Source organism: Triturus cristatus, chromosome 1_2, assembly GCF_964204655.1.
Source record: "Triturus cristatus chromosome 1_2, aTriCri1.1, whole genome shotgun sequence".
In the NCBI taxonomy this organism is placed as follows: Eukaryota; Metazoa; Chordata; class Amphibia; order Caudata; family Salamandridae; genus Triturus; species Triturus cristatus.
Window position 1 is genome coordinate 137,518,303 of NC_140580.1, and position 1,119,448 is coordinate 138,637,750.

General features: G+C 45.2%; 1 protein-coding gene and 1 long non-coding RNA gene across 9 annotated transcripts; one reads left to right on the forward strand and one right to left on the reverse strand.

Annotated features, from left to right (window-relative positions):
- The first annotated feature begins 242,625 nt into the window (after window positions 1-242,625).
- On the forward strand, window positions 242,626-941,004 carry ABLIM1 (actin binding LIM protein 1). Of its 8 annotated transcripts, XM_085603287.1 has the most exons (25): window positions 242,626-242,749; window positions 428,968-429,102; window positions 525,147-525,330; window positions 538,422-538,534; window positions 626,986-627,112; window positions 628,961-629,054; window positions 767,067-767,154; window positions 775,987-776,045; window positions 794,930-795,007; window positions 798,622-798,777; window positions 850,957-850,992; window positions 852,648-852,777; window positions 857,435-857,557; window positions 862,396-862,410; window positions 871,919-872,023; window positions 880,215-880,262; window positions 884,662-884,805; window positions 889,406-889,497; window positions 904,991-905,096; window positions 906,231-906,295; window positions 913,736-913,793; window positions 916,248-916,255; window positions 922,086-922,160; window positions 937,726-937,806; window positions 940,030-941,004. In XM_085603287.1, exons 1-25 carry the CDS (start codon window positions 242,662-242,664, stop codon window positions 940,141-940,143), a joined length of 2,322 nt encoding a protein of 773 aa, XP_085459413.1. In that variant the 5' UTR covers window positions 242,626-242,661; the 3' UTR covers window positions 940,144-941,004. The 8 variants fall into 8 exon arrangements, with proteins under 8 accessions (XP_085459413.1, XP_085459406.1, XP_085459409.1 ...); XM_085603280.1 differs by lacking the exons at window positions 916,248-916,255; window positions 922,086-922,160; window positions 937,726-937,806; window positions 940,030-941,004 and adding exons at window positions 807,592-807,636; window positions 816,333-816,377; window positions 914,295-915,303 and having other exon boundaries at window positions 242,628-242,749; window positions 889,403-889,497; XM_085603281.1 differs by lacking the exons at window positions 916,248-916,255; window positions 922,086-922,160; window positions 937,726-937,806; window positions 940,030-941,004 and adding exons at window positions 807,592-807,636; window positions 816,333-816,377; window positions 914,295-915,302 and having other exon boundaries at window positions 242,630-242,749.
- Window positions 310,382-327,286, reverse strand: LOC146866966 (uncharacterized). The gene is made up of 4 exons (XR_014966016.1): window positions 326,907-327,286; window positions 310,769-310,823; window positions 310,626-310,669; window positions 310,382-310,529 (listed from the first exon to the last, which is right to left on the reverse strand). It is a non-coding gene; the product is annotated as an uncharacterized LOC146866966 (long non-coding RNA).
- Window positions 941,005-1,119,448: the final 178,444 nt, after the last annotated feature.

Below are 1,119,448 nucleotides of genomic sequence, written 5' to 3' on the forward strand. Positions count from 1 at the left end.
CTTGTGTGATGTAACTGCTCATGTATGGTGCTCCAATACCTTGCGGTCGAGTTCGCGCTATATAAATCTGCAAAAAATCAAAAATCACAGGAAGAATTTCAGTCTGTGTATTCGTGCTTTTGGCCTTCAGGTGAAAGACAGATGTCAGCAGTCGGTGCTCGAACCACTGAGCTGCTCCACCAGCCCAACTGCTCAAGCAATAGTACAAATAGCACATTGGCACTCCAACCCAGCCTCCTGTGAGCCCTCTCCACAATGGCTACCATAGTAGGCGGAAGCAGGGAGGCGCAGATTATCAGATCATTTGGTACTGACAGAACATAACACCAAACACAACAGCTTGCTCACGCTTCTCTGCAAATAAACATCAACAACCGGGAAGTCGTGCCGCTGGCTTCTGGAGGCGGGAGACGTGTTAGACGTTCCTTCAGAAACAAAGCAAACCTGAGACGTGGGTGCATGCATGGAAGTTGGCGTGTTTACAGCTGAGCTGTGTTCACCACAAATTATCGGCTTCCCTGGAATGTCCGCGCCCTCGCCCTTTACATGCGCTCTCGTCCACTTCCCATGAGAGATCACCACGTTAGCTTTCATATATGTAAGAGCAAAATCCGTATGTGGCGTAAGGGCCAGAGCTGGGGAACCAGGTTCAAAATCGGGTCTCGGGTCTCGGCTTGGGCTCAGCATCCTGTGATTCTGGGCAAATCACTTAATCTCCCCGTGCATGTAAAAACAGAACGTGTCCTTGTGTAATGTAACTGGTGCTCTTGTAAAGCGCTCCAGTACCTTCGGGTCGAGTCCTCGCTCTGTAAAACTGAAAAAAGAGGACGACCTCAGCACCCAGTCCTGCTCACCCAAAACGCAAAGTAGAGGCTGGGCTGAAGGCTGCTGAGAGACATCCTCTCCTCGCTGCATCCCGAACTGGTTCTCATTGCAAACGGGGTGAGTGAGCCCATGCTGCCCATCATTCCGGGACGCTGCACAGGCTAACCACAGAGCTGCGCACCTGTTTTTTGTTTTTTTCTGCATCTTAGGTGCCCAAAGTTTATACGTATGACCCGGAATATCTGCGAGTTACGGTATGACCTTAAAACGGAAGAGCTATGAGCGGAGGTTGCCCCTCTATGTTTCTGACTTGCCCTGGCTAAAGTTGATGCATCAACTTGGAGAAATTCCGATTTCTCTCCATGAACCTTAGACGCCTCAGATGCACAAAAACGGGTCTCGGCTCTGTGCAGAGCGGGCAGAGCCCATCGTGATTCGGCCACCGAGACTTAAAATGTGCTGTGTACACCCAAACAATGGGAGTAAATAGAGAAGGCCCAGAATGCCACACAACAACATGGGCAAGGCAGAGAAAGTGTAAAATACGTAAAATAATGGCGCATGAGCAAGGATGGAAGTGGTGACGAGCAGCAGCCATGCACCTTGGTGAGGCAGGGATAGTGCCTACTGCTGGACAGATACACCTCATGAACGAGGAAAGATGTGGGGGGTGAATCCAACTTGGCAACCAGAGCCGAAACTCTATCTTTAAACCCCCAGATTTCTTCTACTCCTGTTAGGCCAACATTTTGAGTGGATGCTTGTGCCCCAAGCCCTCTCATGCTCCAGAAGGTGTAGGAGCACCAGTAGGGTGAGTCCTAGTCAGGTAAGTGTGCCAGACTGGCATCCAGCAAATGTGAGGTTGAGAGCGAGGCATAGAGCTGCTGCCCTGACAGCACAAGAACGGATTGGCCGGTCCCAGATACCTGTCTGTCTTTACCCATCCATGTTTGCTGCATACTTGGGGGCTTATTTACAAGCCGCTTGCGCCACTTTTGCGTCATTTTTAACATGGGAAAAATGACCTACGGGTGGCGCACAGGGTTTGTAAACAAGGCCATTATACTTTAACCCCAGAGGCCCTTGCTTTTTCTAGTATCAGATGAGGAGAGATATGGTTAGCCTTCTGAAATTTCCTACTAGGCAACTTCCACTTTCATTGTGAAATGACGCTAATCCACGTTTCTTGATGCTGGAACTGGTATTTATGAATGATAGGCATGAAACACGACTGGTGCAAAAGGGGCACAGAAACGTGCTATTTGCGCATGAAAATGGTAAACGTCAAGTTTGGTACCATCGATTGCTTGAATGACGCATATCTTTTTAAAAGCGTCCTTCGTATGACCGTCATTCAAGCAATCGATGGTACAAGACTTGGGGCCAGATGTAGGTAAATTACATTTACCGATTCTTAAATACCGAATTTTACCGATTCTGTATTTATGAATCGGTAAATGTAATGTAGGTAAATTATTACCGATTCGGTAAATATCGGTATTTAAGAATCGGTATTTACCGAATCGGTAATGGCAACTGGCTTCCCATTCATTCCTATGGGCCTGGAGGCCCATAGGAATGAATGGGAAGCCAGTTGCCATTACCGATTCGGTAAATACCGAATCGGTAATAGGGGAGGCATTATCATGAGTGGCAGGGTGTCACATTGACACCCTGTTGCACCCCTGATTCGTGCACGTGTGCACATGTGGCGCACATACATGCCCTAAGGGCATGTATGTCTGCCACATTGCACATTTCAAATAGCACAATAATGCTTTTTTACAGGTATTCGTCATTTACCATCAACTTTTAGTTGGTGGTAAATAACAAATCCACACACCGACGAGACACTCCCCCTACATATCATTTCAGGTTTCGGTATTTACCGAATCGGTAATTTTACCGATTCGGTAAATTACCGAATCCTGAAATATGCCCCCTACATAGCAAAAGCCTAAATACCGGTCGGTAACGGGATATTTACCGAAAATCGGCCGTTACCGACCGGTATTTGGCTTCCTACATATGGCCCTTGACGTTTACCATTTCCATGTAAAAATTGCGTGTTTCTGTGTCCACGAAAAACAAAAGGTTTGTTTAATTTTTTTTTCACAAACAGCCTCACTCTCAGTCATTAAGCTGTATTCACAATACTTCCCGTTTCTGGTAGCCGCACTCACGATACTTCCCTTAGTTCTCCTCATTGCCAACCTTGAAATGACGCTGATCCACACTTATTGATGAAGACATTGTTATTTGGTAATGATAGGCAGACATGTCTGGTACCAAGTGCTCAGAAAATAATTGTCAAGGAGAGGCATGGGCACACCTACAGCATACATTCTACAGATGCCACTGTGTTCCATGCACCTCCAGTGACATCACCACACATTATTAGCAGGGAATTATATTTCTGGGTGATAAGAAAGAGACAATGGTTTGATGAGCTGAGGTTGTGATGGACTGTGCAGGGGATGTAATGCCTGCCTCTACTTTATTTAGAACTGGAAAGTAGAGGCTGTCACTGGACTATATAAGGGACAGAGATCATGTCTTAAGTGTATCTGGGGAACTTAGAGGACAAGTTGTCAACAAAGAGCTGTAATAGGAAGCCTGTCTCTGCTAATTGAGGGACAACGGGCCACACGTATCAAACTATGTTGCATTTGCAAATGGTGCAGATCGCTAACTTTGACCGTTTGCGAATTTAAAATAGCCATTCTCAGATGTATGAAAGGCTTTGGCAGTCCATTTTAGGTCATCGCAATTCTTTGCGATTACCTAAAATTGCGGCTACTAATAAGGAATCACAATTTGCGATTCTCTAAGCACATGTACCAAGCATTTTCCAAATGCAAACTGTGCATTTAGGAAATGCCATTACCAATGACTTCAAGTCAATGGTAATGTGCAATTTTTGAAAATGCACAAAAAAATGAATTTTTCAAAGTGTAATGTAGCGCACACATGCCCTATGGGCATGTGTGCATTTTCCCAATGTACATTTATTTTGTGGTGCTTCTGGGGGACCTTAGGCTCCCAGGCATCCTTGGTTTTTCATTACCTAATTTACGAATACCAATTAGGTAATCACAAATTAGATAATGCAAAACAATTCCACCTATGGCCCATAGGAACGAATAGAGTACTATTACATAATAGCGATTACCTAATTACAATTGCGATTCTGTAGGAATCACTATTAGGCAATCGCTATTTTCTTACATACCATTTTGCATTCCTTAAACAGCGATTACCTAAAATTAGCTAAATACGGAATGCAAAATGGATTTTTGATACATGTGGCCCAAAGCATTAAAAAAAGTTCTAAAGTTAAGCGTGCAAGTCCCTGCTCCCTAGTTTGAGTCCGGGGGTGACTCTAGACACCGGATGTAGATGTGGTCTTGAAATAATTAAGTGGATGCATAACTAGGAGATATGAAGTGTAATTACAAGAATTGTCGCACAACCGAGTGTGGAAATGCCACATAACTCATCCAAAATTTGTCACATCACTTCAGCTCCTTGTCTAACCTCATAACCTTCCCTCTCCTCCGTTCTATCCCACTGTCTTCTATTCATGCATCATCCTGCCCCCAACACTGTCCATTGCTTTCCTAACACCCCTGCCCAACTGCAAATAGTCCACCATATGGCTGTCTCGCCTCAGTCCTTTCTGGACGTCCTTCTTACCCGATCCACCCCATGAACCTTCAACCCTGTTGCGATCTCCCTCCCTCCCTCACACACTTTCCACCATGCCACAATACAATACCTCCATCTTCTCTCAGAGCTTCAGTTCCTGCCTCCCTTTTGCTCCCTGCTTTGCGAGGCAGATCCACATGCTCCCTGCCCCAGTTAAAAAGAGTCATCCGTTGACCAGAATCACGGGCTACCATGTTGTAAGACATGAGCTCAGATTTCAAAATGGCTTAGCTAGAGAAAAGACCATAAATCCCAAAATACATTTTAGCATTAAATAAAAGCAGAACTCTGAGAAATAAGGTATGACGTGGGCCTTTTGGAACTATGGGTAAAGTTTATTATGTTTTTTTCATATATTCTTCCAAATAACCAAACACTGAGCTGACAGGTCTGCACTGTAGCATTAGTCAGAGAAGTCACTTTCACATAAAGGGATCACTGCAACATTCAGGGCTTATGCCTTCTCCTGGAAAAGCTACCATGTGATCCAGAACTCACCAACTCCTGTGGCTGACGAGATCACACAGTCTCCACTGTCATCAGCACCCCAGACCACTTCGCTGGCTGCCTATGTCAAGCAATCATTGGAATGCCTGCTCGTCCCCTACCACTGTTGGATAATTGTGCTAGTCTATTAGCTCCTGCAGGGCTTCATTTGTAAAAAAAAAACAAGCATTTACAATGCAATGGTCTCGGCATTGGAAAAGTTAGAGCTATTGGCATTGCTCATGACATTATTTTTGTTTATGTTTTTGTTTTTAAAACATGGAAAGAAACGGCATTGTTATTTACAATGTCAATAGTTTAATCAGTGTGTGTGTAGGTGTCTCTGTGTGTGGGTGCAAATGCAATGAGGGAGACAATAGTAGTGCCACACCACATACACAACCTCTGAGACCCCACAGAATGCAGGTTTGCGAAATGGCTGCATCACTTTCCAAAACCTAATTTTTTCCAATGAAGATTTTGCAAATCGAACAGCACAAAGCATCCTCGCTCTCAATGGAACAGCGCATGTTGCCGTTCACAATCTGTTACCCACCACCTTGAAACACTGCATAGTTGGGTTCGGATCGGAAGGCCGGGCACGGGCAGGTAGCATCGCAAAGTAAAGTAAATGACAGCCCTTGTCCTACACTTGCAGCGTCTGCCGCACCACCACTGCTTTCCGGGAAACACGTCCCATTAGAAAAGTAGGTCACTGTGCCGGCGTCAGATTCAGCCCCGCCTCTGCACGCGCCCCGCTGCTGCAGCATTACAGTGAATCACACGGAGCTCCAACAGGCACCTGATTAACCCCGGCTCGAGCCCTCTTGTTTACATCTGTCAACAGGAAGCCGTCACCGCCGGCTGCGCTTAGTTCCATTCAGCACCTTTCACTATCACAGGACGGTTTTACATTGCTGGTGCCGTAAATGAAATGTACTTGCATTTTGTACGCGTCAATGAAACATGGAGTGATGGAGATGCGAGATTCCAACGCATATGTGGACATTTCGAAAGTTTCAATAAATATTTTTTACGTTTTATATATTTAAAGATGAAGTATATCAATTTAGAGTTCATTTATCATTTACTCCTTTTTTATTTGGCGTTTTTGTTTATCACATTTTGAAACAACTGACGTTTAAGAGTGTGGATAGCAGGCCGAGGGACAGCGAATTTGCATAATCCGATCCATAGCCCGTGATCGCCGTGACAGCAGCTTTTTTCCCATCCTCAGGCTGGAAAGGCAGCAGTTTCCTCAAGACTTTAAGGTGAAAAAACACACGGGGATACTACAGAGGAAATCTGATTCGCGATAGAGAGAGCATTATCGATTTTTTTCTACAAGGCTTTTTACCATGAAAGACTGCATGGGTAAGGAATCAACTTCTGCTGGCCGGTATGTGTCCCGCCAAAGATCGGATTTACCAACGATGATTAAAACTTCCGTTTTGTCTGTTCAGCTTCAATTTCCATCCAGTTTCGAATAAACTACCTTGACTGGCTCGTGGAGAGCTCCTGCTTTCCACAACAAGTAAAGAGGAACAAGCCGAGGGCACCGGAAGACACCACCGCCTTTCTCCGAGGCGAAGCAGAAATGCCTCGGAGAAACGCAGCGGCGTTTCCGGATTCGGGGGCGTGTTTTGCTTTTCTCTCCTCTTGCCATTGGCTGGAGGAGATAATGAGAAAAGTTGAAAAAAACACGCCCCCGAATCCGAAAAGGACGGGGCCTGTTCGGAGTGACGGACCTCTTCTCCAATGGCTGGCCAGCATTCAAGAGGCCAGCCAATGGAGAACAGGGGAGAAGAGGGGCGGGTTCAAGCCCCTCTACTCCAAGTCATTATCTCTCGCGAGCGAGACTGCGCAAGCGCAGCCTTCGCTAGCCGAGACCTAAAAATGGCTGGTACCAATGCCAGGGTTGCTGAATGCCAAAGCTGTTCTGCTTTGATTCTGTTATGTTATTGGCTATTTTTAGAGGGCACGGTCACTGGTTAGGTCTCTTGGCGCTATTCTACCTCATGACTCTCTGTCAGCACCCTTCACTTCTTATTTCTTTATCCCACACTTGCACACTTTTCTAATCTGCTTCTCTGCGTGTTTCCTATTTTTCTCTTCCTCCTTTTTCTGTCTATCCTTTCTGCTTTTCTTATTCTTACTTTGGGTCGAAGGCTGATGGAGAAAAATAAGCCCTAGTCCCTTAAAATGAGTGCCTAAGCCCACCACCGCGGCACAAATTAAATGTTAAGCTATTGTTTAGACAGCTTGTCCATTAGAGGCCGCACTATGGGCGGTGGGCTTCTTGGTGACCATTCCTTCTCTTTGGAACACAGCTTCCATTGACATCTCACCCAAGACTAAAACACTTTTTGATTTGAGAGTAACCCCTGTACGACTTGTTGGAGTTTACACCTCTGCGCTGAGTGATGGGAAGAGCATGCCTGTACATTTTCGATTTATCACCTCAGCGCGGGCAACAATGGTGGGTACACTGAGAGACTATAGGAAACAAATTGAGACAGACCCAGATCGAGCTCTTATAGCCCCGAGGAGCACATAAATGGCACCCCTCATTTTTCTGGGGATGATAACTGTCATTTCATTGGGCTGAGGCGAACAGGCAGTGGTTGAGGTAAATGAATGTTGTTAATGGGACAGGCCTATTTACCTGTCACCTATGGTGGAGGAGTTACCTGCCGGCATCTGCAATTAAAAAAGATCTGTCAGTTTCTTTCATCTATGCCCTTTACACCAGTTTGGCTGCAGAGAGGCAGGAATCCTTTTTGGGTCTTCTGTGACTGCATGGCTCACAAGATGGAGCATGGAGACAGACTAGCGGACCGGGGTGTGAATTGTAGGAGACCCAGAACATTCGTGCAGTCTTTTGAAAATGAAAAGCAAGGGTCCTGTGAATTGAAGGAGGGAGACAGATGCATATTTGGAGATGAAGAAACAGTCTTTGCCTCGTTTCTGCTGCATTAAAGGTGTACTGTAGACAGTTTTGTAGTAACTCTGCTCTTTTGTACCATGGTCTCGCAAGCCCCTGATATGGAACGCCCAGCTCCACTTCCCTTCCTGCCAAATCAGCAGAAGAAAGAAAGAGATGTCTCTGAGCAGCTAGTGCCAACAGAAACCAGCTATCATGACACCGGGTTTGACCCAAAATAAACCAGGTCATGGGAATATAACAACCTGTCTTTTAGTCAGGTATAAATATGGTCTAGGTTCCGCAAGTCAGTATTTCAGGGATCTCTTACTAACAGGTGTCCAGGTGCCAAGCATCTGTGAGCTTGGGAAGATTTCTGAATTCTGGTGTCTCTTATCAGACCAGGAACAAACCTGAAGTCATGTCACAATCCTGCTACAAGTACTGCTCAGGAGGAGGCTTGAAGGAAGAAGCTATTAGTGAAGGGAAAAGGAGATTAGAGTCCAAGAGGAGCTTCCTAGATGAGGATCCCACAGCCCAGCGGCCTGAAGAAATATGGATCTGTACAGGAAAGACACCAGTGTGAAGCACTGAGCAAAGCGTTGAGATGGAACCCGGGGCTGTGATGAGCAGCTGCTGTCCCTTGCTGATTTGCCACCCATCTGCTTTGCCTCTGTAGGCCCAAGGCCTACATTTAGGGTTAACTGATCATAGGAGAGGCCCCTCTTCAAAGAAGGCCAGGCAAAGACGCGCTGCGCTCTTGTGGACTGCGTTGAGCAAGTACTTGTGACCACAGGGTCTGTATCTGAACTGCTGCATCACTGCTCAGTAAGGCCAGCTAGACGAGTCGCAATCTCTTCATTCACCCTCTTCATACCTGCTTATTTACATTACTACTGATGGAGGATCTTGGTGCACGTTCACCAGCATCAGCTGTAGCCCCACCCTCCATCAAACTCCTGCAGAACTCTGTCCAGCGTCCCAACATGGAGCGTTGACTTGGATGGACTCTTCGTTCCTGTTTTATGTGTGGGGGAGGAGGATTTGGAGCCAACGCTGGACGAAGACTTTGGCAGCAGATGTCCCTCAAGGAGTTGAAGGATTGTCACCAGCATCTTTTTCCATAATGAAAGGGCGTTGATTCACCAAAATCACAAGGGTAGCAGAAGTGACATCATATACCCTTTGACCTTAATGAAGTTACAGGAAGTGACTTTTGACCCTGAATCATCCCAAGAAGTGATGCCACATGACCCTAATCCTGAGGACATCACAATAAATAACATTGCTGAAGTTACATAATAATTGCACAATTAATAATCCATATTCTTCTAGGGGAGAACAGCCATAGGCTCTGAAAAAAACACTCACTAAATATTGAATCCCTTTCATGGTGTGCATAGCTAATGAAACCTGACAGTCCCCATGAGTTCACCCAGTTATGTTTTCAAAATATCCTGTGGTTGCCCCCTTATGTAAAAAATTACCAACATTGCTAGGACCAGCATTTTGCTATGGTGGACCCTTTTGCTCAAACATTACATACAATATGCCAGTGCCAGAAGTTTCCTAATGCTGCTTCTCTTGTACTTTGGATGTTCTTAAGTGTCATTGGTTATGTCTAATATGTCGCTGACCACTTTTTGTCATGGATGGCCCCATGACATTGCCACAGTTGTCTTCCCATATGTCAAGAATTTTCTCAGATGTGCCATCCCCAGCAATTTGCCACAGTTGCTACTTATTCCAAAGATTTCCTCCGGTAGGCCAGTGCTGGCATTTGTATCATGGGTGCCCTGTGCCAAACTTTACCTACAGTCTGCCAGCACTAGCATTTTGCTAAGGGTATCTCATATGCAAGTATTGTCCCCAGTATGCCAGTGCCAACATTTTGCTAAGGGTGCTTCTATACGCCACGAGACACACAATTGATGGACAGAATGCAGATCAAATCAAAACATTCACCCCCAGTCAAGAGATCTGGGTTAAATCCATCATTCTTTTGCTCACCATGCCACCCCAGTTTAGACCTGGCCATATTCAAATCAGTCGTGACCCTGTGCCTCATGGGAACAGTCTAGCCCGAAGTGCCAAGCCAGGTCGTCCCTGGACTGGAAACAAGCATCCTAGGACCGGTTTCGGGGTTTCACCTCTCATCAGCCAGGATAGCTTGAATCCAGTGGCACAGTGGCCTGGCAGTTCGGGCTGGACTGTTCCCATTGGGTGCAGGCTCAAGACTGATTTACATATGGCTGGATTCAAACTGGAATGGAATGGGGAGCAAAAAAATAATGGATTTCGGCCCAGATCTCTGTACTGGGGTGAATGTATGACATTGTTCTGCATTCTGTTCATCAATTGTTCTTTTTGTATTTGTCACCATGAGTGGGACGGGTATGCCTAGACGTGGGTCCCATGCTCTCCACGCCACTGGATTCAAGCTATGCTGGCTGATGAGGGGTGAAACCCCTAAACCGGCCCTAGGATGCTTGTTTCCAGTCCAGGGGGGACCCAGCCTGGCAGTTCAGGCTGGACTGTTCCTATTTGGCACAGGGTCAAGACTGATTTGCATATGACTGGGTTCAAAGTAGAATCGCATGGGCAGCAAAAAAAATATGGATTTAGGCCTAGATCGCTGTACTGGGGTGAAGGTATGACTTGTGCTGCATTCAGTCCATCAATTGTTCCTTTTGCATTTGTCACCCTGAGTGGGTCGGGTATGCCCACACTAGGGCCCTGTGCTCTCCATGCCACTGGAGTCAAGCTATCCTGGCTGATGAGGGGTGAAACCCCGAAACTGGTATTAGGATGCTTGTTTCCAGTCCAGGGAGGATCTGGCCAGGCAGTTCAGGCTGGAATGTTCCTATTTGGTGCAGGGTCAAGACTTATTTGCATATGGCTGGGTTCAAACTAGAATGGCATGGGGAGCAAAAAAACGATGGATTTAGGCCCAGATCTCTGCACTGGGGTGAATGTATGACATTGTTCTGCATTCTGTTAATCAATTGTTCTTTTTGCATCTATACGCCAAGAAGCATGCCAGGTCCAACAGAGAGATTCCTCATTAGCACTCAGTTGCACTTATTCATTTTCACCTAGTGTCTCGCACTCACTCTCACCCTGAATCACATTATCTCTGACTGACATACTTATTCACTCATTTTGACACCCCCACCCCCATGATCTCACATGCAAACATATATGCTCGCACATATACATGCTCTCTCATACAATCTCACTCTGACCCGCATGCATGCACACAACATACATTTAAAGCCATTTTATTTTTCTTACCTCAGATGCCAGTGAAGGTCCAGATCTTGCTGCTCCACCTTTTACTACACTAATAGTGAATAATATCAATCAATCAGGGATTTGTGAAGCACACTACTCACCCGTGAGGGTCGCAAGGTGCTGGAGGGAGGGGGGATTCGGGCAGCTCCGTTTCATCCGAAGAGCCAGATCTTGAGGCTCTTCCTGAATGCTTGCAGTGATGGGGTTCATCTGATGCTGACAGGAAGTTTGTTCCAGGTCTTGGCCGCAATGTAGGAGAAGGCTATACCTCCTGTTCAGGCTCTGCGGATGTGTGGGATTTTGGCCAGGCCAAGGTCGGCGGAGCTGAGATATCTCTTGGGTGCATAGAAGGAGATTCTTTGGTTGAGGTATTGGGATCCGGTGTTGTGGTGGGATGTGAGCAGCTTGAGGGTCACTCTCTTTTTGACAGGGAGCCAGTGGAGGTCTCGTAGGTGCTGTGTCAGGGTCTGACCCTTGCGCCTGCCGAGTCAAATAGCAGGTCGTCAACCACGGGGACTACATATCCCAGGAAGCCCAGGTAGGAGGGACTTTAGGGTATTTGAGGCAAACACGCACGTAAGGCTACGTGCGTAATTCTGCTAGCGAGACACGGTCTGTGTTTTCCGCGGCTGCAGAACTTTGGAATTGTACCGGGCTTTGTGTCAGAGATTACAGCGGTTGCTGTATCCAATTTGGCTCCTGCTGGGCTCAGCAGGGAGAGGCCCCCTCGTATCATTAAACTCACAGTCAGTATCCAGACCGGAGTTATTTGTCGGACGAGCACAAAGGAGAGCGTTCTCGGAGGAGAGGCGCTAGTGAGAGGCTGCAGTTTTCGTGGGTCTCACGTCTTCATTTCACTGAAGCTACTTCAATGGCTGTGGGGGTAGCGTGGCAGCCTGGGATTGAGTGTTCATGCAAGAAGGCATATCTACAGTGCGACCTCGCAAGTAAGGTACTATAGGCTAGCGCGCTTACAATTATTATCTATTTACTTTGATGGCTCGTTTTCTTGGAGTTTGACTTTCAAGACTCCTGGAGATCTTATTATGATTCTAATTCTTCCCCAGAGGAGCTATGGAACTTTGTTTTATGAATACCTTGTGGGTTACAATGCATCCGTTAAGAAATTCTGGAGTCATGACATTTGAGCTTTTTTGCTATTGAGAAATTCTTCTATTTTTTGGTGTTAATGAGGCACTACATCAATTATTTTTTCTTCGGGGCTCTTACTATATTTTGTGGGGAATTCGTACGACAGGGTATGTATGTTTAAGGGAGGTGGTTTGAATGCAGTAGTAATTTATGTGCTTTGAATCATAGGTATATCCTTCTCCAGTGGTGAACGGTATAACTGCTGAGTATAGAGAGTTGATAAGTGTAGGAAGGTGGAATTTGACTGCATGTTTCCCCCCACTTTTTTCCTGGTGTTTGAATGGTTTTTGACTAGTCTGTCTGGGATCCTGCTATCCAGGACCCCAGCCTATCTGCTTACTCCCTTAAATGACTGGTGTGCATATTAGATGCACTAGTGGTTGGATACTGTGGGACCTTATGAGCCCCTAGTATATGGTACCTTAGGTACCAAGGGCATAGGTACTTCACAGGCCTACCAGGGGCTGAAGCATGTATTATGCCACCCCTGGGAAGCAGACTATATCTGACACCACAGGCCTGCTACTGCAGCCTGGGTGAGGTAGTGTTAGCACTCCTCACAGAGGTATAGGTTCCTATATCTCACCTTACACACACATATAAACCTATCAGTCACCCCTAAGGCAGGCCCTATCAATCCTGAGGGCAGGGTGCTTGGTTTACAATGTGAGGGGGTGCCTCTGCCTGAGCAGGGCCCCTCTGAAGCTGGCAGGGTCTATTCCCTGTGGCTGTTTGTGGATGTGGTTAAACCATATACTCTTAAGTGCATTATAACCTACCGGTAAATGCTAACTTTGGAATGACTGCATCAAAACATGTAGTGTTTGGTGTCAAACATCTTGGAATCATACCCCCACTCCAGTAACTGGTGTGGGAGTATGATCCCACCCTTCTAGAGGGGACTACATGTACCTACCATGGAAACACTGTAGAAATCTGAAAGAGCCCTGGCATCACAAAATGGATGCCACCAGCACAGACACTGGGCTGCCCTCCTGCTGCTGACTGGAACTCGCAGTGGAGGAGGCCCAACAATAGGCATCCTGTCACAGGGAGGTGTCACCACCTTCCAGACAGGATTTAGTGTATTGGGGCTGGGTGGGTGCACTCTTAGAGTGCTTTGAAGTCCTGCACTGGGGAAACAGTAGGCTCCTCTGTGCATAGGCCAGCTCAAACCAGTTCAGGGGCTATCTGCCCCATCTCTGGCGCGAAACTGGACAAAGGGAAGTGGGTGTAACCACCCACTCCGCTGACCCTCCCAGAGGAGTGGTCATAGAGCTAGTCCCTCCCTTCATTTTAGTATAAGTTAGGGAACCCTTGCCATTGCAAGTTAGATAACCCTGGATGATGCTTTACAAGAAGAATCCTGGCCCTTCGACGTTCCACTACCTTTGGAAGACGGAAGAATCTCCCTTGGAGTCAAGGAGTGACTCCCCTGCTTGGCAGGCACCTGAAACTCTAATCAACAGTCGCAAACTTTCCCGCTCCCGCCAGAGTCCGAGGTCCCTGCAGCCCTGGAAGTGAATTTCCTGACTTCTTGACGGCCATTGTGAGTCCCCAGCAGAGCTGAGGCGAGTGGACCCCATGAGTGACGAGGAACTGCAATACCTGGGAACCGTGCACTATTGTCGAGTGCAACCCCTTCACGACATTCTACGAACTTGTGCTTTGGACCATTTGTGGCCCAAGCCTCCAGCAGGTTGTGCAGCAAAAATCAGCAGCCTACCCTGTCCTGAGTGACCGTGAGCTCCTGTGAAGCATTTCCTCAAGAGGCGTCTTCGCGATCTTTTGCCCGTTGGCTTGTGGGTCCCCCGAAGACTTTCTTATCAACTCAAAGGGCTCCTCTGATTGCTCCAGACCTGCCCTCACTCACCCTTGCTGGGTGAGTCCCTCAAACCATGCTGGTCTGCACCATCGACTTTCTTCACTCCACACAAGACTTGCTGTTGCCAAGGCTTGTTGGCTCCAATCCGGTTGGTGGCACCGCAGTCAGCTGCAGACGTCATGGGACACTCCGAATCCAGCTGCTGGTCATCGTCGATCCTTCCTGGACCTCGTGAGCGAAGAGTCAAAACAACCATGATCACCTGAAATCACCCGACATCCGTGGGCATCCATCTTCCTGGCTCCGGGTCACTGGCAAGTGACTGTGAACACTGTCCCTTCAATTTTCAGGTCTTCTACATCTTGAATCCAGCCTTGGATTCCACCGGACACTTCTTCAGTCGCCGCAAGCAGCAAGTCTTCTTTGGTCTCCATAGAAAACAGCGAAGCGACCCGACACCAAAAGACACCTATACACCCGGCTTCCCTGGGTGAGGTAACTCGTGCACTCCGGTGCCCTAGTGTGTGTTAGCCCTCGAATTACATACCTTGTAAGTGGCTTGCTTGTAGACTTCCTCAAAGTACCCTAAAACTTTAAAAATCAAACCGTGACTTGCTCCATTGTAATCAATAGGGAACCCGCGGCTGTGTTCTCACACTGCATGCGTCTCCCGTGGGTCTGTTACTTACCTGCTATCACTGCAGTCGTGAAGCCCCAGCGATTCTACATGCCCTAGGCCTTGTCATTCTGCAAGTTGACTTTCCGAAACCTCTTTTTTAGTATATGGTCTGGTATGCCCCTAGGGCCCCAGCCATATTTGTGCTTAACTTATTGTGAAACGTTGATATTTGAATGTGTTCCTGGCTTCTAATCTCATAAAGAGATTAGTAGAGTGTGTCTAGAAATAAATACATATATATGTGATATATATACCTGTGTGATGTCCTTTCATTTGGTAATTCAATAGTTTATAAGGTAAAACAAGCTGCTGTCAGGATTGCCGTCGCTCCGGAACAGGAAGATAGCGGTGACCTGCACATGCGCAGACGAGTCAGGCAACCTTAAAAGCCTGGCTTCCCCCGGAATAGACGCTTTGCGTTCCGGATCTTGAATACCCAGCGTCCCGAAGCCCGTTCCTCGTACGAACACTTTTGGAAGGTGCCAACATTTTCCCGGCACTCAGCTGATAGGAGTCCCGTCTCCTTCGTGGTACACAGTCTGTGCCATCAGTGTAGCATATTCTGTCCTGTCTGACTCTTAAAGGAGTCCAACTTTGGTCCGTAAGTAGCCTGGGTGTAATATTGAGAGGAGGGTCCCGGCCGGAGCGTTTCCACCCTGAGGTTGTGTGGGAGGTTCATGGTTCCGCCTGCGGGCCGAATTAGTGTTCGACGTGTGGGTCGGAATAGGGGCTTGCCGCTTGACTCGGCGTTGGACGCTCCGCCCCGTGGTCCCGGCTCCCGTTCTCAACATCCCCGCTACTGTCTCCGGATTCTCGTTACCTACCCATTATCGGTAGACCCAACCCCGCTCCTAGTTCCTGCCTGCTGGCTGAGTAGGAGCATTGAGGTTCGGCTGCACACAGCCTCCCCGGTGTGAACTACTTGGACTTCCATCCACGAAGCAAGCAAGAGGAGTACACCGGTAACAGCGGAAGTTCCGCTGCTTCATTACTTTCTGTTCTCTATATTTTTGTATATACCTTACTATTACGTTGAAGACAACTGTATCTGGCGATACCTACGTGAGTGCACTTGCCTGATGTCAAGGTGGGCCTGCGCCTATCTATCCTGGGTTAACCACTTGAGAGTACTAGACTTTTCCACCACAGCAGCGAGTATCCAACGGGGTGAGCTAAGGGGATACAGGGGATCTGTTTAGTCATATGACACATTACTTGGTAAAGTGATTCTATTTCTGTTTCCCTTGTCGATTTAGTCTCGCCATTGCGTTTCCTTGCCTGAGAGTATTAAGGGATCCCAGACGGGAAGAGGGAGTTTGTAAGGTATGAGTTAACAAGAGTTCATAATAAATAACAGACAGATAAGGGGATTGTTCTCTGTTCTAACTCCTCCTCTTTATTTTAGTTACTTTGAGGACACACTCTGGAAGCGGCGACGACCTGAGGACGTCCTTCCCCTTTTCTTCCTTTCCTTGTTTTGTCTCCCCTCTTCCCCGGGTTGCCCTTGGCGCATAGAGTTTGATATGCATGGGCGGTAATCAGGGGACGTGGCGGACTTGTCTTCAGTTCCAGGGCGTCTCTGCAGAAACACAGGTGAGCCGTTGTTTGCCTGTCCGAGCCTGACAGCTGCTTTACATTCCTCTGAGACTTAGCCTGAAGGCTGCTCTCCACAGCTACCACGAGGATAGCTTTCTTTAAAAGGTTGTCTTAAACCTATCTACCATAAGAGTCGAATTGGACTGGTGCAAGGTGGCCACTATAACTAGTGACCAGCATATGCCAGGCCAACTTCTCACAATAAGGAACATGGTGGATGTTGGAAACTGGCTTTTCAGGTATTACTCCCTTTAGTGAGATCATTGGAGTGTAGTAGAAAAGTCTAGCATGTTCTAATCTATGTGTTTTTTATGTTTTCAGGTATCCCATTCCTTGCTGTTCCTACCCTAATTCCTTTCCCTCACTTGATCGCCTCAATACTCTGTGCCTCTTGTGTCATAGTTGGGAATATCAAGAGGTGGACCCCTTTCAGCATCACCTGGATCCTGTGGAGTACCTGTGGCCCTGACATGCTGGGTAATGTGGTCTTGTCATGGGATGCCGAGGACGAGCCTGGCTGCAGCGTTCTGTGTGGTCTGGAGTCTGCGGAGTAGAGATTTGTTGATTCTGGTGTAAATGGCGTTCCCGTAGTCAGTCTGCTTGTTATGAGTGTGTAGATGACGGTCTTTCTGTATTCGGGGGGAATCCATTTGAAGGTCTTGCGGAGAATGCGGAGGGTTTTGAAGCACGTGCAAGATATGACGTTGACCTGTCGGTTCATGGTGAAGGAGGAGTCGAGTATGATGCCGAGGTTGCGAGTGTGGTCCGTGGGTGTGGAAGGGTTGCTGAGGGTGGTGGGCCACCAGGTGTTGTCCCAGGCAGAGGGGGTGGATCAGATGACAATGACTTCCGTTTTCTCCGAGTTGAGCTTCAGGCAACTTACTGCTCATCCAGGATGCGACGCCTTTCATTCCTTCCTGGAAACTGTGTCTGGTGATGTTGGGTTCCTTGATGAGGGGGAGGATGAGCTGGGTGTCATCGGCGTAGGATACTATGCTGAGTCTGTGTTTTCTGACGATGGTTGCGAGGGGGGCCATGTAGATGTTGAAGAGCATGGGGCTGAGTGAAGTTCCTTGGGGTACTCTGCATCTGCTCTCTATGGGTTTGGGGAGGAAGGGTGGGAGTCTGATTCTTTGAGTTCAGCCGGTGAGGAAGGAGCAGATCCAGTCTAGGGCAGTTCCCTGTATGCCAACATCGTGGAGTTTGGTGGTTAGTGTGCGGTGGAAAATTGTGTCAAAGGCTGCTGAGAGGTCTAGTAGAATGAGGGCAGCCATGTGGCCTTGTTCGAGGAGAGTGCGAATATTGTCTGTGGCGGCTAAAAGAGCAGTCTCGGTGCTGTGGTTGCTGTGGAATCCAGATTGGGTAGTGTCAAGGATCGAGTTGGATTCTATGACGTTCGTGAACTAGTTGTTGACGATCTTCTCAGTGACTTTGACTGCGAAGGGGAGGAGAGCGATGGGTCTGTAGTTCTTGAAGTCCGTTGGGTCTGCAGATGGCTTTTTGAGGAGGGGCTTGACTTCTGCACGTTTCCAATCGTCTGGTAACATGTCTATTTCGAGGGTACATAGTATAACTATTATTCACTATTAATGTAATATAAATGAGCAGAAAACAGGGTAACAATCTGAGTCTGATAATGAGATACACCCCTGTGTACTTGGCACGGATTTTGCCACTTCTGAGGCCAGGGGTCGCAAAGGCAGTGCCAGGGGTAGCAAGGGGCAAGATAGGGGTTTCAACTGTGATCCCTGGTGATCCCTAGATGACGTCCATGCTTCCTGTGCGAGCCACCATGCAGTAGAGATCACAGTCTGTGAGTGGCAGAGCTGGTTGAACGGAATGTCTGCGCCATCCGGAGCACGAACCCCAACATGAAGGGTGAGACAGAACTAAAAATAGCAAAGACCTTGACAGTCACTAAGAGTTACAGATGTGGGCTAACATCGGAAGTGGGTCCTGACCACCGAAATCCATACTGCCCAGACTAAAAGTCCAGGAGTGAACAGGACTCAACTCGAACATAAGCAAGAACAGACTGTGAGGTAGAAGAACCTTTTTATACAGGCAGGTGTAACCTCAGTTATCAGCATCTGATTGACCTGAATAAGTTATGTAGATATCTTTATCTGTGCTATTGAACATGGAGTATTTTGTTTTGTATTGAATAAAGTACTGTTTCTGCTGTTTTTTATAACTCGTGTACTGGTTGGGCATAGATTCATTCCTTTCTATTTATACTGTACTGAGTTCTGAGTCTAACCACACGGCACCTCTCTGAGTAAGCTTTATACTTCTATGCTTCACTACCCTGGGAGAAAGGTGTTAAAGGGGTGCACCTGGTGCAGAGTTTTAAGTACAGTAGATGAGAAGGCCAAATTGTCACATTTCAAAACTAGCAACCTCTGCTTGTCTGGGGCCCCCTAACAACTTCACATACACCTCTACTTTCGTAACACACCAAACATTGTGCATTTACTACCTTTGTGCCATTCATTGATCTTGCAGCCTGTGCTACTTAAACATGTAATTAAAGGTTGTTTATCTTTTCATATTACTACATAACTGTAATCGATGATTTGTCCTTGATATTGACCGATCTTCCACATACAGGCCTCTGTAAAGTTGCTCACTCCCGCTGACATGCATGGTATTTTGCCAGTTTGTCAGCGAGGTAGTGCTTCCGTAAGGTTGGTTGGTTGGGATTGGGAAGAGGTATTACCAATCTTACACCAAGGCTTGGAAAATGAATGTGTAGAGGTGGCTAGGGGTTCTAACAGCCTTCTAACAGCATTTCTTGACTAAGGGGCTGAGTCCGATGTCATCTGGAAAAGCGTCTGACTGATATTTCAGTGGAAGTGAAACTGCCTGACTAGTAGTCTGCGGTTCCACTCCCGGTATTCCGAGGCGACTCCAGCATGGCGTTCCAATTGAAGCTTGTGCCCTGGCCTGAAAAAGGGCCGCAGCACAAGCGGTGCCTGGCTCACTGCACATTGATGTGTGGGGGGCACCACATGTGCCTCCCAGACCCCATAGCGGAGGTCGAGGGGGGACGGAGGACCTGGTAGTGGCCCCCAAAGTCCCTTTCCGTCTGCCATTTCATGGCAGGTGGACCACCATGAAAAGGCAGAGGGAAACGGGCATTGCAATCCCTACAACGGCACCCCTATTGTAGGGATTACTGTCCGTCTGCTGCACCAAAGGGCTCCTTGAGCCAGTCGGAAAAGCAGCAGTCGGTTACCCCGCCCAATTTCAGAATCCGGTAGTCGGACCGCTAATGGAGATGTCTGTGGGCCCTCCACCAACGGCCCGTCTGTGGCGGGCCCACCGACATCGGAATAAGCCCCAAAGTGTGAAGGTATTGACCATGAATTTGTAGGAAAAGTTAAAGAAAAAGTGGAAGGGAAAATTTGCAAACCCTGAAAAATAGTTGAGCTATGAAGGGTAAAAATAAAGTTTCCAATGTGTTCTGTGTGTGGCAATGACACCATCTTGCATATAGTAGGTTTTGCCCTGCTTTAAGACAGAAATGTTTTTTGGGGGGAATTGAAGGACTCTTTTGGAAAGACTGTAGAAATAAGAACAAGACAGTTAAATATGTAAAATGCTAACTTCCTAGTGAAGATGAAAAGTTAGCTGGAGACAAAGGGACTTATTTAGATATCGGTAGACGGTTTACTTCATCACAATGGGGATGGATATTCCGTGCGCCAAATTATATATCCCATAATACCCTATGGGATTTAGATTTTGGCGGAAGGATGTTGAATTAACATGCAAACATTTATTTAAAGGTTATTTTAAGATTAAGGAAGGTATTAACTAGGGTGTTCTGCACCGCTCAACTTTAGGAACACCTTCATTTTTTAAGACATCTTGTAGAATATATGTGTAAAAATGTGATAAAATCTCTTCAAAATGCAAAAAGTGTATTTCATTAACATGCAGAAGGGTTTCAACTTAGAACATCAGATTATGTCATTGCATTAAGAAGTATATTTTTTAATTGATAGTTCGCAATTTAGAAACATTCATGCTTCCCCCCACTCTGACAACTATGCCAATAGTGAACTAAGAAGCAAGTCAGTTGTTATGTGCACCCTTTGGGCTGCCTGGGTTGCTAATATACATGAACAACATGATAGCATATTAAATCAAACACAGGCGGTTTTGTACAGCACATATCCTGAAGTCATGTATTTCGAGGTCCTCTTATATGTAATAATTAAGAAAAAGAAGGGAAAGTGAAATAAAACGATTGCCTAGGATCACATAACTTGGTCAAGTGGTGAAGTTGGGATTGATCCCAGGTTTTCTGGTATCACATTGTGAAATTCAGCCACTAAATATGCTTGTCTTCCCCTACATCCATCTTATCGCCACCCTGCTTGCATCAGTGCGGCCCTCGGACACAACACATACCAAACCTTTAGGCCCATGGGAAAATGTTTAGGCAAACCCATGCTTTACATCATTGTTAGTAAGGATGTATAGAAGGAGAAATGTATTGATAAAATTGGTAGCAAGTTGTGCATATCAAATATACAACTGAAAGGATACAGTGGAGACAATATAGAGATGCTTGGGTGTAGGACACTATTGTTCAACGTTCATAAACAGAAGATCTGCAGGGGTACTGTACATAGCCAAGAAAGACCTTCTGTTTGGGGTGGTTTGAACAAGGAAACCTACACATTGTACTTGATGCCAATAATGAGGAGGATGTTTTAGGCCCTTATTATGAGTTCCGTTGATCCCGTGGTGGAGGTCCGCAGTCCGCCAGACTGGCGGTCCGCCTGCCGCATTAGGTCTAAGGTGGTTGAACCACCACGGGACCGCTGCTGCCAACAGGTATCCATGACGGTGATGCAGGGGTCTGAGGTCCCTAATAAGCTGGTGGTGTCACTGTTGCACCGCCAAGCATATTAGGAGTTTCCTCGCTGCCACACTTTTCATAGTGGTGCGACCGCCATGAAAAGTGTGGCGGTGCAGAAACAAATGGGGCCCTACATGTTATTTCCCCCTGTGTGCATGTAACCCAGGTCCTTCGGGGCATGGACTTGACAGTTCCATGCCCTGCATGAACTACCTTTGATGCTCCCATTGCAGTGCCTTTTTCAAAGGCACCGCAGTGGTACTGCCAAAGAACAGCCCGCCAGAGTAAAAATAAGTAATACTCTGGCTGGCAGTCTTCATTTGGCTTTGGCGGTCTCAAAGTGGGACGGCAGCATGGCGGCACCGCTCCAAAAATGCCAAAGTCATAATAAGGCCCTTAGTGTTGGACAAAAGTAAGAAAGCAATTTGTTGAAGTAATTTCCCAACATTTTAATAGTACAATCCGAAAATAAGTTTGACTTGAGCATAAGATTGTACTAAATGATGATGCATGTGCAAATGTTCATAACATTTTAAAACGTGCCTTAGATGTTCATCGAGGATGTGTCTACGGAATTGGAGAAACTGGGAGAAAATGCCACTAGTGGACAGCAGCACCTATTGTGCCATCATTATAGTGCCAGTGCAAACATGGCTTCAGGTCTACCATTGTAAACAATTTTTCAGTGGGAGTCCCTGAGAAATAATATATAATATTTATTATACTTATTATATGTGTGTGTATATATATGTGTGTGTGTATAAATATATATATATATATATATATACACATCTAATCGAACTTAATTAAAATACTACTTTTATGATTGTGTAGTTGATTGATTGCGACAGCAGGGCATTAAATAAGTTAGCCCCTGTGCAAAGTATTGTATAGTATTTGTAAGTAATTAAAACAGGAACATTGTTTTGTATTTTTACCATTGTACTGTAGCAGTGTAAAAACTACAAATGCAACCGTCAAAATCAACCATTTTCATAGGTGAAACCCTCCCTTTTAAATATTGATGTCGCCCCAAATAGGCCTTGTAGCCCAGAAGGCAGTGTGCATAGTATTTAAAAATTGGACATGTAGAAATGTAATGCTAACATGCCCTTACAGTGACTAGCACCCAAAAGCTTTTATCAGTATTGCAGCCCTAGCTGCCCAATGTATAAAAGCAGAGTAAAGATGAAAATACTAATATTGTATCCCAGGATTGGGACTAGCTAGAAGAATAATTAAACATCTATTTTTAAGTAATTAAAAATCCAATTCAATGGTGAAGTCAGATTTTTAACAAATAATAACAAAAAGTGTCTTTTAGAAAGTTATTTTTCCCCTGCTTGGAGTTCCTTGAGGCTAATTTGCATTTGTCTCTCTATTTTTTTCCCAGCCAGTAATTATCCTTGAAAGGTGTGAATAGTTGTGAAATGTCTCCAAGGATCAAACAATAGGCTGACCTGAATGGATAGATGACTCCTCTGAACTCTTCAGTATATGCAGGGTGGGGCTGTAGTCAAACTTTTTGACACCACATTGTCAAATTCTGCTTAAGTGACAAATCCTGTTTGACAGGTCGTCTGGGCTCACATATAACACATGGGGCACACTTGAAAGGAAGAGAACAGAATGCCAAGTCAATCCTTGTGAATCCACTCTTTGGGTGCTGAGGGGCTCTGCTTTTATACAACCAGACTTCTGTCTCTGGGTTTATTGTGAGTACTGTGGCTGCCTCGAACTGGATTGTAGTGTTAGATTTGGTTGGACACTAGGATTACTACAGTACCCTCCCCACACACACACTCCCACTCCTCAGAACCCGAGTTAAGTGTGGCTGAAAGCATTCACCATCTTGAAAATGCCCAAAGTGTGTAGGATAGGACCCCGGAGCTTTTACCCGATTGTTTGGGATGTGCCCAGGAGTCACTCCCACCCATTAGATAGTACCAGGCATAATGTTGCACCTCCAGGCACAAACTTCAGAATACTTCTTGGAACTGCGGAAGATCAGAAGAGGACTGGAGCTCCACTGAACCTGCTGTCTGTGACCTGAGAGAATCCCTGAAGACCTGCTCCCTCTTGTACCCAGCACAAATAAGTGGCCAATAGCCACCCTCCTTTTCAAGCTACATAGACATAAGAAGTTAAAAGAGGCCTTTTCCTGAAGTACCTAACTGACCAGTGGCAACTGGACTTGGACTGGACTCTGCTGTTAGCTTCTGCCTGACACCCTGTAAGTCTATATGCACCTCTCCTGAGGTACTGGAGCTTTAGCTGTGTACTCCTATAGTGGATTGGGTCTTAAAGTACTAGGTCAGAAGGTAAAGCCTTTAACCAGGATGAACCTGGTTGGTGTACCTGACCTGTGCTCCATCGTGGTCAGCCTCAAATTGCGGCTAAATCCCAGTCTAATTAGACCATTGACTATCACTGGTTTAAACAATTCATAGTTCTGGTTTCCCTTATTGAATTTTTGTCATTTTGATATCATTTTGACTATTGTATTTTACTCAATTTTTAATCCGATTTGGGATTGTTGTTTTACATTTTGATGTTATTACTGTTTTTGTACCGCATAAATATTTTTACACATTGCCCTGTGTTAAATCTACCTGCTCTGTGCCATGGCTAAAAGGGGGGTAATTTCAGTTTCATTTAGTGACTTTGCGAGTTCGCTCTGACATAGGTTGTTATTGTTCCTTGAGGTGGGTAGTCACCAACACTAAGAAATAATATTAATGTTTCTCGCAGTTGGCATCTACAGCTGCTGTGTTTCAGAGGTTACTGTTTCAACATTTTGGAAACATGAAATAGCTATATTGTTTTCAAGATTACATCCTTGTACTTGGATAGGGTAAGAAAGAGAATGATGTGAATTTGAGAGAGTGTTGAGGATGTGAAAGAGTAAGGGCATTACAGTGGAAGAGTCTAAATATAAGCTTGAAGAAACATTTGTCCTACAGTGGCCAGGTTATTTAAGAAGCAGTTAAATCTACGCTCTCTTTAGTGGAGGCTATTAGAAATGCACTTTAATATTTCCCCAGGGATGAGCTGTGGTTCTTTTAGGACTGCCATAGTATTCAAAGTATGTATGACATTTTCCTGAGAAACGACTTTTCATACTACACAGCATTTTGGAAGGGCAAAGTAAATGTGTGTAGTAAGCTAAATGTCAGAAGGCTTTTGGGACTATAAAATTGGCAACAATCCAGGCTTCTGCTCTGAAAAGTTTGCTCCATTGGCAGATAGCATCATCACAAATGACGCCAGTTGTAAAGGTGTTGGAGCAGTATTATCACAGTGATGCCACAAGTGGATAAAGGAGGCACATAAAAGTATTGCATGTGTATCACCTTCTTTAATTTCCACTGAGGAAAAATACTCCATCCTAGAGAGAGAACCACTTGCATATCAGCTTTGGAACACTTTAGATCATTTGTGTGGAGAACACCTTTAACAGATTGAAGTGATCATAGAACATTAGTTACATTATCAATACTGACAGCTAGGTTATTCACCATACTGCTGTATTTCACTAGAATATCAGGTATGGACTGGGAAAGGAAAATGGAATAGCGGATTTCTTGTCAAGAATGCCCTTAGATTTAGATGAATGTATGTATGATGTGTAGCATGAATATAAATTAACCCTTGCTCATGATGGTGGGTTTAGCACACTTAAAGTGGATGAGTGGCCTCGGGAATAATATAATGATGATATATTTACTCGAGGGAGGGAGACTGTGAAGAAAGGGGGGCCTAAGAAGGATTTACTTTGTGCAGAGTAAAACCAATTTTGGGAAATCAAGAATGAATTAGCTGCATCGAACAGTATGATTATTTGAGGAGAGGGGATTATTACCCCTTTAGTACTGAGAGAAGTTATTAAGGTTATCATTAAGCAAGTGCATGAGGGGCATTAGGGGATAGGAAAAAACATAACAAGCACTTAATCAATTGTATTGGTGGCCAGAAATGGATACTGGTATTGAAAGAATAGTGTGCGTAGTGTCTGTCAGCTGAAAGGTCTCTTAGAGCTTTGACTCCCCCTCTATGTGAACATATAGAGCCAGTCAATCCATAGGAAGTATTTGTGTTTGATATCATGGGGCCCATTAAGTTGCATCAAAAGTTTGTGGTGACCATCATCGATACATTTTCGTGTTGGCCTATTGTTGAAATTGTAGAAAGTCCCATTCTTGGGTTCCTAGATGAAGCATTCGTGATCAAAGGTTTGTCAGTGGTATTGATAAGTGACAATGGAGTTCAGTTCTATTCTCACATGATAAAAACGTATCTGAAAAGGGCGGAGTGAAAAACAGAACTGCTTCTTTATACAATCCAAGTGGGAATGAAATAATAGAGAGACTTAACCATTTATTAAGAGTGTGATTCATACAAGCAAGAGGGCAAATTTAGATTGGCACGTTCAAATATTGTAAACTGTATGGATGTATAGAAACACTACCAAAGATGATACCAGGCCGTCCCCTTTTGAGATAATGAGAGAGATACAAGCAAGAACTAAAGGCAATCCTGGATCTGGATGGAGTCTAATGCTGAGGTCAGTAATATTCCAATGGAAGAGACTAGAGACAAAATTTAAAGAACGCATAATGCATGCAAGAAGTAGTATGATCAGAAGAAAGGCGCAAGATCAGCGTGTGTTTAGATCCAGCATAGGGCAAGAGTTACAATTCCAATGTTTAAAGGGGAGCGCCAGTTTTTTTTCAACCCAATAAGATTGCAGACGTTTTGTGCAATGCTGTGCAAGGAATTGCTGGTAAGGTTTGGAATTTGAACAGGATTACACTGATGAATAACTACGTTTTGAATAGAGGGGGGTAATATGGGTGTGCACATGTTTCGGATTTTTCCAGCGCTCTTTGTCGTGAGTTTGATGATTTGGGGGCACCTGCAGATGTTTCTGGTGAGAGTGGCGCATGCTATGCGGTGGCCACTGAGGTTGGAAGTTGTGATGCAGGAAAGTTGTGTCGATGTGGACTTGATGCGGAGGTTGTGTCTCCTGGAAAGGGTGGGGCATCTTGTAAGGATGATGGTGTGAGTGGAACTAATGTACTTGCAGATCAGGATGGAACGGGAAACAAGCATTGGTATAGCCAATAGGTCTCGCCTTTGGGACCTTATAAATGTTTAGCCATGCAACAGTTGCATAACTAAATACTTGTAAGGTCCCAAAAGCGACACCTATTGGCTATGCCAAGCGGCCTTGCGTCCGCGAAAGTGATCGTGATTAAACATCAAAGCGGCCTTGCGGCCGCGAAAGTGGAAGTAATCGCGGTAAAACGCGGCGCGCGTGCCCGCGCACATGCACTGTAGCTTTAGGCTGGCCTGGTAGCACTTTTTGGAGCCCTCTCAATAAGTCTCGCCAGACCAGCGCATGCGCTGGGTCAGGCGAGACCTAAAAAGGAAGAAAAACTAGTTAGAAGACATTCTAAATGGTTGGATGATTTCATTTTGTGGATTCTGTTTATACTTAAATCTATACATCCTTCCTTATAACGTAGGATAGTATGATATATTATCAGTACATATGTATTTCCTTTGCCTTTTTGTTGCAATATTATAACACTGATCTGTTCTTATATATACCATTTTGTCATTGCTATGTTCATACATTTCTATTTCTTATTGTTGTCCCTTATTAAAAGGGAGGGTGTGTTGTGGTGTTCTTGGCGCTCCTCGCTAGCTCTGTCCTTCTCTTTCCAGAAGGAGAACCTTGTAAGAATTCTAGGTTCTCTTGAGATAGAGACGGCAGATGCTGCTGGTGAGCAGAGCTAGAAGACACCCGGGTATTTTTGGAATAAACTATGTAAATTTAACACATTTTGTTTGGATTTATTTTACTGAAGAAGCACTACACTTATCCTGGCTCAGTCTGGACAAAACACACCTTACCTGTGCCATGCAGAGAGAATTGATCATCACACTGCAACAGCATGGCTACCAAAATGCCCCTTCTCGTGCGTGGTATGCTCCTGCAGCCTCTGCCATTTATGCAACAGCAGGTTACTCTTAGAGGACTTGATAATTTGTGTTTAACATTTTTAGTATAGCCTCATAAATCCAAAATACAAAGTGCCATTGGCTTTACATTCAGGGCTGCTTGAGGGTATGACACATGACACGGGGACAAGCATCAGCTGTGCAAGGGACCAAGGAGGGGCAGGTTCACTAGACCATGGAGATACTGAGAGCTTAGGTAGAACAGGGGGCTTCACTCACTGCATAACTGATTATGATTATGGTCAGGATACCTCCCCAGCCCAACTAGACTTAACAAAGCGCCGGACTGTTCGCAAATATACCTGTCTCTCCTGTAAGCTGGTCAACCTCCGGTTTATCAGTAAGCCAAAATTGACACAGAAGCTGTAGATTTTTAGTCCTCTTTATGTTATGTTATGTTATTTTCATTTATACAGCGCACAGCTACTCGGAAGTGTCCCGGCGCTATAGACCGCTGGGGAACCCGTCCTGGCTATCCCTGTGAGATGGTCCCTTTCTGGGTATCTCCAAGGTGAAACCAGGCATCCCCGGCGTCTGTGGGGGGCCGTTGTAGAGATGAGGCAAGCTTAATGCCCAGAGTTGCCCAGTGTGTTCCTGGTTAGAGTAGGTACCGAGGCGAGAATTATCGAGTCCGTTTTGACCCTGGTCCACGACCCTGCCGCGTCGGGAATTGAACCCTGGTCTCTTTGCAAGCTCTTCACCAGCACTCACTCCATGCCTGAGTCTGAGCTCTGTTATTTCTTGTAACTTAACCCCGTCATCAGAGCCTGCTTTCAGGTCAAACCTTCTGCTTGGCTGCTCCAGCCTGGTTGAGAAGGTTGCATAATATCCCAAGGGGTGTTTACTTGACAGCGCATCCTAGAGTAGTCGATGCATAATTCATTTATTTAATTTATGTATTTATTGTGTCAGACTGTCAAAGACAGGCCATACAATATACAATACAATTAATACATAATCTAATATTTGATTACATAAAAGTTACAAAATATCAGCATTCCTAAAAAGGCTAAACAGTCAACATTACAGCTAAAAACACCCAAGGTAGTGAGCTGCCAGGTAAGCGGAGACGCATGGCCATCGGCCGGCTTTAAAGTGCTTGTGCCTAGAGCATGCATTGCTTGCATTCGGCCAGAATTATGTCTAATTAAACGACCACAGTAATAAATAATTAAACTAAGACAAATGTAGTCGCTAATGAAGAGCATCTCAAAATGTCCCCGACATTCCTAATAGAGACAAAAGCAATCAAGATTACAGCTAAAAACGCTCAAAGTAATAAGCTGCCAGGATAATGCGAGTACATAACCATAGGCTACTCTAAATGCTAATACCTGAAAAGAAAATGAAATACCTTCGTTGCTTACAGTTGGCCAAAATGACATCTAATTAAATGACCACAGTAATGATTTGAAATCTAAGACAAAATTAACTGACTAATAAAGTACATCTCAAAGTGTCCTCACAACTTACATAGTGCCAATATCGGCAACACACCTTACCCGCAAACACAGCAATCTCATAATAAAAACTATGGGTGGGCGGGGAACTCCGCTCCACCCACGGAGTTTTGCCTACTCCGCAGACGCCACAAATAAGGTAAGGTGCTTTAAAGTTATTTTTTAAAACTTTAGCACTTGTTAATATTAGGGTGGGTGGGAAGCGGGTGGCGTAGCGGAGCACCACGGAGTTTGTTATCACATCCGTGGTGCTCCACGTAGCCCCGCTATGCCCACTACGCCCACTACGCCCAGGGTTAATAAAAACAAACAAGACACATTGTTTGTTGGAGAAAACATTGCTGCAGGTTTATTTGCATAAAATTATGCCAACATGGTGGGTCAATTTACGGGTGAACCAAGGGCAGGCAGCAGTGACACCCCTAAGCTGCCCTGCCCACCTGAAGAGCCTTCCTATCCTAGCTACCCTTCCAGCCGACACGCCGGGTAAGTGGTAGGGAGAGAAACAGCGTGATGCTCAGAGCCAAAAAAGGATCGGCAGATGGGTGGGGGAGGTCTATATGCCTGCCTCCCCGCCCACTGGCACGCCGGAAATTCCGTAGTCAGGTAGCACCGGACCGGAGTGGGTCCAAACACTAGACTTGTGGGGTTTGTGCCTTCATGTGGCACTAAGGTGGCCGCCATCTTATGGGGCCCCCTGCGTGGGCCGCGGGGAGCCTCAGAATGCAGATACTGGAAACTACTATGCAATAGATATGTGCAAAATTGGTCGGTTAAAGGCTACATTCTCGGACCTTTGATGACATAGTTAGTGTATTTGCCTGCTTGCTCCCCAAGCCACATATAGAATTGAAGAAATCTGGTTAAAAAATAGCTCAGAATCAGTACATATGCACAAAGCCATAATGCCCTTACAGTTTCGTGTCGAGTGAGTAGTCAGGTGACAACTTCACATACACGTCCACATAAAGGAAAATCAGTTCTTGTAGGAATAATTATTTGAAACAATGGCAAAGGGTGAACATTGCATGGGAGTGGAGTGATGTGTGCCTATGAGCTCCCCTCTCACCTTCTGTTACTGGATCACAGGCCTCCTTAGAAGAGCTTCTGAAGCAGACAGGTTAAGCCAGAAGCCTGCGCTTCACTGGGGACCTAGGCCTGCCCAGAGCCCGTGACCTCCAAGGCCCGAGTGCTAAGGCTTCTGATTGGGGCAAACACCAGCCCGTGGCGTGTGCTTGAGCACAGGGAACACCAGTCTAGACTGCAAGTGGGGGAGCAGATTCATTTGTGTTAGGGCAATTCAATGTGCATATTCGCAATATAAGTCTCTTCCACTCAGGCCAATATTTACTCATGTGGGCGGAAAGAGGCGCCTGAAGCACTTCACAAACGTCACATCACATTTGCCTTCTTTCATAAGAGGCGCTCGAGTAAATATATTGATTTGCGCAGGATCACACAATGTGAGCATGTACTGAATCTAGGATTAAAATATAGGGGGATTTTCATTCTCATATTCAGTTTAGCTCCTGGACCGCACATCTCCTCTACTTGCTGCACGTGTGTCCAGAGCAGCTCAGCACTGCGGATTTCGTGAATGGAGCAGATGATAATAGTCGTTTTATACACATTATGCTCTTTTTGTCCCCTGTTCTCGCGGCCACCACGTCAGTAGTTCCGTATGTCTTAGTTAAAGCTGTGTGTGCTTCCCAGGGCCAGAGGGTCAATACCGCTTAGGGGGCTCCGCTCTGTATGTTGCCGAGGTTGGTAACCGCCCAGTTGAGTGATAATAGCCAGTGCCAGTTTGACTCTTAAGGAAACAGATTAAAAATAAGACAACGCACCTAAACGTGTTAAAAAGTAACGATGTGCGAGTGGTTCTGTAACAGATTAATCGAAGGAAATAGTCTAGGCCGTGGAAGGCGACCATGCGTTTATGACCTGTGTATGGGCAGACAGTCCACGTATTCACAAGGAGTAGTTGTGAGTGCAGAGTATTTGACCCATACTCACACTCCAAGCACATGTAGGCACACAGTGCCATGGAAATACACAGATAGACAAACTAGGCAAAAACAACGGAAAGCAGGCACAACGGAAAGCAGGCACGTGTACAGAAACAGACTAACAAAAAATGTGTCTTCTAAACAGCCTCATACATAACACGCACACACTTTGGGCCGTATAAAGACATAAAAGTACGCATACATATAGGGACACGAACAACAGCACGTTACAAGCAGAGCTACACTAATTAGTATACATGCAAAAGTGCACACACAAATACAAGCACATGGAAAGGTGTATGTAGTTATGTGTACACTTATATGTAAGCACGTATAACATAAGCACCAATATAGCAAGCACACAGACATGGGCACCTGTTAACACGCGTTCACATACATGCCACACACAGGTAAACGTTCACGCTATCGCATGTGCTTGCACACACACAGACGAACTCCTGTAGGCACGTGTAGTCAAGACAGACACCCGCACGTATATACGACACACACAGGCTCCTGGTAAGCGTCGGGCTCTCTTTGCCCGCAGTCCGTCTTGGCACCGGGAGAGGGGGAGGTACGGCCCCTCCCAGCCCGGCTCTGCCTGCTGCACGGACTGCCATGGAGCGGGGCTGCCTGCTGCTGCTCCGGCAGCCACACTCCGGGGTCTCCCCACTCATACTTTAGGCTCCACGCACCTCCAACAGCCCCCACCCCAGCACCGCCTTAAGTCTCCTGGGCCCGAGAGAGGAGAGCCCGTGATCACCGGCGGCGGGGGAAGCAGCAGAGCTGCAACAGCGGGCTGCGAGCCATGTCCGCGAGAGGTGAGTACTGCATGCGCCTGGCACCAGCCGGCGGTGCCTACCTCAGCGCCGGCTGCCGGAGCCGGCCTGTGCCGTGTGCCTGTGGTCTTCTCTGCGCATATGGAGAAGAGGTGTGCGTGCCCCGTGTACCGGATAGATAGCCGCTCCCCGCCTTCAAAACCAGGTATGCGGGACTCGGTGAGCACTACCGGGGTCTGTCACAGACCGGCACTAGTCCACCCTCTCTCCAAACCTAGAGCGGATCTTAACGATGAAGTTACCCCCAATAAAGCGTGCCTGAAATGTTTTGTGTGTGACCGGAGACACTAACCCTTAACCCAAAGCCATCTCTGCAAGAGGTCACTTCTGCATCCACGTGATACAGACAGGCGCCGAGCCCCCGCGCACAAATATGCGTGCAAGAGGTGAGCGCGTGCACGGAAAAATGAGCTTGGGTGCCAGCCTTCACCAATGAGTGTGAGAGTTATGCCTGCACTGCACTACTATAACAGAGACCAGACGCCTGCTACATCCATGTGAGGTGAGGCTGCCGGGCATATGCGCGATACAGACCGCCCCCTAGCCGCCTGCGAGGGTCTGCACAGAATGGGTGACAGAGAGCCCCTCCTGCCATGCCTTCCTTGGGTTGCGACTTGCGAGTCTGCAGTCTGTACCGCATATGTGCCACAGAGCCCCTTCCGCCCTCCAGCCATGCCTGTGAGAGGTGTGTCTGCGAAGACTATGTGCCATGGAGTGCATCACCTCCCTCCATGCCTGAGTGGAGAGCCTCGGCGTGCACTGCATATGTACCACCAGTCATGCCTGTTAGAGGAAAGTCCGCACTGCATATGAACTATGGAGAACGCCCCCCACCTCAGTGCCTGTGAGACCCCTCATATTGGAGATGAAGGAAGAAGATGGCATGGAATGCAGTCTGTCTGATTTAGGAGCTCGGGAAATGACCTGTTTTTTACCTTCTCCCATAAAACACCTACACATTGCGCAGTTAATATCCTTAATGTGAACTAGTCCTGATGCAACAGACTTATATGGGCATTATAAGTATGCAGTTGCTTCTCAAGTATTGTATTTGGGCTAAAATGCTGCCAAGTAGGTGTCATCAGAGTACTTCAAGTCACAGAGTAGTTTTGTGGCCCAAAGAGCTCCTCGCCTCTGTGGTCATGTGCCACCGAATCTTCACAGACCTTCTCAGAGACTTGCAATATCCCAGTCACTCACAGCCTGTGCATTTTTCTCTTGTATATAAAACCACACACCACATGTCACAAAACACATTTTACAACGTATTTTGCAACAGTGTTTTTCATTACCTGCATGTGACAATCAGAGTGTCTGCATTTCTTTAGATTTTTGAGCGTTGTAAATCTTGTTTTCAAAAGTATGCCTTTAAATATATGAGTATTACCCACGTCACTGATAAAATGTTTAGAAATTGGAGTTAATACACCTGTCCTTAAATGTTGTCGATGTAATTTTTGTGAAATAGGAAGAGTTGTTATTTCTTGGATTCATTTTTAACAAAACATGGTTCAATAAACGTGTCTTGCACTTTTTGTGTTGTTCAGCACACTAAAATGAGATTGGGTGCATTTTGATTCAAACAATAGTAACTGAGGGAGTTGTTGGTGTCTGATATAATAGAGGGTTTTTTAAATAGTTGGGGAACTCTTGTACAATTCATACATAGACATTTCATAAACACTCCTATGTCTAGGTGTTAAATTACGCCGCTTTTTTAATTCATTCGGTAAAGCGAAGAGATTTCAGTAAGAAGGGTAATCCACCGACAGGGGTTACAGCTTTTTTAAGTGTCTTTACAATGACCCGACAGTTCACAAAATCCAATCGCTTTTAGTTCTTCTCAACATCCGAATCGATTTGCAGACCATTGTTGCATATTGTCTGGTTCTGTTAAGGCCCACAAAGTGTTGCTTGAACATGAAATACCCTGAAAAAACAAGAGACAAGAGGCGTTTGGCAAAACAGGAACAGTTCATTTAATTAAACAGTGCAGCTGGGAGATCAGCCACAGGTGTGGGGTCTGAGGGCTGTCTCAATTTACAGTCGGGCTAACGTGGGTTTTTATACAGTTCACTGAATGCAATATAATAGTTTTGGCGATCCTTTTTTGGTAAGGAATGTGAACACCTGTCTTTGGAGTCATAAATGAATGTATTTGATGAGGCATCCACGTGGGCCTCGACCATGCGTGGACACAACGGGGACCAGTGGGTGACGTGTCCAGATGTCCGGCATTGGGAGTGCCTGATCACTGCATGTTCTGTGTGTACTGGGTCCTGATTGGCTATGTGTCCCTAACTTCAGGTGGCATTTGACTTTATGGTGTTTTGGGAACGGGCATACCCCTCTGGCCATGTGTGCTTTATTGGGGTCAATCTCCCTGGACCATTGTGGTATCGCTGAGCCTATCTGTGGAATTGATCTGGGGGTTCCTGTTAGCGTGTTTGTCTGTCGGCTATGTACCACCCCACTTGTGACCTGTCATTCAGTGACCTCATGCCTGGGTCTCAGAGCCTTCCTAACTACGTATTTCTGAGACAGGGTTAACATGGAGTTCACAACAGGCAAATTCACCAATAAAGATGCGAGTACGTTTTTATACATGAATGAATCATTATTCATATTGATGTTGGCTTTTTCAATATTAACAAAAGTGTATACATTAGGTATTACAATGTCATAATTTAGTTTATGTCTTAAACAGTTATTACAATGATATAATGATAACATTGTATTGATCAATAGTTAAATGGTCTAACATTTCGTATCTGATTCACTATATGGTATTTCGAATTACATGCATATTGTGCATAACTATGAATGGATCATTGATCTGCAAAGTATCAAACTGGCTATTTTCACCAATTTCGTGTCAGACCTTTGTTATTTTTTAGGTCTTGTAGTGTATTTGGAAGGCTTGTTGAGGATCTCATGGGCTTCAAAAAGTTGTAGGATTTGACATGTCAGTAATACAATGTGCAAGCTACACAATTGCTCTACACACTACTTTTTGAATATTCTAATATACTTGCGCATCTTTCCAAAACATTCTCGTCATAATGTGAAATCCTTTTTCCGTTTACTGAATTATGCACATTGATACATTAAGGTAGACTTGGGCTGAGAAAAGATTGGAGTTATTTTTTTAAGTTGTGCCTTTCTTCCACTAACTTTATCTTTAACACATGTATCAAAGCGTACACAAATCCTGTAAACTTTAAATTTGGTTCACTTGCCATACTTTCTGCACTTCTTAAAATGTTTCAATAATTTAGTAAGTGGATTGAGAAAAAACACTAATTGGTAACAGCACAATTGTATTTTTGGTCTGGATTCGTTTTGCTATTTAACAAAAGTATCTGATATTGACAAAACGATTAAAAAGTGCTATCGGTTTGCTGATAATGCGTCATCCTACAGTCTGTATGGCATGCTGGTGTTTCACGATGTGTTGCTTTGTATGTATGATTCTATTGATTTGCAACCATTATTGATACCATTTTACTGGCATTGTAGGAAATGTCATGGGTATTATATGTGTGAAATAATTTGTGAGGTAATGAAGATGGGGTGGCTGGTGTGGGACTAAAGATTTATGTGTCACTTTAACGGTTGACTTTGCCATCTTTTAAAGTTTTGCACTGTAGGTGCTATTCTCTTCCCAGCAACCTTAATTGAAGTTTCCTCTTTCATTTCATTGTTTTTTAGGTCTCGCCTAGCATTGCAGTGCATGCGCTGCTCACTCGGCGAGACCTAAAGTGAGAGAGGATATTTCAGAAGGGGACTTGAAGCCCTGCTCATTCTTTTCATTGGGTCGCGTCAGCATTTATGCTAAACGCTGGCTTCCCATTGAAAAGGATGCCTTTGGGTCACTGCCCTTTCTCCCTTTTGGACGACCCATCCGGACTGGGTCGTCTGCTTCACAGCTGTCGTGAAGCACTTTTTTATCTTTAGGGGGAGCCATCTGTTTTTAATTAGCATGGCCTTAGCGCAGCTATGCTAATTAGAAACAGATGCCCCCCCCTAAAGATAAGAAAGTCTGCAGGCACTACCCTGCATACTGAGGTCTCCTCGCTTCAGGCCCCCCGTGTCTCGCCTTTTGTACACAGCACTATCCCCACCCACCCCGTGCATGGTTTGTGCACTTTTGTTTTCCTCTTTGTGCCTGGTCCTGGTACACAGCATTGCCCCCTCTACGTCTGGTTGGCACACATCAGCACCACCCCGCTGTGTGGTTGTTCCCGGGTACACCCAGCTCCTCCTTTGTGCTTGGTACACAGAGTACCCCCTCTGTGTCGGTTACACAGTACCACCCTAAGCCCTCGTGCCTGGAGCCTGGTACAGAGCACCCACCATCCCCCTCTGTGCGGGTCCCTGGTACACATCAGCCCCCCCGCATGGGTGCCTGTTACATGGAAGTGTTCTTCCTCTATATCTAGCATCCGATACTTAGCAGGCCCCTCTGCGTCGGGTACAAAGCCCCCACAAATAGGTACCTGGTACACAGCACTGCCAGCTCCCTCTATGCGGGTCCCTGGTACACATCAGCCACCCCCACCCCCTTATGGGTGCCTGTTACATGGAAGGGTCCTTCCTCCATGTCTAGCATCTGGTACTTAGCAGCCCCTTCCTTGTCGGGTACACAGCATCCCCAAACGCCCGTGCAGGGTGCCACACCCAGTGCCGGGTGCCTGGTACACGGCAGTGTCCCTCCTCTAAGCCCAACATCGGGTACACAGCAGCCCCCTCTGTGCCGGGTACACACAGTTCCCTTCTTCCGGGTGCCAGGTACACCGCAGCTCCTGTCTCTGTGCCGGATACATGGCAGTTGTTTTCCCCTCTATGTCGGGTGCCTGTACACAGCAACTACCCCATTTGCGCCTACCCCTAGTGTATAGTAACATCCCCTATGATTAGCGGGTACCCAGCAGACCCCCAATCCTCCCCCATTGATCAGACAGGTAGAAAGGCGGTAATTAAAGTCTTTATCCCATCTGCCGCTGCGGGCTTTGCTTGCGCCTCCGACACCCCACACCTCACCGAGGACGGGGTAAATGGAAAGATAAGGGCGGAAGAGAAGGCTCCCCTGCCTGGGGAGGATGGGACACATCCCAGCCTGAGGGTCACTGGCAGACCGGCACTGCCTTGGCGCTGCCGGCCTAGTTCTGGCCTGGTTCCACTTTCGCTTCCAGTGGGGCTGATCCCAGCGCTACAGTCTGCTTACACTTTCCCTTGAGTGCACGTTATTAAACAGATGAGTGACAGGAAGGCTGCAGGTAAAGAAATCTGTCGAAGATCACAGATGCCCGAGACAGAGGTGGTTTTATGATCCATTTTTTCTGTGCAGCGACAACGCAGAAGGCATCTGTGCACTTCTGTTTGGCGTCTTGTGCGCAGTCATTAACCCCAAATAGCCTTGAGTTAAAGCATGTTTTGCTAACAGTTGAGCTTGATGACACAGGGCATTCATTTCACTGTATTTCCGAGCTCTGCCTTCAGCGAAACATGCATAAACTTGCAGATATTTCGAGTCAAGGTGCTCGCACACGACTCCGAAATTAAGTCCCAGATTACTACTGCGGCTCCGAGCATAAAACGGCATCATGATAGCGCCTAGGTGGGACTTGCTGAACGATAAAAGTCCAGAGGAGCAGCAAACTGTCATGAGCCCTGATGCAAGCAAGGCCTTAACCCAGTCTGCTGTTTGAATATTAAAATGCGGCCATAATGTGGGTGCATAGGCCCCTAACACAACTGCACCCGGTACCGCTGCACCTTCTGCACAGTAGATAGCTGCGTTCATTTGCACTCACGAGTAAATAGCACTATATTACTATTTAAGATCCGTGCGCAATAGAGCGCCCCCTCCTGGGCTGGTACCCGGGCAGGGCTCCGTGCCTCCACCCGCTCCGTCACACTGGAAAAGCACTGTGTTCATCCTGTGCTAGCAGCGCGCGGGGGGCTCTTCCTAATTCAGGGTGTCTTTTACTTTTAACACAAGGGGTGTTCTTTCATGTTCCTTTTCAGGGGGTCTCACTCTCTGTCCAGGACCTGTGACCTGAAATAATATTTCCACTTGTACAATCGCAGTTTTTCAATGAGGCCCACTATGCATTTGAAACCCGCACTCCCATAAGGTATTTACACGTGTTTTTTATCCATACAACCGGATGCTCTTGCTGAATTGGTATTGCCGACTATAGGGGGCCGCGTGCAGCGTTTGTGGGCCCAGCTTTTCGGGAAATAATTGGAAATGACCAAATGTGAATTTGTCAGACACCAGTCTGGAGATGTATTCGATATTATTTATGTCTGACGGGGCTCCTCCTTTCATAAATAACTGCTGGTCCTCCTTAGAGGCTATGCTCCTCCTTTCAGCAGTGCACCCGGGGCGGAAAAGCTTCATATTGGAGGAGTGAGGTTGGAGACTGCTCTGCTGCTTGGGTAAGTGCTGCCCTCTGTTCGTGTAGGGAGGCTCCTCTTCCTTTCATCAGCGCCTAGCCCCTGCCTGCCACTAGTTTCCTCTCCTCTCGGAGGCTCGGATTTCCCCAGTGGTCCACAATGATGTTCAGGGTCTTCCTTTTGTGTTCATGTCTGCTGTTTCTCTCCCTTGCTCTTGTGATTAAGCTTCCTTCCTTTGTGTTTCAGCTTGTATCCCCTTTTCTTGTGTTTCATCCTGTCTCTAATATAGTCCTTGTGCTTCAGCCTGTGTCTGTCTTTCCCTTGTGCTTCAGCCCGTGTCTCTCTTTCGATTGTGCTTCAGCCCGTGTCTCTTTCCCTTGTGCTTCAGCCTGTGTCTCTCTTTCCCTTGTGCTTCAACCTGTGTCTCTCTTTCCCTTGTGCTTCAGCCCGTGTCTCTCTTTCCCTTGTGTTTCAGCCTGTATCCCTTTTTCTTGTGTTTCATCCTGTGTCTAATATAGTCCTTGTGCTTCAGCCTGTGTCTCTCTTTCCCTTGTGCTTCAGCCGGTGTCTCTCTTTCCCTTGTGTTTCAGCCTGTATCCCTTTTTCTTGTGTTTCATCCTGTCTCTAATATAGGCCTTGTGCTTCAGCCTGTGTCTCTCTTTCCCTTGTGCTTCAGTCCGTGTCTCTCTTTCCCTTGTGCTTCAGCCTGTGTCTCTCTTTCTTGTGCTTCAGCCCGTGTCTCTCTTTCCCTTGTGCTTCAGCCCATGTCTCTCTTTCCCTTGTGCTTCAGCCCGTGTCTCTTTTTCCCTTGTGTTTCAGCTTGTGTTTTGTTTTTTTACTTTAATAAGTGTGGCGCTGTCTTCATGGACACGGCTCTATGCAATGCAATAGGTGTTGCTTTAGGTGTTGTAAATAACAATGCCTTTTAACTTTTTTAAAGGCATAGTCATTTACAATGTCAATAGCTCAAAATAATGTCATTGCGAGACCTATTGCATTGTAAATGCTTGTTTTTTGTGGTTTTAAACCAGATTCCTTCATATCTGTGGACACTGGCCTTAACGAGGATCAATTTTCCCTAGTCAGGATGAGCCATAATTGCTCCATGCATTAAGTAACATCAATGGTCCAGATATTAATGGCCCTTAAAGGCACCTTAGTTTGCTTATTAAAGGTCTGTGTGGGGGTAGGGTATTTGCTAGCTCTCCTACATTTTCCAAAGGCATGGGAGATTTCTTGTTCCTAATGGGCAGTGGCGTCTTGCCCGTGGATAATGGAGGCATTTTTTACCCCTTTCTTCGGCTTCATACAAGGGTGGGTGTTTGGTAGCACCCCTGCGTAGCCATATGGGCACATATTTTATTAGCTTGACTAAGGGTAGTGTGTATTTTGTGCCTGCACAGTGTCTTGCCCTAAGGGGGTATTTCCAAGCCACCCACTGCCCAAGGCAGATGGGCATTTCCTGCTCACCCCCAGACTTGCCATTGGGTAGAAGGTATTTGCTAGCCTGTCCCCTTGCCCAAAGGTGGGGGTATTTGTTGTCCCCCCCACGTTGCCAAACAACATGTTGGTACTTGGTAGCCCCTTACAAGGACAGATAGTATTGTTTTCATTCCCTCACTGTGCCAAAAGGCAGCGGCTCTTTGCAAGCCTCTATTGCCTTGACATAGGGTGGAGGGATTTAACCAACAAAACAAGTTGAGGCACCATGTTTACAATCGGGCCAGCTGTCACATGTCCTGATTTTCGAAGACCTGTAAAACGGTGCAGGCCAAGGTGTACTGGGTCTGCTGGTGGCTGCACTGGAGTCCAGTTTACAGATGCGGCGAGGGCCCTGTGGCAGCAGCTACCTGCAGTGGCCTCCCTCACACTGGACATCATGAGGGTAAAGAGGCCCATCACACCTAACAGCTGACTTGGCACCCTTTTTGGTAAATAGCAACATGGCAGAGTGGAAGCTGGTAGCTTCCATGATCATCATACCCCCTAAATTTGGTCAAGGCAGGTGAAGAAAGGGGGTACAAACCTCCCATCCTCGGACAAAGTGGGTAAAGAAACAATACATTGACCAGCCCCACTTGTGGTCAAGACTGAAGGACAAATCACCTATTAGGCAATATAGTGGTGTGGCCATAGGCATCCCAAATCCCCTGTTGTTGGGTAAGGTTTGGGTGGTGGGAACAAAATGTCCTACCCTATAGAAAAGTGGGGTCCTTAGTAACACATCTCGGTCCTTCCATATGGCCAGAGGTGTGGTTAACACAGGGCTGATATCAGCTGCAACAGGGAAAAGTAAATACCTCCCTCGGGTAAGGAAGGGGGGCAGCATGCAGAACCCTCACTGGCCATCAAACAAGAGAGACAAAAACAAACCCCCCACCCTTGGGCAAGGTGGGAGAGGGATAAATGCAGGGGCCGGGGCCTAGAAAATCTTTCTCAGCTCCAACCTAGGGTGAGAAAGGATTATTTTGCACACCCTAGTCCTTTGGCTAGAGAGAGTGTGTGTTTTAATCCCCCACGGTTGTAGCCAAGCCATAGCAATGTGATGTGAAGGCCTTTTCTGTATTTGGTCTATCCTGTCCCGTCACCCAGACCCTGGAGAGATCTGCTTAAGTGAATGACGCAAGCCCACCCCCTTTTACTTAATGGAGCTTCAGGTCTCTCTATACTGCATTCCAGCTAATCCCATGATTGGATTGCATGTAATCCATCTGAAGTATTCCAGTCAATGTCATGGATTAGAAATTGAGGGCAGTTCTTTGCTTCTTTCTTATAGACGATGAGGAAAGGGTGACCCCATTCAGAAGCAACACTGCCTCATGGGTTTTTCCCCATTGACATAGATTGAAACAGAGGGAATTTTAGGGAAAGGACAGGTAAATAAAGCCATTTTTGGTCTAAAGCATGGGGTTCTTCTTCCTGAATCAGGTCTGTTGGCATGTATGCTGTCTGTCTTTGGTGTATCATGGATTACGGCAAGGATGCCCTCTGGAAAATAGCACCTGCAGACAACATAGGGAAAAAAAGCCCAAAAAAACACAAAAAACACTCCAACATGCTGAGTCCTAATCAGAGTCCAGTTCTTGTAAGACTGAAGTTTTGAATCTGAGTATAATCAGGACGGAAACAGAACTGGAGCTGACAAGACGGTAGCTTAACAGGATCTAGCAGGACTGAAGCAGAATGAAGCCGGCAGGGCTAGAGGAAGGTATCCAACAGTAGAGTAGGCCAGAAAACGTGTGATGCACTGCTACTCCCTGGACTCTTTCTATACTTGGAGAATAGGATACACCAGACTGCAAGAGGCTGAAAAGGAACAAAATGACAGGAAAGAGCTGGACCCAGAAAAGGAATCACCTAACTGGAAGGATTTGAGCTCTGAAATGGAAATACTGCACATGTATTTTTGCCATCTTGCCATATTTGAATGGAGTCTGTATTTGGTGGCCATTTTTGAATGGCATGTCTATCAAGTGAAATTGAACTGACTCTTCCCTCTTGCAGGTGTACCTGATGGTGGTCTTGAATCAGAACAGCCACACCTCACTATGGGACTTTCATGAACATTGCCATTTTTTTTTTTTTTTTTTTTTAGAAAACATGGGCCTCGAGAAAGCTTTGTAAACATTTTTTATTTAAAAGGTAGCAAGATGCCCAATCATTATCTGAAATATACATAACCTTGGCAGCCTCAATGGCTACTATTTTTCAAAATATTCCAAACCAGAGTAAAGTATTAGTAATAAATGGAGCCTGGTACTAAATGCTTGCCACGTTTGTTGTACTTTAATCCAACCTGTTTTTAGTTACCCCTTTCTTTGACACATTTTCACCACATTTGGCAAATTAGAAGTCTAAATTTGAACTGTGTATTAACAAAATGTGGTACAGATTTGCTAGAAGCGGAACATTTTAAATGATGCAAAATGTGTTTTCATACGGAATGTTGAGCAATCTTAAGTACTAAGGTGCAAACGCTGCCTCTTTAACATACATGTTTGGCTTATGTAACATAACGAACATACATAATGGGTAACTACTGCTAGAGTATTCCTCTTGTGTCATGCTTTTTTCAAAATGTGCAATTGGCTGGCATGACATCATACCTGTATATTTGTTTGCTTTAATTTAGGGGCACCACTACCATGAAGTAAGTATATTCCAGCAATGAAAAGGCCAAACGTATATATACCTTTTATTACAAGATACAGAGACTGGGGAGATGTGTACAATGGTTGCATAGTTACCTCTTTGGAGTCTGGAGACAGTTGCACAGCATGAGAACGCAGGAAGCATCCCTTGTCTTTATATATCATAGAGATGCTGGTGCAAAGAGAATAGTGAGATGTTTTATGCTCTTGCTCAGAGTGACGTGGTGTCATGGCTCTAAAGTCTTAGGGGTCTCAACTGATCCATATTCTCTTAACCCCTTCAGTGCCACGCCCTTTCCCCCTCCTGTGCCGGGCGTTGCACTAGTGGGTGGGGTTCATGCCGAGATAGTCTCATCATGGGCGCAGCGCAACCGTGCTCCATGACGAGACTATCTCGTCATGGGCACTGAAGAGGTTAATATTGGCAATTAATGCGGTTTTACACCAGCGCATTTGCATTTTTAGTTTGTTATGCAATCACAGGCTTTGCCTCTAGCCTCCAAGCTGTCTCTTCTCTCCGCACGGCAGACAGCTTTTCGTGCCTGGAAATTTAAAGGAAAAAGAATCGACCTAAAGCTTAAAATAGAAACCATGAGAACTCCAGATTACCTTGCAGCATTTTGAGGGTATTTTTGTATCATTCCTGGTCGGCGCTTCTTCTTGTTTTTCCCGAGCGAGGAATGCTGGACAGGTATATTCGTGAAATAATGAAATCTATGTCTTTATTCTCTCGACAAGTATTGGTGCATGTGTGTTCTGTGTTGTGCTTTGTGTCTCTGGTTGAGCTGCAGGCTATCATTAGGAAAGCAGGAGATGAATGAATTCCGCGAATCTTTGAGGTGTTGAACGATTCGATAGGTGCGTTGCCTTGTCAGTCATTCTGACACATTATTCTATGGGTAGTACCCGCCCTAGGCTAGCAGTGTCATATTTTTTACCTATTGAAGAATGTACTATGTCCAGTTCGATAAAACAGCTCAGTGGACTACAGCACCCACTGCAGGGGTCTCTGTAATTTGGAAGGCTCTGGGTCCACTCTTTACAAGGCTGAAACAATGAATATATTAGAATTGGGTAATGGTAACACCTACTACTGCAGGGGCCTGATATATATGTAATACAGCTCTAAACACAGACTCTGCTATTATTGTTATTATTATTAGCACCATGGTTTGGGCAATAACACTGGCCTTTGCCCTGTATTGTATTTGTTAGAGGTGTGTGTGATCTTTCGACACTACCTGCATGTGTGTGTGGTTTTTTCTAAATAAAAAATAAATTTGCTTAGCTGGAATAGTTTAAAAAAACAAGCATTTGCAATGCTATAGGTCTCACAATGACATTATTTTGAGCTATTGGCATTGTAAATGGGAATGCCTTTAAAAAAATTAAAAGGCATTGTTATTTACAATACCAAAAGCAACACCTATTGCATTGCATAGCGCGGTGTCCGTAAGACAGCGCCGCGCTTATTAAAGTTAAAAAAAGAGAGTGTGTTGGGAAGGCAGAGAGCATTGGCATAGCCAATAGGGCTTGCTTTTGGGACCCTGTAAGCTTTTAGTTATGCAGCACAATATCCTTGGTGCAACCACATCAACAGTTGCATGGCTAAACACTTATAAGGTCCCAAAGGCGAGACCTATTGGCTATGTCAATGCTTGTTTTACTTTCTTTTCACTGGAACAGTTGAAATAATGTGAAATTAACGTACAAGCAAATTTTACACACTCCACTAACCCTATGCAAGAGATTTTCAGACTGGCATCAAAGTTTTCCCAGTCCCCTGTATGACTCGCCGCTTCAGTCTAGGTTTTCTTTGTATTCTGGGACTGGAAGTCCAGTTTTTTTTATAATGGGACAAATAACGCGAAAAATTCCAGAATGCAACAACAACAAAAAAAGATTTGAACTGGGGCAGCCAATCATACACAGGTCCACCTGGGAACATGCACAAAACTGCATACCACTAGAGCTAAAGCTTGCTGATAACTAAAGAATGTAGCCTGTGATGTTGGAAACTTTATCAAACTTGCATATTTGAAATTGTTAAATGGAAAGGAAGAAACTGGTGGCACATTGGACAGTATCAATGGAGCAGCCATCGTTCCTTGTGTACCTTCAGGAGTTTTGCCATGCATCTTTGTTTATTGTGTGCTCTATGTCGTTTATTACATTATATTGGTGCATATTTTACTTTTGCTGATGCACATACCAGACTGCTGTAGATGCACACCTCATTCTGGTGTAGATGTGAATGTTATAACACTGCAGACAACACAGACACCATTGCAGACCTATATAACAGAATAGTTTTATGTCCACAGTATTAATTTTATCTGGTGACAGACAGCCATACTCCACATCACTTTGCCCAAGTGCCTCATCTTTATTTTGTTTAAAGCGCATGTGATGTGATCCCTTGATTAATAAAATAGGCGTTTATCTCTGTTAAAGTCAATATGAAAAAACCCCAAAAAGGCACGGTATGGCAGCAAGGCCAAACATATGTCAGCATGTATTGGCCCTACACAAATCCAGGAAGAAAGTGACAGGCCCGAAGGAGAAGCAGGGAATGGATAATACAGCTGTGCACCAGAGTATTTTAGCCATAGAAGCCACAACCATGCCTGTTATGTTGGCTTTAGTTCTTTGACACTTTAAGGCAATCAAGATCTATTAACAAACAGCATGTTGAATGCTGGTAGTTTTAACCTCATACTATAAAGGGTGAAAGTGGGATTACAAGGCTCTGAGTGGAAAACACTGATGCCACATGTGGCACATATGGCATGGGCTCTATGGGCAGATTTCCATTACCAACAAAATGAAGTACCAAACCTGCTCCCTAGTCCCTACAATACAAGAATACCAGCTGCAACCTGTACGTGAGGGAGATCAGGGTTTTGAGGCAGCAAAGCCCGTAAGAAAGTAGATTCCCCAGAGCGGTGTTCCCTCGGCAGGCCCCGCTCTCCAGACAGGGATGACGCACTCCCGCTTGGGAACAGGAGCCCGGTTCTGAGGGTTACACTACACTGACCAAAGCTGCGTAAGCCTGAATAATCCGGCACTGCTGACGTCTACACCCAGAAACAAAACCCCTAGAATACGAGCGCTTACTTGTTTCCTATATATTTATTTTCTGTCTGCACGGCTGGGCAAACCATACCACAGGCAATGCTGGCACTGTCTGGAAAAACTAAGCGGTAAGGACTTGAGGCAAAATGGATGCCAACGTGTGCGAACCTCCCCTGTTCGTTCATCGACAATGCGGTCTCATACCCCAGGGCAAGCAGTATGCATATTCATATTTTATTTACAGCGTTAGCTCCGTGTTTCAGTCCCATTAAACCAACGCTGTGTTTTTAAGCATCGGTTTAACGTTTTTAATGATTTAGATCTGCAGTAGCTAGAAGGCATATAAAGAGCAGAAATCACCCTCATTCTCATGACATTTTCCAAAGGGAACACAACATGACCCCTCCAAGCCCTCCCTCCCAAGAGTGCTATTTTTATCCAAAGCTGATGAGTTCTCCAGCCGAAAAGCTTTACTGGCAGTGCTCATTTAAACAGGAGGTTAGAACGGCAAAATAGTGAAATTAATGTCACACTAAACAGAACCAGCGCTGGCCATTGCGGGAAGTGGGCATCTGTTTTCACTCAGCCCGTGTTTATATTTGATCGTGCTTTCACTTTCACTTTAAGTGAAAGTGCAATGCAAATATAAACAAGTGGCTGAGTGAAAACAGATGGCCCCCTACGAAAGATAAGAAATTGCTTTGTGACAGCCGTAAAGCAGATGAGCCAGTCCAGATGGGCCAGCCGAAAAGGCGGCAACCAAAATACCCCATTTCCAATGGCAGGCCACCGCTTACCATAAACGGTGACGCAGGCCAATGAAAATGAGGGGTGGGGCTTCGAGCCCCCTTCTGAAAACCCCTTATCCACAATATCTCTCGCTGGGCGAGCAGCGCATGCGCTGCAACGCGAGGTGAGACCTAAAAAACGGTGAGCAAATAGAGGCCTAGCACAGCAGTGTGACCATTGCTGTTGCTTCACTGGGTTATGATCCTATCTCTCAGTGGCGGCTGGCACGTATCAGGGGTGGCAGGGCGGGGGGTGGGTGGGTGAATGTAAAATAAATAAAAAATATAAATAAAACTGACCATGTCGCCGCCACGTTTCTCCAGTCTCTCCTCCTCGTCAGGACTCTGCTGGATCAGAAACCAGGAAGCACCCAGGCTCCCCTGACCAGTCACAATGCTGCAATGCAGCGTTTTGATTTGTCGAATTGCTGTGGTGCGGCGCACAGATAGGGAATGGCGTCCTGGGCATGTTCTCTATGCAGGCTGTAATGCAGCTTGCGTGGAGAACATGCAAAGTGCGCATGATTGTTTAGCAAGGGGGCAAGCCAAGCATTCATGCACACTCTGAGTGGGCAAACCACTCCTCCCCTAACCTGCTTTGACAGCAGAGCAGCCCCACCCCAGCCGCAAGGCAGCAGGAACAAATAAAATGATAATAACATTCAGTTATTATCATTTTATTTTTCCTTTAAAAGGAAGTGGGGCGACGCTCCTCCACCTTAGCGGAGGAGCCGCCACTGCAATAGCAGGAGCGTACCTATTTCCTGGGATACAGATTCTAGAGGTGTATATGTCAGATCACTTTTGGGGGGCCATAGTTCAAGGATGGGCTACTGACCCTCAACCGTGGTGGTTGAGGTTCTTTTCCTCTGATGCTTTGGGGTCCTCCATACTATGGCTCTATAAACTGGGACAATTACAACCTCTTCTGCACTTAACTCTCAGTGCCAGCGGTGGTGAGCAGTCAGAGGCATTTTAGGGAGATGGTGTGGAAGGAGATTGAGCTCAGGACTCAACAATCACATAACAGTGAAATAATGGAATTTCCAACCCAGTGCTTACCTTTCAAGAAAGAAAAATACTTTAATGCACACTAGAACGAAATACTACACACAAACACAAGCAAAGCACAATTTAGTGTCCTAGGTGCTGTTGAGCAAGGTTGTGCATCTCACCGCTAGCTCTCCCTGGTTTCCCCCTTGTGGTTTATGTGCCTTTCCCCCTGGGATTTGGGGAATAGTGTGATTAAAGCATAGGTGTAAATCTCCCCCATAAGGTATTTGTGTTCAGTCTTTCATAGTTCAGTAGTTTTAGTTCCCATATAGAAAAGTTGCTCAGAACCTCCCACCCACAGTGGAGCAGTCCTTTTGGACACCTGCCCGACTTTGTCTCGTCAGCTCCATCCCACCTCTGGGGAGAGGGGCGTGGGGGGTTGGTTGCATGCGGCGTGGGGGGTTGGTTGCATGCTCACCCGCAGCCCCATCTCTCGTATCATCACTGGCTGTGGCCAGCAGACACAGTTTCAGTGGTCCTGCTTCTGTACTTATCTGTTGATCGCTGGTGGAAGTCAAGCAGGCAAGGACTGCGATTCCCATGGAAGGCTTCACCCTGCCAGAGTGCAGATGAGCCCTGCACAGACTGGTTCTCTGGGATATATGTGGCCACACACAGGCTGATCTCCTTCTTGTGTTGTAGCCACAAACAGGTCGGCCTTCTTCCTGGGTGTAGAGACACACCAGCACATCTCCTTCTGGCAGTGTGGCCACGCAGAGGCCGATATCCTTCTGGAAAACACGGACATGCACAGGCCATTTTCCTTCTTGAACATATGACAATGCACAGGCTGGTTTTATTTGGAGCAATATGCCAGTCAAAGGCAGATTAAGACTTAGATCACAGCCTATCTCAGGACAAGTCATCGCGGTCCCCACCAGGAAACGCTTCTGGATAGACTGTAGACCAGAGGCCACCACGGTATACAAATTGCGGTACACACTCCCCCTCTATTAAAAGTTCTGCCAGCACTGTGGACATGCTGCCTCTCACTCCTCCTGGACATTCCCTCTTCTTGCATTGTTGCCAGGCTCCTTCCCTCTTCAGCTGGGAGGTTGGTTTGTGTGTGCTTCATGACGGGCTCTTCCATAAAGGCGTCAGACTCATGTGATGTCCCCTCCCCACTGGAAAGCCTGTGAGACATATGCCGTGGTTGCACAACAGCCTTGTAATTACTCTGCGGACAGAGTACTTGGAACTGGACCAACAAATGGGGTTGTGGGGCCCCAATTTTATACAGCAAAAGCAGACAGCAGATGTGTATTTACTGTCTGCACTTTCGGAATAGGTTTAGAGTGGTTCTACTTTGAAGTGTTCTTTCCAGGCTGCTTTCCAGCCACTGCCTTTGTATATAGTGATGTTTCTCACAGCAGGGTTTTCTCCAGCCTAGAGCACCCACTATAGAGGCACTAACTGTGTGAGGTGTCTGTGCCTGGCTGTCATCCACCCACTGATAGTGTAATCAGTGAAAGACAAAAGGCTAGGCCTCCCCTGAATGGTCCCCTCCACCTTGCTCAACAGAGTCCCCTTGAAATCGCACCCTTCCCCACTATGATCCATTAAATGGCAGTTTAGAAGGACTAGTCAGCAGCTCCTGGCTCAGCAAAAGGTCTAATTGAATTTCAAAAGGAGCCTTTTCTCCTCTTCCATCACTTCAGTGTCTCTCTCACCTCAGTTCTGTTAAGGAATATCCACATCACACTGCCACTGTCTGGGAAAACAACCTCACATTCATCTTGTGCAAAAGGCCAAGGCTGGGGTATCCAAAATGGATCCCACAGACCTCAAGTACTTCAGATCACATGCACTCACCATGCATCTACCACACAGCCTACATGAAGCATTACAAGAACACAAACATACGATGTTATTTCTAGTGCATAGAAGAAGAACTTTACATGAGTGGATCCATTAGGTCTCTGCTCCTGTGACACAGACAAAAAGGTCTGGTTACAACATATGGTGTCACAAAACATGTTACGCTGCCACCTCTGCTTCAATTGCTAACCACTCAATAGGGACAGTAATTTACTGTCTTTCTACAAAGGCATGCTTTAGTACAACCTATCAAATCCCAGGAGAGGTTCACGATCTTATTCATGTCAAGGGACTGGCCTAGGCCTTCGTGCACATGCTAGGTTAGAAGGCAAGGGCGAAAATAAAAAAACAGGATAGCAAATACACCCATTCGGCATGGACGTCAATTCACTGAAACAGTAGGGGTAGCGGAAGTGACTTCATTTGCACATGACAGGAAGTGACATCAAATGACCTTTGGCCCCGATGACCCGGTGTTAAAAATGTGTCACAGTAAGTGACACTAATTAAATAAGAATATCACATACAGGATTTATAAAATCACAAAAGCACCACTAAAGCAGATTACTGTCTATTTTTGTTACACACTACATATTAACTAGTGTGATGCCATGACATGCTAGCAGCGCAGACTTGATATGCCAGGGTGCAGCTATCATTTACCCAGGTACAAACATTACATTTTAACAAAGTAATAGGCAATTAGAGGCTAAAATGCACAAGCATGCCCCAAATGTCCATATGACCCTTAAATAGCCAAGCATAACCATCATATGCCCATCACACCCAACACATACTGTGTTATAGACTCATAATGTCTGGTTTAGAGGCATATGCCGCATGACGTGTGTAGTATGACCACCTTCCTCCAGGTCATTAAAAACACTGTCTCCTGTCCTGAACATTTCACCTACAAATCATTGCTTTCACATGTGCTGGTCTAATTAGTTAAATGAAAGTGTTTAAAACTACAACACTCAGAATGCAGTAGGTGATCACATGAAAGTCCAGGACTGGAAGCAATGTCCATAATGATCTGGATGGCAGAAGCCCCTCTTGCAGTTTCATAAGCACATTAAGAGCTACAATACAGACACTTAATCCCTCTCTTCACAGGCTCACTAATGTTAGGTACAACCTCAAATGTCCTGTACATTCTTGCCATTAATAAGTGTGTGCTAGACTGCTGAGTGCATCCTTTCCATGTGCAGCCCGAATCATAGAGCCCAGCCGTCTTATGTTAAAGTTTAGCCTTCAATTCTTATCTGTGCAATGTTACAACCTCTAATGCCCAGTGCAGTATCTTCATGCACAAGTTCAGGCTCTAATGCCCAGAGTAAGCTCACCATGAGCAAACCCTGGGGAAGTTAGTAGTAATTGGCAGGATATCAGCACTCTCCCAGACTTGTTTTTTCTTTTCCAAATCATTGGGTGTGCTCATTAAAGCATGCCAAGAAAACAACTGCTAGAATGCACTTAGATATATGATAGTCCAGGACCGAAAAAGAGGTGTCCTACCATCATGAAATGATCTGGCAAGCCCTGGACATTTTTTTAATGTAGAGGAATACCAGGTAATAAAGCCAAAAGAAGGACAAGTACCCAAATGTCAAAGCTGATAAAAGGCAGATGAATGGAAACTACCAGAATATGGCCACAACAATGCACTGAGGACCTACTGTCAAACCATTATTGGGACAAGGGGGGCCTACTAAGAAATTAGGCACTGAGGCTTGCTATGTAGTACAGATAACAACATATTTGTGCTTTACTTGCTGCAACCTTTTCCAACCCCAACCTTCTTCACACTGTTGCTGAGGGAATAGGTTCAGCATCATTACCACTAATCCACATAGAAATCCACCTTCTAGGAAGTATTGGCTGTCGAGCGGCAGTTGGTGAGTTTTCCCCACTGCCACTGTTTCCTGGAGCATGTACGGAAATTCTAGAGTGGGTGCAATGTGTGGCCTATAAAAAAATCTTCTCACTCCCAAAACACCTTTCTAGGGCGAGACTTAGGCTGTAGCTCGGACTGGTCAAACAATCATTAACTCTCGAGGCCGACTTTCTAAAATATTATATCTTGAATTCTAAAATCTCAGAGGGAATCCTTAAGGAGCTGCCTCAGAGTCATATTCGAAAAAACTGGCTCGCCATGGCACAATCAGCTCACGAGAGCAATGGCCTCATTTGAAATAAACAAACCAGCACTTGCTTCTCATACGCCACCTGGAAATCACAAATCAATAAACAAGTCCAACTAGTCTCGTTCCAGCAAGACCAGGCCACATTAAAAACCTTATCTTTCCTCACCCCGCTGAACGACTCATACTTCGTAAACAAACCTCAGCTCTACCTTACCGTTCCCCTCAACCCTAAAACCAGGTGAGAGAGTATATGTGCATGCGATTGCTGGCACTTCCAATTACGGATTTCGCAGGGCCTGGGCAAACCAAAACACGGAAGGAGCATGTCGACTGTGTGACTACAAATATGAATCATGGCTACACCTCCTGTGCTGTTGCCCGACCTTAGCCACAGAAAGGAGGATTCTTTTGAGAGTACTATGCCTGAGAGAAAAAGCAACTACCTACTATGAGGCCTCTGCAGTATGTTTCGCACAAAAAGAACCTCACATCCTGACCCGCTGTTGAAGATTTGTACAATTGATCAGAGGTGCTATGTACCCCGGAACTACCCCCCACCGCGGCCCTCTTAAGGTTCAAACGCTGATACTGGACAATTTCAAAAACCCCAGGACCGCGAAAAAACACTCCCCAATTCAGTCAACAAGCACAATCACTCCATAAGAGGAAGAGTATCAGCGTGCGGAATGGTAACAAAGTAAGCCCAGCAGACTTGAGGAGCCAGACGGCTGATACCTTCAAGTGAAGAAGCACAGAGTCAAACGTTAGGACTCAACTATTGCACTTTACCAGAGTTTTTAACTTCTAGGAATTGTGCCTTTTAAAAAAAAAAAATAAGGTTTTCTTTTAATGTTTTTACTGTAATGCAATGGTTTTAATTAACTTATGCAAATAAATAAATTCAAATTCACTGCCACTGTGGACTAAGGGTAGACCTGAGTAACAGTGTGGTAAACAAAACCCTGCAGGCTGAAGTCCTGTCCTTCTTTGGTGGGACACCTGGCTGGAGGGAATATGGTCTGGTAAATAGCCTCTGTCTGAGGATACATTCACAGGCTCATTACGTGCTACTCCTTTCAAGGGGAGTAGTCCCTTATGACCGGCTGAAAAGAGGCCTATGCCTAAATTAATTAAAAATTCCATCCATTACTATGAACTTCAGTCATCAAAAAGTTGTTGTTTGTGTTGATTAAAGTTTATTCATTGTTGCATTCTAGTTGAATAAACATTGGAAGATGGACGTTCCTGTGGCGAAACGAAAAATTATGGGGCACACCTGCAGAGTGTGATGCGGAGCCCCTGAGTATCCAGTATCTTACAGACATACAGTGGTCATGGGTTGAATGGGGGCCCTTGAAGGTTTGAGGCCGCTTGAAGGGTTGTGGTTCTTCCCAGGCCGCAGAGGCTGCAGGGACTTCTATACGCCCTGGTCCAGTCTTATGATTCATTGCTCATACATAGCATAATAAGTGACGTGAAGGTCGATCTAGACAATGTTCAGTCCAAGCCCTTATGCATTGCAGAAGGAAGATCCTTCTTGAGGAGAAGACGTGACAATATAAAGAATCCTTTAAAAGATGCACCAGCTCTGAAACACACAACCATAGCTAGTCTTCTGCATGGATGTGTTTCTTGTTGTGGAGGCACTAACTTCTGCACACATTTTTCTTGTTATTTGGACAAAATATTGAGTTGTAAATATTGGGAGACACAAATTTCGGAAACAAGCATATATATATTTTTTTTTTGTCCTCATTTGCAACCCGGTCGGGCTTGTCCATGCTGAAGATTATTGAGAAAAAGCAACCGTCTCAGGACACTGGATCTGCTGCCTTATGACCTATTTGGGCCAAGACTGCCGGTGCTAACTCAGTCAACAGCTTAGGAGCAATGCCAGCTTGGGGTACCCATCGCTCAACTTAGATCACTAGAGCGTCTCAATCAAATCCTTAAAAGGGGTAAAGGATAAGCAAGAGAAAAGGGGTTGTATAATCCTTGGACTAGGGGGGAAAAAAAAAAAAGAAGAAAAAAAAAACGAAAAAAAAAAAACCCTAGCTCCATCCCAACAAGTTCCAAAACTCCCGCTTCTTCTTGCTTCCTGCCCCTGAGAGGTCTAACCTCGACGTTTTTAATAGAGAGGACAGCCAATCTTGGTGGGTAGGTGGTAGCGCGTCTTTCCATTTGATGCAAATCTCTCGCCTGGCAAGCAAGATAGCATAAAATAGGATTTTCTCAGGTGCCCCTTCTACATCATTTGAAAGGCCAAACACCAGCATAGGCAAGTTAACAATAATGTGTGACCCCAAAGCTCTAGAAAGTGTATTACTCACTGCTTGCCAGAAGCCAGCAAGGGCGGGACAGTTAAGGAACATATGAGTATCAGAGGCTTCTACTGCCCTGCACTTTGCACAACATACTGGTGGCCCATTTGAAAATGTTGTTAACCTCAGTGGAGAGTAATAGGCTCTGTGTATTGTAAAGAGATGATTCCTTCGGAGCCAAGCTGGTTTTACAATGTCATATAGCATTTTGCAGGATTTTAACCATAGTGACTGAAGGTCTTGCCGTGGGATACTGCTCTCCCAAAGAAAGATGGGTAGTAGAAATTCGCCATCCTGCTCTTCCATGATAGAGCGGTACCAAACCGCCACCTCTTTCTTTGCTGGAGGTTTATGTATGACCAGATGTTCAAATTGATTCGTACCACCCATTAGATGTTTGTTGCGGGAAGGTTGAACAGCATTAGCCCAGCTGGTTAGTTGGAGATATTTAAATCTAGAGAGGGAAGGACCGACTATATCTCTAAGGGCCTCCCAGGGAACCAAGGTACCCTCCACGAAAAGGTCTTCCCATCTCTCGATGCCAGCCACCCTGAGGGGAGTTGATAAACTGTCTAACAAACACTCCGGAGTCCCTGGAGAGTTCCAGATTGGGGCTAATCCTGAATAGTATCCCAGTTTTAATGAAGCTCTAAGGCCAGCCCATGATTTAGCCAGCCCCTGTAACACCTTCAGCCTGACTTTTTTGAAAATTTTTGCATTACCATATTTATATAAGTAACCTTGCTCAGATATACCCGAACCTCTCAACATGGCCGAAAACATAGCCCCAACACCCTCACTGGTAGGAGTTTTTAGCAACATACGTGAGTAGGAAAGTTGAAAGGCCCAAGCGTACAACTGTATGTCAGGAGCTGCTAAACCTCCCTTTTCTCTTCGCCTTCTGATTTTTTTCCAAGCTATCCTAGACTGTCGAGAAGCCCAGACAAAGGCATTTAAATCGCTCTGAAGCTTTCCCAGTGCTCTCGTATCAAAGTATAAGGGGATAGCGCAATAGAGAAAGGTAAATCTAGGCATAATGGACATCTTAATAAGATTGACTCGCCCGAGTATTGCGAGCGGTAAAAGGGCCTAAGAATTCATTAATCTACGAGATTCTCTAGCTATTAGCATTACGTTATAGGTGGATATCTTATCTATCTCCTGGAGAATATAGATTCCCAAATATCTCATGCTGATCTTCACAGAAGGGAGCTGTTGGTAAACCTGCATATTCCAAGCCATTATTTCAGTTTTGGAGGTATTGATCTTATACCCTGAAACTGCACCGAATTCCAGTGCTAACTCCATAACTGCGGGGTAAGCGGTTTTCAAATCCGATGTGAATATAAGCACATCATCAGCATACAAAGCCACTTTTTTCTCCCATTCCCCATATCTGAAAGATGATACTCTAAGATCATCCCTCAGAAGCTGGGTGAAAGGTTCAATATACAAATTAAACAATAAAGGGGAAAGGGGACACCCCTGGCGCGTACCTCTGGAGATCTCAAAAGATTCGGCAAGAAAGCCGTTTATAAGTAAATTGGCCGAAGGATTACTGTACAAAAGGGCAACAGACCGCCTAAACTTCTTTCCAACCTTGAACTTGGCCAGGACCTCCGACAGGAACACCCAATTAACCCTGTCAAAGGCCTTAGCCGCGTCAAGAGTCAGAACAGCTAGTGGAAGGGAACAGGTTGTGGCTAGGTCTATAGCCCCAATCAGATCATGGGTCAATTCTGAGAGATGACGCCCTGGTATAAAGCCCTTTTGATTCTGATGTAACAGGCCTCCGACCTCCCTACCAAGCCTTTTAGCCAAAATGGAGGCAAAGATTTTATAATCAGCATTTAATATGGAGATAGCCCTATAGGATTCACAACTCGTGGGAGGCTTCCCCTGTTTTAATATTAAAGTTATGGTTGCTTTATTCCAGGAAGGAGGAGGGATCAGGCCGTCTAGAAGGCCTTGATTGAACATGGACGTTCCTGTGGCGAAACGAAAAATTATGGGGCACACCTGCAGAATGTGATGCGGAGCCCCTGAGTATCCAGTATCTTACAGACATACAGTGGTCACGGGTTGAATGGGACCCCTTGAAGGTTTGAGGCCGCTTGAAGGGTTGTGGTTCTTCCCAGGCCGCAGAGGCTGCAGGGACTTCTATACGCCCTGGTCCAGTCTTATGATTCATTGCTCATACATAGCATAATAAGTGATGTGAAGGTCGATCTAGACAATGTTCAGTCCAAGCCTTATGCATTGCAGAAGGAAGATCCTTCTTGAGGAGACGACGTGACCATATAAAGAATCCTTTAAAAGATGCACCAGCTCTGAAACACACAACCATAGCTAGTCTTCTGCATGGATGAGTTTCTTGTTGTGGAGGCACTAACATCTGCACACATTTTTCTTGTTATTTGGACAAATATTGAGTTGTAAATATTGGGAGACACAAATTTCGGAAACAAGCATATTGTGACACAAAAATATTGTGATGCAAAATTTAGTTGTCAGGAGTATTTGTTTTAGATAAGTAATATAGTTTGAAGAATATTGTTGTTTTTAATATCGTTTTCAATCATATAGTTGTAAAAAAAATGTTTTAAAATTATTTTAATGTGCTTTAGTTCATATATTAATTTTATGTGTTACAATTGGTTCTGTAATTGTTATTAATTTTTCAAAATATCGTTTGTAATTTTAAGTGATTTGTTTTTTTTATTTCATTGTTAATAATAATTTATAGTGCCATAGCTGGTTGTTGGTTTGTAGGGGGAGGGTGGAAAGTTAATTAGGCAAAAGCTAATAATGAATTAATAATTTTTAATGAATTATGTGATTGGAATTAATTATGTAAATTATGTAATACTGGGTTATTTTAGTTCAATTTTAGGTGCAGGTTGCTAGGTTTTTAGGGGTATAGGGTGGAACATTTTTTTTTAATTAAAGTTTATCATTGTTTCTACATTTATGGGGTTACTCATATATGTAATGTGTTTGAAGCGAAATATTTTCCCTACTCTTGCTTTGACTACAGTAGGAATGGAAAGACTAAAGTCTTTGCAGTTCAACACTATCCTTGCTGTTTGTGGTGGGAATAGTAAATTTCACCCATCAGAAATCCAACAATTTCCTTACTGTTGCTGAGAGTTGAGTGGGAATAATACATTTTACCTCTGCACAGTCCAACACGTTCTATATTATTGCACTGTTTGGAGTGGGAATAGTAAATTTCACCTCTCAGAAATCAATCACTTTCCTTACTGTTGCAATGTTTGGAGTGTGAGTAGTATATGTAACCCCTCCAAATTCCAACACTTTCCCTGCTGTTGCCCTGACTGGAGTGGGAATAGTACATTTCACCCTTCCGAGGTCATGTGCATTCCCTACTGCTGCACTGACTATAATTGGGGTAGTAAATGTAACTTCTCTGAAGTCCAACACTTTCCCTATTATTGTGATGACTGGAGTAGGAATAGTAAATCTATCCCCTATAAAGTCCAACACTTTCCCTACGGTTGCATAAAAGAATGTGAATATTATATTTAATATTCTTAGACTCCAATAGTTTTCATACTATTGGTTGAATAGATTTTCTAGCAATAATTGTTTAATTTTTTTATATTTGTTTTTATTTTTACATTTATTTTTATGTTTATAGTTTTTTTGTAAATGTGTTTTTGAATGTTTCAATTTTTAATATTTTATTTATTGTCTACATCAATTATTATATGTTTTCTTATTCAAATTTAAATAAATGTTTTTATCATCGGTTTATTTTTTATATATAAATATATATGTAGTGTAACATAATAAATATTTATTTTACAATATATATTAATTTTATAAATATTGTATTACTGCAAATATAATGCATATATACATATAGTTGTATCTTACCTCACTCTCTCCACCAAGCAGAGAAACGGAGTCGCACTCGCAAAGTTGGCTGTAAATAATGTATTCGTTTTCGCAACAGTGTGGCAGTCCTGAAGCGTTTCGGTCCTAAGTGACCTTTCTCAAAGGTAAGCCAAGCACTCTTCATTACTGATCCAATCCCCACGCAATTGCCTCAATTTATGTTTTTGTGGCCCTCTAGTGGACATAATACTTTTTAAACGGCATGCTGAAACATATGGATCATTTCACAGTCATTAATTCAAGCCCTCCAGTGGGCGGTGCCTTTCGTCGTTGCAGTTATGATTACTTATCTTTGTCCTCAGCTCATACTTTTGCTCCAAGAACAGCCCATTTTCAACGCTGCTCGGACCCATACCAGAGACAGTCTTCGGTGGCTACCACTTGCCCTTACGCTTCCGCGAGCAAACAAAGTAGGTTCAAGGGAGGGTAAGTCTGGCGCGCTTGCGGGTGGTGCGGCACTCCGCGGTAGAACCAAGCCGCTATGCATCACCTCACTCTCTCCACCAAGCAGAGAACCGGAGTCGCACTCGTAAAGTTGGCTGTAAATAATGTATTCGTTTTCGCAACAGTATGACAGTCCTGACGCGTTTCGGTCCTAAGTGACCTTTCTCAAAGGTAAGCCAAGCACTCTTCGTTTCTGATCCAATCCCCACACAATTGCCTCCATTTATGTTTTTGTGGCCCTCTAGTGGACATAATTCTTTTGAAACGGAATGCTAGAACATGTGGTTCATTTCGCAGTCATTAATTCAAGCCCTCCAGTGGGCAGTGCCTTTATGATTACTTATCTTTGTCCCCAGCTCATAATTTTGCTCCAAGAACAGCCCATTTCCAATGCTGCTCGGACCCATAACGGAGACAGTCTTCGGTGGCTACCACTTGCCCTTACGCTTCCGCGAGCAAACAAAGTAGGGTCAAGGGTGGGCATATATTATTAATACATATAAAATATTAAAAAATAAATACACAGTAAAATGTATGTATCTTAATTATGTTACACTATATATATATATATATATATATATATATATATATATATATATCACACACACACACACACACACACACAAACACATATATCACATATATGTGTTGGTGTGTTTATATAAGATTAGTTTTTTATATAGTATTAAACAATAGTGGGATATATTTAATTAAAAATATATTACACTTATGTATAGCATATTAACATATTTACACTTCTTTAAACTCTATATTTATAAATTCTATATTTTTGTCTATTTTTTGATAATATTAATGTCAACGATATCTTCTTGGGGATATTTTTGTACTTACCATAATAAGTATGGGTATACAATATTTGTGTTAAACAATATAGTTTACTTCGATACTGTGTCGGTGATCCATTTTTCCTAGTCCCTGAGCATTCCACTCTGCCAGGATATTAAATACAAAGAAAACTTGCTATAGCAGCTTTTTCAGAAATGCAACAATGAACAGTGGTGTAGAAAATGTCACCCCTGAGAACATGTAGTTCCCTTACATGAAAAGGAGGGCCACCTACTATTGCTTTAAAAGGAGGGCCGCCTACTATCGTTTTAAAAGGAGGGCCACCTACTATATTATTAAAAGGAGGGCCACCTACTATTGTTTTAAAAGGAGGGCCGCCTACTATTGTTTTAAAAGGAGGGCCACCTACTATATTATTAAAAGGAGGGCCACCTACTATTGTTTTAAAAGGAGGGCCACCTACTATTGTTTTAAAAGGAGGGCCATCTGCTATTGTTTTCCTTGGGGCTTCTGTATTGTGTTGCCTGACTGGTTCAGGTCCTTTCTCGTAGCTAACTGGGTTTAGTGCTGCTTGTCCAACTATGGAGATCCTACTCGGGTCTTGTTCTTCCCTAGGGGAAATGCTTCCGATCAGGGGATTCACCAGGGATGCACCGAGCAGAATACCATGTCCTTCGAATAGGTCGAAGATAGTTTGTTATTCCTCTGGCTGAGAGATATTCCTCGATTTAAAGGTACACAGTTTTTATCAAAAGGCTGAGACAGCCCTGCGTTGTGAGCGTGAGATATGTTGTGCTGGAAGAGATGTCTGCATCATCATGGTGTGCTTGTGTAAGTGAGCGAATATGCTGTTATCTTTTTAGCTTTCATGGGTGCTACGCATACCTTTCAAAAAGAAAAGTGGGAGTGACAGGCTTCCAGCTTCTGGTTCCTGCACCTTGTAGTGTCTCTAATGAGAATAAAGGAACTACCTTTTACCTTATTTTGGAGGCCACTTTGCTGCAACCGCCTAGACCCAAACTCAGGAGAACATTCCCTTCCACATAAGATTCCTCCCACTGTGATGCTCCTCAGAGAGCCTTGCAGGAGATCCCACGCCTCCCTGTTTTATGTGTCACATAGGTTCTGTAAATAAACAAAACACTAATGACTATATTGCACCACAATACTCTATAATGTGGTCGGGTTTAGAAGCAAATTACCTGATCTAAAGTGCCTGTAGATAAGAATCGAGGAGCTGTAACACAACATACTCTGTTTTCAAACTAAAGGGCCTTTTAATGCAACCCAACCTAATCCTCCTCAATATGATCTTAACTTGGAGCACATGCATCGTTTGCAGGAAACTAGACAGGCCAAAAAATAATTCCTACACCATTAACGTCGAAGAAAGCGTTTAAACAGAAACAGAAATAATGCAAGTGTAATTCTTGGCATACACACAAGCTTGAGCTGAGATTGGAACCTAGGGCGTCCATCTTTCTGGAGCGAATTAGATGCTTCTTTTGGTGACAGTCAAGCATCAAAATTCAAACATCCTGTTGAAAGGTATTGAGCAATTCATTCATTTTTCAAGACAAGGCCATTAAAATTATAGCTTTTCTATAAAAAGCATTGGCAAAGCTTGGCTTTTGGGCTTAGGAAGCAACGCGCATGGGTGCGGGTGGGTAAGGAAGCAATACAGAGGGTGCGGGAGGGGGTAAGTTACTCAGAGGTCAAGGGTGCAGGGAGGAGAAATGCAACTATGTGAGAAAGAGATCAACATAGAGCTGGGGAGAAGCATAAGGGAGAGAAAGCATAATGGGGGAAGCACAGATGGGTAAGTGCATCATGGGCGGGGAGAAGCACATGGGTGAGAGAGAGTAGTGGGGAGTGCAGATGGTGCAAGAGAGGCATATAAGTGAGACCGCTGGAAAACGCATGAACTCTCATGAAGTGCTTAAGACAAAAAAAGAGTAGCTGCATAAAAAGTGAGCAGTGGAAGGACACAAGTAAACTGGTAATACTCCAGGGGAGTGACAGACCCTAGATGGCCAAGGAAAGCCATCAAGTAAGAAGCAGGCGAATGAGAGTGACAGTAAAGCTAACTAATGGTAACCAATGGGTGGGCTGCAAGCCCCTCTATTTTCTAGGTAAGCCCACAATATGCCTTTTGCAGTAAGACAGCTATGTTGTCTGGTAGGCTTACCCGAGATAGGACAACCTCGGGAGGTTGGCACTAAACAAATACCACATACATATATATACATACAAACAGATGATCGCACAAAATATAGGAGCATTGGAACCTAATTTGAAATGTCCAATGATCTGTTGATGCTGAAAAAAATATATATTGTTAGTGCAAATAAAATGTTTTGTAGACTCTTTTTATAGCACACTCGGCTACTAAGAGCCTGAACTATTGGTAATGCGGCTTCAACACACGCTGCCCCCTTTCGAACAATAGCCACACTATCATCTAGCCAATTCTGCCAGAATCATACTCCTTAGTTTACATTGTACCAGTGTCATCAGATAGAGCTCAATTCACAAAACTTTGTTTCTTCATCTTTCATTCAAGAAACTTTCATGAAGGTATCTGAGAGTTCATTCATATCAAAGTAGGGTGGTCAGAGCCCAGAGAGTTCTGTTCTCGAACATCGTAACCCACCACAGGGAGGCTGAGTCTGAAGCTGATGCTCTTCCCTCCCTAACACTAATCTAAAACATCAGACATCCAACTAGAGATGGACTGATCATCTCATTGCACTGAAAGATGGATCCTCCAAGGCTACTACAAAATGTCAAACCATATTGGTAACATAGTTAAACCTCCCCATCACCACTATGCAAATTCATAGTCTATCAAAGAACGGGAATGAAGCTCTGTAAATTAATATTCCATTGGGAAATCATCTCTACCACTATTCAGAAACTTCACATCACAGATTGGGTGAGCTTGGTTCCTGCTGCAAAATGTAAGAATTAGATTTTACCTGTCCTAGGTTTCCTCATGCCTTTGCTGTTGGTGCGGTAGATGGTTTTTTGTATAATTTACTGAATTTGCCAGTTGTGTACAGCTTAGACCTCATGCAAGGAAAGAGTGGAGATAGCTGACCGTGTTTGAACTGACTTTTAGAATTCTTTCATGTCTTATGTCTTGAGATAAGTTCATATATCCTTCCTAGCGTCCCCAACTCGCTGTTTTTCAGCCCTTAAATAACGCATTTTATGTTAACCTAACTTTATAGTGTTCATTTTATTTATAGCTGGGGTTGGACTGGGACAGAAAATTGGCCTGGACACCTAAATAATAGTGGGCCCTATTAGTGAATTAGATAGCTAAATAAGTGTCCCATGTTTGCAAAATTAAGCAGCTTTGAACATGTAAAGACACGCTGTATGTGTTTTTGCAAAGTATGAAATATTGCATGGATTTGAGCCTGTTGCTGGCAATTTTTCTTTTAATTTCAGGGAAATCAACAGTAAAAACCATCCCACCAGAACATAAAACAGGTGCACAAGCAGCCAAAAAGACGGCTCATACACTGACCTCTCAGACCAGCCCATCGGCCTCTGCCTTGATTGCCCTATAGGCCGTCCGACCCTGTTTATAGGAAAAAGATAAGTCAGCCTTTCGCGAAGTAACCATGTGGCCTGTTGGTGACCCACAGCTCTCTATGGCGAATGGTCGATCCAGTTTACTTTATGCCCTTGCAGTTAAACGCCATGATGTAAACTGAGTTTTTAATTGCCTTATTCTGGTAACTGCATCCTAGAGATTGCGTGCTCTGGTGCTAAGTTGTCATCTAAATATTCAGAAAGACATTTCTGCTTTGTCAAAGTAAGCATACATTTAACCCATAAGGAATCATCATGACTGCCGGCTGAAGGTCTCATTGATACCCAGACAGTCAATGCACTGATTGTGTAAGTGCTTCTTTGCAGTCAAAGGCACTTGCCAAGGTCTTGTATTCAGGTGATGTGTGACCTTTAGTTGCTGGGATCATTTTTTTGATAGAAGGACAGCTATGAACAACAGTAGTGAGCGAGAGTGGAGCATCTGTCGCATATCAAGAAACTCACCAATAGCGAGAACTGTATCATTCTAGCTCTCATTCATACATCAGCATTGACCACAGCTAGAATGATGCAGTCATTGCTTATGAAAATCGGTAAAGCACCCTTCTTTAGTCTTGTCTTTCCTTCACTTTCGATCAGGGCCGGACTGGGAACCATAACCGGCCCTGTCAAAGAGCTCTGCCGGCCCCGGGTGGAGTGGGGTTTGTGCGGGGACTTTGCTAGTGGAAAGCTTTGTGCTTTTTTGTTAGCGGGGGCCGATATTGCAGCTATGTTGCAAAACCAGCCCCCGGTAACAAAAACAGCACTCCAGGGGTCTAAAACTGGCCCCCACCCTGGCTGCTCACCGGGGAAAGGCCCGGTGCCCATTACTGCCAGTCCGACCCTGCTTTCGATATAATCTGTTTCGTTCTCTTTGACCTTTATATTGATGAAGTTTAACTGTTCATTGCTGGGTGTAGTTTCCTCTATTAGTATTTGGGGTTCATGAATATTTTTTGACTAATTGCGTCTTTTAACTTGGACCAGTGCTTTAAATAGGCCGGTACTGTCCGGTACTGAGTACTGGCACTTTTCTATTTTGAGAGGGAGAGTACCTGCACTTCTCAAGACTGACGTAGTTCTTTTAATTTGAGAGTACCGGCACTTCTCAGAAACAAGGAGGTACTCTGGTACAGGGTACATGCACTTCTATTTTTCCATTTCACGCACTGACTTTGAACATTCAATGGTGCATTTATATACTTCCTATGACAATTCTTTCATGTGCAGCACCCCGTTACCTTTTGGGGCTAGGATCATGCTTTATTAAATATTAAAGTAAACTGAAAAAAATATGATATTAAAGGCAAATTAAGATGTTGTCCTATCACTGGCTAAACAAATGCCTAACGTTCTTGTTAGTTCATTTATACGTTGGATACTCCATTGAAGATACAGTTTAAACACACAACAATGACACAAAATAAAGGTAAAAAGTATAAAGGATCTAAAGAAAAAAGCATTGGCATCATAAAGTATGAGACCACCCCCCATAGCACTGAAGTGCACTTCATATTAGGAGTATGTGCGCATGTGATTAGTAAATGCTGTCACTCAAAGTGTAAGAGAGCCAGTGGCTGAAGTGGGCTGACCAATTGCTGTATGCTGGAGTGGTTGGAAGCAAAATATGAATGACAGTTGAAGAGACCACTGGTTGAACCGGGCTAATCTTAAGCTCTTCTACGAATGTATGTATGTATTTTTTATGATTTTATGGGGGTTACATAAAGGTGGCAAGACAGTTTCTAGGCCACACATAACAATCTCTATATTAACTGACCTTCTGACATATCCAAGGCTGGACTGGCTGTACCGGGCATCGGGCGTTTCCCTGAGAGGCTGTAAGGGTGGGGCCGGTTTTGCAGCAGTGCTACAATATCGACCACCAGTAAGAAAATCAGCAGGCCAGTCCAGCATGATGACTCACTTCTCACTCTCACTGCACAGTTCCTTGTATACCCAGCGGTTTACAGGCAATAAAAGTGCCAAGATTTATATCTCTTGTGGTTTATCCTCCTGCTTGGAGTTTTGTTTATTAGTAGTTTTGACTAATCTAATGTAGGGCAGAGGGTTAATATGGTTGCTGCAAAGAACACGTACAGATTACAGAACTGTATTTAATGTGCATAGCTCAGTGGGTTACTGCTTTTGTCGTAAAGATCCTTTATTTACTTGCAATTCATAACTTACAGTTGTAATAAATCTAGCACAGTGAGCTATGAACTGCCATCAAAGAGCTGCATGCAAAATGCATGGTATTGGTTCGAAAGTTATGGTTTTTCTCAAAATGGGTTTGTTTGTGTAGAAACACATTCTTTTTTGGCAGTCCAAACACTATGTTATGTTTTGAATCCTGTTTGTGCTTCTCCAGATCAAGCACTCTTAAAAAATACCTACCAGTGTGGATGACGTAAATCCTACACTTTGGATTCCCTTTTGTCTTATGTGACGCTTTCTAAACACTGATGTACACCCGTATGACTCATTTTTTCTGTATGTGTGTGTGATGTAAAGTGCTCTGACTCCCCACACTGGTATGAGAAGAGCTATAAAACAAATAAAATACATGTGAGAGGGGCTATGGAGAGATGAGGGGCACTGTTGGATGGTGATAGTGAGGGAATCATTGAAGGGCCCCTACTAGCTTGTGCTAGCCTGGTGCACTGTAAGGTCATCATTCACTGTACTCTAGCCGCTGTACGTGCAGGTAACACGTAAAAATAATACTTTTTTCCTCTGCATCGTCCCTCGAAATCCCCCCTTACACTGCCCTACCACTGTTACCTGCACGGACCGCGGCTGCTGTACGCTAATAGCTAATACTATTAAATATATAATGAAAATGTGTTGTAGAATACACAATTTTTTTGCTAAATTTTTTGGGGGAGAAAATCTCCAACCCCAAAGTCACCTTTGCAGTGGTCAGGCTCTCTTGCTGGGCTCGCCACATTGTAGGGGGCTAATCTGAAAAAAATGTGCCAGGGCTGCTTTGGGTTCCCAGTCCGGCCCTGGACATACCCTTGGTTTTGCCTATCAGATCCACAGGTGTACTGTGGGCATTTGTTTCAAAATTATTTTGGTGCTGTTTGTTTTGTTGGAGCCTCCTGGGTTAAACATAATTCCTGATTTAACATTGAAAACAATAATTCCTAAGACATCTGACTCATGTATTAATGCTGAACTAACCCGGCTCTGGTATCAGGGCGTAGGAATCAAATTGTTGCTACAGCAATGAAAAAAAGACCAAGAATTGAGCGTCAACAATGAAAGGAAGCCCTGGCGATGATGTAAAGTCTATTTCAAACGCACAGATTTCAATAGGGCGGCAGAGAAAGGGGAAATACGTTGGATTAGAAAATGGAAAAGTTGATATTCAGGTTTTGTGAAAGGGAGTTGTTCTCACGTGGGACTTTTTTGTTGTTAAAACCTTTGGAATTCTCCAAGCTGCGCATACACTCGCCGCGTGTTTTCAAGAAGTTCACGCGACTATTTCAAAACAACCCGAGATGTGACGTCGTTTACGTAAGACATTTGGATGTTGCCGTCTTGACTTGCTTTAAGGCTAGGGCCACATCCCATGATGCATTGCCATCTCATGACAGTTCAGTGCACGCTCATTGGAGGAGGTGTTTCGTGTTTCCTTTCTTCCTATGCTGCCGAACAATCCACAGTCTTTTTGTCGTGATTGTCGTTTTTTTGGATTCTACCGTTATTTTTATGTTTCTTTATGTTTTCCGTTTTTAGAATCTGTGAAAGATGCGAAAAGTAACATTTATATTTGTAGCATTCAAAAATACTTTCAAAACCCTAACTGAAATTGTAGTTTACATTGATTTGGAGTTGTAAAATGTAGTGATCTCTTCCTCGTCGTGCCACTCGTGAGCCATGAGACGTGCCTCTCTCTACACTCGTGAAGGCCTGACTGATTCCATTTAAAGCGCTGCCCGAGTGCCTCCCTCATGTTTCTCCCACTCACCGTGGGGCTTCTAATTAGGGCGGGGGAGTCCAGCCGAGCCTGATCTTTTGTCCGCCAACACGTGTTTATCTGTGAAGCTTGGTGGATTAACTGGAGGAGAGGGCTGCGGGGCTGTGGTTGGCACGTGGCTCCCTTGCCTTGAAGCTCTTCCTAAACACGGAGGGGGCAGATTTACAAGCCCCTTGCGTCATTTTTGCGCCGCTGTTGCGTCACTTTTTGTGACGCAGCAGCTGCGTAAAAATGCGGGCCATTTACAACGTGACGCATCTAGGGAGATGCGTCACGTTGTAAAGCCCTGCATCACATTATACCTGCATCAGGTATAATAAATGCAGGGTGGGCGTTCCAACGCAAAAAAGCCTAGTAGAAGTGACGCAGTGAAATCTACAAGATTTCACTGCGCCACTTCTAGGACGCCACTGCGTCAAATTCCTATGCCTGCGTGAAGCAGGCGTAACGAGTGACGCAGCACAATGAGGATAGGCCTCCCCCTACATTGCTGGAGTTGCGTCGTGCTTGCGACACGACTCCAGCAATGTGTGACTTTTGCGTCAACAGATGCGTCAGAATTTCTGACGCATCTATCAATCCTTGCACCATGGTGCGCCGTATTGTAAATACGGCGCACTCATAGTGGCTCAAGGGTGTCTCAGGGTGGCGCAGGGAAAGTGACGCATCGTTACAGATGCGTCACTTTCTTGTAAATCTGCCCCATAGTTGTTGCCTGGTGGGGCTGTATCCTTAAGGCATTTTTTCTTTCCATGTATATATGACGCTTCCCCTTCTCAGAAGAAATGCGTTTAAGCAGAGGTATTAGACAGAGCATCTTGCAGGCGACTGTATGGTCCTGTTCTGGTTGCGGAGGAGGGCAGTGAGGATGGCCAATGGCTACTAGGAGAGACCGGTGGTGATGCTGTGGTTGTGTTGTATTATTCTTCAGTCTCTCTTCGCTGTATTTTAAGATGTTAAAATGCTGCTGAAAATCTTCCGGCAGTCAGTGGGGTCAGACAGGTCGCTCAAGATTTAGGTTGGGCTTCCACAATCGAAGGCATCGCTCCATCTCAGGTGAAAGCAAGGTCTTTCTTGTGTCCAGCTGTTTGCGAGGTTTGTTCACAGTCTTCGCTGTGGCCCTCTCCATGGTTGGTGCTTCTATGCTGGGCTGCAGTCCCTTCCTGTCCTTCCACTGCAGTGTTACAAATTTTGCTGGAGGGATTCCATGTGGGGCTGGCTTTTGCTACCTCGAAGGAAGTTTCAGTGGCCTTTGAAGGTTCTTGTGCTCTTTTGGTGGAGAATGAGCCTTTGGTAATTAGACTTCTGAAAGGATATTTGCTGTTCTTCTTCCTCTCCCCAGTAAGGCGTTAGTTGCTTCTTGGAATCCTTCACTTGAAACTTAACAGGCTACATCATTTGGTCGCTCATCTGACAAACAGGTGTTTTTAGTGGCAGTCACATACAAGAAACATCTGAGGGATTTGGGTTCTCAGGTTTATACTGCCACATTTCTTCAGGTCCTTCCTGATAAATTGTTCTGTAAAGCCTGCCGCCTTTGTTGGATAAAGCTCTCTCTACTTCCCATTTAGACCAGAAGGTGGTGCTGCCTCGAGTTCTGAGGTGTCAGGCTGGGAGTAATGCTGGCTTTCTTGAGTTGTGCAGCATGGCTAAAAACCAGAGGCAAAGCCAATCGGTTCGAAAGATTAGACCTATTGGCGGTGCCAATGATTGTTTCAGTAATTTGGTGACATGACTGAAACTTACTCTAAGGGTGCAAGACTTACCTCAGCTTGTGAAAGCTCAGGGCATTTGTTAAATTTTTAGCCAGTCCCAGAGGTGGACTGGTCACCCACGTACGTGGCCATGTAGTAAATGTGCAGTCAATCCCAGGGGTGGACTGGCACTCACATATGTGGCCATGCAGTAAATATGCAGTCAATCCCAGGGGTAGACTGGCCACTCACGTATGTGGCCATGTAGTAAATGTGCAGGCAATCCCAGGGGTAGACTGGCCACTCACGTATGTGGCCATGCAGTAAATGTGCAGTCAATCCCAGGGGTGGACTGGCCACTCACGTATGTGGCCATGCAGTAAATGTGCAGTCAATCCCAGGGGTGGACTGGCCACTCACGTATGTGGCCATGTAGTAAATGTGCAGTCAATCCCAGGGGTGGACTGGCACTCACGTATGTGGCCATGTAGTAAATGTGCAGTCAATCCCAGGGGTGATCTGGCCACTCACGTATGTGGCCATGTAGTAAATGTGCAGTCAGTCCCAGGGGTGGGCTGGCCACTTAGCTGCATTGGGGACATAGAGGTGGCCTTTTTAGGTCTCGGCTGCGAAGGCTGCGCTTGCGCAGTCTCGCTCCGAGATTTAATGACTTGGAGAAGAGGGGCTTGAACCCGCCCCTCTTCTCCCCTGTTCTCCATTGGCTGGCCTCTTGAATGCTGGCCAGCCATTGGAGAAGAGGTCAGTCATTCACATTAGGCCCCATTCTTTTCGGATCGGGGGGCGTGTTTTTTGCGAGAAGTCTCAGGGAGGAGACAACAGCAAAACACGCCCCCGAATCCGAAAAGGACGCTGCCTTTCTCCGAGGCATTTCTGCTCTGCCTCGGAGAAAGGCGGTGGTGTCTTCCGGTGCTGTTGCTGGGGTTTTCTGACAGGTTCCAGAGCAATTGTTCGCGCTTGTTTGTCCAAAATGCGCCATCTTTTGATATTTATTTATACATGCTTTAGCTTATTTGCGGCGTAGGAGTAGTTTATCTACTTCAATCGGCTCTTTTATTTAAGTTTTACCGTATTTTGAACGATTTCTAATCAGCCCAGTGTAGTATTGTTAAAAAGTACATTTGTAGACTGACGTTCTCGGTAAAGCGGTATTGTTCAAGTTACGATTTATTTGTATTTCTCCTAATTCTCTTTTGCGCTCGGTCATGCTGGGTGCGGCGGATGAACAACGCATGCCTGGTTTGAGGCGAGGGCGTCGATTTTAGGACTAGGATAACCCATACCGAATGCGTGCCCGACTGATGAATTCTAAGCCATTTCACTCAAAATCCCACTGAGTTAGAGACCCATGCATGTCGTTTTACACCCAACATGGCTACACCTATAAATTGTTTCACATTCGAGTACCACCATTGCATTAAAGCAAACAACTCAAATTGCAAATGGTAATAGTACGTACACCTTAAAAAACCTGCACTGTAAGTCCATTTACAATTACAAACTCGAAAAATAATCAAAACATTACATAGGCCATGGTAATACCCGCCTCCTCCTTTTCTCTCCCCTTACTCGAGTCTCTTTCCCCTCGTTTATTATCCCTCCTGCATGTCCCCATCCTCTTCCCTCACCGTCTCCCATCCAATCCTCTTTCTCCCCCTATTTCCTTCTTCTAAGTCCCGCCCACGTTTCCTCCTCCCTACCTCGCCACCCTCTTACCCCCCCCATCCCCTCTTTCTCTCTTTATATCGGCTCCTCCTCTTCTTCCTGGAGCCCCTCTTCTTGTCCCGTGTTGCCTTGACCCCCATGCTGCCCCTCTGCTGGCTTGGGGGCGGGGCCCCGTCGGCTCTAGTTTCTGGGCTGATCATGGCTGAAAGCGGACACCCCTCTGGGTTTTACTTGTGATGAAGTTTGAGTCAGTTGGGCGCGCACTGCGCCTTGTGTGTAAACACCCCAGGAAGCACGGGGGCTGCGGACAGACACACACCCTTCGCACCCCCCACAAGGCCCTGGCTTTTCGGAGCTGGGCACTGCCCGACCTCCCTGACTGGTCCTGGTAAGTTCCTCGGCGTGATCCCCAGTGCAGCATGGCATGGTGGCATCCGCGCCCATACATGCCAGTGCCGCGTTTGTTCTCACCTCTGGTCGGTCTTACCTGTCTGCCCTCATTGCGCTGACCTCTGCCTGCCCTGTCCTAACCTCTGCCCTGTCCTATGTATGTCCCCACCTTTGAGGGTCCTTGCCTGGGGTGCGTCCTCTTACCGTGTGCCCACCTAAGACTGGCGTCACCTGTGTCCGTGCCTCTGCATGTCCCCACTTTTACCCTCGCGGTGCCCACTCCCAGGCTGCCGTCACCTTCGTGCTCTTACTGTGCCCACCTGTTCTGCCCTCTTGAGCTCTCACCTGCCTGTCCTCGCCTCTGTCTGACCTTGCCTCTCCCTATGTCACTCACTTGTTTGCCTTCTCTCTGCCTACCTCTCACTTCCCTCAACCCTGCCCTAACCTCTTCCTCTCCTGCACACCTGTTTGGCTTCATTATGCCCACCTCTTAACTCCTCACATCTGCCCTGGTTCTGCCTGCCCTAGTCACTAACTGTCCTCAGCCTGCCCCCTCACCTGTCTGCCCTCCTCACCTTTTGCTGTCTCTTTTGTCATTGCATCCAGGCATAATGATACAGCAAGTAACATGATACCTACAACAAGTTAGGACTATTGGCTTTGTCAATCGTTGTTAGTTGCATAAGATAAATTAGCAGTAACTGTGGCTTGTATATAATATTGAGAAAGCATCCACTTGAAGCCCTAGTGACACCACGACGATGTTACTGCTCCTGAGTTTCAAAAAGAGACAACAATATAATCATGCAGTGGCTGAACTCGACAGATTAAGAAATATATCCCAAATTATATATAACAGTCGGTAGACGCATGCCTCTACAGTGTTCTCTTATATTTTGAAACCAGAATTGGTCAAGTTCGTATCCTTTCAAAGTTCCCTTTTCAAACAATCATTATCAACGCCAAGTCTGGCCCTGGCACGGTAGTGCGATTTTTGTTTAGTATTAATAAAATTTGACACTTCAGGCAGCAGTTTCAGCAGAGAGGACAAATAAGGAATAGGCATGGGATCCAAATACTAATCATGCATATTAGTCTGGGCCACTGGCATTTTGCGATGCTGCAGCGTTTTCCTCATATTTATGGATTTGCCAAACTTCCCAAATAATGCTCGCATAATAAATCTCGCTTTTGAGAGTGATTAAGCTATTGACATTGTAAATAACAATGCCGTTTCTTTAAATGTTTTAAAAACATAAACAAAAAAAACCATTTACAATGCAACGGTCTCGGCATTGTTAAAGTTAGAGCTATTGGCATTGCTCATGACAATGCCGTTTCTTTAAATGTTTTAAAGACAAAAACATAAACAAAAACAATGTCAAGAGCAATGCCAATAGCTCTAACTTTACCAATGCCGAGACCATTGCATTGTAAATGCTTGTTCTATTTTAGTGCCAATTAAGTGCAAGTGTTCCCATTCCTCTTCATTAGAATTACTAAAGATAAACCTGTTTCTAAAGCCGTGTTGTGCAGCACACCCCAGTCTGCACTTAAACAAGTGCTGTTCACAGGCACTAGTGCACACCCCGTGTTGACAGTGTGCAGGACTAAGGGCTGCTAAAGGCATTCTTTTTCACTCTTACCAGTTCTGGCTTTTTAGCATACAGGGCGTTGCACTCTGGGACTCGTAGTGCTACTTTCACTATGAAAATGTAGCAACCAGAGTCCCAGCATAGAACAAGCTGAGGGATAAAAAGTCCAAGTGTAAACCTCTTGACAAGCATGCACAGGAACTGCTTCTACACCAACATTCAGAAAATACTTGTGGTCATCCCTGCACTTGAATGGTTTATGAATGTAGGTCCCCGCGCTGTCAATGCCCCGAATATAAGTGAATACATTGTTCTGTCACAGGTCTGAGTGTGCCATTGATCCAGAATTTGTTTTTGCATCTCAATAAATGTAGTTTTGCTTTTCCCGTTAAAATATCAGGATTGCATGTACCAGAATACAATGAACAAATGTTAACTGGCTTGTCTACTAGAAGCTTACATCAACAAATGCAGCCATTCCAGATGGGCCCTCAAGGCTTACAAAAAACGCCTCCTACGTGGTTGCGCTTTGAACGCGTTTTGCTGAATTTGATGGACCACCCACGGTCCAATCACAACTCTGGCTTTTGTACCTGCTGCTCAACATTTGGGAAATGTGTTTCCTGGAACGGTAGGGGAGTTTTTTCAAAGTACTTGTTTTTCATTGAGAAATTTGTGCAGTCAATCCCAGGGGTAGACTGGCCACTCACGTATGTGGCCATGTAGTAAATGTGCAGTCAATCCCAGGGGTGGACTGGCCACTCACGTATGTGGCCATGTAGTAATTGTGCAGTCAATCCCCGGGGTGGACTGGCCACTCACGTATGTGTCCATGTAGTAAATGTGCAGTCAATCCCAGGGGTGGACTGGCACTCACGTATGTGGCCATGCAGTAAATGTGCAGTCAATCCCAGGGGTAGACTGGCCACTCACGTATGTGGCCATGTAGTAAATGTGCAGTCAATCCCAGGGGTTGACTGGCCACTCACGTATGTGGCCATGTAGTAAATGTGCAGTCAATCCCAGGAGTGGATTGGCACTCACGTATGTGGCCATGTAGTAAATGTGCAGTCAATCCCAGGGGTGGTCTGGCCACTTAGCTGCATTGGGGACATAGAGGTGGCCTTTCTCTATTTTAGTTCCAATTAAGTGCAAGTGTTCCCATTCCTCTTCATTAGAATTACTAAAGATAAACCTGTTTCTAAAGCTGTGTTGTGCAGCACACCCCAGTCTGCACTTAAACAAGTGCTCTTCACAGGCACTAGTGCACACCCCGTGTTGACAGTGTGCAGGACTAAGGGCTGCTAAAGGCATTCTTTTTCACTCTTACCAGTTCTGACTTTTTAGCATACAGGGCGTTGCACTCTGGGACTCGTAGTGCTACTTTCACTTTGAAAATGTAGCAACCAGAGTCCCAGCATAGAACAAGCTGAGGGATAAAAAGTCCAAGTGTAAACCTCTTGACAAGCATGCACCGGAACTGCTTCTACACCAACATTCAGAAAATACTTGTGGCCATCCCTGCACCTGAATGGTTTATGAATTTAGGTCCCCGCGCTGTCAATGCCCCGAATGTAAGTGAATACATTGTTCTGTCACAGGTCTGAGTGTGCTATTGATCCAGAATTTGTTTTTGCATCTCAATAAATGTAGTTTTGCTTTTCCCGTTAAAATATCAGGATTGCATGTACCAGAATACAATGAACAAATGTTAACTGGCTTGTCTACTAGAAGCTTACATCAACAAATGCAGCCATTCCAGATGGGCCCTCAAGACTTACAAAAAACGCCTCCTACGTGGTTGTGGTTTGAACGCGTTTTGCTGAATTTGATGGACCACCCACGGTCCAATCACAATTCTGGCTTTTGTACCTGCTGCTCAACATTTGGGAGATGTGTTTGCTGGAACGGTAGGGGAGTTTTTTCAAAGTACATGTTTTTCATTGAGAAATTTGTGATAAAAGAAAGACCTTAACACAGAGTTAAGAATTTAATTACCATCTAAGCACCCCATGCATTAAAAGTAGTAAAAGGCAGGGAACGAGGAGGCTGTGAGCACTGATATCTTGTCCTTGCATGCTGGAGCCAAGCCCCGTTAAAAACCTTCTGTGTGTTGTGGTTCGCCCGCATTATTTAGGTATTAGTGGCAGTAGATTGGGAGTAACTATAGCAAAGGTGCTCACAGTCTGATATGGAGTCGTCTGGTAGACTTGTACTGGTTAAAACCACACCCTTAAAGTTGTGTGTTGTCCACATAATACTCATTGCAGCCTCTTCCTGCTTGAGGCCTAAACTTCAATCTGAAGGCATTGCAAGTCGCAGAAAGCAAAAATAAAACAACTGCCCATTGATTACCTTCATTGTCTCTCTCATTTGCTTGCATCTCATTAGTCAGCTTCTGTAGGCTTTCTGCCTCTTCTTGTGTTTGCTCCTCCCTAGAGGAGACACATTACTTGTGTCCTTCCACTGCTTGCTTTTTAGGTGCTACCTATCATGTGTACTTCCCCCACAGTGTTCCTCCCCAAGTCCAATCTGTTGTCCATGGGCTTGCCCCAGCCCACCATCCAACCCTCTGTTGTCTGTGTGCTTGCCCCAGTCCCTCCCACCCACCTACTGTTGTCTGTTTGCTTGCCCCAGCACCTGCTGCCCACTCTCTATTGTCCAGGTGGTTGCCCCTGCCCCTCCTTCTTGTCCATGCGCTTGCCCCTAGCTCCTCCCACCCATTCTCCTTTGTCTTTGTAGTTGCCCCACCACTCCTCATTGTCTGAGGGCTTGCCCCAGCCCCTCCTACTAGCCCTCCATTATCCATGTGTTTACCACAGCCCTCCTGCCCACCCTCTGTTTTCCATCTGGTTGTCTCCAGTCCCCTTGCTGACCCGCCATTGTCCATGTGGTTGCCCCCAGGTCCTCCCGCTGACTTTATGTTGTCAGTGTGGTTGCTCCCAGCCCCTCCTGCAGACCCTCTGTTGTCCATTTGTTTGCCCCCTGTCCTCCACCAACTCTCTATTGTTTGTGTGGTTGCCCCTTCCACCCACGTTCTGTTGGCTGTGTTGTTGTCCTCACCCCTCCCATCCACTTTTAGTTGGCCGTGTTGTTGTGCCCACCCCTCCCACCCACTTTCTGTTGGCCATGTAATTGTCCCCGCCCCCACCCACTCTCTGTTGGCCATTTCGCTGTCCTCACCCCTCCCACCCACACTGTGTTGGCTGTGTTGTCGTTCCCACCCCTCCCTCCCAATCTGTGTTGACTGTGTCATTGCCTCAACCCCTTCCACCAACTCTCCATTGGCAGTTTAATTTCCTTCACCCCTCCCACCCAATCTCCATTGTCTGTGGGGTTGCCCCACCGCTCTCACCCTCTCTCCATTGTCCGTGAAGTTGCTCCACCCCTCCCACCCACTTTCGGTGCGCTGTGAGGTTTCCCCACCCATCCCACCTCCATTTTTCTGTGTGGTTACCACACCCCACCCTTTCCACCCACTCCATGTGCTCCCCCATCCCTTCTCACCTGCCCCCTCCTGTGTCCTTCCCTCTCTCCATCCTATGCTCCCTTCCTCTGTGTTGCCTTGGGAGACCACACGGCTAAAAAAAAGTACTATGACATGACCAGCACTGAAACACATTAGAACTGGACAAGTCATAGTGCTTTAAAAAAATGTTTTAGCCATGCTGCACAGCTGTTGCAAAACACTGAAAAAGCCTTTTGTTTTTGTAGGTGAGACCTATTGGCTTTGCCAATGCTTGTTGTTCCTAGAACTGATTTCCGCTCATACAACTGGCAGCCTCTAAGTTTTTCGCTCTGTATCACTCTAACATCACCTTTCCTGGTATTGTTGTTTCTCCTCCCGTTGGCCTTGTTCCCCGGTCTCCTTCCTACCCATAGTGATTTATGTGTTGCATTTAATAATGTTAGGGTGGCCACCCTTACAAACTGGCTACATGATGGTGTATTCATGGTTGGAACAGGCAGCACTGCCCATACTTCACCTCTCAAGGCAATTTTGCATGGGATTGGTTGAGAATAGACTTAGGAACTGCTGAATCCGATCATACATGTGTGGGTCAGAGCAGATGGCCATGATTCCATTGCTTACTGGTATTTTACCCCGGTTCGTAGTCCTCCTCGTCCAAGCCATAACAGTGTAAGATGTCTCTGCCTCTGAAAGAGAGATTTTCCACGCCCATGGTTTGAAAATCTTGTTAACATAGAACTCTTCAACTATGCATTATATAACCCACCCTCCAACAGCATTTCATGTATATAACAAGCCATACATTTGTAGGTGCATAGGAAGGGATGGTGGGATGTAGACGGTAAGTAATGGAATCATTACCTCCTCATCGGCATACTCCTTGTCCCAGTCATAACAGTGTACCCAGTGACTGAAAAAAATGCACCAAACAAGATGCTGTAGAAAACGAGTTTATTTATATCAACAGTTACTGCATTGCTGACCTTGCCACAGTAGAACCAAAATGCACATCACTGGAATCTGACAATTCGAATTTGTAATGTTTGATGAATGTATGATGGGAGGACCAACTCGCTGCCCTGCATATTTCAGGAATAGAAGCTCCACCAGTTTCAGCCCAGATGCTAATACAGCTTTTGTCAAACAACCCTCTATGTGTGAAAGAACTGTGACACTGACCCCCCCCTTTCCTCTCGGACCCTACACCTACCACCTGCGGAGTCCCCCAGGGATCTTCCCTCAGCCTGACGCTCTTCAACGTCTACATGGCTCCGCTCGCCCCCATTGTCAGAACCTACGGACTCTACATTGTGTTATACGCAGACGACACCCAACTCATCCTCTCCCTATCCAACAAACCCAACACCGTCAGACACAACTTTCGAGAAGGCATGGAAACCGTTGCCAAATGGATGAAAAACAGCTGCCTACAACTAAACACCAACAAAACAGAAGTACTCTTCATGGGCCCTAACCCCGACGCCTGGAATGACACCAGGTGGCCCCTCTCCCTCGGAAACCCGCCCACCCCCAAGGACCACGCACGCAACCTGGGAATCATCCTGGATTCCGAGCTCAAAATGGACTGGCAGATCAACTCTGTCTCATCCTCCTGCTTCCACATCCTCTGCCTCCTATGTAAGACCTTCAAATGGATCCCCCTCGAACACAGAAAAAACGTCACTCATGCCCTGGTCACCGGCAGACTCGACTACGGCAACGCACTCTATGCTGGAATAAAGAAAAACCTCACCCGCAAGCTACAGAACATCCAGAACTCCGCCGCAAGACTGATACTCAACCTGCCAAAACACTGCCACATCTCCCAGCACCTGCGCACACTCCACTGACTCCCCTTTGAAGCTAGAGTCACCATCAAAATGCTCACCCACGCACACAAGGCCCTCCACGACACCGGACCAGCATACCTGAACAGCCGACTCAAATTCCACGCACCCCAAAGGACCCTACGATCAGCCCAGCTCTCCTATACCGTGGTCCCCTGCACCAGAAAGACCAGATCGGGAGGCTGCTCCTTCTCCTTCCTCATGGCCAGAGCCTGGAACGCCCTTCCACTCCACTTCAGACAGAAAACATCGCTCTCCTTCTTCGCAGGAAACTTCAAATCCTGGCTCTTCGATAGACCCCCTCCTTGATGGACTGGAACCTGCACCCCCCCCCCCCCCCTAGTGCCTTGAGACCCTTACGGGTGAGTAGTCACACTTTACAAACGCCTGATTGATTGATTGCTTGATTGATTGACACTGGCTGACTTGTAAGCTTGGCTGATTGCCAAATGCACCCACCTACTAATGGTTTCTGTCATAGTTTTTTTTACTCTTACTAGCTGTGTTAAAGGAAATAAAAAGAGAGTTAAAAGAGCAAAACTCTTTTAAGCGAGTCAGGTATATAGCCAAGGTCCTTCTTACTTCCAATGGTAATGGAACAGTTCGGTCAGAATGTAAAAAAATTGAAATACTAACTCCTGAAGTAGTTGGAACTGGGAATGAACTTTTGGAACACATTTGGGGTCTAATTTTAGCACAAGCAGATCTGGGAAAAACCTTGTACCAGGGAAGGATGACAATAAAGCCCCTATTTCTCTCAACCTCCTTGCTGATGTAATAGCTATGAGGCAAACGTTTTTATGAGTTAGCCATGAAAACTCAGCATGCTCCAGTGGTTCAAAAGGTTTGAGTGGCTAACTTTGTAGGGCAATGTATCAGTCCCATGTAGCAGCTGGTTTTAGTCTGAAAACTCTTAAGAACCTAACTACTACAGGAGTTATTTAGTAGAGTCCAAATAATTCTTTAAGGCTTTTATTGCAGCCCATTGTGTTTCCAGTATGGATGGAGGCAACGCCTTCTGTAAGCTTTCATTTAAAAATTCGAAAATTTGGACAGGATCAACGATACATTGGAACACCCTTTTTTTCACATACCGAATATGGAAGAATGGACAGTGTTTGCATATGATAGTAACACTGATGGTTTCCTAGACGATCGCCTTTCCATTAGTCACCACTTTTGAGCAACCCATCTCCTCAAGACCTACCAGTTCAACAACCAGGCCATCAACCGTAGTTGCTGATGCTGTAGGATAGGTAAGTAAGAGTACTAGGGAGAAGGAGATTGAAGAGAGAGATGAATGAACAAACCATAGGATATTGCCTTCAGAAGGGACAACCACAGGTGACATTGCCACAATGGACAAACTGCAACACTGTGCTCTACTCCTGAATTTTCTGAAGCACCTTCGGGAGAAGGGGAATCAGAAGGAAGTTATACCAGAGGAACCAGGGGCAAGGATCAAGAGAGCATTGACTGCCCAAGCTTGGGGCATCGGTTTAGCAGAACATAAACGCAGGAGCATTACGTCTAGTGGTGACTCAAACATGTCCAGCCAAGGGTTCACAAAGATGACACAAATCACATTTTGTGCACAGGCGCCCTTGTACACATTGCACTAAAAGAGTGACCTTTGTGAATCCAGCCGACTGGCCATATTGTACAGATCAAACACCAAGCTGGCCCTTTCTCATCATAAGGGAGAGGATGTGGTCTCACGGTTAGACTGCCGACTTTGGAGCTGGGAAACCAAGGTTCGAGCCTCGGGGTTGACTCCACATCCTGTGATTCTGGGCAATCACTTAATCTCCCCGTGCCTACCAAAAGTTTTTATGTGTCTTTGTGTAATGTAACTGGTGCTCATGTAAAGCACTGCAATACCTTCGGGTCGCGTTTGCGCTATATCAATCTGCAAAAAAAAAAAAACAAAATCTTTTATTCCAATTGTTTTGGAATCGCATGTGACTTGCGACGGGTGGGTTTTTAAATGTAAAGCACTTTAAACCTCAGGAAAATGATGTGTTAACATGGTGCTCATGTTCCCTTTCCATTGTAGTATAGTTTCTCCCATACCCGGGTTATCACAATGCCTCACTGTAAACAAGCATTGACAAAGACAGTAGCTTTTGTATAGTGAATGCACAGAGCTACACAACATCCAGGTACGCTTGACAGAGATAACACACACCTATGAAAGTATGCTGATAAACATCCATAAAGGAATTAACCACCACACATACAGACTAACATGCACAAAGCCAGATAGCGCATAGCAGAATTTCAGGGGCGGCCGGCAAGGCTAGCAGGTGGGGGTGCGGGCACGTGGGAGGGGAAAATGCCTCGCGGGATGCTTGAAAAAATATATAATATTAAAATAAAATATAGCTTGCCGCTGCTGCCGGGTCCCGCGTCTTCTCTCCTGCTGCCTGTGTCCGACTGCTGCTCGGCGGAACAGGAAGCAGGCATCCAGGCTCCCACCCCCAAGCCAATCACAACTCTCCAATAAAGGAATGTTGTGATTGGTCTGAGCGCTGTGACACGGCCCTTTGCCTGGGGCTGTAGGGTGGGCATGTTCTCCAGGCAGGCTGTAATGGAGCCTGCATGGAGAATAGGGGAGTGCGCACAACTGTTTTGGGCGGCCCGAGAATGCCGACCAAACAGTCATTGTGCACAGGAGTGTCTACCACTCCTCCCCTGCAGCTCTGCCCCACCCTGCCCCCTCACGAACTACTGCAGCAGGTGGAAAAAATAAAATAATAATAATATTCCGTTATTATCATTTTTATTTTTTCCTTTCTTTGCTGCTCCTGGCAGTGGGGCAATGCTAAAGCGGAGAAGCCGCCACTGCAGGATTTACATAGATGGCCAGCAGGTTTACTAGGAGGTCGATAGAAGGATGAGCAGAGAGATGCCTGCTGACTTTATGTACTCATGCAGGTACATGCAGCAACCATTTTTGCGAGCGCAAACGGTGCGATTTGCAAAAATCGTCCGTTTGCGCCAGCAAAAAGGACTTCTGCGATGCATCAACCTGTCAGCCTCTCGCAATTTAAGAAATCGCAAATAATTGAGATTTCTTAAATTGCGATTGCATTTAAGGAATTGCAAATTGCGATTCCTTAAATGCAATGCATGATGGAATCGCAAATAGCGATTTTGCTAATAGGGGGCGCAAATTACCAACAATTTGTACTTGATGGTAATTTGCAAAAACTTTGAAAAATGCACTAAAGTGCATTTTTCAAAGTTGTAGGTTACACACACACACTTGGGGCTAGTGTGTGCGCAACATGTGTGCACAGATCAATTTCAGGGGTGCAACAGGGTGTCCTTTTGACACTCTTGCACCCTTGAAATTGCATGCACAATTTGCGAGTACCTATTGGTACTCGCAAATTACGCATGCAATCTCCCATTCATTCCTATGGGCGTGTAGGCCCATAGGAATGAATGGGAAGGCATTCCTTAATTGCGACCCGCAATTTGCGAGTCGTAATTAAGGAATGTTTGGGAATCGCTAATTTTATAGCTATTCCTACATGCATAGGCTTTTGCAATTCCTAAATTGCGATTCCTTAATAATCGCAATTAAGGAATCGCAAAAGCCTACATTGATGCATGTACCTGATGGTCTTTAGCCCCTCTTTGGAGTTAACAAAAAATGGTGTGGAGAAAGAGCAGCCTGTCAGTTGTCATTCAGTCCTTGGCCTCTTTTTGGTAAGATTACTAGGGGATGAGAGGCACATCTAGGCTAGCCCTGGGGAATGTGGTGTGGCAAACCTTAGCCGTATTATAATGAACTAATGGGTGGCAAATCAGAATGTGTTTCGGGTATGACTCTGTGATAAGTGGCAGATCAGAGTGACGCATCGTGCGTTTCTACCTGTAAAGATAGAAAATAGCGCAACGCGCCAGTTTAATTTTAGCTGGAAATGTTTTGCTTGAAATTACACCATTTGTTTAATTGATTTGAGGCTCGGGAGAAAAGCTGGAAGGGGAATGCATTTATAGGACAGCCTTACTGTGGGAACAGCAAATTGAATTATTTCAAAAAGGCCTTCCTATAAAAATAAGTATTGAGAAATTACACTGAAAAAAAGCAAGAATAAAGCTTGAGCTCGTGCAGGGATGAAGTCTCATGACTGGACAAGAAAAGGCAGAATTTTTGATTAATGCCTTAAGAGCCTCAGGAAAGACACATGGAGCAAAAATACAGAGAAAGCAGATGTGAAGATTGCGGCCGTGCAGAGCACGTGAGTCTTTCCTAGGCAGGAAATGGTCAAACCAGTTCTTACTACGAGTGCCGTGAGCTGGGAGGAGATAGAAACTGGGTGGGGCTAGCAGTGTTTGTTTGCTGTCTTTGTTCTCTCGCTCCTGCAGGCCTGTGGCAGAGTTCTTGTACAAATACAAGAGTGACTAGAACGTGCAGGGTTAAATGTATAGATGAGTGTATAACTGACAATGAGAGATTAAGTCTTCATGTCCGCTTAATTTTTAATCCCTCTAGCGAGGAAGTCACGTTTAAAGAGGGGAAAGTAATGGAGTGTTCACACACATTCAATCATTGGCTTCTTTTTGGAGAAACTTGCATACCCATTGCCTCTTGGCTACAATCAGACATCTGCATCTCTGCCGTTCACTGTATGCACTCTCTAGGACTAACATAGGTCACGTTTAGGGTTGCCGGTATGGTCCTTGTAGACCTAGCAACACATATGCAGTCCTGTAATTTAATTGTGTAGGTCATTTTCATCAAGTGTGTTAGTAAAAAGTGGGACATAGAAACAAAGATTGTAACTTCCAGGATGCAATGAGTTCATCAATGAAAACTTTGACATAGATGCGTGTAAGAATATATGTAGCAATCTTAGTTGTACAACTGTGCTAAGTTTAATTCTCTGCACTAAATATTAATTTAGGATTAATTAAGTGCCAATTTCACTTATTTAAACTAGATTTGTTCAAAGTCATATCATACTGTATTCGGATGCACAAACAACCATAAAGGTATATGCAATACAAACTAGATATGTTGCATTAAAGAAACACACTTTGCCATTTTCATACAAAGTAGAGGAACTTTTACATTATTTAACCCTGCGAGGCCATCAACATTTTCATTTTACAGAGCTTGTGCCTGCTTTGTGTTGTAAACAATGGAGCAAATGCAATAAATCTTTGTAATGGGAGAGGACTCTGAGATGCAGACTTCCTGTGTCATCAGCCAATCGCATTAATAGGACACATTCTTGTTTTCCAAACAGTTTCAGTTGGGACATGAGTTGTTTTATTCCAGCACCATACCAAATAAAGCAGGTTTGTAGTTTAATTCCATTCCTGAAATATAACCTTGGCACTTAAAATAATTTCAAAGCCAGCAATTCCGCGTGGCACCCCCTCGTTTCCTATATCACCAAAAGAATGACTTACACATGTAGGAACGAATACCGAAAATACAGGCGGAACTAAGAGTCTCGTTTCAGAAAGTGGGTGTTCCTGAGTGATCTACTTGTGACTGACCAATGTGACCAAAATGTATTATTTGGTTTGGATTAGAGATCGAACTGTCCAAAAGTATGGATTTGGACTCTCTTAAATTCACACCATGTCATGTACCCACATGAACTCCTACATCTGTAATAGAAGGCAAGGTATTGATGCTATTTATTTATGCATTTGTACCTTTATGCAAATGTACAAAACAAATTCATGAAACGCATATACCATAACATTGCTGGGATTAAATATATATGCAGGCTGAATGACTGCTCATGACTTTACCTTGAGGGTAATCACTAAAGTGCTCTTTCTTCTTAAGCCTGTTTGTGCACATAAGACCACACTCCGCTCCTGGTTTCTTGTTTGCTTTAGTTCACAACTTATTTCATTTTGTTCTTTCGTTTGTTCTTTCACTATGACTTCATAAACTTACCTGTGGTTCACCACACTGAGGTGGTACGGAGGAGTTTCTTTTTTTTAATTGTAGGAAGGTCTGGGAGCTTACTTCTCTCAAGGTGGCAGAGGTGAAACACAGAGCAGTGAGTGCTGTGTAGCTTGCTGCCCCCACTGATCCGCTCAATTTTTAAAAAGTTAAACTTTTTATATTTTTTTATTGTACGACATTTGTGGACTGTAGGAGTAGCGGGAAGTTGATAAAATCCTTCCTGCACTTGTTCGCACATGCATGGAATCGTCAAGCACCCATGCATGGCGACCAGACCCACCTTTTGAAATTAGGGGTCAGTGTGGTCCTAGCAGCCTTTTTAGGTGAGAAAATGCTCACCCCATCGCATACGAGAAATTATGATAGTTTACAGTGGGCTTAGAGCCCGGCCATTGCTTACCATTGGCTGGCTTTATTGTCACTTTAATTTCCTTACTTTTGTTTAGTCAGTGCGTGCTAGCTTCACTTCCTCTTTAAATGTTTGTCTCTTCCCTGGAGCATGACCCAAGTCTCGGCATCCTTCCACTGCCTGCACTTTCGGAGCTACTTTCTTCTTTTTGGTGGAGCACTCCATAAAAGTGCATGTGTTTGCAGGCTGGCTCACTCATGTGCTTCTAGCCCAGCCCACTCTGTGCTTTTGCTTACCCTCTCCCGCACCTCTCTGTGATTTTCCTTGCCTCCTTTCACCCACCAATCCCTTTCCTTGTTGTTGCTTTCCCTCTCTTTGTTGTTGCTTGCCTCTTCTCACCCTCCCGCTCTATTGTTGCTTGCTGTGCAGCATGGCCGAAAGTTTTAAAAAATCACTATGTCATGGGCAGCACTTTGTCTTTATTGTTGGCGGGAGAGAGGGACTGGAGGCCTATGCACCCTCTGTATTGCATGCCCTCTCTCCCTCCTAGATGCCTCTCCCTGTACACCTACCAGAGATAAAAAAGCTTAGACGAGGGATCAAATTGCTTGTTTTAACTTTCAGCCTTGCCGAACAGCAGTTGTGCACCATAGCTGAATCACATTGACAAAGCCATAGCCTGAATAGGCGAGACCTATTGGCTTTATCAATGCTTGTTTCTGGAGCGGTGGGGAAATACTGGCTCTTTAAATACCCGTTCTTTCATGCTCCTTCTTTGGTCTTCTTCTCAATGCTCTTTCTAATCTAAAATAATTAGCATGGTGCATTTAGCAAAGTTGAGTGGTTGAATGTGGAGTAATGGCCTTTTGGACAAATTGCCTCTAAAAAGCACTATGCTCTGGTGATTCTCAGGGTAATTTTACCTGTGTTTACAAAGGCAATGACGTGAGAACATCATTGAAGGCCTAAGTTGCAAAGGTTTTGGGCATCTTAGTTCAATTTGGGATTACAAAAAATAAACCCTGTGTAACACTGGATTTGTTTTTTGTAAACCAGGTCGAACTAAGAAAATGAGATTTGCGGGTACACCCATTTTGCCGGTATGGTGCAATTCCTATAATCACAAATTTTGGTTGATTGGTGTTTTAAGGTATTTCTGGTGTTTGTTTGTGGAAGGGTACATAAGCACAATCACTCAAGTTTGTGCTGAGGGGAGGGGCCAGAAAAAAAACACTCCTACACGCACCACAGGAGAGGCTTTCAGAAAGGCAGTGAGCGAACCTCTGCACCCAAGAGGATTCCCAGGGTTTTCCCTCCAACAATTTCTTATACAAAATAGGGCAAAATTATACATTTAGCAGTGCTGTTTTCAAAGATTTCGCCCACAATGATAAACGTTTTCCAGATTTGTCTTGAACTTATCTGGAATTAATCAATGGTTTGAAAATAGATGTGGCTCTTAGTACCCAAATCAATGTTACAACTGAGAAGGAGTTTGTTTGTGTCAGTCACACAACCTGCTTTTGAAGCTGCTCAGAAAAATCTGACAGACCCTCCCTTGGACAGGGCCCCAGATCAGAATGGAAAATAATTCAGTTTTGGAACATCAGACAGCACACTGACAACTGTGCATTGGAGTCATCACTATATGTGAGCTAGAAGACTGAGATGCATTGATGGAGCTGTGGGGGGCCAGGGTTGTAATAAACGAAGCTGCATAAGGTCAAGATGGAAGTGCCTGGAAAAGTTCCAGAGGATTCATAGCACTACAGTAGCACGGGTGCTATAGTTCGGTATTGAGGTGCATTGTAGAACCTCTTGAGGTTTACAGGGATATTAAAAACAGGAGTTCAGCAGTTCAGGTTTGAGGTTCAAAGTTCATCTATAAATGTCTCTTATAATGTTAAGGACCAGAACTACTCCTCTATACTGCCCAGCGAGTCGCCCAGCGAGTAGCTATAGTCCACGCACCCTGTAATGTTGTGTCCAGTCGAAGTTATATTTGGTGGAGTGTGAAAAAGTGGCAAGTTCCTTTTGTGCCACGATGGGATGAATTTTATATTTGTAATGAGTGTATTGTCATTATTATTGAGATGTCATATTTCTTACTTATGGAATATATCAGTGGGAGAAAAGTGGCGGGGGAGGGGGGTGGACGACAATAACAAAAACAAAAAAAGGACGTGCCTGTCATTGCCGCTCTTCTGCGGCTCCACTGCAGCACAGGCTCCTAGACTCCCCCATGGCCAATCCAGACGCTGCTCTCATGCTGCTGTGAATGGTCTCAAAGGGCTTCATTTGCTCTCCCAGAGAGACTGGGAGCCTGTGCCTGCTGTCTCCAACCCAGCAATACAGCTCGGGTTGGAGACATCTCAGTGCGCATGTTGGTTTGGTTGTTCTAAAACTTCTGGCGAAACCCACATGTGCACTTGCAGCAGTGCCCACCACACCTCCTCCATGCTTGTCATCGCGATAGCCCTGCCCCCAAGACTCGGCCCTGTGAAGAAAAATAAAATGATAATAAACCAATTTTTATCATTATATTTTTCAAGTTTTACATCTGCTGGTCGGGGCGGCGACGCTCATCCTCCATAACGTAGGAGCTGCTGCTTGAACTCATTATCTAGTTACTTAAGAGCCATATTTAAGAAGAAAGGCAGAGTTGTGAATAACATTTACAAACTGTGAAGTACCACTGACTGACCATCCTATCTTTGCTGCACATTTGAATATGTAAACTCTCCTGTGAGGTATTTCATTTTTTATTGTTTGCTTAAGGGTGTGTCTCAAGTCAAAATCTAATCTACAAAATATTATTGAACTTGAAACTGTAAAAAATACTCCCCCTTTTTCTTTGACAAATGATATTCATTTGCTTAAACTTACTTTCAATATGTCAGTCATTTGTAGGTCTTGACTACTTGACAGAGCATGCTCTGTTTGTTGCAAAAAATATTGTTAGTTTACAGTGGGGATTAGAGTCCGCCCATTGCTTACCATTGGTTGACCTCACTGTCACTCTTATTTGCTTGCTTCTTGCTCTTTAGCTTATGTGGGCTTTCCTTCTTTTCTGTTGTTTGTCCCTCCCCAGAGCATGAAAACATTACTTGTGTCCTTCCTCTACTCATCTTTCAGGCACTATTTATTTCTTTTTATTTAGGCACTCCCCCGGGGTGTATTTATTTTCAAGCCACCTCCCTAGTGTGCTTCTCTTCCACCTTTTCACTCCATGGTGCGCTCTCTCTCTTGCCCGTGTGCTTCTCCCCACCTACTCCCATTGGCCTCTTGCCTGTTTGCTTTTCCTCCCTAGCTCCACGTTGCTCTCTCTCCTTGTTAGTTTACTTCCCTCTCCGCGTCTTCTGTATTGCCTCCCCCACATGCTCTGTCATGATTCTGCTATACCCTCCTTGTTACTCAGTCCTCCCTCCTATTGCTTCTCCTCCCCATCATCTTCCATGATGGTTTCTCCTTTTGCGCTGGACTCCCAGAGAAGCTGATGATATCTGGATTTGGATCACCAGGGAGCAAATGACCTGCAGGTCTTTCAGACTAACTTTGCGGGGGAACAAATACTGCAGCTCCACTTTGAACCCAAAGAGTTTAAAAATGCTAACAAATTGAAAGTCTTTTGGTACATAAAATATATTCAATGTATATACAGTAGCATATTGCAAAGACAATAGGTCCTAAAGGTGAGACAAATTTCTAATATAGCCTTATAGCCCGCCGTAGCGGGCTATACCGGCTATTGAAGGCCCGCTCCAGCGTTAAAGGCCCGACCCGAAGGCGATGGACTTTAACAAGGGAGCGGGACTTTATTAGCCGTTATAGCCCAGCTACGAAGGGCTATAAGGCTATTAGAACATTCTGCCACTAGAGGGCAGAATGTTCCAACAAATAAAACAAAGGCCTCTCGGAGTTCGAGAGGTTTAAATTCCCTCAGGCTCCGAGAGTTCTTTGAAAACAACATTGGAATGTTGCTTTCTGGGCCTTTACCGGCCCCTAAAAGCATGGAGCACTCCAATGTCTTCAATGAAGCTCCCAACATTCCAATGTTCTAATAAAAGTTAATGCCCTCAGCAGAAAGTGTTAACAGTAGGGAAAAGATACTTAACTATAGGATACTTGAAATGTAATTGCATGATCACTTTGTTAATAGTGCCGCCTGTATACCAGAAAGACTGGTATTTCAGAGAGGGCAACGACAAAGTTTAGTTTTGCTGGAGGTTTTCCAAAGTAAACAGAGTGTGCTTTCTCCAACTACCGCTCAGGGCAAAATAGTACCGTTGATGCATTTTCTAGGGACTTGGACAGAAAATATAGTACGCTATAATTGAAGTACCAGGACACAGAAGTGAGTTCACTGTGAGTTTTGAGTAAACAAGATCCAACATTATGTAGAAATCCACTTGGCAAACATTTACTCCAGTACACAAAGAAGTACAAGAGGCTGCCCCCCACCATAGGCAGTCTGTAGGGGAAAAGGTATGGTTCACAAATGAATTTAAAGACTATAAGAAAATTTTAAACAACATGTGATGTGTGATTAGGTATTTGGCCTTTGTCGTAGCCTGGGTGTCTCCATGCCTTGCTTGGAATGCTGAGTGTGAATGGTGATGTAATTGAATGTTGACGTTTGTGTGTACCGCGTGGAAGCGTGTAGATAGTTACAGTTGGTAGGCTGATGAAGTCTTGGTTAGAGCTGTGTACTAATGCTGTACAGTAGGGCCTAACATAAGGAAGATTCTATCCTGTACCTGACTGGCTCCTGTTTCATACTTGTAGAACCTTCTAAAAGGCTTTAAAATAAAGTAAGGATGGTATGGGAACCTGTTAGGTCGAAGAGGGTATCTTCTATATTGACATATCAGGTCCTTAGATAGAGCGTCAGGGACATAGCATTAGTGAAGGCTACATCCAGCCACCAGCTGTAACTTCCTTTAGTGTGACACACCTCCAAGAGCTGGTACTCACTGTACAGCCTTCAGACCCAACCGACTCTCACTGCCCACATTCCACGCGCACACCATCACTGAAGTAGCCTATGCAGTAAAATATACCATGGGACATAGACTTAACACAGCACCTTCTTTTGTGACGACAACATAGAGATAGCAGCCTTACAAATGAAAATCTGCAATATGCTGTAGCCAATAGGACTCAGAGTACAAATGTGCTCTCAGACATGGCCTTTCAATGAAGCCAAGCTTGGGCAGCAGGATCAATGTATGGATTTTTCCTACCCTCGTGGAAGACAATATTTGTTTTATCAACACCCACTATCTGGCAACAGGACGTCATTATCCCGGAGAACCAGTTTGTTACTGAGGGATGCTGACACCAGTGGTTTATTTGTAAAAATATGAGTACCGGGTCTCTCGGCAGGAGGCAGCTTCAACCAACCCATTTATCCTGTTTGCACTACCTAACATAGAACCAACTACTAACAATGAATCCAAGTGGGAAGAGTATGTTGTGTAACGGCCAGAGCTGCTGACTTCGGAGCTGGGGCCCCAGGTTCAAGTCTTGGCGTCGGCTCAACTTCCTGTGATTCTGGGCGAATCACTTAACCTCCCTGTCCCTACTAAAATGAATGTCCCCTTAAATGGTGCTCAAGCGCCGCTGTTGATGATTAAGTGAGCTGAGCACCGGAAACCACCGGCTCAAATTAATCACTGGCTGACCCTCTCCCATTAAAAAAACGGAATGTCTGAAGAGGAGTGCTGGTAGCATCCCTTCCATGCCGGCACGCAGTACATGACAGTACCTATGATATAGCACGCATGTAGGGCATATGAAACTTCATCACAAAGCAAATAAATGTCATCATCTCCACACACATGGTATAGAATTCTTAAGTCAAATGAGTCCCAACCAAATTGTTGATCCCTGCCTCTACATAGGAAAAGAAAAACCAAGGTAAAAACCTACCCATCAACAGTAAATAAGTTAAGCAAGGACAAGGGAGGTTGACTCAGTGAAAGCAGAGTCTGGTGAGTTCATCCTCAACTGCGAGGGCGGACTCCCATACTAGCAGTATTGAAGCCACTGCAAGGCTGGGTGGTGCTCACAAAACCAACGTCGGTGTATGGTGACGTGTTACTACTAGACACAGCATGTGCATTGCAGTGGTGATCTTTAAACTGCATGTTGAGCTGCAGAGATGTCACCTTTAGTGCATACACAGTGTCACTGCTTTGCTGCTGTAGGACAGGGTTGGACTCTCCAATGAGCAATCTAGGAGTGTCATGGGTCAGTCTGACTGGTCAGTGTGCCGGCCAGTTTTGTGGCTGTGTATGGGCTAAATTTGGACGGCTGTTGTGACCATGTTTTTATGATGAATAGGACACAGTGGAATACTGCACCATACAGACAACGTTGGTTGCACTTGCACACAATGCAGCATGGCTGGGTGTCTTGCACTGTATGAAAGGAGCTGCATCATGTCCTGGCTGCTGTGCTGCAGTAGGGGGCGCAATTTTAATTGTAAAATTAATCAACTGCTATCTTAACCAAGAAAGCTGCTGCACACATACCTCCCTCACCTTACTCACTCTCCAACTCTATCCTACCTCTAGTCACGTGAGAGCTAAATGCGCTACCAATCGTTAAAATAAAAAACACCATGATGGGAAGCCCAAAAGTCTAACGTGTTTAATGTAAAATTTGCAAACAGCACAGAGAATAATCTGGAGTCAACTGTCATTTCAACTGACCAGAGCTCTTGTCCAAAAAGGCTAGTGGGAACATGTAATTTCAACCAGGTCCCTCCAGTCCTCATCCCCTTCATTTTAACAAGTGAGATAATCCGATCTCACCGACAGAAAAAAGAACAAAGGAATGCTGACACTACCCCTCCCTCTCCCTCTGGGAGTACATAACCGCACCCTTCCCAGCATCCCTCCTGTTCTTTTTTCTGTCTAGCGACAGTGTTGAGGATGAGCAGGAGCCTGGAAGGCTCCCGCATTCTTACCGTTTTCTGCTGCTGGGCGGCAGGGGACGTCACTGGTTTCCTTGACTACCTCCCTGCCGGGCTTGGGGGAGTCATGATGGCTCCTCATGACGAGGTGTGAGCGATTCTGGTGAGAGGTCTGCGCCGCGCCTCATGAGCTGCCGGGCACGTCAGGGGTGTGGCGGTTCCAGTTTGGATGAAGTTTGATCCGGCGGCTCTCGGGTAGTGGGGCGCTTCCGGGGCAGCGTTGCCTGACTTCGGCGATGATATGGCAGGAAGTCAGGCATAATGGAGGCATTCAGCTGGCGGCTTGGGAGACTGTAAAATCCCGGCCTGCCCTTAAGTACCGCATATCGGTTTGACTTTTTTGCTATTACGCCTCATGGTGTCTGCTTGTGTGGCGGCCCGGATACTGTGGAGGATTGGATTACTGGGCGATCCTGGGCTCAGGGGATCTGATCCTTTGACTGCTGTTTGCTGTCTGGAAGGAATTTGCCTGTTACAGTATTCCTCTGTCCCGCTTCTGCTAGGAGTTTTTTTCCTCGTTACTTACTGGAGGAAGTGTCCCTGTTCCAATTTTGGTACACATTACCGAGGAACTGCGATGACTCTGTGACTGGTTCTTTTCTTAGGGTGTCTTGCCTGTTGGGGGTTGATACATCTGGTAGTCCTAATTTCTCCTGCTGTTCCTAGACCTGTGGACATGGGTAAATGTCCCAAAAAGAGCAGGCATGTGGAACATTCCTCCTCTTCCTCTTCTGAGTCTTCTTCCTCGCCCTCTCCTGCGCACTCCAAAGGGCACAAGGAGGGTGATGATGCCAGGATTAAGCATTTGATTAAAGAGACCTTGCAGGAGATGGGAGGCGGTACCCAGTCCAAAAGCTCAGTGCGTGTTCCACTTTCTCATTCTTCTGACTCTGAGGAGGATTGGATGGGGGTGAGGAGCATGTACATTGAAAAAGATATGTTGCCGGACTTGCTGAAGCATGTCAAGTCCAATATGAGGTTTCCTTGCGATGATGCCCCTGGTACTTTTGGGAGTTCCTTGCTTTGCCCTACGGCGGTCGATGTTCTGGTCCATCTCTACATCCATGAGGTTTTTTAAGAGGGAGTGGAAAGACCCTGATCGCATCATGCTTCCCAGGTTCATGGCAAAGCTCTACCCTCTTCAAGATATGTCCAAGGAATTGCCGGACTCCATTCCTATTAATTTTTTTGTGGTGAGCCTGGTGGGTCGTACTTCATTGGCTGAAGATGCGGTGGTCAGGGATCCCATGGACAAGAAGGTGGATGCTTCCCTTCGAACAGTTTATTCTGGTTCTCATCTGGCACTCAGAGCTGGCATTTATATGACTTATGTGGTTCAGTCGCTTATTTCAGATATCAAGGCTCTTTATGGGTCTGTGGATGATTCTTCAGACTCTTCAGACTTCTAGAACATATTGAAAGACAGGTGGAGTTCCTATCTGATGTTTCTTTCAACGTGGTGAGAGCATCGGCCTTTTCTAGGGAGGCTTGTGTGGTGGCCCGCCACAATTTGGTTCTGAAGGACTGGAAGACAGATTCTGCCCAGAAGTCTTCGGCTCTTCGTTTGCCCTTTCAGAGTACCATGATGTTTGGTGAGGAGTTGGAGGGCAAACTGCATAGGCTTTTTTAGGAAAAGAAGCATTCCTCCTCTTTTGAGCATTCATCCTCTGCTGCGGCTCCTTCTAAACCCAAGTCCTTCTTTCATCCCCCCTCTAGGAGGCAATTTTCTCATGGTTATGGGAGATTTTCTTCTGGTAGGGGCCGGGACAAAAAAGCTAAGTCTCCTCCTGCCAAGCCTCGTTCCTCACTATCTTGCGGCCGATGCCGAATTCTTGGTTGGAGTTCGGCTTCAGTACTTTCTCCCGGGTTGGGTGCAATCCTGTTCACATATGTGGGTCCTGGACATTGTGAAACTGGGGTCTCTCATTGAATTTTTGGAGCGACCTCCTGACTCTGGGGTCCGTCCAACTCCCTGGCCGTTTTGTCCGACCAAGAGATCGGAGCTGTGTCTGGGGATCCAGGCTCTGTTGGATGAGTGGGCAGTGCAGGAGGTTCCTCCTCTGGAGATGGGGAAGGGGTTTTACTCCCTGATTTTCCTGGTGCCCAAGGTGACAGGGGGGGTTCCATTTTGTCCTGGATTTGAAGGCCCTGTACATATTTGTGTTACATCTGCCTTTCAAGATGGAGACTCTCCAACGGGTGATTCCCCTGGTTCTCCCGGGTCATTTCATGTGCACCCTGGATCTTCAGGACGCTTATTATCATGTCCCTGTTTGCCCAAGTTTTCACAGGTTCCTGAGGTTTTGTCTTCGGGGACAGCATTTTCAGTTTAAGGTTCTGCCTTTCGGCTGAGGTCGGCCTGAGGGTATTCACCAAGGTTGTAGCGCCGTTGGTGGCTTGGTTCCATCTTCAGGGTGTCCTGGTTTACCCTTACTTCAACGATTGGCTGATCCATGCTTCTTCCCGGGACCAGTTGTTGCGGGATCAGGAATTGGTGTGTTCAGCGTTGAGGGACCATGGGTTTCTGCTGAATCTACCCAAGTGTCAGCTGGTGCCTTCCCAGGACTTGATGCTCATAGAGGCTCATTTCCACACCGATCTGAATTGAGTTTTCCTACCTGTTTCTCGGACGGCGACCTTGTGTTCCCTTGCTTGTCGTTTTCTGGAGGGGTGTTCCTTCCCGGTCCGTCTTCTGGTTGCGGCTTCTGGGTCTTATGGCGGCAACAGTATTCACGGTGCCTTGGGCACGGTTTCATCTGCGGCCTTTTTGGTCGCACCTGTTGTCTCATTGGGATCAGTTGTCTTGCAATTTGTCCCTCTTGGTTCCGGTATCTCTGTCTGCTCTGCGCTGGTGGACGGTGTCAGACAATCTTGCCAAGGGTCTGCCTCTGCAACCCTCTCCTCCGGTTGTACTCACAATGGATGCCACAATGGATGCCACAATGGATGCCAGTGCTTTGGGGTGGGGGACAACGTTGGGGAAGGATTCCCTTCAGGGTCGTTGGTCCCTTCTGGAGGGGAGGAGGTCTTCAAATTGGTAAGAGTTGTCAGCTTTGTTCTGGGCTGTCATGGGGTTCTGGGTTTGGTTGTTGAATCACAACGTGGTGGTTCGTTCAGACAACATGGTTATAGTGGCCTACCTGAATCACCAAGGGGGTGTACTGTCCAAGTCCCTGAATGCAATGATGTTCCCGTTGTTTTGTTGGGCAGCGGAGCACCTGTTGTCTCTATCAGCTGTTCATATCTAGGGAGTGGACAATGGGGTGGCAGATGTTCTCAGTCGTTATTATCCCACCTCCCAGGTATTGTCTCTGACTCCCGTGGCCTTTCGTCTGGTGTGAGAGAGGTTTGGTCTTCCTTTTCTCGACCTCTTTGCTTCCCTGCACAGTGCTCAGCTTCCCTGCTTCTGCTCTGTGGCCCTGGGCTCAAACAACACGGACAGCAAGGAATGGTTCAGGTGTTTTTTTATTACAATAAACAGCAGGTCAAGTACTATTTTCCTCCGATGGTCTTTCTGGTTGGATGTTGTCCCCTTTAGGGTGAGCCGTTCTTGTGGGGAGCTCTTCTTGGATCCTGTGCGTGATAGAAGCTTCTCAGAATAGCAGAAAAACAACAAAAGAAATGCTCATTAAGAGCATTGTCCAGCCGGTCCTACAGTGTAAGGGAGAAAGAGTGAGGGAGATTTGTCACACGTTGTCCATCACCAGTGATTATGCGGCATGCGTCGCGCTGTATTCTCGGACCACCCCTGACGCGCGGCAGTAATTAAGGATCACTCTGACTGTGACAACCCCCCTCCCGTCCTCTCTAGTTATGGGTTGGAGGTGTGCACGTACCTGAGATAGCCACGCTCCTCCAGCAACATGGCTGGCCAATTTGTGGTGTCGGAAAGGATCCGACTCCCTCTTTGTCTCGGAAACTGGGCTTTCAGTGCAGGATTCTGTTGCAGCCTTTAACTCCGCCCTCAGGATTGGGTTGTTCTCCTCATTCTCAGTGGTGCTCACCCTCTGTTTCTCCTCCAGTTGTCCAGCGACATTTGAGTCTGGCATCTCCGGCGTATTCCGGTGAGGGCTGTCCCAATATGAAAGGCGTCCTATCATCAGCGCTGCATCTATTGGGGCATGTGACCACATCACATGGGCGGAAGACGAGTCTACCAGTGTTAGATCCTTAAAGGAGCCGTGCTGGTTTTCGGAAAAGGACATCAGAGGGGACTGCAAACAGAGGAGAGGTGAGATAAAAGGGGGGAACAGTTCGGCGTCATCCTTCTCAGGGGGGTTTGTTGGGCACTTCGTGACATGCTCCTGTGTCCATCAGGTTGGGGTTTGGGGGGGTGGATGCTCTGTCCATCCCTTGGCCTTCTTGCCTGATGTATGCCTTTCCACCCCTTGCTCTGATCCCCAGGTTTCTGTCTCTTCTGGTGGTGGAGAACCGGGAGGTGGTGGTGCCCTTTTGGGCCCATCGAACTTGGTTTCCCACTCTTCAGTTGTCGACTGTTCAGGGTCCTTGGTTCTTCCTGTTCCTTCCGTCCCCCCTGAGGTCATCCCCAATGTTATCCCTCCAGCGGCTTTGTCTGTTGGTCTGGAAGTTGAGAGGCAGGGGTGGAGGAGTCGGGGTCTCTCCGAGCATTTAGCTTTGTCCATTCTGCAGTCCAGGAAGCCTTCTACTCTCACATACTAAGGGCGTCATTGGGATAATTTCCAGCGGTGGTGTCAGGATCTGGCTTTGTCACCCCTGCCTGATGTCCTTCAGTTTCTCTGGGAGGGGTTTGAGAAAAGGTTGTCTGTCTCCACTTTGCAGGCTCAGTGGGCTGCTATCAGGGCTTTCCGTTCCCCTTGGTTTTTTTTTATCTGATGTGGACGACTTGGTTTCTCGGTTGCTGTGCAGTTTTTCCTTGTCCCGTCCTGTTGTGTGGCCTTCTTTTCCTCTTTGGGACCTCCCTTTGGTGTTGCGAACTTTGGTGGCTTCTCCGTTTGAGCTTTTGACGGAAGTTGATATGAGGATTGTTCCTTTTTTCCCAAAGTTCTGTCTCATTTCCATTGCTCCCAGGAGCTGGTGCTGCCTGCTTTGTGCTCGGAGCAGGTGCCGGGTGAGGATCGTCCTTGAGCTTTACTGGATGTTTGCCGGGTCTTGCGGATCTATTTGTATCACACTTGTCCTTTTCGGAAGTCTGACTCCCTGTTTGTGTCTTTCGGAGTTTCCTCCCGTGGGAGCCGGGCTTCTTCCATTAGTCATTGGCTGAAGCAGGTGATCATGTTGGCCTACTCCCTTTCTGGCCCCACTCCTCCGGCTGGGGTACAGGAGCATTCTACTCGCAGGATGGAGGCCTCTTGGGCTGAGGTCTGTGGGGGGTCCCTGTCTGAAATCGGTAGGGCAGCTACCTGGGCTTTTCCTAATACCTTTGTGAGGCATTATCGCATTCAGAATGTTCTGGGGGATGATGCTAATTTTGGTTTGGGGGTTCTTCAGGCTGTGTGCTGCTGATTTCCCTTGTTTTTGTTCCATGTTTCAATAAATCACTGGGTTTGTTGTTTGTCCTGTGTCTTGGTGGTTTGTTGTGGGATGATGGCCGGTTGCTGCTTGCTAAGATGAAGGGGACGTGGTAAGGAGGGACCTGGGGGTAATGTCCTATTACTTACCGGTAATGTTCATTACCTTTGGTCCTTTTGTCCTCGTCCCCTTCACTGCATCCCTCCCTCCCGGACTTGACGGCCTTCGTCTGGGGCTTGTTAGTTCAGGAGGAATGCTGGGAAGGGTACGGTTATGTACTCCCAGAGGGAGGTGGAGGGGTAGTACCATCATTGTTTCGTTCTTTTTCTGTCAGTGAGATAGGATTATCTCACTTGTTACGATGAAGGGTACGAAGACAACGGGACCAGGAGTAATGAATATTACCGGTAAGTAATAGGACATTCTAAAATGCATGCAATTTTGGACAGTATTTAAACACTTTTCTCTCAATACAAGTCTATGGAGCATGAACACCTGACAGAAACTAGTTATTTCAGTAAAACTTATCTAAAGAGCAGGTGGCAGGCTCGCCTCATGAAGATCCTTAAAACTAACAGACATATGCATGAGCACACTGCTGAGTTCATTAATTTCCTAAAACCACGCTTCTGGTTGCCAAGATTTAAAGCAAGACTCGGGTTTATTACGAAATGCAGAAAATGTGCAAATGTACTACCTTGATAAAAATGGCTGCGTTATAAAGGTTGTTTCCCCCGAGGAGTATTAAACAGACACAAAGCCTGCCTACTATCAAAGCTGCTATAACGGAGCTTGTAGATTGCCTATTCCTTGATGTCACTCTCCTAGGCAGTGCCGTCTTAACGCATGGGCACGCTGAGCAGTTGCCCGGGGGCCCCATGCAGACCAGAATTTAACACATATTATCCATTAAACATGTTATTCCTGTGAGTGGTTGTGTAGGCAGGGCCCAGTGCACCACATTGCTGGGGGCCTATATTGCTGTTAAACCCAGGACTCGAAGTATCAGTTACTTCGGTGATGCATGCCCTGGGATCAGAGGCTCCTCTTCAGGTAGGCCTTTGAAGACACAGTGACTCTGTACTTTAATGGTAGCAACTATTATTACCACGGCACTGTCCCCTTCCGCCACAGGTACTGTTCTCTTATTGTGCTGATGCACAGCTTCCGCTCATAAGGCCTTGTAATCATTGTACTTACCTGGCAGTGCCAGCGCAAGGGCTTCCCACACATCGGCTCATTAATGGAGATGCCAGGGGCAGCTTGGTGGGTATTTGCATTGTGATCAGCGCCCATGGTATAATTTATTTATTTATTTGAAAGATTTATAGAGCGCGCAGCTACCCAACAGGGTTTCCCGGCACTGAAAGCGGAAACAGACGAGAGTAGGGTTCAGTTGGCCCTCAGGCCTGATTTTAAAAACGAGTGCAACTGACCTCACTCGATCATCACAGGGGTGTACATTTATTTTACTGACTCTGCAGCCATGGGTATCAGTTTCACCATGATTGCCCTATGACTTTCTAAGTCAGAGAATGGAATGTTTAAAATGTGTGCATAATAACTCCTCAAAGCCCAGTTCCAAGAACGTAATTTAGGGGTCGCCAGGGGTCGCACCTGCGACCCCTGGCTTGCCCCTTGCTACCTCTGGTACTGCTTTTGTGACACCTGGCCTCAGAGGTGGCAAAATCAGTGCCTGGAACACAGGGGCAGCTCTTCCCAATGGACGCTGGCTGGAGCTCCACTTGCCTGGTTTCTATCATTTTTTTATTACACAAATAGTGAATAAAAGTATCCACTGTTACTGTAATAAATGACATTAGCTGGAATATGACCCTATCTGGAAGCTACGGTAAGTAAAAAATGCTGTTAAATTTATGTTGTATGCATGCTTGCGGGTGAGAGTAAGTTTATGTGTGCAAAAGTGTGTGAATGTGTTAGAATGTGTAAGCATGTGTGTGTGAGTCAAAGTAAAGGTCAAATGGCATGTAATGTCATTTCCGCTAGCCCTGGCATCTTGGTGAATTGACGTTTATGGATGTAATTCTCAAACGGTTGCCCTGTGATGCCTAGGAGCCCAACTCCAGAACACATGGACCAGATCCAGGGGCAGTGGGTGGGACAGACCCATCCATCAGAGACCTCCTGCCCGCCCAGGCTTATACACAGTTGAATTTACGTCACAGGCAGTCCTGTGTTTTTTCCCCTAAAAGTGCTGCCTGAGTTTCACCTAGACCAGGAGGAGGTCTCCCTGCATGTCCATGGTATAGGGCAGGCAAGTTGGCGGTCACTGGTTATTTGCAGGATGCAACATACCCGTGAGCCTTTGAGGAAAATTATAAAATGACGACGTTGTCCCAGCTGCAATACCCCCTTGGTAACCTGTGTAGAACATTCTAGCAGATACAGATGGGAGTCCAGGCTGCAAACCGTGTGTGGTGAACAGTCATCAGCACAAGTCGGGGATACACGCAAGTACACTGCGTCCACCCACTAATTTCTCAGGGTGGATGCCGCCCTGCTCAGCAAGAACTTGGGCCCAACAGAAATATGCTGAACGTATCCTGGTGTAATATTCAGACACTGGGACATGTTCAGCAGCGCCTGTACATGGTCTGCTTCCCAGCAGCAACTTGCAGGCAGGGAGGGGAGGGAGCTTTTTTCACCTCCAGCTGGGCCGAAGTTAAGGGGCCATCAGGCCTCCTTTAGTTTGAATATCCTAACTGGAGGTGGCCTGGAACCTCACACTTAAATGTAAATGCCACAGAGGGGAAACAAAGGCACACAGCTTGTTGTCCCTTCACAGGTACTTAAGAGAGACATGTGTTTGCCTTTGTTCAATTCTTGTATATAAGAGATGCATACACTGTAAGAATGTCAGGTGTGTTGGTCTGTCCCAGTATTTACACAAATAACAATTTAAATACCATAATTTTGTTTATTTTATAGCACCACCCAACCCAATGCAGGGTGTCAGAGCTCTTTACATAACATCCACATTATACATTGACAATAACTCATGTACATGTGTAAATCAATGTACAAGATGAGTTACATGAGACATGTTACAAGGTGTCGAAGTTGCATGTCCTCCATAGCTCACTGTGCTATATTACAAGGATTACAATTTATGAACTGCAGGTAACAAAAGGATCTTTGTGTTAAAAGCAGTAACCCACTTTCCTATCTACATAAAACAAAAATCTATCATCTGCATGTTACGTGATGAGCTTTGCAGGAAACACATTAACCCGCCATGCTACTTTCATTCAAATCTTGGACTTGACAAAGCACAGATCTCTCCAACAAACGCGTCAACCTCCAGAGTTATATAACCATTATTTTTATTCCTGGACATTTACTGGGCACCTCTGCAGCACATGCCTTAACCCATTAAATATTTGCAACCAATTCAGCAGAACAGATCTACTGCCAGGCTTCTCCTTATTGCCAATTTCTTTGTGAAAGGGTATAAAAACATATATATATATATTAGTTGAGGCCCAGATTTTGTGTCGGGATTGAGCCACTTTTTGGGCTCAACCCTGACACCAAATCTCATTTATTAAATCTCATAATGTGCTTAAAGTACTCATTATATACCTGATAAACATGTATGAGGTCTTAATATCTGATGTCACTTCTTGTGATGTCACATCCAGTGAGGTCACTACCTGTTATGTCACAAGTCGTGACATCATGCGCTGTGATGGCACGCCTCATGATTTCACCTGCGTACTGGCTAACCTGGTTGGTGCCCCCACTTTTTTTTTTAGGACTTGTGCCCTGGCTCTGAATGAGATTCATACTCAATACAGAGAACTGCACTTCAGGTGCGTCTGCAGTGTAATATATGTGTATGACTTGTGATTGTGTAATGATGGTTTCAGGACACCCTAAAGCCTGGATTGTGGCAAGTAGAGCTAAGGGGAGGTAATGATCGCCCACCTGTAATCCTGACTGCTCTGGATATTCACTCCCCCGACTCATAGCTGTTCTCATAGATACTGAGCTTCATAAATGCACTGAGCATTGCACCTCCTGTTCTAGGGGAGGAGAGAGAGCCTACGGCGTGGGTAGTGGCAGAAAAAAAGAGTATTAAATTACAGGAATATGCTAGGGTGTAGAGAAAGAGACGAGGAAAGGTATACTCCGAGTAACCTGGATTACCGTGAAGTCATCTAGAAATACATCAGTCACTTCAACATCGGCGAAGAAGAGACAGGAGAGGAGTAAGAGAAAGGCTTTGGTAATTCACGCATTCTCACTTTACTCCATGAAATAAGCTAGGCTTAAAAGACAGCTATGTGAAGAGAGTAAACATCAGCACATGTAAAGATACGTAAGGACGATAAAAGAAGCTAGCACGTCTTGGCGCCTTGGCAGGTTGTTTACCCACCACACACCAGTGGGGACTGGTCTCTGCCCAGCTCACTCGATTACTTTCTGCTAGTAACACTAAGTAGTCTCGGGATGTTGTTCATGGACCTATTAGCCACCCTTTGTGGCTAGTGTTACTTACAGTGGGGTGTAGCTAGTGCAATTTAAAACCACAAGGAGGTCCTTTTTGACAGCACAAGAAACCTGAAAGAAAGACGATTACCACTGTAGCAATTAGCCTGGTATCCTAAGCAAGAACAGTTTCAGTGGTTGTCCAGGTATTTGTGGTCACAAAGAGAACAACATACACATTTTCATATTCAGGGAATATTTGTTGTAGGCACAGGAATAGATTGTCTTAACTATCTGCCAAATGAAAACCTTTCAGCTGAAAAACCAGATGAATGCCCTTCAGCTTGTAAAATGTCCATGTTTGATCTAAATTCATTAAGTATTTGCTCTATTGCTTAATGTGTATAGTATTTCGCAGCAGAGAAACATTTCACCATTTTGCCTCAATCTACAATGTGCAGAAACGTCTTTTCTTATGGCACAGCATAAGGAGCTACAGTGCTTTTATTGTCTAATGGCCCAAAAGAAAGGCCCCGTTAAGGCACTACAAAGGAATTATATAATTTCAGTGCTACGTTTTTAAAATAAATGTATCATTATGTGAAATTTTAAATCAGAAATTTTGATGGACAAAGTACCTTTGAGACTGGGGTTGTGATAAGGGTTTTAGAGATATTAAAAGGCACTCAAGTATGACTAGTGATGAACAGAAATATAGATGTCTATGAAACAGATATTTGCATTTTGCACTGAGATCACAGATTTATTCTCTGATGTCTTGTACCTTTATGTGTGATTGGATTACCTTATTTTTAGTATTTATATCGTTAATTTATAAACTCTTGCATATTATGCTATGTTTTTTTCTATAGGGGTAAATCACCATTAGGGTAACCAGGGTTTTTGTAAATCATAGCCACTGGATAACGATTAGATGTTGTTGTGTGGGGGATATTGTTCTTTTGCTAAGGCCAAAAGATTGGATTTTTACCTAAACCCTTTAGAAAACCTTCTCCAGGTCCCTTTGGTTGGGTGCTAGAAAGATCCGACGATTTGGAGTAGATACATAGGTCACTTTAGGTTAGGTGAGTTGGCCACCATACAGCTGAGTTTGCCTCTGAGCCGCCAGCTGCGCACATACCCCCAAATTTAAAGTTGTCCATGCAGTTGGCTGTTTTTTTTTTTTTATTCATTTTTTTTTTTGAAAAACATTTTTTATTTGTGTTCATCTTCATCGCATCATCATCATATTTCTACATACGTTACAGAGTTACTAGCTGCCCACTGATCCAGTTGGCTGATGTCTCTAACAAAGCAGGTCCTGCATCCATCGGGTTTATGAAATGTGACAGACTTGCCATGTTGTAGCCGCATGCCAGCCCTGCTGGTATTTCTGAACACAGACTCCCAAAGTAGAAATAACAAGACTAATATATACCATGTGCTGGGAGTATTCTCCCAGGGAAATGGGAACATATCTGGATCTCTTCTGTCCAGGAACACCATGGATGACATGATGGACTTGGTAAAATCAGATGTCATTTGCCACAATGTCAAGTTTACTGCAAGGGTTTTCCAACAGCAGAGCTGGTAGTGGCTTTGTCGAAATGAGGCGGTAGACCTGACAGGAGAGGGCATGAGACAAGTATGACGTGCTGGTCATCTCAGTCCTCCTTTGAACGAGACCTTAAGCATTTTTAAAATGGCATTAATGAAGGAGCATAAGTTAGTTTGTAGACGTGAAGGCTTTTTTGTATCCTTGATACACTGAGAATTGGCCATGGATGACTTGTTATGTGACAGTGAGTGGTTTCAAGATTGTCAAAGTACATGTAATTAGCACTGTATTTGTCATTTTACAGTGTATGGAATATAATACAATGGAGATAGACATGACTGCTCTAATTATGGGTGTGTCTCGTAAATGCCATTTAAGCACACAAGATGAAAGCACAGTTGTGGGGCAGTTAATGTCCCCTTCATGGTATACAGTCATGTTCCCCTGCTCTGAGTGCCAAACTGCATGAATATTGTATCCTGGTCATTGACTATGGCCCTGGTGACACACTAATCTAGTATGTGCGCAAAAACGTAGGCTTGTCCCTTAACATGCATGAGATTCTGGACCCACCCTGTGACCTAGGGGCACTTAGCAGACACACCTTCATTGACAGACACTGGACTACTGTGGCTATCATTACTTTAGTAAATAAAATGGTGGTAGCAAATTACCATGTTTTGTGAATCCATAGTTGTGACCACACATTTTTATCTGTGTCACTAAAGTAGAGGCCTACTGGACACACTTGTGCAATGTTTTGCGTCTGTACTCTTACTAGACTTTTAGCACCAATGTCCCAAGTGCACATTGTGTATGTTTTCATGTGTAGCCTGCATGATACATTTATGGTGTGTATAAGTGACCAAGAGAAATGGAGTCTGTGGGATCCATTTTGGATAGCCCTGGCCTGGTCTCTTGCACAAAATGGAGGAGAGGTTGTTTTCTTACATTTGTGAAGCTGTAGAGAAGAGACCCAGACACCAAAGTGAGGGAAGAGGAGACACGTCCACAAAATCAATGGGAAATTAGCCCAGTGTCGCCACACTGCCAGTCGTAGATCAGCCTGTGCTTGGCCATGCTGCCAAGAGGCGCGCATGTGGCACTGCTCTGATCCCAGAGATCCTACCCACCCGGTCTGTGATCTAGTCTTCTGTGAGGCCCACCATCCAAGTACCTGTTAGAATGTCATGTACCGTGATAGAAGATAGGCAGCAGGACGTCTATGCGGGTGCCCTCGGTTAATGAAGTGACCCCAATGGATCTGCGAGAGAGGAGAGACGAACTCAAGTAGCTGTCTGAACAAACTCACAACAGAAGAACTGAGCAATTGAACTGTGAGTGATGGAGCACAACTTGCAATAAAGGGGGCAAACAAACTCTGAGCCATAATCTCGTGATTGCCTTAATCCTAAAGGATATAGCAGAGAACAGGGAAGCAATAACAGATACAAGCGCAGGTCGACCTTGATGCCCAGGCCACTAAATTGTACCTTGCGTATATCATGCATGCACTTTACCCATAAAGTACTTTTCTTTTTTTAAATGAAAGCACTCCACCTACCACCCTGAGAAGACTAGGGCTGTTCGCCATTGTTACCACTTTGAGTCAGGTGCTGGAATTGTTCTTGGCTCAGATGGCAGAGCCCTCAAAGGATGGACCCCAGGACAACAGTGATAAATGACCACAACCTCCATGGTTGAGGTTCAGTAGTCACTGTTTGCCCCGTGGCACCGCGACCCAGCCCGGAGAACATATGTGCTCCTATCTCATAGCATAGAGTTGATCCTTGCCATTAAACTCTGCAAAGTGTGGGGCTGGCACCTTTGATTGACGTAGAATGTGGTGGCTGCAGATAAGTAGATGTTGTGGTTCATTGTATAGCACTGTTACAGAGAACAGTAGTGGGTTGGCAGCCATGAAAGTTGTTGCGGAAGAGTTGGATTTTGAAATTAAAAACATAAAGCTGAAGCCCTGCTTTGTCCTGGCTGAAGATCACACAGTGTGCCTGTGGTCGTTTTTCTAACCAGGGCCGCGCCCTATTGTTGTAACTTCAAACAATGTCTGTAAAAACAATGATGTACTTGGTGGTGTTGCCAGAGGATAACAATCCTCCCACGAGGTCCTCCTGTGTCTCTGACCACAGCAGGGCGAGGCAAGGGCCCCACTTGTCCATGGCACTCTAAACCTCCACAGGGCAGGGCTGGCCATTACCTCGGTCTGGTGACTGCCTTTGGGGCGTAGGAGCCACTATTCTGCAGGCGTCCACATCCTCCTCCTTAGCATCACTAAAGATAAAACCATGCTTCCAAGGCTGCAGTTTGAAGGATACCTGTCGCAGCTCCCCCCTCCCATGTACTGTGTACACAAACACTGGCTGCTCACAGGCATCTCTGCACAGCTGTTCTTGAGAGTGTGCAGGTCTTCGTGAGGGACCTCCAGCCATGGAAATCCAGCTTGTACCAAATTCAGGCACATCAACCTGTTCCTACCCCCATTCTGCCGACCTTACACTACACCAAGAAACCTTCTACATTAAGGGGCGGTGATTGTTCTTCAGTTGCAGTGTTGTCCTGTCTTCGTCTGCTGGTGACAGGTGTCTGATTTTTCCTGTCTATTTATGGATTTCTTTTGATAGCCTTCAAGGAAGTCCATCGGTCATAATTGCTTTGGCCACTTGCACGTCACCAGCATTACTTAGCACTTACCACTTTTTCCAGACAAATCGCAATCCGCAGAAGTTTTTCTTCCACAGACTGCTTTAGGTAGGGTGACCAACTGGCATGGGTGCAAATTCAGGAAGGCGAGTGTAAAAATTCAGTACAAAAGGTCAAAATTCAGGGCAAAAATTCAGGACAGAAGGTCAAAATTAAGGACAAAACTTTGGGACAAAAGGTACGTTTTAAAGACACATCAGAGGAGATCGCACAATAATATTTAAGTAAATAGACAACCAACATAAGTGCAAGTCAAAATAAGTTTATATTAGGTAAACAAAAGCTCTAACTTGTACAAACGCGTGGCTGATTTCTTGTGCTTGTTTTTAAAAGTAACTGGACAATGTTACTTCCATCTAACGTGTTACATTTTTTTTCCTTGCCTTCAGGCCCACCACATGCCTTAATTGCCCATCCATTGTCATTCTGTATGCCACAATCAGCCGACAGACAGAAGGACAAGGGGTCCATCAGAGTCTGTGAGAGGCTGGGGCGGGGCTGCTCTTGAGCACAGAGGAGTGCGAGGCGGCCCCAGCAGGGGGCTCTCAGAACACTGAGGCTTTTCAACGGTGAGCAGTGCAGGTCGCTGTCACCCCCCCAAATTACGGACAAAAGGCGTCCGTCAGAGGGATCGTCACGGACAACGGACGTGACTTCCAAATAATGGACGGTCTGTGAAATTTATGGACGGTTGGTTAGCTTTAGGCACGCCTATCAAGAGTATCTTCCTACTTTTAATATGTCACTTGGTGAATTTCTACTCTAGGGAAGTGTGTGCGTTCCTTCTGCTTCCTGGGCCGCGCACTTCAGAGATGGGTGGCAGTTTCTGGTTGGCAAATCAAGGTGGCAATATCGTTAAAATCGTAGGTGGATCACAAAACCATGCTTTGTTCTTCGTATAAAGTGAAATACAATTAGGAAGTGAATGTGGCTACATTTCCAACAGGGTATTAGGAGTACCTATTGTTCATGGATAATATCTTATATGGTATTAGCTGACGAACACGTTCAGTATATGGCATGAGATATATCACACCATTAAAATATTGCACTCGCCACATTGACGTAATCAATGCAGCACAAGATAAGCAGGTGTTGGGTTAAGAATAGTAAATATACATTTACGTTGACAGTTTAGTGGGAATGTATGATGTACAATGCATACATTTACAACGCATGCCTGTACAATGCCGTTTTTACATCGCAACATCCTTTACAATGCATACATTTACATCGCATACCACTACAACAAATTTTTTTAAACTACATTTACAACGCATTCCATTACATTGCATTATACCTTTACAGCGTATACCATTACAACGCATACCATTACATTGCATTTAAGGTAAGTGTTGGATAGTGTAGGGGTAAAAATTACTATTCTAACTCCAGGGGGTGCAACAGTAGGGTAAGTGTTGGATAGTGTAGGGGTAAAAACTACTATTCTAACTCCAGAGGGTGCAACAGTAGGGTAAGTGTTGGATAGTGTAGGGGTAAAAACTACTATTCTAACTCCAGGGAGTGCAACAGTAGGGTAAGTGCTGGATAGTGTAGGGGTAAAAATTACTATTCTAACTCCAGAGGGTGCAACAGTAGGGTAAGTGTTGGATAGTGTAGGGGTAAAAATTACTATTCTAACTCCAGGGGGTGCAACAGTAGGGTAAGTGTTGGATAGTGTAGGGGTACTATGCTTTGTAATGGTATGCGTTGTAATGACATGCAATGTAATGCCTGCGTTGTAGTGACATGCAATGTAGGGTCATGCGTTGTAGTGACATGCAATGTAATGGATGCGTTGTAGTGACATGCGTTGTAAAGGATGTTGCGAAGTAATGACTGCATTGTAAATGTAGTGCGATGTAATGGTTGCGTTGTGAAGGTTGTTTCCCGTTTAGTGGTAGGCCTTGAAGTGATGCATTGTTTTTGTAGGTCGATATGATCGACTTCGATGTAGTGATCGTTAGCTGAATGTAAATAGTTTTCTTTGTTAAATTTAACAGTTATTTTGAAAGTATTAAAATGTAAGGATATTTAACTGTGTCAGTAGTTAAACATTTTCACGCTGAGGGAGACCCCTAAATTGCCTTGGCTCTCATTCCATGCCGCCCCAGTAGCCTTTTCAATGCCACATACCCTGAACCTACCTCACTTGTTGCAAATTCCCAGTGTCCCATCCGAATGGTGGTTATAGTATTGGTCATAAGAAACTACCCTATATTACTGGCGTCCTCAACTTGAAATCTGGTCATCACTTAGAAGCGCCACTTACAGCTTTATTTATTCTACAATATCTGTGTAAAGCAATGCATCATAGAGCTACATCTGCGATTCATATACATTTACATATGTTGTTGAGTGTTTCACAAAATGTAAGGTTTCCAAGCATGCTCATGGCCTGCTGTGCTTACTCAATGGATTTCCACATCGTGGACAAACCTCTGGAGAAGACATGGCAGAAAAGTGCAAACCGATTTTTCTCAACTTTTTTTTGTCACAAGGAGAACCTTTGTCCCTATGTAGAAACCCGTTCACCTACACCCCAGTCAATCATCGATGTGCACATACTTTACCCATTCAAGAAAGAGACTTACTCCTGCTATTTATGTTAGTAACCTTCGAGGGTACAAAAGAACCCACAAACCTTTTGTGAGTACCTCGAGACATATGAGTTTGTAGATGTTCACCTACTTCAAGCATGCAGAAATGTAACCTGTCAATGTCTTTGGTGAGAAATTTACTACAAAAGACAAACTGCAAAACTCGTGTCTTATCAGTGTGAGTAAAGTATTTCCCTTGCGGATTAGTTGTCTCTGCAGGCCAGTTCCACTGTACATGATGAAACATGTGTGACTTGGCCCATTGTGTCAATCAGAAATGACACTTCTAAACACACTTCAGTGGAGGGCACTCAAGTGCGCATCGCCTGACTCCTGGTCACTTCTCTTCCTCAAGACTTATCTCTTTAAGAACTGGTAATGGAAGGACAGAAAACTAAGCAGAAGGCACTCGGCCCATCAAACTCACTTCACATGCGCAAAGGGACATCTTTCTCACACTTTGAGCAAATGAATGCAACAAGACAAATGCTTTCAAGCATACGAAAATTCCACGCTTGCGAACATACAGAGGGACGTGCACACTGGACAGTGAGTTTGTTTGTAGTTGTAACACAGACAGCCCCAGTGCAGCTATTCTGCTTTCCTTTCGCGCTTGCAAATATCCCTCTGTGTAGTCTGTGCTGCCAAAGAGAGCCGGGCTGTTTGCTTTTAGGGAGCGGCGACTGTTTCACTCTTTCCTTCTTCACTGAGGTTACCCACAGCCTGAGATACCGCGGGATCTCGTGGCGAGTCGCAGAAAATCATACTGCGGGGCTTATTTACAAGCGCCTTGCGCCGCCAGAGCGTCACTTTTAATATGGGATAAAGTGACGTACCGGCGGCGCAAGGGGCTTGTAAATAAGCCCCTGCGTGTGCAGCAGCCGCAGGCCGCAACTGGCACACTTCACCGACAAAAATATTACCCCCCTATCTGAATGGGGCGAGTACCGAGCACCAAAGTGGAACGTGACTGTGTGGGGCTATGGTGTTATCAGTGGCAGCTGCTGCCACTAAAACTTGGTGCGGCAGTGCCGGGGAGGGATATAAGTAAAACAAATAATGATATGATATGAGATTGTATTCATAGAGCGCTGCTATCACTCCGCAAGGTGTATCTTGGCGCTATATAATAACTTACCTGCCACTCACAAATCCTGCCTCTGTGTTCCTCTGCATCAACCACCTTGGTGCTCCCCTCCCCACCCAATACACATGCTGCTCTCATGCTATTACCCAGCATTAGAGAAGCGCCCGGATTGGTCTGAGCGGCCTGTGAAATGCCTCTCAGTCAGGAACAGAACAGAGAGCCTGTGCCTCTTCTCCACCCCAGCTGTGCAAGACAGCAGGGTTGTAGAAATGTAAGTGCGCATGTTGTTTCCGCCGTCGTAAGACGGATGGCCAAACTGACATGCGCACCTACAGTGCACCTACCACTCCTCCTCCCTGGGCCGGGCTATTGCTGACGCAGAGCATAGCCCCACCCCTCCCTAGACTTAGCAGACTATGCAGAGTAAGTGAAAAAGAAAATGGTAATAAAATAGTTTTATTTCCATTTTATTCTTTATTTGCTGCCTTTCAGCAGTGGGGCGACGCTTCCGCGCCATAACAGAGGAGCCTCCCCTGCTTGTGAATCCGACCAGGCTGCACTCAACCCAAGAACCAACATCCCATTCCTTTCCTCGCCTCCACACCACACCTTCTCTCTGCCGATGCCATGCTACTTTCCCATCGGAATCTACTGGGCTCCACCTTGAGCTCCTCTCCTCCCCTCCTGTGCCCATGTTCCCTGGAAGAGTGACTCTTCAAGACAACCCGGCTTCCTGCCGGGGGTTGGAGTGGTGGCACACCCCAACCATGCAGCTCCTGATTCTGGAAAGCCTCAAGAGGTAGATCCTGTCCCTCAATATCAACAACCTCACTCTCCTCTGAATCCCCAGCGGCACTCCTGGTTCCCAGTCAGGCCTTCCATGACTTTGCAGCACCTACTTTCTGTGGCGGCTTTTAAAAGAACACTTCTGGTCTGTGTGGAGTCTCCTGAGCTGGGTCACCTCCCCGTTTCCCCATTCCTGTCAAAACTCACCCACAGCAAGTACCCCTATTGGCTCTCCAGAATTAGACATAGCTCTTGTGAACATAGAAAGGCTTCTAAACTAGAATGGCACCCCACAGAAAAAAACAACACTCAAGGCAGGAAAACAATATTGTACACCGGAGCTGTAGCGAACCACTATGTTGCTACAGTTTGTGCCAATACACATCCCATCCACACCACTGATCAGCAAATGTTAGACCCAGTGGTTTCTGGCTGGAAGGGGCACATCGAAGCCTGTAAGAATCCACAGCTCTAGATAGAATGAGTACTATACATGTGTCTGATAACCTGTGCTCACCCTTAGGTAGTTTGGCACCGAGCAGTCAGGATTATCCTCAGGGCCCAAGTGTAAAGTATTGGCACAACACCACTCTCGGAACACACTGCGTTTGCCAAAAAAAGACTCCACACAGTATGTATTAAACACTTGTCTTTGTATTACACACACACACTGAAATCAAAATGAGATACACATTGTGAATACACTTCACAGTTATATGCAATTGTCAAACTTTCCCAATGAAATCAAAATGAGATACACCTTGTATATACACTTTACAGTTATATGCAATTGTCAAAATTTCCCATTTGCAGAAAGGTCAAACAGTCACAGGTCTTTGACTATGTCTTGTGACCTAGCCCCTCAGTCTTCAACTACACCAGCCAACAATACACGTTGCCCCAGCTGGTGCCCCATTGCCTAGACAGTCAAAACCACCTAACACGGAAAGGAACAGTTACTTAGTTTCGTCCATCACGATTAGACCTTTAGGAGTCCGACGGCACATGCATGAGTGCAGGACCGTGATCCCCCATAGACAAAAGGTTGTGGACAAGGCAGCTGGTGCGCTTCCAAGTGTGGAGCAATATTCCTCCTTAGGCAGAGGTGTGAACTGCCGTAGCCCTGACAGTCATCTGTAGGTGCCCACAATGCACACAAACCCCTCAGGCTCTGTCACAATGTTCTACACAACAAAATACCTTGTAGAGTGGGTTTAGGGAGAGGGAGCCAATGAGCTCGGACCGAGGCCTTGATGTGAGGCATTTTTGTCCTCCCGATATGGAGGTCGAAGACAGTCTCAGCTCCCGACTCAGGTTCCCTAGTATCCCTCGGACACCACACGCTCTGGAGCGCAAGCTGGCACAAGTCCCAGTGGTTGCAAGCACAGGCCACACAGACTCTGCAATCTTCCCCCGCACTCCTCGAACTTCTCACGTCTCGGCACCTTAGGTGGCTGCTGATCTTTACGAGCATACTCCTCTGCACAGCATGATGATGGTGTACGTCAGGACGATCCTTGTTCCAACCAACGATCACTTCCACCCGTTTACCCCACACCCAGTGAGGTCCTTATGATCTTGTGGAAATGTTGAGATCCTTTGTGTTATTATTATTATTATATCAAAGGTAGGGACTAGGGGTGTTGTTATCCTTTGTGTCCCTGGGTTCTCGTGGACAGGAGGCCAGCTAACCAGCCCTTGGAGAGCACAACAGTTGGCACTTAACTGCAGGCCAGCAACATCCAGGCAAAATCCACCAAGTGATAGTCCCCTTCTTGGAGCACGACAAGCCCCAAGCCACCACAAGTCTGCGGAAAATCCAGTTGCAGTCCCTCCTGCCCTAAGGGTCCCTTGTGTCGATGTCCCAGCATCGAACCTGCATAGTATGGTTCCAAATCTAAAGCTTCTCTGGCTGCTGAGGCCTGAATCCCAGAAGTTATATCCACCAAAATGACCTTTGAAGATGCAATCTGTTCAAGAGATCACCTTCGCAATGGACAGGCTCTCTCTAAATTCTGTCCTGTCTGTTATCCTACCGTGGCAGGTTAGATCACTATCTTTAGTGAGGCCAAGACCCTGCCTCTTGGAATCCAGGTGCCAATTCCACCCCCAGTAACCATCGCAAAAAGGACCCTCAGAGTCCGAGGACCACAGTTCCCAGTAAGCCCCTAGTTTATGACCTTCAATCAGGAATGAACAGATGTAGCTGTCCCTCTAGCACCCAGATGTGAATTGGAGAGAGGCCAACAGGCACACAGAGCCACGAGCATCGAAATGCCCACTTTCCCAAAAGTGAAATTTCCACACACGTAATGTCAAATCCATTTGCACTACCGGAGAGGATGCGCCATTACAAACTCATCGATATCAAACATGATACTACTACTATTCTGCCCGAAGGAAATACTGCTCAATAGCCTTTCCCTACTATTCCCCATGCTAATCGAATGCGTGAAGCAGGCCCGTCATACCAAACACACCACCCAGTGCCATTCACGACCCTTGCATGTAATGCACACACGCACATGCTCTACCTCTTCCCCACACCGCACTCTGTCACCAGGGAGAACTCCGATCTAGCAAGAGACACAAAGAAGCTTCGCACATAATTTTTTAAATGCCAAACCGAGTAACAGTAACCTGTGCACACAGGCCCCACCAGGCCAAACCTGTGGCACAATCGATGAACTACCTCCGTGGACGCACAACCAGTGCTGTAGGCCCATGGAAGAGCATTCAAGATACATGTCCTGGGTATATGTCATACCGCTTGACATGGGACTTACAGCTAACTCGAATAGGCTAATCATGTATATGATGAGCACAGAGCTGTGGCACTTAATGGCAGTGTCAAATGTGCTTAAAGTCCTAAGCCTAGCATCCAGATCAGCATAAAACTGGGAAGGAGAAAAGCAAAAAGTCGAGGTAAAGCCCCCTAGAAAGGGCCCTTTCAACAACAATTGTGCACATTTACATTTCTTTTAGGCCAAAGCCACCCAGGTGGGAAGGATTGTTTGTTGATTAGCTATCTGTACCTATCTGGCTTCACAGTGCTGGAGACTCCTTCCCATCCACTTGTAAACAACTGGTACTCATGTAAAGCGCTCTGATACCCAGTACCTTTGGGTCAAGTTTGCGCTATATAAAACTCCACCAAATAAAAAACCATAAAGTGGTGGAACTGCTTTTGCCACAGTTAAAAAAGTGTGGGCATGTCATGCCCTTTGATCCCTCCCACTTCGACCTCTGGTCCAGACAATCCACTCAGTATTACCTCGTTGCTATACTTGTGATCCATTGGTGAAGGAGAGCTTTCAGTGCATAAATGATGCCAAAACAGAAATTTTAGCAATCAGAATCTCTGGGCCCAATTAACTACACCTTGACTGGCCACCAGACCTGTGAACATCTCCTCCGCCTCTCCAAATGTTAGGGGCTTGAGAATTCCTTGCAACATCAATCTCATTTTTGTTCCCCAAGTAAAAGGGTATACACATGCAGTTCTCTCTTTTCTGGAAAACCCTCCCACTCACACCCACTGCCCACAGAATCAAGTCGATGATGAGAGCCCTTGCCCTGGCACACCTTGAACTACTGTTGCGTCATTTAGTCTGACCATGCTAAGAAATTCACTATATTTGAGACATACTGAAGAATTATCGGATGCAGCAGCATTTGAGCGGAACTCTGCATCCCTGGAACAGAAGGCAGCATGTCTGCGATCTTCACGCTCAGCACATGGTGAGACATCTTCTTCTACGTCACTCCTGTTGAGTCATCATCTTCATGTTCTCCCATACGAGTGTTCCACAGTCGGCATGGAGTGTTGGCTGAGGAGGTGGCAGGCAGGGCATAGAATGATGGACGAGAATAAGGATGTCAGTCAGTCAGAAAGCTTTATTTCGATAAAAAAATTGTATCATAAAAGCATAAACATACAGACATAAAAGATACAATTTATCAGAAGAGCGACATTTATAACATATAGCAATGACTGTAAAAGCGCTCTCAATCTAATAACTTAGTGACTTATCTAAAAAGGTTATAATATCAAAAAGTTAAAAATGTAAGATATAGTTAAAAAATCGTTTCACATGTGAGAAAAGACAGGAGAAAAAAGTTGTACAGAATCATGTGATGGAACAAGGGAGTTTACTTCTAATAATCCATGACCACCCCAGAAATTTGGCCACGGCACAGACTAGCACTAGGCTGGTGTCTGATCGTAGTATGCGTAGTGCCACACGGTAGTTTGATATGCCCAGGAGACGGCAAGCAGGGCCTAGCCATCTTCTTCTAGGGTTTTTATACGCTGGGCATTCAAACATGATGTGGGCCGTGCTTTTAACCTTCCCCACGCAATTCAAACAAGTGTCCGGGGTCTGGTGGGGAGGCTTCCATTTACTAGTAAATTCTCGAGTTGGGAGTGTCTCGAGTCTGAACTGTAGGTACAATGATCTATCCCTTGGTTTCTGCACAAATTCAAGATAGGGCTCAAAGCTAACAATCTGTTTATGAATTTAAAAGACTTCGGTTAGCCTGCCCATGTTAGGATTAATGAGATCCTGATGGTCAATCCATGCCCAGTAAGCTCTTTTGAGGTCTGCCTTGCTCACGGGGGCTCCATGCTCCCAGGCTTCATTAAGACCGAGCTGGTTAAAAGACTTCTTGATGTTGCGGAGCCAGCTTACTTTGTGAGAGCCCAGGGAATTCATAATTTCTTTTAGGCCCTTGGTGTATTTAGCTAGCTCCGGAGTGCGCCAGAGGCGAGCCCAGAATAACAAACGGCGTAGCCTTGCCATATCCTTGATCGAGCGACTGCCCAGATCACTAAAGAGTGGTTTCAATGGAGTACCCCTTGGCAGAGAGACCAAATCTCTCAAAAATGTATTCTCGGACAAGGTAATTTCATCGAGATTATCGTATCCCCATAGTTCGGCTCCATACAGCGCCGTACCGACTGCTTTAGCCTGATAGATCACTAATGCAGGAGTGATTGGCTTGCTCTTCGAAGAGCGATGTTCTTTAGCAATGGCCCCCGTGGCTCGTTTGTGATTAAGCAGCATCTTGTTAATATGGGGTCTCCAGCTTAAGCTGTCAGAGATTCTAATTCCGAGATAGTCGAATAGTTTGACATATTCTAAAGGGGCTCCATCGAACATGATGGCGACGCTGGGTGATCTGTACGATTTAAAAGAAAGAAGCTTGGTCTTTAGTGTATTAATGGTCAGACCTCTCAATGTGCAGAACAAATGGAATCTATCCAGAAGCTTCTGTAGCCCTGCTAGTGTCTTGGAGATCAGGAGGGTATCATCCGCAAAGAGGAGGGTGGGGACTCTTTCGCCCGCCAGGGCAGGGGCATCAGCTGGTATATCTTGCAGAAACTTCACCACTCCGTTCACAAATAGGGAAAAGAGGGTGGGTGCCAATACACAGCCCTGGCGGACTCCTCTATTAACTGAGATCTTTTCAGTTTTCTGGGCCTGGGATCCCCACCTCACCCGTGCAAAATTACCCTCATGAAGTCGGACCAAAAGGTCGAGGACGGGGGGGTGGCACTCCCATGTCCTGCAGAACGGACCAAAGGCGATCACGAGGGACCAGGTCGAAGGCAGACTTGAGGTCTATAAAGGCCAGATGGAGACTACCCCTACCGATCAAGACAACCTTCCAGTATAGCAATAACAACCTGAAGACCTGGTCGATCGTGCCCGTGTTTGGTCTGAACCCAGCCTGATAGTGCGACAAAATATTGTTCTCATTGGCCCACAATAAGTTACGCTCCAACAGGACCCTAAGGATGTCACACAGGGGGTTCTTTGTGTGTTTGAAAGACACCATTCCTCTGTAGAAGTGGTGAGACTTGCCTTATGTTCACTCCTACCCAAGATGGTCACCTTGCCAGTTTTTCCCAAAGTTGCAAAACCAGCAAAGATAGCGGGGACCTTTTCCCTGTTAGTTTCATCTCCTGTGTTGACTATGTCTAAAGAGGCTTGGCACTGAAATAGATGTGTCACAACCAAATTGTTTCCTATTTTCCATTGCATTCTTTGCACACCCGTTTTCAGCCTGGAGTTCTTGCTCCAAAAGATGCCCACTCATCCCTCACCTGCAGAGATGTTTTATGGCATGGGCAAAGTGGGGACTGGCACAGGGCCCCGGACTTTTAGGGAGCCACCTGAAAGAGCCAGCTCTGCTCTGAAGAGTCTTGCCCTGATGAGCTTGAATAATTCTTAAAACGATTGTTTTAATAACCGTTTTCCTTTAATTTATTTTTATTGTGGGTGATGTGTGAGGGTCTATTACAGAAATTGTGCAGAGAAATGTGATTATGTTTCATGCAACATCCACAAAAAAGTTTTGATCAAAACAGGACCTCACTATAAGAAATGGGGGGGTGTCAAGAGACTATTTGCAGTAATATTATTGAGCTGCTGTTGTGTTACAATGTTGAAAGCACATCACTGTCCCTGAATTTTAAATGTAGACACATTTAGAACTTGGAGGAGTGTGCCGGTGCACTATCAGTAACCTAGCCTAGGAGGGCATGAAAGAGCGAGCATTGGATCATAAATTCAAAGCTGTTCAGAACAGGGACCCCCAAAATACGTTTGGCCTAAGGCCCCCAAAATCTTTAAGATGTCCCTGCTCACCTGGGCTGGTTTTGGTGCCTTGCTAAACAGCTTCTGTGCTTTGCCTTGAAAATACAATTTTAAAACAGGCTTTAGCATTTTTCTGGGGATTCAAAGAAGTTTAAAGAAATTTCGGATTTCTGGATGGTGTATTTTACCTTTCACCTTGCACTGCTTACTCTAGATCAAACAAAAGAGGAATATTTAAATAGTTGTCTTACAGGACCCGCGTGAGCTTGGGATACTCCTATAGTACGAACCTCAGATCCTTGTTTGGATAGCCCATTCTAGCCCAGATAGGACTACGTGAATCCTACAGCCTGGATTCTGGAGCGCAGATAGTCTCCCTCAGACGCACCCGTCTTTTTGCTTACGCGTCCATCTACTTTTGGACGCAGGGAAAACTTTGATTTTCCTTTTGTTTCTTTATGATCTACCCGTGTCGCTACCGGGTTGGAATTATCACCGGTATTGCGATTTGCCTTCATTGTTTGCCATACATACAGCCCTGAAGAGTCACAATTGTACCACGTTGTGACGAAACACGTGTCGGCTGGTTTGTCTATTCTGTATTGATCTGGATTATTATTAAATCCCCATCTGAGATACTCCTGATGTCGACCTTCATAATTTCAGCAACAAGAAATTTCTAAACTTTGGTTTTGACACTAAAACCACTATCCCTATACGTGTGCACAGGACTTTGTTCTATATTTATTGTGTAGGTCTCCACCTACACATTTGCAGGGGTTGTTTCATTTGGGTTTGTTCCCCCTGACCTGATGTTTGCACCGTGCATATCCATTCTCATCACACACTTCTAGCATACATGCCAGAGCGCCATTTCTTCCTGTTCCCAATCTAAACCCTCCACCGATACAAGTATTTGTTTGGATAGGTATACTACCTTCTGACTTACATTCAAGAAGATGTTTGAATGTCCTTATTTACAGCCTTTTACTGAGGAAGCATTGTGTAATATTAAGCACGGTGGAATGGACGTAGTGACTTATGCTACTTGTTTTTGTTAATTGGCAGCAGAAACGTCATGGGTTTCTCAGTTGCACCATATGCAGTTGGTAGAATGTCCCTGGTTGAGGCTGGTCCACTTGATTTGAGAACTGGTGAGTCCAGGTGGTGTCTAAAGGCCCATGAGTACCCCCACCATCTTACAACATCAGCAGTGAACAGCTGTTGATGAGATGCTGGCTCTGATAACTTGGGTACCCAGAAGATGTGGTGTGGATGCCACCTGTCTACCAGCAGCAGTGGCACCTTTCTCTGACATTTTTTATTTGGAAACCTGTTTGCGCAGTAAGTCGTCTCTCATTGAACTGTGTTGCGTGTTCCCCGGTAGCCTTGTAGAGTGGACTTTAAACCTGCTGTTTGGAAGCCATAAGCCATAATTGTTTTTGGGTATAAATCTCAGATTATATTCAAGTATATTTTTGATAGGTGCTTGAAATATTTTTTATTACATTTTGTGAAATATTTGGCAGATATTAGCAACCTGAGTTCAACCCACTAGATCCCCCTTTCATCTTAGGGCTGTTTCTGCATCCCTGATACAATGCAGCATTCTGTCAGACACCTTCATTTCAAATTACCAGGGCCGATAAACAAAGCCATAGTTGGAGCACCCAGACCGGAAGGGTTCTGGAACTTCCCGACACCACACACACCTGCTCTCTCAGGATAACATTACCCAACGATGCCCATCCTATTTGAATTGTGATGCCTTACCTCAGAATCTCTACAGAACTGTTTGGGGGTTACATCCGAGCTCCAGCAGATGTTGCTCGTTTTAACTCCCCTACATTTTCAAATAAAAATCTATCTACAAGCACTAGCTTTAACTGGACATTGTGTGCATGGAGTATGGTTCCTGTGTCACACAGTGGCAGCTGCTCGTAATTAGAAGAGGCGGGCAGGCAATAACAAAAAATAAAAGAGCACTTACCTGCCGCTGTGGCCGCCGCCTCGGTGCTCCGGTCCCGACTCGCGAATTGCTGCACAGGATCCAGACTCCAATCCAAACGCTGCTGTCATGCTGGTTATACTATTTATCAGCATGATAGCAACACTGTGATTGGCCTGAGCGGGCTGATTTGAACCTTGCTGAGGCACAGGGAGTCTGTGCCATTTCTCCATCCCAGCTGGGCAACAAAGCTGGGATGGACAAAATGTAAGTGCGCATGTCAGTTTGCCCATCCTAAGACAGCCGGCCTTACTGACAGGCGCAATTACAGTGCCCCCACCACTCCGCCTCTCTCCTTCTGACGCAGTGACGCTCCTAGGATGGCCCCACCCCTGCCCTATGACTCGGCTGGTTCTGACTCCCTACAAAAAATAAAATGAAAATAAAATTGTTTTATTATAAATTTATTTTCCACGTTTGCCTCTGCTGCCGCTCAGCAGCTGGGCGACGCTCCTCCGCCATAAGGGAGTAGTTGCCCCTGGTGTCATATTGTATCTATTTTTAAGACATACTGCCACCGTTTCTAATAATTCTTAATTTTTCAATCTATTAACCTTTATTTACGGAGCTTCTGTACAACTTTATACCAAAGCGCTTTACATTATGGCTCCAGATTGTACGGTGTACATCTGTAAAGATTACAAAGAAAAGAGCAAGAAGAGGGAGGAAAATACCTATCAGCAAAGCCAAGGTGGGAAGAAGGAAACTGGCATTGGGAAAGGAGGATGAGCAAATAAAGTTGTAACAAATGATTTGTGTAAAATAATAACACCTCAAAGCCTGAGTCCAAATGATCTTCCGCCATGTGAAAAACGTGAGACAAACAATTACCTTACGCTAGAGGTGGGCGAGCCACTTAAAACTCGAGCCAGGACCAAACCTGAAACCTGGCTCTGGCTCTGGCTCAGCTCGGGGTCCTGTTGGAACAGCGAGCCCGTAACAAGCCGAGCTTCCATGTGGCTTCTGTGTGCCTCGATCCATTCCTGTGCCGTGGATGTGGTGTTAGGGACACAGCTGTGGACTAGGGGAACCAGGATCGAGCCTCAGTGTCTACTCAACATCCAGTTATTCTGGGCTAATCACTTCATCTCCCCATCCTTATAAACAATGAATGGTTATCTTCAGTAGTGGCTCCTCGAGGGAGTGCTGTGGGGTGGTGGGGCGGGGTGGGGGAGGGGCAGGGTGTGGGGTAGTAAACTCCGGCATACGGCCGACCGGAGTGGAGTACATAAAAAAAAAAAAACGAATTACATTGCCCGCGCTGCAACACAAAATCGGCGATGCAGCGCGCAATGTAATTCGTTTTATTTATTTATTTATGTACTCAACTCCGGTCGGCCTTATGCTGGAGTTTACTACCCCCCACCCTGCCCATCCCCGCCCCGCAGCACTCCCTCAAGGAGCCGCTACTGGTTATCTTCTGGAATGTAACGGGCGCTCATTTCTGTGCTTAATTTGCACACAAAAAACATAAGTGCCACGGGCCCTCATCAGGAGGTTACTGCAGCTTGCACCACCCACTGCGCTTGCCAGTGCCTCCAAGGACAGAAACAACACAAGTACTAATCATTACACCCGACAAGTGTGAGCATTCAGACTTTCCAGGCCCGCAAATCTAAAAGAATGACTTAAGCGGCATGTATTAGTCATTTTTTATGTATATTGAATTAATAACAACTGTTGTGCTCATTTATAATTTAGACAAATAGCGCCATTATGTGGCAGACTGTCACAAGCGCCGGTGTTGACAATTAAGTGCTGGGGCCGACCACCGGCTCAAATTAAGCACTGTGTAAAGCACTCCAATACCTTCTGGTTGACCGCACGCTGTATAAGAACTGCAGAAAAGTGCACAAAGAGATAAAAACAATGCCTTAACATAAGGAAAGACAAACAGATACTCCTTTGCTGGCTGATTTTTACAAAGTGAAACCCGAAAACCTAGATAAATCGTGGCTTCCTCACTTAAATTGTGTGATCGTAGGCGAATATTTTAGTTCACTTTTAATAAAGCACTTCTCATTGCTGGGCTTTAATGTGACTTATTAAGGTCAAAGCTTCCACATGCTAAAGAAATAACCTATTTTTTAATATTAAAGTGACATTATCATATTTCACGTGATGTTCGGTCTATGACTAACTTAGAAAACATTTTCAGGGCTCGGCTTGGAAGACCGAGCCAGACTCTTGGTTAATTTGTTGGCTTGCCCACTTCTACCTTGCACGTGGAATTTAATGCCAGCAGATCACATTTAAGAACTCAGCCCACGCTATTTGCCTTCAAAATGTGTGTAATACCGATGTACCTGTTTTTAACTACAGCCTAATTTTCCTTCCTAATTGACAACCTCGTTTCAAACCGGACTGAATAAAGCTGATGGTTTTTCCTGACACTTAGCCTTGAGCAAGATCCTTTCATGGGACTTGCGACTGTGGCCAAATGCATTTTTCTGAAGTTCATAATGCAATCATGTACTTTTTTTGCATTTTGTGATTTCATTGATGTGGGCGAAAGAAGGCTCGAGCTAGACGCCTGGCTCTGGCTCACCTCCAGGTCCTCAAGGACCCTGCAGCCCACCCTTGAACCACATGCGCCAAGAATTAAAGACAAAGCATTAGCCTTTGATATCATAGAAGGGAGTGCAAGAGATGCCCCTCTAGTGCCTCGATTGCACAATATAAAACCAGAACAACTAGGCCTAAACCCGGCTGCCCCGCCGCACCAAATTGTGAGGTGACACATACATATTTTATTTTTAACCGTGTATCTTTCTTTTTCTTCATTGCATTTAGGAGCATCTTGAAATACGTTAGCATATTGAGCAAAAATTATCTCTTTTGTTTAATTTATCAGACTATAGTGTTTTTCGATGCATAAGAATAATCTAGGCCCCAAATGTGGGCCACATGCGAAGTAACTTGACTTTTAGCTCGCCAATGGCATTGTCACCAGGGTGGGGGGGGGGGGGGGGGTTGAAGTTCTTGTTTAAAAACTATCAATATTATGTTTCTCAATGTGGTGATACAATTTGGTGCACCAAGTTGAAACTTCCAGCATTTTCAAGAAATATTAATTTTTTATTTTTAAAGAGATATAAACGTATTTTACTTAATATTTGTTGCACGATTTACATGCCAAATATTTCCCTGGCGCGACTCGTGCACGAGTGAGAACAGCAAACTTTTATTGCAGTTTGCGCCTACATGTGAATTTCTTGTTTTGTGAAAAGATTGCCGTGTTTAGCAGAACGAGCTGCAGTTTCCCCTCTCTACCGCCAGGTGGCATTAATGCTCTCTCATGGTTTTGCAGACCTCTGCCATGCAGTGCTTGTTTTGCAGCCTCCTTTCTATCGAATGGTTTACTTGCTGTTGAAGTAATTTAGTGAGTGAGCGAGTATCTGTATCCCTGTAGCATACACTGCGCCTGTAATCATAAGGCCATGGCATGTCAAGCATCAGCATAGACAGTGTGGGAGAAAAAGAGTGAATGTGACATACTCATTTTCTGATGTTTGTAGGCAATAACTTGCTTCAAAGATGCTTAGTGACTGCAGCTGGTGCATGAACATTTGGCAATGGAGAATGAGGCCGGATGCCAAGCCGAGAAGGCACAGTAAGGTATTGTATGTTAGATTTATATAGCTCTTCCCTATGTGGGGTTTTAAAGCTCTTACCTACAAGCTGGGCTGGCCTTTGGCATGGGCGAGCTGGGCTCAAGCCCAGGGTGCCAATTTTCTAAGGGGCGCAGGGAGCTTTATGCATTAAGGTTCAAGCCAACGGGGGTGGTGTGGCCAAGCCGCGGACCAAGATGGCTGCATGGCATTGAAGCTCCATCCGGTGGCCCAGCATCAATCCGACTATCTTCGCCACCATGGCTAGCCCAGCCACAGAAATGCCGGGTGCCTGATCCTCACTCGATGGTGCTCCCATAGTGTCATTTACAGCCCCACAATCCGTCTACAACCAGCAGCAAACAGCTCCGGAAGCTCATGGGGCAGAGCTCACTGCGGCCTGGTGCGCGGCCGGCTGGAAAACTCGCATCACCGCCCTCAAGACCACGCCGGTGTCCCCTAAAGCGGACTACCGAGGTACACCTGGCTTGCATCGGTACAGCAATGAGTGCTTCGCTGACCCCCCCTCCTGCCTCTGGACCGCCAGGGCCGCGCGGTGCCCCCCTTTCAATCCCCCCGGGGGCGGTGCATACAGGCGATGCTCCCGTAGGCCTCCGGGGGAGACAGGGTCTCCCCCGGAGGCCGCGTGTGCGCGTGGAGGCTGAGTGACGGTAGAGACATCGGGCATCGCCGGGCCAATTCCAGCTTGCATAGCGGGTCTCTGGGGGTGGGACGAGACAACGGCAACGAGAAACCCCCCGCCTGCGGACTCGCACTACAGCTGCCCCGGAGATTGAATTTATCTGCGCCACACTGCAAGGGAGTGGATCAGCGCGATCCTCCTGTCCCCAGAGATCGCTGGAACTTCAGTTTTCTTCATTAGGCTGTCTGCGGAGGCCTTAGTGGGCCCACAACACCTGGAGCCTGCTTAGCCGAACCTAGGCATCAGACTTGGTCCCCACCATTGGAGAAGAGCTCCCCCCCATCTGCACCAGACCATTCGGCGCCCACATCGGCTTCCACAATCCCCCTGTGCAACCAGCCCATATAGTGGGCGTCATGGTGCTAATAGGCCGTGACCCCTCGCACGAGACCAACAGCGGTGAGCCGGCCGCCTCGCACTGGGGTAACTGCAGCACGCACACGCCATTCTCTGAACCAGTTGCTGTGGCCTGTGGTGACCGATTCATCTGGTGTGAGGTGCACAGATATGGGCAGGAACGACCCTAAACAGCGATTGCTCTCGTTCCCAGTTGCCCTAGACGGAGTACAAGATCGAAGATCCACCATGGCTGAGGGGGGCCAGGCTTCATCCGCCGTGCCGGAGATAGGCTCCTCCAATCCTGATTTACTTGTGGAGCTCAGGACTGGATTCAAGTCGCTCGACAACAGGTTTGATGCGCTGGAAAAATACCTAGACGCATTTGGGGCTAAACTGGAGATCTACGACAGATGCTTGGATACTGCAGAAGGACTGATTTCAGACCTTGAAGATGGTGTCGCACAATCAACGAAAAAGCTGAAATGTATGGATTTTTAAAAAAAAGATGTCGCAATTAAAAACGAAGATTTGTAGGCACGTGGCCGCCGCAACAATCTCCGCATTACTGGGGTCCCAGAATCAACAAACACGGGCAGAATGGACACTTTTGTGGAATCACTGCTGATAGACCTTTTCGGAAAGGAGAAATTCCCCCCTGGGTTTGTGGTGGAAAGAGCGCACCGATCTTTGGGCCCTAGCCCCAACCCCGGCAGCCCTCCTAGGCCTATCAAAGCGTGCATCATGAACTTCCGGGACAGGGACACTGCTCTAAGGCTGGCCAGAGAGGATGGCGGGCTCACATGGCAGGGTTCCAATGTGTCACTATACCCAGAGTTCACCTTGATGGGTCAGTAGACCCGCCGTGAGTTTACTGGTGTCAAGGCTATGCTGCGTAATTTGGGCCTCTGGTACGGAATGTTGTACCCGGCACGCCTGCGGGTGGACGTCAACGGGCAGCCCCGCTTCTTTGACACTCCAAGTGACGCTCAAGCTTTTTGCAACTTATAGAGGAGCTCCAACACCCAGCGGGGCGATGATCGCGATGTCACTTCCCCGCCCCACAGCGGCCCTGTTGCCTGTGTGGAACTTTTTTCAAATGGTTGATACTCGTGGCTGTTATGTTCTGATCATTGATTTCACTGTTTCTTTATATAGCGGTAGTTGGCTTCAAATACGCTGCTATAACAATTGAGATAGTATAAGAATTTTTTATTGCACTGTTCTGTATATGCTGGGCTCTGCCGGAGCGTTGCCTCCCCACTAGGTGCGTAGCACATTGTTGTACTTGCAGATAATAATGCATCAGGCAATGTCTTTGTATTTCCAAACAGGATGTTTACAGACTGCATTGGATTCTTGGTTATCTGGTTATTTGCCTTGGGAATTGGGTTGCGAGGTTGGGAGGGGGGTGGGGGGAAGGGCTTTGATTTGTTAGATGTTATTTCACCGCCAGCTCCACGCATGACACTCACTTAATACTCGTCAATGTCTACATGGGCATTACCACATGGCACAAAAGACCACGGTTCCTGACTTAGTGGACCATTTAAATTTAAGTCTCATGACCTGGAACGTAAGGGGTCTTAATAACCCTTAAAAACGTAAGCACGTCCTACACTACATGCAATGGCATAAAGTCGACATAACCTTTTTTTACAGAAGACTCATTTGCCTAGGTCCGACTCCAAACATTATGCAACAAGCTGGGGTGCGCACCGCTACTTCTCTAATTACAGCACCTACGCACGGGCACTGTGATCTTAATTCACAAACGACTCCCTTTCTCCTTGACTTGTTCCCATACGGACCGGGAGGGGCGATACACCATAGTAGTGGGCAGACTGATGGGCCACATGGTTACCCTGATGTGTGTTTACACCCCAAACGCTGACAGCTCAGACTTTTTCCACAAACTGGACACCAAACTCACACGTATGAGTTCTGGCAGTCTGCTATTGGGTGGAGATTTTAATTTATTCTTGGACTGTAGCATTGACGGTTCCTCCAGCGCAGCAGACTCCAAGCCCCACGCTTGACAGGTATTGTTGGACACATGTGAAACATTCCAGCTCTCCGATGTTTGGAGAATTCGCAACCAGGCAAACCCAGGATACACACATTACTCAGCCCAGCAAAAAACACCTGGACCAGATTGGATTTTTGGCTGCTCTCCCCGTGCCCCATCACATGGCACACCACAAGTGTGATTCTCCCTAGGGCCTACTCTGATCGTGCCCTTGTCTTGCTTAAGCTTCGCATTTCCAGGCCTGAGGGACAGGAACGTAGGTGGAGATTGCCGAGCAGGGCTCTAAATGATGAGCTATTTGACTCAGAAATTAGGGAAGCTATTGACGACTACTTTGAACTCAACACGGGATCAGTCAATACATGGGCAACGCTATGGGAGGCCTTCAAGGCGTACATCAGGAGTATAGCCATCACCAAACACGCCGGGGTCCTAAAAGACTTTAGGAAAACTCTTGCCAACATTGAGCAGCAACTACTTGCTGTAGATGCCTCGATGCAGTGTTTATTGGACACCACCGAGGAGGAGCGACGCCGGTTGGCATTATTGTTAGAATTACGGGAGGGGGCTCATAGGGAAGCACACTTCCTCAGCAAATACGCAATGGCACGGAGATATGGTGAGGGCGAGAGGCCAGGGCGTACGTTAGCACAGCTGCTCAGACCCCCGTATTCCGCTGCACACATCACTGAGCTCCGATCTGATTCTGGGGCCACGTTAACAGACACATCTGATATCCAGGACGAATTCCTGGCATATTATGAAGAACTGTACACTTCTAAGTGGGTGCGCACCCAGGCAGACAAAATTATTGATGCAATAGATGCGTTAAACGGTTCCACTGCCCCGGGCCTTGATGGATTTACAGGCCACTTTTATAAACGCTATAAAGACATCTTGGCCCCGAAACTCATTGAAGTCTACCATGAATCTTTAGAACGGAACCAGTTACCTCCTATGCTACGAGAAGCAGTGGTCGTCTTGTTACCGAAACCTGACGTTGGTTTGCCTTGCACTGTGGGTCATATAGACCACTTTCTCTATTAAATTTCGATTTCAAAATATTAGCGAAAACAATCTCAGCGCGCCTCGCACTGCTGTTGGACAAAATAATTTCCCCTGCCCAGTCCGGATTTGTGCCCCATAGGTCCACCTCCCTAAACCTGCGCACTCTCTTTGCAGTCCTGCACAGAATCAATCCTGATATACCATCCGCAGCCATCATGCTGGAAGCGTAGAAAGCATTTGACTCTCTGGAGTGGCCGCTCATATGGACAGTTATGCGCAGGCTGGGCATGCCCTTCGGGTTCATCAAGCTCACGGCGCTGCTGTACTCGGCCCCCACTGCCAGACTGGGCTTAAACAGCACGCTTTCCTGTTCCTTTACATTATCCCGGGGCACTAGGCAGGGCTGCCTCCTGTCCCCCCTGCTTTTCATCCTTGCCATGGACCCGCTCGTTCGTCACTTTCATGAGCGCCATATATACAGAGGGATCCAATTTAACACAGGGCCCTTACTGGTGTCCTTATACGCGGACAATATTATTTTATATGTTCGGGACCCCCAAAACAATTTAGATCCACTTATAAGAGAGATCATTAGATTTGGCAGCTTTTCTGGCCTTGGGATAAATTGGCACAAGTCAGTGATATTCCCCCTCACGCCGGGTACGCACAGACAGGAGGGTGAGTTCCCACTGACCTGGTGCTCGGACTCGGTCAAATATTTGGGAATCAATATACATTTAGACACCACTGAAATCATGCTATCTAACTACGGTACGGCGATTCACTCGCTGGAGAAGAAGGTGGATAGATGGCTCAGACTCCCACTCTCGATTGCTGGGAGTATTGCTCTGATTAAAATGATTGTTTTGCCCATATTCCTCTACTTATTCCATAATATACCTATTCCATTACCAAATCGATTCATCCAATCCATAAACAGCCATCTTATCCGGATGACTTGGGGGGGCAGGCGCCCCAGGGTCCGATGGGAGATCATGACACTCCACTATCACAGGGGTGGCTTGGGAGTCCCTAATTTACAGATATATTATTTGGTAGCTCAGTGCGGCTATGTGCACGCCTGGTTGCACCCTGATGCCAGGATCCCCTATTTACAGCCAGAGGCTGATTTAGTCCTGCCGGACACACTGAACACAGTTCTACCCCTGGGATACCCCCGAGACCCTCTGGATATTCAGACGGTCTCAACTACCAGCCGGGCCTGGCTAAAATTGGTCATGATATTGGGATCGCCGATTTTGTACTACCCGAGCCTACCGCTGCCAAATCAACACTGGATTTCCATTACAGGGGAGAGGATAGTTCAGCGCACCCTATCTTGGTTTGACTTGACCACTATAGGGGACCTTTACACTGATGGCCAGGCTTTGTCGGTCTCAGATGAAGGTAAGTACCCTGAGGCATTATTCATAGATAATTTTGCACTCACCCGACTCCGTTCCACCTTACGAGCCAAGGTCCCTGGGTTCCCCATCAAAACTAGCCCATTCGCTCCCCTGTCCACAGTAACAGACAGCGACACGGGGACCCATCTGATTTCAAAATTATACAGATTATGCACAGAGATTATTCCAGTCAACGATGCAACCATACGTGCTGCCTGGGAGGCAGATTTAGGCCACCCAATCACTGATGACCAATGGGAAGTGTGCTGCCAACAAACTAAAGCAGTCTCCCTAAAGAGTCGCCACAAACCCATCCACTTCAAGTTCCTCCAGAGGATTTACATCACGCCTGAGAAGGCGCACAAAATAGACTCAGACAGACCCCACTGCTGCCTAAAATGTAAATCCCCACATGCAGATTGTGCGCACCTTACTTGGACCTGCAGCAAAATAAGCAGTTATTGGACCGAAATACACAACACACTGGGGGAAATGATAAGCCTAGACCTAGTCCCCACCCCGGAAGTGGCCCAAATGGGGAACGTGAACAATATTCCAAAAACAGTCAGGAAATTTGCAGCCCTAAGTTTATTACTGGCCAAAAGGGAAATAGCGCTAAAGTGGGGACGCAGGGCTGCGCCACAGCACAGAGACTGGCTAAAAAGTTTAGCATACTGCAACCTCAACCATGACTTATATGCTTCCACTCTGCCCAGCGCATCCCGCCCACGTGACATTTGGGACCCTCTTAAACAATGCACTACGGTAGCACACTCACAACCTGCCGCTCGACTGGAAGACAGGCTGGTGCCTGAGGGCATAGGTTGAACTGCGGGCACATGCATGATACGTATGTAATGGGGATATGTCAATTATGAATGGGAATGACTCTCATATTACGGACTGTCAGTATGCAAGTCAAGGCACTGTACTCTGAAGGTCACGAGAACGTATATCATGTGCATGTTAATCTAAGTAAGCTGACTAACTATCAAACAGTGGAGATGAATGTCATGCATTGACCAAACTGTGTAAGGAACATGAAATGTCATACTTGGCATTGTGGGAAACAAATGTGGGATCACCCTGCTTCACCTCCCAGCAGGTTCGCCCTATAAGCATTATGGTGAATGCAATTCCCCAAGCGTGTGTACTTGCAAAATTTCTCGAGTGTTTCACCCGGTGGGTGCAGATTGGTGCTGGCCATCTCTATTCATGTGTTTCTGGATTTTTATCCGTCGTCAGTAGAGATTAGGAATTTCAAATATTTGGGGTTGCTGAGCAGGCTGCCAAAGTATTCTCGGGTCACAGTACCTCTCAAGGCGCGCAGGTGCCTCTCCACGAACTTGTCAGCTCAACTGGCTCGAGGGAGCCTTTTAAACAGGAAACAAATGTGAGATCACAGTGCTTCACCTCCCAGCAGGTTCCCCCCGTAAGCATTATGGTGAATGCAGTTCGCCAAGCGTGTGTAATTGCAAAATTTCTCGAGTGTTTCACCCGGTGGGTGCAGATTGGTGCTGGCCATCTCTATATACGTGTTTCTGGATTTTTATGCATCTTCAGTAGAGATTAGGCATTTCAAATAGTTGGGGTTGCTGAGCAGGCTGCCTAAGTATTCTCGGGTCACAGTACCTCTCAAGGCGCGCAGGTGCCTCTCCACGAACTTGTCAGCTCAACTGGCTTGAGGGAGCCTTTTAAACAGGAAACAAATGTGGGATCACACTGCTTCACCTCCCAGCAGGTTAGTTCCGTAAGCATTATGGTGAATGCAATTCGCCAAGCGTGTGTACTTGCAAAATTTCTCGAGTGTTTCACCCGGTGGGTGCAGATTGGTGCTGGCCATCTCTATACACGTGTTTCTGGATTTCTATCCGTCGTCAGTAGAGATTAGGCATTTCAAATATTTGGGGTTGCTGAGCAGGCTGCCAAAGTATTCTCGGGTCACAGTACCTCTCAAGGCGCGCAGGTGCCTCTCCACGAACTTGTCAGCTCAACTGGCTCGAGGGAGCCTTTTAAACAGGAAACAAATGTGAGATCACAGTGCTTCACCTCCCAGCAGGTTCCCCCCGTAAGCATTATGGTGAATGCAGTTCGCCAAGCGTGTGTAATTGCAAAATTTCTCGAGTGTTTCACCCGGTGGGTGCAGATTGGTGCTGGCCATCTCTATATACGTGTTTCTGGATTTTTATGCATATTCAGTAGAGATTAGGCCTTTCAAATAGTTGGGGTTGCTGAGCAGGCTGCCTAAGTATTCTCGGGTCACAGTACCTCTCAAGGCGCGCAGGTGCCTCTCCACGAACTTGTCAGCTCAACTGGCTTGAGGGAGCCTTTTAAACAGGAAACAAATGTGGGATCACACTGCTTCACCTCCCAGCAGGTTAGTTCCGTAAGCATTATGGTGAATGCAGTTCGCCAAGCGTGTGTACTTGCAAAATTTCTCGAGTGTTTCACCCGGTGGGTGCAGATTGGTGCTGGCCATCTCTATACACGTGTTTCTGGATTTCTATCCGTCGTCAGTAGAGATTAGGCATTTCAAATATTTGGGGTTGCTGAGCAGGCTGCCAAAGTATTCTCGGGTCACAGTACCTCTCAAGGCACACAGGTGCCTCTCCACGAGCTCGTCAGCTCAACTAGCTCGAGGGAGCCTTTTAAACAGGAAACAAATGTGGGATCACACTGCTTCACCTCCCAGCAGGTTCGCCCCGTAAGCATTACGGTGAATGCAGTTCGCCAAGCATGTTTAATTGCAAAATTTCTCGAGTGTTTCACCCGGTGGGTGCAGATTGGTGCTGGCCATCTCTATGCACGTGTTTCTGGATTTTTATCTGTCGTCAGTAGAGATTAGGCATTTCAAATATTTGGGGTTGCTGAGCAGGCTGCCAAAGTATTCTAGGGTCACAGTACCTCTCAAGGCGCACAGGTGCCTCTCCATGTGCTCGTCAGCTCAACTGGCTTGATGGAGCCTTTTAAACAGGAATCAAATGTGGGATCACACTGCTTCACCTCCTAGTAGGTTAGTCCCGTAAGCATTATGGTGAATGCAGTTCGCCAAGCGTGTGTAATTGCAAAATTTCTCGAGTGTTTCACCCGGTGGGTGCAGATTGGTGCTGGCCATCTCTATACATGTGTTTCAGGATTTTTATCTGTCGTCAGTAGAGATTAGGCATTTCAAATATTTGGAGTTGCTGAGCAGGCTGCCAAAGTATTCTCGGGTCACAGTACCTCTCAAGGCGCGCAGGTGCCTCTCCACGAGCTCGTCAGCTCAACTGGCTTGAGGGAGCCTTTTAAACAGGAAACAAATGTGGGATCACACTGCTTCACCTCCTAGCAGGTTAGTTCCGTAAGCATTATGGTGAATGCAGTTCGCCAAGCGTGTGTACTTGCAAAATTTCTCGAGTGTTTCACCCGGTGGGTGCAGATTGGTGCTGGCCATCTCTATACATGTGTTTCTGGATTTTTATCCGTCGTCAGTAGAGATTAGGCATTTCAAATATTTGGGGTTGCTGAGCAGGCTGCCAAAGTATTCTAGGGTCACAGTACCTCTCAAGGCGCGCAGGTGCCTCTCCATGTGCTCGTCAGCTCAACTGGCTCGAGGGAGCCTTTTAAACAGGAATCAAATGTGGGATCACACTGCTTCACCTCCCAGCAGGTTAGTCCCGTAAGCATTACGGTGAATGCAGTTCGCCAAGCGTGTGTAATTGCAAAATTTCTCGAGTGTTTCACACGGTGGATGCAGATTGGTGCTGGCCATCTCTATCCATGTGTTTCTGGATTTTTATCCGTCGTCAGTAGAGATTAGGCATTTCAAATATTTGGGGTTGCTGAGCAGGCTGTCAAAGTATTCTCGGGTCACAGTACCTCTCCAGGCGCGCAGGTGCCTCTCCACGAGCTCGTCAGCTCGTGAGTCATCGAGCTGACGAGCTCGTGGAAGAAGCACCCGCGCGCCAGTGAGAGGTACCTGACCTGATGTGAAGTTTGGCAGCCTACTCAGCAAACCCCAAATTTGAAGCCTCTAATCTCTACTGATGACGGTTAAAGAACCAGAAACACTTGTCTAGAGATCAGCACCATCTGCGCCAACTCTGGCAAAACACTCGTAAATATTTTAGCAATGCAGGCAACAGGAGCTTGCATTTACCATAATGCCAAGGGGGAACCTTGCTGGGAGGTGAAGCGGTGTGCTCCTATCCCTGTTCCTATACTTGGCATTGTGCTGGAGCTGATATATTGTCTTCTTTTCTATCATGAAAATGGTAAATAAAGTTTTTTTTTTTTAAAAGGTTCAAGCCAACAGCAGCGCCCTTCTCATCTTGCTCCAGCCTTGCCCCTTCTGTGTGCTTAGCCAGTTTAAAGTGGTTCTAGTCCTTCATTATCATACGGCGGGCAATGTTTTTAATACCTTTAGCCCCCTTCCTTGCCTTCTCTTCACCCTCTGACCCCTGCTGGCTCACATCAACAAAACCATCATCTGCTTGAGGCAGCTAAGCTGTCGGTGATTTGGGGGAGGTCTGTGAATATTTGTGGTGAGGGGACAGTCGGTGCTGGTCAGGTACTGACCAATGAACACAAAAGCCCCCCCACACCCCCTGCTGTCTTATTTAATACACTGCCATCAGGAAGGTTGCCACATTTCTCTACGCCCACGCTCAGGGTGCCATTTTAGCAAAGTTCCACAAGGATAGTATGCCACACCATGTGAAGTGGGTGGGTGTGTTGAATTTGTCATGAGTCAGAGTGGGAAGCATTTTTGTGTCGTGTGTGAGTGAACAGAGAGATGCTCTTTTTTTGTCTTGTGACGCTGCATTTTGCGGTGCTGTTGACACTCTGGTGTGATTGGTGAATGTGGTGACACCTATTTGTCGCTCTGAAAGTCACAATTATGTTTTGTGTTAAGGGTCCCTACTTATATGCTGACTGTAGACATGGTGCTTAGATTTTCATTTCTTCGCAATAAAAGTGATTTTCTTCTGTGTTCTTAAATGGAAAGTTGAATTATTTTCCGCTTTCTGAACAATCTCATCTCGGTTTTAAACCCTGTAGTGTTGTAAGGTGAGGCGCTCCTTGTATGGGATATGAAAAATGTGTCTTCTATTCCCACCCCCTCCAAATTAGTAGTTTAAGGCATATTGACATGTCCTATTAATATGCCCAGGATATGGGAGTCTGTGCACATCTATGTTCTGTGTACTTATGGAAGGGATGACTTCTTTTATTACCATTTTTGTCTTCTTGCGCCACTCATGGCCATGAGGAGTTTGTTTCACTCAGAAGCATGAGAAGCTATCAGAAACCCTTTTGGGGCCTGGGTCAAGAACTACATGCGGGTTCAAAGATGATGGTTCTCTCCCAGGAATGTTCTAGAAATCCTGCCACTATTTTAACAATCCACCCAAGGAGAACCCACCTGCCCAAGGATCTTTAATTCTAATCAAATTTTGATCAGTGGCACTGTGCCAATGTTGTATTGTATTGCAATATTTACATAGCACTTACTATCCCTATGTGGGATGCTGAAGCGCTTGCCTAAATGGGTAGCATGCTACATCTTGTGGGGTGTGTGACTGGAAGTGTGTCTTAACAAAGTCCATCCCAACAGACCTCTTCACCATATGTCCCTTTAACCTATACCTGCTCAGCACCATAAACTTAAAACAAAATATCTCAGAATGGACAACCCTGTGCAGTAACTATGTAAGAGGACTGTGAACATAAGAAATACCAGCAAGGGGTCTGCAGACCTGCTCAAGGCTGCCTGCTTTCTAAAAACCATACACTACACACCTTTCTTGCGCAATTCTTTATCCATCACAAAGCTAAACCCCGCACCCATAACACAATAACAGGTTCTCGGGGGTCCTCTCTCATGACATGGCAACGCTTCCCACATAGGATCAGAACAAAGACAATACACTTCCAGCCACTTACCCCACGAGGTGAATCGTGCTGCCCATGTAGGCAAGTGCTTCAGGACCCCACATAGGGTTAGTAAGTGCTATATAAATATTGCACTACAATACAATACCACAGTGGGACTGTGCCACTGATCAAAACTTGATAGGAATTAAAAGCCCTTCAGCAGAGGCGTTCTCCATAGGTGGATTTTAGAAACATGAAAGTGAAATGTGCTTTTAGAAGCAATTTGTGCAAGTAACATTGGCCAGCAGTTCTGGGGAAACAATTCAGAATGGTGCATTTTGAAAGAACAATAATCAAATATTGATTACATTTAGGGCCAATTCTGCAGGCGAGTCTGGGCTCCTACTTAAGCATCATTTGACACAAAGCAGAACAGTAGCACAAAACCTGATAGGGACTGAGACTAGATGACAGTAAAGGTTGATTTTAACCTACACCTGGGTGAAACGGGAAGATGTTCCTGCAGCTCAGTGTCTATGTTAGGGCGGTCGGGTTGGAGCAGATGCAGCCACATACCAGGCAGTCCTGCCATTGACTCTGCCCCGGCCCTAGCAGCCTTTTAGAGACAACAGCTGCAGCTTGCGCAGATGTCTCATCCTTGTCCTATAGGCTAGTCTGCCTCTGCAACAAGAAACTAGTGTATACATTAGGCAAATCCTGCTTTCGTTTGGGGGAGCAGCTATCAGGAGCTGGCTTTGCTCTTGACCCTTTAAGGGTGCTGCTGAGCATACTGTAAACATATGCTTGCTTAATCAATAAACTTCGGTTAAAGAAGAAAAAAGGGAAAATTACAAATATGTCACCTACTCTCTACACCTGTCAATTGCACGTAAGCCCAGTCGGTACAGTGTTTCCGAGGCTGGATTTCCAATGTTTTAATTCACAGGAGCGTTAATCCCCTTCCGGCACAGGGAGCCCAGCATTACTGCTGCTCACACCTGGTGGCCCTGAGTAATTCCAGACCGGAAGGGGGCCTTTCCCCTCTCAATTCATAAGAATACAGGGGAGTTGCCCTTGTCTCTAAGAACTAATGGTACCTTCTTAAGCTACCAGCAGTCTTCACTCCTGCCTCAGCAGCAAGCCGCAGACATTCTGCCTTGCTGAAAATAGATCCCGCGCTGCAGGCCCGGGATAATGTGCTCCTCTGCCCTTACCTTCTGACCGTCGTGAGCAGCATCTACAATATTTGTGCTTGGGAATATGTCCACTGTGAGAGAGGTTTTCAGGAATACACAAAGGATGACTCCTTCTGAAGGACACCTCTGGGGTGCCAACTAGGTGGATCTGAGCTTCACTCTTCTGCATGGCACCCATTCAGACGTGGGCTCCTAAAATTGCAGTCTTAGGAAGAGAAGGGATTTCTTGAAATAGCTGCCTTCTCGTTATCATTCTGCTTGCGGGAGCATCGTGTAGTACTTAAGCCTTCTTATTTACAGACACGGCTTGATTCTGCCCAGTTTCTGGCTGGGGTCAAACTGCCAGTCCCTTCCACAATACAGATTGTTCAACTCGAGGGAGTTACTGTTTAGAGATATCTGGCGGTAGTAATATACACTTCGGGCGCAATCAAGGAAAATGCACCATATTAGGGTGAAAGCGCTGCCCCCAGAGCAGCCGCGAACTCGCACTGCCCTGAGGGCAGCGCATTCAGGTGAAAAACGCATGCTCTGTGTTTTCACAGTGCAGACGGCAACCTGCCGGCACTCTTGAAGGGGATTAGAGATCCTCTTGCAGGCGGGTGCAGTGAGTGACTGTACCCGCCTGCAAGGGGATGTCTGGGGGGCTCATGGGGGGCTCATGGGACCCACTTTTCCCCACCAGAGGGCTGCAATCAGTGCGCCACCTTTTAGGTGGCACACTGTCAGTGTGCCTCTTGAGAGCTTCTTTGCCTCTGCGCCCGCGTCTCTAATACAGCGCGGGCACAGAGGCAAAGGGATGCCCTCATTGCATGGGACAACGGAGGGAATGCCCTCTTTAGGAAGCGCTTGCTCCGTATGTGCACAAGCGCTTTCAGTATTACAGAAGGACTCACACAATCGCCTGCAGACCCTTCTGTAATACCAAAGTACCCCGGGGGCATGTAAAGCAAGTGCAAGCACCCGTTGTGCCCCCGGGACACTTCTATAATGTAGAAATCGAAATGCGGATTGGCAATTTAAGAAATGCAATTACCATCCACTTCAAGTCAATGGCAACCATGTGCCAAATAAAAAACTGTGTTAAAAAAGTTTTTTTAATTGTGACATGAAGCGCACATATGCCCCAAGGGCATATGTGCACTTATATGGTGCACTAGGACTTGGTGTGCCTCCAGTGGGTGCCTTAGCCCAGAGGCACCCATGGCTTTGCATTTCTTAAAATGTAAACCATTTCCTATTTCTCCCATAGGTGGGAATGCAATGGCATTTCCTATTTGCGATTCCCTAATAGCGATTCCTAATCTGTAGGAATCGCTATTAGAGAATCACACATTTTGTACATATCCTTTTGCAGTTTGTATTTAGCAATTCCTACAGAGTCGCTATTTAAGAAATGCAAACGGGAGCCTTAGTTCATCTGGCCCAAAATACCTTAAAAGTTTCAAATGGAAGGGCCCGGATGGGTCCTCATCTATGGGCATCTTTGTATCCCGATGAATGTTTCCTGCTTGCTTGAATTTTCATGCAAAATTGAATGTCGCTGGAATGGGAGGTGTGGGTAGGGGTGCTGCTCGCTGGGTGATAACTAGTTGAATTCTGGGTTTATCATCTCCGTTGGCCATAATTGAGGCAGAAGGAGGCCAGACAAACAGTCATTGGGCACCTAGCAGCTCTCTTTGTATTTCGTTTGAGTTGTGCTTACAGTAGTAGTCCAATACTTTGAAAAGACGCAATAGCTTTAGAAAATACTGTATCACAAGATAAATTAATGTGGCTGCTTGCATGATAATGTAGAGATGCTGCTAGTGCTGTGGTAATGCCTCACTATTTGAAACTCCAGTGAAAGGATAGATTCCTGAACCACGTGCTGGGCTGTGAACATTTATTGGAAGTTTCTTAGTGGATTAGATGGAGAATGAAAATTATAAAAATATAAATGTATCAAAGGCTTGTTGTTAAGTGCCTCTACAATCTCTTTGGATAATTCAATAATTCAAACGCTAAAGAGAAGCTGGTGTGCAGAAGCACTATTTATGAAGTGCCCCTTTGTTCCCTAATTCTGTAAAATGTTGGTCCATTGAAGAGATGCCGACGGTGCTGCATCTACTAGGCCTGGTTAGGCCCCGCCATGAGCTGAGAAGTGTCCCCTCAACATTGTGGGATATGGAGTGTTGCATTCTGTCACTCTCCATGCCCCTTCAGTGCTGGGAACCTGTTGTCCACTGGGTCCCCAACCCACCATGTTCCAACTGCACCCTACACCATCACAGCAAAGGCCGACTCCTGTAACTTGCTGGACAAGTGAACCTATCACCCCCAGCTGCCATTGAGAGCTCTCTGGGATCAAAGGGTTACTAAAAGCATTCCCTGCATAAGGTTTTCCAGAGAGATTACGCCCCTGCCTTAGTGATCTTCAACATCCTTCCCAATTCCTTCAGACTCTGAATCCACTCCAACTAGTGACCATTGGTGGAGGGTCACAGCTCTTTGGTCTCTCGCTCAGACTGCTTGTTCCCATTCTTTCTCAGACCCTTATTGGAAGAGCCCCCCCAGTTTCTACCATTTCTGCCACCGTCCAGGCCCCTCTTCAGCTGCCGGGACCTGCACCATGAGCCAATCTCCATTCCTTCATTGGAGCTTGGCTCGCCTTTTATCTGGCCCCAGGGCTCACACTGGTTGAATCTTGTCTGCTAGGCTGGGGCCCAAGCTTTTCCTCCTCTCATCCCTTGTAGTTTTCTAAGGACAAACTATGGAGAACCCCATTATATCTCACGGACCTTTTACTTTTGTATATATTCAACCCTTCTGTGATCACTAATATGCCCAAACTCCTGCAATAGATTGCACTCCCGAGGATGGACCCAAGTAAAAGGGGCTCATGGTGGCCTCGTGAACCTCATGAATATTTTAACGTACCCTTACACTAACCTTCGTCTCTCCCTAGATGGCGACAGCAAATCTGGCATGTTTGCTGTACAAATGCTTTCCCTGTTTGGTTTTTCCTGAATGCCTTAATTCGTGGGTTTGATCCACTGGTATGAATCAAGCCAAGTGCAGTCTTTCCCCTCAAGCGTCTGCTGAGTCATTTAGCTGTAGCTAGCCCATCTTTCTGTAGGAACATCCTCTTTGGGAGTGAGGAACACTGTCATGGTTGGAGAACCGTTCACAGACTCCTCTGGAGGCTTTATTCTTCGTGTTCCTTACTCTACAGCTCAGAATGTCTATCTAAGAGTTGGGCACAATGGCATGGAGGGCACCCCTGTATGCCTATGAGCACCCAAAACCATAAACACCTACTTAAAATCAATTTAGTGGCACTCATTGTATTGCCTTCAGGATAATGAAGGTTTGAGTTGCCTCCGTACCAGACCTACGCCTTACACATAGCATAGAGTAATTATCCTTCATAGGGAATATAATTCAGTGCAATGTATGACCAAGCCTGAACTTGTGACCAGCAGGTTGGAGTTGGTTGACTGCAACATATGCATGTGATAGTTTTCAAACCTTAGGCCTGCAAATTACTCCCAATGCTCTGTAGTGGATTCCGTAACTCACTAAGCTATTTTAGTATCATATATAACCACTGCAATGACTCAGTGAATTAAATGTTTGTGAATTGATTGATAGGGCGGCACGTGCTACTGGAACGTGAGTGGGGCTTACAACCCAACACAATTACTAATCATCATCACACTCTTATAAGTGTGACAATTCAGCCTACTCAAGGCCCCTAAAGCTATAAGAAAGGCTTGGGCAGCAGTCAATAGTAATTTTTAACAGCGCCACCAAGCGGCAAACTATTACAAGCCCTGGTGTTGACAATTAAGGGCAGGTGCGGAGCACCGGCAACCACCAGCTCAAATTAAGCACTGGGGAGGAGTGGATGAGCGAACTCCTACCTACTTGGTCACCTTGTCACCCTTCCTGCTCCTGGTCCCCACTTGACTAGAAGGAAATGAACAATGGGTTTTTGAGTGGAGGCAGAAGTGATGTGCACTTTATTTAAGTTTAAACGCTGATTGGATCTCTTTCATAGGGGTCAACATTTTTGAACCCTCAGTTTTAAAGTGCCCATTGTTAGGACGATCTGACTGACATTTTACTCTTATTTTTAATTATATAATTACAGTTTATTGAGAGGGAATAACTTTATTCATTCATGACAATTATAAAGTGCGCAATTGCCCCCGAATGGCTAGCCAAGCACTAGACAACCATCCTGACCCAAACACCACTCTAACAACCAAATACAGAGAAATTCAGAGAGGAAACAGCCACGTTTCAACACATTGTTGATAGCTGTGAAGCCAACAGTGACACATGGGAAGCCATATGGGGTATGGGTTTGTGATACAGGCTGCATATGGCGCCCTGGTGCATGCAGGTCTTGTCTGTTGAGATGCTTCTTTGAAAGACCCGGATAAAGGACTATGGGAGTCCCATACTTGTGACCTTGAAGAACAATCTCACAGTGTGAGGAGGGGGTGAGGCCTTGAAAGGGGCAGGGCCTTATGCTGAGAAGTACCTACCAGACACTTTTGAGCCACATTCCGCCCCCAAGCCCCCTCCCCCCCAAATAAAACCTTGCTGAGGCTGGTGCTGATGTCCTGGGGTGTATTCACACCCCTTAATGGATGTCAACAGTTCAAACCCTCGGAAAACGAGCTGGAAAACGACTATTTATAATGGTTTTCAGCTCGTTTTCCCTGCCACCGTGTGATATTGGCTCCTCACTGGTTCGTGTGATGGGAGCGCGCGCAACAACCATTGGACTCAAAGGGCTTCAGTACCCCCCCTCCCCCCACCGTCGTGTGTGGCAGCTCGGGATGAGACAGCTTCCCGGGCACACACACAGCCGCAACCGAGCACTTCACAGGTCTTTAAAAGACCATTTGCATGTTAATGAGGCCTCGCTGTTGTTTCACCCCTTCTAAGAGCCCCTGCAGCTCCACTCTGCCTACTGCTTAAAGATTCAGCCCCCCTCCCGAATTTTGGCTCTAGTTGGGCCTCTGGCAGGCATGGGGTTATTTAGACGTTTTCCGAGCGAGAGCGTCTTGCTGTAAAACAGAAGAAAAAGTCGAGCGAGCTGCTTTATGATGGTTCGCACCCACATTCACCAGCAATGAAAGTGCATTCGCCGTAGTGGTAGAAGCACTTTAACCACAGAGCTACCCACCAGGGATGCAGGGATCTCAAAGGTGGTGAGTGCTTCACTGCCAGGGTGGTGGACTGGCAAATCACCCACATGAGCTCCTCCATATATGCCACAAAAAAACGTTTTGCTTTGCTACTGTGTAAGGTAATATTAAATTAGTAACTTCTTAAAGGCACATAATCCTCGTCAGGGTGTGTTGGACTCTACTCTCCGCATTATGGAGGCTACGCCTCTCATAGTGGGCAATAGTGACATATGCTTCTTACGCCATGCCTGGGTCGTCTTCTTAACCCTTAATCCCATATAAATCTCTGTGACTCTTTAAGCCATTGCCTTATTTTTGTATTGCACTTATAGAAATGGGAGCGGATCATCACTCAGGTGACCCCCTGTTCTCAGGAGACTGGCGTACTTTATTTTTTATAGGTCTCAGTGTTTCCTGTAATTCTGGCTTCGTAATGAATTCAGCATTTTTATAATTTGTTTTTAGTTCGTAATGCAATAGTGAGCCAGGGCAATTGATCTGTGGTTAGTTTCTTGTTGTGATAGTTTATGTTCTCTGCTGCGTGATTTTCTTTTATTAGAGCTGTTTTATTAGTTCTATCCCCCCTTGTCTTCACAATAGGTTTCTCGGAGACTGCCAAGTATGTGTCGTCCGTAATGGATTATATATCTTTATTATTTTTGGTATTAAATTGAGTTGTTTTACATGCCCCATGGAGGCAGCACAATAGGCAGCATGAACAGTGAGGATCCCTCCCCCGCTTAACAATTGCAATTAAGGCGGTGGATCTTGCAACAAAGTATGGCCACATATTATTTCACAGTGACTAGGAACAGAGACGAGAAAATGGTTTACTTCAAATTTTAGAGTAATAAAAGCAAAGCTTTGGGACATTTTGGAACTGCACATTAGCCTAGCCGTAATTTCAAGGATAACATTTTGAACTGGACTTTCACATATTCAAGTAGAGCACGTGGCAAATGAAAACCTTACCCGCCAGCCCCGCCCACCCATTCCTGCAGACCGTGAGGCCAAGTGAATGCCTACAGGAAAATACTAAGGAGCTTATTATGAGTACGGAGGTCCTGGGACCGCCGTACTTGTCATGGAAGTTCGACTACCCTTCTCTGACTGCTGTATTCCAAGTGCGGTGGTCGGCCAACAACCAGCCGCGACAACACCGTTGGCACCGTCAGGATCCTGGATCCCAAGTTGCTGGTGGTGTGTAAAGTGGGGAGGAATGGAGGCGGTGCCGGCCCTGGAACCACCGTCTATATTACGAGTTGCCCTTCCTCAAGCCTTTTCATGAAGATGATCCCGCCATGAAAAAGCAGGTGGAAAGGCAAGGAGGCGGTCCCCAACAGGGCCCCTGGGCAAATCTGTCCGTGGGGCATGTTGTGCCCCCCTACAACTGCTCTTTTGTGCGTGGACTATGTTGCATGCAAAATAGGGTGCATGCCCCACAGTGTAAATACGTGCAACAGGCTCCCTCACAGAAGCGGTCTTCTTGTTAGGATCCCCTATGAGCCTAATAGACCGCTGCCGAGACACCGCCGTCGCTTCGCCTGCCCGCCCTGACATCAACTCGGAATCCATTGTGCGGGTGCACCAAGAGCTTGGCGATTTTCCTTGGACTGCCGCGGTGGTGATCTCAGAAGAAAACTGCCAAACTCATTATAAGGCCCTAGGTTTTAGCCTACGCCCCAAAGAACAAAAAATAAGTTATTGACATGTAATTGATTTCACTCCCGCTAAGTCAATTAATTAATGATAATGAAAGCACCCACTCTGTCACAGGGCTAGGGACCTATCAGTTCACCCCCTATACCCTCGCACAGGAGAGCCTTTAAACAAAAAAAATATTTTCATTCAAAAATCTTTGGGTGTGCTGAGTGGGGCCAGGTGGCGCCTGCAATTCAGCTGGGCATCCTGTCGGTTTATGTCCCCTTTTCACAGATTTCACCTCGTTCCTCTTCATCATGGGTCACTTGTTAGACGACCTTTTGTCCATTTTATAAAATGAAGCCACCATCCCTGTAGGGACGCAGTCTGCCACTGACCCCGCTGTGGAGATATAATTAACTCTACTTAACACCAATTTAAGTTCAAACTTTCCAAGTTGTTGTAAAGCTTTATTCCAAAACATAACAGGACACCTGCTTGCTCAGGTGGGCCTGGGTCAAGTGTCAACAATTATTTCCCGCTCATTAATAAAAGTATTGCATATGACATTATAGTTTCCCATGACTTTAATCTTCAGACAAGAATTTGAAAGCAATAACCTAACACTAGGAACATCCTCAAGAATTCAGGATGAGCAGATTACCACCCTAGTAGCTTGTTGTGTCTTGGATGTTGGGTGATTATCGTGCTTGTCTTGTTTGTTGAAGATGGAATACATGCATTGCCATGAGTGTAGTGTGATTGCTGTGTTTGCTGAAGAAAAGAGAGGTGTTGTAGTTTGCGTATTGGGTACGGCATGATTGCTGTGTTTGCCCGAAGAAAAGAGAGGTGTTGTAGTTTGGGTATTGGGTACGGCATGATTGCTGTTTTTGTCTTCTTTGTTAAAGAAGGGAGAAGTGTTTTGTCTTGGGTACTGTGTGTGTCGTGCTTTTCGTGTTTGTTGAAGATTGAATAAGTGCAATGTCTTGAGTGTAGAATGACTTGTGTTTGTGTTTACTGAAGAAAGGAGAGGTGTTGTGGTTTGGTTATTGGGAATGGTGTGATTGCTGTGTTTGTCTTTGTTGAAGAAGGAAGAAGTGTTATGTCTTGGATATTGTCTGATTTCAGTACAAGCTGAGGGAGTACCCCTCTTCAGTGCTGTGGTGTGCATGGAGTGTTGGGCCTGTGGTGTTCTGTGGCTCAGAGGGTTCTCTGGAGCAGCTGGAGTGTCTCGCTGAAGGGCTCAGCGGAATACACCTGGAGTGCCTCTGGGGTGTTATGTCAGAGCTAGAGACTTGTTGAGTTTGTTCTCTTATTCCTTAACTGAATCGAAAAAATAAAGTTGCCTAAACACATCTGTAACACATGGACAATCCGTCATCTTAACATTGATGACGAGGATATCTTGAAAGAAGGATAAGGACGAAAAGAAGAAAGATTTAAAAAATAAAATAGCACTGCCCATCAGTGTGGTCACCTGATCGCCCAATCAGAGGTGTAACAACTGCAGACGTCAGAGAGAAGAGGCTTCTGGCCATCTGACTCGGTGACTGGTAAAGAAGAGAGTGCAGCTGGAGGCGGAGGTGTCTCCAGTCAGGAGGGCAGATTCACAGCAGGAGGCCTGTGAGATCCAGCCTGTGGGGGCCAGGCAACAGGAATCTGCCTTGGGATGAATGTTTAAAGAAGGGCTTGACCACAGATAGGGCATAATGTATGTATTGGTGATATTGCAAAGGCTATAGAAGAGATGTGAAGCTAGAAAAGTATGTCAGATGTATATGTTGTCCAAAATATGACAGATGCTGGAGACCCGATGCAGGAAGATTGTGTGTGTGCTGTCAAACCTTCACTTTGTGGTGTTCAAGATATGATTTGTGTTTTGAGTGTACTAAAGGAACTTACAGATGGACGATGACAGAGTGTCCTAAAGGAAGGATGCGTGTGACTGTGAAATTATAGTGAGGTTAATGGCGTGTGCTCATGGGCTGTAACCATGTGCCCCGGACATGAGGGACACAATTAAGGGAGCTGTTGTTGCAAATGCTGCAACTGTTAATGTCCTGATGAGACAAGCATGTCCAGGTGAGGCGAGCAGTGTTCCCGGTAGAGGCACAGAAGAATATGCTGTAGTGGGGTACGATGTTGTGTATCTAGTGTGCTGACTTCAGTGTGTCCTTGTGGAACAAAACTCACCGTGCACAGAAGTTTACGCGTCAGTTTGTCTAAAAGGGGAGCAAACACATGTGCTGACATAGACGCTGTGCCCTGAGACTGAGGCCAGTGTGCTCAGAAGAGGATACAGTTTAAAGTGCTGTGAATCACTGTGTGCAGGAGAGGACACAAGGCGGTCTGTCCACAAGGGAAGACAGTGTGAGCTGACCTAGCAGTGTCCAAGTCATGTCCAGGTGAGACACCAGTCAGCATGTCCTTACTGGAGTCCAGAAAGGGACACAAATACACGTGCTCGACGGACCCTAACCAGAGTGTCCAGCAACAGGCACAGCCCAGTGACTGTAATATGTGAGTCCCTTCAGAGGCGCAACTAGAGTCAAATTTTGGGAGACGCTAATAAAAATTTCGGGGGGCGGGTGGAGGGTTTGGGGGGCTAAGTCTTCCTGCAATAGTCAGAGTGGAGATGCAAGGGCTCTAAGAAGGGGTGAAAACACAACAAAGCCTTGTTAACAATTAAATGGTCTTTTAAAGACCTGTGAAGTACTCCGGTGCGGCTGTGTTTGTGCCCGGGAGGCAGTTGCAGGCCGGCCTGACCCACACGAAGGGGGGGGGGGGGGGGGCTGAAGCCCTTTGAGCCCAATGGGCGTTGCGGGCCTCAGTCCCCTCCACGTGTCAAGGAAGGGACAAACTGCAGAGAGGAACCCCGACTGGACAGTGAACAGCCCCGGAAATGTGCTAATTGTTCTGTTGTATTGTTAATTAATAGTAGCCAGGGAGCCTCAGAGCAGAGGCACGACGCTGCTGCTCGCTGTCATCAGTTTGTGTGGTTTCTTCGAGCGACTACAAGTGTGAACATCTGCTCCACAATTATGAAGAGTGGACCGTGCGCGGGACTGACGCTTTGATGGAGACATCGCATTGTTTAGAGCGCTGCTCCAGTCATGTGCTTATGGCGCAGCGTATGACGCAGTTTTTTTTTGGCTGAGACATTGTTCGCCGCGCTGGGCTCTTCAGTTGTACCTCACGCAGTCGCACGTGGACTCATCAGCAGGGAAGGTTGCTGCACGACTTGTCCCCAGCAGGTTCCTGGCCGCATGCCGAGGAGCACAGCGAATGCCAGGCATTGTGTTCTGTGTGCGGTGATCTGTCCGCGCGGTTTGCATATTGTGGTGTTCACATTGTTCTGGGGATATCGCCTGTTACCTCTCGTTTGAGGTGGCAGAGCGGCCTGCTGCTGTTAACCCCGGGGTATCATATGCCGCTTTAGGATTGGTGATGAGCGCAACTCTCAGGAGGCATTTTAACAATACCGCAGCATCGGATTTTTAAGAGCCATCCGTCTTTTCATCCCTGAAGTTCGATTAAGTATTTCTCTCTTGTTTGCTACAGCAACAATTGTTTCCCCACACTTTTGCGGGGTTATGTTCAGGGCCACTGGAGTTATGTGGCAGAGGAATGCCAAGCTAGGCTGCAGGGTTGGGTATATTATCATCAAGAAAAGCCAAATTATGTGGCATAATGTGACACGTTTTGTGATAGTGCTGCTTATTTTGTTATTTCCAAACTTGTTATTAGTCTCTGGGCATTGATTGCACATCATTGGTACCAGTTTGATACTTCGGACTTACCATACCGATAACGCCGCCACCGTCAGGAGTCATTTGAAGCCGCAAGCAGCGCCGCCACTGCCAGGAGTCATTTGCAGCCGCAAGCAGCGTCGCCGCCATCACGGGACTTCAAATCCCAGCAGCCTCAGCCGCGGCGCGCTCTATCCACGCTGCGCCAGCGCCAGGAGGCGCATTTAAGCAGCGCTGAGCCCGGCGGAGTGGGGGGACTTACCATACCGATAACGCCGCCACCGCCAGGAGTCATTTGAAGCCGCAAGCAGCGCCGCCACTGCCAGGAGTCATTTGCAGCCGCAAGCAGCGTAGCCGCCATCACGGGACTTCAAATCCCGGCAGCCTCAGCCGCGGCGCGCTCTATCCACGCTGCGCCAGCGCCAGGAGGCGCATTTAAGCAGCGCTGAGCCCGGCGGAGTGGGGGGACTTACCATACCGATAACGCCGCCACCGCCAGGAGTCATTTGAAGCCGCAAGCAGCGCCTCCACTGCCAGGAGTCATTTGCAGCCGCAAGCAGCGTCGCCGCCATCACGGGACTTCAATTCCCGGCCGCCTCAGCCGCGGCGCGCTCTATCCACGCTGCGCCAGCGCCAGCGCCAGGAGGCGCATTTAAGCAGCGCTGAGCCCGGCGGAGTGGGGGGACTTACCATACCGATAACGCCGCCACCGCCAGGAGTCATTTGAAGTCGCAAGCAGCGCTGCCACTGCCAGGAGTCATTTGCAGCCGCAAGCAGCGTCGCCGCCATCACGGGACTTCAATTCCCGGCAGCCTCAGCGGCGGTGCGCTCTATCCACGCTGCGCCAGCGCCAGGAGGCGCATTTAAGCAGCGCTGAGCCCGGCGGAGTGGGGGGACTTACCATACCGATAACGCCGCCACCGCCAGGAGTCAGTTGAAGCCGCAAGCAGCGCCGCCACTGCCAGGAGTCATTTGCAGCCGCAAGCAGCGTCGCCGCCATCACAGGACTTCAATTCCTGGCAGCCTCAGCGGCGGCGCGCTCTATCCACGCTGCGCCAGCGGGCGCATTTAAACAGCGCTGAGCCCCGCTTCGGGGGACGCGCGCGGGACGAGCCGGGCGAAGCCCGGGCAAAGGGCGGGCCGTCTGTGGCCGTCCGGGGCAGGACGTGGCAGGGCAGGGCCACGGACTTTGGCGTATGTTGTCAGGGTTGATGCATCATTGTGAGTCTCCCTTTATCAAACCAATGCCATTTATCATTGCGTTTGGGACATTATACTAGTCCCATTGGCTATTTACTTTTTTTGTATTTTGTTTGCTGTGCAATTTATGATAGCTTGGGCGCGTGATTTTTTATTTTTTTATTTTGTTTTTAACACTTGTGCAATAGGGTGTGTTCGTAGCTGTAAGCATCACCAAACAAAAATCTATCAAAACCCTGCAGTGCCTACTACACTAGATAATTATCTAGTGAAAGTTGTTAATAAAATCAACTACGAACGTCGACTCTCCCTCAGCCAGGGTAACCCTCCAGTTTCTCCGTCTACCTTGTTAATCTCCCCAGGTGTATCAGTGTTAGATGTCAGTCCTGATCACGAGCCCCAGCTGACTAATAGTGATGATCTAGTGTTAATGACTCCTAGTCAGCCAGTGGTAAATGACTCTTCTGACTATCCTGGAGATTCTCTCCCGGTGAGTAGAGCCGTTAGGGCATGCCGGAAAATACCTGTAAAACGAGGGGGGAACAAAAAGGCTAAGAGAGTCCAATTACCTTCTACAAGCATAGTTGGGGGGGACGAGACTCAAGAAAAAGAGCGTCATGCCCAGTTGAATCCTGAGCAGTTTAATTTGCTGTTTAGCTATATTGATTCTAAGCTCGACAAGATTATTTTACCGTTGGTGTCTAAATTAGATCAGATCTCAGTAGAAGTAACTAGATTGGCCAATCTCTTGGATTCCTACACCATTCGGGTAGGTACTCCAATGACTACCGATGTAAGTCACAACGTAAGGAAAGAGGTAGTAATTCCATCTGCGGAGGGGTCTAAGGTTAATCAATTAGAAGTACCATCTGTCGAGGGGACCAGGGCTAACCAAATAGTTGTTCCAGCCCAACTGCACACTGCGAGTCAAGAAAAGCAGGTTACCTTGGTAACTGAAAGAAATGTGGGTTGGACTGAAGTAAGGAGAAAGGGTTTTGTTAACCTCCCCCCAGATTGTGCCCCTTATGTGGTGGTTTTAACTAATGTACCACGGGTTGATTCACTTATGCCCCAGTCTCAGTATGAATCTCATGATTCCTTGAAATATAAAACTGTTGCTTGGTTGCATAAGCCATGTGGATTTCCTACGGCCCTCTCTAATGATATCTTAACCACAAGAAGGGTCAATTGGTTTGGTTATTCTAGAAAGACCTGTAAAGGTGACTGTGTTATTGTTAATTTTAAATATCCTCAACACGTCACTACAGTTCTGCTTAGATCAGTCTCCCTATCACTGCCCGATCATGGTATTTGTGTACGCCCCCTCGGCTTTTTTTATAGCCACCTAATTAATATGCCCCCTAATGATCATAACTCTTCCTGGCTACCCCCGCCGATACAGCAGCGGGGTATAGCCATTCCCTTGCATAATCGTTTTTATGCCCTCAACAGTTTGGATTCTAATGACTGACTTAACCCGGAGAGTCCGCTTTCCCCATATAAGGTTATGTATAAGCGGGGCTCTGAAACTATTAATGTTAATCTGGTTCAGGAGCCGCCAAAGGCGGACGTTTTTACTGATAATGATTGTAGGGGGCCATTCAATGTAAACCTAATGGAAGGAAACTATCCAACTGTATTTACTACACCAGCTAGGGCTAATGCAAGGGGTAATGGAATAATTATAGCCAGTTGGAATGTTGCAGGGTTAAAATCTATGGGGAAGGCTCCGGGCTGGCAGAATTTCATTAATTTCTTTGATATCGCATGCTTCCAGGAGACATGGTGTAAGGATGAAATTAATTATGAGGGGTTTGCGTCATATAATCTGGTGGCAAAGGGTACTAGGCCAGGCAGAGCAAAGGGGGGGGTCTGTTAATATTAGTGTCAATCCATCGCCCAATCATAGTAAAAAGGTATATAACAGTGGGTGAACATGCCCAGATTCTCTGCTTGTTAGAGGAACACGCCCATAATATCCTACTGATTAATTATTATAATAACATTTTTGATAGTTCCAGGGATGTAGTCGTCCGCGATTTGGCAAGTGCCATCGAAAATCTAAACCCAGAAGCCAATGTTTCTTTTGATTTTATCTGGGTTGGTGACTTCAATATCCCTTTATGTGAACTGTCAACTGAAAATGTTTGTGGATTTACCAACGATGTGGGAGTGGAACACCTACATTTTCATCATAACAACTATGGAGATTCATTAAATTATTTTTTGGGTTACTACGATTTAGAAATTCTCGGTTTCCCGAGAGAGGATTCGGGACAAATTATCCCTACTTTCAAGGGTCATCATTCTTGCTCAGTTATTGACCACGTGATTGTTTCCTCTAATATTGCTTCCTGTTGTGCTTCACCTAGGATTGAAGTAACTACTTTAAGCGATCACAACTGTATTATTTTGGAAACAACATTTTGGGGCGATAGCTGTGTTAAAACAGGCATTGTGGTCTCTAATATTGAATGATACAGACCAAATGGTGTTCGTTTGAGATGGGCTGGGGATAAAGCTAGTGATTTAATTGGCCTTATTGTGAGGGACTGCTTACCCAGTATTAGTATTATTTTTGAAAATTCTACTGACGAATTGCAGGTTTTAAATGCTTTTATGGATATTAATTTAACTATTGAGGCCAGATTTACAAAATCCAAGGGGGGCCAACGTAGCAATGCACCAAGATGGTTTGACCATGTGTGCACTCGTTCATTAATTGATTTAAAAATTGCGCTTTCTAAAAAACCTAGGGATACTCAGTCTGTTGTAAAACTAAGGCTGAACTATAAGCTCGCTCTAAGGCGAAGGAAGAGAGAGTTACAGCAGCTGGCATGGGACTCACTCAACCACCAGCGGAATCATCTAACAGTACTTTGTTTTGGGCTACTGTCAATTCTCCCTTTATTAGGGATGAGAATACCCCAATGCTAACTTCCAATGTTTCGAGTGATGGCTGGGTTACCCATTTTTCACACATCTTTGATTCTAACAGTTGTACTGGCACTTGCCATAATAGCTGGCCTGTCTTACCCCTAAATATTACTGTTAGTGAGGTTGAATCCGGCATTTGTGCTAGCAAGGGGGGTAAAGCCCAGGGCCCAGAAGGAGTCCCTATTGATGTGTATAAAACGGCCCCCGATATATGTAGCCCTTTATTGGCTACAGTTTTTAATGCTGCTATATGTACTATGTCCCCCGAAACATGGGGGGAATCTATTATTATTCCTATACATAAAAAAGGTAGTAGGTCCGATGTCAAAAATTATCGACCCATCTCTCTTTTAGACTCGTCTGTTAAGATCATGAGCAGAATTATGCTCGTGAGGTTAGAGGAATGGGCTGAGCAAGAGGGTATCCTAGCTGACAGTCAGTACGGATTTAGAAAGGGTAGGGGCACACTTGATCAGTGTTTAAACCTTGACCTTCTGATTGGGAAATATATAGATGCTAAGCTAGGCTCACTCTATCTTTGTTTTGCGGACTTTAGCAGCGCATTTGATATGGTTGACCATTCAATTCTATGGTCAACCCTGTTACAGTTAGGGGCGCCAGAGGGAATAATTTATTTTCTGGCCTGACTGTATGGGAATCTAAAAACTTGTGTGCGCTTTGGGACCAAAGGTGAATGTACTCCCAAATTCAGTGTAAAAAGAGGCATTAGACAGGGCTGCGTATTGGCCCCCCTTCTTTTTATTTTATTTATCAACGGAATCGACGCAATTTTAAAAACAATTCCAGCAGATGCCCCCCTGATCAAAGGTTCCCCCGTGCCTGTGTTATTATACGCTGATGACGCTGTCCTACTTTCTAGAACTCCATTAGGTCTGCAACGTCTGATTGATAGATTCTCTTCCTTTATTAAGGATAGGAGGTTGACTATCAACAAGAAGAAAACGTATATTATGACCTTTGGGGCCAAAAGCGTAAAGAAAAGTAAATCTGCTAAATTTTCCTTTTTTATAGATAAGGATAAGGTGCTCCAGGTGGATACATTTTGTTATCTTGGTATTACGTTCTCTAATGATAGAAAATGGTTAAATGAATTAAAAAATATTCGTATTAAAATGGCGAAAAATGCCCATGGCGTTTTTTAGATTTGCTGCGAAGGTTGGGGACCGACGTACCAGGGATATGCTTAAGATTTATCAAGCTAGGTGTGTCAGTATTGCTCTGTATGGGGCGGGTGTTTGGGGACATTTTCCTGCCCATTTTTTGCAGTTAGAGGAAAATGCTTTTTAAAAAAAAACGTTTATCTTTACCACCCACTGCTTGTACTGACCTCATCCATCGAGAGCTTGATATTAATTTTCTTACTGACCATCTATCTTTGAGGCCACTCATGATTTGGCGTTCTATTTGGCTCCAAGAAGAAAAAACCTTTAATAGATTGGTCATCGAGGACTGTCTCTCGTTGGATAAATTCTTAAATATACCCTGGTTAAAATATGTAGTCAGATGTTTTTCTGAGATTTTTAATTTAAACATCTTGGTGGACCCTAACACAACATCTCTAATAACGAAACAAGAGTTGAAAACTATTTTTTTGGCATTTACCGCAAGAAAACGGGCCATTGCTAACGGTTCTCTATCTACTGTTTTGTTTTATAATAAGTATAATATCGATGAAGGTTTACCCATTTATTTAGTATGCGTAACGAGACCATCCCATAAGTTTGTGTTGACCAGATTGAGGTTTGGTATTGCCCATCATTTGGTGGCACTGTCAACACTAAAGAGATATCCGCAAGGGCCCTGTATGTGTGATGGCGTCTCTAAACAGAGCACTGTGCACTTTCTTCTTATCTGCAAACTGTATATGAATTTTCGTATTGCCTATTTAAAACCTATGTTCTGTAAATATGGTATACGTACAGTTAATCAAGCAATGAGTTTAGTTTTTAACCTACAATACGCCGATATCTGTTTTTTTACTGCTATGTTTTTAATTCATTCAATCAAGGCCAGGAAAAGTATGTGTTTTTAAGTTTGCAAATTGTCATTCTGCTGTTTTTGATATTGTAGTATATTTGTTTTTATTATTATGGTTGTGCTTTTATGGTCATTTTTCATGCACAGAATAAAGCTTTATGAAATGAAAAATGAAATGAGAAAAATGATACCCATATATAGCAATAAGCAACTCAAATGTAACTAGTCAACCTTTCCACAGGCGGGGCAGGACTGGCTGTAGCGGGCATATTCCCGTGGGCCGGTTTTGCCGCGTAGCTGCAATATCGGCCCCCTGCAACAAAAGCGGCACAAAGCTTTCAGCTAGCACCGGGGCCGGCTGCGCTCTTTACCAGGACCAGTTTTGGTTCCCAGTCCGGTCCTGTTCACAGGGCCTTCCACTGCGCTGCAAAGCGTGTCACTGCATCTTTAGTGACTTTTGAACCGTTTGAGCTACACACAATTTTAATTTGAGTTAATTCTCCCTATTCCCAGAGACAAACTTGAACAATCTAGTCCTTTAAAAACATCACAACTGTATAGACAGTAGGTCATCTTAACACAATGAATCAGCATAAAGCAATAGGTCAGTGGAAGCGAATCATGCTCACAGTGAACTTGAATCACAGTGCTCATACAATTCAGTGTACACTACCCATTAAGAAAATGATTAGCCCATTATACTGTAAACTACAGTCTGTCTCTCAGGTCCCGTTGAGTTCCACAGGGCAATCTCTGATGTTTCTTTGCCCCTCAGTATCAGTCTGTGTGAGAAGGACCTCAGCGCCTTCTTCTCTAACTCAACCCAAGGTTGCTGTGTCATGTCCTGTCCCCTCATCACCCTATGCCTATGTGTCGAGTCATACGTGGAGTGCATGGCCCCATTTCCAGGATGAAACAGCTTACACCGAGTCTTCATTCAGAGTACCTGGGAAGAGGCGTGCCATATTCAGTACCTGGCTGAGCCTTTTCTTCTGTCAGCTTCTTTGGTGCACTCAGATGTACCTGCCCTAGTCCCACTGGGCCCTGTAGGTGCAGGTTTGTTCCCCACACTACGAGTTGTTGTGGTGAATGCTGAGTAAATTCATTGTTTCAATGGTTTTATTTTTTCATTGGCACTTTACATAGGTTTTTTTAATTCTTCCTTAACCTATACAAATTGACCCCTGCATTTCCTACGTTCCCTAGCATTTATTTAAAATGTTTTGTTTCCTGGCTTCTTGGATACTGCGAGTTTTCCTATGTTTGCAAAATGGATCTTATTACCTCCCTTTCTTTTCTCTGATTTTCCACCACGGCACCTTTATTAACTTCTTTTCTTTTCTCTATATTTTCATGTGGGTGTTGTGGAAGCAAAACCATACCACAAAATTCAGACACCCTAAAAATTTGAACACTCAAAAATCTGGTTCTCATCTGGTTTTCCCACAGATAGAATTTTGCTTCAAGGCGCCCCCGAAACATCAATTAACAACGCAGAACAGCTCAAATAAGTAAAGGGGCTAACTCAATGTTTGAGTTCTCAATCTATAAAAGTTAAGGAGTTTTTGTTAAAAAATAAGAAAATAAGTGGTGTAGAGTCAATGTCATGAAGGCTCTGAAATGCAAAGTTATACAGAGTATTTAAAAATCAGAAATTAATTTAAGCCCTAAATAACCAGCAACATTTGGAAAAAATCAGGCTTCATCCCTAGCAACTTGGCAAGTCTTCTCAAAATCTCCAAAATATTCTGGCGCACTCCCAAAATCAAAGGATTCTTACACGCATTTCTTGCATAACAAATTAGAAAAAACTGTGAACTCATGGTTTGAGCAAAAGTATAATTTCTTTAGCAAATCAGAACACAAGAAAAATACACATCATGATCTTAACACATAAGCACCATCCCATTTCTGAAAATGTCAGCCAGAGATGTTCTAAATAAAATGAAACATATAACACAAAACGACTTTCCGCATAATTAATAGACTAGTGACTGCAACAGAAAGGCAGTGGAAGGGACTTTTATAATGTTTCAAGTCATAAAAATAACGAAAATTATTCGAAAGCAATCATAACAGTGGAAATAAACTACTATACGTCAGCTTGACTGTGCTTTGTGTCTGTTGGGAGAAGATATGCGTGGGTGGGGAAACAGGAGTGAGTGACGGTGATGGCATCCATCTTGTCTAAAATGTTGTTTTAAATGTAAATGTGGCATAGCTAAAATAGAATATTAACCACACTTCTACACTTTATATAAATTTTGTTTCAAATGCAATTATGTCGACTCAGCCTATATATATATATAGACATTCATATATTAAAGAAAATGTTAACTATCATAATCAGTGCCCAAAATAGAAACCCTAGAAAACAATCTAACAGCGTCTGTCCATATGTTTTTGTTAAACATTAACCTCGGATATTCTGACCCTTTCGTCCGAGTCACAGTCAAAATGCATTATGAATCATTGCAGTTTTAGTTAAAATGTGCAGCTTTAAATTGTCTATTGAAAATGAGGGTGGAAACTGTGCTGGACACTTCACGTGTCCTGTGAACCAAACATTAAGCTCACATGTTAGATAGGTTTTCCAATTCACTGTAGAGTAGGCTAAGGGGCATTCATTTGGCTCAAAAGACAAATTGGGAATTAATGTTTGTGTCACACCCATTTGTTGTGAACCGATTGTGTAATACCAGTTGCTGCAGGACTAAAATACAGCGAGCAAGCGGTCAGTGCCCTGCGTCCAAAGCATTGTGTCCTGCCACCTTTACTTTGTTCTTTAGCTCCTTTATGCACTATGGTCATTGGGTCGGTACATATGTCATTGGAGGATGGTATAATAAGAGAACTCTGGGGCTTTACTCGTGGATGTCATTTAGGGGTCGCCAGGGGTCACAGCCCGTTGCTGCCCCTAGCACTGCCTTCACAACCTCTGGCCTCAGAGGTGGCAAATTCAGTGCCAGGAACACAGGGCCAGCTGGGGCTCTACTCTCTTTATTTTCTGTTAATTTTTGAGACTCTTACAGTGAATAAATAAAATATATTATCCACTAATAGTGTAATAAAAATGGAGAACAATAAGCTAAAATATGCCCTTCCATGGCAGATCAGGTAAGTAAAAAATGCTTTAAAATGTATGTTGTGTGCGTGCTTCTGGGTGACAGTGTGTTCATGTGAGAGAGAGTGGATATGTGTGAATTTGTGTGTATGTGTAAGTATGTGTGTTTGACCAAAAGTGAAGGTTAAAGGGAGTGTGAAGTCACTTCCGCTACACGTGAAATTTCCTTGAATTGACGTCCATGGCTTTACTTATACATTAGGCATATTTTGTGGTCATCTTACCATTTAATCTCGCATGAGATTCTCCCCTCTCCCAAGCCAATAGCATCAGCAGAACCCTACCATCACTAGCTGATGTCAAAAAACAGGACTTCACCCAGCAAATACAAGGCCAGAAGAGGGCTGTGTGTTTCTAATGCGATGAGTCCTTCAGCATCTCACAGAAGTAACATCAAGGGCTTGAAAGTCAAGGCATACACAAGAGTGTTAACGCATGGGGAAAAAGGCACTCATCTCAAACGAGGGCACCTAGTCTACTAATGCATAATGTATTGCATTTCATATTTGAAGTAGTTGCTATTTAAAGCAGCAGATGAGGCAGCCTGGTTTTACGAGACGGCTGCTGAGTAGCCATTTTGAAATAAATGCACCTTGGCAGCATAGCAGCTGTACCATGATGCAGGCCTTCTCTAGTCTTGCGTCTAGGGATTCTCAAGATTCTGCTCTCCCAGCGCTCAGCTCCACCAACAGCTCTCCTAGGCAGTGCCTCTGCCTTTCACCGCTGCTGACCACGGTTTTAGGCCCTGCTCCGCCTTCCAGCCGGTTGCATCATTTTTATTTTCTCTCTCCACTTAATTTTTCTTTAATTTTCCTTCACTTTATTTTTCCGTGCTTTACTTTATCTTTACTCTACCTAATCTTCCTCCTCTCTCTTTCTCTGTTTCAGCCTCCTCTCAGCTGTTTTCCCAATGCTGCTCTTGCCTCTCCGGCATGTTCCTGCTCCCGCCTCCCAGCTGAACCGCCCTCTCCCAGACCCCTACTTAATAGCGGCTGCTGCGCGGCCGCAGCAAGCCCATCTGCAACCGTCCATGACCCGACCGTGGCCAGCACCAGGAATGCTGGTCCTCCGACCCATCGGCGCTATAGCTCCTCTGCTCTCTACTCACTCAATGTCGGCAGGAACAACAACTACAAGCTCTCTTCACCTCTTGACACCCACAGACCTTTCACCTGCCAACACTGCCGACACTCCTTCACCTTCGCCGAGACCCAGGACCCACCTCCACCCTCCAGTTACAACCCCATCGTGCCCCAAACATTGCAATGCATCCTCCTCAACGTCCGCTCCCTCCACAGACACGCCGCAGAGTTCTGGGACCTCCTCGAGAGCACCACCTCTGATGTTGCCTTCCTTACTGAAATCTGGACGAACACCGCCCGTGACCAGACATTGTGATCGCCATCCCTGAAGGATGCAAAATCACCCGGAAGGACCACCTAAGCCGCCAGGGGGAGGCATCACCATCGCCCACAAGGCCAATCTCCATCTGAGCACCTACATCGATGGGCCCACAGACCTGATTGAACACTTCCCCTTCAAGATACACACCAACCCGTCCACCATTCTCCGAGGCACCCTCATCTACAGACCCCCCGGACCCCGCGCACCTTTCTCCGACTCCATCACCGACATCATCACCCCGCATGCCATCACCTCCACTGACTACACCTTGCTGGAAGACCTCAACATCCACCTCGACGACCGCCAAGACACCAACTCCACCTCCCTCCTGGGCAACCTTCACAACATCGGACTCATTCAGATCGTACCAGAACCAACTCAGTCAGCAGGACACACCCTTGACCCCATGTTCACAGTAGAAAACAACATCACCTTCAGCCACACCTCTGAACTCCCATGGACAGACCACCGCTGCATCCACTTCACCTTCAAAGCAAACGTCCACCTCAGACGTCCACACCAGCTCCAGCGCAGGAGGTGGAACAAGATCTCCGACGACCAGCTTGCCACCTCCCTTAGGAGGTCTGCCCCCACCGCCACAGACGACGACCCTACCAGTGCTGCCCGTACCCTACACAAATGGATCACTGACTGTGCCACACCATCGCCCCCTCAAGAAACCAACCATCCAACCCACACGCCAAGAAAGCCAGCTGGTTTTCCACCGAACTCCGGGAATCTAAACGAACCTGCAGATGCCTCGAAAAGCAATGGAGGAACTCCAAAACCCCAGCAGATCTCTACAACTTCAAATCAGCCCCACCGCCCACCAAAAACTCATCAGATACTCAAGGAAGAAAGCAGTCAATGAGGGGGGCGTGGCCAAGCCGCGGGCTGAGATGGCCGCGCGGTGTTGAAGCTCCGTAGCCGACTCAGCGCTAAACCTGTCTTTCCAGACCTCCTGATGCGGGCGATGGCTGCCCGGACCCGGCGCTGACTCCCCTGTTCCCCTACGGCGGCCCGAAGTGGCGATCTGGCCCCGACTGCGCCCGGAGCGACCGACGAACGCCAGGGCCGAGCGGACCTGATGCTCAAGATGGCGGCCTGACTCGACGGCCGGGGAGGTTGGTGCAGCCGTCCGGTCTCCCACTCCCCGGCCCTGGGTCGCCTTGCAGCAGCTGCTGATGCCCCACTGGCCGCCCGCTCTGCTTGGTCCTGGACTCTGACCCCCAAGGCAGTGCTCCCTGGTCTTTGGCGTGGAGAAATCGCCCGGTAGCGGGGCGACCGGTGCTGGTGCCCGGGTCTGGTGTGCCGCGTGGCCGGAGACGGCGGGGGACCGCTGCATCGCCCTCGCTGCGGGCCAAAGAAGTTGCGGAGCCGTTCCTCCTCCTGGGCCTTCGTCGCAGCGCTTTGAAGCCACCTTGTGGCCCCCTGCCCGCGACTCGCGGTCTGGCCGTGTGGGGGCATGGGACGGAAGGACCCCAAGCAAAAGACCCTGCCCTTTGAGAGGCTCCACGATCAGCCGGCGGACCGTCGCCCGGACATGCCGGACCCTGCTGGGGGCCAGTCCTCTGGCCCGGCGGCCATTGCTCCATCCCCTGACTGGCTGCAAGAGATGCGTGCGGGATTTAGGGCCCTCGATGGACGCTTTGATGCCCTGAACAAAACGCTAGAAACGATGGGGGCGAAGATCCAGGCCCACGATCAGCGTTTGGTGGAGGCTGAGGCTCGAATATCGGCGGTGGAAGATGGCGCAGTGCAGGACACCAAGCGCTTAGATCGGCTGGAGCGCATTCTAAAGGACGTGGCCATCAAGAACGAGGACTTGGAATCGCGCAGTAGGCGCAATAACGTCAGAATCACTGGGGTTCCGGAGTCCACGGCTACCGGCAGGCTGGATGTCTTTGTTGAGCAACTGTTGTCGGACATTTTTGGGAGAGACTCCTTCACGCCAGGCTTTGTGGTCGAGAGGGCGCACTGCTCCCTGGGGCCGCACCTAACCCGGGGCTCCCGCCTCGCCCTCTGATCGCCAGGATCATGAACTTCCGAGACCGGGACACGGCCCTGCGGTTGGCCAGGGAAAAGGGCGAGATCACCTGGCAGGGCTCGAGACTCTCGTTCTACCCTGACTTTACCGTCATGGTACAGGAGGCCAGGCGTAAATATGCTGGGGCGAAAGCGGCGCTCCGCAACCTAGGCCTCAAATATGGCATGCTGTATCCGGCCCGACTGAGGGTTGACATCGATGGCCGGCCGCGGATTTTTGACAATCCTACTGCGGTGCAGGAGTTCTGCCGAACATATAAACCACGCAGGGGCCCTTCGGGGGGCGATGAGGGTGGACACTCTCCTCCGAGCAGTGGTGCTGCGATTAGCCAGGACCTGTTTTCCGGCTCTGGGCCTGGCTGAGTCAGTGCCCGCATCCCAGCATTAGACTGCGTTTTCTGACTGTTTGCAATGGGGAAGTTTGAGACACTTTGTTATGCCCTTGATTTTTCTGTGGTGCTGGGTCGGCGGCGGGTCGTTGCCATTCCCCTTTGGTTGACACCGCCGGGAGCACTTTTGGCTTCAAATGCTTATTTCTTGTCTAATTGCACATCATTGGTATTGCTATTTGGAACTTTGTTTTTTTTCCACAGGTTGGGGTTTGCCTCACGTTTGCGTGATGTGGCTGGGTGGAGGGTGGGGGGACGGGATGGGGAGTTTTGATATTCTTGACATGGCTGGTCAGATTGTAACTTTACGGATACACGGAGACGCTTCTGATTTCCTGCTCTCATTGCTAGTGGTATGGCAGCGACGGTACACATAGGCTTACATGAAGCCCCCCTTGGCCTATCTCTCATGTCTTGGAACGTCAGAGGCCTGAACAATCAACGAAAATGCAAGCAGGTACTACACTATCTGAATCGACACAGGGTTGACATTGCCTTTCTGCAAGAAACGCATCTACACGCCTCTGTTCCTGCGCGCTTTGCAGCTTCCTGGGGCGCCCATAGGTACTTCTCCAATTTTAGCAATTATGCCCAAGGCACCGCGGTGCTGATTCACAAGAGAGTCCCGTTTCACTGCCAGCTGTTCCGGGGGGATCCGGAGGGACGCTACTGCATAGTAAGAGGGGTGTTAATGGGTCATGTGGTCATCCTGGTATGTGTGTACGCCCCTAACACTGATTCCCCGGAATTTTTTCACGTGCTGGCTGTCCAGCTTGCGACGCTTGAACCAGCGGGCCTCATTCTTGGCAGCGACTTTAACTTATTGCTTGATGCTGGCTTGGATAGCACGTCTTGGGCTGCTCCTTCCAAGCCTAGGGCGCGGCGCGCACTTTTGGACCTTTGTCACTAGTTCTCCCTTGTCGATATTTGGCGCAGGCGCAACCCGAACGCCACTGCCTACACACATTTCTCGGGGCAACACAACACTTGGACCAGAATTGACTATTGGCTGCTGTCCCCGGGCCTGTCCCCATGGTTTCGTGGGCTACTTACACTCCCTAGAACGTACTCAGACCACTCCCCTGTGTCCCTCTGCTTGGATGTTCCGCGCCCCGAGGGTTTTGAGCGACAGTGGCGATTCCCTGGGAGAGCACTGCTGGACGACTTATTTGTCCACGAGATTTCCGAGGCGATAGAGGACTACTTCACGCTTAATGCGGGATCTGTAGACTCTCAGGCAGTGCTCTGGGAAGGGTTTAAGGCCTACATCAGGGGGATATGCATAGCTAAGCACGCTGGGGTCCTGAAGGCGCTGCACGCGACCATTAAGCAACTGGAGACACAGCTAGAGTCGATTGATGCTGAAGCGCAGCGTGAACCGGCTGGGGACGTGTCGGCTAGGCGGCTTTGCCTCCTGACTGACTTTCGGGAGGTAGCGGACAGAGAGATTCTGTATCTGGGGAAGTACCAGACGGCGCGTAGATATGGTGAGGGGGACAGGCCGGGACGCACGCTGGCCCAGGCTTTGAGGCCTCCGTATGGTAAGTCCTTAATAGTTGAGGTGCGGGGCGTAGATGGTTCACTCCGCACAACACCCCCCGAGATCAGAGACGAATTCCTGACCTACTTCTCCGAACTATACAAGACCAAGCTGGGGGAATCCCCAGCCTCTCGAGCTGCCTACTTGTCGGAGATCGCGCTTGTGTTCCTGGATAAGGGCATGCAGGAGTTCATGGCGGAGCCTGTAACTGTGACGGAGGTGCGCGGGGCGATTAAGGTGCTTCGCGGGTCCACAGCCCCCGGCCTCGATGGTTTCTCCGGGGATTTTTATAAGGCCTTTTCTGATCTGCTGGCGCCGCAACTGATAGAGGTGTATGCGGAGGCGCTGGAGCGCGGCTCCCTTCCGGCTACCCTCAGCGAAGCGGTTATAGTTCTACTTCCGAAACCAAACAAGGACCCGACGTTGTGTAGCTCATATCGGCCCCTCTCCCTTTTAAACTTTGATTACAAGATCCTGGCGAAGATAGTGGCCAACAGGCTCTCTCAATTGATGGAATTCATCATCTCGCCCGTCCAATCGGGCTTCGTCCCGCGCCGCTCTACGTCGTTAAATCTGCGGACGCTTTTCACGGTGCTGCATAGAATTAATCCGGCCACGCCTGCTGCGGCGGTCCTCCTGGACACCGAGAAGGCCTTCGATACCCTAGAATGGCCTTTCTTCCTTCCCGTCATGCAACGTATGGGCATGCCGGAGAACTTCCTTGCTACCACGCGGCTTTTGTATAGCCGCCCCACGGCCCGATTGCGTATCAATGGCACGCTGTCTTGTCCCTTCTCTCTAACGCGTGGCACGCGGCAGGGCTGCCCACTCTCACCGTTACTGTTCATTTTGGCCATGGACCCCTTGATCCGGCATTTCCAGGAGCGCCATCTCCACAGGGGTCTCCAGTTCTGGACGGGTCCCTTGCTTGCTTCCCTCTACGCAGATGACACTATACTGTATGTAAGAGAACCGCAGGTCAACCTCACCCCCCTGATACGAGAGATCCTTCGTTTCGGCGCACACTCCGGGCTGGGCATCAACTGGCATAAGTCAGTAATTTTCCCATTAACCAGCAGCACCTCCCCATGGCAGTGCGAGTTCCCGTTGGAGTGGTGCTCTGACTCGGTTCGGTACCTGGGCATACAGATCCACCTAAACACGGACGAACTCATCCGCCTCAACTATGGTCGCGCTTTGGATAGGCTGGAGGCACAGGTAGAGGGATGGTTGAGGCTCCCGCTGTCCATGTCGGCCAGAATTGCAATCATAAAAATGATAGTTCTCCCTAGATTTTTATACCTCTTCAATAATATCCCTGTCCCTCTCACCCGGGCTTTCTTCTCCGCGCTGCGATCCCAGCTGATTAGGCTCGTGTGGGGCGGGAGGCACCCCCGGATCGGTTGGAAGACCCTCAACATCCCTCATGATAGGGGCGGCCTCGGAGTGCCGGATCTGTATTTGTACTATCTGGTGGCTCAGTGTGCGCACACTTATGCCTGGTACCACCCTGACGCTCGTATTCCGTTCCTGCGTCCCGAGGCGGATTTCGCTCTCCCGGGCCGCTTGGCGGCTGTGTTGCCAAAGAGGGTTCCCCGGGACCCTGTAGACATTCAAACGGTGTCCACCACCAGCTGGGCATGGCATCGCCTCACTCGCTATCTAGCCCAGCCTCTCCTCTACTCCTCTTCTCTTCCACTTCCCAACCCCGGGTTGCTGCCTGGCACGGGGGAGGCGCTGGTGCAGCGCACTTTGACCAAGTTTCATCTTACCAAGATCGGAGACCTCTACCCTGGGGGCCACATATTTTCTGTCTCGGAGGAGGAGCGCTTCGGTGAGGCCACGTTCATGGACAAATTTGTCCTGCGCCGGCTTTATTGTGCTGCTCGGTCAGACATTGCGGGATTCCCACTCGAGCCCGCATCCTTCGAGCCCCTAACTCTCCTCATTGATAAAGACTCTGGCGCCCATTTGGTTTCTAAGCTTTATAAGGCTTGTGCAGCGCTGGTTCCAAGTGAGGATGGCCGGGTGAGAGCAGCCTGGGAGGCAGATTTGGGTAGGCCGATTACAGATGACCAATGGACCGCTTGCTGCAAGGTCACCAACGCGATATCACTCAATAGTCGACATAAGCTCCTCCATTATAAATTTCTTCGCCGCTGCTACATGACCCCTGATAGGCTCCACGCCATTGACCCCGCGCGCCCGCACACATGCTGGAAATGCGCTGCACCACACGCTGACTTTGCGCACCTGTCCTGGACATGCCCCAGACTGCAATCATACTGGACGCAGATACATGAGATCCTTGGCGTTATGTTGGGGCTCACGCTGGTTCCCACTCCGGAGGTAGCTTTATTGGGCTACACAGTAAATTTCCCAAAGAATGTCTGCAGGCTTGCCTCCCTGGGCCTGCTACTCGCCAAGCGGGAGGTGGCAAAACATTGGGGCGGTAGGACGGCCCCCACGGCTGGGACATGGCTCACGTCTATGGCTTATTGCAGCACAAATAGCGAGATCTACGCCAGTCTCCTCCCTACAATGGCGCGTCCCAAAGATATCTGGGGCCCCTACAAGACCTATATCGCTTCCCTCCCAAGCTCTTCCCCACCGCGAGCCAATTCCGGAATAGTGCCCACGGGAGTAGGGTAGTTCTGGTTTTCCTTCCTGCGGGATGTTGGGTGGCTGTTCTCTCTCGGGGCGGGCTGCATTGGGGGATTTGGGCCGAAGATGGGGGTGTCCGTTGAACATGATTGGTGTGTCCTGACTGCGTCCTTTCCCTTTAGTGGGCGCGGGCTGATGAGAATGGTGGGCTCTAGATGGGGGTTTTTCTATGGACCGCTGCCCTGATGCCGAACTGCTTTTTGTATACGAGAGGGGATTGTAATGTTGTATCTCCGTACTTGCTCTTAACTGCCTGCACAGCCGATATTTTCACATTGTTGTGTTTTTCAAAACTAAATAAAGCTTTAAAAAAAAAAAAAAAAAGAAAGCAGTCAATGACCGAATCTCCACCCACGCACACAACAGCAAGGAAGGAACTCTTTGGCATCATCAAAGAGTTTGCCCAACCCAACAGTGAGACTACCGACACCCCACCCACCCTCCCAGGACCTCTGCAACAGACTTAGAGCCTTCTTCCATCACAAAATCAAAACCATCTATGACAACTTAGACAACAACAATTTACACGAGGAACCCACACCCGCCGTTCCCTGCCCCACGCAGCCGACATCTGGACTGCCCTCAGCATCGAAGACACCCTTAAAACTATGAAGACCATCCACTCTGGGGCCCCCACAGACTCCTGCCCCCACCGCATCTATCAAAGAGCCACAGACATCATCGCCCCCGAACTTCAACGAATCATCAACTGCTCCTTCGAGACCGCCTCCTTCCCCAATGACTAGAAGCACGCTGAGATCAGCCCTCTCATGAAAAACCCTCAGCGGACTCCATGGAAAAAGCCATCAACTCGCCTCCTTCATAGAAGAAAACAACATCCTCGACTCCTCCCAATCAGGCTTCAGGAAGAACCATAGCACCGAAACCGCCCTTCTCACTGCGACAGGCAGCATCCTCTGCCTACTCAACAGAGGAAAGACTGTGGCCCTCATCCTCCTGGACCTCTCCGCTGCCTTCGACACAGTCTCACATCGTACTCTAGCCCGCAGACTCCACAACGCAGGAAACCGGAACAAGGCCCTTGACTGGACCCGCTCATTCCTCTCCGGCAGAACGCAGCAGGTCAGACTCCCCCCTTTCCTCTCAGAACCCACACCGACCACCTGCGGAGTCCCCCAATGATCCTCCATCAGCCACTCTATGTTCAACGTCTACATGGCCCTGCTTGCATCCATTGACAGATCACACGGACTCAACATAGTATTGTATGCAGACGACACCCAACTCATCCTCTCCCTATTCAATGAACCCAACATCTCCAAACACAATTTTTAAGAAGGAATAGAAGCAGTCACCAGGTGGGTGAAGAACAGCTGCCTTCAACTCAACATGGACAAAACCGAAGTACTCCTCATGGGCCCACATCCCGACACCTGGAACGACACCTGTTGGCCCCCCGTCCTCGGGAATCCTCCCACGCATCCTCAGAATCATCCTGGACCCCGAACTCAAAATGGACTGCCAGATCAATGCTGTCACCTCTTCCTGCTACCACACCCTCCACCTTCTCCCAAATACCTTAAAATGGATCCCCCTGGAACACAGGAAAACTGTCACCCACACCCTTATCAGCACCATACTGGACTACGCCAAGGCACTATACGCCGGGATCAACAATAACATTACCTGCAAACTCCAGAACATACAGAACACCGCCACCAGAGTAGTCCTCAACCTACTGTGCCACTGCCACATCAGCCAACACCTATGTACACTACACTGGCTCCCCGTCAAGAAGAGAATCACCTTCAAGCTACTCACCCACACCCACAAGGCCCTTCACAACACCGGACCAGCTTACATCAGCCACCCCCTCTCATTCCACACAACCCAAAGATTCCTCTACTCAGCCTAGCTCTCCCTTGCGATGGTACCACACATCAAGAAGACCAGAACAGGAGGACGCTCCTTCTCCCTCCCCGTGGCAAAGGCATAGAACTCCATTCCTCTCCACCTCCGACAGACACCAACACTCTCCAAGTTCTTGAAGAACCTCAAGACCTGGCTCTTCGATGAATCACCGTGAACATCCAGGAGCTGTGTGCCCCACTCCCCCCCCCAGCGCCTTGAGACCCTTTTGGGTGAGTAGCTGTGCTTTACAATGCCCTGATTGATTTATTGTCTACAGCCCTGTCGGCATCTGCATAGTAGTTGTGCCTTTAAAAATGGCCCCTCCTTAAATCCTTCTGTGTGGTCCCCTCTCCTCTGTGAAGAAGATCCAGTGGGTTTTCAGTTTTACAGTGTAGACAGTACTGGGATATGTTTAAAAATTGAATGGCTTTTTGTCAGTTTAACCTTAAGGATAAATAAGTCGGCACATGAATAAGTTTCTTGTAGCGTACAGCAAGTGAAGTAACACTTGTGAAACACATCTTTGACAATGGAGAGAACCTTTATGAGATAGAAAAGGTGTTATTCCCATTTCTTTCGGACTGTAAGGTGGTTTACCTTGTTGCCAATGTTAGTCACAAACCTACTGAAGAGATGGACTCCTCAAATCCTCAAGCAGAGCCTTCAAATTGAGTTGCAGCTTGGTTTGGCCATCATGTTTCAGCTCACAAAGCAGTTGACGTTTGTTGATGTTGTCGTTACGGTGGTGAAACTTGAAAAGAGATGTACATAAATGCTGAATTGTATGATTTCCAAACTTTGAGGCTTGTGTTTATTGTTTTTCCAAGCATGATAGGTGTTGTGATATGTGTGTGGGAGCAGTCATTACATTAGGTGTTGAGGAGCAGCCGTTCGGTTTGAGTTCTTTGGTTTATAGAAGTTTGTTGACATCCATGCTTTGATAGGTAATAGACGTTTTTCCAGGATGTGGCACAGGGCTTGCTTGGGGTGATGCCCCACTCGAGATGTGAGTCATCGACAGGAAAGATTTAGAAAATTATGATTGCCAACTAGGGTCGACTTTAGCAGTGGTGGTGCCCAGTGCGACAATCTTTGTTGGTGCCCCCCCAAAATAAACCCTTCTCCAGGAATTCCTTTACTACTGCCAAAGCCTTTCTCTCACATGCATTTCATTTGTTGTATAACACTACTCATATTTTACCTCACACACACATTATACAGAGACAATGAATCATATGTGTGTAAATATATCTATAGTAAATGCTACATAAGACAATGAGGATTACAAGGTGTAGGAGGTGGAATGTCACCGATACTAGTAGGCAGTATATTTTAAGAATATTTGGTCTTGAGAAGCACAAACTCAGGATTTAGAACATACCACAGTGGTTCGCTTTACTAATAAGAAAGTATTTCTACACAAATGAAACCTTTTTAGCAACATTAGGATAATGAAAGACTAGGAGAAAAACATAACATCTAACCTATACCATGCAGATCTTTGATGACAATTCATAGGTTTCTGTACTATATTAGGGTTGTAACTTATGAACTGCCAGTAACTAAAGAATCTCTGTGGTAAAATCAGAACCTACTGAGTGGTCCACACAAAATATAGTTCAGTGATTTGCATTGTACACGTTGTTTGCTGCAGGTATATTAACCCTCTGTGCTACTTTATCATCAGTGGAAACTGCCACTAGACAAAGGATCTTGATTCAGCAGGAACATTAGTTACCAGAGTTATCTTGACACTTTATAGTTTCCTGAAAACTGCTGGACATGTAAGGGACTCTGCAGCAGATGTTTTTAAACCTGTTTAATGTCTAAACACAGCACCCCCCTGGAGGTCAGCACCAGGTGCAACAACACCAGTCGCACCTCCCTAGAGCCAGCCCTGTTGTCAACAATCTCGAAGAGGTGATATGATAAATTATGAAGAGTGCAGGTGACAGAGATAATCCTTCAGAGCCTCTGCACAGGACTGGGTAGGATTTAGTGAACCTTGTTGCATTTTCAATTGATATGATCAATCTGCTTAAAATTAGGTAAACCTATAAATGGCACCAAAGCAGGGTCTTGTGATCTACTCTGACAAGCTGTACTGAGGTGCGTAGAGCATTGTGTCATGAATCCCTGTTATCAGCTTTGGGAATCTTGCCCCAGATTTGGGAGAGGATGTTTTCTGTTCCAAAGACCAAGATGCGTCCTACTTGATTGTGCATTGATGAGGCAGTGCATGGTGAGCTGGGCTTCATTTGGGCTAAGGTGGTTTTCTCTTGGAGTCTCAATTTGGTGGAAATTGTTTCTATAGGAAGTTAGTTGCTGCAAATGCTTTGAAGAGGGTTGTGTTGATATATGGATTGTGGGCACTTTTGGTGGGAAACAGCTGGTAGAGTTTAATGAGTCTTCTTCGATAAGATGCATTAGGGCTACTTGTACTTTTGAGTCGAATGTCAGGGTTGTTTTTTGATCCCACATAGTAAATAAGGAGTTACTGGCGGCCAGGTGGTTAAAGTCTTAGACCCTCAATGTGAAGTTTAAGAGTTTGATTCTTGGTTTCTTGATTGTCCTATGTCTGACTCTTTATAAACATTTCTGTTAATCTATGAGTAACCATCAGGGAGGAGTGAGTGATCCCAAAATTCACACCTGTGCTGCTAGTATTGATTCAACTATTCAGATGGAAGGCTCAACCCAGACTCCAGGACTCTAACTCAGTTGTTGAAAGGTAAATCTGAACATTCTCTTTCTTCTCCTAGGGGCTGTGATAAGCAAATAGTGGCGGGGCTTGGGGCCTAGAAAGAGTTCTAACCTGATAGCTTTTCCCTGCCACGATGGACCTGTTTTTTGCAAAGGCCAATGGGATATTTCCAGCCACAAAAATTCGCTTCCTCTGTTGGCTGAGTTATAGGAGTCTGCAGCTAGCTGGAAGCAATGCAACTGATTAACATGTATGTAAAATTTGCAAGTAATCTGTGAGTGGACTGGTCAGTACAAGTAAGGTCAGCCATCCATGGAGTGAGTCACGTGGGGCTCATTTTCTGAAATGAGATTGAGTCAACCAACTGGAGAGGCCCCTGCAACCTACCATCTCATGACGAGGGTCCAAGGGACCTGGGGAGACTGATCTGCAGACCTCATTTAAAAACACATTGAAACACTTGCTGAGCCGGAAAACAAGACTGCCTCACTAGTGTTTTTTTAATCAAGTAACCCTATTCCCTTCTTAAAGAAGTATTGGTTAAGTCCACCCTTTAGTTTCCTATGATCAGCTTTTTTCTTCTTTTTATAAATTATTTGTTTATCCTTTTATCTTGAACTAGTTTAGGGGTTGGAGTTTTTATTTAATTTAATAGTACTGTCATGAATTCTGACACTGACCATAGGCACCTTTACATGGAAGGTAGGGGTGCTGCTTTAGCCCTGCTTCCACAGATGCACGAAAGATACCTAACGGGGAGTTCTTTTTACCTTCATGGCTCTGCCTGTTTGAGCCATCAGGAGGTCTTTTGCCAAAACTGAACCCAGTCTCTCAGGTAGGCCTGCTTGCTGCTTCCTTACATAAGGAGACACAATAATAGCACAACATGGAATGGCAAAGAAGCAGCACTCAACCACCAGAGAGCCCCCTGAGGCAGTCCTCTAAACAACAAATAATAAACTCAGTGAAGGTACACCATTGCAGGGCTTACAACCTACAGTAGTTTGGGTTCTCCATTCAGGAATACAAATTTGTAATCCAGAGAGTCCTCTAGACAAGAGTCTATCAACTATCTAGATGTTAAAGAAACACAACAACGAATTCATAAGCTCTCTCATTCGAGGCCAATGTTTCAATTTAGGGAATTTCATTTGCAAAGATGCTTACCAGCCCTTGACATACCTTTTAAGGTTATGGTGTTTAGTATGGAATACCTGAGTTGCTTTTGATGCCGCGTGAGCTGCTGCTTTGGTTTCAGCTGCCTTCCATCCTTCATGCTCATCTTTAACTTGTAAGCTGCACAAGGCTCTTGGGGAAGCTGGCAGGGGTTATTCCTGAGGTATTTCAGAGGTCGATATATAGTTTGTCGATTTGTCTGTCAGATATGTGTCTGCTTCAACCAGTGGGAGCAAGCACATACCCTGAGGCAACACACTTGTGACGGATGTCAGGGAGTTGGGGGAACTGCAGAGAAGTGTTTTATCAAGAGAAATATGGGGTACAGTTTTTTCATGACACTTGGATGTTGCCAGCACAGATGTGAAAGCTGATTAGTAAGTCATTCTTCTAGCGTTGCCTGTCTAGGCCTGCAGTTCACCATCTCTCAGGTCCAGCGGCGGCTACTCCATTAAGGCGGAGGAGCATAGCCCGCCCTACCAGCAGATGCAAAACATGAAAAGTTAAATGAAAATAAAACAATGTTATTATCATTTCATTTCTCTTCATGGAGCCGAGTCTTGGGGTGGGGCCATCCGGAAGACAGCACTGCAGCAAGCATAGAGGAGGAGTGGTGGGCTTTGCAATTGCGCATGTCGGTTTGGCTGGCTGTCTTTGTACGACCAAACCGACATGCTCACTGAGATCTCTCTAACCCCAGCTGTGTTGCCAGGTGGAGCACAACACGCACAAGCTCCCAGTCCCTGTGGGAGTGCAAAACCAACCCTCTCAAACCAATACCGGTGCTTCTCTCATGCTGGATAATAGCATTACCAGCATGACAGCAGCTTGTGGATTGGCACCAGGGAGTCTGGGAGCCTCTGCACAAGCAGCAGAGGAACACCGAGGCGGTGAGGCTGCGGACAACATTTTTTTGTTCTGGTCTCCACACTCTGCCTCACCACTTTACTCTGAAAGCAGCCGCTACTGCTCAGGCCCTCATGCACACTCTTACTCCACCTAGCCAATGAGAAGAAAGAAGAGGGCCAATTACTTACCTGTCCAACGCAAGCATGCCTCAGTCAGCCCACATAGCACTCACCTTCACTGCACCTCAGAGATCTGCTTCTGACTGCTGCAAGCGTTGGACTTGCTGGGGGTTTTGTAAGTGAACCTGTGTCTGCTTCTTGTTGAAGAGTTTGTGAGTGAGGTGCAATCGAAGAGGATTCTAAATATTGCTGCAGCGGTGGGTTTGAGATGGTTATGAGTAAACTGCTGCAATCAAAACTCAGTCTATTGGGCTGGGCCTGACCTTTTTTGGGGGTGCAGGAGTTGGTGGGATTTTTGAGGTTTAGTTGGAGGTGCATTCTTGCATACGAACACGCATAACAAACTAGCACAAAATAGCAAATTACCTTCTGGGTTCTTCTTCACTCAGGCCCATTGGAGTGTTATGTGGACCCACAGTGTCATTTCTTGCACCTATTTTATTGTGATTTGTCCGCACATGAAGTCGCCTCGCAATGGGATTGGCCCCTCCTTCTCCCTATCTCTCGGCCCCCTACAAAGAGCGAGGTTTGCTTTTCTACAGCTCAGCGCCTCACATTTTCCACTTGGTGTTGGATGTTTTTATGCGCACGAGGACGGCACATAGCTCAGATTATTTCTGCCTCACATTCCCCGGGTCAGGCGGCTCAGCTGATTGGCTTCTGAAGAGGTCCCGTTTCCTCACCAGAGTGCTAAGCTTTCTTTGTGTACTCGGTATCCAGGGCCTGGTCTCTTATCACCCTGCGCTCAAATCACGCGCTGACCTTAGCATCTCAGCTTCTCTTGACTGCAAGTGGGTTTGGCCAGAGCCATACCTGCTTTCAAACTCAAAAATAAATGTGTTGTAAACACGAGAAAACCTACAAAAATGACTGTAGTTTGCAGAAACCAATAATGTGTGAAAGGGCCTAAAAGCACTGTGTAATAGCTTAGTTTAGCTGTTGGGAAATGGTATGACGCAATTGGGGGTGAATGGCATCTAGAGATGTGGGGGCTTTGAGGATGTCAGAACCTTGATAGAGGGTGACCTGTTAAGGGGACAAGTGGAGAATCGAATGCAAGTTTACTGCATCTGTGTCCATCTGCATGGACTTAGCGTATACCTCTGAAAGACAGACGCAGGCGCACTCCTATGGCTTCTGGCAGGGTGCGTGATCTTGGGCACTGCACAATTACTGGTGATAATCTGGGAGCATGAGAGAGCAGATGCAAACTCTTAGTGGGTTCTGGGTAAGGCGTGACGTTTTCTTAAAGCAATGGAATTATTCAAAGACTCTGACCCAAGCAGGAATAATCTGAAGAGGTGACACTTCTTGACTACTAGCACTTTAGGTTGCGTTTCCATCTTTCGTCAGACAAGGCCCCTCCAGCCAACCAAGATCAATATTCGAAACTGCTGCTCATCAGCTTTATTATAAATAAATATTTGTGTTCTTTATGAAACATATTTCCTGTGATGCTAGTTTCTTATAGCATTCAGTTCCCACCCTTCTACATGAATATAGTGTGCTCACAATCTGCACTAATAAAATCAACCTAATCCATTGCATGAAGCTCGGTTGACGTGTGCTTGTGCTATGTGGACATCTGAATGCCCCAATCCCTGATCTTGGTGACAATAGAGCTGAAGAAGGACTACCTCTTCACCTGCCTCTGTTCAAAGAGGCCTAGTTTCCGCCAATCAAATTATTTTTCTCTGTGTTGTAATTGCAATGTCTGTCACACAGTATAAGTCCTCTTTGCTGATTGGTGAGGGATCGCCCCACCGCAACCCATCAGTGACTCATGAGAGAAGCACCTTCCCTATGCCCAGCATCAGTGGGATGCATAAGACAGGGGTCATTATAGTATATATTGAGTGTATGAAGATAAAATATCTACCAAAGTGCCAACGTGGGGTTTTCAAAGGGACCTCAGCTTCTGGGAAGGTCAGACCAGGATGGAATAGGGTCAGCCTAATGTGGGCGTTTGGGCAGACCAGGCATGGCTGACTTTCTAACCCCAAAACAGCCCTACTTGGACAATTCTTCATAACTGGTCACCAGATGCGAATGTTGCCAGCACAGTAATGTTTCCGTACCACAATCAATGTCCCAGGGTAGATCTTTTGGGCAGGTCTAGAAATGTGGCTTTTGGAAACTATAGAACTTCCTTTTCTGGGATCCTCCTTGCAGGGCCCTTGTCCGGCTAAGAAACCGTGGTTTTATTAAGACCACAAGACACGCAGCACAACAGACCAATCCCTAAAGCAGCATGTGGTCCTGGTAGCCACAAGAGTTGGGTCTGGGAAGTCTCTTAGCCCGAATACATAGTATTTCTATCAAGCAATCATGTCTGCTCTTCTACGAGGTTCACATGATGAGGTGATCTGATTTACATCTTATAGTACAGCATTGGCGCATATTTTAGAGCAGGCTTTAAGACCTTAACTCACCAAAGACCTTTAATGTGTCAACGCTCTTTTTATCTAGTGTGGTATTACCACAGACCTGAGACAACTTGAGAGATTTGGGTAATGGAACTGAATTCTCACGAGTAATATATTGTCTCGACAAAATGATCACGGTCTCCCTCAAAAAAAGTTCCCTTCAGACTCTGAAAGGATGTTGGTGGAATTAAAGGATTCTAACCTCCCCCGCCCTTAATGATTTATTTCTGCTGCGCTATTGAAAATCTGCTATTAATCTCTAATCCTCTGCTAATTTAATAACTCAACATTAGAGAAAAGCCCCTTTCATTAAGAGGAGCAAAGGAGTACTGGGTGTTCAGGACCTGTTTCCAGGAATAGTCAAGTTTTGGAGACATTTTTGTGTCAGACTAACCAACCACTCAGGTGCAAGGACTTTTGAGTGACCAGTAAAAATGATACTTTACAATAAGACAATTTAGAGACTTTTGTGTGCCCTGGTACAGCCTTTTGTGGTTGCACTTTAAGGCCGCTACCTACAGTGACATTCATGCACCACCAGCTCTGCTGACCAGTACAAACTAGGCGGCCAGAAAACAAAAATAAAGTGAGACCTTCCAAATATAGTCCTTAATCCAATCCCAATCATTCCTACAGTGACAATAAATGGTGATCAAGGGACATTGTTTGTGGCAACCATATACATGTGTCTTTAGTTAGACACTAGAACTGCCTGTGTATACATATATACATATTACCATGTGTGTCTGCAAGCATCATCATAAAACTATGAGCATTGTAGGTTATTAGACACCATTCTCAGTTGAATCTCCAGCGACAAGGAAAACTCCTAAACTGAGCGCTCATTCGTTGTGTGATTTAAAACACTTCATCGCAGATGTAATGTAATGTAAAAATGTAATGTAAAAAATTATTGTAGAGCGCGACTTACACCGGACGGTTTCTTGGCGCTGTTCACTTACTTGGGAAGGGGCACAAAAGGGGAGGAAAAGAGTGCTTATGTATAGATGCTGCGGAAAAGGTGAGTTTTGAGGAGAGACCTGAAGTGAGGGTAAGAGGGAGAGAGTCTAAGTTCCAACGGAAGTGAGTTCCAAAAGGAGGGAGCCAGGAAAGAAAATCTGAGACCTCCGTGTTTTTTGCGCCTGAACCTAGGCGTCTGGAGGAGCGCATGATGAGAGGATCGAAGGTGCCTAGGGGGAGCGTAGGGGTGCAAAAGAGAAGAGATGAAGGAAGGACCGATGCCGGCCAGAGATTTATGAGTCAAACAACCTAGTTTGAACTTGCAACGCTCCGATACAGGGAGCCAGTGAAGGGCTTTAAGCAGGGGGCGGACGTGGAGGTGTTTGGGTTGATGATAGATCAGGCAGGCTGCCTGATTCTGTATCAGCTGTAGTCTTTTAATTTGATATTGTGGGATGCCTGCATACAGGGCGTTGTCATAGTCAATCCGGGAGATGACTAATGCCAGCAGTGCCAGAGTAAGGGCCTCGGTGGTCAGGAAATGAGCTATTTTCCGGATCTTCCTAAGCTGGAAAAAGCAGGAGGACACAGTGGCACTGACCTGGTGCTTCATAGAGAGATCATGGGAGATGTAAACTCCCAGGCTATTCACCTTGTCAGCAGGGCAAGGAGAGGGGCCGAGGGAAGGGGGCCAAAAAGTAGAGTTCCAGGGGTTGGATGGGCCTCCGACAAGAACAAGCTCCGTCTTGTCGGGATTAAGTTTAAGATGGTAAGCACCCATCCAATTACTGATGTGACAGAGGGTGGACTGAAAGTCTTGGATCGCTTCGTCCGAGGAATCAAGGTTGAAGACAAGCTGAATGTCATCTGCATAGTTAAATGCAGTGACATTCCTTCCCCGGAGGGAGCGGATCAGGGGGGTGAGATACAAATTAAATAGGAGTGGTGACAAGGACGAACCCTGCGGAACGCCGCAAGTAAGCTTCATTTTGTCAGCCGAAAACTGGGAGAGTCGGACAGATTGGTGGCGGTTCGTCAGGAAGGAGCGAACCCAGCTGAGGGCCGTCCCACTGATGCCCGCCTCTTTGACACGGTCAACCAAGATGGTGTGGTCGACCGTGTCAAAGGCCGCCGATAGATCTAGGAGAATCAGAGCTTGACTAATATTAGAGTCGGCGCCTCTACGGAGTTCCTCCATGACAGAGAGGATGACCGCCTCCGTCGAATGGGCAGGTCTAAACCCAGCTTGCTGGGAGTCTAGGAAGTTGGACTCTTCAATAAAAGAACTGAGGACGCTGGTCACATGTGTCTCAAGTACCTTACTCAGGTAAGGGAGAAGGGAGATGGGACGGAAGTTACCCATAACCGCGGGGTCGGCGTTAGGTTTTTTTAGTATGGGAACCACCTCGGCGTTCTTGAACTGGCTGGGAACCTCACCGAGCAGGAGAGAGTTGTTCAGGAGGGCCAGCGGAGGGGCGGGGCAAGCCGAGAAGGCAGCACGGAGAATCGCAGGAGGGCAGCAGTCCGTGGGGGAGCCAGATGAAACTTTATTAAGCAGGGAAAGAAAGTCTCCTTCTAGTATGGGGGGAAGCTGGGTCAGGGAATGAGGATTAGAGGAGGGAATAGCCTCTGTAAGGGACATCGCCGGGGATCCAGCGAAGATACTATTTTTGATTTTACTGATTTTGTCTGTAAAGAATTGATTAAGGGAGTCACATAGAGCCTGGGATGGGAGGGGTTTAAGGGTCACCCTGTCCGGATGTGAGAGCTCCTCCACAATGGCAAAAATTTCTTTAGATTTTTGCGCGGAGTTAAGAATTTTTGTGGAGAAGTAGGCAGTTTTGGCGACTGAGATAGCCTGTTTGTATTCTCCAGAAAGTTTTAAGAATTGTAGTTTTTCTGAGGAGTCGTAGTTTCTACGCCAGCGGCGCTCGGCTTGACGGAGTCCCAGTTTTAAAGATTTAAGGCTATCCGAGAACCATCGATGGGCGTCATGAGGACGCTTAGTTCTAATTAGCTTGAGGGGGGCAACCTTGTCACTGGCGGACTCTAGCCAGTGACAAGCAGATTTCAGTGTGTACTTGATATTTTACATGGTGCATCAGTGTCCGGTTTGGTGAGTTTTGTCTGTCGCAGGAACGAGAAGCTGAATGTATAGTGTCTTATATAACAGATGTAAATATGAATATTAAACATTGTTTTAAGAGCACAAAGTCAGCTTGTACAGTAAGAAATGGCGGAAGAACGAAACATGCCTCTTATCACCATTTCTGGTGCAGTGACACATGACTGGAGGCATTACACCCATTTCAAGTATATCATATACTACAGGCCGGTGTACATAGGATGGCTAGATAAAGGTCTACCTTTTGACCACCAGTTGAGAAAAAGAAAAAGAGGCAGGATCAAGCAAAAGTTTTTGGTCATAACTGGTCAATTTGAACCCTCACAGATTCCTGGATTTTTGACTTGGTAGGAAATTTGCTTTGTAGTTGAATACAATTTGATTGTGTTCACTGTGGCTGGTGTCCCCAGAGAAGAAGGGTCTTTAAGGGCATTAAATCCAGCTCTTATTGGGAGACTGAAGTAAGCAATGGCGTCCTGGTTCCTATAAGGACTAGTGCAGTGGTGGCTCAAAGGTTTTGGTTGGGTGTCTACCCCACTGTTGTTGGGTTAGCCTACTAACGATTATCTCGAGACTATAAACTATTGACTAAAATGATGAATGATACCTCTCTTATAGTGTTATTATTGCTTTACGGAACTTCATAGGTTAATTGCTTTTCAGTAACCTTAGGTAGATGCCCATTTTCTGGCCACTTCACGCTGGGATTCGATGTCGAGTGTTGACCGACCGATTAAGTCAGTAGTGGTGTCTACACTTCCTGCAGAGAGCAAACTTGCATATTTTCTTGCATACTTTACTTGGTTGATCCTGGTGAGATGCCGTTGAACTCGTTGCGTTTATAGCTGGCACCAGGTCATGTCTGCCTGTATACGTATGTAAGGATGTAAGATGCAGCGTGGACCCAGCTACAGAGAAGAGGGGCACTGTGCACTAGTGGAGGGGGGTTTACAGTCGGTTCTATAGAAAGATAGGAGAAGGCAGAGGTTGCAGTGATAAGACATCATAGGAGGGGATTTACAGAGGATAGGGGAACGCTGCTGGCCTGAGACTTAAAGGGAGGTTCGGGGACAGGGAATGGAATGGCAGAGCTGTGAGCGCAAAAAATGGTGAGGAAGGAAGTCTCAAGGGATGTGGCATCTAGGGCGTATCCTGCGAAGAGATACTAGTTTGTAGAGGTGGAGAAGGGGTAGTACTGAACTAGATTTCACATTCATGAGATAGGGGAGGAGTGTCTGTTTTTCCTGCATATGGTAGCCAGCCTTACATTTACGCCATCGTGGATGGAGGTTCTGATGACGGGAGGGTTTTTTTTGCAGGAATCTTTAATTTGCTAATGATGGATGCACATTTTCTGCCAATCTGGCAGCTTTTGTCCAGCCGTGCCCTCCATTAGGAAATGCTGCTATCCATATGAGTGGACTTTCCTACATGCAATCAATTTAGCACACAGGAAGAGAGCTGCAGTTATCGATGCTCTGTCAGGCATAAGCAGATTTCTGTGTGTACTTGACATTTAAGTACAGATGATTAACATGGTGCATCTTGGGCCAGTTTGCCAATTTTCGTTTGTCCCAGGAAAGAAAAGCCAAACGTATAATATCTTGTATCAGAATGACTCAGCCATAAGAAAGCTGAAGGGGAAAATGGCCATTAATGAGTGCATATTCTTTAGTCTTTTCTTTATATCCTTCATTCTTTTTTTTACTCCCTTCCCCATTTCATCCCTCCGTTCCTCCCTCTCTAATGCCTACCTTCCCGTTACCTTGTCCCCATACATAATTTCTTATTTCTATTATTCCCTTCTTTCCTGCCTTCCTCCTTGCTCTTCTTACTTCTTTTGTTTTCTTCCTTTCTTTCTCTCACCTCATCTGACTTTGTACTTTTTTCTTTTTTAACTTAATTCTCATCTTTCTTTCATCCTTTATATCCTGCTTTTTTCTTTCTTTCCTTTTTTTGCTTTCCTTCTTTCTTTTCCTTTCTTCCCTTATTTCTCTTTCATTCTTTCCTTTTTCTCTGTTTTTCAGTGTTGTTTCTCTCTCTTTTTTTATTCTTTCTTACGAACCTACAACAGTTTATAATCCTGGATTTTGTTTTACCTTTTAAACATGCATATGAATTGATGAAATATTCCAAAAGTCTGTACAAATGGGCATATTTTACTTTTGCAGTGGGAGAAATATTATGGCAAGTAGAAAAAAAAAAACACTTGACGGCTACAAAATTGGGACCAGTTTAGAGTTGATGGTCATTAGTTGTAGTTTTTGCCCAATGCAGGTGGCTGTGAACATTCCTGTAGGTGGAACGTTTTGAACAACTATGAGATCCTGAACTTTCTTTTATGGGTGATTGAGCCTTCTATTCTGGCACTGCAGGGGTTTCGCGACCTGCAAAACACCTAGCCCCTGAACCTCTTCTGACCACTGGTGGGCTTTCACTTGTTGGCGATGCAGTGCAGTGTAGTGCTGGGTGACAGCCTGCTCCTCTTGCCCTGACGAAATTGCCGTAAACTTCTTTTTGACAATGAAACATGTCAGCACTCCGTTACCTTGTGGTCTGAGCATGTTCAATGGTTTTTAATCATGCACCGAGGGCCCGCTCTATTAAACTGTTTTTGGATACTTTTCACTCATTTTTAAACTTGTTTTGCTCATTTTTGTTTCAAAGAGTGAAGAGAGAAATCTTAGGTTTTTAGAGGACATTTTTCTTTGATGCAGGGAGCATTATAGAACATTTGGCAAACGCAGCTGTGTTGGACACTCTTCATAGCCGCATTAGGAGTGGTCTTCGAGCTGCATGTGTAGGAACATGCCGATGATGAGATATTAGCCAGTCAGCAGTACCTTTCTACAGGCCTCTGGTGATCATCTATGTGAGGCCCTTCCTATAATTCTTTATATGAATATATGCCACTAATTGACACAACTCCTATGTGTTAATATAGCTTCAACCCTGTACTTAAAACGGGCACTTACAATAGAGGAATGGGTCTTTAGTTTGGAAGCTGTCAAGGGACCCCTTGTGTACAGTATGTATACTGTTTAGGGCGCTAGGGAAGTGGGGCTTGTGATGTTGCGTATTGACTTAGAGTGGTGCGTGCCTCACGGTCCCACTTTATCCCTTTCGAGCTTCCTCTTTGTTTGATCGCGATTGAGCATTGTCAGAAGATAATGGTTGGGTTCTGGACTGCACGCTCTGGTGCAGGCAGTGGGCATGTGTGGTGAGGTGCGGTGCAGCATCCATCCGCATGGCTCTGCGCTGAGACCCTGAAGCAGAGCTGCACTAAAGAGTGAGGTGCCGGGTCGTGTTTCCCTGAACTGTGGAAGGGTGCAGGTCTGATGAGGAAAAGGCTGCTCAAGGTTGGAAAGTCAACCAACAGCACATAAGAGGGGGCTTAAGGGCCAGGGGAAAGGAGTGTTGACTGTGAGGGTAACTTAAAACACAGTATTTTGTAAAATAACCACGTTGTAAGACCTTCAAAACAGAGACCAGAGTTTGTGTGTGTGTTTTGTCTGAGTGAGTATTAAAAATCCCAGGTGAAATTCAACAGACTCGTTACCATACCCGACTGAACGCTCCTGTACCCAACTATTTATTAAATATTATATTCATTAGGGGAGTGTAACACCCCAAACACCACCCCCCCACGCACCTCCAAAGCTACGCCCCTGGGCAGAGAAACAGCACTACCACAATGCCAAAGAGGGGCTTTGGGACCGCATCCCCCAAGCCCGTGCTGGTGGGCCAGTCCTTTAGTTTTCCATCTCCTCCTTTTAAAGATACTCTTTCAATTTTTTCCTTCTGCTTTTTTATTTTATTTTTGTTTAGAGCACCCTCACTTCCCCAGACATTGTTCCCAGGCACTTGATTGCTGCTCACCTCATTGCGCGAGGCCTGTGCTAATAAATGATATGCCCAACTCTACAGTGTATATTTGTTTTACCGTTCCCAAACGTTTGACATCTCACTACTAATGGTGGCATGCTTGTTAGAGCTTTAAAACAATGATGCAACCTGCTCAATAATATTCTAAATTGGCCTCCAACTACTATGTTTAATGTTAAATTTCAATTTTTTGCGAGATTATGGCGGTCACATTAAATTAGTGTTCTCTTTTTTAATGTCTCGACTTTTAGATTATTTTGCAGATGCTTGTTGATTTGTGTTTTTTTGTGTGGATGAATGAGTAAGCGAGTGGGTGGATGCTAGAATGAGTCATTTGGTAGATGAATTGATGCATGAGTGCAAGGAAGATTGACAGAGGGCACGTATGATTACTTGAGTGCTTAATCTCACCAGTGACTGACATTCAGGAGCCTGCACTGTTTGCGTTGGCCGTGCATGTTCTCTCAGTTTGCACTGCGACAACCGATATTGGTTTGTCTGTGAAAATATAATGGCCTAGTAAGGTACATAAGGGAATAGCAAGGCCAAAGTATGGGCCTTTACGTGGAAAGTGAGACACGTAGTTTTGTGAAACTGCACAAAGAGAAAATCCTGTAATTTGCAAGTGACGTGAGATTGCTACATTTAATCCCAACTGCCACAGAACACTGGTTGTTTACTTCTAAAAGAGTTGCAAATATAACATCAATAACTTGAACTCCATACGTCCCTTTGTTTCCCTCTGGAATGATAAATACATAAACCACAGACCCCAGAACGGAGGGGGCCAGAAACACATTGAAAAGAAGAGGTGGCCTGAGTTCTTTGCAGCAGAATTTGGTCCCATGTGAAGCTGAAGCTATTCCAACGCTGTCCAAACAGGAAATGAAATAAACCCCTGGGAGTGTAATATCAGGATCATGTGAGGAAAAACATTCTCCAAAAGACTCTGTTAAAAATAGATAATTGTAATCATGTTGCGCTAAAAGGTCACATTCCGGTTGCACGTACAACCACAGAGAGCCAATTAAAAATGAGGCTATGAGTGCATTGCTAAGAACATTTCTTCTTTTTTTCCCATGCATACAATTGCAGTTCATGGCTTAAAGGATGGGCGGACCAATGCTTTTAATGGCTAGGGACTCACAATCTCCAAATAAAACCATCTGCCACAAGGACAGGCTATTGGAAGAATGACTCTAAATATAATTATTAATTCTGACTAACCATCCCAATTTACTAACTTTTATTACTGTACAACACTTCTAATGGCCGCTAGTTGTTTTAAAAACAAAAAAACTTGTTATAAGAATCCTCAAAGGCTTATGTTTATCTTGTAGCACTGTTCTCTAAGGATAATCATGATGCTGGTACAGTATTACTGATGCCATCATTTTTCATGCACAGTATTCCTAGTGCTTATTATTCACCCAGGCGCTGTTTTCTAAAGTCAACAATTTATCCTAGTGCCTATTTGTTTATGTCAGTCATTTACTATGGCACACTGATCTCAATGGCTGTTCTTCCTCCTAAACAGTGTTCCTGATGCACCCTTCTTAACCTGTCACAGTGGTTCTGACAGCATTCATGTTTTTAACAGACTCGACTTGATTACTGACATGCAATCAAGTAACATGGTAGTAACTTAGGATACTAACATTTACAATAGTAATTCAATCATTGTTATCTATTGCGGTAATGTATTTATGCTCACCATTATTTATCCTGCCCACATTTTCAGATGACCAATCATAAAGGCAGATCGTTTTCGGCAAGGGTTGAGGGTTTTTTGCTTGTTGTGTTGCAGGACTCTGACGACCCTTATGATCTTGATGAGGTGGTTATTTTTATACTCCGCTCACCATCACTGATGGCTGAAAGACACTTTGGTGTACTTTCCTGATCGTCATTGTAGTGGCGACCCGGCCACTACTATCACGGTCGTGATGTCACACGCAACCCACCTACACCAAAACAATGAAAAACATCTCCTGAAAAAAACAACTATACTGGAGTCAACCCAAGCACATCTACTTTGTGCTAAGGTGAGGAGTAGACCTCGGCGGGTGAGGGTCTTTCATCCTTAAAGCACAAATATCTCTTGATAAAACCACACCCATTGTCAATAATTTAAACATTATTTCGTAGTTCTTGCCAGGTTGGTCATATCTTTTATTTAATACAGTATCATTTAGAGGTCACAAAAATGGCAAAAAAAAATTCTCTTTCCTTGTTGGTTAATTTAATTTTGGCAATCATTTGCTTAGCCCATATTACAGAGAGGGCGCCCTATTCTAGCTGCTCCTCTGTGCACCTTTCACTGGGTGCACTTAGCACTGACCCGGTCAGTGTGCCCCATCACAGTGACTGTGCAGTATCATTCACAGCTGCAAACCTGGGCCTCCCCTTGGGAGCAGTGCATTAGTTAAAGGTGTATATATGCTACAGAGATTCGTATTTCGACTTTGAATGCAACTTGAGTATTGGTAGATTAGTTTAATGTGGATTTTTGGAGATGTCTCCAAAAAACTGGATTAGAGTATTTTGCTGCATGAGGATATATTTTAAGGACTGCTGAAACGTGAATTTTTTTAGGGGATATAAATAATTAATTTTTTTGGTTCTTAATTCTTCATATGTGGTGCTTTGTTTATTGGGCAATGGTACTAAAATTAGTGGCACTTATAAAAACATTACCCTACTTATGTCGCTGGACTGAATACCTGAGATGAGAATGGACCAAAACAGTGACCATGTGAAGACCACATTGATTTCATATGGTGTGTACCGTTTTTATCAGGAGAGTGTGGAAATTCTGGGTTGTAGGTGATTTCCTAATTCTGCAGATTTTGGAACAAGGAAATGTGCAATTTTAGCCAAGTTTGAGGTTTGCAGGCCATTCTGTGTGATAAAATGTTGTGAAACCCACTCAAGACACACCAGCCTGGTTTTCAGAAATATCTAGGTTTGGTAGGTTTACCTCTGTGGTGGCCCAAAACCCCAACTACCACATCACCAAAAGGGGTCACTAGTCAATGCAAAAACTTGCAGTCCCCATGTTGTGTTATGGGGTCTCATCTGTTGAGAGTCATCGGCCCACCCATACAAGTCGACAGGCGAAGTGTGAGAATGCAAAGGGTAGACATCTTGAAGATCTCCACAGATTCTATAACTTTTCCTGACAGGAATTTCAAGTAAATGCCTGATTTTAACGAAAGTTTGAGGTTTACAGATGATTTTCACTAGCAAAACATAGTGGGGTGCATGCAAGCCACACCATTTTGAACTGCTATAGTTGTCTAGTTTTCTAAAAATGTCTGGGTTTTGTAGGTTTCCCTTGATGGTGGGAAAGCATGTGTTAAAATACCGCAGCTACTCACATAGCCAAAACAAGTCAATTTGAAAAGACAAATATTTAGTTGTCTCGATGTGGTGTTTCGAGGCCTCTCCTATCTCGTGAGATGGGCCCAGCCACACAAGTGTGGTCCTTTTTTATTGAGAGAAGTGTGGGAATACAGAGTATTAGAACATATGTTATTATCAATTGAATTTCCCTCTATTTTTTATTCAAAATGTAAGCCAGTGAATGAACACGCTATGCAAAATGCCCTCTGAAATACGTGAATGCATGGTTAATCCTAATGTCAGAGTTGTGCAAAATAACCACTATCCCTAAACTCAGTATCTAGGTCACATTTCAATAATGGATAGGTTTCTTTCATACCCAGTTTTAATGATTAGATTTTAGCTATGAATTGCTTCATGGTCTGTACACAATGAAAAATCACTGCGATCTACAATTCAGTTGTTAGCTCTGGATATAAGTGTTTTTGGACAACCCACAAACAATATATATATTTTCTAACATACTTTTATAATCAGCCGAATTCATTGTATGTAATATGGGACGTGAATTAACTGGCATTGGCCAATTATCACTTTACTGCCAAAATATGCTTTCTGATTATTAGACAACCGATAGCTGAGTATTTTTTCCGCAATGTGGTTCTTTGAAATGTTCATTGTAACTAAAACAAGATGAGCATGGTTATATACATGCCTCAGTCCCTGTCTTCATGAATTAGCGGCAAGGGAATTCAATAAGAATGTATGGTTTCTTTCTTTTTAAATCCATGTGCTAGCCACATTACATATCATTATTGTAAATGAGACAAACAAAGTAATTAGGATGTTTTCTCTAACTGTGCATTAGTCTTTTCACTCTTTCTTTTGAATTTACGTAGAATCAATTGTTTTTACGAATTCCATTGGTTGGAATCTGTTTAAAAATGGATACCCGTCACCCGCGCTTCAGGTGATCAAGATCGCTTTTGCGATCGAAACGCATCCGGGGCGGACACTTGTCTGCACACACTTTTTTGGTGACATTCAATAAATTATAAAAGAAGGTGTAACCTGTTTTTGGATGCCTTTTTACAAAAACTTCAAAGACTTTGGTGATCCGTACCTGCTGATCCCTGGATCGATATGCAGCAATTCAGGTTTTGTTTCATATCTTCATTTGATCTGGAAGTCGGCTGACTCCGGACTACAGACCCCCTCCCAACAAGTAGGCGTGGCGTTGATCGGCCGGACATCGCTTTCAGCAGTTGCTAAACGACTCGGAAGGAGTAGGAGAGTCACGCCCCCCGTCGTCAAACCAGGCAGAACATCAGTGGAGATTTCCGGATTACCAGCAGGCCATTTGTGGAGTCGGAGGACCCCGTATTTCGACTACATTCTGCGGTAAGGAGCCACGATTTATAGACATTGACGGGTCGGGAGTTTGAGTCATTGGCATTTTTCCAAAGACAAGCCCATAGACATTGGGGCGGGTACATCACGTTATAACTTTTCACCACACACTATGTCAGCCCAAGACACGCTGCGTGATCGGGAAGCTGCAGCAGAGGAGCTCTTTGTCAATCTGCCGAGCGTTGACCGGACATCAAACAAAAGATTAGATGGCACCAATACCAATGACGTGAGAGGGCTTTTAAGGAAACTTGAAAAACTTCAACGCAGTGAAATTACCAAATGGTGGGAGAAAAAGTCCCTTGAAAAATACCGGGACGTTGAAAGAGTGCCACGGGGAATGCGGGTAATGATAACTCCAACATTTGAAAACCCACACCCTGATATGTTGGCGGAATGGGCCTCAAATAATCTCCAAGCATCAATGAATATGGTCAACATTTTAATTAAATATGCGGAGATTGATAGGGACGCCATTATCAAAGAGATTGAGGAATTGAATACAATGCTTGAGGCCAGTGAGATAATTGCCAAACGCCGAGCGGTCATTCTGTTAAGACTGACAAATCATGAAGCCACAATAAAAACTCGTAAAGCTTTCAAGTTCGCCCGGGATCGGGATGATTAAATGTGTGGCAGAGCATTCACGTTCTCACGCAAATTTGACAATGTAAAAAATATTGCAACGACCGTACAAACAAATGTGCAATCAGCGTCCGGAGTAAGCGGCAACATTTCTGCACAAGGGGACACTGATTCCCTGACTAGCTACGATTCTGAGGATGGCACAAGTAGCGTGCCTCTGCAAGGAAACACAGAGGAATCCATCAAACATACTTTGGGGGAACAGCTGAGTTTTTTAACAATGGACAGGCGAGCAACTTTACGCCCAAGGAACAAACAAAACACCACACCCGCAACCCCAGCCAATCCAGAAGGGAGAGGCGCAAACGGCGGCTCAACTATATCCAAAAGGGGCAGAGGATGGTGGAGGCGCAATCGCCAGTAAAACAAGACAACACCATCATTAATCTTACTGACACCACCTTGACAACAGCGGAAACCCAGCTGTTAACGTTGGGCTTATCTTATTGCCCAGAATCAAATTTTTCTTATAAACAATCTCGGGTGGACATATACAAATTTATTCGTAAGATAAAACTCAGAAAATTCTTCCAACTTAATAAGACTGACCCCAGAACGGTGTCAAACACTGCTGGTACATCAAACCTCACAGTTGCTGATATTTCCATTCTTGGTGATCTACAGTCTTTAGTAAAAGACAATGAAAATGACTTAACTGCTAACTTGGACCAGACTGTTGAATTGGGGTTAAATTTAGGAATGGCGGCTGCTAGTCCTTTTAGCCCTCAATCAACATTTTATCCACTCATGCCCAAAGACTGTGTAGATGTCTTCAGTGATATGGTTGTGGAGGATTTAAAGAAATTACAAACTTCTGTACAATCCAGACATAGGAAATGTAACTATCAAGTTAGAAACTATTGGGCTCTAATAAATAAATTACGTAACAAGCATGACATTGTTGTAATGAATGCCGATAAGGGAGGCAACATAGTCATGTGGCCTAGGGCTGACTATTTGAAAGAAGCAGAACGACATCTCTCTGATACCAATTATTATGCCAAAGCAAGTAAGACAGATTTAAACTTGGTAAAGGATGTTGTAATGAAAAACCTACTATCATGGAAGAGACAGGGGCTGCTGACTAAAAAAGAATTTCTTTTTTGAAAAATGATTTTCCTACTATTCCCATTATGTACTTTATTCCTAAGGTACACAAGGGGGTATCCCCAGTCTTAGGTAGACCTATAATTTCTGCCAGAAACAATGTTTTGGAAGCAGCATCCATGTATGTAGATTATTTTCTTCAGCCCCACATGTTCGATCTGCCCTCATTTATAAGAGACACTGGGGATTTTCTAATGAAAATTAATCTTATAGATTGGCACTCAAATTGGTGGCTTATAACCTTGGATATAGCATCACTATATACATGCATCAATCATTTGCAAGGTATAGCCGCAGTGAAACAAAGAGTCGCGCCATTGGCCTACAAGAACACAACAACATGCTACTTCAAATGATAGAGCTGTGTTTAAACAACAACTTTTTCCTATTTAACAAAATCCGCTATAAACAACTTAGGGGAGTTGCGATGGGTGTGTGTTTTTCCCCAACTTATGCCTGTCTTTTGGTTGGGTGGTGAGAGGAGCACGTACTCAAAGTGACACACAAACAATTTTGGAATGATCATGTAAAATACTATGGCAGATATATTGTCGATATATTTGTCATATGGGATGGGACAGAATGTGAAGCAAGGCAGTTCATCTCAGCCATCAATCAAAACTCTATGAATCTTCAATTCACAGCCACAATCAGTCAAGAAAAGGTATAATTTCTCAATGTAGAGGTTTACATTGTTGACAATCAATTACAAACTCGACTACACAGGAAGAGCACTGCTGGCAATTCTACTCTACATGCCAGCAGTGCTCACCCATGTCACTTGATTCACAGCATACCATACGGAGAATTTCTCCGTATAAGACGCATCTGCAGTCTAGAGTCAGATTTAGAGAAATGTCAAATGGAGGCTTTTTCCCGTTTTTTGGTCCGTGGATACGAACGATCCAACTTGCAAAAAGCGTTGGACAAGGCCAATTTTCGACCACGGGACCTTTGCCTTCAAACCAAGAAAAGTCTTGCTATTACAGCACTCAATGAACCTACATCAGACAACATGCAAACAATTCGTTTAATTACCACTTTCAGTAAACAGGAAAAGAGCATCAGACACATTGTGTATAAACATTGGCCTATTGTCATGACAGATTTGACACTGAGATTCCTACTGCCAACACTCCCCAATATAACTTTTAGGCGGGCAACTTCAATGAAGGATGCCCTAATTAAAACCTGCCCTGAAGTCATAGTGAAAAAAACTTGGCTACCTAAATCTGGTTTCTTCAAATGCTCGTCATGTCGAGCATGCAAGTTTGGTTTGAATTTGTCCGAATATTGCACGGCCTTTAGTGACACTCCGATTTGTATAAAAGAGCATTATACATGCAGAACGGAGTTTGCTATATACCAACTACTGTGTACCTGCCATTTAAAATACATAGGCAGCACTAAACTACCAGTCTTTAATTGGATTCTTCAACATCTGCGCGCCATAGTTAATTCAGATGAAAATTACCCAGTGGCGCGACACTTGAAAGCTGTGCACAACAACATATTGAAGGACCTAACTTATTCTGTGATTGGGTCTGTTCCCCCCCAACTTTCGGGGAGGTAACACCGAGAAGAAATTAAGGCAGTTGGAGTCTTCTTTTATCCTCATGCTAGATACACGTAAACCGCATGGGTTAAACACCTGTGAAGATTTACATCACTTCCTATAATTCAAATATGATAGAATCGGTCTTACACTTATAGGGGATACATTGAACGTCAGAGCCACAGAGCCCAATGACTCATATTTGGTTTTCTCTCTCTATCATTACAGAATTTAATCAATTATTCAAAACATCCTATGTATGGAGATTGAGTTTTCAACATTGTTAGGAACACGCCATGTCTGATACTTCTCATTCCTTGAGATATTTACACTTCTTCTTTGGGCACCAAACTCATTAGAGGTTTGACAATATCAACTTCCAGATAAATTAATTCTCAAAATTATACATGATACGATTAATTTTTTGACATTTGTTGCCCTCTGCTGCACCCCTATTTTTTAAGATTTTATATTATTATGGGATTCATGTATTATTCACTATAATTTTCACTCTTTACACTGTTTTTGCACATGTTTTAAAGAGATAACGATATGAGATCAATACGTTTACAATAATGATACACTGTGTATCTACTCCATAGGAAGGGGACTAATTTTTGATCGGTGGCATATAGTATGATTACAAATTAATTTAGGCACTTGTCTAACATACTTTTATAATCAGCCAAATTCATTGTATGTAATATGGGACGTGAATTAACTGGCATTGGCCAATTATCACTTTACTGCCAAAATATGCTTTTTGATTATTAGACAACCGATAGCTGAGTATTTTTTCCGCAATGTGGTTCTTTGAAATGTTCATTGTAACTAAAACAAGATGAGCATGGTTATATACAAGCTTCAGTCCCTGTCTTCATGAATTAGCGGCAAGGGCATTCAATAAGAATGTATGGTTTCTTTCTTTTTAAATCCATGTGCTAGCCACATTACATATCTTAATTGTAAATGAGACAAACAAAGTAATTAGGATGTTTTCTCTAACTGTGCATTAGTCTTTTCACTCTTTCTTTTGAATTTACGTAGAATCAATTGTTTTTACGAATTCCATTGGTTGGAATCTGTTTAAAAATAGATACCCGTCACCGGCGCGTCAGGTGATCAAGATCGCTTTTGCGATCGAAACGCGTCCGGGGCGGACACTTGTCTGCACACACTTTTTTGGTGACATTCAATAAATAATAAAAGAAGCTGTAACCTGTTTTTGGATGCCTTTTTACAAAAACTTCAAAGACTTTGGTGATCCGTACCTGCTGATCCCTGGATCGATATCCAGCAATTCAGGTTTTGTTTTATATATATATATATATATATATATATATATATATATATATATATATATATATATATATATATATATATATATATATATACAGTCATGGCATTAGCGTGCTTGTATTCCTGTATATGCGACACTTCAAAATGGCCACATCATTTGTATCATTTCTGAGCTGTGCTGGTATGAGAAGTCTGTTTTTCTTTTTCATTGTCAATTCACTATCGTGTTGTATTTAAACATGGTGGGATGTCGATTTTACGAGCGTGATAAAGCCGTAATGGTGAAATGCGTCGTTCTACTTGCCTGTTTAAAGGATTTACTTTTCTACGGAGTGTCCGAGTGTTTCATTGGCAGCAAGGGGACAGTGTGGAGTTTATGTGAGGAGTTCCGGTATCCTTACTCGGACCGCCCGTGACAGCCATTGGTTCCTTACCGGAGTTGGTGGAGCGAATATATATATATATATATATATATATATATATATATATATATTACCTACTGGCGGTCGCCAGTAGGTAGTTATAGTTAGGACCACGTTTCCATAGGAAAACCTCAACATTCTATTTTGAATAACTTTGGCGCCGGTCGACGAATCCTCGCGAATTTCTCAAAATAGGTGGGGCGCTACGCTCCGCTCCTACCCTGAAAGTCTCGGGGGGATTCGTCAAGCGGGGGCTGAGATAAAAGGGGGGTCCCAAAACGCGTTTTTCCCATGCATTTTTCCATAGGACCTTTAGAACGAGCTACAGCCCGAACGGCTGAACAGAATTACTAGAAATTTGGCAGAGAGGTAGTCCCTAGGTCAAGGAAGTGCCTTTTGTAGGTTTGGTGTAAATCTGTTCAGTAGATTCTGAGAAAATAGCCTTTAAATCAATATATATATCTGAGCCCGCTTACGGTACGCTTACCGTACGCTTACGGTAAGCGTACGGTGGCGTGCGCGAGCGCGATTCTGATTGGCTCTTAGATCTTAGTAAACATTCGAATCGGCAGAAACCAGGAAGCGGCGTCCGCCATTTTGTCTACCGCACTGAGTGTTATGTATCAAACATGATGGCAAAAAACATGTTACGGGGATGTTTTGACAACTCCCTCTCACATAGTCATGTTGAGGGAGTCCCCAAACATCCCCCAAGAGCAAAAACGGCATTATTTTTTTTTCGGCAATTTCGCGGGGTACGCTTACCGTACGCTTACCGTAAGCGTATGGTAAAAAAATAAAAATAAAAAAAACACTATCCACACTTTCTCCACCCCTTGTGCAAATGGTGGCCGAAGGCCACCATTTGTGCATGGCTTATCAGAGCACAGAAAATTTTCCCAAAAAATTTCAACAGATTACCTATCACAAGGAAGCGCATAATATGTCCTCCATGTGCGCACGGTGCGCGAAGCGCATCGTGCGTACATGGCCCATCTAGCGTAACGTGGGCACGGCACTAACTGCGTAAAGTGGGTGCGCGGTGCGCGAAGCGCACCGCGTGCTCACTGTGCGCGCACGGTGCGCGAAGCGCACCGTGCGCGCACGGAACGAACTGCGTTAAGTGGGCGCGCACGCCACGAATGGCGTAAAGTCACTTAGCATTTAAAAAACCGTACAAATTCACTGAAAAAACCATAGGTTTCACACACGTTATAGTTAGGAATTAGCATTTAAAAAACCTTGCAAATTCACTGAAAAAACCATAGGTTTCACACATGTTATAGTTAGCGGAAAATTTAATGATAAAAAACCAATGAAATTGCCCCGTTATAGTTAGTGCTGGCAACTATAACTCACGCGACCGCAATCTTCTGCTGATGACATATGTGTCTTTATGAAAAAAAAATATTTGTAATATATGTATAGCTAAAAATGTATGGAAGAAGACATGGGCAAATAAGTGTCTAAATACAGTATTAGCATCAGCAGAGGATTGCGGTCGCGTGAGTTATAGTTGCCAGCACTAACTATAACGGGGCAATTTCATTGGTTTTTTATCATTAAATTTTCCGCTAACTATAACATGTGTGAAACCTATGGTTTTTTCAGTGAATATATATATATATATATATATATATATATATATATATATATATATATATATATATATATATCCCTTTGTCCAGAAGGATCTGATCAGTGAAATGGTATATTGCTTTTGTAAATCACAAAAATCGAGATTTGAACTTTGTCAACTTCTTGTATATTACATTATTTTGTATTTCAACAATTAGCTTCAATGGGAGAACCATAAGCAATCTACACAAATGACTCCTTCCTGTATGCAAAATGTTGTTTAGTTTTCACAAATGTATAGCCTCTTGGGTTCACCCATGAGTTTCATACCTGTTTTAACCACAAACTGTAAGGAAGTTCAAACCACAAAAATTTAAATAAATGGATCACCAATCACCAATCAGAAAAATGCATAAACAATGGTAAAATAAAATGTTCTTTTACAACTTTGTTTACTCCTAAAAGCAGGGAAGATTGTAATCTTAGCAGAGAAAACCTGCTGCTAATGCCCTTGTAAGAAAACAATCATACACATTCTTGCAGAGCACCTTTTTCCCAATTTCCAAAAAGACACCCCCTGTTGCTATATTTGCTCAAAGTTCTCCAAACATCAGAAAAGGATTTCAGCACTGGGGCAGGTACGACTCAGCAGTTACTGGTTTAATGATTTGTTACAATATTATAGTTAGTTGCTCAAATATTAAGGGTTTAAAGATTTGTTACAATATTATTGTAGGTGACATGCTAGTTATCAATGTTTTTGTTGGGTTACTTTTGCTTTAATGTGTTCTCAATTCTTTTATACTTTATATTTTTATTATCAGTATTGGTGGCTTTCCAGTGTTTTGAATGAAGATATTTTATTGTCAATATTTTTTTATTTGCTTTAGGGTTTAAGAAAGTCAATATTATGGCTATCAGTCTTTTGTATCCAATAAGTTTGAACCACAATAATGTTATTGTTGTTATTGTGTCATGCAACCATTAATAAATACCGGTTTGAGGTAAAGCTATATTTATCTACATATGATGTGCATATAAACAATGCTACTCAATCAATGTGTATTTGCAATTCCTTCAAAACACCATTGGCGTTCTAGAGAGAATGAAGACTGACAAAGAAATGGAGACTCACAATTCATGGTCTCAAAGGTGGTGTTTGGGAATAATGGTGCCATAATGCTCTTTCTGCCACAAGGTTCTCAAACTGGAAATTAAAACATGACTGTCATTTGAACAGGTTTTATTTTTTTTTTGAAACACCATTTTATCCTACACTTCCAATAGTCCATAAAAAATCGATAACATTTGAACCGATATAATATCAAAAATGTATTAATTAAAAAAACTTAAATTACCAAAAATGTGCATATAAAACAAAAATAAAAAACGAATCATTGTAACACATTAATTAAAAATATTGGAAGAATACGATTTACTTGAGTCAATATTAATGTGGAACACCGTCATCTATAGACATTGGTCGTGATGAATGATCGCTGTAGTTTACTGTGGCACACTATTGTTGATGGACATTTTATATCTTGGTAGAACTTTCTCCGTGATCTTTTTAAAATTCTGATATTGTGTCCGTAATGGTTTTTCCATGTCCTCACATGCCAATTACGATGGCTAATGTCCGCACTGGTACAATATATCCAGTGGTTATTGTTTATTCAAGAGCAGCTTTTCTGTTGCTTTTTACCCTGGTACTATGTTCCTAGTTAGCTTTTTTTTAGGTCTCGCCTGACCACTGTTTCCTCAAATGTACTTGTTCATCCTAGGATACAAGTCCTGGTTGGCATCGTTTCTTCTACCAAACTTCTGATAGTTATTATTTATCTTTTCACGTCTTCCCAAGGGACAGTATTGATTCTGACAGGAAATTACTGATGGCCATTGTTTATCTCACCACTCTACTTCTGTTTACTATAAATGACCAATAATGACCCAAAAGGCACTATTGATCCTGGCACACTATTGTAGATGGTTATTATTATTCCTAGTACACAATTCCAAATGGGCGTCCGTGACAGTTTGCTAGTTGTTATTAGTTGTGCTGGCACAGTATTCCCATGGTCGTTCTTTAACCTGGTACCTGATACAAATATCAGTTTCTTGCACTGGCGGCTCTTTCTGATGGCCATCCTTTATCCTGTCACTGCTGCTGATGGTCAGTGTGTGCCATGTCACGTTGCTTCTTATGGACATTATTCATCCTGGCTCACTGCTGCTGATGACAGTCACTCACTGGGCCCACTACTGCTGAAGGCCACTGTTTATGCCGTATGACATATTCTGATGGTCAGTATTCATGGTTGCATGCTTCTGATTTACAGTATATATCCTGGCTGGGTACTCTTGAAGGACCTTTTGCATTCTGACACACTACGGCTGAAGGCCACTGCTTATCCCGTCACTTATTCAATTGGCCAACGTTTATCTTGTCACATCGCTTCTCGTGGTGGGCATTATTTATCCTGGCACTCTACTGTTGAAGGCCACTGTGTATCCTGTCACATTGATGGACAGTATTTATGCTGGCATGCTACCCCAGAAGGACCTTCCTTATCCTGTCCTATTGCTTCTGGGGGCCATGCTGTACCCCGGTCAGTCTGTGTACCTGTCTTGAAGCAGCTTCTAAGAGACTCGGTACTGACTGGCAAAATATCTTTTACCTGGAGTCGGGCACCACTGTCATAACATGTACTTTTTTAATCCGGAGCTATGTAAGAACACTTGCAAGAAGTGGTGGAAGAGACAGAAGGTGAAAGATTTTCTCAAAAACGTGTTTTATCTTTTACGACAGATAATATCCAAGTCGAATTTACGTTTAAGTCCACTAATGGTCAAACCACTCCTTGGTTTTGTTTGCATGTTTACTTTTCTCTCCTCCAACCCACTCACAGCCTCTCTCTCAGACAGTCCTTAATAGAAAGAGAAACGTTGCCGCAGTGGCATGAATTAAAAGAAATGTTTTCTTGCCGAATACGCATCTCAAAGACGATTAGTACTCATATTTGTGTTTCTCAGCCTTTATGCCGCTGACTTGATTTAAGAATGAGGAACTGCTATGGAAAGTGATCCTAACATACCACTTAATGTCATTGCGAATTAAATGAGTGAGAGAAAACATCGGTTGCGGCCCGTGCAGGTAAGAGTGGTGAGGCGGTGGGAGGGGATTACGACAGACGACGATGAGGGAAAATGAATTCTTTATTTAATTTACCCTCGTGGCCATCTGTCGAATCCCCCCAACTCGGCCCCACCGTTTTTACCTGCACGGGCCGCGGCTGGAAAACATACTCTTTAGAGTGGAGTAAAAGGGAATCCTTTCCAGAGACGAGGAAGGAAAAAAGTACCCTGCAGCATCAGGTATTGAATATGGGTGGACTTTTAGAGGGAATGTTTAGCACAAGGCTGGAGATAGGAGCGAGGGTGTGCAGACGGGCATAAGGTACTTTAAAGTGAGCTATACATCCTCATGTCAGCTGCCACCGCTGTACCTCTTACAAGAATAGAGCTCTATATTTAATGTTCCCTAGACATTAGAGATACAGGCATTCACATGTGCAATGATATGATTAGACCCAGCAACACAAGTGATGTAGTGTTGAGCCAGAATCACGTCATTAGACTTAGACTTATGTCAGTACTGTCATTATCTCATTAGACCCAGACTTGAGGTGCCCTTGTAGCCTAAATGATCTAATTAGCCTAATAATGAAATGCAATTAGATCCAAAAAGATGTCCCAAGAGATATACAAGTTCTTTCAAGAGGAATTGATTAGTATCCTAAGTCCCATAATGATGAAGTCATCAGATACTGAATGATGTCAACCGGAAAGGATCATGCTGATAGATCATGAATGATGTAACAGGCCTATAATTTTGTAATTATCCCCCATACTATGTCATTAGGCCTTCATCTCGTTAGACACAGTAATATGCTGTCAGAACCATATTGATGTCTTAACCCCATATTGATGATCTAATTAGAGCATGAAATATGTCATTAGCTCAATAGTTATGCATTTAGTAAGATGTTGTTAGATGCAGAAGAACATGACTAGCCACATTGTGTAAATCCAGAACAATGCCATTAGTCTAATGTTGATAATATAATTAGAACAATTATGTAATTCAGCTCCTAACGATGATGTCATTTGACTGTGAATGATGTAATAAGCACCTTAATATTGTAACCAATCCTGATATAATATGATAAAGCTCATAATATTAATTGACCCAAAATAATGTCTGTAGACACATTTGGTCCAAATTTACATAATTGTTGAACTAGTTCTAGAGCTACTCCTACATCTAGATGTAACTCTGCACTTTTTACACCTAGTTGCAGACTTACATGTCTCTTTCCTTTCCAATGAGGAGCTAGAGCCTCAGAAGACTAAATTTACAAGTGTAAAGTTGCTATTTGTAGTTTTTTACCTGCTGGTAGAGATGTCTATTTAGGAAAGGATAGAGAAATTTCAAAAATGTTACTTTTGTTTATATTTAAAAATATTTTAATGTAAAGCATAAAGGTAAAACAATTTTAAAAATATATTAATTTTGAACTAAAAAAGTAAAACAATTACAGCACATAAACTCCTAAACCTCTCAAAATAAATTTGCATTCAATAATAAAGTGACTTTAATATATTAAATTAATATAAATATTTGATTTTTCTAAACAATTAAAAAAAGAAATCCTAACATAACTAGCATTTTACTTTGTGTGTAATATGTAATACAGTTGGTAAAAAGTTCCTAAATGAAAAAAAAGTTAATAAAATGTATCTTTTTTAAATAAGTTAAAAGGTTGATTTAATTTTTTAATTAAGCATTTTATTCATATTATTGAAATAATATCTATATATCAGCATGTCCCTCTCAAACTCCTCCTCCTATGTCCCTTAACGGCACCCATTTTTGAGTAATCATTCCTAATTTGAACACCACTCCCCCTTAATTCTTCCACATTTACTTGAAAATAGTATATTGACATGGGGGGAGATTTCTGCCGTGTGCCAGAGACCTCTCACAAAACAGATAAGAGAGACGGGGGTGGAAATCTCCACCCTTAAGTCTGTGAAATACATTCTTTAGTAAGTAGTCAACTGGAGTATTACTTTACGTATAATAAAATGAAGTTTGTGACTCAAGCCCAATATAGTGCAATTAGCATGTCAAAGATGTCAGCTCCAGCATGATGTCATTAAGCTTGTTATGATAAAGTCATTGTAGGATGTGGCCTTACGGCTAGAGCGGTCGACCTCGTCGCTGGGGAACCGGGTTCGAGCCTCGGCAGATACGCTTAACATCCTGTTATTATGGGGAAATCACTTAATCTCCCTGTGTATACCAAAAATGAATGTGTCCATCTGTAACGCAACTGGTGCTCATGTAAAGCACACTGATAACTTTGGGTCAAGTTTGCGCTATATAAAACTCCGGGAAAAAAAATAATAATGTCACTAGAATCAGAAGTAGATGTTAAGCTTGTAATGATGATATCAGACCAATAATTTTGGAACTGTGCTCAAAATGGTGCCATGAGTCATTAGTGCTTTGGTCGTTAGCACAGAATTATAGCACTAGGCTTGTAATGATACAAATAGACCCAGAATAATGAGACTGATTTATGAGTGATATCTAAACCACAGTTCAGGGAGAGCAGCAAAACATAAGGGGCTCTCACAGGGGATTGGTCCTAGCTCCATCAATGGTGGGAAGGAGATGGGCCATCAAAGTACCGCATGCTGAGGCAAACCCAACACCAGTCCTGCGCATCAAGCAGAGGTCAAAGCTTGATCTTTTAGAAGAAAAGTGCTCAGTATTGGGCAGGACCACAACTCTTAACAGCAAAGGCTTTTTTGTTTCACAATCGTGTTAGATGCAAACCGCGGATGAAATCTGATTGGCAGTCATTCTGTTAGCCTTCAGTCGTGAAACTGCTCTGAGCTGCAACTAACTTGACTGTGTCATAATGTGGATTCACCCCTAAAAGTCGATTGTGCAACAATAAAAGCAAGAGGTGGGAGATGGGGCAGGCACAAACATCAAAGGGGCCTCTTCCTGAGGACTTATAGAATCTGAACCATAAAACGGAAATGGGGGTGGGGTGGTGAGGGGTGACACAGTGAGGGAAACATCTCTCAATGACACATGCCGGGAGCGAGGACTCTTTAGTGTTCGTACTCATTTACAAACCCACGATACAACAAAATGTTGAGTGCATGGGGTGTGCACACTGGATTTTGGGAACGGATCAGTAGACATCCCAAGGGATACACGAAAAAGCAAGCGAACTTAACTCTGGTGCCTTCTACAATAGCCTGGTCCATCTGACCAAGAAACTAAGCGAGGCAGCCATATCCACAACCCTGCTAGGAAAACCATCTTGTGCTGGGTGAGTTAATGAGACTGAGGGTAGTGGTGTCTTGGCTGAGAATGTAATGTGGTGTGTGTCATCAGTGGTGATTCCATTATGCTGGGAAAGGCTCCTCTTGGATAGACCAATGAATTGTAAAATAGAAAAGCACTGGCCCACCTGTAAAAGGCAGTGGTGTTCCAAGCACTGGGATCCAGTGCACTGCCACTGGTCATTGAGGCTCCAGTCCACAGTGACCAGTGTCTGCAGTGGTCAAAGAGGAAAGTGATAGTAAGTGGTCGGGACTTTGCACGGGCTGTTGGGGCTCAGAGCAGGGGACAAAGAGTGGCTGCCAAGTTGGGCCAGTCCATCTTGGTTGTTTGCAGCAGAAGCAATGGTGTCCTAGTGCTGAAGGTAGGCTAATGCACATTTAAATAAAAAACTTCAGAAGTTTAGCACACTGCGAAAATCCCCAAATTGTGTGGCAAGAGATTTTACAGCTTCAGTCATCTAGTTATAAGTTTATTAAAATGCTTTGTTGACATTATCGTTTGTCGATTGGAAAGACCTCAATCAACCTTTGAGTTAGAGTTAGGGAAGGAAGCATGGATTTCTTAGATACTGGTCATGGCCATTCACTGGTCACTGAGCAGACTGCTGGACAGTGATCTAGAAGGAAGGCAGGGGCGTAACATAGAGTCCTGCAGCCAATGTGGTACATTGGGCCCCCAAACCTTCAGGGGCCTCCAAACCCTCCTGAAGAGACCAATTCTGCCAAAGAGCAACGAAGATTTGCTAGATGTGGGATACTCGGGTGCCCCTCTTTAAATTATGTAGGGGAGCCCCATAATTTTACATTACGCCACTGTGAGGAGGAGTTCAGCTACCAATAAGAAACATCTCACCCTCCTGCCTCATTGCTGTGGCCTCTGGAGAAAGTGTAAAAACCCGCTGCCTGCCTGTCAAAGAAGGAGTACTTCTTCAGTTTAATTATCATGAGCGGCGCACTTATACGTTACTGATCAGTGATTCTGAATTCACAATCCCGGTTCCTCACTTGATCAATTTGTATGATCTTGGGCAAAGCACTTTATCTCCCTTCATTTTCTTGGGGCACCTAAAATCTGCTGAGTGCTATATATAAACCTAACCCTTCCCTCACTGACTCCACAAGCCTCTAAACTCAGAATCACGCGATAACTAAAATACTCTTTTCCCTTTAGACTGCTCTTATCACCGGAGGAGTCAGTCTGTCTTCATCACAAGCCGGTGTATAATTTACTAGCAAGCATGACTGTCGAAGAGCCATCAAGCAATGAGATGGCTTAATGGGTTAAATGGGTGGAGCAGGGATTTGTGTAAAACCTCCGCATCAGGTCAGCCTCAGCTTTTCCTTCTTGTAGGGTTAATAAAAGAAAGCTACACCACATGTGACGCTGTCCAGAGCTGTAAGGAATCACAGTTTATCACACAAGGCAAGGGAGTAATGCAGCGCTAGTTTAGGTGACTTGTGCTGAGCCTAGAATCGACTCTGAAAAACTCCGGGCCAGATTTACTTGCTGCACTGCATCAAAGGGAGAGAGCAAGAAGCACCATATTTACTAAGATATGGTGTATTTCTGATTTCTCTCTGTGCCGGAGCAACGCAGGCACCCTTGTAGCATGGTGAAAGGGTGCCTGTGTTCAGGCAGGATTTTGTTTTGCAGGAAGGAACACCTTGCTGCACAAGAACAATTCTAAGACGCATTTCCCTCTTTCTATGTGCAGTACACGTAAAAAGAGGAAATACCGAGGAGAAATAAAAAAAATTCTGCTAGTTACACCTCTGTTGGGATAGCGTAGCATTTTGACCCATTCACATGTTTACTAACCTTAGTAAATTTGGAAATGCACCACAACACATGGACAGATGAGTGGAGTGCCCACACTCCACTCATGGAACGCCTTCTCAATGCAGAGTAGAGCAAGGCAGTGATCTGTGCGGCCTTGCCTTACCCTGGATTTACTATGCCATGCAGAGCCATGCAAGGTGGCTTTATGTAGCTTAGGAAATATCACTTACGCCCTTGCATCGCCTTGCCTGACGCAGTGGTAATGCAAGGGCTTAGTAGCAATGGGCCTCAGAGACTTAAACTCAGACCCTGCTTTCCCCATCTCAGGTCAGAAAATACAGCTGATGTCAAGCGTTTTTCAAGCGGCTGCTCACAGCTCAGCTTTAATTTGACGCGTGGCCTGATATTGAACAGCGCTATGTACATAGCTGACTTGTACCATCCAGATCGGCAGTGCCCGGTGTGGGCATCAGACTGCCAGGCCATACGCTCCGGCAGAAGTCCTCTGTTCGCGGCAGGTGCTGCTCGCGCGAGCACCTGTCCCTGGACACCTCCAGAACCTCACCTCCAGGCCTCTGGCAGCTGGGCCTCATTAATCACTTCCGATTACACCTTCCTGCGGTGGGGGCGCCTTTGTTGTTGATGGTAAACAATCTTCAGAGGCCCACGCGGTCCCTGTAAAGACTCCTTATGGCCAGAGTGTGGCAGAAGTCTGTCTCTTCTGAATCAGAAGGACATATGGGCACATCAAGTGTCCCTTAGCAGGTGTGACCACAGTGACCCAATCCAATAGTTCTGGAAGTGGAAGGATTGTTAGAGATGGGGTGGTCACCACAGACATCTTCTAAATTAAGGGCCTTGATTCTACTTTGTAGGAGATAATTCTACTTTACTTTTTAAAGTAAGCACCTGTCTTTATGTATCTGTCACACAACCTATGGAATCCTGTGTCTTTCACCTGCATCCTATAAGAGTGTCTCTAGTTAAAATGGCAAAATATCCTAAACGTGCATTCAGAGAAAGAGATAGTAAACCCAGCTCTGTGTGTCAAACATAGGTGCCTTTCATGAGACAGTTTGCACTTGAGCTCATGGAAACATAGAGATGCAGGCACTCACTCCTTAGAGTGCCTGTTTGCCCCTGAGACGTGCCTGTACTCTCCCATTTAAATTTATGGAAGCAAAGTTGAGAAGTGCTGGTACTCTCCCTTTCAAATGAAAGAAGTGCAGGTACTCAGTACCGGACAGCACCTGCCCATTTAAAGCACTGTTCAGGATTCATAAATAGACGCCTCTTCGAAGTTATTTCTCTTGAACTCCACTGGCTGCACCGTCCCCCGACTCCCTACTTGCAGCGCCACTGACGAGAGCAGTTTGTTTCAGTTTGTCTTGGTGGGTGCTGCTGCAGCCTTCACTCGTCACTGATCTGTTGGAAGACTAAGGGGTGATTGGGTGGTGTGTGGAATTTCAGGCTGTACAATTGACTGAGCGAGGCATGCAAACTTCAGGAGCATGTGATAACTAGCTTCTGTTGGTGGCAGTGTTAAAAAAGTAAAGTCATGATTTTGCAGAAACCATTTTGAAACCAGGCATTTGCTGTAATTGCCTGTGTGCAGTAATATCTCTACCAAATGAAATCAACCAATCGTTATCAGAGTTGGACAGCTGGATGGGAGAATTCGGAAGAATATCTGCATCAAGTTAGCTCTTTTTGATTTACGTTGTTGTGAAAGGACCAAAACACTTTGATGGTCTTTGAAAGGAGCAAAGTTAAGTGAATCAATCTACACTGTTAACACAAATATAGGTTTTGTGTAGGTAAAAAATTCCACATGGCAAACTCATTGCAGGCTACCGTGCAAGCATGGTTGCTGGGCAGTGCTTAATTTGTCAAAGAATGTGCCAGTTCCCAAAGCTCTGCTCAGAAGACCATGGCTGGCGCTAATAAATGACAGTGCATCGAAAACCAGTGCTCCGCAGTTTTGAATCCACCTTATACCTCTTTAATCCATCACCAGACACTCCCTGCCCCTTCATCTCACTCTTGCAGGCTCCTGCTGTCTGTGATGTTTCCATCTTTGTCTGTCCCCTTTGTGTGTTTTCCCTCTCTTGCTCTCTGTAAATGTCTGATAATTACAAATAAGTGCTAGTCCCTTAAAATTAGTGCCGGTGCACCCCTACCCACACCCACAACCACTGGCTCAGAATCAGCACTGCTGCTGGATCACTCCTGCAAAAAGAACAATTGATGGACAGAATGTTGAACAATGTCAAACATTCACCCCAGTACAGCGATCTGGACCTAAATCCATCGGTTTTTGCTCCCTATGCCATTCCAGTTTGGACCCAGCCATATGCAAATTAGTCTTGACCCTGCTCCCAATGGGAACAGTCCAGCCCGAACTGCCAGGCCAGTTCCTCCCTAGACTGCAAACAAGCATCCTAGGACCAGTTTCAGGGTTTCACCCCTCATCAGCCAGGCTAGCTTGACTCCAGTGGCATGGAGAGCACGGGACCCATGTCTGGGCATAACCATTGACTGGGGCTGAATGTTTTAATTTGTTCCGCAATCTGTCCATACATTGTGTGTCTCTTGCTGGATCACTCCTGGCACACAGCACACCAGGTTTTTGATCTAGTACTTTCATTTAATAGACTAGGGCACTCTGGTAATTATAGATGTGTTTTTGTTTAAGATCAACCAATACATCTGCTACTAATGATTTTAAATTAAGAATACCTAACCTTCGAATATAAAAAGGTCAAGCCTGGATACACATAACCAGATTTAGATTCAGCCTAGTTTTACTAGGATAAATGGCAGTTTAGCACTGCTAGGCATTCACAAAAGTTGACATCGCAGTCATAAATCAATTTACTCTCATGTAATGTCACCCATCACAAGATAGAATCACCTAAGAGTAAATCCCAAGCAAGGGGTCGTGAGTGGGTGGTTCAAGGCTTGGTACGCTTATGGAAGTTTGTGAACGCCCACAAACTTCTCAGTTTGTGATCATTCACAACTTACTCTGACCTTTTCACACTGTGGAAATATCTTGAGATATGCTCCAGCCTAGGGCTGGAGTAAATCCCTTTCAAAGTAGGAAAGGAAACAGAATATCCCAAATTTTGTGAGGATGTTTAAGGAAAGGGTTTCACCACAGGGAACCACATTTTGACTCTGTAGAATTAGTGAACATACTTCTAGGAAGTTTAGTAAAGTCTTCAATGTGCATATTTGCATCTGAGAACTTCTAAGAGTGCAGATTGACAACTATTTTTGTGACTGGGGCAACAGTGTTGGACATACATGGCACAATCTGCTATATGTGTATGTCTGTGTGGTGCAACCATGACTATAAAGCAATATCACTTGGTACAGTCTGGAGGAGAGGATGCAATAAGAGAGAGGCAAATATACCTTCATAACTGAAGGAGCGGACACTTCAGAAGCATCGAGGTTGGGATGCCATCGGTCTTGTTGGTTACTGATGAGGTGTTCCTTGAATAGCTGATGCTTGCACGTCATATTAATTACAGACGAGGCGCTCATTGAAGCGATGAGTCTTCATGTTGTCCCAGCATTGGAGGAGGAAGAATCTTGTGAGTTCTGCATTGGGATGGAACTACAGATCTTAGCGCACAGCAGGGGAAGGCTTGTTGTTCAGGGTGCACTTTGTTATGAGAGGGCTTCCAATGCTACACAACCACTAAAAATCCTAATCTTGCTTGCAAGACTCGTTGCATATTGGATTTTTCAGCTTTGCATGTGATGCAGCAAGCCTTGAAGTTGACGTAGATGGGCAGAGGGTGTTGGCGAAGTTCCTTGAGATTGGGTTAATCAGTCACATTGTCTTACGTCCCTTACGGGCCATGCTGAGCAGATGTATGCTTCATGGAGGTTATTTTGATTCATGGGCGCCAAGATGTGAAAGGATTAGTGCTCAGACTATGGCCCTGGAGCTAGGTCCCGAGAGGGATGCCTTGATTCTGGGAAGAAGGGCACTTGGCGCCATGCTGTCTGTTTCATATTTGTGATGTGTGTTGTTAACTTGATGCTGGTGTCAACAACAAAGCTAAGTGTCTTGGTGCACTTTAACAGGTGATGGTCGAATCCATTGAGGCTCCTTGTCAATAGCCCTTCTGGAACTTGTGCTTGTGTGCTATTAGATCACCACCAAAATATAATATCCTGAATATTATGCTACAAAAATATCAGCAAGAATATCAACAATAACAATATTGTGAAAGTTTGTTTAGAAAAGTAAGTATAGATTAAGTAAACTTCACTTCACACTGGAAGATGTAGACAGAATGCTATAGAATGTTCAAAGATATATATATATATAATATAGATCCTTGAAGAAAAGGCACATCCAGTCCTTGCTCTGTTTAGAGGAGCATCTATAGGTTAACAGTACGGCACACTCTACTTGCCAATTCCATTCTTGACTTATTTTCCATAATCATATATATGTAAAACTTAGTTTTAAAACCCACCTCTCTCTAGCACTGCCATCATTGCCAGACCACACCATGCACAATGTAACATGTACCCAGTTCTGGGCATCTATATTTCTAATGCTTTTTTCAGACTTTCACCCAATCAGATCAAATGGCGCAAACAGGGATTAAAACTTCAAGAATTAATTTACAGAAAACCGGAGATTAGAAACATGTTTTCTAACACGCAATAAAATATTCTAATTCTAATGACACAAAAATCACATGTATTTATTGTATCGAGTTTTATTTCCTACAGAAAATTAAGTTTTTGTGCTTTCTATATAGTCAATTTTTCTTCATGTTATTTGTTTTGTTGGTTTCAGAGATCTGGAAGCGTTTCTTCCTTTTTCAATAAATGAGATTAAACATTTAAGTTCTTTTCTCCTCTAGGTAGTTAAATGGTTTCATTATCCAATGTTGGTTTAGCTTTGTAGCAGATAGTGGATTAAGTGCAACAATTCGTCATAATATATGTGATATGGGCGCCAGCTTTGATATTAATTCCTTGTAACCACGCTCTGACAATTGCATAGTAGATACGTCATCAAGGCAGATGTTGGTTGCTACCAGCAACAGACCAATGGAAACAGCAGGTGGCATCAGAGGAATACAGTGAAAGGGCTACCTCCATTCCTGCCGCATGGCATCTGCATTCCTCTTTCACAAAGCTGCAGTTGGCGTGAAACAGTTGATACCACTTTAGATAGGCTTCCTTATGTCAATGATGCAAGCAGCATTCTTAAGCCAAACGTAAAATACAGTAATGGACCATCCAACTGCACCTAACGTGACACAACTTGAAATTTGTGGACTGGGCCTGTTTGCACTTTTCCAGAATTAATTAATGTCTCTATATAGGATCATTGAGTCTGTGATAACTCTAGTGCTTGGTGGAAATAAAGGCTTTGCTCAAGGGACCCGTGTACAGTGTTTAACAGTGGACCCGAATACACTCTGGACATCTCATTTCTACAGTTCCCTTCGTCCTGTTCTTTATGGTTTCATAAGTGTTGCACAGTGATCCTAGAGTTGTGTGTAATATTGGCTGGGGGGAGGGGGGGGGTGCTTGTGCTATGTTTCCTGCTTTGGCTCTGTGCCTCTGAGCTACATCCGCTTCTTGTGCTCCAGGCCTGATGCAAGGCAGCACTTTTGAGTGACAACCCATGACCAGAGTTTAGGTCCTTCCAACACGCGGAGCACACATGTGCCATGAGGACTCACACTGACATACTGAGCACAGCAGTAAAGGACAGCAGGTGAACAATGATAACACGTCAGAATCAGCATGGTACCACCGCAAGGGGACGAGAGTGCTCACCTTCCTGCATACAGCTGAAGGACAGACGTGTCTTTCTTTCCAGGGGCTGCAGTATCGCCCAGACTCAGAGAGCCTGTTCTGCCGCCTCTGGTCTCGGGATTGGGAGAGCTACCCTCCAGCCTCCTCCGTGGGGAGCAGAGAGCGCAGTATCGGCCTGGCCTTCCGCCACCCCCAGGCTCGAGCTGCGCGCGCGCCGCAGGGGACAGCAGAGAGCGCAGTATCGGCCGGGCCTTCTGCCACCTCCAGGCTCGAGCTCCGCGCGCGCCGCAGGGGACAGCAGAGAGCGCTCAGCGCAGTATCGGCCGGGCCTTCCGCCACCTCCAGGCTCGAGCTGTGCGGCGCAGCAGGGGACAGCTCGTGGCACATGTAGCGTTTTACTTTATGCTAATTAGAATATCAGCGCGCTCGCGCTAAATAACCACAGGAGCCGGTGATTTGCGTTTCGCACTCGGCTCCGACTGACTCGCCGAGGCCATGCCTCTTTATTTTATCTACGCGCGCGTCTGACGTCATGCGTCAGCGCTAGCACGCCCCGGCAGCGCGGAAGGCTAGAACGCCTCGCCGCGTGCCGGACATTACACTCCTTCCAACCTTTATCAAAACAACAAATAATTGACACAAAACAAATGAACGATGGATCTGTTACCAGTTTGCCAGTCCTTGCGGGTTACACCACATAGTCAGCCAGATGGGACGATGGTGCGGGATTTCTCCGCAGGCCATAGCGGGATTGGCCGCCTCTGGATAGAGCCACCTCTGGGGTCCTGCGCTTTGGGGTGCCGTGCTCCTCCCGGGACGGGGAGCAGCTGGGCAGGTTACCCCCAGGAGTGGCTGGCAGGGACTGGGAGTCACGATCTCGGGGATCACCATCTTCATCCGGACGTTCCTCCCCCTCCTGGTCTCCGCTCAGTTGGCTTGGGCTTCGTCCCTCCGGCTCGAGCCCAGGACGTGAAGGTGTCTCAGGATGGACTTTCTTGAAGAAGGACACATCCCGGGTAACAGTTTCAGCTCCTCTCTGGGCGGTCACCATCGTGCCTGTCCGGCGGGTGACGGTCCATGGTCGTGGTTCGAAGGGGAGTCTGAATTTGCTTCCAGGGTATCAGTCCTTGACATACACTTGATCTTGCATTTGGATTGTTGACTCCTTGGCTCCTCTCCGTCTGCTGGCTTGATCATTCGAGCGAGTCCGGTTGGCCAGAGTCTTCTCATTACTGGCCTGTACCGGAACCCAGGTCGGGTGGTGGGGGAGCGTGTCACTCACTATTCTTCCCATGGTGGCCGTTCCTGGCGCTGCCTCTGTTGTGACGTGGGGGGTCATCCGGTATTCCCTCAGGAAACTATAAATCGCCCTTTCCAACGGAGATCCGTCCGCCATGGCTATGCGTATTGTCTTATTGAGGGTTCGCATAAATCTCTCCACCTCTCCGTTAGCTTGGGGCCAGCGTGGTGTCACCTTGCGATGATGGATCCCACAACTCCTGATGTACTCTGCAAACTCCTGCCCTTGGAAGGGGGGTCCGTTGTCGGTCTTGACCACTGCAAATATGCCATGAGTGGCGATGGTTTTCTCGAACTTCGCAATCACCTCCGTGGCTGTCTGGCTCCCCACTATTTCGACCTCTGGATATTTGGTAAAATCATCGATGATGACTAGTGCATAACGTCCATCTGGGTGGTGTCCAAAGTCGGCACTCACACACTCCCACGGCCTCTGGGGGTTTGCTTCGGTCACCACTGGGTGAGGGCGGTCCGGCTGTCCTGCCGCTTGGCACCAATTGCAGGTTCTCACGGTCTGCTCTACCATAGCGTCCGTGCCAGGGAACCATACCTTGGCTCTGAGCCTGCCCTTGGTTTTCACCATTCCTTGGTGCCCCCTGTGGGCTAGGTCTACCGCCTGCTGGGCGAGGCTGACCGGCATGACCAGTCTGGGGCCTCGTAGAAGACATCCTTGGCCGTCAATGGACCGTTCTCCCTTTATCCTCATGATGGATTACAGCGTCAGTTCGGCTTGGGGTGTCCTCCGTTTAACGATTCTTGGATGGCCTTCCAATCCCCTGACTTGACGGCACCCGCCGCTGCTCGCAGACATTCGTCTCCTCTAGACGCTTCGATGATTGCAGCTAGACTCATTGGAAGGGGTCGTGACTGCTCCGTTACAAGCCGGACATATTCCTCTGTGTCCTCCGCCTCTTCCCTTTCTTCCTTGGTGGCTTTCCGCGGGTGCCTCGACAGATAATCCGCCGGGTTCGTGGCTCCCGGTTTGTACTCCACCCGGTAATCGTACCCCTGTAGTTGGAGTATCCATTTCTCGATTCTGGGTGGTGGTTTCGATGCTGACCCTTGGAAGAGAGGTATGAGGGGCTTATGATCAGTCGCCACCGTGAAGTGGTGGCCATACACGTATACGTGAAAATGTCTACAGGCCCAGTGGATGGCAATGGCCTCTCGCTCAATCTGCGAGTATCGTTGTTCTGTCTCGGTCAAAGACCGGCTAGCGTAGGCGATGGGGGCCCACTCTCCATTGCTCTGAAGCTGAGCCAACACCGCTCCCAGACCATAGGGGCTTGCGTCCACCGCCACGATGGTGGGCTTCGCAGGGTCGAAGTACGATAAGGTGGTGTCCGCCGAAAGGGCTGCTTTCGTTGCCTGAAAAGCTTGCTCCTGGTCAGGGCCCCATTGCCATGTGGTCGTAGATTTTGTCAATTCCCTGAGAGGTTTGGTGAGGTTGGAGAGGTTGGGGATGAAGCGTCCACAGAAATTTACCATGCCCAGCAAACTTCTTGCTTCTGAGATGTTGGTTGGGGCTGGGGCTTCTTGAACGTCCTTCACCTTGTCCGGGTCTGGGGCCACTCCTTGATCCGAGAACGTGTACCCGAAGAAGCTAATCTTGTTCTGCAAAAATTGGCATTTTGCCCGGTGCAGTGTCAGGCCTGACTCCTGGATTCTCTTGAGAACTCCCCTCAACCTCTGGTGGTGTTCCTCTATGGTTGACGCATAGATCAGCAGATCGTCGCTTACGTTCAGCACTCCAGGGAGCCCGCTGAGGACTTCTCTAATGGTATTTTGGAATACCTCGGCAGCACTCGAGATGCCGAAGTTTAGACGCCGATACCGTCTGAGGCCCACATGTGTGGAGAAAGAGGTTATGTACCTCGAGTCTGGATGGAGTGGCAGCTGGTGGTAGCCTGATCGGAGGTCAATTTTTGAGAACCACCTGGCCCCATTCAGCTCCCCTAGGATGTCATCAATGGTGGGCGTCAGGTGTCGTTCCCTTTTTACGGCGGCGTTGGGGAGGCGCATATCCACGCAGATGCGGACCTGTCCGGGCTGTTTTGGCTTCCTGGTGATGACGATCGGGGACACCCATGGGGTTGGTCCGCTGACCTTCTCTATGATGCCTTGTTTTTCCAGAGCCTCCAGCTCCTCTTCGACCTTTTGCCTCAGATGCAACGCAATTCGCCTGTGCCTCAGCGCCACCGGTTGGACAGATGGATCAATATGTAACAACACTTCCTTCCCTTTCAGGCACCCGATCCCTTTGAACACTTCCCCGAACTCCTCCATGATGGTATCCAGCTCCTCCTCTAGGACTGCCATGGCAAACGATATCAGTCTCAGCTCTTTGGCCGATTGCCCGCTCAACAGCATCCCGCTGCCTTCTTCTGTGACATAGACGGTGGTGCCTATTTTCCTCTCCCCGTGTTGCAGTTCCGTCTTAAAACACCCAACGAGAGGGATGGGCGTCTTCTGGCCGTATGCAAACACTCGGATCTTTGCTTCTCGCAGCTGGTGATAGACGTTGGCGGCCATCAGCTCAATGGACGCCCCTGTATCAATGGTCGCTTTTATTTCTTGTTGATGGATTAAGATGCGACATTTTGGAAGTCTGTGCTTGTTCCTTTGTGGCTGGTTAATCACGAACACGTAGTGGACTGGGTACTCTTCGGTGTCATCGTCCATGTCTTCGCTATCTGCCTCCTCTCGCACCGCATGTGCAGCTTCTTTCTTGACTCTGGTGGACCTGCACACCGCTGCGAAGTGGTTCATCCATCCGCATGCGTTGCATTTTTTCCCTCTTGCCGGACAGTCTTGCATGCGGTGGGGCTGGCCTCCGCAATACCCGCATTCTTTCTTTTTTGTTTCCGGTTGTCTTTTCCCTCCGGCAGGTCTCACCTTGGGCCGTACCACGTTCACCTTTTCCGCCACCAGGACTTGTTCCATCTTAACGGGGCGATGCAGGGCTGCTTCCATGTGCGAGGCCCTCGCTTGCGACAGCTCCTTTGACCGTCCTAGTGTGAGGATGTCCGCCAGGGGCTTGCCGTCTTCCTGGAGGATGGTGACCCGGAGCTTGGATGAATAACACCCTTGTATGATCTGTCCTCGGATCTCCTCCTGCTCATCTCGGAACCCACACGTACTGGCTAGCTCCTTCAGTCTGCCATGGAACGCATCCAGCGACTCTTCCGCCTCCTGCTTGGCTTGACGAAAGATAAACCTGTCATAGTCTCTGTTCGCCATGGGTTCGAAATGGGCATTTAGAGCGTTCAGCAGCGTGAGTTAAGTCTTCGGCGTCGCCTCCACGATGGTCTTGTAGATGCGGTGGATGTCTTTGCCTCCCAGGTGGAGTAGCAATGCTCTGCGTCTTTCCCTCGATATGCCTGCCCCCTCAAAATAAATTTGTAGGCGGTCTGTCCAATCCCTCCAGCGTGGGGCAAGGGACGACGGGGCACCATCAAACGGCTCCAGGGTGGGAATCGACGCCATCTTGGCACGTGCTCAGCGTGCTGCGGAGACTGTCTGCTTCACTTCCCCTGGGTGGACGCAGATGGGGCCGACGCCCTACGCGCTTCTGGTGTGGCTCACCCTTGTCCCTCCACCATTCGGGGACACGTCACTCATGGATCCAGCTGCAGGGTCCTCGGAGCCTGGACGCTCTAACAGGGCGTGGGCCTGCTCCGGGGCACTGGACAGGCATGTGCTGGTAAGCACCGAGGTCACTCTCAGCCACCAGGTGGTCGTTGGGCAAAGCTCCCAGGGAGCACATGGATGGGACTCTCACCTCTCGTCCCCCGTGCAGCACCAGCCACCACTGCAGGCCTCTCAGGGGAGATCACCGACCTCTGGCCACCAGCATGGGACAGACATTCAGCCCTGTAGGGACATGGGCACCTTCAGCAGGGTCCAAAACACTCCCTCGTCGCCAGTGTAGCGTTTTACTTTATGCTAATTAGCATATCCTCACGCTAAATAACCACAGGAGCCGGTGATTTGCGTTTCACACGCGGCTCCGACTGACTCGCCGAGGCCACGCCTCTTTATTTTATCTACACGCGCGTCTGACGTCACGCGTCAGCGCTAGCGCACCCCGGCAGCACGGAAGGCTAGAACGCCTCGCCGCGCACCGGACATTACAGCACACACTGCTAAATATTCATGGCACTGACTCGGAGTTTGGGGAAATGGCGGTATTTGCCGCACCTTCTAAACACTGATTCTCCAGGGTAAGCTGTTTACCGGGAGCGGTAAATAAATACCCCTGCTTCTGGTTTTGACAGTTGCAAAAAAGAATTGCAGGTAGAAAGAGTATTTACCCGCCTAGTTACTGCACGGATCAGATTTTCCACTCGTCTTACCCACAATACATGTTGGCGGGATTGATTTGTATTACCCATCCCCTGTGCAGACTGCTTTTGCAAAGAGAGCGGAATTCACAACTCCAGTTGAAATCTGGGTCTCTCCAGGTCTTCGGATTTACATTGACTCGACAATTGTTAAATTAATTGTTTCTCCTCTGCACTATGGATCGTTACACTTTTTGTTTTTTTCCATTAGTTTGTCTCTGTTTTTAATTGGATCGATTGGATAAAGTGTTGAAAACACCACTTTGTTTCACATTATTTACTTGAGTATGAACAAGCGTCTTCTCGGTCGAGGCAACTAACTTAATGCAACAGCCCCTGGCTGAAATAACTCATAACCTGGCAAAGGCAATAGGTCTGCCGCTGTTCGCCAGCCTTTTGGCAATTCTTGCTTTGGTTTTCCATGTTTTTTTTCCAAAAGTTTATTGTTCTAGAAGCTGCTGGGTGTTGAAAAAAGTTTTGACTAAAGGCAAAAATGTTTTTGGCCTTATAAAAAGCACAGATTACCATTGTTATCCTTGGCACTGAAAGGAACTACTTTGTGTATGAGTGTGCTTAATGTGAAAGGGAACTATGCTGTAACTCACAGTGTTGTCAGCCAATGGCTGAAAAGCACTGATGCACTGCCCCTTATTGCATGCTTGAGCCAGTTGGACAAAAATATGAATGACACAACCACAGACAAATGGATGGCGTGTGGCTGAAACCCACCCCCCGCCTGCTTAACTAACTATGTCACACACATAATTTTATTAAAATCAAAAGGTCTTGGCTAACACAGACCTAAAAAAACAATCATTCTGTCACTGGCTGCTAGCCTCTTGCCTTTGAGAAAGAAAGAAAGAAAGAAAGAAAGAAAGAAAGAAAGAAAGAAAGAAAGAAAGAAAGAAAGAAAGAAAGAAAAAAAGAAGTGAAAGAAGACAAGAAGGAAAGAAAGATGGTAAAAAGAAGTGAAGAAACAAAAAGAAAGGAAGGAAAGATGGAAGGAAAGAAAGATATATAGAAAGAAAGATAAAAAGGAAAGGAAAGGAAATAAAGAAAACAAAGAAATAAAGGAGGAAGGAAATACATTTTTTGAAAAGTGTTACAAGTGCTGCAGATTAAAACTTATAAAGGCTGATTTTCTTCCTGGGCAAAGTTTATTAAAGAACCATTGGTGAAACTGAGCCCAGAATAAACGTGTTCTGAGGACTTGACCGCTTATGAATCCATATGCATAATAGTGAAGCTTTTGGTTAGTGCACTGCATGCTTAGGAAAAAAAGGATACACTAAAAAACAACAGTTTCAAATGGATGCAATCTGTTATGATGTGAAATACCAGCCCCACAGTGCCCACTGTGCCACTGGAGTCAAGCCATACCTGGCTGATGAGTCCTTATCAGGGCGAAACCAGCCCTGGGTTGTTTGTATTCCGGTTCAGGGAGGACATGGTTTGAAGACTTCTCCCATTGGAGCAGGGTCTAGACTGATTTGCATATAACTGTATCCAAACTGAGGTGGCATGGTGGGCGAAAAATGATGGATTGTGATGCGGCCCAAGCGATTTCAAGTTGCTGAGATTAATTTGACATTCCATCCATCACCTTGTTGTAGCAGTGAAATCCCAGCAGTCAGATAAACAAAGGACACTTCAAATGAAATTTACAACAGCATTGGCAGTAGATATTAACTGATGAAGCATTGAATGTAACCTGTACTCACACCTGGTAGAAAAGTCCTGCTTTCACCTTAGGCTACAAACACAAAGGCAACAGTATAGTAATTCTAAATTAAAAACAAAGACACCGGCACTGAAGGGAACTACCTTGTGTGCGGATGTGGTCATTGGGAAAGAGCAAAATGCAGCTGCTCAAAGTGAAGTTAACCAGTGGCTGTATGCTGTACTGGGCGGAAGCAAAACGTGAATGCCACAACAGACCAATAGATGAAGAGGGCTGGCTGAAAGCATGTTAAGTAAATATATTATCCATATCATTTCAGTTAACTAAAAATGGTCTTGGCTAACTCCAGACCTAAAACAGCAGTTAAATCAGAGGTGTTGAAATTTACTGTAAACGTGAGGCTGGGCATCAGACACTTTTTATTGGAATCTTAATTCCAGACAGAAAGCCACTCCCATACTTTTGCCTTTCCTCAAAAACTACCAACAATCTTTTGATTAACATGCACAGAGGCCATCGTGTTAGTGATGCTCAGGAACTGTGATGTCATCGATTATAGCACACCTGTTTGCGTTTATCATAGTGTTTGCTGACAGTTGAGGGAACTACAACCAAATTAGATCGTGCAATATTTAAAGTATGTTTCATAGGGACTGTATGGGCCTCATCTTAAAATAAACTTGTTTCTGCAGAGCCACAGTGCCCTCTAGAGGCAGAGGTGGATTGATCTGGAAGGGGGATACCTCCTGCCATTCCTGGGCTAATACTGGCCAATCATTCCCAACTGGTCCTCATAAAATTCGGTCCAGCTGGGATCTGTGGTATCAGGGGCCTCTTATCCACATGGTGTGAATCTCCCAGTGCACTGATGTCAGTGGTGTCCTTGGGTGTCCTTGGGGACCGCCAGGTTTCAAAGACAGGCGAGCACAGTGCACGTGAAGGTGTGAGGCTCCTGTCCACGGGCTTTGCTCCTCAAATCCCTCATGAAGCTGCCGGTAAATAAAGAGCTTTAAGTCAAGCTTGCAAAACATTCCTGCCGCCTAATCTCGGCAGAGGATGAAAAGAAGGGCCCTGTGCGACTGGCGTAGAAGAGGAACCCTCGGTGTGCTCGGCTCAGCCTTTCATTGTTTTCTCCTTTCCATCCTATTAGTTCGGCGGATTAGGTGCTTCCATCTGTCGTCACTTCCTTATTTCACTGCTCGCGACCCGGGCAGGCCACGTGACAGGACAAGTGAGAGTAACCAACATGAAAAGTACTTAGTGCAAAATGAAATATGATACATATTGAGGGCGATGAAGTATTGGTGGGTGCCTGTAGTCACCCCATTTCCTTTCCTGTTGCAGCTTTGTGGTGCCTTTCGCCACAGGCAGGGGTCATTGGAATGGCTTACAGTAAACGCAGCACTCTGAATTCAGCAGCCAAGCAAACCCGGCTGCAGGAGACCCGCCCTTGAAGTCAGCCATCCTCTCCTCTCTCGGCAATGCTGGCTGAGAGAGGTTACTTTTAGGAGTTACCACTGTAAAGAGACTTCTTTTCAAATATTGTAACACCGTGGTGGAACTACTTAATTGAAATAAACACAATGTAGTATAAAAGTCAAGTGTGTGTGAAGGATGGAATGTGAAGAGGCTGCCTGGGGTTGAGCAGGGAAAAGACGTCGTTAAGGGGTGAACTCATTACAGCGTAAACTGGTACCTGAAGCAAATCCCACTGTTTAAAAACTTTCAGGAATGTGATTACTGCCACAGCTATGCTACGCATGAATGTATGTCTAGATTTGTATTTACCTATGAACCTAGCTGCAGAGCACGGTACAACACAGTGAGGAGCTTGGGTACTGATAGCCAGAATTATCCTGGTGTGATTGCCTTCTCGGCTGCAATGGGGTTTCAGGGAAAATATATACCAGATAGCTTTCTCCAGAGAAAAAAATATAGAGTTCAGGAAAAACTCTTTGGAGAAGAGTGGAGCAGTAGATTACAGAGCAGGCATGATGGGGTTAACTTAGGATGCATCCCAGAGATGGAGAGAGGGAAATAGCATGACTATCTCCTTCCAGGTCACCAGGGGCACTGCTTCCAGTCCTGGATTTTGTGTGCTAGCCTAAAGCATTGTTGGTGGTGTAATTTGGTGTTTGTTCAATGGAACTAATTAGATTAACACACCTTAAACTGCTAAGCCTTCTGAGGCGAAATGCAGTGGTTGCTTAAGTGCTGTTGAAAGGTGGAGTACTGAGTTGCCTTTGAAAAATCATATTTGGCTCATACAAAGAGCTTGATAATATTGGGAAGGAGAATCATATCTGAAATGAAATGAAATTTTGTACTTGTAGAGCACACTGCTGTCCCGGCGACGGGGCGTCCTGGCGCTTTTACTCATACCGCTGTGGAACCCTTCCTGGCTTTCCCTGTGAAATGTCCACTCCTGGGCACCCCCAAGGTGAAACCAGGCATCCCCAGCACTGTTGGGGCCATTGTGGAGATTAAGCAAGTTATTGCCCAGAGTTGCAGAGTGGGACCCATGATTAGAGTAGGCACCTAGGCAAGAAATATCAGGTCCGAGGAAATTGAGCCCAAGACAGATCTCTGCATCAGGGTCTGCCGCTCTAACCATTGAGCCACACTTTTCCACATAGCTGGAGGGTGGAGGGGTCCAGGTGTGCAATGGAAGCCAGAAACCTACTATTGAAGATCAGTGAAATGTTATTTGATGACATATATTTAGGTTTTTCCTGAATTGGAAAACTGAAAAAAATTGAAAAGATGGGGTCTGATGTGTCTATGATGGTGCTTCATACTTTAGATACTTATCTGGAGATGGCTTGCTGCCAGGTGTTTTCCTTATCACGCGTTTTCTCTGTCTCCTTGTACTGCTTTGGTGATGGGCATGTTTTTGGCCACATGGGGAGGTGCGCTGCTAATGCTGCTTTCTGTGTAACAGAGCATGCTGTAACAATGTGGGCTTGAAGGAGTAACCAATGCAGACCCATCAGGGTGAAAGCAATAATGTTGAATGTTTTCAGTCATCCTTTTATGAGACGTGAAACAACATGGAGGGCACTCTTCAGCAGGGCTAGTGTGAAATAATATAGCTGGCATGTAGAGCACCGTCATTTTGTGCTCAATACATTTATGCATCAGAATATTCACCTGTGTACTAAAATATTAAGCAGTGTGCAAATGTATTAATCAGAATGTTAACAAGGGGTACATTTACTCTTAGCAGAAGCCACTTTTATTTAATCAGATTTTAATTAAAGGGATTGCTTATGCTAGCTGTATTCATTTCACAGGTTTTATACTCTTAACATAAGCCTGATAATATTTTCTCCAAGGTATTTTTTCGTGTTTAGAATAAAATGTTCTTCTGGAGTTGTTCTCATGTTTTTTTCCAATTCCATGTGTTGTATCTACTTTGTTAGTTAGAATTGGATTTTGTTTATGATGAGAACTGATAGACAGTGGAGAAGTGTGGCTCAATGATTAGAGCGGCAGCCCCTGATGCAGAGGTCTAGCCCGGGACCAGGGTTCAATTCCCTGCCTCGGCGGGTCTTGGGCTAAAAAATTCCACAGACCTGATAATTCTCGCCTCGGTGCCATTCCAATCATGGAGTCCCACTCTGCAACTCTGGGCAATAGCTTGCTTAATCTCCACAACGGCCCCCACAACGCTAAGGATGCCTGGCCTCCACCTTGGGGGTGCCCAGGAGTGGACACCTCACAGGGAAAGCCAGGATGGGTTCCACAGTGGTATTCGTACAAGCGCCTTAAGACCCTTGCGGGTGAGTAGTGCGCTATATAAGTATCAATTTACAATTTATAGATTAGCGAACAGTAAGTAGAAGCTGGCAGAAGGACATGCAGCACATGGGGATGGGAGAGAGCCTCCTGTGCAGTTGTGTGCTTCTTTGTTCTGGGATGGGAATGTGGGGATTGTACCTGCTCCCAGGAGACTCTGTACCCCGATTTGCTCAACTAGAGGGAGTAAGTGGGATGGAGCTTCCAGAACCTTCTACTATGAATTAATTGTGTGCTTCATAGTATAGTCAAGCATATCCTTTTAAGTTCAAGTAATTTTATTTGAAAGCAAACAAGGTGACCATACAAAGTGAATAGAATGGGCTTTACAGCTCAGCAATACCAATCTGTTACTTAAAAGATAAAGGAATTGGACTAATAATACAAAAAAGAGACATAATAAATGTACATAGAATGGGTATATAGGCATTCAAGGAAAATAAAAGAAGAAAATGTGGAACCAACAGGGGATTAGGGTGGTTTAGGAACCTCCTGTTGAGACGGTGTAGGTAAGAAACATCTTTTGGCGCTAACATCAATAAATGTTGTAACAGGTGACCATAAAACAGCACGTTTGGTAGCCATTTGAGGAAGATACACAAAGGCAGTATCTAATCTGTGATTGTGACAAACATTGTACCACCAGGCTCTATACAATTTTTTTAAAACGTCTTTCCAATTGACAGTAGTTTGTTGAAAAGCAATTGCCAATAATAAATCAATAAACTTGACATTAGATAGAGCATCATCCCAAATAGAAGAGAGGCTTCCCAGGAAAATTTGTATGAAAAAAAAAGAAAAATTAGTACCATAAATCAAGTTCATTTGTAACCAAACTTGCTTCCAGAAAGAGTGAACATGGGGGCAGGTAAATAACATATGGAAAATGTCAGCATTTGGGGAGGAGCAAGTCCAGCAAATATCAAGAGTAGTGGAAAAATGTTTACACAGAATAGCTGGTGTGAATAAAAGTCTATTGTAAACAAAAAAAAAACATTTGTGTGGTATTAGCTGCCCTAGAGGCTTTACGTAATTTAGACCAAATGGCTTCCAAGAGTGAGAGTGGCCAACATATCGCAAAATCTTTTTCCCAAGCGTCTTCAATCTTCGTTTTCTGTCTGACAGAAGTAATGCGTTGGAGGTGTTTGTAAATAGTCGAGGCATTGGGTACAGTTAATAACAGGGTGTGAAGTCGTAAAAAAGGCAGTGATTTGGGAGAGGTAGGAGGTACAATAGGGAGTTGTGAATAGGAACCCAAGATAGTTTGTTTTAGTAAAGTGTATTTATGGATGAAACAATTTGGAAGGTTGAATGTCTGCTTAAGTGCAGTAAAAGGCAGAAACACTGAATCCGAGAACAACTGGTGGATCCAGATCAAGCCTATATCCCTCCAGGTTTTCCAATAAAAGGGCCTATTATGGAATAGTAAATGTCTATTGTGCCAGATTGTTGAGTGCAAAAAGAGGTCTCTAGAGGTAAGAACAGTCAGTAGGGAAATCAAGCAGTCTGGCCGTATATGTTAGTATAGGGGTGGAAATGGATTTCGGTTTACGAGAAAAAGAAAGAAATTCACGAAATGAAAAAGGAGATAAAAATAAACGTTCAATGGAGGATAATCGTCTTCAGAATCAAGCAACCATAAAGAAGCCTGGCGTAGTAAAAAAGCCTATGGTACGCCTGAAAATCTGGGAAATTGACTCCACCTTCTGTTTTAGGACGAATCAGTTTTAATAAAGACATTCAAGGTTTCTTTTTATTCCATAAGAAGGAGGATAATGTAGAATTTATTTTTGTGATGAATTTGGAGGGAATGGAGATCGGTAAATTCGAGATTATATATAAAACTATGGGTGATAACATCATTTTTATGGTATCTAGATGACCCACAGGACAAGTAAAGGGGATGCCACTTGGAAGTAAGTTCTGATATTTTTTGATGACAAGTGCTCATACAGAGTGCTACCGTTTCAGAGATGGAAGGTTTAAATTGCAAACCTAAATATTTAATATAATGTGGACTCCATTTAAATTGAGAAGCCTGAAATTGTGAGCTGAAAGTATATTTTGTTAAGGGGAGTATTTCACACTTGTCATTGCTTAATTTGTACCCAGAAATGAGTGAGAAGGATTTCACCTCTGCTAAAAAGGCCGGAATTGAGACTTCTGGTCTAGAAAGGAAGAGGTGGATATCATCAGCGTATGCTGCAAGTTTAATATGAACATTCGGTGTTTGGAAGACAAAGATGTTTGGATTTTGACGCAACTTGGACAAGAATGGCTCTAGGGCCAAGTTGAAAAGAAAAGGGGAAAGAGGACAGCCTTGACGTACTCCTCTACCTAAATTAAAAAACAAAGAAATTAAGCCATTAGCGCAAACTACAGCTCTCGGATTGGAATAAAGGAGAGATACTAAGCTTATAAATTTAGGGCCAATTCCAAACCATTCGAGGGTATAAAATAAATATTTCCATTCAACTCTATCAAAAGCCTTCTCAGCGTCCAGAGCAATTGCTGCTAGGGGGTAATCAAGGTGAGATGATTTGGAAAGGATATCAAAGAAGAGCCTTGTATTATCTGTAATGACTCGTCCTTTGACAAAACCAGACTGCTCCTTTCCTAGTAAGATTGGTAGGTAAGAGTCAAGGCGTATTGCCAAAGCTTTAGAATTTTTTTTATAGTCGATATTAACCAATGAAATGGGTCTGTAATTTTTACAATATTGAGAATCTTTACCTTCTTTCAGAATAGGACAAATGTGGGCCTCAGAAAATGAACCAGAAGAACGTTTGGAAGTACCAAAGAGGGTTATAAGTGAGTGCAGTTTGGGTATCAAAAATTCAACAGTAAAGCCATCTGCACCAGGAGCTTTATCTTTTTAAAGTTTCTGAAGGGCGTCCAGAAGTTCATGCGAAGAAAGGTCTGATTCTAAGGGGGAAAGATCCAGAGGAGTGCGTTGAGATATTGGGATATTTGAAAAGAAATGCGATAATTGCTGATCAGTAGGTTGAGTTTCTGACGAATATAAAGATTTATAAAAAAGAGAGAATTCACTTAAAATTTCAGCATCCTTAAATTTTAGGATTGACTGCCCATCAAAGATGGACTCAATATTTAGCTTGTTTTGGCGAATCTTTAAGTAATTGACCAGGATTTTCCCTGCTCTATTTTTGCCACCATAGAATTTAGTGCAGGATTTTAATAAATAAAGGGAAGCATCCTCTGTAGATTTTTTGTTGAATTGTAACTTGGCATTAATAAGATTTTTTAAAGAGTCTTCTGACTGTGATGTATAATATAAACGTTCTAATGGTTCTGAAGAAGGCCTTTGGTGATCTTACGTGCAGTTCTTCGTTTTTTTGCTACATAGCCTAAAATGAAATCCCTGGCCGACGCTTTGAAGGCGTCCCAAATGATAGCAGGAGACAAAGAGTCTGTGGCATTCCTTACGAAATAATCCGTAGAAAAGGAGATGAAGGCTGTAGTAAAGTGGGGATCTAAAAGGAGTGAGTTATTAAAACACCATCTTCTGGGAGCGTTATTCCTGGGGAGGATGTCAAACCCAATTGAAATTGGTGCATGATCCGAAAGGAGGATAGGGCCAATATCTGCAAATGTAAGGGATTGTGAAATGTTATGAGAGACAAAAACGTAATCAATTCTTGATTGGGTGTGATGGGTTGGGGAATAAAAGGAGTACTCTCTAACAGTCGGGTTGCAAAGGCGCCAGGCGTCAAGCAATTTGTGTTGATGTATGGTGTGAGTAAAAGATTTATGTGACCTGTTGGGAATGAAGGACACTTTTGAGTTTCTATCTAAAAAGAGGTCAATCACCTGGTTGCAGTCGCCTGCCATAATAAAGTTGTCTTCAATACAATGAGAAATACGGTTGGCTAAAGTGAGCCAAAAAGAGGAATTGCCTCCTGTAGGTGCATAAACATTAAGGAGATAGACCACAACACCCTTGAGTGATAATTTTACAATGAGCCACCTCCCTTCATCATCTGATTCTTGTGACAAAAGCGTGAATGATAAAGACTTACGACATAATATTGCCACTCCATTCCGTTTACCATCCCCAGGAGAAAAGTAAGTCTCATCCACCCAACCTCTTTTCAATTTCATAGATTCAATAGCTGTGAGGTGGGTTTCTTGTAAGAACACAATGTCAGCATTCAACTTAGCCAAATGTGATAAGACTCTTTGTCTCTTAATGGGAGAATGTAAACCCCCGATGTTCCATGAGACTAATTTAATTGACATAAAGTACTAAGATAAGATGATAAAAACAACATAAAGCAACAGACCAATTCAATAAACTAAGTGAACAACTAACAATAGGATAATTCAAACAAGTAATATAGAAGTCCAATTCTTTGTAAAAACATTGCATAACCATAGAAGAGAAAGAAAAAAGAGAAAGTAATTCTGAGAAGATATCAGAGAGAAAGGTAAAGAAAAACAGGAGAAAGACATCCGAGTCTGATATCCTACGGAAGTAATGTATAGCGTCGAAAGGTGTAGAAGAAAGACACAGGAGAAGAAGGAGTTTAGTGTACGAAGAAAGGAAGATAGACAAAAAAAAGAGCTAAATAGGAAACAGAGTAGAAGAGTAGATTGCAATATATAGAATGGAAAATAGAAGGAACAATGAATTTGAGAGCTGAAAACATGGAGGTAAAACAAGGTAACGAGGCCACCATAATGAAAATAAAGGAAAAGCTGCAAGACAAAACAAAGAACAAAAGACAAGAAAAAAACATACTTACAATGAGGGAATACAAATCGAGGGTGGGTGGAACCACATGGGACATGCAGAACTTCAGGTGAGGACCGGGGTATCCAAGGCGGGGACATGCCATATCATAAACAGCACTTTAGACAGAGGATAAAACAGAATAATAGAAATGTTTAGTAAGGCATTAAGTGGTAAAATAGAGAAAGAAAAAGTAATAAAATAGCTAACCTAAGAATCAGTAAAACTAAATAACCGTAACCATAACATCAGAGAGATTTTAAGTAACCCTACAGGTAGGATAATCAAAAAAAAACATTGAGAAACCTGCAAACAATTTGACATGAAATCAGTGATACACAACTTCAAAAAAAAGTAACATGTGAGCAAGAAGGACTCGAAGAAATCATGTGTTCCATCTTGTTTGAGTTGATGAAACTCTGCAGACGAATAGGATTGTGGTAGGAAGAAGTTCTGTTATTAAATGTAACTTTGCATAAACAAGGATGAAAGAGACCATATCTTGCTCCCATAGCACGAAGATCAGATCTCATGTCGAGGAAAGCTTTGCGCCTTGCTGCTGTGGCTCTAGAATAATCTTGCGCAAAAAATGATGTAGACCCAGACCATGAGATCTGCTGAATTGCCTTGGCAGCCGTCAAGACTCTCAGTAGATCTGTATATTCTAAAAAATATAGGATAACACCCCTGGGCGTTTGCGAAGAAGAGGAGTTGCTGGAGATCCGACCAAGTCTATGAGCGCGCTGGATATTCAAGGATGTATCCTCGGGCAAATGCGAGATTTTTGGGAGAAAGGATTTGAAGAAGGTAATAGGGTCCAATCCTTCGACTCCTTCATTAAGACCATAAATGCGTAGGTTATTTCGTCTATTGCGATTTTCCAAATCCTCGACCTGCTTTTGGAGTGTGGAAACTTGCGACTGCATGAAGGAAACTGTTTTGGAAGTTTCGTCTACTGATAAGACCTTGCGTTCCACCTTTGAAATTCTAGAATCAAGTTGTGACCAACTGTCCGAAAGTAATTGCAGGTTGGAATTAGTTTCCTCCATAAAAGGTCTCAAAGCCCTTATTTCTTGCATTAATAGATCCATGTATACTGAAGACTCTGTTTTGGGCGGAGAAGGAGGGTCCTGCTTCAGGCGGTTCACATTGGACTTTCCTGGTATAGACTTTGGTTGATCCATCATGGCAATGGTGCTTTGTGGCTCAAAAGATTCAGAATCTGCCAGTTTCGAGAGTTCAGAAAATAGTTTTGAGTTTTTAATGAAAATGCGTTGAGGTTTAGTTACAAGAGAAGAAGAGGCTTTTGTTCTGCCCATTAATTATTTGTAAAGTTCGTAAAATAAAAATTCTGTGACAATAGAACGTGACACAGCAGAGGACCAGACATATGAGGTGCGTGATGAAAGGAGATTATGATTATATCATACTACAAAAAACATCAAGCACAAAAAAAAAAAAATGCTGCAATCGCCACTGTAGAGAACTTATACAGGTATTAGGGCAGAACTTGTCTCCAATTCTAGCACAAAGGTATGCTTGTTATGCTGCTTAAAAACAGAAGGATTGACTGGATAAATCACATATGCGAAGCAGTGCAGTTAAACAGTTAAAGGAACAGGCTGGCAAATGTCACTTTAATATTCTCTGAGAAAAAGACTGACAGAATTTAATAAACCGGCATCTTTAATAATACTGGGGCAAAAAAGGAAAGACATGGCAGAAATACACACTGGAGTCCAAAAGAATAAGGAGCCTGCATAGAAATGCAATAAAGAACTCCTAACGCGAGGCGCTGGAGAAGCTGTAACATGGCAAAGACTTCATCTGAGGCAAAAGAAACGAAGCGCCACCGTCTCGCATACCTCGCGCTCCTCACATTCCTCACAGACCATGGAGAAAATGGCGGCTGCGATAACGCGTACCCGCCGTCAGGTGACTTTCACTGATTACTGCTGAATTGAAGTGCAATAATCCAACGGAAATGCGCGCATTCAGCGCCCGGGGCATTCACATACCGGGTTCGCTGTCCATGCGCGCATAACTCAGTCCTCGTTCGCGTCTCCCCGTCCCCGGTCTGGGAGCCTCATGGGGTTGCCGCCATGTCGTCCGTGCGCCAAGCCACGCCCCCCTAGTCAAGCATATCCTGACTCCTGGCCTGACCGCTGAGGGAGGACCTTCTCCTGAGCTCCAATGATTTCCCCTACTTGTGGTGTTGAGCTCCCTGCTTGAGCACGCACACCTATTTCCCTTGAACCTTAACTTGGTTAAACAGATGTTGACACTTTCCTCTTAATTTCCCATTGCCGCTTTTGATGCCTTATTAGATTAGGGAAGTTCCTTTATGGAACCAATCTATTTTGTGCTTTCCATCTTGTTATATTTTGCCTCTTCGTTTTCTTAATATACAAATTTAGATTACATGATCGTATTGATATGTATACTTATTTCATACATTGATGTACTGATTGATTAATTTTTAATTTTGACTAATAGTTAACAAATCTTCATGGTTTGGACACCATTCTCTCTGTTGTTCTTGCTATTTGAACAGTGCCTGTCCCCCTCGTGATGGGCTGCGCCCTACTGAGCTACTATATGTTCTGGCTGGGTCTTATCAAAGTCTGGGCCGATGCAGACTGAGCGGGAGATTGCTCCTTTAGAGCCCAGCTTTTTTCCCTAGAAGGGCCACTCCTTTCGTTGGTCTGGGCCCTCTACCAAGACTGATGCTTTATCAACAGTTTGGGCAGCTGGCCTTTGCCAGGCTGCTCTGGGATTGGAGAGTTGAGGATTGTGGGTATTTTTTAATGGTTTGGTTTGTTTTGATTGCAGGGATGGAAATGGATCTCTTACCTGGGGGCGGGGTGGGTTGGGGTATGGAGCAGGGCAGAGTATGGAATTATGTTTTTGACCATGGCATGCGCACACCACACATTGAAGTTTCTGACGTGGAATATAAGGGGGATGGACTCTGCAGTTAAGAGGCATAATGTGCATAGATATCTGAGACGTCGGGGTGTGCAGGTGGCCCTGCTACAGGAAACACATCTCCTGCGAAGGCAGGTGGAGAAATTACGTAGAAGATAGACGGGGCAGATATTTGTGACCTATTTTTCAGCATATGCCTGGGGGGTGTTCATCTGGATGTGGGAGGAAGTTCCCTTCGAACCAGTACGTACCCTTATAGATAAGGAGGGTATAATGTCCTGCTAACTGGAGGATTGTCTGGCAGGAATATTACAATTGGTAGTGTTTACGCCCCTAACCAAGGCCAGGTGACATTATATGGCTGACCTGACAACGGAAACCATGATACTTGGTGGTGATTTCAATTGTGTGTCTACTCGGACCGTTCTCCCCCCCATGCCCGAGGCCCAGGCCCACCATACAACAGCAGGATTTTGGGACTGGATGACGCACTGGGGGCTGGAGGACATTTGAAGGACACAACACATAGAGGGTAGGGACTATTCCTTTTACTTGCCCATACACCATTTGCATACTAGACTGGATGCCTTCTTATGCTCTCCTAGCTTTAGCGGTACTGTCACGCACACTGAGTATCTAGGACTTACACCTTCGGATCATAGCCCATTACTGATGACCCACCAAGCCTTGCAGAGGCGCCCTCTGAGTCCCTTGTGGAGAGTCAATCCCTTAATGCCAGCAAATGTCTGTTTCATGGAGACCCTGGGCACCTTTATTAACATTTATTTTTCTAACAATGCGCAGACAGCATGCACGGCATTGGTGGAGTGGGAGGTGTTTAAAGTGGTGGTACGTGGACACTGCCTGGGACAGTCAATAGGGGTGCAAAGAGAGCTCCACTGGGAGAACTTGGAGGACAAACTACACAGGCTGGATAAGGCGCATGGACCAGAAGCCTCTGCTTTGATACACCTGCGGGAAACACGAGCACTTTGCAATGAAGTGATTGAGCGGTTAAGATGCCATGACTGATTAGACCGTAGATCTGAGGGTCACGATCACCCATGTCTGGTCTGGGCTGGCACGTCCGTTTATGATCCAGAATCAATTAATGCCTTATTCCGGGTATACTATGAAGCTCTATATACTGAACCCTCTCTGGTTACACAGGTGGAGCTCAGAGACTTTTTGACTCCACTACAACTATGGGTGCTGGATAGACAGGCACAGGAGACGTTGGGAGGTCCAGTGACGTTACAGGAGGTTCATGAGGGCATTACCAACATGGCCTGGACCGGACGGTCTTCCTGCAGAATTCTATTCAGTGTATGCTTCAAGACTGGCACCTCGACTAGTGACTCTCTATGCAGAATCTTTGAAACTTGGGCAGCTCACTGTGTCCACACTGGCCGCACTTGTAATTCCGCTTCCCAATACAACGGTCCCGGGAGCCCGGGTCATGGATTCCAGACCGATGTCCATGCTCAACTTGGATTTTAAGATACTTAGTAAGACCTTGGTGCTCCATTTGCTTACCTATATGCCCACCCTAATCCACACTGACCAAATTGGGGTTATCTCGTCCCGGAACACTTCCTTCAACCTATGCAGACTGTACTCTATGATGTACCACTCTGGGGCTCGGTTCCTACTGTGGGCGGCCCTCTTGTTGATAGATTTGGAAAAGGTCTTCGACAGAATATGTTGGGATTATTTATTTGAAACCATGGGACGTTTGGGTCTTGGAGTTGGTTGGGTGTAGTGGGTGAAAGTGTTATATGAATGCGCCACAGTGTGGGTTAGGACAGGTAAAATGTTATCCACACAGATTTCTCGTGGCACTCGGCAGGGTTGCCCTCTGTTGCCCCTTTTATTTGCCCTGGAGATCGAGTCACTGGCTGCCTTATTCTGACAGGGGGGCGAGGGGATAGGTCTGACAGTGGACAGATGTGACCAAGTCATTTTCCTATATACAGATGACCTCCTAATTTATCTGAAGGACGCCGTGGCGGGCTCTGAAACAGTGCAGAGCCTCCTGGGACTGTTTGAGCTCCTGTCTGTTTGAAATATAAACAGTTCAACTTCGTGCATATGACATATGACTCTCCATAGACTTCAAGTTGCCTACGGTGGTGAAGTACGTTGATGCCTGAGGTGTAATTACAGTGATGCGGACTTTACACACATGACCTGGGCCTGTGCCGTGTTGCGTCCATTTTGAGGTGAAGTGTTAACAATGATAAGGATGTCCCTTGGGTGCACACTTGAATCCAAGATCGAAATATGCTTGCTGGGGCTTTTTCGCCGACCGCCTAAATGGAAGGTGGGAAATAGGTTTATTGATCTGACCCTGGCCCAAGCTAAAAGGAGGATAGCAATGACCTGGAAATCCACCAATGGGCCCATGATAGGGACCAGTAAACAGGCTGTAATTTACTGGGTTGGGGAAGAACCCCCGGAAATGCTTTTGTATTCATAATAAAAAGCATCCTTGCGATGTATATGCAGACTCCCCGTGCATGAAGATGGAACAATATTTGTACATAGAGGCCTTGTACTTAGTGTTTGATGTAACATGATAATGTTGCGCAAAGTGAAATGTGTAAGCAAAGCAGTTTGAGATAAACAAATCCAACATTCAGTGTCCGCACACAAATATGTGAAAAAGTTCACCGTAAAATGTTATTGTGCAGAAAGAGGACAATACAAGAAAATGTGCTGCGTTTCTACACGGGCCTAACCCGGGCACATAACCGTGCAAAATTGTAAGATCAAAGTTACATCTATCTTCTACTGGAGGGACGTGGAGTAGGTCTAGGTGTGAATCTAATAGGACGAATATCAGCAGGGGGATTTAACCTATTAGCAAAGCAATCATAAAAATTATGGTGATAATCAGCACTACAGCTACTGCTACTCTACCTTGATTCTTGGTAAAGATACTCGTAGATTCTCTACAGTCCGACCTTAAGAGTAGAACAGCAGCAACTTGACTTGTAATTTCTGCAATTTTCCACTTGTGCAAAATTATCAAAACTGATCTAGTTGTCACATTATTTAATAAGCTTATGTACAGTAGTCTTCATGAGTCATCCCCAGCCCTACTCCACCTTCTTCTAAAATGACAGTCATACTCTTCTATGGGAACCATGGCCCTAGGGAATCTTCAGTATTCGATAAAAACAAAGTTCGGTAAAGTTCAGTTCATAGATACAGTTTGTCATGGTAATTACAATCAAATTCAGGAATCAAACTTCCGTTGTGGTGGCTTTAATCACTTAGATTTTGTAGGCACTGCCCTTTGATCATCCAACTCATAGAAGATCGGATCAAGTTCACTGTTGGTGTAATATGTCCACTCTGGGCTGGGAAAGAGCAACGTCAACTGGACACTGTCATTCTTTTTGACCTTCAGACTATTCACTGTTCATCTTCACTATCACTTAACTCACTTAACTCAGTCTCTTCAGTGGCAGTTTGTGGGATGCATCCAACTGATAGACTCAGTTTCAGTCTACCACAATTGTTTGGCCACCATTCTTTTCTTGGTCACATTGCTTGGTCCTTCACCAGGATCAGAGTCATCATTTTATTTTGCAGCAAACTGTTTCACTGTGGCTACTCTTGGCTTATTCACCACAGGTTCGGTACTTACATCAACTTGACTCTGTATCACTTCCAGATTTTGAATCACTGGTTGAGTCTTAGGGGTCTGAGTCCTCTCTCCAGTCCCATCCACTCCTTCAGGGTACTCGAGAGTTTGGTTTTGTGAGTCAGTGGTTGTTTTTTTTCCCCTCAAATGTTTTTATTAACATTTTCGTATTTTTCATACATTTATTCCGCTCGTATTTTTGCATCACATTTGATACATACATATTATACATGTCTGCATCAGTTCTTTATGTATGCAATAGTTCAGTTAGAGCATCCTGTGCCTAATACAAGGATCTTGTCTGCATGCGTTACTGTTCATGTTGTCCCATGTCTTGTTTTGTTGTGAGTTACGGCGCTTATCCTTCCTGTATGGTTCGGTCTAAGAACTACTGAAATGTTTTCATAGCTATTAACTGTAATTTCAACTTGGATTAACTGTAGGGGATTATAGGTAATGCTCAGGCGGGGTTGTTTGACTTGCTGTTTATTAGAATGTTAGTTTGTATATTTCTTGGCTTCCGGGGAGTTTGTGGTAGCTTCTACTGGTTTTTTAGGTCTCGGCTCGAAGGCTGCGCTTGCTCAGTCTCGATCCGAGATTTAATGACTTGGAGAAGAGGGGCTTGAACCCGCCCCTCTTCTCCCCTGTTCTCCATTGGCTGGCCTCTTGAATGCTGGCCAGCCATTGGAGAAGAGGTCCCGTCACTCCGATCAGGCCCCGTCCTTTTCGGATCGGGGCATGTTTTTTTCAGAAAGTCTAATTATCTCCTCCAGCCAATGGCAAGAGGAGATAAAAGCAAAACACGCCCCCGAATCCAAAAACGACACTGCTTTTCTCCGAGGCATTTCTGCTCTGCCTCGGAGAAAGGCAGTGGTGTGCTTGCCTTTTGCTCTGCCTTGTTCAACGGTGTCTCAACGGTGTCCAATTCCCCCCCCAAATGTAATAATAATAATAACCATCACCCCAGCAGCAGACCAAGACCATTGTCTTTGCCAATGTTTGCAGCCCCTACCACCAGTACCGACTGGTCGAGTAAGTCAGAGCCCTTCTCGCTCTACCTCCAAGAAAGGTCTTTTTCTCTCTTCCTTCCTTGCGGTGCTAGGAAGCTCGGGGGCGCTCGTCACTTTTCCCCTCCTAGGGTCAGCGCGATATTTCCCACCAAGGCGCGGCTTTCCTCAGTCGCCAGCAGCGTGTCGGGTCGTTTTCGCCTCCAGTCCGTAGCGTACTTCCAGCGGGTAGAGGCAGACCAGTGGGAATCGGCGCGCTTTCACGTCAGGCAAGCACTTGGAGGGCAGGCTCGGGTAGGAGGTCCAGTAACAGGGGACCCAGCCCCCTGCCTCAGGTAGGACTGGAGACGCGCGACACGGGGCTGCCCACCACCCTCGCGCTGCAGGCCGGTCGCACGGGCTCCTCTCTGCCTCTGTCTCTTCCCTCTGTGGGCCTGGGAGGCCCCGTGGTACGCAGGTACCCTCTCGCCGCCTCCTCTCACACCTGCTTTCACCTCAGGCTTGGCCCCAGCTTGCCTCAGATCACATCTAGGGTAATTAGAGAAAACACATCGTGAAAGCTTCCCAACCTGAGCTGCTTTGGACATCACCCCGAGGCGATAGGGGACGCGTGTCGAAGCTTGTCCCGCGAACCAGCCGCCTACACCAGAATGTCAACATCGGTAATAAGATCGGTTCTTTCTTTCAATCACCCATTTCTGGGATTCCTTTACGCCTCCCCGCCCCGCTGGTGCAGCCAGAGCCATGAATGAGGCCCTCGGGCGGGCAGACTTCTAGCCAAAGCAGGAGAGACCGGCATGCCTGACTGGGTCCCAGCCTTCCGGCCTTTCCAAGTCCCCCTGCTGGAATCTACTTTGGTCCACTCGGGCAAGGGGTGTCCAACGTAGCTCCGAGAGGGCAAGATCCATGGCAGATATTTAGAATAAACATTGATAGTTTACTCGACCTTTGGTTCGTTCAAAGTAAATGTAAGTCTCGGATGCTGTTTCTACACGGCAAAGACCGAGTCAAGACCACAGTATAGCACCAGGAGGCCCATACGTCTTCCTCAGCTAGTTCTGAGTTTTTAGTCACGTCTTTGCTATCAGGGCTATTCAAGTTGTCTATTTCCTAGTACAGGTGTGGGTCTACGAGTCCCAGCATGCTGAGGGCTTGCAACTAAAAGAAAAAGCATTTACAATGCAATGGTCTCGGCATTGTTAAAGTTAGAGCTATTGGCATTGCTCCTGACATTGTTTTTGTATTTAAAACATTTAAAGAAACTGCATTGTTATTTACAATGTCAATAGCTTAATCACTCTCGACCTAAAAAGCGCTCATGCTGGGTCGCACTTTAATTTTAAATATGGTGGCAGCACCTCTTTTGCAGTTGCTTTATATTTACACACAAAGCCCTCGCTGCATGCCGTGCCATCGCGCCTTAACTTTAAATATTGTTCTTTTTTTAAATTGTGCGCCCGCTTTATATTTACAGAAAAAGCGCTCACTGCATGCCGCGACATTGCGCTTTAACTATAAACAATGTTTTTTTTATGCGCCACACCGCACTTCAGCCATTCTCTGATTAGAGCCATCGGGTGTCTTCCTACGTCACAAACGCATCGTCTTCTCAATAAAAAGTCCCAGAGATTGTTTTCCTTCAGTGTACAACAGCCCCATACTCCCACGGCCCCCTGCCACTGAGCCCCAGGACCTGGACCATCTGCACTGAGTCCGGGCTTCGGAGTCATCCGCGGCTACACTACATGTGGCCTGCAAGCGTTGGTTGCTAAATTATCACCTCACATCTCAGTGCCAATCTCTTAAGATGTGGGGGCAGCAGTCACAGCTATGCGGCAAACGCAGCACCGGCCCTGGGGCACTGATTGCAGGAAGGGTCGTGACTTTAAAAAAACAAAAAAGATGCTTCGAACGATGTCTAACATGAAATTTAAACCACTCGGCACAAGGGGATTCAGCACATGTACGAAAATGTTACGCCCTGAAAATGACAAACATTAGGCATTTTAGGCTGCTAAATTCCCTCAGATTATTTTAGAAACGGTGTTTTGTGGCGTTCGTCAGCTACAAACTGACAAACATACCCCCACACCACACATCGTGCACCTCTGGTTAAAATAATGAAGGCTGTCGATCCCATCACAGACCACCATACAAACCCTAGTCACTGTTTGCCAAGCTGCGCCCTTAGTAGCGCACTGAAGTAAAATGTTATGGAAGCGTCCCTTCCCTCAAATGCGCTCCTTGTTTCCAGGGACTATAAACTTCCCTGTCTCCAGCCCGTTAAGAGGTCAACCACCCCTCCCCCCCAGCAGCACAGACGAAGGCACCCAGGACCCCTTCCGTTTACACTTCACTCCATGGGTCACAAACCAGCTGTTCTTTCTTCGTGTCTGTAAGCATTGAGCAGTGTGTATCACGAAGAAGTGTGGAGTATAGACTGGAGTCATGGTCTGTTTTATGAAGAAAAACAATTATATGTTTCTTTGAAAAAATCTTCCCCCAAGTTTAATTTTACACACTTTTCATTTCGGTAGCGAGGAGATGTATTTTGGAATAAACTGTTTACAGTTGACATTGTAAATAACAATGCCGTTTCTTTAAATGTTTTAAAAACAAAAACATAAACAAAAATAATGTCATGAGCAATGCCAATAGCTCTAACTTTAACAATGCCGAGACCATTGCATTGTAAATGCTTGTCTGGTATACTCAATGTTTGTGTGAATCATAATGCGCTGTTCCTGATTTCGGGCTGAATGGTCTCTCTGTGTGCGTCTTCGGATGTGTTCTGGGTTGCTTGGTGTTCCTGGGTCTGGAATGTCATAGGTGTTTCGTCATGTGTTGTCTCTTGTTTGAACTGGAGTAGGAGTTGATTCCATTCCATCGACATATGATGTTTACGTGTCCATCTCACTTCCTCACTTCTAATTGCTTCCTCCTCTGCAGCACCCCATTTCTTCACTGCCCCCAACCAGGACGCTACTGGGGGTCCGGCCGGGGTCCTCCAGTACATGTCTTTTCCTCTTTTTGCCAACAGTAATGATAGGGATATGAAGCGTGTTTGTACCTTGTGTGTTTTCCGCCATCAGAAAACTCCTAATGTGCAAGACTCTCACGTGTTCATGTTTGGTAGGCCTATGATTTGCCATTATTTTTCATGCACAGAAATCCAGTATGATTGCAGTGTGGGGCAACTCCAAAACATATGTTGGAAAACTTGCCTCAGGAGCATGGTAGGAATTGTGTGTCTGGGTAATATCATTGGAGATGTTTTGGTGTTAATTATGCCCTATGGAGCATGTAAAACTCTATGTTTTTGAAACGGGCATTTCTGGATATCTTTTTGGGGTATTCTATTGCTTGATCCCATTTGTCTATGTAGAAGGAATTGCCCTGGGGAGGTCATAATCTTCCATTAGCTGGTTGTATGGATGTAATTGTCAGTCCTGGAATAAGGATTCCATCTCAGTTAGCGCATCATCTGTCCATACCTGTGAGGTATGGGCTGTATAGTATTTCTTGTTCCTAGGCAGTCCTATCAACGGGAGCAGTGGAGAGTAGAGGGGCTTCCCTACAGACAAACGATGTACCCTTTGCATACATGTTCGAGCTATTGTTACCTGTATTGGGTAAGTTCGTGTGAGTTTAGTGCCAGGTAGCAGAAGGCAGCGAATTGCTGGTAGCAGTATTTGCCCTGTCTTGGACGTAGTTTCTCCTGGGTAGCGCTCTGCCGTCCAGTGTAAAAACCACTGCAACTGTGCCGCTAAGAAATATGCCTCAAAGGATGGGGCCCCTAATCCTCCGCGATTGGAGGGTAGTTGTAATTTAGATAATGCCACCCTGTGATGGCCTGTGCCGCAGATGAGAAAGAAAAGTAATGAGTCTAATTCCGAAAAGAATGATCGAGGGGGAATGACCTGGTGGTTTACGAAATGATATAGTCATCTGGGTACAATAATCATTTTAGCCAGGGCCACTCATCCGATAGTGGCCAAGGGGAGCGTTTTCCAAAAACTCACCGCCGCTCTTATTTCTGCCAGCACCTTACAGTGGTTTCCCTCATATATATCGCTAGGGGAGTGGTATAGTCGGATTCCCAAGTATCGGGGGCCATTCTCACTCCAGGCAATGCTCTGGTTCCCTATTGTAATGGTCTGGGGGCGAGATGCGGGCTCAATGGATAAATCGTGGATTTATCCCAGTATACTTTGAGCCCCGACGCTTCTGCAAATTCCGTTAGTGTTGGCCAGATTGGGATCAGGTCTGCGGTGATGTCTCGGACGTATAGTAAAAGATCGTCCGCGTATAATGAAGCGCTGTGGACTGTGCCCGCCATTGGGATACCCCAGTTTTCCCTTTCCTGACTTAGTCGGATCGCTAGGGGCTCCACTGCCAGGGCGAGCAGTATTGGGGATAGGGGACACCCCTGCTATGTGCCCCTCTCTACTCAAAATGTGTTTCAGATGTATCGCACTAATCATACTCTCGCGGTCAGATTTGTATATAATAGTCGCGTATATGCTAATAGAGTGGGGCCGAGACCCGTTCTGTGGAGAGTTGCGTACATATACGGCCAGGTGAGGTTATCAAAGGCCTTTTCCAGGTCCAGAACCAGGCACGCGGCTCTTGAATATTTGGTGCCCGCTCCGTCCTGGACATGTAACAGCCTACGTATGTTCTGTGATGTGTTTCTTCCTGGAACAAATCCACATTGATCTTGGTTGATCAATTATGGGAGTATTTGAGCATATCGGTCTGCTAGTATCTTCCCTAGGATTTTACAGTCCACCGTCAGTAGAGTAATGGGTCTGAATGAGGGCATGGGTTTTGTGTTCCGATTCGGTTTCGGGAATGTCATCAGGATGGATTCTCTCAGTGATCCCGGGTGTTAACCTCGTTCTAATGCATCATCGTACATTTCCACCAGGCGGGGCACCAGTAGGGTTGAGAAGGTACTATAATATTCGAGTGGAAAGCCGTCCATTCCTGGGGCCTTGTTACGTGCCAATGCCTGTATTGCATGGGCTACATCTGTAGACACAATCTTTGTGTTCAGGGACTCTCCGTCTGCTGCCGAGATATCTGGTGTGATGAGGGGGTCTAGGAAGTGCTCTATTGCCCTCTGATTACTTTGTGCCAGATTTTTGTACATCCTCGAGTAATAGCTGTGGAACAACCGTAATATTTCTGTCTGTGTATGGATTAGGTTTCCGGTCAGGCCTATTATTTCTGTAATCAGTTTAATTTCTGTGTCTTGCCTGGTCAACCAGGCTAGCAAGGTCCCAACTCTGTCGCCCTTTCTATGTGCCCTTGTCGCGTATGCTTTAAAGTTATATCTGCGTAAATCCAGCAATGTCGCTGCATATGCCGTTTTGGCTGCCGCCACCTGAGTCGGATCTGCCCTGTTCGCGTCTGCCTCTTTGGTTACGGTTGCTAATGTGGTTTTGGTCCTTATTAGCGCCTGTTCTAATGTTTTCCTGACTCACACTATTTGTTGTATGCACTCTCCCCTAGCAACCACCTTAAATGCGTCCCGTTCTATTAGTCTAGACGCTGTTGTACCTGCGTTGGTTGTGAAATATTTTTGTATACAATTCCCTTGTTCGTGTCGGAACACTTGGTCAGTCAGGCATTCACGTGGCAATTTCCAGGTAGGTACCGGAAGATGAGGAGGCCTCCATCTAAGTGTGAGGATATGTTCGTCGTGGTCTGAAAGTACCCTACTCAGGAAGTCTGAGTGTTGGACTTTGGGGGCTATTGTGGTAGAACAGAGGAATCTGTCTAGTCTTACTCGCATGTTATGAGGGATGGAGTGAAATGAATATAATTTGGCATTTGGAGGTTGGGCCCACCACGCATCTGTAAGTGCCCAATGCGTAACCCATGCTCTGTAGAACTCTGTCTGTTTGTGAATGGGAGAGTGTACTGGCGGGGATGTGACTTGTTTAGTAAAAGATCTAATACGCAACTGCAATCACCCCCCAGTATGTTGTGGCACACAGAGTCCCTCGCCATTTCCTATGCAGGCGCTCAATCTCTTGTGCTGTTAAATGCATGTATTAAAGCAGAGATATCTCTGCTCTTTGTCTCTTGATGTATGAGTATACTGCGTACCTTTTGCTCGGTTGGGGGAAGTGTTATAGCTTTGCATGGGAAAATGATCCCAACTATGCGGGCCTATTGCTCGAGGCGATAGGTCCAAACTAAACATTTTCTTTCGAATCTAGTGCGTTATTGGGGGTGGGGGGGGGGGGGTCGTAGCTACCTTTCTTTGTTGTGTATGGCCTGTGCGGACCATTATACCTGATATGTGTGGATGTGGTGCCAGTGGAGCTTTCGTGTGTCCCCTTATTGTGTCTGCTAGATAGTTGTGTGTTCGCCTTACGCAGCGTGTTAATTTATATAAATATCCACTGCCCTGTCATTATTTCTCTGTGGGGCCTGAGGGAATGTGCCAATTATGTTAAATACAGTAATACATTTGCTGGCAAAAGTCAAATAAATTTGTCTGCCGTTTGCGGAGTTACCACTGGTGTGGTTATTGAGCCAATCCCGCAGCCAATGCAGAATTTGCTGATAGGCTTCTATAGACGCATAGGAGGAGAATTGCATGGGCTCCTCAAAATCTCTTTTGAAACCCCTTGCTGTATCACAGACTCAATCACTAGGGCAATTCCTTCCACCGTCTCTGGTAAACAATTATACTGTGGCATTCAAGGGCATTCAGCATTATGTTTTGTAGTGGTCAAGACAGGCTCTGCACCTTTATTGAAGTCAAATGTCTTTGCCCAAGGAACACCAGACGTTGGCCTTTACAGTCTTTTTCAAATCAAGAGGTAAGTCTTCCACAGTCATTAGTGGAAACAGCCCTTCCTTACGTGGCTGTTTTAAAATCAACATCTTCATCATAAGTATGAAACACAACACCTTCCGGTTTAATATATAAATTGTGCAATTTAACTTGTACAAAAAGTCATGGTCAAACAAGTTGACTGAACTAGAATAAAATATCACAAATTGATGGTCTTCTTCAAAGGAACCTATTTTAACTGTACCTTTCTTTGACATAGGATTTACAATCTGATTGTTTGCAGCACCTACAACTTGGATCTGTTTTCCCAAGAGGGGTAGCTTTGGGATTTCAACTGTTCTAACAGTGGAATGAGTAGCACCAGTGTTGATCAAAAAGGGTCCTTGGTGGCCATACACCTCCCCTTCCATTAATGGACATCTTTGGTCTACCTCCAAGACTGTGCCAAGTACACCATCTTCCTTCCTCTCAGGCACCGTCATTGTGATTGATCAGACCTGTAGTCTCCAAGGGCCTCATGTAGGTAAATAAAATTTACCGATTCTTAAATACCGAACCGTACCGAATCGGTAAGTTATATGTAGGTAACAATTCGGTAATATTTACAGAATCGGTAACATTCGGTATTCAAGAATCGGAATTTACCGATTCGGTAAATACCGCGGTGGTATTTACCGAATCGGTAAATACCGAGGTGGTATTTACCGAATCGGTAAATACCGATTCGGAAAATACCGAATCGGAAAAACGAAATCACATGACTGTTTGAAACAGCCAATCCTGTGCAACCAAACCCCACCCAAGTAGGAAGTGGCCACACCCAGGTAGGTGCACTCAATCAACAGACTCAGGAGAGGCTGGGAGTGCAGATGAGAGGCAGGGAGCCAGTGCCTGATTGTTGAGATCAAACTTCACTATGTCCAGCCAGAGGACAGGAGGGGAAAGGAGGCGCAAGGTGAAATTCAGCCCCAAGGAACTCCAGGTGCTAGTGGAGGAGGTGGTGAAGCAGCACCAGAAGCTTTTTGGGAGGCAATCCCTGCAAGTGGCAGAGTGTGAGAAGCGCACGATTTGGCTGGCAATCCAGGCGCAGGTAAATGCTGTGGGAGTGACCCACAGGGACATTGACGTACTAAAAAAACGCTGGTACGACCTGCGCATCGTGACTAAGAGGAAGATGGGGGACATCCAGAAGGAGGCCAGCCGGACAGGAGGTGGAAGTAACAGGGCACCTGCCCTCACCGAACTGGAGGAGCTGGTGCAGTCGACAATAGAGCCCGAGGGTGTCGTGGGCCTTGGGGATGCCGACAGCTCTGCCAGAGCCGCCACCCAACAAGGTAAGAGGAATGCACAGCAATGTAGCCCCCCTACCCCTATCCCACATCCCCCATTGTGAAATGAGTATCCCACTCCAGTCCATGTGTTACTGCAGACAGGCAATGCATTATGGGAGATGTAGTCAGGGATCCCCCACCATGAACAGAATAGCACAGAACAATGATGCATGGTACACACATTAGCCTAAAGCAGACAGGGGACTATGTGAGAGTGTTACATCAATTTATTGTCAAGCTTGCAATGCATGCCTTCAGGTGCACTGAGCTGATGTTGCATTTCTGTCCACAGACGTAACATCGTGCAGGACTGCACATGGCACAGGAGAGGGGGCACACCGTCAAGCCAGTTCAGCTACGGGCAGCACAAGTTCTGGCCAGAGAGCGTTGCCACAGCCACCATCCCCAGTACCTGAGCCAGCATCCCCAGTACCTGAGCCAGCATCACCAGTACCTGAGCCAGCATCCCCAGTACCTGAGCCAGCATCACCACTCATGCTGGAGTCACCGGCCACATCACCGCCTGCAATAGTGAGGTCGAGGAGGCGTGCTGCTGCCAGGCTGCGCGTGTTACACACATCATCTGATGACAGCAGGGGCCCGGAGCCAAATACTATGCCCCAGGATGGGAGACATACCACTGTGCCCTCCACCTCACAGGGAGAAGACACGGGTGCAGGACGGCGCCGCAGGTCGCGTGAGCAAAGTCCACCACCAATTGATCACAGCCATGGGGTCTTTGGGGGCCTTGAGGCCAACATGTTAAAACAACAGCGCCTGCAAACAAAGGCAGTCATTTCAGTACAGCGGCATGTGCGGGGACTGAGAACCACATTCAAACACATGGACAGGAACATCTGCGCAATGGCGGCGGGGATTACTGACATGGCAGCGGGCCTGCGGGACGTGTCACAGTCCATGCAGCTGTTGTGCAGCAAGTTGGACGCAGATAGAGCTGCAAGGCGCCGGGAACGGCAGAGGGGAGACAGGCACACCAGGGCACTCAACCGCCTGGCAACTGCAACCTCACTACTCTGCCGGCGCTCAGTGAACATGCAGGAGGGCCTGACACACTGCAGCAGCGACGTCACTAGGGGGATGGTGCAGGTCACCAGTGCCCTGGAGGTCCTATTGACCAGTCAGGCGGCCACAAGTGGTGCAGGGGATGCTGCTGAAAGCATGGACACCAGCAGCAGGAGCAGCATCACACCCCCCGTCCCAGAAACACGCAGGAGCAGCAGGCGGCATGGGGCTGGCACCAGTGAGGAGGCTGAATCCGTGCCATCCCACAATGTAGCGCGTGGCCGCAAACTTTGATGCTGCACCGCGTAGCAATAGACTATTGGGTGACGTAACCCTGGACTTCACACTTGTGAATGAGCAATGTTGCCAGAATGGCATTATCCTTGTTTAGTGGCGTAGTGGCGCATTATTAAACTACGTCATTACAGACAACAACTGACTGTGTCCCCTTACTTACTCAGAAATAGTTGCATGTGATCTCTGCCCGTCTCTCTCTCCCATCTGTTGCTGTTGGCACTCCAGCAGCGTTGTCCTCTGGCTGACCTGATTCATCATCATTGTCCTCAAAATCTATTAGTTCCACCTCTGTACCTCTCTTTGTGGCAAGGTTGTGCAGCATTGCACAAGTGGCAATGATCTTGCAACAGATGATGGGTGTGTACTGCCGTGCACCTCCGCTTTTATGGAGGCAGCGGAACCTGCTCTTCAATAGTCCGAACGTGCGCTCCACCACATTTCGTGTAGATTTGTGTGCCACATTATATCGTCTCTCACTCTGGGTTGATGGGTGTAGGTAGGGAGTCAGGATGAATGACCGCACGGCATATGCACTGTCACCTAGGTGAGTTAAAGGGAACCATCAGTCACATGCCTCAATACACTATGATTTGCACTAAGTATTAGGGGGCGTGACTGTGACTTACCTAGCATGTATCCTTCTCCAAATTCTCCAGCAAGCAGTCGTATGTAGATCCCACTGTTCTGGAAGATGTAGGAGTCGTGGGTGCTCCCAGGAAACTTCGCAACAATGTCAGTGATGATGTTCCCTGCATCGCAGATTACCTGCACATTGATGGAGTGGATGGACTTTCTGTTCCTGTAGATGTGCTCAGTGGCAGCTGGTGGGCAGATTGGGATGTGTGTGCCATCAATACAGCCGATGACATGGGGGAACTGTGCCATGTGATAAAAGTCAGTTTTAGTTTTCTGCAGTTCAGCCTGTGTGTTTGGGAAGCTGATGTAGTGGTGCATTCTCTACATCATGGCATCCAGGAACTTCCTGAAGAAACGGGACAGGCAACTCTGGGATACACCGCCCACCGCAGCTATCACCACCTGGTAACTTCCAGAAGCAAGTAGATGTAGGCTGCAGAGAACCTGCACATGTGGTGGTATGGCATGCGCCCTTCTTGTTGGCTGGTCCAGGAGTGGGTGCAGGTCCCTTATCAGGTCCATAATGGTTTGTGGGTGTAGCCTGTACCTTTCATGTATCTCAGCCTCAGTCAGTTGGAAGAGTGTGATGCGCTGTCTGTATATGCGTTCCTCCCGTCTCCATATCCTCAGACCTGCTGCCTGTAGACGTAGGCGCCTTGCAATGACATACAGAGCGGCCATGTTGTCCACGCTGATGCATTTTGGGATTTCTTTTATGCACTGTTGATGATTACCACCTGCTTTCAATCTGTGTTAATTACCGACTCTTAATTACCGAATTTCATGGATTTCTAAATTACCGAATTTACCTACATGTCTTTTTCCGTTTTACCACTTCATATTTACCACTTCATATTTACCGAATCGGAAAATATGTATTCGGTAAATATGAATCGGTATTTTAGAAATCGGTAAATATGAAGCGGTATTTACAGCTTCATATTTACCGAATTTTGGTTTTTGGCCTCCTACATCTCACTTGACTAAATACCGGTCGGTAACAGGAAATTTACCGAATTTCGGCCATCGGGGGTTGGGGAACTTGCATCATCGAGACTTGTGATATGTTAGGATTCTGAGGTCTCTGCATCGGTTCATTTTACATCTGCATAAGATTAGCATTTTGCATTTGACTATGATTAGACATTCTATTCAGAGTCATCGCACACTCTTCCAGTGACCTAACTTATTACAGTAATGACCTGGATTTGACTGTTTAAGTCTCACCACATCTATTCTGGTATTTGGATCAGTAGGAACACCATGACCTATGGTTTACGGGACACCACTTCCATGTTGCATCATCTGTCCTCCACCTTGAAATCCAACTCTCGGCATTCCACCACCAACCTAAATTCCCACATAAGGGCCAATTTGAAATCCCTTCTGCCAAGCTTAATCTGCGCCAACATAAACTTATCTTTGAGCCATTTCTGCTTTGTTTCCTGCTCATCATAGAGCTGGAACGGTTAATAAGCACAAGTTTTCTGAGTTCCTGAAATTGGTCAAATCTTCACCCATATGTGCTCGGAAACCTCTGTTCATGACTGAACCCATAGACTTTGGTCGCAGTTAAGGGGAATGATGCCCTCGCTCCCATGGCTCCTGCAGCACTCTCGATTTCACTTTATCCTCGGTTCTACCTTGGCACTCACCCCATGGTGACTCTGTGTCTGCACAGCATTTCAGAACTGCAATGGGCAAACCTTGTCTGCCCAGTTTATGCACATTGGCCCTGAGGTATTGATCAAATGTCCCACTTTCAGCATCTCTTGTAGATCCTTCCTTCTCTTTTTTAAGTATTTATGACTGAGACTTTACTTCACCTTGGTAGCTCGTCTTTTATAGCCTGTTGCTAACCTGTTATTGGCCTGACCTCCAAATCACAGCATGGCAGTACTCTAGGCAAGGTCTCTTCAATCATCTATACCGTGCTATGGAGCCAGGCTGCTGGTACAGGCAAAGTGCAGATGCAGACTGACGCTGCATGTCCCTTAATGGTGACGATTTGCTCTCTTCTACAGGAGCAGACGTATGCATTAATCTACACAAGATTATGCATTCAGAGGTCTGAGTAAAAGGAAAAGGTGGCCAGCATTTGTTGGCTTTTTTTCATGTTGGACGCCGCAGAATGCAGCGGGCCGTCATGAAGGCAGTTGCCTTGACATGGGTCCAAAATGAGAACCTTGCCCCCCTGAAACAGATATTTTTGTTTAATTACCAAATCTATTCGTTTTCTATCGATAACACTATATCAGCAGAGCTGTATCAAAGGCGAACTGCTTGATTGCGATTCACGACTGTTATTTTTTTATATTCTCGTTCAATTTAATCTTCTGTAATATTGGGTTAGCCACTTCTCACTCTGGCCTTAAATTTACTTCGACATATAAAACAAGCAAGCCTAATAGCTCTGTATGTTTTACTGGTGTTTTGTCCTTTTGTAAACACAAAAAGGATTGTGACATTGATACCTGTAAACTTATTTTTTTTAATATTAGGTAAGAACGTAATATGAAACACATACAAATAATATAAAAGTACACGAAACTTGCTCAGGGTTTAAAATATATTTTCAATGCACTTGAACCTTATTGTGACAACCGTATACAAATGAATTATTAATTGGAATTGTTTGCACAGACGTGTCTAAAAGCACTTCTCAATTTTGGAAACATTTTTGGCTGAGTAATTTCTTTACATAACTCTTTTCTTTTGTAACAATTAGAGGCGTTTGTTATTTCATTTCCTGTACCAGTGCCCTACAAGATTTGCACGGCTGATATGATAAATCATCTCATTTCTAATTTGGATGTTAATGTGGGCAGCCTTACCAGGTGATGGCTCCAGTGTTAGTTGTATAGCAACATGGTACTAAAGAGTGGAAGTGTTATTCTAATACTGCTTCAGGGGTAGCGAGGGATGGGCCTAATACATATACCCCAAATCTGCTGTATCGTCATTGTGACATTGGTGACACTTGTATGTCTAGTTTGGGATACATTTATTTTTGTTTGGCTGGGGTATGATATAATTGTCATCTTGAAAGATATTGCATCCACCTCAAGTCTGTACCTCTAAATGGGAATGTTTTGTTAACATTGTCGCACTTCATTTTCATAATTCGCATTTTAGATGTCTCCATGCACTTGGGCTCGGAATCATAGTGCAGTAATCACTTGTATACTTGGGATGCAGGGCGCGAGCCACACTACTAAATTGTATTAATGGGATCTGAATTCATGTTTAATTATTATCGACCAAGTTGTGTTCTAAATCCATTCCGAATCTGCATAATAGGCATAATCATTTTTCCCAATCCCCACATCAGTTTGTCAATTCAATTAAACGTAATTTCTGTTGCTGTGCATGCCATTTCCCTGTTATTTGCTCTCCATCTAATTCTTTTAGGGCTGCAGTAGTATATGATATAAAGGTCAAGACCCAGGCATCTCGATTTCCCATAATAATTTCACATTGTCTGCCTTCCACAGGATAACGTTAGTAAAAGATGATCAAACAAGCACTGCACTATGCAATAACAGGTAATGTTGTGTGCCCTTCATGCTGCATAGGGTTGATGGACAAGTGTGCCCCTCACGCTGTTTAGGGCTCATGGACAAGTGTACCACTGATGCTGTTTAGGGTTCGTGGACAAGTGCGCCACTCATGCTGTTTAGGGTTCATGGACAAGTGTACCACTGGTGCCGTTTAGGATTCATGGACAAGTGTGCCCCTCATGCTGTTTAGGATTCATGGACAAGTGTGCCCCTCATGCTGTTTCGGGCTCATGGACAAGTGTACCAATGATGCTGTTTAGGGCTCATGGACAAGTATACCACTGATGCTGTATAGGGTTCATGGACAAGTGAGCCCCTCATGCTGTTTAGGGTTCATGGACAAGTGTGCCCCTCATGCTGTTTAGGGCTCATGGACAAGTGTACCAATGATGCTGTTTAGGGTTCATGGACAAGTGTGCCCCTCATACTGTTTAGGGTTCATGGACAAGTGAACCCCTCACGCTGTTTAGGGCTCATGGACAAGTGTACCACTGATGCTGTTTAGGGTTCATGGACAAGTGTGCCCCTCATACTGTTTAGGGTTCATGGACAAGTGAACCCCTCACGCTGTTTATGGTTCATGGACAAGTGTGCCCCTCATACTGTTTAGCGTTCATGGACAAGTGTGCCCCTCATGCTGTTTAGGGCTCATGGACAAGTGTACCAATGATGCTGTTTAGGGTTCATGGACAAGTGTGCCCCTCATACTGTTTAGGGTTCATGGACAAGTGAACCCCTCACGCTGTTTAGGGCTCATGGACAAGTGTACCACTGATGCTGTTTAGGGTTCATGGACAAGTGTGCCCCTCACGCTGTTTAGGGCTCATGGACAAGTGTACCACTGATGCTGTTTAGGGTTCATGGACAAGTGTGCCCCTCATACTGTTTAGGGTTCATGGACAAGTGAACCCCTCACGCTGTTTAGGGTTCATGGACAAGTGTGCCCCTCATACTGTTTAGCGTTCATGGACAAGTGTGCCCCTCATGCTGTTTAGGGCTCATGGACAAGTGTACCAATGATGCTGTTTAGGGTTCATGGACAAGTGTGCCCCTCATACTGTTTAGGGTTCATGGACAAGTGAACCCCTCACGCTGTTTAGGGTTCATGGACAAGTGTGCCCCTCGTGCCGTTTAAGGTTCATGGGCAAGGGCGCCACTCATGCTGCTTGGGAAACAGTGAAACAGCTGTAAGCATCGCTCAACCCTGTCCGTCTTAACTCATGTTGAGTTTACCTGCTTTGCGAATGGCAAAATCCTAATGGGGGTAATTGCCTGGAGCAAATTTAACTACTGTGAATTCTGAGTATTCATCTGGAACCTGTTCTTGCACATCCTTTTTATCGCTCCTATGCATAACAGAACGGGGAAATCATATTACCTCTGGCTTGGTCCAGCCCCAAAAAGATCCCCCCAAGCCTAGGACTATACCGCATCGCCTCTAAACTCTCTAAACAGGAAAACAAGCAACTCATCCCTCCTTGAGCCTTCTGGGCTCTGTGAATGAGGTGCACTATGTGTCTGTGGTACGATAAGCTTGTGACACAAATTTGAACATGCCATTCCCTCCTAGGTTGACCACAGCCAGAAATGGAATTGATGCTTGAATCAATTTCAACCATAGGGAATTCCTCTGGGTATTATTCAATTCCATAGATTTGTTTCTCTCCTGTGTCATTAGTTAAGGGAACCAACCATATGAAAATAAGTGTTGGGCTCGTCCAAATTAGCAGTCCAGTTCCTACTACATGTTCTATCTGAACTGGAACGCAAGCAGTGACATGCGCAGAGGGCCGTCACGTGGCTGCCTGTTTTCCAAGAGTTTCTGTCCTGACTGTAAGGGCAGATTAGGGGCATAAAGCTGACACGTGGTAGTGCATGATCATGATATATTAATAGACTTATAATTGCACACGTCTATTGGACAATAACATTTTTAGTAGCCATTCCACTGATTGTGCAGCCTCACATTGTTTTCTGGCCCCTAATTGCTGGACAGGCAGGTAACCGCCCCTGTCAGCCTCAGCAGAGGGTTATCACAATGACTGCCCGGCAGGCTTTAGAAACTAAAGAGAGACACGGATCCCCGGGAGATGGCTAATCCATCACATTGTTCCACACATACACTTAAAGGTGACAACCAATGAAAACGGTTAATGCAATAGCAAGATGGCAGGGCTCCAGCCAAGGCGCTGCCACGCATACTGATGTGCCCCCTGTCCAGGCAGAGACGCGGGCAGCTTGTTGCATCCTGGACGCCGCGGGGCTGCAGCCTCGGAGATGTAACGTGAGCTCCCTCTTATTCTATTGAAAACTAATTATGAATTGGTCTCTGCGCCGGCCTCGCGCCGTTCTGTGAGCTCAGCAGTCTGCATGTCGGGCCTGAATTATTAATAACGATAAACTGGTGGGGGGCGGCGGAGCAGGGCAGCTCTGTGACTTTAGTCGGTTCTTCCAGCAAGTTGCGGCCACTGAGGCTGCTTGGCTGCCCGTCACTGGTGCTGAAAGGATGGGGGAGCGCAGCCCCTCCGAGGAGGAGCCCCCCGAGGGCCTATGCCAGTATGCGCAGAAGATAACAGCCTGCTTTGGAGTCAACGGTAAGAGATTTCACATTTTCAGTCACTCCTAAATGCTACTTTTTACTCAATTCAGCCACACAGCTTTAGTTGACTTGAAAACCCTATAAGGGTGAGTGGATTACCTGTGATTTAAAGCTCTATCCAGCAGTTTGCAAATAGACTTGTCTTGACCCACATTTTAAGAGACGTTGCTTAGGGTTGGGCTAGGATTCTCTATTGATGGGGGCAGTGGAATTTAATTTTAAAAGCAAGTAGAGCCATCATCTTTCCTGCCCTGGCCTACGCCTCTGCACAGTCTGTGGTGCAGTTGTCCCTGCACCACTGGAGGGTGGAGAGCGCAGGGTGTGGCCGCTACAGGCTAGTCTGCATTTGTTGCGCTGGTCTGCGGCAGGGTTTGGCGCCTTCTCGTAAGCGTCGCGATCTGCATGTAACAGAGATCGCTGGTGTCTGAAGGATGCTCGTCTCCAGACTGCTGCCAGGAATGGCCACTTAGCAGACGACATTGATTTAATTTTCTGCACCAGCTTTATGGCTAGCGGCTCCGCAGAACCCTTTTTATTAGACTGAGCACTGCTCTTGGACCCAGTATGGATTTTGCACATTTCCCTGATCCCTCTGTCTGACTAAAGTGGCAAACATTGATGGGTCTACAGCCATCATTTTAGGGCAGCGATGACCTTTTATTCCTACTTTGTGAGCATGTATGTGTTATTTAGTGCGAACCAAGCCAAAAGGCGCAGAACGCTATGCAGGGTCAAAGGCAAAGACCCAGTCAACGTGAATTTGAGGGGTAGCTGGTTTCTAAGAGCAAAAGTGGACATTTACTGCCTCATGATATAGCACTCTTTCAGGAGGGGGTCTTCACTTTGTGTTTCTATTTCCACACCGCTTCAATCTCTGTAGAGGATGTTAGGGAATCAGAAGAAGTTCAGAACTGGGTCATGGATTTAATTAGAGAGATGGGAGACAGAATTAAGGGCAGTGATCTCACCAGTCACAACTGTTCTCCTCATAGATAAGTAGGTTGACCGGGGATTTCTTTACTTACCCGTGGAAGAGTCTAAATGTGTGAAATGATGGAGCTGGTCATCCGCAGAACAAAGGTGTTTGTGGTCATCAACTGAGACTGGAGAGGAAGAGAAGATACTATGTGATGGCATCAACTACCGACACTGGTGGTTTCATTAGAAATAATTATTCCTCTTTTTGCGATATATTGGGACAGGAAGTCATGCATGTCTATAATCTGTCAGACTTTTGGCCATAGCTGGCGTCTTCCGCTTTATAATGCATACTTGATGAAAAATGTAACAAATTCAGGAAACCTCACAGAGCAACTATGTAGTTAAGTAGCAGTGTTAGTGTTTAACCCTCACCCTACGCGACTGTAATTGTTTGGCAGCTCTTTCCATTAATTCATGAGCTTTCTGTCAGATACTTTTATTTTCTGTGGGCAATGCACTTGTCATTTATACTTATTTTTTTAAGTTAAAATTTGCCTTTATTCTTGTTAGTGAGAACTTACCATTCCCTATGATGATCATCAAGTACGAACTAGAATGATAACCGTGCTGGTGTTCCTTACTCATAAACAATTTAAATTCAGCAACATATTTAAATAGCAATTCGCGATCCATACAGCACGTATTAACATTTGCTCTGGAGAAGTGTAAACTCAGGATTTAAAACATATCATTTTTAGCAACCTTAAGATAATAAAAGACTAGGAAAAAATCATAACGTTCCAACCTATACCATGCAGTTTGCATGCAGCTCTTTGATGACAGTTCATTGGTCACTGTGCAATAATAGGCTTGTAACTTATGAACAAAATGATTTCTGTGACAAAAGCAGTAACCTACCAAGCTATCAATGTAACATGCAGTTTTGTAAACTGCATTTTACACATTCTTTGCAGCAGGCATATTAACCCTCTGTGCTACTTTATGATGAGTCAAAACTGCCAGTAGACAAAACTCCAATCTCTCTCCAACAGGAACATTAATCACCAGAGTTAGCTTGACATTGTTATTGCTTTCTGAAAACTGCTGGACACACACAAAACTCTGCAGCAGATGCTTATATAAATTATTTCAAAGGCAGCACCTCCCTGACCTCAGCGCCAGGTGCAGCTGCACCGGTCGCACCGCCCTAAAGCTGGCCCCGCATGTGAGTGAAATCTGGAGTGGCATGGATGCTTTCACCTCGACCTGCCTCCTTCTACCTTTACCATGAGGATGTTGCATGCGTTATGTGTAATGTACGTGTGTATCATAAGGAAGTGATATATATGGACAGTCACGTGTATGGAAGTGATATATATGGACAGTCACGTGTTACTCCTCATCCCCAATATTATTCAACCTAATGACATTTTGAGACCACCCAAGCCAATACTGTCCATATCTACTGTTTTTTTTTTTTTTTTGGGGGGGGGGTCACTATGAACAGAGTTTGTTAGAAAAATGTAATTGTTTCTCAGTAAATACCAAAAAACTAAGAAATGATCCATCTGCAACATTTTGTGTCTGGAGAGTCAGATTTGAGCATTCTGTGATAGAAAAAATGTCGATTTTTTTTTTTATTCCATATCCGACTGTATCAACCTTTTAACACATTAGATAACAGACGCCCAGGGGAATTAAGTGATTTGCCCAGGATCGCACGTTTGAGTTGAGTAGCGAAGCTGAGGTTGAAAGGAGGAGAGTCTTGCTGAACCAGCAGCAGCGTCCCCTGTAGGCAGAGGCGCAACTAGAGCCAAATTTCGGGGGTGGGGGGGGGCTGAGCAAAAATTTCGGGGGGCGGGCTGAGCAAAAAATTCGGGGGGGGCTGAACTTTAAGCAATAGGCAGAGTGGAGCTGCAGGGGCTTTTAGAAGGGGTGAAACAGCAGCAAGGCCTCATTAACATGCAAATGGTCTTTTAAAGACCTGTGAAGTGCTCGGGTGCGGCTGCTTTTTTGCCCGGGAAGGTGTCTCATCCCGGGCTGCCACACACGACGGGGGGGGCTGAAGCCCTGTGAGTCCAATGGGTGTTGCGCGCCTGCCTGTAGGCCACACCACCGCCGCGGAGCACTGGGCTTCCACTGTGATTAAGGATGCGCGCAGGGTCACCAGGAAGGGTCTTCAGCCGGACAGTGGCCAAGGACAAGCATTTCAGGGTGTGAGGAGCTTGCGAATAAAGTGATCCAAATCAGACCACCGTGCAGGGCAGTTCTTGGAAGGCACGCTGCAGCCGCTCGAAGGAAGAGGCGGAACAACCCTCTCTATAAAGAACAGATTGGAAGCACAAAGCAGCCCCATATTATGGAATCGAAAAGCCTGCCCAGCACTGAACCAGCCAGGTCCAACTGTAGTGCTAATGGATGGCAAATTAAGTGCAAAGCGCCTCTGCCCAGATATCAAATGTTTGCGCTCACTGAGACAGTGCGGCTTTGCGCCTAGAATATGAAAGCACAAGTAATATTGGTGATAGCGCGTCTTCTGCATTTGGGTCTCTGTCTGGGCAGTTCTCTCTGCGTCTGCGCCTCCAGGGAGCTGTCTGGTGCTGAAAGCCCTCCAGCTATAGGGTGTACTGGATGGATCTCAGCAGCTGCCGGTACCTGTGCATGTGGGAAGGAGCCTGCCAGTGGGGCAGCTAGCAGGCTCACTCCTTCCACAGATCTGTACAGCGAACTGCTGCTGCCGCCAGTACATGGAGGCGCACCCACTCCTGCACAAGGCTCTCTGACCACAGGATGTCTGGCATGCACTGGGCGGCTCCTCTGTATGTGAACACCTGATACTGCAGGGAGATGTCCGTGTGCAGAGACGGCACCAACCACAGTGTTCATACACCAGCCCCACCCGTACAACTATCGCATCTACACACACGGACAGGAACAACTGAATATGTGGGCCCGCCATTACTGGGAGCTGTCCGGTGCTGAAAATGTGACTGCCTCTGAATTCCTTAGAAGAGAGAGTGAGTGTGTGTGTATAAAGTGTGTGTGCGTGTGTACATATGTATATAAATACATATATATATACACATACACATATAGAAACCGTGATCAGGAACCGTTGAGTTCGAAACGCGTTGGTTGAGACAAGGTCATTAAACTTATGAATTTACACCCAGGAAGAGTGCGGCTACCTTCTTTTTGCTTCTAAAAAAAAAAAAAAAAAATATATATATATATATATATATATATATATATATATATATATATATATATATATATATATATATATATATATATATATAAGAGATCGGTAACCTAACAGTTCAACCATTATACATTTTTAAAAAACGTGTTGCCAAACCCACGGGGTCAACTTTTAAAGAACTAACAGAGGGGGGGCAGGAACTTGATGTGAGTGTTCATAGCGCCAAAGCAGTCCTAGCAAATATGTCCTTAGTTAAGTAGGGGGGAGGAATATTCCAATTATTCATGTAATGGATGGCAGCAAAGGGCAGACAGGTGGGTGAAAGGGATGCAGTATTAGGGGACGTAACCAGTGCGAGACAAAACCCCCCCGCCAGGTTAAAACACATGTCTGGCTTCATTCAGGACAAGGTTTAAATACGAAGGACGGGTAGGTTAGTGCGGTGCAAGGCTACGTTCAGTGTTAAACCTTTCTTTCTCCGTTTTCTAATAATGCACAAGCACTGCGAAGGTTTCCGTGGCCACGCCTACAGTGACGTAGTCTTTGTCATCCGGTCAGGAACTGCTACTCTCGTCAGCAGTTTCCAGTACCAGTGTGGCACTCAGCCATGACAGCAATTTGTTCCTCAGGGCCTCGCGAAGCTCCCATTTTATGGGTTCGTCAACATTTGTTTGATTACAGTTCTGCCCAGTTCTCGCCTCTTCTGCGAATGCCGGGGGGCGCCGATCCCTTTTCTCTGACAAGACTCTCAGAGCTTAGTAGTTGAGAATGATTGCATTTCCCTCCGACCTTTGTTTTCCACCCGTTCTCTCATTACAACGACGACTGTTAACATTTGGCACCCGTGGCAGCCCTGGCTGCGCCCTTCCTCCTCTTACTGCCTCCTTCGCAATCTGCATTGCTTTCTGTCGGATTGAAACTTTTACTAATATTACCTCACAAGGGTTTGTCTAGGTTTCCAACGTGAAGCTGGTTTTCTGTCAGATTCCCTGTGCTTGTTTTCCGGTATCCTGCCCTGCCCTTCCCTTCCATGCCACTCTTACTCATGGTTTTCTGTTGAAAGTCCAAGGTCAGTCCAGAATCTTCCTTGAGCTGCTGGTTCCTGCTGGGAAATGTGACATCATTAGTAGCTGGTTTATTTCCCTCACATCCTATAGTATCCTGCTTTACATGGCGATCTCAAGGTTCTTACATAGCTCTTAATGTTGTAAATCACTTGTATGTAACTACTTTTATTAGCAGAAAAAGCGGAAATTGGCATAGGGCGATAAAGGGATCTGCCCAGTATTACACATAATTTTAGGTGCAGAAAGCCAGCCCGTCGGGGAAATCAAGGTTTCATCAATAAATAAACCATCGATTCACATATTCGTCCACACGCAACATAGATTTTCATGGTTATGTTCTTATGAAGATTTAAGAACTAGACATGGATTTTATGCTGTCTGATCTGTCCTGTTATGCATGGCCACAACAGCTATTTACTTGATGTTGAATTGGCGCCAAAAGGAGATTCATGATTTATTACAGGAGAAAAGCTAGTGGTTGATGGATCTTTTTATTGCCAAGCACTGCAGGGCGGAAGATGAATCTTTTATCGCAGGAGTCCATTTTAATGTACAGTTCGGTGAGTTCTTTGATACCGAAGCAGTTCCTGAAGCTATGCTGACGAGCAAAAAAAGGTAGAAGATAAGCTTCTTAAAAATATTTTGTTTCAGTCACTTATAAAACTCCATAAATTCGGCAAACGTTTCTTAAATTTGAGGTTTAGCAGCAGATCGGCAGAATATTTTTGAAAATATAAACGTAATTAGGTCAGATGATTATTGCTAACACTGGCACACGAGAGTCCAAGAGAAGGCTTGATTGACTAGACAGAATTTACTGGGCAAACTTGACAACCGAAAGATTGTGAGTATTGTTGCTATTGCTTCTCAATTTTAGTATCTAACAAAGACCACCACTGTGACCTGTTTCAGATGCTACAAGTGGCAGACGGTTGGTGTTTTCGTGGTGTGTGCAAATGTACACATATTTATCCCTCAGTAAATCTTTATCTTTATCTATGGAAATACTCTTCTCAGCACTTTGTCAGCTTACCTGTAAATATCTCCACAAATCATTAGTTTGGTTTTCAAATGCTGCTATTGAATTATTATTAAAAAATAGTTTTTATTGTGGCGTTGCTTTTTTTAAACTCTCTACTTAACGTTTGTTGCGCATGCATATTAAAAAGCAATTGCTTACTTTTATTTAAAAAATGTTTTGCGTTTTTTTGGAGACTATGAACTTTAAATATCAAATCAAATTGTATTTGTATAGCACAGCTCTTCAGCTCCAGGCGCTGAGTCATAGGGCTCAGTCGAAAAGCCATGTTGTGACTCTTCCTAAATTCTGCCAGGGAGGGCGATGTACGGAGGTGTGGGGGGAGGTGAGGCCATGCCAGGACTTGGCGTTGAGGTAGGAGAAGGAATGGCCTCCACTGTAGCTCCGGCAGACTCAAGGTGTCTGTGCGAGGGAGAGGGAGGCAGAGTGACGTCTCTGGCAGGTTGGTGGAAGTTCAGGCAGTGATTGATCTATGCTGGACCTTGGTATTGGAGGGTTTTGTAGGTATGTGTCAGAATCTTGAATTGACATCTTTTCTGGATGGGGAGCCAGTGGATGGGGGGTGATGTGGGTCCGTTTGAGCAGTATGAGGATGAATATGGCCTCTGCGTTATATATCATATGGAGTCCTGATGAGTTGGGTGGTGGTTTGTGCATACAGTGCATTTTCGTAGTTTAGACGGATGGTGACTAGAGCTTGAGTGACCGTTTTCCTAGTGCCGATGGGGAACAATTTGAAGATCCTTCAAAGCATTTGAAGGGTGTGGAGGCAGGCGGATGAGACTGCATTGATTTGTCGTTTCATGGTGAATTTGCTTTCCAGGGTGATGCTAAGGTTGTGGGCTTGTTCTGTAGGTGTGGGGGTAGGTCTGAGTTCAGTGGGCCACTAGGTGTCATTCCACGGGGAGGTGTTGTTCTCGAAGACCAGCACTCCATTCTTGACAGTGTTGAGCTTCATACAGTTGGTCCTCATACAGTCAGCAACATTTGTCATGCAGTTGTGGAAATTGGTCTTCGTGGTGGAGGGGTCTGCTGAGAAAGGATGAGCCGAGTACCATCCGCGAAGAATGTGATGTTGAGGTCATGGGTTCTGACAATGTCACTCTGGGGCATTATGTACTTGTTAAAGAGGGTGGAGTGGAGGGATGATCCTTGAGGGATGCCACAGATGGTGCTCTTTGGTTTCAAAGCATAGGGTGATAGGCGGACTCTCTGGGTTCGTCCAGCAAGGAAGGATGTGATCCATTTGAGGGCGTATCCCTGCATCCCGATGTAGTAAAGTCTCTCGATGAGTGTGTGGTGGGATACACTGTTGAATGCTGAGGAGAGGTCGAAGAAGATCAGGACCGCTTATACTCCCTTTTCGAGGAGGGTGCCAATGTCGTTGGTGGCAGTGATCAGGGAAGTCTTTGTACTGTGGTTCGTACAGAAACTGGATTGAGAGGCCTCCAGCAGGTTGTTTCTCTCCAGGTGTTCAGTGAGCTGACGGTTGATAGCTTTCTCAAGAAGTTTGGCGGGGAAAGGGAGCAGTGAGATGAGGCAGTAGTTCTCGGTTTCGGTGGGGTAGGCAGAGGGTTTCTTGCGGAGGGGTCTGACTTCTGCATGTTTCCACACTTCGAGGAAGGTGGCTGTGGTGATGGATGTGTTGAGAATGGTGGTGAGTTGGTGGCTGATTTCCTTACTTCCGAGGTTGAAGAGGCGGTAGGGACAGGCCTCCGTAGGTGCTCCTGAGTGGATGTAGTTCATGATGGCTTTGGTGTTCTGTGTGGTGACCATCTCCTATGCAGTAAGAGGATGGTCGGGGTGGCACACATAAGAGTGAGGAAGCTGTGAAAGGTGAGTGGGTTTGGGATCAAAGTTCCTGTAGATGGTGGAGACCTTGTCGTGGAAATAGTTCGCTGGCGTGTTGCAGAGGTCCTGTGATGGGAGGAGTGTTCTCAGTGGCTGCCGGAGAGGCGAACTCTCAGACGAGGCTGAATAGCTCCTTTATGTGGTTTGTGCTTGCTTCGATGCAATTTACTAGGACATTTCTCTCTGCGTATTTGAGGCTTTGGTGGTATTTGTTGAGGGCTGACTTGAAGGTGGCTCGGTCTGAGGGGTTCTGCTGGCGCATCATCTTTTCCCCAGTTTTTTCCTGTAGGGTCTCATTGTCCTGAGTCCTGTGTGTACTAGCTAGCTTGTTTGAAGAATCCGTGGGACTTAGCTGCTTTGTTGGGGGTGACTTTGTTGGTGCAGCTGGTGATCCAGGTAGTGAAGTTCTGGACAGGTTGATTGTGGGCTCGGCCTGTGTGCTGCTAAGGGCATCCATCCATTGGGTCTGTGTCACCTTGTTCCAGCTGCGTAGGGAGGAGCTGGGGGGCCTGGTGGCGGTGCCTGGGGGTCCTTCGATGGTGAACTGGACAATTGCGTGGTCGCTCCAAGTGAGTTCTGTAACATGACTTTATTTGACTGTCACTGGCAGTGAAGATCGGGTCAAGTATGTGTCCTGCACTGTGTGTGGGGTCAGTAACTAGCTGGATGAGGCTGATATTGCTCAAGCATTCCAGGAGATTGACGGAGGAAGTGACCGAGGGGTCATCGAGGTGGAAGTTGAAGTTGCCAAGGAAGATGTAGTGCTTGGAGCCGATAGCCAGTGGGACCATGAAGTCTGAGATGACATTGCAGATGCTGAGGCATGGACCTGTGGTGTGAAGCCGAGGGTACCTCTGATAGACGTTCTGCCTTCGGTGTGGAGCTGAAAGTTTAAGTTTTCCATGAATAGTGTTGTGTCTTCTTTGGAGGTGGTGCAGCGGATTGTTTCTTTGTGGATGATGGCGATGTCTCCTCCGTGTTTGTTGGTGCGGTCTCTGTAGCCACTGAGTGTTGTGGTGGTTATGTCTGGGGTAGAGGAGGGGATGAGCCAAGTCTCTATGATGTAGATTAAGTCAGGGCGAGGGAGGTGATAGTGTCTTAATATTTTGGTGGCATGTTTGCAGAGGAATCGGGCATTCGGCAGGACACAATGAAGTGGTTCTGGGGCAGTGGAGGTGGGCGACATAGGAGCGATACGGGTTTCCGTGCGGTTAGTCTTGAGTTGCAGGTGAAGCGACAACGGCGGCAGGTGAATAGTCATAATGTTGATCAAGGAGATGCACGGCAGCAGTCGTTGTTGCAGCATCTGGAGTCCAGGTCTTGGAGTTCTGGGGTCGTGTACCTGTGGGAGGCTGGATGGACAGGGTTCCTGGTGCTGGGTTCCTGGTGCTGGGTACTCTTCCGTCACATGACTTCACATCACTACTGCTTTCATCATCAACATTATATCCTGTGTTCCACATTGGGTAAAAGATCAAACCTTCATCTCTATTCGAAAACCATAGCTAAGAATGGTTAGTGTCAGCTTAGGCTGAGGAAGGGTATCAAAACGATTTACCGTGGCTGATTACAAGCTCTGCTTCAGTCCTCAATGTGCTATGAAATACTCTTCTCAGTGGTTCACGTGAGAGCAAGCAAGCCCCAGCCTGGTCCACGTCATCCTCCAAACTGTGCCCCTCCATACGAAGCTGAGAGACTGACTGTCTCAAGACATCTGTGATCCCTGTTTGATGCTTCCGAAGACTCCCCATTTTCAGAGACAGTGCTGACCAAAGTATTCTCAGGATTTTGGTCTCAGAATGAAGAACTCCCTGCCCCTGGAGAGTCACCTAACTACTTTGCACGTAGCTTTCTTTCAAAATATGCCTGCAAACACCTTGGTTCTTGTTGTGTCCCTGTCTGTGCTTTGTCCAAGTCCACCTGTTCCTCTCCTTAATGGTCTACACAATCCTTGCTTTTTCACCTTCCACTGTACTGACATGGGGATCTGGACCATAATGCACAATATGTCTGTTCTTTCCTCATCTCACCCCCTCCATTGATTATTGATATTACCCCCAGATCTGTCCCCGCTGTACACACTTATAGGTCCTGCCACTGGTGGCGGCTTGCACATATGGGCGTCATGGCTCTGCCGACCTTGCCTTCTACATGGCGAATATTCCCATTGAGGTTCTGTAATTCTCGAGTCTGACTCCATTTTCTTCTGTGCCACCATTTTGTGTTGCCCTCACGTAGGCCTGTGAAGGTAGCCTGGCGAATAAAGTGGCCTGGCCGTCTTAGTTCATGTATACATTAACTAGGTTTCTTTTTGACTCTGAAATGAACTGTAAGAAACTGACTTCTGCACCTGAAACTGACCCCACAAAGCCAATTTCCCTGATCGATCTTTGTCTGAGATTGCCAATCAATGTTCAGGACATCGTTAACTTTTAGTTTCATTGTACATGTCTTATCTTGTTCAGCATCTGTTACCGTTTCTTTTTTTATGTTTCTTCATTACATGGGTTATGCTTTCAATTATAGGTTTGTCCGGCTTGTGGAGATTGAATTTGGGACATTCCTAATAATTAACTTTTGGGTTGGGATACTGTAAATTGAGCTTTTGTTATGTGACACTTTGTTTGAAAATGTACCTTATTGGCTAGAATTTTGTGCAGTGGGTGTACATTTATAATGTGAATATTGGGTATAAAAGGAGACGTCTCGCCATAGTAAAATGAGCAGTCTCCTGAGAATTTACACCGTGATGTATTTCTAGGATCACCGTTACTAGGTGCAGCTAATAAACTTGGTCTCTGATGCCATCCAGAAGTATTCCGTGTCTCTGTATACCAAGACAGGTGAACTCGAAGATCTTAGGCGTGCCCCTGACGCCGCTGGGTTAAACCCCGGTTCTTCACCATTTAGTATAATGTTAAAAATCTGAACCTCCCTGCGCACGAGGGTTAAACCGCAGTCTGCGGTGCATTGAATCTACCTGATGACGACTATCACATGTACATGGAGGCACCTGCGCCAGCCATCAGACAGACTTTGGGGTCTGGTAAAGGATCTGCCCTGACCTCTGGGGTTGGACACACCCAGAAGGTCCAAGGGTCAAAGGGTGGGGTTGTGAGTAGGATCCTCACTGATCTCACTCCATCCTGGGATGAGTTGGGAGAGGGTGAGGTGAAAAAGCAAGAAGCTGCAGGGTAGGAAACTGAGAGCTGGAGCTATACGTCGGCATTGTGTATGCTCTGTGCAGGGGGCAGCTTTCCATATTCTGCTTCAGTACTGGATGTGGGAGGAAACTGATGTCCGCCCAAAATGTCCATGGAACACGCGGCCGCTGAGGACCTGAAGCAGACCCTGCAAAGAGATGAAGATAAGTGGAAGAAACTCTCCCAAATGCTATGTGCATGCATGAGAGAGGGAGAGAGAGAGAGAGGGTATGTGTGTGTGTTTGCATCTTAATATGTGACCCTGAATGTGTGTGAGTTTCTGTGACAGTGAGTGAGAGCTGGTGACCTTGCATGGCCATGTTGTATCTGAAAGTATCTCTTTTAAATTAAAGGTGTTACTACTCGCCAACTCACAAACAAACACACGCATGCACACACTTGCACACAACACCACATGCTGCTTCAGGGGGTTCCCAAATTATTGAGCCCACTGAGCTGAATTCTGTTTTGATACTGCTCCAATGAAATTCGAATACATCTGCTCAGTGGGCTAACGAGCCTGCTGCAGCCGTCAGTGTATAACAAGTTCAAGTAGAGCCAAGGATTGCCAGTGATTTTTCATAACAGGGAACAGCAGTGCCTTATAGCTGGTTGAAAATTCTAGCATGTGCTATCCCAGCAATTCCATTCCACACAGTTCGAGACAGCTCCTCTCCTGCAGTCACCCCACCTGAGATTCATCCCAATCACGAGAACACGTTTTCCTGCAGAGTTCAGTGCGTTCCTGCGGGGTCATTTCACGGGAGGATTACCTCTGCAGATGCCCGCTATCATACACTGTCGACTGGTGTACAGTACATTTGGCAGGCGAAGGGGTTATTAATCTGCCGTTTTATTAATTGCAATCCACGGAGAACACGGACACACCTTGAGGGGTGCCCAGGGTGACTGAGAGAGGGTCTGTGTGAGTATTAGCTGATTACAATGGCTGCGGTCTCTTGTCACGTGACCCGGGCCTGTCCGTAATCTCCAGGAAGATAATCGCCACAAATATATCTTGTTTAATCTCCTTTAGGCCAGACAGAGACTGGCAAACCAGAGGAGCTGCAGCCACTGAGGGGAACGGGGGAACGACGGGCCCTCAGTGTCGGGCGGAAAGGTCAAGGCGGTCGGACTTGGAAAACATTATGGCCGTGGGACGACTGCAAAGAGGGGGCCGTTGCGCGTTGTCAATCGAGGAAGAAGAGCTAGTGCGCCACGTTTGTGACATACAGCGGCTGGGAAACCCCTAAGAGGAGCTGTACTTGGGGCGAATGCTGGTCAGTACTTTGAGTGGCGTGGATGTTTCTGCTTCTGCGACGGATATGGCCGATGTAACCTGCTCGGCCGTTCCTCGGGTCAACGCCCGGCCTGTGGGAGGAGCCTTGCGTTCCTTGTGACTGGCAGGCTGAGACATACTTTGTGAGACCTGCATCCCCGGCCCATCATTGGTCAGTAGCTTGGACGTGAGCTGGGTTCTGGTTATGTGACAAGCAGGGGCTTGGAAAGCATTAAGAGGAGTTGCTACTGAGGAGAACCAATGGGAACGGGTTGTGCGGGGGACTTTCCTGATTGGTTAGACCTACGGAACCAAGTTGTCAGCTGTTGCTAAGTGATGCTCAGCTTTCGGTAAGAGTAGGGGAAGTCATCCTTGGATCTTCCCTCCCAAGTTGGGTACCCTGTTCTCTTTCTCGCAAAGGGAAGCCATGGAGTTCCTTGATGGAGTTTTGAGAAAAGATATGGCAAATTACATTGAACATCTGAAGAGCTGAAAGCTGCAAGTGGTTTGAGAGGAAAGAAGAAATATGGTTTAACCTTTTATTGATTGGTTTTGAAGCCTGGATAATTTTTTAATGGAAAATGTTTAGAAGACATACACATTTTTGCTGAAAAATCTGAAAATTTTCAGCCAAAGATTTGGTGACTCTCCATCTAGAGTTACCATTATAGCGCCTGCTACTGTGCTTTCTCGAAGAAAAATACCCATAGCTCCAGAGCCGAGCCATGCTGTCCTTCCCCAGCCTGAGCAGCCTAGGGCGGCTATGTGGCTCGGGGCGCAGCAAGGTGGTGCAATCTAGCAAAACCAAGTCTGTGCCTAGAACCGTCAAGCGCATGTCCATTATTGAAGATGGCGACATCGCAGAGGTCCTTTACCTTATACCCAAGAGCTCAATGCTGCAGCAGATGCCCTACCTCAACCCTGCCGACTATTACCTCTGCGAAGGCTCACGACAAGAGTCTGGTAAGTGCACTATGGGTTTCGATTGCAGTGGGGTGTTTGCACAAGGTCATCAGCACCCAGGTTTCCAGGTTGGGCTTTCCTTTGATAATTCTTTGTTACTTTGTTATCTGGTAACTTAGCCCAATTAGCTTGCTTTATGTAAATAAATAAAAAGACTGCAATACCCATAATGCATTAGAATGTGAACTAAAAGACCACAATTGGAAATGTAGTTTTGCAGTGACACTGAGACATCTAGTTAACCTAAATGATTAATTGTGTGTACTAAACAGACAAAAATGCATATTGCACATCCTAACAGTGAGAGGCAGATTGGACTAAGGAGAAATCGATGCCTCCTACAGGCCGGCAGGGGCTGATGAAGTCTGTCATATTTCAGGAAAAGTAAATACATTTCAGTCGCCAACTCTTTAAGTTAACTTGTTGGAATTTAATATGTCTGGCATGAGAAATTCAGTTTGAACAAATTGCATTAAAAAGAGATGAAGCTAAAAACATGTTGGTGGATGAATAGTTACCCTAAAAGAAAAGGGTTCCCATGATATATAGAGTGTAACATATGTACTTGACTGGTGAAATAATTACAAGACATTCCAATTAGGGTGGGTGTAACTTGCGTAATTTTATGTAGCGTAACAAATGCTAAATTACTCATAATTATGTGTAATTGTGTGAGAAGCATTATCCAGCATTACTCAAGATGGAGTAATTGCGTAATGTCTGTAATTTCGCATCACAAGAGTAATGCATAATTTCTGAAATTACTCCAATTGCTGCAGCATAGTTAAAATTTCGCCCCGGCATATTTGTAATAACTAACGCACATATGGAAACGCCTCACTAAAAAGGAAAGAGGCAACAATCAGAATGAGTTTAACTAAGTGTGTGTATGGGTGGATTACAAAAATCTGTCCATTAAAACTTCCTTTTCGGAGCTTGCAGCAAGGAACCTTGACAAAGCCAATGCACACCTGGTTAGACTGCAAACTTGTTAACAGTAAACGACGACCTCGTTCTGGTGCTTTAATTAGAAACTGTGCTGTAATCATATCCATGTCCCTGGATGGACCCTTCCGCAGCAGTTTGTGCTGACTCACATGGTGTGTCATGTTAAGCTCGAGAGGGAGGTAATGACACACTCCGCAAGTCACGCTTCCTACCGCCGCCTCTCCTCAACACCCAAGCTCTATAGACCACTTCACTGTGGTTTATTCATCCCCCGCTGAAATTAATAGTCGAATATCTAAACCCACAGGGATGATATTTTTTTAATGATATTTAGGACACAATATTTATGTCAGACGATACTTTGACCACCTAGCGGGTATTCAACAGATATCTTCATATCTGTGCCTTCATGTGTTCCCGGTCTGGGGCGTGGTATGTGCAGAGCTTGGCATTCTATTACTCATTTAAGCAGAGTACTAGAGTTCCAAAGCTGGAAGGAAGCCCGGGTCATTGGACATAAGAAGCATGCAAGCCACTCAAGTGATAACACTGACTCAAACTGTGATCCCATCAGAATTAATGTTACCACTTCATATAGGTTTTGGAGTGCTGGGGTCTGTAGACTAAATACTGTAGCACAATTGCACCCGGCTGTGACTGTCTCCTCCCAGCAGTGTGCATAGAGTTGCTATACAGAGCAGCGCCTGTATAGATGAATGAAGGCCAGAGAGGGTCCATGGAGCCGGTGACTAGAGAGGTGTGCTCTGAGGAGCACTTTCTCAAGGAGAAGTCACTGATGTCATAGTCTGCGTTTAGCACTATACAGACTGCGAAAAGAAAACCTTCCTGACGTCACACATTGGGATGGCTTGGTTTGAGGTATTTCTAAATTAAAAGTAAGTAGCTGAGTGACTGACTCGACGAAGATGGATAGAGAGCCGTTGACCTCTCTGTAGTAGTTTTCTTTCTTGCCTACTAGCGAGAGATGGTCCCTTAAAATAAAGAGAGCTCTTTCCTAGAGCTTGCTTCTTCACAATTGTTGCAAAATGTAACAGGTGATGAGAGCCTATTGCCCCCGCCCCTTTGGACTTGGGAAGTAGAGACACACCTTTAAAATACCTGAGTTCTTGTGTATTTCGGGGTTCTGAACTTGTAGCCCCACGCAGTTACTATGCGGATTGTTATCACTGCACACTGTCATTGGTTCAGGGGCATCGACTTCCGCGTTTTGGTTCAGTAAAATGGGTAAGCCCACTTTCAAACAATAAATGCTCTTCCAGGTGTCAGCGAGAAGTAAGTCAACTTATTGGAAGTTTTCTCCTGTAGTTGAATGAACATGATGCACCCTTGTCTGTCTCAATGGATGTACCCTTGCATTGTGGCTCCCTGCTACACCTTTTGACTAGAGGTGTTCGGGGTGATAGAACGACTGTTAAAGAATTCCTAAGGGTCACGATGCTTAAAGTTCAGATATAGCGCTTACACACCAAAGTATACTATATCTTGCTCTAAGCACGAAACTCATTCTGTTACTTAGGAAAAAGCTTCTCCGACCTGCAGAGTGAGCCCCCCCTGAGGTTCTGCCCCATATATGCCATAAATTGATGGGTAATATGACAAATGTTAGGAATCAATTGGCAGAGACCCAGGCAAATCAGAAGAGAATTCTAATATCCTCAAATGAAACGTGTGCCTTTTGTGGATGTGTTTCTGGTACATCCCAAACACCACCATCACACCTTACTTCAGCACCGATGTAGTGATCCGCAAGGAACTGCAGGTTTTCTTGTTTGTGAAAGGCAGCAGAACCTCCTGTTCCTGCCAGAGAGATAGCTACAAGTCGAGGCAGCACCCGGCACTCTCACTTGGGTTATCATTTGTAGTTACTGGCCCCTGGCTGGAGATGTGGCTCTCTCAGGTATTGGATCTTCAACACTCACACACAGCTTTCACCACTGAGCTTTCTCCTTCTCAACCTGAAAGTCCTAATGCAGCGATTCACCTCAATATTCTTTAAGACAACCAGCCCTGTACCTTTGACGCAACTGAAACGTAGAGTCATCTCTGGGTGGCCCTTACTGGGCGGGGTCTTCATAGTTCACGTGAAAGAGTGACATTGTGCAGTACCCTATGTTGACAATGTTGACATACCAGATGGGATGAGATGCTGCCTTGGGTTGCAGCACTGTAGCTGTTATTACCATGCTTAGGGTGTGTTAGGCTGTGCGTTGACTTACCGGGGATGGTATGAGAGTAACTCAGAAATGTCTCAGCACCTGGAGCCATAACGGTGAATGATAGGCGGGCTTAACTACTTTTTAATCCTTCATAGGAACAATTGAAAATCTTTGGAATTTTTTTAATAATGTTTTTAACTTAAATTTTGGAATACTGATCTCACCGCCTATAGAAACAATGAAACGTGCAAGATATTTTACAATTGTATTAATATTTTAACAGAAATCAAGTTATCTGTGAAAATGTTTTTAAATGGTTTTGAAACAGTGAAAAAATAATTGGTAATTTCTTATATACTTTTATGTATGCTTTTACGATTTTTATGTGATAAAAATCGAATAAAGTATTATGAATTGAATTGATAGGCAGGCTTTGAGTACAAAAGCAAGATGACCTGAACCAGGGTCAGACTGGGACAGAAAATAAGCCCAGGCACCAAAATAAAAAGCGAGTCAGATTAAAAAATGGCCCTTCATTTGCAAACCGGGGCAGTTGTGAACTTACTCGCTGTGTGGGTGTTTTGCAAGGTATGAGAGACTGCATGCATTTGTGCTTGCTGCAGGCAACGTTTGTGATAGAATCAGGAAAATCATCAACAAAAGCGGCTTTCTCAGCCATAAAACTGGCCCACGAACAGCCCAAAAAAAACTGCCCCCCCTCCCCTCACTTGTCAGCCCTTCCGGTACTGCTAGATTACCCTGTAGGGCAGTCCGACTCTGAACCCCACCACATGGTGCTCTGGGCGAGTCCTGCATAGGATCTTCCGCCCTAAGCAGCACCGGGACCACAGTAGGGCTGCACCAAGAGCTGTGCGCATCGTCAGAAGTCTTATAAGAAAAAAACAATAGATTTTCCAAAATAGTTTCAAGAATATCGAAAAAATATTAAATAAGACCTTCTGAACTACAGTGAGTGATGCCTTTGTTCGCCCATTTTTCTGCACAGCTCAGGGGCTCGGTAGAGCCGCGTGTTTAGAGACCACAAACACCAGCAAGGGGAGGGGGGGGGGGTGTTTAGGAACCCACCTCCTGCACAGAGCATAAGCACAGGCAGCGGGAGGAGAATGTTCCTTCGTCCTCGGATTCTATGCAGAGCCATGGCACTGGAGTACTATGCAATTACCACCCGTGATTAAGTATAACTCAAGCCAATCCTCTCAATGTATGATTCCTTTACCCATCTCGTGGAGTGCTAAATGCTGAATCTCCCCTCTCTTTATATATATTTGTCTCTTCCTGAGTAAGTACTCCTCAGAGCAGGTGTACCGTGGGTTGACAGCGCAAGTATCCTTCCACTGTTCTTTTAAAAGTTTGTACCTCTAAGACTGACCCTTAAAATCTTGCTCCCGGGGCAATTCCACCTCTGCCCCTCCCCCACCCCCACTCTACACCACTGCCTCAGAGCACATGGACCTTGCAGCCTCTGCTCTGACCTTCATTCATAAACACTGGTGCTGCTTTGTAGTAACTCTATACACGCTTCCGGGAGTAGTAAGTCGCAGCTGCATGCGTCCGAAAAATAAGTCAGACGTGTTCATTCCTACGTCCAATATCACAAAAAAGAGAGACCAGGGAAAAGAAAGCCTTCTCTGAATCCCCTATCATACATGGAAACTCACTCGACAGAGAAGAACTACGCTCATTAAGACTCCTTATACAGGACAAAAGACAGTGACAAAGATATAATTATCCTTCACTATCCAAAACTCAGAGATATTATAAGAGGAAAAGATCACCCTTATTTTAATACTGCCCTCACACACTTTGCAGTGTCATGCTTCATCATAGGGCCGCATCTGACGCCCAGGTGCAGACCAACACATTGGGCGGAGCGCAATGTTTTAGAAATGAAGTTATAGTGGTGAGGGTAGTGAACGTAGTTCTTCTCTGTCGAGTGAGTTTCCATCCCTACGTCCAGCCTCATTCTGGATATTTACTTCACACTTTACACCCTCCATAATCCCTTCAATTGGGTGGCAGGCACGGAACACTGACAGAGATAGACTGACACCATGTGGGGGTGCTCGGTGTTTTGAGCAATGCAACACATGTATGTGCCAGGCATAGGTACCATGAACTCAAAATGCAAGACATGGGGAGGGTGTCGTGAATGAACTATTGCCCTTGGAAGGAGGGACCGGATGTAGTTCGTTTTGGTGTGGGGGAATTTGTCTTCTATGCTTTCCAACACAGGATGAAAGGGCGCACCACATTAATGCTGCATTCATAGGTGGAGGAGGTTGTGTGCTGTTCCTTCTACACATCATATTATAGGGTGGTATGGTATGGGTGTTTATATGGGAGGATGTGTGGGTCTGAGACTCAGATTTGTTGATTTGTAAGATGCTTTATTGGGGAGAATGGTGTTGCATTTCCCAGTATACCATATGTAAGAGATTCGCCTTTTCTGCATAGTCCCCTCAGATTTGGTGCCTTTTGCTGGACAATATATTTTGACTGGCTTTAGATCTCTGTGCACCTTACCTCTGGTAACCGCTGCTCAAGTGCGTGTGTTCCCCTTTAAACATGGTCAAATGGGCATGCGCTTAATTGGTGTATTTAACTGGCCGATACGTCCTTAGTATATGGTAGAAAATGTACCCAGGGACTGGAAGTAAAATGCCTCTAGAGGACATTAGCACCTATTGTACCATCCACTACAGTGGGAGTGTAAATATGGCTTCAGGCCCTCCATTGTAGCCTGGCGGCTGTAGCGGTGTAAAAACTACAATTCGTCCTGTCAAAATGAAACCCATTTGACAGGTACTGAAATCCTGCTTAAATATTAAAAAATCCCCCCTGTTTAGGTATTGTAGCCCACAAGCATTTGCATAGTATTTAAAAGTAGGACATGTAGAAATCTAATGTTGGCATGTCATTACAGTGAATAGCACCCAAAAGCTATTTTCACTGTTGCATGTCTAGCTGTGCTATGTAGAAAATCTGAGTCCAGATCAAAATACTAATGATGTATCTCTGGAATGGAACCATCTAGAAAAATAATTAAATAACTATTTTTAATAATTATTAAACATTCAGTTCAATGGAGTAGTTAGAGGTTTATGAATGTTAAGGAAATTTTACTTTTAGAAAGTCACCTTTTCCTTGTCCGAACTTCATTTAGGATTATTTGAACTGGCTCTCTAGCTTCTCACAGCTTGTAATTAGCCATGAATAGCTGTGAATAGGCATGCCCTGGTTTCATTACCTCCAGACACCCACTAGCTGGTTTCTTCCGCTTTATAATGCATAATTAATAAAAAATTGAACGAATTCAGGAAACCGATGGACCACCTATGAAATTATGTAACAATTCATAGTTATGTAACAAAGGTAGTGCTTAACCCTCCCACTACATGACTCTGTAATTGTCGGACAACCCTTTACATTAGTGTCTAAACTTTCTTTCAGATACTTTTATTTGCTGTGAGCAACATACTTAATTGTAGTTTATACTTTTCTTTTTAAGTTAAAACTTGCCCCTTTCATCTTAGTGAAGAATTACTCTTCCGAGGTGCGCTCTGAAATGGCAAACATCAAGTATGTATATAACATGGGAGCGGGCAGTGCCCCAGGCTGTGTTATGATAAAGTAAGATGTTTGCTGGGATCTACCTGTAATCTGGTGGTTGTAGGTTCAAATCCCTCACAGTTCATATCCTTTCATATTTTATCACTTATACCTTGCCAAATCATGGCATTCATAGCAACCTCATGACATCTGAAATTACATTATTTATGAGATCACTGTGCATGGTAGCAGGGAGAATTATAGTTAATTTAGCCTGGCTACCGAGTTTACAACACTGTGAATGGAGGTCTGTGAGTTATAGTAAGTTTTGGGCGGGGCACACATTATAACTCTAACTCATAACTCTAACTTTTGAATTTCTCAATTTTGTGTAGTTTAATATTGTTTTGTATAGAAATAATAAATTAAGTTTTCCTAGCTATAACTAATTTTGAGCGTTTGGTGTTTTTCATTGAGAGAATATATATATATATATATATATATATATATATATATATATATATATATATATATATTTTGTGTTGAAATAAATGGATGAATTCACCCGTGAGTGCGGCATCTTCTACCGCTTTTGTGTTGAAATAAATGGATGAATTCACCCATGAGTGCGGCATCTTCTTTTTCCTTGAAATAAGAAGCACAAGCTGATATTACCTACTGGCGGTCGCCAGTAGGTAGTTATAGTTAGGACCCCTTTTCCATAGGAAATCCGCAACATTCTATTTTGAATAACTTTGGCGCCGGTCGATGAATCCTCGCGAATTTCTCAAAATAGGTGGGGCGCTACGCTCCGCTCCTACCCTGAAAGTCTCGGGGGGATACGTCAAGCGGGGGCTGAGATAAAAGGGGGGTCCCAAAACGCGTTTTTCCCATGCATTTTTCCATAGGACCTTTAGAACGAGCTACAGCCCGAACGGCTGAACAGAATTACTAGAAATTTGGCAGAGAGGTAGTCCCTATGTCAAGGAAGTGCCTTTTGTAGGTTTGGTGTAAATCTGTTCAGTAGATTCTGAGAAAATAGCCTTTAAATCAATATATATATCTGAGCCCGCTTACGGTACGCTTACCGTACGCTTACCGTAAGCGTACGGTGGAGTGCGCGAGCGCGATTCTGATTGGCTGTTAGATCTTAGTAAACATTCGAATCGGCCGAAACCAGGAAGCGGCGGCCGCCATTTTGTGTGTTTCACTCAGAAAAAAAAGAGTGAAAACAAGAAAAGGGGGCAATGAGGAGAGTTACAGACCCCCTTACATTTGTGAGGGGGTCAAAGAAGGACTGTAAAGTACAAAGAAAACATTTATTGATTTTAAAAAAAATCACGGGGTACGCGTACGGTAAGCTTACGGTAAGCGTACGGTAGAAAAAAAAATAAAAAAATAAATGAAATTCAGATTTAAGTGTTTAGATATTAGGGGGCTCTAAAAAGAGCCGTTGTGTTTATGAAATGATTTTTTAGTGGTACCTACAAGTAAGTACCGATGCAGAGTCTAAGGTTCAAGAGGAAGACTCTGTTCCCTTCATCATTGAAGTGCACACCATCTCCTCTATAAATGTCTTGCATGTCATAACGCAAGTTGTTGTGGTAAATGGCACCCATACCATAGTCACGGAGGAAAGCAGAAACAGATTTGTTGACGTGCTTTCTTGCTTTGTCATCGCACCGCGTGCCCACCGTGCGTGCACGGCACTAACTGCGTAAAGTGGGCGCGCGGTGCGCGAAGCGCACCGTGCGCGCACGGAACGAACTGCGTTAAGTGGGCGCGCACGCCACGAATGGCGTAAAGTAACTTAGCATTTAAAAAACCGTACAAATTCACTGAAAAAACCATAGGTTTCACACACGTTATAGTTAGGAATTAGCATTTAAAAAACCTTGCAAATTCACTGAAAAAACCATAGGTTTCACACATGTTATAGTTAGCGGAAATTTTACTGATAAAAAACCAATGAAATTCCCCCGTTATAGTTAGTGCAGGCAACTATAACTCACGCGACCGCAATCTTCTGCTGATGACATATGTGTCTTTATGAAAAAAAAATATTTGTAATATATGTATAGCTAAAAATGTATGGAAGAAGACATGGGCAAATAAGTGTCTAAATACAGTATTAGCATCAGCAGAGGATTGCGGTCGCGTGAGTTATAGTTGCCTACAGTAACTATAACGGGGGAATTTCATTGGTTTTTTATCAGTAAAATTTCCGCTAACTATAACATGTGTGAAACCTATGGTTTTTTCAGTGAATATATATATATATAGTCACAGCACCACACCTTGTATGGCGAAAGAAATTAGATAGCATGCACCCAAAAGCTATGGATGTAAAACTGTCTATAAATATTAACATGGATCTATACTATTAGGATGCAAAATCAATAGAAAAGTGGATTTATACAGGCTTGAATTAGCAGAAAATAGGCAATACACTTCATAGTTGCTCTGAACAGGGGCCCAAAATATGTAAAGAACCAGAAGCCATGCTGATCTGAGACAGAGCACTTCTGCTGATGTGGTTTGGAAAGGTCACATCCATCAACCTATCCCAGCAGTCATTGGCTTGTCCAACATTGTGCTGTCCACTTTCCAATCGTCCTCAGGATTTAGTCTCCTCCTGCTGGAAGCAGCGGCTGCTTTTCACCATTTGGTCTGCAGTTTGCCCTTCCCATCCTGGATGGGAAATTGCTCTGTCCAAGTCGCTGAAATCCGCAGTAAATATTTCACATGCGTGGTCTTACCCGGTTTTAAAGGGAGCGTAACTCATTGGTTTCTTGTAAGCCCGTGTCAAGCTGTCATGTGCCTCTGTCAGAATCAGAAGTAATTATCTCTGTTGGAGTGTGGATTTAAAGGTCACTCCTCGATTAGCATGGTGTATGCCGTGCATGCCTCTGGAAGATGCTTCAGACTCGGTGTGTTCTCCTGGTGATTCTGTTAACAGCATGGCAGCCCTGTGCATTTCTTACTCCTAAGGATACCACATAGATTTGTGATTTCAAAGGTTAAAAAAAAGTTATTTCTCAATTAATTAAAGTTCTTGCAAGTATTTATCACTTAGAATAAAAGCATAAATATTAACATGACAAACTAGATGACCCACAGGCCTCAAGGTACAAAAACTAAAAGTGCTTAATCACAGATATCACCAACTCACTACTTCATGTTATGTTATGTTATGTTAGCAGTTTTGTAAAGCGCAACAGCTGCCCTGGCAACGGGGCATCCCGGCGCTAGAACCATCGTAACCAACTGGGAGAAAAAAAGAAGGGAGAGAACCTACATGGGGGGAAGAGAAGAGTTTTGATAGCTTTGCGGAAAGCCAGTAGGTTGTCAATACAGCGGATGTGGAGGGGGAGGGAGTTCCATAATTTGGCCCCTAGCAATCTGAAGGAGCGTCCTCCTATGCGACAGTACTTCGTGTGGGGGACCAGTACTAGGTGTTGCCCTTTGGAGCGGAGGTTGCGTTGGGGATTGTGGGGCGTTAGCAACGGGCGAAGGAGCTCTGGTCCCTCAGCACTCAGAATTTTATAGGCAAAGATAAGGGCCTTAAAATGGATACGGGCTTCTACCGGTAGCCAGTGTAGTTTTTGGATGGTGGCTCTCGCGGAGCACCTTCTCGGCAGACCTACTATAGCCCTGGCGGCGGAATTCTGAATTCGTTGGAATCTCTTGATCTCCGCTTTGTTAGCTCCTAATAGCAGGACACTCGCGTAGTCCAGCCTGGATAAGATGGTCGATTGTACGATGAGTTGTCTCGTTTTGGAATCGAAGAAGCCTAAGATGGGATGAAGGCTTCTCAGTAGTCCAATGCAGGTCGCGGCAACTTTTTTAGTGTGAGCCTGGAAGCTGAGTGTCGAGTCCAGCCAGACTCCCAGGTTTTTTGCCAGATATTTAGGCGGGGGGGCTGGGCCCATGAGTGGTTTTAATACCAAGCTACACCAAAATAAAGGTGTAACTAATGATGTTTGGGTCTTTGCACAGTTCCAAATTGTGCCTAGCCCTGGGCGTAATTTTAATTACGCTGATGTAATTGAAGTAATTTCGCGTTACTCTTTGACATGGAATTACCGATTATAACATGATTATGCCTGCTCATGTAATTAAGAGCAATTTGAGGGGAAACAATCCTACCACAAGAGCACATTGCTCACGCTTGCTATTTGTGTTCTGCTGCAATAACCGCTATTTCTTAATGCAAAATCCATTCTTGCGTCCATTTTGGATGTGAGGGTACATTTTGCGCTAAGAAAATAGCGCTAGATGCTGGGAGTAAGTTGGAGGGAAATTCTACTCAAGCAGCAACTTTAGTGCTATTTCTTAGTGCAAAATGCCTTCTTGCACTTGGATGCAAGGGGGGGCATTTTGCAATAACAAAATAATGCTAAATGCTGGGGGGAAATTGGGGTGAAATTCTATGCCAAGAGTACATTTAGCGAGCGCGAGCACCTGTGCATGGTTGCTATCCGTAGCGCAAAATGCATTCTAATGCCCATTTTGAATGCACGGGGCATTTTTGTGTTAAGAAATAGCGATAAACGCAGAATTTCTCTTCATTCGTAAATATGCATAATCTTTTAGAATTTTTAGGTAATTCTGCGTGCCTATGCTACACTCGATTCCGCGAGTTATGCCCACCCCAAATTGTGTGTGTGTGTGTATATATCTATATTTAGCCATCCATACACACACATACATACTTCTGTAGAGATGCAAAATGTGTTTGCTCACAATTGTGCTTCAGCACCACGCACACATTGAGAAAAGCAGTTAATACTCCTTTGTGTCACAGTCATAACACACTATTTTAGAGACTGAAAAAATGATGAGACTGCAGCGTGGTATGCACAATTGTTGGCTTTGCTTGAATTGCCTGCTTCATGCTTCAAGAATATAGTCTAGATTCGGTGTCACTTCCTTCATTTCAGATCTTCTATTTTCATTGGTCTAGTGCTGATATAAGCCATATTTGTCTTAAAATTCAATGTACTTAATTGATCACTAGCAAGCTACTGGCAAGAGTCATCCAATGAAAGCTCTCTTCCTTTTCTGGGTCTCGTTAGAATTATTTAATGCATTTAAACCATTATATGGTTCAATGTAAGCATACACAGTCTAATAAAAATATTTGATAGCTGATCACAGTGAAATAACTATAAGGATCCATCCACTTAGTTTTAACATGTCAACACACATTTTTTCCACAGACATAAGGAAAAGAAGTCAAATGAAGCAAAAATGTCTATATTGGGAGCACAAAATCTTTCCTGGGATAGGCCAATGATTGAATAATTCTACATCTTAAAAGTGATGTCCTCAACAGAGGGGCTAAAAATAAAGTAGACAGGGAGCCTGAATCTCACTGGCACCCTTTAACAGCTGGAGCAGGGTAATGGAGTGCTCCATACATTTATGCATAAAAATATTAATTTCTGCGCTAAGATATTAATCAGGATGCACATGTATTAATCAGAATGTTAGCAAGTGGCTTTATTTACTGATAGTGGAAGACACTTTTATATAAACAAATGATACTTAAAAGAACTGCTTATGATTACTGTATTTATTTGACTGCCATTTTCTCGCCTAACGTTAGCATGACTGTGTCTAGGCCTAAAGTCTGACCAGATTTTCTCTAAGGTCCTTTTTTCGTGTTCAGAATAAAATATTCTTCTTGAGTTGTTCCAATGTTTTCTTTCCATTTCTGGTGTCCTATCCACTTTGTTAGTCGGAATATGCTTTTGTTTACGATGAGAACTTGGTTGTGGACATGCAGTTCGTGGGGATAGGCGAGAGCCTCCTGTACCAGACAGACCAAACCATTGATACTTCCAAGGCCGTACAGCTGTGTGATCCCAAGAGATGCTGTACCCTGATTGGTTTAACCAGAGGGAGTTGGTGAGACAAAGATTCCAGAACCATCTACTGTGTATTAATTGTGTGTCTCTTAAAATATTGTGGCAGATCCTGACCTGACTTCAATTTTCCTGATCTCTGCTGATTTCCCTTACTTATACTGTTAAGCTTCATGCTCAAACTCCTATGCCTATTTCCCCTGAACCTTAACCTGGTCCAACAGATGCTGACCCCTTCCTCTTGATATTCCCTTGCCACTTTCAATGCTATATTTGATTAGGGAAGCTTGTTTATGGAACCAATATGTTTTCTATTTCGTGCTGTGTATCTTGCTATATTTTGAATTTTCTTTTTCATATTATACAAATCTAGATTGCATGATCGTATTGCTATACATACTTACATAATACATTTATTTACTGATTGATTAACTTGTAACTTTGACTAAATTGTTAAGAAACCTTCATGGTTTAGACACCATTCTCTCTGTCGTTGTTGTGGTACCAAACTCCCTTTTGCTGAAATGGAAATATTGTGCTGATGCGAGCTCTTTTCATCCATTTTCATTCGGCAATCAAAGGTCCATTTGACCAGTGGTGTAATTTATTAGATGACTGTACTAGAATATTGAGGTACAAGAAAGCGTGTCAGATCACAGCCTTCCTTCCGTCCATCTGGTCATTTGTCGCCCTGTTTTTCATTCTAATATTATTTCTGAAGGAGAAATAGACTCTACAGTGTACGTGCATGAATAAAGGATTGGTCATAAAAATATAGATTGGGAAACTAGTTAAGTACTGCGAGTCCAAACTAGTTTGCCCATTTCCTGCCTGTTCTTGATAGAAAAGCCATGCATGACCTTGTGCTATACTTTTGCTTTCTCAGTCGAATTGTTACCACGGGTGCTTATTCAGGCACTTCTTGAAATATGTGATTTTAGTCTTTTTTTATACCTCTGCTGAGGGCAGGCCGTAATATACAATTATTACTATTTCCATGAAAACATTTTTAAAATTTTCTTCCAGTTTTAGACCTGACTTAAGTTCAAAATCGCTCTGTGAGTTAGGCCTCCTGTCTTTTCCTCTAGTCTTATATAGTTTGGTTTTGTCATCTTAGCGCACACACCCTTTCACCGGAAAGCGCACCTTCAAATGTGGAGGGGCATTTCCAAGCCAATCTCGAAGGTGTCCTACACAAGAAATAATCAATGTCTTCAGTGTGTTGGTGGCCTCCAGTGTCACTGCTTGAATTCTGCAAGAAGCTGAAGACCAGGTTTTTCGAGTAGTTCCACTAGGCCCTAGGTGTGCCTAGACTCACATCACATCCACCATCCACCAATCACATCCAGGGAAAGTGCTAACATTCACTCCCTCCTGAGCGGAAGACCACTTTTGTCCCTGTGCCTCACTATCCTGGCCGAGGTCACCACAAAAGCACCACTCTTAGGGAGTTTTTCATATCCACACACTCTCTTTGTAATGTTTGGTTTTAGTAATAGTTTCAATTTGTATTGGTTCCTATTAAAGTTTTGCTTGCACTTAGCTCATTTTGTTGTTGTAGCACTTTTGTTAGTCAGTTATTTTTAATTGTCTTGCATTTTAGCAGTAGTACTACTGTTTATTTCAGATTACAAATCCATAAAACATTCTGTAAGATATAGCAGCTAGCTCATAATAACAATGTTTAGAAAGAAAAGTAAATATGTAATAATTATAATACACATTCCGTCCTTTCAAATCAACCAATTGTAACAGCTTGCTCATGCTGACAGTATTAATGTAATAAATATTCCATTGCCTAATATTCTCATTCCTTCTGTTAAAAACAGTAAAATAACATTAAATGCTAATAGGCATTTCTGTACCTCTAATTGTTGTGTTTGTAGTAAAGGAAGAGGGGGTCTGTGCTAGGGAGTTAATTTCAGGAGCAGCTCCTCCATTGGAGTGGAGGAGCGTCACCACACTTGAATGCCCCCAAAACACCCAGAGATGAAAAATAAAATGGTAATTTATTACCATCCTATTTTTCATCATCCCGCCCTGAACTGAATGTCAGGACGGGGTGGGGCCTGCTGAGAGACAGCAGGGAGGAGTGGTGGGCTGAGGGCTGCCTGGGCACTGTTTGAAGTATGCATGCCTCTTTGGCCGGCCGTTTTGCGTGGACCAGCCAGACTTGCGCTCTTTAAACCTCTCAACGCAGCTGTATTAAGACAGCTGGGTTGAGAGCAAGTGCAGGCCTCCAGTGCAGTGGGGAGTATCGAGAGAGGTCGCTCCCACCAATCAGAGCGCTGCACTTATGCTGGTTAACAACATGTGAGCAGCACCAGGATAGGTCAAGGGAGTTTGCTGGGGCCCTCATGCAGTCTCAGCAGAAGAGGTCCAGAGCGAGGAGGACGTTGTGTCATCTGGATTCAGTAATTTTTTATTTTATTTTATTTGCGTGCTTGCACCCACTTATTTACCCCCCCCCCCCCCTCTCCCCGGTAGATGCCAGCTGCCACTGGTTAATTTTTTTAAGGTGACTTCATTGAGTGCTTCAGGGTTGTGAGGGAACTCATGCCCAATTTATGATTGCAAATTATCTTTATTAAAGGGTTGGTCTAGACAGCAGATGTCATAAAATTGTTGACAACTAGAAACATATATCAATTAGGGTTCCTAGGCATGCCTACTGCTACTGTGACATGCCATTTGGTGCCCCTGGCTCTACTTTTCCTGACCCTTTTCTCACGGGCCATGAATGTAGCATCAGGAACACAAGATAAATAGGGCTCAGAGGTGTGTTTCTCTCTCTGTTTTGCATATTCAGGTTTCTGAGGTCCTTCTTCAGTTTCTTTGGTTTTCATAATCAGGGCTTTGAGGGTTCTCCTCACTTTATGGGTTTTCCCTAATGAACGCTATGAGAGCCCTGTTTACTTGCTGGAGTTCCCACTTCTTGTTCTTTCTCGTTGATGAAGCGTGTTGAGGGGCGATGGGTGATTCATCTGTGTCTGATGTCACATGTGCTTCTCCTGGTATTCCCGTTGACGCCCATGAGTGCTAACTCCGAAGGGTGTTAGTGTGGCGACTGGTCATCTTTGATGGGAAGAAAGTGAGTTCAAAGTTTAACGAGTCCCTTGCCTATGACGTTGCCAGGTGTGATAATCTCGAGCAGCTCACCGCTGCTGCGTGTGCTTTCCACGCCATATGTTTTTAGTATCTAAAACTGGCTTACATTGCTCCTAATTAGTTAGGGGATAGTTGATTGGTTTAGTGTAATCTGCATTATTGACCCGGGCTCCTGTCTTCTCAATTCACCCATGTGCAACTCTCAATCATTTTATAAACTCTTTGTTGATCGTTTAATCCAATAATTCAGCAGCCCTGTTACCTTTCTTGATAACGGGGCATCATTAGAGGCTGGATGGAGCCTAGCCGCCTGGCGGAGGCAGCGTTCTACCGCGCCACGCGCCTCGCGTGCCTGGCTAGCACCTTAGTCCTGTGCTGAAATGAGAATCTGTGGTCTAACCAAGTACTGTGCTATAACTCAGGTTCTGTGTTCTAATGTAAGTGGTCTGCTCTACTACTGTATGATAATGAGATCTTCTGTACACCAGGTGCAGGTCACTGGTATAATGCCCAGCCATGCTGACTCAGTGTTTCCTGATTCCAGTGCCACTAAAATGAGCTCATGGAATTGGGTAACAGTGAGACTTGTTATTTATAACACTGTATAAAGGTGTAGTTTATTTTGGTAAGCACTTCATATAAATAAACAGTGAAATTGGGGTTTTGGTTATTTCACATTATTTTTTTATTATATTTTTCTTCGTGTTCGATTGATGTAGATAATTAATTTTCCTTACTTTCAAAATATGTTATTTAACATCTCAAGTAATAAAATCAATAGTCTGCGAAATTTTGATGCAATAATAAACGTACAAAAACATAATGAACAGTCATCTACGTTTTTTGAAGTCACACTGACTCGTTTACTAGTTTCTGTCTGCAAAAATAAAATAACAGATTCATGTAACAGCTCTTTTTCCTAAATTGCCCATGCCGGGTTCTTTCAGTAACATGTAGACTACAAAATAAATACATTTATCTAATTTCATTCCTTCCCCTCTTGATTGCATCTGCAATAATTCTGAGCACAATTATAGTTTTACGCATGGGTAAACAGTGTGCATTTTAACAGAGACATTAAATCAGGCAAGAACCATGAAGGTATATCAATGCATAGTTAAGTATAATAAACCTGTCCTAAGTCTCCCTTGATGATAGTTTGCTTAGATGGCAATAGTTTTTGTTTGTGTACATAATGTCACACAATATGTTCCAACAAAGGATTTACTTGAAAAACAATAGCTCAAAATAATATCACTTAAGGGATTTTGAAAATAGTAGTCCCTAATTTCTTTTCAATAATATTCTATTTCTTTATAAGCAGTAGTTAGTATTCAACGTTAATCCACAAAAAACAATAGGGGCATAATTTACAGAAATAAATAGTTCTATTAAAGTCAAAATTCATTTATTTCTATGAAAAAAAATCTTATACAAATACACGCTGTAGCGGGCCTAGCGATTCCTAATGCCACAACAAATAACACATTCATAAAATATAAAAATCAACCAAAAACATGTCTATATCCCTTCTCCTGCTCTATTTCATATAACTATAATGTGTAATCATTTTCCTATCTAAACTAAGGGTGTGATGGTGTTTATTTTCAGCCTATGGATTCCAATATTTCAGTCTCTCCCCTCACAAAACAAGCCTGTGGCCATCATCAAGAAAAGTCAAAAGAAAGAAGCTTAGACAGTGGAACCCTATAGAACGCAACACCTGACGTTAATCGACGGGAAACGCTCTCGACCATATTGTCCGGGTTATTGAGGCCGGTTACGGCAAACAGCCACTCTTCTGGGCCCACGTTAAATTGGGTGGATCTAGGCTCATCACAACTTGATCCCCAGCTTCTGTATTTTACCCTTATTAAGGGTTCCTGACAAGCTTGACTCAATAGCATTTTGGATGGTTATAACACTACATGTGGCTAAGACGGTCTAACCTAATTGACCTACATCCTTTTCGCTTAATATATGCAATTCGTTCTTCTATGTTCTAAAAAATACGTGAGAAGCACTCTACCACACCAGCCACTTCATATAACTCGTTGGCTTAATTATCGTTTCCTATTGCATTTCAAATATTCATGCCCCGAAGAAGTCCATGTATATGGACGAAACGCGTCGGCTGTTCAACTCATCAAGATCGTTGTTTTAACCCTGTCTAAATAAAAGAAGAACTTTTGAAGAATACACTTTTGGACACGGATTGAATATCTTTCCTTGTATTGTGGTGCACCTTTGCTTTTATTATCAAGAAAAGTGTCAGCACATAGTCCTTGGTCCAAAGAGTTATAAACAAAACAAACATATTTTGGTGTTTACTTATCACATACTGGTGACATATCAGTTAAAATATGTGTGTATCACCCCCGTTCGTATCACAGGAGGTTACTTGAATTCTAATATACAAATTAATAATTGATCATCAGATTTGTTCTCACAGACAGCAGTTCAACAATTAGATACAAACATTTTTCTTAATTCACATTTTATGGTCATTTCTGTTTTCGTGCTTAAGACACTCATAGGTTTCAGCCAAGCACGACTGGCATCCTATGTTTAGCACACTAAGGAAAAAAGAACACAATTTCGATGAATACCAAAATGACGGACACCCCTAATGTTAACTCTAACCCTAGCCCTAGCCTTGACGCTGACTCGTACACAACCTCTACCCCTGCCTTTTACCCACTCCTAGTTCTTATTCGTAGCACAGTCCTATTAACCATTCATATGCACTTAAGTAACATCAAAAATGTGTATGTTTTTATAATGTGTCAATTTAGTCAATAATGCCTAAATTAACAAACATTTGCAAATTCAATAAGTCTTACCTATGTGAGAGCTTTTGACTTTGCCAATGTGTTTTAGCCATGTTGTACACCAGCGTGACTGCTGTTTAGCATGGCTAAAAGTGAGTGGAGTGGGGTGGGGTAGATTAGGGTGGGGTAGATTGGGGTGGGGTTGATTGGAGTGTGGTAGATTGGGGTGGGTAGATTGGGGAAAGATGGTGGTGGGGTAGGTTGGAGTGGGGTAGATTAGGGCAGATTGAGGTGTGGCAGATTGGGTTGGGGAGATTGGGGGTGAGGGTGATTTGGTGGGGATGATGGGGCTGATTGGGGTAGATTGGGAGGGGGTAGGTTGGGGCAGTTAGTGGTGGAGTACATTGGGGCAGGTTGGGGTAGACTAGTGTGGGGTGCATTGGAGTGGGGTAGATTGTGGTGGGTAGATTGGAGTGGGGTTGATTGGAGTAGTTTGGTTGGGGTAGATTGGGGGACATTGGAGTGTGGTAGATTGGGGTAGATTGAAATGGGGTAGAATGGAGTCGGGTAGGTTGAGGTATATTGGCATAGGACAGATTGGATAGATTGTAGTAGTTGGAGTGGGGTAGATTGGTACAGATAGGAGTAGATTGGAGAGGGGTAGATTGTTGTAAAATAGATTGGGAAATTGAAGTGGAGTAGATTGGAGTAGAGTAGATTGTTGTAAAATAGATTGGAGCGGGTAGAGTTGGTAGATTGGGGTACAACGGACTTAGGTAAATTGGAGTAGATTGGAGTGGGGTAGATTAGGTTAAATTGGAGTGGGATACAACGGATTTAGTTAGATTGGAGCAGGGTAGTTTGGGATAGATTGGAGTAGGGCAGATTGAAGTGGGGTGGATTGGGTGTTGTGGATTTGGATGGGTTAAATTGGGGCATGGTAGATTGGGGTAGATTGGGGTGAGGTAGATTGGGGTTGGGTTGATTGGTAGATTGGAGTGGGGTAAATTGTAGTGTGGTAGGTTAGGGTAGATTGGGGTAGATTGGCATGGAGTAGTTTGCAGTGTGGTAAATTGGGGTGAGGTAGATTGGGGTGTGGTAGATTGGGGTAGATGGAGATGGGGTAGATTGGGATGGGGCAAAGGTGGGGTATATTGGGACAGATTGGATTAGGGCAGATTGTGTGGGGTAGATTGGGATGGGGTAGACTGGAGTGGGGTAGATTGGGATAGGATGGGTAGGGTAGATTGAAGTGTGGTACATTGGAGTGGGAATGATTGTGCTAGAGTGGAGTGGGGTAGATTGGGGCAGATTGGAGTGGGGTAGTTTGAGGTACATTGGTGTGGGGAAGATTGGAGGAGGCAGATTGGGGTAGATTGTAATTGAGTAGAGAGGGGTAGTTTGGAGTGGGCTAGGGAGGTATAGATTGGGATAGATACGGAGTGGGGTAGATTGTGGTAGGTTGGAGTGGAGTGCTGGCATATGCCATTCCATACCCCACCAAAGGGAGGGTGTGGATTGATATCACATGCACATCCCATGCACAAGAATAAACAAGGAAAAGGGAAACCCGAAATACCACATTGGGAGTGGAAGAGGGGCACTTCTCATCAAACGTCTGGAAAATGCGCGACCCCACCATTCGTGCCGATTTGATCAAATCCTTACAGCGATATTTCGACGAGAATGTGGGGTCGGTCTCTTCGGCCATCTCCCTGTGGGAGGCTTTCAAGGTAGTCCTTAGAGGGGAGGCCCTCTCCTTTATCTCCCATGCCCGGCGGCGCGAGCGGGAGGAGGTGACCCGGGTAGAGGCCGAGATTGCAGAACTGGAGGGTGACCTGGGGAGCGGGGTAACAGACGCCAAGTTGCATGTTCTACACCTAAAGCAGGCGGCCTATCGGGCCCTCGTTACGGAGGCGGCCAGGGGCCTCAGTAGAGAGCAGCAGGGGCGATTGTATGATGTGGGTGATAAGGCTGGCAAATTGATTGCGTGGTTGGATAGGAGGGAGAGAGCGAGCCGCGTGGTGCCTTTGATTGAGAGTGTTGATGGTGCGCGTGTCACTGAGCCGGAAGCCATTGTCTCCTGCTTCGCGGATTATTTCCGCGAAGTCTACTCCCCGGTTTCCCCCTGCTCGGAGGAAGATTCCCATGCCCTGCTTCGGGACATCGCACTGCCCTCCCTTACGGTGGAGGACAGGGATTCGCTGGACGCCCCTCCCACCTCGGACGAAATTGCCTTGGCTATTCGCTCGGTTGCATCCGGCAAGGCCATGGGCCCCAATGGTATTCCCATCGAGCTATACAAGCTACGCCCGGATGTGTTGGCGCCCCACCTGCGCGCGATGTTCCTGGCGGCCCACTCGCAGGGTTCCCTCCCGCCGGACCAGCGTCTGGCCACAATTGTGGTGATCCACAAGGAGGGGAAGCCCCGTGAACGGGTCACATCCTATAGGCCGATTTCGCTCTTGAACGCGGAGCCCAAAATCCTCGCCAAGGTGTTGGCCAACCGGTTGGTTGGCGTGGTGGGCGATTTGGTCCACCAAGACCAATCTGGCTTTATACCGCACCGCAACACGGCGCTCAATCTGCGGCGCTTACACGGAGTGCTCGCGCGTGTCCCATTTGTGCGGGAGCCGGCCATCTTGGCGTCCTTGGACGCCACCATGGCGTTTGATACGCTTGAATGGCCATACATCTGGGCGATGCTGGCGAAATTCGGGTTTGGCCCGGGTTTCATTAGCTGGGTCAAATTGCTATACTCGGGCCCATTGGCGCAGGTGGTAGTGAATGGGCGAGTCTCGGCCCCATTCGCGCTGGGGCGGGGTACGCGACAGGGTTGCCCCCTGTCGCCTCTCCTGTTTGCCCTGGCCCTGGAGCCCCTGGCGGAGTGGCTGCGGTGGCACCCTTCTATCCGTGGTCTCCGCTGGACCCCCGAGCATGAGGACCGTGTGTCCCTCTACGCTGACGATATCCTTCTGTATCTCGCCTCCCCGCGTAAATCACTGATCGTCCTGGTTGATGTTTTGCGCTCATTCGGTCGCAACTCAGGCCTGGTCATCAACTGGGCGAAATCCTGTGTCTACGTGCTTTCCGGGGAGGCTCCGGTCCTACCACGGGACTGTCCGATCCAGATTGCCTCTCAAGGTTTTCGGTACCTGGGTATCTATATCACTCTTGACCCGGAGGCCCGCTATGAACGGAATTTGCTACCCCCCCTCCAGCGCTTGCGGGAGGACGTGGTGCGCTGGCGGCGTCTGCCGCTCTCGCCGCTCGGCCGAGCGGCCTTGTTTAAAATGATGTCCCTGCCGCGCTTCCTCTACGCCCTCCAGAATACTATGGACTTGGTCCCGGCACGCTATTTCCGTGAGGTGGAGGGCCTCCAGCGGCGCCTGTTCTGGGACGGGAGGCCGCGCATTGCTCTGGCTAAATTGACGCTCCCGTGGTACGATGGGGGGGTCGCCCTCCCGGACATTAAACGGTATTACTGGGCCTCCCAACTAGCTGCAATTAATCATGGCCTTTACGGGCCCGCCTTGAACCCGGCATTTGAGATGGATAAGATGCTCCTACCCGGTGGCGATTACAATCGCGCGCTCTACTCTGGCGCGCCCGACTCCCGTTTGACGGGACCGACGCGTGTCATGGTGCGTGTCTGGCACGCGGCTAATGCAGCTATGGGGTGGAAGGACCGTTTGACCCGGGCGTCACCGCTGTATGCGTCTGAGAGGTTGGGCTCCCTGTGGAAGTCGAAGGGCTTCGCGAAGTGGGACACGATCGGAATCAGCACGGTGGGAGATCTCTGGACGAGGGGGGGATTCAAAACTTTTGAGACGCTGCAGGCGGAGTTTCAGCTGCAGGGCAGTGAGTACTTTCGGTACCTGCAAGTCCGCCACGCGCTGGGCTCCGTCTTCCCGGATGTCGCATCCATTCCGGAGTCTTCCCCCCTGGAGGACAGAGTGCTGGATGGCCATGTACCAGACAGCACGATCTCCCTCATATACAAAAAACTGATCAACGATAGATCGTGCCTGCTGACTAGTCTCCGCGAGGCCTGGGTTGCCGATGGGCTGGAGCTGGACGACGAGGATTGGATTTCCGCGGTGGCCTCTCCGAAAGAGGTGGCCATCCCGGCTCGCCTTCGTTTCGTCCAGCTCAAGATCCTTCACCGGGTGTACGTGACGGGGCCAAGGCTTCTGCGTATGGGTTTTGCTGGTGACGGAATGTGTAAGCGTGGCTGTGGTGCGTTGGCGACTTTCATGCATATACTGTGGGAGTGCCCGAAGGTGGAGCGATTCTGGCGTGGTGTGCATGAGGTCCTGCGTGTGGTGACGCGTGTCACGCTGCTGCCTGAAGCGAGGAGATGCTTGCTGAATGTATGGGAACCGAATGACTATTCGGTCCCGCAGACGCGGTGGGTGACTCTGGGATACATGATAGCTAAGCGTGACATTGCTCAATTGTGGGGATCCCAGAGGCCCCCTGCGGTGTCGGCCTGGAAAGAGCATATGGATTGGTGTATGTTTCGTGAGAAGGTGGTGTATGTGGCGAGGGGTAAGCCTGGGGCGTGGGTGAAACTCTGGGGCCCCTGGAACGCCTACCGCGGGGGTATTTGTGAGCCACCACTGCTACCGGCTGCCTCGCCTGCTCCGTCTCCCTAGACTGCCCCCCTCCCTCGGCCGCGGGCGCGCGGTCCCCCAGTCCCGGATCTACTCCCATTCCCCTCCTCAGAGTTCTGCTGCTGGTTTGGATCCCCCACTTATGGAGCACGTGCTGTCACTTTGGATCACGGGTTGCCTTGCGGGTGTGGTTTTTTGGTGTTGTTTTGTTTTAAGAAAAGGGAACCGTACTGTGGGCTTGGAGCTGTGTGGCCTGCACCATTGACTACTCCTGTTTCACTGCTCTGCACTGCCGAGAGACTTTTACTGTATCTATGCGATATGCTTTTGTCATTCTAGCGGCCGGCCGGGTGGTTGTAGGCCCATACCTGTAACTTTTACAAACTGCAATAAACGGTTTCAAAAAAAAAAAAAAAAAAAAAAAAAAACGTCTGGAAAATGTAGGCATCTGTGATAGTGTTAGAATAAAGAAAGCTAGACTCTGAGACAAGGACTTAGAAATTCCACGAGCCACAAGGCATATTCTCAAAACATTGGACAGCAGTGTGGCTTATCAATAGCCATTAATCACTACAGATGGTGGATAAGCTCCTGGGGCGAGGAGGGGTGGGGGGAGAGCGGTTGTATTCTTGTCATTTCCTAGTAGGTACTGACCTCCATTGTTGTTAATGAGGGTAGTATGTGACTTCTTGTGGCTCAGTAGTAGAGGCAGTGCCTTTTTTTGCTGTAATATGGCATGCCTTTTGACTCATCAGTGAAGTTGGCTCCCTTAATTACTAAGAATAAAGGCAGGGGCCTCATGAAGCCAAGAGGTATTGTACTCAGGTCTCATCTATTTTGCTGTTTTAGAGTTTGGAGGAGAGGGTAATCCATCACGATGGAGCACCTTCTGCAAAACTGAAGGTCCACCCACCTGAGTTACAGTCAGTCAGACCTTAATTACGTCAGTGACAGAGACTATTCCCTCTCCATTGCTGACATACTCCTCCAACAGCCCGATGGAGTAAGGGCCATCAAAGGTTTGGCCATTCCGCTGCTCACGTTATGTAGAGTGGGCAGTCAAATGGATGGTTTCTACTCTCCCTAGTAAAGGACAGTAAAAATGTTGAACTGACCACTCAAAAAGTAGAAAACTCCCATGATGTTGGGGGTCATTATTTTTTTTTTCTTCCAATACAAAATTTTGTTTTTGTGGAACAATTCTGTTTATTAAAGCCCAAACATACCAATATACAGCTGTTTGCCTACAACCAAAGACCGGCAGTAGTTGATAAAACATAAAGCGCTTCTATCACAGCTTTCCACCTACAATCCTTGGGCCGGCACCATATATCAGGCTATTTAAAGTAAACAAAGAATAACCAGTCAAACAAATCCCCACTCCCCACTTCTTCGTAAATACAGCAATTATGTGATCGGTAATGTTGGCTTCACAATGTGGCGTGGTAGAAGAAGCAGTAGCGGCTGCTACCGGACGGGATTGGCGGGGTGGGGACTGGTGGCGGGGGGAATGATTAAAATGAAAAAAAGCACTTACCTGGGCCAGCCGGCCGCTGACTCCTTCCTCCGCCCTCTTCTTCCTGTCTTGCCAGCAAAAGAAAGCACCCGGGCTCCCAGGCTCCCCATCAATCACAATGCTGCAATGCAGCGTTGTGATTGGTCTGAGCGCCGTGGATCGGCGCTCAAATGAGGAGTGGGAGGCTTTGCATGTTCCTCACCAGGCTGTGTAAAGCACGCCTGGTGGGCCGGCCAAACCCCGAGAGCTACTGACTCAATAGGAAAAAGAAAAGGGTTATAATGCTATGTTAGTATCATTTTATTTTTCCTTTTGAGCAGTGGGGCGACGCTCCTCTGCCTTAGCGGAAGGGAAAACAGTAGGAGTCTTAGTGGTGCCTAGCTATCTCAGGGGGTCTTGTAGAGATCAAGCGGAGCAGCCATTGGTAGGCCAGGTATTTCAGTTCTCGGAACTCAGAGGAAAGAATTTGAATGAGGGGAGCCCACGTGTCAGAATAAGAGGTTCGGCCCAGATCCACCGACAAGGACAGTTTCTCCATCCCCAGGATACACCAGAGTCTTATCAGTGCCCCAGAGTGATAGAATCACCTGATAAGCCGCCCCCACAGCTAGGGCCATTTGCCTCCCCCTGTTAGAGCGGAGTGGATAGGTCAAGGGGTTTGGGAGTCCATGGATAGTTTAGGCTGGGAACCTTGGGATTGAAGTGTTAAAGGCCGAGTCGATATCAGTTAGTATTTGATCCGAGCTACGGGTGATTTTCGGACAGTGCCATAAAATGTGGCGTAGAATCACAGTTTCCCACAAACTCCCGCCAGCATTCTTTTCAGTGCCCTGAGTTCCATTTGTGAACTTTCGCTGGGGTCCGAGACAATTTTATAGGCAGTCTCAGTGCTGGCCCTTTTATGTGCTTTGTGATGTACTCTGTAAAAGATCTCCTCCTACCCTCTCGAAGTAAGGGTTCTCCCGAACTCTGCCTCCCATCTCGACTGCCCTTTGGATTGAGCTGGGGAAGGCTCTTTGCCTAGCATGGGATACAGTTCTGTTAGGAGTTGCTTGTTGTCAGTTTTAAGGAGTATCCATTTCTCGAAAGGGGTCATGGGTTGCCAAGCCCCCCACCTGTTCTCTGGACTCGTCACCTGATGTCGCAGTTGTAAATATTGTAGGCGGTCAGAGTCTGCTAAGGAATAATCAGCTTTGAGATGATCAAAGGGAATAAGTCCTTGTGTATTAAAGGGGCATCCCATTCATTTACAACCTCCTTCGTGCCAGTGCCGGAACATTTCTTGTTCCACCCCTGGGGTAAGATCTGGGTTGACAAAAATCAGGGTCACGGGGAGGGGAAAGTCATCAGATCTGCCCAGAGTGCTACTGTAGTGCCTGCTACAAGGTATCAGTGGTGGGGTGGGGCAGGGAGGGCGTGGAGGCAAAAAAAATGAAAAACAGAAAAATGAAAAAGAAAACAAACGTACCTTACCGGTGGCTGCCTCTCCTCCGTAGTTCTTTCACAATGCAGGAACAAGAAGCACCCATGATTTCAGACTCCTCTAGCCAATCACGATGCTGCTATGCAGCGCCGTGATTGGTTTGAGCTACGTGGCCCAGTGCTCAGACATGGAAAGGGAGCCTGGGCATGTTCCTCACCGGGCTGTGCATTACAGCCTGGTGGCGAACATGCAGCATGACTGTTTGGCCGGCCGTCTACTCTTTAGCTGGCCCGAGACGGCCTTCCATACCTTCATATGCACTTGGGGAGTGCCTACCACTCATCCCCTGCTCTTTGGGCAGCCTAGCCCAGACCCGCCCGCCTCTGGAGATCCGCTAGGGAAAAATAAAATGATAATAACCTGGTGTTATGATTATTTTATTTTCTTGTGGGGCGACACTCCTCCGCCTCAGCGGAGGAGCCGCTACTGCTGAGTCCCATACTTTGAGTATGGAGCTAGTCACCGGTGAGGATTAGAGGCCCCAAGCTCTATGTTTACATGGCAACCAGACGGCAAGATGGTCATTTTAACCCCCTCTACCCTACCTATCCAAGAGCGGCAGAGCCGGATCCAGGCAGAAAGGTACCACCCAGTATGAGAAGCGAGGAAATAGGATCAGTGATTGAAAGAATGACATAAACCACATAGAGGCTGACGAGATTGTGATCAGCTCCAAAGGCAATTCCCGCAATGGGCGGATTGTCCTACAGCCATTGTGTCAAAGGATCCATGTATAAAGCAAAAAGAGTGGGGGGACATGGGACACCCTTGATGTGTGCCCCGTTGTATAGGAAAGGGAGGGGATGATAAACCAATGACCCTCACCAAAGCTCAGGGGCACTCTGGGCACTTCCGATCCATCTACAAAACTTCTCACCAAGGCCAAATTGACGCAGCATCTCAAAAAGGTAGGGCCAGTGAACATGGTTGAATGCCTTCTCCGCGTCGATGGAGAGAAGTAGTGCATATTTTCGTGACCTATCGAGTTTGTCTAGGAGGTATAGAAGGCGTTTTGTGTTATAGCCTCACTGGCACGCAGGTATAAATCCAGCCTGGTCATGTTCAATCAGGACTGGCATTAGTGGGTTCAGGCGGGTTCAGGCGGTGTGCTAAGATAATGATGAACAACTTTGCATCTATGTTCAACAGATAGATAGGTCTGTACGACCCCCAGAGGACTGGGTCTTTGCCTGGTTTCGGAATTACTGAATTGGTGGCCTCCAACATGGAGTCAGTGGGATAGCCCAAGTCGGTAAAGGAGTTGTAGGGACAGGTAAGCAGGTGGCACTAGCTCGTGGCAAAAAACTTTGTAAAATTGTAAAATTGTGTGCTAAAGCCATCATGCCCTGTGACTTCAATGGTTTTAAACGAGCAATGGCCGAAACGACCTCTTCTATCCATATGGTTCAATCCAGCGCCTCAGCCTCTGTGTCTGGAAGAGAAGTAAGGGTGACATTGTGGAGATAACTCAAGGAATCTCCTCTGGGGCTATCAGAGGTAGAGTACAGTCCCAACCTTAGTGGGGTGCTCACAGACGATGACTCGGATGCTGCTGGAAGAAGTTGGTCCTCAGATAGCTCCAGTTACACCCCCCAATAATGTCTGTGCCAGTGGGGGGTCTCTAGAGATGTAGGTGGCTGCCTCTCCAGAAGGGTGGTTTCGGGAGCTCCTAAGGTACAGACCAGGCCCCCAACCAGGCAAAAGGGTGGAGGCCAAGTATCACAGCAGCAAAGTGGGAGCTGAGGCCCCCTGTGCCACCCCAAGCAGGGGACCCAGGCCGAGGCCGCAGACAACGGCAGGTCTTGAGTCTCTGTAGGGTGTGCCATTCTCAGCCTGCAGATATCTCCAGGTGGGGCCCAGCTTTAGCAGTTCTCAATCCTCAGCCTGGGGACAGAGCAGCCAAAAAAGCAAGCAGTTGGGTGGGTGGAGGACTCCATCGTGGGAGTTCGCCGTGAAGTGGGCAGGCAGCCCAGGGGAACATTGTCCTCCAGGCCTACCAAGGCAGTGCAGTGGTGCTTTGGGCACCCAAGGCAGCCGGATTGTTCTCCAAGGGTCTCTGGGAAGGGGTGGGGGCATCCAGCACCCGTTCCTCTCTGGTGTTCTGCATGGGTGGCCCACACACCTCTATTCCTCCCGCCCCACCTGTCAGGAGTCGATAGCAACGCAGATGGCCAGAGGCCTCCCAGGCCTCACTTGTCAGCCTCCCTGGGGCGGGCCCCCTCAAATGCCAGGTGAAGAGTCGGGCAGGTCTCCTGCGGCAGGCCTCACACTGCTGATGGCCACTGGATCATGGTGTGGGGCACAGTTACAGGCAGGACGTAGGTGGCTGCAGGGCAACCCCACCACTTAGCTGCCGGGTGTGTGCTATGTAAAATGCACCGCTTTCAGCCTGCCCTTGTGCAAGATGGAGCCCCGCTGTAGTTGTTCTCAGTCCTTGGCATGGGAGTAGAGCGGTCAAAATGGCCAGCAGCAGTGTGGGCGGGTGCAGGACTCCAGTGGAGGAGCTCGCCATGAAGTGAGCCAGCCGCCTCATAGTCCAGGCCCACTAAGGCTGTGCAGCGGTGTTTCAAGCGCCCTATGGCGGTCCTGATCCATCGCCAAGGACCCCCAGGGAGGGCAGCTAGCACCTCTGGTGGATTGCGGGGGGCTCACTCATTCACTCCCCCGTTCTGTTTGCCAGGAGCTGATGGTTTTTCTGAGGGCTCGCGTCTGCCCAGGCCTCACGTGTCTGCCGCTCAGGGTCGGGAGCCAGGCCGCACTCCAATGCCAGATGCCGAGTTAAGCGGGTCTCCCTCGGCTAGGCCTCATCTTGTTGATGGCTGGTGGATCGTCTTGCAGGGCACACCCGCAGGCAGGATGGGGTGTCTGCAGGGCTACTCCACTGCGGAGCTGCCGGGTGCGGAAGCACAGCAAGGCAGGTCTCATATCCGTTAGCTGGGGCTGGTTGCTGCCATCTTGCCTCTGAGCGTGGCGTCCGCCTCCCACAGTCATCTCAGGGTGGACCCTCTATCCTCATCTGGTGGATCACCAGCCCCTCACTCAGTGCTTCCAGCCGCGGACCATGCTGGTAAGAGCAGTGGGGCAGTGGGGCCGGGTGGGGAGGATTGCAGCAGACAAAGACGAGGGAAAATTAATTATTTTGTCGAATCCCCCCCAACCCGGCCCCACTGCCTCACCGCTCTTACCTGCACGGGCCTCCACAGCGTAAATGGCACCTAGGGACATTTTAGCAGCAGGAAAGGTGCTTTACGATGCTGAGTTGGTGGTGGGAACAGAGAGATGAAGTAACATGTCTCAGCCGTCCACCATCTTGGTCATACCCTGGGATTTTGTTTTTGAAGAAACAAAAACTTGTTACCAGGTTGACGGGCGGCTGTTAGGTTTGACTGAGTCAAAATGTTAACTCATTGACAGGAGCTGCCATCACGGCAGTTCCTGTCCGTGACTAGAGTTGCTCACTGGGCCGGTGGACAACTCTAACTTTGGAAGAAAGGCATTCCATCAGGACGAATTTTACTCCATCACTCTTACGGAGTACATTTCGAACTTCACAGTCTAAATCAGTCCCTATGTATCCAATGTCCCACTGTTTGAATCCTCGAATTTTCGTTATCAAGAAGGGTTCAATCCATTCACTAGTGCATTTAAGCAATGTACAAAGTCTTCTCACTTTTGGGGAATGGGAAATGGGGGTCCTCTTTGTGGCTGATCACCAGTGTGGCTACTTTTTGTACTGTGTGCTTCCTTTGCACAATCATAGCTAGGCAGGATAATGAGGCAGGGGCTGAAATTGGGGGAGTACCTTGCGGCTTTTGTTCCAACCCAGATGAGGTGAGACCATTGCCTGGAACAGCAGCCTTTTTTGTGGCCCAATCAGCGTGCCAGCAGTCGCCCAGCTGAGAGGCTGCCGTGCCATATTCCAAAAGATAGTATGGATTGTCAGCTCAAGTGACTGAAAGCTGCTTTGGCGATTAAGCCTCAATCCGATTGGGTAACAGCGGGGGGCTAAATCTAAAGAAGATTTCAGGTTCTGAGACCCAGTCCTAATACTCGTCGGTACCTGAGCAAGGTCTTGGGGTCGCGAGTCTCATATGTAACCACTGGGAAGCTTTGATTGAATTTATTGTGTGATGTGCTATCTGTGATACCGAATCTGAGAATTTCAGCACAATGCAAAAATGAACAATATAGGAACCTAACACAAAATATTACAATTCCTGGTGGTCAGCAGAGAGTGTCTAGCCTTTATTATATCCACACCAGTTGAGCATTGATTAAAGGTCTTGTGATCATAAATGGAATGAAACCCTTTTCTATGCACATTGATTAGATGGGTCAGATCGATTGCCTGCTGCACAGATCTGCATTTCAGCTGCAGGAACAGGTTTAAATACCAGCAATACCGGCTCACTGCTTCATTCCAGCGACAGTGAGGACGCTGTGGCTGAGTCACAGTAGCATCAGTTTATTAAATGTCACGGCAAAATCATTACTGGTGTAGGGTTTCTTCAATTGTCAACATGATTGTCTTTTTTTTAATAATAAATGATATCTGAAGGATGAATAAAAATAACTGAGTAAAACACTGAAGGGAAATACTTTAGAAAGGAAAGCCTACAACTGTTTCTAGCACCTTTTCATGCTGTCATTTTTAGCCACCTCTGATATTTATTTATGCTTTTGCATTTTGTGCTCCAAGTTGGGGTGTAACACAGGCACCTAAGGCCCTGGGGGGCAACATTCGGTCTGAAACCTAGGAATATATTTGAGACATGGGAGTTTCAAGGGCCCCGCACCTCATTCTGCAGGGGTGCGGGGTCTGGTGGGTGGGCGGTCCCTTCATTTTTAGGTCTCGCCTGACCCAGCGCATGCGCTGGTCTGGCGAGACTTTTTGAGAGGGCTCCAAAAAGTGCTACCAGGCCAGCCTAGAGCTACAGTGCATGTGCGTGCGCGCGCACGCGGCGCTTGACAACGATTACTTTCACTTTCGCGGCCGCTTTGATGTGCGATCGCGATCACTTTCACGGCCGCTTGGCATAGCCAATAGGTCTCGTTTTTGGGACCTTATAAGCATTTAGTTATGCAACTGCTGCATGGCTAAACACTTAGAAGGTCCCAAAGGTGAGACCTATTGGCTATGCCAATGCTTGTTCGTTAGGTCACAGGCCCCAGGAGGCCCTCAATCCCTGAAACCACCAACACTTTAACTATCGTCCACCCCGGAAGGGACTTTGCCTGCTATTGATGCAAGGAGGAGCCCATAAAGTTTCCCCCATCATTTGTTATGGGGGGGGGGGGTAGCCTGCAGCGTGCTGAGGATGGTGGCTGGCAGCAGGCCTAGTTTATGGAGCATGTCAAGGATGCACCTCAGGCGTGAGAACTACTGACTCTCCCAAAGTAAATGCCAGCGAACCCGCATGCACCAATACCAAGTGTCCCTTTTTTCCAAAGTGTGTAAACGTCCTGCGGTCGAGTGTGTAACCATGCGCACGGTTCTAGGGGTTGTACAGCGGACCAATTCTCTGGAGAGGATCAAGGCCAATGTCCCAGCTTATCTTCCATACCCTGCACCATTTTAAGCATCCTATATTGGGTTATGTACCTTGGTTCACTCGCAGGCCCTCTGCTGCTCCCCGTGCCACTCAATGTGGTGGACATGGATGGTGTAAGGGACTGGGGGTCTTAGTCTATTACTTGAACCAAGGCCTCCGGAACCTCGCGTTCTTGCATTATTGGTAGAAAGATGCAGAAATGAGGGTTGCTACCACTGGAGCATTCACCACCACCGGCAAGCCAATCACAGGCAATGTCTTAAGGGAAAAGGTGAACCAGGTATTAGCCATATCAGGTGTCCTGCTGATTGATTACGGCTGCATCAGTGCATGTTATCATGGTGTCCCTTTCTCTCCACACCAAGCCACCGCCTGCCTTAGCAAAGGCGACGGTAGGGTGCTGGTGGTTAGAATGTGATGGTGAGGGTGGTAGAAAGGGTGGTGTTGTACTGAGGCTTGTGGTGATGGTGGTGACGGTGGTGTTAGTAAGGGTGGCTTTGGTAGTTAGGGTGGTATGGTGATGGTAAGTGTTAAGTGTGGTTAAGTTGGTGGTGGTAGGTTGGTGGTGGGGGTTAGTTAGGGTAGGTTGGTAGTTAGGTTAGGGTGGTGATTAGGGAGGTGGTGTTTAGGCTACAGAGATGGTGGTTAGGTTGTTGAGGGTTGTGGTTAGGGTGCTGATCGTTGTGGTTAGGATGTTGGTGGTGGGTAGGAGGTGATGGTGGTGGTGGTAGGGTGGTGGTGGGGGCAGGGTATCAGGATGATGATAGGGTGGTTAGGGTAGTGGTTAAGGTAGTGGTGAAAGTGGTGGTGATTAGGGTGATGGTGGTTAGGATGGTGTTTAGGGTAGTGGTGGGGGTTTGGGGGATGAATGTAGGGTAGTGGAGGTCGGATGGTAGTTGTGAGGGGGTGGTGGTCAGGCTGCTGGTGGTGTGCTGGTGAGGGTATGGTGGTCTAGGATGGTGGTCATTGTGGTGATAGGGTGGTGGTAGGGTGTTTGTGGTAGGGTTGTCTGAAGTGGTGGGCCTGTGGTAGTGGAGGGGTGGCAGTAGTCTAGTGGGTGTTGGTTGGTGGTACATTTACTGATGAGGTTAGGGGAGAACAGGGGATCAAGCAACGGCAAGGACGACCGGAGAAAAGAAATATAAAATCCTAGTGTGAGCAGAGGAAGAACATTAATAAAAAAAAATCAATCTGGAACATGGCCCTTGGTCCACAGAAGGGAGAAACAAACACAGAGAAAGTGAATCTGGCACTCACCAATCAATCAAGATGCAGCAAATAAGAGAAACAATTAAGCAAACGAATGGTAAGCCTTGGGAAGTCTCCAAACTCCTTTCAGGTGACAAAATATCTCAAACGTGTGCTGTCTCAGACGAGGTCTAAAGAGAAGTGGTGACTAAAAGGCAATTTGAAAGATCCATTTTGGAGTGGATTACATAAAGAAGCAGTTTGAGACCCTTCTTGGACGCCACATGGGAAGTAGCACTGGCAGCTCAGAGAATTGCAGATTTCAGTAGCTTATCTAGGGTATGATTGAGCAATGCACTAATGCATCATTTGCATGATTGAAGACAACAGAAATGCTGAGATTGAAGCTACTGGTACTGGTATGGTAGCTACTGGGCTGCAGCACTGCCTTGCAGTGTGTAACAAGCACTTAAGCTCTCTTGAGTATTGAGTATTTTTTACTCTCTGTCACAGCTGCTTAGGGCAGCTGCTGCAAATGGCTGGTGGTGTAAACGCTCAACTGTGCCATGAGGTGTCATTGGGCACGATGTCATAAACTCGTGAAGGGAAATGCTTTATGTGGAATAACCAATTTAAATAGAACTACGATTGAAGAAGAAAAGCAATGGCATGCTATATAATGTGACATAGGCCCCTTAGGCAACAAGACTTTCTGTGCCAGACCTTCTGGGTACAGTGGCATTCATCGTGGCACTTGTGCAGAACGGTGTGCTTTGATTTTTGGAACTAGGCTTCTGGCAGCATTCTATCCTTACCCTAATTGTGTTTTTGCCCTGTGGAAAGTATGAACGGCCATCTTTAGAGGGAACAATCAACTAAAGAAGAAAATCACAACCGGTTCAGAGAATATATCTATTAGGGCCAAGAAAATAGGTCCCTATTATACAGCAAAACAAAACTGGAGAAACTGGAACAAAATAATGCGCATTGAACACCCACTCAAGATATGAAAAAGATATAAAGATATATATACACCTTTTTACTAGTTTTTTTATTATTATTTTTAATTCAGTGATATTTTTTTAGGGATTCATTTTCATGGATACAAGAAACATTCTTGATCTAATAAATACATGACAATAAAACATACATTTACAAATCATCAACATGAGTGTGTTCATAAAAGGAAATGTTCAAAGTCCCGTAAACAAACCATCAGATTCATACACCTACTCATTCATTCTAAATCACATTCATCAATACACATCACAAAATAAACAAATTATCCTTGGGTATATAGATGGATATAGTCGTTGGTGTATCTTCCAACGAAGGCCAGATGGTACATAAAGGGAAAGGAGGTCGCCAAATCAAGCGCCAACGCGTGTTTCGGTATTGGACCCACAGAGGGATCCCACCTTCATCAGGGCAAGGACCAAGGATAATAGGGGACAAGAACACACCTAGGAATTTAAAAGAATAAACACCAATAAGCCATATATAACAATAACCAACAATAATAAGCAAAATGAATAAACACATTTATCTTCGGAAAAATTGGGCATTAATGATTAATACAACGACAGTTTCCAGTTATTTACAAATATAGATTGATCACAAAATTATTTAACGCGGCCCAATGGGTCCATAGGTAGCTCAAGCAGACATTTACCAAAGAGATTAAAGGTGTGTGAAAAGATATAGTAAAGAACCCAGTCCCAGAGTGTATAAAAGAGATTACAACAGTGACAAAACAAATCCAATAATTTCATAAAACGATTAAAAAAGATGATAACAAGAAAACAGAATAACACCTGTGTCACAAGTCCAAATTAGAAGGTTTAAGGATAGAAAGATAACCCCGTGGTAATAGCTAGATAAGCTATAATTGATACATACTGGACACACAAATCCTCGATAAAACGTCGGTGCTAATGAATCGCACCCAAGCTCAAGGCGTCGTCAAAGAACGGACAAAACCATCCCGTCTTTTCTAAACAAAAAGGGTTAAGTTGGTCATTAAAAAGACTGTGTATTAGAGGGAAAACCTTCAGATGGTACAAGTAGATAAGGCCAATGAAAACAACCTACTTAAATAGATGAATGAGGCGAGTAGAGATGAATAGCCGGGGTTGTACAATGAGTAACGTCAGGCTAGCGAGCGTAGGGAAGCAAGGGTAAGTGCTTGAAGATCGGAGACCGAAGTTGAAGCGACAACGGTAGGGATGTATATACAAACCTCTGTTGGAAAAAGAATATGAATCAATGTGCTAGCAAATTGGTATCAACCATCTCCGTTGGTGGTGATGTGCTTAAAATAGAGATTGAAAGTAGATCTAACTCCGCTCTGATAATGTCAGGTAGGTATCCCTTCAAAGGGTAAAATAAGGTGCAGGGAAACAATAAGTTATTGGCATGTACCCCACGGGATATCCAGGCAACAAAACCCGCCAACTGCTCCCCGTAAGGGTATGAAATAGTCACGGGGAGATCAATAGAGTAGCTAAACGTTTATCACAGCCTACCTGTTAGTTGGTCAAAAAATACCAAAAGTCACGTTCCCTCAATGATTCACGTACAGCACATATGAATGTAGGACAGGTTCCTCGCTACCCGGTCAAATAACCCCGCCATGGTAGAGTCGTGTAGCAATAAAATCGTGGGTAATCGTCTCTGCAGAGTTAAATAGATATCCCTCCTAAGAATAAAGTACGAAAACACAATATATTAACGGTGTATGCCCCACGGGATACCAAAGCAGTTAAACTGCAGATTACTCTTAATAACGTCAGATGATAGTCACGGAGTGGTAAATAGAGCAGCCAGACGATTATCAAGGCCTACCTGTTGGTTGCTCTATCGTTCGGATATCGCGTTCCCTCAGTGTTTCACGCTCCACACGGATTGATATGGGACGAATTCCTCGCTAAGCGGTCAAACCGTCCCGCCATGATAAATACGCGTGGCAGTTAAATCGTAAGCCAATGGGATACAAGGTGAAAGGTGAGGGACTTCCCATGGAAAGGGGACTGACACGCTATTGATAGAATCGTGGAGTCGGCGCCATATTGGAACTGGATGCTAATATATGAAGTCCAAAACAATGTATCAGATAAACATTATAGTACTAATCTAAAACGGGCTTTTAAGCTCGATACTCAATAAATATAAACACCTTAAACGGAATCCGCATCAAAAGATGTGGTTCCAATGTCAAGAACTGTGTCAGAGAGCTCTTACTGCCACAAATATAACAAGAACCCAATATAAAAAAAAAAGAGAAAAAAAAAAAAAAAGGAAGATGTTCAAAAAAACAGACAGTTATATAATGGCATTTTCAAACCATTATATAATAGCATTTTCCCAAGAAATGGGTTCATTTAAACCACATTGGACAGAGTTCAGATAAAAAATCCAAAAGGTTTCCCTTTTCTTTCTGATGGACGTAGGGTTTCTGCCCAGAGGGGTGTGTATCTTCTCCAGGATAGTCCATCTCAGCTCAGTATCTTTGTGGTTTTTGTTAAGCCAGTGGTTGACTAGAGGAGCTGATGTTTTGTTGGTTCGGATGTTTGATTTATGTTCACATATTCGCAATCTTACCTCCCGACCGGTTTCCCCGATATAGGGGAGATTGCAAGGACAGATGATGGTATATATCACATTGGATGACCGGCAGTTGGTCATCCCTTGAAGCAAGACCATTCGGTTGTTGATGTCAATACTGCTGCCTACAATCGCCTCAGGGCATGCTTGGCAAATACCACATCTGTGGTTGCCTTCAACAGGTTTGGTGCCGATAATGGCTGTTTGTGTTAAGGTTTTGTTCACTTTGTCCGATATCTTGCCTCGAATTAGGCAATTTTTCAAGTTTTTATTGCGTTTAAAGGCAAATAGAGGTTTGGGAATCCTCATCTCCTCATTGCCTACATTGAGCAGATACCAGAGGGAGTTGATTGTTTGTCTGACCTTATGGTTGACGTTGGAATGCTTCGTAACATACACCAGTTTGTCCATCGGGTCAGCTTCTTTTTGTTGGAACATGGTATCTCTGTTAAAATAACGTGCTCTTTTGAAGGAATCTTTAATGAGCTTTTGAGGGTAGCCTCTTTTGAGAAATTTGGTTTTCAGGATATCGGCTTGGACCAAGAAGTCCTTCATTTGTGAGCAATTCCTACGCAAGCGTAGAAATTGGCTGAAAGGGATACTATCCCTCTGACTTCTCGGATGGTAACTGCCATACTGGAGTAGTGTGTTTCTAGCAGTTGGCTTAGTATATAGAGACACACTGATTTTGTTATCGCAATGTTCGACCCAAACATCTAAAAATTCAACCTTGATGTTGCTAGAGTGAACTGTAAATTTGAGATTCATATCAGCTGCGTTTAACCAGGATACAAATTCGCCCAAAGTGTCATGGTCACCGCTCCAGATGAAAAATATGTCATCTATGAAGCGTGACCATGCTCGGACATTCTCGTAGAATGGGGCCATATCATTGTAGATATTGAATTGCTCAAATTTGCCCATATAGAGGCAAGCAATACTGGGGGCACAAGATGCCCCCATGCTGACTCCCTGAATTTGGTGAAAAAAGTCATCATTAAATTCAAAGTAGTTGTGATTTAAGACAACCTCAAGACACTGTATGACAAAAGGAGCGTTAACAGTAGGGTTATCGTTGGTGAGTATTTCCTGTATCACTGCTAACGCTCCCTCCTGTGGAATGTTAGTATATAACGATTCCAGATCAAGGGTCACCAAAAGTTCCCTGTCTGGATCGAAAGGGATATTCTCAATCTTGGAGATAAAGTGGCCCGTATCTCTCACATACGACTCCAATTTACTTACCAAGGGGTTTAAAAAGCAATCCACATATTTTGCAAGGGGTTCAAGCGCCGAGCCAATGGTGGAAACAATGGGCCGTAAGGGCGGGTCCGTGGTGTTTTTGTGTGTCTTGGGTACCCCGTATATGATGGGTAAACGGGTATACTTGGGAGTCAGATATTCTGCCTCCTTGGTGCAAATAAATTCCTGGTCAACCGCATGTCTAACCATAGACAGAATACGAGTTTTGAGGTCGTTCTCAGGGTTTCCTTTGATACGTTTGTACTGAGCTGAGATGGACTATCCTGGAGAAGATACACACCCCTCTGGGCAGAAACCCTACGTCCATCAGAAAGAAAAGGGAAACCTTTTGGATTTTTTATCTGAACTCTGTCCAATGTGGTTTAAATGAAACCATTTCTTGGGAAAATGCTATTATATAATGGTTTGAAAATGCCATTATATAACTGTCTGTTTTTTTGAACATCTTCCTTTTTTTTTTTTTTTTTCTCTTTTTTTTTATATTGGGTTCTTGTTTTATTTGTGGCAGTAAGAGCTCTCTGACACAGTTCTTGACATTGGAACCACATCTTTTGATGCGGATTCCGTTTAAGGTGTTTATATTTATCGAGTATCGAGCTTAAAAGCCCGTTTTAGATTAGTACTATAATGTTTATCTGATACATTGTTTTGGACTTCATATATTAGCATCCAGTTCCAATATGGCGCCGACTTCACGATTCTATCGATAGCGTGTCAGTCCCCTTTCCATGGGAAGTCCCTCACCTTTCACCTTGTATCCCATTGGCTTACGATTTAACTGCCACGCGTATTTATCATGGCGGGACGGTTTGACCGCTTAGCGAGGAATTCGTCCCATATCAATCCGTGTGGAGCGTGAAACACTGAGGGAACGCGATATCCGAACGATAGAGCAACCAACAGGTAGGCCTTGATAATCGTCTGGCTGCTCTATTTACCACTCCGTGACTATCATCTGACGTTATTAAGAGTAATCTGCAGTTTAACTGCTTTGGTATCCCGTGGGGCATACACCGTTAATATATTGTGTTTTTGTACTTTATTCTTAGGAGGGATATCTATTTAACTCTGCAGAGACGATTACCCACGATTTTATTGCTACACGACTCTACCATGGCGGGGTTATTTGACCGGGTAGCAAGGAACCTGTCCTACATTCATATGTGCTGTGCGTGAATCATTGAGGGAACGTGACTTTTGGTATTTTTTGACCAACTAACAGGTAGGCTGTGATAAACGTTTAGCTACTCTATTGATCTCCCCGTGACTATTTCATACCCTTACGGGGAGCAGTTGGCGGGTTTTGTTGCCTGGATATCCCGTGGGGTACATGCCAATAACTTATTGTTTCCCTGCACCTTATTTTACCCTTTGAAGGGATACCCACCTGACATTATCAGAGCGGAGTTAGATCTACTTTCAATCTCTATTTTAAGCACATCACCACCAACGGAGATGGTTGATACCAATTTGCTAGCACATTGATTCATATTCTTTTTCCAACAGAGGTTTGTATATACATCCCTACCGTTGTCGCTTCAACTTCGGTCTCCGATCTTCAAGCACTTACCCTTGCTTCCCTACGCTCGCTAGCCTGACGTTACTCATTGTACAACCCCGGCTATTAATCTCTACTCGCCTCATTCATCTATTTAAGTAGGTTGTTTACATTGGCCTTATCTACTTGTACCATCTGAAGGTTTTCCCTCTAATACACAGTCTTTTTAATGACCAACTTAACCCTTTTTGTTTAGAAAAGACGGGATGGTTTTGTCCGTTCTTTGACGACGCCTTGAGCTTGGGTGCGATTCATTAGCACCGGCGTTTTATCGAGGATTTGTGTGTCCAGTATGTATCAATTATAGCTTATCTAGCTATTACCACGGGGTTATCTTTCTATCCTTAAACCTTCTAATTTGGACTTGTGACACAGGTGTTATTCTGTTTTCTTGTTATCATCTTTTTTAATCGTTTTATGAAATTATTGGATTTGTTTTGTCACTGTTGTAATCTCTTTTATACACTCTGGGACTGGGTTCTTTACTATATCTTTTCACACACCTTTAATCTCTTTGGTAAATGTCTGCTTGAGCTACCTATGGACCCATTGGGCCGCGTTAAATAATTTTGTGATCAATCTATATTTGTAAATAACTGGAAACTGTCGTTGTATTAATCATTAATGCCCAATTTTTCCGAAGATAAATGTGTTTATTCATTTTGCTTATTATTGTTGGTTATTGTTATATATGGCTTATTGGTGTTTATTCTTTTAAATTCCTAGGTGTGTTCTTGTCCCCTATTATCCTTGGTCCTTGCCCTGATGAAGGTGGGATCCCTCTGTGGGTCCAATACCGAAACGCGCGTTGGCGCTTGATTTGGCGACCTCCTTTCCCTTTATGTACCATCTGGCCTTCGTTGGAAGATACACCAACGACTATATCCATCTATATACCCAAGGATAATTTGTTTATTTTGTGATGTGTATTGATGAATGTGATTTAGAATGAATGAGTAGGTGTATGAATCTGATGGTTTGTTTACGGGACTTTGAACATTTCCTTTTATGAACACACTCATGTTGATGATTTGTAAATGTATGTTTTATTGTCATGTATTTATTAGATCAAGAATGTTTTTTGTATCCATGAAAATGAATCCCTAAAAAAATATCACTGAATTAAAAATAATAATAAAAAAACTAGTAAAAAGGTGTATATATATCTTTATATCTTTTTCATATCTTGAGTGGGTGTTCAATGCGCATTATTTTGTTCCAGTTTCTCCAGTTTTGTTTTGCTGTATAATAGGGACCTATTTTCTTGGCCCTAATAGATATATTCTCTGAACCGGTTGTGATTTTCTTCTTTAGTTGATTGTTCCCTACCCCGCATAAACCGGTTCTTTATTGTACATTTGGGGTCCCCCCTCGTAAATGGTTCATCTTTAGAGGGAAACCATAGCCCTCAAAACATCTATGGGGCCTCTTACGATATGGCCTGTGGGCCGGTCGGTTTACTTTCTGACAGCCTCATTATGATGGAACCGGTCTGAAAGTAAACCTGCCAGTCATTCTGGCTGGCTACCGATGGGCCGGTCGCCAGTCAGAAGGCAGCAAGTAATCTCAAGGGTAGGCCTTTCCGTCCTTGAGATTACCATCACGCTTTCCAACATGGTTTCCATGCCGGCCTGTCCGACATGGAAATCATGTCAGAAATCATGTTTGGGGGCCCACAGCAGGGCCCCCTTTGCTGCACGGCCTCCGGTTGGAGACCGAGGGGGCACCAATGGTGCCCCCCCTGTTGATCCTAGTGTCAGGCACCTTGGGGTGTCTGCCATGGAGTGCAGAGATGAACTGCATCTCCCTTTCCTCACTGGGAGCTTGTGTTACGACCGGTTTACAGGGGTAACACGAGCTCCCATTGAGGAAAGGGACCATGCAATCAAACTGTGTTCGGTCGCATTGTGTGATTCCGCCTGACATCGTGATAACCCCCATGAATTGTTCTGTTATTTCAAGGATGTTCCAAAGGGATAACATTTTCTCTTTTCTTGTTAATGGACTCCCTTTATCACCTATATACAGGACCACTGGAATTATGCAATTGTGCGCCAGCAGTGTTTTTCGCATAGTTATTTTTTGCCACATTTGCCACATAATCCATCATCGGCTGCATAATCTGCAGATAGTAGCAAAAAAAAATGTTGTAGCTCAAACGTTACAAACGCTACTTAAAATGCAGCGAGGCATGTTGCTGAACAGTACAAGTCTCTTTACAAAACTTGACTGTTAGCCTTTCTGTTGCTTATTGCTACATATGGATGTTGAACGTGTGCTAATATTGTGCAACCAATGCCCAGACAACGTTAACAAGTATAAAAATGACAAAGTAAGGAAGTAATACTATCATAAAACATGCCACACTGCGACACATAATTTGCTTTTTCTTGCTGTATAATTTACTCAACCCTGCTGCATAATTTTAGTGACCCTGACATATTGAAAATAAAAGCTGTCACCACTACAGGAAAAAACCTAATAAACATTGAAATACATTTTAACTGTCATAACAGCAAGTCTGCTTCGTTATTCTTTTTAGGTCTAGCCTAAACACAGCTTTAGCTGCCTCACCAGCCTTATGGCTTACCAGAAATGAATAAAAAAATATGCAAATACATGTGTACGTAGAAGGGTTTTCATTCACCCATCTTGATCCGTTTATCTGTTCAAGTGTGATTCACATTTTTCTTCCGCCCACAGCAGCATACAGAATGTGACAGCCTTTGGATCTCTTTATTCTCAGTGATGGCCTTTTACCTGTGCACTTTCACACATTAAAAAGTAGTCTGCTTCAGTGTACGGGTGGTGGGTCAATTTCTGATTTTATGTCATTTTTTTTTAATGCATTTTTTGCGTTCGGAAATTTTTTACTTATTTGTAGGAGGTTTTTTACTTTTTATTTTTGCTTTTTATTATTTATAAAGTTGTAATGCCTATTGCATATGCTTTCTATAAATAAATAAAAAACAAAGGCATCATAGGTTTGCAGAGGTCAGACCTCTTGGATTGTTCATTGCTTGTTTTTGGTATACTGAGCAATATGGGTGCTTCAGCTTAGTTCAACCTAAAGCGTGTCCTTTTGTTTACTTAAAATAAAGCTATTGAACTTCATGCTAGCCAGACAGCTGTCCACTAAACTAAACAGTATTGATTACACCAAATGAAGATAGAATAACCACATGGTAATTGAGAGGGTATAACCATATCACCATTATGAAATGGGAGAAACATCAGCAACGTTGATTCCTTTAAATCAATGTTTGATAAATGGCTTTTTTAGAAGAAAACATTTTTTTAGGGCAAAATGACCATAGGAGGCAAAAAGGGACGAATGTTTTTATTTTTTTCGTATTCTTATCGGTTTGAACCATTATTTACATATTAGATATATTTGGAGGCTCTCGGGTTTGTACATCTGCCACAGACCTGCCTACCTACTTCTTTAGAAGGTAGGATAAAAAAGGGTTGCTTTATTTTACATTTTATTGCTTTTAAACAGGAAGTGGAAAATCTGATAACCCCATACATACATGTTCACAAAATATAAATGTTGGTTCTCAAATAACAGTTTTAAAATTGACAATAGTACCCAACAAGACAGTTAAAACAGTTGCATGTCCCTTGATTACTCTCAGTGCCAGCGTGTGTACCTGTATAAACATTGTTTTACGTCCTTCCAGCTCTTCATTAAAAAAACCCCATAAAATAACTGAGTAATGTTCCCACGTCCCCACCCTTGAATTTGGCTCCTGGTTCAGAGATTCTTTAGCCGCGTCTATGAATGTAAGAGGTACTTCCAAGCACTCTTTAAGATGCCCATCTAGTTACTTAGCCAAGTATCCCTGTCAGCTTCTGTCAAGCAAAAAAAATGCAGACTGGTATTTTTTTAATCCCTTTGCTGACAGAGCAAGCAGATTAAATGCCGACTCTGAGAACGCATATCTTCACTTCTGCCTCGCGTGGACTAGGACATTCCACGTCCTCGCTTTACCTGGTATTTTACGGGCTCTGCCCCAGACCTGGAAGCCTGTCTCAAAGTAGGTTACTTTTACACAAAGTTAGAAACTAGACAGGGCCTTCCCACCTGGGGTGGGCAAAAGGTTTCCACTTGTAGCCATGCAAAGCCATGCCCATAAAAGATCTTTTGGCCCATTCAGTGTGACCATGTCCCTACATTATGAGAGGACTGAAAGTGGCATATAGATCTTCTTTGAAAGGCTAGCGGATGCCCCATTTCCACGAATCCACTGCCCCATTAAAATAGGGGGTAACTGCAGCTGGGTTCATCAGTGGAAACCCTAGGCCTGGCAACCATCTGCAATTGGGCTGCTTGGTCACAGTGATAGTTGGCCCGCCCTATTCAGGGTGGGTCCGTGGGACTACTATTACTGAATTCCCCTTTGCAGCATGACCGTCCCAGGCGTGGAAAGCATCCCTGGCATTAATGCTCAGGGAGTATGCTCTCAATGCATCAGTGCCGCTGTTTTTTGTTTTTTCAACAACTCCTAATTCAGAAAAATATGAAATGGGTCCAAAAGTCATTACACTCTTTTGCTGCGCTGTCTTGAGAACTGCTGTGGGCGGCCAATTGAGGACTCCAGAACCCAGGAACCAGCGGGGGCCGCGGAGCATTCCGGCAGCCCCTCCCACCTCACCTGCGGGGCTACATCTACTCCTTGTGCCTCCCGCTTCGCGGGAGACGCTGTGCTGTCTTGAGAACTGCTGTGGGCGGCCAATTGAGACTCCAGAACCCAGGAACCAGCGGGGGCCGGGGAGCATTCTGGCAGCCCCTCCCACCTCACCTGCGGGGCTACATCTACTCCTTGCGCCTCCCGCTTCGCGGGGGACGCTGCGCTGTCTTGAGAACAGCTGTGGGCGGCCAATTGAGGACTCCAGAACCCAGGAACCAACGGGGGCCGCGGAGCATGCCGCCAGCCCCTCCCACCTCACCTGCCGGGGCTCTTTATTTATCCTCAGCTTTCCGCATCGCGGGTCGCGCGCGGGCGGTCACCGGGCTAAGCTCGGGCAAAGAGCGGGCCGTCTGTGGCCGTCAGGGGCCGATGGTGGCCGGGCAGGGCTACCCCTCTTGGCTGCACGAGCAGTGACTGGACTGGATTTCATCGCTGTGGTAACTACGTTATCATTCAGCCAAAGCTTTGCTCTAAAGTGATATTATTATATTGTTTATTGGAATTGTCTATTGGGACCTTATTATCTTCCAGTGACTATTTTTTACTTTTTATTCAATTTACCTGGAACTGTTAATTTGAGCCTCTGTTACCATACATTTTTAAGATCCCCACATTGAGTACTATGGGCAAAACCAATCCCACCAATCCCTCAAACTCTCGTCCTTTTACAAGGCAAAAAGCAGCCTCAACTACTCCAGTTCCGAGTTTAACGGCCATTGATAAAATGTTACAAAAAACAATAGGAGTGGTTGCGTCGGCTATAGAGAATACTGAAAGACGTCTCTCACTTACACCTGGTTTGCTTCCCTCCTTGCCAACCGGGAACACAGCTATATTCACTGCCAATTCCCCAGACTCAATGCTAGTTTCCTCTTATGTTGAGCTTCCATGTGCGCAGACTGTTTTAGATGCTAGCTCTCCTATTAATCCCGCATCGCCTTTAGTTCCTCAGATAGCGACAAAGGCATCAAAACCCCGCTCTAGAACTAAGAGGCCGAAATTACCCAAAAAGCCTTCTAAGAGCACTATAATTACCCCAGATGCTCTGGAGGCAGAGTCAGGCCCCCCCTTCTCCACTTTAGCACCTCCGGTATGGGCTACTCATTTACTAATTGATTTCCAAGCCCAATTGGAACAACTTATCAATTCTCACTTTAAAATTTCGAAGAGTAGAATTGCTAAAGTAGTTTCACTGATAAACAATAACAAAAGTGGAGAAGGAGAACAGCTACATATTCCAACTGGGAATGCTACTGCGAAAGTGGTCCCAGGTAATATCAAGCAGGCCGCACAAGGCCATAGCCTAAATGTTGGTTCTCGACTAGACAACCTGGCCCAGGGATTGGTTCCAATAAATATGTGCAAACGAACTGCTGACACTACCGTGCCTGGTCCTGTTCTCACACCCAGGGTGCACCCAGCTACAGCTAGCTCGACCCCCCGCAACCCACCTCCTGCTCTTAAAGTCGTTAGTAAGCAGCGGCCGGACCGGGGCCTTGTGCCTTAAAACCCTGCTCTGAAGGAATCCGGTAATGGATTGCTACAACTTCCACCCTGCCCCAGTTACCACCTGAGGCCTCTCCGTATGTGGTGGTTTTAACAGGAGTTCCTTTGTTGTCAGGTGAGCGAGGTGAATCATTCCCTGAGTTGAAGAACAAAATTATTTTTTGGCTGAACAGATACAGACCATTAATGAGATCGGGCCACGGGGAAATTCTATTTGCTAGAAGATGTTAGCTGGCTGGGGACCAAACCCAAGGATATTGGAGGGGATTGTGTGATTGTTAATTTCAGGGATCCTGGAGTGTTCAATCACATTCTTGAGTGGGGAGGCCCGTGTAATCCGAGACCAATCAATCCTCTCCCCTTGGGGTATTTTTACTCACGGGATTTAGTACTGGGTGGGCTTGTACCAACTTATTTCCATCATGGCCCACAGGAATTAGAATACAACATACCTGTAGCTAACACCTTTAGTGTTTTGAATAACGTGGCTTGACTATCTTATCGACGGGGGCCCATCGAAATGGTCCCCAATGTGGCTGTTTGTCCTGTGGTGGAGGGTGGGAGAGCTGAAGAGGGCCAACCCCAGCGGGCTTTTGGGGCTAAGCAAGTTGGAATGACAAGAAACTCACCATCCTCAAGCTCAAACACCAGCCTTTTACGAGACGGATCGGAGCAGGAGACCCATATAGGATCTCCCTCTTTTAATGTGCTTGAATCCACTATACCTAGGCCCGCAAGGGGTGAATTTCGTAGATCTTTAATTGGGTCCTGGAACGTAGCAGGGCTAGGTTCTAAGTTATCTAATCCAGACTGGGGTGAGTTGGTGGACAAATATGATTTGTGTTTGTTCCAAGAAACTTGGCTGTTGACTGCCCCCTTATGGGTAGGCTATGCAACATTTCACATCCCGGCTGTGCAGGGACCCAGGGGACGACCTTCGGGGGGATTGTGTATTTGGTTAGCCACACATTTGGGGTGTTCAGTCAAAGTAATAGATTCTAACTCTCCGGACATTCTCTGCATTGTACTTAAATACTTGGATGGTTTGTCGTTGGTGATTATTAATATTTATTTGCGCCCTATTCCCCAACAGTTGGGGTTATCTATGCTAGAGGCTCTTGTCGAACTTCTTTTTATGTTCCCATCACCGTCACACAGAATTATCGGGGGTGACTTTAATTGCCATTTTGAACCCTTGGTCGGGATCCCCTCTGTAACTTTAGATGAGGACGCCATTTGGCACATTCAGGAGTGCTCTATGCACTCGGCAAAGCGCCTAACGCCTCTGGCTCTTCAGATCAATAAGCTTTTAGTAACTCACTCCCTCAGAGCCTGTAATGGTAGACTCCCTCCTGATGCCCCTGGGAAGAGCACTTATAATAGAGTGGGGAAAAGCACAACCATTGACTATATTATGGTCAATGTGGAATTTTGGTCCCAAATGAGGGCCTTCACTGTAATTAATAGGGTAGATAGTGACCATAATCTTCTGTCACTAGAATTAAAACATACATTGGGACGCCAACATGAACTGGGGGTGTTGGAGACTTTCGCCGACTCGAGTCTAATCAAAGTGGCGGGGGGCAGACGCATTAGGTGGGTCAAGTTTGTGCTATCTCCTGATAAAGTAACTGAGTTATATCAACATGTTGCTAGCTCTCTAGCAGAGGCCTTCGAACTCCCGGTTGATAATTATGATCTTTCCTATTTCCAGGAGCTTGAGTATATCCATTCCAACCTTTTCTCTACCCTGGCTGACTATTTTTATACTACAGCGAACAAGAAGCCACGGGCAAAAATCCAGGCCCAATGGTTTAACAGTAACTGTAGGGCGGCTAAACATGCTCTTGTTAGGGAGGTTAAAACAGGTTCTCTGTCGAGTATTAGAGGGGCTAGACAAACCTATAAATGTATAATCTTGGAGTCCAAGTCGGAATGGGAGGCCTTGAGATGGGATAGCATAAAAGAAGCCCTGGAAGGACGCGATTATAGGGCCTTCTGGAACCTAGTTAGATCAGGCTCGGTAGAGGGGTCATCCGCTATAATACCTAACCTGAGTGAGGAGGTTTGGATTGCCCACTTTAAGCCTCTCTTCACCCACATGGACACCGCATCTCTAGCAGACTTGGCTTCAACAATGAAGGATACATCTGCTTTAGCGCTATCGGATGTAAAGGATTCTGATTATCAACCTTGCACTATCCTCGAAATCCGGGCGGCCCTTAGAAGTCTCTCTTCCGGGAAGGCTCTCGGTTTGGTTAAGATACCTGGAGATCTATTTTTGAGTGAACAGAAGGTTTAGGTTCAATATATTCTGCTTTACTTTAATGCTATTTTACATGGCATTGAGATCCCCCCAACCTGGCGGGGTGCAGAAATCCTTCCTATCCATAAGAAGGCTTCCCTACTCGACCCGGCTAATTACCGCCCTATTAGCCTCATCGACACCTTGCAGAAACTGTTTGCCCGCCTTTTATTATCAAGGTTGCAGTGCTGGATGGACGAACATCACATCCTAACCTCCCTTCAAGCGGGCTTTCGTGCCAAGGTTTCCACAATCGATCAATTGTTCAGACTCCAGCTGGTCTACTGGAAGACGGTGACCATGGGGGCTGGTAGTCTTTACTTGATCTTTGTGGATCTTCGATCGGCATTTGACTTGGTACAGAGGGATAAGCTCTGGGCGTTACTGTTAGAGATGGGCACTCCGGTATATCTGTGCCATTTGTTCAAACGTCTGCACCAAGGCACTTTTGCAAGGGTGAGGTATGGGAGGAACGGGGAGCTTTCGGCTCCCTTTGCGGTGGAAAGGGGTGTGATGCAGGGATGCGTGCTGGCCCCTATGCTCTTTTCCTTGTTCCTTAACGGTTTGATTGAACATCTAATGGGAGCAAGGGATCTAGACTCTCCTAGTTTATCAGCCCGCAAGATACCAGCCCTGATGTACGCTGATGATACCCTTTTGTTATCAAAATCCCTTATGGGTATTCAGCGAACACTGGAGGCGTTTTGCTCCTTTTGTAGATCGAGAAATCTGGAGATTAATCTCTCCAAAACCAAATACATGGTTTTTAATGCAAAATCATCTAATTGCCCCCACCTCCATTTGGAGGGTTCCGTGTTGGAAAGAGTCTCTTTCGACTACCTAGGGGTAACACTCAACGACAGGATGGAATGGGGGTCGCACATGGCTAAGGCAAATATGAAGTTGGCTCAATCATCTGGCGGTATACTAAAGGTTTATAATGAGTGTTAATTTAAATCCTTGGGTCCGCCAGTGGAAATTTATAAAGCACAGGCGAGAGGTGGGGCGCTCTATGGAGTAGAGCTATGGGGCCATGTCAGCGCCACCTCCCTGTCTACTACTGAGAATAGTTTCATCAGGCGCCTATTGAGACTTCCCCAGAGCACACCCCTGATCCCTTTACGGTTAGATCTAGGTTTGGCCCCCATACAGGAGATCACCTCAAATCGCCCTTTGTTGTACTGGAGGCGACTCTGGTCTACCCCAGAGCTTCTGAGTTTTAGGGAGGACCTAAGGGATTTTTTGACCATAAGGGGTCTGGGAAAAATACCCTGGCTAAAACAAGTTAAGCAGTTCTGTTATGCATTGGGTAGTGGAGACATGTGGCTTTTCCCCAAGGAAACTTGCGCCCTGACCACCAAGAGGTCGTTGGTCGCCGCACTCAAGCAATATTGAATGGTTCTTATAACATCAAATCCATTTTTGGGTAGGTTGACCAATAGATTTCTGGAGGTCAAGGGAAACTATTTATTTGAGAAACTCCTGGACGATATCCAGCCCTTACTGGCAAAGAAGTTATATGTCCAATTTAGACATGGAATACTTCCAGTGCGGGCTGTGACAAACAAGTGGTCTAATGCTGCCCATGTACGGAGCTCTTGTCCTGGGTGTGAAAGTGGAGAGGAGACGGATCAGCACATTCTGCTCTTCTGCCCTTTCAACTCTAAGGCCAGAGCTAAATGGATCATCCCACTATGTAAGACTAGGGGTCTCAGGGATTATAGGGAGGTATTTCGAATTTTAAAATATGATACTACCCCCTTGATTGTGTTTGCTACCTCCAGATACCTCTTCTCTATGTGGTGCGCAAGAGGCGTCAAAATTAAAAAAAGTTAAATTGTCCAAATTGAGCCACGGTAATTATTGTAATTAAGAAGGTACCCTTAACATTATCCAGCGCTGGGACTGACCCATTTTTCTATTTTAATAGCTATAGGATTTTATTACGTTTTTAATATTCTATTTTAAGCCATTCTAGGAGTAATGTCTGTATTTTGAGCATCCAGCATTGTTGTCTGATGTTATGTTCGTATTTCAATTATTGTATATATGTGCTTTTATGGTTTTCAGCCGATATTAAAGCTTTTGACTGACTGACTCTTTCTGTGCTTCCAGCACATGTGCCACACCATGAGAGATGCTCTGAAGCCATCTCTAATTACGTCTGGGGGACTTTCGCCAGGGGAGTGCAGGACAGGACTCTGCTGTATTTCAGGTGCAAATACGGTTGACCTCCACCTAGATAAAATCAGACCCACCCTAGTAACGCCAATGGTCTTTCTCCCGGCTTGACTGTGGAGAAATGTGTAGAAGAAGGAATGTGTTCTTAGAGAAGAGGCGTCTACCTGTGGTGTCAGGCATGTGTGCTGCCCGGCAGAGGTCCTTTTCCATCCTGCTGTACTGCAGCCTTCTGCATGTTACTCTCTTGAGTGGCTTGAATTGGGGAAGACACGTCATTTCCCACCAGCTCCCTCTCTTGAAGAAGGCCAGTAATAATCCCCCAAAATCTCTTCCTGGAGCAAGGACTTCAAAACAGAACCTACTTTGCACACACAAGGGCAAGCACGGTAGCGACACGTGCATGTTTAGTATGTGCATTCACATGATGAACAGCAGGCCTGCAGAAGGTCTTATGGGAATGGACGCTCTCTGCTCTTTTGGCCGGCCTGGCTTCACATGCCTCACTTGAAGGACGAGAATTGCATTGGTCAAGGTGTTCCTTCTGGGGCTGCTGCCAGCAGTCAGGTATCACAGCTGGACACTGACACACTGGTCTCGGGACACAGCAGTCCATCCAGAGAACCAAAGATGCATACGAGCTGTCAAGAGATAAACCGAACCTTTAAAAACTTTTGGATTTCCAAGTTCTCAGAAAAGAGCACGGGATTCAAAGGAAAAGGATAGAAAATGTGCGTGATGATACTAATGGAGTAATGATGGATGGCAAAGATTACTGCAAGACATATTGCATCCAGTGTTTAAAAAAGCTGAAGTAAATAACGCCTATTCGAAACACCTAATATGTTTCTATGGTATTATTATATTTTTCTAGGTTTTGTACAGCGCTCTCTTACCCTTGTGGGCATCCTGTCCCTAAAAGCACATGTACCAGCAAAGAAAGATTTAATTTGTAAATAACCAGGCCTTTGCAGCTTTTCTGAAAAAGACAAAGTCCTGTGTGAGGAGAAGGGATTGGGGCATAGAGTTACAGAGGGAAGAAAAAACCCAACTGCCCTTGGCCCTCGGATTGGTGAGAATGCCCGTCCCAGAGGAACGTAAGGTGCAAGAGCATTGTCCTATGCAGGAATGCTGGGCTATCAGCATTCAGCACTGTGTGGCAGGAACTCAGATATTTAAATTGCACTCTCTTCTCCATGGCCAGCCAGTGAAGTTACCTTAAATGACTTGATATTGAGGTCCAAGGAGGAAGTCCCAGTTGAATTCAGGCTTCAAAAGTTTAAATAAGCTGAAGTTTGTGCACCTGGTATTTAGGTAAAGCCAAATACGCTGCATACAATAGTCCAAGCAAGAACCGATATCTACTCTCAGGACCAGGAAACAGGATTCAGGAGGATGTAGCAGGAGAATCTTGTTTAGGACTCTTAAATGACAGAAAGAGGCAGATGTCACACTGGGGATGTGTGCAGAGCCATCGAGCTGGTTATCAGAGATGAACCCAAGATTGCACACCTTCTCTATCGGGACCAGACGATTGCCCAACTCAGATGCCCACCATGCACTCGACCAGCCACAGGAGATTATTAGTGCATCTTTGATTATCAAGGCCCTGTTTTATCGGAGATGAGCTTTAGGAAATTGGCCTGCATCCAGCCCGCAACTGCAGTCAAGTAAGATCTAAATCCAGTCTGGTCAACCTGACTGAAACCATCAAGCTTTGGAATTATTTGGGTATTATCAGCATATGACAATAACGCAGACTGAAAAGCAAGCCAGTCTTATCTTGTGGGCCACACAGATATTAAACATTGCTCGGCTTAATGTTTGTATGACTCCTCCGATGATATTCCTAAACTGGGAAGTGTAAGGAGGAATAGCAACTGCTCAATTGAGACCCTTCAGAGAGGGCACAGGCCATTCATGAGCTTTCTCCACAATTCCAATCTGCTTATGTCTTAAAGATGATATGGAGTGAGAGACAGTGTCGAAAGTTCACCGACAGATCTAAAAGACTGAGGGTAGCGGCCCTTTCCCTGTCTTGCTTCATCTGTAATTGGTTGAGTATGTACACCAGAGTGGTGCCTGTGCTACAGTGGGCTCTGATACCAGCCTGGTTGTTATTCAGGAAATTGTTAGTCTCTACAAACGTGGGGGTATATTATCAAGCATGGTGTTAAAAGTATTGCCGCTTTAGCGGCAGAAAACTGCCGCTAAAGCGGCGATATTGGGCTTGATAATATGTCACAGAGAGTTCCAATAGAAGCCCATGTTGACACCAGAACATGGGCTTCTATGGGAATTCTCAAGGGCATATTATCAAGCCCATTATCACCGCTTTAGATACTTTTAACGCCGTTTCTTGATAATATGCCCCTTGGACAGTTGCTTAATAGCTACTTTTTCCGCTATCCTAGCCATGAAGAGGAGCAATGATCTGTAGAGTCCATATTCTAACTTTTCAATAAATGAATTACCAAAAATTGTTATAAGTCATGGGAACTACCATCATGCCAAAGGACTCGTCAAGTTGGGTGGTCAAGACAGGGGCAAAAGGGTCCATCATGAGACTGAACACATGACAAGAACTTGGGTCAACCTGATTTAATTGACATATTAACTAACATCAATAAATATGGTCTCAGAAATCTTAGCGAACTAAGATAAAATTGGTAAAGTCGGACACAACTCTTCCAAGAGTAGAGAGTCCATATTAGATGAATATATGTATATGTTATATATGTATTTGACTGGAAAAGGTACCCTTGGCCTTAATCCAAGAACAAACATTGGAAAAGCAATAGGTCTGACCTGCCATGCTTGTGCAATTGTAAATTTACTTTTAGGTCTTACCTACCAGACATCTTTTAGCTGTCCGGTAGGTGAAGCCTATTGTGGACTTTATAAACACATGCGGTGAGCTTTAGACCAAACCACAGCATTCCTTTGGTTGCCCTTTATTGTCACCCTCGCTTGCATGGTTTTTATTTGATGTCGATCTTGTGTTGGTTACTCCCCTTCTTTTATTAGTACCCCCCTGAAACATAGCTTCCTTACCATCCTTTTGATTGGGTCACTTGTATCCTTCCACTGTTCACATTTAGGGAACAAAAAGCACTTTCACGCTTCTCATCTTTTTTTAAATTTACTGATCCATCTTTGACCTGTAAATACAAAAATATGATGCCCACGTCATTTTGTAGCAAACACAAAGAGATGATGGAAGGAGTGCTGAAACGGAAAGGCTGACATGGAATAGCTATCGGAAACCGACATCATAATCCCAACTGAGGAAACGCCGTCAAGTAAGGGATTATGAGGTCTAACAAACTGACCGACTGATGATCTCCTTGAGCCCCTCGTAACCCCGTCGGATTCTCCAACCGGTTTAAACTCCGACCGCTGCCATCATAATACGGTAGTAGGACTTTAAACCTACCATTTCAGTCGGAAAGCCTCCGACCAGGGTTGAAGGCTTTCTGACCGCCATCGTAAGTGGGCCCTATGTGTTTCTGAAATCCTGAAGCATTCCATGACCTATGACAAAAACTGTCTCTCGTGTGACCAAGTAGTTCATGTTTCAAAACATGCTCTCCTCTGACCTTTCATAGCTTCATCAGTGGTTCTGTCCAATGTCACATGTTGTCAACTTCACAGTGTTATTGTTATGTCTCGCCTAGGCAGCGCTTGCGCTGTCTCTTCGAGACATGCTGTATTCAGGATATGGAAAAAAAAATAACATTGGGTCTTGGCTCAAATCAGTAAGGCTGAGCCTTAAATATACAAAACAAACACAATTACCAATACTGATATTGCTTCCAACATTACTTTAAAGGTACATAGAAATGAAGTCCATGACAACCCTATTTTTCATTTGAATTCTTTCAAATTTATTCCAGACAATCTTATTAGACTTTATATTTTATAGTAAATCTTTTCAAAATGTTTATCATTTTATAAAACACAAGAACAATACAATACCTTCTTTACACTAGACATGAACAACCCTCATTTCCCACATTCTCTACTTCAGACAATTCTCAATCCCCATTCACACCCATTTATAACCCACACATAACTACAGCCAAAAATACACACAACCTGGCTACCTACATTTATTTACTATTCTTTTTAAATGCCAGGTAGTTAAAACCAAACAACAAAAAGTTCCAAAATTGTCTTTCAAGTGCACTCCTCCCCTAGACAGACAATATTTTGAAATTAAACAGCAATTTTGCAGTGCACGAAAGCAAACACAATAGGCAGCAGTTTGTTTGGCACACCGAAACACAAGGTCGATGCGTTTCGAACCCACTTCTTAAGGGGTTCTCTTCAGGACCACAGTAGCTGTAACAAAGAAACAAAAGATCTTACTACCCAGACACAAAAACTTGATTTAACCTAATTTATCAAGTGCCAAACACTAGTATCCAACCAGCTTACCTCTTAGACTAATAAATCAATCCACTACTCTTTTCACCACAAATCTAAAAATAAACAAAAAACGAAAGGAAATCAAATCAGAACGTTTGTCTTAAGTTAAAAATCGTCTTGAACCTCATCTCAGTGAAAGCACAGCAACTTACAGTGTACAAGAATGTGAGTTTTCACACACTTCTTAAATGGAACGAAGCACGAGTTCTGCAAGAAAGAAAACGAGCATGTAAAAATGGCCTGCAGACTAGATGAGCAAAGGAGTGACTTTTTAGAGTTCCAAACAATGGTTACCTTCAATACGCGTAAAGATGTGGAAAGTGTGTATGGCAAGCATTTGATTTAAATTCTGAAACTTTCTCAAACAGCTGTTATTATCTTATAAGTGCCCACATCTAGACCTCCATGTTATTTCTAAGCTTTATCACATGCAATAGATATTATGTGCTGTTCTGTTTCCTACGTGAAATTTAAAAAATAGGCCTTGCCATTTAAAAAGATTAATAATATTGAAATAAATGTTTAGGTTTGAGATACCTCAAGATAAGTGTTTGCTTTTCCTCCAGTATTTAAATTTGTTTTTCTTTTACTTTTTTAAAAGAATGATTTACAAACACGAATTAACAAACCCACTAGCTTAGTGCTTGCAATACAACCTATAAGCATTGCCAGTGCTTGCTATTAAAATCATATGCCACAAAATATGAAAGACATCACAGCTTAAACATGGCAGCAGTATGCTTGCAATAAAAAGAAAAAATGAAAACAACATTGCATCTAATGTAATAGAATAGTATAGGTGCGTCCTAGCAGGCAGGTGTACATTGGCCAGGTATAGAACAGAAATCCTTTGTAATTTGAATATAATTCACAGGAAAATATGATTACTGGTGTAGCAAAGAAAAAATACTACTGGCTTTTAATTCCTGCAAAATATAGGCATCATTTAAACACATAAGAATGATTACAAAAAAAGTTAAAATAAATTAATTAAAAGGAAAATGATAAAGAATGGAAAGAGCAAAAAGTGTTGATTTGGCAAGGTATTGGCCCACCAGTTCTGGCACTGAATTGCACTCCGTTTTAGGTGGAGTGAGGTAAAATGTCACCACTCAGAGTACAAGCAAACCAATGACTGACTCATTACCCCATGCACTATGCTGTAATGGACAGTAGCAAAGTGTGAATGGCAGTTACATAGACCAGTGGGTAATGGGGCTGACTCAAAGCCCTTCATGCATGTATATATGCATGTATTTGTGATTTTCTTTTTTGTTTGAATGACGGCTGGCGAGGCAGCTCAAGCTTGGGCCTCTGTCTCTCTATTGGGTAGCAAAAGACAACCAATGATTAGTGTGCAGTGGCTCCCTCAGGTCACCCAGCCTTGGTGCTACAGCACAAGCTGTACTAATGATGAATAGCAAAGCCCCCGATAGGTATGAAGGCATACATGTGTGTAACTATACTTATAATGACCATTCGTAGCACAAAATACACTCAGACGTAGTTATGTCACTTCAAAATAGATGTTTGTTACAACCTGCTTCAATATTTTATCAAGTTGAGAGGAACCAAAGATTGGGTTAGAATGGGCAAGGATTGACACGTATGCCTTGCAGGTAAGTTGCACATGTGTGCATGCTGGATCATCCACTGAGCTAGTTTATCCTAACTGAAGCGGCGACCTGTACATTAGACACAGATTTCTGCAACACACTCATAAGCCTGTTGAACTGTCTTCCTAAATTATGAAAACATGACCTGCGGGTTGCAATAAACTCCGTAATGTAGGCACATAGACCCTCTGATCTTCTTCATGATGATTCAAACCAGTGAGCCGAGGTTTACAGACGGATCTTTGCAAGGAGAGCCTTAGAAGGTATTCATTCTTCTAGGACTATTATGCCCTACAACCTCCAGGGTATAAATGGATCTCTGCAGCAGGGACACAAAATCCCTTCACTGTTTATAGACATGCGTACAGTTGTGGAATAAAACGTGAAGTACAAGATACGGAAACCACTCAAACGGTCTACCTTGTTTGAGTATTTATGGACTAGAGGGCAAAAGACAACAGTTAAAAAACATGTTTGCTTTTGCTTTAAAATCTAAAACTATTCTATGGAGGTGGGCCTTTGTGGGTTTATGGTGCCCACTACCACACTTGCCTATGCTCCTCTGTGGGCACATATGTGTCACTCCACATTACCAGTGTTAAGGACTACATAGCGTGCCTCTTAATTCAAGGACCTTCAGTCAACTAAGCTATGTTAAAATGTAATATGATAAAGTAAAGTAATTATTGTAATCAATATAGTAAGGTAAAACAGCTTTGCTACCGCAATTCTCCTCTTTGTCAATGCATGTATTCGGGACATAGTTTGTAAAAAGTAATGAACAAATGAATTAATAAATGTTATTGATAGTTATAAACAAATCAATATAAATAAACAGCATTGTATATATATATATATATATATATATACATATTCACTGAAAAAACCATAGGTTTCACACACGTTATAGTTAGGAATTAGCATTTAAAAAACCTTGCAAATTCACTTAAAAAACCATAGGTTTCACACATGTTATAGTTAGGTGGATATTTCACTCGTAAAAAAACTAATGAAATTCCCCCGTTATAGTTAGTTCAGATAACTATAACTCGCGCGCCCGCAATCCACTGCTCATGATGTCACATATTACATCACTCATGACATGGTCAGTGGCATCACTCATGACATCACTGATGACATCATCCTTGTGATAGAGTGGCGGTCGCGCGAGTTATAGTTATCTGAACTAACTATAACGGGGGAATTTCATTGGTTTTTTACGAGTGAAATATCCACCTAACTATAACATGTGTGAAACCTATGGTTTTTTAAGTGAATTTGCAAGGTTTTTTAAATGCTAATTCCTAACTATAACGTGTGTGAAACCTATGGTTTTTTCAGTGAATTTGTACGTTTTTTTAAATGCTAATTTATTTATGTATTATTTTTTTTATTTTTTTGTTTTCACCGTGCGCGCACGGTGCGCGAACCACCGCGATTTATAAAAAAAAAAAATTTTTTTTTGGGGGGGGTTTTCACCGTGCGCGCACGGTGCGCGCGCCCCCGCAATTAAAAAAAATAAATAATAATTCTGCCTTCGGGGTCCTTCAGGGACCCCCTGACAAAGGCTAGGGGGGTCAGGAACTCTCTACCCTGCCCCTTTTTCACGTTCGCCACCTTCCTTTTTCACTCTCGCACTGAAAACAAACAAAATGGCGGCCGACACTTCCTGATTTCGACCGATTCGAACGTTGACTAACATGTAACCACCAATCAGAATTACGCTCGCGCACGTTAGGGTGCTCGCACGGTGCGCGCACGGTGCGCGCACCCTGCGCGCGTATAGATATTGATATGCTTTTACATGCTATTTTCTCAGGAAATACTGAACAGATTTACACCAGACCTGCAAAAGGCACTTCCTTGACCTTATGGCTACCTCTCTGCCAAATTTCAAGTAATTCTGTTCAGCCGTTCGGGCTGTAGCTGCGTCTGAAGGTCCTATGGAAAAATGCATGGGGAAAACGCGTTTTGGTACCCCCCTTTTTTCTCGGCCCCCGCTTGACGAATCACCCCGAGACTTTCAGGGTAGGAGCTGAATGGAGCGCCCCATTAGTTTTGACAATTTCACGAGGATTCATCAACCGGCGCCAAAGTTATTCAAAATAGAATTTTCAGATTTCCTATGGAAACATGGTCCTAACTATAACTATCTACTGGCGACCGCCAGTAGATAATATATATATATATATATATATATATATATATATATATATATATATATATATATATAATTCACTGAAAAAACCATAGGTTTCACACATGTTATAGTTAGCGGAAATTTTACTGATAAAAAACCAATGAAATTCCCCCGTTATAGTTAGTGCAGGCAACTATAACTCACGCGACCGCAATCCTCTGCTGATGCTAATACTGTATTTAGACACTTATTTGCCCATGTCTTCTTCCATACATTTTTAGCTATACATATATTACAAATATTTTTTTTTCATAAAGACACATATGTCATCAGCAGAAGATTGCGGTCGCGTGAGTTATAGTTGCCTGCACTAACTATAACGGGGGAATTTCATTGGTTTTTTATCAGTAAAATTTCCGCTAACTATAACATGTGTGAAACCTATGGTTTTTTCAGTGAATTTGCAAGGTTTTTTAAATGCTAATTCCTAACTATAACGTGTGTGAAACCTATGGTTTTTTCAGTGAATTTGCAAGGTTTTTTAAATGCTAATTCCTAACTATAACGTGTGTGAAACCTATGGTTTTTTCAGTGAATTTGTACGGTTTTTTAAATGCTAAGTTACTTTACGCCATTCGTGGCGTGCGCGCCCACTTAACGCAGTTCGTTCCGTGCGCGCACGGTGCGCTTCGCGCACCGTGCGCGCACAGTGAGCACGCGGTGCGCTTCGCGCACCGCACGCCCACTTTACGCAGTTAGTGCCGTGCACGCACGGTGGGCACGCGGTGCGATGACAAAGCAAGAAAGCACGTCAACAAATCTGTTTCTGCTTTCCTCCGTGACTATGGTATGGGTGCCATTTACCACAACAACTTGCGTTATGACATGCAAGACATTTATAGAGGAGATGGTGTGCACTTCAATGATGAAGGGAACAGAGTCTTCCTCTTGAACCTTAGACTCTGCATCGGTACTTACTTGTAGGTACCACTAAAAAATCATTTCATAAACACAACGGCTCTTTTTAGAGCCCCCTAATATCTAAACACTTAAATCTGATTTTCATTTTTTTTTTTTTTTTCCTACCGTACGCTTACCGTAAGCTTACCGTACGCGTACCCCGTGATTTTTTTTAAAATCAATAAATGTTTTCTTTGTACTTTTCTGTCCTTCTTTGACCCCCTTACAAATGTTAGGGGGTCTGTAACTCTCCTCATTGCCCCCTTTCCTTGTTTTCACTCTTTTTTTTCAGAGTGAAATACACAAAATGGCGGCCGCCGCTTCCTGGTTTCGGCCGATTCGAATGTTTACTAAGATCTAAGAGCCAATCAGAATCGCGCTCGCGCACGCCACCGTACGCTTACCGTAAGCGTACGGTAAGCGTACCGTAAGCGGGCTCAGATATATATATTGATTTAAAGGCTATTTTCTCAGAATCTACTGAACAGATTTACACCAAACCTACAAAAGGCACTTCCTTGACCTAGGGACTACCTCTCTGCCAAATTTTGAGTAATTCTGTTCAGCCGTTCGGGCTGTAGCTCGTTCTAAAGGTCCTATGGAAAAATGCATGGGAAAAACGCGTTTTGGGACCCCCCTTTTATCTCAGCCCCCGCTTGACGGATCCCCCCGAGACTTTCAGGGTAGGAGCGGAGCGTAGCGCCCCACCTATTTTGAGAAATTCGCGAGGATTCGTCGACCGGTGCCAAAGTTATTCAAAATAGAATGTTGAGGTTTTCCTATGGAAACGTGGTCCTAACTATAACTACCTACTGGCGACCGCCAGTAGGTAATATATATATATATATATATATATATATATATGTATATGTATATATATATTCCAAATCCACAGCTGGGTGGTGGCAGTTCTTTCCCCACCGTTTCGACAGCAAACGCGGACACGGACCAGCAAGTAGGTGCAATTTCTCTTTATTAGTTGTAAACTGCCGCCATAACGTGTCGGCTCCTCCGAGCCTTGATCACATGACAATGTGACATTGGCAATCCACAGTTTTTAAAGTGACAGTGCTTAATTCAAAATCAATCATGTGACAGATCCTGTAGTAGACATGGCAGACATACTTATGGCAATGAATTGCATTCTATACTTGTAAACAACCGACCATCATTTGATTTTAAAGTAACGTTTTGCCCAATTCAGTATTTATCCAAACACTGTCATATTGTTAATAAATATGTGCAAAATCAGCAAATGTGTAAACAGAGCGTATACTATTCACTTTTCAATGATTGTACCTAGGATACATAATGAATATGTGCAAAAAATGACAGTTGTGCAAACAGTGCATATGTATTAATCATTGTAATTAAATTGCATAGACTGCTGAATTGGGCCTGTATCATGAGCCCATACTCAATTTAAATCCACGATTCATGGTACCGTAGTTATTATGGGATCAATCCCGACAACCCTTGTGCAAATAACGCTCATGGAAGGCATGTCATACCCATTGTGCACAATGCGCTATGTTAAGATCACATATTGTTTCAAGCAGTACTTGGGCAACGCAACATAACCACTACTGATGGACACAATTAGATCATATATATTTCGTATGTCCAATTTTGCTAATGGTGCATGTATCGAATAGAGTATAAGGATCATATATACCTCCTCCTGTTCCTCAATCATAGATTGTACTGCCATCTATAGGTCAAATATATATATATAATATACATCTATCTATCAATCTATCTTTATATAAATATATAAATATATACTATGCCAGATTAACACAGTATTTTTTACTTGAATATTTGATCGTTAATTAATGCATCACTTGTAAACCGCTTAGCTTGAGACGGGCAGATGTTCCAGGTTGTTCATTATGGCTTTCATCAACATGGGGAAGTTGCTTAGTAGGTGGCCATCAGAGCAAGTTTGAATGGCTAAGGTACGAAGAGCAGGAGCTAAAAACATGTTTTACACCCAAAGAAAGGATTGGACAACAGCATACCCCATTTTTAGATCGAGCATGGGCATGCTGTATTCAGGTATGGACTTAAAACTCCGCCCTCTCTCCGCCAGTCTTTTCAATAGGTTCCTGTTACTATCCTTTCTAAATGGTTGCTTTTGATTCATGAATAGGCTTAGTAGTCCCTCCTTAGTACCACCTTTTCTACATTTGTAACTTCCCATGAGGACTGGCCGTTTTACTTGTGTTGTTACAAGGTATGTGTTATTTACAGTCTGTGAGCACTATTTTCTTTAATGATTTTCTCCTATTGCAGGCATGGCATGCTTTCCTGCAAGGGTGCCCGCTTTGCCTCCGGGCGCCGCGCTTTTGGTTTCAGTATGGCGCCGGCTTTTACATTTATATTATCAATGGCAGCAAATGTATTTTTTTTTGCAACGTGGCACGTCTTTGCAATAGCTGCCGTGCGCCTTTTACTTCCTTGGGCCTTTCTTTATTCAGGCTCATCTATTTAATATTTTTTGTTTTACAGCGCACCCTTTCGCTTTAATGGTGGCCGTGCCCCTTTCTGTAGATTCTGCTTGCCAAATTGAGCTTATTGTCAAGCTCAATACAGCGAGCTGCTTTTACAGAAAGGGGTGCGGCTGCCATTAAGGTGAAAGCATGGCATGGGGTACTTTTACCAAAAAAAAGAAAATTTGTTGGTGAAGTTCACAAACAAATGCTTTTTTTTGTGTGAAAGCACCCTATGCTGCGCTTTTATTTTAATGGCGGCTGTACCCCTTTCTTTAGACGCGGCATCATATTCACTTTCTTGTGCCACTTACACAGTGAGCACCGCCCTTTAACACATGGGCCATCACCACCGCAGCATTTCCCTCCACCACCTCCTCCCTTTCAGTGTGTTTGGAGTAAGGTCTCACATTTGCGAGAGTTTGAGCTATTAGCATTTTACATGACAATGCCTTAAACTCTCGCAAATGCGAGACCTATTGCGTGGCAAATGCTTGTTAAAAGTGGGGAACAACCTTTACAACGCAACTTTTACAACGCACTACCTTTACAACGCATTTTTTACAACGCATAATCCATTACAACGCATGACATTACAACGCATGACACTACAACGCATTTTTAAAAACTACCTTTACAACGCATTCCATTACAACGCATACTACCATTACAACGCATACCATTACAACGCATAATATTACACTACACTATCCAACACTTACCCTACTGTTGCACCCCCTGGAGTTAGAATAGTAATTTTTACCCCTATACTATCCAACACTTACCCTACTGTTGCACCCCCTGGAGTTAGAATAGTAATTTTTACCCCCATTCTATCCAACACTTACCCTACTGTTGCACCCCCTGGAGTTAGAATAGTAATTTTTACCCCTATACTATCCAACACTTACCCTACTGTTGCACCCCCTGGAGTTATAATAGTAATTTTTACCCCTATACTATCCAACACTTACCCTACTGTTGCACCCCCTGGAGTTAGAATAGTAATTTTTACCCCTATACTATCCAACACTTACCCTACTGTTGCACCCCCTGGAGTTAGAATAGTAATTTTTACCCCTATACTATCCAACACTTACCCTACTGTTGCACCCCCTGGAGTTAGAATAGTAATTTTTACCCCTATACTATCCAACACTTACCCTACTGTTGCACCCCCTGGAGTTAGAAAAGTAACTTTTACCCCTATACTATCTAATACTTACCTTAAATGCAATTTAATATTATGCGTTGTAATGGTATGCGTTGTAAAGGTAGTATGCGTTGTAATGGAAATGCGTTGTAAAGGTAGTTTTTAAAAATGCGTTGTAGTGTCATGCGTTGTAATGTCATGCGTTGTAATGGATTATGCGTTGTAAAAAATGCGTTGTAAGTGCATGCGTTGTAAAAGTGTGCGTTGTAACGTCATACATCCGTTAAAAGTAATATATGTACTGGTGCACCACAGGTTCACGTTCACTGACTCCGCACCGTCATGACCCTTAGAACTCCATCCTTCCTTACTCCAGCCCCTTTCTGCTGCTACCCCGACTATTTTGTGGTATAAATATTTTACATTTCCAGAGCAGGTCGTGGTTTTCTAGGTAGGATGATGCACAACTTATCTTAGAGTAATTCTCTGATGCTACAGGAAGTCCCGCCTTCAAAATATGGTACAGAGCAGCTTCCGACACCAAACTTAATCTTTTCACAGTGCACAAAATTAAGAATTCCCAGAGGAGGATAGTGGAGGAAGGCAACTCTAAAACAAAGGATGTGCATTTTATTGGATACTCCTTTATCTCATCTTGTCCCTACACTGTTACAAGAATTTGAGATGTGTTGTAAAGCCGGCTGTCTATATTCCTGGCTAGATGAATGAACAAGAGTGGTGAGATGTCACTGGTGAGCCTGTGGCACCAGGGTTTGATGTGAGTCGAAGCTCAAACTATTTTAGGGGATTCCAGCCCTCAACTGTGCAAAGGGGTAACATCAAACAGCAGATGAGAAGCCAGGCAACTTACCTTCTATGCACTACTCTTTATCACAAGCTTTTAGAACTATCCTTAAAGATTAATTAGCATGAAGCCTATGTTGCACTGATCAGAAGAAAATGCATTAATCCATATGAACCCCAGACTCACATATTGAGAAAAGAGGTATTGTGATTAAAAAAAATACAGGAGACATATTGCACCCCGGAACGAAACGACCGAAACCTTTCTTAAGGCATTATAATACAAAATTACGTTTAATCTGTTTTATGCCACATATAATATGACATCCTGATCTAAACCGCTACTCCTTGGTACTGTGATTAATTTTGTGATTTAATCAGATATAAAACAATGCTAAAATTACGCTATTCTGTTTTATACTGCCTTAGGAAATCCCTTAGGTGTTTCTAATTGGGGCAAAACGTGTTAGCTGTAACATTTCAAATCACGATACCTCTTTACTCAATATGTGAGACTGCGGGTTCTAATTGATACATTTTCCTGTGAACAGGGCCGTCATGAGAATTACACTTGTGAACAATGTAAGCACATTGCTTTAAATGGAAATGTAGAAGAGCAAGGTACTTATTATTTAGAGTACCTGGTAGCTCCTGAGAAATGTCGGTAGTCTCCTATTAAATGTAGAAGTGCAGGTACTCTCCCTTTAAAATAAAGAAGTGCCGGAACTCAGTACCGGACAGATCCTGCCCATTTAAAGCACCGGTTAAGCTCTAAAACCACAAGCACCACGAAATCTCCATTGTACTTTTTAATACTAACATGACGGTTCCAGCCCAGGCGTCAACTACAGACCCCCTTCCATCAATTTAACAAAAGGCAAATGGCCGAGAAAAGTATCTGCTAATGGGTGATCCGCACCCCTGTGCTCTGTGTGATGCACACGTGAGAAATGACAGACGCAGCTGGTGCATGTGTACAGCTTGACATGTGGCTAAGTTGGAAGCAGACCTGCAAGTCATTTTTTACCAGTGACATTAACAACCGCATGTGTGGGAGAAGACTGTCAGTGGATTTATACTCTGAAGAGAAAGATGCTTGGGGTGATGATGCAATGTATGTTGGCATCTATGTTGGTAGGCTGTGGTTGCAATGGGACTGGTGGGCCACCACAGACCACAGCAGCACACCCACCCGCTGCAGTAAATACGTATCTGACGCGTGATAGAGCACTAAAATTCTGGGTAAACAGAAACAGTGTCCAAACAGGTTTCACAGATAGAGTTTTGATACCTGAACGATTTTTGTATATATGTGTTGTAAATAAAACCAGTTTGGACACTGTTCCTGTTAATTCTGTTTAAGCTTGTCCAAATGGGTCTATGGGTTGCTCCTGTGGCTTTCATGTGACTGTAAGTCTGGGAGCATGCCTGCTTATAGTTCACTTGCCATGGCTCGCTTCATTCATACTTTGTGCTTTGTGAGAAATTGAGATTTCGAGGAGTGAGTTCACCCTCCTATTGGGACAGTCCAATCTATACGCGCGTTTGCACAGAAATAGCACGCAAGGCTCAAACCATTGCAGAAATGAAGCCAAGTGAGGCAAAGTGAACCACGGTGGCACCTCGTGGTACTTGCAGATGCGACTTAAAATGACCAGTGCAGTGCCTCCCCAGATTGTATGCCGCCTCTGTGAAAGAGAAGACGTTTAGGAAAGGAAAACGTTTGTTCCTGTCCCAACCCCATTTGTCTTCCCCCCAAAAACGGGGTGCTAAGACATGCTGAAGCCTAGAAAAGGAAAATGAAACACCCTCTGATTAGTGTCCCGTCACTTCACTAGTAGACATAGCTTTGTGTAACAAAATAAATATATACATAGTACCTACACATACATAACAAGCATCGTAATACCAATAGCAGTGGCTTATGACTGAAAGTGCCTTTTATGAAATTGATGGCTTTAGGCATGCAATAATACACCAAACATGCACTCTGTCACTCATCTTTGCACTCATGCATCCATTCATGCACCCGCTGACGCATTCTTTCATTCACCTTGTGACACAGCCACAATAAAATACACACAAACTCAACAATATATGCAAAATCAATTAAAAGAATGCAAGTGAAAAATTAAAACATGCTGCCATCCAACACGGCGTGCATATGCCTACAAAGACCAAACTAAACATAAGAGCCAGTTTCCATCTTGCAGTGATATTGTACAGTCTATTGTTGTTTTAAATTTCCATTATGGCTTCCATGTTTAGAAGCAATGAGTTGGTCAGCTTGGGATGGTAAAACTAGGATACACTATGGACAGCAGTCTTCCATAATTGTCACCTAGATTAGAGGGAGTGGCCACATAGGATGCGGCGCAGGGCAGATGAAATGAGCAGCAAGCAGCTGTTTTAACACTGCCTGGGGAGCTACAATATCCCCTTAAGAAAAAACATAAAAAGAGGAGAAGCAAAGAAATGACTGGGAAACTATAAAAAAAGAGAAAACTGAAAACTTAAGGACTGGCCAATCAGGAGGATGTGTGATCAGAAAATGCCATCATACACAGGAAAGAAGGCCAATGAGTGATGTGCACTGAACCATTACCCCATGCAGTACATTGCCGTGGATGGAAGCAGAGTGTAAAAGGCACTCAGGCAGACCGATGGCAGAAGAAGCCTGACCCATAGGCCCTCTATGTATATAGATGGATATACATTTATATGTATGGATTATTAATGAATGATTTTTCTTTAATACAAGATCCTGATAGACAGCTAAGCCTGCCAGGCCTTCTGATAAGATTCTATGAAGAATTATTACAGTTCAAATCTTCTACACTTAGTGTTTCTCAAAGAGGGTATGTGACAAAAAATCCTTCTCTACAAAGGATATCTGTGAGATTTCATGTAACAAAATACCCGACTGTGGACTTTAACTCAGTGCAAAAGACCCATACCTGCCTATTGGCTTTAACATATGTGTTACATATTATATAAATCAGGCATATTCTCTTTTTTTGTAACTTTTCATAATCAAGAGATGGCATCTAGCATAACTTTTCAAAGCACCAATCAGGCAATAGCTGTTATTGTTGGCTTGTCACCATAAACCACATAGGCATAGTGTACTGAGCGTAGGCTTTCCCACAAGTCAACCATCAGGTAAGCAGTCATAACATTACAGAAGAATACAAAATGACAGTTAGCAAAGGAAAATACTATCTCGCTTAAGTGGGCCTAGCAAGAATTCTCACCGAGCAAATCTTCTATACCCATGATTTGTCAGAGGCGGCAACCAAAACCCTTGCCTACTACGGTAATCTGTGATATTCATTGTAACAAAATACCTATCTGTAGGCTTTAAGTCGGAGTAATAACAAATCAACACCCATAAAGTCCAGTTGCCTGTATCACTTGATTTTCACAATAAATAAGTAAGACCTACATGCTTTGTCATATTATTCCATTATAAACAGATCACAACTAAGGAAACTGACTTAACTTTTCCCGGTGAACAGATGAGGCCAATAGCCTTTATCACTGGCTTGACACTAAAGCCAACAAAGGCCTATTGACGTGCACATCAACCAGCAACCATCATGCTTATGATTATAAAATTAAAATATGTTCAAAATTACAGTTGCTAAAACAATATACAGCCCCTTTCAATAGGGCATAGCAAGAATTATCCCAATAATTCTTCTTCTCCCAAGGTTTATCATAGTGGCTGCCAATACCAAACACCTGTATACAATGGTAATTTGAACGATTGCATGAAACAAAATACCTGTCTACAGCTTGTAACAGTGTCACAACAAGCCACTGTAAGAGGACTGTTAGCTTTAATGAATGCTTTCCATAATTAATAAGACAGGCCTTCTGCTTTTGTCATAATCACTCATAATTCCCAGACTAGAGATCTGGCATCTGGCATTACTTTTCGGTGCATAGCTGTTATTTTTGGCTCGTTACCGTAACCAACTCCAACTGACTGCATTAAGTATAAGTTATCCTGCAAGGCAACCATCAGGCATACAGTCATGCGTTTACCGATGTAAACAAAATCACAATTGACAAAGCAACATACTATCACTCCTAAAATATCCAAATAATGATTATCGCAGTGGACATCTTCTATCCCCATGTTTTGCTTTGGTAGGTCCCAAACCCCTGCCTACTATGGTAATATGTGAGATTTCATGAAACAAACTGTCTCTGTAATAACAATCCACCCTTAAAAAAAACTATTACCTGTAACACAGGCTTTATATAATATGTAGGGAGGGTGTACCTTTCATAATTTGCTGTTGAATAATTACGCAATATTACATCAAAATTACATGAGATTGTGCAGATTTATGCGAAGGAGAGAAACACAACATGTAGGCCTATTTTCTTAGCACAAAATGCACCATTGAGTCCAAAATGGACCCGTCGATATATTTTGTACTTGGTAAATGGTGCTAAATGCAACAGAACAGGAGCAGCAGCAGCCAGGACCCCCTTGTGCTCTGTTCCGGTGCTTTTGGGTAGGCATTTTGTTTGCTCGAAATTGAAAAAAATTACGGAAATAGGTCTAATCGCAAATTTTTGGTAATTTTGCATCACAATAGTAACACAACATTACTGAAATTACTCCAATGACTCCAGCATAATTCTAAATTTGCATAGACCTAATAATAAGTAAGCCAAGCCTACTGGCTTTGTCATAACTTTTCATAATAAACCAATCAAACCTATGGAATCTGGCATAATTTGTCCCAGTGAACTGATAAGGCTTACAGCTTTTACCATTGGCTTGACACCATAACCAGCACAGGCCTATTCAAGTGCATAAAAACTGGAAACCAGAGTGCATGCAGTAATAAAATTAAAAATATGTGGAAAAACAATATACAACTCCTCTCAATAGGACCTAACAAGAATCATCACAGTGAAAACCCTCATGGTTTGTCAGTGTGGGTGGCCAGCACCAAAATCCTTGCTTACTGCGGTGATCTGTGATATTACATGTAACAAAATACCTTTCTACAGCTTTGAACAAAGCGTTATAATCCATCCTTAAGGGCTTATTGAGATTAACACGTTTTTCACAAAAAATAAGTGAGGCCTACTTCCTTCGTCATATCTATTCAAAATAAGCACATCAGACGTATCCCACGGGACGCAACTTTCCCAGTGCAGCAATCAGCCTTATAGCTTGTCACCATAACCAAATAAGTTTTGAGCGTATTCTTTCCCACAAGGCAACCATCAGGCACACAGTTATAAAAGTCAGTGCTTATTTTGTAAAATAATAAGTGCCAGTGCCCAAGAGATTTCTCAGGAGGCTACTCCAGCTTTTACCATCAGTGGTCCCTGCTAGGTTTGCCAAATACCAGTACCAGCAACATGTGCTTACCATTACAGCCCTACAAATGGGACAATTTGGACAATACTAGGTGACCTAAAGATGTAAGAACAGCCTGTGTACCCTGTTATTATTCTCTTTTTTAATTGTAATTTCAAGTGTTAAACACTTTGGTCAAGTGCTTTCTAAAAAATAGACCGACAGCGCCACCGTATGGTGGACTATCATAAATATGTGCTGGTGTTATGAAAAGTGCTTGTGCCAAGCTCCAGCAAACACCAGTGCAAATTAAACACTGATAAAAGTATGAAGGTAGACAAAATTACAGTTGGCTAGGCAAAACGCTGTCTCTCCTCGGAGGGCCCAACAAAAATTCCCACAGATCAATTCTTCTACATCCAGTTTGTCACATGGGGTAACAAACACCAAAACTGTTACTATGGTAATTAGTGAGATTCTATGTAACAAAATCCTTCTCTGCAGGCTGTCATACAGAGTGGTAATAATTCACCCTTAAATAGATTGCTGTTAACATATGCTTTTGTCAGGTCTACTGCCTTTATAGCAACATTTCCTAATAGACAGATCAGGCCTATAGCCATGATCACTGGCTTGTCACATAACTTACTCAGTCCTGCTGTATTGACTATAAACTTTGACACATTTACAAAAAGTGAAATATGAGCACTATTTTCAGTGAAAGCACTTAATTCCACCACAGTAAAATTCAGTACTCAGGAAAAACTTTTTGTGGGTGGAGCCTAAACCACTCTCTCAGAATACTCTAAAAGTCCTTATAATGTTAATGACATAAGGTCTGGAGATGGCTGAACCGCCAATCCACACATAAAAAGGCCATGTGTAGAGGTTTTTAGCACCCTCTGGAGCCTTCAGGGTGGAACATCATGTCTCCAAAACTGGAATATTTTCACTAAATCATTGAGGTAGTGGATGGAAAGCAATGCTCTGCCATTAGCTCCCTGAAGATATCACCGGAAGTCGCATCACATGGACTATTGCCAAGGAGGCATTACTGAATGGGACATTACATAGCATGGCTTGTGTTGAATTTCAATTACAGTGGAGTAATCGCAGTAATTTAGCATTACTCTTTGATGTGGAATTACCAATAATTATGCAATTACCCCTCCCTGCTTAATTTGGGTGGAAAAATCTTATCGCAAGAACACATTTAGGCGCTCGCTATTTGTGTTCTGCTGCATTTAGCGGTTTCTTAGCGCAAAATGCATCCTTCTGTCCATTTTGGATGCGAGAGGGCACTTGGCATTAAGAAAATAGCACTAGATGTTGGGAGTAAATTGGGGGAAAATTCTACTCTAAGAGCACATTTAGGGAGTGTGAGTGGCTTATTGCGCACGCAACTTGCGTTCTGTTGTATTCAGTACTATTTCTTAGCACTAAATGTACCCTCACATCCATTTTGGATGTGAGGAGTCATTTTTGCACTAAGAAATAGCACTAAACGCAGAATTACTCTTGCGTAATTCCGCATAATCTCACTTGATTTCCTTTGTAGTTCAGTATGATTATGCTACATGAATTTACGCGATTTACGCCCAGCCCGATTTACACCCTGATGAAATTACAGTGAGTAAAACAGTATAACAAGAACTATATATCTAATATGAGTCGCGGCCTGTGCAGGTAAGCGCGGGGGGACGGTGGGGCAGGATTGGGTCGGGGCAAGGGAGGCGGAAGTGACAAACGACGTAATAGTGAAAATAAAAATAAATAAATAAATAAAAACCACTTACCTTGCGCTCGCCGCATCGCCGATTATTTTGCCTATTACGTTGTTTGTCACCTCCACCGCCTCACTACGTTTACCTGCACGAGCCGCCACTGATAACATATATAAATAAATTCCTCGACTCACAGAAGTAAATTTAAAGCAGCCATTATAGTTGCACGTGGCTCTGCTTTCTAATGTTGCACCTCCTGACGCCCTCTACAGGGCTCCCTCTGGCATCAGTTGCTGTGCCATAGAATGCCGCCATCGGCTCCTGCCGGAGTGGGCTCGGTGCTCAAAAGCACTCATTTTTCTGCTCACTTGTATGCCGGTGACTCATTTGAAAATTCAGTCTTAGGTAAGGGTTGCTAGGGCAACCAACAAGGATTATAATTGAACCTTCTGATAAATGACAACCCGTCAATGGCCTCATTTCAGTGTGACCCACGCAGAGCAAACATCGTGGCCGCGCTGCGCATGCGTGCACCGCCTCGAGGTTCAGCCCGGGGTTGCCACCCTCACTTTGAGGATACTGCATTGAGCTGTTATCAGTCCGATAAGGGCCCGCAAGGTGTGAAATGCCAGAGTCAAAGTCAGGAATGTTGACCAGGCCTCAGAAGGCTCTTATCGGTCTGATAATACTGCCCTGTCCTGTCGTCCGAAGCCTCTAAATGGGGTTTAAAATAGTCGCTATCGGCAGTGGCAAAGTGAGCCTGTTCTCTCGTGAACAGAGGCCTTAGGGGGGGTCACGGGCAAGGGTTTTGTGGAAAACTGTCTCGAAGTAAAGATGAATGCCAGGAAAGAGAAGCAGCGTACTACCAGCGTCTGAGGCGCCATTTTGCGGACCTGGCTCCAAAGAACAGCCAAACCCTGCACAGGGAAACATTTTATTGCAGCAGTAGTGCCTCGAGCAGCAGGTGAAGTGCATAGAACTGCATACCGTGGAAGATCTTGTTGAGATCGAATTATAGAAACTAGGATTTGATAAGGCAGGGTTGGGAACATGTAATTTAGACGCTACTGGACGGCGTATTTTACATTTACTTTTTTATATATTTACATCTCATATGTGTGCTGACGAAAACTGCGACTGCAACAAACATTTGCATCTGGTTTTCGGAGCTCTGTATCCGCACTTCATATTTGGCCTATGGTAACCATAGCGCCGAATTTAATCTTAAGGGACCCATGGCTGCAAAGCTAGGTTTTCCTTTTATCTATTACAGGGTTGGCGTGTAAGCTCTTACATGTTGCATGCTGGCTACTTCGAGGCCTTTGTTAAAGATATGACATGTTGCACATTGTTAGTTGGTCCACGATGGGAATCAGCCTGTGCATGTCTTTGTTTTGTATTACATTGGCTTTTATGTGGTGCCCACTACCACCGACGAGGTGTTTAAGTACTAAGGGGGAGTAGCAAGGTGCTCCTTGTAGGTCTCCTTTAATGTAATTGATTCTGTATCTGAAGTAGAAGATCATGCCAGATTTTGAGATGATGGTTCGTGTGAATGAGGTACTGCGGTGTCCAGCATTGGGCGTCACTAGCCATTAAAGTCTGGACTAAATCAGTGGTGGAGTCTCTGATTGGCCTTTGTTGATGTCTGCCTTCTACGTCGGAATAGAACTTTCTTTTCTGGGTTTTATTGTATGTTACTGGCATTCATATAGCATGCAATGTGTTGTTAGTGTGGCTTCATAGGTCTGTTAATACACAACTTCAAGCCATTGGTTGGATGACAGCTACAATAGTTCCTATGTCAGCTTCTCCTAGATTTGGCCCGCCAGTGGATATCACCCATGTCTGATTTCATGGGTCAGGGGACAACTAGCTGTCAGTGGTTCTCAATCTGGCTGTGATTGATTGAGAGCATCTCGAGACGGTTATGTTTTCAACAGTTTCCGGAATGGGAGATGGTTGGCTCTTCTCTCATTGTTAGCTTGACCATGTTTCAGAAGATTAGGCCCTAGGGATCTGCTCCCAAGCCTCAGTCGCATGAAATGTTGTTGGAAAACCAGACAGAAGTTTATTGATCTGAGGGTTGCAGATGGTTTGTAATAAAGTTCCAGTTTTGGAGGTAGCCCCGACCTCTCCTCCAAAAGATCTTGCCAATGGTGCACTCAGTTTCAGATTTGTTCTTGACCATCACTGGTGTCCAATGAATTTCTTTTCGGCTAGTTTGGTGTATTTGCTTCTTCATCATTTGAACCTTGGTCTGGTACTGTGGGAGGAGTTTTTGCATGGGTCAGTATCAACTACATTGCAGAAATCCAGCCTTGCCATAACCGAGCTGCTAATTAGCTGAAAATAGTGAACTTTGACCTTCTCATTTATTTGTGGTCCAGCGAGGAGATCTGATTTACAGATAATGAACAGTTGCTTGTCTTTAAATCCTAGATGCTGCATATGTCACGCTATAGGTTCCCATTGGTAGAAGAGCTCGTCTATCCTTCTCCCATCCACTCAATTATCTCTCTCGTAGTACAGTTTAGACAGAAGACAGTTTCCTTCATCAAACGGTATACTTGTTCTACATAGACTGGTATATGATCTTTTGTTTTTATATATATAAATCTTTTTATTAAACATATTCAAATAATTTTCACACTTCGCATAGGCGAAAGAAGGGATATGTGTCAGTATTTTCCAAGTATTATACAAATCTGACTATTGTCAAATACATTAATTTTACCACACATTGTCCAACAAGCTCTCATTTTAGAGGGGAGAGAGGGGGGAGGCTAGAAGAGGCGGAGTACAAATATTCCCTCAATATACATTCAATTTTTCCCATATTTGTATCAATTTTCTCAAGGCATCCCCTTGACACATACAGTGTTTTTTCCCTGAACATGCACCAGTCCATGTCTAATTTCCATGCACTCAGTGTTGGTGCTTCCTGCGAGCCCCATAGCCTGGCAATATTTCTTTTGGCAACCATCTGGCCCAGTGTCACCCATATTTTCTCTTTGTTACCTAAATCCGTTGGCTCCCAAATAGTAGGCAGCGTTAGGGCTCTAGGGCCAGCTTCTGTCCCAGGGTGTCCTCCATACTGCGGTCAATTTCTATCCAATATCTGACTGGTATATGATCTTAGCCTACTTATCCCTTCTCTTGGTGAATGCTTTTCTGCTTATCACTAGCATACTTTTGGAAACTGATTTTGGGAATCTCAGTTACCAGCACAAATGCATTGTATGCATTGAACAGCAGTAGTGTGAGGTCATATCCAGTACACCATGTAGAACTTTGTGGACTTGTCTAAGATGATTACATAAATTGGCTATTATCTTGAAGGAAATGTGGTATCCGTTCTAACGCTACTCCAGTAATCCCCAGTCATCCTGTATCCTTTTGATCAGTATTTCAGTTTGAGAGATCAAGGAGTATCAAAGCTTCATATTTGTCCTTGGCCACAAAACTGCACGGGTCTTCTTTCATTGACTGAAGCCTGACTTTTGATCTAGTAGCAGATTACCATTTACCACATGCTACTAGTGTTGTCTAGTAATTGCATCTTCCAGTGTAATACAAGTGTCTGAGCTATTGAAGGTGAGTCTGTAGTAGGTTGGAGGCGAAGATGACACTTTTCCTTATTATGGGATGCATTAGGTATTCTGGTGACATTGGGTGCTCGTGAGGGCTGTAACTCCTTCATGCAGGTAGCTGGTGCTTGATGTGACCAGTAGATTAGAATATTTAATCATTGTAACTAATCTTGTGGCATTCAGTTCATCTAGTGTCCTCGAGCAGTAATCCTTATCTGCAGCAGCCTGATGATTTTACAAGGCATGGAACATCTTCAGGCTTGCTAATTATGTTTTCCCTAATTCTTTGAATTGTTTACTCCAAGAACGTTTCTATATCCTCCAAATTCTGTTGGGTTACACATGGGGTGCCTGGTACTTTAATCCCATTAATATAGTGGAAGTGAAAATGGACTACAACGTCCATAATGCACTAGTTAGTTCTATGAAACCCTGAGACTAGACAATGGTGTCCTCACTTACTAAATAAAAGCCATACAGCTACCCTAAGTCCCAGATGCTATATCACCAGCTGTTTGCCAGCATTCAATTAGGAAGGCAGTGTGTGCCAACCAAAAAAAGCATTACTATTTCTTTGTAGTCTACTTTGATAAATGTTTCAACCTGCATCCTTGCCATTTTGTACTTGGAGGAATGTTAATTCTAAATGAGACTAGATGGAAGAGGAAATGAAGTGCATTTTATGAAGCCAACTGACTTGGGTCAGACAGCCTGAACTTAGAGTGTATTACCACCGAAAAGAAGTACGAGGAAACAAACATACGTGTTTCTCATCGTTTGGAATTTTGAGTCAGTGATTTTTTTCCACGTAGCTCCCTGACCAGGGCTGGTGCAATTGCCGCCCCTTGGAAATGGGAGTGACTTCACATCGCCACATTGGCATACATGACATCCGCACCTCATGTGGTTGAAGCGCCTCACTTGACCCAAACCCATCCTGGCCAAGAGAATACATTGTAGAGTAAAAAACGCAAAAAAAGAACAATATTGGAAGGCAGTTCGGGGATGTCACTAAAATATTTTGTTCATAAATCAGTCTAAATCTCTAATGCTTAATGAAGAAATTACGCTTGTTGTGATGCCCCATGATTCCTCAAAGATGCCATGGATTTCTATTCAGGGTGCCACTCCTGACTTTCAAATGCCCTTACCCAGACCAGTACTATTTCTCTATCTCCTGAAGAGGGTCTCCAAGATAGTGTGGTATTGCAGGTCAACATGGCGTCTACTTGCAAACATTTCCCTCCAATTCCCACCCCTTTCCCTCGGTAATAGGGGCAGACTTATGTACCGTCAGCAACGCCCACGCTGTCATATTTATTTTAAGTTAAGCTTTAACCTGTTTTTCATTTCTTCTCTTGAGAAGTCACAGGATGGCTGACTGTGGGAGGTGAGGACTCACATATCATTCTGTCAAGTCATATTATCCCTTTGGAATAAGGCACATGGGAGACCAGAATAGCCACCAGAGGGCGGTGCAGAGCAATTACTATCTGAGTATGAGTTCTGGTGCATGCATTTACCCTAACCATGGACTCAGTCACTGTCCGCTTCTGTGAGTTCACCTGGGTAGTGGTGTGACAGTGCTTCAGTTACAGGAACAGAATTATGCGATTCTGCGGCAACAGCATTTTTCACATAATTATGTGTTTCGTAAACATACCACACAACCTACCATCTGCTGCATAAATTGCAAATTTCAACAAAATGTTTCTTGCTCACAATTTTCAAAAGTTACTAAGAAAAGGCACAGCTCAGTGGCAGACCATTTGCAAATGTTGACTGATTACCTTTTATTTGGCGTATGCTCTATATGGGGTTTAAACTGTTATTAATGATATGAAACATTTGTCCAAACAGTATGAATGCGTGTTATAGTGATGAAATTGTGAAATAATACCACCACAGAATATACCACAATACCCCATATCATTTGCCTTTTGTTGCTACATAATTTAGGCCACCCTACTGTATATGTGGTTCTTCAGTTGCTGGATAATTCCTTGGGCCTTGCTTTACCCTATTTCCATACCCCAGTCCTGCGCTAAATTCCGTTCCCTCCCATAGCTAGTGGGTTCTAGGGAACATTTTCCCCTATCCGGCATTAGAACCCATACCTGTTTGTGGGACATGGTCGTAGCTACCTGACTGTCCCTATGCTATCCCTCCTATGAATGTTACCAAGAGGAAGACGCATCCTTACGTGTGGCCCCCTTCGAGGTCAGCGACACACAGCCGTGACTAGTGTATCATCACTATTAAGTGATTCTGTGGAGGTCAGAGGAGAGTGATACTCCAGGCTCACAGTGGAGGTTGAGCACTGAACATGGGTGAGATAGAAGAAGACAAACATTCAGCTCTGACCAAATCTATCAGGAAATCTATCAGGAATGACAGTCCTACCCAGTGAGGGTGGCAGGAAGGTATTTCCTGGTGATATTTACATTCACTGAGTGACCTTACTTCCTGCATCTACGTGACCGCTTGAGGAGGTATCGCAACAGACAGGAGAAATGGGAGGTGTCTATACACCGTAAAGACTGAGGCTTCTGTGAGGAAGAAGTGTTTTGCATGATATTAGCTGTTAAACACCCTGGATTCTTTCTGCAGATGACCAGCGGATGTCTACGCATGCATCTTTCAAGCTAGGCACTCGAATCCAGGTAGGGTTATTTGTGCGGAGATCGTTGGGTGTGATGTAGGGACTCTAGCATTCGCTCTAGATATCTCTCATTGACTAGATAGGTCTAGAGTTAGTAAAGTACCCTCGTATGTTGGAAGGTGTCATGGTATGGTGCCCCCTAAATAGATGAGCATGTTCGGGGATTTCATCGCCTGGAAGATTTATCACCCCATTTTCCTTGTGGCTCTGTGTGCTGGTTTACAGTCCTCTCAGGTCTTTTGTGGAGTGGTCCGTCAGGATGAAGGTTCTTTACTCTGGTTTGTGTGTCTTGTTCGTCATAAAAAAACAACCAAAGTCGTGATCTGAATACTTCGGATTTCATTGTCTTTTGTAGGGTCTTGCTTCAAGGGACATGTGTTCATGTCATAGTGCCAGGTTCCTGGTTTCTTTGACCTATGCGCTTCACAACAGTTTTGATCATGTTCAGTATTCATTCAGTTTTTAGGGAGAAAAATCTTTCCTCTTTTTTTTAAATTTAATCCCTGGTGTCAAGATCTGCTGTCTACAGTATATCTCCCCTGAATCTATCTCCATTTAATTAAAAATTATATTCCATATTAGAGGGATCTTGCTCCCTGCATTCTCAACTTCGTCACAGTTTCATTGCTTAATCTACTTCTCTGGCTCTCTTGAGGTGTGCCCAAGATCCAATTCTGTTCATTATTTCCCTGTATCCTCTTGGACTGATGATACCTTCCTTATCATTTTTTAGGATACTCTCACCAATTCCAGAATACCCTCACAGGTGATAGTGTGCTTTGCAAATACATTTAACGGAACATAACGTAACCCCCCCCCCCTCCCCACTGCCCACAATATTTATCCACTTCCCTTGTCTCATCATCTAATCAGGGTTTCAACTTTCTGCCTTCTGTTTTGGCGGTCAGACCGGCTAATAACTGATGACATGATACCGCTCTTCGACAATATTGAGGTCCAAGGGTTATTCTTCTTCGAGAGTTAGGCTGCCATATTGCATATTGGTCTTCTTCTGTTCTCTATTTGAAATTTAAGAAATGCCCATGATATTTACTGCACTCTGGCCTTCTAAAGCACACACACATGTGGTTACCCTATTAACATAAACAGTGTTCTCATCCCCCTTACACTAGTTGCTATGAACAGCAGTAGCTTACATGCTACAAAATTCTGCAAATGTTGGATGTGGAGCCAGTATTGCATTCTATCTGGATCTATGAACAATGTGTGTGAACAGAAATTTGCAAAAGAACTCTCCCTTCGCAATTGGGCACCGGGTATTAATAACTAAGCCACGCCGTCAGAGGTGTGGGATGTACAAACTCACATATTAGAATGCACAAAAAAAGAACAACAACGACGGACCAAGGTTAAGCACTTAAGTTCCTAAATATACATATATTGACAATTTGGTGCAACTACTTCCAACATCTGTCGTTGTTAGATGTTAAATAATCCAAGAATTTCGCACAAAGGAAGGTGCACTCAGAAAATAAGTCCAAATGAGCAAGTATATTCCAAAAGTTATTCTTTTATTCTTAAAATCATTTAAGAGACAGCAAACAGCAACGCGTTTCATTCCTTTTGCCACAGGAACTTCTTCAGGGCTATGAGTCAATCAAAGTTGCAGGAAAATGCGACCCAACGGCGTACGCGGCTCAAAAGACTCCCAATAAAGTCTAATATGTATATTTTGCCGATTATACATGGAAAGAGACCCCAATTTCTGAATCTTTAAAAAACAATATGTATAAATCCTTCACTGAGGCATAGATGAAGCAGATTGCATAAATTCTGAATCAAATGTAAGGTACAATAAATAAAGAATCTTCAAGGTTAAAGGTATAATTGAAACCTCAAAGAAACAAATATCAAGAATAGAAGTAGGGTCCCTTGAAAAACTGGCAACACACTTGGGGGTGTAATGATCAGAGTGATCCGGACGTAAAATGCGGCATGGTAACCGGCAGCACCTTCCTTTGTGCGAAACTCACATATTGATCTATCTTACGGATTCAAAGGTCTGACTATGAGGCAGTAAAGGGCTCTTTACAAAACACAAACAGCCGTGGTGTAAAATTGAAGGTGACTCAGACTTCATTATCTTTAAAAAATTCAGAAAACAATGCAAAAATGAATCACAACTGCTACATTATTTTGTTAAATACGAAATCAAAGTCCTATACAGAGAAATACTATAGTATCAAGTCACTACTATCACCTTCTAGCCCACACAATGTAGAAAAATCCGAGGCCCTAAACAGCTTCTTTCGCTAAAAAGTAATGTTAAAATGGTACATGGCTAATAGAAACGAAGAACTGAACAGATTAAAAAGCCACAATTCAAAGGTTTTGGAAATCCACTCTCTATGGTAGGTCAGCTGTGGTTGTCAGCTTAGGTACTCAAATTTGGATCAATATATTAATGGATTTAAAACGCAAACACAATGACCTGGGAATCCGGGCACAGCAGAAATGTGCCTTTGCAACATATTTCTTTAATGCTGTTTCCAGCTATTCTCGGTATATATTGCAGTCTGTCAGTATTTGAATACCTACAAAGGTGTGAGCGCTCTGCAGGCATTTCAAGTATAAAACATGTACATATTATATGGAAGACCACCATGTGCTGTTGGATCGTGTGCTCTGTTGTGTATGGTGTTGTGGTGTGGTGTGATATTGAATGGTTCACCATTAGACACAAGAAAGATCCCACCTTCTTAGAAGCAAATGTCCTAACAATGATTTTTGAAGTATAACTACCGATGACCTCTACATTATCATCCGTCCCATTCGAAGATATGATATACCATATTCAACATCATAAGACACCTCTCCAAAGAGCACTGAATCTCTTCCTAGACATTAACACCTTCTGAGGAGCGCACACCATTCCATTCACAGTATAAAGTCAAATTCATCCTCTTCTGAGCAAATGTCATTCGGACCCAGGCAGTTTGCCTAGCAATTGGCCGATTGCCCTCTCACCAGTCCACCTACCATTACACATTGCTTACACCTCCTCCTGTCTTCCATCAACACAGCCTTCCATCCCTAATGCATCATGGAAACAGCAACCATGCAGTGTCTGGGTGACGCCCTGAAGATATCGATAAAGGAGCTTTTTTCTCAACTTTTATGGGTATCAACCATGGATGTTTCTATATCTTCCACATATCAGTCACTTTCAGCTGTCCTCCGGTCTCTCTCTGTCTCCTGTGATTTTGAATCAATGCATTTAAGCTCTCAGGATACCATTGAGCATAAACAGAGATCTGTCTTTGAAATTATTCCTATAATAATCAACAATATCTTATAGTATCATTGTGGAAGACATTCTCCATGGAAGATCATGTGTTATTGTGATACAGCATGGATAATATCAGCTGGGAACCTCAAGACCTCCAATACACTGGCGCAAACCTGCCTTTCTGCCATAGCCCTCACTGGTTTCTCCTCTCGCAATCTCTGTTGTCAAAATATTGCTCATAGTTTATAATACAACTTCTTTCCCGAATTCGGTCCCTGCTAGGATTCCTTCTAAAATATTGTGTCTTATGTACACAATATTGTCAACACAACAAACGTGACTACCCCTCAGACAAACTCTCTGTCTCTGAAGGATGCCAACTACTACTGTGCCGGAGGATGGTGAGACTGGAAATACTACACTGCAGGAAAGAAATAACTTTCTCAAAATGTCTCCATCTATGATCCCAGACTACTGAATAATATCTCACTGGATGTCCTCCCTTTCTCATACAGTTCACCGAAAATGTAAACCCCACTCATTCTGCCACTATCTCACAGGAACCTAAAATGGCCTGAAAGCCTTGAACTACTACCATCAATTATCAAGTGTCTGATTGACTTACTCAACCACAGTGAACGAACCACAAACACTGAGGTCAAATGTTAGCCAAGATCGTTGTTCTTGAACCTCACATTGAGGCAGCACTCGCTGGCCCAACCCGCAAATCCAGATGCCCAAAGGTTTACAAACTGTAAGCTCAGAAACGCTGTGCCACCCATCACCCTCATGCATGGAAGTCATATGTGTGCCACTTGCTTCACTCTCTCCCCTGCCCTTCCTCGTTCTCTTGAAGATGTACTTGTGTTCTTTGGAATCTTGAGAAAAATGCACTTTTATGAATTGCCAGGGGTTGTTATTCTTGCGTTCCTCAACTAAATCCCACGTGAGACACCCAGTTGCTTCTTTCTAACCTTTATAATACTCTGCCACTTCTAAAGATAGGTCTGCACTTTAACAATATGTAAAATAAAGGAAAAACAAACAAGAATCAGGGCATATCCCTAAGTGCCATACACCACAGTTTAAAGGGTATGACTCACACTAACAAACATTTCACTGCTGTGTCCTATAGGCCATTGGGTATGACTTGGAGACAGATTTATCTGCCAGTGGCCTAATCACTAGAGTTATGGTGCAAAACTACAACCCCAGAGTACCACACCAAAATTCAAAACGAAAAAGTGGTCTACTCTTATTCTTCAGGAAGTAAGTGTGTGTGTGTGACGTCCCACATCAAATACATCTTTGTCCTAGCTCAACACTACATGAAAATACATAGATGTGAAGCATACTTCTTGTATGCTCAGTACTGTAGGAAAACATCAACATTAATGAGCAGCACATTCATGTACTACACAACAGAGATCCCATGACCTGTACTGAAAATGCTAGCGTGGTATTCTAGTTGCACCATGAATCAGTTGCGTAGGGATTCATACGTAGTGGGAATATTCAGAATGAGGTGGACGTAGTAATATGGCCTGTGTATTTATATGTTCCACATGGCTATGACAGTGCTTAATTTGAGGCAGTGGTTTCCGGTGCTCGACACCAGCACTTCATTGTCAGCACTGGCGCTTCTGACAGTCTACCGCAGAGTGGCACTGTCTGGCTAATGTAAAGATGAGCACAACAACAGTTAATTATTAATTCAATATACATAATAAATTACTATCACCATATATACTTATATAGCTTTAGGGTCCTGGAATAGTCTGAATTGTCATACTTGTAGGAGTGTGATGGCTAGTAGTTGTGTTGTTACTATCATTGGCAGCATGGCAGGGGCAATGTGTGGTGCAACCTGCAGTGGCCTCCTGGCGAGAGCCCCAGCACTTATTGTTTTTTCTTTTTTTTACAAATTAAGCACTGGGCTCAGCTGCGTGCAGGATCACTGTGCAAGCAAGCACTGGTATTTATGAATGAAGGTCAAACTGACAGCTTGCGTGGCCTGTGATTGGTGGCATGCTCTCTAAACGCCCTGGATATTAATAGACTGAGGGATTCTGCATAGAGCATGTTACAGGATGGGCAGATGGGGGCTTCCAAAAAGCCTATACTTGGGTTCCTGCAGAAGACTAATTCTGAATCACAAGATAACCAAAACAATCTACTTCCAATGCCCATGCTCTGTACAGGACCACAGATTTATACAGAACACCTTCTGCTTGTGTCTGCACTTAGTAGGTAGGCACTATATAAAAGCCAATACAAAACAGACATGCACAGACTGATTCCCATGGTGGACGAGCTAACAATGTGCAAAATGTCCTGTCTTTAACAAGGGTCTTGACCCACCAGGTGGCAACCTGGCCCGATGTAGCATTAACCTGCTCCTTAAAGAACACCCTCTCACAGTTGGTAGCTGCACTGGATAAAGTTTGCAAAAGGAAGCATGACAAGAAGGCAAAAAGTATGCTGCTTGACCTGATTTAACCATTAGCATAGATCATGTATCCTGTAGCTCATCAGCCCTTAAGATTTTGACTTATGTGGACCACCACTGAATCACTACTGAAAGCCAGGTACCCCAACCAAACCAATTTGTTCGATTTGAAATTCAAAAGAAAACTTAAAAATACACAAATTAGGAAATATTTAATTTCATTTAAACTACACAAAATTCTGAATTCTAATTTTAAGGGAAACATTACAGCTTTTTCCAAATCTGATTTTATTTCTAAAAGATGAAGCAATATGCTAGACTCTAGTATATTACTCTGCCTTTTTTGCTTCTAATATGTGTGCTCTCTTTCTGTCTGCGCATATCAGTGCTTCACTTGAAGCTACCAAGTATCTATAAGAGACTCGTCTAGCTATCATATCACTAAAACAGGTATTAGATTACTGGTTATGCCTTTTCATTAGAAGGAGTGCAACCTGTAACAACCTTTGATTATCTTGGAGTGAGATGCAGTACAAGTCACCTACAGGGGCAGTGCTTAACTTATAAAAGAAGTGCCTGGGCTCTGTGAGTGGTCCTAATAAATGTCAAAGCAACCAATACAAAGGCTGCGTAGTCAACCTCATGCCTCTTCAATCCACTACCACAGTGGTTCCCAACCTTATGACTTCTGAGGACCCCTACTGAGTCACTACTGGAATCCGGGGCCCTCAATTAATTTGTACGATTTAAATTTCAAATATTGAAACAGTAACTCGTAAAAAATATACCAAACAATACTCGAATTACTAAAGATGTTATTATTTTATATTGAAACAAATTTGCAAAGGGGGACTATGGGGGGATTTCCCCTAAGAAAATTTGGGAACTACTGGTGCATTTTACAACAAATTTGTCATTATATATTTAATTGTATTAGCGTTTAAAGCATTGTAAATGATGACCTTACTGTGCACTGGGATGCGACAATTGTTGGGGCTTTTCAACGATTCCCTCACTATCACCCTCCAACAGCGCCTCTCATCACTCCATAGCCCCTCTCTCACATGTATTTAATTTGTTTTATAGCACCTCTTATACAAGTGTAGGGAGTCGGAGCACTTTACATCACCCACATGCAGAGACAATGAATCATATGTGTGTAATAAGTGTATAGAAAATGTTACATATTTCTACCCAAACAAACCTTTTTTAGCAGCATCAGGATATTGAATGACTGGGAAAAAAACATAACTTGCTACCCTGTACCATGCAGTTTGCTTGCAGCTCTTTGATGGCAGTTCATAGCTCACTGTACAAAATTAGGATTGTAATTTATGAACTGCACAGTAACAAAAGAATCTCTGTAATAAAAGCAATAAGTCACTGAGCTATGCAAATAAAATGCTGTTCTTTAAAATGCATGGTACAGAATCTTTGCAGCAGGCATATTAACCATATGCGCTACCATAGATGAGTCAAAGCTGCCACTAGACACAACTCCCATCTCTCTACAGCAGGTACATTAATCACCGGGGTTATCTTGACACTTTTATTGTTGCCTGGTTATACAAGGAACTTTGCAGTGCTTTTGAAATTTCTGCCTTTGGATTCCTTGGGAATATGCCACGGAACCCTGGGCGTCCGCGGGCCACAGCTTGGGAACCACTGCACAACCAGCCTGTATTTCACTCTTTCAGGTTCCTACTTTGGTTGCCTTGAAGTGACCCGTACAAAAGAATTATAGGGTCGAAATGTTGACTGGTTGATTGGGATTGTCTGATAGTTCAAAAAACATTCTACACAGGAATCAAAGATTACATTTTAGACTGTTCTGCACCATTGAAATTCTCAGAAAGTGCTTTGTACATATGAATCACTGTATATGATTCACTTCTCTGCACTTTTTGAGCACTGCACTATCTGCACTTTACTTGATCTTTGATGGTCGTTTAAGAATAAACTGAGCAATATCATTTGATTTTGTAGAGATTGGATTTAGAGTCTTTTGTGTTTATGAAAAGAGTCCCACAGAACCATTAATTTCTCACTGTATACCATAGCCCGGTTATGGGGTTGGTCCTGTATAAAGTTACACATGTATTTTACATGGAAGAGAAGACTGCACTTGGTATCTTATGTGTGGGAGGGAAGCTTGTTTGGCTGTTGCCAATTCTGTGAACCTATTTTGTGAGGAAGGAAAGCTTGCACTTCTTTGTCTGATCTGTACATGTCCTGTGATGTGGAAAGCTTGTGCTGCTGCCCTAGCTGGCTCTGTTCTCTAAAATGGGGAAGCTTGCGCTAGTCCGACCAAGGTGTACCTGTTCAATAAAGAAGAGGTGTTTTCACTGCTGTTAACCTTTCTTATGAACAACTAAAAAGGATATTTCGAATACACTTGCATAAAAGGCCATTAGAACCAGGACTGTTTCAAAATATTGAAGGTGAGATACCAAAGCTTATAGCCCGGAGAAAGGTGTCTGACCCCGTAGAGGGTAAATTTGAATGCTGAAACTTGTCAACATAAAAGAGAAGGAGGGCCATTGCGTGGCCTTCCACTTTTTTGTTTTGTAGTAGGGGGACAGCAGTAAAAACCTGTTTTAGCTCATCCACTCACAATCTTAATATTGGTCCGATAGTATAACAAGGAGAAAACATAAATGTCGACATAAGGGACATGGTCTCACCTAAACCAGGGAAGCCATAACTATAAGACTGTATAACCAGTGAACAGAAGTTCTCTCAGATGCTTCCCCATGCTAGATGCGAAAACCACTGAGGAAACCTACCATCCTGTGTGAATACATGATTTTATTGAAATTCAAGAAGAGGTTTGGCTGTTTCTTCCAGGAGTGTTGTACGCCTTGTATGTTTATGAATGTGTGTTCCTTAGCTCCTCTCACTCTATCTTTGTTGTGTTAGCTACCTGTTCTGTTTCTGTTCTGCATGTGTAGTAGAATCACATGATGTTCCACCTGCTATTGCTGTCTGCCCTTGCTCTTTGTGCTAGAAAAGGTTGCACTGCTGCTGTACATGTTGAACTTTTATTGTGTTTTCAAGCTCAGGATAAAACTTTTTCCCTACACCAAAAAAATTATTCACATTGTTAATGCCAGTGCCTAATTTGTGCCGGAGGTTTCCGGTGCTTACCACTGGAACTTATTTTTTAGGGCCTGGTCTACACATGATATCAGCTCACTACGTTCAAACGGTCTCTCTGGTGAAAAGCAGATTTTGCACGGTAAATCCATGCCTGGGTTTCAGTGTTGCCTGATTGGGCTGGATTTGTGCGTAAAAATTTAAATTTGGATACCGTCTGCCTTATGAGGCACACAGACGGCATGCACCTTCCCCCCCCCCCCCCCCCCCCCCACCCGAAGCTGCCTGGGTGAGGCCCCTGCCTCAGCCTAACGATCAGCAATCATAACTCTAGTGCGCTACCAATGACTGCTTGAAAATGGATTATTAGCCCAGGCCCCTTCCCTGGAGTAGGACCAATGCGGATTAGTGTCCCAACTTTTCACCCGCCCCAGCGCACTAGCAGCGTGTCACACAGCAGCAAGCCCATAATTAAAATGAAAGGCAGTAAGTAATGAATTTATTTTTGTAACATGCACAAGGATATCTCGTTTAATGGTTGAGGTACGTGCCCGGAAAAGTGTAACCTCTCATTTCTTGCACTTGTTTTTATGCAAAAGTACGGTAAGTCAATTTGCAAATTCCACTGCAGATGACCTGCCCTACAATCCTGATTGCCGGGCTACCCGAGTGATAATAAATAATGTGTCTACGTGGTGTTTCTACAGCAACCAGGTTTCCAGCTGCGTACCCTCTTTCATTTCTTGACCCACACCGTGTTGTGTCCTTTCTTACTGTATTTTACAGAGATCTGAAAAAAGCACGCCGAGCAGAGAGCTAGGCTTTGTAAATATAAAGAAAAAGTGAAAACAATGGTAATAGGGAATGACGAGGACGAGTTTGCTTGAAACATGGATGCTGGAGATTTCAGTATTAGTAACACTAGGATTTAAATTACTAAATGATAAACGCTGTCATAATTGCAGTTAAGGTTTAAACTATGTCCTTAACCCCTTCAGTGCCCCGCCCTTTCCCCCTCCTGTGCCGGGCATTGTATTAGCGGGCGGGGTCCATGACGAGATAGTCTCGTCATGGGCACAGCGCAACCGCGCTCCATGACGAGACTATCTCGTCATGGGCATATAAGAGGTTAAAAGAATTACATTACATTGTATTAAACAATAGTACAATACACACATTTGGCAGTCGAGAGTGCAATCAAGTATGTCAAAAATGTGCCTTGGAATCGGTTTGTTGAAATCACAGCTCATTACAAGGCAAATTTAATCAATTCCACACATAATAACATCTACTTTGTGATCAGGACATAGGCTTTAGAATGAAAAAACTCCGACTTTACAGTGACAGCTGTAGTATAGTTACCAAAGAAGGTTTCCCCAGCAGTGTTAACCACGTTAAAAGTGTTCCCCAAACTATTCTCGTGGCTTATTCTCCAGTTCTGAATTTTGGAAAGGTGGGCCCTGGGTTGATTACTAACATCTGATCGAATGAGCCTGCTTTATTTCATGATCCCCACCACTTACGGTGCTCAGAGGCATGGCTAAGGCGTTCATACAGTTCAATACGTGGTCCATGTATATGGGATTTGGATGACTTCTTGTAACTTGCGAAACAGAACTGTAACGCCCTGAACGTCTCAGGATCGTTTAACAGACACGACAATGAGGACGCAACCACTTGTGAAGGGTTAGTTCTTTTAATGAAGGCAAATAAAATACAAAGAACAAACAAAAGTTATAGTCACTGGAATCCTCCAGGCTAAGTACGTTACCAGCCCACAGCACGGATGGTCCTAACCGTCCTCTGCATATACGCCGATCCCGGCGTATGCCAACAGAGGGCAGAAATGAAATGGCCGACAATGCCAATCGGTAGGCTGTGAGGGGCAAGAAGAGTGTTGGGGAGAATCGAGGAGTCAGGGAAACACCCAGCCGGGGTCTCTACCTGAAGGGAGCCGCCGCTCAACCTCTTCCTCAGACTGCACCGGGACGCGGAGTCACCTCCTGGTGATGCGTCACCGATACCCCAATCACAAGCAAGAAGACTGAACTGAGAGCAGCCGCTCGATCGATCCTGTGGACTTCCGAGTCTGTAACGCGGCAAACACCTCCTGGTGTGCGTTACAGCTGGCAGTCCCTGTGTCTCTGGTCGGGCTGGGAGTTACGACTCCAACCAGCAAAAGCGCCACTGCGCTTGGACTCAGCCGAGTCAAAAAGCGAAGCTCAATGGTTGACCGGTAGAGCTTCCGGGTACTTCACAGGTGACGATGGGGCAAGACACGGCCCAGGGAGTAACGACTCGACCTACCTCCGTTCTTGCCTTACTGGAGCACCACTCCGGAACACTGCTCTTCACGAAGCAGGTACGTCGGTGTAAACACAATATCCGACAGCCTTGTACCTCCCGGTTCCTCCCTTTATAGGGTGTGTTTTCCTTGAGTTATGTAACAGCTCTCCTGTTTACATAAGGGCGTGTTTTCCTTGAGTTATGTAACAGCTCTCCTGTTTACATAAGGGCGTGTTTCCCTTGAGTTATGTAACAGCTCTCCTGTTTACATAAGGGCGTGTTTCCCTTGAGTTATGTAACAGCTCTCCTGTTTACATAAGGGCGTGTTTCCCTTGAGTTATGTAACAGCTCTCCTGTTTACATAACCTCTCAACCGCTAAGCATCCTGGGAGATGTAGTCCGTTTTCGCTGGTTACCGTTTTCCTCCCCTCGTATGACAGGAATTCTTGACAGTACATCCTCCCTCTCAGCGGCTCCCCACGGGTCCAGCGCTGGCAGGAAAACGCCGATGGAACAAGGAGACCAAGCGCGGAGCATGAACCCCTTCAGCCGGTTCCCATGAATGCTCCTCCGGGCCATAGCCTTTCCACGCAACCAGGTACCACAGCTTCCCCCTGCGCCATTTGGACGCCCGTATGCCCGACACTTCATACTCCACCTCCGACTCCACGCATACCGGCCTAGGTGTCCCAGACGGCTTGGAGGGTGCTGGTTTGAGCAATGATACATGAAAGACAGGGTGTATCCGCAATGACTGGGGCAAGCACACCTTCACGTTTACGGGACCCATACACTTGGTAATTCGATAGGGGCCCATGTACTTGGGATGGAACACACTGTTCTTTCGAAACCTCATGTTTCTTGTGGATATCCAGACGTAGTCTCCAGTGCGGTACAGTGGCCCGGGCCTTCTCTTCCTATCTGCCGCAGCCTTGTATCTTCTCTTGGCCTCTATTAGGACAGCCCTTGAGCGCATCAACGTGTCTTTTATGTGTGCCACCCTGTCCGCTGTGGCGGGAATCCTGTCCTCTCTGAACGGATGTAGAAATGGCAAGAACCTGGGATGTTGGCCATAGTTGCTATAGAACGGAGATGACTGTGTGGAGCTGTGAGTGGCGTTGTTATAGGCTATCTCTGCAACCCATAGCAAGTCGACCCATTCTTCCCTGCCCTGGTCCACAAAACATCGCAGATACTGTTTGAGCGTTTGGTTCAGGCGCTCGGTTTGGCCGTCCGTTTGAGGGTGGTAGCTGGTGGACAGGGCGGTCTTAACATGCAGCGCAGTGCACCAAGTCTTCCAGAATTGCGCAGTAAACTGCGACCCCCGGTCCGACACGATCACCCCAGGTAATCCATGCAGTCGTACCACATTCTTTAGGAGTAGTGACGCCAATTCCCCGGCCGTAGGGACTCTCTTGCAGGGGATGAAGTGCCCCATTTTCGTCAAGTAATCCACCACCACCAGTATTGCCATCATCCCCTGGTCTACCGGTAGGCCCACCACGAAGTCCAGTGATATGCTATCCCATGGTCTATCCGGGGTCGGAAGTGGATGTAAGAGCCCTTGGGTTCGGCCATGGTCGGCCTTCATGGTAGCACACGTAGGACACTCCTGTCCCCACCTCCTGACATCCACTCTCATGGTTGGCCACCAGAAATGCCGTCCCATGCTAGCCACCGTTTTTTCAAAGCCCAAATGACCTGCGCATGGAGAGTCATGGCACCAGATGAATGCTTGTTTCCTTAGCCTAGGCGTGGGTATCAATAGGCACCTGCCCTTCAGGGGTATCCCGTCCTTCAGCTGCCATTCTCTGTGACTGAGGAGCCACCTCCGCCATGCGAATGACCTGATCCCTCTCTTTATACCCCTCAGGAAAGTATCCGGTTGGATAACCCCCAATACCATCCTCGGGGAAATGATGGAACGCTCGGTCGCAGGCAATGGTTCCTTAACTGCAGATTGACGGGACAGGGCGTCCGCCTTCCGGTTTTCCGTCCCCGGCCGATATGTGATGCGGAAGTTGAACCCCGCAAAGAAGATCATCCACCGCAGCTGCCTGGGAGAAAGGTGTCTAGTGGCCGTCATGAACTGTAGGTTCCGATGGTCCGTGTACACCGATACCACATGTCTTGCCCCCATCAACCAATGCCTCCATTCGGTGAAGGCGTCCTTGATTGCGAGAAGCTCCTTCTCCGCAATATGGTAGTTGCGTTCGGCGTCGTTGAGTTTGCGGGACATGTACGCAACGGGATGAAGCACCCCTGTGTCGTGGTTGCGTTGGGACAAGATAGCCCCCAGCGCCACATCCGACGCGTCCGCTTCCACCACGTAGGGGCGATCCGGATCGGGGTGAGCCAACACCGGCGCCTTACCAAAGGCGCTTTTCAGGGCCTCAAAGGCTTTGTTCGCTTCAGGGGACCAGACAAACTCCTTGGACTTCCTCAGTAGCTGTGTGATTGGGGCCACCACTCCTGAAAATCCATCTATAAACCGCCGGTAAAAGTTGGCGAAGCCAATGAAACTTTGGACGTCCTTCACGCTTTGGGGCACCGGCCATTCTTTCACCGCCTTGATCTTTCGTTCTGCCATCTCCTGTCCCTCTGGACTCAGCATCACTCCGAGGAATTCCACGGATGTGACGTGGAAGTCACACTTGCTGAGTTTACAAAACAGCATGTTTTCCCTCAGCTTTTGGAGCACAGCTTTGACGTGGTGTACGTGCTCCTCCACACTGGACGAATAGATGAGGATGTCGTCGATATATACGACCACGTAGATATCCAACTCCTCTCTGAATACCTCATTCAAAAAGTACTGAAAGGCTGCCGGGGCGTTGCACAGACCGAACGGCATGACGAGGTACTCAAAAAGGCCGAACCTGGTCTTAAAGGCGGTCTTCCACTCGTCTCCGTCCCTCATGCGCACCAGATGGTATGCCCCTTTCAAATCCAACTTGGTGTAGATACGAGCTTTCTTGACCTGTTCCAGAAGTACACTGATGAGAGGCAAGGGGTACCGATTTTTTATGGTTATCGCATTCAATGCCCTAAAGTCCACACAGGCTCTCAGCTCCCCATTAGCCTTCGGGATGAAGAAGAGTGGCGAGGCGGCCGGAGACTTGGACGGGCGGATGAATCCTAGCTTGAGGAGTTTATCCAGGTACCCCCGGAGATGCACGTTTTCAGGCTCCGTCAGGGCATACAGCCTGCCGCTGGGAACGCTGGCCCCTGGCACCAGGTCGATCTGGCAGTCAAACTGTCTATGTGGTGGTAGCACTTCCGCCTTCACCTCATCAAATACATCCTCAAAACTGTGATAAGCCTGGGGGAGAGCCACATCTTTTTCTGCCGCTGTAGCCACCGTCTGACTCCCGCTCTCATCTGCGTCAAGGGATTCCGTTCTTATTCCACAATGCAGGATGCAATACGGTGACGTCATTTCGATGCGATGTGTTGGCCAATCCACAAAGGGGTTGTGTTTCTGTAGCCACGGCAATCCCAATATGACGCCATATTGGGGCGCTCGGATGATGTTAAAATCGATTTGTTCCAAATGGTTCCTCCCATATCTCATCGGAAGGACCCCCGTGTGCTGTCCGATGGGCCCCGTCACCAATCGCCTTCCGTCTACCGCATAGACGTCTTCGGGTACTGCTTTGGGAAGAAGCACTAGCCCTAGCCTGCATGCCTCGTTGTGGTCCATAAACATGCCAGTGGCCCCTGAATCCACCATGGCCACAACGGGTATCCACTGGTCATGCACTCCCACGTGCACCGTGATAAACAGGTGTCGTTGTCCCTTAGTGACCGAGTTGGAAAGTGAAGGGATGGATGAGTGACTCCGAGATGCCCCTTCTCTGGTCTTGGAGTCCTCTAGTTTTCCGCCGGTATGTCCACCACGGCTGTTACCGACCGGTTGGCCCGATAACGTGACGTCTTCGGTTTGGCAGGGCATTCACGTACGTAGTGGCCTTTTTTGCCACAATATAGGCACAATCCTTGTTTACGGCGTGACTCTTTCTCCGTGGCTGTGAGGCTCGCTCGTATTGCGCCGATGTCCATGGGTTCTCCCTTGGATGCGGTGGAAGTTTCAGGACTTCCCACCGTCACATAGGATGGAAGGGATTTTCCTTTTCTCCCATGATCCCCCTTTCTTTCACTTAGCCTATGTTCCAGCCGTAATACCAGGTTGATAAGGCCCTCACATGTCTTGGGTTGAGGGTCAATATGAGCCACGGCGTCCTTGAGCTCATCGCACAGCCCTTGATGGAAGAGCGCCGTCTGTTTAGCAACAGGCCACTTGGTTTCCGCAACCAGCCTTCGGAACGCGTTGAGATACTGCACCAGGTCGTTGGATCCCTGTCTCAACTCAAGCATTTCACGGTCCGCCGTGTACGAGTCAGCCCTTCTGTCGAATACCTTCAGGAATTCCTCGCGAAAAGCACCCCAATCACATAAGAGGGGGTCGTCCCTGCTCACCAGAGGTACGGCCCATTGTGCCGCGTTTCCAGCCAAATAGGATATAAGGAAAGCCACACGAGCCTGACTCGTGGGGAACGCCTTTGGTTTGCACGATAAATGTAGCGCCACTTGTGTGAGGAATACGTGCACTGTGTTAGGATCCCCACTGTACCTCTCTGGTGTTGCCAAGGGGATGGCTACCGGCATTTCCACTACTACCGCAGGGGTCTGGTTCGTGAGGGAGGTGCTGGGCGTGAGCGGGTCCAATTGGATAGCATCCAGTCTGGCTTTTACATCGGCTGTTTCTTGCCTAGAGGCAGCCACTTCAACTTGCATGGCCGCTAAAGCAGCCAGCACATCATCAAGTGTTGCCATGTCTGTTATCGACCGGGAGACAGTTAGTGTTATTAAGGTCGGATATTTTGTAACGCCCTGAACGTCTCAGGATCGTTTAACAGACACGACAATGAGGACGCAACCACTTGTGAAGGGTTAGTTCTTTTAATGAAGGCAAATAAAATACAAAGAACAAACAAAAGTTATAGTCACTGGAATCCTCCAGGCTAAGTACGTTACCAGCCCACAGCACGGATGGTCCTAACCGTCCTCTGCATATACGCCGATCCCGGCGTATGCCAACAGAGGGCAGAAATGAAATGGCCGACAATGCCAATCGGTAGGCTGTGAGGGGCAAGAAGAGTGTTGGGGAGAATCGAGGAGTCAGGGAAACACCCAGCCGGGGTCTCTACCTGAAGGGAGCCGCCGCTCAACCTCTTCCTCAGACTGCACCGGGACGCGGAGTCACCTCCTGGTGATGCGTCACCGATACCCCAATCACAAGCAAGAAGACTGAACTGAGAGCAGCCGCTCGATCGATCCTGTGGACTTCCGAGTCTGTAACGCGGCAAACACCTCCTGGTGTGCGTTACAGCTGGCAGTCCCTGTGTCTCTGGTCGGGCTGGGAGTTACGACTCCAACCAGCAAAAGCGCCACTGCGCTTGGACTCAGCCGAGTCAAAAAGCGAAGCTCAATGGTTGACCGGTAGAGCTTCCGGGTACTTCACAGGTGACGATGGGGCAAGACACGGCCCAGGGAGTAACGACTCGACCTACCTCCGTTCTTGCCTTACTGGAGCACCACTCCGGAACACTGCTCTTCACGAAGCAGGTACGTCGGTGTAAACACAATATCCGACAGCCTTGTACCTCCCGGTTCCTCCCTTTATAGGGCGTGTTTTCCTTGAGTTATGTAACAGCTCTCCTGTTTACATAAGGGCGTGTTTCCCTTGAGTTATGTAACAGCTCTCCTGTTTACATAAGGGCGTGTTTCCCTTGAGTTATGTAACAGCTCTCCTGTTTACATAAGGGCGTGTTTCCCTTGAGTTATGTAACAGCTCTCCTGTTTACATAAGGGCGTGTTTCCCTTGAGTTATGTAACAGCTCTCCTGTTTACATAACCTCTCAACCGCTAAGCATCCTGGGAGATGTAGTCCGTTTTCGCTGGTTACCGTTTTCCTCCCCTCGTATGACAGGAATTCTTGACAAGAACTCTCACCTTGGATTTTCTTTAACATGCCATTTCATCCTGGGATCTGTAATCTTGGTTTACTTTCATTATACCCATTGTACTAAAACGAGATTACACAGTTTACTAAAAACAAAAGCACATGACTGGATTAGCCTTTATCTAATGACGTGGAGCCATCAAGTAAATACACAACGTCCCATTAGATGGATTTTTAGCAAAACCAGTAAAGTACCCTTGTTTCAATGGGTGACGTGGGGGTGATTTTTACCTGTGATTAAGGCAAACCATCAATTGATCTGGCCATCAACTTTTGCTCCATACAACACCATGTCATGAGTATCATTGTTTATTTTTAACCAGCACTCTAAAGGATCAAAGAGGGCATCAATATTCTTTACAAAAATGTTGTTAATGTCAAAACAATAAATAACTTTCCGCCTCCATCCCTGTGTATCCGCCCCTTCTTTACTTTGCCTGTCCATCCACTCTTGTCTATACGTCTTTCCTTTGGTTTTGCTTTGTTCGCCCTAAATTGGCAGGGTATGCCCAGACGTGGGTCCCTTGCTCACTTTGCCACTGGATTCAAGATAGCCTGGCTGAGGAGGGTTATGAACCCGAAACCGGTCCCAGGATGCTTGTTTCCTGTCCAGGGAAGACATGGCTTGGCAGTTCGGGCTGGACTGTTCCCATGAGGCACAGGGTCAGACTGATTTGCATATGGCCATGTCTGAACTGGGGTGGCGGAGTGAGCTAAAGAATGATGATGGATTAAACCCAGATCAGTTGACTGGGGGTGAGTGCTTGCATTGTTCAACACTCCGTCCATCATCCCCTTTGGTTTTGCTTTATACGTCTTTCTTTGCCAGCTCAACTTTCCCCAGCTTCCATTTTTTCCAACATATGTACTCCATTTCCCTCTTTTTAGATCCTCTTCCTTTTTCTCCCATATGTCTCTATCTCTCTCTTTTGCTTGCACCCTTCATAGCACTCGCTTTGTCTTCATCCGTCTTATTACCTCAATGTCTTTCTCTTCTTCATGTTTGTCTCTCTCTTTCAGGCTCTGTCTTCTCTCTCTCTTGTTCTCTATCTCTATTCACATTCAATGCTTCCAGCTCATTTGCCTCCACTCACTCTGTCTCCTTTTTTACATTCCATCCCTTTCTGACTCCCTTTAATTCAGTTTCCCTCCCTCCATTTGGCTTCCTGTTTTGCTTTTTGTTTTGCAGTACACACCTGTGTATCCTTTTACATTAGTTGTACTTTCAGGTAACCTTTCTGGTGCACATGCTGTGGAAGCAGGGGCGTAACACATGCCCCCGCATCCCCCGCAGTGCAGGGGGCCCCCCAAGCTCCAGGGGGCCCCCTCAGCACTGCACTTCGGCCGGGGGGCTCCTGATAGAGTCTGGAGGGGGCCCCTCCACGTACCTTGCAGGGGGGCCCCCTCAATTATCGTTACACCACTGTGTTGAATATCTTTCAGCAGCCCTACACTACAGAGTCAGAAACCCTAGGCCTACCCAGCAGTGGAGACGTTTTAAGGCATGGGCAAAGTGGCCTCTGGCGCAGGACCCCAGGCCTTTCAGGGGGCCTCCTTATAAAGCCAGCTCTGTTCTGCATAGATTCTTGCCCTTCTTACCGTGACTAATTCTTAAACATATTGTTTTAAATACCGTTTTCCTTTTTAATGTGGGTGATATGGACATTTTGCAGAGACATGCTGTGTTTATGGTTCATGTAACTTCCAAAAAAAAAGTTTCTTTTAAACCAAAACAGCCCTCTCAAATGAGAAATGGGAGGGTGTCACAGAGATTATTTGCAGCAATATTAGTGCGCTGATGCTGTGTTAAATATTGAAAACACAAGTCATTATCCTGAATATTAGATGAAAACACATTTAAAATGTGGACGAGTGTTCCTTGATCACATAACGTGCATAAGCCTGAAGCCTGCACTACTGGGCACTCATTAACCACAAAATGTGCATTTGCCAAAGGTTTGAAGCACTGGGCAAATATCAGCTGGCCATATAATATGAATATGCCAGAGGCTTGTAGTAGTGGGCAAATATCAGCTGCCCATATGATGTACATATGCAGAGGCTTTCACAATGGGCCATATATAATAGGCCAACCAAACAGAAGCCTGCACATGTGGGCATTTCTGACTTGGGTATGTGAGGCTTGCAGACCACCTTTATATGCGCTGTGATGCTGAAGTTATCTGCACATCTGAAAAGAGTAATTTTCAGATACCATACTACAGCATTACATACTGTGCATATACAAAGGGTCTGAATTGTATACTATAACATTACATTTTACATGAGCCTATGATATATGCACATTTTGGAGATCTGATATGTGCATATAATCAGAGGTTTTAGATGTCCATATTGGGCATTTTACGGCACCGAATGATGTGCATAAATCAGATACAGGCAGTGCATATGCCAGAGAGGTGCATACTGTGCATCTAGCAAAGTCCAATATGTTCTTCATGTGATAGATGCCTTTATAGTGGGCTCGTACCTCTCAGCTCTATAATATCATATATTCTTTGGTAACAAGATGTACATATATCAGTGGAATGTGAATTCCACAAATTCTCAGAGCAAAAGAATTGAGAAGTGTGTAAGGTGTGGTACTCTCGTCTACTAATAGACTGGTGGGTGGAGCTGGGGGAAGTGGGTGTGGCCTCCTACAACCATTTGAGCACCTGTACTTATTCATTTACAAATTAATAACTGGTAATGCTCATTTTAATGCATGATGCGACATAAAGAGTAAACCCTCACAGACTATATAAGCAGTTTAATTTTGGTTTTATACAGGAAACAAGCTGTTTATTAATTTGACTAGATAGTTCTGTAAAATGTTAAAACATAGCTTGCAAGGAACTCGATATCATGCAAAACACCTTTGCCCAATTTGGGCGTTTTAGTAAACAACAAGGTCAGATGGGTACTAAAAATAGGCCCGGGCACCAAAATAAAAGTGGCCCCCATTAGCAAACCAGATAACTAAAAAAGTTGCTCACATTTGTAAATCAGGCAAGTTTTGATCTTGTAAAGACACACTGTATGGGTATTTTGCAAGATTTGGGACACTGCATGCACTTGTTTTTGCTGCAGGCAATGTTTGTGGTAATATCAGGGAAATCATCAGTAAAAACTGGGCCACTTGACCATAAAACTGGCCCAGAAACTGCTAAAAAAAACTGGGCTACACACTAGTCTGTCAGACCAGCCCACTGCCTGATTGCCCTTTAGTCCAGTCCAACGTGCAGAGGTTTGGAGCCCAGAATGACAGTGTTAAAAGCAAACCGCAAGCCCACAATGTGACATGCTGTTGACTGAAAAGCTAGGAATAACTGGTGTTCTCATATGTTATAGAAGCACTTGATAGGCTTCTGAAATGCAAAATAAAATGTAGTTTCTGACTTTCCTCTTTTTGTGTGGGCAATTAAGGGTTAAACAGCCTAGTGCGTGAATGAGCAGGGATAAGGTTCCGAATACAGAGCAAGCATCTCCTTGCTAAGGGGCTAACAACAACACTCCTTGGAAAAACAAACTGCATGGTGAAAAGAAATCATTCACCAGAACTATGCAAGCAGTAACAACCACACCAATCTGAAGAGACACTGAGAAAGGAACACAATGTGCTAGCACCCCTCTTCCCGGGCCGAGCCCAACCTCTCCTTAGAGGTTTGTGTGATTTAGGTGGAGCACCTGCAACCCCTCTGTGATGCGCTCTGCCTTGAATAGGTGCAGCATGCGCTGATCCGCACCAACTGTGAGTCAGTGGAGTCAATTTGGGCATGTTTCTACTTTTTACCTATGTAGAAAATGTTCCCACAAAATTATGAATGAGATGACAAATCCCAGTTCACATATGTACAGGGACCAACTACCTATAGCGGCCAGCGCTGGACTTTTGCAACCTGTGACACTAGAGCTGAAAGCCTCCTTGCACAGCGCCAAGATGAGTGGAGCCCCTGCCCTTCTAGGTTGCTCACACATTTATTGTGGAGATCCTGTTCCCATCAAATCTTACAGCCTCAGCAGACTGACCAAGCTGTGAATGTGTGCTTTATGAGTATATTTCTACCCCACAATGCAGTGCTTGGTGCTATAGAGAAAGGGCTGGGTCTGGGGGTAGCTGACAACGCTGACAGCTTTTCAAAGCAGTTCTACGGTCAGAAATCTCTGACAAGTGACTGACTCTGCCCCAGATCCTTTCAGAGGAAGAGATACTAGCCAGCCTAGAAATGTCCTGAATATTTCACTCACTCACCACACGAGATGTCGGTATGAGAGAGAAACTCTTATATAGCGTGCAGATGCGTGTGCAAATCTTTCGGTGCAAACCATCTTACTAACCTGATTTGCTGTAAATCTTTAGGAAAGCATGAATGCTATAGCCGCTTCTTACAATTCTGTCAGGATGAATGCATCGGCCATTTTGCTGGGTCGGTGTTCTAGAGCGGAGGGTCTTAACTTTTTACTTCTGGGGACTCCCTCTTAATCAATACTGGAATCTGTGGCCCCCACCGAATCATTATTGAAATCCAGGGACCCCTACTGGTTCATTACTGGAATCTGGGCCCCAGCCTAAACTATTTTGATGATTTAAACCTCAACTCAATACAAAATGGAAAGAAACATAAATTAAACAAATGAACAATTGATTAAATATTGTATTTAATCCACAAACAAATATATAAAAATCCTTATTTTAAGTTCAATAGGAAGGTTAGAGCTTTTATAAATGTAGTTAAAGCCACCCATACTAGGAAGCAAGCCATACTTTAATCTGTTCCTATACACTGTTCGATGCACTTGCTCTGCTCGCCTGACTCAATATGAGAATTACGACTACATTTTTAGCATCCGTTTACACATTTCTTCACATTTACAGAAAATTGTAAAATGTTCATTTTTAACTTTTGCTTCTTTATTTATATGCACCTTATTAATCTGTTAATAATATTTTATTTTCTAACCTATCGCGGATCCCCTGAGTAGGCATCGGGTCACCCAGGGGTCCCAAGACCACATGTTAAGATCCGCATTTCGAGAGCTTTGTACCTGAGTGAATCAACTCAGAGCTCTGAAAGAAGCCTTGGATTCTATTCTCCACTCTCACACACGATCACAAGTCCTAAACCATAGACATATTCGTGTTTATTTGTTTATCATTTGGAAATGCAGTGTTAATGGAGAGGTGTACATCGATCTGGACGGAGACCTCTAAATAGTTTCCAGGATTCTGTTTGTCCAGAATTCCTCAGTGAAGGAAAGGGGAGATGGGACAAAGTTTGCTAGATTTTCCAAAATGTTTAAAACATCCAAATGAGATAAAGAGATAGATTTTGATACAATATATTTGAACAGGAGAAGTTTACATAGGGGTTATCCTTAAAATCTGGCATGGAACTCTCTAACAAACAAGCATTTGCAATGCAATAGGTCTCGCATTTATAAGAGTTTGAGCTATTGGCATTGTAAAATTACAATGCCTTTTATTTATGTTTTGGTTTTAAAACAAATAAAAGGCATTGTCATTTACAATGTCAGTATCATAAACTCGCATAAAAGCAGTTTGTGGAGTGCAGCAGTGTGCGGCGTGCAGCAGTGTGCGGCGTGCAGCAGTGTGTGGCGTGCAGCAGTGTGAGGCATGCAGCAGTGTGCGGCGTGCAGCAGTGTGTGGTGTGCAGCAGTGTGTGGCATGCAGCAGTGTGCGGCGTGCAGCAGTGTGTGGCGTGCAGCAGTGTTTCATGTAGCAGTGTGAGGCATTAAGCACTGTGTGGCGTGCAGCGGCGTGCAGCAGTGTGCAGCGTGCAGCAATGTGCAGCGTGCAGCAGTGTGCTGCGTGCAGCAGTGTCGTGCAGCATGCAGCAGTGAGTAATGCAGCAGTGTGCAGCAGTGTGTGGTGTGCAGCAGTGTATGCCGTGCAGCAGTGTGTGGCGTGCAGCAGTGTTTCGTGTAGCATTGTGCGGCATGCAGCAGTGTGTGGCGTGCAGCAGTGTGTGGCGTGCAGCAGTGTGTGGCGTGCAGCAGTGTTTCGTGTAGCAGTGTGCGGCGTGCAGCAGTGTGCGGCATGCAGCAGTGTGCTGCGTGCAGCAGTGTGTGGCGTGCAGCAGTGTGTGGCGTGCAGCAATGGGTGGCGTGCAGCGGCATGCAGCAGTGTGTGGCGTGCAGCAGTGTGCGGCGTGCAGCAGTGTGCGGCGTGCAGCAGTGTGAGGCATGCAGCAGTGTGCGGCGTGCAGCAGTGTGTGGAATGCAGCAGTGTGAGGCGTGCAGCAGTGTGTGGCGTGCAGCAGTGTGCGTCGTGCTGCAGTGTGCGGCGTGCAGCAGTGTGCGGTGTGCAGCAGTGTGCTGCGTGCAGCAGTGTGCTGCGTGCAGCAGTGTCGTGCAGCATGCAGCAGTGAGTAATGCAGCAGTGTGCAGCAGTGTGTGGCATGCAGCAGTGTGAGGCGTGCAGCAGTGTGTGGCGTGCCGCAGTGTGCGTCGTGCTGCAGTGTGCGGCGTGCAGCAATGTGCGGCGTGCAGCAGTGTGCTGCGTGCAGCAGTGTCATGCAGCATGCAGCAGTGAGTAATGCAGCAGTGTGCAGCAGTGTGTGGCATGCAGCAGTGTGTGTCGTGCAGCAGTGTGTGCCGTGCAGCAGTGTGTGGCGTGCAGCAGTGTTTCGTGTAGCATTGTGCGGCATGCAGCAGTGTGTGGCGTGCAGCAGTGAGTGGCGTGTAGCAGTGTGCGACGTGCAGCTGTGTGCGGCGTGCAGCAGTGTGCGGTGTACAGCACTGTGAGGCGTGCAGCAGTGTGCGGCGTGCAGCAGTGTGAGGCGTGCAGCAGTGTGAGGCATGCAGCAGTGTGTGGCGTGCAGCAGTGTGTGGCGTGCAGCAGTGTGTGGCGTGCAGCAGTGTGAGGAGTGCAGCAGTGTGAGGCATGCAGCAGTGTTTTGTGTAGCAGTGTGAGGTGTGCAGCAGTGTGCGGCGTGCAGCAGTGTGCGGCGTGCAGCAGTGTGTAATGCAGCAGTGTGTAATGCAGCAGTGTGCGCAGCAGTGTGTGGCGTGCGGTAGTGTGCGGCGTGCAGTAGTGTGCGGCGTGCAGCAGTGTGTGGCGTGCAGCAGTGTGTGGCGTGCAGCAGTGTGTGGCGTGGTTTGTAAACAACAAGAAAAGCGGACATCAAAGGAGGGGTGGGAGGGAACGAGCATATGGGGTGTGAGTTATAACGAAAGTTAATTGTTGTAAGAGGGGATGCAGGAAGTGAGGCCGAGCGTGCGCTGGCGAAAGCAGTCTGCTGCTTTCAAGTCCGATGCCAGATGCCAGCTTCGCGCTTGAATGCCTCACATGCACTGGCCATAAACCGCATTCCTAAGGTCTTATGCCCCTTACTAAATCTCTCTGAATGCGTGAGGCGGCGCACGCGCAGGAAGTAGCTCGTGGCAAATGGAATGCGCGTGGTTGTGCGCGTAACCACCACCCGATCCTCAGGGAAGCCTTTGGGAGCATTTTCTCAAGCCCCTACATAAGTCTTGCTGTGCGATCGCTTACGAGATAGCCAGGCGAGACCTAGAAAGGACTGCATGGATTCTTTTCAGGGTTACAACCATGGATGTCATTTAGGGGTCGCCAGGGTTTGCAGCTGAGACTCCTGGCTTACCCCTTGTGACCCTGGCACTGCCTTTGTGACTCCTGGCCTTAGAGGTGGCAAAATTAGTGCCAGGAACACATCCGCTCCGTGATCACTGTGCAGGCGGCACCTACCTGCACTTTCAAAGGGCAATAGAGATCCCCTTGCAGGCGGTTGCAGTCAGTGATTGCACATGCTTGCAAGGGGATGTCTGGGGGGGGTCCATGGGGCCCCCTTTACCCCCTGAAGAGGGCTGCTTTCAGGGGGCACACTAACAGTGCACCACCTTTTAAATGGCTCACTGTCAGTGCGGGGAAACAGCCATTTCAACGCAACTTTTACTACGTGTTGCTATTACATCGCATGCGTTACACTTTCATGCCCGTGTTCTCTTTGCCTTTCAGCACACAGCCCGCCCTCCCCCCTCCGTGTTTTCTTGTAGCTTTGCCCAGATCTGAGTCTCAAACAACCAAAATAATAAGTTTGCCCTGCACGCTGTCTGCGCTTACAAAGTTAACATATGCCACGCTCATTCCCTTTTCATCCTTCTAAGGTCGATAACATTAGCTCCATTAATTCTGCATCTAAGGATTTAAATAACCATATGTTTTCTTGCAACTTTAGGCACTTCACACACACAGCCCCACTGCTCACACACACAGGCATCAAGGCAGCAACAGAATGCTCTGAGCCCCACCAGTGTTTGCCACACACACATGCCTCTCGCATCTCGTGTTTTCTTCCAGCTTTGGGCCGTGTTCTCTTTGCCTTTCAGCACTCAGCTTCCCCGTAACCACCATTTAACTAACATCCTGCCACACTCATTCCATTTTCATCCTCGCTTTCACTTTCATGCCTGTGTTCTCTTTGCCTTTCAGCACACAGCTTCTCCGTAGCCACCATTTAACGACCATCCTGCCACACTCATTCCATTTTCATCCTCGCTTTCACTTTCATGCCCGTGTTCTCTTTGCCTTTCAGCACACAGCTTCTCCGTAGCCACCATTTAACGACCATCCTGCCGTAAACACCATTTAACTACCATCCTTTTAGTTAAAATAAAAGAATTGCCTCTAAGGGTTTAAGGAACCATAGAAATACAAGGCAAGGCAACATACACTCCGAATGCCACTCAGAGCCACATAATTACATGCCACATAACTACAATGCACTCAATACAACAGACACTCCAAAAACCAATCAGTGCCACATAGTTACACACCACATAATTACACAGCGCTCAATGCCACATACACTTCAAATACCACTCAGCGCCACATAATTACACACCACATAATTACACTACACTCAATGCCATATGAACTCCAAATAACACTCAGTGCCAATTAATTACAATGCAAACAATGCAAGATACACTCAAAATAACACTCAATGCCACATAATTACACGCCACTAAAATCAACATACACTCCACACAAAACCACTCAGTGCCACATAATTATATTCTACATAATTACACTCTTTCTATCTATCGCCCTCTCTATCTATCTATCTATCTATCTATCTATCTATCTATCTATCTATCTATCTATCTATCTATCTATCTATCTATCTATCTATCTATCTATCTATCTATCTATCTATCTATCTATCTATCTATCTATCTGTCTTATCTATCTATCTTATCTATCTATCTATCTATCGAACTATTGCCCTCTATCTATCTATCTATCTATCTATCTATCTATCTATCGCATCACCACAGCATCACTTAGCACCACCACAGCATCACTCAAGGGCACCACTACATCACTATGCGCTACCACAGCATCAATTAACGCCACAGCATCACTCGACACCACCACAACATCACTCACCGCCACCACAGTATCAATCTGTACAACCATTCAACAACAACTGGCTCTAAATATGTTCTCTCAATATTTAGGCTTTATTACAAATGGCACCAAAAAAATGATAATATTTAAATTCTGTTCTTGGATTTTAGGCGCAACTAAATACACTAAACATAATCTTCACAAGAGTTATTAACAAAAGTTTAAACGATTGCCATTATAATTTACATTAACATTTATTTAATGTTGGACAGGCCACATGAAGGGCTTGCTCCCTCCCCGCATGACACGGCCCAAGCCCCGGACTCCCAGGTGTTACCCACAAAAGCAACCCGCACCCCGTCTCCCGACGGAACTCCTGCCCCCGGACATCCATGTATCATGGGGCCGAACCACTACCGGCTCCCCCGGCCGGATCAGCCGCCATCTTGGACACTGCGCCACGAGGCCGCGTGGCCTCAGCTCGACCCTAACCCTGGGCCTGGCCCGGCCCCGACATCCCGGCACCACCATCCACCCAGGAGGTGAACGGACCACTTGGCAGGTCAATGGGAGAAAGAAGTGTCGATGGCTCTCCCCCGCCAGGTGCCGATCGCCCTCCAGCTCCCCCGGGCGCTGGCTCCACCCCCTGCTGGGTGTCTGGACTCCCTCATCCCGGACCCCCCGACCTCCAAGTGCGAGGGTCCGGACATCAAAGGGCGCCAGACCTATAACTAGGGCAGCTCCAGAGCAGGAAGGCAGTTGTATCCTGGAGTCGAGAGACACCGAGAAGAACTCAGCCTTGACGGACTACTGGCGCTGCCGTAGCTCTGCCTTGTGAATTATCGTCCTGCCTGCTGGCGCTGCCGCGGCCTTCTGCATCATCCATCCTCGTCGGGACCTGCTGGCGCTGCCGCGGACCGTTGTAACGACCACCTTCATCGGGACCTGCTGGCGCTGCCGCGGACCGTTGTAACGACCACCTTCATCGGGACCTGCTGGCGCTGCCGCGGACCGTGTAACGACCACCTTCACCGGGACCTGCTGGCGCTGCCGCGGCCCGTCCAAGCTAGAACACCGAGCTCGAGGATTGTGAGCTATCCACCATACCATCTCAGCTACCAGATTGGTAACCAGACTGTCCCGCTACCCCCTTTTCCCAAACCAAGAGACTAGAATCGAGGGGACCCCTGAGTCCAGACTTCCTTGTACCATTTCATCGTACCTTAAGAAATCACCTATAAAGAACGTTAAATCCTATCCTTGTGTGGTGTATATCTGTGGGGGGCAAGTTACTCATCTGTACGATCGCTGGAGACGGCTCTCCCCGGAGACCTCTCCCCTTGTCCTCGGCCGACCCCCCCGGTCCGTCTAACATTTAAGTATTAATTATTTGCAAAAATTAAAAGCCATTGTTATTTGTAATATCAATACATCTAAGTCACGTAAATACAACACATATTGCATTACAAATGCTATAGGTGTCACATTTGCAACAGTTAAAACTATTGACATTGTACATGAGAAAGCTAGTAATTTCAATATTTTCAATACCAACACATAAATAAAAAATTAGTCAATTTACAATACACAAAGCTCAAACTTTTCTAATGCGAGACCTATTGCATTGCAAATGCTTGTTTTTAATTCGGCCCCTGGCCCTTCTTGGGAGCTCATAATAGAGAAGCAGAAGCACTCACTACACTAGCCACAACCCCTTCAAGAGGTGACGTTCTCATCAAAGTGGGGAGTGCTGAAGGCCACCCACTGCCTGCTCGCGCACAGTTCATCTTCAGCAGACCTCTTCTTTGAGGCAGACGTTTCTCTCAGCCAATCAGAGCTCAGGATTCCTACAATCCACGCGCATGAATAGGACTGCAGCGGTCAGCAGGGCCCGGGCCGGGCTGACGCCGCTGGTCTATTGTGGGACGCTTCTGAACAGTACGTGTGAAGCGTGCATGTTTCATGCAACACGGAAATGTTAGTTAGAAGCTGTTGATTAATAGCTAAGCTGTGGAACCATGAACGCCCCTAGTCTAGCTGCCATCACAGCCTTATTATTTTTTTATTTTGCTTTTCTGGTTCTTTTTTTATTCCTCGACGTTTTCATCCCACCTAACTTGCCATCCTGTTAGCTCGCCTAATTTGCCTACTGTGTGGCGCCAGGTGTCCACGTAACTGCGGCTTCATCACTGGGCACGTTAACTCACCCTTGGCATGTTACTTCGACTCTGTATGTACCTGAACTCCGCCATCTGCCAACACGGGCACTGCTTGCATTACAAACAGGCCACACACCATGACACCAAGGCTGACCCTGGTGAAAACACAATCCAACTCGTTTCCAACAGGTTCCATTGGCTTCATTAGTATTTTACGGGTTCCTGAACATTTCTTTAATTGTTATGGAGGTAAATCCGTTAAGATGGGGCGAATTTCTTTCAGCTAGGATTTTTCCTTCTCTGGCGGAATTTCGTTTGCGTTTTTAAATCGTCATATGATGTCCAATGCCCAAAACCCATATGGCCATCTGTAAATGGTCATTAGGATTAAACAATGTATACATTATCACTGTGAAGACGTACAGATATTATCTTCAGTGCTAGGTGGAGAAGTGTGGCTCACTGGTTAGAGTAGGCAGACCTGGAAGCAGAGGTCAGCCTGGGACCAGGGTTCAATTCCCGGCTCGGCTGGGTCTTGAGTCCATAAATTGTCCATGGACTCGATAATTCTCGCTCCAGTGCATACTCGATTCATGGGTTCACACTCTGCGACTCTGGGCAATAGCTTGCTTAATCTCCACAATGGCCCCTCGCGGCGGGATGCCTGGCTTTCACCTTGTGGATGCCCTGCTGGGTTATCTCACAGGGGAATACCAGGACGGGTTCCCTAAGCAAGCGCTTAGAGACCGGTTGGTGATTAGCGCTATATAAATATCTGCACATTTACATTTACATTTAGGTTAATAGCAACCATGGCATCACATGGGAGGAGCCCAGACCCTGCGGGCATGAAATCAAATTTCCACTCTCACCTCGCCTTCGAAGCTCTTCACAGGACATTTAGAAATGTTTTTAGCATTACATTACACATATTTCGTATCTGCCCGAAGGAAATTCTCACTTGATTTCACCAAGCAGGAATCTAGCAACAGGCTGCAAAAATAGGGAAGCTTACCCATATTGAGATTAAATTAAACTCGCAATTCAAACAGCCAAAGCTCGGAATGTTTTTTGATAAAAAATATAGAAATGTTGCCTTATCAACCATTTACCCCATGTGTTCATTTACCCAGAATGCATTTCTTCATCTTAATAAACCTCACTGGAATGCATGTCATTCCATCAAATATGGAGAATTTATGTCATGATATGCATTTCAGGGCGGTTAAAGGTGAGAATGTACACTGGAGAAAACTTCCAGCCAAGCAGCAAGCCGCGTTCTTGTTCTGAAACATCTGAGTTTTCTGATTTTAACAAGAAATTTGACTTTAACTCCAAAAGACAGAAGTTTGGTAATGTCACTGGCATTTGCCTGAACCTTGTCCTCACCCGTTTCATTGTTGTATTTTTGGGTTGCTGAGATTATATATTCGTCACAAGAATCTAAAGCACATCAGATATGATAGTAATGCTCCTGGCACAATGACACCAAATGGTGTCTCTAGTTCACATCAAAGTCCACCACAAACCTTTGACCAAACCTAACCAATCTATGCAAGCCATAACTCACCTATCGATTCATCATAAATTTGTGGGCAACAGGGAACGGCAGTATTTCCACTATTATTGGATACCATTCCATTGTTTTTCATCCACGATGCCCCATCAGACAGCAAAACTTTAGTCATATCACACAACAAGTTGGCATAGGGAGCTCCTATTAACCCATTCAAAAACTGTCTCTCAAATTTGTTGAATTAATTTACTTTATTCAATTATTTGATATAAAATTTGTATATAAATTCAAAAACATATCTCACATCACACAATCCTAAAACCTAAATTCTTTGATTTCACATTAACATCACAAAACACTTCCAAAATGTAAATGTCTTTTATATCCTTGGTTTGATATTCCACCAACACCCAGCATCCATGCCAGGAGCCTCGGAAACATCATTGACAGCAAACTGCAGATGACCACATAAGTCAACGCTGTCACTGCATCCTGCTTTCACACCCTGAAAAAACGGAAGATCTTCAAATAGCTCCCAAGCCACATCAGAAAAACTGTCACTCATGCCCTACTCACCAGCGCATTGGACTACGGGAACAACCTCTACACGGGGATCCCCAGCAACCAGTCACCAGAAGACTACAAACTATCCAGAACTCAGCAGTCAGACTCATCCTCAACATCCTGTATAGAACTCACATCACACCACACCTCAGGGATCTCCATCAGCTCCCAATACACAAACATGCTCATTTGAAATGCTTCACACACACATTCAAGGCACCACACAACTTAGTCCCCACCTACATGAACAGTCAATCTCTCTCCGCCAACCACCTCTGCTTTGCAGGACTCCTACTCGCACACATCCCACGCATACCAGAACTATATTAGGAGTTCAGACATTTTCTTACATCGCTCCTAAAACAAGAAACAGGTTCCCACTCAACATCAGAGCCTCCTCTTCTCTTATAAAATCCTCAAGATGTTGAAGACCTGGCTTTGCAATTAAGCAAGCTACCCGAAGCAGGGCTAGGCACACACACCTACTCAGTGCAAAGATACTCTCACAGGTGATAATGTATTTTACCAATACACACACAGCATAACATGACATAACATATGGATTGTCTTTCCAGTGTGTAACTGCTTCTCACAGAGTATAGTCAACACGTTTCCCGATTATGACACATCTTTTTCAGGGCTTCATGGACCACAATGCTTTGGGGTAACACGCTGGTAGGACGAGCAGTGTGCGACCAATTGGATTATTATTATTATTATTATTTTTTTTTCAGGGCTATTACATGCATTTCCTTTCCTTCCTGTTGCACAATACTTATCCTTTCTGGCGTACTGATCTAAATAAGGGGAAACAGCCTAAACCATGCAGTCAAAACAACGCGTGGCTGAAAAACGCAGACGGAACCACGTACGTCTAAACCGCGCATATGCCTTTACAACGCATATGTGTGGTTTAGACGTATGTGGTAGTTGGTGCTCTTGACTCGGGCGGAGGGGCGGACTGGGCGGTGGGTGGCAGGTGACTTCCTTCCTGGACAGGATTCACGGACAGAGTGGCATGGTGAGTACGATTTTTTAATTTTTTTTTTATTTAAATGGTGGGGAGATCAGTTTTAGGGCTCAGGGCAGGGTGGCAGGGTCGGGTCGAGTTCTGGGGTTAAGGATTTAGGGCTTAGGGCGCATCGGTTTTAGGGCTCAGGGTTCAGGGTGGGGGGAATCGTGAAGATTTTAGGACTCATTGCGGGGGGATCGGGTTCTGAGGTGAAGGAGCTAGGGCTTAGGGTTTAGGGCAGGGTGGGGTTTGAGTCGAGTTCTGGGGTGAAGGTTTTAGGGCTCAGGGGGGATCTGGTCGGGTTCTGGAGTGAAGGATTTAGGTCTTAGGATGGGGGTCAGGGTCTATTTCAAGTCTGGGGGAGGGATGTAGGGCTCAGGGCGTGGAGGTCTGGGGTGTTTTAAAGGCTGGGGTGGGTTTAGTATTTAGGGCTGGGGTTTGCTTTTAGGATTCAGGGCGGGGTGGCTGGGGGCTAGGGCAGATCCTTTAACCAGGTATATGTCTTTGCCAGATATGCCTTTACAACTAAATTCGTTGTAAAGGCATGCGTGGTAAAGGCATGCATGGTTAAGATTTGGTCGTTGTTAGGACCGCGTTGTTCAGCCATGCGTGGTTGTGGATTGCGTGGCTGCAACATACAACCCAAAATAACTTCTTATGGATGCATGCCCATCCGTGATTGTTGTGAACATGAGAACTCTTTTCTGGATCAACTGCCTAGATAGGGTACACCAGCTTCTCACACCCCATATTTAAAAACGTAATCAATTTGTGACATCAAATAGGAATTCTAATTGAATAAAGTACATTGATATAACAAATATGAGAAAACAAATTATGTTTTATGTTGATAGAGCTCCCCATGCCAACTTGTATTTTAGTAAATTGTGAGTCAGAAAGGTTAGTGGCTTAGTGGGTGAGCAGCGCAGGGCTGTTGTGTTCAGCTAATACTACAAGATACTTTGTCATCTTATTCATATCTGATCAGGTCCTTCTCCAATAGGAATAGGCCAGCCTGATCGGTCAGGCCAGGTCGCCTCTGATCAGGAACGCAAGTAACACAAGGCCTGTTTCAGCCTAGTGAAGCCTCATCAGTTAGGTGCAGCTTGAGTCCTGCGGCACAAAGAACATAGGTTACACTTCTGGGTTTACCTATCACACTTAGGTGGTGGTTAGAATACTTGCAAAAGTCGTACACATAGGCAATCACTCGAGCTGTAATCCAGTCCCCAATGCTCAATTCGAGCCAGGGCTTGCCAGTGGGGTCACCAGAACTTATTTTTGGGGACCAGCACTTATTTCTCCTCATCAGACATTTCCCACGAACAAAAGAGGGAAAATCACACAAAATGGAAAGACAGAGGAAGAGAAAGACAGAAAACCTGTCAACCAGGTAGAAAGCAGAAACCTATAAGAGTGAGTAATCGGACCAGGGAGTGTGTGGCAGCAAATAAAGAGGCCTGAGGTGAATTCAGGTCTACAGACCCTTGGTATTTGTAGCACTCACATTTTATAATGCCAGCCGCGGGTGTCTGATCAGCACATTGGGCACTGGCACTTATTATTTTACAAATAAAACACTTCTAGTTTGCCTTCTTTTTTGCCACTATTCCACTTCAGACAGGGCCTATCATATGCAAATCAGAGCTGGTCCTTCTCCAGCAGGAACAGAATAACTTGAAGTGCTAGTACGGGGCTTCCCTGAACTGGAACATAAGCTACCCCAGGCAGATGTCAGCCTGGTTGGGTGAGTGGTGCCTTTTCTGGCCAGGAGTAGAAGAACTCCTTTTATTACTGAGTAGTATAAAGTGTGCATTTATTTATTTGTAGCTTTCTAAAGAGCAGACTCTGCCTCTTCAGGCTTCAAAGCTCATAAGATGTCAAATAATTTCTTGTACACATCTAACACAAATATTTACATTATCATGTCCAGATCCTCTGTTCTATTGATTTTGCATCCTAATAATAGAGATCCATATTAACATTTATGGACAGTTTTACATCTATTGCTTTTGTGTGCATGCTATCTAATTTCTTCCATGATTCAAGGTGGGGGTCTGTGACTATATATAAATATATATATATCTGAACCTAATCTGAGGCTAACTAAAATATCCCTGTAACTGTCGGGTTCTCAGTGAATTTCTAAGTTTAAAAAAAATTCTGTTTCCTAACTATAACATCATTGTAACTTTTGTTTTTTTCAGTGAATTTCAAAGTTTTTAAAAATTGTATTTCCTAACTCTAACCTGTAATCTTTGAGAGTCAGTGTGTGAGTGACTATATTGGTAGGTGGGTGGGTGTGTGAGTCTCTGAGTGGGTAAATGATTGTGTGTCTGAGTGTCTGAGTGGGGCTGTGAGTGGTTGTGAGAGTCTCAGAATGGGTCTGTGAGTGGATGCGTGAGTGTCTGAGTGGATCTGAGTGGGTGCATCAGTGTCTGAGTGGGTCTGTGAGTGGGTGTGTGAGTCTCTGAGTGGGTGCTTGAGTGTCTGAGTGGGTGTGTGTCTCCTCGCTCCTGTCCTCCATTCTGCCTCTTTCCGCTAGTTTCAGTCCTTTAGTCTGCCTCTTGCTGCTCGTTTATGACCTCTATTTTGCCTCTTTCTGCTCGTTTATCACCTCTATTTTGTCTCTTTCTGCTTTTTGCTGACATTTATTTTGCCACTTGCTGCTCATTTCTGACCTTATTCTGCCTCTTCTGCTCATTTCTCACCTTTATCTTGCTTCTTACTGCTCTTTGCTGACCTTTATTCTGCCACTTTCTGACCATTATTCTACCTCTTTCTGCTTGTTTCTCCCCTTTATCTTGCTTCTTACTGCTCATTGCTGAACTTTATTCTACCTCTTTCTGCTCATTTCTGACCTTTATCTTGCCTCTTTCTGCTCGTTGCTGACCTTTATTCTGCCTCTTTCTGCTCATTTCTCACCATTATTTTGTCTCTTTCTGACCTTCATTTTGCCTGTTTCTGCTAGCTTCTGATTGTAATCTTGCCTCTTTCTGCTAGTTTTTCTCTCTTCTCTCTTCTTTCTGCTTGTTATTTAGCCTCTTTCTGCTCATTTCTGACCTTTATTCTGCCTGTTTCTGCTTGTTTCTGACCTTCATTTTGCCTCTTTCAGCTTGTTCCTCACCTTTATCTTGCCTATTTCTATCTGTTGCTGACCTTTACTCTTCCTCTTTCTGCTAGCTTCTGACTTCTATTTTGCCTCTTTCTGCTCATTTCTGACTGCTATTCTGCCTCTTTTTGCTCGTTTCTCACTTTTAGTTTAGCCCTTTCTGCTCTTTGCTGGCCTTTACTCTGCCTAGTTCTGCTCGTTTCTCATCTTTATTTTGCCTCTTACTGCTTGTTGCTGACCTTTATTCTGCCTCTTTCTGCTGGTTTCTGACCTTTATTCTGCATCTTGTTGCTTGTTTCTGACCTCTATTTTGCCTTTTCTGCCCATTTCAGACCTCTATTCTGCCTCTTTCTGCTTGTTTCTCACATTTATTTTGCCTCTTTCTGCTTGTTGCTGACCTTTATTCTGCCTGTTTCTGCTAATTTCTGGCCTATATTTTGCCTCTTTCTACTCATTTCTCACCATTATCTTGCCTCTTTCTGCTCATTGCTGACCTTTATTTTGCCTCTTTCTGCTCGTTTCTAACCTTTATTTTGCTCTTCCTGCTCATTTCTCATCTTTGACCTGCCTCTTTCTGCTCATTGCGGACCTTTAATCTGCCTCTTTCTGCTTGTTTCTGACCTGTATTCTGCCTCTTTCTGACCTTTATTTTTCCTCTTTCTGCTCGCCGATTCCCCACCTCCTGTGGAAGCCGGCATTGCTGCTGCACGGAGGGAGCTGCTGGAAAGGCACCCCCCTCCGTGTAGGAGCAATAGTTGCATCGCTTTGCCTGCCTGCATGTTTGCGGGCAGGGAAAGAGATGAAACCTCCGGGCTGATTTTGGCCCCGGGGAACCCACCCTGGCTATGTCTCCTGGGTGCCCTGGTGGGACTTTGGGGGGAGACTCAAAGCCCCCCACAGTCGCAGACGGCTCCCAGCCTCGTTTGGGAGCCAGAATATCCCTGACAGACAGGGTGCTGCTGAAAGGCAGCTCCCTGTCTGTCAGATCAATGTTTTCATCTGTTTCCCTTCACGCATATTTGCGTAAATATACTTACCTTGCATTGTAAAGGCATATACAGCTAGATAGGTTTCTCAGCCAATCAGCTCCTACTGTAGGTTGTTCAAGTGGTCTCATCCTGTGTTATTGCTCGAAATGTTATTAGCAAGTGCTGGGCACCAGCAGACGGACAGGTTTACCTAGGGTAGAATGTGTGCACCTAGCAGGACACCTGATAACTTATAAAGGCATGGATGCAACAAAATAACTGACAGTGGCAAATCTTTGTGAATAAAATATGTTGCAAGTTTATTGATTACTCAACTTGAGTCAGCTTACGGGTGGTCCAGGTGCCGTGTTGGTGGTGAGTTCCTCAAACAGCTGACATCCATCATGAGAAAGCTTGAGATGTCCTGCTGGTGGCAACTGCCAAGATCACCAAAGAGGTCTGGTGCTGCAAGGTGACCCCTCCCCTGAACACTGGGGCCATAAACGGAGGGCCGAGCAGCCTCCTTCCCTACAGTGGCCGCAGGCGCACATCTGCCATCCGATCTGACTGAGAGCAACACTACGATGCTGTCCATGTCGCACTGCATGCGATGGTGCCAGCTGCCCCTCGGCTGGGGGCAGAGTAGGATATGTTTGCAAGGTTTTGAGCAGAGGAGGCTTTGTTTGCAGGGTTAGTGGGTACAGAAACGGGTACCCTGTATGGCTGCAAACAGACAAGGGCCCTTGCAGGGTTACGAGAAGAGAAGAGTGGGAAGGGGTTAAAGACCAGAAGGTTTGGCTTTGCTGGACCGGGCATCCTTCTTTGGAGGCCTGGGGATACAGTCTGCTAGGATGTGTTTTAAGTAGCGCTCTGAAGTGGTGTTAGTGAAGAGTGGCGCTATACAAAGCTATTTATCAATAAGCGTGTTTTGTTTGGGGCAGGGCAGCTGACTTCGGAGCACAAGGTTCACGGTTCAATCCCCGGCTCCGGCGGCAGCTCAACACCATGTGGCTCTGGGCAATAGCTCACTTAATTTCCACGACGGCCCCCAGCGCCTTGAGACCCGTAAGGGTGAGTAGTTCGTGCTTTACAAATACGGATTTTACAGATAGGTGTATCTTCCAGGCTAGGGACAAAAAGGTTACCTTTTGTTTGGACATCACATAGGGGGGTACCTTTGATGAGAGGGGCAGGGGGCATTTCTGGAACAGGTTGAGTGAATTTGTTGGAGGGAGGGGCAGAGGATGTATTTTCTGAGAGAGGCAGGGGTACTTTTGCTGGAGGGGCAAAGATTACTTTTCCGGAGGGGGCAGCGGATTACGTGAACTGTAGGAAAAGCCCCAGGTACTTGAATTCTTTGCTGTGCTGCGGCAGCAGAGAGGTGCCCATGTAGAGGGGGGGGGGGGTGCGAGGAGCAGAGGTGCATTTACTGGTAGCAGAGCCTTTAATTGGAGGGAGGGGAGCGGACGTCCTCCGTCAGGCTAGAGAGCGCTGCCTCTGTTGGATAGAAGAGAGCTTTGCCGGGCAGGGAGAGGGGCGTCACTGCGAGGGAATGTGCCATGCCGCCCTGCTGAAGGAATGTAAGGTGGTGTCAGAGCAGGGCTGGGGCGAGGAATGCTGCATTTGTCTCAGCCCAGCAGCTGCCAGCGCCAGCAGCGGCGGCGCACTGCCGGGGCAGAGTCCAGCCCGGAGCTGCCATTTCTCTCATCCGCATCCCGCAGCCGCAGCCGCAGCCAGCCCCGGCAGGGAGCGCCCGCACCCGCCAGGATTACTGCAGCTTTTATTTTTTGTGATGTGAAGCAGCATTTTTGGATCTCCGTCCTGCCATCGATCTCCCCTCACCTTGCTGGATAAGCAGGAGCACCACAGAGAGGGTACCCGCCCCGCCCACAGGCGCGCCTGCAGCCACCGCTGAATCCACCACACGGCCGAGCCGGGAGCGCCGTCATGGTGAAGGAACAAGGTAAATGGCCAATATGGAGCCTTCGCCATGATTGCGGATCGATGATGCTGTCGCAGTTTTTAGCGTTGGGCTGTCACCGTCGCAAGAGACGTTCTCATGCTCCGCGCGCTTTCTGCTTATGGCCGATAACCAGAAAAAGATGGGGGCGCGCGAGCCTGCTGCGGCATCCATTCTCGTCCATTTGTTTGACTTGAATCGCTCTATATCACCGACGTGTCTAACAGGTTGATTTGCGATATGTAAACGTTCTTATTCATTAACGCTGGGTGTTGGGTTGTTTCTTAGCGTTCCCAATTTGGGTTGGACAGGAGAATGGAAGCAACGACATAGAGATAACGGCATGTGCCCAGGATCACGAAATGTAGGGAAACGAGGACGCCGGGAGTGGAATTCTGGTGTCCAGGAGATCAAAAGGGGGTGCCAGGATAGCAGTGGGGTGCATGGCTTTGATGTTTAGCAACATTTTACGTGATGAAAAGGCTCCCTTTAGGGGTGAGCATTACAATGCTTGTTTTTCCCTAAAATTGGGATTTACAAGTAGAACTAATTGCAGCTGTTTTGGAATTCCCAAAATGTTTCCAGACCTATCCTAGAACTATCCTTTAAAGCAAATGGTTATATTTGGGGTGTTAGTATCGCCCAGTGCTTTAAATAGAAATATAGAAGTGCAGGTACCCAATATTCATAGACCTGGTTGCTCCTGACAAGTGCCGGTGTTCTCCCATTAAAGGTATTGCAGCAGGGCTGAGAAGTGCACGTATTCTCTCTTTTTATATTAGAGAAGTGCAGGTACTCAGTACCGGACAGTACCTGCTCATTTAAAGCACCGGTATCGCATGATAATTATGAATTTACAGTGGAGATTCCGTCAATTATTCTTTCCTAATCTAAAGCTCAGTTCATGATGAAATGCATAAAACATCCAGGTGAACTGGAATTTCCTACAGGGTATAATCGCCCATTATGTTTTATTTCTAGGTTCAGTGCTATGTTAATCCCTGAGGCCTCTGTCTTTGAAATTTCTCAAAATATGTGATTGGCCGTTGTTGAGCGCATATGCTACCACTGGGAAGGCCTTGTAGAGCTTTGGCAAAAGGCATGTTAGGATTCAGCCTGGTACTGGGTAACTGTGGCTTTGCTAAATTGCCCCCAACAATCCAGGGAACATATTTTGTATTGCATTGAACATTGATATAATGTACAGAAGAATCTGCGTTTCCTCGTTGCGCTTTACCACATGGGATATATTTACCTCACCCAGTCTAAATTATTCTAGTAGAAGTTGTAACAGGACACTTTATACATAGGGTTTTGTGGTTATATTTTAGTATTCCCACTTTTGTACAAAAATATGACTGAGGCACAGGAAGAACATATGTTCCTCCCAGGATCACACAGTGCAGTCAAGAGGCGAAGCTGCAAATACAATGTAGTTTCACTTGTATCTAAGGGGCCAATAATGAGGGTTCTGTCATTACCATTATCCAGTAGCGTAGCCATGTCTCATGGACCCTGGCGCATAAAGGAAATGAGTCCCCTGGCTGCTGTTTAAATGGTATAATACAGCAATGATAAGAGTTCAGTGGCCCCCAGGCCTTTGAGCCCCAAGTCACTGCACTTTCTGCACCATAGGAAACTACGCCTCGCCAGGTCCGAAATCACACATTCCGACTGGTAACTCCACCCTGGCACTGCTTCCTTCCCAGTTCCTGGCCTAGAATGAGGACTAACATGCACAGACCGCAATTCCAGGCAGTCACTGCTTCTAGTTCATATGCGGGGTCAATTTCTGCTTAGGAATTCCTCCGGTTTTTAGCATAAAATATTGAGGATGAGACATTGGGGGGGAGGCACTCCTTTGCACTGGTAAGCAGGTGAGGCTGTATCCCCGGCATGCCTCTCCGCCAGAGTCAGTATCTGCCCCTAAAGTAGAAGTGAGCCCAGTAGAGCAATGGTTAAGCCTCAACTCCCTGTTCCAAGACTGTGGCCTGCAGGTCACACTTAGGCGCCTACGGTGCTCAAGGCACCGAGATGTCTTATGTGCCTTCAATGGAATGAAGTGGGCCGGATCAGGTAAGGTAGCACATGACGCAGTGGATTTGTGAGTCATTCCAAGCTTTATTCGGTCACGTCAAATTAGAAACTGCATTGAACGTCATATCTCCTGCTGTGTTTGTTCACTTCACGTTTGTGTGCTCGGCAGGTTTGCTGTTCTCACTGTGGATGGACCCTGCACAAGGAATTTCTGAATGAATGGGCTAAAGTGGATATAGCGATGAGTGCGCTGGAGTGGGCGTGTACAAGTAACGCCCATGTGGTTTGCACCTACTAGGCCTTCATTATAAGTTAGCATGGTTTATCAGTCAGTAATATTTATCCAGAATGGATGCAGTACCGCACATTGTGGTATTACACTGAGGCAACATTCTCACCACGTTGTAAGTTTCAGAGGCGAGAACGACAGATAACTTGAGGCACTGGAGTTTGTGCACCTGATTATCGCAGGTTTTCCCTCTTCCACCAGCTTTTTCCTGTGCAAAGTTCACTAGAACTGGGAAAATAAATATGCATGAATAAAAACCTCCTGTTTGTCCTGATCCAAGTATTCCCAGCCAGCTCAGTTTGAGATGAATTGGCAAGTTTTAGGCATTCACAAAGATTGAGGAATGTAATTGCTGCAATTTTCTGATCACTTAATATGCACTTAAATGGATCTGGGGTAGGTTGTGCAGAAAGTGCTGTGGTCTGTAGCACATCATGTTGGATTAGCAAGAAAAGTAATGCAAGGGGTGGTATGGTAAAGAAAAATGACAGTTAATGAGAGAAAAAATGCAAATGCATAAACAAGTAGGGCCATGGTCACAAAGGCAAATGTACATGAATAGATTTACTCACGTGTAAATATTCGCCTGCACCATGGTGTGTCTACACTTTTTCGCTCTTCACAATTTGCAAGTTTGGAGTTATGCGTAAGAGAAGACTTAAATGAATCTATCGCCATTACTCCAGGAGGGGGAGACATCGAAGACTGAATTTACTTTTGTAACATTACTACTAGTAACTTTTCACATGTAGGCAATGGCATAACAATAGGGCCGCAGCCCCCGCAATGGGGGGGTGGGAGAGCTCCAGGGGGTCCCCTCCAGCACTGTGCACCGGCGGTATTGCCCTTGACCTTAACCCCTTCAGTGCCCATGACGAGCTGGACTCGTCATGGGCTGCGGTGGCGCTGTGCCCATGACGAGTCCAGCTCGTCATGAACTCCGCCCGCTAATGGAAGGCGCGGCACTGGGCGGGGAAAGGGGCGGGCATGCAAGGGGTTAAAGCACCTGACTTGGTCCGGAGCGTGGAAGGCCGCCTCCATGAACTTTGCAGGGGGGTTCCCTCAAGTTTCGTTACGCTACTGCATGTAGGTGGAGATCTCTGCCACTGTGGAGGAAATCTCGCTGTAGGAAAGTATAGGGAAAAGTAATAACGTTTTTTTTAATTTAAAAAGCTAAATGAGAAATATAAATGTAAAATAAATTATTATAATTATTTTTTATCCTAGAGCTCATATAATAAAATGTTAGGGGACATTAACTCTTCAAAATAAATGTTTAGCAAATAATTAAATATTTGAAATACACATTTATTTTTTACTGTTTTATTTTTTAACCAAAATAAAATAAAAGCACCCTTACTAGCTTGTTTATTTTCAATTAATATTAAGTAAATTTAATTAGAGTAAAATATGTTTTTATTTTCTAATAAAAGTTTTGTTTTTAATTGTAATGTATTTAAAAAAATAAGTTAACTATAACTCTTGAAAATGATAAAATACTTAATTATTACTTTTGTATAAAGATATTTTATATATGTGTGTGCACATATAAATACACGGTGCGATGGCATCGCAAGCAGCTCCAATGGTTTCTCCCATCTTGATGTGCTTAGTGCCACCTTCACTCAGCAGTCTTCTCTCAGAACAGAGATAGAAGTTGGGAAGAAGCCAAAAAGATCTGATTTAAAAAGTGGGGGGAACCACCCCCGCCCCCTAAAATTCCATGTGTGGGAGGCGCTGTGGGAGAATGTTGCGTGCCCCAGAGTGAGAAAAATCCACACTTCAGTTCTTCAGTCTACCTCGAGGCTTCCTGGAAGGTCAGAAAGGGAAGGGTTTGGCCATCCATGAGCCTGTCCCATCACCCGTCCAGCAGGTGTCAGAAATGGATGCTGCTTCCTGCTTCTGACCACCTGCTCCCTCTGACCCCTGGGCAGTCTCCACGCCCCCACGCCCCCACGCATCTTCAGCTGCCTAGGTTCTATTTTTGGGGGATGATATCACAGCTATCCAGATATAGTTTTCCTACCTTCGTCAGGGTAGTTCTGGAAACGTCATGGTGGGTTTGAAGAACTGAAAACAAAGTGGGGGAAAGTATAAACGACAGGAGAGCAGCTTAGGGTTGAAACACACAGGATTCTACTAAGCCCTCTGCAAGTCCTGCACCCAGGAACAGAAGCAGCGCCACAGAGTGTAGAAGGAGGCGTGACCTGTCCTATAGACCACCAAGCTTCCTTATTGTATTGAGAGCTAATTATCAACTTCAAAAGCATCTTCTGCAGTGCCACCGAAAACAAATTTAGAAGACAAAACCATTGCATTGATAAGCCGAGTCCAAAACCCTCTACAGACATAGCTGGCAAGCGAGAAGCATCTATTTTTATCCAGCAAACAGCTCAATCCAGCCAACTGATTGTGTCATGGGCTGAACGTCTCTGAGTTCTAATGTGGTTGAATAATGGAGTGAAAAAGAAGTATTTAAATTGGGTGCTTTTATTGAACAAAATACAGTGGTGCAAAAACCCATATTTCACATGACCGCATAAAGGGAAGGCGAAGTATGGTTTTCATCATCATGACAGCCCAAAACCACCCTATTTACTCTTACCATTGTCAATTGTTTAATAACTTTACATTAATGAAAGCTAAACAAATCCTAAACAGTCTAATTCCAGTCCGTGCCCATTGTTAGCTGCAATGTGGAGAGAGCAGGGAAAGAATGGCGCCTACATCCTCTCCCTTGCACAAACTGTGTTTTTAACAAAACAACTGTGTTTTTTGTTAAAGTATTACGGTCTTAATCAGAGAATTAAGTATTTTCTTGTCTTTTTCTTTAGATTGACAAACAGTATAGTCCCCCATTTGGTTTACTGTATCAATAAACATTTTCCTACACTGAAAAAAACACATTTTCCAAGTTAACTGCTCAAAAAAATATATACATTATTAACATATGTAATGATTTTACCGTCCTACGTTGCCATCTTGGGGTTCTGGTGAATACATAATCAACCTGGCATGTAATTATATTTACAAACCAAATCATTGTTGCAAGACGTTATTCAGAGACGCTCTCCGTCAAAGCTCACCAAATGTTGGTGGTGATGTAGCATTTCATCGACAACACACTAAGAAAAACGAAACCATTTTGTAGTTCTGCTGTCCTGCAGCTGCCTGCTCAAAATGGTACTAGTCTTGTACAGTGTTGTGCAATGTGGTCTTTTTTGCTTATTATCTACATTTATCTGCACAGCAATAAACCCTTCTTTATTTTCCCAACTAACTGCATCCTGAATGCCTGGCAACATTCAGAGTTTGAGTGCTGATTTGGAATCATTTGTTTTATGAGTGTTAGGTGTCCAGTAAATTATATGGTTACGAGAGGTGATAAATGTGCCCTTTTTGTGTTGCTTAGGACTATAGTGGTGTAGTTATCTCTTAATGGGTGTTAGTCCTGGCATCCTTGGCGTGGTTTCCTCCAGGGCTTTAAGTGGGATGCAAAAACTGGGGGGGGGGGGGGGTCTCTCAAAAGAGCAAGGCCAATGTAATTGACGGCGAGGCTTAGAAACACATAAGCTACAAATCTGTGCTTAGCATAGTGTGCCGCCCGACTTGTATTTTGCTGTTTCTGTCATTGCATCCATATATATGATACAACAAGAAACATCATACCTACAACAAGTCAGGACTATTGGCTTTGTCAGTGGCTGTTAGTTGCATAAGATAAAAATGCAGCAACTATGGCTTGTATATAATATTGAAAAATCTTCCACTTAAAGCTCTGGTGACACCAGACAATGTTGCTGCTCCTGAGTTTCAAAAAGAGAAGGGAAATCCAGAGAGAAAATGACTTTCTTTAAAGGATTTCCCTTCTCCTACAATGCTCACCTGGCATGACGTCATGCCCTAACTTCTCCACTAGTGAGAATTGAGCAGTGTGAGCACGAACACATCGATGTGCCTGCTGTCACTGCAGTCCAGAAAGAAAAACAGACTGCCTGTGCCAGGGTACAAAACAGAGCCCGATAGAGACCCATTTTGAGGCCCCCTTTAAAAAACTGCCGGTGCTCAGCACCGGTGAAACCCGACCCACTTAAAGACCTGGTTTCCTCTAACTTTTTGCCTTCAGACCTCCTGCTTTTTCTGTCTTTATTTCTTGTTTGCCTTAGGACTCCGTGCTCTTCACCACTGCTAACCCGTGCTTAAGGGCTGGTGCTCTTTCCCTAAGTAACATTGGTTTATACCCAATTGGCATATTTTGTTCACTTGTAAGTCCCTACTAAGGTGACACTACATGGTGCACAGGGCCTTCAAATTACTTGCTACTAGGGGGCCTACAGCACTGATTGTGCCACCCACTTAAGCAGCACTTTAAATATGTTTCAGACCTGCCATTGCAGAGCCTGTGTGTGCGCAGTTTTAAACTGCCATTTCAGCTGGCAAAATAAAACTTGGCCAGGCCCAAACCTTCCTTTTCAATACATAAAAGTCACCCCTAGGGTAGGCCCTGGACAGCCCAGAGGACAGTATGCAATGTATTTACAAGCATTTGTAATGCAATAGATCTCGCATTACTGAAAGTTTGATCTATTGGTGTTGCAAATAATAATGTGTCTTTGATTTTGATTTTTGTCCAAAAATATCGCAGTAGTAGCATAAGTAATAAAAGAAAATCTATGAAAAAAGGAAAGGGTGCAGTATTATAGGCTGTTAGTAGGTGTCCCTGTGGAGTTGTAAAAGGACCTCCATTAGCCATATAAGGTACAGCATCCTTAAGGCAATTATAAAGAGAAAGATTGCAGCGGAGCATAAGTTTCCATTTATTTTTATTGAAAGTGAGTTCCGGTCATCTGGTGAGGAGCTGTAATCACACGGTGGCAGGGAAAACAGGCTGAAAATCACCGTAAACAGTGGGGTTTCAGGTCGTTTTTATTAAAAGGTGTGAAAATACCCCTGAGCATCGGTCACAGCCTCGATGACCCTTTGTTTTTAGTTCTCGCATGGCCTTTGCAGGGAAGAGCCCTGCTCCGCCTTCGCAAAAGATTTAGTAAGAGAGGACTTTCAGAAAAGGGCTTTATGCCCCACCCCTCATAGCCGGCGTCACCGTTTATGCTATGCTAAACGGTTGCCTGCCATTGGAAATGAGGGTTTTCTAGGGACGCCCTTTCGCCTCCGAGCCGACTCGGTGGCCTGCTTCACGGCTGACGTGAAGCACTTTCTTATCTTTATGGGGCCATGTGTTTAGAAACACATGGCCCCATAAAGATAAGAGATCGAACTGTAACTTGTGTTTGGATTGCGCTTTCAGTTTCACTTAAAGTGAAAGCGGGATGCTAAAAACATTGCTGTGTGCGTAATGGCGACAGCTTGTTCCTTTGGGTGAGGGCTTGTTTTAGGGAAGTCTGCACTCAACGATGCGTCGCTCCACCGCAAATACAAAGGTAATCTGTATTTCTACTCTACTGTTTGCATCTTCATCGGGTACATTCTTCGTCACACAGAAGCAAGTCTAACGGGCAAACAATATTCTACGATCTGCTGCTACGCTTTCCTCTTCGATGTTCACAGAGATATGCCCTGCAGAATATAATTACATGCGATTGCCTAACAACGCGGGGTAAAGCGCACCATTTGTGTATCTACTTGGCTTTCCATCTTTTCCTGTCAACATTTTTCACTTTGGCAATGTGCTGCGTCACTGCCACCGCCATACCACCAATAACTGGAGGAGAATCACAATGTGAACAATTAATGACGGCAAAAACAAGCGCCATAATTATTTCTGGCCAGGAAAAGGGCTCAACCACCATCACACACAGAGATGCCTTAATTGAGGACGACGCAGAGGTTTGGCCGATGTGCTTTTGCAAAGGTCGGTGATGGTACGTTCGCCAGTCTCTTTAGGATTGATTGTTTTACCCAACACAAAGGAGAGCTGAGCGAGAACGAGAAGCCGGGCTCTCACAGTGGCGGCTTACCTGTGCAGGGATCGCTGCTCATTTCAAGGAGCTGCCCCTTGTGTACACGTACCCAGATGCTGCTTTATAATAACGCCGCTTCTTTGTTGGGGAGAGTGACGGAGGAAACGAGGGCCATCACCTAAAAATAGAGCCCCCCCCATACATCTGCTTGTAGCGGTTTTTGCTGCACACCCTGACACCTCTCAGTTTGTTCCAACAGCGGCCCCTGGAGGCAACCGCTAGCTACAAGTTGGTAAGCGAACCTGTTTAGAATAAGCTAATAACATCAGTTCTGCTGCTACACTTGGAAGTTAAGTCGATCATACAGCCACAGAGAAAATCGCCAGTATATCGTAGTAGGGCTCTTTTTTTGTTGCAGATTTATATATCGCGAACTCGAGCCAAAGGTATTGGAGCGCTTTACATGAGCCCCAGTTACGTTACACAAGGACACATTCATTGTTTTGGTAGGCACGAGGAGATTAAGTGATTTGCCCAGAATCACAGGATGTGGAGTCGACCCCTAGGCGTGAACCTTGCTTTCCCAGCTCCAAAGTCGGCAGTCTAGCCCTGAGACCACATCCTCTCCCCTGCTCTTTTTCTTATGCGACGGAACAAATTACTTAAAATTAAAAATATATAAAAGTCAGATGCACAGTAGTTAACAACAGAGGCTAGAAAACAATGTTAATGTGAGAGTGGCCATTTTCTAACCTGAATTTTTTGTGAAACGCGCAGCACTCTCTGAAGCTTGACTCTGCCTCCATTCCATTTTAAGTACGCAATTCCAAAATGGCCATGCAGGGCAAAAGGGGAGGCTGGCCGGCACAGGAGGAAACGAGGAAATAGAAACGTACGGCAAAACTAATAACATAGAAACCTGGAAAATAGACTTAACATTTTTTTAGGGATTTATATTATTCACAAAATCAACTCCTCCTTTTATGACAAACCTCCCAGTAGTGTTGCGTTTTAATGTAAATGTTTACATTCCCTTTATTGTGGCAACTGTTCATGTTCTGCTAGCTACTGCGTCAGTGTTTAGTTATGTGGAAGCTAGACCTTCAAAGATTCGGCCTTCGGTTCTGATAGACTGAAAACGATATTGCGCCTTTAATGTCGATTGGAGTATGCACTTTTGGCATGCGCAGTGTGTTTTCAGTGCAAAGCTGATCTGCTTCAGTGTTGAATAATCAGCTCGTGGGGGTGGATGGTAGTTGCCGCATGGGTTGGTTGCTGCCGCAGCGTAAGGGCAGAAGACAGCAATGCGAATGTTGAAAACGCATTTTATTCCAGTACTTTTGTTTTCACCACCCATTTATAGAGCGGCCAACACGAAAAAACTCAGAAAACAAACCATGTGGAAAAGCACCGTGCACATACCAGAAAGGTTTCCGCAAGGAGCTAATGAAATTACATTTTTACCAATACTTTTTGGGCTTGCAGGCTTTTTTAAGTAATGTGTATACTGACGGTGAACATTCGCTTATAATTTAAAAAAGTTCTGGGTAGCGGTCGAAGTGCATTAAGAAAAAGAATGTGAACTAAGATGGTTCTAGCAATGGGGGCGGGTGTCGAAGGCGTGACTAACACAACTAAAGACGTAACGTTTTTTGGTCTTTCATCTTTAGGTAACTACATATAAAATAATGCACCGGTTAAATAAAAAGATAAATACAAGGTAAATGAATCAGTGGGAAATGCACTGTTGTACATTATGAAACCTAATGCACCACAGAGATCTGTGTGTAACCAGAGAGCCACATAACAGTATCTTGGTTGGAGCACTAGAGAACAGAAAGTGTGTGAGACAGAAGCCCAGTCACAGGCAGTTCAACAGAGCTCTGTGGGCAGGATCCCCCTCAGAACACAAGTAATTTCTTTTAAAAAAGCAGGCATAAGGAAAATTTTAAAGGGAAAGTGTGCCTAAAGGCATGCATTGTGTTATCTTGAAAGCAACAGTGCACTGAATGATGAAAGATGAAGCTTGGCGGGAGATCTCTTTCAAAGTAGTGTTTACGTGAAACCTTTCTGGACCGCGTCATGTGACAAGGTCTGATGCAGTGCTAAATGAATCCAGGAACGTGGCGGGAGGGGTGAGAGATTGGGACGGAGGTAGTGCTAAATGAAACAATTAATGTGGCAGGAGGTGTGAGGGGCGGGCGTAGCAAATAACTGGGGCAACAAGCAATAGAGCAGGAGGTGTGGCCGCAATGATGACATATGAAGCGTGGCGGCAGGGAGCGGGTGCCGGGCTGATTAACCCAAACAGAACACAAACACTTATGGGAAGCGATTGTTCAGAATAAAAAACAAGCATTTGCAATGCAATAGGTCTCGCATTTACGCGTGTTTGAGCTATTGACATTGCAAATGACGATGCCTTTTATTTTTGTTTTCGTTTTTAAAACATAACTAAAAAGCATTGTCATTTACAATGCCAATAGCTTAAACTCGCGTAAATGTGAGACCTATTGCATTGCAAATGCTTGTTGTTTTTTTGGCAGGGGGCTTGGTATGGGGCAGAGTCCCTCTTAGATAGCTCATGGCACCAGGCCCCACCATCTCCGAGGCTCTACCCCCTCCTCACACAGTGAAGTTATTTTGTAAGTTGGCAGGTATGCATATGCTTTAAGTGTTAATGTTGAATAGTGTGTAAGTGTATAAGGAGGTGCCTGGAATTTTCAGTCAGTTTACAGAAGATATGTGATGCTCCTGTGAAAGAGAGAAAGAAAGTATTACTACGAGATGTGTGTAAGTAGGGTGTGTGGGATGGGTGACCAGTGAGGGATCGGAATGGAGGTTTTGTAAATGGATTCAGAGAAAGCACGCGGGCCGGGGTGGCGCAGCCGGACCTGTAAGGGTCCGTGACAAACCCCTACCGGGGGGCAGAAACCAAGAGCGGGCAGCAGCTGAGCCCTGGAAAGTGCCAGGCACCGATTGGTCAGCTTGGTTTAAAGCCACCAATCAGCAGGGGACCCCACTGGGTGTGCCTTAAGGATAAAAGGGCAAAGGGGCCCCACAAAGTCATGTGCCTTCGGCGTACTTAAATCGACTGCACTAAACTAGTCTGTTCCAGTTGCTGTCCTGTCATCTTAGGCATATGTGCATTCTATACTAGGAAAAAATAAGCCCAATAGAGCAGGAACTCATTTTAAGCCCCTCACCAAAAGTTTCCCCATCTATTTCAAGCCTTTCTGTGCCTGTAATGCGGTGGCCATTTTGAGGATGACAGCATAATTGCAGTCACTTCTCTCCCTGACCTGTTAATCAGACACGTCATGTGACTTCTTGAGAGTGGTAAGCGAAGAGAGGAATCTTTATTTGTGAAGATTCATCAATACAACCTGGACCAGCAAATACTGGACTCCAATGAAAGTAAAAACTGTGCTGTAAATAACTCTACACTGACCAAAATCAAGCGAAAATGTGTCAAAATGGGTCGTCATTTTCCAGTCTAATTTTTAAGAAGCACAGATGTTGTTGACACTCTCTGCAACCTGTAACTGTGCTTATGAAGGGAACACTCCTAAAGGTGCGTTTTTGAGCAAATGCTTTCAGTAGACGCAATCATGCGCAAAATGCATTTTTCAAGCATTCGCCCTCTACTGAAGTCATGATTACCAGGTATTGTTTTCAGGTAATGTTCATTTAATGCACTGGAACTCTGTGTGAACGCCTGGCTGTGTGATAACAACAGTTTAAATGTTATGCAGCGTTAAGTAACTGAAGACTTAATGAGCTGAGAACAGTATTTTAATGAACCGACGAGAGGCGCTCATTTGACAGCTCTAGAAAGTGGTGCTCATTTGACAGATCTGAAAAATGCGGAGTCAAACATGTGAGGTGAATGTTGTACACGTATCCTAACAGCAGGTGCCTTAACCTCATGATCTATCTCTACGGCTCGATTGAAATTTTGCGTCCCTTTCTATGATCATAAAAACTATTTACGCTTCACGCCCATAGAGCACCACTTACTCAACTCTTGACCAGGCTGACGTCACTCTATTGAGGCTACTAATCTGTACTAGTCAGGTTGGCTTGAGAGGTGACCTGTTCCAACAATAACTAGCCAAATTCAAAGAATAGAGATTTTTGTTATTGTATTGCAACATTTATATAGCGCTTACTTGCTCTATGTGAGGCGCTGAAGTGTTTGCCTACACGGGTAGCACGCTACACTGCGTAGGATGCGTGGTTGGAAGGATTTTGCCTATGTTTTGATCCTATGTGGGAAGTGTTTCCACGTTGTGTGTGTGAGGACCACCGTTATCCTGTGATGGGATGCAGCTCATAGCAGTGTGATGGATGAAGATGTATGAGAGATAGGCGCGCAGTTTATGGTTTTGAGGAAGCTTGCAGCTTTGAGCAGCTCTGCAGGCCACTTTTGGTCTTTCTTATGTTCATAGTTCACTTAGCTGTTTTATGGAATGGGTTGTCTATTCTATAGTTTGTTTAAAGTTTATGGCCCTGAGTAGGCATATGTTAAAAGGGAGAAATGGTGGAGAGATCTGCTGGGATGGACTTTATCAATATCATCCCAAATTTGATTATCATCGTGAGATGCAAAAAAGTGGCTGTAGTATGTAGCTAGTCCGGACTTAGAGTGGTGGATAAAATTAGAGTCGTCCGTTGGCCAGTGGTATGTGGCAGCTCTCTTCAGTTATTACAGGCCTATTGCATTCTGGTACTTGTAGTGCTGCTTTTACAGTGGTGAAAGAAAATGTACTAATACCATCAGGCTAAGGAAAAGTAGGGCTGAACGAGGTAGTCCCTCCTTCTATGGCACAACATGAGCTCTAACTTGCACATGGGGCGACAAGATGTCTGTCTTTCAATGCCGTACAACAACAACAAAGAAGGAGTAATGCCTAGAAAGGATTACTGTGGTCAGTGAAGGAAAAGTAATACTTTTTTTTACAAAAGAACCCTCACCCACAAACCTAGTTGGTGGCATGCTTCATCAGTGGGTTCCCACCCGAGGGGCCAAGTGCCACTCGGGTGTGCAACGACGCCTGAATTACAGCGGGTTTTTTTTTACATGAATGAAAACGTGCAAGTGATTTTTAAAAATTGCCTCTGTGACTCCTCAAGGAAGTTTTAATAGTGGGGTCGTAGGGCAAGGTTAAAAGTAAAAATGGTGGAAGTCAGTTGTGGCGTTCTTGGTCACAGACATCCGTTAGTAAGAAAAAGTGAAAAGGTCTATATGTTTCAGCCTTTTGATGCGTAGTAGCAAGGCTTTCTTCAGGACCGGTGAGAAGAGTGCACACGCTAAGGTGCACTCAAAGAGTGATTTGGTTGACCGCAAAACTTACGGTTAGTTCACCAACGCTTTGTTGTTGTGAATCATAAATTTGTGATACCCCATGGACCGAGCTGGGGAGTGTCGCCTATTGTCACACTTTCATCAAGGTCGAACACCCGCTTGCGGCACCTACTTGGTCCCGGTTCAGGATCCCAGAGATCAATGCCATTCTCCATCCTCCTCACAGCACCAGCCTTCCTCTAATGAGTGGGGTCTCTTTTTGCTACCCTCCCTCACTTCTGTATGAGTGCACAGTGTGATATCCAGGGTAGGTGGCAGAAAGCGGCTCTCCTTATGTGCAGGCCTGGCTTTGTTTTGTTCGCACTGAACTGCTGAGGTCAGACAACTAGGAGTATTCCATGCTGGCACCGCAAGATCACTGCTGGAAAGGGGGCATGGAAAAACGTCATCTCGTCGTCTCAGCGTCATGTATGTAGAGTCTGCTGTTTCCAGTGAGCTCTGTATGGAAGTTATTCAACAGGTGATCAAACTGGTCCCATGTCCCACAGGCTAGAAAGAGACCATTCAAAGTCCTTTTCAACAAGTGGGAAGACAGAGATATTGTATCCATGTGGGGTATCAGGTCCACCGACAATAAAATACTTCACACTCAAAACTTCAAGTACAAGAAGTTGCTTAATGCTTTTCATTATTTGCATAGTGTCCTCTACAAATGGAATCATTTCAATGCCCTTTAATAATACGTGCTAATTTCATATACCGGACCGGTTCTTATTTACCAAGCTCCTTTCCTCAATGTCTCCCTGCCCAGAGGGGGGAACGAAGGAAGCTAAAATCTGTTTGTGAAGTTTTCAGGCCTCTCGTTGGTGGGTAGGGTTGAGATGCACAATTAAGTAGTGTGTTAATAAAGGTCACAATTTGAAGATTTTTTGTCGATATGACATACTGTGGTGGGATCGCCATTGGCTAAATCGCATTATCGTTGCGGGGGGTGTTCAATTCTCCCAAGAGATGCACCAGGGGCAGAAATAAGGTACGTTCCCACCTAAAAGTGAGCACACAGATCCCTGCCTCCTACATCAGCCTGCATCTCTCCCTCAGCTCTCTTTGCTTCCGCATGGGTTCGGAATACCAGTGCTCACCTTCCCACACAGGCATGTCATGGAGATCCAGGGGAAACGCCCTACCAGTTTTTGGTTCCACTCTGACAGAGGCAGAGAGACGCCTTAGGGTCAGCCCAAGACCCTTAGACAAGGATAGTCTGGGCAGCTGGGCCCCTCTGAATGGCATCCAAGCAGAAGAGAACTCATCAGCCTATCAGGGTAGCTCACTGGGCAAGCAGGAAGATTGCCTGGGAGCCCTGGCCTGGAGAAAGCCCAAATCCAGGATAGGCCTCACCTGGAAGGAAGATGGCCAGAGACAAGAGACCACTCATATCAAACTGATTATCTCCTGATATCCTAAGATTCTGTAGCTTCCCCTCCTTCTCCCCCTAAATCTCCTCTTCCATCGTGTCTATCCTATCTCTCTCTCTCACTATCTCTGCTCTCATTCCGGACTATGATAACTCTTTATTTGTGCGTGTACATGCGCTATCAGAATACCCCTTTCAATCATCGCAAACCCACCACCACGCGCCTAAAGAACTAATATAACCTATGACTACTTCATGCTTCGCCTGACTCACTCAAGCTGTGTATTAAAGGATTTGGTTTTCACTTTATAAGATATAGGCTAATCTACAGACTACATGCATGTTACATGACTTACATGATGTTAGTGGCTTAAGGGAGGGCAAAGAGTAAAAACCACAGAAAAAGTAGGGCTTTTAAAGTCCAGTTTACTTTCTCTTCCTTCCACTGTGTTTATGACCACCGAGACTAGAAGTAACAGGGCTAGTGGGGGGTAACGCAAGGGCAAGCCCGAGCTGACCACCAGCTACTGACACCTTTGAAGGCACTTCCTTTACCTGGGCCCATGATGGCAGCATGTCTTAGGGAATAAGGATGAATAAGCAAGCAACGCAAAGCCAATAGGTCTCGCCTTTTCGGACTATCGGTTTTTCGAGTGCTATTTGCAGCTGCTGTGTAGCGCTGACAAAGAGAAGGATGCCTCCTGCTGATTCTGCATCAGCATCAGCAAAAAAAGGCTCAATGATGAAGCCACTGTTGCAGGGCATGTTATTCCATAGGCGCGCGCGTGTTTCACCATGCATGCGCGCACCGACAGAATGATGTGTCTGTTGTTTCCTTTATTTTACTTATCTAACATGGTAGTAGCCATTTAGATCTAGGAAAAAATGCTAAGTGCGCAAACGTACTTTTGATGTTGTGAAGCGCCCAGCTGCAAGTGGCAACTTCTGGGATGTCCCCCGAAAAAGGGTGCAAAAACATAAAAAAATTGAAATGCCTGAGATGTGTGGGGGAGTAACAGAAGAGAGGGTGAGGGGAAGCAACGGGGGAGGAAATAAAATACAAAAAATAAAGCTTGGTGGGGTTGCGGGCTAAAGCAGAACACTGAGGAGAAGGTAACACAAAGTATAAGGGGGTAGGGAAGAAGCAGATGAAATTGAGCTGCACATGAGGGAGAGAGCAGCACACGAAGGGGAGAGCACGTTGGAGCATGTGGAGGGGTGCAGAAGTGTTTGCGGGAGGGAGCAGCGGCAACTGAGGGGGAGAGAGCTAGAAAGCACACGCACTTTCACGGAGTGCTGGAAAAAAAGAAGTTCCCTAAATTTGAGCAGTGGAAGGATACAAGCCAACCAATCAAAAGGATGGAAAAGCTCTAGATGAGGGATAAACCGAAGAAGGGGATGGCAAGTCACTGAATAGGAATCAAACAAATGAGAGTCGCCATAAACCCAAGCGATAGTAAGCACTAGGATGCCTGTAAGCCCACTGAAAGTGTTTGGTAGCCCACAGTATGACTCTCGCAAGTAGACAGCTTGTGCTGTCCGGTGCGCGAGAACTAAAACCAGTGTGCGAGTGAGGAAGGAACACCGTATGGTGTAGAATGGGGGGCTTAGATTTCAAAGAATGGACCAAAGAAAGATGAGTGTTCAGAAACTCTAATGGTAATTATGGCGCACAAGTCCATCAGTAATATTGACAGTATCATGTTATGATTTCTTGCATCCAAGAAAATCACATTAGATTATGGCACCTCACCACCATTTGTGCACAGCCCACTTCTGCCATTTGTCTGGCCGCTGCACCATTCTGCTTTTCTCACTGAACGGAATCCCCAGGCACTCAGGTATCTTTTCGTGGTGCCAGTGTTTTCTGGATCTGTTCGGTGTATTGCCTTAGTGACGGGGTTCCTAATGGATTCGTGGAAAGTGATGCGCTGATAATTGTTTCGGAGTTTGCCGGTAGATTTCGCACAGTTTGTTTGGTGTTAGAGTAAGTGGGCTGTTCGACTTTGCCGTTTCTCTCATTCCTCAGTGGTGATTGGGTATATCTTGGCCTGGTCGGTTGTGTTATCCTCGGCTCGGCTGTGCTGCGTGCGTAGGCCATTGTGTCGAGGTGTGCACAAGTGTACCCTTAGCTCATCTCCAGTGACCGGATATGAGCATTGCTCGCTGTCCATCATCCGGTTACGGAACATGCACACTGGCCACCGTCCTACAGACCGCCCTTGTCCTGAGCGCCGATCTCATCAGTGATTACCTCCGACCTCGGACACGTATTGATCGATTTCACTTAAGGGAAGGTTTATTGCTTCGGGACCCCCGGGGACCCATCGCCGCTCCCCCGGGGTCCGCGCAACAACACTGAGAAGTGCATTAGCGGATGCATAAGTCAATTTGTGCTTTTTGTGCACCTGTGAAGATCAAAGCCTGTGGCAGCACGCGCATGCTTTAAAAAACTAGTTTGTCAGCAGAATAGACGAGAAATACTTTTTTACCAATCTGCTCTCTGTGCTAATTTTATTTCATCATTGCTATGTGCAACAAGAGCATGATAGTGCTGCTGGACAAGGCATGATTTGCAGAATTCATGTAAAATATGGATCTGTTTTCATAACTCCCCATCTTTGCAAAGTAAACAACGTAAGCACCAAATAGTCATGGTAAGGCCTCTCTGACCCAGATAAGCACCGTCTGTTTACTGGGGCACTGGGGCGACTGGTACTTAAAACAAATGTTCCTATTTTAAGTACTTTAACTGCGTATTTACCAATATTTTAACGCAGAAACGTTTACTTTGGTTCTCTGCACAACATATGTCAGAACCCAATCTAACATGGACTTTGATTCGTAAATACATACTTTATAAAGGTGGTTTGCTCATGTATGGCGCGAGTGTTTGTGTAGTGAGTTCAGCTTGAGTGTGTTTTGTTCACCAAGACAGCATAAAAAGGGATGGGTGGAGTGCTTGAAATACTCTCAGCCACTGACCATCATTCTGGGCCACAATCCTGTCCATTGTTTTTGCTCGTGTGCTGTTCCGGAGTGGGGCCAGCTGTATGTCATTCAGAAGGGAATGATTCGGCCTCAGCTGCCAGGTCAGTCCCCTCTGAAGAGGAGGACAAGGAACTCCAAATGGTTTCAGCTTTGTTGCACCTCATCAGAGAGGTGCAACTTGAGTCCTCTGGCCAGTGAGCTCGCAACTCATATCTGTACATATCCCTTCACTTAAGGAGGCTCATTCGGGCAACACAAACAGTGATGAGTGGAATGCTAAATCTCAGGAGCTGGGGTTCCCTCTGGGATGCGTTTAAATCAGTGGCGCTGGCATCTACGGGGTGGAAGGGGGGGCGGTTGAGTGCGCGTGCATCAAAAAATAAAAAAGAAACACTTACCAAACATGTCCTCCACTCCGGACCTCTTCTTTCGTCGACTGCAGGCACCAGCAAACTCCCTTGGCCAATCTTAGCGCTGCTCACATGCTGTTGATCAACATGAGAGCAACGCCTTGATTGGAGGTAGCAGCCTCTAACGGCACTCCCTAGTGCAATGGAGGCCTGCACTTGCTCTCAACTCAGCTGTCTAAGACTGCTGGGTTAAGAGTTTTAAAGTGCACATGTGTAGCTGGCCGTTGCAATACGTCCGGCCAAAGATACATGCACAATTAAACAGTGTACAGGCAGCCCTCTGCCCACCACTCCTCCCTGCTGCCACTCAGCAAGCCCCGCCCCGTCCTGACACACATTGTTCAAGACGGGATGATGAAAAATAAAATTCTTATAAATTAATCTCGGGGGCTTTGGGGGGGCATTTAAGTTGGATGACCCTCTTCCGCTCCAACGGAGGAGCTGCCCCTGTCTGAGTGATGACAAACAAGGACCAGCCATATGCAAATCAAAATAGACAGTGAAGCCCGAGCTGCCAGGCCACGTCCCATCAGAACGGAAACACAAGCAACCTCAGACAGATTTCGGCCTTGCTGTGCTTCTTCAGTGGGGTGCGCTTGATTCCTATGGCACCTGGTCCCCACGCCTGGGCATACCACTCCCACTTAGGGCGACCCATATATACACCATCGTACACATACAGCTTGCCAATGGAAAACAACAAAATAATACTCTGATTGGTTATCAAACTCCTGTTTTTGCAGGTGGTCTGAACAAAACAGATAGCTTCTTCAGGCTCCTAAGAAAACCACTGAATACCAGCAAACCACTCCTTCCCACTGCCTGGTGTCTTATTCCAGAATGTCTCTTGCACAGTGATTTCTAGACAGTTATACCTTCACATTGTACTGTCTGAAAGTTTACCTACATCTAGCGCCTCCTATAGATCTCTCATGCAAGAAGTTCAAAGAAAGGAGTAGTCCTATATGTATCCCCTGCTGGAAATCTATAATGTCTCTGGCATTAGGTGGGTTTTCATGCACAAGCTGCCAATGCACTCCCTTCAGAGAGATCCTGTACTTCCTCGCGGCATCTTTGCCTACTGCGCCATAGGACATGCAGGGGAGAAAGAGATGAAAGATGAGTGAAGGGTGGACCCTTCTCTAGAAAGCGAATCAAATATTTTGCAATATCGAGTGCCCTGGCCCAAGGCATGTCCTGCTCACCTTTGCAGGGCCTGCAGGCTTTGGGCAGAGACAGTCATGTGTCTCTTATAGCTCTGAAAGGATAACATGACTGCGGCAGAACATTCGCATGCCTGGTGGGTCTCTTTCAAAGGTTGGTAATGCTGTATTACGTGCATCACTTGTAGGTTGATACCCCTGAGAGGCACTCATTCATGAGTCACCCTGGGCATGAGGGTGTTTTACCTCCTGTTTAGGTCAGTTAGAAAACCTACATTTCACTAGAATTATGCATTTTGACGTGTTGGATTTATAAATGTCACTGGTTACACGTGCAATTACTTTTAGAATAAAGATCCTTGATACATTACGTGGAATTTTCAGCTTTGTAGTTGGTCGAGTGAGCGATGGTATGCAAGTATTGTGCTACAGATGTGGTGTTTGCCAATGGATTTTTGAATTCTGGGAATGTTGTTTTTTCTTTTTTAATCATAATAAAAGGTGTGCAAATCGTAGCATGCCAAATAGCAATTGACAAATAATTCAGAACTGACTTACGGTGTCACAGGTAGCATGGATCCCATCAACTCCCTACTTGGTTAGGTGAATTGAGAGGTTATGTAGCAGGAAAGCAGTGGGGAAGGGAGATGTGAGGTAGAGAGAGAAGTGAGCTAGAAAAGTAAGGTGGCGAAAGGGCTCAGAGAGAGTCAAGGTATAGAGCCACAGAGACAGAGAGGTGAGGTAAGATTCATGAGAAATGGCCTGCTGTTGTTGAAACATGCTGCCTAGTGCTACCCAAACTTTGCTCCACTGTACAGAAGTGTGATTGTGCTGTCTAGCATAGGATTGTACTGAAAACATACTCTTGCAGTACAAAATACTATGCCCAGACAAATTCGGAAATATTCCCTGCATTGTACGTGTGATGTACAGTCCCGCACACATCCAATGTTTGGGGCATTTGGAGAAATAAAAAGCTGTGATTTATTGGATGTAAAGTACAGACTGGTTATCTTCATATATTGAGCTTTGGGCATTTACTTTTTGACGCAAAGCCTGGACTGGTTATCTTTGGAGATTGGACATTGGGTCAAAAAGTATGGATGCTTGCGTTATTCTGTCCAAGTTCAACCCAAATAACACACCCTTGATGCAAAGTGGTGCAAAGGAGCACCTTTTCACTGTAAAAAAATATTTTGCTCTGGAAAGTAAATGCCGTTGTAAGACCTTCTCCTGCTTTGTGTCACTTTGCATGACTTTGCCCCAGCGCAAACCCTTAGTAAATCGTGCCCCAGGTTTCTGTTAAGCATGCTCAGGTGTGAAATTAGAAAATAAGCTGTTTCTTTGGGAGCATCAATATAATGGTAGGAATGTTTACTGTCCTGCTCACTTTGCCAGGGTATCCATTGTCAAGGAGAGCCCTGGGCATTTGCCCACCTTGCCCATGTCTTAAAATGTCTCTATGCGAGTGTTGAGAGTAGGCCACCTGACCATCTTCTTGAGCATCTTGAGTGTGTGGAAGCAGGAGGTGGATACTGGGTTCACTTGCTTGGTCACAGCAAGATGGTTGTCGACTACGGTTCCGAGGTTCTTCACGTGGTTGGTTGGGTGTGGGTCCAATTTCATCTTGCCATTTTGGTTGTGTCCAGCGAGGTGTTTTTGCTGAATATGACAACATTCATTTTGTCTGTGTTGAGTTTTTAGGCAGTTGTTTTTCATCCATCTGGCGACTTCGGACATGCATGTCGTGAAGTTGGTCCAGATGTTCAGTGTTTTGTCGGAGAGGGAGATGTTGAGCTGGGTTCCCGCCTGCTCAGGATATAATGTTGGTGCTGTGGGCAAAAAATCTGAAATCTGCGACATCAACAATGTGAAGATGAAATAACATCATATCAGATGCTCAAAGTGACTTATTAGAGATGAAATCCTCAGAAACCATTCCCCTACCCCTCCCTCCCACCAATGTCAATGGAGGTAGCTTCCTGTTGTTACCTGGGACAGCAGTTTTTACAGTACATGCGACAAAACTTGTCTAAGGAAGGCCGACTTCAAATGCAGCTATCAAGAGCACGCACCTTCTGTGGATCAACTAACGCTCTTTATTTACTATGCACAACAGCTCTTTTAGTGTCTGCAGGACACGTTTGTTACAGGTTGGTTTTAGCTCATTGAGCCTGGCATTAGTGCTCCCGGTTATTTGTGGCTGGCAGGTCATGGGTTTTAATTCAGACAGGGTGCATGAACCTTTCATTGAGAAGGTGAATAACAATAACTTGTGTAACACTGGCACGAGATACTTACGCTACTTTTACATGCCAAACTTCTGTGCTAAGTTCTATATGGAAGCAGGCTGCGGTCATTGGCTGCTTTTGGACAACATATGCAACTCAAAAATGGAATGAAAATGAACAGTGGAGGACCAGGGAAGCAGAGAGGGGTAAGCGTTGGATCTTTACACTTCCTGTTCAATTGAGAAGGTCATGCGGAGCGCATCAAACGTTGAGTTATGCAGCGAGCGTGTGCATGTCATGAGGCTGGGGTCGGGGCTGGGATCTGCATTCTCATCTCTGGTCAGGTGACTGCTCCAGGGGGAGGTAGGTGGACAAGTCACATGGGGTGGATGCGTGTGCTACTCCGCAAGTACCCTGGAGGCTGAAGATCCAGGCGTCAAAGAGATCCACATCAGTAGGGTCAAACTCCTCATCTCTGCCCCCACCGCCGATGGATGGAGTGGCATGGAGAAGCTGGCTTGTTGGCTGGTATTTTTTCTCGTGCCCAGAGTAAACAATCTAATGAAGACGTCAATGTGAGAAGAGAGCCACTACTGCTTGGTCCTCTTACTTTTTAAACGGTTTAGTCTAGGATTGACTCTCAAGTGCAGAATTTACGCCCAGTGGTACCTTTTCTTTTAAAGGGTACAGCCTGGCTCTGTCTCCTCACGCGGCATGGGCACACGCAGATGCTCTCGCACCGAGTCAGGTTTCAAGCATGAGGAAATGAGTCCCCACTTATGTTTATTGTATGCTCTTTTATCTCATAAATGTTAACTGGCGGAAATCCTCAGAAGTTGACTGGATCCCGGCCTTCGATGATGGTAAGTCGGCTATTATGTCTTAGATTTTGATGACGTTAGCCCCTCGCTTTCCCTGGGTGGAATGACGGTGTGGACCCGCCAGATGACAACACAAAACCTTACCAGTATCACTTTGAATGGTAACCAAACCCCCAAAAAGGATGCGTTGATCAGGTAGCGTGGGCGAGCAGTGAAGGGGTTGGGAAAATACCAAGTAGTGAAAATCCCACTGTGGCTCTGAGTGTGACCTCATTTCATTTTTAAACTATTGATCGCAATGTACAAATCAGGGATGGCAATGAGGCTTTGCAACATCTTTCCAGTATGTTCTCCTGTAACCACGTTGCCATGCTCCGCTTGTTTCACAGGACCATGGAGGCACCAAGACCGACCACCAACTGTAGAACTCTTTGCTGAGCCGGAGTTTTTTTTTTGTTTCTATCCCCGTTGTCAGGTTTCTATGGTGGCAGATGCCCTTTAATGACAGCACTTATTTTGAGTTATTTTGATTTTCCTGTTTTTCTATTTTTCTCAATTTATTCGATATTGTTTAGTCTGTATTTTCTGTTATTAGTTATCTTTTTCTTATGTGTTTAAATGTAGAGAAAAAGAATAAATATAGATTGTTTTTTAGTTACTTGTATTACGTTTTTACATGTTCTGCTTTGAAAATGCATTTTACTCCGAGTCCCTCTAATCCATTTATTGTTATCTCTGTCCTTCTTCCTGCTGTGTCTTGTAAATGCACGTGTTCCGAGGGTCCACCTCACCAGGGAACGGCTGTACCCTGGCTTGCTTTCTTACAATAACAAAACAAATAAAAGCTGACACAGTCTTCCCTTCCCTAGGGCTATTTGGAAAGCTTGCTGTAGTGCTTGCTTGGGTTATGATTTGCAAACATTCAGGGCCAGAATTCACCCAGCCTCTTTTATTGGCTCGTGCTTGCCTTGCAAACAAGCATTCACTAGATTAATTTTCAAAGGACGCCTGTACATGAGTAACTTGCGCTGTGGGTGCAAAGGTGCAATCTGTAAAAGGCTCCTGCCTTGTTCTGAGTTTCAGACTGTTTGGAGAATGTGTTGAGGAAATGTTTTAGTACATCTCTAATTGACAAAGAGATGCGCTGTAAGATGTGCACATCTTGGCTTTTACCCCTGTGCTGGCTAATTGCTGGCTGTGTGAAGCAGAATGCACAAGGCAAACAGAGGCAAGCCCTTGACTGCATGGCCAGCCCCCTACAGGCTGCATGAGCATAGACACAGATTTATCATTTAAAACTCCTCAATTGTGATAAATAAAGGAAAACCAGAGTTTTAACCCTTTGAAGATCCATTCCCTGACATGTGCTCCAATCATTCACACCCATGGAAGACGTGGTCCTCTTGTTGCTTGAAACAAGGGTTCGACTCATGAGCTCGACTCTTGGCCTGATGGCTGGTCCGACGTCCCATCAGTGGAATCCCCTTCGCATGTCTGTGCCTTCCACCAATAGTTATATTTCTATGCTTTCAATGCAAACTAGATGGAAGGCAAAAAAATATGCTTAACTAATCGGGATAGGATAATTTACAGTTGTAAATTCAGTCTTCGAATATTGGAGAAAGTATATTTTTGGGTGCCTTCCCTTATCAGGGGCAAGTGTGAAAAAACAGTTTTAGCTCATGTCTGAATGTGTCTCCTTGCTCAGTTGAGGTGGTTGACCATGGACGGGTGGGTTGCTTCAACGCCTGTTATGTTATCATCAATACTCTCCTGGGAAGGATGTTCATCTCCCAGCTCTGTCGAGCTGCCCGGGTTGTGGGGTTGATGTTGGTGGTGGTGATGTTGGTGGTGCTGATGTTGGTGGTGGTGATGTTGGTGAATGCTTTAGATTTTAAGAATGAAAAGCTTGGGTCTTGTTCCACAGATCTTGGGAAGTCAATACCTGCAACTCCTGGTTTGTGGAATTCTAGACTATTTTGGAGCAAACGATTTGTCTGTGGGTTGTGGTTAAAAGTCATTCTCTGCTTTATGAGTTGCTACTGTCTGATGGAATATACATCTCGTTTGTATTGTATATGAGTCTTAGTTCTGATGAAAAAAATCAATGCCCACCCCTTAAGCTTCGCAAGTGCGGTCATGAGTCAGTTGGAGTGTCGCACCCTGCATGCGCAGCGGGTTTTCTTGTGTGGTTCCTTTGTGTAGACGCTGCCTGTAGATGTAGACGAGTGATTTTGATGGAGAGGGTGGGTGTAATGGTTCTTGGTTGACTAGTCAGACAAGGACTTGTTCTTTGCGGTGTCAGTTGACTGTCAGTTTCGAGGTGTAGGCGTCCTGCTCAGTTGCGGGTCAGTCAGGATTATGCAATTGTGTAATGACTGGTTACCTTGCCGCTGTGGTATGGTTGGAGAGAAGGTGGAGTGAACGTGAGGAGGTGGTCTGTGGTAATTATTGCTTCCAGTGTTATCCCGCTGAGTGACCAGCCCTCTGCACAGATCTCCAAGGGGCAGTCTCTAGATAGGTTGCCAGACCTGGTGACTGCGAGCTCGGTGAAGAATGGCTGGTCTACAATGAGGTCTGCTGCTGAGCCTGGGAGTCTGCCTGTGAAGTTAGGCTTGGATGACGGTAATCTGTATATTAGTGGAAAACAAAGAGTGCAGCACCGAGAAGCCAGGAAGTGTCGGAGTGGGATGCAAGTAACCGATAAGAGCATACCGGCAGTGGATGAGGAGGTCATGCAGTTTGGGGTGACAACTGAAGTGCTTTTGGGGTTTTAGATATTTATAAGCGAGAGTCATGCCTTCCCTCTTTCCGACATGGCAGGATCCGGCAATCCTACACATATAGACTGTCTATCCTATTAATGCTTGCTAATTATTGAGTCGTAATGCTAACAAATAAAAATACACATCTCAAAAAAAGAAACAAAAGACTTGTGACGTGCTGAATCAGAGCTTAAGTAATGTGGGTATATGTAACTTACTGACATGAGTTGCCGCTGTAATGTGCTTAGCATGTGGATTCTAGGAGTGTATGAATGCCAGGTCTGGTGGATTAGTTGACTAATGTGTTCACTTTATGGGCCTGTGTTTGATCTCATGGTCACAGGTTTAAATCCCAGCATGTCCACTCAGCCTATCACCCTTTTAAGGTCGATTAAATGAGTACCGTTGGGTAACTATAAACATCTGCTATTCAGCGCCATGATGCCCTTTTGGGAGAAGGTGCGCTTGACAAATACCCATGTTATGTTACATATTAGGGTGGTGTTAAGGGCTTGTCCTTTCTCTCCCTGTACACTGCTGTGTCAGTGTCCTGGTAGCATACATTCTCAGCTGTGCAGTCTGCAGGCCTCGAGGTTGGATGCTCATCAGATAACTTCCTGGGGTGATGTCCAAGCCACAGGCTGAAGCCCAGTGCGAGAGGTCAGTGCATTCATATGTTTGTCGCAGAGATTCAGGTGCAACCTTCAAGGTGCAAGGTCCCACCCTGGTTGTTGTAAAGTGTCACAAAATTATTCAATTGTGTGCTATGTAAATTGGGATTAGTTTAACTGTACATATAGACCTACATGAATATGTTACATATGATGGGCATTCCAATACATATCATTTTCATTGTCTAACCTGAAGACTGAAGCAGCAGATCTTTATTACTAAACCTGATACTGTTAATCTTTGAAGCCTATTGCTTCTTCAGAGAGCCTGACAGCATTGCACTGTCTCATCTTTTGCCTCTTTGTCAACCTGTGCACTGAAGGAGAGTGTGTCTATGGAGGCTGCGTGCATTCCACTCCCTCTGCAAGCAAGCATTGGCAAAACCAATAGGTCAGTCCTATGCAAGAGCTATTGACTTTGTCAATGTGTTTTAGCAATTTTGTACACAAGTGTGGCTGCTCATCAGCATGGCTAAAGGTTTGTTGTATAGGGGAGCGTGGCAAGGGAGTAGCATGGTTTAGCATAGAGTGGCATAAGGTGGCACAAAGTGTCATAGAGTGGAGTGTTGTAGAGTTGGGTGTCTCAGCATCATAGAATGCAGTGGCATAGATTAGAGTCGAGCAGAATAGTCTAGAGTGGCATACATTGCAGTGGCATAGAGTGCAGTGATATAGAGAGAAGTGGTACAGAATACAGTCCAGAGGCATAGAGTGGAACAGAGTAGAGTGCTGTAGAGTGCAGTTGTGAAGAGTAGAATGGAGTAGAGTAGAGTGGTGCAAAGTAGAGTGCAGTTGTGTAGAGTGGAGTGCTGCAGAGTGCAGTGGCATCGAGTGATGCAGAATAGAGAGGCACAGATTGATTGGCATAGAGTGGCATAGAGTGATGGAAAGTAGAGTGCAGTGGCATAGAGCGCAGTGGTACAGAATAGAGTGTCATAGAGTGCAGTGTTTTAGTGTAGAGTGCAGTGGCGTAGTGTGGAGTAATGCAGAGTAGAATAGCATAGAGTACGATGGAGGAGAGTAAAATAGAGTGGCATAAAGTGCAGTGATGAAGATTGCAATGGTGCAGAGTAGAGTGGCGTAAAGTGCAGTGGCATACAGTGGAGTGCTGCAGAGTATAGTGGCATAGAGTGCAGTGGTGCAGAATAGAGTGGCAAGAGAACAGCGATGTAGAATGCAGTGGTGCAGAGCAGATTGGAGTGGCTTATAGTGTTGCAGAGTAGAGTGGCATAGAGTGCAGTGTTGTAGTGTTCAGTGAGATAGAGAAGAGTGGAATAGAGTAGGATGGTGTAGAGTGGTGTGCTGCAGAGTGCAGTTGCATAAAGTGCAGTGGCTAAAGCCTTTAAGAGTAGAGTGACGAAGACTGTATTGGCGCAGAGTGGCCTAGAGTGCAGTGGTGCAAAGTAGAGTAGTGTAGAGTAGAGAGGCATAGAGAGCAGTGCATAGAGTGGAGTGGTGCAGCATATAGTGGAGTGGCGTAGAATACAGTGGAGTAGAGTGGATTGTTTCAGAGTAGAGTAAAGTGTCATAGAGTGAAGTGGTGCATGGTAGAAGGAAGTGGTGCAGGGTGAGTAAAGAGGAAAACAGTACAGTGGCATGGAGTGCAGTGGTGCAGAGTAGATAGAGTGGCGTATGGTGGACTGGCATAGAGTGCATTGTGGTAGAGTGGAGCGGTATAGAGTACAGTGTATTGGCATAGAGTGCAATTGCATGGAGTGTATTGACATAGAGTGCAGTGTTGCAGAATAGTGTGTAGAGTGGAGTAGTGCAGAGTAGAGTGCAGTGGCATGGAGTGGTGCAGAGTAGAGTTGAATGGCGTAAAGTGGAGTATGCATGGTGTGGTTGCGCACTGCCATAACAGACAACTCGTAATAGGGTGGTTGGCAGACCGCCTGTGCTGCGGTCTTCTGAAGGCGGCAGCCATCATGTAGTCAGACCACCAAACTCGTAATCAGGCTCTTAATCATTGTGCTTGATCATTTACATGTGGACTCCTTTGGATCACGGACCTACCAAGCTGCTGTTGTTTTCTGTACCTGTTTTTATGTTTGCATTGCTCCCTACGTTTATTTGATGTTTATTCTCATCTATCCTTCCCTGCATTTTACCTGTTTAATATGACCAGACTGCTACATGTACAGCGCTCTGATACCCGGATGGGTCATGTTCGCGCTTGATAAAACTCCGCAAATAAATAAACACATTTTCAATTGAAATTATATTTTTACAGACATACAGTTTCACTGATAAAATTATGTAGCATACAAACTATAATGTGTGCAAATGTCATCACCTAGTATATTGATTTTTTTTTATCATATAAAAATATTTGTTCCCACCACACTTCAGAATTACCAGAATTACTTTATTTGCATATTTCTAATTCTGATATAGTCAGAAATATCCAGTCGCGGCCGGCATTAATCACGGGTGGGGGAGGGGGTTGCGTGTGGTGGGTTACGCAGGGAGGTGGGGGGGGTTAATCTAATAATAAATAAAAAACGTACCTGTCCGCCGGCCGGGTCCCGCATTTTCTCAGCTCCTCCTCTCAGGAACAGGTAGCAGGCAGCCTGCTCTCAGCCTGCATGGAGAATGGGCAGAGTGCGCTTGACTGGTTTGGGCAGCCCCAGAGGGCCGACCACACAGTCATTATGCCCTCAGGAGAGAGCACACTACTCCTCCCCTGCTTGCAGAGCAGACCCGCCCGCCTGCAACTAAACATAAAATGGTAATAACGGGACTTTATTACCATTTTACGTTTCTGCTTCTCGCACTGCGAGAAAGCAGTGGGGTGACACTCCTCCGGCATAGTGGAGGAGCTACCCCTGGAAATATCATTTGCACAGTTTATTACAGGCATTTAAACTTTATTTTGCGCTAGAAAAAAGTCTCTCACTGCAAGATTGTCACATAAATCCTCTCACTTTGAAGTCAGGGAAAGAAAAGTAAACACTAAGCTCCCTAGGAAGGCAGAGTCTGACATTTGAATGCTGTCTTTGAATGCACAGCAAATGTGACAAGATGAGAACATGATTTAAAGACCTTTTTACAGAAACCACGCACTGGTGGAAGGATACCGTAAATAGGCTATGGGCTACAGAAGGGACGAACTTAAGCTGGACAGCCTAAAACAAATAAAAGCAGCAAATCGAAAGCAAACAAATGTGAGTTACAAATCACAAAGACAATTTTAAGCAATTGTTGGAATGCATTTCTAGGTAAGCTTTTCGAATGTCCCCAAGATGTCTTTAGCCAGACAACTGCGGTGTCTGATAGATTTCAATCTAAAAAGTACAGGTTAAAGACTCTGATATAGACTGCTTAGACAACTACTTAAAAGGAGAATCATATCCCCTTCCAGAAATTACACATGCTCATACTTTTCTTTCTCATGCACCCCAGGTATTCAGTTCTACTTAATGGTTATCCAGGGCCCAGAAGCAGCCTAATGGGGCATGAAGCACTATGAAAATTAGCAAAATGCATGTTATGGAAACTTGTATAGCACGCGTATACCCGAAGTTGTCTTGGCACTTTCAGGGTCATGAACATACTGTGCTGAGGTTTAGCTCGTTTCTGAAAAGCCAGATCTTAAGTTCTTTTCTGAATTCAAGAAGGGTGGGTATAGTCCTAAGAAGGGTGGGTATAGTCCTAAGATTTGATGGGAGAGATTTCCAGATCCATATAATAATGTTTACTCTATCCCTCTGCCAGCTGCATGCAATGTGGTTCCACCTATCCCAGATCATTTTTAAGAGTATTTACGGCAAGCAGTCGGGCAACACAAAAAATGCACCAGCACAGCAGCATACACACCTCCACAAGTTGTGGTGATCGCTGTACTTTTTCACATTTGGACTGCCAAACACCTTAGAGGTTAGGACTTGCGTGGCACTAAAAAGAGTCATGATAATGACTTCTCAAAGTGTCCTGTATGTTTTCTTTCTGTAGTGAGCATTTCTGTATTGGTTGAGAAAGCCAAGGGCATTTAGATTATTTAAAAGAGACACATTTGTTTGCCTAATTATAGCAAAGTGGCTTAGGACATGCCACTTAGTCAGCCTAGCACTTATAAACCTCGTAAAGTTGTCTGTTATTGACACCTGTTGTTTTATAAATGTGATTTGATAAGGGGGAGTCTGTATTTTTAACCTCAGCAGGTCATTGTTTTTAAATTATGTGACAGATTTGTATCGATCTTTGCAGTGACTTGTAGAAATGGACGTCATATCCCTGAATGATAAAGAGCATTCTATATGTTGATTAGTCAGACACAAAATACACATATAGGATTATGCGAGGATACATCTCCTTCTAGTGGTTGATCATATGCCATGTAACCTGGAGACCTCAGCTCCAATTCTGTCTTGCTCATGTGTGTGATCTTTTGCAAATCAATACATGGACATTTCTCAAACTTTTTCAAGGCGTTTGGCCGACTTACTTCAGGAAAACCGTGCAATATACATTTGGTTACGCTGGGCATGATTCGCACAACAATACCTCGTCATATAAACTGCATTGATAGTTGCATACATGTCATGCATCCATAAATGAGCTACATATCATTTTCGAATGTTTGTCTAAAGGTGTGAGAATCTGGAAGCACGCCTACATAGTGGTAATGTTTGAATATTCACCGAGATCTCTGAATAGAATTGGCACACTTACCTGGGAAACTAACTTACACCTTCTGGAAAAGGCATAGACTGTACAGAAAGCATGATTCAGGCATCTTTTCAAAAATCTGTGTACGATGGATTTACGTGAAGTGGAAAATATGTATTTTTTTATATAAACTTTTTTTAAAATTGTTTTTTACAACAGAGATTGCAGCAGAGCACGGTTCGCAGTTGTTAGGTGCACAACAATTCCATGTCCCAAGGACACATTTTGTTCACATACAATGTTGCAAATGGCAATGAGGGGAGCAACATAGTCTATCATCATATTTATCAGCAAATAAGGGGGGTAACACTCATTCGGAAAATATACTTTAATTAGAAAAGAGGTACAAATTGATTATCATAATTAATTAGTAAACTTCTAATCTGCACCATTTCCTCTGGCCGTGCCGTAGTCGTTTATCTGTTCAAATGTGGAGCTCTATGAACTCTGCAAAAAATGTAAATGTCAGATATGAAGACTGAACCTTGGCAGAGCTTAAACAATGGGATGAGATGGGACCTAGCATCTGAAGCTGCCGACTTTGGACGTGGGGAACAAGGTTTGAATCCTGGCATCGGCTCAACATCCCGTGATTCTGGGCAAATCCCTTAATCTCCCTGTGCCTATTAACACAGACAAAAAAGTGAATCTGACCTTGTGTTATATAAGCTTGTTTAAGATAACCCAAGCACTCTAACAGTGTTGAAAATGAATATGAGGTCCAGACATTAAGGACTTGTCATTCCAGTACAAGGCATAGTTTATTGTCCGTACAGAAAGTTGTGTTCATAACCTGATAGCACCCTATCTTCATACTGTTAGTAGTGTTTTATGCTGTACCCACAACAAACACTTTTCTTCCTTTTATATGAAGTGTGAATAAATGAACCACTATTACCCCCTGTTTCTTAGTGCTAATGTAAGCTTGTGCTCAAGTAAATGCTCTGATGTCCTTGGACCAAGGTTGTGCTATATTACACTGCAAAACAAATAAATAAAGTCAACGTCAACCAATGAGTTCCTAATGGAGAGATAATTCGAGATATGACATTCATATCAAGACGCTGCCGTTGAGGGAGTCTTCCACTGTCTTCTTGCGCCTTGACTCTTGTAGGCTTGCCGGTGCAGACCCTGCTGTGCACACTTTGCTTGGCTTAGTCTGCTTCTAAACCCAGCGGCCTGACGTCACCATGGCCGCGGCGTATCATCTGCATGACTGCCCTGTCCTTTTGTGTCCTCTGATCATCCCACTGGCACATCAGCTGGAAAGGATGTTGAGTGGCGCGGTTTCAATTGAAAGAAGAGCTTAGCTTGCTCAACTGGCCCTTCCACGTCATCCACACGGGTCATTCGCGTACGCCTCTTTGTTAGACGGGTATGCTTCCTTTTTGGATCAGCACTAAAAACATAGACTATTGTCTACTTCTTTTTCTCAGCTGTTTATTCGATGAGGTCAGTGGTACTGAGGCTTAGAGAAATGTCAGGCTTGGCACTCCTGTGGAGCCCTGGGAGTGCAGTGTACATCCTCCGGGCCCTACTCCTCTCACTTCACTCTGGAAAGGATAGAAACCAACCAACTAACTACGAGGAGGCCACAAACCCACCACTACGAGGAGGCCACAAACTAACCACTTTGAGGAGGCCACAAACTAACCACTACGAGGAGGCCACAAACTAAGTGCTACGAGGAGGCCACAAACTAACGGCTACCCGCTACGAGGGGGCCACAAACTAAGCGCTACGAGGAGGCCACAAACTAACCGCTACGAGGAGGCCACAAACTAACCACTACGAGGAGGCCACAAACTAAGCGCTACGAGGAGGCCACAAACTAACCGCTACGAGGAGGCCACAAACTAACCACTACGAGGAGGCCACAAACTAAGCGCTACGAGGAGGACACAAACTAACCGCTACCCGCTACGAGGAGGCCACAAACTAAGCGCTACGAGGAGGCCACAAACTAACTGCTACGAGGAGGCCACAAACTAACCACTACGAGGAGGCCACAAACTAAGCGCTACGAGGAGGCCACAACTAACCGCTACCCGCTACGAGGAGGCCACAAACTAAGCGCTACGAGGAGGCCACAAACTAACCGCTACGAGGAGGCCACAAACTAAGCACTACGAGGAGGCCACAAACTAAGCACTACGAGGAGGCCACAAACTAACCACTACTAAGAGGCCACATCAATAACATATTGGGAATTATCATAATTTTTTTGTGGTTGAAGCATGAAGAGCACCGCGCTGTTTGGTTCTGTTCTCATTGTCATCTCCAATGTCTGAAAGAATAGATTTTGTCTTTCGGATCACAAGATTAGGGCACATTTTGGGGCTTGATGAGGTGAACCTGATAGCTTTGTGATTCTGTCATAGGCACCAATGTATATACTGGAAAACACCAAAAGGTCCACTTCACATTTCAGGTCTTGCCCAAGAAGTCCAGAACATCAGAACAAAATGTGAGAATCTGGCAGATTCCATGATATAACATCGTTAGTAAACAGGATGAGTGTGTCAGTATACCATGTGCCTGGCCAGTTGCTAAGGGAAACAACCATTACAACGGCGCTGCTTCACCACACAAAATTTGGCTTGCATGCTTTACAATGCATACATCGTTATCACGAGTAGCCTTTAACACGCATGCCTTTACATCGAATTACATTGTAAAGGTATGTATGGGAAAGGTATATGTGTGGCAGCACGTATACTTAAAGCACATGAAACAGGAAATCTTACCTTGCAGTGTAATTCCAGTCCCACGTCCGCCTCTCTTGTTGTGGTACCACTCGCGTCGTTAGAGGAGACCCTTCCGCTTCCTCTTTACGACGCGCCAAAGAAGAGCTGGAGAGGAGGTGAAACCATGGAGAGGTAGGGGGATTTGGCCTGGGGTGGGGGGCTACGGATTTATAGTTTAGAGCTGGAGAGGAATCGTTTTTAGAAGGGCTGAGGGTGCCGGACAGGGGTCAGATTTTAGGGCTTAGGACACGGGGAGGGGTAGTTTTTAGAAGGGCTTGGGGCATCGCGCAGGGGTCCACATTTAGGGCTTAGGGCAGGGGAGGGGTAGTTATTAGAAGGGCTGGGTCCGTTTTTGGGACAGAGGGAAGGGAAAACTTTTACTACGAATATGCCTATAACATTCATGCTTTTACAATAAAAGTCGTTGTAAAGGCATGCGTGGTAAAGGCATGTTTGTGGTAAAAGCATTCACGTTGTAACGCATGCGTAGTAAAGGCATGCGTTGCAACGGAATGCGTTATAATGTCATACAACCGTTGTTTAGTAAGGGTGCCATGGGCAAACTTAGAAAATGGGCCCCTCATATCCCTGGGTTCTAGTACTGCTGCCCCTGGGCGCCACCGGTAGCTCTGTCCCAGTGGCAGGCATATTCCTCTAAAAAATGTTTTTCCTTAAATACTGTCAAAAGTACAACTGTACAGAAGAAAACAATATTTTAGTAAACGTGTCTTGGGATCAAAGTTAGACAAGTGTTTCATTCCAAGATGTACAATTTGTAGCTTTACTGACTTGTATTAAACCGAGAGATGCAAATATAATTTAATTTAGTGGTGTGACTAGAAATGATGGGTGAGATCTGAACAGCATTATGTATATATCCTAAATGGTGAAAAAATAAGTCCACCATCATGTAAGCCTTGCATTTGAGTACTAAATTCCAGCATTTCTTAAAATGTTTTTTTTCTCTCATAATTTCCTGGTGTAATCTTGAGTTCTCCTTTTAATTGGTTGTCTCTCAAACTGTGTGAGTTTTATCCTATAAAATTAAATCAACGATTTTCAAGGGAAGATTCGAAACTGCAAACTAAATTGAACATAGCATGCTAATAAATCGGGTACCACTACAACCTGGTCGTTACAACAACCGAGTTGTTAGTACGCAATACCTTTACATCGCAAGTCATTACAACGACTTGCTGTAGGGGGCGCACTGGACTTAGGAATAGTATTATTTACTATTCCTACTCCAGCTTGCACAGCAGCAGGGAAGGTGTTGGATTTTATATCCAATACCTTTGCGCCCACTACAGCAAGTCATTGCAATGACTTGCGATGTAAAGGTATTGCGAAGTAACAATGCGGTCGTTGTAACAACTGCGTTTTAATAGCATCGCGTTGTTTTAACAGATTACATTACAAATTAGATTGTATAGCACTGTTTCAAGGTCAGTCCCTATTTTTTATTTGTGAGTCAAAGTGATACTTGGCACTAAGAAAAACTCAAATAAATAAATACATCAAAACATCGAGCCCAGAGTGTGAGACGGAAAATGAAGAATCTAATAACAGAGGACCTGTCAACTTGAATAGCAGATACACCTAAGAGTAGAGCATTTGGAACATACATTATTTTTTACAGGTGCAGACGGGTGGCCAGACAAGAAGAGTGGTGGGACGGGACAGGCAGGGGGTGGCACTGGACTAGGGAAGGGGTGCTGCTACGTTATCTTTTGAGTGCATGAGGCACAGCCTTGAGAGTAAAATAAGTGAAAACTGATAAGCCTATACATGTAAAAGCCCTGAAAAGGGAAATAGATATGAAATCGCACTGGACAATCGTGCTCAAGAAAAGAACCTTTGCCAATCTGCATTAGAGTGGCTTTACAGATAGAAAACTCATTAATCAGATGTAATTTGCGGACAGCTGTGCGATGCATTTGTTATGTTATGTTAGTTTAATTTGTAACACGCATGAATCAGGGAAGGGTATCTCGGCGCCACGCAGATCACAGACAGGTAGTCAAACTAATAGGCCACAAACAAGGCTGTTTTGAGAAGTTCCCTACATTTGTAGTTGTCCATACATTGATGTATATGGAGTGTGAGTTTATTCCAAAACAGAGGGGCTAATTATGAGAAGCATCTGCCTCCTGATCTACCCTTTCTAATCCGTGGGGTGTGAACAAGGCTTTGACACCTGACCTTACAGATCTGCCTGGCCGGTAATGGCGAGGTATGTGGAAAAATAGTTTGGGCCTTTTCGGTTCAGGGACTTGTGTGTCAGACAGCACACTTTGAAAACAATTCTCATATCGATTGGCAACCAATAGAGAGAGCGCCAAAGGGGAGAAGAGGCTGTGCTAGCTGGTATAATGTTGATGAGACAAACTGACGTATTATGCACAACTTGCAGTTTATTCAAGACTGCCTCAATGGTAGAGGCCAAGGAAGCATTGCAATAATACAAGCGCCCAATAATCAATGCTTGGACAAAGGTCTTCGTCACAGAATGTGGGAGAAGAGGAAAAACTCTCCTTAAGAGACACAGCATATGTAAATGTGCCAATTGTGGACCCGACCAGTTCTTACATAGTAAGAGATTTGTCAAGACAAACACCCACTTTTTCTACAACTCATCTAAGGAGTTGGGGCTGGTCCCAATTCAGAGGTCCACCAGTCAGTTGTCCAAAGCTGTTGGGCTTTGCCAAACAGCAAACTTTCTGTTTTATTGGCATCCAGCTGGAGATAGTTATCTGTCATCCAAGCCACAATAGCTGTCATACCTGCTGAGAAGCAAACTTTTGTGATATTCAGATCTTTACCGAGAGGGCTGGTATTAGCATATGACAATGGTTTGAAGCCAAACAATATAAGAATTTGGCAGGGGTGGCCACATAGATGTTAAATAGTGTAGGGCTGAGACACGAGTCATGAGGCACCCCTCGTCATGTTTCAGGGTGCGTGATTTGTAGGCACCCATATTGATAGATTTTTGTCCAGAGAGTCGGTCGGTAACCGCAATTAGAGTAGTCTTAGTAGTATGCATGGGTCTAAAACACGATTGAGACGAGTCCAGCAAGTTATTCTTTTCAAGGTAATCCATGAGTTGAGTGTTTATTTGACCTTCTGTCAACTTACCCAGTAGGGGAAGTCGAGAGATGGTTCGATACTTGGAAAGATCCACAGGTGAGGCATGGGACTTTTTTAGATTGGGGTAACCAACCTGTGCTGCTTTGCAAGCAGAGGGGACTTTCCCGGAAATGATGGACAGGTTGAATAATTAACATAATGCCGGGGCAAGCTGAGTGGACAAAACTGCGGAAATACGGGAAGGACAAGAATCTAAAGGCAGTGGCGGCTCCTCCGCTAAGGCGGAGGTGCACCACCTCACTGCTTTTAAGCAGTGTGCTGAAAGGAAAAATAAAATGATAGCTTGCTGTTATTATCATGTTGTTGTTTCCAGCTGCTTTGTGGCGGACAGGGTGGGGCTTCTCTGCTCTCAGGGCAGGGGAGGAGTGGTTTGCCCACTCCAAGTGCGCATGAATGCTTGGCCTGACCTCTGGGGCCGGCTAAACAGCACTTTGCATATTCCCCATGCAGGCTGCATTACAGCCTGCGTGGAGAACATGCCCAGGCACACAGTCTAAGTTTGCCACAGCACTCAGGCCAATCACAACGCTGCATTGCAGCCTTGTGATTGGTCAGGGGAGCCTGCGTGCTTACCAATCACAACGCTGCATTGCAGCATTGTGATTGGTCAGGGGAGCCTGGGTGTGCTTCCTGGTTGCTGTTCCGGCACGAGTCCAACAGAGGAGAGACAGAGCAGAGTCGCAGTACGCGGCGATAAGGTAAGTGTTTTTTTTTTTTAACATTCCTTTCTCCTCCCCACCTCGCCACCCCTGATCCGTGGGGGCCGCCACTGTCTAAAGGAGACCCTGATTTGGCAGTTGTCTATGCTTTCTGAATGGAATCAGGCGAAAGTGGCTTGAAATTGTCAAAGGCAAGATCGTGATTCCAGGCCTGAAAACTGGGATTAGACTGCCCACTGCCTAGGTTAACTATTTTGGTAAAATTCTGATAGGTTGTATTTATTTTTCCTTCAAAGTGATTAGCTAGGGAGTCACATAAGGTTAATTTAAAATGCCTCTTTATCAGCACAGTTTTTCAAGTGGCGCCATCGGTTCTCAAGTTTTTGGGACAATGCTTTTTAGGTTTGCAGTTTAGGTGTGTAGTGTATACCAGGGTGCATTAGGGTGACCAACCGTCCGTAAATTTCACGGACAGTCCGTAATTTCAGCCGTCTGTCCGTTGTCCGTGTAGGATTCTTTAACGGACGTCATTTGTCCGTAATTTTAACCGGGCACCGGTCGCACCAGCACCACCCTAAAGCCGGGACAGCTTCCACCCACCTCCCTGCTTGACTCCGATGCTGTCGAGGTCGGGTGTAACAGACTCTGATGCACTACCAAAGCTCAGATCCCCAGCAGCATTGGAGAGGCACAGCGGGATGGCAACCCTCACACCTTCAGCCCTTGATGAGCTGTTAAGAGGTTCTTGAAGGTGAATGAGAGAGAGGGGCTGCGGCTTCAGGCCAGGGGCATTTATTCAGATGCAAACAGCCCTGAATGCTCAAGTCTTTGCAATTTAGAGGGGCCTCACACATTCCCTTCCTGCCCAGGGCCCCAAAAATCGTAGAACCGGCCCTGATGACCCCCAGGCAGCACGTGGTTCTCTTCACAGAGCTTAATGTCTGTCACTAAATTGTAAGCAAACCTTGGTTCTTCAAACATGCAGTCTATAATGTAATAAAATAAAGAAATGGCACAATCGCACCCACACTGATGAACAAAGTCTGGAGGACAATCAGTTAAATCAGTTCTGTTGGAGTATTGTCTTTAAGTACTGTACATCACAGTGGGGATGGCAAAACTAACATTTTGGAAAGAGAGCCTGTCTTCTCGTTGTCTTGTCCAGGAGGGGGTGAGGAGCCTTACCCCACCCTGGAGGGGCCAAGATCATACTTTAATACTGCATGCCCACCTCTGTGCCCACCCTGGTGGATCCTGTTCCCCCTCCTGTGATGGTTCCTGGCACCCCCCCAGTGATGGCTTCTGTCCCCCCCATGTGGTGGCTCCTGTCCCCCCCTGTGGTGGCTCCTGTCCCCCCCTCCGCCTGTGATGGCTCCTGTCCCACCTGTGGTGGATCCTGTCCCCCCCCTGTGATGGCTCCTGTCCCCCCTGTGGTGGATCCCGTCTCCGCCCTGGGTGGCTTCTGTCCCAGTCCTGGAATGGCTTCTGCAGCGAGGGTGAAGTTCTTGATGGGCCTCTTCTCAAAAAGGCTCAGCTCAAAATTAATATGAAAAGGTGAGCGAGGGGAGGAGCCTAGCGCGTGACCAAGATGGCCGCGTAGGTGCGAGGCTCCCGAGGACCTCCGCGACCTCCTACATCTATCCTGTCTTCATCCTGATTCGGTTGAGGGGACTGTGTTGGTGAACCTGAGCCGAGGTGGTGCCCGTTTTCCGTTCTTGAATCGGACCCCGTGTGCCGTTATGGGCATCGATTGAAGTTTGCGGCCTGCTCCTCTCCTGACCCCGGTCTTGAGTTGGGGGGTGATCCAGTGGAGAAGTGAATAACAACGGCGGGACGAGCCTGGCGAGACGCGTACCCCACACTTTCACTTTCGCTTTTGAGTCCCCTTGCCATCATCGCGAGTGGGATCACGGCGCTCCTTTGTGTGGTGGTTGCCTCGCTGGGAGACCCTGCCTGCCCTGCGGGGACCTGCTCCACCTTCCGCAGGAGACCTCTGGGGTCCTTCGCCTCGATTGTTCGCCCTCCGCTGCAGGACTCGTGGGTGTACGGGAAACAGGACGATGGCGACGAAGCAGGATGGAGAGAGGCTGAAGGCCAAATCGACCCGGCGTGGCGCTGCAACTCAGGCCAACATTATGGATCGCTACACCCTACCGAAAGGTTCTCCCGGCGGGTCGCATAAGTCGCCTGAGTGCCCCGCGGATGCCTCGGATTTGCCGACAGATCTGATTTTGCAGGACATCATGGGCGCCATAGCGGAGATGAAGACCTCGGTGGGTCAACAGTTTGATACCCTGGCGCACAAACTCGACGCGGTTCTCATCGATGTTAACCTTGTTAGGGCAGACCTTTCCAAGACAAATGATAGGGTTGACTCTTTGGCCCACACCGCGTCGGGCCTCACGACTGAGGTGGCGGCCCTTGAGACGGAGGTGCGTCGGCTCCGGCAGGCCAGTGCGCTCACGGATCGGCGACTGGAGGATTTCGAGGGTAGGGCCCGGAGGAACAACGTTCGCATTATCGGGGTGCCTGAAGGACTGGAGGATTCCGCAGCGGATCTCTTTGTGGAGGATCTGATCTCTAATCGTCTGCAGCCTCGAGGTTTGAGTAAATTCTTTGCAGTGGAGAGGGCCCATCGAGTTCCGGGTGGCAAGCCGAAGGTCGGAGCTCCCCCGCGGCCTCTTATTGCCCGTATCTTCAACTTTCGGGACAGGGATGCGATTTTACAAGCTTCTAGAGTGCAGGGGCCGCTTAAGCTGGAGAACGTTGAGGTGAACTTCTATCCTGACTTTACGCAAGCGGTCCAGAAGCAGAGGCTGGGTTTCATGGGCGTCAAGCGTCGGCTCCGGGATATGAACTTGAAATATGCCATGCTTTTTCCGGCCAGGCTGCGTGTGGAGTCCGAGGGTCGCTCTCATTTCTTTGACCGTCCGGAGACGGCTGGGGACTGGTTGGACAATTTGCCTAGGGGACATGATCGAGAGGGGATGGGGGCCGCGGGAGGAGAGTGCCCACTGGATCGGGCCTGAGGTATTGACACTGGGGCTAATTCCTGATGATGCCACTTTTCGGCTGTGCTCAGGGTTTCTTTGACTGTCGTGCCTTGCTCCCCCTCGCTGGGAGGTGGTGGTGTGTCTTGAGGGGGTTCTCTTTCCTCCTCTCGGGGGTCTTTGTAGTTTAGTTCATGCAAGGGCGACAGGCACACTGCAAGTTGGGGGGGCTTTTCGGGCTCATGCAGGGGTGCAGGGAGGGGGGAGTTTCGTTTGGAATGTTGGGTTGGGGTTGGGTATTGTTTGTTTGTACCACAAGACAGAAATATTGTTGTGTTATATTCATGGTGCTCTCTGGGAGGGGACTGATTGGTTTTGGCTGTGATGGGGGATAGGGGACTGAGACTTCTTTCCTGGAATGTTAACGGACTGGGGGACAGGATAAAACGGGGGGTGGTCCTGCAGTTTTTAAAACGGATTTCACCTGATATTGTGTTCTTGCAGGAAACACACCTTATTGGTAATTCCTTCTGTGCTATGAATAGGCGGGGCTATCGCCTTGTGGCTCATTCGGGCTTCACCTCTGGTTCGAGGGGTGTGGGCATCATGGTTAAAACCTCGCTCCCGTTGGAGGTTGACGAGGTGCTCCATGATGACAGGGGGCGCTATGCGGCTCTGGTGGGTAGATGGGAGGGTAAAGTGGTTGTTTTGGTTTCGGTTTATGTCCCGCCGGGGTTGCAGACGACTACTTTTGCTGATTTGGGGCGCCTTCTTCTTGGGCTGCCGGAGGGGATTCTAGTGGTTGGAGGGGATTTTAACGCTGTGGTCTCCGGATCTGCGGATCGTCACCCACCCAGGGATCTCCCCCGGGCCCAAACTTGGTTGTCTGGCCTCTTGGATACCCTGGGACTGGTGGATTGTTGGCGGCTAAAACACCCTGCGCAGGTACAATACACCTTTCATTCCGGGGCTCATGGTAGTCTCTCGAGACTTGATTATGTACTGATGCCAGCGGCGCAGGCGGGGAGGGTCGGGGAGGTGCGACATCTTGCTCGGGGTATTTCAGACCACTCCCCACTCTTATTACACTTTGATATTGTCTCGGGGATGGAGGGGAGGGTGGTCCCGATCAACCCCTGGTACCTGCGTAATCCCGCAATTCGCGCAGATTTGATTAAATCCCTTGAGCAATATTTTGGAGACAATGTGGGATCGGTCTCCTCTGCTGTTTCTCTGTGGGAGGCGTTTAAGACGGTACTCCGGGGGGAGGCCCTGTCCCTCATTTCCCATTCCAAGAGGTGTGAGCGGGAGGAGGTGACCCGTATCGAGTCTGAGATAACTGAGTTGGAGGGCGACCTGGATTGTGGTGTTACGGACGATAAGCTGCATGCTCTCCGACTCAAACAAGTGGACTACAAGGCCCTAGTCACCGAAGCGGCCAAGGGTCTAAGTAGGGAGCAACAGGGGCGTCTGTATGACATGGGTGATAAGGCTGGAAAACTGATTGCGTGGCTGGATAAAAAGGAGAGAGCGAGTCGAGTTGTTCCGCTGGTCGAGAGAGTAGATGGGGTGTGTGTTACTGATCCGGCGGAAATTGTTGATTGCTTCGCGGAATATTTCCGCGGGGTGTATTCCCCGGTATCTTCTCGCTCGGAAGAGGATTCTCGCGACCTGCTTAAAGATATTGCGTTGCCTTCCCTCTCGGAGGAGGATAAATCGTTGATGGACGTGACTCCGACATCTGAGGAGATCGCCCTAGCCATACGTTCAGTCGCCTCTGGTAAGGCCATGGGTCCTAATGGCCTTCCCATTGAGTTGTACAAATTGCGGCCGGATACATTGGCGCCGCATCTTCGTGATATGCTCCTCGAGGCCCGGGCGGCGGGTTCCCTCCCGCTGGACCAGCGTCTAGCCACTATTGTGGTTATTCACAAGGAGGAGAGGCCGCGTGATCGGGTCACGTCTTACAGGCCCATTTCGCTTTTGAATGCGGAACAGAAAATTCTGGCCAAGGTGCTGGCTAATCGGCTGGTCAGCGTGGTGTGCGATCTGATCCATCAGGACCAATCCGGTTTCATCCCTCATCGCAACACCGCGCTTAATCTGCGGCGTCTGCATGGGGTGCTCTCGAGGGTTCCGTTCATACGCGAGCCGGCCATTTTGGCGTCCCTTGACGCCACCATGGCGTTCGACACGCTTGAGTGGCCATATATCTGGGCGACGCTGGAGAAGTTCGGGTTTGGGCCGGGATTCATTGGCTGGGTGAAATTGTTGTATTCTGGACCGCTGGCGCAGGTGGTGGTGAATGGTAGAGTATCGGCTCCTTTTGAATTGGGCAGGGGCACGCGGCAGGGTTGCCCGCTGTCGCCTCTCCTCTTTGCGCTCACCTTGGAGCCCCTGGCGGAGTGGCTGCGGTGGCACCCTTCAATTCGTGGTCTCCGATGGACTCCTGAGTATGAGGATCGAGTCTCTCTCTACGCGGACGATATTCTTTTGTATCTCGCTTCCCCGCGTAAATCGTTGATTGTGTTAGTGGATGTACTGTATTCCTTTGGCCGTAACTCAGGCCTAGTCATCAACTGGGCTAAGTCCTGTGTATATGTCCTCTCAGGGGAGGCTCCTATCCTCCCTCGGGGTTGCCCTATCCAGGTTGCTCAACAGGGATTTAAGTATCTGGGTATTTTCATTACCCTGGACCCGGCGGCCCGATACACACAGAACCTACTCCCCCCCCTCCAACGTTTGAAGGCGGACGTGGCGCGTTGGAGGCGCTTGCCGCTCTCGCCGCTCGGCCGGGCAGCGCTGTTTAAGATGATGTCGTTGCCACGGTTTTTATATGCCTTACAAAACACGATGGATGTCGTTCCGGCTAGTTACTTTCGAGAGGTGGAGGGTCTGCAACGCCAACTGTTTTGGGATGGGAGGCTGCGGATCGCCCTCGAGAAGCTGACGCTCCCGTGGTACGATGGGGGGTCGCCCTCCCTGACATCAAACGTTATTACTGGGCCTCCCAGTTGGCTGCGATAAACCATGGGCTTTATGGGCCCGCCCTTAATCCGGCCTTTGAAATGGACAAATTGTTGCCGGGTGGCGACTACAATCGTGCGCTCTACTCTAGATCGCTCGACGCACGCTTGACGGGTCCGACGCGGGTCGCGGTACGGGTGTGGCATGTGGCAAACTCGGCGATGGGGTGGAAGGATCGGTTGACCCGGGCGACGCCATTGTATGCCTCTGAGCGACTGGGTTGTTTGTGGACGACGAAAGGCTTCGAGAAGTGGGACACGATTGGCATCAGTAGGGTTGGCGATCTTTGGACGAAGAGGGGATTTAAAACGTTTGATGTGCTGAAAGCGGAATACCAGTTGCATGATAGGGAGTACTTCCGGTATGTACAGGTTCGTCATGCGTTGTGTTCCGTATTCCCGGAGGTCGCGTCCATCCCGGAGTGCTCCCCTTTGGAAGATAGAGTGCTTGACGGACATGTACCGGATGGCACTATCTCACTGATCTATAAAAAGCTCATCAACGATCGATCGGGACTGCTGACCGCCCTTCGTGAGGCATGGGTCTCTGATGGACTGGAGCTGGACGACGAGGATTGGGTATCTGTGGTGACCTCCCCGAAAGAGGTGGCCATACCGGCCCGCCTTCGTTTCGTCCAGCTCAAAATACTCCACAGAGTCTACGTTACGGGACCGGGCCTGATGCGTATGGGATATGCGGTGGATGGGATGTGTAAGCGTGGGTGTGGCTTGTTAGGGACCTTCTTTCACATTTTGTGGGAATGTCCGGAGGTGGCTCGATTCTGGCGCGGTGTGCATGCGGTGTTGCAAGCGGTCACGCATGTTGCGCTGTTTCCCGAGGCCAGGAGGTGTTTATTGAATGTGTGGGAGCCGACTGATTACACGGTGACGCAAACGTGGTGGGTGATATTGGGATATATGGTGGCCAAGCGTGACATAGCACAATTGTGGGGCTCCCAGAGGTCACCCACGATTTCGGTATGGAAGGAAAACATGGATTGGTGTATGTTCCGAGAAAAGGTGGTATATGTGGCGAGAGGCAAGCCTGGGAAATGGGTAAAGGTGTGGGGCCCCTGGAACTCCTATCGCGGCGGGATTTGTACCCCACCACTGATGCCCGACTTGGCGGCGGCCCTGACTCCCTAGTCTGCACGTTCCCTTTATTCTGTGTTATCGTGACCACTCTGTCTCTGCCCCTGCCCTTCCCTCCCTCCTATTCTTGTAGGTTGGTAGGACCCTCCCGAGGGGAGCACATAATGTTGCCTAGACTTTTGCCGCCTTGTGGGTTTGTTTTTCGTTTTTCATTTAAAATGAAACCGCCGATTGCGGTGATTGGGCAATGTAGCCGCAAGTGATATCTTTGATCTGTGGGACTCTTACTGCTTGCCGCTTGTGTTTATAAATGTGTTTTATGGTCTCACTGTTTACTAGCGGCCGGCCTTAAGGTTGTAGGCCCATACTTGTATATCTATTGAACTGTGTAATAAAGGTTTCAAAAAAAAAAAAAGAAAAAAAAAAAAAGAAAAGGTGAGCGAGTGAGTAAGTGAAGGGATGGGTGGATGGCTGGATGAATTAGTGAAAGGGTGAATGAAAGATTGAATAGATGGATAATGAGAGAGGATGGATGGATTGATGAGTGAGTGGAAGGATGGATGAGAGAAAGGGTAAATAGATGGATGTATGGGTGGAAGGGAAGCTGGATGGGTAAAGGGGTGGATTGATGAGTGAAAGGATGGATGAGTGAAAAGGTGGATGATGAGTGAGTGAGTGTGTGGATGGATGAGTGAAATGATGGATGGATTGATGAATTAGTGAAAGGGTGAATGGACAAATGAAAGATTGAATAGATGGATAATGAGAGAGGATGGATGGATTGATGAGTGAGTGGAAGGATGGATGAGAGAAAAGGTAAATAGCTGGATGTATGGGTGGAAGTGTAGCTGGATGGGTAAAAGGGTGGATTGAGGAGTGAAAGGATGGATGAGTGAAAAGGTGGATGATGAGTGAGTGAGTGGGTGGATGGATGAGTGAAATGATGGATGGATTGATAAGTGCAAGGGTGAATGGATGGACGGATGAGTGAAAAGGTGGATGTAAGGATGGATGAGTGTGAAAGGGAGGGTAGATGGACAAAAGGATGAATAGATGAGTGAAGGAGTGAAAGGATAAATGGATGAGAGAAAGGATGGATGAGTGATAGGGTCAATGGATGGATGAGTGATAGGGTCAATGGATGGATTCATGAGTGGATGAGTAGATGGATGGGTGGGTGGATGGAAGGAAGAATGGCTAAGTGAAAGGGTCGATGGGGAGAGAAAGGGAGGATGGATGGATGACTGAAAGGGTGGATGGGTGGAAGGATGAGTGACTGGGTGGATGGATGGATGAGTAAGTGAATGATGGCTGGATGGGTGAACGGGTAAATGGCTGGATGGATGAGTGAATGTATGGATGGTAGAAGAGTGGGTGGATGAGTGTACAGATGGATAGGGTGGATGGATGGATGGATAGATGAGTGAAAGGATGGATGAATGGATTGATGAGTGAAATGATAGATGGAAGGATACATGATGGATAGGTTTGCAAATGGTTGAATATGTTTGGATATGGCTGGGCTTACTTATATACTATTGCGCGACCTCCTCTGATGTGTCTGTAAAACGTACCTATTGTCCTGAAGCTTTGTCCTGAATTTCGACCTCCTGTCCTGAATTTTGACCCTTTGTCCTGAATTTTTACACTCACCGTCCTGAATTTGCACCAATGCCAGTTGGTCACCCTAGGGTGCATGTGTGCCATGGTTGAAATTAGAGCGAGCTTTCAGAGGGGCTATGTTGTCAAATGCCGAGTTTAAGGCTGAATGGATGGAAGTGTGAACTTAAATTAATTTGTGGACCCTCCACACAGGAAGAATCGACCTGCCCCCATCAGGAATGCGATGCCGTGACGTCATTGGGAGGGCTGTGCATTCAGGTGGTGACTCAACCACAAGGGTAATGGCATGGAGGGAGAGGTCACGCCGGCAGAGGAGGGTGCAAGGGGTGAGAGTTGGAACAGGGACACGCCAGAGGAAGGGAGGGAGAGTTCTCACTGCAGATGGCTCAGAGGTGGTGCCAGTCCACCAGCTACCCTGGTTTCCTCCTGTCGCTAGGAACCCCTGGAACTTTCTCACGACTTTGCGAGATGTGCATTGTGGACTGCACGCAATGCTTTTTTTTTTTTTTGCACAGCTGCCAGTCAGTCGTTCCCGGAATTTTGCACAACCTAGGCAACACATAAAGCTGCAATATATATTGTGATGTCTTCCGATCAGCACTTTTGAGAGAAGCACGTCATATGCAGCCTAAAGTTCGCATGCCACCACTGCCTTTTAGGTGCAGGAAACAGGAAAATGTTATTCCATGAATCCACACATCGGGGCGGTCGCGCCGCATCCGCAGAAAGTGGGCGGAGTTATGAACGGCAGAACCACGTAGAACAATGACGTCATTGTGAGTCAGACCATGCTCTCCCAGCCAACACGCATTTTATTCTTTACAAACTCTGCTCCAGGAAGAAATGCGGCAGGAAACCTTCTCAGGTTGCCTTACTGGTTGCAGACACCCCCTTTTATCCCAGCTTTAAGGCGTCAGACTTCTGCCGCACAGGTCCATTGCACCAGACAGGCCTCAGGATAAAATGCCGGTGAGAGGAGAGCTCAGGTTGTCGTCCCGCAGACTATACAGACCCATGTGCAACCAGCCCGTCACAGCTGTGAACCGTCATAAAATAGCATCGTTGTTGAATGAGCCTGTCGCAGAGCACTGTGGGCGACCTGCAAGTCCGATTCATTCGCCAATGATAGCTCAGTGGGTGAATGCTCCCGTGGCAGAGATGTTCGTGCAGCCCGCAGACAGTCACACACTGGTCAAATATCGCGCTGGTTCCTGCTGGAAACTGCTTCCTGCAAGTTTTAACTCAATCTTTGTCCTTCTAAGATTAATTTCATTGATAACATGAATTGTGTATTAAAGAACACCAGTTGTTAACTTTAAAACATGATTCGATTTGAATTGAGTGCTACATAATTGGTCGTGATTCGTCTAATAACAGCCTCAAAGATGTATACCGTGCATACATGCAGAGCGTGAGAGAGTAAGAGCTTCCATGTCTCTTGACTGACTGGTGAAGTGATTCCCAGAGTGCATCTGTGTCCTGATGGGCTGCTGACAGTGGGAAGGTGTGGCAGGCTCCGGGTATGCCCAGTGGCATAACATTAGGCCCTTCATCCCTCGAAGTGGGGGTTGGGGGCGGGGGCGAGTACCAGGGGCTCCCCCGGCACTGTGCACGTGCGGCAGGCCCCTGGCATAAGAGCTCCTGGCTGGGTCCGGACCGTGGGGGCTCCCTCCATGTACTTTGCGGGGGGGGGGGGGGGGGGGCTTTGTGTCTTGCTGGTGTGCCACACAAGCGTTACAACAAACAAATGATGGACGGAATGCTGACAATGCAGACATTCTCCCCCAGTCAAGAGATCTGGGTTAAATCCATCATTCTTTTGCCCACTACACCACCCCAGTTTAGACATGGCCATATGCAAATCAGTCTTGACCCTGTGCCTCATGGGAACAGTCCAGCCCGAACTGCCAAGCCATGTCTTCCCTGGACCGGAATCAAGCATCCTAGGACCGGTTTCTGGCTATCAGCCGTCATCAGCCAGGATAGCTTGACTCCAGTGGCGTAGTGAGCACGGGTCCCACGTCTGGGAATACCCATCCCACTTAGGGCGAAAAGCGTTACAACAAACAAATGATGGACGGAATGCTGACAATGCAGACATTCTCCCCCAGTCAAGAGATCTGGGTTAAATCCATCGTTCTTTTGCCCACTACACCACCCCAGTTTAGACATGGTGAAGTGATTCCCAGAGTGCATCTGTGTCCTGATGGGCTGCTGACAGTGGGAAGGTGTGGCAGGCTCCGGGTATGCCCAGTGGCATAACATTAGGCCCTTCATCCCTCGAAGTGGGGTTTGGGGGCGGGGGCGAGTACCAGGGGCTCCCCCGGCACTGTGCACGTGCGGCAGGCCCCTGGAAGAAGAGCTCCTGGCTGGGTCCGGACCGTGGGGGCCCCCTCCATGTACTTTGTGGGGGGGGGGGGGGCTTTGTGTCTTGCTGGTGTGCCACACAAGACATGCTCCAGAATCCAATGGGCAATGACCAGAGGCACTGACCTCGCCATCTTTCTACCTGCCCTTCACTGGCCTCATCCCAGCGTCAACTCTTATAACCTTCCCAGGATGGGAAGGTAAGTTCTCCAACAGCAAGCCAGTGCATGGAGCAAGCCTTTGTGTGTAAGAAGGTCACCGAAGCATGAGAGGGCTTGGCCGCTGACCAGGTCTTCACGAATGGCCAAACACGAGCTTGGAAGGTAATCATTCTCGAAAGAGCCTGGCTGCGGGCCAGGCATTCCAGGACTCCAGTCAATGTCACGGGATGTTGGTTATCTGTGGCCCCAGGGAAGGGGAAACAAGTCAGTTGAAAGTGAGTATGGGTGCGTACTCAAATGAGACAGTTCCAACTGACTGCAGGTGCAAAGCCAAAGAAGCGAGTTCAGACTCAATGTAGGTGTAAACTCACAGAAATCAGTTGAAACTGAGTGTAAGTGTAAACTCAAAGAGGTCAGTTGAAACTTAATGTAGGCTTAAACTGAAACAAGTCCGTGCAGGCGAGGTGAGCATAAATTAGTTTAAACTAAAATAGGTGTAAAACGAAAGAATGTATTCTATATGGTATGTAGTTTTAGACTGAAACAAATTAGCACAAACAGAGATATTTAGTACACGTGTTTGCCTTTTTACTCAGGTCAAACTAATATTTTTGTCATAGATTTAGAATGATAGGTTCCCATAACTGGGATAGCTAAGTCTATCCACGGGGCATATTATCAAGACAGGCGATAAAATTATCGCCGCTTTAGCGGCAGAAATTTTCTGCCGCTAAAACGGCGATAATAAGCTTGATAATATTCTCTATGGAATTCCAATTGAAGCCCATGTTAGATGTGAAGGACATCTAACATGGGCTTCAATTGGAATTCCATAGAGCATATTATCAAGCCCGTTATCGCCGTTTAGCGGCAGTTTTCTGCCGCTAAAGCGGCGATAATTTTATCGCCTGTCTTGATAATATGCCCCAAATTATTTTAAATACAAAGCTAATGGTTCATATGCATTGCGTATTTCTTAATTCGTTTCTGGAAATTTCTATAGTGCACCCATGTGACTTTGCAGACACGACAAAACTCTTTCTAGGCAGGGCCGGACTGGCTGTAGCGGGCACCGGGCAATTCCCCGGTGCGCCGCACGGGTGGGGGCCGGTTTTGGGACCCTGGGGGCCGGTTTTGTTACAGGGCCGTAGCTGCAAAATCGGCCCTGACTGTAGCAAAATCGGCCGAAAACCGGCCCTGCCAAAGAGCTCGGCGGCACCCCCAAGCCCTGGGGGGGCCGGCCGAGCACTTTGCCAGGGCCGGTTTTGGTTCCCAGTCCGGCCCTGTTTCTAGGCTGATGAGTTTTTGAAGGAAAAAATCAAATAAAAGGTATTTACTTTTTAGGAATCGGGAGCACAACTAATTTCCTAAAGCACAAGCATAGAAATGTGTGAAACACACAAGTGAGCTGAAGTGCAACAGATAAGGCTGTACACGGTGACACAACAGAGAGAGCATTCTAGACATAGACATGATAATGTGAGGTGTAGCAATGATCGTCAGAGGGTTGAGGACATCCTGCCTGCAACTATGGAGGCGTCTTAAATTACTAAACATTGTCTCTGCAGTGTGAGAAAGCAACGAGGAGAGTATGAGGAATGCAGGGATGTGCAAAAAACACAGCTTTCTGCTGCTGCTAACCAAATCGAGGCTTCTGAATCTGCGGCATGAACGCAAGAGGCAACACTGGCCATCCCCCGTACGACCACCCCAGAGGCAGGAAGTCTCTGTCGTTTCTAGCTCCAGCCACTATCATGAGTGGCATTTTACTGCATCCCGCAGGACGGGAGTGCTGACATTGTAGCCCATATACTGTGTTACCCTCCTGCGATCCAGCAAGTGCCCCTGACCAACCACTTCAGACTGATGAACCGACTTCAGCTGTGTGTACAGCGCTGAGAGCTCTGGGCAGCTTCAGGGCAGGGGTCTGGAGCTCCCTCTCTCATGCATGAGAAGACTCAAGGGCACAGACTGTGTGGAGCCTGCCTTTGATGGAGCCATTCATCCTTTTGACCCCGTTACCCGCGTCATTCGACTGTCCAAGCTAAAATAAAGGCTCAAGAGGTGCTACCAATATTAGAATGCATTTTTCTTAATAGACCACACACAATGTCTATCCTTTAAAACTTTCTGTTTTATGTGGTGTGCCATAAGGGTCATAATGTTCTTTTTTAGGGTAGAGCATGCGCTCACACATGCGTCTTGCTTGCGAGACACTCTTGTATTCTGCCCGTTGCTTACTATTTGTTGGCTTGTGTGGCACTCTTCTTTACAGCCTTGTAATGTGTCATGGTAGGCCTAACATCATTTCCGTTCGTCACAATAGAGCGGAGACCAAACACTGATTGATTCAACTTCATCACTGCCTGTCCGCTGCTCCCGATGTGAGTGAGGCGCTATTTTGTTCCGTTTAACTTTTAGTGCCCTGCAAGCAGAAGGTGTGTGACTGGCAAAAACATGCCCAGTAGGACAAACAAAATTGCAAAGATTTAATTTCTATAGTTAACTTTATTTTATTTTCCCAGATCTTCTTTTCTCACTTTGTGCTTCTGTTTTCTTTTGTTTTAGCTTGTTGGCGCTGTTCCCAAAAGATGAGGATTATTTTATTGCAATGTGGCATGGTTTCTTTTTTATGTGTAATTTCTGAAATTATGCTTAAACACATAATAGTGCAATAGACCCCAATCCACCCCACTCCAATCTGCCCAACTCTAGTCCACTCCAATCTATCCCATCCCATCCCACCCCACCCCACCTTACCCCACACCTATCCACCGCACTCAATCCAATCCACCCCAGACAAATCAAATCCCCACACTCCAATCCTCCCAACCAACTCCAACCCTCTCCACTCCAATCCAAAACAATTTGCCCCACTTGAAAACAATCTGCCAACTCTGCCTTTCCAGTCCAAAACAATCTGCCCCACTCCAATCCAAATCAGTCTACCCCACTCCAATCTAAAACAATCTGCCCCTCTCCAATCCAAAACAGTCTCCCCTACTCCAGTTCAACAAGTTCTCCACTCCAATCTGCCCCACTCCAATCCCAAAAAATGTGCCCCACTCCAATCCAAAACAATGTGTCCCACTCCAATCCAAAACAATCTGCCCCAATTTAATCTACCCCAATCCAGTCAACCCCACTCCAAGCCACCCCACTCCTAAACAGAATGCCCAAGTCTAATCCGCCCCACTCCAATCTGCCCCACTCCTATCCAAAACAATCTGCTGACTCCAATTGACCCTACTCAAATACTACCCACTCCAATCTTTCTCACTTCAATACAAAACAATCGGCACCACTCCAAGTCACCCCACTCCAATCCACTGCAATCCTCCCCAATCCAATCCAATCAACCCCACACCAATCCAATCCACCCCAATAAGCCCAATCTGCACCACTCCAATCCAATCCAATACACCTCACCCGAATCCAATTAACCCCACTTCTTCTCTAATCCACCCAACTCCAATCCAATACAATCTGCCCCACTCCGATCCAAAGCAATCTGCCCTTACTCCAATCTGCCCCACTGCAATCCAGAACAATCTCCCTACTCCAATCAGCCCCACTCCAATCCAAAACAATCTGCCCCACTCAAATCAGCCCCACTCACATCCAAAGCAATTTGCCCCACTCCAATTTGCACCACTCCAATCCAAAACAATCCGCTCAACTCCAATCCACCCTACTCCAATCCAATCCAATCCAATCCAATCCACCTCACTTCAATCCAATTAACCTCAATCCGATCCACCCACCCCAATCCAGTTCACCCCAGTCCAATCCACCTCAATCCAATCCACCCCACTCAATCCAATCCACCCCACTCCAATCCAGTCCACCCCACTCCAATCCAGTCTACTCTGCATCAATCCACCCACACCAATTTAATTCACCCCACTCCATCCCACCCCATCCCACCATACTCCATTCCACCTCACTCCATTCCATTCCGTCCCACTTCAATCCACCTCACTCGATTTCTCCCCACTCCAATCCACCCCACCCCACTCCAGCCCACCCCAATCCAATCCACCCCACTGCAATCTAATCTACCCCATCTCGTCCACCCCACTTCAATCCACTCCACTGCATTCCAGTCATCTAATTCAACTGTAATCCACCCCACTCTATCCCAATCCAATCAACTCTTCCCCAGTTCAGTCCACCTCACTCATTCCAATCCATCCAGCCCAGCCCAGTCCACACCACTCCAATCCAGTCCACCCACTCCAATCCTCCAGTCAGTCCAATCCACCTCCCTCCACTCTAATTCACCCACTCCAAACCATACTACTTGAAACCAATACACCCCACCTCAAACCAATCGAATCCACCCTACTTCAATCCAATCCAATCCACTTCACCCCATCTCAATCAACCCACTCCAATCCAATCAACCCCATCCAGTACACCCACTGCAGCCCACCACACTCCACTCAATCCACCCCACGTTACCCAATTAAATCCACCACAATCTACTCCAATACAACCCACCCCACTACCCCACTACCCCAATCCACTCCAACACACTCCACTATATTCCAGTCCACGCCACTCGACTCTGCTTGTTTTATGTATGGCTTGGAGACAGCTTAAGCTGTTTCACCTATCTTTCACATTAGAAAAATCATAAATAAAGCCCATACACATATACATAAATACAGGGGCTGTGGGTCACCCTTTTTATCCACTGGTCAGTTCAACTGTCATTCACATTTTGCTTCCTCCCACTAGAGCATGGATCAGCCCACTTTAGCAATTTGCTCTCTTCCACTGTTCATGGCAGCATATTAGCCTGATCACGTGCACCTCCACCTACATAGAGGTGCACATCATTTCCCGGACTTGTGAGCTAATACCTTGCTTTGCAAATGCTATTTTTCATTACATTGTTCTTATTTCTAGTTTTTAGTCATCTTTGTGCGTTTAAACTAGATCTTGAGGTCCCAGTAAATCCAAGCAAATAGTACATTTTATTTGTGCAAATAAGTTACATTTTTACTGTGATGTTCATTAAAACTAGACATGGTTCACTTTAGTACAGGGCTTGTGAGAGAACACTTTAACAATGCTTTTCCCATTCCATTTGTTATTTTTTGAAACACTTTATTTACATTTTATAATCTGGTGCACATAAACATAAGCCAACATACAATAGTCTGTGAAGCTAGCAAATGAAGTTGATAGACAATTGATCATCGGCATATATCGATGGTATAGTATTAGCAAGTCCATTGGTAAAAGTCAATCCACTAGTTTGCTCATAAAGTACCATACTGATATCATTTTCGTCTTCCTCACTCCCCGTGGACGACACCCCCGTGTCCTTATGTGTTTAACTTGTCTTCAGATCACAGTAATTGAGAACCAGTGTTACCTTTTCTTTCACCAATAAGTTACATATTTTCCATTGATACGGAGTAAAACTAGAAAGGGTTACTGTGTCAGTTGTAAATACACCTGCCTGGTAGGATACATGCTTACTTAAAATTATATGTAATGGTTAATTTATTTTTAAATTTTTTTTTTCTTGCAACCGTATGGCATTATGTTTAGGCAGTAATATTTTTTCCTTGCAATAATAAATGAAATAAAAAAAACTTACCTTTGCTCAGCTTGCCATGGTCAAACCTATTGGTTTTGCCTTGGCTAGTTAAAAGTTGACATCCACTCTCAAGGCGCTCTCTTCTCTTTTTGGTCTCGCCTGAGCCAGCGCATGCGCTGCACTGGTGAGACATTTAGTGAATGGACTTTAAAAATCCGACCACGCGTTTTTCGTCTGGCTAGAGCATGTGGTTACGCGTACAGGTACGCGCACAGCCGCCGTCTGGCTTTCCTCTCGCTTGGGAGAGCAAACTGCTCTCCCAAGCACGCACGCCTCGCTCCGCCGCTCCGTCTTGCCCGCGCTTCAACGCTCCTCCCCACCTCCACCACTTTGCGCGTCTTGCGGCCGCGCGTCTTGTTTTACTTTGCGTCTTGTTTTGTAGTCTGTTTTCACCCACTATTACTCGTTACTTCCGCTTCTGCCTTAACCCTCTTCACTTGTTCTAATCCTCACTCTCCCAACCTTTTTTCTCCCTCTTCCAACCTCTTTCCTCCTCCCCTTCGTTCCCCGGACCCCCTCCCCTTTTCCTTGAGGATCCCAGGAAGATTTCTCTTGCCTATGCTAATTAAATGCAAATCGCTTGGGCCAGTGTCTGCGAGCGCCTGAAAGCTTTGTGCACGTCCCCCTATTTATCTTTAGAAAACTGTGGGGGGGAACATGGCCGGTTCGTTCCACGTGAGCTGATAGGATTCTCGGCCCATTCACAACCGCGCCGGACTCTTTCTGTCTTTATTATTCCAGGCTTGACAAATGGAATAGGAAACAAAATCCGTCACCGTTCCCCAACAAGGCAGGCCTCCGCAACCACCACCCTCCCGCCATTTGCTCTTTCCTGCTTCAGAAATCGTTATGTTTCGGATTAGAAAGCCCCAAGTCATTGGCAAATATTTTTACCGGCTGGGCGGCAAACCTACCGCTACCACAGAAGCCCGAGGATGCTCCAGCATACTCAGACTTTCACCATTTGCACTTGACGTACGGAACGAAAGTGAGCACTTTAATACAACTAGAACATTCAAAACATGCACATGGTTTAAGTCTTCCCTGTGCTCCCAGTAAAGTCTCGGCACTCTGTCGTAATCTGGCTATGAGTGACTGCATATTTAACTCAATGGACCCGACCACTGCTGGGTCCGAGGGAGAGGGAGAGGATTCGCCTAAAGGCCAGGGGCCAACGTTCGTGTTCTCCCTATCAATATAACTTCCACCACAGAAACGAAAGGGTCATTATGTTTACTAGCCTAGCCTCTTACAGGGGCCTTTACACACCTTAAGATATAGGTGCTCCTCCATCGAGGAAAAACTCTAGCTACTCTGTTCATCCGAGAAAATTTTCTCGCACCATTGTGTGGGTTCAAAAATATCGAATGAACAGAGTAGCTAGAGTTTTTCCTCAGTGAAGGAACACCTATATCATAAGGTGTGTAAAGGCCACCGTAAGAAGCTGGGCTAGTAAACATAGGGACCCGTTCATTTCTGTGGCAAAAATTATGAGTGACAGCAGCCTTTATTTCCAAGAATATTTTGTGGTGTGTGTTGCAAAGCACAGCAAAGCATATTATTGCTGCGCGTTGCAACACAACACATTCGTAGGTAGGGTCACTCCTCCTAAAATGAGTCCTCTCTTCTATAAGTTGCTCTTGTGTGATCCATGACTGCCCTCTTGCTTCTTCTTTTGCTCTTCCTCCTGTCCACCTCATTCTCCTCCTGCCCATGCAGTAAATTACTCCTACGCTCACATTAATTAAAGCAATTGAATGGGCATAGATGCCTTGGTCTCCAAGGTCATGTGTAGCTAGTTGCTCCAGTCTAGGTTTATCTTCGCTTTCTGGTACTTATAATCTTGGGTCTATATTGCAACAAACAAGACTCGAAGCCCCAGAGTGCCCAAAAAACCTGGACTGGAGCAGCTAGTCATGCCTGGACTTGAGAAGCTTGCCAGGACTGAATGGATGTTTTCTAGAAATGTCTATTCAATGTCCTTATAGAGGGCTTACGTTTTTGCAAATGTCCCTTCAAGGTCAACATAGACTGCATCAGTGTGTGCAAGTATCCCTTCAAGGCCCGCATATAGTGCATCCCTGTGTGCAAATGTCCCTTCAAGGCATGCATAGACTGCATCCCTGTGTGCAAATGTCCTTTCAAGGGCTACATAGAGCGTATCCCTGTGTGCAAATGTCCTTTCAAGGGCTACATAGAGCGTATCCCTGTGTGCAAATGTCCCTTCAAGGCCCGCATAAAGAGCATCAGTGTTTGCATGTGATCTAGTCAGTACCCTTCCTTCCATTGTCACATTGCACATTCCACAAATGACCCCTTTCACCATTCCCAAACCCTTTCAAGCAAGATTTCAAGCAAGATTCAAGAAGCAAGTCTAGAAATGGAACACTCAATTTTGGCTTCATTAGTTCCGAGGAAAAGATCAGAATATTGTGATATTTCAAAGCACTGCTATTTTAAATCTTGGGCTCTCAATATAATTCTCATCCCATAAACAAGTTCCAAAATCCAATCAGCAAATTTCCTATTTTCATTGGATTCAAAAGATTCGTAGGAGTGTGGCAAAAAATCTATGCCATTCAAAGATCTCAAGGAAGTATTCACTCACATAACATTTATGGATGTAGCATCTTTACAAAGGGATGATTTTTAGTGCCAAAATCTGATGAACATCTGAATTTGCACATTTCCTTCTTTTTTATTTCTCCACAGGCATCCTAGTCTCCCTATGAAGATGCTGATTCCCCTTACACTTGTATTAAATTCCCGCCCTAAAAATGCAAATGTTCTTTTGGTAAGAGAAACTGTGCATGCGTTTCAAGGTAGGAAACTACAAGCAAAAGGCAAATGAATACTCACAAAAATAGGAGAGGGTATACAGAGAGTGTATTTCCCTACTTTTTTAAACTAACCCACCTTGGAATATTGATGTGCCCGCCCACCGTTCATCTTGCCTTTTCAGCAATACCACCATTTGTCCTAAAATTTCTTCTTGAGCAAATGAACTTTGTGAGGGTACCATTCCGCTGCTTCAGATTCTATTAATCAAATCCACCATGTTATGAGGTAAAACAATCCTAAAGGAACCTCCAATTCCTAATGAATATCAATGGCCTTTTGTGCTGCAAGAGGAGCTAAAAGCTACCTTGGTATTGAGAACATTATGGTTTTATCCAGTACCCAATGTGGACCATGATGTGCCATAAGCAAAGGCTTCAAAGAACTAACAGTGGGGGTGTGAGCGTTATTTCAAATGTGGGGGAAGTCTTGAGTCACGAGAGGTAAAACCCTGAGTGGGCCATGATCAGAAAATCTCTAACTAATCCATACAATGAGGATCTGCTTATCTGCTTTTTGTACAACACACAATATTATCATTACTGCAATCATATCTGAGAATGTGTGCGTGCGCGGGTGTGTGGGTTGGTGCATTGCCTATCTGGGATTATACAGGATAAAGTGTATCCGCAACTAGACCAGGAGGTTGCATCATTTACATCCAATTTCCATGACATGTTACAGGCCTCGCCCTGTGGCCCTATGTTCTATGAAGCTTGACACTCCTGCCTAGCGGGTGTTACCTGACTTTGTACCGTGTCTTTTACACAAACGTAATCTCCAAAATATAGACTGTCAAAATTCGACCTTTATTTACTTTCTAAATGCAGTCAACTCACTTTACATATATTATAATACTGGGTTGATTCTCTATTCCAACTTCTGTCCTAGCATATGTTGAGTCAAGTCTTTGATGGTGAGTTTAGGTGCAGGTCCAACTTTTCGCAGGGAGGTATTCGTGTAAGGTCGGGTTTTGGTAGGCTGGCTTTGCATAGTACCTTTCCGGAGTGTCTTTTCACATTCTACCCACAAAGGCCGATACCAGGATGGCAAGTGATGCAACACTGTAGATCTCAGTTCTATAATTCAGCCTGCAGTATTCCGCTGTCTAATGTTTGCACCCCTTCTTTGCAGTGGCCCACCCCCAGGATCCCAGCCATGCCGCTGACAAGCCTGTTATCCAGTGCCATAAGTGCGGGGACCCCTGCAAAGGCGAAGTGCTGCGAGTTCAGGCCAAGCACTTCCACATCAAGTGCTTCACCTGCAAAGGTAAGGTTTCTGTGGCTGTTATTTCTTATTTCAAATTTTAATGTTGTATTCACCCATTTGTTCTCGCCAACACTCACACGGGACAATTGTGAGCCTCGGCTAAAGTTATGTCTGCCCAGGCTGGTTCTCTACACTGGTTGAGAGCCATCCACAAAGTGCTCATATTTGACCCATAGTGCGCATGAATTCTTCACCTTTTGGAACAAGGAGCTAAATTAATTAAGTGATTTCGGGGCATATTATCAAGAAACGGCGTTAAAATTATCGCCACTTTAGCGGCAGAAAACTGTTGCTAAAGCGGCGATAATGGGCTTGATAATATGCCCTTGAGAATTCCCATAGAAGCCCATGTTCTGGTGTCAACATGGGCTTCTATTAGAATTCTCTGCGGCATATTATCAAGCCATTATCGCTGCTTTAGCGGCAGTTTTCTGCCACTAAAGCGGCGATAAATTTAACGCCGTGCTTGATAATATGCCCCTTCGGTTGTTTGCAAACCCTGCGGATCGCTATATGATATGGTTTGCAACTACTAAATCACCTTTTTCCAAACCTATTTTGTCATTTGAATTTTTTTCTGAATCATAAAATGGGTTCAAAATGAATACCGATAAAAAGTTTGGAAAGGGTGTGTCGTGGGCATTCCTTCCAAAGTGGGACTCGGTAACATATTTATCAAACACTTGCAACCACAACTAAACTCGCTTGGGGTAGCAAGGGTCCTCTTTCTACACCACCCCCTTTGTAAATCATGGTGGCAATTTGGAGGGGGTGGGGAATGCAGTGGTTTAGGGATCTACTGCCAGCACTCACTGAAGGTTTTCAAAATGTGTTTTTTTTTAAAGCTGCCCCATTTCTATTAAGAAATTTGACCTGCCTGAAATAAAATATGTTTTCCACTTTGAAATTCAATCACAGGAATGGCGGACAGCCGTCCCTTGCAGGGGGATGCGAATTGCGACCTGCCTAATGAATATTAAATAGGCAGGCAGTTCTGAGATTCCTTGCAATCCCTTATTTCATGAACCAACCTATTGGACAAAGGTCAGTTGAAAAAATAAAATACTGGGTGCAAAGAGTCAGTTCACAAATTGATAGCGCTTTTTTGCGACCAGTGTGTAAGTGCATCTGGCCCACTGTCCGATGTGGTTTTATCCAAAGTCAGCTTCACCTTTATTCTAGAATTGAGCGTAAATGCAGCGAGATGTTCAAGTGTCTACCATGGGGAGGTTTTGCTGCACTCGAAAAAGATGATTCACCATCATGGGCGAGACCCTAAACACCTTTCATTGGGCTTGAGTAATCCTGAGGCCTCTCAGTACAAACATGAAAGTCTAGGAGGTTGATGCTTTTGCTGCATAATACGGCAAATACGAAATTCTTACTGGCATGTAATGTAATCTAGTGTAAGGTGAATTTGTAGAGTGTTGCTTGTCAACCATGAGGGTATCCAGGCGCTGCGTAGGTGAGAGTCGGCGTGTGGTGAGCCTGTGTCTGAGTACAGGCAGTCTTGGTGGTCCTGCAAAAGGCTAATTGAAAAGCCAGGTGTTCAGCTTCTTGCGGAATTCAAGAAGTGAGGATTCCCTGATGTGTTGGGGGAGGTCGTTCCAGGATTTGGCGGCAAGGTAGGAGAATGATCAACCACCCACTCTGCGTCCGTGGATGCGGGGTGTGTATGCGAGTGAGCGTAATGCTCAGTGAATTTGTCTGTTGGAAGAGTTGATGGAAATGAAGCCGCCGAGTGAGGTTTGCCGGTCCCTTGTTGTGTAGTGGCTTGAATGTATGTGTGAGAAGTTTGAGAAGGCAGCGCTTTTGGATGGTGGGCCAATCACCCTCCTTAATAACTTCTTGTCTTTCTGTGAAAAACCATTTGGTTTTAGGATCTTTGTATATATAAATATGAAGGATGCTGTTACCGTTACATTTTATGGGGACATCTACTACAGCAGACATTTTTTATTTTGGTAAAATACTGATAAAGAAAATCAATATAACCAGTAAGATTCGTAGATCTGCATTTGGTGAAGTAGCAAAATGTGGAAAGACCTTTTTCTTTTAAAAATGCGACTGTGTCAAATCCTGTGTCAGGCATACAAAGGCATTCTTAAAACTTATCAAAGTTCCTAAATAGTTAGGAATTTCAAAAATAACAATTCTTTTAAGAGTGTTAGGATTAATGCAAAAATAAACAGGATGCTGTAGTCTGTTTTCTATGTCTTCCACAACCCGTACAGGAAGTCATACAAGGATGGCAATTGACTAGGAGACAAGAAGGTAGCGCAGCTAAGGATGAAGATGTGCTGAGGCTGTCACACAACCATGGCTTTCACATGCACCTAGAAAATGTAGCGCAGTCACCACAAGATAGACAGTGCAGCCTCCTACTAAAACGCATGAACTGAACCATCGGTTGACCAACTGTAAGGCAAATCTGTGCCCTACAGAACTCTGACTGGTTAGTACCTATTGAACTACATTCTCAATGTTTTTTAATTTTACCAAAACAACTCCCATTCTTTTTGATAGTGAGTAAAACAACTATCCCTGAACAGCTGATCTTGTCTCAGAGTGAAAGAGAAGGAGGGGTCTCGTTGTACTGTGAAGCGAGAGGACTGACAGACAGCTACAGAAGAAACAAGCCCTCCCTTCAGAGTGCCCGCTATCTAAAGACTTATAATTGTGTGCAATTGATTAATCAGCATATTTAAAGGCTGCTTGAAAGCCAGTGTAGGCTATAGTTGACAGTGTTATTTGAAGCTTCATTGCAGCAGAATTATTCTTTTGGGAGCTACTATAAGGGTGTCACCAGTTCTGGAGCCCATCCTTCTAATGCAAACCCATAATAAGGTTTGAACTAGGTACAGTGTGATTGCTATTTACAAAAATATAACTTTCAAAGCACTTAAATACTGCAAACTTTTGCGGCAATCTGTTTTGTACTATTTGTGCCCATCTTTTATTGTGTACAATATGTTTTAAACTGTAGCAGCGAATCTTACTTATGCTGTGAGTATTTGTTGTTTCTCAGCTAATGACATACATATCCACAGTGCTTTCTGTCTGAGGCTGGGGCGTCCTAGCACTATGAACATTCATGTCACTATTCCCTAGTGCACTAACCAAGATTCAAATCAGTGATCTTCCCGTGAGACATGCGGCACCCAAGCGGACTTTTGTACGAAAACAGCCAATTTCCCACAGATTCGTTTGATCTGCATTTACTTTTCATTTACGGTGTGTCAATTACATTTGGGTGAAAGGCAAACAAAATAGGTACAGAACATTATGTTCTTTTTATCCACGTCTCTCATAACCCCCACACTCACTGCCCCCGCACCAAAGGGACTCAGGATCACTGGTCACATACTTTTCTATGCACTTCAACTGCTGGTGATGGTGATAGGAGAAAACAAACCGAGTTTAAAAGACCCGAAGAAAATCCCGTTGAAATATCCAACCACAACGAGTTGAGTCTTAGTACCAATCTTAGTACCAATTTAATATTAAAATTAGACGTTAATGACAATCTTAAGAGTGAAAACATATTAAAATGATCCAGATGTTTGCAAACGAAAGCCAGATTGATCATTTAGAAAAAGGGAGGATCAGCAACACTCTACAGGACTTAACTGGGAGATTTCTCATTTTGGAAATAGACCAACTGTTATGGCTGCTGTTTCTTGACGCCTTTACAAATGCCGGGGCAATGTATATTGGGTAAAGAAGGACCACTTTTAAAAGAGGCCTTGGTGCATTGGCATTCTTTAAATACATGGGCAGTCTGTCGTGGTAAGAGTTAGCATTCCTAGGGGGGGCACTTTCAGTGTAAGCTGGAAAGTGTGAGGGATTTGATTGGAAGGATTCTGGGAAAGCTGGGGCATTAGGCTCTGAAAAGGAGCATACAATTGAACGTGATGTCTTCACTAATTATGCACAAGCATGTAATTAAACATCTTTATTTTTCCAAATTATAAAAAATGTTATGGGATCCACAAAATACATGCAAAAATGTAGTGCAAGGAGTCTTGAGATTTATTATTATCAATTATTCTTTATTTGTAGTCAAATGCATCAGCCCAGCCAACGCATTTCGTCCAACATGGACTTCATCAGGGCTGAAAAAACAATCATAGAACGTACGTCACTTAAAATATCTCATATACACCAAAAGGTTAATAAAACCTAGCTGCAATGACTAGATATCTACAAATAATGAATAATTGAAAATAAGAAATCTCAAGAGTCCTTGCACTCCATTTTTGCAAGTATTTTGTGGATCCCATAACATTTTGTATAATTTGAAAAAAGAAAGATGTTTAATTACATGCTTGTGCATAATTAATGAAGGCATTACGTTCAATTGTATGCTCTTTTTCAGAACCTAATTACTTTGAGAGAAAGTCTTCTCTCTTATATTTGTGACTTCTTAGCGGTGGGGTCACGGGAAGTTGAGCATCTCTACTATACATGTATGAGAATTAAATACACTGGTGCAGTCCCTATTGCCCACACTGCTGTTTGCATAACTTCAGGCATTAGGGTTAAGATCAGCATCTCTGCCATTGAGCAAAAGAGATTAAAGATGCAGTGTTATAAATACGGCGGGAGACTGAAAAAGGTCATCACAGATATATGAGGTCTAAAGGAGACATCCTAAGAAACGCAATGGTGGGTGCCAAATCCCCAGTCATGCCAACCTCCACACCCAAACTAAAATATTTGCAGTTTTTGACAGTTCTATCTTTTATACCTATTTCCTATTTCGAAAATATATATACCCTTGGCATGTAGATTTGTTTTCTAACAATTGGACACCTCAACAAGCCCTAGATCAGTGCTGGCACAGGTCAACATCTTTCAAATGAAATGTTTTCAGAATAAATGGTGTAAGGCTCCCATTATTTGATATTAAATGTAAACTGGTTACTCCAAACAAACCCAGCACATACTTAGTGATTCTGGCGATTCTTTGGAATCCATAGATGGGTGACACACATACGTTTTACATGCCATACCTTTTGGCTGACCTGGAAATCTCTCTGAAAATCGGTCTCTTAATGGTAAGTTTAATAATTTACTACATTTGAGGTTTTCAATCTGCCTTACATTGAATTGTATCAGTGATTCAGATGAGTCAGGCATGCATTTCTCTGTAAATCCTGAAATCAAGGGTGCCATCCGTTTAATTTACCCAAATATTTCTTTCTTTTTTGCAGTGTGCTTTATGCCAAAGTAGTGAATTCAACGTGCAGACACAAAAATAGCACTCTAGAATAATGTGACATTTATTGTATGTGGTAATGAAATACAAGTTATTAGCTTAGAACAGATTAAAGTTAGTTTGACTGTTGGTGAGTGAAGGTATCAGCAACATTTTAAAGTTTGATCTTGTTTAAAATTACATGTAAGGGTTGGACCTGTAGTTGGGTTTCCATGACTTCTAATTAAAAACCATAAAGGATCGACATTTCTGACAAAATATTCGAGCTAAATTTTGTGAAGGTATATAACAACATGTTTAACTAAATAGAAGAAACATATTTGGCCTATAACGGGATGCAGAGAAAATATATCTTTTTTCATTTAGCATAATGTCGGGAGCCCTTATTGTATTATTTAATAATAGAAAAGCACAGCAAACAAGGTCATAAGTCCCATTAAAAAACAAATGTAATCATATAATCTTCATAGGTAACACAATAAATAGTTCTGAATTTTGGAGCAAACAAATAAATTAAAGACATTGAGGGCAGGTTTGCTGGTTGATTATTACAACCCTAAAGAAATGCACAACTACCTATGAATAGAATTGACATTAATAGAAAACAGTAAACGATAATATAAGAGTGAGATGGTAATTGTTCGAGTGAAATACTTCCATCTGACATAATGAAAAATAAATACCCTATTTTCGGTTGTAAAAGAATACGTCTCGGGAAATACAGTCAAGTACAAGTCACGATACTGTCCCTCTATTCTTAGTCTGGTCATGATATTCCAAACTTTAAAATTAATTTGTTTGTCAGTCAGCATCGACCTCACAATCCACCGTTAAATATCTTTGTCTGATGTGATTTAGGGAGAAACAAATATGACTGAGAGACAAGTCACCAAAAAGATCTTCCCCTTGACTTCTAACCAGAATTTCCAAATTTGGCTGCAGTATTTTTAAAGAAAAGCACCCAGTGAGTCTAAATTTGTCTTTGGGGCTCCTCAGCAGCAGGAGATTGTGACACCTCATCCAAAACCGCCTCAAAAGCCCCAACCAATGGTTGCACTTAGTGATGCTTCTGGCACCACAATCATGGGGTTACCTCCCCTTTATGGTCTGAACAGCGAAGATTCATTGTGAAAGTCTGAAGTAATTGAGGAAAAAGAGAACTAATAATCGCCTTCAGGAACTGAGCTCTGACTCTGTAACTGGCTGTGGAGGAAACTCCAATGTGTCTTTAGGGTGGCCATGTCTTTGAAAAAGAAAGGTAATTACCTACTGACTAAAGATGAGACATTTTGTGGACAAAGACTTTCCCCAGTTCTTAGGAGGATGAGGGTGGTCACATACACATGACTCTGTATGAGGAGCCCCAAGTTTGTGGTGTACAAAGAAGGAAGACCTGTCAGAAACAGGGGTCTGGTGTTCTGACAAGCCAACTCAGCAGCCACTGTAATGAAAGACAATTATTTACTCCATAGTTAGCTGGTGACATAACAGGCTATCACCCTAGAGGCTTACAAGGCAGTGTGCATGCTCCTGCCTGTGCGGGGCAGATGGGAAGGTTTGGCATAACCGCACTTCTCTAACAATATCACCATGTTTGGTCGACAGGTCATGTCCTCAGAATCATGAAGAGAAAGGTGTGGCTAAAATGTTCCCCCTCGTAATATAATATCCAGGACTATGATATAGATTCTCCATTCGTTGGGTCACAGTTTTAAGTGGTACCCTGGTGAAATTCTAACCTTGTGCAAAATTGTAATTGTATTTATAAAGCGTTCACAACCCCTGATGAGGCGTTGAAGTGCTTTTTGGCGAGTAGCATGCTACTCCGGTACCCAAAGGTGGATTAGTGGTGGGTTAGTGGGGCAAATATCCATTGGTTTTGGGAGTGTTAGACACATGAGCCAGTTAGCTGGGTTAATAGGATAAAGGATGGCTAATGGAGGGAAGAGTTTGGAAAGAGTTGTCTGGGAGTTCATAGTAGTAAAATTGGTTTTGGGATGAGTCAGAGAGTGGAGATAGGGGATGTTTTGGGAGATGAAATTGATGAGTCATAGAGTGGTGATTTTATGAGCTTTAGGAAAATTAATTTTTTCTTTTTCTTTGCAGTGGGAGGAAAATATATTCATATGTAGATACATGACCTCTCATAAGAGGTTTTAACATGATACACATATGGAACAAAATCAGGAGATATAAAATTGTACTTGATAAGCCCCATATGTACATGCATAAATAAATATTTACAAACTCAGACTTCCATTTTTTGCTGTAAAGTGTGTAAGTTAAAAAAAAAGTGTCCCCCTATATTTCAGTAGATGGTCAACTGATTGTAATCCACATATTAGTTCTTTGCCCTTATTTATCTCACTGCTCCATAAATGTCTAAATAATATGTGCAGTCAAAAGAAGCTAAAGGGCTCTTTAAGCGTTCTTCTAACAACAGTTAAGACTTCTAGGAATTTGTCGCAGGGTAACATTGAGCACCCTTACCCAACACTCCTACGAAGAAGGGGTGGCCACCTCATTCACCCAGGCATGTTCTCTGGGTGTTGAAGATTTGCACCTTCCTGATCTGCATTAACTTTCATTAAAAATCCTATGCCAATCCATAAAATAATTCAAAGTGATTAGTCAGATATTGCTTTGGAAGTTCATAAACTTCTGGGAGTCAAACCACAATATTTCTCCCAGAGGTGTTTAAGTGCCATTTGCTTTACTCTAAATTTTCCACCATTACGGAAAACGTAGGACAGAACAAGCATTCTAACTCAGGCAGCATAAAAAAATCACCCAAAATCCATTCACAAAAACGGTGTGATGGTAGTAACCGTGATGCCTTAATCATTGGTATGAGTCGGCAAACCTAGCTGCTTGTACCATTTAGGGTCTAACTGGTGGAAGCAGCTAGGTTTACCTGACTCCTACCATCGCAACTTTTTGTGATTGCTTGGTGACGTTTTAGAGGATGTGATGTTGAACAGCATAACAAAATACCTATTACAAATAGTAGCATTTCCCAAATTGCCCAGGAAACAGTTTGCCATGCATATTTGATCTACAGAGTGCTTATTTTTATATCTGTGACGACCATGGATATGACCCTCAGCTCACGATTGGGACCAGCATTAACCTCCTTCAGAACTGAGCAGTCAGGATCTGCTTTTGTTGTTCTAAAAAAAAGTAGAAGCAGACAAGGGGTGAACTACGTTGCTCCTTTTAACTCTTCATTTCCAGTATGCCGGGCGTCTGGGGCAATGGAAAAACTCGCTCTGGACGGTTCTAAAATTTATTGAATTAGATATTGAGATAAGTCAATGCTTGCTTCTGGTGTACAAGAACTTTTTGAAGCAGACAACAAGGTGCATAGAGACAGCTGATCCTGTCAAAGTTGCTGTACAAATGCCTTAATATATTATGTCATCCATTCATCTATTCCACTTCTGCTGACTCTGTTAGAGTCAAGGTCATTCTTCTATCCTAGAAGATGCCCATCTTCGCGACTCTCCCTGCAGGCAGGACATCTCTATTATAGCTATAGTGGGTTGTGGAGGAACAGGGCTGCTTACACATTTCTTGATACTCAGAACTTGCAAACATCTAACATTTAATATAGGCCAGGAGTAGGATGCTGCCTGCTCCTCCCAGCTCTTGCTACACACATAATTGATACTCTCTACTGAGTATACGTTGGGAGAAAAGGTTAAAACAAAAGGCAACGCCCTGAAATACATGTCTATAATTAATAAAATACCAAGAGTATTCTGCCCGGGGGGGGAGGGGGGGCTGTAACCCTCACTGAGCTGTAATTACAAACGATGCCTGGATACGCCTGCCTTCCAAAGCAAGGTTTCAGGTGTAGCAGAAGCGTAGGGGTTGCAGGTTAGGGGAGAGATTCTGTAATTCAATACATCTTTGTGGGCTATTCCTGTTTTTTTCCATGTGAGCACACAAACATCCATGAGTCAGTTGGCAGAGAGCTCGCCCAGGCCTACCAATCAATGTGCAACTAGGAGGAGGGAAGAAAGCGATGGCTAACAGGCTCAGGAACCCCCACCATCTCTCAAGGCAAGATTACAGAGACGTGTGGTCTCCCAGTGAATCTTACGCATGCTTATTCTCAAACTTTTTTATGCCGCCACCCCCCAGTACAAAAAAAATAATAATTAGGGCCCCCACAGGATTTTCACAAATAAATTTCCAATGTTTGAATATGTCTAGACTTAATTCAACATGTTAAACCTTTTAAAAATACAATCAAATACATGATTGCCAAACATACTATGCTGATTAGCTAAACCTTACTAAGGTGTAAAAATATCCACAGTGAGATTATCTGAAATGGGGCAGAGAAGTTTGAAGAATATTTGGAGTCTCTTCCCTTTTGACACACTCCCAGCCAAATATTAATGACAAAAGATGTTAGTGATGGCCCTTTACAGAGTGGCTTACTGTTTATCATTTGTTTTCAGCTTAAAACAAAGCACTGCTATCAGCTAGCATGCTTATTTTAACCAGAGCCCCTGGGATCAGTTAAGGCCCCTCTAGGGGGGTCCGCGCCCTAGTATGAAGAACCCTGATCTAACGACTCTCTCTTGCATAGATGGGGGAAGGGACTATTCTTATTTTTTTTCTGCTAAGAGCAACTTTGAGCAGGCAGAGAATGCATGGCAGCATTCACTGCTAACACACCTGGATGTAAGAAAGGCGGTCTTGAGGTTGAAGTGAGTGCAGCGGCAGGCCAGGAGGTCCCTTTCAAGTACCCTAAAGATTAATGGCAGACTATCGAGGGTGGGATATGTGTGTGCATTGAAAATGGTGCCTGCTTCTGCACAGTGGCTCTGCTGGCGTCTGTCAGAAGTGCACCATGGTCTCTGGTTAGGACAAGCCGGCTGATTCTCCGGCTAGTGGCTGGTAACCTGCTCCTGCCGAGCGATTGCTTCCAGTCTGCAGACAAATGCTTGAGCATGCAGGAGGCATCCCAGGTCAGGCCCAGGAGAGGTCCTTTCCAACTTGGCCCCAGCTGGTAGGGAAAAGGCAGGATGTAGCTTCAACGTGAAGGTACCAATTTTAGGCCGCATGAGTCTCCAGGTAGTCACGAGTACACCTATTTGCTGAAGGGTCCCAGCATTTACCCAGTTCTGGGGAGATAGTTAGATTCCCAGACCCCAGTCAACACAGAAGTTTTGTTTGAACTTTGTCCAGCCAGGTGCTCAGGAGAGAGGGAATGTTTGAGGGCCCCCTCACTACCAAATTGATGGACACTGGCTTTAGAAGAAATCAATGTCTGGTGGACATGTGTGAAAGTCATAAGTTAAAACAACACGGGTGGAGAACCCCTTATGACAGAATAGAAGGGCACAAGAGGTAACTTAAGTTCCAACCACAACTGAGTGGGTTCCAGATGTTGAAGCAGATAAGTGCCTTGCGTTCCACACCCACAATTTCCACTCAGCTAGAAACTAAAATATTATAATCCACCTTGTCCAGAGACTCCGAAAGGTTCAACAATACTAACAAAGATATGTTTTAGTACCTTTAGGTCTCACAATATTCTATACGTGAAGTAGAGCTTTTTGTAAGCAGATAAGTTTGTAAGGTATGCAGAACTGCTGGGGCGTTTGTGTGTCATGGTCAAACCACCTCAAAATTGTTCCAGGCATATCTATAAACGAATAAAAACCATCCAAAGAATGGTTGGTGCAGACAGGAGTTGATCATTGAAAATCCATGTTGTTAATAAATCTTTTGGATGAGACACATTTAAGTCAGCGCTCTCATGATGTCCAGCGAGGTGGCTACGCCATATTCAGTGAAGAGAGTCGCCCCTGTTTTGCTGCAGGGTGACTTGAGCTGATGATAAGATTTAAGTAATTCCCCGCTCAGGATGTGCACAACATGCAGAGAACAGGCTGATAACAGAACCATGCTCCAGGACGCTGATGCAAGCGCTGTGGAAACACTTGTGGTTAGCTCGTTGGCCATTTCGCTGTTCCGCGGCCATTTTGACACAGTCCTGGTCTGAGCTTGAGAAGGAGCGGAGCCACTGCCCCATGCTTGCACTACAAGATAGATCGCTGAACAAACCCATAGAGTTTGGACGTGCAAAGGGAGGGATGTGAGGTGAGATTTTGTTTGTCAATTACGTGCCTTGTTAATGATCCTGTTTTCGGGGTGAAACATGTCTAAACATATAAATACATAGGTGCTAGAAGAAGGTGTGCTGGGGGTGTTCCAGCACACCCTCAATAACCATGCTGCAGTTCAGAAGTTGAACGAGCAATAAAGATGCATTCAGTTTTTGTTTTTATCTTTGTCAAATTTGCTCTGCTTTTAAAGGCAGAGGTCAAATGTCAGGCTATGTCTTCTGACAAATTGCTGCTTATTAATTTAACATGAAGATTCATCTTTACCTTTCTTTCTCAGACCTCAGAGTTAAAGGATTTTGTAAAGTAAGCTATCTGACAATCCTACCGGTACTGCAAGTGTAAAAGGAAATGCAACAACATTTAAATATCTGTAAATTAACTTTACGAATATTTTAAAATGCCAGAAGTTAATAAAGCACAAATGAAGCAAATTTTTTGTAATTCTGAAGTGTGAGGGAAATAAATATTTTAAATGGATCAAAGCAAATCAAGAAATTACTTGGTGATGTGGAATATTTGCATAAACACGATTCTTACACATTATCATTTGTGTGTTATATAGTTGCATCAGTAGCACCGCATGTCAATTTTTGTGGCTATTTCAATGGAAAACGTGTGTCAGTAAATGACAGAGCGCTACCACGCCATTTTTTTTTAGCATATAATTGCAACGGTTTACTCCAAAGTGTGCCACTGGCTACAATCCATACCTTTACCATTCTCCTGCTGAACAGGTGTGGGGGTCATTTTCCATACACGTTCTTTGTGAAACACTCGGATTTTTCACATCCCTGGATTCTCCGTGACTTCAGTGATGTAACACTAATGGCAGCACCCCCACTCTGAAAATTGTTCCAGCATCACTGTATAGATACATAAATATTGATGTCACATGTGTATGAACAAGATAGGACGGGTATGCTCAGACGTGAGTCTCGTGCTCTCCATGCCACTGGAATCAAGCTATCCTGGCTGAAGAGGGGTGAAACCCCGAAACCGGTCCTAGGATGCTTGGTTCCAGTCCAGGGAGGACCTGGCTTGGCAGTTCGGGCTGGACTGTTCCCATGAGGCACAGGGTCAAGACTGATTTGCATATGGCTGGGTTCAAACTAGAATGGCATGTTGAGCAAAAAAAACGATGGATTTAGGCCCAGATCTCTGTACTGGGATGAATGTATGACATTGTTCTGCATTCTGTCCATCATCTGTTACTTTTGCATTTCTCACCCCGAGTGGGACGGGTATGCTCAGACGTGAGTCCCGTGCTCTCCATGCCACTGGAGTCAAGCTATCCTGGCTGAAGAGGGGTGAAACCCGAAACCGGTCCTAGGATGCTTGGTTCCAGTCCAGGGAGGACCTAGCTTAGCAGTTCGGGCTGGACTGTTCCCATGAGGCACAGGGTCAAGACTGATTTGCATATGGCTGGGTTCAAACTGGAATAGCATGGTGAGCAAAAAAACGACTGATTTAGGCCCAGATCTCTATACTGGGGTGAATGTATGACATTGTTCTGAATCTCTTCATCAACTGTTGTTTTTGCATGTGTATGAACAGACAGACCCTCGCAATGGTTGAGTCCAGTGCTGCACCATCGAGCCAATGTAGTTTCTATCTCTGTCTTGACTCTTACGGTTATTTCCCTGAGTGTGTATTCTGCCTCTCTGTACATTAATGGGGATTTGGCTCAACAGTATTATCAAGCAGGGAGATTATGAAATAAGTACTTAGTTACAGGTCTGATTCATTAAATTCTTAGGTTTCCAGCCTCAATTTTTTGGGGGAGATAGTACAAGAAATGAGTAAGATCCAGCCGCATCCCATATCTGGGAGCTAATATTGAATCTGAACCAGGACTCGGCTTGGCCTCAGTGAAATATGATGAATTTGTCCCGGTATCATTATTTAATTATTTTATAGCACTACTCATCCCTATGTAGGGCGTTCAGAGTGCTTTACATTATACGCACACATTATACAGAGACAATAAATCATGCAAGAGTGTTGATCAATATATATGAAATGTTACATAAGACAATGAGGGTCACAATGAGTCACCCACCACCCTTACTGGTAGGCATTTTATGAGTAGAAACACAAAATCATGTTTTAAAATGTAACACATTGGCTGGAGTTGCCTGTACAAATAAGACTTTATTATTATATAAGGGATTCCTTTTTAGCATCCCTAGAATAATGACAGAGTATGAAAAAAACCCAGTAAGGTTCTAAACCATGCGTTATGGTTTGCATGCAGGCCCTTGATACCAGTTCATAGCTCACTGTGCCATATTAGGACTGCAACTTCTGAACTGCAAGAAACAAAAGGATCTCTGTGTCAAAGCTGTAACCCCCTTACCTACCTACATAAAACACAAATCTATGAGCTGCATGTTACACGATGTGCTTTACAGCAGGCACATTAACCTTCTATTCTACTTTGTATCAAAACTGTGACTGGACAAAACATATATCTCTCCAGAAAGTGCATTAACCACTAGAGTTACTTTACTATTATCAATATAATTCCCTGAAAATTGTCGGGCATAAACAAGCCTCTGCAGCAGGTACCTTAACCCTGTAAGATGTTTCAAAATGAAGCCACTTTCTGCTATATTAAGTGAACTAGAACAGATTTACTGTCACGCTTGTCTTTGCTGCCAATTTATTTGCGGCAGAGGTTTTAAAAAAGAAGCTTTTTATGATTCCGCCCCTTGTGACTCCATCCTTCCGCTGCCACATCGTGACCCCCAATTTACGCGTTCCCGGGGTAAACCTTTTCCCACGGCCGGACTGGCCATAACGGGCACTGGGCGTTTTACCGGTGGGCCGGAAGGGTGGGGGTTATTTTTTGAGTGGTGAGGGACATTTCTGTTACTAGGAGACGGTTTTGCAGCGGTGCTGCAATATCGACACCCAGTAACAAAAGCAGCAGCAGTGCTCTCACCAGCACTCCGCCCCACCCCTCCCTCCTCGGGTGGTCCAACTGAATTGCTAGGGCTAGTTTGTGTGCCCAGTCCGGCCCTGCTTTTTCTAGTTCCAGCACTGCTTAGAGAATAGGTGGATGAAACTGGAACATTTCTAGGAGACTAATACCTTAAATGCCCTCAGGGCTGGAACAGAGCCCGTCACCTACCAGATAGGAGCTTGATGTATTTCCCGTGTCCCTCCCATGTGCTGTAAAGGATGTTCTAGACACGTCTGTTCGTATGTACAGTGAGGGAGGTAGCTTAGTATGTTGAGTGCCTACATAGAGCCCTGTGTGTTAGCTACAGGGCAGAGGTTCACATTTTGCGGGGTGGATTAACGCCATCATCTTTCCCAGGCTAATAAAATGAGAGTCCAGAGCTGTCTTAGCAGATATAAAGCTATCACAAATCGAGGTGTGAGAGCAGAATCGTCTGAGGAGTGAAAGAACTGTTTTCAAAATAACATCATAGACAGTCTGTCTTTTCATCAAAAGTAGCTATCACAACCAACATAGGACGTCGCCACCTTTTTATGTCGAGCCTGGACAGCGCATGCGCAGATTTGCAAGGCATGCTGTATTAAGTTATGGACGTGAAGCTCCGCCCACTCTCGGCTCAGTTTTTCCATTGGCTTGTGTCATTGTCCATTGTAAACTGTGGCTTTTCATTAGTCAATAGGCTTAGTAGTCCCTCCTTAGTACCACCTTTTCCCATTTTGTAACTGCCCATAAGGACAGCCTCTGTTACGTGTGTTGTTGCTCAGTAGGCTTAAATTACAGCCTCTGAGCACTATTTTCTCAAAGAGCATTATCCTGCTTGCTCTTGCTGGACATTTTTGAGAGTTCAAACTATTGATATTGTAAACGTCAATGCCCTTCATTTATCTGTTTTTAAAAAACACATAAATAAAATGCGAGACCTGTTGCATTGCAAATGCTTGTTCTTAAGGTACCGTGGGGGAAATGTGCCTTGGTATCCTACTACACTTACATGCAGGGCCACTGAAATTTTGCGGCAGGGGACTATTTTGATAGCATTACTTCATTATTTTGTAATTTTTTTACATGGTAATACAGTCTGGGTAAAGATTTCACCTCATTAGTATTAATTTAACAACCATATATTTAGATAAGCAACTGAAAATGGGCAGTTAACCTTTGCGAAGGGCCTACCACTGCGTGCCAACACATGATGCCATGTTTGTAGTAATTTTTTATCCGATTGAGCTAGAAACATTTTTTTGTTAAAATCTGCTGATTATGCAGCAGATGATGGATTATGTGGTAAATGCAGCAAATCCATAATCATGCAAAAAAAGCGTGGATGCAGAGCCACATAATTCACGTGGCCCTGCATATATGTTTATTGGCATTGTGTGATGGAGGGCATGTTCCTTGTGATTTACCTATGTGTTCTATTTATTGGGACTGACCTGGACAGAGTATGTCTATTGAGATTATGCAAAGCAGGATATGTGTGCTTGGATTGCCCCATGGGCAAATGTTTCTGGAAATTGTGCCTCGGAGGATACGTTAGTAGTGTGCCATGGGAGATATTGTATTATATTATAATGCATGATATTCTACTATAACAGTTGCATAGTGCTTCATACCCTTAACAAGTTCTCAAAGCACTTTAGGATGGTGATACATGTTTGTGAGAGTCGGTCAAGCATGGCAGTCTTGAGATGGGGCTGTGCCCCCATATGAAATGATATTTTTCTGTTGAGCCACTTTGCAGATGCGCTAAATCATGTGACTATGGTGATGTGATCGTTGGGTTTCTGGCCTTATGTGGAGACATTCATGGGATTTTCCTCCTTCTAGAAGTGTGTGCAGACTAGGGTAGTGTCACCATGGCAATGTGTTAATTAACATTGCTGAATCCTAGGCAAAGGCTGACTTTGGAGTGTGTAGTGCATTGACTTGGATAGTACCACCAAAATGATACGCTCACCTGGATTGGGCCACCCCAGACTTACAGTCCCTGAGATTGCTTCTGCGGGGATCTGCTGTTTGGGGATGTGTAACCATTGTCATATGCTGAGCAAATTTTTGCCACCCTTTAACAACATGTTTGCTGAAATGTTGCCCCTCAAGTGGGCGAGCTGACGAGGATTGAGCAACCATGGGGGACATTGTATTAACATGGGTTGTGTATGATGGAGCGATGGCACCATGGGGATGTGCAAACCTGGGAATGTGTCCACTGGCGTGATGCTAACAGAGGAATGTATTCACTGGCATGAAGCCACCACAGGGATGTATTTACTGGCACTGTGCCTCTACAGGGATGTATTTACTGGCACTGTGCCTCTACAGGGATGTATTCACTGGCCTGAAGCCACCAGGGGGATGTATTTACTGGTACTGTGCCACCTTAGGGATGTTTTTGCTGGCATGGAGCCACCAGAGGGATGTATTCACTGGCATGGAGCCACCATAGGGATGTATTTACTGGCACTGTGCCACCATAGGGATGTGTCTACTGGCACTGTGCCACCTTAGGGATGCATTTACTGGCACTGCACCACCATAGGGATGTGTCTACTGGCACTGTGCCACCTTAGGGATGTTTTTGCTGGCATGGAGCCACCAGAGGGATGTATTCACTGGCATGGAGCCACCATAGGGATGTATTTACTGGCACTGTGCCATCATAGGGATGTGTTTACTGGCACTGTGCCACCTTAGGGATTCATTTAATGGCACTGTGCCACCACAGAGATGTGTTTATTGGCACTGTGCCACCTTAGGGATGTATTTACTGGCACTGTGCCACCACAGGGATGTATCCACTGGCATGGCCCCATCATAGTGATGCAAAGACTGGGAAAGTGCCATCCGTGGGGATTTGCTGTTCCTGGATTGAATTGTGGAACAAGGCTGGTGTATTCACTAGGAGAAGCCAAGATAAACACTGTGGGAGGGACATTTGAAGAATGTAAAACTAAACCCGCAAGCCAGCTTCGAGAAGTATGCACACAGCAGGTTGAAAATGATGGATTTGAAAATGTTACTGCTTAAACATTATGGTTGAAGTTATAAATCTAACATTTTATAAATAAAACAAATATGTTATAATGTAACTGCCTTGCAATGTTGAGGTTGTAAATGACAGAAAAGTAGGCATTCAGCCCAAAGGGCTTCTATTGTGCACTCTCAACCTTACTGATGGCATGGCCGAATACAGCAGACAAGACTGAGCCAGTAACCACGTCAACCCGGGGCAGTAAACAAAAATTTAAAGAAAGACTAAGGTAGTGGGAGACTGATTAGTCGAATGATACTGTAGGTGAGGACCACAATGCAGCATAGTCAAAAGGTAGGATGAACTGGAAAGTTAGTGGGTAGATGGCAGAGGGAAGAAATACATGAGGGGAGAAGCTGTAAGAAGAGAATGGCATTCTTCACATATGAACGAGAGGACTTGAGGGGAGAGAACAAGAATAGAAAGCGGGTAATGCTGGCGAGGGTGTGAGAACAAGCAAGAAGTGGATTGGAGGAGAGAATGAGGGCTCTGGAGAAGGGAAGAAGGGACAAGACTGACAGAATGAATGGGTACTGTTAAAAAGGAATAGAAAAAATAGCAAATAACAATAATAGCTACACTGACATACCAAGCACTCATGAAATGTATCTTCTCAAAAACAGACGAAGAGGGAAGATGAAAAAGTAGGCGGGGAAGCATTGGCAGTGCTTAATGCGTAAAAGAATAAGTGTAGAGGCGTACAGTTTTGCTCAGAAGCCTACAGCCAGCACTACTGCATGTCAGAGTGCCGAATAACATGTTGCGTGGTCTTGATTCCATCTCATGGCTCTTCAATGCACCACCAGACACTCCCTGCCCCTTTATCTCATTCTTGCAGGTACCTGCTTTCTCCCATTGTCACTGTTTTTCCATCTTTCTCTTCCTCCTCTTTCCCCCCCTTCGTGTTTTTCTCTCTCTTGCTCTGGGTCTCAGTCTGATGAACAAAAACCAGGGCTGATCCCCGAAAATGAGCACGGGTAGACCCCACCTGCAGCCACTGGCTCAAATTAAGCACTGAACATTGATCAAATTGAAGTTAAGCCAGTCAAAGAAAAGACTGAGTAGGGCAAAGTGTGAGAAAATGGAAAGGGGATTGCAAGAGGAATCTGTAAGGGACAAAGCAAAAAAGGAGGGAAAAGGGCAATAAGAAATGGAGGAACAAATTCACTATTCTGAACTGTTCTCCTAAGCCATTATGTTAAGGTTGGAAAAGTTAAGTTGCAATTACAAGTGTATTCTGTGATCTGTTTTGGGAGACATGGATCTTATCTAAGGGCAGTCAGGGACAGCAGCTTCTACCCCCCTTTGGCACGCCTGGCCCTGGACTTGGAAGCAGGGCCGGCTTTAGGGAGGTGCGACCGGTGCCACCTCACCGGGTGCTGGCTTCCTGGGGGTGCCGTGTTTGAAAGTTTATTATGCTTTTGAAGCACCTGCAGCAGCGTTTCTTTCCCGGCAATTACCAGGCCTCACATAAATGTCAAGATAACTCCTGTGATTAATTATCTTCCTGGAGAGAGATCAGCAATTTGTACAGTTGAGGTTTTGACTTATGTGAAGTTAGTGAAGAGGGTTAATATGCCTGCTGCAAAGAACGTGTACCAAGTAGATTACAGAGTGCATATAATGTAAACAGATTAGCAGGTTATTGCTTTCAAAAGAGACATCCTTTTGTTACTTGCGATTTATAACTTAAATGCCTAATATAGTATAGTGAGCTATTAACTTTCATCCTGGAACTGCATGCACACTACAAAGAATACATTATTAGAAAATTGATTAATGTTGCAAAAAGGGTTAATTTGGCTAGAAATCGATTCTTATTAAAGAAAACTCCCAGCTATGCTGTTTCATTTTCGCCTCGGAGTTTGTGCTTCTCCACACCAATTACTCTTAAACTATACTGCCTACCAGTATGGATGACATGTGACTCCTACACTTTTAGTCCTTTGGCTTATGTAACATTTCCTATACACTGATTTACACACGTATGATTGATTGTCTCTGTGTAATGTGTGTGTGATGCAAAGTGCTCGGACACCCTACACTGGTATGAGTGGCGCTATAACTAATTCAATGCATCTGAGAGAGTGTGGTTATGGAGACTTGGTCACTGTTAAAGGGTGCTAGCGAGAGATACCCGTGGTGGTGGAGGTGGTCATTGGGGGGGCGCCAACAACCATTGTCGCACAGGGCGCCACCAGCACTAAAGCCGGCCCTGCTTGGAAGACATCACGTCACTTCCGCTAACCCTGCTATTCTGGTGACTTGTCTCTCGTGTCTAGAGGCAGTCGAGTTCAGTAAAGAGAAGCAAAGCAAGGAAGAGACTCCTCTCTTTTGGACACAATCTGAAGAGGCTGGTTTGGATACTTTCCGAAGTTGCCGCCCCACCCCCCTCTCTCTGGAGAGTGAAGCCGCCTCATTGTTTTTAGCCCATAGATGTGCAGCGCCACCAGGCACATGCCACCCTGAGAGCAGGGTTCTAAATATAGCTCCCGAAGAGCGCTGATAAAGGGCCGCAGGACCAGAAATAATCTTACTCAGCCCCCCAGAGAGCAAGATAGGCCTCCGAGCCGATATGTGAGGAATTCCAGGCGGGCTGCAGCTGTTTGCAGAACGAGGCTAACAAGGGGGTGATGGAGACCATGGGAGCCCCGGACCTGCCCCGCGAGGGCGCCACCATTGTGCGTTCACTGCAACCCGTGCCCCTGCCTCTCCAGCTACCGCTTGCAAGTCGCAGGGCAGAAAGGCACGAGGCTCAGGCTAAACTTGGTGGCACGAACCTTTCTGTTGCAGCTGCACCCTGTGAGTCCATCAGTGCTGTATGTACGGAGAGCACAGTTTGATGACGAGGAGACCCTAGGAGGGGAGTTCATGACGTCGGCCCTCACAAACCGAAAATATAGTGTTGATCCTGAAAACTTTTTGTCCTAACAGGATCTTTCCTCAGGTTGTAAAAACATTCTGCCAGAATTGATAACTTTAGGCCTAGTGCTATGGTCCCGGTCTAAACTGGGCATGCTTCCATAACATAGTAGCCAACTGTCTCGTTTTTGCAGGGAAAGTCCCAGCAAGCTGGAGACTGACCCGGGTAATATTGTTTCAGAAACAGTTTCTCTTTATAACACTCAGGTGCGCAAACAAGCACTTTCTATCTGCAGCAGCAGGCGCTGCAAAGTGTCCCAGGATTATTTTTTCAAATATTGGCAACAATGGCAAAAAGAGCCAGAATTGTACCTTCATTTCCCTATTGTCAATGGCAATTAGAAACACTTCAATTTTTGTCGCATTTAGCTCCTACTAGGCCTTTGAAATTCAAACTTGAACGTCAGAGGAGCTGTCATTAAGGCGGTCAAGCCAGCCATGAGCTGAGACCTCTGAGTAGAGCTCCACGGCTTTAGCATAATGAGGAATATTGATGCTCACGATTAGCCAGGCGCACACTGAGTGGTTCCAGGTAGAGGCTGAAGATGTAAGTGAAGAATGAATTTTGTCTTGTGGATATCATATTGTTGCAATCTGACAATCTGTGATGTACATCGGAATGAGATGGGAATGTTGGGCAAGTAGTGGGTGAACCCTTGCATCACGGTGTCACTGAAGCCCATTCACCTGTACAGGGCACTGAGAAGTACTTGATGATCAAGAGGATGTTACGTAAGGTTTCAGAAGCAAATTATCTCTCAATGCAAAGACTGTTCATTGTTTCAATTTTGAAAGCAAATTTTCTGCAGCATCTGTTTCTGTTCTGGATCTTTGAGGCAGTAGCTTGGCCGTCTGTGCACCTCGTTACAAGCAGTGGTGGTTGGGATCTGCAGGAGAAATCCTTTCAGCTTTGGTAGGGTAAACAGTACTTGAGAAGTCTTCTGCATGCAGAATTGAGGGTGATGTCATGGAATGCTGGGTTGCCAGAGCAATGCGGAGACTGGTGTGAGGTGAGGGACATTCAGCAGTTGCTGTTCTGCGCTTGAGAGGAAGCCGTGGATAAGGTGTGCCGCATCACTGATAAACTACCTCAAATATTCCCTGCCTGGGTACTCCAACTTACAAGTTGTGTCCATCAGCCATGGAATCCTCTTTCCTTGCTGAATGACAAGCGTTTATAACATAAAATCTAAATCTTGAAGGAAACATATATGAACAGTATCTAATAACATACTACCATTCTTTCTATATTTCCAGACAGGTTTTATGTTTTTTCTAGTTTCTCACATTTTTTAAAGTACTGAAAGGTAATAATGCTTGGTGTCTCTTGGCAGGAGCAAGGAGACAATCCGAGCAACATTAGCTTCTTTCCCAGAATGTCTCCAGGTTTTCAACTCGAATCAAATATAACCCTAAAGTGCTACATTCAACTTTGGGGATGAAATGCACTCTCCACCTTCACCTGCTATGGAAGCATAGAAGGAATTCCATGTACATGATTTTCAGGGAATGCCACAGATTACTGTCCAAACCTATGTTTATTATGACAACACCTACCACAAGAGTGCGATAAAGAAAACCCAGCTGTTGCTTCTCCAGTACCTCTTCTTCCTTTCCTGATGAGTATGAACACAAATTCAAGCTAGTGCCAGAGAGCGACCTCTCAGTTTTCATGCCGTACTTTTGTGTACTCCAAGCTCTCTTTAAAAGTAGGCCTAAGCCAAATGTCAATTACCTCGGAGTAAATTTGGTAATTCCGCGTTACCCTTTGATGCAGAATTACCGATAATTATGCGATTACTCCTCCCCACATAATTTGAAGGGAAGAGCACATTTAGCCAGCACAAAAGGCTTCTCACGCTCGCTGTTTGTGTTCTGCTGCATTTAGCGCTATTTTTTAGTGCAAAAATTCCCCCTCACATCCAAAATGGACACAGGGTGGCATTTTTACGCTAAGAAATAGCACTAAACGCTGAATTACTCTTCTCATGTAATTCTGCCACATTCCTCGCCACGCATCAGTTTCACAATATTTTCACCATTTGCCCTGGCTACTTAAACTATGCACATTAAATTTAAATCTCTTTGCCATGTTTACAAAGCCCTGCACCAAGCTGGGCCGCCATACATTCGCTCTCAGATCTGTCCTTATGCATCTAAGCGGCTGCTTCGGTCAATTGAACTGGATCTTGCCACTAGTCCCAAAGTTAGATTGACTAGACAGGGCAGACGGTCTTTTAGGTTTATAGGATCTAAGCTATGGAATTCTCTGCCCTCCAGCTTCACCTCTGAAATTCTTATGGGACAAACAGAAAGATGCTCAAGACCTGTTTTTTAGCTTTTGGGTCCCAGTTTTTCCTTTGTCTGCCAACGCTGGGAAACCCTTTTGGGGTAGCGCCCTATGGATAAATAAATAAATAAATAAATAAATAAATAATCTTGACCTAGAGTTGGGGTACAGAGCGCCTCATCGCAACCAGTGCCGTGGTGCCACTGCACCTGCTGCACTATAGACAGCTGTTCTTCCTGGCAATAGTAATAATCTAGACTCATGCACAAACGAGAGTTGGTGGCTCAGTCTGAAAATGTGAAAGTCTGAAAATGAGACACTATGAGAACAGATGTGACTAATGCAATGTAATGACCTTTAGGTTTTGATTCTCGTCTGTCCTCCTTGTTTAGAGATAAACCTATATTTATGTACAGTCACAGATTTGAATAGACCCACTTGCCTGGCCAGATTGTGACCAAATAAAGATGAATTAAATTGCATCCAGTTCCTGAAGGCTTTTTCCTCTAAGATGTCAATGTAACAGTAATATTATGAAACAGGATATTGTGTTACATTTTAAAATCTTACTCAGATTTCATGTAAATAATATTCTTGCTGTATCACTAAATTCATTGAACATTAGAGTGACCACCTCAAGGTGGAATGACGCATTATATCTACTTTGCTCCTGTTATGCCACATTTCAGAATGCAGACTTTTGCGCTTGTGCGAATGCATTATCTTGAGGAAGAAACAGTAGCACTTAGCTTGGAGAGACACTGAGGATTGAATAATGCATAAAACCCTTTCACGCATAGCGTTGGAATTTGGGTCAGACTTGTGAGTCACCATAGGTTGCAGAATATGATGAACTCAAATGTATTCCTTTCATTCATTATTCATATTTTGATTTTTTTGTTTTTGATCTGGCATTAGCAGAGACCTTTTGATTATCCTAAAATTATACGTAGAATCTATTTACCGGGCCTTTACTTCCATTGGTCTGCTGTTTTGTCATTCACATTTTTCTTCCGTTACTACAGTTTACAGTTTAGGGTAATTGGTCAGCCCACTTCAGCAATTGACTAACTTCTCTGCGAGAGACACCATTTTGCCTTCCACAAGTGGCACATCCATCCACAAAGTAGTTCCCTTGAGGGCCAGGGACTATTATGGCAATGTGTGCTTATGAGACCATAAAGATTTTACATTTAGCTTTTTTTTGCATTGATTAGGGTCCGGTAACTTCCACAACAATAACATTTTGGAAAAACCATTACAAAAGAAGCACTGAAAAAAAAACAAAAGGCTGGTGGCCAACACCAGACCTCTTGGCATTGCCACTGATTGTTAAATGAAACGTATTTTCTGACGTTTGTGCCAGTACGTAGTGAGTAATCAATAACAATTTGATCCACCAGAATAGATTTCTCAGATGAAGTCAGCACACTTCATGTGATGATACAGGTCTATGGATAATGCATTTTTTGAAAGACAGTGTGCAGACCAAAACTAAATGGAGTTTGATCATATGAACATCTAGCGTTTTATAAATGCTCCTAAATATAATTCTTTTATGTTTATATGTGCTTATTGATATTTTTGACCTGCAAAAATGTTGATATTTGTTCTTCATACTGTGACTGTATTTCAAATCCTTTCCCTGAATTAATATCTACTACATGTTTCACTTTATACTGAATGTGCAGCACCTGTTATTTTATAGAGTTCCGGATTAGCACAATCTGCTTTCGGGGGAATCCTGGAATATGTGCAAAGTCATACAGTCATCTTCCTTCAGCATTAGAAGCAGCAAGACAACATTGTCCATAGAAGGTATTAGCCCCCAGAAGCCTTCACATCTCTCCCAGCTGACCCGCCATTGAAACCAAGAATGGCGAATACGAAGAAAGGGGCAGCAGGAGGTAGCTGGAAACCCTGTCTCCCAGAATGAGTTTCCTCACTCCAAGCCGCCATATTGGTACTGCCATGCCATATGTGGCACACAGGTCAAATAACCTTTGTCTTCCTGTAGCTGGCCCGTCAGAAACCTTATTTTTTGGATTGCTTTGGGCCGAGGTGGATCAGATCATCAATTTTCAGGATATTCCCAAATGGGGCTAATGGCATTAGACACCCACTAGAATAGAACACATGACACATGTTTGTTTATATTTCATGTGGACTAATGGTGGTCTCTTAAGTCGTTTAGGAATTCAGTATGCTTTTCTCCACATGAAACAAGTTGGTCTATGTTTTAGCCCAGAGAATGTTTGACATTTTGGCAGATAAGAGAGGCTAAAATATTTTTACTCCAGGGTGAGAATCACAAATCTAACTTTTGCCATGATCTCAATGAGGGAGCAAATTATTCTGGTCATCGTTTTGGCTTTCCACCATTATCAGGGTCTTCGAAAGACCTTCAGTGGGGGAATAGATGCTGCTGGTTTGTCGATGAGAGCATTGGGAGCTTTTTGCTCAAAAAACCTTGTCATCTCGTCTGCCAGCATGAAATTGCTTTATCCATGGTGCCCCTGAAGGCAGATCCGGGTAGAAAAGCTTGTCTTCCTAGTGGCATGTTGGAGAAGTGCCACAGCCTCTGAGAAGTAGAGGACCCTGGTGTGTCTGTGGACCTCTCTGCGAGTCTTGGCCCAGCTAAGAGTCCTCCTCCTCGGGGGACAGTGAGGACCGTGCTCTCCACGACACCTGCTGCCATATTAAGCATCGTCAATCACCCCTGGATAGTGAAATATCATCCACACGAGCACCAGAAATGCCCCAGTCCTCCGGCAATCCAGAAAGAGGCCGAGGACACATCTCTCCGGGGAGAATTACAGATCCACTGAAGAGACTCCCTTCCTCTTGCAAAGGAACGGGATGGTGCTCTTGCATCTTCATTCCCTGTGCAGCACTCTGTTGATTCCCAGCCATATTTGTGCTACACAAACACCACTACATGTGGATAAGAAACCTTCCCCACTCTGTCTGTTGGATCACTCAAACTTTCCTTTCGATACTGTCTATCCTTCTCCTCACATCTAGAAGTGCCACGGAAAGTCAATACCAAGATAGCGCGTTGAGGGACAACACATTCTAGTTACTTCTATAGGAGCGCTCCCTCTGACTACTACCTCTCTCCAGTGGTGGTCTGAGTACCACGGGTTGTAAAGCTCTTGAGGTGGGGCCGCACTTCACTGTTGTTGTCAGTGTAGAAATAATGCCTTGCACTATGTCCTTCCTTTGTGTTGGACTCCACAGACAGTAATCCTGAAAGCAGAGTACTGCTGGACTCCGAGGTCCCCTTGTTACTTTAGACTTTTTCAGAGATGTTTGCAATATTCATGTTCACTTACATTGCTCCATGTTGGTCTGTGGCTGCCCTCCAAATGCTGTTTGGCAGAAAAGGATGCTTGCATCCACATAAGCATTACCTTTGAACTATTACTGCATCAGTGGTTCGTGTTATGTTATGTTATTTTAATTTATTCAGCGCACAGCTACTCAGAAGTGTCCCGGCGCTATAGACCGCTGGGGAACCCGTCCTGGCTATCCCTGTGAGATGGTCCCTTTCTGGGTATCTCCAAGGTGAAACCAGGCATCCCCTGCGTCTGTGGGGGGCCGTTGTAGAGGTGAGGCAAGCTTAATGCCCAGAGTTGCCAAGTGTGTTCCTGGCTAGAGTAGGTACCGAGGCGAGAATTATCGAGTCCGTTTTGACCCTGGTCCACGACCCTGCCGCGTCGGGAATTGAACCCTGGTCGATTCTCTGCTTACGGATCTGCCGCCTCTAACCAGTGAGCCACACCTCTTCCCCACTTGTGATCCATTAACCACTAACGGCCTAGAGGTGCAGCCTTAATTAATATTGGTGTTAAAGAGTACAGCTTTGACCGATTCCTTACTTTGACATTTTGCCACATTTATCATCCATCTTCTCAGAGAATTTCCCTGGAGTATGGACATTTTACTAAAGGTGAACCAGGAATGGTGATCAGAAAAAAGAACTTAATTTAGCCCTTCTGCCGTTTCTGAACGCTGTAAATAATAGTTGTTACATCTGCCCAATATAAAAGTACTCCGTTTATTGACCTCTGAAAGATGGTAGGCTGAATCAACTTTGCCAAGATTTGCACTCATGACCTGCAGGCCACTACATGCTCAAGGGGTGAATTTTCAATTTGCTGAGCCATCTTCTAAGGTGACTTGTTAGCTACTTACAGCCAACTGGCAGGGACTGCTAAGCAGGGTGGGATGTAAGACTGTGCCAGGAAGGAGCACTATATTACGCTCTTGTTAAATACCAGGATACTCCTGGCTCCGTTGACCTTCGGGGACCAAACTGCAGTTCTTAGATGGTTGATAGAGGCATCAAAGATTTATCTCATCAACCTGGCCATCAGTCGATTTGAGTACTATATTCAAATGGTATGTTACATCACATACATTTTTAAAGCTATTGCTACCTTTTGTATGGTTCTGTAACACACCATAATCTGGATTCCTTTTGTGGTTCTGTGCTACTCGTTGTCAGAGTGGTCTATTTACACTGCAGTTTTGGTTGTGTTATAAAATTGGTCATATTAGATAGATGCCAGCGAGTTTCGAATAGACTACTGTATAGATTAGCGATGCATTATAATGGATAGTGACCAGCTAGAACCTATTGTCGGTGTAAGACAGCATTATATGCAATATAAGAGGCAAGTCAAAGTCAGCATCCTCCCTTCATTGCAACCACAAAAAATGAAATAAAATGAATAACCAAGTTTTTAGGTCTTGCCTACCAGACTGCACAAGTTATTTGCAAAAATACTTATTGTCAGCTTACAGAGCCCCCCTCCCGCCATGCTTACCATACGTGGCTTTTCCGGCACTATTTATTTTTGGTTAAGCACTTCAGGGAGAGCATGTGATTTCCATCTGTCTCCCTTGTGTACTTCTTTTTCCCTCCTCCACACTCTGTGTTGCTCTCAATAGGTGATGTGCTTTGCCTCATACCCTCCATCTTGCGCTCATCCTCATGTGCTTCTCTTCCGCTGTTTTACTTTCTTGCCTCTCCACTCCCCAAGCTCCATTTTGCTCTCTCCTCGCCCCCGTGTTGCTGCCACACCCTGCCCTCGGTGTTGCTTCTCACACCCGGACCTTCTATGTCGCTTCCAACAGCATTGTGTCCCTCACCCATGCCGTCCGTGTTGCTTCCCCATCCACGCCCTCCCTTTTGCTTCACCCACCTACTTTAAGAAAATGCTTTTGCACTACTTTTTTTAAATTTACCATTCCAACTTGGATCTGTAAATAAAAAGAAACAAAGCACTTATGTCATTTTGTAGGAGTGCACATGCGTGGTGCGTGTGTCTACAAAATGGCTTGGCTGGCCATATCATAGACTTTGGGTTTGTTTCCTACTCTTTAGCAATGCAGCACAGCATTGGGGATGCTCTATATCATTGCTAAAAAGCATTGACAAAGCCAACACGTCCCAAAGGCGAGACATTTTGGCTTTGTCAATGCTTGTTGTATATTTGAAATGTACACCATAGAATGATCTTTCTGATAATCAAACCATATTAATAACATTAACAATCGGAGTTCCTTCCAGTGCTGGTCCCAGATTCTCTATGATAGTTGTTGAATCCCCTGAGTTACTTTACCTCACTGGTGCAGCAGTGCAAGTGTGAGAAGTCTGGATCATTGACAATTGCAGATCAACATTGCAACCCAGGTTGAGCCTTTTGGGCACAAGAAGTGAGCAGCAGGACGCCTGGGGACAATTGGCCGGTCTCTGTGCTCTGTTAGATTTCGTTACCATTTTACTTTATTTGTAATTATGAGCTAAGTTAGGGTTGTTGGACAGAGTGATCTGTTCTATTTCAGGAATATTGTGCACTGCTGTGGAGTTGCATCAGCAGCTGGAAGGACAGTACCACGTTCCTGGTCAGAAAACAGGCTTATAACCAATGAGTGGTACAAAAGACAATTGCTCCCCTGGCAAATGCTGCTCAGTGTTGAATCCAGCACAACAGACTGCACTCCTGGCAAACAAGCTAAATGTATTGCTTTTGGGGGAGATCTAGCACCCCCCTGGTGGACGTGACCAGTAGTGCAGTATTGCCTATCCCAAGTATATTGGTCTAAATCAATAAATGTTTCATAATAACTCTGTTTTTTACGGATTTGCGGGACAGGTTGGAGTAAGACATGCCCACGCTGCTGGGAAACAGCCTTAACAATGAGGGTTTTACCACGTTGTACCTTTACCACACATTTTTTTACCACTCATGGTTTTAGAATGCATATGCTTTTACAACGTACGCCTTTACCGTGCATTTAAAGTACGTTCAGTTGTGTAGGGGGTCTCCCACCATAAATACATTGTTTATATATAAAAATATATATATGAACAATGCATGCTAAAGGCATATATTGTAAACGCATATGCATTCTAAAAGAATGCGGGGTGAAAAATGCGTGGTAAAGGCATGCAGAGTATTTCCCTGCTGTGTTCCGTCATACAACCCATGCTCCCCCCATCACAGGCGTGGCTTGGATGGACAAGGGAGGTGGCTCTGCCAGATCTAAGCTCAGAGCCTTCATGTGAGGAGCCTCCTAAAACTACTGCTTCCGATCTCCGCCAGAAGGAAACAGCAGTAGATACCAAAACTGAGAATATGAAAGTGCTCCCCCCATTGCAGGGTTTGTTTGGAGTGGTTAAAATAGTGTTGACCTTACAAACATCATTCTAAAATGCCCTACTGTGGCAAAGCCAAGCAAGTTTGCCGACCCGGACCCTGAGGGTTACCCTCAACCAGGCCTAGGAGCAGCCAGGCCCGGGTCTGTGGCAAAGACTTAATGACGTTGCCAGTGGCCAGAGGTTCTGTGGCTCCCTAGTAAAAGATGATCTATCCCTCACACTGCCTCTCTTCATTGATGGATCTGATGTTCAGAGCGAGGATTGGCCACATAACTCAGAAACATGCTTAGCCTCGCTTCTGCTACCCAAAATGCGTTTTGAGACTATTTTAACTTTTAGAAGGACAAAGATGAAGAAACCAGCATCTGCACAAGGGTGGGCATTAGACTCCAGTCTTGTTTTACTAGAACACATTTCAAATATTCTACAGTGGAGAACAGTGAAAGTCCATTCCTCTCAGACCGCATGTGGGTTGGGCACCATCTGCTCATACTTGTCAGAGTGCCATGTGGCAGTCATGTGCCAGACATCAATCACTCCTTGGGTGAAACAAGGGAACAGGTGCATCACATGGGGCGAGCCACCATCTCTTACGTGGAGCCAGTCCCACATACCACGCATGCCTTTCTCGTGTTTTTACACATTCATCTGATATGTTGTTGGGTTCTTACTTCAACACAACACGGTAGTGTCATGTGTGCTCTGTGGAATGGTCCTTTCTTTGACAGCTACTCGTCCCTGGGGCTCAGCTTGCCCAATGAGGAGAGACACTGACAAGTTGATCGGACATTTGTGTGCAGGACTTTGCAGAATGTGCTGAACAGAAGTTGTCTCCAGTTGAAAGGGCGCAAGATCAGTGGCCACAGAGCAGGAATGTGGCGAGGCCGCTTCTAACATCACCAGCCGACCTGTGCATTTCTCGGTTTTACAATTCCCGTTTCATGTTGTGTTAAAGTGTGACAGAAGCACTAGAAACTAGAGACCCGTTGTAGGACTTCCTAGAAACTAGGAGACGTTGTAGGAGGGTTCGCTATCAACTGATGGCTTCGGAATACTGCATAAACAGCCCCTTCTTCGTGTCAGCTTCACACAGTTCAGTGGAAGAACTGCACTTCGAAGACATTTCAGATCCATACGAGGGGTGTGATAAGTTGCAAATAATTTTTCCTCTTTTATCTCTCCCCTTTTTTGCGAGTAAAAGCCGAAAGCATCGCCTGCAAGTAAATCTAGGTAAAGTTATAAAACGTGTCAAACTACGTGAAGCGCAGTGTGCCAGCGTCACTGAACACAAAGATTGAAACTCTGGCCACCCCAAGAGTTGTGTCCTCTTTAGAGAAGAGAAGAAGGGAAACTTCCAAAATGTTGTGTACACTGAATGCAGCACACATGGTAGTGATATACAACTAAGAAACAGAAGGTCAAACAGTCTGTGACTTGCAGGGGGCCCTGAGTGTGTTTGAACAGCCAGGGTAGAGGCTATTTCTGAATAATGCCTCCCGGGGTGGACTGGATGAGACCCGTGACCCCCTCTCTGCCTCTGCTCCGCCACCAAACTATGCACAATTGGAAGTGGTGTTTGGCACACTGAGCCATTTCCCCCACGTGTGTCTGTGCCGCTTGAATTGTGTTTACAGTGCTGTATGTCTGCAGTGTCTGAACACGCCAGAGTGTGCCATGAAGGCACTATCCACACGACCTTTAACTTCTTCCAGCCAGAATCCCTGGTTACGTTGCTGGAGCTCAGTGTGTCTCTAGAAACATGGCTGTGTTCAATAGCCACCTCGTGCAAGCAGTTTTAACCAGGTGTAGGGTTCGCATAGATCAAAAGTGTAAAACATGCGATGGCAAACTTTGCAACTAGGTGCATACGGGTACTTTACAAATGATCCGTCAAGATCGGTTTGCACCAAGATATAGACATGCACCCGGAGAGTAAATATACATGTATTTGGATGACAAATTTCAGATTTCTTAGTTGCCCATATACATATATATATTTTATTTGGTATATGCGCCGGCTGTGGTGGGTGACTTCTTTCTCGTTTGATTTTTTTATCGGTGTTCTTTTGAACGCCATATTTTCTTTCGATCATGCTAAACTAGTTTCAACCACCTGTTCAACTCTTAACTCACGTTAACAATGCGCCCGGCACTGAAGTGCAATAAATCAAATGCCCTGCCCACCAGCCATGGCATGGACTCGCCCAGTGGGGACCTCCTGGCTTGTGGCCACGTGGAGCCTGAGAGTCTGACAGCGAGCTCTGAGTCAGCACGTGCTGCGTTGCGTAACAGGATGATGTCCGACGCGGCGCCTGTTGTAAAATCTCACGTGTGTCCTGATGCAATAAGTAGCTCCTCTTTGGAGGGAGCGGGTGAGGGCACAGAGGTGTGAACAACGGAGACACACCTCTTTCTTAATTTGCAGATCTCGGGTTTCACAGACTAGGTAAGAAACATGTTCTCACAGAACATGACTCCAGGATCAGTGCCAACTAGGGAAGTGCAAATAGAAGTTTTTAAAGTCTGGAAAGGCGACTTAAGTTTTTTTTTCTCCAGCCTCGTGCTCTCTCAAACAAAAACAAAAATCATACACTTATAAATACAGACAGGGGCTTCCGGCCAATCCTCTTTATTTATTGAGCTATTCAAGTGTTATTCACATTTTGCCCAAAACAGCATACAAGAGCCAGGCAACTTCACCTATTGGTTGATTTGCACTCTGTGTTTTGCCTATTCACCTGTGGACAGTAGCCTGAAATGGAGTGCACTTCCGTGCCAGGACTGGATTGCTTGGGCTTCTGGGACAATCTTTTTTTAATTTTGCCAAAAGTTTTTACATATGATATATGTTTAGAAGAAAACACAAATCTTTGCACGCTTGCCAAGGCCAAATCTATTAACTTTGCCAATGCTTGTTTTATTATTCCTGGCAGCTGTTATCCCAGAAATTGCAAGGTTCAAAGGACAGGCATTTTTAGTTTTGCGCCACACCTTAATGTTGTAAAAGAAGATTGGTGGTTCTTGGTGTTGTGGTTAGAGTGCACAGCAGAGATGACAGAGAGTGTCACAGGGGCTACTCTAGTCTTCATTGTTGGTACCTTATTTGATACATCATTCCTTTACTTTCATCCCACTCAACTCACCCTCATGTGGAGGGAGTAACCCTTCTTAGACATATCTCCCCTACAAACAAGTACAATTAATTCCATTGGCTGGAATGGGATCACCCTCTCTGGAACACTTCTGCACCATTTTTATTTTAACTGTCCGTTGAATTCAAGTGGCTCACCCGACAAAACCCCATTATTTCACCCTCCTTGGAGACTCAAAAAAGTTATAGTTCTGTACCTCTGTGGAGGTTTTTCCCACTATGCTTTCTCTAATGTATACAACACTATAGTGTCTCTCTCTTTACTTTCTGTTCAGTCCTTGGACCAGGAAGGGGTGCCCACTGTCCCAGAGGTGCACATAGGGGACAGTAGAACTGGGCACAGTAAGCAACATGTTAGGTATGCCTGAGAAATGTGCTCCTCTGTCCAAGTCTCACTGACTTTGCAGCAGCACAAGGATGGTGGACGCCCCGCCCTCTACTCCCCTTCCCATGTCCCTAGAACAGACCACCAGTGGGATCCCATTTCTGCTTGATTGCAAATCTGTGAAAACATACAGACCAATGAAAAATATAAATAACAAAAAAGCAATAACACTTCACAAGGCACACCATCTTTGTGCCTTAGAGCTGTACATATGCAAAAAGAACAATTGATGGCCATAATGCAAAACAATGTCATACATTCACCCCAGTACAGAGAACTGGGCCTAAATCCATCGTTTTTTTGCTCCCCATGCCATTCCAGTTTGAACCCAGCCATATGCAAATCAGTCTTGACCCTGCACCCAATGGGAACAGTCCAGGTCCTCCCTGGACCTGAAACAAGCACCATAGTACCAGTTTTGGGGTTTAACCCAGATCTCTTGACTGGGGTGAATGTTTGATTTTCTCTGCATTCCGCCCATCATCTGTGTTTCTTTTGCTTATAGCTGTACGTAGCATGTATTTGTTAGATGTAGTCGTTGCACACCAGGAGTACCTGTGCCTGTCCAACCATGACGAAAGAGGAGCCTTGGGTTTCATTTGCACCGCAGTCTCAGGGTGACCGTGGACATTTTAATACTAAGCTGTTGATTGCTGGGTCTGGCCTCCTCCAGATGTCTGCATTCTTGTCCATCCCCAGCCAGGAAGTGGAATGGGTTGCATGGTTAGGATATTTGGTTTTACTGACAGATTATCTGCTGGATTAAATAACTGACCCTGTGATGGGCGGTGACAGGTCATCATCAGTGCGGCGAGGATCTGGGAGCGAACGTCTGTCATGGGAATCCACTTCCCTCCCTGTGCTGCTCTGGGTGTCTGATAAGAAATATCAATAGCATTGGGAGGATTGGTTAAGCGAGGGAGATTTGCCTAGGGCGCCTTCTGCCATGAATATAGCCTCACAGCACTGTGAACGAGTTTGGGTACCTTCGAACCCCTATTTCTAGGACTGCGGCTCAGACCGTGGCACCGGGATAGAGGGTAAAGGTTGCACATTGTGTGTGAAAAATCACTAACAATGCTGTGCTGAGGGACTAACTCCAAGATTCTGCGCTGCCATAAAACCTGAGGCACGCAAAATGGGAGTGAAAGGTGTCCTGCAAAAGGAGTCTTGCTGCAGAGAGACTTTGAATTTTATGAGCTAGATTGAGAGGTTCAGCGAAGGGAAAGTAAAGGCAGCCAATCGGGGTGCTGGTCCAGATGAAAATGTACACAAATGTTCAGGGTAGGTGGGAGGAGGATGTGGTGATGCACAGCCACAAACCTTACCAATTTTAGGTGGAAGCCTGGCTTACTAACTTTGTGGGCATTCTGAAAGCGTCCCTGGGAATGCATTCTGTCCATTGCTGACCATTGGTTTTGTGGTTGGTAACTCACATTTTCTTGCTTTCTATTTGCTGCCTTTATTTGTTTTAGGCTGTCCAACTTGAGTCCCTCTGTCAGTGGAGCATTTCTGGCTGTATCTTTTAGAGTGCTCCTTTTCTGTAAAAAGGCCTTTAGATCTTGTTAGCTTGTCACATTTGTTGTGCATTCAAAGACAGAGGTCAAATGTCAGGCTCTGTCTTCCAAGAGAGCTTGGTGTTTTCTTTTCTTTCTCTTACTTCAGAGTGAGAGGATTTATGTGCCTTTCTTGCTGGGAAAGGAAAGGCTTTTATCTAGCACACAACAAAAAGGAACTGTGCTCATATTTCAGAATATATCAGCATTAGGAAAGTACAAATTAAGGTTATTTTTTTTGTAATTCTGAAGTGTGATAGAAAAAAATATTTGAATATGATCAAAGCACATCAGTACACTAGGTGATGACAATTACCATACATTATCATTTGTGCTCAGTAAAACTGTATGTCCGTGCAAATGAAATGTTCATTTCAATTGAAAATGTGTTGGCTGCAATGGCAGTGTGCTACCACACCATGCATACTCCATGCCACTCCACACCATTCCAATATACAACACTCTACTCAACTGTATGCAACTCCACTGTATGATACTCCACTCTAAGACACTCTATGCCACTCCACTCTACCCTACGCCACTCTATTCTGCGCCTCTATACTCCTCCATTATATGCCCTTCCACTGCACCCCACTCCACCCCACCTCATTCTACCCCACTCCACCCCACCTCATTCTACCCCACTCCAATTCACTCCAATCTACCCCACTCCAATCTACCCCACTCCACTCTACCCCAATCTACCCACTCCACTCAATCTACTCCACTCCATTCTACCCAATCCACACCACTCCACTCCAATGTACAGAACTCCAATCTACCCCAGTCTACCCCACTCCACTCAATCTACCACAATCTACCCACTCCAATCTACCCAACTTCAGTCCAGTCTACCCCAAACCAACTCACTCCATGTCTACCCCAATCCACCACACTCCACCCCAATCTAGCCCATTCCACTCTAACCTACCCCACTCCAATCCACCCTGCTCCAATCACCTGCACTCCACTCCAGTCTACCCCAATCTACGCGGCTCCACTCTAGTGTACTCCACTCCATTCCAATCTACCCCACTCCAATCTACCCCACTACACTCTAATCTACCTCTCCACTCTGCCCCACTCCACTCCAATCTAACATAATATACTCCACTCAAGTCTACCACAATCTACCCCACTACACTCCAATATACCCCAGTCCACTTTCCCACAATCTACCTCACTCCAATCTATCCTAATCAACCCCACTCCAATCTGCCCCAGTCCACTCCAATTCACATCAATTCAATCTGCTCCAATCTACCACACTTCACTCTACCCCAATCTACCTCACTCCCCCAATCTACCCCACTCCACACTACCCCAATATACCCCACTCCACCCTAATCTACTTGACTCCACTCCAATATACTCCAATCCACCAGACTCCAATGTACTCCAAACCACCCAATGCAACCCAATTTGCACTCTAATCTACCACACTACTCCCTAATCTACTCGACTCCACTCCAGTCTACCTGACTCCACTCCACTCAACATTACCCCAAATCCACTCCATTCCACTCTACTCCAATCTGCCCCACTCCAATCTACCCCCTCCACTCAAATCTACCCCAGTCTACCCTACTCCATTCCACTCCATCACACTCCCCCGCTCAGTCTACCCCACTCCACTTCAATCTACCTGACTCCACTCTATTCTACCCTACTCCACTCCAGTCTACCCCATTCCACTCCACTCCAATCCACCCCACTCCACTTTACCACAATCTACCCGAATCACCCCACTCCATTCTACCCTACTCCAATCTCTCCAATCCACTCCAATCTACACCAATATACCCCACTCCATTCTAATTAACCCGCCTCCACTCCAAGCTACATGACTCCACTCCACTCTTCCCCAATCGACTCTTCTCTACCCCTATCTACCCCACTCCCTTCCAATCTACCACACTCCAATCCGCTCAGTCTACCCCACTCCACCCCAATCTACCTCACTCCACTCCAATCTACCTCACTCCACTCCAATCGACCATACTCCACTCCAATCTCTCCAACCCCACTCCACTGTACCCCAAACCCCCCCACTCCATTCTACCCCACCCACTCCACTCTACCCCAATCTACCCCACTCCACTCTATCCCTCTCCAATCTACCTCAAACCACTCCAAACTACTGCAGTCCAATCCAATCTGCCCAATCTATCCCACTCCACTCTAATCTACCCCACTCCACTCCAATCTACCCCAATCCAATTTACCCCACTTCAATCTACCACACTCCCCCCTCCAATCTACCTAACTCCACACTACCTAACTCCACTCTACCCCACCCCACTCTACCCCACCCCACTCTACACCACCCAACTCTAATCTACCCCACTCCAATCTACCCCACTCTGCCCCACTCCAGTTTACACCACTCTACTCCATTACAGTCTGCCCCAATCTACCCACTCTGCCCCACTCCAGTCTTCCAGTCTCCCCCTATCTATCCTACTCCACTCTGCCCTAATGTACTCCACTCCCGTCTACCCCACTCTCACCCCACACCACTAACTTTTAGCCGTACTAAACAGCAGCCACACTTGTGTACATCATGGCTAAAACACATTGCCAAAGCCAATAGCTCTTGCATAGGCAAGACCTATTGGCTTTGCCAATGCTTATCTATGGAGAGTTGCCTATATGGTAGTAAGGAGGGCACCTGGTGGAACCTTTAGCTCCTTTCTTATGTTGCAGGAGCTGGGCCTCAGTTGGGTAGTTAGTGAAGGTGTTGCTAGTCTCAGGGATGGACCAGGAGTCGGCCTCCTCAGGCGAGAGGTCTGTAGTCTCAGGAATGGGCCAGCAGGCAGGTGCCTGAGGCGAGAGGTCAGTAGTCTCAGTAGTCAGTAGTCTCACCCTCCTATCAGGAGGAGTCAAGAGGAGCCAGGAGCCGGGCTTCTCAGAGGAGGTGTCACTGGGCTCTGTGATGGGTCAGGACTCAGTTGACTTCTCAGGAGATACATCACAGAGCTCTGCTGACATCCGAGCTTTTTTGTAAACCAGAGATTCCTCAGGCCTGCTGCGAATCGTGCAGTGTGAGGCTAAGATACCCCAGTGCCGTGCCCTAGCGATGTGCAAGCTCTCAAGAACCCTGTGTTCATTCTCTGGGGAGAGGCGGGTCGCTGTGGTGAATTGCAGGCAATGCTTCAAGCATTGGGTTGAGTCGAGGATGTTTGGACTCAATCCTACCATCCATCCCTCGCAAAGGAACGTGCAGTGACAATATACCTACTGGCCTTTCTGAACATAGCCCGCCGAGCTTGAGGACTGAAGGGTGGTGCCAGGTATTTCAGTTTGGCCTCACTTCACTCGCTCCTAACTGTGTCATTTTTGGCCAACACAGTACACCAGGGTGTTGCACAGTCTACACAGTGTTGATCTAACATTAAATTAATTTAGTTTTACCGATTACTTCTTTTTCTAGGGGGACCTCGCCTCTCACCATGCTGACCCTCGGATATGTTGCCGAGACAACCTCCCTCCAGTGTTTAGTTACTAGCCCTTTCACTTCCTACGCCATCCTCACGTGCACAGGAAGTGATACCCAGAGTCCAGTCACCTTCCTTCAGCGTCCCAGAGAAGCTGGTGTTCGCGAAAGGAATGCCGTTGCCCATATTTTGCATTTATACTTTGAGCTGAGCTTTCTCAATCACCATGACAACGTGTGTACTGAACATCAACTCATTCCAGTTGGAAAAAGCATTGCTTATATTTCAATAAAGGTTTGCAATTATTTTCTAAACGTTGACATTTTCCCGTTCAGCTTCAATTGAATCAAACTCCCTGCGGCTATCTATAGAGCAGGAAATCACAGCTCAGGCTGCTGTATGGTGAAGTGTGGTTTGCCTCATGCTGGACAGATTCATAAAGTGGTACCTTCTGAGGGCCTTTAGAAGAGGCAAGTTTGGAGTACTGATGCTCCCCTCTTTAACGCTCCTCAACCACAAAAGAATGTGTGAAGGGTTGTTGCATCGCTTCACATGTGACTGACTCCACCCCAGCCTCACCACCCTTTAGAGGAAGCAAATCTCTTGTGCAATCTCTCAAATTTCCTATAGACCAGCCAGCTCTGCTTAGAAGAGTTCGTCCGCTTTGTGAATATATATGAATGGCACCCTATTATTTATTTGTGCATTTTAATAGTTTAATAGAAGCAAGCCGATACTTTTGTACCACACAAGTTACCGTGAGCAGGGCCTTGTGACAGTGTCAAACCCACGATAACTAGGAGCTGTTATTTCATGTGACCCGGCTAATAAGCATTATTGTTTGAATGCATGAACCTAAAGTGTCAATATCAGGGCCTGCGACAGTGTGTGCAGAGCTTAAATACGACCCTTCGCTGTGTTCTAGTGGAAACTTTTTCGGGGACAGGGTGTGACGTCAGCTCTTTGCATCTGTCACCACTATAAGCAGGGTCGCTGACCTCTGAATTCCCACCAGCCCTCCATGTTTCTTGAGTGATCTTTGACCTCTGTAGCCATGTGCTCAGTAGTTCGAGTGTCCTCTGTTCGCGATGAACAGCAGGAATTTTACAAATACAGAATCCTTCGTTAGGTCAGGCTAAGTGGAGTGTTAATAACTTTAGAGAATATGGGGGCCACAGTAGGATTTTTTCTGGTCGCAAACAACCCGACTTGCAGATTCGAGCCGTTTGCGACTGGAAAAATGCATTTTCCTATGTACCAACCCCATTTTGCGATTCGGTGACCTATTACCGAATCAATACATGGGTTCGCGATTCGTTATGAGGAAGGGCCGTTTTAAGGGCGTCCCTGCTTATAAGTGACTCACAGTGCTATGTACGAATGTTTTGCGACCGCAATGCGATCGAAAAACATTCGCATTTTACTGCCTACTTCAAGTTGGGGGTAACACAATCACAAATGGGACCTTCCCCTCTGTGGATGCATTCAAAAATGTTTTTTAAGAGCAGGCAGTGCCTGCTCTTAAAAAAATGAAACTGAAACGTTTCATTTTTCTTTTTGAAACACACCCTGTTTTCCTATAAGGAAAACCGGTTACATAAAAAAAAATACTTTTTAATTAAAAGCAAACACCGACATGGTGGTCTGCTGCCTCCAGCCGGCCACCATCCCTGTGTTGAAATGATTTAAAATGAGTCGCAAATTGCGACCTTCGCCATGAATATTAATGAGGTAGGTCAATTGCAACCCCATTAGGGATTGCTAAATGTATCAAAGACACATTAGTACATATGTGTTTGCGATTTCCTAATAGTGAATCGCAAAAATTCGATAATAAGAAATCGCAAAATGAAACCTATGTTCATGTGGCCCCCTAATGCTTAGTGAATAAAGATGTAACACAGAAGGAGGGATCGCTCTAAGTATAACCTCAACAGGACGAAGGCAGGTGCAAGAACCTCTCCACATCTCCAGTGTGGAGACATATGAACTCTGTATACCCGTCTACCTCTCCACTATCCTCATCTTCTCAGGCCTCTCCATCGACTTCTACATTGATCATGCTATAGTTCTCGGCACACAGTCCATGTCGGGCGTAGCAGCTCAGGATTCGCCTGGCTCCCTCTCATCCTACCTTGTCAACCCATCATACTAAGGAGCCTTTCACATTATTTAATCAGACTCCACTGCTGCATGTGGAAGCCCAAAACAACTGTGGAATAGCCTCACCTTGTTCAGGTTCAAGCATCCTCACTGCTAATCACACAGACCTTTATGCTGTTCCCCTTTCTTCTTGAATCCCTTTATAATCAAATAGCCTATTGCCCCTCTGCCTTTCACTACAAAATTGTCACCCACTTGCATATGGTGAACTCTGCAATCGCCAAGATTGTTTACACCAGATCCATCAGATCTTCCGTCTTTTCTCTTTGTTTAATACTTTCTTCTCCCTGGACCTGTAATCTCATCCTCAACATTGATGGCTACGTGAAGCTCAGTACCTTTACCAGCACCACAGCTCTCTCCTGCTGATACAAACTATAAATTATCATAAAGACCGGTTCTATCTCACCTTCTCTGTCTAAGACCGTAACTAACTCTGCTTCGAATCAAATTGGCTATCATAGCAGCGCTTACTCCGGTCAGTTTTTCTGCTCTTTCTTTATAACCTGTGGGCAAAATCCTCATCTTTGCACGGCAAGGCATGGCATGGCCAACCACCCCAGTTTCACTACCATCTTCTCATAATGCCATCAAACTGGATTGATATCAGGATACCACAGGGCAATGCACATGATCTCAATGTAGGCTTACACATCACTACATGGTACAGCCTAGGCCGCACCTGGCACAGTCCATCATTCACTTAGACCTCAACCATTTTCTCAGATAATGTGCCATCCATGGCCTTAAGGCCTCAAATGCCTACACTTCCATCTTATTTAGGAATGTCTGTCTCTTGGCATTCACCACTGTGATACCTCACAATTACCTAGGATGTACAACCCACCGGCTGCCACTCCATAGATTTCTAGGGAATCATTTTTTATAACTTGAAAGCAATCCAACCAACTGCAGGACTGGGTGGAATCCCTTTTGCTTCTGGCCCTCTCCTCAAATAGTCCATCCTTTACTGGCGTATGTCCATATCAAGACTCTTTTGATTTGCTTCACCCTGACTGAATACTTTTGTCAAAGGGCACATTCTAGGCAACACTTCACCTCCCAACAGTGGTGGCAACCTACCCCAAAATGTATGTAGAGTAGTAATTTGTATGTGATCTATACATTGTATGGAGTTCTGAGCTCTCAGATCTCTGAGTCTCAGAGCCAAACTCTGAAAATTCCCAGGTATGCACTTGTCATGCCTGTGATGAGCATGTGGTCCAATCAGTGCAATGTTTACTTTGTGCCTATGCGTAGCTGCGTGCACTAAGCATGTGCTAACAATGGCTGAGGGTTACATGACCTGTGTGTTGCCTGCACTTGATACAAATGGTGCAGTGTTTCTCTTTGTGTTTGGAAAAGCTATTCTTAAACTTGTTATGCAGAATGCAGAGAGTATACATTTTATATCTAACTGCATCCAGCACATTGTATTACTAGTGCAGTGTTTAGAGTTCGTCTTTCTGTAACAATACATATGATACAAATAGTGGAGGATTTAGAGTTTATCCACGTATCTGCCAACATTGTGTACAATATATAAAAAGTGCTGTGTCTGTCTAGCTGCAATAATAAGTATGATACATGGTGCAGTGTTTCCAGTATGTGTACATTCAATAAGTGCATCCTTCAGATGTTTCCTATGGTTAGCGCAAATAGTGCAGTGCTCCCATTAATCTGCATGTCTGCCTACATTAATCGCATGATGCACAGTCAGCTCATAAGAAACATCTCAGACATCTAGGCTTTGACACTGTTTGCAAAGGGTGCAGACTCCGGTCTCTGGTTTGCTTTCCGTGTTTGAGGTGCCCTTGTCCTCTACCATCCTCCTCTCCTCCAAGAATCATCAGCTAGGATCTCCTCGTGTTGTGCCTTGGCACAATGACTGCCGGGTAATTTCAGCAGCCTGCTGGCTGATCTTATAGTGGTTGCTTATTTTGCTTTCTGATCATCTGAATGTGTTTTGATACCACTTGGTTTGGAGTCAGCGCAGTTTTTGTCTTTAGTAAATTGTTATTCCCTTCTGTCTTGTAATTAGAGCAACAGCTTATTTAGCTTGGTGATGGCAGACGAAGGCGCTTGCACTCTTGCTCTCACAGTCGGAGCTCACGTTTGACTTCATATAGATACTGTGCTCAGCATAGCATCATCTGGCTTAAAATTTCACCTCACTCAAAGATGTCTCACTCTGCTCAGCATAGGATCAGCTGGATTTAGGAGTTCAAGTCACTCAAACATTCCTCACACCCTGCTGAGCATAGCACCAGCTAGCTTTAGAACATATGTCACTTAAAGAGCCCTCACACTGTGCTCAGTATAGCATCAGCTGGTTTCAGTAGCTAAGTCACTCCAAGATCCTCCCTCACACTGTGCTCAGCATAGCATCATCAGATGGCTTCAGAAGCTAAGTCACTCCAAGATCCCTCACACTGTGCTGAGCATTGCATCCGCTTGTTTCAGAAGCTAAGTTACTCCAAGACCCCTCACACTGTGCTCAGCATATCATCAGATGGCTTCAGAAGCTAAGTCACTACAAGATCCCTCACACGGTGCTCAGCGTAGCATCAGCTATTTTCAGAAGCTAAGTCACTCCAAGATCCTCCCTCACACTGTGCTCAGCATAGCATCATCAGATGGCTTCAGAAGCTGAGTCACTCCAAGATCCCTCACACGGTGCTCAGTATAGCATCAGCTGGTTTCAGAAGCTAAGTCGCTCCAAGATCCCTCACACTGTGTTCAGCATAGCATCAGATGGCTTCAGAAGCTACGTCACTCCAAGATCCCTCACACGGTGCTCAGCATTGCATCAGCTGGCATCAGAAGCTAAGTCATTCCAAGATCCCTCACATGGTGCTCAGCATAGCATTTGCTGGTTTCAGAAGCTCACATCACTCAAAGAGCCCTCAGTCTGTGCTCAGCATAGAACCAGCTGGCTTCAGAAGTTAAGTCAGTCAAAGATCCCTCACACTGTGCTCAGCAAAGCATTAGATGGCTTCAAAAGCTAAGTCTCTCCAAGATCCATCACACTGTGCTCAGCATAGCATCAGATGGCTTCAGAAGCTAAGTCGCTCCAAGATCCCTCACACTGTGCTCAGCATAGCATCAGATGGCTTCAGAAGCTAAGTCGCTCCGAGATCCCTCACACTGTGCTCAGCATAGCATCAGATGGCTTCAGAAGCTAAGTCACTACAAGATCCCTCATACGGTGCTCAGCATAGCATTAGCTGGTTTCAGAAGCTCACATCACGGAAAGGGCCCTCAGTCTGTGCTCAGCATAGAATCAGCTGGCTCAGAAGTTAAGTCAGTCAAAGATTCCTCACACTGTGCTCAGCAAAGCATCAGATGGCTTCAGAAGCTAAGTCTCTCCAAGATTCATCACACTGTGCTCAGCATAGCATCAGATGGCTTCAGAAGCTAAGTCACTCCAAGATCCCTCACACGGTGCTCAGCATAGCATTAGCTTGTTTCAGAAGCTCACATCACGCAAAGAGCCCTCAGTCTGTGCTCAGCATAGAATCCGATAGCTTCAGAAGTTAAGTCACTCCAAGATTCCTCACACGGTGCTCAGCATAGCATTAGCTGGTTTCAGATACTCACATCACTCAAAGAGCCCTCAGTCTGTGCTCAGCATAGAATCAGCTGGCTTCAGAAGTTTGAGTTAATTTAAGATTCTTCACGCTGAAAGGACTCATCAGCCACATCCTGTCAAACAAAAGGTACAGTTCAAGGCTCTTATCATGGTACACAAACTCTTCAAAGAAACCCTCCGAAAATATTTTGTGTATTCTCGCCTAACAGGCGCAATAGCAAACTATAGGCTAGTAAATGTGGAGGGGTTAGCAAGTGGGGGACGAGGTATACTGCAACAGTTTTCCTTCAGAAGGACAAAAGTCTTGAGGAGTTGCAGCTCTGCCACCACGCACACAAAAGAGCCTATATTACCGTATTTTTAGCTGAGTATATAAGCCCAAGAATCTTCCTCAGAAGCCTAAACACTCCAAAACAAGTGCCCACCTATGGGTGAAATAATTTTTCAACCACCATTGGTAGGTCCTGAGATACAGTCATGTGTATTTATCTGGGCAGCTGCCTTTAACCATAGTAGTGGAGATCTGAGGACAGCAAACATCCATACTGTGACCAACCAATTCTGAGATGCAGGTCTGTTAAACCATTCCCAGGTCAAGGCCAGCTAGTTAGAGTCCTGACCCTGAGGTTCTGGTACGGCAACTGCATGAGAAAAACCTAATAGTACAACCAGTCATTTTCAACTTGCAACGGTGTTCGCCCACTATTAGGCCAAGTGGAAACCACAACACAAGAGAGGCTTCAGACCAAGAGGAGATGGGAGGTGGAACTGTAATGAGCTCTGGATCCACAAGAGCCACGCACCCCACTGAGCTCCTTTGGAAATATTTTCCACGCATCAGGAAACTGGTTTTCCAGACCTGTCCGAGTTTACAAGTAATGTTGTGACTTCCAAAGTTTTTCATGCAACCAAGTCAACCTAAATCTATGGAATAAAGTAACATAAGAACATTAAAATTATAGATAGTAGCTGTAGAAATTTTTAATGGGTTTTTATTTTCGTGCATTATGAACAGTGCGCAGAATGCATTTTCAAATTCACATGAAAACAGTGAAATCTTTCGAGTGCCTTTGAAACAAATTCTTTATCACATGTAGAAGGGTGTTTTTCTAATATGTGTCAACCAGGCCTCACTTTAAAGGCAGACACCATCTAGTCCGGATGGAAGTCACCCCTGTTCTTCATGTTTTGCCCCTTGCCACCTCCTCTCCTTGCAGTCTCCACAGCACATAGTCAAGCTAAGATGTTTAGGTTTATTTTCACTGTTATTGTTGTCCTGCTGTTGATGAACTATCAGTCACAACTTAAAACGTCTTGAGGTCCTTCCGTTAGTTCACTGTAGTCTATTCATTCACATAATGCTTTATTGTTCATGTATTTAGTTATGTTCTAGAATCACTACATTAGCATAGAGCAGTGGTCTTCAAACTTTTTAATGCCGTGCCCCTCTGTGGAAACAAAAAACTCATTGCCCCCCCTCAAATATTTTCACAATTATTCTATTAAACTGGCACATTTTAAATATGTCTAGACTTATTTAAATGTTGAAGTTCTGCACTGTTTTAAAAATGCAATTAAATACATGATTGCCAAACATACTATTCTGGTCAGGCAGGCTTTACTAACGGGTAAAAGAATCCACAGTGTGATTATTAGAAATGGGGATGGGGGTTTGATGATTATTTGGAGCTCCTTCCCTTTTGACACCTTCTCCCAGCCAGGATCAAAGATGATACTGATGGCCCATTGCAGAGCGGCTTGCTGACACTCATTTTTCCCCTCACTGAAAACAAAGCACTGTTATCAGCATAATGCTTCTTTTGGCAAGGGCATCTTCTCCCCCCCCCCCCCCCCACCATCACCCACCCTGGTTACTAGGAGGGCCTGCCCCCTAGTTTGAAGACCCCTGGCTTAGAGGGTACTGAATAATTACTCATGTAGTGCTTGGGTGCTAAGCCAATGTGAAATTTAATTTTCATGTGCTATGATTTTTTAGTAAAATGATACAATTGCTCACACCACAGTTGGTTTGCAGATTTTGTAATTTAATATGCGAAAATATGGTATAACAGCCTTTGATTTTGGGGTTGAGTTAGTTTACTTTCATGTTCTAATGGAGATGCTGTCTGTTTCCTTCCCAATTCTGCTGCTCATTTGGGACTTAAAATAATTTCAATACTTTCTGGTTTTTTAGCATTCTCTGTATAATTCTGCATTGAGAGCCTTCATGGTATTGACTCTGCGCTGCTTTATTTTTTAATTCTCTATTAAAAAACCTTTAAACTTACTATTGATCTAGAACTCAGTTATCGAGTGAGTCCATCCCATGTTATTCTGTTTACTGATTTTAAATGCATTTTCCTGACTTATGGTGGTTTGGGAGATGCCTTAACTCGGGGACACATTGCCTCATGAAATGAAAGTTCAACACCATCTACGAACCAGTGAATGTGGGAACTTTGATTGAGGTAAAATGTTGGGGGGATTTACATTTTGGGATACCCCTTGCAACCACATAGCCACCACTACAATTTGTTGTATTACATCTGAGAAAAAACATCACACCACCTTCTGTGAGAAAACATTGACTCTTGAACCACCATTACCACTCAGAAGTCAAGGATATCAAGGGAGACTTGGCAAACATTTGCAAGTAAGATTATCCAACATTCTGGACTCGTAGGGAGTGTCAGTGATCACTGATGCTGCTTTTATCTCTGATGCTGCCCCTTGCTCATTGGTACGGAGAAAAAGCTTGACACTACTGTTTAAGAGTTTTTGGGATTTATCGTCAGTAAGGGAGGTTGACAGTATGGTACTAACATTCTTCAGTCAGAGCAATGTTGTACTGTTTTTTTGGCAGAATTATTGTGCAGACTGGAAAGGCAGCAGCACCTGCACTCTTTTGTAGGTCTTTAGGTCTTGCCTGAGGCAGTACACACATGCTTTCGGTTGCAATGATCAATTGGCCCTAAAAAACAAAATCTCTAAAAGGAGGCCTTTAGCCCGCCCCTTACTTATCATTGGTTGGCTTCATGGTCACTCTAACTTTCTTCCTTTTCATTAGTGACCGCATGTCTGTGCATGTCGACTTTACTTCGTTTCCATTTTTTTGTTTTCTGCCATGGAGCATGGACCAAGTATGATTGATTTTTTGATTAGTGTTCTTCTGCACTTCTTGTGCTCAGATTGAGGTACTTTTTAGGTCAAAACCTTTCAGTCGGTTCAGCTGTCTGGTTTGCAAAGACTTTTTTGGGGACATTCGTAAAACTTCCCTGGGAACGCATTCCATCCATTGCTTACCAGTGGCTTTGTGTTTTGTAACTGCCAGTTGCTTGCTTTCTATTTGCTGACTTTACTTGTTTTAGGCTCTCCAGTATGTCTTTGTCCCTCTCATGGAGCATAGCCTGTTTACTCTATTCATCCACATGTGCTCACTTTCTGAAAACAAGCTTTTACATTTTGTTCATATTTTGTCACATTTGCTGTGCACTTAAAGACAGAGGTCAGTATTGAGCTCTGTCTTCCGAGGGAGCTTGGAGCTTACTTTTGTTTCTCTAACTTCAAAGTCAGAGGATTTATGTGACAATCATGCTGGGTACTGGTGGTGTGCAGGAGGAGGTCTGTACAATGTTATTTTTTTCTTGCACAAAACAAAATTTAAATTCCGTGAATGAACAGTGCAAACATTTCAGAATATATTAGAATTTAGAAAAGCACTAATGAAGCACATTGTAATTCTGAAACGCGGTGGAAATAAATATTTTAATATGATCAAAACAAACCAATACACTATGTGATGCAATTTCCACACATTATCATTTGTGCTCCGTATAGTTTTATCAGTAAAACTGTATGATTTTCAAATGTAATAGTCATTCCCATACAAAATGTGTTGCCTGTAATGGCAGTGTGCTACCACACCATCTACTCCATGACAAGATTGTCCCCTCTTCGCTATGCTATGCCACTCCTCTCTACGCCACTCCATGCCACTCTATGCAACTGCACTTCACAACACTCTATACTACTCCACTCTATGCCACTCCACTCTATGTCACTCCTCTCATTACCACTTCACACTATCATTCCACTCCGTCACACCATTCTATGACAATCTACACCACTCCACTCCATTCTACTCCATTCTACTCTGCTCTACATCACTCCACTCCACAACACTCTAATTTACAACACTCCATGCCACTCCACTCTATGACACCCTACGCCACTCCACTCTGACACTTTACTCACTCTATGTCATTTCACTTCACTCCATGCACATGCACTCTCCTCTATGCCTCTACATTTTAGCCACGATGAACAGCAGCCATGCTGGTGTCAACATGCATAAGCGAGACCTATTGTCTTTGCCAAGCTTGCCTTTTTTGTGTATTATTTTTGTATATGCCCTTTTTGTACGCTCCTATGCCACTCAATCTTACTTTTTTTGCTGCTTTTATGGCCCTTCGTTTTTATATTTTCATCTTTGGGCCGCCGCACCCCTCGCTCGTTGTTTGCTTTCCAAATTTGTCAAAACTTCACTTTCCAGTAGGCCAATTTTCTCTGACAGTCTTGTCGAGAGGCATAACAACATGGCAACAGAGTTCATGAAATTTAAATAAGTTACATGTTGCAGCATTCAATAAAGTTGCGTTTGTTTGTGACTAATCCTGATTTTGGTCACTTTCCGTGTAATGCTGTCTCCTTAGCAATTTGGGAAAGCCAGCAAAAGTTATATGTATTTAAATTGTACCTATGGGTGCCTCTTTGAATTAATTTGAATGCATGCCATTAGTAGTTAATTGGTTGTATGCCTCAATACCACGCCATACCATACCACAATATACTGTACAAAAACAGGTCATGACATACCACACCATACCATACAATACCTGGCCATAACATACCATATCATAAATAACAAACTGCACCATAACATACCACACCATACTATAAAATAACAGGCCATACCATACCATACATTGACAGACTGTACTATATCATAACATCCAATCAAGCCACCCTCACCTCCCCTTTACTTCTGCCCACCCCTGAACCCTCAAGTCACCCACCTCCTTTTACCTCTACCCAGCCCTGAACTCTCGTCACCCTCACAACCCTTTACCTTTACCCACCCCTGAGCCCTCACGTTACCCTCACCTCCCGTTACCTCTGCCCACTCCTTAACCCTCAAGTTACCCTCACCTCCTTTTACTTCTACCCACATCTCAACCCTCAAGTCACCCTTTCCTCTCTATACCTCTACCAGCTCCTGTGCCCTCAAATCACCTTCACCTCCGTTGACCTCTTTTCACCCCTAAGCCCACCCTCACATCACTTTACCTCTACCCACCTCAGAACCCTTAAGTCACCCTTACCTCGCTTTACTTTTATCCACTACCCATCCCTCAAGTCACACTCGCCTCCCTTTACCTCTACCCACCGCTACACCCTCAAGTCACTCTCACCAACCTTTAGCTCTACCCACCCACCAACTCTCGAGTAATCCTCACCGCCCTTTATCTCTACCCACCCCTGAACCCAAAGTCACCCTTACCTCCCTTTGTCTCTACCCACCTTTCAACCCTCAGGTCACCCTCCTCTCCCCTTACCTGTACTCACACCTCAACCTTCAAGTCACTTTCACTTCCCTTTACCCCTACCCACCCCTGATACCCAAAGTCACCCTTCCCTCCCTTTACCTCTACTCACACCTTAATGGTCATGCCACCCTCACCTCCCTTTACCTCTACCCAACCTTCAACACTCAAGTCACTCTCACCTCCCTATATATGTGTCTACCCTTGAGCCGTCAAGTCCCCCTCACCTCCCTTTATATGTACCCACCCTTGAGCCGTCAAGTCACCCTCACCTCCCTTTATGTGTACCCACACTTCAATCAATGAATCAGGGTTTGTAAAGATCAACTACTCACCTGTGAGGGTCTCAAGGCGCCTTGGCGGGGAGTAGCTCCAATGAGTGCTGGGGCCATGTGAGGTAGGAGGAGGACTTTCCTCCTGGTCTGGGCTTGTTGCTACGAGGGACGGTGGCCAAAGAGTGCTGGGCTGATCGGAGGTGTCTTTGGTGTGCGTGGAAGGAGAGACGGCTGTTACGGGATGTGAGTCCAGCGTTGTGAAGGGCCTTGTATGCGTTGTTGAGGAGTTTGAAGGTTATTCTTTTCTCGACTGGAAGCCAGTGAAGATCGATGAGGCGTTGGGTGATGTGACTGCGATAGGGGATGTCGAGGATCAGTCTGGCTGCGGAGTTCTGGACAGACTGGAGTTTGCGAAGGAGTTTCTTATTGATTCCAGCGTAGAGAGCATTGCCGTAGTCCAGTCTGCTGCTGATGAGCATGTGCATGACTTTTTCTGGATTTGGTTGGGATCCATCTGAAAGTCTTCCTGAGCATGCGGAGGGTGTGGAAGTAGGTCGAGGATATGGCGTTGATCTGGCGGTTCCTTGTGAGTCTAGTATGATGCCGAGGTTTCATGCGTGGTCCATTGGGGTGGGAGGATTTCCGAGGGCAGAGGGCCACCAGGAGTCCTTCCATGCAGAGGGGGTGGAACCAAGGATGAGGACTTCTGTATTTTCTGAGCTGAGTTTCAGGCAGCTGTTCTTCATCCAGGTAGCAACAGCTTTCATCCATTCTTAGAAGTTGTGTTTGATGATGTTGGGTTCGTTGGTGAGGGAAAGAATCAGCTGGGTGTCGTTGGCTTAAGAGATGTTGTTGAGCCTGTCGTTCCTGATGATGGTTGCTAGGGGGGCAATGTAGATGTTGAAGAGAGTGGGGCTGAGGGAGGAGCCCTGGGGCACTCCACAGTTGGTCTCTGTCGGTTCCTAGAGGTGGGGGGAGTCTGCGAGCTGGGTTGTGCCAGTGAGGAAGGAGTGTATCCAGCCGGCGTCTTGGAGTCTGGTAGCTAGTGTGTGGTGGAAGCTGGTGTTGAATGTAGCCGAGAGATCCAGGAGTATGAGGGCTGCCATTTCACCCTGGTTGAGGAGGGAGCAGATGTCATCAGTGGCGGCGAGTAGGGTGGTCTCGGTGCTGTGGTTGCTCTGGAATCCGGATTGGAAAATGCCCAGGACATTGTTGGCTTCGATGAAGTTCGTTAGCTGGGTGTTGACGGCCTTTTCTATGACCTTGGCTGCGAAGGGAAGCAGAGAGATGGGCCTGAAGTTCTTGAGGTCCGTCCAGTCTGGGGAGGGTTTCTTCAAGAGGGGTTGACTTTGATGTGTTTCCAGTCATCGGGGAAGGTGGTGGTCTTGAGGGAGCAATTGATCAACTGACGTAGTTCTGGTGCGATGGCAGGGGTGGCTCTGTGGAAGATGTGGTGTGGGCAGGGGTCTGATGGTGCTCCATAGTGGATGCTTTTCATGGTCTTCAAGGTGTTTTCTGTTGTGAGCTGAATCCATTTGGGCAGGGTCTGTTGAGTGGCATCACATGAGGGGGGAGCTGGAGTGGTGAGGTGGTCTTGGATATTGAAATTGTTGTAGATCATCTTAATCTTGTGATGGAAGAAGGTGATGAGTCTGTTGCAGAGCTCTTGGGAGGGTGTGATGTCTGTTGTTTCGCTGCAGGGTTTAGCGAATTCATTGATGATGGAGAAGACCTCTTTGGTGTTGCGTGCGCTGGTGATGATTCTGTGTTTTTAGGAATTTCTTCCTTGTGGATTTGATGAGTTGGTGTGTGGTGAGGATGCTGCTTTGTAGACGACGCATGTTTCTGGGGTTTTCCATGTCTTTTCGAGTTGTCTGCAGCAGCGTCTGGATTCTTGGAGTGCAGGGGTGAACCAGCTTGCTTTCTAGATGTGTTTTCCAGTGGCTTTCTTGAGGGGGGCAAGTGTGCCTGCGCAGTTTGTGATCTAGCAGTGGCGGTTGCATGCTGTGATGTTTGCGTCAGATGTAGTCGGTGGTGGGGTGCTGACAAGGGCAGAGGTGACCTGGTTTTCTATGACTTTGTTCTAGTTTCTATGATGGAGGCGGTGGGCATGCTTGTGTATGGTGGGTCAAGTCAGCCTCACGTCCATTATCTCTACCCACCCCTAAGCACTCAAGTCACTCTCATCTCCCATTATCTCTACCTACTCTTGAACCCTCAAGTTGTCCTCACCTCCCTTTACCTCTACCCACCACTCAAACCTCAAGTCACCTTCACCTCCCTTTATCTCTACCCATACATAAACCCTTAAATTTCACTTTTTGTAAACAACATAACAGTTATGTTATTCAATAAAATACTTACCTATGTGGTAAAGCTGTGTGGTAAAGGTCCTGTGTAGTAAAGGCTGTGAGGTAAGGGCTGTTTACCCTCAGACAAGACACAAATGTTTTGAGGGCACTGTTGATTGTTGTATTCCCTTCTGTATGTTTGGAGGGCGCCTTCTCCTCATTGACAATTTTTGACCCATCCGTGCACTTGTGCTCTGACACTCAGAAAAGTAAGCTGTGCATGTACAGTTTGATCATGGTGAAAGGTTGGGGTGGGAGACTGGGGCAATGTTATCGGGCTGAGCCCCCGCAAAACTGAATCGTGTGTCGTTTATCTGCTTTTTGTGTAGGCAAGATTACTTAACTCGTATTCTAGTCCATCTCCGATGCTATGTGACAGCTCCTCCTCTCCGAGGTTAGGCTACATAAGTGAGGCCCAACACTGTAAAGGGGTCGATAGCAACATTTAGAAACAGGATCCTCTATATTTTCTAGTCAGAAAGGTACAAGGAAACAAAGGGCCTGACTTAGAGTTTGATGGATGTGAACTTCCTCACAAACATGATGGATATCCTATCAGCCTTATTACTAGCGTATTATACACGAATGTCGATGGGATATAGTACCCGTCTGCCAAACACTAAATCAGGCGCAAAGTCCTTAAGCATTGCCTATAGTGCATCTACAGACGCAAGTATAGAAAATACCTCTTGAATCCTTGCCTTGGAACTTAAATGAGAGATTGAGGGAGGCTATTCTTTCAGATGTAGAAATCAACCAGAATAGAGTCTCTTGATGGAGATAGTTTGTGAATAATTTGTGATGGACAGGTCATGGTACTTCTACTAGGACTTTTACAACTGTGCCAAGCACTTGCTTCTCATGAGAAAGTAAAATATATCTGTTGTAAGTAGCAAGAAATTATAATGAGTGATAGTAATAATATTGCATCCAGTCCAGGGTTTATTAATGCTGGACGGCGACAAAAGGAGCAGAGAAAATGGTTTCAGATGAACAGTGTGTTTAAGGTTTACTTAGGCTGAACTTTCATTAAGTTGCCCGAGGCAAAAATGCATTGAGATGGACAGAGTGGGTTTTTATTATGTCACAGATATCTAATCAACAGTTGATTCAGCATCTTCTACCTGTCAGACTGGGACCCACTCCTGGCTATCCACAGGTAACATTAACTTGGTAAAACAGAAAGGATGTGAACAAAGGTTTTTAAAGTACCTAGAATCCTCACTCACTAGTTATGGCAGTGTTCATCATCAGGTTGGCTCCTAAGTGGGATGCAACATCCACTTTAAGCCGTAGTGTGGCAGACAGTAATCCTGGGTGCATCTTTGCCTACTTAATATTATCCCTAGATATTTCCCTGTCCTCCTTATAGGATCCACTGGCTTCATCCTGTCTCCTTATATAAGTGCCCCAAAACTAAAATTGTGTGAGGTAGGATGAACTGAAAATTTGAGACCCCTCCTTTACAAAGTTAAACAAAACTGGACCTTAACTCTATGCTCTCAATATCTGTGAGTGTAGACATATTTCAGCATTTCTGTAGGTCCAATTGTACCTCAAGACATATTTCAGCATTTCTGTAGGTCCAATTGTACCTCAGGCATTCATCAGGACTTTGGGGTTTCTTTATACAGTCAATTTCATTTGTAAAGGTGGGCGAGCCAAGAAATTAACAGGGAGAGCTGAGCCAGAGCTGAGCCAAGGGTCTGTCAGAGCCTGTGCACGAGCCAAGTCCTGGAATATTTACTGTGTAAATCATGAAACAAACATCACATAAAATATGAAGAATTCTCTTTAAAACTCAGGAAAGCATATTAACATGTAGAAGCTTTGACATTTATATGTCAAATCATAGCGCTGCACCGAGAAGTACTTATTAAAAGTGATAATTTCTAAACATGACCCATTGGTACACCAAAAGACAAGACAGTTGTCATGTAAACCCTGTACGCGGCCCAGATTAATATAGAGCAAAATGACAGTCTATTACATCAAAGGAAATAGGTTTTGCACAACTGGTATTCTGAACTCACATATTTGAAACTGCTTTCTGAAGCAATAATGAAAAATTAGTTTTGGTGAAATATAATATTTGACTATGGTCACACAATTTAATCTGGTAAACCACAATATATCAAGGAGTTCTGGTTTCACTTTGTACGAATCAGCCACTAAATAGGTATCTAAATGTCTTTATTGATGTAAATGCTTTGTTTTTACCACTTTGTGCATTTTTCTGCAGTTTTTGTGTTGCACAAACTCGACTAGAAGGTATAGGGGCGCTTTACATGAGCACCAGTTACATTGCACAAGTTCACATTCGTTTTTCAGATGCACATGGGTATTAAGTGCCCATAATCACAGGATGTTGAGCCGATGCAAAGACTCCAACTTATTTTCCCCAGTTCCAAAGTCAGTCGCTCTGGCCATAATGCCCCAACTTGGGTAGAGGGAAGTGGCACGCAAAAGCCATTTAATAGCTTGGCTTCTTATGGGCTCGAGATTCCAACAGGACCGCGAGCTGAGCCAGAGCGAGTCTTGAGCCTCAAGCCTGGCTCAAGTTTTCAGTGGCTCTCCCACCTCCAGTCATTTGTATATAATCTATGTATAAAATACTACCAACAGATATTACCCTGTCCCTAGCGTTGAGGGTGATGTCTTTGTTTTCAGAGGAGAGAGATATTGTGTGTTCAGGGCACTTCCTGGACCCCACTTCCATATTTATACCGAGCCAGGGAGCTTGCTGTTCTGTTTTGCCACAGTCACTGTACCTGGGGAGGGCCAACATAGGGCCTAGCCCAACAGCTAGACCAGAGTGGGCAGCATCAATTGTGTCTGAGGGACATGAGGGAGCTGTAGCCTTAAGATGACTCACTGAACGGTCTGTTGCTTTCTGTAGGTACTCTGTTTCTCTCAGAGTGTTTCTGCACCTTGCAAATACTTGTCATGCAATAACAAAATGTACACCTCGCTCCACAGAAAGCTTTTAGTCAGTGTGAAAACAAGCCAACGTAAAGAGAGAAATATCCCTACACTAACTGCAGGCAGGTTTTTATCTTCTTCAGGAGCTCTGTCATAAAGCAGAACGCAGGCTAGAATTGCAGGATATCCGCATGAGGTAAGTGTCATACACTTGATCTAAACTGAGCTCTGTGGTGTCTTGGAAATCTGGTTTGGCTCTCGCTCTCATGGTCTCGTTGGACTCCTCTTTCTAAATGACTTGGGTCGTGATGATCACTCTGCTGGTGGATGGTGATGGAGAGAAAGCACCCCGTTTATACTGACACTGCGGGTGAGGTACTGCTGGGTCTGGTAAATACCTCCTATTCTGAGTTTTCATTAAGAAAGTGGTGCATAGCATGTGGTACCCTAGTTTCGAGAACAGAGACGGACTCAAGAGACCGCATCTCAAATCCTCTGTTGCATCTCAGGACTCAGTGACCTCTCCTGTGCTCAAAGACTGTGCATGCAGAAGACCCCACAGCACAGGGAGTCACGAGAGTTGCTCCTAAGCAAGCATCTCCTGTGTTATCATGTAGGCTGGGCACACAGAGACACACAGTTCCTGTGCTTTGCTGATGAAGCCTCTAAATACTTGGATAAGATGCAAACATATTGACAACAAATGGGCAATAATCACATAGACAAACTAACTTACATAGTAAGTTACAAATCGGAGCCCTTTCTGTTCATAGAGTGAGTGGGCTAATAGTTAGAGATAGACAAATGACCATGCACATATCAACACCAAGCAACGAGTTCTCGCAATAATTGCAAATCATGGCACACCTCACTAGATGCGTTTCATATCTGCCTTTAGTCACATTGTTGAAGGATGTCCTTAGTTCATTGGTGATTGGATGATTTGTGGGTCTTAGCACTTTATAAGAAAGTATGATGACTGTGATTTTGTGATGCAGGACAGTGAAAAGGGACAGCGTAGAACACAGTGACATTTGAGACTGGTTTTTGTAGAACCTTCATCAGCAGATATTCCAGCAGCTTAAAGTGCTGAAGCCTTGAGATGTGTAACCACAGAATCAGCTGTGCTCTGACTTCACAGTGTTTTGCCAACCTGGCTTAACCAGGCTAAGGGTTGTCATGTGATTGTATAGGCATACCCAGGGGTGTAGCTTTGGGGGGGGGGGGTGTTTGAGGTGCCACACCCCACAAATAAGTGCATTCATGGCTTGGTAGGTGGGTTTGGGTTTAATATCATGCAAAAAGGCTAAATAGATAGGTAGATCAGATAGCTAAACAACCACTTGCAAAGCAAAACGTCTGGCACCGATTGTCAGACCTAATTGTCAATGCTTGTTTTGTCATGGGTTATGCAGTACATTATTTTTGGGGGAGGAGCTGGGACATTGCCACTCTAAAAATAATTTTCTCAAAGCAAAAATTGTGCTTTGACCTCCAGAAAAACACTCACTTAGTAGCCCCTGCAACTGAAGACTCCAAATTTGTGCGCAAGTGTGCTCCATGTGAAATTCACAATGCTCTCACTCACAGAAATTAGGCAGAGGGTCGCCTGACCCGCTGCCTCATGCTCCACTGGGTGCAAGAATAATGTGAATGACACAAGAGATCAATGGATATAAAGGGCTGTGTACAAAACCTCTAACATTTTTTGGTGAAATGTATGTTTACTCGTGGGGGGGGGGGGGGGGTGTTATTGACCCCCGATTCGAAAAAAACATAAAAAAAATATATATTATGGGCCCAAAGTAGGGCGACCCATAAGTCAGGGGGCTGACCCCCTAACAACATTTTATTTTTAAATGTGTTTTTTTCCCCGGGAAAGGGGGGTTGCGATTGCCCCAACGCCCCCCAGCAGAAAACACACATATGAAAAAAAACAATCCTGGTCCAAAGGGTGTGGCCCATATGTCAGGAGGGCTGACTCCTCAGACAATTTCATTTTTTTTAAACAATGTTTTATTTACCCTGCAGGCGCAATAGTGCCCCCCGAAGAAAAAACATATTAAAAAAAAAAACAGAAGGGTCGACCCCCCACATTCAAGAAATCCCTGGTGGCCTAATTAATTTTTTGGTTGTGCAGTGCGGCGAAACTGCAATCCACAAGCAGGAAACCTTTTCAGGGAGACAACGTTGAGAAGGGGAGACTCTCCCCTTTCCAACAATAGTTCCCAGAAATATGGGAGGCCTCAGGGCTAGAAGATACAACCACCTGGTGGCAAAGTAACCACTCACCTACTGGCTCCTTCGCATCCGGTGGGGAAATGTGACATCCTCGTGCGTTAATTTGCTCTTACGTCACAGATGGGCGGGTCAGGGGGCAAGGGCTTAGGCAGAAGCGATCCCACTTCGCCCTCAACCATTTAAAAAAAATAATAATAATCCCTGGTGCAAGCACCAGAGGTGTCTTTTCAACTCTCCCCAGCATAAGCCAATGGCTGACAGACGCACTGGGGAGGGTGTGTGGGCGTTGACCATTTGGACGGTGCGCTGGCATCGGCCGAAAGTAATTAAAGTGTGCTTTTTTCACTAAGAAACGATAATAGAGATTTGGCACTTTTTTTGGTAATCATGTAAAAAAAAAAATAAACACAATTTTATGACATGCAAGTAGCCGCATCCTTCAAATTAAAAAGTCAAGAGCATGCATTTTCCTTACCTCTGAAAATGTAAACAGCGCCATATTAATGTTTGTGCCATGCTAGGGTTGGTACGAATATCATTAGCTCCATTTACTATTACTCAAGCAGCAAAATGGGTGCAACTTCATTTTCTCTGTTCATTTTCTTAGTCGGTAACTTAAAGATTTATAGTTAATGATTTGCAAAAAAAGTCGTAAATCTACCCCAATAGGAGTACTCCTATTAACTTGTGCTAAGTTTCTACTTTTGGGAACCAAAAACATTGTCAGGAGTAGACTTGGATAGCTGCACCAGTCGCATTTTCCCAGGCATTCCACTAGCAATGGCCGGTGACATTTTGACTATGTAACATTTTTGGACTTTAAAATTTCCAATATACAGATGATACACAAAGTACATTTTCTCATAGGGAAATATAGCTTTACAGTTGGATTTTTAAATTTTTTTCCACAGGGAAAACATTTTTCTACTTAGAGGAAACGTTTCAACCCTAAATAAAGTTTGGGTTATTCCATTTACCTTCTTACACTATTAGGGGATTTACTCCATTGCTTACCTGGAGCAAATCTCTGATGAATTCCAGGGTGGTTAAAGGACAGAGAGGAGTTTGTGAAAGCCCTCAACCTCGCAAGTTAGTGGGCATTTAAAACTTCTCACTCAAATCTTGGTTAATCCACCCACGCGACACTCCGGGCATGGGATTTACCGCTGCCTAATTATACGAACCAGTGATGTACATTTGTGTAGTAATACATGCCTGGTATCCTCTGGAGGATACTTGACAGGTATACATTTTCGGCCCTAAGTTTGGTTTTCTAAATGGGGCCTAAAATGTAAATTTGGGGTGGAATTGTGCAATGTAATATATCAGTGGTACTCTTTTTAGGTGTTGCCTGAGCCAGCGCATGCGCTGCTCTGGCGAGACATTTAGTAAGTGGGCTTTTAAAAGTCCGACCACACGCTTTTGATGGCCTCAAGCTTGCGGTTACGCGCGCGAGCACGCACACAGCCGCCATCTGGCTTTTCTTGCGGCACCCTTACAGCGCGCCTCGCAGCGCCCTTCGCCCACCAAAAAGCGCGTCCCCGCGATCACTTTCGCTTTCACGGCCACGCGGCTGCGTTACTTCTACGGCCACGTGGCCAATGCTTGTTGTTTATTGATATTTGCCAATTCGTTTGAGATGTAGGTGACGATTATCATATTCCTAATGCACTTATCAAATTATATCCTTGGGCTGCGGTTGTGTCAAGCCTTCCGCGGTTACCTTGCCGCTTGACGCATGGGCACCATTTTCTTAAAACAACTAGGGTTGCTTCATTGACAGGTGGCGGATGTGGAGAAGTCAGCTTTCCGTTTCTTGGCTGCACAGCTTAAAGATGGGAACCAGCGGCAAAATAGGAACACTCTAGAGGCAGACACGGGAATTTTTAGCTGCTTCATGGCTGCCACTGTCATGTTTTCTAACCAAGCTCATTTCCCTCATGTGTCGGAAAAAGCAAGCAGCATTAAGCTTATTCACAACCACCAGCCAGCCAGCTCGGGTGCCTCTTCATAAGGTAGCTAGGGAGTTCTGCGTGCAAATTTCAAGGGGTTTCCCCTTCATTTTCCGTTCTTAGTACAGGCGGTGATACCCTTGATAAAATGAAATATGCATCTCTGTTTGAGCCCGTGCGGAATACTGCTACCTGCCATGCAAATTAATCACCCATGCATCAAGTCCTATTCTATGCACGTGTAGCAAACAAAAATGAAGTAATTTAGGGCCAGAAGTACTAAAAGAAAAGTCTCAAACAGTGGTTGCAAACTGCGCACTGACTTTTTGTGACCTGTTTTTAACTTTTCAATGTGACCTATGTACTGATAGGTCGCAGTATGATATTTCCATGCTATGGTCATTAATTTATTGATGTTTTTGTTGTATTTTTATGATTGCTGTTGGCCATCGAAATAAAGAATTCATGGATATTTCCAGTCCTGGGGGCCACAGAACGACCTGCCTAATTGATATAATTAGGCAAGCTGCTGCTTCTGATGCTCTGCTGTTGGTTACAAATACAGCGATGGCGGCCTGCAAGAAACAACAACCAGCATCCACTCGTTTGCATTTCTTTCCATACGGGAACCTTTGTTTTATTATTTTAAATGAGCACATGTTCCTTAAAAGAATATGTGCTTTTTTTTTTTTAAATCTTTCAACTTTGAAAACTAGTAGTTGTGCCCCCTAATGTCTTTGCATGTCTCAGTGTACCCTTTGCAAACATTTAGGAATCGCTAGGCAAAGAGGGCATTAACGGTTGCCACACTTTCCAATGATTTATCATGGCAGGGTCTGCAATAAACAAGCATTGGCACAGCCAATCGGTCTCACCTTTGGGACCTTATAAGTATTTAGTTATGCAGCACAATATCCTTACTGCAACAACAGTAACTGTTGCATGGCTAAACTCTTATAAGGTCCCAAAGGCGAGACCTATTGGCTATTCCAATGCTTGTTTGATAGTGGAATGTGACCTGGTATAGAAGAACCAAAGAACACAACAACTCTCCTGGAATTTTTATGCTTCATTTTGTAGAGCTAGACTGGGACCTAAAAGCAGCCCTGGAATATGTTTTAATCCTGTTCCCTTATTAGACTGAGCGAGTCACACCCTTTCCAGGAAGGGTTGTGTTATCACACCAACAAAATCTGAAACAAATTTGGAACCCAGCTATTGATTGCACTGCACACTTTCCCAAAAATATTGGATAACAAGCATTTACAATGCAACGGTCTCGGCATTGTTAAAGTAAGAGCTATTGGCATCGCTCATGACATTATTTTTGTTTATGTTTTTGTTTTTAAAACATTTAAAGAAACGGCATTGTTATTTACAATGTCAATAGCGTAATCACTCTCAAACACACACTCAATCACACACAGAGCCTCCCACACACACAGAGCCACCCACACAGAGCCCCCTTGTCGGACTCCAGCAAGAGGTGCGGTCTTTGGCAGCACGGGGAGGTGTTACAGTAGCCATCTGCCAGGGTACGTCGGTCCTGCCTCCACACGTGGTGGGACAAGGGCCTAAAACTAGAGCAGCATCTAACTGCCGTCCGTGGCCACACCCCCGGCAGGACTAACCCAAGCACGCCGCTGCTCAAGAAGCGACATGGCCGCCCCCCACGTGGGGAGCCAAGGCCATGGCAGCCTCATCTGTGGCGTTGGGAGGACGATCAATGCATCCCACGGGACAGGTAGTTCCCAGACCAAGCCGGGAGGATCGGCAGCTCTTCGCGCACATGTGGGAAATGGAGTTCCCTCGCCTAAGAGGCAGCGATACAGAACTACACGGGGTGAAACATGACAATAAGTCTGAAAGGAGGCTCGCTCAATGTACACAACAAGAGATTGTACAACATGTCTGCGAGGCATCGGTGCAGGGTTTTACTACATGCCGTTATCAAAACCCTCTAAATTGTCTCGGCGTCCATGCCCCCATCCCTCCCCATTTTCAATAAAGCCACGGGTAGTGTCAAACACCCTCTATGAGAGGGAGACGTACACAAACACCCGCCGGATAACAAATATACTTTAAAAACTTTATAGTAAGGGTCCCCGCCAGTACGGCTATTTCAGTGGAGGAGTTTAATAAAACTTCACGACATCGGGATTTTTTTTAACGAAAATAACCAATAGCACATTAGAAACTGCCCCAAAACACTAGGAAGATATACAACATGGATGAAATGGGTGAACAACAATGCAAGCCAAGCCTCCCCCCGCTATACATCCCTTTAAGCGCGTGGAAAAACAAAGCCGGGCACAAACCCCAACAGACTAGACACAGCTGGGAAAAAATCGCACTTCCTAAACAAATATATATAGGGATTTTGTTTGTTTCAAAAGTTACTTGAAGGCTTCCAGAACTGAGATGGGGCAGCGCGGGCACCTGGCGGGAAGACTGAAACTACGCACCTCGGGGGAACCTCCGCTTCGCTCAAGTACCCGGGGAATAAAAATAACAGCTTTAGCCTGAAACACCCAGCCATCCTACCACGCGCCCGTTTATCCTCACTGTGGGCTTCTGCCCTCCCCCTGGTCTCAAGAACGGGATTCCCATGCTCAGCCCTCTCCTACACCTTACCTCGCCCGGAGACTTATTTCTCAGCTCCAACGTGATACGCTTCTTCTGGAAGAGGGAAGGTGTACGAGCGGCCTTTGAGCCGTGAACCTGGGCAGCGCAGAATAAGGCGGCATGTAGCGCCTCGTACTGAAAGCAGGCAGCAGGGGGAGGGAGTCGCCATGAAAACCACCGCCTTTCTCCGAGGTCAGCCAGAAATGCCTCGGAGAAACGCAGTGTTGTTTTCGGAATCGGGGGCGTGTTTTTCTTTCTCTCCTCTTGCCATTGGCTGGAGGAGAGAAAAACACGCCCAGCGAAAAGTAACAAACAAACACGCCCCCGAATCCAAAAAGGACGGGCCTTGTTTTGCGAGACAAGCCTATTCTCCAATGGCTGGCCAGCATTTAAGAGGCCAGCCAATGGAGAAGAGGAGAGAAGAGGGGCGGGTTCAAGCCCCTCTTCTCCAAGTCATTAAATCTCGCGAGCGAGACTGCGCAAGCGCAGCCTTCGCTAGCCGAGACCTAAAAAGGCATGTGCCGGAAAGCTGAACCAACAGGTTTCCGAACTCTCATGGGTGTAGGATCCCTTGATATCTCACCCTCGCCCCACTGCCCCACACTTTGTTAGTTGGGAAATTTGAGATTCACAACGTCCCTTCACCCTCTCCGCCCTAATCTCACTGACTGAGAGACGCCCTTGGGCGTACCACAGAAAGATGGAAGACAACACAGGAGAATAAGGAAGAAAAGGAAATCAAACCTTAGTCCCACACAGTGGAAGGACAGAAGATGAAGAAGCGTGATGTTGGGCAGTCCTCACTGCCTTTGCCGGATCCTGACCCTAGCAGCTCCACTGCACACTTTTGATGCACTTTTCCTCAGCCTAGTGCCAACACTATTGTGATAAAGATTGGCCGAATTTGTAGTTGTCTACTCGCCTTTGTAAGCTCTGGAAGAAGTGCATTTGTGGATTGCTAATTATGGGAGAGTCTTTTTCAGTGTTTATCTCATTTTTGTTTGTTTGGTCCACACACACAGTTTATTGTACCCCTCCGTTCTCCCCTCGGACATGCTACTTTTAAATTGTTCCGTGAGTGCCCTTTCATTCCCATGCCAAGAGAACCCCAGGACTGCTGCTGAGAAGAGAGAATGAGAAACTATGAGAAACACCTGATATGCGAAAACCAAGGTTGTAATAAACCTCTCACTTTATCACTCAGTCTAGTAATCTGTCAATTTTCCAATTTAAAGTAGAGAGCAAGAGGAGAAGGAAAAAGTAATTTTTGTCTTTAAATGGAAGTGATAAATCCGTGAGCTACAAATGCCCCTTCCACTTCAAAACAAGACAGTAACTGTGCAAAGAGTAGCATTCAGGTGGCGGCGGCGCCAGGTAGCCGGCTCACCTGAGAGGATACTGGAGATTCGCAGTCATCAGTGCATCACATCTTCACACGTTATTGAATTGTAGAGAATATTATGATTTAAAACAAGAGTCATCTTTCCTGATACTACCTTTGGATGAGGTGTTTGGGATGCTGATGACGGGCGCAAATTTAAAAAAAGTAAACGTAGTTCAAATGAATGAGCAATATCCACACCTATAGCTATAGGAATGATTGTTACTAGACGGCGTGGGACAGTGCTGTGCCAACCAAAAGCGAAAGTGGCAAGATTTTAAATTGCTTTAATTTAATTTTTAAAACATTGCACTGTCTGTTTTTGGGGCATTGTTGAGATTTTTGATTTTAGTGCTGCAGAATTCGATATAAGAGACAATTCAGTTTAGATACAAAAAAAGTTAACTCTGGTAAAGGCACAACTTTTCAATCATTCTTCACCACTTTTAAAGAAACCACGATTCACGTTCAAATTAGATTTTTTTTTGTGTAAAGATGCTTTTTTTTTTTTTTTTAAAGCAAAAATTCCCAAGTGTTTCATTGCCAGATAATGTTTAATGTGGTTGAAGAGTTCTCTAATACCTCCCACATCCCTGGTATGAAACGAGTCTAAAATACAGCCTCTGTTATAAGCAGACGTTTAGCAAGAAAGCTATGCCTGTCTGGATTCATATGTCCTGTTGTTATGCTTTAATTGTTCAAAGGGCCAGACTAGGCCCTGGTTACAACTACGGGCTAATTCTGTTTCAATTGCAAAATCATGTTTCCACCCTCAATGGGATTCTAATTCAGGAGGTATTTTGCCATGCACTATTGCCATATGTGCTATCTGCTTATTTACTAAGGGCCTAATTCATGAGGAATAGGCGTAGGGCAGCACCGCCAGTTTTCTGGCTGCGCTGCCCTCCGCCAACGTGAAAGGGCAGGAATGCACCGCAGTTATGAAATACAGTGCATTCCTGTCCTTTTCCCATAAGCTTCCTGCACAAAAACAATCCAGAGAGGCACTTTCCTCTTGCTATGAGTGCTGCACAATGCTGCACACAGAAAGAGGGAAAAAACGAAGAGAAATAAAAGCATTTCTCCTCGTTATTGTAGCGGGGTAGCTGGCGGGTAAATGTGGCCTACCCGGGTCCCTGAACCGATCACACACACACACACACACAGTATGCTGGTGTGGGCAAAGACCCCGAGCGATCGTTTGCCCATTTATTTATCTCCTTGGGGCGAGCCCGCCCTAAGGAGTGCTACAGTTTGCAATACTGTTCAGGAGAGCCTGGATGGCTCTCTACATCACTCCTTTTCTTTAGCAACTACCAACGACATTGACATCATGATCGAGGTTTCACACATACAAAGTCTCTGAGCCTTTGGCTGGGTGCAGGGTTCGGCCGACACCATACTTCTGGCTCCGGGAGCTGGAGTTGGACCCTGCTTCAGCTGGGCTGCAGGTAAAAGACATACTCAGGATGCTCTGGCATGGTGAACCAGCATTGGGGGTTGCTCTGCCAGCCCTTGCAAGCCTTTGACTTCCTCCGGGTGTCACAGGAGGGGGCGTACAGTTGGCCAATGAGTCTGCTTCTGCCTCTGGGTCAGTATCCCCGTCCTGACTGGGGCAAGGCCTGGGCACCTTCTTGAACCAAGATATGTTTCTGGTCATGGTTTGTGTGCCCTTTGAGTGGAGAACATGGTCCATCGAATGTCAACAACTCTCCACACCTCAGGCTCATAGAGTGTCTGTAATTTCCACCCAGGGTGCCTGTCTCTCACCACGGCATAGTCGCCCACACACATGGATGATGCCTCAGCACCTCAGGTGAGGCTTGCCTTCCAATTGGTGATCTCTTTTCGGGCTTGTACAGCTACACTATCCCTTTCGGCTGGTTGCCAGGCAGGGTCTGTAGGGATGCTGACCTGTGGGGCATGCCTGAAGAGCAGATAGGATGGAGCGCAATGGGTGGTGCAGTGAGTTGTCTGTCGGTATGCGTCCAGGAATTGGTGGAGCGAACTCTCTGCGTCGTCCCCTCTTTCCACTCCTTTCGCAGCGTCCGGTTGAAAGTCCTCATAAAGCGTTCGACCTCGCCGCTTGCCTGGGGCCATTGCGGAATGATTTTCCTGTGTCGAATGGCCTTTCCTGCCAGATACTTTGATTTGATCTCGTCTGGGAGGCCCAGTAGCACAAAGGTCTTGTCAAGGACAGCTTGGACCTGCGGAAATGCAGTGGGTGAGATCATGTCAATGATGGGAAATTTGGAGTGCGACCATCGGGGAAACTCCCAACATTGATACTCACTTTGGACCAAGGTGTTTCACAAGGCTCCTCTGTGATGACTGGAGCCGGAGCCAGGTCGCCTCCGGTGATTGTGCAGGAGTGGCATTTCCGAACCACACCTTACTGCCGAGGCGTGCTTTGGTTTTTGCCATTCCTTGGTGTCCAACATGTGCCAAGTCAACGACCTGGTTCTGTAGCTTGTTCAGGACTACGATGGCATGCCCGCACAGTATGATTCCATGTTTGCCCTCACAAAGTACATTGCGGACTCTCCATAGTTGCTGCCACGCGAGGTGATACTTTGCATTCAGGGTGTGCGCCCCATCTAAGAGGTGTTGCCATCCTCTGGCGAGCAGGGCTTCCTTGATTCTCGTCAGGTTTCCATCCAGTGTCATTGCCGCTACAATTTCTTCCAGCATCAGCGCCTTGGGGCATGCATCTTGGGTGACCATCCTGACGAGTACGTCGGTGTGCTCTTCATCCAACTGTGACTGTATCATGTCTTTCGCAGTGGGGTGACACGGCAGGTAGTTAGCGGGATTGTTGGTGCGAGGGTGGAACACGACCTCAAACTGGTATGCTTGAAGTTGGACCGCCCACCTTTCTATCCTGGGGGGTGTAGTCTTGATGTCACTGCAAACAGGAGGATCAGGGGCTTGTGGTTTGGCACCACCCGAAACTCATACCCATAGAGGTACAGATGAAAATTCTGCATGCCTATTTGATGGCAAGGGTTTCCCTCTTGATTTGGGCGCACCTCATCTCTGTGTCTGATAGAGCCCGACTGGCACACGTGACGGGGGTCCACCCTTTTCCTTCACTCACCTGGAAGAGAACTGTCTCAGGCCGACTGGGACTTGCATCAATGACCATTTCTGTGCGCCTTCTAGGGTGAAAGTATGCCATGACTTTCTAGTCCATCAGGGCAGTCTTGATGGCCTGGAATGCTGCGTTAGCTTTTGGGGTCCACTCCCAGGTTGTCCCGCTGCGTGTGAGGGCTCGTAATGGTTCTGACAAGAAGGCCAGGTTAGGTATGAACCGGCCACAGTACGTGGCCATCCCCAAGAAGCTGCGGACCTTTGTCAGGGTGGTGGGTGTTTGGGCCTTTCAGATGGCTGCCGCTTTCCTTGGATCTACCCGGAGCCCTTCCCATGAGAGGATGTACCAGAAGAAGTCGACTTATTCCTGATAGAATGAGTACTTTACCGTGTGGAGCGTCAAGCCACTGTCTGCCAGCGTTGGAGGGTGTCCCTCAGGTGCATGTGATGTTCTTCTAGAGTGTTCGAGAACACCAGAATGTCGTCACTGAGATTGATGACTCCCTGCAGGCCAGGCAGGGTCTCTGTGATAACATTTTGGAACACCTCAGCAGCCAACGACACCCCAAAGCTTAATCTCTTGTACCTCCTGGGGCCCCCGTGGGTGGAAAATGTGGTGATATATCTGCTCTCGGGCATGAGCTCCAACTGAGGGTATCCAGCATTCAGGTCGAGTTTGGAAAACCACTTTGCCCCATTGAGGTCTGACACAATTGGCCTGATTCACAAAAGATAACTTAGATCAAAAGTCTAAGTTTAGACCTGAAGTCTAACTTAGACCAAAAGGCTAAATTTAGTAGTAGTAAAGTTAGACTTTTGGTCTAAGTTAAATTTTTGGTCTAAACTTAGACCAAAAGTCTAACTTTAGTACTGCAGAGCCTCTGTCAGTCTCCGCAGGAGCCAGGAAGATGACACGGCCACCACGGGAGGCGGGGATCCACCTCCATTGTGGAGGAGCAGGGAAATGGTACCTGTGAGGCGTTTCGCCACGCGGTGTCTCGAGCTGGCTGTGAGTCCGACAGACGATGCAGGAAAAGGCAGGTGAGCAAGCGAGGCACGGGTCCAGTACCGGCCTCGTCGCCAGTGTAGCAGGGGAGCGGGCGGGTGAATGTGTCCTACCCGGGACCCTGAACAGATCACACACACACAGTATGCTGATGTGGGCAAAGACACTGAGCAGTCTTTCGCTCATTTATTTATCGCCTCGGGGTGAGCCCGCCCTGAGGAGTGCTACAGTTTGCAACATTGTTCAGGAGAGCCAGGATGGCTTTCTACAGTTTTGCCTGCTCTGGGGAGGTATAAGGTTTTGGCGCTGCCCCAATATTAAGTGATTAAGTAAATATGGGGCAGCGTCAAAATCCAGGGGTGTTGCGTGGGAAAGCCCATGGAACGCCTCCTTGACGCAGATTAAGCGAAGGCAGCTACTTGTGCTGCTTGTCTTACTCCATATCTATGAGGCAAGAAAAGTCAGGCAGTGTGGCTTTGCATTGCCTCATAGCTCTGATTGAGAGGTTTGCGACACCTGAGCGTCAAAAAAAGCATTACAAAAAAGCATGAAAAGAAGCATTAAAAAAATGAACAAATTTAATTTATTTAACATTGGTTCTCAAATGGGATTATTTAAATTGCTGACCTCTATTGTTTTGTGTGGGAATGTTCTGCGATATCAATGGTTGACCAAGTGTGAAGCTTGACTTACGTCAAGACTGGGCTGGAGTGAATTTGAGCCAGTTCTAGCACCTTTAAGGCAGTAGTAACTTTAGAAGTGTTACACTTTATTGAGTGTATCTTTTTGTATTAGTATGTCCCTCATAAATCTCTCCTTAAATTTCTCAAACCCACTCCCATTTAATAGTAATTATTCCCTAGTCTTCTACCTCTCCTCCTAGTCCTTTGTACATATACTACTAAAACATGTACCTACCTGTATGGAGATCTCTGCCAACGTGTTGGAGATCTAAGTACAGAAGGGAGAGGAGAAGGCAGAGGTCTCCGGACGTAGGTTTGCGAATAGCATTTTGTAGTAAGTGAGCAGTACTTTTGTAGTTCTACTTTACATACTACAAAATTTAGTTTGTGAATCGTGCCCCAAAGTGCCCAATTTAGACATTGTCAAACTGATAGCCTGCCCGCTGTATTACAATTGCATTATATTCTATAGTACTTGTAATGCTGTGGACGAGATGTCTGTCACATTTGTGATGGAGTACCCATCTGTCAATGTCTGAATGAGACTGTCAGTCTTTGGACACTAACACTATGTAATGTTGGTAAAGGGTTCTTGAATTGCCTCAAGTATTCAAATTATTTTTGTAGGATTTGTACGTCATTCACTCCGTTTGTATAAAGGTTTCCATTTCTTGTAGTGTACTTTCCCTAATAGGATAACTTGCTTTCGAAGTTTGGTAAACTGAGTTTTAATTCATTTTTGTTTTTTAGCTTTAAAGTAGTTTAAGTAAACCTTAGTTGTGACCTAAACCATTTTTGTGAGGGCTTGAAAATGTTGAGATTGATTGATTTATTTATTCGCTTGTCCTTTCTACTGAGTGTGACCCAGGTCACTTCTGGTGCTGGAACACTTTAGAGAACATGCATTTGACAGTTCATAATTATCACTCCTGGGTAAAAAAGACAGGAAAATATTGTGTACTTTGGTAGACAGTAAGTGAAAAGCATGTATGCGATAATTAGGTGAGAAGGTGGAAGGAAATTTCTATAGGGAAGTTGCATGCTGCAAAGAGTAATCAGGATGTATGTTGCCATAGGTACAGGAGAAACCACAATTACTTGCTTCCTGCTAGTCGTGTAGTCCATTTGAGGCTGGTGGGGCTTCCTTCTAGTCGTGTAGTCCATTTGAGGCTGGTGAGGTTGAGCTTCCTCCGGCTCAACTGGGCAGAGTTTGAGAGACAGCATTGGATTGGACAGGCAATGTGTGCTCTATAAATGAGAATGTACCAAGCACTCGTTGCTGGTGGACATTATCCTGGATTATATCAAAGAAAGTAGTTACAAAATGTAATTGCTGGCATGCACAGTTTACAGACGGTTGTGCTATGACCAGAGGTGGGCAGAGTTTCTGAGTGAATATGTCTTGGTGCTGCCACTCATCCTCTCCGGCTATATATACTGGTTGTAGAATTGCCAGGGAGTATCTCTTCCGGTTACAAAAGATCAGTGCACAGATGACTCGACATATATTTTAAATACAGGCAGTGTAAGAACATTATCTGCACTAAGCCTGCATAGGAATGGCTTCCAGGGAAAAGCCTGTAGCTCATGTCTGCTTCAAAGGGTGAAAGATCAGTATTCCAGGGGCATTCTTAGGGCTGGCTCCTCCACTAAAGTGGGGGTGCATTGCCCGACCACTCTGTGAGTAGTTAACAAAAGGAAAACTAAAATGATAACAATCCCTCCTCTTGGGGAGAGGAGTTGGCCTAATGGCTAGGGCGCTCAACCTTGGACCTGGGGAACTGGGTTTGAGTCTCGGTAATGACGCTGAACATTCTGTGATTCTGGGCAAATCACTTAATCTCCCTGTGCCTAACAAAAAATGAATGTGTGTCCTCATGTAACATAACTGGTGCTATGTAAAGCGCTCTGATACCTGATTGGATTAGGGTCAAGTTCGCGCTATATAAAGCTCTGCAAAAAACAACAACACATTGTTATCATTTTATTTTTCCATCTGTGTCTCACCTGGTTAGGGGCGGGCTGGACGTCACCAGAACACTCTCTTAAGTGTGCATGAATGTTTGTCCGGCCGTTTCGGGCCGGTCAAACAGTGATGCGCACTTTGCATGTTCTCCACCCAGGCTGTGTTACAGCCTGGGTGGAGAACATGCCCAGGCCCCCAGTCCCTCTCTGAGTGCCGAACCACTGTGCTCAGACCAATCACAGCGCTGCTGTAAGGCAGCGTTGTGATTGGCTGGGCGAGACTGGGAGCCTGGGTGCTTCCTGCTTTCTGCTTACTTCCTGCTCCTCAAGTGAAAGAGGACCAAGAGGCGGCAGCTGGTGTGCAGGTAAGTGCTATTTTTTTTTTATTTACCCTCCCGCACCTCCTCACCCCACCCCTTTGACCTACCACCCCTGTTAAGTAGCGACCGCCACTGGGCATTCTCTGACAAGCAGAATCTCAACACTTCAGCAATCATCAGGTGATAGTTTTTTTTCCTTCACTGGGAGAAAGTCCATTACGAGAAAATTAAGTGCTTTGCCGAGTTCCTTGGCACGTTTTTGTGAAAGGCTTGAATGATAAGACACGGTTCTTACTTGAAAGGGAAGCCAGTTGTGGCATTTTATATGAGGCAACCTATAAAGTGGTGGTAGTGGCAGCTGGCTGAAATCAGTTGGACACCTTCATGTTGTCCAGCTTGAATTGGTTACAACTCAGACTTTTAAGACTTTATTATGAGTTTGGAGGTGTGGGAGTGGCACCGCCCCGCTCACGCCCTGCCAAACCCGTGTAGGAACCGCCCGCCAGACTCTCCTGTTCTGACACAGCAATGGGAACGCAAAGGCAGTACCTGCATGGCATGGACTGTGGCAGGAAAACGAGCTGCGTTAAAAAAACTAAACATTGAAGTTTAATTGTTTAACAATGGGTTGCTCTTAATTATATTTTGCCAACCGTTCTCAAAAGGAAATTCGTCCCTTGGGGACCCTTTCCCATTTGCGAATGGCTTACCGCTATTTTTAATTGTTTTGCAACCGAAATGTGGTCACAAAACATTAGTACATGCCATTTCAATTCGGTATTAGGAAGGGGCGCCCTCAACACCGGCCTTCTAACTACCAAACCACAAAACCCAAAAAGCATTTTTGTGGCCACAAACTGACAGATTCTGTGAATCGGGCCATTTGCAACCTCAAAAATGCTTTGTACTTCTAGCCCAAGGTTTCTTCACCAAATTATAATTCTGAGTTGTCTGTCACAAAAAACTTGCTGAGTTTCCTTGTGAAAAAAAAAAACAAAAAATCAATGACAGCAACGTGTGGGAAGTTTTTTCCCTGTATGTCATGGCTATTATTTGTTTCAGGGAACTTGCCCTTAATAGGGCAGAGCTCAAGGTGCAGCACCTTGTGCTAGAATGGAGGCGGTCAATGGATGAAGTGGCTCCGCTACCAGTCAATCAGCAATTTCCCACTTTAAACAGGACCGGGAACCATACGTTTGGTGGGGCGAGTGAACGCACAATTTATGCTGGTTCTCCCGTCCTGCTAAGTTCTAAATGGCCCACTCAAACTAAGTAACTCGTAATTATGTAGTTTCTCTTTTTGTGTTATGTTAAAAGCTTTGAGGATCATGTTTTGAATTTTTTCCAGCTGTGTGATAAATATTTCTGGTAGGTTAGTCATTATGTAATCACTAAAGTCTGCCTTTGCACTGGAAGGCTATCTCAGGCTTCTAAGTGACCCTTGGAGTGCTGGTTCTTCTCGGTTGCTTTGCAGATTTAATTTCCATGCTTCCGGAAGCCCCTTGTTGATGAATGATGAACAGTTCTGGACCCGGCCTTCTAATGCTAAATTGCTGTCAGTGGAGCTCAGAACAGAAACATGCATCTACAGTTTTGTGTGCATATCTATTTTGTATTTTGTTGAAACCTGTGGAAATATGGATTTTTCTGATCAGTTATGTCCCCTATCTTGGACCCCAACGGTTTCATGTATGAATCACAAGTACATGTATGTTCCCTCCAGTTCCAGTTATGAAGACGCAAACACATGTGCGTCCACCGTCAACATGTCCTCTTTCAGATCCGCCATGAATAGGCCGGATATTCCATTCCTAAGTATGAAAGGCCACCGGCTTTATATGGTTCACTTATGCCATTTTACAGTCCAGGCACGTAGGCCCTGATTCTGTCATCAAGCTTTTCTTGCCTTCTGCCTCTGAAAGCTCCAGTCTGAGCCTGCATCTGTGACCATGAACTTTGTCTCATTCCCTGCGCGGCTCACGGTGCCTGACATCAGCCTGTTGCCTGCCAAAAACTGTATTTCATCTTCGAAATTATCTGCTCCGCTCCCTGCCCAATGCATTCCTGTCTAGAAGTTTAAGTAAACATTCTTCCAGCTACCGAGCAAAGGGCCCGGCTTCTCTGTCTTTATGCAAGTAATTCATAGCCCTATTATTATGGAAGATTTCTGCCCTCGCACCTAGTGTAGACACTTAGACGCTTGTACACGCACTCACAGTCAGTATAGAATAAGATTCTACTCTAAGAGACCTCTCTTTTGGATAACATAGTTCTTTAAACATAGGATGTTAGATATGATTTGGGATTAGGTTGACTTGACCCTCCAGACTTCTGTCGCCACATGTAGAGCTAAATGTCAAGTCCCCTTCACCCCCTAGTTGCACGTCAATCACACGTCATGCTGCTGCGCACGCATTTCTGCCAAGTATTTCTGCTGACATTGCGAAATTCTTTCATGGAACCACCCTATTATGACATCATACCTGATGACGTTCTTTAGTTACACCCAGTTACGCCCACTTTTGCTACGTATGTATGTTTTATCTTCACTATCAATTGTTACGCCTCCTGCATTTGCTTCACTGTAATGCCTATTGTATAAAAGTGATTACTTATCAATAAAGTATGTACTTCACTTCCTGAACCTCCGTGGTGATGGAACTTGGAGTCCACGATTCGAATCGTCCATTGGAATAAAGCCCATTCCGAACCTCTAATACCACGGATTTTGCCTCTTATTTACTGAGCTATTTTTATTATGTTTCTGTATCAAATTAAGTCCCGGTAATTAAATTATTTACCACATGAATGGCGCCCGAACAGGGACACTTTCTCATCTCACGCGCCGGCGGTGCGTTGCAGGCCCGGTCTCCTGCCACAGCTGGACGGACAACAACGCGTACCAGCAGGATTTCCTGTATCTCCCTCCGGTCAAGCGGGGGCGACTGAGGCTGCGATCAACACCCAGACGAGGCGGTGAGAAGTGCGAAGTATCCCGACCAGAGCCTAGCTGAGAGAGCAAGATCCGAGGTATACAGAGGCCCACCAAGTTCCGAAGTTCCGAAGTTCCGAGGTTTCCGATGTTCCGAAGTTTCCGAAGTTTTCGAGTCGAGTCCAGTCCAGTTCAGTTCAGTTCCGTTCCGAGGCCTTCCGTTCCGAGCTACCCGGTGAGTACCATTACTGGGGAGGCGTTCTGACGTGCACATAGGTTGTGCCGGTCAAGACGGGTTTGGGTACACAAATCCGGTCTGCACTGTTTTAGCAGTGTATCTGTACTGTTTAGCAGTATATCTAGTATATCAAGTATATAAATTCAGAATAATTCAGTTAATGCCGAGTATTATGTTTAGTGATTAAGTTTCCTTAGATCGTCATCATCATTGTTGCTCATTTAAATGTTAAATGTTAAATGTGTTAATACGTCCTGCATATTGTGGTGTGAATGACTGTTCATTATTGTGTTTATTGTATTAAGTTTGTTCAAAATCAAGTATCAGATCAGTTCTCAATATGCCGCTCTTTTCGAAACTAAGACAGATCACAACTAGAAAAGGGGTACTCGAAGAAGCTGTTCCTATTCCTCCTAGGGACACTCCAGGGTACTTCATGTATCATAAACACGGCTTAGACGCTATATTATTTCTTGATTTATGGGTAGACTACACCAAGGAATTACCAGAAAGTCAGAGGTGGCCCGCAGCTGGGACCTGGGATGCAGAGTGCATCATGAAAGTAGAGGAAGAGTTATGGAAAAGGAAAGCCAGACAGTCACAGAAAGACGCCGTTGAGTTATGGCGTAAAGAATCTCATAGACGTACAGAAAAAGCACTCAGACAGGAGGAGAAAAATAAGGAGAATTCAAATAAAGTCCGAGAAAATCTATTAATTGAAGAAGGTACACGAGTGAAATCAGAACAAGTAGACAGACAAAGAAATGCCCTTATGAAGGGTATGTATCCCCTTCTGGCCGAGGGATTACCTAAGGCTACTCCGGAGATACCAAAAGACTTGCCACCCCCATTGTTCCCAATAAAAATGCATCCTAAGGGGCATCCTAGAACAGCAGAAGATGTTTTTCTTTCCTCATATTTAGATGACGCAGCACCCGAGTATGCTAACCCCGCCCCACATAGACCGTCTGCCGGGGAGGTTCAACGCCAAGATCCTGTATCTGTATCTCTACAGCAACAAATCCTGACACAAGTTCCGGCAAGCACATCTGTTTCCACATCTGTTCCTACAGCTGCTTCTACAGCTGTGTCCACACCTATAGTTGCTGTATCGCGTTCAACGAATCCTTTCACGCCCGATACCCCAGACGGGGCTACCGGAGGTGCTGCCGACATTTTTTCTACGCCACCCAGAATAAATAAACTTACTTTTCAAGAATCAGCACATCCACGTACCCCCAAACTCATAAATTCCCGCACGCTTAAGGAACTTCTTGTAGATTGTAGATATGACCCTGTGCCCGGCAAAGAGGACGAAATGATCCTGGCATCATTACGTATCAGACGAGCTGCGGTGTATTTAGGGAAGCTACCAGGAATGACTGTGCATCTAGATAATATATACCATTTTGTCCAAACAGGGCGAGATTCTGAATGTATTAACAGAGCTATGGAATACCAGAAAGTGGAGATACAGGGGGAACTGTTACGTTTCCTCATAAATTGTGTAATCAGAAATCAAGACCGACCGGGGGTAGATCCGGAAATAATGCAAACTCTTACCAGATGGAGCCAGAATATATCAGAAGGGAGACATGATAGGCAAACATGTATAATAGCCATGTGCCGAAAGATCCGTAAAGAAATAGAACGCATACACGAAGAGAGATTAGCGGTAGACCATTTCGAACAAAACGAGGAGGAGGAAGGATCAGGACTGCCCACAGGACAGTCAGAAACCATAGCCTATGTAGGTAGAGGAAGATCTTGTAATAGTACTAGATGTTTTACTGACCCGATACGTCCGATATGTCCAGATAATAACAGGAATTTCCAAACACCTATAATAAATATAAGGTCCCCCGAGCATTCGTTCCAAGCCGCTGACAAATTACTCCGAGAACGAAGGGGTTATCATTTACTCGATTCTATGGATGAACAAGAATTAGCCAGGTCAGCCGTTCATTGGGTTGACAGTCCCGGAAAATATGGTGATGATACAGTAGCACACACATTTTTGAACCTCACCCCAGATGAACAGCGTTTAGCTGGGATTTATATGATTCAACAACTTCTTATACTATATAAAAGCCAACATTCAGATCCTGGTCCCTCACCTGATATATTGACTGAACTACTCACGAATAGATGGAGAGGTTCAGGCACTAAGTTAATTAGAGAAATACTAGAATCAAGAAAGCAGTACATTCTTTTTGTATGCCCAGAACATGTCTCACTGCCCATCAAGGAAAGAACGACGTATGACATGGACAGACAGAATCCCTTACGAGAAGTACACCCAATAAAGGGCGAGGACAATGAGTTTAAACGTGTATTTGTATATACGCCCATATCGAAAATAGAATTGTTAGAAATGAAGAAAGTGGTACCCAGTCATGACAAAGATCCAGCGGGTTTTCACCGAGAAATTAAAGACATGTTACTCATGGGAGAGTATACCTATCCCGATATTATGACAATATTAAAAGTATTAATGCCTGCTGGCATTTATGAAAAACTCAAGGAAAAAGAGTGGGAGGTGGGAGACCAAAAGATAGACTGGACAGCATTAGAAGCAGAAGAAAAGGCACGAACTGCAGGAGCAGGTCTTGGGGATAAAACTAAAGCACTACCAGGTTTACTAGTACAGGTACTGCCACGTTTATTAACTACGAAAAAGGAAGACTGGGGTGCAATCTCAGCCTGTAAACAAAAGCAAGATGAAGACACTAGTGATTTCTATGCCCGATTTGAAAAATGTTTTGGTATAAATAGTGGCATAAAAGCAAGTAGCGAATCATACCCACATCTGTTTGTGACAAAATTAGTTGAAAATTCCTTGCCCCAAGTGAAGAATAGAGTATTAAAATTCGAGAGTACGTGGCAAGGTAACACCCCATCACAAATGTTACAAATGTTACAGTATCATCACAATAGAATCAGAGAGGAACAAGAACATGCCAATACCCAAGACACAAAAGGAGGTGCGGGCTTTCATAGGCCTCACTTCATATTGTAGGCAGTGGATCCCTCAGTATGCATTTCTAGCAAAACCACTCATTCAATTGACAACACAGGAGGCAGCTACATCGACTGTTCTCCCGTGGACTCAGGAACATGCACAAGCTTTTGAAAGCCTAAAGAAAGCCTTATGCCAAGCACCTGTTTTAGCAACACCATGTTACAATAAACAGTTTACACTCTTTGTTACAGAACGCGAAGGTACTGCCTTGTCAGTACTCACACAGGAACAAGCAGGATCACACAAACCATGTGCTTATTTTTCTAGTACATTAGATCCCGTAGCTCAGGCTTTGCCTGCATGCCTAAAATCAGTGGCAGCAACAGCTTTAGCAATCAGACAAAGCGATGCCATAGTGTTAGGACATCCATTGACAGTTCAAGTACCACATGCAGTAACGGTTCTTGTGAATCGAACGCAAACACAACATTTGACTATAGCGCGACTCACAGGGTACGAATTAACATTGTTTCAGCCACATATAGAAATCAGACGTTGTAACACATTGAATCCTGCCACACTTTTACCTGTAAACGGAACAGACCCACTAGCTCATGATTGTATTGAAGTTATTACAATCACGACGAAACCCAGACAAGACTTGACAGATGTCCCATTGTCAGACCCAGACCTGACGTTGTATGTAGATGGTTCATGTATGAGAACAGGTACAGGAGAGCTAGTGGCCGCTTACGCAGTCACAACAGACACTGAAATCATTGAAACAAATTGCATAAATACCTTGTCAGCTCAAGCCGCAGAGCTCGTCGCTCTGACACAAGCCTGTATTCAAGCCGCAAATAAAAAAGTCAACATATACACTGATTCACGTTATGCATTCAGAGTTGTACATGACTTCGGCGTGCTGTGGCGAGAGAGAGGTTATTTAACTTCTCACGGTGCCCACATTCAGCACGGACCCCTCATTCATGCCTTATTAGATGCAATACATTTACCCACGGCAATATCAATTATGAAATGTAAAGCTCATACGAAAGTTACTGATATCATTTCTCAAGGCAATGATCTAGCTGACAGAACAGCTAAACAGACTGCTCAAACTCAAACATCCGACATGACAAAAACAATAGTCCCGACGCCAACACATTGTATGACGGTTAAGGATCCCGCTCTTGACGTAATTGACATACAGACACATGCTACACCAGAGGAAATAAAGAAATGGACTGAATTAGGAGGGATCCAAACGGATCAAGGATGGATGACGAAGGAAAAATCTGTGTGGTTCCTTCCTGATTCAATGGTCCAAGTCATTATTAATACTGTACATAGTCCAGCGCATCTAGGAGAAAAAGCTATGCTAGACAGCATTCAACACATTTGGTTCAACAAACATTTACGAGCAGCAGCTAAACAAAAAGTTTGTACCTGTATGATCTGTTGTCAGTTTAACCCAGGTAAAAGCATTCCCGTAGAACAGGGTGGATTTCAGCCTCCTGATCACCCTTTTGAAGTCCTCCAGATGGATTATATCCAGATGGAACGATGTCGAGGATTCAAATATGTTCTCGTAGTTGTCTGTGCTCTTTCCCGTTGGACAGAGGCATACCCGGTTTCAGATTACACTGCCCCGACTACTGCCAAACAGTTGGTTCGAGAATTCTTCCCACGATACGGTTTACCACGTGTTGTCTACTCAGATAACGGCCAGCCGTTTTCATCCGAACTAATGAAACACGTTTCACTTTTGTTAGGCTATCAGTGGAAATTCCACTGTGCCCGACACCCCGAGGCAGCAGGTCTCGTGGAAAGACATAATCAGACCCTGAAAATTAGATTGTCCAAAATATGCAGAGAGAAAGGTGTCGACTGGGTAGTAGCGTTACCAGTTGCACTCTTTTACATGAGAATGGTAGCACACTCTCGAACAGGGCTATCCCCGTATGAGGTGATCTTTGGCAGACCACCAAATATGTGGGGGACGCCTATACCACGCAAAATAACTGATATTGACTGTAATATGCTGACAGATTACTTGGCTTCCTTGATGTCTGCACTACAATCTTGTCGTTCACAGGTAGCTGCAGCTTTTCCCGACAACACTGAGGTGAAACCCCATGACGTAATTCCAGGAGATCTGGTCTTAGTGAGGAACTTTGATCGGAAGTCTCAGCTGGATCCTAGGTGGAGGCCGCCTCAACTCGTATTGCTAACGACGAGGACAGCCGTGAAGATCGAAGGTCGAAAAGGCTGGATACATTCAAGTCATATCAAGAAATTTCATGGACTGCCGTCAGACGTAAACGACACACCTTGCGTGTCTTCACCGATTGACTCAAAACTTCCTTTGGTTGAACTGAGTAATCACGAACAATACAAACTAAAACTTAGGTCTAACCAGTCAGGCAATTTGATTGTTTAAGTCCTCTCCAAGGTGAATCGGTCGAATTTGTCTCTGACATGTATCACTTAGACCTGTATAGAGAAAGAAACAGAAGGATAAAACTGAAACGACATGCGTACTGTAAATCACTGCGTAGTCATTGCACAGTGACGTTATTAATTTTGTTTTTCTTAAGTCTTTTAATAATTACTGCAAGTATATTGTTGCACATATATTATCCTATTTCTAGACATGTTTATAATGTTACTGCTGAACATTCTTTTAGTGAATTACCTCCGCATGAGTTGTCTTATAGATTTGCGCTGCGCAATAACACGTTTATTAGTATGTTACATCATTCCCATCAGGTTAGCAATGCTACAAATTGTTGGATATGTGGCCGACTCCCTCCCTATCAGAATTATAAAGGAATTCTACCTCTCTTTCCATACCCGTTCACACACAACGGCTCCTGTGGAGCATGGTTTAGTTTAATTAATTCCCTAGATTAGAATTCTGCAGTTTATCAAGACAACTGGGTATGGGGAAATTTGAACTTAGTTTTACTTAAAGTCTGCTACCCTAACAAGGAGGGACTTCCCAAAAGAACAGGAACTGATCTAGAAAATGAAGTGTATGGATTAGGTAATTTTACGCTTAATCTTATGATCCTAAATGTCGAATCCGAAGCTACTCCAATTTTGCCCGCTATGTCAATATTCCCAGTAAAAGGTGAATTATGTGTAAGAAAGAATGGTTCCATACATATGGGCCATAGTAGATGCACCACTGTAATAGAATTTAGTGATCAAGGCAAGTCGACATTTAGAGCTTCCCGCCATTCCTATTTTATATGTGGTCAGACGGCATATATACGTCTGCCTCTAGATTGGGATGGTACCTGCTACATCGGATTCCTTTTGCCACCTGTTTTCCTAGCTCCTCCTGATTATCATAGAAATACTCATTTAGTACACAATAGAGAAAGGAGAGATCTCCCAATAGTCGATTACACTGAAACAGCATGGGAAAAATACACAGATTTCAATAAAGGTCTCTTTCCCTATATAGGTACCGTTACTAATAGTAAGCTGATACGTAGATTAACTAGAACCCTTGAAGCAGTAGTGAACGAAACTATTTCCGCCTTAGGCAATTTAACAGAAGAGCAGTCTGCTATGCGGATTGTTGTGCTTCAAAATCGTCTTGTCCTTGACGTCATCCTGGCCGATAGGGGCGGAGCTTGTAGGGTCATCGGATCAAGTTGTTGCATTTTCATACCAGAAAATTCGCCATCTGTATATAAAGCCATAACTCGCCTTCATAAGATTGTAAGCCAGATACACCAGAATCCAGGCACCTGGACTTGGTCCGGTTGGTTTTGGAGTGTATTATCTACCTTTGGATGGAAGGTCCTATCCTTCCTAGGTATTGGCTTTCTCATACTATTCAGTTGCTGTCTATGTCTACAATGTGGACCAGCGATCTGTGGTCTGTGTGCCACATCGTGTATTCCACCACCAAGATTTCATTCATCCCAGAAGAAAAAAGAAGAACAAATGATGCTATATGAACAGATCAACGGATTGATGAAGATTGATATCTCTTAACGGGCAAGTAGGGGACAAGGAGGGAATGTGGAAATATGGATTTTTCTGATCAGTTATGTCCCCTATCTTGGACCCCAACGGTTTCATGTATGAATCACAAGTACATGTATGTTCCCTCCAGTTCCAGTTATGAAGACGCAAACACATGTGCGTCCACCGTCAACATGTCCTCTTTCAGATCCGCCATGAATAGGCCGGATATTCCATTCCTAAGTATGAAAGGCCACCGGCTTTATATGGTTCACTTATGCCATTTTACAGTCCAGGCAAGTAGGCCCTGATTCTGTCATCAAGCTTTTCTTGCCTTCTGCCTCTGAAAGCTCCAGTCTGAGCCTGCATCTGTGACCATGAACTTTGTCTCATTCCCTGCGCGGCTCACGGTGCCTGACATCAGCCTGTTGCCTGCCAAAAACTGTATTTCATCTTCGAAATTATCTGCTCCGCTCCCTGCCCAATGCATTCCTGTCTAGAAGTTTAAGTAAACATTCTTCCAGCTACCGAGCAAAGGGCCCGGCTTCTCTGTCTTTATGCAAGTAATTCATAGCCCTATTATTATGGAAGATTTCTGCCCTCGCACCTAGTGTAGACACTTAGACGCTTGTACACGCACTCACAGTCAGTATAGAATAAGATTCTACTCTAAGAGACCTCTCTTTTGGATAACATAGTTCTTTAAACATAGGATGTTAGATATGATTTGGGATGAGGTTGACTTGACCCTCCAGACTTCTGTCGCCACATGTAGAGCTAAATGTCAAGTCCCCTTCACCCCCTAGTTGCACGTCAATCACACGTCATGCTGCTGCGCACGCATTTCTGCCAAGTATTTCTGCTGACATTGCGAAATTCTTTCATGGAACCACCCTATTATGACATCATACCTGATGACGTTCTTTAGTTACACCCAGTTACGCCCACTTTTGCTACGTATGTATGTTTTATCTTCACTATCAATTGTTACGCCTCCTGCATTTGCTTCACTGTAATGCCTATTGTATAAAAGTGATTACTTATCAATAAAGTATGTACTTCACTTCCTGAACCTCCGTGGTGATGGAACTTGGAGTCCACGATTCGAATCGTCCATTGGAATAAAGCCCATTCCGAACCTCTAATACCACGGATTTTGCCTCTTATTTACTGAGCTATTTTTATTATGTTTCTGTATCAAATTAAGTCCCGGTAATTAAATTATTTACCACAAACCAGTAAAATGAATTCAAAATGTGCAAGTGATACATTGATAAGGGCCCTGTGGGTGCATATCTTCAAATATGCTGATATATTTTAACAGCAGTAAGGCCAGTGTGTAGGGGCTGGCCTGTCACTAAGGCAGGCTCTCACACGTGTGCAAGAGCATGATGAAATCAGTAAAGAAACAGATAAGGTCTCACCCAGGACAGCAACACAAGACAAATATTCAGTACAAAAGCATCCATCACAGAAGATTTAAAACTCAAATAAAAAAAATGTAACATAAGCAGCTGAAGAAATGTGGCACTGAACATTGGTATCTACAGTCCCCAAGCACAGTCTTACAAAAAATAGAGTTTTTTAAAATAAATAAAACAAGACCAAAACGACAAAAATCCAAGTAGAACCAGAGTTATGGCTTTTAATTTTTTGAGTGAAAATAGCACCAAAAGCATAAAGCGCCAACTGTGGATATCTGGCCGTACCGAACCGAGGCAAAGTTACAAGTTCAGCCCAACTGCGATTAAGCGAGCGCCGGCTACAGGGACCCAGTTAGGCCCACTGAACAAAGTACCATAAAATCCAGGTTCTGGAGCATTGGGAGGATCTGCGTCAGAGATGCTTCGCGCAGCCAAAGCAACGCTCCAGTTCAGACATGCGGCACGGCTGCTTTGCGCGGTCCTGCGCTGTCGTCGAGGGCTGCGTCAACAAGGTATTGCAATGCAAATTCCGGCATCGAGGATGCAGCGCTCAGTTGGGCCGATGCTTCGGTTCAGAAAAGCTGGAAGGCTGCAATGCTGAGTTTGGTGTCCTCATAGTCGCTGCCGTCGACGGGAGATGCAAGGGCCTGCGCTGAAGTTGTGATGCGCAGTCAGGGTGATGCATCGATTCCAAGGACTGCAGCGGCGATACGGGTCTTTGCGACAGGTCCAAACCAAGCAGCAGTAGTGATGCCTCAGTTCTGCTGGGTGATGTGCCGTGGAGCAGAGGAGATGCCTGAGTTCTGATGGATCCATAGAAGCTGGAAAGCACCTTAGGCCTACTTTCAAGAGTCCAGGAGTGGTGCTCACCACTTGGCAGGGTAGACACATATGGCTGAGTCCAGGTGGAGGTGCAAGCTGGTGGGAAGCCAGTTATGTCCCTGAGGCATCAGATCAGAAGGCCAGCCAACTAGCGTTTGGAGTTACACTGGGTTCAATTGATGCAGGTCCAGTCCTTCTCACCAAGACAAGAGGTCCGTAGGGCAGCACAGCAGGGCAACAATTGTTTTAGAGCAGCAGTCCAGCAGAGTGGCAGTCATTTCAGCAGCACAGCAGTCCTTCTTCCTGGTAGAGTATCCACAGGTCCAGAAGTGTACTGAAGAGGTGATGTCTGAAGACCCCTTTTTATACCCTGGTGCCCATGTTCTGAAAGGTGGGAGAAGCTTCTAGACAGTGTCTTTGAAATGCATGGAATTTCTAACTTCCTCTGCCATAGCTCCAAACTGGCTAAAGTGATAATATAGGGTCTTTAGGCCCTTTGTGTGGTTACAGGACCCATCCTTTTGAGGTGTAAGTGAGACAGGGCCCAGCTTCTCCCTCATATCCTGCCAGTGATAGCCCATCCAGTCACACCGAAGCGCCCACTGTATGTGGCTGTTTAGGGGGAATACACAAAGGCCAACTACCCTCAATCATGTGGCCAGAGACAGGCTGCAGGTACCAAATGACTAAGGCAAAAAAGGCCAACTTTCTAAAAGTGGCATTTTCAGAATTGCAGTTTATAAACAGCCTTCGTCATAAGGTAGGATTTGAAAGTGTGATTCCAGAGACACCAAACACGAACTGATTATCTCTTCCCATTTGGAAATTACACTTATAAAATGTAATATGGCAACTCCAATGTTATGCTATAAGAGAGATAGGCCTTGCAGTAGTGAAAAACGAGCGTAAGAGTTTTTCGCTACCAGGACATGTAAAACAATGTCCAACTTTTTAAATACATTGCACACTGCACTCTATGCTGTCCAGGATCTACCTTTAGGGTGACTTATTTGTTTTAAAAAGTAATGCTTGAGCATGGCAAGGGCTTCATTTTGTTAGGTCGACATGGAAGTTTAAAACTGCAACACCAGCTCTGCAATAGCAGGCCCGAGACATGTTGAAAGGGCTACTTAAGAGGGTAGCACAATCAGTGCTGCAGGCCTACTAAAAAAATGTTATTTACAGGTCCTGTGCACACGTAGTGCCACTTTACCACGGTCTTACAAGTAAATTAAGTATGCAAATTGGGTCTAAGCCAATGTTACCATGTTTTAAGGGCAGTGCACAGGCACATTAGCACTGGTTAAGTGCGCAGAGTCCTAAGGGCAGCAAAAAGGAATTCAGAAAAAAGTGGAGGGTAAAGGCAAAATGTTTGGGGGTGACCCTGCAGATAGGGCCAGGTCCAACAGTAAGGTACCCAGTTTTCAGATTTATATTTGCTTATTCGTACCAAGACTGTTTTAAGACACCGTCCCTCTCTTCAACAAGACTCTTCTCATTCAGACAAACAATGCAATAATATAACTGCCTTAAACACTGAATAATGATAATATGTTTATAAGCGTTTACATTTTTCAAGCAAGCGGTATCTTATAATACTATTTTACAGTTGACCATATCCACGAATAACCCTCAAACCTAACTTTGTTTGATTTATTGCACTGATTATTGTATATATTGTTTGATAACATTTCAGGTTTGCCACTTGCATATGTTTGAAAGTGCCAGATGAAAGGTGCCATGTGGCTCGAACCAAACTGTTAAAATTAGGGGTGGAGGAAAAATTATGCGACGTCGGCAGAGTTTTTCCCCCTCCGCCTTCCACTTTGAGCGCTGAGTTCCAGCAAAACTCTGCCAACTGCCATCTGGAGGAGAAATTCTTCTACGCGGCTCGCCAGTGTTAAGTTGGCAAGCGCTAGTGAAAATTTGCACCCCCTAGCGTGATTGTCTGGCACTTGAACACCTCCCGGTGAGATTTTTCAAAGCGGGTGGTCGTGGCAGGTCACGACCGTTCGCATTAAGAAAGCTGACACCCGAGTACAAAATCTATTTGAGCAGAAGAGAGAAGCAGCTCCCTGTGGCGTGCTACATGGTGCAGTTAGCGCTGATTTTACAGCATGGAATAGGCTCCCTGTGCTAAAAATCATCATTTCATTTTTTTTTATCATTTCATTAGTCTTTATTATCGATGCATTTCATCATAAAAGACATTTACAGAGCATTAAAAGATAAAAATACATATTTTAAAAGACACGATTTTAAAAAGAAACATGAACAAAGTGCTTAAAAATGGACCAATGTCTTAATGCCTCTTGTTTCTAATAAACCAAACCCAGGCCAAGAACTTAGCAACAGCAATAGCAACATATTCACTAGGCTCAAATCTCAACATTTCTAGAGCTTCTGACCCTTGTCTAGTGCCCAATGTTCGACATAAAGGCTTGAGCCATTTAGCTCGGGGTGCAGCATAGGCAGGACATGCAAAGAAAATATGACCAACAGAATCAATACAGTCAGGGCAACTTTTACATGAGTCACTAGACATACCCTTCCACTTTTTGGTGAAAGAGTTAGTCTGAAGTGTGCCTACCCTAAATTGATGATAAAGTTTCCTGTCACAAGGTCTGGTGATGGTATCCCAGTAAACTTCGAGGAATGGGGTTCTTTTTTGGGCCAGGAACCTTCCTGTCAAGGACTCTGCAGTAACTGAATTGATATGTTTCTGCTGCACCATAGACCAGTAGAGACTCTTGAATTCTTTCTTAGAGGGAAAGGGGTTGTTAACCGGGTCGGTCCATAAATTGACCAACCCCATGGAATTCAGGAGCTGCTTGGTCTGTTTGAACCAAGGAATGTTGCCAGCCCCCAGAATAGAGCGCACATCAAGGAAGGCCTTTGCATAGAGGTCCAGCTCAGGGACTGTCCATAAACGCCTCCAAAAGGCCAGTGGCTTAAACCTCGCAATATCTTCAAACGAATGACAGCCAAGGTCCAGCAGGAGGGGTTTAACTGGGGTAGAACATGGAAGGCCCGTAAGTAATCTAAAAAATTTGTATTGTGCCTTAACCAAAGGAGAAAGATCTGCAAAGCCCCAGAGTTCAGCACCATAGAGGATCGCAGAGTTTATCCTCGCATTAAAGATTTTGATGGGGGGGCCTATCATTCTCGACTTGGATTGCTTATGTTCTTTAACTAGGCAACCAGAAAGCTGGGCAAATTTTAGAGATAGAACATCAATTTGCGGCCTCCAGTCCAACTTATTTTCAAAAACTACCCCTAGATAGGTCATAACGTGTGTACGCTCAAGCAAAGCTTTGTCCATAAAAACATGTCCCTTTATGCCTCTCCCTTTATTAAAAACCATATATTTGGTTTTGGACACGTTGACTGCCAGGTCAAAATCAGAACAGAAATGCGTAAAGACATTAAGTGCCGCCTGTAGTCCAGATAGGGTCTGAGAGAGAAGTAGGGTGTCATCAGCGAACATAAGGAGTGGGATTTTAATACCTCCAAGCGTAGGAGCGTCCGTCGATGTGTTGGAGTAGTACTTAACAACACTGTTGATAAACAATAAAAACAAAGTGGGAGCAAGGACGCACCCCTGCCTGACACCCCGATTGACCCTGAACCGACCAGTAACCTGGCCCTGTTTTCCCCAGCGGACTTGTGCGTAGTTATTGTCATGGAGCCTAATGATGATATTCAGAAGATCTGGAGGAAGCCCTAGCTCCGCCAATACGCTCCAAAGTTTAGTTCTATTGACTAGGTCAAATGCTGACCGGAGATCTACAAAGGCAGCATATAAAGTACCGCCACACAAATAGACCGTTTTCCAGACAATCAGTTGGAATTTGAATGCCTGGTCGATGGTACTAGTACACGGTCTGAAACCGGCTTGGAGAGGAGAGATGATATCCTCCTGCTCAATCCAAGCCTGGATTCGTGCCAAGATCATTCTAGCGATAATTTTCTGAACCGAGTCAATAAGACTAATTGGGCGGTAGTTCCCCGGGCATGAACGATCACCTTTTTTGAAAATGGGGAGAATCTCAGCCCCCCCCCAAGAATCGGGAATATCTGCCCCTCTGGCTACGGCATTGGCAAAATGTGCGATGTAGGGCACCCAGTTCACTGTATCAGATTTAAAGAGATCCGCAGGAACACAGTCCATGCCCGGCGCCTTGCCACTTGAAACCTTACTTAAAGCCTGTTTGACCTCAGCGCAGTCAAAAGTTAAGGTTATGGGAAGGGAGAGGTCCCCCGTTATAGCTGGGGCAGGCCCCTCAACAACTGTGGGATCTGAAAATTGGGATTCAAAATGGGTCACCCAGGCTTCCGGGGGGACATGATTAGAAGGGACCTGGCTATTCTGGGAGTTACCCCACTTAACAGTATGCCAGAAGAGGGTTAGGTTCCGGTGCTTACTGGCAGCCAAAAGGTTGTTCCAGTGATCATTATCCCACTCCTGTTTGGCCTTGGCCTTAGCCTTTTTATAGTTTATCCTGGCCAGTCTGACATTGTCTGGTTCTTTGTTAGCAATGGCAGATTTTAATTTGCTAAAAGATTCTCGGCAAGTTTTGTTGTACCAGGACGATGGTTTTAGAGTGACGGATTTCTTGGCCTTACAAGGTTTTAAAAAAAGGGATTTAAGGCCAGTGAAAAGATGATCATGTATGCATGTAGCTTTACCAGTCACATCCTCGGTGTACTGAAGAGACTGAATGTCAACCAGAGCACCGGATACCATGGAACTAATCCTGGACAATAATTCAGCATCCATTGCAACTTTGTCCCAGCGTACCCGCCGTCCAACAGTAAGGTACCCAGTTTTCAGATTTATATTTGCTTATTCGTACCAAGACTGTTTTAAGACACCGTCCCTCTCTTCAACAAGACTCTTCTCATTCAGACAAACAATGCAATAATATAACTGCCTTAAACACTGAATAATGATAATATGTTTATAAGCGTTTACATTTTTCAAGCAAGCGGTATCTTATAATACTATTTTACAGTTGACCATATCCACGAATAACCCTCAAACCTAACTTTGTTTGATTTATTGCACTGATTATTGTATATATTGTTTGATAACATTTCAGGTTTGCCACTTGCATATGTTTGAAAGTGCCAGATGAAAGGTGCCATGTGGCTCGAACCAAACTGTTAAAATTAGGGGTGGAGGAAAAATTATGCGACGTCGGCAGAGTTTTTCCCCCTCCGCCTTCCACTTTGAGCGCTGAGTTCCAGCAAAACTCTGCCAACTGCCATCTGGAGGAGAAATTCTTCTACGCGGCTCGCCAGTGTTAAGTTGGCAAGCGCTAGTGAAAATTTGCACCCCCTAGCGTGATTGTCTGGCACTTGAACACCTCCCGGTGAGATTTTTCAAAGCGGGTGGTCGTGGCAGGTCACGACCGTTCGCATTAAGAAAGCTGACACCCGAGTACAAAATCTATTTGAGCAGAAGAGAGAAGCAGCTCCCTGTGGCGTGCTACATGGTGCAGTTAGCGCTGATTTTACAGCATGGAATAGGCTCCCTGTGCTAAAAATCAGTGCAAGCAGCTCAACATGCTGGATTCTGCCCGCTCACAAACCTCAGTAAAATTTTGCTGCGTTCTTATATAACTCCGCAGAATTCCGCAGAGTGAAACTCAGCGAGTTCCGCCCACCTCTAGGTAAAACCTCATCTGAAATTCAGAACAAGAAAACACTGCATAATGATAATATGTAAATAGGCATTTACATTTTTCAAGCTAGCTGTATATTACAGTAGTATTTTACAGTTAACCATATCCACGAATAACCCTCAAACCTAATTTTGTTTAAATTATTTTGGTGATATATGTGTGATAACATTTCAACTTCGCCACTCGATTCCGTATGAAAGTGCCAGATGAAAGGTACCTTGTGGTTCAAACCAAACTGTTAAAATTAGGGGTGGACGAGAAATTTAGTTTTTCACCGGCAGAGTTTGTGGAGTTTTGCCCACTCATTCCACATGGACCGCTGAGTTCTGGCAAAACTCTGCCAACTGCAGCGTGGCGGAGTTTTCTCTTGCACGCAGCTCGCCAATGTTAAGTTGGCAGGCACTAGCGAGAATTCCGCTTGCGTTAAGAAAGCTGCCACTCTAGTAGAAAATCTACTCGAGCGGCAAAAAGAAGCACCTCCATCTGGTTTGCTGAATGGTGCAGTTTGCGCTGATTTTACAGCGAGGAACAAGCTCCCTGTGCTAAAAATCAGCGCAAGCAGCGCAATGTGCGGAATTCGACCTGCTCGCGGAACTCCACAGAATTTCTTAAAGGCTTACTCATTTCACTTACACCCTTTGATGCAACAGAAGCCCCCCCACCCCCAATTCATGAATTTCGAATTGTCACATTTGTTGCTAGAGTTGTTTCTCTGTGTTTCTAACGTTCAATGGAGTCCAATCGATATATATGGCAATGTATTAGACATCCTGCCATTTTCCTCCACCCTGCGATTGGAAAAGGAACTGATACTCTTAGGGTCAGATGTACGGCCATTTTTTGTGTTTACCAAGGGGATTTCGGCCCCTTTGTGACCGCAATAAACAGTCAGCCCTATTTACTAACCCTATATTGCAAGTCGCTAATCAATTAGTGACTCGCAAAATAGCGTTAGCAACTCGCTATTAAGAAGGGGCATGCCAAGGGCGTCCCTTCCCAATAGCGAGTCCATAACCCATGTATGAGTGTTTTGCGACCGCAATGGCGGTTGCAAAACACTTGCAGTTTACTACCCTTCTCAGAAGGGTGGTAAGGCACTTGCAAATGAGATGGGGTCCCCAGGGGACCCTTTTCCTTTGGGAATGCATGTGCAAATATTTTTTAAGAGCAGGCGCCCTTAAAAATTAAACTAAAAAGTTTCATTTAAAAAAAAAAAAAAAAAAAAACTGCATTATGGACAAAGCAGTCCCAGGCATGGTGTCCTGCTGACCCCAGCAGGCCACCTACCTGGGAGTGCCAGCCATTCCCAATGGGGTCGCAAACTGTGTCGGAGACACTGTTGTATATTGGATTTTGCGACTTGCATATTGCGACTCGCAATTTGTCTCAAATTGAGAGTCGCAAAATCCAATGGTCGCACATCTGGCCCTTCATCTCTATGACAATCTCTAGGTCTTTCCATGTGGGTGAGAGCTTGGGAGGGCACACGAGTAAATGTAAATGGAGCAAATGATGTGCATTAAAAATTCTAAAAACATAGTAGAATTGAACTAACTAGAGGTTATTGTTATTATTGCATCTTAAAGTGCTCAGCTACCCCAGGGGGTTTCCTGGCACTAGAATCAGGTAAAGTGAAATCAGTCCCCTAATTAAAATAACAAGTTCTTCAGTCCCTTGCAAAACTCTATAAGGGAGGAGCAGATTTGCAAGGATTCCGGAAGGTTGTTCCACAGCTTCGGGTAAAGCTACGAGAACGACAGGCCCCCAATGCATGCAAAACGAATTCTAGGCACTTTACGGAGGGACTGGTTTGATGACTGGAGCATACATGCGAACTGGCAAGGTGACACCAGATTTTGGATGTATCCTAGAGGTGTGCAGAATACAACTGCTTACAATATGGGATGAATACTTGTCCCAAGGAGACCTCCTCCCTTTTACGGACGCCTTACCATCACAGCTTGAGAGTCAGTCATTTTTCAATGTGTTTGGCAACAGATTTGGTTCATAAGACACTGATAGATCTCATACCGAATTACTCTTTCAAGGGACCTACAACTCACGCCTTCCAAACAGCAATTAGGTGCGGGTCGCAAAGACATTTTAGGAATTGGTTCAAATTTACCAACTCCTAAATGGATTTGGTACACAGTAAAAACCTGTTGGGGGTAGCAAACTGTGATTCTGTTTGAGACCATAGCAAGGTTCGGTGCATACGGCCCTTAATGTGTGATGATTATGTGTACATTTGAGATGTAAATAGTCCCTTTTGCACTACAATGCAAGGGACATATCACTAAGGGCCAGCGCTAATTATCGCTCAGCACGCTTAGCGCGAGGATAATTATCGCCGGCTAGCGCTGAATTTTATCGCTGAGATAGCGTGCTATCAGCAACGCTTATCTCAAAAGCAATAAAATTCCTGGCGCAAGCTGCCAAATGTCCTATTATCGCTGGAAATCCAGCGATAATCGCACAACATTTGGCGATAGCTTGTTGATAGGGCAGGGCAGACTTAACCATGATATCCACCTTCCATTGGATATCATGGCTAGGTCAAACTAAAAGCAGGCGTAAGGAAAGTAGCAATAACCGCGGTTAGCGCTACTTTTCTTATCGCTATGCTTGTTAGCGTGCCCATTGATAATTGGAGAAATGTCGGTTAGCGACATTTCTCCAGTTATTTTGGGAAGGAACGCCCACTTTGCATCTCATTAGAGATGCATAGCTGGGCATTGGGAAAAAGGGCGCTAAGGCAAGGATTCATGCGATAGCGTGACCTTGCTGATAAAGCAATAAAATTCCTGGCGCAAGCTGCCAAATGTCCTATTATCGCTGGAAATCCAGCGATAATCGCACAACATTTGGCGATAGCTTGTTGTTAGGGCAGGGCAGACTTAACCATGATATCCACCTTCCATTGGATATCATGGCTAGGTCAAACTAAAAGCAGGCGTAAGGAAAGTAGCAATAACCGCGGTTAGCGCTACTTTTCTTATCGCTATGCTTGTTAGCGTGCCTATTGATAATTGGAGAAATGTCGGTTAGCGACATTTCTCCAGTTATTTTGGGAAGGAACGCCCACTTTGCATCTCATTAGAGATGCATAGCTGGGCGTTGGGAAAAAGGGCGCTAAGGCAAGGATTCATGCGATAGCGTGACCTTGCTGATAAAGCGATAAAATTATCGCCGCTTTTCGTCCGACAACGGATGCAAAAGCGGAGATAATTTTATAGCGCCACCTTGATGATATGCCCCCAAGTTCTCCATAGAGGTGAAATGTTACTCCAAAAAGCGAATAGCACAAATATTCCTTCGGGCGGAACCAAACCCACTTAAGGTATATGTTGAATAATTAGTAACAATAGACCATGCAGACAAGGGCACTATTAAGCCAGACCTAAATAGTGTTAAATTATAGATAAAAGAGTAAACCAAATGTATTGCCTCTTTGCCTGCTAGTGTGTTCTGAAGCCTTTAAACCCCAAGTACAAGCTGGGCTCAGTGATCTGTAAAATGCTTTTAGGGTGTGCTTGGCTGCACATTTCTTGAATGCAAACTGTAATTCCTGAAGATGGATTGAGCTGAGCAGGAATCATAAACATAAACTAATTATACAACAGAATAAAGAAAAGCTTTAACGCCCCAGGGTCTCAGATCATGCTGCACTGCTGATTAGAAGAGGCCCCGGTGGCTGTCTGGATGTGTCTGTAGACCCTGAAGCTGAAGGAAGCCTGGTTGAGTTACAGATAACAACTATTCACAGTTCTAAGCAGTGCTTAATTTGTAAAAGAATAAGTGCCATGGCCCAAAGTTTTGTCAAGGCGACTGTGGCTCGCACTGCCGAATATCTGGTGGGCGGGTTGGGTGGAATACGAGAGCTCTGAAGATCTGTAGTCTTGATTCCACCTAATGCCTCTTTCATCTACTACCAGGCATTCCTTGCCTCTTTCTTTCACTTTTTCAGGTTATTTTTTATCCCTGCTTTCTATCTTTGTCGCCATTTATAAGATTTGCTCAGAGTTCAACTTTGATGAGGAAAAATAAGTGCTATAAACAAAATACATCTTTGAAGGCTGTGAGAGGTACACTTATCTTGGTCATTTGCAAGACCTTCTTGTAAGTACCCTATATATTTTAGCAGCTGCAAAAAATGTAATTCATTACCTTAGACAAAAAGTAGAAAGTCGAGCTTGGTGATCTTACCAATTGCTGGGCTATCTTTAACCAAAATAAATACTGAAACAACAATTTTAAGACTATCTGCAGTCAAACAGCATTCATGACATACTGAGGGTGGCTCCTCCATTAGGGCGGAGGAGCGTCAACCCCACTGCTTTCTCGCAGTGTTAGAAGCAGAAATATAAAATGGTATTTTAAATACCATTTTATGTTTCTGCTTCTCGCACTGTGAGAAAGCAGAAGGGTATGCCTGGCTAGGGACGGGTCGGGGAGGAGTGGTTTGCCCAATGCTGCGGGCCCTGTCTGGGGCCGACCAAACCAGTCATGCGCGCACTGCATTTTATCTATGTAGGCTGCATTCAGCCTACATAGAGAAAATGGGCTCCCCATAGATGCCCGGCTGGGCGCTGTCCCCACCAATGACAACGCTGCCATTGCAGACTTGTGATTGGCTTAGGGGAGGGGAGGGAGGCTGCCTGCTTCCTGTTTCTGCCGAAGGCAGGCGAGCAGGAAAGCAGCAGGAAACAAGGGACCCATCCAGGAGCAGAGGTGGCATGGGACCCGGTAAGGTAAGGCTTTTTTTATTTTTTAAATCCCGCCCCCACGAACCCCTGTGACCCCAACACACTTCCCACACGAGTCATGCCGGCTCCGACTGTGACATGCACTAATCATGCTTCCCCACTCCATAGCACAGAACTGATATTGCTTAATGTCAGAGGAGCTCTTCTAATGCTTCAAAAACTAAAATTCATTCTGTGTTAATTCTCTTTGACAATAATAACTTATTTGACATAGTCAGTCCTGCAATTCTGCTGCAATTCCCCCAACACCACCTGGGTATAAAAGGCAAGGTACCTTTACAGCTATACCCCTTCCTCACTGACTTATCCCGATATTTCCGAACAGACATGTTAATTGTTACTTCACTGGTGTTTGCATCAGGAGTAATTACATTGTGGATTTTACATTGGAGTACTCTTTCTTTACTACCCCTTCATACTACCCATCACTGAACCTTGAAAGTGACTTACTAGCACTATACAGCACCAATCCCTGAGAATTAAAATGGAAAGTAACATAGGAATCATTGTTCTCCGGTACAAAACAAATGGCTAAATAAAATGTCATCAGGTTTAGAAAAAAGTTAGAACTTTGCACAAAAAACGAGATTTTCAGGTTTTTCGGGGTTTGGTGTAAATCTGATGTTTTCGAGAAATACCTGCTTAAAGTAAGCTCAGGTAAGGCTTAACAATTCTGTTGGAATACCATGGTACCAAAAATGAAAAAATAGGGTCCTTAGATTGGCAAAGAGAGCTTTTTCTCCTGCCTGCCATTTTGGTACAGTGGGACTGAGTGATCTCATTGGCTGCCCGCTACTTAGAATAAAATGCTTCAAATGTTTCAAAATTAGGGGGCAGGTTAGTTACACCCTGATTCCAGGCACTTGCAGGGTGACCTAAAAGTATTGTAAACAAAATAAATAAAGAGAGAAATAAAAACCAAAATGTGGGTTGGGAGTTTGTGGGGGTATGGGCATCCACTGGGGGTTGACCATTTGTAGGGTGGTGGGTGCAGGATCTGGTCAAAGAGCATCCACCCAATGCACACGGCCAAAGGCTGTCAGTCATCAGAGATGTCATTGAACATGTCATGATTGATGTAATATGTGAATTAATAATCAGTGCATGGTGGTGGAATTAGTTATATTTAGATCAGTAAAATACTGAGTAAAATACTTCCTGGTGAAATTCAGTGCATTTTGGGTTTTTAAATGTTTTATTTCATTACCTAACTGTGACGTCACTTTAACCTTTTTTTCCAGTGAAAATATACCTATATTTATATATATATATATCATACAATAATCCAAATAAGTGCGCTCTCAGGATCATAAAACACACAATCCAAATGCTGGTGCAAACCAAGTTTATTCACTACGCGTTTCAACTGCGCCCGCAGCCTTGCTCCCGTGTACTGAGTGCACACATCATGATGAGTATATAAAATTGGCTTGGGAGTGACCAAAACAGAAGAAGGAAATTGTGGGTAGCCAATATTGGTAGCCATATTGGAGTGGTGCTCCACATCAAGTCTCACGTTGATGAGTGAGCTCGAAATACAGTAAATAGTATAAACGGGTCCGTAAAGCAAACATTGGTAAAGATTATATGGCATTATTGTAAGCAAGCAAACGTGAAACAAGGGTGAAAAGGGTGATAGTAAAATACAGATTACTGATCATCATACGCTGAGGTCCCTGACCCAGTCACGGTAACTTGCATAGTGCTCAAGGTAACATTGTAAGCCCTTGTTCGTAATTTAATTGCTTGGTGCTCGAAGTCTATGTACACTAGGTGCTCTAGTTACACGTATATGTCATGCGTTGCCACGGTGACCCTCGACTTGCCCGTGATTGCCTAGTGCAGGGGTAGATATTCGCCTGGTGCTCTATGTGAAAGTGTCCATAGCAGGAAGTCTGCTGTAAATTTATTTATATATATATATATATATATATATATATATATATATATATATATATATATATATATATATATATATATATATATATGTGTGTGTGTGTGTGTGTATATATGTATATATGTATATATATATACTTATATATGTATATATATATTTGTGTGTGTCACTAATAATTATTCTGTATTTATGAGGAGGTCAGAGTTTCCACTGAAATGTTCTTTGTTTTGATTGGAATTTTGATATCATTTGCATAATGTGCACAAAATGTTCCAAAGTAAATTTGGTTTAGGTTCAGCAAGGCAAGTTTCGTACAGCTCCATCCACTAAGAAAATCAAAGAATGGGGGCAAAAAAGGAGAATTTACCATTTTAATGTCCCTAGGACTCTTTGTTTGCCTCTACCGAAAATAATAATACCAAACCTGTCACTACTAGAGCTGTACTCAGAGGATTGCCTTTGCTTTGTTTGGTGTAAATCTGTTCAGTAGTTTTCTAGAACTTAGTGGTAAAAACACGTGTTGTTGGACTTGAAAGGGTTAAATTATAAAGATATTTGGGCTATTAGTTCACAAACTGTCCTTCAGCTTAGGTTTGCAGACAGTTCACAAGCCCATATTTAAATATATAACAACCCCTGTTGGATGAGGGAGCTCTTTCTTCTGTGGTTCTTTTCAGCTCTGCAAACTCTCTGATTGGATGACAGCAATACAAATTATAAATATAAACACCATATTTTAGGCGGCATGGTGGGCACAACCTGAACTCAAGACGTAATGCTCCTAAAGTTTCTTTTAAAAAACGTCGCTTGGTGTCCACAAAGTCAGCCCACAGTCCGCAAACCCAAACAAACACAGACTACAAGGTATTTATTTTGCTTGTAGCAAGGGGAATTCTTATTCCACTCTCATTCCCATTCACGAGTCTCTGCAAAAGAAAGGCTCTTATTAAGGTTTTCAAGTGGGAATATTTTAACTCTTACTTTTAGAAGTTAAGACTAAGACAGATGTATTAGTAATAATAAATATATACATTTTCAAACTGGTTTTATTAGATTCAATTGATACTTCACTTGTAGCTTGTAAATGAAAACATTTATTTTGTTCCTATTCTTATCAGGCTGCAATGATAGTGGCATTGTGCAGCAGATATCACTGATATCAAAATATTAGCAAAACAGTGCAGGTATTAGAAGACGACAGATCCCTCCCAATGTGCTTCTCCCTGTTTTTTCAGGTGTGTTAGGCCCAGGTTGGCTGGTAAAACATCTGCTCTGTCCCTTATCTGGATCCGAGAATCTTTGGCAAAGCTGAATGGGTGTATGTTGGGTTGCATGTTGAATTAGAATCTGCACGCTGGTGATTTCATGTTTTCTGCCCTTACTTTCTAGTGTGTGGCTGTGACCTGGCGCAAGGCGGATTCTTCATCAAGAACGGGGACTACCTGTGCACACTGGACTACCAGCGCATGTACGGAACCCGCTGCAACAGCTGTGGGGAGTTCGTGGAAGGGGAAGTTGTCACTGCATTAGGGAAAACCTACCATCCAAACTGCTTCGCCTGCACTGTTTGCAAGTAAGTTCTTCAGTACACATAAGTGAATTTGAGATGGTTTTAGGTGTTATCTACAGACCGCTTTAGTGGTTGAGCGTCCTCATAGTACATTAGGATATACATACAATTAGTATAGAGCGAGACTTAGCTTTGGGTCAGCCATTTGTGCTAATGTGTTTTTTAGGTCATGCCTAGGCATCGCTTGCGCTGTCTCTTCGAGGCATGCTGTATTCAATTATGGACATGACGCTTCGCCCATTTTACGCCCATCTTTTCAATTAGCTCATGTTACTGTGCTTTATAAATCGTTGCTTTTGATTCGCGAATTGTCTTAGTATTCCCTCCTTAGTACTGCCTTTTCTCTTTTTGTAACCTCCCATGAGGACTGGCCTTCTACTTGTGTTGTTATTAGGAATGTTTTATTTATAGTCTGTTAGCACTATTTTCTGAAATGATTTCTCCTGCCTGCTGTTGCATGCAGGACATGCACTCCGCAAATTCTTTTTCTTTTTTAACCAGTGTCGCACCCTTGCAGCTGCGCGCCTTTCTTTATACCTCATTTGCCACATTGAGTTTAACAAATAAATGCTTTTTTTTAAACACCGCAACGTCACGCTTTGACTTTAAATATTATTATTTCTTTTTTTCAGTGCGCCACAATGCGCTGCAGATTTAACATGGTGGCCGCGCGCCTCTCTTTTGTGCTGCGCGGCTCGCCTAAATCAACTGATAAAATCCCTTTTTTTCTCAACAGTGGTAAAATGCTGCTCTTTCACTTTAACAATGCCTATTGTCAACAGTTTGGTGGCTTCTAGAAATTTCTCCCGCTTTCCCTACGTGAACGCGTTGGCGCTGTTGTGATGCCTGGACGTAGTTCCGAGATTCTTAGTGCTCCTTCAGTTGACCTAAAGGGACAAGATATCAGTTGGTTTTTGAAGGCACACCAAGGACTAGTCAGAGTACCAGTGACAACGGAGTCACAGGAGAGCCCTAACAGCCGCTCACTTTGCACATTGTAGAGCCCCAAGGGTAGACCTCCCTTCAGCATCTTCCCCAATTATTAATCAAAAAAGCTTCTGAAAAGAAGCAATCCCATGTGTTTGTGATACTTGTCTATGGACGGGCACCTATCTAGGGTTATGATGAGGGCATGGGGAGTGGAACAGCACTCCTTGATTATTTACATTTGTTGTGTTTTAGCACAAAACCCCAAAAATGTTTTTATTGTAGAAGGGCGGCATGAGGCCTGCAGTGACCTTGCACTGCACGTTTTCCGTCTCATAAAGTGTGTTGTTGGCTAGAGTGTGGTCGTGGTTCCTGCTCTGTGTATGTGTCCTCAGCAAGCATGTTGATTTGTTGAAGAGAAGAGTTAACTGATCTAACTTTATTCAGTTCTAAATCATCGACCTTTCCTACTCCCTCTGGTTACTTTACCTTCCAGCTCTTTGGCGACCTCGTGCTTTACTCCATTGCAGATATTTCTCAGGTGTATACCCTTTTATGCAAGTATGAAAGATGTACAATTCTGGAAATGCCACGGTAGAGTGTTGACGTACACACATGCTATACAAAACCATGGAGAGCGAGCTTGTGGGCATTAAAAGTGTTAAAGCAATATTAAGTATACAGCATTAAAATCTACCAGCTATAAATATATTTGCAACATGCTCCCAAGAGACATTGCCTTATTCTCCAAATAAGGGTTAATGTGATATTTTTATGTATGTCTCTCTGCAATTCGCACTGAACATTCAGCTGGGAGGGGGACCACCATAAAATACAGCTCTCAAACATCCCTTCAACATAGGCTTAAATCATTTCTGATTGACCTTGTGGCCCAGAGCACATCGCTGCTCCATCCTACAAAAATCGCTTCTGCTTACATGCTGATTTGTGGATTTTTAGGAATATTTAGTAAACCTGACTCTACCCTCTTTTGAACTTTCATGATATTGTCTTTAATGCCATCATCCCTAGTTGACAAGAAGAATCGGCTCACTCCAAATGTAGCTTTTGATCGATTGAGACTGTCCTGGTTGACCCACGCCCTGCCAATATTGTGTATTCGGCAAGTAATTATTGGGACTGAGCTTGCAGTATGATCAAGCATTGCCAAAACGGACAAATCTTCCTTGAATTTTCAGTTAGAAGCCACATCTATTGGCTTTTACAATGCTTTTTTGTTTTTAAAAAACGAGGCCTAATGGCTTTGCCTGTGTTGTTTTATGGGGACGAGGGGGTGTTATGGTCGTGTTTATCGCAGAGTTTAAAGTTTCCGTAATAATGCGTGTGACTGCGGTAATATGCACTTCATTCTTCCAGATGTAGAAATAAGTGTGTTCACTTAGGGCTCTCCCCTCTGCTAACTGTTTAAGCCCTTGGCTTCAGCACATCCAGTACGAGCGATTCCACGAAAATGCTTAAACGTAGAAGGGATTTCAGCCTGCTCATACACCCCCACTATGCACAGATTGTTTCTGCATGACTTCCCTTCTAAGTCCTTGGTACGTGCAGCCAGTCCTTGTGAGTCATCCCTTAGTGTCTGTATTTCTTTCTTCTTATATATGCAATAGGCTTTTAAAGAGCAAAGTTCTGGAGGGACACACATGTATTTTGTAAACTTATTTTGTGCGCACTTTTAAAAAACAATGTCATGACGCTCCAAATGTCCGAGGCCTTTGTAGAAGTGTGTCGGTGTTTACAATCTTCAAAATATTTCATAAAGAATAGGCAAAAAAATAGCTCTCTAGTGCCCTCAAGCGAAACATGCTTAGATCAGTTTTAAACATGTATAATAGATTTATAGTTACTCTTCAATGTATTTTTTCAAATGTGTCACTGAAACTGCTGATATTGCTATGTATAACTACAGCAAAGTTAATACAAACCCTTACATAAACCAAAATTTTGATTTATTATTATTTTCAGTTTGAGGCTAAGTATTCATCAATTCCCTGTCCACTTCCCTATCTATGTTTAAAGGTTCTCACCTGTTGAAATTATTATCCATACATTTTTTTGCTTTATTTACTGATCCTTAATTTTGCCATGAGTCATCTGGCTGTATGCCATGTGAAAAATAGAAATGTTTTTGTTTTCAATGTGTAGTTCTTAAAGTTTGCTGTCTTTTGTTCCCCAGTTATCAAATTTGCTGTCGGGTTTCAAAACCTTGATTTCTGCGGATTTTATGTAAACTCTTGGTTGACTTCTGTATTTATTGGTTTGACTCTTATAAAGAGGGTGGGTCTTGTATATTATTGCCAACACAGAATTAGAAAAGATCCAGGAGTGTGGCCAATCTATCATCGCTACTCTTTCCCAAAGTTTGTGGTCACTTTAACTTGTTTCCAACTACCAAGGTAGTCAGAACATGCTACACCGGGTTCTCATTAAAGGATGGCACACAGTACTTTGAGTCTTAGGCCTGAACATTGAGTTCAAATAATCAGTTTGCAAAAACTTTGACTCAAAGTAAAGAGAAACTAAACTCAAAGAATAGTAAATAAGCTGCTTTAAAGTCTTTATTAACATTTCGTTATTTCTAACGCATAATACATAATGAAAGTTTTAGATATCCCCATGCCCTAAGTAAAATACATTTACATTACATTTCCTCTAAAAACGAGAACAGAATAATTAAAGTATTCCTAAACCGAAAGTAATGGCAGGAAGGAAGATAACATTAGGTTCCACCCTTTGAAATGCATTAGAGTTTTTGCCATTTCTGGATCTTGTATTTTGAGACACAGATGTATTTTTTTTCTGTAATATTAAATTACATTTTAGGAAAAATAAATTTGGCTGCATTAAGCTACTCAGTGAAATAGAGATCGGTTTGCTGTAACAATTGTTATCAAAATATAGTTATTTGTAGGTGTATTTGTGACCTTTTTCGATGTCTAAAGAATCTGTATTTTTAAGCCAACATTTGAGACTTTTTAATGTTAAAATGTGGTGCACCCATTTTTACAAAGACAGAGTAGTGAAGGTTGCAGAGAAGGTGGCAGGGTGTTGAACAATTCATTCATTTGATTGGCCGGCGTCCTTGGTGCAGGGGTAATTCGACTAATATAGGAGCATCTGGTTCTTGCATTTTGATGCTCCCAAGTTGATTTTCAGGAGAGTTGGTGAGTATCTACTTTGCTTGATCATTGGCGGTATTTAGTGGAAGGGATGCGTTGAATCCCTAAATTGTCTTCTGTTTTGTATGTGATTCTAATCATTTTGTGCATCTTCTTTGTCCGAGAGGTTGTCGTGATTGTGTTGTCTTAAAGGTGAAATGTATGTTTTTATTTGAGCTACTGCTTAGTGTGGATTGTATAAGTGCCTACTGAAATGTATCTCACTTACCAAGTACCTGAGCGTCCAAGTATTGCTTCGTGTGTGGGACATGAAAACTGTGATTTCTTAAAGTAGTTTACTTCTAAGGACTTGGTGGAAATAGCCACGAAATGGGCCGAAACATATCTGTAAATGTTGCTTCACCTTTCGTGAGATTGCCTCATGGGATACAATGCAGTGCTTAATTTGTAAAAGAATGAGAGGAGGTGCCCAGAGTGCTGCTCAGAAGCCGGCGGCCAGTGCTATTAAATGTCAGTGGGCCCGATTCACAGAACTAACTTAAGAGGAAATCCTAAACTTACTACCATTTTGGTATTCACAGAAGGCACTTACTCATTTTGGTATTCATAGAAGGCACTTACTCATATTGGTATTCACAGAAGGCACTAACTCATTGATGAGTAAGTGCCTTCTGTGAATACCAAAATGAGTAATTGCCTTCTGTGAATACCAAAATGGTAGTAAGTTTAGGATTTTGTCTTAAGTTAGTTCTGTGAATTGGGCCCGGTGTGTTGAATACCAAAACTGTGTAGCCTTAAAACCCTTTAAGCCTCATTAATCAACTACAAAACACACCCTGCCCATTTATCTCACTCTTGGCAGTTCCTGCTCTCTCACTTGGGGACAGTTTTTCCATTTTTCTCTTCCTCCTTGTTTCCTGTTTGGGTGTTTTTTCTTTTTGGCTCTAGGGAAATGTCCCATGTGTAAAAATAAGCGCTGATCCCTCAAAAATGAGTGCCAGTGGCCTCCACCGGCAACCACCTTCTCAAATTGAGCATCGGTATTACTCCCATCCATTCCAACTTACTGTGCTGAAACTGTATTTTGAATTTTGATGTAGGATTTCTCCTCTTGTGAATTCAGAGCATTGATTGTTCATGAAGCTGTGATAACCAGGGGTATAATGCAGCCAACTGCAGGCCCCACTGCCCCTGTGGGGCAGTAGGGCCCTCACTCTTCTAGAGGGGCGCCATTAAGCTAATAGAAGTGTGTAGTGTCAGGGGCTCCACCACCACAGACTGTGGGGCCCCCATCATTTTGCATTACGCCACTGGTGATAACGTGAACACTGCCCCGCACCTCCCAAAAAAATAATATTCTATGAAGGACAAAAGTTCTCTTTTTGTGGCCTAACACTGTCTTACCAATCCCCCCTTCTTCCCTCACTGTGGATGAGTCTTCGCACCCCAAGTTCTTGGTAATGCTGCAGAAGGTGACTGGTCTCACCTCTGAGGGGTGTGGTTTAGAGTGTGTTATGCAAGAGTTGAATGCTCACACCTTTTATTCTCTAAATGTGACCTTATGGAATTAACTATTGTAATCGTCAAAAACTCAAGGGATTCCCACAATAGTATCAAAAGGAGGCATATGTCCATGAAGAAAGCTACGTAGTTATTACTTAGACATTAATGCTTTGCCAAAGATTTAAAGAAAATCATATATGATGTCAAGATTATAGTATAGACTATCTACGTTACAACACAAAGAACATCTGTGATCCTAAAGGTCTAGCTTCTACACCTATCGTTAAATGTTTTTGGCACAGTTGATCATTTAAGTGTCAAAGAGGAATATATAATGTTAAAACGTCATAACTGAGGCTCTTCCAAAGGTGGACATTTTAGCATGCTACAAAAGCCACAGAATAATGAGCCCGATGTACTAAGAGACTGGTCGGAAACTGCACCCTGGCTCTCTGTGAGAAGTTTTTAATTGTGCAGAGCAATCTGCCTACTAGTAGGTCGCTTTGTTTCAGTTGTTTTTCTATCATGCTCTGCATGGAGCCCAGGATTTTTGCCTCTATGCAGGGAAAGATGGGATTCCCTGGAGGCCTGGCAGGATATTCTTCATGCATCCTTACACACTGTAAATGTTAGCTGTGCAGCCTGGCCTGGGGGTAGGCAGCTTTCATTTTCATGGGGAATAGGAGGGAGAAGAAGCCTGCACAAGGCAGTGCAGGGCAGATGCCTGTGCAGTGAAGCTTCAGAAACATGTTTACCTTTAGAGATGCTAATATAGAGGAATAGCAACACATATAGTGAAAATCACTGAATTACCAGTGTCTTCCCAAGTGGTTACACTTATTGCAAGCATTTCCCCATCACCTTTTCTGTGTTCGATGTAACACCCTATAAAGCAAAGGTATGCCCAGAAGTGGGTCCTGTGCTCGCTTGCCACCGGAACCAAGCTACTCATGAATGGGGCGGGGGAAACTGGTCTTGGGTTACTTGTATTCCTGTTCAGGAAGGACCTGGCCTTGCGGTGGGAAACAGCCTTTTTAACGCAACCGTTACAACGCATGCGATTACATCGCATGCCGTTGCAACTCAAAAGGTGTGCAGCAATCGGTAGAAGGTGTTGGATTTAACTCCAACACCTTCCCTACTATTGCACACACTTGAGTTGGAATAGAAAATTAATCTATTCCAACTTCCAGTGCTCCCAAGACAGAAAGTCGGGGTAAAGTTTTGCGTTAAAACGGCATGCCATGTAATGGCATGCGTTGTAACGTCACATATTCCCTTGCGGTTGGGGCTGGACTGTTTCTATTGGAGCAGGGGGAAGACGGATTTGCATATGGCTGGGTCCAAACTGAGGTGATATGGTGGGCAAAGGAACGATGGGCTGGAATGCTACCCGAGCAATTGCCAGTGGTTAGAATTATTGTAAGTATTCCTCCCATCACCTTTTGGGTGTTTGGTTGGGGGTGGTTAGCATGTTGACATCTTGACTGAGTATTTTTTTTTAGGGAGAATGGTACAAAAACAGGTCAGTATGGATAAGGCCAATGTCCTGCTGCTCTGCTGTACTTAAAATGATCAGAATGATTCGTAAGACTGGCGGTCTCGAGTAGAGTTTGACCAATATGGGGCATCTACCAAAAAGCATTAGATGTTCTGTCTGCCAAACTCGCGATACCCCCTGCTCTTTTTGGAGTTAGGGGAGTGCCATGTTTCTGCTGGTGGAATCCTTTGATCAACTTCCACTTTGAGTTTGTTTTTGAAATACAAAAAACGTTTCTGAACGGGCGTAATAATCATGAAAAACACACAGCAAAGATTCAGTTCTTTCAGGAGAAATGGGCATGCTATATAGAATGGCAACACAAGAAACAGACAATATAATCAGGCCTGGGCGGAGTTCGCGGAGTTTTGTTACGCAGAACTCCGCGAAGTTACAAAAAAAACTGGCAAGTTCCGCGAGTGGTGGAGTGCAGTGCGAACTACAGTTCGTGCTGGTATTCCTGCAGCTCGGGTAGAAATTCTACCCAAGTGGCAGCTAGTGCTCGCAAACTTACCGTTCGCGATCGCGAACTTACCGTTCTCGATCGCGAAAAAAGCTCCGCTGCACACCGTGAAGCGGAGTTTTCTGCACTCTGCGAGCTCCGCAGAGTGCGGAGTGCAGAAAACTCCGCAAACTCCGCAAACGGAGTGAAGTTCACCTCCCAGGCCAAATTATAATTCAGACCTGATATGTGCTATGACAATATCACATACAGCCAGCACAACTGTATATACCCTAAAGGTACTTGATATGTAAAGGTCTGAATAATCAAACAATGAATCAATGACTTCACAATATATATTAACAAAATTCAGTGAGACAATGACAGTGAAATATATGCAAAGTTCAACGATACAGTATGGTGGCTAATAAATTCATTCAATGATGGTTCTTCAATGTATCATGAACATTCCATACACCACTCAAATTTGGTACCTTTTTTGTTTTATTTGATTAATAATAGGCCTCCCCTAGTCGCAAAATTGGGGATACAATGTGAAAAAAAATATCTACAGTCCAAGGAAAGATTTGACCCCCACCTTGTCAGAAGGAGGCGGTGCACCAACAATAGATTCAATTAACTCAGGTCCGGGTCCAATGTCGTCCTTGGAGACAACATGTCCGAAATATTCTACCTCTCTGCATAAAAATGCGCACTTTTCTTTTATCAATACTACTCCATGCTCCTTGAAAATTCCCAACACCCTTTGGAGAATGGCATTGTGGGCTACGACATTCTCTGCTAACACTAACACATCGTCCTGAAAGACTATCACCCCCTCTACTTCCTTGAGCAAGCTGTACATGACTCTTTGGAAGACAGAGGCCACCCAGGCCACACCAAACAGCATCCACCGATACTGGAAAGTGGAAATTGTTGAATTATAAGCAATCAGGTGTCTCGAATCGGGATGAAGCTCCACCTGATGATAGACAGAGGCCAGGTCAAGTTTGGAAAATACAGTGGCACCAGCTGTGCGAGCAAACAAATCATTAATGTTAGATAATTGATGAGAATCTACCTATATTTCCTTATTAATGGATCTAAGGTCGACACACACTTGCAATGGACCGCACCTCTTGCGTGCCACAACTAAGGGAGAAAGCCACAGTGAAGATTCAGCTGGTTCAATTATTCCTTTCTCACACAATATTCTGAGTTTGTTTTCAAGATCTTCCTTGACACTGAGGGGTACCCCTCTGAGCTTGTGCTTTATATGCACTGCCCCATCCTTCATCTTGAATGTGTGTTTGAAACCTCGAATCCTAGCGAGGTCTTCACTGAGCACCGAAAGAACTTTCCTACTCATTTCTAGAACATGCTTATTGCATTCAATAACAGGGACCTGTTTTTTATATTTTTGGACACATCTATTTTCCTACTGTGATTAGCAGATTGACAAGGTTTTCCTGTAGAGACGTTTACAATACTAACAGCCTCAACAGGTCTATCTTCCAATTCCTTTACAGCAATCTGTGAAATTTCAATGCTTTTCACTACCTTGACGGTTTCATCTAGTGTCAGGTTATCCATGGCCAATAGCTTCTGTTGAATCTGTTTGTCCTTACAGTGACAAACAGATTGATCTCTGATGAGTTGGTCGGTGAAATTATCAAACTGGCATTCAGAAATCCACCTACGAAGCACCAACATATAAGCGTCAACATCCTCCTCAGCACTTTGCTTATGTTTAAAGAATTTGCGCCTTAAAACCATCAAATGAGGCTGTTTTACAAACCTTAATTTGAGCCTCTTCAGAGCTTGTGCGTACTCATTTAGATCTTCCGCATCATCCTGCAATAATTCCAGTAAATGTTTGAACACAGATCCACCCTCAAAGCCAAGAGAGTGCAGAAGTAGACATTTTTTTTCCCAGACCTGAATCTCAATGCAGCAATAGCTCCCAAATAGGTCTCAAAGGCATCAAAAAGGACTCCTCACCAGACCGGTGGTGCGCCTGGCAAATCCAAGAAGGAAGGTAGAGTTGCATCATGCAGAACAAGAACAATGATGAAGATACACTTTTGACTATGCAGCACTTATAGAAAACTCTGCCCCTACAGAATTCAGTTTAAAACGCACCATATACACAAAACTGCCATAAATAAAGAAAGTCACTTGTAAGCTGTGCGAATCACCGAGAAGACATGAACCAATGTATCTCTTTGAATGACTAGTGTGGGTACAGCCAGGTTACTAGCAGAATTTCAAATGTGTGAGCATCACAAGTCAACACACAAAAGACCTATGCAAAAATGTGCTCTAATTTTCAAACAAGATATGCACATATCACAGAATGAACCTCCAAGGTTGTCAAAGCAATAACTGACATTACAGTAAATGTGTGCACATCACCATTGTAGAATGGACACAGATGTCCAAAGTAGCGCTGCCACTACCTTTTCATGAGGTGTGTTTACATCACAGGCAGTGCCCACAGTAAGAAAATGAAGCTGCGCGCATCACAGTAGGAGAACAAGGTTATCGAAGCTATCACTGACATTAATTTTGCGCATCACTGTTAGCAAAAGCACAAAGAAGTCCAAAGTAGTGCTGCCGTTCTATTTTAGCACATGTGTGTGCATCACAGTCTTTGAACGCACAAAGAAAATTAGGCTAGCTCTGCTGTATAGAAAAGGTGTGCACATCACCAACAATGCACGCACGCAGCTTCCAGCACAATGTCATTCAAAACTATGAATATGGTGGTTCTGTGAACAGAAGACTTACAGATTAAATCAAGGTGTGTGCATCACTGATGGGTAACACATGCACACTGTATTTTAGCACATGTGTGCACAAAGAAAATGAGGCTAGCAATGCTGTAATAGAAAAGGTGTGCGCATCACTGTAAGTACACACATGCTACTCCTAGTACAATGTTATTCAAAACTAAATGCCGAAGTTCCGTGAAAGAAAGATTTACAGTTTTAGTCAAGGTGTGCGTATCACCAGTAGTAATGCACACAGCTTCACAACAACTGATTCTCCCCAGTGTACATACAATTACATACAGAGCGCTGCTCAATCACAAAGATGTACCGAAAGTACATCTAAGATGGCCGCCTGACGTTGTGACGCTAGCGTGATCCCTGTAATGGCCGCTTGAGTGGTGACAAAACAGTCAGAAGATTGCAGAAAATCACTTGCGAAATAGCAGTCGTCCAAAACGAAATCGCCGACCTCAGACCTCTATAGGAAGTACTAATACAGTGAAATGGCGACTGCACCAGCAACGACAATGCACACTAGTGTGTAGGGAAGTGCGGGGAAACACTCGCAATGCACAGTCAGCCCTGGATTCACAGGCTGAATTTTGGCTAATGCTCCGTTCACCAGCTAGAAGTAAAATAAGCTGCAGACAATGGCCAGTGCCTCAAGTAGACCGGTGGCAAGACGCTTTCTGGGTCCCACCGTCGTCACCAACAAATTGTAGGAATCACGCAGGGATCATCAGGAGTGCGCTGGTAAGTAATTTGCCACAATACAGCTACACAGTAGTGGAGGAAGGACACACAAGAGCTCCTCCGCTGCCAGCTTCAGTTCAACTGTAAGAAAAAAAAACATTCCAAACCCACCCGCATCATGACATACTTATCTAGAATCTCTATCAACCCAGATTTTTGGCCCCATGCTAAGTATTACCCCCTCCTCCCTCCAGAATCCACTGGGTTTGTCCTATGGCCATGTTTAACAGCCTCTGATGGCAGCTTCAGTGTTGTCATTGATAATGTAATTTGTGATGTTATTTATGGCCTAGCTGAGGTGACGAGCAGTGCAATGGCGAGGATGTAATTAAGAGTGCCACAGTCACGCTTCTGTAGTTAAGGTTGATACCTCACTCCATAGGAAATTTTATTTTTGCATGCTTAATAGGTTTGTACCCCTTTGACCCATTTGCAACCAGATGGGAAACAGTGTTCGGAAATCAAGGAAGAAGTGCACAAAATTTGGTGCAAATCGGTTAAATGGTTGAAAGATTTTAGGGAGGGGTCACAAAAACGTTCATTTTTTAATTTAACATGACTTTTCTTTCCCCTAGAAAAATATGGTATGAAACCATTGTGTTCACCAAATGTTCCCCAAATATTAACCAAATATTAATGGCATGGCAGTATTTCCATCATTCGATGCCACATCTTGGCTTTGCTAATTTTCATGAAGATGTTCCTTAGAGACAGGCAAAAATGTGCTGTGCAACTGATTTATATATCTTAAAAGGTTTGCAATCTACAGACAACTGGAAATAGAAAAGTGGGCTCGTGCCACTTTGATTATTTTCGATATACTGCAAGCTTGCAGCTCTCTAAATGGAAGGAAACACTTAATCAGCTCACCAGGGGTGGTGATGCTGCATTATGTAAGTTCAGTTTTGCAGATCTCTCGCCGGGCTTTGATACGGGCCAGAGACAGATGGAAGAAACAGATGCCTTATTCACTACCCCTTCTGACCTACCAGACCCGGAAAAGATCATAGTGCAGGCAGATCTTAAACTCTGCATTTCTCCATCGTATTAGTTCTTGTGACATAGTCATTGTCAACAATTAGTCAACCTTAACTTCCTTTTAGTTTTAGTTTTTTATGGTCTCGCCTGACCCAGCGCATGCGCTGTTCTGGTGAGACTTATTGAGAGGGCTCCAAAAAGTGCTACCAGGCCAGCCTAGAGCTACAGTGCATGTACGCGGGCGTGCACGCCGCACCGCGATTACTTTCACTTTCGCGGCCGCACGGCCGCTTTGATGTTTGATCGTGATCGCGATCACTTTAACTTTCGCGGCCGCAGGGCCACTTTGCATAGCCAATAGGTCTCGCTTTTGGGACCTTCTAAGTATTTAGTTCTGCAACTGTTGCATGGCTAAACACTTATAAGGTCCCAAAGGCGAGACCTATTGGCTATGCCAATGCTTGTCTGTGGGTGTGTTTAAGGCTAGTGCATATGATACTGATAGCAAGTAGAGATTGCTCCGGGCTCCGCACAAGCTTTGGACAGGCCTCACTTCCTGCACCCTTTGCACGTATTCACCTATCACTGGGGCCCGGTTAGCAGGAAATAAGACGAGTCTGAAGTGTTTGATCCTGTTCCATTCTGAATTGTCGCACAACTGAGCGTTAGATCGCAGCGGAATTGAAGTATTCTTTTTTTACCACATGTCACACTTACCCAAAACAACTGTTAACGATCTGCATACAAAACGGCATTATATATATGAAAAAAACTCTAATTGGGTTAATCTAAGGTTCTTTGTCCAGACATCTATTAGAGAAGACACAAGGTCAAATAGTCCTAAATGTGTACATTAACCTCGGTGCAGTACATTTCCCGTGCTCCTCTGAGCGGTACTCAGAGCCCGCCAAAGCCGCCTTTCAGACATTTTTGGCTTTTGTGTCTCTCGGATATTGATCGTTGCGCAGTAAGTGGAAGGATGAGACGACGGAGCCTGGACTAACCTTGTACAAATGCTATTTTTCCTCTTCTCTCTGCAGACACCCGTTCCCGCCAGGAGATCGGGTCACCTTTAATGGAAGGGACTGTCTCTGCCAGAACTGTGCCGTGCAGCCTATGTCTCCGGGTCCAAAGGAGCTTACCGCCTCCGGCTGTGAGTGCCCTGATCTGTTATTATCTTATCACTGTTTTGTATCATCAGTGGGTATGTGCTGGCGTTTTAGGAACTGGAAGCAGGTGTGTGTGTGTGGTGGGGGGTGGAGAGGTGCTCCCTCCTCCAAAATAACTATGCTGAGGTTCAAAAGGCGAATGAGAGTTTTTATCTTGTATAATTTCCTGTACGTTTATAGAGGTCAAATATCAGACTATGTATTTTGACAAACTGCTGCTTATTCTGTTAAAATGGAGAATAATGTTTACTTTTCTTCCCCTGGCTGGAAATTGAGTCTTTTGTAACCTGGACTATGTGACAATCTTGCAGGGGCACAGAAAGTGTGAAAGTATAGGCTGTTAATTTTTTTAACACACAACAAAATTTAAATATATGTAAATGATGTGTATATATATATATATATATATATATATATATATCTCCAAATAACAACAGCTCCTTCTGGACAGCTGGCTCCTTGGAAAGCGGCGTACACGCCAGCGGAGCGGCTGGCAATCTCCAATTACAATATCCACAAATACGTACGCTCTCAGGCTTCAAAAACGACACATCCAAGTGAAATCGTGACCAGGTTTATTCCACAGTGGAATAAACCTGGTCACGATTTCACTTGGATGTGTCGTTTTTGAAGCCTGAGAGCTTACGTATTTGTGGATATTGTAAATATATATATCTCTATATATATATATATTACCTACTGGCGGTCGCCAGTAGGTAGTTATAGTTAGGAGTAGGACCACGTTTCCATAGGAAAACCTCAACATTCTATTTTGAATAACTTTGGCGCCGGTCGACGAATCCTCGCGAATTTCTCAAAATAGGTGGGGCGCTACGCTCCGCTCCTACCCTGAAAGTCTCGGGGGGATTCGTCAAGCGGGGGCTGAGATAAAAGGGGGGTCCCAAAACGCGTTTTTCCCATGCATTTTTCCATAGGACCTTTAGAACGAGCTACAGCCCGAACGGCTGAACAGAATTACTAGAAATTTGGCAGAGAGGTAGTCCCTAGGTCAAGGAAGTGCCTTTTGTAGGTTTGGTGTAAATCTGTTCAGTAGATTCTGAGAAAATAGCCTTTGAATCAATATATATATCTGAGCCCGCTTACGGTACGCTTACCGTACGCTTACCGTACGCCACCGTAAGCTTACGGTGGCGTGCGCGAGCGCGATTCTGATTGGCTCTTAGATCTTAGTAAACATTCGAATCGGCCGAAACCAGGAAGCGGCGTCCGCCATTTTGTCTCTCGCACTGAGTGTTGTTTATCAAACATGATGGCCAAAAACATGTTACGGGGCTGTTTTGACAACTCCCTCCCACATAGTCATGTTGAGGGAGTCCCCAAACATCCCCCAAGAGCAAAAACGGTTTTATTTTTTTTTCGGCAATTTCGCGGGGTACGCTTACCGTACGCTTACCGTACGCTTACCGTAAGCTTACCGTACGCTTACGGTAAAAAAATAAAAATAAAAAATACACTATCCACACTTACCCCACCCCCTGTGCTTTTGGTGGCCGCAGGCCACCAAATGTGCAGGGCTTATTAATAGAGAAAAAAAACGTAATTTTGGCAACATGAAATTATAAAATCGAAATAAAAAAAACACTATCCACATTGACCTCACCCCCTGTGCTTTTGGTGGCCGAAGGCCACCAAATGTACAGGGCTTATTAAAGTTGATAAAAACCGTGCACGGAACGAACTGCGTTAAGTGGGCGCGCACGCCACAAATGGCGTAAAGTAACTTAGCATTTAAAAAACCGTACAAATTCACTGAAAAAACCATAGGTTTCACACACGTTATAGTTAGGAAATAGCATTTAAAAAACCTTGCTAATTCACTGAAAAAACCATAGGTTTCACACATGTTATAGTTAGCTGGACATTTTACTGATAAAAAACCAATGAAATTCCCCCGTTATAGTTACTGTAGGCAACTATAACTCACGCGACCGTAATCCTCTGCTGATGACATATGTGTCTTTATGAAAAAAAAATATTTGTAATATATGTATAGCTAAAATTTTATGGAAGAAGATATGGGCAAATAAGTGTCTAAATACAGTATTAGCATCAGCAGAGGATTGCGGTCGCGTGAGTTATAGTTGCCTACAGTAACTATAACGCGGGAATTTCATTGGTTTTTTATCAGTAAAATGTCCAGCTAACTATAACATGTGTGAAACCTATGGTTTTTTCAGTGAATATATATATATATACATACATATATATATATTCCAAAATATGTCAGCTGTTAGGAAAGCACAAATGATGCACATTTTTTGTAACACTGAAGTGTGATGAAAACAATGATTTTAATAGGGTCAAAACAAATCAAGGAACTTTGGGGCCGATTACGATGGCGCACTGACTGGAGTCCGTCCGCCATCGTGTTGGGAACCGGGACCGTCCGCAATACATGCGGCGGTCCCGCACATTAAATTAGGATTTTGCATTTTAACATTGCCCGCCGCAATGTTAACATGGCATGTTGTGCCTTACACTGCACTACGTGGCAGGCACCACACGGTGCCTGCCACTTGGTGCAGTGTAATGTAGAGGGGTACCATGGGTACCCCCCAGTGTACCCACACCTCCCCCCAAAACAAGGTGAGCCCGCAAAAGGCCCCCGAACCCAATCTCTACCAGCCTTTCAATGGCGGTTTACCCGCCATGGAAAAGCTGGCTGGAGACAGCATCGTGATCTAGCAGACGGTGCCTGCTAGGCACCGCAACCATTTCATTGATGCAGACCACTCCGCCAGGCAATCGCAACGATTGCCTGTGGCGGTTCCATGGCGGACAGTCTTTGTGTCCGCCATGGTCCGAGCGCAATTCCCTACGCCATCGTAATGTGGCGGGGGGAAAATCGCGGTCCAATTGCGGAAGGACTGCCTCCGCATGGCTGGCAGTGACGGGCCTTCCGCAATCGTAACCTGCCCCTTTATTTGGTTTAGTGCAAATGATACATCGGTGCTAAAACTCAATTGCCACACTGGCCATTTCAATGGAAAATGTGCTGTCTACAAATGATGATGTACTACTACACCATGTTTCAGTAATATATCGGCGACCATGTGTTCCAAAATGCACCAATGACTATATACTACACCCTTACCACTCTCCTGCTGCATGGACATGACTCATTTGTTTTACTTTTTTTGTGCGGCAGTTGGATTTTTCACAAATCTCTATGACTTTAGTTATGTAACAGTGATGGCGGCAGCCCCGCCATTCTGAAAATTGTTCCAGCAGCACTGGATGGCACTGGCCTTTGTTTTGTAGACGGTTGCATATGTCTCGGTCACAGATTGATGGAGTAATCAAATGCTTTCACGTCAGTATGCTCTTTCTTGGGTGTTTTTTGTCAGCCAGCTTGAAGATGGAGTCTACCTAACCCACATCATGAATTGACACTTGTTTTCCGTGATGGATAGATCATCTTATAGGAATCATGATAAATGTGCCCAGAGTCTATCCAGCTAGCACTGACCCTGTTTTTCATTACATTTTGTCACTGAGTGAGGTCTTATGTTTCGGAGCTGTTTCCCTTAAACTGAAAGTGGAATCCAATTAACCCATGTCAAGCAAACAAGTTTTTATTCTATAATAGTTAAGCCAAGCATGGCACTTATATGTGCCACCTTGCACTCTTACTGTCTCCAGTGCATTATTATCTGAAAACATATTTTTCAGTCAAAGGTTTTAAAACGTAGACATGCAAAAAAAATCTTCAGCTCATTCTAGTCCATAGACAACTAGGAGAGATACGCAACAAGGACCCGACCAGAACTGCTGTGCTTAACACGAAGGGTCAGACCCATGCGGCATCGACATCAGTATTAACACATACACAAGGATAATAATGTAGGCAACACAATGGTAAGTTTTACGCAAACATCACAATGAGCCATTATTGTAGTGTTTTACAATCCAGCAGCTTTGTGAATGTGAGTTAGGGGTGAAGGACTGCTGCTGCTTCTACTTTAAATTAGCACCCGCTCTCTTTCATTGCTCTTGATTATTAATGAGGCATGATTACTGCAAGAGCTTGCGAAGGGTAACTTTGTGGTAACCCCCATTTGATGCATCCAGCATAATGCATAGCTTTGGGTGGGTGGGAAATACTGCACAAAAAGAGAACTGCAATTAGACAGACCAAATTGAATTGGATCAAAAAGCGATGGGTGCAAGCTTCTGCTTGCACCAGTTCTCCAGGCTGTGCATTCACACAACTTCAAAGTGCACAGAGCACAATGAGAGGATGCTCATTGGTATGTGTAATGTGCACATTCCGTGCACAAAATATTCATGTGAAAAGTGTTGATGAAAGACAGTCTCTGATGTACTTAAGTGACACATTTGCAATAAAGAATCATTCTTGACACTTCAGGGGGTACTAGTGCTCAGTCAACACAGATACACGCATGGCAACCTACATCAAAGGTAGCACACCTAGAAACGTCATCTCTTTTTCCATCACTCACTTGCAGAAACCCTCTTGGCTTGGTCTTGTTTGACTACCTGGCAGTACTATTTTATATTGCCTACATACATCGGGAATTAGATCTGAACCCACCAGAAGCCGAGATCCTTTAAAGAATTTCTGATTGATCTTAATGAACAAGGGAGCAACACCTACACATTAGACACCTACAATCGACCACTCGCCAGCTTCATGGATACTTGTGGCGTGACCACTCTGAAGCCAGTCCAAACAAAATCGTCCACCCCCCCCCCCCCCCCCCTCGTACGACCAAACAGTTCTTAGGAGGAACAATAAATATGCAGGCTGATGCAAGATTCTTCCAGGAGCCAATCTCATTTCAAAGTATTCTAATAGCCAAGAACTCCTTATGCCAACTCATCCCTCATTATTCTAAGGAATCTACGTAATCAGAAACCAAAACTAAGCTCATAAATCCTAATTTGATCTTCAGTCCACTGAAGTTTCCTCTCACTTGTTACATTTTCCTAACTGACAAGCGTCTCCTTCGTCAATGCCACCACTTACATGATGGCATCCTCGTTTCCGTTGTAATGCAGCGCTTCTTCCTTCAGCGCAATCCTTGATGTTATGAGGAACCTCTCAATTCTAAGTAAATACTTAGTCTTCCCTTGTTTAATGATTTGTCTCTGACAAAAACACACTTCCCCTGGCTAGGCTTTCCCCTGGACCTCAAGACTATACTGTACATTGCTTGTTTGTGTTTATTTACTGCACTTCCTCTCTACGTTCCTATGATTCCAGAGACTGATGCCAAAGTGGAGAATTTGCCTTCCTGTGACTGCATTTCCTTCTTGTCCCTTTTCGCTTTCTGACTTTCAAAGCATACCTCCTAACAGTACTACTCCTTCTATCATCCAACACCAGAGTGATGCTTTCCTTGCATGTTCCACATTTCCTATACATGGGAGTGACTTCTGCAGCTTCCAGTAACTTTCTACAGCTGCTTTGGTTAGGAATAAGTTTGTTCATCCATTTCAATTAATTATTATTTTCTTAAAAGTAAAGACCAAAATTACACATATAAATCAACCTCACCCACTTCATTGCTACCAGTCAAGTTTCAGCCCTATGCAACACAAGAAGATGATGGACGGAATGTTAAACATTGTCAAACATTCACCCCCATTCACAGATCTGGGTTGAATCCATCGTTATTTTGCTCACCACGCCATTCCGGTTGGACCCAGCCATATGCAAATCAGCCTTGACTGTGTTCCCCATGAGAACAGTCCAGCCCAAACTGTCAGGCCAGGTCCTACCTGGACTGGAAAACAAGCATCCTGGGACCGGTTTAGGGGCATCACCCCTCATCAACCAAGCTAGCTTAAACCCAGTGGCGTAGCGAGCATGGTGTCCACGTCTGGTCATACCCCTCCCACTCAGTGTGAAAATGCAACATAAAAAGATGATGAACAAAATGTTAAACATTGCCACACATTCACCCTCAGTCACAGATCTGGGTTTAATCCATTGTTATTTTGCTCACTACGCCATTCCAGTTTGGACCTAGCCATATACAAATCGGCCTTGACCCTGCTCCCCATGGGAACACTCCAGCCCAAACTGCCAGGCCAGGTCCTCCCTGGTCCGGAAAATAAAAATCCTGGGACCTTATTTGGGGCATCACTGGCACCATTGAATTCAAGCTAGCCTGGCTGATGAGGGGTGAAGCAAGGAAACCGGTCCCAGAATGGTTGTTTCCGGTCCATGGAAGACCTGACCTGGCAGTTCCGGGTGGCTCACTAGACGCAACTCCTTATCTGAATGGGTGACAAAAGATTCAACGTGCTGGAAACAAGCTGCCAGATAGGAGAATGGAGGATGGTTATGCTTGGTAGCGCGGGTGATGCTACGCACTGGGGCTCGCATACAGTAAAGAATACTCTTCAATGCTTCAAGACAATTTTAGCGTCTTTTTTGCTCCATTCTGCAAACTTTCATTGGCCTCCAAGTATTCCATTCTCAGCCGCTGTGTTATGTTCTCTCTCACTGTTCCGCTCCTTGTCAACCTTAAGCTCCCTATCACAGAATTGCATTCCAGCTACTGTGTTATTCTCCCTGACCCTATATTTGCCTCACTGACGCCGTACTTCACTCCCTATCATACAGATTGGTACTAGGCACTGTGTTTCATGCCCACCCACAGTGTTCACTGCCTGCTTCAATCACTGACTCTCACATTACTATTGTAGCGCAACTCCTTCATTGACCTCAGATCTGCATTACATTTAAGGCTCCATGTTTTCTGTTTCTACTGATTTTTACAGATAAATACAGGCAAAAAAACATTTATTTTCCTGTCTGTATTTATTATTAAATGTGGAGAAAAACATAAATTGGGTGGTTTTTGAGTGATTATAAATGCTGTCAATCATGACTGCCAGGCCAATAGCTGTGCGGATTGACAGGCAAGTGGATTAAAAAAACGTAGGAATGTTAGTAAAGACCCTTAAACAGCATTAGATTTGCACAACCTTAATACTTAATGCAAGTTCATATTTTACCACCTGAGTGTGTACATATCATTGAAACCTGTCAGGCGTTCAGGCACAAGTGCACATTAACCAGTTGAATAAAAAATGATATATACACATTTCAGCTTAATTTTTCCACAAAACCTAAAAAAGATATGGATATATACAGGTCAAATTTGCAAAAAAATAAATATGGATAAATACAGACAGAAATGACAAAAATATAAATACCATAAATCCGGGAGCCCTAATTACATTCCACCACTTTAAATGAGTAACATCTACAGTCCGTGCAATAACTGCACTCCTCTCATCTGAGCAATCACAGCAGTGCTTCCACTTACGGCAGGCAGCCTTAGCTATCAGCAGTAAGTGCATCTTCTTAAACAGTGTAATGGCCGCCATCAGTGCAGAACATGCAGTGACTTGAACAGGGCAATATCGGCTATCACTGCAGGAAATGCAACCACGTGGGAGGGATAATGCCCGCGAGCACAGTAAAACAGTCAGCTCAGTGGCATCCTATAGGCAGTCAGTCTAGTAAATTAATCCACAGGTGATGTTCTCCTTAGTCAGTCCAGTGCATGAATCTACTTAGTGGGATGCCTGCACTTAGTACAGTGAATTAATCCAGCAGGGATGCTGCCCACGGCGAATGCTGTAAATGTATCTTCTTATTGTCTGGATATAGTACAGTAAAGGAATTCAAAAGGGATGCATTCCACAGTTAGTATAATAAAATGACTTGCTTTTAGTGATGATCACTGCAATAACCATCTCTGCGTTATTATGAAAACATCTCCAATAAGCGTAAGTAATGTGCAAGCTTCACAGGGATACAGTTTGCCCACAATGCAACAAATGCTTTTGATTGAATCAGTCACTGCCTGCATTCAGAGCTGTAAGCTCGTCCCCTTTAAGAGGATAAACTGCTCTGTGAGTGAGTGAAATGCTTCTCCTTCAGGAAGGTGATATCTGCAGCTAGTGCAGTTTATAGCACGAGGAAGGTTCCTCGGTCACTGCAGTAACTGCACCTATTTGATCTCCTCATGCCAATGCATGCAGATGGAGGAGCAGACACCCCTGCGTTTGCCTTTGGTTCAGCTCGCCTCTGATTCTCGTTGCAGCCCGGCTTGTCTTGGAGGGTGTTGGTGTGTAGATTTTCAGTGATCAATAGCTGCTGTGCTTCTATATTTAGCTTTGCAGTCTTCTCCTACACAGGCGTTTTCTGCCCATGCCTGGGAGGAGTCCAGCAGGGCTGCAGTGAGGCAGCTGTACACCTCTGCCTTGGCGTTTGATTTACTCAGCCAGGAATTGTTGACATTGTTCATGATGTTCTTGAAGATGGATGTGTCAATAAGATCTGGGCTGTGAGTGCCTGTCCTTGTCGTGAAGTGGCCACGAGGATATGGTACGTGTCTATGGCTCCTTTCCATCACACGGTTCACCAATGGCTGGCTGAGCCTTGTCCCCAGCTGCTCACTTAAGAATATTTAAGATTATTTGATCCAATTACGTGTATTTACATTGATGTTTTTCTAATAGATTCACATGCCCTTGGCTACCTTTAAACACTTTGTGGAGTCATTATGTAATGCTAAAGAACGAGCTGCTCTTAAGGAACTGAGTGATAATAACGACATCATTATACGTGAAGCCGACAAGGGTGGGAATATGGTAATTATGCGAAGTATAGACTACAACAACGAGATATACTCACAACTAGCTGACATAGAATGTTACGAGCCCATACAGACCAACCCCATTTGGACCCTTACGGAATACATTAACACACATTTAAAACGCTGGCATGGACAGGGCTTAATTGATGAGAATGAATTGACATTTTTAAAGGTAGACAGGCCAAGATTCCCATGCCTGTACACACTACCAAAAATTCACAAGAATGCAGCATTCCCCCCAGGAAGACCTATTATATCGGGAATTGGGGGTCCAACTGAACGTATGTCTGAGTACGTAGACACTTTTCTCAAACCCATGGTGGTGAACCTCCCATCTTATATAAGAGACACCAAGCATATCCTCAGCACCCTAGCCGATTTCAACTGGGAAGAGGGTATGACATTGGTGACCCTTGATGTTACAGCTTTATACACCAGCATCAAGAGGGAGGGAGGGATGATGGCCGTCAGAAGAATGCTGAATAACAGGGCAGCAAATACTTGGGAACACACCGAAATGTTAATGGAGATGGTGGCAATACTTCTGGACAACAATGTGTTTCTATTTCAGGACAGATGGTACAGACAAAAGCAGGGTGTGGCAATGGGTTCCAGATTTTCTCCCTCGTATGCCAATCTCTTCATGGGGTGGTTCGAGGCGACGAGGATCTGGGGCCCATTGGGCACACAATGGAATGATTCGATACTATACTGGGGGAGGTATATAGACGACTGTCTTATGATTTGGACAGGATCCCAGACCAAACTCACTGATTTTATCAAACACCTCAACTCAAATGATCATAATATTCACTTCACAACTGAACAAAGCAAGGATAAGATCTCATTTCTAGACATAGAGTTCTACGTAGAAAACAAATGTTTACAAAGTAGACTGTTCAGAAAACAAACAGCCTGCAACTCCCTACTACACTCATCCAGCTCACATCCACCACATCAAATCAGGTCCATCCCTTATGGTGAACTGATAAGGGTGAGACGGAATTGCAGCACAGACACTGACTTTGAACAACACAAAAAGAGAACCATAACTAGATTCAGGAGCAGAGGCTATGACCATGAGACCCTAAGAAGGGCAGAGAAGAGGATTGAGACAGTCAAAAGAATAGATACTTTGAAAGATCGATCTATACAAGAAAAAGATGAGGACAAGATACGTTTGGTCACAAGCTTCAACAATTGGTCAGGGATCCTCAAGAAAAGCCTCAATAAACACTGGCATCTACTGAGGGCAGATAAAACCTTAGATGAAGTAATTGCCAACAGACCAGATATCACCTACAGACGAGGCTTTACACTTAGAAACATCCTGAGCCCCAGCTACCCAATACCGAAACAAGTTGACAACTGGTTGTCACAACACTCGATTGGTTTTTATGGCTGCGGCCGTTGCATGGCATGCAAATGGGCGCTTCCAAGGATCACTGAATTTCAAGGACCGGGTGGGAAGATATTCAAAATCAGACACAATATCACATGTCTGACCAAATTTGTGATCTATGCCATTAAATGTAAATGTGGGAAGAGATATATTGGGAGCACTATCAGACCTTTAAGAAACAGAATTGGGGAACATATACGAGCAGTCAAGAGTGGTGACATGAGATATCCCATAGCGGCACACACATCCATCTGCTCAGAGCAAACATTGAATAAGAGCTTTGAATTTTATGGCATTGACCATATACCTAAACACCCGAGGGGTGGGAACCGAGAACTAACACTGAGACGCAAGGAAGCATTGTGGATTTTAAAATTGAGGAGCACAGAATGTGGCTTGAATATTGACCATGAGCTTCATTACTTTTTGGGCAGGTAATATGCATACCCTCTCATGTGAATTTCCCTATGTTTCTTAAGTAGAAAAGAATTTTCAGCTACTAGGACGAAATGATGACAGCAACAATGTATATTGATGGGCGTAATGATCATGATTTGGTTCAATATTAGATGAAGCATTCTTATTAATCGCTTTCAATCTGTGTTACAATGTCTATGTCTTAAGGAATGTACAACCGTTCAAATTACAACTCGTTTCACTGTTTTGAAACAACTTACACCTTTGTTGTAAGACCTTAACTAATGGAGAGAATGGGGGAGACACAATTGATATTGGAATCAAAACACAACGGCTCAAATAGGAGCATTTACTCAATTTACACCACTGACTCGGAAATTCATGCATGGCGCCGGTTTTCTGAACTACGGACAAATGTAAGGACAATAAGCATGCTGTCCTTCATACACTGAATATGACTTGGCCATGATACACTTGTACGTATACGGGATTCGGAGGCATTGTATTCTGCTTGATGATAAGTAAGACCACATTGGCAATAGGAGTCAGGGCGTTCAATTAGCTCTCTCTTAAATTCTAAAAGAGATGGTATTGTCCAGGCTCAATGAATATGATTTTAACTAAAAGAATTCTAATATTTGGGGATCGCATATATCCCGTTTTAAGTATTAACGAAGGTATAGTCATTTGGTCCGCCTGACTCGGTGCAGTCTTGTTTCTATCTTTATTGCTAAGACGTAAGACGTTTTACATGACCCGGAAGTATATTCACCAGGGTTCACTCGTCACTTCGGAGAAATCGGAATCCACGGACAGCTGCACTCGGCTCGCCGGACACTTTTAGATGGGAATTTGAAAATATACGTGAAACCGACTGATTAGTTGGGTAAGATTATATTATTTTGAGAGGGTGTGTTCACAGATAATGTTAGGGATTGGAGACCTTGAGTTTATTTGGCAAATACCGAAACATGGAGAACTTGATAGAAAGTAAGAATCCAGGCGGGATTTTTTCCTTGGAATCATAACAATAGAATACGCTGAATCATGTCGGGACCTGGTGACTGTAGACAACAGTTGAGGACAGATAGCTGTGAGTTTACTGTGATATCTTTGATATTTAACTGTAATATAACATCATTAGATGTTGAGATACATTTGAGTACATACTCCTAGCCAAGCAGTACTGACCGGCGCATTTACTCTTTACAGCTCAACGCAATACTTACGCTTTATTGGCTAAGGAACCAAGAATTTTGATTGTTCCAGTCGTGGATTTGACCCCTATGTGGTCTGGAATTTTAACCACATATTAAGTAGGTTCAATTTATGGACACATACCTAAGATAATATTATATAGTTCGCATACTAGACCACTAACGTACTTGCGCTTTGATTATGTTTCCCTATAATAGAGGTACCAATTGAATAGAAAATAGGTAACTATTCTTGACTTATGTCCTCGTTATGAGTGGACTCACTTTTATGGGCATGCGGTGTTGCTCAACACCTCGTCACTTTCACGAAAATCACAACTGGCACCCGAGCAACTGAATTTCTCACCAGGCGGGACCGAACCACGGTTTTGTCAATACATTGATTGCAATTTTACTTAGTCACTTTCACGTGAGACACGACCAGCACCACAGTATTCGATTCTATTAGTAGACGAGACCTGATCACGTCGATTTCTGCACGCCCCTCCGTTTCTCTCCATTTTCTTTTGGTCGCTAGCTCTATCGGATACCTAATTTTAATGAAATTTTCGATCTCTTCACTTGAGTACACCTCTTTCCAAATGTTTATCTGTATGTATCCAATTTTGCATCTATTCACTTCGGATTTACAATAGATTCCTGTTCTTGTAATTTTGTAGAACTGGTTCACTGCATGGGAAACCTCTGTGTAACAACTTAAGAGGTAATGCACAATGCCACCTTATATGACCTATCTTTCAGAAGTTGATAATACCATATGGTATGTATTGTCTCTTAATTCACACAGCCTTGAGGAAGTCGTGGGTTAATGCCCCTACACGACGAAACACGTGTTGGCTGTGACTAGGATGTCCCATTGAAAATAAAGAACAAGGAAGACTAAACCTCGCACAAGAATTTTATTGCTATTGTTGTTTCTGACTTACACGTCATAACTGTTTTGAAATTTTGATTAATACGAGTGCTGGGGATTTGTTGAATCATTATGTAATGCGGCAGTTTATTGAATTGGGGGAGAGGAGTTGGCCTAACGGCTAGGGCAGTCGTCCTTTTATCTGGAGAACTGGGTTCAAGTCTCGGCAACGACTCTGAACATCCTGTAATTCTGGGCAAATCACTTAATCTCCCCATACCTAACAAAAAAAGAATGTGTCCTCAAGTAACGCAACTGATGCTATGTAAAGAGCATTGATACCCTCTACCTTTGGGCCCATAGGAATGAATGGGAAGCAATTCATTAATTGCGACTCGTAATTTGCGACTCGCAATTAAGGAATGTGTAGGAATCATAATTTTTTTGCTAGTCCTACATGTAAAGGCAATAGCGATTCTTTAATTGCGAATCCTTAAAAATCGCAATTAAAGAATCGCTCTTGACTATTTTGATGCATGTGCACCTTTGCTTTTACTCCATCTTGCTGTTATCTCCCTCCATTCCACCGCCTTGCAACAAGTTCAATGGAACATTGCCCCCTCTCATGTTCGCTCTTGCTAGCAATGAGGCGACATCCTTCTTGTCACAGCACCACCAGGCTGGTGCCTGTCGTAGCAGCTGAGTTTGATAATACAACAAGCAGCAAGAGGAAAGCTCGACCACCGCACAACCTCACTACTCGGATATGCCAAGCACTGAAAACTAAAAAGAGTCTAATAGTTCTGTTCCTTTGCTACAGTGAAAGTCACCAGGTACTCTCACAAAAAGGAACCAGTTCAAAGAGGTGGTAGGGCTCTCATCCACATAACAATGCATGCTTAGTCATAGGGTCTCTCCATCTAGCACTGGGAAACACCTTTGTAGAGCAGATGTCCAATACCTATGTCTGGTGTATGCTCTCTTTATTAACATCTACTGGCCATTTATCAAAAACACAAAGCAAAAATGTGTGGGAATGGAACAGAACAAATTATACTGCTGTCTCTCATAGATGGTTAAAAAGCATGAGATGGTATGTACCCAATTTGGAACACCTTCAAAATACTTCAATGCCAGCATTCTTTTGTGCATTTTTGATGTCCAAATCAAGTCAACCGCATTTCTAAGGACTATGAGCCTTATTCGGAGCATGCCGGACAAGGTGAACTGCCACAAATGTGGTGGAATACCCTGTCCGCAAACTCTTGGTCCACCAGCACTATTTAGAGTGAACTGTCTTGTTTCCACAGGTGGAGCCTTCTCTGACTCAGCCAGCAGAAACCTTAGACTGATGACTCCACAGACATCGGGCCATCGGCCAAAATGTAGGGTGAATGTTCAGGCATACTTTTTTCCCTGTCTGGGAGTCCACGGAAAAGCTTGACGGCCCAAAATAATTAAAGAAATATAAATGATCCCCACATGCTTGGAGAAAACTCCAAGTGTGTAAGGTCATTAATTTCTTTGTCGAAGGAAGTTGTTGGTGAGGCAGCTCCTCTGAAAGTAAGGAGATCTCCGCCAGGCAAGTGTAGATTTCTAAACAAAGCGGGCGGTCATCCACCGGGATGGTGAAGGATAAGATCTCCGACATCCTGACAGGATGGTGGGCGGCCCACCAAAACACTTTAAAACGAGGTCAGATTAGTCTTACTTTCATTGGGAATATACAGCCCCTTCACATTTAAAGAATATAAAAGGATCACAAAGCACTTCTCCAAATTTTGGCTGACTGGTGTTTTTTGTATTTCTTGTGTTATACGCAGCAGTCAAAGTCCATTAAAAAAAGTAGAGGAACTGTGATCCTGAGTCCATTGAGTGGTGGGACCAGCGAGCATAAGGGGCAGGAACAAAGGCGTGGCTAAAAACTATTTTGTTGGTCTTTCACCTTCAAGTAACTGCATATAAAATAACACACACCTTAAATGAAAAATAATTGTAGGTTAAACGAATCATTGCGAGATGCACTATTTACCGTTGTGAAGCCTTTAGTGGTTAATGCAATCGCTGCAGATATCTGTGTGTGCAACTATATAGCTACAGAGTTGAATTATTTTTTGGTGCAGGTGGAATAGTCACAAAGGAGTTACCCTCATATAGAGAAAAGGGACAAGGTATGTAACAAGAAAACAGAAAGGGGACCCTTCTCACTGGATTCAAGGAAAAAATCAGTTTTGCAAACCGGCAAATACTACAATTAGATGGTGGTAGTATGGGAATGGCGCAAAAGGCGGGGCATAAACAGTTCAAGATTATTCAAGGTTACAACACTAAGTGATATCGATAATCATAAGCAAAAACACATTTGAAAATTCAATTTCATTATTTCGAAATGTTTTTATTTTCCATAAAAAACATGAGAATAATTTAAATACATAAAAAATAGAGGATCAGAACCAATCGGGTTCTCATGCGCACAACATTGACATCTTAAAAGCGCAGTTCCACAGAATCAATGTCAGCCAATATCCAAATATTAGCAATGTTTTTTTTCTTTTATATAAAGAGAGACACAAATATGTTAAAAACACTTTACAAATTAATACATAAATTATAAATCAAAAGAAAAAATTGTCGACGTGGCGTTTCGGTGAAAAAATGTTTGTCACCTTCTTCAGGACAGGTAAGCAATCATATACAAGCAACGCTTTTTAAAAGTATGAGTACAACTCTGATGATTCAAGTCCTCCAAGAGAAAATCTTATATTCTGTTTTCAATTCTTAGAATATATAGTACTTCGTCAAAGGATAACCACTCGTGGATTTAAATTTTGAAATGAGGTATTCACCCATTCATCACTGGACCCAGACCTATAATAGCTTATCTTTCTCGGTGTACTTAATAGAAGAATGACATTTGCTTCTTTTAAAGGTAGAACTATAGTAATAACAGTTTTAAAAATCTCCAGACTATCAAAGTACGCCACTGTGGTTGAAATCTAGGAAAGGGAAGATAGTCTTCACAGACGATTCTAAAACTTTGCAGAGAGTGATATGATATGCGTTATTAATCAGCAACAATGGACTACCACTACCCTGCTACCGTCTCAATTGGTGCATATGCAGAGGGGGGCATGATTCGATCATCCGTCCTGTTGATCTGGCATCTAATCATGGAATAGTGACTTGTATGTTTTTAGTGGTTTGAGGTCCCAGCCTGTGACAGAACGAACCTTGAATATGCATGTCATTATTTTAAACTTGCATTACACACACTATAAGATAGGCTGCCACAAAGTGCACACAAAGATTTATGTTTAAGATAAAAAGTGCTGCAAAAATATAGATCTGAATAATGTGCAGACTGTACCTAGTGGAATTTTTTTGATAACTGTCCATTAAAAGCACGCACTTCACAGCTCATCGGGTCACCTTACAATACCTCCCCAAAAGAATAGTTTTCAAGTGACTCCATCAATTAAAGCCAATGTTGGCTTTCAGGCATCCTTTACATTTGCAGACCAACCAAATGGGCACATTTTCATTTCTTTCAGGCAGCAAACACCCTGGTAGGAAGACTTGTTTTCTTGTTCAGCTGTCTTAGTGACATGTGCTCTGTCCATCTACCAAACGGGAAGCAACTGCATTGCCTGGTGAAAGTGTCTTCCCCAGGCAGGTCACGACCTCTGAGCCACCCTCTGTAAATCAGCTCCTGAATAAAGAGGGTGTCCTAGTCTGACCACCAGGGGCAGTGTGGGTATCCTGTTGGAAGCCCTGCTGCCATCAATCCTTTTTAATTCGGGAGACAGTGCTATGTGCTCTTTCAGTAAAGGATAATAAGAATCGGAATCGTATAGGCACATTTCGCAGACTTACTTCCTGTCTCGTTTTATCATGGGTCTTGATATCGTTTTTTTAGTGGTTCTTAACCCTTTGACTTCTGGACCCCCACTGAATCATTATTGGAATCCGGGGACCTCCACTGAGTCATTACTGGAATCCGGGGACCTCCACTTAGTCATTACTGGAATCTGGGGACCTCCACTGAATCATTACTGGAATCTGGGGACCTCCACTGAGTCATTACTGGAAGCTGGGTATCCCTGGCCCAACCAAATTCTATGATTTGAACCTCAAGACAATACACACAAATTCCAGTTTAGGGATCAACCTGCTTGGTTTAGGGAGTACTAACATTTGTTTTTGGCATGTTTCCCCTCACATGACTTTCTCTTCTGAATGTTGCTTTCAGCCCTATATCCTTCTGGTTGCTTGCTTGAGTTTGATTCAGCCTCTCTGTCCAAGTGTCTTCAGACTGACTCCCTTGCCACAACATTCCAACACCAAGTAGTCCCCAGTCATCCACCCACAGAATCTCAGACTCCTTGTAAAGCGCGTCAGCGCCTCGTGAGGGATAGTAATTGCAATACAATAAATTATGTATACTGTAAATTACTTGATTCTGCTATGCTCCTGTATGATCCTGTTTTTAGAGGAAACTAAGGGATATCCCAGCCCCTAGAATGGCAAAGGTTGCTTCTGTTAGCACTGCCCTCTAATCGGGGAAAAGGATGCTTCTGTTAGCACTGCCCCCTAATGGGGCAAAGGGTGCTTCTGCTAGCACTGCCCCCTAATGGGGCAAAGGTTGCTCCGGTTAGCACTCCGTCCTAATTGGGCAAAGAAGGCTTCTGTTAGCGCTGCCCCCTAATGGGGCAAAGGGTGCGTCTTTTTCCCCGGCAGTGCTCGTAATCTCTATATATATGCTGGTGACCAGGACACACGTGCATTCAACTATTCACTTTCCAAGGACAGACCTGTACTTTATCATGATTGCTAGCACAGAGGGCCCTAGGGTTGAAGGTGACACTGAGAGTCCGGGAGTGAGAATGTAAATTAAATCTGGGGGTGACAATGAAAGGGAAAACCGAAGACAGCACTGAAGCCTTGGGATAATTTTACACAACATAAAGGGGCAGCACACGTGACATACAACACATTAGTGGCCGGCATGGATCGGGGGTGGCGGGCGGGTGGAGAGAGGGCGGGGGATAAGGGCATATTTAAAAAACAAAACAAATAAAAAGTACCTAACTGCTGCATCTCTCTGTCGTCTCTCCTCGTGTCGGGAAGGAAACAGGAAGCAGGCAGCCAGGCTCCCCTGACCAATCACAATGCTGCAATGCAGCGTTGTGATTGGTCTGAGCGCCATGGTTCCTTGCTCAGCCAGAGACTGGGGGCCTGGGCATGTTCTCCATGCGGGCTGTAATGGCAGGCTGTAATGCAGCCTGCATGGAGAACAGGGAAAGTGCGCATGACTGTCTGGCCTGTCGAGAGGGCTGGTCAAACGGTGATTGCGCACTTAGGAGGGTGCTACCACTCCTCCCCTGCCCAGTAGCCCTGTCCCATCACGCAAAGCTGCCGCAGCAGGAGGACAAAATAAAAAGATCATTACATTACGTTATTACCATTTTATTTTTACTTTAGGGGGAAATCCCTAACGCATGAATCTAGTGGGCGTTGTGTTGAACTGAGAAGGGTCTGAGCACCAGAGTCAGTGCGCACTGGCGATCGGCGCAAATATAACAGAAACATGAAACATTCGGTGTGTTTTAAAGATGGCTCACTTCAACTGAACTACTTGTTGAGACGTAATGTAGTTACTGAAAGTTTGTGAGTGTAGCAGACTGTTGTCTACTGTTATGGGATTATTTCCTAGCCCTGAACCTAGTTTGTTAAAATGTTTGACTTCGAGGTTCGGTTTGCATAATTCGCGAGAATGGGGACAAATTAAGTGCACAGCTTCCAGTATTGCCTCAACTAAGCTTCACAACAGACTCGCAGAAGAGCGTTAACTAAAGGGGGGAGGGGCTGAGCCAATGCCGCTCCTTTTGTTTCAGTGACTGTGAGCTCCGGTGCCCAGGAGGGAGGCAGCAGACCTGCAAAAATGCCGCAGTTTGCCAAAAACACAAACAACTAAAGAAGTGTATCCAGGAGTAAAACGGGCCTTTTCATGAGCTGGCAGGAGCCCCGAGCGCAATTTATTTCTGTCATCATCCTGCATGCCTCGGGTATCCAACCTCTAGTAAGCGATGGGCGCGCATTGCCCCGCCTCACTCTGAGAGATGATGTTCCGCAGCGCGCGATCGCTGCCAACATTCTTCCCGCGCCTCCATGCTTCAGCCCACTGCACCTTTCATTGTCAAAGAGAGATCCTGCTTTCTGATGGCGAGAGAGGACTTCAGATGGAACCAGTCGCTCATATGAGGGAGGGGAACGGGCAAGCCCTCATACAGAAAGAGGGGGGTGGTGGGAGAGTGGCGGTTGTCGGCAGGGCTTTAAATGGCCCGGGTCCTGCCGGTGCTCAGTTCTAAAAAAACAGGTGCTGAGACGTGCCCCTATCGGGCTCCAGATTTTTCGCCCTCACCCTCAGGATGAAAAAAAATCTTAACTCTGCAGCAGTGCCACCCTTCACTGCCTTTGATGTAATTTCAAAGAGACTCCTTATAGTTCTTTTACAGTCTCATCATTTCAGAAGCATTTTCAGTATTCTATACAACGCAGTCATAGTTGTTACTTATTTATCTTTTGAAGCTAACAACCATTGGCAAAGCCAATAGTCCGGGCTTGTTGTAGGTGTAATGTTACATGTTATATATATATATATCCTGCAACCACAATCCTTGGATGAGACACAACCAGGAACGGACCACCACGCAGGTAAATAATTTCCAAGTGCAGGTTTTATTCTTCCCTTTACAACAACATGACGCGTTTCGCCCGGATTCAACCGGGCTTGATCACATGACATGTCGAGACAAATCAGTGCATTAAATACATTCTTTGAGTGAAGCCAGCTCCTCCTACAAGTTTCATAGAACCAGAAAACAGACTTAAAATCCGAACAAAGAGTACCTATCGTTTGTAGTAAAACCATAAGTCATATAGCAGTGCAAATACTAATGTTAATGAGATACGTTTCACAATTTAATGCCATACATAAATATTAAAAAAATTAAATAAATAAATATGTAAGAACAGAGGACAATGTAAAAAAGTTAATTGATGAATATCAATAAAGTTATTCAACATTGTCTGAATCAAGTTACAACCTTGAAAAGGTTACAGGTACAGGGCAAGTGCCCAGAGACTATCAGGCATTGTGTGTCACAATAAATCTCTTTGAAAATCATGGAAATATTAAGATTCTGGGGAGCAAGAGTAAGGATGCTGTGTGCAAAAATGCATAATTATCAGTGCAAAAAATAAATAAATGCTATGCTTGTTCACTATTAAAACCATAGATTACTAGCATAAAAGTGGAAAACAAGCTGAAATCTGCGTGTAGACGGAAACTTGATGATAAATAGATCAGTGCAAAAATAATTAGACTAATGTGCAAACAGATCCTGAAAAGAAGACTTATTAGTAGCAATGAAAGGGAACATCCCCGTAATCATGTGCTAAATGTAAAAACAACTGATGAGATTGGATAAAGTAGACATCTTCAGTAAAATCATGTAAAGCTCAAAATTAAGCTAAATTCACGTAACAAACACCTGAGATAACAAATCCATAGTATAAGAAACATTAATGATGACCTGGAAAAACCAACGCCAATCATAAAATCATGTCATATAGAACCCAGATCAAATACTGGTAAAATTAATCAAAATATTAATTAATAAAACCGGTAAAAAATCTGTAATAGATCCGATAAAAGACAAGACTAAAATCATTTCAAAAGGTCTTAAACAGGTAATACTGGTTTATAAAAAGTTGTGTAAATCTTCTCCAGTGTTAAGGCCATTAGGCATTTTGGTGTCACATTGTAAAATATATTGGCTTTCCAATTGGCGCAAAGTTTTCTTCCTGTTGCCTCCTCTTATTGATTTCGGAACAGCGTCTATTACATAATAACTAAGGTCGTTTAGATTGTTATGATGTATTAGTTTAAAATGACGCGCAACAGTGTAGGTAGCATCTGAATTCACAATAGCACGTAAGTGCTGCAAAATACGATTAAACACTTGTAGTTTAGTGCTACCTATGTATTTTAAATGACAAGTGCATTCTAACACATAGATAGCATACTCGGTTTTGCATGTAAAAAAGCCTTTGCACATTGCCTTCATGCAAAACTTCGATTCCTCCACTACCTTTGCAGTGTCAACAGTATCTTTCATGACATCATCATGGCAAAGGTCCCCCCCACAAAGCATGAATGCCCGCAAATAAAACACACCACACAAGTTTATACTTGGGAAAAAACTGCTGCAGGTTTATTACATACAACGTTATGTAATCTGGTGGGTTAGCTTACGGGCGATCCAAGGACAGGCAGCCTTCTCGCCACCTGCCCGCCTGATGAGCCTAGCAGCACCGTGGCGAACCACTTAGTACTGCACCTTCTGGTGATCCCCTTCCTGGATCACCTGACCACCCTTGGTCCATTATACTCACGCCCATTCTGGGCGGAGCGTAGCTAGGCAAGCCCCCGGTTGCTCAGGCCCACAACCGCCCGAAGGACTAACGGGGCGCCGACATAGAATCCGTGAACCTCCCATGAGGCTCCTGGGGTTCGGCTCTGGCACCCCTGTGTGCCGTGCAGTGGTACCGTTCTGTACCCGTATGCTTACAGATCGCCCTGTAACTCCGCCTGCAACGAAAAAGTACAACATTACAAAGTCCTAGCTATGCTTCCCACTGCCAACACGTCGGGTAAGCGGTAGGGTGGGAGAGCGTGAGGGAAGCGTGGTGTCCGCGGCGTGTCCGGTGCACAAAGAGGAAGAAAAGGAGGTGGGGGATACCTATGTACCCCTCACCCTACCTCGCGCACTGGACATGACGCGGGACACCCGCGACCTAATGGGGACTCCTCCCCTGGCCAAACCCCCGCCAGGAAAAGGGGGAGGGAGAAAGGTGGGGGGGTGGGAAGCCCGATGCGTTCCTGGAAGCAGCCCGACGCCGCCCCGCACCGGCTGCGGCCGAAGAGCGTGTCGGACCGGCGCCAGGTAAGAGCGCCTGGCGAGCACCGCATGTCCGTACCACATGCAGGCACGGGGAGAGGCATAAAGATTTCAGTATCTCCACTATAGTCCCCAGCTCTTCCAACTGAGCTATTGAAAGCTCGAAGGAACCCGCAGGTAGGGTGCTGGGCACCGCAGGCCCCAGCTGCCGTGATGCACGCCCCCGGACCCCACACCGCAGCACAGCCCGGGGCACCCCAGCAACAAGAGGTGCCCAGGCGGCGTGCCCCAGACACACGCACCGACCCCCAAAGCTGCACCCAGCTCCACCCCGTCCCCGGCACCCTCCAGCATAGGCTGGGCCTCCCCACCCTGGCATCAACTCCGGCGTGGGGAGATCGGGCATGGGAGGGCATGCATGCACTCACTGTTCAGTATGGCGGTCAGCTCCCGGAGTCGTGAGAGCGTGAGGGAAGCGTGGTGTCCGCGGCGCGTCCGGTGCACAAAGAGGCAGAAAACGGGGTGGGGGATACCTATGTACCCCTCACCATGCCCCGCGCACCGGACGTGACACGGGACACCCGCGACCTAATGGGGACTCCTCCCCTGGCCAAACCCCCCCCCCCAGGAAAAGGGGGGGTAGAAAGGTGGGCAGGTTGGAAGCCCGATGCCACTACAGGGCCGCCCTCTTGAGTGGCCCCCTGTGGTGGCCTTGGGCAGCCGCAAGGATAGGTTTTTGGCCACCCACAATTGTTCTTGAACTTTCTTGCTCATACACTGAACAATCAATTGGTAACGAATGAGTTCCTCTGTCATTCGACTTAATTGACATTTGGCAGAAAGTTTGCGCAGTCTCGCCACAAAGACATCAATGGATTCTCCAGACTTTTGAGGATGAGCATAGAATTTGTATCTTGACATTACAATACTTACTTCCTTAGCAAACCCCTGTCCCAAATGTGATTTAACCTCATCAAGTATGATTTGACCATTATGATGGCGTGCCTCTGAGAAAATTAAAAAATATGTTGACCTCTCTTGAAAGTGCTTAAAAGTAACACTTTCGTCCTCTCAGCTCCAAAGTTATGATCATCTAGAGCCAAGACGTAACTGTCGAAAATGTCAGTCTAGTCCTAAGGATCTGTTGGTTGATGAGCCATATTGTGCCAAAAAGTTGGCTGAGCAGCAATACATGCCGAATCCATGATATGAGAACTGGAAATGTGAGTTCAGTCCTGTTTTCATGTCTGTGAATATAGTTCCAAGACGGACAAAAGTACTTTCCTCTAATGTCATGGGGTTGTGAGGGCGGCTGAGATTTCACAAGCGAAGAAGACGTAATGGCGCTGTTGGCCTAGTTCTTGTAACGTTGGGCCTGGAAAGCATGTCTGCACAGCATGTCTGGTGTGCAATGTGAGACTTGGGGGATATGTATAAGTGAAGTGGTGGAGTGAGGTGTTAGCCGGCATGGCTTAACGCCTCACTCCACCACTTCAGAAACATAAGGCTACACCATATTTACAACACTATGGTGCAGCCTTGCGTTTCCCCCTTTGCTGGCGCTACACTTAGCAGTGTAATGCCAATGCAGACACCCTTGCACCATAGTGCAAGGGTGTTTGCGTACAGGGGAAAGATTGTTTATGTACAGGAAGCTTGTCCTTCCTGTACATAAACAATCTTAAAATGCCATTTTGTCTCTTCTATGTGGGCTGCTTCATGCAGCACACATGGAAGTCACAAAATGTCATTTTTTTAAAAGATTGTTTATGCGCAGGAAGGAGGACCTTGGGGAAACTGCCGCTAAAGCGGCGATAATGGGCTTGATAATACGCCCTTGTGAATTCCCATAGAAGCCCAGGTTCTGGTGTGAATCTGGTTTTCTATGGGAATTCACAAGGGCATATGATCAAGACCATTATCGCCGCTTTAGCAACAGTTTCCTGCGCTAAAGCGGCAATAATGTTATCGCCGTTTCTTGATAATATGGCCCTATGTGTGAAGGAAGCCCATTCATCACCATCTGCTGGAGGAACTATTCCAGTGTCTTTTTTCCAAAGCAATGTATGTGTGTTAAATGATTTATTAGCACAGATAGAAGCAGCCAGTGAGAAACATCTATAGCTGTGATCGAAAGCCATCCCCACTCCTACTTGAGCAGTAACACCAAACCATTGTGTTTTTTCGACAAACATTGATAATACCGATCATTCTTACTTTTGTATAGTGAAAAAGTATCTTCAAGCTTAAAGAGAGCACAAGGACCTGGATCCACATGGCCACCCAAGGCACAGGGTTCTCTCATGCAAACACCAAACGTAATGCTTGGGCAGTAGGGAGGTAATATTTACAAATCACACAGGCATGCATGCATGCCTAAACGGACATGCACAGAAGAAATATAGCGCAGTCTGCAGCAGTGCAACCTTTCTTCACACAGATACAGTCTTTGCAGCAGTAGTGCCAGCTCCCCACACATGCACAGAACATTTACAGTACAGAACGCAGGACAATGTGCTTCCTCACTATGAGAACAGGTTAGGCATGTGCAGAAACAGTGCAAGCTTCCAATATATAGACAGAAGCGTTGTAGTCCAGGCATCAGCCGTGCACGCTTCATCATTCCCACAGCATGTAACCAGCAAGTGCAGCAGCAGCGCAAGCAGCAGCGTGTCCTCCGCAAGGGGGGAGGAGCGTCGCCCCACTGGCTCAGATCCAGCAGCTGAAAAATAAAACAATATTTTATAATTGTTATTTTTTACAGCTGCTGGCTGAGCCAGCGTGTGTAGGGAGTGGCAGGGCCAGGCCATGGCAGATGGGGCAGAGTGTGCATGTTGGTTTGGCCGGCCGTCTTAGTCCGCCCAAACAGACATGCGCAGTTAAGTTTCTCCAGCCCAGCTATACTGCACAGCTAGGGTGGAGAAACAGCACAGATTCCCTGCTCCTGAGTGAGCGCTAAACCAGCCCGCTCAGGCCAATCCCAGCAGTGCTCTCATGCTTGTTATATAGCTTTGGGATTATATCGGGAAACTCTGATGCTGCCCTAGGGACTGCTGGGAGCAGGAAGCAGAGGAGCACTGAGGCACGGGGTGACCAGCAGCATCAGGTAAGTTTTATTTATTTATTAGTAACACTCCCCGCGTTTCCCCTCCCCTGCGCTCCCACCGCACTCCCTCCCCGCGCTCCCCCCGCCCCACCACTTTTTATTTGTGTCGGAGGCCACTGAGTGCAATCTTCCGTCACTCGTGAATGATAGTGGCCAAGGACCAAGGGGAAAGGAGCAGATCAGCACACACTAGCAATAGGGGTCACGTTAGTCCTTGCCAACCGTGCAAGTAATGTCCAGTTTGTAAACGCTCCCAATTTCCACACACATAGTAAAATGAAAAACGAGCATTGGCATAGCCAATAGGTCTCTCCTTTGGGACCTTATAAGTGTTTAGTTATCCAGCACAATATCCTTGATGCAACAACATCAACTGTTGCAAGGCTAAACAATTATAAGGTCCCAAAGGCGAGACCTATTGGCTATGCCAATGCTTGTTTTCCTTCTTATGATCCATTTATCTAAATCCAGCAGTGGAGGGAAAGGAGAGATTTGTGGCATCATATTTATTTGTAAAATATTTGTAAAGTGCTTTAAGGTTTCCGGGACTGCAGAATGTGCTGTATAAAGCGCATTATTAACTTGTGAGGCCTTCATTGTCAGAGACGGGGAGCCAAGATAAATTTAGGGGCTATGTAGGCTTTAATTTACAGCCACTAAGTCAAATAGCATCCTATGTTTAAAAAAATCCATTTACAAAAAATACAATATTTTCACCCACTGTGGCAGTTTAACAGAAACACGCCGCGCTTGTTTTCTCAGGTGACTGCGGGCCTCCAGGTTGCTCAACAGGTTATTAGGCCAAATGGGCAAGAGCTACCTACCATTCATTTCATTTTACGAGGATAAGTGAGTACCAGAGACCGCGCGCCAACCGTATCTATTAAACTGCAAGTTCAAATACCGACGGAAACTGCTCAGCCTTTCATTCTTCAGAGGCCCATGAAACGAGTAAGGTACAATACGATCTATTATTCAAGCACATCAGGGCAGACCAGTTTGTAGCATTCACTGTGTAAAATTGTCGTGACTTAGAAAATGTGCCTCATATGGACACCACGGTAGATGGATAATGGGCGGGCATGGACACTCTAGGATAGAAACTGAGAAAGGACAACACAGACACTTGGGTCGGTATCTAAATATTGACATGGACACGAGGAAACTGAATCTGGGGCAGGGAATCGGTGGCAGTGACCCGGGAATAGAATGACACTCGGACAGGAGGTAGATGACACTGGTTACAGCGAAACACGGGACGGAAACATTGGGACAAAGAGGCACTTATTGCAAGAGCCTCTTTAGCACAGTGTTTGGGGAGTCATTATAACAAAAACAGAAGGAAGGTATTCTGCTACTCAGACTCTAACCTGCACCAAAGTCCGCATCCACGCAGGAGCACACTCCCCAGATATCTCAGTGCTTCGGAGCCCGATACCAATTGCATATTTGTGCTACACAAGCCGACAGGGCAGTGCTTTAAATGGGCCGGTACTGACCGGTACTGAGTACCGGCGCTTTTTTATTTCCTCCCATTGAGTACCGGCACTTTTCCTCGATCAAGGACAGTACCAGTACTCCCGAGGGCCTGACTGGCTTTGATGCAGATGTCTCTCCATTCATCGATCACCTCGGCAGCAGCTTTTAGTCACCGTTGAAGCGTGGGCTGGGCCACAAAACAGCTGCTCTTGTCACCAGTACACAGTGATCTGCATGTACTGCTCTGGAAGTCATCAGAGCAGAGGTGTGGCTTCACAGAGGTTTGTTTATTCTTTGTTCTTACATAGTGGGAGTAGACAGGAGGCTGTAAAACTTAATGGGCGAGGGTGTGAAAGGCATTGCTCACGGTAACACAGGGCTGCAATGACGCTTCTGTGGCAGACATCACTATATGTAAACTGCTGCCATTAGAGTTTAACACAAATCCACCAGTACATCTATCGCAAGACAAGATGCTGAGCACTATGTAAAAGTCCAATACTTGATAGGGTGCATCTGCAAAACACATAGAAGCATTTTTTCAAGTTACTATTGCCTGTGGTGGATATTTTCAAGAAGCCTTGACGGAACAAAAGTTTTCAAGTTTGCGCTTGCTTTCACTATCTCTAACCATCGGTCCACAACTAAATTGCCTATTTGCATGTGTAAATAATATGGGATCTCCTTACCAAACTCACTGATCCCTGTTCATCGACCTTGAACGGAAGAGAGGGAGGGAAGCCAGTGAAAACGTGCTATGAACAGAGATGTTTGCAGCTAGCTAGCGCTAACCCATCTGGGCTTACATGCCACAAGGAAGTATACAGCTGTATTTTTATCAAAAGCCAAAAATGTAATTCATGACTAGGTACATGCGTGTAACTCGCACTCATGGTTATAATGTATTGCACACTGATTGGACGCCAACAGTAGGAAAACTAATTTTCTTTCTCCTATTTTGGACCCCTAGGTGGTCCTTTATACAAGTTATTTTGGTACAACACAGAAAACAAAGGTCATTTGTAATAAGCCCTATCTCCTGACCGGGACTTCATGTCAGTAGCCATATTTCGATTCAGGACCCTCTTGCCATTTGAAATGTGATGTAAATGTCTGTTGCTTATTAAAAATATTTATTTCATCAACAGTTTAAAATGCAAGAATACATTTGACATTTACTATATTAAGTATATGAGGCATAAAATATAAGTCATCTAAATTAACATACCTGGGCTCGCACTAAATACTGCAAAGTAATGTCAGCAAAATATTTTAAAGCAATTCAAATTATCCATGGAGATGTTTATTTCATCATGTGTGCTGTGTTAAAGATAATGGTGTATATTTTAATTACAAAGAATGTATTCAGATAACCCAGCAGATACCTTTAATCATCTAATATCACACGTGCAACATGTTAACTCTGTCCGCCACTTCTTTTCAACCACATCAAATGGAATGTTGAAAGGTTGAGCCACCAGCAGCAATTTCGCCGGTGTCTCTGGGTCAACATTCCTCATCCTGCGGCAGCGAGAGAGAATATGCTGCTTACTGAAGTTACACAAAGGATGTCCTTTGGAAAGCAACTCTGGTTTCCATTTTAGACAGAAACACGCACTAGTGCCGAGAATGAAAAAGTGTCTGATGAATTGCTTGTATTTTTGCAGCTAAGCACATTCACTAATCATAAGAAATAGGAAGCCGGGGCCTCTCTCTTAAGAAAGAAAGATTGGGACACCATGAGGAGCAATAAAATGAATAACTCTGGTGGCTAATGCACTCACCATAAAATTGCATTGAGGGTCATTGTGCCTGCTGGAAAGCACAGTATGCAACATGGAGATCAGAGATTTTTTTAGATTTTTTATTCATGTACATAGCTACGTGGGATACTGCTTTTGTTGCATAGATCCATGTCTTCCCTGTAGGTCACAAGTTAACATCCTTGGCATATATCTTAGTTAATTGTGCCGTTACAGCAACGACCTGTATTCAACAAAAAGGCATATATATAGAACCTTACTGTTTTTTTCCATAATCTTTTAAAGTTTTAAGGTTGAAGAAAACGTGTTACTTTGGGTAGTAATAAACACTGATTGGTAAGTGCTATGTAATTGGTTATTAGTGTAAAAACTAATGGAGAGATACATCTAATATTCTAACAATGCATGCAGATTTCTTGCATAAAAAGCTTGAAACGGTCAAAAACTTAGCCCGCCCCTTGTTCCGCCTTTAGCGCCGCCCTTATGCCTTCCCCAAACTCCACCCCAGTCTATCCCTCCTTTTGATGAGTGCCTGCACTTATTTTTGTCCATTTAAAGCACTGCGACAGGGCATGTTAGATGTCACTGGAAAGGAGAGAAGCTTTTACATTAGGTGACTCTCCACTGAGGTCCCACTCTCCAGTGTGTCACTCACGGAGGGCTGGGGCACTCACAAAGCTCATGCTACTGTGGTTATGAGAGGTAAAATGCACAACCTCGAATCTCTAATACAAAGGGGCATTTTTGTAATAATGTTAGCAGAGGGGCGTCCAACTTTAGTCCAGGAAGGCCAGGTACAGAGCACAGATTTTCCAGATATCCACATAATTTAACTTAGATACAATGAATCTAAAAATAAATCATTTATATGGACAGTGGTCAGACTGAAATTGTGGCATGGGTCTAGCCTTCCCAGACCAGCATTGGACACCCCTCTACAGAGAATAGTGGAACTGCTGCTGATACAGTTTCACAATTCCGCAGTGAATCCAAACACTGGCCAGCTTCATTATAGGCGATAAACAGTACAGTCCTTTCCCGCAGACACCACCTGGTGGCAGCAGCGCGTGCCCTGAGGGGTTCTGAATGGTTCTATGACTGTCCACAAACCTTTGTCTTACAATGCATAGAGATCGCATTGACCCAAAACTTCTTCTCATGCAAGGATCAGATATACCTCCAGGTGTCTGGTACTTCGATGGGGGCTACCTTCGCCCCTAGTCTGGCCTGCATTTATGTAGGCCAGTTCGAAGCGTACCACATCCATTCTGACACCAATCTCTTCCAGAGGAACATCGTCCTCTGGAAGAGATACATAGACGATGTACTGTGCATATGGGAAGGTACGGAAGAGAGACTCAGGGATTTTCTAACTTGGCTGAATGGTCTAGATAGCTGTTTAAAGTTCACCTGGGCGATGAGCAGAACATCTGCAGTATATCTGGACCTTGACATTCAGGCCGAAGAGGACAAGCTCGTGACTAGGGTGCATCACAAATCAACTGATAAAAACTCCCTGCTGCATTACAGATCATACCATCCTAGAGCTCTCCGTGACAACTTGCCTGTGGGACAGTTTTTAAGATATCGCCGTAACTGTTCCACCTTACAAGAATATTCTGAACAATCCAATGTATTGGCCACTAAGTTAGAAAATCGAGCATACCCCAAAAAGGTAATAAGACAGGCAAAAAAACGAGCCTATAACACGCCCCGTGCGGCCCTTTTGGAAAAAACCTCTAGGGAAAAAGGTGAATGCATTCCAGTGGTTACCACCTTTGGGCCACTCTCTACCAAAATCAGGCAGATTATCCGCAGACATTGGCATTTGCTTAGTACTACCAACATGCAAATGCCCCCACCCCGTTTCGCATTTAAACGATCGGCGAACATCCGTGACCGGCTGGTTCATACCAGACCCAAAATGAATCCACGTGAGACCAACATCCCTCCAGGGCATTACCCGTGTGGTAATTGTTCTGTGTGTGCATTTACATCACCTACTAAAAGTGTCACCCTTGTAAATAAAAAAATCTGGTTTCTAAATAAATTTAGCAACTGCAACACGTCTTATGTCATCTATAGACTGACATGCCCCTGTGAGCTCCACTATATCGGCCTCACCACCAGGAAGGTAAAAACAAGGATACAAGAACATCTTAGTACGCTACGCGCAGGTAAATTGAGCACTAAATTGGTGCAACATTTCCAGACTCATAAACATACCCCTCAAGATTTGCGCTGGGTAGTGTTGGAAAAGGTGACAGGCGACCAGTTCAACATGGAATCCAGATTGAACAGCAGGGAAGCACGTTGGATTTACCAGGAGGGTGTGGATCAAAATGGATTGAACGACTTTATTGAATGGAATAAGGTTAACACATAAATCGTTCAGCCTAGTGCTTACACCAATATAGGTTTATCAGCATAAATGTTATTAAAGATCTCAGACAGTAAAAAGTTGGGAACTATACATCTAACAGGTCCAAACATTCAGCAAAGAGATAACCTAAAGAGTGTATTATAACATGTCCCATTTCTCATTGTCATCGTTTGAGAATATGAGAGTTAATGTAACATCCCTTACTTTTGTAGAAGGGACTGTACATGGCAGTGTATTTCCATCAACCACTTTGTCATTTTCCAACAGAAAAATAAAAAATAATAAAGTAAAACGCATTTGAAGGGGTATTTGTGGAAAGACCTAGGTGCTGGCTTTAAATGTTACAAATGGGTCGATTTACCAACAAATGCGACAAAATCCACCAGATGGGTGTATAAAACATATGCTGTAATGAACCTTCGTTAGCCACTGGGGGGTTATACCCGGATATGCGGGGTAATTTTAATCACCGTGGAGTACAGTAAGGAGCTTACCATTCCAATATGGCAGCCTCTTTTACACTACGGGACCCGCGAATTCCTTGAGGAGGACGGGACTTTTAAAGTCAGGTCACGTGGTGAACGTGATCACGTTCTTAAACCACGAAACACAACAGCCGCGTCGTTGCTGGGCTGAGTAAACGCCAGTTACAGACGCTTCTACGGTGAGTCCCGATCTATGAAGTTTGATTTGGGGCACTCGGCAAAAAGAGATAGGAACCTGGGCCACTTTAATTGGAGCGGGAGGCTAGGTTTCAATGCTAATTGGATATGTACGAACTCGATAAAGGGTATGTCATCGTAAGGGGACAGAGCTTACCTAACCGTATGCCGAGCAAGAGGAATATTTAAGGAAGTACACAATTGAAGGGTAGATACCTAATAGGACTGAGACACATGAGTAATAATTATCGATGATACCACCAGGGGCAGGCATCTGATACTGGCAGTCTCACGACCCTTATTATATATTACAGACTCACGATTGGAGTTGAATAGCGGAGCCTTGAATGCGTACACACAGCCACAAGGACTCTTTTTTTTTTTTTTTTTGAAATTTTTTATTGAGATCAGGACAGGAGAACGGGACAACACATAATAGCTAGCATAACAGGCAATTAAACATATTGATCAAATCGATCAGGCAATACAATACAGAGCATGTATATTCGGATCAGAAACCGTATCAGTTGTATCAGAATCGACTCAATGGCATAAAAAAAAAAAAAAAAAAAAAAAAAAAAAAAAAAAAAAGGGAGGAGTCAAGATGGCGGGCTGACTCGCCACGGAGTTGCAGCAGCTGAGGTCTCTGCTACTACCTCAGTGGAAGATGGAAGAGGGATCTTAAGCTTATGAAAAAAAGTTACGGCAAAAAAGAGAACCTGACGCTGTAGTCCACAGTCTGATGGAGTGCGCCCGCACACCGTGTTAATTGTGCTAGCCGTGCTAACTGTGCTAACTGTGCTAACTACTGGCTTTGGCGGTTTCGAGCTGCAGGACTCGGGTGCCGGTATTGCTGCCGGCTGAATTGGTGCGGAGAGCGTGACGGGTACAGCGGACGCAAATGGTCAATGATTGGCGCGCTTCAGCTACGGGCTCGCCGGTGGCTCCCGGTTTCATTTCATGGCAGCTGCAGTCTAGTGGTTCGAGGGTTCGCCCCGGGTAGAGTCCTGGTTTCCCTGGTTTCCGCAGCAGTGGGATCTGCGAGCGAGTTTGGAGCCTGATCCTACCCGACCCGATCCGAGCCTGGCTTTCATCTCTGCAGGCTCTCAGGGAGTACCGTACACCGTACTGAGGAGCATTCAGAAAGACGGAGCCAGCATCGGTACCGGCTGATCTGGTGTAAAGAACGTAACTAGCACAGCAAACGCAACTGACGTAGCGCTTTACACATGGAGGAGAGTGCTCCCATCGACTACGGCTCATACAGTGAGAGCTCATAGAGGTGAGAAGTGAGAGGTGAGAGGTGAGGCGCTTGCAGCTGCTGAGGCCGGGGGGGGGCTTTCTTTTACTACAACAGTCCCATACCTTGGATACAATTTGATTGGGCAGGGTCACACTGAGCTCTGAACAACTGATGCTTCTCATTTACAAGGTACTCCAGCGTTTGTTGGGGTCAGTTCGCTTTGCTCTCCCCACGGCGCCAAGGCTTTCGGACACTTGCCTCCTTCACAGCTCAAGACTTTCAGCGCTCTTTTTTATTATTTGGGGGGGGAGCACGCGGATAAGTTTTTTTACCACTCCTCCATGGCTCCTAAGCTGATAGCACGAGGCGCCCGTATCGGACGAAACACATCCCACCAGGCTGGTCGAGCCCAGGCCCCCGCTTCACGTGCAAAAAATAACGCCTCTTCAGATGGGCTAGGAGGTGGAACTGACACGGGCAGCGGCAGCAGTTCTGATCGACTCCCTATGGATGCGGCTAAAATATCTAAAATATCTAATTCAGTCAATATGAATATGAATATGCCCATGATCCGCCCTTCCCTCTTGGCCGCTCCCACTATTTCTCCTAGTGGTGAAGGGGGGCTTGGGGGACCGGGACTACCTACTATCTGTAACAATGAATCCTCGGGGGAAAACATGGGTTCAGGGCATCTCTCCGCTTCTGGGGATACTCCTCTATGCGGCCCACTGCTTGCCTCACCTGCATGCCTGACTGGTGCTTCACTAGATGTTGAGCCTCCTTCTCCCCAAGACAAGACCTTCAGTGAAGCTATGACTCCGGGGTTCGCCGAGGAGGATGTAATCACAGCCCTCCACTCTCCATCCATCCTCGCAGTGTCATCTTCAATTCACGAACTTCCGGAGCTACCCCTGCTTATCCCAGGTATCTTGGGTGGAGAAGGTGGAGAAGGAGAGACTCCCCAGGATATGGGAAACTCAGACTTCAATAACGATAATGAGGCAGAGTCCGATGTAGAGTCTGACGAAGAACCCGAACCATCTCTCATCTCCCCGGCCAATGTTATAAGAAAATCCTCACGGAAGAAGGGTTGGTTCAAGGCTAAAAACAAGCTAAAAGCAGGCAAGCCCTCAGCAACTCAGAAGGCTGTCAACACTTCTTTGCCCGCGCAAGTCAAGCCCATAGCTGAAAATAGCCCTCTACGTAAATGGATGCAAGCCAATGGAAATGTAAGGAAGATGGCTCTCCGCCTGTCCGGTGCTAGCTCTCTGCTGGGAGACCAAACAAAGGAAACGCCTATGGCTCAATCTCAACCTCAACCTCTAGTGCCAATGGATTTATCAGTACTCTCCTCTCCCAATCCTGCTCCTGCTCCTGCTCCTGATCCTGCTCCTGTACTCACTAACCCCTGTATATCTATCTCCAGTTCTCTAACCGACTTAAGTAGCCTGACTACTACTGATACTACTACTGATACTACAGACACTCAGGAGAAAAGCTCAACGTCTAATACTATTATTCCTGAGCAATCTATTCTGCCCCCTATTGTTCCAGAGCTCTCTCTTTCCGATCATACAAACCTCTCGCTCTCCTCCGATTTTGACTCTGATAGATCAGGAAAACACAGCTCTCCCCTCAATATCATTTTGCAGACCCTATCTGCCCAACACAAAGAAACACAATTACAGTTTTCCCAACTCAGAGAGGACAATGCCAAGATACAACATTCCATTCAGGACTTAAATAAAAAGGTGGGAGGGGTAGTTCAAGACATTGAATCTCTTCAGCAAAGGGTCTCCAAGGTGGAGGAGACAACTGCTGGTAATCAGAGTGTGGTTAATCAATATCAGGAACAGATCGGCAAGCTTCAAGACAAAGTTGAGGATATGGAAAACAGACAGAGACGCCTTAACCTAAGACTTTTTGGCATACCTGAAGGATCGGAAGGGGCTGACCCTAGGGCGTATATGGTATCACTTTTTCAGAAAGCTTTCCCGGAACTCTCAGATTGGGATTGGGACTCTCAGCTTCAGAGAGTTCATAGACTCCCTTCTTTCACAGTTAATAAGGCGAATAGATTTCCTCGTCCTTTTCTGATTTATTTTGGGAACTTCCTTCTTAGGCAGGCTGTCTCACTTAAAGCTAGGCCCAACTCACCTGTCACAATTAATTCTGTAACATTCTTTGTAAGATCAGACCTTAGCAAAACTACCATGGATAGACGCTGGAGGCTTCGCCAGCTCATTGATCCATTTAAGGCTCTGGGTGGCCAGGCTTTCCTACAGGAGCCTGCTCGCCTAAAAGTCATTCACGGTGGGCGGACTTATGCATTCACAGATGAAAAAGAGGCAGAACAGGTTCTAACGAAATTAACATCTTAACACCTTAACACCGTAACACCTTAGAGCTGCGAATTATACTACTAATTATACTACTATCCTACTATCCTTCAATATATAATCAGGGGGTAAAATTTAAAATTTAATAAATAAAATAAAAAAAAATAAAAAAGGGGGATAGGCGCACGTGCTCTCTTATATTCACATAACTCTGGTGTACTAATTGTAATTAAATTGCTTTAAATTTGCTTTACAAATAAGATCCAACATTTGTTTAGCAGGTTGACCTCTGCTGCTCCTCTCTTGCGCTGCCCAACCACCGGCAGCTGGGTATAAGAGGTTTCCCTCCTCTTTGGGATAGGGGTTCTCACCTGAACCCCCAAGGGTGGTCCTTTTGGGGTGGGTTTGGGGGGGGTAAAAATGTTAAAATGATCAGGCGGGAGGGGAAGGCTATCTGTTACTATAATTTGTATTTGATGTTGTTATGTAGTATGAAAAAGTATAATCAAGAACAGGCAAAGCGTTTTAATAGATTGAAATGACACACAGAATCAGATGTTTGGTTTGGAATGTATCAGGACTCAATGGCAGGAACAAGAGACGGCTTGTCTCCGAGGAGCTTAATTTGTATAAGCCACAGATCGTTTTGCTTACTGAAACACATATTATTTACTCTGACCGCAAGCTTTTGGGGCAGCTAGGATACGACGTGCTTATTTGTTCAGAATGTAGTCTACCAACTAGAGGTGTCGCTATTTTGGCACAGAAAAGGCTAAATATAGAATTGACTAAAACAAAGGTTGATAAAGCTGGCCGCTGGGCTACTGCTCAAGTGCTCTGGGATGACAATAATTTTACCTTTTGTGTATTTTACGGGCCGAATATTGATGACCCGTCTGTCCTAGATAGGCTAAATATTGAACTATTGGATACTTGTGGGGAACTTATCATAATGGGGGACTTCAATCTTATTATGGATTATAATATCGATACTACTCGACAACGAGCATTTCAGAGGATGCGCCGCTCACGAGCCGCGCTTATCGAACTTGGACGTATTCATAATTTAAAAGATGTTTGGCGAACAATACATCCCTCTACTGCCGGCTTTACATACTACTCTGCCCCCCATCAACTCTGCTCAAGAATTGACATGGTTTGGGCATCAGACAATATTATAAAGAATAGCCTTATCGAGCTGTGCCCAAGAGTCACATCGGATCATAATCCAATAGTGATATCATTTACCCCGCCACGGACCAATCGGAAACTTAGGACATTCACCTTTCCCAGACACCTACTATCTAATATGGACTATATCACCCAACTTAAAGCACACTTACGCGAGTTCATTGCTATAAATATTAATTCTGCTTCTCTGAGTATAGTTTGGGATACGGTTAAAGCAAGTGTCCGTGGGTTTACACAACAGTTTGTCTTCAAACAAAACTTATTAAATAGACGTGGCTGGACGGCTTTGAGCAACACCATAATTATGCTTGAAAACCAGCTGTCACAGGCTCTGATACAGGATGTGCCAAATATTTCTGACATATGTCAAAAGTTAGCTTCATCTAAGCTCAATATTAAAACAAGATTTATGGAGAAAAATCTAAATAGTTTGCAAAAATTCCATATATCTCAATACGAGAATGGGGATAGGGTGGGCAAAATTTTGGCATATAAAATTGCTGATGACAGATCTAAAACCCTTATAAAGGAAATTAAGGGACCGAACAACTTGGTTTACACCCAACCTGAACAGATTCTCCAGCAATTCGTCGCATTTTATAGTACATTATACACTCCAGAGGATCATCCTGATATGAATAAGATACAAGAATATTTAGATACTCACATAACTAAAGGAAACCAGATCGAAGACCAGGAGTTGCTCTCTGAAAACATCACTGAGCAAGAGATTAGGAAAGCAATTGCTTCACTACCCCTAGGAAAAGCTGCTGGAGAGGACACTATCCCACTAGACATTTACCAAAAATGCTCTGAGGAAATTCTCCCATTACTCACTGATGTGATCAATAATGTTGGGATAAATGGGGAGGCTCCTAAATCCTGGAACACAACCAGGATGGTCTTCTTTTTAAAAAAGGGTAAACCGGCGGATCAATGTGGGTCCTACCGACCCATCTCACTCATCAATGCAGATGCCAAAATTTTTGCCAAGGTACTTGCTTCCCGAATAGCTCCACTCATCCCTCTCCTGGTGTCCCCTCACCAACATGGTTTTGTTATGGGAAGAGATACTACTGCCCATATTAATATGGCCATTACGGCATTCGATGTTGCCAGGGTTGGACCCACCCCACTCGGTATGATTCTCTTGGATGCTGAAAAAGCCTTTGACCGAGTGGGGTGGGAATTTCTCTGGTCAACAATGATCACTATGGGATTTCATGGCCGATTTCTTAAATGGCTCCAGGCTTTATATAACCGTCCTTCAGCTACGCTCTGCTATGATGGGCTAACTTCTTCTAGCTTTTTCATCTCTCGTGGCACTCGGCAAGGGTGTCCGTTATCACCCTTGCTCTTCGCGCTATCGCTTGAACCATTTCTCGTGGCATTACAAACGAATTCTAAAATTACCCCTTTCATACACGGTCAGAAACAACTAAAAATAACGGCGTATGCCGACGATATTGCGGTCTATTCAACCAATATCCCACTAGCTATACTGGGAATTACTGAGGAGGCTAACAAATTCGGGTTAGTCTCCGGCTATAAACTTAACTCACATAAAACACAAGTTATTCTTAACTATAAACCACCGATTCAAATAGAAGGGACTTGCAAAACAGCCACTTACCTTGGTATTAAAATCTCTTCCGACACTAATGAGATTATCAAACTTAATTATGAGACTCTTCTTAAAGAAACTGCTACAACTCTAAAAAAATGGAACAAGGTTCCCTTAAGCATGGTTGGTAGGATCAACCTAATTAAAATGAACATACTACCAAAATTCTTATATTTATTTAGGTCCATACCTCTTCTCGTTAGTAATGCATATTTTAAGCGGCTTGATGGGATCTTTAGCAGTTATATCTGGGGATACAAGAAGGCCCGCAGGTCAATAAGTCTTCTTAAACTGCCTCTTAACCAAGGTGGCCTGACCTTTCCCGATTTCAGAGTTTATTATTTTTCTGCTTTTCTGAGCCGTCTCCGTGGCCTGTTTATCCGCAACATACAAACGATATACTGTTATCAATTCGCCCTCGGCGAGGACTCCAATATGTTTCTAGCCAAATCTACTGACCCAAACTACTTCAAGCGGGTAAAATTTAAGACGATCAGAGACACGGTTAAAATTTGGCAACTTATTTTAGCCAAATGTAATACGTCTTTTTTTCATCCTAAACTGTCTTTATGGGCGAATCCCGGTCTTCCGGACATATTTCATGACGGTGTATTTCATAAGTGGAAGGCTGCCGGAATTGAAACACTCGGTGACCTTTATGGCAATGATGGACTACTATCCTTTGAGTCACTAAGAGTAATCTTCAAATTACCTTTAGTTGCACAGTTTAAATACATTCAGATACATGACTTTTTAATACGCAAAACAAAGCTACTTAAAATTGAAGATTCAGATATATGGAATTGCTTTTACACTGTTAAGGTTAGATCACTCATCAGTTCAGGCTATAAAGTTCTCACATCGTTCAAACCGGACGATTGCGGGAATATCGCTGATAAATGGAGCTCCCGTTTGGGGTTGAATATCACAGCTAACCAGATATCATCTTCACTTACTAGTTTTAACCGCTCGGTCCAATCTTCCAGCTTACGTATACAACAATATAAAACGATATTTCAGCTATATTATACTCCGGAAAAAGTTTCAAAATGGTCTAGTAATAGTTCCAGCAGTGACCGGACAAGGTGCCCTAAATGTGACCTGCTAGCCGCTACTCTCGAACACATGATGTTCATGTGTCCCCGACTCACTGAATTTTGGTCTAAAGTTAGCCAGGGTATTACGCAGATCTTGACACAACCAATCATAATAAGCTTGGCCAATGTTTTGCTTGGCATCCCCCTGCTGAATCATCCATCTCTAGCCTTACACACTGATCTTATTAATATCCTGATTGGTTGTGCCAGACTTACTATCGCTAGGACCTGGATCTCTTGCAACCCTCCAGATGTGATGGAGTGGTGGCTTCTTGTCAAAGAAATTCACACTATGGAAACTTCGTTAGCTAAGATCAGAGGCCACAAATTTTTACAAAAAAATAATACAATCTGGGGCTCATCAACTCTAAGTAAAGACTGAGGGGGCCCTTTCCCCTTTTTTTTTTTTTTTTTTTTTTTTTTTTCACAGCCACAAGGACTCAAGGGTAAAGGTATGCCCATGGTGGGCAATATCCCGGTAAATATGGTGTGATTCGGAATGCAACACATAGGGTATCAGTCCCTTTGTAAACCGGTTGCCAACCAAGTTTGTCCTGTGTTGTTTTGTTTATTTTTTGTCTCCAACAGAATTGTTTTTAATTGACAAACAGAGGTGCAGGGTGGAATGAAAATACCCCACGCCTTGAAGAAGTTGCCGTGAGTTTACCCAGAAGGCAATGAAACATATCGGCATTTTAAATATGAGCAATCACACAGCATAGAATAAAAAACGCAAGCCAGTGTGATTTAGCTCAAACCTGTATATCATTGTATATCATTGTGGGGTTTAATATGGTGCACATATCACAGCACAGTTCTTTCCTCTTTTATCACACATCCTAGCACTTGCTTTGTTTTGGGACAACAGTCATTCATTTCCTCCTACACATACTTCTTGCTTTTGGAGTGTTGGCAGCTGATGATGAGATCTTGAGGTAGCAGGCGAGTACCATCCTGCTTAATCCTCCTTGGTGTTGCTACCATGAGGCACCAACACTCCCTCTCACTCTTTTTTCACCACGTTTGGGTGTTGGAGACACAAGTTTTTAGACATATTGACAGTTTTCCTGTCCTACCTCGTATGAAAAATACTTGTCTTTTCTTTTCTTTTCCTAGTGAGCCACACCAATAAGTAGCATAGATGATACAATCACTTGCTTTAAAGATTGTCTAAAATGTATGACAACCGTTATGGATATATGAACTATTCGCTCACATTGTGAACAGGTCCTTTTTGTACACACACCACCTGCACATTTACCTTAGTTCCAGGCTAACACAACGGTTGTCTGTGCCTTATTCAATGCGTGCGCGGTTTAGGGGCGGGGACTTTCACCCCCAGTATGGAGCCTTTAATATGTGGAAGGTGGCATGCAGATTTCTAGTGACACTAATTGTGCTGTGTAATTGAGCTAGGGTGCCGTGGGTCGTCACCAGCATGGGGAAGCGCAGGTGTGAGAATCTGGCAGGAAGCCGAAGGGAGGGTGGGGAAGTTCACACTCACAGGATGATCATCTGATAGTTGTTTTGATGCAGCGCTGTGCAGACACCCCCTTTGCTCTGTGTGGAAGATCCCTCTGCTGACATATGGAATGTCAGCATAGCCGGAGCCGGCTCGAATGTTCTGAAGATAATATAGGGCAACAGAAGGGACGATTCTCCAGTGACGTCTTTGGGGCCTCAGAGTTCAAGCTGAGTTTCACGAGAGCAACCAAAATTCAATTTCTCTAAAATAAGCCACCCCAGCTTTCTCAGCATGTTTAATTACTGATGCAAATCAATGAAAAAAAAAACCATCTAATGCCTCTGGCGCTGCCATGTCCAGTTTAAAATGTGCATGAAATAACGGCATGGTGCTATTAAAAGTATGAACGTTAATGCTCTAAAATGTCGGGAGCGGAAGTTACGTCACGCGCACTGTTATAGCTAACAATGACATCACCGGGATGACCACTGGTGCTATTCAACAGCCTCATATTTGCTGCTGAAGGGCAGGGCAGACGGAATGACAAGGAGAGTAACGTACTCAAGTCCTCCTTTTGTTTCTACCTCTGCCTTCAAGACCTGCAGGCCAGCATGACCAAGGGCTTTCCATCATCGACAAGCCAGATAGATGTGGCCTCTGGTATACCTAATTGACAGCTGTGGTTAAACAAGCGCGGTGAGGGCGCACTGCAAGGAGTGTGAGGTATGCAGCTGGCACCCGACCACGCTGCTGCTCGCTCCCAAGCTCCCTAGGCCACGGGAGAGAGAAGGCGGGACATGCACCTGCCTTTGGCCAATTGAGTGCTTTCTTTCTGGCTAAGGTGAAACCTAACAAGGAGGTAAAGGTGGGCCTTCCACAATCACAGTGTGGATGTTTTGGGATGACAAGGTAACAACCTAGAAATAAAATTCAATGTGGCCAGCTTAACCACCCTACCAAACTTGTAAGACGATTGTGCTAGCCACGCCCAGGGCCGGACTGGCCGTAGCAGGCACCGGGCTTTTCCCCGGTGGGTTGCCAGGACAGGGGCCGGTTTTGGGCCCCTGGGGAGCCGTTTTTGTCACCGGGGGCCAGCAATATAGGCACCATGTAACAAAATCAGCCGAAACCAGCCCTAGTAAACAGCTCGGCCACATCCCCCCTCCCCCCACAGTGGCCGGCCGAGCAGTTTGCCAGAGCCAGTTTAAGTTCCCAGTCCAGCCCTGGCCACGTCCACAATATATTGTCTCACACCCAAAGGTAAGCCAGCTCGGCGGATCAGTGACTTGAATGAATGAATGAATGAAAGGAGACTTGTAAACGCGCAACTTAGCCCGAAGGCATCAAGGCGCCTAACCAAAGACAATACAAAAAGTAGGGCAGATCATGTCTAAGCGTAGGCCTTGGCGAAAAGCCATGTCTTAAGAGCCTTCCTAAAAGCAAGCGCTGAGGGAAGAGATTTTATCTCTAAGGGCAAGTTGTTCCAGAGCCTTGGAGCAAGAGTAGAAAAGGCTCTACCTCCCCAGTTAGCCTTACGTATCCTGGGAACTTGGAGCAAGAACTTCTTGGACGACCGGAGAGTTCTAGAGGGTGTATAAGGGACCAACAGGTCCCTCACACCTCCGGACCGATTAGTGGCCAGGGCTCTATAAATCAAGGTCAGGGACTTGAAGGAAATCCTGGCCTCCATTGGGAGCCAGTGTAGAGTCCTTCTTGCCATGTGAGCTGAGGCCCGTTTGGGCAGGTCCAAAACCAGTCTAGCGGCGGCATTCTGGACCATTTGGAGACGGGTTACCAGACCCTTGTTAATGCCTAGATAAAGAGCATTACAGTAATCGAGTCTGGAACCAATCAATGCCAGGACTATGTGTTTCCTGGCCTGGAAGGACAGGTAGTGCCTGATCCTTCGTAAGATGTTTATAAGGCCCCAGCAGGTTGAGATGGTTCTCTTTACCTGCTGATCCATCCTCAAAAGGGGATCGATCAAGACACCCAAGTTTTTAGCCAGAGTAGTCGGTGAAGGGCACACCCCCATAGTGGAAGGCCACCAATCAGCCGACCAAAAATCCTCCTTTCCCCCGAACACCAGAATCTCTGTCTTTTCTCCATTGAGCTTCAATGAATTACAGACCATCCATTGAGCGACCGCCTTCATACAGTTTTTAAATTTAGAGGCGGCCAAGATAGCGGGTTGGGTAAAAGACAGCAGAATCTGTGTATCGTCGGCATAAGAGATTACCTCCATTCCAAAAGATCTAATAAGCCTGGCAAGTGGGGTGACATAGATGTTGAAAAGGGTCGGACTTAATGCCGACCCCTGAGGAACCCCACAGTGCACAGGAAGGGATGGAGATAAAAACTCCCCCAGCTTTACTCTCTGTTCCCTCTGGTTCAGGAAGGATGCCAGCAAACTAAGAGCCGCTCCTTCCACCCCTATCTCTCTCAGCCTTGATGTTAGAACAGAGGGAGACAGGGTATCGAACGCAGCCGAAAGATCCAAAAGGATGAGGAGAGTGGTCAGTCCCTTGTCAACCCTGGTGCGGATGGTATCAAGCACGATGGTAAGGGCAGATTCGGTGCTGTGTTCTCTCCTAAATCCGTGCTGCGAGTGATCTAGCCTGTCATGGGTTTCCAGAAAGTCGACAAGATGCTTATTTAGATGAATTTCCAGCATCTTGGCGGGAGCTGTGAGCAACGAAATAGGGCGAAAGTTTTTAAGCACCCCCGGGTCCAGTGTGGATTTCTTTAAAAGAGGTTTGACCACCGCTTTCTTCCACTGTGGGGGAAAGGACCCTTCCTTCATTGCCCCGTTCATCACACCCAATAGGGGTGGGAGGAGACAGTCCTTGCACTGTTTAAGGAGTTTAAGAGGGCAGGGGTCTAAGGGGGACCCTGACCTAACCTTGGCCAAGAGAGCTTCCAGTTCCAGTAGGGAAAGGGAAGGAAAACTAGACAGACTCCCGTGGGACACCTCCTCAGATAAAGGCGACAGGGTGATGGAAGAAACTGTGGATATAGATAGGGCCGCCTTTTGTAGCTCCAGTGCTGAATGAATATCTACAATCTTGGTGTTAAAGAATTGTGCAATATCATTACATAGCTGTTGAGAGCTAACCACAGGATCTGGCATCTTTAAAGAGATGAGCGTGTCCACGATTTTGAAGAGGTCTTTGGGTGAGGAAAGGGAAGCAGTGAGAGAGGTAAAATATTCCTGCTTGGTTCTAATTACCTCCTTCTTATAGGTCTTCAAAAGAATTTTATGTTTGTCCCTCTCGCACAAGGCTCCACTAGACCGCCAACGACGTTCCTGTCTCCGTAATCCCTGCCTAAGCAGTCTGAGTGATTCGGAGAACCATGGTGCCGAGGGGGTTCTTCTGGCAGAGTAACACAGGGTGGCCGGTGCAAGTTCATCCAAAGCTGATATAACACCCTTCTCCAGCCTCTCCACTGCCACAGCTACGTCCTCCCCAGGAGTGATCAACAGCCCTGTAAGTTTAGGGGCGAGAAGGTTATTAGTCAGGGTCTTTAAATTACGTCTCCGTTCAAATTTGCTAGGCTTGTTGCCCCTGTTACTTGACAAGAAGGTCGTTAAGACCAGGGGAATGGCATAATGGTCTGACCATGAGAGGGGCAGAGGTGATTCAGCGACCAACCGAGTGTCGTTGGAAAATACCCCGTCAAGCGTGTGGCCCGCCGAGTGGGTGGGTCCTCTGACTAACTGTGTCAGCCCACACCCAGAGAAGGTGTCCAAAAGAGATTGGGTTTCAGACGAGTCCGCCTTCTCCAAATGGAAGTTTACATCCCCCAAGACAGTGAAATGGTCACAGCCAAAGTGTGACTCTAAGATCTTAAGCATTTGACTACAAAAGTCAGTTTTAGTCCCGGGGGGTCTGTAAATGAGAAGGCCCTTAAACGGCACTCCGTAAGCATCGTTGATAGAGAATTGGAGAGCCTGAAAGGACTCCTGAAAATCGTCTAGCGGAATAATATGGCAGGACATATGGTCCCTATGTAGGATACCAATCCCTCCCCCCATCCGCCCAACTCTATCCAATCTCACTAAGTTATAGCCATCCGGGACAGCCTCCACTAGATCAGGACCTGAGGAATCCCTAGCCCAGGTTTCAGTTATAAAGACCCAGTCCGGGCCCCTAGATAATACGAAATCCTTAAAGGCTAAGTTATTTTTAATCAGGGACCTCGCATTAACAAGGAAGCCCGTGTTGCTCCTTACCTTAAAATCCAAATTAGGCCTAGGAAAAGCAACTGATGCGGTCGATCCATGGGAAGGGGATCCGAAGCAGAGGCAGGTGGGAGAGGTCAAAAATCCCTCAGGAACATACCCATGATGGCAAAGGAGTTTGGGCGGTTTTAAGGCAGTGAAATCCAACCTGGTATATGTAAGCCTCGGATCCTCCCGAACGATGTGATCACTCCTGGCGCCATCCAGCCCGTCCTTAGCGCGGACGGGCGCAGACGGGCTGGACTCTGGCGTGACTCCGGCGGGAGAACGGCGACCTCGCTGCGCGACCACGCTGCGCGTCAGCATGGCGAGGAAATATAGGGCACTAATCAGGGCCCACCTGTGAGCTGGAGCGCTGCAACGCGGGAGAAACTCCCGAGCTCCCCTATCCAAGATGGCGCCTAAAGTCCAGTTACGGGCGCCTACCGCGCTGGGAATGACCCGCTAAGCAGCGGTGGGGGACCAATTTAAAGTGCAGGTAAGGGGGCAGGTTAAAAACGAGGAAGAATAAACAAAGAAAGCCTAAAGCAAATGGAAAACGGGTACTATTAAAATAATGGTCAAACACTACGCTTACTCATGAACAGCCTTGAAAGTATGTCCAACCTAAGAGGGCACCTTTTAAAGCCTTCCTCTATGATTGCCTCTAATCAGGGCCCACCTGTGAGCTGGAGCGCTGCAACGCGGGAGAAACTCCCGAGCTCCCCTATCCAAGATGGCGCCTAAAGTCCAGTTACGGGCGCCTAACGCTTAAACACGCTTAAACACTCACTGCTAACATCGAGTGATCCGAAGGGCATGAGTTGAATTCTGACAAGGGCAACTTAAGCTGTCTCATCCTTCTGTGTTTATAAAATTTAGTTATATTAAATTGGGTGAAATTAACAACAGTTATACAGTGCCTAGAGATGACAGAAATGTGTGATGACATACTGTACAAAATTAAAGTCTCATTATCAATGTATTATTATTATCCGAACCGTTGAATGCGTTGATTAGGTTTCTCCTGCCACTTTCCTATTTCTATCATCCTTCCAGCTGTCTTCGATTGCCACTTATTTTTGGCGATTTGGGAAAAAGGGGGTGGTGATGGACAGAGTTTCTGAATGATGCAGAATACTCTTACCAAGTCAAGAGATCATGGTTTTAATCCATCACCGTTTTTTAGCTCACTGCACCATCACAGCTCAGAACCTGGCTACATGCAAATTAGTCTGTACCTGTCCCAGTGCATGATGGGAACAGGGCAAACCAAACTACCAAGCCAATTCTTATACTGGGAAGGAAACAAGCTTCCGGGGACCGGTTTCTGGCATCACAGCCTTCGTCGGCCCGGCTTGCCTGAATCCTGATGGTGCAATGAGCAAGGGACTCACGTCTGAGCATACCCTCCCACACTGAGTGTGGATAAAATCGATTTGGGAAAAAGGGGGTGGTGATGGACAGAGTTTCTGAATGATGCAGAATACTCTTACCAAGTCAAGAGATCATGGTTTTAATCCATCACCGTTTTTAAGCTTATTTTTGGCGATCACATGTGTAGCCAGACCTAGCCCTCGGAGGCTGTAGCTTGTAACCTGTATGTGCAGCTCTGCATACACACATGATGCTGCAAAGATGAGAAGCTGGTATTTGCAGATCCCAGTATTGTGCAGCGCTGAGGGTGGGCCAACAGGTCCTGAACCAGGTTTAGCACAGAGCAGAACAGCACATGTTGCCCAATGCCACCTGTAACTAGGGATAGTCCAGATATACTGGACCCCACATGTATCTTTGTTTTTTGCTGGGATTGAACTTTTTGCATTTTTTCCACTCTTTTTTTTTTTAATTTTGGAAATTATCCAAATATTTTTTTTATTTCTGCCTGAATTTCAACACTGTGAAAAGCTTAGGTAAAACATTAGAAAGAAAATAGATAATTCTGGTGAGAAGGAGGAAGATTAGCAGTGGCGACTATTAAACATTAACATAGAATAGGTACTGGGGTATTCATTAATACTGGGGTATTCATTAATCAGCTCAGCTGAGAAGCAGGCTGCAGGGCTGTGAGGTTAGCCCACAAATCCCAGGGAGAGTGAGTTGTGGAAAGAAGAGTGTTGGTTTTACCCTCATTGTGAGTCTTGCAGAATGATTCCAATTGAGGCAGGTCCTTCACCTAAAAGGGGCAATTTTAAACCCTCATCAGGAGGAGTAGAAATACAGTTATCTGAGTAACCAGGTCAAGTTAAGATGGCAATCTTGCTGGGGAAGTTATATATAACTAAGGAAGAGATGGCTTTGATTCCACAGATGTGTATGTAGGTCCACCAAGAGGTGAAATGCAAGGAACATAGAGTTCCTAGGTCACTGGGACAGTGTTTGTGACTTTCACTAATAAATGCTTCACAAGGACTCTAGTGTGTTATTCAGTTTCTGCGATAATATGAGTATTGAGGGGCCTCAAATGTTATACTCCTCCCCTATGTGAGGTACCAGGAGCCTACATAGTACCCCGTTCATGGGAAGTAGTTTTGAGGTCTGCCCAGATGTGGCTTTCAAGTAATATTGAAGAGATGCGTCCATCATATTATCTACTCGTCTCATTCTTGCTATCACTAATAAATGCGCTGAACTGGTTCTCATCAGATCTTTCCGCTCAAACGTTTGATGCCTATGGTGCTCATTACTCTCATCGCCTGCTCCACTTCCCATGGGGGTCTATCTTAGGTACCCTGCATTCTTCTAGGCTTAGTAGAAATTTAAAATATGCCGGCATAATTTCACGCTACACTTGTTGTGCAAAAGGTGGGAAATTCACACCAACACACCACATCACGTGATTACACACCATTCGTGGTGAAAGTTTTACAATAAACATGTGGGAATAACGCAAACGGGAAAAAGTTTTGTTTTTCGTCCAATTTTGTTTACTGCAAAATGAGGCTCACATCAAAAGTTGATGAAGAGGAGCATTCTGCACCAATGTATAGTGCTGAAAGATGGATTTGCATTTTTGCATCATTACACTTGATTTCTCATAATTTTCCCCAAAATTTCAGATTTTTACATGAAAGCAAATTACATAAATTTCACAATCTCGACTTTTTTCTCTTTATACTGCACCACTCAGTAGCATTATTTTCTCTTTTGATGTCTTGTATCATCTTTGTGCAGATGATGCCCAAATAATTTTTCTGTTTTCCAACTACTACCCTAACTTTCACAGCCATCAACCACTGAATGGTGCTCCACTCTCCTACATTGAACACTTCTAAGGTGCCAGTTATCTTTTACCCTATAACAACTGTGGCTGCATCTTTAATTGACGCAAAAAAACTAAAAAGACTCATCTCAACCAAAAACCATGGCATATGTTCAACGGTTCAATGCACCTGCTATCCATCCTAACAAGCACAGCTTCTTCTTCTAAATATCAACTGCAGAACATCTGCACATACTTCATAAATATCCTCATCCATAGTACAAAACATTGGTTTCTGCACTAGTCTTCAGGAAGCTGGACTACTGCAACAGTTTATTGGTAGGCCCCAGTACCGGAATGGGAGCAGCAACCAGCCCAGGCAGATTACTGCTCAATCGGCCGGGGGGGGGGGGGGGGGGGGATGCTAGCAAGAAGCTCCGCTCCCGCTTTTGTTACAGGGGGCCGATATTTCAGCACTGCTGCAGATCCTGCCCCCAGTGACACAACCGGCCCGTGTGGGCACAAATCCGGCCCCCACCTCTCCGGCCCACCGGGGAATTGCCCGCTACACGCTGAGGTGGGCCCCATTGACGTTCATCCTCCCCTCTGGATAAGGTAATTGATTTCACCACCAGGGCTCTCTATAACCTTCCCATACATACTGCTACTTCACATTATCGTCACCAGGTGGGATGGCTATCTTACAAGAATAGCCTTGTATAAACTACTTGCCCTACTCTCCAAAACTGTGAATGGCCCATCCAAAACTACTTAGCTGATATTCTTGTCAAGTGCTCACCGCGCTGTTATTTTCACCTAGCTAACCCAAATCTCCTAGTCACACAACTAAACATCCGCGCCATCCTCGAGGTTTCGGTCTTTTAACTTGCCTGGGCCTCACCAATGAAACTCACTCTCTGCTGATATACGCTCCATCTTCATTCGCTACTGCTTTTAAGACATACCTTCTCAAACAAGAAGCAAAGTCTGACTAATCCTTCAGTACAGTTCCAAATTTGGTAACTTAATTCTGTCACTGTAGTCAAGCCCCTATACTAGCCATGCACCCCATGTAAACATATATATTGTAAGACTTATACTATGCAGATCTGTAGAGTGCACTATCTACTGGGAGGGTATCCTTCGTCTGAACAGGTGTGAATCTAACCACAACTAGGGCCTAGTGGGACTACTCAAAACGCCAAGACTTCAGCTTCTTGCGGAATTCAGGAAGTGAGTAAGGAGCGCTTGTGTGTAGCGGCAGGCAGTTCCACTTTTTGGGAGCAATGTAGGAGAAGGCTCATCTGCCAGATCTGGTCTTCTGTATGCGTGGGATGAGTGTATGTAGGAGTCCTGACGAGCGGAGGTGTTTCGAATTTTCTCGAAAGCAGATGCCATTGTCGAGGTATGCCGGGCCAGTGTTAGGTAGTGCTTTGAAAGTGTGGTGTGGAGTTTGAATTGTCCTCATTTGTTAATGGGGAGCCAGTGGAGTTCCTTCAGATCTCGTGTAATGTGTGTGCAGCGTGGGAGATTGAGAGCCACCAAGTTCTGAGTGGTCTGAGCCTTCTGGTGAGTTTGTTGTTGATCCAGGCACAGTGGACGTTCCCATAGTCCAGCTTGCTTGTGACCAGGGTGTGCAGGAAGTTTTTCGGGTGCTGATTGGGAGCCATTTGAAAATCATCCTTAGGATTTTCAGGGCATGGAGGCATGAGGTGGTGACGGCATTAGTTTGGGTGGTCATGTCGAGTTTGCTGTTGATGATGATCCCGAGGTTCTTGGTTTGGGTGGTGGGGTAGGGTGTCGGTCCTAGTTCTGCTAGCCTCCAGGTTAAGTCCCACTGTGACGTGTTCTTCCTGAAGATTATGATTTTCATCTTGTTAGCGTTTAGCTTCTGACAGCTGATGTTCATCCAGCATGTGATTTCAGTCATGCCTGCATTGAACTTGATCCGGGTACCGTGCGTCTAATCCAATAGAGAGACAATGAGCTGCCTGCCGACGTAAGAGAGGATGTTGATGTCATAAGAGCAGATGACGCTGGCTAGAGGGATCGTATATACTTTATATGATGGTACAGTGTGTTGTTAATTTATACTATGTCTTGCATCACAACTCACCAATGCCATTATCACCATCCTGTTTGTTATCCTTCAAAATGTATATTGTCAAGCTTTGTACTCCAAACCAGTTACAGAGCACAGCATTTCTTACTGAGATGTTCCTTCCACTGTCCTATAAATGGAGGGACATTTCCTTCTTAATTTGGTTAGAGTGAGGCCACCCCGAATGAGAGATACCAGAAACATAGACATTTATATCAAAGTTCAATCCAAAAAGGGGATTAATCAGATGTGTACAGAGCTCCACAATCCCTAAGAAAAGTATTTGTGGGATCCACCCAGAGGCTATTTACAGGGAACATAGCATGCTCCTCAGGTCTTTAAAAAAAGGTTTACAAGGTCCACGCTTGAGTTATTCACGAGGAAAGAGGGAAGGTGCAGAGCTCCTAGGAAAATATCATTGCTGTCCACCCAAAATTGATTATCCTGGATATCCCCTTGTAGGGCCCTTGGGTGGACATTGCATATTTTGTTTAATTGCTCCCAATAGAGAACTCTCCTTTACGTGGCTAGGACCCATCGGCCATTACTACAGTATTAGATGGAGGTGAAAGAGAGGGGGGACTGCCTTCCCACTGAAATGTGGTCCGCTACTAAATATTGGTTCCTCAAGGTGTGCCGAATCAGAGAATATGATTTTGTCATTTTAAGATCAAGGTTCCCAAAGGAATGGAAGCGAGGAGTCAGTAATATGTCCATAAAACAATAGGGCATAACCCAAATATACACGTGTAGGTCATTGCTCCATTTGTGCCCTTTTGCATATAAAATATGTCACACTCCACACACCTAAGGAAGTGCATCTGTGAATTTGATTTACAACTAGACTTGCTCCTGTTCGAGGGAGTCTAAACAGAAATGTCAAATGTTGGTAATTTTTGCAAATGTCTCTGAAAACGACTGCATTGAGTAGTTTCCCAGCTAACCCATCATGGCAAGAGCGCTCCGCCGCTAGATGCCTTGGGATGTATAGAATCAGGACATCTTTGCAATTGCCATTTTCCTCGCGGTCAAGGGTAATGCATTTTGATATGATATGATATGATATGATGGATTCTTATAAAGCACGCAACTACCCAGAGGTATTTTGGCGCTGCAACTGTTCTGCAAGAGCTTAAGATGGAAGGCCCTTACTAATTTGCAAACAGCAAAGTTTATAAAGCCTTTCTAAAAATGAAGGAGATTGGTCACGGATTTCACGTTTAGAGGTAGGCTATTCCATAGTCAGACGGTACAGACAATAAAACGTTTGCTGCCCCAGGAGGAACCTCAAAATGTAGGAACCCTCATATTTTTGGTGGAGGTGGATCAGAGCGTCCTGGTCGGAATGTACCATTTAAAGTTACATTTAGGATAGTCCAGGCCCATATCGTGTAGGGCCTTGCAAGCAATGCAAAAGGCCTTAAATGTGTTTAGGGTCTACAAAGTGTCTAAAATAATTTTATAGGGGACTGTGGGTATCTCCAGTTGAAAACCACATTTGTAGGCACCTATGTAAGTCAGCTATGTATGAGGGTGAGAGGGGCCGGGCAGCATATATATTTGTTCACTTTCAGAATGGACATGCGGCTGCTGTAGGAGATGGATGAAGGAGTATGACACCTTTTGTGGAAATGTTCAACATTTCTAAAGTGATCATGTTGTGTGCGGTATCCTAGCCAGCCAATCAGGGTAAGGACAGTGTGCTACGTAACACTAGGGAGTAAAGAATGCTATGTTGTTTCTGTGTTTCTTTACGGCAACATGGTTAATATCTGTCTGCAGTCAAGACTGGAGCAGCAACCTACCATTTCTGCTTAAGCACCGACGTCACATGCATGCATGGTGTCCAGTTTAGGGACTTTGGACACTTTAAGTCTAGTGATTACCTATACCTTAAAGCAGATCCAGTCCAATTGACCGAAGGGATCACATGTGGGTTGTCCTTCCCTATGGACATGATCCTGTGCAACTGAGTCTGAAAATAATTGCAACTTTTGACAATGTCAGTTTTTGGTGAAAATTTAGAAAGCTACTCAGCTAATCAGAATGACAGCCTGCTCAGTCAATCAGAATGACAGATTGTGGCTGTCTCAATAAATTCCTGAGCATATTCAGAGTATGAAAATGTGATTGTCTATATTTACCCTTATCCCAAGGGTTATTAGCTGTCATTAAATGACAGGAGCCTCAGACCTGCACTTTTCCTCGGCTTCCTTCTCAAAGAGACTGCCTGCCTGAGTCCAGTCTAGCACCTCTGAGCATCGCACAGTGACTGGCTAGAAACCACCAAATTCTGTTTTTCAGGTTTCGCCTGCACAGCGCTTGAATTAAAAAAAATATGTATTAAAAGGGGCTTATAACCTGCCCATTACTTACCTTTACTTATTGGCTGGCTCCATATCACTTTTACTTGCTTTTACCGACCTGACGTGGAGCCTGGACCAAGTACTGCTTCCAGGAGTCAGTGTCCTTCCACTCTGGGCTTCTACTATGCAGGTACATTTTTGTATTACTTTTTTTTTACTCTTCTCCCCTCTACACAGCTTCTCACCGATACCACCAAGCTGGTTGATTCAAACTTGTGCCGTCCTGTGCCACATGGGCCCCATGTTGCACGACAGTTGCACATACTTGTGCCACCCATTGCCTCTGCACCGCATTAGGCCCCATGTTCTCAAGACAGTTGCACAAACTTGTTTTTATTTTCTTTGCTGCACTACATGTGTTTACAAATGTCTTCCCAACGCAACATCCTTGCTTGCCACGTCCCCCTCCCACCTTCCTCCCCTCCTCCCGCTGTCTCTAAAGGTGTGTTTGCCTGTGTTTATTATGCAGCACCTGTTTTATTTAGTATTGTTCATAATATTTGAACTTCAGAGTTATATTGTAGCAGAATCAAAAGTACGAAAGGTACATGCCTCTGATGATTGCTGCACTGGGGCTCTCATTGTACATACGAGGTGTTGACGTTGCGTGTAGCGTGTGCCGTCACTATTCCATGACCTGATGAGATTAGCCCCCGAATTCCCATCCACATGCCTCAAATCTTCTATTTCCTTTAGTTATCTGACAGCTTTAAACTTTGTAATGGACTGGAAGATGGGAAAAAGGTCAGCCAAGCCCAAACCTCCTCTGCTAGTCCTGGTGACTTCCAGGGCATCTTGTTGCGGAGGGCGCCAGTTGAACGGAGATTTGGGAAAGCGGCTCAAACCGCAGTGGCACCCATGTGTGCTACCAGGAACTATAGCAAGTAGCACTGGGAGGGGTCCTAAAGGGAGCAGTGACATAAACATCACCTGCTTGATGAGCAGAAAGAGCTACACACAGTGTCATGCATGCCACACACACTCACAGATACCATTCAACTACAGAGATTTATATCACAACTTACCTCTCACACACGAGTAGCCCAGAATCTGAATATCTAGCAGGTTTTCACTCATCACCAACACATTACACGCATGCAAGCACACAACACCATCAAACAAGATTCACACACACATACGTTAAAAAAAAAGCATTGGCAAAGCCAATAGGTTTCGTCTTTTGTGAAATCTATTATCTTTGTGAATGTCTTTTTTTTTTTACATGTTGGACATCAGTTGCCCTGCTGGCCGTGTCATAGCGTTTTTTGATTTACCTTAAGCTATGTTGCACAGCAGCTCAACTGCTGTGCAACATGTAAAAAAAACATTGTCAAAGCCAATAGATTTCTGATAGGCAAAACCTATTGGATGTTTCCAATGCTTGAATACATTGAGCTGGCAGGTTCGGAAAGAACTACCACAGCTTTATTTAGAAAGTGCAGATTTTAGAACCTTAAATGATAATCCTAATTGGTGAATTCATTATCTGGGGCTTGTTTTGTATTTAGAAAGCGTGCTGTTAATAAACAAGAATTATAAAAGTAAATGACTTATTACCTGGTGCTCAGGAATGGAAGGAACTGGTTGGTTTGCATCAGGTTTTTTTTTCCTTCCCAGTAGTAGTAATGAGAACCGGTTAGGTCTAATTGTGTATGTAATGTGTGTCAGCAGCGCACTAGTGGCACAATCTGTCAATGTGCTCACTTGTGAGCCCACAGGACAGTTGTGCAGAAGGAGGGGAGGGGGTGACGGGAGGGCTGGACATCACAGCAGTCTGTGAAGTACCGTCATTAAATGTATCTGTATTATTTCTCCGAGTTGCACAAAACAAAAACAAGCGTACGCAGTCCACCAAACATGTGTCCCAACAAGAGGTGCACAAGCTCCTTGATAGGCCGACAGGTGGAAACGATAGATACATAGACGGATACATGTTTATGCCTGCCAGCTTAGGTTTTCTTAAGAGAGTCGTTAGCTATCAGTCCCAGAGTCAATAATAGTACATTCCTGCCATCTAGCGGCGACTAAGAATTTAGACCTCAGACTTTTTGGTTCATGGAACTTTTTTTCTTACTTCTAAAGATTCGATTTCATTTCGACTTCTTGGAAGTTTGTTTTGAGCTTGCTACAGCTTAATACCTCACCATGGTTACAAAATATTACAAATATTGGTAAATATGAACATGCACTTAGGTGGATTACATCACGACGAGAGTCAAGTGTTTACATTATGGTTGTAAAGTATGCAGTCGTGGGCGTAGAGAGGGGAGCAGGAGAGGAGCTGATATGTTTCCAGAGGCCGAAGGGGCAGTCGTTTGTTTTTGCCCCTTGGTTAGGTAGTCGTGTGTTTTTACCTACCGAGAGAACAGCCGTACATTAAATTCACCTTCAGCTGAGAGGACATTATGAGGAATGATGGCTGACACATGATGGTTGAGGGATGAGGTCAGGATGGATGGCTGATTAGGGTGATCGATGAGGAGTGATGATTCAGGAAATAATAAATGAGGAATAACGGATAATTGATGAGGATGTCCTAACAATGATGCTGTACAATTTTGCGGTTTTTGTTGCTGACGGGGCAATCCTTTGCAACCTTCTGATGTGCAGTCAATGCTGGGGATGTAGTCACATGGTTCCCCACTGCTTGGCATTTGTATGTTTCATCTACTCATTTAGTATGGATACATGTGTACGTGCTTTGTAGGCAGTTGTATGTTTCCCCGCATTACAGCTGCCAGGCTGGTATTTGGTATGCGGAGATTTGATAGTGCCTCGATGCAACTTCGTAGGCTACGTTGGCTCCCCTTTCAAAAAAGGTGTTGGTTTAAGCCTCCCTGCATCTGCCACAAGGCCATTTATCCGGCATCTCGAACCAATTACATCGCTGGCTGACATGCTTAAAAAGGCACACCTCCTCTAGACGGCTGCGCTCGGCCTCCCTCCGCCTGTTTACAGCATGCCCTCTCGGTGTATGCCCTCTCGGTGTATGCACTCTCGGTGCATGCCCTCTCGGTGAATGCACTCTCAGTGCATGCCCTCATGGTGTATGCCCTCTCGGTGTATGCCCTCTCGGTGCATGCCCTCTCGGTGCATGCCCTCTCAGTGTATGCCCTCTCGGTGTATGCCCTCTCGGTGTATGCACTCTCGGTGCATGCCCTCTCGGTAAATGCACTCTCGGTGCATGCCCTCTCGGTGTATGCCCTCTCGGTGTTGTCCTCCGGTGTATGCCCTCTCGGTGTATGCACTCTCGGTGTATGCCCTCTCGGTGTATGCCCTCTCGGTGAATGCACTCTCGGTGCATGCCCTCTCGGTGTATGCCCTCTCGGTGTATGCACTCTCGGTGTATGCACTCTCGGTGCATGCCCTCTTGGTGTATGCACTCTCGGTGCATGCCCTCTCGGTGTATGCCCTCTCGGTGTATGCCCTCTCGGTGCATGCCCTCTCGGTGTATGCCCTCTCGGTGTATGCCCTCTCGGTGGGAAACAACCTTTACAACGCAACTATTACATCGCACTACACTTACAACGCAGGCATTACAACGGAACATCCTTTACAACGCATGACACTATAACGCATACCATTACAACGCATACCATTACAACACATGACACTACATCGCATGTCACTACAACGCAGGCATTACAACGCATACCATTACAATGCATACCATTGGAGTTAGAATAGTAATTTTTAACCCCTACACTATCCAACACTTACCCTACTGTTGCACCCCCTGGAGTTAGAATAGTAATTTTTACCCCTATACTATCCAATACTTACCTTAAATGCAATGTAACAGTATGCGTTGTAATGGTATGCGTTGTAAAGGTAGTTTTTTCAAATGCGTTGTAGTGTCATGCGATGTAATGGAATGCGTTGTAGTGGATGTTGCGATGTAAAAATTGCGTTGTAAGTGCATGCGTTGTAAAAGTATGCGTTGTAACGTCATACATCCCCTCTTGGTGCATGCCCTCTCAGTGTATGCCCTCTCGGTGTATGCACTCTTGGTGCATGCCCTCTCGGTGCATGCCCTCTCGGTGTATGCCCTCTCGGTGTTGTCCTCCGGTGTATGCCCTCTCGGTGTATGCCCTCTCGGTGTATGCCCTCTTGGTGTATGCCCTCTCGGTGTTGTCCTCCGGTATATGCCCTCTCAGTGTATGCCCTCTCGGTGCATGCCCTCTTGGTGTATGCCCTCTCAGTGCATGCCCTCTCGGTTTATGCACTCTCGGTGCATGCCCTCTCTGTGCATGCACTCTCGGTGTGTGCCCTCTCGGTGTTGTCCTCCGGTGCATGCCCTCTCGGTGTATGCCCTCTCGGTGTATGCCCTCTCGGTGTATGCACTCTCAGTGCATGCCCTCTCGGTGTATGCCCTCTCAGTGCATGCCCTCTCGGTGTATGCCCTCTCGGTGTTGTCCTCCGGCGTATGCTCTCTCGGTGTATGCCCTCTCGGTGAATGCACTCTCGGTGCATGCCCTCTCGGTGCATGCCCTCTCGGTGTTGTCCTCCGGTGTATGCCCTCTCAGTGAATGCACTCTCGGTGCATTCCCTCTCGGTGTATGCCCTCTCGGTGTATGCCCTCTCGGTGTTGTCCTCCGGTGTATGCCCTTCGGTGTATGCCCTTTCGGTGCATGCCCTCTCGGTGTATGCCCTCTCAGTGCATGCCCTCTCGGTGTATGCACTCTCGGTGCATGCGTCTCTGTGCATGCACTCTCGGTGTATCCCCTCTCGGTGTTGTCCTCCGGTGTATGCCCTCTCGGTGTATGCCCTCTCGGTGAATGCACTCTCGGTGCATGCCCTCTCGGTGTTGTCCTCCGGTGCATGCCCTCTCGGTGCATGCCTTCTTGGTGTATGCCCTCTCGGTGTATGCCCTCTCGGTGTATGCCCTCTCAGTGTATGCACTCTCAGTGCATGCCCTCTCGGTGTATGCCCTCTCGGTGTTGTCCTCTGGTGTATGCCCTCTCGGTGTATGCCCTCTCGGTGAATGCACTCTCGGTGTATGCCCTCTCGGTGCATGCCCTCTCGGTGTTGTCCTCCGGTGCATGCCCTCTCGGTGTATGCCCTCTCGGTGTATGCCCTCTCGGTGTATGCACTCTCAGTGCATGCCCTCTCGATGTATGCCCTCTCAGTGTTGTCCTCCGGTGTATGCCCTCTCGGTGCATTCCCTCTCGGTGCATTCCCTCTCGGTGCATGCCCTCTCGGTGCATGCCCTCTCGGTGTATGCCCGCTCGGTGTATGCCCACTCGGTGTATGCACTCTCGGTGCATGCCCTCTCGGTAAATGCACTCTCGGTGCATGCCCTCTCGGTGTATGCCCTCTCGGTGTTGTCCTCCGGTGTATGCCCTCTCGGTGTATGCACTCTCGGTGTATGCCCTCTCGGTGTATGCCCTCTCGGTGTATGCCCTCTCGGTGAATGCACTCTCGGTGAATGCCCTCTCGGTGCATGCCCTCTCGGTGTATGCACTCTCGGTGTATGCCCTCTCGGTGTATGCACTCTCGGTGTATGCACCCTCGGTGTATGCACTCTCGGTGCATGCCCTCTCGGTGTATGCACTCTCGGTGCATGCCCTCTCGGTGTATGCCCTCTCGGTGTATGCCCTCTCGGTGCATGCCCTCTCGGTGTATGCCCTCTCGGTGTATGCCCTCTCGGTGGGAAACAACCTTTACAACGCAACTATTACATCGCCCTACACTTACAACGCAGGCATTACAACGGAACATCCTTTACAACGCATGACACTACAACGCATACCATTACAACGCATGACACTACATCGCATGACACTACATCGCATGTCACTACAATGCAGGCATTACAACGCATACCATTACAATGCATACCATTGGAGTTAGAATAGTAATTTTTAACCCCTACACTATCCAACACTTACCCTACTGTTGCACCCCCTGGAGTTAGAATAGTAATTTTTACCCCTATACTATCCAATACTTACCTTAAATGCAATGTAACAGTATGCATTGTAATGGTATGCGTTGTAAAGGTAGTTTTTTAAAATGTGTTGTAGTGTCATGCGATGTAATGGAATGCGTTGTAGTGGATGTTGCGATGTAAAAATTGCGTTGTAAGTGCATGCGTTGTAAAAGTATGCGTTGTAACGTCATACATCCCCTCTTGGTGCATGCCCTCTTGGTGTATGCCCTCTCGGTGTATGCACTCTTGGTGCATGCCCTCTCGGTGCATGCCCTCTCGGTTTATGCCCTCTCGGTGTTGTCCTCCGGTGTATGCCCTCTCGGTGTATGCCCTCTCGGTGTATGCCCTCTTGGTGTATGCCCTCTCGGTGTTGTCCTCCGGTATATGCCCTCTCAGTGTATGCCCTCTCGGTACATGCCCTCTCGGTGTATGCCCTCTCAGTGCATGCCCTCTCGGTGTATGCACTCTCGGTGCATGCCCTCTCTGTGCATGCACTCTCGGTGTGTGCCCTCTCGGTGTTGTCCTCCGGTGCATGCCCTCTCGGTGTATGCCCTCTCGGTGTATGCACTCTCGGTGTATGCACTCTCAGTGCATGCCCTCTCGGTGTATTCCCTTTCAGTGCATGCCCTCTCGGTGTATGCCCTCTCGGTGTTGTCCTCCGGTGTATGCCCTCTCGGTGTATGCCCTCTCGGTGAATGCACTCTCGGTGCATGCCCTCTCGGTGTTGTCCTCCGGTGTATGCCCTCTCGGTGAATGCACTCTCGGTGCATGCCTTCTCGGTGTATGCCCTCTCGGTGTTTGCCCTCTCGGTGTTGTCCTCCGGTGTATGCCCTCTCGGTGTATGCCCTTTCGGTGCATGCCCTCTCGGTGTATGCCCTCTCGGTGCATGCCCTCTCGGTGTATGCACTCTCGGTGCATGCGTCTCTGTGCATGCACTCTCGGTGTATGCCCTCTCGGTGTTGTCCTCCGGTGTATGCCCTCTCGGTGTATGCCCTCTCGGTGAATGCACTCTCGGTGCATGCCCTCTCGGTGCATGCCCTCTCGGTGTTGTCCTCCGGTGCATGCCCTCTCGGTGCATGCCCTCTTGGTGTATGCCCTCTCGGTGTATGCCCTCTCGGTGTATGCCCTCTCAGTGTATGCACTCTCAGTGCATGCCCTCTCGGTGTATGCCCTCTCGGTGTTGTCCTCCGGTGTATGCCCTCTCGGTGTATGCCCTCTCGGTGAATGCACTCTCGGTGCATGCCCTCTCGGTGCATGCCCTCTCGGTGTTGTCCTCCGGTGCATGCCCTCTCGGTGCATGCCCTCTCGGTGTATGCCCTCTCGGTGTATGCCCTCTCAGTGTATGCCCTCTCAGTGTATGCACTCTCAGTGCATGCCCTCTCGGTGTATGCCCTCTCGGTGTTGTCCTCCGGTGTATGCCCTCTCGGTGTATGCCCTCTCGATGAATGCACTCTCGGTGCATACCCTCTCGGTGCATGCCCTCTCGGTGTTGTCCTCCGGTGCATGCCCTCTCGGTGCATGCCCTCTCGGTGTATGCCCTCTCGGTGTATGCACTCTCAGTGCATGCCCTCTCAATGTATGCCCTCTCAGTGTTGTCCTCCGGTGTATGCCCTCTCGGTGCATTCCCTCTCGGTGCATTCCCTCTCGGTGCATGCCCTCTCGGTGCGTGCCCTCTCGGTGTATGCCCGCTCGGTGTATGCCCACTCGGTGCATACCCTCTCGGTGTATGCCCTCTCGGTGTATGCCCTCTCGGTGTATGCCCTCTCAGTGCATGCCCTCTCGGTGCATGCCCTCTCGGTGTATTCCCTCTCAGTGTATGCCCTCTCGGTGCATGCCCATCTCGGTGCATGCACTCTCGGTGCATGCCCTCTCGGTGTATGCCCTCTCGGTGCATGCACTCTCGGTGCATGCCCTCTTGGTGTATGCCCTCTGGGTGTATGCCCTCTCGGTGCATGCCCTCTCGGTGCATGCCCTCTTGGTGTATGCCCTCTCGGTGCATGCACTCTCAGTGCATGCACTCTCGGTGCATGCCCTCTCGGTGCATGCTCTCTCGGTGTATGCCCTCTTGGTGTATGCCCTCTCGGTATATGCACTCTCGGTGTATGCCTCTCGGTGTTGTCCTCCGGTGTATGCCCTCTCGGTGTATGCACTCTCGGTGCATGCCCTCTCGGTGTATGCCCTCTCGGTGCATGCACTCTCAGTGTATGCCCTCTCGGTGTATGCAGTCTCGGTGTATGCACTCTCGGTGTATGCACTCTCGGTGCATGCCCTTTCGGTGTATGCACTCTCGGTGCATGCCCTCTCGGTGCATGCACTCTCGGTGCATGCCCTCTTGGTGTATGCCCTCTGGGTGTATGCCCTCTCGGTGCATGCCCTCTCGGTGCATGCCCTCTCGGTGTATGCCCTCTCGGTGCATGCACTCTCGGTGCATGCCCTCTCGGTGCATGCAGTCTCGGTGTATGCCCTCTTGGTGTATGCCCTCTCGGTGTATGCCCTCTCGGTGTATGCACTCTCGGTGTATGCCCTCTCGGTGTTGTCTTCCGGTGTAAGCCCTCTCGGTGAATGCACTTATGCACTCTCGGTGCATGCCCTCTCGGTGCATGCCCTCTTGGTGTATGCCCTCTCGGTGTATGCCCTCTCAGTGTATGCCCTCTCAGTGTATGCACTCTCAGTGCATGCCCTCTCGGTGTATGCCCTCTCGGTGTTGTCCTCCGGTGTATGCCCTCTCGGTGTATGCCCTCTCGGTGAATGCACTCTCAGTGTATGCCCTCTCGGTGCATGCCCTCTCGGTGTTGTCCTCCGGTGCATGCCCTCTCGGTGCATGCCCTCTCGGTGTATGCCCTCTCGGTGTATGCCCTCTCAGTGTATGCACTCTCAGTGCATGCCCTCTCGGTGTATGCCCTCTCGGTGTTGTCCTCCGGTGTATGCCCTCTCGGTGTATGCCCTCTCGGTGAATGCACTCTCGGTGCATACCCTCTCGGTGCATGCCCTCTCGGTGTTGTCCTCCGGTGCATGCCCTCTCGGTGTATGCCCTCTCGGTGTATGCCCTCTCGGTGTATGCACTCTCAGTGCATGCCCTCTCGATGTATGCCCTCTCGGTGTTATCCTCCGGTGTATGCCCTCTCGGTGCATTCCCTCTCGGTGCATTCCCTCTCGGTGCATGCCCTCTCGGTGCATGCCCTCTCGGTGTATGCCCGCTCGGTGTATGCCCACTCGGTGTATGCCCTCTCAGTGTATGCCCTCTCGGTGTATGCCCTCTCAGTGCATGCCCTCTCGGTGCGTGCCCTCTCGGTGTATTCCCTCTCGGTGTATGCCCTCTCGGTGCATGCCCTCTTGGTGTATGCCCTCTCGGTGTATGCCCTCCGGTGTATGCCCTCTCGGTGTATGCACTCTCGGTGCATGCCCTCTCGGTGTATGCCCTCTCGGTGCATGCACTCTCAGTGTATGCCCTCTCGGTGTATGCACTCTCGGTGTATGCACTCTCGGTGTATGCACTCTCGGTGCATGCCCTCTCGGTGTATGCACTCTTGGTGCATGCCCTCTCGGTGCATGCACTCTCGGTGCATGCCCTCTTGGTGTATGCCTTCTGGGTGTATGCCCTCTCAGTGCATGCCCTCTGGGTGTATGCCCTCTCGGTGCATGCCCTCTTTGTGCATGCCCTCTTGGTGTATGCCCTCTCGGTGCATGCACTCTCGGTGCATGCCCTCTCGGTGCATGCACTCTCGGTGTATGCACTCTCGGTGCATGCCCTCTCGGTGTATGCACTCTTGGTGCATGCCCTCTCGGTGCATGCACTCTCGGTGCATGCCCTCTTGGTGTATGCCCTCTGGGTGTATGCCCTCTCGGTGCATGCCCTCTCGGTGCATGCCCTCTTGGTGTATGCACTCTCAGTGCATGCACTCTCGGTGCATGCCCTCTCGGTGCATGCACTCTCGGTGTATGCCCTCTGGGTGTATGCCCTCTCGGTGTATGCCCTCTTGGTGTATGCACTCTCGGTGTATGCCCTCTCGGTGTTGTCCTCCGGTGTATGCCCTCTCGGTGTATGCACTCTCGGTGCATGCACTCTCGGTGTATGCCCTCTCGGTGTATGCCCTCTCGGTGCATGCCCTCTCGGTGAATGCCCTCTCGGTGCATGCCCTCTCGGTGTATGCCCTCTCGGTGTATGCACTCTTGGTGTATGCCCTCTCGGTGCATGCCCTCTCGGTGCATGCCCTCTTGGTGTATGCCCTCTCGGTGCATGCCCTCTCGGTGCATGCCCATCTCGGTGCATGCACTCTCGGTGCATGCCCTCTCAGTGCATGCCCTCTCGGTGTATGCACTCTCGGTGCATGCACTCTCGGTGTATGCCCTCTCGGTGTATGCCCTCTCGGTGTATGCCCTCCGGTGTATGCCCTCTCGGTGTATGCACTCTCGGTGCATGCCCTCTCGGTGTATGCCCTCTCGGTGCATGCACTCTCAGTGTATGCCCTCTCGGTGTATGCACTCTCGGTGTATGCACTCTCGGTGCATGCCCTCTCGGTGTATGCACTCTTGGTGCATGCCCTCTCGGTGCATGCACTCTCGGTGCATGCCCTCTTGGTGTATGCCTTCTGGGTGTATGCCCTCTCAGTGCATGCCCTCTGGGTGTATGCCCTCTCGGTGCATGCCCTCTTTGTGCATGCCCTCTTGGTGTATGCCCTCTCGGTGCATGCACTCTCGGTGCATGCCCTCTCGGTGCATGCACTCTCGGTGTATGCACTCTTGGTGTATGCCCTCTGGGTGTATGCCCTCTCGGTGCATGCCCTCTCGGTGCATGCCCTCTTGGTGTATGCACTCTCAGTGCATGCACTCTCGGTGCATGCCCTCTCGGTGCATGCACTCTCGGTGTATGCCCTCTGGGTGTATGCCCTCTCGGTGTATGCCCTCTCGGTGTATGCACTCTCGGTGTATGCCCTCTCGGTGTTGTCCTCCGGTGTATGCCCTCTCGGTGTATGCACTCTCGGTGCATGCACTCTCGGTGTATGCCCTCTCGGTGTATGCCCTCTCGGTGCATGCCCTCTCGGTGAATGCCCTCTCGGTGCATGCCCTCTCGGTGTATGCCCTCTCGGTGTATGCACTCTTGGTGTATGCCCTCTCGGTGCATGCCCTCTCGGTGCATGCCCTCCCTGGGTTGTCCTCCGGTGTTTAAGTGCATACAGTACTTAAACACCGGAGGACAACACCGAGAGGGAATGCTGTTCCCGCGGTTACGGCACGGAGGTGGAATAAACTACTGATTGACCTACACTTGGAAACTAAAATATTTAAACAAGTGGTCGGTCTCTAAAAGCCCATTTTTCACTGAACATCGTATTTAGATTTCTATCAGTCCCTTCTTTTTGTTGCTTTCTTGTATTTGGTTGTATAGTGAGTTATCTTATCGGAGTGCCAGGTTGCCCATGGGTAATCGTGCGCTTTATAAAATTAATAACTACAGCTTCAGTACTTCGCATACACAATACACACTGCCCGCTCAGAAGATGAAAACACACATCTGCCCACAAGAGAGAAGCAAACGCACAACTTCCTCAGCAAACGAAAATAACTCTCCCTCTTGTGGAAATAAAACATAAATATCTCCTGAGCAGGTGAAAGCAGGACTGCCTGCTCAGCAGGGGAGAGCACATAAACGCGTTCTCATCAGGTTAAAGCACGAATGCCTACTCAGCAGCAGAAAACACCTGACAGCCCCAGTAACAAGTGCAAAAATATGATTACCTCCTCAGCAGGAGAGAACAGAGATCTGCCTCGCCAGCATGACAAAACCCACCCACATGCCCACCATCAGGTTAAGATGTGAGTAGCCATAAGCAGAGTAGATAGGTGACTTCTGTCTTAGCAAGTGAAACCATGGCCGAGCCTTCAGCTAATGAAAAAATAACTCACAGCTCAGAAGTGAAATGGCATTAGTGGCTCCTCAGCAGGTGATACAAGCAGCTGGTCTACAGCAGGTAAAACTCAAAACTGCCTCCCTAGAAGATGAAAATACACACCTCTCTCAATGGGTGAAAACACATGAATGCTCACTTGGCGGCTGAAAACATAGCTGCGTTCTGCATCAACTGCAGTCTCAGCATAAGATAAGCAGGGACAACAACATACAATGCATTGCAATAGTCCAACCTGCTGAGAATCAAGGCTTTTATTAACAGCTGCCTGGAGTATTGAGGAATAAATGGTTGAATCTTTTATATTTTTCATTATTAAAAAAACAAGTGTAGATTAGCTTATTAATTTAGTGTACATACTGGGGGCGCGGCTATGCGCTGCCGCGAGATGGCCGCATAGAGGAGTAGCTCCAACTCCCTTGGCCTCAAACTACACTATCCGACTAAAACATCCGATCCCCGAGCACGGGTAAAGCTGCCCGGTGTGTTCCGGACTCGACCGAGCCGGTTGTTGAGCCCGCCGAGACAGCGCGGAGCGAGTGGGAGGCTCCGGTATCTGCGGCCTCCCCCGAGTGGAAAGACGGGTCCTGCCGTGCTGGCCAGGCCTGAGGAGGGTCCGTCTATGTGCGGCTGGTGCACTGCACAACGTCGGGGTTTTAGGCCTGGCCCTGAGGGGGGTGGAGATGGAGTTGTTGCGGTGGCGGCGCTCCCCCCCACACCTCCCCCCTGGTCGTGAGGACAGCATCAGGGTGGAGAGATCCCTGGGGCATTTGGTACAGCGAGCCCCCTGGACCTGAATATAGCAGTGGGGTCCATCGAGTGTCTCCAGCCGGCGGCGCGGCCTGCCACGCCCGAGTGTTATTCCTGAAGGGCAGAGGCTGCTGCGTGGTGGCACAGCAGCTGTCAACTGATCAGGCAGCCCCCGACTGTACGGAGGGGTGATACCCCTGGGGCCAACACTACGGTGAGTCCGCCAGCCCTGAAGTGCATGCATGGGGCGGTGTGTGCCTACCTTTGACGGTGCGATCCACCCTCCTGGAGTGGCGGAAAGCGAAGATTGAGTGTAGGCCACAGTCTTCAGCAGCACCTGACTGTCCCTTGGCAAATGAATGGGACCTGGTCCGGTGGAGCACCTGACTTTCCATGACAGTGTGGTGTCCATATATGTTGTAGGATCCAGGAGGCCGGCGCGGTGAAGGTGTGGCCAGGTGTCCATGAGCCCTCAGTGAAAGTGGAGTGTATCCGAGTGATTTGCAACCCCAATGTGAGACTATATACCACATTTGCCTTGGGGTGAGAGTGCCCCCCCCCCCCCCTCCGGAACATTGAAGGTTAACATTCCCACGCTGGGCGAGAGACTGAGGTGGTGCGGTGACTGGGCCTCAAACACTACAAAGGCGGGGGACGGTGTGCCACATCTTCTGCTACGTACCACCCCGGGGGTGATGGGCTAGCGGGTGCTATCCCCCCCTTGCTCCCCCACCCAATAGCAACAGGATCCTTGGATTGGACCAGCGAGGCCCGGGGGGGTGGATAACAAGGTGAAGAGTGCCCAGCTTGTGGGGCAGAATGTCATGCGGAAGGGGCTCTAAACCGACGCAGCAGAGTAAATTGGACAAATACACCTGCCCAAAGGTGGCTGTTCCCGAACACCTCTGTCGAGATGGGCCGGCTGGGGGCTCAGAGGGTGGCCGGAGGCGATAGCCAGGGTGAGAACATCTATGGAGCAGAGAACAGACGCGATCACAGTGGAGATAACTCTCATCAGGGCAGACCTCACCAACATGAGTGAGAAGGTCAAACAATTAGCCTTGTCGATGACGTCTCACAGCTCCAAACCGAAATCTAAGACCTAAAATCCTTCAGGAAATATGCCGAGGATAAGCTGGACGATTATGAGGGACGCTCCAGGCGAAACAATGTGCAAATTATTGGGGTGGCGGAGAAGGTGGAAGGACAGGCGCCTGACCTATTTGTGGAGGACTTCATACTCAACCATTTGCGCCCTGAGGGTCTGTCGAAGTTCTTTGTGGTGGAGCGGGCTCACAGGGTCCCAGGGAGGCATCCGAGGTCCGGGGCCCCTCCCCGTCCCTTACTGACCAGGCTGCTCAATTTTCGTGACCGGGATGTAATCCTACAGAGTGCTAGAGTGGTGCCGCCACTCATATACGAAAACACAGTCATCTCTTTCTTCCCGGACTTTACTCAAGCTGTACAAAAACAGAGGCGATCCTTCCTAGCTGTCAAGAAAAGACTCAGAGATAAAGGACTGAAGTATGCAATGCTCTTCCTGGCTTGGCTGCGGGTTGAGGCAGATGGAAAGGCTTTGTTGTTCGACCACCTGGAGGCTGTGGCGGATTGGCTGGAGGGATGCAAAGGAACACAATGCCCGCTGAAACTAGACTGATATGAGACTTTGGCTGTGGGACAGCGCATGGCCTGATGAACTCTCGTAACTGTTTTGCCCTTTGTCCAGTGTTGAAACGGGAGAGGACTACGGGCGGTGCCGGATGTCCGGTCGAGTCGTATCATGTTTCCTGTCCTCAACGACAAGGGTGACTGTCCCACTCGGGGAATAACTCTGTTTGTTTGGGAAAATAGTGGTGGGGCGGGGGGATGGAGTGCCTTTCCCCACATTTAGCTACTTTAGTTCTTAGGTTGGGCGACAGGCACTCTACAAAGTTAATCTCATGGGAAGTTTTAGACCCAGAGTGCAGGGGAGCAGGGAGAAGGGTGGTTGAGGTTGGGGTTGAGGGGGGTTTTCACCTGTTAAGGTTCAATCGGCAGCAACAAACATGATGGCATTCAAAGGCAAGATCACACTTGACAATTGTTATGGCCACACACTGGGAGAAGAATTTCACACTACTGAGCTGGAACATTAATGGGCTCAGTGATAAGGTGAAACGCACCTTAGTCCTCCAATACCTCAAACGCCATTCCCCAGATGTGGATTTTCTCCAGGAGTCACAACTGGTTGGTAACACATGTAAAGCACTCAATAGAATGGGATATAAGCTGGTGGCCCACTCTGGTTTCACTTTGGGCTCCAGGGGAGTGGGCATCCTGATGAAAAACTCCTTCCCCTTCTCTATACAGTCAACGCGCATTGACGAATGGGGCAGATACACCGCAGTTAGTAAACAACAAGGGGGACAATGAGGGCTTGATAAAGGTCCACCATACTTGCCCTGGGTAGAACTAGAAAACAAAAGAGGTACGGTGTTCCTGGCTGGCAAGTTGGCCACCTAGTGAGTACTCAGAGTGGTGGGGTTCTCCTGCAGATACACCGCAGTCACGGGGCAGTGGGAGGGCAACACACTTACCTTAATGTCAGTTTATGTCCCGCCTGGGTTGCAGAACCAAACATTCACTGATCTGGTAAACCCAGCTGCTCTCACTTCCTAAGGGTCTATTACTAGTGGGAGGAGATTTCAATGGGGTTGCCTCTGGCTCCCTTGACTGCCACCCCCCCCGTGACATTGGCCCATCGTGCCACTGGCTTCCGGACTTCCTAGAGGCCCTCGGCCTCAAGGATGTATGGAGGGCATTTCATCCTAGCAGCATCCAGCATACCTATTTCTCAGGGGCGCACCACAGCTTTTCCCGTATTGACTACATCCTTATCCCTGCGTCTCAAATTACTCACATTCGAGCGATTAGGTATTTGGCATGGGATATCTCTGACCACTCCCCACTGTGGGCTCGGTTGGTCCTGGGAGACACACGGGTGGGAACGGTTGCACCCATCAGCCTATGGTTCCTCCACAACCCCTTGGTCCGCAAGGGGCTCCTGCTCACCATAGATCACTATTTTCAGGAAAACTATGGCTCGGTCGATTCCCCCAAATATTGTGGGAGGCGTTCAAATCAGTAATCAGGGGGCAGGCTCCCTCACTTATTGCAGTAGTCAAGAAAAAAAAAAAGATCTTGAAGACATAGAGCATGAGATCCTCCTGCTGGAGGGCTGTCCCATTGAGGAAATGTGTCCAGAAACAATCCACCTTCTGAAATTAAAGAGGGACAAATATAAAGGTATTGCCACTGACAGGGCTAGGACTTGGGGGAGCGAGAGTGAAGGTAGGGTGTATGAATGGGGAGATAAAGCTGGTAAGCTACTGGCCCGGCTGGATAGGAAGGAACGGGCCAATAGGCTCGTCCCAGAATTGATTGACGAGGCGGGTGGAATAATCACATACCCTCTCAAAATTGTGAATGAGTTTGCCACGCATTACAGCGTGATATACCAGTCAGGCACGTCCCTCCTCGAGGAGGACTCTATGGACCTCCTTCGAGATATCCATATCCATGCCCTTTCTGAAGAGGATAGAAGTTTCTTAAACGGCGACATCACCAATGATGAAATAGCCAAAGCAATCAGGAGCCTCCACTCGGGGAAGGCGCTTGGGCCCAACGGACTGCCCATTGAACTTTACAATCTGCATCCCGATAAAATCGCCCCGCATCTCCGCGCCATGTTTAAAGAGAGTAGGAGAGTGGGGATACTCTCACCGGACCAGCGCCTCGCGTCACTGGTCGTGATCCATAAAGAGGGTAAACCTAGGAACAAGTGCGCCTCCTACAGACTCATCTCCCTGCTCAATGCAGAACCTAAAATCCTTGCCAAACTCTTGGCCACTCGGTTGTCTCAGGTGATAAACACTCTGGTTCACCCTGACCAGTCTGGCTTTATGCCCCACCGTAACACGGCCCTGAACCTCAGGTGAATGGAGTGCTGGGCAGGGTAGACACCATCAGAGAGGCGGCCGTGATTGTGTCCCTAGATGCCTCAATGGCATTTGATACCATTGAATGGCCATACCTTCTTGCCGTTCTCGCCAAAATGGGATTCAAGCCCGTTTTCATAGCATGGGTCAGACTCCTCTACTCGGAGCCACTGGCCCAAGTGGTGGTCAATAATAAAAGATCGGGCACATTCCAACTGAGTCGGGGAACCCGTCAGGGGTGTCCGCTGTCGCCCCTCCTATTTGCCCTCTCGCTGGCACTCTTGGTGGCATGGGTCCGCGGTGATACGGTGATTCGAGGACTGAGATGGTCGGCAGATTGGGAGGCCCGCATCTCGCTCTATGCCGACGATGTACTCCTTTACCTAGCCTCCCCCAAAATGTCTCTAACTTGCATATTGGACATTTTCACGGCCTTCTGTAGATATTCTGGCAACCCGATTAATTGGAGCAAGTCTCTCATATATGTCCCAGGAAATGAGTCACCTGCTCTACCCAGGGACTGCCCAATGCAGACAGTGAGGGATGGCTTCCACTATCTTGGGATCTTTATTACAGCAGACCCTAAGCTCTGTTATGAGCGAAACCTGTACCCGCTCTTGCAGAGGCTGAGATGAGATATTGCCAGTTGGAGGACACACCCGCTTTCAGTACTGGGCAGAGCTGCCCTATTTAAAATGATGCCCCTGCCCCGTTTTCTATATGCCCTGCAAAATTACCCAGATTAGGTACCCGTGAGATATTTTTGAGAAATCAAAGGAAGCAGAGAGAATTGCTGTGGGATGGGAGGCCCTGAATCGCACTTAATAAATTGGTCTTAAATTGGTATGATGGCGGCATAAGTCTCCTCGACATCAGGAAATATTATTGGGCTTCCCACTTGGCCACTATCAATCAGGGCACCTACCGAAAACCCGACGATCCAGGTTTTACCATGGATATATGGCTGCTGCATGGCGGGAACTACAATAGAGCCCTGTATTCAAACCCCAGGAAACTCCCCCTAACTGGCCCAACCAAACACTCTGTTCTGATCTGGCACACCGTTAACAAAAGTTTAGGTTGGGACCAGAAGCTCACACTGGCAATGCCCCTGTGGGACTCGGATCAGCCGGGCAACCTCCGTACCTCAAAGGGATTCGACAAATGGGATCTCATTGGTATCTCCGGGATAGGTGATCTTTGGGTAAAGGGAGATATGATTGCGTTTGACACTTTCCAACAACAATTTGAGCTCTCTGGCTCAGAATTTTTCCGATACTTTCAGATTCGCCATGCTCTCGTCGCGGCCCTGCAGAAGGGCACAGTCCCCCCTGAGTCTTAACCGCTGGAAGAAAGATTGCTAAATGGATATCTTCCACAAAAAGCAATCTCGTTAACGTATAAAAAACTGATTAACAATACCCCAGATCCTCTTGAATGTTTACGTGAGTGTTGGGAAAGAGATGGACTTGAGATTGATGATGAGGAATGGCGAGAGACAGTTGCCTTGCCCAGAGAGGTGGCGATTTCCGCTCGACTAAGGCTGGTCCAACTCAAAATATTGCAGAGAACGTATATCACTGGGCCCCAACTGGTTCACATGGGGATGGGGGAGAGGGGGATTGCAGACAACGCTGTGGTCAAATAGGTACCTTCCTGCACATACTCTGGGAATGTGAGCAGATACAGGAGTATTGGCGGGAGATACATAAGGTAATGCGGGAAGTACTGCATGAAGATATTCACCCGGAGGCTAAAAGATGTCTCCTGTGTGGTAACCCACTGACTTGATGGGTATGGCGAGGCTCTGGGCTACGCTGGGTGCAATGGTGGCCAAACGGGATATAGCACAAATGTGGGGTGCGGATCTCCCACCGACTCTGGCCTCCTGGAAAAGGAACTTAGACTGGTGTATGTTCAGGGAGAATACAATCTATGTGGCACGAGGATGCCCTATGAAGTGGTCCGCTGTGTGGTGTAAGTGGAATGCCTACCAGGGGAGAGATCTGTGTGGCCCCTGTGACCCCCTCGGAGGATGAACCATTGTCTCCTTGAAGCCCTCTCAGCGATTGTTATCTGTCTCAGCTTCAATGTTGCCTAAATGTAATCGCCATATGTATCACTGCCATGTAATGTACACACTGCTTTGCCGAATGTCCATGTTTATGTTTAATAAAAAGATATCTAAAAATAAATATATATAGTGTACATACCAAAGTTTATTATTGAATAAAGCGGCCAGATTGCAGGTAGTAGTGGCCAATTTAGGGCACTCCCCTAATGCCTGGGGCCACCACAGGGGGGACCAGTCTCAAGGATTACCGAAAATCAGCAGCTCTGCTTTGTCTGAGATAATGATCTGAGTGCCATCAGCATGGCCATAAAATTAGAACTCAAACTAGGTGATCAGATACGCTAATGGAGCAACATATATATTAAAGAGAGCTGGACTGAGAAGAGATCCCCGAGCGACCCCCAGTGCATATCTTTAAAATCTGAACCGAACTGTCCTCTGAACAGCCTGTGTTCTATTTTCCAATAAAGAATTCAAACCATAGTAGAGTTTTGTCCCGCAAACCAATAACGTTTACTCTTTTTAGCAGGAGAGCAAGTGAGACCGTGTCAAAGGCTGACGACAGATCAAGGAGGCATAGAGACTCAGAGCTCCCTGCTTCCAAGATCTTACAGATGTCACTTATAGCAGCCCTTAGCACAATTCTTGGGCTAAATGAGGGTCTGAAACTGGACTGATATTCATTGAGGGCGCTATTTTCCTCAATATGAGAAATGAGCTGTGTATTCATCCACATCTCTAAAATGTTAGTACAAAAATGAAGAATGGAATTAGGATAGTTGGAAGAGATATTAGGTTCTGAAGTATCCTTTTTGAAGAGAGAGTGACTAAAGCTGTTTTGCAAAAGGAGGGAACAATACCACTCGCCAGGGAGTTATTACAGATTGTGATCTCACCAGGGAGTTATTACAGAGTGTGACGCATTTCACCTTTTCAGAAAGCAGTCGTGTTTTTACCTGAAAAGAAAATTGAAAGTGGTTTAGCCCCCTGAGGAGGCAATTTGGTATTTTCACTTACTGATGAGGAAGTCGTGTGTGTTCCCTTCGAAGGCAGCGGTTATGTTGTTGTTATCCCCCAACGTTTTGAGTCATCCTGTGTTTTTCTCGCTAAGGTGGTAGTCATGTTTAACCTGATTCTTGGCAGCTATGACGTCACTATTGCAGAGGAAGCATGCTGGGGTTTGTCGTGCTGAGGAAAATGGGATTACAGGGCAATTAATTTTCAGCTAGTAAAAAGCAGGCCTGTATTGATCACCTGTGTTGGTGGCAGTTGTGTGTTTTCACCTAATGTGGGAGGAAGAGTTGTAATTTGCCCTCTGATTGGCATTTGTGTGCTGTTCCTGCTGAGGGGAAATGTTGTATTTGGCAATACTGTGGAGGCCGTCGTCTGTTTTCACCTGTTGAGGGAGCAGTTATTGGTTTTCTCCAGCTGGGGATTCACCCGAGTCCTGGACAATGACTTTTCACCTGCTGAGGAAGCAAGCATCCAGCCAGTACCTATACAGGCGGCATTGGTGTGCTTTCCCTGCTGCGGGGATTACGTTGTACTGGTGCATGCTGTGGAATCACTCATGTATTTTCACCTGATGACGAGGGTTACAGATTTTTCACTTACTGCAGTGTCAGTCATGCTTTACACTTCCTGAAAAGTCAATTATGTTTTTCACCTGCGGTGGGTTCATTCATGTGTATTACCTGCTGTGAAGGTAGTCGTGTCTTTTCAGATGCTGAGGGAGCAGTTGTCTGTTTTCGGCTACTGAAGAGTGAGCCATGTTTTCATTAGGCCTGGACGAAATTTCAAACCTCTCTAATTTCTGTCTTGTTGCATTATATTTGCTACATGAAATACCTAAGAATACTATTGAACACCACGTCATAAAACTGAGACTTCGTTTTGAGTAAAAATAATTTCACAGGAACACAGGACGAACACAAACAAATTGAATAGGAGTGGCTGTTTGTGTCACACAAGCTTTTGCACTTATTTAGGTTTCTATTGAGAGAGTGCATGCGTTGTCGGCAAAATCTTTTGTAAACAAAAAGATTAAAAATGGCTTAGAGCCCACCTATTACTTACCATTACTACCACTGGTTTGTTTTGACTTCACTCTTGTTTTCTTGCATCTTATTGGTCAGCACCTCCTGCTTTCTCCTGGGGCTTCAGTATTTGTCCCTACCATGAAGCATGGACCAAGTACAGTTTCTTGTCTGCGGCCAGCCTCCTTCCACTGGCCACACACTCCTGCAGGTACTTTATTTTAAAATACTTTTTATCATGCACTCTATAAGAGTGCATGTGTCTGCAGTCACTTCCTCCTCCCACCGTCCATGCTCTTGCCCTAACCTCCCTCCCCTACTCCCGCTGTCAATTATGTTGTTGCTCCCTCCCTCCTCCTGCACCTCCCTCATGTTGCTTCCCCCACCATCCTCCCGCTGTCCATTGGTGCTGCACCCTCCCTCCTCCCCACACCTACCTCGTCCTTGCACCTCCCTTGTGTTGTTTCCCCCCACGATCCTCTTGCTGTCTGTTTTTGTTGTTCCCTCCCTCCTCCCCGCACCTCCCCACACCTCCCTAGTGTTGCTTCCCCCACCCTCCTACCACTGTCCATTGTTGTTGCACTCTTCCTGCTCCCCGCAGCTCCCTCCCTTCCACACCTCCCTTGTGTTGCGTTTCCCCTGCAGTCCTCTAGCTGTCTGTTGTTCTTGCTCACTCCCTCCACCAACACTTCTCACTCGTGTTGCTTGCCTCCTGCTTTTTTTTAGACATATCGCACAGCACTGTGGGCTGCTGTGAAACATGGTTTGAACAAAATAAGAATTGGCAAAAAAAACAATAGGTTTCACCTATGCAAGATCTATTGACTTTGTCAACGCTTTTTGTTACATGTTGTACAGCAGCTTAAGCTGTTGGGCAACATGACTTAAAGTATTCAAAAACAGTGCTAGGACATGGTCAGCATTGATTGCCTCAAAGAGCTTTTCGATTTTTTTACTTTAAGCCATGTTGCATAGCAGCGTGTAAATCAAAAATGTGTAAAGTCAATAGATCGCACATTGGCGAAACCTATTGGCTTTGACAGGGCTTGTTTTTACTCACCATGGCAGGGAGGTGTTTACTGTTTACTTCCTTCCCCTTGAGCTACTCTCATCACATAACAATCACATTCCCATGACAAAAAAATTGAATAGGGTGAAAGGTTTCAGTCATTAATGAACATCTTTGAGACATGTTTAATTTTGTTGACAAAGTCACATTTAAAGTGGCACAAAGTCACATTTAAAGTGGCACTGCCTTTAAAATGAATTACATAATTTTAAGATTTTTTAAGAGGATACTGGCTTGATTGAATGAAGAGTTGCTCGCGTGTAGCTTTTGCGCGATTCTTAAACCTCTGATAAAATTAGAGAAATGGTAAATGATCGAGAGGCCTAGCAGCCAGAGCAGCTGATTTGGGACTGAGAAACAAGTTTCGTGTACTGGCTCAACGTCCTGTGATTCTGGGCAAATAATGTAATCTTCCATTGTCTAAAAAATGAATCTGACCTTGTGTAATGTAATGCAATTTTGTGCTCACATAAAGCCCCTCGATGCAAGTATATAAAAACTGCAACAAAAAAAGTGGGATAGGGGTTTAGACAGTGAGTTTTTGTGTGGTTTACAGGGCCATGAGAGATGTCTTTTCTAGTTTGCATCTTGCTGGGACACCTACTCCTCAACCCCCACTAGGCAGCGCCCCCCTCTCCCCTTTTAGGTTGTCTGAATTGGAGAAGACTATTCTCACATTAGAAACTGATTCACTTCCCCATAACTTTAAAACTTAAAAAACAAACAGTTGGCCTCAGCAAAGAGGGACGGACAGCACTACTCACTTTTACTGCCCTATAATCATCACAATAACAGTTAGGAAAATGCTTCATGTGCACGTGTTTTATACTTTGTGTTGCTTTGGGTGGTTCAGTTGAGCTAGCTGTACACTGCTTTACATATCCCTCTTTTTATTGTTGTGTGTTCACATATGGCTCATTGCCTTTTCCCTATGTTAGCCTAATCGTGCACTTTGTAGGCCGCTTTGGTTTTGCACATGTTATTAAAACACGTTTGCCTTTGTGCCACATTATATTTTCACATGGAACCAGCACATATTTTTGTATTTTATTCTTTTCCTGGGATTTACCCTGAACAGTGTAGGCTGGGTCAAACATATTTTCTCTGGTCAGACACTAGCGCTTAAATATAATAAAGGAATGCAGCTGCTGTTTTCAAATACACATATCTTGTCATACAACTGAGGACAGGGGTTCTGAAAAAACACAGTCACACAGCGAAGGTTCTGAGACGAGTTTGCAGCATCAGCTGGGATCTAGAACACCCTCCTATGTATGCTAAGGTACCCGGTCCACCACTAAACCCAGAACTCTATACTATATAACCAATTGGCTTCAGTAGTACGGGAGGGGTTAGACAGATTTTCATAGTATACAGCTTATTACCATGCTGATGATATTTTTACATGTATTTTTTTCCTAATTGTGACGCAATAATCAAATGTACTTAAAATGTCCAACAAAAGTTGAGAAGCTAGATCAGCGAAAAATCAGTCGCTATGAATTGCACGCCCATCCTCACAGAAGAATACTGAAGACGAACTGCATTACAAGGCCTGGTAACTTAACTTGTAAAATACACATGATCTGATCCCATTATTTTGTGATGCCACTTCGCTGCCCAAACCCTCCACATCACGAAAAAAAAGTCCCCGCAGTTTTAGAAAAAGTACAGGCTTTTTCCTCAAGCCTGGGTCTAAGCTGCTGTACAAAATCACCACTTACCACAACTCACACAAGAAGCGGCGGATGCAGCTAAGATCAGATAATATACACAATGCTAGGGTTTCTCAGACCTGTCCAAAACAGGCACGAGAAAGCCAATAGTCACCCCAAGCATCACAAAAATGGCTGACAACTTTTAAAGCAAGTTATATTTTATACTCTAACCAAAACTATAATGAGACACTTCCCTCAAATCATATATCCAAACCAACTTTTAAAGTGCCTTTATCAACACACTAAGGTCACTCGGCTGTGTACGTAGAGCTGGAGAGTTGGAAGTAATCCTACCTCAAGCAGTGCTTAATTTGTAAATAAATAAGTTCCAGGGCCCTCGTCAGGAGGCCACTGTTGCTTACACCACCCATTGCCCCTGCTAGTGCTTCCAATGATAGTACCACCACAACTGCTAACCATCATACTCCTACCAGTGTGACATTTTAGACTATTCCAAACCGCCAAGCTATAAGAATGGCTTGGGCGGCCGGTAGCATTCATTTTCAAAGTATATTGAATTAAGAAAAAAATGTTGTTGGGCTGATCTCTAGATCATACAAACAGTGCCATCATGCGACAGACTTCCATAAGTGCTGGGGGTGACACTTATGTGCCGGTGCTAGGCACCGCAAAGCACCGGCTCATATTTAGCTCTGACCTCAACATGTCAGAAAGCAAAAACACTGCAAACCAAAACTCAAAGATAATATAAAGACGAACTGCCCTGAGAATCAGTTAGATTGTTTACTGGTTATCTGCCTCGTACAGCTGGGGGTTGGGAGGGTGGCATGTAATAAGGAGGGGTATGACAACGGCCAGCTTGTTTATGAAGAAAAAAAAGTAGCTTCCTAAGGAAAGCAGCAAATGAACACTCAAAAAGGAAGAGAACTTGTTCCATGCTCCAGATAAAATACAAACACAGGAAACCAATAGGAAATTGTATGGAGTAACCAATGGAAAGCAAGGAAATGAGAGTGACAAGAAAGCCAACAAATGGGAAATAAAGGGCGGACTTAAGCCCTTTTTAAGATTTTTTTTATGTACAAAAGATTTTACAAGCACAGCACAAGGGCTATGCAGGTGAAACCTAAAATAAACGTTATGATGTGGCCAATGCTTGCCAATACAAAGCGCTTTTTAGCTTGAGCCTAGAGTCAGCGCGCAAGCGCTGCTCTGCTAGACTTGCTGTACTGGAGTATGGAATGGAAGCCCCGCCCATATTTTTCATTGGCCTTCGTAAATGCTGGCTTCTGAGTCAGTAATTGGCTTGTTAATCCCTCCTTAGTACGGCCTTGTCTTCATTTGTAACCTCCCATAGCTACTGGCCCTTTTACTTCTGTTGTTACACGGTATGTGTTATTTAGTCTGTAAGCACTACTTTCTTTAATGGGTTTTTCCTACTGCAGGCACGACATGCTTCCACCGACAAAATATTTTACTAACTCTGTCAATACTTTCACGTCAAAGGCAGTAAAATAATCGGGAAGATCAGCAGATTACACTCTTTAAAATATAAAGTTAAAAACTCCAAAAAAGGAAGCACCACTTCAAATGTATTTTAGATATGGAAAAAGGTTTCCGCAAGGATAATCAAAGGAAACAGAGCCAGCGTTGCCAAGTCAAAAAAGAAAGCGGATGATTTTACACCCTTTCTTGTTTAAATATACACACTGGAGCCGCAACTCTTATGCTGGACAAAGGAATGGAGACCACTTCAATTCCCCTCCTTGCCAGTGGCCCCCGAGCCTTCCCGGCAGCGGCGGCCACTGCGCTAGGGTTCCCAATCCAAGATGGCCGCTGCACCTCTGGATCCTCTTGTTCTAACTTTAAGGTCCCTGCAGAAATACTTCCGGTCCACATTGTTCTGACTTTATTGTCCGGACAGAAGCATGCAGAGCCTGGAGAAGCCGAGCATGGAGGCTCGGGGGCTAGAGGGGAAACAGAAGAAGAAAAAGAGCAAGGTGAGCAGCGGAGTACGTGTCCTGACAGGAAGTGCCTCGGGGGCCACCAGGAGGTGCCTGGGGTGAGTGCCCATGGCCTCTGGGAAGACCATCAAGCTGATCTGACAGCCGGTGCATTTCTGATGATATAACGCCTCAGTGGAAGGGCAGTTCCTTTATGATTTTTAATTGGTGTTATTAAGAGCATGGTCATGTATCTCAGTCGTTTCAGATTTTTGTATTGCATTCTGGGACTTGTAGTCTTTATGCCACTATAAAACCTAGATGACAAGTCACAGAATGTAAAGACTAAACCTGGACTGGCTGACCTACTAGAGCATGAACCTGGGGAAAGTGGAGCTCTCAATGTTTCAGTCCAGGGCTTGCATCTAACAACATTCCTTCTGAGAGTTGCATTGTGGTTCACCTGATCCAGTTTGACTAAAGTTGCATTTCACATTTGTTCGTCAAATTATAAACTTGACTGGCATGAGATTACCCTCAAAGAAAGTGCTTTGAGGCCCTTGCGTGTTAAGTATGAGTGTGTCTTGTTGTACTGTCCCAACGATATGTAGACACCCCCACCTTCCCGCAGATCTTAGTTCCTGTAATCCATCTACATCGTCCTTAACATAGCAACACTATTGTATGTATTGTGCTATTTGTGTAGCTCTTCAGGCTTCTCATAGGCAATTATGCGTCCTGATGGGTGAGCTTGTTGGTGCCATGTCAGTGGGCATGGTTGATAGGATGTTGACTTTGGGCACATTACACCACCTCTGCTGGTACAACGTGTGTTACACGTTTAACCTCTTCCATGCCCATGACGGAACGGTTCCGTCATGAGCATCGGTTGCGCTGTGCTCATGACGGAACCGTTCCGTCATGGCCCCGCCCGCGCTCGAACCCTTCAGCACCGCGGGGGAATTCCCGCCGCGCTGAAGGGGTTAAGATGCATGTAGAGTCCCACACCAAGATAGGTGCTATACTATGTATGACTACGTTCATATGCCCTACTCCATTAGTCACAAGTGTCTATACCTCCAGCTCAAGAATATTATATATTGAGTACTCATCTTGAACCACATTTGTTAATGCACTTCCATTTTTAGGTCTCGGCTGCGAAGGCTGCGCTTGCGCAGTCTCGCTCCGAGATTTAACGTTTTTCAGAAGAGGGGTTTGAACCCGCCCCTCTTCTCCCCTCTTCTCCATTGGCTGGCCTCTTAAATGCTGGTCATCCATTGGAGAAGAGCTTTGTCTCTCCAAAGAAGCCCCGTCTTTTTCGGATTCGGGGGCATGTTTTTTACTTTCTTTCTCTCCTCTGGAATGTAAACATTCCAGCCAATGGCAAGAGGAAAGAAAGAAAAACATGCCCCCGAATCCGAAAATGCCGCTGCGTTTCTCCGAGGCATTTCTGCTTGACCTTGGAGAAAGGCGGTGGTGTTCATGGCGTCATGGCGTATAATGAGGCTTGTTATTTTGTGGTTCGTGTCTTTTGCTTTCCCCAGACTCCTTCGTTTATACATGTCCTTCATGTTTGCTTTGCCCGTGTCCCTCAGTGTTGCTGTGCCTGAACATGTTTTTTGCTGTTCTTCGAGTCTGTGTCTATTTACCGTTCCTATGCGTTTATATTATCCAGGCCTGGGTTAATTTGTGTTGTTTTCCATCTTTCTGAGTGAGTGAGTGTGTGGTGTGGTGTGTGTGCATGTGCATTTGCGTGTGTGCGTTGGACCCTTCGTCTTTGCCGTGCTTGAGTTTAACTGTGCTTCGTGGGCTTGAGTCCATGTGTTTGCTTTTCCTGGGTAATGGTGTTTGCTCGCAGACCGGTTTTCTTGTGTGTTTGCAGTGCCTGGCTTCCTGTCTTCAGAGACCCATTTCTGTTTGTTGTGTCGCGATCATGTGTTTCCTGTTCCCCACTCCTTATGCGTTTACCGTTTCTGAGTTGTTGCCCCCACCCAAACACACACACACACAGTAGACCACACAACTTATATCTGATTAACCAAGCATAAATTTACCCTTGAACATGTGTTGAGAAGGGCGTGTTCAGGCACAAAGTAAACGTCACAAAGTATAGAGAAATGAAGGGAAAGGCTGGGAAGTAATTTTTGTAACTTTATTTACTGCCTCGTAAAGCATTTTGAATTAAAATCAAGGCAAAAGGACCCGTAAAAGGTAAATAATTAAATGGTTTAAAAAATTCCGACGGGATTGGCACCTGTTGTGGCGAGTGTTAATATATATTTTAGTCCAAGTCAGAAAATGTGCTGGCCAACTCGAGCGTGGCTGTGTGTTATTTTGTGAATCGCGCTCCCGCCTCTTGTTTTGTCTGGGAAGGGTTGACTCATTCCTGTCAGGCTGGCGCCGACAGATCCGCGATGAATCCCTCTTTATTCTATTTTCTCACTGAAGTTTTACCATGAAACATAGGGGTGCTCCCGGTGGAATCCTGGGCCTGTCTTCGGACTGACCTGTTTATTAGTTTGCGTTAAGCTGCCACGAAACAGCACATGCCACAAATAATAAAATCTTCATTCTAAATCTGCAAGTGGAGACTTCTTAATAAAAGGACATTAACGTTGTGAACTTGGTATTCAGTGGGTAGATGAAGTTCGGGGGCTAGTTAAAATTTGAAGGCGCATTTACATTTTACTGCACGGGCCTTCATCTACGGCGGGGGCACGGAGCTCATTGGTCGAATGCATCCACCGGGAATTGAAATCCTGACGGGGCCTCTCAGCCGCTCATCCTTCCGGGCTCTGGGTAGCAATGAAGTTCTATAGCGCCGTGAAGTCCCAGCGCTCTTTATATGGATTACACATACACCAATTGGGTAGTAAGTAGCGGCGTGGAACATTTTTATTACGTGTATGTGAAGTTGCATTTCGAAAGAGTTGACTGTGGCCCTTTTTAGGTCTCGGCTAGCGTAGGTGGCTCTGTGTGGGTGGCTCTGTGTGTGTGGGTGGCTTTGTGTGTGGCTCTGTGTGTGGGTGCAAATGCAATAGGTCTCGCATTTGAGAGAGATTAAGCTATTGACATTGTAAATAACAATGCCGTTTCTTTAAATGTTTTAAAAACATAAACAAAAATAATGTCATGAGCAATGCCAATAGCTCTAACTTTAACAATGCCGAGACTGTTGCATTGTAAATGTTTGTTTGGATTGATTCTAATTAACTATAACTGATAGCAAAGAAGACTCCTGGTGCTATCTTTTGTAATGCTTTGATACACTGATAGCATTTGGAAATGCACCACCTTTCACAAAGTGTTATTGAGTCTTTAAGGAGGTTTTTTTTAAGAACAAAACATATGCTGTTTGTGTTTGGATCTGTCCTATGGTCAAATTAGAACGTGAGGAATAAAGAAAACCAATATGTAATTATTAATGTGCTACTGCACTGGATTGACACAGGGTTGAAGAAAACATATTTTGTTTATTAGATCAGCCTGTTAGTGGCAAGACAGAAATGTTCTAGCACCCAAGATGTTGTCATTATTGTGAAACATGGGTGTGTATTTTTAGAGTCACTGTCATTAGTTCCTTTTATTTTTTTTGTTTTTTATCTTATCAATGTCTGATGCAGTGTGGTGTACATTAGAGATTTTGGGTTAGGTACATGAGGTTCAAATATGATGCAGTGATCCACTGTTACACCATAACACACAATAGTCCCATAATTAGTGTTTGGGTGTTTTTTTGTTAGAAAACAGAGCATTTCTTCCAGAATTACTGTATGCATTAATAAGGTGGACTGTAGAACCCTACTTCGAAGAATGGCCGCTAAGAGCAGGAGGTGATTGGAGATGCATGTTAAGAACAGTCGATGTTTCAGCACCCAGGCTAATGTGCTGCCTAGCTAAACACATGTAAGGTCCCAAAGGCGAGACTGATTGCATTGTAAATGCTTGTTTTCTTTACTTTAAGCCATGTATAAACCATGTATAAAAAAACATTGACAAAGCCAGATCACCCTTAGTCGAAACCTATTGCCTTTGCCAATGCTTCTTTTTACATTAAATGGATCCTTGGTTCAAAAAAGGACATGAAGATGCATGTCATGCTTAAAAAAAGGTGTAAAATGCAAAAGCTGGCATTACACATAATAACTCCTAATTTTTTAAGCATTTCACATCATTTCATAAAGTAAAATAGGTGAATTTGTTCCAGACCTAGATTTCACTTGCTTAGACACAGTCACAGGTTGGCAGCTAACAAGGGCATTATTTTTTCTGCTGGCAAAGCAACGGTGTGTTTTCATTTTAGGTAAGAGTACTGATGGCTTTTTGACTGCTAATGGGGAAGCCAAGTGTTTTCCAACACTGAGGGGCAGTGTTTCACCTGCAGCGGAGGGAGTCAGCGTCATGTCTTTCAAAGTCATGAATAGACAGTTATGGTTTCAGCTGTAGAAGATATAGTCGTGAGCAGTGCTTAATTTGTAAAAAATTAAGTGCCAGGGCCCTGCTCGGAAGGCCACTCCAGCCTGCACCATGCATTGCCCCTGCCAGCGCTGCCAATGACAGTACCAACGTAACACCTCACTATTGCACTCCTACAAGTGTGACAATTCAAACTATTTAAGGCCACACAAAGCTATAATAATGGCGAGACAGGCTGGTATTATTCATTTTCGATGCCATTTGACTTAATAAACACGGTTGTTGTGCACATCTCAGACAGCACCACCATGTGATGGATTGTCACTAGAGCCGGTGCTGACAATTAAGTGCCGGTGCCGAGCACCGGAAACCACCAGCTAAAATTAAGCACTGGTCGTGAGGCACTAGTGTTTTCACTTTTGAGGAAATAGTCATCTGCAATGCTGTAAATCGACAGCTTTTGTCTGCTCCTGAGTACTTGCACTTCCTTAATTTGAAAGGGAGAGTACCTGCACGTCTCGGTGCTGTTGCAATATATTTAACTGGAGAGTACCAGCACTTCTCAGGAGCACACATGTACTCTTAAAAACTGAGTACCTGCGCTTTTACATTTCCATTTAAAGCACTGCTCACTGTGATCTCCTGCTCAGGAAGGTGTCATGTGTTGTGACATGGAGGAGGTCAATCTGGTGTTTTCACCAGCTGAGAAGGCAGACCCGTCTTTTCTTCAGCCTGGGTAGCATTTGTGTTCACCTGCTTTGGGTGCACGCCTGTGTTTCACCAGTCAGTCTACTCGTGCATTTTTGCCTGCTGTGGAAGCAGTTTCATTTTCTCCTTCTGGGGAGGCAGTTATGTTTTCACCAGTTTTGACAGTCGTCTGTTTTCAGCTGCTGAGGTGGGCGTTTTTTGGTTTGAGCTGCTGAGCAAGTCTCATATGTTTCCCCCATCTAATAACAAGTGTGATTTCACATGCTGAGCAGGAGTCTTGCGTTTTATCTTCTGAAGGCAGCTATGACCAGGGCTTGAAGTGAGCCGGGTCTCACCGGGTCTGAGCACCGGCAGTTTTTTAAAGGTGGCCATGACACGGGTCTCTATCGGGCTCTGTTTTGTCCCCTGGCACAGGCGGTCTGTTTTGTTTTCTGGACTGCAGTGACAGCAGGCCCATCAATGCGCATGCTCACACTGCTCACTTCTCACTTGTGGAGAAGTGACAGCATGACGTCATGCCAGGTGAGCATTGTAGGGGAAGGGAAATCCTTTAAAGAGAGACATTTTCTCCCTGGATTTCCCTTCTCTTTTTTAAACTCATGAGCAGCAACATTGTTGTGGTGTCACCAGGGCTTTAAGTGAAAGCTTTTTTAATAATATATACAAGCCATAGTTGCTGCTTATTTATCTTTTGCAACTAACAACCATTGACAAAGCCAATAGTCATTACTTGTTGTAGGTATGATGTTACTTGTTGTAGCATATATCTGGATGCGATGACAGAAACAGCAAAATACAAGTCGGGCGGCACGCTATGCTAAGCACAGATTTTTAGCTTTACATGTTTTAAGCCACGCCCTTAATTACATTGACCACGCCCCTTTGAGAACCCCCCCCCCCCCGTTTTTTCATCCCACTTAAAGCCCTGGCTATGACTTTTCACCTGCATAGAAGCCCTAATGTATTTTCACATGCCGAGTGGGCAGTCTTATGTTTTAAAATGTTGGCATGGTAATAATGTTTCTCTATTGACTAGCACTTGTATGCTTTCACTGCAGAGGACTTATTGATTCATTTAACATACTGTCCAGTCAGTCTCGTGTATTATTTACCTGCTGAGAGAGGAAGTATTGAATTTTCACAAGACGACGAGGCCTTCAAGTAAATTCACCCACAGAGGAGGTGGTTGCGTCATCATATGCTGTGCGTGCTGTCAGTTTGTCACCTTCTATGGAGGTGGTCAATGGTCTCATCAGGAGTGTTGTTACTTTTCACCGCCTGTGCAGTCACGTGCGTCACCTGCTGAGGAGGCAGCTGTATTCTCACGCGCTGACGAGGCAGTCATTTCTTTTCACCTGCTGAGGATGCTCTTAGGATCTAAACACTATTGGTCAGTAGGTCTCCCTGCTTCAGTACACGGATTACCTCGTCATCCCGGACAGAACAACCAGAGGATTCCAAAGGGGCTTGCATCACCTAAGGGGGCGGGGCTAATCCTTATATGGACAATCTCTTAGTGAATATCAAGAGAGCTGAGGTCCTGCTTTTTTGACGCAGTTTTTTTGTTGTTGTTGTTGCTATTGTGTTTTTTGTTGGAAGACAGGACGGGCACTGATAGAAAATAAAGATGACTAATTATTTCGTTTGTGGCAGGAGCACAGGGCAGATCCTAAATCTCGTGTAAGTAGCCCGAAATTGAAGGCTTCCACATTAAACTGTGCATTAAGGATGCTTTGTATGAAATTGCATAGTTCAACTGCCCTTCCAATCTTGTTCACACCGAAACATTAAATACGGTTGATTGTTCTTCAAGGTATGGTTGCATTCAGAGAAAAGTTTATTTCCTGGTTAGATGTGGTTTTCAATGTACCCACATCATGGTGATTGGTAGTACAGCTCCAATTGGATGCTGGTTTAATTAGAATTGCCTATATGCTGGGATCTTTATAAGTAAAACATTGCCCCTGACAGTAATTCTCTGGACCAATACCACAGGACGTGATCATCGGGTGTGCTCAGTGGGGCAGTATCTTTTATATATAGCACTAGAAAGGTTAATAATAGCAGGTTCCATTTTTTTGGGGGGGGGTGAGTTTTATATAGCGTGAACTAGACACGAAGATATCGGGTATCAGAGCGCTTTACATGAGCACCAGTTTTGTTACACAAGGACACAGTCATTTTTGTTAGGCACGGGGAGATTGAGTGATTTGCCCAGAATCACAGGATGTTGAGCGTCGCTGCCGAGACTCGAACCCGGTTCCCCAGCTTCGGCATTGACCGCTCTAGCTGTAAGGCTATATCCTCTCCCCATTTGGCCTCAGAATCAGCACTTGACCAATTTTCAAGTCAACACTATCATCATATGCTCCTCAGTTGGTGTTGGTTGGAAATTGCAAAAGGGCAGTTTGTGCATAACCTGCACATTTGTCATCATGAGCACAATATTCTTGGAGGCAGCCTTAAGCGCAGACAACTAGAAATCCGGTTTTTGAGATTACTCTTATTGTTGCTGCTGATTGCAGAAGTAAGAATGCGCCGATGTACGAAAGAAGATCACATACTGATGCTGCCACGTCTCCGGTGCAGAGGATGAAAAGTTTCACATCTCTTCTGCTTGTGCAAGGCTGTTTACATAGATCACAGTAGCTGGCTAAAGAACTGGTTTTGAGAAATGACAACTGGCAGATTTATACAAGCAGTTGCCCTCTTTTACGAAGGTCACAATTGCAGCTTCCAGGGTGTGTGGTCAAATCTATAGATAGAGCATGATGGAGCTTTTGAATTGTGCTGCACAACATGCCCCCTTCTGCTGCTGTAGAGACAGTCCATGGAGAAGAACAATGACTCCAGAGATTCTCCAAAAAGAAAATCTACAAGAGTCTCTTCTCTGGCATCGCCCCGAGAATTTGGAATTCCCTTTCCCCTGAAACCAGAGTGAATCCCTCAACGGCATCTTTCAAGAAAGAAGTTAAACTACTACTTGTGAACAAATTTCTTCCCTAGATCCTTGGAAAAGATTCTCTCTGAGGTTATATGGCTTGCTTGTTATATTACTGTCTGATTGATCTGTCCTATCATTGTGGGGATCCTGCCCTCATCAGGGATCTTCCATATCATGTAATGTTTCTCGACTATTATAATCTTGATTGTATATGTCTCTGTTCTTTAACATGTGTAAAGCGCTCTGATACTGATGAGGGTCTTGTTCACGCTATATAAAACCTTCAAATAAATAAAAAATGGTTGAGGCCGATATTTAGGTGTGGGGGATATTACAGTCCGGACCGATAGTAGTATATTTGTTGTTTGAATGTGAGCTGCATAGATTTAATGAAGATTTGTTTAGCTTTTAGTAAATATAGGGCAGTCAGTGCACACAATTTGTAGTCATTGTTTTAAGATTGCATAACAAATGTTTGTGCTGATTTCATATTGTAATGTTTTTTATTAATCCATACAAAAAATACTATTATTAGTCCTAATTTGGAGGCAGGTAGGTGCTTTCATCTGCAAAGGGAGCACTTTTAGGTTTTCACTAGAGGTGGGCTAAATGTTCATGCAAATCTCAAAATGTGAAATTCACCCTTTTTTGTTTTTTAGTGTATGGAGTGAAATCATGGTTGGTCCACGGCTCCAAAGTTGAAAACAAGCATAAGCAAAGCCAATGGTTCTGGAACTGGCTGGCATCATTTCGACTTTGTCAGTGCCTGTTTTTTGCATGGAGTCTGTAAAGTTTTATTGCTGAGGGAGCAGCAGGGCCTTTGGCAATTCTTGCAAAAACTTTTGTAAAAGCAAAAATATATTTTTGTGCTCAAAAAGCCCACATTGCAATTCCAGTCCTTAGCACTGGTACATTGTGTGCTTGTGTACGGAGGTACTCTTTGTGAGAGAGCACAATGCATTTATTCACAGTGAAGTGAGCCAATGGCTGAAGTGGGCTGACCACTGCCCCATGCACTATGCCATAGTGGCAGAAGAAAATGTGAATGACACAACAACAGACCAATAGAAGAAGAGGGCTAGCCGACATCCCCTAAAAAAACTCTCTCTCTCTCTCTCTCGCTCTCTCGGGACAGAGAGAGAGAGAGACGTAAAAAAGAAATCCCAACACATTTGCTTCTATAAGCGGGATAGTAATGTATTCACCTTAAAAATAATTTCAGTACGGTATATAAATTGCCCGGGCACCTAAAAGCAGTGCCTGCCTACAGGGTCCTCGTAGCGCAGAACGAGGCAGGTGCGACGCTCAATCTCCCTACTGGGGAACTTACCTTGAGCCACTGTCAGGGACCGGACATGGTTATTAACTTAATGCAATTACCGTTAAGGTAATTACCTTGTCCGACTTCACAGAGTAATAAAAGGCACGCTATTTCCTTATTTCATGCACTCCTGTGCTGCAGGTCATTCTACCACCATTTCACCTTTTTTAAAATTTGGGGCAGGCCGATGTGAAACCAGTAAAAACTAAATGTTTACGTCCACTTACAGCAGATTTTTTTTATTTATATATTTATTTAAAAAAGAGTTTGCCCACCTCTAGTTATCACTTTCTATGGGGAGTCGGGGGGGGGGGGGGGGGGTGGTTTATTTAGGTCTTCCAAGGGTTCAGTCTGGTTTTTCTCTGCTGAAGAGGTGATCATGTGCTTCAGCTACTGAGCAGGAAGTTAGGCTTTGAGTTCACTACTGGAAAAGGTGGTCATGTGCCGTCACGTGCTGAGGGGGCCTCACACGCTTTCACCTGCAGATGAGGCAGCCATGTGCCTTCGCCTGTTGAGAAGGCATCACTTGCTTTCATCTGCAGATGAGGTGGGCATGTAGTTCTACCAAATGAGCCCAATGCTTAATTTGTAAAGTATTAAGTGCCAGGGCTCTGACCAGGAGGCCACAGCAGCTTGCACCACACATTGCCCTTGTCATCGCTGCCAAAACAACTACTAACCATCTCTCTCGCGTGTAATGCGACAGTTCAGATTATTCCAGGTCCCCAAAGCTATAGGATTTACTGGGGAGGCAGATATTAGCACTATTTTAATGTATATTGTATTCCCAAACAACCATTGTTCTGCTCATCTCCAAATTAGATGAGCAGCGCCACCATGTGGTAGACTGTCAACACCATACTTAGAACAGTTAGGTGCCATTGCCGAGCACCGGAAACCAATTAAGTGCTGATGCTGAGCACCGGAAAGCACCGGCTCAAATTAAGCACTGAATGAGCCAGTACATTTAATGTTTTCACACTATCAGGGGGAGCAATATGAAGTCCACCACTGAGGGGCTGGAGGTGTATTTCCACTTTTCAAGGATGCTAAGAGGGGAGTCATAGCACGATGGGAGGCTGCTTTCGCCTCTTCAGCCTTACCCCCTTGTTAATGAGGGCTGGTCTTAAAGGGTTTGACCTACAGTGACAATGCCCACGTAAATCCCAAGACATCTGCCACTTCCACAGCACTCGCAGAAATAATCAATCCAATGCTGCTTCGCCTACTGTGTGCAACATATATTCGTTTTATATTAAAAGAGTAATCTCGTACATCCTATTGCCCCATGTAAATGTCTGTATAAGCAAAGAAGTAGGGCAGAGCCTATGGCTCAGCAAAAATTGTCAGGATAGTAAAAACATGACAAAGAGACAGGGGCCTGTCAGGCAGAGGTATGGGGCAGAGTGATCATATCTGGGCATGCAGTATTATGGAAAACAAAGCAGAGGTAAAGGAGGGAGCTGCCATGGATCTGGAGGAAGTCATGTTGTTGCGAGATGGGGTGCAGCACTGCGATGGAACACAGAGTGGTCCATGGACGAAGAGGGAGGAAAGACCTGCACAGCGGTCACTCACTGCATCGCTACCCCACTTAAAACCAGTGATGGACTGGCCTGTCGGGCAGCCTGGCACTCCCAGATGGGACAGCTTGAATGGGCTGGTGTGTTGGTCCTTTATTAACTCAGAGGATTGCATTGAAGCTCTGTTCACCCTACAGAAAGGCGAGGTGCTGTAGCGAATGTCGGGTAGTAAACTACCCAAGCCAAAGAGATATTGCCCGGCGATGTGGTTGACTCAGATCTGTTCTGCCTGAGTGCAATATTCTCACTGTCTGATTGTTGGCATCTGAAAGAATTGTTTTTTCCACATCCTGTTAACATGCTAAGTATTCACATTTTTTTCTTTCCCCTACATTATAGGTTGTGCTGGTTGCGGGAGAGATATCAAAAATGGACAAGCCTTACTCGCCCTGGAGAAGCAGTGGCACCTGGGCTGCTTCAAGTGCAAAGCCTGCGGCAAAGTGCTGTCTGGAGAGTATATCAGCAAGTAAGTCACCAGTGAGTCTGTTTTTCATCTAAGATGAGTCCTTTAGCTGCTCGGGTGGACACTGCAGGGATGCTGCCTGCCCCTTAAGTGCACGCACAATCTACCAAACCTTCTGCAGTATTCTGGGCACACTTAGTTATCTTAAAGTTGCTATGGAGCTGGAGAGCATGTTGTCTTCATGTGCTTCCAGGGCCCCTCATTCAACACAGGGACTTGTTTGTTGTTGGTTTTTGGGGCTGTTCATCCTCTGGTGTGATCATTGCATTTGACACCAGCTTTTAACCTCAACAGGGCCGCCAATGATGAAGGAGGTAGCAACACTAAACATGCATCTGCCGTCTGTAGATAAGCGCATGGTCTTCGGTGGAGAAGGGGGCACTTAGGCGTCAATAAAGAGCCTGTCAAATGTAAATTCTTGAAACATGTACTGGATCATTGTGATAGGAGGAGTTTAACAAATAGCTTTAAGAACTGTAAGGAATTTCAGCAAGGTGAGGACAGGAACGTGTCTTTTCAAAAGGAGAGTGAAGGAGAGTAGTGTTTGAAGAGCAATGTCCAAAGAGAAGACAGACAAACACAAAGACAAAGGTTTTTAAAACCATTAGTGGAGGGACAAGAGTAAGGACATGGATGTAAATCTTAAAGGAGAAGGGAGGACTATGAGGAGGGTACGGAAAGTACTAAATAAGTGAAAATAAACAGTTCTGTGAAGTATTCTCAATTAAGACCATACATTTATTTTCGCACCTTAATTCCAAGTACAGATGGGAGTGAGTGTATGAAAGTCCTGTTACAGAAGTAATGGGCTTGAAGTTGCATAACGAAATATGGATACTTGTACCTAAAGGCTAGATCGCAGGACATATCAGGTCTTATAGAGGAATTGTAAGGTCCACTGTTGATGCAGCGTGAGAACTGCTGAAGAGCAAATGTAAACCCACATCACAAGCATGGAGGCTGCCCCGTTGAGGTGGAAATAATTGGGAAGTGCTTCAGAAGTGTTTGGAGAGTATCTTACAGCTCCATAACGGTAAGGTCTGCTGCATTTGCAGAATTGCTTCATAGGGGACAGACATACTGGCAAGCCTGCTTGAATGATTTAACTACTCTAGCATGGGTTTAGGTCAGAACATAGAAATGCATGTGGTCCACCTTTGACACTATCAGGTAAGCGAATCATCAACTACCTTGATGTGGAACGTACTTGTTGGACCTGTTCTTTCGACCACAAATTTCAGGAAACAACATTCAAGCGGGGATTGACCAGTGTGGTAGATTGAAAATCAGTGCTGGGGCATCTCCCCTAAAATACCTTGCTCAGCAGTATGCATGAAGGATACGTCAAACCTCTCTTCAAAGCATAACAGGATCTGCATAGAATTAGATGGATGAATGAGAAAAGTCAATTGAAGATTTAAGAAAATTTAGAGTGGTCATAAATGTTTTGAATAAGAATAATTTAGTAAATGTAGATAATGAAACAGGTGAAAGGCTTAATTAAGGAACTTTCATCCAAGTTTTTAAACAACATGCCAGGGCAGAGTATTGGGTTAGAGATAAGTCTGAATACAGAGATAACGGAATAAAGTGCAGACAAGGAACACATTGTTGTTAAAGGCCAGTACAACACACCCTATTTCTTTCTATTCAGTACCATCCAGATCATTAAAGATGTTGCACCTTGAGTACCATATCCATTTCTGAAATCCACAGCTCCTGAAAAACAAGAATAGAGTGTAGACAGTGCTATGTTAATGGTTGGGTCTGGTAGAGTAGGGTACAGGATGGCACATTATGGTGCAGTGTGGCATATTAGACACTCACGCACACTCCTCTGGATTCCTGTAGGGATGGAGCCCCTTACTGTGAAAAGGACTACCAGGTGCTTTTTGGCGTGAAGTGTGAAGCCTGCCACCAGTTCATCACTGGGAAAGTCTTAGAGGTAAGTGTGGTAGTTGCACAGTTTAAGAATGTGGTTCCTTCTTTGGCTTTTATTCTCTTCTTTTTTCATCTTTCTTCCTTCTTTCCTCCATGTCTTTTTTTCTGTTTGTGGTTACAATGACCAATTACACTGCAGATATGACATAAATTCCCTGCACACCACTTCAGTCAAAAGCCCCTTGATAGGTGCTATCAATCCCTAGTTGATTTATCTGCACAAATCACTTCGCTCACTTCACGCTAGCAGAACAAAAGAATGACACCAATCAGATTAGATTGAGCCGCACACTATACACAAGCCCTGAAAACATTTAAGAATTTTATATTTGATAAAGGACACATTTTCAAAGCATTAAAAACAAATCCATTCAGCCAATGTATATCTTTCTGATTCAATATAGGACTTATTTTGGTAAATTGTTAAACAATTCTTGGACATAGAGAAGTTTTGTTGAATATTTTTCACAGTTCATTTGCACCGGTGAAATGATACCCTTGTACATTCAAACATTCTGCATCAAGTACATTTCGTTGTAAACACCTACAAAACGGTTGCTCATTTACAAGGTCCAGTCAATGGTGAATTTTAATGTAAAGTGGGCCAACAGTATCAAGGTGGCCCTCATAAGCTGGCATATTCAGTGACTATGTGTGTATTGAGCCTGGTGCACAATACACAGATGGAGACATTAGCTGAAAGAATTTGATTTGAATGCTTCGAGCATTTGTACAGGATGAAGATAATATTCAATTAATTACTTTTGTATCATTCACTTTCTGTGTGAATATATCTATGATACATAACATAATCACATACTTCAGAGAACCATGTATGGAATGTGCCTCTCCTGGCTGATGGCACACTTTCTTTAATTTCACAAATGAATTCATTTGACGTGATACAACATCACTGATATTGAGGTAATGATAAAATAGCATGAAAGTGAAAAGCTCTTTGTAGCAATCTTTGCATTGTTTACTTTGTGTTTAAAGCATAACATGTATGATTGAATACTTAAAATAAATACATTTTCCACAGGTTAACAAATATCCAGACAAGAACATGTACATTGTGTTGGCAAAATATAGTTATACAAACAAAAGTGTGTACAAGGCATTGAATGCAAAGTAGCATCTAGCCCATTCAGGAAAAAATACTACTATAACATTTTTCACATGACTCCCTTTGGCAAAGTGACATCATAGAATATTGCATCTCTTATTACCTGCATTCGTGGTTCAAATTAGGAAGGCGCTGTCATCCAGTGCTGATTGGTGGGCAGTATTCAAGATTTACAAATGAGTGGTTTATCATGGTTCAGGTGGCTGGGGACCCAATTCCTTTGTTTTTTTGACTGGTACTGGGCGCATGGGTACGGTCATTCCACACACTGCACATGGCCTTGGATCACAACAGAGCTGCTCATATGACCTCATCCCTAAATACCTACCCCTCATTTGGGCTCCTATGAACTGTAAAGAGCCAATGACAATAAAAAACCGGTAGATCAATAAGGCTAGAAGAAATGGCGGTGGCACAAATGTCATCCTGTAGGCATGTGTCACCGTGCTTGCATCTTCCTTTCACCCATCTATTCCATGGTCTTAATATTTTGCAAACTGTTTTGGTCCTTCCCTGTAGGCCATCTTCAACTATTCATCCTGCAATGCTTCGTGACTAACCTGAAGTAGAAAAAACACCACAAACGTGTTTGCTTACAATGTTTGGAAAAGTAGGACATGTTTTGTTTGTATTCTCTGTTTGGAAAAGTAGGCCATGTTTTGTTTGAGTTCTCTGATCTACTTTATTTTTATGCAATTTATTCTCAAGGTGCTGATTGCATGTGATGTCAAGCAGAAGTGGGAAACGTTTTCACTTATCCCACATAATTGGGCAAATTACAAATTCACAAAGTTGTGAGTTGCAAACTTTGCCTCCTTTAGGAAGTTGTTTGCAAAATTGACAATAAAATATCCTTACACCAATACGCTAATGACACCTAGCTGTACCTCAGTGATTCAGTCCCTCGAACATCACATCTATAACCATCGTTAAAGAAAAACTGATTAAATGGATGTCAGCCTTTCCTTTAAAACTAACGCAAACAACGTGGAGTTCCTACTATTCTATACTAACAACTCTCCTCTCCTGGGGGAATTGGGAACTTTGCCTCGGTCGAAGCAGGAGAGCTTCTCAGTGTGTCCATTCTCACTTTAGGCTGGATTCCCTGGCATAGCATGGCTCGTAGGCCAAAGCAACCCTTCTCCCCAAGAAATGGCAACCAACAGCAACCATTTCCTGAGAAGGTGCAAGACCCGGAGAGGGAAGAGCATGCCAACTGTAGGGGGCTGGGATGCCACATGGCCTCGAGGAACAAATAAGGTGCGAGATGAGGGTGGGGATGCTGGAGGAAAGCAGGGGTGACATTGGGGGCAGGGTGCGGCAAAGTGACAGAACAACTAGCAACAGTTTGGGGCTTTGGGGGCATGGCAGCAGCAGACAGCTCGGGTAGAGGGCTCTGGAGAGGAAGGCAAGCAGGAGCACTGGCAGGAACATGGGGCGGGACTCTGGAATGTGCCATAGGGTGGGTGTTGTGAACATAGAATGTAGCCACTGACCAATGCAGGCCACCCGCTAACCTGCACAGGCATTTGCTGTTTCAGGAACAGTTTCTCCTTTCATCGATGGACTATTGAAGCTGCTTTTTCTAAAGTTTGCAATCTCTGCATTTCATGAAGCGTTAAAGGTGTACAAAAACGTATAAAGTTGTGAGTTACCCAATTTAGAAACTTCTCACACCCATAAGGCTAAATTAGAAATAAAGATAAAAATACAATAATTATTTTTTAACTAGTTGTTAGTGCCTGTTATAAATCATTGCTTTTGTAGCATTCAGCAGCTCACGTGTTTTTTCAGAAATGTGGTCTAAAACAAGGTACATGGGCAAGACATTAAATTATGTCTTGACCTTGCCCATGGAGAAGTGTGGCTCAATGATTAGAGCGGCAGACCCTGATGCTAAGGTCTAGCCCAGGACCAGGGTTCAATTCCCCGCCTCGGCGGGTCTTGGGCTCAAAAGTTCCACGGACCTGATAATTCTCGCCTCGGTGCCTATTCCAATCATTGAGTCCCACTCTGCAACTCTGGGCAATAGCTTGCTTAATCTCCACAACGGCCCCCACAACGCTAGGGATGCCTGGCCTCCACCTTGGGGGTGCCCAGGAGTGGACGCCTCACAGGGAAAGCCAGGATGGGTTCCACAGCGGTATTTGTACAAGCGCCTTGAGACCCTTGCGGGTGAGTAGTGTGCTATACAATTATCAATTTTTACATTTACATTGGTGCTCTTGGACGAGGCCCGGATGGCCTGGCTTGCTATGCATAGTCGCATCTATCAGTGGAGATAAACAGTGAAACTCTGCACTGGCTCTGTACCAACATGGAACACTGCACACCCATTGCATTCATGACAGGCGGGGGCGGGGGGGGGGGTAAACACACGGGGAACCAGTCATGCCCAGTGCTTTGCTGCATACTACACATCACTATATGCCCAGCCACCTGAGAAAGACCCTGATGCCCTCCAAGATTTCATGAGGGATTTGCCCACACATCCTTTGACGGACCTAGAACGAGCCTCACTGGATAAAGACATCACTTCTATGATTAAACAACTACCACTTTTATAACGCGTGCCTAAACCACGAGGGCTAAACAACGAAAAAATCCCAGCCACTATGTATTCGACTTATTTGAACCTCGAAAATGAATCTATTGCCATATTTTTGGAATCTACCACTACGTTCAAAACAATGCACGATTGAAATACAAAAACAAAATGTAAACAACACTTCTAATGAAAAGTATTTTTTGTAAATAATCTTGAAAGTAGCAATCAGATAATCGTTTAATAAAAAAACATACAAAGAGACAGTAATGGACGGTAGAAAACTGTAAAATATAGGTCCATCATCTGTTTTTACAGTATTGACACTCGAATGCCTATTAAAATGGCTGTATGGCAAAGGAAAAAATTACGTAAAATGCACTTTTTAAAGCGATTATTAAAAAAACAAGTTCACACAGAAAATAATTTTTTTAAAAATCGGATTCCAGAACATATTTTAATTTTCAATAAGTATTGACTCGAAGGAGCTCTTGAGCACAGACTTTCAGAATCTTGCACGCTGCACTTTGCACCCAGAGGCCCAGAGGACCACAATTCCCAGGACGCGCTGCAGCAGGAGCTGCGGTAGCTTCATTCGTGCCAGCCGGTGTTTAAAGGCAGGACCGGGCTTCTGCAGCGTGGGAGCCCTCGAGCACAGACTTTCAGAATCTTGCACGCTGCACTTTGCACCCGGAGGCCCAGAGGACCACAACGCCCAGAACGCACCGCGGCTGGAGCCGCGTCAGTTTCATTCGCGCCAGCCGGCGCTTAAAGGCAGGACCAAGCTTCCGCAGTGCGGGACGTGCGCGGGCAGGCCCGTCAAAGCCCATCAAAGCCTCGGAGGAGGCTGGGCTGGGCCTACTCTCTTGGCCCTTGGGTTAATCATTCCTGGATTTCAGCGAACCTGGACTTGGACCTGGACCGATTATCCTCCTGCCTTCACACCAGCGGTAGCAGCAGAGGTTGTGGTAGGGAATTCACGCATTCCATATCTAAGTTTAATTTATTCTGAATCTTAGCTTCTAATCCTAGAATTTTGAGACTCACCCGCGGGCCATTTGGTCAAGGTATTAGTAGTAGACCGACCCAGATTCCATATGGTGAGACGTTAGGGACCCACAGCACCAGCAGGGACGCTAACTGGCAACCTATGCTCAGTGGCGACCATGGACTAATTTTTGCTGAGGGCTGTATCAGTCCATGACAAGCAGATTGAACTTGTGAACAGGCACCTCTCTAGATCCCCTGTATACTCCCTTCAACCCCACCCTACCTGTGTACAAGGCTCAGTGGACTGTATTCATGGTGATGGTAATAAATACGGGACTCAAGATTCAGATGGACAAATCAGTCCGGTTACTGGACCAGTCTGTGCCCCTCACACCAACCATTGTGGTAATAACCCTAGGGGGGACATTGCACATATGTGTTTGGGGGGGGGGGTTACACCTGTTGGTCAGCCTGTCATCCGACCAGCAGTTGGAGCTGCAACTCGAGGGAGGGCAGGAGGTGCCAAGCTGGTTAGCCAAGCGACTCTCCAAGTGACGGGCACGAAAAGGAAGGGCCAGCCACCAGGAGAGAAAGCTAAAAGACCAAGAGCAGATCCAACACCCAGGAAGATCATCGCCGTTCAAGGTCTGGCTTAAGCAGACTTAAAGTATCTTTACAGGACTCTTTTAGGGAATTATTGAACACCATGCTGGGCCCTATTATTGAGCATTTAACTTTGATCGAAAATGGTATCTCTGATCTCAAGCGTTGGGTACAGTCAATGGGTACAGTTATTAACCCACTATCAATTCCTTCCACAACGGACCGTTCTACTGAGGGCGGCCCAAACACAAACACCATGGATCCCTCGCTACCCCCACTGAGGCCTTCAAGGGATAATGCTCATCTGTGCCAGGCTTTGCCTCCCCCTGTATCCCACACTGTACTAAATTTAGGCGTGGCCCCACCTCCCAATAGAAGATTACCTACACAGGGTCAGCGTATATCAGAGAACAATGTACGTGGGGAGCACTCTCAGGGAGGAGTGAATGCCCCCATGTACAATTCTATAAATCCTCTGCCTTTTATCAACCTGCCAGCATTTTCGACGCCATATGTTGTAATATTGGGGAACGTTCGAATTCTTCCTCTGGGTACCAACGAGAACTTTATCCAATTGAAGAACAAGGTACTCAACTGGTTATCTTGTAACACTGCTTTGGGCATGAGAATAGAAAAAAATATTAACATGGGTCAACTGGATTTGGAATTCACGTAAGCTGTATAGTGGTGACTGTGTCATCATTAACTTTAATCAATCTCACATTGCAGAAAGGATCTTGTTCTCAACTGCAACCAACACCCATTCTAGCTTCAAGTCATCCATTATGACCTTACCACTTGTTTTTTTCTATAAACAGGAATCATGGGGGCTGAATTCAATGCCAAATACCCTTAGGGCCCCACCAAATGGACATACGCCATTGTATCCAATTCCTGAGAACCTGATTTCTAACTGGGCCCCGAATATAATCCGACTGGACCGTGCTGCACCAGGTCGTCAGGAGTTTATTCTACCCCCTGCATTGGAACTAAGAAACCGTTTTGCACCCCTGGATTCCTTAGATGCTTGTGATTGACTGAGTGGGTCCGTCGTAATGATCCAAGCCCCTCTAACCCCTGCACTGGAATGTCTAAGGGCAAGTACTGGGTTTGGGATCACAGGGGCAAACAATAGAAATGTTATAGTATTCTAATTGCAGCAACGGCGGGCCCTTCTTGCCGCACCTCACATCAGTTCCAAACAAAAATAATCGTTGTGCAATCAACCCCGCACGCCAGCCGTTGAGCAGCATTACTGTGTTCCAGATCAATAAAACATAAAGAAAAAAGAAAGGTGGGGGTGCACGAATCCGACAGTCCAAGAAGCCAAAGTGTTATGACCAAATGTCCTCTTTATTTCAAATGTAAAAAGATTTTCAGTTGATAAAAAATGGTCAGCACACGCGTTTCATTCCCTAAAGGGGAACTTCATCAGGGCCGTAACATGACAAAACAACATGTATATTACATATAAATCATAAGGCACGGGACTAACAGCACAAACAAATATACAAACATTAAAAGAACATACTTTAAAAAAATAATCAACATAAAATGTAATCACAAAACACACAAACATCATATCACTGTGAACCATATTACTTTGCAAAAAAGGTTACATACCTATACCCACAAAATATCCATCATTTATACAACAAATATATCCATCATTTATACAAAAATATAATAAAAATATGTTCAGAAATAGATCAATTCCATATACAAATATTTACAATATGTACATATTTACAAGCTAGTGTCCAACAGACCACCACCTTATTGGTATTGCTATCTACTAGATCCATCAATCTACCAACAATCATTTCATGTCCAATCTATTGGTGACCCGAAGAAAGTAAATGATTCTATATGTAATCTCAAACAGAAAGAAATTTAAAAAGAAAAACCTTATTCTAAATCAAACACATTGTGGTTCGTGATCCAAACATATTCTCTAAATGATTATTCTCATGATTCATAACAAACAATAGAATGTAGATGAAAGGAAGTGAGAATTGAAAACCTCACACACCCAAGATGTTTTGATATCAATTAATCTCCTGGTAAATAATCAGAGACAGGAGAATAAGTAAGGATAGTTAATGAAAAAAGAAATTGTGAGACCGGCCTCATGGCGTGGGCCCTCCCGACCAGCAAGTCACACTACAAACACGCCGAACCTCGTGGGCACGGCCTTCCGGCTTCCGTGGGCCGACATCCCGAGGGCCGACCAGGTCCCCAACACGCATGCCCGGCCGAGGGAGAACGACACCCCCCCCCAAACCAGAACGAGAGGCGCCGACTTTGTCACACCTCTGGTCTCTTCCCCGAGGGAGGTTTCGATTGGCCACCAGGCCCCCGGTGAGCGGGCGCCTCTCCTACTGGGCGTCTGGAGTCCCTCCCGGACACATCTGAACAGATCAAGGGGCTGAGCGACAGGAAACCCCGACACACCGCCCCCCAGGCATCAGACCCCTCTCCGCGAGGACTCCGGACTTCAAAGAGGAAGGGGAGTATAACAAGGGGTGCTGAAGGGACGAGCGGGAGAGAAGACCTGGACTGACGAGAGCCTGCTGACCTGGTCGCGGCTCGATCGCTCACCGAACAGAAGATCGCTATCCGAAACTCTGAAACCACTGGAGCCCTGCTGACGCTGTCGCGGCTCCCCGAACCCTGAACCATCTGAGCCCTGCTGACGCTGTCGCGGCTCCCCGAACTCTGATCCATCTGAGCCCTGCTGACGCCGTCGCGGCTCCCTGAACTAAGACCCTCCGGTGCCTGCTGAGTGACTCGCGGCCCGTTCCTCCAAGAGATTCGGCAGAGATCGCCGAGAGAAGCAACATCCCCTCAGCTCGAGGATTGTAAGCTGTGCGCCGGATACCTCGCAGAGACACTGATTCAAAGACTGTCCCGCTACCCCTTTTCCCTCATCACGAGATCGCTGCCGCTTGTGGTATTACTTTTGCACCTGCCTGCCGGATCATAAAGATCCCTGACAACTACCGATAAAAGCTTATTGCCTTATAAACAACCTACTGTGTGGTGTCCCTCTATCCGAAGAGAGAGTAAGCGCAGCGCGTGCGATCCTAGGTGCGAGACCCTTCCAGGAAGGGCCTCTCTGCTCTTGCTCAGCCTAATTCTGGGAAAGGTGGGCCTCAGGGTGGTCAGGAACACATTCCGCAGCCTCCCCCGGGAAACGCCTTCCAACATTTGGTGGCAGGCGACGGGATCCGAGCCAACACCTAGAGATCGTGCAGTAGACGGCTGACGCACTACCGAGAAGAATGGAAGGAGAAACTTCCCTAGGTGCCGCAGGCACCAACCCAAGCACGGCATTTCAAAAAGACCAGTTAGAATCTTATACGCACCGAGAACTGAAACAATTTTGCAAAGACTTTGGAATGGCTACCACCGGACTAAGCACGAAAGAGGACTTCCAGGGGGCATTAAAAACCTGGGTCGAGGCAGAAGCTCCCCGGACACAAACAGAAGGAGAAACCCCCAATGAACCACGAAGCAGCCCGGGGAGGAACGGCGCCCCCGAGGGGGGCCTATCCCCAGAGGAACTAGCGGACCGAGAAAGAGGTCGCAACCACAAACTGGAACTAGCAAAACTAAAAATCGAAGGAGAGATAAAACTGGCTGAACAAAAACTGGCGGTGGAACAGTTACGCCTACAAGGAGAACTAGAGGAAAAGAAACGACAGAGAGAACACGAAGAAAAGAAACTCCAACTAGAGCACGAACGTAGCCTAAAAGAAATCGAGCTCAAGGCCAAGAGGGCGGAGGCCCGACCCTCGGAAACCCAAACCATCTCCTCCACCGTGGAACCGAAGGTCCACATCCCCAAAGATGTGGTGAAAGAATATTATAAGAACGACGACATTCAGCAATGGTTCAAGGCCTACGAAGTCGCCATGACCTCCCACCGAGTCCCGCAGAAAGACTGGGGGGCTGGGCTGTGGGGCCGGTTCCTGAGTGAGGGGAGAGATACCCTGCTGGACCTGCCCGCCACAGTAATGAACTCCTACAGTCACATGAAAGAGGCCCTGGTAGCCAGATATGGGCTCACCCCTGAAATGTACCGGCAACGGTTTAGAGACTGCAAAAAGATACCCGGTACCACCTGGGTGGAGTACGTGAACTTTTACAGCTGGGCCTTGGACGGATGGATCAAGGGCAGCAAGGTCTCCACCTTTGAGGAGCTGTTCGACCTAATCGCATGGGAACACTTGGCCGCTAATTGCTTCGTAGAGCTGCGCCAGCACCTCCTGGACAGCAAACTCACAGACCCTCGGAAACTGGCCGTCGAGGCTGACCGGTGGGTGAACACCCGGACCTCCCGGAGCCCCGTGGGAGACTACGGTCGCCACAGTCAGGGACCCCCCCGCCAGAGGGGGGGTCCCAGAGGGGCGGAGGGAACCAAGGCCGGCCAAGGGAGCTCCCGGGGGGATCCCCGCTCAGCCCTCCCAGAGGACAATCTCCACCCTTTCCAGCTCCACCTCCGGCCAGCACCGGGCCACCCGGGAGGCCGGGGCCCCGAGTGAGAATCACCTGTTTCCGCTGCCAACAGACCGGACACTATGCCAGTGACCCTCAGTGTCCCCTGTACCAGCGGACCGCCACCACCACCCCGCCGGCTCGACAGATGGCCTCTGTAGCCCTGGGGGAAGAGATGGAAAACTCCGAAGAATGGGAACCAGCCGCAATGGCCTTGGTCTCCCTAGGGGACCGGGAGATGGTCCCCGGAACGCCCCTGCCCGCCAACACGAAGAAGTACCGACAGCAGGTAACGGTCAACGGTCACCGCATCGAGGGGCTCCGGGACACGGGGGCGAGTGTCACGGCGGTCCATTGTCACCTGATTTCCGAGGATCAGATCCTACCTGACGCCTTTTGCCCCGTCATATCATCAGACAATTCCGAGAGCCTCTGCCGGATGGCCCTAGTCCCCTTCGAATGGGGGGGAGTCACCGGCAAGTTAAAAGTAGCGGTCCGAACCTCCCAACGACCTGGAGAACTCCCCGTGGGGAGAAGTGGAACGAAGGGCCCACCTCGAGATGATGGGCCTACCCGAGTGGGTATGCGCCACCACGCGCTCGATGACTCTCCGGGCGCCTTCCTCCGAGGGGGGAGAGGCCAGGCCCCTGAGCACCGCCACTATCCCCGAGAGCCAGAATACACCACCAGAGGCCAACGACCCCCTTCTGGACGAACCAACCGCTCCCGGCGAAGAATCCGGGCCTTCCGACCCCGAAGCCCTGACCAAACTCGGGGACTTGACAGAACTGGCCCCGTGGCCCTGCGAAGGGGGCCCCTCCCGTGAAGAGTTCTGCCAAGAACAATCCACCTGCCCGTCCCTCATTGGACCCCGACAACAGGCCGAGGCCCAAGCAGCCGGCGACCGGACTGGCACCCACTGGGTATACTGGGAGAACGGACTGCTTTACAGCGAACAGAAGTCGGCCGAGTTGGGATCGGCCCGAGTACTAGTAGTACCCCTACGCTTCCGAAGTCTTCTCCTGGGCCTGGCCCATGATGTACCCCTGGCCGGACACTTAGGCCAGGATAAGACCTACCAGCGACTCGTCACCCACTTCTATTGGCCCAAGATGCGAGCAAATGTGGAGGCCCACTGCAAGTCCTGCCCCACGTGCCAGGCCAGCGGAAAGAGTGGGGGCAAGCGCAAGGCTCTGCTCCAACCCTTCCCCGTCGTCAGTACCCCTTTTGAGTGGGTAGGAATCGACATTGTCGGACCCCTGGACCCCAAGACCGCCCAGGGCCACCGGTTCATCCTCGTCCTGGTGGACCATGCCACCCGTTACCCCGAAGCCATCCCTCTCCGCACCGTGACGGCCCCCGTGGTGGGCCGGGCCTTGATGGGGATCTTCTCCCGCATGGGGTTCCCCCGCGAAGTCGTGAGTGACCGGGGTACAAACTTTATCTCCCGCTATATGAAGTCCCTCTGGCAGCAGTGCGGAGTATCGTACAAATTCACCACCCCGTACCACCCCCAAGGAAACGGCCTAGTCGAGCGCTTTAACAAGACACTGAAAGGGATGATCATGGGCCTCGAGGAACCCCTACGCCGGAGGTGGGACGTCCTCCTCCCATGTCTCCTGTTCGCCTACCGGGAGGTTCCCCAAAAATCCCTGGGATTCAGCCCATTCGAACTGTTATACGGACACCCCGTCCGAGGACCCCTGAGCCTGGTCAAAGAGGGGTGGGAAGCAACCCCCCGGGGGACCCCTCCGGACGTGTTCCATTACATCTTGGCGCTCCGCAACCAGACCCGAAAATTCAGGGAACTCGCAGAAGCAAACCTCGAGGCCAGTCAAGAAGAGATGAAGCGCTGGTATGACCAGAATGCTACGCTGGTCGAGTTTCAGCCGGGCCAACAAGTCTGGGTCATGGCCCCGGTGAGACCCTGCGCTCTCCAAGATAAATGGACTGGGCCCTACAAGGTGATCGAGCGGAAGAGCCAAGTCACCTATCTCATCGATGTGCAGTCCCCGCGGAACCCCCTCCGGGTTCTCCACGTGAACCGCCTCAAGCCCCACTTTGTACGGACCGAATTAAGTCTACTCCTAGCCACCGACGATGGGGCCGAAGAAGACACCGAGCCCCTCCCAGACCCCCTGGGAGCGAAGGAAACCAATGGATCCGTGGAAGGAGTGAGACTGTTGACCGCCCTCACAGCCCAACAGACCGACGACTGCCGCCAGCTACTAGGGCAGTTCGCGGATCTCTTCTCCCTGACCCCCGGGGTCACCAGCTGGTGTGTCCACGACGTGGACACCGGAGACAGCCCGCCAGTGAGACATCGGGCCTACCGGGTCCCTGATCGGGTCCGGACCTGCATCCGGACCGAGGTGACAAAGATGTTAGACCTCGGGGTGATTGAACCCTCCGACAGCCCCTGGGCCAGCCCGGTAGTCCTGGTTCCGAAAGCGACTACCCCGGGTGTTGCCCCCGAGCTGAGATTCTGCGTGGACTACCGAGGCCTCAATGCCGTCACCCGAGCAGACGCTCATCCTATCCCCCGTGCCGACGAACTCATTGACCGCCTTGGGGCCGCCTGCTACCTCAGCACCTTCGACCTGACCAGTGGGTACTGGCAGATTGCCCTCACCGAGGGAGCCAAGGAGCGCTCCGCCTTCTCCACCCCGGATGGGCACTACCGCTTTAGAGTGATGCCGTTCGGAATGAAAAACGCCCCGGCCACCTTCCAGCGGCTGGTGAACAGGGTCCTGGCTGGACTAGAGGGGTTCAGCGCAGCATACCTTGACGACATAGCAGTCTTCAGCTCCCAATGGACCGAGCACCTCCAGCACCTCCGTCAAGTCCTGCTGGCTCTACGCCGGGCCGGCCTCACCATCAAAGCTAGCAAATGTCAAATTGGACACGGCTCCGTAACTTATCTGGGGCACCAGGTGGGGAGTGGGCAGGTCGCCCCCCTCCAGCCGAAGATCGACGCCATCTTGTCTTGGGAACCCCCTGCAACCCAAACGGAAGTCCGAGCCTTCCTGGGCCTCACCGGCTACTACCGAAGGTTTATTAAAAACTATGGCAGCATCGCCGGCCCTCTCACAGAACTAACCTCCAAAAAACACCCCAAGAAAATACACTGGACTCCCGCCTGCCAGAAGGCGTTCGACACCCTAAAGGCCGCCATGTGCGCGGCTCCAGTAGTCAAAGCACCCGACTACGCCCAGGAGTTTGTGGTCCAGACGGACGCCTCGGAACACGGCATCGGGGCAGTCCTCTCACAATATGACGACAAAGGCATAGATCAGCCCATAGCCTTCATCAGCCGAAGGTTACTGCCCCGGGAACAGCGGTGGAGCACAATTGAACGAGAGACGTTCGCCGTAGTCTGGGCCCTCAAAAAGCTACGGCCCTACCTGTTCGGAACACACTTCCGAGTGCAAACAGATCATCGACCCCTACGGTGGTTGATGCAGATGCGAGGGGAAAACCCCAAGCTGCTACGCTGGTCCATCTCTCTCCAGGGGATGGATTTCACTGTGGAACATCGCCCCGGGACTGACCACGCCAACACAGATGGCCTGTCCCGATTCTTCCGCTTCAGCGAGGAGAACCCCCAAGTGGATGGGTAGTTCTCCCCGCCTTTCAGCTGGGGGGGGCACGTGTGAGACCGGCCTCGTGGCGTGGGCCCTCCCGACCAGCAAGTCACACTACAAACACGTCGAACCTTGTGGGCACGGCCTTCCGGCTTCCGTGGGCCGACATCCCGAGGGCCGACCAGGTCCCCAACACGCATGCCCGGACGAGGGAGAACGACACCCCCCCCAAACCAGACCGAGAGGCGCCGACTTTGTCACACCTCTGGTCTCTTCCCCGAGGGAGGTTTCGATCGGCCACCAGGCCCCCGGTGAGCGGGCGCCTCTCCTACTGGGCGTCTGGAGTCCCTCCCGGACACATCTGAACAGATCAAGGGGCTGAGCGACAGGAAACCCCGACACACCGCCCCCCAGGCATCAGACCCCTCTCCGCGAGGACTCTGGACTTCAAAGAGGAAGGGGAGTATAACAAGGGGTGCTGAAGGGACGAGCGGGAGAGAAGACCTGGACTGACGAGAGCCTGCTGACCTGGTCGTGGCTCGATCGCTCACCGAACAGAAGATCGCTATCCGAAACTCTGAAACCACCGGAGCCCTGCTGACGTTGTCGCTGCTCCCCGAACTCTGAAACCATCTGAGCCCTGCTGACGCCGTCACGGCTCCCCGAACCCTGAACCATCTGAGCCCTGCTGACGCCGTCGCGGCTCCCCGAACTCTGATCCATCTGAGCCCTGCTGACGCCGTCGCGGCTCCCTGAACTAAGACCCTCCGGTGCCTGCTGAGTGACTCGCGGCCCGTTCCTCCAAGAGAATCGGCAGAGATCGCCGAGAGAAGCAACATCCCCTCAGCTCGAGGATTGAGAGCTGTGCGCCGGATACCTCGCAGAGACACTGATTCAAAGACTGTCCCGCTACCCCTTTTCCCTCATCACGAGATCGCTGCCGCTTGTGGTATTACTTTTGCACCTGCCTGCCGGATCATAAAGATCTCTGACAACTACCGATAAAAGCTTATTGCCTTATAAACAACCTACTGTGTGGTGTCCCTCTATCCGAAGAGAGAGTAAGCGCAGCGCAGGCTTTTTAACATAGAAAAACTAGATTCTCATCTATTTGAATATAATATCAGGAACAAAGGTCACAAATTATGAATATATAAGTGTGATCTTAAAATTATAAACCTATTGCAACAAAGTCAGAACGTAAAAAACATTTGTCAAAAGCATTTATCGAAAACATGTGGTTTGATCTTATCCATTGCCAAATTAATGGCATCCTTTATAGAGGTCAAACCGCGCTACAATGTTATATCCTGGAACATTGCGGGACTATCTAATAAGTTTTCCGACCCCTCATGGATCTTGTACATTAAACAATATAGTGTGATTTGTCTACAGGAGACGTGAACTGGTACTAGATTACCAATGAAGGGCTTTAAGTCTTTCTTTGTTCCGGCCACCCCCTCTCATATGGGAAGATCCAGAGGAGGCCTTGCTATTTATATCTCTTTGGCTGTTGATTGTACTTTGTGGGTTTTGCACGCAGAGAGCCCCTGTATACAGGCTTTGTTATTACAAAGGGGGGGGGCATACATTGGAGCTTATTAACTTCTATAGTTCAGTTTTCTGCAGTAATGATGTTTGTAATTTCACTATGTAAAGCAGCATTATAACACCATGTCACTGAATCTTGTGATAGCGGGGGATTTTAATATTCATATTTGCGGTGACCCAAGGGCGTCTTGTGTGACTGATCTTGGGTGTCTTCGGGCTCAGGGAATTCATTTTGAACACTCACCACAAGGGTAGACAATGAATGGCCTTTTGCAGGAATATGATCTGTCATCCCTTATGTGCTTGTCTGATCCCTGTAGTAAGTTCATCATCCAAACCTTTAAAGGCAGGGGTGTTGGTTCTTTTATTGATTTTATTTTGGTAACATCCCCAATAATAGATTTATTCACAGGATTTGCTATACAAGCTAGTGCATTAAGTGACCAAAATCCTTAGTGTGCCCATTTGACTGAGACGGTAATGTCGTACATAAAGGGAGCTAAACAGGGCGGGATGGTGAGACCAACTGACGGTGGGAGGCGGCTAAAATGAAAACAGATATCCCCGGATACATTTTATAAATATTTATCGGACTCTTGTGCTGTTGAGTTAGCTAGGTGTCCCACCTTGTCCGCAGACCCTAGGGAGGTTATTAGTGCCTTTGAAATAATTACTTGCAAAATAAGTGACTTTTTAACCGTTCCGGCTAAGAGGCCCGTTAAGCAGTGCCCTAGATGGTTTGATTCATTATGTTCTCAGGCGGCAAAGAATTTGCGCATAGCATTAAATATGAGTTCGAGAGACCCTTTATTGGTGAGATTACACCGAAAAGAGTATAAATTTTGAATTCTCGAGGCGTAAATCTGCCCTAAAAGATGAAGCATGGAGGGAGTTAATTGAAGCCAGCACGCTGAGGGATAGTTCCAAGTTTTGGAACATAATTAACAGCCCTTTTTTGAGTTCAGAGGAGAGTAGTGCAATAGGAGCTCATATAACCGAAGAGGAGTGGGTTCTTCACTTTGAAGTTATGTTTGAATGTCCCCCAGAATTAAATTGCCCCCCCACCACGGATGGCTGGAATACCTGACCTGGCTTTCAGTCCTTCTGAGGTTGAGGAGCGGATAAAGGGATTGTCCAGTAATAAAGCCCCGGGACCTAATGGCATCCCAGCTGATCTCTTTAAGTCTGATCCAGTACTCTGGGCACCGGTTCTTGCCGCCATTTTAAATGCAGCTGTGAAATCCGATTGCCCCGAGTCTTCGGCGACTTCTATAATTGTGCCGGTATTTAAAAAGGGTAACAGAGATAGCACTCACTACTATAGACTGATCTCCCTGTTAGATTCAGTGGTCAAGGTGGTGGGACGAGTGCTCCTGGATAGGTTGACAACCTGGACTGAGGAACATGTGATTTTATCGGATATACAGTATGGGTTCCGTCCGGGCGGTCGACCATGGCCCAGTATCTTAACCCATCCATGATCTTGAACAAATATACGGTTGCACGCTCTGGTACGATTCACCTAGCATTCATGGATCTGTCTTCAGCGTTTGATTGCGTGAATAGGAATAAACTATGGCAGTCCATGTTGGCCATAGGGGTTGATGAAAATATTGTTTCTTTTTTGGAAAGCCTTCATCGCTCAACTAAAGCGCAGGTTAGCATTTCACAAGATCTAAGAGTCTCTCGTACCCTGGCTATTAAATGAGGTGTACGATAGGGCTGTATTTTGGCCCCCTTTTTGTTCAACCTATATATTAACGATTTAGATTCAGTATTACAAGCCACAAGCGTTGATTATCCGCAAGTAGGCCGACGAGGTCTGCTGGTCCTATTATATACGGACGATGCGATCCTCATATCTAGAACAACTAGGGGACTACAAACTCTGTTTGATTGTTTTTCCACTTTTATGAGGGACCGGACCTAACCATAAATGACTCCAAATCTTTTGTGATGCAGGTACGCCTTCATAGCAAAAAGTCTTTCCAGTTCAGGGTAGGGACCGCTCAGGTTCCCTGAACTGACGTTTTTTCATACCTAGATGTTCTTTTGGACGAGAAGTTGAAGTGGGGACCACTAAAACAAAGGAAGAGGGGAGACCTGGTTCGGGCTAATTCTGCCATTCTTATCTTTGCCTCCAAATTAGGCAAAAGACCAATAGCGGCACTCTTAAAGATTTACCAGGCAAAGAGTGTCTCGATTGCATCGTATGGCAGTGAAATTTGGGGACAGATAGTTACAGATGAGTTGCAAGTGGTCGAGAGCACATTTCTTAAACGCCTTTTGGGTGTCCCAACTGGAACCTCTAGCATGGTGGTACATGAGGAACTAGGGATCCCGTATTTGGGGGACACCCTGGCCCTCCGACCAATAATCTTCTGGCTTAAAACCTGGAGGAATGATGAACTGACCCTAACCCGGTCGATTCTGAAAGAGCTTATGTCTCTTGATCACTCGCATCGCATCCCGTGGCTTAGTTACATAAAAAACAACTTTGCCAGGTTGGGCAGAGCAGATTTATATTTAAATCCAGAAGTGGTCTCTAAAAACGACCTGGGCTGGTTAAAGGAGTCTTTCTGTAACTTAATGAGAGCAGAGAGGGAAGAGCAGGAATTGAGTAAACCCAGTGTACGACGATTTTTAATGCTGAAAACCACGCCCTCTACTGAACCCTATCTTTTGGGATCATTCAGCACATATGAACGATTCTTGTTGACTAGGTTCCGCCAGGGTTACTTTTACTTTATTTTGGCCTTGCCCAGGGGGAGTGATAGAGGAACGATCTTAGCATCCTGTGGCTGTGACGGTGTGTCTCCTCAGGATTTGCTTCATTTTTTATTTCTCTGCAAGTTCTACACAAACCCTCAGAAAAACTTCATTGTCCCGATCTTAAGAAGGGCGACTATCAGGCAGGCTCGCCAAGCTCTCATTTATCTTCAACTGTTGCACGAGGACTCGGTTTTATTTGTGCTCAATTTCCTCAAATCTGCAGTAAAATGTAGGCCCTCCTAGATCAGATGTCAACTATCTTGTAGGTCACTAAATAATTTTATTTTACCGTCCCCTTTGTGACAATTGCATATAGGATTTTTGGTGTTGCCTATTTTATTACCGTTACATTGAATTACTAACATGGGATAAATGGCTTTATTTCATTTTTTTTATACATTGTATTTTACTCTGATTCGGTTTCTGTATTTATGCATTAATCTGTATTATGGTTTTATGTGATTTTATTAACTATTGCTGATACATATATAACTTTTATGGTTTTTATATCTGAGAACCAAATTAAGTTTCTTTGAAATTTTAATTTGACTCGAATAAAACATATAACAAGCATTGGCATAGCCAATAGGTCTCGCCTTTGGGACCTTATATGTGTTTCGCCAGAGCTATTGGCTTTGTAAATGTGTTTAAATTATGTTGTAGAGCACTTGTGACTGCCTGTTTACTAGTAAAATATTGCAATAGTAGGTGGTTAGAGGGGCTCCTAGAGCTTTGGGCCCCAGTGTCACTACACCTGCTGCACCATCTAAATAAAACCTTTTTCAACTGCAAGGCAACTGCAATTTGACTGCCCTTTTAGTAGTAAATATAGCAATATTAGATATTTAGAGGAGTTCTGACAACTTTTTCGCCCGGTGCTATTGCACCTGCCGCACCATTCAAATATATATAAAAACAAGTATGATTATTACCCTGTTTAACAGTACACCATGTATTAACCTGAGAAAGATAAAATATGGAGACTATTTAGGCGGGAGGAGGCCTGGGCTCTTCGCGGTAAGGGAAGACGGTGGCAGTGTCTTCCTAATCCGCTTGGCGCCCGGCTTCAGCTGTCATTGCCCTGAGAGAGTGGTGATTTGTCACGAGAGAATTGCTTGACCTGGTTAATACGCCGGTCCTACTTTGCACTTTGTATTTTGCACACTTTTAACTTCATTTTAATGTAGCAATTTTAATGATCGGTGTGTAAGACTGTAAATTCTGCTCGTTTCACATAGCGCTCGATTAAGTAAATTTTAACCTACTTGAACTGTCCGCTGATTGCGGGGGCCTTCAGGGCTCAATCCTGGTCTGTGCTCGGTGTCACTGCCTGCCCGCCCCGTTCCGACTCGGTATTGGCTACCGTTGAGCGGAGGGCGGGGCAGGTGAGAGCCAGACACGCCTACTGACATTGACGCAGCTGAGCGGTTAGCGCTCTAGTAGCCCTGACGAGAGACTATTTAGCCAGAAGTCGGCTCGAGCGCGCAGCGGTTGCGCGCAGAGGGGCGCCCTTGACGGCGCCAAAGACTAGCCTAAGACTTGCCCGTCTGCGCCCGTCCGCGACAAGACGGGACAAGGGGCAATGGGGACACCGTCGATAATCCCACCTTTGACCACCACAACGAGGATCACGTATTCCAGTGGGACGTTACGTCAGCTGGGTGTGAGCCCCATTCGGACATGTGGACTAGGAGGTAAAGTGGAGGTGGAAGGCCCCTTCTCCTGCCGCCATTGTCAGACCCAGTTTACCATTGCCAGTCAGAACACCCTTCCTCATGGCTCTAGGACGGATTTTTCCCCCTCCGGTAACACTGGTAACAATTGTGCCAGTGCTGCTATAAGAAGGAAAAATCTACTGTGTAATGTAAGATCTCTACCGAAACATGCCTCTGAGATATGGGACCTAATTTCCACTAGCAATCCAGATCTATGCTTTCTTACGGAAACATGGTTAAAACCCTGCTCAACTCCAGCAATTGCATTAGCCATTCCCTCGGGTTTTAAAATTATTAGATTAGATCGACCCTCGAAAATAGGCGGAGGAATTGCTATTGTTCACAAACAAGATATTGATTGTTCTATGGTAACTGAGCTATCCACACCAGAAATTGAACTATTAATATTTAAAATCACTCCCTCTGGAAAAAACTCAGCCACGCAGATGGGTGCCTTAGTATATCGCCCTCCGGGCTCATGTGCAAACTTTTCTAACGTTTTACTTGAGTCTTTGGCTCCTTATATCAGCAATGATAAAGATTTTATTTTACTTGGAGATTTTAACATTCATAGTGAACAAATAAATTGTAAAGAAGCCCAGTCGGTTTTACAGGACCTTTTGCTTCTGGGGTTATCACAGGTTAACTCTGGACCTACGCACCGGGCAGGACACACATTAGACCTCATATTAGCAAACCATCCTTTAGTCTCATGTCTACCGCCTATTCGAACCAGCTGGTCTGATCATTTTGTTATCGAATTTCATACCTTTCAACATAAATATATTGGTCATGAATCAGTTTCTCTTCCCTGCAAACGACGCCCTTGGTATAAGGTTAATGAACAGACTTTTAAAGATAATTTTACTAACCCCTCCTACTCTGTCACAGAGGGAATTGATGGTGCCTTAAGGGAATTTGACTTAGCCACTAGACGAACGATAGACATCATCGCACCATTGAGACAATTTAAACCACGCCCTGCCAAAAAACAAGAGATCTGGTTTTCTGAGGAGCTTCGAATTTTAAAACAGAACTCTAGGAAGCTGGAAAAAAGATGGAGAACCTCACATCAGGAGAAGGATAGAAAGCAATACTGGGCTTCTCTATCCATCTATCACAAAGCCATTCGTGGGGCACGTAAAACCCATATAGCATCACAAATTGCTGCGGCGGGGAATTCTTCAAGGGTTCTCTATCAGGTTCTACAGTCTTTTGTGAAGCCAGTTGCCTGCGAAAGCTCTGAATCAGTATCCCAACTTCTTTGTGATCAAATTTCGTCCTTCTTTTCTAATAAGATAGACAGGATTTAGGAGAATATTGTCAATTCTAATCTTGCCTCCACTGCCATGGTCCCCTGTCAGGTCTTTAATGATACTGAACGTGTGCCTAATACACAAGTTTTAGACACCTTTCCCTCAATCTCTTCCCCAGACTTATTGGCTCTGATGACCCAGATAAAAAGTGGTAGTCCGGATGACATCATACCTACCAAACTTATGCCCATTCTTTCTGGACAACTTGGCCCCATGATTCAAGGATTGGTCAACCTGTCTCTTAGCTCGGGCTCTGTTCCCAAGGATTGGAAGCGTGCCCTGGTAAGGCCCATTAGGAAAAATACATCTATTCCTTGGACCGAGCTTACCAATTTAAGACCCATCTCACTGCTTCCTTTTCTTGGGAAACTGACAGAAAAACATGTCAACAGACACTTGTCCGGCTTTATCGAAGATGTGGGTGGCCTGGACTACTCACAATCTGGGTTCAGGCCAAAACACAGTACAGAGTCTACTCTTCTGTCTGTGGTAGACGACCTACACATGCTTCAAGATAGGGGTTACTCTGTAATCTTAGTTTTGCTTGACTTGTCAGCAGCGTTCGACACCGTGTCACATAACATTCTTGTTGACCGGTTGTCGAACATGGGAGTGAAGAACAAAGCCCTTGCCTGGCTGAGAAGCTTTCTTACTGGCCGTACCCAGACTGTCACCATGGGTACGTACCGTTCCAGGGAAGTAGAAATTACGAAAGGGGTGCCACAGGGCTCCTGTCTGAGCCCTACACTTTTTAACATCTATGTGGCACCCCTGGCAAGAGTGATGCGCGAATTTGGTTTTATTCCAGTGTCTTATGCTGACGACACACAGCTCCTCTTCCCTTTCAAAACCCTCACGACGGAAATTAAGAACTCTTTCTCGGCAGGCATGAAGGCTGTAGGGCAATGGATGTCATCTAATTACCTACAATGCAATGTCAGCAAAACAGAGATTATGTTGTTTGGAGGGGCCAAGATACTGTGGTCCCCCGATTGGTGGCCCCCCGATCTGGGTATGGTTCCTGAACCGAAGCAGGTTGTTAAAAATCTGGGGATACGCCTTGACCAGGATTTAGTGTTAAGGCAGCATACCAATTATATTACAGGTGTATGCTTCCACACTATTGGCCTGTTGCGTAAGATTCTTCCTTTGTTGCCGGATTCTTCCAGAAGGACCCTGGTGCAGGCTCTTGTTCTAAGCCGGCTGGATTACTGTAATGGCCTGCTCCTCTCAGCAAATGAGGGAGTGTTGGCCAAGTTACAGGTGATCCAGAATACAGCAGCTCGACTGGTTCTGAATGCCCCTCCGAGAACAGCTTCTAAACCTCTTTTAGAAAAACTGCATTGGCTGTCAATCCGGCAACGGACTAAGTTTAAAATCTGTTGCCTGATCCACAAAAGTATAAATGGCAAAGGTCCCCTGTACTTGGAAAACAAATTCATTCCCTATATTCCTACCAGATCCTTGAGATCCAGCAATGGTTTTCTGCTGGTAGTGCCCCGTGCCAAAAAAGCTAGACATGGGGGTAAAGCATTGTCAGTCGTGGGACCTACACTGTGGAACAGTCTACCTCAAATTTTAAGAATTTGTCCCGAACACCTGCAATTCAGGAAACAGCTTAAAACTTTGTTGTTTAAAAGTGACATCTAAGACGGCTCTCCCTGTCTGTTAATGATCAGCTGAAACCCGTTCCAGAGCGCAGAGATACTCCATTGGAGTCGATTCTAGCGCTATATAAACCCGCAAATAAATGGGAGTGGAGGAGAAATTTAGCACGGAGAATAAAGGGGAAGGTGGAAATTGGTAGGATTATGAACGCAGACTTGTCTCAAATGGACAAAGTACTCTAGGAGATGGTGTGACTAAAATGAGAAGATCGCATGGACATGTCACATTGGTAAATGCAAAATAAAGCAAAACTGTGGGATTCAGTGACTAAGGTGCTTTCTCCGCTATGTCACAGAATCTGCATAAATCAGGGGTAAAAACATGAAAGGTGGAGTGACCCTGTGCTCTAAGTGGGCTAGGGCCTGGGGGTGCCCATATCAGATATTCACATGCCTCAATGTAACTCCCCACCACCATCAGAAATGACAAACACTGAGAGCCAAGCCACAAACTGACATTTTAGGAGGAGTCTGAAGCAAAACAGTGACTGACTGGCGAAAACTGTTCAGGCACTGTAAAGAGAGATTTTGCCACACTCTGTGATCCTGGGCAAATTAGTATATCTCAAGTGCGCAATTCCCTATGTCAGCCTATATAGGAAGCACACTGATGTAGACCTGGCTGTTGTTCTTGGCAACACGTTTCTGCAGCTCAGATGTTAACTAATGAAATGATGCCCTCCGGGCAGCTCTTGGCACCACATGACCGGAAAAAAGCAATTGTACGTTTTTTTAATTTTCACAGAACGGGTGACCTTCATGAGTGTTCCTAATATGTTTGCAATATCACATTGGTTTTACATGATATAGTGATCCTTCCCTCAGACTAGCTCTCCTCTTACCGGCTTCTATCAGAAGAGCAATACCCAGGTTAGATGATGTACGCTTAGCTTGTACTCCTTTCCTCTGCGAGGATCACCAGCCCCATCTCTCCACAGACAGTAGAGTGTGCCCAACCATAAGTAACTATCCTTCCTGATAATTATATAAGAGCAGCAAGCGGTGTGATGGCCTGTGGCTGCTGCTGCAGCAGGTCTGCCCGGGGCTCAGCAGCAGGGCGCGTGATCCCAGACAGAGAAGGACAAAGATATACCAGCAATGCATTGCCGCTGTTTAATAATTACCGACACGGGTCTCTGACCTGAATTTTAATCAGTGGTGCAGGTAGAATGCAAACCAAGTGGCTACCCTACTCAGTGGCGTGGCCCACTTCTCGTGAGGTAGACATTCTGAGGAGGGAAAGTATGGCTCAGAGTGGGGAATATTAGCAGAAAATAATGGGGTTAATTTACCAGGTGATCCAATTTGATCAGGAACACCGTGTTAAGTCCTGGCCTTACCTTTTTCAAATCTTTGCTTTTTATGTCTTCGTTAAATTGATTAACCAATATGAAGAGGCGCGAGATTGAACAGTTACATGCACGAGAGAAGGAGCAGAAGGAACAAGCGCGCGCGGCCAGGCTAATTGCAAACAGATGGCCCCTGCGTGCCGCTGCTAGCTCCCGAAAAGTGGATGCCAGCACAAGCACGAGTGCTTGAAAAGGGCAGACCAATTCCAAAAGGTCATCTCCTAGGGCAGCGCATGCGCGCTGCCTAGGTGAGACTTAAAAACGGCCAACCACCCACATAGAACATTCGCATTGAGCACAGGTCATCATTGCATCATTGAAAAACAAACCTACAGTGCCATCTACTGGATTCACAAGGTAAATTAAAACAAAGTCTATTATAACGAAAACATAAAATATGTTGAGGAAATGTACAAATCAATTTAATAGAAATAATATCTTTAACCTTTTTACAAAATTGAAAACAGTAAGTGAAAACATAAAAATATATATATATAATTATAATTATTGGTTTAGGAGGTCGTGGTTCAGGTCCAGTAGTGGTTGAGGAGGTTGTGGTTTAGGTACAGGTAGTTGTTTAGGATTCATTGTTAAGCCCACTCGTTGTAACAATTTCGTTATTGAGGCCGTTCCCCCTTGTACTTGTATGATTAAACAACTACCACTTTTATAACGAGTGCCTAAACCACGAAGGCTAAACAATGAAAAAATCCTAACCACTATGTATTCAACCACGACTTACTTGAACCTTGAAAATTAATCTATTGACATATTTTTGGAATCTACCACTATGTTCAAAACAATGCACGATTGAATACGAAGAGATGGGGAGGCCCTGTCTCAACTCCACTCTGGCAAAACTCCATGAGCTAAGGGCCTCCCGGTGGAGTTCTTTACATCTTATAAGGGGCTACTTATGGAGCCTATTTGGAGCATGTTTAAGCAGGCCCAGGATGAGGGCACTCTCTCTCCCAATCTCCACCTGGCCGAAATAATAGTCATACCCAAACATGAGTTTGAGTGCTCTTCCTATCGCCACATCTCCCTCCTCAACATAGAGGTTAAGATATGGGCTAAGGCCCTGGACATCCGTCTTTCTGTGATTACTCCCTTGATTCACGATGATCAATCGAGCTACAAGCCTAAGAGGGCCACACCGCATAACATCCGGCATCTGCAAAAAGCAGTAGCACTAGCTCATAGGTTACCACCAACCCATGCACTCCTCCTAGTGGACTTCCACAAGGCGTTGGATTCTGTCCGGAGGGACTATCACCTGGACCTGGCTATTAAATACTGATCTACAGGCAAGAGTAAGTGTGGGAGGTTTGCTGTCTGCCCAATTCCCAATATACAGGGGGACAAGGCAAGGATGCCCCTTGTCCCCCTTACTGTTTCCGATTGCAGTCGAGCCTCTAGGGGAATGGTTATGGATAGATGCCTAGGTAAGGAGCCTGGAGTGGGCACCAAAGGTCTCGGACAGGGTTGCGCTATGCGCCAACGATGTTCTAACTTTCTAGACAATCCCCCTGACTCCATTACAGGACTCAAAGTATTTCAGATCCTGGGGATTTTCACGTTTTTTTCTGGGCCTACCATTAACAAATTCAAATCCTCAGTATACCCCATCAGTGCTCGATTGGGCAGCTGGTATACAGATTCATTGAGTGGGCTTCCACTACTTGGGAGTGTATGTGACCGACGATCCCTCCCATGCTTGGGACCTCAAAATTAAGTCTCACCTTGACCGGATGTCCAGAGATGTTAGTTTCTGGTAAACACTGCCGCTATCCTTCCTGGAGGGGTCAGCTATTTATAAAATGGATGTTCTGCCCAGTCTACTGTACCAGCTGTAGAACTATCCCTTCTCGACCTCAGTCTTCAAAAGAATGGACATTCTGCTGCGGGACTTCCTGTGGAGGCACCATGTCCCGAAGGTCGCCCTGTCTCAGTGTTATAAATCCCCTTACGATGGAGGCATTGCAACTCCAGATACATTACCCTACTACAGGGCATCTCATCTGATTGTTATTAATGAATAGTGGTTCAACAACTTGGCAGACCCCGCCTTTGGCAATGAGCGGTTGGCAATGCTGGAAACCCCCTATTGCATTTGCTATATGGGGTGGGGGGGGTCCTCCAGAACACATTCCTGCATCCCCAAAAGTGACTTTCCAGCTTTAGAGGGAGTCTCATACAGCCCTGGGGTGGGCAGGATGCCTGTCAAAGGAAACTCTGTTGTGCTACAGGGCCCATCTGCCACAGGTTACAACCCTGGAGAGCTTTAAATCTTGGGATGTTATTGGTATCTCTAAGTTGGGTAATGTCATGTTATCCACATTGAAATCCTTCTTGGAATTACCTACACTGGGTCTACTATACCCAGGAGAGGCTATGGAGGATGGGAGCAGTGGCCACACTGACCTGTCTTCTCTGTGTATCCTGGATCCTAAGCTGGTTCTCCTTCACATTACGGAAGAGCTAGATACTGGCGGGGACATCATCACCCTTGTTATGGCTAGGTCTAGTGGTAGCAAAGAGGTATATCACCAGGGTCCTTAGAGCAGCAAAGAGGGATTTCGCCAGGGTCCTTGGAGTGGTGGAAATGTGGGCTAGATCGTTGTAGGAGCGTGGAGATTCCTGTCTACAAAGCCAGAGGTTGCCCACTCAAGCATTACAAAATATGGGCTGCTTGTAGTCATCACCGGGGCATTGTACTTCATAGAATCAAAAAACCCTTGTCATTCTCTAGACAAGGAAATATGGTCTTATGATGGCAGGGCCTGCAGATGGGTCATCAGGGAGGAGGGAGCGGACATTGGGGTCTGAGAGGTCGAATGCTGGCTGGACTCGTGAGGGTGGTGTTTTCCTCAAATTCAAATGATATGTATGATGTCACTTCCTAAGATGTCCTCAAGAGCAAAGGATGTGTGACTCCACTTCCATTTACAGGATGCTTTATACCAAATCGCCCCATTATAAACTTCAGCCCGAGTGAGCTACAGCTGAAGGGAATTCTGGCAGATTATTTATGGACTTGCTCGTTTCTGTAGTTTACTTCATCTATACTTGTTCTAAATTCTAGTTATGTGCTTCTTATTAACGCCTTTTTTAAGTTTGTAAACTACCATTGTCTCTTTCATAAAGAAAGTAAATGATGAGCACAAAAAGTAGCCCAATTTCAAAATCAGGAATGTGCCATTCTCACACTGTGTTCTTTCAGGGTCTCTTTGTATTTTCTCTTAGAGAATCAGTCAGTCACCCCTCGCCTGCACTGCTGGCCGCCGGCCTGCATGTCCAGAGGACTTCTGTGAAGGCGAATTATAGCTCTGTGGGAGGGAGGGCTCAGGAAAGCCTTTCCGAAGAGAGAAAACATCCTGTCCCTTCTCTTTGAAACCGAGCCAGAAGATACTTTAGACCGAGATTTTCCTCTAAGCTCTGTCGCCTTTAATTGACATTCATTCCTGCCGGTGGGGCGGGCAAATGGGTGGTGGGGGTTTACACGCGGCGCAAAATTACATTAAATTGCTGACACGGATTAAATTATCCTTCTAAACTTTAACTTTAAAAGGGTAATGTAATGCATGCCGGCGATTTAATGCACATTACATGAAAAATGACATTTAAAAAATAAAATTAACTTTCACTTGCTGCAGGTCCTCGATCCAGCACGTCCTCGCTGCTGGGTCATGTTCTCCTACAAGCGAGCCCCAGCCGACTCTCCTATCCAATCCCGGTGCTGGTCTCATGCTATAGACCAGCATGAGAAAAGCTCCAGGATTAAATAGAGGGGATCCCTCACCGCCCCTAAGAGCACTGGAGGCCTTTGTTTGCTCTCAACTTGAGAGGTTTAAAATGCGCATGTTTGGCTGACCATCGCAAGATGGCTATGGCGGTCGACCTCGAATCTAGGGAACCGGGTTCGAGTCTCAGCAATGACGCTAAACATCCTGTGATTCTGGGCAAATCACGTAATCTACTCGTGCCTAGCAAAAATGTATGAGTCCTCATGTAACGCAACTGGTGCTATGTAAAGCGCTCTGATACTTGATACCTTCCGGTCAAGTTTGCGCTATATAAAACTTCGCAAAAAAAAAAATGGACATGCACATTTTAAACTGACCCAGCCAGCCCACCACTCATCGCTGCTGCTGCCACTCAGCAGCGGCCCTGCCCTGTCCTGACGTGTGTCTTGTGACGCGGGTTATTGAAAGATAAAATTATAATAAAGCAACTTTATTATCATTTTATTTTTCAGTTCTGGGGCATGGAGGGGCATTTTAACCAGCTGGGCGAAGCTCCTCTGCTCAAACAGAGGAGCCTCCCCTGGTGTAAACGTCATCTGTTTACATAAGTAGACATTGCCTCCTAGCAGTAAAATCTACGAAGTTGTATCTGGTGGCAAAATGTCTGCTATTGGTGAGTGCATTACTGATTGTAGTAAATGCTTTGTTGGCGACTATCTGCATTACCAAAAATACTACTCGGATATGAGGGGATAACTCCCAAAGGCAGACTGCACCTAACTGTTCTAAACAATGGTAAAACTCATAAAAATAGTTTGTTGTGTGTGACCTCTATATGCTCATATATTGATGAAATAAACATTTTTCAGCGATTGACTTTTGTGCAGCATGGGACATCTTTAGCCCCTGCGATATGCATTTAGATGCTAAATACATAAATGCTTGTATTTCTTATGGGTTTCGTTTTTTGCTGCATGTAAGTAAGAACTTCTGGTAGTACATGACCCCTGCAATAATTCAAGGGCACCAAGAGTAATGCATAATGTTAATGCTGCTGGATTACCACTTGACTGAGTGGTAACCTCGGGAGCAAGTGGATTTACTAGCACTGGTAGTTCCCACTGAATAATGACTGTAGACTGCTAGATTAAAGGCAACCAGGAATCATCGTTCTTATTATAGTACCACAGATTCAATCAAAAGACGATTCTAGAAGGTCAATTGTGTTTCCAGTTGGCCTGGGAGCAGAGCTGTAGGTATCATTACAGCAGTAGCGGCTCGTGGAGGGAGTTCCGTGGGGCGGTGAGACGGGGTGGGCGGGGGAGGGGCAGGGTGGGGAAATGTAAACACCGGAATATGGATGAACGGAGGTAAGTACACATTTAAATTAATAATACGAATTTCGTTGCGCGCGCTGCATGGCAAAATGCGATGCAGCGCGCGCAAAGGAATTTGTTTTATTAATTTAAATGTGTCCTTACCTCCGTTCATCCATATTCCGGTGTTTACATTTCCCCACCCTGCCCCTCCCCCGTCCCGCCTCACTGCCCCACCGTCACTCCCTCCACGAGCCGCTACTGCATTACAGGAGCAGGTACAGTGGACTGCAGGGCTCAGTGTTTCACCCCCAAAGTTACAGGCTCAATCCTTGCAGGTACATTGAGCCCTTATGAAGTTGATTAAATCAAGTCTCGTGGATTCATTGTGGACACCGACTTCACCCTGCCATCTCTAAGAAAACCAAAGTAGCTTGGCACCCACTTTCCTCTACTAAAGAAAGTGAAAATATTACTCCCAGAAAGTGACTTCAGAACTGCTGTTCAAGCCCTCGTAGCCTCGCATCTAGATGCTGGCCAGACCTACTCCACTGCCTCCCAGACTCCACACTGATCCCCCTTTACAGCATCCAACGTGCCTTGTCTAGGGCTTGAAGTAATATGGCCATGGCTCCCCCACCCACATAAAGGTCCACTGGTTCACTTTGCCAGAACACAACATCATCAAAATATGCTCCATCATCGATAAAGTCTTTTCGACCCGCACCACCACCTGTCGTACTGACAAATTCATCACTTCTCATGGTTTGCTTCGAGCCACAGCCATGACATATCAGGCTGGAGATAAACAAGTGCAAAAGAAAAAACAAGCCAACAAGGCTTCTCTAGTTATGCCCCCTTGGTCTGGAACAACATCCCTGTATTCACCAAGACCATCCAACCCTGCTCCAATCTAGGAAATAGCTGAAGACACACCTCATAAAGCTTCAGTGCGTCACAACAAAGTAAAAGCCCATCTCCAATCTCTGATCTCTGCTTCCTTTCCAGTCGCTCATTGACTAGATCTTTGTATGTGACCCTATACAGCTCTCAGCTGCTTTTTGGCTAGGTTCCTTCTGTACAAAAACCACATACATACAAAACTACATTCAAAATTAGTAAAATTGAGTTTGGTAACAATAAACATCTGTTATCTGTGATCGCATCAATATGCCCCTCGGGATGAACATGCAGTTTATGATATCTTATGCTGTGTTGTGTTGTGTTAAATTCTTCATTTGAATAAGGATTCATAGCAGACGTGCAAAGTCACCGACAGGGAGGCCTGCTGAGGAGCTTGTCTCTCCTAGTTCTTCCTGAACAGCATGGTAAAGGTCAAAAAATTGTCTGCTGGTGAGAAGGATCCGATAAGTTTTTGGACGATCGACATTATTTGGTGAGCAGCTATCCTAGTGAAATGATAAGCTGGCTTAATTTACTATAACTAACCCGTACAAGCTAATCTTGATATTTTTATTGTGTGTGGCCTCCTGTGAAGTCATCAGCGAGAACATGAGATTCAAACCCTGGTTAAACACAGCTCTGACAGCAGAGCAATGAAACACCAGGCTGCAAAGTCCATGTTCCGATTGTCGGTGAGAACCGAGAGCGGCATTTGAAGGCCGATGTACTCCAGCACCATCAACCACCATCCCTCCCTCAGTGGCGGGTCTCTCCATGCTTGAACCAGCAGGGGAATGCAGGGTGCACTGACTAGCATCTCTCACAGAGCCACTGTCAGTCTCTCCATTCTCAGTCTGAGAGCAGAGAGTGCTGCTTTTTTCTATAAATATAAAAAAGATCCATAATAATAGCAGAGTAGACATAAACGATAATCAACATACACCAGCTAACAAAGTGTCTGAGTTGCCGAAACTAGGTGTTGATAACACAGAAAGTGTATAAAGTCAGCCCCAATACACTGGAGCAGTATAGGGGTGAGTAGAATTAATAAACTCCTGGTTCCCAGAGGGAAAACCAAGATCAGCCAATGTTGTCAAGCAGTAGGGTAAGAATGAATGACCTGTCCCAGAGCCGCCCCTTCATTTCAACACCTGCATGCAAGGTGACATCGAGAGATCCATTTGCGGGCAAGATTGACCAAAGCAGCGTCCCAATCGATGTGTACCATATCTTTTGCTGACACAAGAAGATGATAGACAGAGTGCTGAAACTTTTCAACCACTCATCCCCAGTCAAGAGTTCTGGGTTCAATCCATTGTTTTTTTGCTCACTATGCCACCCCAGTTTGGACCCAGCCGTATGGGGTGGCATAGTGACCAAAAGAATAATGGATTAAACCCAGATCCCTTGACTGGGGGTGAGTTGTTGAAAAGTTTCTGCACTCTATCCATCATCTTGTTGCGTTTGCTATGTTCGCTCTAAGTGGCCAAGGGTATGCCCAGACGTGTGTCCCTTGCTCGCTGTGCCATTGGCTTCAAGCTAGCCTGGCTGATGAAGGATGATATCCCGAAACCGGCCCCAAGATGCCTGTTTCCGGTCCAGGAAGTACCTGGCCTGGCAGTTTGGGCTGGACTGTTATCATGAGGAACAGGGTCAAGATTGATTTGCATATGGCTGCTCCCAACTGGGGTGGCATAGTGGGGAAAAGAACGTCGGATTAACCCCAGCTCTCTTGACTAGGGTTGAGTTGTTGAATAATTTCAGCACTTGGTCCATCATCTTTGCCGTATCTTTCACTGTACATCTGCATTGTGTGATGCAGATTGTGCTCTCAGCCATCACCCATTAATAGAGTTCCAGTCTCCAAGTCATCACATTAGGTGTACAGGAGAGCCATCGTGTCATAGTTGTTGACCTCTGGTACAACAGTGGGCTACATCTCTAGCTTGTTGACCTTTCAGCATTGGGTTAGAACATTAGACTCAAGAGGCACTTTGGTGTTGGACACAATAGTGCTGGCCATGAGGGCCTTCCCCACTGCCCTGTAGGCCCAGTAGGTCGTATTACACATTGTGGCCCAGGGCCACAATGGGATTGTGCATCTGTGTTTTGGGCCCCGAGGCACTATGGTATTAAGGATGTGGCCCCAGATGCTTGTGCAATCCCTTCTGTAATATCACTATCTTCAGGAGGCACAGCCTCAATTGCATGGGGCATGGCTTTGTCTCTGCCACCGAGCCATATCACGGACATGGGCGTAGAGGCAAACATGCTCTTAGGAGAAACACTGAAAGTGCACCACAAAAAAGGTGCCTCACTGACATTGCTCCCCCTGAGGGCAGCCCTCCGGACATGGGTAAGTGTGTCAGGGGGAGCTCCATGGACCCCCAGGCATCCCACTGTAGGTGGGTGCAGTCATTCACTGCACCTGCCTGCAGGGGGTCTCTAATCTCTCTTTAAAGTGCAGGTGGGTTGCCGCCAGCACAGATAAAATCCGATTCACGGCTGCCCTGTGGCACTGTATTCATTGTAATAAGGCACACTGTCCCTGTTTGTGCCGGGTGCACCTGCTTGGTGCGGCGTAGTAAAAACAAGAACATTTTATTGGGCTTTGAAGGGGAGGAGTCACCTGACTGCAAAGGTAGTAAGTAGCTAAGGGGGGCTCTGAGTGATGTGCGGCACGTCACTCACTCCTTCACCCCTGCACTGCGGCTCGCAGCATTGTAAGAGCATTCGATGACTTTCATTTTACAAACCAGCGCGTTTTGGGAATTGTAGCTTTAGGTGACAATGAATCCACCGGGCTGCGAAACCCAGAATAGCACAGTGGTTTGTGGCAAGAAAAGGACGAGCTAGTGATATAGAACCACAGGGACACCCTCGGCATGGGACTGGGCAATGACTAGTAACGGGCCAAACGAGGGGTCCAGAGGTGCCGGCGCCCTGTGCCTCCCCATGTCCCTGTAATGTATACACAGCAATACCAGGCAACTGAGGTCAGCGCAGGGATGCGGTGAGGTACAGGTGACAAGAATGAGGCCCAGCAGGGCTGACTCGGATGTTCAGCCTTTGTCTGAGGAGGGGTTAGATGACTCCCTGAGAGGAAGCACACCTCAAAGACAAGTTATGTGAAGAGGAAGTGAAACAAGGAGGTAGTGGCATCTGTGCTTAGAGCGGCGAGAAGCTATTGTCTGTAATGAGCGCTGCATTCATGGGTAAATGTCCAATAGAAGGACGAGAAGCTTTATCTCGCTTGTGCTGTGAGGAGACGCTGGGTGTTCGGATAGTCCGCACATGATGTGGTGTAGTTGCGCCTGCGCACTCACGTCCGCTTGAAGAGAACGCGGCGGCATCTATTTATTTGTCCCTCTGAAGCAGGGTTACTGATCTCCTGATCGGAGACGGCCATCTGTCCGGCATGGCTTAGCAGTAGACTGCCGCATCGAATGTCCAGAAGTGACAGACCTGCTCAGACATGGTGACGCGGCCAGGTAAGAGGTAAACCCCTGGTGTGACCCTTCGCAGAGGGACTATTTCTCTCTCATCAAATGCTTTCGGCTGTTTGTTGTACCGTACTGCCTTGTAAGAAGTTGCTCCACCGGAATGTATGAAGAATTATTTTCAATCACCACAGAGTTGTCACGTTCTGATTTTTATTTCTTCTGTGCATTCAATATAGACAACAATTAATTTTTGCCACTTTTCTTAGAAGCTTGTTTAAAGCCAAAAAGTCTTGCTTTAATAAGGTAAACAGTATCTTTGCACGAAACGCAAAGTAAATTGCATTTGCTTTTACGTGTTAGCACATTGAAGCTTTGCCAGTGATTTTTTATGTTTAGTAGTAGGGGTTGTGTGAAATATGTGTAATTTCCGTTTGTGTAATGATATGAAATTTCAGAAAAAAATATGCTAAATTATGCAAAATCCGGCATTTAGTTTTTTATTTTTCTGTGAAATACACACACGAGTCCATTTTTAACACGACAATTCATTTTGGTTTAAACAATTGTTGAAAAAATACAGCGACTGGTTATGGTTATTTGCATTGCTCCTGGGTTCCTGTGATAGGGATATTTGAGATAAAGATCTTCAATTGCACGTCCAGGCGTCATGACTGTTACAGTTAGCGCTCTAGCGTTAGACGCTAGAGCGCATAATGTCACTACGCAACGCGTACGCCACGAACGTGGCGTACGCCTCGATATAAAATAAAGGGGCGCGGCCTGCTGAGGCAGTCACGCGCCGATACCAAGACGCAGAGTGTGGTGTCCCTTATTCTAGCTGCGGGGCATATAGCGAGGGCCTACATCAGCGCGAGCGGCCCCACAACACTGGCGACGAGAGCGAAGATCGACCACGTGTGCCCCAGCTGATAGACGCGCTCCGCGGCAGTCCCGCGCGCGCGCACGTGTTCCTGACGGGCCCGACTGGAACAGGCTCAGTCTCACGCGGGCAGTGCAGCTGGGCCCCTCTGACCAACGGTGAGTGCACGTGTGCACCGAACACAGCCCATCTTGGCAGATGAACATCCCTGCCTCTGAACTGTCTGACTCTGTGTCCCTGCTGTGCCCTGGCTGGGCTTTGAAGCCCTCTGCCCCAGTTGCCGGCTGTGCCCTGGCTGAGCCCTGACGTCCTCTGGCAACACCGAGTGTGGGCATCTCCTGCCACTGCGGCCTCCTCTGCCTGCTGCCGTCCCTCCTGCTGTGCTGTGCCCCAGGGAGCCATGGGGGATGATGAGCGCCCCGCCCAGGCAGTGCCACTGCACCCCGCGTCCGGCGTTCTGCCGCCGTTTAGTGAAGCTGCTGACCCTGCCACGGCCGCCCCACGCTGGCAGACGTGGATTGGCCGACTCAACAACTATTTTGCGGGCACCAGGGAGACGGATGGCACCGTAAAAAGGTCTCTACTACTCCACTATGCAGGAGAAGAAGTCTATCTCCTATTCAAGCACCTCCCCAACACAGGGAACGCGGACGACTATGACGCGGCCGTGAGAGCCCTCAATGCGCATTTCGACCCCCAGTTGAACCCGGATTTTGAACATTTCAAATTGCGCCAAGCGAGGCAAAAGGAAGGGGAGTCGGTGGATGCGTTCCACGCTCGACTGAGGGTGCTGGCAGACACGCACCTCGTGGGCGATAGAGCCAAGGAAGAGATCAGAGCCCAGATAATATGCGGCATACGCAGCAAAAAGCTACGGACACTCATTCTCCGCCAACCGAACATCCCGATGGCGGACATTCTAGTGCTGGCACGGTCCCATGATCTATCCGACGCCCGCGCAGAGGAGATGGAGATGGCGCTCACACGAGGCGCCGGGTCAGGCGTAACAGTCAAAACAGAGCGGGCCGACGCAATCCAGACGCGTGAAGCTTCCCGCCGACCGGCGGCAAAGAAGCCTGCAGCCCCGTGCGGGTACTGCGGGTATGATGAGCACGGAGGCAGAACGTGCCCTGCGAAAGGGAAGGCGTGTGACAACTGCGGCGTGATGAACCACTTTGCGTCTGTTTGTCGCAAACGAGCCACGCAACGGGACCGGAGAGGAAAGAGGCCGGAGAAGGCCATGGTGAGACAACTATCCCAGCTGTCGCTGTCCTCCCCCACCAACCCAGGGCGCAAGCAAGCACAGGCCCTGCAGGAAGATGCAATGGAGTCCGATGATGACGAAGGGGAGACGTACCTGATCTCATTCACCAGAGCCCTCAAGAGCTCGAGAAGACCGCAACCGAGGTGCGACGTCCTAGTCGCTGGGTCCCGGATAAACGCAGTGATCGACACAGGGGCGTCAGTCACCGTGATGGGAGTGCAACAATACAATCGCCTCCGACCCAAGCCTGAACTCCGACGGTCAAAAGCCCAGATTTATGCCTACGGAAGTGACACACCACTGCCGTTGGCAGGAAAGATGACGGTGCCGGTGAAGTCAGATGACGCAGAAATAACGATTGACATACATGTGATCAATCAAGAGGCAGACACCCTCCTCAGCGGGCACGCAGCCGAAGACCTAGGGTTGATCGCATTCCTCCGGAAGGTGCAAGAATCCCAGACGACTACCCTGCTGGACCAGTTTCCGGAGCTGTTCACTGGTCTGGGGAACATCCGACGACCACCAGTCAAGCTCCACATTGACCGTTCAGTCACACCCACAGCGCTAAAACACAGGAGGATTCCTTTCCACCGGCGCCCGCTGGTAGAGGAGGAGCTGAGGAGGCTGGAAGAGCAAGGTGTAATAGAGACAGTAACCGGACCCACCCCCTGGGTGTCACCCATGGTGATAGCGGAAAAGCCCCGGCAACCAGGCAAGATTCGAGTGTGCATCGACATGAGGCTGCCCAACAAGGCCATCAAAAGGGAGAGGCACATCACGCCCACGATGGATGACATAATCGCAGACCTTAACGGAGCACGGTGGTTCTCCAAACTGGACCTCAACGCGGGGTACCACCAACTAACGCTGGCCGAAGAGAGCAGGTATATCACTACTTTCAGCACGCACCTGGGGCTACGCAGGTACCGACGCCTTAACTTTGGCATCTCTTCGGCGGCCGAAATATTTCAGAACACTATCAGAGACATCTTGCAGGGGTTACCAGGAGTACTAAACGTCAGTGATGACATACTAATACACACCACAACAGTGGATGAACACTACCGACGAGTCCGGTCCACACTGATGAGGCTGAGAGAGTTTGGAGTCACGTTGCACAAGGATAAGTGCCAGTTCTTTCAACAAAGCATCGAGTTCTTCGGATACACGTTCACCAACCATGGCATTCAAGTAGATCCAAGAAAATCCCAGGCCATCAAGAACGCCCCAGCACCGACCTCTGCGTCGGAAGTCCGCAGTTTTCTTGGGATGGCCACGTACTGTGGGCGGTTCATCCCAAACTTGGCCACCACGGCGGAACCTCTCCGACGCCTCACGAAGACAGACACCCTGTGGCGCTGGGGGCAAGAGGAAGAAGATGCCTTCCATGCGATCAAGACCACGCTGCTGGACCAGGCCACTCTGGTCTACTTTGATCCGACCAGGAAGACAGAGCTACTTGTCGACGCCAGCCCGGTGGGACTGGGCGCAGTCCTTACGCAAGAGCAAGAACCAGGAACATGGGCCACCCTGGCATACGCCAGCAAGGCGCTCACCCCAACTGAGCAGAGGTATTCTCAGATTGAACGCGAAGCACTAGCCATCCGATGGGGTTGCCGGCATTTCCACCTATACGTCTGCGGACATCCGTTTACTGTGGTGACAGACCACCAGCCATTGGTGCCCCTGTTCAAAGGGACAGCACCCCACCCCCCCGAGGATCGAGAGGTGGGCCATTGGTCTACAGCAATACCAGATGGAGGTGACATACCGGCCAGGTGCGAAGAACCCGGCAGACTTTCTGTCACGACACCCGGAAAAAGGGGTGACGTCCCCGGTCGGGAAAGAAGAGGAAGAGGAAACCGAAGCACACATCGACTTCTTAGCTGCTCTGACTTGCCCTCGGATACTAACAATCCAAGAGATCATACGTGCCGGGGAGCGCGACGCCGTGCTGGCAAGGACACGGGGGGCTCTTCAAAAGGGGTCCTGGGCTGATTTCCTGCACACCGCCAACTCGTGGGCAGACGAGGACAAGAAGGACTTGCAGCAGATGTGGCGAGTGCGGAATGAACTAAGTATGACCCGCGATGGTGTCGTCCTGCGAGGGTCTAGAATCGTCATGCCCGCCGCACTACGCCGTCAAGCCACGACCATTGCTCACGACGGCCATCAAGGGACGGAGAAGATGAAGACCAGGATGAAGGCGAAGATATGGTTCCCGGGGCTAGATGGCATGGTGGACGAGGTGGTAAGGAGCTGCGCCACGTGCCAGGTGACGAGCGGCCCGGAGCCTCCGGCCCCCATCGTGACAGAAGAACCAGGAAGGTACCCGTGGGACAAGATTAGTATAGACTTTGGGAGCCTCCCAAACGGAAAAGTGTCGCTGGTGGTCATGGACAACTTCTCGAAGTATCCCATAGTGGAAGTTCTACCGTCTACAGCCTTCATGTTCGTGGGACCAGCGCTGGAGAAAATATTTGCCATGTTCGGGCGCCCCTCGGAGGTGAAGAGTGACAATGGGCCACCCTTCCACGGTCATGAGTTCCGGGAGTTCCTTCAGCATCAGGGAGTACAACATCGGCGAATCACTCCTCAGTGGCCACAGGCCAACGGAGAAGTAGAGCGATTCATGAGGACCCTGAATAAAGTAATTCGAATAGCCGGCGTGGAGCAACTAGACCCCGAGAGGGAAATCCAGCGATTCCTGGGAGAATATCGGAGCACGCCCCACTGCTCCACCAAACAAGCCCCGTGGTCTCTCATGCTCAATGGGCCTCGCCGCGATGGACTACCCACAGTCCCTGGGTGGGTGCCCCCACCGTTCGAAGCGGAGGAGGTTTTCCAAAGACGAGCACACCGCAACCGACAAGTCAGCCGGGCCAGAGGCAGTCGAGACCGCGACATCAGACCAGGGGACAGCGTCCTCGTGAAGGACAGAAGGCCAGGAGGAAAATTCAGACCCCGGTATGAACCAGGAAGCTGGACTGTGGCACAGAGGCGGGGTACAATGGTCACAGCAGAAAGAGGGGTGGAGTCGACCACCAGGAACATCTCGTGGTTCAAACGCATTCCGGAGGCCACCGACCGCGACCAGAGGGGACTGGACGGAGTGGAGGAAGAGATCTCAACCCCAGAGTTGGGACCAGGACTGACGTCCAGTGGAGCCTGCAGCGCCCCAGAGCAGAGCCATCATGCCCCCACGGAAGGTGAAGCCCCGAATAACTACCCACCCAGCCCCGGCACTCGTGCCACTGCCAGGTATGGTCTGAGAGCGAACCCCACGCCCAGCAGCCGCCTTAAAGACTTTGCCTGCCAAGCAAGTGAGTAACTGTTATGGACTTTGGTTTATTTTGTTGTCCAAGTTGGGGAGGGATGTTACAGTTAGCGCTCTAGCGTTAGACGCTAGAGCGCATAATGTCACTACGCAACGCGTACGCCACGAATGTGGCGTACGCCTCGATATAAAATAAAGGGGCGCGGCCTGCTGAGGCAGTCACGCGCCGATACCAAGACGCAGAGTGTGGTGTCCCTTATTCTAGCTGCGGGGCATATAGCGAGGGCCTACATCAGCGCGAGCAGCCCCACAACAATGACATCATTTTAGGAATTCTGAGTAACAAGGTTAAAGAAAAAACGACAGGCATTACGCGAGATTGCACCGGCAATTTTACCAGGGCCTAGATAAATCTTGTTCTTAATGTTCACTTTAAGCGGCATCTGCAGCAATGTACCACAAGGGGGTGCTATGTTCCCACTTTCACTACGTAACCAGTCATTGTTAAATTAACCTTAGTTACTACCGTCAATGAAAGCGCGCAACCCCAAAATGCCAATGCTGTGAAACATATTTCTTATCCATGTGTCAGTGAGCTCAGCATCTGCTGCTCTTTAAGGGCCCAGGTTATTATTTTAAAAAACATAAGTTGCTCTCGCTCTTCAATATATTATCCTGAGCCCTTGGTGAAGGATTTGATTATTTTGTTTGGTGCGACTGCTGTGTTCGGGAGATGTAGCCAAGTTGGAGCGCTGCCAAAATATGCAATTTATGTGGCTACGCCTGAATAAATGTTAAGCGTTACTCGAGTGACCCCGTTTTGCTCGCTTCCGTGCCAAGAACAAGGTCTGGTGCAGAGCACAAGCGCGTGCAACGCGTCTCTGCTTGCGAGGAGGGTGTTGAGGTCGTGTATATAGCGGGGGTGCCTCACTCCAGGTTCTCATTAGATTTTATTTGGATTAAATGCGTTTCTGATTGCAAAAACACTCACTAAATGTTCGGTATGCTCTGGCAGGCCCAGCCAGTTCCATCCGCAGGGAGGACACTCTCGTCAGAGGCGAGGCTGCAATTCCAAGCAGTGACGCACACAATGATTTACAAAATAAAGGTAGTGCACAGAATATGGAGTTATCTCTTTCTACTTAGATAATGGCCTCAAATTTCTGTGGTTGTGTATTTTATCAGCAGTGTTGCCAATATCACATATAGAGATGTGAATCCCATATATCTGAATTTGTCAAAAGTTGTGGTTGGGAGTTTAATTTTCATCATAAATTGTACAGTGCTGGCTCCTAGCGCCATTTTGCACCATATAATATATTTCTCGTGGTTGCCCGACATAGCTCAATAAATAACATTTTGCACAACAAATTCATATATCAACGAGAATTTGTTTGGCAGACAAATTCGTGTACCACACAGACACCATTTTGTTGTGATGCTTGTTTTGGTTAGCAACCAACTCGTTCTATGAACTTTGGCATGGTCTTGTTGAAGATGAGTGTGAGCCCAGAGCCATGGAGTGTACAGTTCAGGATCGCTGCACTTGTGCACACAGGAAGAAACTGTCTTCCTAGCATGGCACTAGGTTCTTCAGAGCATGCACGTTGTGCTATGAGCTAATGGTCCATTTGGCTAGTATTGTGGTCCCTTGCTCACTTTGCCACAGGATTGAAGCTAGCCTGGCTGATGAGGGCAGTGAAGACTCCTGGAGGGAGTGCTGCGGGGCAGTGGGGTGGGGCGGGGCAGGGCAGGGGAGGGGCAGGGTGGGGGGTATTAAACTCAGGCATACAGCTTAACGGAGGTAAGTACATAAATAAGTAAATACAATGAATTAGATTGCACACGCTGCATCGCCATTTGGCGTTGCAGCGTGTGCAATGTAATTCGTTTAATTTATTTATTTATGTACTTACCTCCGTTCGGCCGTATGGCGGAGTTTACTACCCTCTACCCTGCCCCTCCACCGCCCTCCAGGAGCCGCTACTGGATGAGGGGTGTTACCCCGAAACTGGTTCCAGGATGCTTGTTTCTGTTCCAGGCCTGGCAGTTCAAGCTGGACTGCTCCCATGAGGTACAGGGTCTAGACTGATTTGCATATAGCTGGGTCTGAACTGGGGTGGCAAAGTGAGCTAAAGAACGATGATGGATTCAACCCAGATCTGTGTCTGGGGGTGAGTGTCTGAAAAGTGTCAGCTCTCCGTCCATCCTCTCCTTGTGTTTGCTTTGTTCGCCCTAAATTGGCAGGGTATGCCCAGACGTGGGTCCCTTGCTCACTTTGCCACTCGCTTCAAGCTAGCCTGGCTGATGAGGAGTGTTACCCCAAAATCGGTCCCAGTATGCTTGATTCCGTTCCAGGACGGGCAGTTCGAGCTGCACTGTTCCCATGAGGCACAAGGTCAAGACTGATTTGCATATAGCTGACTCTGAACTGGGGTGGCGAAGAACAATGACTGGGAGTGAGTGTCTGAAAAGTTTCAGCGCTCCGTCCATCATCCCCTTGTATTTTCTTGGTATACAAAAACAGCAATTTCTAGCTCTAAATTAACCAACCTGGTTCAAAGAGACAAGTCATGTGATTGTGTACTATCCCGCCAGTATGAGGAATTTTCCACCAACGTAAATTCATGGTTATTGTGGGGTAATGGCATTCCCAAGTAGAGGCAGAAGGGTGGCTGGCCTCTCAACGTGTAATACTCACCAGCTAAGCACTGCTTAATTTAGGCCAGTGGTTTCCGGTGCTTGACCCCGGAACTTAATTGTCAACAACAGGCTTTTGACAGTCTGCTACAAGGTGGCAATGTCTGGTTAATTTAGAGATTACATTATCTGTGTAACAACTGGGGCCCCTGTTTGTAGGATGGATAAGCCCATAACAGGGAATATACAAAAAATGTAAAGACAACACCTGGGCACGGTATTTAACAACTTATGCGGACAGAAAAACTCTAGAACAATGACAATAACAATTTAAAAAGAACAAACAATGGTTACCATTAGAGATATCCAAAAGTTATTTATTTTTCATTTTTTTCAAAATTTATCAAAAACATTTATTTTCTTATTGATAAATATATTTTTAAATATGTGTGTTTTTTTCATAGTTTAAAAAAGTTTTATGCTGTCATACTTTTCAGTGAACTCATGAAAGACAGTGATACATAATACAGGCATGTATACAAAACTAATTAATTACACCATGGAATACATGATCTTTGGTCAAACATGATATAGCATCCAAATATCAAAATGATGTGCAGAGACTGGCGGTTTGTTGTCAAGCTACGCGCGTTTCGGCAAAGCCTTCATCAGGACTCCGTCACAGTAATCACTGAATAGAATATAGGACAACATAAGAAAACTAGAATTTTAATGCCCGCTGTTTTAAAAGACAAGAACTTCTTGCCAGAAGGACAAGTAACATAAAAAGGATGTAAATCAAAGAGTAGTGTCTCTTACTAGTGGTGCCAAAACAGTAATAGCAGTCCAAAGACCCGAAAATGCTTGAGATTTGCATGCATCAGTGAGGAGATACCACAAAAGGAAAAAAAGTATACCAGACATGCAACTAATCTGTGAATGAGTGATTTCTTTTATAGAAACAGCTAAAAATGCAGAAATAGAAAATGGTGAAGCATGCTTATATCTCCCAAAGTGACAAACCATGCCATACATGTATCTATAGGATTATGAGTACCAGAGCCATGCCTGTTTGTAATGGTACACTTTTAACTCAGCGAGAAGAGAGAGAATTGACTGAGCGCAGGAGGAATACTACAGCAATTGTGGAAAGATACCCATCCTAAATCCAGAAAGATAGATTTATATCAATGTAAAATATTGAATGTTTCTGAGTGGCCCCTGAGGAGGGCACTGGTACTTATTTTTTCTTTCAGACTAAGCACTGCAGCTAAGTCTGTTATGTACATACCTAAAACTGCTCCCAATAAGATTAGATTAAATATGTAATTCTGGTGAAAACAGCCCATATTTTTTAGCGTTTTAGGCTAGGGGTGGCTTCACCGCAGGGACAAATATTTCCCCATCACTGGAGAAATGAACATGAAAACTTTCTAAGTGAAACTACTTGTTTCCACCTGACTAGTGCAGGCAGATTTTTCTTTTTCACCTAGTAGAAAAGCTACAGAAGTCAACACTGGCCAGTAGTACTCCTGGAAGCTATCATGGATTTTCAGGAAAATGCCAGAGATTGGAGAACATCTGTGAACCCCCAAAGCTGGAACTAGCCTAACAGAGAAGAAAGCTTATTCTTCGATTGTATTTTTTGTAAACTGAGCTCTGTGAAAGTCTTCAGCGACGTATTTCTTGGCCTTGTTGTAAAGTTCACTGACCCTCAACGACCATCAGATCGTGTACCAGACAGGCTTGTTTGCCAGTATGTATCGAAATATAGGGTGAGCTTGATTTTTTTAAAAATTGTTTTTGTTATAGTTTATAAGCTTTTTCATAACATCTGATATATCTGCAATACAGCATAACTGACATTGTACGGCTAAACAAATTAATACAGTTATAACATGTTACATCGTAGCCAATTAGATTACATTTCAAGTCCAGTGTGCAAGCGGCTGGCGTAATGTCTTGGCATTCAGAACTTAACTATAATCAACATAACAGCGATGACCCCTTCGGATCATCTGTATTATACATGTACGTCTCTTCAAGTACCCTGTCCAATATTGCTATATGTCTTCGAATTGTCCCAGCCGCCCAACTTTGCTCGTATAGTATGTAAATGTAAACTCCTAGGTCTTTCAATGCCCATAGGGTGAGCTTGATGATGCCCTGGGGTATTTATTGTGTGCACTTTGTGACGTTTTAGCGCGTTACAGAATGGAAAGCATCTTTCTGGCCTACACATTTGTTCTGGAATTGATTTCCAAAGTCAGGAACCACGCAGGGAGCGGTCACTGGTGGCTTGGTGTTGGGAGCGCGTGTGTGGTGACTGAGGGGTCAACCAGTGGAACATGTTGCAGGATGGGCCAATACTACACAAGCCACCTGTGCTATGAGTGGCCTTTTGGAGGGAATGCTTCATGTCACCTGGGTACAGTGGAGTGTTTTCAGCGGCCATCTTGCTGACTGTCACAGTTTCCCACGGTCCATAGTCCTGCCGCTTAGTTCAGAAACTTTTAGAGACTGCATCAGTTACTGCCCTGACCCGGGATAATGTCCTTTCTGTAAGTCAATTAATTATTTAGTCTGTTTTGTAAGCAAATTAGTTCCGCGTACCTCGGATAAACAGATCGCTCAGTGCCCTAAGTAACCCTGTCCCGTTTGCTATTCTTATATGACCTTGTCTTGTGTCTGTCAAGCAGAGGCTTTGTGCTGTCTTTAACTAGCCCCCGCCAACACTCCATGGGTCCTCCTTGTCTCAGTTAGCTTTTACATGCTTCCCTACTATGTTTTGGTGATGGATTTTTCCTGCATCCCTCCACTGCACAGACCCCTTATTTCCTAAATTAGCCATGACTTCCTGCGGCTTCTGTTTTTTGAGTTAAGCGTTTAGAAAGTCTGACAGCGTTACACTGTGTTAGGATTGGCCAAACCACACTGATATGTTTTTAAGTGATGCTTTGGACCCATTGCTCAATGTTGCACTCATGAATCGCTTTGCTATATGTTTTACCTTTGCACATTCAGCATCCCTGCCCCCTTTATGAAATGGAACATTCCATTCATCACTCCATCCAATCTCTTTTAGGAAACTACGCAGGAACACTGCACGTTCCAAAATATACCAGCACTATGCATCCCTAATGGCAGAGATGCGCGCGAAACCTATTAAAAATTAAACATTGAAAACAACCTGATGCAGTATTTGGACTTGGTAGATAAAAGCACATCATTAGCAAAGTGCTCTGCCGAGCATCAGATGTGTGACGTCCTTCTGCTTCCGGTGATGGTGTCGCCTCGTGTCAGGGCCAGAGTTAGCCTTAGACCAATGCAGGCCCAGCAGTCAGATTGAAGGGAACTTGCAGCTGGCGCCTTGGCCCGATGGGCTACCCTGGGCCACTTGAGCCTAGACTCGAGCATTCGCAGTGTCAGCGCTGGCGGGGTTGTAGTTATGGTGGATGGCACCACGTACCTGCCACCCACTGCCTGGCCCGCCCACTCTCATCCCCAGGAAACCATTCATGAGCGTTTGTTTGTGAAACACTTCCATTCCGAAAAAGGATTGCACGTTCTGTAAGCGCTATAATAGGTGGTTTACTCGCACGTACTGACCATGCAGCCTCGCTATTCATCAACCCCTGCATTCAGCAGCGGGCTCCCAAGAAAAACTGTGAGACCCTGTACTTTTTTTCACTGATTAAGAACTACGGGACAGATTTACAAGCCCCTTGCGCCTCATTTACGCCGCCGTTGCGTCACTTTTGTGTCGCAGCGGCGGCGCAAATCCTGCGCCATGGTGCGGGGTCCCTACAACGTGACGCATCTGGGAGATGCGTCACGTTGTAAAGCCCTGCGCCAGAAGTAGGCGTTCCTGCGCAGGAACGCCTCCTAAAAGTGGCTGAGTGAAATCTACAAGATTTCACTCAGTCACTTTTAGGCCCATGCTGCGTCAAAACCCTGCGCCTGCCTGAAGCAGGCGTAAGGATTGACGCAGCATTAACAAGATAGGGCCCCCCAGAGCATTGCTGAAGCTGCGTCGCGCTTGCGACGCAACTCCAGCAATGCGCCACTTTTACGGCACAGATGCGTCACGCATCTGTGCCGTTTTTTGCCCCATGGTGCGCCGCATTGTAAATTCGGTGCATCCATGGTGGTGGAGCTGTGGCGCACATTAACTGGCGCATCCCTGCTGATATGCAGGGATGCGCCAGTTATTGTAAATATGCCCCAAAGTGAGCTGGCTATTAAGTGCTATTCCCTGCGCCCGGGCTAACGCCTGCATTGGGGCGAGCTGAAAAGCAGCCGTACACATTTCCCAGTGGGTCAGACATTCCACAGCGGTGGCATCAGGGCCGGGCACAAAGAAAGACCTTCTAATTGATGCGGAAATGTCGGCGTGAACAATCCGAGGGAATGGCTAGCGGATCTGCACAAAACCTTCTAGGAGCCTGGTTTGAAGAGCCTTATTATGTGACGTGGATCTAGTGTGCCAGCCCCGCCTTCTCTGTGCACAAACAAGTGCCTGTTCATGGGCTCACTGTTATTTGTGCTTGCTTGCTTAAATTGCCCCACATTTTTAGGACATTTGTGAGTATTCCGCGGCCTGTGATGCTGTAGAAGCACAAAACCCTTAAGGAGGCCAATGTGAAAGTCCCAGGGCACCATTTAAGGCCCCTTTCAAAACGTCTTTGAGGAAAAATAAAAGCTTGGGCAAGGAAGAATGCATTTACCGAATCAGGAAAGGCGGGCTTCTAGGCGCTCAAATGTGATTTACTCAGAGAGAAATTCTGCCACTCTGGTGGAATTACTGTACTTGAAAATACCACCATGGAGAAGTCGGGGAACGTCCACAAAACTCTACGTTTGTGGATACGTCCCCAACAATTTGTAGGTGGTTTGTCACGCGCTGATAACACACGTGCTTGTAATCCTGAGGGTAAAGCCGGCGTTTCCAGGGCAGGGAAGGAGAGGGCACACCACTGTGTTTAATGAGGGTGCAGGCGAAGGCGGCAGGAAGCATATGTTCACTGTGGGGATCCAAAAAAGAGAAAAAAAAGCTATATTTCTAAAAATGATATTGTACAACTAGTTACAATCCTCCATGAGAGTTTCATTAAATCTTTGATCGATACTTCTTTCAAGGATTACACGATTACTTCTGGGATTCTTCGGGAATCTAAAGCAAGTTGAAATGTGCCCACATTTTAGAAGTCACTCTAGGGGAGCAGAGTTCTAGTTTTCAGACCAGCTTCTTTGTTAACCGGGCCCATAAAGTGTTTACAGACCAGATGCACGTTTCTTTTTTCTACAATTGGTGCTATGGCTCACTAATGTTTGTTTACGTGGCACGTGCAGCGTGGGGGTTGTCCTTTTTAGGTCTCGCCTGACCCAGCACATGAGCTGGTCTGGCGAGACTTATTGAGAGGGCTCCAAAAAGTGCTACCAGGCCAGCCTAGAGCTACAGTGCAAGTGCGCGGGTGCGCGCGCCGCGCTTTACCGCGATTACTTTCACTTTCGCGGCCGCACGGCCGCTTTGCATAGCCAATAGGTCTCGCTTTTGGGACCTTTATAAGTATTTAGTTATGCAACTGGTGCATGGCTAAACACTTATAAGGTCCCAAAGGCGAGACCTATTGGCTATGCCAATGCTTGTTAATTATAATGTGCTAACACTTTTGAAATATTCTTAATGCAAATGGTTTCCTGGCGGTGGTAACTCAGTGCAGCTGCACTGCTGATTCCTCGGCGTGCAGGCAGAAAGGCAGGTTTATCAAGACTTGTTGCAATAAAAAGTAAGGCCATGGGAGCGGCCTGGGAAAAACAATCCGAGGATAGTCTGCAAGGGACCTAGGAATCATGATGGCATCTGTCGCTTTCTCCTTCTTTCCCGCTCCATCGCTCTTTAGCTCTCTCAAACCTGAAGACAGCCCCGCTCCCTGCCAAAGGATCTTATTCGCTGTTATTGTACTTCCTAGAGGGACCGTAGAAGGGGCCATCTTTAATTCCATGTTATGTGTCAAAGGAGACTAGAACATGGACCAATGAAGACAATCTGTACGTGATCAGGGCATTGTCGCCCACTACCCAGCACCCAATCACACGCCTCCCTATATCAGCAAGCAGGAAACATTTGCTTTTCCCTGATGGAAGCACCAGACTAAAGACACTAGGCACACAGCACTAATGCACATCCCTGGATTTAACTGCAAGACGACTGACAGACACATGTCTCAGAAGTGCTTCTTGGAGATGATCAGACCTGCAGCCTATGGTGTTGATCTGCCCAGCTGTTTTATTTCAGTAACCTTGATTAACACTTCCCTTGAGGCTTAAAATGTTAAGACGGGGAAGTCATTTTTGCCTCATCACCCATATCTTAATGTTCATGAAATACAGTTTACCAAAATAGACCTTCTTTGAGCACTCACCTGCCCAAGAAAGGATGAGATAACACTTTAAAGGCGCGGAAAGTGCCCTCTTACTTAACGAGTGTAGCAAAAGCACAACAAAAAGCTTTACATACTGATTACAGTTCATGAACAGCTTGAAAATGATAAATACTTTCACCAAATGACTAAATCATTTCAAGGAAGAACAGTTGCTTGGAAGTCACCTGATCCAAATAACGGTCCATGATCTTCAATCGTATTCACAAATTGATTCTTCAGCCAATTAACAAACAGGTGCGTTTTATGAAAATCCCTTCAAATGTTGCATCTTGGGACAAGATAAAGCCGCACGCTCTCCGTCTGCCAGGTCGAAGGACTCCTAGATCCCTCCGTGGAGAATGGCAGGAACCCCAGGACTCCTGGACCGTGGGACGCCTGTCCAGCTCAGACTCCCCACAACATTCATTAATTGAGGGGTAAAGTGCTGCGTTGCCCAATAGACTTTCAGCCCAGACACCCCCAGAAGGTTGTAGCATCAATGAACTATTGCTAATGTCAAGTATAGTAAATAGCATAATCCTATAGTCCTGCACCACTCATATTAGCAAGCCCGAAGGTCATGTTGTCAGGCAGGATAACAATTCCAATGAAAACAAAAAAAAGCATTCCCGATCTATTGACTTCCCCCCCGGATTGGTGGTGGACTCCCTGAAAATGGTCGCTTCTGGAGGAGGCATAGAATATAAGCAAAAGGCAGTCTGTGATGTGGATTGCCTCAATATGGCAGTCCGTGGCTTTCCAAATTTGCTTCAACAATTCTGGCGGGGTGCACTCATGAAGGAGTGGGAATGTGTTTCAGGGACAGCTTCCTAAAGAGGGGCATTGCTGTTAGAAATTGGGTTATTATTGAGGGAGGTGGAAGCTGCACTCAGGCAACAACCACAACCCCTGTCAGGGTAAACCACAAAAGTCACTAAATTAGCCAGTGTTTAACCCTCTGGAGGTGTGGCATAAAATCAGTCAGGCTTAACTTAGAGGCAATGTGTAAAATATTTTTGAAGTAAACAAACAGTTACAAAGTGAAAACAAAAACAAGAATAATCCCAAACCAATTTATAACATCAGAGTAACTTTTAATAATCAATGATACCAGAATGACAAAAATCCAAACAGTAGAACCAGAGATATTGAATTTAGAGGTTTTGGTAAAAATAGCGCCAAAAAGCACAAAATGCCACTTGCGGTCATCTGGACCAACCGGAGGAAAGTCACAAGTTCAGGCCAGCCGTGATCGAGCAGAGGTCAGATAAAGGGACCAGGTTTGTCCTGCTTGAGGTTACCTTCTTAAATCTGTCGCAAAGTGTTCCATTTGCATTGGAGGAGGCCACAAGGAGGATGCTTCTGGTGTGAAGAGCAGGTTGAGCATCGCAGACATTCGATTGTGTAGAGCAAAGATCCTGTCATAACTGGTGCTTCGCATTAGTGGTTGTTGCTGGCTGTCATTGCTATAGCGCAAAGTGTAGGTCTTGTGCTACTGGTCGTCGCAGGTGGTCTCTGTCGGCAGAAAGAGCAGGCCTCATCGGAGCTTTGTGTTGGCAGTTGTCACGGGCGACAGAGTTTAAGCACAAATGGGCCTTTTCACAGTCGTGAGGAGCACCGACTTCAGGATTTTCACCTTTTCCTTTGGAGGTGCTTCCACTGATGCCAGCCAAGGGTCCAGGACCCAGGGGACACCTCTCAGTGACCAGGACTCACACCAGCAAAAGCCAGCAGAAGGGTTCAGGAAGGTCCAGGCAATTTCAGTTACAACTGGCAAGCTGGGCATTTGCAGGGAGGCCTCTGAAATTTGATGTGTCCTTGTAGCTGTCACAGGAGGTCAGTCAACTGACCCTCCTTGGAGTCACTCTGGTCTAATTTTCCTTCTTCAGACAGCAAAACAGTCCTCCAAGAAGCAGGGCAGTCCTTCTTCTGAATCTTTCACAGGTCCAGGAGTGCTCTGATGAGTGGCTCTGGAGGTTCAATATATATACCTTGTGGTAGCCTTTGTATGGGGGGCTCCCTGGCCTATCCCCACAATTGATTCTGAAAAGTTCTTCCCCTGGTAAAGGCTCCAAGCTGTCTGGGGTGACAACAAGCATGGCAGGCCTAGTGTCAGGTTCCTTTGGGTGTGCTGTAGGCAAAAGCCTTTTGTAGTGTAATCAGGGCAGGCGCGCAACACCCATTGGGCTCACCGGGCTTCAGCCCCCCCGTCATGTGTGTCAGCCCGGCTGAGACAGCCTCGCGGGCTGGCGTCCGTCTAATTGCAGCCGGACCCGAGTACTTCACATGTCTTTAAAAGACCATTTACTCGTTAATGAGGCTTTTGTTGTGTTTTCACCCCTTCTTACAGCCACTCTGCCTATGGCTGGAAGACTTAACCCCCCCGAAATCTTTTTCAGCCCCCCCCGAAATTTGGCTCTAGATGCCCGCCTGAATCAGGGCTAGGTATAGCTCCTCCTCCAGCCATCTTAACATGATGGCCCATCCTGTCCACACCTAAACCCCCTTTATCTCACTGGAAGCAATGCATAAACCAAAACAGCAGAGCCATTCCCAGTCATGTGTCCCAGGACACCGGTCGAAAGGCACAGTTGGTTGGAACAAGAAAATGCCAACTTTCTATAAGTTCCATTGCAAAAATGACAGAGTGCACACCAAGGTGTGCACTCTGTCATTTTTGCAATGGAATTAATACTTTCGGCCCAGCTGACAAGTAGCACCCGCTGGAGAATTCGATAATACGTGATAAATTTGAATACGTCACAAGAGAGACAATTGTATAAACATTTGTTCACAGCATTTTTCATAAGATTTGGATCTGACGCATGACACGTGGAGGATGATTAATGTTTGAAAGTCTCAAAGTAATATAATTTGCATATGGAAAGTATAGTGTTGCATTTTAGTGTGGCTTAGGGTAGATGATTAGAACCTTGTGGGGGGAATCAATGTTGGATTTGATATCTGTGGGTGGTGGGGAATTGTTGGTGGATATCTCGCTACATGATGTGGTTAAAGCTAGGAGTGTAAGTGCCAGAAGGGTAACTGTGCCTCATACTGACGAACATATTGAGTGCATTGTGGGATTTGTAGGCAGGTATTAAGTTGGGAGGGAAAGAACGAAGCAGGGTGACGTATGGGAGGATGTTGGATTGGTAACAGGTGCAGTGAAGGGGCGGAGACAAACAGAGGTATAAGAAGCATGTTTTAGAGAGTTAAACATTAGGACGATTTCGGTTTTGATGAGAGAGGAGCTGTAAGAACGGGAGCACTCACGTTTTTGAAAGGTATGGATGATTAATAACGATGAGGCAGTTAGGATGTTTGATTAAGGGAAGTTGAACTGATGTTTGAAAAGTGGGGTATAGGTGTAATGAACATAGAAGTGGTACTTAATTAGAGGGATTGGGAGAGAGGAGTAAGACGTCACTGATGTGGAGGTTATGTTTTGATTAAAGTGGTAGCATTTGATGAGAGGCACGAGGAGAGAGAGGCAGTCTAGAGTATGAATAGAAAATGGAGACATCTATGCAAAGAGGTAACATTAAGCAATTTTCTAGCGGGACAACGTTGATTAGGGGGAACGTTATGAACGTTTATGCAGATTAATTATCGAGTGGGATTGGGTTAAGCATAATCTAACTACTGTGTCTTGCATTTTTAGATTAATAAACCCCTGACGAAGGGCCGGACAGTAGGCCCGAAATGCATTGGGTAAACAAGATTTATGTTTGTGGAAACACTTACGTACACTATCGTGGCGCATGATAAGGCTTGGATTAGCATTTCTGCACCATTTAGAATTAAGTGGAGATGTAAGCGCCTCTCTTGTGATTTGCGCAAAAACATGAAGAAATGGCAAACCTTTGACTACAACGAAAAATAAAGAGTATGAAAAAAATCATGAAGTTTATTGGCATTTGTAAAGTACAACGGAAATCAAAGCTGTGCATCCGGCGTGGGGTGGTAAGCCGCTCCCATTTTGTGCAACTTTCTATAAGTGCCATCTTCAGAATTGTAACTTATAGTCTGACTTCGCCATCAAAGAGCATCTTAAATTACAATTAATTTGAGTGTAAATACCACATCTCTTTCTGCTTCCTATCTGAAGTTAGCACTTATTAAATGTAATAAGGTAGCCGAATGTTAGTCAATGGGAGAGATACTCATTCCAACAGGGTAAATTGACTTTGGAGTCTTTCACTGCAAGGACTTTTAAAGCTTAAATAAACATGCCCTCCTGTTTAAATACAATACAGCCTGCCCTATGAGCCTTTAGGACCTACCCTAGTGGTGACTTATAAGAATTAAAAGGGAAGGTTTAGGCCTTGCAAAAGTTTTCTTTTTTCGGGTCGATATGGCAGGTTAAAACTGCACTACAGGCTCATGTGGCAGGCCTGAGACATGTTTTGAAAGGCTACTATAGTCGCTGGCACAAATGGTGCTGCAGCTCACTAGTAGCATATACTCTACTTACCCTGGGCACCAGTCACTAAGGATTTACAAGTAAATTAAATGTACCAGTCAGGTAGATGCCAATTGTACCATGTTTCCGGGAGAGAGGGCAAGCACGTTACCACTGGTTAGTGGGGGGGAGGGGAGTGCACAGAGTTCTAATGCCAACAAAAATGGGTTTAGCAATAGAAGGCAAAAGTCTGGGGGTGACCTTGCAAAAAAAAGCTAGATCCAGCAATGGGCACTTGTCATTTTAGCTGTCTTTTAATCTGATTGACTGTGGCAATTTACCCAACTTTTTGTCCCATACTTTATAGGCTGTGCCACTAACTAACTCAGTGATAATCTTCTATCGGGCCTTAGACAGATGAAAACACTGCTCAGTCTCTAACCTGTAAGCCTGTAGACTAAAAAACAAATCGTTACATTCAGTACTAAACCTGGAGTGCTAGATAGCCAGCCAAATGTCTCAGTTAGTTATCTTTCACCATTGCCATTTAATGAACTACACGTCATGAATTAGAATGGAATCTCCTCCAAAGGCCTCTCAGATCCAATTAAGATTCACATATCACTCACGAGTAATGGTTCTTTCCTTATTCACGCTTTTTTAATTGAACTGTGATATGTATTTTTTTAGAAAAAGTATTCTTATCAAATTCTTGCTATAGTCATGAAGGTCTTTTTCTCTTTCTAAATGAATTTGATTACATTATTTGTGATTTATAGCTCTTTGGGACATTCTGATTGATTTTGTTATTTTGTGGGTTATGTGATATCTTTGTTTATATTCCTGTTTTAGGGTTCAGCCCACCTAGATCCATAATGACCAACCCCTTACCTTAATACTGTCGTCCCTGCAATTAGAGGCACATTACTTTGCAGTAGCAGTTGACGAGTTTGCAAAGTGATACAATGTAAATGAATCTATAGAATCGGGAAGGGGAACTCATGAAATATTTCAATATTTGGAGAGGGAAGTGATTGTCTGCTATAACCATTTAGTAAGCAAACTTGCAGTTCCTCTTCGCTTCTCTTCCGCTGGCTCCCAGATCATGTCTCTGCCACATGCGCTGATTTGGAGCAACGGGCACCTGTGTTCCGAAACTTCCAGAGAATCTTCCCAAATGAGGAGCCCGACTGTGTGTCTGCATTTAGCCTTGATCAATGGCTTGTCTCCATAACCAACTCAGGCCTACTGTACTTGGCATAGGCTGTCCCAAAAGGCATCCAAGCAGTAGCGGTCCGTGGAGGGAGTTCCGTGGGGTGGTGAGGCGGGGCGGGGGAGGGGCAGGGTGGGGAAATGTAAACACCGGAATATGGATGAACGGAGGTAAGTACACATTTAAATAAATAAAACAAATTTCGTTGCGCGCGCTGCATCGCATTTTGCGCTGCGACGCGCGCAAAGGAATTCGATTTATTTTATTTAAATGTGTACTTACCTCCGTTCATCCATATTCCGGTGTTTACTTTTCCCCACCCTGCCCCTCCCGCGCCCCGCCTCACCGCCCCACGGAACTCCCTCCACGGACCGCTACTGCAACCGAGTACTCCTTTTCAGTGGAAGCGGTATTTAAATGGGCAGGTACAGTCCAGTACTGAGTACCTGCACTTCTTTAATTTGAGAGAGTGAGTACCTGCACCTGTCTGTGCTGCTACATTACATTTAATGGCAGAGTACATGCACTTATCAGGAGCAAACAGGTACTCGGGATATTTAGTACCTGCACTTCAATGTTTCCATTTAAAGGGCTGAGTGAAAACCATCCACCCAATTAAAAGCTGGCCATAGAGAAGATCAACATGTGGGCGGAGCCTAATCCTCCCTCTCTCAGTACTGCTCCTTGAAGCTCTTTTTCTGATGATCTGGTTAGGTCTGGCAACAGCTGCGTTACGAAGCTAGACTTGACAAATTAGATCTTTCAAACTGTGGATTTTTAATTCGTAACATCATTTAATTTCAACATTTTGTTTAGTCCACTGTTCAAAGTTTATATTACTCTTGGTGACAATTAAATGATAGAAATGACTTTTTTTTTAACTAAATGTTTTGACACTAATTTTAGCAACTTCAGAAGTTAAAAAAAAGGCTGAATGTCAACCAAGCCTGAGACACACCCTTTATACGCGTCACTCTGCGTCAGGCACACCCTGAGCTATGTTATCACTGTCCCTAAGAATAGGAAGAAAAAAAGAATCTAGCTCAGCTTCGCACAATTCAGTTCCTCTCCACATACCCGTGTAGGGCTCCTTATGCTATCACTTTGCTTGAGGCACAAAGTTGGGTTCAGCCTTAAATGTTTTTTTAATAAAGCCACCTTTTGGGAAAGCAGCAAATGTGTGCCTCTTTCTTCTCAAACAATCAATGTGCCCCCTGTTAATTACGCAGAGGCCTATAAATAACTAGGGCGACTATTGACACAGTTTGATTGTACTCAGTTTACTGACCTGGAATCAACACAGTACTAAGTTTGTCTTTGGGGGCTTTCAACGGGGGCCCTGCAGGTCACAGCAGTTGGCTGCTTGCCGTACAGAGCCCTGCTTCCCTCCTCTGAAACCCTCTCTGGGGTCCACTCCTTCTAGCATGAGAGCACCGTCTTCCACAAAAACTCAAGAAACTTTCTTTGACAATTACTGTTAAGTGCTTCAATTCCTTCTAGTTTGAAGTTCTATGTTTTTCACGATTTAATTGTACATTGAGTGTATGGTGTTTTTTGTAACTGACTCGTTGAGCCATGGTGGCAGGCCTGGCCTTTTCTTTTGATAATAGCTGCCAGCACTTCGTCTTCACTCAACCATGGTCTTTCTCAACCGTCTCTTGGTTCCCAGGGTTGGTCACAGTGATGGCAGGTTGTGCGCCTGTGGATGCAAAAACAACAGTTGATGGACAGAATGCAGAACAATGTCATACATTCACCCCAGTACAGAGATCTGGGCCTAAATCCATCGTTTTTTTGCTCACCATGCCATTCCAGATTGAACCCAGCCATATTCAAATCGGTCTTGACCCTGTGCCTCATGGGAACAGTCCAGCCCGAACTGCCAAGCCAGGTCCTCCCTGGACTGGAAGCAAGCATCCTAGGACCGGTTTCGGGGTTTCACCCCTCTTCAGCCAGGATAGCTTGATTCCAGTGGCATGGAGAGAATGGGACTCACGTCTGGGCATACCCTTCCCACTCGGGGTGACAAATGCAAAAACAACAGTTGATGGACAGAATGCAGAACAATGTCATACATTCTCCCCAGTACAGTACACTCATCCATGGTCTTTCTCAACCGTCTCTTGGTTCCCAGGGTTGGTCATTGTGATGGCAGGCTGTGCGCCTGTGGATCCCGTGCGCGCCATCTCTGCATAGCATCCTTGAGTGGGCCTGGGGATCCTGTGCGCGCCATCCCTGCACAGCATCCTGCAATATATCAGAGACAGTTAAAAAATCTCCAAATAATTTTAAAACATGTTTGAAATTCAGTTATTCAGCCATAGTGGAGGCTGCTGGCAGGGATCCAAAAGTCGGGATATTTCTGGGGACAGAGCATGGGCAGAAGGTGAAACTCCTCCGCTCTGGCCCCATCCTTTCCCATTTCATCATGGGTTGTGTGGGGGTCTGCAGTTGTTGATCCCACCCCCTCATAAGATGGGGAGGGTGAGATCACAGTTCAAGAGTAAAGGAGATGGGGCAGGACCAGCAGCTTCCGTTCTGGTAATGGTTACAGCCCAAGGTGGGAGAGACATGGCTGGTATTCACCTGCTACACGCGGTGGCTAGGACAGGGAGGGCGGCACAGGAGCACGCCCTGCCCTAACATATGTCCTGATGTGTACATCTATCAGGCGCGCAACACCCATTGGCCTCACCGGGCTTCAGCCCCCCCCACCCGTCATGTGTGTCAGCCCGGCTGAGACAGCCTCGCGGGCTGGCGTCCGTCTACTTGCAGCCGGACCCGAGTACTTCACAGGTCTTTAAAAGACCGTTTACTCGTTAATGAGGCTTTTGTTGTGTTTTCACCCCTTCTTACAGCCACTTTGCCTATGCCTGGAAGACTTAGCCCCCCCGGAAATCTTTTTCAGCCCCCCCCCCCGAAATTTGGCTCTAGTTGCCCGCCTGATATCTATCCGTATTGCCCGTCAGACACTGAGACTTTGAGGTCTGCTCCGCTGACAGTGACAACATGCAGCTTCCAGCCTCCTCCCTCAGCAGACTGAAGGCATGAACTAAAGATCTTATTATATGGCTGGCTTGCCTCATGGAGACAGTGGGGTCAAGCCCAAACACTCCCCTGGGATGAGCTGCGCATGTTACTTTGAGACATAACCAAGCTTAAGGAAACGTTTTGATGTTCGGTTTGAGCCTTTTCCCCCATACTGCGCCGGGATGCTCCTTTGCTGGAGTCGCTGTGCGCGTAATAAATTGGTATAACATAACATAACATAACATAACATAACATACTCTGATCATCCTCTTAAAACTTTCATAAATTGGTGTTCCATCAGTTTTGTCAAGTGAGCTGGACTGGCGAAAAAACGAGACTTTAAAAGTTGAAATAAGATGTTCACAAGGCACTGTTTGGTAAGGATCTTGTGCTCTCCATTTGTAAGTGTAAATCAGGGATTCCACGTGTGAAACAGATCCTTGACTAGGGGTGTGCATAACTCCTCTAATTGCGTGTCGTGGAATCACGCAGGCTTACCTAAGAATTCTACAAGATTACGCCAGAATTACGCGAGAAAAGCAATTCTGTTTTTAGTGCTATTTCTTAGTGCAAAAAGCCCCCCTCACGTCCAAAAAGGATGCATTTTGTGCAAAGAAATAGCATTAAATATAACAGAATATGAATCGCAAGCACGGGTAAGCTGCTCACGTTCGCTAAATGTGCTCTTGAGATAGAATTTTTTCCCAAGTTACTACCACATTTAGCGGTATTTGATTAGCGCAAAATGCACCCTCACGTCCAAAATGGAAGCAAGGATGCATTTTGCGCTAAATGAAGCGGAACATAAATAGCGAGCCCCAGCAGCCGCTCTCGCTCTGGAATTGTGCTCTTGCCATAGGATTTTTCCCGCCAACTTACTCTTAATTATGCGAACAGGAGTAACTGCGTAACTATCAGTACTGCCACATCAAAGAGTAATGCGGAATTACCAAAATTACTCTGGTTACTTAGGCGTAATCAAAATTCTGCCTTGGCCTTTCCTTGACGTCCAGCGCCTGGTGAGCCCATGGTTCAAAAAGATAAAAACAAGATTATGCGCGCGCTCGCCTGCCAGCGCCTCCATTCGGAAATCTCTGCATAAGACGTTCACCTGCCTGTCTGCGAACCTCTTTAACTGCATCGGTGAGTAAATACCATCTCCACCACCTCCTTGGTGAAGTCAAGAATCCAAAGTCGGCCATGTGTACTTTACACTGACCCCCCTGCTCCTGGTGCTGTGGATGAAGGGTGGGCCTTTGCAATCCTGCCAGGGAAGAAAGGCTTCTCTCCACTAGTGACTTGAAGCGAATCCAGTAACTGTGGAACCAGAAAACGTGACCGTTTTTGATAAACTCTGGGTTCCACTCGCTCACGCTGTGTGATCATCAGTTCCCTTATCTGCCCAGGGTAGCAGAGTTTAGATTAACGACCCGCCCCTGCCCGGGGGACGGGCTGGACTGTTACCACGCTCCAGCGCAGGCAATTGGTACTTTCCTCACAGAAGCCCTCCCCCTTCCCGAGCTGAGCAGTGGGCAGGTCCGGGGCTTGCTAGAATTTGTTGTGTGAACCGACAGGAACACAAAAGTGTTTTTTCATTATTTCCCTTCTAACCGCCGAATAGAAGCGTGTTGTTGTTGCTGTGTGGAGTGCCTCCTATCCCCAGGGGGCTGGGACCGAGGGCGCGGCCGGGGGCTTGCTGGAAAGGGATGGTGCGGGCGGTGCTTTGAATGGAAAACTCTGGAGAGGGGCGCTTGCAGAACGGAGAGCTGGGGGGACTCCGAGAGGTGCCGGAAGAGGCGCAGTCCCAGGTAAGGGCTCTTATCACACGTCACTCGGGCGTTTTGTTATTATTTTTTATGCGCATTGCTCCTTATCCAGGTAGAACATGTGATCTAGTGGCTAGGACTCAGTCTCGAATCCTGTCTTCATCTGTTGATCCAATTGTGTGACCTTCGGCAAATCCCTTTCGCGCCCTTTACCTTAAAATGACTTTCTATGCTGAAACAGGTAGTGCTTAGAAACAAGTCCGTCTGTTTTGGCATGCTGTAGGACAGCATGCATCATTTCATCTGTACAGTATGCTGCTGCAGTAATGCATCCTAACAGCAACCAACGATAGGACACCAACATAGCGCCGAGATGCCTGCACTGCCTCCACTGCCTAGGAAACTGTTGAAAATGCTGCACACATAAGGCTTATGTGCGTATGTGTGTCTGTCTATTAGTCGTATGTTAGCTTGTTTCTAAACTTCTTCCAGATTAAAGCACTGAGGGATGTGGAGGGTGGTGTGGTTTGTTCAGAGTCACACAATATGTTCTTGGGGCAGCCTGGATTAGAACTGAGCGAGCAGTTTGACCATTAACCCACAAATCCCAGGCGCTGCCTGCCATGTCACCAGCAAGTGTCAGATGCACAGTGATGGCTCGCCCCAGACAATTGCGCCCTTCCTGGTTGAGTCACTATCCCCGAAACAGCTGTCTGGGCTTGTGAGGATTAAAGGAGCTATTCCGCGTCTGGGAGGTGCGGTGGCTGTCTCAAGATGACATGGCGGGTGTTTACCTGGACACCTCAGGCTGTGAGACGCTTCTGTCAACCACTCTGCCCACGTTTCTTCCAAAAGTCTGTACGCTTTTAAAGTGCTCTGCACTAGCGTCATAGTTCTGTCCCTTCTATACAGCTGTGTATACACCTTCCTTGAGGACTGCTCATTTTTGACAAGGAGGGCTCACTTATCAGTGAGTTCTTCAAACTTTAGAAAGAGTTCAGTAAACTTTTTCAAAATATCTGCACGCTTATTGAAGGGATCTTTTTGCTCTTAGTCAAATAGTTCTGTTCGCTTCTAAACTATTCGGGCCACGTTTTCCTGCAATTATTTGCTCATTTTTGAGACTCGTTTCCACTTTTCAAAGGCTTCTTGCACGTTTCCAAAGAATTCTGCACACTTTTTTCAACACGTTTGGTGTCATTTTAAAACAAACCAGCATCCTTTAAGAGAAATGTGAACTATTTTTTAAAGACCTATTGAATACTCACAAACATTTCAATGCACTTTTCTCAAAGAGTTTTACACAACTTTTCGTAATATTAAAAAGTCTGCACCATACTTTCAGAGGACGCACTTCATTTTTTTTAAGTTTACCATTCATCCCCCCCCCCTCCCGCGAGAGTCAGTGAAACTACTTAACAGAGACCACAAGATTGTTCTATCAACATTTTTGTGAACTTTTCAAAATGTTTTCTTGAACTTTTTTCAACCTGTTCTGCTCACTTACAAAGAATTCTATGAATGTTTGCAATAATTTAGCTTCATGTTTAAAAAAGTTTTCTGTTTCTTTTCAAAGTTATGACTTTGTTTTCTAGAAGTTCTGCAGAATATGTTTAAGAGTTGCAAATAGTTTACTGCCCGTTTCCACAGCAATTGCGTGAGTTTCGCCATGGACATGCATTGTAGTTCTGAACATTATTTAAAAAAGTTTAGCACATTTTGAAAGTGTTTTGGAAACTGATGAAATGCTTCATGCACTTTTCCAAGGCGTTATTTGTCCTCTGCTTCTTTTTAGAGTTCAGCAGCAGACGTTTCAAATAGGTTTGCATACTTTTCTCGGCGTCCGTGCATCTTTTCATGGTTCTGTCCACTATTTAAGTATTTTTTTTTTTTTAGGTACTCTATTGATAATAGCTGAGCACTTTTTTCATAGTTCTGCACTTTTCCAGAAATCTCTACAGATTTCCATAGAACTCAGTGATTTATTTCAAGAGTTATGTTCACTTTTCAGAGTGATGAACACTTGTGCATATTATTGGACATGCGCAATGCATTTATTTGCTATAAATGATATACACTTATTTCTGCGCTTTTTACTGCCCATTCCCTTGAAAAAGGAATTCTGTCCCCTTATTAAAATGATGTTGCACGGTTTTCAAATACATTTGCACAACTTCCACCCTCTTTAGGAATTCTCAACTTTTATGAAAGAACTGGTAGCTGGTGCCGCAACCTGGTAATGCCACGAACTGTAAATGTGTTTGCTTCTCTTCTCTTCACTGACACTGTCAGTATTCCCATCTCATACTCTGGTCACACTCCCCTCTTACCCTTTTAGCACTCCCCTGTCTTGCTCTGGTACTTCCTGCTTCTTTTATTCTTCTTGTTCTCTCATTTTCTCTATTTCAAGGCCCTTCTCTTACTCTTTTAGTACCCATATATCTTGTTTTGTTATTTATTATATTTAATGGGACCGCCGGTGGTCTGCAATGACAGACTAGAAACATACGCTCTGCTGCAGCCGCCCACGTCTCATCATGGGATATATAGGTACCATATTGCACGTATCTTCTCCACATAGAGACTGAGGCCCGTTGAGCACAATCAAAAGAAAACTCCGACCAAGAGCTCCACAGACGTACCCGTACCCGAGACCTGGCTCGCTGATCCATATGATCTGCCCACAAGAGTTATGTCCACATTTTGCTTCTTGCACCCTCTTTGGGTATCCATTGCTTATATCCATCCTCCTCACTAGGTACAGGAACAGCACGGTATAATGTACACTGTATGTGTTAACCGTGAACACTCGCTGTACACTGTATGTGTTAACCGTGAACACTCGCCTTTCTCTGCATTTGCGTGCTCATGAAGCGTTGACCTGTTGTCTATGGCTGCTTGATAATGCAAATAATAATCATAGTAAAAAATAAATTGATGGAACCCATATCTCGGACTTTATAATTTATTTTATTTAATGGGACCTGTAAGGCCTATCGGCGCTTTTCAAAGTGGAAACTGTAAAAGGCAAGTCAACCAGCTGTAAAAAGACCAAAGTCCGAAAACACATAGGAGGGAAAGAAAAAGTACCTAACAAGTATGTATGAAAAACGTAAGTGATCAATCCAAAGAGTGACCGGTCCAAGTAGAGCCTCTCTATGCAAAGCACAATCCTTGACTGGACGTCTAGGACAATACAACACAACATTCCATGGGATACTCTGTAAGCTTCTGAGCAAAGCTCAGGGGCGAGGCGGAGGATGGAGGGAAGTGGTGATCAGGAAGAACATGTTTAACCCTGGATGGGAAGCAAATAAAGAGGTGGGAGAGTGGATAGCAGGAGGAAGACAGTTCCAGATTCCATTTTTGGTTGCACATCCAGAGAAAGAATTGTTCGGAGTACCGTTAATGTCTAAGACCTGAAGAAGGTTGCCCAAGCGGCTAAGTTGATGAACCCCTACTGAGACCCACTGAGGGAATGGCCATCCCGCAATCCTCCTGGATTTACCAAGTCACCGAGCCCGTTTGTATTATCTTCTTGGGGTGGAAGGCGCCAAGTAAGAGCTAGGTCCTTCCCTTTGTGCTCATCCATGCAAAGCGGTACACAGATGCACCAAGTGTAATATGCTGTTTATTTCCTTTGTTGAGTCATGTGGGGAAGAGTAGCTTCCCCTCCACTTCCACAACAATGGTAATAAACAGCAAAGTGCTCTCTGTCTGCTTATATTGTTTATGTCATGCAGTTTTTTTATAACTAGTAGTGTAAAAAGGTATTTAATGGGGTTAAATCTTTGCACCGTGATAATATCACATGGATAGTCCCCGTGTGTATTACCATAGTTAGTTTCCCCTGTGAAGTCAGAGTAACAATGCGACCTTTGAGGCAGTTTCTCGCATTACTTAGTTGGATATCAAGGAATTTCCCATTCTCACTGTAGTAATAAAAGTGCGAATAATGTTTCTTAGTACACATGTTCCAAATTCCATCTTCTCTTGGGTCACTGTGTGCCAAACTATGTTTCGGTATCTAATATATTAGTAGTATTTATATGGTACAGACCAAACCACAGGGGTGTTGTCAATCGTTATAAAAGTATTTGACAAGAGGCACAACAAATATAAATCGAATTAATTATGAAGTAGGGGGTGGGATACGGATTGGCAGTGAGTAGCAGATACTCCAATGAACCACGAACTTCAAGAACACTATTGACTTGTGTAACAATACAGTCCACGTGTGAATTCAACCAGAGACAATTAATTCTGTGCTGCGTGCTGTGCAAATGCCCGGTGTCATGTAAGTTTCATTCTGTGCTGTGTAAATGCCCGGTGTCGTGTAAGTTTCATTCTGTGCTGTGTAAATGCCCGGTGTCATGTAAGTTTCATTCTGTGCTGTGTGCTGTGTAAATGCCCGGTGTCGTGTAAGTTTCATTCTGTGCTGCGTGCTGTGCAAATGCCCGGTGTCATGTAAGTTTCATTCTGTGGTGCGTGCTGTGCAAATGCCCGGTGTCATGTAAATTTCATTCTGTGCTGTGTGCTGTGTAAATGCCCGGTGTCATGTAAGTTTCATTCTGCGCTGCGTGCTGTGTAAATGCCCGGTGTCATGTAAGTTTCATTCTTCGCTGCGTGCTGTGTAAATGCCCGGTGTCATGTAAGTTTCATTCTGCGCTGCGTGCTGTGCAAATGCCCGGTGTCATGTAAGTTTCATTCTGTGCTGCGTGCTGTGCAAATGCCCGGTGTCATGTAAGTTTCATTCTGCGCTGCGTGCTGTGTAAATGCCCGGGGTCATGTAAGTTTCATTCTGCGCTGCGTGCTGTGTAAATGCCCGGTGTCATGTAAGTTTCATTCTGCGCTGCGTGCTGTGCAAATGCCCGGTGTCATGTAAGTTTCATTCTGTGGTGCGTGCTGTGCAAATGCCCGGTGTCATGTAAGTTTCATTCTGTGCTGCGTGCTGTGCAAATGCCCGGTGTCATGTAAGTTTCATTCTGTGCTGCGTGCTGTGTAAATACCCGGTGTCGTGTAAGTTTCATTCTGTGCTGCGTGCTGTGCAAATGCCCGGTGCCGTGTAAGTTTCATTCTGCGCTGTGTGCTGTGTAAATGCCCGGTGTCGTGTAAGTTTCATTCTGTGGTGTGTGCTGTGTAAATGCCCGGTGTCGTGTAAGTTTAATTCTGTGCTGTGTGCTGTGTAAATGCCCGGCGTCGTGTAAGTTTCATTCTGTGCTGTGTGCTGTGTAAATGTCCGGTGTCATGTAAGTTTCATTCTGTGGTGTGTGCTGTGCAAATGCCCGGTGTCGTGTAAGTTTCATTCTGTGCTGTGTGCTGTGTAAATGTCCGGTGTCGTGTAAGTTTCATTCTGTGGTGTGTGCTGTGTAAATGCCCGGTGTCGTGTAAGTTTAATTCTGTGCTGTGTGCTGTGTAAATGCCCGGTGTCGTGTAAGTTTCATTCTGTGCTGTGTGCTGTGTAAATGTCCGGTGTCATGTAAGTTTCATTCTGTGGTGTGTGCTGTGCAAATGCCCGGTGTCGTGTAAGTTTCATTCTGTGCTGTGTGCTGTGTAAATGTCCGGTGTCGTGTAAGTTTCATTCTGTGCTGTGTGCTGTGTAAATGCCCGGTGTCATGCGAGTCCTATCTGTTCTTGGACAGAGGTGTGGTAAAAGTGGGCTGGGCTCGATCACAGGTTGCAAGCATTGTTTTTCTAAATGACGTTTCTGGCAAGAGGGGTATCCAGCTGGGAAGAGATTAGGATTTCAGGAAAAAGAAATATGCATGTCTCAAAACGTGGCAGTGCTCCAGGGAAGCGGGAGTACGGTTGTCATGGAAACCACATCAGCAGGATGGAAACAGGGCTGCTCGACAACCTCTGGAGGCGCGCCGAGAGAACAGCAGTCTCCGCCCGCACAGAGCAGGGAGGATGGAGGGGCGGGGGCCGGATTCAGGCGTCAGGCAGGTTGCGGCAGGTCGAGGAGGAGGTTACTGCCGTGTAATTGTTGCTTTTCTGGCTTTCTTTTGAAAGTCGGGCGGAGACTCGTGGCAAAGGGAACACTTTTAGCTGCCAAGCCTACTTCACGCTTTCTCTTGGATTTGACTGTCCCTCGGACAGCCCGGCGGGTTGCAAAAGAATGAGGCGCGCGCCTGGAAGGAGAGTGTCTCTGCCCCAGCCCCACCAGCCACTCAAGTTCCTCCTGAGCTCACAGAACAGAAAATAGTCACACTCGCCCCTGAAAGGAGACTGACTCCTGCCCTGTGATCTCTCAAGAAACCCCGGAGTGGACAGAACATGTTACAGCTAGGCCTGCTGAACTGAGCGCCGGGGCAAATATCCTGGCTTGCCTGAAAGGTGGTGCGCCTGGAGAAGAGACTGACTCTCCCACGGCTCCACCGTCTTTTGAAGGGGCAGTCACTCGGCCGCCATAGAGCGCTCTCTTTCGTCTCCAAGATGTAAACGTGTCCTTCCAATCAAACCCTATGGATGCAGGCAGAGGCGCTGAGGATGCGGCCCTCCGCGCCCATGAGGTAGAGGCGCAGAGGACCCGACCCTCCACACCCATGAGTGCAGGTAGAGGCGCTGAGGACGCGGCCCTGCACGGCCATGAATGCAGGTAGAGACGCACAGGACCCGGCCCTCCACGCCCATGAGTGCAGGTAGAGGCGCTGAGGACGCGGCCCTCCACGCCCATGAGTGCAGGTAGAGGCGCTGAGGACGCGGCCCTCCACACCCATGAGTGCAGGTAGAGGCACTGGGGATGTGGCCCTCCACGCCCATGAGTGCAGGTAGAGACGCACAGGACCCGCCCCTCCACGCCCATGAGTGCAGGTAGAGGCGCGGAGGACCCGGCCCTCCACGCCATGAGTGCAGGTAGAGGCGCTGGGGATGTGGCCCTCTAGGCCCATGAGTGCAGTTAGAGACGCACAGGACCCGCCCCTCCACGCCCATGAATGCAGGTAGAGGCGCGGAGGACCCGGCCCTCCACGCCATGAGTGCAGGTAGAGGCACTGGGGATGTGGCCCTCCACGCCCATGAGTGCAGGTAGAGACGCACAGGACCCGCCCCTCCACGCCTATGAGTGCAGGTAGAGGCGCGGAGGACCCGGCCCTCCACGCCATGAGTGCAGGTAGAGGCGCTGGGGATGTGGCCCCTTAGGCCCATGAGTGCAGGTAGAGGCACTGGGGATGTGGCCCTCTAGGCCCATGAGTGCAGGTAGAGGCACTGGGGATGCGGCTCTCCACACCCATGAGTGCAGGTAGAGGCACGGAGGACACGCCCCTCCATGCCCATGAGTGCAAGTAGAGGCACTGGGGATGCAGCCCTCCACGCCATGAGTGAAGGTAGATGCGCCGAGGATGCAGCCCTCCACGCCATGAGCGCAGGTAGAGACACCTAGGATGCGGCCCTCCACGCCATGAGTGCAGGTAGAGGCGCCGAGAATGCGAACCTCCATGCCATGAGTGCAGGTAGAGGCGATGGGGATGCAGCCCTCCACGCCATGAGTGAAGGTAGATGCGCCGAGAGTGCAGCCCTCCACGCCATGAGCGCAGGTAGAGACACCGAGGATGCGGCCATCTACGCCATGAGTGCAGGTAGAGGCGCCGAGAATGCGAACCTCCATGCCATGAGTGCAGGTAGAGGCGATGGGGATGTGGCCCTCCGCGCCCATGAGTGCAGGTAGAGGCGCCGAAGATACGGCCCTCCACGCCCATGAGTGCAGGTAGAGGTGCTGAGGATGCGGCCCTCTACGCCCATGAGTGCAGGTAGAGGCGCTGAGAATGCGGCCCTCCACGCCCTGAGTGCAGGTAGAGACGCAGAGGATGCAGCCCTCCAAGCCATGAGTGCAGATAGAGGCACCGAGGATGCGGCCCACCACGCCCATGAGTGCAGGTAGATGCACTGGGGAAGCAGCCCTCCATGCCCATGAGTGCAGTTAGAGGCGCCGAGGATGCAGCCCTCCACGCCTATGAGTGCAGGTAGAGGCGCCGAAGATACGGCCCTCCACCCCCATGAGTGCAGGTAGAGATGCAGATGATGCGGCCCTCCACGCCATGAGTGCAGATAGAGGCACCGAGGATGCGGCCCTCCACGCCATGAGTGCAGGTAGAGGCGCTGAGGATGCGGCCCTCCACGCCCATGAGTGCAGGTAGAGGCGCCGAAGATACGGCCCTCCACACAGCATGAATGCACGTAGAGGCGCTGAGGATGCGGCCCTCCACGTCTATGAGTGCCGGTAGAGGTGCTGGGGAAGCGGCCCTCCATGCCCATGAGTGCAGGTAGAGGCGCCGAGGATGCGGCACACCATGCCCATGAGTGCAGGTAGAGGCGCCGAAGATACGGCTGTCCACGCCCATTAGTGCAGGTAGAGGCACCGAGGATGCAGCCCTCCACGCCATGAGCGCAGGTAGAGACACCTAGGATGCGGCCCTCCACGCCATGAGTGCAGGTAGAGGCACCGAGGATGCGGCCCTCTACGCCATGAGTGCAGGTAGAGGTGCCGAGGATGAGGCCCTCTACGCCATGAGTGCAGGTAGAGGTGCCGAGGATACGGCCCTCCACACCCATGAGTGCAGGTAGAGGCGCTGAGGATGCGGCCCTCCACACCCATGAGTGCAGGTAGAGGCGCTGAGGATGCGACCTTCTACGCCCATGAGTGCAGGTAGAGGTGCTGGGGACATGGCCCTTCACGCCCATGAGTGCAGGTAGAGGCACTGAGAACGTGGCCCTCAATGCACATGAGTGCAGGTAGAGGCGCTGGGGATGCGGCCCTCCACGCCCATGAGTGCAGGTAGAGGCATTGAGATGTGGCCCGCCACGCCCATGAGTGCAGGTAGAGGCGCTGGGTTGCGGCCCTCCACGCCCATGAGTGCAGGTAAAGGCGTGGAGGATGCGGTCCTCCGTGCCCATGAGTGCAGGTAGAGGCGCGGAGGACGCTCCCCTCCATGCCAATGAGTGCAGGTAGAGGCGCTGAGGATGTAGCCCTCCACACCCATGAGTGAGGGAAGAGGCGCGGAGGACGCGGCCCTCTGTGCCCATGAGTGCAGGTAGAGGCTCGTAGGACGGGGCCCTCCAAGCCCATGAGTGCAGGTAGAGGCGCTGAGGATGCGACCGTCCACGCCCATGAGGGCAGGTAGAGGCACTGAGGATGCGGCCTTCCACGCCATGAGTACAGTTAGAGGCACAGAGGATCCGGCCCTCCGTGTCCATGAGTGCAGGTAGAGGCCCGGAGGACACCGCCATCCACACCAATAAGTGCAGGTAGAGGCGCTGAGGATGCGGCCCTCCGTGCCCATGAGTACAGGTAGAGGTGCAGAGGATGCGGCCCTCCGTGTCCATGAGTGCAGGTAGAGGCCCGGAGGACACCGCCGTCCACACCAATGAGTGCAGGTAGAGGCGCTGAGGATGCAGCCCTCCAAGCCCATGAGTGAAGGTAGAGGCACTGGGGATGCGGACCTCTGCGCCCATGAGTGCTGGTAGAGGCGCTGAGGATGCAGCCCTCCAAGCCCATGAGTGAAGGTAGAGGCGCTGAGGATGCGACCCTGCACGGCCATGAATGCAGGTAGAGGAACTGGGGAAGCAGCCCTCCATGCCCATGAGTGAAGGTAGAGGCGCTGAGGATGCGACCCTGCATGGCCATGAATGCAGGTAGAGGCGCTGAGGATGCAGCCCTCCAAGCCCATGAGTGAAGGTAGAGGCACTGGGGATGCGGACCTCTGCGCCCATGAGGGCAGGTAGAGGCGCTGAGGATGCAGCCCTCCAAGCCCATGAGTGAAGGTAGAGGCGCTGAGGATGCGACCCTGCACGGCCATGAATGCAGGTAGAGGCACTGGGGAAGCAGCCCTCCATGCCCATGAGTGAAGGTAGAGGCGCTGAGGATGCGACCCTGCACGGCCATGAATGCAGGTAGAGGCGCTGAGGATGCAGCCCTCCAAGCCCATGAGTGAAGGTAGAGGCACTGGGGATGCGGACCTCTGCGCCCATGAGGGCAGGTAGAGGCGCTGAGGATGCAGCCCTCCAAGCCCATGAGTGAAGGTAGAGACGCTGAGGATGCGACCCTGCACGGCCATGAATGCAGGTAGAGGCACTGGGGAAGCAGCCCTCCATGCCCATGAGTGAAGGTAGAGGCGCTGAGGATGCGACCCTGCACGGCCATGAATGCAGGTAGAGGCGCTGAGGATGCAGCCCTCCAAGCCCATGAGTGAAGGTAGAGGCACTGGGGATGCGGACCTCTGCGCCCATGTGGGCAGGTAGAGGCGCTGAGGATGCAGCCCTCCAAGCCCATGAGTGAAGGTAGAGGCGCTGAGGATGCGACCCTGCACGGCCATGAATGCAGGTAGAGGCACTGGGGAAGCAGCCCTCCATGCCCATGAGTGCAGGTAGAGGCGCCGAGGATGTGGCCCTCCATGTCCATGAGTGCAGGTAGAGGCGCCGAAGATACGGCCCTCCACCCCCATGAGTGCAGGTAGAGATGCAGATGATGCGGCCCTCCACGCCATGAGTGCAGGTAGAGGCACAGAGGATGTGGCCCTGCACGGCCATGAATGCAGGTAGAGGCGCTGAGGATGCAGCCCTCCGTGCCCATGAGTGCAGGTAGAGGCCCGGAGGACACCGCCGTCCACACCAATGAGTGCAGGTAGAGGCGCTGAGGATGCAGCCCTCCAAGCCCATGAGTGAAGCTAGAGGCGCTGAGGATGCGGCCCTCTGCGCCCATGAGTGCAGGTAGAGGCACAGAGGATGTGGCCCTGCACGGCCATAAATGCAGGTAGAGGTGCGGATGATGTGGCCCTCCGTGTCCATGAGTGCAGGTAGAGGCCCGGAGGACACCGCCGTCCACACCAATGAGTGCAGGTAGAGGCGCTGAGGATGCAGCCCTCTAAGCCCATGAGTGAAGGTAGAGGCGCTGAGGATGCGACCCTGCACGGCCATGAATGCAGGTAGAGGCGCCGAGGATGTAGCCCTCCACGCCATGAGTGCAGGTAGAGGCACCGAGGATGCGGCCCTCTACGCCATGAGTGCAGGTAGAGGTGCCGAGGATGAGGCCCTCTACGCCATGAGTGCAGGTAGAGGTGCCGAGGATACGGCCCTCCACACCCATGAGTGCAGGTAAAGGCGCTGAGGATGCGGCCCTCCACACCCATGAGTGCAGGTAGAGGCGCTGAGGATGCGGCCCTCCACGCCCAGGAGTGCAGGTAGAGGTGCTGGGGACATGGCCCTCCACGCCCATGAGTGCAGGTAGAGGCACTGAGGACGTGGCCCTCCATGCACATGAGTGCAGGTAGAGGCGCTGGGCATGCGGCCCTCCATGCCCACGAGTGCAGGTAGAGGCATCGAGATGTGGCCCGCCACGCCCATGAGTGCAGGTAGAGGCGCTGGGGATGCGGCCCTCCGTGCCCATGAGTGCAGGTAGAGGCGCAGAGGATGCGGTCCTCCATGCCCATGAGTGCAGTTAGAGGCGAGGAGGACGCTCCCCTCCATGCCAATGAGTGCAGGTAGAGGCGCTGAGGATGTAGCCCTCCACACCCATGAGCGAGGGAAGAGGCGCGGAGGACGCGGCCCTCTGTGCCCATGAGTGCAGGTAGAGGCGCTGAGGATGCGACCGTCCACGCCCATGAGGGCAGGTAGAGGCACTGAGGATGCGGCCCTCCGCGCCTAGGAGTACAGGTAGAGGCACAGAGGATGCGGTCCTCCGTGTCCATGAGTGCAGGTAGAGGCCCGGAGGACACCGCCGTCCACACCCATGAGTGCAGGTAGAGGCGCTGAGGATGCGTCCCTCCACACCCATGAGTGCAGGTAGAGGCGCTGAGGATGCGGCCCTCCACGCCCAGGAGTGCAGGTAGAGGTGCTGGGGACATGGCCCTCCACGCCCATGAGTGCAGGTAGAGGCACTGAGGACGTGGCCCTCCATGCACATGAGTGCAGGTAGAGGCGCTGGGCATGCGGCCCTCCATGCCCATGAGTGCAGGTAGAGGCATCGAGATGTGGCCCGCCACGCCCATGAGTGCAGGTAGAGGCGCTGGGGATGCGGCCCTCCGTGCCCATGAGTGCAGGTAGAGGCGCAGAGGATGCGGTCCTCCATGCCCATGAGTGCAGTTAGAGGCGAGGAGGACGCTCCCCTCCATGCCAATGAGTGCAGGTAGAGGCGCTGAGGATGTAGCCCTCCACACCCATGAGTGAGGGAAGAGGCGCGGAGGACGCGGCCCTCTGTGCCCATGAGTGCAGGTAGAGGCGCTGAGGATGCGACCGTCCACGCCCATGAGGGCAGGTAGAGGCACTGAGGATGCGGCCCTCCGTGCCCAGGAGTACAGGTAGAGGCACAGAGGATGCGGTCCTCCGTGTCCATGAGTGCAGGTAGAGGCCCGGAGGACACCGCCGTCCACACCAATGAGTGCAGGTAGAGGCGCTGAGGATGCGGTCCTCCGTGTCCATGAGTGCAGGTAGAGGCCCGGAGGACACCGCCGTCCACACCAATGAGTGCAGGTAGAGGCGCTGAGGATGCAGCCCTCCAAGCCCATAAGTGCAGGTAGAGGCGCTGAGGATGCAGCCCTCCAAGCCCATGAGTGAAGGTAGAGGCGCTGAGAATGCAGCCCTCTGCGCCCATGAGGGCAGGTAGAGGCCCTGAGGATGCGGCCCTCCACGCCCATGAGTAAAGGTAGAGGCGCTGAGGATGCGGTCCTCCACACACCATGAATGCAGGTAGAGGCACTGGGGATGAGGCCCTGCACGGCCATGCATGCAGGTAGAGGCACTGGGGATGCGGCCCTCCACGCCCATGAGGGCAGGTGGAGGCTTTGAGGACGTGGCCCTCCACACCCATTAACTCTCTGAAGCAGCTCATGTCATCGGGTGTCACTAGGTTCAATACACCGCTTACTGCAACAATTGCAACATTGTCCTGGGAACAGCTCTACTCATCAAAACACTTCTAGAGTTACAGTCACCATTCTGTGAATACAGTTCTGCGTGCACAATGACGTCCCATTCAGGGCGGCACGCGCAAGAGCAGATCAGTGTGGTAGGCACCAAGTAGCAGATACTGCTGGCTGGCTCATGCAACCAGGAGCCCTTTATAGAGCTGTGCCTTCTTTTCTTGGAGCACCTGGCATGCTGAGGGCGGGTGGGTGGAGGTTATTAGGGGTTTCCACACATATACCTGGAACAGCGAAACTGCAGCTCCCATAATGCCAAGAGCTGTTGACTACATTTCCAGGAGCGGGATGGTAAATCCATGATACACGACAACTGCAGAGACGTTTGTGAAATTGATAGGGCGCAAATACATTCAAACGCAGGTAGGGCTTACTCAGCCTTTAGTTCTTCAAAGTCCAATTTCATTATAAGTGCCAAGGGGTATTTCAGTTCGTAGTGTGTTCTAAACTTACACATGGTCATTGCTATCGATTCTAGGTGTGGGTGGGGCGTTTAACTGAATGTTACACCAACCACAAAGCACATGAGCTGGGGCAGGCCCACGTGCTTATTTAAAAAAATTTCTTTCAAAGCAGGGGTCTCCAACCTTTTGTGTAATAAGAGCTACTTCTGTTTAGTGAAAATCATTGCGAGCTATTGATATTATTAGCGTTGTAATAGTGACCACATGGGAAAAGAGTACATTACTGGCCACCGTATGTAAAATTACCAGTAGTGATCACTTCAGGGCATTAGGCGGGGTTGCTAGCAGTAATGTAGAAAGTCTTTGCCTATTTGCAGTGCCTCTATGGAGCTAGTACATCCCAGCCCCAGCTGCAGTGGCCCTGGTACTAAAGTATTAATATTAGTAAAAATACAACTGTGGCTTGGTTGTATATATGTGCAGATCATGTGCGTGCCCACTTTAAGGTTCAACACTTGAACACCCGGGGCTGCAAAGAAATATGGTCGCCATCACACACTTTTTAAATCAGTAAGTTCCTGAGAACAATTATACAATTTTCCTGCTCACCCAAAATTAAATAATGTCCAGTCGTGTTTTTTATCCACAATACACTGTTATCATTTCTTTCTTTTATTCGGTTCCAAACAAGTCTTCACATACAGATATGTTCTTAGATGTAGCCTTCACACATGGAAATATTCACAGATGCCCGTGCCTAACAATTTTTTTTTCTTTTTAAAAGATGAATGTGTCCTCATGTAACGCAACTGGTGCTATGTAAAGCGCTCTGATACCAAAAACAGGGTCAAGTTCGCGCTATATAAAACTCCGTACAAAAAAAAAAAAGTTGTAGCCAGAACCTTCTTCGTCGACGCAGCAACATTTACCACTGACTTCCTCAGGGCCTCACTCAGCGATGACTGGTTCAAGGTTTCTCCCTCAGCTATGAGAAGTAGTTAAATTGTGGTTATTATATATTTATGATATCCAAGGAAAAATGTAATTAAAAGAAGTGGACAGTATTAGTCCCTTAAGATGCAAATGAGTGTACAGCTACGCTTCTAGCACCCCAACCCCACAGCGTTTTTGGCAGCGTTCATATGGTTGCCAGGTCTGGTGGCTAAGTGAACGAATGCGTCCACTGCAAGGGCCTGTGTTCGAAAACATAGTCACAGGTTCAAATTCTGGCGGGTCCACTTTCATCTTTCTGAAGTCGATAAAATGAGTACCATTGAGTTGAGTAACAATAAACATCTGTTATTTAGGGCCAAGATATCCTTCGGTGAACGTATGATTTACAAATAGACATAGTGTTATGTATAGCCAGTTATGAAGTGCGAACATACATTATAGTAATCCATCATTGGAGGCCATGATCCGTTACAACAGGTAGCCCTGAGGTATCCCCAACCATGAACATCTGAGCTACTATATATGGGTCCGCAGGTATGGTGTGGTGTGAGAGTATGATGCTCTGTAGGCACGGGGAGATCAAGTGATTCCCCCAGAATTACAAAATGTTGGTTTGACTGAAAATAAGGCAAGCATTCCACCTATCACCTTTTCAGGTCTCGCCTAGCGACGCAGCTCATTCGCTGCTCGCCTTGGCGAGATCTATTGTCATTGATTTCTTTGCCGGAGGGGGACAGGAGATGTGCACGTGTACGGAAGACAGGAGTTGTGCACGCGTATGGCTGGCGGCATTTCAGCACAAGGCGCGCATGGCGCGCTTTCACTTTCTTTTGTGTGGTCCCGGTCTCCCCCTGGCATCCACAACTCCCACCGTGAGCCCCCCAGCAGTCCAAGAACAGTCTCCCCTGTTGCAAACACACTTGTCCCTGTAGCGGTGCAAGCAAAAGCGTTTGGCGGCCTCCGTTTCTGGTGCTTTCAAGCATTTGTAAGATCGCATTCAAGTTATTGTTCCTTAACTTTGTGTAATTTGTAAACTTAATGTTTCCCTTGTCTTCGCTGCTTGTTTTTGTTTGCGATAAAGTGTCACTGATAACTGTTAAATGCCACTGATACTTAAAGTGAAATTATTAAATGTCACCTACACACTCTGAAACCTTAGCAGCTATGTATATTGCCGTTATTACAGGACTCCGGCTATTGTGCGCATGGCGCCAACCCCTTAATTCAGGTGGCGCTCCCTGCCATGCCTGGTGGAGAAGCCCGCCTCCCTCACCAGATACAGACCAGATTTTGCCGGACCAGCCATAGGGGAAAGCCAGCTCCACCCTATTCTCCTCATCTAAGAAATTCCTTTCCTCGGATGGCCCCCTATCGCTCCTCTCACCCTGTAACTGAACCTGCCGCTGCCTCTTCCGCATCCGCCTAAGTTAGTGCCCCCTGCCCCCCCACCCCCGCCGCTCCCCCTGGCACACTTTTGTCTCCCTCAAACCCTACTCTGTGTGTATGCATTTGCTACTGTATTCCCGTTACTTCACTCCTGGGCAAATGCCCCTTTTCCGTCCTATTCCGAAGACCATTTATTGCGCCCCCAAAACCAGAACCCCCTCCCCACTCCGCAAAGCCAACCAATTTGCACACAAAGCCAGAGGCCTCCTCCCGAGACCCCGACTCTGCCCACCACTACCCACAGCAACGTGCTCCTGATCCCCCCTTGCCATCCGCACCCTACAACGTGAGTCTCCAGCAGTACGGGAAACAATATCCCTCCCTAACCGGCACCCCTGTCCCCATACCTCCTGCTCTCTTCCCGTGCCGTGTGACCTTCCCCACATCACTCATCCATCCAAATTAGCTCCCAATTCCTCGTCCCCCCGCTCACCAGCATTTGCCCAAACCTGACCTGTGTTAACCTCGGCCACCCTACACATTTTTATTCAAACCAACATCAGCCACCCTACACATTTTTATTCAAACCCTACCGTGCCTATCCTATGCAACCCCCCCTCCATCCCCCCACACGCTGTTCCACTCTTGCTGCCCCGGCTGACCCTAGGGGGTGGTGGGTGGGGGGTATGGGACCAAGGTAAGGTATGCTGCCCTCCATGCATGCCGCTGCATTGTCGGCCAAATGGCACCTGTGCCAAGCGTCGGGTGCCTCCCCACCCTCCACTCCGTGGAACTGCCCATACTGTTTGTCCTAGTGTCCCCAGCTCCCCACACTACACTTCATGCCCTGTCACCTTTGCAGGCGACCATCTGCCCTGCACCACCAACCCTCGGTCCTCCCTCGCCTTTTTTTACCGCAATGACACCTCTCCCCAGACAGCACCCAACCCCCCCGCGTCTCTGGAGCACCCATAGGAATTGCCACCCATCCAACCTGCCTCAGAAGGATGAAAACTAAGGGCACAAAGACTGCATAACATAGGCCCATGTTCCCATATGCCAGTCCTTTCAAGTCCTCTTCCCCTGCTGCCCATGAGCACTGCTGCTTCCCGACTGTGTCCATAACCCACCCTTCGCCATGGCACCAAAAGGTTCCGTAGGGTGCCAACAGACCTCCGATGCAAGCCAGAGTAACTGTGATACCGATCCCAGAAACACCCCCTCTTGCTGGACAGAGGTCAAATGTTGGCCTGTCTTTGACACGATGCTGCTTCATCTTTCAACCTTGGGACGGTGCTCGCTTTTCTTTCCGGCTGTAAAGTGAGGGGAGTTTTTAAAGTGAAGCGTGACAATCTAGCTGGGTACCGGGAGTGTGAAAGGAAAGGCTGTAGGATGTAGTGGTTTGTTCTAGCGCACAACATTTGACTACCTGCAAAATATATCGGCAGAAATGAAATGCATATCTTTGGAGCTCTGATCAGGGATGTAAAAGATTGTGATCTGATCATGACACATTGTGGTGTGTAAATGATGACTATTCACTGAAACTAGTTTCCCACACCATTTGTGCGATACGTAGTTTGTATGATTAAAACTGTACGCCTGTGTAAGCTTGGTGCCCATTTAAACAAGCATTTGCAATGTAATAGGTCTCGCATTTGCAATGCAATAGGTCTCGCATTTGCAATGCAATAGGTCTCGCATTTGCAAGAGTTTGAGCTATTGGCATTGTATGTGACTATGCCTTTTATTTATGTGTTTTGAAAACCTGCAAGCGGTGCGTAAACACGCACTTTGTACAGATAGCCCTTGCTTACGAGAAGCCAGGTTGGCAGTAAAAGAGGCGCAGTTATTGCCAGCCTTGCTTCTCGTAAGCAAAGGCTATAAGTACAGAGTGCATTTTTACGCACCTCTTGCAATTTTTCGAAACAGATAAATAAAAGGCATTGTCATTTATAATGCGAATAGCTCAAACTCTCGCAAAAGCGAGACCTATTGCATTGCAAATGGTCGTTGTTTTCCTTAGTAGTAAAAAGTTAACATTTGTCAGAGAAACGTAGTTTACACACCTCTTCTGCCCTTACTGTTGCAAAACATTGGTGGAAGAGGTGCACAGGTGTGCATGTTAAGGATTTATTTTCAATACCCTCTACCAGGAAGGGCTCCTCTCGTTTTACTTCTAATATTACATTCTTCCGTGCAGACTGCCTGGCTGCACTGTATCATTAGTTGGTGTTTCGTCACCTGGGTGTTATTAACCAGTGACCCGGCCAGGCTCACTGATTAACTACATCCGGGTGCCCCTGGGCATGGCAGCCAGGGACTTGCTGTTTCAGAGCTGTTCAAAGGCCGATGGGAGTCCTGCTACTTCGGTTCGTTTTGCCTCTTGGTGCCCAGGATTTTTCATATAGTTGTTGATTTATTTATAGCTCAAACGTGCTGTCTTCCTGCTGCTAGATTATGGAAATACTTAATGCAGAACAAGACGAAAGTGCCATATAGTGTCAGTCTAGGGCATTTCTTCCAGGCTTCTCAACTCTTTCTCAAAAAGCATATTTCATTCTGAATACTTATTCAATTATAGAATATATTTACAAAGCATGGACCTAAACACAAGAGCACCACTGAGCTGTACCTTTACACCAACAGACAGGACTAGCAATTACTACATGAAATCCTTCAGTGACATGCGCAGGACCAATGTTGTAAACTATTAAAAACTAAAATATGGTGACTGCTCCGGTCCAGGGAGAGGCCAAGATAGAGAGGGGTTTACGTCCCACGCATCTGCTCGTGTTCCTGAATGGAAACACTCTTAAGCCGGCCCAGGCACCAGCCCGGTAATGCCCCAAGCAATTGCTGGCCTTCCACCTTGAGAGTAGGACTCGTGATTGTGGGCATGTTATTGACATGGGATCGAGAATTGGTCAGGCTGGCTGTGACCACCCTATGGTTCACTCTCAATTCCTGTGTTAATATCATCTTTTTTCTGAAATATCTTTTGTAGGAGAGTAGGATCCGCTTCACATGGTTACCCCCATATTTTGCTGCTGTAACACTGTTTTCGACTTTAGTCTGGCTGGGGCCCTGCTATTCAGGACCCCAGCATAGCTGCTTCCTCTACAATTGGATTCCATGTACCTTAGGTACTTCACAGATTGAATTCTGAGGTGCCCTTATAAGTCCCTAGTATATGGTATACAATGTACCCAGGGCATAGGTACCCCAAAGGCCTACCAGGGGCTGAAGCCACCCCTGGAAAGCCCTCCAAAATGACACCACAGGTCTGCTACTGCAACCTGGGTAAGGTAGTGCATGCACCCCTTACTGAGATATAGGTTCACTAAATCTCACCTATCACTGCACATAGAAACCTATCAGTCACCCCTATGGCAGGCCTTATCAATCCTGAAGGCAGGGTGCTTGGTTATATGTGAGAGGGTGCCCAGGCATGAGCTGAGCCCCTCTGCAGCCTTCAGAATCTATCCTCCGGGGTTGTCAGTAGTGCAGCCTGACCATATACTCTTAAGTGCTAAACGGTTAATGCTAACTTTGGACTGGCTGCACGGAAACATGTCGTGTTTGGTGTCAAACACCTCGGAATCATACCCCAACATCAATAACTGGTGTGAGAATATGATCCCACCTTTCTAGAGGGAGAGACATGACTGCACCGGTATACCCGGTACCAACTTAAAAGAGCCCTAGCATCACAAAATGGATGCTGCAGCCACGGACACGGGTCTGGCCTCCTGCTGCTGACCGAAACTCCGGCACGGGAGGCCTGGACAATAGGTTTCCTGTCACAGGGAGGTGTAACAACCTCCCAGACAGGCTGATGTGTATTGGGGCTGGGTGGGAGCACTCTCAGAGTGCTTTGAAGTCCTGCACTGGGGGCACACTTGGTATACTTGTGCATAGTCCAGCTCAAACCATTTCAGGGGCTTCCAGCCCCTGCTATAGCGTGAAACTGGACAAAGGAAATGGGTGTAGCCACCCGTCTTTCCAAACCCTCCCAAAGGTGCGTCCCCTGAGTTAGTCCAACCCCTTTCTTAGGTATAAGTAAGGAACCCCTGGCAACAGGACTTTAGATATCCCTGGCAGGAACTCTGCAACAGATTAGAGGACGGAAGAAATCTCCCTTGGCGTCAAGGAGTGACTCCCCTACTTGGCAGGCACCAACGGCGCAACAGGAAGAGGTTATCCAGACTTCTCAGAGGACGACCTGAGTCCCCAGAAAAGCTGAGACCCGCAGCCCTTGTGAGTATTGTGGAACCGGAACTCCTGGTCAACGTGCACATTTGCAAGTGCATTGACTTCTCGATGTCTCTTGAAGTGGTGCTTTCGGTTACGTGTAGCCCAAGCCCCGAGCACCTTTTGCCCTGGAGATTGTGGGCCTACACTCCCGCTTCTTGCATTTCAGCTCAAGGCTCCTTCGCGATCCCTGGTCCATCGACTGGTGGGTCCCTGTGAAGGCAACTCTGATTTTCTTTGGGCTTCCCTTGTTGCTCCAGACGTCCCCTGACTCCCCACCACGTGGTGAGTCCCTCAGACCTTGCTGGTCTGCACCGAAGCATCATTCTCCTTTCTGCGTGGGTTGCTGTTGCCAAGGCTTGTTATGTTCAATCTGGGCACCGACACTGCAGCACTCAACATCCTTTGTGGGATAGCTCAAATCCAGCTCCTGGTCATCCTCGACGCCTCCTGGTCCTCGTGGCTGAAGAGTCAAGCTTCCCCTTCTTAACCTGAAATCACAAACATCGGTGGGCATTCGTCTATCGTGCCCCTGGTCACTGGCTAGTGACCCAGACTCTGTCCCCTCTGCTTTCAGGTTCTTCTCGACTTTGATCCAGGCTTGGATCTCTTCGGACACTTAGCATCTTCCCGGCAGCAGCACTTCTTTGCCAGCTCCCATTGAAAATGACGTCGCGACCCGACACCATTTGACACCTATGCACCCGGCTTCCCTGGGTGAGGTAAGTCGAGTACTCCGGTGCTCCCGTGGGTGTTGACCCTAGAACTTCCTAAGTCCAAAAGGGTTTGGTCCTAGCTCATCTCTAAGTGTTCCTAATCTTTCAAAATCTGACCACGACTTTCCCCATAGAAGCTAACGGGAGCTCGTGGCTGTGTTCTCACACTGCACACGGCCCCCATGGGTCCCCTGTGTCACTACCTTGGGTGGTTCCTTGGGGTCCCAGCAATTCTACAGGCTCTAGGCCTTGTTTCTAGTTAAGTTGTGGTTCTTATACCACTATTTTAGTATATGGTTTGGCTCGCCCCTAGGGCCTAACGTGTATTTGTGCTATTTTACTGTAATATTTGAAGTGTAACTTATGTGTTTGGACCTCTAGCCTCATAAAGAGACTAGTAGGGTGTGTTTAGAAATAAATACATATATTTTATATATATACCTGGTGTGGTTGCCTTTCTTTTAGCCATTCAAGAGATTATAGACTGGTAAAACAAGCTGCTTTACATTCCTTCAAGACTTAGCCTGAAGGCTGCTCTCCATAGCTACCACCAGGCTACATTGCAATAAAGGTTGTCTTTAACCTATCATCAATAAGGGGTTGTTTGGACTGGTGCAAGGTGCTCACTATAACTAGTGGGCAGCATATACCAGGCCAAATTCTCACATCTTTGCTGAAATTTCTTTTCAAAAATGTCTGTTTTACTATGTATTCTAATATTTTGGCGACAGATTTTTTTATGAGGTGCAACCCCCATAACACCATTTTATTTAGATTTTTTTATTATATCTGGGCTATACAAAAATATTAACGGCCAGATGTACAAAGCATTTATGCTGTCGCAAACGGCCCGATTCTCAGAATCGAGCCATTTGTGACAGCAGAAATGCTTTCTGAAATGCTGAAACACCAAATTGCGATTCAGTAACTTGTTACCAAATCGCATATTTGTGTTTGGAAACATATACTGGGCCATGGTCCATATGTACAAAAACCAATTGTGAGATCGGAAACGGCTCGAATCACAGAATAGGGCCGTTTCCAACAGCAATAATGCTTTTTCATGTGTACAACGCACAAATTGCGATTCGATAACACATTACTGAATCACAATTTGTGTTTAGTGATTCGGTATTTGGAAGGGGCGTGCTTATGGCGTCCCTTCCAAATACTGAATTGCAGTGAATGAATGTTCTGCAACTGAATACAGTCGCAAAACATTCATTTTTTACTAACACCTCGAAGGTGGTGGTAACCAGCAGTCGAAGTGTATTAAAAAAAAAGTATGGAAACTGTGATGCTGAATGCAATGGGTGTTGGGTTAGTGAGAGCGGAGAGCGGGGACGGGGATCAACGGTGTGGCAAAAAAGAAAGCAAATTATTCTGCACTTTTTTGGGCCTTTCACCATCAGGTAGCTACATATTAAATGAAAAATAAATTTAATAAATGTTTTTACTCAGTGGGAAATGCACTATAATACATTATGAAACCTTTATTAGTTCATGCACTGCAGAGGTCTGTGTGTAACCAGAGAGCCATAGAATTAAATCTTGGTTGGTTCAGTGAAGAATAGGGACTTGTGTATTTTTTGTGCTTCGAGGTCACAGCCTGTGGCAGAAAGCACTGTTAATTTGTAAATCAGTATTCTAAACTTGCATTATACACAGTATAAAATAGGCTGCTACAAAATGTGAAAAAATGTTTAAGATAAAAGGGTGCTTCCAAAATATGAATTTTAGTAATACCCAGACTGTACATAATTCGTTTTTATTTGCATAACAACACCTCGTCAGGGGTCGTAAGCACTATATAAATACAATTACAATTAAACACATGCACACTTCACAGCTCAGTTGTTAACTCTTTGCACTACCACTGTATGTAGTGTGCAGACTTTAACACCCCCCCATGCAGACCCCAAAAGTGTAGTGTAGCAAGTGTCATAGAAGGAATGTTCTGAGTCAGTTAAAGGGAACAGTGAGAGCTGAGAAGGTAAATATCAAATCTTCAGGTGCACCCTGCATACTAATTTACAATAGTTTTTGTACAATAAATTGTATTCAAGGTGTGGCTGTTTTGGGACCTAACGCAAGGTAACTGCACTGCCTAAGAACTCTTGCCCTGGTGTCAGTACCCCTCCCACATGTGAAAACATATTATTATAAACTGTCATCTATTTTTTTAATGACACTATTTCCACTTCACTGGTCAGATCATTGAGTCCTTGTAGGCTAACTTACTTTCTGTTGGGGGTCCCACTAATACCTCAAGCCAGTCATGGTACCTAGATTTCCCTCCAAAGATACAGAGGCTGACTCAGTGCTCCCAAAACACACATCTGTGCTGCACCACCACTCCTTGCCGAGAACACTGAGGGTTGCTCTTCACTCCTCACCAGACCCTCTGAAATGCCACTGTAGTGCAGCGATGCTACACACTGACAGCTAGAGTCGGGTCTGTGCCTGGTCTGGAGATCTGTGAACTAAAACCAGCAAAGTGTATAGATGGAATGTCTCATTTTGATCACAGTTTATGGAATCCTTCCTCCAGAGGCATAAGCAACTTTCTACATAGTCTCTCATAAAGTCCTCCTCTTGTCAGAGCTCAGCTTCTCTGTCCTTCTGTATATTTAGGCACAGAGACAGGGATCTTCATCTGATGACCAACTTGGAGTGTAGTGGAATAACACAGGAGCATCATATTCCACAGCAATACATCTCGAGGTATGCAGTGATCATCAGTATCTCTGCAGCATATCTCTCCAATCCATCAGCATTTCAAGTTGTGTTCTGTTACTGCAGTACATGGTATCTAAAACTTTGAATTATGCTCCATGCTTTCTCGATATAGTGCTCGGGTCCTCACACGGCCACCACTGCACAATAATTGCTTTTTTGGCATGATAGCTGGGTGACTTTCCAACACACTCCATTGTCTAAATATCACTGTTCTCATTATTACTGGGCAATCCCATTGATACTGCACCACCGCTAGCCGATAAGGCCTTTTCACTGTTCGTGAGGAAATAAGAGCAAAGACAGATGGTAAAATCAGAAGTGCTTTGTTGGTCCTAACAAGAGGCATCAAGAGGTCAACCCCCTGAAGGGCACACATCCACCTGGCTAGGGAGGAAACTCTGCATTGTAAAACATTGAGTGTGAACTTACCCCGTGAAAGACCATACACACCAAATCAAGGCTGACATTTCTGTCTTTATGTAACACCCTTAAAATGTAGGATGTATGAATAAATCAGAACCAAGATAAAGGAGCAGCAGGGGCCACCCTTACTCCTTTTTATGTGCTCATCTCCAGCATGAAAGAAGTTGAGGGAGACGATTGTTGTTGATCATTCCTGCAGAAATGAATCCTTGATTCGCTCAACCTCAAACTCTAAACTCCTTCTGGAGTGGATTAACCCCTTCAGTGCCCATGACGAGCTGGACTCGTCATGGGCCGCGGTGGCGCTGTGCCCATGACGAGTCCAGCTCGTCATAGACCCCGCCCGCTAATGCAACGGCCGGCACTGGGCGGGGAAAGGGGCGGGCACTGAAGGGGTTAAGCACAAAGTGCACCAACAAGACCTAAACCGAGCAAGCGAGCCAGACAACACACCTTCAAGTTACACAGGAATGAACAAGCAAACATTGATGGAAAGTCTGTTTCCGAGCCTATTACCATAACATCTAAAATCTTGAAGATTTTCATCATAAAGCACTTGCTGAGGAGGCTGCCACAATAAGAAGAACTTTCCAGCCATTCAAACCTTGCATTAAAGTGTTGGATATCAATACTAGCTGTATGACTCAGCCATCATGTGTTTGTTTCTATGCATCTCGTCCAAATCATTATGCAACGCTTTCAGCTATTTGACTGCCTTGAAATGAAACCTTGGTTTCCATTGACCTTTCTACTTGAAGCCTCTTTTCTGTAGGTAGGCCTCATAATGACAATATCCATCCCCCGCCCTTTGGGAGCTGCAGTGTTTCTCAGTAAAATGAAATAATCTGATGCTTAATATTCATTTTTTTCTCTAGGTGAAATGATGTGTTCTAAAAATGCATATGTGTGCGGACAGGCTTGCTGCTGGGTGCCCATCTCACCTGAATACCTCTGGCTGCCCATACTTGTAGAGACCATCATTATGACCCCGCCACATTTCTGTTGTGGTCACAGTAGTGCCGATTCCCTTCTGAGTTCCTGCTCTAGAGATAATGCTTTTGAGACACTTATTGAAGATTGCACTCCCTTATGCCTCTGAATATAAAGGGACTGTAACCCACAGTAAAGTGAAAGTTGCAGAGAGGCTCGTATATATTCCTTGCACCCCAATATATAAAGGCAGGCAGAATGGGGGCCTTTCCCGCTATAGCCCTGTTGGTAACTAAAGACCATGTGCCCTTCTAGACATCAGCCATCACTAAGTTTGGGCCCATTTTCTCTTTAAACCCCTTTGATTATCAGTTACTCTGCTGCAGGGCACAAGTTGATGGTACATGGGAGTAGACGGCGTCTACCCACTATTTTCACAGGGTAGACGTCGTCTGCCCTGAGAAGAGGTTGTACCCCACAGAAATATGCTAAAACTGTCCTAGTGTAACACCGGAACATTTTCAGCAGCGCTTGCATGTTGTCTGCTTTTGGTCCGAGCAGCAACGTGCAGGCAGGGATATGGCAAGGGAGTTATCGATTTCCCATGGGATACGTACCATTCCCCACAACTTCAATGGCCATGACAATACCTTGAGACCATTATCTTTTTTAGGATAGGGGGTCATAAGACCCCCGGATGTATTTATTTGACACACACATAACACATTTTTTGCCGTCATCATGAGGCCTCGCCTTAAGAGACTCTAGTACATATGAATTACCTAGCAATAGCTAGTTCATTCCTGTGTAGCCAACAAAAATATAACCGTTCCGAGTGAGATCATGACTGGCTCTTTGACCCTTTCTCTTACACCTCCCCGTCCAGAGGATGGGTCCATCCTTATTTTATGGGCCCCTCCTTCCCTGTCCCGTAGCGGGAGCTCTCCCACCTCGTAAACTCTTGTGCAGGGGGCCCTGCTGCCCTTAGGATACCTATTGCGGGCACCCCCTACAGCCAAGATCTTCATCCCCCAAGGGCCTGTGCTAGCTCGTGTCAACTGCGCCTCCACGGGTGGTTGCTAGGTAAGGACCGCGTGTCAGCAACTGCCCCGAACCCCCTTCACCTCCTTTCAACTTGCTGCCAGCACCCCTCAAAGGGTCCAGTGACGCTGATCTTAATTTGGTATAAAAGCATCCTGTAAAGGGCCCGAAGTGTCCCCACCAATCTTGACCTCATCCACCAAACGGCTTAAATGCGACAAACCAGCTAAAACATAATGCATTTGAATGCTAGGAGAAATTTAGTTTAACCCTTTCCGTGCTCATGACGGAACCACTCCGTCATGAGCCACGGGTGCGCTGTGCTCATGACGGAGTGGTTCCGTCATGCTGCGGCCGTTGGCGGCCGCTCCGCCCACGCGGCGCTAATTCCCCGCCTGTGGGGATGATTAGCGCAGTGGGCGGAGACGTGACGGAACCACTCCGTCATGAGCACAGCTCACCCGTGACTTGTGACGGAGTGGTTCCGTCACGAGCACAGCGGACCCGCAACTGCCCCCAAACCCCCCCAGCGCCGCGGCGGAATTCCTGCCGCAGCGAAGGGGTTAAACATACCAATAATTACATAAAATCCATCCTGCAATAGAAAAAGAGTTACTCAAATGCCCTATGTAATATAACAACCCACCAACGTATGCCCCCCCCCCCCCTTTGGGCCCCCTTCTCTGGGGATGGTGGGTGGGGAAGAATTCTCAAGCCTGTGGCTGCTCCCAGCAGAGCTTCAAGATGGGGGTGGCTACCAGGGAGTTTACCCCCATCCTGCAGTCGGAGGCGGGGGCATTGGGCCGTGTGGAGTGCGCTGTTCCTTGGCCGTGAGCAGGAGGAAAGAGACCCGCTTGCTGTTGCACGACCCCTTAAATGTAGGCAAAGTTTAGGCCGAGCTACCCTGGAAGCACTTTAGAGTTTCCGGGACAGCACCTGACCTCACCCAATCTACAACTCCGTCACACATCAGGGCCCAAAGTGAAACGACCCGGTCCTGTGATTGGCCCCCAGCGCCCCGCCATATTGTCAGCTCTTCCGAGAGAGCCTCCAAAGAAAGGGCGTATCAGATTAATTTGTTAGAGTATTCAGGCTGGGAGCTATTGGAAGCCACACACACCTAGATGGAAATGGAGGGGAAACAAAGACTTGCATCTTCTTATCACTTCCCAGTTACTTAAGAGAGGCATGCTTTTGACTGTGTTCAGTCTCTGCATATAAGAGATATGCATGCACTGTAAGAATGTCAGATGTGTTGGTCTGTTCCAGTCAGTGTGTTACATAATATGCTTTGCAGGAGACATATTAACCCTCAATGCTACTTTGATTCAAAACTGGGACTAGACAAAACACAGATCTCTCCAGCAAGTATGTTATCCTTCCGAGTTATTTTACCATTATTATTATTCCCTGAGATTTAGCGGCACGCAAAGATCTTTGCTGCAGATGCATTAACCCCCATAAGATATTTTAAAATGCAACCAATTAAGCAGAACAGATTTACTGCCACATTTCTCGTTGTTGCCAATTTCTTTGTGGAAGGGTTTAAAAAAATAAATGTATACGTTGAGGCTCAGATTTTGCTCAAATGTACTCATGATAGACTTGCTAAATATGTGAGGTTTTAAGATCTGCTGTCATTTCTAGTGAGGTCATGGGTTGTGATGCCACCTCCTGTAATGCCACATGTGATGTCACACGGTGTGAAGTCACGCACTGTGATGTCACATGCCATTATGTCACTTGCATACTACCTAACTTTGTTAGTCCCTCCCACTTTTTTTAGGATTTGTGCCTTGCAGTGCTGTAAATTAGGATTATTTAAGATCAGAACACTTGTTAATACTTAAATAAACAGTGTGTAACTATTGACAACAAGTGGAAATGCAACATATAACGAAGGACATTTTTCTGTACGTTTAGGTTCAATTGTTGAGTGGAGCTAGAGGAGTCCGAGTAGGGAGCTTTCCTGCATCTTCTCGGGCAGAGCTCTTCCACTTCCGAGTGCTCCGGTTTTCCAGAGTCACCCATCTAAGACAGGAAGGTCATGTGTGCGGTACCGCTGGCATGTATGTGACTGAGTCGTCACCATCCCCTCCAGCCTCTTAGAGATATTAGTATGTGTGAAATCAGACGCCAGGTTTATGTATGGTTTAGGCACCTCTGGAGATAGATGACACCTGGGCAGAGGGGAGGGGGGGGGGGTATGGGGAGGAGGCTAAGTTATTGCCTATAAGAGCGAAGGCCATGAGATCCAATTTTATGATCCTGGTCACATCGCTTCACGACTCTGCTAAAACGGAGAGCATTTAAAAACCTCTCAGCACTGGTTAACATTTACTAAACTATCTTTGTCGTTAACGGTAGGAGCCTGGGTGCGGACGATGGAAGAGGCAGTCTTCCTTAGCCGGGGCGGCTGTGCGCGCGGTTTCGGTTCTCTGTCTCTCGGGTTTATCCGTGTGAACAGGGTTTGAGCAGCTGAAGGCGCGCATCCCTCGGCTAGTGACGAGCATCAGATGACAAACAGGCCCAGCAGGGGCAGGAACAGACATGCTCGGAAACTGAGCCCGTCAAAGGGAGTGTGAAGAGAGCAGAAGACACTAGAGCGGCTGACGGGCCTTACTGGGCAACAAAGGTCTTTTGATAGGTGACGGCTTCCGTACGGCCGGTAATACCTGACTGAGAGTTGGTCTTGTCTGAGGCCTTACGATGCTTTCAGAGCACGGGACCGTGTGTCAGCTGCGGAGTACCGAGGTCGGAAAACGTCACCTTCACCTGATGTAAGGAGCGGTGACGTCAGCCGCTGCATCTCCCACAGAGGCCCTTTGGTAATAACGTCTTACTTGGAAAGTCCGCGTAGGGACATTCTGGTTCCAAGAGAGGTCAGACTGAACTTTTTGAAATCTACTGGGCAAACTTTTGCCTTTTGAGAGGAAGGAATTGAATTCTTGCTGTGTTTGTAGTGTAACCTGAGACCATCTCTTCAAAGGGCTTATGTGGTGCTGCTTAGACGCACAATGAAGCAAAATCTAAAGGATTACTCGACTGGAAAGGGCTCTGTCATCGAAGCCTCTGTTTTATGGGAAACCAAATGCCGCAAAACTGGAAAGACGAGCATCTCGCACATGCACAGCGCGGGTGGGGCATATAGGGGTTGTCTTTAAAGGGCAGTGTACTGTCACTGTCTCTTCCTCAGGATACACCGCCCTGCCCGCCTTGCTCATATCTAGCGGTACTCTCATACGGGTGTGCAATTGATTTCATGTGGTCCGCAGTGAAGCCTTCCCTTTGCTCTAAAAAATGTATGATGAGCCTTGATTCTCATTGGACAGTTTATCACATCCTTGATTAGAATGTCCTTTGCTTGGACTGACAACCATGTTACCACTTTGACCAACAACTTAACTAACAATGTCCCTCTTTGAAAGTATGCTATAATGTCAATTATTTGAGCAAACAATGCCGCTTTAGACCATCACAAGTCTCAAACCTCCAACTAGAGCATCAGACCACTCTGTGGCACCCACACCTAAACTAACACCATCTTCTACGCTTTTCTTATGCTGTCTGACGTATTGTGATGTATTCGCTCTGGTTCCATGCAAAGCAGACTAATGCTGCGTAAAAAATATATATCTAGAGCAACCATGTAATACACTTGAGTCAATATTCATGTTGACAAGCAATGGCATTTATTTAGACAAATAGTTTTTCCCATCTACTCATACCACTTTAACGTATTGGAAAATCAGACCTGACGGTGGAGGGCAGGATGAGATGGTTCATGATGAAAGTAGTGCTCAGAATGGGGGAGCCTGTGGAAGGAGTTGGTGAAACATATTCAGCATCAGGACTAAATGTTGGTAGTGTGAATAGAGAGCAGATTACACAGTGGCATCACTTTTTATTTTCTGAACTAGGGCCATTGCATTTGAGGCCAAAGGTGGTACTGGACAGGTTTTTCTGAGTTTCTGAGGATGCCTGAGGTTACCTATCCGTATCAAATGTAACTGTGTTCCCTATAGTCTGGGACTCCGAGTGCTCGGTCTGAGGAGAAAGCTGGGCTTCCAAATCTCCATGCCTAGCTTTGGAGACTGTCCAGAATGCTGACAGTCTTTATCCCGACAGCACGACCTCAACATAATCTCCTACGCCAACAACACTCAACTGATCCTCTCCCTCACCAAGGACACCATCACCGCCAAAGCCAACCTCCACGAAGAAATGAAGGCCGTCGCCGACTGGACGAAGATCAGCCATCTGAAGCTGAATTCGGACAAGATGGAGGTCCTCATCCTCGGCTCCAACCCTTTAGCCTGGGACGACTCCTGGTGGCCGACGGCAGTGGGGGCAGCCCCGACACCCACTGACCACGCACGCAACCTGGGAATCATCCTCGACTCAACGCTCTCAATGACCAACCAAGTCAACGCCGTCTCCTCCTCCTGCTTCAACACCCTCTGCATGCTCCACAAGATCAACAGATGGATCCTGACAGATACAAGAAAGACAGTCACCCAGGCCCTCGTCAGCAGCAGACTCGACTACGTAAACGCCCTCTACGCGGGAGCCCCGACCAAGCTCATCAAACGACTACAACGCATCCAAAACGCCTCGGCATGACTGATCCTCGATGTACCACGACACGGCCACATCACCCCCCACTTGAGAAACCTGCACTGGCTCCCCGTCAACAAGAGAATAGCCTTCAAGCTCCTCATCCACACACACAAGGCACTCAACAAGACCGGCCCAGCCTACCTCAACAGACGGCTCTCCTTCTACATCCCCAACCGCCAGCTACGCTCCTCCGACGTCTCACTCGCCACCGTCCCGTGCATCTGAAGAACAACCACCAGCAGGAGATCCTTCTCCCACCTCACCGCCAAGACATGGAACACCCTCCCACTGAGCCTACGACAGACCCAAGACCTGCTGACCTTCAGGAGGATACTCGAGACCTGGCTGTTCGATCAGTAGCGCCCCCCCCCAGCGCCTTGAGACCCTCGCGGGTATGTAGTGCGCTTTACAAATGATTGATTTATTTGTTTTGGAGTTTTATATAGCACCAACTCGACTTGAAGGTATAGGATCGCTTCACATGAGCACCAGTTGCGTTACAACTCTATAGAGGTGCCCCAGGGTATAGAAGGCACAGGTACCAATATTGAAAGGTGCCCCTGAAGGCACACCATGGAGCTTCTCTCAAAACTATAAATATTTGTTGGGCTATGTTTTAATATGATTCAAAGCCTAATATAACAATGAGCTAAGGTTGGATAAAGACCCTTTATCCCAGTTTCTACTAGAGGTAGTCAAATATTTCAGTTCTCCTGCCTGCTCTGGGGACATCTGGTTCTTCCTTGCCGTTGGAGTTAAGCTTCACAGTAGGTTACTTATACCTATATTCTGGCATCTACTGGTCAGTCAAAACATGAACGTTCCACTGGTGCACTATGATACCGCGCTAACCAAGCGCCATTGTAGGTGTAGTCATAATTAAAAGAAAAAAACGGCTATTAGGTTTTAAACGCCTGGTCATAGTTGAAAAATGCCAACATTTTTATTCATAGCTAGAGTTTGTCTCTTACCCTTTCAGGGTCAAGGGGGCCTTGGGTGGACTTTAGTATTATTCAAACTTGTTCTGGGTGGTGGCGGGCAAAACTGATCATCAATCCTGGGCTTAAAGGAGGTTCGTATGAAAGACACTGGGCAGTTATTCATGTCTCCTATGGCTAGATGGGTGGGTGCATCTCTTCTCAGACTGCATTACCAGGCAGTAAACAGTAGCAAGACCACATGAAGAACATTAGGCTTTGTCTCAGCCTAATGGGAACACACAACACATATCCTTGTCCAGGGAACATCAGCAGTTGGAACAGGTTCATTTCAGTGCAGCTCATAACATTACTAAAGGTGAGCCCCAGTTTTTATTGATAGTTTATGGTATTCAGTCAAATTATTTGCATTGTTGAAAGGTCTGTCTAGAGCCGGTCCCAGCCGATTATATATTCACATGCTTTCTTTTAAACTTTGAGCATCAGATGTGGGTTAAGGAACTACATCCTAGACATCCCGAGTCAGAAATGTGGCTGTTGGACTTGCCCTGCACCCAACATTGTAAAGGACTGACTGATGTGCTCTTACTTAACATATATCAATAGATCATCACCATACTTTCTTGAAGGAGCTTCTTGAGAAAGAATGTTTGCATACTTTCCTCAAATACTCAAAAAGGACAACGGTGGGTTATATAATTTTGTTGGTAATTGTAGGAAATTGAGTTACTAGTTGAGGGGGCTGAACCCTACTGAAGCAGCAACCACAATTCTTGTCATGATGAAACACAAGCAAACCTCAAATTAACCTGCGCTCAGCTCTCTGGTAGCTTGGTACAAAAGTAGTCCAGGCTTAATCTAGAGGCAATGTGTAAAGTATTTATGCAGCACTTCAAACAGCAATAAAGTAAAAACACAGCACAAAAAAATTTCTACACCAATAAAAAACAGAGTAAAATGAAATAAATTATTTGACAATAAAATGACAAAAATCGAATCAACAAAACCGGAGATATGCAATTTCAAAGATTTAAGATAAGTAATTAGTGCCTAAAAGCACAAATACCCACTTGTTGTGTGAGACTGGGTGAAGTCAAATCGTCAGGCCGACGGTGATGGAGTGTGGGTTGAATACAAGGACCAGGTTAGTCCAGCTGAAAGTTACCTTCTAAAGTACAGTGCAAAGAGTTCCCTTTGCTGTGGAGGGGGTCGCAGGGAGAGCATCACAGATTGTTGATGTTGTGGGAAGAAGAGCTTGCCGGTTGTCATGGACGGTTGTCACTGTAGTGCGAAGATCTTGTCAGGCGTCATTGCTAAACCTTTGTGTTGGCAGCCACTGTGGGTTGTTGATGCTGTAGTGCAAAGTGCAGATCTCGCGTTGCCGGTTATGAGGCTTTGAGATGTGCAAGTGTGGTAGGTGGGAGCTTTGCCCCCCATCAATGCGGAGATGGCCCATCCAGCCAACACCTATTTCCTCTTTGTCTCACTGCCTGAATGCAACACACAGAGACCAACTGCCAGCTACACCTAGTCATGTGACCTAGGATACAGGCTGCAGACACCAAATGACTAGGAAAAGAAAACGCATACTTTCTAAAAGTGGCATTTTCAGAAATGTGACTTAAAATCCGACTTTACCATTAAAGAGGGTTTTGAATTACAATTCTTTAGACACCAAACTCAATATTTCTACCTGCTTTCAATGGAAATGTATCTCTTCTTAAATGTAATAAGGTAACCCAATGTTAGCCCATGGAAGAGGCAGGCCTTGCAGTACTTAAAAACAAATTAAAGAATTTTTCACTGCAATGCATGAAAAAGTGAAAAGTACATGCCCAACTTTTTAAATATACTGCACCCTGCCCTATGGGCTGTCTAGAGCATACCCTAAGGGTGACTAATAAGTATTAAAAAGGGAGGTTTAGACCTGGCAACAGATTTATTTTGTTAGGTCGAAATGGCAGTTTAAAACTGCACTCACAAGGCGCAATTGTGCTACTTAAGTGGATGGCACAATAAGTGTCGCAGGCCCACTAGCAGCGTTTAATTTTACAGTCCTTGGCACTTGTAGTACCACTACTAGGGACTTACAAGTAAATTAAATGTGCCAATTGGGTGTAAGTCAATGTTACTGGATTTTAGGGAGAGACCACAAGCACTTTACCACTGGTTAGCAGTGGTAAAGTGTGCCAAGTCCTTAGGCCAGCAAACACAAAGTTTGCGTAAATAAGAGGATTGAAGGCAAAACATTAGGGGAAAATCACACCAAAGATGTCAGATACAACAGTAAACCTGCATCTAGTGCTTTCTGGCATCCAGCCCTGACTGTACACAGCATGTCCATACACACAAAAGCAACCCATCACTCTGAGACAAATAATAGAAGCATTGTCAGAGCCAAAACGTTGGCTTTCTAATGTGAGTGTCGAGCTGTTGGTTTTGCAAATGCTCCTTTATAAAGTATTGAAATGTAAAAAAAAGTTCAAAATACTGGAGTAAATGCAAACACGTGTTTTGGTATCTCAGATACATTAATTCACTGTTTTAATTTTATATGAATAGCATGATTTTTTTTCAAAATACTTTTCACTCTAGAAACTGAACAGAATCTAAAAAGAATAAGGAATTGTTATTGGCCTCCAGAAGAAGTGTCCTGCTTCTTCCTCAGACACGAGCTAAGTGAGGGCAACAGATGGCCCTTTCCCCAGTGCAATAAAAGCCTTTGTGTGCCAAAACTTGTGTTTCCAAGAAATTTGAGAATATGCAAGAGATAAAACAAAAACAAAGCTTGAAGTCTGCTCTTCAGCCATACCTTGTTGCTGTGCTTTTACAGGCAATCTGAGAGCGATGGCAACACAGTGTGTTGGGGCAGTGGGACATTTGATGGGGGAAGCAGCACAAGAGGACAATAGCTAGAAAACACACGCACTCTTATGGAATGCTGAATGAAGAACGAAACAAGTAATTCCTTAAATGTGAGCAGTGGAAGAACACAAGTCAGTCAGTCAAATGGATCATAAAGAGGCTAGCCTCCATATGCTCCAAGGGAGGGATAAGCACAAGAAGAGGAAGGCAGATCATCAAATAAAAGGAGAGCAATGAAAATTACAATAAAACCAGCAAATAAGTAGTGGGCTGGCTATAAGATCACTGCTTTGGGTTTTACTGGAGCTTACATGGGCTGGGGTTAGTAGATCTCCCTCCTGGGGCCCAGTAATGCTGAACCACCAAAATGATAAATCTGCCACCAGCTAGTAACCTCCAGCAATGAGATCAGGGCACCCAGACACTCTTAACTCATTATCTATGGTTTGTCAATGGAATTTAAATGGTATGTTTCAAAATCAAGATACCTCAATTTGTGACTAAGACCAAACTAAATACTGTTCTGGAGAGTCTGAGAGGTGAGCACACTCCACCTTCTGCAATATGATTGGGATAAATGTTCCCTGTGATCATTCTCGCGCAAAACCTCTGCCACTTTTGAGGACCTTGTCTTTGGAAAACATCTTTCTCTAGCTGAAGAAGCTACATGAATTGTCAGATCTGTTTTCTGGTGCTTTTAAAAACAAAAATGGGTTGTTCCTTCGGGAAGTACTGAACACTCTAATCTCTTTTTGTGCCATGGTTCATGTAAGGAGCTGGTCACTCTGAAACTTGAAATAAATTGCAATATTGATACGTGCTCAATCCAATTCGCATTTTATGGATTAAGGTTTATTGTTTTTTTGTGTCTTCCTCCATTCTGATGTTGGTACATATTTCAGCTATTACAGCTGTGTCCTCAGTGTTGAAAGTGAGTTTTTTTGTTAACATTTATTTTTGGGGGCCGTTTCTTTTCCCCTGAGTGCCTTATATGCTGTAGGGTTTAGTGTCATAACTTAGACTAGACAATGAAGATGTCAGGTTATGTTCGCTTTTTGTTTCGCACCAGCCACTGCAACTAATACAAAGATACATTCATGATCCTAAGAGCTAAAATACTTCCTTTATAGGTCCTTTAACGCTTGTATCACTTTCTTCAGCTTTCACAGATATCCCCAGACCTGAGGTCGACCATCTTTTAAAGATATATGGAAAAACTTCCAACAGATTGGATTTAATGGAAATCTTTAGACGGTGGCACTTTCAAAGGCTAGTAGCTAAAATTCAGTTACATATCACAAAGTGAAACAACATTTGCGTGAATTGCTTTTGAATTCCATATAGGCCATAAATCTTTGTCCATGGAGTAGCAAGGCTCCAAAAACTTTTCTTTGGCTTTGCGGGTGCATTATAGTCTTGCATGAGGATGTCGGCAGGACGGTGACGAGGTTGGACATCAAGCTGATCATGGAGATTCTTAAATTTCAAATTATGGCATTGCAATAAAGAGGTATTGCCACTGGTCCACTCAAATAGGTAATATAAAAGGCAGGATCTGGTGGTGGGCTGTTTGCATTATTTGAAGAGGATCATTGGCGTAGGGTGGTGGGAGGCAGGAAGATGCCAAAAAAGGACAATTGTGATTTGATTTCCTTCTTGTAGAGTGCAATGTTCATGACCAGGTCCATCTCGGCATTAGTGAAACAGTTAGTTAACATAAAAGCCGGCTAAAAGAAAGATCAGCAAGGAGTAAACAAGAAACAGATAAACAGCAGAATAACATCTTGATTGTATTCACTAAATCAAGTTTTTATGAGTGGTCCTAAATTGAAGCCTATTTCAGAGTTTAGGATCTAAGAATCTCACAATGCCCTTAATGACAAGCTCATCTATAGCACATCATCTGTAGAAGCAGGGGGAGCTCTGTCGTGGGCATATAGCAGTGTTATGCGTATAGCAATGCTCCCATAGGTAAGAGTGGTCAAGAAAGTGTTACATCCTACACATTACGCAGAGGGGCTTCAAAAGGACTTCCTGTCCTACTGGTAGCCAGTGTATCACTGTTCAGAATCCTTGTTAAAAAAAAGAAAAGAGTTTGCAATTGTGCTGCTTTCCAGACTACAACATTTATTATCTTTTGCAGCTCGGCAGGTAAAGTCTTTGTAGCCCAACCAGACTATGGATTAGAAGATCTCTGAACAGTAGGTGGTTGTTTTTGTGTGAAGAATATCAAACTTGGTAATATAATGACACTTCACAACGCAGTCAGTGGTAGCTTAAACCCACAGAATGATATCTCCAAGTCAGAGGACGACAGAGATTGGTGTTTTTGAACAAAGGAACAACCAAGTTCTATAAGAAAGGGAGAAAAGGATGGCATTTCTTCCAAGTTATCATCAAGTATGGTTAGGGTATAATAGAAGTTGGATGAGATGTGATGAAGAAAGTCAAGAGTAGGGTAGTACAGAAGTGTACATTTTCACCATCCCGTACATTTGCAAGCAGGACAACTCTACTCTTGCACAGTTCACCAACTCTCAGGCCAGACTCAGGCTGGATAAAAAAAAATAATGGATAGGTCTCTTGATTCATATTTGTTTTCAACATTGGCAGGCACCTTTCTATCGCTCCAGATGATTTATTGCATTACTTTGTCATATACTTCTGTGTGCTGCCTCTGTTAATGTTTTTGGGATGAAAGAACTTCTAGAAGCTTAAAGTGCTGCAGCAAACTAGCTTTAATGGTCTTAAAGTGCTCTTGAACTCCTTTAGCCCTTGGCCTACATCAGTAGCTCAATGGATAGGCTATAATTTCCCTTTGTGGATCATGGACAAAGAGCAGTGGTAGTCTTTGATTGAGTGACTTGTCTTTTATTACCACGTGTATTTGATTTTAGAGAAGTCTCTCACTAGGATCAGTCCTTGCATAATCCTCTCCAAGATGCCCCACATGTTGCAAGTGGCCCCATGCCGTGCATAATACCAGGAGCTGGGTTTGGTAATATAGAGAACAGCTTTTGTCATTCTTATTTCACTTGTATCTACCAGACTGATTGCTCATAGTGCTGATGACTCGAAAGCAAGTAGTGGATCAAGCTGCACACTTGGCATGGAGCCACTTGGCAACACAACTACCTCCTCAGACAGTCCAGTAGTAATGCAAACAGGGTGAAACCAGGCATGGAAGGAAGCTCAAAAAGGCAGAATTTTGCATAACAGGAAGTCCTTGGATGTAGCATTTTCCTGCCTGCCTCTATGATAAGCTGCCCTAAAACTATGACACTAACGATGCAGTGTTTACGAGTCATGGGGTCTGTCTGATTGCACTGAACACGATACCAAACCCGAATCACACAAAGGGATTTGAGATGCTAAGTACAACTAATCTGTGCAAATAGCTGTATCTATGGCAGAAAAACCTTGATCCTCATTTACGGGGAGGGAGGTTTGTCGTCATAAGGGAGATTAGGTCACAGAGAAATTCTGTCCGTTTTTCAATGCGTACAGATCTATCCTTAGGACTGGCTTTTTACGGTTTATGGGATGGATAACTTGCAAGTTAATGAGTGCTGGAGCAGGAATAAATTTAAATATAAACGGTTTGACATCTCTATGACACACCAACCGGAGTAGATCCCCACTAGGGGAGTTTTTATCCCTTACTTCTCTGCAACAGACCTTTGCCATCATTCATGAGATCAAGAGGCATGCATTGCATACATTTAAATCATAAACTATTTCTAAGTTTAGTCAATAATGAGTTACATGTAAATTGCATGAGTTTTATTTTCATTTAAAGTTTAGTAAGTTCTCATTTTGTTATGCATTTGGCACGTTCCATAAAGGAAAGAATACCTACTTTAAAGAATGAGGCAAAATGGTGTTAGCATAAACCCATAAAGAGTTCAAGTTCAAGAGGCAAGAGTGAGATAGAGCATAAAGCTCAAATTCAATCGGCCAATAATGGCTTAACTTCCCATGAAGAGAGGTTCACTTAACTCAATAAGTCTCAGCAATGAAGCAAAATAGGCATGCAATAGCAACGGAATTCAGCAATCAGGTCGGGAAGGTGTAGCAGATCAGCATTCAGCCTTCAGCATTCTGCCACTAGCATCCCGCATGGAGCAAAGATCTGGGAAAGGCATTATCCTACTCTTGGAACACGCACTAATATAACCAGTTGGAAGGAAATGTAGCCGTTCCACTTGTATCTTCTTCTCCTCTCCTGCAATCAGCTTTCAGTGTTCGTCGGAGAACAGGCTCTCCTTTTCCTTTCTCATGCTTTCACACTAGGAATTTATAAAGAATTAATACGAAGTATGAAACCTCATTACAACTGTGTCTATGTGTGAGGCTTTCTTGATTCTTAGACCTCCTTTCCCAAGGGTATGATCACAATCGTTAACCTCTAATAAATTAAATTGTATGTTAGCTAAACAATAGGCCATGTGAATTAGAAACATCAGCTGCACAGAATATTATTACATCACTTCATTATAAAAATCCAGAAAAAATTAGTTAAAGGTTCAACAATTTCTATTCATGCATTGTATTCAGTGTGTGAAATAAGGATTCATCTTATTTAACAAAAAAGCATTTCTAGCAAATATTTCAAAATATTATTATAAATCAGGAACATTCTGCAATATGATGTTGAGATTTTTATTAAAGACATGTCAGGGTAAAGTTATCTTTTAAGCCTTTTGTGAATGTGTCAGCGTGTTTGGTTTAGTTGCCCACAAAGTGAAACTTGTTTAAACATCTTGAGGCATATTACTAAGAGGACTAGTTTCATACTGCTTTTTACACATTTTAATGTCATGTCAATTAAATATAAATTGCACTTTAACATTGCACATATGAACTTAACTATTTTATTTTAAAAATGTATTAAAACTCTCTTCCATGAATATTCTCAAACATTTTGCAGTTAGTCTCTTCCCCCAAAATAATTGTTGATGCAATTCTGTAAAGAGCAGGGGGAGATCTATGTTCAAGGTGGGATTGAGGAGGGAACCCCTCCCACAGCTGATGGAGTGCCAGTGTGATTGATTTCTTAATGGGGAGAATGTTTTCCACATGGAGAAATAAACTAAAATTGTATGAGTTGAAAATACACCCTTGCGTTTCATTGTTTCAAGCAGAAATGTAAATGTATATGTGTGTAGCTGGAAAACACAGGTCGCCACTCCAGGAACAGTAAGAGTGTTATGAAACTACTCCAGCAATTTTTTGCAAATTCCACAAAAGTTTGTAGTTTAGTCAAAACGTAAGCGTAAGTTTATTGAATACATGTCTGACTTTCAATTCAGGAGTTTTGTGAATAATTTGCTTAGTGTTTAAAGTAGTCTGTGTGTCTTTGGTTTCACTGAGCATATTACAGCCAGCAAAGTGTTAAAGTCTGTATTAGTGTTTGGCTGCACACCAAAAGTAGGGCAGTATATAAAGTCCAAGTGTCTGTCTCTCCTTAGCACACTAAAAACAGTGCAGTGTTTAAAGACGGATTAGCATGACTGTAGTAGGGTCATGATAAGTTCAAATCGTGCACGCAACAAAAAAAATATATTTTAGACAAAGTCTGACCTATTGGCTTTCCCAGTTGTGGTTCTCGTTTCTTTTTTTATGCTCGCCCTATTTTAACTTCCTTTTCCCCGTTTTATTGTCTTTTTGTATTAGGTGAGATGTTGTGTGTGCCACCAGGGCAGAGGCGCAACTAGAGCCAAATTTCGGGGGGGGGCTGAGCAAAAATTTCGGGGGGGGGGGGGGCTGAACTTTAAGCAATAGGCAGAGTGGAGCTGCAGGGGATCTTAGAAGGGGCGAAACAACAGCAAGGCCTCATTAACATGCAAATGGTCTTTTAAAGACCTGTGAAGTGCTCGGGTGCGGCTGCTTTTTTGCCCGGGAAGGTGTCTCATCCCGGGCTGCCACACACGACGGGGGTGGCGGGGGGGGGGGGGGGGGGGGGGCTGAAGCCCTGTGAGTCCAATGGGTGTTGCGCGCCTGCACCAGGGTAACACTATATCTACTCAATGTGTGCAATTCTCTCACTGTCCAGGAAGCCTTCCGTGAGACTTGTGAGCAGTGTGAACAAGCGGCCTCTTGCTGCTCCTCACTTTCACTTTACGTGCCTGTTCCTTCTCGGTGCATGTTAGTGTCAACTCAAGTGTTCCGTGCGAGCGCGCGCGCCCGTGCGCGCCTGCGCATCTGCTTATAATATACAGCATGATTGTTCGCACCTGCTACTCGCAGCTCGGGGAGCCGGGGAGTATTTGTGTTGTGCTGGTTGGATGGAGCAGTGCCGGGGACGCCTGTGTACTCTGTAGAGAGGAGTGAGCACATCTGGAATGTTCAAGCCACACCTAGTCCCAGAGTTATGTCCAAACGACGAGGCAGGATTAAAGTGACGCCCTGGAGTCCATTCGACCTTGGCCTGCAAGGTCATATCCCAAATAATAACAAACACAGTGAACTGGGTTTAGTGATAACAGAAGATGGCTATTTATAGAAAAATATAGGTGCAACCAAAACGCATTTACACAATTACTTTTATCACTGCTGAAGCAGGCATGTACAGAAGTTTCTAGGGGCCTACCATAACAGATTCGGAGACTAATCGCTAGCTACATAGACAAATGCAATAAAGTAATGTTTCTATTGTAAATATCTGGAAAAACGGGCATGTATCCGGGCTTCCGTTGTGCCTCTTTGAGCACATTAAAAAACAGCCCTAAAGTATAGTGTGTTTCTTATTGGTTGTGTATGTGTCTCACAAGAGGTGCAATATGTTTGATTTACCTGTAGTTTTGAGACGTTTCTGTGATGAATTAGGGTGTTTGCACTATCTGTGCAAAATGCCCTCAGCCTTAATGTCCAAATAAGGCCTTCGACAGCTGAAAGGAGACCAGTTACTTTCCGGAAAGTGGCAGGCACAGCGTGCCAGCACGTGAGCACAGTTTTAATAACTTTTTATGCATTTAAGCTAGAAAAATATTTTCTGATAATCATGCTGGATAAGGCGAACTATGTGGCAAGTGAGGTAAATTCATAAATTCAGTGGAATTCCATTTCCATAGTATCCCGGAATATATGTATATATTTTATTGCCTGTTGTTTTTGCTGCTAACTGATTTATCTGATGCTAAACAATGTGACCCCTGCCACCTCCTGTTTGATTTCTTAGTCAATCAATATCACAAACTCTGACTTTGAGGTATCAGCACACCAGTATCTTCCTGGCAGCCCCAAGCCTCGCTGTCAGGGTTAGTTAGAGTCTCACCACTGAGCCTGTTAGCTTTAGGTGCAGCAAACGGCGGTTTGAGAAGGCCTCGCGCCCCTGCTTACTTCTGTCCCACTTGTCCTGCAACTCCTGCTTCCTCTTCACCAAGTGCTAGGACAATGTAACCATCTAGGAAATGCCATGGTCTTGTGCAATGTCCATCAAAGTATGACACACCATGAAAAAACCGAATGAAGATTCCTGTCCCAAATTCCACTTACTCGCTGCATTTCTTATAAACCTTTTTCAAAGAATTGAGGACATAAGGTCTCCCACATGTCTAAAGCTTTCAATAGCCAGACCTAGGAGCTGTGGCAAGGACGACGAGTCCACAGAAAGGATGTTGGTTTCTGGGGCTCTAGTGTACACCCCCATTTCTGGGGCTGCTAACGGGGAGGACACAGTGGCATAACGAAACTTGAGGGGGCCCCCCTGCAAAGTACACTGAGGGGGCCCCCTCCCCACCACCTACCACCTTTGCTGAGGGGACCCCCTGGAGCTCTGCACCCCCGCACTGGGGGACTTATGTTACGCCACTGTTGAACAGTGGCGTCACTAGGGGGGTGCGGACCGCACCGGGTGACACCATCGCATGGGGTGACACCAAAGCAAGCAGACGCAGTGACAGTTCCACAGGCCCACCCTAGGAGACACTTGCAGAAAGACAGTGCCCTGTGTGACACAAGGCTTCGGCACTCATCACGTGTTCTCTCGGGCCGGTGAGAACCGTGTGACACATGGTTAACTGTGGGGTGAGCTGGAACCACCGCGCATTGTAGGTTCCCAGCTCGTGCGTGCGTGCGTGCTCCGAGCTGCACTAACCCATTTACACATACAAAACAGCCTAGGCAAGACAGGCAGCTGCAGAGCACTTCTTAATTGGAGGTGCGGAGTTTCGATTAGGTATGGCTATCTGTGGGTAGAAAGGCGCACCCCTCATCATCGCCCTACCCCTTCAAAGCGCTATTTCCTCGTTCTCCCTACCGTCACATAGTGGAAATGATTTCAAAGTTGACAGGCTCGCACCTCTTTTCACCCACACGATGCGCTGGTTCGGGCATGTGCCACCTTCGTGGGCACCGTATTCCACCAGCTGCATGTTGTAGGATTCCTTAGCGCCAACAATCTTATCGGAAGAGAGCGATAATTCACTTTATATGCAAACACTCAATCTCTGCTCTGTAAACTGCATTGCGCTCCTGCAGAGAAATGTCTACCCTGGCTTATTACATTAAGTACAACTGTTGACGTTTTCTAATTAAAGCTATTATGACACTGCATCCACACGACCTACGGCACTATATGCACTTTACCGGCTTGACATTACAAAGCGCTTCAATGCCTCGTCAGAGCTCGTAAGCGCTAAATGAATACATTTACATTTTACAATTACAGGATGGTAAACACTGGTACGGTTCTGTCAACAGACTTGGGGGCATATTTACAATAAACCAGTGGCGTCACAAGGAGGGTGCAGGGGGGCGGGGGGGGGGGGGGGGTGCAGACCGCACGTCACCATCAATTACCGCACTGGGTGACACCAATCCTAGTGACGCCGCTGCTGTTGAAAAAAAAGAATCACTTAAGTTTTGCCTAATTTACTTACAAACGTTACAGAAAAAAGAAACAGGGGCATGCACAGTTTACTCTGAATGTGTGGATGCGAAGCACGATTGGGTATTTTCAGCACAATGAAAAATGAACATTGCCATATTAACAGAACACTGCTCCTCCAGAGGAAGCATGGGATTGAAGACATTTCAGTCTTGCCGTTTGTCCGCTTCCATAGTTTCCACCCAGGGTGAAAGGGAGAATGGCTGTTGAAAAAGCCACTTGTCAAGATTTCATGTGTCGCACCCCATCCGGAGACACCGGACCCTCCAATAAGGAAGCATCAATAAATCAAATACCCTCACGAACCCCATGCTGACAATTGCAACATTTTGCAAAAGTAAGTATTTTATGATTGGTGTAAGGCTCGTGGTGGCTAGAGTTGCACAAACGGCATGCAAGCAAACCCGAGTCCCTGAATAAAAGCAGCCCCCACTCCAGAAAATTGAAGAGAGAACATAACTGAACTCAACCAGTGGTCGAAGTTGGGAAAAAAAGTAGGGGAATTGTGTGCGGAGAATCAGAGGGCGGGAATAACCCTAGGATTGGGTCTGAGGGCCGAGTTAGAGGTGTAGTCAGAAAGAGCAAGACATCCCAATTTCTAGTATTGTTTGACATTTCACTGACCAGTTACAGCTTATTACATTTCATTCAACCAATGGATGCACATGGTTATTAAAGGTTTAATATGAGCTATTGACATTAAAATACATTCACAAAGTGGGATATATTTCCAATCACAGAATGTACCACATACGCTCAAAAGTGGAATCACAAGCTATCTGTCTCCAAGCCATGCAGTATCTGTCATCAGAACTTCTCTTGCCATTTTCCACAAGAGCAGTTCAAACCCTGGACCACAGGGTTCATGGTTCGATCCCCGGTGCCGCCGGCAGGTTAGCTCAGCACCATGTGACTGGGCAATAGCTTGCTTAATCTTCCTGACAGCCCCCAGTGCCAGGACACCTCTCCGGAGGTAGCTGTGCGCTTTACAAATGTTGGTATTTCATTTCATTTCGTGAATGGCGAAATATCCTAGTTTGCAAATGTATTCCACATAATTATGGCTCTGCCATATTTGTCACATAATACATCATCTGCTGCATAATTTGACGATTATAACGAATAAATTGTGTGTAGCTCAAACGGATCAAAAGTTACAAAAACATGTGACTTGTGTTGCTGCGAAGTGGAGGGCCCTTTGCAAAGGTTGACTGGTCACCTTTCTCACTGCTTCTTTGTATGTTACAGTGGTATTAATGTGAAAACATCTTTGCAAAGACTGTTAGTATGTGAAAAAAGGCAAAATAATAAAGTATCAGAAAATATACCGCATTACGCTGCAGTCATTTTTTTGCTGCATAATTTAGTCAACGCTGCAGCATTATTCTGTCCTCCATTGCTGTATAATTCCAGTGCCCCCAAAGCAGGCAGCACATGTTAAAAGTGCTTGTGCATGAAGCAGAGAGAGAAGTTTGCAAACTTAGTTTAGTGTACGTGCAAATCCTGCATTGCCGATCCCTGGTGAGTTTCAGCTACTACTGCTGTAACAAGGCCAATGGAGGTACCAATGGGTGAGACGGACTGGTTTCAAGGGTCCTGTGACCTCAGTGACAGAGTCACTGTTGCTCTAGGGTGTGCTGCTTCATAGGTCTGCACACAAGACTGAAGGTGAACTTCAGTATGGATTGTGGTGGCCGGGCCTTCATGGTTAACACAGACTTGTTAGCACTAGGGTCGACCTGCTGGCACCATGACACCAGGGCCTCTAAGGTCTTGCGGTGCCTTCTAAGATCTAGCATGGGAAAGTGCTCCCTCAGAAAAGTGGTCTGGTGAACTGGTCATGAAGGCTGAACCTGGTTCCCCAGTTCCAAATTTGGCAGCTCTGGCCATAGTGCCACATCCTCTCCCCCACTGAATACCATACTGCGCCACTGAGAGAAACTCGCTCTGCCTTCAGCTACAATCAAATTGTGCCGTGCTATAAACACCTGTATGTGACTCAATTCAAATAATGCACCATACAAGAGTAATAAGCTGCCTGAAAAAAAAAGTATCAATATCCTGGAAAAAGCAAACACTCATAGGGAATTTAAGATTAAGTAAAGCATGTGAAATGTAAGCAGGAACAACATGGTTACCTTAACGCTTTTACACTCATTATTCAGAAATCAATTAGTGCTTTTGCTTGAAGAGTTAAGGACATGATTACAGGGCCCAGAAGGGACCCGTTTCTATGACCATTGCTTATATCCGTACAAAACATAAGCAGTATGGTTTATAAAGACCACATCCCTGAACGCAGATAAACTAAATTAAGGAAAACAGGTGATAATGATCACATGAAACTTTTCCACTCTACACATTAACTAGGTATTGCAGTACCTTCAGGAATGCCGCACTTCCCCAACTAAGGAAAACAAAGATGTTCAAAGAAAGACGAGAAAACAAAAGTAGCGCTTCACTGATAAACACTGTAAAATGGCGCTAAAGTGTGCGAGTGTGAATAAAACCAATCTGGCCACTTTGCGTCCACTATGTCTTGCTTTATTTAGTTCTTTTTTTTTTGGTATTTTTAACCTTTTTTTCTCTCCATTCCGAGGCTGCACTTTGGAATTGAAAAATGTCAGAAAAAGACGACATTTCCAACAAGTGTTTTTCTTTTTTGGATCCATTTATTTCACAGGGGAGCAAAAATAGGAAAGGAGAGAAAAGCGAGGGTAAAAGTTGTTTGTTGAATTCATGATTTTCAGCAAGTAAGGAGGAGGGAGACAGAACCAAAAAGAGAGGGAATATGAAGAAGGGGAAGAAAGCAAGGGGGGCAGCTGACAGCAGTAGAGCAAGAGAAGTGGACACTGCAATTGTCTTCTTTGGGCAAGAAGGAAAGAAAAAAGAGCCAGTTTTCCTTCTCTGCCCGCCCGTCCCCAACGGCCAGGAACGCCAAACCTTATATATATATAGGCCTTGGCTATTTATGGCATTCTGGGACGCATTTTGAAAATAAAAAAGTAGAGGAACGGATCGCATTAAATTAAAGAAGTAGGGGCACGCCGTGCCCTGCCAATTCCGCCCACTTCAACCACTGAACTCAGCACAATATAGTGAGCGACTGGACTAGTAATACTACTACCAGTTGTCTAGTCGTATCACTCTCTCACCGACTCACCTGAGACTTGCAGCTTCGGTGGCAGGCACAGGCTGGCAATTACATTTCGGTCCAAGTGTCGGACTCTAACCCCCCGCCTCCGCAAGTACAGTTTACACTGACTGCGCATGACACTTCAGTAAGCCCAGCCCTGCCCACCTGATGCCCCACCCTGAGGCTGAAGACCACGCAGTTGCACCGTGTGCAGCACACACCTTGAAATTTATGAGCATTGAGGGACGGGTTTAACTTTAAAACTAGGTCCCAGAGCTCAGACGGACCCTGTTTGTGAGTGGCTGTGCGCTTGGGCAGCCTCTGGAGCTCAGCCACCCCCCCCCCGCACCGCGGGGGCCTTCGTTACGCCCACCCTCAGCTAGTATTCCAGTCTGCACAAGGCTCAGCATAGCAATACCTACTGCCCAAACTGGTAAGCCTCCCAATGCTTGTACTTTATATGACTTCACTCCTGCTAGTATATCATACTCACCTGTTGTCCTCTGTCTTTCCTACAGCTGGTTCTATGAGTATCCATCTCTCCAACACTGATGTATTTCTCAGTAAATCCATTCAGATGAGGAAGCTCAGTGACTGTGTTGTGAGAGACAGACTGCCAAGACCAACATTCTCAGGGCCCTAGGAGGCGGTCCCTGGCTATCGTGTTCACCTGTGTACCTTTAGTGCACTAGCCCTGTCAGCAACGAGCGAGAATGTGAAAAAGGAAAGCTGGTTCTGCAAAAGGTGTCCCTTCAAATGCCCTCCAAACAACACTGTCTATCACATCATACCTTACTACAGAAATGGTGGCAATTAAAAAGGAATTAACTCTGGTTGAAAAACACACAGACCAAGTTCAATGTCAGTCATCAGCCCCATTCCCGGCATGAGTGGTAAATAACGATGAGAAAATTAAAACCCAAGGGCTGCTCCTAAAAAAGTTAACAGGGTTTGGACGGGCTTAATGGCAAAGATTGTGCAGAACAAACCTCTTGCAGTAGCCCTGATCCGCACCTGTAAATTATTAATCTGGGCACAGAGACTGTAAATCCCCCCTGACTAACTGGAAAAGAAAGGAGCCTGATGTACATTTGCATTTGCCTCCGTCTTGCACCCCGTTTGGGGTCATTTTAACGAACGTCTAAAGTGGTACATTGGCTCATGCAAAACTCAGGGTGGCGAGAAGACATACATGACATTGACCTCTTTCAGTAGAGATCGCTGGCCTCGAGGCAGTTGCCTTCAACCCCTTGCTGCTGGGCCTGGGAGCTCAGGTCACCTGCACCCACCACACGCGACATGACACACCATTTAATTTAGGAGGCAGGACTGTTATGAGGTAAATGGTGCAACCAACGCCTGCGTCTCTCGCTGGCGTTGGTTGCACCAGTTACCTCATGCGTAGTGCACGGCTGCCTGTGTGGGCTACAATTACTGCGCCGATGGGCCACCTCACATTATATAGAGGCTGGCACACGGGGGCTGCGGGGCCTATATTACATTTTATGCCCTGCCCCCTGAAGCATGTGATGTCCAGTATGCAGCCCAGCCCAGAGCCCACCCCACCCTCTGTGACTCACCTGAGGCCTTGCCAGCAGCTTCAGTGGAAGGCGCGGCATCAAAAGACCGGGCAAAGCTAGTCAGGGGCTAGCAATAATTAAATCATGGCCGCAGTCACCGCATCCTCTCAGCCGTCTCGAATTGATTGATGCCTCAACGTCCGTGCGCACACTTTCAATTGTGCAATGCGCATGACAATGACCAGCCCCACCCTAAGGGTGAAGTGCACTGAGGGCAGAGGCATCTGCGCGCCGCGCACCATTCAATTAATGATAAAGGCGCGGCGAGGTGCAATGACGCAAGCGTAACGTAAGTTACGTAACCTAAACATATCAATATCAGGGGCGCAGTGATATGTGCTTGTTTGCTTGGAGAAGGGGGCCCCTGGAGAGTGGGGCTGCGGGTCCCTGTGTGACACCCCTGGGAGGACATTTACAGGCCTGGAACAGACAACAAGCCAGGAGAAGCGGTGGAGCCACGCACTGATGGAGTGATGAGGAATACCAGACCTGTGGGGGGAGGGGAAGAGACAGAGCTCCTCCTGGCGCTGTGAGGTTCCAAGATGGCACCACCTTAGTCTCCTTTGAGTTGGAACCTGGCACAGGACAAGTGGGAGGAGAGCCTCCCTGCATCATGATGGGTCAGGTGGCAGCCCACTACCCATAGGATTGCTGGAGGAACTGGGCCCTCTTTATTGGTTAAAGTGAAATGAGGCGTTTTGTAGTGAGGGCTGTTGGCGGTGTCTACATTGAAAGCCGTTGAGTGAGTAGTAGCAGAGGCCGTGTGTCCTGGACCCTAGTGCAAGGAAGAAAATCAATCTATCAATATTTATATAGCGCGGCTGCATCACCTGTGAGGGTCTCGAGACACTGAATGGACCCCCACTGGTCACTGTTTGAACTGCAAAATACAGCAATAATTATGTTTTAGTGGGTCTCTCAGGCCTCTGGGTCAAGGAGCCACTACACCTGATGCACCAAAGCTAATCCCCTGCTAATGATGAGTGGTTTGTAAGTTCCACTTGTGTGCTGCCAGCACTCCCAAAGAAAAAAACAACATTAGAGAGAAATGAGGACTTATGTAGTCCTCGGCTAAAGAGGGTCCACTGGAAGGGGCAAAGTCTGAAGAACAAGACGAACGATGAACAGAGGTGGATCTCTCCTGATGTCCGCTAGAAAGAAGTTACAGGAGGTAAAAGTAATGGGCATTGAGGCAAGAATTGCGACTTTTTAAGGTCACCTGGGGCTTTTGTTCATCCTCTTGGGCAGCCCTCTTAGGACTGAGTGCAGTTACTGCTGCGGCTGCTAAGATAAAGACGGAGGCCAAGGAAGGCAACGAATTTCAGGACTGAAGCGAGACCTATACAAGAAAAAGGTAGAGTCTAGAAAATAAAGTAAGAGGTCCCAGTCTGTGAATTCTAGATTTCCCGCCAATCCAAGAGACAGATTCCCTTACAGTTGAAGTGCAAGATTTTCAAAAGGCTGTGGCAGAGGCGAGGAGAGCATTTCAACTACCTACTTGGGATCCTGACAGTCCAACTTCCTAGCAGGTACTGTGATTACAGCGCTGGGTTCTAGCAGGGAGAGCGATTCGGTGCTTCTGGGAGCTGTTAGTTGGAAAAAAATCTGCTGAGATGGAGCAAAAAAAACAGCTGAGATGGAGCACAGGACCTCATTTTCCAGACTCAGGCAACCAGACTCAGCTAAGCCACTAGGAGTTCAATAAAATTTACAAATGCAACTGGAACAGCTGGACTGAAAGCTCTAGTGTGATATACTGGGAGTCTTCGAGTGGTTCACGATAAGAGGATCCATGTCTGTAAGTCACTTTGTAGAAGACGTGAAGATGATCAGAAACAGAATAGCCAGGACTCAGTCTTTCGGTCCTTTGTTTGTGTGCATTGATTGTTGTTTGTTGGGCCTGTTCCTGGGAAGAGTGGGATCCTGTCAGGATGAGGGGATTAAAGAGCGTAGAGTCTCTCTTGAGGATCCTCCTTGATGCTACTATTGGAGGTGACCTGAGAGTTTCTCTTGGTGGTCTTCTTCTCCTCCCTCTGCGTGGGCTTGGGACTGGTGGGTTGGGACTAAGAGAGTTAGTTCTACAGGTATCAGTATTTTAGTTTGGACATTTCCATTGGGTCCTGAATGGGGAGCCAGATGAACTACTTTGGGTTGGTGGCATTAGGGCAATATTGTTTGTTGCCTTCGTCTTGCAATGTTTTCTGTTTTATGCAGTGTTATATTATTTTCAATAAAAATAAATTTCAAGCAAGCATTGGCTCAGCCAATAGGTCTTGGCTGAAAAAGTTCGAGTTATTGCCTTACCAAATACATTTTGGTAATAGCATGTGTGGTCATGCATCGAGGTGTGTGTGCAGATTTTACATGCATGTGCTGTGATGAATGTACACATCTGCATCATTATTCAGCATCTGGGTGGAGGCGGCCATATTAACTTTACTGTTCTAACATTATGGATGGCCATGTTTGAACGGTAAATTAAAATGAAAAACACAAAAAAAGGATGCCCGTAGTAAATCAGTGGCTTTAATGGGATCAATCCGAATTGAATTACGAACAGAATTAGGAGCTGAAGTATATAATTGTGTAATTTATGTAAGTAGTAAAATTATTTGTGTGCCTTAAGGCAGCTATATCAAGGGCCCCTCTCTCACTGTACAATTAGAAAACCCTGCCAGTGTATACCTGCCACTCCCTGAAGGTGAACACACCTGGAGGCCCTCGCAGAAGATGCCTAACCCTTCACCGGTCTATTGGTCTTCTTAGCTCTCATGCATGCTGCACAGTGTGTGTATCCAGATCCTTGATGCGCTACCATAACCAACTCATTCCTGCTGTTTTGAGCATTAGATTTGCCATAAGCCAAATAGTGCAAAACAAGCACTCCTTTCAGAGGAAGCACATAGCTTCAGTCCAATCAAGTGCTTTACTCTGAGTAACAAACATGTGGGTGGAGCCTAATCCCCTTTCTCAGTAGTACTTGGAAAGCTTCCTTTTTGTTGATAAAATAAGGTCTAGCTACACTGCGCTGCCAAGCCAGACCTAATGAGTTAGATGAAAGTAACACATTGTTGATGGAGTTCCAACAACGGCTTATGTGCAAAGGTGGTTTATTAGTTGGGGTGGATTGGTGTCCAAAACAAGCAATAAAGTCACTCTCTTTCCCGGTCCTGTCAAAGGTATCAATAATTTAAACCTTAGCTCAACACCTGGATATCGTGGCACTGAGCAGACAGGCCTAACTTAGTACCAACGTTGAAAACATTAAAAATCCCACTCCAATTTAGAAAACAGAGTAACATGTAATAAACATTCAGACACCAAAATAAAAATCCAATAACAATAACTGGAGAAATGAATTTTTAACGATTTAAGTGAAAATAGTGCCAGAAAGTGCAAAGCACAAATGGTAATCAATGCTTGCGGTTGACTGGGACCTAGGCACGATTTGTGATCGACTGCAAAGGAGTGATGGTTTGATGCGCCAAGTAGATGGGCCCTGCAAGTAAGGAAGTTTGAAAACATTTCTGACTCCCGATCTGAAAAGAGACTTTGTGGTTTTTATGAAGAAAAACTCTTTTCCGCATGAGATAAATCTGACATACAGTGCAATGACGTTGAAACTGCTGGTCAAAAACGTTTTGCGGTCTGTCCCCTTGAAGCTCTGGAGCAAAAGTTTTGAAAAGGTCCCAAACTTTTCTGGCTGCCCAAACAACCCCAGGAGTACATTTTCAAGGCCCCCAGGACCTCTTGGGAAGCACTTAGAGACTCTCAGATTGTCAGGAAGAGGGCAAGAGGAAAGTCCAGTCCAGGTCCAGTTGCCACTCGCAAGTGGGAAACTTCACAGGGCTGTCCTCTTCAGTATTGGTTTATGTTTATGGAGCCACAGAGGGGATCAGTTTTAGGATCCTTGTAGATCCTTTTGTCCTTGGATTTAAAGTAGAAGTGAGTACAACCTCCTCAGGTCCATCTCACAGGTTATAGATGCCAAGTCCCGCAGGTTTAATCTACCTGGTATCCCTCTGCAAGTCCTGCTGTATTTTGAGGAAGGCTTGGTTTTTGTACAGCTTTGCAGCGGTCACAGGCCTGGGGCACTTTAAAACACTCCTTATTCTTCTCTGACCAACAGAGTGAAGTTCCCAGGCCATGACCTACCTCCTTTTGCAGTAGTTTCTATCTGGGTTACCACAAATGGGCCCAATATGCCGTATGTCAGGGCATTTTCAAGGTGGCAAAATTCTTTGGCTACACAAAACTTGGGCTTTAAGAGCTGGTGTGTGTGTGGGTAGTGTACTATGGTAATCCTGTTGTCCTTCCACATCGAACACTAAAATCTAAATTGAAACAGGCACTATACCCAGAACAAATTTGAGACAGAAGTCTGATAGGACAAAACAATGGTCCTTGGGCAAACAGACAGGTGATAAAAAGGAATTTTCCTAGCATCCTGTATTCTCCCTTTGAAAGGCCCCAAACATTTTCAGACCTGTCATGCATAATGTGACACTGGGCTGTCAACAGAAGTACAGTCCCCTCCACTGCGTATTATATTTAGCTCAGATGAGTCATCCCTGCCCATGCAGGTCATCCTAGAATGTGATCCTCGGAGGAATTACACACCTCATTCACACTTCATTCGAGCACTGAGCACTGCCTATGAGTAGCTTGATAACTAATGCATATTAGCCTCTTGAGAGTTCAGACAGGTAAAGGGTAATGTTCAAAGAATTACTTTTTATTAAAATTTATTATAAAGTTGGCAGTATTCGTTTTTTAATCTTCACTTTGGTTTTCTGCTAAGCCAGCCACAGTGAAAACAGCATTTTGGGCCTTGTAGGGGCATATTAAAGTTAATTTTGTATGCCTCATTTTTAAATACCATGACCCTACCTTGTGGGCTACAAGGGCTACATGGGGTGACTTACTAAAGTTTAAAAAGAAGGTTTTTTTAATGTCATAAAAGGTTGTTTTAAGAGAACGTACTGCAGGTTTAAAGTATAGCAGTCAGGGTACAATGGTAGGCCTGGGGCCATGTTTTCCTTCTTTACATTAGTGGATGGCTCATTAATTACTGAAGCAGTCATCATGTGACATTTAACTTTCCATGCAATCAGCACCATTTCTACACCAATACTATGGCCTTATAGGAGAGTTAAATAGGCCTATCAGGAATTAGCCAATTACTAAACTTTTTAGGGGTCAGAGTACGTACACTGGGCACTAGACACCAGTTCCCTAGTTTGAAAAGTCAAAAAACACGGCAATAGAATACAGCAAAAAAAAGAAAAAATGGGGATGACCACGCAAAAAGGGGCATTTTTCACAGTTTCTATACAAAACGTGTTATCCCTAAGCAGCATTCTTCTGCCCTTCCCTTTGTCACCTTCCTTCAATTTCTTATCTTGTGTTTAATTTCCACTTTCCTTTCTTTCTCTCTCTTCTTTTTTGTACTGTTAACTTTCAAGGCCATGACAACTGCCTATGTCGAAATGATCTTTCTGCATTGTTGTATGGTCTGTTGTATTTGTCGAAACAGTGATGCATACGCAGTAGCTCAGAATCATCCAGTATCTTGCCATCCATTTTGTGACTGTGTTTTAGAGAGTATCTGCTTTTCATTCCTTTTCACGCTAACTCTGTTTTCTGGTCATTGGCCTCCTTCTTCACATTTGCTCTGTTTTTCTCTCTTCCATTCTGCCTCTCTTTTTCTCTATTTTTCCCTATGCCTTCCACATCATCCCTTACCTTGCCACCCTCGCTTTAAGTTTTGATTTCCCTTTCTATCAGAGTTTCTATTTCTTACTTTCTGTCCCCTCTTTCACTCTCTCTACGTATATACTTTGGATTGACTCTTTGCTGTTTAAGATGTTTACTTTCTTTTCCCACCACTCTCTCTCTCCTTTTTCATTCAACTCTGCCTTTCTTTCCCTTTCTCTGTCTGGCTTCATTTTTCTTTCGCTCCTAGTGTTGGGCCTAGCCCTCTCTGCAGGGTCACCCCTAAATGTTTTGCCTTCACCTCTCCTGTTTTCTGACTCCCTTTTTAATGGCTTTTAGGATTCTGTGCTCTATACCACTGCTAACCAGTGGCAAAGTGCTTGTGCTCTCTCTTTTAACCATGGTGAAAGTGGCATACACTCAATTGGCACATTTAATTTAATTGTAAGTCTCTAGTAAAGTGGTGTTACATGTACTCAGGGCCAGTACATTAAATGCTACTACTAGGCCTGCAGCACCTATTGTGCTACCCACTTAAGGAGCCCTTTTAAAACATGTCTCAAGTTTGCCATTGCAGCCTATGTGTGCAGTTTTAAACTGCCATTTCGACCTGGCAAAATAAACCTTTTACAGGCCCGAAACCTTCCTTTTTAAAACATATCAGTCACCTGTGGGGTAGGCTTACATAGCCAATAGGGCAGGGTGCAATGCATTTAAAAATATGGACGTGTCATCTTAAGTTTTACATGTCCTGGTAGTGAAGAACTCTCAAATTTGTTTTTTACTATTGCAATGCCTACCTCTCCCATAGAATAACATTTGGTTACCGTATTATATTTTAAAAATGATAACTTGTGTGGGAGCAGGTTGGAATATCATATTTGGTGTCTGATGAATTGTAATTGAAACCCCTCTTTAATGGTAAAGTCAGATTTTAAGTCACAATTCTGAAAATGGCACTGTTAGAAAGTAGGCATTTTCTTACCTTAATCATTTGGTGCCTCAGTCTGGTTCCTGGATCACATGGCTATGTATACTGGGCAGTTGGTTTTTATCACAATCGAGGGTCTGAGTGTATGTAGGATGGACTATCCTGGCTTAATGGAGGGACATGAGCAGTCACCTGCCACACTTGCACTTCAAAGGCACTGGCCCAGCACACTCACAAAGGACTTCACACTAGTCTATTCTGCCCCCAGACAAACTGAGAGCAGGGCAGGAAAGCAGCAAATCCCGGACACCTTCGTAGAGGGGGAAACTCCAGAAGCCTCTCCTACTTCGAAGGGGGTACCAGTTATAGAAATGGGACCCTCAGACCAACTCTTCTGTTAACTCCTGGACCTGTGGATACAACGGAAAAAGGACTGCCCAGCTGCCAGAGGACTACCGTGCTGCTTGATGCCTGCCATGTCTTCTGAGAAGGAAGGCTCGACCTGCACCCTTCATCCAAGGCTGAAGTGACTCCAAGGGTCATCTGACTGACCTTCTGTTCTATGTTACAGGGATACAACAAGCTCCAGAGGCCTCTTTGCAACTGTCCAGCTGATTTGCTGCAACTGGACCTGCTTGGGCCCTGCTGGCCCTTGCTGGAGTGATATTCGGATCCCCAAGAGGTGCATCCCAGGTCCTGGACCTTTGTTGTAGCATCAGTTGAATTCTTCCTTGAAGAAAAGGAGAAATCATGAAGTTTTGGGCTCTTTATGACCGTGAACAGGCTTGTTCACACCAAGATCTTGCTGCCCACACTAACTGCCAATGTGAAGCTTTGGTGAACCCGACCCATTGCACTACAGCAACCACCAGCAATGAAAGGCTACAGCATCAACTGCATGCGGTGACCGCCAATGGGAATCTCCAGCAACGACCGTTCGCGAAGCCCGCCAGGATCTTTGTGCTACAGCAATCACCGTCTACAATGCCCGGCCTGCTCTTATCACAATGACCAACCGTAATACTCTCCCTGCTCCTCTTGGCTTCCTCCACCACAACCAGAACTCTTCACGGTAGACTTTAGAAGGCAACATTTTTAGTGGGGCTAACCAGGTCCCTGTATTTGGCCTGCACTCCATTGCGGTGAACCTGAACTTGTGAGTTTCACCCGTTCTCACACTACCAGATAACCGTGAGTGGTGCTTTGTGCTTTTAAGCACTACAATTACCTGAAACCTTTAAAATTACATATGTCCGGTTTTACGGATTTAATTTTCGTCATTTTGGTGTCAGATAATGAAATAAATGTAACTCTGTTTATTAGCGGAATTTTTCTTGTGTCGTGTTTTCACTTTATTACTGTTTATGTGCTGCATAAATACTTTACACATTGCCTCTAAGTTAAGCTGGACTGCTTTTGTACCACACTACCAGAGGTTTAAGCACAGGTTAATTTACTGACATTTTGTGTTCACCCTGCCAAGGATTGTAGCTGTTGCTTGAGAAGGGCTCACACCCCCTCAAACAACAACCCAATTTTGCACACCTAGCATGCATTTCCCTTTCTTTTTGTCTTTCCTTCACTTTCTACATCACTCTCTTTACTTTTTTTCTGCCTCTTTCACTTTTACTCTTTGTCTCCTTCACGTAGCTTCTCAATCCTTTTTTTACGATCTCCATACATGTCTCTTTGACTATGGCCCACTTTACCTTTAACTCATTTCCTCTCTTACTTTTTTGCTTTCTATATAATGTCAAAAATAATTCTCAGAAAAGTCTGCCGATATAAGAACAAGTAGACCTCCTGGTCCTTTTTTGCCCACCCTTACACCAGGGATGTACTGGGACACAAAATAGACCTGGATGGCATAACGATAGTGGCTCCTATTAGCAAATTAGATAGCTAAAAAGATGGCTCTCGTTTGCGAATTGAAATAGTTTTGTACTTCTAAAGACATCCTTTTTAAGTGTGTTGCAAGGTATGGGGGCCTGCGTGTATTTGTACTTGCTGCAGGGAATGTCTGTTGTAGTAGCAAGTAAATCAACAGTAAGACCCGCCCTACCATACCACAAACAACCAAAAACCGGCCCACACACTGCCCAATCAGACCAGCCCTTTGAGCTGCTAGAATACCCTATAGGCCAGTCAAACCCTGGCCATCTCACACACACCCTACACTGTGGAGGAGCCCAGGAGGAACATTTTAGAAAGACTGGTCCTTCTGAGAGTTTATTGACTTGCAGGTCTGTAAGTAAATGAATTATAATTATATCAATTTTGATAAGCCTTCTTCAACCGATTGCCATGTTGTCTGCTCTAACAGGTGTCTGCATAGTTTTGTGTAGACAGTTGAACATTTTCCCCCCAAACTGGGGCATTTTAAAGGTATACGCACATTTCAGGAGTAGCCAGGTGGAGAAGGGCTTAATTTAGAGGAGGAATTATGGGTTTTTGCTCTTTGAGTGGAGCATTCTCTGATGTCTGACTTGCGTGATACCTTTCATATTATTACGTGATTCGGGGTGAAGTGTATTATTATCTTTTGACTTGTTCAGCAGATATTGTGATACAAATTGTGGGAATCACGTATGATCTAGCGGGGCTCTGAAGCGGCCAGATGCTGAATAGTGACGTGCTTATGCCTTGTCATTCATCCCGGCCTGCTTGTTGCAATGAGTTGCATGATATGTTCGCTCAAGGGGGAGTGCGACCCTGATTGCATAAACTGAGTTAGTATTTACTATGTCTGCATAACCTGAGAGACAGTTATTTCTGTCCTTTGATTAATGCAACAATTACATGAATTACTCAATCATTCGACGCTCGGGTTTACTGATCGACTGCAGAAGGATGAGGTCAACAGATGACGGTTAAGTAGGGACTCAACACAATTTAGAGGGCATTACCCAGTCATTAGGAAATGTATTTTTTATTTTTGTATTTTTGGCGAAAGTGCAACAAGGATATACCTTAAGGAGGGCATAATGAAGATTAAGAGGCTTGTTACATGTTAGCATGCCCGATGCCTTGGTGCCACTGCAGTAATGTGCTGTAATAATAGCAGTTAGGACCCGAGGACCCATCTGCATTGGGCCAGCCACCAAGAGCACCCTTAGCAATTCAGCTCATCGTTTCGCGTCAAATGCACCTGGTGACAGGATGGGACAGCGACTCCTTGAATGAAACTGGAGACTTTTTCCGCATTTAGGTGCCAAAATGATGTCGGTGACTGAGAGATATTTTAAAAGGGTGTGCCTCTGCGAGCAAAAAGAGATTCAGAAAAGATATTGGTGCGTCAGATATAGGAATGGAGGAGATCTAACAGGTTTACTGGGCTTTAGGGCCTGGAAGATCCCAGAGTAGGCTGGTGTGTGACAAATCACAATGTGCTTTAGTCAAGTCTTTGTTGTACAGTTGAGCATAGGCCTTCCATAAATAACATATATATAATTTTTTTTCAGATTTATATAGAGCAAACTGGACCCAAAGGTATTGAACCGCTTTACATGAGCACCAGTTACGTTACACAAGGACACATACTATTTTGGGTAGGCACGGGAAGATTAAGGGGCATATCAGCAAGATCCAGAGTTAAAATTATCGCCGCTTTAGCGTCCGTTTTCGGATGAAAAGCGGCGATAATTTTAACGCCCTATTAGCAAGGACACGCTAACGCGTGAATCCATGCTTCTTCGCCCTTTCCCTTAACGCCCATCTTTGCATCTCTAATGAGATGCAAAGTGGGCGTTCCTCCCCAGAATAACGGGAGAAATGTCGCTAAGCGACATTTCTCCTGTTATCAAGCCTCAGGCAAAGAAGCATAGCGACAAGTAAAGTAGCGATAACCTCTGTAATCGCTACTTTCCTTATGCCTGCTTTGAAACTGACTTAGCCATGATATCCTATGGAAGGTGGATATCATGGCTAAGTATGTGTAGCCCTATCAGCAAGCTTTCGCCAAAAGTTGTGCGATTATCGCTGGATTTCCAGCGATGATGGCACAGTTGGCAGTTTGCGCTCTGAATTTTATCGCTTTGGAGATAAGCGTTGCTAATAGCACGCTATCTCCGCGATAAAATTCTGAGTTGGCCGGCGATAATTATCCTCGCGCTAAGTGCGCTTAACGATAATTATCGCCGGCCCTTGCTGATATGCCCCAACGTTATTTGCCCAGAATGCTGAGCCGACGCCAAGGCTCAAACCTGGTTCCCCAGATCCAAAGTCGGCAGCTCTAGCCATGAGATCACTTCCTCTCCCCATACATATGCAGATATTGGTATGGGGTTGCAGTACTGGGGGGGGGGCTGAACTCAGAACTTTGGAGACATCTTTGAGAACATCCAGCAAGGTCAAATCTATCACAAGACTTTACAATGCACTCCTACGACAAGCTGAGGTGGACCTGGGGGATCTACGAGACAGATGGGTAGGTGACATGGAATTCCCAATTTTCAACAAAGACTGGGTCTCTATATTGGAGCACATTCCATGCACCTTGAAAAATGCCAGATTTAAGCTCATCCAATATTACTTCTTGCACAGACTATGCATCAGACCTAAACATATAAATGTTATGTTTCCTACAGCTCAGGCAGCGTACTCAAGATGCAACATGGTGGGAGCTGATTTTTATCAAATGGTTTTGGCTTGCCTCAGCCACTCCTGGTATTGGGAAACTGTTGTCCGATACATTACCATGGCCCCAGATAACCACATATTGAAAACATCGCCCTTTTGCCTTCTGGGGTTTTCCCCCAGGCCCAAGGGAAAAGTCATCACATCCAGGTTCCTTGAGCTAGCATTGCTACTCGCTCATCACCAAGCAGCAATTGTCTGGAAGGACTTCTGAGGCTCTTAACTTCTGCGCTGACGTGCTGGATTACTAAAGTGTGCAGACTGTGAAGAGACAGCCCTTCAGAGGGCATTAGTGCTGCCAATCATGTGCAAGCTTGGCACACTGTAATGCAGGCTTGCCCCCCAGATTGATCGCCTGGGCAGGATTCTCTCACTCTGAGAGTGGGGCTGATAGTGAGGGCTGAGTGGAAATCCTCCCGCACCCCCAGGGTTGAGTTTAGAGCCCTAATTAACCCATCACGGGGCAGGTAACCATATCCCCTGAAACTAGTTCCCATCCTCATGCCAGCCTCCCCACAGCTCTTGCTACATACATAGCTGCCATTATTAGCACATTTGGACCCTTTTCTGCAGAATGCACCCACTTCTAGTTACGTTTATATTCCTAAGCGCATGTGTCTTTGTTAATCTCTTATTTGGTTTTGGTCACCCCTGCTCAGACCAGCAGGTACTGGTTTGCTCCACTGACTGTGACCACCCCTGCACTTTCCTTGATTTTCAAGTCTGTTACTGGAACAATACTAATGTTAGTGGTATACTGACCGTCGCCGTTGACGTTTGTAGTCTTGTATATCCCACTGATTGCTGTAACAGAAGAGGCGGATGAGTTATGGGATCACTGATATGCTTCTTGTTAGCTTGAAGACAATAAAAACTATGGGCCTGATTTAGATCCTGGCAGATGGGTTACTCCGTCACAACGGTGACGGGTATCGCGTCCATTGAAATATAAATTCCATTATATCTTATGGAATTTATATATTGGCGGGCGAAATGTCCCTCCCCATTGTGACGGAGCAACCCATCTGCCAAGATCTAAATCAGACCCTAAGTTTCTTTAAAAAAATACACATACTGGTTTTTATTTAGCGCATCCGTAGTTCGGAAGCAATGAAGGTGCGTACATCACTGGTGGTTGGGAGACAATTCAAGATGATGTACACCAAGTAGGGGTTTACATATTTTCATTGCACTGTGCAAAACACATATTTACATGTTGAGATATGGAGACACTAAGTGATTTGTACAGAATAACAAAGTATTTTGGTCTAGTTTGGTCTGGTGCCGAAGCTGAGTCATGGTTCAGCATCTTCGCCACTAGTTGAACATAACAAGATCACAGTAGTTGGGCTTTCAACCTCCTACTCCACATACTATGCTGTAGAATTAAACACGAGTCAACTGCCCAACCGGACCTTAGAAGAGACACACGTGTGATGGAAGCAAAGCGATGGGTGTTCCTCCAAAGCATTTGCAATGCTAGATCTCTGTGGTTGGAAATAAGAGATAAAAGATGTAGATTAACCATGAAAACAGTAATTGTAAAGTTTCACTTCTACTCGACATTACTTTATTTTTCCCACCAAGGAAGCAAGATTTTCATGAAGAGATGTGCCAACTCAGATCTTGAGAGAATAAAGTCAGCTAGCGTGAGTGCAGGGGCAGCAGTATAGACGTCACAGCTTGCTTCAGGCATCAGGATTTGCTTCGTTTTATTTGCCAAAATCGAGCCTGATCACCCCCTCAACAAATCCCCACCCTAATCTAATCATTGCTTCAACTTCACCTGAACTTAGATTTTATCCCACCTAAACCACAAATCAATCATATTTCAGCTCAATATTGCCTTACTTCAACCTCACCCCCTCCTCATCTCAACTTCAAACTAACCTTAACCTCAGTTTCCCTAAAAATCGTCCCAACCTCTTGTCACTTTCATACACGCCACCCTCAACATGAATCTTTTCAACTCTCTCTTCTCTCAATCACATCTCAATCTCACCCTTCCTACCCTCAGTCTCATCTCACTGTCCCGATTCCCTCCTCGATGTAACTTCACCTCTGTTTCAAACTCACTTAAACCTCAATCTTTCTCACTGCAGCCAATCTTAACATTACGCCACCACCAAGCTCACTTTAACCTCCACCACCTCACCTTACCCTCACCAGAGCTTTACTCACCCTCATCCTCAGTTGAACTTCTCACCCCAACTGCAACTCACAGCAACATTATTTACCTCAGTTCAACCATATCTCAATGTTCTCCTCCTTCCCTCAACAGTTTATCCGCCCAACTCAAAATGGCACCCAAAGCTGTGTACCAGCCTGGCATACAACATGCCACATGTGGCCTTTACAAATGGTTGCAATCCTCCAGATGAGCCATTGAAAATTGGGCACATTTTTCTACAGGGGCCCTTTAATATAGGACACAGTACAACCGATAAAGCATTTCCAGTGATACGTATACTGTACATTTGTAACACAACCTCCCTTTCAAGCTGCTTTTATTCTCTCTATCTCTTTAACCCTGCATACCTTTTGATCTCCCCTCAAACTTTTCATACTGTTTCCCCACACTGAGGTCTGCCAATATGAGAGCTCAAAGGTTCTTAAAGCAGGGAGCTTTCACTACTTTTTATTTTACAGAGTATTATATAGCGCGAACTTCACCTGAAGGTATCGGGTATCAGAGCGCTTTACATAGCACCAGTTGCGTTACATGAGGACACGTTCATTTTTTTGTTTTGTTAGGCACGGGGAGATTAAGTGATTTGCCCAGAATCACAGGATGTTCAGCTTCGTTCCCCAGATTCGAGTCGACCGCCCTAGACGTTAGGCCAGCTCCTCTCCCCGCCTATGCTGTGCTGCTTGGACTGTTTATCGAGAGCATTCAGTGCTGTTGTATCTGCACTGCATCTGGCTCTGCGTGTTAGGGAAGCTTGCACTGCTGCTTCTCAACTCTACCTGTTCTATATGTGTGTGAGCATCCGCTGCTATGTCTGAATCACAGCTGGCTTTGTGTGTTAGGGAAGCTTGCAGTGCTGCTTCTCAACTCTACCTGTTCTATATGTGTGTGAGCATCCGCTGCTATGTCTGAATCACAGCTGGCTCTGCGTGTTAGGGAAGCTTGCACTGCTGCTTCTCAACTCTACCTGTTCTGTATGTGTGTGAGAGCATCCGCTGCTGCTATGTCTGAACTGCAGCTGGCTCTGCGCGGTAGGGAAGCTTGCAGTGCTGCTGTTGCTGCACCCCACCTTGGATACAGTGAGGGAGCTTTGGTAAGAATATTTTCACTGCACGAATGGCAAAATGATTGGCTTTGTCGAAGCTAATGTTATTTTCGAAGTGTTAACAGCATCCCATAGGCTACCCATGCATAAAGCCCCTCAGCTCTGTAGTAGATGCACTATATAAATGTTACTATAACGCAATATATTACTATCCATATTAGTATTCTTTTTGAGGTGCACACTCTGAATAAGTGAGTTTTTGGAGGAAGCCCTTTGTAGCTGGAATTTGCAGCTCATTTGGCAGTCTTACAAGGGGGCCTGGGGTAGTAGGGAAAGGAGAGTTCTCTGAAGTTGTGGTTTCTGTCATTAGTGCTTCCCCTGACTGTGCTCTTGGCCAAATATGAGACCCTTGAGGGCTCCTCGTTGAGTGATTCTGGCTTTAGCTTGCTGTCTTGGAAGGGAGAACCGGGGTGAAATCCTCAGCACTGGCAACGTTTTCCTTTCCTGCTTTTTCATCAACACTCAAGCATTATCTAAATATTTATCGAACATGTGTTGTGCTCATAGTGCTGGACAATAAATCATACTTGTTGCCCATCTTTCGCATGAGGTTGGAAAGACTGAAAGCTAAGCTGCAAACTGGGAGTTGAAACAATGGTTCAAAAACAAGAGGCTGAAAAATGGAGGTATCTTCTGGTAAAGAGAAGTACCTCAGTCTGGTGCATTTTAGAGCTAACCATTGTTCAGTGCCACTGCCTCTCACAAGGTGCATGCTTATGACCAGTACCCATGGCCAATTGACGTTCAGCACTGCAGCAGAAAACTGCTCCTTATCCGTCATTCCCTTAGCTTCCGGATCGCCTTGGCACGTGCCATTGGGTTCCCGAACACTATCGTCATACTGCATAAGTTCTAGAGTCCAATTACAAATGTCCTTTGATTGTCGGGTTTATTTGCAGAGATCTAAGGTTCCTTGTTCCATTTTCCTGATTATCCAGGTCCTGGTTTCATTCTCAGTAGTCCTTAGGTTCTAAATTCCCAGTGCCATTTTCCTTATCTCCTCAATGACATCTTCTGGTTCTGTGCCTTGTACAATTCAGATTCCCCTGTTTGTGGTCCTTCAGTTTCCAGTTTACTTTTCTATAATGTTTACATTCATTGTTCCATTGACCGTGGTTGTTGAGTTACTCTTTCTATTTCTCTGAGTATTCTACCTTCTTTGGGTTCCTGACTCTATTTCCCATTCTGCTTAAGCGCATTGGTCCTTTTTATATGGCCCTTGGGTCCTCATTGCATCAGACCTGTTCCTAAAGTTTCATATTCTTATTCCTTATACGTAATCATCAATTTTGTTAGTGCTTGCTAAAGTCGATAGACATGATAGCATAATAAACAGCCACAGAAGTTTTGATTCGATTGGATGGTGCCTCAGATTGTTTGAACCTCAGAGGAGAGGAAGTTGTTTTATCTTCAAGAAGGTGAATTATTTTGACATCCTTTAGTGGCTGTCAAACCTTACGATACTCAAGCTAGCAAATGATATAGGATCCAGAACCAACCGGTTCATAGCTCTCTGTGGGTGCCGGAAAAACAGTGCTGTGTTGTTACTTGAGAAACAAGTTCATGTGCCATGTACGGTGACGCGTCTGATCCCTGCAGAGGAGAGGGTATGAAAGAGACCTCATCAGTAACACAGTCGTTTGAGGCAGTGCTACCAGAGAGCTGCCACAAGCTGGGCATTTTTCCTGTGCCCATGGGTGGGAAGAGGTTGACAAAATGCTACTTTACCTTGCGCTGCAAAAAAAACACCGGTCTCGCTCCCCAGGTCTGGTTTGCCGATCTGTGTAATAATTTAGGATTGATTTGAATCCTTTGGTTTTATGCCAGCGCTAAGGACTGGGTGGGGTGTTTCCAAGAACAGCATCAGTTTTAACTACCTCATATATATGTATGTGGTCAGGTAGTTATGAAGAGCGAAGTGATCAGTGAAACAGTCATGTCTTCAGCCAATGTCTGAGGATTTCTTCTGTTATGGCTCTAAACTAGCAGTGTGCAGGAATAAATCCATCATCAAAGATCACAGGTCCTACATGTTGTGAAATTTGTGAACTTTGCACAACTTGGTCCATAGAGAAGGTTTCCATGAAGAACGTTTTTTAAGCAGAAGTTTCCAGCAAATCATTTTACCTGACATCAGAGGTCTCCTGCAAAGAGTAGGAATTTGCTGGTTTTCCCCTCAATTACCCATGTTAACTTCTTTTTGTTTTGTTTTACTCTTCTCCTTATAAAGCTTTGGAAAATTTAAAGAGGTGTAAACAAAAGTGCACAAAGCTTGTACGAGCAATTTTAAGCAGCAGTCAATCAATTTCAAGGCGAAGAGCTGAACAGACATGTACCCTCCACCGAAGGGGACATCCCTCTTAGCAGAGGTGATCATGAAATACAACATGGTACCTTTCAATAAAAAGATCTGAGCCTTGCTACTTAAGTAGTTTGAGCCCTTGAACGCAAATAGCTTTTCCGAAGCTTTCCGGCATCCATGGCCGTAGGTGCAGTACCAAGCTGGAAATGTTGAACTTTTGCAGATACCTGATTAATAGTTACGGCTCAATTGCCTTGGATTGTAGGGTTTTGACCAACTCTTCTGCGGTGCAGCTTCTTTGCATGAACATATTAATCTGTGGAAGGGCATTCCCCCCCCACCCCCGGGACAAATATTCGTCAAAGCAGAACCCCAAGTGACAGCGGTCTTCTATTATTTGTTTTTGGAACACTAGTTAATAGCAGGTGAGGTGTTTTTGGTGGTGACAGCTTCTGAAAACGATGGTCCCAGAAGCGCAGGAATCACCTGAGGGGAGATCTGGTAGACAATGGTTTACTGAGTGAATGAGCCTGAATTATCTAGCATCAGAATACCTCGTTATTCCTCATTGCAAGATCCCACTGCTCCAACTGATGCCACTGTGCACTGGTAAAGTCTATGCAACCCAACCTGTATTTTATCCACAGTAGTTAAGCAGATAACCAAACATGTAGCAGAAACTGTTCCTGTACAAGCAGTTTACAACTGGCACACTAGTATGTCCAGAATGGAATAACAAAAATATAACAATAAACCAATGTCAGCTCCCCCAGTTATGAAACCACTACCCTCTCTCCATTAGTGAGTGGTCTCTGGTAAAAGTGAGGGACAGGTATACAAAGCAAAATGCTCTCAAGAGGCCAGGGAAAAAGCTTTTTGTTTTTGTAAAAGTTAGAATTTTGATATATATTTCCAGTTCGCAAACAGCGAGTTTTCTAAGGAAGGCGTGTTAAAGGCAGTGGAAGAATTCAGCCTGACCCGGCCGATTACAGCATGAGGTATATGAGCTCTCCTGTGGGACAAATCAAAGATGGCTGCCAGGGGCCGAGGAGAGGTGCTGCTGGGACCTGTGCAGGATATGCTGTTACATAATGCAGCACACTTTGGCTCCAGCAGTTACATGAAGTAAACCTGAGAGCCTTTTGATTAAACACACATGTGAATGTGACAGATGTTCTTGGTTTTTTCATTTAACCCGTCTCTTTTATTGATCGCACTTGGCGCTTCCAGCAGGAACTAGATGCTGTTTTTTTTTCTTCGCATCTGCTTGCTTAGAAGTTAAATGCATTTCAGACCAGGCGCGTACATTCTTTTGCCTTCACGTTGCCAGATATGTTAAGGATTTCTTTCAACTTTTTCATATAGTGCCATTTACATCTAATGGCGTCCCCGCTGTGTGCAGCATACAAATCAGTGCGCCGAATACCAAAGGCTACGTAGTCTTGAATCCACCTCATGCCTCTTTGATCCACTACCAGACACTGCTGTCTCTTTATCTCACTCTTGCAGGCCTGTGCTTTCTCCGTTTGTGACCGTTTTTCCGTCTTCCACTTCCTCCTATTTTCTAGTGAGTATGAGAGAGAGAGAGAGAAGAGAGAAGAGAAGAGAGAAGAGAGGAGAGAGAGAAGACACCTCTGGCAAACATCGACTCGAATTAAGCACTGATACACACACAAGCAACAGGGAGGGTTTAGTTTTCATGTAGCACTTGCAGAGCTGATATTTGCTTAGGTTCTTAGGCCTCAGTGTTCCTGAAAGGGGCTGGATTGGGTGTGCTGAAGGCTAAATTCTTTTCCAGCTAGGGTGACTAGGCTGTCACACTATTTAACCCCACTTTTAAAGTTTGACCTTTCCCTTCACTAGCCAATGCTTCAATTACAACCAACTGTACGACAAGCACCACATTTCAGTAGTTTGAAAGGAAAAGCCAAATAACTTGGCTTGGAACATGGATGCATAGGATCCTCCTATTCATGGTAGAAAGAAGTATGCCCCCCTGTCTGCCCATGATGAAGCATGCCACCTTTGGTGGGTGAGGGTTCCTCGTCATAAATAAGGAATATCCTGCAGTAGATTTCTGCACTCTGTGTAGGCCTTACTACTGTTGTCTTCATCATATACCCCATCTTCCTCTCAACGTCCATCGATGCTCCCCAAGCTACGTTGCAGTGTCCACCCAGGTGGCCCCCTTTACTTCACACAAGGTCCTGATGAGACTCTGGCTTTGCACAGTGCATGCCCACCGGTTCCAAGCTCCTTCCACCATCTCTACACCACACTGTCTTTCCTCGACACTTAAGCACGTCGCATTGTCTGTATGCCACATGAACTTTGTATTATCCACGCATGCCACCTAATTTCCCTGTATCAGTGAAACTATTACAAAACTGAAAATAAAATTTGGTGTATTGCAATGTAAATGGAGAAAGTCAAATGTTATGATAGGGCATACAAATCAGGAAGCAAAACTGAACGGAGATAGCACTACGACCGACAATGCGGAATACCCCCTGAAAAGTATTACAGAGGACCCTGGTGGAGTTCTGCAACCAAGACACCACAATCACAAGCCTTCAGTGACTCAATTTCGAATGAACGTATCTCTAAAATGAGGACATTAAAATACTCTTTCGATAGAGAAACAACAACGGGCCATGTGCTTATTGATGGGCTTCTCCTGAGCTTTAGGCAGCCTACACTCTTCTCTAATGTTGGTGGTTTACATTAAAATTCTGCAGCATCTGTATGTTGTTCCGCTGACTAACTGCATTAAGATTCACCTACTGTCCTGTATGTCTAACGAAGATAATACTCAAATAATATTGAGTCTATATGGGACAGGTAATTTTTAGAAGCTAATTTTGTAAATAAAATAGACGCAGTGAGAGATGCCCCCTTATCCGAGGTACTGATTTTAGGTGCCCTCACTCTTCACCCTGTTGGATGCAATAGTGGTGGACTGTCGCTGTCTCCCCAAATTGAGAAATTGATGTCAGTGCAGAAACACATTCCTTTTAAAAAACTATGAATTTAAAAAAAAAGAAAACTATGCAATAATGTAAAACTCTGCATAATATTGGCCCTGCTTTCATTAACCATATGTTCACCTGGTATGCTTATCCTCTGCTTGCCTCCTTCAAGTTCTGAAGATAAAAAAACACACCAATGGGGAAGCTCATTTGCCTATCTGTCTGCCACCAAGCAGAACTCCCTTTCATAAAGCTAAACCAAACTGATTTAATTTAGGAAACATCTAAAAGCCTGGCTCCTTTAGTAGTTCCCTCAGTGTTACCTTTGTTGCGGGATCTTCAGTTAGCGCCTGGATAGCTTAGGGTAATTGTAAGCTTAACAATTAACAATAAAATAATAAAATAAAGCACTCAATTTAGTTACCTAATAAAAGCAAGCATTCCAATCAGATCTCTACATGACCAAGCCCCATCCAAAACCTCCAAAAGCATCCTTCTAAATACATGTACTGGATCCAAGGCATAGTCTTCCAGATGCTGGATCAGTCCTGTCTGAACTGAAGCTGTTCTTCATCAGAGCATGCTTCAGGCAAAAGCATTGGGGCCTTTCTAGTCCTGCCACCTACAAACCTAGCTCCAGTGGCCCATTTCTGGGAAACTGATAGTGCGTCTTCTCCTGGCTCTCCAACTTTGCAGAGGGGAACAATCTTCTCTCAGATCAAGAGTCCAGGTTCCGCTCAGGCAGGGACACAGATTTAACATTGATATGCATCTGGGACTACCAGAAGAGTGAACAAAAATAGAGTAACGTCTCTAGAACCTTTACCGTTTTCAACAGCCTTTGATACTGACCATCATCAGACACTACTACTGTGACTTGAGAAGCTAGACCTATAAATAAATTACAAACTGACCCTGCACCCAAGAAATGTAGTTCTAATATGTAACTGGCATAGTACAACTTGTTACAATAGAAACAAGACAAAGTAACACAACCATTGGGCTCCCCACAGCACATGTGTCTAACAATAACATGAGTCTTGATTGTAGTTTTTGGTTCGTCCTTTATTGTGAATCAATTATCCTCTCTTTTTTTTTAAATCACCATACAATTGCTTTGCCAACGCGTTTCATCCCTCTTGGGACTTCTTCAGGGCTTTTTAACGTGCTGTGTCTGTTGTTGATGATAAGTATGGCTCCAGGCCAATCTTAGCAGCAACGTAGGTTACCACTGTAAATCTTTTCATTCCATTGGCATCGTCCAGCCAAGATGTCCAAAGTAATCTTACGTACTCACAATATACTGCGGATAAACGGTTGGGTGGTGCGTGTATGGAGAAGGCAACATTGCACTATTGACACTCGAGAGAGAACTGAATCTTTTTGGATATAGGCTGAAACCCATATTCAGAGCACTCACCGGCCATACAGAAACATTTAAAAGCGAACCACGTTCTATTTTATGATTCCTTCATTATTGTGAGTATGTAAGATTACTTTGGACATCTTGGCCGGACGATGCCAATGGAATGAGCATCTCGGGTGCAGGGTCAGTTTGTAGCTTGTTAACGGTGGTTTTTAACCACTAAATTGGGATGCATGCGGGTCACATCCCAGACCTGCTTCACCGAGGCTCAATATTAATATAACAAGCAGATTTGTTAGTGAAGTCTGGTGCTAGTCCGTTTAAAAGCTCTGACCCTGATCGTTGGCCAATATACCTATAAATAAATGACCACCTCCTACCTCAGTGACAGACAAAGCTTTATATCAAAACCAATATGTACCTCAGCTACTCACATCCTGCACTGCGGCATCCCACAAGCGTCACTCATTTCATTAGTCTTGTTGAACCTCTACCTCACCTGATCAGATCAATCAACCTCACTTCTTACAGCTATGCAGATGACATGTAGATTATAAAACTGGAAATCCCTAAAAGTGTCAATAGTCAGATGCTCTGTCTTTAAGGCACTTTAAACTTCCATAGAGCCATTCAAGGGGAAGGGCACACAGTAGCTACAAGCGACATTCCAAGGATACAGAAAAGGACACTGCTGTTGAAACTAGCACCTCAACTCATCGCATCTACTAATAAAAAAAGACCACTGGTGGAGCTACATTCTCAGTACATATGGAAAAACATTCAACATCCTTGCCAGCCAAGATATGAAATATACAAGTCCCCCTGAATTGTAGGAATGAAGTAAAAACCTCTTTCTTCCAAAGATGAAAACCACAATAAATGGGTCCCCCGACCTCAAAACCTATTACCAGAACAGAAGAGAACACTTCAGGCAAGCATTCCGAAAGTCCAAGAAACACCACTATTAGATTGCACGAGGGGTGGCTGCAAACCGTATAGGGTACATGAGAAGTGATCACGTAGCACTGTAGTCAACACAATTTGATTCTATCCCTGCTGGGTGTAATGATTGGAGGCTGGATGCAAATTATACCCTCTCAGTGGTGCCAAAATGTCACAGGAGCCATAACCATTGCACTGCCGGCTGTAGGCTGAATGACAATGATACGGATTCAACATGCTGATAAATCACTTGTAGTCCAACTAAGTATTACTAATAACAGCAATTGGACACTGTCTGGAAACCACCACCAATTCACCAGAACCAAACTACTCAATACCAAAGAGGACATGCGCCTAATGCGTGAAGAGATCTCCCATAAGTGGCTGCCATCTTTGAAGACTTTAGGATATTCCTTCCAACCAGACGCTCCCTCCGTCGCTGTCATCACTGACTCATAGGAAAGGAATATAATGCAAACCAACCAGACAGATCTCTTTTTTCTTTGTTGTCTTTTCTTTCTCTTTACTAGACATACACGATTAAGAGTGCGAAGACTTTATTGCTGTGCTCAGCAGAGGAGTTTGAATGAAAATTGGTTGTAATCACCATATTCTACACATTGGACTTCTAGATTGTAGCAGTTAGCTATTTATAACCACAGTCCTGTGACTCACTTATCCTTTCTCTCATCACACTGCGAAGAGCTGTGACCTAAGACACGATAAGAGCATCATTCTAGTCACACACACAACAAACATGCCACCCACATAGGCTCACAGAAAGCACAGCATCCTTCCAGCCAAGCATATCCCCTATGGTGTAGTCTGCTATTCATCCGACAACGCACTATGGCATCCTGCAGAAGGGCATGAGGCGCCTTACAAATGCAGCTTTGATACAATGCTCTACAACACTGTCTATCCATGTGCCTCTAAGTCCTTGCACCATTTATTTATATGCCTCCAGCTACATCTTATCTGTCCTTACGTGCAAGGTTTTCTCACTCTCCATTGGCCACACAGTGGTAGGGATCCCTGTAAGACAGAAAGCAAAACTAAGAGGGACCCTAGGATTTGGTCAGATTAGACCATCCACTGGCTGATGTTGTCAAGGAAATGGAGCTTCTGGCGGGCGTGAGCTACCAAACACGCCCCCAGTCAGATGTGAGCATCCTGATATTTTACTCTAAATTGTCTTTGTGTACTTTGTGCTGCATAATTACGGTGTTGTGTGATAGTTTTTATAATAAAAATAAAAGTTGATGGAGAGGTGGCCGCACGTTAATAATGCACTGTGCGCTCACCTCACATCCGAGGAAATCCTGGCCCACATCATGCTGTGGACACTGCCATTTTAACCCTCTATGCCTTGATAGGCTGGGGATACGTGGGGGGCGAGATAGGAAACGGCGTCGACACCCTGGACGAGCTTGGAAGGGGCGAGGGACAGTGGCGACTGACGAAGCCACCTCGCTGTGAAGGCTGCAGTCGTGCCAGGGTCGCTGACGCAGCAACTTTTGTCTCCACACCACTTTGGCTGAGTACGCGACCGAAGTGAATGCTGGTGGGTAGCCCCCATCACCAGCCGCGGTCGGTAGTAGGAGTAACTGCAGGGCGGTGACGTGGGAAGGGGGAGGGGCAGGGTGGGGGGTAGTAAACTATGGAATACGGAGGTTTACAGGCAAGTTAACATATAAATTAATAAAATGAATTTCGTTGCGTGCACTGCATCGCATTTGGGGATGCAGTGCACGCAACGAAATTCGTTTTATTAATGTATATGTTAACTTACCTGTAAACCTACGTAATCCATAGTTTACTACCCCCACCCAGCCCCTCCCCCTCCCCACGTCACCGCCCTGCAGTTACTCCTACTACCGACCGCGGCTGCCCATCACCCTCCCTGATAACTGGGCACCAAATCAATCCCCCATGGGGGACGGTGCTCGGAATTGGGCCAACGTGCCGTGTGGAGGCTTCCTGCCACTCTGCGGCCTGCTGGTGGACTGCGCACCTCGGACCTGGGTCATTTCGGACCTCCTGCACCCCAAATTCTGGAAATACAGACAAGGTGGTGGCTGGCCCTCGGGGACAATTGGGGACATTTGGTGGTGTGTAGCGCTCACACCCTGGCATTAGGGGCAGCGGCCCGCCCTCTCCCTCTTTCCGGGGGAGACCTAGGATCCTCCCACACTCACATCTGTTCCGTCCATTTACCCCTGAATTCCCCCCTTCTCTAAAATCCGAGAACACAGGGGGCTCCCCCAGGGTAAGTGCAAGTTAACTGCTATTGAGGGAAGGCTCTTATCACAACACAGACCTGGGCCCTCCTATCAGCCTTCAGTGACTCAGTTCCCACCTGTACCCCTCGCTGCTTAACAGTGGTTGATCCAACTTAAATACCTCCACAGAGTGTACAACACATGCCATTGTCTGTGGCATATGGGGGTGATTGCCTCCCCGACCTGCCTCCGCTGCTAAATGGAGGACAGACCATTTCTACATACGGTGTGGGGTTGCTCTATGCTGGACTGGTTTTGGGGTGGGGGTGACGTCTTGCCTGGGCAGAGTCTTGTCCTGGTCGATCCCACTGGACCTGAAACTCATTCTTCTCCAAGTCACGGATAGTCTGGGGGGCAATAGATATAAGCTATTGCTACTTGTTTGACCCAAGCAAAATGGGACATGGGTTGCACACCCCCTCCCCCTTTCGATATCACTGTATGGATCTAGAGGTAGCAGAATATAAGGCAAGGGGATGTCTGCAAAAACACCCCAAAAATTGGCAGGAGTAGGGAAAGTACAGAGGTATCTTGCTGGAGCCTGTCCGATCCTTGGGACAATTGGTAGATGATGAGATTCAGATGTTTATAGGAGGGGAGGGAGATGGGAGGGTGCGGAATTCAAGCTTGAATTAATATCAGCTTCTATATCACCTTATTACAACGTGGGTGGGGTAGGGTTAAATGCGCAGGCTATTGCTATTGTTTATGTTTGTTTTGACATTACCTTTCTTTATTTGTCGACCCATTGGGCTATGTATATCTTATAAAACTCAATAAAAACGTGTTTAAAAAATGATGTAAAAATTATACTGTGCAGCAAAATAAAAAAACTCTCATTAAGAAGAAACACATCCTCAACTACATAAAATGTGTGTATTGGTCTTTTTGAAGAACTATGTGATTAAATGTCATGCTTCATATATAGTTCTTCACACAGAGCTTAAGTATGTTTTAAAGCACTCTCAATGTCTGAATTAGAATTGAGTTACAAGGGAAGGAGGGCAGTTTACCCAAGACGACACAGTGTGGTTTCATGAGGTAGCCAAGATTAGAAGCCGAGTTTCCAGGTTGTACAGTCAAGAACTTCACCATCAAACCACACCTCCTCTGTGCCAAGTAAAAAGTGGTACTTTTTCATCTCCCCAGGCAGTGTAATTTTGCAATGCGCGTTTACGAGTCAGGCTCTGCTGTTTTGCTATTGTCAGCCCTGCCATCCTTGATACTAATGTATAGTAATTTTCGGGAGATGGGAAGTTCTGCACTCCCTGCCGTCCTCCCACAATCCACAGCTGTACTTTAGAGCAGGGCTTTAGTGCTAAATTGTCTGCTCTTGCAATTATGGAAGTTCCTGCCACCAAAGTTGTTCTGTACACTGCTTCTCTGTCCCTCAGTAAGCGAATATAGGGGCATTTAACATCGGCTTCAATTGGAATTCCATAGAGCATATTATCAAGCCCATTATCGCCGTTTTAGCTGCAGTTTTCTGCCGCTAAAGCGGCGATAATTTTATCGCCTGGCTTGATGATATGCCCCATAGACCCGAATATAATTTCCATTGAATTTAAAGAGTGCTTGTGCACCTTCTCTTTCCCCCTTTAATACATACGCTATGCCTACTGATGTATGGAATGAATTCCACACAGTAGGGGGAGAGTAGAAGAACCCATGATTATGTATGGGACTAGGCCTGTCGACACTACAGGTGGGACCTAGCCCCCAATACCCATATTTAGAGTTTTGAGGGAACTATACCTTCTCCAGTTACTGGAGGAAACTATAAACATGGAGTAAAATCCACCAGCGGAATTACCTGCACAGTAGGGATATTATTGAGGAGGAAAGTACTTCATATTTAGAAATTCGTCCAAAAAATGCAGGATTTAAAGTTTGGATTTTCAATTCCCTCCAAATTCTAAAGATGGCTCTCGGTGCCTTCACCTAGGATTTCGTCAGTCCAGGTACTGCCGTCAATAACTGCCCTCTCAGATATGACAGATTCCCTCAGAGTACCTCATTCCTCTTTTGGACAGCAGAGAGACTACACTTTAGGAGGGATAAGGTACGTTCATAGGTTCTAGATCCGGGTGTCCAACCATACAACGTATACAGACCAAGGATTAAGCACTATTTAAAAAATGCATACAAATGTACATATCTAAATACATACATATATACACAAGCAGGGAAAATTCTCCATACCAGTCTTACGGACTTTGCATGTAAATCGGTTACACCGAAATGGAACCAGGAGTAAACATAGTTCCTCATGTTGTTCCTCAAACTGGGTTCCTCAGACTACCTTGTTCCCGCCGTTTCCCTAAACTGGAGTACCTCCAGGGTCTAGGGGAATGAAGGTCATTAAGCTGTGTGAACAGAGCAGGGCTTGTTGGAATAGAGAGGCGGTAACCATCCTGTTATGGTATCTACAACCGGCTTGGGATGCTGAGACATCGAAACTAAGCAACACTAGGGCTGGGAATTAAGTAGCCGACCATCCGGTTCATCTGGTGTCCAGGCGCATCCACAGGGTTGGTGGCTATACATAGTAGCTCAGTGTGAATATCCCCCTTATTGTCCTTCTGGATTCTAGCACACTGAGTTGCTCCCAAAAATGACAAATGCAGCGCCATATTCATGATTGTTGTTTTAAGAGAAAGACTGAATCTAGGGTTTGTTTCTATCACAAAACTGAAGCAAGAATTCACACTTGAAATCAATGCACGAAGTCATTCACTTAAAACAACAACCATGGATATGGCGCTGTATTTGTAATTTTTGTTTTGACCCAGTTTAGTTTGGAACCAAACTTGTTTTTTGCTGAAATCGTTAGGATATATAGCAGATGATGGATTAACGAGAGGAAGTTCCAAATTATGCAGTATTTCACTCCATTGCATTTCCAAGCCCGATGTTATAATACCGCCTGGGCCCTAAATCAAGTAACCGAGCACTCCCTTTCATTGGCTCCTCAGTTTAATAAATCTTCCTTCAGCCCACTTACTCAGGTCACAAGCTCTCCAGATGCTCTTAGGAAAAGCAACAAAGTGAGAGAGCACTTGAAGCTCACTGTGGCTGTATGAAGACAGGGACTGGGATTCATTTGTCCATGGGTGAGAGAATGAACCCTGGACTCCCTCAACAGGACAAAAACACGGGCTTAGCAAGGATGGACTTAATTACATGTTGATTGGAGAAGAGGCCTGCAAATAAAAGCTGTCTGCCGGTGTCCCCGCTTGTTTAACACTTATGACCCTATGAAAAACCAATACAGATATATGCTCCCACAGTCCTGTCGCTCCATTGGGTCATTCATAATCTTAAATGTTGATCGATTTTGCACTCACCACATAGATCCTCTTTATGAGTATCACAGAATTTGGTACTAGTATCTGGGGGTGGAGGGATGAGACAAAATCCCTGATTCCAGATAGTTCCCCTGCACTAAATTCCAACTATTATGGCTTTTGTCCCTGAAATGCAGAATAAACACAAGGACCAAAGATACTTAGGGGCAGATTTACAAGCCCCTTGCGCCACTTTTGCGTCACTTTTCCCATGTTACAAATGACGCAAAAGTGGCGTAAGGGCCTTGTAAATAAGCACCTTAGTATGTGTTCTTCACCTATTCCGGGGAGAAAACTGCTGGCGTGATCTGCCTGCTCTGATCAGGCGAAACATGTTAACAGAATGATGGGCGAGGGGTTTTTCGGGTGGAGGGCACTGGGGTGCCGGGTAGGCTTGTGCCTGTCTGATTGAAACATTGCTTGTGCCCCTTGGACTGCTGCAGGGATTGGGCGAGGGCCGAGCAAAACTGCCACCTGCGATCCCAGACCTCTGGAGCATCGCAAAGGCTCCAGTGTCTCCTGGTTCAGATTAGAGTTTGTGGACCTGATAATTCTGGGCTGGAGGAACATGGAATTGAGAAGTATGGATCTATCACCCCGAGTAAAGTTCCACAAGTCACACTGAGGTCCCTAGTCTTTTCCTGAAGAACTCCACTGTGTTAATAGAGAACCTTCTCCAATATGTCTTATGTCCTTACTGTTTGTTCAAGAAGTACATAGTCTTTAGATTAAGGTCACATCCTGTACTTCACCAATAACCACAAAGTTCATAAATGCCTACATCGCAGATCCTCTCCCTCTCTTCCAGACTACTAATTTTGAAATCCTTTACTTTTTCTTATTAGAATGTCTGGTCCAGGTCTTCTTTCCTTTGCATGCTGCTTTTTATCTGCTGGAGATTTGCACAGGTCAGCAGGCCCATCCTGAGTTCCCAAGTTTGGAGGAAGCCCCAGGACAGGGTTTGGCGTCACCATCAGAATTCGCCCTTCCACTTCCTTACTGCACCCAGGTTGTGCTTAGATGGACTGTGCATGTTTGGGGGTTTTCTGGCGCAGGCCTAAGCCAGTGCCTTTATTTGGAATCTGTCCCCTGCTCAGTGCAGGTTCCTTCCACGAATTATATATTTCCGACTGTAACTGGGGCTGGAATATATCTGTCAAAGGCTGGCCCTTTCACCTCTAGTTTGATGGCATAAAATCTGGACACGGAAGGAATTAGAGTTTAACCAGGCCATTAAAAGAGACTGCCTTTCCTTGGACAAAGGCCATAATATTCCATGGTTACATTATATTAAAGCCTCACTAGAGAAATTGGTTTGTCCCTCCCAATATCGGGCACCAGAAAGGATTAACCAAAAAGACATGTTTTGGATTAAAAAGCAATTTATGACAAGAGCCAAAACCGATAGAGAAGATAGTAAACTCCAAAAATCCATGGATAGGACGCACATAGTTTTAAAATCGGATTTACCTATTGAACGCTACCTGAGAATGGTTACATCACCCCATGACCGCTTCCTTTAACTCAGTTTAGATTAAACTTCTTACACTGGCTCTTAGCTCAGGGTCACCATATTGTGGAAGCACAAGAACCATGTTCATGGGTCAACTTTTCAGTCAAAGACACAATGCACTTTTAATTTTTGTCTCACTTTAGCACCCTTCAACATCGTTATATTTTGCCCTTGCTTAGAGGGAAGGGATTTTGGCAAGCAAAACCCGCCCTAATCTACCTTCAAATGTTGCAGCTCCCTTTAGTCTGTTTTAATGTTGCTCGTTTTTTTGTGAGGTGCCCTTAGACGCAGGAAAACTTGAGTTGTTGAATCCATTTGAGGATTAAAAAATGTTTTAAACTGTATTTCAACTATTGAGGATATGTATTTATATAAGATATCTATTTTTATTCTATTCACTGTGTGTTATGAATGCGAGGTGCTTGTATGGTTTTTATTAACCAAATAAAGAATCTTTGACACTTAACCTGGAATCCCAAAGCTTGGATTAACGGTGAGGGGGTGCCTTTGTTGTGCGTGAGGCTGATTCTCTATGGAAATCATAACATCCTTAGTGAATTCCCTACTGTTCAAAGCTGGTCGCTTACATGGATCTCCCTTACATGTTGGAACCATTTCAACAAAGTGTACTAATATCTGTATGCAACTCTTTTTTTTTCCATTGCCATTACACATTTCCCATCTAAAATATTTTTACAACCTGGTCTGACTCCAGCTGCCTCTGACACCTTTCCTTCCTCATCCTTGATCAGGTTTTGACCCAACCCTACCTCGTAATGTTGTCATTTCTCAAAAATCATAGGGGTAGAGAGTGACATCACATAACTTATGACCCTTGAGGACTCTGCGAGAAGTGACCTCACACAGCCTTGGATACCAGAGATGCGCCACTGTATGTTTCTTGTTTAAACAATCTTGAATGAAAAATATGGAAGCTGCAACCTGTTCATAAGCGAATTGTCACAGCTACAGCTACTATCGCTCCCTAAAGCCAGCGTGTAAAAAACTTAAAACGGGGGTTGTAAATGAGGTTTCCAGGAGTTGCAAGCTGCACCCTATATTGCTGCCCCTAAATGACGCCAACAACGCTCTCGTCCAATACAGAGCACTGTACTGCATGTGGCATTCGTTACCTTGTGACCAAGTGTATGAGATGGGAAGCTGATTCTCTGCCTTAAATTAGTGGGCACGTGAAGCCCATAGAAGGGATAGATGAATATGACTAGGAGGATGGTGCAAGACTGGTACCCAACATTGCTGATTTTTGGTCCAGCTCTTTACTGTTGCCTGCATATGTGGTTCTTTAGCTAGGAGTATAGAGCGACTTATATTTGAGTGTCTTCTATAACCCTCAACTTCTACTTTATGAACAAATTTCAGGATATATATAACATACGTGAGTCCTCATCAACATGCTTATAGGGCTCCAAGAAGAGCACGGCAAGTGTATGTACTCTATGTGTTAACATATTGGTACTTGTGCTACGTGAACGTGCTTGGGCGTCAACAGAGTGCGGTACATGGATACCAGCCCAGGGAATTATACATTTATTAACAGGAGATCGGCAGCACATGAGTTCTAATGTGATGGGATAAAGCTCCTTGAAGGGGTGTGGCTTTCAGTTTCTTCTTGAAATGCAGGGAGGTCCTGCTGCGGATCAGAAAATGGCAGCAGTTTTATCTCTTGCGCCTTAGACCATGAGACTCTCAAGTGACGCCCCTGAAGCAAAATTCAGGGAGGTTCAACAATATAAATGTACAATGGAGTGTTATTTTGCATGCAGTTTCATTCTAGCTTTTCTGCAGTTCTTTATTTTTACTCTCATGTTAATCGAGTCTCCCATAGATTATGTCACCGACACCAATGCATGGCCCTGGGCCTCTTTGAAAACATTAATAAAATTACTGTTGTTGTAAAACATTGATGTCTTCTGAGATCTGAAAGCTTTAGCTCCAAAAACCTTCAAAACCATTAATTCGGGTTATTCCTCATTGGAAGATGCTCTTCTGCCTTGCACGCAGTCCTGGTGCATTCCCCAGCTGCTTCATTCACCGCAGTGCTCATGTCTAATCCCTATCCTCTACCTCATTGATGGGGCACTTCCCTCCTATGCAGCTGGGTTAGATACCTTGGGCACACATGCTCATCTTATATAGGGCCCTGCTTTCAATGATCATCCGTCACTCACATCCATTTTCAAGGGCCCAGTGTCTGCAGACTTCCAAGAGTTGGATGTTTCCATCCCCTGTCCCCATGGGGATGTGCAGTCTGCAGTTCATCTGTGGTTTGTCCACATGGTGTCTCAGGTCACTTGTCGAACTCTGTTGCTTTCCCATTATCTAGCAATCCGCATCTGATGATGATATCACTGAATAGCCCAGTTCTTCACATGTGCGCGTCATGTAATTGTTGGACGCACCCAACTTCTATGAGTCTGTCACCGGTTCGCTTTCTCTGACCACCACACCCCTAAACTGCACATGAAACAAGTGATGACGAGCTAAACCTTCTCAACTCAAAGGTATTACTCAAAGTGATGACATATCAGACGATCTCAGTCACCAGAGATCGACCCACAGTAGACACTCGAATCCCAGACATGTCAAGACACACGTGCACCAGGTACTATTGACAACCCAGGCACACAACATGGCATTGACATTTCTCTGGTTACACGCATGTCCACCAGGTTGGACATGGACAACTGCAGAAGTAGAGTACCATCAGAATGAGGCGAAAGTGGCACTAAAATGTATAATTCTGCTGCTCCTCCCTGTCTGCGGGCTGTTCTATGTAATTTACTGAGGAGCTTGGCAAAGGAGGAACTTGTGCAAGAAAGAGTTGCATAGCAACCAAACAAGGGTGGACTTAAACTGTCTTCTTCTTTCTTTGTCTTTTTTCTAGGCGGGTGACAAACATTACCATCCCAGCTGTGCACGATGCAGCAGGTGCAACCAGATGTTCACGGAAGGAGAAGAGATGTACCTGCAAGGTAAGCCCTTTCTTAGCTCCTCAGGTGAACGGTTGCACTTCCACTAAGGTCTGGTGGCCAGGACATCTGGTGCACTGCTATGGTGACCTATGTTCATGTGAACTTGGAGGATAAAACTGTGAAATAGTGGCATTTTTCTAGATTTGCTGTATGCTGATGACGCTGTGTGTAATTGAATGACTGCGTTACTTTGCGGAGGTGCCTTTTTTGAACATTTTCAATTCAAAGAGTGTGACTAGTTAATTAAATCATATTACTGAGAATTCAGGATCACTTCAATGTGAAAAGAAGTTTCAACTTGCACTAAAAAATAACTACTTTGTTGAAGAAAACAGAGTTGATTCTGCTTTTCCACCATCTAAAGTAAAATACATTGTGTTCAAAGTAGGCCTCTAACTTGTATAAGTTATTATTGTTCACATTCATATTTTGGGGTTCTGGAAGTTTTTACTCAAATTTTGGACATGGGAGTTTAATTTCTCTCGTCTATAGGAAAACGTACACTATGGTCTAAAGCCAAAGCCTTCAGTTCTGTGTTATTTGAGCAATACTATGGTAATGCACTGTCACACCTGAGCCTGGAATGTTTGGGAAACCTGAGGTACAGCTCTGCTCTCTAACAATGAATGTCTGTAAGATCTTTGGTAGATGGCTCTATGGTGTGGTGCCTGACCTAGTAAATTCTGTGTCTCCTTGGCTAGATCTGCTGTTGAAATTCAGAGCCTGGGGGTTTGTCTACCTGTGGGAATGTTTTGTTGGGGGAGACATGAGCCTTTAAAGCTATATGATACATGAGCTTAATTTGCCACTCGTTTGATGATTAGCAACAGCTTCTTAAAGTTTGGCCTAAACCATACCATATATTTGACAGCAAATGACTTTAAAATCCTATGTTTACACTTGTACAAATGACCATTCTATTGAATACTTTTTGAGTGTTTCTGTGACGAGAATTTATCTCCCTCCTAAATCCTCCTACATTAAAACAGTCTCTAAACACTGAAAAGTTTAGATCAATATTAGTGTTCTGGTGGGCTTACAAGTGCACAGGGTTCCAAGATCCTCCTGTCCCTGGTTCTACTATCCCAGGATACAAATGCACCAGTGTGTTTTCCGAAGTTTGTGCCCAAGTTCTGACATGATGCCTATACCCCTGGTCCTGTGTGTGGTCCTGTGTGAGGTGAGAGATGCTCATCCAGTCCAGCAGCTTTCCAGAATGGAAAGCTAAAGTATCCATCTGGATGAGCTACTCGCTCCTGACAATTGCCAACCGGAGTTCTCTAAACTTTTAATCCTAACCTCTTTTAAACTTTCTAATTTTGGGGTATGTGCAGGCCCATTGAATGATTTAAAGACAGGCATGAAAAGGAGGCAAACACCATTTGGTCTTCCCCCAAGGCACTTTCCTTCTCCACATCAAGCCCCCCCCCCCCCATTTCAGAAGGTTTAGGCTGGGGTTCATCACTAAGGGAACATGTGAAGCCTGGTATGCAATGATCCAGGAACCAGCAATAAGATCCTTTCAGAAACACAAGCAGAGGAAGAATAAAATGTGAACGAGAGAATACAGGCCTTATGGGCCTCCGAGAGCCACTGGTCTGATGAATTTAACATGGACTGCTCTGCTCAAGCCATACCAGCCCTTCAGGGGTACCTGCACGTTGAGCAGCTTTGCCAAAACTTATAGGTCTGGATTGAATGTACAAGCACATTCAGACACAGGCGTGCACAAATGCTGCCTCGCACGTTACTGACAGACATTGGCTTTTCCAATGCTGGGAAAAAGGTAGCAATAAAAGATTACTTTCTATATGGAAGGCATATAGGAGGTCAAGTATTAAATGTGACAAAACAGTGGGATGATTGAGTGAACGTTTCAGATGTAATATAGTCCTCCATGTTTCCAATCGAAGCAATGCATTGGTGGCGGAATGATACACCAAACTACCAACGGCACGAGGCGAGAGAGAAATACTGCTATGGGCAGAACCAAAACCCACCATGTGTACTTTGTAAATAAAATTGGTAAAAATAGGTTGTGCGTGCAGTTGCACTGTCCAACTGCCACTTCCTTGTAGAACCACGGGCCTCCCAGTTGTACCGGACGGCGCTCACTCATTCTGCCCATCCGAGGTGCCTCTACGTTAGCAACAGGAAGAAGCGTGCCATTAGAAAGCCGACATGTCTCTCATATTCAGTCCTCAGGGTGTTCCTCAAGCAGGGGCACACGAAGATCCCCCTCAGGATGGTGGCGATGTCTGGCACTCCCTTGCCTCCCTTGTCATGAGTCTTGAACATCACTGCCCTCTTCGAGCTCCAGATGAAGTAGAAGATCATTCTCGTGATGGCCTTGGCTGTTCGGGTCTGCCACAGGCCACACTTGAGCGACGTACTGGAGTATTGGCAGGGTCTCATTCCGCAGGACCAAAGACTTCCTTTCGATCGCCAGTTTCCGAAGGCTCCAGAGTCCCAGCTTCTGCCTCGTCTTCGTCAGTTCAACTGCCTCTGTATCCAGATGGGTACTGGAGTTGTTAAAGCTGATAGAGCCCAGCAATATAACATCCCTATGGAACTGTAATCCATCACCACACATAAGGTGACCAAATGGTTATATGTCACTAGAATACTGCATTTCCAATCCAGGGATTTCCTATTACAAACCACTGTAATATGAAACCAGTGGGTCTTTTGAAAGTGAGGTACACTACCAGAATCCATTGATTAATTTATGAAGTAGTCGATACAAAAACTACGGTGTCTCAGTCACTTGCAGTCATTTGACCACCCGGTAGTTCCCCTAACTACCCCCAGGAGGATTATGTATTGTTTCCTGCTTATTCTTTACATTCTAGTGCCCCGTATAGTTACAGCGACCATTTCCAATATCACCTTAGTGTCACTATTATGTTAAAAGCTCTTGTACATCACACTTCAACCATTGGTTACCCTTCTATTATTGAGGGTGCAATCGTGTACTGGTGTAAGGGGTGTAGGTTGAATTCTCAAATTAGCCCATGCCCAGATATTAAATGTTCTCCATGCAGGCTGCATGGAGAAAGAGCAGAGTGCGCACAACTGGTTTGGGCGGCCCCAGAGGGCTGACCAAACAGTCATTGCGCCCTCGGGAGTGGGCACACACTCGTCCCCTGCCCTGGCTGCTCGTAGAGCAGCCCCGCCCACAACCAAACATAAAATGGTAATAACGGAAAGTTATTACCATTTTATGTTTCTGCTTATCACACTGGAGAAAGCAGTGGGCCGAGGCTCCTCCGCCCTAGTGGAGGAGCCGCCCCTGTCCAGACTGCAGTGATACTTATTTGTGGACATTTTGTCTTTAGACGAGCATTGGGCTATGAGTGAACTATTGGCTTTGTCAATGTCTTTTAGCCATGATGTACAGCAGTGTGGCTGCTCTGCAGTATGTCTGAAAGTCAGAAAACAAACATTATGACGAGGCCGGCCTAGCTGCCTACATAGCACTTTTTTTCTGTCAGAATGGGAGGGAGCATGCAACAACGCTGTAGGAAGAAGGCCATAAGCAACAAAGTGGGAAAGGGCTGGTGTAGAATGGTCAAGTAGCAAGGGGGGGGGGATGGGGCAAGAAACAACAACACAGGCAGTGGGGCAGAAAGGACTGGGCAAGCCACAACAAAACTGAAGGGGTGAGTTTCACATAGCAAGCAACAACAATGCAGGATGGGGCTGAGAGGGAGATGGCCTGCAAGACATGCACTATTATGGAGTGCTGCAACTAAAAAAAAAGTAGCTCCATAATACATGAGCAGAGAAAGGATGCTGGGCAAGGAAGCAGCATCTCGGACATGGCCCATGGGCGTGACAGACCCATGAATAGGAAGTGAAGCTGGCATGAGCTGTCTAAAGAGAAGCATGGAAATGAGGGTGACGATGAAGCTAACCAATGGGCAAGCTCGAAGCCCCCAGTGCAAACAACAGCAAGTGTGTTACCTTGTGCGAGTCCTAAAAATAGTATAAAGGTTAACACCCATGTTACCTCAGTGCTTATGTATTGGTAGAAATTACACCGGAGGTCAGAGGCTGCTCTACTTCATGTGAAGGGTGTGAATATCACTAGACACAATTCAATTTGGAGCTGAATTGCAATGTATGTATAGCAATAAATGTTCACCCATTCATTAGCTCTCAATTCATTACCAGCTTTTTTATGCCATTTATCTAATTTCTGTAATATCACTATTATTATGCTCAGTTAGGAGATAATATATCATTGAAATAAATCCCAGAATCTGAAACTGTAAGTGAAAGATCTAAAGTATCTGCTGAAATTGTCTGGATTGATATAACTTCAATATGTCTCCTCTTTTCAAACTATCTAGAGAGCCTAATTCCAATTTGTGTGGAACTGCCCAGTGAGTTGCCCACCAGAAGGCAACACGAGCACCTCCAGACTGGTTTCGGGTGTTAGGCCTAGTCAGTGAGGTACAAATGGATCCTGGGTAACAGCGAGCAAGGGCCTCATGTCTGGACATACCTAGATTATTCTCTCGGCGTATAGACATACCGGCCTGGGGTTTCATGTGTTCTGTTCAAGAGGGGCTTGAACTGCAGTTCTGAATGGACTGTTACCATGAGGAACAGGGTCAGTACTTCTCTGCATAGAACAGGCCTCCGTCTAGAGTGGCACAGTGTGTGAAATAAAATGGGCTGTAATGCTGCCCAGAGTGACTGGTATTGCTTTATACTAATTGTAAGCATTCGTCCCATTGTCTGTGTTGTGTTTGATGTATCGCTTGAGAATGGCAAAGGCTATGTCCAGACATGAGTCCCTTGCACGCTCTGCAACAGGATCCAATCTATACCTTACTGTAGATGCTTAGCAAGACCGAAACCTATCTGTAGTTGCTTGAGCTTCTGGAGGGGATATTTTCAGGCAGTTCTGTTAATGTGTGTTACTCACAAATATTTTGAGCTGCCATTGGAATTTAGCAAGAACCTTACTTTTTCATTTGATGCGACATAATTTGCATAACTTGTTTCTTAAAAAGTCATACTCAGGGCTTTAGGGCGAACAGTGGGCTTGTTGGCTCTCAGGAGTACTACTGTAACCATTCCTGAGCCACACTGAGGGCTAATTGACTTTTTACGTGGCTACTGTTACACCCAACATAAGTGTACTTTGTAAGTGAAACCCTAACAGCATACACAGGAAAACCAGGAACGTTGCTTTCGTACCTAAGGGTTCAGCTATCAATAGTGCAGCAGGAGTGGCACTGGGCCATGAGTCGGAGAGGTCGACTAGACCCCAGTGATATGTGTTTTTTACTACCAGACCCAGGACAAAGACCTATTTATTTTGTTTGCAGAAAGGCCCATTGCACCCTTATTAAGTCACCGCCCCTACCAGCATGTTCAAAGAAGATGAGTACTGCCTTCAGCAAAGGTATGAATTACCTCTTCCAGTAAAAGAAAAGCAAGCATTGGCAAAGCCAATAGGTCTTGCCCGCAAGACAGCTTTTGGCTTTGTCAATGTGTTTTCGTAATGTTGTACAGAATCACAGCTGCTGTGCAGCATGGCTGAAAGTAAAAAAAAAAAAAGAACCCCTGCTATGATGTGGCCAGTGCTGGCCGCGCCATAGTGCAGGACAGGAGGCAACACGAATGGAAGAGAAACACAGACAACAGTGGCTGTGGGGGAACACAACGCTATGACGTTGCCAGAATTGGCTACATCATAGCAATTTATTTAGTTTGCTGCAGGGAAGTAGGCAACACATACGAGTCAGGGGGCAACACATACAACAGGGGTGGAAAGGACGTTAATAGGAAGAGGGCGGACAATGGACGGTGGGAGGAGCTGGGTCAAGGGACATAATGGAAGGAGTGGAGGCAAGGAACAAAACGGAGCGTGGAAGGAGGGAGGGTGGGTAGAGGCAAGCAATAACACAGACAACAAGGAAGAGAGAGAGCATAAGTGGGGGCAAGTAAAACAGACGAGGTAGATAGGGAGAAACACGTAGAGATAAGTATATGAGGGAGCCAGCTAAAAACAACATACTCTGGTAGAGTGCTTAAACACATAGGAAAAAGTAGCACCTAAAAAATGATCAGTGGAAGGAAACAAGTAATATGTCTATGCTTCAGGGGAGGGACAAACACACTATGAGGAAGGAAGCTTCCAATAGCTGACCAATAAGAAGCAAACAAATATGAGTGAGAGTGAAGCCAAGAAATGGTAAGCAATGGGCGGCCTCTAAGCACACTGACAGAAACTAAAAGGTCCCGAAGAGACAGTGCATGCTCTACCTAGGCGAAAACTAAAAAGAAGCAAAGGCACAATTACACTGAAGTGATGTCTGATTCTCTGCTCTCTCCTAATTTGTGAGAATTAATTGTTCCTGTGAGTGAAGGCAGGTCAGACAAAACCTCAATCCCATCTTCACTAGCAACCAGCAAATCCCATATACTTGAAACTGCAAACACTGCATCTTTGACATATTGAATAACCACATTTGGTATAACAATTTATGTGGCATGAAGATGAGGATTCAGAATCCAACATCTTTGATTCTTCACTAAGTTTGGCGCCTTCCTTGAAGGAAATTTGGAGGCTCAGTAGCAGAACTGATACACAGACCATTACTGGTAATAAAGTCTTCATCAAATGTCCAAGCAGACTCACTCGCATTCCTGAAGATAAAGTACTCCTAAATCTTGTCTCCAATGTGACACTTCACCAAGTCCCACAATCGCTCTGTCATCAATGGCAGTTACTCCTGAATAAGGTATCTGCCCACATTTACAAGCCACAAAGAAGCACAAATGTAGGTAGGCAAATAACATTTTGATGCCCAACTGCAATCGCAACCCGCGTAATGTTTAACCTCCAAGGGCGTGATCTATTCACCCAGTGGGAGTTAAACATTATTTGGCTATAGTGAGTGAAGGAACCGGGTTCCAAGTTCTAGATTTACTCTGGAACTCCTGGCCGATGTTTCTTTTTGTCTGCATGAAATTGTGGAGGGGAGGAAAATCATTAGCTAATTACGCATTACAGTTCCAATGAAGCATGACTCCGAAGAATCAAAGACTCCGATCTAAAGGTTAGTATTTTTTATTACAAAGCCAAGAACAGTTGGACATACAAACACCTCAAGACAAGGGTGTAAAAATACATTGGAACTACTACAAATTCAAACCTACGGGTGAAGTTAAGAAAGTGCAGCATGCACAGAATAACCAGTTCCAAAATCAGGACACAGAAAATGACTGCTCCAATATCGAGAGTCCCCTTCATTGGAGGTTCCTAGGTAAAAAGCATTAGTCTGTCCCTACACCACCACTAACGTGACATCCCTACTTAGTGTTTCCCTAAGGCAAGTTCTATAAAGGTGTCAGCACCTGAAGGCTTTCTAAGAAGACCATTCACATTGAATGGGTCAAGTAGCATAAAGCTATGGAGCTCGTTCTAAGATTCTCTCTTTCTCATAGCAAGGCAGAAGTCCTCAGACTCTGTCCCTAGTTCCAGTAGATGAACCTGTAACAAAACCATCCCATAATGCCCCGTAACATCACCCCATCCAAGCAAGCCACCTAAGGAGGTAACTTTCCATGCGGCAGCGATATTCCCAGGCCTTGGCTCGATAACCTTGGTTCCCAGGATCTCTCCAGTGAGAAAGAACACGGCCCACATTATCAACATCGCCACTCAATGTTTCTTCTCCTCCCTACGCCTAACTCCTAAAACAAAGAAAAGCATAGATATGATTTTTACCAGCAACCCTAACACGAGAGCAACCAGGGAAATACAATTTAGGCCTACAGAATTCAGCCAACATAAGAAATGACACATTTTTCATAAAGCACACGTATACTTGAACATTATTACTGAGCGCGTTCAGTTAACACATTACCTAAAAACATTAACTTTGAAAATATTATTTAACTGCACATGTGAGCCTTACACGTTAATGTTTTCATCCAACCACATGAAATTCCACGTTGACTTCTTCACGTTTACACTGAAATATACCTAGCACTTCACTTTTTTATTACATTACATGATCTAATGACCCAATTTTAACACAAAAAAGGATTATATGCGGGTGCAAACTAGTCATGATTATAATGCACCCCTACAAATTTCAGAACAAGATCTGCGCTCTATCATGACAAAGCATCAATTAGGCCAGCTGCAGCCAGTAACTTGCCTGGAAAACATTCTGTTTTTAATTTCCATTACAATAGTACCTAACGTTCATGGCAACTGCCCATTTCGGCTTTCAAACACAAACCCAAGAACAAAGTGGCACAATTACCCTACCTGTAAAGACCTCACCATGGTTTCTTCTTATGACCTATATTGTGCCTTCAATGGATTAAATTAGCCAATGGGCGAGTAGCCTGAGAGAGAGAGGAATTACGTTAGGCATTCAATGATATATGTGCCTGAAAGTGCTTGGGATGGCTAGGGAATGTTAGGGGTATTTGGGGACACGTGGGTTGCATCATTAAAGGTTGTGTATACTTAGAGCATACATTCAAAGTAGGAATAACCCGAGGTTCATCTGGAGAATGTGTAGTAGAGAGGGCGTGCATGTGGGGTATTAAACTGTCGATCTCGATAAGCACAGGAGTGATTTGCATCTCTGGATAGTGTAAGTGCCTGGTTTGTGTCGGAATGATGCAATGAGTCTGGCTTTATGTCTGGACTCGAGAGCCAAGATGGCGCACCGTGGCATAAATCATGACAGAACTGCTGAAGCTTAGAGACAGGAGAATGACGTGCACACCCATCTGCTCTTTATCAGAGTACATGATTTCACTTCCCCTAAGTAATACAGGATCCTTTTGCAGGTTCCACGGTCTGGCATCCTGACTGCAAGCTGACCACCAAGGCCGAAGAAAAGTTACGGGTAAGAAAAATGACTGTGGTGGGGAAGCTACCTTAATTCCAAAGCACACACTGCACACCAAGTTACTTTTTGCAGCTTAACGTGCAGGATGAGATACATGTGTGATTAGGCACAACGATCTAATTTAGCATGTTGTTACATTTAAATTCTTAACAGTATCTGATGGTACAAGCAGTCTTTTACATATAAGGGCACCCAATCAAGGGTATGTTTCCAGACATTCATAAATAAACAGCATGAGCGTGGGGCATTAAATGAACGTGTTTCTACTTTCATATATTACTAGCTACATGCACGCACATTAATTGTGTGATTTACCCTTACTGCGAAATGTGTATAACTTGTTGACTTGAATATCCATGAAGCAACTCAATATGCGCAAAAAATATAAAATCATAGAGTGTGAGATAATTACCTCATTGAATAAAATTGAAGATGATTTGGATATGGAACATGACGAATACTAAGGTACAAGGAGGGTAGCTTATGAAGCAAATTTTAGAGTGAGGAGCAACTATGTATTCAATCCAGAGAGCTGTTAAAATAGTGTACACATTGCTTGAAAATGCTAATACATTAAATACGGACACCAATGACTAGGAAATTCGATCACTACATATTTTCTGGATAATATGATTCTCCAATACCACTAAATGATGTCAAAAATTCCAGAAAGTATATCCACCCATATAATAATATATACAGCAATTTATTATTAGATGAAGATTATCAAGTCAAACCATCTTCTTCTAAGAGCAATCAAACCAACATAAGCAGAGCTCGATTTGTTTCATAAGGGTCTGCACAGATGGAAAACCCTGTGCCCAAACACCAAGGCATGGAATAGAAATAAGATGGCGTCACTTCACTCATTATGAGCCATTCATGTAGATGAAAGACATTCACCTCCAGGAGATATATTCTTTCATAGATGGACTATCAGCCAAACACAATAAGCTGGCGTCAGGTCGAGTGCATGATCTTCTCAAGCTATATATAACATAGCTCATCTTTGCATGATAAAACTGCAGAACTCCATCCCCTCTATGTATATCAACCGCTTACTACCTACTCTCAACACCCGTAATATCATGGCAGATACACACACCTGTAAAGCACTCTAAGAAATTATATCCAAGAAATTATAAATAAATAAATAAATGAGATAACAGGGGTAGAGAGGTACAGGATCAGACCCAAAGTAATCTTAATGGACTGAAAAGAATAGTCCAGAATGATCTTGCTAAAAACTGGACTATTGAGATGAAACTCGTAGAAACAGAAAGGGGCAACCATTGTCAAGGGCGTACCTTCCTAATTGTGAGTGCAAATGGCATGTAAGATTGTTTTGCAACCGCATTTGCGGTCACAAAACACTCGCAGTTTACCACCCTTTTCAAAAAGGTGGTAAGCCACTCGTAAAGGGGGACCCCTTCCCCTTTGTGAATGGGTGCGTAAATATTTTTAAGAGCAGGCAGTGGTCCCAGGGACCACTGCCTGCCCTTAAAAAATGAAACTGAAAAGTTTAATTTTTCTTTTTTTTTTTTTTAAATGCATCCCGTTTTCCTTTAAGGAAAACGGGCTGCATTAAAAAAAACTGCTTTATTAAAAAAGCTGTCACAGACATGGTGGTCTGCTGAACCCAGCAGGCCACCATCCCTGTGTGTGCAAGACATTCCCAATGGGGTCGCAAATTGCGACAGCCTCATGTATATTAATGAGGCATGCAATTTGCGACCCCATTGGGAATCGCAAACAGTGTCTGAGACACTGTTGGACATTCATTTTTGCGAATCGCAAATGGCGAATCGCAATTTGACACAGTTTGCGACTCGCAAAAATTAATGGTCGTACATCTGTTCCTAAGTCCTGATTTTCATACAGAGTGCATAAGAAGCTGTGCAAAAAGCACGGGCCACAAGATGCAAAGACACAAGAATTAATGGCCCAGCCTTTATCAAAGCTCAAAGATCACAAAAGCTCAGTAGGGTAAAACTGCAAGGTGTGTGTTCAAGAGTGTCTTGGACACAGAGGGAGCCTTACTCTCTAACTGCATTTCTCTCAGACTCTGATTACCTAACATTGCCCCTTCGCACCTGGTTTCTAGGCTTAAGGTCCCATAGCAATGTGCCAAGGAGCCAAAAAAACACCCGTCTGCCTTCAAGAGGCTCTAAGGTGAAAGAAAGCAGAAAACATGTAGTTCGAGGCATGTGTGGCTGTAGATACACATGCTTAGCATAAGTCCTCCATCAAGTGTTGGGCTCGGATGATTGCAAGTTGTTTTTGTTTGAAGAAGTTTTTCGAATCACAAGGCTGTGTCTTCACCTTTTGGTGATACTGCGCATGGACATCCACTCCATTGTTAGATTATTTCATTCCGCCGATGGGTTCGGATGTACTCTCACGTGCTCCAGTTCGAGATCATTTCGGACTCCCTTCGGTTCGCCAGTAGATCTCCTAACTCAACTGTATTGTTTTGATTGTGTAGTCACTCTTGCATTCTGAGCAAAAGAACAATTTTGTGCGTCGGTTCCTTCAACTCGCATTGATGGCCTCTGGGCCACGCCCAAATGAGCCATTTTTCACACTGTATAGCTCTAACCGAAAAATTAGCTGCTGATGGAATGCAGTCCATTCCGCTTCTGTCCATAGTGCCATTCGAAATACCCTCACACCCACCAACACTCAGTCTGTAACTTATGCCTCTCTCCTGACCATTGGGAAGATACCTGTGAGGCCTGCAGGTCGTTCTGGTCTAAGAAAACTCTTCAGGACCGACGTGCTTGGCGCCTAGAAATGCAGTGGCAACACTCAGACGACGCATCCGACATCTTCAGCCAGCCGGACAAAGAAGAAGAAGCAACCTCGGCAGCCGAGGAGGAGTCCATCTACATCCACGTCTCTGGACCAGAGACGGAGACAGAACAAGATCCAGTCAGCCTGGGGTCTTCTGAAAAGCGTTGGACCATGAGTACACCTGCCCCTGAAGCAAAGTCCAAAAAATTGTCCCGACTGATAAAACTACTCACGGGACTCCACTGCACAAAAGCCCTGGCGCACACCAACCCACCTATTCAGATGCTTTACCCTCGGGCTCGGTGCCGAAACATCAGCCTACTGCAGTGGTCTCCACCTCCAGAAAATCAGCCTTGGAACTGACACATTGGACCATACATAGCCTTAGTACCAACAAAGAAAGTTCACAGTGCTTCGGCTCTGACCACACCAGCACCAAAATGTTACGCCTTTGGACCGAAAACTCCACCCGAGCCTATCCATGAAACTATGCAAGAGCGCTCAATCTGAGGCAAAAATCATTAGATTCAGCCTGGAACAAAGAAAATTATTCTTGAACCGGTAATGCCTCTACCCTCTAAAAGACAATAGTCTTTCGAAGAGGCTATTTACACTCCTATTCAGCCCCTCAAGAAGAACAAAAAGACATGGGCACTAGCCCTTTACATCTTCCTGTCCCTACCTCTCCAACTTCACTATCACCACCCCAACCTTCCACTCCACCACCTGCTTCACCACTACAGTCTGAGGAAGGCAGCACTTCACCTCATCACATACTTTCAACCATAAGAGATGATAATGATGACATAGGATAGGACACACATCCTGGGGACCCTTGGGATGCCTATGACATAGACCCACAAGGGGATACAGACCCAGACCTCTACCCGCATGCCCATCCCCACCAGATGATGCGTCATCTTATCAAGACTTAATAGCCAGGGCTGCAGCATACCACCAGGTCCCCTTGCCCAAAGACACTATTGTGGATGACTTCCTCTTTGAGACCCTCACTACTGCACAATGAGGGTCCCAATACTTAAGAATGCTTAAAGGAGTGCTACGTCATGCTGATGTCATCTTTAAAGATCCAGTAAGAGCACTAATTATCACACCAAGGGTTGACAAAAGATACAAGCAAGCACCATCTGACCCAATTTACATTAGAAGACAGTCAGCCCCCGACTCGTTGGTAGTAGCTAATGCAAGAACGAGAGCTAACTCCCAAACAACTGGGGATGCACCTCCCCCAAAACTCATTGAAGCACCAGGAAAACTGATTGCAGCCCAGTCTGCTAATCACTGGCGAATTGCGGGGGTATAAATTAGTCAATGAAGGGAAGGAAATTACCAATAATTCCATCCAATGTTCACTAGACTCCACTGACACTGCAGGAAAAGGCATAAATATAAGCATTCTTCCACCCAGACACGCTTGGCTTTGTGTCTTCGGTTTTAAAATTGAAGTCCAGCAGGTGGTCCCTCATCCCCCTTTTGACAAGGAGCACCTTTTTGGCCCTCAGGTGGGCACGGCCCTTTGAAAGATGAAAAAGGGCACCGATGTCGCTAAATTTATGGGTACCCTCCAAACTCCCACTATCGTGGGTCCTTTTTTTTTTTTAAAGGACAGTACATTACATTATTATTCTTGTACATCATAATATACCAAGGCCAACATAACGCAGACATACTCTTTCTTTTATGACTTCTATACTTTACTGTTTAGTCTTCCCCCTGTGGGGCTTTTATTTAATCTTCTTCATCTTCCGATATAGAATGCCGCTGTCGGCCAGTCGGGGAGGTGCACGGGAAGCCTCTATACTCATTCCACTTGTTCAAAACTTTTCCCCACTTTTGTGGGCACCCTCTATTTACGTAAATAGTCTTCTCAGCTACCATACACCAGTCCATATCCCTCTCCCAGTCCCTCATGGTTGGTTTTTTCTTCTGCTTCCCAATTTCGTGGTACATTCCTTTTGGCAATCATCTATCCCAGGGTTACCGCAGTCCGCTCATCCCTTCCCAGATCCATTGATTCCCATACATTAAGCAGGCACCATTTAGCCATTTGTTGTACCCCTACCCTATACACCTTGCCCAGTGTTTGTACTATTGCATTCCAGTGAACTTGTATTTTAGGGCAGGACCATATTATGTGGAAAAAGGTTCCATCCCGACCACAACCTTTGCGACACAGCGGGTCCACTGGCCTCCCCATCTTTATGAGTGTAGTGCAGGAGATGTAGGCTCTGTGTAATATTTTGAGCTGTATTAGTCTGAATCTGGACCTAATAGCTACCTCTTTAGGGGAGGCCAGGGCCTCGGGCCACTCCTCTTCCTGCATATCAATGAGATGTCTGGGGCTTTGTTTACGAGCTTCTTATAAGTCAGCGAGATTGCCTTTTGGGAAATGTGTTCCTCGAGTAGTCTACTCTCTAGGGGTGACGAGTCTGACAGGGTTTCCTCCCTGGGTATTCTTGCCATCAAGGCGTATATAAGTTGCATATATCGAAATGCCTCAGTAGGGGCCAATTTGTAAGTTTTTGAAGGGGAGAATTCCCTTATTTGAATATACGTCTCCTATCGGTGAGATGCCCAGCAAGCCCCATTTGTCGAATCGTTGCCGCTTGTTCATATCCCCTGCAAGGTCAGAATCCCAGAGAGGTGTTGCTACGGTGATCTTATTCTTCCAGCCCAGCATCCAGAGCGTCGAGTACCAGAGTTGGATCGTCGAGGCAGTTGGCCCCTCCAGAGGACAGTCTCCTGGTTTGGTGCCTAACGCATGTAGATATCCCCCCGGCTGCAGGACCAGGCGGTCCATACAGAAGGCCGGTTCTGACATAGGTTGGGGACCCCATTGATTGATTACTGTCAATTGCACCGCCCTGTAGTAAGTTTGGATGTCCGGTAGGGCTATCCCTCCATCAAACCATCCCAGGGACAGCTTATTGAGAGCAATTCTAGAGGTTCCCCATCCCAAAGAAGAGTTCTGACCTCGCCCTGAATAGTCCTAAAGTATGTATCCGGTACCAGAAATGGTGTATTCTGTAGAATATATAAAAACGTGGTAGAGCCATCATTTTAAAAAGGGGCGCACTGCCCAGCAGGGAAAGGGGGAGTGAGTGCCAGTGTTGCATGTCCCCTTTTAGTCTAGTAAGTGGAGAGAGATTTTTGGGTGTGACAAATATTCCCAAGTATCGGAATCCCTCTGACATCACTTGGGCCGCACAATCTTTCGTAAGTCGTGGTGTCGGTCCATGTAGGACGAAGACCACCAATTTGGACCAATTTATTGTAAAACCGGAGTATCTCCTAAATGAGGCAAAGATATTTAAAATTCTAGAGCTAGAGGAGTAGGGCGATGCAACATAGAGAAGAATATCATCGGCATATAATGATATTTTGTCCTCCCATTCTACCATCCATCTGAGTCCGCGGATTAACAGGTCTCCGCAGATCCATTCCGCCAACGGCTCAAGTACTAGTGCAAATAGCAGCAGGGGTAGGGGGCAACCCTGTCTCGTTCCTCACTGTAGGGGAAAGATTTGTGACACTTTACCATTCACTACAACCTGTGCCAATGGTTCAGTATATAGGAGTCGTATCCAGGCCAGGAATCGGGGTCCTGCACCCAGATGACCGCGAATAGCTATGTCCATTCGATGGTGTCGAAGGCCATATGAGCGTCAAACGATAGCACAGCTGCGTCTTCTTGAATTCTGTTCATTCATCCCAGGACCCGATGGAGATGTCGCAAGTTGAGAGATTTGTTGTGACCGGGCATAAATCTGGATTGGTCCAGGTGTACCAATCTGGTTACAATTGGAACAAGTCAGTGGGCCAACAATTTAGCTAGGATTTTTGACTCTGCATTAAGAAGGGATAAAGGTTGATACAAGTCGGGGGGGGGGGATCCCTTCCTTGTGGATTACCACGATCGAGCCCAGCCGTTGGTCTCTGGGCAAGACCCTCCTCTCCTCGCTTTCTTTATACATCTTGTGCAAATAGGGTACTGTATTTTTAGCCATTTTTTTGTATAACTCTATTGGTATCCCATTGGGGCCCAGCGCCTTCCCCGACAGAAGCAAATGCGATTGCCTGCGTTATCTCCTCCGGAGTCAACTCACTATCCAGGAGCTGAACATCGCTACTGTTAAGAGATGGAAAGGGTCTGTCTCTGAGAAGATCTAAGGTGTCTTGGGCGGAAAAAGTCTTCTCAGAGGAATAAATATTGTGGGTCCTTTTGTCGCCACTCCTTTAAACAGGGCCCCAGATCTACATCTACTGATGCCTCCCGGAGGATGACCTGTCCTGATATAAAAACCAAGGCCACTCATCCACCTCTAGAAGCTTCTCCAAGGGCACATATAGGGGAAATAATTTCAAAGGCCGCAGACGAGGAGCTTCTACTTGTACTGCAAATACTACCTCCACACAATGACTTCCACAACAATGCCCCCTAACCATCTAACACCTGTCGGGGGATGCCTACAAAACTTCTTCCTAAAATGGAAATCATTACAACAGATCAATGGGTATTGAACATTATCCAACACAGTTCCAGTCTAGGGTTCATCACAACTCCTCCAAATATTCCACCCTGCAAGCACAAACTTTCCATAAAACAGCAAACTCTGCTCAAACAAGAGATAAAAGCTCTCTTACTCAGAACCAGTCTAACTTCAACATCATGAAACAGGAGTATATTCACTATTCTTTGTCATTCTCAAAAAGGACGGCTCACTTCGACCCATTCTCAACCTCAGGCCCCTAAATCACTACATCCTATGGTCACCCTTCAGGAAGTAATACATTGTTACAAAGGGGTGACTTCATATCCACATTAGACCTAAAGGACGCCTACTTTCATATACCCATCCATCTCGCACATCGCAATTACCTACGGATTGTCTTCCAAGGAAAGCACTATCAATTCAAAGTACTTCACTTTGGAATCACCCCGCCTCATGGGTATTCACAAAATGCCTAGCAGTGGTGGCAGCACATCTACGCCGGCAAAACATTCACTTGGACGCCGACGTTTGCAGCCAACATATACAAATAACACTCACCTTACTACGTCAATTATGGTTTACCATCAATGTGCAAAAATCGCACCTACAACCAGCACAAATTCACCCTTATTTAGGGGCCATACTCAATACGCACTTGGGGTTAGTATACCCAAATACAGCCAGAATACAAAACATTCAAACACTAGCACAACAACAGTTTCAAAGAAGGCTCCAGCACACAGTCAGAACAGTTATGCATCTTTTGGGCCTGATGGCATCCTGCATCACAATAGTCACACATGCACATCTATATACGAGACCGCTGCAAGAATGCCTCTCACGTCAATGGACTCCCTCACCGGGTCAACAACACAATATAGTGTTGATAGACAGCTTCACACATCACTCTCTGCAGTGGTGGTACTCACAAAACTTGTCCAAGTGTGGCCATTTCTGGACCCAGCCCCTAGACCATTCTCACACCAGATGCTTCCCTGACGGGTTCACCTTCAAGATCTTACAATTCAGGGTGTATGGGATCCCAAACACCAGGGTCTCCATATCAATTACCTAGAGCTTCCAGCTGTTCACTTAGCATTGATGCGTTCCTAGCTCATCTAATAGACAAGGTTGTCCTGATCCGAACTGACAACATAACAACCATGTACTAACTACAGAAACTTTCTACAATTACTGTGCATAGCCCAGACCATCTGGCGCTTAGCATTACATCACAACATTTAACTCCAAGCAGAACACGTACCAGGAACAAGCAATCAAGTTGTAGACCTCGCCAGTAGGGTGCAGCAACAAATTCACGAATGGGAGCTCCACCTCAAAGTCCTCCTAAAATACTTTCACAAGTGGGGGTTTCCACAAACAGACCTGTGTGCAACTACAGAAAACGCAAAATGGCCAAACTCTGATTCCAGGGATTTTTGCCTACGCATTTCCACCTCTCCCACTACTTCCATTTGTGGTGAGAAAGCTGAGGCAAACCTCCCTCACCCCTAGTACTAGTAGCTCGATCCTGGGGTTATCAACCATGGTTCCCATTCGTGGATTGTTGCTGCACCCTACTGAGGAAGTCTGCAACTTGATTGCTTGTTCCTTGAATTCATTAAAGCGTTCATGGGGGGACTTAAAAGAGTAATTCCCCTTACATTTCCACCAGCACCAGCTTGGAATCTCAACATTGAATTAATAAGGCTCATGGGGCCCCCATTTGAGCCACTACATTCCTGCCAATTCCAATACTTATCTTGGAAGGTAGCATTTTTAATAGCTATCACTTCACTCAGGGGTGTCAGTGAGCTCCAAGCACTAACCTTAGAAGAACCATTCCTCCAACTCGACCTAGACAAAGTAGTGCTCAGAACAAACCCAAAGTTCCTTCCCATGTAGTCTCAGATTTCCACATTCACTAATCAGTAGAATTACCTGTCTTCTTTCCGCATCCTGATTCTGTTGTGGAGAGAGCTGTTCATATTCTAGATGTTAAAAGAGCTTTAATGTACTATGTTGACAGAACCAAAACATTTAGGAATTTGCTATCAATTATTTGTTGCTTTCTCACCTCCCCACACTCGAAAACCAATTTCAAAAGTTGGGATTTCTAAATGTATAGTCAAATGCATTCAAACTTGTTATGCTAAAGCAAAAAGACATTTACCTGTTACCCCTAGGGCCCTCTTAACTCGTAAAATAGGAGCCTCTGTGGCATTCCTAGGGAACATCTACATTGCTGACATTTGCAAAGCAGCAACATGGTCAACAGCACACACTTTCACAAAACATTACTGTGTGGATGTATTAGCATATCAACAATCCAATGCTGGACAAGCAGTGCTACGTACTCTTATTCAAACAACTGCAACCCCCACAGGCTAGCCACCGCTTGGGGAGAGGGATTGCTTTACTGTCTATGCTAAGCATGTGTATCTACAGCCACACATGCCTCAAAGCATCTGTTCTTGCATGTAGTGCCTCAAAGCATCTGTTCTTGCATGTAATGCTGTAGGTTCCCATGTGCTCACCCTCCTCCTCGGACGCCTGTGTAGGTCACAATTTACTTTTTTAGTTTACCTTAATTCACATTACTTGCATTAGCTTACCTTAATTCACATTACTTGCATGGATATCACATTACTGACCCTTACTCTAACTCCATTTTCACCCACCTGTGGCAAATCAATCGATACCAATACGCAGTATCACCAAAAGGAGTCACACAGCCTTGTGACTCGAAAAACATCTTCAAAGAAAAACAACACTCAATCATCTGAGCCCAACAATAGATGGCGGACTTATGCTAAGCATGTGAATCTACAGCACTACATGCCAATAACAGATGCTTACAGGGTAAGTAACATAATCCATACTCAACACTGGAAAGCCTTGGAGTCAGTAGCAGAGAGGCCACTTACATCCAAGGCGGAATAACCTTTATGGAAATCCAGAGGTTTTCCACAACATGCATGCAGGGTTGGAGTCGAGTCAATAAAGTCTAGTAGATGCTTCCTACATATAACTTATTCTGCCACAACCCTAACAGCCTTTTTGAGGCACCCATTCTGCCAGTGTCTGCGAAACCTACTGGGAAACACTACAAGATAGTGCTCAATACAATGCAAACAGCACACAAACCTCCAAACTTCGAGATAAGGCAGACCTCTCCATCAACGGAAATTGCATGCTTCACACTCATTCTTCAAAACCTTTTGGAAAGCGACCACAAAACCTGCTGTCCTCCAGCACTATACCAGGTCTACAGACAGCTGATAAAGATAGTCTCTTAAATCATTCCTCATCATCAAATGACAACATAACTGTATCATCGGACAGTGCATAATCAATGGCTTTAGAATCCCAAAAGATAAGTGAAAGTAGGCAGGATAAATGAATGACTAGCCATTGGAGATATTCAAATTATATTAAAAAAGATTACTTTTAAATGCCCACATGTAGATTGCCACCATAACCTGCATAACATAATTTCAAGAGTCTATCATCTAAGCATGTATTGACTTATCCCTGTTGAAATTAGTAAGAATAGCTATGTGCTGCAGTGATAATATTTACTCAGAACACAATTGTTTGCTCTCCTTCCCCAAATTAAAAAGAATAAATAAATAAGGAAGTAAAAGCAGAACATAAAAAAATGTAATAGATTGAACGATGTGGTGTAATTCTTGCCCCGGTCATCACAGTTACAAGCTGTCTGGTCTGTTCCTTCTGTGTCCTCTCTAAAGAGTAAGAGATTGGCAGCTCTAGATAAGTCATAAACAATTACTTCTCTTTAACCCCACCCTTTTCCACTCAGTATAGAATGGGTATATCATCAAAGTTATATGAGCCCATGCCAGCCAGTGACTTGAATAGACAACCATAATACTTTCACACGAATGGAAGCGAAGGTTTAATTTCCCTACCTGGCACGGCAGACCCTATCAGGGGTCTGCATCAGGAAACCCACCTAAAATAGGGCACACCTCTCTGATGATCTGCCGGCAAGGACTTTTTAGTGTCTAGACCATCCCCTATGATAGCCAGCAGAATATTGCTCAACTTTTAGTACCCATTAACTCTGCCAACCAGAATTACTGGTAATGTTCTTATTAGTAACTCCGGGATTGGGAATAACCAGAATTACCCGGTGATACACCCAGGTACTCAGAATAAAGTCTTACATGGTAAGGGGAACTGCCAGTCTCTTCGAATGTGAGCTCCTTCGATTCATGGTAGATTAACTAGCTCTGCTAAAATATAAGTGACCCACTTCATCTTTACCTTTTGGTGGCTAGATTTAATTTGTACCTGCACATCCCTTACAAACCTACTCCATTATTTGTCAGTGAGAGAAACATACATTCATCCCCCCAAAGTTCAATTTTGTTAATAAAAACGATAATGTTAAAATAAAAAATATTTAGACACCTTGTTTTTCAGGGTGTTTTTATGTAGAGCATGCTCATGCCACAAGGATACATTTTTCTCATTGAGACTAAATGTATCACAGAAATGCCTGCTGATGTCATGTCGATGCAGGCAGCAAAGGTGAAATATTTCTACAATGTGGTTGGTGACCATGAGGGTTATGGGCTTTGTGGAGGCCCCCTCCCCATTCCTTGCAGAGGCCTCCCTAAGGTTTTGTTTCGCCACTTGTAGAACCTCTTAATTAAATACCAATAATTTTATATTGATCTATCTTCATCATTGCTTGTGTGCTGCAGGCCACTATGTCCATTACTGAGGTCTCAGTTACTGCACAATGCACATCCCAGGAGAGGGTTCCACCGCATCAGTAGTGCTCAACCCTATGACTGGAACCCTGCCCATCGCAAGGGCTGGAACGCCCATGCCTTGTTACACCCCCCATAGCCTTACCTACTGTCGAATTTCCCCCTTTTTCCATGTATCCATGCTATCTTGATGTTCTAATATGTTACATTACTCCATTTTACATAGTGCCTTACTAATTATAACCACCCTGTGCTGACTTATAGAACCATCCATGATAAACTATTAGGGAAAGCCATGTTTTAGCAATTTCCAAAAAAGCACACAGTTGTGTTGTTGTTTAGTCCAAGCGTACTGCATACTGTTCATCTGGATCTTCAGTTTCTAATGGATCTGTCCAAGGATGCCTTTTCTTCTGTAACTACTGCAGCTCCAATTGTCCTTTTTAAGGCTTTTGCTAAAAATGGCCTGATCTATATACCTGCACATTTGTGCACAAACTACAGCACTCATTATTAATAACTTTAAATGGCCAATAAAAAACGCAAGCATCCAATAGATTCTGTCTTATTTAGTATGATCCAGGCACCTGGGTCTTTGGGAAGTCCTTCCCCCTTTCAGTTGACAAACTTGCAACCAAAGAGAAATACACCATATTTATTGTGTAGACGGAGGTCAGACTATCTGCTCTGCTGCCAGGAAACATCTGAACATTGTGCAGGAAGAACCTTCGACATATGGATATTTGTATAAGATCCAGACTTTCCTGTTCTGTCTTGACTCAAGCTTTGAAGTTTCACTTCTTCCTCGCCAGGGCGCCATTGTTAATGTTTATCTCATAAGTAGAGAGATAAATACAAGCTCAAGGAGGTGTACTGGAACAGGGCATCCAACAAGTGCTGCAATAGCCCATTGTCTGAAGTGGAACACTTGAATTTATTTATTTGGCTCAGAAGAGACTTAGCAGGAGCATTCTTCCCCTCCTCCAGTGCTGAGGAAATGGGTAGTTGGAACTGCCAGGTGCTGACCTCATTCCTGGGGAGTATTCAAACATCCATCCCTAGGAACATCTCGGCTCTCTTTTCTCTCTCACAAACATGACTACAGAAAGAGCTCATTAGCAAGTAAGTTAATTGACCTTACTCCTGCTGTAGACCATTCCAAAGTGGAGGAGAAAGGAGCACCTTTGTTGGCGGCTGGGGTCCTGATTTCTCTGTCATCACTGAAATCCTTAACTAAGTGGAGGATCAGGTCCATTGCAGAAGGACACTTTAGGAGGCAATAGCAGCAAACTCAGTAAAGCCATCTGGTTAGCTATATACATGCTTGATGTTGGCTCTGGTACTGCTAATCCAATGGATTCTATCGTCTGAACCTAGAAGATGCATACGTGTCAGATTCACTTCTCAACTCAGGGCCTCTCCATTTTAACACAGCTGTTCAGCAGTGTCAAATCTGATGGTTTCGAACTTTGTTCAGCTACTCTTAACAGGAATGCCTAGACTTTCCTTTTCTGTGTAGTTGCTCATGCAACTTTTCTGTGTTTCATTCATTGTGGTTTCCCCATTTCTGAGGAGTGCCGATTCTCAGACATTGATTATTCGGTCTCCCACATAGGCACGAGAAGTGAAGACATTTCTTTCCTTAAGGGCATTCCATGCCTTTCTTTCTGTCTCTCAAAATGTGAATATATTATGGTTATGGTAAAATATCAGGGCTTCAGATGTTAAAGATGATAAGCATGAGACCACAGAACTCTGATGGCACATATCATTAAGTGAGCCTTAATGCCGATCCCACATAAGGGACTATAAGACAATGACATATTCAAGTCTGACTAGGAGGAAGTTGCCTAATGTCCCACACATTCGTAACACTGGCGTACTTCCAAGATGCTTAGGTCCCAAGGGTACCCACAACCCTGTAAATAGAGAATCAGAGTGAAGCGCTAGACCTGGTTTTCCAATAGAAATAGATGTTCAGAAGCTTGGCAACAAGTTCATGTCTCCTCCAGGTGAGTCCTTCCAATCTGCACATACCTCATTATTCATTAATGGTGTTGACTGTATTGGTTGTGAGGTTGTCTGTGACCTAGTTGGCATGGAGCCAATGTGTCCTCCAGGCTAATCTAGGGCATGCAGAATGATTGTAGGTATGTGCACATCAGAGTTTATCAGTTTATTAGTTTAAATCAAATGATATATTTTTTTTAAACATAGCACGCAATGCTCGTATTGAGGTACACTATTTGTTTTCCTCTGATAGGAGCTTTGGGCTGGAATGTTAGAAGGTTCAGCCAACACGTGCTTCATGTGTGGCATGTCTGCCTAGGGCTTTCTCAAGGTTTGGAGATTCTTAGAGTCAGACTATGCAGGATACGGGTCCTTTGCATACCCTACATAAATGTGATGAGCTCAGATGCTAAAGGCATTTAATCTGTGTCAAGATACGGTCTGGCTCAGATCTTGTGCTTGATGCATGAACAGCATTCTAAATGATTAGAGGAACTGTCTTGCTCACAATAACAACACAAGGTTTTAATTCACCGCAAGATCATGATCATGGTGGACAGGTCGTTCACTACAATTGAATGACAGAATTCAACTGCCACTTTTGCTAGCAAATCTGTAATTTCTAAGCATGATCCACACCTAATTGTGCTCAAGAAACAAACCTTCCACCTTGGGCAAGTACAATTTTCAGGACATTGCCCACAAGGAAAGGAACCAGAGAAAATCACCAGAAGTCATTGCCCCAAAGATGCTTATTTACAAATTAGTCTGGTTCTCTTTGTTGACTTTTTACACAGGTGTCTGCCAAACATCTGGCTTAGTGTTCACCTGTCTAAATCATCTGTATCATTTTATTGGACTCTTGCGACTTCGCCTCAGTGTTTTTGGGGGGCTCTGTACACTATTTGTGCTTCATTTCCTGTTTTTGGCCTGAACATATTTTCCATATTTCATCCCTACCTCTATCACTCCTGCTAGTTGGATGCACATGAGCTCTGCTTAACTTCATGTGTTTACTGGTGGTCCCTGCCATCCTTAGTATTAGGGAGCACACACCTTTCACCTCTTTGAACCCTAATACAAGCATCAGGAGTCTTGAAGTTTGTGAAACAAGATGTCCAATTGCACTGTTCTTTGATGTCCCCATCTGGCCCTCATCTGCTTCAAAAGGAACTTGCGGATGTGTACCTGAAACCTCAGAAAATTCTGACGGCTCAATGACATAGACATATATTTGAAAGGGGGTGATGAGACAGTTTCTGTTCCACCCTATTTATCCAGACCAAAAAAGACATGTTTATGATGCCAAATCCCGAATCTTTTTTAGGCTTATCCAGTTCTTACTGTGGGACACGTTTGAGTTGGTGTCCAAAATCTCGGCCTTCACTCATCAGTTATGCTCAGTTTAAATCAAGGTTACTATAATTCAAATCCCTTTTTGAGTAGACTATAGGAAATGCCAAGGTTTTTGTTAGACCTGGGTTCTTTGGAGTGTTTTTCCCCCTGTCTTTTTGCATCGGACCTGTTTTTGACTGTGTGCTGCATTTCGTTTTTGCCAGTTTTAGAACTCTGGGCACTTTTCTACTGCTGATCAGTGCTAAAGTGCAAGTGCTCCCTGTGTAAATTATCTCCGTAAATAGTTATCCATGATTGGCATGTTTGATTTACTGGTAAGTCCCTAGTAAAGTGTGCTGTGTGTACCCAGGGCCTGTAAATCAAATGCTACTAGTGGGCCTGCTGCACTGATTGGGCCTCCCACACGAGTAGCCTTGTAACCATGTCTCTGGCCTGCCACTACAGTGTCTGTGAGTTCAGTTTTAAACTGCCATGTGGACTGGACAAGTGCAACCATTTGCAAGGATGAAACCTTCCCTCTTACTACATGTAAGGCACCCTATGTAATGCCCAAGGTACCCCCATGGAAAGGGTGCAGTGTATGTAAAAGGTAGGACATTTGTTGGTGTGTTTTACCTGTCCTGATAGTGAAATACTGCAAATTTTGTGTTTCACTAGTGCAAGGACTATCTCTCCCATAAGTTATCATTGGAGCTGCCTTGTAACATCTTACAAGGGTAAGAGAAGAGAAGCTAGACAGTGGAACCCTGTAGGTCACAGCACCTGATTTGCTATCCCTGTCTATTGTAAATAGATTCTGGAACTACCCAGAGTGTCGTGTGCACATCAAAAGAACACTCACTGTCACAATGTCGTTCCAATACTGGAATATCCTAGTTTAGGCAAAAAAGCACAGGTGCACCACAAATGTACGAGAGACAAGCATATCTTCAGATTTGTGTCCACGTGAATTCTTCAAAAATCACAGCCGACGCGTTTCGTCCTTTACAAAAGGACTTCTTCAGGGCGCAATAAAATCTGTCTAGTTGTTAGAGTAACTGCGAAACCGGCCTAGTATATTGCACTTCAAATGATTCCGATATTTGGCTTGCGTATAAGCATCGCCTTGTCTACCAAGTTAGGTGTAATTATGATAACACAATCTCTCCCGAATGAAACAATCTTTAGTCCCGGGTTAAGTGGGGATGAAGAGGGAATGATTCACGCAGAATACCAACACCGGTCCGGATCCGCCGGTGTACGCATGTGTCTCGTCGCCGGATTCAGAGCGGTACAAGGGTAACTTTGAATTGGGAAGATATAGAGATTTGGTGACTGGGCTCCCTGAACTAAGAGTTTAAAAATACTTATTTTAGTGTAGTTGTTTTTTAAATTCTGTGTTTGAAAATGGCACTTTTAGAAAGTGGGCATTTTCTTGCTTTAACCATTCTGTGTCTCTACCTGTTTGTAGAATCAACGTCTGGTTTAGACTGACAGGGGCTGGTTTGTACATTAACTCTAGACAGTCTCACTGTCTAGAGAGCTGAGGTGTGCCCTGCATATCCTGATGGCCCATTACCAGGCTGATGGGTCTTCCTAAACTAGAGTGGTGGCAGGAATTGTCACTGACACCTGAATAGGGCTGTGCCTGCCCTCTTACAGTGCTGTCTCTACCCCCCTGGAATGTGTCTGGAGCGAAGACAGAGCAAGACAGGACCTTGTTGACAACAAAGACGTTTTTGAAGTATACCTCCTTCAAAGGCCAAAAGGGGTATAAGTATTGGACCTGTAACCCCACATCTTTGGAACACTTTTGGACTGAGGCCTCTGCCAAGAAGAAAAGCTGGAGGAACTGTGAGGAGGGACTGCCAGATTGCTGTGTTGTCCTGCAGTTCTGCTTCTGTCTTGGACAGTGAAAGGATTGGACTTTGCTATTGTTGGGCCTGCTTGCTAGGTTTCTCCAAGGGCTTGTGTGTGCTTGCATCCTGTTGGAAGTCTCAGGGCCATGGACTCCATTGCTGGGAGTCCTGAACCTGTGGTGCCTATCCCAGCTCTGGGCCACTGGAGGTGTTTGCTGGGCTGTAACTTCAAGAAAAAAATCCCAATGCAACTGCCTTCACCGAAGCCCTGGTCCCCACTCTTGAGAATCACAACATATTGACCGCAACTACATTGCAGCCCTGGTCTTACTGACGACGACCTTTCGTGCCGACATGGATGCCACTGCCTGCACTGTGGTGACCGCTAGACGCATCGCTCCATCCCACATCGCAGCCCCTGGTTTCCCGATGCCGGTGCCATTGATTCTGACCTCATTCAACGACACTGCTGCCTGCGCTATGGCTGAAGGACCGCTTGTAAAGAGCACGGAGAATCGCCCGTTTCACATCGCAGCCCTGGATCTACTGACAACAGCGCTTTTGCATCGATGCCGCACCGCTGCCTGCACCGAAGCCATGGTCACCGCTTGTGAACAGCACAATGCATTGACCACGATGACATTGCTGCCCCGACGCCGGCGTTCTGGACTCCGACATCACGAAGATTGATCTGCAACGCTTGTGACTTCAAGGTCTTTATGCCTTCTGCACCGATGTGCGGCACCAATGCCTGTGACACCTCACCGCCGCACTTCACCGCAAAGCCTCTGAGGCCTCTTCAATTTCCAAGGTACTGTTTGCGGGTCCATCCCAATGCCGTAACCGGTACACGACTCCATTGAGGTCAGACTGAGCTGTGGATTTTGTTGGTCACGATGCCTTGATAGCGCCGGTTGGTGCTCCCGACTTCAGGAACTGTATTTTGAAGATTATTCTTTTATAAGTGATAGCTTTGTGAATGTATGTTGGATTTTTGTCATTGTGGTCTTGTTTTACTTAGATACAGATTGGCTATTTCTCTAATATGGTGTGGTGTCCATTTGTAGTGTTTTCAGTCTGTTACTGTATGCTTATTAGAAAGGGAATATCACTTATCTCAAGAGCAGGCCAGTAATCCCTTTGTTACTCCGCTTTCTCTCCATAGCCACAAGTTTGCTCCATGGAAATGCCTATATTCAGACATATTTCTCCCAGACTGCAATAAACCGGCTTTAAAATGATACTTGATACTAATTACTGTTCTTATTTAAATTGCTTATAAGCCGGTCAGGGATACAAAGCTTAAGGAATATTTGGTAACACCCATGTAAAAGTTATGTATACATACACATGTTTAGATTGAAGAACACATTTCAAACAATGGCTCCAGGGCGTAGATTACATAAACTATTTTGGTCACTGTTTATTTAGAAACGGCAAAGATGGTCACAGCGAATTAACAAGATGAAGTTAGTCCCTTATTTTGGTTCTTAATATACTGCTTTTCTGTTACTTGTTCATTTATGGTGATGGGTTGACAGACAATGCTTATGTTAGAGGGGACTACATTTGTTTGGGGGGCAGAGTGAACATAAGTCCTATTCTAACTAAATCTTGTTATCCAACAGCCGACGCGGACATCATGTGACAGTATTTATTCAAGGCCTGGCTCCAGTATCCCTGGATCACCCGGACACACCATTTATGTGAGTACTATTGAGTGTTCAAATGCGAGGTCACCATGCAGGGACACGGTGGACCAGCTTCTTCTGACAGCAGGGCATTTTATAAAAGTTCTGTTTCTACTCCTCCTCATCCATCTTCCTTCCTTACTTTGCTTCACCTTTCTCATCTATCACTCCTCTCCTATCCTTTTACTTCCTTCTTCACCTCTTCTCCCCTTACTGCCCTTCTTGTCCTCCTCCCTTTATTTCCAGACTCCGCCTTCACTCCTTCCTTCTACTCCTCCTTCTTTCTCCTCCTTCTTCCTTCTTCCTTCCTTTTCCTCCTCTTCTCACATCCTTCCTTTCTTCTTCTCCTGCTTCTCTCCCTTCCTCCCTCTCTTCTTCATTCTCCCCTCCTACTTTCTTCCTTCTCCTCCTGTCTTTCTCCTCCTTCTTCCTTCCACCTTCTTCGTTCATTGTGCTCCTTATTGCTTCCTCCTCCTACTTCACCTCATCTTTCTTCCTTTCGTTACCATTCTCCTCCTCCCCTTCTCCCTTCCTCATCCTCATTCTTCCTTCTCCTTCCCCTCGTTCCCCTCCTCTTTAGTCCCTCTACTTCTCATCCTCCGTCCTCTTTTGTCTTCCTTCTTTTCCTTTCTCTCTCTTTTGCCTTCTCTTTCATCTTTTCTTTACTTACTGTTCTTTATTGATCTTTTTTTCTCCTCGCCATGATATATTGCATTCACATTGTGGTTTTCAATTAAGTTTGTTTCAACAAAAAGAAATTGATCTTTTTTTCTCTGTTGACTATTTTTTATCAAACATACTAAGTCACCAGAATCAGTATTACACAGGGTATAAGGGTTCTCCATAACTGTTGACAGCAGAAGAACCCAAACAACCACAAACCTAATGCACAACATACATTATGCAAGCATGCTGGCAGTTAAAATCTATAGAGTGAGATCCGTCCCAACCAACAGGCAACAACCACTCACATCAAACCTTGGTTCCTTGTAACAATACCACTAGTGCTGATGAAAAAAGGCTCTAAATACAGGCTTCCTTGATCATTCTATCACCTTCGTTATTTCTTAGTGAACCTCCAAACCCCAAATTTGAAGGTCATAATTGCAATATACTCTCAATATGTTACTAAGGCCAAAATACCACAGCATTAATTTCTGCATAACCAATTTAATCAATATAGCTAGAGTGGGGTAAGATACTGGAACAAGAGTTTTCCTAAATGAAATAAACTGCTGGCTCCTTGAAGATTACCATTATTCCCTGTTTGTGCTTTTATATTTTCACAAAAAAATCCAAAGTCACATAATGCGAGATATACATTCCACAGTTTATTGGAATTCCTTTGTCTAAAGATGTGCTATATGCCAATTCTGGGAGAAAGACATAGCTGCTGTATTCAGAGCCCTAACATCTGATACCCTTTTACAGGTAATGATTTGCTGGATGAGTGCTCCAGGGAAGAGGTTCCATTTTAAATACAAGCCTTAAACAGATCATACCCCTTAAAAACATCACATATCTGACTTCAGAGGGCTGCATCAATCAAAACTCTGGTGTGATCCCTAGTATAATCCACAGACAGTAAGTCCTAGTTTGTTCATTAAGCATAGACCGATTGACCATACAGTGTCACTTTGAAATAGCTGATCTAAGTAAATGTACTGAGTCTGCTACTTGAGAAAGAAAATTGAGAATTTACAATATATCTACTAAAAGAGAATCCAAGCCCCCTTCCAATCACCTGTTAGATCAAGCCCTCTAGGATAATCTCTAGTGCTTTCTGGATATTGGTGCCCACCAAATATAGTCAGGACTCAAATGTATAGTTTACTATACACACGTCTCTGGTATTGGCCCCATATTGAGATTTCACAATAGGAGTATGATCCGGTGTCTAGCTGAGAACATGAGAATGGGAGAACAACCTTTGCTAGGCACAAACATTTAAACAGTTTTCAGCTGCGCAAGCTATTAACTTATTCCAGAACTTGAGAGCCAAAATGCAAGATGCTTAAACCTCAGAGATGGGCGCATGATGTGGGCAATGTGCAAGAAAACAAACATGGTTGAAGCAGTTTATAGTTACTCCAACACAGACAAGTGTGTTAAATGCTTTTCTCACAGTATGGGTCATTTCTGTCCAAATTCCTCCATGCTACCAGCTGTAATGAAACATTGGCTACTAGAGGCTGAGGCTCGGCATGACCGCCCCTGTGAAGAAATGGACTTCAGAGAGAATGAAATCAGTAAATGACCAGCCGCACTGGAATCCACACTTCCACTATCTAGAACTTAGAGATCAACCCTTTGGAAACTTCCTGTTTCCTGACCCCAGACATCACACTCAAAAGGAAAAGCATACTTCACCCATGAATTACGACTTTATATGAAAGTACTGGTCACAGAAAAACTTTAGTCTTTCTGCACTGAGGCAAAAGGTAAATAGGTCCATAACACAGACACTGCCCTCATTTGTGAGGAGCTGAAAGGCTACTTGGTCTAAGGAAATACTAAACTAGAATAGACATTGTGTGATCCATGTAGTAATGGCAGAAGTCTTTAGCCAAGTTTAGTGGCCCTGGGGATCCCACTCTCCTGAGATGCTTTATGTATCTCACCACTGAGAGATTCTCTATTCAGGAGAGAATACAGCACCAGACATTGTTCCTAGCCACATCCCGAACTGGCAAAGAACCATCAAGAACCTCTAGACAACTGATGTCAACTTCTCCTGTGAAAACATCTTTCCTGTCCAAGCCTCCACTGGGCATGTCCCTGCACCCCAGTTACAAGTTGCAAATGGTTCTAAGACCTCATCCAGTAATTTCTCACATATGTATCTGTTAGCCCATGCTTTCATGTGGTCTAATGCCCACTGAAGCTAATCCCTGCCATCTGGACGGAATGTCATTTATTTTGAACTGAATAGAAAAGACTTCAAGACGAAGGGTCTTACACAGTTTCTTGGCCCTGGGGCCTGAGAAAGGTGAATTAATGGGAGGCTACCTAGCCACACAACCTCTCTCAGGAATAAGAAATCCCTCAGAAGAGTCCTTCAAGGTCACCTTCAATATATATCAGACTTGCAGTGGAAAAATAATGAAATTGTATGAATTAAACAGAAATGTTACCTAAACCGAACAAAAATCAATAACTAGTTCCAAGGTGCAATACATATCAAATTATTTTCTCTATATCGATTCAATACATGCCATGAAATCTATCTGTTTTACTTGAATCTAGTAGAAACCATTTGTAGTTGATATAACTAGTCAAAAATATGTGGATAAGAGCAAGATGAGATTTTTGACCATTAGTTTAGTGGGAGAACACAATGTTCCTCAGGGTCACGTGAGACGATTCAACACTGACCATCTTGGAGTTGGGGATTGATGGCCCCTGCAAAAATGACTATGATACTTATGTTCGCTAGCAGCAGCCGCATTTCAGCTCCCAGAAGGGATTGCTTCAAAGTTTGAAATGATTCCTGATCATTTGTCGTGTGCTCCAGTCTTATTAAGTGACAGTGGAGGGATGCAAAGTTGCTTATAGTATCCATAAAGGAGGTTAGATATTAAAAAATAAGTGATTATAATTACACTCCATCTTCCTTTTTTCTTGTTTAGGCAAAGGTTGACAATGAGATCCTTGATTACAAGGACTTGGCCGCCATCCCCAAAGTCAAGGCTATCTACGATATTGAGCGGCCTGACTTGATCACCTATGAGCCCTTCTACACCACCACCTTGGAGGACCGACAAGAGAGGCAGAGCGTCGGCGAGGTAAGTGCCTAGAATCCATCATGTCTTGCAAGTCCTTATCCCGGCTGAAAGCCACTTCCACTACCATTTCACAGCTGATACCCATTGTTAATTGTTGAGGTATTCCATTACTGTACAGCTGTCATGAAAACCCTGATTAACGATTGTATACAGGGGAAAGGGGTAATATTCGGGTTAGCATAAGGGCTAACTGGTAAGTAGCCCAAATATTAATAAAAAAATAACCAAAAAGAATATTATCTAAAAAATATTATTTGATAGCACCTAACCCCCATTCAGGGTATTCAGCAGTATAAATGTCCGATACCAGCACCCAACTCAATGATACTCATTGTATTTATTAATGTAGGACGGATGAAAAAGGCTGGGTTAGCCCAGCAGTGACCAGAAGCATTAAAGCATTGATGTATCTTGCTGGCTGACAGAAAGATCTAATGGGGTGACTGCTCTGTATTTGTAGAGAAGGACAGGGGCGTAACATAGACCTTGCAGCGCAGGTAGGCCCCTGACTCTTCAGGGACCCCCCCCACTAAACTTTCAAGGGCCCCCATTCAGCCCAAAGTCAGTGAATATCTGTGAGATATGGGAGACTTAGGGGGCCCCTCTTCACAATCTGCGAGGGCACCAGCATTTTACGTTACGCCATTGAATGAGTCGAATGAATGTTGGATGTCGCTACATCGTTGTTGCTTGTGAGACATGTACCTGTGCCGCATCTGGCCACTTAAAGCCCAGCACACGCCGTTTATCAATTATATTTATTTACTACAGAGTTTGTAGGGAGTCACATGTCGCCTTGGAAACTAAGAGCAGATAGGACATGAGGGTGTTGAGTCGAGCGCCGATCTGAATTCTCTTCTTTCAGAAGCCGCCATGAAGGAATATCCACTCTGTCAAGATGGTGGCACCCTATTGTATTTTTGCTGCATTTTAAATATTGATTAAACCTCTCTTTGGCCCTAGAAAATAATTAAAAGCCCTAATGAGTTCAAGTGGGAGATAGATTATTAGTAGACAGAATGAAAGATGGCAATGTGCAGATTGAATGCGAGCATTTTAAATAATCCGAGAAGTAGTAGCTACTCCGACCACCTAATAAGGTAGCTCTGTGGGTTAAAGCCTTTGCAGCCGAGCTTGCAGTGTGCTAGCCACAGGCTGGGAACACCAGGGGGTCATATGCTGATAAACTGAGTACCACTGAGATGTGTTATGTGGACATCAGTCATTACACCATTACGCAGCCACATCAATGTATAGGGGTCTCTACATAAAACCAGGGTGCTTTTTAGTGACAGGGTAGCTTTAATAACAGCTTATTATTATTAACTATTTACTAGAATAGTTCCTCCATTTCTAAGTGATGCTTAATTGTTATTGTAACTTTATGGCTTTGTTTTCTTTGTTCCATTTTCCTTTTGTTCTTGTGAATAAAGTTTTTTTATATTACTCTTTTCATGGATTGTACAATCTACAGCTCCACAATTTACCAAAATGTATGAATAAACGATAAACTGCCAATTAAACCATGATTGAGAAAAATGAAACTCTTGACCCCCCCCCCTCCTTCCTTCCTACGACATCAGAACATTAGGCCAGCTCTAGCCTTATATACTACCGACGTAAATGCCCTTCTCTGTGACCTTTGAATGGCCACGCTTGCGCCTCTGAAAGCCATTCTCAACACAGTTCAGCGCATTATTCTCAAGGCACAGAAATGCAGCCCAATACAATACAAGTTTTTTGGTTTTGACCTCAACTGAGATCAACAATATACGATTGGACAACACTATATGTTTCCAATTACATTACACTATGATTAAAGATCAAAAAGTTACAGACAAGATTTAAAAACTTCAAAAAGATTATAGCATGCAAACACTTTAGTGGAAAACATTGCACAATTAATCAATTCATCAATTGAAAAATGCAGCCAGGTCACTATATTTCGCACTTCTTACTGTAGCTGCTCCTGCAGGTATGATTTCAGTGTAAAGTCTGTACTTTGCCTTGTGGTAAACTCGTCATTGCAGGACCCAAGAGTCACAAGAAACAAATCTTTCATCAGACTGGACATGCCAAAGGTGCAGAAAGCCAGAATGATTCCCCAGTCCTGCCAACCAGCAGCTCCTAATGACTGGAACTCGGAACCTCCTCAGCGCCAGTTTGTCCTCTCAGAGCTGACATTTTTGAAAAATATATACATTTTCTGCTCTCCTTACGTTTTTTCAATGTAACATGGCTGATTTTACTTAATCACTATAATGTTATTCAAATTCTTTTTTTTGTTAGTTAGGCCCATCCCCTTATCATAACTGAATCTTATCTCTGTGCTTGGGACAAGGAATCCACTATAGAAATGACAACAATAACACTATGACGCTCCATCAGTCTCATCTCTCCATCATTTGGCTTCCTGCAGTTTGCAGTGAGATGCATGGGTGTGCTTCCCAAATATCGAATCAACAATATCAATGGCACAGAATATTGAGGACAGAAGATCGTAAATAAAATAGCAACAGGTAACCAAGTCTAGATGTTCTATACCTAACTCCACAAATATGGCCCTACACAGTACATATATCTTCAAAGTACACAGATGTGGGGTTAGGAATAGTAAATATTTGCTTCCATGTATGCAATTGCCTTTCAATATTTTATTCCTCGATATTCTATTCTCGATATTAATATGCCACGATATTGTTGGTGTCAATATTCAGGCGTGTAAGACTGAACTTTGTGCTATAAATAATGCCATTCATTTGTTGCCCCAAAGAGCAGCTTCTTTATATTCGAATCACTGGAGTCACCCTTTGTAACTCTGGTCAGAGGTCAAAAGCCTATGTCCTATGTCTTGAATGAATACTGTCGCGAACCCCCACTTATTTCCAATTCAAAGTAGACCCAGCTATTGGCCATGCTTCGATTGCAGCCTCTGGACCAGCCGCAATCCTCTTCTCTCTCCACGCCCATATTCGATGCTCCAGCTCAAATTAAGCTGCCAGTCTCTCACAACTGGGAGGAAGCAGTTTAGCCTAAGTTGGCAGTGACGGTTGCCATCCTCAGTAAGCCTCTTGTGATGGGGTGAGTTCATGCTTCTGTGCACATATCGTGAATCCCTGCCAGTTCTACTTCTCCCAAAAGTTATTTGCTGAAGTGAAGGTAACGCTGGCTACTGTGAAATCTTGAGTCCAAGGTGGTCACCACACAGAACCACAGAGCCACAGAGATGGCACCTGTTAAGCTGACAAGGGGACATGGCAGAGCAAGTAGAATACGTTCCTGTGAGACAAAGTATTAAAAGTGGAGTGCCTCCTGAAAAAAGAAGTATCGAACTTGCTACAAAATAGAATGTTTGGCCATTTCACCTTTTAAACCAAGAGTTTACTCTCGATCATGTTGTCCTCCACTCCAAATTTGAAAGGAAGCTGGTACAGGCATTAGAGGATGGACCCTCCCCTGGAAACTCAATAAGACATCATACTTGCCAACATTCTTTGCAATTCACCCAAAAGAGGTAGGATTTCCAAAGTTTCAAAACCACCAAATATCCTAATACCAAAGTTTCAAACATCACTTTTGTAACCCATGGTAACATCTCAGGAAATCACATCAGAGGCCCAAGATGGCTTTACATCTTCAACAAACATAGTGTAGAGCAGCGTTGTCAGTTAGCAACTTACCTATATTTAAGGCTTGTGTTTCAATTAACTATGCAGCTTGCACGGGGATGCTTGCGGAGCTAGATTTCACCTCCAAACAGCTTCCCCAAAAGCAGTGACAGGAATACAATACATCTAAATGTTGTAGTTTGCCTGAAAAAGTAGTGCCCTACCTCCTAAATCAGTGTGGTTAACAAGTAGCAACCATCAGTCCAATTTGCAAAAGATAAGCATTAAGAGTCATATATTTGCTCTTGTAAAGTACTGCTAAGTTACAAATTTTCCAGTAGTCATGGAAAGCCAGAAGCGTCACTTTTTTGCTACAGAACTAAAAGCATAAAATGTATGCTAGCAGAATTGTAACCAAGTAGAAAACTGGCATACAGAATCTGATACCAACAGACAATTACACAGTTAACCTATTTTTGGCGCTCTAAAGTGAAAAAAAAATCCCCAGACAGAAACTCTTTTCTTTACACGCCATTAAATAAATACAGGGATGCTCCCTCTCTGCTTCCTCCCTGGAAGAACACAAACCTACGCCCTTAACAGATGTAAATCTGTGACTGTTCACAGGATTGAAAACTACCTGCGAGTTTGTCAGTGTCCACCTAGTTCTGAAGTTAGGATCTCTTTGAAACACCCAAACCTTAACCTATGTTTACCTTGACGACATTTTCTGTAAATGCAGGTCCCCCCGACAAATGCATTCAATAAGGGACCGAAATTAAACTTAGGTGTGCAAACAGCTTTGTGAACGAAGCTCCCCGAGTAACTGACTGAAGCCTGGTCAAATCAGAGCCAGACTGGCATACAGGGTCCTGAGGAAATTTCCCAGCTGGCCAGTTGTGCAGTTGCAGCCATACTTCACGAGGCACAGTGGTGCCCTCAAAAGAATTGAGGCTTTTCCTGCAGTGGCAGCCTTACGTAGAAAGAAGCAGGGCACTCCTGTCAAGGCCTGCTAGCTGCTGCTACTCACATTCCCAGCCAAATCCTGCTTGTAAATCCTTACTGCCTATTGCAGTGGAAGAGATTCTGCACAATATACAGGGATGTAAAGCAGGCCCCTGCAGCGTCGCTGCACAAGGGGGCAGAGGGGAGCCCCACTTTTCAGGAGGCCATCATTTAGTCTAAAGCCCATGGATATTTGTGAGATGTTGGGGTTGCTGGGGCCTTTCATCGCACTTTGCAGGGGGCCTCACCATTTTGCTGATTATCCACCACCCCATCCCGAACCACATAGGCTATAACTGTCCATGGCGGGTGCGCTTACAGCTCCTGTCAGCATTTTGCAAATGCGCCGTTTTGCAACACCTCCCAATGTGAAGTCTCTCTTGATACCCTGCTATTTGTATATGCGTGAAGCCTTTTAATCCACCCTCTTTTAGTTAGCAGACACGATAATATTTAACTATCTCTTTGGATAAGAAAAGAGGAAGAATCTTAGCAATGACTCATTGTGGGGGCTATTATAAGACTGCCATCAGCCCGAGGCGCCATTTCCCAGAGTTTGCTCGATTTATGCGCATTATATGGAACTTTTCCTGCACCGTGTTTGGCTACAAATAGCCAATAGCCCTGACTAAGAGTGCGTCAGTGGGCAGTAATCACTGGCTGTGTTAAATAACTCTCCCTTCATTAGCTTTCGGCAGGTCAATCCTGACGGAATTTAATAGGGGGAAAGTATACAGTACCATGCGGATTTTAATGCGATAAGCAATAAAAGCTGCATGTTGTTGCCCAAAAACTTGTGATAGGTGTTATTTATCCCATCCAATAAAGAGCGAACCTTACAGAATAGTCATATACATAGCCCCTTGATTTCGACAAAGTTGGAATCCAGACCTATGTTTCTTTGGATTGACGGGTTTTGCATCCTTCATTTATGTTATTTGATGTTAGCTATAAATATAGTGTGTCAAAACCCTGGACACAGGCTGTTAGAGTGCTTTAATACATAGGAGTCGCAGGTCGTTGGTTAGAGTCAATCATCGAGTGAAACCATAATAAAATTTGTGCGACTGGTACCAGAGATCACACTGGCAAGTAATCGAGAAGATTTCTTAGCCTCAGGTAACTACACACCTTCAACTGGCATCTCAATACATTCATGGTCCCAGTATAATACAGCAGATTTAGGTTGAAGCGCTTACAGTCAAAAAGTTATCGTAATCACAAGTTCACGTGAATATAGGAAATTACGACAATAAAGACATTTTCTGAGTGTATGGCTGAACACTTACGTGTTCCTCAGGGTATTAGGAGGGTGAGGAAATGGTTAACAGAACAAGGTCCAAGAATATATTCACTTTTCTATGCAAGGATGAACTTTGCACCATGGGATCCTATAGCCTTCCCAGTCTCATCCCCACCCTGTCCCTTGCGCCCCTCTCCAGCACCTGATATACCTTCCTTGTGCCCCTTCTTCCACAGCAATCCACTGCCTTGAAGCTACTTTTGCGCTCCATGCTACCCAATTTATACATAAATACATGCGCACCAGTGCCCCGCAAAGATTTCGAAGAGTCAGTCTTATTTCAAACACAATCACACGCGTGCACGCATTAGTCGCATCTAATGTTTCATACATGCCTGGAGACCTGAGACCGGACTCCATTGATAGTTCAGGTGTGGATGCAACAGTGCACCAACATTTCTGGATTACATTTCCCTTATTTACTAAAATGTTGCTAAGACACTAGCTTGCTGAACACAACACAATACACAGAATGAATGAATTAATCATTTTAAAAGCTTACGTGTGGAGCAAAAATGACTGTGTATCATGCAAGTGCATAATACATTTATAGTAATGGTCAGCGATTGATAACTGTGCAGTTTTGCATTGACATCTGATTTGACTGGTTTTTGCACTGGTTAATAGGTGCGAATGTAATGTTTGCACCAGTGAAGTCATGCAATGGTTGACAGACAATTGCACCAGGGCAAGCAATGTAAACTGGAAACATTAGTGAAAAATTGCATAGGCACCTGTGCCATTTATACAATCTGGAAATGTTCAAGCAGGATTGCGCTATTTAATCCGGCACCTCTATTTTTTCCTAAATACATATCAGGATTATGATATGGATTTTCACTTATTCATGAGAGTGCTAAGACATATTTTGCTGATTAGTCACCTACATCTACATCTACCTACATTGTGTAGCTCACTACTTTTCTTGCACATTATTTTCACTCTTATCTTCTAGATTGCGTGAACCTTCTTCACAGCTCAAAATCCATTGTAAACACAGCCAAGCTACTGGCCTAGGACCAATTATCTCAAATCAGTCGTGTCACAGAGCTGGTATAACCCACTTCAAATGAGGGTAAGGCAAGACACGGGTGGCAGGCCCTGTTTAAATCCACCAGAGGCCTCTAGTGAAGAAAACCATGTTTCAATTATGCGCTTTCTTTTTATAACCTAATGCATTATGGGATCAGTAGTCCTGTTTCACCACAATTTAACCAGTTGGACTAAAGTTCTAGATGACAATAATTTGCAGTAGGAAAAAAGAACTGGAGCGGATCATGGTTTTCTGTGTGACACAGAGTCCTCTGACAGCCTTACCTTTCCCTCAGGAGCAATGGTAACAAGAGTCATCACTGACAAACCCAGGCCTCGCCTGTTCACCTCTAGCCATCCACTAGTCTAAACTTGATCCACTCCTGAAAACCGTCTCAGCTCTCTTAGGGAGATGCTGGATTCATCTCTGGATAAATAATGAAATTTCGTAGAGGCAGGTTCAGCTAGTGACCTTTCAAAGTGGTAGGGTGAGCGAAGTGCCCCACCACCTCCACAAAAACAAAAACACATTTTCCCTCCCTACAAACGCCCACAATAAAAAAAAACTCCCTCAAAAGCTCAAATAAAAACAACCCCTCCCTCCAAAATAAAAAAACACAAACTAAAGTACATGCATTACACATTTTATATGAATTAAATAAACTGAAATTGAACATACCTGCGGGCTCTGCAACCTCCTTTCTATCCTTCCGAAGACAGTGAAACGAAGAACCCCCTCTAACAAATCCAGACGCTGCTCTCATGCTGCATGAGAGGAGCGCCAGGATTGGACAGAGTGGGTTGGCCTAACGCTCCTTCAAGCCCTAGAGGCCTGTGCTTGGTCTCGACCCAGTGTCTATGACATTTGGGTGGAGAGCTTCAAAGTGCACGTCACTTTGGGCGGCGCAAGACTGCCGGCCAAAGTGCCATGCACACTTTGAAGAGTGTGGCTATCACTACTCTAGTCCTCCTGCTGTCAATCAGCAGCAGAGGACATGCCCGCATGGATCGGAGGCAGGCTGCGGCATACCTTGATTAAAAATAAAATGGCATTGAAATAATTTCATTGCCATTTTATTTTTAATACTTTGTGCGGCTCGTAGCGAGGGTCGGGGGGTACTGCTCCCCCGTCCTCATAAAGAAACCGCCGCTGCATAGAGGGAAATATGCGGTGGAGCTGAGGAGGATGGTGTGAGATTGGTGGTCACATTACTTCCACAGTTCTTGGTGGCAGTGTCATCTCTGATTTTGGGTACCCTGAGCAAGACCTATTTCGAGGGCCCCTTTTCAGAACAATTTTAAACGTTATTGATCATTTCCTTATAACTCAAGCCCTCATGGTGCTCAAAAGTACTGAATTATATGTTAAACATTGAGAAACTTTCAAAAGCAGTTGACATATGTGTGTGTGGGGCCTTCAGATGACAAGGGGGAGAACGATTCAAAGGTAAAGGCAGGCAGAGAAAGGGACAGAGGCTTAGACAGAGAAATAGCATAGACAGGGGTCAAATAATGAGAAAGATCATGTTCTAAGAGGGTCCCTTGGAAGGTGGGGGCCCTGGGCAATTGCCCACTTTGTCCATACCTTAAAACGTCTCTCCTTGGTGGATATCTTTACACCATGGCTGTGACAAATGCTGTATCATTCCTGCTGGCCTTTCAAAGAAACCAGTCGAATAAGTCTTTATAGGCCAGTTTGCCTCTTTGATAGCAGGAGAGTGGCCACAAGATTCCAAGATGGCACTGGCCTTGTCCTTTGGTGATCGATGCTCATGAACGTGACGGTGAAGAATGGGAACTGATATGGTTTGTTCACACTGCATCATTGAATGATTGTGTTAATGGCAACATACCTTCTATTGACAGATTCAGAGCCCTCGCAGTGACAGGTCATCAACGCACAATGACAGAGTAAGTCGGAAATGCACACCCCATGCTCGTGTAGTATGGACTAACACTTTCAATGGTATGACTCAGCTTGGGGAACTAACCTTCTTGAGATGGGCTTTGGGGTGATTTTGCTTGAGATCTTCTTTGTAAGCTGATTTGTGCAGGGTTTTCTGAGCACTATGAAGGCAAACTAACTCTCTCGTCTAATGGTGTTGCAAAGTTACTAATTTCAAATAACCAATTACAAGATCCTCTTTCACTTCCTTAGTGAGCTTCCTCAAGTGATCTCGGAGAAAAGGACTGGGTGGCACATTACACTTGACTGTACAGTGTTAGATCATGATGGCACCCCATTTACTATTTAAATAATGCCATTTGCTTCCGGGAATGTATGTATGTTTCTCAGGGGTGATGCCTGAGAATTCTTATTTCGAGTATTCCACCAAATCCAGGTGTTTATCTCAACGTAATACGTAGGAGAATCTGTCTACATCTCTTCATTCAGTCACAGTTTGTTCTAGAAATAGGTCACACTGTGCACGTCTGTTCTGCCCGTTGTTGGATCACCATACACAGATGTCAGATTCATGCAACACTTTAAGCAACCCTAATGCAAAGCTGGATACAGCTTCAACTTTGTTTGTGTTGCACATGCACATGACCTTCTCCAACTTCCAGGTAGGCCTGGGCGGTAAATTCTGTTCCGCTCGCAGAATTCGCAGAATTTGGGTAATTTTGCCTTCCGCGAAGAATGCGGAATTGCCCAAAATTCTGCGTTCCGCGGCTTCGTGGACTTTTTTGCTTGTTCGCGTTCTCAAAATGCATGTTCACAAGATGTTTCCCCCCGAGCACGCAAACAGCGTTCGCGAACAGGAAAAAAGCATGACGAACAAGCAATTCCGCGTGTTCGCGGAATTTCTGTGTGCTCGCGGAGATTTTTTCCCATTTTGCGGAGCTTTGCGTAGCGCGACTACGCAAATTCCGCCCACCCCTACTTCCAGGCGTTCTGGAAGTTAGGTAAGAACCTTGTTCCTATGACATGCACTGTAAGCTCAGGTTCAGATCCAGTGCCATGCCAATAATGTACTCTCTATTCAGAAATGTTAAAAGTATAGAATCTGATGTCTATTTACATCTTTTCCACTTTTCAACCATGCCGGTACTAAAGTAAAAATCAACAGCTTTGTTAAAAGGTTAACTAACCATTGACATATTAAACCAGCATAGCTCAGGCCACCAAGTAGCAAAACATTGAAATGAAGATGTTGTACCCTGAACTCAGGAGAAAAATCACAGTAACCCACATACCATATAGCATGATGCACTCCTCGGAGAAGAGAATTCGTACTATTAGACTTGTCTGTCCAAAGCCTCCAACACTTGCAAAGAGCTATTCAATACTTTCAGAGAATTCACCACTTCGCCCAGGGAGCCAATCTCAAGGGCCATTCCCACCAATAGCAGAGTGACCTGATATGTTTATTCCAGTCCAGTATTTAGATACTTAGACCAGACCTATAGCCATCATCAGTCTCTGCCGGATCTCAACCATGAATTGAACCCCCATCTATAATCAATATTGCAAGTCATAAATATTCAAATCATTATACGTTCCTTCGAGTTTTTCAAATTTCTATGGTGAGACTGGGCCTTCCCATCCTTGCTAATGGTTGTATGACATTACAATGCATGCTTTTACCACACATTTATTTACTACGCACGCCTTAACCACCCATATGCCTTACCTACGCAGGCCTTTACCACGCAGATAAGTATAACTTAGGTAAGTGATATATATAGTGCGGCTTGCTCTGGGACATATATATATAACTTTTAATTTGTTTAGGGGGAGACTCCCAACCCCCCCCCACTTTGTTTTATACATTAATTTAATAATTTGTATTGGGATGAACCCCCAATCCTCCCCTTATTAATTACCCTTACCACCCTTTGCCCCTAACCACCCCTAAAACCTAATAAATACTTTCAGCAACCTAAGCCCCATAACTAAAGCTAACCCCTAAAAACACCCTTATCACCAAAACCCTTACCACTAAAATAAAACCTACAACCAAATAGCCTTACCCACCCACAAACCCTAAAAATAACCTTACCACCCCATGCTCCTACCGACCCCTAAACCCTAAAAATACCCTAGCCACCCTATACCCTGCCCATCACTTAACCCTAAAAAATCACTTATAACCACCTGCCCTTACCTACTGCTAAACCCTAAAATACCCATACCACCCTATACCACTACCACTACCAACCCCTTAACCCTAATAAAACCCTTGCCAACCCAATACTCTTACCCACCTCTAAACCCTAAAACACCCCTTATCACCCTATACCCATATCCACCCCATACCCTATGTACTGACCTTAACTATACTCACCATGCGTGGTAAAGGCTTATGCCTGGTAAAGATTTGTGTGGTAAAGGCACTGCGTGGTTACACCTGTGTGGTAAAGGATCTTTCCCATTTCTAACTTGGTCCTGAAACATCGCGCAGGCATAGACTCTGGTGCCAGCTACTGACGCATCACTGCACTGCTGCTAATGTGCGCGCGCCTGTGTCAGCTTTACAAAGGAATGGCCAGAGTATTCGCTCCCTCGTGGAGAGGCAGGTGACAGACAGCACATCGAGGGCTGTGTCCATGGGCCTTTTCGAGCACCTCCTGACCTGAAACCTGTGTGCCCCCTGCCCTGACAAAGCATCGTTGTTGTCTTTGAAAAAAGAAATGTTTGCAGCTGCAGGTTCTGCACTATACCGTGTTTAGTCGAGCACACGTCTGCATGAGCGGAATGTTCGAGGGATACACATGCTGTGGGAGGGGCGTCTTTTGCGGGGGAGAGGGCGGCTGTTGCCTGCACTGGCACACTTGGATGAAGGGTCGCGAATGAGTTTGTGTGCTCTGCCTTTCGAACGCAGGCTACAAAGCGTGTGGTGATTGTAATCACTTCGAAGAAGACATTAGTGACCAGTGATTTCCACCCAGGATCGGTGCTTGTGTGCAGACTACATCAGTGACCTTGTGGGGCCAAGAGTTATGCATCTGTACAGTGCATTCAGGGACGCAAGAGAGATAGTGCGCTGGCATGACTGGAAACACTAAGAATGGGGTTGAGAACACCCGAAGAGTGGCAGGGCGGTGGAAGTCACGCTTCATTCCTGCTAAGTGCAAGGCTGTGCTCCGGGGAGTACTGAAGGGAAGCAGGACGGGGAAGAGGATGCTCGATGGTCCTGAATTCATTAACTCATCAGTAAGTACTAGAAATGCCAAAGAAAACCCGACCACGAGTGCAAGGGTGGTGTCTGATGGCAGAACACCACCCCCAATCCTCCCCTTATTAATTACCCTTACCACCCTTTGCCCCTAACCACCCCTAAAACCTAATAAATACTTTCAGCAACCTAAGCCCCATAACTAAAGCTAACTCCTAAAAACACCCTTATCACCAAAACCCTTACCACTAAAATAAAACCTACAACCAAATAGCCTTACCCACCCACAAACCCTAAAAATAACCTTACCACCCCATGCTCCTACCGACCCCTAAACCCTAAAAATACCCTAGCCACCCTATACCCTGCCCATCACTTAACCCTAAAAAATCACTTATAACCACCTGCCCTTACCTACTGCTAAACCCTAAAATACCCATACCACCCTATACCACTACCACTACCAACCCCTTAACCCTAATAAAACCCTTGCCAACCCAATACTCTTACCCACCTCTAAACCCTAAAACACCCCTTATCACCCTATACCCATATCCACCCCATACCCTATGTACTGACCTTAACTATACTCACCATGCGTGGTAAAGGCTTATGCCTGGTAAAGATTTGTGTGGTAAAGGCACTGCGTGGTTACACCTGTGTGGTAAAGGATCTTTCCCATTTCTAACTTGGTCCTGAAACATCGCGCAGGCATAGACTCTGGTGCCAGCTACTGACGCATCACTGCACTGCTGCTAATGTGCGCGCGCCTGTGTCAGCTTTACAAAGGAATGGCCAGAGTATTCGCTCCCTCGTGGAGAGGCAGGTGACAGACAGCACATCGAGGGCTGTGTCCATGGGCCTTTTCGAGCACCTCCTGACCTGAAACCTGTGTGCCCCCTGCCCTGACAAAGCATCGTTGTTGTCTTTGAAAAAAGAAATGTTTGCAGCTGCAGGTTCTGCACTATACCGTGTTTAGTCGAGCACACGTCTGCATGAGCGGAATGTTCGAGGGATACACATGCTGTGGGAGGGGCGTCTTTTGCGGGGGAGAGGGCGGCTGTTGCCTGCACTGGCACACTTGGATGAAGGGTCGCGAATGAGTTTGTGTGCTCTGCCTTTCGAACGCAGGCTACAAAGCGTGTGGTGATTGTAATCACTTCGAAGAAGACATTAGTGACCAGTGATTTCCACCCAGGATCGGTGCTTGTGTGCAGACTACATCAGTGACCTTGTGGGGCCAAGAGTTATGCATCTGTACAGTGCATTCAGGGACGCAAGAGAGATAGTGCGCTGGCATGACTGGAAACACTAAGAATGGGGTTGAGAACACCCGAAGAGTGGCAGGGCGGTGGAAGTCACGCTTCATTCCTGCTAAGTGCAAGGCTGTGCTCCGGGGAGTACTGAAGGGAAGCAGGACGGGGAAGAGGATGCTCGATGGTCCTGAATTCATTAACTCATCAGTAAGTACTAGAAATGCCAAAGAAAACCCGACCACGAGTGCAAGGGTGGTGTCTGATGGCAGAACTGGTGGTGTCTGATGGCAGAACTGGTGGTGTCAGATGGCAGAGCTGGTGGTGTCTGATGGCAGAACTGGTGGTGTCAGATGGCAGAGCTGGTGGTGTCTGGCAGAGCAGTTGGTGTCTGATGGCAGAGCTGGTGGTGTCTGATGGCAGAACTGGTGGTGTCTGATGGCAGAACTGGTGGTGTCAGATGGCAGAGCTGGTGGTGTCTGGCAGAGCAGTTGGTGTCTGATGGCAGAGCTGGTGGTGTCTGATGGCAGAGCTGGTGGTGTCTGATGGCAGAGCAGGTTGGTGTCTGATGGCAGAGCAGGTTGGTGTCTGATGGCAGAGCTGGTGGTGTCTGATGGCAGGGCAGGTGGTGTCTGACGGCAGGGCAGGTGATGTTTGGTGGCAGAGCAGGTTGGTATCTGATGGCAGAGCTGGTGGTGTCTTATGGCACAGCAGGTGGTGTCTGACGGCAGAACTTGTGGTGTCTGACGGCAGAGCTGGTGGTGTCTGACGGCAGAGCAGGGTGGTGTCTGATGGCAGAGCAGGTTGGTGTCTGATGGCAGAGCTGGTGGTGTCTTATGGCACAGCAGGTGGTGTCTGACGGCAGAACTTGTGGTGTCTGACGGCAGAGCTGGTGGTGTCTGACGGCAGAGCAGGCTGGTGTCTGATGGCAGAGCAGGTTGGTGTCTGATGGCAGAGCTGGTGGTGTCTGATGGCAGGGCAGGTGGTGTCTGACGGCAGGGCAGGTGATGTTTGGTGGCAGAGCAGGTTGGTATCTGATGGCAGAGCTGGTGGTGTCTTATGGCACAGCAGGTGGTGTCTGACGGCAGAACTTGTGGTGTCTGACGGCAGAGCTGGTGGTGTCTGACGGCAGAGCAGGGTGGTGTCTGATGGCAGAGCAGGTTGGTGTCTGAGGGCAGAGCTGGTGGTGTCTTATGGCACAGCAGGTGGTGTCTGACGGCAGAACTTGTGGTGTCTGACGGCAGAGCTGGTGGTGTCTGACGGCAGAGCAGGCTGGTGTCTGATGGCAGAGCAGGTTGGTGTCCGATGGCAGAGCTGGTGGTGTCTGATGGCAGGGCAGGTGGTGTCTAACGGCAGGGCAGGTGATGTTTGGTGGCAGAGCAGGTTGGTATCTGATGGCAGAGCTGGTGGTGTCTTATGGCACAGCAGGTGGTGTCTGACGGCAGAACTTGTGGTGTCTGACGGCAGAGCTGGTGGTGTCTGACGGCAGAGCAGGGTGGTGTCTGATGGCAGAGCAGGTTGGTGTCTGATGGCAGAGCTGGTGGTGTCTTATGGCACAGCAGGTGGTGTCTGACGGCAGAACTTGTGGTGTCTGACGGCAGAGCTGGTGGTGTCTGACGGCAGAGCAGGCTGGTGTTCTATGGCAGAGCAGGTTGGTGTCTGATGGCAGAGCTGGTGGTGTCTCATGGCACAGCAGGAGGTGTCTGATGGCAGAGCTTGTGTGGCAGAGAAGGTTGGTGTCTGATGGCACAGCAGGTGGTGTCTGATTGTAGAGCTCGTTCTGTCTGATGGCAGAGCTGGTGGTGTCTGATGGAGGAGCTGGTGGTGTCTGATGGCAGAGCTGGTGGTGTCTGATGGCAGAGCTGGGGTGGCAGCGCAGGTTGGTGTCTGATGGCAGAGCAGGTGGCGTCTGATGGCAGGGCTGGTGGTGTTTGATGGCAGAGCTGAGGGTACCATCGGAAACAGGAGGTTCGCTGCGCAGTCTCTACAGGAGTCTGGGGAATCGAGAGGTGAGCAGATCTTGAAACTGCCTATTTCCCGAACAGTTTCTGTTACTGCTCACCTCACATTGTAACACTTAATCTTAGTATTTGATGCCCATTTTCCAGAAATTAGGATCGCAGAACACTTAAAGGAACTGTAAAATTTTGAATCTGTGTGCAAACCTTCCAGTAGTTTCCGATTCTCGGTAGGTCTGTTTGCTCCTTTTTGACATCACAAATGAAGCCATGGAGCATGGCTCCCGAGTCTTGCTCGGTTGCCTTAGGTCTTGTTGGCTGATATTACAGACCCTGGAACCTCACTTTTACAAAACCAACAATAACAACTTTTCACTTCTCTGTGAAGCAATCTTTTATTATTTTCACTAATGATGAATCAGTCGCTTTACAGCGCCACCTGGCGTCCGCAGATGGAACTTGGCGGATCTCAGTAAAGTAGAATGAAGACAAAACATATTTCAGTTTACTTTATTAGGGGTGTTGGGGTAGTATGATGAACCCTGTCCCTTAGTGCAGCGGATCTTCCCATAGGATGGGATGTCCCTTGCAACATCACGTGGGTTACAAAATCACGAAAGGAAACTGTGCATCAGCACACGATGGAACATAACACCCGGACTGCAGAGAGACGCTGGGCAATTAGAGAACTAAATAAAACAACTGTAGCAGAGTAAAACGCATACGTTCATAGGGGTCAGGGTGGGATCAGGAAAAGGTGAGAGAAAGGTCCTATTTTTTTTCATCCACCCATACGGGTGACGCTGCCAGTCTTTGATGAAAAGTGAGATTATTTGATACAATTGAATGAAACGAGGGTCAGATATGTCCTCTTCTTATATTCTGTGCTCCTCGGCACCAGGCAGTTCATTTGGTGAACTGTGGAGCATTTGTACTCTGCTTGTTGGGTGTGAATGGCTTTGCATACGACGCAAAGTGATCAGAATCAACTCAGGCTGAATGGGAACCAGTGGTGGGTGGTCTGGTCGTTTATGTGGTTCGGTGATCAAATTGTCTGCCCCGATTGAGGTGACGTTTCGAGGGGCGAATTGACATCTAGCAGGCCTGTGGTCTGAGCGTTGCCCCAATCAATGCGCGAGAGGGCAGAGCTTGCCCAGCGAATTGTGAGCTGGAAGCGAGGACTGCTGTCGTGCAGGAGACTGATTTGGAGTCATGCATGCTCCGACTTTCATGTTTGTTTTATTCTAAAAAGATTCTTGAGTTGATGTTGAAACTCAACTGCTTAGTGATGAAGACGGGGTTGGTGGAGAAGCCTTGAAGCTGAATGAATTGGAGTTATTCCACAATCACTGGTTGAAGCTTTCCTCAAAAAACAGCTCTTTGGTGGATAGTTTTAGTTTGGCTGCTGCAATTCATGATTATATGAAGAACATGCAAGTTGAATAAGCAATCGATGTTGACTGCAGATGAGACTGAGTCACAGTTGTGTCTTCAGCTCGTTGCTGAAGTGCATTGTCCTGCTCAGCCTGGAGGACTCCAGGGAGTTCTAGTTATAAAACGAGTGGCAATGCTGACAAATGTATCTGATCAAGTGAGAATAGATAGCAGTGCATCTACACTGGTGAAGCTTTGCTGTTTGCTTCCCAGCAGGGCCAGCTGTCTATTCTAAACGTGAAATGCACGAATCGTGTATTTAATGGGGTTCACTGGATGCGACTAGTACTGCACACTCGATGGGGGTAAACGAAAGGCCCAAGAAAAGGCTGGTGCCCTTGAAATCCTGCTGGTCTCAGGCACAGCCACTCACATCCCAGGCTTACCTAGCTGTGCACTGATGTGCTCAGAAATATGGCTGCTTTGCACAGGATTTTGCAAGAGTATGGTGTTCAGTGAAGTGTTTTGTGGTTTAGTCTGCTACATTTTAGTTCTCGCAGAGCATATTATGCTTTGGGTCATCATATTGTCATTTAGCCCACATACTTTGGTTAGCCACATCGTGATGGGTTCTCCGTAGCGTACTGTAGTCCTCCACTGCATGTGGTTTGGTCCAATTTCACCGCACACAAAATAAGCATGACAATTTCTTGGCATGGCTGGGTTTTGATTTCTTCTTCTATAAATGCTTATTGCTCTCTGGCATGCATTCTCTCATCTTCTACAGCAATGAAATTCTTTTTTTCTAGAGAAATGCCACTATCATTTCTCTGGAGTGATTAAGGAACCAAAACATGTTTAAAGCAATCTAACCAACAGTGAAATCAAACTTTCCTTCTCAGGCTCAGCGCTTCAGATTTGACTTCTCACCTGTGCACGATGAAACAGTAAGTTGGTGCAAACATGTAGTTAAGGCCTGGTTCCGTTGTGCTAAAAAGGATGTTAACAGATTCAGAGGTGAGACTGCCACTTGACTGGCGGGTTCAATGGTTACCTTTAGTTCTAGCTCGGATCTGAGTTCAAGTAAAAAGATCCAGGTGCCAGGCAGGTAAATGACTGGAGCCTACACATACTAGCCTTTCATAGGTACCACGTGCACAGAACGTTTATAATTCTGTAGGCTATTCTGCCCTGTGGTTTTCAGCAGAATTTTGCATGACGTAAGTGGGGTGTACTTAATCTCTGGTTCGTAGCTGGCAGGCCTTTGCTTGACACGGACCCTAAGTCTCTTACTTCAGTGTCCTTGAGCGTACCGCCTTCTCCACTTCTTGTTACTCCTACCTCCCCCCATTCCTTCACTAAGCTGTGGTACCTTCTATGGGAGACAATTGATAAGGGACATGGAGACCTGCATTGGGTGCATCCAGGGCAGCCACTTGAGGACAGGGACGGCTTCTCCGCCGAGCGTCGCCCCACTGCCTTAAAGCACGTCAGAAAAGAAAAAAATGATAACGAGATGTTATTATAATTTTATTTTTCTGTGCAGGGGCAGTTATGTGGGGTGGGGCTAGGCCGCGCATGGGGAGGAGTGGTGGCACCCTCCTACGTTCGCATGTATGTTTGGCCGGCCAAACATTCATGCGCACGTTCGCATTTTCTCCACCCAGCCTAAATTATAGCCTGGGTGGAGAACATGCCCAGGCTTCCATTCACCATCTGAGCACCGACCAATCACAATGTGCTTACCAATCTCAATGCTGCAATGAAGGGTTGTGATTGGTTTAGGGGAGCCTATCTTGCTTCAACAGAAGCCAGGAAGAGGAGGGAAGAGAGGCGGTGGCCAGCCAGTCGGCAGGCAGGTAATTGTTGTTTTTTTTTTGTATTTTCTCCCCCTCCCCACCTACCTGCTCCACTACCAATTCGCGGGAGTGACAGCGACTGCTTGAGGTTACAGTACAAAAAACAGCTGAAGCCCTGTTTGACCAAAACAAACCTGCATCTTTGAGTAAAAGTGTCCGTATAACATACTGAGCAGGCACCCTGCCTTATTTACCATGGTGAAACAAAATATCAACTTACAATGAATCTGTTCCAGTCAAGCAGCTATTTCGGAAATCTTAGACATAAACAAATATGGTGTCCAAGAACAAGGCATGAAGCAGTCATGAGTATCACCAAGAGCAAATAAACCATTGGTGACATTTCCCCTCAATTTGCAAACAACATAAAGTGCTTAAGGCCAGATTAACGACCGTTTTTTGCAGTCACAAATGGGAAATCGGCCCGTTTGCGAACGCAAAAAAGGGTGGTGGTATCTATAAACACTATTTTGCAAGTCTGAGACTCGCAAAATAGCATTTTGGGAAGGGGCGTACCAAGGGCCTCCCTTCATAATAGCATGTCAGAATGGTACGTACCATTGTTTCGCGACCGCATTTGCAGTTTATCTGCTCGCAGTTTACCACTGACTTCAAGTAGGTGGTAAGCCATTCGCAAATTGGAAGGGGTCCCATGGGACCCCTTCCTCTTTGTGAATGGGGGCTAAAATATTTTTTAAGAGCAGGCAGTTTAACACCTCGCAGTTTACCACTTTCTTCAAGTAGGTGGTAAGCCACTTGCAAATGGCCTTTGTGAATGGGGGTGAAAATATTTTTTAAGAGCAGGTAGTGGTGCCATGCCTGCACTTAAAACATGAAAAGAAAACGTTTCATTTTTTAAATTTAAACATATCCCGTTTTGCTTTAAGGCAGACAGGCAGCATTTTTTAAAAAACTGCTTCATTGAAAAAGCAAACACAGACATGTGGGTCTGCTGTCCCCAGCAGGCCACCATCTCTGTGTTTGTAGGCCATTCCCAATGAGTAGCAAATTGCGACCTGCCTCATTAATATTAATGAGGCAGGTCATTTGCGTCCCCATTAGGAATTGCATACAGTGTCTCAGACACTGATGTACATTCCATTTTGCAAATCACAAACTGCGAGTCGCAAAACGTCGCAATTTGTGACTTGCAAAATGGAAGGGTCATACATCTGGCCCTTAGAGACAGTGTACACATTTTACAATGAACAACTAATTTATAACACTTGTAGCATTTGATCTGGGTAACATTGTAAACAGTCAATCATTTTAAATCGTTGCTTCAATTGTCGTTGTTTGTGGTATGGTAAAAGAATATTGTGGACTAAATAATGTCTGTCAAAAATATTGTGTCCTTAATATTGTTTGTGAAATATCGTATATTTGTAATTATTTACATCCATGGGACGATAGTTTTGTAAACAATATTTAGAACTTGATTTTGATATCATATCACATTTTTGTCAATTATATTATCCTACACAATCACTGTTTGTCATTAGCCACCTCCGGCACTGCGTTACTGTCCAAGGACATTGGCAACCTATCACTGTGGTAAATAAAAATTCCTTTACCGGGACTGAATTTGATACAGAAACATTATAAAATAGCTCAGTAAAATGAGAGGCAGAATCCGTGATATTAGAGTTTCGGAATGGGCTTTATTCCAATAATCGATTATAATCGGATGCTTCAAGTTCCATCACCACGGGGGTTCAGGAAGTGAAGTACATACTTTATTGACAAGAAGTAACTTTTATAGTACATACATTATAATGAAGTGAATACAGTAGGCGTAACAATTGATAAGGACATTGACGTTTGGTCTGCGTAACCGAAAATGGGTGTAATAATGAGTAAAAAGGAACATGATTGGTTATGATGTAATACATAGATGGATCTATAAGATAATACTTGGCATTGATGCGCGCGCAGCAGTATGACGTGTAATTGACGTGTAACTAGGGGGTGACGGGGACTTGACATTTAGCTCTATATGTGGAGACGAGAAGTCTGGGGGGTCAAGTCAACCTAATCCCAAATCATATCTAACATCCTATGTTTAAAGAACTATGTTATCCATAAAAGAGGGACTCTCGGACAGAATCTATTCTATACTGACTGTGCGTGCGTGTACAAGCGTCTAAGTGTCTACACTGAATGCGAGGGGGTAGGAATATTCCATGGTAACAGGGCTATGAATTACTTGCATGAGGACAGAGAAGATGGGCCTTTTTGCTTGGTAACTGGAAGAATGTTTACTTAAACTACTAGGCAGGAATGCATCGGCTGAGGGGGAGGCAGATAATTCGAAGGTGAAATACAGTTCTTGGCAGAGAGTAAGCTGATGTCAGGCTTCGTGAGCCGCGCAGAGAATGAGACAAAGTTCATGGTCACAGATGCAGGCTCGGGCTGGAGCTTTTAGAGGCAGAAGGCAAGAAGAGTTTGATGACAGAATCAGGGCCTACTTGCCTGGACTGAAAAGTGGCATAAGTGAACCATATAAAGCCGATGGCCTTTCATATTTAGGAATGGGATATCCGGCCTATTCATGGCGGATCTGTCAAAGGACATGTTGACGGTGGACGCACATGTATTTGCGTCTTCATAACTGGAACTGGAGGGAACATACATGTACTTGTGACATGCACATGGAACCGTTGGGGTCCAAGATAGGGGACATAACTGACCAGAAAAATCCATATTTCCACATTCCCTCCTTGTCCCCTACTTGCCCTTCAAGAGATATCAATCTTCATCAATCCATTGATCTGTTCATATAGCATCATTTGTTCTTCTTTCTTCTTCCGGGATCTTGAATGAAAATCTTGATGTGGAATGCACGATGTGGCACACAGACCACAAATTGCTGGTCCACATTGTAGACATAGACAGCAACTGAATAGTATGAGAAGGCCAATACCTAGGAAGGATAAAACTCTCCATCCCCAGGCTGATACCGCATTCCAAAACCAACTGGACCAAGTCCAAGTGCCTGGGTTCTGGTGTATCTGGCTTACAATCTTATGAAGGCGAGTGATGGCTTTATATACAGATGGCGAATTTTCTGGTATGAATACGCAGCAGCTTGATCCGATGACCCTACAAGCTCCGCCCCTATCAGCCAGGATGACGTCAAGGACAAGACGATTTTGAAGCACAACAATCCGCATAGCAGACTGCTCTTCCGTTAAATTGCCTAAGGCGGAAATAGTCTCATTCACTACTGCTTCAAGCGTTCTAGTTAATCTACGTATCAGCTTACTATTAGTAACAGTACCTATATAGGGAAAGATGCCTTTATTAAAATCTACATACTTGTCCCATGCAGTCTCAGTGTAATCGACAATGGGGAGATCTCTCCGTTCTCTGTTGTGTACTAAATGAATATTTCTGTAATAATCAGGAGGAGCTAGGAAAACAGGTGGCAAAAGGAATGCAATGTAGCAGGTACCATCCCAATCTAGAGGTAGACGTATATATGCAGTCTGACCACATATAAAGTAGGAGTGGCGAGAAGCTCTAAATGAAGATTTTCCTTGATCACTGAATTCTACCATAGTAGTGCATTTACTATGGCCCATATGTATGGAACCAACCTTTCTTACACATAATTCACCCCTCGCTGGGAATACTGACATGGTGGGTAAGACTAGTTCAATTTCAGATACGACATTTAGAATCATGAGATTAGGTGTAAAATTGCCTAATCCATATACTTCATTTTCTAGATCAGTTCCTGTTCTTTTGGGGCGACCCTCCTTGTCAGGGTAACAGACCTTGAGTAAAGCTAGGTTCAGATTTCCCCATACCCAATGATCTTGGTAAACTGCTGTGTCTGAGTCTATGGAATTAATTAAGCTAAACCATGCTCCACAGGAGCCATTATGTGTAAATGGATGTGGAAAGAAAGGCAGGACTCCTTCATAATTCTGATAGGGAGGGAGTTGGCCACACACCCAACAATTGGTGGCATTACTAGTCTGATGGGAATGATGTAACATACTAATGAAAGTGTTATTGCGCAGCGCAAGTCTATAAGACAATTCATGCGGAGGTAAGTCACTAAAAGAATGTTCAGCAGCAACATTATAAACATGTCTAGAAATAGGGTAATATATGTGCAACAACATACTTGTAATAATTATTAAAAGACTCAATAAAAACAAAATTAATAATGTCACTATGCAGTGGCTACGCAGTGATTTACAATACGCCTGTCGTTTCAACATTTTTCGGGTATTTTCTCTACTCAGGTCCAAGGGATACATGTCAGAGACAATTCAACCGCTTCACCTTGGAGAGGACTTAAACAATCAAATTGCTCGACTGGTTGGGCCTAAGCTTTAGTTTGTAATTTTCAGATTTGTTAGGTTCAACAAAAGGGAGTTTTGTATCAGTCTGTGAGGGAGTGCAGGGCACAATGTCTATATCCGAAGATAGTCCATGAAATTTCTTGATGTGGCTTGAATGAATCCAGCCCTTGCGGCCCTCGATCTTCACGGCTGTTCTTGTGGTCAACAGGACCAACTTGGGTGCTTTCCACCTGGGCTCCAGCTGAGTCTTTCGGTCGAAATTCCTCACAAAGACAAGATTACCCGGAACAACGTCATGGGGTTTCACCTCAGTGTTGTCGGGAAAGGCTGCAGCTACCTGTGAACGAGAAGATTGTAGTGCAGACATCAAGGAAGCCAAGTAATCTGTCAGCATATTACAGTCAATATCAGTTATTTTGCGTGGTATAGGCGTCCCCCACATATTCGGTGGTCTACCGAAGATCACCTCATACGGGGATAGCCCTGTTCTAGAGTGTGCTACCATTCTCATGTAAAAAAGTGCAACTGGTAATGCTACTATCCAGTCGACCCCTTTCTCTCTGCATATTTTGGACAGTCTGATTTTCAGTGTCTGATTATGTCTTTCTACGAGACCTGCTGCCTCGGGGTGTCGGACACAGTGGAATTTCCACTGATATCCTAGCAGGAGTGAAACGTGTTTCATTAATTCGGATGAGAACGGCTGGCCGTTATCTGAGTAAACAGCACGTGGTAAACCGTATCGTGGGAAGAATTCTCGAACCAACTGTTTGGCAGTAGTCGGGGCAGTGTAATCTGAAACCGGGTACGCCTCTGTCCAACGGGACAGAGCGCAGACAACTACGAGAACATATTTGAATCCTCGACATCGTTCCATCTGGATATAATCCATCTGTAGGACTTCAAAAGGGTGATCAGGAGGATGAAATCCACCCTGTTCTACGGGAACACTTTTTCCTGGGTTGAACTGGCAACAGATCATACAGGTACGGACCTTTTGTTTTGCTGCTGCTCGTAAATGTTTATTGAACCAAATGTGTTGAATGCTGTCTAGCATAGCTTTTTCTCCTAGATGTGCCGGACTATGTATAGTGTTAATTACGACTTGGACCATTGAATCAGGAAGGAACCATACAGACCTTTCCTTCATCATCCATCCTTGGTCCGTTTGGATCCCTCCTAACTCGGTCCATTTCTTTATTTCGTCTGGTGTAGCATGTGTCTGTATGTCAATTACGTCAAGAGTAGGATCTTTAACTGTCATACAATGTGTCGGTGTCGGGACTATTGTCTTTGTCATGTCGGGGGTCTGAGTTTGAGCAGTCAGTTTAGCTGTTCTGTCGGCTAGATCATTGCCTTGGGAAATGATATCAGTAACCTTCGTATGGGCCTTACATTTCATAATTGATATTTCAGTGGGTAGATGTATTGCATCTAATAATGCATGAATGAGGGGTCCGTGCTGAATGTGGGCACCGTGGGAAGTTAAATAACCTCTCTCTCGCCACAGCACGCCGAAGTCATGTACAACTCCGAATGCATAACGTGAATCAGTGTATATGTTGACTTTTTTATTCGTGGCTTGAATACAGGCTTGTGTCAGAGCGATGAGCTCTGCGGTTTGAGCTGACAAAGTATTTATACGATTAGTTTCAATGACTTCAGTATCTGTTGTGACTGCATAAGCGGCTACTAACTCTCCTGTACTTGTTCTCATGCATGAACCATCGACATAAAATGTCAAGTCTGGATCTGACAATGGAACATCGGTTAAGTCTTGTCTGGGTTTTGTTGTTATTGTAATAACTTCAATACAGTCATGGGCTAGTGGGTCTGTTCCGACTACTGGTAAAAGTGTGGCAGGATTCAATGTGTTACAGCGTCTGATTTCTATATGTGGCTGAAACAATGTAAGCTCGTATCCTGTAAGTCGCGCTACAGTCAAGTGTTGTGTTTGCGTTCTATTTACAAGAACCTCTACTGCATGTGGTACTTGAACTGTCAATGGATGTCCTAACACTATGGCATCGCTTTGTCTGATTGCTAAAGCTGTTGCTGCTACTGATTTTAGGCATGCAGGCAAAGCCTGAGCTACGGGATCTAATGTACTAGAAAAATAAGCACATGGTTTGTGTGCTCCTGCTTGTTCCTGTGTGAGTACTGACAAGGCCGTACCTTCGCGTTCTGTAACAAAGAGTGTAAACTGTTTTCTGTAACATGGCGTTGCTAAAACGGGTGCTTGACATAAAGCTTTCTTTAAGCTTTCAAAAGCTTGTGTGTGTTCCTGAGTCCAAGGGAGAACAGTCGGTGTGGCTGCCTCCTGTGTTGTCAATTGAACGAGTGGCTTTGCTAGAAATGCATACTGAGGGATCCACTGTCTACAATATGAAGTGAGGCCTATGAAAGCCCGCACCTCCTTCTGTGTCTTGGGTATTGACATGTTAGCAATTAACTGAATGCGGTCGGGTGTAAGCTGCCTTCCCTCCTTGGACAGCGAGTGACCAAGATAAATAACTCGCTGGACACAGAATTGCAGCTTAGAAGGGGACACCTTGTGCCCCTTTTCGGCTAGAAATTGTAAAACTGTCAGTGATGCTTTCTCACATTCGGGTTCGCTTCTAGCGGTGATCAGCAGATCATCGACATATTGAAGCAGGGCAGTGTTAACCGGCATGTGGATACTGTCAAGTTCTCGTTTCAGTGCTTGGCTATAGATGCTGGGGCTTTCTGTAAATCCTTGAGGTGCGCGTGTGAATTTAAAGCTTCGCCCATTTAAACTAAATCCGAACAAATATTGGCTTTCCGGATCTATTGGGACGCTGAAAAAGGCATTTTTGAGATCAATTACAGTAAACAATGTTGCTTCGGAATCAATAGCTGTCAATAATGACGAGATATCTGGGACCACAGGAAATTGTGGCACAATACATTTGTTTAACTCGCGCAGATCAATAACCAATCGATATACTGGCGGAGCTGTAGGATCTGTTCGTTTAAGAATCGGAATTATCGGTGAATTACATACATTGGAGTCTGTTTCTACAACTACTCCTTGGGCAATAAGCTCGTCAATGATTTGTAGTAAAGCCGTTACAGCATCTGGTGGTAACTTGTATTGTCGCATTCGTGGTAGCACCACTCCTGCCTTTAGTGTGACTCGATATGGTGTAATATTCATGCAACCAACATCAGTAGGGCCTTGTGCCCATAGATGTGTAGGTAAAGTCTGCAGTCGGGGATCCATGTCTCTAGATACATAGTGACCTTTAAAATCACGTAAAAACAACCTTACTCCTTCCGGAGAACAACATATTATGGCTCCTAGGGCTTTCAACGTTTTTATTCCTAACAAGTTTTCTGGACATGATTTAGTAAGCAATAAATCTGTAGTTCGGGTCAGAGGTCCTATCGTAAGTGGAAGAGGCTGTGACACTTCATTAACAAAAGGTTTTCCTGAAAAACCAAGGGAAATATTCTGTGAGCCTGAGAGGGGTGCCCCTGGGACTTCACTTCGTTTTATAGTTGTTCGACTTGCCCCTGTATCGAGTAAAAATTTTCTATCTTGACCTAATAATTCACTATGTACATAAGGTCCTTCTTGATCTACAGGAATCTCGATAATGGGTAAGTCAACTTCCCTCTCTAGGCTAGTTCATGCGTAACGTTGATACTCCGGATATTCATACTGTGCAGTCTGATACATTTGTCGTGTCGTTGTCTGTGTGGCAGCAACAGGCGACGGTGGTGCAGCTGGCACAAACTGTATTGGCTGTTGTGCGGCTGGCATGGCCTGGGCATGCTGCGTAGCTCCTTGTTCATTCTGATCTTGTCTTAGTGGCCGTGATCTTTCTTGTGTTTTACCTATGGCGATATTATGTTTTAGCACTGGACAATCGTGTACGTAATGACCTGGCTTTTTACAATAATTGCATGTCCCTTTTACAGGTCCTGCTGAATCGGAATGTGTCATACCCTTTTTATGTCCTTCAGCTGGAACTGTCTGGGAAACTAGCATTTTCATTTTCGTGTCTTTCATGCGTCTGTGTTCATGTTCTTGTTCCTCTTTAATTCTATTGTGGTGGTACTGTAACATTTGTAACATTTGTGTTGGAGTGTTACCTTGCCAGGTACTCTCGAATTTTAATACTCTATTCTTTACTGGGGGCAGGGCATTTTCCACTAATTTTGTTACAAACAGATGCGGGTATGATTCGCTACTTGCTTTTATGCCACTATTTATACCAAAACATTTCTCGAATCGGGCATAGTAATCGCTAGTGTCTTCATCTTGCTTCTGTTTACAGGCTGAAATTGTACCCCAATCTTCCTTTTTCGTAGTTAATAAACGTGGCAGTACCTGTACTAGTAGTCCTGGTAGTGCTTTAGTTTTGTCCCCAAGCCCCGAACCTGGACCTCGGGCCCTTTCTTCTGCTTCTAATGCTGACCATTCTATCTTTTGATCACCTACCTCCCACTCTTTTTCCTTGAGTTTCTCATAAATGCCAGTAGGCATCAACACCTTTAATATTGTCATAATGTCGGGGTAGGTATACTCTCCCATGAGTAACATGTCTTTAATTTCTCGGTGAAAACCCGCTGGGTCCTTGTCATGACTGGGTACTACTTTCTTCATTTCTAACAATTCTATTTTCGATATAGGCGTATATACAAATACACGTTTAAACTCATTGTCCTCGCCTTTTATTGGGTGTACTTCTCGTAAGGGATTCTGTCTATCCAGGTGATACGTCGTTCTTTCCTTGACAGGCAGTGAGACATGCTCTGAGCATACAAAAAGAATATACTGCTTTCTAGATACTAGAATTTCTTTAATTAATTTGGTACCTGGACCTCTCCATTTATTCATAAGCGATTCAGTCAATATGTCAGGTAAGGGACCAGGGTCCGAATGCTGACTCTGATATAGTATAATGAGTTGTTGAATCATATAAATCCCAGCTAACCTCTGCTCATCTGGGGTGAGATTAAAAAATGTGCGTACTACTGTCTCATCACTATATTTTCCGGGACTGTCCACCCAATGAACAGCTGCCCTCGCTAAATCTTGTTCATCCATAGAATCGAGAAAATGATAACCCCTTCGTTCTCGGAGTAGTTTGTCGGCGGTTTGGAACGAATGCTCGTTAGACCTTATGTTATTTATAGGTATTTGGAAATTCCTGTCATTATCTGGACATATTGGACGTATTGGGTCAGTATGACATCTAGTCTGATTCCTATTACAAGATCTTCCTCTACCTACATAGGCTATGGTGTCTGACTGTCCGGCGGGCAGTCCTGACCCTTCTTCCTCGTTTTGCTCGAACTCGTCTGTCTCTAATCTCTCTTCGTGTAGGCGTTCTATTTCTTTACGGATCTTTCGGCACATGGCTATTATACAATTTTGCTTATCGTGTCTCCCTTCTGATATATTCTGGCTCCATTTTGTAAGAATTTTCATTGCTTCCGGATCTACCCCCGGTCGGTCTTGATTTCTGATCACACAGTTTATGAGGAAACGCAACAGTTCCCCCTGTATCTCTACTTTCTGGTATTCCATAGCTCTGTTAATACATTCTGGATCTCGCCCTGTTTGAACAAAATGATATATTTTATCTAGATGCGCAGTCATTCCTGGTAGCTTCGCTAAATACCCTGTGGCTCGTCTGATACGTAATGATGCCAGGATCATTTCGTCCTCTTTACCGAGCACCGGGTCATATCTACAATCTATAAGAAGTTCCTTAAGCGTACGATCACTTACGAATTTGGGTGTACGTGAATGCGCTGACTCTTGGAAAATAAGTTTATTTATTCTAGGTGGCGTAGAAAAAATATTGGTAGCACCTCCCGTGGCCCCGTCTGGGGCGTCGGGTGTGAAAGGATTCGTCGAACGTGACACAGCAACTATAGGTGTGGACTCAGCTATAGAAGTACTTGTAGGAACAGATGCAGAAACAGATGTGCTTGCCGGAACTTGTGACTCGATTTGTTGCTGCAGGGATACGGGTGCTGGATCTTGGCGTTGGACCTCCCTGGTATGCGGTCTACGTGGGGCGGAATTAGCATACTCGGGAGCTGCGTCATCTAAATATGAGGAAAGAAAAACATCTTCTGCGGTTCTAGGATGCCCCTTAGGATGTACCTTGATTGGGAATAATGGGGGTGGCAAGTCTTTCGGTATCTCTGGAGTAGCCTTAGGTAATCCTTCGGCCAGAAGGGGATACATACCATTCATAAGGGCATTTCTTTGTCTGTCTACTTGTTCTGATTTCACTCGGATACCTTCCTCAATTAATAGATTCTCTCGAACTTTATTGGAATTCTCTTTACTCTTCTCTTCCTGTCTACGTGCTTTTTCTGTTCGTCTATGTGATTCTTTACGCCATAATTCAACGGCGTCTTTCTGTGACTGTCTGACTTTTCTTTTCCATAACTCTTCCTCGACTTTCATGATGCACTCTGCATCCCAGGTCCCCGCTGTGGGCCACCTCTGACTTTCTGGTAATCCCTTGGTATAGTCTACCCATAAATCAAGAAATAATATAGCGTCTAAGCCATGTTTGTGATACATAAAGTGCCCTGGAGTGTCCCTAGGAGGAATAGGGACGGCTTCTTCAAGAACCCCTTTTCTGGTAGTGATCTGTCTTAATTTCGAAAAGAGCGGCATATTGAGAACTGACCTTATACTTGATTTTGACCTGATACTTGAATTTGAACAGACTTAATACAATAAACACGATAATGAACAGTCATTCATACCACGATATACAGAACATACTTAAACACTTTAAACATTTAACATTAAACCTTTAACTGAAACAACAATGATGATCGTCTGCATAACTAATCACCAAGCTTAATTCTCGACAATAACTAGACAATAACTAGATACTTCGGAATACTTCGGAATACTTGATATACTGCTAAACAGTACAGATACACTGCTAAAACAGTGCAGACCGGATTTGTGTACCCAAACCCGTCTTGACCGGCACAACCTATGTGCACGTCAGAAATGCCTCCCCAGCAATGGTACTCACCGGGTAGCTTCGGAAACGGAAGGCCTCAGTAACTTGAACTTGAACCGGACTGGACTCGACTCGACTCGACTCGTCGGACACTGGGCTTGGCTTCGGACTGGTGGGTCTCTGTATACCTCGGATCTTGCTCTCTCAGCTAGGCTCTGGTCGGGATACTTCGCACTTCTCACCGCCTCGTCTGGGTGTTGATCGCAGTCTCAGTCGCCCCCGCTTGACCGGAGGGAGATACAGGAAATCCTGCTGGTACGCGTTATTGTCCGTCCAGCTGTGGCAGGAGACCGGGCCTGCAACGCACCGCCGGCGCGTGAGATGAGAAAGTGTCCCTGTTCGGGCGCCATCATGTGGTAAATAAAAATTCCTTCACCGGGACTGAATTTGATACAGAAACATTATAAAATAGCTCAGTAAAATGAGAGGCAGAATCCGTGATATTAGAGTTTCGGAATGGGCTTTATTCCAATAATCGATTATAATCGGATGCTTCAAGTTCCATCACCACGGGGGTTCAGGAAGTGAAGTACATACTTTATTGACAAGAAGTAACTTTTATAGTACATACATTATAATGAAGTGAATACAGTAGGCGTAACAATTGATAAGGACATTGACGTTTGGTCTGCGTAACCGAAAATGGGTGTAATAATGAGTAAAAAGGAACATGATTGGTTATGATGTAATACATAGATGGATCTATAAGATAATACTTGGCATTGATGCGCGCGCAGCAGTATGACGTGTAATTGACGTGTAACTAGGGGGTGACGGGGACTTGACATTTAGCTCTATATGTGGAGACGAGAAGTCTGGGGGGTCAAGTCAACCTAATCCCAAATCATATCTAACATCCTATGTTTAAAGAACTATGTTATCCATAAAAGAGGGACTCTCGGACAGAATCTATTCTATACTGACTGTGCGTGCGTGTACAAGCGTCTAAGTGTCTACACTGAATGCGAGGGGGTAGGAATATTCCATGGTAACAGGGCTATGAATTACTTGCATGAGGACAGAGAAGATGGGCCTTTTTGCTTGGTAACTGGAAGAATGTTTACTTAAACTACTAGGCAGGAATGCATCGGCTGAGGGGGAGGCAGATAATTCGAAGGTGAAATACAGTTCTTGGCAGAGAGTAAGCTGATGTCAGGCTTCGTGAGCCGCGCAGAGAATGAGACAAAGTTCATGGTCACAGATGCAGGCTCGGGCTGGAGCTTTTAGAGGCAGAAGGCAAGAAGAGTTTGATGACAGAATCAGGGCCTACTTGCCTGGACTGAAAAGTGGCATAAGTGAACCATATAAAGCCGATGGCCTTTCATATTTAGGAATGGGATATCCGGCCTATTCATGGCGGATCTGTCAAAGGACATGTTGACGGTGGACGCACATGTATTTGCGTCTTCATAACTGGAACTGGAGGGAACATACATGTACTTGTGACATGCACATGGAACCGTTGGGGTCCAAGATAGGGGACATAACTGACCAGAAAAATCCATATTTCCACATCACAGACAAGCTCCAAACCGTGTGAACTGTCCATGAATGTTAAACATGATCGAGTGATGTTCAACTTGTGCTCTCACAATGTCACATTAAAGTTACACTGAATTGAGAGCGTCATTATTCTAAGCCTTTACTTAAAGTCCCAAGCAGCAGAACGTTGAAGTTTCCCCAATGAGTATGCTAATGCCATCACGTTTTGTTTGCCTTCATTCTTGGGTGAAACCCTTTGGTATAAGTGTGCAAGGGCCTGCATGCTGCATAGATCATCTTGTGGAATGTGTACTGTGCAACACTGCACCATGTACGTATTCACTGCAGTGTGACCTTTATCGCACTAGCAGGCCCCATGTGTGTGACATCCCAAATACAGACTTTTCCTATCCGCACAACTATGGGTAGGTATGCACACTACATAGAGCCATCTATAGAATGTACTCATATCCAGCCCATGCAGACTGCCAGCGGGGGTACCCCTGTTCAGTTTTATCATGTTCTTCCTCTCTACAAAGTTCTCAACGCCAAGTCATAAGTATCACAGTGCGTCGCCCTGCAACCCTTTCACTTTCTCTAATTACTTACATATATCACTGCTTCGGAAGACCTTTCTGCTTCTTCTGACACTTATTTTTTCCCAGGCTCAGTGTAAATCCTCGAACAATCTGAGTGTGTCTCGAGCCTGACTGCAAGTGAGCTGCAGCAGGGACATAACTAGACCCAAATTCTGGGGAGGTGCTAACACTTGAAATGCTGTAGGTAAGCCAAAGTCAGACTAAAAACTGCTTGTTGGTCATCCCGTCATTGTAGTGGTATAATGTATAGGGGTCTTTTTTTGCCAACATGACAGCTCAATTTAAAGCACGCTGAGCCTATAACATTAATGTATTCATAATGGGATTTAACATCTTTTACAGGAAGGTTAGGACTGTCTGTCAAGTAATTCCAGCAGAAAAAATAGTAAATGTTGTATTTCTAATACACATTTAATGTGTTTATCTACTCTCACATGACATTTATTATTATAATTCTAGTTTTGTCAACAATTAGTGACATATGATGCACTGTAAAACACCTGAGGTCAATTGTATTAGCCTCAACCCCTTAACCCTTCAAAATACTTTTTGAAGATATTTGGGTTTCTTCATCTTCCCACTTTCCGGGGGGTTCGAATAATTGTGGCAAATAGTGCAGTTTAAGCACATTTCTATAGTTATTGTTCAACTGAATGAAATGAATGATTGAAAATAATATGTAAAGAGAACTTCTAGCCTAACCAAGCAGCCTGGCACTGGGCAATAACTGAAGGACAAGTGGAGACTGCACTAATGTAGAAAAGGCAAGTGTACGTTTTTTTTGCTTCGAAGGACAGAAGACTGGAGTCACTGGAGCTCGGGAGCCAGAGAGTTCCAGTGCTTTGATGCCAGAAAGGAGAAGCATCAGAGCCCAATAAGTACTTGTCTAATATTAGGAAGATGCAGGCAGTTGGCCAATGCAAAGCATAGGGTTCTGGAAGGAATATAAAGAGTGATACATTGGTGAAGAAGCAGAGGGCCTACTTTATGGAGAGCGCCAAGATCTAGGCACAACACTTTGAAGTTACATCGTGTCGCATTCAAAAGGCAATAGAGAGTAGAACAGTGAGAAGAGATGGTGAAGCAAGGGGGCAGTTCTCAGATAAGGCATGCAGGAAGGTTTTGAATGATTTGAAGGCAGGACGCCCAAAGTAGACTTTCCATTAACTAGTTGTGCGAAGATAATTGAATTTGATTGTGAGAGGGGAGGAAAGGGATGATTTTGCATAGCGTGAGGATGTTGCTAAAGCGAGTAGAAAATATGCCTGATCTGTTTTAAGAATGGGAAGAAGTAGTCGAAAATTAGTCCAGGATTTTTTGCTGAGTGAACCGGGAATGGGGAATGTGTTCAGCTCCACCATCAAAGTGAAGACCATATCCTAGGAGGTTCCCTAAAGATGAGGCCCTCTGAGATGTCACTATTGAGTTTTCATTAGACTTGATCCAGGAGGCAACTGCTAGAAAGAAAGATTATAATTTTTCTTGGGCAGACCAGAGATCATTGCTAAAGAAAATGATCCTTTGGATATGATCTGCGCAGGACATCGCAGAGATGTTTGTAGATTTATAGAGTGTGGTTTATCACCCGTGAGGGCATCCAATAGCTGTCCATGGGCACGGAGGGATTAAGTGAAATACCTAGAATCACACAATTTTGCACCGATGCTGAGAGATCCCGAGTTGGCAGCCCTGGCTACTGCACCACATCCTCTCCCAAAGGGTTGTATAAATAAAACTAGCATAATAAGATAAAGAGCAAACAATGTAGGGCTCACTGAGAAGCCCTAAGGGATTCTGCAAATGAAAGGTTTTGAAAATGATTAAAATAGAGGGAAGTGGACTGTTCATGCTCTCTAAGAAAGAAAAAAGGTAAGCCACACCATGGCAGTACCTTCGATGCTACATTGTTCCAAATGATTGATATTTTAATAAACATTTTTATAAAGTTTCAAAACAATCATGTTATTATGGTGCATATGACTATCACCCTAAAGCACATGCATTGTTATTTTAATATTTACTCTTGATGTGATATAGTCTATCAGGTTGGTAAAAAAATGACAAAATGTAGCTTGTTTTTTCGGCTCTACAAGGTTGGAAATGGTAAATGAATACAAGTATTTAGGGATGTGGTTAGAGAAATCCCTAGAATGGCATACCCATCTGGACGCATTGAAAATAAGGGCCCTTACTTGTGTGAGTAGTCTGAAAACATTTAATAAAGATTACGGAGACATGTCAGATAGGTCTGTTTTGAAAGCTTATATGGCTGTGATACCACCTCAGTTTCAATATGGAGCGGAACTGTAATATGTAAGTGGTAAAAATGGGTGGGACATTGAGGAGGGGAAATGCTTAAAAAAACGTACTGTCCCTACCCCGGTCTGCGATGAGCCAGGCGGTAAGATTTGAGACTGGAATGGGATCATAGGATATAATGGCACACATCAAGATAAGATTCTGGCAGCGCCTGGGCTGCGGGGAGGAGCATACAATATCACAATGGTGATAAAATGAGATACTGCAAAGCGAATTGAAGTGGGCAAAGGGGGTGAGGGAAACCATAACAAAGGCTTGCAGGGACAGAAGAGTCAAATCGTACCCACAGAATCTACAAATTGAGGTTGCTAATAGGGAACCTTGGGCTTTAGGAAAATGAATATCTCAAGACCACGACCGATAGTATCTTGAGGGGAAATATCTGTGTGTTTTATGGTTAACTAGTGGCAAAATGATCAACAGTTCCTGTATATCGATGTACTACCCAATCGTTGGCTTAGAAATGAACTACTAAGGTTAAAGATTGTAAGCAACCTCTGCTATGTTAACAACAGGATAAAAGGAGCTATGACTGATTCCAAAGGGAAGTGCACCTGTAATCTAGGTACCGCATGCAGGGCTTGAAAAATCCCAAAATTTTACTAGACCTGCAGGTCTAGTGACTTAAATAATCTACTCGACCTAATTATAATGCTCTTGACCCATAAATAGGTTTCAAATTATGTGATCCTGGGCAAGTACTTTAATTCAAAGAGATGCCATTTCCATCTTTATCACATATGAGAGCACCTTCAAATACCCAAGTTCAGCACGTCTGCTGTACAGAAAACGCTTTTGTTTGGTTTAATAGACTAAACAGCTCCAAATAGAATGCAAATTTAGAGACATATTAGATACACTTGACTGCAGACTTGCCTCTTAATTCATTAAATGCATTGTCATCAGGGCTTGGCCAGGAATGTCTCTCACATCATGTTTAAAAACTATCACTTTTAATAAATACGTAACTAAAGCATAAAGTAGCAGCCCGCTGTTATTTGCAATCAGCAGATTTTACATTGGCATGGCCACAGAATGTGTCACTGGCATGTGGATTTAAAACTATATAGTGTACAATGTTTGGAAGTAAAGTTTCTGCAAATATTTGTCATTTGCACATCACCAAGTAAAGTGTTCTGATGTGTTTTCTTCCAATTTAAATCTTTGTTTGCATCACACTTCTGAATTACAAAGAAAGAGAAAGAAAAGTAAACACCATTTTCCAGGAACACATGAGCAACAATTAGTAAAAAGACAAACTGACATTTTACCTCTGTCCGTCAGCAATTGGCAAATGTGTCAAGATAAAACTAGCTTTAAAGGTGTTTTAATTGCTCTTTTACTTTCCATAAGGAACAGAACACCTGTTTCTTCCAGCTTAAGTTTGCTCACCAGCAAGATCTAGTAAGTGCTAAAAATAGCTCGACCTGCTAAAATTTCACTGGCAATTGCGAGTGGATTTTTCGAGGCCTGGCATGCGATACATTGCACATATTACTGGATTGTCTAAAGGTCTTTGATGCACTGAAAATGTTCTTACACACAATTTTCCAAAAGTATGGTATTGAAAATCGTGCACAAGCTGTAGATCTGTTAATCGAAATGTACTTTTTGGATATAGCATGTGCTTTTGGAGCTTCATACTCAAAGTTAAAAAAGTTTTTAAAAGTTTATAGAATTGGAGTTTTTAGCTATCTTTAAGATGAAATGTATACTGCACAGAAAGGCGGAGTTATTAATGAATCCTGCATTTTCTAGAATTTTATGTAAGGTTTTACTTTTTATATAGTGTTTATAAGGGATTGTATTTATGTATGTTTTCATGTGTTTAAGGACCAATTGGTCTAAATAAACATTCCTTTTGATTGACTGACTGACATAGCCTATCCTTTCATAAGTTCAGACAATAGATGTATACCTCAGTAAACAATACAAGGAAACGGGTCAGCTTTCACATGTTTTGGTGAGTGATCACAACTATGCAATACAATAGGATACTGACTTGGACTATGAGTAAACTGGGTCTCCAGCTGGTGGTAAGAGTATTAAATGCAACGTTATTTCTGCTCTTCCAGTGAGAGGTGTGTGTCCATCCCTTGATTCTCTTCTGCCTCTTATATAGTCTCTATTCAATTGTTATCCAGTACAGTGTGTTATGCAGTAGGGAGGGCCTGTCATTCAGGGTGGTCGATAATCAGAAAGCGTTTTAGTTTCCATTTGTGTGTATAACTGAGTTTCTCATTGTTGTACATTCTACCTCCACCCATTTCTTTATCTCCCTCAAACAGTTTGTTATGTCAAGTGCTATTGTTGATCTTCACGACAGGGCTAGGCAACATGCTGCTACCACTAAGGTCAAATCTGCACACCTGCTCATTCTTCCTTCATTTGTCTCTGAGCATCAATCCCATCATGCTCACCCTCAGAGTAGTCTATTCTTGCATCCACTATTTATTTTCTATTGTTGCAGTCATATGTTTCCAGTAGTCTAATAGTTTTGAGCACTCTTACACCATATGATCAAATCTGCCTTTAGACCTTCACGTCTGGGAGATTAACCTTTAGTCTCCATATCATACTGAGCTTCTTTGGGGTACGATAGTTTTGATGAAGACATTTAAATTGTATTCATTTGAACAGGGCAAAGATGCCACTGCTGGTAAGTGTTCAGTATCTGGAGGGCTGTCATTAAGTAGACCAATATTAAAATTCAAGGAAGATCGTCTGCCCAAAATGAAGCCATTTTGATCATGAGCTAAGACAGTTTGCTAGCACCTTCCCCATGATTTTATAGTGTATATTCATCAAAGAGAGTGGTCTCTTCAAAGTCCTATCAAAACTATCATGGCCAAATTTCAGAATCACTACTAGAATCTCTGTCATTTGTGGAAGCCTAAGTAAAGTTTTTCCGGGGTATAGACCTCCAAGAGCCAAGGATTCAGCAGTCTTTTGTACATTGAGTAAAATGTGTTTGGCAGGCCACCCAACCCTGGGTGCTGACCCCCAGTTATCACTTCTATAGCTTGCCTAGTTTCAGCCAGGGCCAGTTTTGCTTCCTGATCAATTCTTTGATCTTCTGATGAAATGGGGAGAGCCTGATGTCCTGAGAACTTCAGTAAATGCGCCCTATATCTCACATAGTAGCGCATGCAAAGAAGTGTAGTGTTTAACAAAATGTCATTGATGTTGTCTGTGCATAGTGCACACTCCTGGTTATCTCCTCACAGCATCGCCACTGAACTCTGTGGCACCTCCGTGGTGAGGAAGCTTGCTAACAACCTGCCTGATCTATCACCCTCCCAGAGTTGCTTGGCTGTGAATTCCTTTTAAAGAAATAAGTTCAATCTATGTTTGATCATGTTGTACCTTTCCCTACATGCCAGTAATCTATTATTGCTCTTAATGTCAACCCCAGAATCCCTAAGAAGAATACGCATGGCAGTCTCTGTCTTGCATGCTTCCTTCCCTAGCAGCACTCGAGCTCCAATTACTATCCTGATACACATGCCCGAATCATTAGCTTTAACACTTCAGTCAGCACTGTCCCTGATGTACCTCCATTTTCCCTACAGTAGTCCACATTGGCATCCCTCACAGACCCCCAAAAAGCTGCATCTCACAGACAGCACGGCCACCTGAAGTGTCCATGAGGGAATGCTAAAAAGCAATATACTCCGGCCCAGGTTAACTAAGAGCAGCCAGTGGGCTGTTATTATTTTGCATGCGTACTGAGCTTAAGCAACGAGTCTCATATTCAGAGAAGTTTCCGGATCATCTGTGTTGCCACTAATGACCAATGTGCTGCCTCCTAAGCCACTGGTGACAGTCAAGCCCAATGATTCATGGAGCACCTCCACTGCTGCGGTGTCCCTCTCACCTTGTGTAGAGTGGCGAATGATCTTTCAATCTTTGGGGCACATGCATCAAAGTAGGGAATTGCGAATCCTTGATAGAGATTATTAAGGAATCGCTATTAGGGAGTCGCAATTACCTATGCATGTAGGTTTCGCAAAAACAATTGTGATTCCTACATATTCCTTAATAGCTAATCGCAAATTGTGATTCGCTATTAAGGAATGCCTTACCATTCATTCCTATGGGCATAAGGCATTCGCAATTTGTGAGTACCACATAGGTACTCGCAAATTGCGAATGCAATTTCAAGGGTGATAGGGGGCAAATGGCCACCCTGATGCACCCCCAAAACAGGTAAGTGTGCACATGTGGTGCACATACATGCCCTAAAGGCATGTATGTGCGCCACATGGCACTTAGAAAAATGCAAAAAAGTGAATTTTTCTAAGGATTTGCAATATACCACCAACTTGACGTTGGTGGTAAATTGCGATTCCTTAATGCCGGGTCGCAATTTTTTCAAGCTTCCTGCATTGCATTTAGGGATGCATTTGCAAAATAGGTAATCGCAAAAATTGCGATTCCCTATTTGCTTTGGGCTTGATGCATCCCAAATGGCAAAATACCCGTAGCAAAGGGGCCGATTCCGCGAATCGACCTGTTTGCAACCGGTATTTTGCTTGATACATGTGCCCCTTTGTGTTTTTCTCCTTTGTTGCAGTGTAGATCTCAATCTGTTCTGGGATGACCAGTAGGTAGGGCTCCTAGAGTTTGTCAGAGCTTCAGCCCATTTCCATGCTGCCGATGTATCAGTGAAGATGTGGGACTTCCCATTGTACGAGACTTTCAGGTCCACTTGGAACGATAACGTACTTGAGGTGTAATTCAGGGTGTTGTTTCTTAACTTCCAGATATGCGCTCCTCTGCCAGCCTTTCAGAGCCAGCGGCCTGTCAGCGGGATGGTGAGGTGTTTGGTTAGGCATGTCCTTTGTGTAATGATTGCCATAGTCTAGTTGTTGCCGGCCGCCACTGGATGTGTCGCACCCACGCGCTCCGTCGGCGGGTGGAGTGTGCCCAATAGAAAGCAGGGGTGAGTTTTCACATCCACGTTAGCACTGGTGTATGTGCCTCATTCGCATGCGCTCCGCACACCTCAAGCAGCACGCTGCTGAGCCTGCACCAGGACGCTACACTGGCAACGAGGGGAGCAGAACTCATGCTCCCGCCCCAGCACATCGTCGTGGGCTACTAGCGGCATTACCCGGCCCCGACGATTACCTGCACCACGCCGTTTGCAGCCACGTGGTCACTGCCTGCCTGGCACACCAGTGGACATGCAAAGCTCCAGCACAGCACAGCAAAAGCTCAGAGGGAAGGGGCACAAGACAACCATGCTGTAGACACCGGAGCCCACCCACGTGGTGCCACTCAAGTGGCAGAACCCCCAAGGGTGTAGAAGCACGTAGCACCTGCTACACCAGGCGTGTACACAGCCCACCAGCCGCGCCGCACGTGTTGAGGAGGACATGGGGGACAACCCACAGCACGCGCCCACCGGGGTTCTACCCCCATTCAGCGAAGCTGCTGACCCTACGACGGCGTCCCCACGATGGCAGACGTGGCTGGGCCGCCTAGAAAATGACTTCATAGCCACCAGAGAGACGGATGGAGCCATCAAGCGCTCGCTCCTACTCCACTATGCTGGAGAAGTGTACTTACTCTTCAAACATCTCCCGAACATTGGGAGCCCTACCGAGTATGACGTAGCAGTCACCACGCTCAACGCACACTTTCATCCCCAACTGAATCCGGACTAAGCGAGATTTAAATTACAATAAGCGAGACAACGGAAAGGGGAGTCCATTGACGCCTTCCACGCAAGATTGAGGGAGCTGGCGCGCACCCACCTAGTCGACGAGAGGGCCGCGGAAGAGATTCAAGCCCAGCTTATACAGGGGGGGTCTCATGACTTGTCGGCCGCGCGAGCGGAAGAAATGGACCACAACTGAAAAGAGAGCGGCCATCAAAATGGAAAGGGCTGACGCCATCACAACATATGACAAGAGGAGCAGGCCACGGCACCGCCCGGCCCAGACTCCGAGAGGCTAATGCGGGTACTGTGGGCACGAGGAATACCCGCCTCACAAGTGCCCCGCACAAGGGAAAACATGCACCAACTGTGGAATTCCGAACCACTTTACGTCTGTGTGCCGGCGGAAGGGCCCAAAGAAGGATAACAGAGCAGCCAAGCCCGTGTGCAAACTTGCAAGACAACTATCGAGCATGTCCCTGGCGTCATCTCAAAGGGAAAGGAAGAATGAACGATCCACATACCAGGTCGAAGACTCATCCACCGAGGAAGACGACGGTGAAACGTACCTCGTGACATTCACACAAGCACTGAAGAGACAGAGAAGGCCCCAGCCCATGTGCACAGTGAAGATCGCAGGGTCAGAAGTAAGTGTGGGAATTGACACCGGCGCGCCGGTGAATGTCATGCGCATCCAACAATACAATCGGCTAAGGCCCAAACCAGAGCTCAGACCATCGAAGACTAAAATATTTGCGTATGGGAGTGACTCCCCCACCCATCCGAGGCAAGATCACAGTACCAATCCGGGCAGAAGACAGTGAAATCACAGCCGATATTCACGTCATCAACCAAGAGGCGGACACCCTACTAAGCAGTCACACAGCGGAAGACTTGGGACTAGTCATGTTCGCAAGGAGCATACAAGCGAACCAAACCAAGGAACTCCTGGAACAGTTTGCAAGCTTATTCCAAGGGTTGGGCAGGATAAAGAAAGCACCCGTCAAGTTGCACATCAACACTTCGATACCACCGACGGCGCTACGACACAGGAGGATCCCTTTTCATCTCAGACCTCTAGTAGAACAAGAACTGCAAAAGCTAGAGGATCAAGGGGTCATTAAAAGGTCTCGGGACCCAAACCGTGGGTATCCCCTATGGTGATAGGTGAGAAGCCCAGACAGCCAGGGAAGATCAGGCTATGCATAGATATGCGCCTCCCCAACAAGGCCATAAAACGGGAGCGTCACATCACCCCAATGATGGATGACATAGTGGCCGATCTCAACGGATTTTCCAAACTGGACCTGAATGCAGGCTATCATCAGCTGGTCCTAGCCAAGGAAAGCTGCTACATAACCACGTTCAGTACCCATCTTGGGCTATGGAGATCCAAACGCCTCAATTTTGGGATATCATCTGCAGCAAAGGTATTCCAGGACGCAGTGAGGGAACTCCTGACAGGCCTACCAGGGGTACTGAACGTGAGTGATGATATCCTCATGCACTCAGAGACCGCTGATGAACACTACCGCCAATTGAGAGCAACACACTGCAGCGGCTCCAAGACCACGGAGTCACCCTATATAAAGAAAAAAGTATTTTCTTCCATAAGCAAATAGAATTCTTCGGGTACCTGGTCAATAAGGAAGGCATCCAAGTGAACCCGCGAAGTCCCAAGCGATCAAGGAGGCCCCGGCCCTAGTGACAGTAGCCGAAGTACGAAGCTTCCTGGGGATGGCCACGTACTGTGGCCGGTTCATCCCCGACCTGGTCACCATCGCGGAACCACTCCGCAACCTCACTCGGGCCGACGCAATGTGGAAGTGGGGAACCATGGAAGAAACAGCGTTCGAGAGGATCAAGACTGCCCTCCTTGACCACATCACCCTGGTGTACTTCGACCCTACCAAACAAACAGAGATACTTGTTGATGCCAGCCCTGTAGGCTTAGGGGCAGTAATGACACAGGAGTAAGAACCCGGTAGGTGGGCGGCTCTAGCGTATGCCAGCAAGGCACTCTCGCCCACGGAAAGATGCTATGCACAAATTGAGAGGGAGGCCTTGGCCATCAGGTGGGCGTGCCGTCATTTCCACCTGTACATTTGTGGCCAACCATTCAGAGTTGTCACCGACCATCAACCCCTGGTGCTCCTGTTCAAGGGATCTGCACCGCACCCACCCCCAAGGATTGAACGGTGGGTCATTGGGCTCCAGCAGTAAGAGATGGAATTGGCATACCGCCCTGGCACCAAGAAACCCGCCGACTTCCTCTCAAGACACCCAGCACCGCAAGACGAACAAGGGGAAGACACCGTCGTCGACACATTAGAGGCCCACATCAACATGCTTTCCACGATAACGTGCCCAAAAGCCTTGACGTTGGAGGACATCGCGGCGGCGGCAGAAGGAGACCCTGTACTGTCCACGGTACGGACATCCGTCCAAGGAGGGCACTGACACCAATTCCTGCAATCGGCCAACGACTGGGCTGGGCCCGAGAAAGACTGTCTCCTGAAAATGTGGCGAATCAGAAATGAGCTGAGCGTAACTCAAGTAGGGATCCTGCTAAGGGGGTACCGGATAGTGATACCATCCTCTCTACAGCACCAAGCAACCCAGTTAGCCCACGGAGGACACCAAGGAGTCGAGAGAATGAAAGCCCGAATGCGAGAGAAGGTGTGGTTTCCGGGGTTGAAGGCTCAGGTGGAGGAAACAGTGAAGAGATGCCCAGCCTGTCAGCTGATGAGTGTGGCGGAGAGATCAGCATCTATACAGACGAAGGCCCATGGCAAGGCCCCATGGAAGAAGGCGAGCATCGACTTCGGGAGCTTCCCTGACGGTCGGACGACAGTGGTGATGATCGACAGCCACTCCAAATACCCCCTTGGTAGAGGTGGTCAGCTCAACTGCGTTCTCCCAAGTTGCCCCAGTACTGGGAAAGGCGTTTGCCATGTTCGGATGCCCGGAGGAGATCAAGAGCGACAATGGGCCCCCCTTTCAGGGTAGCGAGTTCCAGGACTTCATCTAGAGACATGGCATTCGACATCGCCGCATCAACCCCCAATGGCCTCAGGCCAACGGGGAGGCTGAAAGATTCATGCGAACCCTTAACAAAGCCTTACGGATCGCTGTAGCAGAAAATGTGGACCCTGAACGCCATCTGCAATCCTTCCACCGAGAGTACAGGAGCACCCCCAGCAGTACTACCCGATGCACACCGTGGCGCTAATGTTCAATGGAGTCCGCCGGGACACGCTCCCAGTCTGCCCAAGATGGACCCCGCCCCCATACCTCGAGGTAGATATCCTAAAGCAGAGAAAGAAGCAAAACCTTGCCGTCAGCCGGACCCGGAGAGCAGCGCCCAGAGAATAACAAAAGACTCTGTATTCATGTAAGACAGGAGACCAGGAGGAAAATTCCGCACCAGGTATGAACCGGGCCACTGGACAGTGGTCAACGTGAAGGGGACAATGGTGATGGTGGCAAGAGGAGGAGAGAGAGTGACAGGGAACACCTCCTGGCTCAAGAGAGTGCCTGAGTCCCACTTCAGCCAAGAAGCTGACTGCTCCCAAGGTCCCGAGGGGCATGACGGGGCAGAGCAAGAGGAGCCCTAGACGGACACCACGCCGCCCCCAACTCCAACGGCACACAACGAGGAACGTTAGGGGTCGGAACCTCCGGCCGCTAGTACACGCATGCCGGCGACAATGATCCCTGAGCAACCGGAGGCCAAAGATGTTGCCCGGGGTTATCACCCCAGGTACAGACTAAGAGTGAATCCCAGACCAAGCTCCCGACTAAGAGACTATGCCCGTCAGGTGGTGCAGCAACCAACCTCCAGCCGAAGAAAAAAAGACTAAGTTGGCATGGGATGTAATGATTGCCACAGTCTAGTTGTTGCCGGCCGCCGCTAGATGTGTCGCACCTACGCGCTTTGTCAGCGGGCGGAGCGCGCCCATTAAAAGGCAGGGGCGTGCCCGCTTGGGGGGGAGTTCCCGCATCCACGTTAGCACTGGTGTATGTGCCTCATTTGCAAGCGCCCCGCACACCTCTCAAAGCGCACTGCTGAGCCCGCACCAAGACGCTACACTTTGCAGCATAAAATATACCTCCAATCTCTAGAGTCCAGGTTTGTTTTCAGTTACTTCCAGAGTTACAGGAATGTACTAAAATGATCTCCGTGTATCAAGCCAACCTCCTGCCTCACGCTGAACTGGAATTCACAACATGAAATTAAACCTATTGATGTGCTGTACTAACTTGCGGTTTTAGCGTAGCTTCCGGCATCAACACAGCAAAACAAACTCCCGTGTTTCCTGTTGGCCAAGAGGCCTAGCCACTTAGATTAGAAATGAGCCTTTAATATCTTCGCACATAATGTTTTAAAAATGTGCCTTTAGCTTCTTCGCTCAATTCCTTGAAGTAAACTCTGATGAAGGAAAGAGCTTAAAAGATGCCACACCACTCTCTTGAGAGGACAGAATAAAGTGGGAGATGCGACTCTGAGCAATACTTAGTCACTCAACAAAATCACAACTAGCAAACAGTACCTCGCGGGTCCGAGATTTTGTAAAAGTCAGGCTCAGGTCAACTTTACAGCACAGAAGATTGTGGAGTCTCACCTTTATAATTTTCACAGCTGAAACAGCCTGATGTTGAGGTGTTATTCTGCTACAATCCCTCTATTTTCGGATCCCATCCTCGTCGCCAGTGAAAAGTCCTCAATGATCACAGCACAAATGAGATAGCTTGAATCAGAGGTTTAATGGAAACACCTCTTCCATCAACCACTAGGGAGCAACTGACAGTGAGGCACAAGATGCATTCTACATTCTAAGTTCCATAGAACTTACATTCGACAGAGAGGTGAAGGAAGACACCACACCACTCATAGCAAAGTGTAATCTAAAAATGCGCTTATGTCTGTCTCTGAACCTGTCCTGCTGTCTGAATTACAACGTACGGTCTGCCGCACTGGGCAAGGCCAGCAGTTAATTGCTATGGAGATCAGGGTGCAACGTGTACTTCACATGTTTCAGAACCTGATAGGGCTGAATGAAACCTATAACATTACTAACATTGGGAGTGGGTGGGCTATGACGGGGAACCACGCCTCCGAGTAGCCGTCGGTGACCACACCTCCCCAACGGCAATGGCGGTGCAACTCGGCAGTTCTGGCGTTCAGCGCGGCTGAATTTATCGCAGGTTAGGGACAGAAGGAACTGGATGCGGAATCTTTGGCTGGGGAAAGTTCGGCAAAACGGCGGGATTAAACACCTCCGCTATTAACTGTTTCGCGCTAAATCGGCGGCCAGTGGCAGAGCACTGTGACGAGCGTACCTGATTTTGAACTGTTGAAAGTGGATTTAGTGCTTTTTGGGGGGGGTGGCGGCTGTGGTCTGCGAGGAGGAGGCTAAGGCTGACAGATTCCATCGTGCAGGTTGGAGAAGAAGACGGTTGGCAGAAGGAAAGAGAGGTGAGGAGGCGGGGAGGTGAGGAGTTGAGGTGAGGTGAGGAAAGGAGTAAGCAGCAGCTACGACTCATAGGAAGGGGAGAAGCCCTGGTCCAAGCGGTGTTTTTGCTTTGCACTCCTCTGCAGGACTTGACTATGGGGAGACATAATAAGCAAAACAATCCGGTCTCTATAGTCGACTCAGCGACTGGCCTAAAGGCTAAGACCCGCCTGGCACAGGCACAGGCAAAGGCGTTGTCTTCTGGGGCAGGAAGAGCAGGACTTTTGGGAAACTGCCCTGACCACAATTCCAGCTTTGAGAGCTCAGAAGATGAACTGGCGGAAGAGCTCACCCGAACACGCCAGGGAACCAGAACCTCCCATGGTACCTACAAGGGAGATTGGGGAGATGGGCAAGGCTAAAGTGGATAACTTGGCAACTACCGAAAGTAGTAAGGAGGAGGGAAAGAGTGTTAAGGAGTTTCCCCTCTTTATGAAAAAGCTATTACAGTCAGTCCCTCCCCAGCCCAACTCACCTCTCCCTCAGACAGTGGTCGCTGACCTTGCTAGCCCATGCCAATCCCCACTAGATCTTAGTTCATCATCCTCGCCTGTTACCTCCTCCGCCTCTTCAGCGCCTCCACACACCCAAAACTCTCCAGCCTCAACCTCCAAGGTACAAGAATTGAATTCTAATTCTTTGAAACCCGCCTCTTCGCCTGCTGCAGACTCTGTGCTGCAGTTATTTTCTCAGCCAGTCCAGACCCAGACTTTGATTGGTAGCAACCCGGCACTCTCTCCAGGGCTTCAGGAACAGCAAAAACAGCAAAGGGTTCCAACCCACAAGCCAAAGACCTCAAAAACATTACAATTGATTCACAGCCAGAAGGATCAGAAGGTATTAGATACTCTGCAGTTTCCAGCTTCTGATTCAGCCTCAGATTTTGTAGAAACTCTAACATATGATCCAGCAGAAACAGTCTTCACCAAACAGTTAGACATCAAAACTCTGCTCAATCTTATCCTTGATGAAATAAGAGACATGAAGAGGTCTCAGGAAAATGAAACTGCTTCTCTTCATCTCCGACTAGGAAAGATTGAAGACACAGTGGCTTGTCTTCCAGTCAAAATCCAGGAAGCAGAGTCCAGGATTTCTCAGCTGGAGGACCAGATGAGCGGTTTGCTTACTAAAGTGCGCAAAGTTACTAAAGAAAGGAGTTTGCTAGAAAATAAGGTAGAGGAGCTGGAATATCACTCACGCCGTTCCAACTTGCGCATAGTGCGAGTTCCCTAGAGAAGTGAAGGGACCACAGAGTTCCTTTCCATCCTCTGCCAAGCACGAGCGACCCCCGTACCATCTTAGTTAACTTTGCAGACTATCACATAAAGGAGAAGATCCTGACCAAAGCCATACAACAAAGGAAATTCCCGGTTAATGAAACCTCCAACTGTAATTTTCCCTGATATGTCTTCATCAGCGGCCCGTAGACGCAAAGAGTTTGTCAAGCTGCTTTTTTTGTTTAAAGGCCAAGGCGCACAGGTGTCAATTGCCCAACCGTCGAAACGGCATGTGCTTGTTAAGGGGAAATTCCATATGTTTGCTAACTTAGAAGATGCACAGGACCTTCTCAAGGAAATTTCGGGTCCACAATGAATCGATGGACTTATGAATGCTTCTTCTACTTATTGACGTTTTGAAGTTTCTTTTTCTTGCTGCTTATTTTTTTTTCTCTTGTAGAACTTAGAAGAGGCATAGGATCTTCTTAAGTAAATCTTGGGCTCAGAATGAACCAATGAATGTATTAATGTTTCTCTTTCTTCTTAACCAGGTATCTATAGCATCCCTTTGCCGGGGGAGGGGGGTGGGTCACTCTGGGTGCAGATCCATGGCACCCTCAAAAGTAGCGGGGGAGTGAGAGGTGGTTAGTGTGGTGGTACACCTCTCCCGAGGGGTGGGTTGAGAGGGGTGGGGGAGGGGGGTCAAAAGAGAATGGCAGTAAAAAGAGCAGGAGCAGGGGCATTAGAGCAAAAGCCTTTAAGAAAATGGGAACGTTTAAATATTTCTATTTTGGTGTTTTTTTGTTGATTCTTACTCAATTGGAATTAGGGTAAAAACGACTAGTACGTGCCGCACTATCTCCATCAATGTTAATGGGATACTAAACAAATCAAAATATGGAGCTTTAATAAGGTGGCTAGTGTCTTCTTCGCCCCAGATACTATTTTTTCAGGAAACCCATTTAAAAACTAATCTCCCTAAATTATATCTTCCCAGGTTTTTCTCGCACGCTTTCTTTGCTTCGGCCGGGCTAGCCAAAAGAGGAGTTACTATGTATTTTTGCCGTAGTCTTCCTTGGGAATTTGGTCAAATTCGAAGAGATCCCCTGGGGCAGTGGCTATGGGTCGAGGCCAAATTAAATGGGATGATCTTAAACTTTAAAAACTATTACGGCCCGACAGTCGATGATACCACAGCCCTACTAAAGATCAGCGAGCTACTTAGGGGTGCCCCGGGAAAAATAATTTTGGGTGGAGACTTCAACTTTATTCAAGATCTGAAAAAAGACACCTCGAATAAAAATAAAAAAGAACTGACACCCCAAACAAAGAAAGTGCTGTAGGCCTTAAAGCAGGAACATCTACTGGTTGATCAATGGCGTAAATCTAACCCTACCGCTGCTAAATTTACTTGCCATTCTAATCAATTCCACACGGCCTCCCGGTTCGACTTCTTCCTTATAACACGATCTCTTAAGGTTTTAGACACCACTATAGGGGCCAACCCATTTTCAGATCATTCCCCTATTACAATAGAGTTGGAAATTGAAGGGGGAGCCAAGACTCAATCCAGGTGGCAGATGGATCGTCTACTCCTGCAAGACCCTAACTGGGTGGCTCAAACTAAAAAGTGGATATTGGAGTTTTTTTTAGTATAAATGAAGATACAGCAAACATTTTCTCGGTCTGGGGTGGGTTTAAGGCAGCCATTCGGGGACAGATGACCGCGCGCTCAGCCGCTCAGTTGAGAAAAGATGGGATAAGATTAACCAACTCCAACAGGCTGTAACCAATGCTATGAGCCTTAGAGATACTCTGCCCCAGGGAAGTGGAGATGCTGCCTCTCAGCTAGAAAGGGCAAAGTTTGCTTTAAAATAAAAAAAAATTATTGAAGAAGTTAATAGTTCCAAAACCTTCCAACAACAAGTTTATGAGGAGAGTCTAATGGTGGTAAAAGTGCTTGCAGGGCAAACAAAAACTAAACAGGAGAAAGCCTTAATATCAGAAATTATTGATCGAAAGACCCAAAATATCATCAAAGATAAAGATGAAATTGCTCAAGTGTTTATGGAACATTATTCACAGCTCTATTCTACAAAATACGAGGTAGGGTTAGACCTTATTCACAAATATTTTGATTAAGTAAACCTTCCTGTCTTACCCGGCCCGTTAGCTGATCAACTTGAGCGTGATATTTTGGCCGCAGAAATCTTAGATACGGTGAAATCAATTGCAGGGGCAAAGGCCTGTGGAGCAGATGGGCTCCCAATTGAATTTTATCAAATCTTTTCCAAAGAACTGACTAACCTTTTTGGCGAAATTATTTAATGTAGTTAGATTGGGAGGTACTGTTCCTCCTAGTTTTAAGGAGTCTAACATCATTAGTTTTGTCAAAAAAGGGAAGAACCATAAGGGTGTTAACTTTTATAGGCCGATTAGCCTCCTTAACGCCGATTTTAAGATTTTAATGAAAATATGGGCTCAACGCTTTATCCCGATTGCCCAGGCTTTAATTCATCCCAATCAGTCCGGGTTTGTGGCAGGGAGGTTAATTTCCTCTAATACTGGGTTTTTAATCCAGGCCCTTGATTTTGCTACAAATAACAAAACTTCAACTTTAGTTACAATGGTCGACGCCGAAAAGGCGTTCGACTTGGTAAGCTGGGATGCACTTTTTTTAAGGCATACAAAAATATGGCATTCCTGCCCAGATAATCAATATGCTGAACAAAACTATCAAGGTGCACAAGCCCGGGTGGTAGTAAATGCCAATACCATATGGGCAATAAATATAAATCGGGGCACCAGACAAGGCTGTCCAATGTCCCCCATCTTGTTCACCTTTTTTATCGAGCCTCTAGCCATAAGAAATCGTGGAAACCCTGAAATTAAACCCCCAATAGAAGGAATGGCGAAAATAAAATTATTCGCAGACGATATAATTTTATATCTGCGACCCGACAAATCAAATCTCGATCAGGCTCTACACGAAGTCAGTCAATGTGAATTGATTGGCGGATATAAAATAAACCAAAACAAAACAGAGGTTTTAACACGGAATGTGGATTGTAATTTTTTACCCTTAAACTTAAAATCCCAAGCCCTAAAGGCAGAACCTATTAGATACTTAGTTATTTATGTCTCCAATCAATTTGAACAATTATTTAGTTTAAATTATTTAGCGATGCGTAATAAAATTAAAATGTTGCTCGATAGGTGAATTCTTTTACCGTTAACTCTGATTGGCCGCGTAGCACTCATTAAAATGTCTATTCTTCCCTTATTGGTTTTTCTTTTTATAAATGTACCGCTTATGATTAATTCCCATTACTTATAAGAGATTGAGTCAATGATCAGGGATTTTTTATGGAATAGGAAAGCTTCCAGGGTTAAGCTGCCTATATTACAGTTGGGAACCGCTCAAGGGGGTTTAGCGCTGCCAAATATTCGCACTTATTATATGGCAGCGATCTTGGATCTGTCAACACGCTTATTGGAACCTAATGGTCTGTTAGATATGTTTTTTTTATGACAGAATGATACAGGAGTCTGGATCGCAAGTTCCTACATTTTTAAAAACAGCTAAATTACCAAAAAAGACCCAATACAAGACTGTCCGAGACTTCTCCGATATACTACAGTCCTTTTTTAAACAAGATGGGTTTTCAGGCTTTTATTATTTGAAATTAGAGGAGTGTAAAATCTTCGGGATCAAATCCATTCCAGCAGGCTCAAAAGATGGAAGGACTGTGGTCTAGGAGAATTGGGTCTCTTCCTTACCTCACGGAAACTTATCACCTGGCAAGAGGTCTTAGACAGATCTGATAATCGATTAAAACCGGGGGTTATGGAATATCTCCAGATTGTAAACTGTATAAATAAATATAATCTGTTGTCATGTGGGATACCATCAGTTCAGGCTAATGCCCTATATAAAGCCAAATTGAAGGGGGTCGGAAACTGGTATACTTTACTGAGAAAGGGTGAAGAGTCCCCCCTGGTTGAAGAAGTTCTGGCCAAAATAACCGGCAAAACTAATTGTTCCTTCTCGGGGCAGGAGTGGGAGGAGATTGCTCAGATAGGGAGTACGGCCCTTAGAGCAGCCAATTTTAAAAGGATGGCCTTTTTATCTCAGTGGTTGGCCTATTTCACCCCAAAAGCTCTTAATAAATGCTTTCCGGGAGTGGAAAATATATGTTTTCGTTGCCAGATTCAAGGCGGGGGCGACTGGCTCCATATATTTTTTACATGTCCGAAACTCTAAATATTTTGGCTTAGGATCTTTTCATCAATAAGCCAGGCCATTAATAAGACGCTTGACCCGGAAGCCGAGGTGGCTCTCTTTGGCATCACCAAAAAAAGGTCTGACTTGACCAAAGCCGAAGAGACATACACGACGATCTGTTCCCTAGTAACTCGTTCCCTAATCCTCCAAAAGTGGAGGTCCGAGGATGTACCATCTTACTCAAAATGGGTGAACATAATGCTAAGGACAAGGAGGTTTGAAGAGGCTTACGCCAAAAGAGTTGGGGCAACGAAAAAGTTTACTAATGTATGGAAATTCTCCGATAGTGAGCAGTCCATGACCGTTATTTAGCACTTTAACACTTGGCACTTTATTGTTATATACTTTATGATAGTCACAATTGCACATTAATGCTGCAGGGTTCTTTGCCTAGGTAGAATGTTTACTCAATCAAGGTATACGATCTATATTGGGGAGTAAAGGCAAACAACAACAACAATACTGTTTAACCCTGCATTATTTTAGCATTTAGCACTGTTAGCACTTTTGAAACTAGGACGGTAGGAATGTTAGCACTCGTCACCTTTTTTATTATATATTAAAGCTAAGATACGATGGTATTGTAATGTAGAAGGGTTTTGCGAATGGATAGAATGTTTATTTATTTAATGAATTCGACCTGTATTGGGGGGCAAAGTCCAACAACAACAATAGTATAGGCTACTGGTCAACCCTGCTATATTTTAACATCTAGCACTGTTTGCACTTTAGAAACCATGGCACTAGGAACATTGTTTTTCTTCTCCTGTTTCCTATTAATGTTATTGATCAAAGGATTTTAGCAGACTTCGCTTGTTGTTTTTTAAACTGTTTTTTTTCTTTTTTCTATTCCTGGTCATTGTATATTGTATTAACTGCCCTTCTGCTCTGCTCAATAATTGTATTTTATTTTTTTAAACATTACTAACATTGGGGTGGAAATATTATAAAAACGTATTTTTAGGCCAATAAATAATACAGCGGCGGTGTGGGATATATATATATATTATCATAATACTCACCACTTGATTTTCGAGAAAAGATGTCTCTCCCTTTGTCCTGTTTTTCTCCCGAAAGCGCCATCGTACCATGCTACCTTAGGGGTGAGGTCTCATCCAGCGCGAGAGTCTAGACTAAAGATCGAGCTCACCTTCATGGGTGCAGACGCACGCACGCATTGACGCGCGCACGCACCCAACTGTATTCACGTCATGTTCTTTCTCTTCGTGTCTTGCAGTCTCCTAGGACCCTCTCGCCAACACCGTCTGCGGAGGTAAGTGTTCTGTGTCGCCTGGCTGTTTTTCATGTGGCTAAAGAATTTTGCAACGTAATTGGCTTTTTCATTCTGCTGATGTTTATTAAAATGACGGTTTGTATCCCCATGTATTTTTTATTTAATAACAAATCAATTATGTTGAACAAACTGAAGTGATCCACACAGTTCAGTTTACCCAACTGCAGAGGCTCAGACGAAATAAACACGGAGTTGTATTTCTTTACGCACAACTGGGCGAGTGACGTTTTAAAAGTTTGCACAGGAGAGCCTCGGGCGACTTTCACAATAAATATACTTTGTTAACCTTTGCTAACTGGGGGCCTATAAGAGCATATTTCCGAACCAACTGCCCACATTCAAACACGTTTCTTTTATACTGGTCATCTCAGTTTGTCACTGCGCGCTTTAGTTAGTTCCCTGATAATCTGTCTAGAGCTAAACTTCATTTCAGTATTACGTGCTCTAAGCCCAATTCACGAAGGACATGGGGAAAGTATCTGGCATGTACTCCTACATTTCACACATTTCCGATTTTTATAGTAGCCTCAAAAATCAAAAAGAGTGCTGTTATAAAGTTTTACGAGTCATACATTTATATGCGTGTTCTCACCAGCAAGGAGAAATGTGATGCAAATGTGCAATTGCATATTCAACTTTTTTTATTTACCCAAGAAGAAAATATTTTCCCCGTGGAGGTTCCCTTTTTCCTAAAACTCCATTAAATATGAGAGTGTTTCCTCCCCATCTTCACCCAAACACACTTATTCGTGCCCTTGACAGAAGTACATTTGTAAGTGTTTCATCTACAAGAACTGTCTGCAAGGGTATTTCACTATCGACATATTTACGAGTTTGTGGGTGTTCAGCCACTTTTGGCTGTGGTCTATGAAACGCTAATCCCACCCCAACCGTAAATGTGTGATTATGGAAATTTTGCCATGCTGATTCAATTTGCAGATATCATTTTGAGCTTAACATTCTATGATTCCTGATTTTGTGAATCAGTATTGCAAATCTCCTCTCACAAATGAATTATTTCGCTCATATAATAGTCACACTTATGAAATAGTCGACCATTTACACTTATTTTATTGTTATTGTTCATTGGCATATATACATACGTTGCTTCCATATGTTGTTTTTTTGCTATTGTGTTGCTGATATGCTGTAGATATGATGACTGTGGTTGTGTTCACCTGTTTCTTTGAGATTATGGTTGATTTTAGGTGCTCGTGGATACTGTGATTGGTGGAACTGCAGATGTGCTGATGTATTTCTTGGTAAATGTTGCTATGTTTTCCATGGATGTGAGGAAGAGTGTTTTGTATACCACAGATTTATTGATCATGGTTGTCTCGCTGTGTCTTTTGAACACTGCTGTTGTGTTGGCTGCAGTTGTATTGACTTGTCTTCAGAACACTTTATTTATGTTGACATGGGTCTTGAACCCTGCAGTGTTCCTTGGAAACTGTAGGTTTGCTGGCAACCATTGATTGGCGCGTGTCATAGACACTGTGGCTTGTATTATTGTGGTTGTGTAGATGGATTGCTCGCATACTGAGGTTGTACTTTCTTTTCCTTGGAATGCCGCAGTTCTGTTAACTTCAACTGGATTGGGGTGTCTTTACTGTGACCGCTCTCTGCCTTTCTAGGGTTATCCAGATATACGCGACCGTGTGCTGCACAGATCCACCAGCCAGGGCTCCATTGGTTCCCCAGGGTACAGTCGTCACAACTACACACCTACGGTGTCACGCTCTCCGCAGCACTTCCACAGACCTGGTAAGAGCATGTACTCCTCCTTTTCACAGTGCTCACTCTTATCGCTGGCACAGCCATCTTGTGCCAGAGACTTTCAATGGGGTTTACAGGTCTGAACTTGATCTCCATTAGTCACTGTGTTTTAATATAAAGTTACCGAATGGGCAAGACAGATAGACGCAGATGGGGGTCTATGATGAAATTGTAAGTCTTGGTGCATTTTGGACTGATGTGTGACTGGCCCAGGAATGGCAGCCTTTTAGGGGTACCAAAGTACCAGCAGAGAAATATACACATTTCCTAAGGCACTGTTCCATTTAAACTAATGGGGAGAGACTTCTGCGTTTATTGTCCTGAAGCCTAGAGTGTCAATGCTGCCAGTTATCAGGAATTCACTACGGTCAACACAGCTGCATAAAAATGTGTCAGCGTTACTTTTTAATAACGATTTTCAAATGTACTTTTCTTTCATTTTAAATCTGTTAATTATTGCAATGCATTTCCTGTCTGTTAATTACAGTGTAGACAAAGGACATCAACAAACAAGTAATAACCACCTTTCTTTTACGTCGTTATTGATTTAGTAAGGCCACAATCGGCATTGTCGCTGCAGAGTATATTTCAGCAGAATAACATAAGGAACTACATCTATGATCCAAAATATTGCCCAAAGGAATTTGCTTTATGCCACTGGCCACAGTATGGCTACCTCAATTCGTGTGCACAATCAACTGTATTACTACTGTTTATGTTCCTGGGACCCATACACAATACCACTATGCCTGGACTAGGGACATTGCCCCACAAACATGCCTGTTCGTGGACCACTGGCACCACCACCACTCCTGTACATTGGCCACAAAACTACTCAACACTTAATTTCTTCTTTCCAGTTTAGGAAGGAACGATGTGTACTTTTATTGGCCCTTGCACCATACCCCAAAAAATATTGCTCTATGTTTGGCCTACAAAATAATGTAGGATGTGATTCTCTTTGGGGGATTCTTAGGACCTGTCACTCAAGTGCCTGCACCAATATGCACTGTGTATGACACAAAACAGATTTTGCACAATTTTGACACTAACGAATTATGAAGATTATGGCCATGATTTTTCCCCTGGATTTAGGTATTATCAGGTAAACACAAAAACAACAAACTGCTTACAATGATGCAAAAAGAGCTGCCCACCCTCTTCCCTCAGGTATTTATTTCTGCGTTCAGGTGATTTCTCAAAAGTCCTTCTTAGCTTCTTGTTCCACTGCATGCACAATTGGAATTGGAAAGGAATCCATAGCACAAGGATTAGAAAGCCATGATATCACCTACGATAAATGAGTAGGTGACTGTAGATGAGTTCTGTCTGGTGGCTACCTTTGTGGTTGTGTGACCCCACCACCACTATTTTATCAAGGGCATTACCAATTAACCAAATGCATCAATCCTTGGACAATCACTTGATGTAAGAATTCTAGCTTAATGTAGGGTGTAACAGACCTCCAGGGTTTCAGAGCATTGAATATGAAAAGCCCAAGTTAGTGTAGATTGGGTATAACAGGGATGGCTCAGGGTAGAATGTCATTTTTATAGACCTCGTGGCCTCCCAACCGGATCTCATTATTCTGGTTAAGACAGGCTCACATTGGACGTCAGAGCTATGTTACTTTCATGACCTACAAAAGATACAGCCCACCAGCTGTCAGTGGCCTTTTCTGAAATGGTAGCATGATCCCCAAATCCAAATCATTGACTTCCTAAATTGATTATTGATTTGCTTCCAACTTTGCATTTGAAAGCTCATCCTCCAAAACAATCGCAAGGGACTTTCTATCACATACAACTACTGCATAAACTACAAATGTTCCCCCGTTGGAGATCTTTAGGGCTGAAACTTGGTCCACTCCTTATCAACTTCATCTCCAGGCTTATTTTCACATAAAATAAAGCTCAGTGCTCGCCATTCAACGGAATCAATATTTGTTGGAGACTATAAAGACAGTGCAAATAATAAATAAATATTTACAGGCAGTAATAGAAACACTGTTAAGCAAAAGCTACAAGTACAGATCGAGTTTTGCATACTTAGCCAAAGGATTGATCTCTGTGCGTCCCAAAGAATACGCACAGAGACAAAGCGCAGGAGTAAACCTTAAGTTCAGAGACCAGTGGTTGCCCAGAGACATTTAAATACAAACTCTTAAAGGGCGCTCCTAACTCATGCAGAACTTTATTGCCTATTCTGGCGATGTTGATGACCATTTGTGGCAGAAAGACAACAGAGAGTGTAGTGCGCCATTGTTGAAGCTGTTATAATCAGCCTCGTTCACTTTTTGCGAGACACGGTCTGAGCTCCGCAAAGAGAGCATTCCCATAGCTGAATCATTCTGACACAAGATTGTGAATGATTAATTCCTAAGTGGCTACCATATTTTAAGTTTCAGGAATCTTCGAAAGTGTTAATTAAAAATACTCCGGTGGAAGGCATTCGCACAGTGCATTTGGGAGTATACTAAATGTTATCCAGCAGTGGCAAAGCCCTAAGTTATCCCAGGTGAACAATCCCCCTTGGTTAGGTGTAACTGATGTGTACCAATTCACAAATGCATCAGTTCGATTTTCAGAAGCAAGTTTAATATTCACTGTTATCTATATACTCACACCAATTATCAGCTATGAGGACAGCCACCCACAGACAAAATCCCTGTTACCACAGACCACATTTGTGGGACAGAGAAACTCTCCTCGATCCTAATTGAAGCTACCAAAGCTGCTCATGTGCATGGAGTTCCAGGTACCTAGAACTATGCACACCCCTACCCACTACTTCTATACATCCCAGGGTGGATTCTAACTTCAGGACTGGCAGTCATTTATTTTCTGACAATGTCATATCCTTGCTATAATTTAAATACTCCTGATTTGCATGTTTATGGAAGAACAATGGAAACTCCAGTGTCACAATTACTTGTTATGTTAGATATTTGAGACATGCCAGTCCAGTCTCATTTTTCACCTTTTGATCCACTCCTTATTGGGAATGGCGTTAGCCAAGACCTTTTGTTACTAATACAAATATACATACTATAAGTATTTACTTAGAGGCTTTCAGTATGTCCTCTTCATCCATTGGTCTGCTGTAGTGTCATTTACACTTTGCCACTGCCCTCTGCAGCATACAGAATGGGTGACAGGCTCAGGCCCCTTCAGTCATTGGCTTACCTGATTCTGAGTGACAGCATTCTGCTCTTGCACATTGTGCATAGCTGCACAAAGGTGGTCTCCTTCAGTGCTAACGAGTACTGGTGCAATGTGTGCTTTTACACAAAATATACTTGTCTATATTGACTATTAGCCAATGCTTGTTTTCTTACAATGTGTGCTTTTAGACAAAAAAAATAGAAAAGTAAGCTTTGGCAAAGCCAAAAGGTCAGCAGCCCAAACCAGGTCTACTGGCTTTGCGAAGGCTTCCTCTCTTGATGATTGCAGATGATGCTTTTAGGTTTACTCATTGCCATATTTTGCCCTAACGGTGGATGCTCAGGGGAAAGAGTGCAGACAGACACATATAGACCACTCCAGTACTTTTTAAAGTTGCACCAAAAGTATTTGCACAATTGAACATCATGGTGCCCCATGGAAAGAAGAGTACTCAGAGAACGAATGCTACAATGAAAGCTATTCTTTCCAGATCTTCAGCTGATAAATCTGCACCACGTGCAATGGATGTATGAAGCTTTGGGGAGACCCATTACAGGTCAATTTTTCAGACTTTTATGGTGGTTGTCTGACTAAGACAAATACATATTGTAAAATGGAATACCAATGTGAATCTGCTGTGCAATAGTAGAAACTTAGCAAACAAAAATATGCAGTTGAATACTTCAATCATAGACAGCCACAACTTCCATCTTCTGTATATTGTAAACCCAAAACGTATCCAATCACAGGATATTTCCCTTGCTTCCTAAAAACGTATTTTTGACAGCTGTGGAGTTGCACGGACATCCTGCCTGTTTTACAGCCTGAGGACCCTCGTCCATACACATGCTCCTGTACACTTGTTAGAATCCTCTGAGAACCCCACACATTCAAAAGTTATCCTGCATATAAAAGATCATTCCTCTCCCACAGGTCTATATAGGTGCACATTCTTTCAGCAATTTCTCCAAGTGGCTTCAAAAAGTATTCCCTTCCTCCTTTCAATGGGTAAGAAACATGCAAATTATGTGTGAAACCCTAAATAATGTCCAAACATACATCTCTTAAGGGAGGGGGAAGTGTAATCCTCATATTACTGAGCGGTGTCACTTAACGCTGTCCCTCGTCCTCTGAAATTTCTGCTTTGCATGAAAAGCAATATTTTATAACATGAAGCTCAAATGCTTATTTACTTTAACTGTGATGACGTCAGACTGAATATTGAACATTGCTACATGTTTGAAATGTCCATGAGCTTTGCTTGAAGTTAATGTATCCCTGGACTTTTTTAACCTTTCTTTCTTCCTGCTTTTCAGCCTGCTAATTGTCAATGCTCTTTTACTTTGACTCCCCTTTTTCCACCTCCCATATGTTTTGGTTTCATTTTTCTCTCTTTTCATTGATTTCTTTTTCTTTTCTTTTTCTTTCTGTTTTTACCCTTTCCTCTCATCCCACCCCTCCATGTTTCCTCGCTGCCGCAGAGCTGCTCTCTCCTGGTGTGCAGCGGGTATCACACCTGCGCACTAGCAGTTTCAGCTCCACCCACAGTGACTCTCGCCCTAACTCCCCCTTTCGACACCACCACTACATCCCCCATGTTAAAGGTAAGGAGACGGGCCTCTGTAACTAGCACACATAATACAGGGAGATTTGTTAGCGTTTACAGAAAGGCTAATTGGGTAGATCTCCCAGAAGTAGCCCTGTAGCTGTCAGCATGTCTTCACACTGTGCCATTACACTGGTGGGCATTTTTGAAATGATGTAACATCTTTGTCCAGAAGAGCTATGTCATTTCCTGATGCCCTCTCTGGAGAATCCTGAAGTATATTACATATTATGAATGGGCCCAGACACTATCCTCTTGCTGAGATAAATAACACTCTGATGTCTTTCAAGTGTTAAACAACACCCATAAAAAAATTAAATAATCCTTCCTTTTGAATTCTCATTGGTTCTTTTGAATTTCTCTTCATTTAAACATATCATCTTTTTCCAAATTTACAGCACAGCAGTTCTTTAGGAAAAAATGCACAAATAGAAGCGCCATGCATTAAACAAGTTCAGTTATGCAAAAACAACAAGTAGTGAAATGATAGGCGAAGAGTCTTGGGCTTGGATGTAGGTCATCACAGAGAAATATGCGACGGCACTTCCAGATTCCAGATTAAACTCTTGCCAACTTCATTGACCAGCTCACACACAACAAAGAAAGGCACAATTGCTCTTCGTTGGGAGACAGTCATCTTCTTCAGCCAAATATGTGTCCAATGCCCTCACGCCCATGCACAAGCAATGACCGTGGTGATATCTGCATTGTGGTTGCAGCCTTCCAAACTAAACCCTCTCTATCTCATTTGCAGGAATGTCAAAAGTTGTTAAGGTCCAGGTCAACATGTTGATGCAGAGGCCTTCATGGGGAAAGGACGTATTTCCAAATGTCCTGTAAATAAAGAGCATACATTGCAGATCCTGCATAGGGCACCCTCTGGTGCTTTTAGCCTTGTTTACTGCCTTGGCAGTAACAAATAGGGCAGCTTTGCTATAAGATATATAAATACAGTTTGCAGCACAAGCACAGGGCCTGGGGCAGTAATGACCTCTCTGCCCCCCAAATTACAACAGTGATGGACTCAAATGATCCCATCTCTGGCATCGTACAGATGCATAAACGCACACAGTTTGTTGTAACAATTTATCTACGCCACTGCAGGTCACCGCCAGCTAGATGTAAGCCAAACCAGATATCGGGGACCTGCACACAAGCACACTCTGGAGAGTCTGCTCCTTTGTCTGACCTTTAAGGTTCAACCCAGTATTACTGATGTAACCTTCAAGCTGACAAAGGCTGGCTTAATGGATCAAGGTGAACCCCAGCTAATAGCATTCCATAGAAGCTGACTCTAATGCATCCAGCCACTAACAAGCAAATGGGGAAAAACGAATGCCATTAGCACAGCAAAGTTACACCAAGTCTTTCTTGTTATAGTTCACAGTAGTCTTTTCTTTTTATTGTTCTCCGTGTTCCAACCAAACTAGCCAACACATTTCCACACAGACACGGGCACTCGAAATTCGACATTAGCTCGCAAACACTTGGGCTCACACTAAAGCCTTTCAAATATTTACTGCTAAAGTCCTGAATAGCTATGACATACAGTGTCTGCACAGTTAATAACATGACACAGAAAGGAATTTTTTATAATACTAAATAACTCATCTGGAAGATTCCTCATACACAAAAACTTTGATTAAATGAAAGCCCTGATAAAGTTGTGGCAAAACAGCACCAGACGAAATACGTGGTGGCTAGTGTTATTGAAACACAGAGAACAATAAACCACAAAGACTACTGTGAACTTTAACAGAAAGACTTGGTGGTTCTCTGGTGTGCTTACAAGACTTGTTACTTGTTATTTGTACTGTTGAGATTCGTCTTCATTCTGGAGAGCATGGGTGGCTATTATCTTCTCTTGTTGAAGCACCTGTTATATTATTTTTGGAATATTATTGCAAAACTGTGGGATAAAGAGTGTGTCAACGCAGCTCTGTCACCCACGTAATTGTAAGGAAATGGGAATGCCCAGCATTGGGTTCCAAAGAGGGTTAAACTCTTTATTGTTGGCAACAGGCTCAAACTTTGGACCACCTGGCTTTTGAGCAAAAATATAATCTGCCATTGCTGCAAGTGGTACATAGAATAGTGGGGTCAGTGTCAAAGTGACGGAAATGAACATAGGATTATCCCCAAGTTTTCCTAAGACAAACCGAGAAACATTATATTATGTGCAAACATATATTTAAAGAAATATTCGATTAATTCAAACATTTGGAAACATCCGTAGTGCTTTATCAAACAGTGCCAAGGTTATTAAAAGTTATTTTTTCAATGTGTAATCAATTTAGCCATAACTAAAGGGTTGCTATCTGCAACACTTTAATTAAACTGAACCGGTAATTCAAGATATAGACGCATGTCAGGAAATATGTGACCAACAGTAGTAGCATAATGGCACATGGGGGTTTCAGTGACATGTCAAACCACTCATATACCTGCCTTGTGATTTATGATCTTGCCTTGAGGTTCGCTTGATAAAATTATAGGACTTTGCTGCATCTTTACCTTTTGCATACTCTTTAAATATGCATACATTATTTACATATTGTCATTTTTGGCCTGGGTTTCTTTCACCTCTGAAAAGCGGACAGCTGAATTACTGAAACCTTTGTCACAAAGTACAAATAATGATGCTCCTCCAGTGTAATATGTAATATACAGAGATGGCCACCTCCAGCCCACACCATATTGGTGCCTCAAATGTCTTATGATATGAATTTGAACACTGATCAAAGAAAAATACAAAAATATTGTAGTTTTCTTTGCGTGACTGAGATTTTCCATTGCCGCCCAGGAGTTTGGAAGGTAACTGAGATACACCTTGTACCATTCCTGCTCCTCCAGGGAAGTTCATTGGAGTGTTTGAATACAGGAGGCAAAATGTCAGAGTAGTAAAGTTACTGTGAAGAAAGTCTGATTCCCCCATCCCTTTAGAAACACAGCCATGTTTTGTCACAACAATAAGGCCTTTGAAGCGTGCAAACATTTTGCTAGTGTTCAGCCTGCAAAATCTGTACACGCACACACTGGTGCCATGTTGTGTCTTGCGTCCTTGTGTGTTGCATGCTAGGAATGCGAGTGCCAATAACTTAGTGTTTGTTAACTTGCAAGACCGAGATCAAAAAGACTGCACTGTGCCAGAGTGCAGGTCTGGTGTTTTCAGTGCTTTCCGCTTTGCTTCCTTCTCCCTACAGTAAAATGATGCATCTTGCAGGCCTGGCCAACAGAAAAGTGTGTCCGTCCTTTCTAAAGAACAGAAAGTAAAGCAATGTGAATGGTGCATCACGTTCAGAACATGTAACAGCCCTTCCTCCATGTCTCTCTCCCTCTTCCTGCAACCACAAGGAGAGAGTTCCTGGCTTTACAGGTGCTGGTATAATTGTGTAAGAGTACCAGGCATATAATACTAGGTGCACTATCGGTGCTGCAAAACTACAGCTGCTCAAAAATGCACATCCAAAGCATCCGCAACACGGCCTGATGAGTATAATGTAGAACCAACTTCACCCGCCTCCTAAAGCAAAAGATAAGCTGACACTAAACAGGGGAAGGGGCGTTTAAAGACAGCAATGATATAAAGACTGTAATGCTTCAAAATATGTTGTTATCATTAACATCTATTGATATCGCCAGACTGATTGAACTTAAAGATTTAAAATAACCCAACTCTCCCACAAAAGACAGATAGATTGAGAATAAGAAATATAGAGCCCATATTTAGAGTTTATCAGACAGGTACTCCATCACAAAGGACGGATTGTATCCTAATGCACTTGTATGTAATAAGGCAGATGTGATACCTGTCACGTGTGTGATGGAGTCTCCATCCGCCAAACTCTAGATAAGGCCCTTAGTCTGGGTTTAATTAAATTACATATTTTAGGCTATAATATTTCCTTAAAGTTTTCCATATTTCATCTAGCAAGGGAATACTTTCAGAAAATGAATACAAGTGAATATGAACAGATCTGCAGTGATATTTACCAAAGATGTTAATCTTTTCTTTATGTGTGCCCCGTAACAAACTATAGAAAACAATCATTGCTTCGGGACATCTGAACTCGGCAGTAATCTTCATAGTCCAGAAATGTGGTCTCTCCTACCAGCCATTACGCATGCGGAAACTGAAAATTACTGGGTCAATTACTGCAAATTATCCTGGATTCTGGGCACTTTTTCCATTCATATTTTTCATCTGCTTCCATCAGTTAAAATATGTAAGCAGATCAGTATTTGGTTTTACTCGTTGGAATTTTTCACCCTCTAAAGCTTGTATATTTGGGGCAGTAATGATAAAACAACATGTACAATTACTACTACACACAACTTGGAATTAGGACCAAGGAGTTTAGACTCCTTATTCTGGTTGAAAAACAGATTGATGTATAAGTGGCATACCAAGAATCATGCTGCGCTTAACATCTAGTTGTGCTGTATGTGGATCTGTTTCAGTTTGAAACTGTTGCATGTTACTAGTTTCTTGGCTGCGACCTGAGCAAGATGTCCTCCAGGAGATAGCGTGGTTTTGGTGTACGTGAGTGTAATTTGAGAGACTGCTTGCTGTATTTATGTTGGATGAATACGTGTGTTTACTGGTAATGCATTACAAGTGAAAGATCTATTCCTATCAGAATGTGGGATACTTCTCTCATATGAGTGTTCTGGTTATTTCCATGGCATCTGCGTGGCTGCTGCATGTCAACCCATGCACAACACCAGTAACACTAGCGCGTCCTGCATGCGACATCCACCATTTCATCTCCTGTTTCTGTTCCATCCTTGATCTACTTTGTATCTTTACGTTTCTTCTTTTGCTGTTCCTTGCAGGATCCTTTTTTATAGGTATGTGACTTCCCTCCCATCCTACACTTCCATTGCTTTGGTATGCTCTTTGGTCTCCAATTATTTAATGCACTTGTTGCATGTGCTGGTGACAGGTTTTCATTTGTCGGAGCTGTTCAAGAGAGCAGAATTATTTTAAAATGTTAAAGGTAAAAGTGTGCCGAAGCTTTATGTACGTTTAGACCAGGTATAATGATTGATGTACTTGTCCAGGTTTGCCTGTGCTCTGCATAGGCAGACCCCATGTCTTCCATTGTCTGCTAGTGAACTCCAGTACCTTGGCCATGTCTTCCATTGCCTGCTAGTGAACTCCAGTACCTTGGCCATGTCTTCCATTGTCTGCTAGTGAACTCCAGTACCTTTGCCATGTCTTCCATTGTCTGCTAGCGAACTCCAGTACCTTGGCCATGTCTTCCATTTTCTGCTAGTGAACTCCAGTACCTTGGCCATGTCTTCCATTGTCTGCTAGTGAACTCCAGTACCCTGGCCATGTCTTCCATTGTCTGCTAGTGAACTCCAGTACATTGGCCATGTCTTCCATTGTCTGCCAGTGGTCTCCGGTATCTTGGGCATGTCTCCATTGTCTGCCAGTGCTCTCCTGAACCTTGGCCATGTCTTCCATTGTCTGCTAGTGAACTCCAGCACCTTGGCCATGTCTTCCATTGTCTGCCAGTGAACTCCAGTACCTTGGGCATGTCTCCATTGTCTGCCAGTGCTCTCCTGAACCTTGGTCATGTCTTCTATTGTCTGCCAGTGCTCTCCAGTACCTTGGCCATGTCTTCCATTGTCTGCCAGTGAACTCCAGTACCTTGGCCATGTCTTCCATTGTCTACTAGTGAACTCCAGTACCTTGGCCATGTCTTCCATTGTCTGCCAGTGAACTCCAGTACCTTGGCCATGTCTTCCATTGTCTGCTAGTGAACTCCAGTACCTTGGCCATGTCTTCCATTGTCTGCCAGTGCTCCCCGGTACCTTCGCCATGTCTTCCATTGTCTGCAAGTGAACTCCAGTACCTTGGCCATGTCTTCCATTGTCTGCCAGTGCTCTCCTGAACCTTGGCCATGTCTTCCAATGTCTGCCAGTGCTCTGCTGTGCATTGGCCATGTCTTCCATTGTCTGCTAGTGAACTCCAGTACCTTGGCCATGTCTTCCATTGTCTGCCAGTGAACTCCAGTACCTTGACCATGTCTTCCATTGTCTGCTAGCGAACTCCAGTACCTTGGCCATGTCTTCCATTGTCTGCCAGTGCTCTCCGGTACCTTGGCCATGTCTTCCATTGTCTGCTAGTGAACTCCAGTACCTTGGCCATGTCTTCCATTGTCTGCCAGTGAACTCCAGTACCATGGCCATGTCTTTCATTGTCTGCCAGTGCTCTCCTGAACCTTGGCCCTGTCTTCCGTTATCTGCCAGTGCTCTGCTGTGCATTGGCCATGTTGTCCACTCTCGGCCAGTGCTCTGCCGCGCATTGACCATGTTGTACACTGTCTATCAATCCTCAGCAGTGCAGGGCAATATTTTTCACTATCTATCATAATTCCGCTGTTGAAGGACTCTGTCCTCCACTGTCAGCCAGTGCTGTTTAGGGACCCTGCATTCCACTGTTTACCCGTGCCCTGCAGTGTGTTGATCATTTATCCTGGTGAACACTGACTTGTAGTGCAATACAGAGTACTCTCATTTTCTGTTGATCAGTGCTAGTCTGTGTACATCAGTGATAAACAGTAGGGGACTCTGTTTCTCATGCTGGGTGTTCATTGCGGAGATCCTCCTTCAGTGTTTGATTACAGTTCTGCTGCTCACCACAGCTTGCTAAATTATATCTGCTTACCCACTTCCATGCCAAGGCCAGTTCTTACCGGTGGGCGAAGAGAGCAGTAACAGTCCTAGGCCTACCTCTAAGGTCCCACACAGACAGCCTACTTCTCATGTCACTCTAAGTGAGTGTTGACACCTGGGTTCTTCCAGTCTTAGCTTCCTGAGTGACCGTTGGCGGTCCTGTGACTCTTACTGGACAAGTCAAGCTGTCTCTGACCAATCTGGACTGCAGTCTTTCCTGTATACCCAGCTGTAAAATGTTCCCAACCCAATGTGGGCTTTTAAATGAGGACTATGGGCAAATTAAGAGCCCCTTTTCTCGTCTCCTGCTTACTCCATATCTCTGTAGGTGGCACTGACATCTGTCTCCTGGAAAGTCCTTGTGGGCTACATCTCAGATCGCCCTTTTTCAGTTATATCAACTATTTTAAAACTTCAGTTACTGGCCTGCCACAAACTTGAATTACTTTAGTCTCCTAAACACAAATTCACTATGGTAGATACATCTAAAAAGAAAACTATCTAAATCATGAACATAGTCTTTAAAGTCATAAGTCGAAAATCATTGTGGATATTGCATTTCAATGGATGAATAACAACAAACTTAAGCTGAATGCGGACAAAACAGAGGTGTTGTTTTTTTGGTAAAAATCCGCTACCTGTTACTGATCTCTGGTGGCCAGAGGAAATGGGCTGCCCTCCCGCCCCTGCAGAGTGTGCAAAAAATCTGGGAGTTAAATGGCAGACAGATTTATCTTTTTCAGCCCAAATTCAGCAGGTGACAGGAGCATGTTTCAGCAGGCTGAGAAACCTGTGTAAAGTTTTACACCTTTTGCCTGAAAACCACCGGCGGGTCGTGGTCCATGCCATAGTGACGTCTCATTTGGACTACGCAAATGGCCTTTATCTGGGCCTACCGGCATACCAGATAAAGAAATTGCAAATGGTTCAGAATGCGGCTGCGAGATTGATCAATCGTGTTCCATTCAGACAACACATCTCTCTGCACCCAAGGGAACTGCACTGGCTGCCGGTCGCCAATAGAATCAAATTCAAGGCACTATCCCTTGCCTTTCGTGCATTCCATGGAATTTGCACCAGCTATCTGAAGCATAGGCTAGGGGTCTACAAGCAGGACCGTCTACTTAGGTCTAGCTCGCAGAACCTGCTATGTATCCCTCGAGTCAGGAAAGGACGGATGGGAGGTAGATCTTTCATGCTCAGGACATCCATGATATGTGAAATGCCTTGCCAAATGCCCTCCGTCAGATTACCTTGGAATTGCAATTTAGGAAAACAGCTAAAACATGGCTTTTTAATCAAGATTAATCTCCCTGGACTCCTGTTTTTATGGCAGGCTTTCCTAAGCGCCACCTGTTGCTATAGCGCCAGGAAACCTCCTCGGAGGTAGCTGTTCGCGCTCTATAAATGGCAGTATTATTATTATTTAAAAATATTTAGTGGTGTACCTCTACGTGAATGGCCTCTTGTTATTAGAGCACAGGTGTTTTGTGTGACTTGGCCTGCTTAAAGTGGTAAGAATTGCTTGAAAACATAGCTTGGACTCGGCAGGTAAGAATATATGCTAAATCTGAAGAGAAATTGAGAAAAAAAGTTGCACAATTTAAATGAGCTATTATCAGTTATGCATTTTAAATTAATGGCAGAGAGCATGTTTGGAAAAGTTAGACTAGTGATGTTTTTAAATAAGTAAATGGTGAGGTCTAGCATTTGGCCTGATATTGTAAGAGTGCTTTTAGGTGATATTATGAAAGTTGCATTGTGGAATTTGATTTAGATGAAAGGCATGTGATGAAAGCACAAAAGGTCGACATTTCATTACACTAGCGACATAGTGCTTTGCACTTGGCCTGTTGCTGTGATGTCTGTTCGGTATCAGAACCCTAATAGTACAGACACTTCATAGGATGCAGGTGTGAGACAGTGGGGATCATTTGTGGTGTAAGTCAGTGACATGTAACTGAGCTATTGAGGTATCACAATAAAAAAAAGACTAGCTTTGAGATGTCTTACCCTATTGGGGCTTTGCTTTCCATTCTTACAAGATATTAACAGGGATGTGGAATTCCTATAGCCCGACGCCCGGGACATATTGTTTGGGGTCAAGGGCAACAAGTTTTCATGTGTTTTTTGTCCTTGGGACAAGTAGGCCCAACCCCCTACAGCACAAACCATTTGGCTGCCAGTTTACATTACCACATTATGGATCAGGGAAAGGCATTGCCTGCAGTTAAGGTAATATTTGTGTCCATGTGTTAATGCTGTTCAAACTTGCATTTATGGTTCATTAATGCAAAGCCTTTATTATTCGGGTGAGCGGTCTAAATAAATGTTGTAAGCCCAGACTGCACTACTGACTGGTACCAGTCTAAAAATGTGTACACTCTTTTTCAATGTTTAACAATACGAGGCTATGTATAATGCTCCCAGAATGCTCTCTGATTAGATGCAAATATTTTCAGAAGCTTGAAAGCAAGTTTGAGGATTCTTTGCTTTCAAAATAAAATGTTCACAAAAAAATGCAAAAACATTTCGCTAAACTACTGTCAAATTTTAGGTACCATTTCTTTGCAGCATGTTTTAGTAAAATGTGTTGATGTATGCTAGTATTTCCCAAAATTATTCATAATGGAACATCAGTGTAACCAGTTTTAATAAGATTATGGGCAACAAAAATAAACAAGCATTGGTAAAGCCAGTAGGTCTAATTGTTGGTCAGCCTTCTGGTTTTGTCAATGTGTGACTTGTTTTGGCATGGTTTTTGTAAAACCTTATTGGCGTGGGAGCTGCCGGGCCCTCACCATTATAACAAACATTGGTTAAAGCAATTGTTTTGGTCTCAAAAAGCACACATTGCCACAGTAGTTCCTGGCACTGAACAAAACTGTCGATATGCTTCTTGTGAAAGAACAGCATTCTGTCACTCACAGTGAAGCTAGCCTATAGACAGAGGGAGAGAGACAGAATTTTAATAAACACAAAAGGTCATGGTTAACACCAGACCTATTTAGGGGCCCAGTTATTAAATAAAGTCTCAAAGGTGCACCCATGTCCTTGCATTAAGTGCAGATATACGACTTCGTTGGTTCACAATACTTTACAGAAGTAGGCCAAGAAATAGTACTCCTAGAAAATATTTGTGAACTTCATTTTAGCTTGAGCAAATATGCAGGTGTAGATTTGCTCATGCGAAAATGTGAGTGTTTGCAAGTTCACATTCCCTCCAACCACTTTTTCCCCAACCCTGGAAGAAGTTTTATGTCTGCCATTGCCAGGAGTACATTTCCAACCTCTCTCAATACGGTACTGTAAGTTTAGAGAAGAGTTGGTGAAAACCCTTAAAACATGCAAGTCAGTATGTTTGCACTGACTCAAAAGGGCATTCCAACCCTGGAAATGTTGCTTACTATTACCTTCAGACCCAGTATGTAGATCTGAAGAAACAAGGTAGCATAAGAGAATTGCTAGTATTCAAACCCTACTATGGTATGAGCCCAGGCATATTCAGAGAGGCTATTTCAGAGCTCCTATATAATGAGATTGCTGCCATAATTTGTCACCGCATTACATTGCACAAAAGGGACAAGTGGATTTTGTTACAGGACAAGTAGATTTATGAAGCAACCTGCCCCATGGACAAGTAGATATTTTATTAAATTCCACACCCCTGAATATTACAAAGGTTGGAAGGGTATGGAATATGAATGCACTCCTGCTGCCTTTAAGTGGGGTCTTCTAGAGCATGATCAAGGGGTAGCTATTGAGCATTATGTCCATGGGGAAAGTCGGCATTGCCCCTGCTTGCACTGCCCCCCATAGGTTGGTGCATGGATTACTTCAAGCTGCTTTGATCAAGCACGCTTGATCGTATACTTTTCAATGTTATTCTAAAGGTAGGGCATTAAGAGATATTTCATGACTTCTGTAGCCACCCATTATAAGTAAATTTATGTCTAGCAAGTACTTTGGTAACTTTTTTAGAATGTATAGATTTAGGGCCTGATTTAGAGTTTGGCGGACCATGTTATTCCGTCACAAATGTGACGGATATCCCGTCTTCGTGTTACTAATCCATTATATCCTATGGCACTTGTAGTACAGCAGACGGGATATGCGTCACGTTTGTGATGGAGTAACTCGTCTGCCAAACTCTAAATCAAACCCTTAGCCATTTGTATTACTTAATATTCCAGTTATGCTTATGGAAGTGCCTGTGTTATAGAGTTTTGGGGCATTTATGTACATTCCCTTAAAACTAATACATAAAGTAGGATTCATATTAATTTATACACATCGTTCTTTGGTTCAACGTCAAAATATTTAATATTTCCGCACATGCTTCCCTCATACATTTTGTAAATCCCGCACCAATTGGTGAACTTTACTGAACATCTGTGCAATTTGCAGAATCCATTTTGGTGTAGTCACCTAGGTGTAGCAACTAAAAGTTATTATTTTGTAGGTGTGCCCAAAATTTGCAATTTTGTGTCCTTGACCATTTCTCTGAAATTGCCCCCTTTTGCAAACTCATTTGAAAGATATGCATATACTTTGCACATGTGTAAAATATTCTTTAACATGTGCACTGTACCTTCGTGAACAGGGCATTCTTTATACGCATTAAAAAACTTTGCTAATTGGACCGTCTTTGTTTAACTACCGAATGCTCATTATGATGGAAGAAAAATAAGTCATTCATTGAAACTGACCCAGTGGAAGGATACTGGTTAAAAATGCAAACAATCGATTAAAAAAAACCAATATGCTCAAGTCAAATTGTTTATATGAAGGTAGTGCTATATGGCAGATGGGATACCGAAAGTGGGTCTCAGGCATATTTCAAAGAATTTGCTGAATTTTCATAAATGCTTTTAGGGTTGCAAAAATGATTGGTGTAAATATTCGTATATTAGTGATTCCTGTGATACCCATCTGCATCTGATATTACATAGCGTGAGAAAAAAATTATTTTATAGACCACAAACAAACACTTATCACAAAAGGCTATTTAAGTGAGGAGAGTGGCTATTCTCCCTAGGTAACCTCCGAAAATAAAGTAAAATGAGCAAATGCCACGATCAAACTGAAAATGCTTTATAATATTCTTTGCATCTCCCACTTATTCGCTTGTAATGATCTGGCTCTGCCCTGCCTGTTCCCATGATAGCAGTGGGTGATACAAGACTACAGCTCTGCAAAAATGCAAAAGTCTGGATGTTGCACCTCACATAAATATTTTGCAAACTCTACAAGCTTTGTGAATCTGACAACTCAAAAAGGCCACATGCACAAAGCTGTTTACCAGTCGCAAACCCTATGATATACCTAATAGTAGGGTTTGCGACAGTTAAAAGGCCTTTTCTAATTTATTAAACCTATTTAGTGATTCAGAAAAGTTTTTCCAAATCATCATATTGCTATAGAAATGATTATCAATTCAAGATTTGGTAGGGGCGAGGTTAGGGCATCAAATTGTGAATCAGTAAGTTATGTATCAATTGTTGGTGACCATATTTTCTTTGTCGCAAAGCATTTATCAATTACCAACTCCCAATTTGGAGTGGTAACTGATACGCAAAGCAGAAGGGGCCCTTGTCGACCTCTTCTGTTTGGGGCTCATGGTGGCAGCTTTAGGGAGAGTAGGCTGTGGTCCAAGGTACCACTGTCGGTTCTAACTGACGTTTTTCAAAATGGAAAAACATTGTTAAGAAACTCGCACTGTTATAAAAAAAAAAAAAAATTGGAGTACTTACACAGGGATGGTGATCTGTTGTCCACTACAGGGCATCATTCGTGATGGAAGCCAAACAAAAAGAGTCATAGTTTGCAATTTGCATAATTTTAATAAGACTATTCATTCTGTGGCCCTCTTCGATTTCTTATTTTGCAAACAGACTTATAAATGCATTGGTCTGTTTGCCCAAAAAATTACTGGCTGCAAAAAAGTCAGTGCACAATTTGTGACTGCTTTTGGTTACCAGTATATCAGTACATCTGGCACAAAGATTTTTAAAAGGGCAAACACTAGTGATGAGCTGTAGCCCGGCTACAAGCACACCACTGGGTAGCTGCTAACGTGGTAGTCCCAAGTGGAATGCATACCTTTCTTTTACGCACTACCAGGAGTTGTGGCACTGTACTTGTGAAAATATGGAATGGAGATAGCGAGCTGCTGAGCAACAACTATTGCGTTTCCATACTGCTGCTCAATGAAACACAATTCCCCACAGCCACAGGTCTCAATCAAGTGTGGTGGGAGTTTCAGCCATGGAATAGTGGTGGGTGTGGGAAGGAAAAGTACACTTCTGGAGAAGTTGAGGAATTAGCACTACTTCGTGAAGTGCAAAATTCCCTGACTTCACTCAACTTTGCTGGTTTAGGGATTCACTTTGTCTACCCAACACTGGTTTTTATCTCATTTATTTTACTTTAAGACTTGTTGTATATGATAAAGAGTTTAAAGGGCATGTTGGTCTACTCGCTTGCTGACATTTTGGTAGATCTAGTGACAGCTCTTGTAAGGAATCCCAGTGTCGAGTCACCTCAAGTCTGCCGGTCCTACAGAAGCTGTTGACTGGAGGGGCTGACGGGTCTACTGGAAATAGTGGAGATTTAGTGACCTAATGATGGAGCAGAGTCAGCTGGTCATGTTGCACATCCGGCTGACTCTTCCTACTCCCCATTGATATTTCAGAATTGTGTTCAGTATTAGAATTGTGAATTGCAGTCCTGTGCCCAGTGGGGAGGAGGTAAACAATAACCCGCGTGGCTCTAGTAGTGAAAAGCTGTAGAGCAGAGCCATTTCTGTTTTTGCAGCAGAGATTTACAGCCGCTCAGCTTCTGCCAAGTCTGACTAAATGAGTCAAAGTTGGTCTTACTGCAGTGGTGTGGAGCAGCCCATTGCAATCTCCAGTAGGATTGCATGTTCAGTACTAGAGCTCCCACTGACATGTTTCCATTCCTCCATGATTTTGTTTGGATGTGCCCATTACATGCATTGTATACGATGGCATGCCAAATGTTTCAGAGTGCTATTGATGCAGGGCCTATTGAAGCCACAAATTCTTTATAATCACACATTGCAAAGGCATTTCCACAGCTCATACTCTTCTCACCGCATTACCTCTACCTCTCTCACTGATCTCTTGGGTGCCCTTTTCTGCTATAGATACTTAGATTCAATTTAATTAGTTGCAGCAGATCCATGCCCAGGAGATTTCTAGCTGGGCAGGACCAGAATTAATGTATAGGAATTGAAAAAATCTTAACTGCACATATGAAAAAGCTAATCTATATTGAGCTAAAATAGTCCCTGCATTGATGGCCCTTGCACTAATGCACCACCACTTACCTTGTGAAAATTGTACCACCAGTGTAACCTGCCATGCTGGCAGCACTGCATGCATGTGCCTTCTGAAATATACCGTTGACTACCAAGCTGTATCTCCTGTCCATAATCTATTCCTTACATGTATCTTTGCGTGTGGTGAAGTGGAAACCGACCTATGCTTGCAAACGTATTAACATTTGCGGCTTAAATCTCGTTTTCCTTTCTCGATGTATTTTGCTTTCCTTCTCTACTGTTTATTTTTTCCTGCTCGCTTTGTGATTTGCTTTCCTATTTCTCATGTTGTCCCTTCCCTTTCCTCCTTATCCGCTCTTCTCATTGGAGGCAATGAGACATCTAGCGGCCGCAACTCCCCTCTCCCCTGTCGGTCAGACAGTCGCCCTGTAACTCCGACTTACGCCCAGGCCCCTAAGCATTTCCATTTACCAGGTAGGAGCTGGTCCCATGTCGGACCCCGTGTCCCAGTGTAGAATGTAGTAGTGTCTTGTCTCGTCTTGTCTCACATCACGTCATGCTGTTCCACTGGGGAGTGCAACTCTTAACCCTGTTCTTCTGTAAAGATGTTGAACACTGTTGTTTCACTCTGTACTGTATTGGAAAATAGTGCTTTTCTTGATGTGAATGACACTACACACATGTTATGGGTGTCTTAGAATCCGACATTCTGTAAATCTACTCTACGTGCTTTTTTTGTTCTTATAGGTGTTCTAAATTTGTTTTCCTTGGCAAAGGCATTTTGTACTCTTTTGTCATGAATGTCTGCACACTTATTTTGCTTTCAAAACATACCCCAAAATCTGACAAAAATATTCTCTGCAAAACTGTTCTCCTCACACAAATTCCACACTATTTTAGTTCTTTTTTGTTCAGGTTAACCATGCTTTCCTTAACGCTTCCTGGAGTGCTGCTTGAGTGTGTGAGAATTCCTCTACACATTGATTTTCTCTCCCAGTCTGTGTTTTTTTTTAAGAGGTACTCCACACAGACATTATTATCCTTTAACTCAGAAGATTCATATTAATTTTTTTCTTCCACTAACAAAGATAATTTAGTAATACTTTCTGCGCTTAAGGTTCCAATACTTTTTTCTCAGAGGTATTTAAGGCAGTATTTTTTCTAAAGGCATTGCATGGTGGTGTTCTACAGTGTTTCTTACTTTTTTTTTTTACTTGAAGGTATATTTTTTCTCTCAGGTTTTTATCTAAGTTATATTTGCTTAGTGATATCCCATACATCCTTAGAGATATTACACACTGTTTCTTCCTGACCGGTATTCCACACAGATGTTTTACTTTGAGGAATAACACACTGTTTTCATTGGCAGTTTTGCATTTTTCATTTCCTTAAAGATATTTAGTTCTCTTTTCCCCACATAAGTAATCCATGTTGTGTTTTTCTCAAAGGTATTCCACATGCATTTTTTATCAGAGGCATTTAACCTCTGAAATATTCCTTGCTAACATTCTTACCCTGCTTATTCAACCTGCAGGTGAGGGAACCAATACTTTTGGCTCATATCCCGTAGAGGAAGTGTCTCAGTTGTTGGCACAGTCAGTGGGGCGTTAATAATACATTTTCCCATTGACACAATATGGAAAAAAACTATTTGAAACATCAGTCCCAACATTTTCAAAAACACCTGGAGTTGATTTCCTTCATCACCCTTCCTACAAATATTGGCATTCCACTGGTAAGATGTGACGCAAACATCACTGAGTGAAATCAAAAAGGAAAAATGAAAAAGCAAGTCATACCCTGTTCATGTCAGTAGCTTCAGGCAGATTCAAGACAAAGAAATAACTAACACACACAACATAGAGAAAGTAGAATTTCACATTCCTACGATAATTCTTATTTGCTTCTCTATCCTCGTGTCCAGAGGTGTAGGCTTACGCTGGACATTTGTATTCCTCCTCAAATTATATATTGTGAACTCCCAGTGAACTGCTGCCTTCTTCGAACATCTGCTTTGCTGCATACATGTTTAGTTTTCAGTCTGTTGTTGCTCTCTGGATATGCTTGTGCTATATAAAACATATACATATGCAAATAAATAAATAACTAGGCAGCATTGAACACAGCAGACCACGAAATATTATTTAAAATCTGGGAAACTGTGATCAATACTAACCTCTTTGAACTTTCTGTTTCCTAAAAGGAGTAGTAGAAGTTTAGATTGGCCTGTTGAAGTAACAAGACTCTACACTGGAACATATAATACCGTAGTGTTCCCTACTTTATATGAAACTCTTTAGTTTGTAGACACTTAAGATCAAGTACACAGCTTAACATTTGTTAATGTAATAAATTCAAAACAGAGCAAAAGTGTTCTTTCTGCTTCCTTGACCACAAACCTTACTTGATGGGTTTGAAAAGTACACCTTAAAAAGTGAACAACGCTAGAACAAGATCTATCCTTTATTTCACAAATTATAATACTGCAGGAGGACTCTACGTGGACCAGTCCCCCCGTCCATTTTAAAGGATTGAAGAAAAGAAGCTTTGCCAATATTAAACAGTAATTAAACATATTCTTACTTGTATCATGGTTGGATAAGACCATTGTCTAGAGACACCATAGAGTGGTCTGAGCCTTATGGTTGCATAAGAGGATGCTGTTGCCATTTGAAACACTTGATAATAGATATGAGACAAAGTTAGTGTTGGGGAATTTGATTGGTGAGCTAATTGTAAATTTGCTGTAGAGTACCTACTTCCCTTAAAGTAGTGGGTGTTTTTTTACACTGGAGCAAGGCAGGAACTGAGAGAGTGTTTCATTGGCTGGAAAGAGTGAGGGTACCGTAAATATATAGTCACTGGAAAGTGTGTCCTTTATTCTGCCCCAATCAGGGGCTGATGTATTGAAGTTTTTTATACCTCCTTTTGATTTCATTCCAGTCAGTCAACAAGAGCACCTCAATTGCCCAAACTCTGCTGCCTTCTGACCAATTACAGCATAGAGTCAATCAGAACAGATGTTCACACGCTGGAATCAAGGCCTGCTGTTCAGTGTATGTAGCTGCAGAAGCCAGAATGTAGTGCAATATCAATTGATTTTCAGAGGTTCAGGCAACACATCATATTTTGAAACCAGACATGGATTGCACAAGCAGTAATACTAATAATAAAAAATACATATTTCCAAAAGTGTACCACACTGACTATAATATGACTGAGGCTCCTCATTGATTCTATTTAATGTAATTTTACCGGAACCTCATACATTTCTGGTAACAGCAGTTTTACAGCTTCTGGTTGCATCCTCTTGGATGTGGAAAGTGGGCTATATTTATCTTAAATATTTGGCGGATTGGAGCACGCTGATTAATTTTGTTGCCACTGTCTAAGATATAGCCTCATAGATCAAATTATGGAGAGGTGAATGTTTGCTATTCTGTGTTTCATGAAGTTATTTTCCCAGGTATGATATTACAGTATTGTGTTCTCTTTCCAGTGCCTGTTTCATTGTTGTGAAAAGTGTTTCTCACTAAATTAACTATCTTTTTACTGTTACATTAAAATGAAATGTCACTCCCAAGTTTCTGATTCTTCTACATAGCCCTGAGGATGTACATTTGATGTAGCCCCACTTAACCACCTGCGCTTGCAGATTCGTGTGAAAAAAGAGACTACAAAAGGCAAACTGCAAAACAAAGATTCAAAATTTGAACATACATACATTTTCCCTACCAGGAGATTGGTCTATCTTTATTCCTTATTTATGAATTCTTAAATATAGCTAAACTCACTTGCAAACAATGGTAGGTTTAGGTTAATTCATTTTTTCACCTCCAATCTTGGTATATTCGTGGGCAAAGTCTTGATACAAGGTTCAGCTGTATTCTGATTTTTTTTGTAGAGAGAAATTTATATTTGGCATATATTTGGCAATCAGTGTTTTTAAGTGTAAAGTTTTACAATTTATATTTTTGTATCTTTTTATCGTGTTACCTTTGCAGCTGAAACAAATTATTTTAGACAGGAGAAAGGCTTTTGTTGCCAGCTAGGGCCAGTGAAATTCCCTACTTTTGTTTTCCCTTTTCGAGAGGGAGAATCTCAAGCTTAAATACATTGCCTTAATTGCAGTTAATATGTAATGCTCCTTTCATTACTCTGATTGCCCTTTCTCATCCTAGTATTTGAAATATATGGGTATTCCACTCCCTCAGGCATCCCACGACGTAGCTTTACCAGATTCTCAACCCTCGCTCCCCCCCGCCCTCTCATGTGCTTCCTCTCCTAATTCCACCTCTCACCAGTAAACGTGAAAAAGGGAAGGGCTCATCTCATGTCCTGTAATTCCCAAGCACGGGGATCATAGAGCAGAGGGATGGATGGAAGCACCAGAACAAGCGAGGATAATCGGAGTATTGAAGATTATCTGTAATTAATCTGAGCATTATCTCACTCCTGCCCTTGTCCTATTCTTATAAGTGTATTCCAGAGCAGCGATTTAAGACTCGATTATCAAAAAATAAGACACAAGATTCTAGAATGATGTTCAAAACTATATTTAATTTCAAGTTTTCTCATGTCATTGGAAATTATTTTGAAATGGAGGCTGCCAATCCTGTGGACCAAATTCCAAACAATGATTAGACTCAAACATCCAACCAATAGTGGTCATCTAAAGTAGAGGGTGCACCAATATTCAGCTTTGCACGTATTTTGAATGGTGGCCCCTGCAGACTCTGCCGAAGAAACATCATGCCTCGAGTGGATTCAGGCATGCACTGTATAACATAAAGCAATTAATTCTGACATGGATAAGCCTAGTGAATTACACTTCTGATCAACCAGCTTGAACAGGAGATAGAAGCCTTTAACCTTTGTGCCTGAAATCAGCAGATCTGGAGAGCATAGCAATTCACAGCACAAACTACATCCAGCAAATGCAAAGAGGAGGAGTAGGGTTTGGGAAAGAGGATGAAATCCTGGCTCTTAAAGTGAACATATCCGGTTGTGAAAAATCTGCTGTATAGGGAAAGTGAGCTCAGCTAGTCTGGGGGCAGAAGTAATTGCCAGTAGCAAAAACAGCGTTCAAAGTCAAATATTTCAGCTCAACATCAACCAAAGGCTTGAAAGCAGGGAGTTGTAAAACTTTGAGGACTGAAGGCAGATTCAAAGCTGGAACCATAGAAGGTTGACTAAGAGACAAAACATATAACAGTCTATAACCTCAGATCTCCATAGCTGAAAGTCCGCTATTAGGTGCACTTACAGATTTAATGACTGCTCGTTGGACCCTAACAAACTGCTAGAACCAGATCAAAGCTGCCTTGAAGAATCTATCAAATCCATCTTGGCTCACATCCACAAGGAACTAAACAGTTGTTTAAACACCAGGTAGAGAAGGAGAAACATTGTCTATTATAAGACAATTTGGCAGACAAATGATGGGTTTCCTAAACTGATGTAGTTAAAGGGAACAAACCTAAATGCGTGAGATCCCCCTTTTAGCCAATAAGCTGAAAGACACTGGCAAGAGGGTCTATGAACAAGAGGGATCTGAAGAGGATAATGGTTCTGGTAAAAATGTATTTGAGTTCATGAACCCTGATCTGTGGAAAAGGAAATCTTCCCATTCAGGGCTGAAACAGAACACTAGAATGAGTTTTGGGTGTTCCATGTAAAGATGAAGTAGAAGTCTAGGAATCAGAGGGAATGCGTATAGAAGAGGAGGGAGTCAGAGGTAGGAAAGAGAATCCATTCATGGGGTTCTATCTCCTGATACCTGATACATAACAAGGATGAAGGGCATTGCGGGAAGAAGGCAGGATGTCTATCTACTTGAGGAACTGTGAACCATTTGCAAATCTCTAGGACGACTGGACTAGCCAAAGTGAAATTGTGAGAGCAAGTAAACTAAATTCTGCCCAATTCCCATTTTGAATAGCCTTAATAAGGGATGCATATATGGTATTAACATCAGTCCTGACAAATGCAATGCAGCAAAGCTTTCCTTCAGAGCTGCTTCAACCTTTTAGTAATCAGGATCTGAGACCGAGACCTTGTCCATAGTTTACTCAGGCAAATTGGCCAAAATAGGTTCAATTGCTGAAGGTAAATCTAGTTCTCTTTTAGCCGAATAACGAAGGTTAGAAAGTAACGTTGGCATCTCCGTCTTCTCAGGATGCTTTCATTCACACAATGAGTGATCACCTCTGATAGGGAACAAATGGGGGCTTGAATCTGTGCTTTAGAAAAGAGAGTTTGGAACAAAATTTCCCTGCAATGTTGTCTGTCTTCATTCTCCCTGGAGATGGAGAGCAGTGATGACAGTTCTAAGAACACTTTCTGTGATCCATCAAAGAGTTGGGATCTCGAGCAAAAGGAAGTAGCAGCAATGTGTATCCCTTTATTTGGAACCTTTTGTAACAAAATCAAAAGCTGAAAGCTGCACACCCTTTCATGTGTTTTACTAAATAAATGTGTGCATATAACTAAATAAATAAACGTATCTATACGAAGAAAAAGAAAGCAGAGGGATAAAACCCCCTGACTTGCAATCTGGACAGGCAAAGCAAGTAGGCATGCTCTTCCTGAGCCACAGTATGAACATTGTGGCCTATATGGAAAAGTGCCCCACACCTTTACTACTTACCTTTGAACACTTTATACTATTAACATTAAGTATAAGAAATGCTCCTGGATTTTTTTGTGTGACCCAAACTGATCACATTATAAAAGTAGCTCTGAAATAGTATTATTAGCTCATTACTCGTAAGTGAGGTGGAAGTCTAAGGCAACGATAATTTTATTCCTGCAAAATTATCTATTTAGAACAATTTTCAAATATGGCAGCAATCTCTGGATGAATCTCACTTTTAAAAAGAGGGTTCTGGAATGGTGTCATTCATATAGTAGTAGATACAACATGAAGCAAGACTCCCTTTTCACCCTTTTTGCTGTATTCTTAAGGGGATAGAAAACATGCTTTTACCTCTAAAATATTTTAAAAGCTGATTGATTTGCTTTTCTCCTATGTCTAGATACTCTTTGCTAACCTTTTCAAATATCTAATCATACATTCTTTGCAAAGAGATTACATGATAATACATTTCATACTAAGAAATGATTTGCGAAGAGAAACTGCATTTTTTGGTTCTGATGTTTTGTTTGGAAAATGTGCTGAATATTTATTTTTTGTGGTGAAGATCAATATCAAACATCACAATAATCCTTTATTGGTTTAATTATTTATTTATGGCTTTATTATGGATTGTTCTGTCAGAGGCTGTCCTCCTTTCAAATGAGTGTTGAACAAGCCTTTTACTTTGGCCTGTGTGATGTTCTTGTCTACAGTAACCATGCTGTTGGAATGAATGCTTCACTGCTCGCCTGCGGAAGTACACTACTAATCTGGATGGTTACCTGCATGGGCTCTGCCACATGATGAAAAATAGTTTCCCTGCCTTTCACCACCTGGTCAAGCATCTTTGTGAAATCTTACGAAAGCAAATTTTAATCGTGACTGAGACGTCCTTTCCTGTAACCCATTCCAGATCGCAGAAATGAGTACCAGTAAGATAGCTAGAGACACTTCAGTGAGTGTATTACGTGAACGACCTGATTGTCCAATGAGCCATAAAATCTAGGTAATTTGGTTGAATCATACCTGCGTAGGAAGGTTTAACGTCATGCTCCTGGTTTGATATGATGGCAAATGTATCAAGAAAACCAGTCCCACTCGATCAAGATACCCGGTCCAGGAAGGTAAAGCCTTATGAATGGACTGGAGACAGACAAACGGTACTTTATTTTCAGTATCGTTGAACTTTATTGAAAGGGGTTGGGCTATTCTCATGGCACTTGGAATCATTCATATTAATGGCACCCACCCACCGGGAGTTCGATGATGGCTTGCTATCAAGGAAAATGGGAGAATTCATAACATGCTGGTGCCTCTGTAAGGCACATCTGTATCTAGTCCAGAGAATGAAGAATATTTTACCTTTTTATATTTTTAACATTTAGCATTAACAGTTCCAATCCAAAAGGAAATCTATACTGAGTATGGTGCTGAGCAGTCAATGCAAATCCTTTTTTCCCAACATTGCGTTCCTGATCCGACAGCTTCTCTTCAGTGATCCGAGACTCCTAAGACACTTCTTCCAGGTGTGGGTGATTTTCCTCTAGAAGGGTAAAAATTGATTTGCCCTGCGGCCGCTCCATAATTCTGTCTTTGCACTCCATCGTCTCATTGCTTTAACTGAAAAGAAACTTGAGGTCGTGAATGTCTTAAAGAGTATTTTTGATATATGGTGCCACAGTGGTGCTCAATCACGCCCTCGCGAAATGACTTTCAGAGTCAAACCTTCAAACCATTGTTTATGGCTTGTATTAGCAGTCTCCAACTTTTTTGTCTCTACCTGCTGCCATATGAACACCTCTCACCTTCTTCATATTTTCACAGTCCTCTGGGTAAACAAGAAGGGGCACCCATATCCACTACGTGTATGTAACTTGTCACCAAATCTTTGTCTTTTGTGTGTGGACCTTCCACTTGTTTGACATCCAGCACCCCTTCTATGTCCCCCACGTGTGTTGGGATATGTAGACATCTTGCCACTGAGCCTGACCTTGTGACTTACCTTATTATGCTTCCTCCTTTCCGCAGATCAAGGCGTGAATATATACAGGAAGCCTCCCATCTACAAGCAGCATGGTAAAGTAGCATTCTTGTACATTTGTTGAGACGCTCAATCATGCATGGCTGCATGCCTGCCGGGCGCATGTGTCTTTTGAGGCTCCAAGAAATATCAAGGATACTGGAGATGCGGCACACAGATCAAATGTATTGTTTATTTTAATATACAAAATGAGGAGTACACGGGGGCTAAGTAACGTGATGTAATTTACACTACGCCACTTTATACGAATAGTCCGCCGGTAGTAATATGCACAATTGACTTTTTCTTAATTGTGCACGGTGCGGGCTTCACCAAAAAGAATACTGTCTCCCAGCTCGAAATGGTGCTATGACCGCCAATTGAGTAAAGATCTGAAGCCTTGTCCCATGTGAAGAGGGTGCAAGAGTAACATCAGAAAACTTTAATTCAAAGAAAGTGCGGTAAGTCCATTGATCTATCTTGTGATGGGAGCCATGGGGCAAAATCAGTATCAGAACTTAAAGCCCTGGGACAGGCACTGAGAATTACCAACAAGACCGAGGTAGAGACTGGGTGGATCTGTGGTTCTATCATAGCCAATAAACTGGAACATGTGATATTTATGTGTAGCCACTAACTGCAATTTATTTTCAATATATTTGCGTTTTGTACTTTTTTGTAGTTTCTTTTATTTTCATCTGACTTTTGGCTTGTAACCTGTGAGTTGAAGAAACAGTTATCTGGTTTGATTAAAGAAATTATTTGCATCAATGGGCTAATTCACTCGCCCTCAGAATTAATTTTGTAGGCACAGGCAAAGAAAGCATATAACGCCAGACAGAGGCTGTTATGGGATTACCCTTTATTTGAAAGTAGCTGTGATGTGCCATGCATCCTTTTAATTAGCAACCATGATTTTTATTTTTGTACACCCCCATAACATAGTGTTGTTGTTTTTTCTTTTCTTTTTTGTGTGAAATTTGTGTATGTCTGTGTGTAAATGTCCAATTAATATGTGCTTGTTTATCTACTGACCTCCATTCTAACCCGTAAGTACTGTTTGAAGTCATGCTCTTATACAGTGATGTGAAAGCGCTTTCTGCTGCTATTGCTTTGCTGCAGCTTCAAATTCCACCTGATGCTAAATCCCCATGGTCCATGCAAGTCGAAAAGAACAACTTCACGAATAGTCTTGTACAGACACCGACAAACACGTGGGAGAAAGTCAAAATCAAATTGCCCCAAGAAAGCAACAAGTGAGAACAAGAAATGAATCAACATATAACAAGCGCTAAACATCTACTCATTATGCAGAAATATTATAATATTGTAAACTGGGCCATACGTTGTAGAAGTGATGTGGAAACAGTTTAGTAGCGGCGCACAGTTGGACAGTGCTCATATATGCTCAAGCAAAGAGGTCTTACAGAAATCTGCATCTCTCAATCCTCCCTACTTTTGTCACTGCCCATCTGAGAAGGTTCCATTCAGAATTTCCATTTGATTAAGATTTGTCTGCCACTACTACTTCAGTGCAGCCGGCAGGCCCTCCGCCACTGGGAGATGTAGCGGAATCATAATCTCCAAATCAAAGCGATGCGACACTTTACAATTTAAATTAATAATACCAAATATTTTGTGCTCGCTGAGGAAAAAGCTCAATATACTTTAGTTGGAGTAAACTTTTCATAAGTTTGTTCATCTACTTTGGTCTGTTTGTCAATGGCATTAATTAGCCTGTCTGTTCCCACCCTTTTCTTAGCAGCACTCTTTCTGCCCCGTTAACTTTTCTGTTTGAGCTGCTTCTAGACATAGCACCGGTACTGCAGAGCCAAATAGCTCTCATCCAGTCGGTAGGGTAGCAAAACACATGGTCGCTGGGTCCATTCCCGACAAGACTGACTGCTTTTCGCGTGCCCAGTATGGATGGGAGCAGGGCTGATTCCCACTTATAAGGAGGGTGTATAAAAGAATATAATTAGCAAAGAATGCCCTATGTATGTAGAAGGTAAAAGATCAATAAAAGGGAGTTAATTCAAGCAAAACAGTGGATACATTAAGGTGTAACTGTGAGCACAAATTCATACTATTAGGCCCGTTGGATGACGACATGGGTGAGCTAAGTCTTCGTGAATTCATATCCGGTTCTGCTCCCCTCCAAATCCTGAGAGCTTCCGGGTGTATAAATGATTGTCCAAGTTCTTGCCGTGCCTGTCCTGTTTCATGTGCAACACCTTCTATTCAGAGGTCAGTTGGACTGTTCTGATGAGAGATACTGCTACAAATGATTCCTAAGGAAGGTTGGGTGTAGTGAACAAGGCAATCTTTGGGTATTTTAATTGCTGCTTCTTTTTTGTTGAGGGTTGGGGCACGAAGCCACACTCACATTAGCATATGGCTAATCTTCATAGTTTCTAAGCAGACTTCCGGTGTCTAAGTTGTTTGCCACGCCTGTAGAAGTATCTAATTATCTTCCAACATGTTCTGTTTCCAGTTCATGTTAGTGTAGGGCCAGCCAGCTGAAAATCTGGTCGTACTCCATAGCCAATCAGAGAAGTCTGAACCAAGGGCACCCTCAGTTGGAAAAAGGCAATACACTCCCTTAAAAGTGTGATGATGTGGGGCACGATTGGCCAGCATAGTTTTCATACCAGATTTCCTGCTTAGCCACATAAGATAAGTTGACGTACAGTGAATCTAGATGGGAATCATTTTTTAGGTCAGTGGTTGCCTTGGCAATTAGGCAAGGATCTAGCGCTCATAAGCTCATTTTATGCATCCCTGAGTAGATCCTAGTCATAGTTGGGAGGTCCCTTAAGGTTGCCTACCTTTGAAGCAACAGTGTACAGATATATAGCATTTACATAAATAGTGGGCCAGTATATCCAAAGTTGTGTAGCAATTCAGAATCCAGTGTTTTTCCCTGCACAGACTTCTCCAGGTATTATTGGAGGAATTCTTGCATCCAAAAGAAGTTTAGTTTGGGAAGGTTACATCACCCACAGGGTTAAATTCCAAAGAGGAGAGATTCATTTACCCTGGGGTGGTTTTACAGCCTGGTAATTCCGCTGGCCATGGAAAGGGGGTCCTGGTTCCGTTACTGTGATAAATATAGGCTCTTAGTCCCCATGCAGCTTTCATTTTTGGCATGTGCAGGGTGCGGTCTGCTAATAAGTAAAACTGCTCTACACTAAAGCCTCTTTTCTGGTGTCTTCCAAACATTCTCATTTGGTAATCTAAAAATGCGAAGTAAAGTCGTGAACTTGGCCCTTTGACAGGATCCAGATTGATCTTTTACGCTTGCTTTCATTACTAATCTTTCTAATAAATGCAAGATGCATGCTTTGTTCTCCTGAAAAAGTAAAAGGTTCAGTAAACTGGAACGGAATAATAAATATGGCTCCATGTGTACCAGAGCACATTCCACAGGCCTGCTCCTCTGACTGCCACTCTGATGTACATACCACTTGTGACATCTTTTGAGATGTGTGTCAGCGTGATCAGAGTTGCGGGTGGGTGGACCTCTTTGAGAACCAGAAGGAAAGCTGAAGTATTATTAGTGCAAGCAGGGAATTAACTTCACTGGCCTACTGGCCACTAAATTACTCAATTATGTCCTTCTCAATATGCAAAAAAGCAGCTAAATCTTGTTTTATACATGCTGAGAACTTTGGCCATGCAGAGTTGCATGACAAAACCATTCAGCTGAGTAATCTTTTGGACCAGCAGTATTCCATGGAATTCTGCAGAGCGCGTTTTATGACAGTTTTGCCCATCCCTTCCTCTAACATAACTTTTATAAGGCCTGCACGTCACCAAGCCTGTGCAGAGCTCATCAACACATTATTTTTCCCATCATTAGGTTTCAGGATAATCAGACGGCAAAATAATGGGAGAGATACATTCACTAATTTGTGTTCTCTGGCTTGGTTTATCCATTGTGCAGTGCGGGCTGTGTTTTAGGGCTGTCATTAATGCATGTTCTTTTTCAAAGCCAAAGTAGGTACAAAAAGGAATGGCAGCAGAATAACTCAGTCAATGAACAGAAGGCTGCAGTAATGACATGCCACAGTTTGTGAGGAGTAGCATAATGACTGTCACACTGGGGTCTTCTGCAACAGATGCCAGGCCTAGAAAGGTGCATGCCCCAAGCGCTACACTGCAGAATACAGCAGTTTCCTGAGGAGACACTGGCTTGGACTTGGTTAAACGACATGTTTCATTAATGCTAAGGTTGTGAATCTTAAGCAAAAATGTTAGTTTCTTACATAAAGTACACATGGAGCCATATGTATTCCTGTTGCAGGTTTCTGTCTTGTCACCGTCTGATGTGAAGCAAAGGAGAGGGGCATAACCCATCAAGACTTCTCAAGGGGGTTAGAAACTTTGAAGGCTAACACAACCTGGCCTAAAATTGCAAAATAGAGCTATGTTCCATCCCTGATTGCTATTTAGATGCAGCTGCCATGGCAGCCCAGAACAACTTCGACGATATCATCAAGTCCTCCAAGTTCCCAGCAGCCCATGCTCCTGAACCCAACGCGATCCCAAAGATTGAGACCGACTACTGGCCTGGCCCCCCCTCACTTGCTGCCGTAGGTATGCGAATCACACCAAACAAATTATGAGAAGCAGTGTAAAAAAAAGAAATTAAAAGTGGGGTCTGGAAGTGTTTGGATGGAAGTGAAAGTAGAACAAACTCTCTCAAAATACTTACATTCTCTTGCACACTTTTGTCTACAGAATACCGCATTGTTTGCAAAAATGAATGCCATGTTGAGAATCTGGATTTAGATTTTATAGGAAAATTGTTTTGGAAATCACACAAATCATGTTTGCGCCCTTGATCTACACTGATACCACAAGCACCACATATCAATGCCTTATATGCCATCAATGCCCTGTATTAGCAGATGTCATCTGACCAGGAAACTATTTTAACAGCAGAAGTCCATTAGGAACAATCTGACATTATTCACAGAGCCAAATTGCTCCTTCTGGAACAACTTTACTAGCCAGTGTATTAACTAACTTTCCTTTACTTTATAAAGTTTGTTTTATAGTGAAGAATTTTAAAACCTTCTATCGTATACCGTTACCCACAATTCACAGAATTTGGAGCTTGACTGCACTTAAAGATTCATATATCCAACAGTCGTCTTCTTATTTTGTGTTAGATACAGAATTCTCTTGTTGTGAATGCCAGTCATTGGCCCCCTTTATAGTTTCATAAAATGAATGCTTTCCGATGTTATTTCTAGAGTATTTAAATAGTGATCATGCTAAAAACACTGTTCCTGTTTGTATCTGAACGGTTGATACACAGACTTTGGGGCCAATGCTAGCTATCCTTTTACACACTTTGATCCAATTGTAATTGAAGACTGAGTCGCCAGAATCTTTCTCCCTACTGTGATTTAATTACTTGAAGGGGCAGATTTACTGATGTTTTTCACTGGGGTTACATCATAAAAGGGATGCAAACTTGTAAAAAACTATTGAGTTAACTTAATTTGCTCTGGACAGTAGCTCTCAAGTAACACAATCTAATGATAGTGCTGCTTTACATTTCTTTGTGTCACAATCTACTGAATATGGCAGTCAATGCCTCTTTGGGGTAGACATTAAAAAGTAGAAATCTTTTCATTTCTCCTAACTTTTCCAACATTGTGTCAGTGCAGTACTGTATAGCACACATCCAATGTGAAACAAGTTTTACACTGTGTCTAAATGTAATATTTTGGACTGGAAGGATACCTTTTCAGTACAGAATCTGTCCTAGACATTACACACTTGCACAGTGGTTCAAGAGTGTGTGTGTGGGGTAAGACAGGCTCGAAGAGCGCCGGTGCAGGGGTATGGAGAAACAGTGCCTGTTGATAGTAGATGTGGTGCTGTTCTGCTGTTAGTGAAGCTACCCTGTAAGTGTTGGTTCCTTTGCAATGTTGGTACTCATATTGGTTTTGTTGTCTACAAAGTCCCTTTCTAGTGCTCACTCCTCACCATCTGAGTACATAGTTTTTTAATTTTCTAATTATACTGAATGCGGAATAGGGCTAATACACATGCTGGCGTATGGTATTTTCTCTGTGCACATACTGACTAGCTAGCACTACCGAAAGCATAGTGCATCATTACATTTAAAATCAGACCCTCAATGTGGCCTTCACTTATCCAAGTATTCAGGTAACTTCTGGCAAAAAGAAAGTGTTGATGAGAATCTACAAAAGAAATACATAAATGATGCATTGTATCAGGTCTGGATGTTGTTTACCATGTTAACATGTTGTAGAAGCGTGACTTCTTTCAGTTCTTGCTATTTGTCTATTTTTCTGTTTTATGTACATTTCATTAACATCTAGCATCACCCCTAAGGGAGTACTGCAACACAGCCCATGGAAAAGATTGCAGAATTGTTTTATAGGTAGTAAACACTAAATCCAAGCAATCAATAAACCCATAAAGAAAGTTCTATATAAGTGAAGATGATACATTTTCAAAATAGTACTACATGACATTCTGAATGAACTTATCTTACAAAGCCATCCTTATTCAGGCAGAGCATAGCATTGCGGGAACTATTTAGTGACTTGGCATTAGTCGGGATAACCTTTACATGACTTACCCAAAGAAAGGAACAGGAACTACAGGAGAGAAAGGAGTGACCAAAGTAGACAAAGGGCTCACAGGTTTGACATTACATCTAGCATGGACATCATCCATCCGACTAACTAAGGTCTGTGCATAATTATTCTTTAACTAGTGAATCGCACAATTGTGAAACGCCTTCAGATGTCAGAAGATTCAAAGCCATTAAGATATGCAGAAGGTAAAAAGTCACAAGAATAAAAGTCCTCAAGTCAATTAATGTTAAAGAAGGACAAAGTCACTTACCGATGAGGAATGCCCAAATTCACATAGAGGTGTAGTATTTGCAATGTCACAAAATAGTGAGAAATAAATGTCCAGAGTCCCAAAGAGACAAAGGGGGCAGTAAGTCCCAAAGCGCAGTACAACATTTAACACCAATAAAAACACAGAACGATGGAAATTAAAGATAGAAATTAAGCTTCAGAAGAACAAAGAAGCACCAATGTTTGTACAAAGCAAACAAGGTCTAAATTCAAAAAGAGGTGAAGCAGTTCTAATGTCACTAAGATGATATAACGGTCCAAAGACACTAAGATGTAAAAACAACCACCACTAAGATGTGGATATAGACCAAATCCTTGGAATTGTTAAGAAGGTCCAAAAGGTGAAGTCTAAAGTAACTAAAAAGGGATAAAACTCAAGAGTCTCTAAAAGGGAAAATATGTTGTTTTTACTTTGTGGAGCTAGAGGTACAAAATCTGTAAAGAGTGAAGAAGGTCCAGCATTATTAAGAGATTGAGGAGGTCTAAAGTCACTGAGTACTTAACATTATCTCATGTTGCCATGAGATAATGGTGTTACAAAGTGTCAAAGACTTGTGAAAGAAATGTCTCTAATGTTACTAAGAGATGGAGATGAAAAAGGGTCTGCAACCCCGTAAGGGATAAAGAGGGCTCAATGTGACTAAAAGGTCCCAAAGCCATTAACAGAGAGAGAAAGTCTAGGGTATCTTAAAAGAGTAAAACATTTCAAAGTCTGTAATAGGTGAATGAGTTTTCAAGAGAGTAAATAATGCAGTTAATTCATAGTTACTAAGAAAGGAAAAAGCATCTAAGTCAAAGAGATGATGGAGGTCAACATGCATTAAAAGTTGAGAAAACTGCAAAGTCACTAAGATACAAAGATGGCTTAAAATCCATGAGAGGTGCCAGAGTTTACAGTGGTGAAGGGACAGGGACCCTTTAAAGTACCACAAGAGTTGAGGAAATGCCAAAATCCCAAAATGTAGCAGAAGGTCCAAAGCGCATAAAAGAGACCGAAGAGTAAACACCAGTAAAAGGAGAAGAAACTCTAGCGTTCCTGGTAGATGACGAAGGTTCTAATTCACTAAAAGGTTCAACACATCCACAACTTCTAAGTCGGGATGTGTGGATCGCGCTCATTTTCGAGGCTTTAATTCTGCCATATTTCTGAATTGTGCTTCCAATGCCAGGTGAAATCCTAATGCGAAAATATGCATGAACCCACCGGTTTGCAACTTTCACGTATTTCTACTAAATATTCCCTAAATAATTTGCAGCTTATTGTACCAGCTGTATTTTTAGAAATATCTGCAAAAGGGAGCACAGGAGGTCTGTAGGTGTAATGTTTAACTCTTAAACCTTAACTCTCAAACTCTTAACCTGGACAGATGCTGGAGTTTAAATGTCACTGAGAGTCAGCAGTGCCCATTGTTGATATTGTAACATTTATCAGAGCCTCATTGGTCCTCTGTTCTCTGCTCCAAGTTGTCTTGAGTTCTCATTTCATACATCTCATAAGAAAGCTGATAGACCAATATAGGCTTCGGGAAGTTGGTGGTAAAACAGAAACAATCTTTTACTGCTGCACAACAGTAAAACAGGCCTTCTATAGACTTATTCCATCTATTAAATTTATTAGACAGCTCTGCTAAAAAAAACAAAAAACTGTAGAGATAATATTTCAGAACCACTAAACCAGCATGGTCAGAATATGTTTTCTTCAACAGTCATTCAATATGCTGGTACTCGAATGGTAGGTACAATTGGGTAATATGCTTGTGTTGTGGTGTTTGCTATCCACTGAAGTAGCTTTGATTCAATGCAGTGCTTTGTTGTTGACAATATTTTCTCTTGGAATATTTATGCTCTGTTTGTTAGCTGCAGGAGATACTTAGCATCCATTTTGTTTACGAGGCTACATTCGCCTGACATATGAGGGATTTCACCCCACTTCTGCTGGGCATTCAAGAGCACCAGCCTCTCAGGAAACCTTACTTTATTGAAATAATTGCTTCTTTGTCGGCCCTGTCAATCAAATGATGCTCCTAAATACATATATACAATTAAATTCCAGGTAATAGTAGGTCCTGCATTTACAAACATACAAAACTACAGATTTTCACCAAATAATCAGAGCAATTCTGCATTTAAAGTCTTAAACTGATCATAGGCACTGGGCATAAAGTGCCTGCTGAGTGTGGCATTCTCCCATGAATACTAGTTGATGTCACTGAATGGAATTGAGATGTCTCTTCGAGGTAGTTTTTGCTTGTGCAACTTAGTTAGCCTTGTTTTTCAAAAAGCAGGCTCCGACACAAGGCGCAGGTCGAGCAGCCGAGAGGAAGAAGATGAGGAGCTACAGAAACGCAGACAGCTTCAGGAGGAGCAGTTGATGAAGGTGGGTGACAACAGATATTTTTGGTTCTGGCTTAGAGACATACATACAAACATATAGACATACATATTGGGGATTTCACTCTGCTCTCGTTATCCATTGATCTGTCCATTAATTGATCTGTTCAAGTTGCACTCACATTATGCTTACACCCACCACAGCATGGACAACCCCACTTCAGCTATTGCCTCGGTTCACAACAGCATTTTGCTTGTACACATGTGCACTGGCACTTAGAATATAGTCCACTTCACTAGCAGGGTTTGCAGGCCAACCGTTGCTTCTATTTCTGCTCTCATTTCATCTGTTTCTGTGAAGGTTCATTTTGTACTCTTTTATTTCTATAAATATGTGCACACCATCCTTGGATGACAATGCTTACTTTTAAAAAAAATTACTTTTACACTTTAATGCATGTTGTATATGTTTTCACACTGTTTGACACTGTTAACCATAATACTCTGATCCTCAGACTCAAGAAGTTGGGAGTATCCGGATTGGCAATAGCGTGGCTGCAGTCGTTTCTTAGTGAATGTTCCTTTAAGGTTTTTGAGGGAGATGTTGTCTCCAATCAGCTGCCTCTGAGCTGTGGGCCCTGAGCCCCATGCTGTTTAATGTATATATGAGGCCCTTGGCAGAGATTGTCCATCCATTTGGCATAACAATTATCACCTATGCAGATGACATGCAGCTTGTGGTGGCGCTCAACCACCCCGAGGGGTCATCTAGCTCCCTAGACTGCTGCCTAGAGGAGGTTGCCAAATGGATGGAACTCTCATGCCTTAAACTTAATGGGGACAAGATGGAACTTATGCTCCTGGGCAACACCCCCTCCTTCAGTCCGGCTTCTCTTTGGCCAGATTGCCTAGGCCCGGCCCCGGCCTCTAAAGACCAGATTAAGAGCCTTGGTATCTGGCTTGACTGTTCTCTTACTTTTAAACATCAGGCAGTGAAGCTTTCAGCGACTTGCTTCGGCCTACTAAGGATGCTTCGAAAGGTCCTTCCCATTCTCCCTTTCCACGCTAGAAGGATCATGGTCCAAGCTTTGATCCTCTCCCGCTTGGATTATGGGGATGCCTTATATTTGGGAGCCCCGCAGTACACCATCAATAAGCTCCAAATTATTCAGAACTGTGCCGCCCGCAGACTCCTTCTGATTCCTCGTCGGCAGTCCGTTAAACAAGCTCTAAATAGCTTGCACTGGCTGCCGATCAGGGTAAGGATTCAGTTTAAGGCTATGTGCTTGGCCCATAAAGCCATTTGGAAGAACGGCTCGCCCATTCTCCAATCGCTAATCACTCCCTATCAACCGAAGAGAGACCTTTGGTCATCTGCCTCTTTTCTCGCCCTTCAACCCAGAATAAGGAGAGCCAGATTTGGTGGGCGCTCCTTCTCATATAATGGTGCCTTATGTTGGAATGCCCTTCCACTACAATTGCGGAGAGAGTCCAATCTCCTCTCATTCCGAAAGCTCTTAAAAACTTGGCTGTTTTAGATTCGTATTCATCTCCTACCGTTCTGTCCCCTGTACTCGTCCGCAGTGCTGGGAGGCCTCCGGGTAGCCATCGCGCTTTATAAATGACATTTCATCTCATTTTCAAACATAATTGTAGGCTTGTGTGTTAGGTGGCCAGAACCCCTTGGTGATGTTTGGATAAGAAGTATCCCTACTAGTTCTGTGTATGGATAGCTGGAAGTTTTTGGGGAGAGTCAGTTTGAGGGTCTAGTTCAATAAAAGCTCTTGTTGATCATTGGGTTAAAAGAAGGCTGATCTCTTAATTGGCAAAAGCAAGAGTAGCTTCTGGTACATGTAATGCGACAGCATGAAGTTCTAACCATAGTACATCAGTAACGTTGATAAAACTTATGGAGCTAATAATACACACGTACTGATATTTAGGCAATTGTAAGCCAACAGCAGTGATTGGTGCAGACCTACATATTTACATATGTTGCATAATGCCACATTTGTCCTTTTTAAATTGTTTTTCTACGCGTGAAAAACATTTTTGTTTGTAAAAGCTTCCCATATCCCAATCTTCCTAGAAATGTGGATCATTTTGTACACTATCTGATACTTTTTGGCACTTGTTTTACACCCCAATAATCCAGGAGCATGTGATTTAGTAAGTGTTGGAAAGTGCACCAACATTCAACATATTCATAGGATCCTGGGATTACTTTTCATCGTAAATTAACATAGTAAAAAACATTTTTAAATTCCTCTATTTTTATTCTAGTGATCCTTTCTGGCCAGTTGAAATTTAAAAAAAAAACATGCATTTAAGGCTCTTTATCATTTCATGGGAATTCAGTTATTGCACTATAACCCCTTTGATAATTAAATCCACTTTCAAAACACTTAACAATGCCACTAACATTGTTCACTGAGGTATGCGTTTAGAAGAGTAGGTAAGTCACTGATTATCATGTGAATTCCGACAAGGGGGGTTGGCAGTGTTTTCACCACAGTTAACCACTTACCAAGTGTCACTAGAAATTGCTAATGAATACTGAGTATCCACACACCAAGACATTCCAACAGTCAGAATTCTACAGTTCCTGGTTCTGCAGGTTCTGATTTTGTGACCTGTTATCAGTAGTATACTAGCAAAAATAGCAGGTTTTGATTGCTTAAATTTGACTGAAAAGCTTTTATGGATCAGGCTTATAGAGCAAAAGACAGGGTAAATTGGGGGTCTCCACCAACTTTAACTCGAAATGTTTTTGGCAAATGACACATTTTTTAGTACCTTGGACCAGCAACTTTGGTCTATACTTAGGATTTAAAAACGAATTTACTGGGGGAACAACAAACAGTTCTCCTCCTGCTATTGTTTAAGTTTGATTAATCGTGTGGCATTGTGCATGTGTTTTCAGAAGACAAGAGTGCCGTTCTGCGCTTCTCTAGCTGTTCTTCACCCTGGTGTGTTAATAAGTGAGTGAGGCTCCTTCACCTAGTTGCAAGACAGCAGAGAGGTAAAATTGGATTGACAACAAATACATACAAACCGTAAGGGAAACACAAACAAGTCTGACCCTGGAGTCTTAGACCTCATTAATACAACTACCAATGAAAGGCGAATTACTTTGCTATTTACCCATGAAATAAATAGGAGTGAGCAATAAATGCTGTTTCCCCGGCAGAGTTAGAGGAGTTTTGCCCACTCTGCTTGGAACCGCGGAGTACCGGTAAACTCTGCCAACTACAGCACGGGGGAGTTTTTTCTCGTGTGCAGCTTGCCATCGTTAAGAAGTCAGCCGGTCATGGCAAATCACTACCGCTCGCATTGAGAAAGCAGCCGCTCGAGTAGAATATCTACTTGAACTGCAGAAGGAAACAACCCCTTCTGGCGTGCCGCTTGGTGCAGTTTGTACTGATTTTAGAGCACAGAAAAAGTCCCGGCACTAATAATCGGTGTGAGTAGCATGACATACTGAATTCCGCTGCGAACGGAACTCTGCAAAACCTCGTGAAGTTTTTGGGTAACTCCGCGAGTTACGCCCAACCCTAGAAATAAATACTGTTGCAAATTACTTGTATATTAACTATCAAGTATGAGAGTTCGAGTAATGATTAGCTTATGGGCATTAGGAGTGCACATAATCCTGGTGTGGAGAGGGAAAAGGTTCTCACATTAAAGCTCATTGTAAGGAACTACCCTCCGCATAGTGCACCCAGTGCTTTATTGGCACATACTTATGAGGTTGTTCAGGAAAGAAGTCTTCCTCCAGGTTGTAAGATGTTGCTCACAGCCCTGACCAGGGTGGAAGGTGGCTTTTTCCAGGAAGACTTTGGCACTGCTGCAGAACAAGACTTAGGTGTGGTACAGATCTTTGATGACTTCTGGTGCTTGTTGAATCTGGATGGTCAAGCTGCCAAGGCCGGGTACTGAGGATGCAAGAGAAAGCATTCTGAGCATCACAAAGAGTGGCCATTGCAGAGAATTGAACCAAGTGCTGTTCTCACTAACTGCAAAAATGCAACCTGGCAAACACGTGTTGCACAGGAAATATCCCAAAATGAACTCATCAAAGGATTGTCAGTGGCAGACCTATCTTACATCTACATTTCATCCAGATGTTTCTCCTTATACCTTTATAAACAATTATACGATGGCAACCCTGTCACTCTTGCTCATGTTGTAGAAGATGTAGCCATCATTCCAAGTCTTCGTCACATATTATGCACATATGTACCCTATTAGTGTCTCCTCGAAGAAAGATTTTTACGCCCATGTTTTAACCGGCGCGGAATAAGGACTCTCGAAGCAGGTTGTCTGCAGAGCATTGAATTACAATCCTGGACAGTGGGCCATAGATTTAAATCACATCTATTCAACTCCTAGAAAATAGGCCCTCTTGTAAGTGAAATTGACTCCTCTATCTGAATTTGTTCGTCCATTACAAGCACAAACTCCCTGTGCTAAAGTAAGAGATGTGATCTGAAGTTCCACCCTCGAACATTTCTTTAATGGCAGATTTAATAACTTGGGTATGGTCCTCGCCTCATCTTTTGTTTGCGTGAGGTTCTGAATAAAGTCATGGGGTTCAAATTTTGTATTATAATCCCCTGCTAGTATAAGGTAGCTTTCTCTATTAGCCTACAGAAGTTCATCCACTGCTTTTACAGTTTCAGATTCCTGATGTGGTCTAGGAAAATGATTATAAATATTCAGGAGTGTCACTGCAAGGGACTCTTTTATACTGTTTATATTAAAGCCAAGAATATCTTTGGATTTAGAGATGAGCTTTTTTTAACTTGCACGCTAATGATGTTTTAACCCATATCGTAAGGCCTCATGACAGGTGTCCCATCGAGGAACGTTCTGCTTCTGTGCTAAAATGTACAAATCCCATTCAAAATATAGGTTGAAGTGCCCATGTCTGTTTGAGAACACATATGTAAAAATCTTCAATGTACATTTCCCACTCAGGGTCAGCAAATTTAGATCTTAATCCTGCTACATTCCAGTTAAATTGCGATCTATTCCCGATTTGCTATGCAGGAATTTACATTGGGCTGTTCCTCCCCGTTGTGTTGTTACCTGTCCTGATTAATCAATCTCATATGCATTTGTGGAGTGGCACACAGGTGCTTTACTGATTTTATAGCCCTATCAGACAATGCATCCATTGCATTCTGCACAGGGATTAATGGTGTAGCTACCCCTCCCAATCTGAACCTTCTACTATTGTCATGTTTTAATATACTATATGTTCTTGATATAGGGGGACAGGCTGATGCCCTACTATTAACGCAGACCCATGTCTCTTATTCAGTCCATCAATTTAATCGAGGTCTTCATCTTGTTGCCTCTCATTTGGGGCTAATAATGCACTTGTGAGACCTTTACTCTTTGTGGCCAGGGTTGTTTCTTTGGGTGTGCATACACTAGGTTCAGGATACTCCATGCGATGAGTAAATTTGAATTGTATTGGAGAGCCCTTTGACAGGGAGGTTCGCAGTAAGCCTGGGTGGTGAACTCCGCTTTGCACGCAGAGTTTTCCGCACTCCATGGAGCGGAGTTTTTTCCCCCTCCTGGCAAGATTTTTCCTCGTTTGCAATTATCAACGTCAAGTTGGCGAGCGAGAGCATGGAAAATCAACTTCTCGGCGAGATTTCACAACACAGGCGGTCGGATTTCTAATTGCGAGTGGTCAAAGCTTGCGCTGTCCATGGTGCCGTTCGCGATGATTGCACAGTGCGGACTAACATCCGGCGCTAAAAATCATCACGAACGGCCTTTATCTAACGCACTGCGCCGCTTGCGGAGCTCCGCGTAGTGCAGGGGACTTTTTTTTACACTTTGTGGAGGTCTGCATAGCGTAACTCCTCGAACTACGCCCAGGCTTAGTTCGCAAGTCAAGGTTAAGTAGCCCATGAACGTATTCCTGTTTGCATATTTTTGTGGCTATATAATCAAACTTCCCATCCTTCATGGAGCCGAGCTTCACCACTATAAGATCTGACCTTATTTCTGAGAAGCAGTGTCTGCTGTTCCTTATCTACTACATAACTTTGGGGCATATTACCAAGTACGTCACTGAAAGTGACGTTGTGGTGGCGATAGGGGCTTCCCCTTATTTACAAGGCAGCATTAAGCCACTTAACCTGGCTTAACGCTGCCTTGTAAATAAGGGCCTCTTTCATGCTGTACTTAGCGTGAAAGTGGAGGGCAATGGGTGTTGTGGTGAGCGTTTCACTGCACCACCTATTGATTTTGGCGCTGGCACCTATTTACAAGGGCGTCGTAAATAGGAGGCAGTGCCAAAATACTGGACCAGGGAAAACCTGGTCTTAAACAGGTGAAACGAGGAGAAATGCTTTATTTATCCTCGTTTTTGCTGTTTCCATGTGTGCTGCGTTGTGTAGCACACATAGAAACAGCACATTGCCATTGATTGTTTATGTGCAGGAAGGTGACCCTTCCTGCACATAAACAATCCCTTCCCAAAAAATGATGCTTTGCAACTTCTATGTGTGCTGCATTAAGCAGCACACATAAAAATTATAAAGCATCATTTAAAGATTGTTTATATGCAGGAAGGTAGACCTTTCTGAACATAAACAATCACCCCGTCAACGCAGACACCCTTGCACTATGGTGCAAGGGTGCCTGCGTTGGCACTAAGCTGGTAAGTTTAGCGCCAGCGCAAGGAGTAATGAAGAGCTGCACCATATCGTTGTAAATATGGTGCATCCCTGCGTTTCTGAAGTGGCGGAGTGCGACATTGAACCAGGACGGCTAACGCTGCACTTCGTTTTAAATATGCCACTTTGTTTTTTAGTGATTTGCTATCTTCTCTAATTCCTGCAAGTAACCTAGGGTTGTTAGTCATATAGGTCCTTCTGGTTTAACGTCTCAGTGGACCATTGCTTGGTGGGGATTTGCCCCTCTTTATTTGCCAAGATCCTAACTCCCTTTTGGCTCCCAGTTGCCTCAAGCCTTTCGGTCCATTTGGTGGATATCGGGATATAGTGCTTCCACCCTCTCAGTTAGTTCCTCCCACTATTGGGGCCCTTCGTGGGGAGTTGGCAAACATGCTCCTGTGGGAATCGGGACTCTGCCATATTGTTTTCTGTAACTCTAGTTACCGTGCCGCTACCCTGCGGACTGCTGTTGTTTGTGACAAGACCTTTTTAAAAACCTTTAAAACTGTAAATTGAATTGAATTGAAACTGTATTTTAACTGAATTACGACTCAAAATACCTTCGGTTGCATCCTCGCGTTCTCCTCAGCACACCCCTCAGCTTTAGCCAATCACGTCTGGCTGGGGAGGAGTTAGAGGCGGGGAACCGCTACTTATGTCCGACGCAGCGCGGGAGCCAAAGGCAAGGCCGTCTGCGCCTGGACCGGCCCAGGGGCCATAATCCATGCCCAAACTCTTACTTACTCACTCGAGGAACTTAGGAAATTCCATCAGGTGGCGTTTTAACTCTGCCCTGCTATCCCCGCACGCCTAAGCCACACTGGAATCCTCCATGCACGGAGTTCTTTCCAAGAGATCTTGAAACCTATCCTCCACCAGCATCGGGCACCGCTTCCTGCCCACGTCGAACACACAGCACTACGTATACATTACCTCAACACACGCTCCCTAGTCAAGTATCAGCTAGATATCTTCCTACTCCTACTGTTTGAGAAACCTGACATTTTTCTTGTCACAGAAACATGGTTAAATCCCGACTCCACCCCTGATATACTGGCCGCTCTACCCCAGGACTACTACATCCTCCATGTAAACTGGCAACCAGGAAAAATGGGTGGCGGAGTAGCTGCAATCATCCATAAAGATCACAAATTCACATCCATGTCCTCCTTAAGTCTCCCCACAGTAGAAAACATGGTCATCAAGCTTGATTCTAGCTCTAGGCCACTCATCTGCGTCCTGGTATACAGGCCTCTGCAGCACATGCTGCTATTTCCCCTCTCACTGAGTGAACAATTGGCTAATCTTGCCACGGACTATGCCAAAATATTCTTAATAGGTGACTTAAACTACTGGTGCAACGACCAACACGGTGGGCCTCACTCTACCGAACTGACTGAACTACTAACTAACCTCAATTTCACCCACCACATATCCTCAGCTACACACACCAAAGGACACATACTGGACCAGGTCTGGACCACTAACCTCACGGTGTCCACGCCGACAACCCTACCATGTATTTGGTCTGACCATCACCTAATAAAATTCACGGCAACAATTCCTATCAGCAGTAACACCCTCACGGTCAAGGGGGGCATGATTAGGAAATGGAGTGCCCTCAATAAACAGGAATTTTAGGACAGCCTGGCTGGCTCTACCCCTGCCTTTGACCTCGATGTGGATCTCCTTGAAGCTAACATCTCAGCCTGGCTACTAGCGGCCAGCGACAAATACGCCCTGCTCAAAAAACTCAAACGAGCTCGCCGTTCTGATGCTCAGAAAAGGTTCTCTACTGAGCTAAGAGCCCAGAAATTGGCCCTTCGCCAAAAAGAAAGGAAATGGAGACTCAACTACACCCTCAAAGGACAACAGCACTACCTGAATTCCCGCAAAGAATACAAAAAAGCCATTATGTCAGCCAAGGCCGCCCACTTCTCCGCAAGAATTGTAAACTCCAACAACAGATTGAAGGATATCTTCGCTATCGTTAACAAACTCACCTACTCAAGAATTGTGTGACTCTCTAAATAACACTACTAAAGAAAATAATGTCCCTATAATTTTTTTAAAAGAGGTGGAATTATCTCACCTTGGACCAAGTCTCTAATAGGTTATTGAAAAGATGTCGCAATCCTAGTGAGTAAAAGCAAAGTAAGCAATGGACTAATAGTATATAAAAAATATCACCGTGCAATTTATTAATGATAAACATATATTAAATAATATACACTCTGAGCCACTTCCGGTTTAGGTGAATACCATATCATATCATTCCTCCTATTATAGGTTACAATCTAGATATTGTTCATTAAAACAGTTTTTAAAAAAACATTTGCTAAACCAAATGTAATCAATAAAGTTGTTAAAAACAATAAAATCAATATAGTTGTTGAAAAACAGTCTAATCAATACAGTTGTTGAAAAACAGTCGACGCAGTGTTTCGGTGACTTCTTGATGCTTAACACCTTCCTCAGGACTGACAACGTTTTATACAATTAAAATCTTTTTGTCTATGAGATTTCCTGGAGCCAAAGTTTATAGTCAGTTTATAATTTTCCAGGAGCCATTTATATCTTGGCCTTTCAAGCCCAATGATATGTTCTTATATTCATTAGAGCCACCATCTTCTTTTAAAGGTAGTTGTGTGAGTTTGATTAAAGTTTTCTTCCTTTCTTTTGTGGAATTAAGTTTGATCCTTATATATGAATTGCCACTGAGCTTATATGTCAATGCTTTTTCAATTGGCGCCTTTATGCTCTCATATTAGGAGGTTCTACATATAACCAGTCGGGTCGAAGTTCCGCTGCCTCCCTGCTCTAACGGATTTCCGGGTTCGTACGTATTATTTTCTTTAGTAGTGTTACTTTTACCCTGTCCCGTTGCTTTGCAATAGGGTTTACTCCCTTTCCTTTGTAAACTCTCTAAATAACTACTTCATGGAAAAAATCTCCCAACATTAAAGCTAGTATTCCAATTTCCAGTCCCATGGAGGCTCCTTCTGCCACGATAATAAATCCTTTCACCTTGGATAACTTCCCCGCCATTGATACCCTGTCCCTCCGGAACTTGTTGTCCAGGGTCAAATCTGGCTCCCCCATGGACTGCTGTCCACTTCATATCCTAAAAGACACCCTTTCCGCCCTACCTCACTCAGCCATGACCCTCTTGAATGAATCACTCTTGCAGGGCCGGGTCCCCAAAGCATTCAAGGATGCAGTTGTGGTCCCTCTCCTAAAGAAACCGGGAGCTGACCCCCAGAACTTATCCAACTATCGGCCCATCTCCCTGCTCCCTTACTTGGCCAAGGTTCTTGAAGCCCATGTGGCAAAGTGCCTGTCCATTTTCATGGAACAGTCTGAATACTTAGACCCTCATCAGGCAGGATTTCGCCCTGCTCACTCTACAGAGACAGTGATCCTAGCTGTACTGGATGCCCTACGAGAAAAAGACGATAAAGGCACCCCTCAGGCCCTGGTGCTTTTAGACCTCTCGGCCGCATTTGACACGGTCGACCATGTCATCTTAATGGACCGTGTCAAACAGGCCGGCATCCAGGGCTCAGCCCTCAGCTGGATTGGGTCCTTTCTAAAGGGTCGCACCCAAACGGTACGCCTAGCCCCATTTACCGCACCCAAGTTAACTACCACGTGTGGGGTCCCACAGGGATCTTCACTCTCCCCCATCTATTCAATCTGTATCTTCTACCTTTGATTCAGTCTCTGAAGGAACGGAAGGCCATCACCTTCAACTATGCGGATGACCTACAGCTAATCATTACCATAGATAACTCCCTCGAATCAGTCCTGGAATTCCAGTCTACCATGCTCCACACCCGCCATTGGATGGACCAAAACCATTTAAAACTGAATCCAGGCAAGACTGAACTAGTCCTAACTGGGAACAGTCAGACCTTCTGGGGCCCGCACCACTGGCCGGCAGAACTCGGTCCCCCCCCCCCCAACCATCTACCTCTGTCAAGAGCCATGGGGTAACCATCAACAACGACCTATCGCTAAGAACACAAGTGGGTGCAGTGGTCTCTACCTGTTTCTTACAGTTACGTAAAATTAGGAAGATCAGCCGTCTGCTCACTCACACAGCACTGATTCAGGTCGTGATAGCCATGGTACTATCACACTTAGACTACTCCAACTCTATATACCTTGGTATGCCACTTTTCCTAATTAAATGGCTTCAGTTGGTCCAGAATCAAGCGGCAAGACTGATCCATCAGCAACCCAGATGGCAATCCGCCAGACCTCTTTTAAAAAAACTTCACTGGCTTCCCATTCCCCAACGTACGGCCTTCAAGACAGGTTGCATCATCTTCAAGTCTCTCCACAGCCGGAACCCCAAATTTATTAACCGCCTCTTACCTAGGTACACTCCTTCCCGCAACCTCCGATCTGCCCACCTCCAACTTCTGACCACCCCAGCCTTCAAGCGAAAAAGTCAGGGAGGCTGCAGGTTTGCATCCTTGGCCCCTAGACTATGGAACTCCTTTCCACTAGAGATTCGGTCATGCAACTATCTGCTGAGCTTCAGGAAAATGATCAAGACATGGTTGTTTGCGCAGGCCCACGCTTAACTTCTTCCAATGGTCCCTAGCTAGTGCCTTGAAACCTACTGGTGTACGTGCGCTATGTAAGAAATTGTTAACATAACAGAGTTCCCTCCCTATCTCTGGCAATCTTCTTTGATATCCACTTATCATCCTGCAGGTTCGCTCTTACCTCCATATCCCCATAGTCCTTATACATGGTTTTACTCATACCACTATGACAGATTTCAGCTTTTACGCACCGTAACTCAATTTTTTACTCTCTCAACGTTTTCTACCAGTAGGGAGAGCTGTTGTTTCAAGTTCTGCATTGCACCCCCCACCTTTAACATTAGTTCTCTAACATCCTTAAAACTCCCGCCCCGCTCACAGTCCTTTCAAGTGATAGATGTAACGTTTCCTGCGCTGCATTGTCTGTTTGGTCCTTAATCCCGGCCCTAATCAGTGGTTCATAACGATTGGTGTGTGGTACCTCATTGATAACAATAACATTTTTACTGTTAATTTGTTTCTCATATCTCCCCTCCACTTCATGAGCTATATCAGCCGACTGGGCCCCCCTTCTATCAGAATCCTGGTCCGGTTTATCTGTCTGTTCTCTTTTTTTGTGGATCCAGCAATGTTTAGTACCTCAGTATTATAGCCCTTTTAAAATATTCCTGCAGTTTTTGGTCCAGGACACAGGAGATCCACATTTTCCCCATAGGATTATTTCCACCTCCTCAATGAGGTAGTCCATCTCCTCGAATGAGCAGTTTTCAGCAGCGTGTCGGACGACCCTTTTGCTATTCGCGTTCTCTTGAGTGCTTCGGATGGCTTTCCAGTTCCCCATGATTAATGATTAATGTTTAGATTAAGGGCAAACCAAAAAAAAAAAATTCAGAGTAAATTTGCACAAGGGACTAAAGTCAGAGCAGCTCTCTTTTGTCAGTCATCATAGAATATGAGAGGAGAGACAATTTAATGCAGGGCTGACTTTCCCCCCTTCGCCTTTTTAAGAAAAATCCGCTTACTGCGGATGGAGCAATCATTTTCAAACGGGGATCTTAGGGGGGTAGCTCCGCCCAACCTCTTCCTGGCACTGATGGGCGCAGGATGGGCTTGCACCTATCCCGGGTGCCTCCTGCGCTTCAGGACAACGAAATGGGCTTCATAGCACTGTGCCGTGTCTCAGCTGCTGGCAATCGTGGGCTGGAGCTCAGGGCCACCTCCAGGGACCCTAAGAATGATGGGATTTGCAGTCCTTCTGAAAGTTCCTTATGCACTGTGGGACAATGAAATGTGTTTTATAGTGCAGTGCAGTGTCTCAGCTTCTGGCAATCGTGGCCTGGAGGACAGGGCTGCCTCCAGGGGCCCTAAGAACGATGGGACTTGCAGTCCCACTGAAAGTTCCTCCTGTGCCGCGGGACAACGAAATGCACTTTTTAGCGCAGTGCGGCGTCTCAGCTGCTGGCAATCGTGAGCTATAGCACAGGGCTGCCTCCAGGGGCCCTAAGAATGATGGGACTTGCAGTCCTGCTGAAAGTTCCTCCCTCAATATTAGATCTTACTATGCATTTCTCAATTTTTGTGTATTATAATGATTTGGGGAACGTTGTTTGTTATTAACTGAAGATCAACAGAACGTCTTTAGACTTTGAGCCTGTCATAGGTTAAACTGTGTTGCATATAACTTGCACATAATTTAGACTTATTCACAAACTGTTTTTATGTCTTTTCTTTTAAATGGATTGCAACTTTATGATTGAAATGGAAGAAGAAAGTAAGTTGAGTGGTAGGGCAGTATTTCCATTCAGATAACGTTCACTTAGGGTCAGAACAGGACGTCATATCTCAGAGGCATACCCAATTTCCCATTTAAACAGGCAGGGTTGTACCCTGTCCCCCCTTTAATTTGTCCTGGCAATGGAACCGCTTGCTAGTAGGTTACATATGGGTAGAGAACATTGGGGGATACCCTTGGGAGAAACAACACACACATGGTTTCTCTCTATGCAGAGGACATGTTGCTCTATATTCGGTCAGTCCGCTTGGATTTCTAGCCTTTTACCCGCTTACTGGACGAGTTTTACACTCTGTCTGGGCATAAGGTGAATGCAACAAAGACGTTTATTTTCCCACTAAGATGAGAGGTAGCTGGCAGGATCCACCTACACATGGCCTGCAAGCATTATACACAATGGGACACGAGAGAAGGTTAGTGACCTGGTTGTACAAAGGGTTCCAAACACACATGAATATTGCTCTAAACACACTTAGGGCAGACTGGGAGAATGAATTCGGCATAGTTTTCAGCGATAAAGAATGGTAAGCCACGCTCCAGAACCCCTTGCAGATTCCCTAGAATGCTTGATTTGCTTATTTGACTTCCCAGAAATTGCAGGCACTCTTCCCCATGGCCTCCACAAACTGCCCCCGCTGCTAACAGTCTCCAGCACACCCATATGATGTCAGAATGTACGAAATTACACCCTCTTAGTTCGAGGTCCTGAAAAGCCTCACAGACAGGCATACTACGTGATCGAGTCCCTTGGGAGGTAAACCCAGGCTGGAAGGAGTTAAGCTAACTACCAGGGACCTTTATCTTATCCTCCTCGTGGTGCGCCTCACCATTGCTCGCCGATGGAAGACCGCCCCCCACCCAATCGTCATGGCATATTGATCTCCAACATTGGGTGCAGGCTAAGGGCAAATCCCTTCACAGGGAAGAGAAGAGGGGGCTTTGGAGATTACCAGCCGCGGCCCGTGGAGGGTGTTCCGTGGGGCGGAAAGGCAGGGCGGGGGAGGGGCAGCGTGGGGGGTACTAAAAACCGGAATATGGATAATTGGAGGTAAGTAGACAATTAAACAAATAAAACTAATTTCGTAGCGCGCCCCGCATCGCAAATTGCGATGCAGCGCGCGCTACGAAATTCGTTTTATTTATTTAATTGTCTACTTACCTCCAATTATCCATATTCCGGTTTTTAGTAGCCCCCACCCTGCCCCTCCCCTGCCTGCCTTTCCGCCCCACGGAGCAGCCTCCACGGGCCGCGGCTGGAGATTACCCATCTCAGACCTACGGTCCAGGCTCATAAAGATAAGGTCTCCAACGATGACCATGGGGTGATGCTGGACTAACTATCAGCCCCACTGTTTGAGCCCGTGAACTCGGTATGCCCTCTCACAACTTTCCCACACAAGAGGCCCCTGCGTTGGGACAGCCTCCGCAGACCACAGTGCCAGTCTCTTGCACATTCCCCCCACTGTTTGGCCGTACCTGCCTATAGCTGAGACCGAACCTGCTAGTAGGTGCCACTGGAAATCCCACCTACCCTTTCTTCTTCCCTGCCCCAAAGACAGTTTAAATTGTTTTAGTCCTGACAGCACATGCTGAGCATGGAGATTACATATGTCTCCTAATTCACATGTATACATTGCTATCTTCATTATCTATGCATGCTGTATTGGAATGCAAACCTCTACAATGTGATGCCCGGTGCCAGGCAGCAAGATTGGAATTACTGAATTAAACTCCATAAAGTGTTTTTTTAGAAAAGAAATAGATGAAGATCACTTGCCCAGAGAAATAATCCCTCTTCCTCCAAAGCCTTCTTACCCTCTTAAGCCTATGACTGAGGAAACTGGGGCATTGACCTGCAGGGTTACTAAACCCTACCTGACCATATCAGGTCAACAATGCTAGCAAGCTAAGGCAACCTGATCCTTGTAGGTGGTACGTATTTCTGCACAGGTAGCAGCTTTGTCATGTTATGTCAAACCTATTAGCTTTTCGTACCACATTTTTGCTCTCTGCCACAGCCAATTAATATTTCATACCTCCAGTATGTCTTCCAGCCCTGTAGGTGATATGACTGTTAAATGTTGAAATCTGTTCAAATCCAAAATAGCCTCATCCATCAAAAGACAAGAAGTAGAGATCTTGATAAAAAAAAGTCTCAGTCAGCCCCTGCATGACTTAGTGAAGCTAAGCAGAACTCGCCCGTGAGTTGATGTACATGTAGTCTAGTCCTATGTCCGAACATTGAAGAAAGATTGGGGTATTTTAGGTAACAACTATGTAAAAACTCACAATTGTGCTCACAGTGTATGTTGGGTTGGATTTCCTCTAGCTTTTACAGAAGGAGGGGAGACTAAGAGTGAGACTGAAGTAGATTGGCCAAGACATTGTTACCACTGCAAATTAATGGTAATCTGCAAGTGTAAACATGGAGATAGTTTCTCATTTGAAATACCAAGAATAAATAGTTTGTTCTCCTTCTTTATGTACCTTTAGCTAAATTCAGGTCTGGGGCAGTTAATATTGAAAGAAGAAATGGAGAAAGAGACCAGAGAACGTCCACCTCTTCCTGCCAGCCGATATGACTCCCCTCTTCATTCGTGTAAGTGAATGTTTATTCAGCCTATTTGTTGGTGTCCTAGGGCTCTTTCATAGACAGGTTGCATTCTGTGGCTTGGGAACAATGTTTTATAGTTCAGTGTGTTCTGTTACATTATGTTCTGTTAAATTGCCTTCCCTTCTGATGCTTTGTACCACATTACCTTAAGTTCAGCACCGTCGTTACATCCAGACAACTGTGTAAAATTGGGGTCTGGGAAGTGAGTGGACTGATTGTGAGCCAGTAGTAATGGGAGCGAAATTAATGCTTCATGAGATTGTAAAGTGTTTTTTTTGTGTGTCTTATAAAGTGCTTGAAGAACAAGGGGGAAATTTTAAGTGATCAGTGTTGGTGCTGGTTGCTTACTAGTAGAGTAGCATGTGTGTGGCCTGTGTTCATTCTCTTCTTTACCTTTTGTTGTAGTTTGGTGGAGGGGCTGGACCCCTTTGCTGTATGTTATTATTCTGCGGCACAGTCTGAGGAAATGGTGCTAGCTTTGTGAATGATGTGCAGATGGATCTTCTAGCAAATTGTCCCCAAACCACAAGCTTGTGTTCTTTAACAGAGAATATTACTATGTGTTTTGTAAAGTTTGACTATGTATAGTAAATGCAGACTTCTTCCATCATGTTGTACACATGAGGTTCTACCATTTTAAACGCCTACCTGATGTCAGGATATACAGTGAAGTATATTGAAAATGGCTAAAATAGTTATGCGTTTTATCACCTGCAAACACCATCTTCACATTTTCTTTATTTTGTTCCACCATTCAATATAAATATCAGTGGCCACTGCTGTTTGTGTACTTTCATGGTATATGAATCTGGAATGAGACTTCACTGAGTTGTGATGCCCTTGTAATACCTTTCAGGATTTACGTGGACCAAGCCTATCGCACATACATGAATTTGGGAGTAATCTCTTATAAAAATGTAGCCTCCCAAGTTTCAACGGATATTCATGCCCAGTGTCACTAATAACCATATGCAGATTTGGTTTTAGACTTGTTTAAGCTTCAACAAAGGGCCAATTGGACAGAACCCCCTCTTGCTGAACACTTCTGTAGACATCTGAGTTATTTCTACTTATTACCCTGTCCACTGACAATCATTCTTCTCTGTTTTCTTATTTCAGCCCCACAGGCCTCTGCATCTAAAACATCATCTCTCCCTGGTTATGGAAGAAACGGACTTCACAGAGTAAGCAATGGGCTTCAGGTTAGAGCAAGGTCCACAGTAGAGAATCCACATACAGTCTCATTGGAATAAACTGGTGCTAAGCTGCCTGATACCGATGTAGACTTTGGAAGTTTCATTTATTGAATACTTTAAAAATGAAAAGTTTGATTACAAACAGTGAGCCTTATGTGGATTTATAAAAACAACATTGATATAGAGTCCTGAGCAGACAAATAAAAATGAAAAGGAAGGTGTAAAACACTAAAAGCAGGGTGACAAAAATATATTCAGTAAAAATTTGAAGTCCGTCCTAATGTGTGGTAGGAAATGGCCAAACCTGAAGTCATCTTCAAACCATGCAGAGCACCTCCACATTTGGGGATCGACATGCGAGTAAATGACCACTGAAAATGTTAGTTTGTTTTCTGAAAAGGCTGAAGTGTGACGTCTACATATGTTGAGTTATGTGATTGCTCATGAGGCAAAGCAAATCAGTAAAAAGGCTGAACCTCAATCTGAAGCAATCGGCTGCCGTCCTTGTCCTCATGCAGTACGGCATCGGGAATTGATAGTAAACTCAATATGCAGAAGGAAATAACCTTTATAGACATCTTTAGTTCTGCTTTAGCTCCACACAATGCTGTGAATCCCCTAGAAGCATGCAACATCTGTTATCAACACCTTTATGCATTTCAACAAAATCTGAATTTCTCCACTGGGATATCTTAATTCGTAATTACTTAAGCAGAATTTGTGTCATGGAGATATTGTCAATCAATTACCCACTGAGTCTCCTTCTCTACCCCCAAGTTATTTTTTGCACTTTTGTGTGCACTGTAATGGAACAGGACTTTGGTCAGTATCAACAATGTTGCTTCACTCTGAATGCTCTTTGACATCATCAAAGATTTCACAGCCCCTCTTGCTGCTTTCAGCAATGCCACCCCTTGGTGGCAGGAGGTTATCTCTGGGGAGCATATTTTTATGAACCTGGACCTGGGCATCCGATAAGTCTGGGATGGGTAATCTCTAAAGCCTCCTCGTTCTCTAGGACCTCTCTGTAGCATTTGACATAGACTCACACCCATATCGTTATCAGTCACCTGCATGGGATTAGCATCCAAGGACCCTCTCACTGCAGGATCTTCTCCTTGCTAACAGATAAAACACAAGCTGTCAGCCTGGCACCTTACTCCTCAAAATCCTGCAAACTCACCTGTGGCTTGCCTCCTGATTCATCGCTCAGCTTCATGCTCTTCAAAGCATACATGATCCCTCTGGCCAAAGGTCATCAACACCATCTCCTAAGCAGACGACATGCAACTCATACGCTCCTTCTCAGGCAAGACCCCAAGCACAAGAAACAAGTTCACGAAGTCACTAACTGGATGAAAGCCAACTGTCTCAGGGTCAACACCAATTAGAGAGAAGTAATGATCTTTGGCAAGAACATCACACCATGGGACTACAACTGGTGGCTGGACATACTCAGACCAACACCCAAACCCAGAACCTATGCCAGGGAACCTTGAAATAATCATTGACAGCAAACTAGACATGATCGCACAAGTCAATGCAATCACTGCATTCTGCATCCACATGCTGAAAATGCTGCGAAAAGTCTTCAAATGGCTCCCATGTGGAAATGTGCTTTTCAGTGAGCACACCGGTGCAGGGGTCACGCTTCTCTGTCCACGGGTCCTTAGACCAACAAAATAGAGATGGGCACTGAAGCTGGAATTCAAATAACAAGTTTATTAATCACTCATGAGTGGGACTACGTCCACACAGCACTCTCAAGTGCTGCCTGAGGCAGTACATTGAAGTCACAGAACACAGGCATTACATACAGAGTTTGTTGCAGAGTAAGCATGTAGTTACAAATAGAAGGTACAAGCATACACAGGAATAACTACCGACAAACATGGGCAGATGGGAGATCACTTAGTCAGCAAAGTGGGAGGGGGAGCAGGAGTACTTATGGCAGCACTAAGAGATTTACAGTTGAGTCTGAGACCAGGTGTTCTGGCAGCTACAAACTCTTTAGTATGCATATTGCTTTTAGCTGAGTCAGGAAGTCAACTAAAATAGACAGCACAGGCAGGAAAAAAGACGAGCAGCAGAAGATGGGAGAATTACAAAGCCAAAAAAATGGATGCCATAACCAAGATGGCTTCACCTCATGCTAACAGAAATTATTTCAGATTTACACAGACGACCCTTTTAGTATTGGCTGAAGACATCTCTGTGATTTGGAAGGAGCATGGAAGATATCATGTACATCTATTTTCATGGTGTGAGTGCACGTCCCTCCTTAGACAGGAGGTGACCTAAATAGGTAACCTGCTGTCTACAAAATTGCTATTTCTTCCGAGAGACTTTGTGATGATGAGAGCCATGGAATGATAATAGTGACAGTGTTCCTTCTTTACACTGTTCAGGGGTATCGGCAGCCAACAAGATGTCATCGACATAGTGAATAAGAGCCACCCTTTTCGGTACAGGAAAAGAATCAAGCTACCTTTTCAATGCCTAACTATAAATGCTAGGACTCTCTGTATACCCTTGTGGAGCTCTACAGAATCTGTATGATCTATTATTCAAAGGGAAGCCGAACAAATAACGGCTATCAGGGTGAATAGGTATTGAAAAAAATGCATTCTTTAAATCAATGACACTAAATGTAGTGGCAGTAGGCGGAACCATAGTAAGGAGTGTTGTGATGTCAGAGACTACCGGGTATTGGGGCACCACTGTTTTATTAACCTCTCGTAAATCAATAATGAATCTGTACATTTTAGTGTCAGTGTCTCTTTTCAAAATAGGAAGGATAGGGCTATTACAAATGTTATAAGGGACTTCTTCCACAACGCCCACCTTCATCAAATCCTGAACAATGTGTGTTAATTCTTCTTCGCCTTCCCGAGATATTTTATATTGGGGCAATCGAGGCAATGAAGCACCTTCCTTCACTTGAATATGCACTGGTGGAATAACCATTTGTCCCACATCGGTATCTGATGTAGCCCATAAAGTACTAGGTAAAGATGCCAGAGCAATATCTTCTTTAATGAGACAAGATCTCTCAACCATTGGATAGTTATCATTTAAGATAACACGTACATCTTCTGGGGAACAACGTATTGTAGCACGAAAATGTTTGAGCATATCGATTCCTACAATGTTATCCGGTGTAGTAGGGGAAAGCAAAAATGGACATGCTGCAGTGAATTTATCAAGACTAAATGCAAGTGGCTGTGACAGTGGGCTAGATGTAGGTGTCCCATCGAATCCTAACGATGTTATCATTGCGCCAGACAGGGGAGCCCTAGGAACCAATTTTTTAGACAGAGCACTACGAGTAGCTCCTGTATCAACCAGAAACCGATCAGTAGACCCCAAAACTTTTGCATCAACATAAGGACCTTTCTTATCTATTGGGACCTCAACCTGTTCCTTACCCCATCCTAGGCATTCCTATGCATAATCAGAATCCTTAAGACCATCAGCCAAATAATCTGACATTTGATATTGATTTAGTCTATTAAAAGTATTAGAATAATTTGGCCCATTTTCAACTGCCTCAAACCTGGGACGAGTTCTTATTCCTCCCCTATTTCCTGAATTCCCTGGGTGTCCTCTCATGCTTCCTCTACCCCGTTGATACTGCTGACCTCGCAAAAGGGGGCACTCAGAACGCTAATGTCCAATCTCTTTACAATAAGCACACTGATCAGAAGACAAAGTTGATCGAGAGAAAGGGGGGGGGTATATACTGCATGTCCGCCGCTACCACCACCTCTGAATGGTGGACCATATACTTGCGCCAACATAAATTTCGTCTTTAAGTCCTTAACCTTCTTATCTTCTTTGCCTTTTGCTTCCAATTCCTGATGCTCATAATACTGGGCCATAGTCAAAAGGGAGACTGGGGAAGACATAGTCTATGAACTCTCGCTGGCCTTTAGGCGACTAGCAATTTCTAGCAACATGTTAGCGACAAATTTGTTGACGAACAGATGCTTACCCGTGTCATCTGTCATTAACTGCCCACTAAAGTCATGGAATGTCTCTTCAAATTGTGTAAAGAAATCAGTAACTGACTCATCCGCTTTCTGTTTACAAAATGCTAACGTTGTCCAATCTATTTGCTTAGGGGGTATGAGAGTTTTTAACTTAGTTCCAATAGCTTTGGGAAGATCTAATATCTCCTGTTGTGGTTTCTGTGCAGGCTCTCTAGCCGCATCTATTTCTTCTAAATGCACCCAAGTATCACCATAGGCTACATTATCATCTATTTTCCGAATTGTTCTCCACATATCATGGGGCAAAATAAGTCCAAAAAACATGTCAATATCTGGCAGAGTCATTGTACAGGAGCTAATATCTCCTTCCACTTCTTCATACAAAGCGGACGGATTTTTCCGTGGATCAGGCAAAGCAGCTTTAAGAGCCATAACATCTGCTCTACTCCAAGGAGTATAGACCCAATTATAGACAAAATATCCCTTTGCATCATCTGAATCTTTATCAGCACTTGTTCCCGCACCCTTCGGGGGAACATACAAAGGCGCAGATTCACGCATCGGTTTTACAGTAACCACAGTATCACTAGGGTCATTGTCTGTCCCCAAAACTTCTTCTTTCTGCACTGGGGTCTAAACTGTTTGTGCAGTTTTAACTTTACCAGCTGATTTTTCCTCTGCTTTTAAACGTAGTGTATCATGTCTTAATTTAACTACTCGCTTAATTAAATCAGGTATATTTGAAAAAAGAAAAGTTCCATCATTTAAATGTTTATAATCAGAATTGATATCAGTGGGCTCTATGTTTTTAGAAACGTTTCTAAAACCAAGTATTACCTCCCAGGTAAACTTCTCTGCAAAATATAGCTGCTCTAAATCCTTCCACTGCTGAACCATTGCTACAAGGACTGGGGCAGAAGTAGTCCCATGAGCTTCTTTGCGAGCAGTGGATCTGATAGTGGCTTTTTCATCAACAGTCAAAGTAGAGCGAGTCTGCCGCCCATCTTGCTTATCTACGTCTATATCATCTGAAGAAAGATGTTCTTCTTCAGAAAGATCATCCTCAGGGGGCAGAGGGAAATTTATATGAGGGCGGAGGTCGATCTAACAAAATGGAGTCATCCTGAGGTTTATTAAGTATGGGATAAATGGGGCGCCTAATAGGGTACTGGCCAGTTACTTCTAAACAACGTTCCCTTTCCTCTTTTTCTTTTATTGCCTTTATCTCTTTATTTTTTAATTCCAATGCTTTTTGATATATCGTTTTACGCTGTTCTTTTTTTGCTATAGCTTCTTCTTTCCTCACTCTCTCTTGCACTTCTTTCTCCCACATTCGTACACAATCAAACAAGCATGCTTAAACAAACACTGCTCTACATACTGAATCTTTTTAAAATCAAGTGACCCATTCACTGGCCATTGTAGATCAGGATCCTTGTTCGTATATTCGTTGCACAGTGTACTATACATTATGTAAGAAATACCGTATTTAATGTACATATGCCTATTAGGTGTCCCCTCTGGGGGAGCCGGCTGACTTCTTTCTAAATCCATTTTGGTACCACCAAGACAGCAACACAACCTACGGAGTGTGCTAGGAACAGGCATGCTACCAAATTTTTGTAAAATATTACGTTTCCAAGATATACCAAAGTAGAGAAAAATCTCCACATTACCTGCCTTTATCTTGTGCAAAGGATAAATCAAAACAAACATAACCAGAATCTTGGCCAAGCAAATCAAGAGTGCCGCTTCAGCGACCTTACCAAACAAGAGTCTCCAACTTCCAACTGCCAATCTTAGTTCGAAAAAAACGCCAATGGATACCTCATTTGGGACCGGCCAACACCTGGAGAGTCAAATCAAGAACCTCTTCGGCTGCAAAGACAAGGGTCTCCTCATGCAGGACGTCTCCTCAGCAATATTCCACTATTCCATCAAGACCACTCCTTTAGATGGCCGCGTCTCCGATGAGGACCCACGTGTCGGGCGCCAACTGTGGAAATGTGCTTTTCAATGAGCACACCGGTGCAGGGGTCACCCTTCTCTGTCCACGGGTCCTTAGGCCAAAAAAATAGAGATTGTCACTGAAGCTGAAATTCAAATAAGTTTATTAATCACTCATAAGTGGGACTACGTCTACACAGCACTCTCCAGTGTTGCCTGAGGTAGAACATTGAAGTCAAAGAACACAGGCCTTATTTACAGAGTTTGTTGCAGAGTAAGCATGTACTTACAAATAGAAGGTACATGCATACACAGGAATAACTACTGACAAACATGGGCAGATGGGAGATCGCTTAGTCAGCAAAGTGGAAGGGGGAGCAGGAGTGCTTATGGCAGCACTAAGAGATTGACAGTTGAGTCTGAGACCAGGTGTTCTGGCAGCTACAAACTCTTTAGTATGCATATTACTTTTAGCGGAGTCAGGAAGTCAACTAAAATAGACAGGACAGGCAGGGTAAAAAACGAGAAGCAGAAGTTGGGAGAATTACAAAGCCAACAAAATGGATGCCATAACCAAGATGGCTTCAGCTCATGCTAACAGAAACTATTTCAGATTTCCACACCAAAGCAACGCTAGAAAAACTGTCAAGTCACGCCCTAGTCACCAGAAAGTTTGACTACGATCGCCAAGCAATTTACTAAACAGCTACAGACCATCCAGGACTCGGCAGCCACCCTCATCCTGAACCTCCCACACAGACCTCACATCACACTTTGAGGAACTACATTGGCTCCCAATACATAAACTGTCTCAATTCAAACTCCTAGCTCACACATTCAAGGCTCCACACAACTCGGACCTCACTTACCTGAACAGTTGCATCTCCTTCCACCAATCACCCAGACATCTCCGCAGGGCTCCTACTCACACAAATCCCATGCATACAGAGAACCAGATCAGGAGGATGGGCATTCTCTCACATCACTCCTAGAGCATGAAACGAGCCCCCACTCTACATCAGAGCCTCCTCCTCTTTTATTGGGCACCAAAATAAGCTGAAGACCTGACTTTTCTATTAACCTACCTACCATAGGTCGGGCTAGGCACACACACCTGCTCAGCAACAGGATACCCTCGCAGGTAAAAGTGCATTTTACAAATGCACATAACATGTGCCATAAAGATGCTCTTTTGATACTTCATTTGTTCCTTCGAATAACCCTTCAATGGTTTACTCCTAAATTTCATACATAGGACTTTGACCAATCTTTCCGGAGAGCCACACAACTGAGTAGGCAACATGACGTGATTGTTTCTGGCCCGTATCTACCAGCCTTTCAGAGGCACTGACCTGCTGTGCATGCTCCCATTTTGCAACAGGGTGCCTCACATCTTGTGTACTTTTACATGTGTTTTTGTTGTTCTTTGCACAATGTTCACTGTTTCCTGAACTTGCTCTTTCTTCTCTCATTCTCTCTTTTGATACAGGGTGTGTCTACAGACTTTGCTCAGTATAACAGCTACGGCGATGTCAGCGGTGTCCGGGGTAAGTGTACTGCAGGAAGAAGAGATAATGTTTGTCCATATTTGGGTGCAAACTGCTGAACCCTGATACTGGACTTGAAAGGTTTCAACCCAATTAAAACAATAATTTGCAATTGGCAGGGATTTGATCTCTTCGAACTTGGGCTTCCTGGTGAACAGGGAAAGGCAAGCACAAGCTGCTTCTAGGATCTCAGAGGAGATAAGCAGCATAATTTGTAGGAAACGAACTGGAAATAACGAGAAAATAACATACTGAGTCAGCTCGCAAGAGAAAATGACGTAAATGAGTATTGACCAGGTCAAACTATTCCTTGTCGATGTGACATCACAACTCTGAGAAAGGAGCCTATTGCCTTACCTGTCTGGCTAGGGTTGAGCGATCAAGCCTTGTAATGAGGAAACATTAAATGGCTAAAAGGGTACTCCGTTCTAAAATGTAAAATAAAATCCCAAGAAGGGAATATGGCTATCAATTTACTGTTCTCATTCGGCTCTCTTGCAGGGAGGAAATGGGCTTGAAGAGGTGTGAGTCAGTGGCAAAGGCTAAGGACCCTGCCTTGCCCAATGGCTGCTGGCAGATGGTGGAACTTCAGTATTTGCTGTCGCCCGCGTTGTTTTCCCTCAACATCCTGCACATGCTACTTAGTCATTGAAACTCCAGGCTCTGTGATGAAAAGTGAATAACTGATCAAAAGGAGTGATTCAGTGACAACAGCATGTTGGCTGCAGTGAAGGAATCTGAAACTGCACATAATAAATAAAGGGAGAAGTGTACACAGCGACCACTGATACCTAAAACATTACTGTTAGTACACTTGTGGCAGTTTTATTTGCACATTGTAACTATACATGTTCTGTTTATGTCGAGCCTGGGAAGTGCATGTGCTGCACTGCGAGGCATGCTGTATTCGAGTATAGACTTGAAGCCCGCCCATATTTATCATTGGCTTGTGTCATTGTCCATCATAAATGCTGGCTTCTGATTTGTTAATAGGCTTGTTAGTCCCTCCTTAGTGCCACCTTGTCTTCATTTGTAACCTCCCATGAGGACTGGCCCCTTTACTTCTGTTGTTACACAATATGTCTTATTTAGTCTGTAAGCACTATTTTCTTTAATGAGTTTCTCCTACTGCAGGCACGACATGCTTTCCTACAACATTCAGAGCGGCATGCGCGCTTTCACTTTCCAAGCAGCCTGGGACAATGGGGGCCGCTACTTTTAAATGAAATACGTCTCGCATTTACAAGAGTTTCCGCTATTGGCATTGTAAATGACAATGCCTTTCAGTTTTATGTGTTAATTAAAGACTTTGTCATTTACAATGCCAATAGCTTGAACTCTCGCAAATGCGAGACCTTTTGCATTGCAAACTCTTGTTTTGAATCTGCAGTCAGTATTTAACGCTCACTGCATTTTTAGGTCTTGCTGAGTCATCGCGCATGCGCTGCTCCGAGAGACTTTAGTAAGGGCTTTAAAAAATGCTACCGCCCGCTACAGTTTGCAGTGCATGTGCGCGGGCGCGCGCTTCAGCAGAGGTGCCATATGGCGTGATTACTGCTGCGCGCGCACCACTCGCGCACATGCACTGCAAGCTGTGGCTGGCGGTAGCATTTTTAGCTTGCTAATCGCGGCACTGGTGCTTTACTTTTAACATTAAAAGTAAAGCGCCGGTGCCGCGATTATAGCAAAAGTAAGGAAATAGAAACAAACATCTATTTCTTTACTTTTGCTATAATCGCGGCACCCGTGCTTTTCTTTTAATGTTAAAAGTAAAGCCCCGGTGCCACGATTTATAGCAAAAATAAAGAAATAGAAACAAACATCTATTTCTTTACTTTTGCTATAATCGCGGCACCCGCGCTTTACTTTTAATGTTAAAAGTAAAGCACCGGTGCCGCGATTAGAAAGAAAACAAGCATTGGCATAGCCAATAGGTCTCGCTTTTGGGACCTTGTAAGGGTTTAGCTATGCAATAGTTGCATAACTAAATACTTATAAGGTCCCAAAAGCGAGACCTATTGGCTATGCCAATGCTTGTTTTATTTAAATCATTGAATCTGTACATACGTAATACAATACCGACTTGTCCTTTGACTTGTATGGTCCGGGGTACGTCAACCTACTTCACATTGATTGGTCACAGGCTAATTGTTTGATTCTCTTATCACAAACTTAGGTATCTAGTGTAGTAACGCCAGTGAGCAGCTATGATTTCCAGTGCTCTCGCTTTGTTGGTGCCTTAGATGATATACACTTGGAGCCTTTCATTTACTTACTAATGAACCTGGGGTGCCGCTCACTTTTTCTTGTCTTAGAGAGTGTTAAACCAGCTGCGCATAATTAACTAAAATGGTAACCAAAATATTGGCCTGTTTCTTGAACACTGTTATTTCTGTGAACTTTCATCTACTTTGCAATCTAATTGGGTTTTTTGTTTTTGTTTTTTTCCTCCAGATTTTCAGGTGAGTATTGTTTATATTTTTTCTTGATTGACTGTTCCAGTATTTCACCGTCCAGAAATTTCACCTTCTGGAACTTCATTATAACAAACCGACAACTCCAAAATCCCTGCGTTCTTTGTAAACTTATAAAGTGGTTGTGATTCTTTCACCAAAAACTCATAGCAAAGTGGACATTCCCAACAAATGTTATATAGCTGAGACCAAAGATTATTTTACAACAATTCAGTGTCCCACCAATAGTTTGAATTACAAGCTGTATTTTTTCACAGCTGGTTTGTACTTCACTAACTGCACACATGCACTACTAGAATCTGAAATAAGTGATTTGCAGCGTGTCTCTGATCAGTGAATTTGATAATGACTGTTTCTCTTCTAATTCAATTAAGTAATAAGGTATCCTGCCACCTTTAACTTCACAAGACCTGGTCACTGATGCCTTAAGCGTACTCTTCAATAAAACAACCCTTCACGATGTTTCGAAGTTCCATAGTCCATTTGTAAAATGATGTAGGGTTGCTTTATAACTTTAAGCATAGTACATACAGAAAAAAGCTCAACTCCATTTTAAATTAAGACAGAGTAACCCACTCTTCATACTCACATTTGCTGCACGTATAGTCAGATAAAACACTCTTTCATCTCTCCTTCCCTCTTTAAACTTCTGCCTACTTACGCCACTTGACGAATAAGCGGAAACAGTGCAATAGCAAAACCATAAGATGAAAGGACCGACGCCCCAGCCACAAGATGAACAAAATGTTTAGTTATGGCCTAGAGACTGCTTTTGTTGTTTAATAATTACATGATATATACATTCAAGGTACTTTGAAGTGGCATTAAAAGTAGTATCAATATATTTACTCATATATACTAACTTTACAATGTTGTGATAGTCGGTTTTCTGGAGGTGATATTTTGGCAGGGCAATTATTACCATAACACTTGAATTTGTGGAGAATGGGAACAAGCCATGCAGAAATGAAGTGTGTTAGATGAGCATGGACATATTTCTTTACTTGAGATTCTTTCAGGAATCAATGCCTGTGATCTCTTTAAAGAGTACTGCAGCATGTTTCATGAAGAAGTGAGGCTGTTTCCCCCTCAACTGGCACTACCAAGACATTTCATAAAAAAAGGTAGTTACTTTAAGGGAAAATTCAACAACTGGTTTTCACTGCAGTTGCACTACTTCTGGACACTGCTTGAGGTTTTTCTTGTTTCTTTTACTTTACTGCAGGAATAAGATAATAGTATATAAAATTACTAGTATAACAGCATTTGCTTGCCACCATCTGTAAGGCAGGCCTCTGGTCTAACGTATCGGATAAGATGCCATGTAAGTGGGACGAGGTCTGTGCCAGTGCACTCCTTGTCTCAGTATTCATACATAAAACCACACATATATGAAGATCTTGTACTTGTTATTCAGAATGTTGTAAGGTTCTAGTTACTCTTAGCTGGATCCCAAGGAAAGACAAAACCACAGATTGACTCTGGGCAGGCAGCTCCAAGTAAAAGCGATTTAATTTAAAGGCCATCTTTTTACTACAATACTTTTTAACTAAACGACATGTTATTTTCATGGAGTCCAGGAATCCCGCATGCACCTAAAACCTGACATTTACTTTTTAGTTAGGATAAAGAAATAAGCATCCCATTCGAAACATACACATATTTTATATGAAGATACGCAGAGCTGTTGTACTCCAGCCTTGTGAACACATGCTAGTGTAATAGACAGGGACTATGATTACTTTCCAAGAGGTGCAACTATATGTTTGTAAACTGTAGAGCTGTTCCTAAGCCTAAGACCTTTGTTCCACTCCAAGATAATTGCACATTTTGTTAAAACTGTACATAAAACCCTATGATACTTCGATATAGAGAAATGTCTGGAAATTGACTGTCATGTAATTACATCAGACCAGAAGGAGGGGAGTTAATGTGTTAGCTAAAGGCTTTAGGCTCTGTTGTAATCAGAGCTCTAAAATGGACTTTAAGTGTGTTTATTTTTTTTAATAGCGTGCAGACTGGAACTCGGAATCCAATAAAGCCGGTCATCTACTAGCTCGCCTCCTACGGGATAAAAATCCCCATTGTCCAATTATGGCCACTCACTGTTGCCTGTTTGGGACCCTAGTCAGTACCTGAATTCAGATAAATTAAGCATTCCATGACTATCACTCGGAATTATACAGGTCCCACAATGAAACTTCTAGCCTGGGGATGACAGACCTACCCAATAATAAGCTGAATCTACTGACGAGTCTCTTACAGTTCAGAGCAATCAAAGGAATGACCCCCAGTAAGGTTCCGGGTACGAACAGTTTTCGGTCCAAATTTTATAACATGTACAGGGTCAGCTTGGTGTCCTGCCTGCACTCCATGTATGTGAAGACCTTTGAAAAGGGTGAGCTACCGGGCACATTACGGAAGCGCTCATATTACTGAAATATGATTCAGATTCACTAGATATGGCCCATTCATTGTCGATGCCTAAAACAGATTATAAAGTTTTGAGCAAAATCCTTAGAAATTACGTGTTGCCTTGGCTACACGGATTGGTCCACCCGGATTCATTCCCCATTGGAGCACCGCCTCAAATATTCCAAATATCGATTGACCTACAGAAAGCTTTTGACTCCCGAGTGTAACTTAATGTTCTCAGTATTGGTCAGAATGGGCCCAGGACCAGGGCTGATAAAATTGATTCACCTACTTTATACTAGTCCCCTTCCCAGGGTTAGAACGGGTGGCTGTATCTCCAGACAACTTCTGATAGAATGGGGCACCAGACAGGGATGCCCAGTATCTTCCATTCTTTTCTTTTTAGCGATAAACCTTTAGAAGTTTTCAGGCAGGCAGCAGAGGAATAGGGTATTGGGTGCAAAGGATCTCCGCACATCATAGCTTTATGCGGACAGAATCTTTCTTTGCATACGTGATGCAGTTACCTCTTCTCCAGTTGTGTTATTCATTATACATAAGTACAGCCCTCTATCAGGTCTTTGCATTAACTCTAAATATTGGGATATATGTACAAGCCCCCATGGCCACCACAACGTCACCTATATTGATCCTGTGGTGGCGATAGAGACTGCCCCTTATGTACAAGGCAGTGTTAAGCCACTCAACGTGGCTTAACGCTGCCTTGCACATAAGGCCCCTTTCATGCTATGGTTAGCCTGAAAGGGGTGGGCAGTGGGTGTTGTGGTGGGCGTTCCAGCACAACACCTATTCATTTTGACGTTGCCCCCTATGTGCAAGGCTGGTGTACATAGGAGGCAGCGCCAAAATTAAACCAGGTCGAAACTGGTCTTAAGATGACGAAACGAGGAGAAATGCATTATTTCTTCTCGTTTTTGCTTTTTCCATGTGTGCTGCCTTGTGTCCCTGCCTGCACATAAACAAACGTTAAAAAAAGTCATTTTGTCACTTTCATGTGTGCTGCATGAAGCAGCACGCATGAAAGTGACACAATGGCATTTCTAGGATTGTTTAGGTGAAGGAAGGGACACCTTCCTACTCATAAACAATCCTCCCCTGCACGCAGACACCCTTGCACTCTGGTACAAGAGTGCCTGCGTTGGCGCTAAGTTGCTAAACTTAGCGCCATTGCAGGGGTAAACGCAAGGCTGCACCACATACTTGTAAATATGGTGCAGCCTTGCGTTTCAGAAGTGGAAGAGAGAGGCGTTACGCCAGGAAGTCTATCGCCTCTCTCCTCCACTTCCTTGTACATATGGCCCCTTGTGTCTTCTCCTTAAGGCCACATGACGTGGCAGATCCTGTGCCCCTATTTTCACTACACTGGGAGGTGAATTATTTTTAGTAAGGTGCAAATGTAACTGAAGTCAACTTATACAAAATGTTGGTGAACAAGAGGGCATCGGTGGGTTTTTGGTGACAGCTCTTTTTACTGATAAAGGGCAGAATTGCAATTTCTAAGAAGATTATCCTCCCTTGGTTTCTTTATCTCATTAAACAGTTTCACTGCGTTCACCTGCCAGGACCTTGTCTCCTGTCTCCAAATTCTTGTGGATCCAGTGAGCAGCATAAACTAGGCTCCATTGTCCTATGGATGAGGGAGGATTGACAGGCCCAAATTTGAACATTACAGCTTAGAAGCCCAGTTACAATTGGTGGCATGTTTGTTGTCCACACTGGCACCGAGGGAGGTTGGGGTGCTTTGGGCACTACTTGGGGACGAACTGTTATGTCAGGCGGCCCTAGCCACTGAATACATTGGATTGCGGGGTTACCCCCTATCGGGGGTAGAGCCACCACTACTGGAGCAGAGTGGTCCATTAAAGGGCCACTCAAACTGCGTTCTCACCCAGATTGTCGGTGTGGCACATTCCACATCTTCGGGTGTATCCTCGCCCTCTGATAAGCATTCATGGAGGGAGGCAGCTATCTTATTACTGGGCAACCTGTTCACAGATCGGTAATACCACATGTTCTAAACCTTGCCGCAGGATTCCTCTATCCTAAATTTTTTCACAGTGTTTAATACACTGCAAGTGTCTGGCTCCCACAGCTCGAGGCACCCGCAATGCACTGGATCCTGGAGCCTCTGTTAACAATAGAAACTACTAGAAAAGCAGTTTCTATGCTTTATGTTTCGCTTATACAGATAGCAGGTTTTAATTTTTCCGAGCTAAAAGGGTTTTGGGGGACTGATCTGCACACTACCATATCAGACAAATAGTAGGCTCAAATATCAGCCTACCCCAAATTTGTTTCCAGAAACGTCCAATTCAAGGTCCTACAACATAATCTGGCTCATCCCACTTCCTTGATCCCCTTGCGCTTGCATAAAATGTTCCCCTAGAGCGCATCACCCTGTCCTAGATGCCAGTTCCCTGGGGCTGGACTCCTACATGTGTTTTGGGATTGTCTCATATTAAATAGATTTTGGATTCACCTTAGATCTAATATCTTCGCAGTAAATGATATTAATGTAAATTGTGGCCCTAAACACATTCTACTGGTGTGATGTCTCGTTCCAACAAGCACCAATACCAACTCCGGATGATAGACTCTGCTCTGATATTGAGAAAGCAGCCCATTGAACAAAATCTGGAAATCCTCCCGCTCACATTCATGTGAAACTTGGGACAGAGAAGTATATAAATGGGATAAATGGGTAGAAGCAGAGGTAAATGGTATTGCCATCCAACAGATACAGAAAGAGATGGTCATATCTCACTGACTCAATGGGACACAACGTTGCACCTGCCAAGGCTCAACACACTGACTAACCTTTCCGAAATGTCACAGTATATGCAGGATGTAACATACCCTCAAGCTTCCTCAGACCCAAGGAGAGTGGTATTGCTATTTCAGAACATAAGCTCACTTTACCTTTATTCGTCCATATGAATATTTATTTTTACACTTTCACGTCACAAATTGTTAGGAAATGCTTCTGCAATAGGCAGGTCTTGCTGCCATGTTAAAATATGTAACAGTAAATGTGATTGACCACCCGCTAAGCACGTATTAATATTGTTTCGTTGCTATGCCCAGTTCTACTACCTATTCCCTCCTCTGCCCTAATATATGGACATTATTGCTTATATCCATATGCATTTTGTATATTTTGTATGGAATTCCTCCTAATTTCATATTTTTGTGTTTCCACGAATTACTAAACTACAAAAAAAATATTTTTCAAGTGTGCATGCTAGGATGATAGTGTCTGCACTCTTGTCTTGGTGTGAAAAAATGCATTTCAGCTGATGTCCCAATTTTATTCAAGACCTTGTCGACAGCTTCTTGCAGACTTTGTTTCTTGCACTAATGTGTGTTTGTTTCTTGCACTCAGTCACTTCCTGACGGCCAGGTTCCGATGAAGAAGATGGACAGAGGTGTATCAATGCCAAATATGTTGGAGCCAAAGGCAAGTGTTCTTTAGCTAGCTACTGTGACTGAGTGTACTGAAACCTGCCTGCCTGACTTCCTCAGATGAAGTGTAAAGGGCAAGAGTGATAGTCCACCACACCAAAAATGAAAGACTTCTGGGACTGTAGTAGGGAGAGCGACATCCTTTTATGAAGGATTGTGACCTGCCTCTCAAGCATATGCTAACAAACTGTGTGTCCAGACAAAGATAAAGAAGAATTGGGGTTTAATTTAAACAATGTTTTACAGCAGGTCTGCCACACTATTCCAGCATGGCTACCCTCCCTTCATTTGTGTTTTTTGTGAAGATAGACGTGCAAAGCTAGGGTCCTTCTTCAGAAGTCACAAACGTAACATACTGGGAATTTTCCTCCAGCACATAGGAGCATTTCAGGAGTCTTTCTGTGCAGGACAGCCATTATTGCCATGGCGGTCAGGGGAAGGCTGCTGGGAATGATTTAAAAGTGCCACCCTAAATTGGGCAGCCTCTCCAATCCCATGTTCACCAGTGTTAGACCTGTCAGCCCTTTGGGTGGTCCCTCCTCATCATTATTTATTTTGTCCCACTTTTGCCTCAAACCCTGTTTGAATTTTTCCTTTTTGGGAACCACCAGACTTTTTCGTGTTGCTGCAGATTCAGGGAGCCATTTTAGCTACCCCTGAAACTTCTGTCTGAGGGCCTGAAGCACAAAATGGTGGCCACCTGTGACATCACCAGCATCCACTGGAACCTACCAGCACCTTCCAGAACATTCCAGAACCCTGTGACAGTTGGAGGCGGTTTAGAATGTTGGGAAGCTAAGGGAGAGAGTTGGCAGTTGGAGCTGGCAGTTGGCACCTGACTGGTGAGGAGTGAGCAGCAAAAACGTGAAGGAGGAAGGAGTGAAGCAGCAGGGGTGGAAACTTGTGCCTGGAGTGGGGTCCATAAACCCACCCTTGATACTAGTCCCTACTGACGGAGCCCAGCCTAGAGCCCTGTGTGGGAAGAAGTCAGAAAAACCATCCTGAGGACCTGGACAGCAGGAACAGGCCTTAGAAACAAGAGAACAGCAAGATCCTGACCTGGAAGCTGGTTTCCCTGAAGTCCGACATCGAGTAGCCTAAGACCTGGAGCCCGAGGTGGAGAAGCGGCGCTGACTGGAAAAGCAGACGTCGTACCCGGAGCCGCCAGAGGTCGAGAGAGGGCGCCGTCAGAGGTCGTGAGGAATACCAGAGGTCGAGGAGGAAGTCACCCGAGGTCGAGTGAGCGGCGTCATCGGAGGAGTGAAGTCCGCCCTCCGGAGTCGTCGGAGACCGAGGTGAAGGGTAACGGAGGTCGGGAGTGAGGATCGCACTCCGGAGTCGCCGGAACCTGTGAGAATCGTGCCGGAGGTCGGGAGTGGAGGTCGCACTCCGGAGTCGCCGGAAACCTGAGGAGAGGAGCACCGGAGGTCGGGAGTGAGGATCGCACTCCGGAGCCGCAGGAAGTCGACATCGAGGCAAGGCCGGCCGACGTCATCGTATCCGAGGTCGCCATCGGACCGGAGCCGCCCGAAGTCGACATCGAGTAAGACTGCCCGACGCCATCGAATCGGAGGTCGAGATCGAACCGAGGCCGCCGACATCGAGACCGGAGCCGCCTGCCGGCGTCGTCAAAGAACTGACATTGTGCCGAGGCCGCCGACATCGATCCGGAACCGCCTCACGGCGTCGACACGACTCCAGCGGCGTCGGAGCAACAGAAAAAGGGCAGTAAGTGGAGTAGAGGGCGCCTAAGGCCCTGTGGAGACCTGAGAGACTGCTCTAAGGGGCTAGGGAGGTGCTGGAACCAACCTGACTGTGCCAGGGGTGAGCTGGGACTAATCTAGAGAAGTTGTGTGGAGAGAGAGAGCCAGGTCTCTAGTATTTCCCCCCTTTATCTACCTCAGTTTAGGCCTCAGCCTTGACCAAGCCAGGGAGTAGACACCCCCAAGCCTTCCACATCCCCACAAGCTGTGCCTGGGCCAAATCAGCCCTTAGGAATTCAAAAGTGATCTGATTCCATGAGTGTCACTGTCAGCTTTTAAGTATTTATTAGGGGCACTGTATTTATTGTATTTAACCTATTTATTGTTCCACTGTATTTATTGGTCCTCAGTATTTATTGATGCACAATATTTATTGGTTACAGTATTTATTGCCTCAGAATATTTAATTGCCTGTCTGTATTGCACTTTTATTTATGCCTTCAGTATTTATGATCACCCCTATTTATTGAATCATTAAGCCAGTATTTATTTGTCCTGCACTTTCTAAAAAGTTTGTATATTGTGATTGTTATTTATTTTCTCCAATCAGCAACTAAGAGAAAAAGAAGATAAAGAAAGTTATTTTCATAATTTTTACGGTGTAGAGTCGTTTTTGGAACGGATGCACGCATGGTTATTGTTTGGGTATGTTGTATGCTTAGCACGGAGCCTGATTCCTGACCACTCGAGCCAAGCTACCACAGTGTGTCCGGAAGACCACCACCACCCCTTCTAGTGTGGGAGTGGTTTTCCAACATAAATTGGTGTTCAGTGGTGGGATAGAGCTGTGCCTACGCATACTCAACAATAACTGTGGGTAGTCCATAGGCCTACACCGGGAGTTTTCTCAAGAGCGGCCTTCCTAATTGTGGGTTTTTGTTTTTTCCAAATTTACTCTGGTGGTGGGAGGAGGTATTATTAAAGGTACCCCCCTGCATAGTTACTGCACAAAAACCTGTCCTCTAACCTGAGTGGGCAAGATGGAGTTTGTACTAGAAAATCTAGAAACGTACACTGTGGCCCAACTCAGGGAGTTTTGCCAGCGGGAGGGGGTGTACTGTCCCCCAGGAGCAAAGAAGGGTGCACTCCAAACCAGCTTAAGGGCTTGGGGGGAGGCACGCCGAGAAAGCAAGGCTGAGGAGGAAGACAGGGATGGAGAGCCTGACCCCGAGGGGGCTGAGATGTACCAACCTGAGGTGGGGAACCTGTCAGCAGGGCCCAGAACCATTTCTAGGAAGGGCAGCAGTGCCTCTAGCGGTGGCTTGTCTGAGGTGGAGTTAACAGACCGGAGGGAGAAAAGACAACTCGCATGGGACTTAGCAAGGCTGGAGAAGGAGAAGGAGGAGCAGAGGATGGCCCATGAATTGCGACTGAAAGAAATAGATCTTCAGATCTTGAGAATCGGGGCACAACCTGTTCCTAATGGTGGCAGCCAAACCCAAGGGATCACCAGGGAACCTAAACCATACCTGCCAAAGGACATAGTAGCTAGCTATGGAGTGGGCGACGACATCGCCAAGTGGCTAGCGGCCTATGAGGTCTCGTTGAGGGCCCATGGGGTTCCAGAGAAGTACTGGGGAGGGGGATTGTACAAGTACATGCCTCCAGCTGGTAGGGATGCTTTATTGGCCCTCGAGGAGGATGAGCAGACCCACTACCCCACCATGAAACTGGCGCTCATCAGAAAGTTTGGACTAACACCTGAAAAGTACAGACAGAAGTTCAGGGGTAGTCACAAACTGGGCACGCAGAATTGGGTGGACTTCCTGGACTATGCGAAGAAGGCAATGGAAGGTTGGATTCAGGGCAGTGAAGTGAGGAACTACGAGGGGTTGTTTGACCTGGTACTGAAGGAACACCTGCTCGAGAAATGTTTCCCTGAACTGCGGCAACACCTGGTGGATAGCAAGCTGACCAGTCCCCGGAAGCTTGCTGAGGAGGCGGACATTTGGGCTAGTACCCGGGTGTCCACAAGGGGGACTGGAGGGGATACTCAAAAGGCCGGACAGGGCGCCCCCCAGAAGAAAGAGGGAGGGGAAAAGAAAAAGGAGTTCTCCAAAGGCCCCCAAAATAACTTCCAAGGGAAGGGAACAGGATTCACCCCTAAGGCTAACCCGCCCAGAAACCCTAATCCTGGCCAGAGTCAGCAGCCAAGGGTTGTCCATTGCTATGAGTGCGGTGGCGTTGGACACTATAAAGGAGATCCGAAGTGCTTGAAACGACCACCCCCTCCCACTGGAGGAAAGACCCCCGAAGTAGCTAGTGTAGTGCTCGGGGAGGAGATGCCCTTAACTAAGGGAAGGGAGTGGGCGGGTGTCACTTTAGTGTCCCTGGGAGAACGGGAGATGGTTCCTAAGATCCAGGTGCCCGCAAATACCGCAAAGTATGGGCAGTGGGTCACCATCAACGGCCAAAGAGGGGAGGCTCTGAGAGACACAGGAGCCAGTATGACTATGGTGCGTAGCCAACTGGTGTCTCCAGAGCAGGTAATTCCCGATGTACTCCACCCAGCCGCGATGGCTGACGGCAGAACAGGCCACTATCCAGTGGCCGAGGTTCCCTTTGAATGGGGGGGGGGGTTGCAGGTTCACTTCGAGTTGCCGTAAGCCCTGCCGTGCCAGTCGATTGTCTGCTGGGGAATGACATGGAGCACAACGCTTGGAAGGAGGTGGAATACCGGACTCACACTGAGATGCTGGGTACACCTGACTGGGCCTGTGTTAGCACAAGGTCCGCGACTACCCGAAGAGGGAGTTCATTCCGGCTGGAGCCTGGAACAAAGGCCCAGCCAGCTGCCAGTCAAGGGAAGAACCGAGGACAGGAGGAGCCTGCCTCGGCGTCCCCACCCCGTAGGACGGATAGGCCACCGGAGGTGGTGGACCGGGAGTCTGCGGTGGGGGACGTTACCAACCTGGAGGACCTACCCATCCCGGCCGAGTGGCACGTGGAGGGAGGCCCGTCCAGGGAGGAATTCTGCCAGGGCCAGAGGGAGTGCCCTACCCTTGAGGGGCTAAGGCGACAGGCCGAAGCCCAGGCAGCAGGGAACGTTGAAGGGAACTACAGTGTTTACTGGGAGGATGGCCTCCTCTACAGTGAACCCAAGGCACCCCTACATGGATCGTCACGAGCCTTGGTAGTTCCTCAACGTTATCGAGCCTTCCTTCTGGAGTTGGCTCACGAGATACCATTGGCAGGACACCTGGGGCAAGACAAGACCTTCGCCCGTCTTGTCCCACACTTTTATTGGCCTCAGATGAAAGTGTCGTCCGATACCTACTGCCGGACATGTGTGTCTTGCCAAGCCAGTGGGAAAACAGGGGTGAAGCTGAAAGCTCCCCTGGAACCACTTCCTGTCGTTAGCACCCCCTTTGAAAGGGTGGGCATCGACATTGTGGGTCCGTTAGATCCACCGACTACAGCTGGTCACAGGTTTATCCTGGTTCTGGTGGATCATGCCACACGGTACCCAGAGGCAATACCTCTGAGGACCATAACAGCACCTGTTGTGGCTAGGGCCCTGATGGGAATCTTTACCCGAGTGGGTTTTCCCAAGGAAGTTGTGTCCGACAGGGGGACCAACTTCATGTCAGCGTATATGCGGGCGATGTGGAAGGAGTGTGGAGTGACATACCGGTTCACCACTCCTTACCACCCCCAGACCAATGGTCTGGTGGAGAGGTTTAACAAAACCTTGAAGGGCATGATCAGAAGTCTGCCTGAAAGCCTGCGGAGGAAATGGGACGTCCTCCTACCCTGTTTACTTTTTTCCTACAGGGAAGTGCCACAGAAGGGAGTGGGCTTCAGCCCCTTCGAGCTTCTGTATGGGCACCCTGTACGTGGACCTCTCAACCTGGTGAGAGACGGATGGGAAAGAACTCCCAGAAAGCTTCCCCAGGATGTGGTGAGCTACATGCTGGCCTTCCGGAGCCAAATGGCTAAGTTGTGGAAGCAAGCTTCTGACAACTTGGAAGCCAGCCAAGCAGTGATGAAGGCGTGGTATGACCACAATGCTCACCCGGTGGAGTTGGAGCCTGGCCAGAAGGTGTGGGTGATCGAACCCGGAGAGCTTAGTGCCCTCCAGGATCGCTGGTCAGGACCCTTTGAGGTGTTGGAGAAGAAGGGTAAGGCTACCTACTTGGTGGACCTGAAGACCCCTCGTCAGCCCCTGCGGGTGCTGCATGCCAACCGCCTCAAACCCCACCACGAGAGGCCCGAAGTCATCTTGATGATGGTGACTGACGGAGGAGAGGACGTGGAAAGCGAGCCTCTCCCCGATTTGTTTGCGTCTCAAGAGAAGGATGGGTCGGTGGAGGGAGTGATTCTCTCCCCATCTCTAACTCCTGAACAGCAGGAGGACTGTCGCCAGGTCCTGGGGCAGTACTCCTCGCTGTTCTCCCTTGTCCCGGGTAGGACTCACCTGTGCGTCCATGACGTGGACACAGGAGACAGCCCACCTGTGAAGTCCAAGATCTACCGGATGTCAGACAAGGTGAAGGCCAGCATTCATAGTGAAGTCACTAAGATGCTGGAGCTAGGAGTGATCGAACCTTCTAGCAGCCCCTGGTCCAGTCCGGTGGTGTTAGTACCAAAAGCTGCACCACCGGGTGCCCAGCCAGAACTGAGGTTCTGTGTGGACTATCGGGGACTGAATTCAGTGACCAAAACTGATGCTCATCCGATCCCTAGGGCGGATGAATTGATTGACCGGCTGGGAGCTGCCCAATATCTAAGTACCTTTGACCTTACTTCAGGGTACTGGCAGATCTCTTTGACTGATGGAGCAAGGGAAAGGTCAGCCTTCTCCACGCCCAATGGCCACTACCAGTTCTGTGTGATGCCCTTTGGGCTCAAGAACGCACCTGCCACGTTTCAGCGCCTGGTAAACCAGATCCTCACCGGAATGGAGAGTTTCTCTGCTGCTTATCTGGATGACATAGCCGTCTTCAGTAACAGCTGGGAGGATCACTTGCGCCACCTGCAAGCTGTTCTCCAGGCCCTGAGACAAGCTGGATTGACGATCAAGGCCAGCAAGTGCCAGATCGGGCAGGGGTCGGTAGTGTACCTTGGACACTTGGTGGGTAGGGGAGCGGTGCAACCCCTCCAGGCGAAGATCGAGGCCATCATGGCCTGGAAACCCCCCAAGACACAGACTGAGGTCCGGGCATTTTTGGGCCTCACGGGATACTACCGCCGCTTCGTGAAGGGGTACGGTACCATCGTAGCCCCCCTCACGGAGCTCACGTCCAAGAAACAACCTCGACGGGTAGTCTGGACGGAGGCTTGTCAGCAAGCCTTTGAGAGATTGAAGAAAGCCATGTGCGAGGCCCCGGTCTTAAGGGCCCCAGACTTTTCCAAGGAGTTCATTGTCCAGACAGATGCATCAGAACATGGCATTGGGGCAGTGTTATCGCAACTCAACGAAGAGGGTCTGGATCAACCCGTGGTCTTCCTATCCCGGAGACTACTTCCCAGGGAACAGAAGTGGAGTGCAATAGAGCGTGAAGCCTTTGCAGTGGTATGGGCTCTGAAGAAGTTGCGGCCATACCTGTTTGGCTCGCACTTCCTGGTTCAGACCGACCACAGACCCCTTCGGTGGCTGATGCAAATGAAGGGGGAGAATCCCAAGTTGTTGAGGTGGTCTATTTCCCTACAGGGGATGGACTTTCAGGTGGAACATCGGCCTGGAGTGGACCACGCCAACGCAGACGGTCTCTCAAGGTATTTCCGCCTTAGTGATGAGAACTCCCAAGGGGTTGGGTAGCTCTCCCCACTTTCAGCTGGGGGGGACGCGTGTTAGACCTGTCAGCCCTTTGGGTGGTCCCTCCTCATCATTATTTATTTTGTCCCACTTTTGCCTCAAACCCTGTTTGAATTTTTCCTTTTTGGGAACCACCAGACTTTTTCGTGTTGCTGCAGATTCAGGGAGCCATTTTAGCTACCCCTGAAACTTCTGTCTGAGGGCCTGAAGCACAAAATGGTGGCCACCTGTGACATCACCAGCATCCACTGGAACCTACCAGCACCTTCCAGAACATTCCAGAACCCTGTGACAGTTGGAGGCGGTTTAGAATGTTGGGAAGCTAAGGGAGAGAGTTGGCAGTTGGAGCTGGCAGTTGGCACCTGACTGGTGAGGAGTGAGCAGCAAAAACGTGAAGGAGGAAGGAGTGAAGCAGCAGGGGTGGAAACTTGTGCCTGGAGTGGGGTCCATAAACCCACCCTTGATACTAGTCCCTACTGACGGAGCCCAGCCTAGAGCCCTGTGTGGGAAGAAGTCAGAAAAACCATCCTGAGGACCTGGACAGCAGGAACAGGCCTTAGAAACAAGAGAACAGCAAGATCCTGACCTGGAAGCTGGTTTCCCTGAAGTCCGACGTCGAGTAGCCTAAGACCTGGAGCCCGAGGTGGAGAAGCGGCGCTGACTGGAAAAGCAGACGTCGTACCCGGAGCCGCCAGAGGTCGAGAGAGGGCGCCGTCAGAGGTCGTGAGGAATACCAGAGGTCGAGGAGGAAGTCACCCGAGGTCGAGTGAGCGGCGTCATCGGAGGAGTGAAGTCCGCCCTCCGGAGTCGTCGGAGACCGAGGTGAAGGGTAACGGAGGTCGGGAGTGAGGATCGCACTCCGGAGTCGCCGGAACCTGTGAGAATCGTGCCGGAGGTCGGGAGTGGAGGTCGCACTCCGGAGTCGCCGGAAACCTGAGGAGAGGAGCACCGGAGGTCGGGAGTGAGGATCGCACTCCGGAGCCGCAGGAAGTCGACATCGAGGCAAGGCCGGCCGACGTCATCGTATCCGAGGTCGCCATCGGACCGGAGCCGCCCGAAGTCGACATCGAGTAAGACTGCCCGACGCCATCGAATCGGAGGTCGAGATCGAACCGAGGCCGCCGACATCGAGACCGGAGCCGCCTGCCGGCGTCGTCAAAGAACTGACATTGTGCCGAGGCCGCCGACATCGATCCGGAACCGCCTCACGGCGTCGACACGACTCCAGCGGCGTCGGAGCAACAGAAAAAGGGCAGTAAGTGGAGTAGAGGGCGCCTAAGGCCCTGTGGAGACCTGAGAGACTGCTCTAAGGGGCTAGGGAGGTGCTGGAACCAACCTGACTGTGCCAGGGGTGAGCTGGGACTAATCTAGAGAAGTTGTGTGGAGAGAGAGAGCCAGGTCTCTAGTATTTCCCCCCTTTATCTACCTCAGTTTAGGCCTCAGCCTTGACCAAGCCAGGGAGTAGACACCCCCAAGCCTTCCACATCCCCACAAGCTGTGCCTGGGCCAAATCAGCCCTTAGGAATTCAAAAGTGATCTGATTCCATGAGTGTCACTGTCAGCTTTTAAGTATTTATTAGGGGCACTGTATTTATTGTATTTAACCTATTTATTGTTCCACTGTATTTATTGGTCCTCAGTATTTATTGATGCACAATATTTATTGGTTACAGTATTTATTGCCTCAGAATATTTAATTGCCTGTCTGTATTGCACTTTTATTTATGCCTTCAGTATTTATGATCACCCCTATTTATTGAATCATTAAGCCAGTATTTATTTGTCCTGCACTTTCTAAAAAGTTTGTATATTGTGATTGTTATTTATTTTCTCCAATCAGCAACTAAGAGAAAAAGAAGATAAAGAAAGTTATTTTCATAATTTTTACGGTGTAGAGTCGTTTTTGGAACGGATGCACGCATGGTTATTGTTTGGGTATGTTGTATGCTTAGCACGGAGCCTGATTCCTGACCACTCGAGCCAAGCTACCACAGTGTGTCCGGAAGACCACCACCACCCCTTCTAGTGTGGGAGTGGTTTTCCAACAACCAATATTGGTACTGCCAAAAGCGTGGCTGCACTGGCAGCCGGCAGTGGCTCTGACATAAGGAACACTGCTTTCTGACCCTCTAAATGAGGTAGGAAAACAGAGGGGAGTGCAGACAGGACTTAAGACTTTTTTGTGAATATCACATACCCGTTTCTGGCAAAGAGGCACTTAAGCTCAATGCTGTGAACATTATAGTCTGATTCAATAACATATGTAAATGTATGAATCATAGGTTTGCACCTGTGCTTTTTTGAGATTTGTTAAGACTTTCAGCAATTGAAAACCATGCTTTTAGAAAACTATTAAGTCATAGATTTCCAGACTTACATCGCTTTCCCTTACGCCACTTCTGCACAATCATTTGATTTACAGTTGTGGGAATGCACATTTTCCTTGATTGATTTTTCCACACTTAAAATTTTGTTCTGTGTGGAGCATTAATTAGTCTAGGTGGGGCAACCACATGTAATTTTTCTTCTTGTCCCAGTATTTTTTAGTCGTTATTTCTTTCCACTGCAACATACATCACCACAGAGTACCCTTGTTTACCTTCTATTTTTGTGGCATATTTACATGGATTAATTTGGAGCCTGTTATCTTATTCGCTGACACTTTAATTATTTTGATTAATTTTTATACTCCTCTTTTAACTGTAATACAATTTTTGTATGACTGAATCGTGTTTAATTCCACTTCCATTAAGTGGTATTTATTTTGTGCCTACATGTCAAGCATACCTCCTCTCCTTCTTTCTTGCAACCCTCTGGGGAACTACCTATGGGATGAGAAATATGATTCAATTTGTTTTTAGCTTATATTGACTTGTTACAGGGTGACAATTGCACTCAACCTTTGGTTTGCTAGTTAGCGGTTAAAGAAATTTAAGAACCTACATGTGTTGACGAATCCTGGCAGTGTTGATGTTTGTTTTGCCTTATGCCACTAAGCCAATTAAGGTACACTATGATAAAAAGCCTTATACATTCATGGAAATATAAAAATGTTATTCTAGTAAACAGGTAAGCTCCTTCGCTGCACACGTGAATTGAAGCACATAAACTATGAGAAAGTACTTAGGTATCCGATTCTCACAAGGACCAACAGTTAGAGAAAGTCCAAGAACACTTTTGGGTTAATACATAATTGACTCTTAAAGCCACCATAGACATTACCAAAGAGGTGTTGTAATCTAAAAAGTTTGTGCCAAAAATGGTTTCCACAGTTAATATGATTGCTAGGAAGTATGAGGGTGAAAAGAAGAGGAAGAGTGGGACTTTGACAGGATGACATTTTCTTTCCGTTGTTCTGGCAGCCAATTGCATGTGGGAAATTTCAAGGGCTGCCCTGCAATGGATAAAACTTGTGTTAAGTGCAGAAAGAAAGCCGTTTTGTGAGAGCCTGTAGGAACTTTAGGGATGTTAATATGGTACCTGATGAGGTTGAAGATGATTCTCAGTGTTTAAGCCCCAACGTGATTTTAAGTGTGACACAAATTCATGATGCGTGCCAAGGACTTCCAAAATTCATAGTTAAAATTGATGGGAAATATATTTTTATATTAGTACTTAGAGCATTATTATAAGAAAATATTGAATGAACTATGAACTTGTAGACAATTATGTAAGGCTAAATGTGGGGCACAGTGGGCATAGAATCAATCTCTTTGGATACCTTGGGCAGATATGTACTTCAAGGAGAGATATACTAAAGGGAAGGCGTATATGGCAGATAAAGTGGAAGCAATCCTAGTTGGCCTCATGAAGAAGAGATGGGAATTAAGATAGACCCGATGGCTCACCACCCTGTTTACGTGTTTAATAAAGATTGTGACTCCAGTGACACTAATGGTGAATGTTGAACTTATGGATAATGATTTGCTAAATCCCTATGTCCAAAAATTCAAGACTAATCACCTGATTTTTAGTGTGATGGATGGCATATTATCCTTTAGGATGAGGGAGTACATTACATCTGCCAAATTTAGACACTACTCTGTTTGTCAGATTTAGAGATGACTGTGGGCCCATGAGCCATCTCTGTACCTTGACAGGAATTGTCGTCATTGTCGTTACTTCAAGATGCAAAAAGATTGGCAGACAGTTGCCATTAGTTTTGTTGGCTGTTCTCCAAACTTGTGCCTTTTTCTTCTTTTTAGGAAAAAAGTTCCCAAAGCAGGAACATGTTTAGGAAAGACAAAACATAAATAGCCACTCTCTCAGGGTGTGTTTTTTCTGTCCCTCACTGCCAGGCAATGATAGACAGTAAAAAGGAACATTACACCATCCACCCCCGGAAGCTTACCGGCAAAAGAGCTCCAATGAGAGAAAACTAACAGTCTCCCCATCTCTAAATGAGAACAAGAGATTGATGGACAAGATAATCTATTGCACTGGCGACGAGAGAACCTTGTCCGCCAAACTCTAAATCAGGCCCTTAAGTTCAAAAAGGTTTCAGTGAATAGATTTTGGATTCACCGTAGATCTAATATCTTCGCAGTAAATATTATTAATGTAAATTGTGACATGTAAATTCAATTGTTTTAAACAATGTGTTATTTTGAACGAGAATGATGTTCTGGTGGCACATAGGGTGAGAAATATACTGGTTACATGCAAGTTAAGGTTTAAGGAAATTTTGAATGATCTATGCAAGGAGAAAATCATTGAACCTGTTTCATCCTAACCAAGGGTTCTCCATTGGTTATCTGCTTAAAAAGGAGAGTTAAGATTTTCCATAAACTTACACAGTGTCAGTGAATCAATTTGGGTGGACTGCCACCAACTACCTTGATTAATCTATCCTTGCAGGTGCTAGGATTTCTTCCACTTTAGATATGGCTAGCACCTATCACCAGGAAGTTTTGGCAGGCGGATTAAAGCATTCATCCGGTTTTGTCACCCGGAAAGGAATGTTTGAATAAGGCAGAATGCCTTTTGGATTTGCCAGTGCTACTTTGTTGTTTCCATGACAAATGAAAGAAATTCTAGAAGGCATATCTTGCATGGTGGTTTTTCACAATGGCATTTTTGTATATGACAAGTACCAGGAAGAATATGAATCTAATCTTGAGAAGATCCTTTGTATTTTAGAAAAGAAGGGCGAACCCTGAAACTTTCCACATGCAGCTCTGACAAGAGTAAAGTGGAAGACCTTGGACAAAATATAAGTATGGATGGAATAAGACTTAAGTAAAACCTGTTTAGGTCTATCTTAGAAGCAACCGTACCTCAAAGAAAGAAAACAGTCTTATTTGTTAAGCCTGATAGAGTTCTACGGCAAGTTTGTCGAGCACTACGAAAAAAAGTAAAGTTCTGTTAGGGGGTCAGGGGACCAAAATCTAGCTTTCGAAGAACTCGAGGAAAATAGTGCTCACACCATGATATAAACCATTGAGATTGGAAAAGTATGCTCTCTTCGGGTATATGCAAGTAATAGGGATTATGACAGTACTTGTGCAGCATGATAAGGGTAAAGAATGGATTTAATTTTATGGATCTGGAACTGTGAATGCAGGAGAGCAGAATTATTCTGTAATAGAAAGAACTGCTTTCCTGCATGTGTGCTGCTGAGCCTTTATGAATGTATGGGGCGCAAACATTTTATGAAAACTGCAGAAACCTCTAGTTATTGTTTTCTCCATTAACAGAGAAATTAGCCAGATTGGCAGCTAAATTGGGCTTATTTGAGCACATTTCTGGTAAAAAAAAAAAACATTTTGGGGTTGCCTGTCCAAACATCCCTTATTAGTGGAGCCTGGTAAGTCGGGGATGTGTGAGGAGGAGTGGAGTGAGAGGTAGCCTTCACAGCTAATTATATCCCTGTCAAAACAGGAGTCAACATCAATTGTTCAGTGACAGAGTCAGACTGGTTTACTGAAATGAAGATGGGTTTATCAGATGTGGTTTGCCCTAAGAATCCAAAGTGGAATGAAAGTTGAAGGGCTATTTGAGGGTATAGAAGGACAACTAAAACTAATTAAATACAACCTTCAAAAACATCTTGATATGTCGGGTACAAAAATGCAAGCACAGGAGCATGTCTGGTAGCCTTCAATGGATGGTGCTATCAACAAATGGGTTCGAGAATGTAGTTTGAAGAAGCAGAGCCTCTGAAAGGGCCTTGGAGGAAGTTGGACATAGATGTAATTGATCCTTTGTCAGCAGTTTCATATCAGGAGACCTTTGGGTAAAGTCACCGCAGATTTTAAAATTGAATTTCTGAATGTTGATTTCTGTAGAAGGGGGATTCCCTTAAGAAATGAGACAATGCACCACAGTTCATATACAAAGAAATGAAGGACTTCCTTGCGAAGTGTGATATTAAGCATAGACAAATATCTGTACTCCATCCAAAATCAGTGGAAAGTGGAGAGGTTTAGTAGACTTGTGAAAGAAGCTGTACAATTGTCAGTCAAAGGTGAACTGAAGCACAGAAAAGCTTTGGAAGCTACTTTGCTAATATATACAATTCCCAACAACATTAGTGGAGTTTCACCATATGATTTATTGTGGGGACACAGACCAGGATCTTCTAAACTGATCCCATAGTGGCTTAAAAATACATTTGAAAATACAACCAGCATTAATTTCTTCAAAATAAGACGACTTGATGAAGAATGCAAAGTGAAAAAGAAGGATTACGCGAACAAGAAGAAAGGGAAAAGTTGCAAAACGTAACTGTAATGGAGATCTAGTCTGACTCAATGTAAATGTTCATGCCGGTAAAGGACTGTGTGGTAGTTGGAGGTGTATATTTTCTTTTCTCCAGCTATAAATCTGCATCTAAAGAGTAAACCCCTGGATCCTGTTTGCTGCCTTCTTATTTCAAATGTAACACTTTCCCCATCCATTGCCTGGGAAAACATATGTTCAAACTCCTTTACTCCTTTACCATTCTTACAACTACATATTATTCGCTTATCAGGCAAGCAGATCTTCATTTCTGATCCTCTGAAGATATATCTTTAGCAGGCACAGATGACGCTTTGTGTCACTTAGGTTGACAAAGGATTCGTGACTAGGACCTTGAGCATTTGCTACAGTGAGTAGACAAAAGCCGCCATATTTAGTAGGAATGAAGGAGGTGAAGGGACTTCTCTGAAATCTGTGGATCAAATGTGTGTATGTTGCCCAGTCACCCTAACAACAGTGTAATATGATCAGGCTAGGTCTCTTTTGGACACCTCTGATGTATGCAAGCATCGTGACTTAAGGCTGGGAGGGTCGTTTAGGCAGTCGTCTGCTTTGGCTAAAAGAATTACCAAACACATGTTGGGCTCAATTTATAAAGGTAGTCTGTAGTCTAAAGTATTTCAAAGAGCAGCCTTAATGAGACAATTACCGAATTCCAAGCGTAATCAAAGAATCTCATATGCAGAAATGTAACAAGCCTGCTATTCCACTTATGAAAACGCCATAGTCAAGCTCTTTGTATGGATTCACGTATTCTTATCCAATATACAATATATTTCATTGTGGAAGAGCCCCTTCCACTACACCCCCACCAAGTTTGATGGAATTTCCTCAACTTTCCCATCCTGCAACCTGATTTACTCCTACCACTAACATGAGTAATTCAGGGTTAGATTGTACATTCAAAAGGTATGTGGATATCCATTAACCTACGAATTTGGAACACATGAGCTGGTTTACTCACACTTAAAATTTTGTGTACACACAAAATTCCACCATTCAAGATCTTGTGAACTCAGAACTGGATTTTGCCCTTGTATTTTACTTATTTATGCACCTAGATGTGAAAATGGGTTGTAAATATTGGAGCCACTGTGAATAATGGCTGCCATTGTCGCTCATGTTGCTCTAAAAGATAGAATATTTGCCTGCTGTGTCAGCTGAATTGGCGTATGTTTGTTGTGAACCTTTTCGAAAAACATGCTAGGATAATAGGGAGCTTCCTTATGCAGTATCTGTAGTCACTTGCAGTTTTTTGGTGATATATTTCTCACTGTTACCGATTATATTTATGACAGATTTATCCATACCAGATGCTCATGGTGACCAACAGGGGGCGCAATAAACATCTTCGAGATGTGGACAGAACCAGGCTTGAGGTGAGAGAACCTAGCAGCTTCACAGTGTGCTACTTTGTGAGGGAAACAGATTCATACTACAAAAATGTATATGCACTTGGTTTTCTGTTTATTCAGTACTCTGGGTTACGTCCTGCTGTATAGCAGTGTATGGTTCCCTAATATTGAGCGGCTATTACATGCTGTCACTCCTCTTTCTCTGAACAATAATGTTCTTCTGTTACGTCTCAACCTCCGCATCCTTAATTTTCGAGGTTTTTATTTTACTCTTGCACTGAAAAATATCACCATCTGCACAATGTTGACTTTCTTTAGGGATTGGAATGGATGTGTCCTATACTCATTCCTGCTGCCAATGTGTACATAATTAAATATTTCAGCCTCTTCTCTCAGGCTTTGTGCTTTAAACCATTCACCATTTTGGTATCCTGTTATGGGTTGTCTTGAGTATTTCTTCATTGTAGTAGAAATGTGCCCTTTATGACCGGATCCAGTGTTCATCATGAAGTGGTGTATTAAATGATGACACAAGCTGTTATTCTGGTTGAAGTCCTGCACAAATAGTCTTAGGCTAACCACGACTATGTCAGTGTCCCAAAAATGTGCTCTTCAAGGGCTGTATAGCAAAAACTGCCCTGGGAGAGCAATAGGAGTTTGTGTTTGCTTTTTTGTGCCCCGGGACACTTTGGTATTATATAATGAGCTACAGATGCTTGTGTTGACTCTTCTATACAAAGACCAGCACAGGCACAGTGGGGAGCTCCTTCATTTGCACAGGGGCATGGCCCATTGCAAATGAGGGAACATTTTGTTTTTGTGCTCGCACTCTCTTACAGATATGAGCATAGAGGCAAAGATGCTGTTGGGAGGCACTGACTGTATGCCACATGGCGGTATTGCACAATCCTTGAACCCCCTGAAGGCACCCCTAGGGAGGAGGAGGATGGAGATCAGAGCAGTAATGCATCTTAACAAGTTGTAGGATTAACCAATTGCAAATTTGGGGGGTGGGGGTTACTTTTTTTACATTTATAATTTTGAAAATGCAAATCCTGAATGTGCTGAAAAAGGACCTGATTACGAGGTCCCCTGTAATTCTGATGAGGCTGGAAATTGAAATGATCACCCCTATGGAATGAATATGAAATCTACGGTAACTCAATAGATCTGGTGTCTTTCAGCCAGACACTCCACCTGCCAGTCGTAGATGTAGTCTGGGGGAAATCAGGAATAACTAAATAAATCAGGAGAGAAATTATTGATTTCCCCTTTAATTCCTTACTTCCCAGGGGACCTTCAGCGTCCCACATTAAATGTCAGTTAATGTATCTTTCTAATGCTTGCAATCATAGGAGACAATATCTTCGACTTAACTCATCGGTGGAGAAGACCCAATTCTTTGCTCTTTGGAGTTTATGATCTGCATACACTGAGTAAGAGGGTTCTTTTGATGTTTGCTGGATTTGGATAAACAACAAAGGCTTTAAAAGGGTCCTGATTATATTTTATCTTTTTCTTATCTTCTTGAGCAAAACAAAAACTTGATGGATGGGATGCTTGAATTGAACTGTGCCTCTGGTAACTACTTTGGACTGTTTTACAGTCCAATATTTTACTCAGTGTGCCACTCGAGAAACATACTTAGTGTACGGACGTCAGCCTTGGTCCTGCTCCAGTAGGAGCTGTAGAGCCTGAACTGCCGGCCATATCCCTCTGCATAAAATGAATCCTAAACTGGATACAGTCTTCTTGAGTCATATCATTGAGGTGCAGCTTGAGTCATATGCGCTACAGCAATCACAATACCATGTCTGGGCATACCTATTGGCAGGTAGGGCATCTCACTGAGAAAAACATAAATGTCATTGGCAGAATTCTTGAGCTAATCTCATTTACTGGCCATATGCCAGTTCAACATTTTTTACTCACTGTGCCACTTCATACCAGGATTAAATAATCATATGAGCCTTGGCCATGCTCCAAAAGTGGAAGTCCACTCTGACCTGCCCGGTAACATCCCATGTGAGCAAGAAAAAATGCAACCCAAAATCAGTTTCGGCCTGCAAGTGCCAGTGAAAAGCTGGAGCCCTATAGCATGCTCTGTTCTTCATTCTCCAGACTTTGTGATGGTGAAAGTATTGATCAGAGTTCTGTTGTTTTGAACGACAAAGTATAAAACGATTGTGAGCGATCAGTTGATATCAGGTTGATTTTTTTCTTCTCTTCTCATCTCCCCAACTGCAGCGTCACCTTGCCCCTGAAGTCTTCCACGAGATATTTGGAATGCCGATACAGGAATTTGACCGGTTACCTCTATGGAGACGCAATGACATGAAGAAGCGAGCTATGCTCTTCTGACCCGCTGGCCTGCTTGTGCTGACTTTAAAAGATTATAGGATAATGCCTCATAAACATATATATAAATATATATATATATATATATATCTACACAATCACAACTCCATTTTATTTCAGGAGCGAACTTACAAAAGAAGGACCACAAAAGGGAAAAATCATGTTGCGCCCCCAATACCTAGGTCGTGGACACCCATGAGTAGGGGGGTGGTCCTGGGTGCAGAAGATTATGATCCCCTAAACACCCAATTGTGGCTTTAACAGATTTATTATTTTTTCACCATATGCAGTCCAGGGAATCCCTTCCTCATCATGCCTGGGACAATGGACTGCAGCTCTGGGAGAGCCCGGAAGTGCCCTTAGAAACGCCTGACAGGATGAAGTAGTTAGCACTCAAAGGACGAAATCTATATATAGTGTGTAGAAATGTTTTGAAGAAATCCACAAACGTGTAATAATAAATAGAACATAGCATTGCCCCCTTTTATTTTTGGAGACCCTTTTGCACAACTGTATTGTTGTAGTTTTTTTTTTTTTTCATTTGTGTTTTTTGTTAATGACGCTCACCACCCAGAAGCCTCCGGGTGCATCTGATGAATGTGCATCAACCTCTGGTGTTAGCTGGATGACCACAGTCACAATCTGAAGATGTTAAAGATTACATGATCCGTGTGAGACGAGTGGACGTGGTGATATTTAGAACTTTCCAGCTCGGAGCAGGCGCCAGGCTTTGCAGCTGTGTCCTCTCAAAACGAAAGGCCATTCGCATGTTATTATTTTTTCAAGTCAAAAAAGTCCAGACTGTTTTCATCTGCACATGATCAGAACTCTTCAAAGATTAAATGCCATGTTATTTTTTGGGAATCATTGTAGTACTGTATTTTTTTGCCTTAGTTGCCTTTTTCTTTGTTCATGTAAATAGTCAATTTTTTATACATTTATAAGCGGGAAGTCAACAAGTGAAAAGTGGGAGAAAAGCACATCCTATTGATTGTTTTGTGTCAGTCTGCACAAGAAATTGTTAGTTGGCACGTTCTTGATAATTTTTATGTTTAAATACGACTTGGGTAATTGGTTCCTCCTGAAAAGTATGTCTGCTTGTGCCCTATCTTCTAAAGCATTTCTTGTCTAAAGTGGAGGATCTTTTAACTCAATGTAATGATGGTAAAATAAATATACATTGAGGCACAGATTTTGTCTTTAAAAAAACCTTAGAATATTGTCCATCAGCTGCTGTTGTTGCAGTACTAAAGGAAAATTAAAACTTGTGTGTATGATGGATGTTTGATGCCTCCATCCCAAAAATTAGGGCTGCATCTTATTTCTCAGCCACACAAGACATATTTTATACCCAAACTTATTTGCATGACTATGTCCCTGTAACATGGCCTACAAAGTTCCACCATTATGAACATTTCTTACTTGGAGAGGGTGGCACTACAATTTACACCCGGCAGTGGCAATTTGAAATCTCTCTCTAACCATCAATGCATGGAAGTTCGAGCTCTGATCCCATTGATGTCATTCGGCTGCTAGGTTTCTTGGTCTGTTGACTGTGAGGAATTCAGAGGTCTCACAAAGACCACATTGTGGAATCCTCCAACCCACCTTGTACTAGTGGCTGGTCTAGATTGCTAGGCTGCACTCAGTCTGGGCCAGTAGCAGCAGGTTCCTGTGAAGCTGGTGACCTAGGATCCGGTCAGCCTGGAACATCGGATGATCACTTGAAAAACATTCAGAAGCAGGCAATGCAGAGGCCTTTAGGAAAAAAGGGACCATGTTCCTGATTCCCAGCACCTTGAATGAAGTACCCTTATGTGCATGAAATTGTTTCCTACACCTTGATGTTATAAAAATAAACACTGAAGAAAACATCTTCCCAAAACACATACAGGAAGAAGAAAGAAGGCTAGGAGGGTAGTGTAAAGGAAGAGAGGAGCCCTACTGACTAATATGAAGAAGTGAAGAAAAACATAGAACTACTTACACAACAAATAAATAGGCTCCCACAAGTTTGTTGATGGCGCGTTACGCAAATGTCTTCATCCAGGCATTACGTATGAATGGAATGAGCAATTAGGAAAATAAAAGACAGTGCTATTAAGAGGAATCAAATCTACAATTCTTAAACCAGGGATAGGAGGGAGTTGCCCTAAGCACCAGACGTAGCTTAAGAGAGAAGTGCAAAAAAAACTACCACAATATGGTCAATTGCAATGTGCAAGCAAATGAAATAAAATATCAAAGAAGTTGTAAAGGCATGAACTGGCATAACAGACCAGCTACAACACGATTTACATTAAGAAGATCTAAAGGAAGGAAAAGCTGAGAAAGAGTACCATGGAATATTCCTAAGAGAAATAGTTTCAAACAAGGGGAACAGCGCGCAGAAGCTAATGCTAGACTAATAAGGTAATCAGTCAAGACAAAAATGAATGCAGAAAACAAATCAGTGAAAAGCTAGAAGAAGATAACTGTTCCTAAACAGCTGGAATCCTAAGTACAAACACTTTTACAAGAGGAGGTGAAAATTGGCATCCATAACGACCTCAAACTCACCCAAATTTTCATCATTTTAATGGACTCGGGGGGGGGGGGGGGGGGGGGGGGGAGGTCATTTAGAGGTTGGAAAAGTGGGTTATCTACCATAAATTGGTGATTCCCTTCCAATTGAGGTTGTGGAACTGCAGGCGTTTCACAGTAGGGTTTCAGCTGGCTCCACTGGCGGAAACCTTGACCTGTTAGCCTGTTCACCGCATGGCTCCGAGGCCACAGTCTCCCCACCCCACGACTGTAACTAGATTTCTCTGTCCGGAGCCATCATGCACGGCATGTTGGTCCTTGGAAAGGAAATCACTACATTGCAACTTCACAAAGAGACAAAGAAAATAAATCCGCTAGTGCCAGGTATTTGTTTTTCAAGAATAAACTCTGATGTACAAGTTTATTCTTGAAAAACAAGAATGTTTTGTAAGTGGATGCCTTGAGCATGGTGTTTACTTTGTAAACTCTTTAGCCTTCAGAGCAATGGATGTTACAGCCATTGTTCTGAAAGCTTAGAGATCCTGCCAGGCAGACGGAAATCTCTAAATATGGTTGGTGATTCCTTGCTTGGGGACCTGGCTGGTCACCCATCACCCTCTAAACCACTCTCTAAATCGGAGGTCTTCAAATTTTTTAGGGTAAGCCACCACAGCTGAGTTTTTTTTAGATGTCTTCCCCCCCCCTCCCCCCGCCACCACCACCACCTAACAGAAATTTGTGGAATCTGTTACACTACATATTCAACCGCCTTCTGCATATCCCACGCCAAATCTGGCAAATAACGGATTGAACCTACTACACTCGCAGTCACTTGGAAACATTAGCTCAAATCTTTACTGCTTGAAGCTCAACAATGGACATTGTTCATCTCAGTAGAACAAAACAAATAACAGTGTCCTTCAGCACATAAATCCTTGCACATAATGTTCATATCGTTAGATTTGTGAAACCATTTCTATATCTTCTATTAAAAAGGAGAAAAAAAGAGGGATCCCAGGTTCCTTGCTATGTAGATCACCATGGTGTACACAGGTTTTATGGTTCAGGAAGTTCCAAACTTTCCCTTCCTGGAATTTTAGGTGTCTTATTATTGAATGCTGTTCAATATTCTGTAGCATTTTCTACAAATTGATGCTTTTATCCAGCCTGCTTTCTCTGATTCCTCAATTTTTCCACATGTTCTGCTGCTGGGCCTGGGCTTATGCTAGCTTGTTCTCTGTTGCCTTTCTGCCCTACATTGCTGTGAAGAGAAACTGGACTACAGCGGACAACATAGTCAAGACTATCTCACTGAGCCCCAGTGCTGACTGGGATTACTGTTCTAAATAACTGAAAATGCATGCTCCTAATCCTGCCTGTTATTACTGTCCAGGAGCTCCAGCCTGCCCTATCCTTTTAGTTGGGTACACCTTGATGCTTGTTAGGAAATCTCAGATTGCACGCCCCTAACCTTATTGAACAGCTATGCTTCCAAATGCACATTCCTCTGGAAGAACAAATAATACAGCAGTGCTACCAGGTATTTTTGTGCTCTCTTTACCTTTACCAAAAACAGAAGATCTGTTGAATACACAGGGATTAGCACCTTTCCCATCACAAGAAGACTAAATTTGTGAATAAACCTCAAACTAGCGTATTACAAAAAGGAGATGTCTTATTTCATGGCAGAAAGCAAGAGGCCAATTTATCGCTTGTGGAGCTCCTTACTGACCAGCCTTTATTAATTACTACCACGGAGAATGCACATCGAAGTAAAGGTTGCACTCCACTCCTGACTGAATCTACATACATCCAAGTGCTCAACATCTGTGACCAGCTAGTAGTGGACCCACTCTTTCCCAGAAAGCCTGGTTACTTGCCTCTGGCTACTTCATTTCCAGGCCCTCCTCTGCTACCTTCATATAGTGTCTTCTGCTGCTTCCAAAGGGGCCATGCAGGGCAGTGTCAACCAGGGCTACAATCAATTTTTGCTCTGTCAAGCCTCTAGCTGTACTACCTGCATCTGGAGTACAAAACTCCAGCAGGCATCGGTGCTTTGGGGGATTGAAAGGTTGTACACAATTTTAAATACATAATTGAAAAGATGGGTTGGCAGTCACCATTGTCCCCTGCTAAAATGACTTTGGTGTGCTTGTAAAACAGCTGTTGGGCATACCTCTCAACCTTTAGATCTGCTTGGAGGGCAAAAGCCAGACCACCACAACTTTGACCCCAGCGACAACACAGGAAGAAAGATCACATAGCCTTTGACATCACGTCTTTGCTACCCAACTAAATGGCTATCATTTTATCGACCTCAGAAACACATATGGCTGAGTGGACCTACAGGTAATCGAACATGTCACCATGGGATCAAAGACATTTCTGAGATAAAAAAGGGGACTGGCACCCCATTCAGAAAAGTACACAGAAGCAACTTTTCATCATGTGACTTCTCTAGGACAGCTGCACCTTTTCAGTCACAGTTCTGAAAAACACGGACCTTGGTTAATTAGCAAATGAATACACAAACTCGTTCAAAGGCGGCAGTTTAAAATTTAGTGAGCACCTGAGTGTTTTCATCCACTCAGCTCTAATCTGTATTTGCAGATTTCTGTATCTCAGCCGTTTGATCATGAGAAATGACGTACAGAATAACCCTTTTTCCTTATACTTAAAAAGAAAACAGGCAGGCTCACTGTGTATGCATGTGTGCTGTTTTTGCGTGGAAGAGGGCACCTTTTCTTACCGTTTGGAATTGCTGTCATGTCTTAACACAAGTGCAGCCAGTGTGCCACATCATTGTCTGAGAAGCAACTTTGGACCAGACCCCATCACATTGTCAGAGTCGCTGAGAGAGCCGAAGACAATAGGCAAACGTTTTTCTTTAAACTACAAAAGTATGTGCACGTCATGCACGTAGGAAACAATGAAAGGCAGGGTGAGATTATAAGGTGGAGTGCGCACCCCCCTTGAAATGATGTTGCGCCCCCCCAGGGGGGCGCGCCCCACAGATTGAAGAACTCTGCTCTAAATGAAGGTAGCCACTTGGTCAAGTAAAAAATATGCAGCTTTATGGGCACACAAAGGACTCAAGATATTGCCAGTGAAATGGCAACTGCACCAGAAAGCAAGCTATTGGCTTTGTCAAATTTTGTCAAGCCGTGTTATACAGCAGTGTGGCTGTTGTGCAGGATGACTGAAAGTAAAATTAAATGTGCTAGAACCCGCTTAGCGCTGGCCGCATCCTAGAGCTTTCTTTTCTTTACATTCAGGTGTGATGCATAGCAGCTATGCTACTGTACAACATGGCTAAAGAAAACATTGACAAAGCCAATGGCTCTTGCGTCAGTGAGACCTATTGGCTTTGACAATGCTTTTTTTCTGCCAGGACTGGAGAGTGGGAGGAGGCAAGCAATAACAAAAGTGGGTGAGTGAGGGCAAGCAACACTGGGGAAGGTGGGAATTGGCAAGCTATAATGGGAGAGGGTGTGAGGGGGCTAAGCAACAACATGCATCGGGACAGGAAGGTAGCATGTGCAAGCAGTAACACAGAGCGGGACTTGTAGAAGAATGAGAGGGTGATGGCCTGAATGCACATGTACTCTTATGGTTTCCTGCAAGTAAAAGAATAAAGTAGCCCGGCCTAAAAGCACTAGCAGTGAAATAACACTCACTAGGCTAGGAAGCAGTTCTTGGGCCATACTCCAGGGAAGGGACAAACACATGAAGAAGAAGTGAAGCCGGCATGCATTGACCAAAGAGAAGGAAGGAAATGAGGATGAGGAAGCCAGCCAAATCTGTACGCTCTCAAAATGTCTCACAAGTGATAGAGCAAGCGCTGTCTCAGGCAAGACCTAAACATGAATGTGATAAATTTAAAATTGAGTAATTGGAGCAGAAACTGAGGGATAAGCAAGAACAAGTATTAGGAGGACTTTGGTTTGCAAGCTGTATGCGAACAAGGGACTCCCTCTAAGTAGTTCTGAATGCATTAAATGGGAAGAGAGATCAACTGCAAATGGTAATGGAGGAAAGTATAAAGAAAATTAATGGGATGCTCAAAATCCTTGAAACAATGAGACTCAAGATAACGAAGGGGCAGAGCTCTGACTGTTCTCCAACAGTGAAAAGATCTCCAAAGAGTAATGCTAGCTGTATTCCTGGTTTTCAAAGTGAAACAAAAAACACTTGATGGTGCATGACAAATGTAGAATAATTGCAATGCAAGGGCGTGTGAATATTGATGAATAAAGGCTAAGTGGTCATTCAGATTTCAGGAAAGATCGAAATCTGCTATAAATCTGTAGAACTTCCAACCCATTGAACTTGCACTATGCCTACCTTATTTAGAGGAGAGGTCGACTCTGGGAGGTGGTTAGCTGGCTCTGCCGTCATAAACACTAGACGCAGTGGTCCATCTAACACAAGATGTGCTGCTTTAGAGTTCAGTCCTCCTCCTTATTTAGGGCTAATGAGTATTACTCATTTTTCCTCCAGGAGTATACCATGCGAAGGAAAGCAAACAAAGGCCCTATGCGCAGGGAGAAGTTTGCCTGCACAATAGAGACATTGCTATTTTACATTTCAGAAACACCCCCTTATTGTTTTTTGGGGTTTTTGTAGAAGCTAATTGAAATGCTGAGTTTGCAATACAACATGTTAGCCAATCACTATTCATCTGTGCCAACAGTACATCAGTTAGACTAACAGATGCATTGTGGCACAGAGCGATGGGATCTCTAAATAATGTGGGTGATAATTTGCCATGGGGTAGAGGCCAGGGTCTCCGCCAATCTGGCCAGCTGCCTGCAAGGGACCAAGGGGCATATTATCAAGAACCGCGTTACAATTATCACCGCTTTAGCAGCAGTTTTCTACCGCTAAAGCGGCGATAATGAGCTTGATAATATGCCCTTGAAAATTCCAATATAAGCCCATGTTCACACCAGAACATGGGCTTCTATTGGAATTATCAAGGGCATATCAAGCCCATTATCGCCGCTTTAGCAGCAGTTTCCTGCCGCTAAAGCGGCGATAATTTTAACGTGATTCTTGATAATATGCCCCCAAATGTCCCTGTAACTCATGAACATGCTAAAGAAATGGGGTACATTCTACAAAGATGAGACAGCGGCTAATGATAGAGATGGCATCATACCCTGCCAAACTGAACAAGACCATTTGTTTATCATAAAAGCTTTCAAATAAATTTGAAGTGTTGCTTACTCTAGAAAAACTCAAGAATTTTTTTAGTAATCCCAGTAACTGAGGAAAATATTAGAAATATTCAAGAAATTAGCTCAAACAGGTGGGTCAGGCACGTCAGGAGTTGTATGAAAAACAGGACTCCAAAGAACAAGATAGCAATGACAACTTTACAGATTAATTTCTACCCATTGGATACAAAGAAGGGTACAAGACCTGAGCATGAATAGTTCACTATAAAGAAATATCAGGGGAGGAATGGGGCATTGATAAGACGCAGCAAAAGTGGCTTGGGAAAGATGTCAGTTAGATATGATTAGAATTTAATAATATTAAAGATATGGTTGTAGATTGGGTGGGAAGGTGATAAGGGTGATGAATGGAGTCATTAGAACCAATGACATTTAAGAAACAATATCTCCTGAAATACATAAGATAAGTTACACTTCTATTTACTATGCACTGCAGTATTGGTGACTGGGTGGTGCTAGTGGAAAGGGGCAGTGTTGGTGAGTGGAGTGTGTGAGGTTGGGCAGTGTGGGCAAATAAACTCCTATGCACAGCCCAGCATGAGTCACTCTTTGATAAAATGCAATAAATGTAAAATTCTGAAAGTCATGAATATCTGGGTCCAAAATAGACCTGCAAATATTTGCATGCCATATAACAATTAAAAGGTTAGTATTAAGTATGTTCATGCAGTTCTGCCTTAAAATAACAAGTAGTAGCCCTCCTCCTCAGCCATCCAAATGACCCCAATCTCCGGGTCCAGCTTGACCTCTCTGCATTGAGTCAACCGTCCAGCTCTGATGCACAGACAGAAAAAATGCATTGGATTTTCGCACACTATCTTGGAATGGTTCACATCCTAGCTCACCAACCGGCGGCACCAGCTCCTACAAGTAGGTTTGACTAGATTGCAGAGACTCCCCATCTCCTGGGGAATGCCCCAGGGCTCTATGCTTTCTACCATCATCTTTAATCTCTGCATGATGCAGCGCCATTCTTGCAGAGTGTAGTATCAAGATCCATTTACACATAAATCCTAGCCAACTGTACCTACAAATAAGCTCAAACAATGACATACAGAGACTCAAATCCTGTCTCAAATTCATCCATTCTTGGCTGTCAACTAAATTTGTGAAGTAAAACCTTGCATAGGCAAAAGTCCTTCTGCTTGCCAATAGCACCAAACAACCCTAGATTCAAGCTTAGCTCTCAAGCTTAAACCTACCAAGCCTCACCAGTCGCACCCCCACTCCATCCCATCCCCAGCTGATTGATAAACCATTCAAAATCTTTACACTTCACAGTTAATACAGACCTCTTAGGCAAAATATTGCCAGGAAGATAAAGACACCTTTGTTCCAATTCTCCCTCTTGAAGAAAGTGAAGCTGTTTCTCCCAGATGGTTACTTCAGAACAACTGTGCAAGCCGTACAAAAGCTACTTTAGTTTGACCTTTTGGAAAAGCCATACTGATGAATAAATAATTGCCGCAAAAATGTGTTGTTTAAGACAGGTGGTAAATTCTTCTGTTTCAAATATAGTGCCTATTGCTTGTTTTAATGCTATCACTTCTGGCTGTAGAGCCTTATTGATAGACTTTGCTCAATTGACCTCCTGCTCTGACTTTGTTACAACATCTAATACCTGAGACAGAGTTGTGTCAGGCGCCATTGCTCAGATTGGATGAAAATGTGGGGTAGGTAATTTGTCAGAAGGCTTTGTATTCTAAATCCAACAGGAGTGATGCACTTTTAGTGATGCACTTTTACATCTTTCACCGCCTCCACCAGTGACTCCATACAATGACAATATTAGTGCCAGTATTAGAAAAAAAGGAAAAGAGAATGGAGTAAGAGAGAAAACAGAGACACCAGACACCACCACTCTGACTTGTCACTGCTGGGCACTGACATTTGCAGGTCGAAATGGGTATCTCAAGAAACAGGAGATATCTTCATAACATGCCATCAAATTTCTTCTTATTTCCCTAGCAGTGGAAAGGCTGCTCCTTAACTGTATGTCTGTAACCAGCTCTCTGTGTTCCGATATGAAGGAATCTGTTTCACTTGGAATTGAAGCATTCCAAGAGAGAAGTACTGTCATCAATACTTCTCTATTTGTAAGAAAACTATCTCAAACTTTGGAACTATGCACTCTCTGATAATGATAAGCCTAATTTCTACTCAGGTCTTGTGCCATTGAAAACTAAATTAACAGGTATTGATAGGTTGGGGTCCCTGTCAATAGCACTATATATGTCACTTGCTAAGAATGCTATGTACCTTTTGCATACTCATAAATACCAATTATGTGTGACCATTGTGTTGACATCATAATTCTTTCACAAGATTAACCCCATACTCAAAACTAGTGCAAAGTTTGTTTTTCACCATAACTTGATTTTCAGACTTCTTCTCTATATTTACAAACTGTCCCCTACAACCTCTCAGGAAAACAATTGTTCTTCACAAAATGAAATCATCAATACAAGTAGCAAGGTCCTGGCTTCAGCAACATTGTAGCATGATTGCATGCAAGGATGCTGTGAAACATGGTGAAAGTTATACCTAATGAACCACGACAGCCACCGCCATCTCCAAACAATGTGAGAGTTTAGTGACTACTGGGAATTGTCACATTATCAGGTGCTATCACAAACACTCTGTAACACTGACAGATTTCCCTTCTCTAAAATAAACTCAGCTCAGGCAGACTTAAATTCAAGTACTGCACACCCACACCTCTGTGTCTATTGAGCCATAAGCAAGTCATGCTTCCTGACACCCATCCCATCCTTCAGATCAAGAAGTCGTAAGTTGCAAATCACCGACCGCCAGATCCCAGTCCTTGCAACCTTACAATATTACACTCCAGTAAATTGCCATCCAATCCTTAAGCCTAGCTCTACAGGTCTTGTCATCGATACATTAGTACATTGGAGCATGCATTTTGGGATCCTAGCTAGCATTGCTTAAAATGGGGGCTGAGAAAGAAAATGGACACCATACTACCAATGTCTGAGCCATCCCGCGGTTTGGATTAGCCGAAAGCCAGTGAGTTGGATCCTTGGAAGGAGGATTACCACTTTGTTTAACTCCTGCTAACAATACAGCTTTGACACATTATAAGGTAGACATGGTGAAAATGTGCCCTTAGGCTGTTGAAAAGCTTGTGAACTTTGTTGATGTTCAATGTTAGTGGCTAGAAATGGACAATGGAGAAAGCTGAACTCAATCTGAAAACCAAACCGGTACAGCTTGTTTGATCAATCCGGTAGAAACTGTCTGGATAGTACAGAAAAGTATATATATATAATATAAGGGAGAGACAAGGTATTTACAGAGGAGGGCTCATCCTCCTTATTTGCAAGTTCTTAAAAAACTGGAGCCCTACTCAGACTTTTTGTTGTATAACCCTCACCCAGCAGGGTTATCCCTCGGTTGTATGCTTCACCATTGGGTTCTTCCCGTTCCGCTGTGAAACGGGATGTGCTGCTTCCTTGCACTTACACAGGAGCACTGTATAGTCTACACAAAATGATGGGGGATAGGAGTTGGAGGAGTTCTTTAGAGGTTAAAAATACCTATCTGGTTGGAAAAAGTAGCTGAGACCACTCCTACTTCAAACTTATTAGAACATGTTAAGTGTTATGACTTCACGCACTGTATTGCACAAATAAACTCAACACCTACTTGGTGTTTCGTTCTATGTTATATATAAAAAGCAATACTATTGCTTCATAGGTCCTCTGGCGGCAAGGCGAGCCTGTAGTTACACGTGCATGAAGGTCTCTTCTGGTCTAATAACCCGAGATCACATCACCGGTGCCTGAATATAAGAGTGGTCTCAGGGAGTGTATTCGTTGGCTCTGACGAAAGCCAGAGGAAAGGGTGGCTTTAAACATGTAGACTGGTAAGAAAGTAGAATCATTAAATCCAAACACGCGTTCCACTTTTCTTCCCCGTTGTAATCTTACGTTAAGGAGGACGGAATAAAATAAAGTTTTCCTATCAGACATCTTTAACCTCTAAAGCACTCCTCCAACTCCTCCTATCCCCCATCATTTTGTGCAGACTATACAGTGCTCCAGTATAAGTCACAGGCAACAACATGCCCCGCTCCACAGTGGAACGGGAAGAACTCAATGATGAAGCATGCCACCGAGGAGCACAGAAGAAAGCCGAGGTGCGGCACTAGAAAGAAACATGTATATGGACCATAGAAACATTATTCCCTAGGAACCGGCGTAGAGAGTCCATTAGAAAAGTGGCTGCATCTTTGTGATCGTTCACATACTTTTTCAAAGGTGTTTGCCCCCAATTTACACTCTAAACTTTAGAGTCCAAAATTAAGGACATGTAGGTGTACAAAATGGACATGAAAACACACACACACCATTTTTGTGTGGCTGTACGGAAAGATCAGCTGATTCTCTTTTTTCTTCTATTCACCTGTAGGAACACATTTTACATTTAACAGGCAGCTCATCCTCCTAGAAGACACGAACACGACACCTTCCGGAAACAGATGTTGCGCCAACAAAGCAGGGCACATGCAGTCCGCTGTTTGGAAACCCCTAAAAAAAAAAAGAATAAAAACCCATGGCACAACATATCAGATATTTCCTTTACAGAAACGGCTTGCACCTGTATTCTCTACTTTAGCCACTAGATGGCAGACTTTGCTCATAAATAATATGCATTAACTTAGTCGCAATATCTGTAGGAAGTATTCGATGCACTTCCATGTTTATCCTGTACAGTACATTACCAAGAACAACAAATGCAACAAATTTCAAAAGGAACTGGGGGGGATTTTTTTCACATGGATTGTTCCACAATAATGCCATAGAGAAAAAAGGGCCAGAAGTACGAACAACTGGTCGCAAAATACTGGTCGCAATTTCCGACCAGTATTTTTTTCAACTAGTATGGTAATTTGCGAACTGACCTATATACTAATAGGTAGGTTCTCAAATTACCGATTTGTAGTGTGCCACAATTCGACCTACCTCATGAATACTAATGAGGAAGGTCGCAAATTGGGACTCACTGTGAATCGCAGGCATCACAGGATAGGTGGCCAGCTGGATCAGAAGGCCACCTTGTCTTTGAGTGCTTTTTAATAAAGTTTTTTTGTTTTTTTAATGAGCACCGTTTCCCTTAAAATAAATAGCACTACAGCTAAGAAGAACATTTTCATTGCTTTTTATTTTTTGTATGTGTACCCATGGGCCTCTGCCTCCTCTTAAACAAACTTTTGTTTAACATTCACAAAGGGGCTTTGCGAATGGGTTACCACTACCTGTTTGTTGTCAGTAAAGTTTAATGTTTTGCGACCAGAATTTGATTGCAAAACACTAGTACATACTAGTGATGTCCTAAACATGCCCCTTGGTCTCAAACCCAAATTGAGATTTAGTAACATGTTTGGGTTTCAGACATATCAAAATGCTTTTCTGCTGTCATGGCCTGTTTGCTAAAGCAAAAAAGCGTAGTTCATCTGCCCCGAAATCCTGTGGAAGGACAAGCCGTTATTAAAGTTTCCTATGAATATCTAATTTTCAATGTTTTACCTGAAACATGTTCACCCCTACGTTTAATGCTCATGTAATACCTTACCCAGGGTAGTGTTGCCAGAGAGTCAGTGATGCACCATTTTCTTGCATCCTATTCCAGACCCCTTTTCTCATTTGCATTTGGAAAGTTATTTAACGGAAATGAGTCCATGTTTCTGGGGAAATAACAGGCGTGGCCGCTCTTCATGCTGCCTGGGTGATAACCAGAGCATAGAATGTGACAAGAGCTGAGGCCCATCAACTTTACGTTTCGGGGTGCCTTCCTTTCTCCCGACCTAAAGGCAACATTCATTTTTTCCATCAGTGCAAACTGAATGGCTCTTGGACTTCCAGCCACAGAAATATTTTGCTCCACGTACCCCAAGGTGAACAGTTTACAATTGAACTCCAAAGTGGTAGAACTGAGTGTTACGTGCACACAAACATTGACAACTGACTAGAATATCAGCTTAAACTTACACAATGGCTGCAGAGGCATACTTTCGGGGGAGTGGGTGATAGTTCATTTATGCACAAATGTGGACTATGGTCTAGTTCATTGAGTAATCTTTTATATTGGTATATACTTTATAAGCATAAGGGATAATCTAGCGGGGCTTTGCCAAGCGGGCTGTGATGGTGGTCGCACCTTAAGTGTGCTCTTGGAACCCTCCGCTATCCGCCCGTAATCTGCCCGTCTTGGTCGCCATCCAGCCCTGAAACTCGGCGACCCCACTCTTGAGGGTGGTCCTGCCTGTTGGGACTCCGGGTCCCGGCGCTTTCTGGTGATTGCCTGGCGGTCTGGTAGGCGCTCGGTTTAAAATGGCGACTGCTCCCACTCCTCGCTAGCTGCCTGTCACCTGGGATTGAGCTGTCTGGGTTCTGTCTACGTCTGCTGACCCCGCCTGAGAGGTCCTTGGGGAGCAACCGACCTCGGTGGTTGGAGACCGCTTGCCTCGTCCTTTTCCATCCTGGGTTTTGCTCCAGCGCGGGCTCTGGCTGCATGTGCTCCCGCACGGACTCTGGCTGCATGTGCTCCCGCGCAGGCTCTGGCTGCATGTGCTCCCGCGCGGGCTCTGGCTGCTTGTGCTCCCGCGCGGGCTCTGGCTGCCTCTGACCCCTTGCTGCTGTGATCGGCGCCACGGGTGCGAGGCTGCCTTTTGACCTCCACCCGCGGCTGGGACTTCGTGGCTTCCCTGCAGCGCTGCCACCATTTCGGCCGTCACCTCGGACGGCGGGAGCCTGATTCCGGTGCTGAGGTGCGGCGGTGCTTGAGCCCTGGACGTTGGGCTCTGGCCTTGATGTTGTTTGCCCCCCTCTCCTCCTTTTTTGCCTGGCGGAGGTCCGCTTCGACTGCCGGGGTGGTCCGTTGCAACTGACGTGCCTGCTACACTCTGGCTCCCCTGCGGCACTACCGCGGTACCGGCCGCCACATCGGGCGGCAGGGGCTGGTGGCGGTGAGAGGACCGGGAGCACGGAGTGGCGGCCTGGAGGAGACGCGGGCCCGGCCCTTGGCGGACTTTCAGAGTGGTGAGTCCTGGCGGCGGAGGGGGGGTCCTGGGACTGTGCGAGTGCCCCCCCGCACCTGGCCTGCTCGTGTGCTCTGGGCGTTGGGAGGTGCTGCAGGTGGTTTGGCCTGTCGCTTCACTCGCCTTGTCTGCTACGAGTCTGTTCTCCTGGGCCCTGTTACTCTGCATATTGGCATGTTGGGACTGTGCCACTGCTGTCTGGCTGAGACCTGGTGAGGGGGTACCGCCTGTATCTGCTGCGGGACTCCTAGGGCAGGCCCTCCGCCACCCTTGTTCCCCCGTTGGCCCTGTCTTCCTGGAGCTGCTGAACTTCTAGAGCAGGCCCCCTGCCGCCCTTGTTCCCTGGTTGGCCCTGTCTTTCTGGAGCTGTCGTTGGGCCTGTGGGATTCTGGACTCCCCTTTCCGGCCCTCCGCCGCCCTTGTTCCTCGGTTGGCCCTGTCTTCCTGGAGCTGCTGGACTTCTAGAGTTGGCCCTCCGACGCCCTTGTTCCCTGGTTGGCCCTGTCGTCCTGGGGCTGTCCTTGGGCCTGTGGTATTCTGGTCTCCCCTTGACGGCCTGCCCCTCGATTGTCACTGCCCCATCTCTAAGGGGCTGGGGAGCTGACCGCACGCATCGAGCAGTAGATGGCCCTGTAGGCTGGCCCCCTTTGTCTGGGGCACCTGCTGTCGATCCTTCTGCTCAAAGGCCCTGGATTTGGGAGGGTACTCCACTGTGCTGCCTCCTGCTGTGACCCAGTGGGGATCTGTTTACCTGCACCTACCACGCTGAGTGGGGACTAACTGGGCATTCCCTCTGCCACCCCACTGTCTTGCTTTGCTCTGAGGGAGACTGGCGCGGTCCAGGGTCCCAGACGCGGAGACCTTGCATCGGCTCTGGGACCTCCTTGGGGGTGGCCGAGCTGACCCACACTTAGACTGCGCGTCCTTTGACCTTGGTTGGTGGCCCCTGCCGCGGAGACTCGCTAACGGATAGTTGGGTTCCTACATCATTGAATGACGACCATGGGTCGTGACAGGGCGGCCAAGACCCCGGCCACTCAGACGAAAATGGATCGCTTTACCACCAATGATGACGGGGCGGTCGGGGCTACCGTAGACAGAGAGGCCCCACCGTTTGCGGACTTGACAACCATTCTTCGCAGTCCTCTGTGGAGGGCAAGATTGCCGAGGTCCGGCAAGACCTGAGGAATGCGGTGGCCCGGATCACAGAGACAGAGTTGCGCATCTCCACGGTTGAGGATGATGTCCAGCAGCTTAAGGAACAAGTCACCTCGGGTCGCCTGGACCCTGGGAATACCTCGCCCCGGCCTTCACTGCTGGACCTCCCTGACACTGACCTGTCGCGCAGCTCGACGCTCATCAGGGATCCCGCTTGAGCCTGTCTCTGCCTGCTGGGCTTGGCTCCGTGGCCGGAGATGGCGGCTCATCTCATCACTGCTCCAACTCTAGACGGGCTCAACTACGCACATCCTGCAAAGAGGAGGGGTCCTCCACGTTTCCCAGTCCAGAGCGTTTTAGCTTGGTTGTTTACTAGTTTCCACTGTTAGGGTGACAGATGCTTCTGCTCCTGAAGTATAGGGTGGGGGGGTTGGGTTCGGGTGGGGGGACCGTTGTCCCGGGTTTTATTGTTTGTTTTTTGTTGTTCTTATGCCAGCAATATTGCCTCATCCTACGACATCCACACAGTGACCGACATTGTCCTACTATGTCTTATACCCCACGCGCTTGCACCACTACGCTCTCTGCGCATGCTGGGCGCTCGACCATCACCTCAGCCTCTCCATGTCTGACGACCGAGACAGTTTCACCTCCCTTCATATTGTGTCATGGAATGTTAACGGCCTGCTAGATAAGGTTAAGCGGACTTCAGTCCTGCAATATGCCCAACGACACAATGTAGACATATTGCTGCTTCAGGAAACCCACCTGGTAGGCAACCGTTGCCCCTTTCTGGCGCGCTATGGTTACGGCGGGGTTTGGCACTCTGGGTTCACCCGGGGATCTCGCGGGGTGGCGGTTCTGCTGCGCCACGTCCTCCCTTTTGTAGAGCGTAAAGTTCTATATGATCCGGGAGGCTGCTTTGTTATTTTGGAGGGGAACATTGGGACCCAACCCTTGAATCTGATAGCTGTGTACTCTCCCCCTTCTCCGCTGGCTTCCACGCTCCGGCGCCTTGCTCCACTGGTAGCTGCCCTGCCCCCCGGGGACCACTGTAGTGGGGGGGGACTTCAATGCGGTTATGGACCCAGACCCTGCTACAGCCCCTTCTATCTCTCGGGTTTACCACTCTACACTCCTTTCAAACTGGGCCGTGACACTGGGACTGGGAGACGCTTGGCGGCTCTGGCACCCGGCTACTCGGATGTTCACTCATACATCAGCCGCCCATCACACACAGGCCAGGTTAGACTATCTGTTTCTTACGGTCCTTGACTGTCGATCGATCCAGGACATCGTTATCCTCCCCAGAGGCATATTGGATCAGTCCCCAGTTTCTATGCGTCTAGGTAGTCTCCCGGCCTCTTCACGCCCGGTCTGGGGGCTTAAAGCCTGGTTTCTCTAGACAAGGATTTCCGGAAGCACGTAGGGCTCGAATTGCATCACTACTTTGCCGCTAACCAAGACTCGGTTTCGTCCCCTGGTACCTTATGGGAGGCTGCTAAGGCAACAATCCGCGGGTTTGCCAAAGGCCAACTTAAACTCCAATGCACGAAACATGAGGCTCGGCTCACGCTCCTGGAGGCAGAAGCTGCCCGGCTGAAGGCCCATCCGCCTGGAGAACGAACAGAGGCGCAGGATCGGAAGCTCACATTCCTTAGGGATGAGCTCAGACAGGCCTCCATGGAGTCTGCTAAGCTTTTGTGGAGGTCCTCCGTGGCGCGGGTGTATGGGTGGGGAGATAAAAATAGGAAGCTCCTCCACCGCTTGGCCACTTATCCTATGGCTAACCGTATTATTCCAGAGGTGATGGATTCCCGTGGGGTGACCCATCAGGCCCCCGCGGCAGTGGCCCAATGTTTTGCTTCATACTATGCTTCCTTGTACTCTGCCCAACCCCCAGACCTCGCTCTCTCGTAGCTCCTCCGGAGTGAAAGATTACCCCTCTCGCGGCTCACTGACGCTGAAGCAGAGGGCCTTGAACTCCCGATTACTCCGGCAGAAATCAGTAACGCTATCTCCCGCATGGCAGTGGGTAAGACGCCGGGGCCAGATGGCCTCCCGCAGGAGTTCTATGCGTCTTACCGGGACACGTTGATCCCCCATCTCTTGGCACTGTATCGAGAGGCGGCAGACCGCGGCTTCTTCCGTCCTGAAACGGTTCTGGCCACCATTGTGGTGATTCCTAAGTCTCAGCCCCCCTCTGCCCGCTGCTCTGATTACCGCCCTATTTCCCTTATCAACTCGGAGCTCAAAATATTTGCTTCAGTCATGGCACAGCGCATACGCCCTCATCTGAGCACATTGGTCCACATGGACCAATGCGACTTTATGCCCCCCAGGGGTAACAGGCACTGCCTCAGATGACTCCACCTTGCTCTGGCGCACCGACAACAACTAACTCCCTATCTCTCGTTGCTCCTCGTGGATTTCGAGAAAGCATTTGATTCAGTGGATTGGCGGTATCTGGAGGCGGTGTTGTCGGAGATGGGCTTTGGGCCCCTCTTTCGCAACCTGGTCAAGACCCAATACTGCAAGCCGCGGGCCCAAGTGATGGTTAACGGAGCCCTTTCGCACCCCTTCCCCATTGGGAGGGGCACGAGGCAAGGTTGTCCTCTCTCGCCCCTCCTTTTCACGTTAGTGATGGAGCTCTTTGCTTCTCTCATCTGCGCGGACCCGCTCCTGGGTGGCGCTGGCCTGGTCTGGGGGAGGACTAGATTGCCCTCTACACCGACGACGTCCTGATCTTTTTGTCGGACCCAGCCCGCTCAGGGTCTCGGTGTCTCCGGGCCCTACACCTCTTTAAGCGTGTCTCTGGTCTCAGATTTAACGCGGCCAAGTCAGTCCTGGTCCCCCTTCATCTGTCGAGAGAGTCTTTCGATTGGCAGTCCTCGATCCCACTCCAGAGACAGTTGTTCAAGTACTTGGGGATCTGTGTGACGCTCCTTCCTGATCTCGCCTGGTCTCTCAACGTCAGCCCTCTGGTGAAGCGGGTTCGCGCTGATCTCCTTTGATGGCAGACATTGCCACTGAACCTTATGGGCAGGATCGCTCTCTTCAAGATGATGGTCCTTCCCAGTTTCCTTTATATGCTCCAAAACATCCCCTTCGCCTTCTCGCAGTCCTGGTTCCGTGAGATGGATGGTTTGGCCATTAAATTCCTGTGGGGGAGTCGGAGGCCAAGATTGGCCCTCACTCAATGCAGGATTTCCGCCCTTTGATGGTGGGGTTAGGAATGACGAACCTTCATCTCTATTATCTGGTGACCAGGCTTCTTACTGTACATGACTGGTTCAATGGCGGTTGGGCGGATCCGGCCTACCACATGGAACTGCATGCGTTGGATTTCTCTGGTATTCAAGGGATGCTCTACGGAACTGCTATCCCTCACACTTTGCCGGAAGTTACACGTGGGGTGTTTCTTGCCTAGCGAGCCGCCCTGCGCCACACCTGCTGGTCGGGCAGGATAACCCAATATACCCCCTTGTGGTGCGGAACACAGCTCAAGGAAGTTGCCACTCTCTCTGGGTTTAGAACCTGGGACCTCATTGGAATCTCCCAGCTGGGGGATGTTTGGTGCGGGAGCCACATTTGTGAATTCTCAGAACTATAGACCCGTTTCTCCCTTCATGCCTCTCAGTTCTACCGCTATCTTCAGTTGCGCCATGCACTCCATATGCACATCTCAGTAGGGACCTCCTTGCCCGAATATAGCCCGCCTGAAGCACAAGTTATGACTGGTAATTTGGGGAAGGGGGGGATTTCCTGCATTTAGCGTTCCCTCATATATAACACCTTCAATTCCCTTTCTTCTCTCCGGGATAAATGGGAGGGTTGGATTGGTCCATTAGATGATGCTGATTGGAGGGATGCGCTGCTGGCCCCTAAATTAGTTACAGCTTCTGCACGGCTCCGATTGGTTCAAGTATACTATCTAAACGCGGCCTATCTCACGCCATTGTGCCTTCATCACTCTGGGCTCCGGCCCGATGCTTCCTGTCCCCGCTGTCACTGCCCCCAGTATGGCTCTGTCCTGATATTAGGCATTACTGAGAGTTAGTGACCGCTGAGCTTACTGAGGTCCTGGGCTGGGAGGTCCCATTGAACCCGATGAACATACTCTTGGGAGTTACTGATGGTTTGGACGGGAACAGGGCGGAGAAGCTTTGTCTCACCACGGCCCTGATGGTAGCTAAACGAGATATTGCAGCCCTTTGGCTAGACCCGTTGGCCCCTTCCATGACACGGTGGCACAGGGGGGTAGATTGGTGTACAGGCAAGGAGCACCCCTTGTATGCTGCCCGCAGTTGCCCTAAAAAGTTTCGAAGGGTGTGGGGTAAATGGGTCGGGGTGGTAGAAGACTGACCTTCTTGAAGTTTTTCTGTAGACATAGTTGTGGACATTGTCGCTTGGTATTCCTCATCGGACTCCTCTATGTGAGGGGCTTCCTCCCCCCTGTTTTATCTGTCACTGTTGTGTGCTGCTCACTGTGTGAAAAGCTGGTTATGTTTACATTGATGAACATGTATTCATTGCAAATCAATAAAATTGATTATTTTAAAAAAAAGGGATAATCTAAATGTTTCAGGATACTATGTGTGTTTGGTAAAAGTCCCTTAAGGAACTTGCTTCTTGGAACTTCAACATTGGAAGTCTATTGGCCAGAGCAATGTTTTGAGGCTGCGCATAGTTGTATTGGTTAGGTTTGCAATTCGTTAATGCTCATAAAGACACAAAGTAACTGTGAATACAGATGGCTTTGCATTTTTATCGTGATCTGGTAATGGCGACAGGTAATTTAGTGGCTGATCTGGAGTTTGACGGGCTACTCCATCACAAACTAAATTGATAACCCATCTGCCGTATTGCAAGTGCAATTGGATATAATACACTTGTAATATGGCGCACAGGAAATCCTTCACATGTCTGACATAGTAACCCATCCACCAAACGCTAAATCAAGCCCTAAGTGTTGTATTTACCTGGGGTCAGCACAGATATCAGAGTCTCCAACTGTAGAGAACAGAGACATTGACACATTATATGAAACATAAGGACTTATGAGGTTACAAAGACCCTGGCGGACTGTCTGCGGTCTGCCTGGGCATAGAGTTCAATCCCTCTAATACAATTTCGGAGAACCGTACACCATATTCAGAGCCATTATCTCAGCAGGCTCCCTCACGGTACTGAAGGTTTGCAGAGAGGATGTCATGTTTAAACACCCCGCCTGACAAACTTTTTAGTCTAGAGAAAACCACCTTCCAAAGCAGGAGTATTTTTCTATTAAAAAAAAAAATCACGCAGAGAGTTTTCTCAATGTGCTTGGGGACTGTTCTGCATTTTTCCTTTTTAGGTCAAGCCTACCAGACAGCATAGCAGTCTGGTTGCAAAAGATCTATTGTCAGCTTGCCAGATACTACAGTGGGCTTAAAACCTGCCCATTAATTACTATTGGTGGCTTTATTGTCTCTGTTATTTGCTTGTTTCTTATTTGATGGTTTTCCTTGTCCATCTTGTGCCTGTCCTCAACTTCATTATAGCCTGTTTACTTGTGTCGTTAAACTGCTCACGTTTAAGGAACTTTTTTGTATTTTTGCTTAAGCAGATCCGCAAGAGTGCATGTGTTGTCCACCTGTCTACCTGATGTGTTTCTCTCTCTTCACCCACACTTTTGCTGCTCTCACTTTTGTTCATGGGCTACTTTCCCCCTAACTTTCTTTGGTCTCTCGCCCCCATGTGATTCTCGCCCGCCTTTTGTGTTGCTTCCACTCTTTTGTAACTTCCACAAATGGATCATTTAGGCTCTACCAGACAGCAAACTGTAAAACTAATAGGTGCGATGAGGTGAATGTGTCGTTGCGCTGGCGCATGCATGCGAGGTGATGTATGTGTGTGCATCACCGATGACGTGTGTGTGTGCATGCATTGTTGATGCAATTTTCTCAGTTTTTATATTTAGCCGTGCAAGATGAAGGATGCAACTTGAATCGCTAAATTAAAAAAAGAACATTTTGTAGCACTTTCTGCATTGTGGAGAGGTCCAGCAGCAAATGGACTCTGCCAGGCCATCGAAAAACTCATAAACGTTCGGGTGCAATGGAGGAGCTGGTGCGGGAAGCAGTAGGGAGTGGGCAGAAAAGGGGAAGCAATGTGGAAGGGGGGGAAACTTAAAAAAATATAGGCAGGTGGGGGATAGTAGAAAAACACACAAGGGAGAGAGTAACATGGAGCACTGGGGATTTGTCAGTGTGAGAAACACACGTGGAAGAAATAGAGAGCAGCATTTAAGGGAGAGAGCAACACTGAGCATGGGGGTGGGTATTTGGCAGAGGCGAAGCACACAACGAAGGCAAATGGAAAACACAACCACTTTCGTGGAGTGCTTAATCAAAAATAAAATCGTTAGAAGTAAACCTGCAACAGGTGTTTCACAACAAGACAAGCCGGCTTGGGGCTAAAAATACAACAAATGTTCAGGTTATCTTATGTAACTTAATGATATTGTTTTTACAGAGAAGTCTGGAGTCTCCTTATACAGCAAGAGAATAGTTAAACAGGTGATCCCAGTCACAGGCCAACAAGACACTTAGGGCCTGATTATATGATAAATAACGATACCATGGGGTAAGTTATTTATCAGGTGTGATAAATAACACCTATTACGAGTTCATGGGGAATAACATTCAGATTTTTGTGTTTAATGCACCGAAATCCACGTGTAGTGTAAATACCATATATTTCCCCCTCGTAAATTTCAGTAGGATTAACCTACCAAAATGTAAGGAAGTTTGAGGTATTTAACGTATCCGATAGTTATCGGATGCGCTAAATACCTTCAAATTCATAATTCTGACCCATGTGTAAACAAGAGTTTATGCATGGGCCGAAATATTATGAGGAACTTGAAATCAGGCCCATTGGCATTGTTAAATCAAAATACCCCAGATTCTATATTGTATTAAAAGGCACCACCAAGCATATTCTAAAAGATATCTATTATGAATGAGGCAAATAAAATAGGCATTTTAGGTACTTGGACCATGATAAATTATGATTTCCTCTTTCAATAGTACAGCATTAATAGTGTAAATAAATGGTGCCAGTCTTCCTGCTCCAGAAAACACAACACTGTAGAACGCATACTTATCTGAAGTGCCTATATTTCTATTTGTCAACTATGGCACTGTTTAGAGCTAACATGTTTATGTGTCATCAATGAAGCAAACACAGGCAGTCACCATTATAAATGTTTATCTTTCAAGAGCACGAAAGAGGAAGGGAGAGAAATAGGAGCAATAGCAAATTCAGAGAAGATAGGAAAGATTTTGCAGCCATATTGATAGAAAGGTACTTTGAGAAATTAAACCACAATTTGAGTCATTGAATTATATTATTGTAAACGAAAGTGCACTCTACTTCTCAAGAAACACTCATAGCAGGTTTTGTATTGCAGCATTTATAAAGTGCTTACTAACCTTACATGGGGCTCTGAAGCGCTTGCCTACATGGGTAGCATGCAACACCATGTAGGGTGTATGATTTGAAGGATGCTGTCTTTTTTAAAAAATCCTAAGTGGGGAGTTCTCTTCTCTTATTGTGTATGATTAGCAGCAAGGTGCAATTGTCGTGTTATAGGACACAGCAGATAGCAATGTCGTGGATGATGAAATGTGAGAAAGATGCACAGTTTTATGGCTTTCAGTATGCTGGTAGCTTTGAACACCTCTGCAGGTCTTATTATGGTATTTCATAAGATACAGTCAGCTTAGTTGATTACTGCTCTGGATTGTCCTGTCTGGGAGGTTGTGGTTCTGCGCTGGCATGGTTGAAGGGAGAGGGACAAATCTGTAGGAATTTGTATTTTTGTTATCATCCCATATCTGAGTTTCTTTGTGAGATGTAAAGAAGGGCTCAGATTTTATAGCAGTTTGGGAACTGCAGCGGTGGATTAATTGTTCATTTGGTGATGTCTGTGTTTTTTGACTGAACAGTGCTGGTGAGGCACAACCCTCATACCAGATATGCCATATGTGAATTTTAGAGATATAAGTTATAATTTGCTTCTGACTGTTGCATATTTTGTTCTTAGTGGTATTGCAGGCCATAACTGGTATATATGCAAGTATGTAATGCCATGGCTAACCATAGGTCAGCCTTTCTTGGTTTACCTGCATATTGAAAGCAGTTTGTTGGTTGAGTTGTTTACAATTCATGGGTTGTAAGCTGAGGATTGCATTTGAGGTAGCAACTGTTTTCTGGGCTCTGTTGCTGAGATGTGGGTGGTGCAGTTATCTAGGAAATAACTATGTTTCCGACTGTCTTCAGAAGTGTATATGTTTCTAATTGATTCTAATGTCGTCTGGTAGTGAGTGCCGTAGCTTAGCATCTTGTACTGAGAAACCAGTGCTGCCTATCGAATTCTTATGGTAAGGTGGTATGATGATAAGTGGTGCAAGCCTGGAGCACAGTTTTCTGTTTGGCTTCTATTACCTGAATTTGACATGCAGGTATAGCAGTCCTTTTCCTTGGAAGTCTCTGTGGACAAAGCAGAGTGCCTTAAACATTACCCTTCTAACTATAGGTAGCCAGTGTAAAGATTGAAGGACTGAAGTCATGCGTTCTCCTGGGTGAAGGCAGAGAAGAATCCTTGCAGCAGCATTTTGGATAAATTGCATTTTGCATGTGATGAATGGAGGTGCACCAAGGTATAGGCTGTTGGCATTGTCACGCTTGGAGATTACGAGTATGGGGATGGCTCGCCGTTTATGTTGGTTGCAAGGTATGACAAGTGATAACATCAAGCATGGAAAAAAATTCTTCTACAATTAATAAAAATTTGTATAGCAGTGACTATGTGCAGGGAAGATGGGGGAAAGAAATAAATATGCCATGATATGATACACATTGCAGAGTTCACTGAGTAGGACTTTCCCACTGCTACAAAATAGGTATCAAATAAGGAATGTAAAAAACACTCAGATGTTTTATGGTGCAAACACTTCAAAACGTATTTCAAATTTCTATCATCAACGTTAAGTCCATTCAGCAGAGGTAGAATTTTTAGAACTAAGTATATATAGGCAGATTCTCCAATGCAATGCGGCAGAAGCGGCAGTGATGCCATGAATAGAGCCGCAGCAAGATACCAGGGACAGAATATAAAATACCAGTCAGTTTCTCATAGTGAAATGACCTAGATGGTAAATTATTTCCCTGGCAGTGAGGAAAACTAGGTGGACCCAGGAATCCAGTGGTGAGGCCTCCTCTGTCGCAAAGAGTAGATGTAGATTAATGGTAAACACTGTGAGCTAAAGAATGATACTCGTTGCAGGCACAGATTACCATTTCTTGGCTCTTCTGTTGCCGCAGGTTGGCTGCTCCTCTGGGGCAGTGCATTGATGGTAGGGCGCACTCCCGAGGTCTGCGCCAAGCACACCTTGTTAATGTTGCGCCTCAGCGCAGACACAGCTCTTGGTCTATCATCTTGTTATTTTGATGCCCTCCAGAGAGCTCTTTTCATATGAGGCTCTTTTTTGGATAGTTGCCAGTGTGACTAAGCATTTGCTTATCTCCTCTTATCCTTAAGAATACCATTTTTGTTTCCCATAAGAACATTTGATCATTTGACTCTCCCATTTTCATTTCATTCTTTGTATTAACTTTTCTCTGTTGATTTATCTTGGGATTTTAGATTACCTGATGTAATCCTCATTTCACCTACCCTTTCCCTCCTCAGTCCTTTCCCAACAAAAGAAGTCATTATGCCACCAGTCAGACCCCTGGAAGCTCATTGACTCTGAAGAGGGAAGTCTTTCTTCCTTGACTGTGCATAGTTTAATTTGGCCTGGCCCTCCCTCTGGCAGCAACCATGCTTACAGACGTTTCTACGAATCATCCTGTACATCTATAAGAAAAGGCAAGGAGAGCAGGAAAGAAATCAGGAAGGGAACAAGGGTGAGAAGGAATAGGCCCTCATTATGAATGGCCCAGTTTTAGATGTGATAATTATCACATCGATAAAATCCAGGAATACAAATGGGTTTTCCGTTTGTATATTTAGCACTGTAATTGTTGGCTATCTTTATTTGATTGTTTCACGCCATACATTCACACATTACTTTGAGGACTGCTTCATTGCTCAGTACAAGAATCGTAAGGTGAACTAAGGTTACATTCACTGAAACCTTTTTGCCTCTGGAAGGATTTTTAGTGGCAAGTGTGATAACTTAGTCATGGCTCACAACGTGGCTGTGGCCCCTGGCTCCCATAACACAGCCAGTAAGGCTACCCAGGATGCACTTGCTATTGCTACGACGTTCATTTTTGTTGTGATACAGTGTCAATGATGAGCATTGAAAAATGTTGTACCGTGTAGAAATATGGACCTTTTGTGCAACAAAAACTTATGGCAACTTTGTAACTACATTGTAAACACAAAGAGCCCAATGGACCAATTAAATATGGGTGGCAACTTAGGACTCCGTCTGAACATATTTGTATGTGTTTTTTGGCATTCACCAACATTCCGAGTGGTACTCCAGGCGTACTCCAAGCATATTACTTGGAACACTTCAAAACCGAGAGAGGAACAAGAGGAAGGAGGAGAGGAATATTTAACATGGTCCAGCACACATCCGCCCTTGTAAGTAAGCTATGCACAAGTATACAAAGTGTGCTGTTCCGCAACACCAGCATGTCTCCAATTGAAGACAATGGAGTCAATAGAATTGTGTGATCATGGAAGGTATACTTTTACGGTTGCAACAGCCCTTACCCACCGAAGTAGATTCTTCATCATCGGGCTGTGCTCCTCAATAGGTGGGTGCTGCAGTACTCAGCAGGCCGCACAGAGATGGTCTTTACGTAGATCTTTTTCCGTAATCCCTGCGCTGTATTTGCCATGGCAAAGGATAATGCCTTTAGTTGATGGTAATGAAGGGAGTGGTAGATTGGGTAATGGTGTGGTTAAAATTGGCTATGGGCAATCACTGTTTATTCATTTTTTATTCATGTCATATGTCCATCCGTGCCAAGATTAAAATAAAATGGTAAACCAAATGGGCATAGTAATGAACCCATGGTTCCATCGTTTAGTCATCATGTTTCATGCCCTGGTAGCCCTGCAAAGCTCAGAGGCATTCTTGAGGACCTCCAAAAAGGAAAACCTAATCTAATGATTACGCTTTGATACCAACAATCTAAAGAAGGTGGCCCTATGTTGTGCAAATAGCAAAACAAGGGCTGTGACAAACAAAACATATAGCAGATCTCACTTTTGAGTCCTTAGTACCCCATGACCTGACGAATAAGAAAGGACAACGGCAATATGCAACACTTCAACATGGGAGAGTATGCCCTGATGTAAAATAATTTAGAATCACATTCATTTTACTGATAATCGATGTAATGGCATGTGACACATGATCACAAGAAACAGTGGCACATGGTAATGAAAGAGTTCAGGTCCTTTCAACATAATCTCCTTGTCAAGTCGTTAAAGATTCTCTCACTTGTGAAGCCAATGTGGCTCCACAATAGTAACCAGGAATCGCCAAATGTAGTTAAAGGGTTTTATTTGGATTACAAATAAATACAGTATATATATGCAAACCAAAATTAAGTCCAATGAGTATAGCAATACGATAGAAAAACTGAAATATCACAGTTGGTTGAGGCACAATAGAATGCGTAGCCACAATAATACAGGAACAAATGAAGCAAACAGGTGTTCCATAGAAACTTCCCTTCTCTCTTCTAAACATGTCAGATACATAGGGTCAAGGGTCTCTGAATCGGGAGCATAGAAGGTGTCAGCATGATCAGACTTCAGTAGAAGTCTTGGGAAAATGGAAATAAGTGTTAAGCATAATGCTGCACACTTGCAAGTCTAAGGCAAGCAGAGAGGTCCGTACCTCTCGAAGTCTGAGGGGAATGTGTTCTACTTCTAACTGTGAGAACACCAATTTAAAAGTAACAGGAGATTCAGAACCATTCTTATCTCCCTTTACACAACCAGGAACCAATCAGATCATTACTGGAGTACATCTGCAACATCTCTTCAGTTTCCCATCACATCGAACTGGGACTGTAGTTCTCAACCTTGAACATCTCTCTGTCCTGGTACATGATGAAAGAAGGCCTCTTTGGCCATTAATTCTCCTCATTCACTGACAAGTTCTTCCTCCAGGCTTCTCTATCAGCAGTGTAATACAAAGAATAAGCCTTTCTTTAGCTAACAAGAATCATGGTAATGCACCCCCCAAAGAAAAATAGAACATGCTGGCAAAGAAAAATGCATATCACTTGTGGCTTGGAGTCAGGCTAAGTTTCACTAGGAATTTAATATGCACTTTGAATACATGGTTATACATTGACAAGTGTAACTTGAAGAATAAATGTAAAACACGAGTAGCAGAGTACATGTTTATATATGCATATTGTAGGAAGGTGGATATCTGACTATGGTTACCCCCAAATTTTTGCCTAGTGTCTAGCTGGTTTTTCGACTTAGTTGGCCTGAGATCCTGCTATTCAGGATCTCAGCCTGGCTGTTCTCTCTTTAAAATGGACTCCATGTACCCTAGGTACATACCCAATTGGTTGGATCACCCTGTCAGCCCCTGTACCAGTGTACACTAGGTACCCAGGGCATTGGTGTACCCAAGGCCTGCCAGGGGCTGAAGCATGTATTATGCCACCCCAGGGTTGGCCTAACAATTTGACACAACTGGCTGATCACTCAGCTGGGGTAAGTTGGTGTAATCACCTCTTACTTAGGTGTAGTATACCTATACCTAACCTTAAATGGGACACCTGGTAACCTATAAGTCACTCCTATGGCAGGCCTTAACAATCCTGAAGGCAGAGTGCTTGGTTCCATGTGAGATGGTGCTCTGGCATGAGCTGAGCCTGTCTGCAGTGGTCGGAACAACTTCCTTCTACTGTTTCCAGATATCGTCATACCATATACTCTTAAGTGCATTATGAACCTCGCGGTTAAATGCTATCTTTGGTTTGGCTTTATCAAAACATGTCGAGTAAGGTGTCATACGAATTGGAATACTAACCCCTCGCCAATTCTGGCGACGGGGTTAGCATTCCACCCTTCTAGAGGGACACGACATGTACAGTACCTGAAACCCGGGTAAAATCAGACATAGCCTCAGCTCCACAAAATGGATGCTGCCACCACAGACACAAGTCTGCCCTCCTGCTGCTGGGAGTCCTTACAGCTTGGGAGGTGTGGACAAAGGGTTTCCTGCCAGGGGAGGTGCGTGCACCACCCCAGACAGGATTTTGTGTATTGGTCAGGTAGGGCTTGAAAGAAACCAGACATGCCTGTGGCTCACAAGGAGCCTCGGTGCATATGCCAGTTCAAACCGGTCCTGGGGCACACCAGTCCCGGGCCTGGGGCGAGCTGGACAAAGGATTGGGGGTGTAACCACCCCCCTTCCTGGTCCCACCCATAGGGAGGGACCCAGCAGGTAGTTCGGCCCCTAGAATCCGCTTAAAGGTAGGAGCTGTGTCCTAAGACTTCAGACATCCTGGAATCAACTTAACACTAAGAAGAAGACGGGAACTTCGACGCTCTGCTGCACAGAGGACTGAAGCCAATCTCCCCTGTGGTCAGGGAGTGACCACCTTGCTAACGCAAGCACCATCCAGCGAATCAACATCTGCTTTGCCGCCGCCTCCCGCCGGAGCCCGAGCCCAGAGACTGACAAGACCTGGACCTCCAGACCTCTCACCGCCCGATCCACAGTCCCTGAAAAGAGGAGACCCGTGGAGGCACCGAGACACGTGGAGCCAGCCATCTTGAAACGACCACGACAAGCTGACAAGTGCAACAACCGAGGCTCCCTCCAAGTTGTGCTTTGGGATCTGAGAAGCCCAACACCCGAGCAGCATCTGCACCAAAGGTGAGCCCTCCAGCATCTCCACGATCTGCGTGGGGCCCTTCTGCATTTTGCCACTCGACGCGCCTAACCGGTTGCTGGCCCGCTGGCTAGTAGCCATCTTGGCGACGAACTCTACAAAATACACCGCTGGTCTGGTTGCTCCAGACTGGCCCTTGCTCCCCTCCAAAGGAGCAGACCTTCTGACCTTGCTGGTCAGAACCATCAGCTTATTTCATCTCCTACAACAATTGCTTTTGCCAAGGCTTGTTTGCTTCGATCAAGTCGCCGACACCGCCGACAGCGAGAGCCTGCGTGGGACAGCTCGTGAATCGACTCCTGGACGTCGTCGACCTCCAGGGACCACGTGGCTGCAGAGACAAGCTACACCTTTCTTCCTGTTTGCACCCGACATTGCCTGGTACCCACCTGGTGCCACGCTGGTCACTGGCTAGTGACTGTGAACACTGTCCCCTCTGCTTACAGGTCTTCAACATCTCCGATCCACCCTTGGATCCACTGCATCTCTCCCGGACCGACCGCCTGCAGCATCTTTGTCTGCAAGCTCCACGGAACAGATAGAAGAAACCCGACGCACTTCGAGGCCTATGCACCCGCTTCCTGTGGGTGAGGTAAAGCTGGCACACCTGTGCCCAAGTGTAGTAATACATCTCTAGTGCCTGTGTTCCAAATCTTGAGTTCCTAGTCCATCCGGAAGATCCTCTTTGCAGTAACTTTGTACTTTTTACGCACCCATTGAAACCTATGGGAGCACGCGTGTGACTATTTGCTCTGCACACGCCACCCGTGGACCTCCTGGTCACTAACTGAAGTTAGCTCCTTGTAGGCCCAGCGATTCTAGAGGCCCTAGGCCTTTTCCCTTTTCTGTTCGTGGTACTTATACCACTATTTTAGTATATGGTTTGAGCGGCCACCAGGGCCTATCCATATAAAGTGCAACTTCTGTGTATTCTACTGTAATCTTGTTTGACGATTTGTGCTCCTGTGCTCATAAAGAGACTAGGGGTTACTTTGAGAAATAAATACATATATATTTTGAATATATATCTGTGTGGTGTCCTTTCATTGGTATAAAAGGGGGTTGCATTTGGTAAAACAGCTGGCTTAACACGCTTCACGAGTTTAGCCTCAAAGACTGCTTAGCCTACGCTACCACTAGGGCAGCTAGTCCGAAAAGGTTGACTTACAACCACACCATAAGGGTTGCTTGGCATGGTACAAGGTGATCACTTTAACTAGTGAGCATCATATACCAGGCCAACTTCTCACACATATATAACTTGAAGTATAAGCGTACAAATGTGAATAAAGAATACATGGTTACTTTTTTAAACTGAACTTTAGTGCCCACGTGTATAAATCTTTAATCCCTACAATGATTTTAGTCTAGGAATACATTTAAATGCTTCATACATGTTGATGAGGTTAAGACACTCAGTTAATATAATGTTAGTTACATGCGTATTGTTGCATTGCTGAGACATGTAAGGATTTAGCCAAAATCCACAGAGCAATCACACTGCTAAGCCAGCACACTTCCATCAAAAGAACCAGTTTTCCTGAATGAGGGAGATTCTATCTAGGTTTCACTGCTCCACATAGGTAGTTTGAGATGAGCTGGATTACTACCACTGTTGTGGGAATTGCCCAGAGCCACACATTAGTGGTCACTTTCTGATCATACTATGCTGTGCAGAGATTCAGCAACACACTGTCCCTTGGAACCCTGCATAATAGTTCCACAACAGGACTTTGACCTAATCAAATCAGGATTACTGCTTGAATAATTTAGGATTGTATCCTGGTGTTTAGGAAGACCTATAACCCTCAACACCAACAAAAGGGACCCCATTCAACCCATGATGGTTGATCCACAGGGCTATATTTTATGGGTTTTCATTTTTCAGAGCTCCAAAATTACAGTGGATTCCAAACCCTAAACAAAGAATAGCAAGGCCTTCAAACAGAACAGTAGTTTTGAAGGTTCCCAGCTGCAACCACAATTCAAAAGATATAAGGTCTGATTTAGAATTTGGCAGATGGGTTATCTGCCATATTCGAGAGCCATAAGATATAAGGGACTCGTAATATGCGGGGGCTGAATATTGGCCACATTTGTAACTGAGTAACCAGTCGTCCGAACACTAATTCCAGCATATAATCTTTTGAATTGCTATGGCTTTTTTTAGTTACAGGTTCAGGTCACCAAAACTAAAAGATAATTGGCACCACTGAATCCTAGAAGCACCTAGATACTTGTATCACAGCCTGTAGATTACAAAATATTTGTCTCAAACTGACCCCACCTGTGAGTTCCTGGATGTTGTGGTGCAGGCTACACAATCTACCAATGGTAATGAACTGCTGCTGCTATGCCCTTAGGTATCTCCATAGACTCCAATGTTAAAAATCTTTAGTTCAAAGGACAGCTAGCAAGCTACCCGTAGGGCTTATCTCTGAGAGGATAAAATTGGGCCATAATAGTTTGAGGGACATTTCTACTAAAAGGACAATAAAACGAATTGGAAATCACTCTGCTGAATATGGAGTAGGGCTTTGACTATGAAGCTATTTTCTACAAAGTTTTATGACTGGTGGTACCTTAATCTTTATTACTGTGACAATTCTCTTTGTGTTTCCATCTTAGAATGTTTATTCAAGTGCTAGCCTTTGTTAACTAATTTCAATGATCCCCTTTCCACCTAACCCAAGAGGTGAATTACCCTAACGCCCGTTTCTTCATTGTCCCCTATGGTAAATATATCACCCTAATCAATGTTTAATGCCCAAATATAGAACACCCCACATTCTTCCAAAAGCCTGGCATTGCTGTTTACAACTAGCGCCCAACATATCCTGTGGGGGTGACTTTAATTTTAGCCTCAGGCCCTACCCTCGACAGAGCTCACCAGCAAGTCTGCTCACATCCATCTGACACTGCAGTCCTGCTATCCTTGATGGCTGATCATAATCTGGTGGATGTTTGGAGGAGACGACATTCTACTCTTGAGGAAGACATGGGTCCATGGGGATCACTGACACATTATCAGAATCAACAATATCTTTTGACATAAATATTGTGTCAAAACAAATTGTTTAAAAAAATATAATTTTCATAACTTTTTAATAAGTACAAAAATATCGAAACAAAGTATCGCTTTACACTAATATTGTTATAAACTACACAAAAATATTGCTTCTTAAAATAAATATGTATAGTTTAAAGTACTGAATCCTAAATATTTTTATATTTTAATATTTACTATTAATGAGGAGGGAGGAGCCTAGCGCGCACCCAAGATGGCCGCGTAGGTGCGAGGCTCCCGAGGACCTCCGCGACCTCCTGCATAAATCCTGACCGAATCCGGTCCTAGATGAGGGGACTGTGTTTGTGAACCCGAACTGAGGTGACGCCCGTTTTCCGTTTTCAATTCGGACTTCGGACACCGGCGGGAGCACCGATTAAGGTTTGCGGCCTTCTCCACACCGGCCCCCCGTACTGGAGTTGTGGGGCGATCCGGCGACAAAGTGAATAACAGCGGCGGGCAAGGCTGGGCGACTCGCGCACCCCGCACTTTCGCTTTCGCTTTTGCGCCCTCCTTGCTGCCAGGCGAGGTAGGGTCGCGGGGCGGTGTGAGGTGGTGTGGCCCCGTTGGGGTGCCCTGCCGGCCCGCCGGCTGCGGTCCGTCCTGCGGAGCGGTGGTCGCCCCCCCCCCCCCGGAGCCCTTGAACGGGATTGTCTACCCCCCTTTTTGAGGAGATTGGCTCGATTTGGGGACCATGGCCACAAAACAAGATGGCGACCGGGCTAAGGTGAAGTCGACCCGTCGTGGCGCGGCCCATCAATCCAACAACATGGATCGCTACACCCTCCAGAAGGGGTCTCCAGAGGCGCTGCGTAGGTCCCCTACGGGCCCGACTGATGCTCCTGCTCTGCCCACGGACCTGACCCTCCGAGACGTCATGGGCGCCATCGCCGAGATGAAGGCCTCGGTGGACCAGCGCTTTGACACTCTGGCGCAGAAGATCGACTCGGTCCTCGTGGACGTGGGCCTCGTGAGAGCCGATCTGTCAAAAACAAACGACCGGGTCGATTCTTTGGCCCACTCTACCTCGGGCCTCACATCTGACGTGGCGGCCCTCCAACAGGAGGTGCGCAGGCTTGGCCAGGCGAGCGCCCTGATGCATCGTCGACTGGAGGATTCCGAGGGTCGGGCCCGGAGAAACAACGTCCGCATTATCGGGGTGCCGGAAGGACGCGAGGCAGAGGCAGCGGACCTGTTTGTGGAGGACTTGGTCCTCACCCATCTCCAGCCTCGGGGGCTGAGTAAATTCTTTGCAGTGGAACGTGCCCACAGGGTCCCCGGGGGTAGGCCTAAGACCGGAGCCCCTCCGAGGCCTCTCATCGCCCGGATTTTTAATTTTCGGGACAGGGACGCTATCCTGCAGACTTCCAGGCTACAAGGGCCGGTCAGACTTGATAATATGGATATAAATTTCTATCCTGACTTTACTCCGGCGGTCCAAAAGCAGAGACTGAGCTTTCTCGGTGTCAAACGTCGCCTACGGGACCTGAATCTCAAATATGCGATGCTTTTTCCGGCTAAGCTGAGGGTGGAGGTGGATGGCCGCACGCACTTTTTTGATCGTCCCGAAGCGGCCGGGGACTGGCTGGACACTTTGCCCGGAGATCGGGGCCGGGGGGGTGGGGGGGGAGCGGTTGGTGGGGAGGGCCCGCCGGATCAGGACTGAGGGTCTAATGGTAGGCCCTGCTCTGGACTGTGTTATTGTCACCATTGACTGTTAGGGTAAGTTCCCCTCCTGTGGAGGTCGTGTGGGGTCTCTTGGGGGATCTCCCTCCTCCTCTGGGGGACTAGTTAGTTTTCTTTCTATGGGGCGACAGGCACACTGCACTTTGGGGGGGCTGTTTGGGCTCATGCAGGGGTGCAGGGTGGGGGGAGTTCTGTTGGGATGGGTGGGTTGGGGTGGGGTGTGGTTCGTTTCTACCGCAAGGCAAACCCTTCATTGTATTGGTGTTTTTGAGATGCTCTCGGGGGGACAAATGATGGCTTCTGTATGTGATGGGGGGTAGGGACCTGACTTTGTTGTCCTGGAACGTTAACGGACTGGGTGATAGGATTAAGCGGGGTGTGGTCCTGCAATATCTGAAACGGATTTCGCCTGATGTGGTCTTTTTGCAGGAGCCACACCTCATTGGTAACTCCTTTTGTGCCATGAATCGGCGTGGCTATCGTTTGGTGGCCCACTCGGGCTTTACATCAGGCTCACGAGGGGTGGGCATTATGGTCAAGACCTCGCTCCCGCTAGAAATAGACGAGGTGCGCCATGATGAGAGGGGACGCTACACTGTCTTGGTGGGGAGAATGGAGGGCAAGGTAGTCGTCTTTGTCTCAGTGTACGTCCCACCGGGGTTACAGTCCACCACCTTTGCGGACCTGGGACGCCTCCTGCTTGACCTTCCGGGGGGGCTTCTGGTGGTTGGGGGGGGGACTTCAATGCTGTGGCCTCTGGGACTATGGATCGCTATCCCCCAGGGACCTCCCCCGGGCACAAGCGTGGCTGTCTGGCCTTTTGGACACATTGGGATTGGTGGACTGTTGGCGTCTAAAGCATCCCACTCAGCTGCAATACACCTTCCATTCGGGGGCCCATGGTAGCCTTTCGCGGCTTGATCATGTCCTTGTCCCTGCGGCCTATGCCGGGAGAGTGGGGGAGGTGCGCCATCTGGCGCGGGGTATTTCAGATCATTCCCCACTCCTGTTGCACTTTGATGTCTTCCCGAGGGGGGAGGGCAGGGTAGCTCCAATCAATGCCTGGTACCTGCGCGACCCCACGATTCGTGCGGACTTGATTAAATCCTTGCAGCGGTATTTTGAGGAGAATGTGGGGTCTGTCCCGTCGGCCATCTCCCTGTGGGAGGCTTTCAAGACAGTGCTTAGAGGGGAGGCCCTCTCCTTTATTTCCCATGCCCGGAGGCGCGCCCAGGAGGAGGTGACCCGGGTGGAGGCCGAAATTACTGAACTGGAGGGTGATCTGGGGAGTGGGGTGACTGACGCTGCGCTGCACGTTCTACACCTTAAGCAGGCGGCCTATAGGTCCCTCGTCACGGAGGCGGCCAGGGGCCTCAGTAGAGAGCAACAGGGGCGATTGTATGATGTGGGTGATAAGGCTGGCAAGTTGATTGCGTGGTTGGATAAGAAGGAGAGAGCTAGTCGTGTGGTCCCGCTGATTGAGAGAATGGATGGTGTACGTGTTACTGAGCCGGAAGGCATTGTCTCTTGCTTTGCAGATTATTTCCGTGAGGTATATTCCCCGGTTTCTCCCTGCCCGGAGGAGGATTCCCATGCCCTGCTGCGTGACATCGCGCTGCCCTCCCTCTCAATGGAGGACAGGGAGTTGATGGATGCCGCCCCCACCTCGGACGATATTGCCCTCGCCATCCGCTCGGTCGCTTCTGGCAAGGCCATGGGCCCGAACGGCATTCCTATCGAGTTGTATAAACTGCGACCGGATGTACTGGCGCCCCACCTCCGCGCAATGTTCCTTGCGGCCCACTCGCGGGGCTCCCTCCCGCCGGACCAGCGTCTGGCTACCATCGTGGTTATCCACAAGGAGGGGAGACCGCGAGACCGGGTCACATCCTACCGGCCTATCTCGCTCTTGAACGCGGAGCCTAAAATCCTCGCCAAGGTGCTCTCCAACCGGCTGGTCGGCGTGGTGGGCGATTTGGTCCACCAAGACCAGTCCGGCTTTATTCCCCATCGCAATACGGCCCTTAATCTGCGGCGCTTGCACGGGGTGCTCGCGCGTGTTCCGTTCGTGCGGGAGCCGGCCATCTTGGCGTCCTTGGACGCCACCATGGCGTTCGACACGCTCGAATGGCCCTACATCTGGGCGATGTTGGCGAAATTTGGATTTGGCCCGGGATTCATCAGTTGGGTTAAATTGTTGTACTCGGACCCATTGGCACAGGTGGTGGTGAATGGTCGAGTCTCGGCCCCATTCGTGCTGAGATGGGGCACGCGACAGGGTTGTCCCCTGTCGCCGCTCCTTTTTGCACTGGCCTTGGAACCCCTGGCGGAGTGGCTGCGGTGGCACCCTTCTATCCGTGGTCTCCGTTGGACCCCCGAGTATGAGGACCGTGTGTCCCTCTACGCTGACGATATCCTTTTGTACTTGGCCTCCCCGCGCAAGTCACTGATTGTCCTGGTCGATGTTTTGCGCTCCTTTGGCCGTAATTCAGGCCTTGTCATCAACTGGGCTAAATCCTGTATCTATGTGCTTTCCGGGGAGGCTCCTGTCCTCCCTCGGGGCTGTCCGATCCAGATTGCCTCGCAGGGATTTCGATACCTGGGGGTCTATATTACGCTGGACCCGGTGGCCCGCTATGAGCGAAATTTGCTTCCCCCCCTCCAGCGCTTGAAGGAGGACGTCGTGCGCTGGCGGCGCTTGCCGCTTTCGCCGCTCGGTCGGGCGGCGTTGTTCAAGATGATGTCATTGCCGCGCTTTCTGTACGCTCTCCAGAACACTATGGACTTGGTCCCGGCGCGCTATTTCCGTGAGGTGGAAAGCTTACAGCGCCGTCTGTTTTGGGACGGGAGGCCGCGTATAGCTCTGGCAAAATTGACGCTCCCGTGGTACGACGGAGGGATTGCCCTCCCGGATATTAAGCGGTATTACTGGGCCTCCCAGTTAGCTGCAATTAATCATGGTTTCTATGGGCCCGCCCTAAACCCGGCATTTGAAATGGACAAAATGCTCCTGCCCGGTGGCGACTACAATCGAGCGCTCTACACTAGCGTGCCCGATTCCCGCTTGACGGGACCCACGCGTGTCATGGTGCGAGTATGGCACGCGGCCAATGCAGCTATGGGATGGAAGGACCGTTTGACCCAAGCGTCACCGTTGTATGCGTCGGAGAGGCTGGGCTCTTTGTGGACCTCGAAGGGCTTCGAGCGGTGGGACATGATAGGCATCAGTACAGTGGGAGATCTCTGGACGAGGGGAGGATTCAAAACATTCGAGACGCTGCAGGCGGAGTTTCAGCTGCAGGGCAGTGAATACTTTCGCTACCTGCAGGTCCGTCACGCACTAGGTTCCGTCTTCCCAGACGTGGCCTCCATCCCGGAGTCCTCCCCCCTGGAGGATAGAGTGCTAGATGGCCACGTTCCGGACAGCACGATCTCCCTCATTTACAAGAAATTGATAAATGAGCGCTCGGGCTTATTGACTGGTCTCCGCGAGGCTTGGGTTGCCGATGGGCTGGAGTTGGACGACGAGGACTGGACCTCCGCGGTGGCCTCTCCGAAGGAGGTGGCCATCCCGGCTCGCCTTCGCTTCGTCCAGCTTAAGATACTCCACCGGGTGTATATGACGGGGCCAAGGCTTCTGCGTATGGGCTATGCCGAGGATGGATTGTGTAAGCGTGGGTGTGGTGCTTTGGCGACTTTTTTGCACATTCTGTGGGAATGTCCGAGGGTGGAGCGATTCTGGCGTGGTGTGCATGAGGTACTGCGAGCGGTTACGCATGTCGCGCTGTTGCCTGAAGCGAGGAGATGCTTGCTGAATGTGTGGGAACCGACCGATTACTCGGTTCCGCAGACGCGATGGGTGACTCTGGGATATATGATAGCTAAACGTGACATTGCTCAACTGTGGGGATCCCAGAGACCCCCGGCGGTGTCGGCCTGGAAAGAACACATGGATTGGTGCATGTTCCGAGAAAAGGTGGTGTATGTGGCGCGGGGTAAGCCTGGGGCATGGGTGAAGATATGGGGCCCCTGGAACGCCTACCGCGGGGGTATTTGCGAGCCGCCGTTGTTGCCTCCCGCTTCACCAGCTCCATCCCCCTAGTTGACCCCCTCCCTCAGCCCCGGACACATTGTTCTCCCAGTCCCGGATCTGTCTCCCTTCCCCTCTCTGGATTTCTTTGGATGGTTGGGGTCCCCCACTGGAGGAGCACGTGTTGTCATTTTCGATCGCGGGTTGCCTTGCGGGTGTGGTTTTATGTTGTTGTGTTGTATAAAACGAAACCGTATTGTGGGCTCAGAGTCATGTGGCCCACGTTGTTGATACCTCCTGTTTTATCGTCTCTGCAAAGTCAAGTGCCTTATTGTATATATGTCATTTGCTTCTGTCACTTTAGCGGCCGGCCGGAAGGTTGTAGGCCCATGCCTGTATATATTTGAGATTGCAATAAACGGTTTCAAAAAAAAAAAAAAACAAAAAAAAAAAAATTTACTATTAATATAATATTAATTAAATAAATCTCACTAATATGTAATACTATATGTAAATATAATACGAAAAACTCCAAACCGCGGCTGACAGGTTCAGGACATCAATCCCTGTTACACAATTATAAGAGTCCTGTGCAATTCGCCTCCGAAACCCGCCACAGTTGGGCTTCACTTGAATCCAGACAAGAAGATTTAGGAAGATGCATCAGGAAAGAAGTCACAATCTGTTAAGCAAGTCCTTTAAGTTTCTTTTATTCTTCTTTGTAAAACAAGCGATAAGGCATCAGCCAACGCGTTTCATTCCTAGATCTACACTACTGCCGGGCATACCTGCCGTTCGTAAGAAGGAGAGTCTCCAGATCGTCGTGGCTGGATTTGACTATTCTGAACCCTTATTGCGGGGCTTCTTCTTTTAACAATCTTGAATTTTGTTGTGAATACACTTGAAATCTTGGATTATTTCAGCTAGCATATATAGCCCTGATGAAGTTCCTTTGATAGGAACGAAACGCGTTGGCTGATGCCTTATCGCTCGTTTTACAATCACGTCAAGCCAGGCGCAGTTGCACCAGACCCACAGAACACGGTTACAACACCAACACCAACTACCCCGATGAAGATCTCTCCACAATACCAAGTTGTTACTATGCCCAGGACAACAGACACTCAAAGTAGCAAGCAGCGCGTCACACCGTCTCTTCGCACGGAATCGAGTACTCCCAACATATCCTTTTTACCTAATCTGTCGGGGAGACGTAAGAGGGTGGGGAGGGGGTGGGGGAACTAACACAGACTTTGGCACAGCAAAGAAACTGTAGAAAGACTGTAAAGATGGACTCTTGGGAATGGCAAAACACAGAACAGTAACTAACAACTCCCAGGGAGACGGAACGGCAACCCTGTCATCGCATGTTCAGCATACAATGTTTTTATGTAGGGGGGATGAGGGGGGGCACTATTTTCTTCTTTTTTTTCTCTTGTCACAGTCGTCTACTCTATTTTCACTTCCTTACTATCACATTTCATTACAAGAAGGTACACTTTGACCCGAATAATACTCAAAAGCGGTAGACCTAACACTTGGGCATGCACGGGACAGACACTACACCAGAAAACTGGGAATAGCGGGAGGGGAGGAAACACAACAAACGAGAGCTGGGGGCGCAGATTAGGTTTACCAGAGTTTCCCCACCATAGATAATGGCACCCACCAACAAGCTTAACCTGGCGTCTGATCTAAAGATAGTATCCCTCAATGTCAAGGGGCTCAACCACCCCGTCAAGAGGAAGAAGATACTCGACTACCTTGCTAAGAGTAAGGGGGATGTGGTCCTGATACAAGAAACCAAACTATCCCTGGATGATGTCAAACTAGTGAAAGCCAACTGGATATCACAGGTGGCGTGCTCACCGGCAGAAGGAAAGAAACGTGGGGTAATTACACTGCTATCTAAAAACTCCAACCTAACAATAGAATCGCAATATCACGACGAGGTAGGAAGACTCTTGATAACACACTTGAGAAGGGGGGGAGGAGCTCATCATGTTGCCAACATTTACGGCCCTAACATAGACGACCCCGCATTCTGGGAGGGGGTATCGCACAAACTTGATAGCCTCCCACAGGACGACCTTACAGTGGTGGCGGGGGACTTTAACAATCCTCTGGACCATATACTCGACAGACAATCGCTCTGCCACTCCCAACCCACAAGCGCATACTCCACACTAAAGAATATCTGCGCCAAATTCAACCTCAAAGACCCATGGCAACTCCAGTACCCAGACACCAGAGACTACACCTTCTACTCCAAACCACACAACTCATACAGCAGGATAGATTACATATTAATCACAGGCCCACACACACACCTGATAGAGCATAATTTAGAAACTGCCCACACCAGAGCCACGCACGATACTAGAACCCTAACGGATCTAACCAGAAAAAAGTACGAATATAACAAAATCCTGAGTGAGAGGGCCAGACTGTGGGTCAACAAATACAAGGCCATTAACCTTTGCGAGGCTAACAGAGTGGGGAAATTACTAGCCTCCTACCTAAAGCACAAACACAACTATTTACCATCTCATCCATCACTGATTCACACAACAATACCCACACAAGGCACAAAGACATCCTAAAAACCTTCAAAGAGTTTTACCAGTGGAGTGGTGTGGCTCACTGGTTAGAGGCAGCAGACCAGGAAGCAGAGGACGGCCCGGGACCAGGGTTCAATTCCCGACACGGCAGGGTCGTGGACCAGGGCCAGCGGACTCGATAATTCTTGCCTCGGTGCCTACCCTAACCAGGGATCACACTCGGCAACTCTGGGCATTAGCTTGCCTCTTCTCCACAACGGCCCCCCACATTCGCCGGGGATGCCTGGTTTCACCTTGGGGATACCCAGGAGGGACCATCTCACAGGGATAGCCAGGACGGGTTCCCCAGCGGTCTACAGCGCCAGGACGCCTCAGGGCAGCAGTGCGCTTTACAAGACACTTACATTTACATTTACCAGGAACTCTATAAAAACGACCAATCCCTAAACCTGGAGGCGTGCACAAAATACCTTAACAGACTCGGCCCCCCTAAGCTAACAAATGTAGAAGCACAGAGATTAGGGCAAGAAATTAGTACGGCTGAGATTGAAATGGCGGTCAAGTCTATGAAGGACAGCAAAGCCCCAGGCCCAGACGGGTACACAGCCAGTTTTTACAAGTCCTGTCTTTTTTTTTTTTTTGCAGAGTTTTATATAGCGCGAACTTGACCTGAATCCAATCAGGTATCAGAGCGCTTTACATAGCACCAGTTTCGTTACATGAGGGGACACATTCATTTTTTGTTAGGCACAGGGAGATTAAGTGATTTGCCCAGAATCACAGGATGTTCAGCGTCATTACCGAGACTCAAACCCAGTTTGTCAGGTTCGAGGTCAAGCGCCCTAGCTGTTAGGCCGACTCCTCTTTCTTGATCACCTGAAACCCACCATGAAAAGGGTGTTCAACCATTGTGCGGAGAATGGGCTGGTATCACAATCCATGTCTGAGGCCAAAATAATTGTACTCCGAAAGGAAGGCAAGGATGAACTGCTACCCATGAATTACAGGCCCATATCCTTATTTAATGTGGACTGCAAAATATATGCAAAAATCCTGGCGACGAGACTAAACCCCGTCCTACCCAGTCTAATAAGCAGCTCACAAGTAGGCTTCCTAAAGACCCGTATGTCTAATGACAATACCAGACTCCTCTGCCACATCCTAGATCACACCGCTAAACTGGCAGAGCCAGCTGTGGCTATCACCCTAGATGCCAAGAAGGCCCTTCAACAGAGTTTCATGGGCCTTCCTGGAACAATGCATGCATTCATTCAACCTATGGGAAGGGTACACATGGAAGGTGTTGGCACTGTACGGGGATCCAAGAGCACACATTGTCATTAATGGATCACTCTCCGAACCACTAACATTACAACGCGGCACTAGACAGGGCTGGCCTCTGTCCCCCTCACTCCTGCTAGCCTTAGAGCCCCTGATTAGTGACATCAAGACTAACACGGAAATAAAGGGGATCAATAATAATGACGTGGAAATAAAACTAGCCGCCTACGTGGACGACATTCTTATTGTGACAGACCAACCTAAGACCTCTATTGAGGCCCTGATAGAAACCATAGAGACATACTCAGGACATTCAGGATATAAACTCAACAGGGACAAATCAGAATGCAAACCCCTCAACATCCACACCACTAGGGACAACCTAGGGGGGTCGGGACTGGCCTGGCAAACAGGGTTCATCAAATATCTAGGGATCTACTTTGGTAATGACCTCATGACCACACTACACCAAAATGAGAAGCTATTGATAGAAAAAGCAAAGAAACTCGTCCTGGTCCCCCAAATGTATAACCTGGTGGGGCAGAATAGAAACGATCACCCCAATGATGAATTACCTGCTGAGCATGTTACCACTTCTACTTACGGATTACTTCCACCGCAAAGTGGATAACCTAATTAGTAAATTCCTATGGTGGGGAAAAAAGGCACATATAAGTATAAAAAAAACTAAGGCTAGATAAAAAACTGGGAGGGCTGAACCTAGCAGACTACAGGACCTTCCAAACCGCTTTCCTAGCAAAACAAGGGGCCTGCTGGATGTCACCCCCTCAAGGATACACGCCGGTATGGCTACTAGTCGAGCGAGCCATACTAAACAACCTCAACCCACTGCTACTGCTAACAGCTAACAAACACACACACGCCTCCAGCCAAATCTTCAAAAACACAAAAATTGCCCTACTCAAAATAGACAAGAAAATGGAGACCAGCGTAAAGTACTCGAAATGGGAGTCTCTTTGGACCAACAGCAAGATCAAATACAAAGGGAAATGCCTGTCCCTTGACACATGGATGGAGAAAGGCATCTCCTACCCAGCCCAACAAGAGGAGGAGGGCCATCCCATCACGTTTACCACACTAAAAGATAGACATAAGCTACCGGACGCTGAGTTCTACAACTTCCTAAAAATCAAAACAGCCCTAACAAAAGCCAAACTATCACCATCCAACCCGTCAATTATGCAGTATATGGCGAAAATCAACAGAATAGGTCATCAAGTATCGCACCTCTACAAACTTCTACGCCCAAACTCCACCAAACTTAACGGTAAGTCAACTAACTACTGGGTAAAACAAGGCAATATCAAACTAAATGAGCAAGAGCTAGCTTTGCTTTGGGCCTCCCCCTCAAGTAATAAAATCTCCCCAGTACTATCCCAAACAAAATTTTGGCTACTCCACAAGACTTACTGGACCCCTGCTCGGTTAGCCTCACTAGGCCTCAGAGAAAACGACCTATGCTGGAACTGCGGCAACGAAAAGGAGGATCTAGCACATCTTATCTTCTACTGCCCAAAACTCAAAACGTTCTGGGGAAAATTTTTGATTTCATAAAAAAGGCGCTGGGATGTACACTAAATCCAGAATTCTCTTCTCTCACCACCGCATTTATGACCACAGGGCTTGCCTCACAGCATGACAGGGATCTGCTAGACCTCTTGCTGACCGTGGCAGTGAAAATGGTCCTGTCCAATTGGAAGGACATCATACAAAGGCTGGGTCCACTGGGTGACGTACCTCAGAGGCGCAGATAGCACTGCCCTGCAAAACTCACGCTGGAGACCAGCTACTAGGGGGATGTAGAAGTATCTCGACACGTATCTGGACTCCTATGAACCCCTGTGAGGCCACTTGGGGGTGTCGGTTTTCACACAAAGCTACAACCCAGACTAGGCTCATTGCTATAGAACACTTCTTGTATCCTATCTCCACCCTTTCTTTTCTATCCTCTCTCTTTCTATCATCCTATCCTTAATTTCCCAGCAAGTCAACGAAAGGGGTTCAGCTAAACACATATACCAAGTACCTGTAACTACTGCTACACCAACCACGTTTGGCTGGTACCTCGTAACGGAAATGCTAATGTACTTGTTTATAAAATTAATAAAATACTTTGAAATCAAGAAAAAGAAACTTAAAGGACTTGCTTAATAGATTGTGACTTATTTCCTGGTGCACCTTGCATGATCTAAAACCTATATGTAAATACCTACTTATATAAACACACATACATGTATATATGTGTGTATGTTTATATGTATAAAACAAAAAATTCCTAAAAATTATATATTTTACATTATATTAATTTTTTAGTTTAACTCTTTTACTACCATAAAATGCACACATATATATATGTACATATATATGTGTATATATTATCTACTGGCGGTCGCCAGTAGATAGTTATAGTTAGGACCGAGTTTCCATAGGAAATCTGAAAATTCTATTTTGAATAACTTTGGCGCCGGTTGACGAATCCTCGCGAAATTTTCAAAACTAATGGGGTGCTCCGCTCAGCTCCTACCCTGAAAGTCTCTGGGTGATTCGTCAAGCGGGGGCTGAGAAAAAAGGGGGGTCCCAAAACGCGTTTTCCCCATGCATTTTCCCATAGGACCTTTAGTCGAAGGTACAGCCCGAATGGCTGAACAGAATTACTTGAAATTTGGCAAAGAGGTAGTTCTCAGGTCAGGCATGTGCCTTTTGCATATATGGTGTCAATCTGTTCGATAGTTCCTGAGAAAATTGCAGTTAAAAGCACATAACTATCTATAAGCGCGCACCGTGCACGCACCGTGTGTGCACGGTTCCGTGCTCGAGCGTAATTCTGATTGGTGGATTCATGTCAGTCAACATTCAAATCGGTCGAAATCAGGAAGTGTCGGCCACTATTTTGTGTGTGACAGTGAAACAGAAAGGTGGAGAACGTGAAAAGGGGGCAGGGTAGAGAGTTCCTGACCCCCTAGCCTTTATCAGGGGGTCCCTGAAGGATCCCGAAGGGTGAAAAAAACATTTTCTTTTTTTTAAATCGCGTGGTGCGCGCACGGTGCGTGCACGGTGGCAAAAAATTCATTAAAAAACATTACAACACAGTATATTAGGAATATAGCTCTTCTTGGAGAAGTGAAGTGAGTTCTGAAAAGAACTGTTGTTTTTTGTCGAGCAGCAAAAAAAAAAAAAAAAAAATGCAGCAAAAAAATAAATAAAAATGCAGCAAAAACAAAAAAAAAAAAAGGAATAACTGTTCACCAGGAACAAAAAAAACAAAAAGGAAAAAAATTAGGGGGTGGAGCATGTGTGCTGCTGTATCTTGTTCTCTATTAGGTTAATGCTGCTCTCACCATAACAGAGAACAGCATTGCACACATTGCACCGTATATGCACCTTCTGGAACAGAGGGTGCATATCCAGAGGTCTAGAAGCAGGTGAAGCTGCGGCTGCAGATGATGTGCTCGGCTGATCTGCGGCTGCAGATGATGTGCTCGGCTGAGCTGCTGGAGGGTTGTCTCTTGCAGCCCGAGCATAAGCCACAGGATGCATTGCTTTAAAGTGCCTTATCATGGAGTAAATACTAAAGGAGTATTTTTTTTTAGGGTCTCCTCTAGATAAGACCACTCCACAAACAGTGCAGGTGACTTTAGGAGCATTCACCCTCTTCTGACCCTCTGGAAAAGTAAAAAATTGCCAAATAAATGAGTCCTTTTGATTCCTCTGCCTTGGGGGCACAAAGGTCTCCTCCTCACTCCCTGAAGATGTATCCTGTTCTGCCATTTTCAGGTGCAGGAAAAGCAGTTCAGCTCCTTCTCCCAGGAAATAAGAAGTATTAATGAGGGGAGTGGGTGTGGTGTTGGAAGATTCTGGAACTGAAACTACTTTGAACCAATGAAAAGTGTTGTTTCGTAATCACATGACTTGCCGTGCGTGCACGGTGCGCACACGGTGCGCACACGGTGCGCGCACGGAGCACGCGCGCATGCGCGCACGGAGCATGGAGCACGCACGCATGCGCACACGAAGCACGCACGCATGCGCACACGGAGCACGTACGCATGCTCACACGGAGCACGTACGCATGCTCACACGGAGCACGCACGCATGCGCACACGGTGACGGTGCGCGCATGGTGCGCGCACCGTGAAAAACTTTTAGAAAAAAAAACTGTTTATAAGTTTATGGAAGATATAGGTTTCACACTTAGGAATTAGCATTTTAAAAACCTTGCAGATTCACTGAAAAAACCATAGGTTTCACACACTTTATAGTTAGGAATCAGCATTTAAAAAACCTTGCAAATTCACTTAAAAAACCATAGGTTTCACACATGTTATAGTTAGCTGGACATTTCACTCGTAAAAAACCATTGAAATTCCCCCGTTATAGTTAGTTCAGATAACTATAACTCGCGCGACCGCCACTCTATCACAAGGATGATGTCATGAGTGATGTCATGAGTGATGCCACTGACCATGTCATGAGTGATGTAATATGTGACGTCATGAGCAGTGGATTGCGGGCGCGCAAGTTCTAGTTATCTGAACTAACTCTAACGGGGGAATTTCAATGGTTTTTTACGAGTTAAATGTCCAGCTAACTATAACATGTGTGAAACCTATGGTTTTTTAAGTGAATATATATATATATATGCACACACATATATGTATATTATCTACTGGCGGTCGCCAGTAGATAGTTATAATTAGGACCGTAATTCCATAGGAAATCTCAAAATTCTATTTTGAATAACTTTGGCGCCGGTTGACGAATCCTCGCGAAATTTTCAAAACTAATGGGGCGCTCGGGGGGATTCGTCAAGCGGGGGCCGAGAAAAAAGGGGGGTCCCAAAACGCGTTTTCCCCTTGCATTTTCCCATAGGACCTTTAGTCGAAGGTACAGCCCGAACGGCTGAACAGAATTACTTGAAATTTGGCAAAGAGGTAGTCGTCAGGTCAGGGATGTGCCTTTTGCATATATGGAGTCAATCTGTTCAGTAGTTCCTGAGAAAATTGCAGTTAAAGTACATAAATATCTATAGCCGCGCACCGTGCGTGCACCGTGCGCGCACCGTGCGCGCACCCTAACGTGCGCGAGCGTAATTCTGATTGGTGGTTACATGTCAGTCAACGTTCGAATCGGTCGAAATCAGGAAGTGTCGGCCGCCATTTTGATTGTTTTGAGTGCGAGAGTGAAAAAGGAAGGTGGCGAATGTGAAAAGGGGGCAGGGTAGAGAGTTCCTGACCCCCTAGCCTTTGTCAGGGGGTCCATGAAAGACCACGAAGGCAGAAAAAAACATTTTAATTTTTTTTTTTTAAACGCGGGTTGCGCGCTCCGTGCGCGCACGGTGAAAAACCATAAAAAAAAATTAAAAAATTTTAATACGTAGTTTATTGTAAAATAAATATATTAAAAATATTATAATAAATACATAACTTAGCATTTAACAAACCGTACAAATTTACTGAAAAAACCATAGGTTTCACACACGTTATAGTTAGGAATTAGCATTTAAAAAACCTTGCAAATTCACTTAAAAAACCATAGGTTTCACACATGTTATAGTTAGGTGGACATTTCACTCGTAAAAAACCAATGAAATTCCCCCGTTATAGTTAGTTCAGATAACTATAACTCGCATGACTGCCACTCTATCAAAAGGATGATGTCATCAGTGATGTCATGAGTGATGCCAGTGACCATGTCATGAGTGATGTAATATCTGACGTCATGAGCAGTGGATTGCGGGCGCGCGAGTTATAGTTATCTGAACTAACTATAACGGGGGAATTTCATTGTTTTTTTACGAGTGAAATGTCCACCTAGCTATAACATGTGTGAAATCTATGGTTTTTTAAGTGAATATTTTTTGTACATGAAACATAATAAATATTAACAATTCAATTCCAAACACATAAAATAAAAAAACATAAAGGATGTTTACAAAAAATGTAGAAACAAATATAAAAAAAATACTAAAAAGTGATGAACGAATATTAACATTAAATATATTTAAGCAACATTAGGAAATGCATTCAAGTCTGGGAATAATGCATATACTATTCCCACTCCAGTTTATGCAACAGTAGCGAAAATGTAAGACTTCAGAGAGGTTAACTATATTATTCCAACCCCAGACTGTGCAACACTAAGGAAAATGTTAGAGTTCGGAGGGGTTATTTTTACTATTTCCCTCCAGTCTGTGTAACAGTAGGGAACGTGTTGGACTTCAGACGAGCTAAAGGTATCTGTTCCCACATCAGTCTAAGCAACAGCAGGGAAACTACTTCACTTCAAACACATAACATATTTGAATAATCGCATTAATTTACAAAAAATAGGAAGAGAAAACTCTTAATATAAAATTATTAATTAACATAAAATATATATATATACATACATATATATATATTACTAAACAATTAACAAATTTACAAAATTCATAAACAATGAACAATTAATTTTCAATTAAAAAATAATGGTTATTTATATATTACTTAATGACCTTGCCACCGTATACCACTACAAACTTAGCAACCCACACCTAAAATATAAATGAAATAAATTAGTATAACACAATTTACATAATTGATAATCAATTACATAACTAATTAACAAGTAATAATTGATAAATAATAATTACTAAATTAACCTCCCACCCAACAACAGGCCCAGCAGCCCACACCTAAAATATAAATTAAACATATCATTTGTACACAATTTACTATAATTATTAATCAATTAAATATGTAACTGTACATTAATAATAATATTTATTTTATTATTACTTAACTTCCCACCCTATACCCCTACAAACCCAGCAGCCTGCACCTAAAATCTACCTAAAATATATGATTATTACACAATTTACATAATGAATCATCAAGTAAGTAATAAATAATAAATTAAACATTAATTGTTAATTATTACCTAATTAACTTCCCACCCTGAACCCCTACAAACATAGCAACGGACACCTAAAATATAAGTAAATTAAATAATTATTGTATAATATACATAATTAATATCAACTACATGCTTACTTTAAAATTATGAATTTATAAATCATTAATTCTTACTTAATTAACTTCCCACCCTATCCCCTTACAGCTCCAACATTCCATTAAAACACTATAAACTACTATTAGCAATTACATTAAAAAATTTAATTCAATTAAATTACAAACTATATTTAAAAAAAAGAATAACAATAACACATGAAATTCATATATATATATATATATATATATATATATATATATATATATGCATATATACATTAAAATAAATAAAAACAATATTATGTACAACTACATTGTTGAAAACGATGTTAAATAATGTTATTCATAATAATGATAGTAATCACCTGAAAACCCATGTTTTTTGTCGGTTTTTCACTTTCTAGACCAGTTGCACTTTAGGCTGCCTTATGCCAAAAATCACACACCTTTGCACCATGCACCATAGTGCCCGTGTGTGTATATGTGTTCTGTCAAGCATCGGTTTTGTACAAGAAGGGCAACCCTGATGAGTTGCTTCACAACCTTTGTGTTGAAGAAATCTCTAAGCTTAGTTTCTAAAAGGTCACCTTGGCCACTTGCCACTGGTTATTTATGCTTCTTTTCAATTATTTTTTATTAAGAGGGTGTTGTCACTAATTTTTAATATAGAATACCATGTCACTAAGGTTTTGTGATTTTATTTATTTTGATGTCATGGCGGGTGGAAGGCCTCTGATGTCACTTCGCCAGCACTGTAATGTTGGTAAAATGAAGCGCTGCAGACCAAAACGCCTTGAACTTTGAAGGGAGAGAAGGCCCAAAGAAATCCGTTCTTTTCTCCATGTGTGTTGACCCGAGACGGCGCGTGAGGCAGACGTATGAATGACCATTTCAATACAGGGTCTTCTCAATGGGTCTTCCGCCTCTTGACTGAACAGGACACAATGAATTGGACAGGCCTTGGTCATCCCTTAATGGCAGCTGAGAAGAACAAACGTGTGCGTGGGTGGGCGAAGACGTGCCGGTGACGTCGTGCGTGTTTTAGTTTTGTAAAAACGTGATGTGGAAAACCTTCTGAATGGCATAATTCTAACTGGGGTAATCCATGGCGATATCAGCCTAAATTTAACAAAAAAGACAGTTACATTTTTAATTCCATTGATATAATACACACTCGGCCAACCACTTTTTTGGTTAGCGCCTGCCTTTTGTGCCAAGGATTTTATTGAGCAACTGCATAGAAACTAAAAATGAAATCAGTGTGCTGAAAAAAATCGGTTTGGTTTTGTATTTTTGTTTGTTTATTATTTTAATAGTCCTGTTTATACTGTCTGTCACAAAATACAGGCGCAACATTCAAGTGGCACTTGTGGGTGCCACAGGTAATATTATATGGTGCATAGACTCAGAATGGGCCATTGACCAGTGCCTTTCAAAGCCAGAGGTGAGAGGACTGGTGCACTTCAGGGGTGCCATTCACATGGTCCAGACTCAAAACTAGTAATGCTAGAATTTTAGAGGCGCCGGCCTCTAGGAAAAACCGCACATGTTCTATTGACCTTTAGTGCTCTGTTAGAATTAGTGTCTAAACCACAAAAGAGTTAGGTTCACATCTGGGTATTGGTCATTTATGAGATTTCTTTATATCTGCTCACGTTTGTGATGTTATATGTAATAATGTGGCAGGCATTTTGCTTTAATGTAGCCTCTTAGTGCTAATTAGGTCAGGTACCTTCTCACCATTGCTTAGAGGTCTCAATTTCATACCAAAGTCCAGTATTGTTTGTGAGTCATAGTAAGTAGAAGGCGGCGTCAAGATATTTGATGGAGGGTAGTTGATAGTTAGATCTGATATCAGTTTGATGGGTTTGGCGGGAGGTCTTGCAAAAATGTTTGGGAGCTAACTGGGTTATTTGGCTTGAGCACTACCCCCCAGGTGAGTATGTGTGTGGGAACTAACTGAGGTATTGAGAGTTGCTGTAGAGCCCTTATATGTCTTTTCTTCTGTCATATCTGGACTCTTTTGGTGGGTGTTAAAAATCCTGCAGACCCCACAGCCAGGGCCGGCTTTAGCACTGGTGACAATATGTGTGACGATATTTTTTGGCGCCCCCAATGACCACCTCTGCCACAGATTCCCTCACTACTACCGTTTAACGGTGCCCCTCAGGTCTCCATAACCAGTCTCTCAGATTCATTTAGTTTTATAGCGCCACTCATACCAGTGTGAGGTGTCAGAGCACTTTACATCATACACACATTCAACAGAGACAATCACACGTGTATATTAGTGTATAGGAAATGTTACATAAGACAGAAGATTACAAGATTTAAGAGTCACATGTCATCCATACTTGTAGGCAGTATAGTTTGAGTCCTTTCTTCTAGAAAAGCACAAACTCAGAATTTAAAACATAACAGTAATTGTTAGGGGGTCTCTTTAATAGTAGTAATTCATTGCTACCCAAATGGACCCTTTTTGCTAGGTTAGGTTAAGGAAAGACCAGGCAAAAAAACACATGAAGGTCTAATATGCACCTTGCAGTTTGCATGCAGCTCTTTGATGACAGTAAATAGCTCATTGTTCTATATTAGGATTTTAACTTATAAACTGAAAGTAACAAAAAGATCTCTTTGACAAAAGCAGTAACCCATCGCCCTATTAACATTATATGCACTTTGTGATCTGCATGGCACACGTTCTTAGCAGCAGGCATATTAACCCTCTGATCTACCCAAAACTCTGTTTCTCAAGGAAGAAAATTAATCACCGGAGTTATCTTGATATTTTTATTGATGTCTGAAAATTGCTGGAGACAAGGAACGTGGCAGCAGGTGGTTTTCAAGCCATAATATATTGTCAAACAGGGCGCCCCACCCCAAGTCAATGCCCGGTGCGGTGGCTCCGATCGCACTGCCCTAGAGCCGGCACTGCCCACAGCAAACAGCAACATCTCGTGAACCACCTCAGGAACCTGCATGACTCGTCATAAAAATAGTGTCTCAACAGACAAAAAACAGCCACAGCCAACACATGCCCCACGGAGCATCGGTCTGCCCAGGCCTGCAGACAACACAAACATACCATACACGAAATGCCAAAATAATCACAACACACCACAAACCCAAAATCACTACTTCTCTATTCTATTATACAACGTCTTCAAAATCCCATGCATAGGGCAAACCCACCCACTGCAGTTTCCAAGTTTTCCACAGCCTGAGGAAACAGACATTCTTTGAAACACATGCACACAGGTCGCCACCATCCACTGTGACGCCAATGCGGAGCCTCCACAAAGCATTACCGGAACTGCTATCGTCTACAGGAGTAACAGCGCTGTGGTATCTTAGTGAGCATGGAAAGCTGCGTCTGTTGAGAAGCTGCAGCCTTCTACTCACAGTAGATGGCAGTAACCATCGGTGGCAGGCACAACGACCAAGGTCTCCATCTGTGAGAACTGGAGACCAGTATCATGGCCAGTGGGACGTGGGTCCTAGTGCAATGGAAGAAGTAGGCCCCCAGGCTGCTGTTTGAATGATAAAATATAGCAATAATCAGTGTGCCAGTGGGTCCCTCAGGCCTCTGGGCTCTGGTGCTACTGCACTTGCTGAATCAATGGCAGCTATACACCTGCTGGAGACCTCAGGTAACAGGCAGCGAGGGAAGACAAGGTGGTATTCTGCGATCTACACATATAGGATATTCTCCAGGCTAGCGGAGAGAAGGGGGGGTAGGAAACTTCCTTATTATTGTCTCTTAACCCCTCCCTCCTCCCACCCCCCAGTAGACTGACGACATGAGGCTTCGGATGTGATCTGAGCCTTGAGTGACCCCTGCAATTTGAGGAGTAGATTCAGCAAATAGAGACAAAAAGGTTGACCCCGATGTACTGTTGTGTGGTTGTTTTTTCATGTTCTTGTTCAGATGATGTGAGGTGGTGCTCGGAGGAGGAATTAGTGACTCACAATTGGAGCTTTTTGTTACCACGGCTGCAGCTGGGAGGTGTGGTAGGAGATCCAGTGCCTGTAGAGCAGTTTTTAAGTACATCGGGCTCTTCAGGACCTGAACCCTCTGGTGAAAGGAGAGGAAGACATTTCCACCCTTTCCAAAGATGACAGATGCCTAATGACTTAAATCAGGAAGAACAACAATACACTTGATGCCCTGTGGCATAGTTGAACATAGAACCCTTTGAATCATGACAGGTGGAGTCAGAAAACAAGATGTGGTAGACATCATCCTGAAAACTGTGTGGCAGCTCTAGAGAGACTCCTCTGTGATCTCCATGTTTCTCCTTTGTGGTCTGACCTCAGCTGTCCATCTTAAAGATCAGGTGGAGCGATCGACCAATTGGAGACCCAGAACAGGGCTCAGAGTATTCAAGTTGTGGAATAACCTGCAGAGGATAAAGACATGGACTTGGTGGCTATACTCGTGTGACAGGGAGGGGACTACGGGATCTGGATCAGAGAAAAGGTCCACTCCACGTCATGATAAACTTGGCTTTATTTTTCTATACACACGGCGTTTAAATGAGGCCAGTCTCAAAGTCTTTTCAGTGCGGGATAATACGTCTTATCTTTCTACAGGTAAGTTCTGGTTCCTCTCGACTGTTCCTCTCGTCGTAGGCTAGTCTTCGACTCAGGTCAGAGTCTCATATACTCGAATCAACCAAACAGGAGAAAAGAAAAAAAAGAAAACCTTATGTCAGGTTTGCTGTCCTTTTTGCTATTAGTACAGGGAGGGAAAGTGCAGGGACACCGGTGCAGGAGATTCACTCTTGGGGGTGCAGTGCTCATGGAAACAGAGGGAAGTCAACCAGGAGGATACATGCACGAAAACAAACAGCTACTCGTGCTCTCTCCCCCTCTTCCCGACCTACCCCGCAAAACAGTCCCATACTTGAAGGAGCCACGTGGGCGGTCCGTAGGGACGTTGGCCTCCTGGCTCTTGCTCAGATGTCGCACCGGGGATTCCTCATGCCTGCGTTCGCGATTCCTCTGCAGGTCTCCCCTTCGCTCCTGGCTCGTCTCTCTCATCCGCCTCAGCTCCGCGTCTTCCGGGACTGTTCTCTTCCACTTTAATACAGCCGCGTGTGTTGACTGGCCTGGGCAGAATGACGTCACTCGTCCAGGGGGGGCATACTCTATCTTCGGGCTGCTTAAAGGTATATTGCTGCACCTCGGGAGGGCTCTCATACCAAGTGGTGCCGGCTTCTGCATTCCAGTATCCCGGCTGAAAGGCAAGGAGAGATTGGCTCTCAGTAGGACTGGACCACCACTCTTCGGGCATTTCCCTCTCTTCGGGTGGATCACTGATCAGGGGAACGGGGAATTCGTGACAACTCGATTCTTTCCTTTGCATTGAGGTTCTCTCGGGGACTGCTGTTCATCAGTATAGTGATACAACTGCACAAAAAGAAAAAAGGAAAGCCAAGAACTTGGAGGTAGTGGAAATGCCATCCTCATTGGGCTGGGTAAGGATGACATGAGGAGGGAAGCCAGAGGGCAGCAGTGATCAAGAAGGATCTATACCAACAACATGGCACACTGTGGAAGTACTAGAATGTTTCATGATTGCCCTTTTAGAGCCTATTGATTTGTAGCACATTTACATGAAAAATGTGTTGTAACAGATATTATTTGTCCTCCTTTTTCAATTTCATCTCACGAGGAGAAACCCACATATAACCCTTGAGGTACAGAGGCTTGTTTGCTTCACTTGCCTGCTGGCAGCAGTTTGGGAAGGGGACTACCCACACCATCTTCAAATATTATCAGCCGACCTTGATCAGCTCTCAACGTTCCCCCTCTGATTGTGCCCCTTTCAGCCTTTCTTAAAGTGCCCTCCTCCTGCTCTCCCACAACACTCTCAGCCCTCCACCTTGTCAGCACATTAGTTACCCTTCATCCCTTCACTCATGATGAGATGTCAGATAGGTCTACTGTCATGTTGACCAGCTCAGCCCGCCTCCTCATCTCCCCAGAAAATGTGGAAGTTGCCTCCTCTAGACATCACTATGGCTAGCATTACAGTTGTTCTCTGGGGGAATGAGCAAAAAGGTACTTTCCTTTTAATTATGCTCATGTAACACGATTAAGTTTTTACTCTCAGGTATTTGATTGAGATTGGTGCTCATAGTGGTGTTCAGTTTCTTTACTGTTTGGTTAGAGGGGATGACGGCAGCTCAAGCAGTAGGGCTTAGCTACAGAAAAGGTCAGAGCGCGGGGTTGCTGATTTGCTTAATTAAACCTCTGTCTGGATTGAGCTTGAGATCTTTGTTCGTCATATGTGGGACTATGTTGATTATGCAGTTGTTCAACTCTTCTGTGGTGAGGTTGGTGTTATATTGGTTTTCGTATGGGTATCATCCCCATAGCTGTAGCCACAGTGACTGAATGAGTGGATAACACTGGTCAGGGGGATAATTTAAATGCGGACTTAAGGAAGGAGGCAATAGGGTACTCCCTTGTGGTACTTTAGAATTCTAGAATGAGGTGCTTTGAGAGTACAGGTGGAATCTATGGAGATGGCCTATATCCTCCTTCACAGGAAACACTCGAACTGAGTGTTGATTTTTGGGTTCCAGTACATTTGTTCACAGATTAGGATGTGGTCTATTTTGTGGATCCATGATACTGCATTTAGGTGTGCATCCTTGCCAAGTATCGCGCATCAGAGGTTACACTAACACATTTTAGTGCTGGAGTCTGCATCACCACGCTAAAATGCATGAGCCATGCGTCTTACAGCTCCCAGGGACCACCCAACATGGCGCACTCTTATACGAGGAGCTTAGCTGCAGCGAGTGCGCTGGCAGTGAGTGTGCTGTGCTGCCCAGTGGACAGTGTATTCTGTAGAATATACACTGGCATGTCTTTACTTTTATTAATACATAGCACGGGCTATAATCCAAAGTGACCAGTCCATCCCTTGTCTCACTGAGCTTCTTATTTTTGTAGGAAGAGAGGCCAATTATAAGTGTAGACTGAGCAGCACTGGTGCAGCATTTGTTTACCCTAATTGCTGCCGTGCCAGGCTTGGTCCAGTCGGTTCTTATCATAGTTGGTAGTGTGGCCAGTCCAGCCCTGGAGCTTGTTATTAATGTGGTGGGAAGGGCGCTTTAAGTTATTCATGAGCTGGCATTTATGGCAGAGGATGGCTCTGAGTGTCTGATGGCACCAAGAAGTGGTCAGTTTGCAAACAGGTAGTACGTTTCATTTCAAGTTCTTTGCAGAGGTTCCAAACTCTTTTTAGAGCTTCTCATTGCTCAAAAGGGTTTCATTTCTCATCATTTTGCTTTTCTGTGGATTTCGTTACTTGGTTTTACTCTTGAGATATTTTCACTCTAAGTTTCACATATTTAGTCATTCATAAGACACTGGAGCCATTGAAATGTCACACATAAGCAGTCTGTAAGCTTGGCTGCTATGGGTGTGGTAAGAGAGAGGGATGATCCACTAAACAGCCCTGTCGGAAAGCACCAATTGCCTTGTACAAAATTGTATCCCATTATTCTACATTAGATAAAATTATTGGTTATAATCCTCGCAGTCTGTATACGAGTTTGAGTAGGAGGGTGTAATAGGGGTGTACCTGTGTCTCCTGTTGCTTGAGGTTATATAATTTACCCCCACCGCCACCATCCTCCTGGAGCTGGTCGGAGTGGCTCGTTATGCTCAAGTACAATATGGGGCTTGTACAATGCGTAGTGTTGTGCAAATAAAGAATGATGGAACTCCTTTGGTTACCGATGGACTCCGTTGACCTGTGAAGTAGGCGTTGGAGTGAATTGAGTGAATGTAGGTTTCGAACACTGAGTTCTTGCTTACACGCTGAAGAATAAAGACGTGTATAACTATTCTCCATGTGTGGTATTTTCATTGAAGAGTGCCCGAGATGGCTAGGACGCTACACTATGGACATATTTTGAGGCCTGCTTTCCCTTCCAAGTCCACCCCTGCTCGCAGTCGTCTTTCGCTTTCTGAATGATTGCAGTCCAGAGTACAATTGGCGGAAGGGTTTGTATGCATAGACCTGCAGCTTTGCCTTTGTGTTTATAAGGTTAAAAATAACCCTGCAAAAAGTCATTAGCAGTCTCAGCATTATGTATGATCCCAGAACACGTATTTATCCTCTTAATTAGGGATGTGCGGAAGTCACAGAGTTCTACTCCAAAAATTTCCACGGAGTTACATAAAAACTCCATGTGATTCCACCATCGAAAAATGTGATTAACACTTCAAAGCCCTGTAATGTACTGCCACAAAAACTGGCAGCAACATATACTGCGTCCGTACTATTAGGAATTTGTTACCCACACTTGTAAAAACTTCGCACATTTATTATGCACTCACGGTGCATCTTTCACTAAATTAATTCAACAACCAAGATATGGGATTACCTCGGTTTTAGAAGGCACATTCAATGCTGACTCATTCTTACCTTACTCCGTGTTAAGTGCCGCCCACTATCCACCACTCACACCAAAATCCAAACAGGAAAGAGGCCAACCCGCCAGACCAGGCCCATTTAAATGGTTCCTAATCAATAAAAAAAACATTCACACCTGTTGCTCCTAAGGAAAGTATCCACCTACAACCCGGCAAGTGGACCACCCATTTTAATGTGGTACATTAACTCCTCTCAGGACCTGTCGATAGTGAGGCGAGAAAGAAAAGGAAAAACCCGCTCCAACATCTACTCCTACTCCCAGTATAGGCATGACCTTGCTTGGCCTGCAACTGGAGGACCAGCCTGCTTGGCTTGTGATATAAGTTAGTCTGACCCTCTCCCCACTGTTTGATAACATAGTCTGACCTGTCCCTGGAAATGGATCAGCAGTCCTCACTTCACACCAATCAGTATCAGCTGCCATTTGCTTCCCCGTAATCTGACCGAGCACAAGTCCATGTCACGGTGTGTGCCTGTTCTAGCAACATTGCATCCGCGCCTCCTCCTGTCTTGTTCCATGGAAGTGAGGATGCTGCAGTGTGGCGCAAGGACAGAGGCAGTGCAGGGAGGACAGTGGCACTGTCGCTGGTGCACAGACTGCCAGTCAACCTTGCTGAAGTGAATACCACCCCCGGAGACTCGTCTGTTGCAACTTAGGCGCTGTCACACAAATCCGGCCCATTGGGCCCAGACCGGGGAAATGCCCCATAAAATAAATGTTCAGTCCAGCCTTGGTGGCTGCCTCAGTTCACAAGCTGCAGTGTCCAAACATGGCTGTGCTCTGTGTTCTACTGCATTGGGTGTGGTGCAATCCTTTACGTGCACTGCCATACTCTGGGTCATGGAGCTCAGGAGAAAGAGTCTGTCCCAAACCAAAGACCACTAGGAGTAACTTGCCCGTGCTCACTGACTGAAGTGAAGAGGGTTTCCAAAAAAAGAGTAAAATACTGGACAGCGTGGTGATGTTAGCGGAGGTTCCGAGTGAGCCATATTAAGAGGAGCACGTAAACAGGGGTGGACCGCGGTTAACTCCGCAACGCAGTGGATGGTGGAGTGTTTGCAAAACTCCACTCTCCAAGCGGAGTGGCAAAACTCTGTAAACTCCACTGGCGGAGCGGAGTTTGCTGCCCACCCCTTCTCTTAATATCAGCGGTGGCCCCTCCATTAGGGCAGAGGAGCTTCACCCCCGTCTGCCAGCACCGCAAAAGATGAAAAATAAAATGGTAATAAAAATAATTTATTACCATTTATTTTTCCCTTTACCCAGCCCAAGCCTTGTTTGGGGGCGGGCCACTGCTCCTGACTGGCAGCAGGGGAGTGGCGCTCTCTCCACCATTTTACACTGGGCATATCACTTTGACCGGTTGTCTTGCGATGGCCAGCCTGGCATGCGCAGTGCAAACCTCTACACCCAGCTGGGTGGAGAGCAGGCAAAGGCCCCAGGGACTACAGGAGCACCGAGGCAGCCCGCTCCAGCCAATCCTGGTGCTGCTCTCCTGTTGCTGACATTATCAGCAGCATGAGAGCAGTGTTCGGATTAGCGTGGAGAACTGATGCAGCCTGCAGACCAGTCCAGCGCCGAGGGTCTGAAGCAGGAGGACCGGAGGTGAGCCAGTGCATGCAGTGGGTGAGTACATTTTTTTTTCCAATCTTAACCCACTGATGCACTGTGGGACTTGCACTGCCTTCAGCCTCAACGCCAGAGTTCTCAGTCGTAGTTCATTATAAACTTTGTTTGGCTTTGGCATTGACCAGGCATTGCTGGTCAGTGGTTGCACTACCCGATACTTAGGGTGCCAGCCTCCATAGCTTAATGTCACCGACGTGTACAATTATCCTCAGCGATCCACTCCACAAAGGGGCCTTAATACATTTAGGGCCAGATGTACGATCCTTGTAAATTGCGCCTCGCAATTTGCGCTCCATTGTGAGTCGCAAATTGCGAGGCGCAAATTACAATGTACTACAGTGTCAGAGACACGGATTGTGATTCCCAGTGGGGTCGCAAAATGCGAGGCTTATGAATATTAATGAGCCACTCGCAATTTGCGACCCCATTGGGAATGGCTGGCCCTCCCAGGGATGGTGGCCTGCTGGCCTGTCTGGGACTGCTTTTCAAGAAAGTAGGTTTTTTCTTTTAATGCAGCCTGTTTTCCTTAAAGGAAGATGGGATGCATCTTTAAAAAAAAAACGTTTTCGTTTCATTTATTGAGGGCAGGCAGTGGTCCCTGGGACCACTGTGTGCCCCTAAAAAATATTTTCCCTTGCATTTGCACAGGGGAAGAGGCCCCCTGGCGACCCCTTCCCTTTTGCGAGTGCATTACCACCCTCTTGAAGAGGGTGGTAATTTGCGAGTGTTTTGCGGACCGCAATTGAGGTCGCCAAACATTCATACATGGCTTTGGGGTCGCTATTTGGAAGGGAACGCCCTTCCTAATTGCGACTCGCAATTCCTAAATAGCGAGTCGCAAATAAATTGAGACTCGCTATTTAGGAATTGTACATTCGCAAACCCGTTTCTGTATGCAAAAGAGGGTCGTACATCTGGACCTAAACCTGAATAAGAATAAATTGCGACTTGTAGACTTTCAGTGCCACATCATTTAAATAATATTTATGTTTAGGTTATCCACAGCTGCGACAAAACAAGGGCTCATACAGCTCTTATGGTCGTCAGCTTCCACTCTAATGATGAAAGGCTGAGCGTGGTAATTAATGTGATCGAGTGAAAGATACCTGAGGGGGGCACGCCGTCCTAATGAGGCTTCCTTTTTAATTGGTTTATTTCACGGGTTCGAACGCTCATGGAAGTTAGTGACATGCGGAGCTCCTGCTAATAACTTTGACACTGCTCTGCCATGTCCCCGGCTGACCCACGGGAAGCCAATTACTGCAGTCCTGCTGAGCAGAGCGGCGGTGCCCACCCGAGTGCCCTCTTGCCCCCTCTCAAATCTGACCTGTGTTGCCGATCCGTCAACAGGAGAACAACTCGGCTGGACGTGTCGTGTTCAGGGGATGCAGAGAGAGCTGCAAAATGACCGGGGACAGCTAAAAGACACAATGTTGCTCAGATTACACACAAGAAGTATTTCAATTTAAATGTATTATGTCAAATGGCATCGTACATCTGTCAGTGTATGAGTCGCAAACCCAGGAGGATAGCAAGAATCCTGCACTTGCTCTACAATTTCTTCGGGTTAAGGCTCCAATTTGATTTGCTGACATATAGCAATTACACCAGGCCCAACACCAGAAGTTTTGCCCTACTTCCGAATTCCATTACTATATCATTCCCATGGCAACCACTGATGCTTGCTTTCTCCACAGCCTATAATGTATGTTGCCTTGCGACAAGAGGCGCATCAGGATAGCCAACCGCATCAATGTCAGTTTTGCTGTGCCACACAATGTCAGATGTGACATGATGAAGTACTGCCTGCAAGGGATACTTCTAAATGACACTCTCAAGGGATCTAGTGTTAAGAAATCTCCTTGAAAGTCCCTTTAACATAACAGAATATAACACCAGATGCTATTGGCTGCATGGTGTATAATTCTACGCATTGCACGAGGGACTATCTTATGTTCCAAAATGACTCTGACTTCTTACATGTTAAATTCGCTTTTTCAAAGATGCATTGTATATCGAAAACAATTGTTTTTGTTTTGCTATTCAATGCTGCAGGCTTTTTTCAAAGTTTTTAAAATGTTTTAGTCAGTACTCAAAATGCAAGCCAGACTTAATTGCTTTGACAATTTTTTTGCAACTTTTTTTCCTTTAAAATTCTCAGCAGTACAAAAAAAGTTCAACGCTTATATCCACATCCGGTATTTTCACAGCATAATTAAGCATCAAATAATAGCAATAGTGCATGACAGATGCATGAGAATCAGGTCTGTTTGCCCATTGCATAATTGCAGTGTCTGATAATAATACATACATAAGCAAACATAAAAGTGTAAGATCAAACCGAAAACATCATCAATATTGGGGGGAAAGGAAGTAGTGCTTGTAGGGAAGGTACAGCCTGGTATCATCTATATCAATCAAAACAAAGACCAAGTTATTTTTAATTTTTTTGAATTTGAGTGGGGAGTATGGGAGGTATGGGGGGAGGCCCCCTGGGACCCTGACATGGTCAAGGGGCTCAGGGTAGCCCTACCCTTCAGCCTTTTCAATTTTTAGGTCTCGCCTGAGCCAGCGCTTTAGCGCGGCTCTGGCGAGAGTTTTAGTAAGCGGGTTTTGGAAGTGCTAAATAGTGGCTTTTTTCAGGCCTCCAGCTACAGTGCATGTGCGCCGGGTGCGCGCACCATTTGTCAGCCTGCTAGATCACTTTCGCGCCCGCTTTGATGTTCTCAGTGAGCCGTGCGGCCACTGAGAACATCAAAGCGGCCGCAAAAGTGCACACCATTTGCCAGCCTGTGTGCCTCTCTCCGCCTTAGTGCGCGCTACGTGCCCTAGCCCCCTCCATTATCCCACTTCCTGCTTGTTCTCTTTTAGAGGACAAGTACGCGCTACTCCAAAATCTTATTTACGTATTTTTAAATTTTCTTTCAAGCGCTTCTTCCCACTATGTGTTCCTTTCTCGCCCTCCCTCAGTTGTCGATGCTGCTTCCCCATTACCACTTTCCCTTACCGTTCTTGTTCGGGTTTAGCCCTCTGCTTGGGAAAGAGGTTAGAGGTGAGAAGGCAGCGCAGTAAGAGATATCTTTGCTTCTGTCGACTGTGGCAGGCACCCGTGGTCGGACTGGGACAGAAAATAGGTCTGGGTACCAAAATATAAGTGGCCTCCTTTAGTAAATTAGTTAGCTAAAACAAGCATTGGCATAGCCAATAGGTCTCGCTTTTGGGACCTTATAAGTATTTAGTTATGCAACACAATATCATTGGTACAACAACATCAACTGTTGCATGGCTAAACACTTATAAGGTCCCAAAGGCGAGACCTATTGGCTATGCCAATGCTTGTTTTTGTTTTGTTTTCTACCATATGGGACATTGTCCCAGAGTTGTAAAACGGCCCGCCGCAGTAACTTTATCTTCTTGTTGTCACCAGCCAAACAGATTGCTTTCGTTGAGCTTGTGGTACTTTGCAGTACTTCGTGGTACTACTGTGAAGGTTCTGCAGACTGAAATAGCTTTACATTTTGAACCTTAATTTTTCAAAAACTCCTGAACAGATAGATTGACCACAAATCACAAAAAACACATATTCTGGATCAAGCTCTAGCTTTCTACCAAATTTGGTGTAGTTCTGGTGTAACTGCATGTGGGATCCCTCCTTTTTCTCAGCCCCCAGTTGGCAAATCACTCCGAAGTATTCAAATTAGTAGCTGAGGTGGTAAACCCTATAAATATATATTATGCCCTAATATATATATATCACTCCACGCTGAAACTTCTTTCTTCCAGCAGCTACGAAGGCATAGACTGAGAGGCACAAGACCCAGTACATGATGAACAAGCATTGAAAATGCAATAGGTCTCGCCTTTGATTAAGTTAAAGCCATTTGCTTTGCTAATGGTATTGTATAGCAAAGCAAATGTCTTTAACTTAACCAAAGGCGAGACCTATTGCATTTTCAATGCTTGTTATTAAGTGTGGTGAAAAGGTTATTCAACCTTTACAATGTAGGCTTTATTCTGCAAAACCAGTTCAGTCCCTTTTATAAGGAAAATTACTGAAGTACAAGTATGCTTTCCACAGGGCTAGAACCAGCACTGAAAAGGCACGTCCTCCCAAACCGTATCTTCCTAGCCAGGGGCAACTGGTTGAAGGCCATTGTGATGACATAGCACCCTTGGTGAAAGGTTGTGACGTTTTGAATGTAAGACTTGTACAGAGGCCATGGGAAGGTGTAGGGCACCTGGAGGTGCATCACAGCGCTGGACATCTGAAAGAGGTGAGGCAGACTTCGACTGATTAATGTCTTAATATACTAATTCCATGAAAGAAGGGACACTCAACAAAATGGATGGAGACTCTGCTTAGCATAAAGACCCTGATGAATGACAGTCTATCTAACAGGGTAAAAGGTCACACTTGTGGATATGTTGCTTACCAGTGGTACATGCTCATCTTTCTGAAGGGGAACGTATACATCGAGTTTAGAAGTGAGTAGCGTATTGGTGCCCCGTTTATTTCAGTGTACGTTTTGGTGAACCGCAGGCTAGAATTAGTCTGATTTTGAGCACTTCGACTAATCTCCCTGCGCCTACCATTGTAAATGTGTAGCCTGTGATGCACCTGTATATTTCAAAAGAAGTAAATCTCCACTTAATGTATTTGATTTTGCATCATCTCACAACATTCACTAAAGTGACGAGCTTGGCTCCGCTCAGGTAGGTTTGTGTTAAGTAACCATGAATCCATTCAATAAGCATTCATTAACACCTAGGGTTGATAGGGTGAGACCAGCAGGACTGAGGAAAGATGAGAGAAGTAGAAGAACAGAAGAAAGGTGAGACAAGCGGGAGCACTGAGACAAGATGAGAGAAGTCAAAATAGAAGAAAGCTGAGACAAACAGGAGGACTGAGGAAAGGTGAGACAATACAGGAGGACTGAGGAAAGGTGAGAGAAGTAGAAGAATAGAAGAAAGGTGAGGCAAGTGGGATTGAGAAAAGGTGTAACGAAGAGTGAACAGGACAGTGTGGTGAGCGATGGTGGTGGAGTGTGTGGTACGGCATAAAAGAGGCAGGGGGACAATATGTTGGTGCATGAAGGAGAGGTGTGGTGAGGCTCAGTGAAGTGTGGGGAAGACATTGTGGTGAAGCATGGAGGAGAACTGTGGGCAACCAACCTAGATTGATGAAATAATCAAGGTGGGTTGAAAGGTGTGGAAGGACATTTAAAGACGGAATGGGATCAAGTCCTAGCACATGCACATCCACAATGAAATGACCTTTAAGCGAGTTCCAAGCAAACACCGAAAACAAACATCCCTCTTATGGTCCCTGATCTGATTCGCATTTCCACTGATTGTGAGAACCCTTAGACTGTTTTCGAACAGCTTAGCGTGCTGAAACTAGCAGGCACACAGGGCTGTGTTTATCCTCAAAGCTATTCCGGGGGGGGTGGGGGCTATGTCTCCGTCACTGCTCTCCTTGTAGGTTCGTCTTGGTGGTGAAGTGAGGGCAGCATTCAGAAGAGAACCTCATGCAGAGCAGCGGCGTGCTGCAGTCTGGGGCTGAGTTTTTGTTTTTTAAACTAAGTTGCCCTTGCCGTAGGAGGACATCCCAGTCCCGCATGTTGTGCCGAGCGCTGCAGAGCAGGTCGTACTGTTCAAGGGCTGGTCATGCCACGGCACCCCCACTAACAGCTTGAGACAGCCGGATGATGCCGCAATCTCATGCCATCCCCGGGGAAGGCAGCCGTGGGGGAAGAAACCGACTCGTAGAGGTCGCGCGAGAAAGGCATTCCAAAGCCGCCTCTTCATATCTCGCCGCCCCCTGATCTCTTCTCTGACCAACATTATTTGTTTATGGTATTTCTCCATATTTTACGTTTTATAATGCGTAGCTCTTTCATGTGGCCTAACGGATAGAGTGGTCGACCTAGGAGCTGGGGAACTGGGTCTCGAGTCTCCTGTGATTCTGGGCAAATCACTTACTACCCCCCACCCCCTCCCAGGCCTAACAAAATGCATGTGCCCCGTCTGTAACGCAACTGCTGCTCATGTAGGCGCTATATGAAACTCAAAAAAATAAGAATCAATGTTGAACGCCAGTGGTTTGGTAGATGAGGCTGTTTCTATACCATAAATCATTCTAGTGGCCAAAGTGTGTACAACAAATTAGCCAAACAACTCCTCCTCTGCAGTCCATGGTAGGGACCTACTCGAAGGGTCAGGGGGGATGTTGTTCTCTAGTCTCTCAACTGTCCACAAGTAGCATAATAAGATGGCTCCGGTCACCGTTTTTCCACATACGAATTTTACTATTACATATCAATATTAGCAGAATTGTTGGTCCAATTAATGCAAATCAAATTAACCAATACTATAACTCCCAGAATGCAAAGTCCAGAAATGTAACAGAAGTGCGCCGGTCACATGGAGCCATCTGGTCATCTTATCAACTTTGTGAGGCGGAAACAGTTTAACTATCGTTGATGTCTGTAACAGTTTATGTTACACCAGTGAAAGCAAGGCGTAGGTATAAACACTCGGTAACAAATTTGTCTTGGACTTTCGGGCGTGGGGGGCGCTGGTTGTACTCACCGCCCACGGAAATGAACACAACCGTCGCCCAGCGAGGAAGAGACGCTGGAAGGAATCAATGAGCTGTTGCTGCTCCATAACCACGCCGCACGGGTTAAATACTTCAAGGAGCAGTCGCAGAATCTCGCCGGTCTGTGTTCCTGGCGTTGGTATTTTTCTGTCTCCTCCGCAGGTACACGGGAGATACCGAACGTTTCCAGCCCCTCGTGCTGGCTACGTGCCCTACCCGGAAGTAAATAGTCGGCAGTGCGTGTTTCATTTCAATGCGTGAACGACTCAAAGGTGCTGCTGGAATGGAACGGCAGAACAATCCTTTATTTATCAGTGCTGGAAAGTAAACAAACATACTCTGCCTTTAGTCCAGCATGCAAGGACTAGAACCTTCAACCATCTGCTACCTAAGTCTCTCTGTGGCCGTCACTAGCTTGTGAATTGTCTCGAGGGGACAGTGGAACAGAAAGATGGAAGGTCCCATCGCCAGCAATCCAAGGATCAAAGACAGAAGCGCTAAAGGAAGGTGCCAGGCAATGCAACATACGAGAAACCCGAGACGCACTCCACAAAACAGAGACTGAGAGCAAAATATGTTCTGAAGAATGAAAAATTCAATTAAATCTCAAAATAAATAGCTTTTCTGTTTAATGAAACGTTGTTAGCGTCTCATAAATAAGGGGCGATACATTTCAGAAATATGCTTATAAAAAGTGCAAAGAGTAAATGTTTACATCAAGAGAAACACAAGAGTCTTTCATTTGAAGGGTCATGTTTTCGAAACAGGGGCCTTGAGTAAGATCTTCGCAAAGGCTTCACGCCAGAGGCCTCCCTATCTGGCCACAGTCAGACCTCATCTGTTTTTTATCGGTAAAGTTCCATCAAGATAGTCAGTTATTGAGAACAACCAGAGGTCGAAATAGCCTGAGAAAAGAGGAACTGGACCTGATGGTCACGGAGGAAACACACAGCATCCTGCTACCGGGCTTGACCAAGAAATTAACCCCTGCTCTTCTGCCCTGTCCACAGCTGTATACTACTAGGTGCAGTTGTTACTGCTGTTGTAGGGAGCATCTTATTAGGAAGCAAAATGAAGGCCTGTCTTCAGAGTGGCTGCTGTGCTGGGTGGTGCCTTCTGGTTGGTATGCAGTAATGTCAGTTCATTTGTTTGCACCCAAATCCAGATGGTGCCACATAAGACCAAGGGGCTGACAGAACAGGACAATCCTTACTTAGTGATGGTCCATGTGACATGTGATGCTGACCTTCATACATATATGTGCCAGACACCGTGGATCTACCCATGACTCCATGATCCTAGCAATCCAATGTCTGCTCGATATCGCGAATTAACACTGTCAACAAAGGGCAGCGCTGTTTGGCATGTACATAACACATCAGAAGGACAAACGTTTACAAAGCCATGCCAACAGAAGCACTGTTGCAAAGATATGTAGCAAATACCTGACACATATGCTCTACATGTAATGGCATGCAACCATGACACCTGACTGAGCACTTGGTGTAGGGTATTTGTGTAGCGCAGCAGGCCAAAACTAAAAACAAGGTCTGCACATTCCCAGAAGAGCAAAGACACCAACGACACCAACTTAAGTGTGCCACAAGACAGAATTCAAGCATGCATCAAAAAACACGTGAATGTTCTCAAATCAATAGTCACAGCAACACATAGCAAACAAGTCCCTATGAGTGATTTTGGTTAATGACCCCATCAAACAGAGACCAAAATTAGAACAGAACCTTATATGCAAAAAAAATAACATTGATCAAGCATTGGGCAGTGCTCAGCAAAGATTCCACTGCCTGCCTGTCAGTTAGGCTGCCCAATCATATTCCCTAGAAAAAGCCTTCAAGACTGTCATCATGGGCCGCAGTCTCCACAATATTGCTAGTAGGTCAGGTGCCCGAGGGCGAGGAAGAAGAAGTTGGCCATGTCTGCAATATTGAAGTGTAACCTACCCACAGGATCGGCCTTCATGTGAAACATTGAGGGACGGGTGAAGATGGACATTTACATCTCAAATGTCTTTTACTCTTGCAAAAATAATAAAAAACCACCTGATCGTCGTCCTACCCCTTTTATCACCCTTCAGCATCATATCCTGTCCCTAACCCCAACAGGCCCCATTAGCAAATCTGCATAATTCAATTCCTCCCTAATCCCAGCACACCCTGTGACCTGATTCCATCCTCTTCCTACACCTTCTCTTATCCCAGCGTATGTTGTGATCCAGTCCCTACTTTCCTGTCCTTTTCCTTAACTAAACACATCTGACGAGTCAAATCGTATCCGCCTACCAATCCCTAATAATAATAATAATCCACATTTGTAAAGCGCGAACAATCACCCGTAAGGGTCTCTAGGTGCTGGGGGCCGTCGGGAAGATTAAGCAAGCTATTGCCCAGAGTCACATAGTGCTGGGCTAATCTGCCACTGGCGCTGGGGATCGAACTGTGACCCCCAGATTCTGAAGTCAGTCGCCCTGGCTGAGGCGCCACACCTGTTCCCTAACCTACCACCATAAACCAATCATCATCCCCCTATCTCTCCATAAGGCCTGTAAAGTCATGCTATGACAAGCTTACTATTTATAACAACTGTAGAACCATACATTATTCTCTCTACTTCAGCTGCTTTGGAATGAGCTGGTTTTCAGTTTTGTATCAGCTAATATAATTAGAAATATCGATACACAAAAACAAAAGTAAGAGTTAAAAATATAAAATATAAGGCAATCCAAATGTTCAAATAATACATCTTCATGCCACACTGTGACCTTAAATTAATCAAATCCCAGATAATATAAACAACTTTAAAGTTCATTTTCCTACCTTGCCCATGCTGTGAAATGTATCCATAATTTTCAGGAAATATATTACTTGGTCCATTCTTAATGCCTGCAGAACTCGTATTGCCTCATTTTACCTCATCTTTTTTGACCAAAGCTGACAGTCCTGGGAATTTGATGCTTTCCACAATCGTGTTATACCAGATCTGCCTACCAACATCAGCCAGTTCAAGCCTTTGCTTAAACCATGACTATGGGTAATGACCTCCCCACAAAAAGCACGCCATAAGGCACAAATCCAAGTTAACTTCCAGTGATTAATTCCGAAATCCCCAAAAGCTTGCCCGGTACTCCTGTAATTCAGGGCAATTCCGGATCATATGGAGCCAGTTGCCCAGACTATCATTCTGGCACCGTGGCTTTATAGGGAGATGTTGGCATTACATTTATTCAGAGCGTAGGGGGTGTAATACATCATCCATTTGAAAAAAGGTGCATGCTTCTACAACTAGCCAACTTGACCAATGTAAAACTGAGCACATTTGATGCATTCCATATAGAAAGTTCTGTAAAAAATCTGTTGCCATTGGTCCACTTTGTATGGATCAGTTGAATCATGGACCAATGGCCATTATTGAATAGCAGTCTATACCGTTGACCAATCCCAAACCACAGAGAGTAGATAGATAGATAGATACTGAACTTTATTCGATATGTAAATACAATATCAAAAAAGTACACATGAATAAAAATCCTTAAAACAGCTAAAATTACATGCAATTAATAACATAAGTAAAATCACAGAGATTAAAAAGATAAGTACAGCTAAGCAACAAAGTATAAGACAGGTTAGGGTTGCATTGATGACCTCAGCTTCATCGTCATTTTCAGATGCGATGACATAGCTGCCAGGACTAAAGGGGGTTCCAAGGTTTTTAATTTGCAGTATGCCAATTTGCATGTGCGTATACCCCAGGATCTCAGCAATGGTTTTAAAAAAGTAGTCCTTGGCAGATGATAAAATCTGCAGAAAAGGATGCAATGGATATTGGATTGGGGCGAGAGGCCATCGCAGGGGCATTTTTGTAGGTCAGTGTCCCAGCAGTTTGGGTTAGGAAAAGTAAGGAGTCTAAAGAACGTGTTGGTACGAAGACGGGTCAGGAGCATACGGGTGAATGGAGATGGTTCTAGTAATAAGTATTGCTGTGTACCAGTCACAGTGATCAAATTTTGGTAATCAACAATGGTGGACTTCTGTGTTTCTAAGAGCCAGCGTTTGCGGTGCAGATGATTTAAAACGAGTCGCTTTAGCTCGGCTTTGGATATGTGAGTTAAGGTTGATGGATCAGCAAAAAATTCCGGATGCCCGATGTCAGTGGATAACCCTTTTACATAGTTCAACCATTTAATGTTCCTGACCTCTGTCAATTTTAGACAATCTACTATGATTTCCCTATTAAATGGTGTTTCTTCATTAATCCAAATTTTATGCCATAGAATGAGGGGAGAGGAGTTGATTGTGTCTGCAATGTATGTAAGGCCCAGTTCTGTGTGCACCATATGGGTAGAGGTGCCGGGGGGAACAGCCAGGAGATAACGTAGAAAAGCATTCTCAAGGCGCTGGAGTTGTTCGGCAGGTTGAGGTGCACTTCGCCCGGTAGATCTGGAGTAAGGGGCGTATTGGGCGACCCCCTAATTTTTTCGAAAAGTTTGTCAGTGCACCTATTGCTTTAGACATTGCTGAACCTCTGGCTTGGGCCGCGGCTCTCCAAGTGCCCCTCTTATTAAAAGTAATGCCCAGGTAAGGGAAACTATCAACATTGGATAATTTGTTGCCATTCAAAAAGATAGTGCATGGCTTTTTCCCAATCCCTAGACCACAGGACATGCTATGTGTTTTGGAGGTGTTGACTTTTAGACCTCTCTTTGACATAAAGTCAGAGAATTCAGAAACAGCCCTCTGAAGCCCCATGGGAGTCTGGGACATAATTGCCGCGTCGTCGGCATAAAGCAAGATGGGGATCGATTTACCGTTAATTGTTGGGTAATCGTGGAAAGTTCTAGACAGGTGATGACTGACAGAGTTGATATAAAGGGTGAAAAGTAAGGGGGCTAATATACAACCCTGTCTTACACCTCGTCTAATAGCGAAACTGTCGGAACATTCCCCGTTGGTGCCATATCTCACGCGGGCCGATGCATCCCTATACAGCTCTTTAATGAATAGTATGATGGTAGGGTCTAAGCCAATCTCTGTGAGGGAGTCCCATAACTGCCCATGATCAACACAATCAAATGCTGAACTGAGGTCAACAAAAGTTATATAGAGGTTTCCTTTTTTTGCCTGAGTATATTTGGCTATTATAAGAGACAGATTTAGACCCTGTTCAATGGTGCCTTTGCCTTGTCTAAAACCATATTGCATTTCAGAAATAATATCTTGGGTGCTTAGCTAATCGTGTAGTCTGTTTAAAATGATTCGCCCGGCTGCCTTCATGAGGGAGTCTAAAAGTGAAATAGGGCGGTAGTTGGCGGGATTATCCCTCGCACCTTTTTTAAAAATCGGGACAACAACAGCCGATGGCCAGGTGGAAATGAAACCGGTGGAGTTCAGAGAGTTCAGAGCATTAGTAAGCAGTGGGGCCCATAAATCAGGCTGTGACTTAAAAACGTCTATAGGGACGCAGTCAGGGCCTGGGGCTTTCCCGGAGGGGCTGTCGTTTAAAGCCGTTAGTACTTCAACGTGGTCGAAAACGATATTTAGGGGAAAAGAAAAGGAGGTAGTTGGGTCGGGAGGGGAATTGGATACAGAATCAATTTCAGATGGTAGGGTGTCCGAATTAATAGGATTATATAGAGTACTAAAATGAGTGACCCAGGTATCGGGGGTGATGGCTGAGTCCAAAGTCGATGGTTGAGAAAATCGGAAAAAGGGGGCATTGACTGCCCTCCAGAAGGCGGTATTATCTTTCTTTTCGGAGGCTTCCACCAGGGCTGCCCAGGCCAACAACTTCAGCTGGTTTTTCCTTGCCTGACGCTTGGTGCGGTAATTGTGTCTGGCGATCTGGATCTCATGACGGTTTCTAGGGTTGGATTTCAGAGCTGCTTTCAACACGCGCAAGGCTTTAGAGCAGTCCCTATCAAACCAACCGTGGGGGGAAGGGGCAGATTTCTTTGGCGCACGCGCAAGAAGGGTTTTGATTTCTGTCATTATTACGGAAAACGAGCTGGATATTATCTGTGGGTTTTCCGTGGGTGACAGGCAAATTTGAAAGCTTTTAAGGAAGATGGAGGGGACTACTTTGTCCCATTTGAGGAAAAGGCCCATGGTGGTGCCCAGCTGCAGGGGAGGAGAGTAAATGGTATTCTGCCTGACCGGGCCGTTAATATTCGGGGTTAGCTTTAAGGTAACCTCGATGGGGTAGTGGTCACTGATAGGAATTTCGAGGGTCTCCCAATTGGTTATCAAGCCTGAGTACCTTGTGGATATGAGTGAATAATCGATCGTGGTGTGACAACCTCTCCCATTATAAGTGGGTTTAAAGGGCTTAGGGGGAAAACATAAATCATTAACAAAGGATAAATTAAAATGAAATAATAATCCGTTTAACAAGTCTCCCAATTTAGAGTGGCAGAAATGGTTAGGGGAATCATCCATTTCAGTCATCCGACCACAAGTGCCTCTGATATTCTGAGAACAAAGCGGGCAGTTGAAATCGCCTACCAGGATAATTAAAGTATCAGAGTTGTTTTGGGACTCTTTGTTTATTAGGTCGGATTTTAATCCGTTAAACACCGTGTCCAAGTATACATTTGGGATGTTATTGTAGAGATTGACCAGAGCGACATTATGAATGGAGCCGCCGGACAAACTAATTAATTGGTAGTAAGAAGACTGTGTAATATAAGTTGGTTTTAATCGGAGTTCTACAGAGATGTAGGTCGTGAGTCCTCCCTTATATCTGCCATGGGGATTGGGGGAGGCTTGGGTGTGAAAAGTCTGATAACCTGGAAGATGGAGCTCTGTAGGGGTCCAGGTTTCCTGGAGGCAGATAATACTATATCGGGAGACGATTTGAGTCCATGCAGGGTTAGACAGCTTGTCAAGGAGACCTGCCACGTTCCAAGACAAGAGGCTGTCTCCCTGCAGGGGCTCAATCGTACAGATAGTACCAGTCGGCGAGTCTGTTACAGCCTTGGCAGTTTCTATAAAATGCGGGGAATTTATCGAGAGATGAAGGTCGCTGTGGGCCAGATGGGGGGAAAGGAGGTTGGTAGTCAGGACCCCCGGCGGGAACGGTGGCTCTGAAAGTGAAGGATGGGAAACGATGGCAGGAGGTGGTTTCCACCCCATGGTGGTACTAGGCAGAGTGTGAATCATGATGTTAGAGGTGTCTAGTACTAAGGTGGGTGACAGAATACTCATTTGACATGGATTGGCGGCCATCAGTCCAGGGTGAGAGAGTCAGTCCTGTTCGTTCAAACCCGAGAGGGTAGCGTAGCTGTTAGAGGTGGGAATAGTGAAGTGGGATATCTCGGGAGTAGCCCTCGATAATAGGTGTGAAGGTGTGGGATGTGTCAGAAGGGAACGGGGGTAAAAATAACTTAAATCGGCCGTTGAGATTCCAGAGCCCCTACACGGGGAGTACCAGTCCACAATGTGAGGTAGCACTCTATGATCACGAAAATTAATAATGATGACATCTCCCTGTTTGTCCTTGGGTCTAGGGCCCATCCAGTTGAGTCTCCTGACGTGTAGAATTTCGCCATTGATTTCAGGGGGGAGCGGTCTGTTCTGAGTCAGCCAGTATACTACTTTATTTTTGAGTTCCTGGTAGCTCTCCGTTTTACCCTGTGCAAGAACTGGGACGCCAATGAGAGTGACTACATAAGGTGCTGCTTCAGGGGGCAAGTCAATGTGTGAGCTTCTATCTAGTTTGTGAACTGAGGAGGGCTGCCTATTGAAGTTAATACCCCGGGGGACTGTGATAATGGGAGTTGGATCTTCTCTGGTTGCTCCTTTGGCAGTAGATTGTATCTGTAGGGTAGGCAGGGAAGCTTGTGTGTTCTGTATTTGATTGGATGTGTTAGACTGGGTAATCGTTTGAGTGTGAGGGAAAGAATGGGTGACCGAGGGGTTTTTACGTAAATGGGAGTTCAATTCTGTGTTTGAGGCAAGGAGAGAGGCGTGCGAGACTTCCAAAGATGCTAGCTGTGATGCAATATTCTTAACTCTCTCTGTTAGAGGTGAGAGTAAAGATCTTACCAAATGCTCTATGTCGGTAAGTAAGTTGGAATAAGGGGAGATAGGAGGCTGCGTGGGAGATACTGGGGGCCTAGTTCGTGTAGGGGACCGTATTAGTTAGGGCATATTTTTAAGCGCATCCAAGTGGCCGTCCTTTCTCCTTTTTTTTGATGGAGCAGATCGGATGGTTTTTGCTATTGCCTTCGAGCGGCTGGGTCTATTATTTGCCGGTTTTCGCTTAGGGGTCTTAGCAGTGTGGGTAGGTAATGAATCCACGGGAGGGGTGCCGACAGTGGATTGAGGGTTGAGGGGGCAAATTTCAGGCTCGATGGAGGTAGACGCTATATCTATTATATCGCGGAGAGTATTTGGATAACAGAAGATTTACTAACTGTGAAATTCTGTCTAAGGCAAGTGTTGCCACTGTGCTTTTCATGTGTGTTAGTGAGAAACCCATTGACTACTACCTGTCATTCCCCCTACACAACCCTGAATTGAGTATTTAGGTGGCACCCCTGAACTCAAGAACTCAGAATCGATGGATCAACAGAAGAAGGATGAAGAAAAGTCACTGCCTTGCGAGAACTGCCGCAGAACTTTGGTCTTTGGCATAAAGGTACTCATGCTCTGGTAGGTCAAATCTGTCTCCCCACTGACTGTGAAGACATCAGGACTAACCGGAACCGTGCAGCACCAACCCCCGGGGTGCCTGACGCCCTGCACCAAACACCAACAGTGAAAGTCCACTCCGCATCCTCACTGCACCAGGACTAAGCAGCCTTCGAGGGACATCACTGAGACCCACTTCAAGATTGGCCCAGATGCTTTGATTTTGCCCCTGCCAGCTGTTTGTCCCTGACTGCAGGCTGTGTCTTTGCGCACCCAGCCGACCTAACCACTCTGCACCCAAGTCGCCCGACCTGGGTCCCGATGAACCGGCAGTGCCCCGTACTTCAAGACCTCTTGTGACCTCAGTCCCCGTTTGGAAGCCCTCGAACTTGTCCGCAAGACCCCTGGTCAGCCTGTTTTTAGGTGGCCTCCCTTCACCGTAGCACGCCAGTTACCAACCTTAACAGCACCCTGCTCCTAGTAGAACCCGGGTGGTTCCCGAATAACTGCTGGTAGTACTTTGGACCTTAACCCACTACAACTCCGAACCCTAAGGTGAACCCCTGAAACCGACTGTACCTACCTTTATGCATCTTTAACTTTTGCTCCCATGGGATTGCACTGTGCGTAAAAGCGCACAGGTTTGAACATTTTACTTACCTGTAAATATTGCTATCGAAAACTGTACCACCTTTGAACGAAGCTCTTGAGTTTAAAACATATATAAAAAGAAGTGTTATTTATTAATCTGGTCTTGGATTTATTCTTTGAGTGTATGTCTCATTTATTACCTCTGTGAGTACAACAAATGCTCAGCACTACCCTCTGTTAAGCCTCACTGCTCGCCCACACTACCACAAAAGAGAGAGTTAGTAGTATCTACTTTGTACTGTAAACCAATTGGGTACCCACTGGACTCTCTGCATAGTGTACTTAGTTTTAGTGCACTATATAGAGCCAGCATCCTACACAGAGTAGGCAAACCAGGCAGGTAGCTCAATTCCTTCCTTTTTTGCTATTAATTATAAAATTGAGTTGCTGAAAAAAAAGAATCAATATCTGCATAATCAAACTTAGATGTGTATGGTTGCAAACACCACCATGGCATGTACCCAAAAATTGAGGTTTTCCAACCCCCCTCCTCTGAAGATAATGACAATTTCTGGAGACTGACGCACTGACTATTTTGGCATAAATCTCTGATATCCTACTAAATGATTTTCAGGGACAAGAAGGAGCTCAACAGAGAAACATGCAAATAGAAAGAACTGACACTTTTAGTAATGCGACTCAACTCATCATGATAAGAGGGAGAGAACTTAATTTCTCCATCAACCCTCTGGCTTACCTCAAAAGTGCAGTGTAATTTAATTCATAAAGCACACCATATTTTACAGTGATTTAAATTACTATATATCTTTTTGGTCTATTGGAAGGCTTCGGAAGCACTTTTTATTAGTAAGTGAATTTTAATTGAGTCCTTACCCTCCTACAAGGGTAAGTTTATTCATAATTCAGAGGACATTTTTTGTTTCTTTTTGTGCTTGTAAAAACAATATCATTTAATCAGTGTAGAGTTTGTTCTCATTTGGACCGGGGCTACTTACTCTGATGCCATTAATAGTAATGGGGCATCCCTCAGAACCTGGGAACTCTAGTGTATGCAACAACAATTGGTTCTTTGGGGGAATGTAATTCTTTCACAACAGACATTACTTAATACACAAATATTTTCTGTAGGTCTGATGACTCAATCATGCTTTGATATGGACCATAAATTATATGACACCGACAACCAAAATTAAGAATCTTATAGTATATTAAATGATCATACATCATAGAGTGCTGGAAAGGATAATAAATCACAATAACTCATATAATAGCACAGGACAGTTAAGGGACATACACAATGAAAAAACAAGGACTGAAGACATATACAAAAAAATTAAAATACATTGAAATCATGGACTTAAAACATACACAAATTACAATGATACATAAATTATTCGTTTTCGGGGTATCCCGCTGGAACAGATGCATGTCCAAGTCAGTGTCCTATCAATAACTACACGGGGACAAGCTTGGCAGTTTTGCGGGAATACCAAAGAATATCGTCTACGTTTCGACCCTTTTATGTGTTCGAATCCTAATTATCACATCGGGTCTTCATCAGGACTGGGCCAGAATAACAGCATTTAGTGACAACAAGTGGTAGCCTCAGATTCGCACCTTCAATGAGGTGTTGAATAATTCACTGAAGAAACTGGAAAAACAATTCTACCAGGGAGTATACAGCGAGCTCATAGAGTAGCTCTGTGATGAATCAGTGATTTCCGGAGATCCAGTTAGGATTCTCTGTAAGGGAGAGAATGAATCCAATCTCCTACAATGCTGGAGCCGTCAATGGAAAGCAGATGAGCACATTGCGGTTGTTATTGGCTTCCATTAGATACTGTGCATTTGTATATAATTGACGGCCCGGTATAGACCGTAGTGGTCTTTTTTTTATTAATGGTCCTACTGTGCTGATAATTTGTGTTGTGATTTGTCTGTAGGAACTGGGACCATCAGATGACTTTTCCAGTTTCTTTCAACTCATTACTATGCTGATATGTAATGACTGCGGAATTTCCTCACAATCAGAATATAATTAAACAGTTTTAATATTGGAGATTTTTATGTGAGCTAAAAGAAATGTGTAAATTCTATGGGTAGCCCGTCTTTTCCCAGTAGCTGGCCTAGCAAAATCTCTTTCAATTTATTGTGCTAAATGGGAGCAATTACAGTAATAATTGCTTCAGAAATGAACTGCCCAGTTTTTGTTCTTTTGTTCCTTTGCTGGCCAGGCCAGAAATCTACCCGTAACTTCCCTCTGCTTGTACCAATGTGAATTACTTTTATTTCACTGTCTAACCTAGCTGTGAGATAGTGCTCCCGAAGCTAAGATTGGGCTTCTTCCACCTCTATTTTCAATGACGTCACTTGTGTTTTGAGATACTTAGCTTCCATCTTTTCTAACACAGCTTCTAGGGACAACATTTCTGTCCCCTTTTTCAGTTGAAATAATGGATAGGATGAAACAAATTCTCACAGAGTCACTTTAAAAAACACCAGAGATCACTCAAAAGTCTGCTTTTTTGCAAGTTTCCTAAAAATAGTTTCAATAAATTCCTTGGTTTTGGTTATCCACACTTCATCTTGAAGTATTTGTTTTCTGAATTTCCATCTGGGAGGGATGACTTCTATTATCTCACCATTCCACATATAACTCAATTGCCCCATTCAAGAAACATTTTGATATTTTCACTGTTGATCTAACCTTCAGGATCCTTGTTATACGAAAATAATCTAAGCTGACTGCCGAATGAGGGAATGGAATGGTGGAATGATGCTGAATTGTGATGGAAGACAATTGTACTCCCTTGATAACTAAAAATCCATATTTAAATTATAGGCTTAAAATCATCCTGAAATAACTCCAACTGCAGTATTATATTTATTAGTCTTCTGCCTTAGGCAAGGGGAGTGGAAGGGGGCGGCCTCTGGGACTTATGTATTTATCTTCTAGTTGGAAGACTAAAGGAGCAGTGGGTCACTGTAGGTAATTATCTGTCTCTGCTCATGGACTCCTCCTGCTTTTTAGGTTGATCAACCTTAATGCCATGTATGGACCGATGAATTGATCTCTTACTTCACGAATCATCTAAGGGTTGCAACTTAGCGTTTACGCTCAAGCATCATACAGGAAGTCTAGGCCAAAAATATTTCACCATGCCCATAAAAACGCAATCCTAGTAAAAACATGTTCAGTTTGCAAGAACTATGTATTCACCCAACCAATGAACCATCCACTCACTCATTCTTACATGCATACACTGATTCATACAGCATTTATCTATTCTCGAACTAACTCACCCACTTATTGATCCATCCAAACACATTAATTCATTAAAAAAAATCCTCATTCAGGCACTCACCTGACATCCACCCATGTACTCACTCATCTATCCATGTAGTTACTCCTCGGCTCAATCCTTTTTCCATCCTTGTGCTCACTCATATACTCACTCATTATACCGTTAACCTGTGCACTCAATTGCATAGTCATCCATCCAACCTAGCACTCCCCCATTCATCCATGGACTCACTCATCTATCTACCTTGGGTGTACTCCGATCTTGTTGACAGAGTACCCCAAGCCATATATTTGCCAGCTGAGAGGGATTGGGTCATGGCATAATGCTCTCCAACACTTCATTTTGAAGTGCATACAACGTGACACCATTAATGTTTATGAACGGAACCTACGGTGAGCATTATCTCTCCAAGATATGGTTAATATTTTGCTACAAAAATGCAAGACATTCAAATATTTGCTCTTTATAATAAAAACAGATGGTGGATCCTTTCTAAGAGACAGAGCAGAAATCAGTGTGCAGGTCTGAAGGTACAATCTTTTCTGCAGAATGGGAACAAGACTCGATCGGAAGATGTTGGGGGACCCCTGGGAAACAGAATTATTCCATTATTTTTTTTTGCTTTAGATCGGTGCGTATCTTTCTTATGGTTAGATCAGGCTTGACAGTGCAGCTGTCTGCAAAACATGTTATTACTAACTTAATAAAATATACATTGACTGGTCATTGGCTCCCCCCCGAAGTAGCAAATCTTCTCTACCCTTATGCTACTGGCTGTTAATTGTATCATTACAGTGCATGAGGACTATTTTTTAACTCAAAAGTGTGCCAAATCATATCAGCATGCATTAAATTATTACCTCACAGAGGAATTGTATATATATATATGCCCGACTGCCCTTATTGTAATAGGGCGTTTGAGAGACCGCCACCGTGAGTCTGGCAGTCCGTGAACCACCAGACTATAATAAGGCCTTTATTTTGCATTGCAGTAGGCTTTTAAAAAGTTTTTGTCATGACTCGAGTCAAAATACCAGTCAGACCTTAGCTTTTCCATTTCTTATGACCATGGCAACAATACACAGCAGGTATCCGTATCATTAATGGACCGTATCACCACACTTTAACAAGGCAGTCACACTAAATACTCTTAACTGGGACATTGAATACTGAATAATTTCCTGATAGTTACATTCATTTTGCAGCTCGCAACTTAGTAGAACTTTTCAGTAGAGCAAGTTTTTACTATTATGCCAAGTTAATTTCTTTTGCGGATCTTGAAAAATAAGTTGGTCTATCGATGATTGAATGGATGTATATATAATTTCTTATCTCCCAAAGGAATGTCATTTTGATCCACCGAATGATGAATAAGAGGGTATAACTTTATTGAAGCACAAGGATTTCAGATTTTGTTGCTTTTTGTATGCAATTTATGATTTTGAGATGTGTTGATTTATTGAATTTAAAAGATTTATTGAATTTAAAATAGAATGTTGCCAAAGTTCTAACGGTGAAAGTAAGAATGGCACGTTCAAATGAAGAGAAAGGTTAAACTGTATCACAGAGTTTCTACTGAGAAACAGTCAAAGGAGGTGGTCTATGAGCATACCACAAAGAGTGGAAAGTAGGTACTAGGAAGACACTGATTAATTTGTGCTGGGGTTTGTTAGAAGTGTGCACCAGCATTAAGTTCACTGTTCATCATCAGACTTTGACCAGAGCAAGAGAGAGAAAGGCAGAAAAAGGAGCAAGAAGGGAGCAAGATAAAGGTAGAAAAACTGTGACAAAGGGGAAGAGCAGGGATGAAAGGAAATTGCAGAACTGTAGCATGCTAGAATAAAGCAGCATGAGGTGGAATCTGAACCTACGGTATATTCAGTATATATGCATATAATGGAGAATGATTGAATGGTGTCTAACTAAAAATATATTCATATCATATTTAATGATGTTTTATATGAACAACAGCAGGATAGGGTGATGGGCACCTGTTTTTCTCCTAGCTGTGCAAATTTGCATATAGGCTGGTGGGGGGAGCAGGTGCTCAACAGACTAGATATGGAGATGTGGACAGGGCATATTACGTTGTGGGTGAGGCTCATAGAAGATGTGTTTAGTATTTGGAAAGGCAATATAATTTCAGCTGAAGCATGTGTAGAGAAGATCAACAGCAAGTATTTAAACTTCACGTTCACTAGTAACATCATTGAAAAATAATTGGAATTTCTAGGTGTATCAAATAAAGTATCTAAAGGTAAATTAGCAAGTACAGTATATAGAAAACCAAGTGCAGGAAACTATGCGCTCCATGTCACTAACCCATGCATTCAGTAAGACACATTTATTCACTCACTTATACAATCAGTCACACACCTGCTAAATCCCCCATCTAGACACATACACCCACTCATTCTTCAATACACCTAGGAATATATATAAAACATATTTAAAAATTACAGAAACACACAGTCACTGGATGATGTCATCAGTGATGTCATCAGTGATGTCATTTGAGATGTCATCAGTGAAGTCATCAGTGATGTCACTGACCATGCCCTGAATGATGTAATATGTGACGTCATGAGCAGTGCATTGCGGGGGCGCGAGTTATAGTTAGCTGAACTAACTATAACAGTGGAATTTCTATGGTTTTGTACGATTGAAATGTCCAACTAACTGTAACGCCCTTGAAACCTATGTTTTTTTCTGTGAATTTCAAAGGTTTTTTAAATGCTAATTTCTAACTATAACGTCTGTAAAACCTAAGGTTTTTTCAGCGAATTTCAAAGGTTTTTTAAATACTAATTTCTAACTGTATCGACTGTAAAACCTATGGTTTTTTCAGTGAATTTCAAAGGTTTTATAAAGGCTAATTTCTAACTACAATGTCCCTGAAACCTATATTGTTTTAAAGTAAATTTTAAAAAGACGTGCATACTTTTTGTAGTGAAAAACTAACTGTAACAGTAGTCTGTTATAAGTTATAATTTAACACTGTTTAAAACTTAATTAGCACTAATTTGCATATAAGTGTGGAAAAAGTGTGACGCAGCAGCTATGATCCCTGACTTTGAACAACAGCGTTCACAGTTCGATTCCCAGCTCAAGCGGCACGTTAGCCCACCACTATGTCACTGTGGGCAACACCTTGCTTAATCTTTCCGACGCCCCCGAGCACCGGCACACCTTTCCAGGGGTAGCTGTACGCTTTACAAATGCTTGCATTTTTTTTAATTCAAAACCATAGTGATGAGAAATATTAGCACGTTTTTTTTTCTTCTATTCTGAAAGATATATTTTTTTATGTCTTCTATTTAGAATAACGGCAATTAATAGATGTATTTAGTCATGAGAATGGAAATGACCCGGTTTGCCGGGTAACAGTTTTTAAGCTCTCCAACTTATGTACTTATTAAGGACCTTATACGTGTTAGGATTGAAACCTTTACCGCTTCACATTTTTTTACTTTTCCCAACACATGCACAAGTTAAACAGTTAAAACGTGAGCACGTGTCAACTGTAAAACGTGACATCTAAATGGGCGGAGCCGCATCTTCCTTCAATTGACTACTCAATAACCAAAAAGTATATAAACCACACCCGTTGAGTGATTAGTTTCATTTTTGCGAGTTATTCACGTGTGTCCATTCAGTGATGCAGGTCAGATTCTTCTTTTGCGGCACAAAACATAATCCAGAGTTGTAAGTTGTTTGATTATGGCATAGTAGATATTTATAATACGTAGCTATTTTTCAATATTTAAACACTTTTATTTAGAAAAAAGTGTTATTGGTTGTTTTTGCCATTTATATGTAACGTCAGTAGATTGTTTTCAGAAACATACAGAATACAGCAAACATTGTTCCTTTTCTGACTCCTTTGAGCTCATATAGTGTGACTTTGTATATTATAATATTGACACTCTACTTGACCTCAGAAGTGTTGGTGACCGGTCGGCGCGAAGACTAAAGATTTATATGGTTCTTAGTCTGTTTCCCCCTTGGGATCATATACTGTGATTATGTATATTATAATATTAACAGTCATTGTGATCTCAGAGGAGTTTATTAACCGTCGGTGCGAAGATGAAAGAGTTCAAAGTCCCGCAGAAAAGAAGCTCTGAACATATTCATCACTGGAAAGTATTTTGTTATTGATCTTGTTTTGTATTGACGACTTTATTTTCCTTTTCCTTTTTGTGTGGCATCAGTGACACTCTGTATATTGTAATAGAGTGTGATATTTTCACACAACAGGAATTGGAGATTTGTCACCGCCAGGAGTAAACCATCTGAAATACAGCTTACTGACCTTTATAACTTACTTGATCAGATATTTTTACAGTGAGAATATTTTTCGAAATTGCACTTTAAAAAAGATAGTTTGCATAGTTTCTTAGTGAATACCTTTGATAAACCCTGCATTTTTTTTTTTGAAACCGTTTATTACAAATCTCAAGAATATACAAATATGGGCCCACAACCTTCCGGCCGGCCGCTAGGAATGGCAGAAACATATGGCATACGTTCATAGAACACTTGGCGTTACAAGGAGCATAAGCAGGAGTTATCAACATCATGGGCCACAGTCATAATGCCCCACAGTACGGTTTCATTTTATACAAACAACAAGAAAACAACACCCACAAGGCTACCCACAGTCGAAAATAGCAGCACGTGCTCCCCAATGGGGAACCCCATCTATCAGAGGAGTCCAAGGAGGGGGAGGGAAACAAAGCGAGGACTGGGGGAACCCTGTGCCCGGGGCTAGGGGAAGGAGTCAGCTAAGGGGACGGGGCTGGTGAGGCAGCAGGCAGCAACGGTGGCGCGCAAATACTCCCACGGTAGGCGTTCCAGGGGCCCCACACTTTCACCCATGTCCCAGGCCTACCCCTCGCCACATACACCACCTTTTCTCGAAACATGCACCAGTCCATGTGCTCTTTCCAGGCCGACACCGCCGGGGGGTTCTGGGATCCCCACAGTTGCGCAATATCACGCTTAGCAATCATATATCCCAGAGTCACCCACCACGTTTGCGGAGCCGAGTAGTCAGTTGGTTCCCACACATTCAACAGGCATCTCCTCGCTTCCGGCAGCAGCGCAACACGCGTAACCACTCGCAGGACCTCATGCACACCGCGCCAGAATCGCTCCACCTTCGGGCATTCCCATAGAATATGCAGGAAGGTCGCCACGGCACCACAACCACGCTTACACAATCCATCCTCAGTATAGCCCATACGCTGAAGCCTTGGCCCCGTCATGTAGACCCGGTGGAGTATCTTGAGCTGGACGAAGCGAAGGCGAGCCGGTATAGCCACCTCCTTCGGAGAGGCCACCGCGGAGGTCCAGTCCTCATCGTCCAATTCCAGACCGTCGGCAACCCAAGCCTCGCGAAGGCCAATCAGCAAGCCCGATCGATCATTAATCAGTTTTTTATAAATAAGGGAGATCGTACTGTCTGGGACGTGGCCATCTAGCACTCTATCCTCCAGGGGGGAAGACTCCGGGATGGAGGCGACGTCTGGGAAGACGGAGCCCAGTGCATGACGGATCTGCAGGTATCGAAAGTATTCACTGCCCTGCAACTGAAACTCCGTCTGCAGCATCTCGAATGTTTTAAATCCTCCCCTCGACCAGAGATCCCCACTTTACTGATGCCTATCATGTCCCATTTCTCGAAGCCCTTCGAGGTCCAGAGAGATCCCAACTTCTCAGACGCATACAGCGGTGACGCCCGGGTCAAACGGTCCTTCCACCCCATAGCTGCATTGGCCGCATGCCATACTCTGACCATGACACGCGTAGGTCCCGTCAAGCGAGCGTCGGGCGCGCCAGAGTAGAGCGCTCGATTGTAGTCGCCACCGGGCAGTAGCATCTTGTCCATCTCAAATGCCGGGTTCAAGGCGGGCCCATAGAGGCCATGGTTAATTGCAGCTAGCTGGGAGGCCCAGTAATACCGTTTAATATCCGGGAGGGCAATCCCCCCGTCATACCATGGGAGCGTCAACTTCGCCAGGGCAATGCGCGGCCTCCCGTCCCAGAACAGGCAGCGCTGCAAACTCTCCACCTCACGGAAGTAGCGCGCCGGGACTGGGTCCATAGTGTTCTGGAGAGCGTATAAGAAACGTGGCAACGACATCATCTTAAACAACGCCGCCCGGCCGAGCGGCGAAAGCGGCAGGCGCCGCCAGCGCACGACGTCCTCCTTCAAGCGCTGGAGAGGGGGAAGCAAGTTCCGCTCGTAGCGGGCCTCTGGGTCCAGAGTAATGTAGACACCCAGGTATCGAAACCCCTGAGAGGCAATCTGAATTGGACAACCCCGCGGAAGGACAGGAGCCTCCCCAGAGAGCACATACACGCATGATTTAGCCCAGTTGATGACAAGGCCTGAGTTCCGGCCGAATGAACGTAAAACATCAACCAGGACTATGAGTGACTTACGTGGGGAGGCTAGGTACAAAAGGATGTCGTCAGCGTATAGGGACACACGGTCCTCATACTCGGGGGTCCAACGGAGACCACGGATGGAGGGGTGCCACCGCAGCCACTCCGCCAGGGGCTCCAAGGCCAGCGCAAACAGGAGCGGCAACAAGGGGCAGCCCTGTCGCGTGCCCCGGCCCAGCTCAAATGGGGCCGAAACTCTTCCATTCACCACCACCTGCGCCAATGGGCCCGAATACAACAATTTGACCCAACTGATGAAGCCCGGGCCGAATCCAAACTTCGCCAGCATCGCCCAAATGTATGGCCACTCAAGCGTGTCAAACGCCATAGTGGCGTCCAAGGACGCCAAAATGGCCGGCTCCCGCACGAATGGAACACGTGCGAGCACCCCGTGCAAGCGCCGCAGATTAAGGGCCGTGTTGCGATGGGGGATAAAGCCGGACTGGTCTTGGTGGACCAGGTCGCCCACCACGCCGACCAGCCGATTGGCCAGCACCTTGGCGAGAATTTTGGGCTCCGCATTCAAGAGCGAGATAGGCCGATAGGATGTGACCCGGTCCTGAGGCCTCCCCTCCTTATGGATCACCACGATAGTAGCCAGACGTTGGTCCGGCGGGAGGGAGCCCAGCGAGTGGGCCGCCAGGAACATCGCGCGGAGGTGGGGTGCCAGTACATCTGGTCGCAACTTATATAACTCGATAGGGATGCCATTCGGGCCCATGGCCTTGCCAGAGGCAACCGAACGTATGGCGAGGGCAATTTCGTCGGATGTAGGAGCGGCATCTAGCGACACCCTGTCCTCCTCCGAGAGGGAGGGCAGCGCGATATCCCTAAGCAGGGAATGGGAGTCCTCCTCCGAGCAAGGAGAGACCGGAGAATACACCTCGCGGAAATAATCCGCGAAACAGGAGACAATTTCTTCTGGCTCGGTGACACTCACACCATCCGTCCTCTCAATCAGCGGGACCACACGGTTCACTCTCTCCTTTTTATCCAACCACGCTATCAGTTTGCCCGCCTTATCACCCACATCATACAGTCGCCCCTGTCGCTCCCTACTGAGGCCCCTGGCCGCCTCCGTAACGAGGGCCCTGTAGGCCGCCTGCTTAAGTTGTAGGACATGTAGTGCAGCATCCGTCACTCCGCCCTCTAAATCACCCTCCAATTCAGCAATTTCGGCCTCCACCCGGGTAACCTCCTCCCGCTCGCGCCTCCGGGCATGGGAAATAAGGGACAGGGCCTCTCCTCTGAGAACTGTCTTGAAGGCTTCCCACAAGGAGATAGCCGAAGGGACGGACCCCACATTCTCATCAAAGTATCGCTGCAAGGATTTAATCACAGCAGCGCGAATGGTGGGGTCGCACAGGTACCAGGCATTGATGGGAACTACCCTGCCCTCACCCCTCGGAAGGACATCAAAGTGGAACAGGAGCGGGGAATGATCTGAGATACCCCGCGCCAGATGGCGCACCTCCCCCACACTCCCAGCATAGGCCGCCGGGACAAGGACATGATCAAGCCGTGAGAGGCTACCATGGGCCCCCGAGTGGAAAGTGTACTGCTGCTGCGTGGGATGTTTTAAGCGCCAGCAGTCCACCAATCCCAGTGTATCCAAGAGGCCGGATAGCCACGCCTGGGCCCGGGGGAGGTCCCTAGGGGGGTGACGATCCAGAGTCCCAGAAACCACCGCATTGAAGTCCCCCCCAACCACTAGGAGTCCCCCCGGAAGGCCCAGGAGGAGGCGCCCCAGGTCTGCAAAAGTGGTCGCCTGTAGCCCCGGTGGGACGTATACTGATACAAAGACCACTACTTTGCCTTCCATTCTCCCCACTAAGACAGCATAGCGTCCCCTATCATCATGGCGCACCTCATCAATTTCCAACGGGAGCGAGTTCTTCACCATAATGCCCACACCCCGTGAGCCCGACGTGAAGCCCGAGTGGGCCACCAAACGATAGCCACGCCGATTCATGGCACAAAAAGAGTTTCCAATAAGGTGTGTCTCCTGCAGGAAGACTACATCGGGTGAGATTCGTTTCAAATACTGCAGGACCACACCTCGTTTGATCCTATCCCCCAGTCCATTAACGTTCCAAGACAACAAAGTCAAATCCCTACCCCCCATCACACACAGGAGCCATCAGTCGTCCCCCGGAGAGCACCTTAAAAACAATACAGAAAAGGGTTTGCCTTGTGGTAAAAACGAACAACACCCCACCCCAACTCCCCCACCCCAACAAAACTCCCCCCTCCCTGCACCCCTGCATGAGCCCAAACAGCCCCCCCAAAGTGCAGTGTGCCTGTCGCCCCATAGAAGGTGAAACTAACTAGACCCCCAGAGGAGGAGGGAGAACCCCCGAGAGACCCCACACGACCTCCACAGGAGGAGACTTACTCGAACAGGCGAACAGTCAAAAGTGACATCAATTTTGTCCAGAGCGAGGCATAATATTAGTCCCTCAGTCCTGATCCGGCGGGCCCTCTCCCCCCACCGCTCCCCCCCCACCCCCCCGATCCCGATCCCCAGGCAAGGTATCCAGCCAGTCCCCGGCCGCTTCAGGACGATCAAAAAAGTGCGTGCGGCCATCCAACTCCACCCGCAGCTTAGCTGGGAAAAGCATAGCGTACTTGAGATTTAGGTCCCGTAGACGACGTTTGACTCCGAGAAAGCTTAGTCTCTGCTTTTGGACCGCTGGGGTGAAGTCAGGATAAAAATTTATATCCATATTGTCGAGTCTGACCGGCCCCTGTAGTCTGGAGGATTGCAGGATAGCGTCTCTGTCCCGAAAGTTGAAAATCCGGGCGATGAGAGGCCTCGGGGGGGCTCCGGCCTTGGGCCTTCCCCCGGGAACCCTGTGGGCCCGCTCCACCGCGAAGAATTTACTCAGTCCCCGGGGCTGGAGGTGGGTGAGAATCAAGTCCTCCACGAATAGATCCGCAGCCGCCTCCTCACGTCCCTCAGGCACCCCGAGAATACGGACATTGTTCCTCCGGGCCCGACCCTCAGAATCCTCCAGGCGACGATCCATCAGCGCGCTCGCCTGGCCAAGCCGGCGCACCTCCTTTTGGAGGGCTGCCACATCCGTCGTGAGGCCCGATGTGGTGTGGGCCAAAGAATCGACCCGGTCATTAGTCTTGGATAGATCGGCCCTTACCAGGCCAACATCCACGAGGACCGAGTCAATTTTCTGCGCCAGTGTATCAAAACGCTGGTCCACCGAGGCCTTCATCTCAGCGATGGCGCCCATCACGTCCCGCAGGGTCAGATCCGCGGGCAGAGCAGGAGCATCAGTCGGGCCCTCAGGGGACCTACGCGGCACCTCGGGAGATCCCTTCTGGAGGGTATAGCGGTCCATGCTGTTAGACTGTTGGACTGCGCCACGTCGGGTCGATTTCACCTTTGCCCGATCTCCATCTTGCTTTGTGGACATGGTTCCAGTCACACGGCCGTGCCAGGCACGTCGTGAGGGCGGGCAAGCCGGTTCACGGGATCCGGGGGGGGTCACCACAGGGCCGCGGGGCAAGTCACAGCCGGCGGGCCGGCAGGGCACCCCAACGGGGCCACACCACCTCACAGTGCCCCGCGACCCAACCTCGCCGAGACAGCAAGGAGGGTGCAAAAGCGAAAGTGAAAGTGCGGGGTACGCGAGCCGCCGCGCCCAGCCCGCCGCTGTTGTTGACTTTGCCTCCGGATCACCCCACAACTCCAATCCGGGGTCCGGCGTGGAGAAGGCCGCAAATCTCAATCGGTGCTACCGCCGGAGTCCGAGGTCCAATTTGGAAGCGGAAAGCGGGTGCCACCTCAGCTCGGGCTCACCAACACAGTCCCCTCATCTAGGACAGGATATTGTCAGGATATATGTAGGAGCCTCGCACCTACGCGGCCATCTTGGTTGCGCGCTAGGCTCCTCCCCTCTGCTTTCTTTAACCCTACATTTTTTAATGTTTTTTTGGTGTTTCTATTTTTCTCTGTTGTGGTTCCTATTCACCTTCTCCCTATAGAATATAAAGGACCAGTAGTGTATATTATTATACTACTATCCTATATATTCTTAAAAGAGTATGTGGTTTGTTAGCGGAGCAGTGAGCGGCCTCTAAGCACTACGACAAACCTCTCTCGAATTCTACAGAATAGAAATTGTAAAAAATGATAAAGCATACATTTCTATGTAATATAAAGTCATTTGTGTTTAACTGTTTTTTACTTGTTATTGTTCTTGTGACCTGAGATGATGTAGTGCGGGAGTGTTTCTTGTAGCACTTCTTTTCTACTTTATCTAAAAGTAACTCATGCCCTCTTATATTATCAGGAATCTGGGGCAACACTTTTACAAACTATAGCAGAAAAAAAGGGAGGGTGTGGCCACGCTTAAGGGATATTTTATGAATTGCGTTTTTATTTGTCACCCCTTTGAAATATATAGCTTCAGTTTCTGAAGAAAGTATATTTGTAATTGCTTAATAAAAATTGTTTCAAACCTAGACTGAAATTTTTGCTGCGCAACCACAGCTCCCCATCAGAAAAGTAAACACCACATTATGAGTAAATAGTGCTCCTCGGAAGTATCCCACCAGCAAACTTAATAAAAAGAACACCGCAACACACCCTGTTATTTTCCCGCTGTGATTTGTACACCCCACGGCCATTATTATATAAATGTCCCTTAAAATATATAAAAAACAATTTTTACCTTCACAATCCCTGTCCACCACCTGGTGACCACTGTACAGAGTTAATACTGTTCCTACCCTCCCCGCTACTACTTTGTTTTCCCGTACTCCATTGAAGTGCGTCACAAAATGGTTCACAACAGTGAACCGTTCCCAGCCAATAATGAGCAAACTTGTACTCGGAGCACTTTAGCCAATAAAATGTCCATGGTGTTCCGCAGAGGGGGAGGGAATCGCTGCCAAAACTTCTACTTTCAATGGTTTACAGCCCATGAACATTAAGCTCGGGAAGGTCCTGCTTGGAACACCTTACCCAATCAGATGTCCCTGATGCTCCGCGGAGGGGGAGGGAATGGCTGGCAACACTTCTTCTTTCAATGGCTCGCAGCCAATGAACATTGAGCTCGTTGTTGGAACACCTCAGCCAATTAAACGTTAATTTTGTTCCACGCACAGGAACAGAACACGCCCTCCCACATAATATAAAATTTCGTCTAAGAAACTGACACTCTCCGTCATAAAAGTGAACACCGCATTATTGTTATTTTCCCAATATGATTTACACAGCCTACTGAACATTGCCGCAATACCGCACATTCACACTACCTGTGTGTGCACCCTACACACTGCTTGCCACAAAACGGCGCATTGTTTTCCCGACGGGATTTCCAGAGCCTACGCAACCTTGCCGCAATACCGAGCACTGCTGTTCTGCGAACGTGATTTCCACAGCCTACGCAATATTCAAACTCCCTGCCTCTGCTTAAACTAAGACCACAGTGTTCCTACTATACTCTCTTATACAATTATTCTCTTTTTTTCACCCTACGCCTTTCAACTCAGTCACAAAATGGCTGCCAACACTTCCTAGTTTCAACAGTTCGCAGCCAATGAGCCGCACGCTCGTGCTCGTAACGCCTCAGCCAATCAGATGTCAGATGTCGGAATTCTCAAATATCTATATCTGTAAATTTTGATATTTCTCTAAAACTACTGAATGGACTTACCCCATTCCAACAAAAGTGTGCTTTCTGGACCAAGACCTTTCTCCCTGCCAAATTTGGCGTAATTCCATTCAGCAGTTTGACCTGTAGCCTTGTCTAAAGATTCCTATGGAAATTGCATGGAGAAAACACGTTTTGGGACCCCCCGTTTTTCTCAGTCCCCCCTTCACGAATCACCCCCAAACTTTCAGGATAGGAGCTGACCTGAAAAGAGGAACTTTTTGGAAAATTTCGTAAAGATTCGTCAAATGACGCCAAAGTTATAAGCACATCAAAAAATACTTTTCCTACAGAAACGTGGTCCTAACTATAACTAACTACTGGCAACCGCCAGTAGAAAAAATATATATATATTTTATCTCGATCAAATACCAATAAAGTAATTTGGGCAATACCTTTGTCCTCGTGTCGAATTCCGGTGTGGAAGGAAAAGCGCTGGTTTTTGTTTGGATGTATATATATAAAAACAACACTTCCGATTTCCAATAGAAAACAGACACCGACACAGGGACAACTGGACTTCCACAATTTCTTCTGGGCACCCCGGGACATTGCAGGAGCCAGCCATGAAGGGTGGTGGTCCCCAGGGCCATGTACAGCTCCAGGAGAGGGGCCATGTGGCACCCCTCCCTCCTTGAGTAGGCAATTACCCCAGGGAGGTGGTGGTCCATGGGGCTAAGAATGACCCGGGAGGGGGGCTATGCGTCCCCCTCCCATTTCTTTAAAATACTGTTTGGCCCCGGGGGGGTGGTGGTCCCAGGGGCTGGAAGGGTCCTTGGGACCCCCTTATAAACATTTAAAAGCCCGGGGGAGGTGGTGGTCCCCGGGGCAGGGGGGCCCTTGAGGCTCCCCTATTACATTTCAGGTGGCGGTCCTCGGGCCATAGGGAATCCCCTGTAATTTTTTTACAATTAGCCCCGGGGAGGTGGCAGCCCCCGGGGCATGGGTGTGTCGCATAGGCACCCCTTCATTACCACATAAAGTGCCCCCAGGACCTCGTCCACCTGGGGGCTTTTACTTAACAAAGCACAGGAGAAACAAATCTGCAGGAGAAACGTGCTTTTTTGGCTCAATCCCAAAGCAACTCAAATATCTCAAGCTGCCATGCGCAGATGTAGAAGTTCTATTGAACGTGTCTTCTTTAGAATTTAGTTTTGTTCTCTTCCTGCATTTATTTTCTGGAACATAATGCAACCAAGAGTTGTAAAACTGTGGTTCCACGCACTGAAATTTCATCAGATCCATGACCATATGAGTAATGTCTGAGTAATCTGTATCTCTCTTCTGCACAAGACCTCTTGGTGTGTGAAAAGTCGATGAAAAGATAATCAATTCTGTAGACAGATAGGCAGATAGTTCTGCGCATAGGTAAGTCGATAGATTTACAAACAACATTTTGAAGTACATTTTTGTATTACATATTAGTAGTTTTGCAATAATACTGCTTGTACTACAAAATGACATTAACTAACCTACACATGGAGTTTTATACATCCACCTGTCTTGTAATCTTCTGTATTAAGCTTGCTGCATATGTATGCCCACGTTATTGTAGCTTATATGGGAGGGTCAAGGGGCATTGGCTGGAGAATGGGGAATACTTACCAGTAAATAGGAGATGTTTAAGGTGGAGTAAGAAAGGTTAAGAAGGTACCAGTGAGGCTTTAGAAAGGGACAGTTGTCACCTACAAAAGAGTAAGACAATTCCTATTCACAAACTGCACTTCTAAAGTTACTAGAGACAAAAAAGACCCAAAACAGTAGTAAATGAACTGCAACTGAGGCCCGGAGAAAGTCTAGTACCACACATGAATGAAATGAAAACAGGATTTCTAAAGCGCCTGGTTACCCATAGGCATCCCCGCGCTAAAGTCTGCTAACACACTGAGCTGTGACCCATTCATTTAGGGAAAAGTAGTGTTTTAATCTGTCTCCGGAAGATGAAGTAGTTAGGTTGAGCACGGATCTGCAAAGGCAGACTGTTCCAGATTTTAGCCACATTATGAGAAAAGAGGCGGCCCCCACTTCGTGCTCTCTTTATTCTTGGTGTTGACAGTAAATATTTAGTATCCGACCTTAGGGCTCTGTTTGGGCGGTACAGGTGGATAAGGGACTGAATAGCCAAGGATCCCTTACCTGCAAGTGCCCTGTGGGCTATGCATAATGCCTTAAACTTAATGCGCGGATGGAGAGCCAGTGTAGAGATGCCAAAGCTGGTTCAGCTGAAGAATGCTTTGGGATGTTCATGAGCATACGCGCCGCGCAGTTTTGAACAACTTGTAACTTTCGTATCGAGGAGCAAGGAGCTCCAAGATAAAGTGCATTAGCATAGTCAAGACGGGGCAGGATGAGAGCCTGAACTAGGACTCTTCTTGCTGGAAAAGGGAGTAGTGGGAGCACTTTACGGACCATTCGTAGAATCCTGAAGCAGCTTGCAGATACTTTTTTCCTTGTTCTTTAAAGTCAAGTTTCAGGCCGAGCCAAAGACCCAGACTTTTGATTTGGTCTTTAGGGGAGGGGGCAGGACCAAAAGAGCTAGGCCAGAGCAGCCCAAGATTTGTCTTTTCTTTATTCCCTAGGAGCATTAGTTGAGTTTTTGATCCATTGAGTTTCAAAAACGAATCTTCCATCCACCTTGATACTTTGTCCAGACAAAGGGCAAGACCAAAGCTGGAAGGGTCCTGTTGGTTGAAAGAAACAACCAACTGGGTGTCATCAGCATACGTGACAATCTGGATCCCGAAAGGTAGCACCACCTCTGCCAGAGGCCTCAAATAAACATTAAAAAGTGTGGGGCTCAGGGAAGACCCCCCAGTTAAGAGGTATGGGCTTTGAGGAAATGCCTTCTTCAAGAACTTCGAAGGATCGGTCTTCTAAGAACGACTGCAGCCAATTGAGCATGGTCCCAGCAATTTCCACCTCACTTAGCCTTTTTATCAACAGCTGGTGGTTGACCATATCGAAGGCCACGCTTAAATCTAAAAGAATGATGGCTACGCAGCCTACAGCGTCTAGAATTTTTCTAGACTCTTCCACTACCACCAGAAGAGCAGTCTCGGTGCCCTGTTGAGGTCTAAAACCCATCTGGGAGGGATGGAGATGGTTATTACTCTCCAAGAAGGCGGACAATACCGAGTTCACATATTTCTCAGTGATCTTGCTGATAGCTGATAGCTAGCAGCAGGGAGATGGGGCGGTAATTGCTCCAGACTTCCGAGTCCAGAGTTGTGTTTTTTAGTAAGGCTTTAACCATAGCCCGTTTCCACAGAGGGGGGACCGTCCCTGAGGAAAAAGAGGCATTAATCAGGTCAAGGATTACTGGAGAAAGAGTTTTAGAGGCCAAATTTAAGATGTTGTTCAACCACTATTGGAAGCAGGGACTTAAATAACATCCCATAGGAAATAATAATACAATTAATTTATTTATTTTGACTTATTAAAAATAATGGTAACTTTATGTTTGTAAGAATTAAAATAGTATAAATTAATTCTATAAATAACTAAACATTTTTACTGGTTAATAAATACATGGAAACTTTACTTTTGCAATAAGTCTTTACAAATACGTTTAATTCAGATTGATATTGTTAACTTATTTAAGTAATTACTTCAAAATTAGGTTAATACTGCTGCAGCATTTTTTATTTTGTTCTTCATTTAAAAAATAATAAGTTTTTTGCATTAGTATTTAACATAAAAAATATGTTTAGTATTTTTTTGTTAAATTTAATAAACTTTTAAACTTTTGTCTACCATAGGGAGAACTCCGACCTGGTAGCAGAGATCATCACCTAGGTAGGAAAAGTTACAAATAGTAACTTCACAATTATTAATTAGGCTCCACCCCATGGTTTCAGGGGAGGAGGACATGTAAATCGACTCTTTGCAGAAAAATTCGACTTGTTAATGGTGAATACCCAAAAGTAATAATTTTGCTACAAAGTTTAAGGGTTAATTTACATGTGCAGATTTACTCAGAAGTAAGATTTGTCTTTGTTTATATGCCCCAGAGTTCAGAGTTCCAGAACCGTATAAAGAAACTCTGCCTTCTCACTCGTTCCTCTATATGGCAATATAAGTCCTCTGTGACTTGCAATATCCATACAACAGGGGGTACTTTATTCCTTATATATTTTATTTATTTATTTTATTTAAAGTATTTAATTAGTACCACCGCATTGGTATTAGAACACCTTGCCTGCAACCATTAAGAGGTATATCAAATCAGAACAATCAAGTACATCCTAAGATGAAAAGCAACCTCTGCAAAGATAGCAAAAATAGATGCTTAGAGCAATGAAAATGTCATTTAACCCGTTCCGTGCTCATGACGGAACCACGCCGTCATGAGTCACGGGAGAGCTGTGCTCATGACGGAGTGGTGCCATCATGCTGCAGCCGTTGGTGGCCGCTCCGTCCACGCGGCGCTAATTCCCCGCCTGTGCGGGCGATTAGCGCAGTGGGCGGAGTCGTGACGGAACCACTCCGTCATGAGCACAGCTCGCCCGTGACTCATGGCGGCGTGGTTCCGTCATGAGCACAGCGGCGCCGCACTGCCCCCAAACCCCCCCCCTCCAGCGCCGCGGCGGAATTCGTGCCGCGGCGAAGGGGTTAAAGAGGTACCCCTTTGAAGTCTAGTGGAAGGAGAGTAAAACTGGATGCCTTCCTGAAGCTCTCCTGGATGGTGTTCCAATGATCCCATGTGGAGGAAGGCTTAGCACTCCCCCATTCCTGTGCAAGGTCCTCATTGGTGATGGTCAATAACTAAAAGATAATCAGACAGATTGTGCAAAGGAAGCATTTAACGTTGAGGCAGAATACCACATTTCAGTAAATTTTGGTTATTTAGCCAAAAAGGGATATTATTTCTCTAAACATTGTCAAACTTTACCTCCTCCCACCTTCTAAATTAATCAACCCTCCTTTTATGGATCTCATCACCCTCTCCCTAATTTTGTTCCGATTGATCCCATTATTTCTTCCCGACATACATGACTTTTTCCCTGCAGTTATGTGCTATTTTTGTGGCAAGCATGCCTACACTTGAAAGGAGTGGTGTCTGCCAGTGAAATTACTTTTTGGATTTTAAATTCAAAAGTATACAGGGTGCATGGTTTACAGCCCCCAATCAAAAAACAATCGATCAAAATAATCTTTTACATTTTGCAGCGTACACTGAAAAATCATTGATGCAGAACTTGACTTTGACAGATATGTATAGAAAAATTAGGTTAAAAGATCAAACATTTTAATTTGGAAAAAAAAGAAAAATGTAGGATACATTTGTAAGAGGATACTTCAAAAATGTCATGCAGACTGCTTTGACAAAAAGCATTGGCAAAGCCAATAGGTCTTTCCTTTGGTACTGGGACCTATTGGCTTTGCCACTGGTTTTTAATAAAGCTGTACACCATGGGTACTCACAAATTTTTCCCCAGGGTCAAACATCATGGTCTGTGGTGAGGCCAAGCGCTGCATTGATGCCAGATGGGGGGGGGGGGTCATGGGACAGGTGGATGTAATGTGGGTGCATGTGGAATGAAGGATGTACATGATGAGGACTGTGAGTCAAGGAGTTAATTTGAGGGCTTCATTCTATACTTCCCCCGGATTTATGCCCTATTCTCTAGAAGAGATGCAGATTTGGCAGTACTGTGCTATGCTGTTTCTGGGTCGTTGTCCTTCTACCACACTCTGGGTTAAGCATTCTCTACCATTCTCTGCAGGCCCTCTGCTGTCTCTGCAAGTTAAGAGTGGAAAGGAAGTAACTTGGTTATCGAACTTGAATTAAATAGAATCCTACGCCTCACAATCGCCTTCTCCCTTTGGTCTCTCATCTGTAAAAATTTGGAAATTAGGAATGCTTCGAAACAGGCTCTGCTAAGGTAGCAAGTGCTATAAAACTCTTTGACAAAGACCCCCCTTACTTTGTCGAAACGTGCATTATAAGTGTTGCTATTAAAAGCAACACTTTGGGTGATTCTTCTAATTGTCATTTGTAGTGTCCGTTCACATACGTCCTTTATTGCTCTTGGTTATATCTCTGTGTAGTTTTAGATACTTGTGAAACGTCCTCTGAATGTGTCCCAGAACTGTTTTCAGCTGATCCTATTAAAATCTGTTGTAATGTTTGTTGAGATGTGAATTACAAATATTAAAGTATGTATGTTATATTGTGAAGACTAGTCTTTTTCAGCACTTGTGTGTTAACACTCAGTGCTGAAATAAAAGCTGAGAAGTGATCCTCACAAATTTGAGCAAATGCCATTTAAATTACTACACCGTGCTTCCTTCAAAACCTGCGTAGAAACAGGATAGTTGAAAAGATGTGTACCAGCAAGGGCTCATGCATAAATTGGTATTTCGCAATTGACATGCACCAGTGGTGCTGGAATGATTTTCAGAGTGGGGTGCTGCCACTAATGTTACATCACAGAAGTCATAGGTTTGTGAAAAATCAATGTGTCGCACAAAAAACAAGTGTAGCCAATTAATTCAACAGGAGAGTGGTAAGGATGCAGTAAGTAGCTAGTGGTACATTTTGGAGTACACTGCCACAGATAAATTACACAAGCATGGTGTGGTAGTGCACTGCCATTACATACAACACATTTTACATTGAAATGACCATTACATTTGCCCAAACATGCAGCTTTACTAATAAAACTATACAGGGCACAAACGATAATGTGTGGAAATTGGCATCACCTAGTGCATTGATTTGTTTTGATCGTATTAATATATTTTTTCCCACCACACTTCAGTATTATAAAAAAAATTGCCTTTTTGTGCTGTCCTAATTCCAATGTATTCTAAAATATTTTGACAACTCATTTACAGGCATTTCAATGTAGGTTGCATGCGAGAAAGAAAGAAAACCCCACAGCCTTTTCACACTCCGAGTACCCAGCAAGATTGACACATAGATCCTCTCACTTTGCAGAGAAAGAAAAGTAAACATCAAGCTCCAGAAGAATAAACAGCAGTTTGTCAGAAGACAGAGCCTGACATTTGACCAATGTCTTTGCATGTACAGTAAATGTGGCCAAATTAAAACAACATTTGGAAGCCTCTTTATTGCTCATTTGACTTCTGAGCTCCAGTATGTTTATTTGGTATGCTTCAGGACCCCCACTTCTCTACTTCCAGAGCCTGTGGCATGAGCGTGAAAATGAGGAAGAAGATTGTTTAAGTTATGCTATTGGCAAAGAGAACTGACCAAAATAAGCTAGCTCATAGACAGAACATTGTTCATCACAGGCATGCAAGATTGATGAACTGGGAGTGGCAGAGATAAGTAGAATCAGTCAAGCAGAAGAACAGGAGGCAAAAAAACTTTTCAAAGAAGTACAGCACGTTTACTACTGTGAACTAGCATACTAGCAAGACAACTGAAACACGTACTCTCATGGAGTGTCTCACGAACAAGAAAAAAAGAATTCCCAGAAAGTGAGCACTTGTGGACGAATACAAGGAACCACTCATAGAGGATATGCTCAACTGGAGGGACAAAGATATGCGGGACAGCCTAAAACAAATAAAGCCACAAATAGAAAGCAAGCAAATGTGAGTTGCTAAAAACAAAGAGAACGGTAAGCAATGAGCGGAATGCATTCCTAGGGAAGCTTTCAGCATGTCCCCAATATGCCTTTGCAACCAGACATTGCAGCTGTCTGGTCGGCTTCAACCTAAAAAGTGCAACAAACATAAAGGAATTGCTGGAAAAGAACCAAGTTGATATTGTCCTAAAGAACTGGACATTTAGTAAAAAGGAATGAGAAACTGAGTAAGATTTTCTATCAAGACATTACTTTTGCATACAGAAGGGGACCCAATCAAGAGATAAGATGGTAAAACAAAGGTAACTTGAAAAACAATCAGTGGCAAAGCAAATAGGTTTTGCCTTTGTGAGATCTCTTGGATTTGTCAATTTTTTTTTAGACATGTTCATGTTGCACAGCAGTGCGAGCTGCTGAGTAACACGACTCAATGTCAATAAAAAAGCGCTATGACTTGGTCAATGCTAGCAAGGTCATCACTCTTTTTTTTCTTTAGCTTAAGCCATGTTGTAGAGCAGCCACTACTTTTCTTTTCTTGGATGGGAGCAGCAACAATGGTGGTTGGGGAAAGCTCACTAAATCTCCCTGTGCTTAAAAAAAGAATGAGTCCTTGTGTAATGTAACTGGTGTTTATGTAAAGTGGTTGAATACCTTCAGGTAAAGCTTACGCTACATAAAAATGCAAAAAATAAACAAAACAAAAGCAACACGAGAGAGTCATGGGGGTGGGAGCAGCAACAATCGACAGGGAATGCAACATTGGGGAGGGTGGAGACGTAAAGCCCTTAAGGTCAACTCATCTTCTATAGGCCCGACTCCATCTTGGATAATGGAACTCACTATCTTCTCAGACACAGACAGTGGAAGTCACCATGTTCCCTGTTTTTGCAGACTCATTTTCTTTCTTAGAACTATGAAAGTATCAAGCCATTTGATCAATGGCATAGATGCAACATTGTATGTGACATTCATCTGGGTCAAATCAAGGTTGAATAAGAACACATACAGGCATTTAGCCGAAATAGTGTAGTCTGAATTGACGTCCTTTTACCTTATATGTTCATAAGGAAATGCCTGGGACGCACACCTTGATGCACATAATCTATGTCAAACGTTCTAAACGTATGTCCGAAATGCCAATTTCTTATAAGATATAGTATACAAGGACTACCACTTGGCTACTTGTCAAAAGAGGTCCTTCACTCAGAGTAACGCCCAAGGATCTGCCAGAGATGGTCTCACCGACTGCCAGCACACTTCAGAGATGCTATATCGCACCTGAAACTGATAAAGCCAAGTCAAGGAGGAAAACTGATTGACTGTTACCACAGCGTGTGTTTGCCCTTTGTGAAAACACTACCTTCACGCCTCCACTGATAAATACAACCTTTGCTGTCAACAAGGTATGCAGTATGTCTCTCCTCCCTAAGAAACTCTAGAAGTAGATGTTAGGGTGTTAGGTTCTAGACATTTTAAATGATATTTTAAAAATGTTGGAAATTTTCATTTTATTCTTGTTATTGGTAATGTGCCTCTTTGCAGTTTTTATAATATTCTGTGTAGTTGTTTTATATGTACTGAGAAACTGATTGTTTCTGTAGCATTAAATACTTTTTTTACTTAAAAGTGTTTATTCATCTTAGTACAAGTGTGTGTGATACTGTGAATAATGAAATACGTTTTTTTTTTACTGTTTTCATGGTGCCCCTGACCCCTTTATGGGATTGTTAGTAACCCAAAGGCAATATCTCTATTTCAGTTATACATAGAATAGTGTTCTGTGTGGCTACAGCAACCTGTCTGTCACATTCATCGCTGGCACATTGAACCAAGGTCACCTGCGGGTGGGAAATTACACCTCGTTGAGTTACACAAAAGTTGTAATTTATGCAACAGTGGGAGCAGCAACACAAGTGACAGCTGGCGGAGGGTGGTGAGGGGGAGACGGATTGCAGACATGCACACTTCAAGGGTGCATGTCCAAATACAAAGAGAAAGTACCTGCAGGAGTGTATGGCCTCTGGAAGGACACTGGTCACATACAGGGAGCTGTACTAGGTCCATGCTCCATAGCAAGGCCCATTACTGGAAGCGCCTGCAGGAGGCAGGAAGAAGTAGGAGGCGCTGACCATTCAGAAGCAAGAAAATGAGAGTGCCATGGGAGCCAACCAATGGTAAGTAATGGGAAATAATGGACGGGCTCGAAGCCTGTTTTTAAGGTTTTCTTTTTTTGTTAACAATATATTTCACTGACAGTGCATGGATGTTGTTCAGGAAAAACCTAACAGCACTATTAGCATTACAGTCCAAGAAGGAAATGGGCATGTCTGTGCTGAAATTGTGGACACTGTGCACTGAGTGTTAACACACAAGTGCTGACTAGTCTTCATCAATATAACATATATACTTTAATATCAAATCAAGGGGTTTTACTTATGTGACACCACAATCTGCATTTCGTCATATAATGTGCATGTGGAAAAGGTTTACCTGGACAGAACTACCAGAAAGTCCATTGGATGGGAAATCAATCCAATACTTGACTAGAGAACGAGAATTCTCCAGTAGCAAGACACTCTGTTCAACACAAACACAATTATACTCAGATACATTTCCAGATTTTGGAACAAGTGGACATTCTGAAAACGGGTGATGATAGGCAGGACGTTAACTGAGTGTGAAGTATTTTGGATAACACTTTTGCAGACCCATTCATTACCTCGATGATATGAATGATCAAATTGTCATGAAATGCATCTTGTTAATGAGCCACATTAGAAATGGCAAACACTGTTGCAAGGAGAGGACTATAGTGACAGGGATGCTGAGACGCTGATTCTGTATGGCGAAAGAGTGGCACTCCACGCGGTCGATTAATGAACCTTTAGGGTAACAGATTTGTGACAAAATGTTGATTGGGCCAAGTTACAATGTGTAGGTAATGGAAATGTATGAATTTTGTTTTCAGATCACGATCTGCAATATCGTTGGAATCACTTCTAAAGAAGGGCATCAAGCCCTGAATACATAGAATGATGCAAGTGATGTGTCTGACAAACAAGTAGAATGTGCGAAACAAATTGAAAGGTTTACAAAAGTAACAAACTAATTTGAAAGGTTTTTGTTAGCACTTTGTAGGGAAGGGGGACTGAAAAGGCACTTTTGTCTGTTGCACATGTGTGTGGAGTATGTGGAAATATGATATCCTCCTCTGATAACTCTTTAGGTCCTGCCACCCTCCCCCATCACCCTTTTCCGTGTTTATTTAAAACACTCGGCTTCCAGCCATCCTCCACTACCTTCCTCAGCAATACACTGCTATTGCAATTCCAAATTCCAAGAAGCTGCTGCCATCCCAGCATCCTCTTGGTCCACTCGGATGTGATATCTGGCATCCTAGCAACAGACTCTCCCAAGCTTTAAACCACCACCCTCGAACACCCTCGACCACCCTCTGCACGTCCCCTCGCTCCATAGTGCCTAGAGCTGTGCTCTATGCTCTGTTTGTGAGAGTTGAAATCAGCCCTGGCAGAAATGTTTCAATCATCCCACAATGTTTGAAACCTCGATTAAAATGGGGTTAAAAGGCCATGGTTCGGACAAGGCAGACCATTCTGCTCTGAAAGCAGCCCCCTAACCTGCAGCCCACCATGAAAGGGCTGTTGGGGCAGGATGGCCATTCCAACCCTGGCACTGTAGAGTGTTAGCATAGATAACAATCCCTCTGTAGACCTGCGACTGACAGCATAAGAGGCAGTTGGCTGTTCAAAAGTACTATCCGCATTCCCCCAATTTCCTTGAGTCTGTGGAGACCTGAGAGGGGAGGAGGAGCTGGAGAAGAAAAAGGACAGTCTACTGAAGAGGGGATCACCATCAACCACAGCACCATATTCATCCCCAGCTTTTCTTTTTCTCTGATGCCAGGGCAGTGATCAACAAAACTATTTTTGCAGTGTTCTGATGCCCGAGCAGAAAATAAGCAAGTTTTGAATCCAGTGTTTGTGATAATGGCCTTTCAATGAAAACCACACCCGCCATAGAAATAACCTTTGTTTAATTGGCGCTGTTGGGTGGGTAGCTAGCAGGGGCAAACAGTAATAATAATAATAAGGACATTTGTAGAGCTCATAGCTACTTCGAATGCAGTGTCTCAGCTCTAGGATCCTGTTCCAGTGAAATTGATGCACACAGAGATCAGAAGCTATTTAAATTCAGATATAACAAACACGTTTTTAGCTTTTTCCTGAAAGATGTTTAGCATTGGGCCTGTCAAATTGTGAGAGAGATCCATAGCTTAGGCACCAGATAGCTGAAGGAGCTGCCGCTGATTCGCCTCTTTTACATTTGGGGATAATGGCGAGCTTGGCTTCAGCCGATCTCAGATTCCTAGATGGGACATATGGTCTAACTAGGGACTAAAGATAGTGCGGGGCTTTCTTGGATAATGCCTCGTAACAGTAGCAGAGGACTTTGAATGCAATTCTTTGTCTCATTGGGAGTCAATGCAACTTGCTTAGGCTGGCCCGATAGAGGCACATTTGGGAAGTTTAAGCAATAGCCATGCCGCAGCATTTTGGACATGTTGGAGTCTGCTCTATTGCGACTGAGACAAGCCAAGGTAGAGGATTTTACTGTAGTCCAGCTTGAATATAATCAGAGCTTGAACTGCAGTTTTCTGAGCTGACACTGGCAGAAAGGTTAGAATTTTCTTAAGGATTTTTAGCAACCCAAAATATTTCCCAGCTAGGGCTGTAATCTGATTATCAACAGATAGGTTGTCATCAAACCGGATACACAAGTTTTTTACCTTGGGCTCGGGGAAAGGCAGACGGCCTAAGCCATAAGGCCACAAATCAATGGACCAAATGTAGGGATGCTTACCCAGAATCAAGACCTGGGTTTTGCTTCCATTCAATTTTGAACAATTAGAGTCCATCCAGTTGGCAACTTCCAAGACCTACGCGCAGACAAGAAGCTGTGCAGTAGCTATTTTGGGAAAAAAGTGATAAGTTGAGTGCCATCCGCATGTGAGATAAAGGTAAACCCAAAGCGTTTGATGACCTCAGCCAGGTGGCGAACATAAATGTTAAAGAGAGTTGGACTCAGGGGAGAGCCTCCAGGCCCTGCTTGACGCAATGGGAATGCCTTAGAATGGAAAGGTTTTTGAGAAAGCTGTAAGGGCAACCTTGTAAAAAGGAGGCAAGCCCAAGCAAGGTCCTATTGCCGATGCCACAAGCAAGGGCTCAGTGAGGGACTACAGGCATCAGGCAGAGTCACTAAATAGTCCAGGAGTTCCTGTCTAGTATAGTGGATAGAGGCTGATTTAAAACGGCCAGGGGCCCGGCCCCTGCTATCGTCCGGGCACAGACCAGCTTCCCTTTGGTGCACCTATGCTGTGCCAGCGGTGAGATGCGCACACTTCATCTTAAAAAAGCCCACCTCTTAAAAGGGGACATGGCTATGGGTGTGACAACATGCCAGAAACCAGGAGGGCAACTAAAATCAAACTGGAGCCCAGCGACTCCCCTCCCTACTGGAAGGCTTCCCCTCCAGCAGAGAGTGCTGGCAACCAGAAAAGAAAAGTAAAGAAAAATGAGAGAAAGGTAACTAATAAAACCTATCACAAATCAATGGGTAGCCTTGTCCAAAATGGCTCCCAAAGTCAGTGGAGCCAGGCACCTGCACGCTGTGTGGTTGCATACAAGGAAAATAAGAGGAAGGGGATACTGCAGAAATGTAACAGCAGACTAGAGCTCTTCATGTGAGTCGAGTCCAAATACATCATGTATATGGAAACTGGGATGTGGAGCATTGAGACCTGGAGTCCTAAAGATCTTTGATAAGTAAATGGGCCTGGAGCACGAAGGATGTTATTGCCCTTCTTTTGTGGACAGAGCCACTTTCAGATTACAGACACGTGTGCAGCCCCTTCTTTAATACAGGGTGCACAGGCACATGCTTCATACCTGAGCGATATTAATGGGGAATTCCATCATTTGCATAGGTGTGTGGGCTCAAATAAATTAGGGAATGCCTTGCCCCTGCGCCTGCAATTCAAAATTCCAAGAAATGGCTGCTGTCCCAGCATCTTTACCATCAAAACAGATGTGCCTTCTGCCATTTTTTAATCAATGAAGGATGGGTGCTAACTCAACAAAAAAAGTTTAGCAAAGACTCTAAGAAAACAATCATTGACCAAACAACTGTCAGTTAACGCCTGACTTATTTGCTTTGCCAATGCTTGGTTTCTGTGATCCAGCACTCAATTCTGATCTGCACTGGACACACCTGATGAATGTGCTCCCCGTGTAGACTGGTACTGTGCCTCTGCCTAATTTGTGTACGTTCTGGGAAGGTTTGAACACATTCTCAAACGTAATCCTGAGAATAATCTATTTTAAGTATGTGCTTTTAGGGGCCTCTTCCACGTTTGCGACTTTTAGGTCAAAGCCAACTAGACAGCACAGCTGTGTGGTTTGCTAAAGACATCTAGGGGATATTCAGAAAGCTTCCCTGGGAATGCATTCCGCCCGTTGCTTACCGACCGTTGCTTACCACTGGCTTTGTGATTTGTAACTCATATTTTCTGTCTTTCTGTTTGCTGGCTTTATTCGTTTAAGGCTCTCCAGCTTCAGTTCATCCCTCCCAATGAGCAAATCCTTTTCACACTACCTTGTATTCTTTCACAAGTGCTCCTTTCTGTAAAGAAGGCCTGTAAATCCTGTTCATATTTTGTCACATTTGTTGCGCATTCAAAGACAATGGTCAAATAACGGCTCTGACGAGTGAGCTTGGTGTTTACTTTTCTTTCTCTGACTTCAAAGTGAGATAAATTATTTGGCAACCTTGCTGGATAATGGGGGTAGAAACGTGTTTTTTTTCCTAGCACGCACCAACATTAAAATGAACTGTGCAAGTATTTCAAATTATAACACAAATGAAGCACATGTTTTTGTTAATTCTGAAGGATGTTGGAAACAAATACTTTAATAGTATCAAAACATATCAATATACTGGGTGATGCCATTTCCACATATTATTGTTTGTGCACTGTAGTGTTTTATTAGTAAAACTGTACGTCTGTGCAAATGTAATGGTCATTTCAATTGAAAATGGGTTGTCTGTAATGGCAGTGTGCTACCATGTCATCCATACTCCACTCTATACCACTCCACTCTACTTTGCACCACTCCATGCCACTGCACTCTACTCTGCACCACTCCACTTTACAGTGCTCCATGCCACTGCACTCTGCGCAACTGCACTTTACTCCACTCTGTACATCTCTATGCTACACCACTGCACTCTACACCTCTCTACTTTACTCTGCACCACTTTACTCTATGCCAATGCACACTACGCCACTCTACTGTACATAACTCCAATCTAGGTCACTCCACTCTACTCTGCACAACTCCACTCTACGCCACTCTGCAACACTGCACTCTAGGCCACGGCACTCTATGCCAATATACTCTACGCCAATGCACTCTACTCTGTACCACTCCACTCTTTGCTCCTGCACTCTATGCCAATCCATTGTAGGCCAGTCTAATCTTGTGTGCACCGCTGCACTATATGCCACCACACTCTATATCACTTTACTGTCATTACACTCTACGCCACTCTATTCTATGCTTCCCTTTACCCTGCACAACTCCACTTTACGCCACTTCACTGTACTTTAAAACAATCTACTCAATGCCACTGCTCTCTAATCCACTCTGCACCATTCCACTCTATATCACTGAGCTCTACACCACTCCGCTCCTTGCCACTATACTCTACTATGCACCACTCTGCATAATACGCCACTCTCCTCTATGCCACAATTCTCCACTCTGCACCACTGCACTCTATGCCACTGTACTCTACACCACTGAACTCTATGCAACTCTACTATGCACCACTTCACTCAGCACCACTGCATGCACCACTCCAATCATTGCCACTACATTCTACGATGATGCACTCTACACCACTGAATTATATGCTGCTGCTCGCTACATCACTCCACTCTTTGCCACTATACTTTGCAACACATTATGCCAATGCACTCTACACCAGTCCACTCTACTCTACTCTGCGCCACTCCACGCCACTGTACACCACTCTACACCGCTGCACTCTACTCTACTCTGCACAACTCTACTCTGTGCCACTGCACTCTATGCCACCCTACTCTACGTCATTCTATGCCACTGCACTCGGCACCAATGTACTCTGCACCACTGTACTCAACGCCAATGCACTCTATGCCACTCTACTCTACTCCACTGCACTCTACACTAATGCACTCTATGCCACTCTACACCACTGCACTCTTCGATAATCTACTCTAAATCTCTGCACTCTACAATACTGAACACTACCCCACTCTACTCTGCAATACTGCATTGTATGCCAATGCACTCTACGCCACTGCACTCTACACCACTCTACTCTGTATCACTCAACTCTACACCACTTCACTCTGCAGTACTCCACTCTACGCCACTATATTCTATGCCAGTGCACACTATGGCACTATACTCTACCATGCACCACTCTATGCCACTCTGGACCACTCTACTCAACACCACTCTATGCCTCTGCACTCTATGCCACTAAACTCCACTCTGCAACACTGAATTCTACTCTACTGTATTCTACACTACTCTACTCTCTACCTCTCCACTGCACTTTATGCCACTGCACTCTACTATGGAACAATGTAATCCACACCACTGCATTCTTTGGCACTGCATTGTACGCCACTGAAATCTATGCCGCTGCACTCTACACCACTGCATTCTGCACCACTGTACACTACAACACTCTGAGCCAATGCACTCTACACTAGTCCCCTCTACTCTATGCCAATCCATTGTAATCCATTCTACGCGACTCCACTCTATGCTACTCCAATACACAACACTCTATGCCACTCCACTCTACGACACTCTACTCCGCTCTTCGCCACTCCACTCTATGTCACTCCACGCCACTCTCCTCTATGCCACTAACTTTTAGCCATGGTGAACAGCAGCCACACTGTTGTACAACATGGCTAAAACACATTGGCAAAGCCAATAACTCTTGAATAGGCAAAACCTATTGGCTTTGCCAATGTTTGTCTTTAGAGTGTGTTATTCTGGAAGCAATAACATTCCAGAGGGCGGAACGCAATGTCCAGACTCCTGAGTCGGGTCTGCATGCAAATCAGCAAGGGGCCAATGGGTTCATTCAAAGGGCCCCTGTGGGCCCAGGTGATCACTAGGTTTGCCACTTCCTGGTCTTTTTTTACATACCTTCGCAATTTACATATATAGAATGGAAAGAGTCATACAGATTCAACGTCAGTTGTTGTATTGGTTCCATCCCATGCGGGACCATGAGGTTGTCTGATATTCCCCTCCACGATTCGGGTCATGAGAGCTGATAAAATCAAACGCAAAGAACACTGAGCGTCGCTCTCAGCCAAGCGAGAGAGAAGGAAACCCCCGAAAGAGAGAGTTAAGCCAGAGTTGACGTTATGTACTTCTACAGCGTGCTAGCAATAAATGCCCAGCCAGAATGCAGGCCTCAGAGGAATCAACAAGAGGGTGGACTGCAGCCCCTGCTGTCAGTCTTTCACAGATGTCCGAGGACAATGGGCTTTCTGTGAGCTCCAGTGGTGGAGATTCCTCAAGTGGCGCGCGCTCCACTGCATGGTGCACAATATTCAGAAGACAGGGTCGCAGTGTATGCAGCCGAGGCCTTCCTTTTCAAGGGGGGGTGCTTCATTAATCTTATCTGACTTAATGTACCTCTTGTTTAAGAGAAAGAAAACATACTTTGGAGTTTTCAAATATATTGTTCAGGTCGCAGAGCCTTGCAAAAAAGGCCTGCATTAATTGAGATCATCACATGACGTAATCAAAATTCCAGTTTTTCGTTTAAATTGCTGGGCTCCCCTTTGATTCTTTCTGCCTTCTTACACTGAGCATCTGCATAGCCTGGTTTTCCAATAAACTTCACCGATTTAGCTTACTGTTCGGAAGGAGGCCAGCGACTGCCAGTCCTGCAGCCCACACTCCACTTCTCTGTGCGTATCTAGAAATTCATTGACCAATCCATTTGAGACCTGTGAACAGCATCACCGAACCTCAGCATAGTTGGCAGCAAATTACAGTCCCTCAGGGATGAGTAAGCCAGACCATCGCCTACTAGACAATTGATATAAAAATCCATACCTCTACTTTTCATATTGTCAGAGAGTGCCCCTTTTTGCATGGTTACCCCCACTTTTTGCCTGACATCTGATGCAACCTGAATTGATGTTGCCTTGGCCCATACCAATCAGAGGGCCTGTGTTCTTTCCCAATACTGTACCTTTGTACCCACAATTGGCACAGGTAAGCCCCTTGTTAAAGGTACCATGGGTACCAAGGGCACTGTGACCAAGGAAGGCCTCTGAGGGCTGCAGCACCTATTGTGCCACCCTTAGAGGGCCTGTATCTTTACATCCACACACTGCCAGTGCAGGCTGCGTGTTTTGGTGCAGAGACAAGTGAAGAGTTGACATCCCTGTGTGCCATGCCTGCAACCCACAGCGTGAGGCCTAGTAAGTCACCCCTCTAGCACGGTCCACTAGCCCTCAGGTGAGGGTATAGTGGCATGAGCCCTGTACCCCTACAGTTTCTAAGTCCATTCTATCACATTATAAGTGTAGTAAAGCCATAAAGAGTATATCGTTTGGGAGTTGGTCATTACGAACTCCACAGATTTACTAAAAAATGGGAAGGTTGGTAGCAAACGTCTCAGCACATTAAACCCACACTGATGCCAGTGTGGGATTTAATGTAAAATGCACTCAGAGGGCATCTTAGAGAAAACGTCCGACCTCGGTGTGCTTCTTGAATGTATGCCAGTCATTTGTCACCACCAGTCAGGTTTCTGGACCCCTGGGTAGAGAGGCTCCGCTCTCTGGGTCCAGAAAAAAAGCCCATCCAGGGCAGGGGTGTCATGTCTCCTCCCCCTGGATGGGCCCAAAGAAACTTCAAAGGCCTGCCACCTTTGGGAGCTGCCCCTGCCTTTTTCTGCCTCCAGCAACTGGCTCCCACTGGTTCTGCCCCCTACTTTAGGTGGAAGATTCGGAGGGAAAGAGAGGTGTGCCCACCTTTGCCAACCTCACCCCTCAGGTGGGGGAGGCCAGGTGAAGTAAACATCTCAGACCCCTCCATCTTAGGCAGAGGCTCATGCCCCCTCCCACTGAAGGGTGGCATAATAGAGGGTGTACCCCAAGGAAGGGACCCATTGGTCCCGACCTGCACATTCCTTTTAACGCCCCTAAATCTAGTATTATGGGGCAACCCTGAATGTTGGCTCCTCAGATTCAAGGAAGAAAGAAGAACGACCGAAGAGCCATGCTGACCCAGGAAGAAGGGGACACCTACTGCTTTGGCCCCAGCCCTACAGGCCTGTTCTGACTCCGACCTGCCTACAGCAAAGAACCTGGCATGTCCAGCAGCCCCCCAAAGCCCAAAGGACCTGCCCTGCACTCACCGTACAGACTCTGTCTCCTTTGAGCACCAGATTTGCTCAACAAACACCCCAAGACCTGAATCCAGATTCTAGCAACTCCGCGATTCTGCAGCGCTCTGCAGCCTATCCTACCCACCCTCTATTTTCAATTTGCTTCCACATCATCCTTTGTCAGCTAACGCTCCCAGCCCATCCCGCCCACCCTTTGTTGTCAGCTTGCTCTTCCAGATATCCTCGCCCAACCTCAGTTGTCCGCTTACTTCCCCAGCTTCTCCTTGTCATCATCAATTGTCTGTGTGCTCCAATAACCCCTTCCACCCACCCTCCATTGTCACATTGCTGCCCCAGTGCCTCCCACTCATCCCACATAGTCAACATGCTACCCGATCCTTTCCTGCCCACCCTCCATTATCAGCTTGCTGCCCCATACCCTCCCACCCACTCTTCGTAGCCAGCTTGTTTTCCAAGCCCCACCTACCCATTCTGTATAGTGTGTGTGCTCCCCAGCGCTTCCCCCATTCTCTATTGCATGTGTGCTCCCAACTCCTCACACCCACCCTCCGTAGTCAGCTTACTTCCCCAGGCCCTCCCGCCCACCCTTCATCGTCATCAAGCTTCCCCGGCCCCTCCTGCCACCCTCTGCTGTCAGCTTAGTCTCTCAGCTTCTCCAACCCAGCCACCATTGCCAACTTGCTGCCCAATGCCCATCCGTTCATCCTCCATTGCCAGCTTCCACCCCAACCCCCCGCTCAAGGTCCACTGTCAGCTTGCTTTCCAAGCCCCTCAGTCCACCGCCTGCTCTCAGCTTCCTTTCCCAGCTCGTCCAGCTCACCCTCCATTCTCAGTTTACTTCCCCAGCTCCTCCCATCCACCGACATTGTCAGCTTGCAGCCTCATCCACTACACCCACCCTCTGCTGTCAGCTTGCTCCACAATACGCTCCTGCCCACCCTCCCTTGTCCATTTTTTTACCCAGGCCCTTCTGTCCATCCTCCATTGTGCTTGTCAGTCACGTGTTCTGTCCCCTACTGCATCCTTCCCTCCCAACCTCCATCAGTGTTGCCTCGTCCTCCAACCTATTTCCCTGTGTGTTTAATTAAAAAAAATATCATTAGCACTAGTCACGTCATAGCGCTTTTTTACAAATGACACCCTTTATATTGTAACATCACATAGTCCGCGCACAGGGGATTAGGCGCAGGACCTAGGCGCAGGTCAATCCCTAAACCCAAACCCACACTACGCATGGCGATGGACATCTTCTTTGCATAAAAAAACTTAAAAATTCACTGAACAAAACAAAGGGTAAAAGGGGTGTTATAGTTAAGTGAAAATGTTGTAATCTAACAAAACCATTGAAATTCACCAGTATAGGTGATCTCAAGTAACTATAACTCATGCCCCAAAGTAACTAGAACTCGCACCCTCGCCATGCACTGCTAATTACCTCACATATTACATCTCTATTAAAATGTTATATGGTATCATGGATAACATCACTGTAACATCTGAAATGGCATAATTGATGACAACAATATGCATGGCAGGATCACAAGTCATAGTTACTTTAGGGCACATGCTATAGTTACTTGAGATAAATACAACTGATGAATTCCAGTGGTTTTGTTAGTTTAAAACGTTATGTTTTTGTTGATATTATTTTCACCTGATTATAAGATCTCTTCACCCTCTGTTTTTCAGTGGAAAAAAAAATATATATATATATACATATATATATGCATATATATAGTTCAATGCTTCTATTTCACCGAAAAATATCTTAACTGTGAATTAATTCTTATAATGCACAGTGCCAGATTCAGTCTTTAGTGTCGGTATACTGCAAAAGAAAAGCACATTTTAGAATATGTTTTTCAATTCCTTACAATGCGCTTTGCATCTAAAAATTTAATTATAAAATGACACATTGTTGCATAAAATACATTTTAGAAATTAGCGCATTATCCCTAAGTAAAACACACATTTCTCAGATCATTAACAGACAAATCTGCAGTCTCAGGCAAACAATGAATACTAAATGGATGATGCTCAAATGCTCTAAAGCTTGCTAAATAGTACTAAAATCTCTTAATAAATTCTGTAATATAAAAATGAAATAACAAGTAGCAAGTATAATATGGTCCTTCATTGCCATATTACGGTTCAGGTGACATTTATATACCACTCAGCCTTCTGTCTCATGGTTTATGATGTCACCAGAACCCCTTGATGTTCATATACATTTCTATATTGCACATACTGCACAGTGGATTCCCAACCTAAACTTAATGTACAGGGATCTGAGTTATAGTTTTTTGTCCAGTCCATGTTCTGTATTGTAGGTACTTTGGCTCCAGAGTGGAGGGCAGAAGTCCATTCACTTCTTCAGTGATGGTTTTTCCTAAAGAAGGTTAGTTACCACGTTCTCAGCAGAGCTTTCCATCATTACAAGATCAGACCAGAGGCCCTACCACGTCAAATCAGAGCATTTCAAATATGAGAAAACCAATGCTGCTTCCATTCTTTCTCCTGTGAATGGAGATCGCAAAGGTCTGCTTGAAAGATCATAGTTTATGGGTAATGCTAAGTGTGAACCCAGAAGAGTATTGGTTTCAAAGATGCTAATGCTGAAAGCCTCTTACCCCTCTCGGGCCAGCCAAACATTCATTTCGCACTATGCATGTTCTCCACGCAGACTGCATTGCAGCCTGCATGGAGCACATGCCCAGGCTCACATTCCCTGGCTGAGTGCCGAACCACGGCGCTCAGACCAATCACAGCGCTGAATTGCAGCATTGTGATTGACTCAGGGGAGCCAGGCTGCTTACCAATCACAACGCTGCATTACCTCCCCCTTGCCCCCCACGCCTGATCTGTGCCAGCCGCCACTGGTGTTAATGAGGCAGTAACTGCAGATTCCTCGAATGAAGGTCTCTCAGAGGAGCCTGGTGTTGTCTCTGGAGACCCTGCAGGATTTAAGTCCCTCAACTATTTGCAGAAGAAAGCACTGCATTTAGGGAATGAGGTTGGCTGTACAGTGATGGCTTCTTTGCTAAGGTGGAGGAGTGTCACCCCACTGCTATTTGAGCAGTGCAAAAATAAAAATAAAAATGATAATAACAAGACGGTAATATCATTTTATTTTTCTGTGCGGGACTGGTGCCAGGTCAGGTGGGGCTTAGCACAGTGAGGAGGGGTTTGCACTCCCTAAGTGCGCATGAATGTTTGGCAGCCCCCCTTGGGCCTGCCAAACATTCATGCACACTTACCATGTTCTCCACCTAGCTGTGTTGCACAGCCCGATGGACAACATGCCGAGGCTCCCAGGCACTGCCTGAATGGCCAAACACGCCGCTCAGACCAATCACGACACTGCTCATGCAGCGTTGTGATTGGCTGGGACAGTCTGCTTCCGGTGCTGCCAGTGCAGACGAAGAGGACGGAGGAGAGGCGTACGTTGGCGGCTGCAGCGAAGGAAAGGTACGTTTATTTATTTTTCTTTTTTTTAATCCATCCATTCCCCTAACCCCACCACCATCACCCCTGTTTCGAGGCAGCTGCCACTGTGACTGTTCTTCTGCCTTTTCTAAGTTGTCATCCTGCTTTAAACTTGATTTATTATCTACATTGACTTCTTCCTGCATTTAATATAATTAACTCCTCAGGCTGGGATTGTAAATCAAATGACCTAGAAACAGAAAATCGACGTACAGACTAATAAGGCTAATACACTGAAGGTTGCCAGGCCTTACATTCTCAATGCTTACATCTATGACATGTTCCTGCCGCCTTAAGTTTGCATCTTATACCATTATATAGTGAGAATTGTATATATTATATGTGTGCACAAATGCCTTTATTACATAAACAATAATCTGGAGACTCAACAGAGACAACTGCATTTAAAATCTGTTCAGGAAAATCATTCTGACCTATTACACAGCATAGCAGGGGTGGATTCATGTACATAACATTTCCAGTTAAGGTGCACAGTGTGAACCTGTTAGGGGGTCTTGAATATTTCCTACGTCGTTCTACAATAAGGATCTGCGAGGCACCGGCACTCTATGGGGCATATTTACGAGGGAATGGCGAGCGTGGCGTTAAGCACAAAATGCTAATGACGTACTCCGCCATTCCGAAAGCACAAGGATGAACCTTATTTACAAAGATACAGCACATCCCTGTATATTCCCTAGCGCTGGCACTCAATTAAGCTGCCTAGCGCCAAAGCAGGCACTCTTGCACCATAGTGCAAGGGTGTCTGCGTTGAGGAAATGATTGTTTATGTGCAGGAAGGTCTCACTTCCTGCACAATTAAACAAACACAAATGGCGATTTGAAGCTTCTATGTGTGCTGCATTGGACAGCACACATAGAAGTTGCAAATAATCATTTTTTAAATGATTGTTTATGTGCAGGATGGGATACCTTTCTGCACATAAACAATCAATGCAAAACCAAAGGGAATGATGGACGGAGTGTTGAACATTGCAAGCACTCTCCCCCAGTCAACTGATCTGGGTTTAATCCATCATCATTCTTTAGCTCACTCCACCACCCCAGTTCAGACATGGCCATATGCAAATCAGTCTGGACCCTGTGCCTCATGGGAACTGCCCAGCCCGAACTGCCAAGCCATGTCTTCCCTGGTCCGGAAACAATCATCTTGGGACTGGTTTCTGGCTAATCAGCCGTCATCAGCCAGGCTAGCTTGAATCCAGTGGCAAAGCAAGCAAGGGACCCACGTCTGGGCATACCCTGCCAACTTAGGGCGATCAAAGCAAAACCAAAGGGGATGATGGACGGAGTGTTGAACATTGCAAGCACTCACCCCCAGTCAACTGATATGAGTTTAATCCATCATCATTCTTTAGCTCACTCCGTCACCCCAGTTCAGACATGGCCATATGCAAATCAGTCTGACCCTGTGCGTCGGGTATGCCTAGACGTAGGTCCAGAGCTCACTGTGCCACTGGATACAAGCTATCCTGGCTGAAGAGGGGTGAAACCACGAAACCGGTCTTAGAATGCTTGTTTCCAGTCCAGGGAGGACCTGGCTTGGCAGTTCGGGCTGGACTGTTCCCATAAGGCACAGGGTCAAGACTGATTTGAATATGGCTAGGTCTAAACTGGGGTGGCATGGTGAGCAAAAGAATGATGGATTTAACCCAGATCTCTTGACTGGGGGAGAATGTTTTGATTTGTTCTGCATTCCGTCCATCAATTGTGCGTCTTTTACTTTCTCGCCCTAAGTGCACCGGGTATGCCTAGAAGTAGGTCCCGGGCTCACTGTGCCACTGGATTCAAGCTATCCTGGCTGAAGAGGGGTGAAACCCCGAAACCGGTCCTAGGATGCTTGTTTCCGGTCCAGGGAGGACCTGGCTTGGCAGTTCGGGCTGGATGTTCCCATGAGGCACAGGCAGCGGCGTCACTATGGGGGTGCGGGGGGTGCGGACCGCACCGGGTGACACCCTCAAGTGGGGTGACACCAACAGGGCCCGTCAGGGGCCGGTTTTAGGGCGGTGTGACCGGGTGCTGGCTTCCTGGGGGCGCCGTGTTTGAAAGTTTATTATGCGTTTGAAGCACCTGCTGCAGTGTTTCTTTCGCCGGCAATTACCAGGCCTCACATTAATGTCAAGAAAACTCGTGTGATTAATTATCTTCCTGGAGAGAGATCAGTGTTTGGTAAAGTTGAGGTTTTGACTTAGGTGAAGTTAGTGCAGAGGGTTAATATGCCTGCTGCAAAGAACGTGTGCCAAGTAGATTACAGAGTGCAGATCAGCAGGTTACTGCTTTCAAAAGAGACATCCTTTTGTTGCAATTTATAACTTAAAGTCCTAATATTCAACAGTGAGCTATTAACTTTCATCCTAGAACTGCATACACACCTCAAACTATACATTATTAGAACATTGATTAATGTTGCAAAAAGGATTAATTTGGCTAGAAATAGATTCTTATTATTAAAGAAAACTCCCAACTATGCTGTTTCTTTTTCGACTCTGCGTTTGTGCTTCTCCACACCAAGCACTATACTGCCTACCAGTATGGATGTCATGTGACTCCTACACTTTCAGTCCTTTGGTTTATGTATCATTTCCTATACACGGATTTACACACCTATGATTGATTGTCTCTGTGTAATGTGTGTGTGATGCAAAGTGCTCGGACACCCTACACTGGTATGAGTGGTGCTATATAACTAATTCAATGCATCTGAGAGAGTGTGGTTATGGTGACTTGGTCACTGTTAAAGGGTGCTAGTGAGAGAATCCGTGGTGGAGGTGGTCATTGGGGGGGCGCCAACAAACATTGCCGCACAGGGCGCCACCAGCGCTAAAGCCGGCCCTGGGGCCCGTGTGCGCAGAGCAACCTAACCTTTTAGGAAGAGGACGTGCCTGTGCGCAGTGCACACTGTCTCCACTCCTTTCCTTTCTTTTATTTGCTTCCCTGTGAAATGGATCCAAAAAAGAAAATCACTTTTGCTGGAAATCAATGTCGTATTTTTCTGACATTTAATTCCAAAATGCAGCATCAGGAATAAAAGTTTAAAAATATGAAAAATAAATAACTAAATAAAGTAAGACAGAGTGGTAGCAAACTGTCCAGATTGATTTTCATTCACACCCAAACACATTAGCGCCACTTTTACAGAGTTTGCCAGTGAAGCGCTATTTTTGTTGTCTTGGCTTTGTTTTCCCTGGGCTTGGAACTAGTGCACCAATCCTGGAGGTACTGCAATGTGAGGATTGAAAAACAAAATTTGTACTGCTGCTCTGTATCTAGGGATGTTGTCTTTTTTTACCATACTGCTTACGTTTTGTAAGGATATAAGCAATGGCCATTGAAATGGGTCCATTCAGGGCCCTGTTGTCATGTCCTTAACTTTTCAGGCAAAAGCACTCACTGATTTCTGAACAGTGAGTGTAAAAGCGTTAAGGTAACCATGTTGTTCCTGCTTACATTTCACATGGTTTGCAAAATGTTGCATTCCCTATGATTGTTTGCTTTTTCTAGGATGCTGTCACTTTTTTTTGTAGGCCACATATTGCTCTTGCCCAGTGCGTAATTTAAATTGAGCCGCATCCAGGTGTTTATAGCTGGCAACAATTGGGTTGTAGTTGAAGGCAGTCTGAGTTTTTCTCAGTGGGGCAGTATGGTGTTCAGTGGGGGAGAGGATGTGGCACTATGGCCAGAGCTGCTGAATTTGGAACTGGGGAACCAGGTTCAGCCTTAATAACCAGTCCGCCAGACCACTCTCCTGAGAGAGCACTGTCTCATGCTAGACCTTAGAAGGCTTTGCAAGACATTAGAAGCCCCGGTGTCGTAGCACCAGCAGGTGGACCCTAGCATGACAAGTGTAGGTTAACCTTCAAGGCTTGTCCACCACTGTTCATACTGAAGTTCACCTCCAGTTTTGCGGCAGGCCTATGAAGCAGTGCACCCTAGGACAGTGACCCTGTCACTGAGATCACAGGACCCTTGAGAAGGGCCAGCTCTAGGGCGGTGCAACCGGTGTGACCGCACCAGGTGCTCACTTTCGGTGGAGGCATCATTTTTGCAAGTATATTATGGTTTTAAAAGCGCTTGCTGCCTCCTTCCTGGCCTCCAGTAATTTTCGGTAACAATAAAAATGTCATGATGACTCTGGTGATTAATGTTCTTCCTAGAAAGAGATCGGAATTTTGTCTAATGGAAGATTTTACTCATGGAAAGGTAGCTCAGAGGGTTAATGTACCTGCTGCAAAGAACATGTACCATGCAGATCACAAAGTGCACATAATGTAAATAGGCCAGTGGGCTACTGCTTTTGTCAGAGAGATCCTTTTGTTACTTGCAGTTTATAAGTTAAAATCCTAACATACAACAGTGAGCTATTAACTGTCATCTACTCCGCAGCAACACAAGTCAAATTTTTTATTAACTTTTGATACGTTTGAGCAACAAACAATTTATTAGTTTAAATGGTGAGATCATGCTGCAGATCTTGCATTATGAGGTAAATATGGCAGAGCCATTATTATTTAGAAAACATTTGCAAACTAGGATTTTTAGCAATTCATGTTTGAACTGCTGTTTTGGTAAAGGGAGAAGTGCTGATGACAGAAACTCCATGGGCCGGGAACAAATGGCTTGTGCTTCCACATTTTATCGTATTTGGGGGCATTCTGTGATTAGAAGCATATCCCACTTTGTGAACACATTTTACTGTCAATAACTCATTATAACCTTAAATATTCATGTGTATCCATCGGTTGATAAAACTAGGCAGTGAAACCAAACAAATACAAAAAATTGGGATGTTTGCGCATTCTGGCCACGCCTCTGGCTCTGCCCACTGATCCAATCCTTGGGTTATTCCCGCCCTTTGATTCTCCGCCCACAGTTCCCCTACTTTTTTTCCCCCACTTCGACCACTGATGGATAGTGGGAACACCACACCAGTAAAAAGTACCATACCTATGATATTATAAATTCCAATAAACTGTTGACTAGCAGGTAGCCCACTGTACAACCTGATTAATGAATCATTATCACACTGTTGTTAACAGGCACATTTTGTAAATATAGGACCTACATTTACAAACGTTACTAAGGATTCTGTATGGTCCCGTTATTTGCCAACTGTGTCCACTGGCGGACTCGGGGCGGAGGAGGTCCATGAGGTAAGTCGTGAGGGGGTGACACCATGAGTTACCCGCACCGGGTGACACCAACCCTAGTGACGCCACTGGGCACAGGGTCAAGACTGATTTGCATATGGCCAGGTCTAAACTGGGGTGGCATGGTGAGCAAAAGAATGATGGATTTAACTCAGATCTCTTGACTGGGGGAGAATGTTTTGATTTGTTCTGCATTCCGTCCATCAATTGTGTGTCTTTTGCTTTCTCACTCAAAGTGCGCCGGGTATGCCTAGAAGTAGGTCCCGGGCTCACTGTGCCACTGGATTCAAGCTATCCTGGCTGAAGAGGGATGAAACCCCGAAACCGGTCCTAGGATGCTTGTTTCCGGTCCAGGGAGGACCTGGCTTGGCAGTTCGGGCTGGACTGTTCTCATGAGGCACAGGGTCAAGACTGATTTGCATATGGCCAGGTCTAAACTGGGGTGGCATGGTGAGCAAAAGAATGATGGATTTAACCCAGATCTCTTGACTGGGGGAGAATGTTTTGATTTGTTCTGCATTCCGTCCATCAATTGTGTGTCTTTTGCTTTTTCGCTCTAAGTGCGCCGGGTATGCCTAGACGTAGGTCCCGGGCTCACTGTACCACTGGATTCAAGCTATCCTGGCTGAAGAGGGGTGAAACCCAGAAACCGGTCCTAGGATGCCTGTTTCCGGTCCAGGGAGGACCTGGCTTGGCAGTCCAGGCTGGACTGTTCCCATAGGGCGCAGGGTCAAGACTGATGTGCAGCCGGGGGGACTGGGGGAGAATGTTCTGATTTGTTCTGCATTCCGTCCATCAATTGTGTGTCTTTTGCTTTCTTGTCATAAACAATCAATGGCATTTTGCTGTTTCTATGTGTGTTGCACAATGCAGCACACATAGAAACAGCAATAACAAGAAGAAATAAAACTTTTCTCCTGGTTTCGCCACGTTAGGACCAGGTATTCCCTGGTCTTAATTTTGTAGCTGCCTCCTATTTACACTGCCCTTGTAACTAGGGGGCAGCGTCAACATCAATGGGTGTTGCGGCGGAACGCCTACTGCAACACCCATTGCCCACGCTCTTTCATGCTTAGTATAGCGTGAAAGGGTGCCTTATTTAAAAGGCGGCGTTAAGCCACATTAAGTGGCTTAACGCCGCCCTGTAAATAACGCGAAGCCCCTATTGCCACAAGAACCTCGTTAAAAGTGACGTTCCTGTGGCAATAGTGGGTGGAAAACGTGCCCCTTCATTTTTAAAAGTCAGATCTTTACTTCAAGGGGGTTTCTTTTCATTGTGTTTATTGACATTGCTCTACTCAGTAAATCCTTGATCATATATGTAATTATTGCTCTTATGGCACTACACAATGTATGTTAGCCACATATATCCTACCACCTAATACAATTCTGCTTTAACGCACACGTTGAAGTTCACTCTCCTTCCAGATAACTCTGGTCAATCTTTTAATATTCTCCAATTATGCAGTTTGTCCCAAAAAATAAATAAAAGATATTCATTAAAGTCAACTGTATCATTTTGGGAGTGACTTTTACTTCATACCATATACTCCATCTACTTGGGTGATCATTGGTATTGTAAATTGTATAATAACCTACTAAACTGGCGTCATTACACCCAAATCATATGGCTTGTATAATATCTCAAATTAATAAGACATAATGCAAGTGGGCACCAATCTTGCAGTGCATTAATTGTCACAACACAGGTGATGCCAACACACTTGTAGTGTAGTAGTGTTATTTGGTCTGAACTGCCTTTATTGCGTTTACTTCTTTGCGTTCTTGTCAGTAGGACAGATGTGTGTGAGTGCTGTTGTGCAGAAAATGTTGGAGGCAGTCAGTTTTATAGGATAACCTGATAAAAGCCTTCTTTCTGATAGCTCTGGCAGTGTCTAGTAACCTGTCTCGCACACTCCCCAGAGCCTTGGGTTTATCTTGAGGTAGTCGACAGGTTCCCCAGTTGCTTTATCAATGAGCCAACCTTCCTTTGTCTCTAGTGTAGCTGCAGATGAGAGGTGAACCCACAGATAAATAGTATGTGAGGTGAACTGCTAATCCTTAAGTAGCACTGAGGTAACAGAGTCATTCTCTAGTTTGCTTTGATTGAATGAAGAAAATAAGTGTGTGGGCTCCAGTCAGGTGCGCAACATTAGCCCCCAGAGTCCCTGCGATGCGGGCGGGCGGGGGGGGGGGAGCTCCAGGAGTCCTCCTCAGGACAGTACACTGACTGGGTCTGGCACCAAAGTGATGGCGAGCGGGGGGAGGGGTCATGGGGGGTGCTTCCTGTACTTTGCCGGGGTGGCCTTAAGTTTCGTTACGCCACTGGCTCCAGTAGGTTACCTGCACCCTAATTGATTTACCACAGTATTAAGGAAGTGAAGCAGATAAATCATCAAGGTCTGGGGATGGACGCATACATTTAAAAAAAGAGTGCGTGTTGAAGATAAACAAATTCTAATATATTTGTTTCATAAAAGTGGCCCTGGGGAGAAGGAGATCGAGTTAGATCCAGCAAAGGTCTGACCTGTATGATTCTGATGCTTGTTTGAAATCTAGTACGCAAAAGAATGGTTTACACACAACATATACGGTGTGGACAACTGATTATGCTGTACACTCAGCTCCTTACATTGTGCAAGGATGTTTTTGCCAGGGTTAAAAGATTGGAATAATGTTGCAACTTACTAGGCACAGTGGGAACACTAGCCATAGGATGTGATAGTTTGAGTTTCATTTTCCAGTACATACTACTACAAGAAAGAAACAGAGTCAAAGATAGTGAGGTTGTGGTGAGGATTTTACCTGTTGACCCTCAGGTACTGTTGTCAACCCTGGGCATTCTGCATTGAACAGACCCAGTGGTCCTTCCCATTGTGTTGTGCTTGTTTGGTCTAAGCTACATTTCAGTCCTACAATAATTCGAGGCCATCATCAGGACCATCCTCTTGAGGAGGTGTAATTCAACCGGATGTATGTCGTTACAACGCACACTTTTACAACGCATGCACTTACAACGCATTTTTTACAACGCATAATCCATTACAACGCATGAAATTACAACGCATGACACTACAACGCATTTTTAAAAACTACCTTTACAACGCATTTCCATTACAACGCACACTACCTTTACAACGCATACCATTACAACGCATAATATTAAATTGCATTTAAGGTAAGTATTAGATAGTATAGGGGTAAAAGTTACTTTTCTAACTCCAGGGGGTGCAACAGTAGGGTAAGTGTTGGATAGTATAGGGGTAAAAATTACTATTCTAACTCCAGGGGGTGCAACAGTAGGGTAAGTGTTGGATAGCATAGGGGTAAAAATTACTATTCTAACTCCAGGGGGTGCAACAGTGGGGTAAGTGTTGGATAGTATAGGGGTTAAAATTACTATTCTAACTCCAGGGGGTGCAACTGTGGTAAATAATTTTCCTTTACCTGGACTTAATTTGATACAGAAACATAATTAAATAGCTCAGTAAAATGAGAGGCAGAATCCGTGGTATTAGAGGTTCGGAATGGGCTTTATTCCAATGATCGATTATAATCGGTTGCTCCAAGTTCCATCACCACGGAGGTTCAGGAAGTGAAGTACATACTTTATTGACAAGAAGTAACCTTTATAGTACATACATTACAATGAAGCGAATGCAATAGGCGTAACAATTGATAAGGAAAATGACGATTTATCTGCGTAACCAAAAAATTGGTGTAATAAGGAGTAAAAAGGAACATAATTGGTTATGATGTCACATATAGGTGGATCTATAAGATAATACTTGGCATAGATGCGCGCGCAGCAGTATGACGTGTGATTGACGTGCAACTAGGGGGTGAAGGGGACTTGACATTTAGCTCTACATGTGGAGACAAAAAGTCTGGGGGGTCAAGTCAACCTAATCCCAAATCATATCTAACATCCTATGTTTAAAGAACTATGTTATCCACAAAAGAAGGACTCTCGGACAGAATCTATTCTATACTGACTGTGCGTGCGTGTACAAGCGTCTAAATGTCTACACTGAAAGCGAGGGGGTAGGAATATTCCATGGTAACAGGGCTATGAATTACTTGCATGAGGACAGAGAAGTCGAGCCTTTTGCTCGGTAGCTGGAAGAATGTTTACTTAAACTACTAGACAGGAATGCATCGGCTGAGGGGGAAGCAGATAACTCGAAGGCGAAATACAGTTCTTGGCAGAGAATAGGCTGATGTCAGGCTTCGTGAGCCGCGCAGAGAATGAGACAAAGTTCATGGTCACAGATGCAGGCTCGAACTGGAGTTTTCAGAGGCAGAAAGCAAGAGGAGTTTGATGACAGAATCTGGGCCTACTTGCCTGGACTGAAAAATGGCATAAGTGAACCATATAAAGCCGGTGGCCTTTCATATTTAGGAATGGAATATCCGGCCTATTCATGGCGGATCTGACAGAGGGCATGTTGACGGTGGACGCACATGTATTTGCGTCTTCATAACTGGAACTGGAGGGAACATACATGTACTTGTGACATGCACATAGAACCGTTGGGGTCCAAGATAGGGGACATAACTGATCGGAAAAATCCATATTTCCACATTCCCTCCTTGTCCCCTACTTGCCCGTTAAGAGATATCAATCTTCATCAATCCATTGATCTGTTCATATAACATCATTTGTTCTTCTTTCTTCTTCCGGGACGAACGAAATCTTGGTGGTGGAATACACGATGTGGTACACAGACCACAAATCGCTGGTCCACATTGCAGACATAGACAGCAACTGAATAGTATGAGAAGGCCAATACCTAGGAAGGATAAAACTCTCCATCCCCAGGCTGATATCACACTCCAAAACCAACTGGACCAAGTCCAAGTGCCTGGGTTCTGGTGTATCTGGTTTACAATCTTATGAAGGCGAGTGATGGCTTTATATACAGATGGCGAATTTTCTGGTATGAATACGCAGCAGCTTGATCCGATGACCCTACAAGCTCCGCCCCTATCAGCCAGGATGACGTCAAGAACAAGACGATTTTGAAGCACAACAATCCGCATAGCAGACTGCTCTTCCGTTAAATTGCCTAAGGCGGAAATAGTCTCATTCACTACTGCTTCAAGGGTTCTAGTTAATCTACGTATCAGTTTACTATTAGTAACAGTACCTATATAAGGAAAGATGCCTTTATTGAAATCTGTGTATTTTTCCCATGCTGTTTCAGTGTAATCGACAATTGGGAGATCTCTCCGCTCTCTGTTGTGTACTAAATGAATATTTCTGTAATAATCAGGAGGAGCTAGGAAAACAGGTGGCAAAAGGAATGCAATGTAGCAGGTACCATCCCAGTCTAGAGGTAGACGCATATATGCAGTCTGACCACATATAAAGTAGGAGTGGCGATAAGCTCTAAATGAAGATTTGCCTTGATCACTGAATTCTACTATAGTAGTGCATTTACTATGGCCCATATGTATGGAACCAACCTTTCTTACACATAATTCACCCTTCGCTGGGAATACTGACATGGTGGGCAAGACTAGTTCAACTTCGGATACGACATTTAGAATCATGAGATTAGGTGTAAAATTACCTAATCCATATACTTCATTTTCTAGATCAGTTCCTGTTCTCTTGGGGCGACCCTCCTTGTCAGGGTAGCAGACCTTGAGTAAAACTAGGTTCAGATTTCCCCATACCCAATGATCTTGGTAAACTGCTGTGTCTGAGTCTATGGAATTGATTAAACTAAACCATGCTCCACAGGATCCATTATGTGTAAACGGATGTGGAAAGAAAGGCAGGACTCCTTCATAATTCTGATAGGGAGGGAGTCGGCCACACACCCAACAATTAGTGGCATTACTAGTCTGATGGGAATGATGTAACATACTAATGAAAGTGTTATTGCGCAGCGCAAGTCTATAAGACAATTCATGCGGAGGTAAGTCACTAAAAGAATGTTCAGCAGTAACATTATAAACATGTCTAGAAATAGGGTAATATATGTGCAACAATATGCTTGCAGTAATTATTAAAAGACTCAAGAAAAACAAGATTATTAATGTCACTATGCAATGGCTACGCAGTGATTTACAATACGCCTGTCGTTTCATCATTTTTCGCGACTGTCCATGATTCAGGTCTAGAGGATACATGTCAGAGACAGATTCAACCGCTTCACCTAGGAGAGGACTTAAACAATCAAATCGTCTGACGTTCTAGGCCTCAATTTAACTTTATAGAGTTCGGTTTCAGTCTTTTCAACCAAAGGAAGTTTTGAATCAGTCTGTGAGGGAGTGCAGGGCACAATGTCTATATCCGAGGATTGTCCATGAAATTTCTTGATATGACTTGAATGAATCCAGCCCTTGCGGCCCTCGATCTTCACGGCTGTTCTTGTGGTCAGCAGAACCAACTTGGGTGTCTTCCACCTGGGCTCCAGCTGAGTCTTTCGGTCGAAATTTTTCACAAACACGAAATCACCCGGAACTACGTCATGGGGTTTCACCTCAGTGTTGTCGGGAAATGCTGCAGCAACCTGTGAACGACAAGATTGTAGTGCAGACATCAAGGAAGCCAAGTAATCTGTCAGCATATTACAGTCAATATCAGTTATTTTGCGTGGTATGGGCGTCCCCCACATATTTGGTGGTCTGCCGAAGATCACCTCATACGGGGATAGCCCTGTTCGAGAGTGGGCTACCATTCTCATGTAAAAGAGTGCAACTGGTAATGCTACTATCCAGTCGACACCTTTCTCTCTGCATATTTTGGACAGTCTGATTTTCAGTATCTGATTATGTCTTTCTACGAGACCTGCTGCCTCGGGGTGTCGAACACAGTGGAATTTCCACTGATATCCTAGCAGAAGTGAAACATGTTTCATTAATTCGGATGAGAACGGCTGGCCGTTATCTGAGTAGACAACACGTGGTAAACCGTATCGTGGGAAGAATTCTCGAACCAACTGTTTGGCAGTAGTCGGGGCAGTGTAATCTGAAACCGGGTATGCCTCCGTCCAACGGGACAGAGCGCAGACAACTACGAGAACATATTTGAATCCTCGACATCGTTCCATCTGGATATAATCCATCTGGAGGACTTCAAAAGGGTGGTCAGGAGGATGAAATCCACCCTGTTCTACGGGAACGCTTTTTCCTGGGTTGAACTGGCAACAGATCATACAGGTACGGACCTTTTGTTTGGCTGCTGCTCGTAAATGTTTATTGAACCAAATGTGTTGAATGCTGTCTAGCATAGCTTTTTCTCCTAGATGCGCTGGACTATGTATAGTGTTAATTATAACTTGGACCATTGAATCAGGAAGGAACCATACAGACTTTTCCTTCATCATCCATCCTTGGTCCGTTTGGATCCCTCCTAATTCAGTCCATTTCTTTATTTCGTCTGGTGTAGCATGTGTCTGTATGTCAATTACGTCAAGGGTAGGATCTTTAACTGTCATACAATGTGTCGGTGTCGGGACTATTGTCTTTGTCATGTCGGGGGTTTGAGTTTGAGCAGTCTGTTTAGCTGTTCTGTCGGCTAGCTCATTGCCTTGGGAAATGATATCAGTAACCTTCGTATGAGCCTTACATTTCATAATTGATATTGCAGTGGGTAGATGTATTGCATCTAATAAGGCATGAATGAGGGGTCCGTGCTGAATGTGGGCACCGTGGGAAGTTAAATAACCTCTCTCTCGCCACAGCACGCCGAAGTCATGTACAACTCCGAATGCATAACGTGAATCAGTGTATATGTTGACTTTTTTATTTGTGGCTTGAATACAGGCTTGTGTCAGAGCGATGAGCTCTGCGGCTTGAGCTGACAAAGTATTTATACGATTAGTTTCAATGACTTCAGTATCTGTGGTGACTGCGTAAGCAGCCACTAACTCTCCTGTACTTGTTCTCATACATGAACCATCTACATACAACGTCAGGTCTGGATCTGACAATGGGACATCTGTCAAGTCTTGTCTGGGTTTTGTCGTTATAGTAATAACTTCAATACAGTCATGAGCTAGTGGGTCTGTTCCGGTTACTGGCAAAAGTGTGGCAGGATTCAATGTGTTACAGCGTCTGATTTCTATATGTGGCTGAAACAATGTAAGTTCATACCCTGTAAGTCGCGCTATAGTCAAGTGTTGTGTTTGCGTTCTATTTACAAGGACCTCTACTGTGTGTGGTACTTGAACTGTCAATGGATGTCCTAACACTATTGCATCGCTTTGTCTGATTGCTAAAGCTGTCGCTGCTACTGATTTCAGGCATGCAGGCAAAGCCTGAGCTACTGGATCTAATGTACTAGAAAAATAAGCACATGGTTTGTGTGCTCCTGCTTGTTCCTGTGTGAGTACTGACAAGGCAGTACCTTCGCGTTCTGTAACAAAAAGTGTAAACTGTTTTCTGTAACATGGTGTTGCTAAAACAGGTGCTTGACATAAAGCTTTCTTTAGGCTTTCAAAAGCTTGTGTATGTTCTTGAGTCCAAGGGAGAACAGTCGATGTGGCTGCCTCCTGTGTTGTCAACTGAATGAGTGGTTTTGCTAGAAATGCATACTGAGGGATCCACTGCCTACAATATGAAGTGAGGCCTATGAAAGCCCGTACCTCCTTTTGTGTCTTGGGTATTGGCATGTTAGCTATTAACTGAATGCGGTCGGGTGTAAGCTGCCTTCCCTCCTTGGACAGCGAGTGACCAAGATAAACAACTCGCTGGACACAGAATTGCAGCTTAGAAGGGGACACCTTGTGCCCCTTTTCGGCTAGAAATTGTAAAACTGTCAGTGATGCTTTTTCACATTCCGGTTCGCTTCTCGCGGTGATCAGCAGATCATCGACGTATTGAAGCAGAGCAGTGTTAACTGGCATGTGAATACTATCGAGTTCTCGTTTCAGTGCTTGGCTATAGATGCTGGGGCTTTCTGTAAATCCTTGAGGTGCGCGTGAGAATTTAAAGCTACGTCCATTTAAACTAAATCCGAACAAATATTGGCTTTCCGGATCTATTGGGACGCTGAAAAAGGCATTCTTGAGATCGATTACAGTAAAGAATGTTGCTTCGGAATCAATAGCTGTCAGTAATGACGAGATATCTGGGACCACAGGAAATTGTGGCACAATGCATTTGTTTAACTCGCGCAGATCAATAACCAATCGATATACTGGCGGGGCCTTAGGATCTGTTCGTTTAAGAATCGGAATTATCGGTGAATTACATACATTGGAGTCTGTTTCTACAACTACTCCTTGGGCAATGAGCTCGTCAATGATTTGTAGTAAAGCCACTACAGCATCTGGTGGTAACTTGTATTGTCGCATTCGTGGTAGCACCACTCCTGCCTTTAATGTGACTCTATATGGTGTAATATTCATGCAACCAACATCAGTAGGGCCTTGTGCCCATAGACGTGTAGGTAAAGTCTGCAGTCGGGGATCCATGTCTCTAGACACATAGTGACCTTTAAAATCACGTAAAAACAACCTTACTCCTTCCGGAGAACAACATATTATGGCTCCTAGAGCTTTCAATGTTTTTATTCCTAGCAAGTTTTCTGGACATGATTTAGTAAGCAATAAATCTGTAGTTCGGGTCAGAGGTCCTATCGTAAGTGGCAGAGGTTGTGACACTTCATTAACAATAGGTTTTCCTGAAAAACCAAGGGAAATATTCTGTGAGCCTGAGAGGGGTGCCCCTGGAACTTCACTACGTTTTATAGTTGTTCGACTTGCCCCTGTATCGAGTAAAAATTTCCTATCTTGGCCTAATAATTCACTATGTACATAAGGTCCTTCTTGATCTACAGGAATCTCGATAAGGGGTAAATCAACTTCCCTCTCTAGGCTAGTTCATGCGTAACGCCGATACTCAGGATATTCATACTGTGCGATCTGATACATTTGTCGTGTTGTTGTCTGTGTGGCAGCAACAGGCAACGGTGGTGCAGCTGGCACAAACTGTATTGGCTGTTGTGCGGCTGGCATGGCCTGGGCATGCTGCAGAGCTCCTTGTTCATTCTGCTCTTGTCTAAATGGCCGTGGTCTTTCTTGTGTTTTACCTATGGCGATATTATGTTTTAAAACTGGACAATCGTGTGGAGAGGTGTGGCTCACTGGTTAGAGGCGGCAGATCCGTAGGCAGAGAATCGGCCAGGGACCAGGGTTCAATTCCCGACGCGGCAGGGTCGTGGACCAGGGTCAAAACGGACTCGATAATTCTCGCCTCGGTACCTACTCTAATCAGGAACACACTCGGCAACTCTGGGCATTAGCTTGCCTCATCTCCACAACGGCCTCCCACATTCGCCGGGGATGCCTGGTTTCACCTTGGTGATACCCTGGAGGGACCATCTCACAGGGATAGCCAGGACGGGTTCCCCAGCGGTCTACAGCGCCAGGACGCCTCAGGGCAGCAGTGCGCTTTACAAGACACATACATTTACATTTATAATGACCTGGCTTTTTACAATAATTGCATGTCCCTTTTACAGGTCCTGCTGAATCGGAATGTGTCATACCCTTTTTATGTCCTTCAGCTGGAACTGTCTGGGAAACTAACATTTTCATTTTCGTGTCTTTCATGCGTCTGTGTTCATGTTCTTGTTCCTCTTTAATTCTATTGTGATGGTACTGTAACATTTGTAACATTTGTGATGGAGTGTTACCTTGCCAGGTACTCTCGAATTTTAATACTCTATTCTTTACTGGTGGCAGGGCATTTTCTACTAATTTTGTTACAAACAGATGTGGGTATGATTCGCTACTTGCTTTTATGCCACTATTTATACCAAAACATTTTTCAAATCGGGCATAGTAATCACTAGTGTCTTCATCTTGCTTCTGTTTACAGGCTGAAATTGTACCCCAATCTTCCTTTTTCGTAGTTAATAAACGTGGCAGTACCTGTACTAATAAACCTGGCAGTGCTTTAGTTTTATCCCCAAGTCCTGCTCCTGCAGTTCGGGCCTTTTCTTCCGCTTCTAACACTGACCATTCTATCTTTTGGTCTCCTACCTCCCACTCTTTTTCCTTGAGTTTCTCATAAATACCAGCAGGCATCAATACCTTTAATATTGTCATAATGTCGGGATAGGTATACTCTCCCATGAGTAACATGTCTTTAATTTCTCGGTGAAAACCCGCTGGATCTTTGTCATGACTGGGTACCACTTTCTTCATTTGTAACAATTCTATTTTCGATATGGGCGTATATACAAATACGCGCTTGAACTCGTTGTCCTCGCCTTTTATTGGGTGCACTTCTCGTAAGGGATTCTGTCTATCCATGTGATACGTGGTTCTTTCCTTGACGGGCAATGAGACATGCTCTGCGCATACAAAAAGAATATACTGCTTTCTTGATTCTAGAATTTCTTTAATTAATTTAGTACCTGCACCTCTCCATTTATTCATAAGCAATTCAGTCAGTATGTCAGGTAAGGGACCAGGGTCCGAATGCTGACTTCGATATAGTATAATGAGTTGTTGAATCATATAAATCCCAGCTAACCTCTGTTCATCTGGGGTAAGATTCAAAAATGTGCGTACTACTGTATCATCACTATATTTTCCGGGACTGTCCACCCAATGGACAGCTGCCCTGGCTAAATCTTGTTCATCCATAGAATCGAGAAAATGATAACCCCTTCGTTCTCGGAGTAGTTTGTCGGCGGTTTGGAACGAATGCTCGTTAGACCTTATATTAATTATAGGTATTTGGAAATTCCTGTTATTATCTGGACATATCGGACGTATCGAGTCAGTAAGACGTCTATTATTATTACAAGATCTTCCTCTACCTACATAGGCTATGGTGTCTGACTGTCCTGTGGGCAGTCCTGACCCTTCTTCCTCGCTTTGTTCGAACTCGTCTACCTCTAATCTCTCCTCGTGTAGGCGTTCTATTTCTTTACGGATCTTTCGGCACATGGCTATTATACAATTTTGTTTATCATGTCTCCCTTCTGATATATTCTGGCTCCATCTTGTAAGAATTTGCATTGCTTCCGGGTCTACCCCCGGTCGGTCTTGATTTCTGATCACACAGTTTATGAGGAAACGTAACAGTTCCCCCTGTATCTCTACTTTCTGGTATTCCATAGCTCTGTTAATACATTCTGGATCTCGCCCTGTTTGGACAAAATGATATATTTTATCTAGATGCGCAGTCATTCCTGGTAACTTTCCTAAATACACTGCGGCTCGTCTGATACGCAATGATGCCAGGGTCATTTCGTCCTCTTTACCGGGCACAGGGTCATATCTGCAATCTATAAGAAGTTCCTTCAGCGTACGGGCACTTATGAGTTTGGGTGTACGTGAATGTGCTGACTCTTGAAAAGTAAGTTTATTTATTCTGGGTGGCGTAGAAAAGATATTGGTAGCACCTCCCGTGGCCCCATCTGGGGTGTCGGGTGTGAAAGGATTCGTCGAACGTGACACAGCAACTACAGGTGTGGACACAGCTATAGAAGTAGCTGTAGGAGCGGATGCAGAAACAGATGTGCTTGCCAGAACTTGTGACTCGATTTGTTGCTGTAGCGATACGGGTGCTGGATCTTGGCGTTGGACCTCCCTGGTATGCGGTCTATGCGGGGCGGAATTAGCATATTCGGGAGCTGCGTCATCTAAATATGAGGAAAGAAAAACATCTTCTGCGGTTCTAGGATGCCCCTTAGGATGTACCTTTATTGGGAACAATGGGTGTGGCAAGTCTTTCGGTATTTCTGGAGTAGCCTTAGGTAATCCTTCGGCCAGAAGGGGATACATACCATTCATAAGGGCGTTTCTTTGTCTGTCTACTTGTTCTGATTTCACTCGGATACCTTCCTCAATTAATAGATTTTCTCGAACTTTATTTGAACTTTCTTTATTCTTTTCTTCCTGTCTACGTGCTTTTTCTGTGCGTCTATGAGATTCTTTACGCCATAACTCAACGGCGTCTTTCTGTGACTGTCTGACTTTCCTTTTCCATAACTCTTCCTCGACTTTCATGATGCACTCTGCATCCCAGGTTCCCGCTGCGGGCCACCTCTGACTTTCTGGTAATCCCTTGGTGTAGTCTACCCATAAATCAAGAAATAATATAGCGTCTAAGCCATGTTTGTGATACATGAAGTGCCCTGGAGTGTCCCTAGGAGGAATAGGGACGGCTTCTTCGAGAACCCCTTTTCTAGTAGTGATCTGTCTTAGTTTCGAAAAGAGCGGCATATTGACAACTGATCCGATACTTAATCTTGAACACACTTAATACAAAAGCACAATAATGAACAACCATTCATACCACAATATGCAGGACGTTTAACACATTAAACATTAAACATTAAAACATTTTTAACCTTTAAAATAACCAACAATGATGATCGTCTGCATAACTAATCACCAAGCTTAATTCTTGACAATGACTAGATACTTCGGAATACTTGATATACTGCTAAACAGTACAGATACACTGCTAAAACAGTGCAGACCGGATTTGTGTACCCAAACCCGTCTTGACCGGCACAACCTATGTGCACGTCAGAAATGCCTCCCTAGCAATGGTACTCACCGGGTAGCTTCGGAAACGGAAGGCCTCGGTAACTTGAACTTGAACCGGACTGGACTCGACTCGACTCGTCGGACACTGGGCTTGACTTCGAACTGGTGGGTCTCTGTATACCTCGGATCTTGCTCTCTCAGCTAGGCTCTGGTCGGGATACTTCGCACTTCTCACCGCCTCGTCTGGGTGTTGATCGCAGTCTCAGTCGCCCCCGCTTGACCGGAGGGAGATACAGGAAATCCTGCTGGTACGCGTTATTGTCCGTCCAGCTGTGGCAGGAGACCGGGCCTGCAACTCACCGCCGGCGCGTGAGATGAGAAAGTGTCCCTGTTCGGGCGCCATTCATGTGGTAAATAATTTTCCTTTACCTGGACTTAATTTGATACAGAAACATAATTAAATAGCTCAGTAAAATGAGAGGCAGAATCCGTGGTATTAGAGGTTCGGAATGGGCTTTATTCCAATGATCGATTATAATCGGTTGCTCCAAGTTCCATCACCACGGAGGTTCAGGAAGTGAAGTACATACTTTATTGACAAGAAGTAACCTTTATAGTACATACATTACAATGAAGCGAATGCAATAGGCGTAACAATTGATAAGGAAAATGACGATTTATCTGCGTAACCAAAAAATGGGTGTAATAAGGAGTAAAAAGGAACATAATTGGTTATGATGTCACATATAGGTGGATCTATAAGATAATACTTGGCATAGATGCGCGCGCAGCAGTATGACGTGTGATTGACGTGCAACTAGGGGGTGAAGGGGACTTGACATTTAGCTCTACATGTGGAGACAAAAAGTCTGGGGGGTCAAGTCAACCTAATCCCAAATCATATCTAACATCCTATGTTTAAAGAACTATGTTATCCACAAAAGAAGGACTCTCGGACAGAATCTATTCTATACTGACTGTGCGTGCGTGTACAAGCGTCTAAATGTCTACACTGAAAGCGAGGGGGTAGGAATATTCCATGGTAACAGGGCTATGAATTACTTGCATGAGGACAGAGAAGTCGAGCCTTTTGCTCGGTAGCTGGAAGAATGTTTACTTAAACTACTAGACAGGAATGCATCGGCTGAGGGGGAAGCAGATAACTCGAAGGCGAAATACAGTTCTTGGCAGAGAATAGGCTGATGTCAGGCTTCGTGAGCCGCGCAGAGAATGAGACAAAGTTCATGGTCACAGATGCAGGCTCGAACTGGAGTTTTCAGAGGCAGAAAGCAAGAGGAGTTTGATGACAGAATCTGGGCCTACTTGCCTGGACTGTAAAATGGCATAAGTGAACCATATAAAGCCGGTGGCCTTTCATATTTAGGAATGGAATATCCGGCCTATTCATGGCGGATCTGACAGAGGGCATGTTGACGGTGGACGCACATGTATTTGCGTCTTCATAACTGGAACTGGAGGGAACATACATGTACTTGTGACATGCACATAGAACCGTTGGGGTCCAAGATAGGGGACATAACTGATCGGAAAAATCCATATTTCCACACAACAGTAGGGTAAGTGTTGGATAGTATAGGGGTAAAAATTACTATTCTAACTCCAGGGGGTGCAACAGTAGGGTAAGTGTTGGATAGTATAGGGGTAAAAATTACTATTCTAACTCCAGGGGTGCAACAGTAGGGTAAGTGTTGGATAGTATAGGGGTAAAAATTACTATTCTAACTCCAGGGGGTGCAACAGTAGGGTAAGTGTTGGATAGTATAGGGGTAAAAATTACTATTCTAACTCCAGGGGGTGCAACAGTAGGGTAAGTGTTGGATAGTATAGGGGTAAAAATTACTATTCTAACTCCAGGGGGTGCAACAGTAGGGTAAGTGTTGGATAGAATAGGGGTAAAAATTACTATTCTAACTCCAGGGGGTGCAACAGTAGGGTAAGTGTTGGATAGTATAGGGGTAAAAATTACTATTCTGACCCCAGGGGGTGCAACAGTAGGGTAAGTGTTGGATAGTGTAGTGTAATATTATGCGTTGTAATGGTATGCGTTGTAATGGTAGTATGCGTTGTAATGGAATGCGTTGTAAAGGTAGTTTTTAAAAATGCGTTGTAGTGTCATGCGTTGTAATGTCATGCGTTGTAATGGATTATGCGTTGTAAAAAATGCATTGTAAAGGTAGTGCGTTGTAAAAGTTGCGTTGTAAAGGTTGTTCCCCAATTCAACCATACTGAAAATTAGTCCATATATAAATTGCATCTTACCCATATTTTTAGGGACACGACATTTTGTGGCCGTTAACATGTCACAGCTCTTACAGCATCTCACCAAATGACAGGCACATTGTTACTATTTAGACTTTTACAAAAATAAATAATAGAGGATGAGCTATTTAGGACGAGCAGGCATTCAATTCACATAGAAAAACGTTATCATTGATACTCAACTGGACCACAGCTAAGGGCTTAGGGCTTGATGTTGCATTTGGGGGGAGGACCAGTGTCTGTCGGGATGGTGGAGGACATTAGCTCTCCCATCTCACAAGTACTCAAAAGTACTCTGTCCGCCAAATTTAGAGATGACAGCCCACCCAGCAGTCATCTCTGTTCATTGACGGGAACCGCTGTTGTGGCGGTACCTCTTAGTGTACTAAAAGTGTGGTGGATGGCCGCTGTCAACTCTTACAGCTGTCCACCAAACGTGACATTTTTTTCTTTTTCAGAAACAAACTCCGAAAGTGGGAGTTTGTTTCTGAAAAACAAAACAACTAATGACCCCCAAACCCTGGGAGATTTCTGCCAGAGTGTGGTGATTATTATTGTTTTTTGCTCTCCCTGCAATGACGGACCAATAAAAACAAGACATCACACAGTCCACCCTAAATAGAGCTGACGGCATAATGTCTTTCCATTCCATTGGCCCGTCAGAGGAAATATTCAGTCGACAGAGCCAACATGGGCGAGGTCAGTGGAATACTTAAGGTCCGCCCATTTCTAAGTAAGGCAGGTGGACCAAAGGTTTGTCGTGCAGGATACTTCGTCGCATTTACAACGTAGGACCCTGTCTGCCAAACTCTGAATCAGGCCCCAATGCAGCATAAATGCAGCTAATATCTGCTACAATCATCATTCTTATGGAGGTGTCTAAAATTCGAAAGGATTCAAAATAGCACTTCCTAAAATCTGGTTGTGGTCTAAATCATGAGTAAAACTCATATTAATTGTGCTAATGTCCACAAGATCTAAAGGTAATGGTAAAGAAAGCACTGCGACAATGCAGTTAGTTGTTACACTACTTGCTTCTTACTGAAAATACTTGGTGGCTGTCATAGGAAAGAGCTGCAAAAGTGTCCACATTAAAAGTGCCATCTTTAAAGGATGCATTCACTGGCATGCATGCCTCCAGGGTGCAATGTAAGTGCCATCTTCTGCATTGTTATATCAGGGGTGCAAATGCCCCAAGCAAACTAAGACTAAGAGAGCCACACTGGAGCTTATTCCAGACGGCCCGGAAAAGAAGCCGTATTACTTATGATCACGATCATTATTGCATTGAAAATAGAACTAAAATCAACATCATTTGACACCTCTGTGATATTTTAAAATCATGCAAGTTCCATACTACAGCCATTTTTCTAAGAGGCATACATACAGCAGATTTACATATTTACTAACTTTCCATAAAGAAGATATAAGCTGATTCTAAACAGCCTCGGAAAGACTCCATGTTAGGCAAATAACATTTGAAACTTCAGATGATATGTTACAATCATGGAAGCTTTCTTTTATGGCCATTAAGAGTCTTACAAACATTACCTTTTTATATACTCAAATACCTTCTGTATAGTGTATCAATGTGCTTCTCAGCAATACAATTGCATTCAATCTATACTAAAATGGCATGTAATTTAATGTCATGCAATTTGCAATGCAAATGCTCAAAGAACAAAAAATCTTAATAAGAAAGGTCACTATACTGTGCTCCTCTAATACCAAACATATTTAAAAACCAGGTTGCTATACTTCACCTGAAACATTATTTTTGAACATGGACATTTTACTCAAAAGGGATATGTCTAATGCATCATACATATTGCTATCAGTAGCCATACATATTTAAGTTTCAAAATCATGTTAAATAATCAGATTATACAATTCATCAAAGGAATTTATCCATTCTCTGGCGAGTTCCAATTTAATGGATGCATCTTGCTTCTATTCAATAACATTGTTGTGCACTGTTTTCAACTCTCCCATCTGTAGGGGCCAAAGACAATACAGTTTCATCTTAATTCATTTGAGAAATGTGTCATTTTGGTAAAATTATTGACCATTGTTACTTTTGCTGTCTGTCATTTCAGTTGCAATTTATATAGATTATAGGTTTTCTGATCTCCTGGGTTGTCAGGCCTATATACACTTTTTCACATGGGTATATAATGGCATAGATTAAGTTCTTTCTATTTCAATAGGATCATTCTATCGGATCTTTTGTTTTTATACCACGAATGGTGATCTTCATATTGCTTGTAGTTCACAAACTCTGCAACAGCCACATCTAAAATACCCACTGACCTTCGGATGTCCCCACATTTCTTTCTGTGTTTATTCCTCTTTCCATTCCTAAGTTATGACTAAAGAACCTCAGATTCATACCGTGCGGAAAGCAAACAAAGGTTTAGGCAAATTCTGTCATTTAATTATATTCCACTTTTTTGGGTTCGTTTTTTCACCTTATTAGCAACGGAACTGTCTATGACTGCACATGTCGAGTGAGTATTATTATCTTTCTCTGATAGTATTAACAAATATTATAAGGAAAAATTAGCCATGGGGCAAATTTTTCTCAAGATTTCTGGCTCAGTGAATGAAGAATTCGAATAAAGTGTCTTGCTCGATAGATTTTGTAGTATGACGAACAGATGAAGCATATTTAGCTTGGTTTTGTCATAATTCATCATAACTTTCAAATCAACAGATCTACTATTGAGCTAATCATTAAAGTCTTTCATCTCTTTCATAGAGCCTCTCGCTATGGCATAGTTGTTATTGATTCATGTAACCCATTTGAGTATTTGTACATGTAAAAGCATGGAGGTGTCCTAATTCCACTTGTCTTCAAAGTATATAACATTAAAAGATTCACCACCTCCGGAGAAATGAACACCCCAATGCTGCTCTCTTCAATTGTAGGTAAAATTGAACTTTCTACATGAATACGTTTTTTTTAAAGGCAGTACCCGACACCATACAATATATTTCATGGGAACTTGATGCGGCACCTTGCGATTGATAAGGCTATGTCTTGTCACCTCAACCCTTTCCTCCTGAGGTATATTGGTTTATAGAGATTCTACATCAAATCTTGCTGGGATGTCTGTCTCCAGAATGAAATCTACTCCTTCCGTCGGAATCTCTCCAAAAAACCTGGAGTCTCAATAACGTCTTCTGCCTGATGAGACACTTCTTGTTGGTCCTGTCGCTCTGAGTTTCAGTGGCATTTTTTATGCATGCTCCTTGTTGAGTGACCTTGATCTACTTTAGAACTGCTTTGTCTTCAGTTGCTCCTGGGTGACCACAGGACAAGGGCCCAGGGCCGGCTTTAGCGCTGGTGGCTCCCGGTGCGACAATCATTTTTGGTGCCCCCAACACATCATGACCGCCTCCTCGAATTCTCTAACTACTACAGGGCAAAAGTGCCCCTCATCTCTCCAATCATACGTTATTACTAAACACAGCGCCCCCCTGAGTTCAGCACCAGCATCCACAGGTTAGCGCCCAGTCCGGCCGCACCCGTCGCACTGCCCTAAAGCCAGCCCTGCAAGGGCCAACCCTACTCATGGCTGGGATGCTTTGGTTTCTCGCTTAAGATTCTCCAGTGCTTCTCCACCATATCGATCTTGTTTTCTGGAGGCCCTCTTCTTGGTTCTGCTTCTGCTCCGGCATAGGTACGCCTATGCATGGCATGCAGGTGTGTCACTTTGTGGGCATTTCTTCTTTAATGGCATCATGAGTCCTTCCCTTGCTATTTAGTGTGCCTTCTCTGTGGCTTCTTCGACTTTTCCCCTGTTGTGATCTGAGCTGTGTTTTCCCTTACTGTGTTATGCATTGTTCTACTGCTTTGTGAGAGACTGTGTTCCTATTTCTGAATTTTCCCTTTGGTACTTAGCTCAAATTAGCATGCTGGTGTGACCTGGTGCCTGTTTGTGGTCCTCCACCACCAGGGTGCTCTGGGTTGGCCAGTCTCCTGTCTTACATCTCAACCTTTTTGTCTGACATTTCTGATTCTGTCCCCTGCGGTTATCAGGTTTTTGATGGTTTCACCTCAGGGCTCCTATGTTTGCTTGCCTGCTCTGCTGGAACGTTTTCTTTCTATTGCCTTTGGTCTCTTCTGTCTCCCTTTAAAGCATCGCTGACTGTGGGCTCCTTGAATATAATCTGCCTTTGGCTTCCTCAACTCTCCTGTTGACTCCTGTAAGTCTTCTGTCGTTTTGTTGTGCACGAACCTGCTCCTCTTGGGGCAATGTCTGCATTTTGGGCTTTTAGTGCTTAATGGTTTACTTTGCCACTGGCACCAGGAGCTTTGTTGGCCTTCTTGGTCTAGTCTTTTCTCCTGTGTTTCTGAACATTTCCCTTTCTGTCTGACTTCCTTGGACAATCAATGCTGGTCATGCCTGCTTTGGTAGATCATTATGATGCAAGGATTGGGAGGGTGTAGTGATGAGGAGGTAATGCTTCAAGCGCTTAATGGTAATCCCGTTACTCCAATTCTACTTCCCCTTCCCAGTAATCATATAGTAGTGTACGCGCCTTCAATCCTAATCTGTTGGGCTGGTTTGGTAATCAATTTAGGATGTATATAAGCACACCTGGAGAAAGCAAAGTATTATTTCTTTTAAGCCAGTAGCAGGGTGTGGTCACACATCATGGTGTAAAGACTAGGATGGCAGACAGGAGCAATGGGAATGCCAGTACGTAATTGAAGAATTACACACACTGTGCCAGGAGATTTATTCACAATCAATATCTGCATTGCCAACAACATGCATATTACATTTCATGTGTCACAGAATACATATCAGAATTCCAAGTCATTGCTAAGCCTCTCGCGGCTACTGAGCGCAAAGAACAGCTCAGTAATGTCTCTTGATGGTATTAGCATTGCTTATGAAGGTCTAAAAATCAGGGAGTAGGAGGAAGGCTGCGTTATTTAGACAAAAAGTGCAGTTTTTAAAGCAAAAACTATCATTACCACATAGGTATCTTCCTCTTGCAAGTATAGGCCAATTGAAACAAATACTTACATTTTAGGACAGAATGGTCTGATTCCAATTCACAGTGTGTAAAAGGAAATTCAAGTTTAGTAAAAACAGAGAAGAAGAAGAAAAAGCGTTCAACTTTGAGTGGTGTTTAATCAACATTCAGAGCAACTGCCTGCAGAGAGCAAAGGGAAATTACAGCTAAGAGTGACGTTTTATTCTGCAACTTTCGCAAAGCTCGGTGGATATCTTTGTGAGGGTTGAGATGTTTGTGCATTGCCACATTTGTACAAAAATCACACAAATTGCAACAACCTATTTTGCATATGTATGTAGGTATAAGTACCAAAATTGGTTCTGCATAAGATATACTTGACAGAATGCACTTAGGCCCACAACTGCTGACAAATAGCATCAGACCCAGGCCAGCACAGCAAATTCAGCACTTGAGCATGAACCAACTTTTAGATGCAAAAGGACATCTGATTTGCCCTGTGGTCAGCGAGCCAACCCCGATTGGGCCGAGTGTGAATAAGGCTCTGTGGGTATCAGAAGCTAAGAGAGAAATTTGGTCAGATGTCAGTAGTGCATTCCAAGAAATCAGTGAACCCTTATTCAGACAAGACCCTATCGGGTGTGACTCCAAACACCATGGAGCAATTTCCTATTTAGGCACATTTGCTCATACGCACTTCTGATACCTACTATTACTCTATGTGTCCTACTCTAATCGGATAACCCTGCTCATAATCAGTGCAGACAAACTACACCCATGTACCCTGATGTTAGGCGACCCAAGCTCAAAAAAAGTCTTAGCAATTAGAATTGCTTACCGAAATGACATTTTTGGAGACAACAATAGCCTTAAAAAAGGGTTAGTGACGAAACGTGTTGGCTGTATTGGGTTGTTCTTCGGAAATCCTCATCGATTCCTTGCAACCTATCACATCACATTACACGTGGAGTAACATTGTCCTGCTGCTCCTGGGTTCCCTGTGTATATTCTGTACCAAATATACTGTGCATATACTGCTTACTGTCATCACCAGATTGTTTGAATTATGGTATACTCACCTGATACCTTACAGAATAAATTTCTATCCTTTTCTTTATTATACATTATGTGAATGTGTATTACGTTGTGTACTAGACAGACACAAAAAGTGCTCCAGACACTCGTTGCAGTTTTGCATTAGTCAAAAGCCCAGAACATAAATGTGCCATTGTTGAAGATGTAAATCGTCCATTTAGTTTTGATTTCTCAGGTACTGCAACAGTGAACTTATGTCCAGAAGGAATTTTGATTTTGCATAAGGTGTGCAGAGCTTTTGAAAGTACCTAGGTATCTGTTTTGCACGAGAAGTAGTTCGGTTTTTACTTTTCCATTTTTATAACAGAAGAAGTGGTGGTCAGCCATGAGGGTCTTTGGATGTCCCTTTAAGGATTCTGTCTTTCAGGATTTTAGCAGCATTTTATTTTATGGTGGGGTGGGGTTTAATCAGTAGGACTGAGGGCTTTCTTTGGTCAACAGAGCACTAGGGTGGCAGTCAGAAGAGATTTTGGTGTGCTATTAGGGAATAAAAGTGGCAATTGCCAGTAACTTAAATATATATGCCTAAGGCGAAATTGGAAAATTCAAATATAGAGCACAGAGTAGTTAGATCCTTAACCGGTAAGGTGGGTGGTGTTGGGGGAATAAGATGTTGTGTGATCAGTCTAAGAAGGAATGAGGGAGTGAGGGACTTCAGAAGCAGCAACATATGTTGTGACCACACAAATGTGAAGGGTTTGCAAAGACATAGACTTTTGCAGATCGGAGGAGATCAAGGTTGTGACATACTTTGGACTTTCATATTCAGCTGAATGCACGCAGATATTGTAGGGTCAGGCTCTGATGAGATGTGTAAATGCATCTTATTTACAAAAACAGGATTTGCTTCTCTATAGTGACCTAAGATAGAGGCAAGTGATTGGATATAAGCATTAATTTTGATTTTGATTAAATTGCCGGGCTAGTGTTGAGGACAGTAATACTTTTCTTCCCATGTTAATAGCAGATAATAGTAGGTCTTGTTTTCATAGGGGGTAGACCTTGTTCTTGCTCAGCGGCTGTTAGGATGCTAATTCTTTCCAGATATTGGTGAGAAGCATTTTTTATTCAGGGGAAATGGGCCTTGTTTTCTTAATGAAAGGCCGGTCAGGAAGAGATGGTGGGCTTCCTTTTGTTAGACCCTAGACACTGCATCTCAGGTACATTAATATAACACATACAGTTCATATTTTCGGCCTTCTCATCACTCCAACATCCATCAAGATACATGTATAGAAACACAACAGAACAGAACATATTCAATTCTTCACAAATTCATTGTAACAAATCTCTTTAGCTTGAACAGGCCCATACATCTAACACTGCATGACTCAGCCACATTAAAGGCTTTCACGTTGCTCCTAACAGTGCTGAGGGAAAGATCTTCAACATGAACACAAAAGAACACAAAACATCACACACACAACCTACTCCAGTTCCACAGGATACATAGTGAGCAACACCACCAACAGAGTAATCTTTCAGCCAAATTAAGAGATTTGTAAACAAATTGTAAAGCTGCTCACCTTGCCACACATCACCCATTCTAAATATATGCTCTCACAGCTTAACGAAGAAGACCTAGCAACCCAACGTTTTGTCAGCGTTCACATCTCAGGGAACACAACACTGAGGATGGACCAGAACACGGTATTCGAAACACAACTAGAAGAAAATGTATACCACTTTCAGTCAGAAAGCTCCAGAATCCTCTGGAAAATGACAATCCAGGTATCTTACAGTACAACGAGCCCTTGCTAATGGCAGATCTGTGCTACAGCAATGTTCATACCGTAACATCACCCCTTTCACCTGACCTTGCAGAAACCCCTTCACTCCACTATCTACCATGGCGTGGGATGAGCTCCCTGGACTCTAATATGTAATGTTTGAAGAAACTGTGGTTCTGTGAGGCATGTCGCAGTTCCTTTTTCCACTGACCAACTCCAGGCTGAGGATATATACATGAAAGCTTCCAGACAGCATGTAAAACCTTAGAGTTGCATTGGGTGGGCATTAAAAGCAAGATGCTGGCAGAGACTGGGATGCAGACGCTAACAAAATAATCAAATTTTCCATGGGCCAGATCTTCACCAAACTAGATGGACAATTTTATGTTTGCTTATAAAGCGCACGTGTCACCCCAGCCAGGAGTCAAACTCCCACTGCAAGGGTGACCGAATGAATACACCTATATCACATGTTATGATTTGAAAGTGACTGGTCAGCAGGTACAAACTGATATAAATAATAATATGAAAACTGACAGAAAGTAATGTCAGCCCTAGAACAATATACCAATCCTGCCTGAACAATACCAAGCACTACTCTTAGATACATCGCAGAATGGATGAAGACCAGCCGTCTGAAACTGAACTCTGACAAAACAGAGGTCCTCATCCTCGGCTCCTCCCCCTGCGCATGGGATGACTTCTGGTGGCCAACCATGTTGGGAGCTGCTCCTACACCCACCAACCACGCACGCAACCTGGGGTTCATCCTGGACTCAACGCTCTCTATGACCCAGCAAGTCAACGCTGTTTCCTCCTCCTGTTTCAACACCCTCGGCATGCTCCGCAAGATCTACAAATGGATCCCCACCGAAACCAGAAGGATGGTCACCCAAGCCCTCATCAGCAGCAGGCTGGACTACGGCAACGCCCCATACGCGGGAACCACGGCCAAACTCCAGAAACAACTCCAACGCATACAAAACGCCTCCGCACGCCTCATCCTCGGAATCCCCCGCCACAGCCACATCACCGCCCACCTAAGAGACCTGCACTGGCTCCCGATCAACAAGAGGATCACCTTCAAGCGCCTCACCCACGCGCACAAAGCACTCCACAACACCAGACCGGCATACCTCAACAAACGACTCACCTTCTACACCCCAAACCGCCAGCTTCGCTCCGCTACCCTCACCACCGTCCCACGCATCCGCCAAATGACCCTCTAGCACCTTGAGACCCTCACGGATGAGTAGCGTGCTCTACAAATGATTGATTGATTGATACATACCTTTCCTCCACGTTCTCATGACAGCCACCAATGTACTGTGTAAACAAGGATCATCTTTTTTCTCTGCTGACCGAATGCAGCAGCTAAACTCATCAGTGAACCTGTACTTCGATACGGAAATCCATTTACATATGAAAGCAGTTTCTCAGGCAACTCGCTGCTCACTGGATCTTATTCACTGCTGGATTGGACATTTATACGATTGGACAGGTGTGGCGCAGCGGACAGATTGTCTGACTCCGGAGCGCGGGACTCACGGTTTGATCGCCAGCAGCAGCTCAGCTCAGCATCATATGACACCGGGCAGTACCTCACTTAATCTTCCCGATGGCCCCCAGTGCCTTGAAACTTAAAGAGGCGATATGTTTGCACTTTACAAATAGGAATTATTATTATATTACTATCAGGCATCCGGAGGATGGGGGGGGGCGCAGTGGAAGGGGGAAGTGTTTAACTTGGAGCCAATATAGGGTCGATGGCCACTGCCTCCATTTAGCTCTCAGGGTTTACAGCGGGCACAGCATTTGAAAAGAGAGGGAGAGAGAGACGATGAAAAGAAAGAGACACGAAAGATGAGCTGGTCTGAACATTTTTGCCAAGGCTGCTTTTGGTTCCCAGACCAGCTCTGTTTGTGCTGTAACTGAAGAGCTCAGTGAGAGAGTTGGAAAGAGGAGTGGTTCATGCAAACCTGCCACGTATTTCTGTATGTCTGTTGCCTGTATGCATGGCACCCGCTTGCCTGCTGGTCTATGTGCATTGGATGTCTACATGTCTGTTGGTCTATATGCACTGATGTGTGTAGATGAGCTGATCTGTGTAGGTCATGGATGCCTGCAGGAGTGTTGGTTCCATAAATATCGGTGTCTGCCCTTCTGTCCATCGTGGCTGTGTGTATGTGTACCTGGCCTGCCAACTCACACGTGCCATCATGCATCTCACAATATCATCTCCCTTCACGCGGTGAAGAGTTGATATCACATGGTTTTGAGCAAGGCAAGCTGGAAACCCTGCACTTCATGGGTTTTCAGATCATCTTTGAAGGCTGTAAGCAGCCAATGTCGATTAAGGGTGTGTGAAATCACCACAGGACATAGGTGGCTGCCTCAGCAAACTTTTATTTTTATAATGGAGGTTTAGGAGGTCAATGGGGGCTAGGCGGGGGAAGAAGTGCCTCTCATGCCATTCATGGCATCAAACCCCACCTCCTCCAAGGCCAAATCCCCTTCTCAGATGGTGAATTATATTTTGAAGTTGGCAGGTCTGGTGTGGTTTTTACTGTATATGTATCTCTGTGTGTTTGTTTGAATGTGTACATGTGAATCTTTGCGTTATCTGTGTACACAGGTGCCTGCATGTGTATAGGCCAGTGTTTGGGTCTCGAGACGGTTTTTGGTGGATTGCGAAAATCCAAGCAATAAATACAGAAGCCTTTAAATTTCTTCATTTATCTTGTCACATTTGCTGCGCTTTAAACTCAGAGGTTAAATGTCTGGCTATGTCTTCTGACAAATTGCTGCTTATATTTTTAACATGGGGATTGGTGTTTACAAACTTCTCTCACTTTGCAGTCAAAAAAAGAAAAGTAAATTGAATTATGTGACAACCATGCTGGGGTACAGAGTGTGAAAGGGAAGGCTGTAGGATGCCATTTTTGTAGCTCACAAAATAATGTAAATACCTGTAGACGAACTGCACACATTCAGCAGTTAAGAAAGCAAAAATGATGCACATTTTTTGTAATTTTGAAGTGTGATGGAAACAAAGATTTTATTTGGATCCAAAAAAACTCAAGACACTTTACTTGGTGATGCACAAATGATAAAAATTCACTGAAACCCGATTTTCACACACTATAATTTGTGTGCAATATAGTTTATTCTATGTTTGTTGCCTTGTGGGAATATGACTTTGTGTATGAATATTCTGTGTGCATGAATGCCTGTACGTCTGTTAGCCTGTGCGTCTGTAGGTCTGTCACCACCCAGTAGAAGTGTTTTTTTTCCAAAAGGTTGGTAAGTTCTGAATTGGTGTTGATACTCCACTTGTTTTTCCTCTTCAAATCTGATTTAGTCTGCATTGAGACTAAAGAATAGGTCTGCCAAAATCACTAAACCATCCACATGTCCGACATCCATCCATCTGTCCATAAGCCTGTCCACCCATCCCTCCCTCCTTTGAATACTATCATCATTAATGTCTGCCTGTGTGATTGTTGTCAGTTACTTCATCTGTGTCTATATGTGTGATGTATGTAGATGTACTTGTGCATGTATGCGTGTTGTCTGTGTGTACATACACCTCTTTGTCCATATGATTGTTTTCTATGTTTCAGTATCTCTGTTGGTCTCTGAGTCTGGTTACCTAGGGTTCTCTTTTTTTGGTGTGGATTGGTACTGCTATGTCTTCTGGCTTGTGTCTCTAGGTGCTTGTATGTTTGTTGGTTTATGTGCATAGGTGCTTGCATGCCTGTTGGTCGCTGTAAGCAAAAGACACACAATTGATGGACGGAATGCAGAACAAATCAAAACATTCACCCCCAGTCAAGAGATCTGGGTTAAATCCATCATTCTTTTGCTCACCATGCCACCCCAGGTTAGACCTGGCCATATACAAATCAGTCTTGACCCTGTGCCTCATGGGAACAGTCCAGCCCGAACTGCCAAGCCAGGTCCTCCCTGTTGGTCGCTGTACTCAGATGTTAGTATGTCGGCTATATTTCGTTTCGCAACCATATCTGCCAGCATCAGCCATATTTTAGTATATTTTGGCCAGTTGGCTTCTCCCGTGATGCATAATATGTGCCAACGGGCTTTCATTGGGACAGCTTGTCCTACAATCGTAGACATTATTGCTACAATTGTGTTCCAGTATCGGTGCAACCCATGCAGCTCCATACTGTATGAAAAAATGTGCCTTCTTCCCCACAACCTCTCGTGCATGCTTTTGAGTCACATTGGCCCATTTTATAAAGTTTTTTATCTGGTTGTATAAGATCTGTGTATAATTCTGATGTGAATTAATCTAAAACGTACCCTTATAGCTGATTCTCTAGGGCTTTGTGTAACTTCCAACCAGTTTGCCTCTTCTAGGATCCCTACGTCCGATTCCCACTTTTCCCTAAGCGCTAATAATGGGTTCGGAGCATTATTTATAATTTTTTTGTAAAAAAGTGAAGTTGCCTTACATGACATCAGGTCTGCCAATATTCTATCTTCTAGTGGGGCTACATCTGATATGTGTTCTTCTGTGTGCACGTGTGATCTAAGGGCATGCTTCAGCTGTATGTATCAGAATTTTTCCAAGTTTGACATTTGGTACTCAGATTGCAATTCCTCAAAGTCATTCAACTTCCCCTTTTCCAAATGTCACCCAGGTATTCAATGCCCAGTAGCACCCAAGCGGGACACCCCTTGTAGTTCAGGGACAGCTTCCAGATCTCTTAGATCCAATACAGTACCTCCAATTGTATTTCCTATCTCTCGCTTCCTGTTGTGTATGAGGAGATGTAGGCAGATAAGGGTACAGTCTTGACTGCTGTGCTGGTATTGTGTAGATATGCAATGGCCATTTGGGGGACCTCCATACAGTCAATGTTTTATTTCTGCAATCAAGTGGACACATTATCGATGCTTTATTCATTTGTTAATCTGAGCCTGGATTTTTAGCAGATTGTATTTAATGCGTTTGTTTCAAGAAATTATTTGTGAACAATGTGTACAAGAAGCTAATATGCTGCTATTTTTGGATCTTGTTTATATGTTTTTTTTTCTCCTTGATGGTTTTACTGATGATGTTTTAATTCATATGTGCTTTTATGGAATTAATTGCCGAGTAAACATTTTATAGGTGTATCGGTGTGGTATCAGTGAATGCAAAGCACTGAATGTTTTTGGCAGTGCATAAACCTACATTTAAGGAATAATGTGTGGATTTATAAACATGTATTGTTTGCATATTATGAAACATACATACCTGCAATGCCTTTGCACATTGATTCAGGGACTTTATTAAACAATGTGCAAGTGCACAATTTCAGATTTCTTAAGCAAATGCCACTCTTGGATTTATAGTTTACATTTTAACACCTCGGCTGATCTCAGCGATGATGCAAGAAATCAAACTAATGATTTGTGATACATTAAAACATGTGAGATTGAGCGGTGATTAAGTGTATGTTTCATCATCACTCAGAAGTGGCCTCTTCACTACATGGGAGCTTTATATAAGCAAACAAAGACGTGCAAAGAAATGTAAAATTAATATTTTAGTTCAATTTTACTTTTTGTTAATGACTTACCACTAAGTTTAGCCTACTCTTGTCCTCGAAGTGTTTTCTAGCTGGAATGACTTGCGATGTCGTTTAGGGTAGATTTGTGCAAACTCCCTGAATTAACAGTTCTCCCCACCAGTCAAAATCGTGAGTCCCGCTCCTCATTCAGAAGTGGGACAAACACCAGATTTGTAAAGACAGAGTCTCTGCTGGCTGCGCTGGAGAAAACTTCTGACCTGGTGGCCTATTTACCATTGAACCATCATGTCATAGTGACATCACCCTGATTTATTTACGAACTCACAACCACCATCAATAGAGTTCCCTGTCTTAGGCCCTTATTATGAGTCTGGCGGCCCAAGGACTGCCAGACTCACGGTTGCAGCCTCCCGATCACCCTATTATGACTAGGGCGGTCTGGCCGCCCTGGGACCACCGCAATCGTCGCAACTGCCAAGGAACCGCCGCTCCCTGGCAGCTGTGCGGCAGTCTTCAGGCCGCAATATTCTTGGCAGGACTGCTGCAGTCCCGCCAAGCATATTACGAGTTTCCTCTCCATCACGGTTTTCTTGGCGGCGAGACTGTCATGAAAACCGTGGTAGAGAGGAAACAAAGGGGACCCTACAGAGCTCCATGGTGTCTCACCCATGCGGAAGCACAACATGTGCCCCCTGTGTGCATGCACCCTAGTACCAGGAAGCAGTGTTTCGTGAGGACTCCGTGTTACCAGCCCAAGAAAACAATCATTCTTTGATCTTCTGTGCAATTCATTTCACAGTTGACATCCTGTTAGAATAACCATACCCCTCCAATCAATTTGCCTTGACCGCCCTTGAAATCCTAGGGCCTCCTCCTCCACAGTCCTGATGAAGACCCGCTTGTGACACTCCACCAGGCGCCCATAGGGTTGAAACGTCGACGATCTACTGTGGCACAGATTGCAGGACATAGTTGTTACCAACTATTTAATTTGTTTAACTTACTTGTTACTGCATTTTGAATCTGGCCTTTCAAAAACAAACCACATCCTCCCACCCTCACCTCACTACACTATATATTTATATCACCACTGAGCACCACTATCTCACTATTTTGTATCACTGTATGAATTTGGAAGTATAAAATTCTGCAATGTGTTTCTGTTTATCGAATGTTATCAATTTTGATACATAAATCAATGAAAATCCTTTCTCTGTGTTCTTGTTCCTCTTTCCCCTTTTGTTCAAGAAATGTTTTTGCTTTCAGAAATGTATTATATGTTATGCTGAAGTAACTACGGCTAACTACAATACGCATTGTTTCTACCCAAGGGAACCATTGTTCTTTATACGAGACTCACGGTTGCAGCCTCCCGACCACCCTATTATGACTAGGGCGGTCTGGCCGCCCTGGGACCACCGCAATCGTTGCAACTGCCAGGGAACCGCCGCTCCCTGGCAGCTGTGCGGCAGTCTTCAGGCCGCAATATTCTTGGCAGGACTGCTGCAGTCCGCCAAGCATATTACGACTTTCCTCTCCATCACGGTTTTCTTGGCGGCGAGACTGTTATGAAAACCGTGGCAGAGAGGAAACAAAGGGGACCCTACAGAGCCCCATGGTGTCTCACCCATGCGGAAGCACAACATGTGCCCCCTGTGTGCATGCACCCAGGTACCATGCCGTGCAGGTACTCCCTTTGACCTTTCCATTGCGGTGCCTATTTCATAGGCACCAACCTGGAAACGCAAATGAATGGCCCGCCAGACCAGGAGAAAACTCCTGATCTGGCAGGCAGTTCCAACACAGGTTTAGCGGTGCGGGAGCGGGGCTGTCCCGCTCCTGCACCGCCAAACTCATAATAAGGCCCTTAGACTCTCATGCGAGGGATAGCAGTCCTGGGCAGGAAAAACAATGAATGGAGCCGATTTACTTTGACAACACTCCCTGCCTCAAGTCCATTAGTTATTTGTGTCTTTGAGGTTTGGTTCTCGAACCCAAAATACATTGTTGAACAATATTTCAAACAAGGCGCTCTCTCAGCAAAGCTAACAGTGTTCACTACAAGGTCTGCACTCGTGGTTGCATTGAACGCTTTAGAGATTCCCATCTGGCAGGTGGGGTTCTCTGACTGTGGTGGGCGGGTCTCCACCAGAAGCCAGGAGGCCACAGTCTCCGCTGACTTTGAGGTACGGTGAGCTGTACACCAGGAAATAAATGACAGCATCAGTTTTAGGTTTTGCATAAAGATGGATTTCAGACTAATGTACTTGTCCATAAAGCAAAGGCCTCCATTGAGTTTTAAGGGGTGGTAGGCACCCAGAGTGATATTTCTCCCGAAGCTACTCAGATCTCGGATAGGATAGGAAGCAATCTGTGTGCATGGCTGAATGACACCCAGGTTGAATAAGCCTTGGAAAAAGGCTGGCTTGGGTTAAATATTATAACTTGATTTTTATATCACTGCTTTTTCTTTTTCCAAGTGCTTTAAACAACAGATATTTAGTCAAATGTAATGGTACTACATTTATAAAACATAGAAGGATGCCAGGATTCAAACTTGAGACCTGCACTTCACAGCAGATGTCAACAGTGAGCGCTTCACTCACTCACTGATCAATCTTGTCCAATACGAAGTGTGCTTAGAATATTTCCGAAGAAGCGTTCAGCATTGGGCTGTTTTTATGGTTCTCAGGTGTGGACTAGTGATTGAGAAGGAACATAAATTTAGACTTCTACCACTCCCAGATCACATGAATGCCTACTGCTCAAAATACTCAGAATACCTCATCTGAGGGCCTGAAAAGTCACATTTCCTATTTGGAAAACCTCATTTTAGTTACAGGGGCTGCCAGATCATCTTGAAAGATATTGTATCCCGAAATGCCTTGGTCTTTGGAAGATACCCCGTTTTAGGTTGTTTCCGCTGTCCAAGCATCTTGTTGTCTACCAACAGGAGTGTGCAGTAAGATCTTTGTTTCTTAATCACCACAATTCATCTGATGCCATCTGTCCACCAATGGCATCCTTGGCTGCTTGGAAGGTCCAATTTTGCCCAGAGATATAACCATGCGATCTCATGACCTGGCGAGGGAAGAGAAAAGCAGTGTTCCAGCGGGTGGTTTGCAGACAGAGACTGGATTAGCAAGTGGCAACACTTGGTGTGTGCAGCTACAGTGGTGTTCAGCTGATGGGTGGTCTGCAAGACATTCATCTTCATGGATGACAGTAATTTCCCTCTACAGAATTCTAGGAGCACACTGCATGCCACGTCCTCCTTTACAAGTGACACATCCACGCCACTGAGACGGTACTATGCGGCATAGACAGAAGACTGAGGAGTTTTCTGCCTGCCATCCGAGTTATCACTGGTCCTGCCCATGAATCTGGACCATTACCATTCATTCATAATCTGACAGCTAGAGGCAGAAAAACAGGCATAAGGAGTCTCTTTTGGGCTTTGATGGAGCCGGGAAACATGTAAAAGAGCAGAATTTATTCCATTTGTTACCTCTTTCCTGCTGTGTACCATTTTTCCCACAGAACCACTCCCCAGAGCAGTTTGCACAACTTCTGCCAATTATGTAGAGTGACTGGCTCATATGGTAGTCTGGGCATTGTGCCAATTCCCGCTAGAGTATAGTATGTACTACTTTGAAAGCATCCTGGGCCATATCAGCGCTCCGTTGCTTCCTTGCTAGGCTCGACAACACTACACATACATACATATAATACACATGTCATAGCAGGAAAGCTCGCCCTGTCCAAACCAGTATTTCTAGCTTGAAAGATGGTGAATTCCAGTGAAGACTAGAGAGCTTTTAAAAAATGATGTGTTGCTAGGAGTTTCAGTACTTGTGCATGTGGCACCACCATCACGATCCTTGCAGCTGCAGGAGATGGTGAGGCCCACACGTGGATCACATTGATAAAGCTTTGTGTTAGGGTGTCTGTCCTTGGGCTTAGGAGAGCATAAGAGGGAAGAATCATTGGCACTTAAAAGGGCATTATGCTCCTAAGACAAATGCCCAGCAATACAGAGCATCACCTCCCTTCGGATATGTTATGTTATGTTAGCCGGATTTATAGAGCGCACAGATGCCCCAGCAAAGGGGCGTCCCGGCGCTATAAAGGACAAAATACCGGACATAAGCAATACCAGAGACAGGAGCATAGCACTAAGAATCCTGAGGGAAGAGGAAGGTTTTAACGGCCTTTCTAAAGACCAAAAGTTCATCAGGTACGCGGATATGAACAGGAAGAGAGTTCCAGAGCCTAGCAGCAAGCACTCTAAAAGAGCGGCCACCGGCCCTAGCCCTCTTAAAGCGTGGAACTGTGACCAAATGAAGTCCAGAGGACCTTAGAGAATGCGAGGGTACATAGGGCAGAATAAGATGCTCCAAGATCTGAGGAGAGGAGTGCTTCAAGATTTTAAACAATAGGCATAGAGACTTGAACTTAATCCTCTAAGCAACAGGGAGCCAGTGGAGTCTGCTGATGGATTTTTTGGCCGAACAAAATCTCGGTAAGCCAACCAGAGCCCTGGCCGCAGCATTTTGGATGCGTTGAAGTCTAGAGAGTTCGGCCAGGTTAGCTCCTAACAGAAGAGAGCTCGCATAGTCCAACCGAGACAGAATCGTAGCTTGTACAATAAGCTGTCTGGTTGGGGCATCAAAAAATTTGAAGGTAGGTCTAAGCCTTCGAAGAATCCCGAAACACGTGGCAGCGGTTTACTTTGTGTGGGGAACAAAGCTGAGTCTGGAATCCAACCAAGTCCCAAGATTTTTGACCTCAGTGGCAGGGAGAGGAGTTGGACCAAGCTCCGATGGCCACCAATGATCACCCCATAGATGACTCTGCTTGCCAACAATGAGCACTTCGTTTTTTTTAGCGTTCAATTGCAGGCAATTATCTGTCATCCAGCGGGCTACTGAACTAATTCCCTCACGGAACTTAGCAGCCTCGAGGTCGGAAGCCCCACTTAATGCAACCGCCAGCTGCGTGTCGTCTGCATAGGACACCATAGTCAGGTTCCAACGTTTGGCGACAGCAGCCAGCGGCTGCACATATAGATTGAAAAGTGTGGGGCTGAGAGCCGACCCTTGCGGCACGCCCTGGGCAATAGGGTAAGGTTTAGATTGAAAGGGAGGTGTAACAACCCTAAACGTACGATCAGATAGAAATGATCAAAACCATTCAAGTGCCATGTTACCGACACCTGCCTCACCGAGATGCTGTAGTAAAATAGCGTGGGAGACGGTGTCAAACGCGGCACTGAGATCAAGGAGCACCAGTGCCGCCGTTTGACCAGCGTCGACCAAAGTTCGCAAGTGATCGACCATAAAAAGCAGCGCCGTCTCAGTGCTATGGCCGGGTCGAAAGCCATTCTGTGAGGGATCCAGAACATCAGCACAATGAAGATGGTTAGATAAAATGGCGTTGACATGAGCCTCAGTCAGTTTAGCAACCCACGGAAGAAGAGATATGGGGCGGTAATTCTCCAATTTAGATGGATCCAGAGCAGGTTTTTTTAAGATAGGCATCACCTGGGCTTGTTTCCAACTAGCAGGGACAGAGCCAGACGTCAAAGATAAATTGACAAGATTGCGTAGGGGAGGGAAACAAAGTGACGCAGATTCTCTGAATTGAGCAGGTCGAAGAGGGTCCCTTGGTGAACCTGATTTAACTTTCACCACGATTTTATCAAACTCCTCCATCGAAAGCTCTGGGAGAGAGCACAGAGACATAGTTGTCATTGGGCGAGGTTCCAACTTCTCCGAAGGGGCGGAAAAATCGGGGAAGGAACGGTATATGGCCTCCACCTTTCCCACAAAAAAGGCGGCCAAGTCCTCACAGTGCGAGGCAGAGCAAATCTCAGCGAGTGAGGCTCTACTAGCTGTGAGATCCTTAAGCACCTTAAAAATTAATTTGGTGGGATTCGTACTGGTGTTAAATTCGCGGGAAAAATAAGCAGCCCGAGTTTTACAAACCGCTCTATGATATAGCTTAGTCCTGGCGCGATACTCCGATTTCCTATCGGGCAGATATGACTTACGCCAAGCTCTTTCGGCTTGTTTTCAAGATTTCCTTAGAAGCCGAAGCGCGTCATCATACCAGGGACTAGACTCAACGCGGCGGCATTTACTCTCAGCAATTGGGATCAGGCAATCCAAGGCTCCAGTCAGCCAATTGCAAAAGAGATCATATCCCGACTCCACGTCAGGGAAAGGGCCCAGAGGATGTTGACCAAGAAGCCGATGAAAATCAGCTAATTTCAGTTTACTCCATGGGCGTCTCAATGACACAGGCACCATTACTCTGTGAGGAGAGTCCTTGATTGTAAGGTGCAGCTCTATAAGGTGGTGATCAGTCTAGGCCATAGGCTTGGGAGGCAGCACTTTAGCCGACGTTAGATTGGAAAAAATGGGATCCAGGATATGTCCACCATCATGAGTGCAATGGCTAACCAGCTGATATAGTTGGAGAGCTTCCAGGTCTGCAATGGTACTACTGGCGGTAGGAGAAAGGGGAAAATCAAAATGGAGATTTAGGTCGCCAATAATACTGAAATTGGCAGCCCTTAAGGCCAGTGAACTAACAACTTCAGGAAGAGCTGACCTAAAAGCAGCATCTGGGCCCGGGGGCCGATAGATAAGTAGCCCAGAAAAAGTGAAATGAGGACTGACCGAGATACAAAAATGAACACTTTCACAGCCAGCTATGTCCAGAGGCTTCCAGATGCATGAGTAGCAGGATTTAATAACGGCCGCAATGCCACCTCCTCTCGAGTTACGATTATGAGTAAAAATCGCATACTCAGGGGGAAGAGCCAAATTAATTGCGGCTGAAGCATCCTCATGTAACCATGTCTCTGACATAAACAAGATGTCAGGGGCAGCCTCCGTAAGTAAGTTGTGTACATCCATGTGGTGTCTAACCAGCGACCTCACATTGAGATGGCAGATCTTGAGGTTGAAAGGGGCCTGAGATTTAACCAGCGGTGGTGCAATACGATCTAGGCACCCCGAGGGGGCTTTCCTGTATGCAAAGATAGAAACAGGAGATAGGAGTTTAAAAGCGCAGTCTGGGCAATGGAAAGGACCGGAGAGAGGGTGTAACGAAGTATACCTGCACAACATAGCATTCCGGAGACTGAGCAGTGCAGTCCTAGAATACCTTAATGTTGAAGGGTTCTGTGACATCACGGACAGTGAAAAGAGCTACAGAGCCCTGCTTAGCCCTGACTCAGCGCGGACGAGCGCAGACGGGCAGGACTCTGGCACGACTCAGGCGCAGGGAGGGCGCCCCCGCTGCGTGTCACCGCTGCGCGCTTGAGGGGCTAGCTTAAATAGGGTGCCCGCGTATAGGCAGCAACACTAGGACACTCAAGATGGCGCCCAAACAGTGTCACCACCAGTCCCACACTCAATATGGCGGCCAATGCTCTCCCGGCTTCCCAAACCCCAGGACAGGACCCGTTAAGCAGCGGTGCGACAACGATTATAGTGCAGGTGAGAGGGCAGCTCCCAGGATAAAACCTGGGGAGAAGAAATAAAATCAACACAAATACAAAAACGGGCAACGTTTAAAATATTTGTATAAGCAGAGCACACCCTCGATATAGCGCTACGCGAGCGAGTCCTATGGCGCGCTAATGAACAGAGGGATAATGCCCTCTATTGCTGGCCCATTCTTCTCTAAGTCCCATTAGTAAGACACCCTTGGATTTCGAGGAGCTGCTGAGACCCAGGCTCAGGCTGCACAACAGATGGATTCCTACAGAAGATGAGAGATCCATCCGTACAACCTGGGCACGTTTGCAGGGGGGGGGGTGGCTTTGGCCATCTACTTGTGCCCCCCCTAAACCAACTTCACCCACCACAAGAGTGGACAGTATTGCCACCAGACCTAAGCGCAGATTATGAAAATGTCTGCCGATCCTGGAGGGAGGAGCTCCAGGAACATGTCTGAAATGAAGAATGTCTGAAGCAAGGTGAGTTGAGGATCAGTATTTCCAGACCGGAAGAGATTTCTGTTAAGCAGAATAAAATGCCACATTCATTTTTTATGGGCAGAGGGAAATTAGGTGATTTTCCCAGAATCACAGGATGTTGAGCTAATGCCGAGACTCAAACCTGATTCCCTAGTTTCAAAATCGCAGTCTCTGACCATAACAGCACATCCTGGGTAAAAGGAGGTGGGCAGGCAGAAGCTACATGAAAGCTTGCTTCCTTTTGGGCTTGAGGTTCCAATAGGACCTCGAGCTGAGCCTGAGCCAGATTTCAAGCTCAAGCCTGGCTCGAGCTGTTAGTGGCTCACCCTCATTTAGTCTCTTCAGGCCTGAATATGCTGAGTGCTGTTGACAGAAAAATAAAAACTAGGCCAGAATCATCGCCATGACGTGTGCCCAGCTGACAGCTGTGAGGGCAGCACTCTCTGCTCTAAGGCGATGCCTACACTGGTAAGCGATGCACTTACTTATTCACATTGCTGAGTCCAGGGTCGGATTGGGAATGTGGGCATTTGGACAACGCCTAAGGCCCAATGCCCAAATCTAGATGTGGAACGACTTTTCCAACTTGCTTTTGTCCAAGTTTGGACCGGCTCCCCAGCTCCTCTGAACTCGAGAAGCTGGAGCAGCCCCTACCCAACTTAGCACAGACTGTTCGCCGCCAATTGTTGTTCTGTACAGACTTCGGTACATTGTACAGTACATTATCATTCTGTGCAGAATGACAATGGAGCAGTCCCAGCAGGCACAGCATGTGGTGCCCCTACTCCCAACTTAAGGGCATGACAGGCAGGAAAATAGACGATGCTCCTCCTGAGCAGCAGCGTTCACACTCCCCGTGTGAGGTGAAGTGGTGGCGGCTGTGGAGGAAGTTCTGCTGTATTTCTCCTTGTTACGCTAGCCTCAGGTAGGCACAGGATTTGGGCTTATATCCATGTCTACAAATCAAGGAGGGAAACAGAATGCCAAAAACGTTGTGTGTGTCCACGGTCTGGTTGCTGAAAGCTCAGCTTTAACTTTACCAAACTTTCGACTCTGAGTTTGTTGAGGGGGGCGGGGGTGTACAAGGACGCTTATAAATGGATTTTAGAGTTCGATCTGGGAGGACACCAGGATTAGCAGTATACAAAAAAGTAATGGATGGAATGCTTGAATTGATCTAAGTCACTCGGAACGCATTCCAATCCATTTTTATTTTGCACATCATGCTACCTCAGTTCGGATCAGCCATATGCAAATCTGTCATACCCTGCTCCAACGGGAACAGTGCAGCCCGAACTGCCAGGCTAAGACCTCCATGAACTGGCCCACAAGTAGCCCAGGACCTTATCAAGGCTCATCACCCAGGTATAGCTTAGTTCCAGGGGGACAGTGTGCATGGGAGCCACATCTGGGCATACTCATCCCACTTATGACGACACACTGTAGTATAAAAAAAGTGATGGGTGGAATGCTTGAATTAATCTCAGCCACTGTTACTCACTAGGGCCACATCCAAATTCATCATCCTTTGTACACCATGCCACCTCAGTTTATACCAAGTCATATGCAAATCATTACTGATCCTGTTCCAATGGGAACAAGACTGATTTGCACATGGCTGGGTCTAATCAGAGGTGACGTGGGCAAAAAACGATGGGTTAGAACGCTACCCCAAGCAATTGCCAGTGTTTATACTTATTTCAAAGATCCTCCCATCCCCCATATGTTTGGGGACACCAGGATTACCAAATTACACTCCCCACACACACCTTCTGCCCTCAAAGCCCAGGTTTAGTGTAGCCGAAGACTTCAGCCATGTTGAAAGTGCCCAAAGTGGGTAGGGTTAGCCCTGGAAGTCTTTATTTCATTGGTTAGGGAATCCAAATGGGTCATTCCCATCAATTATCTCATGCCAAGCTTAAATGTGACACCTCAAAGTACACAGTTCAGAACACTCGTGGACCTGTGGAAGATCAAAAGATGACTGGGCCTCTGTCTGACACCTGACAAGAGTCTAGAAGACTGGACCAGTTTGCCCTCTTGTACCGAGGACAAAGAAGTGGACTCCACAGGTCATAAGGCTGACCTCCTGTTCAAGCTACATGGATAAATACAACTACAAGAAGCCTTTCCAGGAACTGCCCAGCTGCTAAGTGGCAACTGGACCTCTAACTTGACCGTCAACTGGACTGAACTCTCCCTGCCACCCTGTGCTTCTCCAAGTGCCTCTCATGAGGTTCCGGGGGCGTTTAGAAGTGTACGTCTGTGGTGGATTGGGACTTAAACGACTAAAGAAAGAAGGTGAAATCTTTGACCAGGACAAAACTGGTTAGTGTATCTGACCCGCACTGTGTTGCGGTCAGCATCAAATTGCACATAGGTCCTGTCCTACAGCGACCATTGATTAACATTGGCACTTTGTGTTTCTTGTGCTATCTCTACTTAAAACTTTAAAAGTCCATATCTCCAGTTCCCCTTACTGGATTTTGTCATTCCGGTGTCATTTTATTAACGTTTACTCAATTTTTTTATTTGTTTTGGAATTTTTATTATTTTGCATTTCAACTTTATTACATAAATACTTTACACGTAACCTCCAAGTTAAGCGTGTCTGCTTTGTGCCATAGCTATCAGGGTGTCGAACTCAGTTTTATACATGACTAGTAGTTCACCCTGACAACCATTGTGGTTATTACTTGAGGTGGGTACTTGTCCCCCTCAACTAATACATCATTTTCTTACAGGCAGCACACCATGTTTCGCGACTTATAATTTGGCCAGACATTTTTCTCTATGTCACAGAGAGCGTGGTCTACTCTCCCCTCTTGTGTAAAGTTTATGCTGTTATGTGAAACCCAGAACCCAATGCTGATATACTGTGTGCATGTCAAGTGAGCACACAACACACATATGCTAGTAGAACTGTGTGTGTAGGTGTGGGTGACGGGGTACTGGGGTCAGCTGAACCCATTCAGGTGCCCCCAGTTGTAACATGATACAATATGGAGGGTGAAGATTGTTTACGCAGATGTTTGAAATGTATTGATTAAACAAAACCATTTAAAATAGGGTCCAAGGGATATATATTTTAAAGACCCACACCTGATTTTATCCCCAGCACCAACTGAATGTATAACACACGAAACACAGGGGGTCTAACAGCCAAATTTGAGAGGCTACACTGTAGATACTGAGTCAACAAGATCTCAAAATATCTTTATCGCACACCCATAACGTATTAATAAAGATAAAGAAGGAAAAAAGGCTAACACTACCTGCATAGAGGAGACCGGTACATCATCGATTATTTGTAAAATGGCTGATTAATCCACAACAGATTGTAAAGGGTTTCCATCAAATTAGACTCAATGATCAGTCCTATCATTTGGCCAAACCCATGTGCAAATGAGGCTGGTCCCCTGATCAGTGGGACACTCAGCTCCGCACCTTATTGTTGTATCAGGATTTGGTCCACCAAATACACAAACCGTCCATGATGACTGATCTTTTGATGGTAAAGTAAGAAGAAATAGTGCAACGAACAAGAAAGTGATTTAAAATAGGATGGAATGTCCTCCTTCTAAATACTTTATTCTACGGACTGGACACGCCTCCTAATTAAAAAATAGAACAGTGCAAAAGAAGACAGTAACAATTATCTGTCTACATAAGGGCCAACATGTTTCTGCCTAACAGGTATTTAATCCCTTGGCATTCGTCAGGGCCTCTGCTCGTATAATAGTTGCACTCCTAATAGTGAAATATAGAATTCACCACCATCACCAAAAACAAATTATAGTAAAACTGGTTAGAAACGGTACAACCTGTAACAACCATGGACATTAACCCTCCGATTCACAATGGTTACTGTGAATTCTGTGAAGGAAAACGTTATATCATTAGTACTGTATTCGATGCATCAGTCTCATGTGCATAGTGTGTCACCAAACCAACCAATAATGTGTGTCAGAAAATTAATTTTTATGCTTACCCTTTGTGGTAGGGCAATAGACCTCACCTCACCTGGACACTGCTCAGGTACTAAGAGGCCCCGCACTACAAAGATATAGGGAAAACAAGAGAATGTGGCAAAGTACCGTAAAAAAAAAACAAAAAAAAAACCCTGCCCTGCCTATGATCATTCCTATAACCAAATGCCCTGTATCTAGAGGCAAAACATGTGAGGTAGATAAACACCCCAAACTCAGTGTACTAAGCCTCAAAATGACCCAGAAACTCGATTAAGACACCAAACTTTAAGGAAGATTAAAACTCCTTTGTATGCTTTTTCAGGAATTTTACAACATACTGATCTTCAAAACATGTGATTTGCTAAAGTTTACAACATAGTATAGCTAAAAATATTCTAAAAATATTCTGTGGTAGCTGCTCACCTTTCCGTCGGTACCTCAAGCTCCCATCTGAGACTTGGGGGAGGCACCGATCTGTAGGAGATGCTAGTATAAGTAGTCTAGTGAGGGTTTGTTAGTGAAGTATCCCTCCACCTTTAAGATGTATACTAGATAGTGGCGATCTTATCATGTGTCCCTTCAATTGGTATATATTAGTGGCAAGGACACTATTATCAGACATTTATTGTGAAGTAAGCCTTATTGGTCTTTATTTTCATAAGAAAACTAAGGACACTACTTTACGCTCGAAATCTCGCGAGATCTCGCGAGAGAAAGTGCTCAGAACTACCATATGATGTAATATCGGCCATCTTTGTAGTTCCTAACACTATGATCTGGTAATCATTAAACCGTGATTATTCCTCACGTGCATATGATGTTAGAATGCCCCCAGTGTTGTGAGTCACTGCCTATTTTTCTCCAAAATAATCCTACTTGAGCTTGTTTTCTTAGGAACAAGAGCGCACTACTTAGCGCTCGAAATCACGCGGGAAGATGCGCTCAGAACTAACCGATGACAACATCTTTGTAGTTCTGAAGGCTCCAACCTGTATATCATAGAATCACGATTGACCATGTGTTGTTTTTGAAAAAAGTACCAGTCATTGGGCAATGACAGCTGCCCAATGATGTCATTTCAGACATCTTTGTGGTGCAATGACTGCAACCTATTGGTCCGTGATATTCCAATGTTGTTTTTGGGAACACAAATGCTCTAAGTAGTATGCCATGAGTGGCCTCAGAGTGTATTCAATGGGCATAGCTATGCAGATGCTCCAAAATCTTAAAATGTGGGAACCATCCTAATGGTTATGCATAGCTATATGTCACCCTCCAGTGTATGTCAGAAAACTCCCATGATCAAACCTATTTGTGATATTATGAAAAGAGTGTGAGCAAAGTAATTCAGGCATGAATCAATATGTACAACATGTTTATATAGACACACCCTATTACAGTCAGTATATCCCAGTTATTACTCACTAGTGCCAAGGCTACAGGGAGGTCCAAGGAATATCATCATTTAATCCTCCTGTATCTGTCAGAAGTTTATAAATCCATTTTTGCTCTTTTCTAAAAAGGTAACCCGACACATCACTTATGTGACTGGGTATATATGGCTTCTCCAGGACAGTCCATTGGAAGTCAGTTTCTAGATGTGCATGCTCCAGGAAATGTCTCGTAAGTTTAGTGTTATTTTTCTTACAACGAAAAGAACTCTTGTGTTCCAACATCCTGGTGCGGACTTTGCGGGTCGTCATACCCACATATCGTGTGGAGCAAGGACATGTCAGCATATAAATCAGATTGGTACTATTGCAATTACTATAGTTACTCTGCAACCAAGGTCTAGTGGTGCCTATATCTATCTCCTTCGTATGTTTGGTCTGAGGGCAGACTGAGCAAATGCCGCAGGGGTGATGCCCGACAGCTGGTGTAAGGTTCCACAGTGTTCCACCAAGTTTCCTAGGGAGCTCTTTTGGGCGTGTGTGAACAAGTCGATCCCGAATGCTGCTTGCCCTTTTAAACGCAAACAAGGGTTGCGCGATTTTCTCTCTCCCATGGTTCAGAAGGCGCCAGTGTCTTTTGACAATCTTCTGGATGGCATTGCTTCTAGTATTGAAGGTGCTCACGAAAGTGAGTCTAGTCAGAGGTGGTTTAGGGATTGGAGCTTCCAGGAGGGCCTCCCTATTGTTGTTAGCCGCTCTCTTTTTTGATCTTTTTATGAGTGAATTAGGATAGTGTCTGTCCCGTAATTGTCCACAGAGATTCCTAGCATGCACCTCATAGTCCTCTCTATTGGAGCAGTTCCTGCGAACCCGTAGGAACTGGCCATATGGTAGATTCTGGCGCAGGGACTTCGGGTGGTAGCTCTCGTAAAGGAGAAGTGAGTTCCGCGCCATAGGTTTCTTGTACAGTTCACTCTGCAATCCTGCAGTAGTGACATAGATCGACAGATCTAGGAATGCAATTCTTTCCTTATTTGTTTCCATGGTGAATTTAAGAAACTGGTTTCTACTGTTTAGCCATTGGTGGAATTCATTGACGGAATCCACCGTGCCGCTCCACACCACCAACACGTCGTCAATATAACGCTTCCACCACCTAATAGAGGTGTGGAAGGGGTTGGTGGGTGTCAGTACGTGTTGTTGTTCGAACTGGTGCACGTATAAATTCGCCAGGCTCGGTGCGAAAACGCTGCCCATACTCGTGCCCGAGATCTGGAGAAACAGCTTGTCCTCATACTTAAAGAAATTCATTTTCATGGCTATAGTTGCCAAAGCCATTATAAATGGTACAGGGGTGATAGTTTCACATATACTATCCCTCAGGATGGATGTTACGACTTCCAAAGTCTCATCCTGAGGGATAGAAGTATACAGTGATTCTACATCGAAAGAGACCAGGAGGTCTCTTTCCATATCATAATCAATTTCTGGAAGGACACGCAAGACATCTTTAGTGTCCTGCACATATGTAGGCATTTTCTGTACAATTGGCCGCAGAAAATAATCGACAAAAGTTGACAACGGCTCCAGGAGAGACCCTATTCCTGAAATAATAGGCCTACCAGGCGGTGGCCTCTGTGGTTTGTGTACCTTTGGTAAAAGGTAGAAATAAGGAGTGGTTGGGTGTTTAGCAACCAAATAAGTCGCCTCACTTTGAGTGATCCAACCCTCAGATAAAGCTTCTTCAACCATATCCTGTATCTGTTTAGTCACCTCTTCTGTAGGATCTGTAGACAAGGGAGAGTATGCCTGTCTATTGTTTAGTTGTCTATAGCACTCAGTCTGGTAATCCGTGGTGTTTAAAATAACTATAGAGCCGCCCTTATCTGCAGGCTTTATAGTTATTAAATGATCCTCCGAAAGTGATTTCAGTGTCATTTGTTCTGATTTGGTAAGGTTGTTAAATGACCTGACTGTTGTACTCCACAGTGAAGCAATATCACCCGCAACAGCTTGCTCAAAGGCTAAGACCTGTGGAGGAACCGTGTGAATAGGTGGCTGGAATTTAGATTTTGGTCTAAGACCGGTGTTTGTGTCGCAATCAGCATTAATCTGATCCTTGAAGAGATAATGTAATCTAAGTTTCCTGAAGAACTGACTCAATTCGCATTGGAAAGTGAATGGGTCCCCATGATTCGTCATGACGAAACCCAAGCCTTTATTCAGTACTTGTTCTTCAAGTGGAGTTAGTATCTTGTTAGATAAGTTGACTACGAGGGATTGTTCGATGGGCCTGCTTTCTGGTTCTTGGCAGTTTGGCTCCGTGTACCTGCATGTGGGCCTGTCTGGTCTTCCCATTGTACAACTGTGTTTTGTGCTGCTCGCCTTTTGCCTCTTGGTCGGCGTGGGCCAACCCCTAAAAAATGTTGAGAATTGTAGGCATTTGGAAACCCTTGGAAATTCGGCGGAGGTGGAGGTACAGGGTAAGGCTGTTGGTTCGGTGGAAAACACCAAGGGGTGGGTGGCCACCATTGCTGGTATGGATCAATATGTTGATTGCCATATGAGTAGGGTCTGTTCCCCCTACCTCTCCCACGTTGTGGAAAGCTAGGAGCGCCCGTGTTGGTGTTGTCTGGATCACTACTTTCAGACCCTGAACTAGAGTAGTTAGACCCATAACGTTTTCCATTGTTTCTGTATACAGGTGGTGTGTACGTATCGCTCGTATAGGGGTACACACGTTCATGCTTCCATTTACTCAAATCTTTTTTGAATTTATCTAATTTTGTTTGCAGAATAGTCTCCTTGAATTCACCTGAGTTTTTGTTCGATTCGTCCTGCTGTTTTTTAAACAGAATCGGTGTTACTGTTGTTCTTATTGCTGCTTCTAAAACCTGTATTTCAACCAAGATGGTATCGGCTATTCTTTTTGCTGTGCTAATAATCAATATTAGCCAGTCTCTAGTACATCTCCATGCTATAAGCGACCAATCCATCAGGAAGATCTTATCTTGTAAGAATAGTCGAGGAGCATTGGAGACCACTAGACCAGGCGGGGCGCAACTAGCTCTCAGATATTCTGCCATGGTTATTCCATGGACCAAGGTTCGGGCATGTGTCTTTTTTAAAACCATAACTTTGGCCCAATCATCTCCTGTACTAGGAATGGCTGTTGAAGGTATGTTCAAGACGCTGGGCATACTATCCAATATAGAATGATATATGGCATCATCATACGCAATACCACTAATTTCTGCCATTTTAGTGTTGGTAAAACTAGTTTGTGAAAAAACTAGTTTGTGAAAAAGGTGTCAAAAGCGAACAACTGAGAAATCGAGTCTCAATCACCACTAAGGTCGGGGGTCGACCGACTCTCAATGATGTGTAACAGTTCTACAGCTGGTAACTGTCAAAGAACCATCTAATCGTATGGTTATATAGTCGGACCCGCAGCCAGACAGCTGCTCCAGAACAGATTAAACAAAACCATTTAAAATAGGGTCCAAGGGATATATATTTTAAAGACCCACACCTGATTTTATCCCCAGCACCAACTGAATGTATAACACACGAAACACAGGGGGTCTAACAGCCAAATTTGAGAGGCTACACTGTAGATACTGAGTCAACAAGATCTCAAAATATCTTTATCGCACACCCATAACGTATTAATAAAGATAAAGAAGGAAAAAAGGCTAACACTACATGTATAGAGGAGACCGGTACATCATCGATTATTCGTAAAATGGCTGATTAATCCACAACAGATTGTAAAGGGTTTCCATCAAATTAGACTCAATGATCAGTCCTATCATTTGGCCAAACCCATGTGCAAATGAGGCTGGTCCCCTGATCAGTGGGACACTCAGCTCCGCACCTTATTGTTGTATCAGGATTTGGTCCACCAAAATACACAAACCGTCCATGATGACTGATCTTTTGATGGTAAAGTAAGAAGAAATAGTGCAACGAACAAGAAAGTGATTTAAAATAGGATGGAATGTCCTCCTTCTAAATACTTTATTCTACGGACTGGACACGCCTCCTAATTAAAAAATAGAACAGTGCAAAAGAAGACAGTAACAATTATCTGTCTACATAAGGGCCAACATGTTTCTGCCTAACGGGTATTTAATCCCTTGGCATTCGTCAGGGCCTCTGCTCGTAAAATAGTTGCACTCCTAATAGTGAAATATAGAATTCACCACCATCACCAAAAACAAATTATAGTAAAACTGGTTAGAAACGGTACAACCTGTAACAACCATGGACATTAACCCTCCGATTCACAATGGTTACTGTGAATTCTGTGAAGGAAAACGTTATATCATTAGTACTGTATTCGATGCATCAGTCTCATGTGCATAGTGTGTCACCAAACCAACCAATAATGTGTGTCAGAAAATTAATTTTTATGCTTACCCTTTGTGGTAGGGCAATAGACCTCACCTCACCTGGACACTGCTCAGGTACTAAGAGGCCCCGCACTACAAAGATATAGGGAAAACAAGAGAATGTGGCAAAGTACCGTAAAAAAAACCACAAAAAAAAAAAAAACCCTACCCTGCCTATGATCATTCCTCTAACCAAATGCCCTGTATCTAGAGGCAAAACATGTGAGGTAGATAAACACCCCAAACTCAGTGTACTAAGCCTCAAAATGACCCAGAAACTCGATTAAGACACCAAACTTTAAGGAAGATTAAAACTCCTTTGTATGCTTATTCAGGAATTTTACAACATACTGATCTTCAAAACCTGTGATTTGCTAAAGTTTACAACATAGTATAGCTAAAAATATTCTAAAAATATTCTGTGGTAGCTGCTCACCTTTCCGTCGGTGCCTCAAGCTCCCATCTGAGACTTGGGGGAGGCACCGATCTGTAGGGGATGCTAGTATAAGTAGTCTAGTGAGGGTTTGTTAGTGAAGTATCCCTCCACCTTTAAGATGTATACTAGATAGTGGCGATCTTATCATGTGTCCCTTCAATTGGTATATATTAGTGGCAAGGACACTATTATCAGACATTTATTGTGAAGTAAGCCTTATTGGTCTTTATTTTCATAAGAAAACTAAGGACACTACTTTACGCTCGAAATCTCGCGAGATCTCGCGAGAGAAAGTGCTCAGAACTACCATATGATGTCATATCAGCCATCTTTGTAGTTCCTAACACTATGATCTGGTAATCATTACACCGTGATTATTCCTCACGTGCATATGATGTTAGAATGCCCCCAGTGTTGTGAGTCACTGCCTATTTTTCTCCAAAATAAGCCTACTTGAGCTTGTTTTCTTAGGAACAAGAGCGCACTACTTAGCGCTCGAAATCACGCGGGAAGATGCGCTCAGAACTAACCGATGACAACATCTTTGTAGTTCTGAAGGCTCCAACCTGTATATCATAGAATCACGATTGACCATGTGTTGTTTTTGAAAAAAGTACCAGTCATTGGGCAATGACAGCTGCCCAATGATGTCATTTCAGACATCTTTGTGGTGCAATGACTGCAACCTATTGGTCCGTGATATTCCAATGTTGTTTTTGGGAACACAAATGCTCTAAGTAGTATGCCATGAGTGGCCTCAGAGTGTATTCAATGGGCATAACTATGCAGATGCTCCAAAATCTTAAAATGTGGGAACCATCCTAATGGTTATGCATAGCTATATGTCACCCTCCAGTGTATGTCAGAAAACTCCCATAATCAAACCTATTTGTGATATTATGAAAAGAGTGTGAGCAAAGTAATTCAGGCATGAATCAATATGTACAACATGTTTATATAGACACACCCTATTACAGTCAGTATATCCCAGTTATTACTCACTAGTGCCAAGGCTACAGGGAGGTCCAAGGAATATCATCATTTAATCCTCCTGTATCTGTCCGAAGTTTATAAATCCATTTTTGCTCTTTTCTAAAAAGGTAACCCGACACATCACTTATGTGACTGGGTATATATGGCTTCTCCAGGACAGTCCATTGGTTTGAAATGTATTGCCTGTGTTCCTGTAGCTGGAGAGGTGAGACTCAGACACTGGAGTAAGGAAGGTGAAAACAGCGTTGCCCTTGGAAATGCCCTGAAACTTTGTTAGTAAGCTGATTAGTTCTTCCTGAGCATTCCCATTTGTTAGATGGTAGTGGAATGGGTGAGACTAGTGTTTCTTTTGTTCCATTTGAGGATGTTTCTAGACAGGGCCTACGCTTGTGTTTGTCTCTGATCTCTGTGAGGTGCAGAGGTCTCACATTTCATTGTGCCCATATTGTGTGGTCTCCTGCTTGGAGTCACAATAGTACTTCCTGCTGCACCAGCAACACTTTATACAAAAACTATGTCTGGAGAGCAGCCTAAGAATGACATTTGAAAGGGAACCTACCCAAATCATTTCAGTGGTTTGAGACAGTGGATCCACATCCTCTGTTTGGAAAATGACTACACCAGAAGTGTAGCTCACTGGTTAGAGGAGGCATACCCTGAAGCAGAGATCAGGCCCGGGACCTGGGTTCGATTCCCGACGCGGCAGGGTCCAGAACCCAATTGTCCACGGACTCGATAATTCTCGTTTCGGTGCCCACTCTAAGCACGAGTTCACACTATGCAGCTCTGGGCAACAAGCCTGCTTAATCTCCACAACGGCCCCCCGCGGCGGGATGCCTGGCTTTCACCTTGGGGATGCCCAGTACGGGTTATCTTACAGGGAAAAACCAGGACGGGTTCCCAATGCAAGCGCCAAGATGCCCGTAGGGTGATAGTTGCGCTCTATAAGTACTCCAATCAATCAATCAATCAATCTTCCAGTCCCAGTGTCTTCTTGATCAAGAAAGGGAGGGCTGCACAGAGGACTGAAAGGGCTGCTGTGTAACTAGGGCTGGTGTCTGTCTGTCAGCCAGCCTCCCAGGAGAGAGAGTACACAAACTGAATTCATCACTTGCCCCTGGAAGAGCTGAGGATCTGAGTTTCAGGAGAGGCACACCTTGTTTCCACCGAGGGTAAAACCCAGAAGAAACTGACAATCCTGAGAAAGCAGTCTACGAGTGACCCGTTATATGAAGGGGGTCCCACAGTTTTGCTATACAGTTCTTGAGCATCTGTCAATAAGACTTTACCAGAGCTTGTCATTCTGTGTCACCCAGCAGTCTTTTGGTCATGCTAGCACCAAAGAGAAGGAGATTGAATAACTGCCAAAGTGGTAAGCTGCAAACCAGCCTGAAGGCTATAACTGCCCCCAGACACCCCGAAGATGGCTTTGCCTGAGTGCTGCAACTTTCATAAGTTCAAGTACAGGTTGGAAGTTGAACCCAGATGGTATCTTTGCTGTAAAGGTAACTGCGTTGGAATTGTATGCGTTGTAATTGCATGCGTTGTAATGGTACCTGCAAAGTAAAAGTTGCGTTGTAATAGCAATGCGTAGTAATGCCCGCGATGTAATGGTTGTTTACCGATGGCTGCTGCTGTCGAACAGTGGTACTGCTATGTAGTCTGCCATCAAAGCCACTCCTGTGAAGATTGTCCTGCTTGCACAGCCACTGCAGTTATCTACAGAGGAGGAGTCCACCCCCATGAATGCAGGAACGCCACTGATACCACCACATAGCCCAGACGGCCACTTATCACCAACAAGTAACTGCAGGGCTTAACTGCACTTGGGGATGAACGGGATTGAGGAATGGGGACACACCTGCTGCCTCTGTTTTTGTACAAAAGTCACTAAAGATATTGAACTGAATTGCACACTTAACCTTAGAGTACTTTTGAATGTTCTGTACTTGGCTCCCTGGTATAGTGTGTACAGTAATAGCAAGGATAGAAGATGGTTGCTGGGGAACGAAAGGGAAATGTACCACCTCATGGATAAAGTGCAGCATATTGCAACCTGGTATAACCTATTAATTGCATTGGGTAGTATTTAGTTATGCTTTCTTTTTTATAAAGATAAAGCGTGGGCTGGACATTATAGTATGGTATCTTTTGATTTAATGTTGAGCTCTGGGCTCTTAGCCCCCACACTCCTTCCCTGAGAAGTCTGCGACTGCTTGCCCTTGTATCATAAGAGTCAAGAGTGGAAAGGGTTGCACTTGGTCCAGCTTGCAGAGCGACGGTAATACAGACCCATGGACACCAGTGGCAAATGACCTCATGCACTACAGTGGGAGCCATGTTGCTCCTGTCTGCTCTGTGTGCCCCAGAATAGAGACTGACACGTGGTAAGGAGTTGGACTGAGATGGTATGAGATGAATCTTGTACTGGGTGGTATATGCATCAAGAGATAGCTATTTGCTAACCTAGACCTGCAGTATATGGAGGTATGATAAGGGCACTCACACATCCCCAAGAATTCATCCCCTATCTATGTCACAAGGTAGACGTGGTTGCCATTATCAACCGGACTGAATCGGTTTTAATCAAGGATAGTTCTAATCTAAGCAATGTAGATAAAGCAGTAGCTCAATGGAGCAGATCATCGCAGTAGGCTGCTAGACCCTGCTAGAGCTGAGGGACGGCTCCAGACATGAAGGCACGATGGACGCCACAATCATACACTCTGGTAAGACCCCGACAACTCTTACTTAAGGGTGAGAGGAATTGTTGAATGTGAGCAATGAGGCACCCAGGCATGGCATTCAAAAGATGCTGAATGAAGATTTAAAATCCCTGACCATGGGCGTGGTTTCGGCGCCGCGGAAGATGACCGCCTCAGCTTCGCGCTCCACCACACCGGGACGAGTTCGGAGCCGCGAGTGCATCTCTTCGCACTCATTATCGGCGGACTTCACCTCAGCCTGCACCGGAGCATGCCTTGAGTCAAGTGTGGGGTCTTAGAGTGTAAGTCGCGCTCGCGCTTCTCGGAATTCCCTTCACTCGCGGCATCACCTCAAGCAGCCGCCATTTTGAGGACGCGCTGCTACCTCCAATTACCCACGCATGGAGCAGAAGCAAGCCTCCTTCTTCTTTCAGCTTAGCTATGCTACGGTCACGCTGCCATCTACATGATACCATCTGCATTATGGTTTTCCTCAGCACTCTAATTCCACAGTAAGCTGTCTTTTTCCTCTACATATCTTGCTTTTATATCCTATGTGGCCATCACTTTTTCCTCAGAGTTTTCATCACTCTGCTCTACCGACCCATTTTTTTTTTTGGACATATAAATCGCTATAATGCCTGCTTGAATCGCCCACCCTCCCATGAGGTTACATTGGGATTGGGTGTTTTTCATGGTCTTAATTAAGGGTGGGCAGAATTTGCAAAATTGCCTTTCACAAAATTTCGCAAAACGGCAAAAAATCTCCGTGAACACGCAAAATTTTGCGTGCTCGCGGAGATTTTGGGCTGATTAATGCGTTACTGAATTTGACCTTCAACTCGGGCACCTGCTTTATTTATATCTGTAATTGCTTCCTGTTGAGGTTTAATTTTTGTGACAGGAGCATCATGCCAGAAGGAATCCTGCCCTGCATATTTATCCAAGAAGATGCCACCGTTTTGTGCAATACTTCTACTCAACTGGAGTACTTTCTACTGGCTAATCAGTAGGTGCTACCTCGGTGGGTAAATGTATAGTGCTTTTCCTACACTACAGCTGTGTAAAGGGCCAGAAGAGTTGTCTCCAGCGACCATGTGTGTCTGTAACTTTTGCCATCGTGCCAATGGGCGCCGGGGTCCCTCGAGTGAGCTGTCCATCATAGTGGGGAAAGGGCAGGAAGACGTTGCACACCGCTGGTGTGTGGGCTGGGGCCAAACGGCGGGGCTTCTATGCAGTTCACGTGCCTCTTGTTTATAAAGGGTCAGAGACTGACCAGAGCAGCAGATGAGGAGACAGAACCTCCTGGTGTCAAGAACTACACGGGGATTGCGCTCGAGAAACTCATGGATGCACAGACCTCCATCAAGGATTACAGCAAATTGTTGACGGTAGATATGGGGAGAAAGCACACCTGCCTAACCTCCACCGTGCTCACGAAACTTTTGTGCTGATTAATGCGTTACTGAATTTGACCTTCAACTCGGGCACCTGCTTTATTTAAATCTTTAAGTGCTTCCTGTTGAGGTTTAAAATGAAAGGAGCATCGTGCCAGAATGAATCCTGCCCTGCATATTTATCCAAGAAGATGCCACCGTTTTGTGCAATACCTCTACTCAACTGGAGTACTTTCTACTGGCTAATCAGTAAGTGCTACCTCGGTGGGCAAATGTATAGTGCTTTTCCTACACTACAGCTGCGTAAAGGGCCAGAAGAGTTGCCTCCAGCGACCATGTGTGTCTGTAACTTTTGCCACCGCGCCAATGGGCGCCGGGGTCCCTCGAGTGAGCTGTCCATCATAGTGGGGAAAGGGCAGGAAGACGTTGCACACCGCTGGTGTGTGGGCTGGGGCCAAACGGCGGGGCTTCTATGCAGTTCACATGCCTCTTGTTTATAAAGAGTCAGAGACCGACCAGAGCAGCAGATGAGGAGACAGAACCTCCTGGTGTCAGGATTGCGCTCGAGAAACTCATGGATGCACAGACCTCCATCAAGGATTACAGCAAATTGTTGACGGTAGATATGGGGAGAAAGCACACCTGCCTAGCCTCCACCGTGCTCACGAATCTTTTGTGCTGATTAATGCGTTACTGAATTTGAACTTCAACTCGGGCACAGGCTTTATTTAAATCTGTAAGCGCTTCCTGTTGAGGTTTAAAATGACAGGAGCATCGTGCCAGAATGAATCCTGCCCTGCATATTTCCGTTCCGCAGCGGATCGCGGAAGTTTCGACATTTTCGCATTCCGCACGGAACGTGAAAATGTCGAAATTTTGCCATATCCGCGAGCTGAATGGAAATTGTCGCCCACCCTTAGTCTTGACTAACTTCTCAGTGTTAATTACCTAATTGGACTGTATAAGGTACAGTTTTTGACATCACTGACTTCCTGCGCCATTTTGCCTAAGTTAGCCCAACTCATTTTTCATTTTTTCTGTGGAAATATTGCCTAGCCTTATTATGGTTTACCATCCTTTCTTGTGACAATTATCGCTGAACACAAAGTTCCTTTTTCTTTTTATTGTTCTACCTACTGCATATGAGCAGGTTACGCAAGCCACAGTTTGTTTTTGTTCCTAAAACTTTCTGCACAACGTTATCTACGCAGTCTTTGACTTCAACGGCGTCTCCTCCTTCCACTGCTATTATGGCTGGAGTGTCTTCGGCTCGCTCCCAAGCACCGCATTCGATGCCTCATAAGTCATCTCCTCCTACTTCCACTTCTAAAAGACTGAAACAAGATTCTCCATCTCCTGATAAATTGTCTCCTGCTATTTCTCTGGAACTGTTATTGGAAGAAATGTGCGCCCTACGCCAGTTTGTGGAAGAAACAAACAGTAGGATGCAATTTTTGGAAGAAAAATGGTCTTCAATGGAGAATAGAGTTTCTACAATGGAGCAACAATTATCGTCGATCCAGGATGACTCTCAAAGACTTTTCTCCCTTGAAAAGGAAGTTTGCAAGCTTCAACATCACACGAGGACTTGGAAAATCGCAACAAAAGGAATCATTTACGTATTTATGGTTTTCCGAAATCTTTAGAAGGAGAGGATCCCGTCGCCTTTTTCTCTTCCTTATTGCCAAAATTATTGGAGATGCGTCCCTCAACAATGCTGAACATTCAGAGAGCCCATAGACTTGGTCCGCGTCCTTCACTCTCTTCACCCTCAGTCAAACCACGGGGTGTCATTATTCTTTTCCTGAAGTTCAATGACCTGCTCTCTGTTCTCTCTGCTGCTAGAGCCAAACGGCAAATTTCTTGGCTAGGTCAGAGAGTTTTTCTTTCTCAGGATGTCTCCAATGTTACCGCCGCCAGACGAAAAGAGTTTCTCAATCTCCGTCCTCTTCGCTCAATTGGTGCTCGCTATGGTCTTTTTCACCCCTGCATCTTTAAAGTTACTTTTCAAAATTGAACCTTGTCCTTTGAAGATCCTGCTGAACTCACTCCTCGACCAACATGGATATCTCTAATCCACCTACGGGATGATATGTTCTACTCATACTATCAGGACTTGAATTTTTATTGCAATGTTAATATATGAATCATCTTTACCCTTGCTATATTTGTTCCCTGTTTAACTTTCCCTGTTTGTTATTTGGATTGGTATGTTTATACTCCTTTTATTTACCTCTGTTGTTCTATTATATGTACAGCGTTCAAATCTGTATATCTCCTCGTCTCTTTTTCTTATGTTACATTGACTGTCCTTCTTCTCCTACTGTTTCATATGACTCATTATATTTTCTGTTACCTTCTTCTCCATTATCATTCTTCTCTTTCCTTGTTATTTCTTCAGTTCATATCAATTGTTTGTTTCTTAGTTCGCTTTGACTTATTTTTTCCGCGTTTATTCTTTACTGTTTTCATGCCCTCTTAACTCCCCTTTTTCTCTTCATACAGGTTTGTTTTGTAATGTCTATAGTTGTTTGATCCGTCTGCCCTTTCTTATGTGATTCTGGTGTGATTGGACTCCCTGTTTCGGGCGTCCCGTCTCCCGTTCGTCGCCATTGCCCCAGCCTTCTCTTGTTCCCGCTCCCCTCAGGTATGTTCTTCTCAGTCATCCTTTATGGATATGTACTGTCTCTTCTTGTTTCTCTCCTCCGCTTCCTATTTTTCCTTTTTCATTCCTGATTTCCACCCCTTATTCGATACCTATTTCTTCTCTCATCTTTTTATTAATGCATATTTGGTTCTGCATAATGCTTTAAGATTATTACATTTGAGTTAGTTCCTGGAATGTGAAAGGTTTTAATAACCCTATTAAGAGACAGAGAATTCTTTCACACCTCGCCTCATATAAACCTGATCTAGTACTTTTGCAGGAGACCCACCTCACTGAAACTGAAGCGTTAAAATTAAAAAGAGGCTCGGTGGGTACAGTATTATTTTCTCCTTCTACTAATAAAAAAAATGGAGTCATTACATTATGTCATAAGAAATTGAATTGCAAAGTCTTATCTCAAGAAAATTATACTGAAGGCAGATGGTTACTAGTTAAACTGTTAATTAATAATGTTCCTTTAACCGTTTTTAATGTCTATGGTCCCACGCATCCTGATTGCTCCTTTTGGCCTGTTCTCACACAAAAATGTGTCCAATTTCAGGATGATTTTTTCATATTAGGAGGCGATTGTAACCAAGTTATTGACCCTTTTCTAGATCGTAAATCTCAAGTTCGTTTCACTCCCACAAAGACCCACAAACACTTTCTCGACACTATCTCTCAAGCACATCTTATTGATTCTTGGAGACTCTCCCACCTTGACTCTTTGGACTTCTCTTTTTTCTCTCCCCCATGCTTCTCTTTCTCGTTTGGACTATATCTTTCTTTCTCAGCCCTTATCCCAAAATCTCCTCTCTTCCTATATAGAACCTATTGTTATTTCTGACCATGCCCCAATAGTAACTGATCTAGATTTGCTTCCTCCACATCCCAAATCATCTTGTTGGCGGTTTAACAGCTCTCTTCTTTTAGATCCTCTCTTTTCCTCTTCCTTTCGTTCTTTTGCAACTGAATTCTTCGATCTTAATTGTACGCCCAACTCATCTCCGCATAGCATATGGGACTCTTTTAAAGCTACTACAAGAGACTTTATCATTGATCTCAAAAAAGAAGAAACGCTTTCTTCAGCAACGTAAAACCACCTTGGCGCATATCAAACTTTTAGAACACAGATTTTATACCTCCCCTAAACATTCTGTTCTTCCAGAACTCATCCGAGCTAAACTCGCTTTTAATAAAACCACTACTGATAATGTGTCCTCTGTGCTCTTACGTAGCAGCGCTCGTTATTACGGCGGTCGTAACAAAGCAGGAAAGCTTTTGGCAAATTATCTAAAAACGCGTAAAGATCGTACCCTCATAGATGCTATTTTCTCCTCCAATTATTCTCTTTTACACAAAGATCAAGACATACTTAATGAATTCAAACTCTTCTTTCAAAATCTTTACTCCCCTGAATCTCCTCCTTCTTCTAGCATTCAGGAATATCTTCCTCCCCCCTCTTCATCCCATCTTAATCTTCTTGCTCTTGAATCAGACTTGTCCCTTACAGAATTATCCAACGCCCTAAATTCTCTCACTAAAAGTAAGACTACATGCCCAGATGGTTTTCCTGTTAATTTTATTTACATTTTTCAGGTCTTCTTCTACCAAAACTTTTACCGCTTTTTCATTCCTTTTTTTTAGCTGGTAAGACGGAAGGTACCTTTCAAGAGGCAACAATTTGTTTAATTCATAAAGAGGGTAGAGATCCTAAGTATTGTAAAAATTCTCACCTGATATCTTTGGTAAATGTTTATTGCAAGTCGTTTGCTGAACTGCTTGCTCTGCGTCTAGATCCTCTTATGCCCCACCTTGGGAAAGAGCAGTGTGGGTTTGTCAAGGGTAGGCACACTTCTGATAACTCTCGACTTTTTCTTAATGTCCTAAACAAACTTCCCTCTATCTCTACTTCTCTAGCGGCTATATCTGTTGACGCCGAGAAGGCTTTCGATAGAGTGGACTGGTCCTTCTTATTTGCCTCCCTACAGTGGCATGGCTTTGGTCCAAAATTAATTTCTCTTATCTCTCTTATATATTCTGCCCCCAGGGCCTCGGTACTAGTCAATGGTTCTATTTCATCCTATTTCCCTCTTCAACGCGGAGTTCGTCAAGGATGTCCTTTATCCCCTCTTCTTTTTATCCTAGCTCTTGAACCTTTTTTGTCTTCTATTCGTAATAATGACTCTCTCTGGTTTTTCTTTTGGGGACCAACAGCTCAAACTTTCCGCATATGCAGATGATATCCTTTTGTTTATTTCTGATCCTGACACCTCTGTCTCTCCTTTGCTTCATGAATTTGACTCCTTTTCCAAAGTTTCTGGTTACAAGATCAACTCGGACAAAACAGAAATCCTTCCCATTACTAAATTTTGTCTTCCCCATTCTTTTTCGTCCACCGGTTTTGCCTAGAATGCTTCAAAGATTAAATATTTAGGTATTTGGTTTTCCAACTCTATTGCCTCTTCGATTAAGTTAAACATGACTGCTGTTCTGACTTGTATCAATAAATTACTCTCTTCCTGGAATCCCCTTTTTCTTTCTTGGTGGGGTCGATTAGATTCAATTAAAATTATGATTGCCCCCATTTTAATTTATATTCTCTCTATGCTTCCCGTCCACTTTCCCGTCATATATATGAAACTTATTGATTCTTGTCTTTCTAAATTTCTTTGGAAGAATAATAAAGCTAGAATTGCCCTTTCTTCACTTCATAAGTCCAAATCTGATGGTGGCGTGAATTTTCCAGATTTTCGTCTTTATCGTAAATCCTTTTCTCTTCGTCAAGCTTTGAAATGGCTCATATCTGAGCATTCTCTTTTTACACCTCTTTGGCTATCCATTGAGCAAACCTTATTATTACCCTTCTCTCTCAAGGAAGTAATAACTTTTTCCGTTAAAACCTCTCATACATCCTTCCCCCACTTTAGATATACTTGTTCCCTTCTGAAGCCTTTAGTCTTACCTAATCCCCTTTCTCGTGATGACTTTTTGGACTCTCCTATTTGGCATAATTCTCTTATTTTTCTCAATAACAGGCCCATTTTCTGGAACTCTTGGAGGGCAAAGAATATCATTTGGGTTAAACACCTTTTCAATGGCCTTTCACCATGCTCTTTTCCCGAATTTCAAGCCCTATTCCACTGTCCTCGTTCCTTCCTACAGAAGTTTAGCACTCTTATGGCAATTTTTCTAGATGTATACTATTCTCTCCCCCCTCACCTCCTCCTGAATCCCAAAATTCGCTTCTTAAACTTCTCTTCACCCTACCCAAAGCCTCTCTTATATATAAATATTATTCAGCCCCCGCACCATATCGAGTAAAATCTAAATTGGAACTTTCTTGGGAGTCTGATCTGGGATGTGAATGGACTATCGGCTTTTGGGACAAACTTTGGTCTAGATCTTTAAAAATCCCTCGCTCTGCTTCTCTTACTCAATCTAAGGTTTTTCTCTATCATAGGCTTTATCTTACTCCTGTCTCTATTGCCCGTTTTTCTCCTGTTTCAGATTCTAACTGTTGGACCTGTGGTTCTTCTGATGCTAACCTTATGCATCTTCTTTTTCTCTGTTCCTCAGTTTCCAACTTTTGGAGGTCCATTTGGTCTTATATTTCTCGTATCTTTCACCTATCTATTTCTTATTCAATACCCCTATTGTTTAATGGAAGCCTCTCTGATTCTTTACATATTCCCTCTCACGATCTTGGTCTCTTTGATCTCATGCTCGCTCTAGCCTTTCAGCACATTACCCTCAATTGGAAATCTCTCAATAATCTTTCTATACAACACTGGTGGAATAGTCTTTGTCACTTTCATAGACTTTATGTCGCCTTCGCCTCCTCCTGTAAACCAACACTTAATAGAGAGCTGTTTTGGTTATCCCTTACAACTTATTTAGATCAGATTGTTTTCAAACATAACTTCTCCCTCAATTCTGAAAATGTTAAACCTCCTTGAATACCTTCTCTCTGTTTTCTTTCTATATCATCCTAGGTAAGTTGATATATTGTTATTTGACTAATAGATTGTTCACATTCCGTTGTTTTGCAATGTATTATGCATTCTTCTTTTATTTCAATATGTTAATAGTCCCCCCCTTCCTTTCTCCTTCCTATCCCTTTTCCATATAAAACCTTAAAATAGCTTTTATTTCCTTTATTGTACTAGCCATATATCTTGTTATCTTTATGCTTCAATATTCGAATGTGTTGCTGGTGCTTTTTCTTGCCTACTTCTCTGTTTATTCAATAAAGCTTTTCAAACATAAAAAATAAAATCCCTGACCATGCATGGCTTCCAATTGCTTGAACATCACGCTGCCCATCTGTGTCTCCTCTGTGAAGGCCGCAGCCAGCTGGCCTGGCCCGATAGAAGGTGCATCTATCTATCCCTATCAAATCTTCACTTTCTTGGCAAGACTGACCGCCCCACCCCATGCAAGGTGGATTTGGAGGACAGTAGCTAGACAAAGAGGAAGACCACTGATGTAGGAGCCAACTTGAAAGGCAGTGGATTCTTTATAGCTCTTGTTCCCTCCATCCACTTCCAGGATTAGCCTTCAAATTTCCAAGCAGTGGTCTTTGATAAACCCACACCTCCGATTCAACATACGCTCCTCACGTGAACTGGGCAGTGGCCAACTCCACCAGTCTGCCCATCGTGGTTCCTGGATGCCGTCTTTGAAGTGCGTCTATGGTCTTCAAGTCTGGACTGATACAGAGATGTGAAGCGGAAGGACGGAGGTGTGGTGGAGTAGGACAGAGGTGTGGTAGATGCAGAGGTATAAAGAGAAAATTGTGAGGCAGAAAGAGAGAGGGAGAGACAGAGTTGGGGCAGAGAGTGTTAGTTGAAATAGAAAAGGAGCTGCAGAGAGAGATGAAAGAGAAATGAGATAATAAAAAGGTTGTGAGAGAGGATTAAGGTAGTGAGAGAGGTACGATAGAGGGAACAGACAGAAAGAGAGAGAGAAGAGGGGGAGAGGAGGTAGGGGATGAATAGTGAAGTAAACAGAGATAATGTATGTGGAGAGAGACATAGGTGTGATAGAAAGATGAGAGTGAGAGATATGTGAAGTAGAAATGAGGCAAAGAGAGATGAAGCAGAGAGTGGTGAAGGGGAGAGAGGGTTGAGGGAGGGGTATAGAGAGAGGGTAAGACTTGGAGAGGAGAGGTAAGGAGAGAGATGAGGTTGGAAGAGAGGTGAAGCAGGCAGAAGAGAGATTAAGTAAGGTAAAATAGAAGAGAGCAGTGAGGTGGCGAGAGAGAGCAGGGACTTACAGAGGGAACTGAAGGAGAGAGGCGGTAGAAAGAGGCATTTTGAGAGACAGGTGAGGTAGAGCTGAGCAGAGACAGAGGAAGCAGGTCACAGGGATGCCGGGATCGGCAGAGTGTGTGCCCTTGCTAAATGATCTATTGTACTCAGGTAATTTATAGGGGTGGGCGGAATTTGCGGAATTAACCTTCGCAAATTATCGCGAGAATGTTTAAAATTATCGCAAACAAGCAGAAATATCGCGAAGATGCGGAAGGTTTTTTCCGGCATGTTCGCGCGATTTTCTGCATGGTTGCGGGTCGCCAACTTACCCATGTGGCTGCTTGCGGGCGCGGCCATCTT

Excerpts from the sequence above, each read along its gene's own strand:
- ABLIM1 (XM_085603287.1), top strand. The coding sequence starts at position 242,662 with ATGGGGGAGCGCAGCCCCTCCGAGGAGGAGCCCCCCGAGGGCCTATGC. Across the intron at positions 850,993-852,647 it reads CGCCAACACCGTCTGCGGAG|GGTTATCCAGATATACGCGA; the intron begins GTAAGTGTTCTG and ends CTGCCTTTCTAG. Across the intron at positions 937,807-940,029 it reads TGGACAGAACCAGGCTTGAG|CGTCACCTTGCCCCTGAAGT; the intron begins GTGAGAGAACCT and ends CCCCAACTGCAG.